Source organism: Balaenoptera acutorostrata, chromosome 13, assembly GCF_949987535.1.
Source record: "Balaenoptera acutorostrata chromosome 13, mBalAcu1.1, whole genome shotgun sequence".
Taxonomy (NCBI): domain Eukaryota; kingdom Metazoa; phylum Chordata; class Mammalia; order Artiodactyla; family Balaenopteridae; genus Balaenoptera; species Balaenoptera acutorostrata.
In genome coordinates, this window is record NC_080076.1 from 61,006,257 (window position 1) to 62,145,674 (window position 1,139,418).

At 42.9% G+C, this 1,139,418-nt stretch overlaps 2 protein-coding genes across 2 annotated transcripts; both read left to right on the plus strand.

The window, feature by feature from the left end:
• The first annotated feature begins 203,092 nt into the window (after positions 1 to 203,092).
• On the plus strand, positions 203,093 to 966,471 carry PTPRM (protein tyrosine phosphatase receptor type M). The gene is made up of 34 exons (XM_057526667.1): positions 203,093 to 203,657; positions 384,278 to 384,400; positions 483,148 to 483,419; positions 500,936 to 501,014; positions 510,669 to 510,784; positions 533,828 to 534,002; positions 542,710 to 543,003; positions 649,652 to 649,960; positions 657,295 to 657,404; positions 671,494 to 671,695; positions 674,507 to 674,609; positions 696,696 to 696,969; positions 697,986 to 698,022; positions 705,554 to 705,628; positions 731,021 to 731,153; positions 814,401 to 814,552; positions 818,173 to 818,247; positions 818,476 to 818,502; positions 823,176 to 823,363; positions 865,762 to 865,849; positions 881,384 to 881,460; positions 885,137 to 885,173; positions 906,770 to 906,867; positions 932,998 to 933,114; positions 933,824 to 933,874; positions 937,769 to 937,923; positions 938,160 to 938,295; positions 940,052 to 940,201; positions 940,909 to 941,082; positions 942,082 to 942,213; positions 945,952 to 946,077; positions 950,215 to 950,378; positions 956,830 to 956,965; positions 965,733 to 966,471. Exons 1-34 carry the CDS (start codon positions 203,585 to 203,587, stop codon positions 965,784 to 965,786), a joined length of 4,512 nt encoding a protein of 1,503 aa, XP_057382650.1. The 5' UTR covers positions 203,093 to 203,584; the 3' UTR covers positions 965,787 to 966,471.
• Positions 966,472 to 1,084,938: 118,467 nt separating this feature from the next.
• RAB12 (RAB12, member RAS oncogene family) lies at positions 1,084,939 to 1,109,062 on the plus strand. Its single transcript, XM_007196340.2, has 6 exons — positions 1,084,939 to 1,085,586; positions 1,097,963 to 1,098,023; positions 1,104,351 to 1,104,489; positions 1,106,150 to 1,106,239; positions 1,106,852 to 1,106,956; positions 1,107,872 to 1,109,062. Exons 1-6 carry the CDS (start codon positions 1,085,100 to 1,085,102, stop codon positions 1,107,983 to 1,107,985), a joined length of 996 nt encoding a protein of 331 aa, XP_007196402.2. The 5' UTR covers positions 1,084,939 to 1,085,099; the 3' UTR covers positions 1,107,986 to 1,109,062.
• Positions 1,109,063 to 1,139,418: the final 30,356 nt, after the last annotated feature.

Genomic DNA, 1,139,418 nt, shown 5'->3' on the forward strand with positions numbered 1-1,139,418 from the left:
TAAAAATACAACTTTTCATAGATTTTAAGAAAATGAAACAAAATTCAGAGGAACATGAAAGCTATCATAAACAATAATGGGAACAATCTTGACCTTGTTGAGAAAAGAACTTTTTATGAGTGTTCCTTTGATGGTACCCATCAAGTTATATGTTGAATCCAAAGCATTACTAATTTAAAAAAATGACAGCATAGTAATAAAAGGGAAGCAGAGAAGGCTCATAATGAATTTGTAAGAGCTTGGGCGTCATTAGGCGAGCATAACTGAAAGCTATTAGCATCAAGCTTGCTATGCAGATTTTTTTTTAACATCTTTATTAGAGTATAATTGCTTGATCAGATTTTTTTTGTAGTGTCGTAGGAATCTATTTGCAAGGAGAGAGCTTATCTCCCATTGCTTAAACTTACTTCTCTTTTTTTTTAACTTTTTATTTTATATTGGAGTATAGCCGATTAACAATGTTGTGATAGTTTCAGGTACACAGCAAAGAGACTCAGCCATACATATACACGTATCCATTCTCCCCCAAACTCCTACTGTATAGGACAGGGAACTCTGCTCAATGTTATGTGGCAGCCTGGATGGGAGGGGAGTTTAAACTTACTTCTTATTTCAGAACAGGACAGAAAATGAAAGTAAACTTGAGTCCATCAGGAGTGTCAAAGTATTTCTGGACACTCTGGAGAGAAGCGTACATTACGAAATTTACAGTACTACTGGCTTCTGCAGAATGAGCTAGAGCAGCCTATGGAACATCATAGAGTCCCCCATATTCTTTGGTCTTCAGCGACTTGAGTTCCCCAGAAGAGCCAGGACATGCCACTGGGGGCAAATCCACATTCCAGCCTCAGTGGCTCCTCTGGTGCTGCGGATTCTCTGATTGCAAAGCCACTGGAATTTGTCTTCTTGGCTGACTTGGATCTTCACATCCAGCATAGGGAAGAGATTCAATCATAATGCATCCAATGAATAGAGGAGAAAGTGAACGAGTATGTACAGGTGACTTCACCTGTCCAGGCCTCAGTTTTCTATAAAGTGAGGCGACTGAATTCACTTTAAAGTAAACTCACTTTAAGCTTTTTTTAGCTTTGAAATTCAGACTGTATTTTTTTTTCTTTGTCTTCCCCTTGTCTAATGCCTCAGTAAATAGCTACCTGAGATAAGAATTGTTGTGATGACTCAAGAAAAGCCAAAAACATTGATGAAATGGGTCAAGATCACTACCTCCTTGCAGTACCATAAAAAAGTATAATTTAATTTTGGTTGACTTTCAAAAATATGAAAAGAGCTAAGCCTTTATTCAGGGTGAGTCTGGGAGTTTGCAGACCTCTAGATTGTCTGGATTCCATCTCTAACTTTTTATTGGATTGGAGGCTCAGAGGGAATATTTCTCTTTGGCTTTGTTGATTGAAAGATTTGAAGCTCCTCTTACGTTTCTGGAAGAGAAGGAATTCCTAATTATCTGTTTCCCATTAAAAAAAAGAATGAATTGGATTTGATGAAATAATATCATTTGGGTAAGCAGAGCTGAAATCTTTTCTCTTATAAAAGAGAAAGCATAATGTGTTCCAAAGCTTGAGTTGAACTCTTTTTTTTTTTTTTTATAAATTATATTATCCCCTAGCCCCCAGGACTTTTTTTTTTTTTTTTTTTTTGGCTGTGTTTTGGGTCTTCGTTTCTGTGCAAGGGCTTTCTCTAGTTGCGGCGAGCGGGGGCCACTCTTCATCGCGATGCGTGGGCCTCTCACTATCGTGGCCTCTCTTGTTGCGGAGCACAGGCTCCAGACGTGCAGGCTCAGTAGTTGTGGCTCACTGGCCCAGTTGCTCCGCGGCATGTGGGATCTTCCCAGACCAGGGCTCGATCCCGTGTCCCCTGCATTGGCAGGCAGACTCTCAACCACTGCGCCACCAGGGAAGCCCCGAGTTGAACTCTTGTAATGAGTCATGCCTTCTCTACATCCCAGTCCACATACATATGTGAGTCAAACTTGAATTTTGCTATAAATTTTCCAAAGCAGCTCCTGCAGGTGGGCACGCAGAAAGCTGCAACACAGCTCTTCCTTTGGTTTCTTTGATTCTTAATAAAATTGCTCCTCTCTCTGCCTCTACTGGTTTAATCAAAGCCACAAATGGGTGATATTTACAGTGTGGAAATTAGAAATTAATGACTGTAATTTGGGTTTTGACTACCCTTCCTTCTAGAAGGGCAAATTACAATTGTGGTGGATAAGAAGTCCTGAATAATTTTGTTGCCATAAGTACTTTGAAAATTCAAAGGATGGTTCTGGTATTATCCTCCTCAGCCAAGGTTTATGAGTGAAGGTTCAGGAATATTTTCACTCTGGAAATTACAGGAGTAGTGTAAACTAAAAATCTAGCAAGAAGGATAAATGTCTACTTTATGTTTTATTGTTTTATACTTTCTTCTTATCATGATTAAATGTCTATGGTAAATAATCAAGAAATCTGTTTAATCTCTCAGAAATGTATATGTTTGTTATAGAAAATTTTAATTGTTCAACTAACCATGTAATATGTTGGTTATAGAATAACTGAGTTGACCCACTTAGTTTGTACATGAACTTGCCAGGGTCTCACGGATTCATCCACTACTGTCATTTTAGCTGGCTTGCTTCCGTGGCTGAAGAGGGAATGTAATCCTTTCTGATCAGAATGAACAGGTTCCTTTTTTTCTGCCACCGAGGTTGGGTCCTTCATGGTCATCATCTATTGTGCAAAGACCAAGGATGCATTTGACAAAACCACACGGCATGTGTGCAGTAAAGGTCTGACTCAGCAGTTCTTGGGTGTTGAAACTCTGTACATTTCAAAGAAAGGTCTGGCCTTTGACCAACTCCTGGGAAATAACCTCTAAGCTTTTGGGATACCCTGTCTGATAAGGGCATCTTTGTTTACCGGGGGCCATGGGTCACACCAGACAGTCTGGGCTCACAGTGTGATTTATGGTGAGGTCTTGGGCAACACAACAGCTGTGTAACCTCTGGAGCGGCTGGGAACCAAGGTACTAAGGTCAGCCACGGGGAGCTCCATGCCTCCAAGACACACTCCCAACAAAAACCCTGGACACCAAGGCTCAGGTGAGCCTCCCTGGTTGGCAATACTCCATACACATCACATATCATTGCTGGGAGAATTAAGCAATGATCATCAAATTACTCCATTAGGAGAGGACAATGGGAAGCTGTGCCTGATCTCTCCTGGACTCTGCCTGGATGCACTCCTTTTATCTTTGCTGATTTTAACTTGTGTCCTTTCGCTGTAATAAACCATAATCATGAATATGAGAGATTTTCTGAATTTTATGAGTCCTTCTAGCAAATTGTTGAACCTGAGGGTGCTCTTGTGGACTCCAAAAAGCATGAGCTAAAAAGTAGACTTTATTAAGAAAGCAAGAGAATGGATAAAGAAGATGTGGTACACATATACAATGGAACATTACTCAGCCATAAAAAGGAATGAAATTGGGTCATTTGTAGAGATGTGGATGGACCTAGAGTCTGTCATACAGAGTGAAGTAAGTCAGAAAGAGAAAAACAAATATCATATATTCACACATATATGTGGAATCTAGAAAAATGGTCCAGATGAACCTATTTGCAGGGCAAGAATAGAGACGCAGACATAGAGAATGGATGGGTGGACACAGCAGGGGAAGGGGAGGGTGGGATGAATTGAGAGATTAGGTTTGACAAGTACACTACCATGTGTAAAATAGAAAGCTAGTGGGAACCTGCTGTATTGCATAGGGAGCTCAGCTCGGTGCTCTATGATGACCTAGATGAGTGGGATGGTGGGGCGAAGGAAGTCCAAGAGAGAGGGGATATATATATATACCTATAGCTGATTCACTTCATTGTACAGCAGAAACTAACTCAACATTGTAAAGCAATTATACTCTAAAAAAAAAAAAAAAGAATACTTGCTGGAAAACAAAGCAAGAAAAGGTAAGCGGGAGGTCCTCACATTCCCCCTCCATGCCGGCCACATGTGGGGTCTGCCCTCCTGGGAGATAACTCACCTGCCGTATAGTTCCTTCTTTTTATAGGGAAATCCTGAGCACAATATCCAGACACCTTTGGTGTCTGCCTGTCTGGTTTTGATTCTGGGAGTTGTCTAAGAAAGCCAGCTGCAGAGCACCCCAAATTTGGGGGCATGCTGGATTTGCCACAAGGGATGGATGTCACGAGTCCCAGAGAAGACAACCTGGGGTACCATTCCCTCCTCCGCTCCCACTCACTCCAAGCAGCCCGGTGGGAGCTGCCACATCATTTTGGACATTCTTGTTCCTCATACAAACTTTTGAGAATCTATTAGGCATAGCACAATTTCCCCCCAGGTGGAATAATTCTACTCTATTCAGTAGTCATTTATAAGTCCATCTCAGTTATTCAGGATATAGCTAAGATCCCAGAGTTAACATCATACATTTTACTCATTTATTCATAGGTAAGAGCTTTAAGCCATAAGAATAATGAATGAATGAATGAATCCATCCATCCATCCATCCACCCATACTATGTTATATAATGATAAATGTATGGAAGAAAAATAAAGCAGTGACAGGGAATATGGTGGGAAAGGTATTTGTTATAAGGTGGTTGGGAAAGTTGCCAACAGCATCCTGTTGGAACAGAGAGACCTGTAGAAAGTGAGGGACATAGTCACGTAGGTATTGTAGGAGAAAATATTCCAAACAGAAGAGAAAGCATATGGAAAGATAGAGTGTGTTTGGCATGTCCATGGACTGAGGTGGGTGCAGGGGAGGGCACTGAGATCACTTTGGTGTCAGGATGGCTCAGGGACAGCTTTGGGCTGTTGGAAGGACTTTGGATTTCGCTCTGAGTGAGGTGGGATGCCATTGGAGGTTTTAAGTAGAGGAGAAACACATACTAACTTACATTTTAGGGGCATTACTTTGACTACTGTTGAGAATAGACTGTAGGGGCAAGAATAAAGCATGGAGACTAGTTAGGAATCTGTTGCAGTATTTCAAGTGACAGGTGATGGTGGCTTGAACCAGGGCAGAAGTGGTGGAGGTGATCTTACTGTGGAGATACTTTGATAATAGCAGTAGCAGAAATTGCTGATGAATTGGATATGAGGAGAGAGAGAGAGAGAGAGAGAGAGAGGTACAGAATAACCTCAATGGGTTTGACTTTAGTAACTGGAAGAGTAGAATCGTCATTTACTGAGAGAGGAAGGGTTTAAGAGGGATCAACATGCTAATTTTGAGATGATTAATAGATTTTCAAATGGGTCTGCTAAGTAGGTACTTAGATAAAGAAAATAGGGTTCAGGGAGAAGTGTCCATTGGAGATATAAGTTTAGGAATCACTAGCAAAACACACAGGAAGAAGTCAGGAAAAAATGTATCTATTGTGAAGGGCTTCAATCAAAATTGGTGATTCTTTTTCCTTAAGTTTTGGTACTCAAAGTGCTATGCCCAGTAAGCTGGAAAATTCCATGTTTGGTGATGCTTGTTTTTTCCAGGTGCTGGATAAATAGGATGTTACTATATCTAGATCTCAGAGCTGTATTTGTGAAAACCCTTGAAATTATTGGTTAACAGGAAGAGAGGCTTTCTCTAGTCACATAGAAATTAGAGCACAGAAAGGCAAGTTCCGAGTGGACACTGATACCCCATTTGCCTTCCTTCTGCTAAATTACCATCCACACTGTCCTACCTGGCAGGTGATTTTAGTCAGTCATCAAGTAGACAAATATGTTGGTATTGCTCAAGATTCACCAAAACACAGTTGGAAAAGCCTCAATTTGTCTTCCTTCACCCTTTTTCCTTCTCTGTGTGTTTTAATTTGTTTAGATCTTAAGGAACATGATTAAGATTGTTTAAAACAAGGGAGAGGGGGAGCAAACTCAACACTTGCATTAGATTTCCTCTCCAAACTTTGGAAAGGAAATTTTTACTCCAATCTATCATTCTAATAAAAACATTTTAGAGTGCACAATGTGACAAATATAGTTGACGAGCTGGCCCTGCATTTCTTTTACCTGTGTACTGCACATACCTGCTTCACCCCATGGCATCTGGGTGGGTCCGCAGACAAGGGCCCCAGAAGGCTTCTCTGTTACTCTCTGGTGTCATGTGTATTCTACTGCTTTTCTTGATCTGAATTACTAATGCCCCTCCTATTTAAGCAGAACCAAAGAGCTTTCTTTTGGAACTCTAACTAAATATGATCTTTTATTTTGGGCTCATTTCATATTCTCTCCACAGGCATGGAAACACCTTGAAGTCAGGTACAAGGAGAAACTATGGTACTTTGGATGATGATTCTTACATGTAAAACAGAGAAACTGCCCCATACATTCTGATCCGGTTTTACATAAGTCACAGAGAGAAAGGATGCCCTTTCTGGGATCAATGCAGGATGTGATCCATTGTTCCCCCCACCCCCTTTTTTTTTGCACAGGGTATTTGAAAGAAAATAAAACAAAATGCTGAACAGTTTTGAAAAACAAAGAAAAAGTCCTACTGGCATGTATGTGCTCTTATTTTACCCACATATTGGTCCAATAACCTCATCGTCCTTTGCATCTTGTAAACACAAGTCTTTTTGAACATATTGTATGCTCCCAGCTCAAACCGCTCCCAGCTCAAACCAGATAGCCCACAGAATTTTATCTTCTCTCTGGGAATTATTTTCTCCACATACGTTTTGATGATGACAGCCCTTTTGCCATCTTGCTGTTCCTCCTCCTTGGGGGAACAAAAATGTAAGGAATAATTTCCGATTTGATACTTGCTTTCTACCCATGTACCACTGCAGTTTGAAGACTGTCTACATACCTGCTAATAACTTACTTTAAATCTATACTTTGGGAAGATGAGAGACAAAGGGGAAGAGAAGAAGGAACTTAAAATAATACGTTTGAGAAAATATGTGTAATATTTGGAAGAAAAGATGATTCACTAATTCTACTGGCTGTATCACATTCTATAAAGCTACATCCCTGGGGGCTGGGCAAGCTCATGTCTAAGCTAAATTCCATAATTCTGCTACATAGGAAGAATTATAGAATCTCACTCTAAGTGAGGATGTTTTCCTCTATACATCACCTAATTCAAAACTGTCATAGTTCATCATTCATTCGAGAAAAGAATGATCAGTATTTCAGTTTACCCACTAAAATGATACAGCCATAGGAAAGTAACAGACACACAATTCAAAATTCACAGGATTAATCACCTTTGAAATTAAAATTCCTGACTTTTCTTTTATCGAACTCTAGTTGATTTACAATATTGTGTTAGTTTCAGGGGTACAGAAAAGTGAATTCTTTTCAGATTCTTTTCCATCATAGGTTATTACTGGATATTGAATATAGTTCCTGGTGTTATACAGTAAATCATTGTTGTTTATCTATTTTATATATAGTAGTGTGTATCTGTTCATCCCTCCCCCCACCTTTGCCTTTTGGTAACCATAAGTTTGTTTTCTATGTCTGTGAGTCTGTTTCTGTTTTGTAAATAAGTTCACTTGTATTATCGTTTAGATTACACAGATAAGTGATATAGTATAATATCTGTCTTTGTCTGACTTACTTCACTTAGTATAATCTCTAGGTCCATCCATGTTGCTGCAAAGTGCATTATTTAATTTTTTTTATGGCTAATATTCCATTTTGTGTGTGTGTGTGTATACATATCACATCTTCTTTATCCATTCATCTGTTGATGGAAAATTCTTAATGTTTTTTAACTTAGAGGATTGACATTATTTTGAATTTTGTGCAAGAAATGAGGCATTGTTATTAATGTCACCACATTATTTCAAATCTATAAAACTCAAATTTTCATATAACAATATTGTATAATTCAGAGAGTGTCAGTTATTTTGATATTGAAGGTAATAGAAAACTGTACCTTGTACCCAATTCCATAGGTCAAGATATGGCCAAGCATTTATGTTTTTTCTCTTAATACTACCAGGCTGCCATCCAACCAATACTTGCAAACTCTAGAATTAGAACAAACGAACCTTAAAATTCATCTCCTCTAAATTTCTCCCCCATATGTATCTTTAAGAAAACCATTTATGCTCAAACACTCTTCAGCCACAGGGGGCTCACCCGTGTGCAAATGGTCCAGTCCATCGATTTCTTGATATGTCTTCTCCTTGTTCTCCATCTCAATAAATGGACCCTCCACCCACCCAGAAACCTGAGATGCATTCTAGCCTTCTCCCCCTCTTAATCCTTCATCTAATCTCTCACCCAATCCTGAGATTCCGCCTCCAAAATCCTCTTTCCACCTCCTCCTATTGTCCTATTCAAGCCACCACTGGGCCTCATTCTGGCCTCCATATTCATTCCTTTGGCCCCTTTTTCATCCATCCTTCACACAGGCACCAAGAGGGACTTTTAAAAATGCAAACTGGGCCATGGCAGACCCCTGCTTAATGTCCTATCAAAATGTACTTGCAATAAAATCCAAAAGCCTTAACACTATCTACAAGGCTTCGCAAACTCCAGCTCCACTGTTCATTCTCTTACGAATGTGCACCCATCCTGGCCCTCTTTAGTTCCTGAAGATTCTGAATGGTGTCCTGTCTTAGGACTTTCAAGCACACTCTCCCCTCTCCTTGGAATAACCTTGACGACTAACACCTGCTTGCCCTCCAGGTTTCAGATCAAAAGCACTTTCTCAGAGATGCTTTCCCTGACCTTTCACTTTTCCTTCCTAGCGCCTGCCACAGTTGAAATTACATGCATGTGTGTGTGTAACTGTGTGCACATACAATTAAATGCATGTCGTCACACATATACACACGTACAACTAGTAAGGATCTATCTCCCACCCTTATGACAGCATGCGGCATATTTTCCTTATTTCACGGCTGCATTGCCCCACATGTAACTTTCTTTCTGGGCCGCATTAAGTACTTAATGCATTGTACAGAATGCATTCATATCTAATTATTCAAAATCATTAATTTGAAAATCGTGCCTTAGTTGAAATTTGTTTTATCAACCAGATGAAATAAAATGATGTATGTGTATCCGTCATGAAAAAGTGCTTTTTGGTACAAAACAAAGTTACATTCATTTAAAAATATCGTACTTGAGAAGCAAAAAATAAACAGATGAGAGTGGTCATCACTTATTTAGGTTAACGCTAACATTAACGGTGCATAATTAATCACGCAGTCATGAGTTAAATGAATAAATGATGACCTTGGGGACCGAATGGCCACCACGCACAGTATCATCTCATTCACTGTTTGTCTGGTGGACGACAATACCTAGTTGCTGCAGTTTAGTTACATATGTTTCTTAGTTGGTAGTATGTGGAATAAATAATAATGATTTAATATGATATTGTAAAAAATATAGATAACATTCCTTGAGTACTTACTCTGAGTCAGATTTATTTAATTCTTATAAGATCTCCATTACATAGATATCATCTTCCCACTTTACAGGTTGGAAAACTGAGACTTGGAGAGCTTAAATTACTTGTCAGTCTAGCAATGGAAGGAGCAGGGCATCGACCCCAGGTCTGTCTGAATCCAGTGTTCTGTGTCTTCTCTTGGGTACGTTTCCCTGACCTGCCCAGGGAGGGCACAGGGGACCACCTTCCTTTCTGTTTAGATATCTCCCCTTAATAGCACACAAAAGATTTCTTAACTCAGCTTGATGAGAAAAGACTGAAGTAAAGAGAGCTATGTAGTTTACTGATGATTAAATTCTGTTTGTGCACTTGAACGTGTATTTAAGAAAGAGATTAATATTCAAGCTTGTCCACGGTAGTTCCTGGCATTACTACCAAATTCCCCAATATTGGTATTGGTGAGTCCTCGTCTAGGAACTGATCCCCCCTGGGTAACACTAGAGTGATTTATATCTCCTAATTAATCTCTACAACAACTCTGTGAATTAGGTGTTTTCCATAAATAAGGAAAGTGGGGCGAACACTGAGTCCAAGTCATGGAGCAGCCAGCCTGGAGCGAGTGGACGCCTCCTCCCCACCTCCCGGGGATGCTGGGCGCATCCCTGCTTCCTTAGGGAAACGTCAAGAGTCAGGACCCTCACGAACAGGGGGCGCCACCCAGGCAGGGACTGTTGTGGGGTTGATCAGAAGTCAGTGTGAGTCCAAGCTGGAACCAGTAAGAGAAAGGAGGGGTGGGCCGTGCGAGTGAAACCAGAGGGGGCTGGATGTCCAAGCTTCCGGCACAGGTGCTGAGCAGGTAAATGGGTCCGAGGGCGCTGGCCAGGCGGGCAGACCCCTGCCCGTCCTCGTGCCTCCGGCCACCAGCCAGGAGCCTTGGGGGCAGTCTCGTCTGCTTCTGGGAAGGCCTCCCCCTCACCTCCCTGCTCGCCGGCACTGTCCCTGCTGTCACCGTTAGAGTGGACCCTCCTGAACCACAACCAGCTCCTCTAAGAAAGCTGTTCATTGTGAGCTGTGATGGCCCGCGGTCACATCCTCCAAGGACAGACTTTGCACTTTAGCTGCACGGAGTGCATATCACCACCCTCCTACACCGTCACATTTCTCCCAAAGATGATCTTCGAGTTCCTAGTGGTTGATGCCCCAACTCGCAGCCCTGGGGAGTCAAGGTGCCTCTGATGTGGGCCTCCCACCCCAGGCTCCAGGGCACCCTTGGCTCCTGTGGGCGTCTTGTTCCCAGACTTCCCTGGTGTTTTCCGGGGAAGAAATTCTCACGTGGGTTGCGTGCTGGCAGAAAGGGCTCTGTCCTTACCCCGGTGGCCCGTCCTCTCTCACCCCACAAGCATCCTCTGTCTGACTCTGGGCTGAGGCTGGCAGCCGTGGTCTCCCAGGTGGAACGCCATCTGTGACACGCTTCCAAACCACAGTCAAAGCTGGCCAGTGCTAAGCCCCCCTGCATCCCGGGCTCCAGAGCAACTTCATCGTTCAGGGCTTCAAATGCCAATGTGTCCGCCTAGAAAGTCTATCATTTCTGACTCAAACATTGTAGTAAGTTCCACAAGACATTGTAGTAAGATTTTACTGATTTTTTTTTTTCCAATAAACAAATGCAAACATTTTTACACCCTGGTTTCAGTTGCAGTAACTGTGTTAAAATATTTGGCCGAGAAAATCGAAGACAGTTGAAAGAGTATTGTAGACGTCAACTCAGCCCTTCAATAATGCGTTCAATACCTCGAAAAGCGACAGGAAATCCAGGATGAAATGAAACAGTAAACAGAGCGAAGGCAGATTTCACATATGGTGGCAGCTCCGTCATTTCAAGCCTCAGATGGAACAGTGGATCAAAATGCCGAACGTGATGGATGAGGTTTGCATGTCCCAGATGAATTGCTTTGGCTGCTGATGCACGCAGAGCATGCTTTTTGCACAATGTATTCTAAGTCAGAAGAAAAAAAAATTTAATGTCTGGCAAAGTTTAGTCTCATCCCACGGGAACTTCCATGCCCCGGGATATCTTTGCAAGAGATGGGAGTCCAGGCACGCTATTCAGTGTTTAGCCCCTCACTGGGAGAGACAAACAACAAAGAGATCAACAGCTCTGCCAGACACCCCGGGATGGTCCCTTGCAGGATCCTCCCGGGCCATGTCCACCTCTCAGATACTGATTCTGCCCTGACTGTCTCACCAGCAGAGTCCTCTCAAGCCCAAGGCCCAGGCGTCCCTCATGTGTCCTAAAGCCTCCATATGGTAGAGCTTCATCTCCTGCCCACTGCAGTAGCTCCTAGTTCCATTTCTGGCTCTGGTTTCCATGCAGAGTCCTCTGAAGCTATCTCCCTCTGTTGGATGAAACATTATTTGTGGAGGAACAGGATCAGCCACTGGCTTCTCTGATCCCAGGACTCTGTGGGAGGCCCCTCCCCACTTCCCAAGACGCGGTCATGGGATCATCTATCCCCCAGGAGCTGCAAGTGAGACGTGGTCCAGGCCGTCCTTGTTAAGTGGCTGAAGGGGATTAGCATCACTTGCCTCTTAGGCTCTTGCTGTGCCTCTAATTTCAAAAGTCACATTGTAGAGCCGCCTGTCCTGCACTATATTTATCATGTATTTCAACAAGGCTAATCCCTGTACTGTACAAGGAAACACCTGTGTCCACAGCCTCTGGCTCTGGTACCCCAGCAGCGCCCAAGCACAGTCGTAGGTATGTGCCCGTGAGGGACACTTGTCCAAAGATGTCATCTGATTGAGTGACCAGAACCTTTTGTGCCTTCTGTGGGTGACAGGAGATTTGTGGCCTCGTGGACGCCGTCCAGTGATGTGTGAATTACCTGGCATAGCCCACTTCTGCCTGAAACCATTCCTGACATGCCATCGGTTGCCACAGAGACCATGTCGCAGTGCCCGTTATATTTTTCTCTCTCTATCATGGGTCTTAACCTCCTTTCATCACTTTTTCTCTCTGGACTGAATTCTAAAAAATCTCTTCAGGTCTGTCTTTTAGTTCATTAATTTCTCTTCATCTGAGTCTCGGTCAGTTAAATAGCATTCACTGAATTTTAAATTTCAATGGTTATATTTTTCACTTCTAGACATTCTACATGGCTCTTAATCCAATCTCCTAAGTCTGTCTTTCTAATCTCTTCCTCATTACTATTTTTGATCCCTTTTCTTTCCATGTCATTGAACCTATCAAATGTACTTGTTCTAATGTCTGTTGTCTGATAATCCAACATCTAATATCTTATTCCAGTTCTGCTGAATTTTGTTTCTGCCTCATGCTCATGGGCCTTGCTTCCCTGTAAATTTCACGATTTTTAACCATGAAGCTTTATCTGAAGGAACTGAAAGCATCCTTTGAAAACTAGGTTAAAGGTGGGAAGGAGATTCCTTCAGAGAGGATCTGCATTTGCTTCTGTTGGTTCCTGGGTGCCTTAGTTACCAGTGATGGCTTTCAGCTAATGTATAGGGTTTAAGTGTTGGACTACCCATATAAGACTCACCTGCTTGAGGCCTGGCTTGTCTTTACAAATACTAGGTGGAAATTTTCTTTCTGTACCCAGCTCAAATCTTTAAAATTGGACATTTCTCTAGCTATCCCCTAGGGAGAGGAATGTGGGTTTATTTCCAGTTCACCTTTATCTTGAGGGCTGGCAATCTGGTTGAAGTTGCGTTCTTTTGTGGGGCAGGGGCAGACTTCTCACCTTGGACAGACCCCTGGCTTTGTCTCCTTCTCCTTATGCCCTAAAAAGCTATGGACATGTAAGCTCAGGTTCATCTAGGTTTGGCAAATACTTTAGTTTGGAAAATACCTGTTTCGGTAATTCCTGTCTTTCTCTAAATCCCCACTTTCCAGGTCTCTGCAGCATCGAAAACATTTTTTAAAATACAACACCCAGGACTTCCTTGGTGGCACAGTGGTTAAGAATCCGCCTGCCAATGCAGGGGACATGGGTTCGAGCCCTGGTCGGGGAAAATCCCATACACCTCAGAGCAAATAAGCCCGTGCGCCACAACTACTGAGCCTGCACTCTAGAGCCCGCGAGCCACAACTCCTGAGCCCACGTGCCACAACTCCTGAAGCCCATGCGCCTAGAGCCCCTGCTGCACAACAAGAGAAACCACTGCAATGAGAGGCCCGCGCACCAACGAAGAGTAGCCCCCACGCGCCACAACTAGAGAAAGCCCACGTGCAGCAACAAAGACCCAACACAGCCAAAAATAAATAAATAATATAAATAAATTAAAAAAAAATACAATACCCAGAATTTGTACCTGTTTTATATGGAATCAATTGGGTGTGGCCATGTGCTAGAGACAAAAGCCTGGAATTCAGACTTTATGAAAATGTCAGTTTACGTCTCTAGCATTCAAGTAACTTTATGTGTGTATAACATACAGTTTTAATGTGAGTGTTTTGGGCAACATTTCAGAAATTAAGATTGAACAAAATGTTTATTGCCTTTGTTCTGATTATAACAACATTATATGCTCACAGCAGACACTAAATGAAATGGAAAAGTATTGATAAGGAGGTTAATATCACCACTAATCCCACCATCCAGAAGTAGCTGCTATTCATATTTTGTTATATCTACTTTTATTCAGCTTCGATAGGCTATTCTATTTTTAAATAGCTGAAAATGCATTGTTTCAAATAGATTTATTTAACTGGAAGATGATCATTCTTTTTTGAGATGTAAGTCACAGGATAGCTTTATTTCTCTCCCTTTCTATTCTGAGGTCGCAGCAGATCGGTTAACTGGCTTATAAGATACACTGCATTCCTCAGTGTAATCTAGCCTGGTGCATCTAATCAAAAGAATCCACTTAGAAAACCACGGGGGAGTAGTAACTGAAGAAACAGTGCCACTAGGTCAGGGGTGTAAAGTGTCCAGCTGTAAAGGACTGAGGCAGAAATGACCTTGCCATCATTTAAATACTGCTGTAGGCTGTGTTTGAGCTCCGAGGAACAGAAAGGGGGATATGGTGGAATGAGGGCCAGGATTGAAAGTGTCTTTTGTATTTTACAAATAAAAATGCTTCGATATAATAATCTGATTATAATTACAGAAGTTTCACATTGGCTCAGACCTCCAGGGCCTGTCTCCGAGACAGGGAAAGAGCTGCACCCACCTCACACCCCAGTCATCTTGAATGTGACCATCTGGACTCCCTGGGTAGATAAGGGCTTTTTATCCAAGATGCTTAAGTCCCTGAAAAATGACAAAGATTTCCAGTTGAGCTGAAGTACTTTGGTCTGTAACCAGGTTTTCCTGCCCACTAAAGCCTGGAACGGAGCCTCCCTGAGTGAACATGGACCCAATTTCCTGGTGCAGGGAGGTGTAAGGGGTGCAGGACATGGGAGAGGATTCCAACGAAAGAATCCAAGGCCACAGATGTCAGCAAGGCCCAGGAAACACAAGTACCTCTCGTTAGATCCCAGGAGCACAGAAGGTGGAGGGTCATTTTTTGACTCGTTTAGAAGTCCTAGCTGGGTGTACGCTACCTTTTGACTCAGAGCCAGACGAAGGATAACACATTGAGCTTTATTTAGGGTGAGTCAGACCCCTTTCTATGACAAAAAGCACAGGCTCTGGTGTCACGAAGATCAGAGTCTAGGTGCTAAGTCAGCAGTTCCTTGGCTGCATGAACTCACAAGAGGTACTTACCGTCTCCTCTATAACATGGTGATGATAATCCCTATTGTTGCTGGGGTGCTGGCAGGATTGAAGGTGATCTCTCTACCTGGCACAGGTAATCAGCAGTGATTTCACCTGACTGTGTAGGTCCATGTGTTCTGGAGTCATACTTTGATCATCATTGCTCCTAAAATAGCTAGCACATAGTAATTTTTTTATGTTCCAGTAAAACTTTATTAAAAAAAAAAAAAGCAGGTGGCAGCTGGATTTGGCTTACTTGTCAGTTTTTTAATTTTCTATTTTCTATTGGAGTATAGTTGATTTACAATGTTGTGTTAGTTTCAGGTGTACAGCAAAGTGATTTTTATACATATACATATACATGCATTCTTTTTCAGATTCTTTTCCCATTCAGGTAACTACAGAATATTGAGTGGAGTTCACTCTGCTCTACAGTGGGTCCTTATTGATTATCTATTTTATATGTAGTAGTGTGTATCTGTTAATCGCAAACTCCTAATTTATCCCTCCCCCCCATCATTTCCCCTTTGGTAATATAAGTTTGTTTTCAAAGTCTGTGAGTCTGTTTCTCTTTTGTAAATAAGTTCATTTGTATCATTTTCTTAGATTCCACATATAAGTGATATCATATGATATTTGTCTTTCTCTGACTTACTTCACTTAGTATGATCATCTCTAGGTCCATCCATGTTGCTGCAAATGGCATTACTCCATGCTTTTTGATGGCTGAGTAGTATTCCTTTGTGTATATACACCACATCTTCCTTATCCATTCATCTGTCGGTGGATACTTAGATTGCTTCCATGTCTTGGCTATGGTAAATAGTAGCACGTAGCAATTGTTCTGCAAATTGTCATTGAATGAGTGGACAATGTACTTTTGTATAGAAGGAATCGATCTTGGAAAAGAGAGGCAAAGGTACATTGATGTCCTACCAGGAAGCTCTCGGAGGGACCAACCTTTGGATGACTTTTTTTTTTTTTTCCAGGCCAGGCTTTATTGGGGCCCCTGCTGCAGCAGAGGGGAGCAAGGACAAACAACAGGTTCCCTTGCTTGGTTCCTTATAGGGGGTGAGGGTAGGGGGTGTGTCCAGGGGTGTGTCCAGAGGCGTGGCTTAGGTGGTCTGCCTGCCCCTTAGGTGGTGCTGTGCGCAGGGGGCATGCGCAGTACCCTGCTTCTGCTGCGAGCTCTTCGAAACTGGCAGTTGGGTTTTTTGGTCTCTTTGTATCTTTTGTCCAGAATTTGCCCCAACTGTGCATGCATTCCAGTTATTTTTAGTCCCATAGAGTTTCCTTGTATTTTGTTGCTTGAGGAGAGGTGTGTCCAGGTGCAAGCACGGCAGCAAAAGGTCCCAGGTCCCAGCCGGTCTCATTCCCCCCTGAGAGACTACACCCTTATTCTTAAGGGGTAAGGGGCCGAAGTTCTCTGCTTCTGAAACTTCTTCCTGCTGGACAGGGGCCGCAGACCCTAGCCTACCTTAGAGGTGTAGAAGTCCCTCGCTGACTGTTCCAAGGACCTGGAGGGACCTGGGCTGCTTTCCGCTGGAATGCGCTGACTGGGACGTTCCAACAGCTCCAAGCATCCGAGTTGTCCGCTCAGTGTCTGCTCAGGCATCTGGACCTGGGGGTGGCCCCTTATTTCCAAGCCTTCTGCCTGAGTCCTGATTCTGCCCACGAGACTGACCAGATGTCCGTCCACACCAGTTTTTGATGCACCCCACCTCCCCTTGACACCTCAACCTGTCCATCTGCTCTGCTCACGTAGCCGGGATTCCCCACGTGCACGTGCACCTGCAGGGAACTGGAAAGGGAAGCAGAAAGGAAGACACAGGTTTGCAGGTGTGGCACAAGAGGGCGTTGAAAGTCCCACTGTGAAAAACGATCAAATCGTTTTACCTGGAGGCTGATTTAATAAATGATAGCCTTGAGTCAGTAGGGTGATGTCAGATAAATGAAATATTTAACACGATGTAATAATCCCTCCAGTAATGTTAGAATGCTCGCATTTCTTAATCCAAGCACCCCCTGATGAGATGGCTGAGTGGCTGAACGTTCTGGAAAGCTGCTCACTAAATCATGGGACCCCCTTGAGTCAGGGGAGGGAGGTCCTTCTTTCCTGGTCCTTTCAGGGAACCCGGAGTGCTTTCTTCCAATTAACAAACCATGGATTTAAGGACACGTAGAAAATTACTCTCTCTCTCTCTCTCTCTCTCTCTCTCTCTCCCTTGTGGACAGAATTTGCACAGGCCTCCTGCAAGCTCCCTTCTCGGGTGGAGGATGCTGGTAAAAGTACCTCCTCTTATCTCCCACCTTGTAATTTGGTATCTGCTGTGAACAGAGGGACAGACAATAGACCTTCCCCAGCACGGTGGTTGGTTTGCTTGTTCACAAAACTGGGGTCAGCTGAGGCTTTGTCAACTTTTGGCTTTCTGATGAGCAGCATAAAAGAAAAAAAAAAAGAAAAAAAAGAGAAAGAAGAGCTTTTATTCAGAATTCCCAGGCTCACAATAAATAGAGTTGTTAATTCAAGACCAAACTGCTTAGATAAATCGACTCATGGCACCCTATTAATTTATATGTTAAGTACTCAGTATCCATTTCTGGATTATTTTCATTCGATGATCAAACAGTACTACCTCTAAGGGAGACAAGAGCAGTTGTATTTTTCCTGTGTCCCAGAGGCCCCCTTCACTGGCTAAGCCTTCTACAGCACGACTGCAAACTCACCGAGGACCAGACTGGCTGCATGTGACACGGACGGGTCTTTGCTCCGGCCACCTGTCAATCACTCTGGGAAATATATGTGTAGTCATATTTTTAAAGCTTCAAAGAAAGCTCTTGTTCGATTTCAAATAGGATGACTTCCAAATCTTTGGGAAAGATATGAGCAGGAAGAACCTCGTGCACTAACAGAAAACTTAAAACACAAACCTTAGCAAAGAGTCACGAAAAACAGTCAATTTTTAAGGACGAGGGAAAATATGCAGAACTTTATATATACAGTGCAATTCAAATTTTAATACCTGCACAGGCATGCATGTGGGTAGATGTTAGAAAAAAGACCGAGGAGAAATGGGCCAGAATGTGTTGGTTTCTATATGAACATGTGTTGCTTTCATATTTAGAGAAAACAATGTCACAGCAACAACCACAAAATAAGAAGGTGGGACCAGATGTGTAGACAGATGTGCAGGACATCCCCAGACCAAACCGTTGGTCAACCTTAGGGGCTGATGGGCATGACGTCTTCCCAAGGGGCTGGGTTAGCAGACCTGCCCAGCCCACCTCTGCTCCCAGCACCTCGTCTCTTTGTCAGGGATGTGTTTCATCATACGAGACACATCATTTGGTAGGAGATGAATGAGTTGGGAAGATATATAGGGCTTAGAAAATGTTTCATTTTTAGAAATGTATCATGCATAGCAGTTAAAGGCACCTCATACCTTTCAACAATCATTTTGCATCAATGAGAAACAACCAGGTTTAACCTAAAATGGAAAAAAAGAAGCCAGTATAAAAAAACTCCCAAATATTGACATAGATTTTTTTCAGCCATCATTCCTGGATCAACATATAATTATTGAAGACCTCCTTTGTGCTTCTAGTCACTGACTGAGGTTTCAGAAGAGAATAAGAAAGTCTCTCCTCTCATGGACCTTACCTTCTTCTGGGAAGAGACAGGAAACCAACAAGGAAGGAAATGCATGACGGGGGTGTGTTCATGGGTGTCCAATACGTTAGTTTGCTTTATAACCGCTATATATGATTTCAGAGAGTGTTAACCGCTATAGAGGAAAATTAATCCAGGCTAACGGTGTAGATGGTAATATGGGAGGAAGCAGTTGCAGAAGGAGGCAGGTTTGGACCAAGAATGCAGAGAAGGTAAGACCCCATCTTATTCACTCTTCTTCCCCCAGACGGCTGAGTGCAGCCTGAGGAATTACAGGCTAAGAGTTTTCTTAGTCAATGTTATCAATATCATAAAAATATCTATTACGACTGACATGCTTTAATAATTTTTTGAGATTTACCTTAAGGAACATTTCTCTGGCCCAGAAAGCCTTCAAATTATCACTGAAATGAAAGTGTCATATCAGCATGAAATGAAAATGTCATATCAGAAATTAATTTGACTTTCTAGGCTCCTATTGCAAACGATGTGTGAACACGCTTAGGAGAGAAATTCTGGTCAGCTGATATTCTGGTTAACAGGGACTCACCAAATGTCACACTTAGCAAGGCTGATATGTGATGTTAGGAAATTGGGTCATGGGAAAATAGACTTGATACTAGAATCTCACTGAATGTAACCCAACCATAGATGGTTCAGAGCACCTTGGGGTCTTGTGGTGTCTGCTATGACGACCACCTGATTCTGCCCGTGTGCCAGTGAATCATGATGGATTATTTGGTCCACTGCAGAGAGAGATGGCATGAATACACGGGGACCAGAATGGGGACTCTTATTGGCGGTAGGACAGGGGATAAATCACATTTCCCCTACCGGTTGTGCAATTAGTCCCACATGAAGTAAAAAAACAAAGCAGTAAAAAGTTGAAAGATGAAACTTGACAGAAAAAGACCCTCTTACATTGGAGACCATCGTGTTAAGTTATCAGAGGTTATACATGTCTTTGGCTTTGTAAGCAGGGCTGTGGCCCCCACGGCCCCTCTTCACTTTCCCGGGCTGCCAGGCAGAGAGGCTGAGCTGGCAGGAAAAGGATGAGGCTTGTCCCCCTCCCAACTTAGCCCGTCTGAGATCACCTGTCCTGATCACGTGTCCTTGGTCTGATACCACCCTAGTCTTTTGTGCCTCCTTCTGCCCCCTTGATGTGATCGCCGTTGGCAACCCTTTTTTTTTTTTTTTTTTTTTTTAATTTCTAGCTCACCCATGCTAGATAACCCCTGCCCTCACATCTTTCCAAAACTTATTTCAGGAAAGAACTTAACTTAAAACCCTTTGCTGTTTGGAGAAACACATGTGAGTCTGTGTTTTCTTGTTTTCTGTGGTATTTGCATTTTAATACTCACCTTGAATTTTTTCTAAAAGAGCTATGTCTCTTTTTTAGGATTTTCAGAAACTGATTAAGAACGGTGGTCTTGTATATACACTACCAAAAGTAAAATGGATGGCTAGCAGGAAGCTGCTGCATAGCACAGGGAGATCAGTTCGATGCTTTGTGACGACCTAGAGGGGTGGGATAGGGAGGGTGGGAGGGAGGCTCAAGAGGGAGGGGATATGGGCATATATGTATACATATAGCTGATTCACTTTGTTTTGTTTTGCTTTGTTTTTAAAATTTATTTATTTATTTTTGGCTGCATTGGGTCTACGTTGCCGCGCGTGGGCTTTCTCTAGTTGCAGCAAGCGGGGGCTACTCTTCGTTGCGGTGCGCGGGCTTCTCCTTGCGGTGGCTTCTCTTGTTGCGGAGCACGGGCTCTAGGCATAAGGGCTTCAGTAATTGTGGCACATGGGCTCAGTTGCTCTGCGTCATGTGGAATCTCCCCAGACCAGAGATCTAACCCATGTTCCCTGCATTGGCAGGTGGATTCTTAACCACTGTGCCACCAGGGAAGTCCCTGATTCACTTTGTTGTACAGCAGAAACTAACACAGCATTGTAAAGGAATTATACTCCAATAAAGATATAAAAAATAAAATAAAAAGGGAAAATAAATAAATGAATAAGTAAATAAAACGTGTTAAGAAGCAAAAAAAAAAAAAAGGTGGTCTTTTTTTCCCTCATCCAAGGAGTGAGCTAACAAAAAATATTTATCATTATCATCATCATAATCACCACTATAGACTTTCAAAGTTCTTCCATAGGCACCAGCCTCTCCAGGACCCTACAATGGCATCTATAAGTTGTCAATCACATCACCTACCCTTGAGGCTTGCTACGGTTCTTGAAAAAAAATATTTGAAAATCCTTCCTAGTTCTAACATCCTGCAGTTGACCTGTTCCATGGAACAGGCTCCTGCAATCTTCTTTTTCTGTGTAATCCACAGACATAACTATTTATTTCGATACAGTAACTGTTCATTTTCAGTTGCATCCGTCAAGAGTGTTGCCGTAAAGTGTGGCATACTTCCAATCTTCGGGCGATGCGTCTCTTTAAAGACCCAGATGCTGGAGAACATGCATCCCTTGGAATCACTATGGACATGTGGTACATTTACCTGCTCTGAGCTGGGCCAAGCCTCTTGTGGGAACTACGTGATGTAGGCATCATGCATGTATGGCTTCGTGCAACGTTAACATAGAATGTCCACATCTGGCCGTCTGCTTTGAAATATGCACTACTTGTAGGTTCTGACCATGGACAGCAGATGGCGCGCTCGTTTTAGGATCCCAGCTCCTAAGTGTGGCAGTAACCACGGAAAATTTCAGGTGCATATAAAAATTTACGCATTTTTTTTTCTCTGCCAAGCCAGAAATGTACTCCATTTTCTTTAATCGGGTTCATTTGCTTCCTACTGTGTTACTTCAATTGGGTAATAGTCAACCCGGCTTCTCCCCTGGCTATCTTCTTTCCTAGCGCAGGGTATGAGGTTTGAGATTTGCCCGAGTTGGGGGTTAGTGGTCAGTGCAAGTCTGGCAGAGACGTTAAGTGCTGTATTTTTCTGCAGAGCTGGGTGTCCTTCCTGACAATTCCAAGTGGTCTCGTGCAGACGCCGTCTTGACGGGGGCGTTTGCCCTGGGTGTGGAGCCTGGAGCCGGGAAAAGGCTTCCCCAGAAAGCTGGGAGGGCGTCTATGCCAAGCAAGGAGTGTGCTGGGGGCAATTCCCAGGGGCACCCAGCTGGCCTCCCGGGAGGCGCCTGTGCTCATTCCCAGTGATGGAGCATGGGCATGCCTTTGGTCAGCTACCGGGCACTGGTTCATTCACTCATTCCTGCAATCATTCATTCAGCAAACACAAGGTCTCCTGTATTCCCAAAGTGCTGTTTGCCCATGTATTAGTCAGGGCCCAATCAGGAGACAAAAACCACATCAGCTGTTTTAAGGGAGAGAATTTAATCTAAAGAACTGCAAACGCTGCATAAATTGTTAATTAGGCAACCAAATAGACAAAACAAGAGCAAGGTATCCTCCGGCGGTGGTGATGAGAGGAGTGGCTGTCCCCTGGGGGTGGGGATGGGGGTGGGTATCATTTCTGGAAGCTCCGACCAGTCCTGCTGGGTCTCAGCTCTGAGAAGGCTCCGCTCAGCTGGTGCGGGTCTCTGAGCCTGTGTGATGAGAGCGGTTCTGTGAGTGTTAGAAAAACTGCAAACTGGAGTCGGCCGCTGCTGTGGACAGGAATTGCCGCCAAGCGCAGCCAGCAGGGGTGCCCAGAGGAATGGGGAGCCGTGGGAGGATCAAGTCCCGGCTTCGTCCTCCCTCTTTGCCGTCTCCCTCTAGCGCCCCCCACTGGCAGGTCGGGGCCAGGGCACAACAGTGATGCGCAGTCAGGGCCCCTGCCTCTGGGGCAAGGTGTAGAGACATTGCCGAGTCATGCATGGAACTTCATTCCCACCCCCATGGGCTCAACTTAGACGGCGAGCAGGACCCATTTCCTCTCATTGCTCCAATGTGACATACAATTTCACTAAACGTAACATAACTTATTTCCTCTCTTTTGCTTGAAGATTCAAATGAAATTTCCTCACTCCCATCTTTTCACCTCCCTCCCATCATTACATACTCCTGTTTCCTTAGCCTGGTCTTACTCTTCACAAAAATCAGATATAAGAGCAAGAAAAGTATGTCACAATGTCATCGTGGGTCTTTTGTTAAATGCAAATGGATGTGTTGGATCGAATTAATGCACTTTGAAACTAGACAGAGCGACTACACTTTCAACAGCTTTCATTATGACGGTAACGTCTTGTTATCAGATCTAATCCATTTGACATATACTGGCATTCCCATTCTTTGTTAGAATGTTGACTTACGCATTTTTTAAAAAATCAAGCAAAGTAGAAGTGGAAGGTATTGTGGAGGTTTGGGTCCAAAGGAGAGAAAATAGAATTGAACGGAGAATTATTTTGAAGACCACCTGGTCATTGCTTTTCATCCAGAAAATGCATTTATCAAGGACAATAAGGATCAATGGACAAGCACCAGTCAACACTGTACAGAGGCTGAAAGCTAGGAAGGCAGGTGGTTGGTGAAGGAAGGGTACCACACTAGAAGTACTGAAGATAGAGGTTGGGCTGGGAATTATCTGTTGGCAATACATCTCCTGCTGTTGTTTCTCATGGTTCACAGGCCAGAAATTTGGAAACTGCCTTTCCCCTCCTCCCTGGCCAGGAGCGCTTGGCATACATTTAACATTCCATCAATGAGATGAGCTCAGTTGGTATTTGGAAAGCGTCAGGATGATGTTTCCTCCTCTGGAAGCCATGGTTGTGCTTCCAGCAGATGAGTTATCAGCAACTTCAGCCCTGACATTTGCATCAGCCGGCAGAGGTTCATCTAGGGGACCCACAGCAATTCTCTGTAGCTTCCTGACTTGGGGCGACAGCACCTCTTTGGTCTCTAACAGCAAATCTGAAAGTTATGGTGATGCCTGATTCCCCCTCCTTCAGGCTTCCAGTGGTTTTATAAGCACCTAATTTCCTCTATTCAATCCTTTCCTGCTTGATCTACTAGAGTGGTCTCTACTTTCCTGAGCAAACTCATACTTCTTCAGAGGTGTGAGGGGAGCACAGTCCAAAAGGCACATTCCTTTATAAAGTCATTTTCTCTAATGAGTAAGTCTTATGCCACCGTATTTACCAGCTGGACAAGTTTCAAGAAGCTCAGAGATTATATTCGCTATATTTCTTGATGACCAAACTTGGGTTTGGACAAATCTTGACAGCTTCAGAAACCTCTTGTTCCTGATCCAGAATTAAATATCCTTCCAGTACCTTTAAGGTACAAGGGACAGCTGAGGTGACTATTAAGAGGAGATGACTGCCTTTTTTTTTTTTTTTTTAATTATTTATTTATTTATTTATTTATTTATGGCTGTGTTGGGTCTCTTAGTTTTCGTGTGAGGGCTTTCTCTAGTTGCGGCAAGTGGGGGCCACTCTTCATCGCGGTGCGCGGGCCTTTCACTATCGCGGCCCCTCCCGTTGCGGGGCACAGGCTCCAGACGCGCAGGCTCAGTAGTTGTGGCTCACAGGCCCAGTTGCTCCGCGGCATGTGGGATCCTCCCAGACCAGGGCTCGAACCCGTGTCCCCTGCATTAGCAGGCAGATTCTCAACCACTGCGCCACCAGGGAAGCCCGACTGCCTTTTTTGCTGGTATGAACCAGACAATCCAAATCAGAAGCAAGCAGACAGTGCCCTCTTTCCTGTGGACAAAGGTAACTGAGAATCACTTTTCACACAGTAAATCTGACTCAAGTCTTTTATGAAAGGTGAAATTTAATATTCATCCCTGGAATGGAGATTCATCTCTTTAAAAGCTGTTCACTGTCTCAGGGTGTTTGTACTCACGTGGGATGGATTGCGATGGCTCCATCAATTCTGTCTTCCCAGGGGCTCTTGATCTGCAGGAAAAGAATTTAGTCCCTGAAACTAAATTATTTTGAACAGTCCTTGTCACAAATAGATTCTTTCTCTTTGCTCTATCTCCCACTATTTATTCTTTTCTCTAGTTTTAGTTTGTCTTAAATCTGCATTATATTATGAGTTTATAAATGTAAAATTTTACAAATTGCAGAGGGTTCAATAAACGCTTTGTTATTATTTCCCATTCACAATTTCTTGAATAAGCTCTTTCCTTGTAAATACTGAAAAGTGGAAGGATCTGGTAGCATTGTTGGTCAGAATAACAGTCTGCATGGAGACCACCTCGTCCATCTGGTCGCGGCATTTCTGAGCAAGGACCTTGCTGACCCATGCAGACCCAATCTACAAGGCTATTGTCCTTTCATTTGGGTGATGTGTTTGGTATTTGAGTGAGAGACGTTGATTGATAATGCTTAGTATTTGCTTTCCTTAAGTGCTGTCACACAGATGATCTGATTGGTTGGTCACAAAGATACTGGGAGGTAAGGAGAACAAGTAGGAGCATGCCTCCATCTGACCACTTTGCAAAGACACACACTTTTCCCTGCAGCTGTGACAGCCAGGCACCCCAGTTTGGCCCAGACCAGAATTAGTGCAGAGTCTGCCCTGCTGTCTTGGCCTGGCCCTGATAATCCTTGGGACAACAAAAGGGTAAGACAGAAAGAAAAACCAAAAAAGACAAAAACACGTTTCTCCAAAGAAGACATACAGATGGTCAAGAGGCACACAAAAAGATGCTCAACATCATTAATCATTAGAGAAATGCAAATCAAAACAACAATGAGGTATCACCTCACACCAGTCAGAATGCCATCATCAAAAAAATCTACGAACAATAAATGCTGGGAGGGTGTGGAGAAAAGAGAACCCTCTTGCACTGTTGGTGGGAATGTAAATTGGTGCAGCCACTATGGAAAACAGTATGGAGTTTCCTTAAAAAACTAAAAATAGAATTACCATATGACCCAGCAATCCCACTGCTGGGCATATACCCAGAGAAAACCATAATTCAAAAAGACACATGCACCCCAATGTTCATTGCAGCACTGTTTGCAATAGCCAGGTCATGGAAGCAACTTAAATGCCCATTGACAGATGAATGGATAAAGAAGATGTGGTATATATATACAATGGAATATTATTCAGCCATTAAAAAGGAACAAAATTGGGTCATTTGTAGAGATGTGGATGGACCTAGAGACTGTCATACAGAGTGAAGTAAATCAGAAAGAGAAAAACAAATATCATATATTAACGCATATATATGGAATGTAGAAAAATGGTGCAGAGGAACCTGTTTGCAAGGCAGAAATAGAGACACAGACGTAGTGAACAAACGTATGAACACCAAGGGGGTAAAGCAGGGGCTGGGAGGTGGGGGGTGGGATGAACTGGGAGATTGGGATTGACGTATATACATTAGTATGTATAAAATAGATAACAAATGAGAACCTGCTGTATAGCACAGGGAACTCTACTTCACTTCGCTGTACAGTAGAAACTAACACAACATTGTAAAATAACTATACCCCAATAAAAAAAAAAACAACTAATTTACAATGAGTTGAATAAATTGTTTATCAATATGAAAAAAAACAAGAAAGTTGGCCAACCACTGTTCTAGAGGCTTTAAAGTTTTAGATTTTATGTTTCTGTCTATGCGCTACTTCACATTCCTTTTTGTGTGTGATATGAGTAGGAATGAAGATCCATTTGTTTACCAGTTGTCTCAACACATTAAACATGACTTCATTTTCCACACTGAATGGGTAGGTCATTATCTGAACTTCAGTTTCATTGGTCTATTTGTTTATCCTGACATCAACATCAAACTCTCCTCGATTACTGTAGCTTTGTATAAGTCTTGCAATCAGGGGCTGTTAGTTCTCCAAAATTGCTCATCTTTTTCAGGATCATTTTTGCTCTTCTAGGGTCATTGCATTTTCATATAAATTTAAGAATCTGTATGTCAGTGTTATAAAAATTTCCATTGTGATTTTGAATGGGATGGCATTAAATCGATAAATCAGTTCAGGGAGAATAAGACCTTTAATACTTCCATTCATTGAACATGGTATGTATAGCTCTTCATTTAGGTCTTTATTTCTGTCAGTCGTGTTTTGTAGTTTTCAGCGTAGAGGTCTTAAATATCTTCCATTAATTTCTTTCTGCGTATTTTGTTATCCAATGATACTATATATATAATTGTGTTTAAATTTTGGTTCTGCAAATTTGAAGACAAAGTAAGAGTCTATTACAATGAGTCAAAAAAATAAAGACACATTTTTGGTGTAGAATTTATTATTACAAATTACATTATAATTCTATGATTTCTGCCAAGTGGACATATTTGCTTATGTTGCCACCTCACCCATATTTTGTTGCTGTTGTTCTTAATAGATGGCAATATTTGCCTGTGATTCTGGTATACTAAAAATAAAATTTTCCTTTTAAAGAAAAAAAAAAAGAAAAAAAAGAAACCTTCAAGAAAAGTAGAAATAAAACTTGTCCAGCTATTCTAAAAGTCTAAAAGGTGAAGAGAATAAATTTATCCTGTCACTTAAAGAGTTGGGATTCTAAAGAGTTGCCATATGATCCAGAAATCCCACTTCTGAGCATATATCTGGACAAAACTATAATTCGAAAGGATACATGCACCCCTATGTTCGTAGCAGCACTATTTATAATACCCAAGACATGGAAACAGCTTAAATGTCCGTTGACAGAAGAAAGGATAAAGAAAATGTGGTGTACATATATATATATATATGAATATTACTCAGCCATAAAAAAGAATGAAATAATGCCACTTGCAGCTACATGGAGGGACCCAGATATTATCATATTAAGTGAAGTGAGTCAGAAAGAGAAAGAAAAATACCAAATGATATCATTTATATGTGGGATCTAAAATACGACACAAATGAACTTATCTATGAAACAGAAACAGACTCACAGACATAGATGACAGACTTGTGGTTGCCAAGGGGGAGGAGGGGTGCAGGAGGGATGATTTGGGAGTTTGGGATTAGCAGATGCAAACTATTATATATAGGATGGATAAACAACAAGGTCCTACTGCATAGCACAGGGAACTATATTCAGTATCCTGTAATAAAAACCGTAATGGAAACAAATTTTAGAAAAAGAGTTGGGATTCTATTTGACTAAAACTCTAGCCGGCCTTCCAAGCTGCTGATCAACACCCACAAGCACCACGCACCGTCAGCTCAATGAGCCTGCCACGCATGTTGGTCGGCTGACGCAGGTGCCCTAGAAGGTTCTCCGTTTCTCTGAGTGTCTTGTCCCATCTCCTTGACTAGATTGGAAGAGTCTTGGACAGAAACTAGGAACCAGAGAGCCACACACAACCACCGTGGCTATCCTGCCTGACAGCCCAGCTCCCGTGAGGCTGACCAAAACACCATGTGGTCACTTCTGACCCTCCAGCCAGCGTTCCCTGGCAGATCCAAGCATGACTCCTGTGTAGGGAGGGAAAGAGGCAACCCTCCCGTGAGAGAGTGTCCCCGCTTTCCACACCCACACCAGCACCCTCTTCCCCAGGAGCTTATCTTCATCCTAATACAGATCAATACATGGATCAATTGTGTGACTGTGCACTTGTGGGACTGCGAAGACCGTGGGAGAAACGGCCTCAGGGAAGGCTAGATGCAGTGATGCAAATAATGTCATCATTCTCTCTCTCTCTCTCTCTCTCTCTCTCTCCCACTCTCTTTCTCTCTCTCTCCAGCTTGTCTTTGCTTATTTTGGTAGGTTGGCTTGTTCTTTCCCTTCTAATCCAAACAATTTATATTCACTTGGCGTGGGGCGCTGCTGAAACCAGGCTTACGTCGTGTCCATGCAGCAACCCCAGAGGAGAAGAGCATCTTCCGCCTCCTGAAGCTCTCTCATGGGCCTCATGTGGGTGACACGCTCACTGCAGTGACCAGCCCCTGGGACGGGGCTGGTGCTATGTGTCCCCAGGCAGGCTCTCAGGAACCACGATTGGTAGCCCCACTGGAAACAAGAGCTGTGGACAGGCAGCTCTCCAGAGCAAGGTACCCACCCTGAGTGTCTATGATGGTGATTCCCCTGAAGAATCAACACATCATTTGTGCAGCTAATTCCTCCTCTTACGGATAAAGGGAACAATGAGAGTGAGTATTTGATCCCATAGCCATACATCTCTGCACAACCACCCACGGGCGAGTTCTCCTGGGGTGAGCAGTGGAAATCAGTGGAATTCAGGTCAGAATTCATCCTCTTTGGCAGAAGCTGGCAGGGAGACATCCCCCGTGGCCATTTCAGCCATTGGTATTATGTCTGGCTCAAGCCAACATTATCTGTCATTCAGTTTCAGGAACATCTGACACACCTTTTCATGCTGAGAGCTAATTGCCTTATTTTCAAACCTGGAACTGTCCCTCTTGTGATGTTTTTCCGATCGCAGTGATCTATTTGTCTAGCCAGCAAGCACAGCCAAAGCCAGAGCTATTCTGGAGAGTAGTCGGGGTAGCGAGCAGGGGAATTATTCAGCCACACAGTAAACAAAGGGAAATTCTCTCTGAATCAAAAGCTCCATCCTTTCCTTAATCACACATATATGATAATAAAAATGATTTGCTATCCATTTTTAATCTTCATGAAATGAATACACTCAATCATGAAAGTTGTGCAGGAGCTGCTTACTTCAAATAAGACAATGAATACATTACAAAAGTAATTAAGTGAGAACCCAAGTGAAATAGAGCCGTGTTCTATACCAACAGTTCTCTGTAACCAGATAAAAAAACAAAACAATCCACAGGTTAGACACAAGAGATAGAGAAATAAAAACCAAGGCAATAGACATGTAAAAATAAATAAGATCCACTGCAGAACATTGAGCTGGCTCTCACATTTCTAATACCCCTCATCATATTATTTTTATTACCTAGGAAAGAAGAAACAATAGGGACTCACTTTAACCTGAACTTTGATTTATTACTTTATTACTAATAGTTATTGATCACTTGCTATGGATAAAGCATTCTGGCAAGAAGTATAGAGAATACAAAAAAAGGGGAATAAAACATTGATCCTGTCCTCCAGGAGATCAGAGTCTAGCTGAGGAATTAAGTTATATCCAGTGCACACAAAACTATGAAATTAGATGACGAGGGTTCTGTGTCCTATAAGTAGAATATATGCTATTTTCCTCTGGAATTTAGAAGAAAAGAGAAGTTAAGGCAAGGCTTTTTGGAGGTGCCATTTGGCCTTGGCCTTGGCATGTGCACCAAGTTGTCATAAAAGGAGATGTTAAGTGGAGGGAGGGAAGGGGTGTGCTCCGGAAAAACATGGTGGGGTCTGGCAAAGAGTGGCGTATGCAAGGAACAGAAATGCAGATAGGAAGAGCAGGAAGATGCAGCTGGAAACGGAGGTGGTAACAAACCAGTGCAAGCCTTCAACGCTAGGATGAAGCTCTCCAGACTTTCTGTACAGGGACGAAGAGGCTGTCAGAATTTTTTGAGAAGGGGTGTGCTGTAGTCAACGGGGTGATGTAGAAAAATTATTCTTGGTCATGCAGAAGGACATTGGCATTGGAAGAGGATAAATTGGGGGCGTGGAAAGTGGTCAGTAAGCTAATTAGAGCTTGGGTGTTGTGTTCGTTTGCTAGGGCTGCCGTAACCAAGTATCCCAGGCTGGGGAACTTAAACAACAGACATGGATTTTCACAGTCCTGGAGGCTATAAATCTGAGATCAATGTGTCGGCATGGTTGGTTTCCTCTGAGGCTTCTCTCCTTGGCTTGTAGGTGGTTGTCTTCTCCCTCTGTCTTCGCATGGTCTTTCGTGTGTGTGTGTGTGTGTGTGTGTGTGTGTGTGTGTGTGTGTATCTTAATCTCTTCTTCATATAAAGACATGGTCGTATTAGATGAGGGCCCACCCTAATGACCTCATTTTATCTTAATTACCCCTTAGATGCCCTATGTCCAAATACAGTCACATTGTGTGGTACCCGGAATTAGGACTTCAAGCTGTGAGTTTGTGGGGTGGGCACACTTCAGTCCGTAACAGGCATAATAAGGGCTTGAATGAAGATGGTTTCCTTGGGCGTGAAGAAGAAGAAAAAAATCTGGAGGCATCATGAAGGCAGAACTAACAACTCTTAGTGAAATGCTGGAAGTGTGGGGAAGGGAGAAGATGCAGTGGAGACCGCGTTTCCTAAAAGGTAAGGGATGGAGGGGAAGGAAGAAGAAGGATGAACAAAGTGAGCACAGATAAAAGTTTTGTTTTTTGTATAGAGGAGAGTTTAACACAAAAGGTAAACAAAGGGAAAGGAGGCAGGAGACAAAGAAACCAAAGGTGGTCTCGGGCAGGTGGAAGAGGGAGAAACGCAAGCCACTGAATTCAGTCTACCTATGGGAGGGGTCGTTGTTTCCTTTTAGTTAAGACAAGAGAAAATTTAGAGAGTACAGAAGATTGTGAAGACACGTCAAAATGCAGAAGATGGAAAACAAGGGAATTCCCACCAGGTGGTCTCAATTTTCTCAGTAAAACTCAAGGCAAGATATAGTGGAAACATCTAGATAAGTTAATGAACTGAAGTTTTTTGTTTGGGAATCAAAAAAGGGTGTTGGGGTCCCAGCTCTGCTGTGAGACCCTGAGCTCCTCCTTCCCTGTTTGCTGCTTTTCTAGAACAGGAAGTCTACCTCCCTGAGTGCACCTGAAATATGAATGTAAAAGCGTCTTACAAGTTGGAAAGTCCTCTGAAGTCATGGGCTGTTAATCATTATTTTGTTTATTTATTATGTGGGCGGGAAGATGACCCATCAAACAGACCCTTCAGGACCATATTGGGTCCAAATGGATCTCAACCTTCAGATGCCCTGGGGCCCCGTCCTCAGACCAGATTGAGCTGAAATAGACCTATTCTCCAATATGTTGGGCAGACTCCCCTTCCCTGGAGCTTCCCACCTTCGACCATTGGACCTTGAACTTGGTACTTTCCTAAAAAGTTACTGATGCGTCTCACCACAGTGTCCAAAATAATTTAGTGCCCGCCCAGTAGGAGTTAACATGAAGTTAGCTGCTGGCACTTCATAAATTACTTCCGTTTCTTGCATTTTTTATATCAGGATGTCATATTCCCTTCTAATCTCATATATCACTTCAGGACACAATGTCACTCGCAGATTTTTGAAAAATTGTAGAAAAGATCTTCACTTCTTTGATACATATCAATGACTCTCATTATTCAGAAATTGTCACTATTACTCTTGGATTGATGAACAGCTTGGTTTCCAAAAGTTTGTCTGAAGTCAACTGTTTTCCCCAAGATGAATATTTTCTATTATAAAAATGATATACGTCAGTTAGGTTTATAGGTCAACCTACAAGAATCTATACAACCGTAAAAGAGAATGGACACCATAGCCTTACATCACCCTGTCCAAGCCACAGGAAAGCGTTTCATCTCCCAGCTGCCTCAGAAGCAGAGAGAAGATTCTTTCTCAGAAACACACATCTCAGGACCCCGAATTGGGTCATGTGTCCATTTCTAAACACTTTCTCTGGGACAGGGTGTGTTCATTGACTTCAGCCAATCAGGAGGTGGGGGTGATGTAAGACCTCCTTGAAACTCCTGGACTGACGGGGGAAGGACCAATCAATACCTGAATAGAGGAAAAAAGAGGAAGGGAGTCTGGATGCTGGACAGCCAGGTACATCACCCCCATTCACCACACATGTGCTACAGAAAGAAGCAAGAGCAAGAAGTGTTTTCTCTCTGCTCTTTGTACGATGCCAGCTTGGAAACCTCCAACTTCACCTTTCCTCCCTAAATCCCAGCTGCCAGCATACCCAGGCTTCCACTGAGGCCAAAGTGGTCCATAGCAGAGCTCATGTTTAGAAGCCTAGTGCAGAATAACCCATTCAATTCCCCCAGTTCTTCATGCCAACCATTCCCCTCTCCCACGCCCTCCCTCTACACCCACATTGGTGTTGCTGATCTCAGTTGACTAGTAAGAAGTTGCTAGATGCACTAAGACACACTGAGGTCAATGAGTCACTAACTCAGGTATTTGTGTCGTTAAAGTAGGTGATTATTTCTAACCCCAACATCCCAGTAAATCACGGATTGGTGAAATTTCAGGCTGCATAAACAGAGAGAGATAATAAAAAGAGGAGGAAATGGAAGTAGGTAAGCAAGCCAGCTGTGCCTCGGTCCAGCTGTGCCTGGGTCCAGCTGTGTCTAGGTGTCTTCCTTTGGATGCACTTTTCTTACTATTCCTTCTATTTCACCTATGAACATACATGGCAGTAGCAGCAGGGGGAAGGAACATGGTGGGGACTGTCGCATTTTGATATGTTACGGACGCCTTCCACATTCATTTGTCAAGTGAAGGCCACTGCATGGAGTTATAGATGAGTTACTAGATAGGCAGGCGACGAATGATAGAGACCAACACACTGTATTCCGTCATCATCCATTATAGGAAGCACTATTATTACATAACACTAAGAAAGGGAAAAAATACTGCCAATTATAAGAGTCATCAGTGTTAAAAATGAAAAAAAAAAAGTGCATTTCGAATTGATGGAATACAGTATGCACCTTCTTTCCCAAACTAGGTTATTTTCTAACTCATTTAAGTGCAGTTTGGAATAAGGAGGTAGAAGCATCAGAGATCTGAAGATGAAGATTTGAGGAATTCGTTTTCCTTTTTACCAAAAATACAGGCAGGGTTTCCCATTCCTGGGTCTTTTAGACCATCCATTCAAAAATCCATTCATAGTATATGAACAGAGGCTGTGTACAAGGCACTCTGCTCGGCTCCGTGCAGCGCGCAGAGAGATATAAACCATGGCAACCACCTTCAAGACGTTTATGACTTAGCTGAGAAGAGGAATCACAGAGAATAAAAAAGAAAACCTTAAACAGAAGAAGCCATCATATTGTGTTCCAAATAATTCTGGAAGGATCACTGTGGTCTGGCGCCATAGGGAAGACTTTGGACTTGAACTGGATCTTGAGGAACGGGTACAGTCTAGACAGCGGTGGCGGTGTTCTGTGCTCCGCTACTGGGGAAGAGCAGAGTGCTTTGATGTAAAAAGGTCCTGAAGAACCTAGGGGTAAGATGGGAATAAAGACGCAGACCTACTAGAGAATGGACTTGAGCATACGGGGAGGGGGAAGGGTAAGCTGGGACAAAGTGAGAGAGTGGCATGGACGTATATACACTACCAAACGTAAAATAGATAGCTAGTGGGAAGCAGCCTCATAGCACAGGGAGATCAGCTTGGTGCTTTGCGACCACCTAGAGGGGTGGGATAGGGAGGGTGGGAGGGAGGGAGACGCAAGAGGGAAGAGATATGGGAACATATGTATGTGTATAACTGATTCACTATGTTATAAAGCAGAAACTAACACACCATTGTAAAGCAATTATACTCCAATAAAGATGTTAAAAAAAAAAAATTCATCGGAGACCTCCCTGGAGCCAGCCAAGTGCTAACACCCTCCCTCCAGCCTCCGTTAGGGAACAGTACACTGATTTAGTTTCCTCTGCCTTCACCGCATTGCTTCTCTCTGTGATCTTCCAGCCAGTGAATCTAAACCAGGTTCTTCTCATTTAGTTCTTAGCCCTGCATCTTAGTGGATTGAATTCTCTTTATGCCCCAACTATCAATATCCTGGGACCGATCGGTAGAGTTGTTATACGGGGAATGGTATTCTGAGAGCACTTGCTCAGGGAACCAGGACTATTAAAACCCAACCCATCATCACAACTCTCTCCTAAGTCTCTGAGGTTCAAGGACAATGATTAGTATATTAAGGGCTAAGGAAGTTGGCACTGCCTTTGGTTTTGACCCAAATCCCAGTGTAGAACTCCAATAGGCTGGGCTGGATCTTGGCAAAGACTCAGTTGTCCAGGACTGATGCCCGAGTAGTCACATTTCTCTCTGTCCAAACCTAAATTTCAGATTACACTGTTGCACAAAGAAAAGCCATATATTTCTATCCCTGACAGATAAGAACTAGAACAGAGAGTCCTCCTTTCCTTGTAAGAGTTTATGCTCATCTCCAAGTTCGACCCGCCCGAAAATGGGGCCTGATCCGCTGGCCCTGCTCATTTCTTCCTCGACCGTGGAGTCAGGCAAGGAGACATCTCTCCCCTGGAAAGTCTCAGGTGTTACCCTCGTTTCTGATCTGCAAAGTAGAATACATCGGATGGCAAAGGAATAAAAACAAAATCATATAGGATTCCCTTTCCAATGAATATCATTTATTGAAAAGAATAAATGATGTGAAAATCTAGGCACTACAAAGCCCAGGGAAAGAGGTAAAATATTCAGAGAATTTTTATATACGTAAGCAAACAGAATGTTTCAGATTAAAATAAAAGAAAATATATTTATTTTCAAAAGCAAGTTGGGGAGGGGAATAATGGAGACATCTTTCAATATCAGAATTACTGCAGCAGCTCTGGACTTGGCTTTGTCCTTTGGGCCATCCGAACACAGACAACGGGGTCAGCTCTCAGCTTGAAATGCCCGCTCTCTCCCCTCCGTCCCCACCTCATCGGCCTCTATCATGACTCAGCATCTCCGACTTTTCCTGCAATGTTAAACAGTAAAAGGCCCCAGAAAGTTCTTGATTTACTCTTTGTCTTAGACTCATCAACCAGTTCTAGAAAATAACGCTACAAGTCACGTCGTTCTATGGTAACAACAAACGATGGGTCATTAGTCTCAAAGACCAAAAAAAAAAAAGGTTCTAGCCAAAGTTTTGACTTCCCGCTACATTAAAAAAAGTGGAGCCAGGGAGACTCCCGTTATTCTGCATGAGGTCCTGTACAGTCCCAAGCTCCACCCACTAGAAAATGAACCAAATCTCCAGCCCAGAATGTGATTAGCTGATCAGCAGAGGGTTGAGTGATGGGTGGGGGCTTGGGACGAGGTGGCTTTCTTCCTTCTCAAAGCCAAATGCTGATCTCAAAGGGAGATGCTTGGCAAGCCAAGGCCAAACTCACATCCTCTCTGAACTTCCCCCTGAGGCCCCATTTCCCATCACACACACTCTCCCTTCCACTCCCACTCCCCCATTGCCCACCACTTTTCATTCCCTGCTTCTCTCAGCCCCCTCAGCCTGATGGTTCCTGCCTCGGCTGGGGGCTCCTCCCCACGTCCATGGCCACCATGGTCGGGTCAGAGGGTCATGGGAAAGCTACATAGAATTAGTTTTAAACACACAGGCACGCGTATGCACACACACACACACACCCCTACGTAAGCATACACGCGTGCACACACATACACACACCCCATATACACATGCATGTACAAGTGTACACACACACGAATTCTTTTTAAAAAACTCATTAGAATGCTTTTTTTCAGACCCACCCAGATTCCTTGCTCTCCCTCCCAGCATTTCCTGTTTGAGTTTACAGTTGACGGTGTTACAGTCAAACGCTGTAAATAATAGTCTCCCACTAAATGACACCTGTTAGAAAGTTCCTTCTTTATGGGTTTCAGAACACAGGGTTGGGGAAGGGGGAGGATGAGAGATGGATTCAAGCTTTTCAAACATCACTCTATTGATTTATGTATGAAAAAATATGGAATCTGTCAGGGCAAACAGCACTCTGTTCAATGTAAAATGTAATACCAGCTGTGGTAGCCACTGCTGCCAGTACATATATTTCAGGAAGTCAATTTACTTTTAAATGGAATTTTAACATTGGTGAAAGGCGTCACACTGGAACCTTTGTTTATGTGAAAACTGTCTTCAGCAGTGAGGAACAATGCACACGCTCTCAGTCTGCAGAGACGGAAACTACACAAACTTCAGGAGACATGTTTGTTTTCTCAATCATTTATTTACCTGCGGATGCAGTGGGCAAAGATGGAGAAGGAGGAGGGGGGCGGGGAGGATCCATGGGACAGGCCTGCCAGCTTTCCAGCTCCTGGAGGTCTGTGATCAGTGTGAGTGATCCCCTCTTTGGGGCTTGGGGAGCTAACTTCCTTGGGAGAAAGGGGGGAAGGTGACGATGGCAGAGCCACATCACCCTGCTGAAGGTCTACATGGAAGGGGGGTCCACTCTCTACATCACCTCTGAATTAGAGCTGTGTGATCGTGGGCCTTTTGCTTAACCTCTCTGGGCTCAGTTTCTTCGTCTGTAAAGTAGTGATGGCAACCCTTACCTGTCGGGATTTCGTGAGAGTTAAATAAGAGGACACATGTACAAGTGGCGTCGGGCAAGCTAGTCAACAAGGAAAAGGTACTATTTCCCTTTTCTCTTCTTTTTTTCCCTGAAGTGAAGACTTGTGTCTTGCTCAAGGTCCAAGGGTAAGGTGGATGAGGCCAACCCACCTTTCTGATTCACGGCACGGCCAAGGAAGCCTCTCCCTTCCTTATAGGCAGGAGCTGAGAAGCATCTGAGACTGGTTCGTGCTAATGAGTGGGGTAAACTTTACTGGTTAAGTCTTCTTGCTCAATTAGCGGAGGTGCTGATTTGTCTTGGCACAGGGGGACTTGTTCTAAGAGCTTAAAAACTGTATGAATAGTAAGCCAAGAAATGCCTGCGGCTGGGCTGGAGACTACCCAAGTAAATAGCAATTCTGATGATGACACATTTTCAGCACCTAGAAAGGATCCTCTTCTTAGGCAGAACAGCAAGTCCTGTCTCTCCCCACCTTGTGGAGCACGGAGTTGCCTGTGGAGGAAAGTCACAGAATAACCTCTTCAAGAACAATAGTTTCCGACCATCACGGAGCCGTGAGGGAATGTAAGGTCATCTGTCCAGCTCCCATCAGATGCCCGGTCCCCAGCATCCTGTGGGCATCTCCGGTGACCTGCCCGTTGGTGAGGGTTCTGGAGCTGTGTGTGCATCAGGCACAGGCCTGTCCTCAGGCCCCGCGGATGGGGGACTCACTGGAGAAACCCCATTCTCTCGGATCGCCCACTTTGGCTCCCCGACTCCTTCGGACATGACATGAAAAAAGAGTTTTATTAATATTATAATGTACCAGATAATGCATGTTAGTTAACAAGAATCCACACAGCTCATTTTGGTTCTAATTAAAATCTGAAAATACATTCTCCACTGTAAAATCCGTATCATTTAATCATCAAATTACATATCCCGTCCGTGTTCGTAGTTCCCAAATTGTAGTGCCTTTGATACAAATATCATTATAGAATGGATTGCATGCTTTTAGTTTGATATCATGAACACTGATACGTGCTTTGGGAAAGATTATAAAGAAATCACTTAAGCACCACGAAGCCCCTACCCCCCGGCCCTGCCACATAAGCTTTGGGGGGATCCACACAAGGGCACAAGAAAAATGGACCCCTGACTCTCCTCATCCCCAAAACAGCTTTTAACACATTTATGATTACAGTTTCCCCTTCCCTCTCCCTCTCCCTCTATTTCTCTTTTAAGGAGAAATAGAATCCCCCTTCAAATAATTTTTTTTTTCAAAAAATTCACATCTATTGGTATCCTAGGAAATTTAGGGTCAATTCTTTCTGTGCGTTTTTTTCCCCCTTCCTTTTTACGCTGCAGGTGCCTTGGTATATATTGTATTATATAAGCGGATTAATTTTCTCCATCTTGGCTCTAAAACATTTCATTCAACTTGTTTTGGATTTCAAAGCTCAGTCTTTCTGGGTGGGCAGCACTCTGAGTTTTCAAAACAGACTCCTCACAGGCTATTATTTTTGGTCTTTAATCACAGGGAAACAAAACGTGGATTCGGGGCCACGCCCCCTCCATCCCTCTTTCCTCTCTGCCCCTACCAACCCCGGAGCCGGCACCTGGAAAATGCAAGACAAATACAAAATCGAGCCTAGCAAAGACCCGGAAATATGCCTGGTGCTGTCTTTGTTTTAAGTGCAACCTTCATCTGCACCTGCGCCCCTGGGGTCGGGAGAGGGACCCGTCTGCTGTAGGCTTCCCTCGCGGAGTAGCCCTCGCCTGTATCTCCCAGCTCCACCCCTATTGGCTGAGTGATGAACAGGGTAACTTAACCTTTCTCAGCCTCAATTTTCTCATGTCTTAAATGGTGATATGGTACCTAAGTCATAGGGTTCTTGTGAGAATTAAATGAGGGACCCATGGAACATGGCAGGCACATGGTGAGCATCCTTAGGGCACCATCATCACCCCTCTGAAGGTTCCTTCCCCAGCAGGTTACGGTGCGCTCCCCACCCCAGTGTCCTCCCAGCCCTGGCAGCCAACACAGCCATCCTCATCCCTTCACTCTCTATTCCTACTTCCTACCGGGGCAGGGGGGCCATTACTTGAAGACAACCTCTCCTGTAACCGACCAGGGCCCTTGGACTCTTTAATCAATAGAAACTGATAAGAGGCCAGAGGAGAACTTCAGGTGGGCAGGATAGGAACTTGGACCTGGCGTTTGTTTCAAGTCACCTGTGACAGGTGTGACAAGGCCAGGAAGGATGGAGAAGAGACAGAGGTCACGGGGAAGCCAGGGGGGCCAGAACCTCTCCTCTCAGGGCTCACAGTGGATGACTTTCTCAGGGACGCCTGAGACAGTTCAGTCAAGGTCAAATCCATCCTGCCCCTCCTTTCATAACGTGGTGGTTTGGGGACAACTTCATCTCACCCCCAAGAACAGCATGTGGCTCTGTCCTTAGCGTGTGGTCACCCTTCTCGTCTCTCCTTCTTCAAAGATCATTCCTGTAGCAAAGGTGCTCGTGGATATTGTTTAGAAACCAGTAAGGCTCTGTCAGTAATGTTTCCTGGAGGACTGCACATTTGAGCCAGTGTCCAAAATACAGCAACCTGGTAATAAATCATTATATCTTCTTTTCCAAAGAAAAGTCACTTCCAGGACAGATCTCTGCTTTTGGTTCTCCACAAAATGATGAATGTCTCCGTACAAAGACAGACATTATATTAACCAAGCCAGATCTGGGTGCGCAGCCGGGGCAGAGCTTAGGGGACTGCATGAATGCAATGCCCAGCCTCGACACAGCTCCACTCACCGCATCTCCCGCAAGACCCCCTCACCCCCCTACCCCGTGCCCCCCTTGGACTGGAGGCCCCCTTCCCTACAAGCCCTCCCATTGTTCGTCCTCACCCTTGTGTTTCAGGGCATAATGAAGAAGCTGGCTTGTAATCCGCACGATTTTGTCCTGACAGCACCTCCCTGTGTTTCCTTCTGGCTGCAGGCTCTCTACGGCAGTCTGGAGAAACTTCTGAAATCTCTCTTCAGACCCATTAACTGGAGAGTGATAAAGCTCCGAACCAGCATACTGGATGATTTGTTATCCCAGAAACATTTCATTTTAATTTTTAAGAAATTGCTCCGGGTGATTCTTGGGGAAAAAGAAAAAAAAAAAACCTGAAAAACTATAGTTAAATGCTTTCACAGTCAAAACCACTTGCTGTTAAAATCATTGACTACATTTTTTTTGGAATGCTTGACTGATTACACACACTCTTCTTTAGATATATTGACAGATTCTCAGGCTGGGTTGGTTCCCCAAGCACACATAACACATAATCCTTGGCAAAATTACTAAAGGAATCATTTATATGGGCTGGAAGACTGCAGTTCTGCCTGGAGAGTTGCATTATTTCTTATCTCAACTACCCTGCTGTCATTCTCAAAGTGAGCTCGCTGCATGGCTCCCCAGGGACCCGCCACCGGGAGGCTGGGACGCTGGCGGCAGCAGCTGCGTCCCGAGATGCTGAGCCCGGGGTGTGGGATAGAGAGCGGACGCCCGCTCACTCTCTCCCTCCAGAGAGAGCTTCTGCTCTGCCCCGTGGACACCGAGGCCCCCTGGGCCCCAAAGTGACACTTGAGGGACAGAGAAATGGCTCAGAGGGTGGGTTCAGGACTGGTGCAGGCCTGGCCTTGGCCGAGTTAGGTAGTATCTGGCTAAGCCTGGCATCCGCATCTAGAACATGGTATCCACCTTGTTTGATTCTATGAGGATGAAATCAGATCAAGCAGCCGAACAGGCAGGCACGAGGCCCTCAAGTCGTAAGCCATCCAGAAACGTAAGCCATCCAGACACGGTGCTGTTCATTCTACTGCTTCATGACCACATTCTCTGCGAGGCTAACGCACCTGTGCTCCCGAACCAAACTGGAAACCCATATTGTTTCATCCCAAGCCTGCTTTTCTGCAAGACTGGAAAAAATGGCTGGGATATCCACACCCACCTCCCCCTCGTCTCCCTTAGGAGTGAGGATGTCCTTCCCCGACGCTCCCCTGCTGAATCCCCCTCCCTCCTCATTAGCCCAAGTAGGTGTAAGCTTGTCTGTTCTGAGCCACTTCCTGACAAGGCGAATAGAGCCAATAGAATGGTCTAGTATAATCCCCTGGCGGGCAGATGTTGGAGGCTCCTGGGATCTCAGTCTCAGGACAGCACTGCACAAGTCCAAGGAGCCAAAAGAAGCCCAGTGAGCAAGGGGGCAGGCGGGAGAGGTGAGTTTAGAGAAAGAATCACATAGGAACTTGTATGGGAACTACCCCGGGGGTTAAGCAGGGGAATGATAGAATCCAACCTGTATTTTAAAAAGAGGGTCCTCAACACTCACTCGCCAAATGGCACAGAACCAGAGCAGCCTGGAAGGGAGGAGAAGGCAGGGACCTGGATGAGGTGATGTTTCCCTGTCAGGTGTGAGGAAAAAGGTGAGTTTAACACATGCCACAAAGAGGAGAAACCCTTCCGACTTCTCCAAAGAAAGTAGAACTACTGAGTTAAAGGATGATAACATAATTTCCTAAATTAGGTAAACTTAACGATGCAGGGTAACGCAACGTCTAGTTTAATAACAAAGTCACATAGTCAGGATTATTTTTGGTAGACAGCTGGCCCATGACATCCTTCTAGAAAAAGCCAACAGTCAAACCAAAGAATGCTGGATGGTGACATGAAGCATACAAGAGCGTGGACCAAAATGCCCTCAGTTTGGACCAGGAAAAGATGCTAAGACATAAAAACAGGTGAATTAGAGGAGCAGAAGCACATTGGGGGGATGAGGGGGAAAGATGGGGAATGATTATGGGAAACAGAACCTGTCAGGACCCAGGATCTCAGAAGACACGGCTTATAGGAGGGAGGCCAGACATGAGGTGTTCTTTCAAAGTTCCTGCAAAGCCTCTCTCTAAGCAGAGCACATGGGGGCCTCTCCATGGGTTGAGAGGTGCCGATGGTGGCCCCAGTCTTGGTCATTTCTGTGCACACTGAGCACTTTCCCCCCAGGATGGGAGGCCGTGCTCAGCTGTCTGCAGTGATCACCTGCGTATCAGATCCTGGGAACACGAAGTGAAGACATGTAACAAAAAGATGCTGGGTTTCAGACCTAAGAGCCCATGAAAGGAAAACAAACAGATTGAGGTTGTTTTCATTTTTCTCAAAAAAAAGAAAAAAAAAAAGCCACCACTTGTCTGAACCGGCATACTAAGTGGTTTCCCAATCAATCCATCAGCAGCTCTAAAAATCCATGTTGATCCACTCCGGAAAATCTGAAGGAGAAGAAAATCTCTTGAGAGAAGGAATGATTTGCTTGCTCTCTAAATAGACTGTGTGCTATGTCTTTTAACACCAGCTAATGTTTGCAGAACATCTCTGAGGTCAAATTGGATAAAACATATTTAGATACAATCAGATCGTTTTGTATTCAAAACAACTTTCAGGAGAAAGGCGGCCTGCTGTCCTGTGGTTGAAACCTTCCAGGGAAACGCGACTGAGGATTTGCAGGTTTACTTGGCCTGCATGCTGAATGTTTATGCTGTTGCTGTGTGTTTATGCAGTCCTGACTTACGGGCGATGTGCAGAGACTCCAGGAAAATCTGCACAAAGGCTGCTTAAGCAGATGGCAAAGCTGGACTTGGGCAGAAAGGGAACTTATTTGTCTCTTTTGTTCTATGCTCATCACTCCTTTCCAGAATTCTCTATTCCCCACCATCGTAGGGTCTTAGAAGCCCATAGTCTCCTCATATTTGCTTCTGTTTTCTCCAAGCTGACTCCCTCCCACGCAGATAGGAGGTTGATGTGACGGGCAGGGTCTGGGAGCCGCTGTTGAGTGCTCTGCCCTGCGTTAGTGTCCCCTTATTCATCCTCTGTGCCTCAGTTTCCCCATCTGTAAAGCAGTGGAAATGAAAGTACCCACCTAGCAAGGCTGCAGCTAAGATCAACTGAGCTGATCAGGTTGAAGCAATCAGGCAGTGCCGGGGTCTGGTAAACACCCAATAGAGGCAGGTGAGACTATTACCATGCTTATCCTTCTCCCAAGAAATTTTCATGGTTTTTCCCCCTTCCCTTCAAAAACTTTTCATCATTTCAGGTCCTCGCTGCTGAGGGAGGGCTTCACTCAGCAGTATAGCATTCCAAGCTCTATCAGCGTCTCTTGATGTCCCCAACCTAATTTTTCACTTCTGTCCTTAAAGCTCATTTGCATCCCGGAGACTCTCTGCCTCATTCAACGTTCGTAGAAATTCCATTTTGTGCCAGGCTCTGTGCTGGGGGAGGTGAAATAAAATGAATGACATTTCCCTTATCTCCCAGGAGATAACAGAGCTCTCCCATGCTGCTCTGCCTTATCACGAGTCACCGGTGGTCTCTGTCTCTCGTTTTTGGGGATGGACGCATTGGTACAGAGCCGCCGCCAGCCATCCGCTGCGGGAAGAGGTGGACCGTTGGTCGCAGCACTGATCACGATGACAAAGTAAGTGAGTGGATAGCAGATTTGTAGCAAGACAGCTGAGTGGCTATGCCCTTCTGGGTGTATGTTTGTTTTTCTCTCGAGGAGTTCTGGTGTTGAAGTCTAATGTGTGACCTCACTGAGGTTTACAAAGAAGCACCGGTTCACGGAGGCACATTAACTGCACAGCTGGATTTGACCTTGGATCTTGCCAGCGATCTTGGGGGAGGAGAGTGGTGGCAGGTCTGCAGCCCCTTCCTCTGTGCCCCCAGCACACAGCACTCGGCACGCTGCCCTAGTGACCCACTTGTGTGGCTGCCACCCGATAAGCCTCGTAGCCCATGGTGCTGGGAGAGTGCCCTGTTGATTGGGGTGCCCCCGGCACCTGTTCAACTAAACTTAGGAAGACAAGAAGTTGACCGTGCCCGTACATTTTACGGGAACACTGTCTGCTCGTTTGAAAGGACAAGGGAAGCATCCCTTCCCCACAGAGATTCCATGAGAAAATAGAGCTGCCACTGCTTATTTCTTATATCTGTTCAAGTGTGGAATATGGGATTTGCCACTCATGCCAGCAGGCCACACAAAGTAGCTTCTAACCCAGTGCCTTTAAGGGAAATGTGTGCACACAAGATACAGGATGTGATGACCGAGTGAGGGAAGAAAATATCAGAACCTTACATTTAAAGTGAGCATTTACAAATGTATATTTTATGTATATTTTATAATGTACATAACATATAGCACAATGACACAGGTAGATATATAGAACATAGGTGTATATATTGAGGAGGTTTAACGCTTGTTATGGAGGGGCTACAATACAAATGTTTGAGAAACGTCATATCTGGATAATCATACATAGCATCTGAATTGTGTATAACTTCTGAATGAGTATTAACAAATACCTAAATGCCTGGATGGGGTGTTGGGGAAGGGAAGGATTGGGAGTTTGGGATTAACAGATGCAAACTATTATACATAGGATGGATAAACAACAAGGTCCTACTGTATAGTACGGAGAACTACATTCAATACCCTGTGATAAACCATAATGGAAAATATTATGAAAAAGAATATATATATATATAATGTATAACTGAGTCACTTTGCTGTACAGCAGAAATTAACACAACTTTGTAAATCAAGTATACTTCAATACAATTTTTTTTTAAATAGCTTTTTTTTTTCATTTTTTAAAAAATTTTATTTATTTCTTTAGTTTTGGCTGTGTTGAGTCTTTGTTTCTGTGCAAGGGCTTTCTCTAGCTGCGGCAAGTGGGGGCCATTCTTCATTGCAGTGCGCGGGCCTCGCACCATCGCGGCCTGTCTTGTTGCGGAGCACAGGCTCCAGACGCGCAGGCTCAGCAGTTGTGGCTCACGGGCCTAATTACTCCGCGGCACGTGGGATCTTCCAAGACCAGGGCTCGAACCCATGTCCCCTGCATTGGCAGGCAGATTCTCAACCACTGCGCCACCAGGGAAGCCCTACAATTTTTTAAAAATAAATTTATCTAGTTATTTATTTATTTTTGGCTGCGTTGGGTTTTTGTAGCTGCGTGTAGGCTTTCTCTAGCTGCGGAGAGCGGGGGCTACTCTTTGTTGCGGTGCGCGGGCTTCTCACTGCGGGGGCTTCTCTTGCTGCGGAGCACGGGTTCTAGGTCCGCAGGCTCAGTAGTTGAGGTTCACGGGCTCTAGAGCGCAGGCTCAGTAGTTGTGGCACACGGGCTCAGTTGCTCCGCAGCACGTGGGATCTTCCCAGACCAGGGATTGAACCCGTGTCCCCTGCATTGGCAGGCGGATTCTTAACCACTGCGCCACCAGGGAAGTCCCCAGTTTTTTAAAAAATAAAATAAATGCCTGAATGATTCCAATTGTGATTTGCCAACAGTTCTTCCCAGTCTCAGGGCAATTTCTTCTTCCTAAGATGGGTAAAAATGAATTTCGTAGATGAGCAGGTGGGTGGGTTGAGGGATGGATGGACGGGCAGTATTTATTTATATACGTTAACTGGAGGTTCTTGCGTGGGTGTACAGGATTCTGAGAACCCTCGGAAATTGCGGTCAACCTACCGCTAAAATGTGAAGAACCCCTGTTTAAATAAATATTGCGGGAATCTTTTAGAGAAGTTTTTGTGACCTGATGTAATTCAAGGTGCTTAAAAGCATTTTATTCTTCAGATCCTATTCATTGCCTGCGTTAGTCCACGTGGCAAGGTTCTGCGCTGCAGGGCAATTAGAACAGAGCCCCTCCACCCCACCCCACCCCACCCCCAGCTGCAGATTTTTAAGCGGGGAAGAAGGGAGAGGATTGTGACAGTAGGAAGAGGGTGAAAATCATTATAGAATTGTTTTTTTCGCTTTGCCTTGGATGCAGTTCCATCCTAAATCAGAGGTTGTAATGTTTAGTCCAATCTGCGTTTCTTTAGCATTTAGACATTTACTGATGTTACTTAACTTTGGAAACCTTGTCAGAAGGAGATGGGCTTCAATTTATTTATTCAGTGTAGCAGACAAAGTCTCAGACCTCGCAGAGTTTCTCTCTCAGAATAGGCTGCTGAGAAAGATTTGTCCCCTGGAATGCCTCCCCTCCCCGAGCTCAAGGAGCACTTGGGTACGGAGCATCTATAGGGCAGGCGTGATCTTTATTCCCTGGCACCTGTGTGGGTCAGGGGGCCAGGACATCTCCTCCTCAATCCCGAATGTCTTGTCGTCCTCTCTGTTAAAATTTGAGCAGCATTAAAACCCCACATACCATGATAAAGCCATCATGATGATGAACAGTGGCCTTAACTGGGTATTAAAGGATATTTATGTTGGGATGACTGAGTTAAAACCCCTAATTGATTGGAGGCACTTGAGTAACGGGATCCACGGAGCCCCATTAGTATCACATTGACATACTCGCTTATCTTGGTAGCTGATGGCTAAAGGATACAGATGAGAACCTTGCCTCGCATCACATCGAGGGTAAGATTTCTGACCTTAGATTTATGTTTGCTAAAGCAACAAACCCAGATGCTGACTTCATGATCTGAATTACAGATTTTTCATTTAGCCGGACGACATGAATCTGTGGCTCCGATTATGTCCGCACTTACAGCCCCGCCGAGTGCCCGCCACGTTCTAATGCACTTGTTTACCTCCCCCCACCCCAGCCTCCCTTGGAGTAAAAGTACATCGGCAGCGTCCGTCCCCTTGTCCCTCATCCCTCGGCAGAGCTGTCACTAGACAGATGCCTGGGCCGCTCTCGGCAGCACCTTCCCCTGCTGTTCTGTTCCTTGCTGCCTTTCTCTCTTCCAAGGAGGCTTCTTTCCATCAGAACTTTCCAATCTAAGAAATAATGAACTCGATCCTCCCCCTCTGTTCAGGGAATGCACAGAGCAGAGCAGAGAAGAGCTTTTTAAATTTAACAAGCTGTGGCTGAGCCCTGCCTTGCACTGGGCACTAGAGCCCCCTTCCCAGTTTTGGGGTGGAGGGGTGTTCAAGTTCTGTGCAACCAGCAATGTATCTGGTCCCAGAGTTTTCTCCCAAACTTTCCTTCCAGCTGATTGGCTTTGGTCCTGGAATTTTGAGACCTAGTCTGCATCCTACATCCAGGCTCTGGTCTTTCCTTTTTCCTTCCTTTTTTTTTTCTTAAATGAAAATATAATCATCCTATACATGCTGTGTTATGACCTGCTTTAAAAAATTTTTTTTAATTAATTGCAATGGTGATACACACTTTGTTTGAAAGTTCATATGTTACCTAAATATGTAAAGTTAAGTCTTCAAAGAATTATTTCCAGACTTTTTCCATGCGGAAACACAAGCATTAAACTATAAATGTACAATTAAAATGAAATTTTAATATACATCTTTTCTTGAAAATTATTTTTTATTTTTATTTAGCACATGGTGGATATTTTCCACATCAACACATTACATCTATATCATTCTAGATGCACAGGTCAGATGTAACATCATTTATTTAATGTACCCGTTATTGTTAGATATTTAGAATATTACCTATATTTTGCGATCATAAACAATTACTGGATGAGCATTCTTTTAGCTGAATCATTTTTCCTTTTTTTTTCTTTTTATTATGGAAAATTTCATCCATACACAAACTAAAGTGAATAATATAATAAACCCCAAACCCAGTACCTAAGTTCAAAATTATCAACATTGTGTCCATCTTGTTTCATCTGTTTCCCTCCCCAACACACACACGCACACACACACACACACTTTTTGTTTCCCTAGAGTACTTTAAAACAAATATGACACTTTCTAAATTCTTTCTACAAGACAGGAAGAGAAGTATAAAAAAGGATCACCAGATAAGACCTACTTCCTTCCTTTCCTGTCTCACCCCGACTGCTCCGAGGGCCCTGGTTTCGGGGAGGTTAAGCCCTGTCTCCTGCTTTTCCTACGAGGTTAGAATGGCAGACGTGTTGCACACCTATTTTATAAGGTACGTCATTTCTCACTCATTGTCTTTCTGAATTTAATCGAGTTACTTAGCCTTTCTAAGCTCGAGTGTTGAAATAATAATAATAAGCAGATTGTATGGTTGTCCTGGGCGGTGAATGAGATCATGAAGGTGGGTAAGGAGGCAAGCACAGTGCTGGCATGGAGGAGAAGACACATGGTCCACGCTAAGCCCTTGCCCTTAGGAAAGCAGGTCAAGCAGAGCCTCCGGGCACCTGAGACCAGCAGCCTGGCCTTGACCTTGAGGAAGGTGGCTCTACAGCACCAGTATGTGTCCTGACTCGTCTCCACGAAAATAGACACCCCAGTGCATGTCTCTGCAGCAAGACCATGCCGGACCGTCCATGTGACTGTGACATCATCAATCCTCCAAAAGCCAAATGTCTGACCAGACTGTAGTGGGTTAAACCAAGTCCCCTGTGACCCGCATTTCCTTGGTGGGTCTCACATGGGTTCCAGTTCCTGCTCTGGGGCCTGCGACACCACGTAAGTCATGGCATATCTCTGGGCCATGGTCTCACCTGGGGGACCAGAGCGCTGGATCCCACCATCCCTGAAGGCTATTCCAGCACAGAGGGCACACTTAGAACCTGGAAACACCCGCTCTCCGGATAGGCTGGAGGCTGGTTGTAGGATGGAGGGTGCACCCGGCGTGCGTGGTGGGGCTGCAGGGCTGGGAGGGCCCAGGGTTTACAGTCACAGACCTGCACCCAAGGCTCATTCTTCACCAGCTCCATGAGTCACGGAAAGTCTCACCCTCACTGGGTTTCTGCTTCCCCAGCTGGGACGCAGACATCATAACGCTACCTCACAGGGTTAGTCGTTCACTCACTAGCTCCTTCACTCATTCATCCTTCAAACTCTGTTGAGTGCCTACAAGGCACGATATCCCTGCCTGGTCGCTGAGAAGACATCAGTGAACAGAACAGCGGAACTCCCTGCCCGCTTTCTTGTGGGGATGCATAGAACAGAGGCAACATCCTTTATTGAACTTACCCATCACTGTTAGATATTTAGAATATTTCCTATTTTAAGGTCATAAATGATTATAGGATGTAGTTGGGAGTAGAGGAGAAGTGAACAAAAATAAATTGTAAAATAAGTCGTAAGTTGGATGGAGATAAACGCTAAGGAGAAAATAAAGTGGAGGCAGGGATAAGGATGATCAATGGACCAGTGAGAGAGGCGACAGGGTGGCAGTTTTAGAGAGGTAGCCAGGCAAGACCATGGAAAAGGTGACAGTGAGTAAAGTCCTGAGGGATGTGAAGGAGTGAGCCCTGAAGACACCAGGGGGAAGAGCTTCTGGGCTGAGGAAACAGAAAGGGCAAAGGTCCTGAGGCAGGACCATGGTTTAGGGCTGGGAAGGAAGCTAGCATGGCAGGAACAGAGGAAGGAGAGAGCCAGGCCAGGCAGGGAACGGGACAGATCATACTGGTCCCCGATAAGATAGAAGGATCCTGCCTTTTATTCTTCCTGTGTCTGGGAGCCACTGAGGGGTCCGGGCTAGAGGCATGGTATCATCTAACTTAGCACTTTTCAAAGCATAGTCTCCTATCTCCTGGGAGGCCCTGAGACCTTTTCAGGGACCCTCATGAAGTCAAAATATTTTCATAGTTGTGTAAGGCTTAATTTTCCCTCTCCATTCTCATCTTCTCACGAGTATACAGTGGAGTTTTGCAGAGGCTACACGACATATAACGTTTAATTGCCTGAAAGCAGAGGCAGATCAGAGAATCCAACTAAATTCTATTAAGCCAGACATTAAGGAGATTTGCAAAACATACTTTTCAAACTGTATACTGTTACGTTTCTCACTGCATTGTTTTTGTTTTAGAAAATGTTATTTTTCATAAAATTATTTATGTTAATGTGCAATGGGTTTGTTATTTTTTTACTGAATTATTTTAAAATTTTCAGTTTTAAATCATGATACGGTAAATATCAATGGATATATCTGATGTAGCAAAGCTTTTGGGGGTCGTCAATTATTTCTAAGGGTATAAAGTGCTCTGAGACCAAACGTGTGAGCCCCACTGGTCTAACAAAGGTTTGCATGGACCTCGTGTGTGGTGTGTCGAGATGGAGGAAGTGATTTCAATAAGAGGACGGAGGGTGATTAGGATGGTGGCACTGGGGACGTTGAGGAGTGTTTAGATTCTGGATATATTTTGAAGGTAAAACTGACAGAAATTGCTGATTGGACCATACGTAGATTTGAGAGAAAGAGTCAAGAATTCCTCCTTGGTTGGGACCTGATCAACCAGAAGGATAGCAGTGCCGTTGATGAAGTGAGGAGGGCAGTGGGGTGGGGGGCAGGATCGAGGCAGGGGAGGGGAGGGATGGGAGGTCAGGAGCTCGGCCATGGACATGACAGCTGTTAGATGTCTGCAGGTGTCCAGGCAGAAATTTCTAGCAGGTAAACGTACATACAAGTCTGACATCCAAGAGAGGCATCCAGGCCGGAGATATAAATTTGGGGTGTCATCAGAATACACGTGGACTTAAAGTCATGCGCTGGCTGAACTCTCCCAGGGTGTGAGAGCAGATAGAAGAAAGAAAGCATCCAAAGATGCTGCAACATCCAGGGAGATGAGAAGAGGAAATAGCACAGGGGACTGAGCAGGAATGGGAGAACAAGAGAAGCTGTGGGGTTCTGGGTTCCAAGTGAAGAAAGTGTGTAAAGAAGGAAAAGTGGTCGACAACCTCGAGCTGTGAGCAGTATTGACTACTGAGTTCACACCTGGAGTTCACAGTGCCTTGGATCCGGGCAGTTTCTGTGATGGCGTGGACGAATGTGGGTGAAAGGTGAGGATAGACAGCTCTGCTGGGGAGTTTGCCGTAACGGGATGGAGAGAAATCAGGTGGTAGAGGAGGGGAAGCAAGGTCCAGAGAGAGTTTTTATTTATTTCTTTTCCTTTGATATTGAAGCGGAAAGATAGTATATTCCCTCTTTTGATGAGGACACAAGAGTAGAAAGGCAGGCTTTGACAAGAGAGGAAAGAGCAGGGAGGATGAAGGAATGAAGGAATTCTAGGAAGGAGAGGGGGTGGGGTCCAGTGAAAAGAGGGGAGCTGGTCCTGACCACAGTGATGGGAGAGAGGCAGGTAACGCGGACGCAGGTGCAGAGGATGCGGTGTGTGTCCACTCTCTCTGTTTCTACTTTCTCAGTGAGAGTGGAAGCAAGTGCATCGCGGGGTAGTGTTAGTGTAGGAGGGGATGGAGGCTTAGAGAAAGAGAGGGTGTGAGATAGTAATCTTGGTAACTGTAAGACCACATGAGCTATTCTCCACTGCGGGATAGAAGCTTGATGCTGTTTCTTGTTAACTATAGATGTGGGAAGACACAGCTATTTTTCACTGGGTCTTATGTGTCCCCAGTATAGAGGGGATTATTACTCACTATAGGTCGAATGCACACATTTAGTAATATTTGCGTTCATGTCGTCACCCTCCCAAATTTCCCACGAGAATCCTCAGGTCTGCAGGGACACTTTATGTAGACACTTTACTGTAGTCTTGATGACTGATGATGAGAAACGCATTCTCTTAGGTTCTGTACCTCCTGCGGCCCATACTCACCCATCAAAGAGCCTGATGGAATTAGGTAAAGTAAGTAACCCAGTGCAATGTCTCTCGGATTATGGAGGACGTGCCTGGAAAATGCTGCCTGGTCTGTACCTCCAGAGCCGCGGTACCCGCAGACAGAGGAGGGGAGGAGTGCCAAGTGGGGGGTGGGAAAGGCATTAAGCCATGTGTTCTCTTTCCAGTCATTTTCTCCACGAGGCCCCGAGGGCTTTCCTCCAGCTCAGGCAACTAGCGGCGATTCATCACTGTCTAAGGGGGAAGTTGCCTCTGCAGAACCAAACAAAGGCATTAAATTCTTGACTTTTAAGTTCAAGAGGCTTCTCTTTCCCTCTCCCTCCTCTAAGCTGGGGGAGAGGAAAAGCAAGATAGGTGGACACTGGCTGCCTCCCACCTCAACCTGTATTGGGGGTGGTGGAAAGGGGGAGAGCCCAGCTGGGCACAAGGACCCAGTGACAGAGGGAAATCACACCAGCATGCGTCACCAGCAGTGGACAGGAACAGATCAGGGTGCGTCCAGGCCAGGAGAGTCTGTCTCCATCTCAGAGAAGACAGGGAGCAAGCTCTCAAGTTTCCTATGTCCCAGAGGAGTCTGTGGTGAGGACAAGGACGATGCAGAGTGGCGAAAGCCCTTTTGAAGTGATGGTAGAACCCAGTGGATGCGTCAGGGAGGAGTCCACAGGAGAAGCAAAGAGGATGCTCTCATGACACCGCGGGTACCAGCACGAGGAGGACCAAGTCCCAGCGACCACCGCTGCTCCCTCCTGACGGGCGTCACAGCGCCGTGTAAACGTCCCAGGACTGAGCGAGGAATCCTGAATTGAACTGAGTGCATCCAATCCCGAAGAGGACCAAGTCTATCCATTAAGTGGATTGTATTTCTGCCATCAGGAAGCATGAATGAGAGACTAATTGGGTCACAGAAAAAAAGAGAAATTGACATTTCTGCCTGTCTGCATCGCTCTTCCTTGGTTCCACTTACAACATGGAAATATTCATCAAAGAAGTACATATTTAAGTCACTAACATCTTAGTCTGAATGAGCTAATCACTGTGGTTCTCAAATGTGGGAGATTGCGCTCCCAGGGGACTTTGGTAATGGCTGGAGACATTTTTGATGGTCACAGCTTGGGGAGAGGGGTTGGTTGTTGCTGGTATCTAGTGGGATGAGGGCAGGGAGGCGGCTGGACATCCTATAACGCAAGGGTCAGACTCCACAACAAAGACCGATCCGGTACTGAATGTCGATAGCGCTGAGGTTGAGAAGCTCTCCATTTCTCTCCTGAATCAAAAGATAGTTTCATCATTAAAGGACTGAATTCCTCAAGGAGGAAGGTCATGCAGATGGGGAAGAATAGAAATTGAAACTGAGAGAGAAAATAAATCCTAGCCTACTCCAGATTTGGAAGGGCCCATAGTTTCAGCACAGTCACTGATTATACGTACCACCAAGAGAAGCAGGAACGTCAGGTTAATTGCATCCTACTTTCAAAAGTACACAAGACAAAGATTCCAAATACTAATAGTCTGAGGGGAGCGATAAATTAGGATTTGGGGATTAGCAGATACACACTACTATATATAAAATAGGTAAACAACAAGGACCTACTTTATAGCACAGGGAACTCTGCTCAGTATCTTATATTAACCTATAATGGAAAAGAATCTGAAAAAGAATATATATGTATATACATATATATGTATAATATGTATATGTATAACTGAATCACTTCGCTGTACACCAGGAACTAACACAACATTGTAATTCAACTAAACTTCAATGAAAATAAAAAATACAAAATAGTAATAGGCACACGATATGACAACAACACTGAGATTTCATTTCATCCCCACCTGGCACGCACAGCCTCCACTGAATCTGGGTGAGATTCAGGCCAAGTTAGGCTTACAGATTAGCAAACTCCTACCCTTGGAGGTCAGCAAATTGCCTTTGACAGTCAAAGGTGAGATAAGCCTTGCAGTTCTTATCTACTCCCATTCTGAAGGGGTCGCTTGATCACTTTTCTTTTATAAAACCCAGTTCAGTGGAAGCTCCAGGCAGAAGTGACCCCTGGCACACACACACAGCCTTTCTCACTCCTGTGTCAGCCGGTCCCCCTCCAGAGCCAGCAGCGGCCTGCAGATGGGCTGCTACCCCCAGAGCAGGAGCCTGGGACGCAATCCCCACACCATGCAGAACACCGCCAGGAACTTGACGTCTGTCCTTATGGGCTTGGGTTGACGAGCTGGTACAAGGGAAACCTTTCTGACGATGGAGAAATTCACAGGCATGCGGTTGGGCATTGGTGACTGTCCCCCTCTAGCCCCATTTCTCCAGAGCGTCTTTGCGCTCACGAGCCGGTCATTCTCTTGTCTCTTGCCTGGTTTTCGCGATGCTGTCATTTGGTTTCTTCCTAACCCAATGTTCCTTTTGGGGCTTTCCGACCTCCCCTTCCTCCTGCTATGTCCTTATTTGTTCTTTAACTCTCATCCTCTGCTTCGCTATTTGGCAACCTGCCTGGACCTCTCAGCCTCCGCTACCTCTTCTTGGTGGATAATTTCTGGATTCTTGTCTCCCTTCTGAATTCCCTCCTGAGGTCGAGGCCTGAATTTTCAACTATTTACTACTCATATGACTCTCTGCCCAGTTTCATCCTCCATAAAATGAGGATAATAATAGTGTCCGCCTCATGGGGTTATTGTGAAGAATAAGTGGGTAATACTCAGCTTGCCACAGGGGAAGTGCTCAGGGACTGTTGGCTATTGTTATTATTACTGTTATTATTGTTATCTATTCCTACTTAGAAGCCCAAACACTACCTCCAACTTAGTATGTCCACAACCAGACTCATTTTCCTCCGAAACCTGATTCTTTTTCTCCATCCTACCTTTCCAGTTACTCTGCTTTAACTAGAGTGATTCTATCATTTATTGTGCAAACTGGTACACTTGTAAAGAGAGAGGTCTTAATAATCACACCAGAACAGCAGGCTGAGGGCACGAGAGTCCCAGGCAGCCTGGAGGCTGTGTGGTCCTTCTGTCCTGAAACTGCTTCTCTGGACCACCATCCCCTCTAGTTTGCGTTAGTAACAGGCTCTCCTCACTGAGCCCTCTCCCCTCCAGCTCTCCTCCTATTTTCCCCTACGTATCTTTCCCTCCTGCAAAACTTGCAACGTTTTCTAAGAACTTAAGGAATAGGGCAGGAATTATGTAGCCCAGAGTTCAAGGCTTTCTGAGATCTCAGCCAGCGTTTATAACCTCATGACTCAGAACCAAGTCAAACAAATGGGCCACCCACTGCCCAGGGACCTACCCGCCACCTTCCCCTCCCCCCCTCCTGCCTTTGCTCTGGAATGTTCCTCCAGACTCCCACCCCAGCCCATCTTCATAGATGCACGTCCTACCTACTCATCACCCGGACTCCTCCACAAAGCCTTCCTACAACAAGCATTGAGAGTGTAAGGGGGCCTGATTTCCTAGCCACGAGTAACTTTCTCTCCTTTCAACTAATATGATACTTTTGTATCCCTTTTGTGGGGTTTATCCCCTCTGACCTTGAATTGGAATTGGAGCTACTCGGATTCATGCATTTATCTCCCCATAATATACTGCAAATTCCTTCAGAGCAAGGACGTGAATTCAATTTATCCAAGGAACTTAGCACTCGGTAGGAACTCAGCAGGTATCTGTGATCCTTCCACAGGATCTTTTGAATACTTTTTTATTGACTGCATGTAAAAGTACATTGACTGAACTTCCTTCCTGGTTTTGTCATCAAATAGTTTCAGCCTATGTACAGTCCCCAGAAGCTGGTTAAAGCTCTCGTTTCCCTTTTTTCCCTGGGTGGGGGGGGGGGGGGGGAGGGCTGCATGACATGAGGGATGCTTCGAGAGAGCTGGAAAGAGACTGCGAAGGTCATTAATGTTCATACGAAGTCAGTTGCCATCAGGCAGTGACAGTGGGGTTTACAGACAGGCAAACTGAGAACTGGGAAGTATAATACAGCTTCGCTGACCGACACCCAGGAGAGGTGCTGCCGAAGGGGCTCTGAAGGGCTGTCTCGAGCACCCCCTTCACTTTACCCAGAAGAGACAGCGACACAGAGGGGTGAGCAAGGTGGCTGCGGGGTCACAGACCACGTGTGACATTCAGAAGCCCTATCTCCCACCCTTGATGTTTGTATCTTTAGACGCATGTTCACGTAAAAGAGATGCATCACTGGGTTGTATCCCTGGGAAGCAGAAGGGAAACATTCGAACTTGCGTTATCTCTGTAAGTGGTAACGTTTCCTCACTGACGGGCAGGGTTGGTTTGAGGAGACAGGGTGGCCTGGCACCTGCCCGGCTGGCCGGTCGCTGCCTGCGGGTCCCACGCGGGCACCGAGCAGCGCTCAGCGTCTTTTCACCCTCACGCATCTCCGTGGGTTCCCTGTTCCCGGAGATTAAGTACTTGCCCAAAGTCAGGTGGCTGTCAAGTGGGGAGCTGGGATTGGAAGGCCGGTGGCCTGATTTTACTAACCGCCATGCCTCGTGCAGGAAGAAGGGAGGGAGGGAGGGAGGCTGGAGGGGGCGATGCACATCCACAGCCGCAGCCTGCGGCCCGAGGGGAGATGTGCTGGGTCACGTGGCAGCCCCCCCTCGCTGAGGTGCGCTGAGGGCCAGGCAGGCTCCTTCCAGAGGCTTCTTACCTGTCCTCACAACGTGTAACTTATCTGCACACAGACGAAGATAAGCAGGGTCAGCCGGGTACAAACACTCCCCAAATTGTTGCCGGCCTCTTTTTTCTTTCAAGGGCATCTTCTTCTAACCCCTGCCAGGTGACCATTGCTCTACTACATGTCAAAGGTTCTCCAGCACAGCTGTTGATACCATCTTACACTGTTTGCGTGACATTTCTTCACACTTCTGTGTAACCTCTCCTGGGCATTAGCAGAGTAGAGCTTTCTAGAGATCCCAGCAGAATGAATGGCCGAACTCGCCTGAAATGAGTTTCAGGTGACATCCAGGCCTTAAGGGAGATCCTTGCGGGGGGGGGGGGGGGTCATGGAGACTTCTAGTTGTCCTTTAAATCATTCTCTGCCTAAGGTTGGCCTTGAAGGTAAACCTGCTTTCCTTACTGATGCACCTGGGAGTGGGGCCTGAGAAATCTGGATCCTGGACCACCCTCCAGGCATTTTCACCTCCCGTGTTGCCTTTGTCTCCCTGAGCTGTAGCAGCAATAATAATAATAGACTAATGACTCTACTTATTAAGAACCTACTATGTGCCAGGCACTGTCCTCAGTCCTTTACATGCTTTATCTCTGAAGCTGTAATGAGTAAGTGTTTGGATTTCGGTATCAGGTTATCATAGTATATAACTTTGAAGATTTGCTGTAAGAATAAATGAAAAAACCTCTAAATACTTAGTACAGGGACTAGTGTATAAGGAGTGTTCTGTCAGTGTTAGGCTTTCAAGATTGGTGTTATTATCTCCATTTTACAGATTTGGAGACTGAGACTCAGAGAGGTCAAGTATCCTCGATTGTATAGCCAGGAAGCAGAGAAGTTAGGATTTGAACCCGCTCTATCTGATTTTGTCCACTGCTGATACTTTCCACTGCTATTAAGTATCAGGTATGTTACACTGAGTGTCCCATAGGTTTCTGGACGTATAATACTCCTGATTCAGGGCATCAGATTTGACTCAATGGATCCCATGTACCATCTCCATATATCATAACAGAAGGTGAGGGATTTTCACTTCTACTATGATATGGTAAATATAGTAGCTGTTTGGCAATAAGCAACTTCTTTTTCCAGATTAGCAATTTTACTTTTTAAAATCTGGAGCTCATAGTTCACACATCAGAACCAAACCATAAGCCTTCTTCATTCCCATGTCAGAGCTGTTGTTCATGGTAGAAGTTCAAGGAATGGGAAGTGGTGCATGGATTTGTGGGGAGTCATCCCTTGGGGTGTATATGTTCATATAATACTTGTATATCTTCATATGATACTTGTAAATCACAAGGCAGGCCCACCTGGAATCCCATCCAAGAGGCTACAGAAACTATTACAGCTGCTTTAGCACCAAAAAAGCCTCTAGATAAACTTGCTCGAAGATGTTCCCATGACAACGACCCGAGGACAACTTGAATCAGGTCCAACAAGTGTCCATTTCAGTCCGAGTAAGTGGCTGTACTCCCTCCATTTTACTAGGAAAGCCTGGGCATGACTAACTAGGTCTGTTCTAACCTGTTCACCAACATCCTACTATCACAAGGGATGACTCTTGGGCTTCTTTTCTGCTATTTCACTGCGAAGAGCCCTGAGATATAGGTTCTCAGCCCCTGCCACTCTTGTTATGGGACTTAGGACCTTTCATTCACTGTGGTGGAATGGGCTCTAATGCACAGCTGTGGCTGGTGATTGTACCGTAATCTTACTATTCACTTTATGCATGACCCTCTCCGTGGGCACATGTTCAAAATGAGCATCAGTGCAGCTGTATTATGTACAGCATACACAGCTTTGATACGTCCTTGTTCCCCTTGTTGTCTGGATGACATTGGCTCTGCAGAGCACAGGAGCGTCTCCAGAGAGATAGATGCAAGGCAGCACCAATCCTGTTTTCCAACTCAGTTGCAAAGGAATATTAGAGCCCTTAGTACGTCCTCTAGAACATGTTCAGGCCAGATAGTGTTTTGCAAGGTTTGAATTTAAAGATTTCTGGAATGATCCAAACCAGTGGTTCTAGAAATATTTTGGCAAAGGACCAGTTTGTTTTTGCTTTGCTTTTTTTTTTACTATTTATAATTCATTGCACACTGATACATATTTTAAATGTGATAAAAATGAATTACTAGAAAAACTAAATGAAAAAGGACATAAAAATATAAGCCCTAAGTTTAAAATATTAGATTCAGCAAGCATAAAATGACTCTGTCAAGTTTCTATAAAAGTTTCTAAATGCTTATTCTCAATGTCAGGACCCATCTCATGGACCTGAAACAAACTGTTGAGGGCCACCTTCCTGGGATGGCGATTTGAGGATTTGTACGTTTCCGTGGACCAGGACGTGCTCTCAGGACCTTCACCCTCCCCTCTCTGAGAGCCGGAGCTCTGCGTCTATCTTAAGACCCAGCCTGAGCCTGGAGTATCACCTTTGGCTCTTATATTATGACCCTGATTGTATCAGTATCTGGTCCAACAGCACAGCTGACTGTTATCTACCCCATTCATGAACACACAAATCACAGCTTTCCTCTCTGGTCCCTTAAGAAGGGATGCCTTGCTGCTCTGATTAATTATGTATCAGTTAATTAATTTGTTGGCTTTAGTGAATGGAATCAATTATTTTAAATGGCTTTTAATTGTTCATATATGCATTATAACAAAAGACAAAAGTGGTTAATAGAATTCAACATGAAAACCTCCCAGGACAGGGGATAGCCTTGTAAAATAAATTATTTAAAGTTTCCCAGAGTGTCTTTGTGACTTCCAAAAAGCCAGTGGTATCTGAAGCAAGACAGAATTCTGTGTAAGCATCCTTTTACAAGTAATCCTAAATGCGGTGTGAGAATATATTGAAAGATCACTGCGACTCATACAACTGCCTCTAAGCTCCTGCATGCAGGTCTTTCAGGAAAACTCAACGGGTCCTTGGGGACAGGATCATCTCTCTTCATCAGTGTGACCCTCATCTACAGCTCAGTGATGCATCGGTGAGGCGGGCATTGAACGTCTGTTAACAAGAATGGGTGGTTAGGAGGGTTCTAGATTCTCTCTTGTTTCAGGGAAGAAGTGAGAGGGTAGAGTCTGGACAGCACTGGCTGGGGCTGGGGATAGGAGGGATGTTTCAAGTGTCACTTTCTCATCTCAGCCAGTCTAGAAACCTGAAACCCAGAAACCAGTGCAGAACAGACATCCACACAGCTTGCAGCCCCCTGGGAGGGGCAGGGATACCCTCAGCTACTCCCTTCCCTCTAAGGCCTTCCTCAGCAGCCACAAGGAAGATCTTCCATAATGAGCCACAGTAGCTCTTGGGCTCAACTTCAATATTTTTACTAAGAAGTCCAGCTCATCCATAAATAAGCCTCATTTCACAGGCTGATTCCTGCTTTTGAAAACTGTCTGTCCGATGTTCAAAAGGGGCGGCTGGTAACCAGTAGAATAAAATTGGGTTGGGGTGTTTTTTTAAACCATTTTTTTTTTTGAGTTTTTTAAAAAGATATTTATTTATTTATTTGGCTGCACTAGGTCTTAGTTGCGGTATGCAGGATCTTTAACTGAAGCATGCGGGATCTAGTTGCCTGACCAGGGATCGAACCGAGCCCTGCATTGGGAGCATGGAGTCTTAACCACTGGACCACCAAGGAAGTCCGAAACCATTTGATTAATTCATTTACCGTCCAAACATTTGAGAGCCCCCTATATGCCAGGCTGTGTGCTAGGTGCTGGGGAAAGAGAGAAAGCTGTCTGTCTATACCTTCAACAGGATGAGTATCTGGTTGCAGACATTTGCAGCACTGTGTAATGAATGTTACAAAAGGCAAATACTGAGGGCTACAATAACATACTGAAATGCCACTTAACCCAGGCTAGCAGAGTCCTGGAGCTTTCATAAAGGAGGTGAATCTGGAAGGACAGGGCAGGAAGCATCAGCTAAGCAAAAAAAAGTCAGGTCAGAGAGGAAAGGCATGTGGCAGAGAAAGAACCAGAAGACCTGCGAAAAGCGGCACCATTTCTGAGGAGTTTGTCAGGGCCAGGGTGTAGGGTACTGGAGGTCCAGACTGAACCACACAGGTGATGAGAAGCCATCGTGTGGTTTTAAAGTGAAGAATGGCACGACTGGGTCTGTGTTTAGAAAGTGCAGCACAGCAGCTGTGTGGAAAATGGATTGGAAGTGAGTGAAGAAAGTGAGCAGAAAAACTAGGACCCTGCTGCAGTGATTCAGGAGAAAAGTGATGAGAACCCCGAATAGCTAACCCACGAGGCTGGGGATGGAGATGGAGGTGGCGGTGATGTGGACTCTGTGCTGTGTCACCCAAATGTCCCGTCGGAGAAGGACTTGTTGCCCTGTTACTGGGAACACTGTGGCTGAGCCCTCAGGGATGGTACCTGGAGCGGCACAGAGCCCCTCCCCCGAGGTCACTCCCCATCCCACTGTGGACTGATGGCTGGGTGATGGGAGGGGGTGCAGGCCTGGCCAACGTGTTTTAATTCAGGACCACCTTGGAGGGCTGTTCCAGCCCATTTATTCTGATTTCATTTAAGAAAGCATGGTGAGCTCCTGCTCTAAATCTGGCATCATCTAGGAGCTCAGAGGATGCAGGATGGATAACAAATAGTCTCTTCTTTCCCCAAATTCTCAATTTAGTGGAGACCAGCACTTAAATAATAGTGAAGCTGTGTGACGAAATCTCAATGCAGACAGAGGTGTTTACAGAGTACAGAGTAGAAAGGTTATTTTTGTCAACTCTTTCTGATGTACTAACATCTGGCCCCAACCTGCCCATCCAATCTAGTTTTCCCACTCCCCACATTTGTGTGCTCACTGCCTGTGGGAGGTAACGAGCCTCCAGAGACCCTTGACTTCAGAAATTCATGCCCCCCTCCTCAAAACACACCCATTGGCGAGGGCTGCTTTCTCTAACCAGCAGGATTTTGTGGACATGATGAGGTGTAACTTCTGAGGCCAGGTCATAAGACATCATACTTTTTGTGAAGAAAATACACGATGTGCTGGTTTTCAGGACACTGGACATCAGTCATGAAGGACGGTGATTGCCATGAGATGGAAAGCAAGTGATGGGAGCCCTGCGACCACCTGAGTTTACTGCCTTGAGAGAGTCCCAAGAGCACAGCACAGGAAGGGGGCGACCAGGAGGCTCACTGAATTGAGGAGACAGAGCTGAGAATCTAGGAGAAGAAGATGGCCAGAGTTTACAGGACAGACTTTTTGGGAGGACAGAGTGGCATTGAAGGAGAACTCCAGAGATCTGCAGGTCACCCCTGCATGTTCAGCTGAGTACTGATCAGTGCGTGTAGGTGAGGAAAACAACCCAGGGACAGGGAAAGAACCACCCTTTCTTCTCTTAAAGGATGACAAGGACTCATAATTGACATTCAGAGAGAGCCAGGAATGGTGCCTGTTCCCACCAGTAAGAATGGAAAATCTCATAATTCACAGAGCACTTGGTAAAACATTCAGAAGAGTCTTGCCCCAGTGGTGGATGGCACTACTCTTGTCCCACATAACAAATCGTAAATGCAAGACCTGAAACAACAAAACTATTTCTAAACAACTTAATTATATCCCAAAACAAAGCTCAAGAAAAAACTGATAGGAATGCAAAATATCAAGTACCCCAAAAGGCAAAATTCATAATTTCTGGCATCACATTAAAAAAATTACCAGGCATGCAAAGAGCAGGAAAATATGATTCATAATGAAGAGAAAACTCAGTCAATCAAAACTGACCTAGAACTGACACAGGTGTTAGAATTAGCAGACAAAGACAAGCAGTTGTTAAAAGTGTATTTTATATGTTCAAAAAGTTAAGCAGAGACATACAAGATATAAAAACAACCAAACCCAACTTCTAGAGATGGAAACTAACCTGTCTGTGTTGAAAATACATTGAATGGGATTAGTGTCAGGTTAGGTACTGCAGAAGAAGGGATCAATACACTTGAAGACAGAAACTATCCACACAACCATAGAAACAGTATTTTTTAAAAATAAAAGGAGCATCAGTGAGCTGTGAGACAACTTAAAACACCTTAATTTCCACGGCATTGGAATCTCCAAGGGAGAGCAGGGGAGAAAAAATATTTAAAGAAGCAATGGCCAACAATTTTTCAAAATTGATGAAAACTGTAAACTTAGTGTCCCAAGAAGTTCAATGAACTCAAATCACAGTGAACATGAATTAAACTACACTGACAAATCAAGACAAAATTGCTCAAAAATAGTGATAAAGAAAATTTAAAAATCATCCAGAGAAAAAAGATACGTATGTACATGTACAGAGGCACATGCTAAGAATGACAGCAGATTTCTTGTCAGAGCCAATGTCAGAGATAAGACAATGGAGAAACATCTCTAAAGACAAAGAGTCAACCTAAAATCTATGCCCCCAAAAATATCTTTCAAAAATGAAAACAAAATAAAGATATTTTTAGACATACAAAAGCTGAATGTGTTCATCACCCCAGGAGACTCATCCTGCAAGAAATGCTGTTAAAAGAAGTCCTTCAGACAAAAGGAAAAGGATGCCAGATGAAAACCTGGATCTGCACAAAGAAATGAGGAACATCAGAAAATGGTAACTAGGGCTTCCCTGGTGGTGCAGTGGTTGAGAGTCTGCCTGCCAATGCAGGGGACACGGGTTCGAGCCCTGGTCTGGGAAGATCCCACATGCCGCGGAGCAGCTAAGCCCGTGAGCCACAACTACTGAGCCTGCGCGTCTGGATCCTGTGCTCCGCAGCAAGAGAGGCCGTGACGGTGAGAGGCCCACGCACCGCGATGAAGAGTGGCCCCCGCTTGCCGCAACTAGAGAAAGCCCTCGCACAGAAAAATGAAGACCCAACACAGCCAAAAAAATAATAATAATAAATTAATTAATTAATTAACTAATTAAAAAAAAAAAGAAAATGGTAACTAATGGTTAAATAGATGATGGTCTTTTTCCTGTAGTTTCATTTTGTTGAAAGATAAATGATTGTTTAAACAAACATAATAACCATGCATTCTGGGTTTTATAACATACAAAAGTAAAATATATGACAGCAATAGCACACAGGCTGGCAGGGAGAAAGGGACTATACTACTGTATGTCTCATATATGTTATGGACTGAATGTTTTGTGTCCCTCGAAATGTGTATGTTGGAATCCTAATCCCCCCATGTGATGATATTAGGAGGTGGGGCCTTTGGGGAGTAATGAAATCTTGAAGGTCCATCCTCATGAATGGGATGAGTGTCCTTATAAAAAGAGACAGGGGAGCTCGTTCTCTCTCTTGCCTGCCCACCAGGTGGGAACACAACAAGGATAAGGCCATCTGCAAACCAGGAAGAGGGTTCTTATCAGACCCCGGATCTGCCAGTGCCTTCATCTCGGATTTCCCAGCCTTCAGAACAGTGAGAAATAAACGTTTGTTGTTTCAGCCACCCAGTCTATGGTCTTCTGTCATGGCAGCCCAAATGGTCTAAGGCAAAATGTGTGGTGGTGTAATATCACTTGAAGTCCAATTAGGACAAGTTAATGATGTGTACTATAAACCCTAAGGGAACCACTCAAATTAACGGAGTTAGAGCTAGTAAGCCAACAAAGGAGATAAAATGGAAAAATACAAATTTTTAGTTAATCCAAAAGAAGGAAGAAGAAGAAAGGGAATGAAGAAAAGATGAGACAAATGGAAAATAAACAACAAGGTGATGGATATAAACCTATGCAAATCCATATTCACAGTAAATGGTTAATGGTCTCAACACCTCAATTAAAAGGCCAAAATTCCCATATTGGATAAAAAAGCAAGACACAACTATATGCTTTAAATAAAGGACACAATTTAAATATAAAGACATAGATTAAAAATAAATTAATGAAAAAATATATTCCATGCTAACATTAATTAAAGGAAAGCTGTGGTAGCTATAACAATTTCACACAAGGTAGATTTCAGAGAAGAGAATATTACCAGGGATAACGAAGGTTATTTCATAAAGATAAAGGGATCAATTTATCAATAAGACATAACAATCCTCAATATGCACCTAATAATAGACCTTCAAAATACATGAAGTCACAACTGATAGAAGTACAGGGAAAAATAAACAATTCCAGAATTATAATCAAAGATTTTGGCATCCCTCTCTCAATAATTGATAGAACAATTAGAAATCATGAAGGCTATAGATGTGAACACAATTATGAATCCACTTGACCTGATTGATATTAATTCAAAACAGATAATATACCTAAATGTAAAACCTGAAACTATGGAACTTCTAGAAAAGAAGATAGGAAAAAACACTGGAAACTCGGGTGAGGCAAAGATTTTCTAGATATGACACCTAAATCATGAGCCATAAAAGAACAAATTGATTAATTAGACTTCATTCAAATTAAAGTCTCCTCTTCAAATGACAATGTTTAGAGAATGAAAAGCTAAGCCACAGACTGAGAGGAAATATTTGCAAAGCATATGTCTGATGAAGGACTTGAATCCAGAAAATATAGGAAACCCTCCAAACAATAACAAGAAAACCAACAACCCATATAAAAATCAGCAAAAGCTCTGAAGAAACATTCCATCATTAATCATTAGAGAAGAGCAAATGAAAACTACAATGATATACCACTTCACAACTTTTTAAATAAGTGCAATTAGAAAAGACTGAACATATTGAAGAGGACATAGAGGAAATAGAAATCTCATTTTCTGCTGGTGGGAGAGTAAAATGATACAACCACTTCCAAAGACAGTTTTCAGTTTCTGAAAAAAGTACACATACACCTATAGGATACAACCACTCCACTCCTACGTATTTACCCAAGAGAAAAGAAAGGATATAGCCATACAAAGTCTTGACAGAACTGTTCATAGTAGCTTTATTTGCAAAAGCCCAAACCAGGAAGCAACCCACATGTCCATTAATAGGGGAATGGATGCAAAATTGCAGCATATTCATACAATGGAATACCACTCACCAAAACAAAAGGAAGGAACTACTGATACCTACCAACAACATGGGCAAATCTCAAAGTATTTACACTGAGTGAAAAAACCAGATGAAAAAGAGTGCATACTTTTATTTATATAAAATTGTAGGAAACGCCAACTAATTTACAGTGACAGAAAGCAGATCAGGGGTTGCTGGCAGGCAGGGGGAGGGGAAGGGGTGAGAAGGAGGGATCACTAAGGGGCATGGGGAGACTTGGGGATACATCTATATAACATATGTTTAGCATCTTGATTGTGGCAATGTTTCACTGGTGTATACATATGTCAAAACACCAACTAACACAATGTAAATATGTATATTTTATTATATATCGATTATATCTGAATGAAATAGTTTAAGAAAATAAAGAAATTGTGAAACTTATTAGTGACATTATAATTGCAAAGAAATCTAACCTGGCTATGCAGGCAGCCTCCCTACGGACTGTGTAAGTGACTGTTGCGGTCCTTCTCTGCCAGAGTGTGTTCGGGTAGAGGGTCCAGAGAGCCCCTCTTCTGCCTACCCTGCAGACAGAGAGTAGTTCTCTTTTATTGCTATGTTCAACCCTATGGCCTGCAGTCTCCACTCTGTTGTGCTAAAGACAACGAGCCCCATATTGGACCATTTGAGGTGCTGCAAGCTCCTCCTTAAGGAAGGGTTACGAGCTGTGGCCTACCCCTTCTGTCCTCCTGGCACTCTAGTTCTTGGCTCAAATTCAGCAGTGAATACACATCTATTTTATGAGTGAATGAACAAATGAATGCTTAATGTAAAAAACACAAATTTCCCGGTGATTCTACTACATAATAATATGCACAGGTTGTAATCTAAATCTTAATTCTAAGAAAGTTATTTAGAATTAGCAACATATTTGCCTACATAAAAAATGAGAGCTAACATTTATCATACATCTGCTATGCTAGACACTTTTCTAACTTTTTTAAAAGCATTTTTTAAATTGAAGTATAGTTAATTTACCATGTTGTGTTAGTTTCAGGTGTACGGCAAAGTGATTCAGATATAGTTCCCTGTACTCTACAGTAGGTCCTTGTTGTTTATCTCTTTTATATATGGTAGTGCATATATGTTAATGTGAACCTCCTAATCTATCCCCCACAGCCCCACCCGCTATCCCTTCCAGAAACCATAAGTTTGTTTTCTATGTCTGTGAGTCTACTTCTGTTTTGTAAATAAGTTCATTTATATCATTTTTTAAGGTTCCATATATAAGCGATATCATATATTTGTCTTTCTCTGACTTACTTCACTTAATATGACCATCTCCAGGTCCATCCATGTTGCTGCAAATAGCATTATTTCATTATTTTTATGGCTGAGTAATATTCCATTTTACATATGTACCACATCTTCTTTATCCATTCATCTGTTGATGGACACTTAGATTTCTTTCATGTCTTGACTATTGTAAATAGTGCTGCTATGAACATTGGGGTACATGTATCTTTTCAAATTAGAGTTTTCTCCAGATATATGCCCAAGAGTGGGATTGCAGAATTGTATGGCAACTCTATTTTCAGTTTTTTAAGGGACCTCCATACTGTTCTCCATAGTGGCTGTATCAATTTACATTCCCACCAACAGTGCAAGAGGGTTCCCTTTTCTCCACACGCTCTCCAGCATTTATTATTTGTAGACTTTTTGATGATGGCCATTCTGACTGCTGTTAGGTGATACCTCATTGTAGTTTTGATTTGCATTTCTCTAATAATTAGTGATGTTGAGCATCTTTTGACTCATGCTTCATCTCATGGAATTCCCCAAAAGCACCCATATTAGTTTGCTAGGGCTACCTTAATAAAATACCACAGATCGGGGAGCTTAAAGAATAGACATTTATTTTCTCACACTTCTCGAGTCTAGGAGTCCAAGATCAAGGTGTCAGCAGGGTTAGTTTCTTCTGAGGCCTCTCTCCTTGGCTTGTAGATGGCCATCTTCTCCCTGTGTCTTTACATGGGCCTTCTTTTTGTGTGTGTCTTTGTCCTAATTTCCTCTTCTTATAAGGAAACTAGTCGTATTGGATTAGGGCCCACCCATAGGACCTCATTTGATTCAACTATCCCATTAAAGGCATCTCCAAATACATCACATTCTGAGGTCCTGGGGGTTACGACCTCAACATACGAATTTTAAGGGGACACAATTCAGCCCATAATAGTACCTATAAGATCAGTTATAACTATTGTTTTCATTTTACAGAGAAGAAAACTGAGGCAAAGTGTCGCTGAACTGTCCAAGCTCACACCTTTAACCAATGTCAGAGCCTGGAAATTAACACGGGTGGTCTGAGGCCTCTAGAACCACATTCTTACTAAACACGCTGCCCTGAGTCACAACTGATCCAACTGTTCTCAGGGTGGGCACATTCTCAGGCTCACCCTCAAAGCCTGATTTGTCACAGTTGGAATCAACACAGTTGGACTACTACTCAGAGTCTCCAAAGACCTGAGTGCCGGAGGTATTCAGGCATAAAGGGGAGACATTGAGATTGGAAATCAGCAATGGGGGCTCCACAAGCAGCAGCTCTGGGGTGTTGGTAGGGTGAGTGGCAACCGGAATATTTGGTGGCCGCAGCCCTTGTGACATTGTGAGGGGTCGGAGGACCAATGGCTGTTTCTATGTTTCTATGTATTCATCAAGTGGTTTACTTCTGAAGCTGCCTGTATTTACAAAAGAGACAAACGAATAGAGCAGCAGGAATAATTAATATGCCACTGGGATCTCAAAATAATATGTGGATTGTTTTAGGGCTTTTAATTTACTTTAACTTTCTTAATGTACTGTAATATACTACACAGATATATGCAATATAATTTTAAATCACTGGAGGCTTTCTTTTCTGATAGTAATTAATTTCACAGCGCAGCAGTATTTGACTACATCTCTCAGGCAGCCGACGGCACGGATTCCTCTTTTCCTCCACTTAAGATGCTCTCAGGAACCTGTCTATTTCTCTAGGCCATTTTTTTTTCCTGGCCTGTTTGTATCCTGTGCAATATTTAGATGTGTCAACCCCAGCTTTTGTTTTGTCTTTATTATGAAGTAATGCACATTCTGAAAGGTTTTTATAAAAGAGCCTATGTGAAACCTAGGGCATTGAGGGATACCCCCCCCATCCATGTGGTTTCATTCAACAAATATTTAGGCACGATTCTAGGCATTGGAAATGCAGCTGTGAAAAAGCTGTCTTGATGACCAGTGATGTAGGACAGGTGAGGACAGGCCTCCGACCTAATCGTGACTCTTCTCTCGCCACTGGAGAAGATGATCCCTGCAGAGGAAACGCCCAGGTGCAGGAAAGCCGAGCTGGGTCTGCTGGGGAGAAAGTCCAGAATATGAAAAGTGGCCTGGCCCTGGAAATGCTCTCTGCTCAGGGCTGACCCAGTACCCAGCCCTCCAAGCCCAGTGGTCCCTGCATGGTGACTTTCAGCCTGTGTGCGTGGGCAGGGAACACATCTGGCTGATTTCTCCTCCACCAGCGGCATGGGAGTTACATTTTATGTGTGTAACCCAAATAAATCTAAACCTTCAAGTTCTCAGTACAGCATCACATGCCAAAGAAACACCAGTCAGCTATCAAAAGGAGCAATTCAAAGCAATTAAAAAATCTGAATACATTTTCAAAAAAGACCAAGAAGGGATTTCATTCATAAATTTGAGCAGAGTTGTTAAAAATCCATTTTTACCATCTGTCTCCCCAAAGCCCCATTCATAGCGCAGCAGCTGCCTCCGTCGGCTTCTCAAGATTCTAAAGGAGATGGGGTGGAGGCAGAGAGCTGCATTTGAACTTTTCACCAAGCCTGAGGGGTGCCCATGAACGCAGGCCGGCTCGGGACAGAACAGGAGCCTCTGACTTCTGTACCATCCTCCTGCTCTGGGAGATCAATGCCTGACCCCCAACCCGGTCCCGTAGAGGATGGGTCCTGCCCGTGCCACGGGCTTCCCTTCCCTTGGAGCCCTGCTATGCTGTCCTTTTCTCCTGGTGGAGTTCTTGTCGAGGGGAGGGCAATCACTGGAGGCTTCTTTCCTGATAGTAGGTGACTTCATAGCACGGCACTATTTCTTGGGCTGAATCTCTCAGGCAGCAGATGGTGTGGATTCCCTCGTGATCCTCTTCACTCGGCTTTGCCTACACCTAAAGGAAAACTGGCTCATGGCGGGGAGACAGGTGTAGTATGGGGGCAGCAGGCTAGGCTAGGCAGCTAGGCTTTGTCCTGTCTGGTACCAAGTGACATCTAAGCTCAGGCTGGAGTGTAAACGTGTCCTGGGCTTTCCAGGATGCCTTCCAGCACTGGGTCAGCAGGAACAGCGGGATGCTTCTGTTGGTCCATCTTCTTCTCCCCATTCTTATTCTGTCCCTTCCCATCATTCATGACTATTAAGATACGTTATACTGGGGGACTCAGCCTCTCTTCTCGCTGCAATCCTTCTCTCCCTCCGTGCCATCAACTCTTAATTAGATCTTCCCTCCCACCCCTAAGTCTACAGTCCATAAATTTATAAGCCAAGAGTACCTTCGCATCAAGCTCCTCTACACCCAAGACACCTGATCATGTTTGGTACCTGCTTCTAGGCCATTGTCAAAAGCCAAGGAACACAAAGGTTTGGGAAGCCTCATTGAAAACCTTTATTTCTTAACAAGAATGAGTGATATTATGTATAAGAAGTTTAAATATTTTATATTAATTGTATTAAAAATGTTAACTTGATACTGATTATAGATTTTTTAATTTTGACTTTTTATTGAAATATAGTTGATTTACAATGTTGTGTTAGTTTCAGGTATACAGCAAAGTGATTCAGATATATATATATATTTTTTTCTTAGATTCTTTTCCCTTATAGGTTATTGCAAAATATTGAGTATAGTTCCATGTGCTATACAGTAGGTCCTTGTTTGTTATCTATTTTATATACAGTAGTGTGTATCTGTTAATCCCAAATTCCTAATTTATCCCTCCCCCCACTTCCCCTTTGGTAACCATAAGTTTGTTTTCTATGTCTGTGGGTATATTTCTGTTTTGTAAATAAGTTCATTTGTATCATTTTTTTTTTAGATTCCACGTATAAATGATGTCATATGATGTTTGTCTTTGTCTGGCTTGCTTCACTTAGTATGATAATCTCTAGGTCCATCCATGTTGCTGCAAATGGCATTATTTCATTCTTTTTTATGGCTGAGTAATATTCCACTGTATATATATACCACATCTTCTTTATCCATTCATCTGTCAATGGACATTTAGGTTGCTTCCATGTCTTGGCTATTGTAAATAGAGCTGCTATGAACATTGGGGTGCATGTATCACTATTGGTGAGAACGTAAATTGGTACAGCCACTATGGAGAACAGTATGGAGGTTCCTGATTATAGACTTTTTGATACTGATTATAGATTTTTTTTGAAACTAACAAAACAAGAAAGGAGAAAAATTTTCAGAATTGTATGGGGTTCCCACCACTTTTGCATAGTACAAAAATAACCATGTATCTCATTGAGTATGCCAAATTAACTTTGTTATAAGTTTCATTTTATTACAAAAGAAAATAAAGGAGTATTTATTATGGAGAGAGACCTAAAGTTGATACATTTCTACAGCGTTTCTTTATATATGTATAATATAAATATATATGTGTATATTTGTCATAGTTTGGTGTATATGTATCATGAGTTCTGCTATTGCAGTTGTATTTTCTGCTCAAAACTATAAAAAATTTAGAGGAGCAACTACCCTGGTGGCGCAGTTGTTAAGAATCCGCCTGTCAGTTCAATATCAAAAAAACAAACAACCCAATCCAAAAATGGGCAGAAGACCTAAACAGACATTTCTCCAAAGAAGATATACAGATTGCCAACAAACACATGAAAGGATGCTCAACATCACTGATCTTTAGAGAAATGCAAATCAAAACTACAGTGAGGTATCACCTCACACCGGTCAGAATGGCCATCATCAAAAAATCTACAAACAATAAATGCTGGAGAGGGTGTGGAGAAAAGGGAACCCTCTTGCACTGTTGGTGGGAATGTAAATTGACACAGCCACTATGGAGAACAGTATGGAGGTTCCTTAAAAAACTAAAAATAGAACTACCATATGACCCAGCAATCCCACTACTGGGTATATACCCTGAGAAAACCATAATTCAAAAAGAGTCATGTACCACAATGTTCATTGCAGCACTATTTACAATAGCCAGGACATGGAAGCAACCTAAGTGTCCATCGACAGATGAATGGGTAAAGAAGATGTGGCACATATATACAATGGAATATTACTCAGCCATAAAAAGAAATGAAACTGAGTTATTTGCAGTGAGGTGGATGGACCTAGAGACTGTCATACAGAGTGAAGTAAGTCAGAAAGAGAAAAACAAATACCATATGCTAACACATATATATGGAATCTAAAAAAAAAAATGGTTCTGAAGAACCTATGGGCAGGACAGGAATAAAGATGCAGATATAGAGAATGGACTTGAGGACACGGGGAGGGGAAAGGGTAAGCCGGGACAAAGTGAGAGAGTGGCATGGACTTATATACACTACCAAATGTAAAATAGATAGCTAGTGGGAAGCAGCCGCATAGCACAGGGAGATCAGCTCAGTGCTTTGTGACAACCTGGAGGGGTGGGATAGGGAGGGTGGGAGGCAGATGCAAGAGGGAGGGGATATGGGGATATACGTATGCATATAGCTGATTCACTTAGTTATACAGCAGGAAGTAACACAACATTGTAAAGCAATTATACTCCAGTAAAGATGCTATATAAAAAAAAAAACTAGCTGTGGATTTAAAAATAAATAAATAAGTAAATAAATAAATAAAAGAATCCGCCTGCTACTTCAGGGGACACGGGTTTGAGCCCTGGTCCGGGAAGATCCCACATGCCGCGGAGCAGCTAAACCTGTGCACCACAACTACTGAAGCCCGCGTGCCTAGAGCCCGTGCTCCGCAACAAGAGATGCCACCACAATGAGAAGCCCACGCACCACAACAGAGTAGACCCCACTCTTTGCAACTAGAGAGAGCCCGCGCGCAGCAACGAAGACCCAACGCAGCCAAAAATAAATAAATATAAATAAATAAATTTATTTTAAAAAATTTAGAGGAAAAAGAGTTTGTTAGTTGCTAATTAGCAGCTAATTGGATAAACTAATTTTAGCAGTGGATTTAATAGCTGATAATGGCTAAGGGCTTGCCACACCCAGATAATATGCTGCATTTTAATAAATGCCCTCAACGTCTTATCTAATGACTGAGCAGGAGAAGAAACTTAATTATCTATATTAGGCTAATTTGGAGATATTTTGTAGGATTTTCCAGTACACTGCCAGTCCTACTACAAAGACAACTCAGAAGGCCTATTTCAGAAGACATATTTCCCTATCCATATGGAACTGGTCTTGTCCTAAGGAAAACAATGTATCACAGCATGCCAGGGAACCTTCTGATAAGATGATCTTTTCAATTTTTCTAATCTCTTGCAATTTGACAAGTGAAAACTTGAAATGAGATCTCAGTATTTAATCTTGCATATCTTTGACCATTAATGGAATTCAACATTTTAATATATCTTTGGTCATCTATGTTTCTTTTTGTAAGGTGTCTTCATATTCCTTGTCCAATTTTTAAAGACTATTTGTCTTCTTTTGGATTTATACAAGTTCTTTATATGGTAAAGGTTATTATGATATTTTAATCAATATAAAGCCCAAAGGTATAGTAACATAAGTTTCTGCTTTTGTAAATTTGCAGGGATGGGAATTGACTGCAACTGAATGCAATACTTCTGTTCATCCTGAATTCTGCCTTCTATTGTTGGATTACCTGTCTCCCCAAAGGACTGCACATGACATTGTTCTTCCTGGTCTTTGACATTTAAAATATTTATAATTTGGCCAAGATAAAAGGACTAGAAAAGAAAACATATCAGTTTCTCAAAATGAATCACCCACAAGAGATTTTTCCACTGTGTGACTGGCATTGTATTTGCATAAAGTGAGAGGTAAGACATACGAAGTGTATGATTCATCAGCAAAAACAATTTCCAAATGTCACATTTAAGCTGCCTTTTACTGATAGCCGAATATGCAATACAGCAGGACCTCATACTTTGGACAAACTATTCTAAGGGGATCTTAGGATCCTTCCCCAGCTCCGTGGCCCCCTTGCCCTTTGCTTTCCTATGCTAAATTCATCTTTGTCACCTACCTCTCTCTCTTACTTGTTAGGAAACATTTCAGACATCAAAAACACGCAGAGACTAAGTAGCAAATATCGGTTTGTCCCTACTCAGCTTAACCAACGACTATCAAAAGCAGTGGGAACCCCCTGTATTGTTCTTCATCCAAAATATCCTGTTTCCTCCCCACCCAGAAGTAACTGCAATCCTGGATGGGGTATTTATTCATCCAATGCGTGACTATACTTACCTTACGTGGTCATGAACCTTTAAACAATATATAGAACTAACTGGTTGGCATGGTTTTTTAAAGTTTATGTAAACAATATAATGCAACATGTAACTTTTATTCAACATTGTTTCTGAGATTTATCCATGTGGTTACTTGTAGCTCTAGTTATTTTTGCTGAGCATGGTATTCCATTGTAAGACTTTTATTCGACTTTCTCTCCTTGAAATTCATCTCCCACCTTCATTTTCCTTTATAAAGCCAGGAAATGTTCAGTGTCCCCCATTCATTTTCACCCCCATAATTCCAGAGCATTCAAAAGAGGAAACCCTTTCTCCACCATTAACTTTTCAAAATATTTTTCCGTGTGTGCTGCCTTTGTGCTACTGTATTACCCTTTTGCTTTATCTGCTATTATCTCTTCTTCATTCTCTATCACTTTATACACAGTGGGAGAAATGAAATGGAAACTTTTCTTTTTTTTTTTAGAAGTCCTGACTCTTATCACCGCTCCCTCATTTGTGTACAGCTCAGTATTTACTGACAAGCAGGGCCTCGAAGTTCCCAGGCAGATTCATACTTTACTCCTACTCCAGCCATACTGATACCCCACCCTTGACCTCTGACCCACTGCCACCAGGCACAAAGTTATGAAATGGATGAAGTTTGTCTCCAGGAACATAAGCTTTCCTGATTTGGGGGGCTCTTTCTCTCATTCAAAATCTTAAAAAGTTTTGCTTTTGATCACAAATGAAAGCCTGTAGTGTTTTCGGTTCTATCAGAACTTCTGGCCTCTACAAACAGGAGTGGGGGATCCAGGGGGCTGTCTTTGGCCTGGCATCATTGTTCCCTGGATAGTGCATGGGTGTTGGGATCAGAGAAAGCCATCTCCCATCCCAGCTGTAAGGCAGTGGCAAGTGACTTACCCTCTCTCTCTCAGCCTACATCTCCTCATTAAAAAAAATAAGTAAACTTCCTCTCAGGATTGAATAGGATTAAACATACTGCATATGCAGAAGCAGACACCTAGAGCAAATACTAAATAACTTAGTTTTCTCATTTTCTTTCTTCTTCGATGGTTCTCCCCAAAGTTCCATTCACACCCAGGTGGATCTGATTACCTCCCCAGCCCAGCATCCAGAGGGCTGGGAGTTTGACTGCATCCAGATCTTCAGAAAGGTCCTCCCTGGTTTCTTAAAACTTGGCTAGAAAAACAATCATAGAAAAAACTAAATGAAAGCTAATGTGCTGTATGGACTCAGTTTCATTAGAAATATCCTACATTACGGCTCTTGCCAGAGATGACATAGGAAATAACCATCCCAATGCTGAGCTCCTGGAGTCATGTGGAATGGCTCAGACTTGGGACTTCAGGGTGCACCCCTCAGTCCCCGCTCCCTAAATGGTTTCAGACACCCTGGACAACCATGGTGCCCTATCTTCCGACTCCTAATCCTATCTTGGCTCTTAGCCAAAGATCCAGACATCTGTCCATTTCCTCGATGCCTCCCTTGTCTGGATCCATGGATAAGCTTCTCTTGCATGTTTATAACAGTGCACCTGCTTGCTTCTCCATCCAGGTGCAAGAGTTGCATTTCTCCAGAAGACTATTTGAGAAAAAAAAAAATATATATATATATATATATAAGAATTTTTTCATTCGTAAGTGAAGTAAACTCAAATCAGCCCAGGGAAAAACAGTATGAGTTGGGGCTTTATGGGGTCCTGCAACTTTGAAGGCCAAGGGTAGGCTGGATTAGATGTGGTTGCATCCAAGGGGCACACCCCCCCCCACACCTGCTGTGTGTGTGTGTTTGTGTGTGTGTGTGTCTGTCTGTCTGTCTGTCTATCCTTTTCTCCCCTTTGCCTATGGTCCTCAGACAAGACTTAAGAAAGTGGCTCTTGTCAGCTCAAGCCCCTTTCCTTTCTGTTCCTGATGCTATAGAAACTGAAACCTGCCTTGCCTTAAAATCTAAAGAGGCTTTGAATTTTAATAGAAATGCAGGATCTCGGGTCAGACAATCCCACCAGAACCATAGGGGGGTCTAGAACAGAAAGAAGAGTGCAGGTGGGTGAAAAGCCTCAGATATTCTCAGGTCCAAGAGACTTCTGAGCCTCTATATTCTGAAAAAATAGTGATAGAAATAAAGAGTATAAGTGACCATCTGAAATCAGGTCCAAGGAGCATTCATGAGCCCCTTTCCGTTTTGGGGGTTCACCCAGCCTCTTAGCTCTCCCTTCCCAGACGTCTGCGGAGGTCACCCTTCCTGCCCCCTTGAAGGAGCCATGGCCTTGTGCTTTGCTTTGACCAATGAAATGGGAACAGACATGATGTGGGTCACTTATGAGTGGAGGCGTGTAAGAGTCAGTGTGCAATTTCCCACCCTTTTCCCCCCTGCAGCCACACATGAAGGAGTTTTCATGATGAGAAGGAGGAGCCAGAGATCCAAGCGGCCTGAAAGACGAAGCCCCAGCCAGGAGGGTGGTGGGTCACAGATCACAGTGGGATCTGGAGAGATGAGCCTTCGTGTCTCCAGCCCCTGAGATCTGGCTGTTATTCTGTAGCATCGCCTAGCCTATCCCAACTAACACAACTGGGTCTTGAACACTAGGTAGCTCAACCTTTTCAGCAAACCCTGTGACCCTGAACATTTCACTTAACTCCCCTGAACATAAATTCATTTTTGTGAACTGTCTAAGGTCACTGCAGAGAAGAGAGTCAGTGAACTATGAGTGGAGGTGATGACTGAAATAATGCCCAGGGTGTCAGACGGGCTGGATGCCCAGCATACCATTGACTTGTCCTGCCCCTCAAGGAGACTGCATTTCCCCACCTGCCTTGCAATGGCCCCAACAGGGACCACGTGCTGAGTCCTGGTTAGTGGTCTGTGGGCCAAAGAGAATCCTTGCCTCCCAGGCTTTCTTCTCCTTTTCCTTTTTGCGAGGCTGAGCACAAAGGACTCCGTCAAGGATGGAGCCCAATCCCTGAGTTATCATATAAGGGGAAACCTGGAGGATTGTGGTCCTTGAAAATCACGTGACCCACAGCATAACCTCGCCTACCCTACGTAATATGCCAAGTAAGAACTATGTCAAGGCAGCGGACCTGAGTACAGAAAAGGCAGCCTGGAAGGTTTCATGATTACGTGGGGGAGCATGGGGCCACCATCACAGGCTGAACACCTGACACCCAGGACCGAGGTTCCAAACACGTGGCTTTTACTTAATTGATGACGGCCAGGCTCAGCTGAGTGGAGATCAGCTTGGAGCAAGCCACTCTGAGATGCAGCATCTTTACCAACGACTTCCAAATTTGTATTTTGCTGGTCTGTTTTGCTGCGTGTGTGAGGAACACCTGTGCTCCTCTGGTCTGTGCTCACAGGACTGTCCAGTGTCCTCTCCCCTGGGGGCGGGGCCTTCCGTGATCCACACGGAGCCGGGGCCAGAAAGATGCTGTGGGCCCTCCCTCCTTGCCTCCCTGCCCCCCATCCAACATACATGCCTCTCTTTTTCTCTCCCTCGTTGTTCCCAGGCATGAAAATGAACAATGATAATAATAAATATTAAACAATATTTTAAAAGGCCTGTAATCATATTCTAGATTTACCCTTAAATACCCTTGGGGAGACTATACCCGTTCTGAAGGAAAGTTAAAAGCTTGAACTAGGGTTTTGAAATTCAAACCTAAGACAGGTTAGATGTGCTCTGTCTGGGATTTCAACCACGTGTGTCAAAGTTCAAAACCTTTGCTAGCTTTAATACATCCTGTTATCACTTAAATAAGGCTTGTCTTAGCTTCATATGTGTCAGGCATGGTGCTCAGTGCTTTACCCGGTGGGATGGATGTTATTCACCCAATAAAGTTCCTTCCCAAGTGGCATAGTCAATCCTTGAACCCCGACCTGAGTTCAGAGTCCTCAGTTGTAACTGCCTTGTGTTACCCTTTGTGTCTCTGTTGTCCTGATTTGTACCCTTCAGAGGGTTGATGAACACCTCCACACCAGGGAGGGCTCCCTCTTTCTACAAAATGACCTCCGTCACAGCAGGAGGGGTGGGCCGGCATCCAGGGTAGCACAAGATGCTGAGAGGGAGGAGAGAAGGAGGGGAAGGATGAATGAAACATACAAGCAACCCAGAAGCGCTTGAATCCCTGATTATTATATTTCTGCTAGGGTGGAACTCAAGAATAATGAAGCAGGCCTCTCATCAGGTTTACTGTAGAATAAGTCATTTAATAAACACAAAACAGGGGGCTTCCCTGGTGGCGCAGTGGTTAAGAATCCTCTTGCCAACGTGGGGGACATGGGTTCAAGCCCTGGTCCGGGAAGATCCCACATGCCGCGGAGCAACTAAGCCTGCGTGCCACAACTACTGAGCCTGTGTGCCACAACTACTGAAACCCGCACGCCTAGAGCCTGTGCTCCGCAACAAGAAAAGCCACCGCAACGAGAAGTTCACGCACCACAACGAAGAGTAGCCCCCACTCACTGCAACTAGAGAAAGCCCACGCGCAGCAACGAAGACCCAAAGCAGCCAAAAATAAAATAAAACATAAATAAATTTAAACACAAAACAAAGCTGCTGAAAGATGACTGTAAAGCAGTTTGTTTCATGGAGCATAAAGGGTGATTTGAGTGCAAGCATTAAAACAGTTATCCCGGAGCAATTATGGATGTAAGTGACCTCAGACGGGCTCTGAATTAGCAAGGGATCTCGCCCAGGAAGCCTGAGGTTGGAAGGGGTACCATCTATTCTTTACGCCGGCAATGCCTCTTTTGCCCTTTTACACACGAATAGAGAAGGAAATACTTCCAGGGCTACTTCTCACAACTTCGGGGGGAAATGTGTCTGCATTCCTGCGCTGGCCATTGTGGCCGTTATGATAATAGACAATAGAGGATGCCCTGCAGCTGGAACGTGGGCTGGGGAAGCAGTGTTCAGACTCCCATCGCGAGAAAGACACTCCGTGAAAGCGCTAATAACACTGACCACTGACGAGTACTGACCTCAGCATCCGGGCTGGGCCCCGTGCAAAGTGCTTTCCAGCGAGATTTCACGGGAGCTTCATGACCACCTCCTGGGCGAGCGATTTGATTATCCCCGTCCTACAGACGAGGAAACGGGCTGTAGCTGATGTAAGCTCTCTCAGCAGCTAAGTGGCAAAGCCAGCGTTTGAGCCCATGTGCTGCTGGCTGCGGACTGCACCCGGGTCTCAGGCCAGGCCAAGGCCCTGCTGCCGCGCCTCTGCTGTCCAAGTAGCACGTCCACACCCGGCTTGGCCTCAGTCTTTCATTCCTGGGAAGATTTGGGAGGCCCTGCAAAGGGGATAGCAGCAACCCAATTTAGGGGCAGAATTAACAGGCTGTGGTGACCCCAGGGCCCCCTGCTATCCCCTTGGCCACCTCTCATTTTGGCTGCTGCTGTAGGAGATGGTCCGTGCAATGCTGCCTGTGGGACCACGCCAGGTGCCCACGGCAACTTCAGCTTTTCCAGCCTCAGGTCTTTCTCCAAGGCCCCCAGAGCTCACTCAGCCCAAGAACAAGGGAACCCAGACATGGGAGAAGGATGTGGAAGAGGGAGGCAGCCCTCAGCCATCAGGACTGCGAGTGGGTGAGGAGAAGGGAATGGAAGGAGAATCCTGCGTGTTCCTTAGCAGGTCCCTGGAGGACTGAGCCCAGCCGCCCCGGGTAGGACCCCCTCAACAGTGCCCACCGGTGGCTTTTCCTCGTCCCCCGCCTTCGTCTTCCCATTTCTTACTCCCATTCCCTGACATCACCTAACAAAGCCCTGCACCCAAGGCTTGACTCAGGCTCTGCTTTGGGGGAAACCAGACTAAGACAGGAAGTGTTTGGGGTGCAGCCCTTCTCCGGCAAGGACAGCAGTGGAGAAACAACAGGCCTCTCCTTGGGCCTCCCCTCCCCCCCGCCCCGGGACCCTTCTCTGTGTACTGCCCTCGGCTCTCTGGGAGCAGACGCTGAGATGGAGAACAAGGCGTGGAGTGGAGATGGGCCCCTGTGAAAGGAAAGGGCCCGGCTGCACTGGAAACCAGGAGGCAGCTGCAGCCCAGGCCCCCGGAGACTTGACCAACCCTGCGGGCTCCTCGCTGGGTCACTGGATGCTACTGCCCAGGAAGGGCGTGACCTTGGACCCAGCTCTCTGATCTGGACAGCAAGTTCTTCCCTGCACGGAGACCTGGGCGAACGGCCCTGCGTCTGCCGCGCTGCGGGATGGTACCCTTTGCCCGTGGGCCCATCTGTACCCCAGTGTGCAGGGCACACCCCTCAAAGGCAGTGGCCTGAGCTGTTTGGTTCAACAGCCAGCATGTCACCTGACACAAGTAGGCAACCCATAGCTGTTAAATGATTGAATATCTAATAATGATGAGAAAAGCTCCTAGTATGTCCTTCATTTTACAGGAAGAGCTGGAGCCTAGAGTGATTCAGTGACCTGCCCAAGGTCATAGCCAGGGAGAGGGAGGGGTGGAGCGGCTTTAAATGCAGGATCTTGACCCTGAGTCCATTGGTCCTTCTATCTGCTCTCAGAAATCTGGACGGGTAGTGTGACGTTTTCTCAATTTGATTCTCTGCAGGATACATACAGCTGGGCAGATTTCCAGCCATATTAAAAATAATAATGAAGAAAAAATCCAGAACCGCTAACCACCTAGGAGCTTCGGGGCTAGAAGGACACAGTGACAGTGGACTGTCCCCAGCACGGAGGGGAGAGGCTGAGTTGTCGTCTCGTGCGCTGGACGGAGCCAATAGGCATATTTCCTGAAAGGTGATCCCAAGCTCTACTTTTAGAAAAGACTGTTCTAGATCACGCCCACCTGCCCATTTCTAATCCTGCCTCTGGGTGGATGAAATGACCCACTTTGTACACTACCCTCCAACTCTGGGGAGTCACACTTACGGGAGGACAGGTCCTTTGGGACAAACCTATAGCCGAGCTAGGGATGCCCAAGGATCAGGCAGGGTGGCGTTTTATCCACCTGGAGCGAGCCAAGGAGCAAGATGTGCTCTTGTGTCTTCCTGATCACCCAGGCAGGACCTCAGCGTGATAGAGATGCTGTCTCTCACAGCCCAAACCCCAAATGCCGCCTTATCAAGCCACCAGCTGCCGTTCCAGAGGAATCTGATAATTAGTTCCTAAGTTTGGCCAGCTGCAGGATGTAAGAAGAATAGAAGGAAGCTGGGGCCTTGGCGGCCACATTTATAATTAGCAATGTGCTGATTTTCAGGGTGCTCTCAGGATGGAACTCGAATCTCCGTGCTGCACTACTATATTGTGATCCGGGGCTTGGTAGCTACAAGCCCTTTGCAGAGAGCCAAGCACCTATTCCTATTAGGAAAGCAACACAGGGGCCCCGTGCGGCTTCCTCATCCAGGTTAGCGGAGTTACCAGGACAGGCAGGCAGGAGGGCCCATAAGTCACAGCCTGAAAGGGCATTTGGCGTATTTATTACACCTACATCTTGGGTCCCTTGTTATTTATGCACTTGTTACTTTGTACTCAACCTCACCTCTCTGAAATATTTCTGAATCTGGGCAAAAAAAAAAAGAAGCTAGAACACAGCTGGGTACCTCTACCTCTCTGGTAGCAACCGTCAGGAAAGTCTGCCAACTTCTCACCTCCCAGTGTCAGCCAGTGAGGCATACGTGTCAGGACTCTTCACACACTAAAGAAGACAGGATTTGGAGGGAAGAGAACTAGAGTTAGTGAAAAAGGACGCCCTCGGGGCTGTCCCTCCTCTGCCGGCCTCATCCCTGGCTCGGCCGGCTCATCTGCTCTGTTTCTCCTGTGGTCCCTGTGATGGAGTTTTCACAGTCATTGGGCGTGGGTTCCACTAGGGCAAGGAGGTGCATGGCGGCTGTGAGAACACCTTTCTAGTGACACGTTGACCTGGTGTCTAAAGGGAGGGCGCGAGGAAGACACACCAATGCAGACACACCTTCTCCCTTTTCTGGGAGATGCAGGAAACGTCAAGATGGGACCGACAGCTCTGGGAATCTGGATCCCCAGGTCATGAGACAGAAAGGGGCGGGGTCAACAGGAACTCAAGCACCCAAGAACCATCCTCCTCTTCAGGGACCTACCCAACTCACTCCAGACAGCAAACCTGCTGTCAAGGTGGCTCCTGCCCTGGGCTGCTCTCCAGCTCCCATCTGTGCATCAGCTCTGCCTTCCTCCCTGCCTCCCTTTCTAGAACTTTCCACTTGGATCCCTCATTGGCCTTATTAATGACATGTAAATATCACTGATGACTTTTTCTTGTAATTTGTTCCCCGGCATCTTCTGCAAAGTATTCAGTTAAAACCGAATTGGAGATCAGAAAGGGCTGGGCAGACAGGCAGCTACACGCCAGATTTTCCTCCTGGGGGAGAAGCAGCATTCCCACCCTGTTCAACCCCGGAAACGCGGGCTGGGAACGCCAGCCCCGCCGGGAACTGGTGCCAGGGCTACCTTGAGCCACTGCCCTCAGAAAACCAAGCCGGCACTGACTCTGGTGGGAGTGCAGCCCGAGAAGAGGAGAAAGTAATCTCCTTTCAGGAAAAGACGTCATTTTCTCCCTGCAGCTGATGGGAGGCGGGGTGGCGTGGAATTCATCAACACAGCACAGCCAGATCTGACCGGGGTTTTGAACAAACATCTTGTGGGTTGTTTAAATTGGAGACAGTCACAGATAAAGACGTATTTGGTCCAGCTGTTTGCTCAGGACTCAGCCCTACTAGCTCAAACGCTGCTCATTGTTTTGAAGGCTTTATATTCCGAAGTTGTTCCCAAGCATATCTGCAGGGGAAGAAGCAGAGCACTGATCGCATGGGTGAGCTGTGATGGGCTGGCTGGACTCAGGAAAGAGACGGAGATAAACTCCGGAGTGGGGGACCACTTACAGTGACCGGATTTTGTGCAGAGGGCGAGACCTCAGGGGACACAGCCACTCCCAGCTGCCCCAAGTTCTCGCTGAGTGGAGGGACCGGAGCATCTGGGCTCACCGAGGCCTTTTCTGGAGCCGGGCTTTGGCATTGAGGTCAGGTGGAGGAAGAGGAAGAGGAGTGGCTTCCTGTCTGCCTGTGTGTCTCCCAGAGCAGGGCTCCCTGGCCCTGGGCAGGAAAAAGATGGCCTTCTCTGATAGGAATGCTGTTGAATTGTTTGGAACAATAGATTAGGGTCTTGGTAAAGGCATTATTTGAACTCAACTGTTTTGTCGCGTTCTGAAAAAGGTTATGATGTGATCTCCATCTGATTAGCGTGGGACAGAGCTAAGCAATCGCTTTTCTGAAATACCAAAGTCACAACAAGCTTGGCTGTCGTCTTGGCAGCTGTTCCCTGGGATGTCTGAAACTGCCAAGGGCAAAGGGCAAAATAATATATTCGGAAGAGAGGGATAAAATATATTTTGTGGTCGAACCCCATCCCTACACATCCACACAAAGCCTCCTGATGGTCCAACAGCCCAAGAGGGTGTGAGAGAGAAACGCATTGCCTGCTGAGGAAGATGAAAGTGGGCGTGAGAACGCGGAGTCAGAAGCAGCCCAGGATTCGGGCCACTCTTTCCTTTTCCCTGAAGGGGAGAGACAGAGTTGAGGTGTCCTTCTGGGAAGCCACCTGGCTTCTCTGGGCACCAGTGGGTCCCAGACCCAGTTCTCCTTATCCCAGAACAGTGCTCATGGCAAAGTAGGCCAAGCAACCAGGGCTCCTGGGAGCTGGCTGGAGGGTGGAGCCTGGTGGATGAGGGTGAGCTTGTTGAGAGAAAGAGAGACAAACTGGATTGGGTTCCAGCTGCAAAGGGCAGATTGGAGATGAAGACAGGTACATACATACAGAATGAGGAACTAAGCCAGGAGGAGGGGTCAGCAGGGGTAGGGCTGGCAGCGGGATGGTTCTTTTTTTTTTAAATTTTATTGAAGTATAGTCGATTTACAGTGTTGTGTTAATTTCTGCTATACAGCAAAATGATTCAGTTATACATATATATACATTTATTTTAATATTCTTTTCCATTATGGGTTATCACAGGATATTAAATATAGTTCCCTTTGCTATACAGTAGGACCTTGTTTATCCATCTTATATATAATAGTTTGCATCTGCTAATCCCAAACTCAATCCTTCCCTCCCCCACTTTCCCTCCCCCGACTTGGCAACCACAAGTCTGTTCTCTATGTCTGTGAGTCTGTTTCTGTTTCACAGATATATTCATTTGTGTCATATTTTAGATTCCACATATAAGTGATATCATATGGTATTTGCCTTTCTCTGTCTGGCTCCCTTCACTTAGTATGATCATCTCTAGGTCTATCCTTGTTGCTGCAAATGGCAAGCGGGATGGTTCTTAGCGGGTCACCAGAGGTTACGGTGAAAAGGCCTGGATTCTACCCCATCATGGTATGGCCACAGAGGAACCACTGTACCCCATCGTGAAACAGCTTCATTTAACCTCTTTTGAGAAGTCTTTTGAAGATGTGTGAAGCAAACCTAGTTGTTAAAGTGAAAAACAAATTAACTACTTTTCCTAAGTATAAAGTGCAGACCTATTTGAAGGGGCATCTATAGGGCCCAGGAACCCATCTCTGAGGTAGAGAATGATTAGGGAAGGGCTGGAAATTTTTCTTCTTTCCCCAGGAAGAAAACATTTGCTCCATGGAAGCCAACTGTATATGTGCGTGTGCACCATGAATATTCACGATGGATAAATGCCTGTTGAGACAGGTGCTTGACAGCAAGTCCCCAACAAGGACAAAACTCCAAAATGGGAAGTCCCCAACTCACGTGCCTACTGGGGCCGGGCAGAAGTAAGTAGAAAGAGGATTATAATCCTCACGAGGACTTGATTTTGGCCTTCTACTGCTATATAACAAACCATTCCCGACTTAAAGGCTTCAAACAACAGCTTATTATTTTCTCTCATGTTTCTATGGGTTGACTTGACTCAAAGGAGACCTTGCCCCAGGAGTCCCAGAATGTTCCTTCTACATTTTATTAGCCAAGCAAATCCCTCAGATCAGCCCGGATTCAAGTCTCTTTGTTACTTTCTACATTCTTGCATCTGAACAGCTTGCCTTTATCTCCAATGTCCCTTTTGAATTTGACCACCGATTGGATTCTCAGTCTCTCTCTCAAGCTTGCATTCCCCCATGAGGCATCACTCTAGAAGGAGCCTGCTTCCATTGTAACTTGGCTCCCTTTTACTTTGCCATGAGCACTGTGCTGGAATCAGAGGAACTGGGCCTGGGATCTGGTCGTACTGCAGGTTACCTGAGTGGCTTCAGAGCAAGACCCTCCACCTGTGTCTCCTCAACTGTAAACGCCCCGTGTTGTTGAGGGGTGACCAGTCACATTACAGGAGAGCCTATGGGAGGGAGACAACGCCACAGCCATCTTTGGAAAAACCATTCCCCACAGCGTCTTAAACTGTCCTCTTACCAAATGGACTGTCTTTGCTTTGCACATTGATTGTATAGACATCATTTACAAATAAATAATCACTATACTCTCTCCTAGTTTTCTTGAAACATACAACCCTCCCAGGTCTAATTTTCATTTTCCTTCTTTGGGTGGAGACCTAGTACAATCAAGATTCCACTTTCCTTTGAACACATCTGTGAAAGAAATGACAGAGCAAACATGCTGACAAATGGCAGCTGACGCTCTGGCAGGGAGATTCTAGGGAGCGGTGGGGACTATGGTGAAATGGGGCACATGGGCCCGTCTCTCAGGGTGGCCGAGTATCATCACGTGAGAAAGACTGTTGACTCTATTGCCTCTAATTCACTTTAAAATACTTCAGTGCATTCAGTAGAATTCATATGTGTGTACAGTTTAATTTTAATCAACGCCCTAGGTGCAGTTAACATTAAAGGACCCTTCTAATTAGAAATCCATACTCCAGGGATGGTTAGTTACCATTTGAAAGACCCCAATCAAAAGTCAACATTCCAGACACAAACACTTCAAATATTGCATCTGGATCTGGGCAAAAGGCTTCAGTAATCATCCTGAAAATGGTGACTCTGCCTCCTGGGGTCGTGCGTTTATACCTGCTGTTCGGGGACCATCATACATGAGGTGTGTGCCCATCTTGCCTCTGCAACTGCAGGGTGCCCTCAGCTTCACTGAAATCAAGGAGCCCGTTTGAATGACCAGATCCCCTGCGTTCACACCTGGCCTACAAAAAGGGAAAACCCTAGAGCTTTTCACGGACGTGGGCATGTCCCCTCGTTGATACAAGTCTCTACGCCTTAGTGCAGAGTGTCTTCCAGACCTTCCTGAGGCAGCTGGGTGGGGGGGACGGATGTGCAGGTCACACATGATTAGTCCAGGTCCAAGCTCCTACCTCCCTGAGTCTCGGATTCCCTCTTCTACATTGTGCCCAAAGTCTCCCAATTTGTAAGTGTTGGCAAGTGAATGTGGTCCATGATGTTGGCCAAATAAATCCACATCGTGTGACTTTGGGCAGTTACTTAACTTCTCTGTGCCTTTGTTTCCTTATCCGTCAAAGGGGGATCATAATAATAATACTCACAAGGCTGTGTCATGGGCTAAGATGAGTATATATTGAACATTTCACAGGGACTGACCACACGATAAGCACTATGTGTGTGGACAATTTAAAAATAATTGAGTACATTTCCGCCAGTCAGATGTCCAGGAGCTGCCTACTCTTGACCTCCCCTCAGTTTTCCTGTTGCCCATTTGCACTGTCCTCTTAGCCCCATGGAGGGGGCAGAAGTATGACTTGTAATAAAAAATGCACTAAAGGAAGCCGTTTTACCAATGAGCTGGACAAATATACACCCTGGAAGAAATGTTCAGAGCTCACGACATCACTGCCTTCTCTTCCCTCCTGCTCCTCTGCCATCTCCAGGCTAAAGGCAAATGTGGCTATTGCTGCCGCCAGACACTCAAGAGTTGATTCAGTCCAGATCTGGGCACAGGGTAGGTGCTTAACAAAAGTGTTGACTTATCTGGACACAGTTAATGCCAGATGCCTCATCTGGAAGCCAACTTTCCCTGGCAGAAATGTTGGCCCAACACTCTGGCATGAAAGCACCAGAAATCAGCCTAGTAATTTTCTCGTCAAGCCTGGCCCACTGGTTAAAATCTTGAAGTTCAAATCAAAGCTTCTAATCTTTCCCCCATCACAGTTGGAGTTGTTACCTTAGGAGCAGATGTGTCTGAACTTGAGCACAGGTAGAGGACCATGGCTTCTTTAGGAAACCCTATTGCTTTTCCTTTTCCTCAAGCCTTCTGTCTCTGAGAACTGAAGAAAGATCAGAGGTGAAGGGAAGAGAGAAAAGGAGCTTGTTGCCTACTAGGTGGCTTGGTACCAGTGACAGAAGGGATTTTTAGAGGAGGCAGGATGTCTCTGAGCAAGGCTGGGGCTCATGAGGAGATGGGAGACAGCAGGACCCCCGTAGCCCCCAGGGGGAGGTCATCCACGGGGTGTCTCCATCCTGGAGTGACCGTCCCAAAGCCTCATACCCTCAAGTGGGTGCCGTCGTGATGTGGCAATTGTACCCAGAAGCCTGGACGAACTGCTATGCCTTCTCCATCTTCCCATGGGGTCACTCTGTCCGTCCTCTCTGTCCTCTCTGTAAATACGGTCCCTGCATATTTCAGACACTTTTCCTCTGGGCACTGTCTCAGCCCCCAACTTATGCTTAACATTTTGAGCTAACACCTTTCTCTGCCACCGTGTTTGGGAGTAAACAGGAAAGAAGTTCTCATTTCCAATCTTCACACTCCATACTCTACGCTGAAGGCTTACACAGCATTCCAGAACCAGAGACAAAGTCCATCAAAAGGGTTATGGCTAGAAAGAGAGAGGGACCTCCTACAAGGGAGGGCTTTTCCTAAAGCCCTTCCCACCACAGCTGACCCCCATCCTGAAAAGACCCGAGACGCCTTTGTTCACAAGATGCAGTTGGCTATCTGGGTCCAGGTCCTCAGAAGAAAGTGAAAATTTCCCTGAAGGGAAAAATTCCCTGAAATTCACTCACTCCTATGCACTGTTAATGACACAAATCTGGCAGGACTATGTGATTCTCACTGGAAGAAAACTTCAGGAGAAAACATTCACAATACCATATTTTAGCTCAATTTCGACTCTACAAAGAGTAGCTTATTGATTCAAAGGCTGGATTTGAAAGTCGGTCTGCCCAGGTTTGCACCCTGACTCTACCACTTCCTAATTATGGGACAGACTTCACTCCTCTATACCTTGGTTGTCTTATCTTTGGAGTGAGCACATTAATCGTTCCTCCTCCATAGGGTTCTGGCGATAATTAAGGGAAATAAAAAATATAGGCTTAGGACAGCGCCCGGCACACAACAACTGCTCAGTAAGTGTTGTCCGTCACTGTTCTTGTGACTGCTACCGCTCCAGCTTCACTGGTAACTGTTTTCTAGTTGGGTAAGATGAACCACAGTTTTGTGTAGGGAAGAAACCTGTGGGTCTATGTGGATGTGCTGACTTGAACAACAAGACAGAGTTTAAAATAAAATAGGAGAAATAGAGGAAAGGAAACCATACATAGTTGAAAACCATTGAACTGGATGTAAAAAGACTCATGGATGTTTCCTTTTTTTAATTAATTAATTTATTTTTGGCTGTGTTGGGTCTTCGTTTCTGTGCGAGGGCTTTCTCTAGTTGCGGCAAGCAGGGCCCACTCTTCATCGTGGTGCGCGGGCCTCTCACTATCGCGGCCTCTCTTGTTGCGGAGCACAGGCTCCAGACACGCAGGCTCAGTAGTTGTGGTGCACAGGCTTACTTGCTCTGCGGCATGTGGGATCTTCCCAGACCAGGACTCGAACCCGTGTGCCCTGCATTGGCAGGCAGATTCCCAACCACTGCGCCACCAGGGAAGCCCCATCGTGATCTTTCTCATTGGCCTGACCTCTGGGTTGGGAGTGCTCGGTAAGCATTATATGAGGGGCCTATCGGAAGGGTATTTGGCCCACCTGGAGGGTTTTTGAGCAGAAAGAGCTTCTTGAAAGAAGTAGCATCGAAGCCAAGAATTGCAGGTTGAATTAGAATTAGGTGTAGGGCGAGGAAGATCGGTCCTGGTAGGAAGAAAAACACAAGCAAAGGCCACTTAACGGACAGGGATGGTTTGAGGAAGTGCGGAAAATTCACTACAGCCAGGACATTGGAGCTGCCGCGGACCGTGAGAGGAATCAGACTTCCAGGTCACGTGACAGGCCTGCCCCTCATCTGAAGGTGGTGTGACTTTCAGTGTCACTCTTCGTTGCACGGGCAGATTGGGTCAGAGGGCCAGACTGGGGGCTGCTTGCAGGAATCCCTATTAGAAGGGCAGCCTGAGTCGAGCTGACGGCAAGAGGAATAGAGAAGAGCGGAAGGATGGAGAGGGTATTGATGAGTCAGAATCCACGTGACCGGTGGTTTAGTGGATGTGTACCGGCAGCCAAGGAAACAGTGTGGGAGGAGGGGCGTCAGTATTTCAGGTTCGGGCAGTTGAGCACATGATTTTCTTGTTTTAAGAAAAGTTTTATTGGGCTTCCCTGGTGGCGCAGTGGTTGAGAATCTGCCTGCCAATGCAGGGAACGCGGGTTCGAGCCCTGGTCTGGGAAGATCCTACCTGCCGCGGAGCAACTAGGCCCGTGAGCCACAACTACTGAGCCTGCACGTCTGGAGCCTGTGCTCTGCAACAAAAGAGGCCGCGATAGTGAGAGGCCCGCGCACCACGATGAAGAGTGGGCCCTGCTTGCCGCAACTAGAGAAAGCCCTCGCACAGAAACGAAGACCCAACACAGCCAAAAATAAATAAATAAATTAATTAATTAATTAAAAATGCAACTGTGGGGAAAAAAAACTTAAAAAAAAGTTTTATTGAAGTAGAGTTGATTTACACTGTTGTGTTAATTTCTGCTGTACAGAAAAGTGTCTCAGTTACACACATATATATTCTTTTTCATATTCTTTTCCATTATGGTTTAATCACAGGATATTGAATATAGTTCCCTCTGCTATACAGTAGGACCTTGTTGTTAATCCATCCTATATATAAGAGTTTGCATCTGCTAATCCCAAATAGCACATGATTTTCTCAAATAAGGAGGAAGAAAGAAGGAATTTGGAGGGAAACGATATGGGGTGGGTTTTGAGGATGCTGTGTTAAAGGTGCTTTGGGACATCAGTAGAGGTGAGATGTAGGCCATCAGATATAGGGCTCTGAGGGGCAGGACGGAGTCCTGGCTGAGAAATCACACACACACACGCATGTCTTGGCTCTGTTCCCAAGACTCTATGGAAGGCTGTCATCAAGGGCGTTGGGATTTTGATTGCTGAATGAGTACCGCTTCCTTCCAAAACCCACCCCTCTGGGACAGGATGGGAACACAGCTGGTACCCGGCAGCCCACATGCCCTGACGCTGGGCACGCCCCACGGGGGATGGGCTCCCATCGGTTTCGGCTGTGCTGCGCCTTCCTTGCTCGTAGGGGATGAAGATGCAGACTCAGCCTGTCTGCTCCAGAGTGGGGGGCTCCCTGAACCCTCCTCCGTAACTGCAGACGGGGATGAGTAGCTTCCTCGGCCAACATGAAAGCACGTTCAGTGTTGGAGGGGATGCTCGTTTTGGTGCTTATAACTCACTCCCACCAAACACTCACCAGGGCATCCAGGGGGAAAATAACCCCCTTGCCATCCACCAGGTGCGTTTATTTCAGGGAAAGAAAAAGCCTAAGCAAACCTCACCAAATGGTCAGAATCTTAACAAGGACGCAATTCCCTTAACATTCAGGTACAGCATTAACTGCATCCATAAGCCAAATTGAAAAACAGCAGAAATAATAATAAAAAGGAGATATTTACGGCGGCAATGTAGGAGAGGGGATAGTAAAGAGAGTCCCCTCCCCCATCCTCAGCCCCTGAGTTCCGCGGTCCTGAAGGAGCCGGCGACCTTCCATCCTCGTAAACCCCAAACACTCACCTTCCCAGCGCAAAGCCTTGGGATCCTTACGGAAAGATGCCATGACCAGCCTGCGTACCTTGGGACAGAAGATGAAAGTCGTCTCTATAAAAGTCGGCTTTTATTCTAAAGCAGAAAATTTCCCAGTGTTTATGGAAAATCACCATCTCTGTGTGTGTTTTAAAGTTTTCATTTAATGAATGAGCAAAAATGTCAGGTGGGCTCAAGGGGCAGTCCCTGTGCTGTCAGGGCAACCGGCCACCCTCTGAAGGACACGGGAAGCCAGAGGCTTGGTGGCGTGGGTGTTGCTGGATGAGCTGCAACAAGTTCTGAACAAAAACCTGGATAAGGGTGTACAGTGAGGAGCAATGGGGCTGGGACAGAAGTGTGAGAGAAATAACAACAATGCTTTGTCTTCAGATCACAGCTCTTGGTCTCGATTTCAAAGCCCTGCATGCATACATTAAATCTCCAACATTCATCCGAGGTCAACATCCTTACCCCATTTCACAGATGGGGAGAGCCGAGGGCCGAGAGCAGCCACACGCACAGGAGAGCAATGAATACAGCCTCTTTTTTTCCCACCCAGGCTGCATCCTTCCTTCTGCGTCGGAGTCACAGCCAAAAGCTCAGACTGGAACAGAAGTAAAATCAGCTGAGCCTTTCCTCCTTCAGAGGGAATCCAGGCTCATCCTCAGCCGCTGCGCATGGAGGTGTCTCTGGAAGAAGACCTTGCAGAAGCAGGGCTCCCATCTGCTCTCTGTGGACATTGAGTATCTTGAGGACATTTCCGCAAAGTTTATCCCAGGCCCTGGGCTGGATGCTCCTTTCATGACACGCAGGGGCTGTGCACTGTCGGTGTTCCTGGCCGTGGCTCTCCCAGCCCTGATGACCCTGGATGAGAAGCCCGTCAGGTGGTTTCTGTGTGCTGGTGGCTTAGAAATGGGGAGGGGCGGCAGACACAGAGATGGAACCCCCATCTTTAATCCTGTACCAGCGCCAGCGCAGTTGGTAACTTGCCTCTCTGGAGCTTTGGTTTCCCAGGGGACGATTCCATTTAAAAAGGACACAGTGTTTTCCCATCAGGCTGATGAAATTGACTTCCCTCAACGGTAGGATGCCCCGCAAATTTGAAAACAGGAAAGCATTTTGCTTTGCTGCAATTCATTTTTTGGTTAAAGAGTATTCAAAGAGGTAGGGGGATAAAACTCATTTTGTCATTTACCAGCCCTGAGGGAAAAAAAAGGAGGGGCGGTAGGGTGGGAGCAAAATATGGAAAATAATGCAATTGTCAAATAGAGCCCAAATGCTGGTCTTGGCTACCTCTCATTTCCTAAGAAATCTTTAAGCCTCCACTTAATAAACCCAGAGTCTGAAACAGACTCTGATTTTGACACTGTCGATTGGTGTGGCGTGTGACGAGAAACGAAAATCATAGTGCAACTCTTTGGCAGTAATCATCTGAACACTTGAAGTGCTGCAGGAATGATTTGCCAGGCCCTGTGAGGAGTATTGGGCTGCTCTCCACCAGGATGTTGGAGGCTGTTTGATTGTCTGTGTTTTTTCCTCTTTCCTGTTTGTTTTCCAAGCAGAGGGGTCAAATGCAGAGCAGCGAAGCAGACAGAAAACACATTTGGATTTTTTGGGTCCCACTTCCTGCTTGTTTCTCTCCTTCTCCCTTTTGTCAGTTTCCCTCTTAAACTCTGTAAACGTTGCCTCCCCCATGACCTTTCCACCATTTCTATCTTCAAATACTTGCCTTCTTCCCTGATTTACCAACAGTATATCTCCCTATGTTCCTCTCTAGATGGAAGCCATTCTAGCTTAAAAAAATATGTATCAACGTGTTTTGGGAGGTCAGGATGGCGCGCCCCACACTCAGCAGAATTTTTTCCCGTCATAGAAGATATAGGGGCAACTAGGAAGAAATGCTTCCCCAGACCGGTGGCACCTCCAGGAAAGTAGCTTCAAGCACAGATTTCACCTGTGGTAAAAATTACAAAACAATAACACCGTGAACGGCCCCGCCTCCCGAGCTGTTATAACCTGCAGACCAGAGGCACTGAAGCAAATCTGCTGGGTCCTGCTTGAGCAGTACACACTGGCCTTTCAAAACAATGCATCCAGATGGAATGAGTAAACGGACATAGGAAGGCCAAGTAGTGGAGGGAGTAATCAAAGCTTCTCAAGGGCAAATCTGTACCTACCTGAGATTCTTGGTCTCTGCTTGAAGGAAGACAAGACGTTTTTTGCATGAAGATCTCTCGTGGAACAGCTATGCTTGGGATGCACGTGTGGATGAGAAGGGCCTGAGGGAAACAGTACCAGGACCCTGCTGAGCATCTGGGGTGGAGTTCTCAGACATGCCCTGTCTTAGGTTGGGCATCCCAGATGTAATCCCCCGGACAAAGGTTCAAGTGCAATTAACACTTGAGAGGGCACCCAGGAAGCAGCTTTAGGACAGAAAGTGAACAGAGAAGAAAAGGTAGCTAAGAAAGAGCAAGGTAGTTCCCATGGCAGGTGCCTGGAGCTCCATCCTGCTGTAGAAACCAGGAGCCAGTGTAGAAGACACACTTCCAGATATCCACCAGCTGTTATTGGCTGAGGGCTGCTCCTGGGACCCATGGTCCCTCGGCACTTTGGCTTTTACCATGGGTGGATGAAGTTCACTCTGGAGGCCAGTGAATGCTTCCAGGAAAGGAAATCTGGGTGCTGAGAGCTGTAAACCCAGTGTACTGAAGTGGAGAGGGCCATGGATACAGGTGGGGTGCTGCGATGGCCCCTCATGGCTTCTCATTTCTATATCACAATAACATATATATATATTTTTCAGCCGAGCCACATGGCTTGCAGGATCTTAAGTCCCCTGACCAGGGATTGGACCCAGGCCCCCTGCAGTGGAAGGTCAGAGTCCTATCCACTAGACTACCAGGGAATTCCACAATAATATATTAAGTGGAACTTAGAGTCACGTGGCTCTTTGGTGAGTGATGCTAATAAGTGGTGGCCCAGAGTTACGTAGATGGGGAATACTAAGGATTTAGAAGATTAGTCGCTGAGTGGCCCGTGGACGGGAAAGCCTCGTCTGAGAGGGGCTTGGGTGAAAATCTCCCTATAGATCTTACAGAATAAAAGGTCGTCTACCAATTGCATATATATTCCTAAGCAGGCAGATGAACAGAGGAGGATGAAGGGCCTTTGCCTGAAAGGAAGCCTCCTCCTAATTCAGCAGCTGGAGTGTTCACTATGCTCTCCAAATACCTGAGCCTTCTTTTTATAAAGGCCAGTCCTTGGGCTTCCCTGGTGGTGCAGTGGTTGAGAATCCGCCTGCCAATGCAGGGGACACGGGTTCGAGCCCTGGTCTGGGAAGATCCCACATGCCGCGGAGCAACTGGGCCCATGAGCCACAACTACTGAGCTTGCGCGTCTGGAGCCTGTGCTCCGCAACGGGAGAGGCCGCGATAGTGAGAGGCCCGCGCACCGCGATGAAGAGTGGCCCCCGCTCACCGCAACTAGAGAAAGCCCTTGCACGAAGACCCAACACAGCCAAAAATAATAAATAAATTAATTAATTAAAAAAAATAAATAAATAAAAACCAGTCCTTAGCGCGTGGGCACATTCTTTGCATCCTTGTTTCCACAACATACTTTGACCCAGCACTGGGCACATAGTAAGGGTATCCAAGAGATGTTTGATAAGTCAGTCAATGAGCGAATGAGGAGTCATATCTCTCTGACAAAAAGCCTGGTCTTTGACAATTTGTCAGTGACCTTCCCTGCAGGTTTAATATAATTTGGTGTAACCAGAGTGACATAGGACAGCAACAACCATAAGCTTTTGGCTAGTACGTCCATCAGACATGAGGATAAGCCTGTGAGGGCAGGGACAGGCTACGTCACACACCAGTGAATTTCCGGGGCCTTGCAACTGGGTTTGTTGGATGAATGAATGAATGAACAACCAATGTAAAGGCACGGGGTGGAATAGTTGCTAAGAGCATAGACTTGGGAATTATGTGGCTTGTGTTCAACTATCAGCTCTGTCCTTTACAAGCTCTGTGACTTTGAGCAAGTTATTTAAACTCCTTGTGCCTTGGTTTCCTCAACTATAAAATGAGGTTAATAATAGTATCTAGTCCATAAGGCTGTTGTGAGGATTAAATGACTTAATGCATTTAAATCATTTACGATAGTGCCTAGCAAATAGTAAACCTTATTTAGAGTTTTGCCATTGTTCTGGAATCTCAGAGCCCCCTGAATATCAAGAATTATTTTCCCCCAAAAATGAAAATATGGCCAATGTGGCCATTGCCTTTTAAGTAAATTCTAAGTCCTGCTTTCATTGTCTGTAGAACTTTGGAGATTTCACAGCATACCAGGCAAATGAGTTTCTTCAACCTCAAAAAATTTCAAAAATGCAATCCCTATCAAAATCTCAGTGACTTTTTTGCAGTCATAGAAAAAAAACTTCTAAAATTCATATGGAATTTCAAGGGACTGTGAATAGCCAAAACAATCTTGAAAAAGAACAGAGTTGGAGATCTTGCATTTCCTGATTTTAAAACTTATTATCAAAACAGTATGGTACAGGAATAGAATAGAGAGCCCAGAAATAAACCCTCACATATATGGTCAAATGATTTTTGAGGAAGGTGCCATTCAACAGGGAAAGGACAGTATTTTCTACAATGGTTTTGGGAAGCTAGATATTCACATGTAAAAGAATGAAAGTGGACCCTTACCTTATGCCACATATGAAAATTAACTCAAGTGGATAAAGAGCTAAACATAAGAGACAAAACTATAGAACTGTTAGAAGAAAATGTAGGAAGAAAGCTTCATGACATTGGATTTCACAATGATATATTGGATATGACACCAAAACACAGTCAACAAAAGTAAAAAAATATAAGTTGGACTGTAACATAATTAAAAACTTGTGTCAAAGGAAACAACCAACAGAGTGAAAAGGCAACCCATGGAATGGGGGGAAATATTTGCAAATCTTATATCTGATAAGGGATTAAGATCCAGCATATATAAAGAACTCCTACACCCAACAACAATAACAAAACCTGATCAAAAAATGGTCAAAGAATTTGAATAGACATTTCTCCAAAGAACATATACATATGGCCAATACATATATGAAAATAAGCTCAACCAGGAATTATTAGAGAAGTGCAAATCAAAACCACCGTGAGATGCCACTTCATACTCATTAGAATGGCTTCTATCAAAATACACAAAATAACAAGTGTTTAAGAGGATGTGTGCACAGTCCCTTGTGCACCGTGGGTGGGAATGTAAAATGGTGCAGCCACTATGGAAAACAGTGTGGAGGTTCCTCCAAACATTAAACAGAATTATCACATGTTCTAGCAATTCTGGTTCTGAAGACATACCCCAAAGAATTGAAAACAGACTGTTGAAGAGATATTTGTACACCTTTGTTCACAGCATTATTCACAGTAGTGAAAAGGTGGAAGCAACTCAAATGTCCAGTGACTAGTGAATGGATAAACAAAGGTGGTCTATCCATACAATGCAATATTATTCAGCCTCAAAAAGGAAGGAAATTGTAGCAAATGTTACCACATGGATGAACTTGGAGGACCTTATGCTAAGTCGCAAAAAGATGAATACTGTGTTGTTCCACTTATAGGAGGTCCCTAGAGTACTCAGATTCATAGAGACAGAAAGCACAGTGGTGCTGGCCAGGTGCTGGGCGGGGGGATGCGGAGGAAGTGGGAGGTGTCATTTAATGTGTATAGATTTCAATTTGGGAAGATGAAAATGTTATAGACATTGTTTGTACAACAATGTGAATGTACTTAACACTATTGAACTGGAAACTTAAAAATAGCTTAAGATGGTAAATTTTATGTTATGTTAAATGTTATGTTATTTACCACAGTTAAAAAACTTAAAAACACACACACAGAATTGAAAAATACAGTTGAATGAATGGAAAGCTAGACCAGGGATCAGGAGATCTGGATTCCTATTCTGAGTTTGGTTCACGCATATCTTAGCTCGACTTAGCTAAAAGATAAGTGAGAAGCAGTACTAGAAAAGCACTTTGAGCATTTTTATTTATTTATTCATTTATTAAAATAAATTTATTGATTTTTGGCTGCTTTGGGTCTTCGTTGCTGTGCGCGGGCTTTCTCTAGTTGCAGCGAGCAGGGGCTACTCTTTGTTGTGGGGTGCAGGCTTCTCATTGCGGTGGCTTCTCTTGTTGCAGAGCACGGGCTCTAGGCATGTGGGCTTCAGTAGTTGTGGTGCACGGGCTCAGTAGCTCCGCGGCACGTGGGATTCTCCTGGACAAGGGCTCGAACCCGTGTCCCCTGCATTGGCAGGTGGATTCTTAACCACTGCACCACCAGGGAAGTCCCTGAGATTTCTTAAAAAGGATGGTATTGTTATTGAGGACCATTGGCATAATTACATTATTAAAACACTGCACTAGCAAAACAAACGTTTTTGCCCTGACAAATTGTAGGCAAAAAACAGATGACTGAGAAGCTATCTTGTCAGCTCATATTAACACCCTAATAGTAGAAAGAGGGCAAACCTGAAAAAATGCAGTCATTTACTTAAAAGCAATTTTAAAAGGAAAAAAATAATAACAGTAAATCTGTGACCCAGACTTCATTTGCTATTAGGAATGAATTTGGATGGGTCTTGGACTCTTGCATCATGAAACAAAACTAATTTGAGTTTGGATGATTTTCTGTTTCATATGGTGTATTTAACTCTTATCGGATGGATGTATGGACAAATAAGTATTGACACGTGCACAATAAATTAAGCTAAAGCCATTTTCTTCCTTTAGGGATTTAATGCGGGGAAAGCATTACACAGGGATGGTTTCTTCAGACACTCGCCCTTGTCAGAGAAAGCTATAGACCTGAGTTATTAACATAGTAGAAAAGGAGAAATGTGGTCCTCACACCCGCGTGCTCGCCCTGAGCCCTGTTGACTGGACTCTGGTATGCCCTGTGTAATGGGCTTGTTGCTAGGTAACAGACACAGGGACCCCGGAAAGCCTTTCCTCAGGGCTGCATATATTTTCTACTAAAGCCCCAGCTTCTGTGGTCTGGAAACTGTTTCCATTAGTCATTGTCTCTGTTGCTCTTCCTCCCATTTGTTTTTGTTCACAGATCCCAATTTAACAAATGAGTTCATACATCTTATGCCATTAAACAGCCGTGTAAAATAGAGACACCACTTTAATGGTCCTGGTTTACTCCAACAGGTAATTTAATAAAGAACATTTGACTACTTGTATTTGTCCCCTCTTCATACAAGGAGAGGCGCTGGGAAAAGCATGCAACCAAATGAAAATGTTTCCTAACAATAGAACGCTGTCTTAAATGTGGGTTCAACCAAGCAAATAAATAAATCAATAAAATTGCTCTTTGAAATCACAACGGTTTGGGGGCAAGTGGAGAAATTTGAACATGAACTAGGCATTCGATGCTTTTAAGGAATCTTGTTAATATGTTAGAGGCAGAAGTTACATCGTGGTTATGTACAAGAATGTCCTCATTTGTTGAACATGATGTTCAAGGTATAAGTGCCATAATATCTGTGAATTACTTTCAAATGGTCCAGGCAAAACTATAGATGAAGCAAATATGACAAAATATTAACAATGATGAGATCTGGATGGTGTAATGTACGGATGTTCGTTGTCCGTTCTTTTTTTATATGTCTGAAATTTTTCATAATGAAAAGTACTTTATAGTCGAAACAAACAGACAAAGAAACCCACAACTACTACCTTAGGAGGAAGGTCTTACTTATAACATGGAAGGTCCATTTTTTCTGCTCCTGCAAAGGATGAGAAGAATTTTAAAGGGTAGGGGTGGAGTAGCAAAGTAGGAGGAAAGAGATGGGGGACGCAGGGAGGAAAAAGTGTAATGCTGAGGACCCTGTGACGTGAACTGCCATTAAAAAACCCACTGTTGAGTGAACAAGGACTTGTGGTGTTCGGTCTGAAACCGTCATGCTTCTGAAATATTATTCACTCCTCTTGAATCACAATTATTCAGTAAACTGAGCTACACTCAGAATGGGTTGTGAAAGTGAAAAATGAGTCAGGTGTCAACTTCCATGTTGCAGAAAGAGCCATAGACTCACCCATTTCCATGGAAGCTGGGGTCAGAGGTGAGCATGAGAATCTGGTTCCCATGGAAATCTTTGGAAAGGGTTTGAACCCTACAAAGAACGGAATTGGATATGAAGCAATCTCATCTTGATCTCAGGGCTCAGCTGACATTGGGCCAATAAATTTTAATCTTTTGTCAAGTCTAAGAAGACTGAAATAAAGTGTTATGTTATCCCATTTGTAACAGTGGAGGACATACATTAGTTGATCAGTTAATCAGATCATAGGATAAGTAGAATACGTTTACTGTGCCAGTCATTCAATACCTATTTATGGAACATATACTGCATTCCAGGTATATGTTTATGAGCTGAAGACCATGCAGCAGTAGGGGGTTTTATTTTGGCATGGCATTATAAAAGAAGGTTCTAGACATCACTTGAAGACAGAGCAAAAGAATTTGCTGATGGACTAGATGTGAGATAGCAGAGAGAGAGGGGAGTAAATGGTGACAGTAAATGATACAGGGAGACTGGGGGAGGGGCAGGTTGGGGGCAATAGTAGGAGATCAGGGCCTGGATATAAGCATTGACATCTGCTATCTGACATCTAGTGGAGATGTTCAGAAGGCAGGTGTTCACGGTCTGGATAGAGACGAAGAGTTTGGGGTGAGTGTGTGTGTATGAATGTGTGTGTGTATAAATGTGTGTGTGTGTGTGTGAATGTGTGTGTGTGTGTGTGTGTGTGTGTGTGGTTATTGCTGTTTTAAGGGTATCTGGGATTTGTTTTAATCAGGTATGGTAAGACACACAGACACAGAAATAACTATCACGAAGGAAGTTTATTATACTCACAGTTCTGTAGAAACAGGAATCACGGCATGTAGGGCCACGGGGGAAGCACCAAGGTGAGATGGGTGGGCAGACAGAAAGAGAAGAAAGTTGTGGGCAAGAGCCTTTATTGTGGTTTCCTTGGGAAAGAATGGGCAAAGCAGGGTAAGCAGGCTTGGGACTGGCTAGTTGGAATAACTTCAGCAGGCTCTGGGGCATAGGGCTGTGTCTATATGTCTGGTACCTGGCCCCAGGATGATTAGGGCAGGTGGATAGTGGCTCTAGATTGGTTGGTTTGCATTTGAAAGGTGAACTCTGAGGCAGGAGAGCTGTTTACTACATCTCGGAATCTGCCAGCCCCGGGAGGGGCAGTCCCTCCAGGGTCAGCAAGGCCCCAGATGTCAAAGCATCAACATGCAGGAAATAAAAAACATGGTTGTTCCAATAATATTTAAAGCCATGAGCATGGATGATATCACAAAGGGTTGGGACCCTGTGCACTTCAAGCAAGAGGTCAGCAAGATGAAAAGGATCTTGCAAAGAAAACTGATACAAGGGAAAAAAAGCCAGCAGAGAGTTTAAAGGGAACCAGCAGAACATGGTAGCCCCAAAGTCAAGTGGATGGAGTGAGAAACTGGGCCAGTGCTACTGATAAACCAAGTAAATGACATGGGGGCCATTGGTGACCTTTGCAAGAACAGTTTTGGTGCAGAAGTGGGGACAAAAACGCAAATGAATCAGATTTAAGAGCGAATAGGAGGGAGGATGTGAGACAGTGTATCCGTCCCTCTTCTGGGGTCTTTTGCTGTAAAGGGAGGGCAGAGACAGAGCAGGACCTGGGGTGGGGCCAGTTTTAAGATGGGAAGAAAACCTGTTTGCGTCTGATCAAAGGAACAGGAAGAGGCAGAAGCTTCGCGGGAGAGATGCCCAGGGGTAGACAAGAGGGGCCTGAGAGGAGAGTCCAGCCTTGGAGAGGGGCAGGGCCCGCTCAGCCAGAGCCTCGGGGTCAGGCCGAGGACCTGGGCACAGGTGCCGGCCGTCGTGAAGATGTGGTGATGGGAGTGGGTGGAAGCACGTCCACTGGCTTCTTCTTCCTCAGCGGTGATTAGCTTGAAGCTTGTTCTTTTTTCTGATGCTGATTTGAGGCTCTTGACTGGATGGGAGACAACCATCTGATTCGTAGGGAGTGGAGGAGCCTAGCCCACCTCCTTTTTATTTTGGCATGGCGTTGTGTACGAAGGAAACTGCAAGAAAGAAACGTAAATCTCTAAATATAGTGACATAAACTAGAAGAATGTGATCCCGATTAAATGGCTTATCCCATGTTGTGAACAAATGTTCGGGAGAAGAAAAAGACCCGCATGTGATAACAGTACACATTTTAACGCTCCTTCTAGTAAGCAAAAAGTTACAGAGTATTCTAAAGGTACAAGAGAGAGGGGGGAAAAAAGTGGATTCAGCATTTGACTATTACATCAGGAAGGGCTTAACAGCCTGCAAGGGAGTTCCTGAGAAAGTGGTTTAGGAGGAAGACATGTGCGGGCACACACACCCCATACACTCAACACGCTGACCCTCCCCCGCCCCGACAGAGCACAGTCTTGGGAGATATGTTCCAAGGACTGGGACGCCTTTATTCCGACAGCTTATTTTTTTGACCTGGCAGTTGTTTTGTGCCAGTCACAATGACATGTCCCCTGCTCCTCAATTATAAATAAAGGCAATTTACTCATCAGCTGTCAAACAGTGCTCCAAGGTACCTATTTTTTCTTTTTTCCCCACGTTCGTAATTTAATCCTCTAAGTGGGTACGGTAGACTTCACGGAGATCACGGGATTCTGAGCCTGATAAGAAATCATCACTTCTCCCGCCCTGGTCCAGGGTGCAGGTGCAGTGGCAGCACGCCCTGGGTGCCCTAGGCTACACCGTTGCCCGCTGATTCTCCCGGAGACCTTCCCAGGGGTTGGGCCTCACCAGGTCTGGGCTGCAACTCCCTGTCAAGGGTCTATAAGGAGTTTCATGAGGAACGGCTGTTCTTGCCTCATTTAGTGAACTCCCCACCACCTTCCAGAACCTACAAGCTTTCCAGATGCCCTGTGAGCATTTATTCACCTCCGTAGGGGGAATGCTTGGCATCCAAATTCAAGTCGACTCACTCAGGCCCTGAAAGTCATGTAACCTTGAATTCATCCATTTGCTGCTGAGGAGACAGCCATTGTCAAAATTTCTGGCCTGGGTCATGCCTGGTTCTCGGAGAGACAAATCATAGTTAGCTCCATCATCAGAAAAGATCTGGCAGGCAAAAGGTTTTTATTTGTACAGAAGGTCCCTGTGTTATCTTTTATGCTGGTCACAACTCTTTTTTTTTTCCAGGCCTCCTTCTCCATCATGAAAATGTATCATAGTTAAGAAAGCTCCCGCGTCTGGGGTCCTCTGAGGCCCTAACTGATTTAAACCCTGGGCCGACTTTCCTGTTTGCTCTTTCTTCCCATGGAAACAGAATCCACACTGTACGGCCAGGGTTCAGGGGAGGGAGTTATTAGTGTTTACCACAGTGATAGCCAGCACCGCTTCCCAGCTCTCCTTTTCCAGGTCTAGATTACAGATGAATCTTGATTCAGGCACAGAAACCCTTGATTTATGTCACTAATAAGTATGTGCTTTGTGTTGCAGTCGCTGTGAACCGCTCAGAATACATGATGTGCTAGTCTTAAATTGATAACCATCTGTTGTAGATCATGGGCAGCTCAGAAAAAGGAGACAAGGATGGGAATCAAATACATACGATATGACCGGAACTCAAGATGCAAATCCCAGCCTTGGGGTCAGGGCGTCTCAGCCGAGTCCAAATTACCCAACACATCATCAACATCGACTTCTTGAGGTCACTAAGAACACACAGACCCTCTTTCACTTTGTCAATGTCTTGCTTATGCATCAAACTATACACGAAGAACCCTGATCTCACAAATGAAAAATTGCTCCATTATCTGCCTGCCTTATGGGGAAAGGAAGGTCCCACTGCATTAAGAAACAGGTAAATTTCAAACATGACACGAGTAAACTTTGACTCCATACTGAAGGGTGCAATGCCTTCTCCCTGCATCTGCACAGAAAAATGCATCCTTTCCACGTGAGAAGCTGCAAGGCCCATGGGAAGTCCAGCAGAGCCCAGCACGTGGCCCTTACTCTCTTCCTTCCGTCCCTTGTCCTACTTCATTTGCTTTCACTAATCAAGATCTCGAAGAAATGTGTCCTCTTAAAGCTTCAGTTTGGTTAATCACTTCATTGGGTTACTTTTCAGAAAGCATTCTTGATAGTCCTTGAAATGGAACATGATTAATGGAAATTCACAGGAAACATTAATGAGATTGAAATGCCTTTACATCCATCTTGGAATTCTGGGACCTCCCCAACCCCCGGGAACTGCATTTTAGTCTAGGCGGCAAGGTAATTGAGCTTTGCACAGTGAATGGCATGAGATGGGTGCTTGTGGGCTCTGATAAGTTCATGGAGGAAGGGTGATCCTTGATGTGATGACACTCTAAAATTTGCCTAATTTTTAGAATCTTCCGGGAGCAATTTTTACAGTTTGTATCAGTAACTGTTTTCCCCAGAAAACGGGGGGGGGGGGGTCATCAAAAATCTGGTTGTCCTTTTACATTGTGCACCGGGTAGAGACAATCCCACTTTCCCTAAAGTTCTGAATCGTGACATTAAATAGCACAAGGAAGTAAAAGCATGGCACTCCACCAGGACTGTCAGCTGAGACAGAAAACCTGATTAGCAGCAACTTTGGCACCTGAGACGCCTGCACATGGAATGAATTGCCAAAGGCGTGTCTCGCTGAGAGAACATTGCCTTTTCATTCAGTTATAGCAGAAGTATGTGCTACTTGATACGGTGCATTAATTGTTTTCTTAGGAAGCGGCAGTCTAAATATAATTTGTAGTACGTGCTTTGGTAAGAGGCATTTTATGTAGCTGGATCTATATATCATCGTTGACTATTTTATTAAATGCTAAAACTTTTAAAGCAATTGTGCCATATTTACAAATTATCTAGACTAGCAAAACCACATAGGGGCGCGCTCAGGTTAATTACTGCCTGGGAGATTTGGGGGGTCTTGACATATTTTCAATTTCAGTAGGAAAAACTCAGCATTGCTGCGTGTTATGCCAGTAACTAATTCCCATAGACGCAGACATGTTGTATGAAACTCAGCTGTCAAGATGGAGGGTCTGGATCCGCGGCCATGCAACTTAGGAAAGGAGGAATTTTAAATGAAAAATTCTGGAAGACAAGGAAAATTCAGCTAGTCTATTCCTCTGACTCTGCTTGTCACCACAGTGACTACGTCTCAAACATTTGTTTCCTTATAAAGTTAAATTTGAGGCCCAGGTGACCACCACCTCTGGTAAAGGGTAGGGAGGGGGGTGAGTACAATTAAAAATCTAGCATCGGATATATTTGATACGGCATTTTTGTCTTTGTTTTGTGAAATGATGTCATTTTCCACCTGCCCTCCCAGAGCACTAAGGTCTGCTAGAGATGTGTTAGGGACCATTATAGGAACCAACTGGGGAGACTACACAAAGTTTGGGATTAGCAGATGCCAACTAGTATGCATAGGATGGACAAACAAGGTCCTACTGTAGAGCACAGGGAACTATATTCAATATCCTGTGATAAACCATCATGGAAAAGAATATGAAAAAGTAGATATGTATCTATAACGGAGTCACTTTGCCGTACAGCAGAAATTAATGAGACATTCTAAATCAACTATACTTCAATAAAATTTCAAATATTTCTCATTATGCCTCCCACTCCCTGCTCCAAAAAGATCAGCTCCACATGAATCTCCCTGTAATACCAAGGTTTAAGAAAGAAGTATTTTGCTACTTACAGGAGTTTGTAAATAACTGGGTTGTTTTCATCCATTTAACACCAAAATACATTTAAGGATATTATAGGGAAAAAAATGTAAACATGGAAACCTATGCATGACATATTGTTAAATTTAAAAAATTGTACCAAAGAAGTGTGAACATTATAAGCCCTTTTTGCAAATACCTGCATATTTACACATAAAAAGAAAAAGATGAATAAAATAAAAATAAACCATACTGAGAGTAGAGTGTTGGAGAGTAAGATAATTTTTTTAATATTCTGTTTGCATCTCTGTATTTCTTTAACTTTTAGTTTTGAAATAATTCTAGATTCACAGGAAGTTGCAAAAAGAGTACAGAGAGGTCCTATGTACCCCAACCCCGTTCCTCCTGTGGTAACATCAATAGTAGCATAATTGTAGTGCAATAACAAAACCAGGAAATTAACATTGGTACAATGTTATTGTACCCTTATCAGATTTCTCTAATTTTGCATGCACTTGTGTGTGCGTGGGTCTGCATGCGTGTGTGTGCACAGTTCTATGTGATTTAATCACATGTGTAGATTTGTGCAACCACCACAAAAAACAAGACACAGGACAGCTCTATCACCAAAAAGATCCCTTGTACTATTCTTTGACGGTCGCCACCCCCAACCTTGTCCCTAACCCCCTGGTAACCACTAAATCAGTTTTCTATTTCCATCTCTGTATTTTGGCGATCATTTCAAGAATGTTACATAAATGCAATCATATAGCATGTAACCTTTTGAGATTGGCTTTAATTCACTCAGCATAATTCCCTTTGCTGAGTCGGATTCCATGGTGTGGCTGTACCAGAATTTTTTTTTTTTTTTTTTTTGCCATTTATGCATTGTAAGACATTTCCAACTCTGCAGTCCTTATTACAAATAAAGATACTGTGAACATTTGTGTACACACTTTTTGTGTGTGGACGTAAGTTTCAATTTCTCTGGGATAAATTCTCAGAAGTGCGATTTCTGGATCATACAGTAACTGTGTTGAGCGTTTAAAGAAATTGCCAAAATATTTTTCCAAGTGGCAGTGCCATTTTACATCCCCACCAGCAATGCATGAGAAGACATACAAATGAGGGTAAATACTATAGACCCTCCTTCTTCCCTTGAATTTTATAGCATATGTTGGATGAGTGAAGCAAAGACTATAACATTATCTGATGTGGTTCTCAATACATGTAGAGGAAATATTAAAGTCAACTGTACTATGAAGGGGGAGGGCAAATGGACTAAATGGGTGAAAGATATGTTCCCTTTACTCAAACTTTAAAACGCTGAGATCAGCGGACAGTAATACGTTACTTGTGTATGATGTAATACCTAGACCAACCACTCAGTGTCTGTACAAAAGCTACACTCAAAAACTTTATACAGGGAATTCCCTGGCAGTCCAGTGGTTAGGGCCAGGTGCTTTCACTGCCGGGGTCCAGGTTTGATCCCTGGTCGGGGAACTAAGATCATGCAAGCTGCATGGCATGGCCTAAAAACAAAACAAAACAAAACAAAATGTTATACAAATCAGAACAGAATTCTAAAAAATGTTCAAACAAACCCCAGGAAGGCAGAAAAAGTGCAATAAAGGAAAAGAGGACAAACAGTAAAGTGGTAGAATTAAGCCTTAACATACTAATAATTAAATTAAGCGTAAATTCAGCTCATCTTAAAACACCAATTAAAAGACAGAGATGGGCAGACTGAATTTTTTTAATGACCCAGCGATGTATTGTCTAAAATAAACATCAAATATATTTGTGCGTAGGTAGGTTGAAAGAAAAAAATGGGAAGAGACGTATCATGTCAACATTAATCGAAAGAAAGCAGAAATTAACCTCCGATCAGGCAGATTTTAGAGAAAGGTGCAAGTTCCCCAGGCTGCCTTCCACCTTCCAGAATCTTTCTGTGCTCACTTACTGTGTTATGTCCACGGATTTGTAGTTAAGAGCAAGGCTGGTGGGAGTAGGAAACAACGGGACCACTGCATCTTGGCCAGAATTGAAGTCTCAGTACTTTTCTTATTTCTAAAATAAACTAAGCTAGATATTTAAGTAGTTTATTTAAAGTATATTTAAATTATTAAAATAAACTCTCTATGAGAGAACTTAGAACTTACACTGAATTGCAAATCAAAATGATTTTTAATTTTGTGAATTTCAATTTGGAAAATTCTATTGATTCATTCTCCAAAAATATTCTTGATCGAGGTTTGAATAAAGCTAATGTGTGTGCCCACAGTCACCCAATAGGTAGGTAGCAGAATCTGATTCCTTTCCAGGGAAGTCTGGCTTCAAAGCCCACATCCTTCCCTTGGCCGGCCCCATTCCGCCTCTCCTACACACCAGCGTAAAACAAGAATGTTGGCTTATGACATTTGCCATGATTTGTATGTTTATCCCCTTTTTGATTTCCATTCCACCCTCAGGCACACCCCTCCTTCTTTCCATTCTTTATGTCCATAGATGAAATATATATCGGTAGAGAAAAAAATTGCATAAAACATGGCAGCCTTTTTATGAAAATACACCAGATCAAAGGGAAAAATAAACCACTACACAAAGAATCATTGATAACACTAGGGAAAGGGCTTCAGAGAGAGAAAAATCTAGCTTGTTTACCTAACTTCTGGTCATTAAATTGCTTATGGTCCTGAATTCTCATGAGTCACACTTACAAACAGGAGAGCTTCTACAGGAAAAGAAAAGAAGTGAGCAAGGGCAGAAGGAAAGGTGCCCTGGTCTGGCCGGCAGAAGAGATGAGGAAGCCAGGGGCGGGTCCTCCCGTCCCCAAGTGTGTGTGGGCAAGACCCTATTTCTTGCCCTCTGTGTCCTGCTTCTGCAAGGGGACGGCATCTTCCCCAGAGGGTGTTCTGCTCTGTTATGTAGAGACCCAACCGCATTGGCAAAGGGCCTAACTGGTCTTACTTGCTCTTAGCTGTGCGAAGTTCCACCCATTTAATGTAGGAAACCTGTAATTCTCCCATTTTGTATCACATACTCTCCATGGCCTTACAGGAGAAGTATTGAGGCCTTTTCAGCTGCCTTGACTCTGTGCCTTTCACACCAAACCTCATCCAAGATCCAAGAGATAGGCTCAAGTTTAAGAGCATTAGGTTGCACGAAAATAGGGCACTGCATTTAGACGCTCTCCCCAGAGACTCTGGCAGAGGCAATGGGAAATGGCGAGCTGAAATGTAGAAGTGAAATGGTGGATTTAAGATAGTTGACCAGACTGTGGGTTCATTACCTGCCGTGATGGACAAAGGGAGACTAGGGCACGGCTATATATTTTTAGATATCTGGTCAAATGGAAAATAAGTAAAGTAGTAAGCTTTTAAAAGGTATTTCTTTTTTTTGCCTGTGGACTGAGGTGGACATTCCAGCCAGTAAAGAAGTAAAAAGATAGGGCTTCTTCCTTCTCACATCCATGAAGATCGGTTTTCAGTCCTTTCCTGTGTAGGAAAGGGACGAATCCTGAACTGAATGACACAGCCTTATATGTTAGGACATGCTGATAATCAGAAATCTTTCATTTCCCATGTCGTATAAAGAGGCAATGCTGTTTTCTTAAAATTACCTTCTGACAATCTTGTTAAACCTACATCAAACAATAATAGAGCCTATTTTATTCGTTCGATAACAAGAGAAATAATCATTTAGAAGCTTTTATCGTAGGATTCCTACGATAGGAATTTAAGTAGTTTTCTTAAACTCTACTTTATGGAGAAGTTATGTTCAAAAACCAAATCCATGGAAAGTGCCCCATGCCCTGAGTTTGACAGTTACATCACCCTCGGGAGATTCCTTCTGCCCCTTTACAGCCCATCCCTCCGTCCACCCACAGACACAGCCAGCCATTCACCTTTTTCCCACAATTTTTTTTTTAAGCCACAAATGTGTGTTTCCACTTTTGGTGAGGAGTGAAAGAGGGCCACAGGGGTATAAAGAACTTTCGGGGTTATTTTGAAAGATCGTCCAGGGTCTATGCCATGCACAAGTACTATCCACAAAAGGTTAGTATGCTCTCCTTCATTTGCCTAACGCCAGGGAGGGGCAGATAGGGCTGGAGTTAAGCTTAGCTCTGAGCGTTTGAGAAAAAAGGCACAGTGGGGAGACTAGATACGCCCTCTCTTTTTCTCCACAACATCGGACAATGCAAATTTGATAGAAGTGTTAGCACATGTGTATGTGCTGGGGGCGGGGCAGAGCGCTGGGCTAAGACAGGTGGTTTCCACCTGTGTGGTTTCAGGTACGTGATCCCGCTCCCAATCTCTTTCACTTCTCCAGTAAAGTGAGAAGGCAGGACTGAATGATCTCTAAAGACTCTTCCGGGTCTACAAATCCGTGTTCAATCATAAACAAGGTCTTTAAAACACCACTGACTGTGAGTTGTTTTAATCAGTTGGAATAAAAACAGAGAACGAAAAATTTGTAAAAGAAATACTTTACAGTTCTCTCTATCTCTTGCAGACATTATCCTATCACCTGGGTGGTCTGGCACAAGCATTAGTTCAATTGTCTCTTTTAGCTCTTTTTAACCTTTATTTTAATGATTCTGGCACTGTGATCTTACTTTGAGAATTAAGAGGAAAATGCATAAAAAGTAAACAACATCAGTGTCTCTGTATCTTGTTGAAAAAGATGGTTTTCCTGGAGGAGGTATTAGGTTTACTTTTTAAAGACTGTGGTATTTTATCTTAAGTTCTGGGTCACTTTCATTTAAAGAGGCTTTTGAAACTAATTAATACAAAAATTATAATTTTCTAATACTGATTTTAGCAATTAGAAGAAAAACAGAAAAATACTTGAGGTCTTTCAGAATATTCCAAACAGATTACCGATAGAGGCAACCGTAATACTATTTCAAGTTGAGTTATAACAAAAGTTATAACATCTACTTTCTTTTAATAAGAAAAATATTCAGGGAAGGGGCAAGTCAAACTTCAAAATCACTTTTCTGCTTTTTCAGAGATAATTCCACATTTTTCTTCTAATTCTTACACAGTGGATACATGAATCTTGCAAATGTTAAAGTCAATTATTTTGGGGTTTCTGATTCAGTTTGTGGATTATATCACTTTTTCCCTTCTTTGCAATTACCCTCTGATACTGCAAATAAAAACTCAAATAAGTCCATTTTACTACTTATTATTGTAGAATATTTAATGGAAGAAACTAGAATCTTTAAATTATAATGAAATTCATGGGTTTTTGGCAGCAACTTTTATGGAACCAAAAGAAGTCATGTGCATTGTTTAGAGTCTCCAACTAAACCAACTGAAAATGTCGTAATTCTTTTTTATTTAACTCAATTCAGCAAACTGAAAACAATGAGAAAACACATTTCAAACAGCAAGTAAACTTGAATCTTTTCTAACATAATTGTGGAACACGAAAATAATTTCTGAACTTGAATGAAGCTGATAGTTGTTTGATTTGCATCTCAGCTCTATAGATCTATAATTTTGTTTGTTCATTATCTCATTTAAAAGTTATCATGGATATATCATCTTCAAACGCTAACCGTATATGGACTTCCCTGGTGTGCAGTGGTTAAGAATCTGCCTGCCAATGCAGGGGACACTGGTTTGAGCCCTGGTCCGGGAAGATCCCACATGCCGCAGAGCAACTAAGCCCGTGTGCAACAACTACTGAGCCTACGCTCTAGAGCCCGTGAGCCACAACTACTGAAGCCTGCGCGCCTAGAGCCCGTGCTCCGCAACAAGAGAAGCCACCGCAATGAGAAGCCCGCACACTGCAACGAAGAGTAGCAACCGCTGGCTGCAAGTAGAGAAAGCACGCGCGCAGCAACGAAGACCCAACGCAGCCAAAAATTAATTAATTAATTAATTAATTATTTTTTTTAAAAGCTAACCATATAGATTTTATTTTAAATGATACATATTAGTGTAGATTGTGCTTATATAGCAAAGTAGTATATCGTTTCAATAACTTATACAGACATGGTTATATGTGTATATATAGATATATGTATAATGTATATGTCTATATAATGTAATATATACCATAATGTAATATTGCTATACCTCACAGGTAGCTTAAAAACTATCAAAGATGTTAACCATTATATATTGATAATATTTCATATATATATATAAAACATTTTTTCTTTTTTTAAACCTTTCTTTCCCTGGTGGCAGGCTGCGGAGTGTGTTGTAAATTTTTAGTTAAATGCTTACTTGTCCATTAGTTCATTTTAGATCAGCTCAATTTCTTTCAAATCCTGAGCATATAAACCTCTGCTAATTTGCATAGCTGTGCATGCAACCTTAAATGTGAAGGAGATTAACGGTAGGAAATTGGAACGTACTGGAGGAGGGGTCAGCAACTTTGGTTGGCCCATTACCCCTGGGACAGGGGACGGCAGTGTCTCAGGTGTCGAGTGTCACCTCTGTGACTGCTTGGAGACAGACAGCGGCTGAACCCTCACCCGCCAGCTACTCCAAGTCCCAGAAGCAGAGGCCCCAACAATGCCTTCATTCACAGCCTCCAGATACTAACTGGGGACAAAGTCCCACTGAAGGTCAAGAGGGGCTGTAGCTATCAAGACAGACGGGCTCAAGTGTCACATCGAAGCCAAAAACTTGTACCTGCTGCAATTACAGTGATCAGGGCAGGTCCCCATGCTGGCAGGGCCTCTGTCCTGAGAGGGGCCTTGTGGGCTGGGAGGTTCTGTGTGTGGTCCCCAGTCTCTGGTTCATTGGCCACTGGTGATGCCATAGTTTAAGCTGTATTTAAACTGTCAAGGAAGAGAAAGGGTTCATTAGAAAACTAGGAACATTCTCCCAGGGTGGTCACATCCTCTGTGCAATGTGCCTGGAGAGACAGGATTTAGGCCTCCTGGAATGCTTGTGACATTCGTGATGAAAAAAGTCAATTAGATTTTTCATAGAACTATTTGAGTGTTTGCTATAAAATGAGAACATTTATTGAGTATTGGCTATAAAATGTGAAGTCCATGAGCTTTTGAGATGTGTGTGTGTGTGCGTGACTTCTGTCTCTGGTCCACTGTTGTTTCCCATAATGCTAAGCCCTGGCCCATAGGCACTAAGTAAGTATTTGCTGAATGAGGGATTGTTTCAAGCACCATCCATAGGATCTCATAGTTTACATTATAACACGTCACTTAAATTTCAACAACCCAAATAACACAGTGCTCACACCCCAGCTGGCAGATGAGAAAACCTGTCACAGGGAGTTAAGTGACTTGCCCTCCATCACACACACAGAGGTGACAGTCTCAGCGTTTGAACCCTGGTGCTCTCTTTGCAGTCTGTTCTCTTTATCACATCTCATGATCTCAAAGAGTCAGTGCGTCACGCTTACTTTATACTAAAACATAGCCAACCTTACCCCAAATATTTCATGACCAGACTGGTTTCCCTGCTTCTAGCATGTTCTGACACTTGGGAAATAATTTCCTTTCAGATGTGCAGTTCTTGTCTGTCCGCTCCTTTAACTGGCCGTGTCTGAGTCTGCCAGAATCGATCAGTCTGATGTCGTGAGCCTGTAAAAGGCTAATGATAGATTTCAGGATATGGCCGTACTCTCCATACATGGGGAGCCCTGACTCTCACCTGCATTACCTACTTGCACGAGGGGATGATGGGTTACTTTTCCTTCAGTGTCTTTGAATGGGTTTAGCTCCGAAGATAGATGTTGTATGGAAATCTCTGGAGAAACAGTTTCTTCAGTTCATGCTTACAAGGGACTGTGGGCCAGAGGTACGGTCTGTTACAACCAATGAGCCCACACCTACCCTGAAGGGCGAGCACCTCAGCTTCCACGACTGCTCCCTCCTAAGCCAATGGAGGCTGCCAATGGCTTTTGTCGCACGGGCACTTGAATTAGGAGCTGGGCTGAGACCAGACGGGCAGCAGATTGGCTATAAAACAATATGATTACTTTCAGCTATGATAGGATTGGACCATGGGAGCCGCAGGTGAGCTTCTCGATTTTACCCATTTTCCATATGAAGGTCTGGCTAGCTTTTAAAATTTTTTCCTTAAAGGATTACCTCCACATTAATATTGTCTTTTTTAAAAAGTTTAATAACTGTCTCATTTGCAGTAAACTTCATTTATGTTCTGGGGAAGAGCATAATAATCCAGAATAAAATGGAAGGTAAGGATTATAATCTACCTCCAGGGCTTTTTTGAGTAACAGTCAAGATATATAGAAAGAGGAATAGGCTATTTTCACCCACAGAATTCATGCCCTGCTGGAAACAATATGAACTGGGCAATAACGTTCGCAATAACTATTTGTATTTTGGACATATTCAATGCATAGAGATTAGAGAAGAAAAATGTATTCCAATTGAGCAGCCCATAGCCATTAAAATAAAGTATTCTGTCTGAAAGTTGGCCTGAACTATTCTCCTCTATCTTATTTCCCCCAACGGCCAAAAAATCTAAGAGGGCAATTTAGAAAGTTAAGCTGGAGAAGGGCTAAAGTGAATTCAAGATCTTATGAAATAAATATTACAAGATACAGGGACAAAGAAGCATGGGTGTGCTCTCATCAAGATGTAATTGTTTGTGTCCCAGAGAGAACATGACCCTTGCCGTCTTGAAAAGACAGCATTAGGTGTTGGGGGTCCATGAGCAGTTTTCTGAGGAGAGGATTCATAACTTCATCAGGCTCCCATCGGTGGGTATAATTTATTAGGTTATGAAGCATTGTTTTAGCAAAGTATTGAATTTTTCACACTATGACAACATCTGCCTTCTGGTCCTTTAACTAGGATGTCAGAAGGTTTAGATTCCCCAGGGCTCCCAATTGCTTCTAGGAAGAGAGTCAGACCTGGATCTGGGGCGAACAAACTATACCATGGGAGTAAAATGATCTCAAATGAGGCGACATAAGTAAACTTCTCAGGCTGCTGTTGAGCACACAGAAGAAAATGTATTGGATAGAAGCTGGTTGCCCTAAAAAAAAGTTTACCTCCTCATCGGATAAGCGGGTCACTCAGAGACACTTCCGAGTCTCATTCTGACTCTCCCTGAACAAAGTGCAAAGAAATCAAGAGTGAGGATGATTTCTCCTCCCAGCACCTCCCGCACTCTCCTGCCCAGCGATGGCGGCCCCATCATCTGCTGGATCTTCCAGGGCATCTTTCTTTGTCTCACTCATTACTTGGTCCAGCTTAAATCCCCCCAAAGTATTTGAAGATATAAAACTTTGCATAAGGAGCAGTTTCACCGGGTATTAAGACACAGCTAGAGTACGAAGACACAGATCAGCTATAGCTGATCTGAAACTATAGACCTCTCAGAGCATCTATTGACGGTCATGGACAATTGCCACAGAAAAGTGCACACTGGCCTCAAGTAGACCTTATAATGTTTAGGTGGGTTCCTGGATCCTCACAGCCCATCTCTGAGTCCGTGGTTCTCAGATTAAGAAGCCCTACTCTAAAACACAAATGCCATATGATATCACTTATATGTGGAATCTAAAATATTATACAAATGAACTTATCTACGAGACAGAAACAGACTCACAGACATAGAGAACAGACTTGTGGTTGCCAAGGGGGAGGGGGGTGGGGGAGGGAAGGATTGGGAGTTTGGGATTAGCAAGTGCAAACTATTAAATATAGGATGGATAAACAACAAGGTCCTACTGTATAGCACAGGGAACTATGTTCAATAGCCTGTGATAAACCATCAAGGAAACGAATATGAAAAAGAATCTATATATCTATATCTCTATCTATCCATCTATCTATCTATATAACTGAATCACTTTGCTATACAGCAGAAATTGACACAACCTTGTAAATCAACTATACTTCAATAAAATAAATTTTAAAAAGACAAAGAAGCCCTACTCTAGAGCAGGAGTTCTCAACCTCGACACTCACATTTGGGGCTGGAAGAGTCTTTGTTGAGGGCTGTCCTGTGCACTTAGGATGTTTAGCAGCATTCCTGGTCTCTACTCACTAGATGCCAGGAGCCCCCTTCCTCCATCTGTGGCAACCGGAAGTGTCTCCAGACATTGCCCCTCCCCAGGTGAGAACCACTAGGGTGGACACATCCCAGTGGGACTATATGAAATCATCTTCCAAGTGGAAGGAGGCCCTCTTATGTCCTCAATGTGGCCAGACTGTCTAGATTCACAAGGGGAACAGGAGCCCACTTTCGTGTGATATTTTTACCTTCATGCACTCACTTAGCTACACAAACACCCAGTGAAATAGCGGCCACAAATGTAATAAGCAGCAAGTTCAGGTTTAAAGCCGAGTCTTCTGTTGCCAAATCCAGGGCTCTTTCCAGATGCATGATAAGGTAATTGGACTATAATTCAAAGTTCTAGTAGGGGTCTGGCCCTTAATCAGCCACATAAGTCCTTAAATTGTCTGCGACTCAGGCTTGCGTGGCCCAGCTGCGTAACATGAAGGATACCTCCTCCTGCTTCACGGCAAAGTTAGAGGAACAGATTGCTGAGTGACAGCAATTAAAGATGACCCACACCAGTTTAAACGCAAGGTGTTATTAAATTGAAAAGTATCCATTAGTCTATAAGAATTACATGGGCATCAGCACTCTGAAATCTCCTTTATGAATAGAATCTTGAAAAATGATGATGCTTGTGGAATATTAAAAACTGAAATGGCCCAGGGATTGGCTGTCATACATGACATTAATTTCCTTTTGTACGGTCCGGTAGAGCAGGCATATTCAAAACCGGTTGTTCTGTGTTCCAAAAAGAAGCCACTCTAAGAAGAAATAAAATGAGCTAACAATAACTGACTATTATTTTTTTTTTGTCGCTTTCCAAACCCTTCATTGGATTTGCAGCCCAACAAGGATGCTATTTGAGTAGAATAAAAATACCCTGACTTGAATCTGTAAAGAATTATAAATGAGTTATGTCTTGCTCTTGCTTAAAAGCAGAAAGCCCACATGACTCTGAAAAATGGGTGTAAAGGAAGATGAACTGGTAGTGCTGGGTCTTGGCTACAATCACCTCACTGCTTGTTATGGAGCCGCCAGGGACAGTCACCCCATCATGAAGGTAATTGGTTCTTCCCCACGAAACGCGTGGGCGGGAGGCAGAAGAAATCACATCCCTTGTTAGCTTCTGGGATTCAGTGATGCAGGGCATCAGCAGCCCGTCCGGGCATCAGCAGCCGTCCAGGCATCAGATGTTGGTCCCTCATCCTAGGGCTGCGGCATCTTCACGATGATAATTGGAATAATTCTTATTCAGTTGCTCTTGGGAGCCCATGAGGACAGAAAAATTATGCTTAGCCCCAGAGGTCACTTGCTTGGCTAATTTTTCCCTAATTATTTCTTAGTTGCTTCTTTTTTTTCAGGACGGAGGGAAAAAAAAGAGTTCTCTTCTAGGGTTTTATGAAGAAGGGTTTAGAGCCTTTACAAAAGTGCAGGAGTCATAGGACTAGGACTTTTTTTTTTTTTAATTTATTTATTTTATTTACTTATAATTTTTGGCTGCGTTGGGTCTTCGTTGCTGCGCGCGGGCTTTCTCTAGTTGCAACAAGTGGGGGCTACTCTTCGTTGCGGTGCGCGGGCTTCTCATTGCAGTGGCTTCTCTTGTTGTGGAGCCCGGGCTCTAGGCGCGCGGGCTTCAGTAGTTGCAGCACACGGGCTCAGTAGTTGTGACTCGCAGGCTCTAGAGCACAGGCTCAGTAGTTGTGGTGCACGGGCTTAGTTGCTCCATGGCATGTGGGATCTTCCCAGACCAGGGATCGAACCTGTGTCCCCTGCATTGGTAGACGAGTTCTTAACTACTGCACCACAAGGGAAGTCCCAGGACTAGGGCTTTTAAAAAGAGGTCAGGACATATACGGTACACTGAAATTGGTCAAGACAGCACCATGCTTACAATATAATTTTTTAAAAGATGAGACTTGGCAGGGTGAGGCACGGCAGGTGAGGGACGATCAGTGATAGGGTGAGAGTAGGCGGACTTGGTCCAGAGATGGCTACGAGGCTAGTTAAGTAATAATAAAAGGACCCTGTGTGAGGCGAGATTCTGAGGTTTATTGAAACACAGATGGAGAAACATTTAGTAGGAACTAGCTAGTCTGAGCATCGTGCAAAGTGGACTGAGCTATTGATAGCTCTCATAAATTGTTATTTAAGACTTAACAACCCGGACTTTGGCACTTGTCCTGTTATCTGATTAGTGTGTTTCTGTTGTTGGAAGCACAGGGTCAGAAGGAACCTCTAAGGAGTGAGAGTGAAGAGTTTCCTTCTAAGGGAATTGATGGTCTTGCTGTCACTCACCCCGGAAGGGTGCCTATCCTAGGGCAGAAAATGTGGTTGGAAGTAAACATAGGACCAGAGGGCGAAGAGGAGCCTCTTCATCTCCCTGGGGCCAGGAGTGAGTTTGGCGCTGTGATGGGTGTGCAGCCGCTTGGCACTCAAGGTGGTGGAGACGGGCTGGAGGAGTGAGGGCTGAGGAGGTGGGGTGGGTGTAAGTTATCCAGCGTCAGTCTCTCCTGCTGTGTTTGAAACTTCAGTATAGTCTGATGGAAAGCATGGCAGGATCAAGCTCTGAGAAGATAAGAACTGTTTTTCCCCCACGTCATCTTTTGTGGTATTCACCCTCTATCCATTCCAGCAGTGACACACACTGCTGCGGGCTGTCAGACACACCAAGGACAAAGACGTCAACTGAATGTTTGAATACAGTTTTCTTCACTGATAATAGAGATGCCGAAGGCTGAGTATTTCTATTGCCAGAGTTACGTTGTTTGGATGCTGAGAAGGGTTTATGAGCCTCCAAGGCTGGGACAAGTCGAGGAGAATGTAGGGTGACATTTTGGCAGTGCTTTTACCCAAAAGATAAAAACGATCAAGCAACTGATGGGAGGGAAGGTTCTAGAGCAGAGCATGGCCAGAGCGCGTGTGGCAGGGGTGCCTCGGGAAGGCCCCTTCTCCCTGACCCTCTGGGCTAAGCGCCAGGGGAAGAGAGAATGGCCCCCCTGAAGTTGGGGGCATCTCAGCAGTAGAGCCTGAGAAGCAGCTGGTCTTGAAGTAAAGGACCAGCCTGCAGACAAGGTGTGGCTTGTAGAAACGGATCAGGGGTTTTCAGCAGAGGGGAGCTGAACATGTACCTCTTCTTTGCTCCGAGCCTCTCCCAACTCCAGAGCAGTAAGAGAGTAAAGTCGATTGTGTTATTTGCTCAAAATATTTGCACCCTTGTGCCTGGATCCCAATGATACGAGGACATCAGTCAAAGTCGCAGCTGATAACCTTTATTATTGCAAGCCACTGGGATTTTAGGGGGGAGGTTGCTTGTCACAAGCTAATGCAGAAAGCCCATCCCAAAGCTTTCCAAGCCCACAAGAAGGACAGGGAAGGACTGGTGGGCAGGGGACCCTTGAAGAGGCCTTGTGATTCTGAGCAAGGCTAAGATGACACGGAGAGACCTGGGTCGACCTGAAGACCAAAACACAGTAGAACATGGGACCCTCAACAGTAGACCAAGCACGGGAGAATTCAATGAAAACATGGATGTGACATTGGCCATGGATGCAATATTGAACTGAGCCGAATAAAGAAGAAATGAATGCGCCCTGCTGTTGAAGCCACGGTGATTCTTAGATTACCCATGGGGGGAGGTGCTGAGAAGGGAGAGGAAAACAGCCCCAAGGATGTACACAAAATAGAGCGAGGAATCCTTAGAACATACTTTCTATTTATTTGGCAATAACAAGTTTTCTGCCATCCGCGGAAATGGGGCTCAAGAACTCCATTTATAGAGAAGTCAAGTCTCCGTTTTACACACTTGACTTGGTGACTATGGAATTCAGACCTGCGTGTGTGTGTGTTTCGCGCTGTGGGGATGAATCCCATGGGCGGCAGAGAGACGCAGACAAGAAAGAGGGCGGGGTTGCAGCTGCGCTCCTGGGGACACCTTTGACCTTGAGGCCACGGAGCCCACGTGCAGGGGTAGTGCCTGATCCATGTTCCCGGGACCCCTCACATCCCTGCGGAACGTCTTCAGAGACTAATTTCTAGCAATCAAGCTGCTGGGGGGGCGTGCCACAGTAACTCATCGTAATCCGGTTTGCACAGTGACGGCAGCCATGCTTTATCAGGGGGTCTACTGAGCACCACCCACTTTGAATACAGAGAAGGTTTGCATCTTCTGGCCATTTACTCAAGTATGCAAGACATTAGAACAGGCTTCGTTGTTCTAGAACTCAAGCTCCATTTCAAGCCCCATTCTGCCAGATGGCAGAAAATGTAGTCTTAGGCAATGACAGCTTTTCTCCATCCCTTCAGACGTGAACTTCCCTCCCAGTCCACCTTTCCATCTGGGGTGGCAGCGGCCACAGGCATCCCCCCACTTTGAAACCCTCTCTGATACGTCTCTCTGGGTTCCCTCACCACTTTTCTGCACATCATTTCTGCGGCCCTCTGCCCTCTCTCCACAAATCCTCTTTCTGGGGCAGGAAAAATTTTCAAACAATCCACCTTTCTTAGGGCACAGAAGACTCAGGGGGCTGTCCTGTGTCCTCTGCATCCAGACCCACCCAGCTACAACTTGACCTCCACAGCTACTCCACGGGCATGCCCAGACAGGAAAGACGCTGGGGGGGCGGGGTGGGGGGGACTGGGGCCTCGACTGCTTCGAGGTAGAAAGGAGAGAGTGTGTGTGTGTGTGTGTGTGTGTGTGTGTGTGTGTGTGTATGAGAGAGAGAGAGAGAGAGAAAATTTGGGGGTATACTTCAATGAACACTTCTCAAAATAATCTTGCCATATATCGTATCATTTAATCCTCACTGAAATGCCATAAGGAAAATATTATTACCCTAATTTTACAGAAGGTAGAACTGAGGTTCAGAGATAGTAAATAGCATGTAAATAAATAGCATGCAACTCAGTAGCATCTAAGTAGGTCGCAAAGGTGGTCGATGGTTTATCCAGAGCCCAAGCTCAGATCTGTCAGATTCCAAAGCCTCTGTTTTTTCCACAGTAGCACATTTCAGTGGTTCCCTTTCCTGGGAACTTTTCTTCCATGTTCCAGACAGGGTGCTGCTATCTCATCTTCCTCCTCCTATTACCTCAGCTTCACCAGCTAGTAGATCCAACACCCATTGAAGAGCTTGCTACAGATGCCGTCAGAATGGCCAACAGGCTGCTCCAGGGAGGAGCGCTGGGAATTCTCTCTCCGGGGGTCACGTGTATTTTCTGCTTAGAACCTATAGCCCATCCTATAGATACATCCTGCAAGGTCCCATCAGTGATTATAGCCGTGCTCCCACTTCGTAGCCCCGAATGTGTCCTAGCTCCCATCGGCGTTTGATGGCACACACAGGGACATAACCAGACCCGCCAACCTTTCATTCTTTAATCCATCCACTTGGCAATACTTTCTCCTGCAAGAGCAAAAAGACCATCTTAGGTGTGTTTTCGAGTCGCTGACACGGAGAGTGAATCGTCGCCTTGAAAGCTCTGGGGCACCCCAAGATGCCACCCACCCGTCTGGAGCAAATGCGCACATTTACAGATGCCTGTGGTTTGCCTAATTACTTTTTCACAAGCCCTCAGAAACCACTGAGGGCTTCCGCTGCACCATGCGTGTGGTTTAATGAGGTTTCCGAACTCCGTGTTATGAAATTGTCACCAGTTATTTGTCAGGAAACAAGCTGCCTTGTGAAGAGAGCAGACTTAAAATTTGGGGCACCCACATTTTAATAATAATTCTTTGTAATTACAAAAACATCACATGACTTCAGTTACACGCAACAGATATTTTCTGGGCATTTGTTTTTAACGCACCTGAGGTTTCCGGGTTTTGGGTTCCTCTGAGCGTCTTTGAGGGATTGAAAGTGACAGGCACTGCTACCCTCATCCTTAAATTTGAGAAAGAAAGAATGGTTTTCTCATGAAAATAGAGCTCTCGAATTGATCAATGTTGATTTCCTTTCCTTGAAGATGGATTAACTACTGTATGCTATTATGTTTCCCCTCTTCACAAATCATTGTATTTTATCACAGTCATTGCATTCAGTGTTTTCTAAAGCGTATTTAATGTAAGTACTATCATCCCTTGGTTATTAAAGGGATTGATTGGTTATTAAGGGGGTGATGATCTGGTGAGTGGATCATTCTTGCCTTTGGCTGGTAGGTTTTTTCTCCTTCCTTCTTCCTCTTTGGGCTCCTTGCTATGTAACCCCGCTGCTGCTAATTATGAGTTCTCCACACCATCTGGACCATCACTACGGCCTCATGCATCCCTGCCCGGGTCTGATAACACCCCTGTGGCCAGGGGAGGCTCCCATGCCCTGGAGCCACCAGGCCTCCTCTCAGAGCCAGGGAGCTTAGTACCTGGGCCTCTTACCCGCTAGCAGGTGGGGTTTGGAAATAAACTTCAACCAGGGTTTGTCCTCAGGCCAAACCGCCTGAGCTTATTCAACTCTCACGATTCACAAAGCCCCCGTGTAGAACTTCTCCAGCCTTTGGGGGAGGGGTATCTCGTTGTCCATATTCCTACTCCAGGAATCTCTCAGGTTTCTCTGTCCTGCTCTAGGGAGAACCCAGTCCGTACTGCGGAAAATAATTAAGTTAAATTACTAATACACGTTCACTGTACAGCATTTGGAAAATGCAGAAAAATAAGCACACCCAAAACAAGGGTAATGTCATGACCCAGAGATAGCCCCAGTTTTTAATCTCCGTGTGTATGTCTATGTCTATTTTATGAAAAGGGATTATATCATAATACTGTTTTGTTAATTGATTTCTTAAATTAACAATCTTATTATTATTTTCACATTGCTAAGTAATGCATCATATGACTGTCATTACTTACTTAACAAATCTTCTAATGCTGCCTACTTAGAGTGATTTCTTTTTTTATTACAGATAAGGGGCAATATAAAAAGATTTCCAAGGATATGGGTGCATATCTTGTTATTTCCTTATGATCAATTTCTAGAATTGGAATTGCTGTGTCAAAAGGTAAAGTGAGGGCTCTCTTCTGGACCTGGTTCTACTTCTCGACCTGGTTCTACCAGTTCTGCTTCCCACTGCTAGGTTTTCCTAGTCCTGTGTTTGTCAGTTCTGATACTCAGACCCCCTTCAGCAGAATTAGATGCAGATTCTTGGTTGCCCCACCCCCGCGACAGGAGCTGCAGATCGAGTCTGCATACCTAGCCTACAGCATGGCTTGGAAACAGGAAAGTCAGGCTCCTCCAACCCATCTCATGTGACTAGGAACCCTGTATGTTAAAAATGTACTGGGCTTTGTTTTATTTTTAGTTTTAATAAATTTATTTATTTATTTTTGGCTGTGTTGGGTCTCTGTTGCTGCACGCGGGCTTTCTCTAGTTGTGGTGAGCGGGGGCTACTCTTCATTGTGGTGCGTGGGCTTCTCATTGTGGTGGCTTCTCTTGTTGCGGAGCACAGGCTCTAGGCACGGGCTTCAGTAGTTGTGGCACGTGGGCTCAGTAGTTGTGGCTCGTGGGCTCTAGAGCGCAGGCTCAGTAGTTGTGGCGCACGGGCTTTGTTGCTCCACAGCACGTGGAATCTTTCTGGACCAGGGCTCGAACCCGTGTCCCCTGCATTGGCAGGCGGATTCTTAACCACTGCACCACCGGGGAAGTCCCTGGGCTTTGTTTTAGTCACATGTAGTAAGATGGCAGACGTGGAAATGAGTGTCACGAAGAAGTTTATACTCACAGATCCTTAGAAAAGGATGCACACCAAGCCACCAGGGCCACATGGGGAAGCACCAGGACCCATCCAGAGACAGAAGAGGACTGGAGAGAGCATGGCCCAGAGCCTGTATTGGGGTTTCCTTGGGAAGGAATGGCGAGGCGGGGTAGGCACACTGAGTAGACGTAGGATTGGACAGTTTGAACAATTTTGGCAGCCCAGGGGCTATAGGGGTGGTCCCTAGCTGTCTGCTACCTGGTCCTGGACTAATTCAGGGCAAGGGGACTGCATGATCACAACCTCCTTTGGAAACAGGTATTTACTAGAATTGAATTAGAATTTTGCTAACCTCTTCAGACTTAATTACAGCTCCACCCTCCCAGATTTCCTAATGACTGGCCCTAGGGATCAGCTTCTAGTAACACCCACCAAAGTCTCCTGACACCCAGAATAGTCCCTAAATGAGCCTGCCTCCAGCTGAAACAAGATCACCAGAACTCTGCTGAATTCTCCTCTGTGTCCTCTCACCCAACATCAGGCACAACAAAGCTAAAGCATCCGAGCCCAAAACAGGTTAGCTTAGTTCAAGTGTTCTATATAGAGAGGTCTGCTCGGGGAGAGGCTGAAATTCTTGGCGAGATAATATTTACGAATTAGCTGTGAATTTCAAATATCCCTGCATCCGTCTCACTTCATTAGTATGGAATCAAAAATTATAATTATGGAGTAAATGTTTTTCAAAGAGGAGAGAAAAAGGGTTTTTGCCACAATCCTTGTTATTTCTCTTTTGTAGGAAAATCTAAAATTGGACCAGAAAAAACGCGACTATGAGCTTTCAAAACTCTCCTTGTGACAGGATTACTACATATTATTATTTCTATTCATAGTTTCATTGCTTCTGATAGAGCTGTTATTACTGGAAACAAAAACACAACAATAACCCTCTGAAATCTTTTCCAGCAAATTCTCTAAATAGGTAGGCATCTTCCTACTTCGTCTCAATTCTTTTCTAGGGGGTCAGCTAATTTTACCTTTTAAAACCGTTGATATTCAAATCCACTATTTCTTTAATATCGAGTTGCTTGCCAAGAATTGTCCAACCTCTTCTTGAACACAGAAGTGAAAATGTCCTTATCTACCGTTGAGGAAGCAACTGTTCTCTGTGATCCCCACTGAGGAGGTGGGGACGCCTTCCCCCCTTCATCAGCATCCTTCTGTTCATGGGCTGTTTGTTCCTGCCTCACCTGACTCTCCTCAGATGTGTGCAGGAGCTGTAAGTTCCCTGTGGCATCAGCCTGCAGCCTCTGTGCCCTTCCTCAGCGTGACAGCCCTGGGCCGGGGAGAGACATCCCTCGCACAGCTGCAGGGAGGTTTGGTCCTCATTAGCCCTCTCAAAGCTGCCAGCTCATCCGCCTGCCCTTTCACGGACAGGCAACAGGTGACATCCTGCAGCAGCCATGGCGCTGATAGAACTCCTTTCTCTGGGTCACTGTTGTCACCTGGCGTTTCACTGGTGTTGATCACGTGGGCACAGTTCGCCTTACTAAGACCCTAGGCATCCCTTGTGCGTTCTGGTCCAGCCCTGCAGGCCAGGCGCTGGGCTGGAGCCGTTTTCCACCTCACTGCATGGAAATCAGGGCAGCAAGGAGCAGCAGAGACCCATTTTAAACAGTCTCTCGAAGCTGGGTTTGATGTAGCAATGTCGTTGTCAGAGATCAGCTTCTCTGGTCCCTTTATGCACCAATGGAAAGTTCTGGAATGGTCACCGCAAGAAAGCTCTTCTCTCTCCTCGCCCCTGCCAATCATTGTGTGGATCCCTGGTGTTCTTCTAAGGCGGGCCTCCCACCGCTGCCTCCCTCTGTCCCTTTGATGGTCAACCTGGTGTAGATTCCTGTCTATTCCAGCCGCCCTCCTTCTCAAGATTTTCTAAAATGTGATGCCATTTCATTTTGCTTCAGCCAGACCCCAAATACTAAAGCTCTGACAAAGACACTCAAACTGTGTTTTAGAAATGAGAGGAAGAAATCCAAGTTTTAGAGCACCGTGCAGGAGTGAACGTTAGCTCTTTGCAAAGTCAGTTTTGACTTGTACTCAGAATGGATTGAAAGACAATACAGACTGGATTCAGCTACAGAAAATGGTATGAAAAGTCCCAGACACAACTTTATGCAGAATATCTAAAACTTCATGGAGAGGGCTTCTAGTGGGATTTCCCCACTGCTTATAAAATGTGTACACTCATGCCAAGAGAAAGAAAAAACAAGCAGGACCACCTCTTCTGTCCGATGGGACAGTCTATTTCTTCACTCTCTTCTTGATATTTGGCTCTGCAAACACCAGCATCATGTCAGCTGCCGGTTCTACAACGAGAAACGCTCTGTACGGATTTCAGTGGCAAACAGGTGATCAATCGCCCACGGGGGCGAAAGGGGGTGCTCTTCCAAATCTGCACACGACTGGTTTCTCTTTCTCCTTTGAAAGAATACCCGTGTTCAGAGACATCTCGGGTCTCATCTGCAGCCTATGTGGAAAGGCACACACATGGAAACAACACATTTTCTCCAAACACGTGACAAAACTAAGTGATGCTCTAGGGACTGTGCTTGGGAGGGAAGGAGGGAGAGAGCTGTTCCCGGGGAGGTAGTTTGCTGAAACATTTCCTTTCCTGTTCTATGGCTTGGGAGAAAGAGGAAGCAAAAGCCAGATCGCAGGAGGAAGCCTTCTTTTCTGGAGCTCACTTGTTTGTCAGCCTTGCAATGCAGAATAATGCTTGTGATTTGGGGTAAGAAGCAAAGGCTGGGACATGTGACTTTTGCAGGCGTCTTTGGGTGGGTAGGTGGGCTCTCCAGGGCTCTTTGCCCCCTGTTAGTGCCTTAAAGGTTGTCATCTTTACCACCCAACCCGGCTGGCCCATCAGTCTTTTTTGATCTGAAGTCCTTATTATTTTATATTTTGTTTGGGTGCTGGCTGTCTCCACACTCCTGGGGAAGCCGTGCTAAGGAACTCCATGTCCCGGACTCCAGGATATAGAGCAGGGACTTGCATTTTGCACAAAGGGTTTGAATATGAAGCAAAAACAAAAACCCAAAACACGTATTTCCTAAAACTTTGCGGTCGTGATGATTTCCATTACTGTAGCATATTTCAATTTGTTTCTTTTTTCTATAAATAACAATAAATGTGTTGGAGAACCGTGTCATTTCTAGCATTGTTTAAAATTTTTCAAATTCAAAAATGATGAATATTTAAGCAATTAGATGGAATTGATGATACATATTTTGTCAGATGAAAGACGTGTGATTGAGTAAATGTGCTTTTCTCTAGGCAGTTAGTAAAGCACAACATTTCTAGCTGGGGAGAGCAGAGTCATTCACATCCCATGGTACCACCGCTGAACGCAGTTCACTCTCTACCGCAGGGCACATTACGGGGTCAGGGTGCCCACTTAGTAACTGGGGCTCTCACTCGGAGCTTGCAAATGAACACTCAAGGATGAGCTCCATCAGGAGGCTGGAGGCGGCTGGAGGCATGGGCTCAGGTGTGAGTGGTGCAGCCAGAGTTAAAGAGTTTCATTCTAGGTCAATTATACCTCCATTAAAAAAATTATAACCCAATACACTGGTAGGATTATGGAAAGAGTGAATGATGTTTGACTTATAAGGATGAACACCTAGAAGCTGGTAAAAATTTTAAGTTCTTAAGTTCACAGAAATCAAACTGAAATCATCCCTTTGTGACTTTGAAGGTGTAATCATATCAATATAGTCTGTTATATGTTTTTAATGTCCAGGAAATAGTCCTCTGTGTGTTGTCAAAACAATCCAAATAAAAAGCACTACAGTCGAGTTAAGTGTGATACGCTTTCTATGTATTTGTATTATTTTGTTTTGTTCTCACACATGGGGCAGAGCATATACCCAGAATAAAAATGACTGATACTTTTTAAGGATTTAGTTTAAAAAAAAAAGAGTTTCAAAATGTTCAGCAGTGGATAGGAGAGACTCTCGTTTACAGCATCTTCATATCACCCTTCTCCCTTTCATGTTTCCTGATTCAGTCTAAATTTGGAATGGTATAAAGACAAAAGAGGGAAACAAGGGGGTATGTCTAATAACTGGGTTGTATTTTAACAGGTTAATTCTCCACCAATATCTGGGCTGCCAGTCTAGCTGCTACCTGGCTTCATTTCACAAAACAGTCCCCAGGAAGATCCTTTCTAGAGACAAAGCAGACTATCATCCTCCAGCAGAAGAAGGAAAGACCTGCCTCTCAAAGCTGCTTTCTCTACGGACAAAGTAGCTACGATCAGAAAAAATTGGAAATACCAGGCAGGATTAGGAAATCAATAAATTTTTCCCCTTACAAAAGAGCATGTGATTGTGAACAGCTTCACATGGCTTAATTTTTGGCGGTGTAAATGGAATTTAAACTGCAGGCAATAAATCAGGGACACCTTTGATTCATTATAGATAATCAAGAGGGAGCTCTTCTTTTTTTTTTTTTAAATTAATTAATTAATTAATTTATGTCTGTGTTGGGTCTTCGTTTCTGTGCGAGGGCTTTCTGCAGTTGCGGCAAGCGGGGGCCACTCTTCATCGCGGTGCGCGGGCCTCTCACTATCGCAGCCTCTCTTGTTGCGGAGCACAGGCTCCAGACGCGCAGGCTCAGTAGTTGTGGCTCACGGACCCAGTTGCTCTGTGGCATGTGGGATCTTCCCAGACCAGGGCTCGAACCCGCGTCCCCTGCATTGGCAGGCAGATTCTCAACCACTGCGCCACCAGGGAAGCCCAAGAGGGAGCTCTTCTGATGCTCAGTGTCAATGGAGTCATAGCTCCAATTTCCTTCAAACTCTACCATCAGTCAAAAGAAGGGACTGGCCCCTGGTGCGGTGGGAACAGCACTGGGCAGTGGGTCACTGCCACCCTCTGTCCAGTGCCTCCTGGGAGCCAGGATCCATTTTACTGCAGCCCCTGTGGTAGATGGCGTAACCCTCCGGGGTGCAGGCAGCGTGACCAGGGCAGTTATTTACCTTCTGGGGGCCTCATACACCTGTACAGGTAGCACCCACTTTCAGCTCATCCTGAAGACTGCTTCCCCCTCTTCCCACTCCCACCCCCCGGGCCCCCAAAGCCCCTGCTACCATCTGACTGCAGGCCGTTCCACCAGCCCAGATGTGTGGTCCAGCGCCCGCCCTTCACCCCTGCCATGCAGGCCTGTCTTCCTCATCACAGAGAGAGACCGATGTCACTCAGGTCGTGTCCGCAGCCCTCCCGGTCACATAGGGCCATCCTCCTCATGTGCACAGGGGCTCCCGTGGCCCTGGGCCCTTGCACTGACCCTCGGCCCCTTGGGCTCTTCGCCAGCCTCCCTCATGCCACCCCATAGGTTCTTTCTTGGGGATCCTATGGCTTTTCCTGCCATTTTCATTTTTGTCTTTGAAAGCCCAGGCTGTGCTAAGGTTCCTGCCCATTTTCTTCCAGGCAGTTCCACAGACTAGCTTAAGTTCCATTTTCCTCTAAGATGCTTCTCTGCTTCTTCCCATTTCCACACGTTCATATCCCTGACAGCACATGTGTCTTAGCCTTGATAGTGTTCTGCAGTTAGGACTGACAGCAGCTTTTTCAATTAATGCTGCGCTAAATAATGGCACATTCTACAACTGACGGCATCTTAGATTTAATAAAATACAGCAAAGGGAGGCAAAGAAGACGCAAAGCAGTGCCCGGGGCGAAGGGGCTGCCCCTGTATCACTGGTACAGAGCATCCAGACCCCAACACGGCTGTCGGGTCGGGGAGACGAGCTGCCCCCCGTCCCCAACCAGGGCACGAGAACCTCTGCTTGGCAACCAATATTCCCCCTTATTTCCTTAGGAATTGTGAGCCTGTGAGTCAAGAGCTTTCATAGCTATCATCACACAAAGGGGGAAAGTTGCTGTCTAGACATAGACTATAATTACTAGTATTATTTAAAGTCACTGAAATGCCTGAATTGCAGAAAGGAGCAAAGGGTCTCATATAAGCCAAAAGCCCTACAATGGGTCCCAGCGAACACCTCCCCGGAGGATATGCACCTACTCCAGGCTTTGTTGGGGGTAGGGTGTGCCTGGTAAAAGAAGCTGCAATGGATATAAACCATAGGCCGTATTTCTTTAGTAAGCTTTTTTTTTTTTAAGTTCTCTTAATTTGGTTTCCTCTAAGGTCAATTAAAATCTTGAAAAGCCTCTGCAAGGCAGCACGGATGCCAACAGAAGCCAAGAACTTGTCAGTAAGTCATTACATTTGTGCAATTGTCAACAGATCCTACCTACCGCCCCTCCTTTTATACTTTAAGAAGTACAACTTATGGTTCATTCTTAGATCTACGTTGGTCAAAGCACAGTATTTGGAAAACAACCATAAGATTGTGGCAGTGTATATAAACATTGCAAGCTTTTAACAAAATAATTCGGCTTCCAACATTTTCTATTTAACCACCTTTAATCACACTTTCCAACATGTTTGCTCTCCCCACTCACATCCGTACCCTTTTACTGTTTCTCACAACTGCAAAAATACCCTCCCTCCCGGGCAGGATGGAGGGTTTGGATGTGGGTTGGGGAGATGCCCAGACCACCAGAGTGGTCCTCCATGGAACCCTGGGCTCGCCTCAGCCGTGGCTTACCTTCCAGGCCCCAGCTGTCACCTGCTCCCATGGCAGGCAAGGCCATCTTCCCTGGACAAGTCCAAATCTAAAAAGACATAGGTTGATCTCTGGGGGCTACACACTAGCCATCCTCCTGCCAGGGTGCTCTGGTTCCAACACCCAAGGTCGTCCCTGTGCTTCCACTCTTATACTTGGATAGTGGACCTTGACAGGCTGCCTCAGCCCATCTAACTCCTGGACCTCAGCCCGTTTGACTTTCCCACCTCCGTTTTCAGGGCCTGGGTCTCTCTTTCCTGAGCCCCAGCTGGGGGCTTGAGTTCTTCATCCATATCCGTCATCTTGACATCTTGGCTTGGATGTCCACTATGCATCTCCAACAGTATATTCTGACTCGAACTGCACAATCTCCTCCCACGGCCAGACACATGCATCTCCTGATCTTCTTCACCTCATTAGTGGTCCTATATTCATTCCATTCTTCAAGCCAATATCCTAGGACTCATATTTGATTTGACAGTATTAGATCCTTGGGTCTCCCTCTCCCTTCTCTGCTCCCTCCTCTCTCCTCCCCTCCCTCCATCCTCCTCCCCTCCCCTTCCCTCTTTCCCTCCTCCCCTCCTCCTCCCTTCCCTCCTCCCCTCCCCCTCCCCTCCCCTCCCCTCCCCCTCCCCCTCCCCTCCCCTCCCCTCCCCCTCCCCCCTCCCCTCCCCTCCCCTCCCCCTCCCCTCTTCCCCTCCCCTCCCCTCCCCCTCCCCTCTTCCCCTCCCCTCCCCTTCCCTCCCCCTCCCCTCCCTCTCCCCTCCTCTTCCCCTCCCCCTCCCCTCCCCCTCCCCTCCTCCCCTCCCCCTGCCCTCTGTGCAGCCACACCACATGGGCATTCTTGCTGCTTCCCCTGAGTTCTCCGGCTCCCTGTGCCAGGCCCCTCATCCTCCAGGACAACCACGTGCCTCTCACCTTCACCTCCTTCAAATGTCACCTCCCAGTCAGGCCCTCTGAACCAACCTATTTAACATTGTGACCCAGCTCCATCCTACAGGGCCTTCCCCCTCTCTGAGCAATGGTCACCTTTCAAAACACCATGTAACTTACTCTTTATATTCTGGTAACTGATCATCTCCCTCCTTGAGAATATCATCTCCCTAGAGGCAAGTCTTCTGTCCATCTTGTTCACGACACATCCACACACCCAGAATAGTGCCAGCATGTGGTAGGAGCTCCATATATATTTGTTGAGTGAATGAATTCAACAAATCCATGTCCTGAGGAAAAGGGATGTGAATGATCAACACCAGGAAACATTTTGGTAAATTTCCAGGACACATTTTGGAATTTCCAATTTCAAAAAAGGAATCCAATGGGGATCCAGGCAGAAGTAGAAAATATATAAAGGGGGCAGGGGGAGCATGTTCCCTGGGTCATCAGTGCCAGACCATAGCGGGCCATGCAACATTCAGCGGGACAGAGCAGGACACCAATCTTGTGTAAGAAGCCAAGTTTTCCTTTGGATATAGATGCAGCAGACTGTATGGACCAGGCAAGAACCCAGAGGAGCTAGCACTGCCCAGCCATCTCTTCTTTTTTTTTTTTTAACATCTTTATTGGAGTATAATTGCTTTACAATGGTGTGTTAGTTTCTGCTTTATAACAAAGTGAATCAGTTATACACATACATATGTTCCCATATCTCTTCCCTCTTGCGTCTCCCTCCCTCCCACCCTCCCTATCCCACCCCTCTAGGTGGTCACAAAGCACCTAGCTGATCTCCCTGTGCTATGCGCCAGCCATCTCTTCTTGCGCAAGTCTGCTGAGAACCGCTCGTAGGAAGGACAGGCCGCACTTGGCCGTGCGCTATCTCTGTTCCCCGAGAGCTGTCACAATGCCACTTCAGCCCCAGACCACAAGGCTGCCATTTATTGAGTGATGGATCCCCCTGGACCAGGGCTTTTCACCTCCTGACCAATGAAAACCTCACACCCCCATTTAGGAGATAGACGGCCCCATTTTATACATGAGAAATCCCACGTGGACCAAGTTAAGCTACTCCCCTCAGTACACAGGGGTAGAACCAGGATTTCAACCCAGGCACAGTAGCAACCCAGGCCTTACACTACATGGCATTATAAACATTAACCTGGCGTCTATCAAACTGCTGGGTCAACAGCACCCACTGGCCTCCTCATAAAGCTGAGAACTCCATCCCACAAAAATAGTTTCCAAACCTCTATTTTTCTGCTTTTCCAACAGTTCAAGCAAATGTCAGAAAGCAGAGTCCCCTCCCACAATCAATGCAAAAAATATTGGGACCTTCCATCTGGAGAAGATAATACGAATAAAGGACCTCATGAATATAATCTTTAATATTCTGAGTGTCATGGATAAAGTTGATGCACTTTGAAACTTTAGACCAATTAAGAAATAAGTAGAATGGTGGTTACCAGAGGCTGGTTGGGGATGGGGGGTTTTGGGGAGGTGTTTTGGGGTGCTTACTTGTAACTAGTAGATAAATAAGTCCTGGAAAACTAATGCACAACATCATGATTATAGTCAACAACACTATAGTATAAACTTCAAAGCGGCTAAGAGACTAGCTCTTAATTGTTCCCACCACAAAAAATAAATGATAATTATGCGATATGACAGAGGTGTTAGCTATGGTGTTAATTGTATCGCAACACACAAATGTATCAAATCAACACGGTTTATACCTTAAACTGACACAATGTTATATTTCAATTAAAAAAAAAATGGGGGCTTCCCTGGTGGCGCAGTGGTTGAGAGTCTGCCTGCTAATGCAGGGGACACGGGTTCGCGCCCTGGTTTGGGAAGATCCCACATGCCGCGGAGCAACTGGGCCCGTGAGCCACAACTACTGAGCCTGCGCGTCTGGAGCCTGTGCTCCGCAACAAGAGAGGCCACGATAGTGAGAGGCCCGCGCACCGCGATGAAGAGTGGCCCCCGCTCGCCACAACTGGAGAAAGCCCTCGCAGAGAAACGAAGACCCAACATAGCAATCAATCAATCAATCAATCAATAAATCTTTAAAAAAAAAAAATGAAAGAAGAGGAAGGGGTCTTAACAGTCTATGATAAACCTTTAACGTTCTTACTCAGAAAGGTGAGAGTGGGAGGGAATGAAAATAGATTCAACCTGTTTGGACTCTGTGAGGAATCTCATGCCCTAAAAATCTATTTCCCGTGTGAGAATGAAATCATGAGCAAGAGAACTTGAAATCAGAAAGACCTGCATTTGAGACTCATCCCTTATTTAAACAACTCTTCACTTACCCCACATTCTCGCTGTCAGGACAGAGCAATGATTTGTTTCCCTCTGCTCTGAGGACTGGCTTCATTTAATTTGTAAGGAATTATTGGCATCGTTTCTGTTGCTACTTGATAAAGAAATATTGTATCTTTTAAGAAATGGTTGGAAGCTCAGACAACAAAACAATAAAGAGAATAGAAAAATAGCAGGAATGAAATAGAAGTAATTAGACTTGAACCTGACATCACTTTCCATAGCTAACACCATATATTAGTGCAAAAGGGAGAATAATGGTTTTTCATTTACCTTCATATTTATGTTCATTATGAAAAATCACATAACATATTTAGGGAAATCCTTGGTTTAAGCCAGTGTATAAAAAGCTTTTTATTTGAAGTATATTACACTGGTCTGCTTCTGAACAAGTAATTTTTTCTGCATAAGGAAAATATTTTTGAAAAAAAAATATTACAAGCACCGTTCTTTTTTATTTTAGAATTATATATTTTCAAATAACAAATACAATATCTACTACTGTTCCACAATATTCTCATTATTTCTATATCATCAGAGAGTATCCTTTTGGGGGTAAAATTTCAGAAATGACCAGAACATAGAGGAACACTTTGTTGTATTGTCGTCCTTTAAACACATTTTGTTGAGTAAGACACAATGGAATTGGGCTTATTTTTGCTTTCCTTAACTGGATCTGTATTGTGAAATGAGGTTTGCATCTTATTACTTCTTACTGTTGCATTCTTTAAAAAAATTTTTTTTTAATTTAAGCTTATGAATTCTATTCTAAGCAGCATAACTAAAATGAGGTAAGACATCATTACTCACAGCACTCTGGTTCCTCAGTTGGGGAACTCCACACCTCCTGCCTGAGAAGGGAGAAGGGATAGATACACAGCCGACCCTGAACTTGTCCCCAAGCCACCACTCTGGATGCAGCCTGGCTCCCGTCAGGCCTTCAATCCCAGACTCATCTCCACATCACCTTCCCGCAGCCAGGGCCATCATCAGGTGGGTACCTCAGGCAGCAGTCGTTCTTAAAAGCTTTGAGGGCCATAAGTGCCCGAGGACCTATGACCGTCGTAGGCTTGTGGGGCAGTTGGGGAACCCTACCCACGTGCCCCAGCCTTTCTTGTCCCCCTCATCCCTGAGGGAGCCCCTGACCATGTCATGCTCAGAGCCACCCTCCAGACAAACACAAGTTTTGCAACTTCCTCTCTTGGTCAGACCTGGCTGATGGGAGCATGCCAGCAACACGGGGTGGGGGAGGTCCAGAGTCAGCAGGGTGCCCCCCTCAGGGTGCTGTAGACATAAAGCAGCCGCTAGCCACTGTGGCTTTTCAAATTTAAAGTTATTAAATGTAAAAAAAGTTTAAAACTCGGTTCTTCAGTTTCACTATCTCACATACACAACAGTCACACGTGGCCAGCAGCTACCATATCGGACAGCAGAGAGCGTGGAAGATCTCGGCCATTGCAGAAAGTTCTCTTGGGCAGCTCTGCTCTAGAAAGCATCATATTTCTCCCAGCTGTTGATTCTGCGTGAGGAGTTCCGCTGGGTCAGCCTGAGTGGAAGAAATCCCAGTCTTGTTCTGGCTCTGTCACCAACCTGCTATGGATCGAGGCAGGTCACCTCCTTACCTGTGAGGGCTTCCTGGAATTAGATTTTGTTTCGTAATGGAAGAAGGGCAGGCCTCACATGACCCAAGGGTCCCAGATTACTTGTCTCTGCTGTGGCCTTTTGTAGAATCGCTTTTATTGAATGTTAGTTTGACATCATGCTTTCTACTTATGTAAGGACAATCACATACAATTCAGTACCGTGTTCATTTTGGGGAACATTTGAAAAATTATATTACATAGTATTCTCTTTATGAGACCCAACTGGAAAATTTCTCTCAAGTCTCAGGACCAGGACAAAATGTGTTCCTCATAAGCAAATAGTGGGCATTTAGGTTTCAAAACAACGTGAATATTGTAACTAATCCAATTTTCCTCTTTGTTTTCACAGCAAGGAGGCTCAGAGCAATACCATTAGAAGCAGTTAGACTGAATCTTATGGTCTACATTTTTCTTCCTAATTGTATCTCTAATAAAAGCTCTTGGGAAGCCATCAGAATATTTTTGGGAATGAATTGGAATAAATTATTTCATGAATTGAGGGAAACATATGTTCAGAACCCCCGAATCTTTAAACACATCATGAAAATGCATAACTTAAATCCGTGCTAAGAGAATCCATCTACTGGGAAGATATCCTTAGAAAGACATCTTCTAACCAGACTTGACCTTGGATTTGGAAATTTGGTAGACATGTATTTCTGGAGTATAATAAAAGACTAAAAGATATTAGGGGGCCTGAAGTTAGAAACTCAGATGTTCTAAAGACTGAAAAATGAAAATACATCACTCTTTTTAAGCAGAAGGCTTCGTTGTTGTTGTTAAAAAAAAAAAATTTGGAAGTTTCCAGAACTGTCACATTAACAGAGTTCTCACTCCTCCCACGTTAAGCATGACTCTATAATCGAAAAACACCGCTCGATGGAAGAATGAATTAGTAAAAGTAAAAGCATCTCACCTCTCAAAACACTTCCATCCTTTTTGGTTTGTTTGTTTTGATCATTGTCAAAAGTATACTTTTTATGTAAAAGCATATTTTTCAAATAAAAAAGTATCATAGAAAACTAAATAACTTTCCACTTGGAGTTGTATTGTCATGATATCAGACTTCATGAAGAAGGATAAATAAATGTTTTGGAATCAAATTTGAAAATCCAGACTAGAGTGTACCCAGACATAGTATATAAGGAGTATGTGGACATCACTGGATTTGTGTGTCCTTGCAGTACAGAGTCCCAAAAGAATCTCCTAAACAAACACAACTGTAGGATTCCAACATGAACATGTGCTCTGTAGTAATCATGTAACAGGGATTGTTTTCAAGAAGAAACGGTATTCAGCCTTATACTGAAGCATAAAAAACAACACTGAGTGTTCTTTTCACTAAACATCTGAGAGTCTCTTCCTTCCATACATGTCACACAAATATATGATCATTAGTATAGCTATGTCTTCTCAATCATTTTGTCAAGTAAAAGGCACAATAGAGGATTATTTAAGTAATAATAAATGCCGTTTATTGAGAATTTACTATGTGCCAGGCACTCTGACCCGCATTCCTGATGGATTCTCTTATTAACAAACTGTGGGGTAGATACTGTTTCTGTCCTCATTACACAGTGGAGGAAACTTGGAAGTAACTTTTCCAGAGTCCACAGCCACGCAACAATGGATGGGACCCCAAACTGAGACAGCTTGGCCAGGACCCCGAAAGTCCTCTGCAGAGGGGAGGGGACCTGGCTGCAAGTTAATGGTGGGGCTGAGAGAAAACCCAGGGAGAGGGACCCAGATCTCAGCAACCCTCGCTTCGAGAGCCCTTCCAAGCTCCTTCTCCACTGCCCGGAGAGGATGAGAGGGACCATGTCCTTGGAACAACAGGCATGGACAGGGGGACCCAGGACAGATGGCTTCCCCAATATCTGGGAGAGAGAATTCTGGCCTGGCTTCTATCAGCTAATGGCAAAATTTTTCATTTTGCTTCTCCCTGAAGAGAGGACAAATTTGTTTTCACTTACACATGTCTAATTTGCCTGTAGTGTGTTTAATAATCATCATTCTAATTATCAGAGTATTCTGACACCAGATCACTATGACCCCAAGAGGCTCAGCTCTCCTGTCTCTCTGCTTCCAATTCTATTAAACAAGGACGGATCAAAGGCTTTCTTATCCAAGTACCTTTGATGATGACTGCAACAAACAAACAGACACTGAGCTGCCTTGATATCCAGCTTAAATGGCCAGGCATTGTCCACTCACGGCTCCATCCACAGTGAAAGGCCTCATCCAGATACAGATTCTATACAGAATAAGTGAGACATCCTATTTGAGACCAACACGCTAACATACACAAGTAATTAAATACTAACAACTGGCTGGGCATCTTTGTATGGTTTGCAGTCACTTCAACTTAGAAGATGCCTTAGTAACATATACACACTACTATGTATAAAATAGATAACCGACAAGGACCTACTGTATAGCACAGGGGACTCTACTCAATATATTGTAATAACCTATAAGGGAAAAGAATCTGAAAAAGAAAAAAGAAATATATGTATGAATTGCTGTGCTGTATACCTGAAACTTACACGATATTATAAATCAACTATACTTCAATAAAAATTTTTTAAATAAATAAAAAAATTTAAAAATTTGTAGTACTGAAAAAAGGATATATAACTGTGAAGTTGTAAAAAAAAAAAAAAAAAAAAAAAGAAGATGTCTTAGTTATCCATAGAATGAACATAGGTGGACGCATCCTCCTTTCCAGGTTGAGTAGAAGTGGCTGGAGTGGAGGGAGGGTGGATCAGATGTTTCCCCTTATCTGGAACGAAAGCATCTCAGCTTGAAGACTGAGGCTCTGCAGGCTGCCCAACCCTGTACCTCTGCCCCAGGGGATGCGGTTAACAGGACGGGACCACCTCCTTGATGAGGGAGGACGCCCAGCTGGGCTTGCCCAAACCCTGGGTCCTGGCAGCTGCCTCCTACCCTGTGAAGGCTCTGGCCAGCCTGCAGGATTATTGGGTAAGCAGCCCCAGAGGAGCTATAATTCAAGCATTTTTATGATATTTTTCAGCTCTCTTGGGATCCTCCTCACCATATTTAGACGTTGGCTTTTGTTACTCATTCCATGTGAAAGTAAGTGACTGCCTGGATTTTGGTTTAAGATTACAATTGCTGTTTATAAATCTCATTGACCTACTATTGTTTGTAAATATGTATATAGCTTGTTTAGATACATTTATTTGATTAACACACTTGGGTTCCCTTTATATGTGTTACTTTACATTCTCTCTTGAACATGAAGGAAAATAGCATTCCCTCGGCTATTTCTTTCGTTCTGGTCCAAAGGGAAACAAAACTTGGCTCTCGTTGACCAGCTACTGGTCACCTGAGCTTGCTGATATGATTTCCCATCCCCTCATCAGCCTCCCACCTCCCACCCTCACCCTACGCCGGCTGTTTAAAGACAAGTGTGTTGACAAACAGGCCCTGGACTTTGCATGCGTTCGTGCTTTGTCAAGTCCGGCAGGTTTGCCATAGAGCAAGGCGTGAGAACTAGGGGTCCTAAGAGGGTCTTCTCGAGGGGTTGCCATCCAAGGGCCCTCAGCAGACTGGGACGGCTCCTTCCAAGCAAACGGGCAGATCAAAAGCAAAATGATCAAACAGAGTCTTAACAAAGACCTTGAGCTCAGTGTGGTGAAGTGTGAATTGCAGAAGCTCTGCTTCCCGGTCCAGCTCCCCGGGGAGTCAGGTACAAAGGCAAATTTTATTGCAGTAATGAAAAAAGCCATTGATTTACAGGGTTCTGGAAATGCATCCAGTCAGATGAAAGAACACAAACGAAACAAGAAATAACATGCTCTCCTCCCAACTCCTCCCTCCCCCTCCGCTCATGGATGTGGATTTGGGGGAAAATATGATTTGTGGATGAGGCAGAGAGCAGGGCTGAACATCAGATGCCGCCTGGTCCCACCGGTGGAATCGTCCTGTTGGTCATCAATATGGGCCGAATGGCAGGGGGACAGCCTCTTGCCAACTCTAGCCATCCTCATCCTGGCCCTAGCCTACGTTTTTGACAATTACTTGGATAAAGATATAAAAGGCATGGAGAGTGTATATTTGTCTTTTCTTCCCCCTGCTGGGCGTCTGAACCTCCTTCTCGTGTTTGGAGAATTGCTTACAGAACAAGCCCTGCTGGGAGCAGGGCTCACCTTCGACACCAGATCCTGAAAGAACCAGACGCCTGTGTTCCCGGCCTTCCTTGCCGCTGAGGGGTGGGGAGGCGAGCTAGGCCCAGCCGCTCGGCCTCACACCCCCCAGCTCTGAACCAGAGGATGGGGGCTCAGAGCAGTAACTGGGGGCAACCCCTGCTGGTGGCAGGAGATGGGCTGCACTGTTAGTTCCAGGTTTCTGGGCCGCACTGGCACACCCACCGCAGGGCCATGCCCCCGGTCCAGGGCCAGAGGCTGGGGAAGCTGTGCATCCAGGCACAAGGGGCAGCAACGTCCTCCCAGTGGGGTTCCGTAGACTGGTTTGTGATGGCATCTTTCCTGCAGCTCAGCCTGCCCTTTCCATGCCTTGGCCCATGGTTCTTCTGTGGCCTTCCCAGTGAAACTCTGAGCCACCCCAAATCTTTACAATCAATTACTTCTCTGCTCGCATCAGCCAGAGTTGATTTTTTTTTAAAATTAATTTATTTATTTATGGCTGTGTTGGGTCTTCCGTTTCTGTGCAAGGGCTTTCCCTAGCTGTGGCGAGCGGGGGCCACTCTTCATCGCGGTGCGCGGGCCTCTCACTATCGCGGCCTCTCTTGTTGCGGAGCACAGGCTCCAGACGCGCAGGCTCAGCAATTGTGGCTCACGGGCCCCGTTGCTCCGCGGCACGTGGGATCTTCCCAGACCAGGGCTCGAACCCATGTCCCCTGCATTGGCAGGCAGATTCTCAACCACTGCGCCACTAGGGAAGCCCCAGAGTTGATTTTGTTGCAGGCAACTAAGAACATTGACTTGTGGCATCCTTTCCAAATCTGCTGTCCATTAGATGACAGAATTGAGAAGAAAAACGTCTTCAGAAATGCAACCTATTAAGAGGACATCAAGCCAGGACAACCGTGTGACCCTACATTTGGGCCCAAGAGCCAACTCCGTGAGAGCAGACTGCAGCTGGAGACACTTCTCCAGCCTGAGTTGGAAAACACAGACGCTTTGTAGAAACAGAGGGACACCCTCTGGGTCGATTAAAAAAAAATTTTTTTTTTACCACATTGCTAGTCAAATATAAAGAAACATAAAGTTAGGTATAAACGCCTTAAGATTGTGGCTCATTTACAGCTATAAAACCAAAACAAATTTACAAATTAATTACCAGCAGAACTACAAAAGCAATAACATTAAAATTAACATCATTAATTTAATGCAAAGATGATGATGTTTTGCTGAAACTGGTTCATTGCTCACCACACGGTCCGGCACCAACCGCTGAGGCTCGGGGGGCTTCTAGGCGGGGACGGCCCTGAAGCTAGCAACCCACTGAGCCCTGGGTGCCCTCACATCCATCATTCTTCAGCTTCCTCTGGATCTTCAGCAAGAGGCTTCTCTCCAGATAGCTGGGCTTCTGTCTCATTGCTCTGACTTAATGCACTGAAATTCCTTCTTCCTCCAAATCAATCCTTCCTTAACCGAGTCCTAACACCCTGGCATTGAACTCACTGGCCCAGCATGAATTCAATACTGACCCTAGTCAAGCCAACTGAGGCCAGGAGGCAAGATCAAATGGTACTAAGATGATGGCTCACTCAGCATCCATGTTCACAGTGCAGTGCCAGATACCACTTCAGAGAGTAAAAGCACGTGGTGAAGCCCTACTTTTCACTCTGGTGCAAATGTCATGGAAATTAGGATGTGTACCCATCAGGGTCCATGTCTGAGGATGTTCAGCGAAGCACTGTCTATAGTGGCAGGAGGTTGGAGGTGACCTAGTTCCCTTCACTGGGAAGGTGACCCATGGCAGGTGCACACTGTGCTCTACCGTGCAAAAATTAGACCCCATGGAAGTTCACATATCAACCTACATGAACCTAAGAACCATGGTAGAATGAGATTTAAAATACTATTTACATTAGCTAAAGATACCTAAAAAAAACAATATGCATTTTGCAAGAAGGCATGCAAATACAAAGATGCATATTACGTTTAAATATTCGCCTGTAACAGTATGACAGGAAGGGTAGTGAAAGATGCTGATAAAAGAGACTAAATATAAAAACAACCAAACTTACTCACTCACTCACTAGCAAATGAGAGTACAGCCTTATATGGGCCAATGATAATGTCCATGAACAGTAAGGCTTAATAAACGCTTAAGTCAACACACTGTACCCAAGGCAAAAAAGAAGAAAGAGAGAGGGGAGGAAAAGAGAAGGGAGGGAGGAAGAAAAGGAGTGCTGATCCTACAGGGATCTGCCACACACGCAGATAACAAAGATTCTGGTAAAAATCTTATTTCACGTGATGAGAAAAAAGTCTTTTGAAAGTTGCAATCAGAAAATCTGGCTTTAAAAGACAATAAGAATATTGTTTGATACAGAGTAATGAACAGCTATTAGGATTTGGGCAGTTCCTCCCAGAAGCCTCCTTCTGTCCCACAGATCCACATCTTTAAAAGTAACCCAGGGACTTCTCTGGTGGCACAGTGGTTAAGAATCTGCCTGCCAACTCAGGGGACACGGGTTTGAGCCCTGGTCTAGGAAGATCTCACATGCCGTGGAGCAACTAAGCCCGCAAGCCACCACTACTGAGCCCACTCGCCACAGCTAGTGAAGCCCGTGCGCCTAGAGCCCGTGCTCTGCAACAAGAGAAGCCACCACAATGAGAAGCCCGTGCACCGCAATGAAGAGTAGCCCCTACTCACCACAACTAGAGAAAGCCCACACGCAGCAATGAAGACCCAACACAGCCAAAAATAAATAAATAAATTTATAAAAAAAAAAATGTAACCCAGCCATTACCCTGACTCCAACTTATCCAATGCAAGTCTCCCAAGCGTGATTTGAACGTAATGAACATGGCGCTATTCTTTACTGCATAATAAGTTTGCACACAGCTTTATCTTTTCAAGCCAGAATAGGCTGTGCTATTTCAGTTACATTTGAGTGAAATACCCAAGTCATGATTCATGAAAACATTTCATTAACTGATTATAGATCTTGTCGCTTCAGCGGGGGAGCCAAGAAGAGTACTCTGACCTGAAAATCCTTCGGTGGAGGTTGAGTGACACACCAAGTGTTAGAATTCCTTGTCCAATTTCTAGCAAGAGAGGCTAAGAAAGTGACATTTCTTTCTAACCAGGCACGACCACATATTAAAAAAGGAGGTGAGTTCCATAGCCATCTTGGGATACACGAAAATCCTTTAGGACTTGGCAAATAAGTTTTAAAAATAGTGGCTTTGTGTCCACAAGAATCAACACCTGTTGATTCTTAACTCCAAGGCATAAAATAAGCTTGTTATGGTTTGGCATTGAATTGAGCTGTCACCTTAAATGAAATCACAGTAAGAAGATAATTATTCTCAATTCTGCAGATAGATGATGTGACATCTCTCAGTGGTATGAAACAGCTACTATCTTGAAACTACTGTCTGACAATCCTAGGTGAGGTCAACCAATTTGCATGACTGTGAGTTATTCATGATACAAATTTTTGCTTCAAAATCTATGTGCTCTCCCAAATTTTGCAGTTAGCCGGGGCCTTGGGAGTTTCTCTGGTCAAAAGGCTGTGAGTGGGAGTAACGGGGGTCATGTCTGATCTGAGGAACTGAAGACCTGGAGTGAGTTCCCCACTCTGTCAACTCCCCACTACAATGACCACAGAGCTCACCTGTGAGGTGTGCAGTGTCCGTCAGCCGAGCTCTCCGGGGGATGACAAGGGGCAAGCTCCCCAGAGACCTGTACTGGGTGAGTAGCACCGACAAGAAAGAAGTTTCTGCTCCATTAAGCCACTGAGATCAGAGGGTCACTTGGTCACTGCAGTGACCTAGTCTATACCGACTAATATTCATATTGAATGACTTAATTAACAATAACCTAATTTATCACATCTTGGCAGGAACAAAAACAAATTTAAAAGATAACTATCACTGGAGTGTTAAGCAAAAAAAAAAAAAATTTTTTTTAAATTTTTAAATTCAGAGGAAGAATATCTGCAGGCTGTATCATAGGATGAGGGGAAAAGTAAGTGATCCCAAGAGCAAGTGCTCCTAATTCAGAGGGGGTGTCAGTGGGCTATAGTGTTAACAGAAGAAGGTGGATAAATTGGGAGATTGGGAATGACATATACACACTACTATCTATAAAATAGATAACTAATAAAAACCTACTGTATAGCACAGGGAACTCTACTCAGTACTCTACAATGATCTATATGGGAAAAGAATCTAAAAAAGAATGGATATATATATATATAACTGACTTACTTTATATATTCCAATAAAAATTAATTTAAAAAAATTAAATTAAATTAAAAACAGAAAACAAAAACAGAAGAAGGTGGGCTGTGAGCCAAGCCTTGTAATTTAGGCCCAATTTGAGAAGCTAGAGCAAGGAAGTGAGGGAAGATCTGGAATTAAGATTGGGCCTGGACTGGTTCAAGACAGTGGAAAGAGGGGTGTATTTAGGAGAATAATTGGAAATACAATTTGAAAGTTTTTTTTTTTTTTTTTTTTTTTTTAAAGTTTTGGTGTTCGGTATTTTTTTTTTTTTTCCACACACACACACTGTATTTTATTTTTACAAGAGATAGATAGACTGACACCAAGCATTGTACATGGATGACCACAACAAAAGCAACAATGATTGCAATTACCAAACATGAAACACACTTATACTATGTCATAATATTGACATTCAGTCCAGTAATCCTCCACTGTAACAGCTCCTTTACTTTGCAGTGAAAATTGATTTGTATATTCTTTTCCTCTGAGTCCTTGTGGGATTTTTTTTTTTAATTCAGACAGAAAGTCACAAAAATTATACTCATCCTCATCAGTTCACTCAGTCCCATGTAATTAATTTCTTTTTTTTCATCTTGATCTTTTGTTAGCACTTTTATGAGTTCATCAGTTTTTCATTAGAGTTCTGAAAATGCTTATTCATTCAGTTCAGCAGTACAGTCAGTTACCAGAAACCTGTACTTATCAGAGTCTTTTCCATGAATTTCTTGAAGATGAAACTCTTTTATAGGAACATATTTGCAAAATCATCAGAGTACACCCAGAACTGTCTGTAAATGACAAAAGACTTAAAAATGACCATGGTTAAAGATTTGATGAAAGTTCATAATAATGCAGTTGACAAGAAAATTAGTTATTTCTGAGATATACATTTTAAAGTAATAACTAGGATTATTACTTATAACATTATACCAGAACATATAAGATTTTTAGACGTTTCCTGTAATGTCTGAAACATTTATATTAACATATTTCCATACATATTTCCATACAAATACAAATATAAGATTTTTAGAAATTTCATGTAATGTCTGAAACATTTATATTAACATATTTCCATACATATTTCCATACAAATACAAATATAAGATTTTTAGAAATTTCATGTAATGTCTGAAACATTTATATTAACATATTTCCATACATATTTCCATACAAATACAAATATAAGATTTTTAGAAATTTCATGTAATGTCTGAAACATTTATATTAACATATTTCCATACAAATACAAATATAAGATTTTTAGAAATTTCATGTAATGTCTGAAACATTTATATTAACATATTTCCATACAAATACAAATATAAGATTTTTAGAAATTTCATGTAATGTCTGAAACATTTATATTAACATATTTCCATACATATTTCCATACAAATACAAATATAAGATTTTTAGAAATTTCATGTAATGTCTGAAACATTTATATTAACATATTTCCATACAAATAACCCAATGAAAGTTTAGTATTAGTTGTTTTGTTTGTTTTTTTATACTGCAGGTTCTTATTAGGCATCAGTTTTATACACATCAGTGTATACATGTCAATCCCAATCGCCCAATTCAGCACATCACCATCCCCACCTCATCGCAGTTTTCCCCCCTTGGTGTCCATATGTCCATTCTCTACATCTGTGTCTCAACTTCTGCCCTGCAAACTGGCTCATCTGTACCATTTTTCTACGTTCCACATACATGCATTAACATACAATATTTGTTTTTCTCTTTCTGACTTACTTCACTCTGTATGACAGTCTCTAGATCCATCCACTTCTCAACAAATGACTCAATTTCGTTCCTTTTTATGGCTGAATAATATTCCATCGTATATATGTACCACAACTTCTTTATCCATTCGTCTGTTGATGGGCATTTAGGTTGCTTCCATGACCTGGCTATTGTAAATAGTGCTGCAATGAACATTCGGGTGCACGTGTCTTTTTGAATTACGGTTTTCTCTGGGTATATGCCCAGTAGTGGGATTGCTGGGTCATATGGTAATTCTATTTTTAGTTTTTTAAGGAACCTCCATATTGTTCTCCATAGTGGCTGTATCAATTTACATTCCCACCAACAGTGCAAGAGGGTTCCCTTTTCTCCACACCCTCTCCAGCATTTGTTGTTTGTAGATTTTCTGATGATGCCCATTCTAACAGGAGTGAGGTGATACCTCATTGTAGTTTTGATTTGCATTTCTCTAATAATTAGTGATGTTGAGCATCTTTTCATGTGCTTCGTGGCCGTCTGTATGTCTTCTTTGGAGAAATGTCTATTTAGGTCTTCTGCCCATTTTTGGATTGGGGTGTTTGTTTCTTTGATATTGAGCTGAATGAGCTGTTTATATATTTTGGAGATTAATCCTTTGTCCGTTGATTCATTTGCAAATATTTTCTCCCATTCTGAGGGTTGTCTTTTCGTCTTGTTTATGGTTTCCTTTGCTGTGCAAAAGCTTTGAAGTTTCATTAGGTCCCACTTGTTTATTTTTGTTTTTATTTCCATTACTCTAGGAGGTGGATCGAAAAAGATCTTGCTGTGATTTATGTCAAAGAGTGTTCTTCCTATGTTTTCCTCTAAGAGTTTTATAGTGTCCAGTCTTATATTTAGGTCTCTAATCCATTTTGAGTTTATTTTTGTGTATGGTGTTAGGGAGTATTCTAATTTCATTCTTTTACATGTGGCTGTCCAGTTTTCCCAGCACCACTTATTGAAGAGACTGTCTTTTCTCCATTGTATATCTTTGCCTCCTTTGTCATAGATTAGTTGACCATAGGTGCATGGGTTAATCTCTGGGCTTTCTATCTTGTTCCATTGATCTATATTTCTGTTTTTGTGCCAGTACCATATTGTCTTGATTACTGTAGCTTTGTAGTATAGTCTGAAGTCAGGGAGTCTGATTCCTCCAGCTCCATTTTTTTGCCTCAAGACTGCTTTGGCTATTCGGGGTCTTTTGTGTCTCCATACAAATTTTAAGATGATTTGTTCTAGCTCCGTAAAAAATGCCATTGGTAATTTGATAGGGATTGCATTGAATCTGTAGATTGCTTTGGGTAGTATACTCATTTTCACAATGTTGATTCTTCCAATCCAAGAACATGGTATATCTCTCCATCTGTTGGTATCATCTTTAATTTCTTTCATCAGTGTCTTATAGTTTTCTGCATACAGGTCTTTTGTCTCCTTAGGTAGGTTTATTCCTAGGTATTTTATTCTTTTTGTTGCAATGGTAAATGGGAGTGTTTCCATAATTTCTCTTTCAGATTTTTCATCATTAGTGTATAGGAATGCAAGAGATTTCTGTGCATTAATTTTGTAACCTGCAACTTTACCATATTCATTAATTAGCTCTAGCAGTTTTCTGGTGGCAGTTTTAGGATTCTCTATGTATAGTATCATGTCATCCGCAAACAGTGACAGTTTTACTTCTTCTTTTCCAATTTGTATTCCTTTTATTTCTTTTTCTTCTCTGATTGCCGTGGCTAGGACTTCCAGAACTATGTTGAATAATAGTGGTGAGAGTGGACATCCTTGTCTCGTTCCTGATCTTAGAGGAAATGCTTTCAGTTTTTCACCATTGAGAATGATGTTTGCTGTGGGTTTGTCATATATGGCCTTTATTATGTTGAGGTAGGTTCCCTCTATGCCCACTTTCTGGAGAGTTTTTATCATAAATGGGTGTTGAATTTTGTCAAAAGCTTTTTCTGCATCTATTGAGATGATCATATGGTTTTTATTCTTCAATTTGTTAATATGGTGTATCACATTGATTGATTTGCGTATGTTGAAGAATCCTTGCATCCCTGGGATAAATCCCACTTGATCGTGGTGTATGATCCTTTTAATGTGTTGTTGGATTCTGTTTGCTAGTATTTTGTTGAGGATTTTTGCATCTATATTCATCAGTGATATTGGTCTGTAATTTTCTTTTTTTGTAGTGTCTTTGTCTGGTTTTGGTATCAGGGTGATGGTGGCCTCATAGAATGAGTTTGGGAGAGTTCCTTCCTCTGCAATTTTTTGGAAGAGTTTGAGAAGGATGGGTGTTAGCTCTTCTCTAAATGTTTGATAGAATTCACCTGTGAAGCCATCTGGTCCTGGACTTTTGTTTGTTGGAAGATTTTTAATCACAGTTTCAATTTCATTACTTGTGATTGGTCTGTTGATATTTTCTGTTTCTTCCTGATTCAGTCTTGGAAGGTTATACCTTTCTAAGAATTTGTCCATTTCTTCCAGGTTGTCCATTTTATTGGCATACAGTTGCTTGTAGTAGTCTCTTAGGATGTTTTGTATTTCTGCGGTGTCTGTTGTAACTTCTCCTTTTTCATTTCTGATTTTATTGATTTGAGTCCTCTCCCTCTTTTTCTTGATGAGTCTGGCTAATGGCTTATCAATTTTGTTTATCTTCTCAAAGAACCAACTTTTAGTTTTATTGATCTTTGCTATTGTTTTCTTTGTTTCTATTTCATTTATTTCTGCTCTGATCTTTATGATTTCTTTCCTTCTGCTAACTTTGGGTTTTGTTTGTTCTTCTTTCTCTAGTTTCTTTAGGTGTAAAGTTAGATTGTTTACTTGAGATTTTTCTTGTTTCTTTAGGTAGGCTTGTATAGCTATAAACTTCCCTCTTAGAACCGCTTTTGCTGCATCCCATAGGTTTTGGGTCGTCGTGTTTTCATTGTCATTTGTCTCTAGGTATTTTTTTATTTCCTGTTTGATTTCTTCAGTGATCTCTTGGTTATTTAGTAACGTATTGTTTAGCCTCCATGTGTTTGTCTTTTTTACGTTTTTTTCCCTGTAATTCATTTCTAATCTCATAGCGTTGTGGTCAGAAAAGATGCTTGATATGATTTCAATTTTCTTAAATTTACTGAGGCTTGATTTGTGACCCAAGATGTGATCTATCCTGGAGAATGTTCCGTGTGCCCTTGAGAAGAACGTGTAATCTGCCGTTTTTGGATGGAATGTCCTATATATATCAATTAAATCTATCTGGTCTATTGTGTCATTTAAAGCTTCTGTTTCCTTATTTATTTTCATTTTGGATGATCTGTCCATTGGTGTAAGTGAGGTGTTAAAGTCCCCCACTATTATTGTGTTACTGTCGATTTCCTCTTTTATAGCTGTTAGCAGTTGCCTTATGTATTGAGGTGCTCCTATGTTGGGTGCATATATATTTATAATTGTTATATCTTCTTCTTGGATTGATCCCTGGATCATTATGTAGTGTCCTTCCTTGTCTCTTGTAACATTCTTTATTTTAAAGTCTATTTTATCTGATATGAGTATAGCTACTCCAGCTTTCTTTTGATTTCCATTTGCATGGAATATCTTTTTCCATCCCCTCACTTTCAGTCTGTATGTGTCCCTAGGTCTGAAGTGGGTCTCTTGTAGACAGCATATATATGGGTCTTGTTTTTGTATCCATTCAGCCAGTCTATGTCTTTTGGTTGGGGCATTTAATCCATTCACGTTTAAGGTAATTATCGATATGTATGTTCCTATGACCATTTTCTTAATTGTTTTGGGTTTGTTTTTGTAGGTCCTTTTCTTCTCTTGTGTTTCCCACTTAGAGAAGTTCCTTTAGCATTTGTTGTAGAGCTGGTTTGGTGGTGCTGAATTCTCTTAGCTTTTGCTTGTCTGTAAAGCTTTTGATTTCTCCATCAAATCTAAATGAGATCCTTGCTGGGTAGAGTAATCTTGGTTGTAGGTTCTTCCCTTTCATCACTTTAAGTATTTCATGCCACTCCCTTCTGGCTTGCAGAGTTTCTGCTGAGAAATCAGCTGTTAACCTTATGGGGGTTCCCTTGTATGTTATTTGTCGTTTTTCCCTTGCTGCTTTCAATAATTTTTCTTTGTCTTTAATTTTTGCCACTTTGATTACTATGTGTCTCGGCGTGTTTCTCCTTGGGTTTATTCTGTATGGGACTCTCTGCGCTTCCTGGACTTGGGTGGCTATTTCCTTTCCCATGTTAGGGAAGTTTTCGATTATAATCTCTTCAAATATTTTCTCTGGTCCTTTCTCTCTCTCTTCTCCTTCTGGGACCCCTATAATGCGAATGTTGTTGCGTTTAATGTTGTCCCAGAGGTCTCTTAGGCTGTCTTCATTTCTTTTTATTCTTTTTTCTTTAGTCTGTTCCACAGCAGTGAATTCCACCATTCTGTCTTCCAGGTCACTTATCCGTTCTTCTGCCTCAGTTATTCTGCTATTGATTCCTTCTAGTGTAGTTTTCATTTCAGTTATTGTATTGGTCATCTCTGTTTGTTTGTTCTTTAATTCTTCTAGGTCTTTGTTAATCATTTCTTGCATCTTCTCAATCTTTGCCTCCATTCTTATTCCGAGGTCCTGGATCATCTTCACTATCATTATTCTGAATTCTTTTTCTGGAAGGTTGCCTATCTCCACTTCATTTAGTTGTTTTTCTGGGGTTTTTTCTTGTTCCTTCATCTGGTACATAGCCCTCTGCCTTTTCATCTTCTCTGTCTTTCTGTAACTGTGGTTTTTGGTCCACAGGCTGCAGGATTGTAGTTTTTCTTGCTTCTGTTGTCTGCCCTCTGGTGGTTGAGGCTATCTAAGAGGCTTGATGGGAGGCTCTGGTGGTGGGTAGAGATGACTGTTGCTGTGGCGGTCAGAGCTCAGTAAAACCTTAATCCACTTGACTGTTGATGGGTGGGGCTGGGTTCCCTCCCTGTTGCTGTGGCGATCAGAGCCCAGTAAAACCTTAATCCACTTGACTGTTGATGGGTGGGGCTGGGTTCCCTCCCTGTTGGTTGTTTTGCCTGAGGCAACCCAACACTGGAGCCTACCCGTGCTCTTTGGTGGGGTTAATGGCAGACTCTGGGAGGGCTCACGCCAAGGAGAACTTCCCAGGACCTCTGCTGCCAGTGTCCTTATCCCCACGGTGAAACAGAGCCACCACTCGCCTCTGCAGGAGACCCCCCAACACCAGCAGGTACGTCTGGTTCAGTCTCCCCCAGGGTCACTGCTCCTTCCCCTGGGTCCCGATGCACACATTACTTTGTGTGTGCCCTCCAAGAGTGGGGTCTCTGTTTCCCCCAGTCCTGTCACAGTCCTGCAATCAATTCCCACTAGACTTCAAAGTCTGATTCTCTAGGAATTCTTCCTCCCTTTGCCGGACCCCCAGGTTGGGAAGCCTGAGGTGGGGCTCAGAACCTTCACTCCAGTGGGTGGACTTCTGTGGTATAAGTGTTCGCCAGTCTGTGAGTCACCCACCCAGCAGTTATGGGATTTGATTTTACTCTGATTGCGCCCCTCCTACCGTCTCACTGTGGCTTCTCCTCTGTCCTTGGACGTGGGGTGTCCTCCTTGGTGAAGTCCAGGGTCTTTCTGTCAATGATTGTCCAGCAGCCAGTTGTGATTCTGGTGCTCTCGCAAGAGGGAGTGAGAGCACGTCCTTCTACTCCGCCATCTTGGTTAATCTCCACTTCCCAATTTGAAAGTATTTTAATACCATGATGTGAAGTCCACTGAAAGTCAAGCTAAGGATTTTGTACTTATATTAAAGGCAATAGAGAATAACTTGGTTTTTCAGATATTCGACTGGAGAGAGAAAAGTGAGAGATGGAGAGAAGCGGGGAGGGGAGGTGTGACATCAACTCACATCAGTGTTCAGGGTGGATTTGAGAGCAGACTGAAGGGAAGTTGAGAGACCTGTCTCCAGACAGAAGATGCACTGGGTTGTGATGATGACCAGGAAAAGGAAAGGAAAAGCCTCGTGAAGAATTTACAGATATTGGTGAGTAAGTAGATGCAGAAAGCAAACGAGAAGGATGGCTAGCAAGTCATTCATTCACACATTCATTCATTCAGCAAATACATACTAAGTACCCACCATGTGCCAGGCACTATTCCAGGCACCTGGAACACAGCAGCAAACAAAACCAAGTCCCTGCTGTTATGGGATTTAAATACTAGTCGAGAGATGCAGACGATAAGCAAATAATAAGGCACCAGAGGTTATGTCGGGGAGGGGGGAGAAAAGAAAAGAACTGGGTGAGGGATAAAGAAGGACAGAGGCAGATCTCCCTGGAAACCTGAGGAGAATCTGAAAAAAGTAAGGAAGCAAACGTATTTAGGAAAGAGAGTATATAGACCACCTAGTTCTCTTTAGGTAATTACTTCTTGGAATAGGTATTCCATGCACATGGAAGAAAAGTCAAAAAGTGCAGAGGGTACACTCTGGAAATTCAGTCTCCTTCCCTCCCAGCACCACCCAGTATTCCCAATGGAGTCAACCGATACGAAGGAATGAATGAATGGGTGAATGAATGAATGGATGCCCACATACATTTTTTTTTGCCGACAATACTTTTCTAATGGAATTTTTAAAAATTGTATTTATTTCTGCATTGAGGAGGAGGAGGAGGGAGAAGAGAAGGAGGGGAGGGGAGGGGAGGGGAAGGCGGGAAGGGGAGGGGAGGGAAGCAGTATCCGACCAGCTCTTTCCTCTTCCTGGTTCCTAGAGGCTTTGAGAAAGCAGGAGGGATCCCTGGCTTTCCCAGGCACGCCCTAAAAAGAGGTGGAGGCTCACTGTAGCCTAGAGCCTTCCCAGACCTTCTGATCTGGGGGAGATGGCTGGACAGAGTCCTCCAAATCTCCCTGCAGACAGGATTTCAGGGTGAACCTCTCCCCTGAAAGGCACAAGCTTCTGAATCAATTGTTCTTTTATTAACCCATAACATGGAGTTTCTTTCTTATTGTAAAAGTAATAGATGCTCATTTGTCTTTTCGAAAAGGGAGAAATCATCAAAGTATGAAAGATAGAAATAAACTGTTAACTAGTCATACGTCTACCATTGACATAATTGTTTAATCCTTAAATATTACTATGGCTACTGAGCTAATAATTGAAAATAAACGAAAGCAAATTAAACAGGAAAGTTCATATCACATCTAAACATCACAATACAAAAAGGGAGCCTTGAAACATCTCCATTAAAAACAGACGTTATTTTCAGTAATTTCTAACATTACTTAATAAGCAGAATTTCAATATGATATTCAGGTTAACTTAAATTTCCTTTACTGTGTCTTTTTTTGACTAAGATGTAAGCATTTGAGAATGCTAAATATACTCCTTGAGGGATGAATTTTAAAGCAAATCAGCTCTGGCGAATAATTCATTGTGTGTGACGACAGGTCTGGATGTTTAATTGCTAGCATTTTGTTTGCTGTTCTCCTTCGCAGAAGCTGTGCTTGGTGTTTGTTCCTCATTCCGTTCTTTGTCTCGGTCCCTTTTCGTTCAGAATCAGAAACAAAGATTGTCACTTCACAGGGAGAAAGGAAGCAAGGAAGTCAAACCACAGTAATGCAGAGTCTATTTCAAAATTGGAATTAAGTGTAGTTAGGGGCTGATTTTCCAAATGAGTCTGTCTCCTTTTATTGCTAGTATAAACTAATAGCTTAACCAAGATAAACGTTTAAAATATTTATAACCAGCAAGCCTTACATATTTTTTGCAGTCAGGTAACTCTTATTTGTTCGTTAAAAACAACTATTTTTGGGCTTCCCTGGTGGTGCAGTGGTTGAGAGTCTGCCTGCTAATGCAGGGGACACGGGTTCGAGCCCTGGTCTGGGAAGATCCCACATGCCGCGGAGCAACTGGGCCCGTGAGCCACAACTGCTGAGCCTGCGCGTCTGGAGCCTGTGCTCCGCAACAAGGGAGGCCGCGATAGTGAGAGGCCCGCGCACCGCGATGAAGAATGGCCCCCGCTTGCCACAACTAGAGAAAGCCCTAGCACAGAAACGAAGACCCAACACAGCCCAAAATAAATAAATAAAAATTAAAAAAAATAATAACAATAATAATAATTTTTAAAAAAACTATTTTTTTATCCTAGTTTATGTTATGCATCATATTTATCTTAAAGTTTTAAATTCATTTAAAATGAAATGTTTTGTTTTTTCTCCCAGCAAGTCCAAAATAGTGGGATTTTAGTGTATTAACTTTTCCAGGAATTTGCCTTTTTGTCTCTTTGTAGTACATATATGTGTGTGTATATATAGACACACATATATATATACACACACATATATACATATATATACACACATATACATATATATTTATTACACAAAGATACGTGTCCATTATAGAAATAATAGGAACTATAGCTAAGTTTTGAAACAATTAAAAGATCTGAAGGTCTGAACTTGAACCATCAGGTGAATAATCAAGATTATTTATAATGAAGATATTCATAAGAGATATTAAAATTAGACTTCAGTTCATCCCCCAGGATTTAGTTAGGTAATTAGAACACACAAATTTATCACCCACCTTTATTTCATTTAAAAATGAATGCATGGTGACTGTGATACTCAAAATTGCTATTAGTTTTTTTCTCTAATAACCAAATAGAGAAGATATTGACTAATTCAACCCACAGCTGAACTATACCTAACTAGTCAGAAATAAGAGCTTTAAATTCCATTTGTAAAATATCCAAAGGAAAAGACTGCCAGTTTTCCCGAATCACCTGTTACTAAATTTCCTTCCTGCTCTGAATAGCTTTACTGTAAAGAAGCTCTTCACTACAGTTAATTCAAATCTCTTAAGCCATAACTATAACTCCACTTCTTCTCCTGGGATCAGTTGTGTTTGACTCTATCACCTGTGATGTTCACTTCTCTCCAGGCATCTGTCTTGATTTCTAGGCTGTTTTGGTTTTTCCTTGCCTGTAATTCACTTGTGCTCATTTGTTTGAGAGGGACAACTGTTTGAGTTGTGTACTTGTAACACACAAGGACAAGTACACACACCTTCAAACTCGATTTCTAAAATGGTTATGACCAGTGGGGGCACTTTTTTGGTAAAAATTTGTAAAACCTTGTGAAAATTACCTAAGAAATGCCAAATTCATTCTTACTGTAAAAGATTAAAAAATATAGAGTCAAACACCAATACTTGCTCTCACCTAGCTTCACTTACTTCATATCCAACCCTTTCACTGTCTATACTTTGAGTCCAATTCTTTGGCATTCTGTCAGCCTGTGTTGACTTTTTCCCCCCAAGATTCAATTTGGCCTTATTTTCTCTGTCTGTGTAGCAATAGAAGAAATACAGATCCATAGAATCAAAATACAGTTAATCATCAACAGGAAAAAAGTCTTACATCTTCTTATGGAGGCTGGATACTCAGATCTGGTAGCTGCTACTTGACCAGCCATCTGAGTCACACCAATGACTGGATGCAGTGTCCAGTCGCTGGTAATCCACCAGGATACACTCAGACAGAAGAGCTTGATGGACATCCTCAGCAAAGCCCCACTCTATCCCCCCACAGAAAGCCCGACTTAACCTCAACAACCTTTCACAGACCTACTACCTTTAAATGGTCTTTCAGGGCATTAAAGGGCCCACTCACTAGCTGAGTGACTTTGGGAACCTCGTTTATCATATTTAAATCAGGTAGTCGTATTAAACCACTTCTGAATTTCTTCCCTGCTTCTAAATTCTTTTATATCCTTTATTTTCTAAATTATTTTATATCCTTTATTTTCTTCAAATAAAAGGCTAACCTAAGATAATTATATTAGCAAGAATATTCCCAAAAAATAGCAAGCATTTTCCACTGGGGAATTTTCTCCCTGTTTTCCTATTTAAAATACTGGTTGAGGCTAACTAACACAGCGTTGTGTATCAACTATACTCCAATAAAATTTTTAAAAAAAGAATACTGGGGCTTCCCTGGTGGCGCAGTGGTTGAGAGTCTGCCTGCCAGTGCAGGGGACACGGGTTCGAGCCCTTGTCTGGGAGGATCCCACATCCCGTGGAGCAACTAGACCTGTGAGCCACAATTACTGAGCCTGCGCGTCTGGAGCCTGTGCTCCGCAACAAGAGAGGCCGCGGCAGTGAGAGGCCCGCGCACCGCGATGAAGAGTGGCCCCCGCTCGCTGCAACTAGAGAAAGCCCTCGCACAGAAACGAAGACCCAACACACCCAAAAATAAATAAATAAATAAATTAATTAATTAAAAAAAAAAAAAGAAGAATACTGGTTGAGAGACCTTGGCATCCACAACCTAGAATGATTCCTATTCCAGGATCGGAAAGAACCAAGGTATCTTCCCTGAACTATGAAGTCCCTGGCAGGAAGATTTTTCAAAAATCAAATCCCACAGATGAGGCCAGGCCATAAAGGAGAAAGAAAAATATATTGCAAAAGAGACCAGAAATAGACGGGGTATGAGAGTGGGAAAAAAAATAGAGTGTCGTGGGGTAGAGAGTTGGAGGCTTTTTGAGTTCTGTATTGGTTATCTATTGCTGGGATAACAGTTTACCCCAAAGTTAGCTGCTTGAAACAACTAACAGTTAATTTCTCTTACTCTTTCTGTGGGCTGGGTAGCTGGGAATGACTTAGCTGGGAGTTCTGGCTCAGGGTCTCTTACGAGGTTGCGATTAAGCTGTTGGCTGGGCCTGCAGTTTCTGAGTTCTTGACAAGGTCTGGAGGATCCACGTCCAGGCTCACTCACATGGCGTTGGCAAGAGGCTTCTCTCCACGTGGGCTTCTCTGCAGAGCTGATCACAGCATGATTTTCACAAGCCAAGTGATCTCCAGGGAGAAGGCAAGAAAGAGACCAAACTAAGAACAGCGTCTTTTATAATGTAATCTCAGAAATGGCATAAAATCACTTTCACCTTATTTTTCTGGTCACAAACACCATCCTAGTGCAACGTGAAAGGGGAGCATACAGGGTGTGAATGCCAGGATCACCGGGGCCATCCAGGGCTGGCTACTTGGCTACCACACGTCCCATGTCACGGCCCCTCTGTTTGGAGATGGCTTTTTGGCATAAAGGAAAGAAAAACTCAGTGTGGACTTCTAATATAAACAAAAGCTTCACAGAGTATGAGGAGCTAGGGTCAGACTCAAAGGTCACTAATGCTAGAGGCTAGGGGAGGTGGGCAGGGTTGCCTGCATAACAAAGTTCCTAAATGTCCATCAACAGATGAATGGATGAAGAAGATGTCGTATCTACAATGGAATATTACTCAGCCATAAAAAAGAACGAAGTAATGCCATTTGCAGCAACATGGATGGACCTAGAGATTATCATTCTAGGTGAAGTAAGTCAGACAGAGAAAGACAAATATCATATGATATTACTTATATGTGGAATCTAAAAAAATGATACAAATTAACTTATTTACAAAACAAAAAGACTCACAGACATAGAAAACAAACTTATGTTACCAAAGGGGAAAGGTGGTGGGGGAGAGATAAATTAGGAATTTGGGAGTAACATATAGTCACTATTATATAAAAAAGAGATAACCAACAAGGACCTATTGTATAGCACTGGGAACTATACTCAATATTTTGTAATAACCTATATGGGAAGAGAATCTGAAGAAGAATATATATATGTGTATATATATATATAAAACTGAATCACTTTGCTGAATGCCTGAAACTAACACAACACTGTAAATCAACTACACTTCAATAAAAAAATAGTTAACAGTTAATCAGAGCAGAAGTTGTCAAACTTCTTCTGGAAAAGGCCAGATAATAAATTTCTCAGGCTTAATCTCCAAAATATACAAACAGCTCATACAACTCAACAACAAAAAAACAAACAACCCAGTTGAAAAATGGGCAGAAGACCTTAATAGACATTTCTCCAAAGAAGACATACAGATGACCGGTAGGCACATGAAAAGATGCTCAACATCACTAATTATCAGAGAAATGCAAATCAAAACTACAATGAGGTACCACCTCACACCAGTCAGAATGGCCATCATTAAAAAGTCTACAAATAACAAATGCTGGAGAGGGTGTGGAAAAAAGGGAACCCTCTTACACTGATAGTGGGAATGTAAATTGGTGCAGCCACTATGGATAACAGTATGGAGGTTCCTCAGAAAACTAAAAATAGAATTACCAAATGATCCAGCAATTCCACTCCTGGGAATATACCCAGACAAAACTATAATTCAAAAAGATACGTGCACCCCTATGTTCATAGCAGCACTGTTCACAATAGCCAAAACATGGAAACAACCTAAATGTCCATCGACAAATGAATGGGTAAAGAAGATGTGGTACATATATACAATGGAATACTACTCAGCCATAAAAAAGAACATAATAATGCCATTTGCATCAACATGGATGCAACTAGAGATTATCATACTAAGTAAAGTAAGTCAGAAAGAGAAAGACAAATACCATGTGATATGACTTATATGTGGAATCTAAAATATGACACAAATGAATCTATCTGCAAAACAGAAACAGACTCATAGACATAGAGAACAGACTTGTGGTTGCCAAGGGGGAGGTGGGGAGGGAGAGGGATAGAAAGGGAGTTTGGGGTTGGTAGACACAAACTATTACATTTAGAATGGATAAACAACAAGGTCCTACTGTCTAGCACAGGGAACTATATTCAATATCCTGTGAAAAACCAAAATGGAAAAGAATATTAAAAAAAAAAAGAATGTATATATATGTATAACTGAGTCACTTTGCTGCACAGCAGAGATTGACACAACATTGTAAATCAACTATACTTCAATAAAAAAATTTTTAATTTAAAAATAAAGAAATACATTTCTCAGGCTTTGTGGGCCATAAGGTCTCTGTTGCAATGACTCAACTCTGTCATTGTAGTCTAAGAGCAGCCACAGACAGTATATACAAGGATAGGTATGAAGGTGGATCAATAAACTTTATTTGTGGATGCTGACATTTGAATTTTATGTAATTTTCTTGCAACACAAAATATTATCTTTTTATTTTTTTAAACCATTTAAAAATGTAAAAATTGTTCTTAGCTCATGTGCTATACGACTGTGGGCCAACTTGGTCCATGGCACATGGCTAGCAGATCCCTGAGGCTGAATGAATGTGATGGTGAAGGTGAGTGAGACCTGATTGAAACAGGAGTAATATAGCAAAGTGCTGTTTTCCAAGATAGGTTTTCATCTTAATAATATGGTGAACACTTAATGCTCCTTATCAAGTAATCAAACCTCAAAATATATAAGATCCCCTAAAAATGCTTATAAGCAACTTTAAACTCCTGATGTTTTAAGTTAATTGGAGGAAATGGAATCAGACCAGATATATAGGAGCCCAAGATTTAATTCAAACTTATATCATCTTTTAAAAACAAAAATCTGAAAGTTCTTTTTTCTTAGCACTTGCTATGTAAATATTTCATTTGATCATATTTACTTGTTGAGAATCCTTTTCCCATCTTTCAATAAAATAATTAAAAAAAAATAATAATAATTAAAAAATAATTTGACACACAATTAAGAGGATGTATACAATTTAAGCCAAAGGTATTTCGCTAGGGAAAGCAAAGACAGCCATAGGAATTGGAGATTAGGAACTAATCTTTAAAGGACTGAAATTGTGAGACCCATGTGACTCCTAAACAATAGACACTGAATTCATGAAACGTCATTAATAAAACTGTAATTAACAGAAGGGCTGGACCTGGCACTGAACATTATCAAGTCTGCTGTGATGGGTCAGGAGAAAGTTAGTGCTGAGGTCTGAACTCTTGCTCTTTTGAATTTTATTTCATCTGTTAAAAAGATGAGGAATACAGGGCTTCCCTGGTGGCGCAGTGGTTGAGAATCCTCCTGCCAATGCAGGGGACACGGGTTCAAGCCCTGGCCTGGGACGATCCCACATGCCGCGGAGCAACTAGGCCCGTGAGCCACTACTACTGAGCCTGCGCGTCTGGAGCCTGTGCTCCACAACAAGAGAGGCCACGATAGTGAGAGGCCTGCGCACCGCGATGAAGAGAGGCCCCCGCTTGCCACAACTAGAGAAAGCCCTCGCACAGAAATGAAGACCCAACACAGCCATAAATAAATAAACAAATAAATTTAAAAAATAAAATAAAAAAAAAGAAAGCCAGAGCAAAAGGAAAAAGGAGTGTTAAAAAAAAAAAAAGATGAGGAATATAATAAGGACAAATTATTTTGCATATTATTTGTGTTTTCCAAATTGGAAAAAAACTGAATCAGTCTGTTTCCTTTAATGATTACTTACATTTCATTTCAAGAGCCGGCTGAATGCAGGTCCCTTTAATACAATAATAGGACATAAGCCATCCACTGAGCCATCTCTTCCTAACTGCCAATGGCCTCAAAGCACAGGCTTCTGAGCTGTTCCCAGGGTCGCTCAACTGAGAAGAAGTGTCCCTGAACTGGCCAGATCGCCACATGACCATGCCGTCCATTTCTCGGTCTCATGCATGCCCTGCTTCTTAGTTCGTCCAGCCATTCAAACATCTATGTTTGAGTTTCTGTAATTTTCCCGGCCCCAAGCTCTGCATAAGAGAGCTTCTACCCAGTGCATATATGACTGAATTCCAGCAAGGCTACGGAGCCCCTCACCTCTAAAAATTTTCCTCAGTTGTGCAGTCAGAGAAACTCAATCCAGCCATTTCCTCTGACATTTATAATATTAAAATACAGTGCCTTTTTTCATTGATTTTATCTTTGTTGTTTTCAAATGTAAGTAGCAGCCAAAGCTAAAAAAAAAAGCCCAATAGCATATTCTTATACTGATTAAGAAATGAACCTAATATTTATTCTACATAAAGAGTTGCTAAGTAATAACTCTGTATTATTAAATTAGAAAAGCAAAACCAAAATGGTGCTTTTAATATTTGTCTTTTAATCACCTCCAAATAGGATGTTGCGTGTTAAGGAAAATACATTTCTGATCACTGTATAGCATCCTTAGTTCAGAGAATCCGTGCTCACACATGGACAAAAGCACTACTTGGATATGATGCCCAGGGCTGTTCTCACTTCTCACATCCGGGAACCCAGCATGACATCTCAAAGGCATGAGAAAAAGTGCCAGCTGGAGTAGAGGATGTTGCTCATAAACTGTACAACCGTTGTCAGTGATCAGGAGTTGTTTTCATCGGAGAGACTATAGCAATGCCCTAGCGAGATCTGATTCTTTACTGATTTCATTTGGTCAGAAGACACACTGCCCTATGAACCACTGCTTTCATTCTTAGGAGAGAGCACAGTTAGTTAGAAAGGAAAGAAGTGTACGCCCTGAAAGACAGATCATAAGAAGGGACATTCCCTTGCTTGAACTACTACCCATCCGTTAGAGATCTAATAAACGTCGGCACTTGTTGTGATGTCTGAGCTGGGGTGAAGCATGGAAGGCGGGCCCCTGTGTCATCGCTGCGTGGGACGCTCTCCATTTTCCCACTCAAGCCTGCGAGGTCATTAACCAACATTCTCTCTCTCAAACCTCTTTCCGCCCCACTCTGACCTCTGGAAAATTAGGTCTGCTAATGCTTTAGGACATTTGTCAAAATGATAGTTCGAATTGATTTAATAAGAAAGGATGCATATAATTTTAAAAGATTTCTTTTCCATGTGTGATATATTTACTTACAGTCATAACTGAAGAAGAAGGAGTGTCATTCTCAAGCAGGGAAAGAAACGCTTTTAGGATTAGCAAAAAGATATAAATGGTAAGCACCTAATTGCACATCAAAGAGACTTACACGATCTTATTTCCTGTCTTGCCCATTCGGAGTGGAAATCACGTAGATGAAATAGAAACTTCAGCATAAAAGCAATAAACCAATGCATGAATATGCAGTGCCTTATTTACATCCAATTCAAGTCAAAAATGATTTAACGATAGAGATTATGAATAGTAGTTTTTCTGGGGCGGGACTAGTGAGGTTGAACATACAATTTCAATTCCAGTCAGGAGGGAGAAGTTTTAAACTCATCTTAATCAATACAGAATTTTCCCTATGTATCAATACCTAAAACAAGCTATTATGGGTGTTGGGAAAACTGGACAGCCACATGTAAAAGAATGAAACTGGACCTTTTTACACCATACACAAAAATGAACTCAAAATGGATTGAAGACTTGAACTAAGACCTGAAACGATAAAACTCCTTGCAGAAACCATAGAGTGTAAGATCCTTGACATAAGTCTTGGCGATGATTTTTTTGGATTTGACATCAATCAAAGACAGCAAAAGCAAAAATAAACATGTGGGACTACATAAGTCTAAAAAGTTTCTGCACAGCAAAGGAAACCATCAACAAAATGAAAAATCAGCCTACCAAATGGGAGAAAATATTTGCAAATCATGTATCCGATGAGGGGTTAATATTCAAAATAAGTAAAGAAGTCATACAACCTAATAGCCAAGAAAGAAAACAAATGATCCAATTTTAAAATAAGCAGAGGAGCTGAATGGACATTTTTTCAAGGAAGACATACAAATGGCTAAGTGCTCAATATCACTAATCATCAGGGAAATGCAGATCAAAACCGAATGAGATATCGCCTCAAACTCATTAGAATGGCCATCACCAAAAAGACAAGAGATGACAAGTGTTGGCAAGGTTGTGGAGAAAAACCCTTGTGCACTGTTGGTGGGAATGCAAATTGGTGCAACCTCTATCGAAAACAGTACGGAGGTCCTTCAAAAAATTAAAAATTGAACCACTGTGTGATCCAGCAATTTACTTTTGGGTACATTTCCAAAGGAAACAAAATCACTATCTCAAAGATATATCTGCACCCCCATGTTCACTGCAGCATTATTTACAATAGCCAAGACTCAGGAAACAACCTAAGTGTCCATGGATGGATGGATAAAGAAGATGTGATATACATATATAGTGGAATATTATGATTATGCGGCCATAAAATAGAAGGAAATTCTGCCATTTTAGACAACATCGATGCACCTTCAGGGCATTATGCTAAATGAAATGATAGATAAAGACAAACCCTGTATGATCTCACATATATATACAGGATCTTAAAAAACCAAACTCAGAGGAACAGATTGGTGGTTGCCAGAGGCAGGGGTGAGGGGTTGGGGGAAATGGTGAAGGGGCTCAAAAGGTACCAACTTTTAGTTATAAGATAAATAAGTCCTGGAGATGGAATGTAGCGTATGCTGACCATAATTAACAATATTATACTGTATATTTGAAAGTTACTAAGGGAGTAGATCTTACAAGTTCTCATCACAAGAAAAAAAAGTGTGACTTATTGTGGCAATCATTTTGCAGATATACATATATCCAATCATTATGTTGTGCACCTAAAAGTAATACAACATTACGTGTCAATTATACCTCAATAAACCCTGACAGCATAGGAAGTCCTTTCTTTGCCTGCTAATCTGGCTTGAAGAGACCAAATTGCCCAGGTGACAGACTTGCTTTAGCTTCCATGGAAGCTTACTGTGCCAGGTTAAAGAAATCTTCTACTGGGAACCTAAATTTTCAACCCATTAGAGCTTAGAGTGATGGGGTGGATGTGTACTGAGAGTGATGGTCAAAGAGTCAATCCTACTTTTACCCCTTAGCTTCTACACCCATGAAGTCAAGCTATCTTTATACCAGCCAGTAATTCAACACATATACCCCATCCTGAAAGACAGCATCCCAAGCTCATGCTTTTTTGGAACCTTTAATAAGCCATTCCAACATTCTTATTGCTTCCAGGTAATGAGATGTATGGGAGAACCCACTGCATTCCGTGGTCACATGCCCATTGTCATATATTTTTGCCATCAAATGGGTCCTTTGGTGCAAGACAAAGCTTTTTGGATTCTGTGTCTATAAATGAATCATTCTGAAGCTCTCAGACTGGTGCTTGCAGATGTACTGCAGGTGTGGATTGCAAAGAGATAGATGTCACTTCTAATAAGGACAAATCACTCCTCCTTCCAGAGTTGAACGTGTCCAGTGTAACTGACTGGCCATATGTCTGGCTGGCAGCTCAGACATATAGAAATAGAGCTCCTGGTACTCTCCCTCAAACCTGCTTTCCCTCAGTCGTCTCCCTCATAATTAATGGCAACTCCATCCTTCTGGTTGTTCAGGCCAAAAACCTCAGGAAAAGCCTTTTCCTCACATTCTACATCTGACCTGTTAGTAAATCATGTTGGCTCTGCCTTCAAAATATATCCAGAATTCGTCCTCTCCTTCTCCATTGCCACCACCTTGCACTTACCACTGTCAACTTTCACCTGGATTATTGGAATAACCTCCTAACTCATCTCCCTGCTTCTGCCCTTGGCCCCCTGAAGTCTATTCTCAACCCATCATCTGAGTGAGCCTGTGAAAACACAGCTCATATTACATCATTCCTCAGTTCAAAACCTTCTAATGGCTCCCAGTCTCACTCAGAGAAAAAGGCAAAGTCCTTACAAGGGTCCATATATCCCCGTGTGACCCGAGTCCTGGTAGCAGACAGGCTCTAAGGTGGTTCCGTGATCCCCCCTCCTGGGATGCGCTGCCCTTGCGTGTGGGTGGAGGCACCATGACTGGTTTCTAACCAACAGGATACAGCGAAGTGTTGGATGTCATTCTTGTAATTACATTGTTTTGTACAACATGCTCTCTTGCTGACAGACTCTGTCTCACTCTCCCGCTGGCCTTGAAAAAGCAAGCTGCCATGAAGTGAATGGCTGGTGGAGGGGCCATGCAGAAGGGAATTCTATGCAGCCCTAAAAGTTGAGGGTGGCTTCACTGATACCCAGCAAAAAAGAAAAAAACAACCCTGAAGCTCCCAGTCTTACAACTGCAGGGGAATAGATTCTGCCAACAGCCCAAGAGAGCTTGAAAATGGACGCCTCCCTAGTTGAGCCTCCAGATGAGAACACAGCCCAGCTGACACCTGGACTGTTGCCTTGTAAGAGCTGAGCTGAGGACCTAGGTAAGCTGCCCCTGGACTCCTGACCCAAGGAAACTGTGAGCTAATAAATTGGGTGTTTTTGAGCCTCTAAGTTTGCTGTAATTTGTTATGGGATAACAGACAATTGATGTAGTCCTGTTACTTCTCTGACATCCCTCCAATACTGTTCTTTCATTCACGCTGCTTGAGCTACACAGGCCCCCTTTCTGTGTCCCAGATGAGCCAGACACATACCCATCACGAGGCCTTTGCATTCGCTGTGCTCCCTCAGCTTGGGATGTTCTTCCCCAAGATACACACATGGTTTTCTGCCCTCACTCACTTCCTGTTTTCACATGAAAACCATCTGCTTGGTAGGCATTCCCTGGCCACCTTATCTAATATTTCACATCCCTCTCTCATATCATAACTTCCTTCCCTGCTTTAATTTTTCCTCCTTAGAATTTATCACTCTCTAACTTACTATATGTTTTAATTATCTTGCTTCTTGCCTTTTCTCTCCACCAGGACAGGGATTTGTGTCAGGTTTGCTGTTATTTTTTGTACAGTGAATCCAGTCCCTGTGGGTGTGTGATTCTCTTCTGCCACAATCAATGCTCAGCAGTGGGTACCAATTCAGAGGATATTTGGGTTTAGTCAGGGTTGGAGTATGATGAGGAGATGGGGGCCCACAGGCTCTGTGTGTTTTCTGGGGACTAGTTCTGGTGCTAGATCATGGAGTCTAGGAGAGAAGTGGGGACATGAAGGTCTGGGGTATGGCTTTGTGAGTGGCTGGTTGAAGTCAAGCGGAATAAAAGATTACTGGGTCCAAAAGACTAAGGAACTGGGAGACCAAGGTATTGGATAAACCATTTCTTAAATTCTGAAGTCTCCAAGAATGCTGACTGGGTTAAGAGTGAAGTGACTCAGGTTATCTAAGAAGAAGGGAACATACAGAGAGGTTGGCAATTGACAGCCCTGACCTTGGAAGTTTCAAGATGGAAAAGCAGCCTTCACCCCAAAGCTGAGGATAGTAGGAACCCCCATGGAGTAGCCGAGTTGCTGTCAGAGCAAGGATGAGAAAACTACCAAGTCCAGCCTGCCCCCTGATTTTGTAAATAAACTTCTACCGGAATACAGTCACGCTTGTTTACATGCTTCCTAGGCTGCTTTTGCACTAGCGTGGCAGAGTTAAGTATGCAACAGGTGCAAGAGACCCTATGGCCCTTGATGCCTGAAATATGTACTTCTCTGACCTTCACAGGGAAGGATTGCTAACCCCTGAGTTAGAGCAAGACGGGGAGTGGAATATTCAGGTGAGGAATTGAAGATACTCTGGGACTTTGTTGATGGTGGACCATGAATTTCAAAGGGACCTTTGGAATGATGTGGGAGAATGGAAAGGGTAGAGGGTGAGGTCAGACTAAGGGCATATTCAGGACAACCTGGCCAGTGATGGTGATCTGGAGGCTTGGACTTCCAGTGGTGACTGAGGCAGCCGGGGAGGTGGGAGGCTTAATGGGCTGAACCCCAGGACGCTCCAGGTTGGGGTGGTTGCCCGTGGGTGGAGGTGGCAGCTGGTGGAGCCAACAGCAACTGAAGACCTTGGAGGGTTGACTTGCCCTCGGCTGACGCAGGGGACACGCAGCCGTGAAGGCCCGCATGGGCTGGGCTTGCTAGCCTGTGGTCTGCGGGCAGGGCAACCCCTGGAGTGCAAGCACTGCCCAGTTCCTGGACAATCAAAGTAAGAAATCTTATTATCAGTGCTAAGGCCTCTTCCCGGTCCTAAAAATCCATTGTTCAACAATAGCAAGATACACTGTGTATCTTTTTTTTTAATTGCAGTATAGTTGATTTACAATATCATGTTAGTTTCAGGTGTACAACACAGTGATTCAGTTATACACACACACACATACATACTTATATATATACAATATATATGTGTACATATATATATATATTCCTTTCCAGATTCTTTTCCCTTATAGGTTATTACAAAATATTGAGTATAGTTCCCTGTGCTATACAGTAGGTCCTTGTTGGATTTCTCTTTTAAATATAGTAGTGTGTCTATGTTAATCCCAACCTCCTAATTTATCCCTCCCTCCACCCCCCCCTTTCCCCTTTGGGAACCTTAAGTTTGTTTTCTATGTCTGTGACTGTCTGTCTGTTTTGGAAATAAGTTCACTTGTATCATTACACTGTGTATCTCATTCCTTCTCAATTTAGTATTCTTCTAATCAACTACCCACAGCCCTCACCGTTGATTAGAGCGCTTCTTTAAAACTTACCTGGATTCTCGTGTCAAAACTCTTGCCTCCTAAATGAGTAACACGTGGCCGCTGGCGAGCCCTGGCGGAACTGCTCCCACCCCCCACCCCCACCCCGTTAACGACTTCTACCTGCCTCAGCCACGGGCAACCTTCCTCACCTTCCATCAAAATAATGACGGGGAAGACATTTCTTCTCCCATCTCCGCTCCACTCTGCTAAGAAGATCCACGCCCCGCAGCTCCAAGTCCTCCTCTTTTTCCGGCTTCCCATGAGAATGTATAGTTTTGTTATAGCCTCAGAGAAACTTAACCCAAATTCCCAGTAGGTCAGGGCCAATTCTAGAACATTGCACCAGTTAATGACTGCATTTTAATACATCTTTTCATAAGAGCAGAACAGCCCTCCTCCCTTCTCTTTCAGTCTGGGAGCTGCCTGCCTGATTTGCATACTGTTAAATATTTCTCAGTTCGGATGCCTTTAGCGAAGGTTTTTTCCGTGTAAACTTCCTTCTACCAAAGGGCCACCCCTAACAGGAAAAATAAAAACAAGATTCTCAAAAGAAGATTTAATAGCAATTCCCAGCAGAGTTGATCTGGTTTCATCATAGAATCCTTGACATTCCGCAGGGAAGAAGCCTAATTTAAGGGTGGAGAGGGAAGGAACTCTGATAGCCAAAAGTTCTGAGAGCCAGAAATGAAATCTAAAAATAATATTTGTCAATGTACCCAGAGGCTATTGCATGATGGGCGCCCACAGGAGAAGGGCTCCAGGCAGCTGCCTCTGCCTCCGGCTGCTTATGTTGATTCTCCAGAAATAGCAACAGCAAGCGTTCACCTAAGGCTTCTGCCATCGTCCTCCCAGCTACAAATGTAACTCTCAACCTGAGGATCAGACCGATTCTTACAAAGAACGTCTTCCGTCCCCTTTGTGGGCAAGTCTGAATTTTGCTGCAGTGCTCGGTCTGTTTTCTTTGGAATCAATGAATTTCTGTTCTTCTTCTAGCTGCCGTCTCTTGTGTTACTACATTTATTTACTTCCTCCTTTCCGTGTGCTTTCTCTACTTTTCCTGCCTTTATTTATTCTTCTTTCTCTGGGCTCTGGAACCCCAGAGGAGGAGCAATTCCAACATGGGAGCTCTCGGGAAGACTTCACAGAATGTTTAACATTCTAGGGGAAGGAAACAGTACAATCAAAGCCACTTGGTATGTTCTGGGACCTATGAGCAGTTTATTGTGGCTAAAGCAGCTACATCAAAGCTCAGTCAGACTATGAACCTTTGTCCTAGAGGCAGTTGTCAGCCACGGAAGATTCTATGCCTGTGACATGACTGTTGGAACAATTAATGCTGTAGAACAATTAATCTTTATATCACGGAGGTCTGCAATAATTATCTATGGCTGCACAACAAATTATCCCCAAACTTGAAGACTTAAAAGTTACTATCTTATGGTTTCTGTGGTGAGGAATCCAGCACAGCTGGTGTCAGCCAAGAAGGTGGTCCTCTCAAGGCTAGACTGGGGGGATCCAGTTCCCAGGTAACTCAAGGGGTTGTTGGCAGGCTCAGTTCCTTGCTGGCTGTTATTTGGACGTCTACCCTGGTTCTCTGAGACTTTGCTCTGGGTTTCTCCATGGAAAACCCACTTCCTGTCAGCTTCTCCACAGAGCAGCTCACAATATGGCAACTGGCTCCATCAGAGAGAACAAATGCGAGAGCAAGAGAGGGACACCAAGATGGAAGCTGGAGTCTTTGGGGACCTACTCTCAGAAGGGACATCCTATTCTCCCTAATGTGGTGTCTTCTGGTCATTAGAAGGAGGTCCTTAGGTCCAGTCCCCGCTCAGGGGAAGGAACTACACAAGGACACGAATACTAAGGGGTGGAAATCATGCGAAGTCACCCAAAATAGGAGGAGAATCTGAAGACGGTGGTGTCCGTCATATGTGGCACAGAGGAGTCAATGCCCTGCAGCCAAAGCCGCCAGGAACCCCCTTGCAGCTGAACAAGCTGAGCATTTATTTAAGTGTTGCAAGGGGGAGGCCACACCCTGGGGAACCTCGCAGTGTCTCAGAAGGTGGAGTCAGATTCCGCTACAGGGTCTGGGCCTCGGTTGGGTGATTGGAAGGCATCTAAGGAAGCCGATCTCACTGTGGCCTGGGTGCTGTTGAGAGCGGGGGCCCTTCTGTGACTGGGTGTCTCAGTGAATCTTACTCACAGGGAAGAGGGGACTGGGAAGGGGATAGAGCTGTAGGTGGTGAAGAAGAAGCAGTCTCTCATTTTGGCTGGGGGTGGGGGTGGGGAGGGGGTTTGGTACTTTGTGGTGTCACCGTGACCTTGCTCTTGCCTGTTCTTTGGCAAAATTATGAAGTGGACTTGTTTTGGCTCCTCTACCAGGGTCTGAGGCTGTTTATGTCTAACGGGAGAATAACAGGATCAGCCACGAGCGCAGGGCCAGCTTCAGAGTGTCAGGGGCTGCCCTTTCTTCCTTCTCAGCGGTCAAGTGAAAGAGGCCATTGATACTGCAGTTAAGACAAATGATGGTTGAGAACATGACTCTGCAGCTAGACTGTCTGGATTCAAGTCCTAACTCCACCGTTTATAAGCAATAGGACCTGGGCCCATTAGTGAAGCTCCCTGGACTTCAGTTTTCCAAACTTAGAGTGGAAATGATAAGAGTATTTATCTCATTACCTTGTTCTGATGATTCAGGAGTTAACATACATGTCAAGCATCTAGGACAAAACTGGCATATGAGTATCATCTGTGATCCTTGAAGGAGCAATTCTGTCAGAGTGGCAGAAGCCAGAAGCCAGGCTGCAATGGCCAAAGATAAATAGCAATTGATGGAGAAAGTTCATTATGTGCCGAATAGCCCTTCAAGGGGCATCCTGACAGAAAAATCTGGAAATCACGCAGATAGGGAAAGGGAATTGGTTTATCCAAGGTCGTACAGAGCAGTGCTTCTCAAAGTGTTAGAAATGCAAAATCCCCAGCCCTCCAGGTGACTTTTTTTTAAAAACGTTTTGCTAAAATATAATTGGCATACAGTAAATCGCATTGACCTAAAATGTACAATTTGGTAAGTTTTGACACGTGCACACAAAATAAAACCATCACCACAGTCGACAAATTCATCACCTCCTGGTAATCCCTCCCTCCTGTCCCCCCACCATCCCCAAGAGATTCTGATGCTATTGTGTGAGAACCACTTTGGTCTCGAGACAAAGCATGTCCTTGGGAGGACCTGAAGTCATGGTCCCCAAAATAGTAATAAAGATGAAATTGTAACTGTGAGGAAAGGAAGAAAATGGGAGGTAATTGGCAAAATCAATGCATGGGAAAGGCAGCCCCAGGCTTACAGACCAGGTGAGGATTGTCAGACTCAAGGCTGTGAACAGAGCACATACTCAGTTCTCTCACTGGGCAACAGGGCTGGGGGCAGTGGGGACGTAGGACTTTTGGAAGGTCACCATCTCATACTTCTGCTAGGAAAATGTTTCAACTCCAGGTCTGTGATCATGGCATATCCCTGTCAAGAACCCTTAATGGGGACTTACCTGGCGGTCCAGTGGTTAAGATTCTGCATTTCCACTGCAGGGGGCGTGGGTTCGATCCCTGGTCAGGGGAGTTAAGATCCCTCATGCTGCACGGCCAAAAATTTTTAAATTAAATAAATAAATAAATAAAATAAGCCATGGCTTCCTCTTTAAAAAAGAAGAAGAAGAAAAAAAAAACCCTTAATGGACTCCCTTTTCTATAAGATGCAGTAAAAACAGACAGACAGGAACAAGCTGCAACAGAACCATCTCAGCCTGGCTTTCAAGCAGTCTGACCCCAACTGCCCTTCCAACACTATCTTCCCTCTTTCCGCTCCAGTTAGCTCTGGTCGCGTCCCAGGGGGTTGCTTCCTGTTCTGCCTAATTGCTCTCCTTTTCCTCCCTTCAGAGAGCACATCCTCCTCCGCGCGTCCACAGCCCATCCACTGAAACACTGCTGTTTCCTGAAGCCTCCCCCGGTGGCACACCTGGGATTAATCTCTGTTTGCTTGGGATGGTTGTATCATACATGATATCGCGTTCTTGTTGAAAGTGGCAAATTCTTAAAGGCAAGGATGGTGTGCAGCCCATCTTTGCGTCCTAGCGCCTGGCATGCACTGAAACATACACTGAATGTTTGCTGATGAATGGATGGATGAACAAATGAATTTGCCCAGAATTCTTCGTCTTTCATTTATATGGCTGAGTCAGGGTACCAGGGTTTCTCAAGCTTGGCACTTTTGACATTTTAGTCCAGATAATTCCTTGGGGTGGGGCTCTGTCCTGTGCACTGTGGGGTCTTTAGCAGCATCTTGGCCTCTGCTCACTAGTTGCCAGTAGCATTCCCTTCCCGTTGCGACAACCAAAAAAGTTTTTCAGACATTGCTAAATATCCCCTTTGTGTGTGGTAAGGGGAGGGTTTGGGGGAGAAGGATAATTCTGTTTGAGACCCTTGAACATTAACTCCCCAGGTGTTCCTATTAAATATTCATTAAGAAAAGGATAGTGGTAATGATCTAATTCAGGTCAAGGAAAGAAGGAAAATGATTAACACCTGGAAACCTCCTAAGTCCTAGGAAACTCCCTACATGTTCTGAGTGGCTTCCTCCCCCCATCCCCCCCATTCCCTCCCCGTTCCCTGCTACTTAGTACTTTATTCCGATAGACTGTCCATCAGTTCCTTTTAACAACAAAGAAAAATATGTCCTAAACCAGAGCACTGAAGCTTTAAGAATGGAATGACTTCAAGTCAGTTGGAATTTTGAATAGGATACCACCGTGTCTGAGCTATGCATGTACCTCTTACTTTATCTCCTTATCATGTCCACTGTGTATGATCTACGACCATCTGTTCTCAGGAACTGAAGATGCTAAATCACTTCCCCACATTTGTTGTGAGATAAAACCTTTACCATCTTGACTTCATGTGGACAAGTTCTGAAAGTGAGAAAGTCAGGAAGCATGAGTCATGCTGCATCTCCCTGAGCTCTCTAGATGTTTACAACCTTAAGTATTTCCCCCTCCATCTTTTAGATGCAGTCTCAGTTTTAATACATTTTCTTCCTTATTATAATATGATCTATGGTGCTCATTTTGCAAGTCTAATTCAGTGGACCATTTGCTAAAAATGGGCTATTAAAACAGAAGAGTGGGGGCTTCCCTCGTGGCGCAGTGGTTGAGAATCTGCCTGCTAATGCAGGGGACACGGGTTCGAGCCCTGGTCTGGGAGGATCCCACATGCCGCGGAGCAACTGGGCCCGTGAGCCACAGCTACTGAGCCTGCGCGTCTGGAGCCTGTGCTCCGCAACAGGAGAGGCCGCGATAGTGAAGGGGCCCGCGCACCGCGATGATGAGTGGCCCCCGCTTGCCGCAACTGGAGAAAGCCCTCGCACAGAAACGAAGACCCGACACAGCCAAAAATAAATATAAAAAAAAAAAAAAAAAACAGAAGAGTGGCATGTAACCCTAAGCCTCTGTCCAATCAGGCTAAGCCCTCAGCGTACCTCCTGTGGGTACCACTCGCTGCCCCATCATTTCCCCCTCCCCTGCTATAGGCAGGTGGCTGCTTCTCTCCTTCACAGCCTCTTCTTCTTCCCACTTCTCCCCTTTCTTCTTTCTTCTCCATCTACCTCACGCTGACATTTTCCTTTGATCCTTTCATGCTTTATAGACCCTTTGTCTCTGTTCTCACACTCAGCTTCTGTCTGTGCTGTGTGCTTCAATTTCAAATCACCGGGAACATAAGCTGTATATCACTGTTCTCCTCCTTAAGTCACAAAAGCAAAGAAAAAAAATGAAAAAGAACTCATCTTTCTGCCCGAGCGAAGCCTTATTCATGCAGTTAGTTGGTGGGTCTGTTGCTCAGTACCAGCTGGAGCGAACCCTGGACACGATCCTCTTAATGAGAGAACTTCTGATGCAAGTGAAAAGCATATGCTTGTAGGAAGTAGCCTGGAAAATATGGTAAGATATCCACCAGTAGGAAAATCAGATTTCATCATGGTATTCTTATTGTTTTGATATCCTCACAATACTTAGCTTTCCACAAAATTCTAGAATGTGTCCTGGAAGCAATGACATTGGATTTATGTATTAATTTTGAGTATGTCTCACACGAATGGGAAATATCTTTGATTTTGGTCCTTAACAATCAGTGAGAGATTCAGCAAGATTGCCTCTAGGAAGTCGGCCCCAGGGTGAAGGATTCTGCTATTCTAGGCAGGTCACTGCGACTACATCCATCTGTTTCTTTCCCTCATTGTTAGGAGGACCATCTATAGCTGTAGATAAACAGAAGTGGACATATAACCAGAGGTGTGGATTTGAGTGTACCTATAATAGCTGCTTAACAAATGTTACAAACAAGTTCGGGGAACAGTGATCCACTGTTCCTTCCTAGAAAAGCATTTAGTTCTTTCTCTCTGTGGTCCTCTGTTCTCTTTTGAACTCTCATTGACTCATCATGTTCCCTGATTGCCTGTGCAGCCTGCAGAACTTAGAAGGAAAGATAGTCCAGGTCCTTACTCCCGACTACCAGAAAAGTCTTTCCAAAACAGAAAAATGCTTATTTATCTCTTCAAACCCCAGGGAAAGTTGAGAACTTGACAGACAAGCAAGTTGAGAAAGGCAAATGTGCTTTGCCTAAAACTGAAAGGTGTTGGCAACTTTTGCAAAAATGGAATTAAGAGACGAGTGATCAGAGAACCAGAGGTAAAATATGGAGACCTTATTAATTCCTCCTGAGTGGATCTTCACAACATGGTCTCAGTATTTCATTTGATATGAATTCCCTGAATAACAAATATACCCAAATTCATGTTGCAGTTCAAAATGTATTTTCCAAAGCCATATACAAATAACCTTGAGTATCCATAACTCTATTATTTTTCAAAAAAAAAAGAATATATTCTTCTTCGTGCTTTTATTAAAGACATTTAAAAGACCAGGCTGTTTTTTCTTCAAATTTATAATTTCATAACATAATATAAAAGGAGTACGCTTCTGTAAAAGATACCTCATCTTTTTTTTTTATAAATTTATTTATTTGTTTTGTTTTCATTTTTGGCTGCATTGAGTCTTCGTTGCTGCTCGCGGGCTTTTCTCTAGTTGCGGCGAGCGGGGGCTACTCTTCGTTGTGGTGCATGGGCTTCTCATTGTGGTGGTTTCTCTTGTTGCGGAACACGGGCTCTAGGCATGCGGGCTTCAGTAGTTGTGGCACGTGGGCTCAGTAGTTGTGGCTTGCGGGCTTAGTTGCTCCGCAGCATGTAGGATGTTCCCGGACCAGGGCTCGAACCCGTGTCCCCTGCATTGGCAGGCGGATTCTTAACCACTGCGCCACCAGAGAAGCCCTCCACATCTTTATACTGACATTGACATTTCTCTTCCTGAAAAGAGGCAAGATAATGCTAATAATATTATAGCCTTTCTCCCTTATGAACTCAATGAATTCATAAAGGTAAATGTCATAAACAGAGATCAGCAATCATACAGTATATATCACAAGGGATTTCATTTTGATCTGGCAAGAGGTATTGCTTTGCAGTACTTTAAAGATTATTATAAAAATTTGGAGGGTTCTTGTTTTTAATATTAACTCTTTAGCTAATGTAACATTTTCTTTCTCTATTCTCTTACAGCTTTTCTCCTTTTTTATTCTCTGAATCACATTTGTTGTGACTGCATCTCCACTGGATGTCCACAAATGTATTATCAATGTTTTTCCCCATTTTCAGTCATAATAGATCCTTGAATTGTAACCTTTTGGGAGATAAGAGTCACCAGTCCATAATTTCAGGTAGTCTTCATGATATTCTGAAGTAAAAATATGGCAAATTGTCAGATCTGGAAGTGAGACAGGCTTCTGACAAAATCCAACACCATTTCATGATAAAAAAAAAAACCCTTGATAAACTAGGAACAGAAAGCACCTTTCTCAACATGATAAAGACCATATCTGAAAAACTCACATCTAACATCACAGGTAATGGTGAAAGACTAGGTGTTTTCCCCCCTTGGTCAGGAACAAGATCAGGGTGTCTGCTCTCACCACTTCTATTCAACCTTGTCCTGAGGTTCTTACCAGGGCAATTAGACAAGAAAAAATAATTTAAAAGCATCTAGATAAGAAAGGAAGAGGTACAACTATCTTCATTCACGGTTGACATGATCTTGTATATAGACTATCCTAAGGAATCCACTTTAAAAAAGCTAGTAAATCGGTTCTGCAGGGTTTCAGGATAAAAGATCAGTATACAAACATCAATTGTATTTCTATATACTTGAACGATCTGAAAAAGAAATTAAGATCTAAATAATTGGAAAAATATCTTGTGTTTGTGGATCAGAAGACTTAATATTGTTAGGATGGCAATACTCCTCAAACTAGTCTACAGATTCAATGCAATCCCAATCAGAATCCCGGCTGAATTCTTTGTAGAAATTGATAAGCTTATTTTAATTTTTTTTTTTTTGGCTGTGCCAAACAGCATGCAGGATCTGAGTTCCCCGACCAGGGATCGAACCCGCTGCCCCTGCGTTGGAAGCACAGAGTCTTAACCACTGGACCACCAGGGAAGTCCTGACAAGCTTATTTTAAAATTTATATGGAACTGCAAGGGACCCAGATTAGCAAAAACAATCTTGAACAAGAAGAACAAAGTAGGAAGACTCACACTTCCCAATTTCAGTGCTTACAACAAAGCAATATTAATTAAGCCAGTGGTGGTACTAACACAGAGTAGACAGAGAGATTAATGGAATAGAAATTAGAGTCCACAAATAAACCTGTACATCTACTGTCAATTGATTTTCAACAAAGGTGTCAAGATTAACAAATGGCAAAGAGCATTCCTTTCAACAAATGCTAGTGGGGAAACTGGATAATCATATGGAAAAGAATGAAGTTAGGATATATGAAAAAAAAACTCAAAATGCATCAAAGGCCTAAGTGCAAGAGCTGAAACTAAAAAACTCTTAGAGGAAAACACAGGGACAAATCTTTTTGACCTTGGGTTTGGCAAAGGATTCTTAGATATGACACCAAGAGCACGAGGGACAAAAGAAAAAATAGGTCAATTGTGCTTCATCAAAATAAAAGCTTTTGTGCTTTAAAAGACATTATCAAGAAAATGAAAAGGCAACCAACAGAATGGAAGAAAATATTTACAAAGTATATATCTGAAAAAGGACTTGTATCCAGAATATATAAAGAACTCTTGCAATTCAATAACAATAAGACAAATAACGCAGTTTAAAAATGGGCAAAGTATCTGAAGAGACATTCCTTCAAGGAAGAATATAGAATATGAATAGAGTAGTAGAATTTGTCAATGTGCCCTCACAATCTGTAGGGAAGGAAATACGCTGATTCTAAAGACTATTAGGGAGTATCTTAGGAATGAATGTTCCTAGGATGAACAAAGAACCATTATTCTTGTTGCATAGTTAGATAGCCCCTAATTACAGCCAGATCTATCTGTTCTTATTCTATGTTCACTAATCAGTCTGCTGATCCAACAGATGACCAACAACCAACTCCCATCTGAGTGGCCCGAGAGTCAGGTGCGAAGGACCACTAACAGTCATCCTATTAGATACAATTCCCAAGATCAATTAATGGATGAATATGCTCATTTCCAAACCACTCAGTGAGTTGGATCAAGGGAATTGATCCCCTAGAGTCTGCTAATCTTAGATGACTAATAAAATAAATGTACATTCTACATGTGTGGCTCTCATTCAAGTTCAGGTATATCAAGACATGGGGCATAGGGGCTTCCCTGGTGGTCCAGTGGTTAAGACTTCGCTTTCCAATGCAGGGGGTGTGGGTTCGATCCCTAGTTGAGGAGCTAAGATTCCACATGCCTTGGGACCAAAAAACCAAAACATAAAACAGGAGCAATATTGTAACAAATTCAGTAAAGACTTTAAAAATGGTCCACATCAAAAAAAACTAAAAAATGGGCTTCCCTGGTGGCGCAGTGGTTGAGAATCTGCCTGCCAATGCAGGGGACACGGGTTCGAGCCCCGGTCTGGGAAGATCCCACATGCCGTGGAGCAGCTGGGCCCGTGAGCCACAGTTACTGAGCCTGCGCGTCTGGAGCCTGTGCTCCGCAACAAGAGAGGCCGCGACAGTGAGAGGCCCGCGCACCGCGATGAAGAGTGGCCCCCGCTCGCCGCAACTAGAGAAAGCCCTCGCACAGAAACGAAGACCCAACACAGCCATAAATAAATAAATAAATAAATAATAAAAATTAAAAAAAAAAAAAAAAAAAAAGACATGGGGCATAAACAACCAGTTTCTTTTCTCTCTCTCTCTCATGCTTTTTTTAATCCCCCCAACTTCATTCATTTCCCATTCACTCAGGCTCAAAATCTTAAAGACTTTCTTTGAATTCTCTATCTACATCCTATTCTAACACTCATCAGAGCCAATGGATTTTTCCTTCTTATCCTTTCTCCCACCTAAGTCTAGCCTTGAGGACAGCATAATTAGTGGGGGCAAATTATTTCAAAGTACAAATTGTTGTGCCCACTCATCCCACCCCTACTCCCACGTCAGTCATTCATTTGTTCCCTAAGCGCCCCCTGTAGATCAGAACTAGACAGGAGATGCCCATCGTCACCAGGGAACCAGGAAAAGACAAGGCAGCAAAAGCAGAAAACTCTTGATTCTTAAGTTCAAACCCTTGGGGTAATGCTGAGTCAGATCCACATCTGTGACTCCCCTACCTAGACTGAAAAAAAAAAAAAAGAATCTCCAGGCTGAAAAAGAGAGAAATGAGGGGATTGGTTGGCAGAGAAAAAGAAGTAGAGTTAAACGTGAGTGTGAGAGTGTGCCGTGCCTTCTGCCTGCTCAGCATGAGTCCTGAGAGAGGACATAACCGATCTTCTTATTAAGTTTGGGGACCCATGAAAAGAAAGTATTTCTGGTAGAGTGGGGCTGGGAGATAGCAGACAGCAAAACTCGGAGAGAGAAGCCCCTCCCCAGCCCTACCCATCTATCCTGCCATCATTGAGAAGGAGCTGGGGATGGGGCTCAGATGCTGTGACAGCTAGGGACAATCCACTTGGTGCCTTATGGGCTGGGGTGGTGTGGGTGGTGTCTGGAGGATCCCACAGTCCTCCAGTTCCGGAAACCAGGGTTATCTAAGGGAGGGTCTGTAGGGGCTCTCACAGTCAGAATGAGGGAGCTCTCAAAGGAGGATTCTATGGGGACAATCTCTGCTCCCAATGACTGTCCAGCCTTTGTCTGAGGGACCATGATCCCACGCCCACACAGAGGACAGACGAGAGGAGTGACATTGGGATCAGTTTCCACCATAGTGTGGAGAAGGTTAACATGAATGTCTCTCATGTCCTCCTGCCCCACTCCTTCCGCCCCCTCCTGAAATGGTGGAGCTCCCAACCCTGAGGGCTTGTTTTACCTGGAAGTGACTAGAGTACAATTTCTTCAGCAAGTAGAATGGAGACTTAGCACCAGAAATTGAAATGAATTCTAGAGAATGAGGGCAGTTACGGGTTTTGTTTATGTTCTTGTTGCCCACTTGAGTAGGACCTTTCAAATCAGTGCCTGCTCTCCTCGTATGACTAAAATATCTTTTTAATAAGCTCCCTGCCTCCGTCTTACATGCAGTTGCCAGGTTAATCTTCCTAAATGCCCACTTTAACAGCGCATTCGATGGCTTCCTGTTGCTTTAGGATGAAGTCCAAACTCTTCATCCCGGAGGCGTGGTGAAAGGCCCTACGCCATCTGTTCCCCAACTACTTGTGAACATTTTACTTTCTGCCATTTTCATTCAGGATCCTCTGTTCCCAGAAAGTCATCCCTCTGACCTCCAGCCTCTATGCCTTTGTTTATCTTCTTCTCCAACCACCTTCACCATATCGTAAATGTTCTCCCTGCTTCTTTTTTTAAAAAAATTTGAATCTCAAGTTACCCCATTATTTGCTTAACAAACGGTTTTTACAGATCATTCTTGTACGTTTCTTTTTTTTTTTTTTTTTAAAGTTTTTTTACTTGATTTTTTATTTATTTATTTATTTTTATTTTTGGCTGTGCTGGGTCCTCGGTTCGTGCGAGGGCTTTCTCCAGTTGCGGCAAGCGGGGGCCACTCTTCATCGCGGTGCGGGGACCGCTCTTCATCGCGGTGCGCGGGCCTTTCTCTATCGCGGCCCCTCCCGTCGCGGGGCACAGGCTCCAGACGCGCAGGCTCAGCAATTGTGGCTCACGGGCCCAGCTGCTCCGTGGCATGTGGGATCTTCCCAGACTAGGGCTCGAACCCGTGTCCCCTGCATTAGCAGGCAGATTCTCAACCACTGCGCCACCAGGGAAGCCCTCTTGTTCGTTTCTAAACACACCTATCCATTTTCATTCTGCTATGTTATAAGAAAAGTAGTGATGACTTGCCATGGGAAACGAGAGGAAGGGGAGATTAGCGCAAGATGGGGCTGTCAGGGAAGGCTTCATAGAAGGTATGAACATGTGCTGGGTCATTAAAGCAGGTAAGATTTAGATATACAGAGATAGTAAAAGTGGGGGAAGAGGAGTCTGCAAGGACGAGATAAAACTATGAACAAGGAAATGACCCACACATTTAGGGATTGTTGAATGGTTGAATCCAGCTCAAGCTGAGTTCCATTTTCTTAACTCCTAAAATATTTTTTGTCTGTACCACTTATTTTGTATGTAACTGATCTCTATAGCTATGCCATATCATCTCTCTGTATATACCATATTAAATAAGCTATCTATCAACCTATCTATTAGAATGATTCATGCACATGACTTGTCTCCAAGTAGAAAAACATTACCTGGGTGTGGGTGGCATGTCTTAAGGATCACAGATAATTTCCGACTGGGTTGCACCACCTTTATTAATGACAAGACATGAAAAATTAAGGAAACTTAGATTCTGGACCTGAGCAATGACTTCTCTGTGAAGCTAAATGCCATTTCTTTATCATTTAGAATGTTTCTAGGAAATGAAACATTTAAAGTGACAGATGCACAGATGCTGAGACTTAACAATGATGATTACAGAATCTGAGTACAATAAGAGAAACTACAGCAGACGTAGTAGACATGGAAGAGAGAGAACAAGAAGATCCAAAGTAAGAGTAATTGGTGTTCCAGATGCAGAGAACTAAAACAAAACAAACAAGATGGTTCAAGCATATAGCAAGGACTTTTTAAAAATGCATAACGATATGCTCCATTACTCAGTGGAGCCTCTGATGCCCTATATCATTGCTAGAGTCAGTTATTCCAGGCAGGATATTGAGCTTCTAACATTACAAATTGGAAAACTGGATCTTTTTTTTTTTTAATTGAAAAAAAAATTTTTTTTTTACTTATTTATTTTTGGCTGTGTTGGGTCTTTGTTGCAGTGTGCTGGCTTCTCACTGTGGTAGCTTCTCTTGTTGCGGAGCATGGACTCTAGGCACGTGGGCTTCAGTAGTTGTGGATCGAGGACTCTAGAGCGCAGGCTCAGTAGCTGTGGCGCATGGGCTTCGTTGCTCCGCAGCATGCGGGATCTTCCTGGACCAGGGCTCAAATCCGTGTCTCCTGCACTGGCAGGCGAATTCTTAACCACTGCACCACCAGGGAAGCCCTGGATCTTTCTTCACATAGAAAAAATAAATAGTGGTTAAATTATTTTAGAATTAATTCAAGTAACTTTTGAGTTTAATGGGATTTTGTAGGCTGATTTAGGTACAGAGTCAGTGTTTTTAGTATTGGTTCAATGTGGAAATGCATTCTGAGTGAGAAGGCCCTAACTTAGAAATAAACTTCTAGAACATAAATCACTTTTTCATTTGGGAACTATCTGTATTTTTTTTGTAATAGCTTCAGAGCCTCACAGAAAACTATACTCAGAACAGGAGTCTAGTATAAACACCTGTTGGAAAAAGAATAGATGTATGTAGGTGATGAAATCTGAATTCACTTGTAAGAAGAATAGTAGTTTGTGTACTGGATAGGAAACCCTCATATTCTTCAAGTGATAATTATGAGGAATCACAAGCACAAAATAGTTACTACACACTAAAAATGATAGTAAATCTTGTCACAACAGGGCAGAGATGGTGGTTCCACCCATCTCTTGGAAGTTGTATATGGGACAAAACTTTGACCTATGTCCACAAAATGAAAGAAAGGATTCAAAAGACCTTGGAAGTGAAAGTGACTTGTGACTCTACAACTCTCTTGGAAACTATTTAACAATTTCCACTCCTAACCTACATTTGATTCACTTATTCATTAATTCATTGTTATTCATTTATTTATGTATTTCCATTTACTTATTCAGCCAATGTATGAATTTTCTACTGCTACGGTTGCCAGTAACACAAATTTAGCAGCTTAAATCAATGCAAATGTATTATTTCACAGTTATGTAGGTTAGAAATACAGGTCAAAATGAAGGCATCAACCAGCCAGGGTCTTATCTGGAGGCTCAGATGGGAGTCCATTTGGGTTGTTAGCAGAACCCAGTTCCTTACAGATATAGAAACAGGTCCTCATTTCCTTCCTTTCTGGCTGCTGGCTGGGGGCTGCCCTCAGCGCCTAGAGGTCCCCTCTCCCAGTCCTTACATGTGAGCCTCTGAACATAAGAGCCAACAGGAGGGCATTGATTCTTCTCATACTTGGACTCTCTCTGACTTCCTGTTACCAGAATAATTCAGAACAGCACCCACCCTATCTTAAGATCCATTACCTTCATTATATCTGCAAAGTCCCTTTTGCCATGAATTGTAACACGTTCACAGGATCCAGGGATCTGGGTGTGAACTTCTTTACGGGGCCATTCTGCTTACCACAGCCAACAATAATTATTGTTGTTACAGACCTTTTTCATTTTTAATAAATTCTCTACTCAGTGAAAATTGCAGGGGGAAAAAAAAAGCTGATTGTTAACCTTGTTGAAACCCCGCCAAGAAGCGATCTCTTAGTCACATGGTTCATGAGTAACCTAACTTTTTAGCCTTAAAAAAATCTTTTCCAACCCTTAACTATATTAGTGGTTCTCCACTGGTTACTTTGCAAATTATCAAAGTGTATTTTTTTATGATGGAATCATGAACAGCATAGAGAAATTGCACACAAATATATAACAAGGATATGATCTGTGTAACTAATTTACTGCTAAATTTTCTACCATGTGGAGAGATGAGCATTTGCATTCACTGGTGTTGAGAAGTAAATTTCTGGAGGGTGATTTGGTCACATATAGAAAAGCCCTAAAATAAGCATATTCTTTGACACATAAATTGCCCTTCTAGAAATTACTCTTAAATAAATAATAATGGAACGGATAAAGCTCTCACTACAAAAAAATTCAAGACAGCATAACATGATAGTAAAGGATTAATGCAATCTAAATATATAAACAAGAAAATGGTTAAGTAAATTATACTTCTTTCATACAATGAAATGTTTTTTGATAAAACTCCTGGAGATATTTTGGAGATCTGACCTCACAGGGGACCTCCCAGGTCAGGGCCAAACCTGGGAGAACTAGAAAGGGCTTGGATTTTTCCATGCCCAATAAATGCAGAGACAGAAGAAACATATGCATGGTGAATCCAGACCAAGTTCCAATATGGAGCAGGGAGCATAATTTCCCCTGTCCCTGGGTGGGACTTAGTTGTGGTGAAAGACCTCAGACTATGAGAGGTTTCTGCAATTCCAGAGCAACACAGACGACCTGCCCAAGGTTTCTGACATAGAGCCAGACCTGGGGAGACTGTGGCAGGTGAGGGTGCAGGTCCACGCAAGCTCCCTGGAACGTTCAGGTACAACCCCAGGGCAGGGGGAAATCATGAAGTGAGATTAGTTCTTGCTCCCAGTAGACTGAGAGTTAGAAATAAAAATTAAGGTGAACTTTATTTACATTTCTTAGATACCTGAGATTTCTACACACAACACATGAACACAGAAAGTCTAGATACTCTATAATAGTAATGGTAGTTACCCCTCTAGGTGTTACTGTTATGAGTGATCCTAACTGGATTCTTTGAGATTTTCTGTAATTTCCATTTGTTAAGATAATGAAATAGGTATGAGTCTTACACGTGGAAGAAATATGATCACTCTTTATTTTCTGTTAGTTTAATATAGAGTCTAAGCACCAACCATGTAGCAGATAATTCTACCCCAACTATTCTGGAACTCTCTCCTACATCTAATCAGGCTTCTGGAGCGTATGCTGTATTAAGGTACGTGAACGCCTGGGGAGAAAAGGGTCCCTGGTATCACCACGTCTGTCCACACTGGATCCCACTGTGTCATGAACAAGGTGGGAGATCTACGGTCTTCCCATTACCCACACCTGAAACAGGCCTTGAAAATGTGCTTGTCCTGAAGGAGACGTCACTGTGCAGCTGAGAGCACATCCGTGAGCTCTAGATTCTGCTCCCAGGAAGAAACAAAGACCACCCCCTCTTGAGCAGATCCTATGACTCTGAGCCTACTTCAGTAACAAAGACTATGACCTAAAGTTGCAAAAGATGACTTAGGTGGAAGTGTGCCTTTTATAGATGTGGTAGGTATGGAAGCCAAGTTTAATCTCTTTTAATGTTTGCACTGCATAGAAGCTTCTCTTTGGATCCATGCCACACGGGAGACTTTTCTCTGTGCTGCGATGAACTCTTATTTCACACACGAGGTCTACTGGTTTGCAGCTCTGATCAAGTGAAAAGGAACAGATTCTGAGTTAAGGTGTGAAGTAGTAAGAACAATGCGAAGAAGAGCCAGAGCCCAGAGCAGGTTACAAATTCTGGGCCATTCTCTGCAAGCCTGGGTCTTTTCGTTTTGATTAAACAAATCACAGAGAAGGAATTACTAAGATCCCTTCCTAAGGGGCTTTCTGGCTTAGCGTCCACACAGATAAAACCAGAAAAATTAACTACACTCCACATCTGGCACGTGGCCCAGACTCTCTGTGGGAGAATGATGAGGACTGGCTTGGGTTACATAGATCACTGATTAGGTTTTCAGGTGGGGACAACCAAGAAAAAGCAGTAAGACAGTACATGATATATCTAATTGTGATCTTTCTTGATGCAAATAGCTCCTTGAAAATAAGGGCGTAGACATGTATACCTATCTTTAACTTCTTGATAGAAAAGTGGGATAAAATATATGAGAAAACATGAAAAAATACTTATACCAAGGCAGAATAAAATTTGTAACCATTACAGTTTGACGGTCATCAATGCATTTAATATAAATGGATTTTTCTCATCGGGGCTAAATAGACAATAAACCCTACAGTCAGTTTGAGTCTCTATGTACACTCAGAAACTTCTTGGTTCTGCTTGCTCATTATGTGGTGTTTGAAGACTTTAGAGCAATAGGATATAAAAATGTGTCACTTTGGTCTACTTTGCCTTCAAGTGACAGAGCCTGTATTATCTAATTTTAATTACTGTGGGTCGGTCCATATCTGTGCCTTGCTGATCTTACGCCTCTGGTCATGATCTTAAGTGACACTGGCTGACATTCAGAAGACACCCGATGTTTTCTTTTCTAGGGCCTAGAATTCCTCTACCCAGATAAAAGGGCAAAAACCCAGGAGACCCCTCCCTGGAAAGGTCTCTCTCCTCCTAATTGGGGGGCTTACTTGGCAACTGCATGTGTGCATCACTCCTTTACTAGAACTGGACTTAACCATTGGACTTGCTTTGTTCAATCCTGAGTGCCCGTATTTTACAATCATTCACACTTTTACACAATTGCTTTTTACCCTCAGGGAGTTTTGCCCTTTTGAAAAATTTGAACCTTATTTTTATTATTCAACCTCAGAGAGGAAATACTTATGAATATTCTGCTTTCTCATGTTCACATTCATTTGTGAATTCCAGAAACTTTTGGCTGTAGTCCAAATGTCCCTGTGTCCATGATACTAGTTCCTCACCATTCAAAGGGACCTTTCATCTTCAGTTGGCTATTAGCAATGAAGTCAGACTCTCAGAAGAGCCAAGAGAAAACATAAATCGGTGTTCTTTTAATTAATGTCATTCTTGCATCTTACTGGTGTAAGCCGTCCAGTCTGGGTACTAGAATATGACAGTTTTTGGTGAAATCTGGAACAGAGTCAAAACGATGACTTCTTTGCTAAACAATGATAAAAAAAATAGAAAACTGGGAAAATAGATATACATTTCTAAGGTAATGCCCCCCACCACCAAATGAATACAAATACTTATTAAGTAAGGGATAATTGCATTCTACTGTATGAATATGAAACTTTAATTAAACAGTTTTCTGTTCTTGGATATATTTCCAGTTTTAACTTCTAAAACGAACATGGCAATGCATATTCATGATTGTTGTTTCTTTAAAAAGTTCTTTCTTTCTTAAAAATATTAATCAAAATTTTCATATTATAAATATGACATTTTTTAAAAATAAAAATTTTAAGAAATATGCTTAGGGAAAAAAATTTAAATTACTCATAATCCAGCTACTTTTAGGATTTGGGGGTTTGGAATATCTATCTCCAGAATGCATAGTATCCACAGGTGAAATCTTGTGATACTTCACAAGGTGTAATAATAAATACAAGGTGGATAAAATTCCCCATTAAGTGGTAAGTTCCCGTTATTTAAATTTCAGCAAATATTTAAATTCTATCAAACATTTAAATACTATCTGTGAAGGTCATCTCTCTATATTTCATCTCTATGTCTCCCTAAGTCCCTGAAGCCCGGTAAAATCTAGTCATTTTAGATGTGGTTTATGTTGGGAATGACAACTACCCTGAATATAAATAGATATCCATTAAGTAACAATGTTCAGAAATCAAATGTCTATGAGGGCTCTGCCAATGGGTTCTAAATTTCCTGGGCTAAGATAGGGTAATACAAACACCCCACACTTGCCCAGCCTGGCCATCGGTTTCCCAAATATCCGAAGGGAACTCAGAGCTGCTGTGACATTGCTCCCCAGGAGACAAAGCAGCTCATGGGCGCAGCAAATCAGGGGCTAATCTGTGCCCTAATTGGGCACTTCTCTTCCCTGTGGATCAAACAAAGACAGCTTTCCTCTTCCCTCCAGCAAAATATGTATAAAGGGAAATTATGCCTGACTTACATACTAGCGTTTTTGAGAGTAAATAATGAAAGAGCAAAGGGAAAACTAATAGATCCAATTAACATAAACCTTCAAAATAAAATCTGACAGTTTCAAAAGAAAGGCAAATGAGCCATGTCAGGTTGGGTAGGGGGCTGTGATATTCGGTCCTATCAGAGACATTTTGTTAGCGTGGAAAACTCTTTGGGAATAAATAAGCAGGTAGAACGCTGCCTGGTTAAGCACTGAAACTGGTCTTATTGTCAATTTTACAAAGTTTCAAAAAAGGGGAGAATATGGTGAGACGTCCAAATGTGCACTTGACATCAGGCTCTCCTGCAAAGAAATGGGCCAAGCCAAATGGAAACGACGTGTAGACCTTTTAAAGTGGAAATGAGCCACTGAAAGGGCTTCAGTGTGGATAAGAAGAGGGCGAATTATAGGAATAATGATCTAAATTGTGCTTATTGATTACAGCTTCATAACAGAACACTACTAGCATCTGTTAGATGCTTTCACACATATTTTCCAGATAATCTTCCAAACAAATCCTGTAAAATGATGTATCCCCACTTTACCTATGGAGAAACTGACATGAGGAAAGTGTAAGTGACTTAGCTGAGGTCATAAAGCTCATAAGAGGCAGAGCTACCTCTGACAGTCTGCAAAGGCGGGGCAGTTATTATCCAAGAAAGCGGTGTGGAAAGTACTGTGGGCACACACCACAGACTCGGGCACAAGCTCTTACTGTAGCAAACACTGTTAATACAAGTTTTTAGACATAATCAGAAAGAATATTAAAAAATAAATGCAAAATATTATCCTAACTTTATATCAGAGTGCATTCCTCTTTGGAACAATGTGTGTGATCTTTACGTTCAACTTTTCCAAAAGGAGAAAGTTCAGAGCTGCAGAAGGTCCAGTGATTGGGAATAAAAACAAATCTGCTCTGAGCCAGTGGTGTCTGTTCAACTCAGTGTATCCCTGAGAAGACGTTGTCATCACAGCAACAAAATGAGTTCAAGTGCACTGATGTTAAGTCTTGCGTGTATATGTTAACTTTGTCGTCTCTGCTGTCTTCTCCTTTCAAACATGAAGCAGATATCTGCTGTGTTTTGCCCCTTCTCCCCAACCCTCATCCATTTCCAGCTGTGCTTCCCTTTTGGGGAACCTCCCCCTCCTGCACTTGGAGTTCATTTGCCCTTGAAAGTCTCTGCCTGTACTCCAAGGATGAGATGGATAAGCCGGCTGACCTGACAGCGCTCAGTGATTGGTTCAGAGTTGGTCATGTGACTCAGGGTGTTCGAACCAGAGCGACCTGCTTTATCTGATGTATTAGTGTCCTGTGGCTGCTGTACCCAGTGAACACAAACCTGGTGGCTTAAAACAACAGAAACTTATTCTCTCACAGTTTTGGAAGCTAGAGCCTGACATCTGTTTCCCTGAGCCACAGTCAAGGTGTCTGCAGGGCCATGGTCCCTCTAGGGGCTGCCAGCATTCCTAGACTCCTGGACGCATCGCTCCCATCCCCACCTCCATGGTCACGTGGTCTCCTCCTCCTCTGTGTGTGTGGTGTCTCCCTCCACTTTCTCTTATCAGGACACTTGTTATTGCATTTGAGGTCCACCTGGAGAATCTAGGATAATGTCCCCACGTCAAGACTCTTAACCTAACCGTATCTGCAAAGACCTTTTTTTCCTTATAAGATAATATTTACTGGCTTGAGGGATGCCGACCTTCCATCTTTGGGTGGCCATTTCTCAGCCTGCTGCATCTGGGCAGAATTAATGACAGGAAACATATCTTTTTCATTCTGGACTTGGGCTTGCTTCCAGTGGGCGAGCCTGTAGAATTCTTGCCTGAGAAGGGACCAGCAGAAGGAGAAGTGGGGCAGAACACAGGTCTTGATGACATCCTTTCAGGATTCAGCCAGGCCCCAAACTAGGTCAGCCTCTGGACTACAAGTTATTTTAGCCTCTAAATTCCCTTTTTCCTTCAGCCAGATTTTTTTTTTCCCACAGATAGAGCAATATAAATTACATCTCCACTATTAGAATACATCTTCTGGAAAAGTGTCTCACATTGGCCCCATTTCATAATCCAGGGGAGTGGCAATTTTCTACTTAAAGCCAATACTTTGGAATATCCATGTGTGCATTTTATGATCATTTACTTTGAGTCAAAGGTAGAATCAAGTTGTTTCTGAGAATTCCTGTTCGTTTTTTTTTTTCTCTCTTTTTCCATTGTCTGGAGGTGTTTCTTATGCCCTCCTTTCATGCTGTTTTTCTTTCCACTTCACCTGACTCTCATTCCATTCCTTTTCCTTTCTCACTTCAAAGGTCTCCTAACTGAAATGTGCTGAGGCATTTGAAATGTGGTACCTTGGCGAATTACTGTCAGACACTGTAACCTTTGGATCAGCTAGAATCTTGCTGTGAGAGGAGACAGCAGATATTGATGGAAGCTTAGAAAAAAGATTCATAAGAAAGTTCACATTGGTAAAGTTCTTCTATGAAGAGAAAATAATAGAAAAGAGTTAAGTTGTAAAATGGGCAATTAGCTGTTGACAATTAAAATGTTTGGTATAAAATATTCTGAGCATATAAAGTAAAATATATGTTGCAGATACAGAGATTTGGGGTCATGAAGCAATGTAGCTTTCAAGATTTAATTTCAAGAAGATGGCTTTTTAAAAAGTTTCTTATGGTGTTTCTGCTAACAGGATGGGGAAACTTGGGCTGAACAGTTGGATATGTGCTGAGTGTGTGGCCAGGTGAAAACTAGATTGAAGGGGGTGATGACCCATGTTTATCCAGACATGGATAACAGCAGATTTAGAAGATCTGCTAAAGGCTCTCTTTCATTTGATGTGTTTATTAGTAACTTCACTCAGGCATGTTTATCAAGTTCAAGTATGACATGAGCTGGGAGAGACAGAGATGAATATACTGAGTGATAGAATCCAAAATGAAACTGTCAAGCTGGATCTTGAACTAAATCTAATGAAACCAAAGTTAAGTGTTCTCTATATTAGGTTCACATTCAAGTTCACAAACTCAAGATGAGGGAACTATGGCTTAACAGCACTTTCAGGAAAAAAGAGAGTTATTTTTGGTTAATGGCTAGAGCCAAAAATTTTTTTAAGTTGCCAAAAGAGTTCACTGAATCTTGGTTGTCTGGCGGCTAACAGAGTCCGGAACTGGGGAGATAACCATGACCCTCAGCCCATAGCAATCACTGTGCTTTCAGTGAGAACCAGGTAAACTGGCTTTGGTCCAAAGGATAGGGACCAGGTGATGAGTGGCAGGAGGAAGTACTGAAAAGGTGCTTAAGACGCTTAGTGAGAAAAAGTATAATTCCAAAGTCATAAGACGTGTATTCAACATTTGAAGCCACACAGAGTACCAGGCCATATTTCAGAAATTTAGATTCAGTAGTTAGGAAGGAGACTTCAGTAATGTATCTTTTTACAAACCTCCCCAGGTGATGATCAGACGGACTAATTTTTAAAGCTCAGATTCTAGATTCTAGAGCAGCTTCCAACTTTTTATGCACCTAAGAATTTTTTTATTTTTATTTTTTTATTTTTTTTAAATTTTTTTTTATTTTTTATTTTTTTGCACCTAAGAATTTTTGCTTTCCAAATTGTCCACATCTTTTAAAGTATTCCTTAAAATCGATCCATCCTCAAATATACATCATGCGTTTATCTTTTGCCGGATACCGAGTTGGAGAACACGGGGATCACTGCTGCTCTCAACCCCAACCTCCAATCACATCAAGAGCTTTAGGAAATGCCCCACCCCCATCTCCAGCCTCAGGGGTGATAAATACAGGCCTGGGAAACTGTCATTCCGGAAAAGCTTCCACGATACACTGAATGTGACATGCAACAAGCCTTTCTTTTGCTCAAGAATTCTGTCTTCCATAAATTGACAAGTTTTATTTCTGGAAGTGCTAGGGAAGCGATGATGTAGGTAGAAACAAAGGCTAGAAAGAATCACCGACACCAGCCGGCTAAGGAGTTACGATTCTACCTCTCCAGATGTGGTGGGCATACACCCACCCTCTGCACATCTGCATGTGACACGGGAGGCCCTGGGGGACCAGACCCATCATTTATGTCCCTAACAGGTTCTCAGAATTTCACGCGTGTCACCCATTTCTGCTCATGCGAGCTTGTGCGCACTTAAGCTAGCGAAGAGATCCCTGTTAACAGTGGGATTCTGTATTTGAAAATAAAAGACACACTGAATGTTTCAGACTTTTGTGAAGCCTTCCTGGCAGCCTTATTAATTTGTTCTTATTTTGGTACTCACTGTTCTTTCGTCTGAGTGGTTATTTTAAAATGGGAAAGGAACCTAAATTAGTATTATACATTTTAAGACATACATTTGCATACATCATGAACTTTAATTTATAGTTGGGCCAAATAATTTTAACAGTTGCTATAAAATCCATTATTTAATAATAGTTTTTACTACCATACTGAATGCAGCAGTAGACAAGCTTAATAGCCTCGTGTCCACAACAAATTTCCAGCTATTATGTGTACATCCCGCACGCCTTTGGCAACTCCATGGACCAGTCAAATTCCCACTGATTGCATTATTTGAATCTTGCTAGAAACTAGTTCACCATGTGAGCACAGTAGTTTTTTAGTGAATACATCTGTTTTTCCGACCTCAATTTCTTTTGCTTTCTCAGATTTACATCATTATAAAAACGACTGTTATTTTCAATAGAATAATTTTCCATAATCATATATGTACCCCTTCATAGGGCATCTGCAATTCAGTTCTAAAGCACAAAGAGGAAAATGTGCATAAATTAACTACATTTAACATTTATACTTCTGGTAGTAAACATAAGAGAAGATTTCAAGGGGGTTAAAAAAACCCATATTTTAGACATATACCAAGGTAGTTAAGTAAGGAAATTTAAATTGGGCAATTGGAGAGAAAATGTAAAATTAAAGAGTGTAAAAATATAACACTAACTTGATCTCTGTTTTTGGCAACTTGCTTTTTAAAATTATGTTTATTTTCTTAAAAGTGTGACTGTGGTTTTAATTGAGTTACCTAAACTTGAGGTGTTTTGGTTATCTGAATTTAAGAAACTCTACAATTATTAAATCTGATTATGCTAAATACTCAATTTATCTCATTTATCTTTGTACCAGCCTCAGTTAACAATAGACTTGTTTTTTGTTGGCTTAATTTTCTAATCATCTAATTTCTAGCACCAATTCATTCCAAACTCTACCTACAAATATCTAAATCTTCTCCCAGCATGTTTAAACGTAGCATTCTATTAATTTCATCTTCTTGGAGACATCTCTTTTGGACTCCTGACCCAGTGCAGTCTTCTCTGGATCTTCCACACGGCTGTTCTCCTAGATGTCCCTATGCTTTAATCCTGAGAATTCTGTCTTTTCTGTGTTGCTTCCCTTGTTATTCCAAATTCTATGCTTTTGAAATTATTGGTTTGCTTATCTGTCAGTAGTTTCCTTAGAAGGAGTTAATTTTTCTGAAACTTTGCATATTCGAACAGGTTTTAATTTCACCCTTATTGCAGTATGGCTGAGAATGTGATTCCAAATAGGAAATAATTCACTTTCAGAATTTTGAAGGCTTTGCTCTGTTGTTTTCCAGCCCTTCTGAGTGCTACTGAGAAGTCGAAGTCATTGTGCGTCACACTGCATTTTCTGAAGCCGTTTTTTCCTCTCTGGAAGCTCATGGGGTATTTTCTCTGTCCAATTGTTCTGAAATTTCACAATGATGTGCTGTGGTTTGGATCTATTTTCCTCTATTATGCTGAGCACTCAAAGAGCCCTTTCAATCTGGAGGCCCTTCTTTTCTTGGAAATTTTCTTGGTTTATTTCCTGATTATTTCTTTCCCACTGTTTTCTCTTATCTTTCCTCTTGGAACTTCATTATCTAGATAATGAATGTTCCTGGCCTAATCCTGTGATTTTCATCTCCTTGTCTTTTTGTTCTACTTTAATGGAAATTAAATTTTTTCTACTTTAACGAAAAAATACATCAATTTTATTTTCCATCCTTTCTACTGAATCTTTCATTTCTGCTATTATATTTTTAATTTCTCAGAATTCATTTTTATTATCTGGATATTCCTTTTCTCCAACATCCTGTTCTCATTTTATTTTATTTTATTTATTTATTTATTTTTGGCTGTGTTGGGTCTTCGTTTCTGTGTGAGGGCTTTCTCCAGTTGCGGTGAGCGGGGTCCACTCTTCATCGTGGTGCGCGGGCCTCTCACCATCGCGGCCTCTCTTGTTGCGGAGCACAGGCTCCAGACGTGCAGGCTCAGTAGTTGTGGCTCACGGGCCTAGTTGCTCCGTGGCATGTGGGATCTTCCCAGACCAGGGCTCGAACCCGTGTCCCCTGCACTGGCAGGCATATTCTCAACTACTGCACCACCAGGGAAGCCCCTGTTCTCATTTTAAAGAGGCTCTGTCTCATTGCCCTAAGAGTGTTATTGATAGATTTTTTTCTTGTAGTTTTCATGTCTCTGTCCAATATCTGGTATTGTTTTTTTTTTTCTGTTTATTATTTATGGGTTTCATAGTAGAGATTTTCCTCTGCTTTTTGTTAGTCTCTGGTTCTCTCCTCATATTTAAAAGTGGGGCTTTATTTTATGGTTGTAAGTTATACCTCAGTAGGGCTGCAAACAGACAAAACAGAAACAATGGGGTATTATGAAGCTCCAAGCACATGGGTGAGTTTTGTCAATTCCAGTGAGCTCCTGGATGGTTTCACTGGGAGAACTCCAATGTCAGACTCCATGTCATGTCTCCTGGGCTGGTCAGATTGCTCAGAGAAGAATCTTCCCATCTTCCATCTGGAAGGTGAAAGCCTGGTTGTCAGTGTTCTAGAAACTGAGTGGGGAAAAAAATGGTTGAGTTGTTTCAAAATTCATTATTTACACTGTTCCTTAAGCTCATTTTCAACCTGGTATTCCCAACCTCAGTGGTGCCGAATGTCCCCAAGCTGTGTCACCTCCTGTCGTGACTTTGCCTGAACCTTAACCTCTTGTCTTCCGCCAGAGCCGATGAGAAGCCGTCGCCTGTGGAAGCCGACAAAGGATGATTTGGCCGGGGGCTGTTAACTACATTTGAACAAACTCTTAGCCAGTCCTCCTGTTTGCAGTCCAAATAGACCCCTACTTCCTAAAGCCTTTGGGACTTCGGGTGCTTCTTGAATTTCTTAAACGCCAGCATAGGGTTTGTTTTTCCTTGGTCTGCTGGGTAAATTGCCATTCTTCTTTCCACTTTTCCACTTTCAAAATTTTGTTGCCCTTGCCCCCTCTCCCATTTATTGTCTTTGGGGTTTAATTCTGTTTTCCCCCTTATCCCTTTTTTTAAGGTTTCAATATTTCATTCAAGTTTTATTTTAAGTGATGTTAATTACAGCATTTGAAGGGGAGGATCTACTTCCACACAAAACGGAAGACTCTAAAATGTACCCATTAAACTGCTTAAAAATGAACTGAATGGCGAGAATACAACGTAAGTCCAATTTAGATTCTGAGTGTGGTCACCATGTGATTATCATTATTTGGGGCTTCCGGGAGGAGGCAAAGGTACACATGTGGGTTCAATATACTAGCTTTAACCCAAAGCACTAATACATTTATGGGTCTTTCTGCCTGTAGTATCTTTTCCTATAAAAGGGGAATAAATATAGGCTCATGATACTATTTATAAGACAATCATTTCATCTCTGCATCGCTTTACACTGTATAAAACGTTTCACATATATCTCCTTTCGTCCTCCTGATACTTTTATAAGTCAGTTAGGGCAGGTACTGTTAGTCCTTTTACTTAAGTAAACTGAGGAACACAGAGGTTCCTTTGCCGGAGGTCACATGCCAGCCAGGGATGGAGTTGGATATGCAGCGTTTCTGGGTGCCTGGGGGTCTGATGGAGCTATTTGAACAGATCAGACAGCACAGAGAGGAGCAGAGCTGATTCTGGAAGCTGACTGAATGTCTACATAATTCAGAAAAAAATGAACGTGTTAGGCAGGGATAAAAGATCTCAGTTTCTATCAAGTAAATGGTTAAAAAAAATTCCAGGTGAATCTGTGGTTAGGGAAACAGAATGAAACTTAGAAATTTAATCAAGATTTCAAGACATCAAATTAGATTCCCTGGTAAGGATGTGTATGACACAAGTCATTATCTCAGCACAAAGCCCTATTTCTTAAGGTTAAATACTGATTTTCTTATCTTGGATGTCCTCTGGAAATCTTATTACCCTCATGGCTATTCTTCTGTATTAAAGGAGCATGGAAACACAGAAGGCAGCACACAGTATCTGCAATCACCATCTACTAGCATCTCTCTCCTCTGCTGAGCTGTACGGCCCATTTGGAAGAAAAATACAGGAAACCCTGGGACTTATCATCCTTTTTTTCATCCTAATTCTGTCATTTTTATCTTCAGCCCCTTATTTAGTGAATTAACAAATAGCCATGGAGTCCCTTGGTAGGTGGCCCCAGAGGAGATACAAAGAGGGAAAAGGCGACCTCTGCCCTGAAGAAGTCATCATTTTTGAGGGAATAAGACATCAGATCATAGCAGTGAGGTTGAGATCTCAAATCTTATCAAAATATGGGATATTCACATCCTGTCAAAATATGTCATTCAAAACAGTTCATTCATTCAACACAATCTAGCTACTTTCCTGGGCAGCTGTTGAGTGCTGGTGGCTGACCTGGTTGGATTAGGGCCATGCTGGACTTGGGATTTCTGCAAGAAGCATGCCATCTTCTTAGACTGTCTCTGAAATTGGGCCATTGACTCCACCATTCTTGGGCAGCTCTGCCTTGATGTCTGGCCTCTTAGTTCTACTTTCACGTCCTTTTTTTTTTTTAAAAAAAAATAATAAATTTATTTATTTATTTATGGTTGTGTTGGTTCTTCATTGCTGCGTGTGGGCTTTGTCTAGTTATGGCGAGCGGGGGCTACTCTTTGTTGCAGTGTGCAGGCTTCTCATTGTGGTGGCTTCTCTTGTTGCGGAGCACGGGCTCTAGGCGTGCAGGCTCAGTAGTTGTGGCTCGCGGGCTCTAGAGTTCAGGCTCAGTAGTTGTGGCGCACGGGCTTAGCTGCTCTGCGGCATGTGGGATCTTCCCAGACCAGGGATTGAACCCATCCATGTCCCCTGCATTGGCAGGCAGATTCTTAACCACTGTACCACCAAGGAAGTCCCCACATCCTTTTTTCTTCCAATGTTCCACCGCGGCAGGAAGGGTATGGCTCTCCACCTACTGTTCTCTTTGACGTGGACTCTCACATACATCCTCCTCCTTCCCGAGGGGACTGCATCCTGCCCTCGTAGCAGGGGACACAGTAGTGTACCATAGGCAGGGAGAAAGCCCTGCTTGTTGAGAATATAAAAAAGAAAAAAAAATCATCCCTCTTACCCTGCCGATTGAATTAAGCATCATGAAGGAAATAAACAGAGTACGAAAAAGAGGATAAGAAGAGAGACCTGGATTCATTCATGAGAGAATTCCTACCCCAGGGGAAGGCATTCACTGGAACCTGAAGGATGAGAAAAACCAACACGCAAAAGGCAGAGAGAACCATAAATTAAGTCCGAAGCAATGGTAAGTCATGTCCATTAAGCTGATAATTAGGGAGGACAAGCAGATGGGAGGTGAGCTGGGTCTTCTCGGTGTTCCTAGAAATCAGTTCACCCAACAACCATTCCCAGCCACCTTCTCCAATGCTTCCTCCACTAGAGAGGCTGGGAAACTGCGACTGAAATTCCCAGCACCCTGGGAGCAAGACGTGGCCATAGGACACCATTTTTGCTGATGAGCTGTAGGAGAAAGTCCTTTCGGGGGCCTTCCCTTCCCCAGAAAAAGTCAAAAGCCCTCAAGAAGAAGTCATCTTGTCCCTTCCCATTCCTCTTCCTCCCTGCCTGGAGTGCAGAAGGAGGCACTTATGTTTCACAAGGCTGAGAATGAGCAGTAAGACCGGAGGAACGTAAGCCCTGCATGGCGTGGTGATGGGGCGGCATCACCTGGGCTACCCATCTCCAGGTGAGAAACTATAGCATGGTAACTTCTTCTTCTTCTTTTTCTTTTTTTTAAACATTTTCTGAGCAGTTTACTTGAATTCATAGTTAAACCTCATAAGAACTTAAAGAAAGTAGGTGCTGTTGTCATCCCAGTTTTTAGATGAGGAAGTTGAGGCATGGAAAGGTTGAATAATTTACCCAAGCGACTCGGTTAGTCAGTGGAAGAAGTTGGACTTTGAACACAGGCAGTGTGTTCCTCAATCCCATCCCCTTGACCACTAGCTACATGCCAGTGTTGGCCGGGTTTTCTGTTACCCACAGATGATTGCAACCCTAACCTATCCATTCTTGAAGGATGGATAAAGTTTAGACGGCAGCTTTCAGATCATATCAATACATGTCGGTGCAGTGTGTGCCAGAGGAGGGCAAGTGAGACAACAATTTGATGAAGAATCTAGGTGAGGTAAAGAGACAAAGGTGAAGACAGAAAATACAGCACAGTGAAAAGACAACTACCATATGATATCACTTATATGTGGAATCGAAAATATGACACAAATGAACTTATCTACGAAACAGAAACACACAGACATAGAGAACAAACTTGTGGTTGCCAAGGTGGAGAAGAGGTTGGGGAGGGATGGAGTGGGAGTTTGGGGTTAGCAGATGCAAACTACTATATATAGGATGGATAAACAACAAGGTCCTACTGAATAGCACAGGGAACTATATTCAATATCCTGTGATAAACCATAATGGAAAAGAATATGAAAAAGAATATATATATACATATATAACTGAATATATAACTGAATCACTTTGCTGTATGCCAGAAACTAATACAACACTGCAAATCAACTATACTTCAGTAAAATAAATTAAAAAAAAAAAAGAAAGTAAAGCAGAGTGAGTCAGAAAGGGAACTTTAGGATAATTGCCTACAAATCACAGATCTATGGCTACCACTGACTGTGGTCTAATTATACTGCCTTATCTTTAGCAGATCTAAGTCATTCTGTCTTTAAGCCTCAGTTTCCTCATCTCTCAAATGGGCATAATAATCATACATGTCTTTTAGAGTTTCAATGCCCTAGCAAAATGTTCTGCTCCAAGTAAGACTTCAGTAAATATTAGCCCCCAAAACATAGTGAGATAAATTCGAATGTTTTCCTCTGTGGCTTGTCTCATCTTCACAGTAATGACTGTCTGGAATCTTCAATTCAAAATGCAACATTTGGAAACTTTAAAATGTTAAAGATGAAGAGAAAGTAAAGATGATCTTTTCTTTGATGTTAGCAGTGAAATGTTTTTTCTTTTTTTTTCATATTCTAGTGAAAACCTGGCCTTATTACAGATCACAGGCCCCTGCACACCATTGTTGCAATAATTTAATCTGAGGGAGGATTCTGACATTGTCAGGGTAACATTTCTTAATAGTATTAGTCAAGCAGACCTTGAAGGAACCTACCTATTGACTTCAAAGGATTTGTTTTAAAGAAAGTGAAATACAAAGGAAATAAGAATTCATGGGAACTGGATTGGATACCATGATTTCCACCCCGAGTTTAGGAAAAGCTGCCTAACCTCCAAACTGTGTTCTGAGAAAACAGTTGTCTGGTACAAAGGCACGAGAACTGATATAAAACGTTAGTTCAAAGCCTTTGGGGAAAAAAAGAGGGACCCAAAGACAGTCATTCTCTCCTTTAATGAACCCCCATGTGGAGAGTGGCTGCTGCACGGGGAGCTGGTGCCTTTGAAGTGAATGTGAATCAGACAACCAAGTGCCACCTCACGGCCTCTCACTGAGCTAGCAGATTTCCAAGGCTTCACAGCTCCAAAAGAGTCTGCACAAAGCATTTTCTTCCAGAACTTCTTGCAGACTTAAACAAAAGATGCAGAGAGTGACTGTACAGGGACCACCAGTGGACTCTGAAAAAATCTTCAGAAGTCAGGGTTTTTTTTTTTTTTTTTTCCTTTGTCTTTTTCCATATTCAATGAACCAGCCTGAAAACTATGGCCGATGTGTGTGTGGAAGGCTGTTACCGTGTCTCTAAGGTTGCTGCTTCCAACAGGAAAAGCCTGCTGCTGGCTCTCCATCCCCAGGGACAGGGCAGACAGGCTTTTCTGGTCAGAGGGGTGCTTTTGTGCAGGCAGTCGTTTCCCCTGGTCCAGGATGCAGGGGTGGAAGTAAAGGGTACAGCATGGCTTGTTTCCCCAGAGGGGCCCTCAGTGTGCAGTAGCCTGAGCACCCGGCCCTCCCAGCACAGAGAAGGCCCCAGAGAGCTGTGTCCTTCCCCGCAGAACATACAGAGCAGCCCGCAGAGGCGACAGACTTTCTGGAGATCAGACGGTTGCCAGGGACTCTCCGGCAGAGCCCTTCCTATATCTGCCGTTCCCGGGAACACAGGTTTGGACGTGGCTGTAATAAGCATATTTTCTAGTATCTTGATGTCACCATGTGGGGTCCACCTTGCTACAGACCCCATGAGTAAGCAGGGAATATTTTGAGAATATCACCCTACCCTTTTACCTAAAATAAAGCAAAAGGAAAAAGTTCCATAGAAACAGATTGTTATAAAAATATGACCTATTTGCAAATCGCGAACTTACAGTCCCACCTGGTAAGATGAAAGAGAAGAGTTGCATAGTAAACTAAAAGTTCAGCCATCGGGGGCCTGTTTATAAAGAACTTGTCCCGACAATGTCGTTGACACTCTTACGACACAATGAGGTAGACAGGACAGAAATTATTATTCTCATTTTGCAGAGGAGCAAACGAGAAAGGGCTGTCATGATAAATCTTGTGGTTCCCTTGGATGTGGCCTGGTGTTGGGTCTGGCAGCTGATATAAACTCAATGTGCCCAAAAGCAGAGGTTGTTGAGAAAAGATGGAGGGGAAGCCCTGTTGAAGGTCGTCCCATCTAAATGGTAATTGGGCGGCCCAATGAGATGTTTCTGTCCCATCTCCCTGCGCAGAACCCCAGCACAGAACTTCGTGCAGAGTTGATTCTCTTCTGTATTTGATTTTAAAACCAGCGCTTAATAACTTATATACCTCTAATGATGTGCCAGGAACTATTCTGAACACTTTATGTCACTATCTCATTTAATCCTCTCAACAACTCAGTAAAGTGGGTACAATTATTACCTTCATTGTACAGGTAAGGAAACCGAAGCACAGAGAGGTTAAGTAACTTGCCCAATGTCACACAGACTAAGGGTGTCAGAGTTAAGGTTTGTTTTTTTTTTTTTTTTTAGCAATGGGTTTATAGCTACTTTATTTATTTATTTATTTTGGCTGTGTTGGAGCTTCGTTTCTGTGCGAGGGCTTTCTCCAGTTGCGGCGAGCGGGGGCCACTCTTCATCGCGGTGCGCGGGCCTTTCACTATCGCGGCCCCTCCCGTTGCGGGGCACAGGCTCCAGACGCGCAGGCTCAGTAGTTGTGGCTCACGGGCCCAGTTGCTCCGCGGCATGTGGGATCTTCCCAGACCAGGGCTCGAACCCATGTCCCCTGCATTAGCAGGCAGATTCTCAACCACTGCGCCACCAGGGAAGCCAGAGTTAAGATTTTTAAAAATAGGCAAATGCATTGTCCTAGTATCAGCATTTCAGAAGCTTAATTTCTATTCTGAGGGTAATGTGGGCAAAGCAAAGAACTGAAACCTATTCCCTCTCCCCTTTTAATTAGGCCTCGAGAAGGAATTCCTGGGGCATCTAAAAATTCAAAAAATTTAAGCCTTTATGCACAAGTGGCTTTGAAGTCTGCTTGGAGGAGCCTTGCCTTTTGCTGGTGACAGGTTCTGGCCTCAGGTAGGATACGAACAACTTCAAAAAAGGGCACCTGCCCCCATTCTTTCCTCTGTGCAGGTGAGAACAGGGCTTCACTGGTGAAAGTTTAAATGCCCTGGTTTCTTCTGACCCCGTGAACCGCTAATCTTGTGTTTTTCACACACATTCAGAAGGTGAGTGAAGCTGTTAAGCCCTGACTGAGTAAGCCGACTCTGACGGCGAGGGCGTGCACCCGGCAGGGATCTGCTCAGCACTGCGTCCACGCTCCCCACCCCCCAGCGCTGCCCCGAGGCTCACGTGCTTCTCCAGGTAACGACAAGTGGGGGCGGGGGGGGGCGGGCAGAGACTGTGATGCACTGGCGGGGGTGGGGGCGGGGGCGGGGAGGGCAAGGGCGAGGGCGGGGGCGGAGGCGGGCAGAGACTGGGATGCAGTCTGCACCCTTAGGGCTTTACTTCATCAGAGAGGTTTGTTCAGGGCCTCAGATACACGCAGAGCTGCCACGTGTAATGCCATTTCTGCAAGCCAGGAAATGGAAACTAATTTAAATCACACAGTTGGGACTCAATCAAGCTAGACTCCAAATTCCAAGCTAGCTCTGTATCCCACTCCCTCTCTTTCCCCCTTCTTTCCTTCCTTCCTTCCTCCCTCCCTCCTTCCTTCCCTTAGTTATTTTCTTTTCAACAACATACTATCTTTGATCAATGAAAGAATACATCATCGTGAAACCCACACGAGGGGGCTTATTTACATTTTCCATTTATTATCTCAAAATACACTTCCACAATCTCAACGTGCCTCTAAAAAGGGAATTAATCATTGCAGCAGGGCCTAGAGAACAAAACGTGAGTTTTCTAGGACAATGTTTTCCGTTTCTGCTGGGTCATGTTAGCCCCAGTTAAGCCACCTGGGAGGTATTTAAATGATTCTTTTGTCGAGGCTTTTCGGCAGGTGTGATAGATACTTTTGATGGATCAGGAACTTTCTGCCTGTGGTTAATCGCCAAATTCAACCTGACATTGAGGATAGGTGGGGATAGGTTATGGTCAGTTTTCTTTTTTTATTTACATTTTGACTTTCAAGAGGTTGGGACAAATGTCACAGAGTTACTGATGCTAAAAACAACATCACAGCACAGACAGTGGGCAGCGTGGGCTCCTGCCCTGGGCCTGGGCCTTACAGGACCCTGGGGGATCACTAACCTATAAAAATAAATGTATTAAGGGGCACGTGGTCACCTCTGTCACTAGGGATCTGGTGCTCAGTGTTGAGAGACCGTAAACCGTAACCCTAAACATCCAGTCTCAAAACCAGCTCTGGGCTGGCTCCAGAGAAACGCTTCACCCTGATTTTTGTCCCCTGGCCTTGGAAGGGCACTGTGAAGATTTCCAGGGTGTGCTGCCACTGACACGCACATGGACACACCTAGGTGGGTAGATGATGTCATGGCAGAGGCACTTCGTTAAAAGTCCAATCAATTAAAAATCAAATCCTTGCTTTCAGGTAGCAGGAATAGGACACAGTCTTAAATGTGAGTGAGTGGGGTTTCCTCGCAATGCCAACCACCAATTTTCTTGCTTGTCTTTGGGTTCCAAGTCTGTAAGAAGTCACACGCTAGTGTAGTATTTGCATGTGTTGAACTTGCTGATTGAGGAACATCTTTCAAAATGAAATGATTAATATTACTGTTAAAATGGTAGATATGCAGTTATACGTGAAACAGGATACTGATTCTTTACGTTGACAACTAGGTGGGCATTGAATGCTCACATGGCTAATAGGTTTCTGTTTATTCAAAATTCATCACGTATCACTGAATTTAAAATATTAAAGAAAATGTTAAGCTTTTTATGAATCATTTTATTTCAGTCTTGGTATTCATAATCCTAATTTGTAGTTTGCATTTTACTTCTAGCAGATATCTTTGAATCATTGGGAAGAAACGAATTTTCAGCAACTATAGGAAAGTAATTTTAATTTTCTGATTAAAAATTTTTGAATTTACATTTTTGATGAAAATATATACTCAAATTTTGCATAATTTGAATACACTAATCCTTTCTCAGTGTTTTCCAAAAGAGCTTTCTGTGATGACGGAAATGTTCTATATCTGTGCTGTTCACATGTAGCTACTGAATACTTGCAAGCACCACTGAGGAACAAAACTGGGTGAAATGTGGCTATAAATGTTCCATACAGAACAGATCATTGCTATCACTAGGACAAAAATTATGTGACAGTCTCAATTACGGCAACATATGAGCAATTTTACTAAAATAAAGGCAAAATAAAACTTATGGAATAAATACATAATAATGCATGAATTATGTATGTCTTTATTTTTGATCCATACAGCCAGACTATCAACAGAAAATTAAGATACGCACAATGATATATTCAGTTGTCTTTGATAGTTTGCTGACTTTCATCATATGAAAACTATAGGCTTTCTTATCTTTCAGTATTGTTATCTTTGTCAAGGTAGGAAGATATAACATATTATATAATAGTTTGCCAGCTTGATGAATAACTTCGAAATATTTAGACATATGATGAGGGCTGGCTTGACAGCACCCCTGTGACCAGCCATTCTGCAAATGTCACCGTTGTCCCCAGAGAGACAGGAGTGTCATGTGGTTGGATTAAAATAAAAAAAAAAACCTCTCTGCTTAAAAAAAAAAAAAGTGACAAGAAATGTCCCATTGGAAGGACTCCTACATCATCCTTTCCTTAGAGGAAGTCCAATCCATTCCTTTTGAAGAGAGGCCTTCCATTTGGGCTCAGTGCTGCTTTGGCCAGTTACCTGGAAGAGGGAGTGAAGAAACAGTAGCTGTTAGAATTGCCAGGGAAGGAGCTGCTGGCAAAACCCCCACCACTGTTTGCAATGCGGATTTCAGGCTAATAAGGGCAGAGTTGGCTTAACACTGTAATGTTTAGAGATCAGAGATAATGGAAATTCATTGGGTCTCCCACTGAGCTTTAAGTAACCTGAGGAAGGGACAGGGCATCTTCCGGTTACCAGGGTAACAGCACTGGGAGTCCCTACAGGGCTTTCTCCCCACTGGTGAAGGGACCCCTATCTGCGCAGCTGTCTCCCATGCCCCCACCCAGCCACCTCACACACGTCCTTGCCCCGGGGTGGGGTGCTCCAGCTCTAAGGCTGTTCCATACTTTCTCCTGGAGGTCCCCAGGGGAGTGAGTCCCAGTTGCCCACAGTGGCAACTTGCTCATTCATACACCCTATATAGACTCCACCTCACCCTTCTGTCTCACTTTCCCATTCCTCTTGTACTGCATCCTGGGATTACTTCCCCAATAAAACCTAAAACCACTTATGCTTAAATCCTTAACTTCAGGCCTGTTCCTGGGGGAGCCCACCATAAGACAACCTCCAGCCCATAGCTCAGTGCCTGGCAGATATATGGCCTTCTTAGATATTTGCTGAAAGAATTCACATACTTTGCAAATGAAATCCTACCTTAATATGAACTTCTTCACCCAACTCAAAGAAGGAAAATGACTAGATTGACATCTCCCTCCTTATCTGGATCCATCTCACATCTACTAACATAACAGCTCCATTGGAAAGCGCATGACCATTCAAATAAAGGAAATTTGGGCTCCATCACATCACGGGACCTCAGCACCAGGGAAAGCCCAGGTGACAGACCCTCACTGCTGATCCTTGGAGGTATGTGACCCCCCTTTCTCTCCATACTTCAAATGTTATTTTGCAATCGAGATAAGGCTCAACAAGTACATATTTGGGAGAAGAAGCAAGATGATGTAAGGTCCGTAGTATTAAAACGTCAATGATTAATACAGAGCCTTCGAAAGAGCACTTCTGATAAGGATCTAATAAGTGGAATTCTTTAAGAAAGAGGAGCTAGCTGTTCGTTGGGCACCAAAATCAAAAGTCCAGTCCCTCAATTTGCCCCAGGGAAGTGACAGCTGTGACATATCCTTGTCTGTTGGTTCTAGGGTCCACTGGAGACAGCGTCGAGGTGAGCGTGGGATCAATGCACTTTCTGGCCCTTTGTCAGTACCGGGAGGGAGCCCGTGGCCCACTTGCTTCATGGGTTTGCCCTCGTGCTGGCGCGGTTCCCCGCCCTAGAATACCGTGCAACTCACGGGTAGTTACTTGGTTTCTAATTTAACCTCTTCCCAGGCCTTCTACTGCTTTCAGTTAGCTAGGCCTGGCGTCTGCAGCTCCATGTGTGTTATTCCAAGGGAGATAGAAGGATTCCCCCCTCACCCTGCCTTTTTTTTTTTTTCAATTTTACAAACTGAACCTCTTTACTGAAGCATTGGAAGCTATTTTATCCACTTAATGAAATAGGCATTCCACACCCCAAATGGTAAATTATATATTTCAAGACATCATTTGATTCATTACCCACGCCTCCTCCCGCGTTTCCCAACACTTTGCACCAGACACAGAAATCACAGTATACGTAGGTCCGTGTGACCGCCGCCTTCCGTGCATGGCCCGCGGCTCGCTCGGGCCCACCCGGGACGGCTGGGACGCAATGAAGCGGCCGAGCGTGTCCTGCTCAGAGGGTGCGAGGTCCCGGGGGCAGGAGCGCGGGTGTCCCGCAGGGCTGCCAGCGCACTGCGGGGTCTCGGTGCCCGCGGCCGCAGCTAGCCAACTTCGCGGCGCCCGCGGCGCGGAGAAGCCGCAGATCCTCGCAGCCCCGGGATCTGCCGGCTCGCCTGGACCGCAGCCGCCGGGGAGCGCGGGCGCCGCGACTCCCGGTGCCTCCGGCCCTGCCCGCCGACACTGCCGTCCGGCGCCTGGATCGGAGCCGCCTCGCCCGCCCGCCCGCGGGGCCGCAGGCCGCTGTCCCGCCCGCCGCGCTCGCCAACTCCCGGCGGCCCGTGACCCGAGACAAACTTCTGGTCCTGGCGCGGCCCCTGCGCGGTCACCCTCCCGGAAACCGGCCGCGAAACCAAAGCTGCGGCGGGGCGGGAGGGAGCGGGTGGCACCGCCCGGCCGCCGCTCTCCGCGCGGTGACGCCGCCCCCGCGGCCACCCCCCGCCCGGCTCCCCCCGAGGCGCCGCGGCTGCCGAGCGCCGGGCGCGGGCCGGCGGGGCCGGGCGCTCACGCCCTCTAGCGGGCCGAGGCGGCGCGGGCGGCCGTGACGTGGGCGCTCCCTTCAGCCGGCCTGCGGGGCACCGCCAGTCAGTCGGGGAGCAGGAGCCCCGCTTGCAGCCGGCGCGGGCTCGGCCATCGGCGCGCCGCCGCCCGGGGGCTGGCTCGCCTGGCGGCGCAGAGGCGGCGGGCGGGACGCGCGCGGCCACGGCCCCGGCCCTGGCCACCGCGGCGCCAGAGGCGCGGGTCCCGAGCCGGGGAAGGAGAGCGGCGGCCAGCGCAGCCGCCGGCACGGAGGGCGGATTTTGGCTCCACGGGCGCGCCCTCCGCTCCGTCTCGCAGCGGCTCAGCTCCGAGCGGGGCCGGCGATAGGGCGGGAGGACCCAGGACCCTCGCCCCCGGCCCCGGGAGCCGCCGGAGTTGGGACTTCTGCAACTGTTAGCACTTTGGGCGTCTGGCTCTGGTTTTGGCTGTTCACCCTCCTCTTCTTGCCGCCTTGGAGGCAAAGCTCCCGGCCGCCCTCCGCCCTCGCGCCCACCCAGCGCCGCCGGGAGCGGCCCGGCGCGCACTCAGCACCATGGGGAGACTTGGGACTTGCCTGGCGACTTTGACCGGACTTTTGCTAACTGCGGCGGGGGACACGTTTTCAGGTAAGCGGGGTTGCGCCTGCCGGGGCCTGGGGAGCGCGGGCCGGAGGGGGCCCGGGACGTGGGCAGCTCCCTGTGGAAGAGCCCCAGCGGCGAACGGCAGGGCCGGGCAGGGGGCGCGGCGGGCCGGGCACCGCGTCTGCCCGTCCCCGGCGCGGGCGCGGGGCCGGCGGGGAGGGCGGGCACCTAGCGCTCCGGAGGGCCGAGCGGACGAGTCCCGGCGCTGGCCCCGGAGCCTAGCCCCCGTCTCGGCCCCCGCCCCTCCGCGGCCTGGGCGCGTGTCGGGGCGGACGGCGCCACTCGGAGTCCCGGGTCGGTTCCGAGAGCAACAGCAGAAAACTTTGCCTGAAGTTGGGAGTTGCAGCCGCCGGCCGCCGGGCGTGGGCGCTGCGCGGTCCTTCCCATGGCGAGCGGCGGCCGGGCCGGGTCGCCGTGCCCGCTGCGCCCGCGCGATCGCGCGACCAGTCAGTGGCTCCGGCGGCGGCGGCGATCGTCGGTCCTCCCCCCGCCGCCCGGCTAGCGGCGGCCTTGACCCCGGCTCGTCCCGGTGGCTGCGCGGCTGCCCGGGAGAGCCGAGGCGGCGTCCTCGTCGGTCCCGAAGGGAGGACCGGCGGCCTGGAGGGAGTGGCCGGCCCGCAGACCCTGGGCCGCCGTGGCTGTGCCCCCCGGGCTCCCCCTCCGCACTCTCGGCCCCGCGGAACGCTCGGCCGGGGGCATCGGTCAGCCCGCCTCGCGGCCCGCGGTGCCCGGTAGGGAGGAAAAGGAGTGGCGGGGAGGTGCCTGCTGCGCGCGGGCGGTCTGAGCTCGGAGAGCTCCTTGCCGGAGGACGCGTGGCCGGGAGTCGGGGGTCAGGAGGGGCGCGAACCCCGCACGGTGTTAACCTGGAACACACACGTGGATGGACAGCCGGCGCTTGCACACCTGCACACTAGCACACTTTCTTTCTCGTGTGTGTCAGTTTCATTAAGGTCCACGTAGAATGGTGGCACTGGGCTTGTTTTTTCTTTTAATAAAAAGCCTGCTATTTGGCCTTGAACTTGGGTTGCAAAATAGGTTTCTATATTTATTCGGGAGGAATGAATAAGTTGAACTTTTTGTTTGTTTTTTATATTTCATGAAGGACATTTTCACTGACGGTAAAGCGCATATTTTAAAACGTTTCAAACGTTTGCCTCTGTCAGATTTGTGGAAACGTACATCTTTACTTTCCCGGAGCCCGAGGGACACGCAGGCGTAGAGGCCGTGCCCCAGTCGTCCCTGAGCCCAAGGACCCTTGACCACAGTTGGCCGCCGCCAGGAAGCTGAGCGTGGAGTTGGCTGCTCGCTCTGTGCTGTCAACTTCAATAGAGAAATACCCTTTTCCCAAGTTTAATATGTCCTTAACTGTCTGGTAATTGCACGTGCGCCGGAGGATTTAACAAATTGATCCACTGCTGTCCGCTATAAACTTGATGTAGATATTGGCCTGCGTTCTTTCTTATTAGTGAATTATGGAGTAGACTCGCCAGTTATAGAGCCTTGTAACTCATTAGTGTTAGAAGCCAAGGATGAGGGCCTTAGTTGATGGTTTTCTCTTTATTAAGAATCCATAGCTCCCTGCCTGGGATTTGTTTCAAGTTAAGCTGTGTCAGAAAGCATTTGGATGGATTTTCAAGTTGTGGGCAAGGGGGTGGAAAGAAATATTTATGTAGCTTATTTAAATGATCGGTTTCTCATCATTAAAAGGGACTTAAGCCTATGTAGTACTGACCTGTGTCCTCGTTAATGCTTATGTAAATTAATAGACAAACCAAAAGACTTTTTTTTTAAACTCAATTTTAGCCAGATTTTTCTTTCAGAGGAAATATGTCATTCTGTTTTTTTGTTATCATACCACTGATTGAACTGTGCTTCCTTTTCATTTGGAAGCCAGAGTTATCCTAGTGTGTTAGAGGGTTAAGAGGAAATGAAGGGCAGTATCCCAGAGAGAATGCTTAGCAACGATGAAATTAAAAAAAATTGAAGTTGGCAAAATTGGTGTGTGCAAGGATCAGATAAACTGCAGTGCATTATGCTTTTTCTCTCCACTTTGGGTTTTAGGTAGAACATGTGGGAAGCACTTAATGCTTTGGAAAAGTCTATTGTTTTTTTCTTTGTATGTTGGGAAAGTTAATTCTGATGTTATGAGTGACACTGACACTTATTTCTCTTTACGAGTCTTCTGGACGTTGAAATACTTGGCTGCTGTCCCCTGACATGGGGATCCTTTTAGAGACAGAGGAGCTTGATAGTAAGCGGCTTGAGGGCAAAGGCAGTTATTTTTCCTTCTTGGTTTCCATAAAGCACTTACATTCACTGTTTGTTGAATAAATTAGTGATGTGACTTCTGATTATTTGCAAACATTCAAATTGTATGCGAACTGGCTGACATAGAAGGGGGGGAGAGGAGAGATTGTGAGACTGGCTTGCACCGGCCCTTCTTTTGAAATTAACATTTTCATCACCGATTCTTCTTAGGGCACCCAATGGACTGGATCAGGAGGTTTTATGTAATCAGTGGAGGTTTGTGTGTGTGTGTGTGTGTGTAACCAAGATTTATACACAAGACTCTTTGCTATTTCCCCTCTGCATCCTCATATACTCTTTTGGAATGCATTCAGAATTGATGTGACTGTTGATTAATCATTTCTGGAAGGTACTACACATAATTTGAATGCCAGATATCAGAAATAGAGTGCTAAACATATTAGAAGAAAAAAGAAAAGAATTAGGTTTTTTGTCCAGGAGGACTTTTATTTAGTATATATAAACATTCCATTTTAAACATCACTTTCCATGTTTACAATTTCTAACTTGTTAGGCAAAGTATTGGAGGCTCACTTTCTGCCTTCTATCTAGGCTTTGAATGATCATTCAACATAACTTCTGTAAAAAGATATATAAGTAAGAAGCTAGGAAGAAAGTGAAATCATTCTTGCTTCTGCTTGAAATTCTCTTTTCCAGATTGAGAAGCCACATAGCTGGGAAGTCATTCCTCTTTGACCCATTTTCTCAAAAGCCAAGTCGTAATATATCCTATGCAAGGAAGTGTTTGGTTTTATATAATAATGAGACTGATATGGTAAGGTCTGGTAAGCAAGCCTTGGTTTGCAGAAGTAGAAATGCAAACAGATTGGTCCTTTGCTTCTACTGCAGTATTTGGAATAGATAAAACCTTAGTATAATCTTGTGAATTTGAAACTTCTTGAGAAATTTCTTTTTTAAAGTACTCTTTTAAGTACATTTGTGGGAAAACAGCCAAAATCTGAATGGAGTCTGTAGTTGAGTTAGAACTGTACCAATATTTAGTTTCTTAGTTTTGGATAATTCGACTCTGATTAAGTCAGATGTCAACACTAGGCGAAGGCGGGCAAAACATGTACTTGAAATCTTTGTACTGTTTTTACAATAAGTTGAAAATTATTTCAAAATAGAAGATTGTACAGTACCCTTTACAAAGAGTGTGAATAGATTTGTTTAGCAGTTTGATTTATTTTTTCTTTTTCAGATAACTAGAGTCATGACATTTTATATTTTTATGGTGCTTTAATGAGATTGATAATGGACGTGATGAAAAGATTTCAAGTTTAAATCAGGGCGCATGATAGAAATATGCCAAGAAATCACTTTAACGTTTTTAGTGTTATGTGGTTATGTGGATGTAAAGAAGTATTGCTTGAGCTTAATCAATTGTTCTGATCTGGAAAAATCACAGGTTTTAGTCTCTGATGTTTTCAAAGGGTTATTTTACAGATTTTCAGTAGAGAAGTTACTTACATATATTGATATGTAGATACATGTGTATGTAATTTGAGTAATTCTAAATGAACAAGTAATCTGAATTATGTCTTCACATGATATGAACCCCACCTGAGTCTCAAGCACAGCCTTTAGCTTTGGGAAAAGCAGGTTTTAGAATTTAGGTACTTCTGTGACAATTCGATAAAAGTTGATGGCTTTATTGGAAATTGTCATAGTTTTATAACAATTGTAATACATTCCAGGAATTGATAGGCTGTACATATCTGTTTCAGTAGAGGCACTGTTTTGGATTAAGCATTGTTTTCTCTCAGTTTTTGTTTTAGTTTTCTCGAATAAGCGTGTATTATCTAAATATCCTAAGACAGTTTTTAGTTAGGGGTCAGGCATTTTAATAAGTAGTTACATACTTTTTCAACAGCATAACATTTTTTTTTTAAGGTGGTGTCTATCATGCTTTGTAATTCTAGGATTCTTCTCTTTGAAAACCAACTTTCCCATGAACTTTTCTCCAGGGCCTTATCTTTATGACCACAACCTATTAATAAGCTTATTTTGTAAGTGAGAGAAGGTTTCATTACTAATGTTTTTCAAACTCACTAATGAAAAGTTTAAAGAAGGTGCAAAGGCGCATAAACCTCCCATCAGAAGAGGCTGCTGCTTCTCCAGTTCCTACGATCCTGCCGTGGTTTAGCGTTTAGTCATCAGAAAGCCTGCGTTTATACTGTTGCTCCGAAAATCAGTAGGTAGGGCTGGTGGTGGGGAGCAGGAACCCACCTGCTCGTCATTACCCTTGGTAGCCTGTGGTCCCCCCCCGCCATCCAGCGGGGGCGGCTGGCAAGGCCAGAGCCTGATAAACGGGTGGGAACGTGGGAGAGGAGAACGAAAGAAGAACACAGGCCTGAGAAGGGAAGGGCTGTGTGTGCTCACCCGTAAGAACACAGGTCTGCAGATCCCGGCAGGCAGGGTCGCCGCTCCTCCCCTCTCTTTGCTGTTAAGGGTGAAACGTATGGAGAGTTCAGGGAGGAGGATCAAAAGAGTGACAAACGGGCAGGGAGAGCAGGTGACAGTCCTACACGTTGGTGGCTTTAGGTGGCCTGGGGGAGGGCGTGGGGTGCGTTCAGCCTGTGCTGCTGGTGAGCTATGTGTATACCTGTGCTGCTCAAAACCAAGCGTGCTTGAGGGTCACCGGGAGTGGTCCTTCCCAACTTGGTCTCATGGCCGGCATGGTGGCTGTGATGTCCAAGGCCCCTGGAGGGTCCCACAGCATCCCCAGGTGATCCTGGCCATCTTTCGAGAAACGTTGTTCCAAAAGAACAGTTTTTAAAGTGTTGTTCTTGGATTAGCAGCCTCAGCATCAGTCAGGAACTTGTAGACAGGCAGACTCCTGCCCCCCACTCCCCCCCCCCCCCGCCAGGTGGACAGAATCAGAAAGTCCTGGGTGGAGCTGGGGGTGGGGGCAGCAGTAGGTGCTAGAACCAGCCCTCCGGGAGCTTGGGATGCCAGACAGAGTGTGAGTTCTAAAAGGCCTGGCATCCTCCTTCTGCATTTTCAGCCTCCCTTGACAAGAGCTGAAAGGACCCAGGGATGAAACTATAACTCACGTCCATGCACTTGTGAACACCCCTGCCCCCCCATCAGCATGGCCCAAGTTATGAACAGGCCGCTGGGATGGTGCTGTGACTCTCAGCCTGTTAGGGGAAACCGCCAGCGTGACGTTTCAAATAATGGTCTTATCTGGGGAAGATACTGGATCCAGCCAGTTGTGAAACGAAAATGAAAAAAAGGCTCCTCTAATTTTACTTACCACAGTGTAAAGTTTTAATTAAATCTTGCAGTCACGATTAGCCACTGGAAATTTCTCTGGGTTGATACTGTGTTTCGAAGATATTTGTTGGCTTGTTGTAAGAAGGGCGTAGCCCAGTGCACCTATTAAAATGATGCTTTTAATTCAAGTGCGTATTTATTGAGCACTTACTGTTGAGAAGACCCCTTTAGGGGGTTGGGGAGGCATTGGGGGTGGTAATGGGCAAAGATCGGAAAGATGTAGCTAATGGTACTTTGGAAAGTTGTCCAATTATTAAAAGTTTCAAATTCTACTGAAATGGAAAGAAGCAAGGACTTTCTTAGGCGAGAATGAGAAATTTGCATAAAATTTGGAATTTTAATATGGGAATGTGACACTTTGCCTCTGGAAATGAACTTCACTTCCAAACAGAAAAGAAAAGCTTTTCAATATATATCTCTTTAAAGTACTGATAACGTACTTTAATGTATCTCCTAAGATAGAGCCTCGTTTCTCTGTTATCCACAAAAGACAATCCCTGACTCTCTGTCATTGAATGCTGCAAGTAAACAAAATCTATTGTGATGTCATTTAACAGATTTATCTTAAAAACATTGTCACCAGACTTTCAGAGAATCAGTGGCAGGTGGAGGGCTTTCCACGTGGCAGGCAGGCCTCTAGCTCCCTGCTCCTCCGGCTGCCATCCGCAGCCCATCACCAGATGTAGCTGCATCCCTAAACCCACCTGCCTGCACTGGGGGGAAGGCCCAGCCTCACCCCCAAGGCTTCCCGGATGCATCTACTTACAGCTGAAGGAAGGCACGCTCTTGATGGGCCTTCAGCTGCTTGTAACTCATTCACATCAAAAGAAATTCTTTAGTGGAAGTTGCTGCATTAGTCGCACTTCTCAACACTGACCTCAAGACAGCTTTAGACTCTGCCGTGATTTCTTCTTTTTTTGGCTGTTTCATAAATGGCTGCTATTCTGTGTATAGCAGTAGGACTTGGAGAAGTAGGATATCTGGCAACTACCTAAGAGTTCGTGGTAACCTCTGGTGCCTTCACCATCAGGCCTTTCGGTAATTGACCAGAGGAGTGGCCACAAGCAGGTGTGTGTGATGTGTTCACGAGGAACGGGGGTACCGTGCTTACATCTGCAGGAGATGCCTTCTCCAGCATCGCCGGTTCACGTATATAATTCAGGAAGTCATTGAGATTTGCATGGACATCTGTATTCAGTCCATTTTTCTGCTTAAAACTGAGAAGACTCCTGAGTCGTTAAAAACTTTTTCTGTGAAGCAGAAGGTTTGGGCCCCGAGTTGGAGGCAGAGGGAGGGTGGAGGATCTGATGCAAGGCTGCATCACTTCCCTTCAGGCTGGGGCTCCAGGGGAGGGAAACTGTGGTGGTCAGTGATCCAGGACCTGCAGCCGAGAGCGGATGGGAGTTAAGTTGTCAGAGACTTGTCAAAACGGGGAAGTTTTTAGACCTTCCCTTGGAGGAGGAGGCTAGTGTTTAACAGAATGATTTATTTAAAAATACAACAGCCTAGGACTTCCCTGGTGGCGCAGTGGTTGAGAATCTGCCTGCCAATGCAGGGGACACGGGTTCGAGTCCTGGTCTGGGAAGATCCCACATGCCGCGGAGCACCTAGGCCCGTGAGCCACAACTACCGAGCCTGCGCGTCTGGAGCCTGTGCTCCGCAACAAGAGAGGCCGCGATAGTGAGAGGCCCGCGCACCGCGATGAAGAGTGGCCCCCGCTTGCCGCAGCTAGAGAAAGCCCTTGCATGGAAACGAAGACCCAACATAGCCAAAAAAAAAAAAAAAAAAAAAAACAACAGCCTAAGCAGAAGCAAAGCTTCTGCTTTGTATGGGGCACAGAGCAGAAACACTTATAGAGCATTGGTTTTCTTCAGATGGGTGAATGCTCACTTTCATCTCTTTCCTATTCAGTATGCAGAAAGCAGGTTTATTTCAGACAGTGAAAAGAATATGTTTTCGTTTGGGTTACTGTGGATGTCAGAGGCCCGGTACTTCTCCCCGGTTCCAGTGGTGGAATCAGAACAGGGTCTCGGGTGGGCTTCTGAGCATGGGTGAGGGGGCTGGAACACACCCTTCCTGCAGTCCAGTCTCGATGGGTTCTATTTGATCTCTCTTCTCAGTTGGTGTAGTTTGAGATATTTTAAATCATGTCATGACCACATGCTTGAAGTTGGCTCATTGTGATATTCTCTCTAGATACAAAACTATAAAGTCTAAAGCATTTCTTTTAAAATAAATACTCATAATGTATAAAATCAAGTTACTGAACAGTGTTTAGCATGTAGTAATCACATAGTAAATTAATAAAGTTAATAAATATTTGTTGAAGGAATGAATAAATGAATAAAGTTCCCTTAGGGAAGAAAAAAATCAAATTACTTCTGCTTACTGCTGTTTTTTTAATCTTTCTATCAAGTTTGATTTTTTTTTTTAAAGCATTTGTAATCATCTTAACAGTAGGCCCAGGTTGTGGGTTCGGTGCTTGACACCCTTAGCAATTTATAGGTGCGTAGAGATTCAGTCGCTAAATTTAAAGGAAAGCAGTTACCTTTTGTTAATTAAGTGTGCAAAAGTGAGCCTATAATTTTATCATGTATAATAAAAATTTATAAATCAGTTATTGCCATAAAGTAGAATTTTGGTATAATACTGATCTCTAAAAAAAAAAGAAATTTACTATGTGGTAGATTGACCATGTTTCTACTCTAGGGGCATTCGATTTTAGTTACTGGTGTGTTAAAAGAAACATGTATCACCAGTAAGAAGTTTCCATGACAGGCAATAGTGTGTATCATCTCCTGTTTTTATTTCTGATATAGAATGAAATTAATTGCACCTGCTCGGAGCTCAGCCTGCACCTTTCCATCCGCTCACGTTTGGTACGCAGGCAGGCTCTCATTCCTTCTTCATTCGCTGTGGCATATTCTCAGGTGATGAAACTTAATAAAATGAGGCTGCTTTGACAACAATCTTGTGATCTGTTCTCCACTTCCCTGACTTTTGACACCTAGGCCTAGGAACGTGGTGTGAAATCTCCACGATTGACATCCGTTGGCATACGTCCTGTGTGTATGTTATGGGGGCTCTTGCCCTGTTTTCTCTGTTTGTCAGTTACCATTTCATCCTGTTCGTGTGGCTTTTTAGAGAGCCTCTCCCTTTGTTTCTAGCCCCTGTGGGGAGCTTGCTGAGAGGCCTGGGTTATCGACCTCGGAAGGTTTGGAGCGGGGGTCCGGCCATCACAGTGGGACTTGGATAACTGGAGGGTGTTGTGGCCTGATGTCAGCTCTGGGGCCCCTGGGGGAGGAAAGAAGGGCAGAGGTGCCCCAGCACATCAGGTGTTCCTGATTTCAAATTCTGTTTCCGCCACTGAACAGCCATGTGGTCTTGGACATGCTGTTGGATTTTTCTGAGGCTTAGTTTTCTTTTCTGGAAAAAATACCTTGCAGGAGTATCCTAAAGACTAAACAAGTGGACCAATGCCGCGAGGTTAGGAGACCTCATGAGGAAAAGAGGGGACCAGTCGGCTCTGCCATTGCCCCTTGTAGGTGTAACCACACGAACTCCCTGTTTTTATGTCAGAAAGGCTTGAATGTTGACAATGTCATATGGTTCAAACTCACAGACCCCCTTTCTGGGTCCAAGGCTTTGTTATTTGAGTTGCCTGGGGGCTCTATGGGTGATGTGTATGTAGATGTGCTTATACACATATTTATGTTATAAATATATGGCCAACCTTATGTTTTAAAAGAAAAAAAAAAACCCTTGAAAATTACAAAATGACCCCCTCAGAATTGGCACCGTGAAAAGCCAGCACTGCTTAGTGCTGGAAGGCAGTGTTGGACACCTGCATTGGAATCACCCGAAGCTCTTCTTATAAATGCAGATTTCTGGTCCCACAGAAGTACTGAGTCACAATCTCTGGAACGGGGCCACAGAAACTGGTAAGGAAACACCTCCGATGATCTTTTTTAAAAAAAATTAATTAATTAATTAATTAATTTAGTTTTGGCTGAGTTGGGTCTTTGTTGCTGCGCACGGGCTTTCTTTAGTTGCGGCGAGCGGGGGCTACTCCTCGTTGCGGTGCGCAGGCTTCTCATTGCGGTGGCTTCTCTTGTTGCGGAGCACGGGTTCTAGGCGTGTGGGCTTCAGTAGTTGAGGCTCACGGGCTCTAGAGCACAGGCTCAGTAGTTGTGGCACGCGGGCTTAGTTGCTCCGCGGCATGTGGGATCTTCGCGGACCAGGGCTCGAACCCATGTCCCCTGCATTGGCAGGTGGATTCTTAACCGCTGCGCCACCAGGGAAGCCCCCTCCGATGATCTTGATGCTCGTTAAAGTTGAAAGCGTACTGGCAGGACGTTAGCAATGACTCAGAGACCCTGCCCTTTGGAGAATTTATCACATCTTTTCTGACTAGTGTTAAGAAAGCATCTGAGGATGATTATGTAAAGTTTCATGTACCACACTATAATTGACTAGAGAGTATTTCTCTTAAGAAGCAGAGGCTTTCTGGTGTCAGAAGAGAAAATGAATTACAAAACACGGTATTTTATAGAAAGTAAGCCACTTTGTACCCGTCTTTCAACTTGGTGACCTCCAGTAAATGTGACATCCATCTGGAATTTTTAGGGTATAATAAAAGAATAAAGATATTTCAGAGAATCAGAACACAGATCATTTTAGATTTTTAGATTTGCAGCTGTGATCCGAATTTTGAGATGACTCATTCAGAGAAGATAACAAGACATGATGACATTGGGGAGGTAATTTTCCAGCACTTATTTCTATCTGACATTCATTGAAACATGGACACTGTAGAAGAATCAGTCTTAGGGGCCCCATAAGCAGGGGCCAAAAGCATGGCATTTTTATTGTAGTCGTTCCTAAAAGACTTGCTAACCTCAAAATGGGCATCCCCGTCTGTTACAGCACTTGAAGTTTCCACCAGCTCATTATTTTTGACCAAGGAAGAAAGGTGCTTGTTGAAATGACATCTCTGGGAGCGGTGGCTCATTAAGTCATCTTAAATATGACATCCCCAACTCGCTATCACCTCAATAAGTTAATATCCTTAGATGTCAGATTTCTCCCTCGTAAAATGAAGACGTTTGATTCAAGGATCTGTAGGGTCTCTCCAAATAGAGTCTGAGGATTGTCACCTGAGTTCACGTTAGTTTGTCAGGTAGAACAGTGTAAGGGAATGAGACCTGGATCCTTGGGTCATTTTTGATAGATGAGGATGAGAGAAATGTCTAGAGCAGCGGGTCCAATCTGAGACGGCGCCTGATGCAGCAGGAAGGTGCTTGTTAACAGGAAGTGGGTGTAGCAGGGATGTTGGAAGGATTTTAGGCGCTTCCCACGTTTGCCATCGGCTGCCTCTGCTCAGATGTGCACAGATGAAGCCTACTCTTTCCCTCCATTCTTGGGGATGTAGCTGCCACCCACAGCTGCCACCAAAGGCTCTGCAGCAACAAGGATGTTTAGGCTGGGCTTTTCTGCTTAAATCTTGGCAACATAGATAAGCCTTATTTCAGGGGCTTAGAATTGATAGTAATAAGTGATAACTATATATTGGGCATTCATTGTGTGCTGGGTACCATGCTGAGAGGCTATGATATTCTCAAACCTACCGCTGCCCACTAGCTAGTCAAAGCTTGGCTGAAGTCTTTGGTGGGAGCTTTGGGAGGTAAAGCGGTCTCCATTCCTAACAAAGCCAGGTTCCCTGAACACGGGGTGCATGCACTGTATTCTCTCTCTCCTCCCCTCCCCGTGCGCACAGATGCAGGTTGCCTTTTCCTGATTTATGCCTTGATTTGATGCCATCCACCTGTACTGAGGTGTGCTCTGTGCAAAGGCATTTCAAATGGAGTGTCGGATCTGTTAGAAAGATGCTGGGTGATGTTTTATTATGTGATGTAGAATCTTTATAATGACCTTCTGGGGAGCTTCCTTCGGGGTCACAGTTCCAGGAAAAAGTTTGAGTTTCCTTGTGATCTTCCTTCTTGTGGACACAGCGAATTGTATTAACTCATCACGTTTTCCTCTTTACGTGGGCTGTTAGGATGCCAGATTCACATATGTGTGCTGTAGTAGTTAGAACTTTTTTGAACAGAAAACCTCAGTCAAACTGGACTTCATCAAACAGGGGATTTGTGGGCTCTTGCAACAGAGAAGGCTATGGGTGGCCCAGCTGGTCCTAGTGGCTCAAGGCAGCCAGGAGAGTTCTGAGTCTCCTGAGCTGAGTCCTCCAGCTCCAAGCCCAGTGGAAAGAGAAATTCCCTCCCCCGAGCCGTACAGACCACTCCTGCCGCGGGGCTTGTAGAGTCAGCTCACATCACCTGTCTCCACTTTAACCTCGTGCCCTGCTTGGCCCGCCCACTGGGCCGGGCGTGGGGTCCGCCCTCAGGAGCCACAGGGAACAAGAGTACGGAAACTGAGGCTTCTCCACGGAAACTCAGGCTCTGTTACCAGCTGGAGAGAGTGGCTGCTGCCTGGGCCTAAAGCCGCCAAACACCGAGAGCCACGATCTCTGCAAGAGAACCTTAATTCTGCCTCCTTTTCTGGGCCTGAGTCTTAGTACCCCCTGTTCACTTGTCTTACCGCATGCCCCTTTATCATGCTGTGTTTTACATATCATGATCAGTGCATTGACTCTTTTGGAGCTGGGTGGTGGTGATGGCAGAAAATAAATGAGTTCCAAGTCTTAGCATCTGAGCATTCCGAACGCAACTTTTGTGTATGTGCACTTCTTTTACGTCCTAGTGACACCAGGAACACGGTCTCAGCTAATTAACAGTGTAGAACACGGGTGTGGGAAGACGTCAGGGAGGGTATGATAGCCGAGTTCAATAGTTCCCCAACTTATTTTTTAAAGCATCAAAACCTTTTGGTTAAGCAAAATCTTACATAGGTAGAAAAGCATAAAAATCTTTTGGTTAAAAAAAAAAAAATCTTTTGGTTAAACAAAATTTGATGTGGGCAGGTTTAAAAAATGACTCTCCAAATTGGAAAACCAGATATCTGATGAGCTACTGCCCAGTAACAGATGCCCCCAGGCTTGGTGGCTTAAACAACAGCCATCTACTGTTTAGCCTGTTCTGTGGAGGGGACGTGTGTCTGCTGATCTAAACTGGGATTGTATGCTTTCTGTATACGTCTCTACTCAGCTGACCTTGGCTGGGCATCTGCTGATATTTTGGGGTTGGCTGGCTGCAGGCTGGTCTAGGATTGGCCTCGGCTGGGCTCCCCTTCACGTGGTCCTCCACCCCCCCAGCAGGGAGAGTTTCCAAAGAGAGGGCAGAGGGTTGCCAAGGCCTCTTGGCTTACGCTTGGCGAGGGCACATTGTCACCTCTGCCTCATCCTTCTGGTCACAGCCAGTCACACGGCCAGTCTGGAATCTAGGGTGGGGAAATAGGCCTTGCCCTTGGTGTGCGGGGCGGCAGGGCCACATTGTGAAGGGTGGACACAAGGACAAGGGGAGAATGGGGCCCTACACAGGGCTCTGACAGGCCCCAGGGCCTGCGTCCCGAGATGGCCTCTGCTTTGCAGAACACAGTTGGGAAATCATTGGCACATGAAAAAAGGGAGTATAGAATTGCAAGACCTGCGTTCAAGGGCCCACCGGCCACTTGCTGTCCTCCGAGGGGAAGCTGTTGAACTCAGTGAACCCAGTTCCTTATCTGTAAAGAGGGTCATTCTGGGATGTTCTGATTCAGAGGTTGGCTTCAAAGATCGCATATGTTAATGGATGGTATACAAAGAAACTTTTACAAACTGCTGTGTCTCTGGGTGTATTCTGGAGGTGATTAGAGCTTGCTTAAACCTGAGTTCTCATCCTGGCTGTGTCATTCATCAGCGGGACAGTCACGTGGCTTCTCTGAGGCTGGTTTCTGCATCTGTGGAGAGCGATGCTGTCTTCCCCCTTGGTCACCCTGTGGAGAACACAGCACGCCATCTGTAAGAGCCACAGCCCCTGTTCTTAGAGGCCTGTGACCACAGGATAACCTTGAGCCGTTGTCTGGTGTGTTTCCTTTATGTCTGCAAGCCCCAAAGGGTGTGGGTCCCCAAGCCCCAGGTTTTCTTCGATTTGTAATCCGATTTATCAGCTTATTGCTACGTCCTCTGGCTTCTCAGGAGCAAGGGAAGAGGAAATAGGAATATTTCGTGCCACTAGGTGTCGGCCCTTCACGTGTTCGTTGCCTCCCAAAACAGTCCTGTCAGGTGAAATGGTGGCTCTGTCATTTGATGGTTTTTTGGAACTGAGACTCCAACATTTCAGGATGTGGCACAGACAGTGGGTACAGCTCTTTGTGGAGCCTCTGGGGCCCAAAGCACAAGTCATAATTTTTAAGTGTGCTTAAGTATTTGGTACGGTTTCTCATTTTAGTGTTAAAGACGATTGTAAAGTTGGTGTAACCCAGCAGTGCACTGTAGCTACTGCTATTTTATAGCCTCTGAAATAGCAAATTAGAAGGAAAAGTACTTAGCTTCTAAGTAACTTGTACGAAATGAATGGATGAGAGACGTTATCCATATTTTTCACAAGCAGAGGAGGGGCGAATGCTGTTTTCTCCATGGTTTGAAATCCTCTAGATAGAATTGTATTTTTGTAATTTCTTGTGTTTAGCATCTGGAGATCGGATTGAGGTGAAAAGTGTAAAAACCTTCGCAAAACTCTTGTCTGTGTGCGTTCGTGGTCTCGGGCAAAATGCCACTAAGGTCAGTGAGATTTTATTTTAAGACTTTTCACTTCAGGTGGAGGTGAACAGGCCTTTGGAGATTGATGTTAATCACCTTCTTTAGAACAAATTGCGTTTACTTTTGAGGTTGGACAAAGGCAAAGATAGCACGTAGATCCCTATTGGAAGGATTGAAAACACTTCAGTGAGTCAGGTCTGATTGCAGTCATCATGGGAAAGAACTATTTGGTATATAATAGTTTACAAGGGTTAGGTACTTTGCTTATTTAAATCACTTTTTTTGTTGCAACATCATTGGGGAGATCTATGCCAAAATAAACCGTGCATTAATAAAAGTAGAATAAGTGAACATTAAGAGGTTATTAGCATCTTACAGAGTGATTTTTAAGGAATTATGGATTTAGGTTTTTTTAACAGAAGTATTTGTGAAATGATTGTCATTGTCAACAGATGCAAATTTACATGGAAGTACCTATTTTGGAGATTCCTGAGCAGCTGGAGGTAAAATGAGGGGGTCTGTCCATTGCTAGGGATGAGGGAGAAGCCAGGACTGGACCTTGGGATTCTGATGTTTGGTTCTACCCCCAGGTGGCACGTGATTTGGGTCAGGTCTCCTAATTGTGACTCAGGTCCCAGAAGAATAAAATGGATATTATAATAACTCCTTCGAGTGCCTAAATTATGAGGATCAGATTAAATAATTTAAACATTTGCTTTCTCAGCTGCAAAGTCTTGGCCGCTTGTGGTCATCACACACCCTGGGTTGGCTCTTGCTCGGGGCTGCAGCCTGAGTCAGGACCTTCTGGGGGGCTAATCTGTGTGCCTGCAACCCCCCCTCCCAGGCTGGCGTTTAGTGAAAACCAAAAAGCTGCCAGCACCACGTGGTTGTCCTTTTGCTCTTTATAGATGGGAAACTGCTATTAAGTTGGCATTTTTTTTCTTCTGGGGATGCTTTCTGAGTGCATCCTGTTTGTTCTCTTCTGGACCAGCCCTCATGTGCCAGGATTATCGCTGATGCCTCAGTTCTATGGACTGAACCCGAACACGGGGTGAGGCATCTTCCATGGTGGGGAGGATAGTTCAAGAGTTGTTTGTAGGGCATCCTTTTCCAGAAACGAATAATTATCGAGGACTAAGCCTGGACTGAGGCAGGATGAGGTCCTCCGCCAGAGGAAGTGGCTGTGGCCTCGAGGGTGAGGACTCGTGGGCTGCTTTGCGCTCAGCCCTTGGGGTCCAAGGGTGTCCAAGATGAGGGCTGGCTCACAGGCACCCACAGAAAAACTCGAGGGGCACAGGCAGGCGGAGGGCTGCCCGCAGGGAGCTTGAAGCTGACTCTGCAGGAAGGGAGACCCTTGAGGGCAGCTCCCCAGCCCACAAGGGTGGGTGTTGGTGGAGATAGGACCCCCCAGGGGGCCTGTGGGGACTCCTAGGTGATATTCAGAGGGAAGGGAGAGAAGTGACTTCCAAATATCATCTTTAAGTGTTTTGGGTTCTTTTTTTTGTTTTGTTTTAAAGATTTATTGATTGATTGATTGCTATGTTGGGTTTTCATTTCTGTGCTAGGGCTTTCTCTAGTTGCGGCAAGCGGGGGCCACTCTTCATCGCGGTGCACGGGCCTCTATCGTGGCCTCTCTTGTTGCAGGGCACAGGCTCCAGAGGCGCAGGCTCAGTAGTTGTGGCTCACGGGCCTAGTTGCTCCGCGGCATGTGGGATCTTCCCAGACCAGGGCTCGAACCCGTGTCCCCTGCATTAGCAGGCAGATTCTCAACCACTGCGCCACCAGGGAAGCCCCTTTTTTTCTCTTTAAATGGCATGTCTCCTAAGCAATTAAGTGTTTGAGGTGGTGGTCATCTACCTAGAGTAGATGCAGAAGGGAAAAGGCCTGGGGAGTTGGGGAGAGGAACCCACTTTTCATACGTGTTTAAATTGGAAGATCATTTTGTGGCTGAAGTGGTGTCTCTCCCTCTGTCCCCAGGCTGTGGGGCCTGTTTGCTGCTGTGTTTAAGGGTCTCTGTGCGGGGTGGGAATTTGGCCACAAGTAGGAAAATGTGGGGTGTTAGGGAACGTTCAGGAACCAATAATTTCTTCTTTATTACCACACTTGGTATCACTGTCCCGGGCTTTCTCTTTTTCCTTTTCTTCTTCCCTCCTCCATCTACATCTCCTGTAATAGGTGGGTTTTAAAAGAAAGTGATGAACAGGTATCTGTATCCCGCTGGACCATCATCCCTCTTACTGTTGAGAAATTATCAGTGACAGGCTACTTGGTGTCCTGTTCCTCCTCTGAAGGGTGAGGACAGGACAGAGGGTGTTGGTCCCAACAGAGAGAAGTGGTGAGTGAAAGCATGACCACGGCCATGCCTGTCAGGCACTGGTGGGTGCTTTATCTGTTTTATTTCTAATCGGCACAGCAGTTCTTAGGGGTTAAAAGATTATAATACAACGAAGGGACAGCCAATGCTTATTGAATACTTAAAATGTCTAGGCATTATTCGAAGTGCTTTTTATATGTATCACCTGGTTTAATACTGATAAGCACCTAAATGACCCCCATTGCACAGGCCAAGGAATAAGCTCAGAGGCTAAGCAAAGGGGCCTAGCTCAGGCAAGTTGCACGGGCAAAGCCTGAGTCTGAAGCCGCCAAGCCACAGAACCTGCCAGTTCTTTGTATCCGACACAGTCAGAATCCCCCTGCACACACCATGAATGTAACCTGCTTCTATTTCAAGACTCTGCATCTTTTTGTATGTATCCCTTTGATTGGTTTGCTGGGAGTCCAGGAGGGTGGACGGATGCTTCAGGCGGACAGGGCAGTGGTCCCTGAATGACAGGCTGAAGGAACGGAGGAGAATCCCAGCTCTCGGGATGACTTTCCCAACAGAGTCAACGGGTGGATTTACTCATTCTGGAGACAGTGTTGTAACATAACCAGCAAAACTGGTAAGAGTCAGGAACAAGGTTTGCAAAAGTGGTAAGAGTCAGGAACAAGGTTTGCAAAAGTGGTAAGAGTCAGGAACAAGGTTTGCAAAACTGGCAGGAGTCAGGAACAAGGTTTAGATCCTGCTTTATGAGCTCTTGCTCCAGTTAACTGTTTTTGCTGAACCAGGAGCCAATGCTGGTAAGTTCCAAGATTTGTGGAACTTGTGTGTCCAGAGGTAAAAATAATCAGACACTTCCTTGCACGTTGATAAGCTCACATCTGAAATTTTGCATCATATGTTTATACAGTTGAGAAGGAGGAAATTTATGCCCTATGGTAAATACTGACATTTTAAGGTAAGACTTTTACAAAAATCTTATAAAGGCATCCATCAGAGAGAGAATCCAAATACCAAAGGCATTTGATACTTCCATTGGCCATTTAAAAATACATGAACGAGGTTTTCTTTAATTGAGAGAAATTTTACCTGACTGATTTTTCTTCCTGAGCTGTTATTTACATTTTATTTCTCCATAGACTCTTATCCTATTATAACATGTTTAAACTTGAGAGTCTTTTAGTGATGACTTATCAAACTTGTCTGCAACAAAAAATATGTATAAGAGTGAAATTTTAATTCTATTTAATTTAATTTTATCTATTTTAATTTCTAGCAACAGAAATTATTCTTAATGACTTATAAGTTGATGGCTTGATTAGTTTCATTCCCAAAATTTTTCAAAACAAAAACTTGGAAACCAACTAGTCTCTAAAGGACTTGTTGTCCAGTCCTGTACCTTCTCATTTGCTGGCAGGTAAACCGAGTAGATCACACCTGTTGGTTTTTAACTTAAAGGCAGCTTATTTAACCAGAATTATAGAAATATTCAGAAGTGGTTCTGAAAACAAAAATAATATTAATTTTAATATACTTTATAGTCAATGCATGCTTTAAATATACATATATATTATGTAAATATATATATACACATATATATTGGGTTGGCCATAAAAATTCGTTCGGGTTTTTCCATACATCTTATGGAAAAACCCGAACGAACTTTTTTGGCCAACCCAATCTTATGTTAAAGAAATATCTATGTATATACACATACACACGTTTTTTGGTTAATCTTTAGAAATGAAGATTTAGGCTAGTCGGTGAATGAAAATATCTATGATACCATTCCGTTTATCATAGCAGTCCTCATCAAAGCTGTCATTCAAATCAACCTTACTTTCTATCAGAAAAAGTCTAACAGTTTTTAATTTCAAATAAGTGTTAATTTGCATTTTGAGGAAAAGATTTAAAAACAGCAAAAAGAAATATGACAGATTATTAAAAGCAGTTTAATCAAGTTTAAAATGATGTAGATTTAATAGGATTAATTATATTTTGTAATAAGTTATAAAACCATGGCAAATCTATACTGTTTCTCATTAATTTATAGGAATGTAATATAATGGTCACCTAAAATTATGAGGTATTATAAAGTGAGGATTAGGGTTAAAGCATGCTGTTTTTCTGTTAAATGCGTGTGAATGTGTGTATTGAACTCTGGTGTTTTACCTCTGGGAATAAAGAATTATGGACATACTTTCAAAAATAACTACATCCATTTCTGAAGATAGCAGGATCCAGTTTTTCCTATGGATGTAAAAGAGAGAAGTATGTGCTACTCAAAATAAATTGACACGGCAGCAAACTAAAACATAGCATGTTTTTGTTAAGAGAAAATATTAAATATTTGCTGGGGTTGACTTTTCATTGAAAAACTTGCTTTATAAATAAATGTTTGATAAAGTGGATATTAACTATTTTACTGTATAATGCAAACAGATCCTAAACTAAATCTCAAGGATTTTTATTTGTGAATTTTTCCTGTGTAATTTGAAAAATGTGGAAAGTGTTGCAATTATATTGAAAAGAATCAGCGTCAGGAACATCCACATTTTTATTTGTTTGACGGTTGTTTTATTTCCAGCTAATATCATGCTTGAGTGTGAGTATATTTGCTAAAAAAGAATCATATTTAAGTGCATTTAAAACTGATTTATTTTGCATTATTATTTACTGGTATCATTTTAAAAAAATGTTTCACTAGTTCTTTGGCTGTGAAGTGACTTCTTTATGGTCAAGGGAAGGAAGATGTGTGGTCGTTAAATTTATAATATATCTGATTTTATAACATTCCACAAGGGCTAAAATAGTCTATCTCTAGTACGGTACGTTTTCTTACCTTTAAATGAAATATGGATACAACAGGGAAAGTCATGGAGCCCTACAGTGAGAGGCTGGTGTTTGAGTCATCATTAAAGAAGGCTTCCGGGCTTCCCTGGTGGTGCAGTGGTTGAGAATCCGCCTGCCAATGCAGGGAACACGGGTTCGAGCCCTGGTCTGGGAAGATCCCACATGCCGCGGAGCAACTGGGTCCGTGAGCCACAACTACTGAGCCTGCGCGTCTGGAGCCTGTGCTCCGCAACAAGAGAGGCTGCGATAGTGAGAGGCCCGTGCACCGCGATGAAGAGTGGCCCCCGCTCGCCGCAGCTAGAGAAAGCCCTCGCACAGAAACGAAGACCCAATACAGCCAAAAAAAAAAAAAAAAAAAAAAAAGCCTTCCTTGACAGTTACAGCTCTGTTTCTTTGAAGCCCTGGACGTTTTTATACTGGAAAAGTGTGCCTTCCTTTTGTATGGTGTGACATCTGTTGAGAAAGGGCAGGCAGGAAAGGAGGACCTACCCGATGCTAGGACGGGAGTTGGTGCCCTTTCCCCCGTCAGCGCTGTGTACGCCTTAATTTTCCCATAGCCTTAGCTGGGAAGTCCCCTGCTCCGTGGCTCTGTTGGGACTTGTACACTGACACTGGAAATGATGGGGCTGGGCCCTATGACTCGGGGTCTGTAGCCTTTATCTTTCTAGCTAGAGATCTTAATTTTTTAAAAAAGACAATTTTTTAGAGCAGTTTTGAGTTCACAGCAACACGAAGAGGAAGGTACAGAGATTTCCCATATGCTTCTGCCACCACGCATGCGTGGCCTCCCCGTCATCGACATCCCCCACCAGATGGTATATTTGTTACAGTTGATGAACTTGCACTGACACATCCTTATCACCCTAAGTCCACAGTTTACATTAGGATTCCCTCTTGGTGTTGTGCGTCCTATGGGTTTGGACAAATGTGTAATGACATGTATCTGCAATTACAGTATCACTGCCCTAAGAGTCCTCTGTGCTCAGCCTGTCTCTCCCCGCACCCCTCCCCCAACAGGAAGAGGCAGAAACCCAGCTGGTGAACTTGGGTTTACAGTAAGTCATTCAAGTCTTGACTAAGTCTGTGACTAGACAGATATTTTATGTTTCTCTGCTTCAGCTCCCCCTCCTGAGATGGAAACAGGTCATTACAATTTAAAAAGTAATTTAGATGGACTTTAGCTTCTGTCATTAATAATTATATGAATACCAAACAATAAACTCCTGATTTGACATGAAAGAATCTTGCAAAAACATTAGTTTCCCATTGTATAACTAAATCTCCTGGACAATTGGTGGTTTCCAGTTGAATTCTCACAGCTTGGAGGGAACAAGAGACACAGGGGGCTGTAGCCATCCTTCCAATGGCCTGCATGTCTCCAAGGCGCTGTATTTATTTGAGATTTCCCTCTCCACTTTGTGTGGCCTTTCTGATGTTTCTTTAGTGGGATGTGGGTAGGAATTGTCTTACTACCTGGATCTTGAAGCCCAGGCTAAATGGTTTGTTCAGGCCCTAGAGAAAGCCAGGGCTCTGGTTTTCCGTGAGTTCTATAAAGCCAGGCAGCAAAGCTTTTGTGAACCCACTACTTGGGAAAATGATGAAGCATATTATCCCTTTACTAAGAGGAAGGCACATTTCTCCTTTGAATTGCTTTCAGAAAATAGAACACCAGCAGCTAGTCATTTTTTTTTTTTAGTAATTTTCATACATAAGGATATTTATAATGTGCTTTGAGTGGGACTGGAAAACATGGCAAGATGGTGGGTTATCTGAGATCAACCCATGGGCCAGGGGTTGTTTCCAGAATGATGACCCTCTAAAGCACAGGTCTCTAGAATGTGCACCCCTGGAGTGTGGAAAGGTGATGCATTGGGATGCAAAAGGGGGACAACTTTATTTAAATGTGAAAAAAATCCATCCTAAGGGAATGAGTGGCTATGTATGGAGAACCCCCTGAAAGCAGATTTGTTAAAGCATTATTTAGAGTAGTGAAAAGTTGGGAACTACGGAAATATCCAACAATAGAGAATGGATTAAGTCATGGTCTATTCCTATGAGAGAATGTCATACAGCCACTAGGAACAATGACAGAAAAGAATGTTTAAGGACGTAACATGATCACAGTATCGAGATGTGAGACAAAAACTAGTGGCAAAATCATGTGTATAGGATAATGCCAACTTTATCAGATGATTCAAAATGTTTTTTAAAAAAATCTATGGAAATGTATAAAGTAAAAGCAAAATATTAATAGTGGTTCTTTCTGGATAGTGGATTTGTTGGTTTTTTGCTTTCTTTTAACTCTTCTATGTTTGCCAGATTTCCTTCGATGTGTTTATATATCCATCTTATGTTGGGAGAAAGTAATTTAAAATAGTTGTTAGGTAAGAGTTGATTCCATGAGTAGTTAACTCAGTAAAGAAGTGTGATGATTTGGGGAGTATGAACCAGCAGAGAGGAACCGAACAAGGGAAAAAGGAAAATTCTCAGAGGACACAATCTACCTCCACTTTCCCTTGCTCTAAAACGTGTAAAACACAAACCATATAAATGTAGGTGTGAGAACACACTGCAGTGTGATTTTTAAAAACAGATTGTACCCTTAGCCAGCTGTCTCCTAATCCTCACTTGGCTGGCTTTTCTGTTGGAATTGTTTCTTTGCTAGAGTGTTAATGGATTGGTTAATTTGTGAGCGGCACTCCTAATTGTATTAAATCTCTACAACCTTATTAAGCATTTGTGCAGAATTAGATCAGAGAGTTTGGGGAAGCAGAATGCCAGTGGTCGGAGGGAGGGAGAGCCAGGCTAGCAAGTGGGTCTGACCCCATGCCCAAATAAAACAGCACAGAGTGAAAACCCCACTGCTGGAAGTTCAGAAGGATCCTAAAGCACATAGAACAGCCTCCTTGCTGTATGTTTAAACACCACTAATGAGAGAGAGAGAGAGGGAAAACCAGAACCAGCTTGTTCTTTTTATTTAGATCTGTTAGGATTTACTTTTATTTGGGGGAAAAGAAATGAGCAAGAACTAACAAAATGTCAAGAGTACTAGGTTTTTAATTCTGGTCGCGTGTGTTTCTATTTAGATACCAGGGTAAAGGTATTCTGTGCTTAAAGAGAGAGAAACGGTTTCAGAAAATAGAGTTGGACCATGTTTATTTTGAAAACTAAAGCCCCAATGGACTGAAATATACTGCTTTTTAAAAACCATGGTCGGCAGCTACTTTCTGCTGCAAGTAAGGGGGGTGGATTCGGCCCCTGAGAATGCTTAGCGCACCTTCCAGCAGTGGGTTTGGGGAGGATGGATGAGGAAGCTTTAACATTGACCTCTGGGCATCCTGACTGTGTCCCATTGCTCATCTGTAACTATCGGTGTACGTTTCCCCCCAAAGTTGAAAGTTTATTACTCAGGATTATCGCAACAGTAATGCAAACCAAGTAAAACTTTTTAGCAGCCTTTTGTTTGATTTAAAGTTATCGATTCCTTGTATTGTGTGCTTTAGCACTTTCAAAGGATACTGAAGTACTCTTAAGGATGAAGACGGTTCAAACCCAGAAGCAGTCAGAATTTTGACTTTTCTTGATAGCTCCACAGTACTGCGCTAAGAGTGTTTTTCTGGTCACTGTGGTTTTAAATTGGATGGTCCCACAGATTTCAAGAGTCACGTGGAAAATAGAAAAATAAAGGCTATCGTTAATTTTAGAAGTTTTACATAATCATGTCTGTGCCGGGGATATGGGCTTGGAGCGTGAGAATAAGGCAGATAGGACAATAAGGAAAGAGAAGGGGATGAGACGCTGCCTTTCCAGCTCCTGGGGAGCTCAGCTCAGCGTGTATGCCACATGCCAGGTCAGGAAATCTGTAGGGATGTCCCAGGGTGTCCCCCAAAGCGTTCCTCTCCCCCACTAGGCAGGGTCTGCCGTCTCCTCTGCCTGGATGCCATGGGGATGGCCCTGCCCTGGTTGCCACCAGCACAGGGTAGCCTTGTGGCCCTCCTTCCTTGCTGGCTGCAGTGTGCCACCTGCTCTGGACCGTTCCTGCCCCCTGATGTGGGGAGCGTCACACCCAGCTAGTGGCTGCCAGCCTCCCATCTCAGAGGCAAGGGAAGCGGCTCCTTATTATTGTAGCCCCTGCTCTGGGGCTGTCGGTGAATTGGCCTGACCTTTGCAGTCAACAGGGTCCTAGAATAGGGGAGTTAAAAGATTGGAGTGTGTGTTATAAAAAAGGGGTTAAATGCAAAGGTGGTGAAGTGTGTGTGTGTGTGTGTGTGTGTGTGTGTCTGTCTGTGCGCACATGTGCTGGGGCCGGGGATTGAACTGCAGATAAAGGAGCCCTGTGCTTCGCAGCCCTTCTGTGGGGGTTGGGGCGGTGTGGAGGCAGAGAGATGCTGGAGGAACTTTCCAAGTTTGTGAGAGGTGAACAGGGGGTGTGGCTTCCCCTCCCACCTGGATCTGAACATTTTCCAGACATGTACAGCAGGTTCCTTCCGTTCCTCCCAGATTTTCTAGGTCCTTGTAATGATGTGAATACATTTCATGTTGTTTACTCAGTTAAATATATAGGATGCTTCCTGGAATAAAATTGGTGGCAAGGAACATGTGCCGACCGACTGCTTAGTTAATAATTGCTGGTGTGGAGCGTTCTTTTACTTTGCTTTTTTCCCCTTAATTGGCTGAGTATTAATAAACTCCTGGTTTGTTTCAATGGCACAGCCAGTTTTTAATGGTCGTACAGAAATTTCAGGAAGAAAGCTAAAGAATTAACATAATAAATAATTATTGTTTCCAGAATTTTTTTGTTGTTAAGATAATAAAATGTGTTAAAGAGCAAAGCCACTTGAGCGGAAAGTAATTGCCCTGACAAGCACGGTGGCAGCAGCGTTCATAATGAAGCAGCCCTTCCCTCAATGTCAGGCAGATTTGCGTCCCACGGAAACGTTTCCTCACGTTATGGAAATGTTCTTTTCCCATCAGCAGTGGAGAATGAAACTCCAGGCTTCTAATTAATCTTGGCTGACGTTTGATTTCATACCCAAGTTCAAGGCAAGAGGTGGTGGGATCTCCCCCCCCTCCTGCCATGTACATGACCACAGGCAAATTTCTCCATTAATGTCAGAACACATCTGTGTGGCTCATTGTCACTGCCACACGTCAGTCATTAATGCATTAGCAGTCACTTCCGTCCACTTGCTACCCGCTCATTCCCTGCTGGAGGAAGGAGCATGGCAGGAATTTTACTTTGCAGGCCTTTAACCTTGAACCTCTGTGTTCATGACATAAAGAGCTTGTAATGCTTACCTTGTAACGCTCATACATTTTCTGCCAGCTGTGAATCTCAACAGCTTGGTGAGGAAGGCCCTACACCCTCAGTTCACAAAGGTGGGGACCAAGATTCAGAAAACCTATGTGGCTTTTGTTCCTAAGTCAGATGGAATGATTTTGTTCCTAAGAGGGTTAGAGGGCTCCTTTGAGGATAGAATTGTCTTCACCACGTCTCTCTATGACACCCCTCTCACCTCTTGCCCAGTCTAGTTCCTGAAGATGTTAGGGAAGCAGTAGACATTTTTGATTGTCCAAAGGAAAAAAAAAAAAATCAGATGTATAGAAGAAGTGGTCAAATCAATTCCTGTTAATTAATTTGAAGTGGGGCGTAAAAGGATAAGAAAATTACTAACATAAGAATGGAAAATAAAGCTGTATGTACCATTAGATATCGGTTGTGAGCTCCCTGGCGATCAGCGGAAGAGGGAAATGCAGGTCATCTTGCTCTGAGAGAGGAACCCTTTTCCTGCTCCTGGGTTTCCACCGAGGGCTCCCTGTCAGCAGATCCGGTGATGTAATGGGCCATCCTTCTCATGGACAGTTTCAGAGTCATTATGGCAGCCTAATGCACGCAGCTATTTTTTTTCTTTCAACCTGACCCCCGGTTTGAAGGAATAACTTAAAACAAGTCAGCGAAGGCAACTCTGTGGGAGGTACAGAGGATGCCTGGCTGATTTGATTGAGGGACAGAAATCAGCATACCTCGCTGAGGGGAAAAAATTGCTTCTTTCTTAAGTGATCATCCTCGAAGCCCACTGCTCTACGCTGCGTGTTGACGGCCGAGACCTCAGCAGCCCTGTCGCTGCGCTGTTTAAAGTTAGGGAAATATACTTAGGCCTGGAAGGGCTAATAACCAGGATGTGAACAGTGGCCTTTGGGGTCCACACCCAGTATTCTTCCCGTGACCCCATAGAAAATGTATCAAAAAAGATGACAGGAAAATTTCCCCAGCTATCTGTTAGTTACAGACTAGGAGAATAAATGCTCATGTGTTAAAACGTCGAATTCAAGTCTTTTACTTCTAAATGATGAGAGATATTGAAACGGAAATTCAGAAGTGAACAAAAGCAAATTGAAATGTAATACATTATTTTCAGTTACCTTTTAAAAAATATTGTATTTTCGTTCTAGATTTCCAGTTATGAAATACTTTTCCACTAAATATTTAACCTTTAATTGGGACTAAATATATAAACTAAGGTGGGTGAGTTTTTTTTAAAAGAATTACTGATAAAGGTTGCTCAGGTAAAATCCCATTTGCTATTTTTAGAAAATGACCTAATTTCTCTCTTTCATTTTGGAGGTAAGCTCTAGAGTATTATTTCTTTCCGTGCATAGACTTTTTCCAAGGCGTTATGTTTCTTCCCCCTTCCCCTAATAAGTAGGAGGGTGCTTCTTGGTCATCCCAGTGAAGGTTCTCACCAGATAGGCACCTCATTTATAATTAGGTTAATTGTTTTTAATTGAACTTGATTGTTCTGTGTCCCCGATCCCTAGAATGCTGTGTGGCATGTATAGGACACTAATTTCTTAAATAAGTGAATGAGTTTCATAAATTATTGCATTGGACACCTCACCTTTTACCCTAAAACATCGCTAGCAGAAATTTCATTATGTAGATAACCTTTTAAAATGTGTTTGGCACACATACTTTGAATTTAAATCTTCTAAGAACATTTTAGTAGAATCTTTTTTTTATAGTTTCTTTAATTTTTATATATTATATAGTTTCCCCTTTAACTTCTTTTTGTTAAAGATAATATTTCTTTTTTCATAGAGCAAGTATGGAAAATAGTAAAAATTACAGGAAGAAGAAAAAAATGTTTATAATGCTGTCACTCATCCTTACCATAATTCAGTATTTTTCTTTCCAGTTTGTTTGCAAATTGTGTATGTGTTTTTAAGAATTAAAGTCATAGAAATTTCATCCTTTTCTTTTTTTAACTTAACCATAAATTGTGACCTTAAATTAAATTAGCCTTAAATAATCTTAAACTATATTTTCCTTATATCCTTAACATTTAAGAAGACATTTGAGAGCGTATTTCCACGGCTGCATAATACTCCTTGCTATCAAAGTGTGTTTTTTATGCATTAATGAACACTGAAATGTTCAAAACCTGGAACAATGGCATTTCTAAATGCATTGCATTTACCGACATGGGATATTTTGCATTTTCAAAAATGGCCTTTATTGAAAGGGCCCTTTTGAAATGAATGAGAAGTTTTAGATATCACATTAGATCAGATTCTTAAATAAAACAAAGACTTGTATTTGAAAAACTTCCACTTATACGAAACTAAAACAAGATGAAATTCTTTTGATCTTAATTGGAATATATATTGGCTGATATTTTTTGTATCTGAGCCTGGAATAACCAAGAAAATCTTTGGTTTTGCAAAACTCGAAATGTTTATTGCCAACAGCCAAATAATGCCTTCTAGTAAATAGCATGGCTCAAAATTGTGTTCCTGTGTTTATCTAACTGAAATCTGAATGGAGTGCTGTGATCGTATTCTGAGTTGTACATACTTTCATAGGAATGAACACAAAGCATAATTATGAGGTTAAGATAAATGTGTTCAGTGTTCATGAAACTATCTCTACTCATCCAGTCTACATGCATTTATTGAGCACCTACTGTATGCTCAATTCAGTGCTTAGTTCTTTCAGGGGAGAGAGAAGAAGTTAGGCACTCAGAATTTTCCAGAATTAAGTAACGTTATCTTTCAGGCAGGTATAAAGTAGTGCTAATCTGGTGTCCTTTTCTAACAGGGTTCCAACAACCATTGTCGAGCTTTGCTGTACTAATAGTGTTGCTGATGTCAGCACTTTCTTGGAAGAAGTCTTTTTGCTTATTCAACTTTGGCCTCCTGTTAGATTTTTTTTTCTGCTAAACATTGCTGTTATCTTAGCTTTTTTTGTTGTTGTTGTTGACTGGCTCTGTGGCCTGAGAATTCAGTTCTGAACTTTTTCTTTTTTTAAAGCAACAAAGGGTAAGCAAGCCACTGTGTGTACAGCTTAAGATGATTTATACCCACTTACTTGGTAGTCAAGTCTCATTCCTAAAGGATATAAACTCTGTATTCCTAGTAGGGACCCTCACGTTGTTGGAACTCTGTACATGGTAAAGCATGAGTATCAAGTTTTGGGCCAAACAAAAATATTCTGTCTCCTAATTTTTACCATTCCGAAACAACAGTGGCCTTCTGTGGCTCAAGTAGTTTCATCAAGTGTTTAGAATTTCTTGGCTGCAACCTGTTTCTGAGAAGTTTAACTCAGCTTTTGTTGAGAGAGGTCATTCTTTAGTCACTATGAAGCTATTGTAAAAGTATGTTAAGAGCTGGTAAAGAAAAAGGAACTTGAAGTCTTGATTAGAAAATAAGATGCCCTCCTTGTGCTTTAGGTTTTGAGATGTAGCTAAAATACATATTTTTAATTGCTACAGGGCTGTATTCAAACTTGAAATAAAAAATGGCTCGGGGGGGTCCGTGGGGAGGGATAAATTAGGAGGTTGGGATTAGCAGATACACACTACTATATATAAAAGAGATAACCAACAAGGACCTACTGTATAGCACAGGGAGCTATACTCAATATTTTGTAATAACCTATAAAAGAAAAGAATCCGAAAAGAAATATATATATGTGTGTGTGTATATGTATACATATATATATAAAACTGAATCACTGTGCTGTACACATCACCCTGTCCTCTTGCCCAGGCTTCCGTGTGGGGTTCACCTCACGATCCTCTTGGCAATCTTCGCGTCTTCCATAGTCTAATCTCAGGTCACCTTTCACTGTACTTTTCTCCTCCAACACGCTCTACTGTGGTGGGAAGTCCATCACTCCCTTATCTGTGTTCTCAGAGGCCTTTACCCAATTCTTGAATCCCTTTTCGAACCTATTACAGGGCTTGAGGGCAGGACTCTGGAGCCCAAGTGCCTGGATTTGAAGCCTGGCTCCTCCTTTCTAGCTGTTTGACGGAGGGTAAGTTCCTTAACCTCTCTGGGCCTCGGATTCTTCATGTGTAGTTACCTCCCTGTCTGTGCCGAGGACCAGATGAAATAAGTGTACAGGATGGAGGAAGTGTACGGGTAAGGAATAAGCCTGCCCCAAAGGTCAGCCGTTGTTGTCTTCGTTTTGTCTCTGTTGCTGCCATTTCATCATCATCCTACAGGGCTCCCCAGCCCCAGAGACCCGGAGGGCAGGGATATCGCCACCACTTCACACACCCGCTCCGCACAGCGTGATGCACTGAATTGACCTCACTTGCGAATCCATTCCCTGACTTGGATGTCGCCCGGGCCTCACCTCAGCAGTCACATCTGTGGCTGTGGGTACGTCTCTTCTCTGCTCCCCTGGGAGCCTCCCCAGGGACAGTCCCGTGGAGGTGGCTGTGCCCGCCGTGAGCTGTCAGCGTCGGCACCCAGGGAGCCCCTCCTGATCTCCCGCAGGTGCCCTGCAGCGCTCCAGAGCCACACTTGACACTCCCTGGGCCTCCCGGGGCTGCCCAGGTGCCGCATCTCAGGGGAAACTGCTTCTTCATCTGCAGTGAGTACTGCTTGCCCGGGAGCAAGCCCATCCCTCAGAGACGCAGAGCCTGGTTTGACGTTTGGAGAATTCGGCAGTCCTCGGAGGAAGCTAGCCTGAAAAGAGCACCTTGGCCTTGACCCCCCTACCCACCATCCCTGGGTGACCGGCTTAGCCCTGCGGGGGACAAACGTCCACCTTCCTACCTCTCAGAAGACCGAAAACTGACCCAAGTGTCCAGATGACTATTTTTTCCACCTTGTTCAGTTTGTAAACAGTTTCATAGATCTCAAGCCCAAGGGTCCATCAGAGTTTTCTCCCTCCTAGCAGTTTCTGTGAGAAGTACAGTCCTAGCTGTGGACATTGCTCTTCCCCCTTTTATTTCTTACGCAACAGATCACTACGTTTTCTCTGGAATATTTGTTTCCTGGGGCTTCTGTAAGAGATTACCACAAACCTGGTGACTTCAAACGACAGAAATGTATTCCCTTGTAGTTCCGGAGGCCAGAAGTCTGGACTCCAGGTGTCGGCAGGACCGTGGTCCTCCTGGGGCTCTGGGGACAGTCATTCCATGCCACCCCCTGTTTCTAGTGGCCGCATCCCTCCTGTCTCTTCCTCTGTCTTCACGTGGCTTCTCCTCTGTGTTTTTTTCTCCTCTCTGTGTCTCTTTTAAGGATTCTTGTCAGATTCTTGTCATTGGATTTGGGGCCCACCTGGATCGATCCTAGATTACCTCCTCATCTCAAGATCTTTAATTCTATCCAAAAGATCCTCTTCCCAAAGAAGGTAGCATTTACAAGTTCCAGGGATTGGGACTTGATAGCTTCGAGTGGCCGTGATTCACCCTCCTACATCTAGGTGCTAGGAGTTTCCGCCACCACCATCATACATCGTTTCATCGTACCAGGTGTATAAACTAGTGTCCGTTAACTTTGGTAATCTGGTTGCTGCCAGGAATTTTTCATGTTTGAGAGAGAGAGAATAATAACAACTACAGAAACAGTACAGTTTTTTGAGCCCTTGCTGTATGCCGTTGCTGTGACGTTACAGTGCCCTGGGGGAAAGGTGTTACCACGATCCCCATTTTCCTGATGAGGTGACAGAGGCCTGGAGCATTTAAGTAACTTGCGAAGGTCTGCTTAGCAAATGGTACAGTCGGCCATATACTCCAGGCGGTAGCCTTCAGAATCTGTGCTCTTAAATACGGTCAGCATCTGTAACCGTATAACAGATTCACTTTGCTGTACACCTGAAGCTAACACAACATTGTAAATCAACTATACTCTAGTAAAAATTTAAAAAAAAAAAAAGAAAAGCTGGTCAGGGCTGCAGAGAGGTGGCCTCACGTAAGGGCAGGGCAGGGGGTCCTGGTACACTAGTTTCTAGCACTCACATGCTGTTAGACCATGGGTGAATTGGTCCACCTCTGTGAAAATATCCATCTCTGAGATTTTCAGCCTCATCCAGTAAAAGGACTATGGAAAGGGAATTAATAGGAGGGAAATATCAAAAGAAAGCCAGTGAGAAGCTCTGGACAAAGGTTTGGTTGGCTTCGGTTGAATTTCACGTTAGCTGTTTGGGTTATCTGGGAAATTTGATGGTGACAAAGCTTCTATAAAAAGCACTGTGTAAACTGTTAGGCACTATTCAAATGTTAAATGATTCTGTTACTCAGTCCCATTTCTGCTTGTACTGTCAGCTTGAAACCTTAAAAATAAACTTGGAATAAAAGAAAGGGGGGAATGCTTCAATGAGTTTAAATATATATATGTTGATATTTGACATTAAAACTATTGGGAGAAAAAGATAAAGTATTACAAATACGTTTGAGAACAGTGTCTTTGGAATAACTTTTATAACCTTTGTCCATGCTCTCCTTTACCTTTATGGTGAAGAAAAAAGTTGAGATTGATTGCAAAACTCCAAAAATACCTTCTTGTAACTCCATTTTAGGAGAGTCGTTTGGCATCTTTTTGGGCGTATTTGATTTGGATGTTAAGCTGACTTTTGCTGAGAGCTCCTGCCTATTAACGTCTGCCAGGCCTTGGCTTGCCTGGCTTTTCCTCCTCCCCCTAGGCCGGGGCTCTGCGAGATCAACGTGAGATGCTGTGGGTGCAGGACCTCCCGTTTCTACCTCCCTCTCTGCTTTGCTGTAGGACAGTTTGTCGGGGGCCTAGAAATTCTCCCCCTTCCTCCATCTTCCTTTCTTTCTACTGCTGGCTGGTGGGTTTGGCTTTAAAACGGACAAACTCCCTGCTCCCCTGTCTCAGAATTAGTGATTTCTGCCCTTTCAGGGAGCCGCTGTGAACACACAGTGGCCTGTTGAGTTTCTGCTAAGCCTGCGGATTCACAATGAAGCATTGATGCCGGGGCTGCAGCAGCCCAGCCTGAGCTCCGGCCAGACGCACTTCCAGTGGGTGTTTGGATTTGTCACGTCGGCTTTTGTTTGTAGTCAAATGGGGGGGCTTGCTCCCCCCTCATCTCCATCCTTTATAACGTGGTGATCAGCCGCCTCATAGGTTTTGATGCCAACATAATCCTTTATGAAATCATCACATCACATCGCACTTGCTGATTTTTTCCTCATATGAGAAATGGTTTTCAGGGGACGTATTGATGGGTGTAGTTCCTGTGAATTGAGCCTGATCTTTTATTTGAGATTCACTAAAATTGTCACTCTCTTTGGGAGACCAAAAAATGATTCAGGTTGCGAATGAGTTGTTCCAAGTCTTTTCATGCCGAGCAAGTCTCCATGCTAAATTTTGGACCTCAGGAGACAGATTTAGGGTCCCGAGAGTTAAGAGCGAGACATGGTGGCTGCCTGGCCACGTGCCAGAAGCCGGGAGGTAAGGCTGGTGGTTCGTGGCAGGGCTTGGACGTAGCAGCTGCTCTGTCAAAGCAAAACGAAACAAAAACCAAACTCCACCTTGATTCGTGTGGAATATGTGCTAAAATCTAGAAAACCGAGGTTCTCTGGTGTGGGAAATCCCGTGGAGTTCCCAGCATGCGTGGGAGCCCCTGGAAGTACTCATTTCAATTCAGATGTGTCTGAAGTGGGCCCTGTAGGGGCTGCAGGGGGGAATTTGCAAGTGGTGTTTGTTTCGGGAATAAGTATTGATGGTGATACCAAAAGTAGGAATGTTGAAGGAATGTGTCTGCTCAGGAAGAGGAAATAAAGGGACTTTGAAATTTTCGTTTGATACTACCATCCTGTGAGATGCATGGTCTAGCAGAAACTGGAAGCAAAGAGAGACGTGACAGAGGGCTGGGCTCCTGGAAGATGTCCGGAGATGTCCTTTCTGCCTGGGGCCACATTTATTTCCGCGGGAATGCGTGGGTGGTGAGTGTCACTGCCAGCCCAGGTTTCCTGCAGCCGCGGTTGGAAGAGAAATATTTCTCCTAACTTAGTTCTGGATGGAATGGTAAAACAGTTCAAATACGCTCCTATTTCTCAGTGGTGTTACACAGTGATTTTCAATTTACATTGCATTAAAGCTGTCCTAGGCCCCCAAAACAGAGTTTTGGCTTTTCTCTTTGGTGCTGCTGCTTTGTTAACATTCAGAATACCGAGAGAAACTTCTAACACAGATGAATTTTTAATGTGATCAACTACTTCAGTTTTACTCACTAGAATCTTAATAAATATTGTGCAGCAAAAAGGCTGTGCTTATATATAAAACTTCAATGATCAAGTCTTAGAAATTAGCTGTATTTATCACCCCCCTTTTTTTTTTAAGAGATCGGCAAGAATGTTCCCCTTCCCCCTTTTCTTTGGTAGCATGCTTCATAACAAAAAGGTTTAGGAAAGTAAAGATATTCTTGTTCATAGCACATCCACATTCTTTTCTCCAACAGAGGTAGAAGGAAGGCACGGTGAAAATCAGATTGTCTTTTCAAGACCTTGCAGGGGATCAAGCCAAATCTTCTCAGTTATTTGAAGGATTAGTTCCTTGGTTTCTCTGTGGAGTTGAATCGCCTGCAGTGAGTTGATGTTGAGCGGGCCTAGCTCCTTCTGATGCTGCCTCTTTTGGACAGTTTCAGTTCTGTTTCGGTTCTGAGCCCTGTGGTAGGGATTTGGGGAGGGGTCTGCTGTGTTGCCAGCCCAGCCGGCCCAGGCCAGCTCCCTAAGGCCTTTTTGGGCCCAGACTGAGAGATGGCATGGGGGGAGGTGGTGTGGGTGTGGGGTCTGGTCCCCCCCTTGGGATAAGCCTTTGCAGAACAGAAGACACAGGCAGAGGCTGCAGTTTGGGACCAGGGAAGTGCTTCTGGGGGTGAGCAGAGCTGGGAATGGGGAAGGCGGTATGCTCTTCCGGACCCCCCTCAGAGCAGCCATTCCCTTCACTTGTCCTTTGGATGGATCAAGATGGGGGGCGGGGAGGAGGCCTTCAGCCCCCTCCCAGGACTGAACGGGGCGGGGAGGTAGCTGCCTTGCTGCCTGCTACCTGCCCTTGATACCTCCCTAGCCTTGCTGCTACCTGCTACCTGCTCTGTTTCTAGACTGAAGACCTGGACCATCCTTAAAACCCCTGAGGATCTGGTGGCCTGCATTGGGGAAGAGACTTCTCTGGCTAATGGTGTTGAGGCTGGAGAATCAAGCAGTCACCACTCCTAACTTCCTGGGCACAGGCGATTTGGAGGCCTTTGGGGTCGGCCTAGCTCCAGGAAGAAAGCACACCCAAGCCGGGGTTGCTTCCGGGTCCATCACCCTCCTTCCTTGAAAGATGCAGATCAACCTTAGGCTCTGATCCTGGATGGGTGGGGGCCAGACGGGGAGGGGGCAGCGGGAACACTGCTTCTCGTTCTCTACCAACCAGAAATCAGATGTGCAGGTGACGAGCACCTGATCCTAGGGTCCAGTTCTGAAGTCAGCAGAGAAGGTAAAAATCTTTTTTTTTTTTTTCAGGGCAGATTTTGAATTGTCGAATTCACCCAAAGATTACGATTCCTATGTGCGTCATATGGACACACACTCACGCATGCTACATGCTAGCGTAGTGTGGTGATGTTTCACAGCGCCTACCTTTTGGAGGTGGGCAGAGCGGTGCTGTGTTGTTTGGCTAGTTTATATGGGTTTAAAGCCCAAAGAGGCTCCTCAAGCCCTCCTGCCCTCAGATACCTTCCTGGTTCCTAAGCTTTTCTCCAGACACAGGGCCTGGCTCTAGTTGGATGTGTCTTTTGTCATCTGTAGCCTGTCCTATAGTTGCTGGGGGAAGCTCCCTTGTCAGTTTTGGGTCCCCGGATTCAGAAGCAGATTTGTCTGACCTTCTCGGCCTTGGTTTTTCCACACACTGTTTCTACCTCATTTTGATCGAAGCTGCTCTGTCGAGGCCCCCTGACCCGCCAGCTCGTCCAGTGGCTACCTGAATTCTACTTCTTGGCCATCACTGACTTCTTTCTGCTGCTTCCATCTTGCCTTGGAGGTTCCTAACCCGCATGTGGAGTCTCCCATTCAAACTTCACAAATGTCCCGGGGAAGGTGGAACCGGGAGCCGGGTGTGTGCAAGGCCCCGGGTGCAATGCTTACACGTGCAGCTTCATCAGATGTTCCCACCAGCTGCTGAGGGGAGGGGCTGCTGTCATCACCGTTCCAGTGACGTAGAAACTGAGATTTGGAGCTGCAAGGAACGGAGATGTCTTTTGCACTTTTACTCTGGAAATTCTCACGGCAGCCAGCCGATGCTTCCTTTCTTTGCTCTTTGCATGTGGAAAAGCCCGTAGGTAAACCAAGGCCAGAGTGAGTGACGTGCTCAGCTGTGCCCAGCTGTCTCCTCTGTGCGTTGTCTCCCACCTGAGGGAGGCAGCCTGGTGGAGGGTTTAGACCAGAGCTTACACCCTGGGGCTGGATTTCTGGCTCCAAGACTTTACTGTGTGACCTGGGGCAAATGACTCAACCTCTCTGTGCCTCGCTATGGGAGGTACTGGTTAACTAAATCGAGCATTTTGAGTACAATTCTAATAGTCTCCTACCAGAAAAGGAGTAAAGATTTCTCTTGCCTGTGCCAGCCTGATCTGGTAGAGGACAGGGCTGCGGGGCCTTCTTTAGGGTAGGCTCGAGGCTGTTCAGTTTCAAGTTTCTGACTGCTTGCTGAAGGGTAAGATGTCACTTTCCTAAAATAAGAATCCTGGATGCCGTAGGTAAGCTGCTCATTCCTGGCTCTGCTGTCCTCAGAGAACTGATCATCCTGTCTACATAGGTCAGAGTCCTCGTGGGTGCTTCAGCCCCACCCACCCCCCAAACGTGATTTTCTTCCACCTGCCTCTGAAACTGAATCCCAAATGGCATGGCAGTGGCGGGGGGGGGGGCGGGGGGGGGATGGGCAGCTCCGTAGCTGGCCTGTTACCATCTTAGCCTTACCAGCTGCCCATGTGCTGGCCTTTTAGGGACATCAAGCCCTCTTGCTCTGCAGGATCTGTCCCCCACCTGTTCAGTAATGAATGAAACTGTAAAGCTTCCACTCCCTGGTGAGAGAAGAGGCTGGACAGGCCAGCACTCCTGGGAGAGGCATCACATCGACTGATAGTCACATCAAAGGAATGAGAATCCCCTTTGCTTCTGAACAGATCTTTTTGGAGACCACAGGATAGAAGTGCCCTGAGAATATTGAAATGGAATGGGAAAGAGAGGCAGGGAGAGTCTGGAGGGACGAAGAATCATTTTTCCTGATTCAAGTTTTATTTCAGGCTGGCAGGCTTCTGCACACTCCTGACATCACACCAATTTACATACAGCTTGTCCAAGACAAGAAAGGGTTCTACTAATGTTTTACATTCCACTTTTACGGAAAATCTCAGAGTTCCAGGCAAAAGACAGTCTTGTTGATCTGTAAGATTGAATTAAGAAACCACTCTATTGGTTATCTGATTTTTTTTTTTCCCTTGAAGCTCCACATTGATCTCTGGAATTAATGTCTGAACTTTCGAGGTCCCTAAAATGAGAATGGGAAGGACGTGGCTCTTCTCCATCGCTGAGAATCCAGATTTCCTTCCGATTTTTCCTTGAGTCTAAAAGCACTCAAATTTTCCATATAGGGCTAAAGGCACTAGAATTTTCCATTCTTGGGTCCCATGCTTGAGCCACAGAGATTTGGGGATGAACTGGAGTGCAAAAAACCGTAGTAGTGTTGGCAGCTCTGAAACAGCTTGAAGAATTTGAGGGGAACTCTCTTGGGAACTGGGGTGGGGCTGTCTGAGTGAAGAGTAGCCTCTCCCAGTTAGAACAGACGTAAGGAGAGAGAGCAAGTCCAGGAACATCTGGAAAACCCTGGAAGTGCAGACTAGTCCCCGTGGGCCCAGAAGGTTGGCAGATCAGCGGCTATGGAGGCAGATGTCAAGGTTAGCTATCTGGGAACCTCTTCACAATCCTTGTTTACTCCCCCAGGGTCCATTTATGCTGTTATTAAATGAAGACACACTTAACCATGCCTGTCTAGAGTGTCCTTTCTAGCTAATGTCATTTAAAACTAAAAATAATTCTATACCCCTTAGAGTTCCTGAGATTTTTTTTTTTCTGCCCAGCCCTCTTTCTTCTTCTGAGATTTTGGTCTTCTGAAATCATAGTGAGTTTTGACCTCGTGATCTTTTTTGGCCTTGCTCTAAACGATTGGAGTTTCTGGGATTTTAACTAATTAATTAATTTATTTTTAATTGAAGGGTAGTTGACATGCAATGTTATATTTAGTTAATCCCCTGTGATCATTATAAATTAAGAAGAACCTTTAATTTAAGGGTTAAACACAATTGAACCCTTACTTATATATTGTCTTAGTCCCTTTTGTTTCATTCAGTAGGCGCTCAATAAATAATGTTTGCAGCTGATGCCGACCTAGTCACCTTGTCTCTTCCAAGGAATTGAAACACCCCTGAGAGTTGGGGCCCTGTTGCTCATGCAATTATTGATCAGGACGTAAATATTTGGTTGATTTCAGTGCAATGGAGAGGTGACCCTGTTTGATTAATCTCCTGGGATCAGCAGATTACTACTGTCAACCCCAATAGGGCTAACTAATAATTTTTTTCACTTGAACCAGGTGAATAAGTTGCTTAGATGGAGAAGAGGGTTGAGTGGAAGTCTGAATTTTCCCTGGTAACGTTGATAGCTTTATTGGGGCTGCTACACGGTTACTGGAAACAGGAAGATGGCACATGGATGAATCAGTGGGAGACTGATGGATCTGGCTCACTGAGGCTATAGGATTTGCAGTGGGGAACGCATCACAGTGGAGAAAAACCTCCATTTTCTGCAGAACGATTTAGGGCAAGAAGCAGAACCAGAGAACGTGTGTTAATCAGAATCCAAATCAGAACTACCAATTGTGCAGATGATTTAAGGGTTATTTTGGAAATTTACTTAAACCACCAACTCAGCATAAAATAGCATAAACAGGAGGCAAAGCTGGTGTTGCCATAGTGATAAAGTACACACAGGGCAATGAGCCTACAGTATGTGCAAGGCAATCAAGTACATCTGGAATGCTGGTTTCAGAAACAGAAGAAGATGCTACAGGTTTGATTTTATGAGATCAAAGATCGTTTCGAAGCCGAGGAACTGAAGGAATATTAAAGAACCCAGAAATGTTCATGTTTGAGGTGATGAGAGCTTCTTGTATGCTTAGAAGGAGGGAGTGAATGATAAGTGATCCTACAAAGAACAAAATAGTTTGTTGTCACTCTGAAGGGATGTCTTCTTCTTTAGAGAAAATTGGATCACTTGTAGGCAATTGATCTGGTTAATAATCTGAATTTTATCCACTCCAACCAAATCATCTGGGTGAACATTTCTTGCCTTTCCTGCCTAATGTGAAACACTAGTTCAGTGTACCTCTCCTTTTTCATAAAGAAATTGTCAGCTGCTATTGACAAGCAGCTAATGAGTTTGACACGGGATCAATATTGCCATCAGTCTTTAGCACAGACATGTGTTTATCCCATAATGTGGCTTCCTAAAGCATGGACTTAAAGAGTTGTTTTCTACTCCATGGGCAAGTAAATAAACTTCATTCTAACCACTATTCTTAGAAGATTCATCAAATTTTTAAGAGAGATGGTCAGTCTTTAACTGTTTTTACACATCAGGATGAGACTGGAGTTGAGGATTTGACTCTGACCCTACTTGGCCCTCCTTCACCGACATACGCTATTACAGTAGGATTCAACCAGTGGCTTTTTTTTTCTGTTTTACAATTTGAGGTTGGTGTTAACGTTGAGAATTTTCAGGAAGGTTATCTTCAAAATCACTTGTGGCTTAACTCTGATAATTTTTCAATTTGGGGAGCTGGTTTGATTTTGCTTGAAAAATACCTCCACATTTAGATACACTTCCAGTATTTTAAATTATAATTTTAAGGTAACAATAGACAAAATTTGGGACTTCTAAGAGGGAAAAAAAAAAGTCAGTCACGATCTTACCACTGTAATGAAATCACTGTAGTCATTTGTATATTTCCATTCTGTTTTTTTTAGGAGGATGGTTAATTTCATATTCTCTACTCTTTGGGTTTATTTGTTCTCAATGTACCTGTAAAACATCCAGTGACGGGGTGTCAGGTGCAGAGATGACCCTGGCCCTGCGGGTTATCTGTGACCATCCCTTCACGTATGGTGTGGGGGTGACTGGCGTGGGGTTTAGGGTCAGGAGTTGGCACAGGGGAGAGGCCCGAAATTTCTTCTTACGCCCACCGATGAGGGTGCCAAAACCTCAGGACCACCAGGGACAGCTGGGCCTCCCCCAAGACGTGGTCACTCTGTGGCAGAGGCTCCGGAAGATGACACATCCTGGGGCAGAGCTCTTCAGAAATCTCTGCTCAAAGTCATCTTGACTTGTAAGATTTTCCCCTGTGTGTCTGAAAAGTTACCCGTGTATCGATACTTGCTGTGCAGGTGTGTTTACCCACACCTTGGAGCTGCAAACACCTAACTGGCTGAGCCAGCCCCCACCAGCCAACAAAGGAGGCACGTAGAATGTAATTTTTTCCAGAAGAAGTCTGGCTTCGCTTTTGAAGTCACACCCGTGTGTGAATCGGTGTCTCTGGTGGCCTCTCGTGTCTGCATTCTCATGCTGAAATAGGAGTGGAGGCACCTAGGACTCTGTTGGAGTTTCCCACCCCCTCTGTCTCTCTCTGAAGTTCTCTGTCATTTGCATCCCAGTGACCTTGCACAGAAAGTATGGGTTGGGGATGAGGGGGTCCCTAATCACCATAAGATTAAGGGTCCTGAGAGGGTTTTGCACAGGGGCTGGGAAACAGTGGAGGGCGCATGGGTGGGTGGGGGGATGGAGCATTGCAGCCCAGGCAGACGTGGACCAGCATTGGGAAGGACACACTGAAATACGCTCTTGTCCACCGCGAGTACTTTCTGGAAAGGCTTTGACTGTCCCTCCCCCACAGTACAGGGACCCCTCTTGGAAAGATCTCTGTGCTTCCCTGACAGACTCTCCACATGCTGCTGAATTAGGGAGCAGGAAGTAGTTTGAGATGGCCTGGTCTTCTTAGAGTCAACCTTTATTCTTAAAGTCTCGTCCCTTTATTTTGACAAGCATCGTAAAATGCAGACCAGAGACCTTCAAGATGGCGGAGGAGTAAGACGTGGAGACCACCTTCCTCCCCACAGATATACCAGAAATACATCTACACGTGGAACACCTCCTACAGAACACCTACTGAATGCTGGCAGAAGACCTCAGGCTTCCCAAAAGGCAAGAAACTCCCCACGTACCTGGGTAGGGCAAAAGAAAAAAGGAAAAACAGAGACAAAAGAATAGGGACGGGACCTGCACCTCTGGGAGGGAGCTGTGAAGGAGGAAAAGTTTCCACACACTAGGAAGCCCCTTCGCGGGCGGAGACTGCGGGGGGCAGAGGGGGGAAGCTTCGGAGCCATGGAGGAGAGCGCAGCAACAGGGGTGCGGAGGGCAAAGTGGAGAGACTCCCGCACAGAGGATCACTGCCAACCAGCACTCACCAGCCCGAGAGGCTTGTCTGCTCACCCGCCGGGGCGGGCGGGGGGCTGGGAGCTGAGGCTCTGGCTTCGGAGGTCGGATCGCAGGGAGAGGACTGGGGTTGGCTGCGTGAACACAGCCTGAAGGGGGCTAGTGCGCCACAGCTAGCCGGGAGGGAGTCTGGGGAAAAGTCTGGAACTGCCTAAGAGGCAAGAGGCCATTGTTTCGGGGTGCGCGAGGAGAGGGGATTCAGAGCACCGCCTAAACGAGCTTCAGAGACGGGCGTGAGCCGCAGCTATCATCTCGGACCCCAGAGGCAGGCACACACCACCGCTGCTACTGCCACTGTCACCAAGAATCCTGTGTGCAAGCACAGGTCACTGTCCACACCCCCCTGGGAGCCTGTGCAGCCTGCCACTGCCAGGGTCCCGTGATCCGGGACAACTTCCCCGGGAGAACACACGGCGCGCGCCTCAGGCTGTTGCAACGTCATGCTGGCCTCTGCCGCCGCAGGCTCGCCCCACATTCCGTACCCCTCCCTCCCCCAGGCCTGAGTGAGCAAGAGAGCCCTAATAAGCTGCTGCTTTAACCCCGTCCTGTCTGGGCGGGGAACAGACGTCTGAGTGTGGCCTACATGCAGAGGCAGGTCCAAATCCAAAGCTGAACCCCAGGAGCTGTGCAAACAAAGAAGAGAAAGGGAAATCTCTCCCAGCAGCCTCAGGAGCCGCAGATTAAATGCCCGCAATCGGCTTGATAAACCCTGCATCTGTGGAATACCTGAATAGACAACGAATGTTCCCAAAATTGAGGCGGTGGACCTTAGGAGCAACTGTTGACTTGGGGTTTGCTTTCTGCATTTGATTATTTTTGGTTTTATGTTTATCTTAGTTTAGTTTTCAGTGCTTGTTTTCATTGGTGGGTTTGTTTATTCGTTTGTTTGCTCTCTCTTTTTTTTTATCTTTTTGTGAGTGTGTGTGTATGTTTCTTTGAGTGATTTTGTCTGTTTAGTTTTGCTTTTACCATTTGTCTTGGGGTTCTGTCTGTTCGTTTTTTGTTTTTTTGTTTTTCTTTTTATGAGTGTGTGAGTGTATGTGTCTTTGTGTGATGTGGTTGGTTTAGTTTTGCTTTTACCATTTGTTTTGGGGTTCTGTCTTTTCATTTTTTTGTTTTTTTGTTTTGTTTTTCTTCCTTTTCTTCCTCGTGCCTCGTGGCTGGCAGGGTCTTGGTGCTGCGGCCACGTGTTGGGCCTGAGCCTCCAAGGTGGGATAGCCGAGTCTAGGACATTGCACCACCAGAGACCTCCCAGCCCCACATAATATTAATCGGCAAGAGCTCTCCCAGAGATCTCCATCTAAAAACTAAGACCCAGCTGCATCCAACAGCCAGGAAGCTCCAGTGCTGGATGCCCCATGCCAAACAACTAGCAAGACAGGAACACAACCCCACCCATTAGCAGAGAGGCTAAAATAAAAAAAAACAAAAAAAACAAATGGGACCTAATGAAACTTAAAAGCTTTTGTGCAGCAAAGGAAACCATAAACAAGACGAAAAGACAGCCCTCAGAATGGGAGAAAATATTTGCAAACGAAGCAACTGACAAAGGATTAAGTGCCAAAATATACAAGCAGTTCATGCAGCTCAATATAAAAAAAATAAACAACGCCACCTAGAGGGGTGGGATAGGGAGGGTGGGAGGGAGATGCAAGAGGGAGGAGATATGGGAATATATGTATACGTATAGCTGGTTCACTTTGTTATACAGCAGAAACTAACACACCATTGTAAAGCAATTATACTCCAATAAAGATGTTTAAAAAAAAAATCCAGTTGAAAAATGGGTCTAAGACTTAAAAAGACATTTCTCCAAAGAAGATATACAGATTACCAACAAAAACATGAAAGGACGCTCAACAGCACTAATCATTAGAGAAATGCAAATGAATAGCACAATGAGGTATGACCTCACACCCGTCAGGATGGCTATCATCAAAAAATCTACAAACAATAAATGCTCTAGAGGGTGTGGAGAAAAGGTAACCCTCCTTCACTGTTGGTGGGAATGTAAATTGATAACAGCCACTATGGAGAACAGTATGGAGGTTCCTTAAAAAAACTAAGAATAGTACTACCATACGACCCAGCAATCTCACTACTGGGCATATACCCTGAGAAAACCATAATTCAAAAAGAGTCATGTACCACAATGTTCATTGCAGCTCTATTTACAATAGCCAGGACATGGAAGCAACCTAAGTGTCCATCGACGGATGAATGGATAAAGAAGATGTGGCACGTATATACAATGGAATATTACTTAGCCATAAAAAGAAACGAAATTGAGTTATTTGTAGTGAGGTGGATGGACCTAGAGTCTGTCATACAGAGTCAAGTAAGTCAGAAAGAGAAAAACAAATGCTGTATGCTAACACATATATATGGAATCTAAAAAAAAAAAAAAAAAAAAGGTTCTGATGAACCTAGGGGCAGGACAGGAATAAAGACTTCCCTCGTGGTCCAGTGGTTAAGAATCCGCCTTCCAATGCAGGGGATGCGGGTTCCATTCCTGGTCGGGGAACTAAGGTCCCACATGCCACGGGGCAACTAAGCTTGCACGCCACAACTAGAGAAGCCCGTGCGCCCCAACGAAGACACAACACAGCCTAAAAAAGCAAGAACAGGATTCTTACTTGAAGGCCAGAATTGGGATGTTTTGCAGAATATCCTAAGTGGGCTCAGCACTGGAGCCCCTGGGGACCCGCTCGGGAACGTGCTGGGTGACGGAGTACCAGGTGCCAGCCATTGGCCAAGGCTGTGGGCTCCTGTGCTGTGGGTATGGAGGGGATGCCCGGGGCCCTTTCTAAAGTCCCACATGTGCTTTGATGAAACGGGGACACGGGCAAAGGAAGAAAGATTGTGTGTCATGGAAAGCAGTAGGTTTGGACCCGGGCCAGAGGTCATGTTTGTGTTTGCTTCTTGTCACTCAGAGGAGGGACACTTTGGTGGGAGGAAAGTCTTCCGACCCCAGGAGCCACCCTGTCACATCAGAGGTGGCCACAGAGGCACAGAAGGCCTTTGCCTGGGGTCAAAGATCCGGGGTCCCGAGCAGCAGGAGAAGGAGGGAGGGCCACCTGTTCTCCCTTCCCTTCCCTCGAGGTGCTCTGGTGGGATCCTTCCTCCCTTCTTGTAAGGGGACTCCTGTTAGGGATGCCACCTGTGTTTCAGACACACAGAGTAAGGCCCTTCTGCAGCCATCAGGTTCCCACAGACTTGACCCAAAGTAACAGCCGCAGAGCCTTGGGGATTGCTTGCTGATTTCCTTTGGTTTGGGTTCTGGGTCTCAGAAAGGCCCGTGTGCAGGGCAGAGCTTTGGTCCTCTCTCCGGGTACCGCAGCGCGCGGCAGGGATGGGCTCCGGAGCGTCCCTCCCTCTTTGGCCTTGTCCTCCTTCCTCCCGTCCTGGGCTGGCTTCCCAGAGGGCTGGGAAGAGAGTGTGGTTGTCCCGGCTTCTCCCCCTTTCCCTCCCTGCCCAATCCCAGGAGGGAGCTGCTGGTGGCTTCTGGGGCCAGGATTTACGGGAGGCCAAGGTGACCCGCCCGTCTGCACTCATGCGGCCAAGTGGAACCCGGCGTCTCTTTCACGTCTGGCCTGCTTTCCTGGCCGGGGCCCAGGACGTGGTTTCTTAGTGTTTCCACATGTGAGAGGCTGGGCTGGAGCCTCTGACATTGTTCTTACCATCAGCACCTCTTTGATCAAAAGAAGTGCAGAGAGGGAGGTTCCGTATTTACACAAAAAGCAAAAGGGAATTTAAAATAGTATGTTTGAGTAGGTGCCTTGGAAGTGGAATTCACAGCTGAATGGGGCCTCTGGCATGTTCCGAAGCTACCCAACCATGTCAGTCAGTGGATGTGCAGGGATCACGGTTCTGACAGCAGGATCTTGTATGGGGATTTTATAGTTTTAATGGGGATTTTATAGTTTTAAGGTAAGTTTGGAAAGGAAAATTTGGAAAACTTGAAGCGATGGGAAAGACATTTTTATTCGTAGGTTGAAGAATCAAAATCGTCCTCAGTTTTCAAGTCCTTGCTTAAATGTCACCTCTTCCCTGAAGCCTCCCTGGATTCTCCCTGACTAGCACTAATATCCCCCTGCTTGATGATTTTCTAGTGCCCAGAATATATGACCATTATACATTGCAGCACTTACTGTTATTTGTTTAAGTGACTTTGTCCTCCGTTTATCTGTAAACTCTTTGAAGGCATAACCTCCCTTTTTCCATTCTGTTTCCCTGGAGCATAATTACATCCTCAATAATAAAGATTTATTGAATGGAATCAAAATATATCAGATAGTATTTGTCTTTCTGTGTATGGGAGAAATGTAGTTTTCCTGAGTAAATTTAGAAGATAGCTGTTTCAATGAAAAAACTTAAGCCTTAATTAAAAAACTTCGTTTCAAAGAGGGTTTGCATCAAGCTTGGACACTGGGCGTATATAACTATACATCTATTTCACTGTAAGCCTTTTGTGAGAAGACGATCATCGTTAACCACGTGACTTAGTGTGTGTGGCGGAATGTCTGGGAAGTGGGAGGTTCAGGAATGCCACAGCGATGAATACGTTGAGAACATTTCTGGTTTCAATTTGGTTTACCTACTCTCGGTCTGGAAGATCTGGAGCACTGCCCTGGACTTTTGGCTCTGCGTGAATTGGCTGTGAGGAGGAGGAGGAGGAATTCTGAGCTTCAGGGGCTGGGCTCATGAGAAGTAAGCGGACAGGAATCTGTTCTCTAAGACAGAGCCATTGAGTCTGCCTTGCTGATGACAGCCCGGTGTTGGAACTATTCTTCCCATCATTCATAAAAAAGGTTTTATTTTCACATGCAACTTGCTCATAACATGGCTCAAAGCCCTGAAACAAACAAACCAGAAAGAAAAAAACAAAAACAAAAAAAAACCCACAAAAATTTTCTGGAAGTGATTACTTAACAGTTCCCATTTCATAGACAGTTGAATAAAACAATGTTGTCTTTCCTTTCCCTGAGGGAACTGGGGATGGGGGACGATGAGCTTGAATCTCTGAAGGTGTCACAGTCAAGGAAGTCTGAGGCTTGTAACTTTCCCTTCCTTCTCCTCATCACCTCCACTTCTGTTTTTCTCATTTAATATTTATTCCACTAGAATAGTACTTTCTTAAAGTGTATTTTTCTCCCTTTCACTCTGACTTGACACATTTTGGAACTTCTGTTTAATGTGTTCATAACGTTAGCTTGAGTACGAGTCCTTGGTCTATAAGACGCAACACCCAGGCTGAGTGAACAAATTGGCTAAGAGTTGTGTCCGGAGAGTTGGTGTTGTTTTGCTTTTGCTTCTCAGGCTCTTATACAAGAAAACAAGTCCTTTTCACTGGCTCCAGCCCTGACACAGACCTTCCCCCTTTCTCCTCTGTATAGCACGGTGGCCAGCAGAGTCAACAGGGCAGGGTGGGCAAGGCGAGAGGTGGCCCCCTTCCCAGCAGGAAGGTCATTTCTCCCCGACAAGGATCACACACTGTGGATAATGACTGCCAGACCCCTTCAACCTCAGACGCTCGCTCACCTCCTAAGTTATTTCAGTTTGGTCTCGTTCAAATGAGTTTGTCACATTGAAATGGATTAAGGCGAGAAGGGTGCCCACAAGTAACTGAGCAGGAGAAGCCAGATGAGGATTAAAAATATATCTTGAGGGCATTATGCTAAGTGAAATAAGTCAGACAGAGAAAGATAAATACTGAATGATATGGCTTGTATGTGGAATCTAAAAAAGTATGACAGACTAGTGAATATAACATAAAAGAAGCAGACTCACAGATATAAGAGAACAAGCTAGTGGTTACCAGTGGGGGAGGGGCAGTATGGGGGTGAGTGGGAGGAACAAACTATTGGGTGTAATATAGACCCAGGGATGTATTGTACAACACGAGGAATATAGTCAATATTTTGTAATAACTGTAAATGGAAGGTAACTTTTAAAATTTTATAAAAATAAAAAAAATTTTAAAAATTGAATCTTTTAACCCATAAAAATATGTGTCTTGAATGATGAGGTGACCTGATCAAATAGCAAGTGTTTGTAGTCAGGATATTATTGAGAACAACCTCAAGAATTTTTACTAGGGTGCTTCTGAATCTTTTGGTCAGGAATTGAAAGCACTCACTTCATATTTTTCACTGCTCGTAATAACACAGCTAAAACGGGCTCTTCGTAGTAAAATACTGTGTTGTTAGAAGCAAACCCAATATAAAATGCTGTGAAAGAAAAAGGAAATGATGATCTGTATTTGACTATTGACCTACAGAATACCTGGAGGTAAAAACAAAACAAAACAAAGCTAAAAGTAATTGCCCTCTCATGATTTGAAAATGCTGTCTTTTCAAGTTGATATGTATGGACTTATAAAGGATGTCCTCCAACTGTTGGTCAGCCTATAGGGTGTACCCTAATCGAAGCCATCTTTAACATACCAGTAAAGAGTAGAAGATGTATATTTGGGGAAAATAAGGTCCCAGACTCATAGGAAGTACAATGGCTCTTTAATTTAGGGAGATTGGCACAGGATAAGGTATTGCTAATATAGATAGTGTGTCATCATTGTTCCTCCCCCAATATTCATTCTTCCTTTCTTTCTTTCTCCCTCCCTCCCTCCCTCCTTTCTTCACTCTTTCTCTCTCTCTTTCTTTCTTATATTGGAGTATAGTTGATTTCCAATGTTGTGTTAATTTCAGGTGTACAGCAAAGTGATTCTGTCACACATATACATAAATCCATTCTTTTTCAGATTCTTTTCCCATAAGGTTGTTACAGAATATTGAGTAGAGTTTCCTGTGCTATACAGTAGGTCCTTGTTGATTATCTATTTTATATTTAGTAGTATGTGTATGTTATCATTGTTTTTCAAGTCAAGATCCCAGTAGGTATCAACTGTTTTTTACGCCGCAACAAAATTAACAAAGAAAGCCTTTCCTATAAATGGCCGACAGCAGAAACTGCTTTTATGGAGAGAGACACCTAGGTAGCCTTTTTAGTAGTTAGGGAAGAGCTTGGTTACCTGGTGTGTAAAGAGAGGTCATCTTCATAAAGGAGCATAACTTGGGAAGTTCATCATTGGTGGTTCACTTGATGATCTTGCTCCAGGGTTTTCCATGAAGGAAGTAGTATCTTGATGACTGCAGTGTGTGGTGGTTTGTTACGGTCATGATGGGGCAAGTATTGGAGGTCGTAGGGCTGTTGAAAACCATTGCTTTAAGACACTGGTTTTCCAAATTGCCCTCTGCTGGTTCTCAGAAGTTTTACAAGCACCTACATTACTAAAGGCTAAAAACAAAACAAAACAAAAACTTGAGAGAAAAAAATCCAAAAGAAATCCCAAATCCTTATATCCCATATCTACTATCTTTCAAAACCAAATAATAAGAACCTCAGTTCTGCAACGTCTTTCTTCATTCTTCTTTTCATAGTTTGGTGTCACCTTTGATTTGAGTTCAAAACTAAATGTTGAGTGCCAGCTTAAATACACACACACACCCCTGGAACTGTTCTTTTGAATCACCTTAAAAAAAAAACCTCTTCAAAACCATCACTATGATAAGACTTCACCCCTGTGACATTTAGGATGTACGTTATAAAAAAAATACAGGAGCTGGCAAACCAGCTCCATAGCCCTTGTTAAGCTTTTTCCATTCTGCAAAGGCAGCAGCTCTGAAATACAGAAGTGATTGCATTAAATCCTTGGCTGGCAATTTTGTGTGGGATTGGGTATTGAAATGCAGCAAAGCAAATAATGAAGGCATATGTTTACCTATAATTCTTTTTACCTTGGGAGAAGGATTAAATAGGAACAGTTTGGTTGTTGTCAAATTCTTAGCAGTTGCTTTCAAGCATGAAACAGTCCCTGGGCTCTTGGAGGATTTACTTAGCAGTTTGAATAGAGAGGTCTTTACTGCTAATGGAACTGAGATGGCAGTCTTAAGCAATGGGGTGCTTTATAGCCTCTTTAGCCACTTGAGAAGATGTAACATCAAATAGCTGAAACCAGCTCAGTCTCCATTGGTGTTTAGGAAGTTGTGCAAAATTGGTGAATAAATAATTCAGGGTTGGACGAGCGTCCAGATGCCAAAAGTGTTGAGAGTATCTAAAAGCCCGATTCACGGAAGGTTTCTTTCTGGGAGGACCTCTGGAAGCGCCTACCTGAGCTTGGCCCCAGGGAACAGTTACAGACGATGACATTTTCTATGAAAGAAAGAGTTTTCGTTTGGGATTGACTGAGCTTTGTAAAGAAACATTTCACTGGGGACTCCAATCCTGGAAAAGTGTTATTCATAAAAAAAAAAAGAATATTTTATTTTCAGTACAGATGGTTGGCACTGACTGCTTGTGTATGGAGGCATGGATGTGTGTTTAAAATATAGGATAGTGATGATTGCTTAGAGTCTTAAGTAACTGTTTAAGCTCTTTGCTATCTGATGGTTAGGTTTTAAGAAAATACCTCTTGATGCGGTGGGAGAGAATGAGTCACAGTTTGTCTCATGGTAGCTGGTCGAAGCTTCTGCTTCACCCTGTAGTCGGTCTGTTCGTGATCATGATGGAGACATATCTGGAACGTGTTCTCTAGTGAGCAGGTGGAAAGCAGGTGTTGGAGACCGGCTGGATGGATGCATGGATGTTTGCAAACATCCTAACTCTCCTTCTTGGCAGAGTAAGTAGAACTGTGCTTCCATGTCCGTTTGAACATAGGTGGCCACGTGACTTGCTTAGGCCAATTAAATGTGTCACTTCTGGGCAGAAGCATGAAGAGCCAGCGTATGCCTCACCACATCCCATGCCCGCTGCCAGAGCAAACTGCAATATTTTGGCCCCAGGTGAGGAGGACTTGAAAGAGCCCCCGCTGACCTGCAGTGGGCGTGGAGGATCTGTGACAAACGATGCATTCCTTGGTATTTTATGATTGTTACTGCAGCATAACTTGGTTGACCCTGACTAGTATAACCCTTGAGGTCCTAGATTCTTCTTGAGGAAAAGAACTGTGCTCAGGAGGCCTTGTAGCTATTTCTTTACCTCGGCTGCAGCAGAGAAATTCCTGTGCCGACCTGTTGAGTCCAAGGTCACATGGCTAATAATCGGTGAGCTGGGATTTCAACCCAGCCCCCAGAATCCTTGCTTTTAATTACTGTAATCTGACTGTTAATTGAAGAGAAGAGTATTCTTTAACTTTTATAAATAATACTTGGACTGCATTTTCTGAAATATGTAGTTTATGGTTCTTTTTTTGGTTTAGGACTCCCCAGATATGTACTGTATGTACTTTTTAAAAAAATGATTTTATTTATTTATTTTATTTATATTTTTTGGCTGCATCGGGTCTTAGTTGGGGCACACAGGATCTTTGCTGAGGTGTGTGGGATCTTTCGTTGTGGCTCACGGGCCTTGCTCTAGTTGCGGCGTGCACGTTTTCTCTCTCTAGTTGTGGCATGCAGGCTCCAGGGTGCGTGGGCTCTGTAGTTGTGGCACGTGGGCTTAGTTGCCCCACAGCGTGTGGGATCTTAGTTCCCCGACCAGGGATCGAACCCGCATCCCCTGCATTGGAAGGAGGATTCTTTACCACTGGACCACCGGGGAAGTCCCTGTGTATGTACTTTTGCTTTATCTTTTAAGCTTCTTACCACCTCCACTCTCTCTCTCTTATGATGGTTGGGGTCAGGGCTCTCATATGAGAGGAGGAATTGATACTGGGCTTCCTTTGGTCTATACTGGGCACTCTGTGGTTTATACTGGACTCCCTGTGGTCTATACCGGGCTCCCTGTGGTCTGTATTGGGCTCCCTGTGGTCTATAGTGGGATCCCTGTGGTCTGTACTGGGCCCCCTGTGGTCTATATTGTGATCCCTATGGTCTATACTGGGTTCCCTGTGGTCTATACTGGGTTCCCTGTGGTCTCTACTGGGTTCCCTATGGTCTGTGCTGGGCTTCCTAATTTATTGGTTTTGTCCTTTCAAAAGGAGCTGTTGACGCAGCTGTTTTCTGCAGGATGAAAACAATTGGAGGAAAAGACCAAGACTGGTAGTGAACTTGGGACCATGCCTGAGATTTGTGAGTCTAGGTGAGGTACTGTCAGGGGGACCCCGGAGGCACAGATGCAGCTGAGACAGGCCTGGCTGACACGTCTGCTGGGGGCTGCACTGTGTCTGGGCCCCAGGTCAGGGTGGTGAGGGAGCGGCAAGCCCGAAGGTGGGCTGGCAGCCCTCATGCAGGGGTTGGGCTGGTGAGGGGCTGGGGCAGGGACAGGCCCCAGGCCAGCTGCAGCGCTGAGTGGGACGGGGCCTCCGTGGTGGCTGAAGCGGCAAGCATGCTAGGCTCCTGGGGAAAGCTGCACCCTTTTCACCTGAGAGTCGAGAATCAAATGCTTGACTTGGCCAGCGTGTGTGTGTGTGTGTGTGTGTGTGTGTGCACGCGCGTGTGCGCGTCTGTGAGTCTGTGTTAAGGGAGAGAAAGAAAACAAGAATGGGGCTGTTGACACAAGCCAAAGTTTGGCCAAGTTCTCCTCCAAATCTATAATCACTCCAGGATATTTTTTCCAGGCCTAAGAGGAAAAATCATTTTCTAAAACTCTGTCTTCCTGATTTCTCTGTGATTCTGTGTGGTCACTTGTGGAGCGTTTTTATCTCTAAATTCTCTGTATGTTAAACTTGCTTTAGTGCTATTTGAATTTCTGGAAATGATCATTTTTTCTATTTTCCTTTTTTGGTGTTAGGTCATTTCTTGTTGGGATGATATTTTACAGTTTAGCTCCTTAAAAATAGTTTTGCTCATAGTGTTAATTTCACCTTTATTTGAAAAATGTATGTTTGTTCTTAGTTGGAAATCACTTTCCGTTGTTGACCCTTTTCTCTGATTACGTGAGTCCTGCATCGTCATAGGAAAAACCAGAAACTACCACAAGATATCAAAAAGAAAATAAAACACAATCCAATTACTTAAAGAAGTACTATTAACAATTTTTTGTCTTTTTTTCCAGATTTCTATGTATGTATATATGTGCTTTATACATGTGTACTTACACGCAAAATAGTGCAGACGCTACATATGTAGTTTTTACAGCTTGCTTTGTTCAGTGACCAAGATCAGCATTATTTTTCCAGGCTAAAAAAATATTCCTGGAAAACATGATTTTTAATAGCCGCCTATGATTTTAATACTATTCCGTAATTTATATGTTCTTACTTTTTGCAGTGTTGGCCGTTTGGGTTGTTGGCAGTCTTTCACTATTAATGATGCTGTGTTGAGGGTCTTTGTTTCCATGTGAGTTGAGAGATGACGAAGGCCTAGAGTGAAAAAATAACTCCTGTTCCTAAGCTCCTCCCGTGACCGGCTATGTGCCCAAGAACAACCCATTGAGGGGATTAGCATTGTTCCCCGCAGAGACACAGGCAGACCGACCCATCCGGTGCCCGCAGCTGCAGGCCAGGGAGCTGGGATGTGAACCCAGTTCCTTGGGGATCCAGGCCCAGCTCTTCCCCACCCCTCATTCCGGCGTGGGGAGCACTGAGACCAAATGATGAAAGAAGGACTCTTGGCTTATATGTGGAATCTAAAAAAAAAAAAAGATGCAAATGAACTTATTTACAAAACAGAAATAGACCCACAGACATAGAAAACAAATTTATGGTTACCAGAGGGGAAAGTCTGGGGGGAGGATAAATTAGGAGGTTGGGATTATTAACATATACACACTACTATATACAAAATAGATAACCAACAAGGACCTACCGTAGAGCATGAGGAACTCTGCTCAATATTTTGTAATAACCTATAAGGGAAAAGAATCTGAAAAAGTGTATATGTATGTGTGTATATGTATATAAAACTGAATCACTGTGCTGTACACCTGAAACTAACACAATATTGTAAATCAACATACTTCAATTAAAAAAATAAATTAATTAAAAAAATAAAATACAAAAATAAAAAGAAAAGGAAATTGTGTGGGAAAAGCTATTATGATTAAACAAGAACCTGCCCATGCTGATCAGACCTGAATATACGGGAAACTATCAAACAAACCCTCCTTCCCCAGCCTTGGCATTTTAGATTAAAAAAAGAAGGCCTGGAGGGGTTTGCCTGAGACCTCTGATTCTCTGTAGCTGTGAGTGGACCACAGCCCCGAGGTTGGTCCCCCATGTTCTTTCCTTCCACTGTGCTGGACTCTTCAGGCCTCCTTAAGACTAAAGGGTGAGGGTCCCAATTCTCTATTCATCAGGGGGGCAGATTACATCTGTAAAGGGGCTTCTCCCCACATTACCTAGTTTGAAATCAGTATCTTCCAAAGTCCAAGGGTGGCCGTCCTGCAGACTGGCTGGATTGGAATTCCACCTCCACCTTTTCCCAGCCCTGTGGCCTGGGCAAGTCATTTCACTTCTCTGAGTCTCAGTTTCCTCTTTTGTAAAACGGAGACAGCAAGAGGGTCCGCCCCACGGGCTTGTTGTGAAGACAGCACTAGCAACAGGGCAGCTGAGATCTTCAAGGACGTTGAAGGAATCATTTTTTTTTGCCTCTAACAAAATTTATAGAAACTGCAAGAACTTGAAATATACCTATAGCCGTCATTGAGGGTATATATTTAAGAAGAGTATTAAGATAAAAGTGTTTGTGAAAAAAGATTTTAGAAGACTAAGAAAACTCCAAGTTCAAAGGTTTTTTTTAAGCCGGCACTAGAATGTCATCTCAAATATGCTTCCTTTGTTTTCAGATATGAAAGTTGTTGGAAAAACACAAAACGAAATAACCTCATCACATATCAATAAGCCAGAGTTCCAGATTTCCTGATTTGGCTTCACCTACTAGTAATTTTCCAGCTCTTGGAAATTGAATGCAGATAGATGTTTTTAAAACATCTAGTTTTAAAACATTTAGTTTCCCACACGATTTGATTCAGTTTGCTCTTTTGGGCATGAAAATGAAGAAGGAATAAGGCCTAATCCTGGCCTGATGGTAAAGTCACACTGCAAGGTAAAAGAATAGGGAAGGAAGCTTCCATTATAACTGCTCCATGCCTTCTGGAATGGAAACACTGGGCCACAGCAAGGGGGTTGAGGCTCACCAAGATGCATTTGTTCTGTCTTTGTCAGTCACGGGAGAAGTGGCAGTGATACCAGTGGTGGTGGTCGGTGTGTGACATTGGCAGTCACAGGCCTGGGTTTGAAACCCAAGCCTGCCGTGTGCATCGAGGTGACCTAGAATGGGTCACCCCCATGTCTCCCAGCTTCTATTTTATGTACGAGGGAGAGTCCTTCCTCCTGTGAGGATTGAACGAGTTAACATTTGTGAGAGTGTGTGATGGAAGGAGGGCTCCTGGGATTCCCCCCTTTTCCTCTCGTGATGTTCTTCACCCGGGAAAGGGGGCTGCGTGGATCGATCATCAGAACTTCATTCTCCGCATCAGAATCACCTTATAGGTTTGCTTTTAAACTAGGTAATTTTCTTTTTTTTAAAAATAAATTTATTTATTTATTTATTTATTTTTGGCTGTGTTGGGTCTTCGTTTCTGTGCGAGGGCTTTCTCTACTTGCGGCGAGTGGGGGCCACTCTTCATCGCGGTGCGCGGGCCTCTCACTGTCGCGGCCTCTCTTGTTGCGGAGCACAGGCTCCAGACGCGCAGGCTCAGTAGTTGTGGCTCACGGGCCTAGTTGCTCCGTGGCATGTGGGATCTTCCCAGACCAGGGCTCGAACCCGTGTCCCCTGCATTGGCAGGCAGATTCTCAACCACTGCGCCACCAGGGAAGCCCCATAAACTAGGTAATTTTCTTGTACTATCCAAGCAGGTGATGTGAATATGAATTGGTGTGCCCTCTGTGAGACAAGCACTCACTTTAGAAAAGTTTGTCGCCCCCTCCTGCCCCCCTTTTAAAAGGGCTTAACAATCCTTGGACCTTGGCAGGTCCATAGAGTGTAGGCCTGATGTACCGAGTTTAGGCAGCAAGCAGATTTCCATTTCACAGTCTCATATGTAGGGACCGGAAACCTGCAGCTGGCAGCCTGGAGGTCACGACCAGAAGTGCATGTCGGGGGAGACGTCATGGAGAACGGGAGGGAACCTGCACCTCGCCCCCTGTGCCCGTGATAAAGCTGGGGGCTTCATGAACCTAATGGCCTGCTAGTCACGAACCGTAGTGTGGATAGCTGTGCCCCTGCCGGGATCTGAGCCTGACCTGGGTTCCTCCAGATCCTACTCTAGGTTGCTTGGATTACAGCTGTGAGGTTTGGGACCGGCTCTGGTGCGCTATCCAGTCAGATCCCCGGGTGGGAATCGATGGTACTCAGCTGCCCCTCCCTTGGACACCTGACTCTGGCCTCCCCACCCTGTGTGGGCGGCTTAGTGTCCTTCCTCTCTGCAGGGGGAACTCCTGGGTCCCCTCCTCTTCTGGTGGCTCTGGGATGACTCACACTACAATCTGGGTGGAATTAGGAGTCCTTCTGGAAGCTGTTTCTACCACCTCCTGACCCCACCGACCCGCACAGTCAGCCACTCAGTCCGCACTCTGGGCAGGGCCTGCTCCCTGCTCAGTTTTTTGGCCATCAGACATCACAGTCGCTTGGAGCCTCAGACCTTGGCCTTTCCCTTGTCAGGGTCACAGCTCCCTCCCTCGAGGGCCTGGTGAAGCCCTGCAGCTGGACGGGGAAGCGGTTTACTCTTCACTAATGAGGCTCACGTGTCCTGTCCTCGACCCCCTGGTCATCCTGTCCTTGGCCTCCCAGCCCCTGGGAGTGGGATCCTGTCTGCCCAGGGCTGGACTCCAGGCCTTGGGGTCCCCTAGGAGGGAACCTTTGGGATACAGAACGCCCAGGGACCTGTGGTGATGCTCGGTTCATGGCAGCCAATGTTTAGGAAGCACCTGCTCCCTGCTGGGCCTGTGCTGGATCCTGAGGGAGGGTGAGGATGAGGCCCCTGGGTGGGTACCAGGCGCACAAGCCCCCCTGTGCGTGGGCTGTGCTTACCCTCAGCGCCGCTGGAAATGTTTCAGATGGGGGGATTTTGTGATAGGGAGTCGAACTGAACTTTAACCCAGTTATTTTCCCTCTAAAAGGAGTAGGAAGGAAACCAACAGTACAGCTTAGTTAGGAAACAGGTTAGGGAGGAAACCCTGCTAAAGTGAGCAGAATTCCATTTATTCCAAATCAGAGGCCCTTATTTGTGTAAATGGGAATCCCGGTGTGGGCAGCTCCCCTGCCTCCTCTATTTGAAAACAAAAAAGCCAACTGGTTTTTTTCTAAAAGAATTTGCAATATTTTCCAATGGCCATATGGCAAGTATACTAAATATATTTCATATTTATTTCAATAGAAATATAAAAAGTATGTATGTCAGGATACATGTTCTAAGAGCCACTATTAGGTTTCTGTAGGCCAGGCTGGATTTTTTAAAGTGTCTGAAGCATTCACTGTTTTTCACTTTAATATAAAAACATTAAAATAATACAGAAACAAAAAATGTGAAGTCATTTAATGATCCTACTTAAAATTAATGCAACTGATTTAGTGTATTTCTGTTATCCCCTGGTGTCCTATTGTTGAACAGTAGTTATTATCTTTGAAATGAGAGTTGAAAAAGATAACATCACTTTCTATCTGTGTCTTTCATAACATTGCAAATCTGGTGCAGAAACTTGTTTCTAAATCAGACATGTCTTATTCCATTTTATTTAATAGGATAACATATTTAAATCACTGTGTGATATGCCAGAACCATTAGTTGGCATTTTAAGAGTCATTTAAAGAATGTACTTTAATTTACATCAGAAGGAAAACTAAATTAGAATTCAATTCCATCTTACTTCTGTTTTTTTTTTTTTTTACTATATTCAAAATGAAAACTTTTCTTATTTTAAATTCTAGTTTTGGCCATGACTGTTAATACGGTCGTTCAACAAATAATCGGGTGCCCACTCTGTGTCAGGCACTGTTCTAGATGCTAGCAGTGCTCAACAAAGCAAAGTTGACATGAAGCTCTGTCCTCAGGGAGTCCCCATTCTATTTATGGACACATGTGTGGGCCAGGAACCAGGCTGTGTGCTTTCCATGCAGGAACCATTTTAGCCCTTGTATCAGTCCAAAGAGGAAAGCGCTATTATTGTTTCGGTTTATGGAATGAGGACACAGAGGCTTGATGTGGTTTGCAATCTCCAGGCTCATAGGTGACAGGCTGGGTTTCCAGCCCGTTTCCATGTGCCCTCGTGCTGGTTTTGCGACCACTGTGCAGTGGGAGAGCCCTCAACTGGGTTAGCTTCAGGGAGGACCTGGAACCATCCAAATACGGTGTTAGGAACTAAGCTTAAAAAGAGTGGTGGGCTGTGGACTCCAGGTGATGGTGATGTGTCAGTGCAGGTCATCAGTCGGCGGGATGGGGGTGGGTGTTGATCATGGGGTAGGCTGTCCATGTGTGGAGGCAGGGAAATCTCTGTATGTTTCCCTCAGTTTCGCTATGAACCTAAAACTGCTCTAAAAATGGAAATTCTTTAAAAAAAAAAAAAAAGAAAGTATGGAAGCAGCCTCAGAGGAAGGCCATTGAGATGCTGAGGGTGCCAGCCACATCCTATGAAGGGGATTTTAAGGAATTACTGAACTAGGATCAATGGGTAGAAGGTTCCAGAAGGCAGGTTCCAGGTCAATATAAGGAAGAGCTGTCACCTGCTCACGGAGGGATGGATGGCCTCATTAATGGAGACCCCAGGCCTGTGGGCATGGTCAGGACTCAAGTGTTAGATGCATTCTGGCCTCCTGGAGATGCTTTGATTCTCTAGGTTCAGGTGGGGCCTGATCCTCTGAATTTCCAGTCAACATAATAGATGATCCATTTGTGGGGTGGGAGTGGTGGTGGTGTGGCAGAGGTCACAGAGGTCCAAAAGCCCTTTTTTGAGGAGAGTACATGGATTGTACTAGAAACTGAAAGGCCAACGTGGCTGTAACACAGAGAGTAAAGCGAGCATTGAATTAGGAAAACGCGGAGGAGTAGGTCGGGGTGTGTGTGCAGAAAGGGGAGGGTTTGCTGAACCCTGGGAAGGATCTTTCCTGTAACTGGAAATCTTTTAGCCTCGAGCAGCGCAGGATAACAGGATTATATATGTGTGTGTGTGGAGTGTACACACACACACACACACACAAATACACACAGTATTTTTAAAGCTCACTCGGGCTGTGAAGAGGATGGATTTAAAAGTGTGGAAGGAGAGGGGCAGGGGTGGATGGCCGCAGATGATTCCGTAGACTGAGTAAGCATCCCAGGTGAATGAGGATGGAAAATGAGGAGGGTTTGGGAGCTAAAGTCAGGAGGACTTGACGATAGATTGGATAATGTGGGTGAGGGAAAGGGGAGAATTAAGGGAGGAGGCGGGGAGAATTAAGAGGGGAGGTTGGAAAAAAAAAGAAGAGAGGAGGTTGGGAGAAGGGGGGTGGGATGAATTGGGAGATTGGGATTGATATATATACACTACTATATATAAAATAGATAACTAATGAGAACCGACTGTATAGCACAGGGAACTCTACTCAATGATCTGTGATGACCTAAATGGGAAGGAAATCCAAGAAAAGGGGGATATATGCATATGTATAGGTGATTCACTTTGCTGTACAGCAGAAACTAATGCAACACTGTAAAGCAACTATACTCCAATAAAAAAAAGGGTGAAGGTTGATGGCAGTTAGTCATGGAGGGAACCCTGGAGGAGGAGACCCAGGGTTGGGGTAGTGTTTTGAATGTAGGGGATCTGAGATGGCTAATGGGAGCTCAGAGGGAGAGGTTGGGCGACGGAGGCCCAGGGGCTGCATAAAACTGGGGAGCAAAAAGTGCCTTACTCAAGGTCCAGGGATGAAGGCAGACATGCCTGATGCTGCCTGCCTGGCGGGGGAGGAGTACCAGGGCAGAGAGAGTGAGTCAGGACAGGAGGGGAGATGAGGCCTGAAGGGGATGGCCTTCGACTCCCTGTCCTGGAGGTGGCCGGGGCTTTGGGGACAGCCCTCGAGGTGCAGCGTGGAGGCTGCAGATGCTGGAGGGGACAGGAACTTGGAGGACCCTTTCTGAGAAATTGGGTTACAAAGAGGAGCAGAGAAGTAGGACAGTGGCTCAAAGGAGATGTGGAAGGGAGGTTTGAAAACAGTTTAAAAACTGGGATAGACTTTTGGCCTCTTTGCTGATTTATTTGAGAATTGGAGGGGGTGAATTAAAAGAAAATTTGGAGTAATGCTTTTGAAATTTCAACTTTGTTCCTTTAAAACGTTTTCCATCGTGAACTCTGAAGCCATCTTTGAGGGGATGATGGATTTCTGTTGCCAGTCTCTTCACGGGCGAGCCCTGGAGAAGGGACTTCTTTGAGACCACAGCTTTGTTTTCCTCCCCTAGAGATAAGATCAAGGCACCGTGAACACCACTCTCTGCCTTGTTATCTAAGAAGGGGGGTGGTCCCAGATGCGTATTGTAGTTTTAAGAGGTACCAGTGGTTTTGTACCCGGGCCCTGAGATCTGCTCACTTTACATCCTCTGAAAGTGAGACCCCACGGCCAGGATCTGATTTTCCTCTTTAATTGAGCATCACATTAAAATCCGGAGCCCCAGGGACTACCATGCAGAACAATTTCCCCCTCCTCCTGATTCGTTTTTCTGGTCTGCAAATCTATGTCCTGTCTCATTGAAAACAAATGGACCTCTTTAATTAAGAAGGTTTTAAAGTCATGAGATTACAAAGTAATCTTGAATCCAATCCTCTGGAATTTTTAACCAAATCACCCAATATCTTTAAGCTCTAAGAGTCTGTTCAGTTTTAAATTGAAACTGAATCCCACGAGAAAATATTACCAGGTCTCATCAAAACCTGTGTTAATTTCCTTCTTTGTTTTCACTTTTCCTGTCTTAAATAATCAATCACCTTGCTTTTCTACCGCAGTGAGTCTCAAGTTGGGTAACTGTGATAAGATATAATTCTTCCCATTAACTTGACTGTAATAACACTTTATATTCATAATGGCCGGGAGTTAAGTGACAGAGGGCTGACATTTTAATTTTGTAATACACCAGGGCATTCCTTGTGGAGCTCCTGAGGGTGGTAGGGTCCAGTATGGGATTTAGATAATGGTCTGGAGAAACAGACCTATTTCCTATGTAGATGGGTGGTTTTTCTAATACTGTCCCCGTCTCCCAAGTCTGCGTTTTCCCCTGCGATTGTTCTAATGCTATATATCCATCAGGGGTGAGGCAGTAACATTAGCTGTGGACCTTAATGGATTTTTTCCAACTTTACTGAGGTATAATTGACAAATAAAAATCGTGTATATTTAAGGTATTCTCATACATGTACATTTGGTATATGTATACATTGTGAAATAATTACCACAGTCAAGGTAATTATAACACACCTATTACCTCACATAATTACCACTTATTTATTTGTTTATTGTGGTGAGAACATTTAAGATCTACTCTCTCAGGAAACTCCAAGTATACAATACAGTATTATTAACCATAGTCATCGTGCTGTAATATATCTCCAGAACTTACCCTGCATAACTGAGACTTTGGACCCTTTGACCAACATCTCCCCATTTTCCATCCCCCCACCCCCATCCCTGCCCTGCATTCTTGCCCAGCCTCTAGAAACCACCATTCTACTCTCTGCTTCTACGAGTTCAGCGTTTTTAGATTCCATATGTAAGTCAGACCGTGGAGTATTTGTCTTTCCGTGCTCAGCTTATGTCACTTAGCATAATGTGTTTTGGGTTCTGGACGTTAATGAAATTTGATTGTCAATATATCCTGTGCTGATTGTACTCAAGTTAAACAAAATTGTAAGGTGCAGATGGATAAAAACCCAAAGGTCAAATGCTGGCTGACCAGTTTACAGTGAGAATGTGATATAACGTTCCGTGATGGACACGTGGTACCCAGATCTAAATGGTCTCCGGGGAAGCCAGGTGAGAAGGTTGGGTGCCTATGGAATCAGCACAGGGGATGATGTCAGTGGCCACTGGTCATCCGCTGTTTGACATAGTGTATCCATTTCTATTGTAGCGACACACGTATGGCAAGAACCAGACCATGACATTTCTGTGGCTGTGCCGTTTTCCTAGCAGTGCTCTATTGGACATTTTATATGCAAAGACATGAATGATATCCTCAGTTTACAGATGAAGAAAGTGAAGCTCAGAGAGGTTGTGTATTGGCCTAAAAGTTGCACAAATCATAAGGGTCAGAATTAGAATTGGAGCTCACGTTTAATTCTAAAGGCTGTGTTTCTACTTACTGTGCCTTACCCTTAAGATGTGGGTGGCCCGTAGGTCTTCAGTGACACAAATCATCTCTAAGAAACCTCAGTGTCCCAGCGCCTGATGGCCTTTCCAGGAGCAGAGCATCTGGTTCACTTTGCTGAGGCCTTTTCTGAGCCAGGGCAGCTGAAAAAGGCTCCCTGCTGCCACTGGGGACCACTTCTGCTCTAATCAGGGATGTGTAAAATTCTAGCCATCAACTGGGCCTGGAGTCTGGATAAAGTGAATGTTACAGGTGATAAATGATCCCAGGCAATTTATCCAGATTTAGGGATGGTATTTGGGAAGGAGTTGTAGAGAAGAACTGATGAAGGCGCGTTTTAATGGTCTCTCACCAAAGCTGTGTGCTGTTTACTGTTGGAATCAGTATGACTGATTAGTACAGTGCTCTGAAAAGCTGTGAAAACGGCTAGAAAAATTCTGTGATTGCCTCGGTGCCCTAAATAGCCTTATGTCAGCAATTAGCATTAGCAGTCTTTCGTTAATCCATCAGATTTCTGATGCCACACATCCTGAAGCAGGAGAATCCTCAGGATTAGCCAGGGATGCATCACACGGCGGCTTGTCATTACAGCAGCGGTGTTGAGACAGCGTGTGGAAACAGAAGCGTCAGAGCGAGATGCTTCTCTCAAAGCAGCAGTGCTCTCCTTTCTTCATTCAGAGAACATGGGCACATTACTAAACAGCAGTCTCTATCATGGACTCTTACACTCTTTGGAGGCAACTGGGCTTTTCAGTTGTAGTAATAAGACGTTGTAAAAACAACATTCCAAGTGCCTCTTGGAAAGCGGACTGTCGCTGCTAAATTCCCCGTGGTTCAGAGTGGGCAACCGCTCCTTGCTGAAATGGCCTCTCCGTCTATTTTGTGAGCACATGATCTATTCTGAGCCTCAGTCTCCACGTGCTTTGCCCTTCCTTTAATTCGTCTTGAGTCGATTCTGTATCAGAATCACCCAGCAAATAGTCACGTCTTTTCTGGTTTCTTCAAGCCCCCAAGTGCCTCCCCGTCCCGTGTTGCTGGTACCCTGCCCCGCCTTCTGTTCAATAACTTCCCCATTTTGTCAACCCTCCCATCTTCCCTTCCCTCCGCTCAGAATTCTTCGTATCCCATGTTGGTTCTTGCATCCCAGGCTTTATCGAGGCTGAACAGGGAGTGTGCGGGCGTTGGAGTTTGGCAGATGTAGTTTCAGATCTGACCTGCTCTATACATCATGCCAGCAGAGGGACCAGGCACGCCCACGAGTAACTCCGGATTCTCCCGTCTTTCTCTCCAGAGACGACTCCTGCATCTTTCCCATCTCAGTCAGTGACAGTGTCGTTTCAGGCCCCCAAAATCTTGGAGCGCTCCTCGCGTCCTCTTTCTCTCTGCCCCACCTTCAACCTGTTAGCAAATGCTGTGGGTTCTACCTTCAGCATATTTCTGACCACCTTCCCTGCCATCATGCGGGACTTGGTTGGTGAGATCCTTCTCTGGGATTATTGCCTTACTAACTGGGCTTCCTGCTCCCCACATGGCCCCGTGGTGGTCCACTCATACTTCCAAAGTGTAAACCAGTCATGGAATCTTCGGTGGCTTTCTGTTTCGTTGGGCAAAATCCAGAATCCTTGTCAAGGCCCCAGGTGCTGTGTGATCTGCTCCCCACCCTTCTCTGGTTTCATCTCCTGCTCTTCTCTCAATCCCTCCTCCTGACACAGGCCCCCCCTGTCCTAACCACAACTTCACACACTTCCTCTTGGGAGGCTGTTCTGGATGCTTCTCCTGCCTGGAATACACACCCCCCGTATTCCTCACAGCTTTTCTCAATTCCTTTAGATCAGACACCACCCATATTAAAATACTCACCCTATTTATTTTATTTCATTTTTATTAAAAGCATTTTTAAAATGAAGTATAGTTGATTGACAGTGTTGTGACCACCCTTGTATTATCCATCAAAATACCATTTATTTTTAGTAGTTTATATCCTCCGAGAGGATGTTCTCAATAAAGAACAAGATTTGTGTGTTTTTTTTTTTTTAATTTATTTATTTTTGGCTGCATTGGGTCTTCGTTGCTGTACGAGGGCTTCTCATTGCGGTGGCCTCTCCTGTTGCAGAGCATGGGCTCTAGGCACGCGGGCTTCAGTAGTTGTGGCGCACGGGCTCTAGGCACGTGGGCTTCAGTAGTTGTGGCACATGGGCTTAGCTACTCCGCGGCATGTGGGATCCTCCCAGACCAGGGCTCGAACCCGTGTCCCCTGCATTGGCAGGCGGACTCTCAACCACTGCGCCACCAGGAAAGTCCCAGGATTTGTTTTTTTTCATTCTGTTCACTGCTGCATCGGTCCGCTCTGTCCCTCTGCCCTGTCACCCCTCCCCCATTTGACAAGCTCAGACCTGTTAAATCAAGTCCAGACCCCTTCCTGTGGCATTTGGTCGAGACTGCAGTGCCCAGGTCCTTATTTAATTTAGGCCATTACAGTGAGCACCCCAGCTACACCCGCGTGTTTACCGGACTCCAGGTTTGCATTGGCTGAGTCTTTTGTTCCCGTGGCCGTGAAGGTCTTTTCTCATTTTTGCTTGTCCAAGGCCCAACTTGACTGCCACCCACAGAAAAATGTCTCGGTTTCCTCCCAATAAAATGTATCCCTCTCTGCTCTGAAGTCTGCTGCCACTTATACAGCACCCATCCCACTGGGCCTTATGGAAGTGGTGGATGAGCAGCTATCTCCTCGTTGTCCTTGAAAGCTCCTTCAGGATGGATTTATTTTCATTTCGTGTTTGAGTCTTGTATCCTTAGTTGTCACCTTGTGGCCTGTGTTGACCCAACTTACTGATAGAAACAGTTCTCAATTCATATTTCAAATGATCTCAGTGAGTGGGGAAAGTATATGAATTACTTACTTGAACAAGAAATAACATGCATATAATAAATCAGAATGTGTTATTTTCTTATTATCTTAGGATAATAAACAGTGAATTATTAATAACACACCAGCATATATTTTATTTCATTTTTATGTGTTTAAAATATAAATACAAAACTAAATTGGACTTATTATTGGTCCTAATAGGGTGTTTTTAGGATTTGGAGGAAAATGAGTATTTTTACTTACAAAGAAATCACTAGTTTAAGAAAAAAAAATTTAAATGTGCATTGTGCCCTCTAAAATGTTGCCATGTATTTGGAATGTATGCTTTAAATGTATTTGGAATGAACATTCTATGTGTGTTAGAGTTTTAAATATTTTTACAAAAGTATTAAAAAAATAGAAATAAATGGACTTCTGTTCATTGTGAAATCAACCTTTATTTTATCTTCCTAAATTTAAAGTTCTTCTGATTTGACCGGCAAAGGCAATTTTATAATGCTGGGTCCAAATCTCATTTTCTTCTTATCTTTTCTTCCCACCAAATAAGTAGAACCTCATGATTTAATGTACTAATATTTAGCATAAAGTGCATATTACTTTAATACAGAGTAAGCACTCTATAAGTGTTAGCTTTTATTATTCATTAAGAAGTGACCTTCCCTTTTCAGACTCTTGACTTAGCATTCATCATATACAGCCTTATGTGATACTTATTTTTGTATGTCTCTTCTAGCTAACTATTCTTTAAGATGGTAGAGAATTTTGTGCATGGTAAGGGATGAATACATAATTTATCCACTTAATAAATAATGAACTTGTGAACATTCTTCTAAAATTTAAGTCGCTTTATTTGATGTTCCATAACACGGAGCCCAAACGTGGGGAAACACCTGAGCGCAGACAAGTTAATTCCTAAAGGATCCCAGAAAAGCCACTGGAGACAGAAGGAGCCCTTGGGAACTAAGCAGGAGTCCCACCTGCCTGTCTACGGCTTCCTGGCTGGGAAAGTTCTCCTAAATTACTAGGGGAGGCATTACAGCCTTCCGAGACCTCTAAGGCACCGTAAACCTCACAGAAGGTCGTCTTCAACTGAATTTGATAGACTTGCCCATTTGGTTAAGATTAGTTACTCAGTTTATTTATGGTGACTGACTCATTTGGCTTCTATTTGTTCAGGAAAGGTAGGAGGGAATGTCAGAGACAGCACAACAGACAGCGGCTTCTGTTTCCCAGCTGTGCAGTCACAGGCAAGAAAGGGGGCCTTTTTCAGAGCTTTTGCTGGGGTCCCTCACGTTGAAGATGAGAGCAGTTGATTTTTCAGAGCCTGGACCTGGCCTGTACCCCGTTCTTTTTTGTGTGTACTCGTTAACCATCGCAAGACTGGGAATTTAGCAGGCATTCAAGGCATCCTTGGAGGGCTGGCTAGTTGATAGACTGTGGCTCACCTGCTGAACTTGCTCCATGCGAGTCTTCATTTGGTTCTCCCAAGGCTCTGTGTTTGGCCTGCAGCTTCAATCATTTTCAGATCAATGAATGGAATTGATCATTACATTACATTATTGTATTGTACCATTTACTTTCAAGTCAAAGCGGTCTTCCCTGTCATGATATTTATTTTATTTATTCTCTTAATGATTCAAACCTACTGTGCATCTCAGAATTGTAAGTCACTCTGCTGAGAAATAGCAGGGTCACACATCCACAAGAGGCATCTTCTGAGCTGCTTGCAGCCCAGCAGGAGACGGGACCTGCCCGCATCACTGTCAGGACAGGACGGCAGGCCTGTTACCTGCTGAGAGGTTTAAGAGGAGGGAAGGTTTTTGTGGAACGGGAGAAATCCAGGGGACTTCAGAGAAGAAGGTGCATTTTGAACGAGGCTTTGAAGGAAACTTCGGATTTAAAGAAATGGCTTAGGTGGGAGATTTCAAGTGTAGACATTATAGTAAGAGAAAGAAGCAGGCATGGTTATTAGTAACTGTGTGGCCATGTTAATGAAGTTATGTAATTCAAAGTGTTAAACTTTTAAACATTAAAAATAAGTTAGGGGCTTCCCTGGTGGCGCAGTGATTGAGAATCTGCCTGCCAATGCAGGGGACACGGGTTCGAGCCCTGGTCTGGGAAGATCCCACATGCCGCGGAGCAACTAGGCCCGTGAGCCACCACTACCGAGCCTGCGCGTCTGGAGCCTGTGCTCCGCAACAAGAGAGGCCGCGATAGTGAGAGGCCCGCGCACCGCGATGAAGAGTGGCCCCCGCTCTCTGCAACTAGAGGAAGCCCTCGCACAGAAATGAAGACCCAACACAGCTAAAAATAAATAAATAAATAAATTTATTTTAAAAAAAAAAGTAAGTTAATTCTTCATCCATGTGTAGGTATCTAAGTACAGTGATGGATTTTGTCAAATTTAAGCTAAATTTGATTTTTCCCCTTTGGTCTCCTTTTGGTGCAGGACATATTTCAGAATAGTTTTGTGTTGTTCAGGTTTTTTTGTTCTTTTACTGTTTTATTTCTTTTATGTATTGGGATTCTTCATAGTCAAAATAGAAAAGGAAATATCAGATGCTGTGCTGTCCTTGGAAGGTAGGTTGCACGGTGTCCCTGGTGGAGGTAAGGACATCAGTGTTTACTCCGTAATGAGTACACGCCGCCTCTTTCCCACTGGCCTTGGAGCCGTGTCATTCATTTGTTCACTCATTCAAAAACTATTTATTAAGCACCTACTATGTGCCCCAGACACTGTCTGTTGTCTGTAAATGTGCATGCATACCTTATGGTATGTTTTATTTATTTTTTCTTTCTCCTATTCCATTAACATTTCTTTGGGGAATATGGTAGGTTCCTAATAATCATCATATGAGTGCATGTCAAAAAATCTCAGAAGGGAATAAGGACATTGATGAGCAAGATGGGCCGGTTGAAAATGCCATTCCTGTTTTGGACTTGAGTGCAAATATTAAGCACTCTGTTTCACAGAGGTGCCTTAGAACAGAATGCGTTGATACTTTTTAAACATTCCTGGTGCTTTGTATTAATTTAACAGATAATTCCACAGAAGAATCAGAGCAGTGTTCAAAAACTTAATTTTTCATTTTGATTAATCTTCCTACCTACTGGGGTTTTGGTAGTGACTTAAGCTTGAAGGACTTTTCTTGGCTTTTGACAGAAGAACAGATATTTGAAGTTTTTCATACATTTATTAATGCTAAACTTTCTTTAGCACATTTCAGCTCTTCTCTGATTTGAAGGTGAGCCAAAGACCATTCAATCAACCAAACAGAAAACTAGAGGTCGGTTAGTTAAAGCCTCACAGGGTATGTCTTCTCTACCCTACCCCATGCTCCCAGTTAATGCCATTCTTGGAGAGACCCAGCCAAACAAGATTAGTAGAAAGAGGCCCAGAATAAAATGTCTGATAAAGAGCATTGTATCTATATGAGGAAGCTCTTTTGGAAGACAGAAGTTGAAGGCTAATAGCTTTGACTTTATGTGATTAATCTAGTTTGTTTCATTAAAAATTTTGTGCTTCTTGATGTTTTCATCTAGGGCTCAAGGTTTTGGAAATGGAGAAAGGCAGTGTATGAGTACAATTAAAGTTTCAAATTCTGTTATAAAGAGGAACAATCAGTGTTTCTGCCTGCCCTGTGTTGTACAAACTTCTCAGTGGCTTTTAATGTCCTAAACATGGGTCTAATGACATGTGCCTTCAGGCATACACCTTTGTGTCTGTTGCAGTCTTTTAATGATTTTAAGTTCATTTTTATTGGTTGAGAATGAGACTGTCTTCTGAGGCAGAATCGCGAAGTAGTACATGACTGTATTAAGTTATTTAAATTAGAATTGCAGTTTTAATGCATTTGCTATTTGAGTATTATTAGGTTGATTCTTATGTTAATTTTAGATTTATTAACAGATGTGCTGGAGTCTGAGAGTAATTAATTTTTTCTCTTGATTCAGCAATCATTTGTATAGTCCAAAATGCAGATGGATTTCTTATGGTTTTTTAGAAAATGGTTTTCTTTTGATTTCATCACTTGGTACAAGACATGTTTCATTAATAACACTTCTAAATTTAATTAAATATTACATTATTCCATAAGCAATAATCATTTCTAACTCTTTTCCTCACAATGGAAAACTTGATCTTCTTAAATGAACTTAACCATGTTTGTTTCTCTAACACTGTAGTATTTTACTTTGTGTTTTTTTTTTTCCAGGTGATGCATTTAAACTAGGTATCTCATTTCCACTTTTAAAGCATTTTTTTTTTTTTCTGATTTGATCGACTTATACTGTTCTGAATGCTTTTACTTCTTATAGATGTTGAGTTAGCAGATCCTTATATTGTGGGGCATGCAGTTTCTTGCTGTTTCCATTGACTGATTTCCTGTGAACAGATAAAATGTCTTTACATTAGTGTTCATGTCCCAGTTAGAATATATCTGTGCTTGAACACTCACCCAGAGAATGCTGCCACCTCTTTTTTTTTTAAAGTTTTTTTTTTAAAAGAGATGTGCGCAATTTATTTATTTATTTTTATTTATTTTTTAAATTTTTTGGCCGCACCCCGAGGCATGTGGGATCTTACTTCTTGACCAGGGATCAAACCTATGCCCCCTGCATTGAAAGGCAGAGTCTTAACCACTGGACCACCAAGGAAGTCCCTGCTTGACTCGAAGCCAATAAAAGCTTGTAGTTACAGTCTTTTGGCGAATAGGGCTTTTATAATACAAATTCATTGTCAGTGATGTGATAAACGTAGACCAGAATAAAGTGTGAATTTACTTTAAAAAATTTTTATTTTTCTAAATGAGAGTGTAAATAACTCCTGAGGGCATGTAAACTGTGATCTGTTCAACAAGCAGGTCCCTTCAGCCTTTCCCTCCCCCAGCATACCTGGGCCTGGCCCCATGCCTCTTCCTGGGGCTGCTGTCCCGGCCTTTTCACAGGTCTCATATCCTCATGGGCTCCAACCCACCCACGCTTTCCAGCTCCAGGACCCTTTTGGTATCTTCCCAACCACTTTCTGTTCATTTCAATAGATGTTCCCATTTCTTTCACCAGGTGTTAAATTCCTCGAAAGCAGGGCCCATCTTAAGTTTTTCTATATTCCTCACTTTTCCAAGGAGAGAGCTGAGAATGAAGTAGGAGTTTCATAAATACTTGTTGTGTTTCTTATTTGATTTGCTATCGGAAGCATCTTTTATATTCAGGGGCCCATGCTTGGCTGAATTGTATTCAACCAATTCTTCATTTCCTTAGTCATATAAAAGTTCCTGTGTTACTAATCCACAAGGAAGTCTGAATTACTAAGGAGAGAGGTTACCCAAAGCGTAATTCGTAGACAGGTTTCACCTCAGCCAGTCGATTTAATTTGTCTTTATATGTTAAATACTGTGTTTATATATGTGTGTATATTAAATTTACATTTGATTTTTCCTAATTGTTCTTGGTGAGTTGTTATAAATGTGATCAGAAATATTCCATAGTATCAGAAAGGAGAGGAAGAGACAAGAAAAGTCTTTGTTAATCCCCCAACTGCATAATATCAAGATAGGATTGCTATCATGTAACAAGAGAATGTTTAAATTCTCTCACTCAAGATGTACATAGCTTTCAGATATTAATAACAGAAATGTGTGTACTTTAATCATACCCTGTATATAAAACCAGAGGGAGAGTGTGAATCTTAAGAAGAGGGTAATTACCCAAGTTTGTATTTCTGTATCAGATGGGCTGTTATAATCACTAAACATTTTTATAGGAGTTGATGTGATACTGAGAACGTAGTGATTAATCAAAGGTAATTTTATTTTTTTTAATTTATTTTTTTGAAGTATAGTTGAATTACAGTGTTGTGTTCATTACTGATGTACAGCAAAGTGACTCAGCTATACATATATATATATACATTCTTTTTCATATTCTTTTCCATTATGGTTTATCACAGGATATAGAATATAGTTCCCTGTGCTATACAGTAGGACCTTGTTGTTTATCCATTCTGTATATATATCAAAGGTAATTTTAAAATGGAAGGCTTTTATTTATAGACTTTGGTTTGTTAGGATGAGAGAATAGGGTAGTAAAATATAGGTGAAAATTTTATTGAATACTCTGGGTCCTGCACTGTGTTTTCATGCATGCGAATCAATGTTCCCTTCCATCCATGAAGCAAGCACTATTGTAAATAATACTCTACTTTACAGATTGGAAACTGAGGCTTCGAAGGGTCATTAAATGATGTAAGGTGGATCCAGCCCTGACCCCAGGCCCTTGGGGTACTATGAGGGATGTAAAGCACTGTCTGGGAGCACTGAATACATAAGGTGCATACTGAGGGCAGGCATCTGACTTTGCAACTACCCGTTCTTCTACCTGCATCCGTGGCAGACACTGCCCCAAATACCTTAGGATCTAAAAGCAAGTAGCTCTGCTAGGCTTATTGACTCCGTTCTGTGAAGAAAAGAAAATTAGACATTTGTTTCTGAGAAAGATTGCAGCGAAGCAGAGAGTGCCCTTAAATTGTATTGACTTTTAAGAAGTGTTTTAGGCAAGGCGAGTCTCCAGCTTTTTCCCCAAGAAAAGCTCCACAGCATTGTACCCTGGGAGGAATGGAATATAGATTAACCTCCTTCCAGAGAACCATTTGTTCTCTTTCAGAGATGAGGTCTGCTCTTACAAGTCGGGCAGACTTCACATCTAATTATTCTACTGTCGTTACAATTTCCTCCCCTAATCCTAAACCTCGTGGAGGTTTTATTACATGGGTTGGTGGCATTAGCCTGTCAACAGCTGGATGAGACAGAAGTTAGAAAATGGACTTTTCAAGGTCAGGAAGCTAAGCGGCCAGAAAAACCAATTTGTCAACTTAAATCATCTTGGGAATGGAAAAAATTATTCCACAGCGTGGGAGAGGAAAGGCTGCAGTGAGCCCCTGCCTTGTGTTTTGTTGTCTCCTGTTGGTTTTTTTTTTTTTTTTTTTTAATAGCAGCATCATGTCTGGATCACAGACGGTGTAAGTGTTGACTTGATTTGTCAGAAGCTGTGGTGTGTGGTCACTTGTGGTGCTCGTCTGAACGTTTATCATGAAAATCGTGGGCCCTTTTTACCCTTCTGGCTTAATTACCTGCAACCACATCAACCTGCAAACACGTGGAAGGTAAAGGGGCCTGAGCAGTCAGTAATAGCCTCTCAATCGACGTTTTGTTACTTTTTTTTTTTTAATTTTTTAAATTTTTTATTTATTTGTTTATTTATTTATGGCTTGCGTTGGGTCTTCGTTTCTGTGCGAGGGCTCTCTCTAGTTGCGGCAAGCGGGGGCCACTCCTCATCGCGGTGCGCGGGCCTCTCACTATCGCGGCCTCTCTTGTTGCGGAGCACAGGCTCCAGACGTGCAGGCTCAGTAGTTGTGGCTCACGGGCCCAGCCGCTCCGCGGCATGTGGGATCCTCCCAGACCAGGGCCCGAAGCCGTGTCCCCTGCACTGGCAGGCAGACTCTCAACCACTGCGCCACCAGGGAAGCCCCTGTTACTTTTTAAAAGACTTTCACCTTTGTATCTGTTATCTTTGAATAATGAGATATTAATACATTTTCCATATTTGGGGTGATAGCTTATGTGGAATGGATTTCACTTACTGGCTTTATAAAAATTATTCTTTCACAATATTCCGGAATATATGGTGTAGTATTTTATAAAATTTAAATATAATCTTCTCTTAAAATAGATATTCTTTGTGCTCTAAGAGCAAAGACATGGATTCCTTTTTGAAACCATGAGATGGGGGTGTTCACGACAGCAAAAACACATGTTCCCTCATGATGCTCCCTTTCAATTACTTGAGCTTTGTTTTTCCTTCGTATAAGTCTTCATAAAAATACAATTTTTAATATACTGCCATGGCATGAAATAAAAGCCATTATTGGAAAGCCTCTGTTTCTTAACAAGGCTCAAAGCTATGTTTCTTTATTTTCAGTATGAATCCATGTTTTTCAGGTTAGTTCAATGGACTGAGAAATCCAAATTACTGTTTCTTTAAATAGTAAAGCAAATATGCAATTGAAAATAATCTGGGCTTTTTATTTTTTTTTTAGAAGCCCAAAGAAAAGTTGTTAATTTTTACTCAGCTTATCTTTTTCTTTCTTAGGTTGTGTTTGTACATGTAAGTACAATTCGTGAATGGATAATCTATTGATTAATTTCAAACTATCATTCTGTTATTAAAACAATTTAATATATTGAAACCAAATTTTTATAAAAGTTTTTAAAACTTAAAGGTTTTTAAAATGCAAGAAAACTTGTAATAACCAGGCAGCACATATTTAAATGTAATAATCCTGTAGGAATTTGTTTTTAAAAAATTTCCTGTACACTAGTATTACTTATTATAAGAAGAATGTTTTTCTCTTAAAGGTTGCATATTCATTGAAATGCCATAAATAGAGTATTTTGTAATACTCTGGGGCTTTCCATGACCAAAGATGCTCTGAGATTAATTCTTTTGCAAAATGAGGACTGAGTTTTAAAAATAAACACCCTGTTAATTGTGTTTCTAAATTTAGATCGTTATATACTGGATTATCTTTTCTTAGAGTGAAGAGCACTTTATTTTATTTTCAAATCAGAAAATTTTTATTTACTGTGGAAACATTTTTAACACAGATGACCAATGAATAATCTCCCTTACTTCTGTAAAACATGCTAATTCATGTCCATCTCATGCTCAACACAGTAGAATTGTGTGTCCAGGAAGAGTCACTTGTATATATTCTCAACCCTGTTTGTGCAGGTTGTATTTGTAATCTAATTAATGTACCAAATTACCCTATCAAGAAAATTGATGAGAGTGGGTAGGGGATAGAAAGAGAGTTGTCCTATAATAAAAACTTAGTTGAATCCTTTGGAACAAACAAGAGTGAGCTGTTTCAGGGCAAAAAAAAGTTTAAAAGTTACAGCACTAAGATAAGCAAACCAGCTGAAAAAAAGAATTAGAAAAGGGGTAGCAGAAACCTAGACTGGAAATCTGAGAAAAAGCATAAATGGTTGAGGTTTATGCAAAACAGATGAGGGGAACCTTTAATTGGCAAATCCAGGAAAAGGCTTTGGCAATACCCCAGAGGATTAGAGGATGACATGCACGTCTGTCATTTAACTTCAAAATAAATTGTTTAATTTCTTTATTATTTTTTAATTCTCATTTTGAAACTCCTTTCCAATTAACTGAAAAAGTAAGCATTCCTGAAGGTTGTACAACTGGACTTCTACTTTGGTGGTTATTATTAAATATATGTTTATATATTTTGTAAACATATTTAAGTATATTTAAATATAATTTTAAAATTTATATATATGTTATATAATTAAAAATATAAACAAATGAAATTGATATATGCATATATAAATATATAATTTAAAAAATATATTTAAATTTTATAGACATATTTAAATATATATTATTATAATTTACTAATATTAAAGTATATAAATATATTTAAAATAACCATATATTTCATTTCACTTAATATGTCTACATACAACTTTTGTCAGCTCTTTCAAACAGTTATGCATCTTCTGTCATATTAAAGTAGTTAAATAGAAAAAGAATGTGTTTCTCCCTAAAACTCTTAAAAACCTTGTGTGATTAAACTTTGGAGTAGTTTTGTTGGAAATGTTATGTTTTTAAGTGAAAGCCAGCAAGCATTTAATTAAATATTAAGTATTTAATTGGGATAAAAACCAGTTTAATTTAATTATATAAAAGCGATTTTTAAATAACCCACCTCATTTGACACTATTTATCAGGAGAGTAGGCATCAGGTGCATTAGCATGCCTGTGATTTAATCATGTTTCCATTCTACTTATGTAGCCATTTCAACTATTCCAGGAAAATCCTTAGTGTTTAGAAATGAAATTGACTCATGACCCATCTATTTTATCCAAGGGGCAAGCGTTGGTTTGCTTTTGTTTGGCGTACTTCTAATCGTGAAAAAATAAGGGACACTTTGAGAAAGCATGTGGAAGTAAAACTTAAAGCCGTTTTAGTGGTAGGATGCTGACATGCATCTTGGCGAAGCATTACAACGCACACATGCTACTGCAAAGCATGTAGTAGCAGTAGATTCCTGAGCTTCTTCCCTGCCTCTGCGGAATACTGCTCATTTGGCCATCAGACCAATGACAACTCAATAGAAAATGCAGATGAAGGCCAGCCATGGTGCCATCGCTTCTGGATTTAAAACGCCTGCAGAAATTAAAAGAAAAAGTCCATCTAGTGAGTGACGCTATAGAGCAGTAGACCATTGAGCTGCCCAGATCATCCTAAGAGGGCAGCGTCTCAGATCCAGAATCTGGCCTCTGGTCTTAGAAGAAACATAAGTCGAGTTTTGTCAGTTCTGCAGGATTGGGTCTGTCCCAAGCTAGAGTCATGTTGGTATTTTATTATTTATCATGAGCAAATAAGGCAGACTTGAAAAGAACTGGGTGCCCACACCCTTCAGCCAGGACGGCCTTTCTTTGTTGGCAAGCTCTGTGCGGACCCAGTAGAATCACACTGTTCTTGGTGGACCTGGAAGCAGGGAATGGAATGTACTAGGAGGCTTAGGTTTCTTCTGTAAACATGGGCCCGGGTTTACACTCGCCCATGTGAACGTTAGCAGGAATGCATCCGTGTCTACTGCCTGTGTCCTGCAGAGACGGATAAGGTGTCAGGCAGGAGTCCTGTACTTACTGAGCTTGCAGTGTAGACGGGAGGCATCTTGGCCACATCCTGAGGCTCCATGAGTGCAGGTGATGGAGGCGGCAAGCCAGGTCTCAGGTCCTTGAGGACTTGACACCCATCTGAGACCAGAAGAAAGAGAGGGGTTACTCCTGCGAAAGGAGGGGTGAAGAGCACCGCGGGGAGAGAAAGCCCGTGTGCGGAGGCCCTGGGATGCAGAGGAGCGGGTTTCCATGGAAAGAGCAGGGGGCTGGTGCTGGGGAGGGAGGCCGGATAAGGAAGGGGAGGGCCTGTGGTGCTGGAGAGAGGCGGGCCAGTGTCCATTGTCACCCTGGGCATCCTTGCGCTCAGCCTTACTGCCTGCTTGGGTACCCCCACTTCCTCCACTCTGCCCCATGTGCCCACCTGCGGCCGTTCTCCTTCTGTTCTTGCCTTTTATTAGACAGGATCCAAATCAGCAGTGTCGGTGGCCAGAGTCGTCAGTGACACATCTTTGTTTCCTTAGAACCTTCTCTGCGTAGAACTTGCCCTTGAGTTAGCGTGAGGTTGAACCAGGAGGCACGTCTCAGCAGCTGTATCATGGCACTGGGGACTGTCTCTGTTTGGACAAGGGAGGTGGCCTTGCCATTTCTTCATTCTTCAGCCTCCCTACAGGATCCTCAGTTTTTCTTTTTATGCAAGTAGATTTCTGATGAGCTAACCCCCCACCCCGCAGTCCGTCTTAAAATCGTATTGTTGGTGGTGGGGGGGAGCATGGCATCCTTGTTGGGGTGGCTCCTGCATCCACTGCCAGAGTGGCACACGCCTGCGATCCCCACTGGCCAGGTGTCCCGGGGCATCCTCCCCTCTCCTGTGGCCTCGATGGACGTGGCCGGTGTTGGCCTCGAGAATCTCCGTGGATGACAAAGTGACAACAGTGGATCCTTTGATGTGTTTCCTTTAAAGCTTACTTTGCGTATCTTTCGACATTTTGGGTTGAATTGTGACGTTTTTGACTTTCAAGTGGCCGTCTCAGTTGCCAAGCCTCGCAGTTCGGAGGCTTTACTTCCCTCCCTGGTCAGGCTTTCATCCTGCCTCTGCTGGATGGTCACCCCGGTCCCTTCTTAATGCCCAGAAAATAAAGGATCGTTTTTTTGTTTTTGTTTTTTGGCTAGAAGCTCTCCAAAGCCATTTAACGTTTATCTGGAACTAGGCATAGTTCCATACTGGTACTTCTGTATATTCGTCAGCTCCTAAAGCCTTTAGTTCCTAATCTGTAAAACGGGAAGTTCAAATTTTTTTCAGGGTTGGTATGAGGCTCGTACGACATCTGTGTAAAAAACACGTCCACTGCCATGTTTGGGGTAAATGTCAGTTTTCTTCTCTTTTTCTCCAGTCTGGGCTCTTCCAGGCTTGCTGCCTGCTGTCCTGCTGTGTTTCTGACTCTGTCTCCCAGGCAGGGCATGGGACCCTCACACCCTGGGCTGACTTGCTCTTTGGAGAGGAAGCTGTGAACCGGGCATGTTCGTTTTTCATTACCTGGCTTCGCATTTCACTATGCCCACCTCTCTGCTGAGGACCTTCTCCTGCTCTCCCTGTGCTGATGAGCTGCCCCCCACCCCGCAGTCCGTCTTAAAATCATAGGGCCCTGAGTCACCTTGCCTGTCTCATCTGAGCAGGACTGGCAACTCCTCCTGCGGTGTGCCCAGCACACTTTGTCCTGATTCTGGGCTGACACTGGCCACTTCCTCACACTGTGACGTTGTTTGCATATCTTCGGTAGATGGAGAGCCCTTGCGAGTGACTTGTGTTTACTTCAGCCTTGCTTCCTCCAAGTTGGAATGTTTGGGGAGGTCTCTGTTTGTATATTTTTAGGAGTAGAGGCAGCGTTCTAGAGGGGAGAATGTCACAGATGGAGGAGAAATGGATTTCTGTTCCTCCTTTAAGATATGATCTCTAGTACTTTTTGTCCTATGTCATGAGCACTTTCTGAGGCCACTACAAGCTCTTTTTATCTTTGGCAACTTGGTCATGAGACAAGTTTTGGTGATACCAGGGGTGAGTGAAATAAATTTAAGGTATCATTTTCTTATATATTAAGAGAAACAATTTAAAATGAGAAGGCTTCCCTGGTGGCGCAGTGGTTAAGAATCCACTTGCCAATGCAGGGGACATGGGTTTGAGCCCTGGTCCGGGAAGATCCCACGTGCCGCGGAGCAACTGAGCCTGTGTGCCACAACTACTGAGCCTGTGCTCTAGAGCCCTCGAGCCACAACTACTGAGCCCTCACGCCTAGAGCCCGTGCTCCACAACAAGAGAAGCCACCGCAATGAGAAGCCCGCGCACCACAAAGAAGAGTAGACCCGCTCACCGCAACTCGAGAAAGCCCGTGCGCAGCAATGAAGACCCAATGCAGCCAAAAATAAAATAAAGTTATTAAAAAAATGAAAAATAAAATGAGAAGTGATTTTAAGACGCACATTGAGGGTAAAGATTTATCCTTAAATCAACGAAGCAAAACTCTGATGAACTGTGAACCAGTAGTTTCCTGTCAAGTGCAAGAATTCTGTTGAAAAACTCAATCTCCCAAGGGTCAGTTCAGATCCTTTCTCAGATGGATGAAAATAAAATCCAGTCATAAAATCTTATGTTAGATTTTTAAAGTGTTGTCTCTCTCTAATATATGATAGTTCTGGGCTTCTCCTTTACTTCTTGTGAAAGTGAGAGTGAGAAAATTATTAGATAAATTATCAGTACTCAGAGGCAACATTCCAGATAAAGGTTCCTTCTACATAAGGGATGTGTATCACGGACAGAGAGAGGCAATGTGAACCCGTGAAGATGTTGTTTTCTACGAGATGTTGTAGCTTGGTTCTATTTTAATTTTAGCTTAACAAGGAAATACGGTATAGTCAGAGGTGGTCTAGATTTGAAAGGCTCCCCGGGTGTGTCCTGGCCAAGTCCCCAGCCAGCTCTCTCTTGAGTCTGCCTCTTAACAGATTGGAATCTGGCAAATGGTGATGAAGGCTACTTGCTCCCTTGACTTCAAAGCATGATTGAGGTTGTTGTATAGAATACAGCAGTGGTTTTCAAACTTTAGAGGGCATCAGAACTACCAGGAGGGCTTGTTAAAATACAGGTTGCTGGGCCTCATCCCCAAATTGGGGTAGGGCCTGATAATTTGCATGTCTAACAGGTTCTCACGTGGTGCTGATGCTGGTCTGTGGATGTTCTTGGAGAACCATTGGTATAGATAGGTATGTTGAAGTGCTTTGGAAGCTAAGTTTCTATAATATTCTTGGAATAAAAGGTAGATTTTGATCTCCTTACATTAGCCTTATATTTGTTTAGGATAAAAAGGACAAAACCAATGATTGTTTTGCTTGATGAAATTCTCAATGAAAAAAACATCTTGTTTTGTGTCTTCTGTCCCTTACTGAAACAGCATAGAAGTGTCAGATTCCCCCAATCCATAATTTATTGTGGTATTTGGCACGAAGACTTAAAAATTAATAGGAAGCTCAGATATCTTAGCTTAAAAATATTTAATTCTTGGATTAAAGATCCTTTAAAGTTTATCTGAAATGGGTGACAGTATTTTTTCTTTACCTTTATCTGTGACCAACCCATACACTCTTATTGCTAGAAAGAAGACTTTCTGTATATAGTGCCACAGTGATATGGAAATTCAGGATCCACACTGGTCTGAAGCACCTAACAGCATCCCACATCCCATTTATTCATTCACCGTCTGTCAGCACAGAAGGTAGAAGGAACATTATGAAACACACATGGGTCTTGTCAACAGTGGTGCCGGAACAACTGGACATCCCCATGCTGTTTTTACCGACCAGGGTTCTTGGCCTCCTTAATCAATAGAAATTGATCAGAGGCCAGACAAGAAATTCAGGCCAGGCTTTATTGGAGCCCCTGCTGCAGCAGGGGGAAGCAAGAACAAACAACAGGTTCCCTTGCTCATTTGCTCTCCCCCACCCAAGGCGGGGGCGGGTGGGTGGTGGTGAGCTGGGGTGAGGGTAGGGGCAGGTCCAGGGGTCAGACCGGAGGCATGGCTTAGGTGGTCTGCCCACCCCTTAGGTGGTGTTGTGTGCAGGGGGCATGCGCGGTACCCTGCTTTTGCTCCCAGCTCTTCAGAACTGGCAGTTGGATTTTTGGTCTCTTTGTATCTTCTTGTCCATAATTTGTGCACAAGTGTGCATGCACTTGGTTTTCAGTCCCTCATAGTTTCTTTGTATTTTGTTGCTTGAGGAGACGTTTGTCCAGGTGCAAGCACTGCAGCAAAGGGTCCCAGGTCCCAGCCTGTCTCAGTGCCACAAATGAACATAGACACTGACATTATCTTTTGCAAAATTTTACTCAAAATGGATCATAGACCTAAACGTAAAATGCAGAACTATAAACTCCTGGAATATATCGTCGGAGAACATTTAGGTGACCTTGGGTTTGGTGATACCTTTTTAGATACAACACCAAAAGCATGATCCATGAAAGAAAAAAATTGATAAGTTGAACTGAATTAAAATGTAAAAATTCTGCTCTGGAAAAAAACATTCTTAGGAGAATAAAAAAAGACAAGCCACAGACTAGGGGAAAATATTTACAAACACGTATCTGATAAAGGGCTAATATCCAAAATATACGAAGAACTCTCAAAACTCAACACTAGGAGAACAAACAACCCAATTTAAAAGTGGGCAAAAGATCTGAATACACAACTCACCACAGAAGATGTACAGATGGCAAATAAGCACATGAACGGATGCTTGAGCAGTATACCGTGCAGTTAGGAAATTGCAAATTAAAACAGCAGAGATGCCATCATACACCCATGGCATCCAAAATGCTGACAGCACCAACGGCTGGCAAGGCTATGGAGGAACAGGAACGCTCATTCATTGCTGGTAGGAAGGCAAAGTGGTACAGCCACTGTGGAAGACAGGCTGGCGGTTTCTTGCAAAGCTAAACATAGTCTTATCAAATGGTTAGCAGCTGTGCTCCTAGGTACGAGTTGAAAACTTATGTTCATACAAGACCTTGCACGTGACTGTTTATAGCAGCGTGATTCATAATTGCCAAAAATTGAAAGCAATAAAGATGTCTTTCAGTAGATGAAATGGATAAACAAACTGTTTTACATCCAGACAACGGAATATTATTGAGCTAAAAAGAAATAAGCTACCAATCCACAAAAAGACCTGGAGAAACCTTAATTGCATATTACTAAGTGAAAGAAATAGTCTGAAGTCTACATACTATATAATTCCAATTATATGACAGTCTAGAAAAGGCAAACCTCTAGAGACAGTAAAAACATCAATAATACCTTACTATCCAAAAAGATTTTTTTAAAAAATAAAATAGTGTGTGTTGGTGAAGACATGAAGAAATTTGAACCCTTGTACACTGTTGGTGGGAATGTAAATTGGTGCAGCCACTATGGAGAACAGTATGGAGTTTCCTCAGAAACCTAAAAATAGAACTACCATATGATCCACAATTCCACTTCTGGGTATATCTCCAAAATAGTAGAAATAATAGAGATTTGTGCACTCATGTTCATAGTAGCATTATTTTCAGTAGCCAGAAGGTAGAAGCAACCCAAGTGTCCATGGGCAGGTGAATGGATCAAGCAAAATGTGGTTTTTACATATAATGGACTATTATTCGGCCTTAAAATGGAATGAAATTCTGACACCTGCTACATGAATGAACCTTGAAAGCATTAGACTTGGTGAAATAAGCCAGTCACAGAAGGACAAATACTGTATGATACATTTCTATGAGGTCCCTAGAGGAGTCAAACTCATAGAGGCAGAAAGTAGAAGGGTGGTTCCCAGGGGATGGGGGAGGGTTGGAGAGGGATGGGGAGTTTCTGTTTAATGGGTACAGAGTTTCAGTTTTGCAAGATGGAAAGAGTTGTGGTGATGGTTGCACAACAACATAAATATAATTAACACTACTGAACCGTACACTTAAAATGGCTAAGATTGTACGTTTTATGTTATGCATATTTTACCACAATTTAAAGCAGGAAAAAAATGATCAGTGTTTGCTAGGGGCTGGGGCTGGGGCTTGGGGAGGGGTGAATAGAGCAGTGAAACTGCCCTAATCATGGGTATATGACATTATACATTTACCAGAACCCATTATAGGTCCATCACAGGGTGAGCCCTAATGTAAACGTGGACTTAGTTAATAGTAGTGTGTCAATATTAGCTCATCAATTGTGCAAACATAGTACACCCTGGCAAGGTGTTCATAGTAGGGGAAACTGAGGGTGGAGGAAGGGAAAGGAAATAGGTGGGAACTCTATTTTCTGCTCAATTTTTCTGTAAACCTAAACCTGCTCCAAAAAAGAAAGTCTGTTCATTAAAACAAGCAAAGAAACTTAAAAAACACATGGGGCTAAACAACCAAATGGTACAACGGGGCTAGTTTTTGAAGTAATTCACATACTGGAAATAGTCCCGGTGAAATCAACTACCTGGGATCATTGGATCGTTAATTCGAATATATTGTTAATCTTTCTCTGTGCATCTCACCCTTCCCGCCGCCATCACTGCACAGATGCCCCGGGAAGAATTCAGTGCCACCTTGGAAAGAGAACAAGGGCTCGACTTTAGCTGATGTGTTAAATAGGGACATATGTTAGGAGCACAGTGAGAACCGCCTTGGAGGTGCAGCTGGTTACCTGCCTTCCTTTTCAGGGCTGATTGGCTGGATTTCCCTTTTCCTTGAGAGAATTAGGAAAGTTTTCCTTGTTTCCCTGTTTCCTTCGTGGAGGGGACTCACTTGTGCAATGGTTTTCTCTTCCCTCCAGCCTGGTACCGTGTCGTCATCCTGGGGGGAGCAGTGGGCCTGTCTCAGCAGCATCATTACCCTAGAGTGACGGTCTGGTCCCCTTCCCATCCTCCCTCCTCTCTCTCCTCCCACTCTCTCAGGCGGAGGTGGGATTAGGAAGCAGAGACAACCCCATTTTCCTTCCATTTCCCTTTGGAGTCTTCCGCTTCTTACTAGCCTCACATTTTCAGACATGCGGTGACCATTTTTGCTAAACTCTGGGTTCTTAACTGAACGGAAGATTGAGAGGAGGTAGTTGTGTCCCGGTCCATTTATTATTCCTTTAAAAGATGCTAAACACGACCATCTTTACCCCGTGAGCCCAGCGATGCCAGATCGTTGGAAGGTTTGAAGGCCAGGCGTCCCCATGCGCTGCTATTTCTGGATTTCCCATTGACAGCAGCCAGATTACAGTGAAGCCCGTAAACTGGCAGTTCCGGACAGGACCACGATTGCCGTAGGCAGTCGGAGACAGCAGGCCTCTCCGTGCTCCTGACTCAGGACAGGCATTCCTCCTGAGGTGCCCTGTCCTTTCTGATGATGGATTGAGAGAGACAGGCGGCACATGGGCAGACAGACACCCCGCCCGGGCATTTGGTGCCATTTCACAGCTTCCTCCCGCTCCTGACATTTTCATTTCCCTCCTTCGCCCCGCGCATCACTAACTGTTTGCATCTTTTCTTCTTTACACAGCAGTAATGCAGAATGACAGAAGCCACATCCAGACTCCATTCCTCATTTCCTCGCTCTGTTCTAGTTCATTTACACAGTGGGTTTCCCACGAGCTGAGCCACGAAAGGCACGTTCCAGTTTTAATTGTACCCTGGCCTGTACGGGGTGGAGAGGAGGCATCATTCAAGATAGCCTGAAATTTGCATGAACCATCGCTGCTCAAAAAGCAGTGGGGAAACAGAAAGGTGTTTCATCTATGAGTTGCTCGCGCCGGCTTGGGCTTGCCTTGCTTGTCAGGAAGCCTCTTTCCCAGGAAAGAACAATGAGGAGTTTCAGTCGTATCCCTTTGGGAAGAGGACTGATGTCTGCTGTTCGTTCTTTTTTTTTTTTTTTTTATAGCTACTTTATTTATTTATTTCTTTATTTTTGGCTGTGTTGGGTCTTCGGTTCTCGCGAGGGCTTTCTCTAGTTACGGCAAGCGGGGGCCACTCTTCATCGCGGTGTGGGGACCGCTCTTCATCGCGGTGCGCGGGCCTCTCACCATCGCGGCCCCTCCCATTGCGGGGCACAGGCTCCAGACGCGCAGGCTCAGCAGTTGTGGCTCACGGGCCCAGCTGCTCCGCGGCATGTGGGATCCTCCCAGACCAGGGCTCGAACCCGTGTCCCCTGCATCAGCAGGCAGATTCTCAACCACTGCGCCACCAGGGAAGCCCCTGCTGTTCGTTCTTGAGTGCGGTTCCGGGCTGTGCGGCGACTCAAATGTAGCTTCGCAGAATTTGTCTCTTTATCAACGGAATGATCCCTAGGAGGCTTGAGAATCTATTTAAAACTTTGAGACTTCCTTTCTTTAAAAAAGGTAGCCTTCTTTCATAAATATATCTACGTAAAAACTGAACAAATTCAGTGCAGGGGTTGCAGAATGGTCAGTGATTGATGGAGACGTTTTTCAAGGTTTTCAGCTTCTGACTTAGATTCCATCAGCTGGCCTCTTTATCTCTTATTTCCAACATATCCCATCACCTGTCCTGTTAGGGATTGCACGTTTAGTCCTTTTATTCTTTTCTTTTTAATATAAATTTATTTATTTTATTTATTTATTTTTGGCTGTGTTGGGTCTTCGCTGCTGTGCGCAGTCTTTCTCTAGCTGCGGCGAGCGGGGCTACTCTTCATTGCAGTGCGCGGGCTTCTCATTGCGGTGGCTTCTCCTATTGCGGAGCACAGGTTCTAGGTGCACGGGCTTCAGTAGTCGTGGCCTGAGGGCTCTAGAGGGCAGGCTCGGTAGTTGTGGTGCACGGGCCTAGTTCCTCTGCGGCATGCGGGATCTTCCCGGACCAGGGCTTGAACCCATGTCCCCTGCATTGGCAGGCGGATTCTTAACCACTGCACCACCAGGGACGTCCCCCTTTATTCTATTTTGAGGGCTTGCTTTCTCCTTTCTCCTCCTCGTAGGGGCTTTGTTGGTAGGTTGGGAGGTTGGACATGCAGCCCGACATGACATGACCATGAAGTGTGACAGAGGAAGGGCAGCCCCTGTGTCCCACTTAGAGCAGGTGCTCACTTACTGTTTGGTTGACTTAGTAAACAGCCGAGGATGTGACGATGTGCTGTTTATCTCGCGTGAAGTTTGCCTGGTGGATAGCCTGAATGGTGACTGTCAGCAGAGACTGTCTTCTTTCTCTTTTGGCCGCCTTGCTCTGGGTTCTGGGAGCACTGTGGGCCTCATCTCCTTCCCCTCTTCTCACCCCCTGTGCTGCAGTCACACTGATGCCATTTTCAGACTTTAACTCCTTAGCATTGTTTCTGCCGCAGGGTCTTTGCACTTCCTATCTCTCTGCGTGGAGCTCAGGGCTCTGCCCACGGATCTTCAGATGGCCAGTGTCTCCATACCCAAATCTCCATTCATATGCCTCCTGGTAGCTAATGAGGTCTGATGTGGTAGTCTCGTCTGCAACTGCGAGGACACACACACACACAGCATATCTCCCTCCCCTGCTTTATTTTTTCCACACTAAATATTTTCATTATTTTGTTAGTTTGTTTGGAAAGAGCCTGAATAATAGGCATTACTACCACTAATGGTTTTATTCTCAAGTGGCAATATAGTTACCCAAACATGTTCATATATTGTATGTAGTTGTAATAAAAGGTTCATGCTAAGGACCATGTTGTGTTTGTGTTTGCACCTCCTTTAATGGCCTGGAATATACTTCTTTGCATCTAGTAGGTGTTTTGTCCCTGTTGGCAAGATAAACGCATTATGCCCTCGGCATCTGGAGGCAAGCCTGTGTGAGGGTGTGGTTTCCATGGGCCAGGAAGTTGTCCTCCGAGGGGTGCGTGACTGGTCCAGGTGGGGAGGGCACTCCTGTGTGCCTGGCGCTAGCTCGGTGCCCCCTTCCTGGAGCCACCAGACCACTAACGGCCAATGGCCATGGGAAGGACCACATTCTCCCCATCACCTGGCCATCAGCAGGCCTGCATCACAAGCTTTCCAACTATTTACCCTCAGCAGTTCCAACTAGTCAAGTTTTCCTGTGCTGGTGACCCACTTCTTTGTAGCCTTGTTTAAAGAGATTTCATCAGAGTGGGACTTCAGTTCATTGAACAGATATTTATTGGGCAAGGACTCCGTGTGAGGCACGGTTCTAGGTACTGGGGACACAGCAGTGAGCAAACACCCTCAAAATCACTGCCTTCCCAGCATGTGAAGGTACGCAGCTAAGCGCCCTAGTTACCTCTTCCTACACAACCAGCCACCTACCCCACGCCCGCCCCAAGCTGAGTGACCTAAAAGCACAGCAACCATTGCTCTGGCTCAGGAATCGGCAGTTTGGGCTGGGCTCAGCGGGAAGACTCTTCTTGGCTTCACGCGGCATCTGCTGGGGCAGTTCCCATGAGGGCTGGAGCAGGCCTGGTGCACAGGAAAATAAGAGGGCCCTTCTTTGAAAACTATCAATGGAAAAAAGCGCTGTTAAAGGTATTAAAATACAGAACATCTTTCCTTCCTTCCGTGGTCTCTTTCTCAACACGTCACAGTGTTTTTTATTTGTTCCGTAAAGGATGGGTTGCCTTGGGCTTGGGGATGCTTGCTGGGTAGTGCAGCCCATTCCTGGCCCCGGGGGTGGGATGGGGTGCCCTGCCTTGCAATGCAGCACACACAGCCCCCGAGCCGGCCCAGGTCAGATGCCCTGTGCCCCGGCCCGGGGTGGGGAAGGCAAGCCAGGCTTCCCCACTTCCCGTGGACCTGCCACCTCAACCCGTAGTGGACGAGTGACCCTCAAGGCAGTGCACCCTCCATTGCTGGACATGCTCGGTGCCTGGATTGGGGGTGGATGAGGGTTCACCCACCTCAAGTCACTTGTCACACGTGCCATGGCTGCCAGCTTAGGGGGGGACAGCCCCTGCCATGCTGTTCCCTGAGACATCACAGGATACACCCCTATGTTGCTGCCCAGGCCACAGCTTGGAGCAGAGGAGGTGGTGGTCACTGGCTGAGGGTGGGCAGAGGAGCCAGGAGTTGGGGGGGTGGGCAGCTGGGGACCTGTCCCAGGGACCCCTCAGGAGCCCAGGCTCCAAGTCCCCTGCTCCTGTTTCCTTGTCTCATGTACAGAATACAGACTCAAAGGTAAAGTTGTTGGGAATTGCAAGATGGTGACCACAGAGCATTAAAGCCAAGTGCAAGTCCACGTGAGCCCAGGGCCTGGGTGACAGCACCGATCCCACATCCTCCGCCCTTGGCAGGAGGAGGTGCTTCTTGGTGACATGCCCAGTGGAGAGCAGGTTGGTGGTGGCTGTCGGCTGGGAGCTCAGTCCAGGCTGAGACGGGCCGAGGGAAGGGGGGCCTCTTCTTTGTGGCATGGTGGCTGGATTCCAAGAACTAGTGTCCTGAGGAAGCCGGGTGGAAGCTGCATGGCATTTTATGATCTAGCTTTGGAAATCACGTAGCATCACTCCCGCCGTTAGTGGGGGCGATCACAGAGGCCCGCCCAGGTCCCCAGTGAGACTCCACCTACCGACGGAATCATGGCGGTTCCACAGGAAGTTGGGTCTGGATGTATCGTTGGAGCTGTATTTGTAGAGAACATCATCTGCCCCAGTAAGAGAGTTTGTGAGTCAGGGATTAGTGCTGTGAAACAAGTAAGCAGAGCCAGGCAGAAAAGGAGCCTTGGTGAGGGTGAGGCGGTTTGCACCATCGAATAGAGGTCAGGTAGCGCCTGCCTGACATTTAGGGGAAGTTGAAGGTGGAGCCGCGCAGGTACCTGGGGAAAGGACGTTCCAGGCAGAAGAGAGAACCCGTGTAGGGTGAGTTATGAAAGCAGAGGGGCAGATGCAAAGTGAGCGTGGAGGAGAGAAGTAGGAGGGGGTTTCAGAAAGGGAGCAGGGGACAGTCCTTTCAAGTCTTGGAGGATGGTGTAGAGCTTTTCCTTGTGTACACGGAAAGCCATTGTTTATGAGCCATAGTGCTGTACAGCCTGGCTCACTTTTTAAAGAGATCCCTCTGGCTGTTTTTTATAGAACAGATTGTACAGGGACAAAGGTGGAAGCAGGCTGACCCATTAGGAAGCTATTGACATATTCAGTGCAAGTGTTGATGGTTGCTTGGACCAGGTGGTCACGATGGAGGTGATGGAGTGATCAGCCTCTGGATGTATTTTTCAAGGTAGAACCAGTAGGATTTGGGGACGTGTTGGATTTGAGTTAGGAAGGACCGGGTCGAGGGTGACTGCAAGGTTTCCGGTCTGAGCAGCTGGATTGGTGGCATCGCCATGAACCAACCTTTGCCCCACTCTTTCCCATTTAAACAGTTTGCATAGCTGTTTACAAAAGGCTTGGAAACCTTATTATATTTGGAGGTTCCAAGACAGTCAGACTTTTGAGGGGATGGGGTGCTGGGCTGGGTGGGTGGGAGGGTATTAAGAGGGAGTCAAGGCTTCCCTGGTGGCGCAGTGGTTGAGAATCTGCCTGCTAATGCAGGGGACACGGGTTCGAGCCCTGGTCTGGGAAGATCCCACATGCCACGGAGCAGCTGGGCCCGTGAGCCACAACTACTGAGCCTGCGCGTCTGGAGCCTGTGCCCCGCAACGGGAGGGGCCGCGATAGTGAAAGGCCTGCGCACCGCGATGAAGAGCGGTCGCCGCACCGCAATGAAGAGTGGCCCCCACTTGCCGCAACTAGAGAAAGCCCTCGCACGAACCGAAGACCCAACACAGCCAAAAATAAATAAATAAAGTAGCTATTAAAAAAAAAAAAAAGAGCCTAAAAAAGCCTCCAACATTAAGAATTTGAGGCTATCAATATAAGGGCAGGAAATCTCTGGTTCATGACCCTTAGGCTAATTTCATTAAAAAAAAAAAAAAAAAAAGAGGGAGTCAGAATCAGGGACCCATGATTCTATTTTCGGGTCGGCCTGGGAGGCGGCTGGAGAGGTGAGTCTGTGGGTCTAGGCCAGAGTTCAGGGGCACGCTCGTTATTTTGAGTTGAAGCACATTTTTAATAAATAATACTGGGGACCAGCTCTGTAATATGCCCGGCTGGGGGAAATGAAGCACAGTTACTTGACTGATAATGATGCCAAACAGTTTCAGGTGTTAGAATGTCATTAAGACGGCGTGTTGTCTCTCACTGTACGGTTTAGATTTTGTTAGGTATTTCAAATTAATCACGAGTGTAATTAATAGTTGTAGTAATTAGATTACCATTTTGTGGTGATCTGTAGTGCAACAGAGAATGTGAGGAAGCAAGAAAAACAAGGACCTCGCAGGTCTGTGTCCTCTGTGTCCTCGGTATGAGGGACATCAAAACAGGTCACCTCTGAGCATTTACGTATTGGTGCTTCATTACAGGTTGGTATATTACAACAGCTCAATACGGAGACAATTTTAACGTAAAGCGGAACTCTCCTAGGGCCCTTTGGTCCCAAGCCACCAGAAAAGAATTGTTTATGAGGATACTAACATTATAACAATAGTTCAGTTGAAGTGTGGGTTACTTTGGATAACTGTGGAGTAACCAGGAAGCAAATATATGGTTTTACGTTCCTTAAAAGCTTAATTCAGTTAAGGATCAGTATGCATAATCTAACAAAAATAAGGAAGTTCAGCATTTTAGAACTTTAATGAATTACTGAACATATATCAGACAGAAGATTGTTAAATAGCATTTTGAATAGTTCTTGTTAACCTGAAGAGACACTTAAACTATCCATAGACTGATAGAAAAAGGATATTTGCATAGAAGTCCCTTTTCTGCCATGGTTCGCCCTGGAATGATTTCGAAGGGTTGCATAATGAGGGCAAAAAGTTGCAGGGCTACATAGAAACTGCATGCTACTTAATAAATTATTCATGTTAGCCCAAAGGTGTAATTATTCAGTGAAATGAGAACTAAAAAATTAGTTCTGTATTAGTATTTATTTATACTGGTATTTTTTTTTTTTTAACATGCTCACATTTTCCTGCCAGAGGTAATCCAAAGGCAATTCACATAAAATATTGAATCAGGTTGCAACTCTCGGGGTCAGTTGTGTTCATCCTTTTCTATTTTTGTTGTTGTCTTTTGTTTGCTTTTAGAGAAAGTTTCTTTCACATAGAAAGAAAAGTCAAACTCTCATTAAAGCTATCCTTTTGCAAAGAAGGAGAGCAGTAAGGCCCTTCACCGCAGGCATGCCTGCAGCCCAGGCTGGGGTCTGCCACATCTGCTCTGGAGTGAAGAAGGGTCACAGTGACACAGTTTTGTGTCCTGGTGGTCCTGGGTTCCCCCACTTCCCCGACCTCCCACAGTCCAGGTCAGAAACCATGATTCTTATCCTTCTTTGTCTCAGTTGTTATTACTTAGTTTTCAGTTGCAACAGTGTTTAACACATTTTAGTTCAATAGTCTGTGCCTCTACCCTTGACCCCTAGGTCAGGGTAGAACAATATCCAGAACAATAGGCAGGGTGGTTCCTTCAAAGCAAATGTCAGAGCAAATCATTCCTCCACTTAAAACCTTGCAGCAGGTTCTCATCTCAGAGTGAAAACAGAACTCCTCACCATGGCCCAGAGTCCTGCATGGTCTGTCCTGTTTCCTCTGTGTCCTTCTGTCGCTCTGCCCCTCCCCCAGTTGACTGCTGCCACACTGGCCGCCTTTCTGCCTGTGGACCAGGCCAACTGTGCTCCCCACAGAGGGCCCGGATGCCTCAGCCCCATTCCAGGATGCCTGCTCTGCTCACTTCCTCACCCTGGACCCTGGGAGGTCTGTGTAGACGCCACCTTCCCAATGAGGCTCACGCTGACTCCTTGCTCCCTATAACTACTGCTCTGTGCATCCTTGGTCCCAGGCTCCCCCTTACCTTTGTCCTGGTCTGAGATTTTCCTGCTTAGCATTCACCAGTATTTGTTGAATGAATGACTGTTGTATATCCTGAAACTCTTCTGTGGAAATGCTAAATGTGCTGTCTCCAACGTTTATTAGAGAGCATGCAAAGCCACGTTGTGAATGCCCCACGACCACCAGGAGTGTCCAGTTAGAGAAGAAATCTGGGGAAGCAAGGGCAGGAGTGTGGGAAGCCATTGAAGCAGTGGAAAGCTTTTGTAGGCTTAGGTCTGGGACTCAGCACGTGCACATAACCCCGTTCCACCCCTGTTTGGTGGTCATAATAACAGGATGAGAATGACACAGGTGGCTTGAGTGGGTGGCCTGACATGTGTGGATGTCCTGCTTGTGTTTAACCTGAGGGAATTTCACGCACAGGTGTCTGTCCCTTCCCAGACCTGTTTGAATCCCAGTTTCTAGAGCAGTGGTGGCTGCCATAGCTTGAGCGATCCGTAAAGTGTGTGCTTGCCTCCTGGGAGACTGGGTCACCATTTGCTTGGAAACTTTCATAGCAGGAAGCAGTGAAGCAGAGGAAATTTTTGGAAGACTTAAATGTCAAGAGATAAGGCTAAAGGCAACGAGCTGAATCTTTTGTTTCAGAGACCTTCCTGATGGGCAGCTTTGCAATTCCAGCCGTCTGTAGCACACAGACACACACACACACACACACACACACAGACACACAGACACACAGACACACACACACACAGACACACACACACACACACAGACACACAGACACACACACATACGAAAGGTAGGGAGAAAATGCGTGTTATCTTACACCTTCATTTGATTTAGTGGATGGTTGAATTGCCTCTTAGACTATTTCAACACTGTCCAATAAAAATATAATGTGAGCCCAAATTACAATGTAACATTTTCTAGTAGCTACATTTAAAAAGTAAAAAATTTGAATATCGTTTCATTATATATTTTAATACATTTTATTTACCCGAAATATTGTCATTTCAAAGTGTCATCAATGTAAAATTTATTAATGAGACATTTTGCATTTTTTTAAACCAGGCTTTCAGAATTTGGTGTGTATTTTATACTCGCACCTCAGTTTGGACTAGCCACCTCTCGGGTGTTCAGTAGCCGTACGTGGCTGGTGCGTGCTCTGTTGGGCAGTGTTGGCGGCTATAAAGAGTTGGCTGTAAGATAAAAAACTTCCTGTGTATGGATTCTCTTTTAAAATGGGTTCTCTCTCTTTTGAAAAAGTTTGTTTTGATTCAAAGTATATTTTCAGTCTATTAATTATGTTGCAGCAAGCTTGATGTGATGAATCAGACTATGGAAGACAGAAAAAAACGTGTACTTATAGATGATCATGAACATGGTTATTAGTGATGACAGTTATATTTCCCCTTAATCATTGGTGAATCAAGTAGCAAAGATATAAACAATAGAAACAGAGCAGAGAAGAAGTGGGATCCACGCACACATTCACGTAGCAGTCTGATACAGCTTTCTGTTTTGGTACATGCGAATTTATAGAGGTCTGGCTTACGAAGTCATGTACCACTGAGTGCTCTTTTGTATATTGCAAGATTATCATCTTTTCAAAACTGAGCTGAAGCTTATATAAAGCAGTTATATTTTGGTCCTCTTCCAAGGAGTTGTAGCTACTAAACACCCCACGTGAATTCTGAAGATAATATTCTAAGGATGCTTTCAGTATTGCAGGGAACTCGACTGACTCTGAAAGATGATTGGAGGGTGTAATGCCTGCTAAGAGTCTTAGGGTGGTCTCGGATGCCCGTGATAAATAAGACAAAGAAAGTAGCTCTTCAAATCAGAATAAATGGCATTACATTTTGTTCTTATCCTTCTGAGCAAAACAAAGGTGACAACCTTTATACTTAAAACAGAAAACCTATTACTTAAAGATGTTAAAATAAAAAAAAAATAACATTGGAAAGAATCCCTGTGTCTCAGCATCTTCCAGTTCATTCCCTTCTGTGAACACTTTGTCCCTCCTTGTGCTGTTTTCCACTCCCCACCCCCAATTCAGAGAGACAAGTAATTATATACACACCAGCTAAATGTCTGGTAAAATCTCCGGGCAAAACCGAGTTGACTCGTGTGGAACTGAATTTAAAAATACTTGATGGAATATTGCTGCAGTCTCTGCCTCCTTGTCAGGTTGCATTTCCTGCTTTGCCTCGCTCGCAAGACCTGTGCTTTGGTCCTGAGCGCTGTTGCTTTGCCCAGCCTCTCCTCTTCCCTTCCTCCCCACCACGTAAGGCTAGCTTCTGAGGGCTCGCCACCTAGCCGTCCTTCATTTTGTCACTCTCAGTTAGAAAAAAATATAATCATAGCCTATTTGAAATTTTTTTTTCATGCCTAGACAACTGTCTTTTTAGGAAGACCATATTTACATAGTAAAATAGAGGAATGTTTCATTATTGTGTAAGTGGCAGTGGAATAAAAATAATGCACTGCATTAAAAGTCTGTCCAGATCTATAGATCTGCTTTGGTAAGCTCTTCCTTCTGTTTCTGTCGATGCATAGAAATGAAGCCAAACACTATCCTTTTGCTCAGTTTAATGGAAAAGAAATGACTTTTAGTTCTCATGGTTCAAAAATATAAGTAGGAGTAGCTAAAGACCCAGGCTCTTACCCTAAAGTGACACATTTTGTCCTACATCTAGTGTGTGATTTGCAGTAGAGAGCCTTATGTGTTGGCATGGTAATAATTACGTGTTGAAACAATGTGCATACTCAAGCTATATCTAGAAATATCATTCTCATCAACCTGGAGTAAAACATAAATGAAATCAGTTTTAATAAAATAATCCTGCCATGTAAATATTGCAAATAGAAATGTATTCTTCTTTTGGGGTGTTATTGGCAGGATCCTTGGATTAGAGATTTTCATTTTAGTTTAGGGCCTTCATTCTTTCAGTGTTTTATAAACACTGTTTCACCTGCTCAGGTAGTTTGCATTTCATTTCATTTCGTTTTGGTTATTTTTCATTTTTTTTATTGAGATATAATTAACATACAGCACTGTGTAAGCTTGTGTACAGTATAATAATTTGACTGAAATACATCATGAAATGATCACCACAGTAAGTTTAGTGAACATCTATCATCTCATATAGATACAACATTAAAGAAATAGAAAAGAAAAATTTTCCTTGAGATGAGAACTCTTAGGATTTACTTTCTTAACAATTTTCATGTATGACGTACAGCAGTGTTAGTTATATTTATCATGTTGTATGTTACATCCCTCGTACTTATTTATCTTCTAACTGGAAGCTGGTACCTTCTGACCAGCTTCATCCATTAGTTTGCATTTTAGATCATCTCACATAACTTGTTGGGAACCTGTAATCAGTGCTGAGGACACTGTGACATTTTAAGGGAAAACTGAATGGCATTCGATGTGTGAGGGGGATGCCTGGTTTGCTGGACCCACTGGAAGAACATGGGGCTTAAATTCACGACGAGGAGCCAGCTGAGAGCCCAGGCCTTTTGAGGACAAGAAAAGTGTAGACAAAAGTTAAATCCAAAGCATGCATGCAGTGTCAAGCGTCTCTGAAAGTTTCCTGTTATCACAACTTATTTTCATTCCAGTGGTGAGGACAGAATAAACATCGGCTGTTTGGACTTGTTTTCAGAACCACTTCCTGATCTTCTTTTCACCTGGTGAAGAACCACTGACCTTTTCCCTGCCTTGGACCCTTCTTCACACACTTAACTTTTGCAGATAATCAGCAGGGCGCACACCTTGGCGGCTGGTGGGATGAAGTCGTTTACTTTTTCACTCAGTACATTTTTTTGTTGTGAAACTGCTAAGTGTGTGGTGCTGTGCTAGGCTCCAAGGGATGAAGACATAGTTCGGACTTGGCTCTGGTTCTCCAGAACTGGGTTCTAAGCTTGTAGAAGCTCCGGGAAGCAGAGGCATTTTTCTTCGCTTACTTCTTAAGTGTTTCCATTCCATAGCATTCTTGGCTTGCAGAAAACAGAAACTATTTATTGTTGCAATTGCTGGAAAAAATTCTCTCCTCTCCTGATTTGCTTCCTTAGTGACAGGTCAGTAGACAGATAACCTGTTGGTCACTTCGGAGCCCTGGCATTCGGGAAAGAAAAGTTTGATAACTGCTGATCATCCCAACCCTGGGGGTGTGATTCTCTCCGTTTCCATTGCTTGGGTGAACGTGAACTTCCTGTCTCATCCTTGACCTTGAGCCTGACTTATACTGCATCTGGCTTGCACAGGTCAGCCGTGAAGGATTTACATGTAGCTGAAATCAGTATTACTGATTTTTGAAACTAAACTCTCATCCCCACCCCTCACCAAAATTTCAGGTCTCCATGTGGTTGGTTGACGTCCCATCTGGGTAAGTTTCCCATCAGCTGGAAGTTGATTGTAGGTCAGCGTGTGTGTGAAAGATTAGTGTTAAGAGGCTACCCAAATCTAAAGAGTTAACTGCACGGATCTTGCTGACAAGTGTGTTACCTGTTTGAATGTGGCAGATTATTGAAAAGCTAGAACAATATAAAAAAGATGATTTCTGTTAAGTCCTCAGAATATGAAAATATTTTTTAAGAAGTACTTTTTTCGTTCTTTGAGAGGCTCTTATAAATCTCTAAACTCATGTTAATTTTCTACGCTTTGCGCAGTTTTGCCTATGAAGTCACTGCTAAGCCAAGTCTAGGGCCAGCCGTGGATACTATTTGGGAATTTAATCTGGGATTTAAAGAGTTTCCTTTTCTCTTGATTTTACTCTAGCTGACACTTTCTAGTCAGACTACATTTAATATGCTACTCATCCCAAACACCCTTCACTTCTCCTCTTAAGATCTTTCTCTTTCCATTCTGATAAAGCAGTTATGTAAACCTATATGTCATTTCTAGAATTGCTTCGAGGCACCCAACGATTACACTTTCCTTACAGTTTATAAAACCCCACCGGACTCTTATCTGAACATGAACTTTTAGAATTGTTGGGAGATTAATACGTGCATTGTGTCAGGGAACTACTTTACTTTTTCAGCAGTAGTATTGAATGCTTGCAACCCAAAATGACAAGTGATTACTGGTTTAACAGCTGTATGTTTCAGCAGATATAGCAAAACAATATGTTTCAGTCTCTACGTGGAGAGATGGCAATCCACCAGAGCTTAAGTATTTTTCCCTCTTATCCTTAGCAAGAGAAGCAGATGGACCACAGTTTAAAAGGGAGTTGATGAGAGGTGCCTTCCTTAGAAGGCCTTTATTTCGCTGGTTGATTAATATCGTACTGTCCCCTTTAGACACTAGTTCCATCAACACAGAGGCTGCTCTGTGTCTGTTCACCACGTGGCAGTGTTCTTGGCTCATTTACTTGGCTTATTTTTCAGAGGAAAACCCAAAGTCCTCCCTACCCGAGCAGACCCACTGCTTCCCCTGGGCTCCCTCCTTGAGCGCCCGGCTCTCTTTGGGAGCCCTCTCCTGCCCTTTCTCCTGCCCGAAAGGCTCTGCCCCCTTTCCTTGAATCTCTGCTTAGGTGCTAACTCATCAGAGTTATTAAAGTGCTCCCCCATATTTAAGAGCTACCTTTGTCCCACATTCCCTGTGCCCCTAACTTGTCTGATTTTTCTCCTTGGGACTTAGCACTCAACCGATGACATATTGATTTCTTTCTTTATTGTCTGTCTACCCTAAGCAAGATGTGACCTCCACAGAGACAGGGTCTCTGGGCTCAGCACTGTTTTATCTCCGGTGCCTGAGTGAATGGCAGGCACCTGGTTATTCTTTGAAGGAGTGAATGAAGGATTAGGGGCGCTTGGCGGGTATCTGTGGGATGAATGAGGGAGGGAGGACGTGGCACGTATGGTACCTAAGTGTGGAAGGACTTGGACACCGTCCCTTAGAAAGTAGGTGGTGATTGTACTGAGTTAGAGGGATACAGCCATCCCTGAAGAGGGCTTACCATGAGGAAAGGGGGTGCCTCCCCAGTCATGGCTCAGTGCTCCTGGGTAGGTGACTGTAGGTCTGTGTTTCCTTTCATACACCTATTTTCTAGCCTAATATCTAATAACACCCTCTTTCATTCTCAGAAGTTTCCTGGGTTGGATGGTAAAATATGTGGCCATCCTACTTAAGAGATCCGATTGCATCCAGGGTTGCAGTTCTGTTATGAGAACTGACAGTGGGAAGCACTCAGAGGGGCAACTTTGTGGGCAGCCCTGGCTGGACAGGGCTCTAGGAGAAAGGGAAGGTCTTCCTTCAAAGGACCACTGAGCGTGTGCAGTTCCGGACCAGCAAATGCTATGACGTCGCCCATCCTGTTGAAGGGGACTTCACGGTGACTCAAGAACAGTAGTGACCAGAGGAGATTCTAGTCAGTCCTCGTGGCCTATACAATCCAGCCCCTCCCCACCAACCCCATCCTGCAAGTCCCCACCCTGGCCAGTTTCAGCTGTGGGTCAGGGACCATTTTCCTACTAATAGGAAACTTGTACCATTAAATGAAAAAAACCAACAAAGTGGGACTAGGAGTCTATCCTGAGTTTGGGGAGCAGTTGATGTCAGGCAGATATCCAAGAAGAGTGTCGCATGGGCTATATTTGTTACAGGTGTCAGGTAATGATATTTAACTAAAAAATTATCTGAATATGCTCACTTATAGTAAATGGAATATGTCAATCTAAACGTCATCCTGTACCTCTCAACTCTTCTTCTTACTTTGCTTATAAAAAAGTAATTTAAACTTGCTGTTAGAAGAGTTAAGTCTTCTTTCTCTTGTCAACCCAGCCTTCTTGAGGTTTTCAAAGTTACCACTTTGGTTTATGTCTTTCTACATATTTTCTGTGCTTATGCAAAGGCATATAAATATGTACATATATATAAAGCTCACCCCTCTGTTTTATTTTATAGATATGGCATTATGTCATACCCAAGGCTTACCAAAGTCTTTTTCACTTAGCATTTTCAGAACATCTTTGCTGGTCATATTGATCTTCTTCATTCTTTTTAATTGCAGCATAATATTCTATAGATGGATATATCATCATTTATTCGGCCATGTCTCTGCTGATGTGCTTCAGGCTATTTTCATTTTTTACCATTACAAATAATTTTTTAAACTGCATATATCTGTTTCTACCTATCTTTAAGTGTTGATGCTTTAATTTCTATGAAACAGACTCATGCCAGCAGGACTGCTGAATCAAAGGGCATTTAAAATTTTAACTATCATCACAGACACTTTCCCCAAAGGATGTACAGTTCATTTTCCCTGTAGCAACATAGAGCATGCCTGTTTTCTCACACCTTTGCCAGCAATGTATGCTCAAATCTTTTTATATTTTTCTAATACTTTAGGTAAAAAAAAATGAGATTATCTTTTACTTTTGCCCTTTATTTTTGAGTATGTATTTTATCATATAGTCAAGTGTTTTGTTGCATTCTGTACCTCCAAGATACGTAGCGATTACTAACTGCTGATATTCATTAAAGATGATATAGAAAATTAGGAAGATATACTGTTTAAATTTTAAAAATCAATTTCATGTTCATATGCCATATTTTGTCAGTTATTTCACTTACAAGGTAATTTTTTTTTACAGATTTCCAGGTTTTATTTCTAAGTATGGCTAATAAAGAAGTTTCAGATCAAGGTTTATAATTGGAAAGGTTTTTCTTTTCTCAGAGATCTATAGGTAAAATTTTAGCATTCAAAGTTTTGTGGTGAATTATGACAGTCTCTAGTAGATTTTGTGTGCCTAAAACAATATGGAAAGTCCTAAGACCTTAACAGACATCTCACCAAAGAAGATATACAGATGGCAAATAAGCATATAAAAAGATGCCCCACACCATATGTCCTCAGGGAAATGCAAATTCAAATGACAATGAGATACCACTATACACATTTTAGAATTACCAAAATCTGAAACACTGACAACATCAAATGCTGGTGCGGATGTGGAGCAACAGGAACTCTCATTCAGTGCTGGTGGGAAAGCAAAGTGATATAGACACTTTGGTAGATGGTTTGGCAGTTTCTTACAAAACTAAACATGCTCTTACTGTATGATTCGGCAGTTGTGCTCCTTGGTGTTTACTCAAAGGAGTTGAAGACTTATGTCCACACAAAAACCTGCTCATGGATGTTTGTAGCAGTTTTATTCATAATTGCCAAAACTTGGAAGCAATCATGATATCCTTCAGTAGGTGATTGGATAAACTCTGGTCCATCCAGACAATGGAATATTATTCAGAGCTAAAAAGAAGTGAGCTATCAAGCCATGAAGAGACATGGAGGAGACTTAAATGCATATTACCAAGTGGAAGAAGCCAATCTGAGAAGGCTACATACTGTGTGATTCCAACTACAGTTCACCCTTGGACCACATGGATGTGAACTGCACGGGTCCACTTGTATGAGGATCTTTTTCAACAGTAAATACTACAGTACTACCCAATACATGGTTGGTTGAATCCGTGGATGCAGAACTGTGGATACAGAGGAACCGCGTACAGGGAGGGCTGACTATAAGTTATATGTGGACTTTCAACAGTGCAGAGAATCAGTGCCCTTACCCCCTGCATTGATCAAGGGTCAACTCTCTATGACAGTCTGGAAAAGGCAAAACTGGAGGCAATGACAAGATCATAGTGGTTTCCAGGGGTGGAGGTGGAGGGAAAGATGAATGGGCAGAACACAGAGGATTTTTAGGGCAGTGAAAATATTCTGTATGATATTTTAATGGTGGATACATGTTATTATACATCTGTCCAAACCCATAGTATGTACAACACCAAGAGTGACCTGTAATGTAAACTATGGACTCTGGATGATTATGATGTGTCAATGGGGATTCATCCTGGGTGACATATGTGCCAGCCTGATGGGGGACATCAAAAGTGGGGGAGACTCTGCATATGTGGGTGCAGAGAATATGTGAGAAATCTCTGAACCTTGCTCTCAATTTTGTTGTAAGCCGAAAACTATTCTAGTGAAATAAAAACATTGATAAAACAAACAAACAATATGGAAAACTGTGATCCATTAATTGGTCATGTAATTTTTAAGTTCATAATTAACTTTGGCCATAGACTGTATTCATCCATTATTGAAGTATGATTTAGTAGAAACTATTCATTCTAAATATTTCCCATCAGAAGGCATCAGATGTGATGGGGAGGGGCAAGTCCATGAGTGATGGTGCACTTGGGCCGTGTGTGATTCTGTGCTTGTGATAATGGCGTTCTTGTCCCTTAAACCAGAAGCAACCATGTAAACAGCGACTTGCTTAGAGCAGTGTGCTATAGTCAAGGTGCAGGTTTCTTTCTCCAAGGGCCTTAGTGTGTCATGAAAACTTCATTGATTGATGCTCAAAATGTTGCAGCACAAAATAAAAATATGTTGCTGTCTGGTAGTGATGGAGGGAATTGTGTGCCTGCACTACACGAGGGATGACATTTTTGAGTAGGCAGAGGAAAAATGTCCCCACATGTTAGAACTGCTGTGTGTTTCCTCTGTCCAAATGCACATAGACAAGGGACCGAGGTGTGTGGGAAGTGCTTCTCTACTGCTTTTCCTGGGGAAATGGGCATTTTTTTGCTTGCACAGGGAAAACTGAACAGATACCTATTATCTTATAGCTTTGTGGTGTCTTTGAAAATATTGAAATGTCTCGTTCTCTTTGGTGCTCACACCCTGCACTGGCCTCGGCCTCATCTACCTGTGAGCCATGTGGGTGTCACTCTTCCTTCCTCTGCCCCCCCAAGAATAGCCACCCTTGATTCTGCCCTGGGTGCTGCCTCAGCGTGTGGCTCAGCCCCTAGTGGACCTGCCAGCCTAGCCCATGGGAGATGACCATGTCCCCTGTTCTCTAGATGGCACAGACATGTTCGGACCTTGGAGTCCAGCATGGAAAGTTTGATGGCGTTGAGGGGACATGTGTGTGAATTGGGTCCAGAGGTCATCCTTGAGCTCAGAGGAAAGATTGGCCACTGTGCTTTAGAAACCCTTACATCTCTGAGGGTTGACATGTGCAGAAAAGCATTAATTCATCTGGAGGGTTTTTTTCTCCTTTTGTGATATATTTCTTTTTTTAATGTGAATCTCAGAATTGCCTGAATAATAATAATGATAATAATAATAATGGATACACTTAAAGAGACCTTCTTATTAATTGTTATGTTTTATCTCATTTAATCCTCATAACTATGAGAAGATACTCATAGTATCCATTTTGTTGTTGAAGAAACTGACATTTAGTGGTGTTGAAAGTAGCTTGCCAAGTTAAGCATAGCTAGAAAGTAGAGGGTCTGTCTGCCTATGGGACTTTGCTGAAAGCAGTTTTTCTTAATGAGCAAATTTGTAACTGTTGGTTAGTGGGTAAGTGGAGCCTCTTGTCAGATGCCGTCAAATCTCTCTTTGTAATTTTGTTTTTAGCATCCGTTGGATGATGCATATCTCTGCCCTGTACCCTCTCACTTCCTGTGTTTTGGAATTAAAATGGTGTTACATTTTGAAAAAGAATGCTTCTTTGTGTTCAGACGTGGTTCCCAAGTGCATTGCTGGTTTAACTAGTAAATGTTGCTAATTGGCCTTGCCTTGCAGATGGCTCACCTCACCAGACACATCACCTACTTGGTTCTTGCTTACTTTTCCTTGCATAACGACTCTGAAGTTTTTAATATTCATTTTACATTCATTTTGAGTTTTCATATATGTACTAAAAAAGAGGTCCTCTCCTACCTGTGGCTGGAGATGAGTATATTTGTGGTTTAATTGGGCAGCTGTAGGGATGGGGGACCCTGGACGAGAAATTCCTAGAAGTCTCTCCTGATTCCTCTTCGTGTGCTGGCAATGGCCGTAGAGGAGAGTTTGTTATAATAGAGCAGAACATTCTCGAGCTGATACTTACAGCCATGCCTCGCACCTCATGAGCCCTATGTAAGTGCTCACCTTACTTGCTACACCTTACGGTGCTGGTCCTCTTGGGATCTTCACTTTCCAGAAGAGGGAGCAGGTTGGGTATCGTTTCTTCTCAAGGCCTAGCAGCTAGTAAGTGGCAGAGCTGGGATTCCAATTCAGTTTGGTCAGATTCTTGAGCCCAGTGTGTTACCCGTAGGCTTTTAGCCTTATCCTGGTTCACATGTATTTTTTTTTTTTTTCCAGTAAAACTTTAAAAAAACAGGTGGCAGCTGGATTTGGCTTACTTGTCAGTTTTGCCAATCACTGGAATAGACCATTTGCCTAGTGGTTTAAAAAAAAAAATTATTGAAATGTAGTTGATTTGCGATGTTGTGTTAGTTTCAGGAATACAGCAAAGTGATTCATTTTATATATATATATATATATATATATATATATATATATATATATATATTCTTTTTTAGGTTCTTTTCCCCTATAGGTTATTACAAGATATTGAGTGTAGTCCCCTGTGCTATCTAGGAGGGCCTTTGTTGGTTATCTATTTTATATATATAGCAGTGTGTATATTTTCATCTCAAACTCCTAATTTATCTGTTCTCTCCTCTCCCGTTTGGAAACTATAAGTTTGTTCTCTATGTCTGTGAGTCTGTTTCTGTTTTGTAAATAAGATCCTTGTACTTAAATATTCTGGATGGAGGGTATCTCAGGTAGAGCTGTTTTGAGGGAATGTCTAAGAAGATATATGAAACATCTTGAAGTCATATATTTCATCAACCCTACAGTTACACCACAATGGGTCTTTTTGTTTGTTTTTTTGGCATCTCTAACAAATAGAGCTGTTGAAATACTTTCTACTGGTAAATGCGAACCAAGGAGACACTGTACCAATCATATAATTGTCCCATATCCTGGAAAAGCTAGAATAAATCAGAGAGAGCTTAATAAAAGTCAGGGGGCAGCACTGAGTGAAATTTAAGATGCTACAGGCTTCTTTATTCCTTTTTTTCCAAGAAAATGTATCATCTTGATGACATAGACCCCATAGCCAAATGATTCCAAATACAATTGCCAGTTAGTGTGTTTTTTAATGCTGGTTTCTCAATCAAGATGTTTCAAGAAGTTTTATAATGTAGCTTAAAATTAGACATTAGTTATTTATAAGAAATGACAAATTTTTAAGGCTTACAGATAATTTGCTTATGGGCTTGGGGGAAGTCCTTTGGGATTTTTCATTTTAAATGGTGCTGTGAAGCTCTGATTTCCCTTTGCCTCAGGCATTGTGAGGTTTTGGCCAGAGGGCCCTGGGACTGAGACCTACTCTTTGGGTTTCTTTGGCATCCTTGTGACTTTGTGTCCTGCAGTATTTTTCGGGTATGTGTAATTTGGGATCAATTTAAAAGTAAAAACCCAGTTTAAAGAACAGCTTGTTTCTAGTTTGCTTTCATCTGCAGCTGTGTAGCTTTGACCTTCTATGTAACCTAGTGTCTGGGGGGCTTAGTTTTTCCTTCAATGAAACAAGGATGCATTCTCTGCCACCAGAATGCCCTTTTAGCATCCCGGGCACTGAAGTATCACTCCTTGAGTGTTGCCATCCTTTCCCTTATCTCTTCCCCTTCAGTGACAACTAGAGGATCATATTGGGTGCAGAGGAACTTGGAGAATGATCTCCCAGAGACACCTTCTTTTCCACTGGAAGAGACCTAGAAGCCCTGGTCTGAGAAGTAACTTTCACTGACCCAGAGTTTTCTGATGTATTCACATTCTCTGGTTGCCTAGCAACCACAGACTCAGCAGATGAAGACACCAGGCACTTCTTAGCTCATACTACTCTGTTGGAAGGCTGGGCTGGCTGGCTGTGCTAAGCGCATCACCAGGCCAAAATCAAGGTGTCCCCTGGCCAAGCGCTGGTCTGGAAGATCTGGGGAAGAAGTCACTTCCAGGCTCGTTCATGTTGCTGGCAATCCAGTTGCCTGTGGCTCTGATCTGAGGTCCCCATTTCCTGACTGTCATGGGGCAGGGGGTGCTCTCAGCTTCTTGAAGGCTATCTGCCTTCCTTCTTGTGCCCCTCCAGCTTCAGGGCCAGCAATGTCTCATCCTGTTAAATCTCTCTTGACTTCCCCTTTTGCCACCAGCCCTAGACAGCCCTCCCCTTTTAGGGCTCGAGAGAATAGATCAGACTCAGAGATTAGAATGTCCTACTCTTAAGGTCAACTGTGTCATATGACAACATGGCATCAGCATGTTTTCATAATCGTCATCGTGCGTATGATGATAAAGGTAACAGTGAGTATAATCCCAGGAGTGACATGTCTTCATATTTACAAGTTCTACACGGTGTGGAATCTGGGGCTGGATGCATTTTTAGGATCCCACCCACCATGAGGGCTATCTCTGAGCGACCCCGGCTCCGTCTGTACCCTGCTGGAGTCAGCGCCAGTCTGGACCATTATTCAGTGACCCAGCAAACATCTTATTTCTGTAGGTTTGGCTAATTTCATTTGGTTTTAAGAAATTACCGACAGAAATTTCAGCTAAAGTATAATCATTACCTTGATGCCTCGAAGGGTGTTAAAGATTCCTCACGATGATAGTAAACCTATTAGAAAAGACAGCATTGTTCCAGACTCATAGGGCTCTGCATGTGCAGACTCTTAACTGTCTCGCAGGTGAAACAAAGACATGGGTCAGTTCACTGCTCATTTTATTGTGGGAATGAGTCTGCGGAACTGGTTTCCTCGGGGTTCTTGCAAATATAATTGAGATTATAGGTCATAAATTAGAAGGTCTGTTATATAAATGGGCAAATGCAGCATTACCTTATTGATCAGTTCCCGAAGTCCTAGGGTGAAAAGCAGCAGCACAAGCCTTAGAAGCAGTTTACCTTATGCTATTGATTTTTTTGAGTTTGCCGCCTAAGGAGTCCTCGGGGTCACCAGGCAAGGTCAGGCAATAATTCATGTCTGGGAAGAGCACCTCGAATGGAGTCGATGTCTGTTACTTTATCATAGAGATAATCTCACAAAAGGGCACCTGTATCAGTTAGAGTTCTTCGGTTGCAAGCAATAAAGTTGGACCACAGTTAATTTAAAGCAGAAAAGGAGTTTATTGTAAGGATATCAGGAAACTCACAGAATCCAGTGGCAGACCAGGGAGCGGGGCTGAGGATAAAGGTCAGGAGAGATCCAGAGCAGTTTTAGGGAGAAGATTTATTACCTAACTACTGTCCTGTCTTTTCAGGGCATGCCGCAGGGAACTAGATGGATTTTTTTTTTCTCTCCCTGGGCACCACACTAATCAAGACTGAAAGCCCTGGAGAGACTGTCCTGTGGACCTTTCCAGAAAGGCAGGGACCCAGAGCCTGCACCCACTGGTGGAGGAATGCACACCTGGAAGGGATGCAGGATGCAGTTACCAAGCAAGGAGGGAGCAGCTGCTGGGGAAGTACCCTAAAACAAAAAACCGACCTTCACTCTGAAATCTTTTTGCTTAAAATGCTTTCTTAAAAAGTATCCTAAAAAAATGTATTAGATGGTCATTTCAAAAACACACTTTTGCCTTAAACAAGATTGTCTTCTGTTGCTACATAAATGCTGCCTTCAATCATAGAAATCCAAAGTCCTCAAAAGCTAATGTGAAATTAGAATATTTCAGGCGTATCCCCGTATTTGCATAATATCAATGAAATTCTTTGACTAGGTGGATAAGAAGGGCCCATTTAGCATATCACAGTGAAAACCTGTGACCAAAAAAAAACAAAAAAACAAAAAAAAAATCTGCAGGCGAGTAACACAGGAGCAGAAATCATTGTTTGTTGTCCTGGAGTAATGTTTACTGATTATTTGTAAAGTGAATACAAACTAGGAAAATAATCCACATTCTATTTGTTGCATGATAATAGCTTTTAAAATGAACAACGTTTGTGTCTAACCTAAAAAACCCTCTGTATCTGACAATTTATGGGTAAGTGATCATGTTGTAATAGCATTGTTTCAAAAGCTGCTTTTCTTTATAAACCCTTATATTTAATCCCTCCAACCAGCCAACAAGCTACATGCTTCCCAGGGAATTAATTTAAGATTGAAGGTAAAAAAAAAAAGAGGGCAAAGTTAACGATATCAAAGAGAAAGCTCCTGAGGTAATAGTTTCAAAAAGAATTTTGACTGTTTTATAAAACAAATATAAGCTGCTGTAGAAAGAATTGGTGTAAAATGAGGTTATTGCTTTGACTTACTCAAAATGATTTTTTTCTAGTGTATAACCTCAACTAATCTTGTAAAAAATGTTTTAAAGTAAAATTTTAATGGGAGCATTGGGAAGGACACTGACCAGTTTTACTATTAGATCACAAAAAATGTTTTAAATATTGATAATGTAATTTTGACAAGAGCAAATCATTACTTGTGATAGCATAGCATTTTTATACTTAAAATATGAGATTTCTAAATGAATAAATAGGCAAAAGGGGGTTTGTTGGTGAGTTAGGTAGAATCTAAGATTGAATTCTGTTCTGACAAGGAAATAAAATAATGGCATAAAACCACCAGGGAAAATTAAAAAATGATACTTTTGTTGAATGTTCTCCATTTTAAATAAAAACCTTGCCATGTAATGACTTACACCTATAGTGGAATTGAAGCAACATATTATTTACACATTTAATCTTATTTTGATTTACTCTAATTTATCTGATATTGGCAACCCGTTAGATGATAATTTGAAAATCCGCTGCTACCGTAATTACCTTAGGAAACCTTCCTAATGGTAATTTTATTCCCCAGAATAATTTAACTTTCCATTTAAAATGCACCTGTAAACACGATGAGGTATGTATTGGCAACAGAAGATGTTTATGTTCATGTAGAATGCTAATTTCCTTAATGGACAGCAGTACTGTGCTTCATATTTTATGGTAATGGAGATGGACTAAAATTACTTTTTACTACAGGTACCTTCTATGATTGTGTGTAGCATAAACAAGGAGTTATAAAAGTTGAAAACTTGAAAAAAATTCCCCAGAAGTGCCTTCATGGAGGCAACTGAGATTATGATGTCATATTTTGTCAGTTCTCACTCATACTCCAGTTCAAGCTACTTGCCCAGCATGGTCACACTTTCGAAGACCTACATCTGGCTTTTTCCTCGGAAGATGGGTAGGACTGGTTCTTTCTCAGAAGCATGGCACTCTGTTTCTGAATCTTCATTGCACACCTGAGAGATACAGTCCTCTCCTGCCCTGGACCGTGGCTTCCCTGCTGGAAGCTTTATTCCACAGGGAAGAAATGACAGAAAAGTCCTTGAGTCTACCCTCCCTAGAAGAAAGGAGAGGGAAGATGGAAAATCTTCCAAGGAAAGATGGTGTTGGAAATACGGAGATAGTCCTTCCAGAAAAGCTCTGGGGATGGTGTTACCCCCAAGCATCCGAGGATGCTCTCTGAGTGTCCTCTGCCAATCACTGTAGGACGGAGACTTCTAACTGTATTCTGCAAATGTTGAGGACAGGTACAGGTGTTGGGGAAAATCAATCCTAGATGATGGCATTCAGGAGAACCCCAAGGTCAGCCTGTGATGGAGGAAGGTTGAGAAGACTTCATGCCTAAGGTGTCAACAGCAGGTGCTTAATCAAGTTAGGAACAGAGGAGCCAGCACTTCCAAATCCTGGGGGTTTGCCATAGGGTGAAGACATAGGGCAATAGTTGCCCCAAGAATATCTCACCCTGTGCTTTTTACTTTTGGTGGAGCATGTAGCCCAGTTGGTTATGGCCCAGTTGGCAGGATATGTTTATTCCGGGAATTTGACTTTGTGGACTGAGGCAAATTTATGCAGATAGAGCTGCTGAGGCAGAAATCCCTCAGAAGGGGCCAGTGCTCCTGGCCAGCCCACGGGCATCGTGCTTGGCCAGCACAGGAAGAGACATTCTGCTGTGGTGACTGTGGAGGAGGTCTTAGTGACTAGATGCAAATTAGCATACTACTCCTTCCCAGACTTCTAGAATAAAGTAATTTCAGGAGTTATCTGTTAAGTATATATTTTTTGAACCCATTACTCTGAACAAGATTTGAACCAGCAGTATGACACGTCCCTGTCCTCAAGCATGTCATAATCTTATGGAAAAAAATAAGATAGATACTGAGGCAGTTCCAGTATAAATGTTATATTCGCGGAATATAAAGTAAGTAGAATTGATGTGAAAAAGAGCTACTTCCTGGTTGAAGTGAATTGCAAAGAAAATGTATCAGGGTTTCTGCAAGAAACAGAAGGTACCTTTGAAATGGGTGATTGAGGAGGATTTAATAGAGAAACTGGTTACAAAAGTGGAGCCAGGGTTAAGATACCCTACGAGGGGATGGGGAAGCACCCGTCCACCCATCGGGATTGGAGACGGCTGTTGAAGGGAATCAGGCATAGGAACGGTGACTTTCATAGATGAATTCAGCTGGTGCTGAACCAGAGACTTCAGGGGGGGGAGGCTGTGGATGAAAATGCCAGACTTCTCCTTCCTTGAGCCTTCCGACCTCCTCCTGATGCCCTTGCTTCGAACCAGAAGCAGAGCCCATGTACATTGGCCTCCCGGTCATGGAGGGTGGATTTCGAATAGCCAGTGAGGAATATCGAGCACAGGCTTTATATAAAAGTTTGAAGTACACAAATTTACATACCATTCCATGTTGTGATGAATAGTTTAAAGCACAATGAATCGCACGTGAGGTTTACAGATCATATTTAGTTGGTGAAACCTCAATCTTGTCTTGCATTCTTTGGGCTAGGTAATCAGAGGAATTCATCATTCGGTGTTTTTCCTGACACTCCAGAGCACTTCGAGAGGTGTAGGGGGACTTGAGCACATATAGAATCCAGACCCAAGAGTGGAAGTCTACTGGTATCTCTGGGTGTAGGGAAGAGGGATAGATGCTGAGCTACGTATAGGGACACTGAGCTGTAATAACCTCTCTTCATCCTTTTTTGGCATTATACTTTTAAAAGGTGTGAAGTTACTAGAAGCTGTGCCGTGGTAAGCTTTAAAAATGCCAAGGAATCTTGTAAACAGATGAGAGCCATGACATAGAACATTTGAATGGAGAATTGAAGCCCTGAAGACAGAGGCAGAGAGATACAGACCCCATAGCTCAAGGTGATTGTAACTTTCTCCTTTGAGTGTGGCGACCTCATGAATTGTTCATATACAGAGATTTTTTTCCCCCTTTGCCTCTAGTATTTGTAGGCACACTGTTAACTCATAGATTTAATATATTACTCAGAGGAGTATTGTGGTTTACTTCAAATTTCAGAGATGCTGCAGAAAACCATTTTTAATTTGAGAAACAACATATAAAGTGTATCCAATGTAACACAAGGGAGAAATGTTCTTAGGTAAATTATTTAAGTATCCTAAGAAAATAACTCGGGACATGATAGAACAGTATCAAGGTGCTGGAAGAACGTTTTTATTATTCAGAATAACTCCTGAATAATATCATTTTATGTGTATCTCTTAAATACACAATAATAAAAATACGATCTTTAAAATATGGTACAATGGAAATCAAGCTAGTGAGGAATCATGCAAGAAAGCCTTGTACTTTCATGTGGACTGAGTCCAGCAAATACTGATACCAAGCAGGTGTGATAAATACAGTTATTTGGTTTTAGGGGTAAGGAAGACTGTTAGAGAGGAAGGCAACCTTGTGTCACCTTTATCCTAAAAAGAAAACGTTATAAAATGTGCTTTTAATGCAACTCAAATATAATTTGTGTGCTAAACAGATATTTGAGCTAAGTAGAGAAATTTTAAAACAGAAAGTTTATGCTGCTTAGCTTCTTAAATCTTGGTAATCTGAAGCTGAAGTAATTGTTGCATTGTGTTAATATAGTAAATTATTTGAAAAAAGTTAGTAGGGTATGTATGACAGCTGAGATCTCTTCCTTTATTGAAAAGGGTTGTAAAATAGATAAAAGGACACAAGCTTGTGCCATAAATAATTATTTTTAAAAAAGCTCTGTGTGTGTGTGTGTGTGTGTGAGTGTGTGTGTGTGTGTGTGTGTGTGTGTTAACAAAGTGAGTCAAATGTGACTTCCTTGGAGTATTTTCTGATTTTCATCTAAGTCAAAGCAAGTTCAGTAATACTATTTGTACTTTCATGACTTTCTTTACAATCTACCTGTATCAGAATTTCCTCAATAAATCTAACCATGTAGACATAGAAGGGGTCACATATTGTCTTGGCCTGACTGTACTCTCCTTGGAGGTTCAGGGGAGTGGAGAGCACATGTTTAGTGCACTGAAGGTCATGGATTAATACAGTGCAGATGGTGAATCGATGTGCTGGGGGAGAGTTTCTGGAGAAAAATAGAAAACACCAAAACTCTCTTTTTCAGTTGTTCATGCTGTCATCTTTGGTAAGCATAAAATACTGCCTTATAATTCTCAGTGTGAATAAAATACAATGATCAGAGTAACTTTCCTGATAATAAGTAAGTAATTGATGTATACATTTTTGCCTAACTTGCTTACTTGAATCAAGCTTAAATGAGCCAGTATGTTATTAAATGAGCCTCTGTGCCTCCTTCTGTTTAAATTTTGCTGTGTATGGTGCGTTTCTGGGGGACCTGTTCATTGAGAAATGATGGATGCCAGTAAGAGAATGGCAAATTGAAAGAAAATTCATTCAACTTCTAGAGGGAGAAAAACTGTTTCTCTTATTCCTCCCACCAATGGGCCCAGCGTGACTGAATTCAGTGGAAGTTTCAGTGGGATTGAGAGACAACTTCCAGCTCTCTCTACTGTTCTGGACAGACACTGACAGTTTCCATCTTTTATTCTTACCATAGCCTGACTTGAATAATTCATCAGCACAAATTGTGAGATGATGAAACCCTAAAATGACACAGTCAAAACCACAAGTTATAATATCCTGAGATATTTCCAAGTTTACTTGCCAATGAGTGAATGCATCTTTAATGTTGATTTTTATTCTATTCTATTTTGAGATCTAAAATACCAGGTTTTCAGAACTACAAATGCTCTGTAATTTCAACTAATTATAAATACTTGAAGATACTTCTGTCTTTCTGTGTTATACTTTGATATAAACTTAATAAGCGTGGGATATTCAGTAGGTTAAGAATACAAGAGGCTTGGTTTAAAATGCCGTGATTTTAGGGTACGAAGCTGGAAATCAGTTTTTCAGTCTATTCCACATTTAACACTGACTGAATAGGTATTTCCTGAATGTTTATAATACACAGGCCATTTTATTACATACTACGAGGAATTAAGGAACGAATTAGACGGATATCCTGTCCTTATGTAGCTTACAACCTAGTCTGTGAGACAGATTTCATAAAAGTATGAAGCTTTTATAATTTGAAATAATAAATTCCAGAAAAGACTTAAAAGATGTGTTAACGCACTGAACATGCCTAATGGGAATGTAATTTGTGTAAGTACTGTGCTGGACACATAGTCATCATGTTTACGTGGCTTTGGGTATGGAATGCCCGGGGAGCTTGGACAGGTAGTTAGAAAGGTTGCTTGGGGTCATGATTCAGAAGAAAGAGAAGGGAAAGATCATATAGCATAATATAATATTTTACTGGACTATGTGTTTAGTAGACTTTAATATTAGTAATATTTAGTAGACTATAATGTAATGCCATATAATATCATATTGCATAAAACTATATATATACATATATATATATATATATATATATATATATATATATATATATATATGTATATATATATATGGTAAGGAATTTAGACTTTAAAGGCACTGAGGAGCCACCGGACTCTTTTGAGCAGGACAGTGACTTGATCTGAGTAAGATTAATCTGAAAACCAATGGGACAGAGATTAATGCAAAGAAGAGAAGTTAAACAAGAAGCTGGTTGGCATCTGTACCTGAGTTCTGCGTGGTGTGACCTCGGACCACGGCAGATCAGACTCCAGGGGCAGGAAAGAGGTCTCATACCCAACCATGTTGAGTGCGTATGCCCACCCAGTGCTGCAGGACCTGGGGTGGCCCCAAGCCCCTCATCCCTGTCTTTGAGGCAGCTCTTGGATTTTCTGCCCACCCAGTAAAGCCCCTCGTACACAGGAAGCACTCCACTTTAAAACTCCAAATCCTGTCTACTCTGGGGCTATACTTATGACCTCCCACTTACTTTTTCATTGACTTGCTCTTAGATCTGAAATGAATGAGGAAGGTCTCATCATTTTGTGGATTATTTCTCCAGGCAGGTCTTCTGGAATTATTTGTCCACCCCTCTGGGCTTGGTGGTTTCCTGGTTTGTAACCATGTCTCACCCAGCTGCACGGCATAGAGAAAATGATGTTGACTTATGTGTGGGCTGCCTGACAGCACAGGAATGCCGCCATCAGCAGTATGACCATCCTTTGTAAATTGCAAAGCCCTTTTATGTAAATTACCCCCTTTGATTCTTCAAACAACCTACCTCTGGGGCAGGTGAGATTCCTGAGCTTAGTTGAGAGTTGAGACAAGTGAGAGATGGTGACACATGTGAGGTTTCCCAGTAAGTGATGAAGCAGGGGTGTCGCACAAAGTACAGGTACCTGGGCAGTCAGGACCGAAAACTTATGGAGCAGGAACAATGAAAGACAAGCACAATTTTATTGCATTTCTAAGCACCAGGCTTTGTGCTAAGCAAATGGCTTATGTGCTCACCTAATCTTCATCACAGCCCACAGGATAGATAAGGAAACAATGTGCCTTATGTTAAAAAGTATCAGAAATCTAAATGTGACCCCGACCGTCCCACTCTGCACCCCACACTCTCAGCACATAGCTCAGTGCCCGGCCCCAGGCTCCGAGACCACACCTGGTGTGCTGTTGCTTTGTAGCATCAAGGAGCAAAGGGGCCTAGCACAGACCAGCAATGCCAGTGTGTGCTGTTCTTACATGAGGGAATCAAGTAAGTGGTGCGAATGTGAACCTGAAATTAACAGTGATCTACTGAAAACTTTACAGACCAATGTCAGAAAATAAGCAACCAGGATGCCTACTTTGTGAATTTACTTTCCTGACTATGTTCTTATTTATTTTACTCATTAAAGTTATAATTAGTAGCAAGTACCTTTAAATTTAAAAAAAAATCATTTTCTTAGCTCATATGGGTGGTTTAGACTCAATGTTTTTACTTGAATAATATGCCTTCCTAAGAGGGGTTTATCTGCCTTGATGGTGATAAATCATTATCCTTTATCACTGTACCACAAAGGGCCCCATTAAATAATTGCCAGCTCTATTATTTTTCACATTCGGGTACCTTAGATTGTACCGTACGAATTGACACTCTGTTTGTTGGTCAAGTATCAGCAGAAATCAGAGAGGGAACTGTTTGCCCAATGGGTACAATCAGGATCTTTTATGAACAGCTGTGGAATTTCGTGTCAGCCAAAGTCTGCATTGTGATAGATGAACAGAAGCGACAGGCGGCTGGACAGCTCTCTGCTGTTTCTATCTGGAAAAGCATATATAAGTAGACGCAGATCCACAGTGGCCCTCTGGTCACCAGAGGACCGCAGCGTGGAGCAGAAGCCTGCATTTCTACAAGGTAATTTGTTAGTTGTTGAGAATGGCTTTGGAAGGGAAATCATCTTTTAAAACTGCGGTTAGGTTCTGAGGCCAGCTCCTAAAGTGCATATTTACCCACTGTGCATTCTTCCATTGCTCTGCATTGTGTGTTGTTTATATTATTACATTTATCACATTATATTATACCTGCTTTCATTTTTTGGTTTTGCTTATTGGGCTGAGAATTCCCTATGAGCAGGGATGGTGTGTCTCAGAAAGTACTCAGGCCTATTCCTGGCACATAGGAGTCACTAAGAATTTTCCTTTTGGGGAATGAAAATATTGGGTTGACCAAAAGGTTCGTTCGGGATTTTCTGTAACGTCTTACGGAAAAAGCTGAACGAACTTTTTGGCCAATCCAATATAATGTTTAGTAGGTTCTAGAAAACTACATGGATAATAAATGTTTATGAGAGAGAAATCTATTCAGAATTCCAAGTCTGGAAGCCAGGAAATACTCCTGGCACAGTAAATTGGAGAATGTCTGCAAGCACTATAATTCAGTATTTTAAAATGAAGGGTGCAGGGACTTCCCTGGTGGTGCAGTGGTTGGGAGTCTGCCTGCCAATGCAGGGGACACGGGTTCGAGCCCTGTCTGGGAAGAGCCCACATGCCGTGGAGCAGCTGGGCCCATGAGCCACAACTACTGAGCCTGTCCTCTAGAGCCTACGAGCCACAACTACTGAGGCCACGTGCCATGACTACTGAAGCCCATGTGCCTAGAGCCCGTGCTCCACAACAAGAGAAGCCACCGCAATGAGAAGCCCACTCACTGCAACGAAGAGTAGCCTCTGCTCGCCACAACTAGAGAAAGCCTGAGCACGGCAACAAAGACCCAATACAGCCCAAAAAAAAAAAAAAAAATTTATAAAAAAAAAATGAAAAAAATAAAATAAAATGAAGCATGTTACCTAAAGTTCATTAATTCTGACCACCTTGATAAAACCCTTTAGGAAAAGCTTAACCTTTCTTCAGCTACATAGTAATCAGAAATAATGGGTTCAGGGCAGGCCTTCTTCAAATCTGTAATTGTACTCCAAAGGGAAATTAAATTATGATTATATGTTGAGTTATTTGTTTTCTGGAATTTTAATGGAATGTGAATAATGCTATTACAATAGATCTCAAAAGCCTAGTCCTATGACCCAGAAAGATATTTACCTTTTTTCACTTTGGAGATGAATATTTCTTAGATACCACATCTCCATTGATTAAGTAATTTTAGAAAGAGAATGGTTCAGTGAATGTTTTGATTGTACATTTTTGTATTTTTGAGACCTCTAATTACTTTAGCCAACTTCCTTATAGGGGAAAATAGGAAAATCAGAGTGCTTTTATGCTTGGAAATATTGGAAGTAAAAGTTCTAAAATCTTGTGTTGACTATATGGGAACAACATGGAAATTTTTGAACAGTGTTTAATAAACACCTGAATCGGGTTGTATGTTTGTATTTTGAGATTTGAATCTCTGTTACACTGGCCCCCTTTCTGACTGTAAGACCCTTGAGGAGGGATCACGCCATAATTTTCTTTCTACCTAAAGTGACTTTCACAGAGTCTGAAATATAATAGAAATTACTGATGTTTGTGGAATGAATGAATTATGAAAAATTGACTCAGGCATGTTAAAAACCAAGTTAAATATTTTTTGCTTTCTCTTTCTCGGCTGCTATACCTCGTGCAGTCCTAACTATATATCAAAACCCATGACAGTATCTTTGATCAAGCCTGAAGGGTATTAAATGGCTTTAAAAAGTCAGAGCGTGGCTAGCAGAACACCTTAACAGGAGCAGACAATGTATTGCTATACTGACATTATTAAGGACCACCAACATTTTCATTTTGAATGATTATGATGTGGAAACAGTTGGGTAATTAGAAACATTGAAGTGATTTGTAAGGCCCATCATATTTTTTTATGTATCTTTATTGGAGTATAATTGCTTTACAATGTTGTGTTAGTTTCTGTTGTACAACAAAGTGAATCATCCATAACTATGCATACATATATCCCCATATCTCCTCCCTCTTGAGCCTCCCTCCCATCCTCCCTATCCCACCCCTCTAGGTCATAACAAAGCATCGAGCTGATCTCCCTGTGCTATGCAGCAGCTTCCCATTAGCCATCCATTTTAATTTGGTAGTGTATATATGTCAGTGCTACTCTCTCACTTCATCCCAGCTTCCGCTTCCCCTGCTGTGTCCTCAAGTCCATTCTCTACATCTGCGTCTTTATTCCTGCACTGCCACTAGGTTCATCAGTACCATTTTTCTAGATTCCGTATATATGTGTTAGCATACAGTATTTGTTTTTCTCTTTCTGACTTACTTCACTCTGTATGACAGACTCGAGGTCCATCCGCCTCATTACAAATAACTCAATTTCATTCCTTTTTATGGCTGAGTAATATTCCATTGTATATATGTGCCACATCTTCTTTATCCATTCATCTGTTGATGGACACTTAGGTTGCTTCCATGACCTGGCTATTGTAAATAGTGCTGCCATGAACATTGGGGTGCATGTCTCTTTTTGAATTATGGTTTTCTCAGGGTATGTGCCCAGTAGTGGGATTGCTGGGTCATATGGTAATTCTATTTTTAGTTTTTTAAGGAATCTCCATACTGTTCTCCATAGTGGCTGTATCAATTTACATTCCCACCAACAGTGCAAGAGGGTTCCCTTTTCTCCACACCCTCTGCAGCATTTATTCTTTGTAGATTTTTTGATGATGGCCATTCTGACCAGTGTGAGGTGATACCTCATTGTGGTTTTGATTTGCATTTCTCTAATGATTAGTGATATTGAGCATCTTTTCATGTGTTTGTTGGCAATCTGTATGTCTTCTTTGGAGAAATGTCTATTCAGGTCTTAGGCCCATTTTTGGATTGGATTAGTTGTTTTTTTGATATTGAGCTGCATGAGCTGCTTGTATATTTTGGCGCTTAATTCTTTGTCAGTTGCTTTGTTTGCAAATATTTTCTTCCATTCTGAGGGTTGTCTTTTCATCTTGTTTATGGTTTCCTTTGCTGTGCAAAAGCTTTTAAGTTTCATTAGGTCCCATTTGTTTATTTTTGAGTTTATTTCCATTAAGAGGTGGGTCAAAAAAAGATCTTGCTGTGATTTATGTCAAAGAGTGTTCTGCCTATGTTTTCCTCTAAGAGTTTTATGGTGTCTGGCCTTACATTTAGGTCTTTAATCCATTTGGAGTTTATTTTTGTGTATGGTATTAGGAAGTGTTCTAATTTCATTCTTTTACATGTAGCTGTCCACTTTTCCCAGCTCCACTTATTGAAGAGGCTGTCTTTTCTCCATTGTATATTCTTGCCTCCTTTGTCAAAGATAAGGTGACCATAGGTGTGTGGGTTTATCTCTGGGCTTTCTATCCTGTTCCATTGATCTATATTTCTGTTTTTGTGCCAGTGTCTTGATTACTGTAGCTTTGTAGTATAGTCTGAAGTCAGGGAAGCCTGATTCCTCCAGCTCCGTTTTTCTTTCTCAAGATTGCTTTGGCTCTTCTCGGTCTTTAGTGTTTCCATACAAATTGTAAAAGTTTTTGTTCTAGTTCTGTGAAAAATGCTATTGGTGATTTGATAGGGATTGCATTGAATCTGTAGATTGCTTTGGGTAGTATAGTCATTTTCACAGTGTTGATTCTTCCAATCCAAGAACACAGGCCAACCATATTTAATCTTGAGTTTCACACGTGAAGGCTGCTCTAGTCATAATGTTCTGTCTTCCTCTATTTTTGCTGGTTAAAACCAAATTTTCTTTGTTTTTCTGATGATACCAGGAGCATGCTATCCCTGTGTCCACAGAATACACAGATTATCTGAGGATTGGAGAGAAATATGGTGACTCAAGAAATGGCATTATTGTATAGTAAGCATGCATGAGAGATTTGGGTGGAAGAGGTATATTTGTCCTTCCTTAATTACCTTGTCAATAAGAAAGAGAGAGTTGGAGAACAAAACCTTGAAAGTTACAGAGGGATCTGAAGAAATAAGATCTCCTGGAATTAGTTTGCTTCTGCTTTGGAAGTAGTATTTCTGGGGCACTGAGTTCACATTATCATCATAGCAAATTCTCAGGCATTGCCTTGAACTGGTGTAAATCCTGTAAATGTTCACTCTGAAGGCGGGGTGGGTGATGGTGCTGGCAGGCTGAGATGGGACTTTCTTGCTTTGACATTGCTCATTTTATTTTTATGTGGGGGGATCTAGTGACCTACATAAATGTGTTTTTATGAAAATGTTAATAACTAACATTGGAGGGGTGACTGCTTGCTGAGCACTCCACCGGCGTGACCTTATTCTACTTCCTACTGACCCTATGAAGGTAGGAGCTGGTGTCATCCACTTTTGCGTGAGACTCTCACGTCTCATTTGTTGGGAGTAACTTGCCCACAGTTCCACAGCTAAGATGTGGCAGAACTAGGATGGAAAACCAGACAGTCTGATCCCAAAGACTAACCTTTGCTATTACTAGTATTTTGCAATGCCTTCCTGTTCTAGAACTATTAAAAGGCCAATGAACAGAAATAAACGGAGACACGGTACATGAGTAACCAGTAATGTATGCCGAACATTTAACTTAATTCACTTTTTCTGCCAAAAAAATGTATTGACTCTCTACCATGGGAAATGCTGTGTGGGAAATATGAGGATGAGTTCCGCATGACGTTCTCTGCTCAGGAAGTAAGAGGGTATGATAGAGGCCATCTAGAATATCAGTAAACAACTCAAATTCAAAGTGGGAAATAAGTGCTTTCTAAAGGTTATAAGAAGAGTAATTACACCTAAAGAAAGTCTAGGAAGGCATTGTAGAGGGTGTGGCATTTGCACTGGGCTTTGGGAGACCAGGTAGTTATCAGAAATGCAGACTCGGGTTGGGGATGGGGGGCATCAGGCTCAAAGGGGAGGGGGACATACGTGAGTAGGTATCGGGAAAGGAAGAGATGGGGCTGGAATTCTCAAAAATGAGAAATGTGGTTTGAATTGTCATGTGGTAGAAAGAGATTTGGTGGTGCCAGGTGTTAGAAAGCCTTAGGACCTGAGCAGTGATCTGTAGGCAACGGGGTGTCACGGAAAGCCTTGGGGTTAAGTTGTCTTGGGCACGGCTGGTTTCCACTGTGTCCGTCTAATGATCGAGGCCTGGAGCCAGTGATCCCAGAGGCGTGGTAGCTTGTGTTCTGGGGATGTGGTCTTTCTGAAGCTGGTCAGACTCCTCCTCTGGCCATATTGCCTTTCCTTTGTGGTCAACTTCCCTTAAATCGGAAGACTCATCGGCCCCAGATCATAGGAGGGGCGGGCTTGTAATCTTAATGAATCCCATATGTCTCGTGTTTCTGGAGTCATTTTCCATTCTGCAGAATGTCATGGGAAGATACACATGATGATCTGTAATGATGACTCTTCCTCCTAAAGAACAATGCTTTGGAAAACACTTTGGATTTGATCAGGTGTGGACAGTCAATAGTACAGGAAGCACAGGAAACAGTATTAAATACAAAGAGAAGGAATAGGACATAAGAAAGTGTTCACGGAAGGTTATAGCTCTTTTATAGAATGTGCTAAGTTTCTAATGGTCAGAATAAATATGTTTAAAGCAGTAGTTTAAAAATTGAGGTTGAAAAAAAAAACTTAAAAAAAAGGGAAACAGAAACAAAGCTTTCTTGAAGGCTTACTGAAAACAGCCTTTGTGCTGAGTTTTTCCTAAGTCTCGTCTCAATTAATCCTGGCAGTAACCCTGAGCTGGAGGGTTGCATTATCTCCATTTTGCAGATGAGGAAGCAGAGGCTTAGAGAATTTGAGCGACTTGACCAGTGGGAGGGAAGTGCTCACAAGTGGCAGAGTGGGGGGCTTGAACCCCAGTCAGATGACTCCAGAGGCTGCTGTTCTCCAGCTAAATGGAGGGTCAGAGCTCATCCTGTTAGTAAAATCTCCTAGCAAGACATGCAAACCAAAAAGGATCCCAGACCCTTTGAGTTATTCAGAAACATACATGCACCCCAGTGTTCATAGCAGCACTATTTACAAGAGCATGTAAAGCTATTGTAAGACATGAAAGCAGCCTAAGTGTTCATCGACAGATGAATGGATAAAGATGTGGTACATACATACAATGAAATATTACTCAGCCCTGAAAAAAGAATAAATAATGCCATTTGCAGCAACATGGGTGGACCTAGAGATGATCATACCAAGTGAAGTAAGTCAGACAGAGAAAGACAAATGTATGATATGGCTTACATGTGGAATCTAAAAAAATGATACAGATGAACTTATTTATGAAGCAAAAATAGACTCACAGACATAGAGAACGAACTTATGGTTACCAAAGGGGAGAGGTGAGGGAGGGACAAATTAGGAGTTTGAGATTGACACATACACACTACTATACATAAAATAGACAACCAACAAGGACCTACTGTATAGCATAGGGAGCTCTACTCAATTATCTGGTAATAATCTATAATGGAAAAGTACCTGAAAAAGAATCATTTGCTGTACACCTGAAAATAGCACAGCATTGTAAATCAATTACTGTATATTTCAATTTAAAAATAAATTAAAAAAAGAAGAAAAGTAATTTTTAAATGTCAGACTGGTTTGGATAATACTTTCCCCCTTTCTGTTGTGGGTTGTGTTTACAGGGGCACAATGAAGCGTGAGGCATGGGCTCCCTTCAGCTGATGGAGACGGGGTGCCACACAGTCATTTGTGCTACTGTATCACGTGTCAGTCAGTGGCACTTGGCGCTGGGATGGGACGTGCCGGGGTTGTCAGGGTGGATCCACTGCCTTGCGGTCATTTCTGAAAGTTTTGAGTGCATTCAGTCGTCCAGTAAGTTGATGACAATTTACCTGATCTTTCTGTGCATCATCATGTAATTTTAAGCTTTAAAAATGCCCTGGTGTATCTTTGACATATAGTTTATTTTCGATTTACTCGGTATTTCTTGTTTAGAGTTTACCTACCTCAGAGGGCTTTTATTTAGAATTAGCTGCTCTGACCATTGGCTTCTGGAAAGTTAATAGGAACAGTGGTGTTCGGTGCCATGCTGCCTGTTAAGGTGCTTCAGGTGATATGGTCCATGCCTTGCGGCCACCCTCCCATCAAAGGGCAGCTTCGCTGTCTACCTTCACTAAAGCACATGGGTTTTGACAGGAATTGACATTGCTCTCATGATGGTTTGAAGCTCTCATGATGGTTTGAAGGTAAATAGGTAAAAATGTTGTTTAAACTCCTTAATGTAAAATATTTTTATAAAAGTTCCTTTCTCAGGGCTCCGATGACACTGACAGCATTGTTAACACTCAGTATTCTACTGACAGCAATCATTTGATATCAGTTTAATCATTTCACTGGTTAATGTTGGCTTTTTAGCATGATCGTTCAAATATACCAAAAGTTTGGGTTGATTATTCCTCACCAAGTAGATTCATTTTAGAGTCAAGAGAATTGCATCACTTGTAACATCAGCTATGCCTTTTCCAGGATTCTCCTTTAAATCAAGTCATTATAACTTATTGTTCTGATACTTAGTTATAGATCTATTTTGACTCGTTTTGTTTCTTAATAGGATCATGAAAAGTCCTTCTGCAAATTAGGCCTTCAGAAAATGAAACCAATCATGTTCCCCTGATTCTGACAACACTCTTAAAGTTTAGCACACAACATCTCAATTTTAATCTTCCTCTGTAGAAACAGGTTTCCTGAGTAGATTTCTTTTCATGCATGGTAGTCTGTTGTATCTGTACCACAGATAATTGTTTGCATCAGATTTGTCACTTTCTGGCATACTTTGAAATAGTAATGCATAGGAATGTGTAAATGTTTCATCAGCTACAGAAGGTGCAAATGTACCATATAAGAATGGTTTGAAAACTTCTAAGAGCATCTGTGTTTTCACAGTTACCGGTTCATGCCGGTCAGCCTATTGCCGGGTCTTTTTTATGCCTGTTTCTATGCAGAGCCTGTTCACAGGGCTGTCCTAACTGTGCAGGCTTTATCTTTATGGATGATCCATAGACACACAAACAAGGAATTGTAGCAGCCGTATTTCATTCTTAAGGCTGAATGATGACAGGCATAATTACTGAGGCTAACATCTGGAGTATTTTATTAAAGGGAAACCTGCCAAGATTGTTAGCATATACCAAACAGCATTATCCATATGTGTCATTTTATCACTATTGACTGTCAGGGTGTGTTCCTATGAAAGGAAATGGATAAAATCCAGCAAAGGATCACTACTAACATATCTTTCCAGAGCGGATTTTAGTTTAGCTCAACGGAGCAGTTTGCTAGAGATTTTCAAGACCATGAACATCACCCATCTGGAGGGTTCCTAGATAGACCAGTAGTACCTGGTTACTTGGTCTTCCCAGAATTAAAATGTACGCTTCATTAAAATCCTGCTGAGGTTTTTTTTTTTTTTTAATGTTCTCCAAATCCTTAAAAGGAATAAAGACTATCATTAAAAAATAAACAAGATTAACAGATTTTGAGGGCCTACTGTGTGTTCCATCTTTTTGAAAGCTCGGTACACACACTTGAGTGTAGTAGGGATCTCGTCCCGTCGGGTGATAAAAGAGCACTCTGGTGCAATTATCAAATTTCTTGGAGTAGTACGGAATTACTGTTCACTCTTTTCCTTAGCAGACAGCTCTACAGTTGAATAGAGGGTATTAAATCGGCAGATTGGTCCTTATCAAACTGTAAGAGGTTCGATTCTGTGAATACTGCAGTTCTTGTAATAATCTTGCAATTCAGTTTATTTAAATAGTAATCTAGAGAGGCTACCCCACCCTGGCATGGTCATTGTTGTTCTCCTTAGGCATGAGTGGAGGGAATCGTGCCCGTCTGTATTCTGTACACAGGAATTGAGAAAAAGACAGATCTTCAAAAATCATACCCAGATAGTTTTTGATGGAAGGGAGAAAACACTGGTCCCCAGAAAATGCTCCTAGTTCGTCCTCTCTGCCAATCACTGCAGATGCTGAAGACTGAAAAAGGAGTGAGAACATGGCCATCGTTTGGTTCTAGTGCAATCTGGGTGATGGATTGTGTTTATGAATAATATCTGCCAATAGTTCACGAGTTGTGTGGTGGAGGTCCATGGAGGGACACAGGGAACACTGGAGGAGATGAGTGGTTTATTGTGCCTGTTGGAGAGATCTGCCTACCACAAAATTGCATCTCCTTCCCTTGGAACCAGACAGCAAACTCCCTTCCATACCCCACATGCCGTTCCCTCACCTGGTGCAGATTCTCCCTTTACAACGTCTGCACTGAAAGCAAAGTCTTCCTCCGCACCTGGGTCCTGCTACCCTGCCTTCACTTCCTCATTGTCCCCTTCAGCACCCACAGCCACAGCATCGGGGCAGCCCATCCTGTCTGGGTCTTTGAAGTCGGCTCTGGCTGGTCTTTTGCTCTATTCTTCCTTTGCTCCCAGCCATCTGCCACGTTGCTGTCATCCCTGCAGGGCACACCTCACCCCTTACAGAAAACCAAGACTCCTTGGGAAGACCCAGTGGCCTTCTGCCACCCCTCTCACCCTCTCACTGCAGCCAAGACGTCTGCCCTTCTGACACTTTGCCTCTGCCTTTCCTCCTGCCTGCAGGGCTCTTCCCACTTCGGTGGATTTCTTGTTAATTTTCAAAGGGACAGCCAAGTCTTAACATTTTAGTTTCTGGGTGATGGATCTTCCTCCTCAGAGTCTAGTGCCTCTTTCATTCCCTAGGGATGCACGGATCCCATAGCATTTCAGCGTTCTGTCTCCTGCGGTAGAAGGACCAGGAAGATTTGTCAGAAATGAGTACTGAGTAATATGCATTCACCATTCGACAAACGGGGGCAGACCCCTCACTTTTAAAAATGTCTTTCAGCAGAATACACATCCTGCAGGTAGATTGAAAAGCAGGCTGTGCATGAACCCTGCAGGGAGAGGTGGGACTTTGCCGCTGTTGTCTTCCTGCAGTGTTACAAGTCTGTGTCTTAAATATGTGCAAAAAAATCTGTTACACAGCAGTGTTGACTTGAAGCTTTTTACTCATAGCTTCGATATTTGGCTTGTTTGATTTTCAGACATTCTTATTTCTGTATTACTATTTTGCAGTTTTAAAATGCACCAATCACCGGTGCCTTAGTGTTTCCCATGTATGCATGCACACACACACACACACGTATGTAAGGATTTACACTCAGTCATAGCATCTATAAACATTTTCATGTTTCTGAATGTATGTATACTCTGTAGAGGGAGAAGGTTGCTGAGATCATCTAATCCCAAGTGTCACCCTGAAGACAGAAGTACACCATCGGTAAATACGCACAATTAAAGAGACACTAAGTTGGGACTTAGAGGGGCTTCGAGGCTGTGGGAATGGAGGCATCTGAACTTGTTGTGGGCATTTTGTCATCCCCAATAATGGGCATCTTTTCTGGCTTCCTTTCTTGCGTGAAGCCGCTTCCTGTCCCTCCTCCCCTGCACTCTCCTTTGCTAATCCCTGCCAGTGCCCCTCCCCCTCAACCCCTGCATATTGTCTGTTGCCTCCTAGTGACATGAGAGCTGGGAAGGCTGTAAGCAGTAAGCAGTCAAGTCCGACCAGAAGCAATGCGGCTACACAGCCTGGCACGCAGGAGGACTTTGGGCGGCTCACGTAGTGACTTACTGACCATGTGGACATCCAGATTGATAGTTAGGGAATGCAGGAAGGTGCCCAGAGAAACCAGAGCAACTGACTCAGACTGTATCTCCCACTGAGTTTTTGTTCTTGAAGTAGGTTGGTGGAAGGGAGTTAATTTGCATTTTTTGGATTGATAGTGGATTTGAACATCATCTAAACTTTCATTGTTGATTTGTGTTCCTTCTTTTTAATGTCTTTTGCCCATTTTTCTGTGTGACTTTAGTAACAGACAGAGCATTTGGATTCCCTACAAAAGAACTACTTACTTGGTGTATGCCTTGTAGCTGTGAGTAGCTAAGTACGTAAGCTGGCTGGGGGAGGATGTTGCCTGGGATGGCTGAGAATAAAACAGGGAGTTTCGAATTTTCTGAATGTCCTGATTGGTTGATGTTTAGAAGTCAGCTACAAGGATTGAGGTGGAAAATATGTTCATATTCTGTCTTTTCTGCTTCTATTGAATATCAATAGTGTGAGTCCAGCCTTACTGTAAAATGGCCCTGGAGGTGTAGCTTCGTTTCCTTGGTGGTTTTCTTGTTTTGTTTTGTTTTACTTTTTTTCTGTAATGGCTTTCCAGAGAAATAACTTCAGGCTCAAATTACTCATTCTAATCCCAGGATTTCCCTGTTTCACCTGGTTCAATGCAGTCAACATTTCATAGTTCATATAAATACCTTACCCATCCAGCATCATGATAAAAGGAAGGATATGTTTAACATGAGTGAAAATTTCTTGGATGATTGAAACTTATCTCAAAGTACAAAATTTTGCATTTTAACCAGTCTATGGGAAAATTACCTAAAATATATTCCCTGTATCAGACTTCTAAGATCTTAGTGTAATCATTATTTTCTGATGGGTGTATATCAAGAAGTGGAATTAATGAATCATAGAGTATGCATATGCTTAGCTTCAGTAGACATGATCAAACAGTTTTCCAGTGTGATTGTACTAATTTACACTCCTTTAACAGTGTAAGAGTGTTTTGGTTTTCCCACCTGCTCACCAACATTTGGTCTGTCATTTTGATTTTATCTATTTTGGTGGCTGTGTGGTATTGTCACATTGCAGTGTTGGTTTGCAGTTCTTTGGTGACTAAGGAGGCCCATCACCTTTTCATATATTCCTAGCCATTTGAATATCTTTGTGTGAAGAGTCTGTTCAAGTCTCTTACACCATGTTTTCTTTGGATAACCTATCTTTTAAATACTCATTTGGGGTAGTTTTTCTAAATTCTGGATTTAAGTCCTTTGTTGGATACGTTTATTGCAAATACATTTTTCCACTGGTTGTGTTGCATTGTTACTCTCTAAATGATGTCTTTTGATAAACAGAAGCTCTTGATTTTAAGAAGTCTAAATTATGTTATTCCTATAATAGTTAACATTTTCTGTGGCCTGTTTGAGAATTTTTTTGCCTATGCCAAGGTTACTAAGATATTTTCCTATGTTTTTCTATAAACACTTTATTGTTTTATCTTTTACATTTATATTTTCAGTCTTCTGGAATTGATTTTTGTGAATTGTGTGAGGTAAGGTCAATCTATGTGGCTTCCAATTGACCTAGCACCATTGACTGAAAAAAGAAGCATTCTTTCCCCCATTGCACTTAAGTGTCATTGCTATAATAAATCAGTCTATTGTGCTCTCTTCATTGTGAAACACTCTGATGGGGACTTATAGAATTTTATACATCTCACAAGTTTTCTTCCGAAAAATGTATAGGTTAGAATATGCCATCAGAGTGAGTTGCTGTGGAAGGTCCCTTATCTTTCCATTCTAACATGAAAATAATAGATACAAATATTTTATAAAGCTAAATATATAGCTGAGATTGAAAACAAGGAAAGAAAATCTGTAGATGCTCAAAATGAAGTGAGGACTCTTGATGGTGAGAGGAATTGAATTCACATGGCTGATAAGGATAACTGGACCAGAGAAACCCTTTATATAATGGAGTTTTAATGCCTCACAGAACCAATTTAGTATGAGCAGGAATTAACTTACCTGGATAAATCCAATAACCAGGAAAAGGTGACTCAGCAGAATTCTGCTTGCTGGCTAAAGGATGAACATAGAAGCTGAAGTCCTAGGCAGTGGATGTAAACAATACAAATTATGGAACATTGGATCTCCTAGATTGTGCAGTGACTGCATTTGGAACTGAATTCATCCTCTGATTATTCTGGAGAAACCCTGGACTAAAAAACCAACATAAAATCTGACCAAGTACTCTACAGTCACATTGGGCTGGGGTAAAGGCAGCCAGAAAGACATTCCAAAGGAATGCCTCTTAAGACTCTAGAAGAAGACAATTTTTAGTAAAGATGAACTCATGGTAAAATTTTACAAAGGCCTTCAAGGAAAGAGGGAGAATAATAAGAACTTTCAAAGAAAAAAAGAAGACTGACTGCATACTTTTCATCGATAATACCAGATGACAGAGACATTGGAATTTAAAGTGCTAAGAGAAATAAATGTTAACCTAGAATTTTATACCCAGCTAAATTATCACTTGGGATTAACGATGAAATTAATACATTTTGACATGAAATAAAAGATAGTTTTCAAAAGAAAAATACAAATAGTTAATGCACATTAGTAAGAAATCAACCAAATCAACCAGGCTAATAATTACAGAGATAAATATTAAAATAACAATTATTTACTTATTTCAATCCATCAAAAGTGAGATAGTAGACAATCATGTTGACAAGGATTTTAGGACATGTAAGAGTCTCACACTTAGCTGCTAAGTTTACATTGCTACATTTTTAGAGAACAGGTTGGCAAAGGCCTTGAAATTGTGCAAGGTCTTTGAACCTGCAGTTACACTTAAGGAATATATCCTAAGGTAGTACAGTTGACCCTTGAACAATGTGGGGGTTAAGAGTGCTGTCCATACATGCAGTTGAAAATCCACATGTAACTTTATATTTGTCCCTTCATATCTGCAGTTCTACTTCCGTGGATTCAGCTAGCATTGGACCATTTAGAATTGTAGTATGTATTTAGTGAAAAAAAAATTCATGTATAAGTGGACCCATGCTATTCAAACCTGTGTTGTTCAGGGGTCAACTGTAGTTGAAATTATATTTATTTAGTTACTACATTGTTCATCCTAGTGTTTTTAAGAGCTCAAAGTTGAAAATAAAGTAAGTGTCCAACATGGGATGATTGGTGAAATAAATTATTGAATCTATATAATAGAATACTGTATAGTCATTAGAAACAACATTTCATAATACATCAATTGACAAGAAAAAATACATTAAATGAAATAAATATACCAAATAAAAATATTATAAAATGTGAATAACATGATCTATTTTTACAAAAGCAAATAATCATTGTACCTAAAATATTTGAAAATATATAAATATCTATATCTATATGTATTTCTATATATTCCTCAAAGTGGTTGTACTTGGGTCGTTAGTGTTGTGTGGTTTTAAAATATTCTTCTTTATTGTCTCTGTTTTGTTATTTTTCCAAGGTTAGATTGTAATATTTTATAAGGAGAAGAAAGAAGGTAATCTCATGTTGGAGGAAACACACAAAACACCATTGTAAGCATTATGTAGTATTTATCATATGCAGCAACTTCACAGTACTGGTGATAGGCAGAGTCCAATCAACTATGTCTCGTTTTTTCCTTGATTATAAGGGTTAAGTTGAAGTTACTTCTGCATTTTAAATTCCAGTAAATAATTATAACTTTTAAAATTTTCTTTAAAAACTCAAAGGATAAAAGAGCACTATATTGATTATTCAATATATAGAATGTATGGATCTTATTTCTCTTTATGATTCTCTACTCGTATAATTCCTTTTATATGTTTTTTTCTTTCTAGACAACCAAAGGACATTGCCTTGGGTCCAGATCATGTGAAAGTGACATATGGCGACCCTATAGTGATTATAGGCATGAGGGTATGAGAGAAGTAAAAAAAAAGGCATTAATAGAGGGTTTTTTGTGGGGGACAGTTTTATTTTTCTCACTGAGATTTTGAAATAGTTCAAGAGAGGTACCTGTTTCAGATAGAAGATAACTTCAGAAGTATTGGAAGCCAAGATTTGGATAAGGAGAAACAGACTGTCGCAGTGGAACACAATGCAAACTACACTCTTGTTCTTGCCAATAAAAAAGCAGAGTTGCTTCTACTTATGTAAAAGAGATTATCCTGAAAATAGATGCTGCACATATTGAGAATTTTGAGGGTGTTAGGAATGAGTTGTGATTTAAAACAGAAAAAAATATGAAAAGGAACTATAAATTATTAGCCATCTAGCCTTTAAACTTCCCTAGGAAATAATTTTTTTGAGGCTACCCATGTAGAACTGTTTCAAGATTTGGGGGTCGGGGAGGAATGGAGTAGGAGTGGAACAAACACAAAATTTAACTTTTAAGGCAGTAATTTTTAGATCATTGATAATTGGTGACCCTTTGATGCCTGAATTCCTTTTGGAGATAATTGTGGAATCAGTTTTAAAAACCCACATGTCGGAGAGAACATTTATAAATCTCTTTTTAGGCAAATATATACAAAGCACTATTAATTACTTGAGACCATATCCTTTTAACTTTGTATTATATGACATAAGATTATGAAGGAAAGAAAATTTTTTTTTTTTTTTTTATAAATTTATTTATTTGTTTTTATTTTTGGCCGTGTTGGGTCTTCATTGTGGTGCACGGGCTTCTCATTGTCGTGGCTTCTCGTTGCGGAGCACGGGCTCTAGGCGCGCGGGCTTCAGTAGTTGTGGCACACGGGCTCAGTAGCTGTGGCCACGGGCTTAGTTGCTCTGTGGCACGTGGGATCTTCCCGGACCAGGGCTTGAACCCTTGTCCCCTGCATTGGCAGGCGGATTCTTAACCACTGCGCCACCAAGAAAAATATTTTATGAATCTCCTGCAGGCTCTTTTGAAATGACTCAAAGGAACTTTACTTCTGGGTCTTTAAGGAAAATATAAATTGACATCCAGTGCCAGCTACCTAAAAATACACTGTGTCATTCTTTACAAGATGTGTCCCATATTTTCTGTGTTAACTGTGGTTTAGAGAGAGAAACAGAAAAAGTGGGAAACCCAAAACTAGTTCTGGCTCTACTAAAAACTAGACATGTGGCTTGGGAAATCATTTATCCTCCTTGAGTTCAGTTTTTTTTCCTATTATGTAAGAGGGTTGAATTTATTAGTAGGTGATCTTCAGAGTCCTTGCTACTACAATATTCTATTTGTGTGTTCAGACACAATGATCCAAAAGTTAATACCCTATTTATTTTCCAGCAAGAATTACATTAGCACTAGAATAGTGTGGAATATGCTGTTTAAAAGTATTTTTGATTATTTATACCCAACTTCTTTATTCAGCTCTTGAGTTGGCTTTCAGAAAACATACGGTAAGGTTTTTAAATAAAGTGATTATCTGGACTATAGAAATATAAATTAAACAGGAGATCAAGAATATATATTTTTGGTAGTATATCAGACTTTCACAATATCATATTGAGAGCCTTAATTGTAACTAAGTAATGTTCCCAGTCTGTGTTTAACTATACATCAGCTCGGTGGATGGTTCATAAAGAATATAATTGACAGCTAGTAAAACCCGTGCAAAAATGAATCAGCTTTTAACTTTGTATTAAATTATCCTTTTCTAGAAGATTGAAAACTATAATCAAGTTCTTTCTGTGTAATTTGCTATAGATTACTACTCTAAGAGAATAACATCCTTTGTTAAAAAGGCTTTTCTATTATTGGCTTATGGTGTCCCCTCCTCCCACTGAATTAAAGCTTTCAGCCTCCTGTCAGATGCCCTGAGCTTTTCACCTGAACATTTTTACAATGAGGGCATAATGAATGTTGGAACTGGTATAGATTATTTAAAATAGGCTTACATTAGCTGTCTATCACTGTTCTTGACCTCCAGAGAGAGAGAAGAAACAAGTTCCTTAGTACAGAGATGGAATTTTTATCAAATGCTTTAAAGCATAAACTGTACAGGTGAGGTCTGTAGCCTCCTACTGCTAGTTTTTCTTTATTTCTCGGGTCCACTTATTAGATGAGCAAGTATGGGTATTCTGACAGTTATAATGTGCCCATTGTATATCATAAACACTAGAAAACAATATAATAATCAATATGTTATACAGAAGAATTAGGAACTTAGAACTGCTCTTTCATGCATTTATCAAAAATAATACTAAACTTTATGTATTAACATTCTGTAGATGGAGTGTTGAAAAATGCAGCAAAGGTCCCTGCCTTCATGGACTTTACAGATAACAGTCAAAACCTTTATTATGATTCTCTTTATAGAGGCTAAGTGTAGGCCTTTCACAAAATTTAGCGCCCATTCCTGACTTAAAAAAAAAAACATTCAATAAAATAGGCATTGGTGACCAATTCTTTAACATTAGCTAAACTATTTAGATTGAAGAAATAAGGTTTACATCTTTCTTCATGTTTAAATATAAGAAGCATTGCCATTAGCCCCCAAACAATGCAAGGATGACACCATCTTCACCTGGTCACCTTTTTATTAGAAGTATTAGCCAATGAGATAGGACAAGGAAAGATAATTAAAGGCATAAGAACAGTACAAGGGGGAAGTAAAGCTATCCCTTTGCAGGTGATACCTGGAAAATCCAAAAGAATCAATGAGAAAACTAACACAAACAATAAAAAATTCAGTAAAATACCAGGATATAAAATTAACTTACAAAAATCAAACATTAACTGATCAGAAGATAAAATGGAATAGAAAATCCTATTTGCGATAGGAGCAACAAGAAAATAAAATACCTGGGAGTAATATTAAACATATATGTACAAAATCTATATAAGGAAAGTTACAAACCTTTCCTGAAAGGTCTGAAAGTAGATTTGAATAAATGGTTAGTCCTAACCCGTGCTTGTATAGGATAACTCAACACGGTAAAGATATCATTTATGTTCAAGTTAATAAATTGAATGCAACCAGTAAAAGTGACAAGTTTTTATTTTGAACCTGACAGTTTGATTCTCATGTTCACATAGAAACTAAACATTCAAGAATATCTAGGAAAACCTGAAAGGGGAAGAGTCATGGGGGATTTGCTTTCTCTGATATTCAAGCCTCTGCAATGAAATAGTGAGGTGCTAACTAATATACCTGTTGGCCACTGGGGGAAGATAAAAATAGACCCTAGAACACATGATAATTCAGTGTACTGAAAGTGGATTCTCAAATCTGGGAAAAGATAGACTTAAAAAATTTAGACATTATTTATTGTATTTTTCATACTGGCAAAATACACATAACATAAAGTTTACCATCTTAAACATTGTTTTGGTATGTAGTTTAGTAGTGTTAAGTACATTCACATCAGTGTGACCAATTGCCAGAACTCTTCATCTTGCAAAACTGAAATTCTATATACATTAAGTAATAACTCCTCACCTCCCCTCCCTGACCCCCCAGCCCCTGGCAACCACCATCGTACTTTCTGTCTCTATGAATTTGACTAGGGACCTCATCTAAGTAGAACCATATAGTATTTGTCTTTTGTGACTGGCTTATTTTACTTAGCATAATGTCCTCAAAGTTTATCCTTGTTGTAGCATGTATTAGCTTTTTTAAGGCTGAATAATATTCCATTGTATGCATATCCTACATTTTGTTTATCCATTCATCCATCCATGGACACTTGGGTTGCTGCCACCCTTTGGCTGTTGTGAATAATGCTGCAATGAATGTAGGTGAAAAAATACCTCTTTGAGACCTTGATTTCAATTTTGGGGGGTGTATACCTAGGAGTAGAATTGCTGGATCATATGGTAATTCTAGTTTTTATTTGAGGACCACCTTACTGTTTTCACAGCAGCTGTACCATTTTACATTCCCACCAACTATGGATAAAGGTTCCAGTTTGTCTACCTTGTCGCCAATACTTGTTACTTTCTGTTTTCACACATGTATTTGCTTATTTTTGCATAAAGAAACATTGGGAAGATAAACCATAAACTATGAAACATGATTACTTGGGAGGTAGGTGGAAAGAGTCAGGATGGGGGTGAGATTTCTCTTAGCACATCTTCTGCTCCTGGCCAAGATGGAGTAATAGGGACTGGATTTGCCCTTCTACTTGAAGCAACCTACAAACCCCACAAAAGCACAAAATACACACACAAACAAAACAACGAAAAGAAGACAAAAATACAAAAAAGGAAGATAAACTGAAACAAAGGTTTTCAAGGCTTGGACATTGGGCAGCGAAGGGCAGTGAGCCCTGAGAGAGGGCATACCAAGGAGGCAAGCCTGTGGTGGTCTCTGCTGAGTCACGGGGAGAATTTCCAGAGCACGGGGCAGGGCACCCTGCGTGGAGCCTTGCCGAGTCACTGAGTTGAGGAGACGGAGATAGGAGTCTGGGGAGAACAAGGCGGCTGGAGTTCACAGCAGAGTCCTGGACAGGAGAGAGCCCCCAGGGGAGGACCCCCAGGTCTGTGCGGTGTGCCCCTCTGGTACGCAGCAGCTCAGCACACGCAGGTGAGGAGACTTGGCCAGCTCTGGGAAAGGAACCATCAGGAAGGATGGGAAGGATTGGAAGGAGCGGTGCCTGGCAGCACACACAGGGCCGGGAACGGAGCCTGTTCCATCAACCAGGCTGAGGAACCTTCTGGACTCAGAATCGGGGAATCATCAACCCTACACTGACCTCCGTCTCAGACCCGCCTAACAGATCATTAATTCAAGACCTGCAAGGATCAAACTGTCCAGGTGACTTCACTTCTTCCCAGGTCAAAGCAAAGAAGGTTTGTAGAATGTTCATCCAGTTTTGATTTTTGAACAGTGTAATGCTTTAAATATTCACATTTAAAGTTAAAATGTCAAGGAATGAAAAAAGCAAACCAGAAAATAGAAATCAAACAAATGGACCTGATGATGACATAACCACGCAGAAGAAAAGGCTAATTCAGGTAATTCTTGGGCTCCATACACTATATATTCTCTAGGAGAAAAACACACACAACTGCAGAGAAATCTTGAGCTCTCCTTTGTGGTACTGATGTAGGCACTCTGAATTATATTTGTGTATCGTTGGATAGAGTGAATGAGTAAATATATTGATGTTATTGAGAACCAGGGCTACATCGTAGGATGGGGAGATAAAAGTATGGAATGCATAGATTCTGATATTTGACAAAGCTTTTCTGAGGCTATATTGATTCAATACATATTACAAAATGTTCAGAAATAAATTTTCAATTTATTTTTTCATTGTCTAAATGCAGTAAGTTAAATCTTCCTTACACCTACCTTCTAGTGACTGAAATTGAAATGTGTCTGGGCAGTAAGGCTCTACTCCTAGCACCCTCCAAAAGTGACCTGTTTCTGATTTCCTATTGATTTACCTATTTATTTTCAATAAAATCCATAAAAAATATTGTTTATGTTTGGCATAAACTCCTGGAGAACAGTTGAGCCTTTGCCCAAAGCTGTCACTCATACGTATCTGTTGAATGGAAAGTAGTGACACTTTTCTGCTTTTTCATCCCATCATTCTAGTGTTAACATATACTAGTGTGATAGTTATAAAACATCATATATATATTTTTTTGTTTTAATCCACCACCATGTTAGGAACTGCAGGTAAAAAGACAATCATGATGGTTTCTATTGTTGGAGAAGTGTGGCTTTAACTATTTTTCCCACTTCTAATTTTAAAATGAAAAAGTGAAAGCAAGATCGACGCAGTAAAACCTGATTTAAATTAAACCAAGCCTAGAGGAAACCTGGCCCTTGACAAGTAGTGACTATATCATTAAAGAAGACTGATTCATTTATGCTGTCATCACTCCTGCAGACTGCCGGTGCATTGCATGGTTTTCCACCAGGATCAATTCCTTGATCTTGAGTGTGAAGATTTTTCAGAATCCAGCTGTGAACTTTCATTATTAGTTTTTAGCAGGACATATGCAATTCCCCTTGGTCAGAGCGCATACACTCAGATAAAACCAAAGGCAGCTTACTGTTCAATGCAAGACAGAGAAATTAGCAAAAATTAAGAAAGTAGTATTAAAGGTTGGCTGCTCCTGATATATACATATATGTTAAATAAACTTTAGAAATTGTAGGGTGATAGGACCCTGGCTCATATTTTATTTCTACTTTTAACTATTTATTGTTACAGTAGTGTTACTGAAGGATGTGCTGAATTAAAATGTTCTTATTTTTCATACACTTGTCAGTTACAGACTGGTAGTAATTTAGAGTTGCATTTGAACTTAGTTTTCAATAGATCCAAATGGCTTATCTCAGCTCTAAGGTGTTGCATCTGTGGAGCTTACTCAGCTTCTCCATGAACTTGTGGTCTTCAGCAGTGAGAGGGCTCATGCTGGTCATTGACCACATCTGAAGGATGGACTCTTTAACTCTGCCCCCGGATTTAACTTGCTTATTCTTCTAAGCATTGATGTTTAAGTCTCCCTTCTGAAATGAAAGAGTGCCATTTTTTTCTTCTTAAAAAAACATAGCTTTATTGATACATACTCCACATATCATACAATTCACTGATTTAAAGTGTACAGTTCAATGGTTTTTGTATATCCAACGAGTTGTACAACCATCACCACAATCTAGTTTTAGAGCATTTTCATCACCCCAAAAGAAGTTCTGTGCCCATTAGCAGTCAATCCCCGTTTCTGCTCCCCAATCCAGCCCTAGGCAACTACTACTGTACTTTGTGTTTCTACAGATTTGCTTATTATGGGTATTTCATCTAAATGGAATCATACGATACATAGTCTTCTGTGATTGGCTTCTTTCACTTAGAATAACGTTCTCAAGTTTCATCCTTGTTGTAGTACATATCAGTGCTTTATTCTTTTTTTATGGCTTAATAATCCATTGTGTGGATATACCACATCTTAACATCTTATATGTCTATTCATCAGTTAATAGGCATCTGGGTTATTCTTTCTGGCTATTTATGAATAATTTTGCTATGAACATCGGTGTATAAGATTTTGTATGGATGTATGTTTTCATTTCTCTTAGTTATATACCTAGGAGTAGAATTCCTGGATCATATACTAACTCTATGTTTATGTTTTAGAAAAACTTCAGAGCTTTTCCAAAGAAGCTGTACCATTCTTATTTCTACCTGCAATGTATGAGGGTTCCAATCTCTCCACATCCTTGCCAGTGCTTGTTATTGTCTATCTTTTTGATTCTAGCCATCCTGATGGTGAGAAGCAGTTCTCAGCATTCCCTTAGTGACTAATGATGTTGAGCATCTTTTCATGTGCTTGTTGGCCATTTGTATATCTTTTTTTTTTTTTTTTTTAAGTGTTTCATGGAAGGATTTTTATGACCAAACGCTGGGGTGAGGGGATACTTTCTTTTTTATTTTATTTTTTTAAATTATTATTTATTTGTTTCTTTATTTATTTTTGGCTGTGTTGGGTCTTCGTTTCTGTGCGAGGGCTTCCTCTAGCTGCGGCAAGTGGGGGCCACTCTTCATCGTGGTGCGCGGGCCTCACTATCGTGGCCTTTCGTTGCGGAGCACAGGCTCCAGACGCGCAGGCTCAGTAGTTGTGGCTCACAGGCCTAGTTGCTCTGCGGCATGCGGGATCTTCCCAGACCAGGGCTCGAACCCGTGTCCCCTGCATTAGCAGGCAGATTCTCAACCACTGCGCCACCAGGGAAGCCCCATTTGTATATCTTCTTCCAAGATCATCTCTTTAGATCCTTTGCCTGTTTTTAATAGGGTTATTTATTTCCTGAGTTTTAAGAGTTCTTTGTATATTCTTGTTATCAGTCTCTTATTAGATATATGGTTTGAAAATACTTCTCCCATTCTGTGGGCTGTTGAGAGTATTTTTATTTTTACTTTTAAGCCCTTATCATCTTTCAGATATTTAAAGATTACTGATCTGTGACTTGCACAGTGCTGGTACCCAGAAGGTCTTCCGCAGAGGTTTATGAGTAAATGAACGATGTGTCTTCACATCCCCTCTCAGTCTCCTACCCACACTAAATATACTTCATTCCCCAGTTGAGTCCATATTCTGCCATCTCTCAATCTCTCACTGAGTGGGCAATGGCCATCCTACGGGAGTCTGCAGATTTTCCCTAATGCGGCATCAGAGGTGTGGGTGTACTGGAACCATCACCTCCTTTGAACTTGACACTGCTTTTCTCTTTGCTCAGCCTGAGGTTTCCTGACTTTTGAATGCAGCTCTGTTATTTTTTGCAAATAAACAAACTGTAATAATCCGTCTTGGAATAACAGATCTAAGCGACACAAAGCTCTGCCTTTAGTTTAAGAAGAATGGGTAGGTAAGTGAAAAGCAGAGGATGTCAACCTTGACAGCAGCTCTATGAAAACACCTGGCCTTTTCAGTTAGCTCGTTACATACAATTCACTAGTAGGACAAAGTTTTTTGTTTCGTTTCTGCTGTTGTTGTTGTTTGGGGTTTCTGGGTGGTTTTATTTTTAATGAAGAGCTTCCCATCATTTAGAGCTCTGAAACAATGGAACGGGTAATTTAAGGGAGGGACAGTATGTAAACAGCATCATTTGACAGTATGTAAGTAGGGGCTGGATGAACGGTGGTCAGGGATACAGTAGGAGGGACACTTGACTGGGAGGGACTATGGACCGAGTAATTCCTAAGAGCAACCTCTCTCTCCTCTAATTCTTTTCTATGACAAAGATACTTAGGAGAAAGGCCAGTTCTTTTTGTGTTTGTGTGCATTCTGAGGTTATATTTTCAATTTATATAAATTTTCAATTTATTTTTTCATCAGATACTTTTTAACCTCAAAAGATCGCTTTTATTCTTTACTAAATTATTTTGGCTTCTAAGGAAAACATGTCATTCTTAGTATTAATCCTTAATGAAGTTAAGTGTATGCCCAGATAAATTTTTGCTTAGTTGTGTATTTTCACTTTTTTTGTCGTTAAGTCTCACAGCTGTATTTAGTAAAGTCTTTTGAGAGACGGCCAAGTAGCTGATTTTTTTTTTTTTTTTGGTGTGGCAAGCCAATAGCATGTCAAACTTTGAATTTATGTTGAAAAGCTGTTTTGCAGACATAGAAGTCCAAATAAACAGCCAAATTACTATTTCTCCCCAATTTGGTTGTGGGAAAGTGAGTATGTGTTTGGCTTTTCCTTCTATAATAACTTGAGAATGGATAAATGGTTTTTCCTATGTGCTGTGTTGAGCATTTGCAATTTTGCAGCAAATCCAAATGTAAGAAATTTAACCCCAATTAATTATGTTAAGTGGTTGAAAAAATATCCATTACTTAGGGTCATTATCTGTGTGCTAGATGTTTTACAAATGATAGTTTTTCGAACGTAATCCCCAAAATAGCACTGTAGGTATTACAGTCATTTCTATGGTATAGACACTAAAATCAAGGGCATCAGAGTTTAAGGTAATTTGGTCAAGACCACAGAATCAGTAAGTATGAATTACAGATTTGGGATTTGAACCCAAATCTTCTTGGCTCCAATCTCAAACCTTTTCTTAAAGCTTCTCCAAGTTATTCCAGTTTCTGTTCTTTTGAGATACTTAACATTCAGATATTTTGGTATTTTAAAATATCGCTTCAGATTCATTACTCTGGTTTTTCATGACTACCTAATATCCAAAATAGCATCATTTCTCCTATTTTAGTTGCTAGAAACAGGAATGATATATCTGTGCCCTGGACTATCTGTGACTCCAACCTCAATTTCTATGTTTATTCATCGGTTAAAAAACTGAAGGATCATCAAGAAACTAGCTATTAATCATTTTTAAAATTAAGTTCTCTCCAACTTTCTATGTGTGGTTTTCCTGAATGAAATGCCTTCATGTTTGTTGTACATCAGAGAAATAGAGAAATGCTCCCTTATGGCTTAACTTGCTTTCCCAGAGGACTTCGCGAGGATGGTTTGTGTGTCCCTGATTCAGGGCACGTGGATCTCCTTTGGGCAGTGAAGTGGACGATCATTACAGGGTAGATTATGGAATCATGCTCAAGGCTGATCGCTGGGTGGAATAATATCTGTTTTCTCATTTTACTGTTATTCTTTAATTTTCTGCTACAGCAGAACTTCTATTGTATCTAAAACCCAGCATCTATTTGCTAGGAAGGATTAAAAAAAACAAGCAGTGAAAAACATTGGAAAGAATATAGCCAAGGTAGAGTTCATGTCAGAAAAAAGGTATAGCATTCATTGAAGTAAAGCAATTAAAAATGATCTTGGGACTCTTACTTTTACTTTCCGTACTGTTTGTTATAAAGCCGCTCTTAAGTGTTTTTCCCTTATCGTCCCAAAGCACACATTTGAGTTTCTTACTTAAATTATTATCCTTACCAGCTGCTTCGATTTTTTAAATCCCTCTGACTTAAAGGATTTTTAAAACCTCTAATCATATGGAACCATATAAATGTAACCTAACTTTAAATCCTGGTCTATTATTTTTATCTTAATGGCAAAATAATGAATTAAAACCAAGCTTTGGGCATTCTGTGTTGTTGAAGTTACCTCTCGTGTACTCCAGGAATGAAAAATATATACTCTAAACATATGTTAATGATTATATGAAATCCCTTTCAAGTGTCAAATGTTTATGGAAAAAAAATCTACCTTGACTCTGAATTTTTATTATGCCTGAAACCTCACAGTAACATTATCTTTAGATTGTGTAGGCGGGGAGGGGCCGTTGTTATAAATATTTGGCACTTACACAATAAGATCTGTTCTGTAAGGACCAAGATGGGCCCTTGTACGTGAAAGTGGACTCTCAGTATTATGCTGAAGCACATCACTTTAAAGAATCTGTATTCCCAGGTTTTTGAGAGTATGTCACCTTTGGATGATTAATGCTGAAAATGAGCCATGTCCGCTCATTTTTTCTCCGTCGAGCATTTAAAAAACCTATTTGTTTAAAAAGTTGGCACATACATTATTTTCTTAGCTGAGTATTTAACTGCCATTCATTTCTTTATTAGTTTCTGCTTTCCCTCCGCAAGTTGTAAATTTGTGTTTTCATGGGGTAGCAGAGAAGGGTCTCTATTACTGTAAACCATACATAATTAGAAACATAAATGTGGTTAATACACACAGACTAAATAAAGAACTACATTGTTGCTGTAAGTACAAATGAGTATTTTTGGATTATATACAGTTTTGCTGATCTGTGATCCTCTTCATTCAAACTTAGACAGGTAATTAAAAGTCATTTATGTGGGATTGTTGTATTACTCAGGAAATAGGGGACATTGAAATGTAAAGTTTCTGTACCAGTGCCTCACAGTAAATTCTTTCCCTAAAGGCAAATAATTGCAGAGCCAGAAGCATTTTCTTTCCCTCGGGAGTGGGGGGAGTTTGCTGAGAGAGCTTACTTAGAAGTCCAAAATAGTGCAAGTTTGTTGAGACAGTTTCACTTAGCTGACATGTTGATTGCATGTCACATCAGACACGATACCCAGGGACTTATTCTGTAAGGTTTCTGGCCTTCCTCTTTATCATAATTGTGGAGTGTCACATTGGTCTGATGGAGACAGATTTAGAACAATTGTTGATTGGAAGCTCTTGATAAAGACAGGGAGTTCAAACACAGGCCCTGTCTGGAAATTCAGCAGTGAGCATCACTCATCGATCATAATTTAACAAATGGGAAAGATCAAGACAACCTGCCATCCATCACATCCATTTAACTGTACTCCAGAGTGGATTAAATTGTATTTAACAACTTTTCTCTTACAGGATTTACATACTCCAAAAAGGGAGTAACACTTCTTCATCAAGCTTTTGTTTTCTGTTTATCAATGTGAGATTTTGCAATTTTGTTCCAGAACGTTCAGTATCTGGTAAATTCTTTTCAAAGTCTTTATGGCCCTTAATTTTCTCCAAAATTTGTTTTTAACAGTAAGCATGAATATCAAGTTAGTAGAACAGCAAAGGAAACATAGTCTTAGGATACAATGGTATAAAATAGTAAATTATTCTTAAATATGAGTGTTCTGAGTTGAAACAAGTTTGACTGGTACTGCAGGTATTAATTTGGAGCCCTTGAAGAACCTTTAAGGGGCATAATTTTAAGACCATAGCACCCTAGGGTTAGAGAGCACCTCAAGATGTCACCCAGTCCCTTTAGTTCACAGCTAAGAAGATGCGGCCCCAAGAGGTCAGTGACTATCTCAGCACGGTCATCGTGATCTTCTGCAACAGCACCAGGATAAGAATCAGGTTTCCTGACTCCCAGGAATAGCTTCTCTTTTTATTTCCGCTGTACATCGTCATGTATCGATTCTACACGAATTCTGTGAACCTCGAGTTTTATCAGGATCTTGGGGATTTAAGGGCGAGGGGAAGGATGATCATGGTGAGAACAAATATCACTGACTCTTAAAACTTGATACTATCAGTTTGAGTTAAAGAGGAAATGTGTGGGAGAACGTAAGGGAAAGGAGATCACTCCTGTTCTTGTGTCTCTCCAGCTTACTTAACACTTGTGAGCTGATGAAAAATTTATTCATGAATTTTGCTAATGGAGTTGCTGTGTATTGCCCTCTTAGATACTTTCTACATCTGCAGAGGCAAAGACAAAATACTTAAGTTTTCTTTTTTGAAGAGCAAGAAAATCCAAAAAGAAAACATTTTCTAACATCTTGATGGATGTTATTGGTATAAAACGTTATGTATTAATTAGGATTAGATCCAGCCCAAGGTGATGGAAAACACAAATAAGAATGTTGTAAGCAAGTAGAATTTTATTTTTCCTTTCCAGTGAAAGGAGTGTGGAAGTAAGTAGACCCTGACTGGGGGGACGGGCAGTCTCCTTCTTTCTGGATCCCTATACCATCCTAATGTGGTACCTCAAGGTTCAATATGACTGCTCGAGCTCCAGCCATCACTTCCTAATTTTAACTAACATGAATTAAGTGATGAAGAACAGAAGCAGGGAGAGGGGCAAAGGGCCAGGGTGAGGTGGTTTATAAGGTAGTTTCTGGAAGCAGACACATAACACTTGCACTTACATTTCATTTTCATTGATCAGAACTTTAGTTATGAGAACACTTCTTGCTGCAAAGAAGACTGGAAATTTTGGAATGATTTTGGAAAATTCAGTTTCTATTCTGAGTGGCAAGGAATCCAGCTAAATCAGCATTAAATTATTCTATTTGATTTTGGTAAATTACAGTATTTGAATTTGAAAGTTTTATCTGCTGTTTTTTAATTGGCATAAGTTTAGCATGTCAGGCTGGAGACTCTGACATTTGTGTCCAGTGGTGCCACTAAAGCTTTGACTATTAGCCACCTTTTCCATCTCACATTCTCTCTGTAAAGTCCATGTTTATAGTCAATGCATTTTCCCTGGACCAGTACATTTGCTTTTTTTTTTTCTCTCATGAGCCTAAAGAACGAAAAGTACTTGGTACATGCCCTAGGACTTATAAGAAACTGCCTCGAAGAGAAATTTTTTGGAACACCTGTATTTATTTTTCAGTTGTCTTTGATTGTCTATGACTTGAGATGAAAGGTACAAGCTAATGAAAAGTCAGGCTCTGGGAAGGATTTCTGGGGGGACCATCCCCCCACACTGGTACCAGCCCATCACTAGACAGACCCATGCACACAAGGCACAAGGCTGTCATACAGAGGAAGGGTCTCTTTCAAGCTCTGCTTTGCTATAAAGTATATCTTCAGACTTCCTTTCTCCCCACCCAGATCCTTGGATCCTCCTCTGTATTCACATGCTGCCTCTCCACCTCCCCGTAGCCTTGACCTTGCTGCATCCTTGAGAGAGGGGGTTCGATGTAGCTCAAACCAGCACGGGACATTGCTTCTTTAATCCACCTGATCTTTGGAAATTCCTGGGGGGGTGTTTTCACAGTGTGGACTCTTGGGTCTCATACCTGAACCACTGAATCAGAACCTCTGGGCGTAAAGCTTATGGGTTCATTTCCAAAGCTTTCCCAGGGCTCCCTAGGCAGCCAGCTTCCTGCTGTGTTGAGGAATCTTTTCACAGCAATACAGGCACTAGACATAAACCCCCTCCCTCCAAAAATAAAATACTCTCCACACTAAACGTTTCACACCTGTGAAGGGCTTGAAACTCCCAGTCCTGTGTTCCACACCTGCACCAAAGCCAAAGGAGGCCCAGTCCAGATTGGCATTAAACATGCCAGAGCCTTTTCTGAGCCATCTGTGCCCGTGGGCCCAGAGGACACATGATTAGTATTAATATCCAGCACCACGAAGAAGGACAAAAATGGGGCACCCCAAATCTGTGTGCATCAAGGGTAGTGTGGTTTGGGAGGGGCTTGGAGAGGGGCCCGTAGGAAAAAAAAGGAACAAGGAGGTATATTGCTTCTGTCCAAGGCGAATGAGGCTTCAGCATAAATGCAGCGTGTTTGCCCAGCATCTGTGATATTTCAGCTTTAAACTAGGTTTTGGTTTAGCTAATAAATCTGGAATATATTTATGTAATTGTGATTTTATGTATACTTAAGAGATTACGTTTTAATTAAGTTGCTACTAGTGTTCTAAGTACTAAATCAAGAATAGCATGGAATTCTGTGAACAGATAAAAATTTGGGGGGGAGAGGGCAGGCAAGTCTGGATTCTAGCAGAGTTGATATTAAAGATTAATCAGAGTTGTAGTTTCTTTCTTAAGAAGTGAGGCAGACTACAGATCTATTATGGACGTTAATTAGAAAAGGAGAGAAAATGGTACGGGATTTTACTACTGCTCGAAAAAGCCTTAATGGCATTAATGTCCTCGGAAGTATTGTGACATTGCTCAAGTTCAGTTGAAAATAGTCTGTGGTAGCCCTACTGGCATGTGGGGAAAAGTTAATTCTCTGAAGAGTGATGGTTCCAAATTCATCAGGACAAAAACTCCCTGCCTTCCTCTGGTGTTTATTTTTACTTCAGCTGAGCTCCCGTCTTAGCTGCAGTTCTGCTTTGTAGCAGGGACACCTAACGGTCCACGGCAAGGGCCCTAAACCCAGGTGACTTCCTGGGTGAGTGACAAGTGACATGAGTGAGTGAGGGCTCAGAGAAGAGGGGTTGCTGCTCAGTTCCATGTGGGAATATGGGCCCAACTTTGCCAGATCTGTTGAGTCTGGAATTTTCAAAGTGAAAATTTCCTGATCTATGTGGCCAAGCCATGCAGAGGAAATAAAATAAAAAGAATTGGGTGTTTGATGCTGTGAAACCTGAATGCGGCCCTCGGGCCACGTGTTTGCTTCCTCTGCCCAGTGGTGGAAGGTTTCATCTGACCCCACGGATTAGACAAGGCTCCAGACCCTCATGTTCAACTGGTCTGCATCTGGTTATTAAAACGTTAAGGGTCGGTGAGTTACAGGGCCTGGGGTGGGTGCTCCTGGGAGCTTTGTGTGTGACGGATGTGGTGGCCTGTGCCCGCCCCTTGTCTGCTAGTCTGTCCAGGGCAGTTCCTCTGCCCCGTGCCCCATCCCGTGTTCCCTTTGGACCATGCGGACCAGACCTTGATGGGGACGTGGCATTCCCAGTCATGAGACACACTGAAGGACAAACATCTCCCCCAGCCCAGGCAATGGCCATGGCTGCCCGTTGGCCCACCCAGTGTTGCCCTTGTGTGGCCTATTGTAGGTGCTCTAGCTTCCCTAGTGACCACGCTCGTAACATATGTGGGGTTTCACTCTGCCATCGGCAATGCATGCATCTCAAAAATGCTTTCTCAAGACATTTTGCCTTTTTCTTAGAATGATTCTTTCCCGTGGACACATACTTCTATTTTTCGTTCCTTTGTATTAGTGATGCTTTTCCCTTTGCCTTTTCACACCTCAACCTTGTGATTTAGTGGGGAATGCACACAATAAACAGCTTAACAACGGACTAGATTTTCCTTGTCTCTTATGTTATTTTGCCATGTTCTCTGCGTTTTACATCTTCCCATGTTTAATCATCCAGCCACACGGGGCTGGTGACCGTACTCTCATGCTTGCTTATCGTTTCCTTGTCTTTGCTTGTACTACTCCCTTTGCTTAGAAAATTCTTCTTGCTTCCATCACCTAGGCTGGTGTGGTCAAATCAATTTGATTTTTTACAGTAAGAGACAATATCTTCTTCCTTGAATTTTGAAAGGAAGAGCCTTCGTCTGAATGTCTCATAGAGCAGGGGTCCCCAACCCCCCGGGCCGTGGACCGGTACCTGTTAGGAACCAGGCCGCACAGCAGGAGGTGAGTGGAGGGCGAGTGAGCAAAGCTTCATCTGCAGCTCCCCGTCACTCGCATTACAGCCTGGACCATCCCCCGCACACACCCCGCCCCGGTCCATGGAAAAATTGTCTTCCACGAAGCCAGTCCCTGGTGCCAAAAAGGTTGGGGACCGCTGTCATAGAGAATTCACCCTTTTATATTTCCTGTCCCGTATGGACACCTATGAGACAAAGTCTTTTCTCTCTCTTAAACGCTAAGGCTGTCCGCTATGGTAGCTGTTAGACACATTGGGCTATTTAAATCTAAAAGAATAAAAATTAAGTAAAATTGGGATTGACATATACACACTACGATATATAAAATAGATAACTAATAAGAACCTACTGTATAGCACAGGGAACTCTACTTAATACTCTGTAATGGCCTATATGGGAAAAGAATTTAAAAAAGAGTGGATATATGTTTATGTATAACTGATTCACTTTGCTGTACACCTGAAACTAACACAACATTCTAAATCAACTATACTCCAATAAAAATTATAAAAATATATATATAAATAAAAATTTTATTCCTCGGTCCATCACACTAGCCACATATCAAGTGCTCAGTAGCCACAAGTGGCTGGTGGGTACAGTGTTGGACAGTTCTGAACATTTCCTTCATTGGAGAAGCTTCTGTGAAACAGGGCTGCTCAGGTCTCTGAGGGCTTTGAGTGGTTTTCTTCATCCCACTTTCAGCTCCATCCCTATTCTTGGTGGGGTTGCAGAGGAAGCCATGTGGGGCAGTGGTGAGTGTGTAGACTGGAGTTTTTAACAGCTTGGCTTGGTGAGTGTGTAGACTGGAGTTTGACAGCTTGGCTTGGTGAGTGTGTAGACTGGAGTTTGACAGCTTGGCTTGGTGAACTGGAGCAAGGTGCTGATAATCTCTCTTGGCCTTGGTTTCTTCATTGATAAATGGGAATAATCATTATCTATATGTGTGTATATATATGCATATGGGCTATTCTGACTGCAAAATGAGGTCCTTCATGAAAAATTCTTAGTGTGGTGGTGACCACACACTGGCTGTGCAGTGAGTGTTGCTTGTCTACTGTAGGTGTTCCGTGGGCATCACACCACGCCTCCCCGCCTTGGCTGTACTCATGCTGTGACCTGGGGGCGGGGGGCCACCTGGGTCTGTGGTCCAAGGGTTCAGTTTTACTGAGGACAGGGAAGAGCCCATCCTACCTGCTATGGCTGCCTCACTCCAAGGGTGACGCCAGTGTTTGTCATTGCCACTGAGCAAGGGACCAAACTGAATCACTTTGCTGTAAGCCAGAAGCTAATGCAACATTGGAAATCAACTATACTCCAGTATAAAATACAAATTAAAAAAAAAAACTAACCCAGAAACAATGAGCCCTTGTAGCAATTAATTTTTGGCCTTGAAACACTATTTCACCACTAAAAGAAACCAAGTTCCTTGGAGAAATGGTTAATTTCTGGTCTGAAGAATGGAACGTATAAAAGGAGCTCAGAACATCTTGTCCTGTCAGATCATAATTAATATTACAGACGAAATAGCACAGTGTCCAAGAAACTCAAGAGACAAACTGAAGAGAATTCCACAGGTCACAGATAGAAAATTTTGAGCAAAAACAGGGATAATAATTGCAATGGGCTGAAACACATAAAATATGATGAAATTAGTGAGAGTATAAAGACACTAAAGAAAAATAACTAATCATCTTTGGAGGATAATCAGAAACCAAGTTATTATTTTGAAAATTAGAAAATGAAGGTGATGTGTTTTTATCTGAACTGTGGTGGTGGATACACAGATCTACACATGCAGTACAATTGCATTAAAGTAAATGTACACACACACAAATGTGTATACATAAAACTGGGGAAATCTGAAAAAAAATAACTAAAATATTGGCAGCAAGTAACTTATTTTCTTGTGCCCAGAAAAATTTATTTTCCTGATTTTTAACAGACCATTATCTTTGTTGGTCACTAATATTTTCAGTTAATGGAAACACAGAGGAATGGTTCTATGTTTCCCCTATGACATCTGTGAAGCCCTGAATGTGGTCATTTCTGATAAAACCGTTAAAACTCTTAATAAGCGACTGACCTTTAAGGCTGGGAAACTACATCTTAAGGGATTTTCATCTGGATAAGATGCCCGTGCCTCTGATTAGATTGGATTCATCTTTCAGGTTCTATTCTGAAAGAAACCATGAATTCCTTTAGTGTAAATGAAACATTATCCCTGGCTTCGCCTCAACAGATGCAGGGGAAATCAGCCTTTTTGTCCTATAATTGCTTTCATCAGCTCTCTAAGGCAACAGCCAAATTATAGATCCCAGGGGAGGAAGTTTTCCTGCAGGGAAGTTCCTGTTTACAGGAGTGGCTGTGCACCCATTTGTCAAGAGCTGTTCTTCTCCTGACTGCCACCTCCATTCCTCCCAGTTCTATAAAAAACACATCTTTTAGAACCTAATTACTTATGTTATTAACACATTGTCCCCTGCTGAAGTTTCCCAGAGTTCGAAGGAAGACAAGCTATGGGTGTGTGGGAAATGTATACGTATGGCTGATTCACTTCACTGTACAGCAGAAACTAGCACAACGTTGTAAAGCAACTATACCCCAATAAATAAAAAAAAGAAATCTTCAGATACCTAAAACTAAAGGGGATAAACTTGGAATTACTTGGAAAAACGTGATATATGATAGCATAGTATAAAGGAATCCTACATGCAGTTTTCATCTTCCCATTTTTAAGGCGTCATATACATTGAAAGAAGAATTTAAGTTGCAGGGAGTGAAATATATGTTGGCTGTTTCCAACAACTTTAAAAAATAATACAACACAGAATTTTGGATAAATGGATGCAAAAATGAGCTTGTCATTTCTTTTCTTAAGCTTCTGGGATTATCTCAGTCTGATTCTGCAAAATAATTGAGTCCCTGGACTTTTCCTATCCTGTGGTGTGTCTTTCTAGTCATCATTTCATTTATTCACCCAACTGTTTATTCATCATTTCTATTTAAGGTATTGCATTAGGAAATTAAATGTATAAAAAGATAAATGTATATTTCTTTATAAAGAAATGTATATTTGAGAAAAGTGGTTCTGTCTTTTAAGAGGACTCCTTTCGTTTGAAGGAGACCCTGGGCTTCTGTGTAGCAGATCAGAGTTTGGGCACTGAACAAGTCTCTGAAGCATCCTTGAATCCTGTAAGACAGAAGTGTGAGAAATAGCCAGAGATAGGTTATGGTGAGCCTGCATTTGTAAAATTGTTAATAATTTCTACTGAAAGTAGAAATTTAACTTGAGAATTGAGAATTCAGTTGCACTGATTTATATAGGAGAGTATTGGCCCATTACATGGGCACCAGTGTCAATGCTCTATGGGCTTTTCCTGACTGAATTCTGATAACAGTACAGTGAAACCAGTGATTATATTCCCATTTGACTGATGGGAAAAGAGAGGGCAAAGATGTTAATTAGCATATCCAGTTGTCACCTAACCCTGAGCATCCAAACCTAGGTCCAGAAGATTAGAGTCCAGTGCTTAGGCCTTAAGTTATTCCAAGTAGTAAGGAAAAAGGTCCAAATATCAATTCTGTATTATCACCTGTGTGGCCATTGATTGTCCCTTAACTTTTCTTTGCCTTTTGTCACGTATAAGAATGGTAATGGTAATACCTGTCTTATGAAATTTAAAACACTGTTATGGGGATGTTGTGGAGTAACACATATAAAAATGTTGAGTGTAATGCATCATGTTATATCAGTGAAGCTAAAATTCTTATACTTATTCCATTGCATTTTTACATGGAATCTTTCACAACACTCTAAGAAATTCTTCTGTCCTGGATCATAGCCGTGACTTGTCAATTTGTACCTGAGTGTTTACTGGGTGATTACTGTGGAATACCAGAGTGGTAGAAATAGATACAATTCCTTGACTCATTTTGAAAAATATTGTATTCTTAAAAGAAAAAGGGAAAGGCTGGCTGAAACCTGGTATTTTCACAAACTAGACAAATGGAACTCTTGCCTTAAGAGAGAGATGAAAGCCTTTCCCACTATAGGCTTAAGTATGTAGCTGGGTAGGTCTGTGAATCTTCCATTGAATATTTTGGACACAAAACAAAAAAAAGGGAATTTATATGTAGTATAAATTATTCCTTACATACATATTGGCTTGTAAACTGGCTTACATAGAAACCTATGCTCTTCTTTTAAATTGGAGATTAAGAATATCCATAGAAGCTATCAAAATTAATAATACTTTGTTTACAAGAAAGCAGGAATACATTATTCAGCAGCTCTTGTTCTGAGCTTAGTGTGTTCTTATCTGAGAAGCTTCATGAGTATTCTGAAATTACTGTAAAATTCATCAGACAAATGGCAATAATTACCATGAAATCAGGCTTCTGACTTAGGTTTTTCTGCAATTAGTGGGAAAGCCTCATACTTGGATTTATGTTATTTAGATTGACTGGGGAAATCCTTTTTTTTTTTTTTTAACATCTTTATTGGAGTATAATTGCTTTACAATGGTGTGTTAGTTTCTGCTTTATAACAAAGTGAATCAGCTAAACATATACATGTATCCCCATATCTCCTCCCTCTTGCGTCTCCCTCCCACCCTCCCTATCCCACCCCTCTAGGTGTTCACAAAGCACTGAGCTGATCTCCCTGTGCTATGTGGCTGCTTCCCACTAGCTATATATTTTACATTTGGTACTGTATATATAAGTCAATGCCACTCTCTCACTTCATCCCAGCTTACCCTTCCCCCTCCCCGTGTCCTCAAGTCCATTCTCTACGTCTGCATCTTTATTCCTGTCTTGCCCATAGGTTCTTCAGAACCATTTTTTTTTTATGGTTCCATATATATGTGTTAGCATATGGTATTTGTTTTTCTCTTTCTGACTTACTTCACTCTGTATGACAGACTCTAGGTCCATCCACCTCACTACAAATAACTCAATTTTGTTTCTTTTTATGGCTGAGTAATATTACATTGTATATGTGTGCCACATCTTCTTTATCCATTCATCAGTCGATGGACACTTAGGTTGCTTCCATGTCCCAGCTATTGTAAATAGAGCTGCAGTGAACATGGTGGTACATGACTCTTTTTGAATTATGGTTTTCTCAGGGTATATGCCCAGTACTGGGATTGCTGGGTCGTATGGTAGTTCTATTTTTAGGTTTTAAGGAACCTCCATACTGTTCTCCATAGTGGCTGTATCAATTTACATTCCCACCAAAAGTGTAGGAGGGTTCCCTTTTCTCCACACCCTCTCCAGCATTTATTGTTGGTAGATTTTTTTGATGATGGCCATTCTGACTGCTGTGAGGTGATACCTCATTGTAGTTTTGATTTGCATTTCTCTAATGATTACTGATGTTGAGCATTCTTTCTTGTGTTTGTTGGCAATCTGTATATCTTCTTTGGAGAAATGTCTATTTAGGTCTTCTGCCCATTTTTGGATTGGGTTGTTTGGTTTTTTTGATATTGAGCTGCATGAGCTGCTTGCAAGTTTTGGAGGTTAATCCTTTGTCAGTTGCTTCATTTGCAAATATTTTCTCCCATTCTGAGGGTTGTCTTTTGGTCTTGTTTATGGTTTCCTTTGCTGTGCAAAAGCTTTTAAGTTTCATTAGGTCCCATTTGTTTATTTTTGTTTTTATTTCCATTTCGCTAGGAGGTGGGTAAAAAAGGATCTTGCTGTGATTTATGTCATAGAGTGTTCTGCCTATGTTTTCCTATAAGAGTTCTATAGTGTCAGGCCTTACATTTAGGTCTTTAATCCATTTTGAGTTTATTTTTGTGTATGGTGTTACAGAGTGTTCTAATTTCATTCTTTTACCTGTAGCTGTCCAGTTTTCCCAGCACCACTTATTGAAGATGATGTCTTTTGTCCACTGTATATTCTTGCCTCCTGTATCAAAAATAAGGTGACCATATGTGTGTGCATTTATCTCTAGGCTTTCTGTCCTATGCCATTGATCTATATTTCTGTTTTTGTGCCAGTACCATACTGTCTTGATTACTGTAGTTTTGTAGTATAGTCTGAAGTCCAGGAGCCTGATTCCTGATTCCAGGAGCTCCGTTTTTCTTTCTCAAGATTGCTTTGGCTATTTGGGGTCTTTGGTGTTTCCATACAAATTGTGAAATTTTTTGTTCTAGTTCTGTGAAATTTGCCATTGGTACTTTGAAAGGGATTGCGCTGAATCTGTATATTGCTTTGGGTAGTATAGTCATTTTCACAATGTTGATTCTTCCAATCCAAGGACATGGTATGTCTCTCCATCTGTTTGTATCATCTTTAATTTCTTTCATCAGTGTCTTATAGTTTTCTGCATATAGGTCTTTTGTCTCCTTAGGTAGGTATATTTCTAGGTATTTTATTCTTTTTGTTGCAATGGTAAATGGGAGTGTTTCCTTAATTTCTCTTTCAGATTTTTCATCACTAGTGTATAAGAATGCAAGAGATTTCTGTGCAATAATTTTGTATCCTGCTACTCTACCAAATTCATTGATTAGCTCTGTAATTTTCTGGTAGCATCTTTAGGATTCTCTATGTATAGTGCCATGTCATCTGCCAACAGTGACAGCTTTACTTCTTCTTTTCCGATTTGGATTCCTTTTATTTCTTTTTCTTCTCTGTTAGCTGTGGCTAAAATTTCCAAAACTATGTTGAATAATAGTGGTGAGAGTGGGCAACCTTGTCTTGTTCCTGATCTTAGTGGAAATGATTTCAGTTTTTCACCATTGAGAATGATGTTGGCTATGGGTTTGTCATATATGGCCTTTATTATGTTGAGGTAAGTTCCCTCTATGCCTACTTTCTGGAGGGTTTTTATCATAAATGGGTGTTGAATTTTGTCAAAAGCTTTTTCTGCATCTGTTGAGATGATCATATAGTTTTTCTCCTTCAGTTTGTTAATATGGTGTATCACATTGATTGATTTGCATATATTGAAGAATCCTTGCATTCCTGGGCTAAACCCCACTGGATCATGGTGTATGATCCTTTTAATGTGCTGTTGGATTCTGTTTGCTAGTATTTTGTTGAGGATTTTTGCATCTATGTTCATCAGTGATATTGGCCTGTAGTTTTCTTTCTTTGTGACATCTTTGTCTGCTTTTGGTATCAGGGCAATGGTGGCCTCGTAGAATGGTTTTGGGAGTATTCCTCCCTCTGCTATATTGTGGAAGAGTTTGAGAAGGATAGGTGTTAGCTTTTCTCTAAGTGTTTAATAGAATTCACCTGTGAAGCCATCTAGTCTGGTCTTTTGATTTCCATTTACAAGGAATATCTTTTTCCATCCCCTCACTTTCAGTCTGTATGTGTCCCTAGATCTGAAGTGGGTCTCTTGTAGACAGCATATATATGGGTCTTGTTTCTGTATCCATTCAGCCAGTCTGTTTCTTTTAGCTGGAGCACTTAATCAATTTACACTTAAGGTAATTATTGATATGTATGTTCCTATTACCATTTTCTTAATTGTTTTGAGTTTGTTATTGTAGGTCTTTTCCTTCTCTTGTGTTTCCTGCCTAGAGAAGTTCCTTTAGCATTTGTTGTAAAGATGGTTTGGTAGTGCTGAATTTTCTTAGCTTTTGCTTGTCTGTAAAGGTTTTAATTTCTCCATCAAATCTGAATGAGATCCTTGCTGGGTAGAGTAATCTTTGTTGTAAGTTTTTCCCTTTCATCACTTTAAACATGTCCTGCCACTCCCTTCTGGCTTGCAGAGTTTCTGCTGAAAGATCAGCTGTTAACCTTATGGGGATTCCCTTGTATGTTATTTGTTGTTTTTCCCTTGCTGCTTTTAATATTTTTTCTTTGTATTTAAGTTTTGATAGTTTGATTAATATGTGTCTTGGCGTGTTTCTCCTTGGATTTATCCTACATGGGACACTCTGCACTTCCTGGACTTGATTAACTATTTCCTTTCCCATATTAGGGAAGTTTTCAACTATAATCTTTTCAAACATTTTCTCAGTCCCTTTCTTTTTCTCTTCTTTTCTGGGACCTCTATAATTCAAATTTTGGCACGTTTAATGTTGTCCCAGAGGTCTCTGAGACTGTCCTCAATTGTTTTCATTCTTTTTTCTTTATTCTGCTCTGTGGTAGTTATTTCCACTATTTTGTCTTCCACTTATCCATTCTTCTGCCTCAGTTATTCTGCAGTTGGTTCCTTCTAGAGAATTTTAAATTTCATTTATTGTGTTGTTCATCATTGTTTGTTTGCTCTTTAGTTCTTCTAGGTCCTTGTTAAACGTTTTTTGTATTTTTTTCATTCTATTTCCAAGATTTTGGATCATCTTTACTATCATTACTCTGAATTCTTTTTCAGGTAGACTGCCTATTTCCTCTTCATTTGTTTGGTCTGGTGGGTATTTAGCTTGCTCCTTCATCTACTGTGTGTTTCTCTGTCTTCTCATTTTGCTTAACTTACTGTGTTTGGGGTGTCCTTTTCACAGGCTGCAGGTTTGTAGTTCCTGTTGTTTTTGTTGTCTGCCCCCAGTGGCTAAGGTTGGTTCCGTGGGTTGTGTAGGCTTCCTGGTAGAGGGGACTGTGCCTGTGTCCTGGTGGATGGGGCTGGATCTTGCCTTTCTGGTGGGCAGGACCACGTCTGGTGGTGTGTCTTGGTGTGTCTGTGACCTTATTATGATTTTAGGCAGCCTCTCTGCTAATGGGTGGGGTTGTGTTCCTGTCTTGCTAGTTGTTTGGCATAGGGTGTCCAGCACTGTAGCTTGCTGGTCGTTGAGTGGAGCTGGGTCTTAGCGTTGAGATGGAGATCTCTGCGAGCGCTTTCACCATTTGATATTACGTGGACCTGGGAGGTCTCTGGTAGACCAAGTTCCTGAACTCGGCTCTCCCACCTCAGAGGCACAGGCCTGACACGCGGCCAGAGCACCAAGACCCTGTCAGCCATACAGCTCAGAAGAAAAGGGAGAAAAAAAGAAAGAAAGAAAGAAAGAGAGAAAGAGAGAAAGAGAGGGAGAGAGGGAGGGAGGGAGGAAGGAAGGAAGAAAATAAAGTTATTAAAATAAAAAATAATGATTAAGAATAAAAAAGTAAAAAGTAATAAAAAAAGAAAAAAAAGAAAAAAAGAAGGAAAGAAGAGAGCAACCAAACCATAAAATAAATCCACCAATGATAACAAGCACTAAAAACTATACTAAGAAAAACAAAACAAAACAAAAAAAACAGACAGACAGAACCCTAGGACAAATGGTAAAAGCAAAGCTATACAGACAAAATCACACAAAGAAGCATACACATACACACTCACAAAAAGAGAAAAAGGAAAGAAATATATATATATATATATATATGTATATATAAAGGAAGAGAGCAACCAAATGAATAAAGAAATCTACCAGTGATAATAAGCTCTAAATACTACACTAAGGTAAGCATAAAACCAGAAACAAATTAGATGTAGAATGCAAACCCCAAGTATACAATTGCTCCCAAAGTCCACCTCCTCAATTTGGGATGATTCGTTGTCTATTCAGGTATTCCACAGATGCAAGGTACATCAAGTTGACTGTGGAGATTTAATCCGCTGCTCCTGAGCCTGCTGGGAGAGATTTCCCTTTCTCTTCTTTGTTCGCACAGCTCCTGGGGTTCAGCTTTGGATTGGCCCTGCCTCCGAGTGTAGATTGCCTGAGGGCATCTGTTCCCACTCAGACAGGACGGGGTTAAAGGAGCAGCTGATTCGGGGGCTCTGGCTCACTCAGGCCGAGGGGAGGGAGGGGTAAGGATGTGGGGCGAGCCTGTGGCGACAGAGGCCGGCGTGACGTTGCACCAGCCTGAGGTGCACCGTGTGTTCTCCCGGGGAAGTTGTCTCTGGATCACGGGAGCCTGGCAGTGGCGGGCCGCTATCCAAGGGGAGGTGTGGAGAGTGACCTGTGCTTGCACACAGGCTTCTTGGTGGCTGCAGCCGCAGCCTTAGCGTCTCATGCCCGTCTCTGGTGTCCGCACTGATAGCCGTGGCTCGTGCCTGTCTCTGGAGCTCGCCCAAACAGTGCTCTGAATCCCCTCTCCTCGCACATCCAGAAGCAACGGTCTCTTGCCTCTCAGGCAGTTCCAGACCTTTTCCCGGACTCCCTTCCGGCTAGCTGTGGTGCACTAGCCCCCTTCAGGCTGTGTTCACACAGCCAACCCCAGTCCTCTCCCTGGGATCTGACCTCCAAAGCCCGAGCCTCAGCTCCCAGCCCCCACCCGTCCCGGCAGGTGAGCAGACAAGCCTCTCGGGCTGGTGAGTGCTGGTCGGCAGCGATCCTCTGTGCGGGAGTCTCTCCACGTTGCCCCCTGCACCCCTGTTGCTGTGCTCTCCTCCGTGGCTCCGAAGCTCCCCCCTCCGCCCCCCGCAGTCTCCGCCCATGAAGGGGCTTCCTAGTGTGTGGAAACCTTTCCTCCTTCACAGCTCCCTCCCAGAGGTGCAGTTCCCGTCCCTATTCTTTTGCCTCTGTTTTTTCTTTTTTCCTTTGCCCTACCCAGGTATGTGGGGAGTTTCTTGCCTTTTGGGAAGTCTGAGGTCTTCTGCCAGTATTCAGTAGGAGTTGTTCCACATGTAGATGTATTTCTGATGCATTTGTGGGGAGGAAGGTGATCTCCACGTCTTACTCTTCCACCATCTTGAAGGTCTCTTTTCAATCGGGAAATCCTTTTTAAAGCCTAAACCAGACTATAGTTTCAAGAATTACTCAGTAGAACTTCTTTATAAGGTTTTGTGAAAAATAAGTAAAATCAGATTTGAAAAAAATCAGACTCCATTTGTCTGCAGATTTGGGGCTCAAAAAGGCCACAGTGTGGAGAATAGCAGATTCTGTTGCAGAAGAATAATTTATGTATTTATTTTCCTGCAAGTCGTAAAGGCATGGTAGTTACTCAGAATGGATATTGAGTGCTAAGGGTTTTGCCCAAGGACATTCAGGAACTTGAATTGGCAGGTGAAAAAAGGTTCAGTTATTCTGTAAAGAAGCATGTCTTTATGATGAATGGAGTGGGAATGAGGTAGAGTAATTATCAACAGTATTTTAGCAAATCTTTTGTAAAAGTAAAATCCTGCGACCTACCCTTTATTTCCTGTTCTGCCCTCCCAATCATTTTACACAGCTCTGTTTTCCCCCATAGAACTTAGGAGCTGTATAATTGGCCTATGTGTGATGTTTATGTTTATATTCTGTTTCATCTATTAAAATATATCCACGTGCCTAGAACATTGCCTGGCGTGTAGTAGGTAATAGATAAATACTTTTTGGATGAATAAATGAGTCCACAGACAGAGTCTTTATTTTGTGGTCTTCAGTTTATTTGTCTAAAGAATGAGAACTATATGAGATTACCCTCCCCTCCAACATTTTCCCAGAGCATCTATGAGGATAATTGTGACCATAGACATTATCTTATTGTCAACTGAGATGTGATTGTATCTCAAAATGTCTTTTGATTCAATTTAGAATTTATCCTCCCATAGGAAAGGACAAAAGCTAAATGTATTTGGATTCCAAACTCCAGTAGAAAGACTACCAGGAAGATGGGATTTTGAAGTCAGAAGTCTTGCTCTAACCCCAGCATGCCATTTTCTGTGTCTTTCTATCATGTAGGTTATATTAAGGATAAAATCAGAGAAAGTATAATAAATAGTGGCTAAGAGACTCAACTCTGAAATTCTGTTGAATTGGACTCAAATCCTGATTTCGTCTTTTGGTAGCTGATGAATCTGGGTAAATCATCAAAATTCTCTAATCATCCATCTTCTCTACTATAAAATGCCAATAATAAGTGGTACTTCTTGGGATGTAAGGATGGAAAGAAAAGGTTATCAGCCCATCAGTCAGTAGTAATAGGACTAAGTTGTTTTAGGTTAACTGTTTTGCTGAGAACAGTTAGAAAACTGGACTATTTATATATAGCCGTCTATTTGAAGTCAGAGGCCTTCTAAAGAGTAGTTGTGTGATCCAGGAAGCTCAGAGCTGTGAGTCCTGCATGTGGGGCCACTCTCCTCCCCAAGAACAAGACTGAGTGTCTCAGCCTCTTAGCCTGCGCTTTGGTAACTGGCAACAGATATCAAAGAGCAGAGCTTTCAACTTAAGAGCTGGGGTAGGGCCACTAGATTGGAGCTGAGGGCCTGCCAGGGAGAAGGTAAGTACCCCAGGCTTGGGGACCCCAAAGGCTATGTCCTAGGCGTTAGGGTGAATAGGAAGGAGACTAGCTCAAATCAGCTCAATCACTGATAGATTAAGGGGGTCTGGAATTGCTAGTACCCCAGACCTATCTGCCTGTCAGAAGCCCATCAGAAGTAACCAGGCATATGAAGAGATGGCAAACCCGTGACCAAAAACCAAGAGAAAACACAGACAGTAGAAAGAGATCTACAGGTTATCTCCAAAAAGGAATTGAGATTTATTATGTGCTTTAAAATAACTATGATTAATATGTTAGAGGAGGTCAAAGACAAGTGTGAGAATTTTGATATGTTACTAGAAATTCTAAAAATGAAAAGTACCATAGCTAAAATTAAAAACTCAGTAGATGATTTAAACATATGAAAAGTAGTGAAAAGACAGAATGAAATATCCAGACTGCTGAAAAGAGAGACAAAAGATGGAAAATACAGAGAAGAGTCTAAGAGACATATGGACATGGTAGATACATGTAACTAAACACGGCAGAAAAAGCAGAGAGAAGATGGGAAGGGAACAATGTCTGAAGAGATGGTGCCTGAGAATTTCCAAAATTGATAAAAAGCATCAAGCAGACATTTGGGAAAATTTCAAACCTCAACAAGAGAAACACAAAGAACCGAGGCACATCATAGTCAAATTCCTGAAGATCAAAGACAAAGAGCGGACTTCCCTGGTGGCACAGTGGTTAAGAATCCGTCTGCCAATGCAGGGGACATGGGTTTGAGCCCTGGTCCGGGAAGATCCCACATGCCGCAGAGCAACTAAGCCCGTGTGCCACAACTACCGAGCCTGCGCTCTAGAGCCCACGGGCCACAACTGCTGAGCCTGTGAACCGCAACTTCTGAAGCCCACGTGCCCTAGAGCCCATGCGCTGCAACTACTGAAGCCTGTGCTCCACAACAAGAGAAGCCACTGCAGTGAGTGGCTCTGTTCACACACCGCAACGAAGAGTAGCCCCCACTTGCTGCAACCAGAGAAAGCCCGCACGCAGCAATGAAGACCCAGCGCAGCCAAAAATTTTTTAAAGAGTTAAAAGAAAAGACAAAGAGAAAATGCTAGAAGCTTTCAGAGGAAAAAAGACATCTGATCTTCAAAAAGCAGCAATAAGATTTTGAGTTGATTTCTCAACAGAAACAGTGGCATCCAGAAGACAGTGACATGATATTTTTGAAGTCCCGGAAGGATTCTGCCAATCTAGAATTCCACATCCAATGATGATAGCCTTCAAAAGTGAGGACATAAATCAGCTATTTTCAAACATATACAGTTTTATCAGTCCACTGATTTCTTTAGCGCCTGGAATAGACCCAAAGAATCGTATTTTAAATCATTAGAACCAGACCGCCATATACGGTGATCCTTCTGTAAAATCATGCTCAGAGTTCCTACTTGGGATATTGAAATACCTCTCCCTTCTGCCTTTTCACCCCATTTTTCCTTTGACGATAGGGTGAGACCCCCGCTTCCCACATTTCTTTTACCATCTGGATGGGAATGTCTGGTGACTGTTTCCATGGAGAGCTTGGTCCAGCTAAGGAGGATGGAGTGGGGAAGAAGGGCGTCAGGGGCTGTATCTGTGTGTTCAGGGAGAGCAAGAGGGAAGATGGTGGGACTTCAGTGACTCCAGGGGCCCTTACAGTCTTCGCCCTCACTTGAAATAATCACAGGTGGCCAGTAGCCCTGGGCTGAATGCCCTTCTCCCCCGTCCTCCATCCTTCCGCCAGAAATGAGAAAGAGCCGGATGGGTGGAGCCCCATCTCCACACTGAGGTCAAGGCCACCCCTTTGGACTGTGGAGCCTCGGGCTGGAGGGATTCGGATCTCTGGGGACATCGAGGAGCATAGCTGTCATATCCGCCCCGGGCACTTACACAGACTTCGTCTGTCTGGGAGGGGAAATCTCTGGTGTTTTGTTAACCCACTGACATTTGGGTTTTCCTGCCCTGTTTGACTCATCTAATCCCCATTAATACAGGAGGCAAAAGCCAAGTGTAATCTCCCAGCCTCATTAGTGATGGTGACAGGTTAGTATTTTATAGCACCCAGCATCCTCGTGGTCACCGTTAAAACGAACCACTTTGTAAACAGGAGGCAGAGTTCTTGACTTGGGGACCCCAGCCTTCTATTCCCATGATTGGAGATGGTGCTGATAAGGAAGCCCCTTCCCCCCACAGTGGAAGTAATCCCCGCCATGGATGTGATATGCTAGAAACTTCTCTTCAGTACAAAGCTTAGAGCCACTGGCCAATGTTTCACTCTAGGGTAAGTTTAGAATTCCTCAGTTGATATTTCCTGATAACAAATTAAATGGTCCAAGTCTGCTTAGGACGAGATCTCTTCCAGTGAGGAGTTATTTCACTGAATGTGACATGCTTTGAAGGTCTTCCAGCCTCTCTCACGTTTGCCTTTGGGGTTCTTTTCCCAAACGGGCCCCCCACATGGCCTTGTTAAGAACAGGAATCTCTGCAGGGTTGGGAATGGGATGTGGCCAAGTGGCTCGCTGCTGGAGGGGAGTCCTTGGGAGGGGGCGGGATGCATCCTTTGGCCCCCACCCCTGTTACAGCCCCATTTGAGCTGGCAGACTCACCACCCACCTTTTTTGTTGGCAACACTACTGCCAGATGTGTGTGTGTGAAAAACCACCATTTTTTTTGGTCAAGCTGTTTTGACAGGGGTTTGGTCTTTAAATAGTAATTGATCATTAATTGCATTTTTTCCTACAAACCAGAACCTGCCTAGTCTCCCTGTATACTTTGGACTATCCAGATGTAAATTAATAAGATTTTTATTTTATCTGAGATTATGGGTGTGTTAAAAAAAATTCCATGGGACCACGTGGGAAACGCATGGGAGGACTTGGAGCCCTATTTAGGTGTAATTACAGTCTGACCCCATTTGCTCCTAATAGCCTGAGCTGTCATCATGGGATGGCAGACGGTTTGTGCTTATAGGGTCACAGGCAGAAAGATGGGGCTTGCTGGGAGAGCCACTCACTTTAACGATGATTTACCTGAATCTAGCGTTCTGTGGTTTATAAAGCCTAGGTATATATTCTCATTCCCTATGTCAGGAATATTAAAAAAATATCTTTTCAGAAATCCCTAGGGTTAAAAAATTCTGTTTTTTAAGTGAAGTTGCCTGGGGAAGCTAGATCTGCTCTGCTTTGTCAAGCGTTTACAAAATTCATTTAAAGCAAGTCGGATAAAAGCCTGTGTTTGCAGAGGGCTTAGGGAGCCTGGTATCTGGTGTTGTAATGGCAGTTAAAGTCAGTTAACTGTTGCTTTTTTGACTTCTAAAGCAAGGTCCGTATTCACTTTAGGTTTTAAGACCTGGTATCCTACATGATAAGAGTTTGCATATAAATCCCCGAATACATTATCTCTCTCGAGGTTTTGCTAAGAAAATTGGAATTACAGGCTAGTTTCGTGACTAAAGGATATTTTTCTCTGTTATCATTTTAATAAATGTAAAAGGAAATACCGTGGGGATAAGTTAAGTTCTGATAAGCTACATTTAAATTTATATCCTTTGTTCACTTTTAGATTCTGTTGTTTTGTTTTTAAAAGAACATTCAAATGATTTCTAAGCCTCTTAGTGAAACAAGCTTGCTATTTTTTAACACACCATCTTTTATATTGCCACATCTTCCTCCAACGTACTTTGTGGATTGAACCATTTCTCCTAATTTGGAAGCCACCTGTGTGCTCCTGGGCGATGGTTAGTCTCTCTTTTGTTCTGGTTTATACTGTGCAGCTGCAAATTGAATTTTATTCCTTGCATCCATCTCCGCTCAGGAGTCCAGAAGGGCTCTTTATTGGCCATGAGAGCAAATAAAAGTTTTCTGTTAGACGTGGAAGACACTCTAGCACTCTTAAGACCTGACATTCTTACCTGGACTATGCCACACCCCCATTTCCTCCTGCCCGCCTTTGGTCACTCCTGGAACAGTTCTTTTCTCCACAAATCTGGATGGAGCTTGTGCCGTCTCATGCCTGCAGTTTATTGCATCCGATTTCTTCATTTGTGGATGAGTGCCTTTCCACTGGAATTGCCTCCTGCACAGCCTCTGTCCCCGACAAAACTGAACTCTAGGATAACTGAAACCTTCTATGTCCAGGGTTGAACATCCAAGGCCAGAAATGATAAGATGGAAGCAAGTGCCCTTGGGTTCGAGTGTATTTGTTTTTTTGTTTTTTTAAACTTTGTATAGATTATACTTCATTTTTTTTTTTGATAAATTGATTGATTTTTTTGGCTGCATTGGGTCCTCGTTGCTGCATCCGGGCTTTCTCTAGTTGCGGCGAGCGGGGGCTACTCTTCGTTGCGGTGCGTGGGCTTCTCATTGCAGTGGCTTTTCTTGTTGCGGAGCATGGGCTCTAGGCGCACAGGCTTCAGTAGTTGTGGCATGTGGGCTCAGTAGTGGCTCGCGGGCTCTAGAGCGCAGGCTCAGTAGTTGTGGCGCACAGGCTTAGTTGCTCTGCGGCGTGTGGGATCTTCCCGGACCAGGGCTCGAACCAGTGTCCCCTGCATTGGCAGGCAGATTCTTAACTACTGAGCCACCAGGGAAGTCCCGTTGAGTGTATTTGTTGAATGAATGATTTTTTCATCTGGCATTTACCAAGCCTAAGAACAATTTTTAAATTATTTTCCTCCTTCCTGTTCCCCCTCCAAGTTTCCCTTTGATTATATGTATATAATCAAATGAATAAAGTGTTTTTTGGTTTCAGCCAACTTCAACTCTTATTGAAAGTCTCATCTTGTAAGGATTCACCAAGTTTTCTGCCTAAGTTAATAAACCAAGTTAAATTCTGCTGAATACATTTCTATGTTTTTTGGATATTGTCATCTCTGCAGTGTGATTCTGAGCGTCATTTGTGCTTGGCCTGTATGACATTCTAGAAAAGTACCTTGAGTACTTTCTTCTCTTTTAATATTTCTGTGATTTCTAGAAGTAGGAAACATGACAGTAATGGCTAATTTTAGGTTTTATTAAGATTGGACATGAACTTGTGAGCAATGTAAATAATACTCAAAGAAAACTACCTACTCAGCTCAGATGTCCTTTGGCGCCTTAGCTGTGACCACTTGGCAAAAAGTGCTCCTGCTAAGCTTATTAGGGACTTCAATGGATGCCCTTTGCTTAAGGTCTTTCTTGTTTATTTTTTGTAAGTGTTCTTAATTTTCTAATGCCTCTTTAAAGGAAAAAGTCATTTAGGAGTTTAATAATTGGGGAGGGGTGGATTCTGGAAATGTTATGATGAACAGGAAATGGAGGAACAGGTCTTTGGTTTAGTAGAGAGTTGAAGCCGATTTCTCAGGGGATGCAGCTCTTTTTCTACCCGTATAAATTTGACTGAACATATTTGGGAATTAGTCATTTTGTAAAACATCCATGGAGAAGTAGCCAGTGATCTCTCTGTATCCCATCCAGTACTTGTGAAAGGAAAAAAATTGAGGTGAGCAAGTTTCGAAAGCAGCCACATAACTGACTTGAGGTCTAGTTACTGTTACTGACTTGCTTATATCATCCTGAGAAATTTATCTCCGCCAGCTTTCGTTTGCTCCTCAGTTGAAAGAGCACGATCCTTCCTAGATGGTAGGGTTGTTACGTATGCGTGTTCAGTGAGGTATGTCAAGTCACTGCTACGTAGCAGGGGGTCAGTAGCATCGAATTCCCTTCTCATCCCCTATGTGTAATATAACCGGGGTTTAAATCAACACACTGAGTTAGTTCATATATGACTGCACACCAGCTTTGTTGTACTACCTTTAAGGCGTTTCAAATGGTTAAATTTGCTTCTCTTTAAAATGCCATTTTTATCATTGTTCACATAATTTTGTTTTGGCTGTGTGGGCTCATGTTTTTGGTGGAATCACACCATTTTCTGTTGGTTTAGTTTATAATTCTATTTTCTTTTTGGCTGTACGCATACTCTCTCATTTTGGGACCCGTGGCACTGTTGGATTTTTGGCTTTGCTCACCTTTTTTTTTCCCCTTCTCCTCTTTGGCCCATCTCTTCCTGTTTCATTTTGGCACCACTGACATAACTGTTCACGTGTGTTTTGTAAGTCTGCCCAGTACATCTTTAATGGTGCAGTATTCCTTTTTATTCTTTTTTATTTTTCAAAATGACAAGCTTATATTTCAAGTATGTGAAAATGCCTTAGAACAGCACGTTGAATATTGATTAGTGGGCATTTAAAATCTTAACCAGGGTTGTGTAGTTCTGTTTTGGTTTTCTATTTCTTCTTTACTGTTTTTTTTTATCATATACCTGATAGTTTTTGTCAGCAATGAATGTTTACTAAGGATCCTTCTGTGCATAGCACTGTGTTGGGTCTTGCAGGAAGCATTTTAAAGAGACCCTTTGCAATGAATCCCCATTTCCTGTGTGTTTTTGTAGGCAGAGTTTCATAGAATATGATTGTCATCTTCTGGGTGCTTGAATCTAAAACAAATATGGACACATAGCCCAAGTAAATATTTGAACGACAGTATGTAAATAGTAAACAAATAGACATTCGCATCACTTACCGTGGACTAGACTCGGACTCCCCCTCTTCCTGCTCTTCATTTCCTCCAAGTATTGAGATGTTAGGCTGCTCTCCACATCGCCTGGAATAATTTCTAGGCAGTTGTGCCGCTTGAAAACAAGGTAACTCGTCCTTTGATTGGACAGGCTGTTGCACTTCCTGTGATGGATAGCATCTTTGTGGCAGTGTTGCTTTATTCTTTCCAGTTTGTTCTCTGGAGAGCTAAGCAGCAGGAGTGGACATCAGTGGTTCGGGGATCTCAGGGCAAGAGGGTGGCAGGCTCACCTCCCTCTGAGGAGGCCAAGCTGGGATGGAGGCTCCTGCCTTCTCCTGGCGGCTGGAATGTGGACCTGTCGACGTGCAGCCAACTTAGAAGCTTAACGCAGGAAATGTGAACCTTGCGGGAATGACCAGGGGGGCGAGTTAGAGATGATTCCCTGTGTGGCTTTGGCAGAGGGCAGAGTGCCGTGAGTGTCCAGTGGTCCTAGGCGGACTGCAGTCCTGTCTGTGTCTCTCCAGGTCACCGCCAGAGCATGGCTCTCCCAGCTACCATTTCTTAGTTACCCTTCTCATGGATTGCTCTTTGTTTAAACTGACCAGGGTACACTTTGTGATATCTGGAGCCGAGAATCTGAAGATAATAGTCAAACAAATCAAACAAGTGGTCATAGCGGAGGACGTGCACCCTTACAGGAAAGGGTAGAATTATCCATGAAAAAACAGACAAACCAGAGATTGGCCTGGAAAACAAAAAGACCATCCAGAAGGAGTCAAGGTAGACCTATTAGAGGTGAGAAGGGAAGTTTAGGTCTGATTTACAGGACTTAACAAAGAAGAAAACAAGCGTCGTTTTTCATCTCGAAGGTCCTTTGAGGAGGTAGATATTGTGATCTTGTTAATCAGCCAGGCTTTTTTTCGCAGTGAGAAGGACCAGAAGTAAGAAGATGAATAAGAAAATGGCAACACATCCTTTCAGAGTGTGGGTAGGGGTGGGCTTCTTGCTACAGGGAGGAGAAGAACCTGTGTGACCCACACAGAGGAATCATTGAAATTAGGTCCATAGCAAACACAGGACTTGAAGACAGTGCAAGAATTTGGTGCCATGTGTGTCATTTGGCTTTTAAACTGATCCAAAATAAAGTGAGATGAAAACACTTTGCTCCCATCTGTTTCTTTTCTTAACTATTGTCGGCCCAGTGTGTGACCAAACGTTTTTGATATAGAAAAATCCTGCCTTAAAAAATGATAGGATACAATTAATTATCTTTGTGCTCTTCCATAATTTTTTAATTTTGTGGTCCCTTTGCCACTTTCTGTGTGGGAGACTAAGGTAAGGATTTGAAGGATGGGAGTTTTGAACTGCTCTGGTCCCATCCATTTCAATGCAAACCTCGCGCTCTCTGTCTCTCTCTCGTTTCACTTGCACAGATTTGTTCCATTTTGGGGTCTTTGTAAGATCTGTCTTCGTCTCCTCTGTCCCCGTCAGACTCCTATATTTCCTTGTCCTTTTTGGCCAAACACCATTGTTTTCGTCCTCCTGGTGGAACAGTAGATGCTCTTCGAGCTTTGGTGTTAATTTCCTTTCTCTCGCAGCAGCTTGGAGCTGGCGAGCACTAGCACCTCTTTCCAATGTTGAAGGGAGATTTGATCTCTCAGCACCCTGCCGCCGTGTCTGCGTGTTCTTGATGGTTCGTTGTGGCTGCTTTCAGTGCAAGGTTGGATTTCTGATGCAAATGGCAAAGCAAACAAGCAATTAATTCTGTGCATGCTTTTGTCTTCCTGTAAACACACCTGCCACGGCGTGTTACCCCTCTAAGCGCTCCTGCTTAACGTGTTTCGGTTTGTCAAGAAATGATTTGTTTGGCAGAATTACTCGTAGTTGATTCTAGGAGTAAATTTTCTCCGGTGTCTATTTGTAGAAATAAATCTCACTTCTCCGTGCCTTTCTTTAATTAGCTTGTTTCTGTTGTCATCAAATATTTATTTAATGAGTCTATAAAGGATCTTCAGTGGTGTTAAGTTGTCAGTGCTGTTTGGGGATAAAATTCAAGATTGACATCAAACGTGTCCATTTTAGTAAAGATGCAATTGACTTAAGTAGTATAAATGGAAGGGGTGTCCATGAAACAGTCATCCTGCTGTAATCATGTGTAACGATTATACTGTAAGGAAAACCTGCCTTGAGGAATTGCAAAACCAAGGGTCAAGTTCACCTCTGCCGTCACCTGCCTCCCTACCGTTGGCAAGTCAGAGCAATGGTCTAACCCAGGGGTCCCCAACCTCTGGTCTGAGGCCTGTTAGGAACCCGGCCGCACAGCAGGAGGTGAGCGGCGGGCGAGCCAGCGAAGCTTCGTCTGCTGCCACCCATCACTCCCATTACCGCCTGAGCCATCCTCTCCTCCCCTCCGCCCCGTCTGAGGAAAAATTGTCTTTCATGAAACCGGTCCCTAGTGCCAAAAAGGGTGGGAACTGCTGGTCTAACCTATTCCTTTGTCTGTAAGATGCGATAACATTGTTGCCCTCCTTTTTCACCTGGCAGTTGTGGCGACCACGTGGAATCGTGAACGTGGCAGTGTGGTCATCCCACCTGCCCTGGGAGGACCCCAGCCGGGGGTTATTCTGCTCTGCTCGGCCTTTGCATCCTGGTCTTCATCCCTCCTTTATACTCTTCGTGCTAAGCAGCCTTCTCACAGGTCCCCCTCCCTCTGTGTTTATACCCTCCGGAATCCCTCTAACTGCCCCTCAAGGCTGGAGTCATTTTCCTGGACACACCTTAAATGCCTTCTCCCCTGTGGATTCTCCCTTGTTCATCCTGATCTGCAATAGCCTCTTAGTGATCTCTGGTCCTCCATCACCTTAGCGATCTGTGGCTCTCTGTCGTCACGATGCTGAATCATCGTTGGTCCCATATGTGTCCTGGATTTCTAACAAGATTAAAACCGAGGGTCAGGATCCTGAGTCTTGCACTCTGTTACCACACTGCACAGAACCGTGGTGTGGATCAGGGGTTACTGGATGCTGACTGGAGTGGCTTTGATAAATCAGGGAAACCCCACAGACTCAGTCTCCTTCCTTGCAGTAGTACTTTGGGTGCTCTGTGTGCCTGGGTAGAAATGTAAGTTGACCATCCTTAAGTCTTACTACAGATAGTTAAGGGGTGACCAACCTGGGCAGCCAGGTGCCAGGCTCTGCGTCTGTAATAAGATCAGGGTGCTCCCGTGTGGCTGGGGAGACCAGGGCTTGAGTGTACACCGTCCAGAGCAAGAAGAGGGATGTGGTCTCACACGGGAGAGTTACGGGCATTCAGTGAAGAGCCAGTCCACTGGGAATAGGGTGAGGGCTCGCACATTCTGCGGCAATGGGTCTTCATGGACGAGTGAGCAAGAGTTTGCTGGGAAGGTGGGTGGGACGTGCCCCCAGCGAATGTACAGGAGAGTCCAGGAGCCTGCTGTGCGTGGGGGCCAGTGTGGTTGTGTGTGGAACCCGGTGTGCAGAGCGGGGGAGATGCCCTTTGGTCCTGTGGAAATGATCTTGGAGAGCTGGGCTCCTTAGGAGAGAGGCACGTGGGAGCCAGAGGAGCCTCGACTTCAGGACCAGTCGATGCCACAAGAGGCGAGGAAAATGGCCGTGGCGGAGGGTCTTCCCTGCCCTTCAGTCAGTGGCAGCATCACAGGGAAGAGACCTAAAATTCAAAGCCCCAGCATTACTTCCAACAATTCTGATTCTGCAGGTCTGGGATGGGGCTCTGGATCTGTGTCTTAAGAAACTATCCAGGTGATCTGATGCAGGGGTCATTGACCCACCCTTTGAGTAAATGCTGAATTGTCCCTAAAGAGCTTTGTAAATCCAAAGAATTATCAAATTTGCACGTTATCCATTTGTCCTGGCAGACAGGTCGCGGATAGCTCTGTTCAGAGTCTCAAAAGGATCCATACATTCTATAAAACTTAAAATCACTGAGCTAGGAAAAAATAATGTAAGACAGAATGAGAACAGTGCTATAGCCAGAATACAGGAGAGTGGTAACCTTTAAAGAAACATTTTGTGATATAGGGAAAGTTGATGTTTACAAGAACCCGACCATAACACATTAGGAAAGGGAAGGCTTGACATCCTGTCTGTAAATCAGGATTTATGTTTGGGTGAATATCTCAATGTTTAAAAGAGATACAATGCTTGGTGGATCTAGAGATTTCACGATTTATCTATAATAGGTTTTTTTTTTTAAACAATTTTTTCCCTGACCTAATTAAATCATCTGGTTTCCCCTGAGTTTTATTTTTTTAATTTTGAAGTTAGCAGTATATAGAAGTTCAGTATCAAGAAGGTCTTTACTGAGAATTTTTAGTAACGGTGCCACATTTTGCTCTCCTGCGGTGAAGGTCACGCCTGCATTTCGATGATAAACATCTTCCTGAAATTTATGAAGGAAAAAATTGATATTGATGCAACTTGGTTTTCACTCCCAACCCAAGAGCTTTCATGTCAGTCAAGTGTACAGCTGAAAAGTGGTACCTGCTCCCTCTTTTCTTCCTAAACCCAAAGTGGGCATATGGTTGATCCTGGCAACACAAGTATCACGAATGGGATGCAGTAACTCTAGGGTGGAGGCTCTGATCACGGATGTATTTCCCAGTGATGGTTGAGGCTGAGGGATCCACTGGTAACCACAGTTGTTCTTGGCGGTGGGGTTTGGCTCCTGGAGTCCCATATTTGATCGTTGGCTTAAATATTACATGAAAGGTTACTATTTCTTAAGCCCAGTCAATATTCTATTGACCCACAAGGGTTTATTCTCCATTCATATGGTACCCAGTGCTAGGTTAGATATTGTCCATTTGGCCAAGCGCCCGGGCCAACAATTAGCTTACTGAAGAGCATCCCATAAGAGAGACCCAGGCCACATGTGATCAAACGCAAAATTACACACTCAGATGATTAAAACCAATTATGCAACAACACTTGGATTAACTAATCCCAGTGACCACAGCTTCTTGTAACAACTCAGCCAGATTGAAAAAAAAATGTTTCATGAGAAGCAGAGTTCTCCACTTTCCTGACTTTATATTAAAAATATCCCAGTGAATCATTTCTGAAGCAAATAGGGCTCATTGCAGGCATATTATGAAGTCACTGACCTTGATATTATATTCTTTTTTGGAACCTTTCTCCATCAGTGTTTTCTATGTCTAATGTTATCTTTACCAAGATAAGAAATATCTCATATCTTGTTCTTTGTACTTGTGGATCTTTTGCCTAGGCTGCACACGCTAGGTCTAAATAAATACTTTTTGGGGTGGGTGTGGTTAGAGAACCAGTTGTATGAATACATTTTGGTTAGTGTTTGTTTGAGTTTTAGATTTTGAGCCTCTTTGTTGGAGACTGAAAAATGTAAACTGGTTCAGATAATTTTAGTCATGAATCCGCAGGTGCCAAGGAGTGGGGTATGTTGAGAAGAGTCCTACTGAAATTATATCGGTTGTTCTCAAATAATCATTTCAGCACATATGATGTAATCTTTTGGCGGTGTGCTTGGATAGGAACGATCACCCCAAATTGGTCCCAGCCCACATAGGGTCGAGAATGGTGGGTGCCTGGTCCTATGATTTTGTGTTCTCTGCTCTTCCCAGCCTTCACATCCATGTTCATATCAACTGGGTTTCTTCTGCCTCCTCACTACCTCGTCCTAAACATTCTCTTCTCTCTTTAATGTTGGGCTCAGCCATCCTTTTGCTTACATTATTTAACATTGTCTTATTTAGTTTTTATATGATAATCAGCCCCCCCGCAACCATACACCTTGGCTACACACCAACACATTTTAACCTCCATTGTGTTCCTGATAAAGAAGTATTGTATTTAAGGGAAGAGAGAGAAAAATAATAGGATGTATACCTTTAGAATGGAAATACAGTTGACCGTTGAGTGACATGGGGGTTAGGGGCACCGACCCTCCACGCAGTTGGAAATCCAGGTATGATTTATGGTGGGCCCTTCATATCTGGGGTTCATCCGTATCCAGGGTTCCTCTGTATCTAAGGTTCATCTGTATCCCTGGTCCTTTGTCCCTAGATTCAACTAGCCAGGCCAGATCATGTAGTGCTGTAGTATTTACTACTGAAAAAAATCCGAGCATAAGTGGACCCATGCAGTTCAAACCCCTGTTGTTCAAGGGGTCCACTGTATTATCTTAGGGATCATCTAGACCTGAATTTGTTAAATGTTGTTAAATATTAGATTTTGATGGTACAAGTCTTTTGTTGGAACCCCAACATTTAAAGTAAATAAAAGTTGACTATATCAGGTTGACTCAGGGTTTAGAATGACCTGGAATGGGTCTGGAAGAACCTTCACAATCTGAGCGTTCTGAGGATCACAGTGTGAAAAACCAGCGATCTAGTTCCTCCTGCTATTTTATATAGATCAGGACGCTGAGGAAAGGGAGCCAACATTGATCTATTTACCAGATAGGAAGGTAGGTAAGTGGATAGGTAAGTAGGTAGGTGGGTAGGTAGTGTAATATGTATGTGTATATATAAACACATATACTGTATATCTACAGTATACAGTAAAGTCGTTTAATCCTTATAACATTCTAGAAGGTAGATGGTTTTACAGGTGATTAGATGAGAAAAGTTTTAAGTTGACAGAGTTGGGGCTCACCGTAGGTCTTTTTGGTGGCAAATCTACATTCTTTGCATCATACCTCCACGCTGCCGGCTGGTGCTTCGCCTGAAGCCACACAGGCAGGGACAGGACTGGGACCCAGACCCCCTGCATCCTGGTCCAGGGTTGTCCCCCTAGACCACCTTTTCTCTTTAGTCAGTGGCCAAATAGTACCTGCTAAAAGAGTAAATGGAATATTGAGGAAGCAATTTAAAAAGAAGGACACTCCAGCTGTGCTGACCTTGAGAAGAGTTAAAGTTCTTAGTTCCGTATGTTTTAGCAACTAATTGGTCATGCAAAATGGCTGGAAGGAAGCTGATTCACAGGGATTTTTGTGCTCTGTAAGTATTGTTCTTAGCTCAGAGAATTTTGCATGGAATCCAGCTTCCTAATTTAAAACATTATATGATGAATTATTTTTCTTCAAAGTATACTCTCTTTATGGCCTGAGAATTGAAGTTTGATGCTGAATTTTCAAGTATTCACTACTTTTACGTTTCATAAATTTGAAAGGTACAGAACATGTCATCATTAACATTCTTTTTATGTTTCGAACATAAACTCAAACATGAACGATTGAAGCATTAAACCAGAGTTCCAGTACAATACCCAGAAAATCCCTCTGCTTTTTGTTGACTTATGCTGAGGGCTGCCAAATAACAGCCTTATTATGCAGATGCTTAGAATAACGGGCCGGGCCGTGGATATCTTAGCTTCTTGCCTTTTGTTGCTGACTTCGATTTTCTTTTTCTCTGGAGCGTTTAGGGACAGGAGATCTTCAGGATGAGTTTTGTTTTTCTCTTGGCTGCTGCAGCATTTTCCATCTTTCTCCTTTGTAACTACTTCCTTGGCCCCCAAGTTGTCTTCCTGGAGGACCAGGGCATCTTTATCACCCTCCACATCTTCCCCGTGACCCTCGCCCCTTCCCCCCAGGGCCCGATATAACATCCGGCACACAGTGAGATGGGGGAGGAAAGAGATGCCGTGAGTCAGATCAGAAAGGCAAGAGCTCCAGAAGCAGGATTTCTTCTTTCCTTGCTGTAACCAGTGTGGTTAGTGAATAGAGTCCATTAGTATTTCTTTTTCAGTGTTTCTAATAAAGATAGAATGGTGAACAATTTTCCATCTTACTTTTGTTACACAAATCTTTAAGAAATTCCATTAAACCCAGTAGGTCTGTAATGAGTAGCAGGCACCTTCCAAGGACTGGGGATGCAGAGGTGGAGAGAGTATTTCTAGGCCCAAAGAAGCTCATGGTGCAGTAGAGAAGATAAACAGGTCACAATCGTATTGCCGTATAGGCGATACGGACGTCTACAAGACCTATATGTCTTGTAGTGATGGTACACCGGAAGGAGTGGTTGATTTTATCTGTGAAACAGGTACCCAGGAGAGGTGGCCTGTGAGCTGGGATTTGAACAGCAGAGAACAGGAGTCTGCCAGCCATACTCTGGGCTGGGGACGCAGGGACACAGGGAGAGCACGTGGGCAGCAGCATCACTGAGGTGGATCTCCAGACAGTCGGGGATTACTAGATTATACTCTGAAAGGGAAGCGGCGGCAGGAAATGAAGATAAAGAGGTAGACAAGGTCAAGTCCGGAAAACACCCTGGGTTACATGATAACATTTGCACATTATCCCGTGGGCAGCGAGGTGCCCATGGTGTAACACATGGGATAACACATAAAACAGCTGTGTGCTTTATGAAAGGTCAGCTTGCTGGGCGTGTGTGGGGTAAACTGGAGAGGGCAGAGTCTTAGACATGAGAGGATGGGCCAAGTTCAGTGGGGATGTGAGCTGAAACTCCAGTTGTGGTGTGGCGGGGATGGGAGACTGATAGGAGAAGCTTTTAGGAAGTTGTTTTGGGGGAAGGTGTTGGGCAGACTCCTGGTTGACTCACAGAGTTTTGGCTCGAGCCCTGGCTTGTGGTTTCATCAGCCAAAGTCGGCTGTATCCACACAGAGCCGCCTGGCACTTTAATTTCCTGTTTCAGGTAGCATGTCCCCACGCCTGGCTGTGGCCCCCCTTTGATGTTCACCGTCTTGTAACAGTGAGTGCACTTTCGCATCTGCCACCAAGTCCAACTGTCACCCTCTCCCTGGGAGATAGATCATAAATATTACAAAAGTGTCATATCTTCCATAGGCATTAAATCCTCGGGGATTTGCCTGTGGTCAGAATGGCCCTCTGAAAATCCTTCAGGAAACTTCTGGGTTGAAGACCAGCATTCTGTTTGTCAAAAGACTGTAGGTCTTTAAACATGAGAATGATGCTGAACCCAAGAGATGTATGCACTTAGGAAGGAAAGACTTCTGTCATCATCCTTCCATTTTCATGGTTGAAACCACACACGTTAATTGTACCTATGATGTAAGCCCTGCATATGCCCTTTTTGTACGGTGAGCGAGACACACCATCTGTGACTTGCCCAAAGATAGAATAGGTAGCTGAAAGATCCAGGACTTAATGAATCCCGGGTCTCAGATTCCAGTTAAGTTGAATGAGTCTTACAAGTTCCCAATTTTTGTTGTAGAATAAGTACTCCTAATAATAGGAAATTGGAATGAATGCTTTACCAAGAGGATATAGGAAATTGTATTTACTTTTTCCTTATACATAATTTGATTCTACCCAATGAATGGGATGTGTAGAAAAAGTGTGCATTGAGAGAAATATATTTGGTTGAGTTTGGGTTAATCAGCGAAAATAAACAATTGGCTGGCTGTTTTAAGCTGAATAACACGGCTTGGCTGTACTGCCTATTGGTGAGTTCAGGAGTTTATTTTATCAGCTGTCCCAGATAATGATTTTATGCTAATAAAATCATCAAGAGATGAATCTGTAAATCATACTAAACTGGCAGGAGCACTACGGGGCATAAAATTAAATTCTGTCCTTTATTAATTTCCTGGGTATCTCTGACCAACAACTAGGATCGTTTTCTACCTAGGATACCTCTTCTTGTTGGGCAGTTCCACTTAGGAGAAAAATTACAGATTGGGAGTTTCTTAGCATGAAATTAGAGAATGGAATTCAGTGCTTTCATCAAGCAGTGTTATTCTGTTGCCCTTATTCACCTGAGAGATATTTATAACTTAAAAAGAGTTATTTAGAGCAGTGATCTCCAAAAGGCTTTCTCCATGCCCTTTGAGGCATATAATACACAATCTGTTGATGTATGGAAGAAAATAATTGAACTTAATTTATATTTATTTTCTAGTTTGTACTTTAAAAGGTCAATTATATGTGTGTCTAAGAATCTGAATATGTGGAGTACTACATTATATAATTTATAAGTAAAATGGGATGGTTGGGCCTTTTAATTTTTATTTATTTATTAATTTTTAAAATCTTATTATCCAAAATGTTTATTTAGCTTTTTAAATTGAAGTATAATTTACACTGTGTTAGTTTCAAGTGTACAGCAAAGTGATTCAGTTATATATAATATATATATATATATATATTTATATATAGTGTATATATATATATTCTTTTTCAGATTCTTTTCCATTATAGGTTATTACAAGATATTGAGTATATTTCCCTGTGCTATACAGTATGTCCTTGTTGTTTATCTGTTTTATACATAGTAATGTGTATCTGTTAATCCCAAACTCCTAATTTATCTCTTGCTGCCACCTCTGCTATCCCCTTTGGTAAACATAAGTTTGTTTTCTCTGTCTGTGAGTCTATTTCTGTTTTGTAAATAAGTTTATCTGTATCATTTTTTTTAGATTCCACATATAAGTGATATCACATGATATCACTTTCTCTGTCTGATTTACTTAGTATGATAATCTCTAGTTCCATCCGTGTTGCTGCAAATGGCATCATTTCATTCTTTTTTATGGCTGAGTAAAAGGTTGTGCCTTTTTAAAAATCTGAAGTTACCTTTACCTTCCTCAAAATGTTTGAAACTACTGATCTAGAGCACTTTTCTAAAATGGGTCAAGGATTAGTTTACTCTGAGACCTCTTTTAAGACCCCCTATTCCTGAAGATTCTGGTTAAATAGGTCAGACTAGAGCAGTGGTTATCAAACCTAAGTGTGCATCAGAATTACCTGGGGGTCTGGCTTGTTAAAACACAGAGTGCCGATGCTGGGGCCCACCCCAGAGTTTCTGATTCAGTAGGTCGGGGGTGGGGCCTGAGAACTTATATTTTCAACAAAATTCAGGGAACCACTTTGAGAACCTCAGCTCCCACCTGGGACTTGGGACACAGGCGACTCCCAAAATGAGGTGATGATTACTGATCTAGATTTTTTTGTTCACCTACCCTAGACAGTTCTTGCAGATACTTCAGCATTTTGTTTTCCTTTCCTACTCCTATTGCTCCCCTAGAGGCAGGCAGCTGCTTTTCACACTGTGCTTTTCAATACTGGCATGGAGGATAAAAGCACCAGCGTGACATTAAGGGAGATTCAAATTTACAGGGAATTCGTATGAGTGGTTTACTTAAATCCTCCCTGAGGTACTTATTTTTATATGAAAACTGAGACAGGTCACTAATGCTATGGCTGCATCTGTACAATATTTTGGAGTAGAAATAACACCATTACCCATTTTTCAAAAAACAGATTTTGAGATGAATAAGAAAAGTACATGGTTGCTTGTTGCCTTTTTAAAATCAGGCCTTGTTAAAAATTAGGAATTGATAGATGGATATGAAATGAAGAATGCAGTAAGTGTGATGAGCCGTAGAAACTTTAAGGACAAGACAGCTCATAGCCTTTGAATTATATAAAGTATATCTATCGGCAAATAGCATTTTTTACAATAGAGTGTGGCATGAGCCGTTTAAATGCCTGTGCCACGTGTAAAAACTGCTTGCTAGATTAAATTACGTAGAAAAGCAATGCTTAGTGTCCGATTCACTAATCATCAGTGGGACATTCAAAGTTTAAGAGGCATTGTAGGGCTTCCCTGGTGGCGCAGTGGTTGAGAATCTGCCTGCCAATGCAGGGGACACGGGTTCGAGCCCTGGTCTGGGAAGATCCCACATGCCGCGGAGCAACTGGGCCCGTGAGCCACAATTACTGAGCCTGCGCATCTGGAGCCTGTGCTCCGCAAAAAGAGAGGCCGCGATAATGAGAGGCCCGCGCACCGCGATGAAGAGTGGCCCCCGCTTGCCACAACTAGAGAAAGCCCTCGCACAGAAACTAAGACCCAACACAGCCATAAATAAATAAATAAAATAAATAAACCCAAAGTTAAAAAAACAAAAAAAAAACGAAAAAAAAAAAAAAAAAAAGAGGCATTGTATACTTTCATTGTTGGCAGGCAATTAAATGTAGATGTCACTGGGATTGATTTACAAGAAAAAAGCAGTGGCTTAGCTATATTGGTGCAGGGTTTTTTTTCACTCTTAAAACAGTTAGGTATATTATAGCTCACTTCTGTTTATCGTTTGAAAAATGTATTTTATAGCCATTTGTCTCACAGTTCTAAATTTGAAATAAATGGAAAGGACCACCTGAGATTACATGTATTTTAGGAAAATAGAGCATACAGCATTAATTCTTTTAGCACTAGTTTTTGATCTGCCCTCTCTGTAGAGAGTCCCATTTAATACTTTATGCATTTGATAAAGGCTGCCTTAAATGGGGTCATTCTGTATTTAGAACAAATGAGAAAAATGTTCCAGAAATCTCCTCAAGGAGTATTACAGTCTTTTTACAAAATGACTTTTAAAAGGACTGTAATTATGACAAGGAGAATGATTGCCAGAGTATATAAGTCAATTTAACCTGTTAAAGTCAGAACAACTCAAAATGTGTGTGAATCTTACAAAGAGTGTGAAATTAACATTTTGATTGTCCTCCATTAGCTCCTTAGAAATGGCGCTTTCAGGGGCTTATTTACAATGCAATTCATGTAACAATCATCATATAAATACCACAGGTGGTTGTTTACTTATTTTACAGGGGCAGATTAAGGGTGAAGATGTGTAGACTTGAAAGACTATGAACTTTGGACGCAGACTCTGCTTGGACTGCAAGTCCTACACCAAACTCTGGGTGATGTGAGCAAGATATTTGACCACGCCAAACTGCCATCTGTAAAAAGAGGGATGTATCCATCAAGATCCAATCAGGAGACAGAGAACAGGCAGTAATTTGAACAAGGAGAGTTTAATATGAAGAATGTAACAGCAGATTAGAATGGAGAGATTGGCTAGTGGAAAGAGTGCTCTAAAGAATAAAGGAAGAGCAGATGTGAGGGGCGGCCCCTGCTCCAGGGCAGAAATGAAGTCCAAGGAGAAGATCCGTCCAGAGCTGAGATCCAGGGCCTGGTGGATGGCATGGAAGTCACTGTGGGGCCACACCCATAGAACTTGGAGGAAATGTGTCCTCTAGGGTGGCTGGGAAAGCTGTTCATGGGGGTGTCCTTCTGGGGCGGTCTCTCACAGAGCCGCAGAGGGGAGCGCTGGCAAGCACTGTCTGCAGGGCCTTGCTGGCCACTGTGCACTGGAGAAGCTGGGCCTGGGAAGCCCCTGCCTTGTGGGCCTGGGGCTCCTGAAGCTGTGTGCTAGGGAGCCTTCCAGCGACCTCTGCAAGCTCCATCCTTCCTCCTGCCCTGCCTTTCCTGGACCCTCTACTGGCAAAGCTTAAAGTCTTGCCAACTGGGACAGGAAGTGTAGTCAGAGGGCCTGGCTATATTTTTGCAGAGGAAGCAATGGAAAGTGAGTTTAGGGCTGAGAGGTAATACATTGATACTTGGCAAAAGGATATTGATGCTTGCCTTTAGACTTCGTAAGACTAAATAATACACGTAGACATTTGCATGGGTTTTGTTATGTGACAGTTTCTTTGATCAGACATATTGAGACCACAGTCTTACACTGGTTGTGAGGATTAAATGAAGTAATGACTGTCTGTTGTCTGAAGCAGAATCTGGCTGGCATGTAGCGGATGTTCAGGAAATGTTTGCAGATCACATGGCGTTCACATCGTAGTGTTGACTGGTAACTTCAGGCTAAACAAAGGGTCCCAGGTAATGGTTTGCACCCTCACACCTTAAAGGCTACAGGTAGCACCCTTTGATGGATCATGAAGTCAGTTTTGTGGACCCAGACCCAACCTTTTACAAAATAGAATAGAACAGAAATGAAAAAGGCCAGTGTATCTCAGTAGAGATAAATGTGGTTTGTGAAATGTACATATACATGTGCTGGGTTACGATGTCATGACTGTGGGTCACAATAAAAAAAAAAATTTGCTTAAATACTGCTCTAAAGAGTGCACTCTAATCCTTGTCCGTTTGGTTTCCTTTGTCTTCTCTCTAGTCCTGAAGCTTTAGTAGGATGTAGAATGGTCATGTGAAAGAACTTATGAGGTTTCCTTTGGGGAAAAAGTGGACCATCCTCTCCTTTATAGCTCCTGTCTTAATGATGTCATGCTACTCTTGGATCTACTGAATAATTCTCTGCTATTCCAAAGAAAGAAGAAAGATAAATTCCCTCCAATATGCAAATGACAAAATTTTATTTTCATAAATCATGGATGACCTTTATAGGCAACTAGCCTTGCTATCTAATTATGGCCGGGAAAAAAATAAGAGTTCAACTTTTCTAAAGCAAAAGTCATAATTTGTGGAGACTTCATTAACGTTTAACTGGCTTATAGTTTTCAACCATAATAAAAAATGAACATGTTCAATGATTTAGTCACATTTGGAGCTGATTCATCTTGGAATACACCAGGACAAGGCTAGGTATTTTGTGGGGCTTGATTGAGGTAGTTTTCATTGTTTAAGTGGATATTACCTTACACTTAGAAAAAAATTTTGAGCAAAATTATTGCAGCCAAATTCTGCATAGAATTTTGGGAAATTCATTACCCATTTTTCTGAAGAAGCGTTTATTGGGTGCCTACCATGTACCAGCTCTAGGAAATGTCAAGACTACTAAGAGTTATAATCAAAATGACTTTTGAGCAGAATTCCTAAGCTTTTAGACACCCGTTCCTTTTAAACTCCGCAGTTTTCATGAAAAAAAAATAATAACATGGTTTCATCTGATTTCTAAAGCACATGGCATCACGCTTCAGTAATAGCACAGACAGCCTGTACTTTTTAGTTGGGGGGTAAATACTCAAACTCATGGCAGCCCATTAAGACTTTGTTGAGAGAAGCAATATTCATAAAGACTGTTTCAAGGAACATTACAGTTTTATCCTAGAATGCACTGAGCTCCCACTAAATCAAGTTTATCCAATCAAAGTTGGATGACATGCTATCCTGACATGTTACTGAAAAAACCCTAAAACCCATTGCTTTGCTGTGGTGGCCGCCCCTGAGACTATGTTCATTAACTCATGTTGATTGTTTCATACTAGGGCCCTGGGAACATATTTCCCTCTGGATTTAGGATTAGGAGTTGTGTTTCTTTCAAGTTTTCAGTTTGGGAGATAGTGTCACATAGTGTTCAGAATATGGGTTTGAAAGACAGGATCCCTGGGTACAAATCTCTGCATCACTCTCTTCCAGCTTTGGGACCTTGCGTGCAAGCTCTGTAACCCTTCTGTGCCTCAGTTTCTGTGTGTGTAAAACTCGTATCATGGTACCTACTTCATAGGGTTGGCGTGAGGATTAAACACGTCCCCAGTAAATATAAGCCCCTGTTATTAGTTTTAGTGTTAATGTTATCATCTCATAGATACTGTGAATTGTGCAATCATTTTTTCCTCTTGGCACTGGCTACCCCAAAGCTTAAAGTGAAATGTGTGGCCAGTGCCCTGTGAATGAGCCTAGTGATATTTTTTATGACTTGGCGATAATGGTGGAGTCCTAGTTATAATCCTGATATCATCTTGTCCTTTTTTTTCCCCTGCTCTACTTTCCTTGCTTTTTAATTTTCACTTCCCCTCAATTTTATTAATTTAATTGTCATGTTACTGGGCACTACCTGTCCTGGAACAGGCCATACAGTCATCATGCTTGGTCAGAAGCCATCATCCTTCTTGTCCATTACCTGGGTATTTGACACCCATTGACACTCCCTTTCACATAATAACTCCTTCTTATTCCAGCACGAGTTGTGTGTTGTGTTCAAATTTGCTAAGGAAAAGCCTTTCTCAAGGTATGATGGAAGCAGGTGGGCAGGCACGTGTGTGTGTGTGTGTGTGTGTGTGTGTGTGTGTGTATTTATGTAAGAGAGAGAGAATAAGAGTGGTGCAGACCACCACCCACCCGGCTTGCATCACCTTTCCTCCATCTCTTGTATGACCTTTGGTTTAGTCCTGATTCCCCTCCACAAAAGAGAAATAATTTACCTTGACTGAGGGGTGAATATGGCCCAGCCATGAGCTGTTGGGCGTCGGTCCAAGTAAGACAATTCTGGGGAAACCTTGGCAATTTGTTGCTAAGTATATGCCTCTACATGATGGCAAACTGTCTGTGTTATCCTGAAAAATGCAGGAGACTTATTTTTGTAAATGCTTCATTTCATGATGTTTCAGGGACTTTGCTTCCTTATCACATTCTTCACTGGCCCTAAGGCACTCACTTGAAAAGCCCAGCTGGCCTCTGTTCTTTGCTCCTGTAGTGCCACAGAGGAGCCCACACACTTCACCTCCTTACAAAGTACACATTAAATTTTCCAATTCTATATTCCAACTCTTTGCAATGCGGTGAACTCCTGAGAGTCCTTGTAGGAGGTGTAGATGGCAAGGACAATTTAAGACCTAGTAATAGCTGGTACTGGTGGACTTGCCCGACTCTGTTAGACCAGCCACACTTGCTGCCTAAATGATTCATCAGAAACACCAGGTGAAGGACATGTTATGTTTGTTTTATAGGTAAAGACATTGGGGTTCCGAGAGGCTAAATGATTTGTCTACAGACACAAAGCCAGCAGGGCAAGAATGAGGAAGTGCCAGGCGTCTGACCCCAGAACCCGTTCACTTCACCTCTACACAGTGTTGCCTTGAAACCTAAAACCTTCATTTTGCTCTCTTGAGTTGGTTATATCCCATTGCTTCTTACCTTAATTGCCTTATTTTAGCTCAATAAACCGCCTTTGCTATTTTAGGGTCTTGCATCTGTTGGATGAAGGCCAGTGGTGGATCTGAAAATCGATGTGCAGGGGGCCATATCTTTGGGCAACAGGAAGTTCACAGTCCATCCTATTTTCCAGTGGTTCCATAATCCTATGTGGGTCTAGAAGGAACCATGGCATTCTTTTTATGTTTCCTTTCAAGTGATAAAAACAGCTTTATGTAATGGGAAAATTATATCCTCGCACCAGTGTTGTAATAGTCTTCGGAGTTTGCTGTCAGCCATGCAAGCTCTCGCCTTTATATTTGGTTATATCTGCAGTGCTAAGAATTGTTTCCTAAACCAGATCTTTAACCAGCCTTGAGCTGTTTTGCAGATGCCCGCCCCCCCCCCCACCAACAAGCTATTTCTCACTGTTTAAGATTGCACTGCAGGACTTTCATCAAAGTGCTATCTATGCTTCCGTTGGGGGGGCCCTTTTCTGTCAAAATTCATGGTTCTTTCTTTCTTTGGAATATTATTAGTGCTACTGCTGTTTGGACTTATTCCTACAGCACTGAAGCTATTTTCTATATCAAAATTAGGGTTTGCAACCAAGGGAAAATATTTCTCATAAATGTTTGCGTAGCCTTCTAACATTTCTTACCCCAAATTGGAAAGTTGTTAGTATTATGTGCTTAAAACAAATCCACTTTGTTTCTGAACTTGTTAAAGCTGAGTAAGAGGGAAGTATAAATTACCAATTGTTGTCAAGGTGAAGTATTGAGTTAATGCTGTATCTTTATAATGAATTTTCTGTTCCCAGCAGAATGTTTAATTGGCCAGTTCTGTTAAAAGTGTTACAGAGGATGGTGTCCAGGGCCACTGATTTCACCATCATGCCTAGAGCCAGTGACTAAGACAAAGACAGAAAGCTGGGGGACACCTCTTAAAATGGCCTGAGGTCCCTTGTCTCTGCCCTGTTGAACATTTTTTATCAGTGATTTGGAGGCAGACAGAAAGCATTCTTAATCAAATTGGCAAATCACCCAAATCTAGGTAGGAAGACTAACACCCAAATGGCAAAATCAGGATCCCAAAAGCTCTCAACAGGCTGGAGAGATGCCCTGAAAACATTATATGGGGTTTAGAAAGGATAAATGTACAGAAAGTCACTTCCCTTAGGCACTTCCCTTATTGCGAAGGGGAGAAATGGCTCGATGGCAGTGGTCTAAGGAAGACATGTGGGATTCCAGGCTCCAGGAATCTCGGGAAGGACCAGCAGTCAGCTCTGACTGTTGACAGTCTGAGGTCAAGGGAAGTAGCCAGTTGAATTCGGGCTGCAGTACTGGGAGTTATTGGTTTGGAAGAGTGCTGATGAACTGGACAGTGTCCAGAACACCTGCCAGGATGGCAAACATCTGAGAACCTTCTAGTGGGAGGGAGGGAGGGGGAGCAAAACATGTTTTGACTGGAGAAGCAAAAATATAGAACGTGACGGCTCTTTTCAGATAGTTAGCTTTCCTGTGTAAGAGCTGAGATTTTTTCACTGTTTCTTCACAGGGAGGAGCTGAGATAAATGGGTATACATTTCAAGAAGCAGTGTTTGGGCCTTTTTAAGGGGAATTGTCTACATGGCAGGTATGCTTTTCTAAATGCTGGGTGCCCACATGTTCAGAAGCTGTCTGTCTGTCTAGAAGGTTGTAGAACTGATGGAAGCATGTGGATGGAAATTGGACCAGGTGACCCTACCTCTGAGTTTGTGCAGTTGCTTTATTATTATTGTTTTATTTATTTTCTTGCTGCCAGGGCATACAGTACAGCCATAGTGGAATTATATTCTTATGTTTGTGTTTTCTTGACCAGACCCTTAATTCTCGTCATTGGCAAGTGATTATAATTAATCTTTTAAATTGATATAATTAATAGCATTATATAATGGGCAGTAGAATTTTCATGATAATTAAGATGATTGATATAATCCTTCACTTTGGCAATGTGAAGCATTGGGGGAAAGATTTGATGCTATAATAATTTAAAGTCAACAGGAGACATTTAAGAAGATGTGGGGTGGGACTTAAAATCATCACAGTGCCCAGGGTGCTGAAACAGCGGACCTGCTTTGCATATACTGCATTTTCTTTTATTCTTTGTTTAAGTTGCTTCATTTTTAGCATCGACATCAAGCAGATGTTTACCACATGTTTAGTTGTGAATTTATTCTTGCCTTTCAAAATTGTGTGGACTGTAGGCAAATTTATAATCTCTTTTAATTTTGAGACCTCAAATCTCCAAAGTATTAAAGCAAAACCTGTTTCTATGTTAGATTTAGAATAATCCTTAGAAAAATATTTTGCAAGCTAGGTCCATAATCTTTACTGTGTTTTGTCCTCTACCAGTGGTATGGTGGAAGTATCTCTCTTCATTTTTTTGGACAAATTATAATGTTTTTTTTTTCTATTGAAAATACATTGAACACCTAGGATGGTTCTATTAAAGTTTTGAACACAAGATCAATTATGCCTAATTCATATGAATCTGGAAAATATGGGTTATAAATCCACTTAGGTCTTACTTTCGGTTGGATTATACAGACGTTGGATTCTTTTGGGGGAACAATATAATATAGAATTATTGACAAGGCATAGTGAATACTCAGCTAGCGCTTCGCAAGGATGCAATGGGGTCAGGATCCACAGTTCCTGAGCAAAAAGGCCAAATCAAATCGCGTTGAGCATCGAGTAGGTTTATGGTTCCCTGCAGTCATCATAGCTTACCCCAGACCTCTGGTCATTATTTATTAATGCTACTCTTCCTTCTTTTACATTTTAGGTGGTTGCCTCTTTGATGAGCCTTATAGCACGTGTGGATACAGTCAGGCTGAAGATGATGACTTCAACTGGGAGCAAGTGAACACCTTGACCAAACCAACCTCTGATCCATGGATGCCATCAGGTTTGCTTTTAAAGTTCTCTTTTTAAAACCAAAGGTGCACAAGAGTCTTAATCACAGTAAATGTTCACTGGGTATTGGTTGAATGAATGAGGGTGTTGGTCTTGGAGTTTGGTGGCAAAGGCTGATTAGCTGGTGAGGATGGTACACGAGGACCAATGACAAAGAGTTGACCCTTGTATCTCTCCCTTTAAAATGTAAAGCTTACTTCCTTTATTGTTGGATACACCTGAGCTATATTAATGGCCATTACCCAATTGATCCTTTCCCAAGTAGCAGAATATATGGGAAATAGATTGACGTCTCTTCTGGCAGATGAGTTTGGTGTTTGGAACTCTAGCTGGGGAATCCAAATAACAAAGTCTCCATCACAAATAGACCTTGGGAGGTGACTCATCTGGCACCTGGGGGATCTGGAGGTTGCTAGTGATCTCAAAGCATTCTGATAAAATGGTTTTGCATGCATGTGGATCCTTTTTCCACTGTAGAAGCACTTAGTAAATTTTCTGATGAGTGAGAAACATTTGATCCACCGAGCACCAGCAAGAGTTCTACTTCTTTAGTTGGAAGATCAGGAAGATGGTGACTCACGGACTCTAATCAGATTGGTGCTTGATCATTTTGATAGACACCATTTTTAGGCTGTGGTGTTGCATATCCATTTAAAATTTTAGATTTGCAGATTCACTTGACAGATGGGGTGATGACTGTGTCCCATTCAGGATTCAAACTGGAAGATGTGTTTTTCTGATTTGGATTTCAAGTAAAACACGATTTTTATACTTTTTTAATGGCTCTTAAGGTCTTCATCTAACTGTGTCCCAATAGCAGTATTTATGAATACATTTAGTAAGTAATCTTGGAGAGGTAGCTTTTAAACATGAAGTAGGGTTTAATGTTGTTCTTAGTTAAGCTGTAACAGTTATGATGCCCGCCATGTTCTTTCCGTTTCCTTCCCATGTTTAACTCCTTATAACTTCAGAGAAAGGAAATTGAGGTCCTTAGCACTGTGGCTTTACTGGACTCCAAATCCTTCCTAGTTCTTGGTGATTTCCCCACAGCTGCCAGCTTCCTGTTCTGTCTCTTTTTCTCTCATAGGTATGTACTTTTGAATATTACTTGTGTTTGAGTCAGTGGTACTTTAGTTGTTTTTCCAAATTCCAGTCTGGCTCCATTCTTGTCAGTGATGGGAGAAGGGGAAGAGCAGGGGCTAGCAGCCCCCCTCAGGCAGAGCTGTCCTTTCCCAAGCAGCCTTCTCACCCTGAAGGCCTCTGTCCTCACCTGCTCTCTCTCTGGAGCCTGTGTCCACAGAGGCTGGGGAGGGCACTCAGGTTTAGTTCTGGGAGTTTTCTCCACAAGAGTGCACTCAGGTTTTCTTTGTTTATTATCTTCTAATTTGGTGAACATTTTGTAGTTTTCCACAGTAGGGAATTGATTTCATTTTTGTGGTCCTTTAGACTGAAGCCTGATTAGGAAAAATTGACTTTTACAAAGGAGCCCCCAATAAGGCAGGATCTTTGTCAACCTCCACTGGTTCTATTTTTGATATAGGATGACCCATCTCCCTCCATGAAGGAGGGGGAGGTATAGCTTCTTGTTACCATCTTGTCCTTTTCTTCTTTCTGATGTCCCATAATACCATCTCAGACCAAGATGTCCAAGCTTTAAATATAGAAAGGATGGGTTTCTAGCAGAGGCCATTACAAAAATGATTACACATATCAAAGACCAGTTGTGCCCTGGAATAGTCAGTTGGGTAATTGAAGCAACACAGGGAGAGTGACCTTGCAAGTATTTGGCCTTTGAAGGCCCATGTGCCTTTGGAAGAATGAAATGGGGGCATTAAACATGCTGCTTGAATTTATTTTTCTTCTGTTGACTAATAGAATACTTGGTGATTAATATTAGGACTTTGTAACTTAAGATCTCTGAATGTTATTCAATTTTCTAACACTTTTGTCAATTCCATCTGGTTTCTGATGGTTACATAAGATGTATCCTCAACACCTACCCCCAAACAGGGTGCAAGTTTTGGGTTAGGGTTAGGACATGTGGGTGGTTTGGGTGTCAGCAGGTCTGGAGAGAGTTGGGGAAAGACTAGCAGTGGGTCGTCTCTCCTCTGAATCTGCCTGTGGACATGGGTCCAGATAAGCCTCCTGAAAATGGATAGTTTTTCCACCACATTAAAATGTTTACAGTAATATAAAACTGCAGATACTTGTATTTTTTCCTACTATTTATTAAACAAACTTTAGTTATTAAAAAAAACTTCTTTGAGCCCTAGTATATACTAATCATGATTACTGAGGGAGATGAAGGATTATGAGATGATTCTTTCTAGGAACTTACCTACTTGGGAAAGAGGGTTACAAAAATACAGCTAGTGAGCAATCTAAAAGTGCATAGAATTAAGTGTGGTATAGACTAGAAGTATTCTAAGAGCAGTTTTCTTACTGTAAGCCCAGTGTTTTTGGAGGATGAGGACTTGGGCCCAGCTGACCTACCCACCAAACGTGAGAAGTTAAGTTCTCAATGAAATGTCATTGTTAGAAGTTACCGTCTCGTAAACGTGCATATACTATCTGAGGTATGGATGTGAAAACTGAGTTTCCAATATGTATATATAGCCATGAGTTTTAAATACTCTTCAATTTCAGGAGTTTTCCTCTTCCTCCTCCTCCTTTTTCATTAATAGGTATAAAATTTATTCCTTTCAAAACCAAATTCCAAGGCAGGCCTTCTTACACTAAAACAGAAACTAGTTTTATGAATTTCTCAGGGTAAATGGGTGGCAAGATCAGATACAACCATAGCTTTATAAGGGTTACTTTTTAAAAACCTTTATTTAAAATATTGTTGGATTTGTTCTCACATGTGTATTTGTATTTGGTCTTGCATGTGCAGGCTGGTTCTGTGATGCCTTAGACCCAGGGTTGGCAAACTATATCCTGCCAGCCACAGCCAGTTAGCTGCTGTTTTTTTGGTGTGGCTTGCAAGCTAGGAATGGTTTTTACATTTTTATTTTTTATTATTTTTTTAAAACTTTATTTATTTATTTACTTACTTACTTATGGCTGCACTGGGTCCTCGTTGCTGTGCGCAGGCCCCCTCTATGTGCGGCGAGCGGGGCTACTCCTCGCCTACGTGCACAGGCCTCTCACTGCGGCGGCCTCTCCCGTTGCGGAGCACGAGCTCCAGGCGCCTGGGCTTCAGTAGCTGTGGCACACGGGCTTAGTTGCTCCGCAGCATGTGGGATCTCCCAGGACCAGGGATCAAACTTACATCCCCTGTATTGGCAGGCGGATTCTTAACCACTGTGCCACCAGGGAAGTCCTAAATTGTTTTTTAAAATCAAAATAATAATAATACTGTTTTGTGACACATGAAATTCCAATTTCAGTGTCCATAAGCAAGTTTTTATTGGCACACGGCCATGCCCATTTGTTAAATATTGTCTGTGCCTGCTTTTGGGCCGCAGTGGCAGAGCTGAGTAGTCTGAGTAGTTGGAACAGAGGCTGTAGGGTTCACAAAGCCTAGATATCTCGTTTCTGGACCTTTCCACAACAGTTATGCTAACCTCTGTCTTAGACCATTTTGGCATCAGCTTTAATTGTTGTTTTGGACTCCTGGCTTATATTGTAATGATTTTCTGTATTCATATTATAACTATTAACATATAAACATTTTTTCACATTTTCTTTCACTTTCAGATGACTTCTTTTCCAAACATTGAGCTATTAAAATCAGTAAGAAAAAAAATGTGATGATCAGGGATTTTCTCTGTCTTTCCCATAAATTTGCTATCTATTGGAAAGCACCGTGATGTTCTTTATTGTTTAGTACCAACGTCCTTGTGGAACTCCTGTGATTCTAATAAGCAAATAATCCACCAAGATGAATTTAACAATTATGATGGTGAGATAGACTAAAATTTTTACTCTGATTTTTAAATTTACTGTAATTAAAGTTTACTTTTTCTGTGTCTTTTTGGAAAATGATGCTTCAATGTGCAGGGTTTGTTTCTCTGTATCTTCACATGTGAGGTTATTTTTTAACCACATTTAAACTATTTAAATACAGTCTGGAGCTTTATACAAGCTGGTTGATAACTATTCTGATGCTGTGATGTTAGCTATGGAAATACATAGTTAGGGAAAATAAATACCAAATGCCATTTAATTTTTTTGTATTTCAAGCCAACATTTATGTGACAGTAGATGATACTTTTGCAGCTAGCGCTGAACCACACAGTTTTCCTGATGGTGAAAGCGTGCTACATGTGATTTCTCTTTTATTGGAAAGCACGTGGTTCATTTCATATTCATTGAGCTCAATTAGCAATGGGCAACTCTCTTAAACTTTACCATAAGGATTATACTCTGAGCACAGGAACCCTTGATTAAGTAACCAAATAATAACCTGGTGCATTTTGATACCACCATTGCTTCTATCACTTTATATAGTGCAGTGCCTTGTATGATTATCCCTATAGACTAAGAAGTATTTGATTAGGAGTGTTTCATGATGCAAAAACATCTGCACAGTTTGAGAATAGTTGATGTGTTTATATGTTGTTAAAGTATTCATGTTTGGACCCTAGTGCTCCAGTTTTATGAAATGGATATTTAACATATTCCATATCTTATGTATTAGAAAACGTGATCCTGTTTAATTTAAAAAATTAGCAATAAATTCATCCATAATATTAAAAATGTAAAGGTAGCTTACAACCATAGCCATTTGATACTTATAAAATTGACATTTATTTATAATCCCTGTGGTTCCCGTAAGACATCATACCTCTAAAAAAGGCTGTAATGAAGTAAATTGGGCCCTAGTGCTGGGAGAATGTAATACTCTTCCAGGTTGTATAGTGCTCCTATACAGGTTGTATAGTGTGCATCCTGGGCAACCTCACTTGGCCTCCACATCTTGGTTTTATGTAATGCAGATTGGGAATGGTGGCCGATCTTTGGGTTGCCAATCTTTGTGGAGATGTTGTGACTGAGGATTGAGTCATTTCCGAGTGTATCCGTGTGAAAGGCAGAGAGAGGGCCATGCAGGATGAAGGAGCAATGTGGACTCCTAGTGTCATGCCCCAGAAAATAAAAAAAAAGTGACTGCATGTATTTGTTTTGGGAAAGATGACGGATTGACAGACAAAGGAATTGCAGTTTCCTCTTGGGGTGTGTTCACCAGGCATGTTTTCCTCCTACTGGGGAAGACGCCCTATATATTCACACTTCAGGGCTTATACAAAGTCTTCTGCTCTTTGAGTGACAAAGAGCAGAAGACTTTGGGCTTGAAGAGACATTTTTCCTCCTTAAATTTCAGTGTGTATCTAGTGAGTAATATTTTTGGCAAAGAACATTCGCACAGTTGTTTAATTATTTCTTTCATTCTTTGAATCTGTCAACATTCAACAAATATTTATTGAACACCTGCTATGTGCGAGGCATCGTTCAAGATGCTTGGGCTTCATCGCTGAATGAACCAAGTAAGGATCCCCCCCCCCGCCCGGCGATGCACCTACATTCTCAGTCTAGTGAGATCGTTCTTGGATTGCCAAAATATCAGATCCTGTGAGAACATGTTTCCCCTCATTAATTAATGACTTTCTGGATGTAAAAACGTAAAAGTTAATATGAAATTCAGTTCTTCAGACTCAGCACACCATAGCATCAAATTTAGCTTTCTTGGCTGTGCTGTCTCTTAAAAACACACAAAGAGCAAAAAACAAGAGCAAAAAAAATTGAAATCCCAGGCAAGTGGCAGTGCAGTACCTTCTGATAATTCTCCCTCGTAAACCAAAGTAATCTTGTACACGTACATGACTCCTAGCAGTTGACAAAAGTTGCTTCTTTGCTGTGTATCCTCTGATCCTCATGACGACCCTGGGAGATCAGACGGCGTTATATCTGTCTGACACCCAAGAGGACTGAAGTTCAGAGAAGATACACCTGCCCCAGGCTTATAGGAGAGAAAAGCCCCCGTTTTTGCTCTTCTGAGTGCCAGGGAGGGAACTTCCCACCCGAGCACTTGCATCTAGTGAGGGGGGCATGGTCATCCCAGGTGACAACTATTTGGATCTTCTGGAAATGAACTCGAAGGCTCTCCCCGTGGGGTTGCTGCCCACTCCCGGGTCAGATTCTGGCTCTGTGGCTTCACAGCTGTGGACCTTGGCCGACTCTTCAGCTCTCAGGTCCTCATGGGTGTAGGATTAGTCAGTGATACATGTTAGTGGAGTGATGGCCGGGGGGCCTGGCTCTAGGAGCTGGAGCGACAATAATGACGTCTGTCCTCTTGCTGACTGTGAGGCACACAGGCTGTGATAAGCAGACAGACTTACGCTGTGATGGGGAGACGTTCTAGGGCTGGGAAGAAAAACTAAATCAGGACAAGGGCTTAGTAAGGGATGGGAGCGGCAGACAGGAGCAGCCTCTCTGTGAGCAGAGATGGGGTCCCATCAGGGACAAGGAGGCCTGGAGGCTGAGTGGTCCTCCCAGAGGGAAGATCAGGGGCAGAGGCTGAGGCAGGGGGAGCTCTGCGGGGGGAGGGGGCCATCAGCCCTACAGGATCGCGAAGGCATTGGAAAGGCGTTTAGAACCTGCCTCATGGGGTTATTGACCAAGGGAGACAAAATTATCCACTTCAGAGACTTAGCCTCCTACCTGGCCCAGCACAGAATTCAAGAAATGTCCTCCTTTTATTACTAAGTAACTTTCCAGGAGCAATTGGTATGAATTCATCTTTTAGTTTAATTTGGACTCTCTGTGAGATGGGCAGTTCGTGCCGATTTCCTATTTTCCCTTCTAAGTGATACCAAATAAGAAACAAAAGGTATAGATCTTCATATAATTTTTGAATGGATCGAAAAGCAAGTTGAAAGAAGTCCATTAAAATATGAACTTTTTTTGCCAGGATGGTAGGATTTGGGGTAATTGTCCTGTCACTTCTACATTACACATTTTCTTTATGATTAAGTGTAACTTTGTAATGAAAAGTATTATAAAATACTTTAAAAATGTGGGGGGGGGTGGTCATTGAATTTGGTGTTATTTTAGTTGATTCTGAATATTTCTGCTCCAGAACTCAGGAAATGACTGACACGTTTTATTGTCTTTGAGCATCTTATTCAGGTGTCCCATAGTCAGGTCCCTGCCTGACATCCAAGGTGTAGGATGGTCCTTGATGAGCATCCTCTCTGCATCTCACTCGTATCACCCTGGTGATGCTCCAAATGGGTTTCCAGTAGCTTGGAAACAGTGAATGATGAGACACGGTGAGAGGAACTGGACTGGAATTGCATCCTGCCGGCAGTTTCTAAGTTACAAAATTTAGAAAAATAACTTGAGATGATAACAGAAGAACCCCATTTCAGATCAGTGATCTTTGGGGAGTTCTTAGTTAAACAGCAGAGGGCTCTGGACGGACTCATTTTAACATGAGTGTAGACAGTGTGCTCCATTCAGAGGCAAAAACACGTAACATACAATTTACCATTTTTTTAAAAGATTTGTTTGGTGTGGACCATTTTTTTAAAAGTCTGTACTGAATGTGTTCCAATATTGCTTCTGTTTTATGTTTTGGTTTTTTTGGCCTCGGGGCATGTGGGATCTTACCTCCCTGACCAGGGATCGAACCAGCACCCCCTGCATTGGAAGGCAAAGTCTTAACCACTGGACCACCAGGGAAGTCCCCAATTTACCGTTTTTAAGAGTACAGTTCTGTGGCATTACGTACATTCACACTGTCGTGCAACCATCACCACCATCCATCTCCAGAAACTTGTTCATCTTCCCAAACTGAAACTTTGCACCCATTAAACACTAACTTCCCGTCCCCCCTCCCCGCAGCCCCTGGCCACCACCGTCCTCCTTCCTGTCTCTGTGAATTGGTCCACTCTGGGTACCCCACGTAAGAGGCATCATGCAATAGTGGTTCTTTTGTGTCTGGCTTATTTCATTCGGCATAATGTTTCCCATGATTCAGTTTTTATTCAAGATCAGGGCAGTCATTCTTTTTTTGAAAAGTGTCTTGATTTTTAATAGTTAAGTGTTTCAAGGGGGCCAGCGTATTCTGTATGACCATTTATTTCAATAGTTTATATTCAGTGTTCCACAAATGTTCTCCTTTAGATTTGTTCTAAATTCCTGTCTTGGCTGATTGGGAAACTGTTACAAAAAGGAAGAACAGTGGCTGACTATTTTTTAAATATTTGCTAAAAAGTATACAAGTGAGCCTGTACATATAAATAAATATGTTTGTGTTTTTTTAAATTAATTGATTAATTTAAGGCTGCATTGGGTCTTCGTTGCTGCGCACAGGCTTTCTCTAGTTGCAGTGAGATTGTGGTGGCTTCTCTTGTTTCGGAGCATGGGTTCTAGGTGTGCGGGCTCAGTAGCTGTGGCGCACGGGCTTAGTTACTCCGCGGCATGTGGGATCTTCCCAGACCAGGGATCGAACCCGTGTCCCCTGCATTGGCAGGCGGATTCTTAACCACTGCGCCACCAGCGAAGTCCCAATATGTGTTTTTAAAATAGGTTTATTTCTTGCTTAATTTCCCGTAAAATTGTACGAGATGACATCATAAGTTATGTGAAACCAAGTAATGGAATAAACACGCAGGCCAATCGTGACAGATGCTGTAAATCTCTCTGAGGCTGAGTTGAGGAGGGGCTGAGGGTCCAGGGCGGGGTCCAGGGCGATGGGTCCACTGGGCAGTTGTGATGCCAGGCTGAGAAATTCACACCCAGGCACTGGCTGGTGCCCACGTACCCTGTGTTCTGTGTGCAGGCGCCCTGGAGCTGGGCCTGGCCGCGTTGTTGGAAGGGAGGAGGGTGGGGAGAAGGGACAGCAGGTTTTGATGGGACACTTGGGGACAGTCTTACCATCTTTTGAGATACCTTGGACTACAGAGGGGCGGCGAGTGGGGATGGACCGAAGACCAGAGAGCCCTAGGCCTGAGGAAGACTTACCAGTCGTGTCCAGGGAGTGGCAGCCTCTCTTAATGGAAGTCAGGGTCTTTGGGTCCGAGGAGTTTTGGGTGGGCCGCTGACGTGCTAGCTGGCAGGTTGATGGTGGCATGAAGCTGTCCTCGCACAGACACCAGCGTGGGGAAGCCCTGGGCCATTCTGTGTGGTGCGGGGTCCGGTCACCCCTGTCTCCAGCCTGCCACAGATCTGACCATCACGGGGGCAAGGTCCCCTTTCAGCCCCTTCGGGGCCTCCCATGGTCCAAGAAATGGAAGAGATGAATACATTTAAAGAAGAACCAGTTAAGCCTGGATTGTTCTTTTTGCCGTAGACCAGGAGGAGATGGAAAGCCCTTCCCTCTTTGGGCCTCCAACTGTGTGAGGCCCTGTGTGTGCTCCGGGCACTGGGATGTAGCGATGACCCAGAGCCAGTCTTCCAGAACAGAGGTGGTGGGCCCAGTGCTCCGGTGGGGCCCAGGCTGCTGCCCAGACAGAGGGCAGGGGTGAGGGCAAGGAGGAGGTGGCACCCGAGAGGGGCCAGGCGAGCGTGGGCCGTGGGACCAGAGCAGGCGGGCCTGCCGGGCAGGAGGATCGCCCTGTCCCGCGGCAGTGCTGGACAGTGGGGGGCACAGGCTTGCCCAGGGCTGCTCAGGAGCGGACAGTGTCGGGACTACAGGCATTGTGGACGGGGAGGAGAGGGGCGAGGCTGGAGGAAAAGACTCCCAAAGGCCATCCTGAGCTGGTGAAGGACGCACAGCAGGGAGGCCATTTGACTCTATTTCTGACAAAGGAAACAAGAAAGAAATTGACTCTGTTTGCAGAGAGGAAAAGAAAGAACTGCTCATATGAGGGATCAGGAAAAGATGTAAGAAGGAAGTTTGAGATATGGGGATATATGTATATGTATAGCTGATTCACTTGATACAGCAGAAACTAAAACACCATTGTAAAGCAATTATACTCCAATAAAGATGTTTAAAAAAAAAAAAAGAAGGAAGTTTGGTTAGTAAATAAGTATCATATCAAAAAGCATAGGAATATGTAGGAGAATTCCCTTGTTCTTAGGAGATTCATGTTAAAAAGCGTGTGTGTGTGTGTGACAGAGTATGTGTGCAAATGTGGTGAGATGTTAACAGTTGTTAAGCTTGGGTGAAGTATGTATAAACATTTATCATACTACTTTTTCAACTTTCCTATAGTTTTAAAACTAAGCAAAATTTGTACTATAAACGTGGGAAACAAAAGACACATGGAGCTTCACTGACTTAGTGCCAATGAGATTCTTATCCACAGATGCCTTTTAGGCAAAAAGCTATCCTGTCCAATCGCATTGAAAATATTTGTATTTAAGAAGCCTAGGTTGATCCCCGTCTTCCCTTCTGAGCATCTCGGGTTGATTCCTTGGTCTTCACTTGAGAAGTTTAGTGGAGCTGATGGGCCCATGTACAGTGACACACTTCAGGGATATAATTTTAGGACTTTCCAAAATAGGACAGATGCTTCACGCTGCGGTCTTATGCCTTGGTGGGTGAATCAAGTATAAAGATTGTTATCCTATTGGTAGATATTTTGGTGGCTAACTGGAACTTTGTAAGAAGATGCATAAGGAATTATTACATTTTATTTTTGGGTACATGCTTGAATTCATTTGTATCTCATCCATAATGTGGGGCTGAACACAGAAAAATTCATAAAGAATTTCTTGGCAAGCTTCATGAAATGATTGAGCGGATCATTAAATAAGTGGACTTTAATTCATAGTTGACTGATATTTTATCCTAGGAGACTGTGATAAATTATATCTTAAAGTGACATTTAAAAGCTTAAGTGGTTGAAAGGGAAATAAATATGGCTATTTAATTAATTGTCGGCTGGACATCCTAACTCCTTTCTGTGGTGGACGACACATCCAGGCAACCCATTATGCAACTGACTATACCCCATATGTGCAGGGTAGCACGTGACTACAGCAGTGCTCTCCGAGAGGACACCACGGAAAGTTGTTTTTTTCCAATGCCCTGTTCTTATTTGAATGCTTCAGGTTTCCTAATACAGAGGTGCTTCTTAATTTTATTTTTCCTGACTCCTTGTAGGGAACATCTTTTCTTCTGTGACCCAGAGAAAATGTACAAAATATTGAAATCCTTGGCACAAGACTTGGAGGCATAGACTGGGTTTGATCCAGGCAATTTTAAGGCAAATAGGAATCAATAGGTTTCTGGGGGTCATCTTGGGAAATGATGAGACCTCTCTTATAGTCATTCCTTTCATGCTGCTTCCTCTTCCCATCTCTGTTGACCTTGACACCCGTCCTGTTAAACACACACCTTGTGGAAATGGTGTCACCTCCCCAATTGTACTGTATAAACACAACGTGCCTGAGTTCCCCCGATGGTCCTGGCTCACTGCGGAGTGACAGGCTGCAATTTGCCAGCAGGTCAGTGACTGAGCTGATGACGAGCGACCTTTCTGACACTGCAATCAATGCTTGTTATTTGGAAAACAAAATGATAGTTTGTATTTTTCAGCGGATGGGTCATTGGGGCGGCCCACCACTGACATGTGAATCTGTTACTTGGGCTGGATGAGTCAGTTCAGACAGGAATGTTAATTTATTTGAATTGATCTGGGTCTTGCTCTTATAAGAAGGTGTTGGACATTTGTTAATGGTACAAATTATTATAAATAATTGGTTTTACATGTCGGTCAAACAGAGGCATTTAGAATACCTGTTTTACACAATAGCGCTGTATACTAGCTTTGGCAAGCATTTACCATCCATATTTTGTTTAGATTTGATGTTTTGCAATGGTTTTGAAATAAAAATTGAAATATGTGAACCTGTGTATGTCGTATTTCAGTAGCGTCTCTCCACATGTTTCCTGAAATGGTTTGTGAGGCCCCATTAATACATGGTCACGAGGGTGAATAACTTTGGGACAAGATGATGGGAAGAGAAGAGCCGCCTGAGGGGAGAACCCTGTGGTATTGGGGGGGGGGTGTTGAGTCACTGCTTCCAGCTCCCATGTTCTAGAAACAGGGGAGCATGTGCACCTCTGTGCCCTCTGATGTAGATGTGGCCACACCTGCTGTGGCTGGTGAATGTGCGTTCAAGTGACACGTGTCGCTTTCAGGCAGAAGCCTTTAGAGCCAGATTCCCTGTGTTCTCTTCCCTTTTTCCTGCCTTGGTGATTGCGATGCTTTAAGCCTGGGTGCCTAAGTGACAAAACGTAGAAACGACTCCTCCTGAAACCCAATCCTGCTCCCAACACACACACACACACACACACACACACACACACACACACACACACACACACACACACACACACACACACACACACACACACACACACAGCTGGGTAGTGCCGGGGTCATGTGCCTGAGTGAGAGGAAAACTTCCTGTGTGAAGCCACTGAGATTTTGGGGTTGTTTGTTGAATGGTTCTCAAACTCTTTGGTCTTAGGACCCCTTGACACCCTTAAATTTGTTTTTGAAATATCCAAAGAACTTTTGATCACGTGGGCAATTTCTATTTATATTTTCTGGGTTGAACGAAAACTGAATAATTTTGAAAACAGAGTACATCAGAGTACACACACTCCATTAGCCATCAGAGCAATGATGTACACCTGTTAGTAACTGAGAGCAAAAGGGGAATAATAAAATCAAATAATGTCCTATTACTATCAGGAAAACAGTTTTGACCTTGTGGACTCCCTGTAAGTAACTTGGGGATTTCAGAGGTCCTTAGAAGATACTTTGAGAACCGCTGAAGTAGATCATCTTAAGAGATATGCCTCCCTTGATGATTGACAGTTAAAGGCTTGGAGGAGTCTGGAAGGAAAAGAAAGAAGGGGAAAGGGTTTTGTAAATACAGGTGGTCCTTGGCAACGTGAGTTTGAACTGCGTGGTTCCACTTATATGCAGATTGTCTTCAATAGTAAGCACTACAGTACCACATGGCCCATGGTTGGTTGAATCGCGGGGTGCCCAACTGAATCGTGTATACAGAAGGACCACCTCTAAGTTATACCCAGAATTTTTGTCTGAGCGAAGGGTTGGTGCCCCTAACCCCTGCATTGTTCAACAGTCAACTATTGCAAAAAAGGATATCCTTGAGTGTTACAATTCACATTTTCTTTCTGAATAAAGACAATATAAATAGTTTGTTCCTATTATTGAAAAAGTATTTTCTTTTCACTATACGCATTCTAAATGAAATAATACACAAAGTTACATTGTATAAAGCCATACAACTGTGAATATTACAAATTCTATGAAGTTGAGTTTATGAAATCTCATGCTCTAGAAAAATTTGAGAGTAGGATTAATATTCATATATTTGAAATTGTTTGTAGGCTTTCTGGACAGCTGTGGGTTCGATAAAGTGAATTATTTAAACTTATTCCTTATGAATAAGCCTGTATAAAGTCATTCAGTAGTGCTGCTTCTGAGATTTTTAACTGTGGAACTGTCGTATATATTGTCGTGATAAAATAATTTCAACCCCTTTATTATGAAGTGCATAGTGACACAGTGTTATAAAGATGGCTGAGCATTATTCATGGAGACTTAGAAATTGTGCTTGATAGAAATTGCATATGAATTGATAACAAATTCTTAGGGGAACTTACCAGTCACACATCTCCTATCAATAGCCCCGTTATGTAAGATAACACATTTATTTCCAAAGACATGAGTTCTAACAGAATTTGCTAATATTTAAAAGGCATGATGGAGAAACAATTTTTGAACTTAATGTTAATATAGCCATGGAAAGAGTTAACGGGGGAATCTGGTAATCTTTATAGATTTTTACAGCTATGAGAGGTAGTTAATACTTAATCTTGAGGAAGAAGACAGACGTGGATGACCTTTCTAGCTCTTTCTAGTGCTAGAAACTTTTCTCCTTTTTCAATAAATCCTTAGGAAGCACCTGCTGTGGGCAGGCACTGTTTTTGTATCCTAAGAGGTAAAGAACGTCGTGGGCAAACCTAAAGTATCAACACAAGGAGGCGATGCTTTGCCTTTCAGAAAGACCAAGTATTAAAATAGAATAATGTGCTGAACGGAAGAAAAGAAAATTAAATTCATGAAGTGGCAGAGACTTACTAAGGATTAATTTAATCTACTAATTGCCTACCCATTATGGTGGCTTTTGAAGCCTGGGACTCACTTTAGAAAGTCCTTGTTATTTGGAGTCCCCTGCAGGCTGAGAACACTTTAACGAGGCTTCCTAAGAATTGATGGATGTGATGTAGAGCCAGAAGTGGCCATCTGCCCATTGGCTATGGCTGGCGTCCACAGCTGCCCCAAGATGCTGAGATACACCCTTCTCCTTTCTCAAGTACAATTGCGTGGAGGGAAGGGCAGCCTCCACTAATGGAGAGTACGTCTCTATAAAATGCCTGTACTTGGTTCATACATTGTTTGCCCTGACACTGATCAAAGAAATGGAGTGTTATTTGTTTTATTGCAACCTTTAAGTGACAAAAATATATAGTTGTGACTGGTATGGCCAGTCACACTTTCCTACCCCTGAAATGAGGTGGTAGTTTCTTTTCTTATTTAATGTATCTTTTTAAAAAACTTTTAATTTTTATTTTATATTGGAGTATAGTTGATTTACAATGTTGTGTCAGTTTCAGGTGTACAGCAAAGTGATTCAGTGTGTCTTTAATAAGAATTTTAATCAGCATAAAGCCAAGTCAGTTTCTAATTTGGGCAGTTCCTCACGTCCCCCAGCAGATGGAGACGTGCAATTCTTTGCTCTTTCATTGGATGGACTGCTTCTTGCCCCTGTGACATTGCTGCACTTATAAAATGCAGTGTCAAGTTCTGCAAATGAGCTATCAGCCATGCCCTCTGCTCCCCTGCCCTTTCTCTCCTTTGGCCCGGTTAAGAGCTGGTATTTATTTCTGCGTTTCATAAGGTCTTCATCCCCAGCACATAAGAACAATATTTTCTTTGATGATATATGCACGGCAAAGCAAAGAGCAGAGAACCCCCTGCACCCCCGGGGAGCAGGTTTAAACCCTCTGTGATCCCTCTGCAGGCCACAGCCCTCTGTGATTCAGAGTAAATCCCAGAGGTCAGATATTTTTGCAGCCGGCAGGGTAAACTTTGGTCACAGATTTTTTCTGAGGTCAGCATGGGGAGTAGAGAGAGGCTATCGTCATTTGCCTCTTTCCATAAAACTCACACAAAGAGAAATTGTAAACAGACTTGGTTCCAAGGAGTCTTTTGATTCAAGTGAGTTTTTTCTTTTCTTTCCTTCTTGATTAACTGATACCATTCAGTTCCGGTGAGTTGAAGAAGAGATTGCTCATCTAAGACCCCATCTTTGACAAACTCAACAAAACCTTCCAAAAATATTAATTGTTGCGAAGACCTTTAACATCATGATATTTGTTGCATTTCTTGCTATTTCTACTAATCAATGGGGGAACATGATTGGTTTTCACATTCTTAAGTCCAATGCTTTCTGAGCTGATGAATTTTCCTCCAGTGCATTAAAAAGGAAAGAAAGGTAACATCCTGGGGTCATTCATGGGAGCAGCTGCTAACACTTGAGAATTGCAAGTGAGAATTGGTTAACAAAAAATGGAAAACAACTCGACTACCAGACAAGTAAATAAAAACCCCAATTGTGACCAAAAGCATTGTTCTTTAAGGAGCTAGTAGTTTATCATATTTTTGTAGTATTAGACTTTCTCTATAATTTGAAGACACAGTTTACAAATAGGTTGTTTTCCAAGTCAAATCATTAATTACATTCATGGGAGGCATTTTCCCTTACTTTGTCTTTGTGAAGCAAGTGCAGTGATGATGCCACAAATGTCTATTGACTTACTGAATGAGTTCTGAGAATAGGACTCATCCAAACTCAATAGATCCTGTGATCTAATCTAGTTCCTTATTTTCAAATTAAAGAGCTTTCTAAAGAAAATGAAGCTCTTTGTTTTTTGCTAAGAATTTATAGAGTACAAAGATGTAGTAGATACCATGACAAATAAATCTCAAAATCCTAGTGCCTTAACACTGGAGATGTTTATTTTCCATGTATATAATAGTCTAGAGTGGTTCCAGTTTGGAGGCTTTGGGGTTGGGAACCCCATTCCAGACAAACATCCAGATTGAAAAGGACTCTGCCATCTTTATTTTATTTAAGTAATTTATTTATTTATTTATTTTTGGCTGCGTTGGGTCTTTGTTGCTGCGTGCGGGGTTTCTCTAGTTGCAGCGAGCGGGGGCTACTCTTCGTTACGGCGCGCAGGCTTCTCACTGCAGTGGCTTCTCTTGTTGCGGAGCACGGGCTCTAAGCGCACGGGTTCAGTACTTGTGGCTCGTGGGCTCTAGAGCGCAGGCTCAGTAGTTGTGGCGCATGGGCTTAGTTTCTCCACAGCATGTGGGATCTTCCCAGACCAGGGCTCGAACCCATGTCCCCTGCATTGGCAGGCGGATTCTTAACCACTATGCCACCAGGGAAGCCCAAAAATGACTCTGCCATCTTTAACATGCGTTCTCCAAGATTGCCCTCAAGTGGACATCTAGACGGCAAAGGGGAAAGTCCGTGGAGGATCCACATGGGAAGTTTCTATGGACCAGACTTGGAAGGGGAGAGAAAAAAGTCAGGGGGGTCCCTGCGACCTGCAACGGCAGCTGGGGGTACAGTTTAGTGAGATTACCCTGCAGAAGGAAAAATAGAACATTGAGTGACTAGCCTGTAGCCCCTGCCACACTTGGCCTTAGAGGAGTTCATTTAAGAAAAGGTCATAGAGTACTTCCTGGTAAGTTATTATATGAGAAAATTACTTGAAATTGAATATAATGTTGGCTTTCTTTTTCTTTAAAGAAGTGCCATCTTTAAAAATTCCAGTTAATTGACTAAAATAAATTTTGAGAATTAACTTTAGATTTATGGTGTTTTGATATAAAAGTCAGTGAAGAATTAATCCATAACTGATAAATTTTACACACTTAGAGCCTTTCCTAAGCCCTATGTTATTAAACCATGCCCTAATATTTCTATAAAACAGATATTCTCTTACCTTAACTCTGAGAAGATAAGTTCCCAGATACCGCAAAGATATATGAGCATATATTGCTACTTAATTCAGTAAAGTAAATATCATTGAATAAATGTCAGCTTTTCCAGGGAAATCACTGCATATAACCTCTCTGGATAATATATTTATCAAAAAAAATCAATACTAAGAGTAAACAGATTGTTAATACATCTGAAGGAGCTTCCTAATAAACCAAAATGCCAACTCATAATTTAAAGCTATTGATACCAATGGGCATTTACAGATGACATCATCATAATTTTTGTAGATTATTCTTCATAGTGGTCTGATGTGATATATCAAATTCAGTTTTAACCTTGGGCCTGGGAGAAGTGGTGTGTTGTAGAGGTATGTAAAGACCACTCTGGCTTTTCTTTCTATGTAGGAAAACTCCAGTGGGTGCAGAGCCCATGGTGCTTCTTTTCTCTTCCATTCTGTTCTGCTCTGTCAGTGCTGCGTGGTTTCGCTCCCCTCTCCCCCCACCTGCCATTCCTCTGACATCTGTGCTCAGCTTCCTGGGATTCATTCCTCTCATTACATGGGCTTGCATGTCTCAACCTTTTGGTGTCCACTGATTATATGACTGACATATGATACCTTTCTTCTTAATGTCAATCACAAATTTTATTTTATTTTATTAAAAATTTTTATTTTATATTGGAGTATAGTTGATTTACAATGTTGTATTAGTTTCAGGTGTACAGCAAGGTAATTCAGTTATACATATACATATATCTATTCTTTTTCAAATTCTTTTCCCATTTAGGTTATTACAGAATACTGAGTGGAGAAAATGAATGTTGAACGGTTGTATTTTACATTGGCAAAAATAAAATGGCTTCTTTCCTGCAAAAGATTTTTTTTAACTTTATTTTCAACTTACATACAAAGCTGGCCCTTGAAATTTCTCCCCAGCCTATGCAAGGAACATCTCACAACCGAAAGCTGGAAGTTGGATATTTCAAAACTTGGAGATAATAAGTAGATCCCCAAACCACAGTTTTGTTGCACTCAGCTTTAGAAAATGTTTTCTGATTCTATTGAAGTATCAGGGTGGGTTCTAATTCTCTCTGGAATATGCCCTATGGGAAGGCAGCTGTTAGCATACATTGTAAGAGCTCCCTGACTTCAGTACCCTGACTCTAGGACCTTGTTCAAGCTACTTGACCTCTCTAAGCCTCAATGTCTTCATCTGTAATATGAGAATATTACTTACGTTATAATGTTGTTGGAAGAATTAAATGAGAGAGAACAACGTTTGGTGCAGAGTCCAGTGAATCATATTCTCCTGTTACGGAGCATGCTTTTGGTGTTGTACCTCAAGATCAGATCGATTTTCTCTTATGTTTTCTCCTAAAAGTTCTGCATTTACTTTCTTCCTACATGTTTTCCATTTAGGTTCAGGATCCATTCTGGTTTATTGTTGTATATGGTGTGAGGTAAGGTTCTAAGTTGATTACTTTTTTGGCACTTGTATATCCAAAAGGCCCAATCCCATTTGTTGAAAAGACCATCTGTTGTGGACTGAATTATGACCCCTGCCCTCACCCCCCACCCAAATCCATGTGTTGAAGTTTTAGCCTCTAAGGGTAACTGCATTTGGAGATTAGGTCTTTAATCCCATGTGACTGGTGTCCTTAAGAGAAGAGGAAGAGACATAAGTAATGTGCTGGCACAGGGGACAGGCCCTGTGAAGACACGGCAGGAAGAGAGCCACCCGCAAGCCGAGAGAGAGGGTTCAGAATGAAGCACCCCTGCCAGCACCTTCATCTTAGACTTGCAAACTCCAGAACTCCAAACATTTAAAATAACGCCATTTCTTTCACTTAAGTCCCCCAGTTTGTGGTATTTTTTATGGCAGCTGTAGCAAACAAATGCACCGTCCTTTCCCCCATTGAATTATCTTGGCACTTCTGTGGGTTTGCTTTGAACTCCCAGTTATAGAGAAATCAGCTGCTCACAATACTGAATCTGTTGCTGAAACGGGGGACTTGACTTTGCCACGAGAAGGCGTAGACTATCTTTACCGGCACGTCTATGACCTACCAGGACATTTCATTGTAGCAAGTGGTTCTTTTTCTCCATGCACAGAGGAAATGCTGGAAATGTGGTTAAAATTTGGTCATTTCCCCTTCCCACTCTTTTATTCAACCGCGCACCAAGATCGGGAGGCTTACAATGCTGAGTCCACTGGGAGGGTCATGGGTGAGGGTGGAGGGACAGGAGAGCCATAGGCCCAAGCCTCACACCTAGACTCTCCACATTATCTTCAAAAAAGGATAAACTTCAGGGCAAAGAGACACAAGACTGAAAGTAGAATGTGTATTCCTCATATGGCCAAATCTGTGTCTCACTGCTGGATCACACCACTTACAGCGTACCCAAAATTAGTATTTTTAATCTCTTTCATTCTCTTCTGAATAGCACAACTATACCACCTTATAATATATTTAGTGTTTGAAGTATTCATATGTAAACAATTAAAATAACACCATTGAAAGATTATACCTTGGCATCTCTGCATTTTTTAATGCTGCGGGGATCTCTAAAATAGCACTGACGTAGGACACATTGGCCCTGAGTTTCCTGGTGCCAACTGCTGCCAGTGAATGAATCAGGGTGTGGGGTGATTGTCCGAGGCAGCTCCGAACTCCCTGATGGACGCCTGGCCAGGCCTCCAGTAGGACGACCTCAGAGCACTTTTCCAAGTCTACACCATGCCATACAAAGCAAGCCTCCAATACATCCAGCAAAATGCTCAACCCCAAAGTTGTAGAAAGTTCTTCCTGTAACCCAGCCTGTTCTAAGAGCTGGTTCAAAGGCTGCCTTCGGTGGTTATCTCCTCCTGGAAGGTATTGTGGGAGCAATCATCATTCTCCACTGTACGACTTCGATTTTCTATGGCCATTGTATCTTGGTAGTAGATTGGTGGCCGGCAGTGTCATTTGATGTAGGGATTCTGCCAGGAGACTCTTCTGCTTTCTCTCTTCACATAATCTGGTTCATCAGCCTTGCAGCTGGCTTTGGGAGGGCCTCGAGGTGTGATATACATTTATTTTTCCTGTGGGAATAATTTTGAATAGTGCCTCTGTAACTGGGGGTTTCTCTTTCTATCAGGACATCATTTAGGTTGATAGAGGAAATTAATGTGCTCATTCTGGAAAATCCCTATTGGATTACCCAGAGATGCCACATGGAAAATGTTGCAAACTTTTTGTCGTGTCACTGTTTGTGAAAGATTTATGATGGTCCCCTTCCTGAGAACTGGGGGCAAATGCACTGTGCATAGGACAAGTCAAATCTGACTTTCCTCTGCAATTGTCACATCTCCGTGGACCATTTTGGTCGCCCACCCACTGGGTATCACCAGACAGAGTTAAATGCTCTGTGAGGCCAGCTGCCATGGGCAGAATCACCACCACTCATCTCTCTGCCCTTTTTCTGCCCTGAGTCACTAGGTTTCTAGTTTCTCTGGAATGAAGATGGACTACCTAGTACTTGAATAGAGCATCCAGGACTGGGCTGTAGCCCTCCCTTCTCCTCCTTGCTCCACCATCCTGAGCACTTGCAGGTGCCTGACTTTGCCCGTCTCTAGTACGATTGCTGCTCGAGACCCCCTTCCTGTGAAGCCCGCTTACCCCCTGATGTCCCCCGAGTTTGTTCTAGTCTTTTGGGTTCCTGATACTTCCCGCGGGGGTTTCTGTGGCACCGCTGTTCTTGCTCTGAATGGTGAGATGTCCCCCCATCTGATGTGGTCTCTCCCTGAGACCAGGGGTGCGCCTCCACTCAGAGAAGCCCCATCTTGGCCTTCAGGTGTGTTTGTGTAGCATGCAGTGATCCTCTGTCATTGCAGATAACAGCATTAAGAAGTGTTAATGATGCACACCATCCCTGTGGCTTACCAGCTACTCAGATGCCTATGAACTGTTGTTGGTTTGTGGGCTGTTGCCTGGTGCTGGTGCCTTGGAAAGTACTTAATTGGGCATAGCCCTCGCTTCCCCTGGCCTCTAGGTGTGGGTGAGCACCACCAAGGAGAATGCAGGGGATCTCAGGAACAGCAGAAGCCCTGGGACTTAAGCCCCCAGAAGGCTGCCTTTTTCCTGGCAAGGGCTCTGGGGCTTCTGCAGTGGTCTGGGACATCCAGTGGTTTCTTAAGCCACAGTCTTGGAAGCAGCTAATCCCAGGTTCAGGGTCTACAGCTCCTGTTGCTGTGGCCCCTGACAACAACACCCTCCCACTGAGGAATCCCAGCAGGGCCACTGGGCTTGACTTTGACATTGATGCCCTGTGCTGCTTTCACTGAAGCAGGGGAGGACTCTCCCATTCAAGTTAGGACTTGAATTAGATTCATTAAAAGGTCTTGGCGCTTTGTGACCACCTAGAGCGGTGGGATAGGGAGGGTGGGAGGGAGATGCAAGAGGGAGGGGATATGGGGATATATGTATACATATAGCTGATTCACTTTGTTATACAGCAGAAACTAACACACCATTGTAAAGCAATTATACTCCAATAAAGATGTTAAAAAAAAAAAAGATCATCCTGTTATCTGCTGTTTAGAGTTACCCTGGGGTTAGAACTCTGTTTCTTGACAAAGAGACAGAATGACGGAAATGAGTGAGTTTGTGATGTGCTCTCTTAGCATAAAAGGGGGAAATAAGACATCCATGAAGGTTGGTAGTTTAAGAAAAAAAATCATGGCGATGTTTGAACAGCAATGTGAATTATATTTAACACTACTGAACTGCACACTTAAAATGGCTAAGGTGGTAAATTTTATGTTAATGTGTATTTTAGCACAATTAAAAAAATTTTTTTTAATTTTAAAAATCATCTCCAAGTCTCTTCCAGGCTTCCCAAGGTTGGTGATGAATGAGGATTCAGAAGCTTATTTATTAATCATTTCAGCAGGCTAAAAGAGGTTTCTCCAAACCCAATCAATATGCATTTTAAAAGTTAATTTTTCTACCATTTGCTCATAATAATCTTGATGTTTTTGTATTAGTGAGAATTTATGTAATATTTCATAAATATTCATTGTTCTTTTACCACCAGTTGGCTTCTGGCTTCTGGTTATAAATATTTAGGCTATATTTCTCTCTGTAATCAGATTTATATTTTTAGTTGCCAACTAGACAGATACTTCAAACTCAAGGTGTTCAGTGTTGCACTTATGTTCTGTCTTGTATTTGCCAGTCTCTGATACTAGATGAAAACACCTAGTGGTCAAGACAACGAAGTGGTTAAAAATAAACATTTGGTTTTGATTTATAAAATTCAGAGGAAAATTAGAGCACTTGGCAGTATTTTTAGTGGAAGATTTTTTTTTTTTTGGTTTGTGTTTAAGTTCTAGTATTCATATTTTTTATTGTGGTAAAATACATTCACAATGTGTCCATCCATCACCACTGTCAAGTTCCAGAACATTCTCATCACCCCAAAGGAAACCCTGGGCTCATTAGCAGTCACTTTCCATCCCCACCCCAGCACCCCCAGCCCCCGGAAACTATTAGTCTTCTTTCTGTCTCTATGGATTTGCGTATTCTGGACATTGCCTACAAATGCATGGTATTAATTTAATTGAGATTAGTCTTCAGACAGGTAAACCTGTTCTCAATCATTTTGTGGTTTGCTGTTTAAAAAAAATCTCAATGTCCAGCCACCTGGCGTTGGTTAATCTTTGTCTGGGGCGTCCCTGTATTAGAAGATGCTAAAGCCGTTAAAGGGGGCTGTAGGTACACGTTTGTTGACCTTTAAAACTATTTATATTATTTACTAAGGGAAAAGTTAGATTAAATTATAGGGTGTGATTGCATTCTGCAAAAATGCAGGCACACAGGCGGTGTCTAGAAGGAGATAACCAAGGTACTGACAATGACAGTTTAAGGTAGATAGCTTGAGTTTTCTCAATGATCTTTCCATAGGTCCTTAATTTCTGCTTTGTGTGAACATTTGCTTAAATGAGAAATAAACGCTTATCTGTTGCCTCAATCAGCCCTAAAATGATTAGTGTAAGACTTCTTGGTATTTAAAAAAATCTAACTACAGTATATTACTATTCTTTTAATTAATTATCTTAGACAAAAATTTATTGCCCATACAATATTGAAAATGAAAATATTGCAAGTGAATTAGTATTGAACCACATCAGTCTATCTTCACAGAATGCAGCTGTGGCAAAAATCAGTGTTTGAATATTTTAAAGTGTTTTAAAAATGGATGTATAGATTAGCTTGACTAATGCGATTTCCAGAAAAGGGCAGACAGCTCAACCAAGCAGTAAAATAAAGGCTTTGGACCAGATAAGTTAAAGCTCTTTAATTCTGCAATTATTTGGCATAGTGATTTTAATACTCATGTTACCTGTTTTTTGTGACTGTAAAAAAATGAACTTCTAATTATGTGCCTTATACTATAGTCACAAAACTGGCAAAATGATTGAATTAAAAGAAAAGCTAGTTGAGAAACCTATTAAATATCCCTTTATGTTATCCTGATGGAGAATGCAACATCTTTTCAGAGATAGATTTGAGATGAAAACTCTGTTTTAGTCTAAATTCTTTTATCCGTTATTTGTCTTTAAGATTATTATGTGTTCTCAGATTCTTTTTTTTTAATTATTCTTTTTTAAAATTAATTAATCAATTTATTTTTGGCTGTGTTGGGTCTTCATTTCTGCTCACGGGCTTTCTCTAGTTGCAGTGAGCGGGGGCTACTTTTCATTGCGGTGCGCAGGCTTCTCTTTGCAGTGGCTTCTCTTGTTGTGGAGCACGGGCTCTAGGCACATGGGCTTTAGTAGTTGCAGCACACGGGCTCAGTGGCTGTGGCTCACGGGCTCTAGAGTGCAGCCTCAGTAGTTGTGGCTCACGGACTTAGTTGCTCCACAACATGTGGGATCTTCCCAGACCAGGGCTCAAACACATGTCCCCTTCATTGGCAGGCGGGTTCTTAACCACTGCACCACCAGGGAAGTCCCTGTTATCAGATTCTTGACACATCTTAGTATTGCACAAATACTAGCCATGCCTGTCTTCAGCTAATTTACATTGATCATGTGCCATGTTCTGATGTTATTTTCACCATATAATATTTGACAATAATGATATTAAGAGCTGACATATTTCATGCTTTCCATACCTACACATTCTCTGCCTCTAGTTTGCCTTCCTAAGACCCCCACTTCAGCCACTTTTTAATTATGTGCTACCCATGATCATACATGATGATCACTCATTTTTGTTACTTTATGTATATTTTTAATAGCTTAAATAGGGAAATTTGAGGAAACAGTATATAGTATTCAAGGTGCCTTGGTGTAGGGTCTCGCAGAATATGCTACATATTTATGTGATTTATTGAAGTTCTGGTTTTCCCAAAGCATTTTCATTGTGAAATATACTCACAATAAAGTGATTAAAGTATGAATGTACCGTTAAACAGCTATGATGCTGTTATCTACTTAACCATCAACCAGAAACAGAACATTGTCCAAATCAAAGAAGTCCTATATCAAAGAAGTTATCCTTTCCACTCACAATTGCATTCCTCTTCCCAGAGGTAACAAGTGTCTTGAGTTTATCTTTCTAACTTCATTGCTTTTGTAAAAAAATTTTATCACTTATGCATACACCACACTCAGTTTTAATTTTGCCTGCTTTTGAGCTTTGTCTAAATGGAATCTTACTCTCTCTGCTAGCTTATATCTTAGATGTTTTTTCGTCCACATTAAGATTCAAGATTGTTCTTAAGAAAGAAAAACGGAGCTGGAGGAATCAGGCTTCCTGATTTTAGACTATACTACAAAGCTACAGTAATCCAGACAGTATGGTACTGGCACAAAAACAGAAATATAGATCAATGGAACAGGATAGAAAGCCCAGAGATAAACCCACACACATATGGACACCTTATTTTTGATAAAGGAGGCAAGAATATACAATGGAGAAAAGACAGCCTCTTCAATAAGTGGTGCTGGGAAAACTGGACAGCTACATATAAAAGAATGAAATTAGAACACTCCCTAACACCATACACAAAAATAAACTCAAAATGGATTAAAGACCTAAATGTAAGGCCAGACACTATAAAACTCTTAGAGGAAAACTAGGCAGAACACTCCATGACATAAATCATAGCAAGATCCCTTTTGACCCACCTCCTAGGGAAATGTAAATAAAAACATAAATAAACAAATGGGACCTAATGAAACTTAAAAGCTTTTGCACAGCAAAGGAAACCATAAACAAGACAAAAAGACAACCCTCAGAATGGGAGAAAATGTTTTCAAACAAAGCAACTGACAAAGGATTAATCTCCAAAATATACAAGCAGCTCATGCAGCTCAGTATCAAAAAGACAAACAACCCAATCCAAAAATGGGCAGAAGACCTAAATAGACATTTTTCCAAAGAAGACATACAGATTGCCAACAAACACATGAAAGGATGCTCAACATCACTAATCATTAGAGAAATGCAAATCAAAACTACAGTGAGTGCAGGGTCACACTGGTCAGAATGGCCATCATCAAAAAATCTACAAACAAATGCTAGAGAGGGTGTGGGGAAAAGGGAGCCCTCTTGCACTGTTGGTGGGAATGTAAATTGATATAGTCTCTATGGAGAACAGTATGCAGGTTTCTTTTTTTTTTTTTCCACACACACACACTGTATTTTATTTTTACAAGAGATAGATAGACTGACACCAAGCATTGTACATGGATGACCACAACAAAAGCAACAATGATTGCAATTACCAAACATGAAACACACTTATACTATGTCATAATATTGACATTCAGTCCAGTAATCCTCCACTGTAACAGCTCCTTTACTTTGCAGTGAAAATTGATTTGTATATTCTTTTCCTCTGAGTCCTTGTGGGATTTTTTTTTTTTTAATTCAGACAGAAAGTCACAAAAATTATACTCATCCTCATCAGTTCACTCAGTCCCATGTAATTAATTTCTTTTTTTTCATCTTGATCTTTTGTTAGCACTTTTATGAGTTCATCAGTTTTTCATTAGAGTTCTGAAAATGCTTATTCATTCAGTTCAGCAGTACAGTCAGTTACCAGAAACCTGTACTTGTCAGAGTCTTTTCCATGAATTTCTTGAAGATGAAACTCTTTTATAGGAACATATTTGCAAAATCATCAGAGTACACCCAGAACTGTCTGTAAATGACAAAAGACTTAAAAATGACCATGGTTAAAGATTTGATGAAAGTTCATAATAATGCAGTTGACAAGAAAATTAGTTATTTCTGAGATATACATTTTAAAGTAATAACTAGGATTATTACTTATAACATTATACCAGAACATATAAGATTTTTAGACGTTTCCTGTAATGTCTGAAACATTTATATTAACATATTTCCATACATATTTCCATACAAATACAAATATAAGATTTTTAGAAATTTCATGTAATGTCTGAAACATTTATATTAACATATTTCCATACATATTTCCATACAAATACAAATATAAGATTTTTAGAAATTTCATGTAATGTCTGAAACATTTATATTAACATATTTCCATACATATTTCCATACAAATACAAATATAAGATTTTTAGAAATTTCATGTAATGTCTGAAACATTTATATTAACATATTTCCATACATATTTCCATACAAATACAAATATAAGATTTTTAGAAATTTCATGTAATTTCTGAAACATTTATATTAACATATTTCCATACATATTTCCATACAAATACAAATATAAGATTTTTAGAAATTTCATGTAATGTCTGAAACATTTATATTAACATATTTCCATACAAATAACCCAATGAAAGTTTAGTATTAGTTGTTTTGTTTGTTTTTTTATACTGCAGGTTCTTATTAGGCATCAGTTTTATACACATCAGTGTATACATGTCAATCCCAATCGCCCAATTCAGCACATCACCATCCCCACCTCATCGCAGTTTTCCCCCCTTGGTGTCCATATGTCCATTCTCTACATCTGTGTCTCAACTTCTGCCCTGCAAACTGGCTCATCTGTACCATTTTTCTACGTTCCACATACATGCATTAACATACGATATTTGTTTTTCTCTTTCTGACTTACTTCACTCTGTATGACAGTCTCTAGATCCATCCACTTCTCAACAAATGACTCAATTTCGTTCCTTTTTATGGCTGAATAATATTCCATCGTATATATGTACCACAACTTCTTTATCCATTCGTCTGTTGATGGGCATTTAGGTTGCTTCCATGACCTGGCTATTGTAAATAGTGCTGCAATGAACATTCGGGTGCACGTGTCTTTTTGAATTACGGTTTTCTCTGGGTATATGCCCAGTAGTGGGATTGCTGGGTCATATGGTAATTCTATTTTTAGTTTTTTAAGGAACCTCCATATTGTTCTCCATAGTGGCTGTATCAATTTACATTCCCACCAACAGTGCAAGAGGGTTCCCTTTTCTCCACACCCTCTCCAGCATTTGTTGTTTGTAGATTTTCTGATGATGCCCATTCTAACAGGAGTGAGGTAATACCTCATTGTAGTTTTGATTTGCATTTCTCTAATAATTAGTGATGTTGAGCATCTTTTCATGTGCTTCGTGGCCGTCTGTATGTCTTCTTTGGAGAAATGTCTATTTAGGTCTTCTGCCCATTTTTGGATTGGGGTGTTTGTTTCTTTGATATTGAGCTGAATGAGCTGTTTATATATTTTGGAGATTAATCCTTTGTCCGTTGATTCATTTGCAAATATTTTCTCCCATTCTGAGGGTTGTCTTTTCGTCTTGTTTATGGTTTCCTTTGCTGTGCAAAAGCTTTGAAGTTTCATTAGGTCCCACTTGTTTATTTTTGTTTTTATTTCCATTACTCTAGGAGGTGGATCGAAAAAGATCTTGCTGTGATTTATGTCAAAGAGTGTTCTTCCTATGTTTTCCTCTAAGAGTTTTATAGTGTCCAGTCTTATATTTAGGTCTCTAATCCATTTTGAGTTTATTTTTGTGTATGGTGTTAGGGAGTATTCTAATTTCATTCTTTTACATGTGGCTGTCCAGTTTTCCCAGCACCACTTATTGAAGAGACTGTCTTTTCTCCATTGTATATCTTTGCCTCCTTTGTCATAGATTAGTTGACCATAGGTGCGTGGGTTAATCTCTGGGCTTTCTATCTTATTCCATTGATCTATGTTTCTGTTTTTGTGCCAGTACCATATTGTCTTGATTACTGTAGCTTTGTAGTATAGTCTGAAGTCAGGGAGTCTGATTCCTCCAGCTCCATTTTTTTGCCTCAAGACTGCTTTGGCTATTCGGGGTCTTTTGTGTCTCCATACAAATTTTAAGATGATTTGTTCTAGCTCCGTAAAAAATGCCATTGGTAATTTGATAGGGATTGCATTGAATCTGTAGATTGCTTTGGGTAGTATACTCATTTTCACAATGTTGATTCTTCCAATCCAAGAACATGGTATATCTCTCCATCTGTTGGTATCATCTTTAATTTCTTTCATCAGTGTCTTATAGTTTTCTGCATACAGGTCTTTTGTCTCCCTAGGTAGGTTTATTCCTAGGTATTTTATTCTTTTTGTTGCAATGGTAAATGGGAGTGTTTCCATAATTTCTCTTTCAGATTTTTCATCATTAGTGTATAGGAATGCAAGAGATTTCTGTGCATTAATTTTGTAACCTGCAACTTTACCATATTCATTAATTAGCTCTAGCAGTTTTCTGGTGGCAGTTTTAGGATTCTCTATGTATAGTATCATGTCATCCGCAAACAGTGACAGTTTTACTTCTTCTTTTCCAATTTGTATTCCTTTTATTTCTTTTTCTTCTCTGATTGCCGTGGCTAGGACTTCCAGAACTATGTTGAATAATAGTGGTGAGAGTGGACATCCTTGTCTCGTTCCTGATCTTAGAGGAAATGCTTTCAGTTTTTCACCATTGAGAATGATGTTTGCTGTGGGTTTGTCATATATGGCCTTTATTATGTTGAGGTAGGTTCCCTCTATGCCCACTTTCTGGAGAGTTTTTATCATAAATGGGTGTTGAATTTTGTCAAAAGCTTTTTCTGCATCTATTGAGATGATCATATGGTTTTTATTCTTCAATTTGTTAATATGGTGTATCACATTGATTGATTTTCGTATATTGAAGAATCCTTGCATCCCTGGGATAAATCCCACTTGATCGTGGTGTATGATCCTTTTAATGTGTTGTTGGATTCTGTTTGCTAGTATTTTGTTGAGGATTTTTGCATCTATATTCATCAGTGATATTGGTCTGTAATTTTCTTTTTTTGTATTGTCTTTGTCTGGTTTTGGTATCAGGGTGATGGTGGCCTCATAGAATGAGTTTGGGAGAGTTCCTTCCTCTGCAATTTTTTGGAAGAGTTTGAGAAGGATGGGTGTTAGCTCTTCTCTAAATGTTTGATAGAATTCACCTGTGAAGCCATCTGGTCCTGGACTTTTGTTTGTTGGAAGATTTTTAATCACAGTTTCAATTTCATTACTTGTGATTGGTCTGTTGATATTTTCTGTTTCTTCCTGATTCAGTCTTGGAAGGTTATACCTTTCTAAGAATTTGTCCATTTCTTCCAGGTTGTCCATTTTATTGGCATAAAGTTGCTTGTAGTAGTCTCTTAGGATGTTTTGTATTTCTGCGGTGTCTGTTGTAACTTCTCCTTTTTCATTTCTGATTTTATTGATTTGAGTCCTCTCCCTCTTTTTCTTGATGAGTCTGGCTAATGGCTTATCAATTTTGTTTATCTTCTCAAAGAACCAACTTTTCGTTTTATTGATCTTTGCTATTGTTTTCTTTGTTTCTATTTCATTTATTTCTGCTCTGATCTTTATGATTTCTTTCCTTCTGCTAACTTTGGGTTTTGTTTGTTCTTCTTTCTCTAGTTTCTTTAGGTGTAAAGTTAGATTGTTTACTTGAGATTTTTCTTGTTTCTTTAGGTAGGCTTGTATAGCTATAAACTTCCCTCTTAGAACCGCTTTTGCTGCATCCCATAGGTTTTGGGTCGTCGTGTTTTCATTGTCATTTGTCTCTAGGTATTTTTTTATTTCCTGTTTGATTTCTTCAGTGATCTCTTGGTTATTTAGTAACGTATTGTTTAGCCTCCATGTGTTTGTCTTTTTTACGTTTTTTTCCCTGTAATTCATTTCTAATCTCATAGCGTTGTGGTCAGAAAAGATGCTTGATATGATTTCAATTTTCTTAAATTTACTGAGGCTTGATTTGTGACCCAAGATGTGATCTATCCTGGAGAATGTTCCGTGTGCACTTGAGAAGAACGTGTAATCTGCTGTTTTTGGATGGAATGTCCTATATATATCAATTAAATCTATCTGGTCTATTGTGTCATTTAAAGCTTCTGTTTCCTTATTTATTTTCATTTTGGATGATCTGTCCATTGGTGTAAGTGAGGTGTTAAAGTCCCCCACTATTATTGTGTTACTGTCGATTTCCTCTTTTAGAGCTGTTAGCAGTTGCCTTATGTATTGAGGTGCTCCTATGTTGGGTGCATATATATTTATAATTGTTATATCTTCTTCTTGGATTGATCCCTGGATCATTATGTAGTGTCCTTCCTTGTCTCTTGTAACATTCTTTATTTTAAAGTCTATATATTTATAATTGTTATATCTTCTTCTTGGATTGATCCCTGGATCATTATGTAGTGTCCTTCCTTGTCTCTTGTAACATTCTTTATTTTAAAGTCTATTTTATCTGATATGAGTATAGCTACTCCAGCTTTCTTTTGATTTCCATTTGCATGGAATATCTTTTTCCATCCCCTCACTTTCAGTCTGTATATGTCCCTAGGTCTGAAGTGGGTCTCTTGTAGACAGCATATATATGGGTCTTGTTTTTGTATCCATTCAGCCAGTCTATGTCTTTTGGTTGGGGCATTTAATCCATTCACGTTTAAGGTAATTATCGATATGTATGTTCCTATGACCATTTTCTTAATTGTTTTGGGTTTGTTTTTGTAGGTCCTTTTCTTCTCTTGTGTTTCCCACTTAGAGAAGTTCCTTTAGCATTTGTTGTAGAGCTGGTTTGGTGGTGCTGACTTCTCTTAGCTTTTGCTTGTCTGTAAAGCTTTTGATTTCTCCATCAAATCTAAATGAGATCCTTGCTGGGTAGAGTAATCTTGGTTGTAGGTTCTTCCCTTTCATCACTTTAAGTATTTCATGCCACTCCCTTCTGGCTTGCAGAGTTTCTGCTGAGAAATCAGCTGTTAACCTTATGGGGGTTCCCTTGTATGTTATTTGTCGTTTTTCCCTTGCTGCTTTCAATAATTTTTCTTTGTCTTTAATTTTTGCCACTTTGATTACTATGTGTCTCGGCGTGTTTCTCCTTGGGTTTATTCTGTATGGGACTCTCTGCGCTTCCTGGACTTGGGTGGCTATTTCCTTTCCCATGTTAGGGAAGTTTTCGATTATAATCTCTTCAAATATTTTCTCTGGTCCTTTCTCTCTCTCTTCTCCTTCTGGGACCCCTATAATGCGAATGTTGTTGCGTTTAATGTTGTCCCAGAGGTCTCTTAGGCTGTCTTCATTTCTTTTTATTCTTTTTTCTTTAGTCTGTTCCGCAGCAGTGAATTCCACCATTCTGTCTTCCAGGTCACTTATCCGTTCTTCTGCCTCAGTTATTCTGCTATTGATTCCTTCTAGTGTAGTTTTCATTTCAGTTATTGTATTGGTCATCTCTGTTTGTTTGTTCTTTAATTCTTCTAGGTCTTTGTTAATCATTTCTTGCATCTTCTCAATCTTTGCCTCCATTCTTATTCCGAGGTCCTGGATCATCTTCACTATCATTATTCTGAATTCTTTTTCTGGAAGGTTGCCTATCTCCACTTCATTTAGTTGTTTTTCTGGGGTTTTTTCTTGTTCCTTCATCTGGTACATAGCCCTCTGCCTTTTCATCTTCTCTGTCTTTCTGTAACTGTGGTTTTTGGTCCACAGGCTGCAGGATTGTAGTTTTTCTTGCTTCTGTTGTCTGCCCTCTGGTGGTTGAGGCTATCTAAGAGGCTTGATGGGAGGCTCTGGTGGTGGGTAGAGCTGACTGTTGCTGTGGCGGTCAGAGCTCAGTAAAACCTTAATCCACTTGACTGTTGATGGGTGGGGCTGGGTTCCCTCCCTGTTGCTGTGGCGATCAGAGCCCAGTAAAACCTTAATCCACTTGACTGTTGATGGGTGGGGCTGGGTTCCCTCCCTGTTGGTTGTTTTGCCTGAGGCAACCCAACACTGGAGCCTACCCGTGCTCTTTGGTGGGGTTAATGGCAGACTCTGGGAGGGCTCACGCCAAGGAGAACTTCCCAGGACCTCTGCTGCCAGTGTCCTTATCCCCACGGTGAAACAGAGCCACCACTCGCCTCTGCAGGAGACCCCCCAACACCAGCAGGTACGTCTGGTTCAGTCTCCCCCAGGGTCACTGCTCCTTCCCCTGGGTCCCGATGCACACATTACTTTGTGTGTGCCCTCCAAGAGTGGGGTCTCTGTTTCCCCCAGTCCTGTCACAGTCCTGCAATCAATTCCCACTAGACTTCAAAGTCTGATTCTCTAGGAATTCCTCCTCCCTTTGCCGGACCCCCAGGTTGGGAAGCCTGAGGTGGGGCTCAGAACCTTCACTCCAGTGGGTGGACTTCTGTGGTATAAGTGTTCGCCAGTCTGTGAGTCACCCACCCAGCAGTTATGGGATTTGATTTTACTCTGATTGCGCCCCTCCTACCGTCTCACTGTGGCTTCTCCTCTGTCCTTGGACGTGGGGTGTCCTCCTTGGTGAAGTCCAGGGTCTTCCTGTCAATGATTGTCCAGCAGCCAGTTGTGATTCTGGTGCTCTCGCAAGAGGGAGTGAGAGCACGTCCTTCTACTCCGCCATCTTGGTTAATCTCCCCTGCAGGTTTCTTAAAAATCTAAAAATAGAACTACCATATGACCCAGCAATCCCACTACGGGGCATATACCCTGAGAAAACCATAATTCAAAAAGAGTCATGTACCACAATGTTCATTGCAGCTCTATTTACAATAGCCAGGACATGGAAGCAACCTAAGTGTCCATCATTGGATGAATGGATAAAGAAGATGTGGCACATATATACAATGGAATATTACTCAGCCATAAAAAGAAACAAAATTGAGTTATTTGTAGTGAGGTGGATGGACCTAGAGTCTGTCATACAGAGTGAAGTAAGTCAGAAAGAGAAAAACAAATACCATATGCTAACACATATATATGGAACCATAAAAAACAAAAATGTTTATGAAGAACCTATGGGCAGGACAGGAATAAAGATGCAGACGTAGAGAATGGACTTGAGGACACGGGGAGGGAGAAGGATAAGCTGTGACAAAGTGAGAGAGTGGCATGGACATATATATACTACCAAACATAAAATAGATAGCTAGTGGGAAGCAGCCACATAGCACAGGGAGATCAGCTCAGTGCTTTGTGACCACCTAGAGGGGTGGGATAGGGAGAGTGGGAGGGAGACGCAAGAGGGAGGAGATATGGGGATACATGTATATGTACAGCTGATTCACTTTGTTATAAACCAGAAGCTAACACACCATTGTAAAGCAATCATACTCCAATAAAGATGTTAAAAAAAAGATGTTAAAAAATAAATTAAAAAAAAAAGATTCAAGATTGTTATGTAACTGTAGTTAGTTCATCTACATTGCTTAAAGATCTTCCTGTATGAAAATGCCTCATTTTGTTTATCCATTTTACTCTTGCTGGACATTTGGGTTATTTCTGCTTTTAGGCTGTCTTGGAACGATGCTGCTACAAATATCCTTGTGTACTAACCACCTAAGAGCATAATTACACAAAGATTGTAACTGAGTACAGAGTATGTGTGACTTCTACCTTATTATTGTTACTGACTGATTTTTTCCAAGATAGTTGTACTCGTTTACATCCTCAGTAACAACTTATGAGAGTTTCCCTTGTGGTACTTCTTTCTAATGCAGGGTATTGTCAATTCAAATTATTATTTTTTTAAAGACTTTTTTTTTGATGTGGACCATTTTTTTTTAAGTCTTTATTGAATTTGTTACAATACTGCTTCCGTTTTATGTTTTGGTTTTTTGGCTATGAGGCATGTGGAACCTTAGCTCCCTGACCAGGGATCGAACCCGCACCCTCTGCACTGGAAGGCAAAGTCTTAACCACTGGACCGCCAGGGAAGTCCCCAATTCAGATTATTAACTTAAAATACCAAGATGTTAGGTATGCCATAGAATCCCATGTGGTTGAAGTGTGCATTTCCCTTATTGCCAGTTAGGTTGAACACAATTTCATGTGTATGGCCATTCGGTGTTCCTCTTTTGTAAAGCCCTTTTCTCATTGGTTTGTCCTAGTTCTTTAAATATTCTTTATCAGTCCTTTGTTAGTTGTGTGTTAACTATCTTCTGTCATTCTGTGCCTTGTTTTTCACTTCCTGCATGGTGTCTTTGAATGAGTAGAATTCTTACCTTAGTCAGACTTATTAAATTTTGTCTTTTATGTTTAAGACTTTTTGTGTACTATTTAAGGAATCCTTCTGTATACCAAGGTCTAGAAGATATTCTTCTCTATTATCTTATAGAACCATTATGTATTTTCCTCTCTATTTTGTTGTTTAATCAACTTAGACTTTATTTCTGTGCATGATGGAAGGGCCACATTCTGTTTTCCTCTCTCTTCCTTTCTCCTTCCTTCCCTTCTTTCCTTACCACTAACTTCTAATATGGAAACCTGATTTCCCCAACACCGTTATTTAAAAGATTCTCTTTTCTGCTGTGCCACCTTTGTCATAAACCAACATAAAGACAATAACCATATACATATATGTAGTTATGAATCTGGGCTCTCTATTCTGTTGCACCGGTCAGGTTGTCCATTCCTGCACCAACAACTACACAGTCTTGACCACAACGGTTATGTATTATGTTTTCATATCTGCTAGGACAAGTCCTACCTTGTCCTTTTCCAAGTTTTCTAAGAATATTTTAGAACATTTCCATTCATATTTCAAAATCAGCTTGTCAAGTTCTACAAAAATGCCTGTTGAGATTTTGACTGGGATTGTCTTAAATCTATAGATCAATTTGGGAGAGATTTAGTATCTTCAATATATCATGCCTCTTAATCAGTGAACATGATGATATCTCCATGTATTTAGATCTCCTCTAGTCTTGCTCAGTGAAGTTTTATAATATAACTTAGAGAGGCCTTGAACAGCTTTGGTTCAGGGTGCTTGATATTTTTTAATGCTATAATAAAGTTATATTAAAAAATTCAATTGTTGCTGGTACATATAAATATATTCCTCTTTTGTGTGTAGACTTTGTATCTACCTACCTTCTTAAATTCACTTATTAACTCTAAAAGTTTTCTGTAGGTTCTTTTGTATTTTCCATATATATAGCATTCTTATCTTATCAATGCACCTTCATTAATCATTATTAAAATCAGTGGAGTTCACCGAGACTCCCCGATTGCTGTCCTCACCTGTGATTGGGGAACATACCATCTGTGAATGTATCTGTGAATGTGAGATGATCCTGCCCTGCCCCAGATCTTTTAAGGAGTGTGGGATACTTGGATTTGGGCATCTTGCAAATATGAGTCTAGCTAGAGGCTGATCAATAAAGTTGTCCCACTTACCCCAGGCCCTTAAAGTTAATTGTGCATATTATTAATATGATGAGAAGCTATTTAAATCCGACACTGACAGCATTAAACTCCCCCCTCCCTAGTTGCTAGCAGTCACACTCAATAGGCAGTGAGCCCCCAAACATATACCAAATCTATTATGGTGCCGCCCGATAGAACTTCTTCTGATGGTGGAAATGTTTTACGTCTGTGCTGTCCGGTATGGTAACCACCGACCACGTGCGGCTGTTGAGCACTTGAAATCTGGCCAGTGCAACTGGAGAGCTAAACTTTTAATTTTAATTAATCAAAATTTAAATTTACATAGACACAATTGGCTAATGGTTACTGCTCTGGGGAGTGCTGTAGAGAACCCACATTTAGAAATATCCTAATCCTTTCCTTCTCGTAAGTCTGGCAGCCTTTAGCCAGAAGAACTTTTGCTTTCTCCTGTCTCCTTTCTCTGAGGCTTTCTTCTACCTTTCCTAGTTCGAGGAAGCTGTTTAACTTCATTTGCTGGGCCCTGTGTCCTGAGGACTCTTACCTTGGGCATCTTACCGTGGTTACCCATTTCCCGTTTTCTGATATTTCTACATGACAGCCCACCGATACTATCACAAATGGGCAGTATTTCGTCTGTATTGCAGTTTGGAAAGACGTAGATAAATGCAAGCACTTGATCAACATTGATGTCAGTTTTGAACTCAGCCTCCTAGTAAATTGAGTTCTGCCTATAATAAGACAGCTAGTCTATTTGAGTTCTACAGAGAGTACTACATCTCTTTATTGATTCATTGCTTCATTCATTGATTATGTCATTCATTCACTCAAATAATTATTGAAAAACCATCATGTATCTGGTAGGTAGTGCATATTCAACAGTAAACAGACTCAGGAAGGTTACAGTTTATTGAGGAATATAGGCAAGTATAGAGGTCATTCCAATTGTATAATGGCAGTTAGAATTATAGAAGAGCAATGCTGGGAACACAGGGTGCTGTGGAGACACAGAAGAAAGGGTACTCAACATCGGATGCTCGTACAAAGCTTCAGAGAGGAAGTGAGGTCTAATCTGAGAGCTGGAGGATGGTAAGGATTTATGGTGAGAGGATGCGGAAGGAAGGCTGTTCTAGACAGATACGTTAGTTCCCTGTTGTTGCTGTAATAAATCACCACACATTTCATGGCTTAAAATAAGAAAAACTATCTTATAGCCCTAGAGGTCAGAAGTCCCCACATGGATCTCACTGGGATGAAATCAAGGTGTCAGTAGCGCTGCATTCCTTCTGCAGGCTCTAGGAGAGAATTAATTTCTTTGTTTTCTCCAGCTTCTAGAGGCTGCCTGATTTCCTTGTCTCGTCCATCTGCGAGGCCAGCAGCCTGGCTTCTTCCTGTCTCCACCTCTGACCTCTTGCCTCCCTCTGCCACTTGTAAGGACTTTTTTGTAATGACGTTGGGCCCACCCGATAATGCAGGACAATCTCCCCATCTAAGGGTCAGCTGATTCGAAACCTTAATTGCACCTGCAATCTTAATTTCCCCTTTTCCATGCAACTGAACATAGTCACAGAGTCTGGGGATTAGGTCATGGACATCATTGAGGGTGGGGGAGGGCTTTATTTTGCCTTCCACAGAAGAGGAATAGTACAGCATATTCAAAAGGCGGAAAGAAATTCAGAATGGCTGAAAGCTTAGCCCATGCAGGAGCAAATGACAGGAGAACGGATGAAGAGGGAAAGCATGAAAACGTGACTGAATTTCATCCTAAGGAAAATGGGGAGGGGTGGTTAGATTAAAGGGAAATAATTAGATTTGGGTTATTGAAAACTTCCTCTGCCTGCGCTTGGAGCCTTCATTGACTATGAATTGAAACTTGTTAATTTAAATTATCAGAACTTAATCTGAAATGTGAAAGAGTAAGAAAAAATGAATTGGCCTGTATATAGGCAGAGCACCAAATATGCAATGCTGAAAATAATATGATGGGAGGCTATTCAAAATACTGGTAAGTATTTAGATGTGGACTCTTCCATCTAGTGAATACCCATCAAAGGTGGACCCAAACTACATAGGAGGATTTGTTTGTTTATGTAAGTGAAAATTGCAAGGGTAATCTTTCAGGCATACTGGGTCCAGGGGCTCAAATAATGCCATCCCTCTTCTCTCCAGGTTGGCTTTGTCATCCATCAATATGTCCTATAGGAGCTCCAGGCTGTAACCCTACTGGACAGTCACCCCAGCACCAAGCGGGGGGCCAGGAGTTCAAGTAGAAGTCCTAGGATTTAGTCCCGTGCTCATTCCTGAACCCGTCTCTGTGGCCAGGGACATGTGATATACGAATTGGGCAGGTCAGAGTAATAGTTGTCTACTCTGATTTTTAGGCAATGATATTTTGAAAGCTTGCTTCTGAAAGTAACAGTATGTTTTAAGAGTTGTGAGGAACTTTGTAACCAAGTTTCAATTAAACCAGCTCAGATGGGTACATTGTCTAAATTTCTTTGTCCTATGTTACCATCAGTGTGGATCTGAAATCTATATTATTGCTAGTCTCTGATTGCATTCTACAGATGGACCTGGATTTGAAATCTTAAGATGTAAATGCCTATGTTCTACAAACTTACCCTTTAAAATCAGCACAAAGGCTTTTGGTAATTGATATCATTTGCCTGACTTTGAAAAGGGAAATATTTAATTAAACTTCCTTTAAAAATGAAATAAAACCATGCTTTTATTTTAGATCACTTTCTTCCCTTAAGCAACTGACTGTCTCTTTCAGTCTCCTTCAGCAGACTTAATCTCACTTCCGGTAAGTCCTTTTCAGTCATATTATCTTCATTTAAATACAGATGTACTTTAGGATAATTCCATGTTCTTTATACATTGAGTACGTAATGACATCCTACTCCCAGCGTTTCTTGCAATTGTGCTTAATGTTTGTAAATGAGCCATCTCTACTATTTTAAGGGCACAATTTCCTAGTGAGCAAATGGAAAATATATTAGAGTGTGGTTATTTCTATGATTGGTTTTATTTTTTTTTGAAAGTGACAGAAACACTTGAAATCACTTCCCATCTTTACCATCTTCTGTTCGGAGGTGCTGCCATTCCTGACACAGCCTTCACCCACGTTTCTCTGAAGGTGACTCTCAGAAACACAGTTCTGAATCTGACACCTTTCTCTCCTTCCATGTTCCCAGCTTTGTTTTTAACGTTTAACTGTTGATAACACTTTTTTTTTTCAAACGTAAGCATCTCTGAAACTGACCTCATCATCTTAGTTTCTCTGTTGCGCTCGCTCCCCCTGTTCTGAAGTCACCATGGTTCCTCATTTCTTCCCGCACGGTTTCTACCCATTTCTTTCCAGAATGATTGCTATCCATCTGTTCAGTTTCTTAGAAGATTTTCTGAACCTCTTCAATAACCTGGTGTGCTTCTGTCTAAATCTCTTTCACTTCAATCTCAGTACGATTGAGATAAAAACTTTCTAAAACACTATTAAGGTCCAAAGAGTTTTGAGAGTTGAGCTTATATCCCACTCCTCCTCTTGGCAACAGGTTTAGAAGCAATTTTTGTGAACTTCTTAGTCCTTGTGCATTATTTGGTAATACTTGTTTGTTCCATGGGCACCTGTCTTTTTTAAAAAAAATTTTATTGAGATATAGTTGATTAACAATGCTGTGTTAGCTTCAGGTGTACAGCAGATTGACTGAGTTATACACACACATACACACACACACATAATCTTTTTTCAGATTCTTTTCCATTATAGGTTATTATAAGATATTGAATATAGTTCCCTGTGCTCTACAGTAGGACCTTGTTGTTTATCTATTTTATATATAGTAGTGTGTATCTGTTAATCCAAAACTCCTAATTTATCCCTCCCACCTTCCCCTTTGATAACCATAAGTTTGTTTTCTATGTTTGTGAGTCTACTTTGGTTTTGTAAATAAGTTTATTTGTATCATTTTTTTAGATTCCACATATAAGTGATATCATATGATGTTTGTCTTTCTCTGTCTGACTTACTTCACTTAGTATGATAATCTCTAGGTCCATCCATGTTGCTGCAAATGGCAATATTTCATTCTTTTTTATGGCTGAGTAATATTAGATTCTGTATATATACTACATCTTCTTTATCCATTCATCTGTTGATGGACACTTAGGTTGTTTCCATGTCTTGGCTATTGTAAATAGTGCTGCTATGAACTTTGGGGTGCATGTATCTTTTCAAATTATATTTTTCTCCAGGTGTATGTATGGTTATCTGTCTTATCGTTTAGCCTGGACCATGAGCTCTTGGAGAGCAGAAAGCATGGTTTATGTTTCCTGGGTAAATTATTTACAAAACCGAGTACTAATCTTTACAAAACGTAGCTGCTTGGTAAATTTAGTAGGGAAATGATAAAAGAGAGTTTTGAAGTTAGGTGAGAAGCTTGTCTTTTCTTCAAGATGGCAGAACCCGTTGACATGGGTAACCCCTCCAATCTCAAATCAAATGAAGTGCTAGACAAAGGCAGTTGACCCTTAAGCAATGCGGGGGTCAGGGGTGCCGACCCTCCACTCAGTTGAAAATCCGTGTATAACTTATAGTTGGTCCTCTGGATCACAGTTCCGTATCCACAGACTCAACCAACTGTAGGCTCTGTAGTACTGTAGAATTTACTATTGAAAAAAATCCACGTGTAAGTGGACCCACGCAGTTCAAACCCGTGTTGTTAAAGGGTCAACTATACGTCAAAATTTTAATGTTAAAAATATTTTTAAAAATACATACTCAAGCTCAGAACCAATTATGGGAAATCTTCAGGTGGCAGGAATGAAGAGGGAGACCTCAGCCATGAAGGACGAGGGGACAACTTGAGCAGTCATGTATGTGCTTTAGGGTCTGAAGTTTTAGGCTGAGGCTGTAGACCTCACTGGAAATGGTCTTAGACTTGGGTGTGGAAGTCCCACCGGAAAAATTAACTTAATCCATGTTGGAACTTGGACCCTAGCAGGCACCTGCACTTTCATGTTTGATGAGCTAAATTTTCACCCTATGGGGAGCCCCCAATTCAGAAGCGAATGTCAAATTTGGTCTGCAAATCAGTGTACCCAAAGGACTTCAATGGGAATGCCTCCACAACCAGGACACTTTGGGATCTTCATGGGAAAAAAGGATTCTGGATTATTGTGCGTTCCCAGACAAAAATTATGAACACATCTGAAAATCCACTGTCGTGAGGTGTAGTCAGCAGACACAGTAAACCAGATCAAACTCATCAATTACAGATAATGAAAGCCAGAGGAGTGCAATCTGCAGGGCACAATGAGGGCATTAAAAAATAACATACAACTACTTGGAAGAAGGAGAAGCTAGAAATAAACATAGAGCCATTAAATGTTTTAAAATATCCAATATATTGGTTCAAGAGTGGACCAAACACAGCAAAGACAGGATCCGGGTACGGAAAGATGGATCTGAGGCCGCAGCAGGGTTGGTTTGTGCAGAGCTGGGCTCTGACTGCCCTGTAGATGGATGGTGATGGATCCTCGTTCTTCCTCGTTTTCCCCCTTTTCAGTGGACTCGGGGCATCCGATAGGCACAGGTGCAGAACTACAGGCTTCATTGTTTTGCTCCTTTGCTTTCAACTTAGTTGACCTTATTTTTCTTAACTGTGTCTGCAGAGGTGATGTTATGATGCTGGTTCATGAGGAACTGGGCTACCATTTTGGTGAGGATCTGGTACCTAGAACTGTTTCAGGGATGGAGGGAGATAACCTATGTGGATCAAGGCCGCTTTCTGGGGGACCAAACTTGCTTTTCTTTTCCTTTCTCCCTGATTGCAGTGCTCTCTGCTGGTTTTCATTGTCCACATCTCTTTCCCCTTCTGTATGTGACAGGTGGGTTCTGACTCCTCTTAGGTCCCTGGGTGGTGGTCCTTTTGAGAGTCTTGCGTGCCCATCGTGAGACAGGCAATTTTCTTCCTGCATTCCCAATATTTTCTCCTTTGATAAACCTAGGTCTGCTTCCAAGGTTCATGTTTCTTCACATATTCCAATTTTCAAAGATGAAATTGTTGGTGGTGTCATTGTTTTTTTTATAATGCTGACATAGAGTAGTTTTTTAAAAAATCAAAGTTGATTTACAATGTTGTGTTAGTTTCAGCTGTACAGCAAAGTGAGTCAGTACATATATATATACTTTTCAAATTCTTTTCCCTTATAGGTTATTACAAAATATTGAGTATAGTTCCCAGTGCTATATAGTAGGTCCTTGTTGGTTATCTATTTTATATATAGTAGTGTGTATATGTTCATCCCAAACTCCTAGTTTATCCCTCCTTCCCCAGAGTAGATTTTTTAAAAGCTATCTGCTGAAATGTCTCCTTTAGGAAGACGATTTCCTTATATACTGCTTCTGGAATATTGGCAGCAAAAATGGGAAACAGAAAAATTAAACTTTTTATAAGTTGACTAAAGTTTATTAAAATATGAGCTATTAGGCAGTCCTTTGGCACTTTGTTACCTTAAATTACAAAAAAAAAAGAACCCCACAAAACACCTGATACCTGTAGGTTTTTAAAAACCTTATTTGCTACTGACCCACATACCCATCTGTCTGTTCCCTGACCCATTTTATGTATTCTACTAACAAGAATGCCTAGTTAAAATTATTACTTAAATATTGAAAAGGCATCTGAAAAAGAAGTTATCTGTGTTTAAAAAGTGATTGCTTGAATTTCTTTTTGTTGTAATCAGTTACTTTTGTGATTTTTAACACCCAAGAAGCCCCCCAAATGACCAAAAATTGCAGCACCATGTTGAGAAATGAAAAATACGTACTGCCTAATTTGCTGAGACTTTGATCATTGATTTTAGGTAGTTTTATGTATTTGAGGAAATAGGTATAAATATTTGACTATATGTAATTTTTGACTTTATTTTTACATTTGACTCAGTGTGGGTGGAGTCTATACAAGTTTACTATTTGTTCCATGGCTATAGGTCTTGCCTCACATAATTAATTACTCTAGAGGTACAGACATAGCCTTTTATCTTTTCGTCTCAGATTCTTAACATTCTTTTCTAAGTTTAAAGATGAAGTAGTACATCTTTCCGGCTATCCCAGGTAAAGACATGTTTTCTTGTGTCCCAGTGTCCCATGTACATTCATAACATACTGGAGTCTGTCTGTTGAGGGGACTGGGAGGAACTTGAGTGAATGTATTAAAGGCATTTCCCCAAACCTCCTATTTGCCAGTATTTCTTCCTTCATCTCTATTTCATCAAACCTGTGAAGTAGAAACAAACTTGATAGAGTGGAATTTAATGTTCCCTTTTTATGTCTTCTCACACTCCCTTGAAGAATTAGAGCTGTGTCTTGAAGTGGTTCCAAAGCAGAGAGGAGAAGCAGGGGTGGGCTTGCGGGCCTAGGAGGCCACAATCCCTGACCACAGGGAGGGGACTCGGTGCCAGTGGGGAAATAGGTCTTCTTCACTGGGAGATTCTGGGCAGTGATTCCTAGGCAAAATCAACTTCATTTAAATGTGTGAACCTAACCACCTAGAGAAAATGTAGCCTGTACTTCTCAAGGGAACTCTATGAGGTTCAAAGCAAAGAGCTGTGTAATTTTTAATTCTTCACTGGATTCAAGTAGAAAATGGGCTTGCATTGGGTGACATACTTGAGATTCTTCTCCTGCTGTGCTCAATCTTCCTGTTTGACAAAGGAGAAGGGAGGTTGAATTGTTGAAATTACATCTGCAATAGCAAATGATCTCAGCTGATCCTGCAGCAGGTTTTTCATCAGTTGGACATGCAGTTAAACTCTAAATATGCGAAATGAGGCATGTCTTTGAATAAAGAATATTTTATTAGCTTTGTTAGTATTATGTCATAACTGTCTCTAATATTTTATATTAAAAGTGAATATATGGGACTTCCCTAGTAGTCCAGTGGTTAAGACTTGGCGCTTCCACTGCAGGGGGTGTGAGTTCGATAGATGCCAGGTCGGGGAACTAAGATCCCACATGCTGCATGTTGAGGCCAATAAACAAATAAATAAATAAATAAATGTTTATCTGTCCAACGTCTGTGGTTGGAAAAAACCCGTTTGAAAAAAAATAAAAGTGAATATAAACTGAGTAGAAACATATTCACCTCTGTTTTATAACATTTTTCTGGTTGGAAGAAATGGAAGCAATTCTGAGACTCTCAGATTTAAATAATAGTAATAATAATAGTGGCCAATTATTATTAGAGGGCCTGCTCTAAGTCTGATGTGGTGTTGTTTTCCTGCACACTTAATTCTCTGTAATCATTACCCTCGTTGGGGCAGTGAAGGACCCTGGGGCTTAAGGAGGTGAAGGAACCGTCTCAGTCCCCAGAGCCTGGCTTTCCCTGACTGCATCCTCCTGGAATCACCCAGTCTTCCTTGGGAGGCCTCTAGGAGGAGGTGGGGGAGAAGACAGCCAGCTCTGAAGTGGGTCTGGGTTCAAGGTCCCGCTCGGGGGCTCGGGCAAGTTCCTTGGCATCTCTGAGCCCGGATCCCATCTGCAAGTTACATCACTGCCTCTTCACTAGGCTCCAGGGAGTTAATATAGGAAGAGAGCTTGGAAGGGTAAACAGGTTCTTCCGAAGCATTCCCTTCTCTGGACAGCTGCTCTCGGCCCGTGTCACCCGCCCTGGGTTTGGGCAGGGCGCCCGGAGAGGGGGCGCCTGAGTCTGCAGCTCCTCCTTCCTCGCTGCGGCCACTGCCCACGCTGTGTCCACAGCCCCTGGACTGAGTTCCTAATTCCTGTCCGCCTCCGCTGTCCCTGCCATACTCCCCCGACCCCAGCAGCCCTGTTCTGATTAAATGCTCGGGATGACCTGGGCACATGTTAATTTTGCAGTGAAGGTAGGTTTTACTGGAGCCCTAAGTGTGATGGGGCAGGGTTGGGGGGGGGGGAGAATGCGGGTGGGAGCCGAAGAGGGCAGCAGCCTCAGGATACTAGAGACTCATTCCTACCGGAACCTCAGGGGTGCCTCTTGCTTTGGGAGCAAGCGAACATTCTCAGCAACGAGTTGTCCGGAGAGTCAGTGGTCCTGAGCTTCCGCACAACATGGTGACTTTGGAATAACAGGAGGCGGGTGGAGTCTGAGAGTGGGGCTGAAAAAGGCAACTGGAGAAGCAGCTAGAATCAGAAATACCTACTTTTCGGGATCTACAGGAGCAGAAGACCCACCCACCCCCTTTTTCTCCCCTTCCCCGGCTCTGGTCCCTGCTTCTCTGGGCCTCGGGGACCACCGCATGGCAAGCTGCGGCTGAGGTATGGATGGAGCTGAGTCCCCCAAATGCAAGGCACTTGTCCTGGTGGCATTGTCACCTGGTAATCAGGTTAGTGGTACATGTGTTACAGCATTATCCCTGGGACACACAGGACCACATGACTCATTGTGAATTGCCCAAGGATGCAAATTACCTAACATACATAGTTTCCTTAAGAACATTCATTATGATCTCTGGGTAGCCTGCTTACAAATGCATTTCTTGGGCAAAGCGTGTTTGTAAGCAGTGGGCTATATACATTTGCACTTGACTTATAAAGCTTTAGAGATGCCAGAAATAGTGTGAGCTGAGTGCCTTATTCGCCTGAAAGACACCTACTTAGCAGTGTGTGTGTGTGTGTGTGTGTGTGTGTGTGTGTGCCCATGCACACACACACACACACACACACACACACACAAGAGAGAAACAGAGGGAGGGAGGGAGAGATTGCAGTTTGAACAGACGTTTAGAAGGTACTGTCTCTGGAGTTTGGTGGAGGGCATTAAAGCTGTGGACAGATTGTAGCAAAATTTCTAAAACATGTCCCTTAGAAGTAGTAGTAGTAGAATGCATTGTACTTGTCAAGCCTACCTTGTATGAAATAGGCTTCAACCAGAGGGTTGATTTTCCTTAGCAACTTTTTTTCCTATTTGAAATGTCTAGCTTTTTACCAAAGCCCACTTTGTTTTTTCAATACTTTTTGTACTTTATGCTATTTTCAATGAAGATAGGAATTTAACTTCATTCTCAATGAATAAAAATCAATATTATCCATGGTTTTACATTTTTTTTCTGAACAGTTGAATACTTGTTCAAGTCTGCGTTCTGCTCAGTGATGTTTTTCAATCAATATTGGGCTCAAATTGCCACAAATCAGTTTGCAGCTTTGGCAACCAGCTTGCCTCTAGAAAACAGTCCTACAAGGAAAAGTACGCAAACGTCAACCAGGTCGCCTGCAACATTTCTGCAAGGAGCAGGGGAGAGGCAAGAGTGACCTATCCTGTGTCACAGGCTGGGCCGGCAGGTCCTGAACTGGTTTCCGTCACAGCCAACCTCCTTCCAAGTACAGAAGAAGTCACCCTGCGCCTCGTCCCCCTGCAGTGGAAGCTGTTTGCCCTGATCGCACAGCCCCAGTTTGCACTGGGCTGGAGTGGGATGCTCTGCTAGTTCAAAAGCCATGATGTCTGCACTATGGCTGCAGCCAGGCCCAAGCTGCCATCTGTGGGCTGAGAGCCAAGGTCACGGGGCCCAGGGGCTGGCTTCCCGGAGGCTGGCTTCCCCGTGACACTGTGACACCAGTGGGGCAGATACCAAGGAACTTCATGGGAAGTTCTGTCCCCCAGTTAATAGTCTGTATTCTAAACACTTGAAAGAATTCATGTAACCAGGTTTGGGGGGTGATTTTGCACAAATATGGCTGTTACCCGAAAACTGAGTTCACCTCTTGGTGGGTGTGGAGCCAGAAGACACAACCAAGCCAGAGATCAGGAGAAGGAAGGATTTACTACTTGCAGCAAGTAAGGAGAACACCAGGCATCTCTCCCAAAGCAGTGTCCTGAACAGCAAAATTGGGAAAGTTTTAAGGTAACGGTACGTGCATATTCACAAGGGGGCTTAGGCAGAGGAGAATTCAGCCTAGAATTGGGGCAAAGGTCCACAGAGTCCAAGCATTAGTTGATTGAAGTTGGGAGGGTCAACATCAGCATTCCATCTTCCACCTGGGTGGGAGCCTTAATTCCTGCAGAACTCAAAGGTATAATATTATGTGTGTCCCTTGAGGAACCAGGACCCTGCCCCAAGGCTGCACTGTTGTTTCCTGACTGTTCCTCCCTAGTTTCTGCATTCCGTCCCATAAGATCATTAATTACTGAGACCTATTCAAAAGCAAGTATTGCGGCCAGGCTTAGATCACAAAATGACTTAGGCCAGAATGGGTTCCCATGTCAAGAAAGCCATGCCTAGTTCTCTTTCTCCAGCGACCCCCTAACCTATGTGCTTACGTGGCAGCCTCTGTAGATGTGAGACCCTGGAGAGAGTAATATCTGGGATCACCTTTTATAAGATGAAGTTCCAGCGTATGGCATTGGGGTGAACATGAACCCTGGCTCTGAAACCTTTTTATGACCGTTCCTGTCCATCAAGGCCCTTGCCCCCTGGTTCATAATCAAGACAAAAATGAATTAAATCCAGTTTCAGGTTACTGTGTTTTCATTAGCAACCCTGCCTCTGTGATAACATTGTTGGGTAAATGAGACACCACTGAGTGACGGACACTTATTCCTGGAATCCCAGCTCCTCTATGGCCATCCTTCACTTTCCTTTTTTTTTCTTTTAAATTTAATTAATTAATTAATTTATTTATTTGGCTGTGTTGGGTCTTCGTTTCTGTGCGAGGGCTTTCTCCAGTTGCGGCGAGTGGGGGCCACTCTTCATTGCGGCGCGCGGGCCTCTCACTGTCGCGGCCTCTTGTTGCGGAGCACAGGCTCCAGACGCGCAGGCTCAGTAGTTGTGGCTCACGGGCCCAGTTGCTCCGCGGCACGTGGGATCCTCCCAGACCAGGGCTAAAACCTGTGTCCCCTGCATTAGCAGGCAGACTCTCAACCACTGCGCCACCAGGGAAGCCCCTTCACTTTCCTTAAGGCTTGCTTTTTCCCTAATTTCAGCTTTGCAAGTGACTTTTCACATTCGTTTTTATTATTTTAATGAGGCTGTAGGTTCTGTTAAGTCCGTTGTGTCTGTTCTTGCTCTTCCTTTTATCTCTCCCCTTCTGTATGCTGGAGTCTTTCTCATAAGCCGCTTTTCTCTTTCCAGTCGAGGTACCTAGCGAACGCCCCATTAAGGTTTGTGGGGGGAGGGTGAAGAATTGTCTTCCCAGTGGGAAGTGAGCCTCTCAGATCTTAAGCTCCCTGGGTTTAGAGCAGGAGGGGCTTGATCTGCCCCCAGAATCTCCTGCAGCTGTTTATCAAAAGGTGAGCTCTTTCTCTTCCCTTTGGGGACAGAATGTGATGGATTCTCATGGCAAGTATGAAAATAAAACTCTACAAAGCAGTATGGGAGAGCTGTGTAATCAGTCCAGAATTTAAAATATCTAGTTGCCAACTTCCCCTCTGAATATTGAAAACTGAGACTTGGAAAGTTGTTTTCTTTCTTTTTTCTTTTATAGTGATACTAGTTCAAAGTGCACTTGCTTGTGAAGGAGAAACTGGGTCTAGACGGTCTAGCTCTTTGAAGAGTGAACACTGGGTACCATTACACAGTGCGTGGAGGGGTGTGAAAGGTCAGCGAACAGCAGGAGCGCAGAGGCGCCCGTGGAACTTGTCAGTCTGAGGTTGGACTGAAGCAGAAAGAAGGGTTTGCTAAAACCTGTCCCAGCTCATTTGCGCTGTTCACGTAGAACGCAGCTGACAATGTTACAGCCACGTCTTTCTATGAGACATCGTGCTGATGAATGTACCCCTGTGACTTGCATGCAATGGCAGATTATGCCCACTTTGGTGAGGTTTCCCTTCTAGAGGATCTCTTACGCGATTTTCCCACAAGATAAACAGGTGCCAAGGCCAGGTCCCCAAGGTTTTGCATGGAAATCAAAGTAGGAGAGATTGAGGACTTGGCGGGAGGGGGCAGAGAGAAATGAGAGGAGAGAGAATGAACATGGATGTGATCGTAAAGATATAGGAGGTGCGCATTCATGTGTTGTGATCTCAAGAGCACTTTTGCAGCGGAAACTTCATTAAGATTGACAAAGCGAAAGCTTGGATTCAGGAGCCAGTAAGACCGTTTTTCAAAGACAGAATCAGTCATTCATGTCTGGTTCTCCTTCCATGCCATAGTTAAGTAGTGTGTATCCTTTATTTTATTTTTTTAAAAATATTTATTTATTTATTTACCTTCAGCTACGTCGGGTCTTAGTTGGCACTCGGGATCTTTTGTTGCGGTGCCTGGGCCCTCTAGTTGTGGCACTTGGGCTCCAGAGCACGTGGGCTCTGTAATTGTGGCGCTTGGGCTTAGGTGCCCTGCGGCATGTGGGATCCTAGTTACCCGACCAGGGATTGAACCAGCATCCCCTGCACTGCAAGACAGATTCTTAAGCACTGGACCACCAGAGACGTCCCAGTGCGTATCCTTTAAATGCAACATTTCTGGTATCCACAAAGGAGCTGAGTGTTTAAGACAGAGGACCTGGCTCCAAGGAGCTTCTTATCCAGGTGTGCACCCTTGTTCCCTGGCTCCTGCTTGGAACTTCCTGGGTCCTCTCCACTGAGAACATGTGCCTTCACCTCTGCACATTTTTCTTCTATTATTTCTTTGGTCGCTTCTGTTACTTTCTCAGTCTTTTTCTTTCAAAATCCATATTAGATATGTGTTAAAATTTTTGGCTTAACTTTTATTTCTCCAGACTTGGGTGGTTTCCTCATGTGCTGATGAATACTCAGATGAGCACTTGAGGGGAGTGTGCTGTGGGTCTCCAGAGCTCGATCTCCGTGCAGCTGTCTTTTCTCCAGTGCTCTGTCCTGCAAGCTCCAACCGCCTTGGCCTCTCCAAACTCTTTCTGACTGTCCCTTCAACCCAGGGAATGTGTTGGGCTCCCTGAAAGCCCCCTATCTGCATGCAGCCTATAGACTCTCGCAAGGGAGTAACTGGGGTGATTGTAGGGTTCACTTCCTTTGTTACCCACCTTTCAAGTATCACTTTCCTTTGTTCCCCGGAATCCAGTGTCTTGTAAACTGTTGTTTCTTATATTTTGCGTGTATTTTATTTGTTCCTTATGGGATGGTTAATTTGGCCTGTACTCCGTCTTTGTGGCAAGCAGAATTCCCTTTGCGTTGTTTTTTCAGATTTTTTTTTTTCTTTTTGGCTGCACCGCATGGCATTTGAGATCCTAGTTCTGCGACCAGGGATCGAACCCGCGCCCCCTGCAGTGAAGTGCAGAGTCCTAACCACTGGACTGCCAGGAAATTCCCAGTGTTTTTCAGACTTTGAAGATGGGTCCCTTTTTCCAAAGAGTCTGTACCTGGACTACCATTGCCTTTGGAAAATGCCACTGTCATAAGAGAGGAAGTGGTGTTCTGTTGGTTAAGGAATTTTTACCTGATGCGCTAGTCCTTAGAAACTAGAGTCTCAGAGTTTGGGCTGCGTTGGGTCTTCTTTGATGTGTGCAGGCTTTCTCTAGTTGTGGCGAGCGGGGCCTACTCTTCATTGCGGTGTGCAGGCTTCTCATTGCGGTGGCTTCTCTTGTTGTGGAGCATGGGCTCTAGGTGCGTGAGCTTCAGTAGTTGTGGCACACGGACTCAGTAGCTGTGGCTCCCAGGCTCTAGAGCTCAGGCTTGGTAGTTGTGACGCACGAGCTTAGCTGCTCCAGGATGTGGGATCTTCCTGGACCAGGGATCGAACCGGTGTCTCCTGCACTGGCAGGTGGATTCTTAGCCACTGCACCACCAGGAAAGCCCTATTTTCATTTTAACTCATGAAAGAGTTCTTCTTTAACATTTAGAGATTTTACATTATTCCTTTTTCTTCTTGGTGTCATATTTCCATTCCACTTTCCCCATTTTCTGGTATTTTCTAATGTCATATGTTTGCTTCTTTAAGACGTTCATGCATCACCCTATTTTGTTTACCTACATCTAAAATTAACATATAAATTAAAATAATACTTAAAAAAAATTTCTCATGACCATAAAGTTTTATGTTTAAAAATCAAATTCTTCTGGATTGGTTTGTCACTACAATTATCAGTAGCACACAATTGATCCAAACAACATAAATATGTAAAGGACTGATAGATAATATTTCAGCATAATGACTGAAATTTTATTTGAAATGCATCTCTTTGGGAAAAGAGGGTCCTTTATTTTTTCTAGTTAGTCTGTTTACCTGTGGGTAATAATTATTTATTGCTAGAATAAGACCAGATGAAGAGATTACACTGATAATCCAGGTAAATTTGACATGAAGGAAACACACAGTGGTAACTCCTAAAATATGTATGTATTATGTGAAGTAAGTTGATATAAGTATAATGGCACATGACTTCTGTACATAATTTATTTGAAGTTTTGTGAATTTCAGAGACAATGCACTTTTGCCTGGGGGTGGATATATACCAGAGTATTAGATACTATTTTGGGCTAATTTTTTTGTCCTCCTCCTGCTCTTTTCTAGTAGTTGACAGTTGACCACTATATAAGCCTAAACTTGTACAATGGATAAAATATAAGATATGGCTTTTATTATAACAAAAGGATCCCTAGCTTTGTGAAGGATTTTAAACGATTCCATTTACAAAATGATTTCTCTGCTATTGGTCATATCTACTGCGTGAAATGATCATACCTGCCTAGGGATGCACTTTGGCCATCCTGTTGTCCTGTATCAGTATGATGGATAGAACCATCTCCAGTAGGATAATTGGGGTCACATTGTAAAACTGGACTTGTCTTTGCACCATGTGATTCTCAGAAGTCATGGAATTTGGGCACAGGTCCTGGAAGCCGTCCCGTGCACCTCTGGGCAGCGTTAATCTCACTACTGGTCTCCACTCGGAATGAGTTTCAAGGAGGCCAGTAGGGACTGAGGCTACTGCCCTCCTTATCCAAGCACTGAAGGATGAAAAAGGCTTCGTGCCAGAAAGGGATGCTCTGCCACACAGATGGTCCATGTGAAAAATGGTGTCTTTCCTTAACCTCACACTCATTGGCCTAGGGATTTTACAAATTAATTGCTCCTTCCCCCCGGGGTGAAATTAGTTTGCTTTTGTCTTGGCCAACACCCTCTTTGGAGGGAGCTTTTAATGAAAGTTGTCAGAGAAAGATGTAACTTAATTTCTAGGGAATATAATTGCAGACGACCGCACTGCTTCTTCTAAACTAGATGAGTTTTGTTTGTTTGTTTGATAAGTAGCTCAGAGAGTAAAAAAAGCATTGTTAATTTCCTTGCTTAGATCTGGGTATTATTGCTTCTCCATGAGAGCTTTGAAATTTATCTAACCGCATTCATTCAGTCATTCAAGAGCAGCTGTGACTCTATCCTAAAGTGAAATTAATCCTTCCCTTCTTTGTGGCTCGTCCTCCCAGGTACAGACTGACATCCCGGCCTCTGTGACACTTAATTGCATCCTTATATATCTTCCCTTCACCCCGTGGACTCGGGGGTCTTATTCATCCTTGTATCTACCACAGACTCTGGCACATAGCAGATTCTGGGAGGGAATAAATAAAGAATTGTCTTAAGCACATCTGAATCCTGGCTTGTTCTTAGTAGCTATGCTATCTTGGGGACAGTTCCCCACCTTTCTGTCCCAGGTTTCTGCACGCCAACATGGACATAATAAACCCTACGCACAGAGTTGTGGTCAAAATTAAATGTCTGTGAAGTACTTACTCTGTGCCTGTGAGTGAATGCTTAGTCCACGGCCTTCTTCAGCGGTAACCTGCCAGTCTTATTGCTATGGATGGAGTGGATGCAGGAATGCACTTGTGTCGTCGCTGACTTCCATGCTAGGACGTGGAATTCGTGTTCTGATAGTGACACATGGCAACTCCTGGGGAGTACGGTGCAGGAGAAAGGAAGACTACAGGGTGAAAGGTTTAAATCAGTTTAAGGTTAGGGTTGAAGAAGTTTCTCAGGAGAGGTGGGGTGTGGGCAGTGATTTCAGGAAAGAATATCAACATTTTCTAGATGGTCAGTGTAGTAAAGTAGAGGTAATATGGCTGAGGGATTTCCAGGGGTTTAATAATTGTAGGGTGTACCATTGAGAGAGGGGGTGGGATTGGGGGAGGGTTTTGGGGAGGGGTGGAGAGAGGGTGGAGTGGGAAGCAAGCCCCTCCACAGAGGCAGCCAGGATGAAACCACGGAAGGGTTTTGTAAAGTAGAGGGTCATGGTCAAGGGGCAATTTGTGAAAAATTAATACCAGCTGAGTCTCCAGCTCTGGTGATGAAGTCCATGGCTAATTTATACCTGTGCTGTACCTTAAACTTGAGTGAGACTGCGGGAGCTTCCTGGGAAGAAATGGGTAGGGTCTCCAAAGGACCCCTTGGCGAGTCCTTTGGACCCTCAACCCTCACTGCCCACCCCGCTCCCCCCCCCCCCCCCCCGATCAGTCACATCTGCGCTGGTCCTGATCCTGTGCCGCACACAGCAGGCTCCTCCCCTAGCAGAACTTCTCCCTGGAGCCGGGGAGGCAGGCGACGCATCTCCAGGTGACCTGTTTCCCTCCTGCTTGCCTGAGCCTGGCTGGTGCAGGACCTGGTCGGAGGAAAGTGAACTAACTGGATTCTGGCTGCTCCAGCCCACAGCCGACAGTTGGGATCACCAATGAAATCAAAGGTAGTCCTCTTAGAATGGGTCCTCTCTATTTCCCGGGGCAGTCACCCACGAAAGCTACTCACCCGACACTGTGAAATGCACTTTGCTTTTATTTTTGTGTGGCTTTGGGGAAGGAACACTTAGAATCTGTCCGCAACAGACACTGATCTCGAATGTAGAGGAAATTAGGATGAGAGAGCCCTTAGGTTTCCTGCTGGAAACTGGCCCCTTGAAAGCTTCCCCAGGCCCCAGAGCTCCTTCCCTGGGAGGCCCACCCTCTCCCTAAAGACTCCAGTGTTCACGTGTGGCCAGGCTGCTGATTCTCCGTTGGTGACTTCTGCTGCCGGTGCCACCGTGGCCAGTAGGGAAGGGAAAGTGCTTTCCCTTCGGCTGCTCTGTCCCGAGCATCGGTCAGACCCTTCCCGTGGATTCTTGGCTGGACACAGCAGGCTGGCATCTGCAACCTGACTTTGCCAGGGCTTCAGCTCCAGTGGAGGGAAGTGCGGCGTGGGGATCCTGCAGCAGGGCAGGACCTACCCCTGGGGCCTCTGCTGACCCCTGCCTGTCTCCCTCCCACCCCTGTAGCGCCCCCCACCCCCAACCCCTTAAGTAGACCTACCTACTCCCAGCCCAGACAGAGGGGACTGTTGACTCTAGGAAGGAGGAGAAGTTCTGGAACCCTGGCCCAAATCCGACCTCCACATTTCCTACCAGGACTGATCTCAGTACAGGTGAAGAGCCGACCACCCCTCCCCCAGGACCCTAGTCTGGCTCTGTGGCCCCAGCGAGGCTATGCCCTGGTAGCCCAGTGTGGAGCATTTCCCACGGTCTGGATTCTTCGGAGCCAGACGGCACCTGTGCGGTACAGGGACAGCCTGGTACGCATTCCTTCTCACGCTGTCTCCATCGAGAATTTAGAAAAATGCTAGTGAAACACAAAGAAGACCTTCTCCTTGGCACTGCTGTCAGAATAAGCTCCCCAGAGGAGGTGGGATTTCTCAGTGTCCCGCAGGGCAGTATAGGCTGTGACATTTCCACAGGGCGGTGTCAGTCTGCACAGGGCCTCATCTGTCCCGGTGCATGCACAAGAACAGCCCCGTCCGCGGTGGTCTGATGGTCACCAGCCCAAGGGCAGTTGGAGGCCATCGTGTTTGTGTGCTGGGGGTTGCTGTGTTTTGATTTTTGCTCCATAGTACTCTCTTTCTTTGAAAAAAAGATTCTTTAGTATTAAAAAATTTCCTTTTTTTGCTCATTGTTTTCTTCTCTCCTTTTCTCATTTCTTTTTTTCCATTTTCTTTCAGTAACTAGTAAGACTAGTCCTATCTAGACTAGCAAGGTACATTGTTCAGTTCACTTGTAATTGAGGAGATAGAGTAAGAGTTTGGGATTAACATATACACACTACTATATATAAAATAGTTAAACAACAGGGACCTACTGTATAGCCCAAGGAACTCTACTCAGTATCTTATAATAACCTATTATGGAAAAGAATCTGAAAAAGAATATATATACACATGTGTATGTATAACTGAATCACTTTGCTGTATACTTGAAACTAACACAACACTGTAAATTAGCTATACTTCAATTAAAAATAAAATAAAATAAAATTCAGTTGTACTTTGTAGTTTCCTGTCCAATTACTAAGGTTAAAAGCTTTGCCTTGGGGCCTTCCCCGGCGGTCCAGTGGTTAAGACGCCGCGCTCCCACTGCAGGGGGCGCGGGTTCAATCCCTGGTCGGGGAGCTAGGATCCCGCGTGCCATGTGGCACGGCCAAAAAAAAAAAAAAAAAGCTTTGCCTTGCCATTTACAATACAACAAGACACCACCTCAAAATACGGCTCTCTCTGGGGACGTGGTGAGAGGAGAAAGACCTCCTGGTCCCAGTGGCCTTTGTCCAGGCTGACTTAGAGCAGGACAGGCACCTGCTGTCAGGTGCATGGTCTGGCCCAGAGGCATGGGAGCAGACCTGCTACGTTACGTAGCGCTGGGCTGGCTGCTCGCTGGAACCTCTGGGTGAGTGGATTATCACTGTGCTTTCCAGACTTCAGTTTTTCTTCATGGATCTATGCCCCATGCTTAAACATGTCCATCTGTCTGTCTGTGTTAAACACGGAGATACAGGTCTTCTCCTGCTGCTGTTGGTAGAAGGCTTACTGTCATTTCACATGTGGTGTTTGTCAGTGCCGCGGGGACCAGGGTCTCTGTCTGGCTTTTAGGAGGAAGTGGCAAGGAGCCAGGATGTGGAACTGTGTGGCATCCCTAATTTAGGTGCAGTTTATCCTGAATAGAATAGAGGTTAATTGCTAAGGCCCTGTTTCCCAAACTGTGTGCCAGGGCACCCTGGAGCATTATAACAAACATATGGGGTATTGCAGGATCTTTATGTTTTCAAGGGAAACACAGCAATATGGGCTGGACACCATGCAAGTGACTACCATCAAGTTGTTTAGATACTTAATAAGCAGAGTGAGGAGGTATTTCCTTTGGCCTAGGGGCACCATGAAAAAAAAAATCACTAAAACACTGAGAGCGATGTGAACGGAGAAAGTTTGGGAACTTTTGCCGTCAGGGAACAGTGAAGGCCCTTTAGAGCCAGGTGTGTGAGGGACGGAGTGAGAGAGAGAAGAAAATGCAGATTTGGCAGCTGGGAAACTGGGTCAGAATGACTAATTTAACAGGCATCCAGCGTGGCTGGTAGCCACCGATCTCCGTGGTGCTCTGAACTAGAGATTGCTGCCCTTTCCTCCGACGTGAGAGCCTGACACTCCTGCCCCCTGCTGGTCACCCTGCTGCTGGGTGTAGGGCACTGCCCCACACCCCTCAGACCAAGCGTTTTGCATCTGTCTTCTTTCCGCAGGATTCGTCCATCCACTGAATGTTTCTCGGCTACACCTGCATGAGGAGACGACAGTGAGCAGAACAGACAGAAATAAATCCCTGATGTCTTGAAGCTTACATTTTTCTGGAATGATATCTAATAGGATATTATCGGTGTTTACTGTGAGCCAGGCATTGTTCTAAAAGCTTTGCATATATTAACTCATTTAATCCTGACAAAATTTGTTCCATAAGTATAATTAGTTTTGCCGTTTACATGCTTCCGGTGTAATGGTGATGACGTTGAGACCATCTCACTGCCCCTACTCATTGGCTGGCATCCTTGGCGACCTGGTACCAGTCAGGCAAGACAGCAGCGTTTAGAGTGAAACGTGGCCCCTTTGGTCTGTTTGCACGTATCTCTCTGCTTCTCTGATTGGGTCATGTGAGCCTGCTCTGTATTATCTCACAGCGAACCACACCCTTGACTTTGTCTACAAACCCTGGTGTCTGAGCGTGTCCTCATCTGCATGTGTGAGATTTACGTTTCAGACGTATTGGAAGCCACATTAGCAAAATGTTAAGCCTTTCAATGGGCACGTCCCCTGGTAATGTGTCTTTCTAGGACTTCCTGTAAATACAACACGGTGTATTTAGGTGGATGTCAAACTGGCAGTGCCACCCAAGCAATTTCTGATCACACCGAAGAGTGGTTTACTTGCCTGGCGTGTCATCCTGCGAAGTCAAGGGCTGTGACTTCGGTAATGAGAGTTGGACTTAGTAAAATGGTTTTCTCCCATTTTTTTTGCTGGGCTCAGTGGTTTCCTGGAAAAGCAGAGTCAGCAGAAACTAAGAAATTAAAGGTGTTGAACAGTGGATAGTTGTATCCAATGAAATTTCCATGAAATAACAGCTCATGCTGTTGTTCTTTTTTTTTATAACTTATGTAATACTTGCTCATCATAGAAAATACAGAAAATTATATAACAAAAGTAACTGCAGTCATATCACCCAAAGAAAACAACTCTCTACTTTTGGACATACGTTCTTTTACTCTTCTTCCAGGCAAAGATATGCTTCCCTCTCTTTAACAAAATCTTATCATATGTTGACGATGTGCATTGTGGTTGCATTTGGTGCAGAGTAGCATAGACATACGTTCCTCATTATTACTGGCAGAAAGAAAGGCAAATTGTCATCTCCTGAATCTTAAAAACAAACCCAGTACTTCCCTCGGCCACACATTCCCCTCCAGTCTGCTGTCCTTCCTTCTTTTTCTTCTCTTGGCTGTGGACCTGATGTCAATAAAGATAACTGTGGCCTTGTAGCCCTTCTCAATTCTTCATTAAAATTCACCTAATGACAAAGGGGAAAGAAAACGTGTCCCATCTTTACCCCTTTGCTCTAGCACCTCCCACGGCTGAGCTCTGGTCCACAAGTCTCTCTCCTCTTCTAGAGAGCAGATTATTTGCACTCAGGGACTATCTCCTATACATCCTTTACCCTTGCAGAATAGTAAGGGTTCAGTAAGCGTTTGCATTTCCTTCATGCTAGGGCCTTGCTCCAGGGCACCACGGATCTTGGTTGGGCACAGTCACTGAGTGCCCACGGTCGCCTGAACTCTGACCACAGAAGCCAAAGGGAGTCAGTCCCCACTGAGCATTCAGGGAGTCTGCCTGCCTCTTTACCAGGGCCCATCCACATGGTCGTACTGGGGTGGATTTAATGTCCCACGTGAACACATGTGCCCATGATAGCATCTGCGTATCTGTCATGGACACATGTGTCCTGAGGTTGTCGGGGAACATGGTTTTCTCCCAATTGTGGACATTGTCAGTTACCTGCCCAAAAATCTGTAGACACATTCTGCTTGTATTGTACAGATGCTTCAGGGGTTCCAAAGAGGGGCCAGACATAGTCCATGACCACAGGGAGTTCACAACCCAGAGCAGGTGGCAATGCCCGACACAACCCGGCAAAAGAGCTGAGTCATTTGGGAAGTTTTTAAAAAATTGTGTGTGTGTAAATACGTACACGTGTGTATCACATTTATGTCTGGTTCCACCTCATATTCACGAAAATCAAATGGGTGCGAGGATCTGGAATTGTAATGCTTCTCCTGGTTCTGATGAGTAACACGGTTTAGGAGCTACTGAGTTGGAATTTGTAGTGCCAAGCAAAGTCTATGAGAGGGGAGGTGGAAACCTGAAAGCCACAAGACTGTAAAATCCTTGAAGCAGGGCCATGCTTCTGCATCCTTATGTGTGCAGGGGCCTGGGCCCCTCCCCCCATGCACGTGGGAAGGCCCTTCGTTCGTGAGTTCTGTTGAACTGAGCTGAGTGTGATAGAATTCACTGTGCTATGCATCTGGCAAGAAGGATGCTGTGTTTTTCTAGACTGAAATAAGGAGTAAGAAAGATTACAGGGAAGGGGATCATTCCAGTCTAAAGATAACCCGTGTTTTAGAAGCCATCTCAGGAATCTGGGATATATAGCCAGCCCTGTTGGTGCTACAGTCGCTATAATAACTGTGCTGGTGTATTTAGGGTTCTTGAAAAGATAAATGAAGTAAAAGGTATGAAGTCTATTTGTAAAAGAAAAATAGTTACAGAAATGAATGATGGCATCCTGTAAGTATTTCAGTAATGAACCACTTTTCTTCTCTTTTTTGTTTGGCCTTCAGTAAGTTCTAGCAGTTCACATTCAGTACTGCTGAGTCCCGTGGTATCAGAGATGTGCATTGACTATAAAAACCAAATTGTATTTTGAAATCAAAATGAAATGATTTTCATATTACCTGCCATTTAGATTATCTGTCCTATTGTTATCATAAATAATGAAAACCTGAATGTAGATGATAATAATAGTGATATCTTTGTGACAATGTGTCTGGTTCAAAGCACTTCTGTGTTGAGAGGAACAAACAAAATAATGTATATAAATGTTGGAGACATTTTTGTGCATAATATTTTCAGGAAACCTGAAAACCTGAGTACATAATAATTATACATTTGCCTGCCTTAGAATTCAAGATGACACTCTCTTCAGATTCAACATAACAATAGATGCATATTTTACTTCCAGGAAAATACTAGTATGTTCTACCTTACCTAATCAAGGTATTTATATTCCAGAAATAGGTGGCCAAAATTAGATTGCTAATGTAAACTGGAATTTTTATATCATGGGCTTATAGATACTTGGAATATAAATTGCAAAATTATATGTATAAGTAGCCCAAACACGTGATTGTGTTATGTTATTGAGGTTTGAAAATATTGGCTGTGAGATCACTCGTAAAGATGTCTTAAGTCGACGTGACATGTAAATTTCAAGAGTATCATCAAAGATCTGCAAGATCATTTGTAAGACCCTAGAGTATATGTAATTGTGGGTCTCATGCACTGAAATCCTTTCCTTTGGTCATACAAAGGAAAAAGCAAAGACTTCCATGTGGTACTTCTAAAATTTTTCTATTTCTAGGGGAAACTAGATTGCTCCTTCTTGGGAAAGAACTGCCTGACCAGGGTCCTGTCTCCCTTGGGAATTTGTATTTTTCTTCTTTTCTTTCTCCTTTGTTTCTGTCTGTTTACTTATTTATCTATTCACGTTTGCCTTCATTTTACTGTTGAATATTTTAATAATTGAGTATTGATTATCTTCCTTCTTTATGTCCACGTAGTAATGAAACAATCATTTAACAAGTATCGTCTTACACTTTATCGAACGAATGCTCTGGTTAACTTGGACCTAAATGAAACGCCTCCTTTCTTCCCACGGTTGTGAGTTAAATCTCATTAACATAGTTCAATACACTTTTTTGATTCAATAAATGTAATATAACAGGATTTAGCCAAGGTGCTTTGCAGATATGCAGCCCTTGGAAAAGGTGGGCCAACTATACTTGTGATACCTAATACAACATAGATGCTATGAAATAGTTGTAAATACAATGGAAATGCTATATAATAGTTGCCTGAACATGGCAGATTCAACTTTTGGTTTTTGGAACTTTCTAGAATTAAAAAAATATATATTTTCCAGCCAGTGTTGGTTGAATCTGTAATGCAGCACAGAGGGTCAACTGTACTTAAAAATTTCAACTGCAGTGATAGGATTTGTAAGAGATTGGCTTGAAATGTATTCTTTGAAGTCCCAGAATAGGGTTTAGGCAGAATTGTGGTATCAGGTGGGGGAGAATTTAAGTTTCTTAAAAGTTCTGGACAATCACAGTCTTCAACCTTACTGCACTTCGTTTGGAGGAAAATACACACTCCTTTTATTGTCAACAAGGGCTGGGTTGCAGTTGTCAACTATTGATTCTCTGTACTGGAAAGTGGAGCAGTGGTCTTAAATGTTGCCAAAGGTAATTTATTTTTTACTTTGAAATAAAACCTTTGGGGAGCAAGTCTGCCTTCCTTATCCTGTCAGTCTTATGCCAACACAAAAATATATTTATTTTCTGAACGTTTCAATTAACATTACAGGCAGGATCCCTGACTGGCAGAGGGTGGCTTCCTGAGTTTTAAAGTTTGTTCTAGATGAATTTGCGAGGAAAAAAAATATACATGTGATTCACTAAGGAATAAGTTAAACTATTTATTAGAGGATGCGTGTGCACCTACAGTCATCAGGCAAATTCTTCTTTTGAAAGTATCATATCTTGAGGCTTTGGGGAGAGATCCTGTGGGATGGGTCTGTGATAATGTCTCTGTCCATCTACCTCCAAAAGTTCACAGGGAAAGTAATCCAGATTTGTCACCGTTCTGGCAGGGTCTGTGCTGGGAAAGCATTGGCAATGTGTCCATTATTTTCAGGATTTGGCTTCCTGTTCCGACGTCAGAGTTTGCTGTAGCAAGAAATTGACAAATGGTCAGAAATGTGCCTTCGGTGATGTACCCCTGTGATGTTGTGTATTCTTCAGGTGATGAATTGGCTTTATGCAGAATAAAAGCCATTAGAAACATATGGTATGACAGTTGGCGGCAGAATGTGTTTGTTTTGTTGTAACTCCAGAAGCTGCTACTATTTGGCGTTGACATGCCCTTGAAAATCCAAGATGCTTTGGTCAATGTGTTTGTTGTGTTAAACTTCATATACATGTTATTGGGAGATTTATTGTACGAGGCAGGCTTCCCTTCTTTGTTTTTAAATTTCAAGTTGATCTGAGATGAAAGGACAAGATGCAGTTTTTAAAGCACAACTATGAAGGTACTTAGAGAAGCTGTGTGCAAAAATCAGGTTCATCGCTTTTTAGTCACGTGGCATTATTTTAAGCCCCTTGAGTTGAAAAGCAGATTATACAGAAAGAATTTCTATCAACGCTGAAGCTCCCGGTAAACTGTAAGTGATCATAATGTAACTAAAGTTGTATAACTCAGAAAAGATATGAGGGTTATTCTGGAGTCTCTCTTCTGCTTTCTGTTTCTTTACAGAATAATTTTATTTCTAACTTTAGGTCAGACAGATTAGGGCATTTGGGGCTCAAACCATTGCTTAATGAGAGGCACGGTCTGCACCTGATTATTCAGAGAGGAATTTGTAGATAATCTGGCACCAGAGTTGCTTAAAATACTCTGACATAAACTGCTTCTGAGGGTACCAGGGTAAGTAATAGTTAAGCTTTCTAGAATTCTGAGAAAGGAGTCACGCTAAGAGTTTAACACAGGAAGTGCCAACGTTTTGAATTTAGCTTTATTGTGAGGACTTCTTTTTCTAAAATGAATGATGTATTCTTCTGATGCTCAAAATAGAGATGCGGTGAACATAATTTGACTTTCCTTGTTGATTCATAATTCAGAGACCGAGTTCCTATGAGGGGTTGTAACTGTGGGTCTAGTTCCTGGAGCGGGTTAGGGTACCCAGAGATGAAGAGGATGCTGCCCTAGACTAGCTTCCCCACAAATGCCCAGCGTGGCCCCTTCCTTTTTCCTTCAGAGTCACTTTCACATAAAGGTGGGTGAAGCGTGAGACCAAATGATCCTCTGGTTTGCAAAATTAATTTGTAAGTAATAATTAAGGGACACAAGGGTGCTATTTATAATTTTATAAGAACTACCGGTATAAACCAGGACTGTCCGGGGAAAATCATGGTCGTTCCAGTAATAATTAGCAGGTGTTGAGCATTTAACTGCAGCAGTATGCTAGGCACTAGGGGCATTATCTCACTTAAGCCACAGGACAACCCAATGAGGTGGGCACTGTTGCTTATCCCTGTGATGGTTAATGTTATGTGTCAACTTGCTAGGCCATGGTACCCAGTTGTTTGGTGAAACACCAGTGTAGATGTTGCTGTGAAGGTATCTTTGGATGTGAAGGTATCTTTGGGTGTGATTAACATTTAAATCAGGGAACTCTGAGTAAAACAGATAACCTTCGATGATGTGGGTGTGTCTCATCCAATCAGTTGAAGGTTCCCTGAAAAAGGAATTTTCTTCAAGACTACATCATAGAATCCTTGCCTGAGTTTCCAGCCTGCTGTTCTGCAGACTATGACTTGCCATCCCCCAAAATTGCATGAAACAATTCCTTAAAATGTCTCTCTCTCTGATATATACTACGACATAACCAGTGTACACTATTGGTTTTGTTTCTCTGAAGAACCCTGACTCATGCAATTCCTTTTATACAGACGTAACAAAGGCCCAGAGAGGTTAATTAAACCATCTAAAGTCAAGTTAACACTGTTCATAGATGGAAAATATGAGATTTGAGCCTAGATTTTTGGACCCCAGGTCTCAAGCTCTTTACTGTTAAGCTCTGTTGTGTCTTAAGAACATACACAAAACAACCACAAAAAACCCTCATGTGATTTTTGTTTTGTTTTATTTATTTATTTATTTATTTATTTATTTTTGGCTGTGTTGGGTCTTCGTTTCTGTGCGAGGGCTTTCTCTAGTTGCGGCGAGCGGGGGCCACTCTTCATTGCGATGCGCGGGCCTCTCACTATCACAGCCTCTCTTGTTGCGGAGCACAGGCTCCAGACGCGCAGGCTCAGTAGTTGTGGCTCACGGGCCTAGTTGCTCCGCGGCACGTGGGATCTTCCTAGACCAGGGCTCGAACCCGCGTCCCCTGCGTTGGCAGGCAGACTCTCAACCACTGCGCCACCAGGGAAGCCCGTGATTTTTGTTTTAACTGGCCTCTTTCTTGCTGAGACTCTTCGTTGTTACTGAGAGTTTTGAGCTGTTTCTGAACATCAACCACAGCCTTTGTGATGATTTTTTTTTAGTCAGTATTATAGGCACAGACACTTCTCATGGAGACTATGCGTTCTTCAATCGCCCTTATACACACTTTGTTCAGGGCATATGAAGGAATATCCCTGTGCATTTTTCAGAATTTCTGGTAGGTGTTTCAGGGGAGCACCCACTCCTACTGATAGATTATCATTGTCATCATCAGTTAGCACCAATTCAGAGGTGACACAACAGGCTGGCGTTTCTCAAACCTGCTGGAATGGGTAACCCTCTGGACCTAATACTGTACCGGTCATGAGAAACATTCAGACTTTCGCTTTTATATTACAGTCAGAGGTACATTCCTGTATGGAATTTATAATCAAGATTAACATTTTGAGGCACAGATGTATGCATGGCTCAAAACAACAATCATTATGATCTCTCACCGTTTCCGTGTGTCATGAATCTAAGACATGGCACAATGGGAAAGGCTTATCTCTGCTCCATGATGCTGGGGCTTCGGTTGGAGGTCTCAAAGACCAGGGCCTAGGGTTGTATGAAGGGCTGTTAACTCCCGTGTCTAGCAGTGGATGCTGGGTCAGTTGGAGACCTCGCTGGGGCTGCTGTCTGGAGCACCCACGTGTGGCCTTCTCATGGGGCCTGGGATTCCTCCCGACACGGCGACCATGTTCCAAAGGCAAGCATCCCGGTGGGGAGAGGTGGGCACTGCGTTGCATTTTATGACCCAGCCTTGGACATCATGCAGCATCATTTGCACTGCAGTTGCAGAGGCCCCCCCATGTTTAAGTGGAAGTAAACAGTGAAGGCATGTCATCACCGCCTTTTAAGGAAGAGTTTCTGGGACAGGATATATACTGGTGTGGCCATCCTTAGAAAATGCAGTGTCCTGGGACCAGAGCCCTTCATGTCACATCCCTCCCGTAAAATACTCTCACTTCCTCCCCCAGGACCTATAAGTCTCATCTCATAAAAGCATCAGCTCAAAGCCCAGGATCTCACCACCTAAATCAGATTCAGGTGTAGAAGAGGCACCTCTGGTGTGGTTTTGTACAGTTCAAATACAGATCTTCTCAGTCTGAAGACCTGTGAACTAAAGGACAAGTTATCCATCCCACCCAACCCCGGCCAACACGTAATGGTGGGGCAGGTGTAGGAGAGCTGCCTGTAGAGCCTCCTATCCAGAAAGGGCTGGAATGGCAAGCATGGCAGGATCACTTGTCCATAGAAGCTCTGAAACGCCACCTGGCATGGGCGGTAACTACTTGATCACAGCTTAGTCCTGTGACCTAGGAATGATTCTTCATGACTCTGGTCTTCTGTGTGAGTGTTCTGGCTCTTCCATAAGAGTTGGAAGTTGAGTAGTTTTCCCAGCCTGATTTCTGCTTGCAGTACTTTGGGTGTCCAATGGCCTCTTTCCATTAGAATCGTTTCTGTCCTGTTTAGTCTGAGCTGGCAGTGTTTCTATCAGCCCAGTTTGCTTAAAAACCTGAATCTTATTGAGGTTCACTGCATAGGACAGAAGCCACACCCATAAATGTCTGTGAGATAAGCCCTGGTATGTCACCCTTAAGGTGTTTAGAGGCAACACAGGATCTGTGAGGCGTGCCCTTAGCATCCTTAGCCTTTTGTCTGCAGGCACGGTCTCCAAGGCTCTGATATACATCTTTCTGGGATCTTATTAAAGGGTTTTATAGTGTACCCTTAGCTTCATCAGTCAAAGTTGTTTTCCAGTGGAATTCATTATTATCTTTCCTAGAAAAGAGATAATACAAACTGTAAAAGTTTGAGGTTCTGAAATTACTTTTTCCTGAAACAACAATTAGAATATGACCAATTGTGTTCAAAATTGTTGTACCGCATGAGCTTTCACTGGGTAAATCTTGGATGAATGTGTGACACCTGGAGAACTTAGTGAAAACATGAAAAATGTCCATACCTACAGGCTTTACAGAGGCTAAGTTGGGTGTTCAGGCACTTTTTCATGAAGCGATGGACCATTGTATTCTCACTCATGCAAAAGCATCTCACTTTCTCATGACTATACACGTCCTGAAGGATTTTCTTATGATTAAAGTTGTTCCGCCTTCTTTCCCGTAAGCATCTTTGCTGTAGACACCTTGGCCAAAGACATTTTTGTCATATAACTAATTGGCCATAAGGCAGTTTTGCTGTGAAAGATAAAATAATGAAAAATAAAAGAGGGGCATTAAAAAAAGACATAATGAATCATGAGAAATGAACAAAAATTAAAAAGACTTTATTGCAAAATACAAAATATTTGAATACATTTAAAATGTGTGTAGATTCATGGCAAAACTGTGCGAATAATTTTGTTTTATTTTCTGGGTTGTACTGAAGCACTTGTCTTCCAAGTCTTCTGTTCAGAGTGTTTTTTGCTGTTGAGCCATCATTTGGCATCGCACTTTTTCTTTTTCCCTGAAATGTCTTCCTTCATTAGAAGAGGGATCAGTTTCCACACAGTGGGATGCATGTTTGTATGATCTTTGTATTGCGTTGTGAATGCACACTGCTGTGTGTTCTTCACAGAGACAACAGACACTGTTGCATGGCTGTTGGTAGACGTTCCAAAGTTCTGTGGGAAATGTGGGTTCAACTCTGTGCCTTCCAGGCCCTCAGCCTCTTTCTTCTCCAACGTAGTGTATTTCAAAATAAGAACCAGCTCTGGGGGCAAATCATACTCATCTGTCAGCTCAATAAGACCATAAATAATGTCGCTGACTAGAAGAAATATTAATATGTTTCAACCAGTTGAAACCAAACTGTCAAACCAAAAACCAGTTATTTTATTTTGCCTTACGGCCAATTCATTATGCAGTGAAAACCTTTGTGGTGAAAATGCTTGTAGCAAAGATGCTTATGGTGAAAATACTGGACTGGAATCAAAACTTTTTTTTTTTTTTTGGCCACACCACACGGCATGTGGGATCTTAATTCCCCGACCAGGGATTGACCCCACGCCCCCTGCAGTGGAAGCGCCGAGTCTCAACCACTGGACCACCAGGGACGTTCCAAAACTTTTAGTTTGTGGAAATTTTTCAATACGCTGAAGCCTAAATATCTACAGGATCAATGAAACAGCCTGATTAGCGATATTCTTCTGTAGCTATTGATTTGTCCTTTTTATAGTTATAGATAAAACTCCCTTCTACTATGAGGTTGGCAGTACCTTTTTTATGTTTGCCTTTTATCTTGCAATAGCAGACATTTAGAAACAGGAGTTCCTTTTCCTTCTTTCTAGAATCCCTGCAGGGTCCACAATGTCCAGAGGTATGACACATTGTTGCAGGTTGGGTCTCCTGGGATGCAGACTGGAGCTCCACTCAGCCATTCTGAATAGTTGCTGCTGCTCCTAATTCTAATCCCTAATCTTACCAGGGTTTCTGGACCCGTCACTAATATTGGTCCCTCTTCCAAATACTTGTCCTTTTCCTTATTTCTACTGTATTTTATGTGAACTCTGGGGCTTCTTGGATAACCTACCCCCTATTCGATCTCTCTCCCTATTTCAGAGTAGCACTTTATTCTCAAGAACAGAGCAACCAAGCAGGTTTCAACTATGAATCTTTGGAAGGCCCCTTAGAATTTAATCTGTAGCTAGTTTTCCAGTAGATGCTTCTTGACTGTCAGAGTGCTGTTTAGGTTTGAATGTAGAAGGGTGTTCTAGTCTACTTGCTTGGTTGTAGTTTCTGAAACCCAAATCTAGGTTAATCGTAAATGGGAATTTATTGGTTTATCGAGTTGGGAGTGGAGGGGTGGAGTATGGCTTCAGGCACAGCTGGATCCAGGGGCTCAAAACAATGCCAGCCAGTCTCTGTGGTCCTTTCTATAGCTCAGCTTACTTCCCCTTATGCTCTGGCTTTGTTCTCAAGCAGAGTTTCTTCCTCTGGTATGAGATACAACGAATGACAACCCTAAGCTTATCCCTCAACAACTCCATATGGAAAAGGAGGAGGGACCTCCTTTCTCCGTTTCAGCATCCGTATTATACATTTCATGGAGAGAGTCACATAACCAAACCCAAGTGATGCACTGATGCACATGATGCGTCATTACCAGGGCGTGGAGAATTCTCGTTTGCCAGCCAGAGGCCTCTGCTCACCTCGACTGACAGACTGACCCAGACCCTGTGCAGTTGGAGAGTCCCCTCAAAGGAGGGGATGCTGGCAAACTCAAGTGCCTACTGTCACCCAAGAGGGAGAGTGGCTACTCACATATAGAGGGCTATCTCTAGAGGGAAATGGACAAAGCAGAAACGGTCAAAAGCTTCATATCACAGTTCCATCAGCTCCAGGAGTCAGAATTTGCATACAAATATATTACTTTTCAAGATATGTAGACATGATATACACACTACTATATATAAAATAGATAACCAACAGGGACCTACTGTATAGCACAGGGTACTATAGTCAATATTTGCAATAACTTGTAAGGGAAAAGAATCTGAAAAAGTTATGTGTGTATATATATATATACATATACATATATATATATATATATATAAATCACTTTGCTGTACACCTGAAACTAACACAACATTGTAAATTAACTAAAAAAAAAAGAAAACTAAAAAAAAATGTAGACATAGGGTTGCTTCATACTCACATTGTATTTACCTCCTTCATTCTGAGATGTTTACCCGCTTCCATTCCCTCCTCACCAGACTATGTACCTGTGTGTGCGCCCAGCCTGCAGGAGGCTTGTATAATGTCTGCTGCAGGAAACTGAAACCAGAGAGTCAAGGTTTTTATTTGCATCTCTACTTAAATAAGTAGAATATTTCAGAGTAAGATGGGCCAGGCAGCGCTGCGAGATTTTGTCGTTCTGTAGTCAGATGAAACAGTATGAAAAATACTGAATTTAGTTTAACCATGCAGGTTGTCATGTTGCTGATAAACTTTACTCATGCAATAAAAGGAAAACCACCATATTTCACATAAAAAAAAAAAAAAAGATGTGGGTTACTGTTATCTAATGTCTGTTTTCAGTAAGTTTTGAATACAAGGAATTGCTTAAAAGTGAAATTTGCTTTAGGGAACCCCTTCTTTATACAGTAAGGATAAACCTCCTGTTTCTAAAATGAAATATTTTCATTTTTCTTTTAAAACGATGGTAATTTATTGAATGAAGTAGCACATTAATTTCTGGAAATTAAATAGCTCTCCCTGTAAATGTGGCGAATTTGCTTATAAATAAACTCTCAGGGGTGTTTCAGCCTTGATTCTGGCTTAGGAATGGGAAAGTCCTCAGTTCTTTTCCTCTCTAGTGCCACAGGGGAGCGTCTGGCTGACCTGGCTTCATCTGAGGTGGCATCTGCCTCATTAATATATATATATTTTTTGTCAAATATGTTACACCCAGAATGATTCTGACTTTCCCTCTTACCTGTGAAATGGATTTTCCTCCAGTGGCCAACTGTGATGTTTTGCTCATTTCACTTCGGGTGAAATCCTGATGCCTATGATTGCAGGCACAAAGTCTCATCATTTTCAGTGGGGATCCAGACTGTTTCAAGTTATCAGGAAAGTGCTCTTTTCTCGGAGACTTCTGGTGTGTGTTTTAATGACATTCTCCCCAGGCCTTCCTCCCGTACCCCATGCTCACTCCCTGCCCTCACAATCTTTATTAAGGAAAGAGAATGAATCCTAGGTTTGTCTTTTTGAGAGTGTATAGTTGAAATATTCAGATCTGGTAGATCTCTAAAAATACATATGGCTCTAGCTCCAATTCTCGAGTAGGAGATGAGAGTACGTGCTGGCCAGTGCATCCTTCTGGGCGTAATGGCACCAAACACAAGGGGGTTTTTATGCTTTTAGTCTGTGTCTCAGTTTAAATGAAATGAATGGAATTGGGCTGTCAATTTGTGTCTTTGTGGCTATGATATGTAGACTTTTTGGAAACACCTTAAAATAAGGAGGTGCCGGTGAGAGTTGTGGGGCAATAACTTAAAAGAACAGACTAGCCACACTGCAGAAATCAGCAGTGAGATGCATCTTTACCCAACAAAGATGGAGTGCAAAACATAGGAACGAGAGTCAGAGTGACCAGAAGTAACAGATTCAAGGGAAATTTCCGGTACAAACCATGGAACTGTCTTTAAGAATGCATGGTATGACAGCTGCTACTTACATTCATATTTATTGTAATAATAATAATCATAATAGTTGGCTAACATATATTGAGGGTTTACTACATATAGTAGGACGTACTTTCCTAAATACTTTCATGTGTTTTGTTTACATCCTCATAGCTACCCATGATGTAGGTAGTAAAATGATCCCCACTGGACCAATAATGAAATGGATGCTCATGCTGTCCAAGTTCTAACAGCCAAGATTTGGTCCCAGGCTATCAAATTCCAGACACGGGCAATTCATGCACCTTCACATCTTGAATAAGAGCTTGCATTATATACGTATGTTTACAACAATTTTGTCCCAGTGTTTATTTTAAAATATATGTAATTTGAGAGACAACTAAATGGGCACTTGAAATTCTGGGCTTTGTTCTTGAGCTTTTAAATGACAGTGTAGGAATCCCATTTCCAGCAGTGGCCAACTAGCTTATTTCAGACCATCCTTCATGTAGGACAACTAGATAATCTGGTAGGGGCGAGGGATATCGGTTTCAAAGCACTGGGGTTTGTAAGGCAGAGAGAATTTGTGGGGCTAATATTCCAGGGAGAGGGCGGCCCCCAAAAATGGGCCCAGCGTTTGGTGCAACTTTTCCCATCCAGGCATTTGCTGAATCAGAAGTGTCACCTGGGAAGCTGGAAAGTGGACCAGAGCTTGTGGAAGACAAATGAAGCTTTGGAGTCCCATCCTGCCAAGGAGGAGGAGCCCTGGTAGACAGCTGATGCTCTCAGTGGGGACCCCAAAGCCTTCACCGAAGGAACAAGAGTGAACCTGAGAGAGATCAGTTCTCATAGAAGCTCTGGAATAAAGTAATTTGTTCCTAACGCATCTGTCTTCCACAAGAAAAAAAAAATCCTCCTTGGAGGAAGATAACATCAACTGGAGCCTTGAATTTTCTCTATAATTTTTCATTTACAGTGTTTAAAAAACAATTAAAAAAAACAGGTATCCCCAAACATAGGATTTAACTAAAAATCAATAGGACAAGGAGCATAAAAATAGAAACCGTTAAGTGATCCAGATATTGGAGTTATTTAACTTTAACGTAACATTAATCAAAGGACTTTAATATAACAGTGATTGAAATATTGAGGGAATAATTAAATGACAAGATGGGAAATTTTCAGGGAACTGATTCTATTTAAAAAAATCAAATAGAAATTCTAGAATGACAATCTGTATTAATGTAAGTTAAAAAAAGAAAACCCAGTGAGTTGGTTTAACAGAAAATTTTACACAGCTGAAAGGAGAATTACCCAAATTTGGAAAGAAAAAATATTTAGTTTGAAGTTCAGGGAGGAAAAAAAAAGAATGAAAAACAGACAAGACATAAGTAAGTGAAAGGTCTAGCATGTATAATTGGAGCCCCAGAAAGAAAGAAGACAGATAAAGGGGCAGAAGTAATATTTGAGGAGATAATGACAGAAGTGTTTTCAAGATTGACAACATCAAGCCACAAATGTAAAGAAAGATTAGGAACCTAAATAGAGTAAATGCAAAGGGAATTTAAGCACACTGTAGTCAAACTGCTAAAAACCAAAGACCCGAAAAAGTCTTAGAAACAGCCAGAGAAGAAGGACAAGTCACCTTCATAGGAACAGCAGTAAGACTGAGAGCTCCCTCCCAACAGAAATGACAAAAGCTAAAAGCCAGTGGATTGACATCCTCAAAGTACTAAGAGAAAGTATTTACCAACTCAGAGTTCTACTTCCAATGACGATGAAACAAAATTACTTTTATCCAAAAAGATGAGGAAATTAATTACCAGCCCAATTGTGCTAAAGGAATACTAAAGGGGGTTCTTTAAGCAAAAGAAAAATGACCCTAGATAAAGAATGAAGGTGCAAGAAGCAATTAGGATTAATGACAAGGGCAACTCTAAATAAAAACCAACTGTGAGAACCAAAAATAATAGTAGCTTTTGGGGTCTCACATAGAGATTTAAAATGCATGAGAGTAACAGCACATAAGTCAGGAACAATAAAATTGAATTAGAAGTATTTTAAATTTCTGGAGCTTTGGGATAAGTGGTGTAAGTACAATCGATACTGAACTTCAGTAGTTCAGGAAGCCACATTGTACTCTCTGGGGTGATCATGAAAAGAAGAGAGAAAGAATGTGTGAATAACAAGCTACTGGCATAGAAATTCAAATAATAAAAACACTTAATCTGTAAGGGGGCAAGAAGGGGAGAAAAAGGAACAGGTGGCTTATTAGGAAGTTTAAACCCAAATATAGCTAAAATTATACTAAATGTGCATGAGGTAGATCTCCACTTCCAAGGCAGAGATTGTCAGATTGGATAAAAAGGACAGGAAAACAGTTCTACTGCTTACAAGGGGCATGTCTTAAATATAGAGAGAAAGGGTAAAAATAAAATGTTGCATCCCCTAAACCTAAGAAAAGCTAGCATATTAGACCGAAATCAGAAAAAGTTGACTTAAGGCAAGAGGCATTAGTAGCAAGAGGAAACTTTACACTGGTAAAAGATTCAAGGTAACAGAAAAATAGAACCCTTTAAAATGTCATCTACCTAATGGCAAACTTCAACATTTTAAAAAGACAGCATATTACCTAATATTCCGGCGGCTTGACTGCAAAGAATAGAATTTGCCAAAGGCACAACAGATAGCTGTCAGGGCATTGGGAAAATCCTGATAATAGCTCCATCTATACGTAGCTTTCAAATTCAGCCCGAGTCACTCCTTTCCACAGTTCCTTTCAAAGGAAATGGATGTCTTCTGTCATCTCAGCTGTATAGTTGATGGCGTGTAAGGGAGGGCTCAATGTGAGGTTGGAGAGAAAAGACTTGGTCGGCCTTCCCAGGGGCTGAAGTTGGTGATGTGTGGGCCACACCTGGGAGCTTCAGATAAAGTCCAGAATTGGTAGTAAGGCTGCTTCCTTTTGTGCCATTAGTGGAAGTCTTACCAGAAATACATGGACTCCAGAAGTAGCCGGTAAAGAGAAAGCATCCAAGAAGGGTGAAAAGCCCAGCTTCCCTCGTTTTTTGGTATCTCACCCAGTGCATCGAAAATGTGAGCAACTAGAAAATCCGCACTGGGTTTCTGAATCTCTTCTTTCTTCTGTTTCCCATATTCCTGTTATTCTTTGTCTAATGAAAGCATCTCCATTGACTAGATGTGATGAAGACATGTATTTGCCTTTGGGAGGTAAATATAGAGCTTGAAAAAAAAAAAAGTATTCTTGAAAGAGCTTAAAATAATATTCTTTACCAAGCCAATTCTCATTAGAACTGCTGTTGTCCACCAAGATAAACAGCTTCAATCAGGGAGCAGTTTTTTCTAATCAGGTTGATAGTTTTGAACTTCAATGAAAACTGATTTTGTAAATTGTTAGCTGGTGGGATTACGTTTTCAGTCTGGTTGTCTTTTTATTCAAAGAAGCCTAGCTAATGAGAGCAGGTGTTGGAGGGAAAATGAACCATAAAATTATCTTTCTCTGTCTGTTGGACCTAGACTGCTGAATTGGCCATTTGTTAGAATGCATTTTAGGATTTCCTCCAGAAGTTCTATAAAACAGAAAATTTCAACAGAAATATTAGTCTTTATATATCATAAGAGAATAAAAGAAAATAATTCCTTTAGCTAAAGGAAATGATGGATACAGTTGCTTGTAAACAAATGGTTGTCTACCTTTTTCTTTTTCATTGTCATTCTTCTTTTACCATGTGACCTCTGGTTTTTATTGCTGAAATATAGGAGAAATAAAAGTGTATTACAAAAAGAATTCTGTGACCTTCCAATTCTGGTCTTATGCTTCTTTTTTCCTCTTTTGGCTAAAGTAGAAATAATGAGGATCTAGTGTGTTACCCCTTTACACTTCTGTGAAGGTTCTCCTTAACATTTGTAAGAATCAAGTGAATTCTCTTTGTAAAATCTTGACAGGTCTTGTCAAAAAAAATTAGTGTGAAAAATGTAATGGAGCCTAATTTTATTTTACTTGAAACTCCATTAAGGATTGCAAGTTTGTAGTATAAGATCCTGGTAACCACTTGACAGTGCAGGTACCAGAACAGAAATATCCTTTTGCTTGCTTCCTATCCTTGAAATACTATTTAAAGATGAATCTAATATCTGGGGGTGTACACACAAGATTGTTAGCATTTGGTCACCTCTGAGCCATGGAATTAAAGGTTTGAGAGAGTGGGAGACTTTTTTATTTTTACTTTTTAAACTTTTTGACATATTAGATTTTTTTACACTGATGTGTTATTTTTGAGGAGGGATTTTTAATGACGTAGAAGTTTCCTGTGTAAACATTATAGTATAAGGAGTATGGAAGAGAAGCTTCTTTTCTTATTGTTTCATGCAGCAGACCAGATTTTTGGTCTTTGTTTGACAGATTTGTTTCTAAGGAAATGATTTTTGATAGTTAACCATTTTACACACATATCCTTGGAGGCGAGGTAGCAACAGCCCCTGGCTTCAGACGTGCAAAGCCCACTCCACAGCCCTCCGCACGTGGGCGCCTGAACAGGGAGCGCAGCCTGGGGCCTCCTGTGTCTGCAGAGCAGAGCCAGGGGCCTCACCCTCAGTGCACACTCAGGCCTGACTCAGGCCCCCAGCAATGAGCTGTGCAGGCCCCAGGTCCCAGCCTGCTGCCCCGCCAGGGACGGAAGCTAACTCACACCCCGTCCACTACTGAACACGTGCCCAGTCCCGGCCGTCCCGTGAGCCTGACCAGAGAGCCCAGGCGACTGCAAAGCCCGCCCTCCAGCCCCACCTGGGGAGGAACCCAGCCAGCCGTCGTCCACCTGTTCCCGGCCGGGGCACAGCCCCCATCCCTGTCCTCTGAGCTCAAACAGATGCCTCCCCCCAGATAAACCCTAACAGCAGGCCCACCTGCCCAAGGGCTTTACCAGCAGACACGCCCAGGAACCCAAGCCCAGCTGACTGGTGAGGAACCGTCTCTGCCAAAGCAAACTGCACAGCCTGGAAGACAAGCCCCACTGCTCAGACGCACAGATTCCAACGTGAGGAACCAAGGATCATGAAAAGCCAGGTAACTATGACACCAGCAAAGGAAATCAATAAAGCTCCAATGGCTGACCCTAAAGAAAGAGTGAATTATGAACTGTCAGACAAAGAATTCAGAATAGTCCTCCAGAGGAAGCTTAATTAACTACAAGAAAACACACACAGACAACTAAATGAAACTAGAAAAACAATGCATGAACAAAACAAGAAGTTCAACAAAGAAATAGCCACCACCAAAACAACCACAACAATAACAAAAAAGCCCTAGAGTTCAAAAATACACTAACCGAACTGAAAAATTCAATAGAGAGTTTCAAGAGTAGAGTGGACCATGCAGAAGAAAGAATCGGCAACCTGGAGGATAGGACACTGGAAATTCCCCAGTCAGAGGAGCAACAGGAAAAAAGGAGGATAAGAGAGAAGAAAGGGGGGGGGGGGAATTATGGGACACAGTGGAAAGAAACAATATTCGCATTATGGAAATTCCAGAAGGAGAAGAGAAAGAGAAAGGGACGGAAAGTGTATCTGAAGCAATAATGGCTGAAAACTTCCCAAATGTGGGGAGAGAAATGGACATCTCAGATCCATTAGGTCCAAAGGTTCCCAAAGAGGTTGAATGCAAATAGCACTACACTGACACATTAAAATTAAATAGTCAAAAGTCAAAGACAAAGAAAGAATTTTAAGAGCAGCAAGAGAAAGGGAGACATCACATACAAGGAAAACCCTGTAAGACTATGAGCCAGTTTCTCAACAGAAACTTTTCAGGCCAGGAGAGAATGGGATGGTTTATACAAACTACTGAAAGAAAATAACTGTCAGCCAAGAGTTCTATACCCGGCAAACCCATCCTTCAGAAACACGGTAGGGATAAAGACCTTCCCAAACGAGAAAAAGCTGAGGGCGTTCATTATAGCCAGACCTGCCTTACAAGAAATGCTAAAGGGAGTTCTTTAAGTAGAAGTAAAAGAATGCTAATTGATATGACAAAAAACATAAAAGGTAGTGTAAATCTCCTTGGTAATGGTAAATATATACCCATTGATTCTGCATTATGTTAAATGGTACATTTAACTTACTACCCTAGTTTAAAAGTAAAAAAAAGAACAAGTTAAAATAACCATAGCTACAATAACCTGTCAGTATTTACCCACTATAAAAAACGTGTCAATTGTAATAGTAATAACCTGAAATGCGATGAGGAGGAGAAGTAAAAGTGTAAAGTTTACCAATTCTATTGAAGTTAAGTTGTTATCAGTTTAAAATGGGGTTTTATAAACTTAAGGTATTTTACGTAAGCCTTATGGTAACCACAAAATTCTGTAGTAATTACACTAAAGAACAAGGTTGAAGAGGTCAAAGCATAGTGATACCAAAAGACATCAAAACACACGCACAAAAGGACAGTACCTGCTGTCCACGACTTGAGAAATCCAACTGCTAAGGTCGTAGAACTCATTAGCCTGTCCAAAAGGGAATCCTCCGCTCAGCCCCTTTCCTCACTTTTTCTCCTTGTCCATCTTACCCCTCTGAAATACTCGGATTTTACAGAAACAAGGTTTACCCAGTATGCAGGGAAGTTATCTGAGATGTACGGTAAAAAGGAATGATTTTATTCGACACGTAAGGATCTGTGATTTGCATCAAATTTGCCCAGGGATGGAAATGCTCCTGAGCATGGGAGAGGCCCACTCCTTACCCTGGACCGGCCACTCTTTACCTTACAGGCCGTCTCCTGCCCTTGATCCTGCCTCTACCATTTCAAAGGAAGTCTGCTGATCGGTGCTCTGAGTTGCCTCCCATTTGAGTCCTTATCCTTGTTATTCTGTGGCACAGGTGGCGAACGCATCGTTTAAAAATTCCTCCTCTGAGAAAGAAGCCGTTTCTCATCTGACTGTCCTCCCTCCCCCACCCCACCAACTACTCCCCCCTGTACTACATCCACAACCTTGCTGTGTCCCGATTCCCTAAAGGATGAGACTACACCCCCTGTGGCCCAAGGCTCTATCCTCTTCAGCTTTGAATCCCAGCCCCTAGCTCCCTGTCTAGACCATGAATAAATGGTTCTGAGTGACTGAATGTACAATTTCTCAGCCTCGCTTGGCTTCCCTGTAAGTTTGTTTGTTTTTTTTTAAACTGGAGGTTTGCAGTTCTGTAAATCCCTTAAAAGAATGTATGCTTTGTGCTTTTAAGTTTCTACTTATAAAGTAAACAGAATAATGATTAAAATGAAACACAGTATATATAGTAATATGAAAACTAAGTGAGGCTACAATTATTCACCGAGGATTTTCACATCTTTAATATTTGAATGCAAGCTGGCTTATAGCAGCACAGACTCACAAGTGACAGCATAATATTTTAAAATATTTATACTTGCACCTAATAAGCATTTGCTATAGCTTATTTTGGATACATTGAAATGAGCCTAAAAACTCTACAAAATATATCCCAAACAAGCCTAAAACCCATCACACTTTGAAGGCTTCTCTTAAATTACCTCCTGTGTTGAGGTGAGGATGGATTCTCCTTCTGAGGATGTGGTCTGTTTCGGTGAATCCAGGAGACAACTGGGCATACAGACCTCAATCCTCTGGTAGACAGAGAGTCTACACAAAAAGGTGTCTACCTTCTACTTGCAACCCTGCACACCCTTTTCCCAGGGGAGGTCGTTGGATGGAGAGTGTTTGGTATTGGGGTGAGTATGTGTGTGAGTGTGTTTGAGCATGTGTGTTTGTGTGTGTGTGTGTGTGTGTGAGAGACAGAGACAGAAACAGAGAGAACCCTCCTATATTCAGGAAGCCAAAATCATGACATAATAGCAGTAACTACCAGGAAAAAAATGTAGACAGGAATTTATAGGTAAATGGTTGATTGAGTACTGGGGAGAAAACCTTTCCTCCAAAATTCTGTCTTATCTAGGTACCTGAAATTCTGTGTTTTTTAAAAACATCTTTAAAATGCCAATGGACTTAAGGGAAGGGGGATCATAGCAAGGCTTGAGCATCTAGAACATGGGTTCTTAATTGTTTTTGTGCCATAGACGCCCTTGGCAGCCTGGTGAACCCTACAGACCCCTTCTCAGAATGATGTCTCTAAATATGTAAAATAAAATCCATTAGATTACAATGGAACCAATTAAATTGAAATGGAGGAATCCATATCTTAAAAAAATATGACATAATAATAACAGTGTCTTTGTAAATCATTGCATGAATAAAGTAGTTAATATAACATGGTAATGTGATATGAACATCTGTGTGATTTTCTGTCTGATGAGAAAGTCAGAAGTACTGCTAACATGATGGTGGTTTGTTGCCTATATTGTATTTGAAGGAAATGCTACATTCAGTTAGAAGGTATTGAAATTCAAGAAGCAATTTTGTTCTCACCCAACTTCGTGAACTCCCTGAATTTTATTCAGGACTCCTACCAGATATTTTTCTAATTTAATTGAAGAAATCTTTAAGTAAATGAATGCAGAGGCATGGAGGTGCAGGGGAAGAGAAGTAAAATGAGGTGAGGGAGGTGGAAGATGAACTTGACACTTCAACTGGACTCCTTCTGCTAAGATCATTAATTTAGTTCCTGTGACACTGAACAGACTAAGAATTGGCAGTTACTCAGTAAATGTGACTAAGTCTGAATAGTTTCACCTTCCTTTGAATCTAAGGGGAAAGTATCCCTCATTCATGAATACATTAATGATTAATTAATTAATTAATACATTCATGCAGAATCAGGATGTCCCCAGTGACAGGCAGGCCTTGGTGTACAGCCTGCCTGGGAAGTTACCTGGCGATTAGGGAGGTGGGCCTATGGCCTAAGTGGGTTAGGTTATCAGAAGTCACTGTAGACACTTTGACCAGAAAAGAATGAAACATGCTCCTACCTTCTTCAGCAAGATTTCTTTTTTAAAAAATTTTTAAAAATTGAAGTATGGTTGATTTACAATGTTGTGTTAATTACTGCTGTACAGCAAAGTGATTCGGTTATACATATGTATACATTCTTTTTTATATATTCTTTTCCATTGTTTATCATAGCATATTGAATATAGTGCTCTGTGCTATATACTAGGACCTTGTTTATTCCTTCAGCAAGATTTCTATGGAAACTGTACAGCTTCCTATAGTCATACTTCTTTCTGTTAGGTTTCGAAGGGGGAGAAGTTTGGCAATAGCATTAGTCATCAGAATTTCACCACCCTTTTACGTAAGTGCTTGCCTTTTCTTTTAAGCATTAAAATGTAATATAAACTATGGGTTTGACTTAATTGTTCTGGGGCTTGGTGGTTTCATGTGGGTAGTGAATGAAAAGGCTGTAAGCTTTTTAGATTGTAAGCTTCCCTAGGTAAGAAATTATCTTTTCTTCCTGAAGTGGCCAGAAGGTGGCAATTATTAAACTGATGGCTTTGTGAGGAGTGCTGATGGCTGCGCATATTCTGATGCAAGTATTCATTGGATGCTTTCTGAGCTTTAAGTACAGCTGACGTTTTTGTTATCCTCCCACTGGTAACATTTCATGGTTACGGATCGAGGATCTCTCTTAGTTGAAATCTCACAGATTCCTAGTAGAAGCTAGGTCCGGCGTCTTCCTGTGGGCTCCAGGTTGGGCCGCAGGCAGGTTAATCTCTGCCACGTGGTCATGAAAGCTAATGGTTCTGTAATGAATGTGCCGCTGAAGTTGAAATCACAGCACAGGCGCGGTCCTCCTCATCCTTCATTGGCAGATGAAGTTGTCCTGGAGAGCTGCATTTCCAAGACGGTTCACAGTTGACCACCGTTAGTACCAGGAATCATTTTCAGCACTTTTACATGAAAATCATTCTGAACTCTCTCAGGCACCCCTCTGCCTTGCTAACATGTTGGTGATAAGCTGAGGGCATCATTAAGAATACAAAGGCTTCCCCACAGACCTGCTGCAGTGGAGTGGTTACGATCTTAACTAACCCCGGCTGCAGAGCTGGCACTTACCCTGGCTTTTATATCTTGTAGCGTCTTTCCTTTTGACAACTCATTTTCCTCATTGTTGCCTGCATGTCTGCTTTAAGGAGTCTCTTCCTTTCTTGTGAATTTTTGAAGGTTCAGAAACCAGATAATATAATTTTTCTATATTTGGTGAGCACAGCCTGTGGGTCATCTGAATAAATGCATGGATTCGATGACGTTTGTGTGGGCTGTTTGGGGTTTTTGTTTTGGTATATTTACACCCTAAGACTTAATTTTTCATGTTGCTGATAGATAACTCACTTCTAAATAGATGATAACCCATCCTCCCATCTCTTCATTTCACTGTCCATCTACAAAATATAAAGTCTGATGGATAATTTTAAATATTAAACCAACTGAATGATTTTTTGGATTTCATTGTATTTTTTATTTTTTTCCTTTTCCATTATGGTTTGGTACAGGGTATTGAATATAGTTCCCTCTGCTATACAGTAGGATCTTGTTGTTTATCCATTCTGTATATAATAGTTTACATCTGCTAATTGCAAACTCCCAATCCATCCTTCCCCCACACCCCCTCCTCCTTGGCAACCATAACCAACCAATTAATTTTTATTTGAAAATATGATAAAACTCATTTAAGATTTTTTTCCTTAACAATTTTTAAGTATTTTTTGCCTTTAGTTCGGTTTTCTCCTCTGGGTGTGGAAGTAATTCTGCCTAATGAAAAGGTTTAAAGATGCTCTGTAAAATGTTCTCCAAAAGAACTGCCTCTCTGGCAATTAACTCCCATGGGGGTAAAGGAGCTTTCAAACCCCTCACAGTAATGGTTAGTTTTAAAGTATCTGACTCGTTTGTGTGCCAGGTGGGAGCTCAACTCCCTGGAAGACCACTTAAGGCAGCAATGCAGCTCTTGAAAGAAGTTTTGTAAAAGCAAAGCACCACGCTGTAAAGAACAAAGCGTTTTAATGTGAACCACGACTCCTTCTGGAAGAGCTCAGCTGCTCTCCTGGAAAGATGTCCTGTGATTCCTGAAACAGCCGTGGAAGCGCTGCTCCTTGTGTGGTCCAATCACACCTCGATTTCAGCTGTTGCCTGCAGGTTAATCCTGCTAACATTCGCACAGTGAATAAAGCAAATCACAAGTATTCCTCCATCTTCCAAGATAAGGATGATCACTATTTGCATTTGTGTGGTGCTTTAAAATGTCCCAGTGATGATATGGTACTGGCACAAAAACAGAAATATAGATCAATGGAACAGGATAGAAAGCCCAGAGATAAACCCACGCACCTATGGTCAACTAATCTATGACAAAGGAGGCAAGAATATACAATGGAGAAAAGACAGTCTCTTCAATAAGTGGTGCTGGGAAAACTGGACAGCTACATGTAAAAGAATGAAATTAGAACACTACCTAACACCCTACACAAAAATAAACTCAAAATGGATTAGAGACCTAAATGTAAGGCTAGACACTATAAAAGTCTTAGCAGAAAACATAGGAAGAACACTCTTTGACATAAATCACAGCAAGATCTTTTATGATCCACCTCCTAGAGTAATGGAAATAAAAACAAAAATAAACAAATGGGACCTAATGCAACTTAAAAGCTTTTGCAAAGCAAAGGAAACTAAAAACAAGATGAAAAGACAACCCTCAGAATGGGAAAAAATATTTGCAAATGAATCAGTGGACAAAGGATTAATCTCCAAAATATATAAACAGCTCATGCAGCTCAATATTAAAAAACAAACAACCCAATCCAAAAATGGGCAGAAGATCTAAATAGACATTTCTCCAAAGAAGACATACAGATGGCCAAGAAGCACATGAAAAGCTGCTCAACATCACTAATTATTAGAGAAATGCAAATCAAAACTACAATGAGGTATTACCTCACACCAGTTAGAATGGGCTTCATCAGAAAATCTACAAACAAATGCTGGAGAGGGTGTGGAGAAAAGGGAACCCTCTTGCACTGTTGGTGGGAATGTAAATTGATACAGCCACTATGGAGAACAGTATGGAGGTTCCCTAAAAAAACTAAAAATAGAAACCCAGCAATCCCACTACTGGGCATATACCCAGAGAAAACCGTAATTCAAAAAGACACATGCAGCCCAATGTTCATTGCAGCACCATTTACAATAGCCAGGTCATGGAAGCAACCTAAATGCCCATCAACAGACAAATGGATAAAGAAGTTGTGGTACATATATACAATGGAATATTACTCAGCCATAAAAAGGAACGAAATTGGGTCATTTGTAGAGACATGGATGGATCTAGAGCCTGTCATACAGAGTGAAGTAAGTCAGAAAGAGAAAAACAACTATCGTATATTAACGCATATATGTGGAACCTAGAAAAATGGTACTGGTGAACCAGTTTGCAGGGCAGAAATAGAGACACAGATGTAGAGAACAAACGTATGAACACCAAGGGGGAAAGTGGTGGGGGGCGGGGGTCGGGGGGTGGTGGTGTGATGAATTGGGAGATTGATATTGACATATATACACTAATATGTATAAAATAGATAACTAATAAGAACCTGCTGTATAAAAAAAGTAAAATAAAAAATTCAAAAAAAAATGTCCCAGTGATGGTCCAGTTGGAGTTCTTAATTTACCCTGACAATAATCCCAAAGTTGCCACTCTTTTCTGCAGTGCTTCTCTACCACTTAGTGATTTGAGTATATCTCAAATAACTTTGCATTCTAATTATTTGATTCTATGGTTGCCTACCCTGTTAGACTTGGAAGTTTCTAAAGGACTGTGTGCAAGTCTTCCTCATGCCCAGGATCAGTGGCCGTTACCTGTAGGGATCTCACCAGTGTTTCCCGACTGAACAAGTGCTGAATCCCTCATCTACTGTCCTTCCACCTCTGGTCTGGCTAACCGCTCACCCTGGGAGATGCCCTTCCTCTAAAGAGCGGTGACGGAGTCCAAGCTCGTACTGCTCGCCACACAACAGGCCAATAAATCGAGAGGCGAGGTGTTAAGGCAAGGCATAGGGACTTTATTCAGAAAGCCAGCAGACCAAGAAGATGGCAGATTAGTGTCCCACTGAACTATCTTCCCCGAGTTAGAGTTCAGGCTTCTTTTATACTGAAAGGGGAAGGAGTGTGGCTGGTTGTAAACTTCTTGGTGCCTGCCAGACCCCGGAGGGGATGTGATAATCCTCTGTTCTTGCAGCTGTCCAGGTAGGTCTGGTTATGATGTTCCTGTAAACCTCCAACAAGAGGCAGAGCCTTGAGAAAGGGCGACTATGTCTATTTCTGGCTATAGGTAACATTCTTTGATGAGACAGAGGTGCAGAGCCGGCATGAATAAGCACAGGCAACAGAGCACAAGGGTTAGAGCTAAAGGAAGAGATCCAATATGGAGTCAGGTTTGCTCTTCTCTGTTGCAAAGCCATCACTAACACCCACCTCCTCCAGCTGGCTCTAGTGCTCCTTTTCTGTGTGCTCTAATGACTGCTGGTTGGAATAGCTCTATCACTGCTCACACCTTTGCAATATAATTATTCTCCTGCCCCACTAGAATTAAGAATGGGGCTTGAGTCTTACTCAACTTTGAATCAGTGGTGCCTACTACAGTGCCTGGCACACAGTAGTTGCTCAATACATGTTTATAAATTTAAGGAGTGGAAAAAGATAAGGTTGGAATTGTAGACTGGTGAGACTTTAAATGCCTTGCTCGGAAATTTGGAATGTATTGTGGAGGTACTTGTGAAATACCTCAAGTTCGCTCTTTCTTCCTAGTGTGTTAATTCTATACATGAAAAAGAGAAAAAATTAAAGAAAAACTGTTGCTACCAGTAAGAGATATAAAGTGATTTTAAATATATCCATTGCCATTTCTTTATTTCTGATGCATTCAGGCTGTTAATTCAACAGCTAATCTAGTGCCCACCATATGCCAGCTAATATGCAAGGTTGGGGATATAGAAGTACAAAATTTACTATTTTGCTTTTCGTCAGGTAAAATTCAATTGTCAGTGTAATATAGAATCACTGTTCTTCTGCATCACTTGGGCTCAGAATTATATTGGACACCATCACCTCCTCAGCCTCTCAGCATCCATTCAGACATAAGTTCCTTTGACTGTAACTCAAAATGTCCCTTTTATCTTTCCGTACTTCTGTAGTATCACCACTGCCCTAGCTTGGTCTACTGTCATTGGTCTGCTCTTCCTTCTATGTCCCCTGTGCACGATAAACAGTTATATTATTGTTCACTTATATTCATGTTGCTTTGTAACTCTATCCGGTATGTTTATGTGCCCATGGTCTGTTTCTCCATCTGGATTAAGAGCAATGCCTTGTATAAGTTATTCACAAAAATGTTGGCTAAATGAGAGGGAAATTAGTCTTGAATAAAAATACCTAAGATAATCAGTACTTTTAACTCTTCTACATTTCTTCCCATTTCATTGCCAGCAGCCATGAATGGATTCTTTGTACAATAATGAATGTTAGGAATGATTCTCGTGGTGACTCTTGGCAGAACAGGTCAGTGGAGGACTCTTTCTGAGGAAGAAGACGCAGTGCACTAAGCACCGTTGACGGCCTCTATGACACATGACAACTGTGTCTGACCCCCAGACTCTTTTAGCACTTAGCAGATAGTATTTGTCTTCTCTAGGCTTGTGTAAGCTAAGGAAATTGGACATCTGCTTTGAATAATATGACCTTAAATCACATTTTTAAGTAAAGCCACATGGTTGTTATTATATCATTTTATTGCATTAGGAAGCAACCAGAACAAACAATATCCTCTGGGCTTCTGAAGAGATGCAGGGGCTGATCTAATTGTTTGTACGATATTAAATGTCTTATTTAAAATTCGTATTTTCCAGTGAACCTTGGTAGTTTTTAAAGAAATAGATTTTATTCACATCTCTTTATTTTGCATTTGGTCACTAACTCTTGTTTACTTAAGAAAAAAATAATAAAACTAATTTTGGCTCCGTACTTTCATCTTAAACATGGTGGGTTTTAATTTTGCTTTTAAATAAGAGAATGGCTCATGTGATTTGAGAATCGACTAATTTTATTTTTTAAGAGTTACAATTCAAAGCTGAAGATGACCCTAATACCTTCTAGTGCATTTTTTGTTCCCCTAATTTTAATTTTCTCCAAAGAGCATATGCCACAAATATTTTGCTATCTGACTCTGTGACATGCTATGAAACTTGGATTATCTGTTGGGCTAAAGCATTGGCCCTAGAATCATACTAACTGGGTTAAAATCCTGGTTTCCTGTGTGACCTTGGGGAAGATTTTTAACCCTTCTGAATATGAAATGATACTAGTACTCCCCCCACCCATCTGTTATTGAGGGGATCAAGTAAAAGAATGGATATAAAGCGCTTAGCAGAGTGAGGGGCACATAGCAAGTACTCAGTAAATATTCAGTAATACCACCAATAGCAATGGCAATAATAATAAACAGAGGAAGCCATGGTGATTGTCTGTGTTTGGAGCAGAGAAGGCCAAGAGGCAGCTTCCTGTGGGCTCAACCCCACTTTCACGTTAGCCAGCCTGCTCATGTTGACCCTGTGACAGGACCACTCTATGTAACACTGGCCATTATCATTAATAAATAAAAAATGACTATTTTCATGTCTGGAGCGTTGTTTAGTATTTATATCCCATAAATCAAAACACTGGAGACTTAGAAATGCATATGCCTTTCGGTGCCCTGACTCATAGGGCTCTATTCTATGGAAAAACAGTGTGTTCACATGGATTTCATTGGAATATACATGGTAGCAGCAGCAGGTTGAAAAGGTTGAGCTGGGTCTGTATGTCTCTATTGGCCTCAAGAGTTATCCATGTTATATTACTGGTTAAGGGACAAAACAAGCTCCAGAGGAAAGTGTCAGGTTATTATTCTTTGAAAAACATAGGAAAAGGCTAAAAAAAATCATATATGTTTGTATGTATATAAAGAAGGATTTTGAAGGAAATACACTATTACTTTAGTGGGATAGGTTTGTGGATATCTGAGTGAGAAATGGTTAATTTTCCCTTTGAAATCCTTCATTTTTTGGCTTTTTATAATGGTATGTGTTACTTTTATTATTTCAAAAAAGTAAAGGAAGAAGTTAAAGCACAGGAAAAGTAAGAACTAGGTCTCTATGTAAAAGAAAAAAGTCTGCAGGGATATTTAAAATGTGGTTATCTATTAATTTGCTAATATACAGATTTTTCCCTGGGATTTTCCCAAGTACACAGTTATCTCTCCTGTAAGCAGAGCAGTTCATCATCAAGTGAGTACATTTTGAAAAGAGCTTAATAAAAATGAATAATTTAATATGGTTAGAATTTAAGCTATATTCAATTGACTTAAAAGGGAAAATAAAATATGCTGGAAACAGGAAAAAAAAAACCCCACCTCTTTAGAACTCTGTGAAAGATGAGAGAGAGAGATGTTTGAAAACCTTAGGTCTTAACAGAAATGTAAAAATTTATACTGTATTCTGAAGGACAAAAACAACTAAAAGCTAAATAGTGGAACTCCTATAAAAGTAATTTTCCACCCAACCAAGCTCAGAGATACAGTGATAGAATAATATATCTGAATTTGTTTCTAGATCACCTAACTAATAAACTAACTCAAGATGTACTAGATTGAACTATTTTAATTAAACTACAGTTCCTACTGGTTGGAAATACTGAGAGAGAAAACCAAAAGCTTCTTTCTGAAATTTTTCGTGAATGATAATTGAAATATCTAACAATGGGTAAATTATTCAACATGTTATGTTATATCCAAGGATATCATGGGTATAAACAGAACATTTTTGGTAACATGCACCATTCTTGTTGAAAATCTGAATGAGCTTTACATCTTTACTTTTTTTTCATTAATTTTGTTTGCAAAATCTGTTCTCTCTCTCCTTGTGTATGTGAATGTGTGTATATATGTATACTATGTGTGTGTATGTGTGATTCACAAACATCATATTGATGTAAACTCATTCTTAAGTGATTTTTTAAAAATTAGTTTAGATTAAATTAGATTTTCAAATTTATTATCCTTTTTTGAATCACACGTCCAACATGTTCTCAGAAAGACGTATTCATTTTCTATAATGCATTTTCAATGATGTAACATGATCCAAAATTCAGCCCATTTAGATATTGTTAGCTTAAAAATTGTTTTTATTATATGAAACTCTAATTATGAAAATGTTCAAAATCCAGATTCAACCAAAAATGGCTAAATTTTGCTATGTAACACAGTGTCCCCAAAGTTGGTGTCTTCAAGCAGTACCTGTAGCTGTCAGTTCTGTGGGTCAGCAGTTTGGGCCGGACTCAGCTGAGTGGCTCTGTGATCTGGGTCGTGCGGGGCTGTCTTGGCTGGGCTCCCTGCATCAGTGGTCAGCTGTAGGTCAGGGTCAGCTGGGGCCTGGCTGGGACAGCTCAGCTCTGCTTCCCAGGGTCCCTGTCCTCCAGCAGGTGGCCTGGACCTTTTCACCTGGTAGTGAACAAGTCTTCTTCTTCTCTGGTAGCCTCAGGTTTATTTATCATAATTAGCCTTTATTTCTTTATAGACACCTATCGTGTGTATATATAGTATCTAGACTTAAGAGGGTATAATGTTCTTCCTAAAGTGATCTAACTAATGTGCCACATGCTTCATACTGAGAGGCAGCTTGGTATCCTGCTGAAAAGCACAGACTCTGAGACAGTTTGCCTGGGGGTCATATCTCATCTCTACCACTAACTAGCTGAATGACCTTGGACAAGTTCCTTAACCTCTCTACACCCCAGTTTCTCGTCTTCTGTAAGAGTTAAAAGAGTTAATATAAGTAAAGCATTTAGAAGAATGCCTGGTATATTATATATATATATATATATATATATATATATATATATATATATATATATATATATATATATTTATGTAATATGTTAGCTATTATTACTCATCATTAATAGTCAATATATTTACCTATTTATCTGAAAATTCTTAACACTTCATTTTGTAAACACAACTAACAGCTTTCACAATCACCATTAATTATTGTAGCATTTTTTCCCTTGCAGTAAAAAATGTACATTTATAATTCAATGGATTTGGTAAAATTTCAACTCAGATTTTTCATTCCGAGTTACATCTAGAATGATTATGCGTATCTGAAAATTAATGTTTGGATCTTGGAAAGAAATCTGAATGGCATACCTGGTTAATATTTCTGACCTTGTTAAGCTGAATAGACAAGGATGATGTAGTCTATATAATCACATGATCATTGACACTCATGACTACAGGAGGGCCAGAAATTACCTTGAAGTAGGCATTCAGCTATTCCATCTCCCTAAGCTAAAACCAGATACATTTGGATAAAAACCGGGGCCGAGGCCAGACTTTGGCACATGGCTATTCTGTACCAGGCACTCCTCTAAGAAGCGTTCTAAGTGAATCATCTCATTCAGTTCACTGAACACCCTCTTTGAAACGGGCACAATTTTATCCCCACTTCCTAGTTTAGGAGACTGAGGCAGAGTGACGTTAGCTAACTCTCTCAGTGACATCCAATAAGTGACTGAATCAGGATCCAAATCCAGGCTGTCTGGTTGCAGAGCCCCAGCCCTTTCCACCAAGGTCAAGGCGCCCTGTGTCCTATCCCGCACCAGGAGTCCTGGTCCACGTAGCCCTCAGAACCTCTTTCAAAGTAGGCACTCTTCTTATTTCTAGATAAGTCTACTCAGGATTCTCCCCAGCCTGCTCTAGAAGGGCAAAGAGCATGACTCTATGTCTTTACAATAGGAATGCTGTAAAAATCACTGTGCTTCCTTCCTGATCACGTGCAGGAGCTTCACCAGAACCTCACACATGTTTGGCTTTGAAATTTTTACGTATTTAAGAAATTTACTCATGTTTAAAATCATACCCCACATTTGCTCTAACTTAAATGTCTTGATTTCGTGGTGAGAATGAATATTTTCCCAGGCATTTCTTCTCTAATTGTATTTCTGCTAATATGAATTGCCTCTTCATATCGTTTGCTAATTATTTATCGGTGTCTTAATGCTTTTTCTGATTAATTATCCAACAGATTCCTTAAATTCCAGACTGTTCTGATCACTCATAAATTTGATGGTGTATCATCAGTGTAATGCGGAGACCAGATTAATTTCCTTGACTGACTAACCTTGTTAAATTTTGATAATTCCTCCTTTCTGCCCTATGATCCCACGAATGCCTGCTGGGCTCTGCCTTCTGACCCCAGCCAGGCTAATGAAACATCTCATGCAAAATCTTTTGCTTCCTCTTCAGGAATATGGGGAGCTCCCATCTGGGGATGTTAACAGAACCCTTGGAGTTTCTTGGAGAACGAATTTTTTTATGGCAAAGAGTGACTCCTTAAGCTGAAAATGTCAAATATGATGCACTTTTAAAATATTTCGGTTTGGTTCATATTTCATAAAGAAGCTTACTGTGTAATGCCTTCTTAAAATCTTTTTTTCTTTGTTTTATTTTGGTTTTTTGTTTGTAATGTCTTCTAGAAACAAGACATAGTTTAGTTGGTAGGCAGACTATCACCAGACACACGTGCAAAAAAAAAAAAAATCTCTAAATTAACAGTAGCTTAGGGAAAAAATAAGCAGAAGCTTATATTGTGATGGCTTGTGTCATTTGAGACTTAGAACAAAAATGAACTCTTTTCTAAAGCCGTCAATTGATAAAAAGCCTGACTTACATGGGAAATTAAGCAGCCTCTTGAGAACATTCTAACCAGGCTACCTGTCACTTCCCCATCCTCGTACCTGGGGCTCATTTGCTGAGATACGGTCATTAGCGTCGTCAGACCAGGCTACCTGTCACTTCCCCATCCTCGTACCTGGGGCTCATTTGCTGAGATACGGTCATTAGCGTCGTCAGATAGTTAAAACGTGTTTGCTTTACTCTGTGTTTGTTCTTTACTTACAAATTATAAAGCACACAGCTACTATTTTCCAGCTAAGTCATTAAAGTGGTTTGTCTAGATGACACACTAGAATACAAGTGAGTTCTCCTTAAAGCATCACTTTTCTTATGGAAGGAGAGACATTACTTCTCTCAATGGAACCCCCAGGGTTTCTTCTGTTTTCCAGAAACCTCTTCCTTCCTGCTTTGTCTCTCATATGATAACTGTGTCTCAAAACTCTTTTTTTTTTTTAAGAGTTTCTGGTTGACGGTTCTAGGTTGTAAACCCACACATTTTACAGCCACTTCAGGCTGCAGTTATGTAAATGTTGGTGACCTTAATAGATCTGATTTGTTAATCTGTAAATTGTTTTTGTTTCTGTGCTCAATTCAAAATATTTCTAATACGATAGACAGCTTAGCTGTGAGGTTCTTGCTGGAAGAATCGGTCCAAGTTTTGTTGTTTGTAGTTCTCAAAATGCTCAGTACATAATGTATCAGATGAGTCCTGCCATGGCTAAAAATGACTAGTTAAGGCAAATTAATATCTTTTGATCACCTCAGTATTTCTATGAGTAATAAAGAATAAAAATACCCATTCAGTTATCCTATGAATCACTAAATTAACAATTGCATTATCTTTGAGACATTTAATTTAAATGTTCTGAAGCAAGTATTTTATACGCATTTTAGGTGTGAGCTATGCTTATTATTTTTTAAAATTATTTTTTTGTTGACATATAGTTGATTTATAATGTCTCAGGTATACAGCAAAGTGATTCAGTTATACATATATATATGTATTCTTTTTCAGATTCTTTTCTATTGTAGGTTATTATAAGATGTTGAATGTAGTTCCCCAGGCTATACAGTAGGTCCTTATTGATTATCTATTTTATATATAGGAGTGTGTATCTGTTAATCCTAATTTGTCCCTCTCCCCCTTTACCCTTTAGTAACCATAAGTTTGTTTTCTATGTCTGTGAGTCTATTTCTGTTTTGTAAGTAAGTTCATTTGTATCATTTTTTTTTTTTAGATTCCACATATAAGTGATACCGTGATATTTGTCTTTCTCTGTCTGATTTACTTCACTTAGTATGATCATCTCTAGGTCCATCCCTATTGCTGCAAATGGCATTATTCCATGCTTTTTTATGGTTGAGTAATATTCCATTTTATATATTGATATATACCACATCTTCTTTATCCATTCATCTGTCAATGGACATTTAGGTTGCTTCCATGTCCGGGCTATTGTAAATAGTTGAACTATGCTTATTATTAATTTTATAGCACCTAGATTGATGCGGAATTCCCTTGGGAAGCACAGAGTGCCTTTTACTAGCCAGTATGACATGCAAGAAGGCCGGGCCACATGAGTCCCCAGCTTCCCTCCTGCTGAGAGCACGTACTGGACTCTTCAGGAGGGAAGAGATCGTGCAGTTGGAGAGTATAGCTTGAGCTTCCCTGTGGGATGGTGTTGCTTCTTTGCCATCTTACTGTATTTTCACCAGAGTTTTAGGAACATGGCAAAAATCATTGCAACTAACAGATGTTCTTCTAGCTCAGTAATTATTGAGAATCCACAAGGAAGGCAAGAAGAGAGAGGGGAAAAATAGAAAGGGACAGAGGGCATCTGGATGAAGAGAGAATTTTTTTTATTAAAAGTTTTCTTCTCTAGTGGTTGCGAAATACGTATTTCATATTCGTGCTCGGGTGACATTTTCGAAAGGGGCGCAGAAAAGGCCCTTCGAAAAAGGAAGGATGCCTGATGCCTGGTCTGCAGAACAGGACTGTGGCCGTGGAGAAGGAGGTTTCATCAGGCTGGAATGGGTGCTAATAAGTGCTTTTAAAGTGCTGGCGGCACCTCCCCGCAGAGGTTTTGTTCCCTTGGAGCTTTGTTCCCGAGTTCATTTATTTCTCCACAGTCTTCATCTTCCCTATTTCACAAGGTTTCTCATCAGAAAAGACATTGTCTTTAGGACCATCGTTATACTGGCTGAGGGAGCAGGAGGAGGGATATAGTATTTTGGTATTTTGATATTTGAGGGTTAAGATCAAATTTAAAATTACAAATTGAAAAGAAAAAGCTTTCTCACTGAAGAGGCAGAGCACAGGTTAGATCTTCTTAATTTGGGGGTACTGGGGGGCCTTAAAGTGCGGCCTTAAAGCGGTCTTGGGCTATGAAATCAGTTGTGGGTCATATCCAACGTTCATTGACTTATTTATGTTGCAAGATGAAATAGGGTAGAATAGGAAATGTGAGTATAATGCACAGACACACATGGTAAGAAACATAGTGATGCATTTTTTTCATGAGAGTTTTGTCCGAATATGTGTGTGTCTGTGTGTTTGCACACACGTATGCTGCCTTGCAGCATGCTGTCTGTTTGATACAATGAGTTACGGTGAAAATGTTTGAGAAATATTGTTTTTGGGGCGTTACCTCCGGAGCTTGAATGTAAAAAATTCAAAGTCGCCCCAGCTCTATCAGATGCTGTCAGTGGGCCACTTTGGTGAGTTAAGGACTTCTTTGCGTTTCTTCCAGTCTTTACTGTTGGGAGAATTTAATGAGTTGGCCTGAGCACTAACTGCACATCTTACTTCCCTGCATTCTCTATTCCTTAAGAACAGCCCAGGTATATGGTGACCTCCGTGTGCCTTGCCCACCAGCTCTCTTCTTTTCTCCTTGCCTTGAAACCGGTTCTTTTTCAATTCGATTCACCATAGTTGAGTCTGTCTCTTCTCTGTGTGTCCACTTGCGTCCCACTCTTCCTTTTCATTTTCTTGTACCACTTTCTGTCATAGTCAAAGGGCTTAACTTGATGACCGTTATCTCTGGCTTAAGAAGCCAGAGAATTTTTTTCCATTCCTTTCTTTCAGTTTTTCTGTCTCCGTCGTCTTCTTCCACTGTCTAGAAAACATGCCTCTTGAGCACCCGGGGTGCTAAGCCATTGTAACTTTAAGTGCATGCCACTCAGTGGGCTCTGCAGGTCAGAGCTGGTCCCCACATTTTTCCTGGTCCAGGACTGCTATAGAAATTGAGGGCAAGTCTCTAGAAATTTTTATAGGAATTTAACAGAGTAATTTTATGTTTATTTAAGCTAACAAATTTGGGCTTGCATTTTGCATGTCTTTTTATTTCCTTTTTTCTAGAAATCCATGTTCATTGTATTTTACATAAACTCGATCTGAGCTGCAGCAGAAAATTACAAAACTTTTGTCCTTCATCATCAGTGGTTTCAGAGGCACTGCTCTAGATAACTGAATTGTTACAACCGGCGTATCTAATGGGTCAGAGGGAGAATGGATGGCCCTGTAACCCAGATTCTGGATATATGCTAGCAAAGATGGAACTTATAAACTTTTTATGTAGCTTTTGGATCTTAAGTCCGCCGATTTGAAGGCATGGCGGTAGAGGGGAAAATGAAGACAAAACCGCCAAAGGGAGAGAAGAGCCAATGATCTGTGTGCTTTTACTGAAACTAAGAGGCTTAAATAGTGAAACTTGTAATGGTTTTAAACTTCATAAAATGCTGCTTCTCTGTCAGCAAAGGTACTGAATAACACACACAATTCTCTCTTCCTGCTGCATTTGTTGTGTGCACAAAGTTTCTCAAATGCTGGAGGAGAATTCTTGCAGTTTCCTCAGCCTTTAAAAATCTGGAGGCTCTAACACCAATGCAAATTTTAATGATGGGGTAGAAGGAATAGCTAATTATATGTCGTTATTGCCGCCATCACCAGCAGTGATGGGAGATGGCCTCATCAAATGCATTTGCCAATGGATATGATTAAGCTCATTTAATTCACCCAAAGATTCAAGAATACGAACATCACATGTTCTCATAACAGAGTTCTCCTTTTCAGAGAAACCAAATAATGATTCTTAAAGACCTTCCAAGTCTGCCTGTAGAGACGGCCCCTTTTGAAGCCAACTCCATTCCGTGCAGATCTTTCCATTTACCTGCAATGTTATATTCTCTCCGCTTCTGTACTAGGTGACTTAAGGGTGTTTATTATCTGAACAGAAATAGAATTTCAATGTTAATTTGAATTCTGATTTCTTTTATTTATTTGCCCAGTTGGAGTATTTTTTGTAGGGAAAAAAACTGAGGTAAGGATGTATCAAAAAGAGGGACCCGATTACTCTTTGGAAATGCATTTCCTCACAGTCCAAACATTGAACTAGGAGGTGAAAGTTAAATATTCAGCCATACAGGGACATTTAACAAAGCAGACGTAATAGTCTAGAATTGAATAGAAATGCTTTTAATTCTTTAAACATCAGCTATGATGTTGACTTTCCTTCCATAGTAGGTAGGTGATAAATTCGAACAATTAAAAGGCATCTCACCTGCTATCCCTTTAGACAACAACTGGAAATTTACCCCAGGATTCCAAGTTGCTAGACGATGCTAAACATAAATGTTCACACTTTCTTCTGTACATTCAGCATAGGACAGTAGTGCAGCACTGCCAGGAAGTATGAGTGCCGGCTGAAATATCATCTTCTGTACTTCAAACCATGTGATAAGTCCTCATGACCACACACAGAAGTAAAGATCTCCTTCCCAAAGCTTAAATGTAGGGGCAAGATGGATCGAGTTGAAGGTTTTGTAAAGCTTCAGTACTAATGTTCCTCTCCCATAAAGAAAGGGAACTTAAACATTACCATTTTAGGTGAAAAAGGATAGGACCCAGGAGGGTTGTGGACAGGCAGGCAGAAATAAATATATAGAGCTAAATGCTGAAGAATTACAGATAATTTAGAGAAGCAGGGATTAGGAGGTATGAAGCAACATAGTAATCATAATGATAATCACCAATAATTTTTGAACCTGTGCTATATGGCAAACACTGTCCTAAATGCCTGTATATGCATTAATCATTCATTGTGAAGCTACACAGAAATACCAGCTGAGCGACACTTCTCAGGGGACTGTACCCCAGGGAACAGGTGCTCAGTAAAGAGAGACTTTTTCTCTAAATTATAGTGTGCATTAGAGAAAGACAAATACTGTTGATGTCACTTATATGTGGAATCTAAAAAATACAACAGACTAGTGAATATAACAAAAAAGAAGCAGACTCACAGATACAGAAAATAAACTGGTGATTACTGGGGGGAGGGGGAAAGGGGGAAGTGAAAGGAGGGGACGGAATTAAGAGATACAAACTATAAGGTATAAAATAAGCTACAAGGATATATTGTACAATACAGGGAATAGAGCTAATATTTTACAATAACTATAAATGGAGTATAACCTTTAAAAGTTGTGAATCACTCTATTGTACACCTGTAACTTATATAATATTGTACAGCAGCTGTACCTCAGTAAAAAGAATACTGTGTGTTGATGAGCTGCTCATTGCTTTCTGGACTGTTTAGAGGCAGGGCCTTTGCCTGTGACCAAGGGGACAGTCTAGATGGAGCTGCTTCCAGAGGGCAGAACCAGTGAGGTAGGAAGATGGTTCAGGTAGAGCAGGTGTTTCGACCAGCGCCACACACCTGTCCTTGGAAACCCTTTGACTATTGCACAAAACCATGCACCGAAAATGCTAGATCTTGTAAGAAGAATGGAGCTGACTATTCAAAATCTACACAGCTTTGTAGCCAGAGAACCAACGAAACAGTCACAGCCCTAATAAAAACCCTGGCCTCATTAACTTCCGCCTGGCACTTAGAATCCCTGTGAGTCCATCCTTCGCCCTGTGCCTGAGGGCTTCCACATCCTCCTTCTCACCAGAGGGGGCCTCGGAGTCAGTCACTCCCTTCTGATAGAGACCACTCTCTGCCAGCTGAAATATATGATCCGGGTTCATCATCTCCATCAATCAGCGTGCTTTCCTCTCTAAACTCAGGAGGGGAGCAGAAGCTTCACAGCTTCTTCATCTGGTCTTGCAGTTTCCCAGACAGCCTCACAGAGCAGGAAGAGGTATGGCTCTGTAGAGCCACTAAACTTCTTGCTACTTTTGACCCTAAGCGAAGGCCCTTCTGTAGGAGTTTCACCTTTGTCGAAAGGCCATCACGTAGCCCTTTACTGGAGAGAAAATTTGCCTTGATTGCTCTACAACATTAATGTCCTGCAAAAAATTGCACATGGTCCGAAGGGACTCTAGTGTTATATGGATGTCACTCCCCTATTTGCTAATCCTGTTAGCTAATCTGCATTGCAGCAACATGCCTTGTAACAGGATAGACTGTATTCTGGTTCAAAAGGGGGAAAAAAAGGAGAAGGTATAAAAATCAGGATCATTTGAGTGTTTGCAAATTAAAATACCTGAGTTGCACCTTGACCTCAAGATAAAAATTAGTATTTTGTCCTAGAATGAAGCTTAATGAGTAAATATTGAAGGATAGGCTGTGTAGTTGGGGAAAATAGTATTTTAGGGAAACCCAGTGATTTCCCAAACAACTATGGTAGGATGTTACCCGGTTTATACCAACGTGTGAAAAGAGACTCTTCATCCAGTCATCCAAACTAGACTTTCCAGGATGCAGGAAACCTACTTTTGCTCTCCTATGCATATTGCCATATTTACCATCTCTGGTCGCCCAAGTTTAAGTGATGGAAACACTCCAAGAAGTAATATTCTTGGCAGAGTGACAATACTAAAACTTTTGGTGATTCAGAGTTGGCTTCAAGGCCGACTCATGCCTTAGCCCCATCAGGGCATATTCTACATTGCAACTATGTTGCAGATGCCAGAGCCCCAAATGATTGAATGTGGAATAAATACACTTATATTTTACTAAGAGCGACAAAGTATAATTTTTAACTCATGTTATAAACACCAACTGCCCTCTTTCAATTTGTGATGGGGTTGGTCGACCCTGTGTATTTTGAAGAGCTTTTTTTTTCACATTTTGTGGAGCCTAGCTAACCCAAATCACTGCAGTGATATTCTCTTGTCACATAATCCCTCTCTCTGTCCCCAACTCTTTCTTAAATCACATTTGCAGTTCTTCCTTATTACTGAAATACATGTTCCACAATAACCCTTCCCTTGTGGCTTGACTTTCATATTTCCAGGTGCGTAACATTCGTCTCTTGAAAAATTGCTGTATTTTCAGATAGCTCCCATAATTTTCCTTCACTGTCACGAAGGGGTTTGTTTTCTCCATATGTGCTCAAATGGCGCATGAAGAAGTGTGGAGTTATTGGAGTGTAGCAGGATGAGTAATGGGCTGGAAACCCAGAGGCTCCAAGTTCTGATTTCACCACTGACTCATCCTAAAGCCTGGATAAGATGCGTCCTCATCTCTCTGTGACTCAGTTCCTATTTTCCTTACATGGCATTAACACTAGCTGATCTCATGAAGGGGCCCTGAGAGGTAATAGCCAGAAGCAAACATTTTGTAATATTCATCCCTTAACAATAGTCTATTAATTTATAAAGGATATATCTACATTCCTGGTTTTTATTTAGTCCTCCTAATAATTTCCTGGGAAAAGTAGTCTTCTCATTTTGCTGTTTAGGAAATCACAGCTTGTAGATGAGAGAAAATTTCCACACTTTTTCTAAGATTGTGTATGTATCTTTATAGAGATGTGTGGGTGTTTACTAAAATATATATACCCACAAACGAGCATACACACACCTCCTTGAAAATTATGGTTCACAATGAGGGACGTTTTTAAAGGAATACTCAACTGAGGGTAATAGTCTCTTCGTGCCGTAGAAACCATGAGTCCAACCACCCTGAGTAGTATTTTTTTTTATATTTATTTTCCAAATTTAGTTGTACTTCCCCCTCAGAATTTCCATACATTTTTTCCTCTCTGCTAAAGAAGGCTTGTAATGACCTGTTTTCCCGTTCATCTTAGAACATTTTGATTTACCTTTCTTTATGTGATATATAAAATTCATATATTTATTTTAGTTGCTATTTCTGGCGATCTTAGGCATGGGGAAGGTCCAAGTGACCTTTCCCAAGGTCAGGGTATCTGGGAAGCTTGAATCCATCTGGAAACTCTTCAGCACTCATGGGTGGGTTAGTGCCCTGGATGAACAGTTGAAAACAAGGAGCTCACAGAGACTTCTGTGAACGACTGTCCCCCATGGGCACAACCATTGATGGATAAACTCCGCCATCCCCCCATTATGAGAACACCCCTAGTCAAGGAGAAGCCAGTTGTGACAGTAGAGGGGGGATGGGTGCTGAGCTGCAAGAAAATCATGTTATATTGATGACAAGGAGCATCATCGGGCCAATTTTCTAAGATTCCACCAACCAGAACAATCTGTTCCCTTTCTCTAGGTTATATGAGAATCTCAGAGTGTCTGTGATTACTCAGTGGTGGTACCATTGTAGAATAGTGTTGTTTAGAGATGATGGAAAAGTTCAATATCTGTGCAGCCCAGTATGGTAGCAACTGGCCCCATGTGGCTATTGAGTGCTTGAAATGTGGTTCCTGGGGCTGAGGACCTACACTTTCAATATTACAAAACTTTTTTTTTTATCCAGGTGCTGAATTTTTTTTAAATTCATCTTTTTTTTTTATTGATGTCTAGTTGATTTACAGTGTTGTGTTAATTTCTGCTATACAGCAAAGTGGCTCAGTTATCCATATGTATATTCTTTTTCATATTATTTTCCATGATGGTTTATCCCAGGATTTTGAATATAGTTCCCTGTGCTATATAGTAGGACCTTGTTGTTATCCATTCCATATGTAATAATTTTCATCTACCAACCCCAAGTTCCCAGTCCATCCCTCCTCCATATGCTCCAGCAATTCCACTCCTGGGCATATATTTGGACAAAACTATAATTCAAAAACTACATGCACCCCTATGTTCATAGTAGCACTATTCACAATAGCCAAGACATGGAAACAACCTAAATGTCCGTTGACAGATGAATAAAGAAGATGTGATGTATATATAATAATATATTTTATATATATACACACACACACAACACACACACACACTCACACAATGGAATATTACTCAGGCATAAAAAAGAACAAAATAATGGCATTTGAAGCTACATGGATGGACCTAGAGATTATCATACGAAGTGAAGTAAGTGAGAAAGACAAAGACAAATACCATGTGATATCACTTATACGTGGAATCTAAAATATGACTCAATATTATAGAATTTTAATTAATTAAAAAAAAATTCCATGTGGCTAGTGACCACCAGATCGACCAGTGCAGATCTGCAAACCATGCATATACCTATTATTTAGGAAACTAATTGCAGTGACATCAAGGGAATTTGCCATCCCCACTGACCTTGAGAGCACTTTGGGGATGAAAAGGTGTGAAAGAGGTGGGACTTTCAAAGCCAAGGTCAGATGTGTGGAACTGCAGTGTCGACCCATGGAAATGACGGTGACTTTTCAGATATGAGCAGGAAGTAGTGTTTCCGGTTGTGACCGTCCTTTGATTTTCTTTTCGCAGGCTCCTTCATGTTGGTGAACACGTCTGGGAGATCTGAGGGACAGAGAGCCCACCTCCTCTTACCTCAGCTCAAAGAAAATGACACCCACTGCATTGATTTTCACTACTTTGTATCCAGCAAGAGTAATTCTGCTCCCGGGTTACTCAATGTCTACGTGAAGGTCAATAACGGGCCTTTGGGGAACCCTATTTGGAATATATCTGGAGACCCAAACCGTACATGGAACAGGGCAGAGCTGGCCATCAGTACTTTCTGGCCTAACTTTTATCAGGTATGCCCTTTATTTTTCATTTCCTGTTTTGATGCATCCTCTAACTTCTGAAACTATAAATCAGTTTTATATTAGTCTAATCAGAGAATGTATTAGAAGTGTTGGTATTTTTAGACCAAGGTGAGGAAAGCTTATGCTCGTGGATAGGGAGTGTATTGAGGCTTTGTACACTACCTTGAGAAATGAGTAAAATGCACCATTCAAACTTGTTTACGTATATATCTAGTTAAGAAGATAAAAGCAGCCCCCTGCAGCAGGGCAGGAAATGCTGTCTGCAAGGATGTTTTACTTTCTATGTTAAGTAGCCACATCTGGCCCAGGGGGACAGAGCACTTGATGGTAGAAGAAAAAGCCTCTTCTTCCATGAGTGGATCTCAGGAGTCATGGGTCATTAGGAAGTGAGCCCGAGTGGAGGTCAGCTGGTGAGATGCAGGGCCCTGCTCCCACCCCATCAGCAGTGGGAAGAAAATGGCATGTAGACCGAGTCCTTGTCATGGAGGAGCTGCTCTGTGGGATGTTCTGTTGGGACCACATTGCCCACCTGGAGTGGGCACTGAAAGGAAATGAAGGGTGCAGGCCAGAAGCGGTTAGAAAGTGGTACCAAGGAGGTCCCGCTGGTCTGTCCGTCCTCTCGGAGAGGGCCTGTGCCCCAAGAGCATCCCGACTTGGCGTCAAAGGTGGGAAATTAGTGACGGTGGCGTTCTGTGTGCTTTCTCCTTTTGCCCACAGCCTCTTTGAAAATAACTTCACATTAAGAACTCAATTAATTTCAAGCTAAGAGGATGCATTAAGAGAATTGCAGTATTTTGCTTTTCTCTTTCTTAATTCCTTTGGCTCACTCGGAGGCCAACGGGAACATGTATCCAAGATCACCTCTCATGGTTAATTGAGGTGCTTGGCTAGACCCAGGGAGGAAAGACTGAGTCTTCTCAAGGGCTGCTTGTCATCTGAGCAGCATGATCAGCGCCCGGGAACCCACTCTGCAGGCTTGGTGTTTATTAGGGAAGATTTATCAATCCCAGTTCCTCTATCCCTGGATTTGATCATGGGAATAAATGGGCTGTAAATTCTGTGCTTGTTTTATCTTTGTGCCCTCGTACCTGCAACAATTTCTGGTATTTAAACGTCTCTTAAATGGAAATGAAGGGGTAGTAAAAGCTCTGTTAGCACACATGTAAATTGTTAAAATCCTTTTAGAGTGCACTTGGGCAATACATTTTAAAAGTGTTAAATATTTAAATAAGTCTAATTTTAGCAATCTACTGTTAGGAGTTCATCCTAAGGAAATAATGAAAAGTGGTAGCAAACAGTTAGCTACAAGGATATTGACGGCAGTGTATTTATAATAATGAAACACCAGGAGCGGTATTACATTTCTTACAATAGAGGATGAGTTCATCTATGCTACCTCACTACAAAAATTCATTTTGCAACCGTTAACAATAATGTTATGAAAGATCATTTCATGATGTATCTCAGCTTATTTTCTTAAGTGGATACAACTGTATAAAATCGTAAAGCAGTATGTTAAATTCAATTTTAAATTAAATATATGTACTAATATGTATTAATTATACATTAATATGCATTAATAATATTAATATGTATTGATATATTAATAATATTAATATGAATTAATTATATACAAATACATATAATATTACTATGTATTAATTATATATATTATACATATATAATTAAACTATATGGTGAAATAAATATATTAAGAAGTAGTATCTCCCCAGCTAGTGACTTGAATTTTTTCTTTCTGTCATCTGTCATATTCTAAATTTTCCCCAATGTACATGTGCTGTTTTTATGTATAAAACAGAAAAAAAGAGTTAAAAAGTAGTTTTTCTTGCAGAGGGAAAATGCCCTACTTACTGAATATCCTTCTTTTTTATAAATATATTGATAACCAATCAGGGTATAATTCAAAAATATGGCCTTTGGGACAAAGTTTCTTCTTTTGTAGGATTAAAATGGAAGCAAGGGAAGTGGGTTTGGCTAAGGCAGGCTTCATAAGGCTGTGTATGATGGACTAGGCTAAGAGGCTGAGTGTTTTTAGAAACTTCTTTTGGAGGGGACCTTCCCACAGTAGAGAAGGCCTAGCTAGTTCCCCTCTGGAACCTGCACTGGACTCTTCCTTGGTCTCCAGGCATCTAGACAAGATCAGAAGGTCTGTCCTGCTCAACTTTGCCCTGATCTTCTTCTCTTTCCCCTTAGCAATGCCCACCCAAAACCTCTAGGAGTGAGCCCTTGTGGGACTCCACAGCTGCCAGAGCCTGGTGCATTCATTTAGTTTTGACACTGGCTACAATCCAGATCTTAAATTTTTGTTTTGCCTTTGTCTTAGTCAGCTTGAGCTGCTGTGTCAAAAAGAAAAACAAAAGCCTACAGTCTGGGTGGCTTAAACAACAAACCTTTATTTCTCAGCTCTGGAGGCTGAGAAGTCCAAAATAAGGGGCCCTCAGATTCCGTTCTTGTTAAGGGCCCCCTTCCTGGCTTATGGAGGCCCCTTCTGGTCTTCTTGTTGTGTGCTCAGATGACCTCCCCATGTGTGCAGCAGAGAGAGCCCTGGTCTCTCTTCCTCTTCTTATAAGGGCACTAATCCCATTACGGGGGCTCCACCCTCATTGCCTCAGCTAAGCATAATCACCTCTCTGATGCTCCATCTCCCAATTCCATCACCGTGGGCGTTGGGGCTTCAACATATGAATTTGAAGGGGACACAGCACTCAGCCCATAATAGCCTTGAACACACCTGGCTCAGACAGTCAGAACTAAAGGAATGATTTAATTTATCAACAGTCTCAGGAGATCGGCCTTTAAAAGGAATTATCAAACTACAGTTGGCCCTTGAATAGTGTGGCGCTTAAGGGTGCTGACCCCCAACACACACACAGTTGAAAATCCATGTGTAACTTTTGACTCCGCCCAGACCTAACCACTGATAGCTCACCGTTGACCAGAAGCCTCACCGATAACATGAAAAGTCAATTAGCACATATTCTGTGTGTTATGTGTATTATATACTATATTCTTACAGTAAAATAAGCTAAAGAAGAGAAAATGTTATTAAGAAAATCATAAGGAAGAGAAAATACATTTATGGTACTGTACTGTATTTATTGATACATTAACTTTACATCATCTGTTTATAAGATGAATCACCTGTCAGTACCTACATCAACAGTGTCTTATATGAAACAAACACCATAGATGTTATACGTATTACTAACACGAGATAACAATAATGAAAAGATAATGTGAAAAGTAAACTCATGTTTATTTACAGTTGTAACAATTCATGCATCGATAACGAAGAAGCAGCAATGTGTTTGATTTACGGTCACCTCACACAATCCATACAGTTGCTTCTTCGTAGCCTAGCCTATATACCAATGAATGAATTGTTATCAGATTTTTATGGCATACAGTATTATGTCATATTCATAATACAGTATTGGAAACATTGTTACATTAATAAAAACACCTACCTGTTGATGGTAGGCTGATAGTTTCTTCAATCACTAGAGAGAGAGGTGTCAGGTAATGAAATTCTTTGAAAGCAAAGTTATAAAACAATAAGAAAACAAACTGTTATAACCTATAAACCTATAAGATGTTATTAATTTTATATTAAATATCACCCACCTTATGCCTGTGTAAGATGAGACTAGTATCGACATGTATTTCATGCATTCATGACATACCTTTTTCTCAATTTTTTCGATATATCTGGGCCATGCAGTTGGCGAGTTTTTTCAAATTGTTGCAAATCTCCAAAAATTTTCCAATGTATTTATTGAAAAATCCACATATAAGTAGACCCACAGAGTTCAAGCCCATATTGTTCAAGGGTCAACTGTATATTGAAAATAAGGTGATCCTGTATATCAGACCATTGTCATTGTCAGTGAATTCTTTCTTTCTTGGGCTCTTTTGAATAAAATATTTTGCCTTCCCAATTGTGAGCCTCTGACCCTCACCCCCAAACTCTCCTGCTCCTCACTGTGACCTCTCACATTGCTGAGCAGTACCTGCTTTACCATGTTCAACTAGAATGTAGTTCTCATTATAGCTTTTTGGTTCACTGGGTGATTGATAGTTTCATACTCTGGGTTTAAAGGTGGATTTGCAGAGATTCTTTAAACCAGTGTTGCTAAATGTTTAAGAACCTGGTGATCAAAGTTTGTTAAGCATCTGGATCCACTGAAAATGCATTTGTTCATTTAATTCCCAAGGAGTCTAACCAAGCCTCAGTCTTTCACATTTTACAGGCATAGTTAAGGTTGTACTTCCCTCTTTTCTCCCCTTTATCTGCTGGGCAGTAAACATAGTGAAGTCATTACCCTAAAAGTAACATAAACTATTAGATAAATGGCACTCAGTAGATGATACAAGAGAGATGTCAGCAGGAAATTTCCCAAATGCTGAGATAGACCTTAAAATCACCATGTAAGACTTGAATGATGTTCCCAGTTGGCATGAGAAAAATACATTGTATCAACAGGTGGAGAGGAAGGAAAATACCTACCAATCCTATTTCCACCCTTGGCGCAAGATGTCAGCTGAACTGGAGGTGATCAGAAAAAAAGCTGGAAAAATCAGTTGTCCGTGTTCAGGCAGCACTGCCCTGGATGGGGGCTTCCCCGCTGCAGCCGTGGGGCGAGCACACCCTTACTAAGAAAACGGCTGTCATATAGTGATGTTCGTAAAAACCTGACTTATGCAGGAGCCATCTGCTTTTAAATCAATTTCCCAGACAGATTTCTCCATCAGGAGTTTTGTGCTAGCCTGAGGATGTGCTTCTGCTTTAGGTGACTATTATATTTCTAATTGCAAAATACACAAAATTATTTTTCTGGTATCACGTGTACGTGCATGCCTGTGACATTTTCTTTTATGGACATAGTTCATAAAAGTCAGTATCCAAATGATGCATTCTTAGTATACAGATAGGCTGTTTCTGGGACCAAAAGCTGAGGACAAGATAATAGGACATGGACATTTAAAGGAGGTGATAACACAGCGACTCTGCTTCCCCCAGACATCCCATTAGTATTTAGGCTGCAAGATACATGACAGAGATCTAAAAAATTAATGTAAAGTGAACACATGCTTGAAATACTAGTATATTAAAATATTTTATATTCATATAGTACTTTATAAGATGCTTTTCACACTTTGTAAAGTAGTTTTGATCTAATGAATTAAGATTGATGAATTAAGTCTTAAAAGATTTCATATTACAATATTGCTTGTAAATGAGCGGCATCATACTGTAGTAAAAGAACATATGCTTTGCATCAGACAGAACTGGATTTGAATATGAGCCCTGTTTACTTATAAGCTTGGGCAGCTTAAATTTACTGAGGCTTCCTAATTACGGGACTAAATATAAAGACAGGGCAGGGTGTGAAGATGAATGGAAGAACACATTTTGGATGTGCTGGCCTCTCAATAAATGGTGATAGTTTATGGAGATTCAGATTTGTGGAAAACAGAAAAAAGGGAAGCAGGTAATAGTTGAGTGCTTTCTCCTGCTAAGTCACTCCTTCAGTATGTTTGGTGCGATGGCAGAAGGTATGCAATGAAAAAGGGTTCTGGGAACAAATCCTTCAGTGAAACAGTGGATGAAACGGGATGAACCAAGGGCTTTCCCTCCAGAACATTCTAGCATGTTAGCCCTGGAACTGCTATCGTGGTGCTCTGGGCACTCTGCCTACACTTGGGGAGCAGGTGCTCTGGGGGGGCGGGGAACCGGGAACGGGGGTGCTGGGCTGGGTTCCTTCTGTCTGTCCTGTTCCTGATCCTCCCATGCTTTTGTCAAGAATGTCCATTTCTCCCTCATCTTTGGCTGCAAGATACTGAGTTGATTCTCATCTTGGTCAGAGTCTGAGTCTTGTAAATTGTTGGATTTGGGGAGGTTTTTGGTGCAACCAAACACCACTGCACTATGTACTTTGGATAAACATAGTGGGTTCTCTTGGGCATCTCTTTGTTTTTATAACCTTTCTGCTAACATGACCTAGATTAGCATGTGTAGAGTTTCAAAATGGTTCTTAGCAGAGTAAAGTGTTCTTGCCACTTTATGGAGCTTTCCCAATTTATGGGAAAATAATATTCTACCAGTACACATCACAACGGTAATCTGCATGGAATACAGCTAATTGCAGGTTAATTACTGTTCATTAACACATAAATTGTCAAGTATCTGGTGATTAACATGTATTTAATTACTTAATTAGTGTTTGTTCTAACTGCTGTGACGTAGAACCTGCCCCTCTGCTGGGTGGCAGCATAAGTGCGGGCTACCTGCTTTCACCAGGGCACCTGGGCTGTAACACCTGCTTCCTTTGACTTAGACACTGCCTTTTGCCCTTTTAAGAATAGCATTTTCCTCTCACAAGCACCCTTTTACTTTACTGTGCTGATTAAAAAAATATTTCACTTTGATTCTGTTTCTTCTCCCCTCCTCTCTCCTCTTATCCACCTGCAAGTTTCCGAGGCCTCTGATGGATTCTTCTGGGTTCTTAACCCCACCTGCACCCAGAGACGCCCCTGGAACCCCACACTCACTGCCTTTCTCCCTGCTTTTGGAGATAGTGATTCTGAGTCCTGTTGGAGGCCAGGAGGGCAGTGATCTTTCATACAAATGGTTGCTTTGAAAAGGAAAAAATGCACAGGTGGCCTTGAAATCCCTCCCCCTGGCCCCTCAATAAAGGTGTTATGCCAGGCTGTGGGCAGTGACAAGAGGGATGGGAAGGTAAAGTCAGGGAAGATACTGGCCTTCTGGTTGCATCGAAGGGCCTGGCAGGAAAGGAGGCGTGGATCCGTGCTCTCAATTCTCTGTGCACTGAGCTTATCAAGGGGCCAGCACTTCGGGGAGGCTAAGCCAAGATTTACCCTTTACCCGTCTGCCATCTTTCCTGGTGGATGAGGGGTGAGGGAATCGGAGATACTTGATCTTTCCCACCCCTTCCTATCACACTCCCACCTGGACTCCTGCACGGCAGCCTCGCTTTCTTCGCTGGACCGGCCTTCAGCCCACTTATTTTATTAGAAGGTCACGTAAGCCACGCTGAGCGGCAGCAGCTCGGCAGGCATTTGCTGCCCAGAGACAGTGTTTAAGATCTGCATGGGTGAGTGTTTTCCAAACTGTGTTCCAAGGAAGGTTAAAAGGCACTGGTCAACCAAATGGGAAGAAGCACTGATTTAAGCGAAGTAGAACACATTCTGTACTGCCAGGCCTTTCAGAGCCCGGGAGCGTTTCTGCATCTCCCCGGGTGACACATGGCAGGTGCAGGTGCCTGGCTGGAGCGTGCACACCCGTTTGGCTTTAGCAGAGCCTCTCGAGTCCAGTATTCCCTGGAGCACCTTGGGAAATCCTGATATGTACTGATGGAAAAAGAAAACATTCCCTGACGCCATAAATTCCTTAGCTTATGGTCGTTATTCCAAGTGCGTGACCATTGAATTGCTTCGCACCAAGTACAGACAATCGAATTGCTTCGTCCCTCTAGGAGGACGCGGGGAATTAGATGTGGCAGTGAAATAGAACCCTGTCTCAAGCAGGAAAGCTATTCTAAGCAGGTACTCCTGTCCTCTGCATTTTGTGCTTAAAAAAAGATGAGTTTTAAGAAATCAGTGAGGACATATGAGGCTGTCACTTTACTACAGACTCGGAGCTGCATTTAGGAAGAAGCAGAGGGGGTCACGTGACAGTTTCGTATCTTCGAAGATAATATTTTATATATTTATTTTGAAAAGCTTACCATGTCTCTGGGTTTCCTTCTCAGTTTGTATTTGTTATTTGATGATCAAGGACAAGTCCTTCTTCTGGGTGAACATCTTCCACTTCTCTGTGGTCTGTCACTTCTTGCTTCTGAGCACTTTTCCTTATCACTTTCCTATTTTTTTCCCTCTGCCTTAATTTTCTTACATATCCCATTTTATAGAATGGGCATTTGAGCCATGATTAGAAAAGATTGGAAAAGAACACTACTTCTTTTCAAAAGGGAAAGGGAAAACACAAAAGTGAAGAAAGTTGTGTCATTTATTGGTAGAAAAAATAGATGACATCATTTGAGAATGTCCTAAATGGCAAGACAAAGCACTGATAATTAGCTTCATTGTGAATCTTATCCTTTGAATGCCTTTAACGGAGAGAAAGTAGGTTTTAACTTTACTTTGATAACATGTTCATGGACTTCCCTGGTGACTTCCTGGTTAAGAATCCGCCTGCCAATGCAGGGGACACGGATTCGAGCCCTGGTCCTGGAAGATCCCACATGCCCCAGAGCAACTAAGCCCCTGAGCCACAACTACTGAAGCCCACGCACCTAGAGCCCATGCTCCGCAACAAGAGAAGCCACGGCAATGAGCAGCCCGTGCAATGCAACGAAGAGTAGCCCCTGCTTGCCGTAACTAGAGAAAGCCTGCACGTAGCAACATAGACCTAACACAGCCTAAAATAACAATGCTAAAAAAAAATGTGCATATAAACAAAGGTTTCAGTACTTTGTTCCTGATTTGGTAAGGTCTATCGTTTGTGGTTTTGCTTTGACTCTTCATCATTACAGAAACTTTTCTTTTCCTATGTTTTTGTTTTTTTATTTAACTTATTTGGATAAAAAAAAATCAGTTTTTGTGAATATGATCCACCTTAGCTTTTTTTTTTTTTTATAAATTTATTTATTTATTTATTTTGGCTGTGTTGGGTCTTCGTTTCTGTGCGAGGGCTTTCTCCGGTTGCAGCGAGCGTGGGCCACTCTTCATCGCGGTGCGCGGGCCTCTCACTGTCGCGGCCTCTCCCGTTGCAGAGCACAAGCTCCAGACACGCAGGCTCAGTAGTTGTGACTCACGGGCTTAGTTGCTCCGCGGCATGTGGGATCTTCCCGGACCGGGGCACGAACCCGTGTCCCCTGCATTGGCAGGCGGACTCCCAACCACTGCGCCACCAGGGAAGCCCCACCTTAGCTTTTTATTTAAACCAAAACCAGAAAGGAACTACAAGGCTCTCTGTGGGAGGACAGACAGATGCCATGGAATCCCCCTTGTTCTAGGGGACTGACAGTTTCCACCAGCCCATCTTCTGTGGGGAGTGTTTGTGTTGGTGAGATAACGCCTTTGCTTTGCTTATACGTGGCAAGAAAAGTGGCAGCGTGGAAAGCTAATTTTGCTCCTCACTAAAGCAGGGAGCATCGGAGATGCTGCAGTGTTAAACTTCTTCCCATCTCCCGTTTGGCAGACTCAGATCCAGGATGGATTTCCATGAGCAAACAAAACAGCACTAGTCAGTGGTTTAACCAGTTGCTTCCTACCTGAAAGACAGTGGCTTTTCCCCAAGGCTCCAGAGATGGTGGAGCTGCACCGTCTTGTCTCCTGAGATGTTATTTGTTGAGCGGTTGAAAGAATATGGATTCTCTGTAGTCTACATGTCTTTACATCCCATGGCTGCCAGTAATATCTGGGAACCAAGAGCAAAAATGAGCATTGAGTCCTTCCAATGACCAAGAACTTTGATAGAAGTGGGTCTCGGTGTGAATCCAAACACACGAGTACAGTTTTGTTCTAAACATCACGTTGAGCGCCAAATGAGTAAACACTGGACCGCTGCTTCTGGGGGACATAGGGCATTAGTCCCGTGATGAGAGCCTGTGGTCACAAGCCTTTCATCAACTGATCAACACATAACCTTGGTTTGTGTGTGTTTCTGTAAAGATGCCTTATTTAATGTGTATCATTGATTCTTAACAGTGAACTCGGCCAAGAGTGCTAGGCTTAGGCGTGAAGGAAGCTTATTTAACACACATGTTTTCTCTGTAAGACATATCACAGCCTTCTTGCACTTGGTGATACCAGACACCGTTTCAGCATTGCGCTGGGGGCCATCTTAAATAGCAGCATCGCCAATAAAAGGCACAAAAAGGTGAAAATGTGACACATTTAGACGAAGATAAGGACACTTGTTAGTGGCAGGAGAAGGGAAGCTGGAAGGCAGAGCTTCTCCTTGCCCGGCCTCTGCTGGGATGTGTGTGTCTGGCGACTCCAACCTTTGCCGCTCTGTCGATGTTCACAAGTGACCAAGAATGCTTTGCAGGTATTGATTTTGGGGTTTTGAATAAATTAATGAGTAGACAAATTCACAAATTCAGAATCAGCAAATAGTGAGGATTCATTATATTTTCTGTTAAGCTAAATTTCCCCCACCAAAAAAAAAGTGATGTAAGATTAAATACTGTGTGACGACAAAATTATTCCAGAATACGGTAGTTTGGCTCTGTGATTCCATCATACCCATCCCCCACTTAAGCTTTCAACTTTTCAAATAATCATAGCTTAGATTAGGCTAGAGAGCAAAGGCATTTTTCCTAAAAATGTATGTGTTTGGTAAAAACAAATAAAAACATTTAGCTGTAATCGAGCTAATGCCAAAGGACATTGTGCAGAATGAGATCTGAAAGTCAGGTTGGAATACAAAAGTGTTATAAATTCTCAGTAGTTTAGCTTATTTATAGAGGATTTGCCTTCTAAATGAGCTGGATTTTCTTTCATTTTTTAATTTAATTTTTAAGACAGTGTTTTGAGGTCTATCAAGTAATTCGTGTCTATGGTTTTGTTTTGGTGTATTGCAATTATGCTTTTAAAAATTGGTAATGATACTCCAATGCTACGTGGGCATTTAAAACACCACCCGGATATTAGAGCTGAAACAAATCAAGCCAGGACAGGGCTTTCTCCCTGTCATTGCTAGAGTTCAAGGCTCCCCCAGGAAGTGCAAAGCATATTGTTTTTGGCTGAGACGAGCTACTGCTATTGATGTGTGCTTTCTTGTTACCTAGAGTAATGGCAGCCTGTTGGTGAGCAAAGCAGGAAAGCTTCCTCTTAAAGCAGGAGGCTGGATAGTAAATATTTCAGACTTTTCGGGCCAGATGGTCTCTGTGGCAGCAACTCCACTGTGCTGTGATTGTGTGAGAGTCGCTGTAGACAATCCATAAATGAATAAGCGTGACTGCCTTCCAAGAAAGCTTTATTTTCAGACATGGAAATTTGAATTTCATATACCTTTCATGTATCACAAAATCTTCTTCTTCTTTTGATTTCCTTCTACCAGTGAAAACTTGTAAAAACCATCCTTAGTTTGTGGGCCAGACAGAAACAGAGGTTGGGGCAGATTTGGCCCATTTGCTGACCCTTGTCTTAAAACTGGCATTGTTAAAACTGTGTCATATAACTGTCCCTTGCATCTGTATTTCTAGGTCAAATAGATGATGACTACATTTCTTAGTTCAATCTGGAAGTAAAGAATTTAGAACATATGTACATCTATGCATTAAAAGTCATATATATTTGTGTATGTATACATATGTGTGTGTATGCATGGTTATATATTATATATTTGTGTGTGTATGTGCATATGTATATGTCTATGTATTCTACATATATAGTCTCTCATACCTGCTAGATTAGGCAGTCAGGTAACATGAAAGAAGCCCAGACTTGGAAGTAAAATAGACCTAGAATTATACCCTGATTGCATGACCTCGGAAACATTCCTTAACCTTACTGAGTCTGCCTACTCATCCCTAAAGGGGAGTTAATATTATCTACCTCATATGGTTGACTGAGAAAAATTAGATAATATGTACAAAATGTACCTGGGACATGGATGTATATGATAAATAAATGTGTTTTGAATTATTCATTTTTTTTATAAAGAAAAGATTTGGTGTGTTTCCCTCAGGAGATCCAAGTCTCACGTCTAATGTAGATTTTCAGTATATTCTGTCCTGTTTGATAAAAATAAGCATGGCCACATCCCTAAATCAATTTTCACACCTTTCTTTATTCTCTTTCCGGTGGTGCTGTTGGTGGCCTTATGTTACTGTTTGCTGTGACCTCAATGTTTTTGTCCTTGGATGCAGGCATCTTTAGACATCCCCGTGACTGCCACCCCCATCCCCACCCTGGGCTCTGCATCCCTGTGTTATAATTCCCCTAGAGCAATATCTGTCCTTTCAATAGAGTAGTCCCTTATTTGACAGAAAGAGACAAAACTATTTCTGCTTCTGAAACTTTCTTGGTAGGGGCACTGGCTAGAAAATAGTACAAAATGGAAAACTTGCCAGACAGCAAGAGTTCACGACAAGGAAACCTTTTCAGGGGGTGCTTAAATCTGTTTTTAAGAAACCTATTTAAGATAAGCCTCATCCTTTGAACTGCATGTTTTAACCCTGTTGTTTGTTAGAAAAAAAACAAAGTCGATTTCTTTTTTTTTTTAAATTATTTATTTATTTATTTATTTATGGCTGTGTTGGGTCTTTGTTTCTGTGAGAGGGCTTTCTCTAGTTGCGGCAAGTGGGGGCCACTCTTCATCGCGGTGCGCGGGCCTCTCACTATCGCGGCCTCTCTTGTTGCGGAGCACAGGCTCCAGACGCGCAGGCTCAGTAATTGTGGCTCACGGGCCTAATTGCTCCGCGGCATGTGGGATCTTCCCAGACCAGGGCTCGAACCCGTGTCCCCTGCATTGGCGGGCAGACTCTTAACCACTGCGCCACCAGGGAAGCCCCCAAAGTCGATTTCTTAATGGTCAGGTGGTATGTAAAATCAAGATAGTCGTCAACCTGTGATTGTCCGACAGCACCTAAATTAAGATATCTTCATTTAATCACATTTACTTCAAAGTAGCAAACATTCAGTGCAAATCATACCCACTTTATAGTCGTGGTATGTGTTGAAACATTTATATTCTAAATTATAAACTTGATGAAAAAGCTAACAAAACTTGTACTCATAAGTCCCTTAATTGAAATGAACTTCTAAGAAAGAGCTGGAAAATGACCTTTTAAAAAACGTGCTTCAGTTTTTTGGAAAGAAACATTGAAGTGATTGCTTCAAACTTGCAACAAATTATGCACCTTCTGTTGTTTAAAACCTAAGGTGTCATACTAAGTTTTTATTTATATATTTCATAGAAATCTACATGTCTGTGCATCTGTGTGCAGGTGTATAGACACAGACCCGTAAACATATCTATAAAGATTGTTTTCCTCTTTTTGTCTCTGCAGTTAGCTGTAAGTCAGTGCTGGAACCTGCCAAGTTCAGAAGTTTGCTTCAGAAGTTTCCAGTTAATGGAAAGGGCCAGTCCATTGGTCTCCAGTGTATCTGTAATCAGACTGTCTTTCTTTGCTTCCTGGCGTTCCAGCTGGAAGACTGAGAGCAACAAAGTTTCAGGCGTAAACTTATGTTCACTTCTTTGGTTGTGGCCTCACTGGCGAGCCATCTTGCTGGGGAATTTGGGGAATTGGCTTCTTGCTGAGTCTCGCTGTGTCTCTAGCCTGGCTGAGACGCTGGGTAAGTGCTGCTCAGGCATCTGTGCATTTGCACTTAGCAGGCTGAGAATTGGGCTGGAGGTAGTGTTAGGTGTATCACGGGCATCCTGGCTGGTTAGGTAAGGAGGAGGAGAAGGTGTGTGTGGTCCTACGAGCTCCATGCTGTTCCCATCTGTCATTTGGCTGTTCTTGTCTCCCTTCTGTTCTTTCATTGTGTTCCTTATTTTTTCTCCAACTAAAGCTTAAATTCATAAAGTTGTCTAATTTTTTGATGCCCTCCCCCCCAGAGCATGTAGTAAATATTCTATAAATATTTGGACAATAAGGCTCAGAATCTTTGGGCATGAAACTTTTGAGGGTCCTAAGTTCTCTTAATGTGATGGATGAAAAAACAGATTCAGAGGTTTTAACCTGGCTTTTCTAGTGTCTAATTCCTTACCCCGCTTCCTTTCTCTCTCCTTTTCCATGGTCGGGCCATGGCCTTGAGTTGGATTAAATTAAATATGGTGCATTAAATTTACACGTGTCAACTTTTAAAAACAGATCCACATGAGCATGCTTTATATATGTACGTTATATTCTAAGAGTTAATGCATCCCTTTAAAAATGAGGATTATTCCATTTTTATGAGAAGCTTCAGCCCTTGTAGTTGATAAAGGAAAAAATATAACTTTTGGTAAGAAGAAGGACAAACCTGCTGAGGAAAGGGATCTTCATCTGTTCCGTTCATGATGGACTCCAAGTGCCTGGAGTAGAGAGATGCTTGGTGGAGACGTGAACCGGATGAATGCATGTATAAGAGGGAGGGAAGAAGGCAGGAAAGATGGATGAACTTCTGGGTTTGGCTTTCAAAGTAACCTTTTCATGGCCAGAGTGATGGCGTTCTTGGGCCACTGGTGGCGCTGGGCATCAGTCTGTGCTGTGGCCACTCAGACCAGAGCATCTGGCCGGTTCCTGCTCTGCCTGTAGCTGCTCTTGCCAGGCAGGATATGGCCGTTTCCCGGGAGCCCTGTCTGGAGAGCCCTGGGAAGGCTTTTTCCTCCACTTGTTCTCAATGTCCGTCTGCTTTTTGCCCCTCAGTTGTCCTGTCTCAGTCTTCAGTAGAGAGAGAAACTAGCAAGATCCCATTGCAGGAATATCTGTGCATCTCTTCCTTTCTCTGTATTATCAGTGAAAAAAATGTATATTAACCCCCTAAACAGGACCGAGTTTCATTTCATTTCTGTTCTCCTGCTGGGCCCCTCCTCCCCCTGTGTGTTTCGTATTTCAGTTTGGCGGCATCCTGGCACAGGGACGTCTAGTATAGCAGGTGTTTCTGGGATGACTTCTATCTGGGAAGCCCCCTGAGCTTTTCCATTGGGGGTCCTGCTCATTGCTTTCTCCATGCTTGTATCCATCGCACAAACATAAATAATGCAGTCCTTTGGTTGCAGTGTTCATTCAGGCAACAGGCAGTAGTGAAAATGCCACGATATTTGGAATCAGGAAGATTGGGTTTTTAAGTGACACCCGCCATAGACTCATCTCATGTTCTTGGACCATTACTTTGTATCTAAATCTCTTTGTTCTTGAAATATTGAATCCTTGAGGAATTTTCATGTGAAATAATAAATAAGACAGTGGAGTAATATCTGCCCAGGGTATGTAACATATTATGTGTGTAGTAAATGGTCACTTATAATTACTTTTTTTAAATTGAAAATTTTATGGGGATAATTGTGGAGTCAGATGCAGTAGTAAAAAATAATACAGATTCCTATGTACACTTCACCCAGTTTCTTCCGATGGTAACATTTGGCAAACCTAAAGTATAATGTCACAAGCAGGATATTGACATTGTTAAAATCTAGAGCTTTTTCAGAGTTCCCCAGTTTTACTTGTACTTGTGTATGCATGTGGCTGTATTTACTGCTATATAATTTTTTCACTGTTTTATTGTGATAAAATACAAATCACTTAAAATGTATCATCTTAACCATTTTTAAGTGCACAGTTCAGGGGTATTAAATACATTCATAATCTTGTGGAACCATCACCACCCTTCACCTCCAGAACTCTTTCGTCTTGTAAAACTGAAACTCTGCACGCATCAAACAATAACTTCTCAGCCTCAGGCAACCACCATTCTCTTTTCTGTCTCTGTGAATTTACTACTCTGGGTATTTGCCCTTCTAGGACTGACTTATTTCACTGAGCGTCACTTTTTCCAGGTTCATCCATATCATAGCATGTGTCAGAATTTTTTTTGTCCTTCTTAAGACTGAATAATATTCCATAGTATGTATAGACCACATTGTGCTTATCCACTTATCCATCAGTGGACACTTGGGTTCCTTCCGCGCTGTTGTGACTGATGCCGCTATGAGCTGTACGATTTTATTACCTGGGTAGGTTTGCGCCTCCATCACCACAGTCAAGACCCCAGCACTTCCAGCATCACAAGGATTGCTCCTGTTGTCCTTTCGTGACCACACCCATCTCCCTCCTGTTCCTTCTCCCTCCATCCCTGAGCCCTGGCAACCACTCATCTGTCCTCCATTTCTAAAATGTTGACATTACATGATGCTACGTAAATGGAATCAAATAGCGTGTAATCTTTCATGATGGGCTTTTTCACTCAGCACCGTTCTCTGGAGATTAATCCAAGTCACGTGTATCCACACTATGGACGTCCCACTGTCGGTTTAATCATTTACCATTTGAACAGCATCTGGACTGTTTCCAGTTTCTGGCTGTCATAAATAAAAGCTTCTATAAACATTCGTGTGCAGGTTTTTAAAAAAAATTTTTATTGGAGTATAGTTGATTTACAGTGTTGTGTTAGTATCAGGTGTACAGCAAAGTGAATCAGTGATACATATATATATATATAGATATGCACTCATTTTTAGATTCTTTTCCCATGTAGGCCATTACAGAGTACTGAGTAGAGTTCCCTGTGCTATACAGTAGGTCCTTATTAGTTATCTAGTGTATATATAGTACTGTGTATAGGGATTGACATATGCAGGTTTTTGTATGAATGAAAATGTTCATTTCTCCAATGGTGTAATTGCTGGGTTGTGTGTTAGACTTACCCTCCTCGTGTTGCATCAGCCGTGGTCTCCCTGGTGACACAGTTTCCTGCTGTGTAGAAATGGAGGTGAAAATAATGTCATGTGGACCTTTTATCACTAACACTAGCCTGACAACAGACACCTTTAGACAATCATGTTAAGAACGTTGATAATTTTGTTACTGGTTCTTTTATCTCCTTTAGCCTCAGTTTCTCTGAAGTGCCTCCACCATCTCAAAAACGTCATTCTGAGAACCTCAGGGCGTGTTGCCCTGCTTCTGTTGCCCTGCTTCTCCCAGGATCAAACAGTTGTAAAGCCCTCTTGATTTTGCCACTGCAGAGATTTTTATATCGCCCTCCTCCTAACTGATACTCTGCCATTTGCTGCTGAATTTCAGCTAGTATAGTCTCTTCTCTGTAGTACTAATGGGCTGTGTTTCCTGGGATCTCCGAGCCGGGTCACAGCTGACCTTTATAGCTGCAGATCGCAGTTCTCCTCTTCATGGCCACCGTCATGTCCACCTCAGGGCCTTTGCACATGCCCCGGAAGGTGCCTTATCCTCTTCACACCGTTAGCTCATTCACCTTCAGCTATCAGCTCAAACGCCACCTCCTCATGGGAGGCCATCTGGCATATGTTCTTCTAGTATCCTGTCCTCTTCTTTCATAATACGTTTAAAATTTTAATTGTATATATTAGTTGTATAAAACCTAGGGCCCCACGTGTTTCAGTCTGGTGCTAGAGTTTCCTCAAAGAAGTTGACCAGAAGATATGTCATCTTAGAACAATTTAAATCTTATCGCCTCTGGAAAATGACTCAGCCTCTGTCTTCCACGTATCAGTTCTTAACCATGGTACCCTGCCCCACTTTTATGAGGTGAGTCCTTGAGGTACAGTGCTGTCTAACCCACCGCCGTTCACGTCCCTGAAAACTGGGTTTGAGTCTTAGTTGTTTTTGTAGTTTTAGAACCTGGAACACTGACTGGTGGATATTGGGCATTCCATTAATATTTTTGGAAAACATCAATGAATGGTTGAAACTACATATCTTATATATAGGAAATGTTTGGTAAAAGTTGACAAAATGAGTGAATAATGAAAACCTTTCTTAACTTTCCAGGTGATTTTTGAAGTCATAACTTCTGGACATCAAGGCTACCTCGCCATTGATGAAGTGAAGGTGTTAGGACACCCGTGTAGTAAGTTACCTCAGCTTCTAATCATCCGGGGATGTGGTTGGGGGTGTATTTATGTTACGGATAAGAGAAGGCACTAAAACCTGGGGGAGGTCGTCCTACTCAGAGAGTCCCTGATGGGCCTCTGGGTGGTGCTGTGCTAGCCCAGAAGTTCAAAAACATGTGTGTCATGTGTGATGTCATTGTACATATCTAAATGTCTTTAAAGTGAAAATCAGGAATAAGGACTAAAGGAACATCCACATTCAACCCCAGCATAGAGCTTTGTGAGCTGAGCAAGCAAAAGTCTGCAAATGTGGGTGTCTGTGTGTGTGCTTAGGTGTACCAGCCATGTGTGCTTGTGTGGGCATGTGCATATGTGTGTGCACGTGTGTGTCTGCATGTGTGCCTGTGTGCATGTGTGTATGTGCATGTGCCTGCGTGCATGTGTGTGTGTGTGTGTGTGTACGGGCACTGAGTTTCCCATAATCACTACATGTTCATAAAAAGTGAGACAGTCATGTTTGCCTTTTGTAAATTCTGATGAATGGTAGTGAACTGTACAAATTACTCGGTATTCTTTTTTTCCCCACTTAGCATTGTATTTAGGTCAATCCATGAGATTGTATCATATGAATATACTACATTCTATTTTTTCCTATTCCTCTATGAACGTTTAGTGCCCCCCACCCCGGTTTTCCTCTATGACAAACACGGTTGCCGTGAACATCCGTGTGTGTGTGCGCCTCTGTGTGCAGTGTGTGAGAGCTTGGGCGAGGTGTATTCTTCAAGGCAGAATTGCTGAGCGGTAGGGTAGAAACATTTTTAGTTTTACTAGATGCTATGAAAAATGTCTGACCCGTTTATATGCCCACCAGCAATGCACGGATGTTTCATTTGCCCTATATCCTTGCCCCAAATTGATATTGTCAGACATTAAATCTTTGACCATCCCAGGGATGGCAGCCTGCTTTATGTTTTAGGATCCCTGGCATAAAAGAGAAATTGGCTCATTCAGACGATTCTAGATCTCTGCTGAAGGTCCCCACCCAAATTCATGAGAGAATGGTTATATCTACACTGATATTAGAAATACCAACACACGCAGGAGTGTCTGCTTTTACTGCATGGATTGAGAGATTGGCACCATGATCACTCCCTGTGGTGGTTACAGAGAAGCCTGGGTGGTTGGTATCTGATGGGCTGTCATGACACTGTTGTCTGATTCCATCCAGAGGGGTTCTCCTCTCTGAGATCTTTACCTGGTGCTCCAAGTTCAAGCTCAGCAGTCATCTTGTTCATTACTAAGGCAGACGTTACTTTTGTAGCACGGTGCTTGGCCTTTTATTCTGTCAGCAAGACTGGCGAGTTCAAGAAGAATTTCTGCCCCTTTTTTTCTGAAAAGGCAAGAAAATGAACAATGCTGTACCTAATGGGAACAGCAGGGCAAATTTAGGAAGCAGAATATAATTACCTGAGTTGGAACTTGGCCAAATCTTCAGAGTCATAGCCTCGGGCTTGGAAAAGTGCCGTGAGATCTTCTAATGTGCACGAATATTCAGGGCCTCTGATTCACCTCTTACCGGGAGGTAAAAAGTCAGACAGTAATACTGTAGGCCTACTATGGGCTGAGCACTCCATTTCCCAGAGGAAACCTCGCCACAAGGCAGCTGTCGCTGCTTCCCTGGGTATAGGTGTGGTGGCCACTGGCCAACAGAATAGCTCCTCAGGTGTAGCCCCTCCCATCCCGCAGGATCTGAGTCATTGCCTTCAGTAAGAGAGAAAGACTTAATGCTTTTCCTTCTATCAGAGCCTTCCTGAAATGTCTCCTGCAGTTTCGTGCATTCTTTCCAAGCCCAGCTGCCTGCAGCCATAGAAATGGAGTTTATGTCTCTCCTTTGGAGAATACCGGTGCTGATACTTAATTGGCTATGCAAACTGCTGTTAGGAGATACAGAATCACAAAACAGGCTCTGTCCCAAGGTGATGGATGCTACAACAACGTGTTGAACTGTGAGCTTTCAATAGTTTTGATGATGGCCTTTCTGTAGTTATTTTTTCCTGAATCGCTAAGTTTATGGGGAAAACATGCAAATAAAGATTTTAAAGAATGCAGTCGTTTTGTCTTAAAATGGAAAGCTTTACAGTTTGTATTCTAAGGGCTTTCCTATCAAGATTTCTAAATAATAATCAATTATTTTGAAATGCTGATGATGTTCATTAAATTTGCATCGTGAAGAAACATAAGTATTTCATATCCAAAACTATGCTTTCCCGAAAGATGCAGAACTGCTGAACTTTATTTATTTCGCTCTAAAGGCTCCTGTTTGGATTCATATAGGTTTATGGTAGACATTATGACATTTTTTTTTAAAATAGCTGTTCTGTTAAGTGTATACAGTTGCTCATAAAATTGATTTTCACATAGTGACAGTAAGATGCCAGATCAGCCTGAAATGTGGAGATGGCTGTGCAATGGCTTCAGACCACTTCTAATGAAGATAGATAATTTTTGTATTTGGTACACATGCTAAAGCTATATTTTGAATTTAGTTCAATAATCCTAGTAGGAGAAACTGAAGAAGCGTTTTTTTCAGCTTCGTAATATTGTCTCCTGTTTTTAAGTAGGTTGTGACTTATGCATAGTTGGGTATTACTATTATTACCTTGTGGTGCTGATATGTATTTTTATATCTTGTAAGCCATGCAGCATTTTAACATCACATATCATTCAATTCATCCACTCAAAGTGTATGGGAACATGGGATGTTTTTCCTTTTACTCGGGTCTTCTAAAAGTTCCTTCAATAGTGTTTACGGTATTCAGGGTACTAACTGAACTTCTTTCATTATACTTTTTTTGTTAAATCTATTCCTATGTGTTTTATTTTGATACTACTATAAATGGAATTGTTTCTTAATTTCTTTTTTGGATTGTTCATTGCAAGTGTATAGAAACGCAATTGACTTTTGTATATTGATTTTGTATCCTGAGACCCTGTTGAGCTTACTTATTATAAACTCTAATTGTTTTTTGTGGATCCTTAGAATTTTCAAGACCCATGTCATCTTTAGGTCGAGTTAGTTTTATATCCTATTTTTCAATCTGAGTGCCTTTTACTCCTTTTCTTGCCTAATTGCTGTGGCTAGAACCTCCAGTACAATGTTGAGTACAAATGGAGAGAAGACATCCTTGTCACGTTCCTGTCTTAGGAGGGAAGCTTCCAGCCATTCACCATTCAGTATGATGTTAGATGTCGGTTTGGGTTTTTCATAGATGCTCATTATCAGGAGAGACATTCTCTTTTATTCCTACTTTGTTGAGTATTTTTTAAAAATCAATCATGAAATGGTATTGGGTTTTAGCAAATGCTTTTCCTTTATGTATGTAGGAGAGGAAAAAGTTCTCCTTGACCCTCTTAGGGTCTCTGACTGGGTCTGAAAATGAAACTGACAAAGACAGATTCATGGGAGTAAAGCATACAGATACATTTAATATATGTTTTATGTGACATGGGAGCCTCGTAAGGAAATGGAGACCCGCAGAAACAGACCTGGTGTATTTATGCTGGTTCTCGTGAAGAGCAGACATTCATGGAGGAATATGATATGATAGAGATTGTACAGCAAGTGTGGCAAACTGAGGAAGACAAACAAGATGCGTGCATTGATTCTTCTTGGTGAACTTTTGTCTTTGGAGATAAGAAAGCTCCTTTCTTCTGGTGCAGGGAGGGCACCTCTCACATGAGGGTTTTGTGGCCTGTTTAGGGGACAAGGGAAGGGAAGGTCAGAGTGACCTTCTTGCTACTGCTGTTTTCTTGAACTCCTTCAGCTTAATTTATTCAGTGTGCAAAGGCGCCATATTTTGGGTAGCACTTCCTGAACTCCATTATTTATCAGATTATCGTATGGCTTTTATCTTTTATCCTATTGGTGGGGTGTGTTATACTGATTGATTTTTGGATGTTAAATCAACCTAGCACTCCCAGGATAAATCTCACTGGGTTACAGTGTACAGTCTTTGTTATATGTTGTCATATAACACCTTAAATATGAAGTTATTTGCATATATGATGACTTGAATTCTGAAATCTAAAAATTACACAGAATAATGCCTCATTATTTTTCTGCCAATTTTAAAAAATAATAATATAATGAGAAAGATTGCAAAAACCCTCATAAACCTATGTGCCATATATGGGATAAAATGAATACAAAAATCCAAGACATTTCTGTATTACTACTTTGCAATATGAAATAAGTCAGCAATTTCTTTAAACATTTAAGAAATGCTGAGTTCATAATATGGCATCCTAGGTTCAAATTTATTCTTATTTTATAAAACAAAATTAATTTTTCACTCATATTTATTTGCACACTCAAACATTGCTTGCCTACTTTCAAATTTAAATTTTTATGAAGACATTAAACAGTGTGATTAAAATAAGAATAACAGAGACATATAAAAAACTGGAACTGTTTTCTGAATTATGTTTGTTGAATAAAAACTGACCCATGTGCTTTGGTTGAGAGACACACAGAACTCAGAATTGAGTTTCTTTGAGTTTATCATTTTATTTATTTATTTTTATTTTTAAAAAAGTTTTATTGGAGTATAGTTGCTTTACAATGTTGTGTTAGTTTCTACTGTACAGCAAAGTGAATCAGTCATATGTATACATATATCCCCTCTTTTTTGGATTTCCTTCCCATTTAGGTCACCACAGAGCACCAAGTAGAGTTCCCTGTGCTATACAGTAGGTTCTCATTAGTTATCTATTTTATACATAGTATCAATAGTGCATATATGTCAATCCCGATCTCCCAATTCATCCCAACCCTGCCTTCCCCCTTGGTATACATACGTTTGTTCTGTACGTCTATGTCTCTATTTCTGCTTTGTAAATAAGATTGTCTACACCAGTTTTTCAGATTCCACATATATGCGTTAATATACGGTATTTGTTTTTCTCTTCATTTTACACGTGGGAACTTAGCTTGGATTTTTCTCCAGTGTACTATCATTCTTCTTCAAGAGATGGGTGACTAATAAAAGTTATTTGTACATAGTGCCTGACTTATTTTTCTATGATAAGGATGTTGACTCTGTTTTTCCCTTGACAAATTATTCCATTAAGATCCATTCTTACCTCTCAAGCAAAACAGAAGTAGTTTTGTCTTGAACCATGTTAAGAGCTTCCTGCTCACAAGAGTTACTTGGCCTCTGTGGCCCTATAACCTCGCTCATGTAGTGGAGAATAATAATGATAATGCTCTCTTCACAAGGTAAATGTAGGGATTAAATGAGTTAATGTGCATAATGAACTTAGAACAGAGCTTAGCACATTCTAAGAGCTCAGTAAATGTTAGCTATTATTATTATTATTAGGCCTACATCCTGATTGGCCCACTAGAATGAATTAGATGGAGATTTTAACTCTAAGTGGCTAAATTGATTGATTTCTTAGATGGGATAACTTAGCAGTGTCCATTTTAAAAGTTAAAAAAATATTTGCAAAATAGATTGTTTTCAGGCAGTCCCGGCTGTTCTTTTCAGCAGAAGTTGGCTCTCTTCTTTGTGATGATGTGCTACACAAATAGAAGCATTGACTGTGCATTCTGGCAGGCGGGCATGGCTGCAGCCCATCTCAACCTGTGCCATTACATTAAAATGTAAATGAAAATACAAAGGGGTCAGGGCACAGTCCGCTTTTGTCCATTTCCGTTTGCACTTTGATCTCGCAAATTACCGTTCTCTGATTTTGTTGTTAGTGTTTTGGTGCAGGCTTTGAAGAAGCAATAATATGAGAAATCTACAGAAAGATTTGCATCCTGGTCAATGATAATTCCTGGCTTTGGGACCAAATGCTGGTGTGAGATCAATTAATACCCGAAAACCTCTATTCTTTTGAAAACTGTTTTCTTAGTAAGAAACAAAAGAATATGGCAGAAATGAAAAAATAGGAGAGTTGTACTCCAAAACCTTTTAGTATTCATGGAAGATGTTTAGTTTTTAGAACTCCTGCAGATTTTAGAAGAAAACTGGCATAGCATTTTGAAAGGGTATCCAGGAGACAAATGGGCCTATAAATTTAGAGGGAAAGAGAGAATTTTTCTTCCTGAGTATGGGATAGATTGAAATTTTCCACTGTAATGGTGCTCTACCTGTGTTACAATTAGTTTGGCAAGGTTCAGAGCACGCAGCTGAGTGTGGAATTGAAACTTTTCTGGCTGTGGAGCTCTTTTTCTTGGGGTCTTTTCCAGTTTTCAGTGATAGATCCGTTATTTTAAATAATAATGAACATTTTTGAGGCTAAGTACCAGGCACACGGAATACCTCCTCTTGCAGCATCTTGTTTAATCTTTATCCCAACACTATGAAATAGGTACTAATTTTAAATCCTTATTTTGCAAATTAAAAAAAAATCCACTAAGGCTTGGGTTGAATAATTTTTGCTTCTATTCAAAGGTAGTAAGAGCCTGAGCTTGAACACGTATTATGCTGCAATCCTGATCTTAAAATAGTATTAACCTTCAGCCGCTTCCTAACTGAAAACAGTTGTAGGGTTTACAGCACTAGGCAGGGAGATTCCAGGCATCTTAAACCTCTGGAAAGATTATATATGCCTTTAATGTTTATTGAAAAAACTTACAAATGTCACCAGTAGAAATTTTAACCTTCATGATCTTGGAGGAAACTGATCTGGAACGTAGAATTTCACAGCCCCTTTGTCTTATTCACCCTGGTGGATGAATTAATTAATTCAGTTAATTCTCTTGCTTGAAAAGGATAATTTGCTGATAAAAGTGTTTACACTTAATAGGTTTTTCTGTCTTCATCTGGTTTCCATTGAAGGTATGGCTTTATTATTTTAGCCAGACAATTTTTTTTTTCTGGCAGTCTTCTTCTCAACCAAGAAACACTATTTCCCAAACTGAACACAGCCCATCTGTTCAGAGAAGAACCCTCCCAAAATACAATTTGAACAGAGGTATCAATTCCTTAGACTCTTAACCTCACTATGCAAGTAATAAGCCCTGGTGTCTTTGAGAAAACCATATTGAACATCAAATCCATTCTAAAGGAGAAGGGATAGCCCTCATTCTGGGCAGCATGTCTTAATAAGGATAGGGGTAAAGAAATACTATCACACAATCCTATCTTTGGCCACCAAATTAAAAATGTAAGTTATATTCTAATAGAACTCCTAATACAATTAGCAAATTGTATTGATAAATGAGCTTTGCTATGTCTTTCTCTTTGGTTCAGTAGCCATTGCTAGAAACAGGGCCCTTAGGAAAACAACCTTCCAGGGCGGACTTACTATGGATGGACAGACCTATAGCAGAACCAGTGACAATTCTGATATGCCCGTTATTTATTATTGTTAAGTAAGCTGATGAAGCAGAGCACATATATTTAACCAGATTCTCCAGAAAGATTACAGAAATTAACACTTAGCATTTTTGAGGGGGTGGTAAAAAAAGCACTCTTCTACTCTGCTGGTAGAAATGCCAATTGTTATATGCGCTAAGGAAAGCAGTTCAGCAATTTGTGTCAAACCTATTTTAACAATGCTGACTATGGGAGGATACACCAGGGGTGATACTCAAAATAATTAACAGCCCTTCAGCATAGGCTCCGAACTGACCCTGCGCTTAACCACGTGCGGTGACACTGCAGACCAGCAGCCGCAGGTATAACACCCCCTTAACCCAAGTTGTCATGAAAGATGGCTACACACCCAACACTCTGTGTTAGAGACCCACTGTGTTATAGTGACCTGCAGCCAGAGGCAAGCAGAGTTAGGAGACCACGACATGGACAGGAGAGGGTAACATCAGTGAGACGTCCTGACGGAGGACGTGTGATATCTCAAGGGTCTAACAGCAAGCTAAGGGAATCCATGGAAGCTTTATGGAAGGAAAAGCATTGGAGAAGGTCCTTGAAAGTAGCAGGAATTCCAGCAGTCAGACTGGGAGCCATACCTGGTGGGATGAGAGTATGGGAAAGGCAGACACCGGGCTGCAAGGCTCACCGAGGCAGTGTGGCCTGATGGGCAGAGCCTGAGCTTTGGAACTGGCTAGACCAAAGTTTCCACTCTGCTTCTGACGCTTAGTAGCCAAGTACCCACAAGTAAAATGGAAAAAATACCTTCCTCACAGAACATGGGTGAGTCATCAGTGGAAAAGTTTCTGGCCCCTGAAATGCTCAAAAAGAATGTTACCTTTTTCCATTTTCTAAAAGCAGTGGGTCTTCCAGCTTCTTGGGAACAGGGAGTAGAAGAGAGATTTGATGCAGGGACTTTTTACACAGATCTTTAAAACCATAGAATCCTGTTATTCTTGACCAAGGGGAATTTGATTAAGTTAATGAGAAATAGTTTACAGGGTTTTAAGTTAACATAATAGTATTAGAAACAATGACCCAGAGTTATACTGGTTTTTTAGAAGTTACTTAGGACATTTTGCATGCCAGGCATCATGAATGCATTGTCTGAGTTATTGGTGGCCTCCAAATTAATAATGGGGGTTTCCTCTGTGTTACTGATATTAAAATGCATTTTTCTTTGTTCTTGGATAGTAATTCATTTCCACTCCTAATTATGTTTATTACAGGCTCACATTAGTGCTTGTTTATCATCTTTGGGTGCCCACGAGTGGGGTACCATTCTTTGAAAGTGTCTAGATGTGGTCCAGAGACACGTTGGCACTGCGGGAAGGCTGACAAGGCATAAAGAATGCCTTCTAGCTGTTATCCAGGTTTATCCATCCCTCCCAGAAAACACTGGCATCCTATTTTCTTCTCTTCTACTCCCTCACCTCCCCCCACCCCACCTCTTGCTGCTCTCTCTCTCTATCCTTGTTTTGATAAGAGAATGTTGTCCTAAAAGTAGAAGTTATCATAAAATTTCATTCCTGACCTGTCACTCCAGGTCCCGACACACATTTTCAGTGTGCTGTGGAAATGGGTCTGTACTTCTCAGGTCAGACAGAGTGATCCTTTATGTAAACAGCTGTCCCCTATGGACGATGTATGTTGTGAGACTTAATGCTGTTTAGCAGTTGGAATCATTCTTTCTTCTCGAATTGGAAATCAGAATCAGCCAACACCGCAGTGCTGTAGCAGTCCCAACGTAATTTCACAGTATCTATCTGTAGGGATAGTATTTTTGGTAGCTGGGAAATATTGCACGAGTAATGCTGCATACCAATGAGTTGTATTAAAATATATATTACTCACAGCTCTGTACTTGGCTTACAGAGTTTCCTTGGCAGCAGCATTTCACTTCTTACTGTTCTTTTCATGTTGCTAGTGTAAATATCTAATATGTTTTTGTTCACAACATCAATTAGGCCTCAGTATAATCTTTATTAATACAGGTCTGTTATTACAAGAAGGCTGCTGAGCTATGATTATTTGCACAGCAGGGACAATAAAGTATCTTCTTTCGTCCTGGTTCTATCCCAGAATGCCCGGCTGTTGCAGAACACACCAGAGCCTTCCAGAATCTCTTTTACAATCCTAATGAAATCTTTAAAGCTCTTAGAAGCAAAGGCATTCTTTCCTTCAAAGGTAAACAAAAGAGAAAGGCCGGAAATTGCAGAGAGATTCAAAAAGACACCTATGAGTTCAGATCTCCACTTTTAACCTGTTTAATTCTTTCTCTTTGTGCAGCCAGAACGCCTCACTTCCTGCGGATTCAGAATGTGGAGGTCAACGCGGGCCAGTTTGCCGCCTTCCAGTGCAGTGCCATCGGCAGGACTGTGGCCGGCGACAGGCTCTGGTTACAGGTACGGTAACTCACTTTCACGGTTCGGAGAGAGTCCAGCGGGCAGAGTGTGTGTCCCCTGGGGAGGGCCCCAGAGGTCGGGTCAGTGTCAGGCCCCTACGGGAGATGAATGCTCTGAGCAGTTTCCCCAGTTCTTTTCTTTCTTCCTCAGTAAGTAGCCGGATTACAAAGAGCTCTAGACAAGCTCAGTGTTGTTTTTCACAAACCCTGTTGTGAATTTCTGGTTTTTTCCTTTTGCTTCTGCTTAGCCATCTCATTTGGAAGATCTGGTTACCAAATTACTTTTGGAGCAGTATGTTGGAGTCCAAAATACAGTACCTTTCCCCCACTCTTCCTCTGGAGAAAAACCCAGAGAATCACACGCACACGTGCACACACACACACAAGTTTATAGGCCTTTTTGTAATTTTCATTTCTGCAGCAATAAGCCTAAACTTATAAATTAATAGCACACCTTTTACGTTTGAGCATTTAAGCAGACTTTTTTTAGGGTCATCATAACTTGTGTGTCTCGTTTTATTGTCTTTCAAACTCCACCATCTGTATTTTGCACGGCCAATAGTTTCATGGACAGATCAAGGGTTTCAGGAATTCTGACCAAATGAGCGGGAGTACGTGACCTGTCCCCCCTAACCAGCATGCCCCCCACTTCTTTAGACTCTGGGTTTGGTTTCCCCCATAGAATTCTCCAATTTTATTCTTATTGCTTCTTGTTGCGCATTGATCTATAGGCTGCTTGTTCTCCACCTTGACTCGTGTTGATTTTACCCCCCTTTCCTTACAGATTCTATTGTGGGTTTTGTTTTGGTTTGGTTGGTTATTTACTTATGTTAGTTTGCAACTGAGCTGCATTATGTTCTAACCCTTCTCTGCGTCCGTTCCGTTCCACTTGCGCTCCTGTTCCATGGGTGCCGAATTTTCCTTGGTATATGTCACTCTCCACCTATCATGTATCTCCTTCTGCCGTGTAGTAACGATTGTCATGTGTCACATTTGCCTGACACTCTATTATTTTTAAATCCTGTATTCCTTTTAATCATAACAGCTGAAGTCAGTGGTCACTTTTTTTCTTCCTCCATTTCTGGGGGAAATGAAAAACAGCCAAATGTGCTATCCCAAGATTACTCAGCAATGTGTTGACAAATGGGGAATACATTCTGAAGGAGGCTTCTTAAATGCTTTGGGGTCCTCTGCACACAACCCTCCACCTTCTACCCTGATGTCACTCTCATTTCTCATATCCTACTGTCCCCATGAGAGAGTCCCCAGGCCGGGAGAAAGGAATGTGTGCAGAGGACTGAAATGGTATGTACCAAATTCATCTTTTTTTTCTGTTTTTCCAAGTGCTTTTATTTTTTTAATTAGCTTGTATTGGTGTATAGTTGATTTACAATGTTGCGTTAGTTTCAGTTGTACAGCAAAGTGATTCAGTTATTCATATACATATATCCACTGTTTTTTAGATTCTTTTCCCATATAGGTCATTACAAAGTATTGAGTAGAGTTCCCTGTGCTATACAGTAGGTCCTTGTTGGTTATCTATTTTATATATAGTAGTGCATATATATCAATCCCAATCTCCCAGTTTATCCCTCCCCCCCCATTTTCCCCTGGTAACCGTAAGATTTCTACAGCTACAACTCTACTTCTGTTTTGTAAATAGTTCATTTGTACAATTTTTTTAGATTCCACGTATTAGCGATATCATATGATATTTGTCTTTCTCTCTCTGACTTACTTCAATCAGTACGACAATCCCTAGGTCCAAATTCATCTTTACTGTTTCCTTCGCTCTAAAAATTTTGTAATCACTACTTTAAGAGCTTTTTGCAGCATGTGAAAAATGTGCTTGACCCTGGTCTTTGGTATTCACATTTTTTTTTATCCCACGTCCCAGTTATTTTAGCTTCTTGATGTTAGAGCTTGAGAATTCTTTTTTTAGTTAGTGGTTGTTTCATGTTAAATTTGATCAAGTTTGGCTACATATGTATGTATGGTAATTGATGAGACAGACGTTTTTAATTGGCATTTTCCACAATGTCTTACCTTCCTTTTAACAATGAAAATACCCTCCCAAAATTTTTTAAAATAAATAATGAAAAAATGAAACTACCCTTGTCATCTTTGATTTATCTCCAGAAATCTTAATTTTTCATGGAAAGCATTTTTTTTGTCCCTGATATTTGTTTTAATGTTATTTGAGAGACTACAATAAAAAGTCTATGCTTTTGTCTCAACAGTCTTAGACATTCCCAGGAACTTACAGGCAAGTTGAAAATACAGTTTCCTTTTTCGTTTTTGTAAATATCCTGGCCTTGGGAGGGTCATGCTTACACTTGAGCACTTCTTTGGGGTTGGGATCTTTAACTCCTTCCTCTTACGAAGTGGGAGACTTTGTTTTAGAGAATCCATCATGCTGTAGGGAGAAAGCTAGCTATCAGTTTGCAAAAAGGGTCTAATTGCAGAATTAGATTCTGCGTTAGGTCTAAATGCAGAATTCCCAATCCTGATTCCACTATAGAATCACATGGAGAGTTAAAAATAAGTGTGGTCTACACCGGATTCTGATTTAATTGATCTGGGGTAGCCTCCATCTGACTCTCATGGTAAGTTTCCCACCTACCAGGTCTGTCTTGTTTCATTCTATTAAATTTAATCATAGTGTTGATAAATTGTTTCCCAATCAATCCATTAATGCCTCTCTTTGCCAATTACCCTGTATTCTCTTGCCCTTCTTATCATCAATGACTGCATATTGTCCTGCAGCTTTAAGAAGGGTCCTGTCAAGAAAGGAATGAGGGTAAGACAGAACTGGGATGACTTTGAAATTCTAAGTGACACCGAGTTTGTCCTGGACTCAGCCTGCTGTGTGGTTTGTGAGTCTTTGTGATGTTAGAATAGTTTTAGTGTTCAATAATTTATCTCCTCTGTTTGGATAGGCATTTTGGGGGGAGATGTTTATTTCGTTAGCAGCTGATGAAATAAGACAAGCGTCTTTCGCTTGCAAGGATGGCTTCTGTTAACCTGTGTTGTGTGAGATGGTTTCCAGCAGCCATCGGGATTTGTGGCAGGGGATGGTTTCACAGCGTCCTCCTGCTCTCTTGCCTGTGCCCTGGCCCTTTGCTTCAGGCAATTCTTTACAAGTTGTGCGGAGAAGCAGACCTGGAAAACTAGACCAGGCCTCTCTGGTCTTGGAGGTATGAATACGGACTTTTCTTCCTTCCTACCTGAATGTTCTAACACTTTCAAAAATGCTTTCCTGCATTTGAACTCCCTTGGATCCTCAAAATAATTCTAAGATTCAGGCAGAAAACTGAATGAAAAAAAAGTTTAGGTTTTTCTATCATTTGAATCTTCCCAATAGTAAGTCAAGATTTAGAAATAAATAATACATCCTTTATTGGGAGAACATTGATACTGTGATGTGTGATCATTTACAGTCATTTGCATTATAATCTTTTGAGTCCTACTGTAGGTACTTTGTGGAGTTTCATGGTGTAGCCCATGTTTTTGTACTTCTTTTTTTTTTTTTTAATATTTATTTATTTATTTATTTATGGCTGTATTGGGTCTCTGTTTCTGTGCGAGGGCCTTCTCTAGTTGCGGCAAGCGGGGGCCACCCTTCATCGCGGTGCGCGGGCCTCTCACTATCGCGGCCTCTCTTGTTGCGGAGCACAGGCTCCAGATGCGTAGGCTCAGTAGTTGTGGCTTACGGGCCTAGTTTTTCCACGGCATGTGGGATCTTCCCAGACCAGGGCTCGAACCCATGTCCCCTGCATTGGCAGGCAGACTCTCAACCACTGTGCCACCAGGGAAGCCCTTGTACTTCTTTTTTATAGATGAGGCTTTTGAGGTGCAGGATTGGCGAGGTTCAAAAAGGTAAATGGCATAGCTGGGAATAGCACACCCCTGTTTTTTCACTTTTACTTCACCACTGATTAATTCCACTCTGCTGTGCTGGCTTCTCCTATCCTGAGCTAGGTGAATAGGTAATATGCACTTACTACTTTGTTAGAATGATTTGGATGTAACTGACATTACGTAATTTACATCCAGGAGGCAGCTTGACAAAAAAAAAAAAAAAAAAGTCCATCTGTATTACATGTACATCTTGATCCAAGTCTATGAAAAATGGCCAGTGGTTTGATTGTTTAAAAATATAGATTAAATATGATCAATGTCAGAGTCTTTCACAAACACATAACACACATAAATCTGAGGATGACACTAATGAAGAAATGTTTATGGTTAGCAGATGTGTCCCATCTGCTTCCATTTTCTCCATCTCATCCATGGGCCACACAGGTTATTGTCAACGTGGAATCGGTCTTTCTAGAATACAGAATAAGGAAATAAAACACAGCTCATGAACCTCCATTATTGTAGCTGCAAAGTACGTAAAAGACCTTCGAGACAGTGTGCAGGAGGAAGACAGCATCTATCAAACTATTTTTACTTAGTAAAAAACTGATGTGCATTGAATCTGCTGAGGATACTTGCTATGTGCTATCAGATATGGTGATCTTTGCGTCCAACTGGGCTGTAACCATGGGAGACACTCAAATGAAACGTGTTCGTAAAACAATTCAAGCACCCAAAACAGGACCATGTATTTCTTGGTATTACCAACTTTCTGGTCACTGTGGAGCCTACATTTTGAGATATCATAGAGTATGTTTATATTTAAGATACTGAGAAGAGAAAATAGAATTTCAGATGTTCTTTTTTTACACTTAAATGTTATTTGCTGATGGACAGTTTCTGAGTTACACATTTTTCTAGTCATTGACACTTTAAGCCACATATTATTATATTACAATTACTATTGTTCTTTCTGAAGTATTTAAAATTTTATTTTCTGCCATAGGCTTGTTTCTCTTGGGAATTAATATTTATAATGCCTCTTTCAGCTTTTCAGTGAATCACCAAAGCTGATATTGACACTGGTAAATCTGAAGATGGTGTGTGCACATTCTTTTCCAGGGAATACAGCCCACTTTGCCCTCTTCTGCATCTGGTCCAGTTTGGGGCACTTTTGTAATTTCTGCCCTTTAATTCATTTTTGATACATTGTAGAGGCTCTTCCATTCCTTACTCTTTTCCTTTTTTTTTAAATAAAATTTACTTATTTATTTATTTATTTTTGGCTGCGTTGGGTCTTCGTTGCTGCGCACAGGTTTTCTCTAGTTGCAGCGAGCGGGGGCTATTCTTCGTTGTGGTGTGTGGGCTTCTCATTGTGGTGGCTTCTCTTGTTGTGGAGCACGGGCTCTAGGCGCACGGGCTTCAGTAGTTGTGGCACACGAGCTTCAGTAGTTGTGGCTCACGGGCTCTAGAACACAGGCTCAGTAGTTGTGGCTCATGGGCTTAGTTGCTCCACGGCATGTGGGATCTTCCCAGACCAGGGCTCGAACCCGTGTCCCGTGCATCAGCAGGCGGATTCTCAACCACTGCACCACCAGGAAGTCCAATTCCTTACTCTTTTTACTCCATATCTTAGTCAACTCGGGTCACTGTAACAAAAATGCCATAGACTGAGGGGCTTAAACAACAAATATTTATTTCTCACAGTTCTGGAGGCTGGCAGTCTAAGATCAGGGGCCAGCGTGCATGTTCTTGGAGAGGACCAGCTCCTGGTTTGCACACTGCCATCCTCTTGCTGCATTGTCACTTGCATCCTCTGGACTCTTCATCCCCTTATAAGGGCCCTAATCCCGCCATTGGGGCTCCACTCTCACGACCTCATCTAAACCTAATTACCTTCCAAAAGCCCCACCTCCAGTACAATCACATTGGGGAGCAGGTCTCATCATATGAATTTGGCGGGCATGCAAACACTTAATCTACAGCACTCAGCTACCACATCAAACTCAGAAGTGGGTGGAAATGAAGGCGCTTCGGCCCCCAGGACAAATGGCAGAAAGCAAGGAGGCAGTGGAGATGCCTTTTCAAAGGTAGATGGTTGGAGGCTTTGATAAAACCCGGGATTGACACGTGCGTGCTGGGTGAATAGAAGTTGGTGAAGGAAAGCTGGAAAATCATACTTTTCTCTCAACAGATCTTAGAGGCCCCATCATTTTTAAATGGCTCACTTTTTAGAATCACAAAATTATGTAACTTCTGAATTTGGAACAATCTTCAAATTAAATTCCTCATTTTATTAATGAGAAAACCAGCTCAGAAGAGGTAGAGAACTTTAACACAGTCTTCTATCCAATTATTATATTTATTATAGATAATTCCATTTTGCTAGTGAAAGTCAATTATATGTACAAATATTTTTGCTTATTTATAAATTAGTAAATTTTGTCACTTGGACATTTTTCTTCACTGAGTGAACTTGTATTTCACATATTAGCCTTTTAGCCAAATATTCTCAGATTTACTATGAAAATATCTGCATTAACTTTGGAACCATTATAGCACAATATAATTTGAGTTGTTTTCTTTTAGCAAACATCCCTTGGTGTTTATTTGAAGTAAGGTACCAGAATAGCATTTTAAAATGACTTCATAGCGTGCATCAATTCACAGAAATAGAAAAGGAAATCAGATGGCATTACTCTGAAGTACGCTCTTAAAAACACTGGTGCAATCCAGCACCTAGAAGGGTACCTGTCACATAACAAATCTTCAGTAAACCTGCTCATGGCTCTTGGCTTACAGATGCCTGAACGACCAGGTGTCTCCTGCAGGTGAGTCCCAAAGGCGCATAGTTGGACCAGGAAAACAGGCACAAACTCTGTGTTTTTGGAATGCTTATTTTAGGTCTATGGTTCATCTTCAGAGGAATGGTCTTTGATGAGAAGAGGGATGGATAGAATCTGGTCATGTCTTTTCTGCTGTTTCAGAACATACAGCAAGTATCATGCAGAGTTTGAATAATTTTAGAAGAAAATGTGATCAATACATCATCACTTTTCCTTCATTTCTTGTAACCTTTCCCTAGGCTTTTTTAGTTCTCTGTTGTAAATTTTTGTTTTTTAATTTCCCCTTCAAAAACAATTTCTTGCCATTGGACCTCAGTAAATGGTAATAGAAATATAGGTCTAATAAAGCTGGTCCTCTTGAGTTCTCACCATGACAGCAGATCTGTGTCATAGTAATTGATGAATAACCCCACCCACTCATTTTTTTGGTATGGAATATAATTCAATATGAGCTTTTAATTTGGGAAGCTTGCTCTTTGAAAAATAATATTCGCTTGGGATTAATTTTCTTTTTTTAGTTACTGGCCTAGCGGTATTGTTTTCTACTGAGAGTTTGCTATATCATTCCTCTTAACTGGGTATGACCTATACAATGGTGAAAAAGGCATTTCCACCAGTCTAAAAAGTTTCTCACATTGCTTTTCTGAGCTCAGATAATTTTAGACCTTTTTGAGAAAAAAAGGAAAATCCTGAGATTTTGGTAACTTAAAATGATTCTCATAGCTCCTCTGACCTGTATAATTTGGTTCATGAATGAATATGTACATTGTATTAATAATATTTACATTACTAGCGTCAACAGATGTGTTTGAAATAAAATAATTATAACTCCTTTTGCTGAGTCCCACTGTTTGCTGAGTACTCTGCTTAGGGTGTGTTTAGCCATTTTTTCCCTTAACTGATCCCAAGGAGAACTCTTTTATGTGCCCATTTATGGAAGAAGAAAATGGGCCTCAGGAAGTTTCAGTGATTTTTCCATTTGCACGTTGCTAGTAACAAGGTCTGGGTTTTGAACCAAGCCATCTAAGTCTAGACTCTATGTCCTTAACTGTAATGCCTCTTGCATAGCACAAAGACCCAAACATTTCTTCATAGATTCATAAACATCATATAGTAATTTAAGTGATACCCTTTATTGACATTTAAAATGAAAATTTTATTCATGTGTGTGTACTATTGCCTTGGCTTCTGTGTTATGGAATGTGTATATTTGGTCAACCTTTCTTCGTGGTTTTTAGTTTCCTTTACAGATTCTGTGGGAAAAACATCACAGCTGTATATCAGAACCATTTTGTAATTATACATAAAAGCCATAAAATGATTTGAAAAGGAGTAAAATTATGGCTCCCTTATCAAGCCTAACATGGGTGTTTTTAGACCCTATATTTCAAAGCATAAATTTAACATCACTTACTGTCATAGAAAATACCAGGGGCTTCCCTGGTGGCACAGTGGTTAAGAATCCGCCTGCCAATGCTGGGGACACGGGTTCGAGCCCTGGTCCAGGAAGATCCCACATACTGTGGAACAACTAAGCCCGTGTGCCACAACTACTGAGCCTGCGAGCCACAACTACTGAGCCCGTGTGCCACAACTACTGAAGCCCACGCACCCAGAGCCTATGCTCCACAACAAAAGAAGCCAACACAATGAGAAGCCCGTGCACGGCAAAAAAGAGTAGCCCCTGCTTGCCACAACTAGAGAAAGCCTGTGCACAGCAACGAAGACCCAATGCAGCCAAAAATAAATGTAAATAAAATAAATAAATTTTAAAAAGAAAATACCAGGAAGACACAAAGAGGACTATCTTCAGTTGCTATAGGACTATCTTCAGTTGCTATAGGAACCACTGGCTCCTTAAAATTTTGAGTGGTTGAAATCACATCCATTATTTAGTCAGTTGAATATCCACATATATGATATACTATTGAACATTCAGCCTGAAACCACCAGCAGCCTTGAAAGCATACACCGTATCTTTTAACTTATATGATTTTGGATTACCTTCATTTAAAGTTAAAGATTTATTTTACATGGATGAAAGAGTAGGACATATCTAAGGGGATTCTGAGAGAAATTAATTAATGAATTTTACTCTGTGATATTACCTGTTTCAGTCAAAAAAAGGTGTAAACAGCTGGTGCTTTGAGGAGGCTGCACCAGGAGCAGCTGGACTGTTCTCCTCCGTTGCAATCTGAAGGCCTCTGGGCCAGGATGTGAAATTGTACTGTGAAAACTGTAGGTCAGGATGGTTCATTTTGGAGGACAGAAGAGAAAGGCATCAACTACTAGCCTTAAGGACTGCTTGCTTTGGACCCAACAACCACACTTCCTGTAAAAGCATTTGTTCTGTTTCTTTTCTCATATTCATCAAAAGGTTCATTTGTTTCTCTTGCTTCCAAGAATCCGCAGCTGTGTCACGAGAAAGGAAGGTGGAGAAAGCCCTGCTCTGGAATTCCCGTGGTTGAGGGCTGAGAATACTAAACACTGTCTCTTCTGTCTCCTGTTAGTGATCCAGGCCTTGGAGTGAGGGTCCTGGAGAGTTTGGACACTGTTAGAATCTCTGGTTTTTTCCTCTTCTGTCTCTTCTTTTTGGAAGGGGAAGGGAAAACATGGAAAATGTTTTAGCTAGGAGGTAAACATATCTGCTTTAGGTAACCTTGAAAGTTCTAGGAGATTTTCAGTCTGGTAATCTGGAATTATGTACCTAGAGAAGAGAGAGGGAAGAAACACGACAATTTTTGATGGGTTTTGATTTCAAAAATGTCTTTAGGACCAGAGAAATGGAATGGAAAACAAAGCATGCCGCTTGTAGTCCTAGAGGGACCCAGTTTGGGATAAGGCCAGAGACCTCTGAGACAGGCACACGGTGGCAGTCAAGTGGCTCCTATAGAAGATGAACTTTGAAATCATAAAGCAGGTCGTTATTCTCTTCTGCATCTCTCCTACGTATAAAAAAGCCACCCTTCATTCCCTTTGTTCAAAGAAAAGGGAATTGGCTATTGTCCAAGTGTAAGAAAATTATGTTTGGACTTCCCTGGTAGCGCAGTGGTTAAGAATCCGCCTGCCAATGCAGGGGACACAGGCTCGAGCCTTGGTCCGGGAAGATCCCACATGCCGCGGAGCAACTAAGCCCATGCGCCACAACTACTGAGCCTGTGCTCTAGAGCCCGTGAGCCACGACTACTGAGCCCGTGTGCTACAACTACTGAAGCCCGGATGCCTAGAGCCTGTGCTCCGCAACAAGAGAAGCCACCGCAATGAGAAGCCCGCGCACCGCAACGAAGAGTAGCCCCCATTCGCCGCAACTAGAGAAAGCCCGCATGCAGCAACGAGGACCCAACACAGCCAAAGATAGATAGATAGATAGATAGATAAATAAATTTATTTATTTAAAAAAAAGAAAATTATGTTTTTTCAGTTATAAGAAGTGATGTCCACTAAGCACAAAGGACAAGTGACAAACTAATGGAGTTTCTGTTTATCCTGAAGGTTTAGAAGCTGATGGTTGCTTTCATTCAAGAATTGTATAGTATACACTTTCCATGTCTGGGTGTATGATTATTATAATAGTTATTCAAATGTTGCTACAGCTTGGGACTGCTACCCCTGGCATATTGCTCCCCTTTCCCAAATTGCATTTTTTCTTCTACTGTGGTGGGATCTTTACCATATAGTGACTTGATGCTTTTGCAGGAGGTGAATGACACCTGGACAAAATGGTTCTTTGATTCCTATAGCTTTGGAGTATTTATAAGCCAGCAGCAAAACCATCTATTTTTCCTGGGGAAATTATGATGGTTAAAATAGTTGTTCAAAAATACAAAAACGAGAGATTTCCTTCTAATTGCTTCTTAGATTTTCTTCATTTATATTTTTTCTTTTCTTTTCTTTTCTTTTTAAATACTGAATATAGTTCTCTGTGCTACACAGTAAGTCCTTGTTGGTTATCTGTTTTATAGATAGTAGTGTGTATATGTTCATCCCGAACTCCTATTTTTATTTTTATTCTAGAAATTATAAATGTATACAGAGGTAGAGAGAGCGATGTCATGAACTCAATATACCCAACATCCGACTTCAAAACCAATAATATGTGACCAGTTACATCCTCTGTGTGTCCACCTGCTCCCCCTCTGATGATTTTGAAGCAGTCTTAGTCATCATATCATGTAACTTGTAAATGTTTTCTGAAACAGGAGTTGGCAAACTTTTTCTGCGAAGGGCCAGATAGTAAATTTTGTAGGGCAGAGGGTCTTAGTTATAGCTCTTCATCTCTGCCATTGTAGCAGGAAAGCAGCCATAGACAACACAGAAATGGATGAATGTGGCTGTTTTCCATACAGCTTTATGTATGGACACTGAAATTTGACTTTCATGTCATTTTCATTGTCACAAAACACTATTCTTCTTTTGATTTTTTTCAATCGTTTAAAAAATGTAAAAAACGTTCTGAGCTTGCGAGCTGTACAAAACAGGTGGCAGGATGGACTTAGCCTCAAACCCCTGCTCTAAAAGATAAGAGCTCTTAAAAAAAAAATAGAATAATCACCGTGTATGCCCTGCGAAAACAGTCAGTGTTCATGTATCCTTAGCTGTCTTGTAACTTTATTTCTTTTAGCAGTTTGTTTGATTTGTGATTGCAGTAAAGTTCACACTTTGCAATTGGGTGATGAGTGTCTTAAGTCCTTTTTATCTTTAGGCTCCCTGTTCCTTTCCCTCCATTTGTGATGGTTGTTATTGTTGTGCAAAGTCGGTTTGTCATTCACAGTCCTCCAGTATTTTGAGTTTTGCTTATTGCCCTACGGTAGCGTCATTTAATGTGTCCTTCTGACTGCTGTGTTTCTTGCAAATTATGTCTCCTTTTGTGAAGTTATCAGCCACTGATGATCATTCCTAGGGTCATTAATTCATTCAGGGTTGCAGAACGGTCCCATTCTCAGTCCTTCTTTGTTTAGTCACTAGACTACTTCTAAAAAGAAAAAAGCTCTCCCATTATCAACCATTTGGGTATCCTGGTATATAAATCGAAAAGGGAAGGTGGTATTGATACTTGATATTTTTGTCCTTTTAAACAAATTGTCAAAAATAGTGAGGTAGTTCACTAGTAGTTCACAAGTGACCAAAGGGGTTATTTAGTATTATTGTCACTGATGTCATTATTGTCATCATCAACCTGTGAATTTAAACACATTTGATGAGTTTCGATCCATTGCACTTATTATCTTTATTGGTGCTCAGATCTTCCACCCCTAAACAGTGGGGCTTACCTGACCTGGGCCATCTCGATGGCTTTCTTGCTTTGTGGTGTAACTTTATGTTCCAGGCTTGTATTTTCCATCTTAATGACCTAGAATTGGCTGTTTCTGCAAGGAGCCCTGGTTCTTTTTCAGGGGGAACTGGTAATTAGAAATTACAATCTGATCACAGAGGTGCTTATTCCTACTCGTTATTGTTTCTGGATCTTCCCATCCTATGGAGCTGGGATATATACATATGCGCACATACACACATTTAAGAATAAAGCCTGTCCTGAGATCGTATTAACAATTCAAATTCAGAACTACAGGGCTTTTAACCTTTATCTTGCGCCTTTATCTTCTTTCAGCTATGTTTTCAGAAAAGAGTTTTATGTTTTAAGGCATATTGATTGAGGAAAAGTGATGTTCTTAGCCTTGTTTATGTTTAACTAGCCTTGCCTCTTAGATTATGGATAACTTGGTAGGTTCTGCCATCTTCCTCATGGTCAAGTGCTGTTATCACAGTTTTGAAGTAAACAGGGTCAAGTCCTGGCCTTGCAAACCCAAACCTTTAACCCAACAGGAAATGTCAGTCAGCATCAGGCTCCTTAGTCTGATGTAGCTAGATTAGTCCTGTCAACAGATTTTAAGAGTAAAGAACTTCTAATTCCATTGGTATTTCTTTTTTTTTTTTTTTTTGGTATTTCTAATTACTGCATTCATTATATATATCCTATATTATTTGGATGAACTTCTAAATAAAATTTAAACACAGGTTGTTAAATATTATTCATGTATTGCAAACATATATTGAACTATGTCTAAATATCAGAATGAGGGTCTAAATTTTCGTAATCAAATTCTTTACTTGAATATGCCTATAAGACTATCATATGTTCGAATAATATGTTACTTTGGCTATCTGTATACCCATTAGCCAGTTGAAGAATGTGTCAATAAATATTCATAGTATATGATAACATAAGTAAGAACTTCTGGTTCAGTATTCCAAATTGATAAATACTTGTGTTAGCTTGGTTATGGAATAGAAATCAAAGGTCAGCACCATCTTAGTTATTAAAATTAAAAAATACATGGGCTCCAGAAAGTCGATTTGTTGAGGTATCCAATTATTATTGGATTTAGATTACAGGAAATGTTTTAAACAAAATTATTCCTGGCTCTGCTGATACTATTAGTGATCCCAGTGGTAAGAATTTCAACCGGTATCTTACAAATGGGCATATTTGAAAGTTGGGTAAGACGGACTATTTTCTCTATTAAAGAAATGCAAGTGCGGTTTAATCCCCACCTGTATGGCTAAGGAGGGGCGAATGGCTCTCCTGTATCTTCTCTTGGCCCCTGCACTCAGAGTGGCTCCAAAATGGGATTAATTTGCCCGCAGTGCTGCTAACTGCCGAGACCTCAATTTCTTTCAGTCGTTGCTCTGATTATTGCAAAACTCTTTCTGAAAGACTTAATATGTATCTTTTTTGCTGGCAAATTACTGCTCATTTAGAAGTCCTAGAGTTAGTCCACTGCAGAAAGAAGGTTGGAAGTCTAATTTAAATAACTATCAGGGCTTTTTCTCAGGCTTGCTCAAATTGAAATGCATGCGTGTTTGAAGATGCTCTTGCTTTTCTAAAAAGCTGCATTTAACCCATTAAGATCATTTCCTTGCAGATATGGCCGTTATGGTTGTCTCATTAAGTTGACAAAAGATGGGTCAGCAGGTTCTTTAACACCTGGACACCTGGTGCCCTGCTCTGCCTGGAACCGGGGGTTTTGTCCCGAGGACTCGGAACCTCTCTTACGGGGGTGGGCGGGGGGGACTCATATTCTGAAGAACAATCGCAGTCCCATCCTTGGTGATGCCTCATTGTCCTGCTGTAATGCTTTTAAGAACCAGCTCTCCAGTCCTTGTCAGGGCTATTTTCTAACTCTGTGAAAATTGAGAGAAAACTGCCTGACAAAGGTGCTGTCTCTACCCAGTGGACATTTTCATCATTTTGTTTTGCGGGAATAACAGTCTCCCCATAGTTTCCTCGCTGCTCAGGGGTACCCCAGGTTCTGAGCACATTGTCCTGTCTGGTCCTCCCTGTCATGGGGAGAGACAGACAGGGAGGGCGACTCGGCCCTTTCACATCGTCCAGCATCAGAGAAAATGGGCCAGCCACGGTTCCCTGCTTTCCCTGTTGAATTCTGACCTAAGGAAGAGTATCTGGGGACCAAAGGGCATCTTAAAAATCAGTCTGTTCAGTTACCCATTCAATGCCTAAATCTCTTTCAGTATTACGCAAGACAGAGGAGATATGGGGATATATGTATATGTATAGCTGATTCACTTTGTTATAAAGCAAAAACTAACACACCGTTGTAAAGCAATTATACTCCAATAAAGATGTTTAAAAAAATGGATATATATATATATATATATATATATATATATATATATCCATTCTCTTTCAGATTCTTTTCCTTTATAGATTATTACAAAATACTGAGTATAGTTCCTTGTGCTATACAATAGGTCCTTGTTGGTTATCTCTTTTTTATATAATAGTGTGTATATGTTACTCCCAAATTCCTAATTTATCTCTCCCCCACCACCTTTCCCCTTTGGTAACGTAAATTTGTTTTCCATGTCTGTGGGTCTATTTTCGTTTTGTGAATAAGTTCATTTGTATCCTTTTTTTAGATTCCACATATAAGTGATATATCATATGATATTTGTCTTTCTCTGTCTGACTCACTTCACTTAGTATGATAATCTCTAGGTCCATCCGTGTTGCTGCAGATGGCATTATTTCACTTTTTCTATGGCTGAGTAATATTCCATTGTATATATATGACACATCTTCTTAAACCAATCATCTTGACGCACATGATCTGAGAACTGGACTAATACAGAGCCGACAGGTGCTGTTGGACCTGATGAATGTATTCAGCCTCAGGAAGCAAGACCAGGATTAAAGTGTGAATGCCGGGATTTCAAAGGGAAAGAATGAATATGGCCCTCAGAAGTGCATCTTTCTCTGGCGTTTGGGCACGCGTTTGGGCACGTGATCTGTTCTCATTTTAATCCTCCCCCCGTTCCTGTCCCCATGGTCTTCGGTCCTTTCCTTGGGGCACCCCCTCCTCTCCTGTCCTGTCACTTTCCATCTGGCACTGGCATCGCCCCTTCTTTCTCTGCAGGTCTCACTTCTTCCTCTTCCTTTTGTTCTCTCTGTCTCCCTGCCTCTCCCTCCCGCCTTCCACAGACTTTCCTGGTTTGTTTCTCTGCTCATCTCATTCCCCTTACGTGTGGCCTCAGTGGTCGACAGTCTTCAGGCAGCTATTCTGCTCACATTTTCCAAGTGGGATTTTCAACTTGCATGAAATTCCTGGTGATGCCACAAATTTAAATGAGATGAGTCAATCTGAGTAATTAATCTTATAGATATTTAAATATTGCCATGCATCCGTAATTCTGAATATACGTTTTAGTGGTGCTACATGCTCTTCAGTTAAATTATCTTAAGCACACTTAATCTTACTTAGTTTGGTTTGTATTTTCCATTTTTGGGAATATCCACTTATGGATACTGAAGATGTGAGTCTCAAGGAGCATCCTTGCCTGATGGAAAGAGGTCAGAGTTAGACAGCATCTCATAGTATTGTAGGGAATTTATCATTCTTCAAAATACTAAAAATGGGATTTATTTTAATTTAAAAGTGCTATCGAGTGAGAGAATAAATGAATTTGTACCATAAAAGGCATGCAGTACCACAGAAATATAAATATTCTTCTGAATATTTGATCTTTTACCCAAGATAAGCTTATTTTTCCCCTATTGTATTGGAAATATTAATAAGAAAAGGTCAGTGATTTAGGCCAATTCCCTGTCCTGTTTGATCTGTTTGTAGTATTTAAAAGGAGTTGGAAAATAACTTGATTTTAGGAGCCATTTGAATTCCCATTAAAAAACACAATTTTTTTTTTTAAAAGAAGGTTTTATTTATTTATTTATTTATTTATTTATTTTTGGCTGCGTTGGGTCTTCGTTGCTGCGTGCGGGCTTTCTCTAGTTGCAGCGAGCGGAGGCTACTCTTTGTTGCGGTGTGCGGGCTTCTTATTGTGGTGGCTTCTCTTTTTGTGGAGTATGGGCTCTAGGCACGCGGGCCTCAGCAGTTGGGGCACACGGGCTCAGTAGTTGTGGCTCGCGAGCTCTAGAGCACAGGCTCAGTAGTTGTGGTGCACGGGCTTAGTTGCTCCACGGCACGTGGGATCTCTCTGGACCAGGGCTTGAACCCGTGTCCGCTGCATTGGCAGGCAGATTCTTAACCACTGTGCCACCAGAGAAGTCCAAACAACACAATTCTTATAAATAGATAATAACTCTCTATAGACATTTTTAGGTTATTCATCCAAAAAAAAAAAAACGTTAAAATTTTTATTCCCTTTTGACCTAATAATTTTAGGAAATAGGGATTGTCCTAAGATCATTTTTAATAGTGACGAATATAAATAATTTAAATGTGTATCAATAGAGAACTACTTATATAAATAATGTCTACAGCCATATAGTGGAAAACATTAAAAAGCATGTTTTTGAAATTATCTAATGCTATGAAAAATTCTACAGATATCACAGGAAATTTAAATGAAGAGATCATATATATATAAAACCACTATTTGAAATTTTATTTAAATTAAAATGATCTGTAACAAAAAATAAACTAAACCTTGCCAGCGCTTTTTCTTTTTGTTTTTCTTTTCTTTTTTCTTTCTTTTTTTTTGGTATAATGGCCATTCTGCTGGGTATGAAGTAATATCATTGTGGTCTTGATTTGTATTTCCCTAATGGCTAATGATGTTGAGCATCTTTTCATGTGCTTATTGGTCATTTCTGTATCTTCTTTGGGGAAAATGTCTATTTACGTCCTTTGCGCATTTTAAAATTGGATTGTTAGGTTTTTGTTGCTGTTGTTTTGCTGAGTTGTAGAACTTCTTTATGTATTCAGGATATTAGTCCCTTATGAGATAAATTGTTTGTAAATATTTTCTCCCATTCTGTTGGTTGTATTTTTACTCTCTTGATAGTGTCCTTTGATGCACAAAAGTTTTTATTTTGATGAAGTCAAATTTACCTATTTTTTCTTTTGTTGCCTGTGATTTTGGCCTTGTATTTAAGAAATCAATTCCAAATCTAGGATCATGAAGATTTCCCCCTATGTTTTCTTCTGAGAGATTTATACTTTTAGCTCTTAATTTTAGGTATTTGATCATTTGTTTTAATTTTTGTATAAAATGAAAGATAAGGGTCCAAGTTCATTGTTTTGCACATTGATGTCCAGTTTTACCAGCACCGTTTGTTGAAAAAAGTATCATTTCCCCATTGAATGGTCTTGGCACCCATGTCAAAAATCCACTGACCAGAGATGTGAGGGTCTATTTCTGGGTTCTCTATCCTATTCCATTGGTCTGTGTCTGTCCTTATGCCAGTACCACACTGTGTTTTGATTACAGTAGCTTTGTAGTAAGTTTTGAGGTTGAGAAGTGTGAGTCCTCCAACTTTGTTATTTTATTTTGGCTACAGTGACGGCTTTTGAATAGAACTGTTGCTAGCCCATAAGACCTAAACTGGCCTTAAAGATTTGCTGTGTAACTCTGGCAAATCAGTATTCATGACTATTGTGCATCTCTGAAAAGCCACAGGAGTTTTCAATATCCTGATAGTTATTGTATTACTGTCCTATTGCTGCTGTAACAAGTTACCACAAACTTAGTGGCTTCATTATCTCACCGTTCTGGAGGTCAGAAGTCCTGAAATAAGGTGATGGCAGGGCTGGCTCCTTCTGGAAGTTGTAGGGGAGGATCTGTCCCTTGTTTCTGCAGCTTCCAGAAGCTTCCTGCATTTCGTGGCTCATGGTCCCCTCCTCAGTCTTCAAAGCACTTGCTTCTCTGGTCACATCTCCTTCTGCATCTGACCTTCCTACCTTCTCCTACCTTATCATTACATTGGGCCCACCTGGATAATCTAGCATAATCTTCCCATCTCTAGATCCTTATTTTTTTTATTATTATTTTTTGATGGTGCTAATATATCATTTAATGGCAGAATGTGGTAATTATTGAATTAATTATTGCTAACTTAGTTTTCAAATGAAAAAAAAATAGAAAAAAAAACAAATTAAATGTGACACAACCTGACCAAACACATGTCAAATTACAGTTTCAAGGTTATTTTACAAAATACCTCCATTTATACCATAGATCCTTATTTTAATCTCATCTTCAAACTCCCAGGTTCTGGTGACCAGGGAGTAGACATCTTTGGGGGCCGCTATTTTGCCTACTACGATTACAATGACTGGGCAGTGTTGCTGACCGAGGGGCACACAGATCCTCTAAAATATCCTTTTATTTTTCCCTGTTGGTCTCCCTTGTAAATAACGATTCGCTGTCCAGTTGTAAGGATCAGGTATAAGTCTGTTAATGTAACAATCTCACATTTCTTTCCTACCTATGGAACTTTTTTCCACCGAGACTATGATTCCTAGAGTCAGCAAATATTAATTGAGCTCTATTCCCTGTGCACCCATGTCCACAAAATGAATACATCTGTTTCATGACCTTGAGGAACTTATAATCTACTAGAAGAGAAAGATGGTACTGCAGTGTAACCCCCTTTTTAAAAATTTCTTTCTTTTTTATTTAATTTTTATTTTATATTGGGGTATAGTTGATTTACAATGTTGTGTTAGTTTCAGGTGTACAGCAAAGTGATTCAGTTATACATACATATATATATCCATTCTTTTTCAGATTCTTTTCCCGTATAGGTTTTTACAGAGTATTGAGTAGAGTTCCCTGTGCTATAAGTAGGTCCTTGTTGATTATCTATTTTATATATAGTAGTGTGTGTATATTAATCCCAACCTCCTAATTTATCCCTCCCCCCCACCTTTCCCCTTTAGTAACCATAAGTTTGTTTTCTATGTCTGTGAGTCTGTTTCTGTTTTATAAATAAGTTCATTTGTATTGTTTTTTAGATTCCACATATGAGTGATATCATATGATATTTGTCTTTCTCTGTCTGACTTGCTTCACTTAGTATGATAATCTCTAGGTCCAGCCATGTTGCCGCAAATGGCATTATTTCATTCTTTTTTTATGGCTGAGTAGTATTCCATTGTATATATGTACCACATCTTCTTTATCCATTCGTCTGTCGATGGACATTTAGGTTGCTTCCATGTCCTGGCTATTGTATATAATGCTGCTATGATCATTGGGGAGCATGTATCTTTTCAAATTTTGGTCTTCTCCAGGTATATGCCCAGGAGTGGGATTGCTGGATCATATGGTAACCCACTTTTATAGATTATATTTCCTAAATAGCTTTAGAATCCTCCCTTCCTGTCTCTCATCCCTCCTTTTGTCATGTGTTACTATGATTTTTGCAGAAAATACAGCCAGTTTCCTTGACATCAGTTGGGCTCCCACACTCCTTGCTTTGGGCCATTACTGTACCCACAGATGTGCTCATGTCACCCTTTTGCCAAAAATCCTTGTGTTCCTGGCATCAGGATAAACTGTAACCCTTCGCAGGTCCTATTCCTGGGTATGGGCTCTACCATTCCAGCCTAATCACCTGCCATTCCAGGAGCACTTTGTGTTGTAGCGGAATAGAATAAATCTACCGCCCCACAGTTTAGCTGTCTTGGCTATTGACTTTTACAGAGCTCTTCTCACTTACTGGCTCCATTTTTCCTCCTTCATGGCTCGAGAAAGTCCTGTGCATCCCCAGTTCTGGCCTCAAGTCTTGCTTTCTAGAAAGCCAACTCTCACCCCCCTCTCTGGTGAGGCTCTTTTTCCTGGGTTTACTGTGTCAGGAAGTTCCTTGCTCTGTAGTGTAATTAGTGCCTTACCTGTCTGTTTTTCTAACCAGACTGTGGATTCAGTTAGGTAAGGGCTGGTTCTCTTAACCCCATGCTCCCTGTATGTGTAGAGTGCCTGCCTCATAAAAGATGTTAACTAAGTTTGGGTTGAATGAATGCTTGGACCCACGTACATGTGAGTGATGTAATAGAAAATACCTGCAGATTGAAGCAAGATTTATGATGGCATATGGATTCTAAGCTAAAGTGATTGCTAGCTAGCACTTGTTTTCTCCTTTCTATATACTGTTTCTCTTGAAGAAGCCGAATCTAACTTTCTGTGTGATTAAATACATGTGCTTAAAAAAAAGTCCCATTCCTGAGAGTTCATGTGACTCATTGGAGTTCTGTAAAGCTGTTAGTTTGAAGCTGTTTATTTTAAAGGATAAATTTGTGGCATGAAGTCAACAGCTATGAAGTAAAGCTCCTCTCAACATATATATGAATCCAACACAGAAGTTTTCTTAAACTTGACTGCCCTCAGTACAGCCTTGAATACTTGTGAGGGATCCATAAGGGCATACTTAAAAATTCTTTTGAATAAACATTCTTTTGAGACAGGCTTATTTCATTAGGACAAATATTACAAGGCAACTATAGAAGTATATTCATACAGGATTCATGCCACAAGTAAGTAAATAAATAAGTAGATAGCCCTTTTGTTTTTGTCATTGTTAATAAACAAAACAAATAATTATAAATGTGAAGTATGCCTTTCTTCAGGGCTCTTTTTTTTTTTCTTTTTCAAAACGAGATTAGATTTTTTTTTCAGTCTGGAAAAGACAAACTTAATTTTATAGAGTAGGTCTGAGGTTACTCCTAGTGGTAGAATTTAATTATTTATTATATTTATTTGGGGGAGAGGATGGGAGACAATGTATGAAATACAGAGAGAAATACTTTCTCCTGTTGTATCAATTAATAATGCTGGATTGATGTTTTGCTTTTTGTTTAACTTCTCAGTGCCCTTTGTCAGACCAAATTGAGAGGATTTAGTAATAAAAAAGACTCACATAGGATATATAAAGTGTATATTTAATGTCACATTCAGATCTATGACTCTTTAAGCTATTAACAAGGCTGTTTTGACAGCTAGTACGAAAGATGGTGGGAACTGTTCTTCCGCGTCCCCGACGTTTCCTTCACTGTGGCAGGAACTGTACTGGTGCAGCACCGGGATGCTTTGTCTCTGTGCACGCGGCTGCTGGACAGGAAGCGGGAGCACGCCCGGCCCAGCCCCTCCTTCGGGAGCTCACTCCCCACAGCAGCCCTTCCTCCACCCTGCGAGTTTGCCAGCAGCACCTCACATGGCGGGCGGGGGTGTGTGTGGTTTTGCAGTGCGGCCCGTGGCTGGGTGGGTGAGTCTGATTCCGTGCTTCAGTTCTAGCAAGCCCATGGTTTCCCGCACGTCGGCCATGTTCTGCGTATTCTGCAGGGCCAGGTCCACAGGTACTAAACGAGGTGTTTGACCGCCTGTCCGCCTTTCTTCTTGAACTCATCCCTCAGCTGGTCCAGAATCCGGGCAGGGACTTGTGGTCCCGGTCATTAGGCAAGTGTCCTTGCGCATGTATATCTTTAAATTCTCACAACTGCCCTGAGAGTTGTATTGTCCCCTTACAGATGAGGAAAGGGGGGCCCCAGGAGCATAAATCACTCTGACGTTAGGTTTGGCACCCTGGTCCGTCTACTCCCAAACTCATGTCCGTTAGGACATACTGACAAAGAAAATATCACAGCAAAAGCTTCTAAAAGGCTTTGCATAATATAAATCACTGAGTTCTACAGGTGAGTTTTATTATTGGTAGCCTGGCGTGTTCATACCGATAAACACAAAACATTTTCATACGGTCTGCGAGTCCCTGAATGCACAGGTGCGTGCCCACCTCCCCAGTTCCACTGGCCGCCTTGATGTCCTCCAAAGCTTTCGGCTCTTTCTAACCATCCCGGGCCTCCTGTTCTCTCTCCTCTGACCGGGGTGCTCCTTTTCTTCCACCCTCCCCTTTGCCTGGCAGCTCCTACTTACCCTTCAGATCTCAGCTCCAGTGTCACTTCCTCAAAACGGCACCGTATCTAAAGACAGCCTCATTGTGATTTCTGCCAGCCACCTGCCCTGGCCATCATTGGTGATCATTTCAAGCCTATATTTCCCAGCAACTGAAGCACTACTGTGAACACTGAGGCCACTTTTCTGTTGTCCACTGTTGTGAGCCTAGTGTCCTAACACAGTGACAGCACGTGGATGGCACCCAGCATGGTTGCTGGGTGAATAATCGGACATAATGCTTGGTGTCGTGCATTTGCCTTAAGATCTTTGCCCATTGTTTTCTCCTTAATACTTGCAAATAACGTGTTAAAGATAGCCTCTTTCCTGATAATTGTAAGAAAAAAAAATATAGGACTGAAATCTGTAGTCTTTCTTGAGGCTTTAAACTGTGGGAAGCATAGAATGGATTTCCAAGTGTACGTAACTAAGGACTTAATTAATGTCTCCGGGATAGTGTAAGACAACACTGTTCCAGTGTTGGAACCTGCTTTGTGTGGTCCTGGGCTGTGGGATGTGTAAAGGAACTTCTCTCCTAGCATTTCAGTGTCAGGTAATATTAAACACCTACTTCTGCTTGGTTTTGGTAGCTCCAGGAAGAAAATTCTAAAGCTGAGACTAGTCCTTCAGAACTTATGCTAATACCTACTTACATTTTTAATGTAGTTCTTGATAAGTTGTTTATCAGTTCATGTATAAAATGAGGTCAGTCATAGGGTAGTGTGTGAATTAATTTTGTTTCCTAGCCAAGTATTAAAAAAAAATGATTAAGTATTACAAAAAGACTAAATGTTGATAGTTTGGGAGCAAAATGAAGAATTTTTCCATGTGCTTTTTCCTCTCCTCCTGTTGAGGCAGAATAACATAATGAACATATTAAAGGGGCAAAACCAAAGACATTTATGCACACTTAATTTTGCATCCCTCAAATCCTGAAAGTGTTGATCGAGGCAGAATTTCAGTTTCTGGGCACCGGTTTTCCTGGAACAACTGCCATGGGTAATAAACCGTGGAACCAAGATCTGTAAGGAGGTAGCATCAGTAACATCCATTCTGTGCCTTCAGATGTCTTCCTGGTTCCGTATGACAGCTGATATTGTTTCTCTCTGCTCTCCCCATCCCCACATTTACAGGGCATTGATGTACGGGACGCTCCCCTAAAGGAAATAAAGGTGACTAGTTCCCGGCGATTCATAGCATCGTTTAATGTCGTGAATACAACCAAACGAGATGCTGGAAAATACCGCTGCATGATTCGAACCGATGGAGGAGTTGGCCTATCCAACTATGCAGAATTGGTAGTTAAAGGTATTTAATGTTATTTTTATACCTCCAAATAGTCTATTAAAAGAGACATGTGGGATGGTTGTGAGTTCATGATTTGTTGAAAGCTCAGACTTATCCTTGTCTGTTTCTGAACAGTAGTTTGGTGACAGGCTGTACGGATGGATTACATTTTAAGTACAAATTTTGCACATGAGCAATAGTTTTGAAAAATGTATTTTATTTGTGTTGGTTCAGTTGCATACAAAGCAATGAATGTGCTCTGGGCAAGTTCTTCTGCCAAGTCTGTACAGAGATTACAACCCTATAAATTTTTTTTTAAGGAATAAAAGTTTTTTACTGATAGAAAATCACTTAAAATGCAAATATTCCCCAGCCAGGGTGTTTATGATAGCAGGGTGGTTAATAAAATGAAGCAGTGTCAGTATAAAAATGTGCCGTCATATCATACAAGCCACATAGACAGTAGTGGGTTAACATTCATAATGTTGCTCTTAGGTTCTATTACTGTATTTTGCATGACTGAAAAATTGAGTCATTATATTCAGGAAGGTGGGAGATGAGTAAAAAAAAGGGGGGGGGATACATTTCCTTTGGCTGGTTTGATGTTTTTTTGTGTGTGCATGGACTTAGGAGTTTATAGTATTAAACTGGTAAGGCAGTTTTTGGTCCCAGACAGAATTTGGACTTTTAGATATACCATGAGGCATTTTTATACCTTATAGCAAGCCATTGCTGCTTTCTCCTAGGGGAAGAGAATGATACCTGCTTTTTACATGTTCTCCCCTGCATTTATTAAATGGGGAGCATAAAATTGGTCTCTTTTGGATGGACTATTCCTTTTGTCAGCAAATTTCTCTATGTCGGCAGTTTTACAGACTGCAGGGTTCAAACCCCAGAGCTAGCTGTGTGGGCGTGGTCCTATGGCTTACCCTCTCGGTGCTTCTGTTTCCTCATGTTTAAAATAGACATAATAATGTGACCGACCCTAAAGGGCCATCAGGAGGACCGGATGCAAAAGGTATGTGAATGGCACTTAGAACAGGAGACCTAGTAGGCAGCCGGCACCTGTTCAGGCCGTGATGGGGCATGGGGTGGCTCTTGTTCTCCGTTCTAGTCCATCAGTGGTCCTCAGCTGAGAATGCATGGCTGAACCACCTTTCCAAATAAAACAAAATACAGATACAAATACCTGCCCACCTATTCTCTACCACCACTACACACCCGTGTTCAATCAGAATCTCTGGGACCAGAGCCTCTGCCATAAAATCTATAGGTGATCCGGGCAGATGGCTTCTTCTGTGAAATCAGCCCTGCCAACGTTAGTCACGCCTGGCTTGGGGGGAAGCCTGCCCCCCAACACTGTTTATCTGCAGCAGTGGCTAATGTTCTGTGGAAGGAAGCCAGGAAGCACACCCTGCAATATCTGCTCACGTGGTCTAATTTGCCACACCAGAGCCCTGTGATTTGGGGTTTGTAGTGAAACTGTAGCCCGTCTGGCCAGTTTCCGAGTTTAGGTTTCACCTGTAAGAAAACTAAAACTCTGCATAGATGTGCACACCCTCCCCTGCAGAAGGCTCTCGGGGAAGCGAGGGGTTTCCTTGTGGAAAATGGGCACCAAATCCCAACAAATCCAGCAGAGCGGCCGCCTCGCTGTTGCCACGGCTGAGTTCTTTACTGTCATCACTGTTACTTAATTTTCATCTTGGTCCCGTTCTTTGTGTCTGTTCTGTTTTCTGATTTCTGGTTGCTACAGTGCTTCACTGTGCCCGTGCCTGGTGAGGCGTGGTGCTTTGTAATCAGTATGATAGAAATCTAGTAACCTCTTTAAAAATTGCCTCTGTGGGAAAGTTAATTTGTTGGGAGTTATAAGCAAGTCAGAAATTTCTAGTCTGCCGCAACACACATAAGCACAGAGGCTGAGTGGGTCCTTACTCACGTTTCTGCCGCACGTTTTCCTGCCTTACGACAGCGTGGAGGGATCTTGGGTCATGGTGATAAAATGTCCGGGCACCCTTTGCATCTCTGCACCCTGCCACAGCTGGTGACAGTTGGCTTGCAGATATGGCTCAAATCTGGAGTTTGACTTTTCCTCCATTTATAATTTTTATAGCCATATTTTGCACGTATTTGATTTTTCAAAATAAAATAACATACTGGATTCTACTAATTAAATAAAGCATTGCGTTGACACAATTACTTTAAAATATATAATGGCATGTTTAGGCCACCTGTGTGATTGAACACTTTTTATATGCATGTGTTTAGAGTGCTAATTTTTTCAAAATGGGAAAAACTAAAGTCCAAAGAGTTTATAACTTTCTTAAGGTCATTCCCTGATTTGGTGCTGGCCCGCAAATGAAGCCCAGGTCATTTTAAACTATAATTCTTGTCTGTTTTATGTCTACCACTGCTTTTGGTAATCAAAGACATAAAAATGTTTCATGTAATCTCCACAATTCATGTATATATGCATATATGCCAATATCATATTTAATTATAGGAGACATATATTAGGAATTCATATATGTGTATCAATTAGAAATATGTATATGATATGTATCTATAGGTATATAAATTCTTTCTTTGCTGGCTTCATTTAGAATTATTTTTATCATGCCCTTTCACTTGGATTAAATATTTTAAATTGCTTTTTATCACTTAGTATAGATTGAGTTCCTCTCTTCTTTCCCTTTGAGAACATTTATTCAAAATTTAAATATTGAGATTGGTTCAAGATGGCAGAGTAGAAGGACGTGCTCTCACTCCCTCATGCAAGAGCACCTGAATCACAACTAACTGCTGAACAATCATCGAAAGGAAGACACTGGAACTCACCAAAAAAGATACCCTACATCCAAAAACAAAGGAGAAGCCACACTGAGATGGTAGGAGGGGCGCAATCACAATAAAATCAAATCCCATAACTGCTGGGTGGGTGATTCACAAACTGGAGAACACTTATACCACAGAAGTCCACCCACTGGATTGAAGGTTCTGAGCCCCACGTCAGGCTTCCGAACCTGGGGGTCTGGCAATGGGAGGAGGAATTCCTAGAGAATCAGACTTTGCAGGCTAGCGGGATTTGATTGCAGGACTTTGACAGGACTGGGAGAAACAGAGACTCCACTCTTGGAGGGCACACACAAAGTAGTGTTCACATCGGGACCCAGGGGAAGGAGCAGTGACCCCAGGGGAGACTGAACCAGACCTACCTGCTAGTGTTGGAGGGTCTCCTGCAGAGGCAGGGGGTGGCTGTGTCTCACCATGAGGACAAGGACGCTGGCAGCAGAAGTTCTGGGAAGTACTCCTTGGCGTGAGACCCTCCCAGAGTCTACCATTAGCCCCACCAAAGAGCCCAGGTAGGCTCCAGTGTTGTGTTGCCTCAGGCCAAACAACCAACAGGGAGGGAACCCAGCCCCACCCATCAGCAGACAAGGGGATTAAAGTTTTACTGAGCTCTGCCCACCAGAGCAAAAGCCAACACTACTCGCCACCAGTCCCTCCCATCTGGAAACTTGCACAAGCCTCTTAGATAGCCTCATCCACCAGAGGGCAGACAGCAGAAGCAAAAAGAACTACAATCCTTCAGCCTGTGGAACAAAAACCACATTCACAGAAAGATAGACAAGATGAAAAGGCTATGTACCAGATGAAGGAACAAGATAAAACCCCAGAGAAACAACTAATTGAAGTGGAGATAGGCAGCCTTCCAAAAAAAGAATTCAGAACAATGATAGTGAAGATGCTCCAGGAGCTCGGAAAAAGAATGGAGGCGAAGATCGAGAAGATGCAAGAAATGTTTAACAAAGACCTAGAAGAATTAAAGAACAAACAAACAGAGATGAACAATACAGTAACTGAAATGAAGAATACACTAGAAGGAATCAATAGCAGAATAACTGAGGCAGAAGAACAGATAAGTGACCTGGAAGACAAAATGGTGGAATTCACTGCTGTGGAACAAGGTAAAGAAAAAAGAATGAAAAGAAATGAAGACAGCCTAGGAGACCTCTGGGACAACATTAAACGCAACAACATTCACGTTATAGGGGTCCCAGAAGGAGAAGAGAGAGAGAAAGGACCAGAGAAAATATCTGAAGAGATTATAGTTGGAAACTTCCCTAACATGGGAAAGGAAATAGCCACCCAAGTCCAGGGAGCGCAGAGAGTCCCATACAGGATAAACCCAAGGAGAAACATGCCGAGACACATAATAATCAAATTGGCAAAAATTAAAGACAAAGAAAAATTATTGAAAGCAGCAAGGGAAAAACGACAAATAACATAAAAGGGAACTCCCATAAGGTTAACGGCTGATTTCTCAGCAGAAACTCTACAAGCCAGAAGGGAGTGGCAGGACATATTTAAAGTGATGAAAGGGAAGAAACTACAATGAAGATTACTCTACCCAGAAAGGATCTCATTCAGATTCGATGGAGAAATCAAAAGCTTTACAGAGAAGCAAAAGCTAAGAGAGTTCAGCATCACCAAACCAGCTCTACAACAAATGCTAAAGGAACTTCTCTAAGTGGGAAACACAAGAGAAGAAAAGGACCTACAAAAACAAACCCAAAACAATTAAGAACACGGTAATAGGAACATACATACCGATAATTACCTTAAACGTGAATGGATTAAATGCTCCAGCCAAATGACACAGGCTCACTGAATGGATACAAAAACAAGACCCATATATATGCTGTCTACAAGAGACCCACTTCAGACCTAGGGACCCATACAGACTGACAGTGAGGGGATGGAAAAAGATATTCCGTGCAAATGGAAATCAAAAGAAAGCTGGAGTAACAATACTTATATCAGATAAAATAGACTTTAAAATAAAGAATGTTACAAGAGACAAGGAAGGACACTATATAATGATCAAGGGGTCAATCCAAGAAGAAGATATAACAATTATAAATATATATGCACCCAACATAGGAACACCTCAATACATAAGGCAACTGCCAACAGCTATAAAAGAGGAAATCGACAGTAATGCAATAATAGTGGGGGATTTTAACACCTCACTTATACCAATGGACAGATCATCCAAATAGAAAATTAATAAGGAAACACAAGCTTTAAATGATGCAATAGACCATATAGATTTAATTGATATTTAATTAAATATTCCATTCGAAACCAGCAGATTACACTTTCTTCTCAAGTGTGCACGGAACATTCTCCAGGATAGATCACATCTTGGGTCGCAAATCAAGCCTTGGTAAATTTAAGAAAATTGAAATCATATCAAGCATCTTTTCTGACCACAATGCTATGAGATTAGAAACCAATTACGGGGAAAAAAACGTAAAAAACACAAACACATGGAGGATAAACAATACGTTACTAAATAACCAAGTTATTATAAGTAACAAGTTACAGTAATCCAGACAGTGTGGTACTGGCACAAAAACAGAAATATAGATCAATGGAACAGGATAGGATGCCCAGAGATACGCCCATGCACTTATGGTCACGTTATCTTTGATAAAGGAGGCAAGAGTATACACTGGAGAAAAGACAGCCTCTTCAATAAGTGGTGCTGGGAAAACTGGACAGCTACATGTAAAAGAATGAAATTAGAACACGCCCTAACACCATACACAAAAATAAACTCAAAATGGATTAAAGACCTAAATGTAAGGCCAGACACTCTAAAACTCTTAGAGGAAAACATAGGAAGAACACTTTTTGACATAAATCACAGCAAGGTCTTTTTTGATGCACTTCCTAGAGTAATGGAAATAAAAACAAAAATAAACAAATGGGACCTAATGAAACTTGAAAGCTTTTGCACAGCAAAGGAAACTACAAACAAGGTGAAAAGACAACCCTCAGAATGGGAGAAAATATTTGCAAATGAAGCAACTGACAAAGGATTAATCTCCAAAATATATAAACAGCTCATGCAGCTCAATATTAAAAAAACAAACAACCCAATCCAAAAATGGGCAGAAGACCTAAATAGACATTTCTCCAAAGAAGACTTACAGATGGCCAAGAAGCACATGAAAAGCTGCTCAACATCACTGATTATTAGAGAAATGCAAGTCAAAACTACAATGAGGTATATCACCTCACACCAGTTAGAATGGGCATCATCAGAAAATCTACAAACAACAAATGCTGGAGAGGGTGTGGAGAAAAGGGAACCCTCTTCCACTGTTGGTGGGAATGTAAATTGGTTCAGCCACTATGGAGAACAGTATGGAGGTTCCTTAAAAAACTAAAAATAGAATTACCATATGACCCAGCAATCCCACTAGAAAACCATAATTCAAATCCCCTGAGAAAACCATAATTCAAAAAGAGTCATGTACCACAGTGTTCATTGCAGCACTGTTTACAATAGCCAGGACATGGAAGCAACCTAAATGCCCATCGACAGATGAATGGATAAAGAAGATGTGGCACATATATACAATGGAATATTACTCAGCCATAAAAAGGAACAAAATTGGGTCATTTGTAGAGACGTGAGTGGAACTAGAGCCTGTCATACAGAGTGAAGTAAGTCAGAGAGAAAAACAAATATCGTATATTAACGCATATATGTGGAACCTAGAAAAATGGTACAGATGAACTGGTTTGCAGGGCAGAAATAGAGACACAGATGTAGAGAGCAAATGTATGGACACCAAGGGGGGAAAGTGGCAGGGGTGGAGGTGGTGGTGGTGGGATGAACTGGGAGATTGGGATGGACATATATACACCAATATGTATAAGGTGGATAACTAATAAGAACCTGGTGTATAAAATAAATAAATAAAATTTTTTTAAAAATTTATTCTTATTCTTGTACAGATTCTTTCAGCAACCCCAAAGTCCTTTTGAATGGCTGTCTCAGTGATTTCCAAATTCTAGTTGAATCTTTCATTTGATTTAACATATTTGGTACTCTTCTTAATGGGGAACTAATAGAGAAAATAGTCTCGGGACAAATAAGCATTAAAGTCCTATCTATTTTAGGATACCAATAACAACGTCCTAAATGAATTGTGTGCTCACTAACCTTTGTGGCTTTGCCCCGAGTTATATTTTGAATGGCAGCTCAGGAACCCTTGCTAGCATTTGCAGCTTCAAAGTAATTAACTGCTCTTTCAGCCTGCCTATGTAAATGTCTTAGGATATACTGTGAAAGGCCCATTTCATGTCTTGGTTCAAGGAATCTCCTAATGATATAAATTGATGTTAAATCACTATGAGTTGAATCAAAACTATCTAAAGAAATGAAGAGCTAGCACAAAGTTGTAGTTTGTAAATAATAGGAACAATATTTTAGTAAATTTGCACTAAATTTATGGTCCCCCAAATAAAATTCATCTTTTAAGTGTCTTATTTAGACTCAGTCTCATGAGATTTCCCCAGCTATTTTAAAAGTCAGTATGACTTACCACACCTTGAATACGTTCAAGAAGAACAAAGATGCCCCAACCCAACAAAAGGAACTTGTGTTGCTGGTTTCTTGTTGGTCTAGGGATCTACCTGGTATCATCGTAGGGGCCAACCTCAGATGGGACCAGCTGTCGTGAGGTCCCCAGCAGCAGGAAACATGACAGGGAGCAACGGGTTATGTCTGCTATGGAGCAGACAGGTGCATATGCCAGTAAAAGAATAGCAGGCTTTATTTTACATGCATTTGTGTGAGCTAAATGAGGAGCTAAAAACCCACACCAAAAGGCCCAAACCACCTGCAGAAACATCCTTGAAAAAAATCACTAGGACTTAACATTTTCTCTGATGGAGATTCATGAAATAGAAATACATTATTTCATACAGTTATGTCCTTCCCTAATGTCATGTGTGGTGCCACTCACAGTGACACTGGCACATGGAACGCCTTTATTTGGTGCCTGGGGGGCCATTCAGCCGGCACCTGATACACTGTTGAAAACAAGATTGCCTCTCTCTCCTGCATCAGACAAAGATCCAGAAAAAGTCAGTCTCTGGTTTTCAACAATGAGAGAGACCTTCCTGGGTTGTAAAGAGTGTTTGCCATTTATTGCTTAGAGTTTTATCAAGCTGGGCATGACTTGTGCTTTGCTTTAGAGCTTTTCTTTCTATTCACTGCTTTAATAAGACTCATTACTGCAAGATCCCTGAACAGTGGCGGTGCTGGACTTTATCACCCCAAGTGCTCACTGCTCCTGGAGCAGAACGAGTCCATTGGGATGGCTTTTGGGGGGAAACGAGTCATCCTGGAAGTGCATTTATGATGAGATAAACTATAATTTCATCTGTGTTTTTCAAGTGATGATATCTTTGGAATACAAATATAAGGAGACTGAATTTAATGATATAACTAATACCTTGGGTGATTTTGAAGACACTCGGGGTTTTTTTTTGTTTTTTTTGTTTTTTTTACTCTTGACAATGGAGAGACTTCTAGAGCTTAATTACTACCACTTGAGAGAGTTTTCACAAGTTACTTTTAGTGCAAAAAAATCCTTTGGTGCCTGTGTAGCTGTTCGAGAAAAATGAATTGCATCCTAAAACAAACTGGGGATGTACCTACCTGAGCAGGCTTAGGTTTTAAAGATGGCTTATTTCACAGATGTGAACACTATGCAAACCTCCCTCAGTATGCTTTTTCGTATTAACCTGAGCAAAACCATTCTCATCAGTTCATTGCTGAAATGTTAATGTCTTCCCTGTTTTAGTAATTGACGTGCATTTAGCTCTTCTCAAGTGTCTGAAGGATGGCCTCCGGTTTGCCTTTCAGAGCCCCCTGTCCCCATCGCCCCCCCTCAGCTGGCCTCCGTGGGGGCCACCTACCTGTGGATCCAGCTCAACGCCAACTCCATCAATGGCGATGGGCCCATCGTGGCCCGGGAGGTGGAATACTGCACCGCCAGCGGGAGCTGGAGCGACCGGCAGCCAGTGGACTCCACGAGCTACAAGATCGGGCATCTCGACCCAGACACAGAGTATGAGATCAGCGTGCTTCTCACCCGGCCAGGGGAGGGCGGCACTGGTTCTCCTGGGCCCGCTCTCAGAACCAGAACCAAGTGTGCAGGTGAGTCCGGGGATGCTGGGACCGTTTGTCATTGTCTTCTGGGTTTTGACCTGCAACCTCCGTGCAGGTGGCTCACGCTTCCCTCAGCTCTGCTGGGACCCTGTCTGGGTACAAAAGGTCCCTTCACCTGTGGACAGCAACCCAGTAGCCTGTGGACTTCAAACCTCAAGGCTTCATATCTCTCAGGAGGCCTCCGCCCCCTTTTCCCCCGTTCTTAATTTACACCTTCCTAGGAGTATCACCTAATTCATACGGGAATCATCCCAAAGTTGACAGAAACTGTTTGCTTTAATGATGTCTGCTCATAGGTCAACGCCTCTCATCTGGGTCCCTTTGTTTTTATGTTCCCCATTGATGTGCTTGTAGCCTCGAGGGCCTTTGGAAGGCTAGATTCCATCTTAGCGATAGCTTTAAAGCTGTGTTTTTATGGACGGATATTGAATGGAGGTGCTGCTTGCCGATGACATGGGACCCATTTGTAAAATAAGCCAGGGTGATTTGTGGACTGCACGCCGGCTTTAAATTCTTAGATGATAAAGTTCTAATTGACTGTGCAGAGCCCGCTCTGTGGGTTGATGGAGAGAGAAATGCAGAGTCTTATAAAAATCAGACCCTAAAGAAAGAGCCTGTTACAGGTTCGAGTGCTGTTTCTGTCTGGCTGCTCTCGGGTCGGAAGTAGAGAGAAATAACAGGTTGGGATACTGAAGTGTTCTTTCATCCTTTAAATGCAGATTCTTGCACTGAATTGAGGGCTGAATTGAGGGCTGAAAAATTTCTCCAGAAATTTTTATGGAGATAATTGATTCTTCGGGTGGCATTATTTAAGAGGACACTTATCAGTAGGTTTCGTTTCCTCTTAAGTTTTTAAAGTACTCAGAGCGCAGTCTAACCCTGTCTGGTAGGAGAAATGATTAAGCCTTAACAATGGTAACTGCTTCATTCTTTCTTCATAATTTGGCATGTATGGTTTCGAAAAGCCCAAAGCTCATGGAAAAAAGTTATTTTTGTAAAACTATTTTTGTTAGAAGAGGGAACAGGACCCTTTCTCTTCTTCGGGTATGTGCTGTTGGGCCTGCCTTGTCCACCCAGGTCTGTTTCCCAAGTCCCACGCCCCCACGGTCATATCACGCTCAGCGCAGAGCCTCTGGTCTAAGAACTGTGGTGATTCCCACAGCCGCCATGGGCGGTCTGAGGAGAAAGGAGTTTGACAACACTTTCTCTTCCTCACTTCTCTACACCATGTCACCTCCTCTCTCTCTTTAACTGAATAAAATTTCCCTGCCTTTTTTGAAATAATTTATCATCTGTCGTAATGCAAACAATAGCTGTGTAACACTGTATCTATCACTTTACACTATAAGAATTGCTTTCAAATCTGTTATTTATTTTATAACTGCCTCCTGAAGTCTCTGGGGCCAATACTGTGACACCCTTACTAGGGGCGGGGAAATAGAAACCCCTGTGGTCCTCCACGCATGCTCTGTGAGCAATAAGTTTGTGTTCTTTCACTTCAGCGTTATTTTGAGGAATCCTGTTTGGGGACATGGTGCTAGATCGTCTTCCTTTCTCTCCAAAAGAAGGTTAGAATCCCATTGTCTAGGCTGGAGAAAGGATCCAATCTGTCATTCTAGTCACTGACAACCCCACCTACCTATTGTTTTCAGTTCTGTTCTTTTGTCTTTTCTCCTGGTTTTGTGCCTGTACATTTCAGGTATCAACATGATTATTATCTACATTTCCCCTAAATATAAGGCATGCAGCTCTGTTTTCAAGAAGTCTTTTTGTTACAGCTGCATGATGTGTAAATGTAGAAACTTTCATAGTAGAATGGCAGTCCTTTTCTAAAACATTAAAACCAATCCTGAATGGATATTTGCATGCCAGCCCTGTGCCTTAGAGGTTTAATCTCACTTAAGCAAGGAAGCCTGATGAGAAAGCAGGCTTTTTCCTCTTACCATTTGTAACCTGCCGTGGACACTGTTGCACACCTGTCCTGCACGGGGATTGAGCATTTTTGAAAAAGCTGTGGTCGAACAAGTCAATCTTAGGAAATAGAAATATGTTAGGTGAGAGGGTCAAAGCTAGAAATGAGAGGGGGAGATGCTGGGTGGGTGAGGAAAGAGAAGTTGAATGAGCCTTTTACTGTCGGAAGAAATACAGTTTCACCCTTTGTTGAACTGAGACTTTTGAGAAAATCTGCGGGAGAGCTTGTTGACTGCTCAGGTGAGCCGTGTGAAATCGTGGTATGCAGGACGGAATGAAAAGGGGGAAGGTGGCTGCTATACACTCTAGACTGAAAAATGTGCTAACGGTCCCGGCCTCTTCCTCAGATGGTTCGCAAGCGTTTAGGGTTCAGAAAGAGCAAGTCACGGATCTCAAAACCTGAGAGAGACACTGAGCGTTCTGCAAAGCAGATGGAAGATGGAAAATGGCCTTGGCCAGGCATGAACAGTGGATGAATCTAATAGGGTGACAGGTAGTAGGAATAATTGGGCATCCATCCCGTGTGGTTTAAAAGGCCAAGAATATGTGTCTGGAATTAGAGTAATAAAATTTAGCAGCAGCACATATTAAAAAAGAGATTGAGGATTAGATTTAAATACATATGCATCTACAGAATGGTCCATATTCTGCTAATCACTCTGTACTGCTGTTGCCTCACCACCCCCTCCAAAAAACAAAAACAAAAAACAAACAAACAAAAAACCCTAATATAAGTGTAGGTTGCATTAAGAAAGCAAAGCCTATGTTGTAGGTGGTGATAGTCTTTTTCTGCCAGTGCTGGGAAGCCTCCCTATTATTGTCACACTTACTTCTGGTCCCCACATTTTAAGAGAGAAAGCACAGAATAGACTGTGCTCAAGGGAAAGCACCCAGGATAGGAAATGTTCTGGAACTTTGCTCAACCAACGAGGAATGATGGAAGAATTGAGAAAGAGGATGGGGACGAGCAGGGTGTCTGTGCAGATTTGACAAGAGCTAAGTCATGCATAATGAGTTTCCAGTGGCTGGTGGGTTCAGGCAGAACCTGGCGTTGCAGAAGGAGATTCTGTAGTCACGAGAGGATTGAGCTGGCTGAACCTGAAGGCCTCTTCAACATGAAGAGTCTATGTTCTCTTTCTAATGAAATGATCCAGTGTATATTTCTACCCTGACCGTCTCGGAGTTCACTTTTATTTTATCCTTTTCCAAATTCTCCCTAATCATGCGTATCGAGTGTTCTGCTGGGCATTGGAGGTCTGTGATGACGTTTGCAAAAATCTGAGCAAACGGGGGAAAACCACTGAGTTTTTCATACAGCTAAACAGGTTAAATTTGAAAGACTGACTCTTATTCTGAGCTTCCCGCCTGGTTTTGTGCTAAAATATCACTTTCATGAAATGCCAGTGCCTGAGGATACTACAGCTGGAGTCAGCAGTTGAGAATTTGGGCTCTGGCACGAGGCTGCCTGCGTTTGAGTCCTGGCTCTGCATAGAGCTAGACATGTGACCTTGGGAAGACTTCGTACATTCTCTGAGTTTCTCGTCTTATCTATGAAACAGCGGTGATAATAATAGTGTTGTATCTCGTAGTGTGGCTGTGAAGCCTGAAGGAGCTAATGTGCATGTAAGGTGCCTAGGACAGAACCTTACACATAACAAGTAGTCAATACAAGTTAACTGCCCGTGGCGAAAAAAAAATTATCGTTTAACATTTTCATTCAAAAGAATTAGATGTTGGCAACCTGATTTTGTTGACTTAGATTACTTATCTGGTAAATCGAAAATCGGAGGGATACAGTTTTATATTTGGACTCAGAGAATCCCCTGCAGTTGGGCATTGCATCCATGGCAGACGCCATTCTCTGATTCTTTTTCTATCAAATCTGTTTCTTTTGGACAAGCTCTGTTTTCATTTCGGTGCTGCACCCATGGGGCCTGTCCTATCACGCTGGGGTGACACCCACGAAACCGTATTTCATTTCATGCATTGAAATGGAAAGATCACTGTTTATGACCCATCTCTGCGCTCTGGAATTGATTTTCATGTGTGGCTTGTAGATGCGATCTCATCACCTGGTCATATTTCTTTCAAGAATCGTACGGGAACACACTGCCAGACCTCTTGCTTCTTATGCTTCTGAAAATTATTTTCAGATATATGCACAGGCTCTTGCACGTGTGACCCTGATCAAATCACTTGGCTTCTCTGATTCTCCAAATAGGGGCCCTCGACACCTGCCCTGATAATATCAAAGGTGTTTTTGAAGATCGGATTAGACATTATCTCTAAAGGTATTTTACACATGAGAAAAGGCCCTGCCGACATGGGATATTAAAAATGATTATAGTCAGGAGCTACTTTGAAGATTTATACACATATCTACTTATTTTTCAACTTTGCATTTCAGCTATAGTTGGGGAACCTCAGAGAGCTGAAATTATTTCAGTATCCAGTGAAGCAAAATGTAATTTAGTTTGTGTTTTGTATTATATCTTATATCCTTATAATTATGTGCAGCCTGTATATCACAAGTCATTAACTGGTAGCTACTTGAAAAAGAGAAATGGGTGATGCTGTTAGCTTGATTTTCACAGTGGACTTTTTAAGTGCTTATTTGGGGATATCGCTTTTTATGTATCCTGGTTATTGTTTAACTGTGGTTAAGTGGCTTGCTAATAACTGGCACCAGGAGTTAGAACAGGATGATGGTAAACTAATGACTTAACAATTAAGGTTGGTGAGAGTGAGAAAAAGCTGAACTGAAACGTGTTCTTTAGAATTAATATAACTAAAAATATTTGAAAAAAGAATGATTGCACTGTTTAAAATTTCTATGCATAAGAAATTTATTAAGCACCCATATTTGTAAGGCACTGTTCCAGGCCCTAAGGGCAGAACAACAAGACGAGATCTGGCCTTCAGAGCTGATATATTTGGGGGTATTGGAGGGAGGAATTGTACAGGCAATAAATAAATAAATATATGTACATGTTTGTATATGTAAATATATGTATATTACATACACACACATATATAATATCATAAATGCTATGAAGAGAAATAGAGAAAGAGATAGAGAATGGAAAGGTAGGATTTTTTTTATTAGATTATTTTTTATTTCTAATCGTGCTAAAATAACCTAACATAAAATTTACCTTCTTAACCATTTCTAAATGTACGGTTCAGTAGCGTTCCGTACACTCAGTCAATCTCCAAGACTTTTTCATTTTGCAAAACTGAAACTCCATACCCCTTCCCCCCACTTCCCCCCTGGCAACCCCCATTCTACTTTCTGTCTCTATGAGTTTGATGGCTCGAGGTCCCTCATGTAAGTGGAATCGTTCAGAATTTGTCCTTTTGTGCCTGGCTTATTCACTTAGCATAATGTCTTCAAGGTTCATCCCTATTGTAGCATGTGTGATTGCACCTTTGTAATTACTCTGGTAATGTTGTTTGGTGTATACTTAGTTTATGGGATTCTTTGTAAACCCCTTTGAGACTTTAAGCAATTGCATTGGTTTTCAATGAATAATTCTCAAAGTTTAAAAACGCTTTATCTTTCTGACTTGTGGAAATCTTGCCTCCTAGAGCAGGTGGTAATGCTGTGTTTCCAGAGAGTTCAAGTATATGCATATAAGTGCTACATCAGGATGGTATAGCCATCCCATCAACAGACAGCCTTCTGTTTGTCAAGAATAACGAGTGAGATAAGAAATTGGAGGGTTTTTTAAAATAATGAACCATTCTTTTAAACTAGTAAGGGGGGGTACATTTTATATTTGTAGAGAGGTATATGTTTGTTCTGTATATGCCTATTTAGAACCTTTTCTGTGACTGTAATAAGAACTTCGATTGTGTGTTACTTTAAAATGCATTTTTGTTCTACTTGGGATTTGATAAACACAGTTATAGCTACCTTGTCTGTCCTACTTGCAGTGACACGACAGATGGGCCATACTCTTCATCTACTTCAAGTCACTTCACCTTCCATTGCTCTGTGGCCTGTGAGAGAGTGAATTTATGCTCAGCCTATGGTGGTGTACATTTTTGTGCATCTCCTGTTCTTTGCGATGGTGGTTGTACTGCTGCCCTAGAACAAATGTATTTGTGTAGCTCTCTCCTGCCTTTGCCACGTGCTTGGATGGCCGTGGGGAATGTTCCATTGACTACAAGTTAATGTTCCGTGATGTCTCTTACCATATACCCTGAGACCATCTTTAACATGCTTTATGTAGCAACACGCCCTGTGCTACCAGGCCTAGTCTAAATCTCACTAGATTTAGGTTAATATTGGTTTTGGAGTATTAATTCGCCATGTTTGCTAAATGTGACACAGGAGTGACTTGTTTTATTTTATTTTTAATTTTTATTGGAGTATAGTTGATTTACAACGTTGTGTTAGTTTCAGGTGTACAGCAAAGTGAATCAGTTATACATATACATATATCCACTCTTTTTTAGATTCTTTTCCCATATAGGCCATACACAGTATTGAGTAGAGTTCCCTGTGCTATATAGTAGGTTCTTATCCGTTATCTATTTTATATATAGTAATGTGTATATGTCAATCCCAATCATTTTAAATACTCTTGAATGGGATTCGCATATGGGAAATGGAAAGTGATGGGTTTCTTGGCAACAGAGCCTTCCATGAAGCCCAAATTGCGTGATACCTGCATTACACTGAAGGCCGACCACTCTGTGTCTATTTATTTATTATTCTTAGTTCCTCTTGTGGGGGCAAAAGAGACAATCTGTTTGGGATGGGTCTGATCTGAATTTAAACCCTGTCAAAACTTGATTTGTTTTCTTCCTAAATCAAGGGTAGCCAGATTTGTCTTTTCTGTACAGAACTGTTGCTGGCATTGCAGTACGTCTTTGGACCCGCACGGATCACCCACAGGCACTGGGGGGCAGGTGGGAGCCCATCTAAGACCTGGCAAAGGCTGAGATTCAGAATGAATACAGGCCAAGACCTCATTGGATGGAACATAATTTATTTTTCATTTAAGTTTATTTACCAGGGAAAAAAATTAAAGTGTGGTAATTCTAATTCTAAAAGAGCTCTGCCAAAGGGCAACAGGTTTTTTTAATGCATTTCCAACATATTAAACCATTGAATGGTTTAATGTGACTTCCCTGGTGGTGCAGTGGTTAGGAATCCACCTGCCAATACAGGGGACACAGGTTTGAGCCCTGGTCCGGGAAGATCCCACATGCCGCAGAGCAACTAAGCCTGTGCTCCACAACTACTGAGCCTGCACTCTAGAGCCCGCGAGCCACAACTACTGAGGCTGAGTGCCACACGTTAAACCAGTTCCAACACATTAAACCATTAAAACCTTTCTTTTTTTTTTTAAATTTTATTTTATTTATTGTTCTATACAGCAGGTTCTTATTAGTTATCTATTTTATACATATTAGTGTATATATGTCAATCTCAATCTCCCAGTTCATCCTCCCCCCCCACCCTGCTTTCCCCCCTTGGTGTCCATACATTTGTAAGAACCTTTCTTAATTATAAACATTAAAAGGATATTAAAAAGTATCTGCCCTATTAGTCTGCAGATGTAAATACATGGCATTGGGGAGTGCATCGCAATTGGGCAGAGGACAGGTGCAGAGCAGCAACGTGGCACCTTTTTTATTATAATATATTCAGTCCCTGCCTTACAGGCTTTCGTGCCCCAGAGGCTGTAATACCCAAACCTGAAACCCTGCCTTTAAACACTGAGTCAGCACTTTCCCCGTGTCTGAGCCCTGAGGCCATGGCGGGGGAGGAGGGGGATAGGGTTAGAACTACTGGAGCAACTCTGTATGAGAGGCTTGGAAAGGCCTCTAGGAAGACCAGACAGATGGAGGTGGTTGCTTTCAGAGTCCTCGTTATCCTCCCTCTGTGACTCTTAAGTGCCCTGGTAGTTCTAGAAGGTGCCAAGCAGGCCCCTTGACAGTGAAGAGTGAGCATTGCTAACAGACTTCTAGGTGTGAGGTTGAAGCCTTTGTAGGCAGCTCCCTGTGTAGCTTTGAATGCCCTGAGGAGGCAAAGAAATTTAAGAGAGAGCTCCGGAGATTATCAGTCAGTGGCTGTGGCTTCCCTCTGGGCCATTTGACACTGAAAAAAATCACAGAACCCACCGGGCTGCGTTTTGTATGTCTTATCAACGAAGGGCTTGACCAAATTCCTGGTTCTAGTGCTCGTATCCCATCAGTCTCTGTCAGAGGGGCTTTGCTGTCATAGAGAAACATCCTTGTGGTCAGGATTAGTCCCCTATTAAGTACTGACTCCAGCATGTCGAGTGAGCCTAAGGCCACCAGAAGGCTTAAGGATGCTTCTGCTTCCCACAGCAGTATCTTCTAGAAAGAGGAAGACGCCCACTAAATCTTAACCTGGGCAGTTTTTAAAGAGACCCTGGGTCATCTAAATCTTTCCCCAAATCTCTAATATATTAAAAAAAAAAAAAATTAGTACTGAGAATGAAATTTTTAGTTTTTATTAGAGCAAATGCCTTAGTTCCTTCTCAAACTTGTGATTCAGTAGAGTTCTATTTTGTGGCCTCTATGTAAGCATTTCTCATAGACTGGGCCCCCTGCATAATCAATATGCACTGCTTACTTGGGTTTTTTGTTAAGACTCAGGGCATGACTGAACATTCTAAATTGCCTTCGTGAATATTTCGGATATATCCAGAGAAGACAGTGTCCATTGGTTAACTTCTTTCACTTTAAAGTTTGCCTGACTTGGGGTGAGTGCTGCTTCTGACACTAACAGCTAAAAAATATCTCAACAAATTACTAAACCTAGGAACCTAAGTTTCTAATAATTCTAGTCTGTTTTCTACCAATACCAGCACCTTCTTCATAGCACTGTTGGGAGACTTAAATGTGCTAAATGCATGAGAAATGGTTAGCAGAGAACTTCGGTCACTCTGAAGTCTGAGTATCGGATTGGCCAAAAAGTTCGTTCGGGTCTTTACATACTATGTTGAGGAAAACCCAATAGGTCTGCTAGCAAATTCTGATAAAACGAATAACACTTCTTGCGACTGAGGATACACACTATTATGGCAAAATCTTCCAATAGGACGTTTAAGCTGGTCAGCTGGGTTTAGGTTGACACACTCATCAAATTGCAGTTTGCTTTAAGTAAAACAAAAAATAGATGTACGTCCTCAAGCTAATGTCCAAAGCTGTTGCAATATTCACTGGAACCTGGGAAAACGGTGCATTTTTGACTCTTTTCCCGTGTTGTCAGGAAAAAGCACAGTGACCTAAAGTCCCTGAAGGGTGGCAAAGAAACAGGATAACTGTGAAGGCTTTATTCACGTGTGAGGCGTCAGTCTGCAGTGGTGGTTGCCGTTATTAGTGACCCGGTGAGTGTTTTTGACACGTTAGCCCTTGGAAGAGCACTGCCCCAGGCCCTAACACCTCTGAGTTTGCTGAGAACACACAAAGCCTGACAAGCACAGTGTGATTAGAGCAGTAAGGCAGCCTCTCACTGTGGTGGAGGCATCCTGGTGGACGTCTTCCCCTTTGCCCATTTACCTGCAGACATCAGGAAGGTATATAAGACCCTCATGGTATGAGATTGGAGGTGAGGGTCCTGATGCTGTGGATATAAGGGCTGAAGTGTGCACAGGTAAATTCTTCCCCTGTGGACTGCTTCTGAGACAGGCCCTACCTGGCTTCTGAGCCCCTGACCCAAGAGCAGAAAGAACTAGTCTCAGTATGGCCTTTGTCTTCAGGACATTTCAGGAAAAGCTCACGCACCCTTAACTCGCCAGGTTCGCTCTGGGTTTGTGCCTCAAACGCAGCAAATCCAATTTCACGAATTGGGAAATAGATGGATTTTATCTTTGACCTCATAGGTCCCGTGTGCTTCTATCCATCTTGCCTGGGCAGGCTCAGATTCATCCTCCTTTTATCACACCAGCTCTCAGCTCATTTGTCCTCTTTAATGTGGATGGATAACTCATTGGAACACATTCAGTGGCATTTGGGCTCCGATTAGAACTTGCCTGCTTCATCTGTAAGGATAATGTCGCTCCCGTTGTTAAAAACTAAATTAAAAAGAAGTAAAATAAATGAGAGCTAAAACTTGCAGAGTGATAACAACAGATTATGAAAGCTTGATGATATGTCACAATTTCAGTTTATGAGGGTTAACCACATTCCTGTGTTTGGGTAATATTTTTATAAATTAATTTTAAGAATACAAAGAACCGGTAATTGCATTACCTATTAGAATAAATTTTGAGTGAATAGAAAGCTTTAAAAATGAATAATGCATATAAATGAAATTAAAACTACAAATAGCAGAAATTTTATTAGGAAGTATGGTTATACCTATTATTAAAATAAGAAAGATAATAGAACAGTTTGAGATCAAGATTGCTGATCTTCCATCCATGTTATTACCTTTGTAGAATGAGTAATATAAGTAATATAACTACTCAGGTAAAATATTTCTATTGACCAAATAGCAGTATTTCTTTCTTACAGATCTAGACAAATGACTATAGACATGGATTTATAGCTGGCATTGAAAACTCTTTCTAGTATATATTAGCAGTAGAAAAGATACAGGTATTAACATATATTTCCATTAGGTGTTATATATTGTTACATATTTACTATTCTTTAGCTAGACTATATTGCTCTTAAGTTGGATCATAAATTCATCATACATAACATTTTATTTGTTAATGTTCGTAGCTTGTTGATGATCTATTTTAATTACTGAATTCATAGGTACCATATAAGAAGGTAAAAAATATGGAAATATATAGTGAAGAAGGTCATAGATTTCCTCATCTTTCTTTCAGTTCCTTTCTTGGGGATAATACTTGGGTGTTTATCTTTGCACATCTCTCTATGCCCATTTAGACATATAAGTATCAATCTATGTCCCAGGTCTGTTACTTACTAGTTCTAACAACGTGATATTATATTGTACGTAAGGTTCTGCAGTGTGATTTCACATCAGTCAATACTCTCTGAACATCTCTATAGTGGCTGGAGTCCAGTGCAGTATTTATATATCTTTAACTCACTCTTAGGACTAGCTACTTATTATTATGAAATATGGATACCCTAATTATTCAGCCCTTCCCCCTTTTGATGGATAATCACTGTTGTTTTTTCTATTAAAAAGAATATTTCAGTAAATATCTATAAATGTATCTGCTTTTTTTATTTTTTACTTCTGTAGGTTACAGTTTTCAGATAGAATTGGTGGGCCAAAGATACATGCATTTAAGATTTTAGTAGAGGTCACATTACTTTCCAGAAGGTTCTAGCAAGTTAAACTCCATCAGCAAAGTGTGAGAATGTTAGTTTCTAGACATGCTTTTGAGATTGCGTATTAATGATCTTTTACAATTTATCAATTTACCAGTTTAGAAATGGTGTGTTACTATATTAATTTGCATTTTACTATTTTTCATGTGTGTATTGACTGTATATTTTTTTTAACATCTTTATTGGAGTATAATTGCTTTACAGTGTTGTGTTAGTTTCTGCTGTATAACAAAGTGAATCAGCTATATGCATACATATATCCCCATATCCCCTCCCTCTTGCACCTCCCTCCCACCCTCCCTATCCCACCCCTCTAGGTGGTCGCAAAGCACCAAGCTGATCTCCCTGTGCTATGCAGGTGCTTCCACTAGCTGTCTGTTTTACATTTGGTAGTGTATATATGTCAATGTTACTCTCTCACTTCGTCCCAGCTTACCCTTCCCCCTCCCAGTGTCCTCTAGTCCATTCTCTACGTCTGTGTCTTTATTCCTGTCCTCCCCCTAGGTTCATCAGAACCATATTTTTTCTTTTAGATTCCATATATATGTGTTAGCATATGGTATTTGTTTTTCTCTTTCTGACTTACTTCACTCTGTATGACAGACTCTAGGTCCATCCACCTCACTACAAATAACTCAATTTCATTTCTTTTTATGGCTGAGTAATATTCCATTGTATATATGTGCCACATCTTCTTTATCCATTCATCTGTTGATGGGCACTTAGCTTGCTTCCATGTCCTGGCTATTGTAAATAGAGCTGCAGTGAACATGGTGGTACATGACTCTTTTTGAATTATGGTTTTCTCAGGGTATATGCCCAGTAGTGGGGTTGCTGGGTCATATGGTAGTTCTATGTTTAGTTTTTTAAGAAACCTCCATACTGTTCTCCATAGTGGCTGTACCAGTTTACACTCCCACCAACAGTGCAAGAGGGTTCCCTTTTTTCCACACCCTCTCCAGCATTTATTGTTTGTAGACTTTTTGATGATGGCCATTCTGACCAGTGTGAAGTGATACCTCATTGCAGTTTTGATTTGCATTTCTCTAATGATTAGTAATGTTGATCATCCTTTTACGTGTTTGTTGGCAATCTGTATATCGTCTTTGGAGAAATGTCTATTTAGGTCTTCTGCCCATTTTTGCATTGGGTTTTTGTTTTTTTGATATTGAGCTGCATGAGCTGCTTGTATATTTTGGAGATTAATCCTTTGTCAGTTGCTTCATTTGCAAATATTTTCTCCCATTCTGAGGGTTGTCTTTTTGTCTTGTTTATGGTTTCCTTTGCTGTGCAAAAGCTTTTAAGTTTCATCAGGTCCCATTTGTTTATTTTTGTTTTTATTTCCATTTCTCTAGGAGATGGGTCAAAAGGGATGTTGCTGTGATTTATGCCATAGAGTGTTCTGCCTAGTTTTCCTCTAAGAGTTTTATAGTGTCTGGCCTTACATTTAGGTCTTTAATCCATTTTGAGTTTATTTTTGTGTATGGTGTTAGGGAGTGTTCTAATTTTATTCTTTTACATGTAGCTGTCAAGTTTTCCCAGCACCACTTACTGAAGAGGCTGTCTTTTCTCCATTGTATACTCTTACCTCCTTTATCAAAGATAACGTGACCATATGTGCGTGGGTTTATCTCTGGGCTTTCTATCCTGTTCCATTGATCTATATTTCTATTTTTGTGCCAATACCATACTGTCTGGATTACTGTAGCTTTGTAGTATAGTCTGAAGTCAGGGAGCCTGATTCCTCCAGCTCTGTTTTTCTTTCTCAAGATTGCTTTAGCTATTTGGGGTCTTTTGTGTTCCCATACAAATTGTGAAATTTTTTGTTCTAGTTCTGTGAAAAATGCCATTGGTAGTTTGACAGGGATTGCACTGAATCTGTAGATTGCCTTGGGTAGTATCGCTGTTTTCACAGTGGTGATTCTTCAAATCCAAGAACATGGTATATCTCTCCATCTGATGTATCAACTTTGATTTCTTTCATCAGTGTCTTATAATTTTCTGAATACAGTACTTTGGTCTCCTTAGGTAAGTTTATTCCTAGGTATTTTATTCTTTTTGTTGCAGTGGTAAATGGGAGTGTTTCCTTAATTTCTATTTCAGATTTTTCATCATTAGTGTATAGGAATGCAAGGGATTTATGTGCATTAATTTTGTACCCTGCTACTTTACCAGATTCATTGATTAGCTCTAGTAGTTTTCTGGTAGCATCTTTAGGATTCTCTATGTATAGTATCATGTCATCTGCAAACAGTGACAGTTTTACTTCTTGTTTCCCAATTTGGATTCCTTTTATTTATTTTTCTTCTCTGATTGCTGTGGCTAAAACTTCCAAAACTGTGTTGAATAATAGCGGTGAGACTGGGCAACCTTGTCTTGTTCCTGGTCTTAGAGGAAATGCTTTCAGGTTTTCACCATTGAGAACAATGTTGGCTGTGGGTTTGTCATATATGGCCTTTATTATGTTGACATAAGTTTCCTCTATGCCCACTTTCTGTAGGGTTTTTATCATAAATGGGTGTTGAATTTTGTGAAAAGCTTTTTCTGCATCTATTGAGATGATCATATGGTTTTTCTCCTTCAATTTGTTAATATGGTGTATCACATTGAGTGTTTTGCGTATATTGAAGAATCCTTGCATTCCTGGGCTAAACCCCACTTGATCATGGTGTATGATCCTTTTAATGTGCTGTTGGATTCTGTTTGCTGGTATTTTGTTGAGGATTTTTACATTTATATTCCTCAGAGATATTGGCCTGTAGTTTTTTTTTGTGACATCTTTGTCTGGTCTTGGTGTCAGGGTGATGGTGGCCTCGTAGAATGAGTTTGGGAGTGTTCCTCCTTCTGCTATATTTTGGAAGAGTTTGAGAAGGATAGGTGTTAGCTCTTCTTTAAATGTTTGATAGCATTCACCTCTGAAGCCATCTGGTCCTGGGCTTTTGTTTGTTGGACGATTTTTTTTTTTTTTTTTTAATTTATTTATTTATTTATTTTTGGCTGTGCTGGGTCTTCGGTTCGTGCGAGGGCTTTCTCTAGTTGCGGCAAGTGGGGGCCACTCTTCATCGCGGTGCGGGGACCGCTCTTCATCGCGGTGCGCGGGCCTTTCACTATCGCGGCCCCTCCCGTTGCGGGGCACAGGCTCCAGACGCGCAGGCTCAGCAGCTGTGGCTCACGGGCCCAGCTGCTCCGTGGCATGTGGGATCTTCCCAGACCAGGGCTCGAACCCGTGTCTCCTGCATTAGCAGGCAGATTCTCAACCACTGCGCCACCAGGGAAGCCCTGTTGGACGATTTTTAATCACAGTTTCAATTTCAGTGCTTATGATTGGTCTGTTTATATTTTCTGTTTCTTCCTGGTTCAGTCTTGGAAGGTTTTGCTTTTCTAAGAATTTGTCCATTTCTTCCAGGTTGTCCATTTTATTGGCATATGGTTGCTTGTAATAATCTCTCATGATCCTTTGTATTTCTGCAGTGTCAGTTGTTACTTCTCCTTTTTCATTTCTAATTCTGTTGACATGAGTCTTCTCCCTTTTTTTCTTGATGAGTCTGGCTAATGGTTTATCAATTTTGTTTATCTTCTCAAAGACCCAGCTTTTAGTTTTATTGATCTTTGCTATTGTTTCCTTCATTTCTTTTTCATTTATTTCTAATGTGATCTTTATGATTTCTTTCCTTCTGCTAACTTTGGGGTTTTTTGTTCTTCCTTCTCTAATTGCTTTAGGTGTAAGGTTAGGTTGTTTGAGATGTTTCTTGGGATAGGATTGTGTTGCTATAAACTTCCCTCTTAGAACTGCTTTTGCTGCATCCCATAGGTTTTGGTTGACTATATTTTTAATCATCAGATTATCTATTTCTGTCTTTAGGATGCTATTCGAATCGTTTCCTTTTCAATTTGTAGGAGTCTTTTATATAGTAGTGTTATTAACCACTTGTCTGTTACATGTTTTCTAAATATTTTCCCTCATTCTACCATTTGTTTTTTGACTTTATTCATGATACATTTTGTTAAAGAGAAATGTTTACATTTTGTATAGTTAAATCTATCACTCATAGCCTTTAGAACTATATGATTAAATTATCACTAGAATTTAAATCAGTCCAAATATATTTATTCTAGGTAGATGGTGAGATGGTGAGATATGCAGTCACTCTTACTAATCAAACTATTGTTTTTCCAGTGGCTTGTTTTCCAGTCTTGTTTTAGAAGGTTTCCACATTTTCTTTGAATATTTTAAAAATAGTTAATTTTCACACTTCAGTCTTCAACCAGTGAAATTCTGGTCCAAAAGACACGCAAAGAAAACCACAGGGCTGGGGAGGCTTCTGGAAAAGGTTCCTTTGCTCTTTAATGATGTACAAGGAGAAAGGGTCCTTTCTCACCTTTGGATGTTATGTGATGTGGCGTCCAGGAATGCAGCAGGCATCAAACGACCCCAGGGGAACCAGCTAAAAGGACAGCCAGTGGGAAAGCTGAGTAGACATAACTGAATTAAAATACCCTCCACACCTCATTTTGGTTCCCCCCTCCCCTTCGTCCCTCTCTCACTCCCTCCCTCCCTCCCTCCCTCCCTCTCTCCCTCCTTTCCTTCCTTTATTCAACAACTATTTATGGAGACCTTCTTATTTGATAAACACTCTCCTAGGCATGGGGGACACAGTGGTAAAACACATGAGCGCTGGCCCTCGTGGACACAGTTTTAATCTACAAAGTTGTCCATTTGGTTTGCAGTACATGCACATATTTATCTGGAGCAAAGCTTGCAGAGATTCCCAGGATAGCTGTAGGGAGGTGGTTCTAAAAGGAAACATAAACATTAGGGCACAGAGGAACTTTAGAAATAAATTGTTTTAATCAGGATGCTTTGGGCTGCAAGTAACATAAAGCCTGCCCATACAAACTAACTACAAAGGAAATGTATCAACTTGGAGTAAGAGGAAGCCCATAGATAAGTCACACTTTGCAGTTTGTTGATTTAATGGCTCAGTAATATTACCAGGGACATGAGATCCTTCCAAACCTCTCCTGCGTCAGCTCCAACCCAAAGATGGTCCTCTTCATGACCATGAGGAAAACATGCATTATTCATAGCTGGTGGAGGGGGAGAGAAATCTTTCCCCAAACCTAGAATATAACTCCTTTCTTTCAATCTGTTAGGCCAACTTAGGACCAATAATAACAACCAGTAAATTTTTTTTGAGCTGATTTACTTAGTGTCCTTATTCTCATATGTTAATGTACTTTGGTGATGTTGGTATACATCAGAATCACCTGGAAGGCTTTTAAAAGATTGCTGGATCCCACCCCAGAGTTTATGATTCAGTAGGTTTGGGGTTGGGCTCAGCAAGTTATATTTCTACCAAATTACCAAGTGATGCTGATGTTGCTGGTTGAGACTGACTTGGAGCAATAAAGATGCAGTCTTGCACTAGACACCTATTAGAATGTCCAAAATCCAGAACACTAACGACACCACCTGCTGGTGAAGATGTGGAGCAACAGGAACTCTCATTCAGTGCTGATGGGAATGCAAAATGGTGCAGCCACTTTGGAAGACAGCTCCACACTTTCTTACAAAACTAGAAGTATATTACCACACAATCCAGCAGGAGTGCTCATTGATATTTACCCAAAGAAGTGGAAAACTTATGTCCACCCAAAAACCCGCCCAAGGATGTTTATAGCAGCTTTATTCATAGTTCCAAAACTTGGAAGCCACCAGGATCTCCCTTGGTAGGTGATTGGACAAATAACCTATAGTCCATCCAAACAAGTGAATATTATTCAGCGCTAAAGAGAAATGAGCTATCAAGTCATGAAAATATATGAAGGAAATTTAAATGCATATTACCAAGTGAAGGTAGCTAATCTGGAAAGGCTATGTATGTACAATTCCTACTGTATGACATTCGAGAAAAGGCAAAACTATGGAGACGGTAAAAAAATCAGTGGTTGCTAGGAGGTAGAAGGGAGGGAGTGATGAGGAGGCAGAACAGAGGGGATTTTTAGGGCAGTAAAAATATTCTGTATGATACTGTAATGGTGGGTACATGCCATTGTACATTTGTCCAAACGCATAGCAAGTAGGAGACGAAGAGTGAACCGTAATGTAAACTGTGGACTCTGGGTGATAATGACCTGTCCATGTAGGTTCATCAGTGGCAACAAATGTCCCATCTGGTGGGGTAAGTTGATAATGGGGAGGCTGTGCTTGTATAGGGCAAGAAGTATATGGGAAAGCTCTGTACTTTCTGCCTAAATTTTGCTGTGAGTCTAAAACTGCTCTAAAATAAAAGAAAGAAAAAGATATATCCTTGGGTCTAGGGATGGGATGAGTCATACCTAAGCTACAAGGTGTGGAGAACTAAATAACTATTGAGAAATTGGGTAAGGTTTACTCCCGATCTTGAATAAATGTGTTCAAGGTTGTTAGTACTATGTATGAATCAGAATTGAGATCTGCAAAGAAACTTGCTTTTTATTTTTATTTTTTTAAGATGCTTGAATTTTAGCAGGATACTAGTAGAATTCACCCTTGGGATCAGTTGGAAATCTATTCTTCATACTGAGTGTGTCTCTAACCTTGAGTCCACTTACGATGAGAGAAATGTGTAACACCTGAATTGTTCAGAGGATGTTGGTATGCCATTCTCCATAGGTTTCTCACGCTTCTGCACATTTTGCCAGTGGAAGCACTGATGGTCTTTGTTCTGGGCTGTCTTTTTAAGGATGCTGGTATAGCGAACAGCTGCGGGGGACAGAGGCAGCGCCTGCTCCTGAAGCAGAGGGCAGGCTGTCTTCCTGTTCAGTATAATAAATGCCTCTCTCTGGAGCAAAGGACAAACAGGTGTGCTCACACCCAAGTAAGAGATTTGGATTCCCTGAGCTCAGGGTCCCTCAGGCGTAACACAAACCTACTGCGTGTGTAGCACGGCCTGGCCCCTCACTGTTGCCCTCATGGGACTTTGGGGGCAAGGGGTGATGAGAGAAGCTTGAAGCTCATGGCACTTGTCAGTAATGAAGTCCTTCATCTCTGACCCAAGAATCTCATGTCTTCTGCTAACATACATGAAACTGGGGCAGGCAACTCGTTAATTTGAAAGTTGGGTAAAATCTCAGACCCTTCAAAGTTCTTGACAGTATGTACTCAGAAGAAAAAAAAGTTAGTTCTTTATAACGTCATCTGACTTCTACCTTTTGATGAGTAGGAAATTGAGACCTGGATAAGCGAAGCAACTTAACACAAGTGCACAGTGAATCTATTTACACAAGTGCACGGTGAGTCCGTTTACACAAGTGCACCACCAGTCTGTTTGCACAAGTGCACAGCTGCAGAAGCTGCTGTCAGAGCCAGCCAGCCCTTGGGTCAATCAGCACACTCTGCTTTGCCCCTCACCACAAAACGGGGCTCTGTGAGTACAGCCCACAGCCCGGGTTTAGAGTTGATTTAAGGATGTAATGAGACAGAATTTCTCATTTCAAGAGAGAACCAGATAGAATTGACATAAGCTGAGTGAGGTGGTTAGTGGTATAGAGCGCAGAGCTGTAACCTGACAGGGTGATTCAGCACTAAGAGATGCTTGGAGGAGGAAAAGATCATTATCAGCCAGGGTCACTGAGCTCTAACTCTTCTAAGAACTACAGAGTGAGATTAGTTGGCCTTCCCTATGATTTCTCGATTTGTGTGTTTGCTGATTGCTGCCATTCTGAGGCGGGGTGCTGATGTATTTTACATTATAAAGTGGGGCTCTGTTCGACCCACAGGTATTAAATATGCCTCATAGCTGGTAGGGTATGCAGACTTAGCAAGGTGGTCCTATTGAAGGTTTTGCCCTCAGTTAAGCTCTGGCACATTAGCAAGGCCGTTCTGCTCACTTATTAGGTGTATGTTGGTGTAGCTTGTCTTGTTATTACATGGTAGCATGTATCTTTTTCTCTTTTGAAGGAATTTCTTTGTAGTACTACTTTGTAGTAGAAATCGTAACTCTTCTATATTTTATCAATAGTATTCCTGACCCTTCTAGCATACTGATCACGTCTCAGCTTCAGTTATTAAAAAGGTTTATATCATAATAGTAAGGTTAGGATATTGACTGTTATGAAGGGTCTATGAGCAGATGACACAGTCATCTTTCATATAAATTCCAATGTGGTTTCATAATTTTTTGAAAACAAAGACACGTCTCTCCACCTCAGAATTGCCTATAGCTACTTTTTAAAAACAAAGCTTCACCATGGAAGCTGACAGAACGTGGCCCTGGGCTCTGCACCTGGGTTTTCACTGAGCCCCAGGCCCGTGGCAGAGAAAAGAATGTTATCTGGGCGACCTGTCTCTAAGCTGGTTATTGATTCCACCGTGGTTATTGAAGCTCTTGCTGTAGCCAAAGTGAAAACAAAAGTGAGGCCAGAGAGGTGATTTCTGCGGATGATCTGGATCCAACCAACAGAGGAAATCATTGACACGCCCTGCCACCGTTACAGCTTCCTTCTCTGGCCACCTTTGTCTAACTCTAAGTATATAAAACACACAAACGTTCCAAGAACCGCACAATTTCTGAGAATGATTTCTAAAGAAATCAGTCATAGAGGTCACTATATTTTAAATTATTAGGGATTTGGGAAGCAGAAATTCCAACAGTTAGCAATTATAATTCTTCCTAATAAGTTCACCACTTGGGCACCATTGGAAACATTTTAATAACAGGTTCAGAAAGGTAAACCTAAGCTACTCTTTTGGACAGATTATGAAGCTATGGTATTTCATTTGAGACAAATAGCTAACATGTTACGTGATGTGTTTATTAGTCCAAACGAAAAATATTTATGTTAAACCTTCTTCTTCCAAAGAAAGTGTAGAGCCTATAATATATTTGCATTACTTATCTTTTTTCAGCAGTTTATGCTCAGAAAATGATATCATTTCAAATAATTAGTAGCAGAAATGAAATATAAAATAAAAAAGGAGAATGGGAAATCACAGGCTCTGGGGTCTTGGTGCTGTGGTCAGCGTCCCCTTGTCACCTTGCAGCGGCTGGCACAGGGGACGCTGTGATGGGGATTTAGGAGATGTCAAATGGGCTGCACTGGCATTTCAGTTGAAGCAGCTTTGGACCCATTTCCTCTTCCAGGTGGAGAAAGACTGCAGGGCGGGGGGACCAGGTCATCCACCCTGGAGCATCACTCCTGGGAGTGTGCCTGGGTCCCCACGTCCCTGTCCTCAGCCAGCCTGGAGGGAGCTCCAGGTGCTGCCACCCCACCTGGATGCCCTGGGCACCTTCCACTCTGCTTCCCTAAAACCCAACTGAGCCTCTTCCTCTTCCCCCCAGGCCTTTTCTCTCTTACCTCTCCCCCCCCCCGATAAATGTTCCTCTGCCCATGTCCCTTAGTTCAGTAAATAATTCCACGAACTGCCCACCCCTTCCAGCCAGAAACCTATGACTCACCCTTGGCTCTGCACCGCCTACACCGAACCAGTCGGTACATCCTACCCGTTCTTGGTCCTAAATGCCCCGGGTCCAGGAGGTCGGTCTGGGTTATGTGGGCAGAGGCTGCGCTGGCCTCAGTCGCCCCACCCGCACTCCGGCTCTCCGTGCATCCTTCCTGTTCATCATCCTAGGTGCCCTTTGCTCCCCTCCAGGGCTGCTCTATCCTGTAGTCAGAGATCTCATTTTTTTTTTTTAATTTATTTATTTATGGCTCTGTTGGGTCTTCGTTTCTGTGCGAGGACTTTCTCTAGTTGCGGCAAGCAGGGGCCACTCTTCATCGCGGTGCGCGGGCCTCTCACTATCGCGGCCTCTCTTGTTGCGGAGCACAGGCTCCAGACGCGCAGGCTCAGTAGTTGTGGCTCACGGGCTTAGTTGCTCCGCGGCATGTGGGACCTTCCCAGACCAGGGCTCGAACCCGTGTCCCCTGCATTGGCAGGCGGATTCTCAACTACTGCGCCACTAGGGAAGCCCCAGAGATCTCATCGAAGTGCAATGTGATCATACCAAGTCTAAGCAAAAGTGGAAAGACGGTAAAATACCGACTCCTCACCCTGCAGCCACCCAGCTCTCCTGGCCCCTCCCGGCCTCATCTCTCTCCATCAGCCCTCACATGTTGTGCGTTGATCTTTCTCTGCTCCGGGAAGGCAGGGCGTTTTGTCCTTCTCCTTGGCCGTGCGGGGCCATCTGAGGCACTCGGGGAACAGGAGTGAAGACCAGTCGGCTCCCAGGACCCCACCCTCGGGCTCTGTCCTCCTCTCCGTCAGCTCCCCTGGCTCGTGCTGCCTCCACTTCAGCCCTCTTGTACTTTGTTCGTTTATCAAATGCTGCTCCTTCCTGCCAGGAAGGACTGTGGGGGAGGTGCCCCCGCCCACCCCACCTCCCCTGCAGGTCCCTTCCCCAGGGGCTTGCCCTGAGCTCTGTGCTCTGGGAGAGGGAACCGTGCATTCCCGTAGGGTTACTTTTTAACCGTCTGATCTCTCAGCAACACGGGAAGCTTCACGTCTTCGGGACTAACGTCTGTCTTGTTCACTGATGGACACGTAGCGCCTGCCCAGTGTGGGCTCTCGACAGATATTTAGTGGATGAATCCATGTCGTTCAGAGTCTGGATTGGCATCTAAGGAGCAGTGAGTGATAAGGTTTTTTCACCAAAGGAGCAGTTACATCAGTCAGAGTGTGAGGCTATCAGTCTGATACCCACCTGCCAGCATCCTGTTCCTCCTGTACTGACCCCCTGAGCTGCCAGAGGGCCTCCAAGGAGCAGCTGCCCTGCCCCAGCGCTTGAGTGCAAACGAGGGTCAAGTACATAGATAGTTCCCTGTGGGGGGGGGGGGAGGTTAGAATTTAGGGAGGCCTGTGGGGTCTCTATGTTCAGGACCCCCGCCCCTGGCCAGCTCCTCCCCGGAAGCTAACATTTCGGTCACCTTGGACCTTGCCCCCCTCCCCGAACACATCATCGAGGCCTTCTCCGTCACACCTCCGTGCCTTCTCACATGTTGTTCCCTGGATCAGAAATGCCCTTCCTCCTCTTATCTGCTTGTCAGCCGCTTAGCTCGTCCCCTGAGTACAGGAACCGCGAGGCCTGCTCCGTGCCCCATGCAGCCGGTGCCCCATCCCGTCCGGCGAGAAGACACTGACCGTGCCTTTATGATGGCGTTTATCTCAGGCCCTCAAGACTCGCTCTCTGTCTCTGGCTCCGTTGTGACTCTGTCCGAGAAAGAAGACAAACTCAGACTGAGTTCTTTTCACCCTGTGTGCACCAGTGCCCGGCACACACGGGCGGCTCACAAACGTTTCGGACATTGAAAGAACGGCTCCTGCTTCCTTTCATCCCTTCTAGGTCAGACTCCTTTCTCCGTTTAACACGTTCTCCCGTCTTCTTTGGCACTGACCTCCTTGGAGAAAAGAATCTGTGGAAGGTCATTATCAAGTTATCTCAGCGCTTATTTAATGTGTGTTTAGCTGCCTTACTGTCACATAAAAACGTGTGGCCATAAAATAAAGTAATAAAACTCTCAATAAAAGCTCCACTTCCACTCACTATTGAATGCCAAAGAGCAAGAGACACTTGAGATTTTCATCTGTAGTAGTAAATCGGCATCATCAAGGTTGGTAGGCAGTCAATTTGCCTTGAAATCTTGTTAACTTGTTGAATAAAAACGGATACCGTTAGAGTAGAAAGCAGTGTGTTTCAGTGTTCCTTAAATGGCTCCAAATAAGGTCAGGATATGAAGGAGCCCCACACCATGGGGCCACCAAGTGTTTTTAAACAAAGAAACGTAGTCACTGAAGAATCAGGAGAGATGCCCCACCAACACCATCTTCAGTGCACTGTCATTTATAAGCTACTGCCGCATCCATTTTCTTACCTCATCCCCCAAATGAGTGTGACGTGGATAACAGTACCCTCATTTTCCAAATCAGGGAGCTGAGGGTCTGGGAGGTCAAAGGTCACACAAAACGTGGCTACAGTTCTGTGTGTGTCTGACTCCGAACCGTGTTCTTCCTATCATGGCACAGCTGCTTCATGGCTGGGGAACTAAAAAATTCAAATTGATGCAAACATAGAGACTCTTTCGAAAATACGCCATCAGGCTTACCATCCAGAGTTAACTTCCCGTAGTGTCCAGGGGCCAGGTGGGCTCCAGAATACTTGTAGCCCTTCCGCCATCCCAGGGAGGGTGTGGATGCCAAAGAAAGTTCGTTCAGAGTCTGAGACTCTTTCCTAAGGACGTCAGCCCATTGTCCCTGATGGTATAGAACTTTCCGAACTCACGGGAAAGTAAACCTTTATTCCCAAATTATACTTTGAAGTCGGAAGATAAAAGGAGAGCTGTCTCAGGCCCAGTGCTCAAATAGAGGGGCTAAAGACTATTTTCAAATTCTAGAGACCTTATCAGAATTTGAAGTGAATGTGATAACAGATCTCTCTAGTTCAAGTTCTTAGTACCATGAAACAGGGTTTAAAGCAGCTTAGCTCAGCCTAACACACACGGAATCAAAGCCTTTTGTAGGGTTTTGAAATGTGTTTTCATTTTCTCAGGAAAGAGAAAAGCAGATTCCTGACTTTCATGTACCTGGTTGCCTAGGAAGGTTTTCTATTCTGTGGTTCGGGTCCATTCTTAGAGCAACACAGAGAAGCACAATGGCACTTATTCACATCTGTGATGGCTGGCCCTGGCCAAGCAGTGTTTCCCATCGCCTCGTGTGCCAGGAGGAGCTGGTGGGGTGGGCTTAGGAAGCTCAGGCCCAACATCGAGAACAGCGGACACGCATCCCCAGCCAAGGCCCCTGCATGAAGCTGGTTTGTTAGAGGTTCAGCAGCAGTGGCAGGACCTGGCGTTAACTCAGCATCAGTAAGCCGCAGAGGGTAGGTGTGGACTTAGGATGGTCCAAAATGAACAAATACTATTAAATTTGGAAAACAGCTTTATACACAGTCATTTATAGTGGTCTTCTGAGTTGGTGTCATGGGCTGAATTGCCTTCTCCCAAAATTCATATGTTGAAGTCCTAACCCCCAGTCTTCAGAATGCCACGGTATTTGAAGAAGGGTCTTTAAGGAAGTAATTCAGGTAAAATGAGACCATTAGGTTGGGCCCTGACCCAGTATGACTGGTGTCCCTATAAGAAGAGGGGAGATTAGGACGCAGACACACACAGAGGGATGACCATGTGGGGACACAGGGAGAAGACGGCCATTCACAGGCCCAGGAGAGAGGCCTCAGGAGAAACCAGCGCTGCTGACACCTTGATCTTAGACTTTCCAGCCTCCAGGACTGTGAGAAAATACATTTCAGGCCACCCCGTCTGTGGTACTTTACTATGGCAGCCCTAGAAATCAAATATAGTTAGTAACCCCAAGGTGGAGACTATCTAAACACAGCTCTCTCAAGCTACGACTGTACCCCCAAATCTATCTTTATTTCCCTCCTCCCTATAGTACACCCCTGGAGAAATGTGTACAGTTTTGTGAAAGCCCTCATTCCGCTGTGTTTAAATATGATTTTGTGAGGATTATTCTTTCATTATAATTAGAGGAAGGTTGAGGCAGCAGTGAGTAGGAGTAACCGCTGAAGCTGGCTAAGCCACTGCTGAAGGACCAAGTGGAGAAATATTTGCTGTCTTTAATTGTTCTTAAATTATTAATAGCATAAGCTCTCACTTCAGCATACTTCATGTGTAACAGACGTGAACGTCCGTGATTGGGGAAGAGGAGCATGATTGTTCCTCAGCGGCCTCCTGGCCATTTCATCACGTAGCTGATTTCAGCGAGCAGAGGATAAACCCTACAGCCAACAGCTATGTCAGTGATTCTCCAGGGACAAAGGGTGGAGAGGGGGGTCCACTGGACCCCCGGGCACAGCAAGGGCTGGTGTTGAAATCAACCCAGGTGATGTTTTGATTTCGATTTCACCTGGTTTAGATAAACCCACAAAAAGCAAGTGCATTTAACGCACTTCTTACTATAGTACTATCTCATTTTAAAAACATATCATAAAAGATTAAATGCAACATTTTCAGGGTCAACATTGCTATGATTGGTCTCTTTTTGTTCACAGTGCCTATTGATTTATTTTGAAATTTTAAGTAAACAAAAACTTTTCACTCTTCTTTACTGTCCGGAAAAGCAAATAGGTATTTGAAAATAAAAATGATTTGGAAATAATTCTGATGATCCAAAGTTTTCAGGAAAATAAATGTAACCCTTTCATCAGTTGATGGTTTGAATAGAATGAATAAAGTCTTCCTAATTTTTATTAAGTGTCATAGAAATCCCTAGTAAGGGTTATTTTTTTTAATATTTATTGTTGTGAAATATACATAAGAATATTTATCATTTTAACCATTCATAAGTGTACAGTTCAGTGGCATTAAATACATTCACAATGTTGTATAACCATTGGTACTGTCTATACCAAAAACATTTTCATCATTCCTAAAATATTTTTATCATCCCCAACTAAAACTCTGTACCATTAAACAATAACCCCCACTTCCACCCTCTTCTCAACCCCCCTAGTAACTTCCGTTTACTGTCTCGGTGGATTTGCTTGTTCTAGGTACTTCATATAAGTGGAATCATACAATATTTGTCCTTCTGTGTCTGACTTATTTCACTAAGCATAATGTTTTTTTTGTTTTTTTTTTGGTTTTTTTGTTTTTATTTATTTTTGGCTGTGTTGGGTCTTTGTTCTGTGCGAGGGCTTTCTCTAGTTGCGGCAAGCGGGGGCCACTCTTCATCGTGGTGCGCGGGCCTCTCACTATCGCAGCCTCTCTTGTTGCGGAGCACAGGCTCCAGACGCGCAGGCTCAGTAGTTGTGGCTCATGGGCCCAGTTGCTCCGCAGCATGTGGGATCTTCCCAGACCAGGGCTCGAACCCGTGTCCCCTGCATTGGCAGACGGATTCTCAACCACTGCACCACCAGGGAAGCCCCAAGCATAATGTTTTAAAGGCCCATCCATGTTGTAGCAAAATCAAAATTTCATTCATTTCTATGGCTAAATAATATTCCATTGTATTGTATAGACCACATTTTATTTATCGATTCATCTCTTAATGGACGTGTGAGTTGTTTCCAGCTGCTGTGAACATGCACATAAAAGTAATTGTTAAAGTTTTAAGGGCTTCTGTTACATGTTAGATTTAGGGCCCACAAAATTTTTGGCTGCAGGTTGAGTTTGAAGGAAGCATGTGGAAAATCAACTACAGAGTAAATGACTATCAGAAGATTAGACTATGACTAATGAAGACTATTAGAAGATTAGAGAAAATGGTACCTTTTCTTAGATATTTTTGTATATGTTGCCTATGGTATTAATACATATTCAATTAATATTTATTGGATTTAAATAAGGTAAAAGTTCACTCTGTACTGTTTATGTTTATTATTATTATTATTATTACTATATGTTAGTATTAGTTAACATTTGGGCTAGCCACTTTTGTCAGGTAATCCATGTCATAGACCAGATGGAGTTAATGGTTTTAGTAGCTTATACTTTTAAGCCTACAGGAGGGGGCACAGTTTCTGCTTTGAATCTGGGCTCTGCCACTTAACTTCATAGATCACCTTGACCCAGGATCAGTAAACTACAGTTCATGGGCCAAAGCCCGTCTGCCTCCTAACTTTGTATGGTCTGAGAATCATGTAGTGGTTGAAAAGAAAAATCAAGAAGACAATGACATTTTGTGACACATGAAATTATATGAATTCAAACTCCAGTGCCTATAAATAAAGTTTTATCAGGACACTGTCCTGCTCATTCCTTTACGTATTGTCGGTCTTTGGGCTTTAAAGGCCAAATTGAGTAGTCGCGACAGAAACTGGTCCACAGAGCCTAAAATATGTACGCTCTGGCCCCATACAGTGAACGTTTGCCCAGCCCTGACCTTGAGCAAGTTGTTGAACCAGGCAAGGCCTTAGTTTCCTAATCCAGCAAATGGAATTAGAAATCGTTTCTCCTCGTTGGGCTGCAGTGAAGCCTAATTAGATGGTGAATGCGGAGCCCCTGGTTTCTCTGAATCACAGTAGACACATAGCCACCGGTAACAGGATTTTTGTTTGGTGGTCGTTATGTTTATTATTATAATTATGGTTAACAGCCAGCTGAGAGAGCAGTGTTAACTGATGGAGCTAACTTAACCTAACGGCAAATAAAGTACCGGGAAACAATGGATGTCGTCTAGTAGCATGCCAGAGGCCAGAGGGCTCTGCTGAAATCTGAGCTTGTCTTGCTTACCTGTCGCTGGTATTATCCCCAAACTTCCCCTCCGGATCCATCTTAACACAGAAATTTCTTTACCATGTGTATCAATCTTCAATTCTTAACACAAATTAAAATCTAACCATGATTTCCCTTGTGCCCGACTTGTAAGAACAATGTGTTTCTTGCCCTTCTGCATCTCCTTTCCTGCAGCAGGGAGCTGCAAGCCTCCCCTCCATCCGTCACTCCTGTGTCCCTTCACTGCATCCTGCTGGCTAACCTGCTGTCCCCTTGTTGACTTCAACTTTTCTACCATATCTGCTCAATTCTTAGTCATAGTCAACCTTTTAAAAGAATTTCAGCTTTATTTTATTGTATTTTTATTATTATTTTATTTTGTCATTGGATACCTGAGATGTATTATTTGGACAGGAATGTATTTCTGCCATGTAGAGATACTGGTAAATACATGTAGCATGTATGGTCATACTATGAAAAATAAATCCAGGATCAGGGAATAGGCTTGTGCCTATGCTGAGGAGGATATATCTTAAAATACAGTTAAATCTCCATTCTCCAGTAATCATATTCATTTGTTAGATTTCTAGTTTTTAAAATTCCATTTATATACATCTTGACAATTTTTTTGTGCATGCACACACGTTCAATTCTTTTTCTTCAATTTTTTATTTGTAGACAATTTTTAAAGGTTACTTTCCATTTACAGTTATTACAAAATATTGGCTATGTTCCCCGTGCTGTACAATACATCCTTGAGCCCATCTTATACCCAATAGTTTGTACCTCTCACTCCCCCACCCCTAGGTTGCCCCTCCCCCTCCCCACTGGTAACCACTGGTTTGTTCTCTGTATCTGTGAGTCTGCTCCTTTTATGTTATATTCCTGGTTTGTTGTATTTTTTAGATTCCATGTATAAGTAATATCCTACAGTCTCTGTCTGACATTTCACTTAGCATAATGCCCTCCAAGTCCATCCACGATGCTGCAAATGGCAAAATTTTGCAGTTTTTTAATGGCTAATTTCAGCTTTATTGAGGCATAACCAACATGAAAAATTGTAAGATATTTAAAATATACATCATGGTGATTTGATATATTTATGCGCTATGAAAGGATTCCTCTATCTGGTTAATTAACATACCCATTACATATTTACCTTTTTTTTGGTAAGAACATGTAGGTTCTACTCTCTTAGCAAATTTCAGTCAAACAGCACAGTGTTATCAACTATGGTCAGCATGTTTTTCATTAGATCCTCAGATGTTTTACATCTTGAAGCTGAAAGTTTGTACCCTTTTAACTACCTCACCCCATTTCCCCCACCCTCCAGCACCTGGCAACTACTTTTCTACTCTTTCTATGAGTTTGACTTTTAAGTGATACCATGCTGTATTTGTGATATAAGTGATACCATGCTGTATTTGTCTTTCTCTGTCTGGCTTATTTCACTTAGCATAATGCCCTCAAGGTTCATCCCTGTTGTCCTAAGTGGCAGGATTCCTTTCTTTCTCGTGGCTGAATAATATTCGACTATGTATCAATCTATCTCTCTCTATATATATCACATCCCCTTTGTCCATGGACCCCTGGGTTGTTTCCTTGTTTTAGCTATTATGAATAATGCTGCAGTGAACATGGGCGTGCAGATATCTCTTCAAGATCCTGTTTTCATTTCCTTTGGATGTATCCCAGAAGTGGGATTGCTGGATCATATGGTAGTTTTATTTTTAATTTTTTGAGGAACCGCCATACTGTTTTCCATAGTGGGTGCACCACTTACCTTCCCACCAACAGTGCATATTTCCCTCTTCTCCACACCCTCTCCAACACTTGTAATCTCTTGTCTCTTTGAAGACAGCCATTCTAACAGGTGTGAGGTGATACCGTGATGTGATTTTGATTCCCTGGGGATTAGTGATGTCGAGCATCTTTTCATGTGCCTGTTGGCCATTTGTATGTCAGTCAACATTTTTAATGTTGGATTCGTTCACTTGCACACTTTCCACACACTTTCTGTAACGTTAAATTTCATGCCCAGAATACGGAAGCTGCATTTCTATGTTATCCCCTCCGCTCTCACTCTCAGTCCTCACTTCCCCTCCCACAGGCATAACTTTGTTCTCTCCTCCTTCGTTCAGCTCTACAAGGCCTTCTCTAATTTATAACATGGTATTTTCTCCTGATCTCACCTTTCAGAATATACACCTTTCACATCTGTTCCAACACTAAGCATCATTCAAAATGCACCTTTGCATTTTAGCAGTGTGATGAATTGCATGTGAGTGTGAGTGTGTGTGTGCTATGTGTGTTTAGCTTGATTCTCTAGAAAGTTCACGGCAGCCAGTTATCTTATAGTTTCCTAAGAAGGAGGGACTATATTGACTTTTTGGGATAATGCCACATGTAGATTGCTGTCCAGTGAATGGCTTCAATGATGGTGTTTTTGAGTGGTAACTACTTATATAAGCATTAAAAAATACGAATATAAAATGTATTCCATATACAGCCAAACTATTTTAGGGTTAAAAGTTTCCACTGGGTTATTTTCAGGGTTCAGTAATTCTTCCCAGAAAGTCAGTGGTGCTGGTTAGCAGTGATATACAGGTGAAGGTGTAAGCCTTCCACCCTTGAGAGAAACCACAGGAGGCTCGCACGTGGGCAGTGCACCCCCATCACCTAGTCGGAGGAGTGCCTTCTGCCTTTTTATAAGTTATGTTTTCCCCTCAAGAATGTGCTCTGTGATCATGCCAGCCCAGTTCCATGTGTACAAATCATGGTTGGGCCTTGGGGCCAGGGGAATGGGTGATCTCCTGAAGCTCTTCTCAAAGTGCCACGGTTTCCGGCGGACGTTTTTAATGGTGTCTTACATGAATGACTGTTGTAGCTGATGGAGGCCTTGTGGAAATGACTCAGAGTAAGCTTCTGCTTTGCTTGAAGCTTACTGACCCGGTATAATGGAGTGTAATTCAGTGGAATCAGTAAATTTATATTCTTACAGTTAATATCAGTGTATTCTCAAGAATGAAAAAACCATGAATGAGGTTCCTAATCTGTTTTTCTACTTAGGCCCTGACCTCGAGGAGACTATCATGAAAGCATGGGGGAAATTTTATTTTTAAAATCCTCTTTAAAAACCCTCCTCACCCCACCCACTATTAAAGCTAAGCACCATGTCTGTGGGTCACCATTTTAAGTGAGGAGTGATGCAAATAGAGGGTATAGGTTTTATTCCAGCAACACAGTACTCTTAACCATTTGAGGATTGTAATGACTTTAGCAGTAATGTCAGTGGAATTACTATTCTTTGTCACTGGAAGATGGTTCATGACTGGGGAGGGAGGGAAGAAGGAAAGAAGGAGGGAAGGAAGGGAGGGAGGGAGAGAGGGAGGGAGGAAATGGACAGAGGAAAATCTAAGGCAGCCTTCAGAATTATTAAAGTAAAACAGAAATGTTTGTTTGCAAGGCAGTAACACATAATAGAATCCCAGGATCTTAATTTCATTAACATCCTTGCAGCAAATAATTCTCCTTCAAGAAAGGAGCCAGCTGCACCAAGCGTATTTATATTTTTCAGTAGCAACCCATCCTAACAACTTTATAGAGACTATCTTTGGTTTGGTTCAGTTTTAGACTAGTAAGGTATTAGATGCCCGATTCAGGAGAACTTGTTCCCGTTAGTTTGAGGCTAACTAAGGCTTTTGCTGGTGGTCCATGTGGTTCCTGATTGCCAGGAAAACATGAGCAGTGAAGGTTTAAAGGCTCGTAATTTATGGGACATGCATAGGAAGCCCATAATTTGTGGGAATTATGTAGGAAAGAACCCATCCTGAGATGTGTGGGTGATGTTTCAGATTCTCAGAATTAACAAGCTCTTTATAAGGGTGATGTTGGTTCAAATGTCTGGGCATCTCAAGGCCCAGTCAAGTTGACACATAAAATTAACCATCACAATCATGAATGCCAGAAATTTAATTTGTAGATATCTGAAAATTGTGCTGGATTTAGGCAACAGTTCATATGAGATAAACTATTAGTAAACACAGTTATTAAAGTGATATGTGTATCTTATTCATCAAACCCATTTGTTTATGCCACTCTCCTTGATGTATTATGGTGTTACTATGTGTCAGTAAGAAATAATATGTTTGGATTTTTAAAAACATAGTTACATAACAGAATTCTCATTTCTTGTGAGAACCTTGCCTCAATTCACGTTTTTATGAAAAACTAATTATTGATGTGGTAACTGAGCACTAGTTAAGTAAAAAAATCATCACCCTCTATAACTGAGCTGGAAATAAGACCCTTAGGAGTAAATAGTTGTGTTTATGGACATGAGTCTAAAGTGGGGTCTTAGACCTACCATTCTAGACCAAGTTTGATAGACACATAAAGATGAACCTTACAAAGGCTACTTCATCACTGTAAACCATCCATGATGAAGCCACAAGGAAGGAGAAGAAAACCATCAGTTCTGGATGGCGGTGTCCCTAACCGTCCCTAACTGTGCAGGGAGTCAGCAGGGTCGTGGGCTTTCACAGTGGCTCACGTGTCTTTCTACTTTTTCAAAGACTTTTTCACCATCTTCAGTGGCAGCAGGCACTTGAATGAACTCAAGTGGGAACACAGCACATGACTCCCAAGATGCAAGAAGAAGGGCAGTTGGGATGAACTGGTGAAACATTGTGGGCACCCAGGAAAGAGAACACCACTTCCAAAATGTTTAGTGAAAAATGGCATTTTAGAGCAACCTGGAAATCTCTGACCTGAGGGAAGAGAGTGAGCACCGGAAGCTTTGAAAGATGCTCCATTCAACTCGTGCCTGGCATCATCGACAGAAGCTTTGAAAGATGCTCATTCAGCACGCGCCTGGCGGCATCAGGTGGCACTGCCTCCATCACTCACGATCCCTGACAACCTTGGTGCGGGAACAAATCATCAAAACTCTGCCGAGCAGGGCTGGCCCTTCCTGTTCCTGTGTCCCCGTGTCCCCTGATGGGGGTACAGATGTAGACCTCTCAGAAACCCCAGAACGGAGCTCTGCTTATGCCTGTAGGTGCTGGTGCCTTTGCTGCCAAAACTGCTGGGCTAATTACTTCCACTGCCCAGTTTCGAATGGCATGAATCATTGGCCAAAAACCATAGTGAAAATTTGTGTGTGTGTGTGTTTGTGTGTGTGTGTGTCTGGCCTGAAAGGTTTACTGGAAGTTCGACAGAAATTAATAAAAGCTGCTGACAGAGGGGACTGCCACCCAGACAGCAGGTTTTCTGGCCATTAGAAGGCTGCATGAAAGGTGTGGTTTTTGATTCTCCCCTCTACCTGCCTTCATAGTCACCCACTTTTGTGACTTCAGAGGGCTATCCTCAGATATAGATTCCCAAATTAGGAATAATTCTGAAACGATTTCAAGAACCCAGTAGTCAAGTCTGCTCCGTCCCATCCTGTTCTCTGCACCCATCTCTCCTTGGGGAAAGCCAGCAGGGTCCCAATCGATTGCCTTTCTTTGCTGACCTCCAGCCCCAAATTGGCCTGAGATTGAGATTGACTGATGCCAGGCAGCGCTGTCAGACATTTGGAAACCCTACAGGCAGAAGGCTTTAAGACAGGCCATACTGCACAAGTCATATTCTGCCAGTGTTAACATGTATATTTATGGCTCGCCGGCCCCAAAGTTCACTGTCAGCGCCTGCTGTGCATTAAAATGGATGTTTCCTTTGGTTTCCTTGAGCAGTTCTGCCTCAGCTCATGCTGTCAAGGTTCAGAATTTAAAAATAGTTCCTGTTAAATGTTGAGAGCTGCTCCTGATTATTGTGGCCACCGGTGGACCATGTGGGATGAGATATCTCCTTGAGGTAATAGGAAAATTGCAGGTAATCCACTCACATTCGAGCTGTATTTAGATTTATGAAGCCCTCCTCAGAGGCAGAAATACCACATAGGGCTGGAGCGGGACTCAGGGATATTCAGGTGTCTGTTGCTAACGATACGCATGGACACAGAGTTTCCTTCCTCTTTTCTTATTTGAGCTTGGTTTCTGAAAACCTTGATCACACTGAAAAGCCAACACGTAGAGGGGAATGAATATCCTGCCCTCAGGATGGTAGAGCAAGTAAGTCCTTACCAGGTATGACTTGACCTAAACGTACACCAGCTCCTTGACGCCACCTGCACCCACTGTTGACTAGGTGGCAATCAGAGCCAGTGGCCAAGAAGACAACACCAAGTCAGGAGATGCCTCACATGGGTGAAAATGCTGGTGGGAAAGATCCGAGAGTCTGGGAGAAGCTGCGTGTACTTGTTCTCAGCCCTTGTGAGGACCAGACCTTTATATTCGACTCTGTCAGGGGTTCTCAAAGTGTGGTCTCTGGACCAGCAGCTTCAGCATCCTGGGAGAACTTGCTAGAAACTGCAGATTCCAAGCCCCCAGCTCAGACATACAGAATCAGAAACTCTGGGTGGCCTAGCTCTCCTTGAGCTGCCTCTTGGCCCACCAGTCTTGTAACAAGTCCTTAACGTGATTCCGATGTGTTCTAAAGCTTGAGAACCAATAAAGAATCACCTCCCCACAGAGGCGAGAGGAGACCGAATCTTGGTTCCATTTTCCCACAGTCTCAGTCCTCAGGCAGAGAGGAGGTATGAGAAACACTGAGACATCTCTACTCCCCAGCTTGACACCCAAGAGACCAACAGGTGTGGGGAGAAGTGATGTTTAAATTCCAAAGCCAGAGTGCTTCTCGCTTTGGCCTGGCTGGGAAGGAGAATGGGCACAGCGGGCCTCCCATCTCAGGTGGGGATGGCAGAACCAGTGTTCTCCAGATTACAAAGAGGGAGGAACGCTCTCCGTCAGAGCACGGGGCTGCTAGGCTGGCAGGAGGTGTTCTCGAGCCTTCTCACACCTGCTGCATGAGGACACAGCAGCCCCTGCCCTTGTGCTGTCTCGAAGATCACAGAGGCAAAGCAAGACTTTGACTTCTGCAGAATAGTCATAGCTGGGCCTAAAGCCCTAAACGAAATCTCTGCAGTTAACTAGACTACATACATTAAAGGTTTGGGGAGATGGTGTGTTTCTTTGCATCTGTATAATCGCACCATCAGTTCAACGGCTTCATTTACTACACATGCGAGGGCCTACTGCAGGCAAGGTGGCATTCCGTAATGATTCTCTCCTCGAGCTGCCTCTTGGCCTTCTGCCTGTGACCATTCTATTTAAGGTAACTTAGGGAAGAAGGGAGAGAAATATTCACTTTCCTTTTCTTCTCAGTAGGAACACCAAGTTCAGTCTCTCATTTCCTGCCAGAAGCTCAGAGAATGCAATAATAGTTCTGGCAAATGGGAGCTGAATGAATTCCTCCATCCTGGAAAAAACACTCTAACCCTTCTGATGGCCAGGTGCTGCCTGTAGGGAAGGATCGTACCTCTCAAAAGAGATGGATATTCTGTCTTCATGGACTGACTTCTAACCTCCATGAGCCCCAGGCAACCTGGAGAGAAAGTGCCAGTGGCGGTGGTGGGGTGGGGTGGGGGCGGGTGACTCAGCTGTGCACTGATTTTCTCTAATCCAAATTACTTTGTCTGATCTGAGGGTGAATGCAGGACCTTTTTGAAGGCTAAAAGTGCTTCGGGCTTTAAATTGAGAGCAGTCACGCATCCAGCGTGAGGGCTGAGAGGTTGCACACTGGATAAGCCCCTTGTTTTAAAATAATGAAAGAGATTCATAGAATCGCTGGTATTTTGCAGTTCCTGGATTTTTCCTGTTTTTATGTAAATTGTGTCTGTGCGCGCGCGCATGCACGTGCCTGCCATTCAAGTACTGTCTTTCTAGTACGGAATTGGATAGAAAAATTGCTCAGACAATTCATATTGCTAACATTTGGCACTAGTTAGCATATTTTGACTGGGTGTTTGCCTGCCTATCTGGTGAACTTAAGAAAATAGAAAAAGATGTTCTAACGGACTTGGAACTGAGTGATGCAAAGGTAGGATGGGTGTGGGCCTAAGTTAGTATCCCCTGCAGCTCCCAATAGCCCACTTCAGAGGGCGGCTGACCTGGGGCGTGAAGGAACAAAGTCATAATGAGGAAAAGCAGTAGCACCAGGGGAAGTGGAGATGCTTGGACAGCTAATTGACAGAGATTTCACACAGCGGGAAGGAACCGTGGGAGAGCTCGTGGTTCATGGCGTAAGTCAGAATAAACACGGAATCATATAAAGAAAATCAGCCCCCACCCCACTTTTCCAGAAAACTTGAATTTGTTTTTTAGTTATTTATTTTGGATTTGTTGAGAACTCTTTCCCCTCAAAGGGTTCCCCTGCCCCTTGCATTTTGGTGAGGAATATTTCCTCGGTGCACGTAAGTGACGACAGCATTTACAGCTCTGGAATCTCCAGCTGTCTGGTTATGTAAATGATGCGCACACACTACATCCTAGTTTACACAAGCGTGTTTGCAGCTTGTTGAGCTCAGTGTTAAATTTGTTTCAGAGCTTGTTTAAAGAAAGGTCCTTTGGGCACGGCGGGTGAATAGTTGCATGGAAATCTACCTCAAGGCAGGGTAACAAAGCCGCGGAACAGGTATATCTCAATTAAGGAATCCCCTCTGATAATCGAGTTAACTGTGCTGCAAACCAAGCAGATGACTCATGAATCCTCGCAGGTGGGGCCACCTGATTTCGTAGCCGCGGAACCAGAATAGCTTCACGCTCTGCACCACCTGGGATTCGTCCTGTTAAACCAAACAGGCTCCCTTTGGACAAGGTCCTGTCTCCGGGGGTTATTCGCTGCCTCCAGCCTTCTGATGCACAAGTATGGCTTCACGTGGATACAGGGCTGAGTACCTTCCCAACGCTTTTCCGTAAGTGATCCCAGCGAATTCCCGGAGCCGTAGTGGAGGTTGACATCGTTCCCATTTTATAGATGAGTAAACTGTGCTTTGGCAAATGGAACTGTCCTCGAATTTCACAGCGAGCGAATCGCGGCACGCAGAGTTATCCCCAGGACTCCTGCCGCCGCCTCCAGTGGCATTTGTCGCTGTGGAAGGGCGTCCGTTTGTCACCTCCGGGTCAGCCGCTCCTGTTTGGGAGCCTAGTCCTTCCCAGGGTGCTGTCTTCCTCTGCTCTGGTTAACAGTTCTCAATAGTCCCATTATTATTATTATTTTACTGTTGTGCAGCCGAAAACTCACTTATACTTAAACACTGCCTCAATCTGTCTTTGGTATTTTAAGCCTTTTAATTCCTAATTTCTGGAATGCGTGGCTTTTTTTCCTTCTGAAAAGTGATTTCAGGGGCTGCAGTGGGTAAGCCTGTATTGGAGATGGGAGATATCCTTCCTGGAATCCCCTGAATCATTCTGGATCTGTGGAGCTCTCCCTGTCAGCGGGAACTTAATTTACTTGGTTTTAGAGTGACTTAGAGGGATGTGAGGTAAAAGGAAGGATTCTTGATCTCTTCGTCTTCTGACGGTTTGTCTGTGGCTGCTGAAGACCTGGCTGAGGTTTGCTGGAGCCGATGAACCGGAGACTTTGGGAAGGAGCTCCTTCTAGGCGTGTTGCCAACCAGCCCAGGTTCCTGCGTTTCGATTACTAATCAGAAAAATCTGTTTTTACGTGGCTTCTAGCTACGGCTCTGTGAATTCCTAGCTCACGTCCTTCGTCTCAGCTAAACATTTATAAATACTTGGAAGATGTCAAGGAAATTTAAACTTCCTTATAAAACTTTATCTTACGAATAATAGGCATGCATGTTTTGCAGGAAAAGCTCATAGCCGTGGTCAGCGTTTCCAAGCAGGAGTGGGAGCTACGTCAGTGCCATGGTTCTGTGGGCCTAATGCATGCTCAGCAGAAAACATGTGTGTCATGTTACATGATGAGGCTTCCCGCCTGGCCTTCCCGGGCCTGGTCAGTCATAAAGTACCCTAGAATGTCCTTGCATAGCTGTAAGTACAAGGCAAAAGAGCACGTGATGGAGGCAGGTTCCCCTCCAACTTCTCTCTCTGAGCTGTGGGGTTTTCCCAGCAGTGGAAGCTGACATGTTCCTGGCCCTGTTTCCAGAAGATGGGAGTGAGATCTAGAAGGATCTTGTATCCCTAAAACTGTGGCAGCCTCAGACAGAGTCAGGATTTTTTTTTAAATTTTATTGAAATATAGTTGATTTACAATGTTGTGTTAATTTCTTCTGTACAGCAAAGTGATTCAGTTCAGAATATATATATGTATTTGTTCTTTTTCATTTCATTTCCATTTCTATATAGATGTATTCTTTTTCATATTCTTTTTCCATTATGGTTTATCACAGGATATTGAATATAGTTCCCAGTGCTATACAGTAGGACCTTGTTGTTTATCCATCCTATATATAATAGTTTACATCTGCTAATCCCAAACTTCCAATCCATCCCAACCCCCCTCCCTCTTGGCAACCACAAATTTGTTCTCTATGTCTGTAAGTCTGTTTTTGTTTCGTAGATATGTTCATTTGTGTCATATTTTAGATTCCACATATAAGTCATGTGTTATTTGTGTTTCTCTTTCTGAGTTACTTTACTTAGTATGATCATCTCTAGGTCCATCCATGTTGCTGCAAATGGCATTATTTCATTCCTTTTTTATGGCTAATATTCCACTGTATATATGTATCACATCTTCTTTATCCATTCATCTGTCAATGGACATTTAAGTTGTTTCCATGTCTTGGCTACTGTAAATAGTGCTGCTATGAACATAGGGGTGCATGTATCTTTTCGAATTATAGTTTTTTCCGGATATATGCCCAGGAGTGGGATTGCTGGATCATATGGCAGCTCTATTTTTAGTTTTTTGAGGAACCTCCGTACTGTTTTCCACAGTGGCTGCAGCAGTTTACATTCCCACCAACAGTGTAGGAGGGTTCTCTTTTCAGAGTCAGGATTTTAGGATTGCTGTGGTGCACTGGGTCCCCTTTGTGGAATGCCAGGCCTCGAGTCACACCACACAGTTCATGGCTCTGGGTCCTCTTAGCATCACCCAGACCCCCGTGCAGGTCCTCAGGAGATGGACCACAAATGGACAGTGGGCAGATGTCTCCTCTCTATCAGTTCTTTTATCCCCATGTGGATTTCAGTGTGGACAGTCTCTGAGAAGCCGTCTGTCTCCATTTGAGTCTCTCTAAAGTCTTATTTTAGGAAACTCACCTCAGCTAGACAACAAATATATATGACTTTGTTCTCAACATGGCTTAAGAGTTTAATTTCCATTTCACTTCTCTATAAGGTACTTGTCAACTTGACCCAAATGGAACGACTGGATCCTAACCCTTCCCTCCTCAAACTAAACCATATCACTCCAACTAGATGACTGTGTATTAAATTCCATGAGAACCAGGAATCTGAACAACAGCACGTTTGCCCTTTTACCCCCTGCACAGCTACCCCAGCCCCAATCTCGAGGAGCTGGGATTCTGCATCTTCACAAGAGCCAGTGATTCTCGTTATCAGGCAAATTCGGTTAAATGGAACAAGTTTCTTGAACCAATACTTGTTACCTAAATACTATCTTAAATTTTTCCTACTAACGTATGCTTCTCAAAGCACTTGGCACTGTATTCTGTCTCTGTTGGAACATTCTTGAATGAGTCAAGTAAGTGGCTGATCTCTTTTTCAAGTGACTTGCCTGTGGGTGCCCAGCCAGCCACCAGTGGGAATAGATCCGAGAGGGGGCTTCTTGATCAGTGCTCATCCTGATTTGACAAGTAGGAAAAAATGTAACTAGTCAAATATTTGAGACACCATGGTTTTGAGGTCCACTGCTATAGAGGATGAAGAGAGCTAACAGGGTAAAATAGGGGTGTGGGACCCAGTGCTTAAGATTCAATACTACATCTGCCATTGACCACTGAGAGTCTTAGTTCTAAAAATTACATTTTATAACATTACATATAAAAATACATATTCAATACAAATTATATATTAAGACATACAAAAATAAAAATTGTAACATTGGGTAGAAAACTATAAGTTAAATTATTTCATACACTGTGATGATTTCTGGCGGTAGATGCTTACCTAATGGATAAAGATGTTAGGAGATCCTTTAGATTAATTTGAACTCCCCTGGGTAACTGCCTTCCGATGCCTGGGCTGCCGGCTGCCTCCCTCCTGTGTGGCTGTCCTCACCTTTAAACTGGCAGCACATCTTACCTGTTCTTTAGGGCCTATTTCCTGTCTAGGAAATATTTCTGCGGGAATCATCCCTGAACTACATAGGAGGTATTTGCAGTGTGGCTGCTTTCTGAAGAAAGGGAAATCAGCTGAGGGGGCATGGTATGGGAGGGCACCTGCTTACTCAGAGGCTACTGTAGCTGCCCTGCTGCCAGCCAAGCTCAGCTCCTGCCCCTCCTCATCTCCTGGGCACTGCAGAGCATCCGACGTGTACACTGGGAGGTCGGCAGTTCAGCTCTGGACTGGACAAAATAAATTACTGAGAAATCAGTAAACAGCAGCTGAGGAGACTATGGGAAAATTAAAGACTAATGATGGAAAGTTGGTGAAAGGTTGGCTCTTTCAGCTTACAGTTCTAAAAAGAAAACCTCCCTTTTTGTATTATATTTTTAAATTAACCATCTTTCCTTATTGTTTTTAAGAATAAATAATCAAGGAAGGAGAGAAGAAAGTGTTCCCTTTTCTAGCACTTGAACACCTTGGTTCAGAACTTAAATAAGTGGTCGTGTTATTTCTTTGTGTTTCGGGTGATTTAGGGTTTAGTAATGTGGTTGGTTGACAGAGAAAGAAATAATGGATTGTTCTCTTTGCCTTGACGTAGCTTTGCATGCGAGTGTTGTTTTCTTTCCTCTGGAGTTTCGCAGGCTGCCTGGCAGAACAGCCTTGGCGCTGGAAGCTGGTGTCTCATGCTCAGCTCCGTGGAGAAAATCACATGCCTGCAGATCCACCCTTCCAAGGCCACAGCATCCCGTGTGCGAGTATGAAAAGATACAAGAGCTTCGTCCTGCCCACTCAGAGTTTAGAGTCTAGAAGGAAAAGCAGAGAGGAAAAGTTAAATGCTTAATAAGAATGTAAGGAGTCTTAAAACTGAGTGGACGGCTGGCCCTGGGCTACAGACAGGCTTGTGTTCCAGCCCTTCAGCCGAGACGTGGGTTAGCCGTGGCCCCAGGAGAAGCCTCCCCAGAGGGCTTGGAACTTAGGCTGAGGTTTGCAAAGCAGGCAGAGGTATCAGCGAGATGGATGGAGGGGAGGAAGCAAGGACGTTTCAGACAAGGGAGCGTCTCCCGTAGCCTTCCTCCTTTATAAATCCATCTCCTTCCTGTGTGTGCTGGGTGAGATTCCACGGTGAAGTATGTAAAGCATGGATGCCTGGTACTTAAGGTGCTCAATAAATACTGACTGTCATTTTGAAGGATTATGGTTAAAAGATGAGGCGTCATGAGACAATGAATAAAGCAGTTGTATTTCCTCGGCTTCTATAAATTTTTTTTTTTAATATCCTGGAGCCTGAAAGAGTCCATTACCTACTCTAGTTAGAATCCTGGTTTTGCCACTGAGTAGCTAAGAAACTAATAAATAAATCATCTTTTGCTTTAAGCCTCACTTTACTTCCATGTAAAGCGTGTCAGTTGGACTAAATGATATCTACTGTACCTTCCACTTTGAAAGATAGCAATTGACTTTGTTATAATGAATGAGGGAAACTGGGACTGGAGGCAAGAGAGTTAAACTAGTTTGCCAGTTTCTTTTCCTGGTTTATACTTTTTCATTCAATCAGTAATACCTGTTTGAATGTGAACTTATTTTACATTCCTATTGATAGTAAAATACTAAATTATTTGGGAATTAAAATTTAAGAACAGGTATACAGATTAGAGTTGGCTGGTATTTCTTTTTATTTTTTCTTTTCCATTATGGTTTATTATAGGATATCGAATATAGTTCCCTGTGCTATACAGTAGGACCTTGTTGTTTATCCACCCTATATATAATAGTTTGCATCTGCTAATCCCCAACTCCCAATCCATCCCTCCCCCATCCACCCTGCCCCTTGGCAACCACAAGTCTGTTCTCTATGTCTGTGAGTCTGTTTCTGTTTCATAGATAAGTTCATTTGTGTCATATTTTAGATTCCACGTGTAAGTGATATCATATGGTATTTGTATTTCTCTTTTTTTTATTATTTATTTATTTATTTATTTATGGCTGTGTTGGGTCTTCATTTCTGTGCGAGGGCTTTCTCTAGTTGCAGCGAGCGGGGGCCACTCTTCATCGCGGTGCGTGGGCCTCTCACTATCGCGGCCTCTCTTGTTGCAGAGCACAGGCTCCAGACGCGCAGGCTCAGTAACTGTGGCTCACGGGCCTAGTTGCTCCGCGGCATGTGGGATCTTCCCAGACCAGGGCTCGAACCCGTGTCCCCTGCGTTGGCAGGCAGACTCTCAACCACTGCGCCACCAGGGAAGCCCCTGTCTTTCTCTTTCTGACTTACTTCACTTAGTATGATAATCTCTAGGTCCATCCATGTCGCTGCAAATGGCATTGTTTCATTCTTTTTTTATGGTTGAGTAATATTCCATTGTATATATGTACCACATCTTCTTTATCCATTCATCTGTTGATGGACACTTAGGTTGTTTCCATGTCTTGGCTATTGTAAATTGGCTGGTATTTCTTATATGGAATTATCTGCTCCATCCTGAAATAAACAAAGTAGGAAATTAGAGAAGTCTATTTTTAGAAATGTGTTATGGCAGCTCTGATGCCTATAATAGTGGGTAATGCAGATGCAGGAGGACATTCTGAACTAAATGACTTTTTAGGGTCCCTTTATTGTTTATAAGATGCTTCCTGCTGTCCTCCTTTTCCTTGGTGCCATTACCAAATTAATTTTCCTAAAATCTCTTTGGTCATTTCCCTGCTCAAAAGCCTTCAGTGTGTCTTGTCTCACAGGTCAAGTACAGAAGCATTAGTCTTTCTTGTCTGGGTTCATCTTCTTTTCCCTCTCTTACTATTTTCCCTTAGGACATTTCTGTTCCCACAGGTGTGATTAACTCACAGACCTGAAATACGTCCCAGTTTTTCATGCCATACTGGTTTTGAGGTCAGCAGTCTCACAGCCTAGCTTAGTCTCACAGCCTAGCCTCGTAACAAGCTCTCTTTGTTACAAGACTCAGCTCAAGAAAGAGGATTCACCATGTTGAAATGAGCAGGAGTTGAGAAGTAAACATTAAAATGTTTCTATGACGATTCTCCCTATGCTGGGTGGCAGCATGTGGTAGGGCAGGCAGATACAGAGGGTCAAGGAACTCACAGACTCATGGGAGTTGGAGAGAGGTGGAGATGGAGGGTGGGTAAGATCTAAACTGGAGATGTTGGACGTCGCATACTTTGAGGCTGAAGATGTCTCTGGAAATGAAGGTCAAAGAAGAAGAGGTGGGGAGGGGCTTGGCATTCTTTGAGCCAGATTGACTTGGATGTGGCTCGAATAGATAAAAGCTTATAGGCTGTAGGAGGTGAAGGGCAGGAGAAAGCTGGACGCCAGAGGTGAGACTCATTGGGAGGTTGTTTGGGTGCCGTGGAAGTGATTTGGCAACAGTATCTTGAACGTGAACTAAGTGGTGTTAAAAAAAAACAAAAGTCTGGAAGATGCAAAGAGGCATAGAAGAGCCCAACCCAAGATCCTTTCCTCTAATCCAGGGTATTTAGGAGGAGGAAACTCTTTCGATTTAGGAAAATCCAGATGGAAATAAAGGGAGTAGCTTCCAACAGAACAGGTTTTCCAGAAAGGGCCAGGGGAATATCAGGGCCCGTACACCAGGGTGAGGTGGGTTGGGTTGAAATTGTCCAAGGAGAGATAGAAGAGGGTACAGATCATGTACAGTTCAGGCTGGAAGGTAGATTGGAGACAGACGTTGGCAGTGGAAAACCACAGCTGACATACTGACGCCCCAGACCTCTGGACCTGGGCCTCCTGCTGGCAGGGTGATGGGAAACCAGCAACTCTGTCCTTGTAAGAGAGAGACTGACTGGGACATTTTCTGATGTTCAGTTCTTCACAGCCAACCATCTGTAGCCTTTAGTACCAGTAAAAAAACCAAAAAAACAAAAGCCTCTGACATAGTTTTACTTCATTCCAGCAAGTTTCTTATAACCCATTTTTAGACTCATTTAAAGGTTTGAGCATTTCCAGTGAGTTCTGCTGCTAATTCTTTGTCACTGAGCTCTGAGTCACTCTTTGGCCAATGCAAACTATTGTATCCTGGAGAGGACTTCTGCAGAAATATGGAAATTGTTTTGACGATTTCCTACTCTGGTCCTTCCACCTTAACTTTCCAATGCGAAGGCATCCTAATAATATTTACTAAGAGTAAATATTGTTATAGATGATGTGCAGGGTCTGGGGTGGCTAAAGAACTCAGCAGAAAGATCAAGAGCAATATACCATGTTTGTAACACAACTAACGATTGAACGTTAACTGTTGGTTTCTGAAGAGATACCTCCTTCACCATTAAAAGAAAAAATATACGTTTATTAGCACTTATCTTAAAATCACTTATATAGTAAAATGACCAAATTATAGAAACAGGTATAAAATGAAATGGTGTTTTTTCCCTGGTATTTCCCCTTCTGTCTCTTAGAGAAGAAAATCAGAGTTTTTGTTGCTGTGGTTTCCTTTTCTGTACTTCTGGGGACCCTCTGGTGGGTATATGTGATCACCATTGCCCTGCGGTAACATTAATCTGTGTGACTCATGGCACTGTAGTGAATTCTCACCTCTTTCAAAGCGGTAATTAGACTTCCGGTCGTTTATTTTTTTTCAACACAAAGTTTTCTTTATTGATTCCATACAACTCTGGGAAATGATACATCTGCTTTTATTTCAGACTTAAGGGTTATTTTAGAAATGCTTTTTTGGTTTGGTTTCCTGAAACTCTAAAGGATATCCGTTTCTATGATACATAGCTGTAGAGAAATTCTCTAAAATGGTTACTTTGGTTCTTCCAGGAGTCCCTTTGGCATTTCACAGCCTCCCAATTGCATTGTCTTTGTTCTTGGTGCACACGCCTCTGTCGTGTTTGGAAATACCCTCTGTTAACAAAGGGAGTCAGGATTCACATTGAATGGTATGTCTCTCAAATAAAGTATGTTTTTTGTTTTACCCAGAGCGTGGACAAATAGGAAACACACAGAGGAGCCAGACCACTCAAGGGTGAGCGGTGGGTGCCTCCAGCGGCTCCTTGGGATGGGAGGGTCAGGGCATGGGGGGGAGCAAAGGGCCGTTCATCAGCCCCGGCCCTTCCCTGGGGGTGCAGGTCTCTGTCCAGAAGGAGGGAAGCCCGGCTACGTGGGCAAATACAGAGCTTGATGTAAACGCTGTTCTCAGTGTTTTGTGTTTATAAGGACTGGTCCAGTCTTCAACAGCATGAAAACATTCCGGAAGCAGTATGAAAGTAGTATTAAATGACAGAATTTTTTACTTTGTGGCAACCAGAATCCTAGATTTCAATGTCTTTTAACTTAGAAAATCCAGCCCCTGACTCACCTCACCTCCCTTAGTCAACCCCTCTGATGGAGGAATGCCATTCTTTCAGGGATAACAGGGACTAGTGGAAATGGCCACATATTCATTTGGGGGAGAAAATCTAAAAGTTTTTCTATAGTTTCAAAAACATCAAACTGTAGGAGTTATATCACTCTATTTATAGAGATTATACTTCTTAGTATTAAAAACTTAGGCCTTTCAAGAGAAAAGTACGAATATATGTTTTAAGTGCAGAGTTCTTTTACATCCATTAGTGAAAATTATATCTAAACATACTATCTTGAAATTCAAGATTTCATCATAAACAATGAAGTCCAGTTAAAATGAAAAAAAAAAACAAACAAAACAAAACCTAAGGTTTTAGTATCATCCCAGTTTTTCTTCTTCTTTAACACAGACAATATAAGAAGAATGAGATTTTATTTTGGTGTAGATTTAATTAGATTTTGAGGAAATTAGGACATTCTTTTCCTGACTATTAGAATACAAGAAATTAATATTGGACCAATTTTTTGAAAAATTACCTATCCCCAGGAATTTAGATAATCAAACTTTTAAAAATATGTAATAGTTAATACTTAAGTTTATATGCATATATGTATATATTTTATTTAGAAAGCTTGTGTTAAGCCAAGGATTCAGTTATTTATTGTAATTAGCCAGTCTTTTGACTGGAAATTTTATTTTTCATATTTTGTCATTTCCAAAATTTCTTGTTTTTGAAGAGGTGATATTCTCCTGGATTAGTGAATTCTTAAAAAGAACATCTTTTCTGTCTACATTTTTGTTTCTTTTTTGAAGAAAGCAAACATTTGTATACCCACACACTTAAGGAAAAAAGAGCAAGTGTTACAAGATAATTAGAACAGTTAGGATAATTGCCTTTTATGGATATATCATGCTTGAGTTGTTTACTGCTAAATGAAATGTAAGTGTATTAGACAAAAGAATAATGCATAAAATAGATCTAAGTACAAGGGAAATTGTGTTTTGTTTGAAAATGTGTAGATAGGTCTAAATTAAGAATAAATGAAGAATACATATATATACACACACACATATATATGTGTGTATGTGTGTGAGAGTTTACCCACACACACACACTTATATGCATACACACCAAATACACTGAAACAAGTCTGTGCTTAGTGTCACAAGTTTGTGGTGAAAAACAAGTGTGATTTATCCTCTGTAATAGTTCATCCTTTCTGTTGCCTTTCAGTAATGCATTACTATGAATCCAGAGGAGTTTGTCAATTACAGAATTTATTTTTCATGCTCCAAGAGTTACCTGGTGCATCAGATAAAAGACTTAACTCATCCCTGCCCCTCACTTTAGATGTCTGGAAGTGTTGTTTGAGCTCATCAGCAGAACTCATTCTTGAGCAGCTCACTGAATTTCAGAAATTATCCTTTTCAATGAATCCACATTTCTGCATGTAGCTTAGCGAGCCGCCCACCACTGACTCAGTAATAGCAAGAAAGGGCATCATGTTTCTACATGACAACAAATCTGGGGCCTACGGTCTCTGCTGAGCATAAAGGCCCTCTACAAAGAACAGGTTTAAGACAAAATGAACAGTGGCTGCTAGTCAGGTTTTTTTTTTTTTAATCCCATTTTATTTTAAAATTGACAGAATAAATATGCTTCTCAAACTTCCAGGGGGATTTTTGGTATTAAATAAAGTCATCTTCTCATTTAAAGCTGTTTATACTCAATTCAAAATAGGACGCACAGCTTCAAATCCAACAAAGAAATGTCTGCCGCCCTTTGAATAACACGTGGGGACTTGACTCTGGCCATCTAACCACTATAATTGACAACCTACCTTACTTGGGTAGTTTATTTGACTTGGGATGATTGTCCAGAAATTAATTTAGAGCAAGACCTTTCCATCTTATCTATGACAAAAATGTCTAAATACTTGTGTCTGAGAAGGAAATGGTCTCTATACAGATGCTCCTAAGTTTTGAAAGAGGATTACTACTAATTATTTTGGAAATAAGTGTAGAATTGAGCATTTATCATTTTTTTAAAAATTTATTTATTTATTTATTTATTTATGGCTGTCTTGGGTCTTGGTTTCTATGCGAGGGCTTTCTCTAGTTGCGGCAAGTGGGGGCCACTCTTCATCGCGGCGCGCGGGCCTCTCACTATCACAGCCTCTCTTGTTGCGGAGCACAGGCTCCAGACGCGCAGGCTCAGTAGTTGTGGCTCACGGGCCTAGTTGCTCCGCGGCATGTGGGATCTTCCCAGACCGGGGCTCGAACCCGTGTTCCCTGCATTGGCAGGCAGATTCTCAAGCACTGCGCCACCAGGGAAGCCCCAAGCATTTATCATTTTAAAACCTTTTAATTGGAATTATAAGAGAAAATTCCACTCCCCCCTCCCCCCCAAAAAAACCCTACAACTTTTTAGGTGCCTAGATATAGGAAATTTTGAATTTAATGGAATTAACCTTAGAATGAATACTGGAGTTAGTTGGAAAAGCTCCTGAGGTGGATTAGTTCTCAAGGTATAATCCAGTAATAAAAGATAGTGCCGTAAATGTCTTCTGAGAAGCATAGCCTGTTAGCTGGGGTGCCTTGTTGTCTGTGTAAACAATGAAATGAAATTTTGGAGTAAACTTGAGATGGTCCTGAAATGCTGTTACCAGTAAAAGAAATAATTGATAGGGAAGGGGTGGATGGGTAGACAGGGAAAGAAGAGAGAAGTGGAATTCTGATGGCTGATAGGAGAAAACAGATGATTAGGCTTATGTTCTTGAGGGTTTGATGTAAACACCCTAATACGCGTCACTTCTGATGCATCCAAAAGGTACTGATTTCTGCATTCGGTGGGTACAGGACAAAACAGAAGCTAAACATGTGGGCATGGAAGCTAGAGGACAAGAGGAGAGTTGCCAGAAGGGTTACTTAGACAAACAGCATAGAATTCATGCAGCTATTGGTACCATTTGATCACTCGAGATGCACACTCATTTTTACAAGAACATTTCTGTCCATATAAATAATATGAAGGCAATCCCACATTTTAAACACAGCGCATAAGTGAGGGTCTTAGGGGATGATCTGCTTCTTTGCACTTCCTTCCATCTGTGTTGCTGGCCAGTATTCCTGCCTGGGTAGATGTTGTCACTTCTCTGGTCCCCACAGTCACAGGGTCACTGTAGTAGCTACACTAAAGTGTTTGGATGTTCATTATGTAAACTGATACATTCATCTATAATGAATTATGTTTTCACTACATTCATCTATAAATTAGACACCAGTTGGGTAATTCACCAGTTGGGTAATTCTATCTCCTGCTGATTTCTGAGAGTATTTTCCTTAAGCATGTTTTTCACTGAAGTGGATCAAATACGTTATTACATAGACCATGTATTCATTATTTCAAGTTGTCTTTCATGGTATAAGGTAGCTTATCCTTAAAAAATTATACACACATCTAGGTATGATACCTTATACTTGTATAGCAAAACACAATTTACAAAGCAAATTTTCAGTTATGCTTCGGGGTCAGAAAAACAGCTTCCCAGAAGCAGGTTTCATTGGTACATTTTACAGTGAGGTAGCCGAGGTGCGTGGTATCAGCTGTACAAGGCCGAGGATTTTATAGCTGGAGGGATCTCTGTGGTACATTTGCCAAACATTCAGGGCTAACCTATTGGAGAAACAAAGAGGGGGATGTCCTAGGTGAAGTACAGAGAGAAAATATGCCTGGTCCACCTGTCAAGGAGTGCACCGCCTTAGAAAGGAAGGCTGTATAAATTATTAGGGAGCAAATGGGAAATGCCTGCTTCATAGAGGAACTACTAAAATGCTCTATGACCAGGAGGAGGCATGTTCAAGCCCACAGTGTGCAGCCCAGGCGGCCCTGAGGAGGTGGTCTTTCTGCCGAGCCCTAAAGGATAACTAAGGATAACTAAGATTGTTCCCGGTAAAGAATACAAGTGGGAGCTAATTTCAAGCATTAGCTGAAAGAAAGGGCATTCATGGAGACACAGAGGGGTTAACGTACTTTTAATTTTACTTTTAATTTTGAACCATCCACGGGACTCCATTAAGTGAAATGGGCGTGTCATATGTTGAGAGCTTACAGCCCAACCTTGATATGTGCATTTTTCTGAATTCATTTTCAGTTTTGTTAGATGACCGCTTAAAAGATAACTTTTTGGTCAAGATCCAACTGAAATAGGAGGCTGATTATTAATAACATTAGGGGTTATTGGGAAACCTGTAGAAAACTTTTAAAGTGCCAAATTTTTGTATTTGCTGTGTGTCTGTAAAACTGGGAAGAAGCTGGCTCGTGAACCGAGTTGAGCAGAGACACAAGTTGTTTTATGTTTGTTACGCTCCGCTCATGGTCAAGGAGCGTTAGACTTGTCCTCTAGGCAAAAGTAGCCCTCTGCTCCTGGTCAATAGGGAAGGAAACATTTATCAGAATGACATCATTCTTTTTAAGAACTCTTTAAGGAAAGGAAAAATAATTCATCTACAGTGTTAGGGGATCGACTCCTTTAGGAGAGAAAAAAAATATTTGAGTGTAAATTGCTGGATAAATTCATTTTCCTTTCTCATGTAAAATTGTTGTGACATGTTAAAATAATTTATGTAATTATAGAAGAAAATTGGATTTTCTTTTGACCTTTATATATGGATATGTGGTCTTAAGATTGAATATATACTGAATATTACGCTAGAATCTGAATGATGACTCAGAAGAGTATAGTTGACATTTGGTTTCATTAAAGATTAATAGTAGCTCGGCTTGTGTGTTTTACCATATCACAAAAAGCAAGATTTAGTGGCTGGGGCTCTGGATTATGTATTAGGTGGCACGGCTTGTGGTCTAAACTGCCACTCGCTGACGTTCCCACTCACCAATGTTCACTTCAATTTCCCCACGCATAATAACAGTAGTAATAATATCCGCAACCAGCATGCCCAGATAAATGGTGAGGATGAATAAGGTCATGTCTACAGGCTCTAGACTTCTTAGAAAAGTAATGAATAAAAATGCAACAGAAAAACCTTCTGGGGAGCATTCATCACTTCTTCACTCTTCAGAGGAGGAGAACATTAAAACTCTAGTAGGTGGCGTAAATCCCATTGGGATGGTGAGGGAGGAAGCGCAGTGGAGTGACCTTGGACTGACTTTGTCACTCATTGTTCATGTGACTTTGGACGAGTTAGTTGATGTGATGGCGTCTGTTTCATCCTCCTAAATGAGAGGTAACACGCGTAACCCAGACATGTAAGAATTGAATTCATGGAAAATTCGACCTAAATTTCCCTCTTTAGTTTTGGACCATGTAGAGAAATACATAAAAAGCATTATTATCCTGTAGAGTTGACGAAATGGGGTTGTACACATAGGACGCTCTGGTTATTATTTCTAATAATTTCACCATCTCTCTAGTCTTTGTTCTGTATTTTTAACTTGCAGCAGTGGAAAAGAAAACACCTTTTATCCTTCCTTGTCTTTCTTATCCCTTGTTGACTGTCACAGAGTCAAAGGAGGAGGATTAGAGATGGAGTTTTGTCTTTGTTAAATGGGCTTGCGGTTCACTGTGTATGGAAACATGGAGTTGATGACATTGTTCTCCTGAGTCAGAGCCCTGCAACTCAGGGTAACTGAAAAAGGATCCTCCCAAGAAAGCTGATTATTATTTAATAAAGGGGCACTATCACTTTTTCCCCAACAATCTAGGGCAACAAGAAATAGTACTTGTAAAAATCTTACCAAGGAGAATCCTTGAAGGCAAGTTTTCACATGTATGAATCATTTTAATGAACTGTTGACACTGATTTGCATTAGCTCTTTTTATTGAATTATCTGTGGCAAAAAGTATCTGAAGTATCTGAGCTCATTACTCTCCATTTAAAGAAATCACACCCCACCCCATCCTTTGTTTCATGCATATGGTGAAGTCATCCCAATCCCCTGCACAAATAACCTTCATTTAATTTAAATCACACTTAATGGGATTCTCATTGTGGGCTCACATGTCTTTAGGGCACGCACGAAAAAGAGACGCAAGACATTGTCTTTTCAGTATTACTGTAAGCTATGTGTCTGAAAGATAATGCATGTGATTAAAGAGAATTTTGCTGGTCCTGTGAATATTCAAAATTTGAGGGGAAAAAGTCTTAAGACGTATTCAATGCCCTAGATGATGCTTTTTTTTTACAAAATGGCATTTTAGTAAGGTGAAAATACTTTTGAAAATATTTATAGATTCCATGAGAATTTCTTAATATGGTCTAGAACATGTAGCATACTCTGTGCTCCATTGGGTACCCGGTATGTTTGCTTCATCAGCTGAATCCCTTCTTGGTCTCTTAGTACTTGCTCGATGCACTTCCAGCCCAATTATGAGATATTTATATTGTGCTGTACACTATTCTTGCAGGATTTTTTTCTCGTCCACTTTTGGTGGATGGTTTTGTTCATTGGTGGTATGAAAAGAAAAAGATGACAATCACCCAACGCAGTAAACACCTGTTTTGCATATTGTTTCTGTGTGGCGGGTGAGCACAGAATCTAAATGTGCTCAACAAATGTGCTATCATGTGGAATATTCCTGTATGGACCATGATTTTTTTAAAGCTCTGGCACTCCTGATCATTGAAGCTTCCTGGGCACAGTGCCAGTGGCATTCTCTGAGCCTTTCGTTTCCACTGCAGTAAGGGACTTGGTTGTAACTGGATAAATTCTGATAATAAACGTGTGGCGATCCTGGGCAGAAACACCTGTGGAGAGGGCTTTGAGAAGGTTCTTAGAGTCTAGCAGTCTTCTGAGTAGTACCTAGTGACCGTCCTGCTATGTTGGGAAATTGCATTGGGCAATAGTAAATACTCTCTGTGCGTGGTGACAATTAAGGCTTTCTGACCTCGGCCTTGGTTGATGTCAGGTGGCTGCTTCAAGCCATCTCTTTTTTTTTTTTTTTTTTTTTTTTCAAACATCTTTATTGAAGTATAATTGCCTTACAATAGTGTGTTAGCATCTGCTTTATAACAAAGTGAATCTGTTATACATATGCAATATGTTCCCATTTCTCTTCCCTCTTGCATCTCCCTCCCTCCCACCCTCCCCATCCCACCCCTCTAGGTGGTCACAAAGCACCGAGCTGATCTCCCTGTGCTATGCGGCTGCTTCCCACTAGCTATCTATTTTACATTTGGTAGTGTATATATGTCCATGACACTCTCTTACCCTGTCACATCTCACCCCACCCCCTCCCCATATCCTCAAGTCCATTCTCTAGTAGGTCTGTGTCTTTATTCCCGTCTTGCCACTAGGTTCTTCATGGCCTTTTTTTTTTTTTTTTTCCCTTAGATTCCATATATATGTGTTAGCATACTGTATTTGTTTTTCTCTTTCTGACTTACTTCACTCTGTATGACAGACTCTAACTCCATCCACCTCATTACAAATACCTCCATTTCATTTCTTTTTATGGCTGAGTAATATTCCATTGTATATATGTGCCACATCTTCTTCATCCATTCATCTGTCGATGGACATTTAGGTTGCTTCCATGTCCTGGCTATTGTAAATAGAGCTGCAATGAACATTTTGGTACATGACTCTTTTTGACCTATGGTTTTCTCAGGGTATATGCCCAGTAGTGGGATTGCTGGGTCGTATGGTAGTTCTATTTGTAGTTTTTTAAGGAACCTCCATACTGTTCTCCATAGTGGCTGTATCAATTTACATTCCCACCAACAGTGCAAGAGTGTTCCCTTTCCTCCACACCCTCTCCAGCATTTATTGTTTCTAGATTTTTTGATGATGGCCATTCTGACCGGTGTGAGATGATATCTCATTGTAGTTTTGATTTGCATTTCTCTAATGATTAATGATGTTGAGCATTCTTTCATGTGTCTGTAGGCCATCTGTATATCTTCTTTGGAGAAATGTCTATTTAGATCTTCTGCCCATTTTTGGATTGGGTTGTTGGTTTTTTTTTATTGAGCTGCATGAGCTGCTTGTAAATCTTGGAGATTAATCCTTTGTCAGTTGCTTCATTTGCAAATATTTTCTCCCATTCTGAGGGTTGTCTTTTGGTCTTGTTTATGGTTTCCTTTGCTGTGCAAAAGCTTTTCAGTTTCATTAGGTCCCATTTGTTTATTTGTGTTCTTATTTCCATTTCTCTGGGAGCTGGGTCAAAAAGAATCTTGCTGTGATGTATGTCATAGAGTGTTCTGCCTATGTTTTCCTCTAAGAGTTTGATAGTGTCTGCCCTTACACTTAGGTCTTTAATCCATTTTGAGTTTATTTTTGTGCATGGTGTCAGGGAGTGTTCTAATTTCATACTTTTACATGTTCCTGTCCAATTTTCCCAGCACCACTTATTGAAGAGGCTGTCTTTTCTCCACTGTATATGCTTGCCTCCTTTATCAAAGATAAGTTGACCATATGTGTGTGGGTTTATCTCTGGGCTTTCTATCCTGTTCCATTGATCTATATTTCTGTTTTTGTGCCAATACCAAACTGTCTTGATTACTGAAGCTTTGTAATATAGTCTGAAGTCAGGGAGCCTGATTCCCCCAGCTCCATTTTTCGTTCTCAAGATTGCTTTGGCTATTCGGGGTCTTTTGTGTTTCCATACAAATTGTGAAATTTTTTGTTCTAGTTCTGTGAAAAATGCCAGTGGTAGTTTGATAGGGATTGCATTGAATCTGTAGATTGCTTTGGGTAGTAGAGACATTTTCACAATGTTGATTCTTCCAATCCAGGAACATGGTATATCTCTCCATCTATTTGTATCATCTTTAATTTCTTTCATCAGTGTCTTATAATTTTCTGCATACAGGTCTTTTGTCTCCTTAGGTAGGTTTATTCCTAGATATTTTATTCTTTTTGTTGCAATGGTAAATGGGAGTGTTTTCTTAATTTCACTTTCAGATTTTTCGTCATTAGTGTATAGAAATGCAAGAGATTTCTGTGCATTAATTTTGTATCCTGCTACTTTACCAAATTCATTGATTAGCTCTAGGAGTTTTCTGGTAGCATCTTTAGGATTCTCTATGTATAGTATCATGTCATCTGCAAATAGTGACAGCTTTACTTCTTCTTTTCCGATTTGGATTCCTTTTATTTCTTTGTCTTCTCTGATTGCTGTGGCTAGGACTTCCAGAACTATGTTGAATAATAGTGGTGAGAGTGGGCAACCTTGTCTTGTTCCTGATCTTAGTGGAAATGGTTTCAGTTTTTCACCATTGAGGACAATGTTGGCTGTGGGTTTGTCATATATGGCCTTTATTATGTTGAGGAAAGTTCCCTCTATGCCTACTTTCTGCAGGGCTTTTATCATAAATGGGTGTTGAATTTTGTCAAAAGCTTTCTCTGCATCTATTGAGATGATCATATGGTTTTTCTCCTTCAATTTGTTAATATGGTGTATCACATTGATTGATTTGCGTATATTGAAGAATCCTTGCATTCCTGGGATAAACCCCACTTGATCATGGTGTATGATCCTTTTAATGTGCTGTTGGATTCTGTTTGCTAGTATTTTGTTGAGGATTTTTGCATCTATGTTCATCAGTGATATTGGCCTGTAGTTTTCTTTCTTTGTGACATCTTTGTCTGGTTTTGGTATCAGGGTGATGGTGGCCTCGTAGAATGAGTTTGGGAGTGTTCCTCCCTCTGCAATATTTTGGAAGAGTTTGAGAAGGATAGGTGTTAGCTCTTCTCTAAATGTTTGATAGAATTCGCCTGTGAAGCCATCTGGTCCTGGGCTTTTGTTTGTTGGAAGGTTTTTAATCACAGTTTCAATTTCAGTGCTTGTGATTGGTCTGTTCATATTTTCTATTTCTTCCTGGTTCAGTCTCGGCAGTTTGTGCATTTCTAAGAATCTGTCCATTTCTTCCAGGTTGTCCATTTTATTGGCATATAGTTGCTTGTAGTAATCTCTCATGATCTTTTGTATTTCTGCAGTGTCAGTGGTTACTTCTCCTTTTTCATTTCTAATTCTATTGATCTGAGTCTTCTCCCTTTTTCTCTTGATGAGTCTGGCTAATGGTTTATCAATTTTGTTTATCTTCTCAAAGAACCAGCTTTTAGTTTCATTGATTTTTGCTATTGTTTCCTTCATTTCTTTTTCATTTATTTCTGACCTGATCTTTATGATTTCTTTCCTTCTGCTGGCTTTGGGGTTTTTTTGTTCTTCTTTCTCTAATTGCTTTAGGTGCAAGGTTAGGTTGTTTATTCGAGATGTTTCCTGTTTCTTGAGGTAGGCTTGTATTGCTATAAACTTCCCTCTTAGCACTGCTTTTGCTGTGTCCCATAGGTTTTGGGTCGTCGTGTCTCCATTGTCATTTGTTTCTAGGTATTTTTTGATTTCCCCTTTGATTTCTTCAGTAATCACTTCGTTATTAAGTAATGTATTGTGTAGCCTCCATGTGTTTGTATTTTTTACAGATCTTTTCCTGTAATTGATATCTAGTCTCATAGCGTTGTGGTCGGAAAAGATACTTGATACGATTTCAATTTTCTTAAATTTACCAAGGCTTGATTTGTGACCCAAGATATGATCTATCCTGGAGAATGTTCCATGAGCACTCGAGGAAAATGTGTATTCTGTTGTTTTTGGGTGGAATGTCCTATAAATATCAATTAAGTCCATATTGTTTAATGTATCATTTAAAGCTTGTGTTTCCTTATTTATTTTCATTTTGGATGATCTGTCCATTGGTGAAAGTGGGGTGTTAAAGTCCCCTACTATGATTGTGTTGCTGTCAATTTCCCCTTTCATGGCTGTTAGTATTTGCCTTATGTATTGAGGTGCTCCTATGTTGGGTGCATAAATATTTACAATTGTTATACCTTCCTCTTGGATCGATCCCTTGATCATTATATAGTGTCCTTTTTTGTCTCTTGTAATAGTCTTTATTTTAAAGTCTATTTTGTCTGATATGAGAATTGCTACTCCCGCTTTCTTTTGATTTCCATTTGCATGGAATATCTTTTTCCATCCCCTCACTTTCAGTCTGTATGTGTCCCTAGGTCTGAAGTGGGTCTCTTGTAGACAGCATATGTATGGGTCTTGTTTTTGTATCCATTCAGCCAGCCTGTGTCTTTTGGTGGGAGCATTTAATCCATTTACATTCAAGGTAATTATCGATATGTATGTTCCTATTCCCATTTTCTTAAATGTATTGGGTTTGTTATTGTAGGTGTTTTCCTTCTCTTGTGTTTCTTGCCTAGAGAATTTCCTTTAGCATTTGTTGTAAAGCTGGTTTGGTGGTGCTGAACTCTCTCAGCTTTTGCTTGTCTGTAAAGGCTTTAATTTCTCCATCGAATCTGAATGAGATCCTTGCTGGGTAGAGTAATCTTGGTTGTAGGTTTTTCTCCTTCATGACTTTAAGTATATCCTGCCACTCCCTTCTGGCTTGCAGAGTTTCTGCTGAGAGATCAGATGTTAACCTTATGGGGATTCCCTTGTGTGTTATTTGTTTTTTTTCCCTTGCTGCCTTTAATAAGTTTTCCTTATATTTAATTTTTGACAGTTTGATTAATATGTGTCTTGGCGTGTTCCTCCTTGGGTTTATCCTGTATGGGACTCTCTGTGCTTCCAGGACTTGATTAACTATTTCCTTTCCCATATTAGGGAAGTTTTCAACTATAATCTCTTCAAAAATTTTCTCAGTCCCTTTCTTTTTCTCTTCTTCTTCTGGTACCCCTATAATTCGAATGTTGGCACGTTTAATGTTGTCCCAGAGGTCCCTGAGACTGTCCTCAGTTCTTTTCATTCTTTTTTCTTTATCCTGCTCTGTAGTAGTTATTTCCACCATTTTATCTTCCAGGTCACTTATCCTTTCTTCTGCCTCAGTTATTCTACTATTGATCCCATCTAGAGTATTTTTAATTTCATTTATTGTGTTTTTCATCATTGCTTGGTTCCTCTTTAGTTCTTCTACATCCTTGTTAAATGTTTCTTGCATTTTGTCTATTCTATTTCCAAGATTTTGGATCATCCTTACTATCATTATTCTGAATTCTTTTTCAGGTAGACTACCTATTTCCTCTTCATTTGTTAAGTCCAGTGTGTTTTGAGCCTGCTCCTTCATCTGCTGTGTGTTTTTCTGTCGTCTCATTTTGCCTATCTTACTGTGTTTGGGGTCTCCTTTTCACAGGCTGCAGGTTCGTAGTTCCCGTTGTTTTTGGTATCTGTCCCCAGCGGCTAAGGTTGGTTCAGTGGGTTGTGTAGGCTTCCTGGTGGAGGGAACTAGTGCCTGAGTTCTGGTGGATGAGGCTAGATCTTGTCTTTCTGGTGGGCACGTCCACGTCTGGTGGTGTATTTTGGGGTGTCTGTGGCCTTATTATGATTTTAGGCAGCCTCTCTGCCAATGGATGGGGTTGTGTTCCTGTCTAGCTAGTTGTTTGGCATAGGATGTCCAGCACTGTAGCTTGCTGGTCGTCGAGTGAAGCTGGGTCTTGATGTTGAGATGGAGATCTCTGGGAGATTTTTGCCGTTTGGTATTACGTGGAGCTGGGAGGTCTCTTGTGGACCAGTGTTCTGAAGTTGGCTCTCCCACCTCAGAGGCACGGCCCTGATGCCTGGCTGGAGCACCAAGAGCCTTTCGTCCACACGGCTCAGAGTAAAAGGGAGAAAAAATAGAAAGAAAGAAAGAAAGAGGCTATAATATAGTGAAGTAAAATAAAGCTATTGTAAAGCAAAGCTATACAGACAAAATCTCACCCAGAAGCATATACATATACACTCACAAAAAAAGGAAAAGGGGAAAAATTAATATCTCCTGCTCCCAGAGTCCCCCTCCTGAACTTGGGCTGATTCGTTGTCTATTCAGGTGTTCAGCAGATGCAGGCACATCAAGTTGTTTGTGGAGCTTTAATCCGCTGCTTCTGAGGCTGCTGGGAGAGATTTCCCCTTCTCTTCCCTGTTCGCACAGCTCCTGGGGTTCAGCTTTGGATTTGGACCCACCTCTGCGTGTAGGTCGCCTGAGGGCGTCTGTTCCCCGCCCAGACAGGACGGGGTTAAAGGAGCAGCTGCTTCGGGGGCTCTGGCTCACCCAGGCCGCGGGGAGGGAGGGGTACAGAGGAGGCGGGGCGAGCCTGCGGCGTCAGAGGCCGGCGTGACGTTGCACCAGCTCGAGGCGCGCCGTGCGTTCTCCCGGGGATGTTGTCCCCGGATCCCGGGACCCTGGCAGTGGCGGGCTGCACAGGCTCCCGGGAGGGGAGGTGTGGAGAGTGACCTGTGCTCACACACAGGCTTTTTGGAGGCGGCAGCAGCAGCCCCAGCGTCCCACGCCCGTCTCTGGGGTCCGCGCTGATCGCCGTGGCTTGCGCCCTTCTCTGGAGTTCATTTAGGCGGCGCTCTGAATCCCCTCTCCTTGCGCGCAGCGAAACAAAGAGGCAAGAAAAAGTCTCTTGCCTCTTCGGCAGCTGCAGACCTTTTCCCGGTTTCCCTCCCGGCTAGCTGTGGTGCGCCAACCCCTTCAGGCTGTGTTCACGCCGCCAACCCCAGTCCTCTCCCTGCGATCCGACCGCAGCCCGAGCCTCAGCTCCCAGCCCTGCCCGCCCCGGCGGGGGAGCAGACAAGCCTCTCGGGCTGGTGAGCGCCGCTCGGCGCCGAGCCTCTGTGCGGGAGTCTCTCCGATTTTCCCTCTGCGCCCCTGTTGCTGTGGGATCCGCGCTGATAGCCGCGGCTCGCGCCCTTCTCTGGAGTTCGTTTAGGTGGCGCTCTGAATCCCCTCTCCTTGCCCGCCGCGAAACAAAGAGGCAAGAAAAAGTCTCTTGCCTCTTCGGCAGCTGCAGACTTTTTCCCGGACTTCTTCCGGGCTAGCTGTGGTGCGCTAACCCCTTCAGGCTGTGTTCACGCCGCCAGCCCCAGTCCTCTCCCTGCGATCCGACTCCTGCAGCCCGAGCCTCCCAAGCCATCTCTTAAAGGAGCTGCGGTTAGCTAGTTAAGTTGCTTTGGTTCCAAGTAATAGAAACCAAGTGATACGTGCTTAAAGCATGAAAGAGGCAGAGATGATAAGAATACAGACAGGACTGATCTGGGACCTGTAACCCTGTCGGGAATGGAACCCAGGACTCTGTCTCCATCTTGCATCTCTGCTTCCTCCCTTCACTTCTTTCTTCTCTCTGAGGGTTGCCATCTCCTGCCCTGTAGGTCCTGTGGAAGATTAAAAGGCTGTCCACAGCTGCCAGGTTGTATCCAGGCAGGAACAAGGATGCTTCAGCTCTGGGACTCGCTTCTATGGACAAGAGGACCATTTAGAAAGACTAATTGTGAACTGGGCAGAGTCCCCACCATCCTCACACAGTGATGTGTCGCTCCTGACATTCCTCATTCTTGGTCCCAGCTCCCCGTAAACAGAGGCAGGAGCTTAGTACTGAGCGAATTGGGGCGGTGCTGCAGAGAAAGCATAGAATCTAGGGAAGCATTTTTCATCTTTTTCTGTTTCTGCTCTTTTGCTTATTACTCTGCATGCATCATCCTTATCATTTCACAGCTCATGGCATATCTTTCTTGAATCTGAATCTTTAAGGGGCCTTTAAAGATCACCTTATCCCCTCAGCCACGGTCACCTGTACAAAAACTCTAAAAGGTGTCCACCCACCATCACTAAAGCGCACATCTGTGTAGGAAGCTCACGCCTTACGAAGTGAATAATGCTTAGCCAGCTCCTAATTGCACTCCTGTTGATCTGAAGTCTGTCTCGCTGTAGCTTCCTCCCCAGGCCCACACTCTCCCTCTGGAGCAACACCCTTCAGCCTTTTGAGTGACCTTCGAATTCCTTAATATGTAAGGAGTTACTCTATCATTCGCTTGAAGGTATTTCAGTGCTTATGTTTACCTAGTACTGTGTAACTGCTGTGATGTGAAATGTTTGGCCAAGTGTGGAACAGAAACTGGACAAGCTTCCGAGGGGGTGGGAGAGGACAGGGGAGCAGCGGAATCCCTCTAACAGTGTTTCAGCCCCAGGGAGGCTGCATAGCCTCAATCGCACGTAGCCATCCTCGTATTCAGAGTTATCCAGCCATCGACAAAGTCCTTGATGTAGGAGTGAGAAGTCAGGGTGAGGACGTCTCACACAGGAGCGTAGGGCCTGCCGCGTGAGGTGCAGGAAGCACCAGGGTCAAGGGGTTTGGGATAAGCCAGGCCACCCCCGCTGGGGAGGGAAAGAAGGAAAAGCAAGGAAGGAAAGGGACGGACCATCTGGGAGAAGTGGATAAACTGAAGAAACTGGAGATTTTATCAAGTTCGAATTTGGGCGGAACATGAATTCCAGGTAATAGTGAAGTACTTAATATGTTCTCAGGGGCACAATTGCTGAAATCATATGCTAATGTAAGAGACCTGCTGTGTCTTCTGATTGGTTCCAAAACAAACCATATTTATCTTATCATCTATGTTTAACTTAGTAATAGGTATAGTTCTTTTATTTATTTATTTATTTATTTATTTATTTATTTAATTTTATTTATGGCTGTGTTGGGTCTTCGTTTCTGTGCCAGGGCTTTCTCTAGTTGCAGCAAGCGGGGGCCACTCTTCATCGCGGTGCGCGGGCCTCTCACTATCACGGCCTCTCTCGTTGCAGAGCACAGGCTCCAGACGCGCAGGCTCAGTAGCTGTGGCTCACGGGCCTAGTTGCTCCATGGCATGTGGGATCTTCCCAGACCAGGGCTCGAACCCGTGTCCCCTGCACTGGCAGGCGGATTCTCAATCACTGCGCCACCAGGGAAGCCCTATAGTTCTTATTTTAAGTAAAGCTGGCATAAGTAAGTTCACGTTCATAATTTGACACCAGGACTTTATTCTAATAACCCACTACCTTTGTTTTTTGTGGTTCATTGCAGTAAGTTGGTGTATCATTGGATAGTTTTAGAGCATTCTGGTGTTTTTCTCAGAATTGAACTCTAATGTGAGGGGAGTCTTAGAAAATTAAGTGAAAAACTTTAGGGCAGTGACATCATCAAAATGGCAGTGTAGGTCACTCCCGACTTCAGTCTCCCTCACAAGAAGGACAACTGGCAACTGTCCACAGACAAGACCCCCCTGTGAAGACCCCAGAACTGGGGATGAGGCTGAAGCCACCCCTGGAGCACAGAGACCAAGAAGCCTGGGCTAGAAGGGCCTGAGGAGGGGTTCCACTCTAACCACAGCGCCCTCACCAGGCCAGCCCAGCACCGCACCCAGAGGGCCCTGGGCTACAGTTTCTCCAGTGGGAGGAGGAGAGCCAAGGTGGACACCCAGCTTCCCCAGCATGTGGGTCACTTCCCAGGAGGCCCGCTGGCTCTCACCTCTCAAGGATGCAGGGGCGGGGGCGGGTGTCTGTGCAGCTTGAACCTTGGGGATCAAACAGACATGGAGAAAGGGCCACCGGCTCTCAGGTCTTGGCAGGCGTCCTCCTGCTTCCAGTGGCACCCGAACAGAGGCCCCAGCCAGTGCCCTCACCAACTGCAGAGCTGAGATGGTGACCCGTCTGGCCAGGGAGCTCAGTGGGCAGTGCCGCCTGGTTTGGATCCTCCGCCGATGGGCCGTATGCACCAGGAACACGTGTTAAGACTCACACAGGCAGGAATCCAGCTCGCAGCCCTGCCGGGCTGTATGGAGAGCCTCCAGCCCTGCACAGCCAGGGATCCTAACCCGTGACCCCAAGCAGCCTCAGACCTCAGCCTATGATGCCCCCCGAGCCATGGAGCACAGCCCACGACTCCCCAGCCCCAGCGCCATCCCATGGCTCTGCTGATTGCTCAACTGAGCCAGTAGCCTCTCCGGGCAGGGGTCCCAGCCTGTGACCCTGCGCAATCGCAGAGCACAGCCTGCAGCTGAACCTGACCTGAGACCCTGGACAGCGACCCCAGCTGACCACAGAGCTGTCTGCAGCCCCACCAAGCTGCAGGTATAGCCAAGGGCCCCTCCCGCCAGAGAGCCTGGCCAGTGATCTCCCTGGACAGCAGAGCACAGCCAATGGCCTACCTGAGGTCCACCCAACTTTGAGCACAGCCTGTGGCCCTGCCTGATCCCAGAGCACAGTGCAAGGTCCTGTCCTACTGTGTGGTCAGTGAGCTGTGCCCGGAGCAACTGTGAACTGCCCACAGTCCTGCCCCATCATGGGTAGGTAACCACGTAAGGTGATTGTTGTGTGAACTAATCTTATGGTGGTAATTATTTAGCAATATATGTGTACATCAAACTATCATGTTGTACACTTTAAACTTACAGGATATGATACGTCAATTATATCTCGGTAAAGCTAGAAAAAAAAGTTCAGTGTTAGGCAATTTTTGAGAAGGTTGTTATTTTCAATAAAAGGAAAAAGTTTTAAATGTATTAATGTCAGCTGGAATTGAACATCTAAAAAATTGTTATGAGTAATATACAAAGTGAATAATTGATAATATTTACCTATTTATAATGGTTAATTATCAGAATACACACATACACCCCCATACGTACGTATCTCCTACAAGTGAACTGTTTTCTGACTTTATTCTAATACTTATTTTAATCAATAGAGTGAGAGCTAAGTTGTAATCAATATAACTGCTCTATAATTCACCATGTCAGGTACTTATGGATCAGTCGGCTGAATACATGCCTTTATGTTGGCACTATGGGTTCGTATTAAAAAACTGTGGAAGATGCTATACTTGCCCTTAGGAAATCTCATGTTGATCTGTGTATTATGAGGGCAGAAATGATTTTTCATATCTGGTATGAGATGAGCTCTGTTTCTTTGTTTATTTCTTTGTTTTTAATTTCTACCTCTGTTTAGTATTAGGGATCGTATTCATTGATTTGAACATTTCAGGCAAATATTTCAACTAAATATTTAGATGTCAGATTTCTGACAGCCTTACCGTTTGGTTGATCTCCATCCAAGTTTCAGTGGGGACCTGATCTGATTGGTCATGAGTTTGGCTGTCATTCTTATTGTCCCATGGCTTGTGGGCATTTCTGCCAAAGGCAACTGTGAGTCTAGAATATGGTGACAGTTTCATGGCTGATAGGCAAGGTAACCATCTACTTTGTCATCCAAACCCAGATACATTTGGCTAATAATAATTATGCCACCTCAACAGGCTTAATCCTGGGCCTATCCACTGTAAACTAGAACATACAGGTACTCTACTTATACGTGACCATTTTTTTGTTCAAAGTCTTAAGTTGTCCATATTTCAGCAAGTCACTTTCTTAAGACCACACTTCTCAAACCAGGAGTATCCTACTTCATATGCAAAACGATGGGGTGGAAACAGCACCTTCCTAACATAGCAGTTTTAATCAATGATAAGTATGAGTACTACTCTTATATTAAAATATATTTTTATGAAATAGGATCCAAAGCCTGCATATTTTTAAGGTAAACTTTTGGGTCTTCACAGAAATGTCATTTTTGCAGTAAGTTGCTTAGTACAGCATCCACAGGCCTCTGTATTCTCTCTCCTCTGCTGTTAGTGCTATTTTTGTCTACATGTTTGAAAAGAACTGACTTGCATGACCTTAAATTTTGAAGATGAGAAAACTGATTAACTGTTCTGAAAACGTTTGAACAGTCCTGTGGCTCCTGTAGCCTCCAACGACCTAAAGGTTATGACTAGAGGGATGGGAGGACCACCTACCCTGTGTATCTCTTGAACATCTGCCTGATTTGGTACCACAAGAGGTTCCTTCTTTTGTGTTAACCATTGCATCTCCTTTGAGCTTCTGTAAAGGTTAAATACTCTCAAGGAAAGTATCCATTTAACAAATAACATTTTTTGTGTATTTATTTGCTATGTTTGTATTTCGTATAATATGGAGTATTTTACAATCATATAAAAATAAGAAATGAGTTATTTCAACAGCTGGCACCAGATTAGGGAAGGAACTTTGTTCATTTGGGAAAATGCCTTGGTAAACCTCTTGGTGTGACATAGAACCTAAGACCATGGGTTTTCAGGTGTCAAGGAAGCAAAGATAGCTCACCCATCCCAAATAAAAACAGGGATTCAAGGATGGGAGGAGTGAGAGGAGATAAGGATGAGCTTCGGGGTAAAAAAGGGCCGAAGTGTATCTTTTCAATATTTCATTACCTGCCACATGGGTCTGTTATAAAATCCTTCCTGCTCACCCCCTGAGAACCTCAGTAAGACCTGCTGCACATGTAAAATGCCAGTGTGAGAGAGATTTTCAAGAGAGAGCCAGGATGGAAAGTGCTTGTTCAGTGAATGGCTGTATAGCCCTAGTGCACTTGAAAGCTGTCACAGGACCCATCAGCAAAGGAACTGACACAGAGCTCAGAGCCAAAAGGAAGAGAGAATATATTCCCACCTACTCAAAAGCCCTTAGAGGAATTGTTGGACACAGACACTGGCACCTTGGGCTAACTTCAGGGTGAAGACCACCCCTTCGGCGCCACAGAAGCTGGGTATCCCAACTCACCTCTGGGTTACCAGATGGCAAGATGTTCTGCCTCCAAGTCCAGTCTGAGAGGCAGGGGAGGCTTAGAGAAGGGAAAGCAAATGGTATAGAACACCAACTGCTTCTCCATTGCCTAGATATGTCAAGCTTCAAATCCTGTCCTGGTACTTGATGTGTGCCGGAACTCCAAGTCAAATGGTACGTAGGAATTAGAATGGTACTTGTGAGTGTTGCACAGTGACAGATAATAGAATATACTAAGTGCAAAATAATTAGGGTCCAAAATCACGTACAGTATTGAGAAGATCGAAAGAAGTAGAGGGAAGAATATTGGTAGTTATGTTTACTTAATTCTACGCTAACTTCCTAATGGATGCAACATTATTTAACCAGTATTTCAGTTATCCTACTTCCAAGTTTTGGTATGCTCAAAAATCAAAGCATGCCATTTAGTAATAAGACTTATATGGTCTTGGCTGTGTGTCTTATATTATAAAGTGCTGACTTCTGAGGCTGGTGCTATATTCATAAACAAACTATTTCCCCTGTCAAAGAATCTTTTTAAAAAATAGATACCAAATGTCTCCAATTATTGATGTTTATCAGTGCACAAATATATATCCATTGGTACTGATTTATATTCTTCTGTATTATGTATATGAAACAAAGAGCCTTTGCCTGAGTTTGATAATATTTATTTCTTCATCAAAACAGTACAAAATATTGTTAAAGTTGATTAAGTCTTGATCTATCCATTTAAGGATTAGTCTTTCAGAAGACTAAAGACTAAAGGATTAGTCTTTCAGAATTTGAGTGACATATAATTCAATACTTTTATTATCTTAATATAAATAAGTTAGACAGACAGTTATTTTGTCTTCCTAGTTACATTCAATTTTTACCTAGAGAGATAACCTGAAAATTAATTTCTTATATTCTGGAATGAGAAGTGTATCCCTTAAGAAAATAGAAGTCCCAGCAGCTTCGGTATATGAGAGTTATTGGGATTTTACATTCCTCTGGAATGTATTTTGTATGGAAATGTGTACACTCGTGAGGTAATAACCTTCGTAAGTCATTTTGAAATTTCTGTTTAATCAGATTCTGCATACTCCTGCTAACATATTTCAAAGCCAAATATATACATGTATAAACATATTTATTAGGCATCAGAGACTTCCCACATAGCAAATTTTTTTTTTATTAAAGCAAAGCAACATACAGCAGGAAGGAGCTTAACCTGTGAAAGTTTGATATTTAAATGAGGAACATAATTTTAAATTAGTATGGAAGACTCAACAAAGTAGGACATGTGTAAAGTAATCGATTTACTGCAGTTTTAAGAGAACAACTGAATAGAGCCAAGGACAAGTCCTATATTTTAAAAAGTAACAAATAAAAAAAATAGAATTTATCTTTGGGCTCCTTTCCATCTGCTCCTACTTCCTCCCCCTCTCTGCCTTCCCCACCCCCATCCCTTCCTCCCCCTCCTCTGTTACCTTGTACCACTGCCCCCCGCCCCCGTTGGTGGTCTTTCTGCTGCTTTACAAGGCCATTCACTGTCTTTCTAAACACATTCCAATCTGACTCTCCATCCTGATTACCGTTCTTAGCTGTACAGACCCCTAATCTGATTACTTGATTTTTCTTCTTGGAGAGGACTGGGTAGATCCTAGCAAAATGCTTAGCCCTTAGGATCACTAGAGAAAAAATTATTAAATAACTGTAGATACAGCATGTGCATTTTTGTATTTATAGTTGGTACCTTCAGCATATTTTTAATTCATGGACATAGTCAGTATGAAATATTATCCGGAACTTGTCCGTTACAGCCTTATGAGCAACTCTGCTTCGATTAAAAGCAAGAATCCATATGAGCATTATTGTCTGTACCACCTCCTAGAGCCCTACTTAGCAGTTCCCATAAGCAATAGATTCTTCATTAATTAAGCTAATATTTATTAAGTACCTACCACCTCGTACACTGGAGTTATTTGCTGAATTGAATGTTTTCCTCCTTAAGTCTTCCTGATGTCCGAGGCATGAAGTTCAAACTCAGCTGCCTCCCTGGTTGATCTGATCTCACCTGTGATGGAGGCAGCCTGTCCAGGGGCCCTCGGCCCGGATCCAGACACACTGAGTTCACATCGAGCTTTTGCTAATGATATCATCCTTGCCGAGAATACCTTCCTTCTTTTTCCCCACCTGTGAACAAGTCAGACCAATCTCTCCCTTTATGCAAGATCCCAGATCCCACCACCTTCATAAACCAATCCCAGCCTGTTTTATGTCCATCTTCTCAGAACCCTCAAAGAAGATGCCATATCTGCTTTGCACAATACAGTGTGGGCATTCTGCACCATCTTCACCTCATATTCCATGTATATTAGATTCATGCCCACCACAAAAATAACAAATATTTTGAGCATTAGACTTGTCCCTTATACTTGGTTTGTATTCCCTGCAGCACTGGACACAGCATTGGGCCTGATGTTAGGGTAATCAGTCATTGTTACTGTAAGTAGAATAGAGTGGGAAGTGATTTGGCGGCCTGGAACCTGATAGACTAGCTTCCCAAAGTCACTGCTAAGTAGGTGTCCAATGATTCTTCCCTTGCCATGTCACCTTAAAGCAAGGATTTATTCAAAGACACGTGCAAAGAATATGTAAACAGTGTTATTGGTGTTTCTGTAGTAAGCAGTCAGTGTGCTAACCCTGGGGTTATCTTAAAGCTCATCTGTCTATTTTAATATAATAAATCTTGAAATATTAAGTTCTTTCATTTCCATTGCTGAAAACTTTTTCTCTGTGTCTCCTCTTTGTAGAACACAGAGAATTCTCCCTTAAAGAGTATGGAAAATAGTACCAAGCTTATGAATAATGCACAGACAACATGAGGTTTACAGATGAAATTCTCAATCCAGTAACTAGCACATACTATAGTTCCTCAATATATAATTGTTGAATAATGAATGAGATCATTAAATCTCGGTGAGACGCTATATGTTGTATATATAAAGGGATAAATTCTGTGTCATAACATTTTGCAAAAGACAAGTCTTTCTACTCTTGATGTGAGAAGAAATTACACATGAACTACCCAGTCTTTTGTTCCTAAATTGCAATATTGAATACTTGCATTTTCGATTTTGGATCCTTTTTCTTTTCTTTCTTTCTTTTTTTTTTTTCCAAGAGTGTGTGCTTTGTGTGTATTTCGATTCTTTTCATGGAAATCAGTGGCCATTTCATCTGTTCTTTGAGAAACTTCGTCAGTCAGTTACTTAGTATTTATTTCCATCTTTCAGATTGGGTCACAAGTGGCAGGTTGCGTAGGCTGTTCAGTAGTAAATATTTGAAATAGCCCACGCTGATCACACTCCTAATCTTCACCCACTTGGAGATAACTGATGTAACCTACTAGAAATTAAGGCTGTAAATTTTCAGGTAGGGATTTTAGTGTTAATGCAGTCAATACTTTGCAGATCGTGCCAACAGTTTTTTCTATGAAATATGTTGGCTAGTGGGTGGAAAATCAATGCCTGGGAATGAAAAAAGGTGTCAAGTTTGATAAGAACATCATGCGTTTGATGTTTGGAGGCCAGAGGGTCCTGTCAACAAACACAGCAGTAATTCTGTCAGATACAGTATGCGAGGAATTAATGAAAATGCCAGAAACAAAACAGTCTGGACAGCAAGCCAGTTCTGCACAAAGTCAGGGCAAAACATGCATCTTCCTCTTGCATGTGAAGTGAATGCATTACATTAAGGCAATGGAGGAGAGGTAAAATGAGGCACATTTGCAGAGCTGTGGTCTCCGATACAAAGAGGAAAGGAGACAAAGGTGTCATAGGTGGCCTTGCCATCAGAGGGGCTGTCACAAGTGTCTGGTCTGGCAGACAAATGGAGACTGTTGTAACAGAGCATCGTGGTTGGGTTTGGAAGTTGCACATCAGCAGTCTTTCCTAGGCTAGTCAAGCTTGGCCTCATGACATTTATCTGTTAATACTTTGGGCATTTTTGCCCCTCTTATATGTCATCATCTAAAGAACTTGGTTCTACTTTTGAAATTCTTACTCTGTATTGAAACAATTGTGTAGCACTGATGCTGATGTAATAGACTCTGAGCTCCTTGGATCCTTCATATGTAAACACCCTTATAATTCATGACTCATGCTCGGTCACTCTCCATTGAATGACTGAAGGTTCGCCCTCAAATAGCTCCTGTGAAACTGTAGGATAGAGAGGGGTCTCTACTGCTGTCTTCCATCAGACTCTGGAAACATCTCTGGAATTTAGAATAAGGTTAATTGACATCTTAATCAAATTTTCACTGGTTTTAGCAGGAAAGAAATTGCTGCATAGATAGGTGGAAAAAAGGTGCCAGCACAGTTTTTTCTAACATACACTAGCTCTTTGCCTTTTTTTTTTTAACATCTTTATTGGAGTATAATTGCTTTACAATGGTGTGTTAGTTTCTGCTGTATAACAAAGTGAATCAGCTATACGTACACATATATCCCCATATCTCCTCCCTCTTGCGTCTCCCTCCCATCCTCCCTATCCCACCCCTCTAGGTGGTCACAAAGCACCGAGCTGATCTCCCTGTGCTATGCGGCTGCTTGCCACTAGCTATCTATTTTACATTTGGTAGTGTATATATGTCCATGCCACTCTCTCACTTCGTCCCAGCTTACCCTTCCCACTCCCCGTGTCCTCAAGTCCATTTTCTATGTCTGCGTCTTTATTCCTGTCCTGCCCATAGGTTCTTCAGAACCTTTTTTTTTCTAGATTTCATATATATGTGTTAGCATACGGTATTTGTTTTTCTCTTTCTGACTTACTTCACTCTGTACAACAGTCTCTAGGTCCGTCCACCTCAATACAAATAATTCAATTTTGTTTCCTTTTATGGCTGAGTAATATTCCATTGTATATATGTGCCACATCTTCTTTATCCATTCATCTGTTGATGGACACTTAGGTTGCTTCCATGTCCTGCCTATTGTAAATAGAGCTGCAGTGAACATTGTGGTACATGACTCTTTGAATTTTGGTTCTCTCTGGGTATATGCCCAGTAGTGGGATTACTGGGTCATATGGTATTTCTATTTTTAGTTTCTTAGGAACCTCTATACTGGTCTCCATAGTGGCTGTATCAATTTACATTCCCACCAACAGTGCAAGAGGGTTCCCTTTTCTCCACACCCTCTCCATCATTTATTGTTTGTAGATTTTTTGATGATGGCCGGTGTGAGATGATACCTCATTGTAGTTTTGATTTGCCTTTCTCTAATGATTAATGATGTTGATCATGCTTTCTTGTGTTTGTTGGCAATCTGTATATCTTCTTTGGAGAAATGTCTGTTTAGGTCTTCTGCCCATTTTTGGATTGGGTTATTTGTTTTTTTGATATTGAGCTGCATGAGCTGCTTGTATATTTTGGAGATTAATCATTTGTCAGTTGCTTCGTTTGCAAATATTTTATCCCATTCTGAGGGTCCCATATGTTTATTTTTGTTTTATTTCCATTTCGCTAGGAGGTGGGTCAAAAAGGATCCTACTGTGATTTATGTCATAGAGTGTTCTGCCTGTGTTTTCCTCTAAGAGTTTTATAGTGTTTGCCCTTACATTTAGGTCTTTAATCCATTTTGAGTTTATTTTTGTGTATGGTGTTCTAATTTCATTCTTTTACCTGTAGCTGTCCAGTTTTCCCAACACCACTTATTGAAGAGGCTGTCTTTTCTCCATTGTATATTCCTGCCTCCTTTATGAAACATAAGGTGACCATAGGTGTGTGGCTTTATCTCTGGGCTTTCTATCCTGTTCCATTGATCTATATTTCTGTCTTCCTGTCTTGATTACTGTAACTTTGTAGTATAGTCTGAAGTCAGAGAGCCTGATTCCTCCAGCTCCATTTTTCTTTCTCAAGATTGCTTTGGCTATTTGGAGTGTTTTGTGTTGCCATACAAATTGTGAAAGGTTTTGTTCTAGTTCTGTGAAAAATGTCATTGGTAGTTTGATAGGGATTGCACTGAATCTGTAGATTGCTTTGGGGAGTATAGTCATTTTCACAGTGTTGATTCTTCCAATCCAAGAACATGGTATATCTCTCCATCTGTTTGTATCATCTTTAATTTCTTTCATCAGTGTCCTGTAGTTTTCTGCATACAGATCTTTTGTCTCCTTAGGTAGGTTTATTCCTAGGTATTTTATTCTTTTTGTTGCAATGGTAAATGGGAGTGTTTCCTTAATTTCTCTTTCAGATTTTTCATCATTAGCGTATAGGAATGCAGGAGATTTCTGTGCATTAATTTTGTATCCTGCTACCTTACCTTTACTTTACATTGATGAGCTCTAGTAGTTTTCTGGTAGCATCTTTATGATTCTCTACTTAGAGTATTATGTCATCTGCAAACAGTGACAGTTTTACTTCTTCTTTTCTGATTTGGATTCCTTTTATTTCTTTTTCTTCTCTGATTGCTATGGCTAACACTTCCAAAACTATGTTGAATAATAGCAGTGAGACTGGGCAACCTTGTCTTGTTCCTGATCTTAAAGGAAATGCTTTCAGTTTCTCACCATTGAGAACACTGTTGGCTGTGGGTTTGTCATATATGGCCTTTATTATATTGAGGTAAGTACCCTCTGTGCCTACTTGCTGGAGGGTTTTTATCATAAATGGGTGTTGAATTTTGTGAAAAGCTTTTTCTGCATCTATTGAGATGATCATATGGTTTTTATCCTTCAATTTGTTAATATGGTGTATCACATTGATTGATTTGCATATGTTTAAGAATCCTTGCATCCCTGGGATAAACCCCACTTGATCATGGTGTATGATCCTTTTAATGTGCTGCTGGATTCTGTTTACTAGTATTTTGTTGAGCATTTTTGCATCTATGTTCATCAGTGATATTGGCCTGTAGATTTCTTTCTTTGTGACATCTTTGTCTGGTTTTGCTATCAGGGTGATGGTGGCCTTGTAGAATGAGTTTGGGAGTGTTCCTCCCTCTGCTGTATTTTGGAACATTTTGAGAAGGATAGGTGTTAGCTCTTCTCTAAATGTTTGATAGAATTCACCTGTGAAGCATCTGGTCCTGGGCTTTAGTTTGTTGGAAGATTTTTAATCACAGTTTCAATTTCAGTGCTTGAGATTGGTCTGTTTATAGTTTCTATTTCTTCCTGGTTCGGTCTCAGAAGGTTTTGCTTTTCTAGGATTTGTCCATTTCTTCCAGGTTTTCCATTTTATTGCTTGTAGTAATCTCTCATGATCCTTTTTATTGCTGCAGTATCAGTTGTAACTTCTTTTTCATTTCTAGTTCTACTGATTTAAGTCTTCTCCCTCTTTTTCTTGATGAATCTGGCTAATGCTATATCAATTTTGTTTAATTTCCCAAAGAACCAGGTTTTAGTTTTATTGATCTTTGCTATCATTTCCTTCATTTCTTTTTCATTTATTTCTGATCTGATCTTTATGATTTCCTTCCTTCTGCTAACTTTGGGGGTTTTTTGTTCTTCTTTCTCTAATTGCTTTAGGTGTAAGGTTAGGTTGTTTATTTGAGATGTTTCTTGTTTCTTGAGGTATGATTGTATAGCTATACACTTCCCTCTTAGAAATGCTTTTGCTGCATCCCATAGGTTTTTTAAAAATTTTTTATTTATTTATTTATTATTTTTGGCTGTGTTGGGTCTTCGTTTCTGTGCGAGGGCTTTCTCTAGTTGCAGCGAGTGGGGGCTACTCTTCATCGCGGTGCGTGGGCCTCTCACTGTCGCGGCCTCTCTTGTTGCGGAGCACAGGCTCCAGACGCGCAGGCTCAGTAGTTGTGGCTCATGGGCCCAGTTGCTCTGCAGCATGTGGGATCTTCCCAGACCATTGCTCGAACCCGTGTCCCCTGCATTGGCAGGCAGATTCTCAACCACTGCGCCACCAGGGAAGCCCATCGCATAGGTTTTGAGTCGTCTTGTTTTCATTATCATTTGTTTCTAGGTATTTTTTTGTTTCCTCTTTGATTTCTTCAGTGATCTCTTGGTTATTTAGTAGTGTATTGTTTAGCCTTCATGTGTTTATGTTTTTTACAGATGTTTTTTCCTGTAATTGATATCTAGTCTCATAGCGTTGTGGTCGGAAAAGATACTTGGTACAATTTCAATTTTCTTAAATTTACCAAGGCTTGATTTGTGACCCAAGTTATGATCTATCCTGGAGAATGTTCCATGAGCACTTGAGAAGAAAGTGTATTCTGTTGTTTCTGGATGGAATGTCCTATAAATATCAATTAAGTCCATCTTGTTTAATGTATCATTAAAGCTTGGGTTTCCTTATTTATTTTCATTTTGGATGATCTGTCTACTGGTGAAAGTGGGGTGTTAAAGTCCCCTACTATTATTGTGTTACTTTCGATTTCCCCTTTTATGGCTGTTAGCATTTGCCTTATGTACTGAGGTGCCCCTATGTTGGGTGCATAAATATTTACAATTGTTATATCTTCTTCTTGGATTGATCCCTTGATCATTATGTAGTGTCCTTGTTTGTGTCCAGGAATAGTCTTTATTTTAAAGTCTGTTTTGTCTAATATGAGAATTGCTCTTCCAGCTTTCTTTTGATTTCCATTTGCATGGCATATCTTTTTCCATCCCATCACTTTCAGTCTGTATGTGTCCCTAGGTCTGAAGTGGGTCTCTTGTAGACAGCATATATACGGGTCTTGTTTTTGTATCCATTCAGTCAGTCTCTGTCTTTTGGTTGGAGCATTTAATCCATTTAAATTTAAGGTAATTATCTATATATATGTTCCTATTACCATTTTCTTAATTGTCTTGGGTTTGTTATTGTAGGTCTTTTCTCCTTTTGTGTTTCCTGCCTAGAGAAGTTCTTTTAGCATTTGTTGTAAAGCTGGTTTGGTGGTGCTGAATTCTCTTACCTTTGCTTGTCTGTAAGGGTTTTAATGTCTGTGTCAAATCTGAATGAGATCCTTGCTGGGTAGAGTAATCTTGGTTGTAGGTTTTTCCCTTTCATCACTTTAAATATGTCCTACCACACCCTTCTGGCTTGCAGAGTTTCTGCTGAGAAATCAGCTGTTAACATTATGGGGATTCCCTTGTATGTTATTTGTTGCTTTTCCCTTGCTGCTTTTAATATTTTTTCTTTGTATTTAATTTTTGATAGTTTTATTAATATGTGTCTTGGTGTGTTTCTCCTTGGATTGATCCTGTATGGGACTCTCTGCACTTCCTGGACTTGGCTATTTCCTTTCCCATATTAGGGAAGTTTTCAACTATAATCTCTTCAAATATTTTCTCAGTCCCTTTGTTTTTCTCTTCTTCTTCTGGGACCCCTATAATTCGAATGTTGGTGCATTTAATGTTGTCCCTGAGGTCTCTGAGACTGTCCTCAATTCTTTCATTCTTTTTTCTTTATTCTTCTCTGTGGTAGTTATTTCCACTATTTTATCTTCCAGGTGACTTATTCATTCTTCTGCCTCAGTTATTCAGCTATTGATTCCTTCTAGAGAATTTTTAATTTCAGTTACTGTGTTTTTCATCCTTGTTTGTTTGCTCTTTAGTTCTTCTTAGTCCTTGTTAAACATTTTTTGTATTTTCTCCATTCTATTTTTTGTATTTTCTCCATTCTATTTCCAAGATTTTGGATCATCTTTACTATCATTACTCTGAATTCTTTTTCAGGTAGACTGCCTATTTCCTCTTCATTTGTTTGGTCTGATGGGTTTTCACTTTGCTCCTTCATCTGCTGTATATTTCTCTGTCTTCTCATTTTGCTTAACTTACTGTGTTTGGGGTCCCCTTTTCGCAGGCTGCAGGTTCATAGTTCCCGTTGTTTTTGGTGTCTGCCCCCAGTGGGTAAGGTTGGTTCAGTGGGTTGTGTAGGCTTTCTGCTAGAGGAAACTGGTGTCTGTGTTCTGGTGGATGAGGCTGGATCTTGTCTTTCTGGTGGGCAGGTCCACGTCTGGTGGTGTGTTTTCTGGTGTCTGTGACCTTATTATGATATTAGGCAGCCTCTCTCCTAATGAGTTGTGTTGTGTTCCTGTCTTGCTAGTTGTTTGGCATAGGGTGTCCAGCACTGTAGCTTGCTGATCGTTGAGTGGAGCTGGGTCTTAGCTTTGAGATGGAGATCTCTGGGAGATCTTTCACCATTTGATATTACATGGGGCTGTGAGGTCTCTGGTGGACCAATGTCATGAACTCGGCTCTCACCTAAGAGGCACAGGCTTGACATCCGGCCGGAGCACCAAGACCCTGTCAGCCACACAGCTCAGAAGAAAAGGGAGGAAAAAAAGAAAGAAAGAAAAAAATATATATATAATAAGTAAAGTTATTATAATAAAAAATTTAAAAATATATTATTATAAATAAACAAGTAATTAAAAAAAGAAAGAAAGAAGAGAGCAACCAAACCAATAAACAAATCCACCAATGATAACAAGCGCTAAAAACTATACTAAAAAAAAGACAGAACAAAACAAAAAAAAACGGACAGGACCCTAGGACAAATGGTAAAAGCAAAGATATACAAACAAAACCACACAAAGAAGCATACACATACACACTCACAAAAAGAGAAAAAGGAAAAAAATATATATATATAAAAGAAGAGAGCAACCAAATCAATAAAGAAATCTACCATTGATAATAAGCTCTAAATACTAAACTAAGATAAACATAAAACAGAAACAAATTAGATGCAGAAAGCAAACCCCAAGTCTACAGTTGCTCCCAAAGTCCACCACCTCAATTTTGGGATGATTCATTGTCTATTCAGGTATTCCACAGATGCAGGGTACATCAAGTTGATTGTTGAGATTTAATCCTCTGCTCCTGAGCCTGCTGGGAGAGATTTCCCTTTCTCTTGTTTGTTCGCACAGCTACTGGGGTTCAGCTTTGGATTTGGCCCTGCTTCTGCATGTAGGTCACCTGAGGCCGTCTGTTCTTCGCTCAGACAGGACGGGGTAAAGTAACAGCTGATGAGGGGGCTCTGGGTCACTCAGGCTGGGGGCAGGGTGGGGTACGGAATGCGGGGCAAGCCTGCGGCGACAGAGGCCAATGTAATATTGCAACAGCCTGAGGTGCGCCGTGCATTCTCTCGGGGAAGTTGTCCCTGTATCACGGGACCCTGGCAGTGGCGGGCTGCACAGGCTCCCGGGAGGGAGATGTGAATAGTGACCTGTGCTTGCACACAGACTTCTTGGTGGCTGAAGCAGCAGCCTTAGCGTTTCATGCCTGTCTCTGGGGTCTGCGCTGATAGCCGCGGCTCGTGCCCGTCTCTGGAGCTCGTTTAGGCGGTGCTCTGAATCCCCTCTCCTCATGCACCCGAAACAATGGTCTCTTGCCACTCAGGCAGTTCCAGAGTTTTTCCCGGACTCCCTCCCGGCTAGCTGTGATGCACTGGCCCCCTTCAGGCTGTGTTCACGCAGCCAACCCCAGTCCTCTCCCTGGGATCAGACCTCCGAAGCCCAAGCCTCAGCTCCCAGCCCCCACCCGCCCCAGCAGGTGAGCAGACAAGCCTCTCGGGCTGGTGAGTGCTGGTCGGCAGTGATCCTCTGTGCGGGAATCTCTCCGCTTTGCCCTCCACACCCTTGTGGCTGAGCTCTCCTCCGTGGCTCCGAAGCTTCCCCCCACCACCCCCTGTCTCCACCAGTGAAGGGGCTTCCTAGTGTGTGGAAACCTTTCCTCCTTCGCAGCTCCCTCCCAGAGGTGCAGGTCCCATCCCTATTCTTTTGTCTCTGTTTTTTCTTTTTTCTTTTGCCCTACCCAGGTACGTGGGGAGTTTCTTGCCTTTTGGGAAGTCTGAGGTCTTCTGCCAGTGTTCAGTAGGTGTTCTGTAGGAGATGTTCCACGTTTAGATGTATTTCTGATGTATTTGTGGGGAGGAAGGTGATCTCCACGTCTTACTCCACTATCTTGAAGGTCCCTTTGCCTTTTTTTTTTCCCCTCTGTAGTTAGCTTCTTGAATTTTTAGCAGATAGCCTTATTTTTAATCATAATATTGTCATAATATTAGTAGTATTTCCAGTTGCCATTTAGTCAGCCTCTTGATTTTTACCAGGCAAGGCCTCCTCCCCTGTCTGAATTCTGGGAGACTGCAGAATGATTAAAGTTAGACACCTAGCCAGAATTAGGGTGTTTGCTAGAGGTAGTTCTGGGAACAAAATCCACAGTAAAACATGTCATATAACATCTTGAAAAGGTGTTAATATGGATGAATAACTGGGGCTACAATTTTTAGTTTATTTTCTACCAGAAATGTGTTAGCAAAAGCATGATACATTTTATGATTTCATATATCTCAGAAGTAATTACCAAATTCATAATTCTGTAAGTAGCAGATTTTTAATACCTGCATTATTAGAACACACCAGATTGATTGCCTTGAATCCAGCCTTGGAAGTTAATAAAATGCACTTGTCAGTGTTGCAAATACCCATTAATCTTGTATATTGTTTTGTTTTCATACAAACCATCCATGAGGAAATGATGCATCCTAAGAAGTTCTGGGAACTTTTACGGATTACTGTATTTCTCTCCTCAACGATTTGATACTTGTTCAATCCTGCTTCCTTATTTAAATTAAAGGAGGTTTGATCTTAATCTTATATTCTATATAATCCCCTCTATATTTAATTAATAATTTTGCCAAAAAATATATACATATACCTGCCTAGTATACTGCTTGGAAGATAACTGTTCAAAAATGGTAGACATTATCTTTAGTGTTATAATTTAAAATGTGGTATTTGATGCATGGCTAGATCCATAATTATTCCTTTCCAGGATAGATTTCCAGAGATAGTGGGAGTTGAGATTAAAGCTCGAGAGGTTCTTGAGACTTTGAGACTATTGGAAGGACTTTCTCTTGTTTGTGGATCCCCATACTCTGGTCCCAAGTAATAATCAAAGGCCTCAATTAGAAGGAAAAAATTCTTGGATGTATTCCAAACTGGATATACTACAAGCTGATATAATATTAGGCAATTTAAATCTTTTTCATTCATAGCTTTACCAAAGAAGTCATCATTTTTATGAGATGGAAAAAATGAAAGCTTTGGTGGATGCCTTCCCCCTAATGTGAGGGTTAGATGCACACAGGGTGGGTACCTCTCCACTACTAGAACATTCGTTTGCCCTGTGATGCTTCCCCAGGCTCTGACGCCACTCCCATCTCCCCAGGTCCATTCAACTTACTCTTGCCCTTGGAGCTCTAGTGAGTGATGATGCGGTGTCTTTGCTTCCCACTGCAATCACTTCTTTTAGTTTTAGCCTCTTGCGTGACCCATCTCAGGCTTCTAGATTTTGGCAGTAACTCAGGGCAGTGTGTCTCAGCTTATGAAAAGTGGACGGGTGCTGGCTGGTGTGCTTTCTCTGAATATGTATGTACCCTGTGTTTTGATATATGACAGCCAGGCATGAATCTTACTCTCCTCCCCACCCAAATAATGTTGCCATTCAAAATTATTTTTGTACTTGGATGATTCCCCAGGTCCAGAGCCAGATACCCCTGCTTCCTGTATGGTGGTGGGGTACAATAAATGGAAGGTTGCATTGGGATAGCATTGGGATAGCAGCAGATGTGCTACTCTTAAAATCATGTAGCAAGTCAACCAAGCGGACTTGGAGTTGAAGAGATAAGATACAGTTCAAGGTCATTGGTAGAGGTAGCATTCAAAGGAAAAGAATCATAGGCTTTGTGAGAATAGTGATATGGATTTTTTTGTTTGTTTGTTTTGGTGTGGGGAAACAGAAAAAGAATAAGATTTAGCCAAAAAGTAAAAGTGAATTTCTTTTGGTGCTTTACCTTTTAATCTCAAGTCTCTCAGTTTCCACATCTGTGCTCTATTCTGTCTTGTTGCCAGATGTTTAGAACAGTCATTGCATAATTGCCTTGTGAGAGGGCTATTTCTGTGCATTCTGGGCCTGAATGCACCGAGCAGTTCAACATGTATTCCGCCAGTTGATCTGGAGAATATTGTTCATCTCTCAGTTCCTGCGTTTGAGAGTTAATTTGCCAAAGCTGCTTTCATTCTACACGCCTTGGCTCGGGCAGATCACACATTTCAGAATATATCCGTTTAGAAAAAAATGAACTCTGCTGTTTAGCCATGTAGCATTAATTGATGACATTTCTTTAGCATGTATTTACGTGGCTGTGCAGTCTTGTCTCCGGTTCAGTAAAGCCTTGTCTGAGACTCTCGATTTAGCTGACATTGTTGGGCTAATGACTTTGAATTAATGCAGTTTGTCAGCGGCAATAGACTTGCCATGAGAGCGGGTACATCCTGCTACGTCTTCTTTAGACTGATGTGTGGAATCACACATCCCATTTATTTCTCTACAGCATTATAAACAACATCTGTGCCTCTGCTTTCCTGGCAAGGATGGAGCTGCTCAAATCTGAGATTTATACCGTGGTTTATCATCTTCCCAGGTGATTTTCATGGCAACCTTCAAAGCTTAAACCAAGAGCTTAAAGTGTTGCTCAAGTGTGATCATAGATTGGCTTAAATAATGCCTTGAAAATCAGTTTACTCTCTCAGCTGCTTGGTGCTGTACAGACCCATGTTTGACACGGGGAGGGGTTCTGAATTTAATTAGAGGCATCACAAGGCATGACCTTGGGTTCGTCTGCATCGAAATGCCTTTTGTGGGAGCAGATTTGAAATGGCCAAGCATATTTGTCATTTCTGGTATCGGGTGGTTATATTTTCTGCCTTATAAAATGTAAGAGCTGAAGTTCTGCGTTATGTTTGTGCAGCATTTAAATCCAGGCCCTCTTACGAAGACCCCACTGTCATGCTATGATTGAGTCCAGTTGTGGCTGGGATTCTGAACCCCTGCAACTCTTCGACTTGGGGTGAAGAGCGGTTGGCAGCCTGCTTACTTCTTGTTGACTTAGATGTGAACCGTGGCACCTGGAGTGCAGTTGGGGCAAATTGTCACTGACATGAGGGTGAGGTGAAAGTATATGTCTGTAGTCTTTTATCTTTCCTTTAGCAGCTAGACACATGTTTCCTTCATGCAAAGGGAAGAAAATCACAGGGACCCGTGCTTGTCTCCCTTTAGAACTCTCTAGAATTAGCTTGTCATGAAATGTAAAACTAATGTGCAATTGTAAAAACTGCTGCCAGCTCTTTCCTCACTGCTGCCTGATGGCTAAGTAGATTTGGAAATGAAAGGGGTTATTATAAAGTGATTACTGAATAGCTAGGTATGTCATTTTAAACAAGCAGCTAAAATCTCTCTGTTAGACATTCAGGCTGTAGTCTTGTTTTGTATCATTCGTATTTAAGACATGATTTTGATTGTGGAGGAGTAATCAGTAATCAAGCACTAGGGGTAATTTAAGAAAAGAAAGTACATACTGGGTGATATTTTCTTTCATTCCTTATTAAAATACATTAGAATTTAAATGAGGCATTCTCTAAAAATGTGTAACTATTAAGTAGGTACCAAATATAAAAATCCAGATACCAGCTGGCTCTAGTTCAGAGTTGAAGATTCTTCACTTGACTAAAAACTTTTCTTTTAAAATTCAAGTAAAACCTATTATAAAATAATATGTTGAAAGTGGCATATATCAAAGAATGAATGGTTTAAAAATTATAACTCTTAATATCTTATTACTGTCAGTTTCATAGGGGAGGGGAGATGCCGTGAAGAATCTTAAAAGGAAAACATGAAACCTAAATAAAATGAGGTTCAGCTAATATAGGCTTTTCCTTTATCCTTCTCTTTTTTCTAAATGCTTTTCCTTGGAACCACCATCTGTGTTAGTGGCTTGAACAGTTGCACAGCCTCCAAATCCTTCACCCCTGATCTTGAGCTTCAGGTTTCTCCTAAGGGTCATGCTGGCTGTCCATTCGTGGACGTCATGCAGGCAGCAAACAGGCAGGTCCATCACAACCCCAGCTCTTCTCCCTCTGTCCCCTGTCTTGGCAGGACTGTCTCCTTCCTGTCCCTGGTCCCACCCTCCACTCCAGCCCCTGACCATTTAATGGATGACATTCCGTGGTGTGTATCTCCAGGATGTTTATTGGGCTGCCATTTTCCTGGTACAGGCTGGCTTGGCCATCACCAGCAGGCCCTCCGGGAAGAGCCCAGCCTTGTACCCTTCCCTCCAGGCTCTCCCCTCCTCAGTCCACCCTCTACTGCCAACAGGCCAGTCCCTGTGTCTGCCCCACACGTCACCAGGCCTCCTCTCCCCGTAGCTGAGGCCCCTTGAGCCCCCGTAGGCCTAACCCTTTACTGTCTCCAGGACCCACACTGACCTTGCACGGGGGAGGTCTGACGAGGACACGCAGGTCGTCGCCTAGTCCCTTTGCTCTGGCGGCCTTATCATCTTGTCTTAACCCCCAAGATAACTGAGCAGCCAGATCCCAACTTACTCCACATCAAGAACTAGATGCCTGTCTATTGCGGTACTGGACCCTCTTGCTTTATGACATGCCTGATACTTTCCCTGGAGCACATTCTATGCCTAGGACCTTGCTGGTCGCTGGTAGAATTTCCTAATGTTACCCTGACCCCTCTGTTTTAGTCTCTGCTGAATGGACATGTTATGGGACCACCCAACATTGTGTCTTCCATTTATCAATCGTCTGTTCCACCTGGAATATCTCACCTCTCTCTCTATTATTTGGTCCCGTGATCATATCTTTATAATATATGCCTGCTCTTCTGGTTCATTAGAAGTAAGCTTTGTGTGTACTGTGTTGACTTCCTTTTTTAAATTTATTTATTTAGATTTTTTAAAGTTCTTTTTTATATCATCCTCCTAGAATATCTCTCCTCTCTCTCTATTATTTGGCCCTGTAATAATGTCTTTATAATATATGCTTGCTATTCTGGTTTACATTAGAAATAAGCTTTGTGTGTACTATATTGATATTCTTTTTTTGTTTTGTTTTGTTATTTATTTAGTTTTTTAAAGTTCTTTTTTACATCATCCACATTGGGGGAATGCTTATCCTCTACTCCTGATGCTTCTTCCATGGAGAGGAAAGTCCTCGATCCCCTCTTCTGCCCTCTATCAAAGATAAACAAAGCCAGATACTAGTTAAAGTGGCCAGGACAGATTTTAACCAGAAATACACTATTGTACTAGGGAAACGAGTCCAGCATGAACTGAACTCAGCTTGGATTTGCTCAGAGGTGACTGGGCCTTTACAGGAAGGATGAGGGGGTGGGAAAGGGGTGATGGGGGCTCAGTAGGGTCAGGGAAGGGAAACATTGGTCCATGTGACACCATCTGGTTTGCTGACTGGCACTTATGGAATAAGTCAGGTCCTCCCATCCACAGAGGCTGGGAGCCGGGGCCCTGTCTTCAGGTGTCGCTGGGACCAGAATCCATTCTCTGGGCAGCCTTGAGTTTCTCAGGGGGCCTGGGGTCCCCTAAGGATGCAGCCTTGAGCTGTTAGAAATGATGTCCGTCTTTGTTCAAGTCTCTGTGGGCCCAGGTGGGGGCCTGGTGGAGAGGAGGGCTCAGAGGAGCCTGACTGGGGTTTGGTCCCGGAGAGAATCCTGTCACTTCTCCCTCCTTCCCGTGTGAGCAGCAGGGGCTCATTGGAATGGTGGCGTCTGGCAAAGGAAGCGAGGACGTGTGACCAGCTTCTCCTGGGCATCGTCCTCAGGACACAAATGTTCTTTCTTACAACCACGGATAAATTGACCTCCCCTAGGTGGGGGTGGAGGGAGCTTGTATCTGCTGGTGAAGGAAGGGGTGCGTGTGCATTTAATTCGAGAATGGATTCACTGTACAACTGCAGTAATCAAGGCAGTGTGGTGTTGGCATAAGGATGGATATATAGAGAAATGCAATAGAATTGAGAGTTTGAAAAAAAAAACCCTTATTACATTTATGGTCAGTTGATTTTAAACGAGGGTGCTAAGACCATTCAGTGGGGGAAATAAAAGTCTTTTCAGCAAATGGTGCTGGGACAACTGGACATCCACATGCAAGAGAATAAAGCTGGACACCTTCCTTATATCATTGACAAAAATTACCTCAAAACGGATCATATATCTAAATGTAAGAGCCAAAATTATACAACTCTTTAAAGAAAAATAGGTATAAATCTTTGTGACGTTTGTGTGGATTAGGCAATGGTTTCTTAGATATGGCACTAAAAGCACAAGTGAAAAAAGAAAAAAACAAACTGAACATTAAATTTAAAATGTTTGTGCTTCATAGAACACCATCAAGAAAATTAAAAGACAGTGCAGAGAATGGGAGAAAAATTTTGCAAATTATGTATCTGATAAAGGACTGGCATCTAGTATATAGAACTCCTACAGCTCAACAATAAAAGACAAGTAACATAGTTTAAAAAAATAGGCAAAGGATTTGAATAGACATTTCTTTAAAGAAGATATACAAATGGCCAGTGAGCACAGGCAAAGATGCTTAACATCATTAGCCATTAGAAAAATGAAAACCAGAACCACAGTGAGATACCACCTCATATCAACTGGCATCCCTTTAAAAAGATAAAATTAAAAATGGGAAAATTAACAAGTGTTGCCAAGGATGTGAAGAAATTGTATCCCTCATACATTGCTGCTACTTTGCAAACAGTCTGACAGTTCCTCAAGTGGTTAAGTTACAACATGACCCAGTAATTCCACTCTTAGCTACAGACCCAAGAATGTACGGAGGACATATGTCCACACAAAAACTTGTACATGAGTGTTCACAGCAGCACTATTCAAATGTGAAAATAGTCTAAAATTCTCATCAAATGACGAATGGATATAAAACTTGTATTATATCTATATGATGGAGTACCAGTTGGCAATAAAAAGGAGTGAAGTACTGAAAAATGCTGCAGTATGGATGAACTTTGAAAATGTCATACAAAGTCAGAGGAAGCCGGTTACAAAAGACCACGTGTATATGATTCCGGTTATATGAAATGTCCAGAATAAGCAAATCTATAGAGGGATTAATGGTTGCTGATGGCTGGAGGTGGTGGTGTTGGTGGCAAATGAGGAGTGACTGCTAATTGATATGTAGTCTCTTTGGGGGGTGATAAAAATGTTCTAAACTTAGACTGTGGTGATGGTTGCACAACTCCGTGAATACAGTAAAAAACATTGAATCATACAATTTAAATGGGTGAATTTTATGACGTGAATTAAAGCTCAAAAGGGTGTTGAAAAAAAAGGGCTTAAATGAATGCAATAGCAAGCTTATCTGGCCACAGATATAAGCTTTTCTCTTTCATCACCTTTATCAGCGTAAATCTGATAGCATGATCTTCACTTGTCTAAAATCAATGCATCTCTGTCCCTCAGTTGAGAACCTAAAGGGAAGACAGACTATTATGTATTAGCTTCCTAAGACCTCAACGTTATGCATAGCTAAGGATACCTTGTATCTTATATCCTGCATCTATATTTTATCTTGTATTCACCTTGTATCTAGACTGTTGTATTTATATTTCTTCATTGGTTCCCAATTTTGGTGAGGCAGTTGTGGAAGAAATGTGATTATTTCTCAGCAGCCCCTCCCCATGACCCCCAATCTGTTGGTCATCCATGATATGACTTCCTGACTTGAATCCATTATCTTTTTCAATCATCATTTATTGTATTCTCTCATCTTCACCCCCGCAAGGAGGTCTAGTCTCCCCAGTGTGGCAAATTAACTCTGTCAGGTCACAGCATTGGAGGAATAAATGTGATCATATTCAGTGGGGCTCCTCAAAATCCAGATTCCTGGACGTCCACCCCAAAGCTCAGCATTGCCCCCTCCTCACACCATCCAGGTTCGCTCCAACCACATCTGACCCACCATGTGCTCTGGCTACAAGGTATTAGTAAGTGAGAACGTGTCTGGAAATCCAGGAAAATGAACGCTATACCAAAGAAAGGTTGCTTTTAATTTATGAAGACTATATTCTTTACCAAGAGTTCAACTTCAGAAAGGATGAAAAAAGCTAAGATATGTCATACTAGTCATCATATCAATAAGTTATTAGAATTATTATCTGTGAATCCTCATGAAAATGCCTAATTTTTTTTCTTACATATTTTCAATATGTAAGAGTCATGAGTATTTTTTAACTAAACATTAAATGGCAAATGAGTCATCTCTGTTATTAAGATTATATAATATATTCCATAGTTTTTAAGCCACTTCTAAGAAATATTCAAATGCTCGAGGAAGCATAGTTGTTTGTAATTTTTTAAAACAAGTTTTTGTGGCAAGTTAACAGAAATAAAAGATACATGTATCAGCGAACTGTGATTTATTTTCAAAAGTTGAGTGAGGAATGAGCTGTAATAAAATCCTTATTGGTGATCGTTTCCTTGTTCTTTTATTAAAGAACAGTTCTTTTCTTAAAGATAGAAAAGGCTGAGGGAACACTCTGGTGATCCAGTGGTTAGGACTCTGAGCTTTCACTGCCAAGGGCCAAGGTTCAATTCCTGGTCAGGGAACTAAGATTCCACAAGCCGTGCCTTGAGGCCAAAAGAGAAAAAAGAAAACATGGCTGAATTGTGTGCTCCCCAAAATTCAATTCAGAATGTGACTGTATTTTGAGAAAGGGTCTTTAAAGAAGTAATTAAGTTAAAATGATGTCATTATGGTGGCCCCTAATCCAAAATGACTGTTATACCTTATAAGAGGAAATTGGGACACAGACATATACAAAGGAAAGACACAGGAAGAAGATGGCCACTTACAAGCCAAGGATAGAAGTCTGGAACAATCCTTCCTTCGCGGCCCTCAGAAGGATCCAACACTGATGACACCTTTGTCTCAGACTTCTAGCCTCCAGAACTAGGAAGAAATAAATGTTGTTTAAGCCACAAAAAAAAGATAGAAAACATGGCAAGTTAAAAAAAGAAAAGGTAGCACCAGACAACACAGCACACTTTCTCCAGGTGTCAAATTAATAGTGTATGTCTGTCTGTGTTTGTAATTCAGGGATTCCTTACCAGGTGGGAAGAGGGTGGGCCCCAGATCACCTGGGCAGCTGATTCCTGACCCCCTCTCTCCTCCCCCGGGAAGCTGAGCGTCAGAGTCTAGGGAGGTGGAGTAGTGAGGTCGACACATGGGGTTTTGGGGGGGGGTTGTGACCCCACCCCCCTAATCTTTATGGACTGCAGAGATGAGGATTTGAGTGCTATGAAGTCAGGAGACAAGGGTTCATTTGAAGGAGAAGTTTGGGGTGGTTACTGATAAGGGGTATGGGCAGATGATAGGCCTGCAAGAGTGTTGCAATAAGTGACTATGAATCAGTACATCATTAATAAGTCATCCATTGATTTTCTGGCTTCCAGGAAAACAAACAAACAAACAAATCCACATTGCCTTTCCATTTTGTAAATGAGAAAATTGCACTTTTTCATATTACCTGAGGCTTCATATTTGAAAAGGTCAGAAAACTAACACTGCAAAGTAAAAGAGATGGGAAAATGGAGATGATTCCACACAGAAACTACTTTTAGGGTAAAGTCGATGCTAAAATGGTGCTAATTTGATAGCAAAGTAAGGAGATATCTCAGCAGAGAGGTAAACTACACCGTATTTACGAAAAGAGCAAGTTTTTAAAGTTGCTTGTTGTTTGAGGGAACGGAAATAATTTCAAGTTAGAACCTTTGTTTCCTTTCTTCTTACCTTTTTAAAGCAAAGGAAACTGGTTCCTTTCTTCCCATGGAAATCCCTCTTTCTGTCCTAATATTAACACCCCTCAGTAGGCTGCTGGCAGCATGCTGTCCTTCTAGAACTGAGTTTTCTACCCTTCATTCCCCAAGCGTCCCTAGAAGGTAAGAAGGATGGAAAACTTAGGTTATTAAATACAGACTTGTCCATCATACGTGAATTTAAATGGAGGAAAACTCTTTTTAAAACAAGCTTTTGATGAAAACACAGAATTGTTATACAGTGGTCCCCCCTTACCTGCGGTTTCAGTTACCCTCGGTCAACCATGGTCCAAAGGTATTAAACGGAAAATCCCAGAAATTAACCATTCGTGTTTTAAATTGGGCACCATTCTGAGTAGCATGATGAAATCTCTCACCTTCCAGTGTGTCCTGCCCTTAGTCACTTAGTAGCGATTTACCGAATTGACTGTCACGGTATCACAGTGCTTGTTTTCAAGTGACCCTTATCTTACTTAATAATGACCCCCAAGCGCAATAGGAGTGACGCTGGCAATTGGGATGTGCCCAAGAGAAGCCGTTAAGTGCCTCCTTTAAGGGAAAAGGTGAAAGTCCTCTACTTAACAAGGAAAGAAAATAAATTGTATGCTGAGGTCGCTAAGATCTCTGGTAAGAATGAGTCTTCTATCCATGAAATTGTCAAGAAGGAAAAAGAATTTTGTGCCAGTTTTGCTCTCGCACCTCAAGCTGCAAAAGTTATGGCCAGAGTGCATAATAAGTGCTTAGTTCAGATGGGAAGGGCATTAAGTTTGTACAATCAGATATTTTGAGAGAGAGACCACATTCACATAACTTTCATGGCAGTATATACTAGTAATTGTTCTATTTTATTATTAGTTATTGTCGTTAATGTCTTACCCTGTCTAATTTATAAACTTGATTATAAGCCTGTTCGTATAGGAAAAAACATAGTATTAGTACTATCCCCGGTTTCAGGCATGGACTGGGGGCCTTGGAAGTCAGCTCCCTTGGGTAAGGGGGCCTAGTATATATAGCAATAAATCTAGCAGAGTTGAGTATGGTCTTTTGTGAAGCCATTTGCCCACATTCACAAATAATTTCAAACAGAAAACTGTGTAATCGTAAAAAAAATTGTAAATACTACAGTAGGAGGGTCTGAACAGGTAAAAATGTTTGTAAAAGATTTATCTGCTTAATATCAACTAGTAGAGAGAACGGTTCATATGGGTAAAACTAAAATTGGTGTTCAATTGGTTTTTTCCAACACTAATCACATTACTTCTGTAACCGGGAAGTGACTGGTTTGGGTACTCTTTTGCTCTGGGTGAAATATCAGATCCAAACTTCTAAGGTTTTTTCGTGGGCATCACAGCTTTATGAGGGTTAGAGAAGGTCAAAAGACATTCCAAACCAACTTTTGACAGTTCTGAAAAACTCTGAAAATCATTTGCCTCCTCCTTTAATATAGCCTGAAATAAATACAAAGAAAGTCTTTTACTGGAGAATCATTTTTATTTCATACAACCGTTTCTTGTAAAGCTCATCTATAGGATGAATGACAGTTCATTCATTCCAGGGCATCAAAACAATTGAAGATTCTAATTTTACTGTACAGCAGTAGTGTTCCTCCTGCAGGGATGAACTTTACACTTTGGAAATGTCACTAAGGAACTCAGGCAAAAATGGACTATTCTGGTTGTTAGGGGAGCCATGTTTATAAAGCAGCAAGTAAGACAGAGACGCAAGTCACAGCACAGAACTTAGAAAGGCTTTTCATAGAAAACTGGTAAATACTGGAGAAAAGGAGATGTTTTCTGAATTGACTTACGAAAACAAAGGAACTGAGCTAGACGCTTGGTATTTATTATTCTGTTAGCATCCTTTTATCAAATGCATTGATTAGTAAACATAGGAATCTTCTAGGATAAAGCATTCCTGTTAGACATGGGATCAGTAGTCAATGAACTTGACTGTTACAGAAGACAAGAAAACATATAGAAACATAATCAACGTATGAACATGAGGATTTTGACATTGTGGGTGTATGAATGTCTGAGTTTTTATTTAAACTAAGAAGAAATAGTCATAAAAGAGATTGATTTTTGAACCAAGATTGAAAGGGATTGAAGGCTACTTTTTGGCAGATAAAAAGGTGACTATTCCTGAGAACAGAGATGTTAATTTTGGAGGGAGAACGGTATTTGGGATACGGCAGACAGACTCACCCGACTGGTGAGGAAAGCGAGAATGGTTACAATCTGTTTGGCACTTGTGACTTACTCATGGAATCATTCTTATTTGGTTCCTATGATAAGGGGGCATCAATTAGAAGTCCTCGGATTGATTCAGACGAACTTGTCAAAAAGCAAAGGTATGAGGGACAGATAAGATTAGGGAGGAGTAGCTAGAACTGGTACCTTCGTGAAAATGCAATTTTAAGTACTATATGTGGATATATGAATGTTGAAGTTAATATTCATGGTTAAATGGTTAAATGAGTAAATGGTATTAGTTTGCTGAAAAAAATCCACACACTTCTGTCAACAAGCACACCTCACAGCATATGCACTTCTGCAGACCTGCTTTATCAGAAGTTATAAAGTTGTCCATTAAATTCTCTCAGAACTCTGTGTGTGCAGCATATATAGGTCTTTTTGGTCATGGAACTTGCACATTTAGAACAGTACATAAACATATGCATGTAGACATACACACACAAGCACACTGATTCCAGCAGGGCCACGGCATACGGTTGTGCAAGCCGTGCACAGCGCAAACATGCGGTGCCGATTCATAGCATGAACCCCATAGACTTGTATATTTATTGTGCAGTTTTCCAGCAGGTGACAATACGTGCCTTGAGGATGGGCCGGCCATGGCCTTGGATGGTTGGTTACCTTCCTCATGCTCTTTCCCTCCTCACATAGCCGTCCTGAGTTCCGTTTTGGACCTGTCTTCGAGTATCCAAGAATGAAAGAGAGCGAGGTTCAGAAGTTTGGGCGGGGCAGGAGAAGCAATAACTGTACCCTAAGTGGCCAGAGCCAGGCCTGAGACTCAGCCTTCAGGACCCAAATGTCTGGCTTCAGGGGTGAGAGCATCGCTGGTGTGATGCCTGTTACCCCTTGTGAGTACAGGGCTTTGTAAAGCTCTTCAGGTCACAGGCCCCCAGCCGTGGGTATGTATCCAGAAGAGTTAAGTCTTCAATGAGATATTGTCTTGCTTCCATTAGGTCTGGCTGATAGTAACCATAGTCTCTCTCTCAAAAGAACCAAAGGTAGACTGCTCTCCAGGAAGGAAACTTCAAAGAGCCAACAGTGTTTCTGGGATATTCATGCCTTCCCTGTAATAATATTCTTTTAAGTTATTATGCAATATTTGATAGAAACAAAAGAGTAGAAGTAATCTACCTAAACTGTACAGCATAATAATAATTGACTCCTTGGCTTAAAATAGAGCATCCTTAGAACCTCTGCATCTAACTGCAAGCTTCTCATTTTATCCCTCTTCCTCTAGGACTGAAGTCAACAGTATTCTGAGTTTTCATGTAAATTTGTCCTTTGTTTTTCTCTTCTTTTGTTGTTAAAGTGGTTTTAACACATATGTATGTTCTTAATTCCCTTTTGCTGATTTTTCACTTTTATAAAATTACACAATAGTTCTCTACTGTGACTTGAGTTTTTCCCTCAATTCTGTATTTCTAAGATTCATTATTGCTTCATTCATATTCACTAGAGAATACTTTTTTATTATTTTTTTAATACAGCATGTTCTTATTAGTTAACTATTTTATACATATTAGTGTATATATGTCAATCCCAATCTCCCAATTCATCCCAACACCACCACCATCCCCCCCCCGCCCCCACTTTCCCCCCTTGGTGTCCATATATTTGTTTTCTACATCTGTGTCTCTATTTCTTCCCTGCAAACCGGTTCATCTGTACCATTTTTCTAGATTCCACATATATGCGTTAATATACGATAGTTGTTTTCCTCTTTCTGACTTACTTCACTCTGTATGACAGTCTCTAGGTCCATCCATGTATCTACAAATGACCCAATTTTGTTCCTTTTTATGGCTGAGTAATATTCCATTGTACATATGTACCACAACTTCTTTATCCATTTGTCTGTCGATGGGCATTTAGGTTGCTTCCATGACCTGGCTATTGTAAATAGTGCTGCAATGAACATTGGGGTGCATGTGTCTTTTTGAATTATGGCTTTCTCTGGGTATCTGCCCAGTAGTAGGATTGCTGGGTCATATGGTAATTCTATTTTTAGTTTTTTAAGGAACCTCCATACTATTCTCCATAGTGGCTGTATCAATTTACATTCCCACCAACAGTGCAAGAGTGTTCCCTTTTCTCCACACCCTCTCCAGCATTTATTGTCTGTAGATTTTCTGATGATGCCCATTCTGACCGGTGTGAGGTGATACCTCATTGTAACTTTGATTTGCATTTCTCTAATACTTACTGATGTTAAGCAGCTCTTCATGTGCCTCTTGGCCATCTGTGTGTCTTCTTTGGAGAAATGTCTATTTAAGCCTTCTGCCCATTTTTGGATTGAGTTGTTTGTTTTTCTAATATTGAGCTGCATGAATTGTTTATATATTTTGGAGATTAATCCTTTGCCCATTGATTCGTTTGCAAATATTTTCTCCCATTCTGAGGGTTGTCTTTTCGTCTTGTTTATAGTTTCCCTTACTGTGCAAAAGCTTTGAAGTTTCATTAGGTCCCATTTGTTTATTTTTGTTTTTAGTTTCTCAATGGTGAAAAATTGAAAGCATTTCCTCTAAGATCAGGAATGAGACAAGTATGTCCACTCTCGCCACTATTATTCAGCATAGTTTTGGAAGTCTAGGAGGTGGGTCAAAAAAGATCTTGCTGTGATTTATGTCAAAGAGTGTTCTTCCTATGTTTTCCTCCAAGAGTTTAGTAGTGTCTGGTCTTAATTTAGGTCTCTAATCCATTTGAGTTTATTTTTGTGTCTGGTGTTAGGGAGTGTTCTAATTTCATTCTTTTACATGTAGCTGTCCACTTTTCCCAGCACCACTTATTGAAGAGACTATCTTTTCTCCATTGTATATCCTTGCCTCCTTTGTCATAGATTAGTTGACCATAGGTGCATGGGTTTATCTCTGGGCATTCTATCCTGTTCCACTGACCTATATTTCTGTTTTTGTGCCAGTACCATACTGTCTTAATTACTGTAGCTTTGTAGTATAGTCTGAAGTCAAGGAGTCTGATTCCTCCAGCTCCATTTTTTTCCCTCAAGATTGCTTTGGCTATTCTGAGTCTTTTGCGTCTTCATACAAATTTTAAGATTTTTGTTCTAGCTCTGTAAAAAATACCGTTGGTAATTTGATCGGAATTGCATTGAATCTGTAGATTGCTTTGGGTAGTACAGTCATTTTCACAATATTGATTCTTCGAATCCAAGAACATGGTATGTCTCTCCATCTGTTTGTCTCTTCTTTGATTTCTTTCATCAGTGTCTTATAGTTTTCTGAGTACAGGTCTTTTACCTCCTTAGGTCGGTTTATTCCTGTGTATTTTATTCTTTTTGTTGCTGTAGTGAATGGGATTTTTCCTTAATTTCTCTTTCTGAACTTTCGTTATTAGTGTATCGGAATGCAGGAGATTTCTGTGCATTAATTTTGTATCCTGCAACTTTACCAAATTCATTGATTGGCTCTAGTAGTTTTCTGGTGGCATCTTTAGGATTCTCTATGTATAGTATCATGTCATCTGCAAACAGTGACAGTTTTACTTCTTCTTTTCCAAATTGTATTCCTTTTATTTCTTTTTCTTCTCTGATTGTTGTGGCCAGGACTTCCAGAACTATGTTGAATAATAGTGGTGAGAGTGGACATACTTGTCTTGTTCCTGATCTTAGAGGAAGTGCTTTCAGTTTTTCACCACTGAGAGTGAAGTTTGCTGTGGGTTTGTCATATATGGCCTTTATTATTTTGAGGTAGGTGCCCTCTATGCCCAGTTTCTGGAGAGTTTTTATCATAAACAGCTGTTGAATTTTGTCAAAAGCTTTTTCTGCATCTGTTGAGATTGTCATATAGTTTTTATTCTTCAATTTGTTAATATGGTGTATCACATTGATTGATTTGCGTGTACTGAAGAATCCTTGCATCCCTGGGATAAATCCCATTTGATCATGGTGTACGATCCTTTTAATGTGTTGTTGGATTCTGTTTGCTAGTATTTTGTTGAGGATTTTTGCACCTATATTTCTCAGTGATATTGGTCTGTAATCTTCTTTCTTTGTAGTATCTTTGCCTGGTTTTGGTGTCAGGATGATGATGGCCTCATAGAATGAGTTTGGGAGTGTTCCTTCCTCTGCAGTTTTTTGGAAGAGTTTGAGAAGGATGGGTGTTAGCTCTTCTCTAAATGTTTGATAGAATTCACCTGTGAAGCCATCTGGCCCTGGACTTTTGTTTGTTGGAAGATTTTTAATCACAGTTTCAATTTCATTACTTGTGATTGGTCTGTTCATATTTTCTGTTTCCTCCTGGTTCAGTCTTGGAAGGTTATACCTTTCTAAGAATTTGTCCATTTCTTCCAGATTGTCCATTTTATTGGCATAGAGTTGCTTGTAGTAGTCTCTTAGGATGCTTTGTATTTCTGTGGTGTCCATTGTAACTTCTCCTTTTTCATTTCTAATTTTATTGATTTGAGTCCTCTCCCTCCTTTTCTTGATGAGTCTGACTAAAGGTTTATCAGTTTTTTTATCTTCTCAAAGAAGCAGCTTTTAGTTGTATTGATCTTTGCTATTGTTTTCTTTGTTTCTATTTCATTTATTTCTGCTGTGATCTTTATGACTTCTTTCTTTCTACTAACTTTGGGTTTTATTTGTTCTTCTTTCTCTAGTTCCTTTAGGTACAAGGTTAGATTGTTTATTTGAGATTTTTCTTGTTTCTTGAGGTAGGATTGTATTACTATAAACTTCCCTGTTAGAGCTGCTTTTGCTGCATCCCATAGGTCTTGGATCATTGTGTTTTCGTTGTCATTTGTCTAGGTATTTTCTGATTTCCTCTTTGATTTCTTCAGTGATCTCTTGGTTATTTAGTAATGTATTGTTTAGGCTCCATGTGTTTGTGTTTTTTTACATTTTTTTTCCCCTGTAATTGATTTCTAACCTCATAGTGTTGTGGTCAGAAAAGATGCTTGATATGATTTCAATTTTCTTATATTTAACAAGGCTTGATTTGTGACCCAATATATGATCTACCCTGGAGAATGTTCAGTGTGCACTTGAGAAGAAAGTGTAATCTGCTCTTTTCGAATGGAATGTCCTATAGATATCAATTAAATCTGTCTGGTCTGTTGTGTCCTTTAAAGCTCATGTTCCTTATTAATTTTCTGTCTGGATGATCTGTCCATTGGTGTATGTGAGGTGTTAAAGTCCTCCACTCTTACTGTGTTACTGTTGATTTCCTCTTTTATAGTGGTTAGCATTTGCCTTATGTATTGAGGCCCTCCTGTGTTGGGTGCATATAAATTTATAATTGTTATATCTTCTTCTTGGATTGATCCCTTGATCATTATGTAGTGTCCTTCCTTGCCTCTTGTAACATTCTTTACTTTAAAGTCTAATTTATCTGATATGAGTATTGCTACTCCAGTTTTCTTTTGATTTCCATTTGCATGGAATATCTTTTTCCATCCCCTCACTTTCAGTCTGTATGTGTCCCTAGGTCTGAATTGGGTCTCTTGTAGACAGCATATATATGGGTCTTTTTTTTTTGTATCCATTCAGCAAGTCTATGTCTTTTGGTTGGAGCATTTAATCCATTCACATTTAGGGTAATTATCAATATGTATGTTCCTATTACCATTTTCTTAATTGTTTCGGGTTTGTTTTCTGAAGTCCTTTTCTTCTGCTGTGTTTCCCACTTAGAGAGGTTCCTTTAGCATTTGTTGTAGAGCTGGTTTGGTGGGGCTGAATCCTCTTAGCTTTTGCTTCTCTGTAAAGCTTTTGATTTCTCTGTTGAATCTGAGTGAGATCCTTGCTGGGTAGAGTAATCTTGGTTGTAGGTTCTTCCCTTTCATCACTTTACATATATCGTGCCACTCCCTTCCAGCTTGTAGAGTTTCTGTTGAGAAATCAGCTGTTGGCCTTATGGGAGTTCCCTTGTATGTTATTTGTTGTTTTTCCCTTGTTGCTTTTAATAATTTTTCTTTGTCTTTAATTTTTGCCAATTTTATAACTCTGTGTCTCGGCGTGTTTCTCCTTGGGTTTATCCTGCCTGGGACTCTCTGCGCTTCCTGGACTTGGGTGGCTATTTCCTTTCCCATGTTAGGGAAGTTTTTGACTATAATCTCTTCAAATATTTTCTCTGGTCCTTTCTCTCTCTCTTCTCCTTCTGGGACCCCTATAATGTGAATGTTGGTGAGTTTAATGTTGTCGCAGAGGCCTCTTAGGCTATCTTCATTTCTCTTCATTCTTTTTTCTTTATTCTGTTCTGTGGCAGTGAATTCCACCATTCTGTCTTCCAGGTCACTTATCTGTTCTTCTGCCTCAGTTATTCTGCTATTGATCCCTTCTAGAGTATTTTTCATTTCAGTTATTGTATTTTTCACCTCTGTTTGTTTGTTCTTTAATTCTTCTAGGTGTTTGTTCTTTAACTCTTCTAGGTCTTTGTTAAACATTTCTTGCATCTTCTCGATCTTTGCCTCCATTCTTTTTATGAGGTCCCGGATCATCTTCGCTATGATTATTCTCAATTCTTTTTCTGGAAAGTTGCCTGTCTCCACTTCATTTAGTTGTTTTTCTGGGGTTTTATCTTGTTCCTTCATCTGGTATGTAGTCTTCTGCCTTTTCATTTTGTCTATCTTTCTGTGAATGTGGTTTTTGTTCCACAGGCTGCAGAATTGTAGTTCTTCTTGCTTCTGCTGTCTGCCCTCTGATGGATGAGGCTATCTAAGAGGCTTGTGTCAAGAATACTTTTCCATTGTATAAATATCTGTCTGTTGTCTGGTCAGTAGATATTTAGGTTGTTTGCACATTTTCCTTTCTTATTCTTTTGTTAGCAATGCTGCTAAGAACATTTCTATACATATCTCCTGGTGCCCCAGGGAAGAATTTCTCTAGAGATGTGGTTTTCACTCTTGCTGCAGTATGAAGTGTATTTTACATTGTGACACAGTCATACACACACCTGTAAATTTACAGGAGTGTGTGTAGGTAGAGCTAAAACAAAATCTGCACAATCCTCACGTTTCAACCTAAAATGCACTCTAATGTTTTAGTTTCTATCTCTTTCTTTAAAACGAATGCTAATCTAAGACCTGAGGGACCCAGCCTGCATTCTGAAAAGCACTCCTCTAATACAGAGTTTCTCAGACTTTAATGTGCACTAAAGATTCAGCTTCAGGAGGTCAGAGGTGTGGGCTTCCTGTTGGTACCACTGCTTATTGTTCACCCCTTGTAATAGAGAAAATGTAGACTCAACCTGTCTGTTCCTCAATAGGGGGATGCGGAAGTAAACTATTGTTCATTTATTTACTGGAATTCGATACACCAGTTAAAATGATCTCTATGATCTATCCATAGATATAAACTAGATCTATGTATTTCAACTTGGCTGATGTTGAACCAGTCAAGTTGCAGAGAATGGTAGCATTTGTGTTAAATTTTAAGCATCCCAGATACATGTAATAAAAGTACAAAATCATGTCTGGAAATGACACATAATAACCTTAAGGTAGCCTGCAGGAACATGGAAAGGATTTGTATCAGCACTATTTTATTTCTTTAATCAAAAGTGATCTGAAGCAAAACACCTATGTTAATATTTGATATTAGTCGGTACACAGGTGGTTGTTTTATTTTGTACTTTTCAATGTGCTTTAAAGGTCTTATTACTTAAAATTTCAAAAACTTTAAACTAACACCAGAAAAGAATACTTTGTATTTAACAGAATAACATCTTTCAACCATTGTGGGACTCCTACCCTTATTCTTTACAGTTAGTCAGTTCAGGTGGAATAAAATATGACAGATGTTAATGTCAGTGAGTGCATTATCAATGCCAGCATTTCTTTATTTTGGATGGTTGAAAACAGTAATTTGTTTATTCCCTCTTTTTTTCCAACCCCCATTCAACAAACTCTTTACTTGAGAACATTAAATCTGAAAATTCTTTTTAAAAATTATCCTAGAAGACTTGGTGACACTAGCCTAAAACCAGACACCAAGGGTGACTAACCAAAGGCCTAAGATGTATTCTTTTACTTTAATTTTTTTAATGTACAAACCAAACCAAGACCTAAACAAAGCGTCTATACACAGTAGTCTTTTCGGGTTACCTGACACCACAGGTAAATGCTCCCTCCGGGCTGTCAGTGGTCACTTACGTTCAGAGCATGGGTGCAGCCTTACCCTCTTGCCTGAGAAGGTCTGTGTTCTCACCTTAGTCTGTGTCCTAGTCATGTGTTATGCAAGATAATCTTTACATTTCCCATAAGACATGAATAGGAATTTTTTCTACTGCGATCAAAATTAGAATCATTGGTAGAATTGATAAGTGGAGAGTCCATTTCCCAGCAACATAATGTAGTGGGTTACTTACCTTTACGATTTAGGCTGAGTCGAAACCACCACTTGGAAAACAGGAAAGACATTGTGAAGAATATGTCCATCCTAAACCAGGAAATACGGGAAAATGTTTGCTTCTGTGTGAGGCCTGGCATGGCTGCCCTTTCCTTCATTTATTCAATGACTGTTTTTTCAGCTCTTAACTTCGTACTATTTTTGAAATTCAGCTTGTTGTTTAGGAAGAAACCATTCTTTTTTATAGGATTGTGTGGTATATTTAAGAACAGATCGTTTTCAAGTGCGTTTCTTGATTCTAATCATGATGTAATGTAAGAATTACTAATGTGAAAAGTATTTTGGTGGAAGAGGCTATTCAAATTCATATAATTCTTATGACAAGTTTTCATTTATTTAATTACATCACAGGTATATAATGCCTGTAGGGTAGCATAGGTTAAAGGTTGATATATTTCAGAACTTTCAACTACACTGACAAAGAGTACTTTCTAAACTATGGAAAACATCGGCTAATTCAAAAACTATAGGTATGTTGCTTACAAACAGTGCCATGTGCCTGGGACCTTTGCTGGTTAGGAATATTAAATGACTGAGTAGGCCAAGATAATACTAGTTAACCAGGTCTTTGCTCTGATTTAACTGAATAGTAAAGTAAATAAAGCTATTACCTTATTATTTTGTCACTTTCTTTTGTGTGACTGGCAAGGCAGAAATTCAGTAGCTGAAGATGACAAAAGGGGCCCACCATGCCATTCTGGTTGTTATTCCTTTTATTGTAATAGACCTCTGGAAAGTCCATGAAGAGGCAGAAAAGAGAAACCTGTTAGCAGGAGCCTTGGTTTGTAATCTGTGTTTTTGATTATCAATGACAGGATTCTAAAATTACACCCAGATCTATCTCACAGGTCCTGAAATTGAGTTTCTGAAAAAGCACTGTAGTAGTAATGAAAGGTAAAGAGCAGAGTTCCAGAGAAATGAGCTGTGAATTGAACCTGCAATGGAAATTGATCCTATCAGTCAGTTTCTGCCCTTATCCGTAGAAAAAGAGGACTGAGTGTAGAAGGAAGCGGGATCCCTGATTAAATAGGATGCCAAAGTGCTGGAGGCTAGAACCGGCTCGCTCGTCCCTCGGGTCAGGATTGCAAGTGTCAGACACCTCTGCTTGAAACCTAGCTCGAACGGGCAGAAAGAGAACAGAAGGAAAAATGCTGCCAGTGGTACCAGCAAGGGAATCGGCGGGAACTCCCTGCCTAAGCTTCGGGCATGGCAGCCACCGCACTCCCCAGGGGCACCGTTCTGGTCTCTTGTCGTGAGCCCGTGGGCCCAGACTGGATCCGCTGGCCTTATGACTTGTGCCAACGGGGCCTTCATTTATCCATCCTACTGTGGGCAATGGGGATGTGAAGAGAACTGGCCTTGGAATCCACACACATCCTCCAAAGCATCTTTAGGATTGTAAGAAAAGAGAGGCAGATATCCTCCAACTAGTAAATACAATTAACTACCCTGTTATCTGACTCTTAAGAGATTTATTTTGTGCACGTGGAATGGTAGTAATAGGATGCCAAATTTGGGGAGCAGTATTTGCATTTTGCTCCCAGAAATGCCTTGTGAATTGCAATTAGCCGACTGAAATTACGCCATTTCTATCTATGAAGTTGCCGTTTATTTCCTGCAGTGTGATCTGTGTCGACAGCAGTGCCCTTCAAAGTCTTCAGCGATCGTCAGCGTAACTCACTAGGGGAAATGTCCCTGTGGAATGCCTCGTTCACAGCTTGCAGCACACTAATAGACACGGTTCTGGCGGAAACACTGAAGATGAAGGTGCTATAAAACACCAAATTAAGATGTAATCATTAGAAGCCATCACTGCATCAAAGCTCGGTTTTGCAGAATGGCAGAAGGAAAGGAGAAAAGGAGTAGTGAAATCCGGCAGTTTGCTTAGCATGAGTTGAAAGGATTGTCAGATGCCCTTAGTCACTGGACATAGCCTAACAGTGCTATCGTCAAAGGGGATATTATCACAGGTACTTGGTAGCCCAGGACACTCAGTCTGTGTTATCAGATGTCATTTCCCATCTCACTTAAGCGCTTGCCTTTGGGCCCTGGCAAAAGACAGTAGACTGTGTCGCCTGCATCGTCGTATTGATTCAACTTCTCTCTTAAGCTGTTGACTAAAGGGAGAAGCATTTAGGACTCATCCCTCCCCCTGCTGATAGGATTTGACTCCGCCATGTTGCTATTGACATATTAAGAGACACAACAGAACTGTACTTATGGTAGGCAAAGGTCCACAAAGGGCACAGATGGAAATATTCTGTTTGGAAATGATATTAAAATACTTTTAAAAAAGAAAAAAAAAACAGAAACAGATTTACAGATATCGAAAACAAACTTACGGTTACCAAAGGGGAAACGTTGGGGGAAGGGATCAATCAGGAGCTTGGGATGAACACATACACACTACCATGTATAAGATAGATAGCCAACAAGGACCTACTGTATAGCACAGGGAACTCTACTAAATATTCTGTGATAACCTCTATGAGAAAAAAATCTGAAAAAGAATGGACAAGTTATTGAACCCACCGTAGCCACAATTTTTTCATTTCTATACTGGGAAGAATAGTACTTAAGCCACAGGATTGTTTGGAGGAATAGAGATTATATACAAAACAACTCACACACAATAAGTACACACACAGTACGTGGTAGCTATTTTTTGTTTGTTTTATTTTTTGTTTTGTTTTGCTAATCAGTGATTTTTTTTATACTAATTGCAGCTTTATTTTAATAAACCCTATCCTTGGTTATTATATCCTACTCTTCCAATAATGTTCTTTTTATTTTATACAGCAGGTTCTTATTACTCATCAATTTTATACACATCAGTGTATAAATGTCGATCCCAATCGCCCAACTCATCCCACCACCACCCCCACCCCCCTGCGGCTTTCCCCCCTTGGTGTCCATACGTTTGTTCTCTACATCTATGTCTCAATTTCTGCCCTACAAACCGGTTCATCTGTACCATTTTTCTAGGTTCCACATATATGCATTAATATACAATACTTGTTTTTCTCTTTCTGACTTACTTCACTCTGTATGACAGTCTCTAGGTCCATCCATGTATCTACAAATGACCCAATTTCGTTCCTTTTTATGGCTGAGTAATATTCCATTGTATATATGTACCACATCTTCTTTATCCATTCGTCTGTCGATGGGCATTTAGGTTGCTTCCATGACCTGGCTATTGTAAATAGTGCTGCAATGGACATTGGGGTGCATGTGTCTTTTTGAATTATGGTTTTCTCTGGGTATATGCCCAATAGTGGGATTGCTGGGTCATGTGGTAATTCTATTTTTAGTATTTTAAGGAACCTCCATACTATTCTCCATAGTGGCTGTATCAATTTACATTCCCACCAACAGTGCAAGAGGGTTCCGTTTTCTCCACACCCTCTCCAGCATTTGTTGTTTGTAGATTTTCTGATGATGCACATTCTAACTGGTGTGAAGTGATATCTCACTGTAGTTTTGATTTGCATTTCTCTAATAAGTAGGGATGTTGAGCAGCTTTTCATGGGCTTCTTGGCCATCTGTATGTCTCTTTGGAGAAATGTCTATTTAGGTCTTCTGCCCATTTTTCATTGGGTTGTTTGTTTTTTTAATATTGAGCTGCATGAGCTGTTTATATATTTTGGAGATTAATCCTTCGTCCGTTGATTCGTTTGCGAATATCTTCTCCCATTCTGAGGGTTGTCTTTTCGTCTTGTTTATGGTTTCCTTTGCTGTGCAAAAGCTTTGAAGTTTCATTAGGTCCCATTTGTTTCTTTTTGTTTTTATTTCCATTACTCTAGGAGGTGCATCAAAAAAGATCTTGATGTGATTTATGTCAAAGAGTGTTCTTTCTATATTTTCCTCTAAGAGTTTTATAGTGTCCAGTCTTACATTTAGGTCTCTAATCCATTTTATTTTTGTGTATGCTGTTAGGTAGTGTTCTAATTTCATTCTTTTACATGTAGCTGTCCAGTTTTCCTAGCACCACTTAGTGAAGAGACTGTCTTTTCTCCATTGTATATCCTTGCCTCCTTTGCCATAGATTAGTTGACCATAGGTGCATGAGTTTATCTCTAGGCTTTCTATCTTGTTCCATTGATCTATGTTTCTGTTTTTGTGCCAGTACCATGTTGTCTTGATTACTGTAGCTTTATAGTATAGTCTGAAGTCAGGGAGTCTGATTCCTCCAGCTCCGTTTCTTTCCCTCCAGACTGCTTTGGCTATTCGGGATCTTTTGTGTCTCCATACAAATTTTAAGATTTTTTGTTCTAGTTCCATAAAAAATGCCATTGGTAATTTGATAGGGATTACCTTGAATCTGTAGATTGCTTTAGGTAATATAGTCATTTTCACAGTATTGATTTTTCCAGTCCAAGAACATGGTATATCTCTCCATCTGTTGGTATCATCTTTAATTTCTTTCATCAGTGTCTTATAGTTTTCTGCATACAGGTGTTTTGTCTCCCTAGGTAGATTTATTCCTAGGTATTTTATTCTTTTTGTTGGAATGGTAAATGGGTGTGTTTCCTTAATTTCTCTTTCAGATTTTTCATCATTAGCATATAGGAATGCAAGAGATTTCTGTGCATTAATTTTGTATCCTGCAACTTTACCAAATTCATTGATTAGCTCTTGTAGTTTTCTAGTGGCATCTTTAGGATTCTCTATGTATAGTATCATGTCATCTGCAAACAGTGACAGTTTTACTTCTTCTTTTCCAATTTGTATTCCTTTAATTTCTTTTTCTTCTCTGATTGCCGTGGTTAGGACTTCCAAAACTGTGTTGAATAATAGTGGTGAGAGTGGACATCCTTGTCTTGTTCCTGATCTTAGAGCATCAAACTAATGCTTTCAGTTTTTCACCATTGAGAACAATGTTTGCTGTGGGTTTGTTGTATATGGCCTTTATTATGTTGAGGCAGGTTCCCTCTATGCCCACTTTCTGGAGAGTTTTTATCATAAATGGGTGTTGAATTTTGTCAAAAGCTTTTTCTGCATCTATTGAGATGATCATATGGTTTTTATTCTTCAATTTGTTAATATGGTATATCACATTGATTGATTTGCATATATTGAAGAATCCTTGCATCCCTGGGATAAATCCCACTTGGTCGTGGTGTATGATCCTTTTAATGTGTTGTTGGATTCTGTTTGCTAGTATTTTGTTGAGGATTTTTGCATCTATATTCATCAGTGATATTGGTCTGTAATTTTCTTTTTTTGTAGTATCTTTGCCTGGTTTTGGTAACAGTGTGATGGTGGCCTCGTAGAATGAGTTTGGGAGTGTTCCTTTCTCTGCAATTTTTTGGAAGAGTTTGAGAAGGATGGGTGTTAGCTCTTCTCTAAATGTTTGATAGAATTCACCTGTGAAGCCATCTGGTCCTGGACTTTTGTTTGTTGGAAGATTTTTAATCACAGTTTCAACTTCATTGCTTGTGATTGGTCTGTTCATATTTTCTATTTCTTCCTGGTTCAGTCTTGGAAGGTTATACCTTTCTAAGAATTTGTCCCTTTCTTCCAGGTTGTCCATTTTATTGGCGTAGAGTTGCTTGTAGTAGTCTCTTAAGATGCTTCGTATTTCTGCGATGTCTGTTATAACTTCTCCGTTTTCATTTCTAATTTTATTGATTTGAGTCTCTCCATCTTTGTCTTGATGAGTCTGGCTAATGGCTTATCAATTTTGTTTATCTTCTCAAAGATAGTTTTATTGATCTTTGCTCCTGTTTTCTCTTCTTCTATTTCATATATTTCTGCTCTGTTCTTTATGATTTCTTTTCTTCTGCTAACTTTGGGTTTTGTTTGTTCTTCTTCCTGTAGTTCCTTTAGGTGTAAGGTTAGATTTTTTATTTGAGATTTTTCTTGTTTCTTGAGGTAGGCTTGTATAGCTATAAACTTCCCTCTTAGAACTGCTTTTGCTACATCCCATAGGTTTTGGATCATTGTGTTTTCATTGTCATTTGTCTCTAGGTATTTTTTGATTTCCTCTTTGATTTCTTCAGTGATTTCTTGGTTATTTAGTAACGTATTGTTTAGCCTCCATGTGTTTGGTTTTTTTGCTTTTTTTCCCCATGTAATTCATTTCTAATCTCATAGCGTTGTTGTCAGAAAAGATGCATGATATGATTTCAATTTTCTTAAATTTACTGGGGCTTGATTTGTGACACAAGATGTGATCTATCCTGGAGAATGTTCTGTGCGCACTTGAGAAGAAAGTGTAATCTGCTGTTTTGGATGGAATGTCCTATAAATATCAATTAAATCTATTTGGTCTATTGTGTCATTTAAAGCTTCTGTTTCCTTATTTATTTTCAATTTGGATGACCTGTCCATTGGTGTAAGTGAGGTGTTTAAGTCCCCCACTATTATTGTGTTACTGTCGATTTCCTATTTTATAGCTGTTAGCAGTTGCCTTATGTATTGAGGTGCTCCTCTGTTGGGTGCATATATATTTATACTTGTTATATCTTCTTCTTGGATTGATCCACTGATCATTATGTAGTGTCCCTACTTGTCTCTTGTAGCATTCTTTATTTTAAAGTCTATTTTATCTGATATGAGTATTGCTACTCCAGCTTTCTTTTGATTTCCATTTGCATGGCATATCTTTTTCCATCCCCTCACTTTCAGTCTGTATGTGTCCCTAGGTCTGAAGTGGGTCTCTTGTAGACAGCATATATATATGGGTCTTGTTTTTGTATCCATTCAGCAAGTCTGTGTCTTTTGATTGGAGGATTTAATCCATTCACGTTTAGGGTAATTATCAATATGTATGTTCCTATTACCATTTTCTTAATTGTTTGGGGTTTGTTTTTGTAGGTCCTTTTCTTCTCTTGTGTTTCCCACTTAGAGAAGTTCCTTTAGCATTCGTTGTAGAGCTGGTTTGGTGGTGCTGAATCCTCTTAGCTTTTGCTTGTCTGTAAAGCTTTTGATTTTTCCGTTGAATCTGAATGAGATCCTTGCTGGGTAGAGTAATCTTGGTTGTAGGTTCTTCCATTTCATCACTTTAAGTATATCATGCCACTCCCTTCTGGCTTGTAGAGTTTCTGCTGAGAACTCAGCTGTTAACCTTACGGGAGTTCCCTTGTATGTTATTTGTCATTTTTCCCTTGTTGCTTTTAATAATTTTTCTTTGTCTTTAATTTTTGCCAATTTTATAACTCTGTGTCTTGGCGTGTTTCTCCTTGGGTTTACCCTGCCTGGAACTCTCTGCACTTCCTGGACTTAGGTGGCTATTTCCTTTCCCATGTTAGGGAAGTTTTCGACTGTAATGTCTTCAAATATTTTCTCTGGTCCTTTCTCTCTCTCTTCTCCTTCTGGGACCCCTATAATGCGAATGTTGTTGTGCTTAATGTTGTCCCAGAGGTCTCTTAGGCTGTCTTCATTTCTTTTCATTCTTTTTTCTTTAGTGTGTTCCGCAGCGGTGAATCTGCCATTCTGTCTTCCAGGTCACTTTTCCGTTCTTCTGCCTCAGTTATTCTGCTATTGATTCCTTCCAGTGTAGTTTTCATTTCAGTTATTGTATTGTTCATCTCTGCTTGTTTGTTCTTTAATTTTTCTAGATCGTTGTTAAACATTTCTTGCATCTTCTCGATCTTTGCCTCCATTCTTTTTCCGAGGTCCTGGATCATCTTCACTATCATTATTCTGAATTCTTTTTCTGGAAGGTTGCCTATCTCCACTTCATTTAGTTGTTTCTCTGGGGTTTTATCTTGTTCCTTCATCTGGTACATAGCCTTTTCATCTTGTCTATCTTTCTGTGAATGTGGTTTTTGTTCCACAGGCTGAAGGATTGTAGTTCTTTTTGCTTCTGCTGTCTGCCCTCTGGTGGATGAGGCTATCTAAGCGGCTTGTGCAAGTTTCCTGATGGGAGGGACTGGTGGTGGGTATAGCTGGGTGTTGCTCTGGTGGGCAGAGCTCAGTAAAACTTTAATCCTCTTGTCTGCTGATGGGTGGGCCTGGGTTCCCTCCCTGTTGGTTGTTTGGCCTGAGGTGACCCAACACTGGAGCCCACAGGCTCTTTGGTGGGGCTAATGGCAGACTCTGGGAGGGCTTACACCAAGGAGTACTTCCCAGAACTTCTGCTGTCAGCGTCCTTGTCCTCACAGTGAGACACAGCCACCCCCTGCCTCTGCAGGAGACCCTCCAACACTAGCAGGTAGGTGTGGTTCAGTCTCCTGTGGGGTCACTGCTCCTTCCCCTGGGTCCCGATGCACACACTACTTTCTGTGTGCCCTCCAAGAGTGGAGTCTCTGTTTCCCCCAGTCCTGTCAGAGTCCTGCAATCAAATCCCACTAGCCTTCAAAGTCTGATTCTGTAGGAATTCCTCCTCCTGTTGCCGGACCCCCAGGTTCAGAAGGCTGACGTGGGGCTCAGAACCTTCAATCCAGTGGGTGGACTTCTGTGGTATAAGTGTTCTCCAGTTTGTGAGTCACCCACCCAACAGTTATGGGATTTGATTTTATTGTGATTGCGCCCCTCCTACTGCCTCACTGTGGCTTCTCCTTTGCCTTTGGATGTGGGGTATCCTTTTTGGTGAGTTCCAGTGTCTTCCTGTCGATGATTGTTCAGCAGTTAGTTGTGATTCTGGTGTTCTCACAAGAGGGAGTGGGAGCACGTCCTTCTACCCATGGTAGCTATTATTTCTCAAGTTTTCATGCTTATTTTCACTTTCCAATTATAGATCTCTTTATATTCAGAAATGGTGACCACATTCAGGAAAACAAAAATCAAAATATATGGATCAATTGTATGTATGGATATACTAAAGCAAAGTATTTTAGATTAGTTTTTCCCCAAACCCGTGAAAGATAAACTTCTTAGAAAAGTGTAAGGTACATAATAAGGGCTCAGTAAATGTTATGTAGTTAGTATTACTGTATTTTCATCATCATTTCATAAACAAGTTTAAGCTTTCTCATAAACAGCAAGGCCCTACTGTATAGCATAGGGAACTATATTTAATATCCTATGATAAACCATACTGAAAAGAATATTAAAAAAGAATGTGTACATATATACATATATATGTATAACTGAATCACTTTGTACAGCAGAAATTAACACAACATTGTAAATCAACTATACTTCAATAAAAGAATAGATATGCATAAAAAGAATGTCTTCTCTGTATATATTCTTTCTTTTAAGCCCATCAGAATGCTTATAGTCCCTGCGTTTCATTTAGATTTCTAAGCTCAAAACTCTGTCCCTGGAGCTTGGACTTCAGGGGTAGCAAAGAACTACTTCAGCATTGACTGTGTGTAATTCTCTACAAATCACAACCCGAAAAGGCCTGGAGTTCTGTTCAGAAGTTTATGCTCTTTAATCATTGTATTATTTCATGCTGAATTCTCAAGCTTTTACTCTGTTTTCCAATTACATAATGATGAATTAACTTAAAAAGATAAAAAATATATACATCAATTAGCATTAAGACTGCTTTTGTGTATCAGAGCCCCAGAGGAAAGAGCCTTAAGTAAAAGCACTGTATTTCTCTCTAGTGAAAATTTTGGAAGTATACCATTCAGGGTTGGTATGGTAGTGCAGTGATTATCAGGAACCCTGGGTTCTTCATCATCATTGCTTTGAGTTCTTAATGTTTAAGCCTATTATGGTCCATCATGGCTGCATGAGCATGAGACACCCTATCCTCAATCAAGCTAATAGGAAGGAAGGAGGAACAAGGATGGTGAGCCCCTTCCTTTCAAAGACACCGCCCAGAAACCATTCTTGACGTCTCACGTTGTGTGCTACCCACCAGAACTTGGGTAGAAGGATAGACCTCACTGCAGAAGAGACTGGAAATTGTAGTCCTTATTCTGGGTGGCCTCATGCCCAGCTAAGATTTAGGGGTTTTATTCATATGGAAGAAGAGAAGACAAGATACTGGGGATAAGGAGGATTATCTGTGATACCTGGGCTTCACTGGAACTTTTATTATTCTTTTCTCTTATGTTCTCTTTTTCCTTCTTTTGCATCTTAGATCCCATGCGCGGCCCAAGAAAATTGGAAGTTGTCGAAGTCAAATCTCGACAAATCACTCTCCGCTGGGAGCCATTTGGGTATAATGTGACTCGTTGCCATAGTTACAACCTCACAGTCCACTACTGTTACAAGGTCGGAGGGCAGGAACAAGTGAGAGAAGAAGTAAGCTGGGACACGGATAACTCACACCCTCAACACACCATCACCAACCTCTCCCCCTACACCAACGTCAGCGTGAAACTCATCCTCATGAATCCCGAGGGACGGAAGGAGAGCCAAGAACTCGTAGTACAGACGGATGAAGATCGTGAGTACTTTCAAGTGATATGTTTGTGGGAAACATACAGTCTTTCAAAAAAGCAGCTCATGTTTCTTTCTAATTGAGATCTTTACACTGAAAATGGAAGGAAGAATTACTTACTGGGTTGAATAACACAGATGTGTATCTGTGCTGCTGTATACTGAAGCACTGATTAAAAGGGGTAAAGGGAATAAAGATCCAGAAGCTTATTTTAATTTTTATGAGTCATATAATTACTTTTCTACATATGATAATTCTGTATGGTTCTAAGTAGTTCTTCATTCAAGTTTTATCATCATGTTGGACTGAAGAGGTGTTGTTCTGGGTATTCGATTATTTATAAGAAATGCTTATTCAAACGGCATTCTGAAACATTTTTCATAGTTCAGATAAAAATTCAGCCCCAAATAGAGGCTGCCCTTGCTGTTCAACACAGTGCTGAGAAATTACCTCATTAGGTCGGTGGTCATGTAATAGATCATGCTTTTCCATAGGAACAATGCTGTAATTGGATATGACCTCAGTAACCAAGAATTCAATAAATAGACAGTGCATGTCTCCAGCAACTCATCAAAAAAAGCAAATACACAATTGCAATAAACCTCTAAAATAATTTAAAATGGTGAAATGACACCTGGAATCCCATAGCATAGGTATAAATGTGCTTTTACACTGATTATACAGGGGACTTTCATGTACAATAATGAGTCCATGTAGCACATAAAATACAGTGGTGGTTTATCATATATTTGGTTTAAAATTCATTTGCCAGGCATCAGAGTAAGTGGCAAACAACCTGGGGAGCCACTTACTTACTCCTGGGAAAAATAGATTTCACCTTTTTCTCTTCAAGCAGCTGATTATGATCTTTATTGATTATAACATGTGTTAAATGTTTATCACAACACTATTTTTTCATTTAAAGAGCTGACAAAGTATTTCTGACTGTTGATGACCTATGCAACACCAAGCATATTGCTATAAAATAAAAACATGGAAACAGCCAGAGTAAATGGAAAGCTCGACCACATCTTCTCTTTTCTTTTTTTGTAGCCCCTCAAGTCCTGCCTGTGTTGGTTGCTCTCAAGTAGTTGTTTTATTCCAGGTTTTTTTGTGAGAAGTATAGTTTGATACGAGTCACTCAGTCTAGGCTGAGCATGGAAGCCCTATCTCTGTTTCTTCCAGATCTTCCTTGTCTCCCAGGAGAGACTCAAGAACGTTTCAGCACTGTCAGCAGGTCTTTTCTGGCCCCCTCCTCCCCTGCATTTTTGTATTTAATTTGGTCCTAACTCCTGTTGTTGCTACTTCCAAAATCTTAGATTGTTCTTTTTTTGACTTAATTATTTTTATTATATTTCTGTTTTTCATATGAAGAAACTTGAGTCAGGAAAGTGAATGGTAAACCCAGATGTCTGGTTCCAGAAACTGTGGCCTGTACTTCTATGTGCCAAAGTACTTCTAAGTACTTACTAATATGATCATTAGTATTCTAGAGGCCTTATTTATATAAACATTGATATTACTGTCTATTCTATCTTTCTGCCCTGAGGTATTTTTTTACAATCAGCTTTTTAATTGAAGTATAGTTAATTTAGAGTGTTGTGTTAGTTTTAGGTTTACTGCAAAGTGATTCATTTATATATATATATATTCTTTTTCAGATTCTTTTTCATTATAGGTTATTACAAGATATTGAGTATAGTTCTTTTTGCTCTACAGTAGGTCCTTATTGGTTATTTTATACACAGTAGTGTGTATCTGTTAATCCCAAACTCCTAATTTATCTCTTCCCTGCCCCCTACCTTTCCCCTTTGGTAACCATAAGCTTGTTTTCTGTGTCTGTGGGTCTATTTCTGTTTTGTCAAAAAGTTCATTTGTATCATTTTTTTAGATTCCACATATAAGTGATATCATGTGATATTGGTCTTTGTCTGACTTACTTCACATAATATGATAATAGATTGTTCTTTTCTCCCAACTTCCACTACCTATATCCAGATTTTATGCTGAAATTTCTGTAGTAGTTTCTAGCCTTTTATTGTAGTTCCAGCTTTGTCCAATTCCAGTGCCCTTTACTTGTTCCCTAAACTAATCTCTAAAATACATGTGCATCATGTTACTCTCTCCACAAGAGCCGTCAGTGACTCTCTCTACCCATATCTCGGTATTCCAGGCCCAGGCTCTAGACCTGGTAGCTTTTCCTCCCCGACAGTGCATCCTGCAGAGACGTGCCCTGGGTGCTGGCCCTGCTGCCACACTCCATGTATCCTGAGTGCTCCCTCACTGTCCTCCTCTGCACGTCCTCCCCACCTGGCTGCCTACGTTCCATCTCCTCCACGACCCTCCAAAGTCCTCCTCAAGTTCAGATCCTTCATGAAGCTGTCTCCAACTCTCTCACCCTCATTCCTCTCTCATCCTTCTGACCTCATTTGCACTTGACAAGACCTTTAAATCTCTGAGCCTTAATTTCCTCATCTGAGAAGCAAGAATAATGCAGTTCTCCAGCATATTAGCGTTAGAAGCCATTTCCATTGGGTGCTATTTGTAGCTGCAGAGAGGGGCGTTTTAATAGGTGAGCGTTATTATTGTTATTGTAAGAATTCAGAGGAACTTATCGTGCCCCTTTCTTGTTCTCTCATTATGTTATATATAATTTTTTCCTCTTAACGGTAAACCACTTGAGAGAAGAAGCCATCTAATTTTCTTCTATAGCAATTTGCATGGTATTGAGTAGGTAATAAGTACTCAAAATACTTATTAGTCTTTAAAGAAAATAGTAAAATTTGCTGATAATCATTTAATTCAGGCTTAAATCAACAGTAATGTTTCCATCAATGAGAGAGGAAAGTGAAGTGCAGTCGTTTCTAGAGATGAGAGATGTTTTCCTGAAGCATGAACTCACCAACACTTTTGGGTTTCGAATTGACATGAGCTAATAATTCTGTTAAGTGCTGTTAAAACGTAAGGTTAAATAAGTCACTTTTTTGTTTGTGTGTTTAAATTATCTTGCTAGTCCCTGGAGTTGGGGCATGCATTACTTCCAAATAAAAATCTATTGTTTACATAGCACACTGGCGTCCGGTTCATTAGAAAAACTTTGATTTCAAATTATATTTCCTAACAAGAGCAAAAGAAAAAAAGACTTCAAAAAAGACAGAAATAGAAAAATTGTTAATACCTACCGAGCTTGAAGAAAAAAGAATTGAAGTGTCACTTTACTTATCTGCCATTAACAAAGGCTACAATTTGTTGTACATTGTGAGTTTTATTGTAGTATAATATTTTTATTGAAATATTATTTATTTCATCAGAAAATATGTGGGAAAAAGTTATCTTTTTATTACTGATAAGAGTGTCACTAGACACTATAGGGCTCAGTTCCACAAACTTAGATATTATGGTTCTATATCCCAAATCATGAATTCTTAGAACTTCTAAAAAAGGCACCAGACCTAAGTTCCTATGAGGTACCAGTTTCCCTAATTCAACTAAAACTCTTCTGGTATTTTATTTTAATTCACTTGATCTGTTCCTGACCTAACAACAATTATATGAATCACATTCAGGTTTTCCTGTTATTAACATTTTCATGATTATAAGCCCTCCAGTACATTTTATTACATTCATCCTTTTAAAATATCCTCTGTTCAATATAGTTTTGACAATCTCTTTTTTTTTATTTTACTCTAATTTATACTAATTGAATGAAACCAAAGATTTGTTTTTTTCTAAGTTTTCACCCTCTTTACATCTGTACATAGATTACTAAATATTTTCAATTCAGAAATATTATCACAAAATAATAGAACCACACATGCATCATAATTATCTTGATCCTGTGAGGAACCTGATGACGTCAAAATAAACACTTTCAAGGTCAAGAGGAAGAGACTTAGTAGAGCTTTTTTTTAAAATTTTTATTTTATTTATTTATTTTAAAATTTATTTATTTTTGGCTGCGTTGGGTCTTCATTGCTGCGCATGGGCTTTCTCTATTTGCAGCGAGCGGGGGCTACTCTTCGTTGCGGTGCGCGAGCTTCTCATCACGGTGACCCCTTTTGTTGTGGAGCATGGGCTCTAGGCGCGTGGGCTTCAGTAGTTGTGGCTCGCAGGCTCAGTAGTTGTGGCCCACGGGCTTAGTTGCTCCGCGGCATGTGGGATCTTCCTGGACCAGGGCTCAAACCCGAGTCCCCTGCATTGGCAGGCAGATTCTTAACCACTGCACCACCAGGGAAGTCCAAGACTTAGTAGAGCTTTCTCTGGCACGGGCCATCGTAGTCCAACTTCTGATTGTGATGAGCATTTTAGTCTCAGAGCCCAGAATCCAAATATTCTTAGAACTCACCGGTGTCATCACTTCTTAAATACCTTGTTTCTTTGCTTCGATGTAGTTTCACATCAATTCCTTCAACCTAAGACAAACGATTATTTTCACATTTATATATTTTTTAGAGTTTGGACATTAGGGATCAACTTACTCCAACTTCCTCATTTTAGAAGTGAGGCAACTGAGACCTAAGGAGGGTCCGTGAATTGCCCGAATTTCACAGTTTATTCACTGGCAAGTCTTAAGTCAGAACCCAGGCCCCCCATCTGAATCAGTGATTTTTTTTTCTGCTAAACTCTCCTTAGTTCTGTTTAGAATAACTATCAATATAAATGTCCTAGATCTACCTTTAAGTAGCCCCTCAACTAAACAAATGTGTTTTGCCTATGAGTCCTTTTGTAATTCTGGTCAGTCTTTCCAGTCTGAGGAGATCTCACCAACCCTTAAAGGGCTATTCATACCCTCCACAAGCTAACCAAACATTTCTTTAGCCCCCATCTTTTAACCTTTATTGAGATATGTTTATACAGTCATGAGTTGATTTGTGTTGTTTCTACTTTTTAATTATTGTGAATAATGCTCCTCTTAATATTTGTGTACAAGCCTCTGAGTAACATGTGTTTTCAGCTCTCTTGGATATATATGTAGGAGTGGAATTTCTGGATCATATGGTAAATTTATCTGTGTTTAACCATTTGAGGATCTGCCAGACTGTTTTCAAAGTAGCTTTGTGATTTTACATTCCTACCAGCAGTGTATGAGGGTTCCAGTTTCTCCACATTCTTGCCAATACTTGCTGTTATCTGTCTTTGGATTATAGCCATTCTAGAGGGTGTGAAGTGCTATCACACAGTGGTTTTGATGTGCATTTTCCTGCTAGCTAATGATGTTGAGCATCTTTTCACGTGCTTATTGGCCATTTGTATATCTTTTTTTGGAGAGCTGTTTATACAGATCCTTTGCCCATTTTTAATTGGATTATTTATCTTTTTATTGGGATTTCATAGTTCTTTATGTATTTTAGATACAAGTCTCTTGACAGATACATGATTTGCAAAAGCTTTCTCCCTTTTTGTGTGTTGTCTTTTCACTTTCTTGGTAGTGCCCTTTGAAGCACAAGAGCTTTTCACTTTACTGATGTACAGTTTATCTATATTTTCTTTTGTTATTTTTGTTTTTGGTGTCATATATCTTTGAAACCATTGCCTAATACAATATCATGAATATTTATACCTATATTTTCTTCTAGGAGTTTTGTAGTTTTAGCTCTTATATTTAGCTCTTTAATCTATTTTGTATAATTTTCATATTTGGTGTGAAGTAGGAAACCAACTTCGTCCTTTTACATGTAGATATCCAGTTGTCCTGGCACCACTTGGAAAAATTGTTTTGACCCCACTGAATTTTCTTGTCACTTTTGATAAAAATCAATTGACTGTAAATGTGGGGCTTTATTTCTGTACTCTCAGTTCTGTTGTACTGATCTATCTGTCTATCCTTATGCCAATATCATGATGTCGTAATACTGTAGCTTGTTAGTAAATTTGAAATTGAGAAGCCTGAGTCCTCTCAAACCACTTTTTGATTACTCACACCGTCACCAAAAACTTTGATCGCACCATGATCGCACCATCCCCAAATATACATATATTTATAGGTAGTACAGATATACTAGTTTATAAATAGGATAGGCACATGAGACACTAAATTGTATATCAGATAAAGCATACTCAAAAACTTAATTTAAATGAATATGAGATAAATGATATTTTAAAAATAATATTATATGTTATTTTGTAGAAAATTGGCAAGTACATGTCTATCTTCCCTTATGTCAATTAGATTTTCTCACTAATCAAACGGTGTTACATACTTTAGGTTTTAAAAAATGGCATCAAACTTTCCCAAATCTGTTTTTTGTTTTTGTTTTTTTTTTTTAATTTTTTATTTATCTATTTATTTATTTATGGCTGTGTTGGGTCTTCGTTTCTGTGCGAGGGCTTTCTCTAGTTGCGGCAAGCGGGGACCACTCTTCATCGTGGTGCGCGGGCCTCTCATTATCGCGGCCTCTCTTGTTGTGGAGCACAGGCTCCAGACGCGCAGGCTCAGTAATCGTGGCTCACGGGCCTAGTTGCTCCGCGGCATGTGGGATCCTCCCAGACCAGGGCTCGAACCCGTGTCCCCTGCATTGGTAGGCGGATTCTCAACCACTGTGCCACCAGGGAAGCACCCCAAGTCTGTTTTATTATTAATAAATAAAATGAAATATTTTAAAAATATTTCATCTACATCACATCTTTGTAGAACTTCTATTTTGTGTGTACTTTTCATAGACATATTAAATATAAGTCCAAGAGTTCATATATATTCTTCTTTGACATGCTTTTATCACTCAGTGGTATGGTTATAGAATTCATCCATGATGATGTATAAAGCTGTAATCGATTTTCAGTCATTTTTGTATTTTATTGAGTGAATATAAAATAATTTCTTAAACCAATTTTGTCTCCAATTTATTAGTTTTATTTTAAAATGCTACTATGTTGACATCCTAACCTATGTCTCCTGGTACATATGTGCAAGAATATTACTAGGGAATATACCTGAGGTGTGATTATTGGGTCGTATGACATGTGCCTCTTTAACTTTAGTGAGTACAGGCAGATTATTTTCCAAAGTGGCTCTACCAATTTATGGTCTCACAAGCAATGTGTGGGAATTCGCATTGCTCCACATACTTCTTTATGTCTGAAGAATAAAAAAGTTTATTTACAAGATGATACTGAGCTTTGTCTAATTGATTCAAACTTTTTAGAGGAAAATGTGATGAAAGTCTTTTCTTTATAAAGACAGTATGGCCAAAATGGTTTTAAATTGCAGGTGTTTGCAAGAAAATGGAGTATATCTATTAAAATCTTACACCTCAATAGAGAGTTAAAAACCTGTCAAGTCTAGAAAAATGTATTTTGTTTTTGGTTTACTTAAATATGTATCGATTTTTCCCCCCTTCTAGTTCCAGGTGCTGTTCTTACTGAATCCATCCAAGGAAGTACCTTTGAAGAGAAGATATTTCTTCAATGGCGAGAACCAATTCAAACCTACGGTGTCATCACTTTATATGAGGTAGTATATACATTTGTTAGTAATTTAATTTTTACTGTAACTTTTATATAGCTAGACTATCTAGTATTTAAAAATGCATAGTAACATCATGCCTTTTAAGAAGTTGAATGCCTTTAATAGTTATAATGGTTACTGAATAGAAGCAAAAAAGTTAAAAATGAGTTTTTGAATTATGTATAATTTCAGGATGTATATTCACAATGATTTAGATGCTTCCAGATTACATGTTATTGTATGTAAAGCCACACCATAATATAGTTTAAAAATCACCTTTGTTAAAAACAATAAGTGTTCTGTCATATACATTATTTAGGAGGCAACCATGGCATCCTGTTCTCGCCAGCTCTAAAATATTTTACTCCTGAATTATAGAAGAACGCTGATGATCCAATTAGTGGAGTCGATAGACATTGTCTTGGGAATAACAACAGAATAATGTCTTCTGGTTTCTTAGCATTAGCAAAACAGCCTTTAGACTTCTGTGACATAGTTTTGTCTACTGATAGATAGCAGAGAAGAATTCAATGACTTGTTCAGGGAAAAAAATAACAGCAATAGCGGAGTAGCAGTCATCATCACATCTGTATGAGCGTGATTTCACTCTGCCTATTGTCATAGAAACAAGCAGGTGCATTTTTTTTTCAAGCTAGCATTTATGTGAATGCAAATTCAACAAAATTATATGTTGTTAGGGTTCTAAAATCCGCAGCCATTCTTCCTATGGGACCTCTACCTGAATACCTTTCAGAGCTACTGACAGAGCTGGAGTAGATTCGCTGTCAGACAGTCACCATTGGTGAACCCTCTCCCTGACCCAACTAGCCTCACAGCTATGTTTCCTTGTACCTTTTGAAAATTGGTATTGAAATGCAAAGAAAAAAAAAATTGTTGTTCGTCAAAAGCTAAACAAAGTAAGAGAAAAGAAAAAAAGTTGATTTTCACATTAAGTTATGATGCTTTCCTTGGCTGCTTCATTGTAAAAGAATCATGAAAATTCATGGCTCTCTTTTGTAGAGTTGTTTTTTATAATGAAATCAAACAAGTTCATTTTTTTTCTCAGTGATCAGAATCTTTTAGTTAATATTTTTGGCCCCATGACCATTTTTTGGTTCTGTTTTATGGATTCTTACCTCAGGATAACAGAATGTTTTACTAGAAAAGATACAGTCTTTGAAATCAACATTAAGTACCAAGAAATCAGTCCACCTCTCCTGAAAGCCACATGTTGATATCTAGACGGACAGAAAATAAAGGTGAGATCCTTTCTTTCTGATCCCATGGAGCATAATATTCATGTAATAAGTAACTTTAATGTGAAAACAATAGGAAAATCAGAACCCATCAATCTCTCTGATTTCAGCAGTCAGGATGTCCCTTCTAGCTGAACACTGATCTAAATGCTACTACAAAGGGGATGTGTGATGCATTTTAAAACTCAAGATATAGGTAAGAAGAGCAGGTCAGTTGTTTTTTCTAGGCACCAAAGGGAAAATACCAGATGTGTGAATCAGGCTTAAGTGATTAAGTATAAGTTTCTGACTGTCGAATCTTTCTCTTCTTTTCTCCATGTTTGCTAGAAGTAGGAAGGAAGGTATTCCAGATCCCCCAAGGTGGGCCTTAGATGGTGTCTGTGCAGGGAGCTCCTCTTTGGCTAAAACACACTGCACCCTGGGGCTCGCCCAGCCTGTACCTGAGTCTGCAGGAGACCTAGCTTCCTCCTGGTGCAGGGCTGCTGGAGAACCAGACCAGTGCCCTCCCTGGAGGACCACAGTCCCCTGGGACAGACATGCTAAGGAAACAAAACCGTTGCCCAAAGGGAAACCAAGACCTTAGGAACAGCGTATTCATGGAAACACAGTTGACTGTAGGCCAAAACTGGAAGGCAAGATACGTTATCATAGTTGGAAAAAAGCTTAGTAATAAATGCTATGGGTGTTTCTTGAGGAGCACACTTTTAGGGTTTTTTGAAGAAGAGGAGGAAAAAACAGAAGGAATGTTGTAAATGTTGTAAGTGAACATACTGTGGGTTCACGTTATTCTCAAGTTCTCTCTTTACCTCTTAAGAAAGATATACCAGATCATTAATGATTGGAAAATGCTGACAATGTCATCTTTTGCTGGGAGTTATGGCAGTGACGGCACTAAAGCATCCTCCTGGCCTCAATTCTTTGTCCTCCCCATCCTCAGCCTTCTCAAACTAGCCTTCCTTCCTCTTGCCCCCACCTGTGTTCTAACCCCAGCCCTTCTCATGCCTTACGTCCTGCTCAGCCGTTTCATTCTATCTGAGACATCTTCCTAAAATCTGGGACTGGTAATTACACTTTTCCTCAATGGCTATCCAGATTTTTACTTTATCAAATTATAAATGCAGTATTGTTCTCTGAAAGGATACTTTAAGTACAGAAGTATTCAAAATAAAATGTCTTTGCTTCCCAAATTCACTTTTCAGAGGTAACTACTATGAACAACTAGATGCATGTACTTCCAGAATTTTACAAGGTAGAAATTTATAGTGCAAGTGCACTTATGAATATACATGGATAAAATTTAATAAATGCTAGCAAACCCAGCATTTTATTACAAGAATAATATGCCATATAAGACCCCCTCCACATCATACAAAAATAAATGCCAAATAGGCTCATGATCTAAACACAAAAATTAAACTATATCAACACTATAAGAAAAATAAGGAAGACTTTTGTAATAAGCTTATTTTGAAATAAGCTTTTGTAATATATCTTGACATAAAACCCAGAAGTCATTTAAAAAAGATTGACAGATTTGGTTATATAAGAATTTAAACTTCTGAATGATAGAAGATGCCACAAAGGAAAGTCTAAATACAAACAGAAGACTTGGGGAAATTATTTTCAACATTTATAGCAGTCAACTGACTGGTGGCTGTAATTATAACACACTTGATACAGATTGATAAGAAGTAGACAACGCTCCATTAGAAAAAATGAGTGAAGAATAAAAGGAGTTGATTCATAGGAAAAAAAAAATCTGAATGGCATAAGCAGATGAACCTAACCTTACCAAGGATTAAGAAATGAAATGAAACAAACACTTCAGAAAGTTTAAGTTGGTGCAAATCCAGTGTTAAGGGGTGATGTGGTGAAATTTGTGTGCACAGACCGTTGATGGGGACATACAATTTTGCAACCTCTCATGTAGACAATTTGGGAATATCTATCAAAATTCAGACACTGCATGTCAAGCCTGTTTAGGGAAGTTTCTCAGTCAGTAATACTCCCAAATGCACAGGGATGTATGTCCCAGTATTTTCAGTGTACCCCACTAACTTTATATGGCTCTCGATTGCTTAGTGAATCAACTCCAAACTCCTGGTCACGAGAGTAACACACCAACAAGCTTTTGAAAAAACCATTTAGTATGTATAAGGTATTAGAAGAGAACAAAATATAAAAGATCCTCTCTCTCCTCTACTAGAAGTGAGCAGTCCTATCAGCAGCTAATTATAGAAAAGAATGAAATGAGGACCAAATGTCTGCCTCGATGCCGCGTGTGCATGGCTGTTGGGCACATAGTAAAGGAGAACAGTCTGGACTCGTCAGCCCACTGGGGCGTTGACGGATGGAGAGTTGAAAATACCTCAAGACCCCCCACCTGGAGAGCGGGGCTCAGTGACTCACTCTCCCCTGAGACAGGTCATAGGGTGGAGAGAGGGAGAATTGAGGGGCCCTGTTTGCTATCAGTATTCAAGGCCATACATGGTACCATCCCAATTGATACTTGTTACTGCATCTCCCATGATTCTCTCCTGGAACTGAATGAGCCATGTGTATGGAGTTATCTTTTCTCCATGAACCTTCTGGTTTTTCACACCTGCTTCTGCTTATCCGCTTCTTTCCTCCTGACTGCCTCCCCTCGTTCTCCTCCTATGGCACTTCTGCTTATCTTTCAGCATTTCAGTCAAATTTTGAACTTTTCCGTGGAGCATCCTAGGTTCTTGCGTCCCCTGGAATCCGATTTACTTGTTGGTTCCTTTGATTGCTTGCCCCTCTGTTGAAGGACTGTATTTAAGGCTGGCTGGCATTGCAGCCTACTCATGCTCCCTGGAAGATTGATTGCCCTCGTGGTCAGAGATTACGTGTTATTCCATTTTGGTTCTCCAGAATTTGAGACTTAGAGGAGGGGAAGATGATGCTGGAGTATTTCAGGCACTGACCTGCCAATCAGAAGTCATCCGATGTGAGCAGCAGCTGACTCCACCTCACCTGATCTAACCCCACACATGTTGTCTGCGTGTCGGTTTGCTTTCAGCGTGGGCATCCCATTGAGTCCCTGGGTCCACCCTGGAACGTCAGTGTTCTCCATGGAGACATCATTAGAATCACCTTGGCCCTCAGCCAACGAAACGGCCAAGTGTGAGCTCAGCCCCAGACCTCCCTCCTGGGAGTCTCCGGATGCTCGTCCTTGGCCTGGTACTTACTAGGCACTTAATAAACATGCTGAATGAACCAGTGAAAAAATAAATACTGAAAGTACATGTTGCATTTGGATGTGAGCGTGGAGCTGGGTGCCCTTCAGAAGTACTGCTCAGGAGGACACATGCTTACTGACCATCAGCTGCACAGGCAACGGAGTTCTAGGGTCAAGTTCACCGTGTTCCCGAGGAACCGTTTTATTCCTGGAATTCAGACTCCCAGGGCTCTGGATGGGTTTGAGGGGGAATCCATGCACTTTCTGACATTTTGTGTCCACTTGGACACAACATAGTTGCTTGTTAGGGATTTGTTAGAGGTGAGGGAGAGGATTCATGATTTTTAAGAGCAGCGTATACGTGCTTTGTTACGGGTTGGGGAGAGGATCTGTGCTTTTTAACAGATTGTCAAGGACTGTGACCGAAAGAACCCCAGTCTAGCGGATCCTGCAAGGCCATGGCTAGAGGCGAGTACAAACCCATCAGCACTGGTAAAACAGCGAGTCCTCTGATAATGCATTTGCTTTTTGCTTTGTGGAGCAAACGTCCTTCTTGCCGCACCGTGAGCATGGGTGTGTGTGCGTGCACATACCTGCTCTCCCCGGAGTCTTTAGGAAAATATATACCGAGTGCCAAATAGTTACTGATCACAGTGGGATCAGAAAGAAGAATAAGCTATCACTATTCAGAAAGAAGAAACAACTGTATGAAAAGTTTCAATTCCTTTGGCATGTTTAAGTCACGATTTCAGACTACAAAGAGCTCTTACAGCTCTCCATGATTTATTGCCGAATGGATGGTAGGGACACAGTCACAGCAGCCGGTGTTGAGCAGATCCAGTGATCATTAGGACGGGTTTGGGAAGCCTTTACGGATACGTAGAATGGGAGCTCTGGCTCGAGACATGGATAGACATGTTTTTGGTTCCAGTCTCAAACTCCCAGCAGCATCTTTGAAAGCATTTCCTTCTTAACACACTGTGTTCTTTTTATTTCTATGACAGCTGTCTCTTTTGGCTTCTCCCTGCTTTCTGGCTCTCCTTCTCTGCCCTAAATTAAATATCAGCGTTTCCCCAGGGACCTCATCCAGTCCTGAACCATAATGTTCCAATGCTGCTCACCCCCAGGTCTCAACTTCCAGCCCAGAACTCTCAGCTCCCAGCCCTGTGTCCTACATGGTGTGTCCCCCTGACTGTCACAGGCATCTCAACCTTGACATGCCCACCCCCCAACAGTTAACTTCTCATTCATTCCGTCCCATTTCAGTAAGCAGGACATCCTTTGTTCAAGCCCAAACATGGAACCTGTCTTGGTTCCTCCATCTGTCCCCACATCCAGTCCATCACTGACTTCTGCTCATGTCGGCTCTAAAACTTGCCGATTCCTTTCCTGTATTTCTCTCTTCATGGCCCCACCCTTGGTCCAAGCCACTGCCTTCTCTCACCTGCGCTGCGGCCTCACCCATGGCCTCTGCCAGGGCTCCTAGCGGTCCTCCTACTACCTTTGGTGCCCCCTTCAAGAAAGCAACCCTCCACCTGGCAGCCAACGTGATCTCTTTATAAGGGAAGTCAGATCATTTTATCATCACACTTAAAATTGTTCAAAGGCCCCTGTTGTATGTCTCCACACTTTCTCCCTTGGGGTACTGAGCACTGCAGGGAATTGCCCCCCCACGTTACCAGCCCCCCAGGGACCACGCCACCTCGCTGGCTGGGCTGCAGCCACAGGGGCCTTCTTTCTGTCCATCGTCTGTGTCCGGAATGCTCCTACTTCATGGTCTTAGTTCATGCTGTTCTTCCCCAGACTCTTGGCCTGGCTGACTCCTTCCCAAGTTCAGTTAACTGTCATCTCCTCAGGGGACGCTCCCCCGGCCATTCTGAATGGCTGAGCATGGGCCCCGCCCCCAAAATCCCCTTCATCTTAGCATCCTGTTTCTTTCTTCCATGGCACTTGGTGTTTACAAATTATTAATTTACTTCCTGGATGTCTCCCCAGCTCCTCCCCACCCCAGTCCAGATTGTTGGCTGCCCGAGGGCAGGGCCTTTGTCTTCCTGCTGACTGCAGTGCTCATGCTTGCACAGTTCAGTCAGTATTTCAATGGCAAGAGTGCATCTGAATTCATGGTGGAGGAAAGAGGACAGAGTTAACTCTCTCACATTCCAAGGAGGTGAGAGTTTATAAGCAAAAGCAGTGTCAGAAAAGCCCAGTGTTTGTGGGGCAGTAAATCTTTGTCCCCTGACCAGGACAGAAGAAAATATGATGTCATCCCATGTGAACTTCTGCTGCCAGTGTCCTTGTCCCTGCGGTGAGCCACAGCCACCCCCGCCTCTGCAGGAGACCCTCCAACACTAGCAACTGCGTGGCTGACAGGGTCTTTGAATGAAAAGAATTGAGGACAGTCTCAGAGACCTCTGTGACAACATTAAATGCACCAACATTCGAATTATAGGGGTCCCAGAAGAAGAAGAGAAAAAGGGACTGAGAAAATATTTGAAGAGATTATAGTTGAAAACTTCCCTAATATGGGAAAGGAAATAGTCAATCAAGTCCAGGAAGCACAGAGAGTCCCATACAGGATGAATCCAAGGAGAAACATGCCAAGACGCACATTAAACAAACTATAAAAAATTAAATACAAAGAAATATATTAAAAGCAGCAAGGGAAAAGCAACAAATAACATACAAGGGGATCCCCATAAGGTTAACAGCTGATCTTTCAGCAGAAACTCTGCAAGCCAGAAGGGAGTTGCAGGACATATTTAAAGTGATGAAAGGGAAAAACCTACAACCAAGATTACTCAGCAAGGATCTCATTCAGATTCGATGTAGAAATTAAAACCTTTACAGACAAGCAAAAGCTAAGAGAATTCAGCACCACCAAACCAGCTTTACAACAAATGTTAAAGGAACTTCTCTAGGCAGGAAACACAAGAGAAGGAAAACACCTACAATAAAAAACCCAAAACAATTAAGAAAATGGTAATAGGAACATACATATCGATAATTACCTTAAATGTAAATGGATTAAATGCTCCAACCAATAGACATAGACTGGCTGAATGCATACAAAAACAAGACCCATATATATGCTGTCTACAAGAGACCCACTTCAGACCTAGGGACACATACAGACTGAAAGTGACAGTATGGAAAAAGATATGCCATGCAAATGGAAATCAAAAGAAAGCTGGAGGAGCAATTCTCATGTCAGACAGAATAGACTTTAAAATAAAGACTGTTACAAGAGACAAAGAAGGACACTACATAATAATCAATGGATCAATCCAAGAAGAAGATATAACAATTTTAAATATTTATGCACCCAACATAGTAGCACCTCAATACATATAGGAAATGCTAACAGCCATAAAAGGGGAAATTGACAGTAACACAATAATAGTAGGGGACTTTAACACCCCACTTTCACCAGTAGACAGATCATCCAAAATGAAAATAAATAAGGAAACACAAACTTTATTTTTTTATTTTTATTTTTTTTAAATTTTATTTATTTATTTATTTATTTATTTATTTTTGGCTGTGCTGGGTCTTCGGTTCGTGCGAGGGCTTTCTCTAGTTGCGGCAAGTGGGGGCCACTCTTCATCGCGGTGCGGGGACCGCTCTTCATCGCGGTGCGCGGGCCTTTCACTATCGCGGCCCCTCCCGTTGCGGGGCACAGGCTCCAGACGCGCAGGCTCAGCAGCTGTGGCTCACGGGCCCAGCTGCTCCGTGGCATGTGGGATCTTCCCAGACCAGGGCTCGAACCCGTGTCTCCTGCATTAGCAGGCAGATTCTCAACCACTGCGCCACCAGGGAAGCCCAGGAAACACAAACTTTAAATGATACATTAAACAAGATGGACTTAATTGATATTTATAGGACATTCCATCCAAAAACAACAGAATACACTTTCTTCTCAGCGCTTATGGAACATTTTCCAGGATAGATCATATCATGGGTCACAAATCAAGCCTTGGTAAATTTAAGAAAATTGAAATCGTATCAAGTATCTTTACTGACCATAATGCTATAAGACTAGGTATCAATTACAGGGAAAAAAAACTGTAAAAAATGCAAACATATGGAGGCTAAACAATACACTACTAAATAAACAAGAGATCACTGAAGAAATCAAAGAGGAAATTTAAAAATACCTAGAAACAAATGACAATGAAAACACGACCACCCAAAACCTATGGGATGCAGCAAAAGCAGTTCTAAGAGGAAAGTTTATAGCAATACAATCCTAACCTCAAGAAACAAGAAACGTCTCAAATAAACAACCTAACCCTATACCTAAAGCAATTAGAGAAAGAAGAACAAAAGAAACCCAAAGTTAGCAGAAGGAAAGAAATCATAAAGATCAGATCAGATCAGAAATAAATGAAAAGGAAATGAAGGAAACAATCGCAAAGATCAATAAAACTAAAAGCTCATTCTTTGAGAAGAAAAACAAAATTGATAATCCATTAGCCAGAGTCATCAAGAAAAACAGGGAAAAAACTCAAATCAATAGAATTAGAAATGAAAAAGGAGAAGTAACAACTGACACTGCAGAAATACAAAGGATCATGAGAGATTATTACAAGCAACTCTATGCCAATAAAATGGACGACCTGGAAGAAATGGACAAATTCTTAGAAAATCACAACCTTTCGAGACTGAACCAGGAAGAAATAGGAACTATAAACAGACCAATCACAAGCACTAAATTGAAACTGTGATTAAAAATCTTCCAACAAACAAAAGCCCAGGAACAGATGGCTTCACAGGTGAATTCTATCAAACATTTAAAGAAGAGCTAACGTCTATCCTTCTCAAACTCTTCCAAAATATAGCAGAGGGAGGAACACTCCCAAACTCATTCTATGAGGCCACCATCACCCTGATACCAAAACCAGACAAAGATGTCACAGGAAAACAAAACTACAGGTCAGTATCACTGATGAATATAAATGCAAAAATCCTTAACAAAATACTGGCAAACAGAATCCAACAGCACATTTAAAAGATCATACACATGATCAAGTGGGCTTTATTCCAGGAATGCAAGGATTCTTCAATATACGCAAAACACTCAATGTGATACACCATATTAACAAATTGAAGGATAAAAACCATATGATCATCTCAAAAGATGCAGAAAAAGCTTTCGACAAAATTCAACACCGATTTATAATAAAAACTCTCCAGAAAGTGGGCATAGAGGGAACTTACCTCAACATAATAAAGGCCATATATGACAAACCCACAGCCAATATTGTTCTTAATGGTGAAAAACTGAAAGCATTTCCTCTAAGATCAGGAACAAGACAAGGTTGCCCACTCTCACCACTGTTATTCAACATAGTTTTGGAAGTTTTAGCCACAGCAGTCAGAGAAGAAAAAGAAATAAAAGGAATCCAAATAGGAAAAGAAGAAGTAAAACTGTCACTGTTTGCAGATGACATGATACTATACGTACAGAATCCTAAAGATGCTACCAGAAAACTACTAGAGCTCATCAATGAATTTGGTAAAGTTGCAGGATACAAAATTAATGCACAGAAATCTCCTGCATTCCTATATGCTAATGATCTGAAAGAGATGATCTGAAAAATCTGAAAGAGAAATTAAGGAAACACTCCCATTTACCATTGCAACAAAAAGAATAAAATACCTAGGAATAAACCTACCTAAGGAGACAAAAGACCTGTATGCAGAAAAGTATAAGATACTGATGACAGAAATTAAAGATGATACAAATAGATGGAGAGATATACCATATCCTTGGATTGGAAGAGTCAACATTGTGAAAATGACTTTACTTCCCAAAGCAATCTACAGATTCAGTGCAATCCCTATCAAACAACCAATGGCATTTTTCACAGAACTAGAACAAAAAATTTCACAATTTGTATGGGAACACAAAAGACCCCGAATAGCTAAAGCAATCTTGAGAAAGTAAAACAGAGCTGGAGGAATCAGGCTCCCGGACTTCAGACTATACTACAAAGCTACAGTAATCCAGATACTATGGTACTGGCACAAAAACAGAAATACAGATCAATGGAACAGGATAGAAAGCCCAGAGATAAACCCACGCACCTATGGTCACTTTATCTTTGATAAAGGAGGCAAGAATATACAATGGAGAAAACACAGCCTCTTCAATAAGTGGTGTTGGGAAAACTGGACAGCTACATGTAAAAGAGTGAAATTAGAACACTCCCTAACACCATACACAAAGATAAACTCAAAATGGATTAAAGACCTAAATGTAAGGCGAGACACTGTCAAACTCTTAGAGGAAGACATAGGCAGAACACTCTATGGCATAAATCACAGCAAGATCCTTTTTGACCCACCTCCTAGAGAAATGGAAAGAAAGACAAAAATAAACAAATGGGACCTAATGAAACTTAAAAGCTTTTGCACAGCATAAATGAGACAAAAAGGCAACCATCAGAATGGGAGAAAATATTTGCAAATGAAGCAACTGACAAAGGATTAATCTCCAAAATATACAAGCAGCTCATGCAGCTCAATAGCAAAAAAAGAAACAACCCAATCCACAAATGGGCAGAAGACCTAAATAGACATTTCTCCAAAGACGATATACAAATTGCCAGTAAACACATGAAAGAATGGTCAACATCACTAATCATTAGAGAAATGCAAATCAAAACTACAAGGAGGTATCACCTCACACCTGTCAGAATGGCCATCATCAAAAAGTCTACAAACAGTAAATGCTGGAGAGCGTGTGGAGAAAAGGGAAACCTCTTGCACTGTTGGTGGGAATGTAAATTGATACCGCCACTATGGAGAACAGTATGGAGGTTCCTCAAAAAACTAAAAGTAGAACTACCATATGACCCAGCAATCCTACTCCTGGTTATATACCCTGAGAAAACCATAATTCAAAAAGAGTCATGTACCACAATCTTCATTGCAGCTCTATTTACAATAGCCAGGACATGAAAGCAACCTAAGTGTCCATTCACAGATGAATGGATGAAGAAGATGTAGCACATATATACAATGGAATATTACTCAGCCATAAAAAGAAACGAAACTGAGTTATTTGTAGTGAGGTGGATGCACCTAGAGACTGTCATACAGAGTGAAGTAAGTCAGAAAGAGAAAAACAAATACAGTATGCTAACACATATATATGGAATCTAAAAATAAAAACCAATAAAAAAGCAATGGTTCTGAAGAACCTAGGGCCAGGACAGGCATAAAGATGCAGACATAGAGAATGGATTTGAGGATACAGGGAGCAGGAAGGGTAAGCTGGGACGAAGTGAGAGAGTGGCATGGACATATATACACTACCAAACGTAAAATAGATAACTAGTGGGAAGCAGCTGCATAGCACAGGGAGATCAGCTTGATGCTTTGTGACCACCTAGATGGGTGGCATAGGGAGGGTGGGAGGGAGACGCAAGAGGGAGAGTATATGGGGATATATGTATACGTATAGCTGATTCACTCTGATACAGCAGAAACTAGCACACGATTGTAAAGCAATTATACTCCAATTAAGATGTTAAAAAAAAAGAAAAAGAAAGAAGTTTAGAGAAGAAGGTGTAGGCAAGTCTTAAGCACGGAGCTCAGAAGTTTGAACTTTGTCCCGTACGCATTTGTATCCCATTGAAGTTTTTCATAAGGCCAGTCCTTATGCTAATTATACTGCGTTATCACTGCTGGGTTGGGTCTCCCCTTACCCACCAGACTGCTACCTTCCCCCCAGCAGGTACCGTGTTTGAATCACCACATGAGACCCCAGCCCAGAGTACAGTGCTTGGCACACAAGAGACGTGCAGTGAAGATGCTGTGAATGAGGGAATTAATAAATTTGGAGGAGCAGTTATGTTGTCACAGCTTAGATCTGCCTTCTCTACCTCTTCTCTGGAGCTCTCAGGATGGAGTTCAAAGTGCGCAGCTAAGCGCATAGCAGTGAAGTTGAAGTCCCCCAACAGCAGCTGCTGGTGGGCGTGGTCTTGTCTCTTGACTCAGAGGAACCTGGTGCAGGAAGCCCATGAGAGGGTTAACAGCAAGTCTGCTGCCTGACTGATGGTGTCGTGCACGGCGGTGATTAATATATACAGCAAACATTTTCTTGCCAAAGCGTAGTTGACTCAATCTAAATATTCTTTCAGAGAGGTCTCCTTAATTATAATGACATGCTATAAATATAAGAAGAATGTCAATTATCACTTGGTATAATAACAGTGTTAGTGTTCATGCACATAAATTATCAGTAACTTTAACCTATCTAAAAGCAAGAAAAGTGCTCAGTTTTGCAATTTAAAACTTTTGAATATGCCACATTTAAAAATTATGCCATTACAAGGAGGAGAAGTTAGTAATCACCCCTAAAATGCATGTTCTTGAAGAGTTGATGAACTACTTAAGAGTGAAATTTTTTAAAACATCATTTGAAAGGGCAAAATTTAAAGACACCTATGTTATATTTATTTTCACGCAATCCAGACTCATCCAGAGTGATGTGAACACCCGTCATGTGGCAAACATAAAGCTTCCAGAATTGCACTGTGTCCAAAATGGAAACTCCTAGTCATTCGGAGCAATTTAAATTTAAATTTTAGTTAATTAAAATAAAATGACTCACAGACATAGAAGAGATACTTACGGTTACCAAAGGGGGAAGGGAGGGAGAGATAAATCAAGAGTTTAGGATGCACATATACACACTACTATATATAAAATAGATAACCCACGAGGACCTACTGTATAGCACAGGGAACTATACTCAGTATCTTGTAATAACCTATAATGGAAAAGAATCTGGAAAACAATATGTATATATGTGTGTATAATCATATAATCACTTTGCTGTATACCTGAAACTAACACAACATTGTAAATCAAGTAACTTCAATTTTTTTAAATGATTTTTAAAAATAATAATAAAATGAAATAAATTTTTCAGTTCTGCAGTCTCACCGGCCATGTTTCTAGTGCTCTGTGGCCACTGTGGTTAGGGGCCGCCACATTGAATAGTGCAGAATAGAACATTTCCATCCTGACAGTCCTATTGGACAGCATTGCTCTAAAGAAAAAAGTAAATAGGACACATCGCAAACACCACAGTCACAGCATTAAGGGCTACTGACACGCATCTAGGATTTATTTTTGGAGCAGGTATCTTTGCCCACATTAAGGAAAACGCTTAAAAGTGCCCTTGTTCCCAGCATACGATAATCCTATTCAGGGCAAAATCAGACTCTGGCCCCTGGATGAGAGATGAGGCCTTCCCCTTGTCGGGTCCTTATCTGTTTGAGCTGGTTGTCTATTTTGTTATTTTGTTTTAAGCCAGCTGTAATGTAGTTTTCCAACAAGACACTTTGAAAGCAAATAGCTTCAAGGTATTAGCTTAAACCTGAACTCATTCTTTATGTTCTAATCTACTGGCTTTCAGTTCCTCTGTCTATACAAGTAATAACTCATCACAGTTTTGGCTGAGTTCCTGTGCCCCTTCACTGGATCCAGGATTTGAAGAGTCTAGGGGAGCAGGAGAGCTTATCATAAAGAGTCTGACGGTGCATACATCAGGAGGGCTTATTGGATAAAGATGCAGTCTCGGTCTATCTGCCTCAGGTATTTCATCATATCCCGTCTTCTCTTACAGATCACCTACAAGGCAGTCAGTTCCTTTGACCCAGAAATAGATCTATCCAATCAAAGTGGAAGAGTTTCAAAACTGGGAAATGAAACCCACTTTCTGTTTTTCGGACTGTATCCGGGAACCACATACTCCTTCACCATCCGAGCTAGCACAGCTAAGGGTTTTGGACCCCCGGCAACAAATCAGTTCACCACCAAAATATCAGGTATCGTACATTCCTGAACTGTGTCTCTTATCAGAAGTAGCATTTGGGTACTTTCTCATTCCCGTTGTCAAGTCTGCAGAGCTCACCCAAACATACACGTAAATTCATATTTTTGTAAGTATGAAAATCGGACTCATGGAATTCAATGAAACGCTGCAAATGTTTATCATGTGGGAGCTTCAGATCGTCGTCCTGCGTCAGGAAGTAGGCACTGTTTTAAGAGTGTGTGTCGGAGAACTCAGACATGAGCGGGAGATGCTGTTCCCAGCACTCTCAGCCCTTCGCAGTCCCAAGTCCCCAGAGCAGCAGTGTCGGCAAAGTCTCCATGGCGAGGTCTCTCACAACGGAGTGCTCAGCAGAAAGGCAGCGTCATGTGGAGTCCCTTCCAGAAGGTTCAGCCTTCCGTGGGGCCTTCACCGTTAGTAGTTTCACGTCCTCAAGAGAGAGGCTACTACGGAGATGGGGGCGCCAAGCACTTACATCCGCCAGCTTGTTTCTTGTAGAGACTCAATTACACCATCCAACAAAGGACATAATTTGGGAAATATTTCTGGGCATGTGCAACTGTGCAGAAAATGTCTTTGTGCTTCAGACTAGAGGAAATGGAGTTGCCATCTGGTGTGGGATATGCAGCAGCAATAAACACAGTTCCAGGGGACGTTTTTCCTTTTCCATGTTTTCCCCTTTGGATCCGAGTAGGGCAGTATTTGAGTTTGGGCTGTGACTGTTTTGGTTGGGGGTAGAAGAGCAGGAGGCAGGTGATGGAGTAACTTCTCATCAGTCAGGGTCAGCTAAGTAATATTTAGCCTGATTTTTATATCTGTTGTCCCTCATCCCTAGTTCTGTGAGAGATTTTCTTTAGGCCTGAAGGAAGGGAAGGAAATACAACACAAGTACTCTAAGCCTTCTACTAGGTTTTGAGGGAGGAGTGAGGTTTGGAATTTTGTTTTTTAAGCAATTATAACTTAAGGGATAACTTTGCATTGTGTAAGATTTAATTTATGAGCACAAACTTAACTGGAAATTTAATAGACACTTGATGTTTGATATAAGACATTAGCTTATAAAAACAACATGGAGAGTTGGAAAAGAGGAAGGATACTTCAGAGGTTAGGAAAATGACATAAGTTGTACAGATGTCTGAGTAGAAAGACCACTGGGCCTGGAATCAGAAAATATGAGTTCTAGTTATAATTTTTCCCAGTGCTGCTTCTCTGATCTTGGTCAAGTGAATTTACCCCTGGATGTAAATTAAGATGATATTATCTGTTATATGAACTTATCCTGGAGATTTAAAGAGGTAATGTGTGCGAATGTACATACCTCCAAGCCCCTTTTTTGGTAATTTCTCCCTATGGAAGCCATATTTCAAAGATTATTATCTTAAAGAGGCTATTCTTTTAGAAAAAATAATTCATTTTTACCATTTGTATTAGCTAAAAATTCTGGTTGGTGTGAGTCTGGCCGCTCTTAGCCCACCAAGTTCAACAGTTCTATGCCAAAGCAAAGCCAGTTGACATTTTAGTTAGCCTGCAAAGGCTCATCAAGAATAACTCTTTGATTTTTCTGGTTCAAAGTAATTACGGATTCTGGGCCCCTATTTTCTACTTCCATGGACCTCAGAGAACTACTCTCTAACCAAAATGTAGTTCTGTGTTATGAACTGGAGTTAATTTTTAACAGAATTAGAGCTAATTTTAATGCTGAGATAATCCAACGAATGGACCTGAGCTATAACCCATGTCTTTTACATAAAAGCTTCTTGTATGGAAGAGATTTAAAAAATGATACTCGCCAAACTGGCCTCTACTGTCCTCATCAGGGACCCGACCTGAGGGCCTTACAAAGGCCGGTGCCTCTGCGGCCAGCGTCACAGCCTTCATGCGGCGATGTCTCTTGTGCACCGTGATGACAGAATTACCAAAGAGCTGTTATCTTCTAGTAATGAGCTGAACAATAGAAAGCAAAGACTGCCAGGAAATGGCCTTGGAAATGGGATCCACACTGGGAAGAGGGCTGACATTTGTAGAACTAGATTTGCCTGTCTCTCTTTATCTATTATCTCTTTGAATTCCTGTAATAACCCTGGAGGGTAATTTCTCCTATTTTGATGGATGAGTTAACTGAAGCTTCAGAGATAATTACCGTGCCTAAGCTCTCATGCTGGTCGAAACAAAAGGCAACAGAAAGTCAAGCCCAAGCCTTTCTCACTTCAACTCATTATCTTTTCCGCAGTTGTGCTTTCCCAGAGAGCCCACCGGTGGTCACTAGGTCCAGCCAGGCCCTCTGACTCCTAAGAACCTCTTCAAATCTCTGGATGGATATTTGGTACACAGGAAACCTTGATTTAGATGGGAGGACTGAAATGATCAGTTTTATGATCCTAGTAATTATTTCTTAAATTTGCATTTAATATTTTAAGAAAACCATATGTACAGAAAAGCACACAAATTAAATTTATTTTACAGTTTACAATTTAATTACAGTGATGTACATGTATGGATGGATGTAATGGCTACACCCATTTAGCGAGAATCCGAATCGAGAAACAGTATTACTAACACCTCCTAAGCCCCCCTCGTACCCCCTCCCAGGTTAAACTCAAGACCAAAGTCAACACATGATGGTTTTAACAGCTGTCCCTGATGTTCAGGGTTGGGTAGATACGTAAAGGCTGTTCGTGGTTGGTTCACAGACGCAATTTAAACTAAGTGTGCTGTGTTCTTAATGCTCATTGTAAATGAAAGTAGAAAGGAAATGGAAAAGACAAACCAGAAATCATGAGTCTCCTGTCTCTTGCATCTTCCCTAGCACCCTCCATGCCGGCTTATGAACTTGAGACGCCCTTGAATCAAACCGACAACACGGTGACGGTCCTGCTGAAGCCTGCACACAGCCGAGGCGCACCTGTCAGGTACCAAGCGGAGAAGGGGTGGTTTTAGGTGAAAACTGAAGTCAAGTCTCACATGTGTTTTCTGGGGATTTGCTACAGGTCTCGGTCCACATGTAAACCCGTATTCTTATGAGCTCTAATTAAAAGAAAGGACTGAGGGGAAGGAAAGGGTTTTGATGTGGGGTGATCAAGTATTGTGTAAAGAGTTTGATTCTGATGCAAGTGGGTTGTTCTTTGAAGATAAGGAACAAAAACCCCAGTCCTTTCGGAGGTGGCTTTACTCCTAAAAGGTAATTGCTCCCTGCAATTTAGTTACCCAAGGTCAGGTGAGCCCTATTCCTTAAATGGACTTTCGTGGAGTGCTTTTGTTTGTTTTGTTTACATGGAGTTTTAAGTGCTTAACCTTCAGTAAATTGGCTAATCTCTCAATTGAATATGTGGTGTATAACTATTTTTTTTAAAGAAACAGGTGATTGGAAAGATGATTGTGAAGTCTTTATTTGAACAGATTTAAGTTTATTACCATGCTGTAGGCCTCATTTCTCATCATGTGATGATTTATATAGCTAAGAAATTACAAAGTATAACTTTTACTGTGAATGAATAAGATAAATTTATTCTTCGTAGGAAGGAGCAAAGGAATGCCTGAATAACTCTTGAGTATGAACTTGTCATATGCTCATTAATCTATATAAATGAAATTTCTACTTCTTTCAGAGGGATTCAGATATTTTGTACTATCAGAGTAGATTCCCTTGAAAATAATCTATTCCTTTGAATAGCGTTCTCCAAGGAAACATTTACATTCACAATTAAGGCTACAGGGCCGGGGGTGGGGTTCCTTTCCCTGTGCCTTTTGTAGAATTTTATTTCATTAACCTTTTGAAACCTGGCCTCTCTTTGATCACGTTTTCACTACAGTATCCAAGGCCGATCCATTGGACTTCTTTCTGCCTGATAAGATATGTAAGTTTCAGTTCACAGACTCAAGATGAAAAACAGACAAGCATTAGCTGATAGAGAATTCACATTAGGGTAGAATCAAAGAAACTTTTATTTGAAAACCCTGCAAAATGATATGAAACAAGTTTTAGTTTGTTGACTTACTCAAAGTAGTAGCCCATGTAAGGGATTTCGGATCGCCACTCATAGGTGCAGTAAGTGAGAACACTCTGAAATATGTAAAAGCTCTGTTCCAGATGTAAGATATTACTTCTGCAAGAAAAGCGATGCCACTGACACTGCCCAGCCCTTTGGGTTGATTTGTTTGGCACTGAGGGTTTGCACGAACTGAATGACCCCAGGCTCACCCTCACTGGATGGCTGTCCAAGACCCAAGCATACCTATGGCCACGGGTCAGACTTTTTCACTCCAGCAAGCTGAATTATTATTAAATGAAAATTGACGCTCTGACCGTGGCCTTGAGAACATCGTTTTTTTCTGACCAATTTGAGTTACCCAGACTCAGCAAAACAGGCCGTTAGGACAGGAGTCCGGGTTCTACCGCAGAGGCATCTCGATGAAATGAGAGGGTAGAGGTCATTCACTTTCAGAGCCTCCAAACTGAAGGAAGCTGAAACCCTAACCATTTCTCCAACACTCTACTTTATTCTCATAAAAACTCCTTTCACACATTTTCTATTCTTGTTGCTTCTTTCTTTCTAACCCTTTCAGTTGGATTGCCATCCTCATCTTTGTATAGATCTTCCCAAGTCTAAGTTTTCAAATAACATTTCTTTGGGCAATCCATGTTAGTCCTGTGCCCAGAAACCCTTTTCTTATCTTTTCAAAGTGTCAGTTGTGTCCCAAACGACTACTCATATTTTCCATCATCTGCCTTGCTAAGGCACGGTTTTGTTCTTTTACTTTACACCTTTCTAGTTGTTTTTGGAGACTTTGAAGTCTTACTACTTAGTTAGTTGTAGACATCCTCAGGCTTTTTATTCTTATGTCTATAAAAATACAAATGCAGATGCTGGTCGGGGTGTCTAAAACGCAGGTCTCACATCATTTCATCAGGCCCAGCTCTAACTCTGTGAAGATTTCAGTTTATCATGTCACATGCTCTTTCACACCTGTCATACTGCCTGATTTTCCAAGTTCAGCACTGCTTTGCTTTTATGAAATATCATCTTGTTAACTGGCTAAGCATTCCTGGAATTGACCGGGGTCATTTTGCATTCTGCCTCTATGATGCCTTCTTCTACAATGTTAGCAGCTTGAAATGAACAAATTTACTATCTGTATCCATCGTGGAAATCTGTAATGCTAGAATCAAGATCAATTCTTGTGGCAAACAGTTCAATAAGCATTACAGGGAAATCCACTACAGATGCCACCTTTACTGGAAGGATGCTTGTCTTAAATGGGTAAATTTTATTGGCACAAATTTGAGAGAGGAAATTATCTCAAACTCACCTGTCAAAAAGATTTTTTTTTTTGAGAAAAGTGAATATTCTCTTCAAAGGATTCATTATTATAGTACAGCATAATGGGACTGATTATCTATTGAGTAGACGGAAGACCAATATATCTAGAAAGACTAGTTTGGAAAAAACATGTCCATAATATTCTCAATCTAAATGGGGTATATGAAAATTTTCAATTTCATTTAATGTTTAGAGAAATAAGAACTCTGATTAGGGACTCATAGGGACCTAAAATATAAAGCCATAATGTAGATTGAAACATTTGAACACATCTGGAAATTTGCAAAATGCACATGTAATCAACTGCAATACAAGAAAGCTTTTCCCAAATGGTGAGATAAATACTAGAAGAAGAAATAGAAGTGAACATCTGTTGGCTTTCCTGGATTTTGCACAGAATTATGTGTTCAAAAATACTGTCATTGTGTGATTGCAAAAAACCCATTCTTTTGATTGATTTGATTTTTCTTTAATCCATATTCATTGGTGTTGAAAATTTAGTCATACTTCACTGAGGCACTTTACTAAGTGAGGTGGTTGTATATTGATTCCACTACAAACACTCAGCTTGGTTAATGCGGATTCTTGAAATTGCACTAAACTCTCAGTGTAAATGATTGTTGTCTTTTTATCGATCAGTGCATCAGCTCTGTCACATAAAATTATTTAAATCCTGAGATGGCCGAGAAGAACACAAATTCCATCATTCCAGCCAGTAAACTAGCACCTAGGACAGAATTTTAATGTCTGTTCATGGATTCAATTTTTTTTTCTTTAATAAGACAGGGAAAAGCTTAATTTTCTTTTACTCATTTAGAATCACCTCATTTCTCTCTCTTCTTCTCTCCAATGTTTATTACATGCAGACAGAGTCCAACAGAGAAAACCCTAATAATTTGGCAGTAAAAGAGCAACTCTAAATAAAGAATGAGTTTTACACTAACTGTGGTGCTTTTCTTGCACTAACAAAAATTCTGTCTGTGATTTTACTCTTGTGATGTATGTCTTTATATATAATCTGCTGTGTGCAGTAACCCTCATTAATGATGTTTTATACCTTCTAATGGGCTGTAACTTGAGACTCAATCACATTTTTGTAATTCAAATGACTCTCATTTTTGTTCCTTAGGCATTGTTGCTTTAATTTGTTCATAAATGTTTTGGAGCTCGGTGTCTTCTTAATTAAAACTCAGTGCTTGAATATGTTAACTAATTAAATATTTTGATATTCATTTCAGTGGAATGTTCAAAGATTACCAAATCATTCTTTGATTCATTCATTCAGGAGAAACTGTTGAGTGGGGAAAACATCTATTACAGTTGTGTGCCTACAGGGAGGGATGGAAGGAGGGCAGTAATCACAGCAACAACCAAAACATTAACACCGAGGCTGAACCATGTGAATGTAATTTTAATTCATGGCAGCCACTTTGTTCTTCTAATGGTAACGTAGTCCAGATTATTTCTTTTTAATTTTATTGAAGTATGGTTGATTTCCAATATTGTGTTTAATTTCTGCTGTACAGCAAAGTGACTCAGTTATACATGTATATAATTTTTCATATGCTTTTCCATTATGGTTTATCTCAGGATATTGAATATAGTTCCCTGTGCTATACAGTAGGACCTTGTTTATTTATCCTGTATATAAGAGTTCGCATCTGCTAATCCCAACCTCCAGGTCCTTCCCTCCCCCTTGGCAACCACAAGTCTGTTCTCTCTGTCTGTGAGTCTGTTTGTGTTTCATAGATACGTTCATTTGTGTCGTATTTTAGATTCCACATATAAGTGATATCATATGGTATTTGGCTTTCTCGTTCTGATTTACTTCGCTTAGTATGATAATCTCTAGGACCGTACATATTGCTGCAAATGGCATTATTTCATTCTTTTATATGGCTGAGTAATATTCATATATATTATATATATACACACACACCACATCCTCTTTATCCATTCATCTGTTGATGGACATTTAGGTTGTTTCCATGTCTTTAGCCCCGATTATTTTAATGCTGTGCATTGGCAGTCATTGGTGACTTATACTGTGGCTATCCTCTAAGTTGAATGCTTCCTCAACAGTTATGTTTAAAAAGCAATTTGTGAATAGTTTCTGTTGCTGAGAATCGGGGCCAAAATCTTAAAGCAAATAGGAACTTCACTACCTTATGAATGGGGAAGAGAGGAGGCATAGGGAACAGAAGACATATTTTGCCTAACTTTTTTCAACAATGTGTCCTAGGTAAGTAAGGTTTCAAATGAGATAGGAAATATTTCTTGTTAGTAAAAAGCAAACATAAATGCTTTATTCATCCAAAACACCTCTGATTTAAAAACAGAAAGACTTGTATCATTTAACACCTGCAGTTTCATAGATAAGTCAAGAATTTGTTTATTTTTATATACTATGTCCAGATTTTTATTAAACTGATTTTGCCTTGAATTTGCTCTCATGGTAGACTGCAAATGTGTGCTATTTTCATTTACTCCTAACATTTTTTTCCTTATGCTGCTTTGTTTTACGTGGTAAAGTAGGAAACGTTCTGATATTAAAGCGTCATTGTTAACTTCAATATTTCTTGATTTATTCAAATTACTCATCAGATATTCTTTTGTAACAAATTAGACAGAAAATGAAAAAATGCATTAAAAGATGCTATTTTTCTCATTATAGAACTCTTTGTCTTTTGAAAAATCCACTCTTAGTCTTAGAAGAAGGTGAAGGACAAGTTTTCATTCCATTGAGGATAAATAGGCAGTAAAGCAATTGTATTTATTTTAAGAAAATGTGTTATATTTCTCATACATATTCCATTTGATCCTGGAGCTGTATGGGAAACGAGCTTTATTCTCTTTGTGGGCCTGCACTCGTGTCCCCAAGCTGGGTATCACACAGCAGTTTTTGTTAAAGGGACTCAGCGTGAGAGTGCCAGGGAGTCTGTGACACTTGCCACCTCGGATGGGACAGTGAAACTAACCTTTGTCGGTAAAAGAAAGGAAAGAGATCATTATTACTAATGAAAGGTAGGAGATAATCATGCATTTTGTTCTAAGAAGTTTGCTATTTTAGGAATTAAAATTGTTGGCATATGATTGACTACGGTTTAGAAGTTTGATGTTAGGAAGTATGGACCAGATTCTTTTTACATTTTTTTTAAAGCAGCAGCAATCTATGTGATTGTCTCCCATTTCTAAGTCCCAGGAAAGACATTATCACTGCGTTGTCACCACCTTCTTGGACACCCCTTTCTCTTCTGCTTCATGCAAGGAGCCTTTGAGCATTTCAGCATTATAGGGTTCTTGTGAGGATTAAATGAGGTACTGTTTTTCAAATAGTACTTCAAACCGTACTTCGCACACACTAAATGCTACATAAGTGTTTCTTCTTGCTCTGGCACCCTTCAGACTGTAGCAGTAGGTGGTTCTCATTGTTTCTTTTCACACGACCAGCCCTGGGCCTCTACCTTTTCCTTTGTTGGTCTCATTCTCTTCAAATCTGCTATCACGAAAAATCTAATTTGTCATGGAAAATAAATTAAGAATTTAATAAGTGTGTCTATCAATAAAATCCTGAATAGAATTCCTATAAATTCTAATGTCTCTACTGCATTTTAAAGTTTGATTGCCTCTGGTTACCTGTTTATTTATGCATTTGCACATTTTGAGGAACTGATACTATAACTAGGTAATGAACTCTGCCCCAACCCCAGTTCTGTACAACAGCTCTTTAAAAAGGTTAGGTGTTTCCATGTTGACCCCTGAGTCATTAGCTAATTATGGGCTTTATCAGCTCTAAAGTTAAGTTTATGAATAAACTTAAGCATAAAACAAAAGGAAACCGATCTTCTGTTTAGAACCACTCTAAAAGTAAAGTTTGCAACTGTGTCATACCAACGAAGAGTCCATGAGACAAGTAACTTGCTTGGCTCAGTGGGGTCTGTTGTTGTCTCCACCCTCAAAGAATCTGCTCCTCCTTTCACTTTCTTAAAAGAAAGGTATCTGTTATTCAAGTACCATTTTATGGTCATTCAATCATTATGATTATATTAGAATTTATTCTCCAGATTCTAAAAATTGTCCTTTTTTTTTTTAAATTTTATTTTTCTGTACAGCAGGTTCTTATTAGTTATCTATTTTATCCATATGAGTGTATACATGTCAATCCCGGTCTCCCAGTTCATCCCACCACCACCCCCACCCCCACTTTCCCCCCTTGGTGTCCATACGTTTGTTCTCTACATCTGTGTCTCTATAAAAATTGCCCTTTAATCAGAATAGTTTTATCTATTAGTTTGATCTTGGCTCAGAGGAACCATGTAAATAGAGATTTGCAAATATTTTATTATTTATCCATAAAAAAATTTATCTCTTTATATTACTTTCTTGCTGGATGAAAGAAAAAACTATAGTGTAAAACCTTACAATGCAAAGTTTACCTTAAGATCCAAAGATTCTGTAACTTAAAAGTAGCTTCAGGGACTTGCCTGGTGGCGTGGTGGTTAAGAATCCGCCTGCCAATGCAGGGGACACGGGTTTGAGCCCTGGCCCAGGAAGATCCCACATGCCGTGGAGCAACTAAGCCCGTGCGCCACAACTACTGAGCCTGCACTCTAGTGCCAGCGAGCCACAACTACTGAGCCCGCGCTCCGCAACTACTGAAGCCTGTGCGCCTAGAGCCCGTGTTCCACAACAAGAGAAGCCACCGCAATGAGAAGCACGTGCACCGCAACGAAGAGTAGCCCCTGCCCAACGCAACTAGAGAAAGCCAGAAAGCCTGCGTGCAGCAACGAAGACCCAACGCAGCCAAAAAAAAAAAGTAGCTTCATTTTAAATTAACCTATTATAAATCAATGTATAATGTTCAGATCTACCCAGTACTTTGCTCTAAATTAATTGGAAACTACTGAATCTATCAATAATGAATAAGCAAGATCATTACGGCCTAAAAGATAAGACAGTATCAGGTGTCACACATGGTCTTTTGGATGGGCAGAATCAGTCTTCCATCTTTTGACATAGGCAGGAAACTCTTCTAATATTCAAATAATTACTCTGATTATGCATCACATGAATAGCGGACGTAACTCTCTAAAATGACTCCCATGATACAGGGAAAGAACATACTCTTTGGAGTAAATAAACCCAGTTTCAAATCCCAGCTCTCTCAACGACTATCTCTGTGATGGTTACAAATCTCTTAACATCTCTGAGCCTCAGGCCACTCATCTTTCCAAAACAAAGGGTGACGCCACATTAGCTCACGGAGCTGCTGTTGGGGTTACATTGACGTGGTAGACACTAGGTTCCGAGCACTGTGTGACTCCCTGGGGATCCAGAGGGGCCTGTCGTGGGCTCTGTTCTCCCGGGGGTTGCAGTCTAGACACATGAGCCCAGTCTAGACACATGAGCTCTGGTCCCCTGTCTCGGGTGCTGAGGAGCCTGAGGGCGGGGCTGTACCTGGAGGGCGGGGGTTGAGTAAGATTCCAGAGAGGAGCTGAGTCTTGACAGATGGATGTTGCCCACGGGATGTATGTCACATGGAGACAGGAGGTTACGTATGTGGCAGGGACTAAATACTGAGCAAGACAGATGGATCCCAGGAGGGCGGGGAGGACCAAGTTGGCCTGCTCTGGTGATGAGAAGTGTGATATAATTAGAGATGGGAGAAGCGGAAGGGAGATCAGGGGTAGATTGATTGATTGGGCGACCTTATGCTCCATACCAGGGGGTGGAGATGTATCCAATGGGCAGTGAGCAGCCATTCCAGGGACTTAGGTAAGGAAAAAATGTAGGGAAGATCAGCTGCAGCCGTGGAGGGTGGGTTAGTGGGACGGGGCATAGGACAGGTGTGCAGGTGTTCCTTTTCATCCGCCCAGGTAAGGTATCGCTAACCCTTAGGGAAGGGATCTTGTACATGTCAAATGCTAATTTTCATTAGAAACGGGACTTAGGGGAACCAGAAACATTTAGTTCTTTTAGAAGAAAAAAAGAGAATGTATTGCCTAATCAAAGTGATTGGTGATGTTAACTGTTTAAAGTACTGCTAAAGTGCATACTAGGACACTCAAAATTGAAAAACTAGCTCAGCCATGACTCTCTGGTAATTTACTGGAAATCACTAATCATGTGAATATTTTTAAATCCCAATTTTCATAAGCGGTAAAGAGGTGGCATTGTTAGTCCTTCTTGCTCAGAAGAACCTTCTGGACCTTTCTCTTTTTGCTTCTCTGTACCTTCCTTTTACTGTATCACCCTAACCCCTTTGCCCTGAGCCTGTGCTAGGCACTTTTGGGACGATTATGAAACACGCTGGGGTGTGTTCGCAATGCCAGTGAGTGGACGAGGCGGTGTCTTGGCTTTACTGAAGGAGTGCAAGAGGTGTGAATGCTCCAGCACGCTTAGTGGGTGAGAGTGGCTGACGCTTGGCTGAGAGACGGGGAAGACTCCAGGTTTTGATCACACCGTTTCTCGTTTTTCTCATTCCTATACCCAAAGGAACCCATGCTTGTCTCTGCAAAGAGCAATGTCTGAGGTTGGACCACAGCCTACGCGAAGGCCCTTGAGTGTCATTTATAGTGGAGGCCGTACATTATCATACGTGACCGCCTCCCTGGAGGTGAGGGCAGTAGTGCTGGGCAGTCCCCCCAGCCGCCGACCAGGAGCCCAGAAGCCACCTGTCAGGATGGGGAGGCAGACATGCAGGTTGAACTCACTGGCCACTGACAATAGAGAAAGTTACCTCCTGCTTCTTCCCCCCACGCCGTCTATCTGGACCATCCATAAATGTAACAGTGGAATCACAGCTTTTAGCTGTCTCAGTTGTAAACCCAGAGCCCCAGAAGGTTGCCGATGCCTTGAATTGAACAACTTATCGCCTGAGTGACGAATCTCACTGCTGCTCTGCCATTTGCTCTCAGCAGCTGCTGGGTCTTCCTAATCACGATTATTGATTCCATGGGGTTTAAGGGATGAATTTCTAGAGGTGTTCCAAGCTGAGACTGTTAGCCTTTGGGAGACAGGATCTTGGACATTTTGACAAAGACTAACTGATCCGACTATGGGTGCTTCACTTTCATTTTTTCAAGTGTTACAATCACATAAATATGTGAGAAAAGATGACAAGTTCAAAGAGGCTGATAGTTACTCTTGGGGCAGACAGTGAAAGCCAATCCAGGGAGCTGCTGAGAGCTGTGGGCTTTGAGGGCCAAGGAGCCACTCGGAGAGGACCTGACCACTCTCCTCAGGTGTCAGAACCTCGTGATCCTATGGAGGGGGGCGGACATGGCCATATAATGAACACTGTTTTATGTCATTCTCTTCAGCAGAACATTTTCTCAACCAGCGCTTCTAAGTATGTACAGTGTAATTGTTTATGATGAGAACAGCAAAGCACAGGAAAATGCTGATGTGCCTTCTATTTCATCAAAAATTATTTTATTAAGTCTATTATTACATTATGCTTGTGATGGTTACCTATATTTGGTTTTCAGCTCCTTAATTTAATTAACAGTCAGTTCTTCAATCTGTGAGACAGTAGAACGATTGGGTAGCAATGTTTGTTTTTTCCATATCGTTGTATCCATTTTGAGCTGTTCTCTATGTCCTATTTTTTTCATTTCTCTACGTTTCCCTAATAGTGTTTGCCTGTCCAGTGTCAGTGTATTTCCTGCTCAATGAGAATTGGTAAGAGCTCTCTGAAGTTATTAGTCTCTAGTTAAAATTCTTGCCCTTTATAATACTGCCAAGTGTTATAGGAAATTTGAGGGTTGACATTTGCCTATTATTCATTCATTTGTGCACCTAATATCTATTGAGCATCTTTATTTTCAAGTCACTGTGCTAGGATGGTGATCAAGCTGTGTAGAGAAGTCCAGAGTACACTGAGAGCATATGACAGAAGGATGAAATCCCAACAAGGAAATCAGGATGTGCTGTTGCAGCTGCAACTCAAAGGAAAAGTAGGAAGTGGCCAATCAGGGGCTGGAAGGCAGGTGTGGGTCCACCAAGGAGAGGAGCAGCCTTTAGAACAGCCTAGGATCAGAGAAAGTAAAGAGATGTAGACAGTGGTCATCCCAGCAAATACAATTAAAACCACACACGTAGTAAATGAAGCTTGACCAGCACTCAGGAGTATTAATTAGATTTATGAATTTAATGTTGGAAGTGAGCCTTTTCCTAGGCTAATTATTATGTAAAATGTATGTAAATGTAATAGGAAATGCAAAATGATCACAAAATGATTTTCATAATTTAGTTTCTGAATATCCTTCAGTACCTCAAACCTAATTAAGTGTGCAATAAATGTTTATTGAATTGAACGTCATCTTTTTCTTGTGAGAAGTAATTATCGCTGAAACCTTTATAGATAAGAAGCTGAAGGTCTCAAACCTCCTTTTAACTCGTTGGATGTATAAGGAAGAAGAAGCGTTTAAAATTTATATTCTCATCTCTAAATAAAAGTTAAATACCATGACCCTTCCATAGAGTGCAGAAGCATAAAAAAATATCCTACCCTTACCCTTGGATCAATCTTATTTTTTTTAATTAGAAGAGAAATTCAGAAGGACTACTTCAAATAAGCCATTGGTGCAAGTTCAGATTTCCCCAGGAACGTCACTAGAATCTTGCACGCCTATACTGACCCCTTTGAAACTTCTCCTGCTTCTTACCTCTCAGGGTCACTGACACCCTCCTTTCTCCTTTGCTTTCCACCCGCCCCCCACAGGTGGGAAAGGGAGTTGGGAGGTGGGAGAAATGGATGAAGGGGCATGAACTGTGGGGTGATGGATGGTACCTGAACTTGTCGTGGTGGTCCCTCTGTAGTGTATACAGATGTTGAATTATAATGCTATATACCTGAAAGGTATATTCGAATTATTTTTTTTTAAAAAAACTGGGAACCATGGAGAATTATTACAAAGAATTCTCTGAAAACAATTATCATCAAAATCAAATTAAAATGTAATGAAAGCTTAAAATTAATTACTAATTAATTAAAAGGAAAGAACAATTGCATGGACCAGAAGCCTTGGGTTTGCATCTGGGCTGTGTTGTTTACTACTGTGTGACCTTGGGCATCCTGTGAACTCTGAGTCTATCTTTAGTTCTGAAATTGGGTCTAACACACGATCTATCCGTTTCACAGCATCGTCGTGAGGATTAATACAGGCGAAAGTTCTTTGTAAACTGAAGTGCTAAGAAAGGGTAAAACTGGAGCTCCCCTAGTGGCGCAGCGGTTGAGACTCTGCCTGCCAATGCAGGGGACACGGGTTCGAGCCCTGGTCTGGGAAGATCCCACGTGCCGCAGAGCAGCTGGGCCCGTGAGCCACAATTACTGAGCCTGGGTGTCTGGAGCCTGTGCTCCGCGGCAAGAGAGGCCGCGACAGTGAGAGGCCCGCACACCGCGATGAAGAGTGGCCCCCGCTTGCCACAACTAGAGAAAGCCCTTGCACAGAAACAAAGACCCAACACAGCCATAAATAAACAAATACTTTTTTAAAAAAAAGGGTAAAACTATAATATCGGGATTTGCTTAACAAAACACACTGACTAGATTGATGTTCAGTTTTTATTCACTTTATTCCTTGCTTTTGGTAATATGCTTAAAGTTTCTAATCACTACTGCCCTTTAACTTTTATGCCAATATACCGAGATTATCACTTAAGTAGTATCTGTGGGGACTTCCCTGGTGGCGCAGTGGTTAAGAATCCGCCCGCCAATGCAGGGGACACGGGATTGAGCCCTGGTCCGGGAAGATCCCACATGCTGCGGAGCAACTAAGCCCGTGCGCCACAACTACTGAACCTACACTCTAGTGCCAGCGAGCCACAAGTACTGAGCCCGTGCTCCGCAACTACTGAAGCCTGTGCACCTAGAACCCATGCTCCGCAGCAAGAGAAGCCACCACAGTGAGAAGCCCACACACCACAATGAAGAGTAGCCCCTGCTCGCCACAACTAGAGAAAAGCCCGTGTGCAACAACGAAGACCCAACGCAGCCATAAATAAATAAATAAAAGCAAATAAATTTATATGAAAAAAATAGTATCTGTATTCTAAAGGAAACCCATACTTTGACAATAAGTTTATGGTCGTTGTAAGAAATATGTGCAGTCATTCTGTAAAATCATCAGAGTTTTAGAAGACCTACTGTTCCAATCCAAACCCCACGGCGATGAGAAAGCACTGCTGGTTGGCGTAGTTACAAACAAGGGCTCTTTCCTGGGAAGGAAGGTGCACAGGTGTTCAGAAGCATCAAATATGCAGCCAACCACAGCATGGAGTTTGGTGACCCTGCGTTTAAATCCTAGTGCTTATTTGCCCTGTAATCTCGGGCAAGTGATACTTTTCTGTCTCATTTTCTTCCTCAATTAGTTGTGAGTGATAATGTCTACCTCAAAGGGCAGCTAGGAGGTGAAGGACAGTAAGCAAAGCAGTCAGGACAGCATCTAACACAGACGTAATCAGCTCGATATAGGAAAGCTTTTCTTATTTATTGTTGAGTCTATTCTGGTCTGTAAAGATGGCAATACCTTGTAGATAACATGGTAGCCTCTTTTCTTATGCCTGTGTCATAGGAAAGTTTCTAAGTCTCAGTATAATACTTCTGAACCTCAGTTATGATCTGACAGGAATAATAATTATGGTAATAAAAAAATGAAGAATTGTTGTTACTTGGATTGAGTAGCTATAATGTGTCAGTCCCATGCTTGGTCCTTTATGAAGTGATTTCTAATCATCCAGAGCAGAGTTCCTGGTCAGATGCCAGCACTCTGTGTACAGATATAAGAACTGAGGTCTGGGGGGATTAACAGTCGGCCGTGCTCTCCCTGTGCAACAGTGCATGGCCTGCAAGGCCCCTCCCAGGAGCCATCGCCACCACAGACATCGTCCCTGCAGAATCTCTCTGGAACCAATGTGGTTACACCTTCCTTTGCAGGCATGGGCTTTTCTGAAAATTAATATCCTTTCTTTATTGTCTCTTCCAGTGTTAAGAAAATATATAATGCCTTTGTTTTTAGATTATGATCCTTGCAATCTTTGGGGTTTATCTCTAATACTTCATTCTTAGAAGTTAGAAGCAGGGTTTTTTGGTTTTGGTTTTCTTCATTATTTCTTCATTTTTGTTTTTAAACTAAGACTTCCTTTTTATTTTTTTGGTCAAGCCTAACTCCATCAAAATCTGCTCAATATTCACTAGTGAAATTTTGAGTACTTGAAGGACTTGGGTTAAACAGCTTTGTTTTAGTGTATTGGATTGTTTTAATCAAATTCATCAGTCTTTTTTTGTTGCTATGTATGTTCTTTTTCATATTACCATGTTTAATAGTCTCTGGAGAATAAAGAAAGAAAATACCAATTCTTTTGAAATGCTTATTAATAGTTTTTTTTTTTTAATTTTTCCCTCTTCTTTATTGAAGAATTGTAAACTGCAAGACCATCTTAAACCTTTGGGGCTAAAGGTTCTTTTGTCACAGTTCTGGAACCTTTTGAAAAGGTTCTATCCATTGCTAAAATTGTTTAAGGAAAGGAGCTCTAAATACCTGACTTCCAACCTAAAATTTTTCCTTTTTTCATTGGTACACATAGTCACAAAAACCAAAATGTCATTTAACAGTAAAACTTCAGTTTTATATTACTATATTGGCTCAGTTTTTTTTTTTTTTTTTTTTTTTTTTATAAATTTATTTATTTATTTATTTATTTTTGGCTGTGTTGGGTCTTCGTTTCTGTGCGAGGGCTTTCTCTAGTTGCTGAGAGCGGGGGCCACTCTTCATCGCGGTGCGCGTGCCTCTCACTGTCGCAGCCTCTCTTGTTGCGGAGCACAGGCTCCAGACGCGCAGGCTCAGTAGTTGTGGCTCACGGGCTTAACTGCTCCGCGGTATGTGGGATCTTCCCAGACCAGGGCTCGAACCCGTGTCCCCTGCATTGGCAGGCAGTTTCTCAACCACTTCGCCACCAGGGAAGCCCTTGGCTCAGTTTTTTTATGAGTTATTGTAGCTGAATTGCTACAGAGTGTGTTCACAGAAGGTACTAAATCCCTTATTACCACTGCCACCACCCTTCCCCCACCTGATTTTAGGTGACTTTTATTGTATTAAAAAATAATACTCTGGATTCCTTTACTGCCAGGAAACAAAGATCATTTTTATTAAAGTTGCTTTTAGGATGACAGTGTCAGTCATCTCTTTGAAAATGCATTTTGGAAACTAGGTTTGTTCTTCCAGAACCCTTGAAAAGAAGCCAGAAAAATTGCAGGGGAAGATAATAATAATAGAGTAGATGTATTTGAGCAGTTATACTGTGAAACTTAATTTAACTTTCCCTCAAACTCCATTTCAAACTTGCTTTTGTGCATGAAAATATACTGTCTCGCTTTCCTTCCCTTATGTCTCAGATTTTCTTTTTCTTCAACATAATCCCCTCTGAAGGATTCTGTGTAGGAGATCAGAGCTCCAGTCTGATGCTCCGGGACCTGCGGGGCAGGTGCACCGGCCTTGCTCAGGGCCTTCTCTGCAGAAGGCCGGGCCAGGGGCCACTGGCCTGGGAAGGGCGCAAGGGACTCCCACTGCCAAATTCTACCACCACTGCCCCCAAAACAACCAACACATCTGTAATATTTTGACTTCACCTTAATGATTAAAGTGGAGAGCAAATGAAATACTAAAATTGAGAATTGATGGCTCTTGTAACCTGCGGCGTGATTAGAGAAGGCAGAAAAAGGAGTTCCAAGTTTGCCTGGCAGGCACCTGTGGGGAGGTGGAGGCGAGCAGAGACCGAGGCTCTGCGTGTTTGCAGGCTGCTCTCCCTGCCCTCCCCCAGAGAGCAATCTACCTGGTTCTTATTCCTCACCTTGGGCATCACAGCGGGATGGGAGTCAGCAACCAGCCCTGATTGTCATGCCCTGCAGCGTCCTTCTGCCAGGAGCTGGGCAGTATGGAACCTGTGAGGAAAACCCTGCCACTCCTGGGATTCCTCTCCGGGAAACTCGGGCACTGTCGGGACAGGCCTGCTGGGACCCTGGCAGGCATCTGAGCCAGAGCCCGGCCATTACCCTCAGTGTTTGGTCCTATTGATGAAAGATCCTCATGCTTCTTGGGAGTCTGATGGGAGACTTGTTGAGACTTGGGAGGGTCTTTGTTAGCACAGGTGGTCGTAGAGAATGGAGATTGCATTGGGAATCCGAAGACATGAGCTTTTTGTTTGTTCTCATTGCTTTATCTCTAATTTGGGGGGAAAGTTGATGGCTGTAGGCAGCACAGGACAGTCTTCAGGCGTCACCGGCAGTAGGAGCGTTTGGGCACTAGGTCCAGGCCAGATGTCCTCGGGGAAGCTGATGCCACAAGAGATTTTTTTTTTTCAATAGATCTTTTTTGGAGTATAATTGCTTTACAATACCATGTTAGTTTCTGTTGTACACCAAAGTGAATCAGCCATATGCATACACATGTCCCCATATCCCCTCCCTCTTCAGGCTCCCTCCCACCCTCCCAATCCCACCCCACTAGGTCATCGCAAAGCACGGAGCTGATCTCCCTGTGCTATGCTGCTGCTTCCCACTAGCTATTTTACATTCGGTAGTGTGTATATGTCGATGCTACTCTCACTTCGCCCCAGCTTCCCCCTCCGCGCCCCCGTGTCCTCAAGTCCACTGTAGACACTGACACTCCCCCTCTGTACCCTCTTTCACTCTGTACAAACCTCCGTCAGCATCTTGTCCCAGTTCTTTGTTGGAGGGACCTGTTGCTAACACCCCGAGAACGGGGACAGTGTGGACTTCATTCCTCTTTTTCTTCTTCCCTTGTGCCTGGCACAAGGCTTGATATGTGATAAATATCGTAGAAAATAAGGAAATATGAATAAAATAGTTTTCTTCTCACTTGCTGATGTCACAACTTGCCTGATCTTGTACCGGGGATTATAAAATATCAGAGCTGGAAAGGACCTTAGTGGTCAGGGGATGATTTGGTGGCAGTGCTGGACCCAGCCACCTGGGCGTGGGGCTCCCAGTTCACTGTGCTCTCAGCGGCAGCCCCTTCGGGATGGTGGCATTTGTATTCCGGCTCACCTGGCCTGCACTCCTGCTACTTTTAGGGACTGAAAGATTCCGACTTGAGTATAATAATGAAGCTATTTAGTGTGGCTTTGATAGTATTTGATTTTTCTAGTTTTATTCAAATCCCTAGAGCTATTTCAGAAAAACGAGCTTTAAAAATAGTAGCAGACCTTGAGTTATAATTTTTATAGTCATGCATTTGTTATGAAATTGTGATGATTAAATTATGACAAACGTAGCTGAAATGAAATGTGCAAAGGAAAACGTCTTCACTTGTTAAAAGGAGGAGAAGTCACTCTTAAAGATGTTCCATCTTGGACCAATTTACTTGAAATTTGGTGCCTGTCGTGAAGATTAATAACATGTGGCCTTTTACACAGCTTCTCAGCCCGAGTCTAATGTTCTAGTTGTCCTTTTATTATCCCAAACCTCCATAACTAAAGGATTTTTCCTTCCTGCCCTTTGTTCACAATATGGAGCTGTAATTGAGTTCATATTTCTCACCCAGCCTTTCAGCTATAATTAATATTTTATTATATCAGATTTTGTCACTAACTAGCAGAGCAGCAGGGTGTGGGACCACGTGCTCAGGCGTGCTTACACATACACACACACATGTGCACACACATGCAGAACAGAAGTAACTTAGGGATGCCAGGCGAGCTCCTGATGATGAATTATGGCCGAGAGAACATCAGTTTTATTTGTGGTACCCTGAAAATATGCCACAGCAATAGATGGCCGATCCTATCTAGAACAGAGCAGGACAAAGAGAAATTAAAGTGGGCAACATAGACTATTCGACCCCACGGATCAGTTTATGCTGCGCAGTGTGTTACCCAGGGTCCATCGTGTGTGGAAAACTAGTGATCAGACCTCGTTTGTGAGTCAATGAGCAGGACGGGCTCGGTCAGCTGCCTTCAGCACCAGTGTTACGTGGATCCTAGTCATGATGACAAACACATTGAACTTATTGAACTGACCTTTCTTTTTCCTCATTTTAAACTGGTGACAATACTTTTAAAATGTAGTTCAGCTGTACCAGGTCATTTGGATCTTCAGGGTGTCATTTCAGTAAATGCTGACAGGTTTAGGGAAAGGATGTGACTGAAAAAGAACAGGAAGAAAATACATTCTGTGTTATTGCATAAATAAACCTGAATTACACATTTATTTTACCTGCCTTGAATAATAATTTATACTTTCATTTTCCCTTACCCCCCCCAAAGAGTTAATCTTCAAGAAGATATTAATACTAGACTCTATTCTTTTTTTCTAGAGAGAGAATAGGTGGTTTTTACCAAAAATTGCAGATCAAGCTGAAAGTCACTAATAGTGCCATGAAATGAAAAATATTCTAAGTCCTTGAAATGATGAGAAATGCCAACTTTAAAGGACTGGCAAAAGCAGCAATGAAACGGATCAGTACTTTTCTCCTCCTCACCCCCCCATCCTGCTATCTGGTTGGATAATCCTCCAATATTTTATGCTGATAAGAAGCAGAATAAGTAGATAGAAAAATGGACTTACGACTAAGGGCTTAATCTGGAAATGAATTAGGACACACATCTTGAAGTCAATTTCAAATCTGCAGCAGGCTTCTCGTAACATCTTCAAAGTTAGAAAAGACCAAAACCATTTTGTCACATTTGAACTTTCAAGTTTAACAAACTACATGAAAGATGTTCAGATGTTCTTTTCTAGGTTATACTTCATGGGCTAGTCTATATAAATGCAGATTTCTTATTCACCTTCTAAAAGCCTTAGAGTTTTGTTGTAGAAAAGCCTAGCATCAATTAAACTTTAAATTAAATTTCACTCTGTAAGAAAGTTCGGATACAGTGATGTCACATTTTTGGCAGATTCATCTTCACGATGGATTGTGCCCTCACATTGCACATGCCGTAGGAAAGTTTTATGTGATTTTAAATTCCAGAATAGTGGTGGAGGAAGGCTAGGAATGGTGAGACTTTGATAAACAAAGAGGCCGTGAGTAACACATTAAAAGGATAAAAGAATTTTAATTCAGCTGACTAAGCTAGAAACTTCTGTTTGGTTTTCCATCTGTGAGAATTTGCTTTTTTCAATCATCCTTTTAGGAAAAACATTCAAACAGTGAGATTTTCAAATCTGCTTTTGAGATGACACTTGTGGTTGGAGAGATCTTGTGAAAATCATCAGTGGGATGATGTTATTTGTACAAATGAAAAGCACATCAGTCACCAAGTTCTGTCCAGGTACCATTGACCTGGATGCCAGTAATGTGTTCATTTCCATCCAGGAGGCAGCAATGTGTGGCCACTGGGCAGCAGAATGGATTCAGCCATTTTTCATTAGCACTTGGACTTTGATAAAGGGGAATAGAAAAGAGCTGCTTGACCTTTCAGCGCTTAAAATTATTAAAGAGCAAATAGATTTGAGGTCTGGATGCTTGCAAATCTAATTTGTCTTGTGGAGGAAGGATGAAAAGACATTTTGGGTTTGAAATTGCTCTAGTCAACTTAGTTCTTCCTTTAATATATCTGAAGATAAGTAGATGGTAGCTATTTAAAAAGTAATATGTCTGGAGTAGAGTGCATGGCATAACATACCAACTGGCTGAAATGGAGGCCCACTAAATAATCATTTAATTCTTGCATTTTCATCTGATCCTCCTAAACTTGCTGCTTGGAAAAATTAATTTTTTTCATCCATATTCACTTAGATGGCATGTAAATTACACAACAAAATTGTCTTTCTCTAAGGAGTGTCAAATATCATATTGTTCAAGTTAAATCAGGCCAGTGCCTGGCACATACTAGGGGCTCAGAAATTATGCGTTGACTTAATAAATGAGGAAAGCTGGGGAAAGATGGGTGGAAAGTGAGGATGGAGATGAGGGGAGAGAGGAAACAGAGTTGCAGCTTCTGATTCTCTCCATTTCTCCTTATTTGCGGTTGTACAGGGTAAACTTGCAATCTAACCTGCATTATCTTATCGCAAAACCTTTTTCTTGGTAATTCCCTTCTCTCTTACCTCTTGGGTATTCAGGAAATGAATACAAAAGAAACTTAGTATTAAAGTTTAGTAAAGAGAAGCATATTAGTGAATATCAGTATATTTCCTCCCTCCTACTACATATAAGGTATATAAAGTAAAAATTACTTCTGGATTACGTTATGCTTTCAAAAATATGTACTTCGTGGCCCACTTCATTCTGTCTCATGAGATACAGAAGTGACTGACTGTGTTGTCGGATGGTCAGCAGACCACATCTACTATTTAATTAACTATGTGCCCCAGATAGAATGGGCATCTCACCTCTGAACCTTAGTTTTCTCATCAGTAAAACCAGAAAATAAAACCTACATGTGCAAGGCTCCTGGCCTAGCACTTCCTGTATGGAATAACTTCTGCAAATTTTTTTCTTCGCATAAATCTTCATATTTCTACTTTGTCTAGTATACTAGGCTTCCTGGAAGGTGTTTTTAAAGTGGAATTTTGAAAATCATGTCCTATAGCAACTAAATTGGAAAAGCTTGCTGATAGAAGAAAACCAGTGTTAAAAATTACTTAATGGAGAATCTCTTTGCAAAGCAATTAATTATTCTTTGATTTATCCATCTTGTGAGAGTAGTTCTTGTATGCTGAATAAAAATTCTGAATAAAAAAAATATAAAATGTACCTTGGAGACCCATCTAGTTCTCTCATTTCATAGGAAAAAAATAAGAACCAAAGACGTTAATTTAAAACCCCAGTTTTAGCAGAATTAGGAGTAGAGTCTAGGGGATGCACACGCCAGTGTCTGCTACCCTGACAGAAGGCGTTGCAGGAAAACAGTCACACTTTCTTAATGATGTTTGCACTTCTCTAACCGAAGCCTCGAGAGTTACACGTTGTCCCTCTGTTACATTCTGTTGGTTGCATGCAATCTTCAAGGTTAGCCAACACCATACTTGGTGGGAGAAATGTCAAAGAACTTGCAGATGTAGTGGAATCGCCACATCTGACTGTAGATATAAGAGGTCAGGGAGAAGGGGGAGTGAAATCAAAGCCCCCTCTGTCTCTGCCTGTGTTCCTTGTTCCCCCCACCCCCAAAGGAAGGTCCTTCCTAAATTCTTCCTTCCATGTTGGATACACCCTGCAGTGAGAACTCTGCAAGATTTGGTGGAGCATCTTATGGGACCAATAGAACGTCTTGATGTTAGGAAGTAAGAGTCATATTTCTTTTCTTTAAGTTTACATCCCTGCTCAGAAGTCCCTTTATCATTATTTACACTGTAAACCTGCTGGACTCCCTGCCTACTGAGCAATCATTCTGATGTTGTACAACCATCGATTTTTGTTTGGACAGAATTACAAACTGAACGGCAGCTGCGTTGCATGACTGAAATAGAATGTGCTAAGTGGTTGTACTTCCAGAAACAGGAGATTCACTGGGTGCAGATTCAGAGTTCACACGGACAGGAGCACAGAGAGGGACCTCTCCGGGCCGACCCCAGCGCGTGGCGTTGGTAGGCACCTCCCTTCTATTCTGTTTCCCCGGCTTTAATGAGTGGCTGTGCTGAGCAGCCCCAGGGTTACAGCGTTGCTCGGGGAGTCACGGTGCTTTTCTGACAAAGTAAGAAAAAGATATATCTCCTTGTCAGAACGATTTGCAATCTAGTCTGGATTCAGTTTTTGAAAGCTGCTGTCAAGATTTGTTTTTTCTCAGTATTAGAAACTTTTTTTTCCCCAACCAAACTGCACAACAGTTCATCATTCTAGTAAATGTATGTAGCTCAATAAAGAAGTCCATCCCTTCAAGGTTTCTCCTATTCTCCTAAGGTTAATTCGAAATTCACAGATATTGGAAGGGGGTGGGGAGGGAAAGGTGAGTAGGGACCAGGAGATCTACTCCTTGCTGGGGACGTCTGTCTCTCAGGCATCTTCTGAGGATACTCATTCCCATCTTATCTTTATATAGAATTCAAGTAGCCCTGTTCATGATTTACTCTTAGAAACCACTTGTAACTCCAGGGTGTTGGCTTTTGAAATTCCAGTGCCTTTTCTCTGCTTTTCTGATGTCCTCACTTTCCGCTGACCGAATATGGTGCAAGGCAAAGGAATAGAAGGAAAATATGGGAAGTTACACCTTGGTTAACCCGAATCATCACACACTGTATCTTGTGACTTGATAAAACTTCACACACGTTCATACAGATGTCACCGAAGAAAATATTACGTTGCCTTTTTAAATAAACTTACGGTTAATATTGATTGGTTCATTGACTAGGTAAACTGAGTTCATTTTCTACAAATTCATCTTCAGTTACATGTAAGAAGAACGTTACCTTGGTGTCCTGCTCACATAAACAGCAGAAATTGTTATATAAAAACGTTTTAACTATGGTAAATTTTCTTTCCCTCAAGAAATTGTCTTATTTGGGGGTGAGAGAGTTCTGTGCAAAAGCATTAAGCACTTTCCCTCTCTTTCATGGAGCAAGTGTTGAATCCGTGTCCATTAGGCACTAAGCACTTATTATTGGCTCTATCCAGTGTGTTCTTTATTTGGGGTGTCCTGTGGGTCTCCGCAGTTGAAGACCATGGGGATCAACTCTGTTATCTGAAACTATCACTGATAATACTCTCTTTTTTCTAGTGTCTACCAAATAGTTGTCGAGGAAGAGCGTCCTCGAAGAGCTAAAAAGACAACAGAAATCTTAAAATGCTACCCGGTGCCCATCCACTTCCAGAATGCTTCTCTACTGAACTCCCAGTACTACTTCGCTGCTGAATTCCCAGCCAACAGCCTCCAATCAGCTCAGCCTTTTACTATTGGTGATAATAAGACATACAATGGATACTGGAACACCCCTCTCCTTCCCCATAAAAGCTACAGAATTTATTTCCAAGCTGCTAGCAGAGCTAATGGGGTAAGTTTTATAAATGGCTGTTTACTTAGGCCATTCAGCATTATCAATGCGAACACAGTCAGATCACATAAGGTAGCCGTAAGAAGGAAAGTCATGCTTTTGTGTGCTTTTACTTGGAATAAATGTGTTTTAATCTCTCTTTTTAAAATTATTTTCACCTGGAGAAATTCATGGGAAGAAATGCATATATTCATATTTGTTTGGGTAGGAAGAATATATTGTCAACATGATGGTTTTTATTTTCAGTTTTTACTTGTTACCAAAAGTTGGCTAGTAATTCTGCTTAGCCTACTATTTTACAGGGAAATAGTACAGCTCTAACACGTACATTCAGCTCATTTACAATTTTGTGAGATTCACAACATCTGTCTTTTCAGCATATTCTGTCCCATTTCTTTGGTTCCACAAGAGTTTAAGCTTCCTATAGCTGGGACTAAATTAGTTATCTTTCTTTTTTTTTCTAAGAGAAAACAGCTTTGGAAAGATGAAATAGAAACAAAATAAAAACTATCAAGTTGTTTTTGAATTTTTTTCCCTTTCCTGTTCAGACCAACCCAGAGCTCTGATGAGATAGGAAAGTCTCCTTAGAAGGAAGGGCAAATTTTCCAGATACGACAGTGGTTTCCTCCTTCACAGCGTGGGTCTCGGTACCATCATTGCCTTTGGCCAATGAGAAGGGGGGGAAATCAGGGGCACAGATTTTGCCCACGAGTGTCTGCACAGGGATCCAGTGAGGGTCCGGAGGAGGAAGCCAGGGGGGCCACCTGGCAGAGGCGTTCTGTGTGTAACTCCAGGCTTGCCATCTGCTCCCGGGGTGCCCACCAGCGCCACCGCCAGCACTGGAGCCGGAAAATGTATCAGAGCGCAGTCCAAGTGCTAATCACTGTGTGGTTAATGCCACACTTGGAACAATGAGAACCTCCCTTATCCGTATTTAAAGAGAACTGCAAAGATTTTATTTGTTTCACATAAAACATGAATAGTGATTTTTTTTTCCCCCTCTTTATTTAACACAGGAAACCAAAATAGACTGTGTCCAAGTGGCTACAAAAGGTAGGTTGAAATTGTGCGAAGCTCTGCTGGCTTCTGTCCTTTACGAGTTTAGATGGCTTTTCAGGACTTCTTGAAATGTTCATGTCATTGAAATCAGTGTGTGGGGGGATGTGTGCTCCTAGGTGTGTGCTAGGATTGTAGGCCAGTTAAATTTGACTGTGTTTCACACAGGTATTTTTTTTTAATGAGAAGTCACATTGCTGTGTTTCAAAGCAATTTTCAATGGTTATCTTTTTAAAACTTCTATTAAAATAGAATTGATTTTTATATGATCTCGTTTATACTGTGGTATAAACCACAGTACCCTACATAGTAATACTGTGTCTAGTGAATGTTCAGATGCACAATAGTAAAATACCTCCTGCTGTTTTAAAGCAATTATCTAGTTATAATAGATCTGTAGAGTCTGCGTGGGCTTTTTTCACTGGGGATGTGTGTCTCTTTGAACCCAGGAACCAGGTGATGTTATTGTGGACCTTCTGTTTCCCAGGCCTGGTTACAATACTGAGAAAATGTGATTGAGGATGAAAGGTAGATTAGGATGAACCAGTGTAAGCTCACCACACAGGGCCTCCTAAAGAAGAGAGTGCAGGGGGGTGTGTGTGTGTGTGTGTGTGTGTGTGTGTGTGTACACATACTGTAACATCATCTTGTCAACCTCGCAGTGTGCTTTTGCCATCCCATGTGGAAGTATTTGAGAAAATGCCACGAGAAACATACGATGCTGCAGGAAAACGAGGCAGTATACGTTAACACTTGTAGTTAAACGCACTCTTTCAGATTAGTAGAGGAGCCATGAGCACAGGGAGGAAGTGCTGTGAGACTGAATTTGGGAAGGACGGCAAGAAAGCAGAAAGCACCAGATTTCGTCAGCTCATAGGGGGTCACTTGACAAGTTCTGTTGGATGAACCTACCTTGTTTTTGCTGTTTAACGTTCAGGCAGCTTAGTTTGAATATATCGTGGGTGCCCATCGGCATTTTCAAAATTCTCATTGAATTCTTATTTCCTGAAGAAACATGACCTTTTTATTCCATTAACTTGACACACATTTCTTGGTTTCATGTTATGTGCCAGGCCTTGTGGGAGGTACTCACCTTATTTGTATTTTGTTTGTCCTCATGGGCTCATAGCTCTATCTCCAGGAATCTCCTTATATTGATTTTAAAACACTCAATTCTTTATATCATATTGTACCTGATTAAGAGCCTTTATTTGTAGGGATAAATTAATAAAAAATGAAATTACAGACATTGATGTGTTTTCTAAACTGTAATTCGCTGTTAACTATTAATTATCACAGTATTATAAGGCCTTTGAATGAGGTATCGACGTTCTCAGGCCTCTGATCATGGCCCATGCTCAGGCTGCTTTATTGAATTCTGCTGACCCTTGAGGTCTCAACAGAAAACCCAGTTCCAGAGTGCCTGATTCATAATGCCTTGCATTTCACATCACAGCTGAAAGTTAAAATTACTTTCATATGTATGTTCTCATTTATTTCTTCTAAATTACTGTGAGAAAGGAGACATGTATTGCTATTTTTATTTTTGAGACGAAGAAAATGCATATTTGGGGAGATGAATTGACTTGCCAAGGTCACTCAGCTAATAATCTGTGTGTCAAGGCTTGATCCCAAGCGTTTGGCCTCCTACACCAGTGTTTCCCTGTATCTCATGGCTTTTCACCCAGCAGAACCTCTGGCCAATCGTAGTTCTGCAGCATATAAGTATCTGTCCTCCTTTTTATTAGAACTGAGTCACTGCCCAGTTGACTCTGGAAACAGCAGAATATCTGCCATCCTGTTCATGTGCAGAGTTAAATAATTATATAAACAACACACTAGTAAATATGGAAATGTGGCGTTTGCTCTTTTCACAATAGATTGAATTAGATGGTGATTTGGATCGTTTTCTTCTATCATCAGCTAGATTTAATCAATATTGTAATTTGTTTTTCAATTCACCAAAGGATGATTAGGCAATCAGATGACCTGATTGACTAAATATTTCTCCGCTCATATTTTCTGAGTCATTTGCAAACATTTACACAGCAACAAACTCTATCCAACCAAATAACCTTTTGCGGGGAAAGAGGGAAACAAATTTTAATTTTCATTGCCTCACTTTGTCATTCCTAGTCATAAAATCACAGCACAGGAGGGAACCTCAGGAGATAGTCTCCTGCTGGGTGAAAACTACACTGTTTGGTACCATTTTATTTCATGAATTTCTATATGTACAGGTTCAGCAACCTTCCTTTACAGCACCGTCCTATGTTTCATCACCTTTATAATCAGATCATTTTTTGCTTATTCATACTAAAATTGATTTTGCAATGAAGGAAGCCATTCCATCTTGACGACTTCATCAAAACAGAGAAATTGGCAGGTCTGACATTGTTACTGGTACCATATCATAAAGATGTTTGAAATTTAAAAGAGTTAAGCATCTTGACTGTTTTTGCCACTTAGTGCTGACAATATAGTGGCTTAATTGAATTTTCAGACACTAAACCACTTTCCTGAGCAGCATTTTGAATTTACAAAGATTTCAGTGTTCTCGTGAAACAATTGTTGACAAGTATCTTTATAGAGAAAGTATGGAGGTGGATTTTTTTCCACAAGGAACTAATTTGTAATTTCAAACACGGATATGTCTCTTAAAGATACATTTCATGCTAGTTATAAATTTAATGTAGTGATTATTTTAATCATATTCCAAGGGTACATTTTGATTCTAATCATCTCAAATATAAAGCCTCATAAAAAATTGGACACCAGAAAATACCTAAGGTGGGTCATTACATATCTCCATATGTTGGGGGATTGCCTGTATTTTTATGTATCCTCCTTTAATTTATATACCTAGATTCGTCATAAGTACATATGGTTAGCTATAGGCAAACTCACCCGAGACTATTCTATCTCTTGAGTTAAAAAGGCACCATACGGGACTTCCCTGGTGGCGCGGTGGTTAAGAATCCGCCTGCCAATGCAGGGGACACAGGTTCGAGCCCTGGTCTGGGAAGATCCCACATGCCGCGGAGCAACTAAGCCCGTGTACCCCAGCTACTGAGCCTGCACTCTAGAGCCCGTGAGCCACAACTACTGAGCCTGCAATCCACAACTACCAAAACCCGCGTGCCTAGAGCCCATGCTCTGCAACAAGAGAAGCCACCACAATGAGAAGCCCGCGCACCGCAACGAAGAGCAGCCCCCACTCGCCACAACTAGAGAAAGCCCGCACGCAGCAATGAAGACCCAATGCAGCCAAAAATAAAATAAATAAATTTATAACAATTAACTAAATAAATAAATTAAATTGTAAAAAAAAAAAAAAAGAAAGACACCATACGATGACAATATACTTGATGTTTTGGGGTTACCCTCCCAACAGGATTCTTTTTAATCTTTATGGTGGAGTACATAGAATGGCTTTTAGTTATTTTTAGATTCTCCTAATTTTTATTTTGATTTTTAATCACATTCACATTTTTATAGTTGAATTCTGTTTAACACCACTTGATCCAGCTGTGTCTTAGCAATCCTTGTATATGTTTTCCTTAACTTTCACATACCTTATGGCTGCCTATGGTAACTAGTAGGGTGGAAACTCTTTTCTGCTAGTTTTGGAAGAATTTGTTAATGATCAATTCTAAAGAATTTGTTGATGATCAATTCTAAACTGACAGGAAACTTTTACTTTCACTTAAAAGTAAAAATCCGTCTTGTTAGTAAATTAGATTTCTTGTATTAAATGAGATATAGTCATTCTAATTGATATAATAATTAGTTTAAACTGTTTACTTTGCATTAATCTCCCATAAAATAATTTTTTCCATGACATGATGCCAGCTATGTTTCTCCTTGACAACATAGCCATTTGGGAGCTTTCTTGTTATACATTTATTTTAAAAAAAAATATTTGAGGACACACATAGATCAAAAGTGAGGGGATGGAAAAAGATATTTCATGCAAACGGAAATGACAATAAACCAGGGGTCACAATACTCATATCAGACAAAACAGGCTCTAAAACAAAGGCCATAAAGAAAGATAAAGAAGGACACTGCATAATGATAAAAGGATCAGTACAAGAAGAGGATATTACACTTGTCAACATACATGTACCCAGTATAGGAGCACCCAAATACATAAAACAAATACTAACAGACATAGATGGAGAAATTGGTGGGAATACATGATAGTAGGAGACTTTAACACCCTGCTCACATCAATGGACAGATCTTCTGGACAGAAAATCAGTAAGGCAACAGAGATCCTAAATGATACAATAGAACAGTTAGAGTTAATTGATATTTTCAGGACATTACATCCAAAAAAAACCAGAATACACATTCTTTTCAAGTGCACATGGAACATTCTCTAGGATTGACCACATACAAGGGCACAAAACAAGCCTCAACAAATTTAAGAGGATAAAAAAAATTTACGTGCCTATTATGTTAGGCATAGTGTAATCTGTAAAACTTCCAAACATAGATACATAAATATATCACTTTTTAAATTTTGAGGATTTCGAGTTCATAAAAGTTTTGAGGTTTTTGTTTGTTTCTTTGTTTTTAGTGTATGGGGGGAGGGGTGTCATATGTATTAACTTATTCCTCTCCTTGCTATGATTTGACTAGCAGCAGTATAGCTAGAAATCAAGACAAAAACTGCATGAAAACTACATGTTAAATTATTTTCAAAAGTATTATAGTAGTTAGATATAAACCTTAAAGAAAAAGAAAACAAAACCGTTATTCTAATGTCATATTTTAAGGTGAATTTTCTGTGTGAAAATGCTCCACTGTTTTTAAGTGTAGTCTTTTATTTAACTTACATTTTTATGGCAATGTGCTTTGCTGGGAGACCTTCAGGAAACTTTGAAGGATTTCTATTGTTCTGATACAATTTCTAACTATATTCAGAAATGTGAATGTTTCTCTTTTTAATCACTAGGCTCTTTGAGAAGTTTCTCTACACTGTTTTTCTGTTCATTGTTTTGTTCAAAGAAATGCCATCCTTTCTAGGCCACAGTGCTACAGAATGAAAGTACACTGATAAAAAGAACTGAAAAGAATGTCGAGATGTAAAGCTAATTAAGATTCCTTTTAATTACTCATATTCAACACACAAGCAAACAAATTATATAGTAAGGCCGCTCATATATGCTAATCTGCTATCATTTAGCTATGGGTTTAGAAATAGAAACGTAAATATGATACGCATTTGCCGCTCTGCATTTTGTAGAGAAAATATTTCCTTTTCTCTACTTGAAAGTCTCCATACTGTATGTCATGAGTGCATTAAGGCCCCCGAGAAGTTCCTAAGGAAAGGAAACCTGTTTAACTTTGTTCAGCCCTACAGTTTCTAAATTTATTTGACCCAATCTCATTTTTCAAGGAGCCCTAGAGTCATATAAAACCCAGTTTGGTAAATACTGGGTCTTCAAATTCCAGAAGATACCACCACCTGTAACTGAAATGGCAGGTTAGGAGCCGATACACCGGGTGTGATGTTTACTCTCCCGTGTGCACCTTTGTACCTAAAGGAGACCCTAAGCTTATCAGCACCAGACGCCATCTTTAAAGCCTAGGAATTTAGCGATACTCTCTTTCATAATGCATTCTTTTGATATTTTAAGACATAGTGCAGCAAGTTGTTCTGTAAAGGGCAGATGGTAAGTATCGTAGGCTTCCTGACCCACACTGTCTCCATCAGAGCCCCTCAGCCCTGCCTTTGCTGTGGAAGGGCAGCCGTCATCATGGGTGAACATGACTCTTTGCCAATAAAACTTTATTTGCAAAAGCAGGCAATGGGCCAGCTGACCCCTATTTTACAGTAATTTGTAACAAAATCAAGTTTTTTCCTTGTAACCAAGAATAATTGTCACAAAGGAACACTTTACAAGGCAGAACATAGAGATCAGATAGAAACCCTTCCTGATCCCTGTCATGGACTTTTCCATTTGAGTTTTGAGCCTCAGTTTGTAACTTGTCTTCCTTTGAGTTGTGAATACAGGGCTGCCTGACATAGCTCTTTTCAAATATCTTTTTCATATTGTTTACCAATTTCAGTATCGGATAGATGTTCTATTTTTATAGAAACAATGTAATTTTTCTCAGACGTAGAGTAGGTCAAATTTTCCTGTAAGTAATGGAAAACTGCACAGGAATGTTGGTTGAACAACAGTATCTATGACCAAGCAAGTGTTCTGTGCATAAACTTGGAATTGGTACCAACTTTATCACGAGTCTTAGAAATAACATTTTACTGTTTACAGTTTATTATGCAATTTTGCATACTGTGTCATACCAAGAAAATTATCTTTGTGATATCTTGGGAGCTCTCCATTCTCTGTCCAAACTGTTAGTTTATTCATCTCACTGAGCAAAACTAAAAAGTTTTCATTAGTAACACGTGAAAGATGATGATACCACTTTTAAACTCAGTTGCCTCTGTTGTCTGGCTACAAGGAGCAACTCTGTTTGAACAGTGCAAAGGGATATTTCAAACTATTATGTACCAGCAGTTTTGGGTTTAATTGTCTGCAGATGGTAGATGATCTATTTTCCTTACTTGCTGCCACATTTCTGATAGCACCCAGGCTGTTCCATGTAAATTAGTCATCTTTCATGTAAGCATGTCCTTAATTTTCCAATATTTTTTCTTTGCATCATTTTCCAGCTATATCATGTTAGAACTGACGTTTTAATTTTCTCTCTTTTTTTTTTTCAATATCTGTGTGTCATGAATGTTAACCATTTAAACTCAACTGCTGAGCTCTTCAGGCAAACCAAGAAACCCGCCTGGTCGGCTTCAAGAATCTTAATCATTTCTCTGGTCACATGTTAACCATGACAACTATAGCAAAGGCAAAGATTAGTCTCTTTTTTTTAACTGATGTTTTGAGATGCGTTTTTTTTCATTCCCTGAATGTGACAAAATAAAATTCCTAAATGGAAATTCTCTACAGGAAATTTAGTTATCAGAGAAATTTCTCTACATAAAAATGTTTTTAGTGAAGGAAGATAATATTCTTCACAAAGGTGATTTTAGCAAGAAGAGAAAATATTGTGACTTAAGCAGAAGAATTTTAAATAACCTATTACATGTTGAAAGCTTCAAGTTTGGCTCATCAGAATTAGCAATGAATCTTTCTACCCCCTTCTCAGGAGCAGTTGAAAACACTATTCCATCTAGATCCTTATTTAGAACGAATGTTTTTGGTTTTTGCTTTTTTTTTTCCCCCTTTAGTCAATCTATCCACAATCTCAGCCCAAGCTTGCAACTGTGTCATGGTTAGAAATCCAAGTGCCTGATGAAAGCCTGTTTAAGGGACACGAACTCAGAAAATTCAACGGCTCGCTGCGGTTGTTTTCCTTTTTCCTTCTCTTTTTGTTGTTGCTGGAAGAAAGTTGAGATGATGTGATATGCGGATGGAGATTCTCCTTGCTAGCCTAGCTTCAGTCTGGCTTTTTCTTCCCTCATGCATGCTGACCTGGGAATCTTCCTTTGCCATAGCTGCGATAATCGTGACTCAGCTTACGACACCTCACATTCGCATCGCCCCTGCTGCAGGCGACGACCAGCTGACAGGTCAGACCTTCAAGTATAGATGAGTCATCTTGCCCATTTCCTCCTCATTTTTCTCAGCTTCGTTTCCCCTCTACATTTCCTCCTTCGCTTTAAGGCTTGTTGACAATGTCTCCGACTCTCGGTACAGACCTGTGCCCGCGTTAAATTAAGTGGTGTGCTCGGCCTCTTCTGTGTGCACATGTATACCCCTGCATTCAGCACAGCCCCGCTGCATGATCCCATTGTCTGTGTGTCTGTCGGTCTGTTCCTTTCTAGCCTAATGTTATACAGAATGAAATTTGCTGGATTTGCAATGACAATGCCATCAAAGAGGATTTCAATCAAAACACGTAAAGATGTTTTCCCAGTTATCCAAATTAATCCAGAAAGGCGTCGAGATCTGAGTGTGAGAGGTTTATTTTCACCTTGTAGGGTCTAGTTTGCACACGCATTTAGCGATCCACAGGCTGATCTGCCAGTGTTGTCAAGTGAAGCCACCCAAAGATGTTTGGGGTGACGCTGTTCAAACAGCTTTTCAAGTTCCTACAACTGGAGCAGAGCAGATTGCATTCCTTATAGATCCTTGTTTCAAAGCACACTGTTTATAGCAAGCAGAGGCACATCTGCAAGTCAAATGCACTGAATAATTTAGGGAAGTTTTTAAAAAATTGAATGGCTTTGAGTCGTGGAATTGAGCTATGTGCCTCTTTATACCAAGAGAAGTTAGCTTGTCCATTTGAACTGCCTCTAAAGGTATATGGACAAATGTATAAACTTATATAGGAAAAGAATCCAATACATTACTGCATATCAAAGGTGAGTGGTTAGAGAATGCCAGAAGACCAGCTTTGGTCCTGCAAGAGAAGCAAGCCATTGTCAAGGTTTCTACCACAGTCACAGGAGCAGGACTCAAGTTCTGCTTTCAGAGGCATCACCAATATGGTAGTTTGTTGCATGAGTTATAGGCATGAGGAAGCCAAGTAAGAAACATGCAACTGCATTCCATAGAATTTCCACTCCTGCAACTGTTTTGTGTGTATGAGATTAAGGCATATACCCTAACATTTAAGAAAAAAAAGTAAAGCTTAACTCATAGTAAGAATTCATGAATGTTTATGTTGTTCCGTGAGCTTATTATTTTGGAATATAAAGCAGCTGAGACTCAGGAAAATTATAGACTGCTTTTTCTAAGGTAAAGAACTGTAGGATAATTTTACTTCTTTCTCAGCTGGAATTCCATACACATTTTCAGCCCTCTGTTTCAGGGCCTAAAAGCTATAAACTTATTACTAACAGTTCTGCCTTTGCTTTCAAGTTTCTTTTAAGCATATTTCTTTTACTGGTTGAAGTTCGGTTGTTGCAGACACTCTCTTATCCTGAACTTCTGATGTGTTCCTCCCAACAGTTGAAGTACTTAAGGGATCGTGTCTTTCTTACATAAGTCCTCTCCTCTAAAACCTTTACGTCTCAGGCCTGGCCCATGCACTCTGCGTAGGGTCTGTGTCCACCTTGAAGGTAATCTGGGATCTTCAGCAAGTCTGACCCCTGCCCCATTACATCTGAGCTGGTACCAGTCTTGTCAGCAAACATTAAAAATAGGTTGGCCTCACTCTCATAAAGTGAGTACTTGTAGGGAATATAGTTAAATAGCCCCTTTTGAGACTTTCCCCATAACCCACTGCCTTCAAATTCAGCACGTGGTTTACTAGGAATAAAGTAAGAGAAACTTCTGAATATAGTGTTCCCTCTAAAACTCCCATGATTAAGAAGACACCTCATAAATCAGCCTCCTTCCCAAAGCTTTCAGATCCATTGTACCTTGTTATTTTGTAACTAGTCTGCGGAGGACGCATACATAGCTGAAGTATGTGGCAGCTGTCTTCTAAGGGCTGCAGGTGATCACCATCATTTACTTTGGTTTATTAGGGATGAAAATGATGGAGTGTTAGAATAAGCCTCAAAAGCCAGTACAAAACTACTCTTGTCCTTTTTTTCAGTATTTCCTGCTGCTGTTAGTGATGGTTACTCTTACCCAGATAAATTCAAGCTCAAGTAATATTTCTTTTGTATTTTCTATTTGCATCAGCCATCCACTTGGATAGCAGTAACACTGTCTTTTTAAAATAGATTTATTCCTGAGTTGTACTGCAAGCATGAGACTTCATTCATTCAATCGCTGATTGACATTTAGCACCTTCTGATTGAGCACTGATTGAGCACCTTCTGTGTGCCAGGTCAAGGGCTACTAGCTCTCATAAATATGTTTACTTTGTGTGGTTGCCCAGACTCTTGGCATCAGACATATTTGCGTGAGTGACACCAAAACCTAAACGCACACATGCTCTTATGAATGAAAAATGACCATCATGCTTGTCATTTCATAGTTGAGAAGAGACAACAGCTTTGTAACAATGGGGGGAAAGGACGGGTATTTCAAAATCTTTCTCTTCCTGTCGAGTTGCTTAGAAAATGGTCAGTGGGACAGTTCTGAACATTTCACATCTGTGACCCATTGTTTACTAGATCAACACAGGCCCTTCCGGAAGCCCAACACAGGCCCTTCTGGAAGCCAACAGGAAATCACGAGGGATGCATTTTGAATGCCTAGCAATTTTCTGGTCCGTTTTGTTTTAATTGTGCTGATATCTTGCCCCTACAAATGCTATTGGAAGCTGTACTTAGAGGAAACTTTGATAAGACAGTGAGTTCTCCGCAGCCTAGATCCTGTTGTCCCAGAATGTAATCCATGCTGGTTCGGTTCACCTCGGTGTAGATGGGACCCCCCTCCCTTCTGTAACAGAGAACGCAAGCACCCGGTGACCTGACTCCCAGCACCTGGACCGTGTCAGACACAGCAAAAGTGCCCATAAATGTTGGCTAATTTAATTCACTGAATGAATGGATCTCAGATGCAGGATGCTGGTATATTTGATAAGCAGGCCTGTCATCACACTGGGGCTGTTTCTTAAACTTTTTTGTCCTCAGTCAACAGTAGGAATACATCACCACCCAACATACACACATACACATACACAGATGTTTAACTGAAGCAAAAGATTTAGAAACTGTCCTACCAATGCTACTCCCTGAATAAGCTGCATTCCGACCTGTTCTATTCTGTTCTATCTTATTCTATTTCATTTTTTTAAATTTAGGTGCTACCTACTAAATCGATTTCATTTCCCACTAATGGGTTGTAACCCACAGTTTTAAAAAACAATTTACTAAACCACTATAGTTAGGGGATTATGAAAGGGAACAGAATATATAATTGAATTAATGGTCCAGTCTTACCTCAAAATTCCTACTCTAAAGAGAGCACACAGAAAATTCTAGAAACTGGAAATGCTTCTTTCTACTTCATTCCCTCAGTTTCGTTATTAATTGTCTATAATATAGAACTGCTTTGGGAAGAAAATTAAAAGCTGTACATGCTAGAAATTTTAAGATTTTTTTACTTCACTTTATAAATACCTCTAGGCTGTTTATTTTATATTGATATTTCTGTTTATGATTTAAAACCCCAGCCAGCTCTGAGATGCTGTGGAGAATGGTTTCCTGCAACAAGTACTTTTTATCATCTGTTTTGGTTAAGACATACATCTAAAATGATAAGATCTGTATTGTAGAGTATTTATAAACAAGGTGACTTCTGGGATTCAAGTACAAATCAGATACATCAGAGCATGTAGAATTACTTGCTAGATATAATTAGTACTAAAAAAAATAGAGAACTAGCCAACACTTATTCCCACATAAAGTTTGAAGTTTTGAAAAAGATATGTGTAGGAGATGTGTGTGTCGATAAAGATAAACACAGCCCGACATCAGCTAAAGTGGCGAAAACAGATTTTATTCAGTAACTGCTGACTTGTAAGGGTCGAGCTGCGCTCCAGTCTGATTTGCTGAGAGGTGACTGGGCCTTTACAGGAAGGATGAGGGGGTGGGAAAGGGGTGATGGGGGCTCAGTAGGGTCAGGGAAGTGAAACATTGGTCCATGTGACACCATCTGGTTTGCCAACTGGCGCTTATGGAATAAGTCAGGTCCTCCCGTCCACAGAGGCTGGGAGCCGGGGCCCTGTCTTCAGGTGTCGCTGGGACCAACATCCGTTCTCTGGGCAGCCTTGAGTTTCTCTGGGGGCCTGGGGTCCCCTAGGGATGCAGCCTTGAGCTGTTAGAAATTATGTCCGTCTTTGTTCAAGTCTCTGTGGGCCCAGGTGGGGGCCTGGTGGAGAGGAGGGCTCAGAGGAGCCTGACTGGGGTTTGGTCCCGGAGAGAATCCTGTCACTTCTCCCTCCTTCCCGTGTGAGCAGCAGGGGCTCATTGGAATGGTGGCATCTGGCAAAGGAAGCGAGGACGTGTGACCAGCTTCTCCTGGGCATCGTCCTCAGGACACAAATGTTCTGTTGTGTCAAAGGGGCTCAGAAGAGCCCACCTAGAGTTTGGTCACAGCGAGAATCTTTGTCAGTATATCGGCAAAGCTCTCACTATATAAACCCCAAGGAATTTCTCTTTCGCCCCAACGTGGCTCTTAAAGCAAACAGAGATTTTTTATTTATTTTTTTAATGTAACATATAACACACGGAAGTCAGTGAACTAGGTCTCCACTGAGGAAGGAAGTGGCCCCATTGTTTACGGACAACCTTCTGTTTGAGAGACCCCACTGCATCCCTTCACTGACTCCTGCAGAAACCCCACAGCCTGCGCTCTCGGCTCCTGTTCGCGTCCTTCCAAGTATCACTGGAGAAACTGCAGAAACAGGCAGACATTCTTGAGGTCTGCACCTTGGCCGCAGTGACGTCCCCTGCCCAAGCGGTGACAGAGGCTACATCCACCCCACCGGCCACTGCAGGGCTTGTTCTGCCTGAGAAGGTCTCCTCGTCCCTCAGATTATCCAGCCAGGACCCTGAATTTGGGGTATTTTCTCTCTTTGACTTTTGAATCCATCTAGAAGTTACCACTGAGAGGGCCTGAAGTGTTTCCAGGGCAGAGGTCCAGCTTCTTCCCAGAGAAACAACCAGTTAGGCTGGTCTCATCATTAAATAAGCAACTACTTTCCCACAGGAATGAAAGGCCATGTCGTCAAGTATTCAGTTATCACATGTAGATTGTGCGAAGGGCCTCTTTGTCTCTTCCTAGTGTTATCATCACCTTTTGATGACACTGGCTTTTAAGACATTTTCGGATGAAACTAGAATTCTCTCCTTTTCTCTGTCAGAAATCCCCCAGCCCTCATCCTTCTCTGTCTACTTACCAGCCCTCCCAGCAGCCCAGAAGCCCTAGAATGACCGGCTTCCCTCCCCTCCCTGACCCCCTCCTCCCTCTGCCTCTGTCCACACCAGTCCCCGCTGTTGTCCTTCAGACACACCAGCCAAGCTCCCACCTTCAAGCTCTCACTCCAGCTTCCCCTGCTTGGGAACATTCCTCCCCAGGTCCCCGCTTGCCTGACCCCCTCACCCCCACAGCCTTTGCTCAAACCCCACCTTCTCAGGGAGGTCTGCCTTGAACACTTGGCCTTCCTAAGGGCGCAGCCCCCCGATGCCTCTCTCCCTGTGTCTCCCCGACACAGTCCGTTCCCTTCCACTACCACGTCCTTGTTCTTTACAGGACTTATCACCTCTGTGCCTATTTGTTCTGTTTCTACCGTCTTTGTCCCCCTCCTGGAACAGAAGCTCCCTGAGGGCAGGAATCTGTCTGCCGAGCTCTGATAAATCCTAGATATCAAGAAGGTCCAGTGCCCACAAGGCAGCCAGATCCCAAAAATGCCACTGAGATTCTCTTTGGAATCTTATTAAACGTATGCGTCATCATCACTGTGGGAAATACGATAGATTCCTCCATTTATTCAGATCTTGTCGTAAGACTTTTAATACAATTCTGGAGGTTTTTTTTAATATGTAAGTCATTTTTGTCTAGTCTCCCCCCAAAAGATATTCCAAGTTCAGCCACATCTCACCTTCCCACGGTCACCACCCCCCCACCCACCCAGGCATTTGACGGGTCCCCGACTCGCTCCCACGACTCGCTACTCCTTCATTGTCCATGCCGCAGCCGACCTGACGTGTGAAATCGAAGCCTGGCCCCGTCACTCCTCTTCAGAATCCATCGAAGAGCTTCCTGTGGCATGCAGAATAAATTCCGAGCTTGGCACCACAGTGCAAGGGCTGCACCCTCCGGCCCGGCCTCACAGATCCTCATCTCACATCCCTCACTCTCAGCGCCCATCTTCCTTCTGTTCCTCCAGATCACCAAGCTGATCCTGCGCCGGCTGTTTGCACTTGCTCTGTCCCCCGCCTTCCCATCACCAGCTGCTCCTCAGCACCAAGGTTCAGCACAAGTGTCGCTTCCTCGGGAGACCTCCCTAGACCATGGTCCCCGAAGTCCACGGCCCCGTGGCCCCCTGGCCACCGGCCAGCCCGTCACTCTGCCTCTCTTGGAAGTTCCCTCATGACTCTATATCTCCCTCCTAGGATGTGATGGGAGCAGGGCTTTGTCTGTCTCTCCTATTCTACCAGAGGTGTTCAAAATTATTTACTGAGTGACTGCACAGTTGATGCTTTTCCTAGTTAAATTTATTCCTAGGTATTTTGTAGCTTTCCTCACTATGATAGGTAAATTTTGAACAAATTTTGAATGAAGGTGAGAATCTTTTGACATTGGTTTATTTTGCCTACTTTTGACGGATTTTATGTTAATTGCCAAATATGTCTCTTGTTTATAGTATATATTTCTAATTCAGTCGACCTTTCCGTTGCAAATAAAATAGACGCATGGTTTTGCGACCCATTTACAAAAGCACAGTTTTAATCAGCTGTTTCTTTTGGCCAGAGCCATAGAAAAGTTTCCTTTTCACTGAATTGTTTAGAGAGATGCCCACCCACTCACAACAACGTTATCTGTTTTACTCCCAGTCCCAGACTGCGTCTGTCCACTTCTCCACCTCCGCCTGTCAGACCCAGCCAGTGGGTCCTTGGTGCTGTTTGTGAGCAGTAATCTGGGGCAGGGTAAATGCAGAGAGGCAGTGTTTGTCCTTCTGTGGACCCAAGGTTCTCTGTAAGATGAAGACATAACTAAAAGCAGGTCTTAGCCACATTGTGTAGCTCCAAGGACTGGCTACAGCGTGAAGGTGGTAGGATTATTCACTGACCTGTAGCTCAGTCAGTGGCAGGAACAGCACGTGCAAAGGCCCCACGGTGGGAAGTAGCTTGAGCAAGAATGAAGGATTGGAAAACGGCCACCGTGGCTGGACAGATGCGTGAGCACTCAGGTTGTACAGGTGAAAGGAGGTTGACTGTGACCCTGTAAATTACAGTAAGGGCTTTGATCAAGAACAGTAGGAAGCACTGAGATGTTTGCAAGAGGGGCAGACAGGTTCACGTCTGCACTAGACACCCCAGCCGCACTGGAAACATTGGAGGAGAGGTGAAAGAGGCCAAGAGACTGAAATAAAACTCTAAGAAATGGAAGATGGTCCGCCAGCCTGGAGGAAAAGAACAGAGTGAGTGCATACAAATAGAAGAGCTAAATGCCAGGGAGTTGATACAGTCTGAGTCCCTGCCCTGGGTTATTGATCATCTACAATCAGCATGAAAGAGCACATGATAGGAAACTAAAGGGACAGGTTCCAACACATCTTAGCAACACATTGAGTACCTTGGAGATGGGATGGTTTCATTCAGCCTCTTGCCTGAGATCAACACTGCATTTATTTTGAGCGCTATTTACCGGGGTGTGCATGTGAATCAAAACTGGCAAAGAACATAAAGGATAATAAAACTCAGCAATACTGCTTGAATATATGCGCACTGAGATAAGTCTCACCACTTTTAGCTGCGGACAGTTATATTTTGCCCTTTCAAGAATTCAGTCATCCATCGACAGATGAATGGATAAAGAAGATGTGGCACATATATACAATGGAATATTACTCAGCCATAAAAAGAAACGAAATTGAGTTATTTGTAGTGAGATGGATGGACTTAGAGTCTGTCATACAGAATGAAGTAAGTCGGAAAGGAAAACAAATACCATATGCTAACAGAGATATATGGAATCTAAAAAGAAAAAAAAAGTGGTTCTGAAGAACCTAGGGGCAGGACAGGAATAAAGATGCAGACATAGAGAATGGACTTGAGGATACCGGAAGGGGGAAGGGTAAGCTGGGACGAAGTGAGAGAGTGGCATGGACATATATACACTACCAAATGTAAAATAGATAGCTAGTGGGAAGCAGCCACATAGCACAGGGAGATCAGCTCGGTGCTTTGTGACCACCTAGAGGGGTGGGATAGGAAGGGTGGGCGGGAGACGCAAGAGGGAGGAGATATGGGGATATATGTATATGTATAGCTGATTCACTTTGTTATAAAGCAGAAACTAACACACCATTTTAAAGCAATTATACTCCAATAAAGATGTTAAAAAAAAGAATTCAGTCATTAGGCTCATAAAGTGTTGTACTGGAGATAGTTGCTTGTGTCTACTATGAAATATGTGTGGAAATAGATGGGGTTTTTAAAAATTAATTAATTTATTTATATTTATTCTGGCTGCGCTGGCTCTTAGTTGCAGCATGCGGGATCTTTTAGTTGTGGCATTCAGCCTCTTCGTTGCTGTGTGGAAATAGTTTTATCTGCTACTCCAGGGGCCGTATTGTATGTCTCTTTATACTTTCCACAACCTGCCACTCAGAGCTGGGCAAGTGAAAGGTATTCAGAGACCAGCTCTCATTTTCCGATGGAATGAATTCACTTGTAAAAGATAAAATGGTCTTAAAGGTGTGGACTAATTTCCACACCACTTTTTAAAAATAACATCCCCCCGAGAGGAGCTCCTGACTGTCGCGCCGTCAGGACTGGGTCTCCGGGAGGTACAGAGTGTCACGTGACCAAGTGTCCCATGGGCCTCCGATGGCCAGCCTCCCATCCGGCACTTCCAGGAAGGGCGTACAGTTTAGTTCTGATAGAAATAAGTCGCAGCATTTCAGTCCCTGGAGCCCTTAGCTGTCGTGGCTGTGCTCTGCACTGCTCCACGAGCATCCACTGTCTGTACTTTAGGAGGCAAGCTTCCCTCATTCATCCTTCACATTGAAGACCTTCTCATCTCCTTGGAGAGCTTGATGGGTAATGAGGTCTGCGTTAAGAGATGAGGATTCAAGGAAGTGTAACTTCTGTCTACCATCTTTGTTAGGACCGACATAAAACAGTTCAATAAATAACCCACTTCAACAAATTTACCAGTTTCTTGAACTCTTTGTAATACGATACTTGCATAATGAAATAAGTTAACTTATAATCAGTTGGGCTCTAAACGTACTATCCTATTATTCCCCAGTCATGGAGTCATAGAGCTTCGATTGGACCTTTTGAGAGAATTTTGGGTGAAAATTAAGCAAAGAAAATGCCTCCTTTAGGCTTCCTTATCAATTAAAATGCCAAACTCTTTATTGAAGCCGATAATCAATATATTGGAAATAGTGGCTGAGTAAGACCTACCATTTTCCAACTAGTTAGGTGTCCTGGCTTTTTTCAAATGCAGTATCCTATCAGTACAGAGGATTAGCAATTCACATGCCCCGTCTTGGGCATTTCTTAGTAAAGAGGGAACAGGGTATCAGTGCTGTACATTTCAGAGGCCAACATGGGCAGTTAATGTGAGGAGAATTTGGTTGGAATTTCAGCATCTCTTATAAGGGTTGCTTGAGGATTCTAAAATTTCCTTTTCATCTAGAAGAATATAAAGTGAGGGGAAATTTTTATTCTTCCTGCAACACCAGCTGAATGCATTTTAATGGGCTATAGTGTCACGGGTAATTTATTGCCCTTTTTTGTTCTTTTATGCGTTATATTTGTCATTTTGCTATGGCAGTTTCATCCATAAAATGGCATAGTTACAAGACAATGGTGAGAGGATACAGGACTGCCAGGGAAGATTCTGTTCCTTTTTCCTTGTCATTTTTGGAAGGAAACACTGAGTCAAATGTCAAGCATTTAGTTTCAGAAATAATGTATTTTAAAAGATATATATTACCCTGAAATAGTGTTGTTTTCCATTTTTACTACATAAACTTTAGAATTTCTATGTAAAAGATTTTCAGTGTAAGAGAGCCATTTAATTTTTCAGTATCCTTTTGTGTTTTCTCTTTCTGTCAGCAGTGTGATAAAGGAAAATAAAACAATGTGTTTAACTGTCTTTCATTTGCTTAAGGCATAGAGCTTCCTGGCTTGAAAAGCATAAATTGAAATTTTATATTTTAGGAAATCTACCTTATAATTTTGTTATTAATCTAGTGCATTGTGCATATCCAAAAGGAATGCTGAAGGTAAAGTTTTGAGCTTAAAATAAACCAAAATTTGGGTAAAAGATGCAAAATACTGGGAAAAAGACAATGCCTGCAGTTTTAAAAAATAGAGATTTTGCACAAAAGATTTTATGTCACTGAGTTAAATTATTCTTGCCTTTTCTGTAAGGAATATATAGTATCAATTTTATAGTGAAATTATATTAATTCATACTTGATATCAGTTAACATGGAAAAGGCCTGGATATTTTTTTAAATATTTATTAAAGCTGAATGATAATACCTGTTTTACTAGGTGTTTTTTTTTTACCTCAGTGGCTAGCATGGAACTAGACAACATTGTAGGCATTCACTGACTATTGTCGATAGATACCAATTGTGATACTTTGGTTTTCAGCACTTTACTTGCTTTAGAAAAACGTGACTACGATTTAGAACATAAGGCATCAAGATGAATTCCAACAGCTTAATGTCTAAGAAACCAGTGAATTCCATTGAGAATTTGTAGGCAAAGGGCCATGTCTTACTGCTGTGCTTTTTTGGTTGACTTTGAACTAGTTTCTCCTATAAATAAGTATTTTTAGAATGCTGTAAAATGCTTAGTATATGTGAGAGGTTGTTGTTTTGTTTTGTTTTATAAATTTATTTATTTATTTATTTATTTTTGGCTGCATTGGGTCTTAATTGCTGCACACGGGCTTTCTCTAGTTGCGGCGAGTGGGGGCTACTCTTTGTTGCGGTGCACGGGCTTCTCATCGCAGTGGCTTCTCTTGTTGTGGAGCACGGGCTCTAGGCGCACGGGCTTCAGTAGTTGTGGCTCATGGGCTTCTAAAGCGTAGGCTCAGTAATTGTGGCACATGGGCTTAGTTGCTCTTCAACATGTGGGATCTTCCCGGACCAGGGCTTGAACCTGTGTCCCCTGCATTGGCAGGCGGATTCTTAACCACTGTGCCACCAGGGAAGTCCCTGTGAGAGGTTTTTAAAGTGTTTATGGGTGTGAGCCAGTGTACTGAGTCAGAATGGAAAAGAAGTCAGAACTTCCTCCAGCATCTTAACAGGGCAACATGTTGAGGAAGCAAATCAAGAAAACTTCCAGGATAGATCTAGCATAGACAAAACTCTTTTCTGGAGAAAGAATTCTTATTTTAAATACTCTACTGACCTTATACGAGAATCAAGGGAAAGGTCCAGGACCAGAACAGAAAGTTGAAAAAGCACAGTCCTTTCAACCCAGGTGCCTCATCTTATTTGCCCTTTTGACAATATCAGTGTCAAAACTTGTTCATCAGTGTCTCCAGAGGGCTGACGGGGAGGCCCAAAGTCTTTAAAAAGATTGACTTCTGAAGTTCTAGCATGTTCAAATCCCGCCCCCCCCACAGGCACACGCAGGCACATATGTACTGCTTTTAGAGTTGTCATTGTTTTCATGTGAGAGAATCTTGGGTTTGGCTTTGAATGTCTGATTCGTTCTCAGGCCATGGTTTTTCTAGCTTAGGGACCATATATTCTTAATCAAATAACCTGTCTCTCTCTCTGGAAAGGTTGCCCCAGGGGGAAGGGGGAAAGAGGGGTCGCTCTCCTTTGTGGAACTGTAGCCCTTGTCTAGCTGCCTTCCCATCTCATATGCTTGTCAGACTGGAATCCAGGGCTTCCAGAAGGGAGTATCACTTTCCTTGGTGGTAAATAATTTAAAACATTATTTGCATTAAAAATCAGTATATCACAGAGCAAAAGGCAACATTTACATGCTGCATTCAAAAAAATAGAGCTACGGACTTAAAAGAAATTTGAAGCCAGTGGTGGGCCACTCAGGATAAAGCCCAGATTCAAGCTTCTTCCTGTTCTCTCCCGCCTGCCTTACAGGGACATATGATGGGAAAGTGCAAGAGTCGCAGCTACCCTTGACCGGCTCAGAGGGAACAGTGAAGGCCCTCGGGTTTAGACTCCGGATCATCTTCAAAGCCACACTTCCTAGGGCCATTTTCAAACATGTCAGACAGGAATCTGGGCCTGGATTTAACAGGGCAGTTCTCAGGGAAACTCTGGGTCCCAGTGCACAATTCAGAAAGTATTTGCTTTAGATAAAAGGTAGTGAGCTCAGGTCCAGACTTCTTGGGCAAATCTCTTAAACTCCAAAACTCAGCTTCCATATCTGTAAAACGTGAGAATACTATTTCTTAACCTCACAGGGGGCGGTGGGAGAATTAATACAATAACATATGTAAAGGACCTCTCACAAAGCTGGCTGGGGGTCAATGCAGAGGAGTTGGCAGTTGCTGGTAACTTATTTTGTGGCTTTGTTGTTTGTTGTTGTCCTGATAGAGGATTGTTTATGGCTGTTAGGGCTTTCAAGAGACCAACGTAATTAATGCAGGCCACTGCCCCTCCCAAGCTTGAATGCTAACCCCGCCCTTCCTAGAGGTTCAAACTTGAACTTCCCAGAAAATGAATGGATTTCTTGATGCTAGGTAGGGTGTTATCTACACGAACAGCACGTGGCTACTGGGGTCTCCAGGAACACTGGAGCGTGAGAGCAATGTGATTATTTTATTATATGTCAGGACCTGTGATGAGTCTCCCACGGATGATATTTCCCACTCACCTGCCTTTGGCATATAAACAGCATCAGCAGGACCCAGCCTATTCTCTTGCCACTAGCAACAATGGTGATGATGCTACTGATGGAAAAAAAAAAAAAAATCACTGCATTTTCAAAGACAGCTGCTTTATTTGAAGCAGTAATAGCCCAAAGCAGTGCCTAACCTAGTGTGCACTTCCCTGTAGCCCAGCGCACGGAATAAAACGCCAGGCTTTCTTTTGTGGTCCTGGCCATTTGGGGGTTCGTTCGTTCCTTCCTCACTGTCCTTGGTTTAGATATGGACACCTCTCTTTGTGTTTGTCTCTCAATTACACCGGTTCTCAAGGGAGCACGAGACGAAGCACTTTAATAGAACTCTATTGAGAGGGATGATAGATTATCTCATTGAGTACCTTTTTCAGACACTGGGTATGACGTTGGAAAAATATAGAGCGGTTTGTAAGGGAAGGAGAAGCAACATAAGTTGTTTTCATTTAGAGGAGTGAATAACTATCTCTGAGAAACAGTCTTTGAAAATCATCCTGGCACCTGCCCGGGAATTAATAAATGGCATGTGTTCAGCACATCTATAAGAATCTCTGATGAGTTTTCCCATTTCCTCCAGTAAATATCCAAGCAATACATCACTCTAGCCATGTAATTGATGTTCAGTTTAATCTGTATAATGTACTTATTGGTATTGCTAATGATGCAGTTATTAATTATGGTTTATTATTAATTATAACAGTTTATTCAAGTTAGAGTTCTTGGTCAAAACACATTATCAGCATACCAGTTTTTTTCTGGGATTTTTGCCTAGGTGCTGTCCTTGCAGTGGTTTAATTTTGTTCTTTTTTACTCAAGATTATATCTAACTTCACAGTAAACGTGATAAAAAAAAAATTGTGGGATATTACCAATTTGGTGGGTACTTCTTTTATGTCTTTGAATAATCTCTTTAGACTTTGGCATATATTTATGTATAAATATGTGTGTGCACACACACACCCCACACCAGAGTGATTTACATGTGTCTTTTAACCAGCTTAAAGGCTTAATAAAGGGAATTTTCAGATTTCTACCTTATTTCTTCTCTGAGTAACAAGGAAGTTAGAAAATGCTTCTAAAGTAAGGTCATAGGAATGATATAACCATTTTACTAAATAAAATTACTCTTAATAATTGTAATCATATTAGCATCATCTTAGAAGTTTCTCTTTTTTTTTTTTGCTTTCTAAAAAGTCCCAGACCATTGTAATTATTCTCCAGCAGAAATTTTGACTCGTTTAAAGACTTCTAAAACAAATTTGACATATGATCATGAAGAATGGTCTACAGCTACCTAATCATTACAAGTATTAAGTTCATAACACTTTATTCTTGACAGATACTCATTTCCTGTCTCTCTGATATGTACCCAGTTAACTTTCTCATCACTGATGGATATATATCTCACTGTTTTGGTGCTGGAAATATAACATTTTGCCACTAGTATTTATTTCCATGCTCTTTCTTTCTAGTAATCTCATTTTATCATTGATGAAAGTTTGGTCAGTAAATTTACTGGCAAAGACTTTTATCTGTCATCAACATACTGAGGAAAGCCTTCTGTGCCCTGGCTAATCTCTGGCATGGTCCCTGGAGCCAAGGCTCAGATGGTCCTTCTTTCTCAGCATGTTGTCTTGATGGCCACGGAAGGTCATCCGAAGGCAGCCGCAGACCCCACTCATCTTAGTAACCCCCCGCTAAATGCCAGGGGTCAGTGGAGGAAAGACCACAAAATCGGACTTGTCTTTACACTTCTACTTTTTCCTCTTTTTTCTTTCCTTTTATACCCATCACCCTATGTCTGAGAACTTTAACGCAAATGGAAAAAGAATAGGTCGGCTGTGAAGAGAGTACAGATGAGAAAGACAGAAAAATTAAAGTGAGACTTATTGGGAGAGAGCTTTGATTCAGCATGAACTGCGGGCACATAATAAGATGCTGGGCCGGGTCATGTGAGGGCCGAAAAGTAAAACCAGCTTTGTCCCAAGGAGCGCATATTAGCGTGTAATATAAAGGACTTACCAAAATAACTGAACTCAAGGTTGAAAATAGTCAAGAGGGGTGAAAAGAAGGTGCTATAGCAGTTCAGTAGGAGAGAGAACACTTCCTTCAAAGGCACAGGAACAGTGCTGGGCTAGGTGGCCTTTGAAGGACGGGTAGGATTGAACCTATGAAATGTGAGTAGGGATGGGTCCATGGAGAAGGAGTGGCAGGGCCAAAGGGGAAATGTTGCATGTGGGGGGGGTGGGGGAGACTGAGCATCTCCATTTGGTTGGAACCCAGGTAGATGCAGGAAGGTAGAGAGAGAAGAGGCATAAAGTTAAGAAAGGGGCTGGGAGCCGGTTCATAGGAGGCCTGGCTACCTTTTGAAATCAGCATTAGGAGGCTTTTGGGTTTTTTGTTTCGCTTTTTAAATGAAAGAATGGCATAATTAGGGCTCTTCTTTAGGAAGATCAGTATGGCTGGAGTGTCTAAGAGGCCAGCTGGGATGTCTCCTTAGGAGTCAAGAGCAAAATCCAGAAGAGAAATAAACCAGGTCCATGGCAGTGGGCAAGGAGATGAAGAAAGTATAGCGTTTTTTGCATTTTTAGACATTGGGCAGGGAGGTAAACTGACCTAATGTCAGGTGACTGTTCTTCAACCTGAGGATAGAGTAAATAAATCTCCTTTGTAATATATTTCTTTTTTATGTGCTGAGGGTCAAAATGTCCTTTCTGGACAACCAAATTCATTTCCTTGCTCTGAATTTGATTAAGTACATGCCACATTCTAGGCACCAAGGATACAGAGAGGGAAAAGGGGCAGCTTTTCTCTGCAGGAACATGGACTCCTGCCTTTGTTTAAGCCTATACATTCAAAAGCATTCCACTCACGTACACAGATGGCACATGGTCAACGTCCTCTTTTAAAACTCCCCCTCTGGGGCTTCCCTGGTGGCGCAGTTGTTAAAAGTCCGCCTGCCAATGCAGGGGACACGGATTCGAGCCCTGGTCCGGGAGGATCCCACGTGCCGCGGAGCAGCTAAGCCCGTGCGTGTACCACAACTACTGAGCCCGCGAGCCACAAGTACTGAAGCCCACGTGCCTAGAGCCCGTGCTCTGCAACAAGAGAAGCCACTGCAATGAGAAGCCTGTGCACTGCAACGAAGAGTAGCCCCCGCTCGACGCAACCAGAGAAAAACCCGCGCGCAGCAACGAAGACCCAATGCAGCCAAAAATAAAAATAAATAAATTTACTTAAAAAAAAAAAAAAAACAACTTCTGTGTTTTAAGACTTTCGTTCAGGAAAGACTTATCAGGTGACCACTAGGTTACAGACATCGGGTTAACGCTTACAAGTCACAAGTGGGTGAGAAATAGTACTTCCTCTTGGGAAGCTCCAGACCAGCCGTGGCACCTGCTGGTCCGTCCTTGGTTAGATAAGTGCCCTTTGCCTTTTATCACAGTCCTTCTTTTCTACCCTGCCGATCATGTGTGTTTCTTTTCTTTGATTCCCTTTCAGCCTTGACCAGCGCACTGTGCACTGGAAGGATCGCATGCATGCCACTCCTCTGGTCCAGTTCAGAACCACAGTGATCCGGCCTCTCTTGCCTGGACTTAGGCCTGGGGCGTCCTTAGCCCTCATCTATTTGTCTTATTTTTCTTGCAGGATTTTAACTTCCTTATGGCATTGTTCTGCACTTTGATTTATCTTCATTCTTTTGTTAGGCTCTCCTCTTTACAACTGGTCATGATGATTTAAGCTGGAGTCTTGTCCTCCAGAATGTCAGCCATAACCACCCGAGTGATTACTGTGTTCCTGGGGGAAGTGGAGATGCAGTGAATCCCGAGGGCTTCAGGGTCACACCGGGATCCCAAGTGTAGCGCCCACCCCCACCCCATCCCCACTCTCACGTCCCTTCTCACTGGCTTGAGACAATCTCCTCTTCCTGACTGCTTCTGCTGCCTCGGTTTCCCCATTTGTAAAATGGCATTAATTATACCTCATGGTGTGATGTTACATAAAGGTTACGTAAGATACCTGGCTCACAAAGTAGGTGTTCACGAAGATCAGCCTTCTTCCTTTCCATCTAACTTAGTAGCACCTGGGCAGTTGATCAGCATACTTTAAATTCCTTTACAATTAAGAACACTTTCCAATCCCTACTAACTCTGGGTGATCATATAACCAGGGTTTGATTCCACCAGGTTTGCCTTTTCATTGTGTCAAAGGATCTTTTAAAATAGTGCAATGAAGGACATTGGCTAAATGATAAAGTAAGATATTAATATATTAGGAGGTATTTTATAAACAACCACCCAATTAAGTATTTTTCCCATTTTGCCATAGTCTGTGAAAACCTTCCTCAAAGATATTTAGGACCAGTGGTTCTCCGGTTGGATTTTTCCTTATGTCGTGTAGAGCATTACCTAGGGCGGAACATACAGATTCCTGGGTCCGACCTCAGACCTTCCATCCGGAGTCCCTGGGAAACCCAGCCGTCTGCATATTCAAAAGCTCTTGGAATGATCCTTAAAGTCTCTGTAATTAGAGAACTTCTGTTCTAAAATATATTAACAGAATGATACAACTAACGTAAGCCTTATTTCTTAAATAACTTCATTGTTTGAGGAAAACTATATGCTTAGTAAATGAGAGTCAGGGGATGATGTGACCCCACTCTCTGCTGAGACCCCAGGAATCCTCAGTACGTCTCTAAGGGTCACTTTTTGTGTGTGTGGCTCATTGGCCTGTAAAAAGACATGTCACAATTCTGCAGGCAGTTTGCTACACCCTGTACACTTTTTGAACCTCAGAAATACGGATTTTTCTAGCAAGGACATAGAATTTATTAGGTACACTTAACTTTTTGATAAGAGAGTGAATGACCAATTTCAAGCAGCAGAAAAAGCTGCAAGGGTCTTTTGCAAACAGTTACTGCTTTGTGCAGGATGCTGTGTGATCCTTTCTCCCACATAAATGATTTTTAAGAGCTAAACGTAAGCGTGACCCAAGACACAAAGTGTGGAAAAAATGTCAGGGACAGTTGATTTTTATTTTAACGCCTTCAAAGTTTAGTTTCAAACAAGCTGTTGGAAATGTCCACTCTTAACTGATAACATCCTCAAAATCACCCACTCACATTTCCTTTATTGATTATTCAGTTCATATGAAAGGCGAACACAGTTGATGCCTTCTTATTGACAAGCTGTTCACTCATTTTATTACTTGACAGTGATTTGAGAAATGCAGATGGAAAAAATAAAGCCATTTCATCAGACCAGTAATGGCACTAATAATTCTCTGGAAACTTCCAGAAAGTAAGTTATAAGGGTTTTATCATCTTACCCACAGGCTGTAGGCCCCATCAATAAATGAGAGCAGTAACTGTCATGAAATTAGAACAAAAATAAAAAAGTAGATTAATTTTTTAGAGATGGTATATATCAAACAATCTAGCATCTCAGTTTTATATGAAAAATTATGTTTCTGATTATTACTTGTACGTCATACCTGCCCTGCATGCCCTACGGTGGAAATGAGGTACAAAGGAAGAACGATAAATTCAAAAGCATAATCAGGTTACAAATAATACATAAAGTGTGAGTGGAGATTATTCCAGGGGTACTGACTGACTTTGCATTCCCAGAAAGAGAAACAATGATGTACAATTTAAATGAAAAATCTTGGAGATGTTTTGTGATTATATATAATGTTAAGGTTCAGCTGGAAAAACCAAACAGAGATGGCAAGGAATTCTGATTTTCTGAGCAGCAAGACATGAAAGAACTGACAGTAATCTTTAAAACCAGGGTGTTGCTATTTTTAAGACAAAGAAAAGACCTCTGCAAAAGGTGAAAAATAACTGTGAAAATTATTTGAAATAGATTCTCTATTCCATAAAGTCATAAAAATGCTAGTCCAAAGTGGCTGAGGCTTCCCCGATGGATATTTTAGAATATCTTTGGGGACCAGTGCTCTTTTTTGTTTGTTTGTTTGTTTTAAATTGGCTTACCAGAGCAAGGCTTTTTTTTTTTTAATGAATTGACATGTTTTTATTTATTTATTTATTTTTGGCTGTGTTGGGTCTTGGTTTCTGTGCGAGGGCTTTCTCTAGTTGCGGCAAGTGGGGGCCACTCTTCATCGCGGTGCGCGGGCCTCTCACTATCGCGGCCCCTCCCGTTGCGGGGCACAGGCTCCAGACGTGCAGGCTCAGTAGTTGTGGCTCACGGGCCTAGTTGCTCCGCGGCATGTGGGATCTTCCCAGACCAGGGCTCAAACCCGTGTCCCCTGCATTAGCAGGCAGATTCTCAACCACTGCGCCACCAGGGAAGCCCCGACCAGTACTCTTTGAAACACACTCAGAGAAACAATATTCTTACATGTTTCCACAGCTTCCATTTTGTTTTTTCTCATAAGGTTTCTCAACCTCCTGTTTCTCTTTTCAGCAGCTTCCCATGGTTGCTGTCCCCCGACTCTTTTCTCTCTTTCCTCCCTCAAATACCAGAGGTGGAATTTCGGTATTTGGTTTTGCATGTTGTGAGAATGAAGTATTTTGTTGTTTGAATTCAGTGCAAACGTTGAACCCAAACACCAGTTCCCCCATCAGGAAGCGGGCCAGGTATTTCCATGAGTGGCACCGACATCCACCCAGTGCCTGGCGCTCTTAGACCGGAGGGCACTGTGTGCAGCCAGTGGGGTGCCTTCCGTTGAGTCCCTGCATCCTTGCAGTTCCCATCACCCACTTGGACCAGACATTGGAGGCCCCTGGCCTGGGTGAGGCAGTAGCCTTCATTGCTCTCCAAAGGGAACGTCCTTCTTTCCTCCAGTTGGGTTTTGAAGCTCACCCGTGGCACCTGTCGTGGCCTCTTGCATCGGGCACGGAAGGCTGAGGTGTCAGTCGTCTTGCTCATCTCGAGTCCCCTGCAGAGCCTCTTTACAGGACCTGGAGCATAAAAGGAGCTGTTTATTTGAAGACTGTGAAAACCAAGATCGGCCGCGTCACAGGGATGGGCATAGGATGGCTCGGGCAAGCGTCCCTTCCCTGTGTCCATCCCAGCGATGCTCCCGCCTCTGACGGACTCACTCTCAGTGTCCATCCCACCTGCTCACTGGGATGGAACTCGGAGCAGAGCCCCTCTTTGCCTTTTCTCCTCCTCCTCCTCCCCTTCTTCATCTGGTTGTGAGGAGGGAAGAGGGGGCCCAGCTCTGTGCTCCTGGATAAACCTGCAACCCCACCTAACCCGCCCATATCCGTCGCCGTCCGCCTTGAGATCGTCAGGATTCATGTCATGAGGCCCTTTTTCTCAAGGAGCCCGGCTGTCCACCTCCCCCTTCTTCCCCTAGACCTTCGCCCCCTTACCTCTCTGTACAACTCTCTCCAGGCCCATCCCTTCCGGCCCCTTCAAGGTCACTGCTCCAGCAGCCATCTCCTTTCCCTCCTGCGTCATCAACCTTTCCCTCTCTCGGGGACCGTACGCATCACCATTCAGAATGCCCTGATTTCTCGCATCTTAAGGAAGAGAGCGTCCCTGGATCCCCACACCCGCCCTGGCTCCGTAGTGATGCTCCCTTTCTGCCTGTATCACACTGACTCCCTCCTCCTCCTCGCCGATTTCCCTCCTGCCCCCTCCCTCAATCTGCCATTCCTTTTTGTCTCCATTACTGGTCCCTCCTCGTGACGCACCGTCTCTCTTCACCTCCCAGGTGCCCTCCTGAGTCTCGTGGCTTTAAAGACCATCGTTTTGCTGGCAGCCCCCCAAATGTTCACCCCACGTCTAGACCTCTCCCCTTTATGCCCCACAGCCTACTTGAGATACTAGACACCCAAAGGGGATCTCAAAACTAACTTGTCCAAAACCAAATTCCTGATTTCCCCACCTACCCTTCCACATCTGCCCCTCCAAGTCCTCTGCATCCCAGGACATGGTAACCCCATCTTTCCAGTCACTCCTGCCAGAAACCTGGATGTTGTATCAACACACCCTCCATCCAGTTCATGGACAGATAATGATGGCTGGACCGTCAAAATAGATCTCAAGTGTGACCATGTCTCACAACCTCCACTGCCATCTTATTCCAGACCATCCTAATCTCTTGTGTGGATTATCGCAATAACCTCATAACTGACATACCTGTTTTCACTATTGACCCCCAACGGTCTGTTCTAAACACTGCCACCAGTGACCCTGGTGATCCTGCGTGATCCTGTTGAAAGCTAAGCCAGGTCACATCCCTCTTCCACTTTGAATCCCTCCGTGGCTCCCATCCCATGCAAAGGAAAAGCAAAGTCCTTCCAGATTCTCTTGAGGTGCCCCCAAGTCTGTCATTGTGCCCCCCACTTTCCCCGGCATATCCACTCCAGTCACACCTCAGTGTTTCACAGCCTCGTCTTGTAGCTTTAAACTTTTTCTTCCCACTGTCCTCCCTGGATGTCAGCATATCTCACACCCCTTCCTCTTTCTGGTCTCTGCTCACATGTTATTTCTCAGTAATTCTTCTCTGATAGCCCATCTCAGAGCTCAGCAGCAGCTTCCCTGCCCTGCCATCCCCACCCCACACGGGTTCCTCTGTAGCACGAGCACCGATTGACAACCTGCACAGTATCGTTTACCTCTGGGTCTGTGTCCCACAGAAATCTAATTTCCACAAGGAGAGAGGCTTTTGTTTTACCCACGTGCTCGCTGCTGTGTTTCTAGAACAGTGCACGACACATCGTTGGATGTGCAATAAACTCTTGATGTATAAATGGAGAATATTACTGATTTCCCCCACAGTCAAGGGCAGCCAGCCCTAGTCACCATCGTGCAGAGGTTCTGGGTAGCCACGCCCCCTCCCTTCCCTCTAGAAAGGCTTTCCGTTTGCTCAGGAGAGGAAGACCTGGCCCTGGGGCTCAGCCACTCCAGGCAGCGGTGATGCCTCCGTGTCCTTCTGGGCTGGTGTCCGTGGGTCTTCGGGGGAAATTTATGCAGCCTGTTCAGTGGCCAGAACTGGGCCCAGACCCTCGAGCCAGTGGCTGAGTACATCCAGTTCTCAGCCTGAGAGCTGCTGTTACTGAATTTAACGTCCAACCCTGGACCAAGACGGACTGTTTCCTGCCAGGTTAAAAACCAGCCAAACACTGCATTGGCTAATTGCTCCCTTTCTTTTGAGAGTTTTCACGTTAGACATTATATCTGAAACCTTAAATAATGCAGGTTCACTGGAATACCATCCTTTTTTAAAAAAAAAAAAAAAACTTCTTTTGGTCATTGAAACAAAACAACACGCCCGGAGCTGTCACTGGGAGTCAGCAGCGTGGGCATCTGTGGAGATGATGTTCATTCTCCTTCCCCCTGAAATATTTAGCTTATTTATCATTTTAATGAATACGTCCACTGTGATAATGCCCACTGTGAAATGCATTTCACTGTGAAATGCATACATTTGAATTTATTCTCTTTAAAAGGAGCTACATGTGCAGTAACCTCTAAGCACGATGCACAGTAGAAGAGAATAAAAGCACCTTTCCATGAAGAATTAGAATTTATACCAAGAAAAAAAGAATAAAAGTTTATACCATTAGAAACCCGGCAAGAAAATAACAAAACAGAGGGGAAAATATTATAACAACTCTTTTGCCAAGCAGTTTGTAAATTACACTCTTACGTTCATAGATTTGGGTAAAGGGGGAAAAAAACAAGCTATCAGTTGCAACCACATTCTGTCACAAATTATCCTCTGTCTGAGGCTGACTGACAGCTCACAAGCACATGTTTCCAAAGCAAGAAACGGGGAGAGAAGAGCATCCTGTGGGGGAAGGATGGAAGGATGCCCATCTCAGGCCGGGATGGAGGGCAGAGCACACGGAGATGGCAGGGATGGTGTGTCCCTGAGGGAACCTGCAGTGAATAACACACCTTCGCGAGATTATCCCGGGGTCTTGACTCATTTCAGCCCAACTTGTGTTTCCCCAGAGTAGTCCTAAACCCGGACACCTGAACCAGCCCCTTCACCCAGGCCCCACCACGGTGAGCCGGTGGCCGTACCTTTCAGGTAAAGGGAGGGTCGCGCACAGACCTGCAGGGCAGCCCTCCTCACGTTTTTTCAGTTGCTCCCCCATTTTGCATGATTGCTGCCATGGTTACCTTGCAACTGTGTCCCACAGAGGTTGAACATTTCATTTTCTTGACCTGCAACGTGAAATGAGTTAAAAGTAGGTGCTAAAGAATGATGATCCTGACCTTCGCTGGCTGCATAACAATGTGCTTGCCTGCTTCCTGCAGGGAATGAGGGGCTGCAGGGCTGATCTCTTTCCCTGACCCAAGGATGGGTAGGATCACTCCTCACTTCTCAGAGAGCTTAGGAAAAAGACTAAAGCACAACGTAACTAGTCGTTTAGGTAACAGGAGCAAACGTGTGACCATTAACAGGACGCTCTTCTCTTAATGGAGTGTTTACAATGTATGAGTTGAATCCTTGTAATTTTTTAAATTTAAATTTTTAAGCCAAACCCAGTTTTTCTAAATAATTTCTTCCCCAAGTGTTGTATTTACTGGAATAACTTAGTTACAAAAAACTTAGAGAATCATTTATTTAGAAAATGTATCTGGAGAACTTGCATTCTATCCCTAGTGAGATAAATGGAATGGTCCCCAATATGCCAGCATTTGGAAGAATAAAACCAATTAGATTTTATTTTTTTAAGTTAAATTTTCAAATTGGGTAATAAAAAAATCAAAATTGAAAGCCATTGGACTTTTTGTCAGTTTTGTGAATTTGAAATATGTTATTTTTACATGAATGGCTTTTTTCACCTTTTATTCATTTTTTAAAACATACACAATGTTTAAATTTTTCTTAGCAGTTTATTCAAAGTAACAATATCCTCCAAACCTACCACTTGGCTGTATGTTCCAGTGGCCTATTGGAGTGGTATACTTCAGATGTTATTACAATAAAAAACAGTAAATATTTTCAAGGTTCATTTGGACAACTGTTTGAGGGATATTCTTTCAAACAAAATAGCAGGACTTCCTCCTGAAGTGGTCAGAAATAAAAATGGCCTGTAAAGAGTCATTATATCCGGAAGGGTTTGTATTTAATAAGGTGTGATTTTTCACATCCCCACTGCTCTCCTTGCAACCGTCGCTTTGATTGGAAAGTACACGTCGGGTGGAAACTCAGGTGATCGTGGCCCTCCGTCTCCTGCCTTGTGTTTCTCCCCTGATCTTGACCAACTCCGTCTGTCTGATGGCCACGGCCATGTTCAGGGTGCAGAGTCTCATATAAAATCTTAATATGAATAACTTTTGAAAGAAACATTTATATGTTCCAGTGGAAACAGATGGAAAGTTGCAGCTTGACACCCTGCTTCTCTGTGATGACTCATCTTAGACTAAGCCCTGCCTGGAGTGCACAGGAGACAGTGATGGTTAAGTTTTTCAAGAGTCAGATGAAGCATGAATGCAAAACCTAGTGGAAGAGTAGAAAGGGCTGGTACCATAGTCAGTGTTGATTTCATTTTTACCAACAAAAGCAAGAAGAAAATTCTAACGTGAGAAATTTGGACATAAAATTCCTACTTTCCCAATGACCTGTCTCCCTAGGGAGGGAACGTGATGGCTCAGATGCCAAGGACTGTCGTGTTCTGATTAAAAAGGGAGAAGCCCTTCCAAAGTGGATTCTGTTTAGTGAATTGAACATTACAGTCCTAATATTTTTCATCCTGAACTCATTTAGCAGAGGAAATGGATATTTCATCAGACACAGATTTGACATTCCATCACATTATACTGTAAACAGGACAGATAGTGTTTTGAAAATGGGAAAGCAGGAGAGCTAAGACAGTGGCCAATGGAAGGCCCTGGTTATCTCATTTAAACAGATACGAAATGTGGGTGCCAGTAGTGTGATCATCGGCTGCTTCCCACTTTGTGAATAAATTGCTTAGAAGGAGTCTTTTGCCTACCAGATGTGACCTAGATTTAGATTTTCAAAGGCAGGGGGGAAAAGAATCTCTATTGTGTTAAAAAACAATTGCTGGTAAAATGCACAGTAAGTGAGCTTATCTCTCTTCTCCAGGTGTTTGGGCTAATATTGTTATGGAATTACTGCTTCATTTATGAAAAATAATTGGGGGAAATGTTCCAGCAAATCAACTTTGGATAAAGGCTGAGGATGTCTATTGTGTTGTTAGCAAGTTTCTAAAAGGCAGAAAGATCAGGGAGCCCATAGAGATAATAAATATATTTTAAAAACTGTGTTTGAGAAGAGTCTCTTATAAAAGGGTCAGGTGTGGGTGTGCTTTCCAACTTGTGTTGGGATTTAGTGAAATATGGAAGAACAATGCGAACAATTACATTCCTTTCAGCGCCTGTGAAAGCCGTTGAAAAAAATCAAAGCTCGTCTGTCTGCTAGCTCTGATAAGTCTTATGACTCTGTTAAATGCAGCAAAATTTTAAAAAGCTAACATTTTTATTCTCCCTTACCCACCGTGTCGTCTTTCTCGTTTCCTCTCCCCTTCAGGAGCTGCCACTCCAAAACCAGTCCCAGAACCCGAGAAACAAACAGACCACACAGTCAAGATCGCAGGAGTCATCGCTGGCATCTTGCTGTTCGTGATTATATTTCTTGGAGTCGTGTTGGTCATGAAGAAAAGGTGAGCTCCTGGCCATTGCCACCCATATGCTCCTGGCCCGCTGTTTGCCGAGAGGCTTCTTGTGTGTGAAAATATTCAGTTACTCTTTTGGCTTTGATGACCAAGATACATCTGTGGCTCTGGTTGTTCCTATTTTGCATCATAAAGCAGTCAAGGTTATGGGACAAAATTTAGAGTACATGGCTATGATTTTGTGTAAATATGCAGTTTCTCATGCTGGGTCAACATAAGGATCATGTGTCTTCCCACGAGTTGGTACATAAAACTTGGCAGAATCAGTAAAATCATTTATTCACCAGGAAATGTTTAGTATTTACTACCAACAGACTAGGTCTTGAGGATATGAGAAAAAAGACTTCTCCTTCTCATTATCTTGAAGATTATGGCGATGACAGAATTTATTGGGCCCATGTTATGTGCAGGCACCATGTTAATATCCCATGAGAAAGGGACTCTCAGAAAGCAGCTGGACAGCAACGCAGGGCATGGACACATAAGGACAAGAATGGTAGCATGTTGGATGTTATAAGGTTGCCCTGTTTGGCCAGGGGTGGTCAGAGAAGGAGAAAAACAGATATGGCTATAATAAGCAATCTTCACCTCTAATACGTGAAAAATAGGCAGTGTCTTTTGTCTTGTGGAAGTGAGTGAAAGCTTGCTTAATAATACAATGTTCAGTTTATATAGGGATGATCAACATAAAATATAGACAGCAAGAAGTGAAAAGACAGATTGTCCCTTTTTTTTAATTAATTAATTAATTTATTATTATTATTTTTTAATTTATTTATGGCTGTGTTGGGTCTTCGTTTCTGTGCGAGGGCTTTAGTTGCGGCAAGTGGGGGTTCATCGCGGTGCGCGGGCCTCTCACTATCGCAGCCTCTCTTGTTGCGGAGCACAGGCTCCAGACACGCAGGCTCAGTAGTTGTGGCACGCGGGCCCAGCTGCTCCACGGCATGTGGGATCTTCCCAGACCAGGGCTCGAACCCGTGTCCCCTGCATTGGCAGGCAGATTCTCAACCACTGCGCCACCAGGGAAGCCCCAGATTGTCCCGTGTTTATGTAGTTTAAAAACAATTATAAACAACAGGGTCCTATGTCTAGCACAGGGAACTGTATTCAGTATGCTGTGATAAACCATAATGGAAAAGAATATGAGAAAGAATATGTATATATATGTATAATTGAATCACTGTGCTGTATACCTGAAACTAACACAACATTGTACATCAACTAGACTTCAAGTTAAAGAAAAGATTTTTTAAAATTATGGAGTGTGAGTAAGGTTACGGATGATAGGAGGTGAGGACAGAGGGGTCGGCAAAACCAGGTCTTGGAGGTCTTGTCTGGTCATCTAAGGAGCTGGACCTGGTCGCAAAATCCACTGGTGGCATTTAAGCAGGTAGTAATGTGATGTGCTTTTGCTCTTAGAAAGATCACTCTGATGTTAGGGTTGAGGCCAGCAAGGAGAGAAAAAGGCTGGAGTTAGGAAGACCAGCAACTTCAGAAACATAAGGAGCTACGTTGTAGTAGCCGTTTGGAGGCCTATCTGAGGGAGATGGAGCAAAATAGAAAGAACCTCATTGCTGCCGTGGCAGTTGGTGGGGGTATTGCCACTCCCCAAATGTGGAATGTGTAGGAGGTGGGACATGTGGAGCGTGAAGACGGGGAGCTCAGCTCTGCACTTTCTAAGTTCACTCTTCCTGTAACGTGGAGTAGACATGACCACTGAGCAGTCAGATATGCTGGTGTGGACCAGAAAGAGTACTTTCCACAGTCAGAGTCATCCATCCACGTACGTCCGGCTGAAGCTGGGGCTGGGACGAGGGCACTTAGAGCTACTGTCAAGTCAGAAGGAGGTCAAGGATGAAGGTAAACCCTTGGGTCACAGCGATATTTAAGGGGGGAGTTAATATCCAAATGTGTATACATACATATACATCTTTCCTTGCTTCTTCCTTCGTTTTCTGGTAACTGGTCTAGTTAGGCCTTAGGACAAACAGCTGCTCTGTCCCAGCTCATATGTGACTAATTGGTCCCCATCATTTCAGCTCCTCCTCCCCACTTGTCATCCATACTTTCTTCCTTTCTCTTTGCTCACACATTGTTTAATTTCTCTCCATTTTTTAAATCTTTTTTCTTGTGTTGAGAACTTTCATGATCTACTCTCCTAGCTACTTTCAAATATACAGCGCTATAGTGTGGTGTATATGTAGTGTTACTAGTATAGTGATATTAACTATAGACACTGAGCTGTACATCCCATCCCCAGGACTTGTTTATCTTATAACGGGAAGCCTCCTCCTCCTTTTTCATTTCTCGTTTCTCTAGCTTTCTTTTCTTTACCCTTCTCTGCTTCTCTAGCTGTCAGTCTCTTTATTTCTTTCTCCCTTCACATCTCTATCTTTTTTCTTCCTTCTTCTTCTCCGTCACCTCTCATACACTTTTTCCTGGATGTGCTTTTTCTCTCCCCACCTCGGTGTTTATGTGGAAAGCTTAGCTTTAGTACCAGTGGTTGGTACTTTTTTTTTTTTTAAATATGATCCAGTACAAATTCTCAGCAGCACTAGGCCCTTGTACGCCTGGATATTCAAACTAAACATTTTGGAGAGTTGATTTTTAGTTGTGGGAATTTGTTGGATTTTTGTGTCATCTGGCAAGTTCTCTGTGAGGAATAGCCTGAAACTACAAATCCAGTTGCCCTCGTGACCTTAGCTAAATGTTAATTCATCCTCCAAGGGTCTGTTTCTGCAGGAGTAATTCATTATTCTACCTTGGACTCTCAGGCAGTCATGGAGGTTGTGTTATAAATTATGCATTTGAAGAAATTGCCTATGGTAACATATGGCCTTGATACAACTTTAGACTAAATTCCAGTGACTCATATCAAATTTACATGATTATTTACTAGATAATAACCTTAACAGGGTTATTTTCACAGCATGTGCCACTTGTGTATTTGCTTTTTCTGAAATATAGAATATGCTCCCTTGTAAGGCAAATTTGCCAATATACTATGCCTCTAAGTACAAAACTTGTAAGATTTTGACCTGAAGAGTCATGTGGTCCAAACTGTCGTATTTAATAGAAATTCTAAAAACTTCTAATTGTTCAGGGTTTTCTCCCAAAATTTGAGTCTAAATTTTAAAAGTTGTATTTTTAAACAGAACCGTTAAAATATGATAGTAATCATGAGTAAGTGGCTGAAGAGTTATTGATACATAACAAGCTACAGTGTTTGGTTAGCAACAGGGAGTTTAGATTTGGAATTCCTAGACCTGTGTTTTAACTAATTTTGTGATTCTGACCTTCTCCGGGCCTTAGTTCCTTCATCTTTAAGTTGAGCAAATTGCACTCCCCGATCTCTGAAGTCCCCCCAAACTCTCTGGTTTTCTGTTACGCGGCAGCCAATGGTGACACGACTACGCAGTTGCTGTCCTGCAAGTGCAGTGGGGGCTCCTTACTCTGTCTCATGCTGTAAACATACACAGTTGCTTCTCCAAAGCTTGCTTTGTGCAGCAGATTCAGGTCTCCGCGTGTTGGCCGGTGAGGGGTTCATCTTTTAGCCACGCATTTACCATTGTCACACAGGAGGCACTCGGTTAAAAGGCGAGCAGTGGGGAGATGTAATGAGAGAAGGAGGGTGAACAGGAAAGAGCTGGCTTTCAGTGTAGTGCTAGGTCGTGTTTGCTTGTTCGAGCCTGTGCTAATCAAACTTGCAGGCCCACTGCTGCCCGGGCTAGACTCTGGGTCGCCAATGCGAGCACATGCCATTGGTCATAAGGACATCCTGGGCCCAAGAGAAAGTGTGGGTGAAGCAAATGCATCCGTAGTTCTGGAATTACAATTGGAAGTCTGTCCTGCCGGGGAAAAGTCAGTAGTGACCGTCTGGGTGGGTCAGCGTGCCAGGCCACGTGGGCCTGAGCTCTTTGGAGGAGGGACAGCAAATTTCACTGGGAGACATTGCCAGTTATTAGCTTAACTAAGATCGTGTGGGCTTCTGAAGGCTCAGCCTTCTCTAAAAATTAGTTGCTGGAATAGAACCTGTAAAATCTGTTCAACTCATACTAACTCATGGAATCCTTTCACACCTAGGCCATAATGACTGAAAACTGAGATGACCTTCAGTTTTATTTGGCTATAATGTTTTACAAACCTATCACAAATTAGACTAGTTGTTACCTGTTTGTGAATATTAATACATTTGAGCCTTGCCTAGACTAATACAATACAAAACCTGCTTTTCCTTAAAACCTTTTACAAAACCTTTCCATGTATTTGTATCTTATTCTTTAAGAAAGCAATTTCTTATTACTTTCCCCTTCCCAGAAGTATGTGTTCTTCTGAGGGTGCAGTGTTTTGACGCAGCAAATGTTAAGAAAGGGTGTTGAGATGAATAGCTATGAAATAAAAGTTTCATGCAGAGTCACGTGACAACACACTCTCAAAATTAATATAAAATAAGTTGAGTAGCAGATACTTAGTTTTTATCATTTTCATCCCTGTATAATTAAATTTATTTGTATAAATGAAAATGCCTGCATTTTCAACATTTTTCATAAGGAATAATTTATCTCAATAACATGTTTGACAGAATTTAGTATACAAGCACCATCTATTTTACCCTGATTAATTATATTTACTATTGTTTCTAAAATTGCTATAGATCTTTTAGAAATTTGAGAACATTTGTATCAATTACAGTAATATTTCTGTCTCGGTCATTGTGGTAAATAGAAATTACAGAAGTTGTGACTAAACGGAAATCATTAAAGAGATACACATTCTTGCTCAAAATAGCAAATGTTAGTTATTCTACTTCATGAACACCTGTTATAGGTAAATGTGACTATTTTCATCCTCCAGCACCATACCTCTATCTCCTTCCCATAAAGCTTTTTAACAGATGTACATTTTGCAAAAGCAGCCTATATCATTGAATATTTAACACCTTTCTATTATATTTTAAAAACACTGGAACTACCAAGATAAAAAAGTTCAATAACATAGGAAGAGTATCTGAAAACATGAAACAAAAAAGATAAGGGAAAATGTCTGTTGAAAGCCCTCTTTTCAAAGAGACGCCTACAGCATGTGAGTGGAGGTAAGTCGACATTAACTGTTCCCCCACTAGAGCGGTTGACACTTGACATAGGAAAATTTTTTCCACTACAGTTAAGTGTGAGTTACATGTGAAAAATGTCTTAAGTCTGGATGCTTTATCTGAAGTCCTATTTCAAAATCACATTTTCTGAAAGTGCATTGAGAAAGTCACATCTAGACATGTCTTTGTGGTTATTTAGAATATGTGTACTTGATATGTAGCTGTGTAAATAATAATCAGATGCTGAGACTTTTCTACTCTAGCACATGCTTTTGGCATATGTGAAACAGGATACATGTGTTCACAAATAGGTCCGGAAGTGCCCTCCTAATCAATCAATCAGCTAGTGTCCTTCAGTTTCCTAGATGATAATTGAGTGGGCTCCTTGTTCAGCGGTAAATTAAATTGACCTTTTTAAGGGTTCTTCTAACCTGGACTTCATATGGTTACTCTAATAGCTGCCATATTCTGACTATTTCTGGACTCAATCTAATGGTTTATTTAATTATGTTCTATTGGGGGCTCTCCGGGCCCTCTTTTTTTTTTTTTTTTTTTATCTTGTAACATTTAATAATTGCAAATATATTTATTACAATTTACAGATTAGCTAACAGTTAGACACACAAATATAATTTTAGCTATAAAGTCCCAACAAACTGGTTACATTTAAATCATTGGATCTGTAGAAGCCAATTTAGATGTCTTCTAGTCCCCTAACTTCACCTTCCTTAAATTATAAAAAAATAAAATCTGATAGTTTTGATTTCAAGTTAAAGATGACGAGATGGTGTTATCACATTTGAACACTCAGAAAAGGAAATTTTACTTGTCTGTACAAAGCCTTTCATATGCTACATTGATACTTAAAGCACCGTTGCAATACTTTTAGGTGTGTAAAATGTTCAGTTAAAACTTCCAAGGATTTTAAGACTGAAGGTTTAAAAGGAAGGTGGGAAACATAGGCACCAGTTTTTTTAGTTTATAGGAGGAGAGTGTCAGAGAATGATAAGGGCAGCCAACAGGCTTTAGACTCTCACAGACCTGTGTTCACTCCCCAGCTCCTACCTGATGGCAGCATAGATTTAGGGAAGTCACTTAACCTCTCTGAACTCAGTCTGCAAATGTGAAACATGACGATAATGATGATGATGATGATAATGTGTACGGGGGAAGTCTGAAAATCAAGTACGGGCATAGCTGGTGCTTGATAAACGATAGCCCAGAAGTTCGGAAAGCTGTTCAAGGCCACATGGGTATACGCGGCAGAGCCTGGGGTCAATCCAGGGGTGTCTGAGTGTTACCACCCCACTGGTCACAGCAGTCAAGCTCAGAGGTGCCTCTCACTCTGTAAGCCTCAGCTGCTCTTGGGTAACCAGTAGCTGGAAACACCAAATAGTCGTCGGCTTGTTGCTGTCTACTCTTGCTGGAAGTCTACAGATATTTCAAACTGCCAGCCTGTTTTAATCTCCTTTTTGAGCTATCATTGGAGAATAGCTACATGAAAGCGTTTTCCTCTTCCTCCTTTACAGAAGCGTTTTGTAAATCCTTTCGAATACGTGTGTTCCGTGGCATTCTTGGAGCCGGTGGTTTACTTCTGATAATTCGCAGCAGTGAGGATGCTGTGTCCTCGTCTGGTTTAATGAGTGAGAGAACTTTGTTGAGTTTTTGTTGTTGTTGTTGTTGTTTGTTAACATCTTTATTGGAGTATAATTGCTTTACAATGGTGTGTTAGTTTCTGCTTTATAACAAAGTGAATCAGTTATACATATACATATGTTCCCATATCTCTTCCCTCTTGCATCTCCCTCCCTCCCACCCTCCCTATCCCACCCCTCTAGGTGGTCACAAAGCACCGAGCTGATCTCCCTGTGCTATGCGGTTGCTTCCCAATAGTAAACCTTCAGCAAGCGAGCTTCTCTCCTTCCTCCTCAGAGGCAAACCCTAGATTCTGGGGGCTGTGGAGTGGGCAGCGGCCCCTGGAGACAGAGGCTGACACGGACTCTGCTGAGCTGTGTGACCCTGGCACATGGCTGGCTTTCCGTCCCCCAGCTTCCCCAGTAAAATGCCCCGAAGGCATCATAATAGGACTTTCCCATGAGTGTTAGGAGAAGGAAATGAGTTACGACCATTACGGTGCTGGCCCCAGTGAATATTAACTACTTTGTCAGTACGCATGCTATGCTGCTTTGCCCGTGAGCTGTAGCTGAGGCTAGTCTCAGGTCCATTGCCCACCTTAAAGGCTTTGTTTCCACCCTCAGAGGCCGGCCGGGACCGGGAGCTGATTCTCCTTTGGAGGGGGTCCGCCTCTCCATGCGGAGTCCACGTGGAGCACGTGGGTCTTAGTTGCGAAGGTGGCCGGGAGCACAACCACCAGGAGTAGGACAGGTCGCAGGCCCCGCAGCCTGAAGCCAGGCCTGGGCAGAGATGCTAGAGCTGAGAGCGCGGAGGAAATGCTCTTGGGCCAGACTGGCCCAGCGGTATTCCTTGTGCAGAGGCCCCTGCTCGATCGGAGGGTTTTACTCCCTACGCAGAAGGAAGCAAGTGCTGGGGCACCGACACCACCTCCCTCGCAGACTTCCTGCTAAGCCCCAAGTTCATCTGAGTAAGCATGGCCTTGGCACTCAGCGCAGATTCTTTGGGTATCCGAACCTGTCAGACCCAGACCCGGGCTGGGGCCGGTGGTCTGCCTCCCGGCTCAGAACAGAGGACAGCATCAGTCTTTCCCAGGTCCTTAAGAGCATCCTGCATCTATAGGGGCACCCCGAGCCTGCTCTAGCACCTCTCAAGGGGTGTGGACCCTCCTGCCACGTGACCAGCCCTGAGCCTGCGCACACTGAGCTGGGCTCTCCCCAGCCATCTCAGGGCGCAGCTGTCCTACTGATTCCTATTGGAGTGACCTGTAGCTTTCCAGCACAGCTCGTTTGTATCCTGTATCCGTTAGCACAGCTTATTAAAATGTGTTCTTTCACTGTATCATCCCTCTGAAGTTCAAGTCTGACGGTACCTATAAGGGGTTCAGAGGGGGTTACATATTTACCACTGAGATTGATTGTTCTCCATGGCTGCTGTCCCCAGATGCTGTGTTGATGTCCCCAGCTCTGTCCCAGGAAGGCTCTGCATGTTGTAGAGGGCGTCTGTCTCATTCATGTTGACATGACCTCACGTTCTAGTTTGTAGGGTAGGAAATACCCAGGGCATGAAAACTGAGGATGTTTTACTTAGGGTGATTGTTGAAACCTGTCGTCTTGGTCGGTGAATCCGAGAATTCAAACTTAATAGTATCACTTGTTCAGTTCTTTCTAGTTTTGTATTAATGAGTAAAACAGTAATGAAAAATACTTAGACTATAGAAAATATATATATGTTAAAAAAAAATAAAAGTAGGCCAATGTCTAACTTGACTTCTTTGGGCAAAATTCATGGTCCCTCTTCTTCTAACATAAATCTAAATTTCTTTTTAACAAGGAAAGGAGTTATATCTGGAATCTTTAACTTAGGTTCATTTATAGAAAGTTACATAAAATTAATTTTCAAAGAAGATAAAGAGGAGCTACTGTGTTAGTAGAGGAATGCTATTTTCTTTTTCTTTTTCTTTTTTTTTGGCATATCTCACCATTGTAAGATGTGATGCCGTGTTAAATAATATATTGACTAATAGGAAAGGCATGTTTTTGCCCAGTGTCCTCACAGACTGTGCCTTTCAAAGGGCATAATGCTTCACTGGAAGGAGTTTTTGTTCTTATTTTCATGTATACTGTTTTCCTCTTGGCACTGCTGTGTTGGAACTAAAGTCAAGCTATTTTTATGGGTTTTACAGCAACAAGTAAAAATTGACTCATTTATTAAATCCAACATCCTTCTATTTGTTTGTGAAAACAACACAAAACCAAAAATTGGCCAAAATGTAGCCCAGGTTATCCTATCTACGAATGGCCTATTTTCTCTCTCCTGCACACGCAGGCACGAACACAGCTTTCTAAAGTTAGTTATGTTCCTGAGATGACTCGGAGCACCAGTAGCCCAATAGCAGAATTCCAGGGTGGACCTGGGATGCGGTGCTTCCCTGACTCACCTCATCACAGCGCTCAGGCTGCACCTTCCACGCATTCAGCCTCCTGAATTATTCGGGTACCATCTGCCTCTTCTGTTAGATTCTAGCATGTTACAGGCTGTGATGTGATCCTTTCTAATTATCTCTGACACCCCAGCACAGTCTTTGCCCCTAGTAGACATGGAGTATATTTAGTAATTAAAGACAAAAAGCACTCCTTTCATGCAAGCCCTTCAGTGCCACCCTGGACTTTGAATCGCTTTGGCTTTTTATTATTAGGGATATATAAGTTTTATAATATAAGATGCTTTATTAATTTTTCTGTACTGTAGGTTTTCTGGTGGACAGATTCCCTCTTTTGAATAGTATGATTTTTAAAGGTCTGAACAACAATTATTTAAGTTTTTTATTTGATATATTAAAATCATTTAAATGAATAGGAATATATTTAAATTCAGATCTGGCTTAATTAAAAGAAAAATGGGCTCATATCTATCATTTACTTAAATTATCACTTATTTCCAAACCACCTTTGAAACATTTTTTATAATAGTGTACTGCCTTGCATATTTTTCACAAGCAACATCAATCGAGATAGAAATTATTATATTCAGAAAAAGAATAAGAGCCTCAGGATGAAATTTTATCTATACAATGAGCATGTGCCCTAAATAAATTAAAATATCCAGTTTTTCAGGTCTTCATTTCAGTGGGTTCACAATGGAAATGCTCAGACTTACGTCTTGGTAATTCATGTGGGTCTTCTCATCGCCAGCCCTTCATCTGCTAATAGCACTCCCACTGCATCCTTGCACAGCATTGTTCCTCCAAGTGTGCTTGATGAGAATTTATGGTAAACATTGGCTCACTGGCCTTATGTCAGAAGGAAAACATTAATAGAAACAAAATCAGGAAAAAGCCATTTCCTGAACAGCTTAATGTAAGTGTGGAGTTATCCGGAGCTATCAAAATGTCCTTCATCCCTTTCCCTGATTTAGCTAAAAGCCTGGGTTGTGGGTTTGGAGTCAGAAGTCAGTTGTGGAAGAATTGGCCGCTCTGCAAAGCAAATTGCTGCCTAATTCCTAGGAATGGTTCTTACCTTTACTAAAAGGGAAGGAGGAAAATCTCAGAAATACATTAAGATGGTGGGAACAAAGTGGGACATAGCATTAACTGAAACTCTTCACTCGGTGGCTGTCATCTGGGAGTGGTATTGTCCCCTTAGGGGACACTGGACATGAATGAGGGTGTCTGCACGGAGAACGGCTTAATTGTATACATCTGTCGGCTGTATAGTTTCATAGTTACAATTGCCAAGGTTTTTCTTTTATAATTTATCCAGGTAGGGTTGACTCAGAGTTCTGGTCTTAAAGTCACAGGAGGTCTAGATTAAGGTCTCAATCAGAACTGCCTACAAGGAGGCCCAGGAGGGCTGACCTGGGGCGGGGCCTGGTGAAGAGCGTGTCTGGAGAAGGTTGGGCTGCTCAGGCCCATTAGGTGTGCCACTATGTCACAGATATTACTGTCCCCTCCCACCCCTGGGGAAGTGAGAAATCTTGATTTCTTTTGTTAAATCTTCTGAATTTTTTTCACACTGGCAACTAGCCATTTTTTAATGCTGTGTTGGCCAGATAAAATGGGTATCCAGTTGCCAATTGGTGATTCCTAATTCTATTTTAAGATAAACTAAGCAGGAGACATGAAAATAACCCCATTTTAAAATTCACATACACGTTTCTGGCTATAGATGATGCTTATGCCAGAAAAAGACAATAGACTCTTTCCTTGCCCACGTCTTCAGTACCTGAGATGCCATCAAATCGATGAATAAATGGTTCCCACTTGGAAATACACGAAATTTAAGCTTCATTTATCTTGTCCGTGATGCCGACAGGTGGTTTGGATTGTGTGCCTCCAGTTTATGACAAGAGCCCGTCCCATCTTTCCGCACTTAGAATTGCTGTTGACTTCTGTATCGCTCTGTAATCCAGGTCGGGAAACTTTGGAATCTAGAGGAGCCTCAGATTGTAACATCTGTTAGAGCGCTTTCACTCAGAAGATTAACATTAAATTTCTTAAATTCTATTCCTATTCTAATCATCTTCCTGGTCTTTCAGAACAGTTTGCCTAGCACAAGAGGGCCCTAGGCTGCCCCTGAAGTTGAATCCGGCCTCTGTACCCAACACCGAATTAAATCTTGGAGACAGAGTTTTGGGTGAAGTAGAAAAGAAATGCTTTACTGCTTTGCCAGGCAAAGGGGGTCACAGCGGGCTAGTGCCCTCAAAACTGTGTGTCCCGGCTTGGAGGGGTAGTGAGGAGTTTTATAGTAATGGTTCAGAGAGGGCGTGCTCAGCTCGTGGACATGCTCCTGATTGGTTAGTGGGGAGACAGGAGTCAGCATCATCAACCTTCTGGTTCCAACCGGTCTGGGGTCTAGTGCTTGTGGACAGTACACCGTTAACTTCTCCCACCTGGTGGGGGTTTCAGTATCTGCAAAGCAGCTCGGAGATATTGTGTATCCCTTGCTGGAAGCAGGACCCTGCCCCAAGGCTGCACTATTGTTTCCTGACTGCTCCTCCCTTGTCTCTGCATCCCCTCCCTTCCCTGATTAGCACCTGTTTGAACTGCCCCTCGGAACTCAAGGAAGGTCATGGGGGCTGAATAAAGCCTATTTCCTATAATCAAGAAATGGGGGGCACAGAAAGGCTTTTGTGCCCAGGAGCTCCACAGGGTCCTGTTCGGTTTCACCCCGACCATGCTTATCATGGTGGATGGGGTCTCGGGAGGGAAGCCGGCCCCCATCAGCCAGACCCTCCTTCCTAAGGCGGCCTCCTGATGGACCGTGCCCAGCTGACCAAGTCAGAGCCCGGGGTGCTATGGGTTCTCCCGCTGCATAGCCCAGCCGAGGTAAGAGAGCCAGAAAACCTGGGGATCCTGTGAGAACAGGCTCCCTGCTAGCACCGTGGCTGTTGATTTCGTTACGCTGGGTTTGAGAAGCAGTAGGACTTATGTATCTGCCATCATCTGAGAATAAAACGGTAGTGTATTTCCCTGTATACCCTTTATCTCCCACCCCAATACACATACATCTTTACGGCCTGTCTTTAAGAAGGAGAATCCAAATTTAAATAATCTCCGGTGCCCTGAAGTTTTGGAGCTGCGCCAGTGTCCAATCCAAGACCCCACTTGGTCTTGACATCAGACTGCAGTTATGAGACTCTTCTGCTGCTTTTGGCTGCGGCGAATCCTGGAGCCTTCACAGCACATCCAGAGACCTGCCCCCGCAGCCCCGCCCCCTCTGCTCAGCGGGCATCTAGCACTTTCCGAGGAGCCCCCAGGAGCCTCAGAGCCACTCCACGGCCGTGCCACACTCGCTCTGGGGCCAGGACCACCCACTTGCATTCCCTGGCAGGAAATTGCTCAATGCCTGAGCTCTACGGCCTTCACTTCCAGAGCAATTTAATTTCCTACCGCCCTAATTGCTGTGCTGGTGCCTGGACTTAAATGGCCCATCCATTTGGATCTCCAAACAGCCTCTGACTCACCCAGAAACTCCTCCCTAAGTTCTAAAATGGTGATTTTTTTAACCTGGAACTTTGGGGTGCCAGCCTGATTCTGTAAACCTTGCGTAACTCTAGGTCAAGTCTGGTCTATTGAACGCCCCTCACGCGGTGACATGCCCATCATTGTGGCAGTGTGAGGTCCAGGCTCTGTCTGTCACCCCATCCTGAGCCCCTGCCGTCCACGGCTGATACCCAGGTTGGTAGTGATAAGTCGCCAGGGAAGCCTTCCAAGCACAGAGCTGCTGACCGTCTTTTAACGAAGGAAAGCAACATGAATAAATGGTTCATTCTTATTCTGCATACATTTTTACTTTTATGATCTACACTGATATAAAGAACAACAATGACAACAAAATTTAACTGAAGTTGTAAGTAGCAGAGTTAGAACGATGATTCACCATATGAATGGAAAAGCCGACTCTAGGAAGAATGTGGTTGATTAATGAGCTTTGTTAACAAGTTCACAGTTTCAAAGGTCAAAATTATAGACCTGATGACGTACAGCGCAACACTCTTCACTGATGTTCAGGTCCTTTTCCTAACACAGAGCGTCAGAGGGCATCACCAACAATTATTTTAATACCATGTGTTCTATGACTTATAAAATTTTGGATTCTTAAAATATCTTTTAATTACTGTCCTGACCAGTGCATTAGCCTCAGCGTTTTTTAGTTTAAACTGAGGGCACTCAGCAATCATTTCTCTTTCACTGTGACACTGCTAATTTTAATGACAGTATGTGAAGAACCTACAACAATTAAGCTGGAGCTCTGAACAAATAACAAGTCCTGTTAAGCTAAGGAAAAGGAAATAGCCGTAATGACAGATCCATAAGCTAAGAGAGAAACTAAGTAGGATATAGAAAGACAAATTAAAGTGGATTTTTGGATTCTAAATTATTGTTGATGATGATAGCTTGAGGGGCTCCCTGGAAGAGAATGGATTAGCCCACAAGTCTCTCCCAAGTTAATTTCGTGATTTGGCAAAACACAACCTATGAAACTTATTTCTCTGGCCACATGCAATCCCTTTTTAAGTATGCACGAAATGAGAAGCATACTGAACCGGGACCCAGAGATGCAGCCCTACTGTTTTTATTGACAAAAATGTCTTTCTACGTATATACCACAAAGAATTGAAAGCAGGGACTTGAACAGGTATTTATACACCCATATTCATAGCAGCGTTATTCACGATAACCAAAAGGTGGAAACAGTCCAAATGTCCGTCAACAGATGAATGGACAAACAAAATCTGGTGTGTCCATCGAGACAATGGAATAGTATTCGGCCTTAAAAAAGGAAGGACATTCTGGCACCTGCTACAACACGGATAAACCTTGAGGCCATTATGCTAAGTGAAGTAAGCCAGACACAAAATCACAAGTATTCTATGGTTCTACTTATGTGAGGTACCTAGGGTAGTCAAATTCATAGATACACAAGTTAAATAATGGTGAGCAGGAACTGGGGAGAGGAAAGAATGAGGATAGTGTGTAATGGGTGCAAGTGTTTCAGTTTAGGAAGATGAAAAAGTTCTAGAAATGGATGGTGGTGACGGTTGCCCACAATGTGAATGTACTTGTTGATGAAAATTTAATTAACTATCAAGTTAAGAAGAAAAAAGGAAATTTTATTTGAGCCAAACTGAGGATTATAACCCAGGAAGCAGATTCTCAGAAAGCTCTGAGAACAACATAAAGTTCACCAAGGATACATAGTCCAGGTAGGCACATACAAAGTGAGCAGCAAGTCACCATGACCCCCTACGGAGCTGGGAAAGCACACAGTTCTTTTAAGTTACATTTGCTAGCGTCAGAAGAAAGAAAAGAAAATTGATATTTACTGTTGAGCAGGTCTTCCCATCTTTGAGGAGCTCTGATTAACGTGTATGACAGATGCACATTGCACATTAGGGAGGGAGAAGGCGCAAACAAACACAGAGAGAGAATTTTATGTTTAATTTTTTCTTGGCTTGCCTTAAAATATAAATTTTATTTCATCATACTTAATGCCACTGAGCTCTACACTTAAAAATGGTTGTTAGTAAATTCTGTGTTATCTATATTTCACCACAATTTTTTTAATGTTTTAATATTGGTAGACAAAGGATGTTTAGACAGGTTTTGAAGTACTGCCCTCACCATTCTAACCAGCAGTCAGCCCCAGAGCATTAGGCCAGCCTTGGTACGGGGGGCCGGGTGTATGATGGAGCGTCTGCCTTTTGAACTCTCAGGCCTGGGCTGCTGGGAGGGTTGCTTTGCCGAGCTCACAGCAGGAGAAAACTGATGCAATTGTGCGTGTTTACCTGGGGTTAGGAAAGCCCCAGAAAGACACCCAGCCACATTCAGAGCACGCAGCCCGGAGTATTCCTGCATCGTTACTGGCAACGGTGAAAGCAAGGAAACCAAATTGCCTCCGAAAAGCACCTCCTGAATTGTCACCTTAATACCCCCCAAAGCCAAGCAGGCTGGCCATCAACCTGGAACCAGCCGGAACACATGTGCCCAGATTCCTGGGGAGGCACAGGGTATGTCAGTCATAAGTGAAGAAAACAATGCGCCCTGTGCCTTATTTTAAGCCACCAGAGAGTGGAATGTGGGTAGTGCTGGCGGAGGCTCTCAACAGCTGTCAGTTTGTTATTTTCTTTACTAGTAACAGCGACTCTGCACAGATCACCTACAAACAGAATATGAGTGTGTCTAGCATTCTGGAAGCTCACAGCACTTCAGATCCAATCCACATCACTCCCTAGTGCAGGCCTCAGAATTTGTGCAGTTTCAGCTTTACGGCTTTGATTAAAAAACAGAAAACAAAGAGAAACTAAATCCCGTATGTGCTGCCTAGAATGTAGGGCTGGGGCTCCTCTCTTTCCATGGGTGGGTCCTGAGTCGGTCTCTGGTTTGCCTGTTTCTAAGCAGACTTGCTGCCTCTGAGTTGACTGGAAGCCCTCTGAGGGCAGGATCACTGAGTGAGTGAATAGACAGCAGGTCCTGCCAACATGACCCCTGGGCGCTCTTCCCACCGCATGCCCCCGTGCCCCCTGCCAGCTCCTCACAGAGGCATAGCTGACTCCAGACCACCTGCTTCCAGTCATGACCAGGCAAGGAACAAGTCCTGTTCTTGCTCGCCATGCTCCTCTTCCTGCAAAACCCTTTCCCTGAACTGCAGCCTCCTTTTTGTGGCTGGAGTCACGTGAAGACAGCAGTACCCCCAGAATGGAATTCGGCGTGACTACCCTACCTTGGGGCACCACATTTTTGTATATATTTATGTATGTCATCTGTAGGAAACTTCTTACAGGGCCCGTCCTTCCTTCAAACAAGTTTATTGACCCAGTGAGATGATAATGACCCAAAAAAGGATACAAGCAAGATTTACCTTGAGAAATCTGAATTACTAAACATCCACGAGTGAACACGAGTTGGCTTTTCTCAATAGTCATTCCATCTGTGTTAGTTGTTACTTATTTAATAGTGATGGTGATGATGATGTTGATAGCCAATAAAAATTCAGCATCTGCTTCATACTAGGCACCATTACAAGTTTTTATGAGTGTTATCACAGTTAGGCCTTGTAGCAACACGGAGACAAGTAAACTGTTTAAAGTCACACAGACCGTAAGCGACAGAAGCAGAGGTGAAGCCAGGCCACCTGTCTCCAGAGCTCCGTTCTGAGCCGTTCTGGCTCTTTAGTTGAAATGAAACAGACATAGAAAAAAGACAGACACAATGCCTACCCATGGAAAAGAAGCCACAAGAAAGTCCCATGACCTATATTGTAACTAGCATTCCCGTATTTCTCATCTCAGTCATTTGGTGAGAGAAGAAAATTGTGCCCCGTGTGAGAGAGGAGCCCTGCAGAGCCAGGTGGACAGGCTCGGAGCTGCCCCTGGAACCCAGCTCTGCCGCTTACGCTCAGGAAGCAGAGAGGGGACTTGGGTGACTCAGGCTCCTTTCGAAGCCTTTGACAAACCGGGCATCTCAGTAGGCTTGAAATGGGCCACAAAAAATGGCCACGTTCATGCCTAAATAATGTTCAAGCGTCATGGTCCACACACTGTAAAAATCCACATTGGTTCTGCAGCCTCCGTCACCCAAATGCAGCGAATACTTGGCTTGGGAATCCTGTCTCTGCCCCCACTTCTGGCACATGTAGTATTCGGCCCACGAGTCCACACAAAGCCTGTCGTTGCCGTGTGTGTGCATCACCCTGAGGGCCAGGCCCAGCTCCTCAGCGCTGCCCTCATCCACTGGGCTCACCTTTCCGATGCAGAAGTCCGTCATTTAGACCCTGTTTCCACCCCACAGGAAAGACTGGACCTTGACACTCCAGCTGTGTTCTCATTTCTCATATCCTCGCTTGTTAGATCCTCAGAGGAAACGCAAGGCCGCCGGGCTATGGGGGAACAGGGTCCAGCCCTGCGTTTCAGCACTGCCAGGCTTCTCCTGAGGACGAGTCGCTGGCTGGTGCTGGTGGGGGCGTCTGGGGTTCAAAGGCAAGGAGTCTAGTGTCCTGAGTGAAGAAATGCCACGCAGCGTGAGGTGTGAACCTTAGCCAGCCAGGTGCAGGCTCTCCAAGTGGGCTTGTGAATCCTCCCTTCAGAAACAGGCAGGGGTGGCCTGTGGTCCTGATGTGTGGAAAGTTGGGTAAGATGAATGTGATAGAGCAACTCTGATTTTTTGGTCTCTGCTGACGTAGCGTAGCATCAGATGCTGAGACAAATATTACCTTCCAATGATGTAGGGAGATGGGATGGTGAGACTTTAAAGTGATTTACATCTTACCATTCTGGCTGGCATTGGGGCTCTAAAATGATTTTCATGCCAGCTTTCCACGCTTGCTTTCTTTCTTATTCCCAGTTGTAGCTCCCATTCGTATTCTCTTCTGCTAGGCAGAGAGCCGTCCAGCTTGCCAGCGCTGTCCGCAGAGAACCATCCAGCCTCCCAGCTCTGGACAGCCCTGAGGATGTTTCTAGCACTCAGCTAAAAGCATTTACTGACATCTATATCTATTTCAACATTATTTTACAGTATTAATCTTAATCTGAAAGGTATTTCCTGAGAGCTATTACATATTTTAAATGAATTTAACCAGGACATAGTTTCATTTTTGATCACGTCTAATCTGATTTTGATGCCGAACTGTTTGGTTTTCACGTTAAACCTGGCAGCCCCAGATCACTTTATAGCCAAACTGAAGTACTAGGAAACTTATGGCAAGGTCTTTATAACATCTTTTGTAATTCTTACAAAATATACTTTGAAGTAGCATCATAAATATCTTAAATTAAACTTAGCAAAAATAAACACTTAAACTACAGTTAGTGCCTGCGGTACTCTTGGTTTTAATTTTTTTTCCTCCCTCTCACTAACAGATTTGCTAAATTTGGTAATTTGCAGACTGTTTCTTCTATATTAGTGAGAAAAATAAGTTAGTTCCATATTCATTTTTCTTAAAATAACTATTTTCTCAAGTTCCCTGTATAAGAATCAGCACTCAATTATTTGTGTTAATGGAGGAGAGAAAAGATTCGGATAAAACAATGGATAATCACAAATTGTTTACATAGGGGAAAAGTGCTGAATTTTGTGAAACAAAGCTGACTTACGACAGTTCACCCCTCTCTTACTAACTTGCGTGGAACAGGATTTAACCAGTGCAAAATCTATATAATAACAAATTTTGTTGCTTTGGAATTCCCCTCAGTAGGGCCTTCCAGTGTGTGCCCAACCTCACGATAGCACAGACGCCCTGTCGCCATAGGTAGGTTGTAAACAGGAACCTTTGTTCGTTCACCCGTGATCCAGATTCATCTAGTATCACACAAGTAAGCCCTGCCGGACTCAGTGGAAGAAGTTAAATAAAACATATCGCGTTCCTGTTTGACTTTGGAATTAAATTTCTCTATAAACATCCTATCAACACCCTTAGAGCAAGCTTCCTTAAAGAAATATTGTGAGCGTATGGAAGGAAAATGCAGACTGAAAAGGATAAAGGTCGCCGACATATCACAGTGAGAAACACAAGACCATGGTCAAGAGTCCTGTCCTCCCCTACCTTTCTGTGTTCATTATTTTCTTTTCCTTCCCCCAGAAAAGTTAACTGAGAAAGGCCTATTGCAGTGTATGACAGATACACATTAGCAATGGCTGCCCCAAAAGTCACACCTCCAAAAATATCATGTTGACTAAGGCAAGTATCGCTTATCAAATTAATGAGACAAAAACTTTTTGTTTGTTTTTCCAGGGCATGAGGGAAGAGGGAAAGTCATAGATTTAAATGGATTTCTTGAAAACTACCCCTCCCCACTGCTGAGTGCATTCTCTGAACACCTCATAAAGCGTCCTCCATGCAGCTTTTCCAGATAGCAGTGCTTTAGACACAGAAACAACATTCTCAACGACAAAGAAGAAAAAAAGCGTACCTCACTCATTGATAGCCATCGTGAGATTCTCTCTAATTCATAGGATTGGTAAGAATCTCGCCCAAGGCAAGAATTCAGTGTGGTGTATGTGTGTACTTTTATTCAGTCTAGAGGAATCACAGAGACTGATTACAATTTTTTTTTTTTTCTGAGAAGCATATATATTCATATAGGCTGAATGGATGCTAATTCCCTGAAATGTGATTTTCCTTTTAAGGCTGGGTACATTTTTGTTTTCTGTAAGTACTTATTCCTGACACAACAGTGTAAGTAATTTGAAAACATGATTTAGTATGCAAGGATTCACTTTCCATTTCTATCATTTGGAATGCGTTTAATGCGCGAGATTGTTCAAACTAAATGATGCATAGAATTTCAAGAGCTGCAAGGAGCCTTGGAGTTCATCTCTTCCTAACCTCTCATTTTATAGATGAAACAAACAGAAGCCCAGATAAGCTAAATGCTTTGGTGGTGGTGTTGGGGGGTGGAGGAGGGGGCCCACAGCTGTGAAGCCCAATGTGCAACTTCTGCACAGATTGCTTTAATGCGACTTTTCTGGTGACTGCTTAGCTGAGTGATGTCAGCCGAGCTGATTTCGGGACGTGTCACTGACAATGCAAGGGCCAAGCGATTAATTTGAGAACATCTGTATTTTTCTAGTGCAGCTAGGTGAGCTCCACTAAGCAAGAAGTCTTAATCTGTGACAGGCCCCAAACGTGGGGACAAAGTGCCTGGCCCGGAACAGGCCGGATGTGATTGATCACCGTGCCCGCCACACAATTACAGTCATCACAGGCTTTGCTCCCTCAAACTACCAAGCAGTAAATTTGTACATGAGCTGAGCATTTGTTGTTATTAAAGCTTCATTTTACTGTTTTCTGTATGCAACAAACATTTAGCATTAAATTCACTCAAGAAAAAAAAGCTCTCAAAATTATATATAGGCAGTCTTAGGCCTATAGCTACTTTATTTAGGGCCTTTAAAAGTAATATTCAAAGGTTTGCCTACCTTTCTGTTTGTTATTAGAAATAAAAGTTTAGACTCATGGCCTTGGCTAGGAGGAGAAACTCATTAAAGGAGCAAAACACAGGAAGATTCCTGAAGGATCAATCTCTGGACCAGTCCAGGCATCATTAGAGTCACTGGAGCAGAAGATCTTTTCTTTCCCGCCCTCCTGGTGACCAACAGAGAGGTTCTGCTGCTTGTGAAGTGACAAGTACATTTAAAGGTGGTGTGGAGTGACCACCGATTGTCAAAACGAGTCCAGAATGAAACCGTTCATCCCTATTTACTTCTGATTCGCATAATTTGCAGATGTCCTGCAGCAAAAATAAATTAGCTCTAAATTTTCTATTGAGCAGAGCCTTCCGACTGGGTGTCTTATGAATATTCTTCAGTCAGTTTGCTGAGGGGGAAGAGAGGCTCGGAAGATCCCCAGGCTACAAGAGTGGCAGGAAACTCATACTCCCAAGAAAAGATGCTACGTTAAAATTAAATACCTGGATAATTAATGCAAAGCACAAAAATCATGCATTGTAGACTTAAGTAAACTTTTCTTGCTAAAAACTTTTTTCTTTTAAGTTCCAGTGTTGACCGTCTGAGGGAGGCTTACAGTAAAGGTTACGCTTCTTGCATCCAGAATGTGCAGGAAGTCTGCAGCTATAGATGTCTCCGTGGCAAATGGGCCGCACGGTGTCGCCACCGCAGCCCGTAATTTATGTTGCTTAGGGACTGTAGTTTTCTAACAGATTGAACTGTTAGTTTTCAGGAGGATTTAATGAGATATTGGACCAAATGCCACTGGTCTGCCATGGATGCGGGATTGTGGGAAATGAGGAAATGTTGCTTTGTGAACAGCTCGGACCTCTGTGAGGGGAAGCAGGCTGGGGCCTTGGTGAGAGAGAACCACGACAGGAGAAAACATGGCAGGTTTCAAGTCCTGTGTTTGCATCTCTGTCCTGTGCTCATTTAGAACAGGAGGCTGTGTCTAGCTTGGGACCCTGTTGACTGCCCAGAAAAAATGGTCCATATCTGGAGGTAGGCAATAAGGGGCTGAGGTTCTTCTGTGTCGTTGTTGTTGTTATCTGCGTGTTCGTCATCTGCGTGGCCTTATAATTCCCCCAGATATATTTGTGCTGTATTCCCATTTTCAATAATATTATCAGATAATTGGCATCAAGACTGAACTAAAAGATTTTTTGCCAAGAAAACAGTCTCTTCAGAATGAAATTCTTACACATCATTTTGAGAGCCTTGACAATTAGACTCTTCCCCTAACATTTTAGGACTATTTCTTTCTTTCCTTCTTCTTTTTTTTTTTTTTTTAATGACCATGGTGTCAGGACAAGAGGTCATTTCTCCAAAAAAAAAAAAAAATTATTCAAGTCATGAGTTCAGATTTTGATTTGTCTCTTTAGGACAGGCAGGTACTGTTAGATATTTCGTCTTCTCTGTAAGCACTCATTCCAACTTAAAACACTTTTTGAGCATCACCCGGGATATTTTACTTAAGATTTTTAAAGTTGGCATTTAAAATATATCTCTAGTTGTCTTCTTTTAAAAAGCCTTCTTGATTCTGCACGACCCATCCTAACCAGCACCTAAGAGCACTCGCAGAGGGCCACAGGCAGTGAGAAAGGTCTGGCATAGGTCTGAGTTAAACATGAAAATATACTTGCCAATTAAAGGAAAAATTGTGAGTTTAAAAATGAATAATCAAGTCCACAAGGCTTCATGTCCATGGAGAGATTGTCTGTCTAGATAATCAAATACCCTATGTAACCTGGATTAGCTTTTAATGGGAAACTGAAAGTCATCAGTTTTCTCTAACTACTTTTAGATAGAAGTAGACAACATAGTTGGAAACGTTGCTTATGTAATTCCATCGGTCCTGGGCCAATCCTTAGCAGCTGATCCTAGGAAAGAGGTGGGAAGCTAAAGGAAAAAAGACACCTCCCCTTGTCAAGTTCCCCATAAAAACCACGGTGCCTGCTCTGTACATATTTATTTGTACCCGTTTGATAGTATAATATAGCAGTTACTTCTTACAGATCATTCAAGGGAACCCTAGTGGAGTAAAAACACTAAAGTTCTCCTGAAAAAGGTTAAGCGCATCCTGGTTTGGAAGCCTAGGCAACGGGCCCTGTCTGGGGGCCTGGATCGTGACCCCAGCAGGGCCAGGAAGTTATCTGTGACCTTTGGCAAGTCTTGGGACCTTTCCTGGCCTCTCCTGTTTGTCAGTTTAAGAACTGCCAGATAGGGGCTTCCCTGGTGGCGCAGTGGTTAAGAATCCGCCTGCCAATGCAGGGGACACGGGTTCGAGCCCTGCTCCGGGAAGATCCCACATGCCGCGGAGCAACTTAAGCCCATGAGCCACAACTACTGAGCCTGCGCTCTAGAGCCCATGAGCCACAACTACTGAAGCGCGCGTCCCTGGAGCCCGTGCTCCGCAACGAGAGAAGCCACGACAATGAGAAGCCGGCGCACCACAACAAAGAGTAGCCCCAGCTCGCTGCAACTAGAAAAAGCCCACGTGCAGTAACGAAGACCCAACGCAGCCAAAAATAAATAAATAAAATAAATAATTTTTTTTTTAATTAAAAAAAATAAAGAACTGCCAGATAATCCTCAGGGTTCCTTAGCACTACTGGTGTCTGATTCTAATAGTACCAGCTCTGATCTTTCCAACAAAGAAATGGGATAAACTAATACCCAAGTAGCCTCTAAGAGAACCCTAGTCCACTTATTTGCTTTGTCCGTTTCTATGACGCTCACTCCAGTCCGGCAGATCTGTAGCCTTCAATGTACAGGGAAACCTGTTTCCTGTAGTATTTTTTATTTGCGATGGCTACCAACGAAGTTTGAAACTTGTTTCTTGGGTTCTCCCGTGCCCCTGATCTTGCCCTCAGCCTCTCCCTGTAGAGTAATAAGGACCTGCTGTTGCCTCAGCCACACGCCCATCACTCCGTTAGCCAAAAGGGGAACCAGGAATTAAGCAACAGAGGATTGACAGGTACATTTCAGACATTTGCCCTCAACGTCCCTCAGATTTATATGATGGATGGCAAGTGGTGCAGATAAACCTGACTATTCCTATGTAACGTTTCGAGTCTGACCCTCTCTCACTTTCTGGATTACCCCTCCCTACAGCACATGCAGGGCGGGCACCATCCCAGCCCGTCTCCTGGGCTTGCTGCAGTTAATAGCCAGTTGTAGCTGGTCTTCAGGGCACTGGGGGGGTTCAGTGTTGGGCAGGTTGGAGCTGTTCCCAGACACATGACTGTGTTCCTCAGTGTTTAGTCCAAGGACCCTCTGCCTCAAAATCACTGGGGGTGCATGTGATAGTGGACACTTCAGGGCCACACCCCCAGGCACAGTGGGAGGAGGGAGGGATGTGTATAACAAATTTCCAGGTGAGACAGTGATGCTGTCTGATGTTTACAGCCACCGCCCTAGATGCTTGGACCAGCTGTTGACACTCCTTGCATATGTGAGGAAGGTTCTCAACCCTAGAAGGTTAGCTTAGACACCACAAGAACCAGCTGCCCAACCCCACGAGAGCCCACTGAAGAAGAAGGAACATTTCAAGGAGAACTAATTCTGCTGGTACCGTGTGACCATCCTACAGCAAACACCTTTTAGTATGAAGGCAGCTGGTCTCATGTGGTCCCAGATGGACTCACCTGGCACCATAATTAATTGAGTGTGATGTCCATAAAACAAAGCTGTGTGTACACATGCACATGAGTGTCTACACACAAATTCAAGTACTTGTGTCTTAATTTATGGGGTAGTTAAGATTTCATCCTTCTTTTTTTTTAATTTATTCGTTGTTTTTTTTTTCCTTTGGCTGCGTTGGGTCTTCATTGCTGCACGCGGGCTTTCTCTAGTTGCAGCGAGCAGGGGCTACTCTTCATTGCGGTATGTGGGCTTCTCACTGCTGAGAAGCTTCTGTGGCTTCTGTTATTGAGGAGCACAGGCTGTAGGCGCGTGGGCTCAGTAGCTGTGGCTCGCGGGCTCTAGAGCACAGGTTCAGTAGTTGTGGTGCACGGGCTTAGTTGCTCTGCGGCATGTGAGATCTTCCCCGACCAGGGCTCAAACCCGTGTCCCCTGCATTGGCAGGTGAATTCTTAACCACTGCGCCACCAGGGAAGCCCAAGATTTCATCCTTCTTAATGAAATATGGTGCTCAGTTCAGGGGTTCGGAGTGGTAGAGACACATGGATTCATTCAGTGAGTGCCTGAGTGCCCCCTTATTCAAGGCACTAAGCCAGGTGTTGTGGAGACAGCACACATCAGACTAACCCAAGGACCTCAAGATCATGATAGCCTAGCAGGAAAGAGAAGCCACATTAAAAAAAAAAGAGAGAGAGAGAGAGAGAGAAGCCACAGACGTAAAGACAACATTGGGTTGAAAATGATAAAACACCATGGAATGTATAAGTAAAGGCTCTGCCAGTTCGGAGGGAAAACTTGCTTTCAGCTGGAGGAACCAGGAGAACTTCAGGGAGGAGGTGGCACTTTTGTTGAAATTTTCAGGGAGGAGAAAGGAGAGACAGGTGGCAGCATGTGTTATGGGAGTGAAGTGCTGTCCTTATCAAGAATTGTTGTGCTCAGAATACTTCATGGCATTTGCTCTGACAGAGCACCTAGCCTGCTCATTTCACGTCAGCGCCCATGCCAAGCGATAGAAACAGGTTGGGTCTACTTTCCAACAAAGCATATTGGTCCCCTTACAAAAGCAAACGAAGTAAGTTTACTCTGGAAGTAAACTAAAAGATCAAAGCAAAGACAGATGGCACGGGGAGTTTCACAGCATAAGAATCGGAAAGGTACTCTCGTTAATTTGATGAAAGAAGTTATCAACCTAATGGTAAGAAGTATAATGCAGATGGAGTGTGGAAAAGTACTTAGCTCAGAGATGGTAAAGCAGGAAGCAGAGGGGGAAATACCTACCGAGAAAGTGCAATTTGCTGTCTCTTATTAAATTAAAAAATGCATGGCTGCCTGAGTCAGGATGAGACTGTCTTCTCTTCTTAAAAACTATCTTTGTCTGAGGATTGCCTGTTACTGTCTGAATCATAACTTCCACTGTTGCTTTCATTCAAGAGGAGCCATGAAACTCACATACTTCCTGAATATGCCCAGTGTATGAAAGCTTTCATTAAATCTACAAGCAGAGCCTTAAAAGAACAAGGATCAAATTAATTGCTACATGGGCCATGCATTTGTTTCTCTGACAGTCCCCGTGCTTTGGAGAAAAGGCAATCTGTGTGCCCTTATCCTGAATTAGTAAACTCAATATCACTTTCCATTAGCATAGCCAAGTCAGCACCATACGTGCTGCTCTGACACTGCTTACATGTTAATGCTCCCACAGAGTCTGTTCCAACTGGTTTCCTGTCGGGTTCCCAAGCAGTAAATCCACAAACTGTAATAAGGGGTCTTCTGCTCTCTGCAGAGCTGTTTGTGTGAGTTCTTCTCCAGACCGAGTTTCATAATTAGACTGTGGAGTAATTAAGAAAAATTCAGCACGTGCAAATAGGGCAAAAGGACTTGCTGCTATTTATGGCTGTTATACCACCATCAAGAAAATTTAATTTATAGTATTATTATTCGGCTTTTCAATGACCTGCAAAAGTCTAAAATGAGGACGTGGTGTTTTGTGCTCCGGAAAGACTTCTACAGCCAGAGTTAATAAATATTTGCCCCATGAGGAAATTAGAGTAAAAGTGATATATTTGAAATTTTAGCCAAAAAAAAAAAAAAAAAAGACTCCAAAAATTCCTGTGCTCCAAAAGCTTGAACGTTTATTTACTTTGCTTTTATTGGGGGTTTGTTTTTAGAAGGTGCTGGTTTTTCATATGCCCATCTTATAGTATCATCCCACTAGTAATCTATAAATACCCACTTCCCCTACCAACTTTCAGCACTTGCAACTGGGAGTTTAATCAGACAGTATATAATTTTCCTGTTTTAAGATCTTCACCTTTTAATACCTTCACCAAGGCCAGATGTTGAAAGCCAGTGGCCCCTGACTGGTTATACTCAGCTCCTAAGAAGGAGGTAGGTTTGAACAAGGTGGCCTGGCTGAGCCCCCAAGTCAAACAGGTATCTTCAAGGTAACTTTGTTGGTTGCACATTGTTTAGAATTAGAACTGCAAAGACATCTACTTTGACACATTCCGTGTTTGCACCTCAGGATTGTTTCCCGGGCAGAGAATTACATTCTCTCACTGGAAATGGAAAGATTCATTTGTGAGCTGTACACCTCCTCCTTGCTACATGTTTTCTTCCTTGTTTCTCATTTCCTTGAAGCTGACGATGAAAACACCAGCATGCATTCTTAGGACTAAAACAGGGGAAAGCAGCATTTTTAAGAGTAAGGGCTTTGCATGTGAGTTAACAGAAGCGATGTTCACTACGTATTAAAAATTCAAGGTTTAGTCCATCCAGGGTCAAATTGGGAAATTTAAAAATTGATGAGCTTAGATTGTTAATAGTTTCCTGAGGGCAAGTCCATCCAGTATTTTGAGCTATTAATGAATTGCGTTTTGTATGGCAGTATAATAGAGAGAAAGCGTACAGTCAGACATAATCTAGAAGTTCTTTTTGGAAACAAGCTAATAACAAGGGAGGCTGTGTAATCTCTAGCCACTGCCATCTCTAAAAATAGGCTGGATAACCATCTATCTCCAGAGATTTCAGAGTGGTGTGCCTGGAGGCTGGGAGTTGGATCTGGTGACTTCTGAAGTCCCTTCCACTTTTTTAATTCCCATAATTATTCCTGCAAATATAAATACAGACAACACGGTTTTCGTTATGCCAGTTTTCACTGTGTGAAAAAAAAGAAAGCCTAGAATTCAGCACTCCCATTATAGGACATTGCTGTCCATTATTCAGCTTCACCCCAAAGAGCTGTCTTTGTTAATAAAGGGAACCAGAGTGCACATCGTCACCAACAGGATGGTCATTTGTGATGTCTTTCAAGTGGCTGGATGACCATGGCATGAAGGGCTGAGAGAAAGGTCACGCGGATTAGCTCCAGACATACCCAGTTGTCACTCAAGAAGGATTTTGCTCTGATGAGCAAAACACCAAAGGCCAGTCAGGGCAAAAAGGTCAAGGCCAGGAACCTTCTGGAAAAGAAGTCGACTTAGTAATAAACAAAGACTGCCACCATCTATCAGGCCTCCACACCCACGCAGGATTGATAATAATATCCTCCACTGTGCCTCGAAAGCCTTGCCCACAGTTCCATTTCTAATTATTTGTGGCTCAGATGGGACTGAAATACATCTATTTCTTTTCCACCTTTTCTTTTTTTGCCCTTTGTTTGTACATGCCTTAAATTTCTCAATAATTTTGTACTTCTTTTTATATCTTTTCTATCAACTCCATTTTCTCTTGCCTTTCTGAGGAGATGTGGTTTCTTAGGACTCATTCGAATACTGATAGCCTTTGGAACAAGTGAAATAATTTTTAAGCTTTTTTTTTTTTAACCTTTTTAGAAATACAGAAGCTTTTCTTATATTCGCGGTATATATTTTCTCAGCCCATTATCCAGCCAATGAAATAGTTTCTTTAGTAATTCTTTACAAAGTCTTCCCTGCCTCCTCCTTTGTTTATTTATTCATTCAACAAATTTTTGAGAACCTATTCCATGCCAGACACTCTTCTAGACATTGTGAATATAGCAGTGGACAAAATAGACAGAAATCTCGATCTCTCTGGAGATCTGAAAATTACTTCAGAAATTTTGCTCTGTGAGCAGTAATCAAGGAGGAAAAGGTGAGAGCTGGAAGTACTTCTGTCTTTCTCCAAGTGCACCCCAATCTTCTTCATTTTAGTAAATGTTGGCTAAATGACCACAGTCCGCTAAGACTAGCCCAGAGGAGACATGCAATTGCTAGAGGCACGGATGAATCAGAGCTTCTGCAGGGCTGGGAAGGGGTGCAGGAAAGGAGGGGAAGGTGGGGAGCAGGTCTTGTGGCAGAGGGGCTCCCCCCACCTCCAGCCAATCACGGGAAGACGGCGACCTCTGCGGGACGGATACAGGATGCAGGAGCCATGCTGGGCCTCGCCAGAGGATGGGGTCCTCGCAGAGGATGGGAGCTGCCAGCACAGCACTTGTCCTCCCCAAGGGCACCAGAGCCTGGACCACGGGGTGGAGAGAGACGAGGCCGGGCCCGGCTAAGCGGAGAGGACAGCAACCCACGTGCAGGCAAGGCAACTGCCTCGGGCAGCGGGTGTTCCCCCTGGGTTCATGTTATTTTCTCCTGCTTGTGCATCTTAGAAGAGTGAAATTGTGTGCTGAAATCTCTCCATCGGCTACTTCTCCTGACCCTTCAGTTGAATCAGACAAACGGAGAACCTCTGAGGGCACATGAACCTGCACCAGGTCCTCTCCAAGTTAACCCACTCCGTCCCTCAGTGCTGGCCACGCGGCAAGGGTCGTTTTCTGTAGCTGGGCATCCCCAAAGCAGGTTAGCCTCTTATTACCGCTTGGCAAAGAAAAACTAGACATCAAAGGGAGCTTGTCCTTCTAAATGTTTTGCTTACACTTCCAGATGGAGTTGAGTAGTGTTAGTTGGGGGCTTTACTTATACTGGGCCTCTGGCTCACCTTCTGAGCCAACTTTGATGTTTTCAGTTCTTACTCTAATTGAATTGTCTTTCCTGTGCCGTGATTACGTCATGAAAGGCAGTCCCTCAGATTGTTCACTGTAAAGCAGAACCATACAGAAGTGGGACTATATTTATGGGTGCCGAGCACGTTAAAGAGTCTCATTTATTTTAGAGAAATCTCACCTCCAAGGCGGGGCTAAGGCTCTAAGATATTGTTTTAGCTAATCTTTAGTGCATTTTTAAATATTTTAAAGTTAAAGTGAGCTGTTATGAATGCCTTATAAGTTGCAGTACCTTTTCTCTTGAACTTCTTTGTTGCTAAACTTACTTCCAAATCAGAATCAACGAAGGGACTTTTTAATTTTAATTTATTTATTTTTTTGTCTGTGTTGGGTCTTCGTTTCTGTGCATGGGCTTTCTCTAGTTGTGGCGAGCGGGGGCCACTCTTCATCGCGGTGCGCGGGCCTCTCACTATCGCGGCCTCTCTTGTTGCAGAGCACAGGCTCCAGACGCGCAGGCTCAGTAGTTGTGGCTCATGGGCCTAGTTGCTCCGCGGCATGTGGGATCTTCCCAGACCAGGGCTCGAACCCGTGTCCCCTGCATTGGCAGGCAGATTCTCAACCACTGCGCCACCAGGGAAGCCCGGGACTTTTTAGATACACAGATATCTCGCGCCCACCCACCCTATGTGACCCCACAGAGAGAATAATCAAAGAGCTCTGTTTTTAAAAACGCACCACAGGTGACCCTATTTGGAAATGACTATTATACTGTACTCAAAATTACATAGTATAGCTGCAAAATAACTGATTAAATGATAGTTTTGATAGCTTTCTTATCTTTGGAAAGCTAATACATGTTTATTGTAAAATATTCCATCACAGCAGAAAAGTGCCAAGAGAAAAGGAAAATCATCTAATATATTCCCCTGCCACCAATTCTGTGATTGTTCTGGTGACGATGTGTGCACACGTGTATCCATGTGTGTATGTGTGTGCGTGTGTGTGTGTGTGTGTGTGAAGGCAATGGATGCTATCTGTGTGGTTCTCCAGCTCATTTTTTTCGCACAGTATGCCACAAACATCTCGCCCTGCCAGGAATTATATTTAACAATTTAATGTCAGTCAATAATCTCCAAACATTCTGCTTTAACAGGAGATTAACTTTGTGGTCACACAGTCCTGACGATTAGATACGTTTACATTTCTTTCCAAAAGTTCATTTTTATCGGAGTTTAGACTACCCCCTGTAGACCCCTGAAAACATTTGGGAAAAGCTCCTCATGCCGACATAAACTCTTTATTCTAAGTGTGACTCACCAGCTTTCTTATTTCTGAAACGTAAACAAAGTACACTTAGCTTCTAAGTGGTTTTCAGCGTTAAACTGTCCTAAAAATAAATAGCTTTTCTTCTTGATTTAGAAGGAAAACCCCGCAACGGGTTCTTTAAATATGACTAAATTCTGCTGTGGTTCAAACCCTAATTTTAATATTATTTCTAAAGATGTGATGTGATGACTTTGTTATCAGAGTCCCCACTGTGGTCCATGATATAATCACGAGACAGAAAAAACAGGGAGGGAGGGACGTCCCTGGTGGTGCAGTGGCTGGGGCTCCGTGCTCCCAGTGCGGGGGGCCTGGGTTCAATCCCTGATCCAGGAACTAGATCCCATATGCATGCCACAACTAAGGAGCCCTCGAGACGCAAATAAGGAGCCTGCCTGCCACAACTAAGGAGCTCACGTGCTGCAACTGAGAAGGCGGGGAGCCTCAACTAAGAAGCCCGAGAGGCGCAACTAAGGAGCCCACCTGCCGCAACTAAGACCCAACGCAGCCAACCAAATAAATAAATATTTTTAAAAAAGAAAAACAGGGAGGGAAATGATCCAGCTGTGGTTCTATAAGGGCAGTAGCTGAGACCTTTTGTCATTTGTCCCAAGATAAGCCTCTCCCATTTGCTTTTATTTTTTTTTAACATCTTTATTGGAGTATAATTGCTTTACAATGTTGTGTTAGTTTCTGCTATATAACAAAGTGAATCAGCTATACGCATATGTATATCCCCATATCCCCTGCCTCTTGCATCTTGCTTCCACCCTCCATATCCCTCCCCTCTAGGTGGTCACGAGGCACCGAGCTGATCTCCCTGTGTGCTATGCAGCTGCTTCCCACTAGCTGTCGATTTTACATTTGGTAGTGTATATATGTCAGTGCTACTCTCTCACTTCATCCCAGCTTACCCTTCCCCCTCCCCGTGTCCTTAAGTCCACTCTCTACGTCTGCGTCTTTATTCCTGTCCTGCCCCCAGGTTCTTCAGAACCATTTTTTTTTTTTTTTTTAGATTCCATACATATGTGTTAGCATACGGTATTTGTTTTTCTCTTTCTGACTTACTTCACTCTGTATGACAGACTCTAGGTCCATCCACCTCACTACAAATAGTTCAATTTCATTTCTTTTTATGGCTGAGTAATATTCCATTGTATATATGTGCCACATCTTCTTTATCCATTCATCTGTTGATGGACACTTAGGTTGCTTCCATGTCCTGGCTATTCTAAATAGTTCTGCAATGAACATTGTGATACATGTCTCTTTTTGAATTTTGGTTTTCTCAGGGTATATGCCCAGTAATGGGATTTCTGGGTCATATGGTAGTTCTATTTTTTGTTTTTTAAGGAACCTCCATACTGTTCTCCATAGTGGCAGTATCAATTTACATTCCCACCAACAGTGCAAGAGGGTTCCCTTTTCTCCACACCCTCTCCAGCATTTATTGTTTGTAGATTTTTTGATGATGGCCATTCTGACCGGTGTGAGGTGATACCTCATTGTAGTTTTGATTTGCATTTCTCTAATGATTAGTGATGTTGAGCATTCTTTCATGTGTTTGTTGGCAATCTGTATATCTTCTTTGGAGAAATGTCTCTTTAGGTCTTCTGCCCATTTTTGGATTGGGTTGTTTGTTTTTTTGATATTGAGCTACATGAGCTGCTTGTATATTTTGGAGATTAACCCTTTGTCAGTTGCTTCATTTGCAAATATTTTCTCCCATTCTGAGGGTTGTCTTTTCATCTTACTTATGGTTTCCTTTGCTGTGAAAAAGCTTTTGTTTCATTAGGTCCCATTTGTTTAGGTCCCATTTTTTGTTTTTATCTCCATTTCTCTAAGAGGTGGGTCAAAAAGGATCTTGCTGTGATTTATGTCAAAGAGTGTTCTGCCTGTGTTTTCCTCTGAGAGTTTCATAGTGTCTGGCCTTACATTTAATCCATTTTGAGTTTATTTTTCTTTATGGTATTAGGGAGTGTTCTAATTTCATTCTTTTACATGTAGCCGTCCAGTTTTCCCAGCACCACTTATTGAAGAGAATGTCTTTTCTCCATTGTATATTCTTACCTCCTTTATCAAAGATAACGTGACCATATGTGCATGGGTTTATCTCTGGGCTTTCTATCCTGTTCCATTGATCTATATTTCTATTTTTGTGCCAATACCATACTGTCTGGATTACTGTAGCTTTGTAGTATAGTCTGAGGTCCGGGAGCCTGATTCCTCCAGCTCCGTTTTTCTTTCTCAAGATTGCTTTAGCTATTTGGGGTCTTATGTGTTCCCATACAAATTGCGAAATTTTTTGTTCTAGTTCTGTGAAAAATGCCATTGGTAGTTTGACAGGGATTGCACTGAATCTGTAGATTGCCTTGGGTAGTATAGCTGTTTTCACAATGGTGATTCTTCGAATCCAAGAACATGGTATATCTCTCCATCTGATGTATCAACTTTGATTTCTTTCATCAGTGTCTTATAATTTTCTGAATACAGTACTTTGGTCTCCTTAGGTAAGTTTATTCCTAGGTATTTTATTCTTTTTGTTGCAGTGGTAAATGGGAGTGTTTCCTTAATTTCTATTTCAGATTTTTCATCATTAGTGTATAGGAATACAAGAGATTTCTGTGCATTAATTTTGTATCCTGCTACTTTACCAAATTCATTGATTAGCTCTGGTAGTTTTCTGGTAGCATCTTTAGGATTCTCTATGTATAGTATCATGTCATCTGCAAACAGTGACAGTTTTACTTCTTCTTTTCTGATTTGGATTCCTTTTATTCCTTTTTCTTCTCTGATTGCTGTGGTAAAACTTCCAAAACTATGTTGAATAATAGCGGAGAGAGTGGGCAACCTTGTCTTGTTCCTGATCTTAGAGGAAATAGTTTCAGTTTTTCACCATTGAGAATGATGTTGGCTGTGGGTTTGTCATATATGGCCTTTATTATGTTGAGGTAGGTTCCCTCTATGCCCACCTTCTGGAGAGTTTTTATAATAAATGGGTGTGGAATTTTGTCAAAAGCTTTTTCTGCATCTTTTGAGATGATCATATGGTTTTTATCCTTCAATTTGTTAATATGCTGTATCACATTGATTGATTTGCGTATATTGAAGAATCCTTGCATTCCTGGGCTAAACCCCACTTGATCATGGTGTATGATCCTTTTAATGTGCTGTTGGATTCTGTTTGCTAGTATTTTGTTGAGGATTTTTCCATCTATATTCACCAGTGACATTGGCCTGTAGTTTTTTTTCGTGACATCTTTGGTTTTGGTATCAGGGTGATGGTGGCCTCATAAAATGAGTTTGGGAGTGTTCCTCCCTCTGCTATATTTTGGAAGAGTTTGAGAAGGATAGGTGTTAGCTCTTCTCTAAATATTTGATAGAATTCACCTGTGAAGCCATCTGTTCCTGGGCTTTTGTTTGTTGGAAGGTTTTTAATCACAGTCTCAATTTCAGTGCTTGTGATTTGGTCTGTTTATATTTTCTATTTCTTCCTGGTTCAGTCTCAGAAGGTTGTGCTTTTCTAAGAATTTGTCCATTTCTTCCAGGTTGTCCATTTTATTGGCATATAGTTGCTTGTAGTAATCTCTCATGATCCTTTGTATTTCTGCAGTGTCAGTTGGTACTTCTCCTTTTTCATTTCTAAACCTGTTGGTTTGAGTCTTCTCCCTTTTTTTCTTGATGAGTCTGGCTAATGGTTTATCAATTTTGTTTATCTTCTCAAAGAACCAGCTTTTAGTTTTACTGATCTTTGCTATTGTTTCCTTCATTTCTTTTTCATTTATTTCTTATCTGATCTTTGTGATTTCTTTCCTTCTGCTAACTTTGGGGTTTTTTTGTTCTTATTTCTCTAATTGCTTTAGGTGTAAGGTTAGGTTGTTTATTTGAGATGTTTCTTGTTTCTTAAGGTAAGATTGTATTGCTATATACTTCCCTCTTACAACTGCTTTTGCTGCATCCCATAGGTTTTGGGTCATTGTGTTTTCACTGTCATTTGTTTCTAGGTATTTTTTGATTTCCTCTTTGATTTCTTCAGTACTCTCTTGATTATTTAGTAGTGTATTGTTTATCCTCCATGTGTTTGTATCTTTTACAGTTTTTTTTCCTGTAATTGATATCTAGTCTCATAGAGTTGTAGTTGGAAAAGATACTTGATATGATTTTAATTTTCTTAAATTTACCAAGGCTTGATTTGTGACCCAAGATATGATCTATCCTGGAAAATGTTCCATAAGCGCTTGAGAAGAAAGTGTATTCTGTTGTTTTTGGATGGAATGTCCTATAAATATCAATTAAGTCCATCCTGTTTAATGTATCATTTAAAGCTTGTGTTTCCTTGTTTATTTTCATTTTGGATGATCTGTCCATTGGTGAAAGTGGGGTGTTAAAGTCCCTTACTATGATTGTGTTACAGTCGATTTTCCCTTTTATGGCTGTTAACATTTGCCTTATGTATTGAGGTGCTCCTATGTTGCGTGCATAAATATTTACAATTGTTATATCTTCTTCTTGGATTGATCCCTTGATCATTATGTAGTGTCTTTCTTTCTCTCTTATTGTAACAGTCTTTATTTTAAAGTCTATTTTGTCTGATATAAGAATTGCTCCTCCAGCTTTCTTTTGATTTCCATTTGCATGGAATATCTTTTTCCATCCCCTCACTTTCAGTCTGTATGTGACCCGAAGTCTGAAGTGGGTCTCTTGCAGACAGCATATACACGGGTCTTGTTTTTGTATCCATTCAGCCAGTCTGTGTTTTTTGGTTGGAGCATTTAATTCATTTACGTTTAAGGTAATTATCGATATGTATGTTCCTATTACCATTTTCTTAATTGTTTTGGGTTTGTTTTTGTAGGTCCTTTACTTCTCTTGTGTTTCCCACTTAGAGAAATTCCTTTAGCATTTGTTGCAAAACTGGTTTGGTGGTGCTGAATTCTGTTAACTTTTGCTTGTCTGTAAAGCTTTTGATTTCCCCATCGAATCTGAATGAGATCCTTGCTGGGTAGAGTAATCTTGGTTGTAGGTTTTTCCCTTTCATCACTTTAAATATGTCCTACCACACCCTTCTGGCTTGCAGAGTTTCTGCTGAAAGATCAGCTGTTAACCTTTTGGGGATTCCCTTGTATGTTATTTGTTGTTTTTCCCTTGCTGCTTTTAATATTTTTTCTTTGTATTTAATTTTTGACAGTTTGATTAATATGTGTCTTGGCATGCTTCCTCCTTGGATTTATCCTGTATGGGACTCTCTGGGCTTCCTGGACTTGACTGACTCTTTCCTTTCCCATAGTAGGGAAGTTTTCAACTATAATCTCTTCAAATATTTTCTCAGACCCTTTCTTTTTCTCTTCTTCTTCTGGGACCCCTATAATTCAAATGTTGAAGCATTTAATGTTGTCCCAGAGGTCTCTGAGGCTGTCCTCAATTCTTTTCATTCTTTTTTCTTTATTCTGCTCTGTGGTAGTTACTTCCACTGTTTTATCTTCCAGGTCACTTATCCGTTCTTCTGCCTCAGTTATTCTGCTCTTGATTCCTTCTAGAGAATGTTTCATTTCATTTATTGTGCTGTTCATCATTGTTTGCTCTTTAGTTCTTCTAAGTCCTTGTTAAACATTTTTTGTATTTTCTCCATTCTATTTTTTGTATTTTCTCCATTCTATTTCCAAGATTTTGGATCATCTTTACTATCATTACTCTGAATTCTTTTTCAGGTAGACTGTCTATTTCCTCTTCATTTGTTTGGTCTGGTGGGTTTTTACCTTGCTCCTTCATCTGCTGCATATTTCTCTGTCTTCTCATTTTGTTTAACTTACTGTGTTTGGGGTCTCCTTTTCACAGGCTGCAGGTTTGTAGTTCCTGTTGTTTTTGGTGTCTGCCCCCAGTGGGTGAAGTTGGTTCAGTGGCTTGTGTAGGCTTCTTGGTAGAGGGGACTGGTGCCTGTATTCTGGTGGGTGGGGCTGGGTCTTGTCTTTCTGGTGGGCAGGACCACATCTGGTGGTATGTTTTGGAGTGTCTGTGAACTTGGTATGATTTTAGGCAGCCTCACTGCTAATGGGTGGGGTTGTTTTCCTGTCTTGCTAGTTGATTGGCATGGGGTGTTCAGCACTGGAGCTTGCTGACCGTTGGGTGGAGCTGGGTCTAGCGTTGAGATGGAGATCTCTTGGAGAGCTCACGCTGATTGATATTACATGGGGCTGGGGAGGTCTCTGGTGGTCCAATGTCCTGAACTTGGCTCTTCACCTCAGAGGCTGAGGCCTGACACCGCGCCGGCACACCATGACCCTGTCAGCCACACGGTATGAACCAGGAACTAATCTAGGTCCATGGATTTCAGTAGTAAAAAGCAGTCAAAAATGTCTGGCTTCATGGAGTTTGTTCTCCTCGTTACAGGAATTCCAGTGTCTCCTTTCTCTTTCCTCACCTTGCAAATAACAGTCATTTTCTCGCAAGCCAGAAGGGAAGATCCTTGAGGACAGGGAATATCCTTCTTTCTCTAGTGCCTATTCTAATGCCTGGTCCATTGCAGAAACCCAACATGTAATCGGGAAGAACAAATCTGACTCCATACTGGATCAGTTTCTTTTACTTTAACCTTTGTATTAGATTGCTTTTGCTTAGTCGTACTAGCTCAAGCAGGCATGAAACCCCCTTTTTTTTTTTTTGTTTTTAAGAAATTTAGTTATTTTATTTATTTTTTATTTTTGGCTGTGTTGGGCCTTCGCTCCTGTGCATGGGCTTTCTCTAGTTGCAGCGAGCGGGTGCTACTCTTTGTTGCGGTGCACGGGCTTCTCATTGCGGTGGCTTCTCTTGTGGCAGAGTTCGGGCTCTAGGTGCATGGGCTTCAGTAGCTGTGGCGTGTGGGCTCAGCAGTTGTGGTTCGCGGGCTCTAGAGCGCAGGCTCAGTAGTTGTGGAGCACGGGCTTAGTTGCTCCACGGCATGTGGGGTCTTCCCAGACCAGGGCTGAGACCCGTTTCCCCTGCATTGGCAGGCGGATTCTTAACCACTGTGCCAACAGGGAAGTCTCCCACCATTTGCTTTTAGTAAAGGTTTCTGGGCGTCTTTGTCCTTCCTTCTTTGCCCCCCTTGACTCCCTCAGGAGCTGCCCCAGAGTCCCCTTCATCTGGTCACAGGAAGGCCAGCATCCAGGGCACAAGGATGCTGCAGGCGTTCTGAGAGGAATAAGACAGACATGGTCACCACCCTCATGGTGCTTGAGGTCTGGGGAGGCGACTGAAGATAAACAAGGAAACAAAGGGAATCGGGACAAATAGACCCCTCTTTCTATCATGTTTACCTCCTCATCCTCAGAGGTGACCTGTCCCAGGATTTTGTGAAAGTTTCTCTGGGTGGGTTTGACCACCTGGGGTCCAGGACCCTCACCTGAAGAGAGGATTCGTGGGAAGCACAGAGCAGAAAAAATAAAGTAAAATACTTAGGGACCATGTTCACATATAAATCGAATGATTATTAGCTGCTTTATTTGTTTTCCTCAGCCAAGGAAAATGAGGCACAGAATTTTGGGGGAAACAGACTAACATTAAAAAGTAGCTAAATATCTGACAATTGTAGCCAATGTATGGATGTAGGGTATTTGTAAAAATAATAATAATAACAGTATAATTTAATCAATGTATAAGCATAAATAAAGTAAAAACTAAAGGCTCTGCCCCGGCTGCCCACTTGCCCCCTCCATACCCACCCCCACCCCTCGGACAGGGAATCTGACTCCTAAACATCTGAAAAAATATAGTATACTAACTTATAAAAAGAAAAATAACTCAGAAGCTTATAAGAGAGTTTGATATTCATTCTACTCCTTTTATTCTTTACCCACATATTTATATGAAAAGATAAAGTATTTTGTGTTTTGTTTGTTTTTATATAAATTGAATCATTCCTTACTGCTAGTCTGTGACTTTTTATTTAGCTTCATATGTCTTAGGGCTCTCTCCTATCACGCAGGGTATTTGATCTACATTATTCTTTTAACGCTTAGTGTTTTCACCTTCCTTTATTGATGAAAATGCAGGTGATTTCCAGGTTTTGTTTTGTTTTTTTTTTTTGCTTTCTTTTTACTTTCACAGGAATAGCTGCACTGACCACTCTCGTGTGGGCGCCTGAAAGCGTCTCTCACCTCTGTTTCCACATCAGTGACATTCATCCTCCTCCACAGGAGTATGGGCCAAAGTATATTCACTGGTCTTTTAGAATTCCCTAGAAAACCATTCACCCATTTGGTATTTTTGGTGCCTTTAACAATAATAATAGCGGTAGTAGATATTGGTAGTGACCTAAGAGCAAACACACATAGAGGGACCGCGTGCCAGGCACCCAACTCGTTTCAGCCTCACAACAACTCTACTTTTATTCCATTTTACAGATGGGGAAACGCAGGTCAAGGAGGGTAAGTGACTTTCCAAAGCCACACAGTTAACCAGTGGTGCTGCTAAGGTTTGAACTGAGGCCAGCGGCTACAGAATGTGTGTTTAGTTACCATGATACCCTCAACGGGCTAGGCCCAGTGTTGATGAAATACGGTGACTAGTAGCCTTATACCTGCCTTCATGGGCCTTTCGCTAGTTGAGAAGATAGGTACTGGTAATCACACAGTGAATGTGCAAGTGCTCTGTGGCAGGTGTAACCGAAGGTGGGGCACACGGTGGTCTGTCTACAAGCCCACAATCAGGGGAGAGACTTAGCGTGGTCCAGGAAGGCTGCCCTCGGGCAGAGGCTCCAGTGAGATCTACAGGTGGGAGGAGTTAATGAGATGACCTTGAAGTTGGAGCCTCCCAGGCAGCAGAAGCAGCATCTGCAGAATGCCCTGTGCCAGGAGGGGCGTGGCAAGTATGAGTGACTAGAAAAGGCCAGGGAGAGAGGGTTTGGGGGTTCTCATTGCAGGGGGCGGGGGTGCAGAGCCTGTCGGGTGAGGAGGCTGCATGCAGATGCAGACTGGAGTCGGACCCCAGGGTGCCTTCGAGGTCAGGGGAGGAGTTTTGGCCTCATCTGGAAAGGAGTAGAAACCACTGCTGTGCTTTAAGGAAGAGATGTTGTGATCAGATTTGTGTGTTCAAAGCTCTCTCCGGTGAGTGTGGGAAAAAGCAGATGGAATGGGGCCAGTCTGGCTTCCAGAGACCTGCAGGGAGGCAATCACTAGAGAAGATGGAAGCCTAGACCAGTTGGCAACGAGGACATGGAGGAAAGGGGACAGATTTAAGAGGCAAATTAACAGGACATGGATCCTAGGGCTTCAGGTGAGGCAGACATGCAGGAGGCATGGCAGTGCTGCTGACCAAGTTGGCCAAAACACAGCGTGAAGGGAAACGCCAGGTGTGGGACCTGCACCCACCTGGAGAGCGTGTGGGCTTCACAGGATCCGCACATGACTCCCTGTGAGCTACTTTACCCTTGAAGGGCGGCCTCCAGTGTGTATTGAGCAATATATCGTGCTTTATTCCGTTCGCCTTTTGGAGATTTGTATGCAGATGGCCATTTCAGATGCTTACATTTAATATCATATTTTTCCTGTTTCTTTCCAACGATTCTTAAAAGCATACAAAGCTTTTCGTTCCGTGAGCTAAAAATATTTCATTTCATAAAGAGAAGAAACTATGTCAGAAAATGTAGGTTCCTAAATCCAAAAAAAATTAATTTTGCTTACATTGATTATTTCTCAGATATTGATAGAGAAGTGGAAAGGAAATGTTCAGCAGAGCACCTCATTTTTAAACAATAAAACAAAACCAAAAAAGTCCAGAAGGCACGCAGTTCAGCATAAAGCTAGCCACAGTTGTGCGTAAAATTTGAAACCGTGTAGTCAGAGGGAAGGTTCCTCCTGTGCTTTGTACAAAGGAGGTGCACGGCTGGAGTTTTTACAGACCCTCATTGTAGCAGCAGCTAATATTTTTCTGCATGCTCTAACCCTGAACCAACTCATAATTTTGAAGCAAACTCTGTAGGAAATATTTAAGTGAATAATGTAGTTCTATAATGAAGCAAATGCTGAATGCTTCTGTAAGTCGCGGGCAGTGCATTACCATAACGTTAAAGAAAACATCCTTCCAAGGGGCTCGTCTCAAGCCCTCATGGTTTGCCTGTGTTGTTTACATTCAGTCTTTGAAAGACAATGAACCAGTCATGCTCTTTGTGTTTAACTTGGGTGAACAGCATAGGACTTAAGGTTGAAGACCATAATGTTGATGGTCTTTACTGTGAAATTTTTCTTAGTTTCATTATAATTAGTTTAATGGACAAAATCTAATTTTCTTAAAATGAAGGAGTGTGCATCAGAAGCACCTAGAAAGCTTTTTTTCCCCCCTAAGTACAGAGATACAGATCCCCCCCGCCGCATGGATGATGTACAAGCATGTATACTTTTTAAAAATTTATAACATTAAAAAAAATTAGTCTCCTTCCAGTTAAAAGCTATTGGATTAATAAGGGTTGCGGCTACATTGAACCAGTTTTTCAGAAAATGCCTTTCTGAAGATAGCTGGTTGTAAGTTATTTTTGTTTTATTCATTCAGAGGTCTCAGAGTTGAAGGATAAGTGGAGAAAACAGCCTCTGTTCTTGGAGAGGCCAGCTCGGGGGTGGGCGCTGTTGTCTCTTAAGTGGTCAAGGCAAGGACATACTGACCCTGCCACATCACTGAGGGCAGTACCTTGCCAGCCCGGTCCTCCTTATAAAAGCTAAAGCATCTTGCCAAGTAAGCTCACTTTCTTCTTGTCTCCTCAGCCCAAAGTGAGATGATGACAAAGAAATTTTGAGAACGCTTTCTCTATGCCTGAGATTGGCATCCTTCAGAACCAGTATGTCGGGTTTTCATTTGTTCCTTGGAGTGGAGCAGAGGGGAAGGTAACCCACCTGAAGGAGGAGTTCAGAGGTTGCCAGTGCCTACAGGTCACCTCCTCAGCTGGCCTGGAGTATCTGGGGAAATTCTCACTGGGAGACCTGACCCCAGAGTGACCACGGGGCTGCCCATCACCCTGAGACTTTAAAGAATCATCTTTTAAGATGCGACGAGATGGTGTTAGTAAATTTACTGTATTGGCACACAAACTGCTTATATTTGCAAATTGGTAGGACTATGTCACTTTTTCTTTGCAGTTGCCTTTTTACTTTTAATTATTTACTTAAAAAATAAAATTAACAATACCATATTTTAAACACATACTCAATGCCAACCCTGTAAGAGTAGGCTTACTTTATCTCAATTTTCTGAACCGATAACACAGTGACAGCTGCTAACATGCTTTTTCTACTGGTTGTTCTAGACTCCTTTGGCTTTCAAAAAACAAAGATAATACCATGCGTTTAAGAATCAGTAACTAAGTAAATTTTATTTGAATATCTTATTTTAGTTCACCCTCTGAAAGTAGTAAATCCATGTTCTACTGTTTGTGTATAATAATTGCATATAAAATACAGTTACTCTAACAGATACATTAGATTTTAAATACAGTGGAGTTAAAAGTAATTGACAAGGTGATTGCTTTACTGAGTGCAGATAGTTGTAATGCAGAGAATATATGTGGAAAAATGTAGAAAACTACTTAGTCGTGGCAGATTGTTTTCCTGACACTATAACTAGACTGAATTTTATTTTAATGAAAAAAAAATTGTGCATGTATTGGGGGTGGGACGGAATGTCACGTGGGGCAGGTCATAGCTTAACAGTTGTGGACTGGCATAGAAAAGAGTAATTGTTTTGTTATTAAATGGAAGGCTGCTAAGGGCACAAGTAGGAGACTGAGCCTGCCTCAGGAGAAGTCTGTGTTTGCCGCAGAAGGAATTGCTGGGGGAGTGACAGGATTGGTGGGAGAGGCTGCAGTCAGACTGAGCCGTTGACAGCTCTGCCCAGTCACCAGGGTACCAGCCTGAGTTCACAGACAGCCTGGGCTTTGGGAGGATGGCCTTCAGGTTGCTAACTCTTCATGTGGCCGTGTCACCTGATACTTAACCGGCGTGCCTGGAGGTCAAGTTTAAGGTAGAAGTTGGTAGAACATAGGACACGTCTGAATGGCCCATCTTATTGAAAAACCACAAGAAACTATGGAGCATCTGTCAGCCTCCTACTCAGCTATACAGGAGATGGAAAGACTTCTCCAGGTAGAGTGGAGTGGTTTCCAGGGAAGGAGACAGGCAGGAGAAAATCTCTTCTTCACAAAAGAACACCAGCTGATCATTGTGGAAAGGATGGCAGGGTCAGAGGGCCACCATTTGGAAAAGGCCAGTGAAATATAATGTGCAAATGATTACAGCTGGAGTGATACCTTTTGAGTAAGAAAGAAAGGAATAAGTAAATATATGTATTTGTTTGTCTGTAAACACACACACATACATTATTTTTGCAAGGAGAACTCAAGAAGAATAAGCCCAAAATGCCTGAAATTGATTACTGTGAGGATAGATATGTGGGAATGAGGTGGAGGAAATAAAGAATAATGAGCAAGAGACTTCTCTGAGTATAAATTTTTATATAGTTTTGACTTTTGAAGCACGTAAATGTTTTGCAAATTCAAAAAATTAAGTTAAATTAAAAATATGAAACAAGCCTTGTGTTCTGAGTCACCCCGAGATTGAATATAGATGGAAACACAAATTAAGAATATTACTGCCCAGAAGAAAAAAAATTAAGTAACTTTTGAACACAAGCCTCTGACTATGTACTCTTAGTGGTGTTGCCAAACCAAACTTGGGTCCACTCACCCACGCACAGTAAAGTCAATCTACTGACACCTGGTAGTGGTGAAGGAAAGTGCAGCGTTTATCGTAAGATGGCAGACAAGGAGTGTAGGGCAGCTAGTGCTCAAAAAACCCAAACTCCCTGATGGGTTTCAGGGAAACATTTTTTAAAGACAAGGTGAGAGGGGAAATTGCAGGGTACGTGATCAGCTCGTGCACAGTTCTCTGATTGGTTGATGGTAAGGGTAATGTCACAGGCGATTGTCACATTATCAATCCTCAGGCTCCAGCCAGTCTGGGTGCTACGTGCTCATGGTCATCAAGTAGTAACTTCTTCCATTTGATGAGGGCTTTAGCATTTGTAAAACAACTCAGGAATGTGCATCAGATACTGTTATCGATGTACTTCAGGGAGGAACTAAAGATTCTGTGACTGCCATATGGCTGATTTACTGTTTAAATTGTTACCAGTTCTCCTGGCCCAACTGCTACTTTTGTCACTACACGTTCACATCCTTTCAGTCACTAATGTTGATCCAGGCTTTTGCAACTCAGGGGAGGCCTGGGAGACTACAGCTTTTCTACAAACAAGAGGCAGGCAGAGGACATGGGGGGACCCCATAGGGTCCTGCTCAGTTACAGTGGGATATATTCTAAGGACAAAAAGAACTAAAATTACATCTTCAACATGTTTAGTAGATTTATTTTTCATAATAATGTTCATATTGCTATTCTGAAATGATTTTTATATAGTAGGATAAGCAAATAAGCCCCAGAGTTTTCACTGTAAGAGAAGAGAACCAAATACTTTTTTAAAAAAGAAAATCTCTGTAATGTTAAATTTGAATTGGAAATATCAATATGAAATCATATCAGCATGAAGTCATGATTTAAATATATACGGTATATAATACATATAAAATTTCCTAAGCTCTATTCACTCAAAAGAGCTAGAAACAGTGAAACCCTGGGTGCCGTGAGCATAACTAACAGTGAGATCTTGATTTCTAAATGCTGTTCCCTAATAAAAACAGTAGGGCTTCTTGGAGAAATGACTAATTCCTGCTCTAGGTCAAGGAAAAACCAGGTGAGCCTGTAGCATCTTATACCAGAAAGCGAGGTCATACCCAGTGACTAACGGGATGATGTCAGAGGGACACAGCAGCCAGCTTGAAAGGGCCGCCAGGTGCCAAATGTGGGACAGTTCGATCATCCAAAAGAATAATGGCAGTAATTGATTATGAAGCATGGAATTTTTAAAAATCCGTTCATCTATGGTAAATATTTAAAAACCAAAAAAATAAAAAAGAAATAAAGAGAAGGGGACAAGGGAAGTTTTTCCTTACAGGGCAATGCCAGTGAGTAAATGTAGAAATGGGAGGATTAGAAAATCACCATTTTGCTAAGCCCAGTATAGTAATTGATTCAGATAAGAATCATCAGTGTTTGCTAAAACGCCTGGGTGAGAGATAGTCTGGGAGTGAGAATATTCACACAATATTGTCACTCACAGATAATTTTATTCTGAAGGAGAACTTAGCCTTTACAATGGGAAGGTCTGCCCGTCTACATCTTACTCATCAAATTTAGCAAAGCCGATAACGGCACAATTGAACATTATGTGCCCCCCGAGGGGATACAGTTAGAAGGGTACAGAGTCACCTGTGTAGCAGCTTTGACATAAATGTTTAATCTGGGACAACCAGAAATGTCTGTCTAGGTGAGACGCTCTGCAATAAAACTAGCCTTGGACTCTTCAAAAGTCAACGTTGTTTAAAAAAACGAAAAAAAAAGCAGAGAGACTTCTTCATTAAAGGAGGCTAAAGGGATATAACCCAAAGCAATGTCTGAACCTGGATGCAGAGTTTTAAAAAAAAGCATTTGGGGAACAACTGGGGCTATTGGATGAATAGACTACATATTAAATGACATTAGAGAATCATTGTTTTTCTCAGTTGTGATTGTGTAGGATGTGCAAGTGCTGTCAAACGCTTCCGGGGGTAAAACTACATAAGGTCTAGATACAGAGATAGAGAATGAAAGAGCGAGCAAGAAAACGCTCACAGTTGCTCAGTCTAGGTGGAGGGTATTTGCAAGTGTATTGCGCTGTTCTTTTGCCTTTACTGTAGACTTGGGGATTTTCAAGATAAAAAGTCGTGGGGAAGAAAACTATCAAGTATTGATAGTACAGTAATACAGCTGCATTTTCTCTTCCAGATGCTTATAGATTGATTTTGTGTGATTTTTATTCTTCTTCCGAGTATAAAAGTTGTCAGCAAAATGTGTGTAACTCCCAAAGCCCTTTAAAAAATATGATTAAGTGACGGCATAAGGGTTTGCTTCCCCCAGCGAGCTGGGGTCAGCAGTACCGAGTGGAAGCAGCACAGGGTGCCCGGCCTGCGGCCCCGGCCAGATGCCGTCCCCAGAGCATCCTTCCGTGCGGACTCTTCTTGTTAGGGCCCCACTTGCGGGGGGGAGGGGGGGAGGCAGAGAGCAGGAGTGAGTGCACAGCTGGCAGCCTTCTGCCTTGATTAAGACGAGAATAGCAGGGAGGGTCCCAGGGATGCCTGGGTAGAGACCAGGGCTGCAGCCAGGCTTTGGGGGGGAGAGCCCTGCTCCTGTCTCTGGTCCAAACTCGGGGGCTCAGGGGCTGTAGGGACAGGGCCCTTGGCCTGGAGCCCACTCTCTGCCCCCTGGCTTGTCTTGCAGAAGTGCTGTGGGGATTGCAGTGGTTTCACACACATTGGGTGTTACATGTCGAGTTCTCCTGGATGCGTGTTAAGAAAAGCCCCGGCGGTATTGATCTGGGATGGCAGATTTGTACTGATGTTGTATACTTTCTCAGTGACACCCTGTGGTGTCACCCTCCTACCAAAATCCTCCTCCTTATGAAAGGCCATTTTTGAAACCAAGCAACAACTTTTACTTCCAGCCTTCATCCTTCCAACTTTTACCCGTTATTTCGCGTGTCTAAACACCACAATTCAAACTATGTCTAGAATATTTGATACGGTGCCAACACTGCCGTGCCGTCTCCCCTTCCTCGTCTTGCCGTCCTCATCCCCGTGATCCCCTTTGGCAGTTTCTCTGCTTTTAAGCTGAATCATGGCAGCCTAGTTAACGTGAGGAATTGCAGTGACCGAGTGTGCGGATTGTTTTAGCTGAGGGGGTTTTGAGAATAGTGGGGGAATAAGTGTGAGAAAGTTGTTTAGAACAAAGAGATAAGAAAGAAATACTATATGATATCACTTATATGTGGAATCTAAAATATGACACAAATGAACTGATCTACGAAACAGAAACAGACTCACAGACATAGAGAACAGACTTGTGGTTGCCAAGTGGGGGGAGGGGAAGTGGGGGAGGGAAGGACTGAGTTTGGGATTAGCAGAGGCAAACTATTATATATAGAATGGATAAACAACAAGGTCCTCCTGTACAGCACAGGGAACTATATTCACTATCCTGTGATAAACCATATGGAAAAGGATATGAAAAAGAAAAAAAGAACAAAGAGGTAACACGTGGAAAACAAGAAAAATTTAAATCTCAAGGTTCTGTCTCTTTTAGAAAGTTCTGTCTGCGGAAGGTTATGCATGTGCTCGGGGCCCATGCGAGCAGCAGTGGAGCGTGCTGGACTCCAGCCTCTCACAAACCAACCCCTCACAGATCAGAACCCTCTGGTCCGTCCGTGGTCGCACCGGCTATTCCTACATCAGGTCGCGTTTATTGTCGTGGTCCCAGTATCCCAGGGAATTACACCACAGGCCTCTGGAAGTGGTGTGAGCAGAAAAGCACATAGCCACAGCTGCATCCACCCAGCACATCCTGCCCATTCACAGTAAATGTAGAAATCCACTTGTTAAGGACATTTTGCGCTGCTTTTTCATTTTTCTTGCTTCTGAAATACTGTGCTGTCCTGCGCACTCCTGTTTGGGACGCCACGTCCTCACTGTGACCTAGTGTCAGTCAGCCCAGGACTTGGGTTGTTTTCTCTGTTGCGTCAAATCTGAGCTACAAGAGTCCTTTTTATTACTGGGAGGGTCGGGCATACAAATCCTCCCTCTGGGAGTCAAAGAAAAACTCCCGGGAAACTGCCTTTCCCTGAGATCCCAGCTCCCCCGAGAGCAGGACTCCGCCTGGAATACGGTTCATCTTGACTCTCACGTTTCTGCCCATAAACCTCTCCGGAGCTGCAGGATTATCCACACACTGGCCGGGGGCACTGGGGGGGTAGTAGCCAGGGTGGAAACGAGTCAAAATTCTCAACTCTTCGAATTTCCTTTTTTGTGTGTGTTCCGGGAAAGCCAAAAGCAGAGGCCTTTCACGTGAACTCCAGCAGCAAATTCTGGGCTCTGGCTCGAGTCTGTGTTTGCTTTGTGGCCCCATCGCACGTGACAGTGGCCTGAGGGTGTTAAGTGGTGACAGCCTTTCAACAGAGCTCAGCGGCTGTTCCCACGTGAGGGGTCCCCCAGCACTACACGGGCGATCCATTTTGAATGGGCAGACTAACAGTAAAAAAAGAAATATAAAACCAATTGGACATCGTATGAGAAAAAATAAAACGGGCACGTCTGGATCCTTCCCTAAGCTGGAGTAATCTCTCGTTACTAGTTAGGGGGCTTCCCTTCCTCGAGCACTTTGATCAGCTGGTGGGAGTCTTTTAGGAAGGTCGTCATGCTCTAGAGTTATGGAGCCTCTGCTTCCACTGACTTAGCTGTCCTCTAGCGTTGGAGCCATAACGTGGGTTGGGTAGAAGTGGTGGTCAGGGAGGCTTGCAGGACTCCCTTGCATCAGCATCTCTTAAGATCTCTGGGATGGGACCTCGCACATCAGTTACTTCCTCGATGTATGTACAGGTAAGCCTACGTTAGGGTGCCTGAGATCAGTCAAAGGTTTTTGCCAGTAATGTTAACGAAAACTCTCAGCTACTGTCTCTTTCTTCAGGTAAAGTCTAATGCCTCTGTTCCTTAGTGCTTTTACTGCAGAGAGATGGGAGTAGGAGGAATTGAGATGAACAGTGTCTATCTCCTGGAAGAAAAGTGCTGTGGATGCAGGGAATGTTGTGCAGCTAAAAGATACGCCAGCATCCGGGTCTTGCAAGGCTCAGGAACTCTCCTGTTTGCATGCGGCATTTGCCTAGAATGTCAGCTATCTAGCATTAGTGCCCATTTGGGGGGTTGACCAGAGCATTCTCATTGTAGTTGGCTTTCAGATTGCTTTTTACATTTGACAGTAACTATGTTAAGAAAGATCACTAGCTTATGTCAAAAAGTAGTTTGGAGAAATATTTGTCTGTTGGAAGGACTCCGGCGCTGATGTTTCCAAACGGAGTGTGATGTTGCCATGTTCCCATACCAGCCCCAGCTCCTCTGTCATGAGCTCGGGTTAGAAGCCGCTGTCCTTCTGAACCATGATGTCACTCAGGGAGGTGTGTGGTCGCTCAAACTCAGAATTGCATGGGGTATGTGGTGGGACAGAAAGAGCTCCCAGTGTATCTGTATCTGACCTTGGTGAATATCTGACCTGAGGATATGGAAACAGGCAAACTGAGGGGCCATTAATAACTTGAAATGTTGATTGCCTCTAAGTTAATTGGGAGTGTGTCATGTAGAAAGCCAAATAAATGCTAATTTCAAGCACTTTGAGGTAAGGACAGTATTTGATTGTGGTTTGATTTGAAAGACTAGAATGGTTTTTGCACGTAGTAGGTGCTCAGAAATATTTCTTGAGTATTTGAGGGAACACCAAGGCATCAGGTAATGTTGTAGTCTTCTTTATTCGCTCTAAGCAATGTTTTGAGTAATAAGGGGAATTCTTCAAGGTTCTTATCATGTATTATTTTAGGTAATAATGTCCCTATTTACGCATTTATGTTTTCATGGAAAATAGTGTGTGACACACATGCTCTGACACTAAGCTAAACATCTATGAAGCGTCCTGGATATTCACCCCATTGATGATTACATATAAATTTTAATGTGGTAATCAACGCTTAAATTTTTGGAAGGCTGTATTTACAATGAAAGGATAAGGAAAACTAAAACACATGTTACTTTTTATCATTCTGTGAAATTTCATGACTCAAGACTTGGGCACTTTCGTTTCTGTTCCTAAGACAAGGTTAAGGTTAAGGGAAATAGAATTAAGAAGTTGCTTAGGAGTAAGCTTTTCTGTTTATTGGGAGCTGCTATTGTACAGTCATAAATTTATAATCTGCATTATGTTCCAGCCGTACGTTAATGCTGAGTTCATAAGATTCATCAGGCCACATGCTGTCCTGTGGTTTCACTAATACAGTTCTCGGTTACATCAGCATCTTCTCTTTAACTCCACACACAAAACGCCGTACAGAGCAGTGTGTAAGCAGTCCTAACAGGCAAATGTTCAGACATAATTAAAGATGAAGTTTAGCTTTTCTGTTATGGTTGGTGAGCAAGCTAATGTTCTTTAACTGTATGATAGGAAAATAGAGAGAGTCAAGAAGGCATTTGGCTGTCAACCCTTGCTCATTGAAACTGCAGGCAGGATTTCTCCAATGACTAGAAGCTCATTCCAGGAATTCCAGCCTCTAGGGATCAGGAAGAAGGCTGGTAGAACGAGAGGGTTCCAAGTCTGATGGGTGGAAACGGGTCATCCCGGCTCTTTGGCCACGTTTTCCTACGTGTACAGTCTGCTTCTAGAACTTTGAGTAACTGGATGTTTGTTGGAAGATCACTTCCTTTGGTGCAAACTCAGAAGGTAGGTGCCTTTCACTAAAGCAAAATTTTGCTACTGCCTGTTAGGAATTGGATCTTAATTTTAAGCTGAGTTGTGTCTTCTTAATTATAGACATGCCCCCAGATATATCACAAAACAGATCAGCTACAATAATCACTCATTGAACAGATGTTCACCCAATACCTACTTGTGGGGGGCACCTGCTCGGTGCTGGTCCAGAAGTGGTGAGCGGAAGGATCCAAGTGTAAGGTCGTCCACGGGGTCACTCTGTTGTTCTGAATACTGACCCAGTGCCTTCCGCCTGGCCTTGTGGCCGTACCCCTTAGATGCCTGCTTCCTCGTAGTCTCTGTTGAATAGAGCGCTGCCCACTTAGACGGAATGAAGCACGGACAGCTTCTAAAACTGCCAGAGTCCAGAATCAACTCCAAATAAATCATGAAGATGATGGTTTTAACCAGGCTGGCTGGACTGACTTCTCCAAATTTATCAATTGTTATCGGGTTGTGGAGCAATGACAGCAAAAGAGGATCTGAGGATGCAGGTGTGCCAGGACCTACCTGGAGGAACAGGATGCTGGGCCCGCTGTCCTTCAGACATCTGGCACTCTGAGGGAGAGAGATCAGGTCAGGCTGCCCCCGTCCAGCCAACTCATCTTCTCCCGCCCCCGCTGCATCCGCTCTTGATTTTTTTCTGTATTATAATAATAATCATCATCTAATTTTTTTCAGCCTTCCCACACATCAACTAGTGGTCTCATATTATACAAATCTGTTTTACAGTAAACAGACATATTTTGAAGTGATGTTACAAAAAAAGAGATGCCTCTCTGTGTTATATGTATCATATTCTGTTTATTCTGTGTTTAATTTGGGCCCAAGGGGAACAGAAGGACATACATTCACTAATTAAGCATCTCTACTTTTTTACCTCCTTTTTAGCTCATATCCAGAAATTTGTCTATATGTAAAAACAAAAAACACAGATTTGCATGTATCTAGAGTAACCCTGCCCTTTAAGATGTTCATGTATGATTTCAGTCCAATTTTTAATTCTTCCTTCCGCTCCTCTTATGTTCTTAGAAATGATGAGAACTTGTCAGCCTTCTCCCTGAACCCCCAGCAGTGAGCATGCTGCTGCTAATTCATGGCACCTTTGCCTCATAACAGCTTCTTATTTCTTCCCAGACCAAGACCATCCTCCTATGATTTTAAGTACTTTTCTCCTTGGCGCTGTCTCAGCTATCCTGTTCTTCCCCATCTCCTAGGCAAGCCCCTCCTCTTACTAAAGCACAATTAAAGCTGCAGAGAATTCCAGTAGGCCCTCCTCTGTACCTGAGACCCCCCAGTGTCACCTGACAGCCCATCTCCCTCCTGTACGCACACCCCTGCAGCCTCCTCTTCCTGGTGAAGGACCCGCGCGCCTCGGCTCAGACGCCCACAGCTGTGATTACCTTCCCATTCATCACCCCTAAAAATGAATGTGCACTTTAATTTGCAAATATAAAAATATATGTATTTGCTTACAGTGAATTTAACTGAATGTGTATCCATGTAATTACTGCTAGTTCGGATGATTCTTGGGGAAATGCAGGGAGGAACTCCCATCCGATACAATTATTTGGTACAGCTCCGAGTATAGCATCATTCTGAGGTTTTGAAGGCAGCAGGATGTAACTGGTATTGCGTATATTAACACTCACTGAGTTTCTTTGCTCTTAAAAATAACTGGAACTCAGAGAAGCGTGGTACAAACTACTTTGGAGTGAATTCCTCTTTATAAATCATATTAGAAAAAAAAACACATAGGTTACAGGAGGTTTTTATAAAACAACTGGTTTGTATTCTTCAAAAGGCCAGTATCATGAAAAGAAAAAATTCAGAGACTGTTCTAGATTCAAGACGCTAAAGACACATGATAAGTAAATGCAATACATGATCCTTGATTGATTCTCAAGCAAAAAAAAAAAAAAATGTAAAGGACATTATTGGGACGATTTGGAAGTTTTCAATATGCATGTATATTAGATAATATTTTTATATCATGGTTAGATTTCTTGAGAGTAGTAATAACACTGTAGTTATGTAGAATTCCTCATTCTTAGGTGATACATGCTAAGTATTAAGGGTAAACTGTCATAATGTCTTTCAACTTTCAATGATTCAGCAAATTAAGTGTACATATTACATATGTGTGTACACCACACACGCACAGACATGTAAGTTGCAAAGATTCATTCCTGTTATTCCTTATTGCTTCTAAAGGAGTGAAAAATAGTTTTCTACGTTAACTTTCCTACTGATAAATAAGAGATTTTTCTTACACTCCATGAGGCAAAGTAAAGGAAGTGAGTAGCGTGGGGTCGCAAGCATCCTGACCGTGGTCTCCCGTGCCCTCCATGGAGTCACCCCTTCTGTACGTGCAGAATTGAACCACACCACCTGCCAACTGCAAGAGGTGTTTCTCTGCTATTTCTTGAAAAAAGGAACCCAAGAAATTTAAATCACATGTTGTCAAATGATCTAAAAAGTGTCGCCAACTTTTGGGGTGTAGGTCTCTTGTTCGTAAAAAGAGTGAACGGGGGGAGAACTGCAGTTAGTATTGTGCCCTTTCTTGCTGTCTCAGCAACAGTGCCCTCAGTGACACTACTTATTGGTCATCGCCTCCCATACTTTGGGATGTATGTTACCCTCTGCTTTATGGGTGTATCGAAATGTGTGGGAAGGTAAATTGAGTCTTAACATTTTGAAATAAAATGACCTTTTCTTTTTAAATCCCTTTAGCTGTTGAGTGAAATAGTTCAGTAGGTTTTTTAATTGATATGCAAATAGGAGGCAGATTTGTTTTGAAAGCACAATGCCATTTTAGAAAATACAAAAAGAAAGGGGAAAGAAAAAACCATGAAGCTTCTGCCTAATGTCAGTTACAGCTCTGGGGAGGAAGGGAGGGGACCAGCCACAGCCTGTGGCCACCTCCACGCGTGGCAGCGTCAGTGTGCAGGGTGACAGGAGGGCCATTTCACCTGTACTTTGCTTCACTTAAGAGTTGTCCAGAGCTGCGTTTGGACTTGATACAGAAAATGACTGGATTGAGAGCGTTCTTCATAAGTAATCCTTCTGTGGTAACTTAAAAAAAAAATTCTTTTAAACCTAATACTTCCCATCATAGAACCAGAAAACTTTAAGAATTTGTATGTCCTCTTGTTTTCTGTCCAGTGTATTGAGTTTCGTGAGTCTTCTGGTCAGAGTGTGGAAAGAATTTGGTTTATCAGCATGTGCCGTATTCTACTTGTTTCCTATGCATTTGCAAACATAAAATGATACTTTACTGTTTAAGTTGCTGTTGTGTGCTTAGGGTTTTTTTTTTAATAGAGTTGTTCTTCATTGTTAGCAGCCAAAATATTGTGTGGCTAAATGATTTCAGTTTATCTAATTTGCTTGACAATTAGACAACCATGCTAGCCTTGGGAAGAAAATATGTTCACCATAAAAAAAATTAAGAATGTGATATAAAGTTCAAAGCGAAAATATTAAGCCATTTAGTTAATAGGAAGCTTTCAGAACTCTGCACTTAGTACGCAAAGAAACTATGATTTCTCACTGCTATAAATTCTGTTTCTGTCCATAAAAGGAAAATATATCAAGTTTAATCATTTGATAGAAAAAAAAAATTCCATTAGGCGACCTTGGGCGAGGGGGAGGTTCGCCAGACTAGCATCCCTATTATTCCTATATGCATGTATAACCTTAGGTTATGTTTATATGATTTCATTTTTAGAAATGTTTACCAAACATGCATACGGTTTCCATTACCAAGAATCAACTACACTAAGTTCTTTGGATCTGCTTTCTTTATTCGTTATGTTTAATTGGTTACATGCTTTACAATTTTCAGTATTTTGGCATTTTAGAATACATGCAGCAATATATTGCTATGGTGCGTATACAGACAGTCCCCAACTTAGAACAGTAGGACTTAAAGTTTTTTGACCTTACAATGGTGCGAAAGCAATCAGTAGAAAATACTTGGAATTTTGAATTTTGATCTTTCCTGGGCTAGCGATATGGAGTATGATCCTTTCTGGTGATGCTGGGCAGTGGCAGTTCCCAGTCGGCCACATGATCCAGAGGGTAAATAACTGATGCACTTAGAACCATTCTGTACCCAGACAGCCATTCTGTTTTTCACTTTCAGTGCAATATTCAATAAATTACATGAGATATTCAACACTTTATTATAAAACAGGCTTTGTGTTAGAGGATTTTGCCCAACTGCAGGCTAATTTAAGAGTTCTCAGATCATTTAAGGTAGGCTGATGTTTGGTAGGTTACATGTATTAAATATATCTTTGACTTAGGATAGTTTCAACTTAAGATGGGTTTATCGGGACGTAACCCTATCGTAAGTCAGGATGATCTATGTAGTTATATTTGGGATGATACATTATGCTTCAGTTATAAAAATAATTTGACACATCCACTGTGTTCAGTGGATATTGTGTCCGCCAAAAATATTTCCATTTCCACACGGCTAGCTTTCATGCATAATTACTTACTTGTTCATCTCAAGATGTAATGTCAGCTTGTACTGTGTAATATGAAATAATCTCATCTAGACACATAATGAATTTCTATTATCTAAGAGTTGTTTATATTTGATGACATTTTCCTTCTTTGGGAAAATATATTTCAGGAAGAGGAAAATTGCAGATATTTTTAAAATCAGTGTTTTTTTTGTTTGTTTTTTTGTTTTTATTGTGTTAAGTTTGGCGTGCCCAGTGATTTGAATCACTGTCGTTTAGTGGCAACATGCTAAGTCTGTGAAGTATGAGAAATGTTTTTTTGCCTCACGAATTTCGTAACACATTATACATATTGAAAGGTAATTAATCAAATGAGACAGGATGAGGTCAGGATAATTACTGCTTTGGAGTTCAGAGAAAAGTGACGTCACCATGGACCAAAAGATTAGATGCATCAAGGAACCCAGCCTTGAAGGATGGGAAAGAATGAGCTGTCGTAGGGAAAGGAGAGAGCAAATGCACAATGAGATGAGAGAACAGTGGAGGCAACGAAAGACTTCCAACCAGGCTGAACATTTTGTAAAAAATGGCTGCTACTCTTAATGTAATCCATTCAAATCCATGAATGGTGCACTAAGATTTTAATAGAAAAATAGGCAAAGGATATGAATAGTCAGTTTATAGAAGGGGAAGTGCAAACGATCAGTGTATGCATTAAAAGCTGTTCATTCATTAATAAGCAATGAAATGTAAACTTAGAAAGTAAAATACTCTATTTTTCACATCAAATTGACAACTACTTTTAAAAGCCAGTAGGTTATAGTGAGAAGGGCCTCCTCATGCATTTTCTGGTGAGAATAGAAATTGGTACACATTTTTAAAAAGCCATTTATAGTTTGTAACACTGCTGTTTAAATGGACATGCCCATTAATACAATACCACTGAGAATTTTTTTTTAACATCTTTATTGGAGTATAATTGCTTTACAATGATGTGTTAGTTTCTGCTTTATAACAAAGTGAATCAGCTATACATATACATATATCCCCATATCTCCTCCCTCTTGCATCTCCCTCCCACCCTCCCTATCTTATCCCTCTAGGTGGTCACAAAGCACCGAGCTGATCTCCCTGTGCTATGTGGCTGCTTCCCACTAGCTAGCTATTTTACATTTGGTAGTGTATATATGTCTATGCCACTCTCTCACTTTGTCCCAGCTTACCCTTCCCCCTCCCCATGTCCTCAAGTTCATTCTCTACATCTGCGTCTTTATTCCTGTCCTGCCCCTAGGTTCTTCAGAACCTCTTTTTTTTTTTTTTTTTTAGATTCCATATATATGTGTTAGCATACGGTATTTGTTTTTTCTTTTTCTGACTTACTTCACTCTGTATGACAGTCTCTAGGTCCATCCACCTCACTACAAATAACTCAATTTCGTTTCCTTTTATGGCTGAGTAATATTCCATTGTATATATGTGCCACATCTTCTTTATCCATTCATCTGACCACTGAGAATTTTTTCAAAGGGAATTTTCAGATTTATTGATAAGGATAGTCATCACAGTATATTATCTGTGACAGTAGAAAATTTAGAAGCTAGCTAAATTACCAAAAGACATTATTAATGTCATTTTGAGTAAGTATTGTTTAGTCATTAAAACCTATGTTTTCAAAAAATTTTTAATGACATTTGGAAGTCATAGAAATAAGTACAGAAAAATCCAAATTTTTAAAAAATTAATATGTGTAAAAAAAAAAGACTGGATTAAAATATCCTGAACTGTTAGCAGTTATTATTCTGAGGGGTAAAATTATAAGTGGTTGTATTTTCTTTAACCTTCTCTCTATTTCTAGATTTTGTCCAATTGAAAATGAATTATTTTTAGAAAAAATATGTTAAACTTTCACTTAATTTATTGAAACAGGACAAATAAGGTAGTTAGGGTAAAGTCTCAAAGAGAGGATTTCATAAATCAGTAAATGCCAGTGTGAATCCTTTGACCAGCTAGTGAAATGAAGTTGCTGAATAACAAGTGTGTGTGTCTGTGTGTGTGTTGGTGTGTGTGTGCACTAGTATATTGTAAGGCTGAGAAAAATGTTTTAGTGGAGACCCTGCTGAGGAAAGTTAGGGTATCATCCACAGTCTAGGGGCTACAGAGGACCTAAGCAGAGTGGGGTTACACACCCGGGCCAAAAACATTAGCGAGAGTCAGAATAGGGTGGGAATTGATGTACAAGATTAATAAGAACCGGCACCATTTAAAATAAATAAAACATAATAGAGAATAGAAAGAGCTATAATGGCACCTATCTTGTGTAGTAAAGGTGGGAATTATTCTAAGAAACTTCTTGTCGTGAGTTTACACACAAAATATGTTCGAATGACTTTGTAAGTCTTCAGAACTAAGTGCCCTTTTCAAGGTCATTTTCAGCCTGACCTGCCAGTATGTCAGCCTGGCATGGTCACATCTCAAGAGTGTGATAACACAAGTGACCAGTGAAGTGATTCTGGCCTATATTTCAGAGACATTGGTTTCTTCTAGTCACCGTCAAATATCAGCAAAATTCTAGATGGCAGATGCGTGAACATCTCTGTAGAGGCTCTTTTAGTTGAAATTCTACCATTTACTTGAAAAATACCTAAATGTTTGTTATAAAGGAGTAAAAAAGACCCTAACTAATGATTACTATGCATGTTGCCAAATTAAACACAATTTTAAAAGTTCAAATACATAAAAACTAAAGGATAGTGAAAACCTTAGGATGAAACACAATTTCTGCTCTAGAAAATGTGTATAAATAATAAATTGATCATGAAGAGCACAGTAGAATTAATTCTAGTATTTGTACCATTATTTGGTCTTCCAGATTTCACAACAAATACTAAAATTCATAGTAAAGACTATCACTTTTAAAAAGTATTTGGCAATTTGAGAGAAACACTTGGGTACTTGATCAACAGATAACTCAGAAATTAGATATTATGTCTAAAAATTTTAAGCGTTATGTCTGAGAGGAAAAACACGAAGGGCCAAGTTCAGAGGAAGTGGGTAGAGTTAGAACCACAGTGAGGGGCCCTGTCAACAGCACAATCACAGGACAAGGTCCATTCACACTCCTGCTGGTCTAGACTCGCGTATGCCCACGTGTGCAGCCACCTGCTTCAGTATACAGCCCGTTTACAGTGCAAGTGAGTTATTTCAGTCCTCCAGTAAACACACTCATGTTGGCTAGTACTTATGTAGACACTGAATATGGGTCTCTTCATTCATGTAGCGGATGCCAAATGAGCAGCTGTGAGCAGCGTTCTAAGTTCTGCAGAAAGGAATCAACAAAATTTCTTCTCTTGTGGAGCTTGCCATCTGATGGGAAGAGACAGACCACAAAGGAAATAAGCAACTTATCTGTAAAACGGAGGAAAATAAAACTGGGAGGTAGCCAGGGAGTGGAGGGGAGGGAGGGAAGTTGGAAGAGGCTAGTCTTGTAAACAGAGTGGTAGTCAGATTTCTGTTTTAGAACAGAAGCGTTGTCTATACTTGCCTTCAGATCCTTTTAAAAGACTGAACGTGGCCACTGTGCTAAAACCAGACCATGATAGTGTGGGCATTTAACAATATTAGTTCTTCCCGTCCATGAACATGGAATGTCTTTCAATTTATGCATATCTGCTTTAATTTCTTTCCTGGGCGTTTTCTAGTTTTCTGCATACAAGTCTTTCACCTTCTTGGTTAGGTTTATTTCTAAGTATTTTATTATTCCCCAGACCACAGAATGTGACCTTATTTAGAAATAGGATCTTTGTATAGGTAATCAGATTAAAATGCAGTCATTAGGGTGGGCCCTAATCCAATGTGACTGGTGTCCTTATAAAAGCGGAAATTTGGACGCAGACAGTGTGAAGAGACTCAGGAAGATGCCACGTGAAGACAGAGACAGAGACTGGAGTGTCGTTGCTGTGCTGGGAGAACCAGGGAGATGAGGTGCTAAGGTCACTGTCATGACTACCAAGGGACGTGACCTGGGTCAGAAGAGAAGTGAGGACACGAGAAGATATAAAAAGCTTGCTGAATGAATAGGCAAAGATTTAAGAAAAGAAGAAACCGTCATCACGAACAAGGCAGTCTCGTAAAGAAAAGTGTCATAAAAACCAAGGGATCAGGTCTACAAAAGGGGACCACAGAAGAGGCGGTGGGGACGTTCCCGGAGGAGAAGGGTCACCTGTGCCAGGGGCGGAGCACCAGGAACCACTTCAGAGAGGAAGTCATCAAGAATGAATGGGAATGAACAGATGGGCAGGTGCGCGGAGAGAACATCAGTGCAAACGGGACCCCCAGGGATGACAAGGGACGTGTGGTCGGCAGACAATGCACTGATTAATAGACCTGGAAACTAGCGTCTTCACTATCTAGGATTGTGACAGTACCTATTGTATTTCTTAATTACAAATTTAATGCTTCTTCATCCTCCCCAGTACATGTATGTATTTGTGTGTATTTATAATTTGTTATATGTAATTTGCATACAAAAACTGATTGTGTAAATTCTATATATAAGATTTTTAACTAACATGAGCGTCTCATAAATACAGAACAAAAATACATCGTTTGTCTTTCCCCCTCTGCCCACCTACCACCACCTTCACCTCAGCCTCCTTTCTCTGACCTCCTGAGCATCCTTCCCAGCCATTTCCAGGATAATCCCTCACCTTCTGGCCTTCATGCTCCTCCATCTGCCAGCACTCCAGAAGGCCAACTTGAAAATGCAAGACCCAAAGCTCTAGTGTTTCGTGTGGGTCCCCAGCAGATAACACACACCGATATTAAGAACAATATGACAGAGCTTAACAGGGCTTGGCACCCTAACCTATTGGTCGTGAATCGTGAACGTTTCCATGGGGTTTTCAAGTTTTTGTTCTGAATTGTTGAATCACAAAGATAACAGAGGTCCCTTATGCTAAGTATATTCTGTGAGGACAGTCCTTGCACGTAAATGTTTTCTTAAATGCTTACTATGGTAAGGCGTCAGCATAGTGAAACTCAACAGGCTGCAGGGTGTCATGGTAACATGAGCGCGTACTCCTGTACCTGCAGCCCGCTGGTGACAGAGTTGTGAAAGCTCACAACCAAGACGGTGCAGGGCGCTGTACCAGTCAGCATGGCTCCTGATTAATTACAAACCTAAAGAAATCCCACTTACAAAAACCCTATGGGCCAGAGAAGGTTCTTTGGAAAGGGAGACTGACATACCTCCCTGGGGCAGAAGCATAACTTGTGGGTGGGGGCAGCTCCATTGGCATGTTTACAGCAGGTGTTTCAAGGAACCCATTGATGAGACAGTGATAAGCTGTAGATGAATAGATTGTGAACAGACAGAGGGAGAGGGTTATCAGAGTGGCACCTCTGTCCTTCCGTCCTTCATCCCACCAGTGCTTACTGAGTGCCTACCCTGTTGTAGGGCCCAGGACTCCAGGGTGAGCAAGATAGATGAACACGCATTCTAGTGCTGGCCGGCAACTTAAAAGAAACGAGTGTATAAAAGAAATATAAGAGAGTAGTGTGTGCTATGCAGAAAATTGAAACGGGGAATAGGACGGAGAATGGTCGATGATTACTCTTGGCCTCCAACAAGCCTTAATACCCACGAGGCTGTGTTCAACATGAAACAGGACGGTCAGATCCACGTTCACGGAGCATTCATTAAGCACGCGTCCTATGGCAGGCCCCTGACAGGAGATTTCATAAAACAGACTTCTTGTCAGCGTTCTTTTGCTTCTTCACAAATGACAGAGGTCATCAACAAAAGAGTCCTGGGATTCAGGTGTATGTCACCCCAGTTTATGCTACTTTGGACTGGGTTACACTTTGAAATGGGGATTAGTCATATCACACTATAAATTCAGGCCCAGAAAATGGTGGAAACTGAAGGAATTCCCAGAGCCACTAGGATTCTCCCACATTTGAAATGCCAGGTCCCTCCTGCACCCATAGAGCTTGGGGGTGGTGGCAGTTGGTCACCAGGATCCCGGATCCTATGAGTTCAGCCTTTCATGAAAGGCATACAGAGGTTCTTAGTAATGCACAAAGTAGGTGTCACTATGGTCACTGGATGAAATTACGGCCCCTGGGCCCCTATAAGAAAGGGTCTTATAAAGGGTCTGCTTCTGTTTGGTGGTGCCTTTGTTGTGACCCAGGGACAATATTGGTCAACAATAACGTTAGGTAGCAGTTTCTGAACCACAGCTCTGAAAGCATGAGCAATGGTCGTTTCCAATTTCATTATTAAATTCTTGCTAAGAGATTTGATTATCCCTGATGGCAAAGAAAATGCAGATTGCATTAAGTGATAATTTTGTATTTCTTAGCATTCTGTTTTCTTTATCAACTGACGAATTTTCTTCTTACCCACAGTAACTCTGTCTCTTGAACTTTTAAATCCAAACTTTGAGTTTTCAATAAGTAGTTGGTATTTTTCATATGAAATTCAGAACATCCATGTTAATGATTTAAATACATTTTTCCATAGCACCAAGCTTGATTTCCTGTGACTAGCACCATTTTGACCGCCTCATTAACACCAATGAATAGGATGAAATTTGAAAGTTATACTCTAAAAGTATACCTTCCATACCTCCTGAACTGGGTTTCTGAAAAATCGTGTATTAGGAAAACTCATGGCTGAGGAACAAGATGGGAAGCAGTGGAAAGAGTTGACTTATGACATCCCTAAAAGAGTTCTGTTTCCATTCTATGATACAATAATGATGGAGCACCACATAAACGGGCCATCAACTGCATAATCATACTTTAAAATAGTAATAACCAATATTATGCAATAATTGTCATTTACCATCTCTTGCTTGATAGAAACTTTTCAAGATCTGCCATTCTCAAAATTTTGGGAAGATACTTATAGAAGCATTTTCCATTATTTCAGGAAATACGCACTTTAAGAGGCATTGTCTCGTGTGTCTGGCTGTATAGACAATTGTTCAAAGCCTTTCTGATTTTAAGGCTCAATTTTTCTCTCCTTATTTTAATTCTTTCCTCAAGTCCTACCTTGTGCTTCTTATTTGGTTCCCCGGATGCAGAGTAACTTGTCTGCTTTGAGTGAGAAAGGCTTGGAGTGACCTTTTTGTAACCTCCAGAGCATATTTCACGGAACCTCTCCCTTCTCCCAAGAACTGTGGTTGGCCTCAGTTGAAGCACATGCCAAGGGTTCCTCCTCACAGGAGCGTGCCTTTCTATGGCCCTGCTTTCTTCCTCATTTTCCTTCATGTTGACTGGTTTTATTGCAAAAACCCCTATTTCTGTTCCATCTTTAACTTTACCTTGGTTTTCTCTTTCTGAAAAGATCTCTTCTTACTGATTCCTAATAGGATTGTCTGGCCATTCATATCCTCTGTATCTGAAATTCCCCCAATGATGTCAGATTTTTGAAGATATAAATTTATGTGCACTACAATTTTGCATAGAGAGAATTTGTGGTTGAAAAGAGATCATGGTATCCTATTTTAATTAATCTCAAAAAATAAATAACATATTATTTCTAGAACCATAGTCATATCTGCACAGAACAGTAATAGTTCAGATATGTAAAAACTATTATAAATACTCTCATAATATCCTATAAGGTAAAGAAAACATATTCTGCTGATTTATTTCTTTCTGATACTTTTCCTCTGATTCAATGTAATCATGTTGATAATATACTTGTTTTAGTGTGTCTTCATTTTTATGGTTTTTGAGGGGGATTGTTTGTTTTGTTCTGTTTTGTTTTGTTTTCTGAAAGGCCAAATCTCTCATTTGGTTACTCTTTTCCAAAATGTTTTTTTTTATATACCAGGTATGTTTTGATTTAATTTTTTGCCCAACTGGTTTATAAACAGTCTCTGAGTCATACGGTGACATATTGTTTCCATGAGCATGCATTTTCAGGGCAATTACAGGCATTTTGTAGGAGTGGTGGCTCTTTTTTGCAAAGAGCTGGCAAAGAGTTTTTATTTCAAGTATTATAAACCAATATAATGTTGATGTCCATCGAGAGTTATCAAGGAACTCCTCCACAGCAGCTGACATGGGATACTCGGGAGAATAGCCGACTTCTCTCTGGAAAATGGATTAGGAGGGCTGGTGTATATCCGTTGTGGAAAGAACAGGTCATGTTTCCTTCTGGAACCAACCGTGTTGCTGATGGACACAGCTTTGTGGAGAATGTTTGACTCTCAGGCCACTTGGAAACCTTCTGCCTTGGCAATATCTATCTCTTTCATTTAAGACTGTGGCAAGGTTAATAATATTTACACATAGTTTTCTCTGTGTTGCGAGATGTTAGTATAAACTGGGACATGCTGGCTTGTCGATTTCTAAAGTGAATCCGTTTATCTTTGGTTTAGCCTGAAATTGCAGCGGAGAGTATGTGTCCTCCTGGGATCAGAATGCAAAATAACTGAAGCAGATTGAAGCTGGCAGTGACTAATGACGTCTCTGCCCAGGTCGGCAAGTCAGTGGGTTTCTGAGTATCAGGTAGGGAGAGTGGGAGTAGCCAGAGCCTCTTTGAGATCAAGGCGTTTCTTCCCTTCCCCCTTGAGCCCAGCTCCAAAGTGGGAGCGGGACTTAAACAGCCCTCCTCCGTTCTTTCTAAAGACATCAGATTCACAGTATACAAATTCGTTACATTACTGATAATTCCCAGCTAGCTTCCTTGTTTAATGAGCCATTTCAGCTGCCTGAAGGTATTCCACATGCAATAATTTTAATCAGTCACATAAAATTTATGAAGCTGAGTGTCCAGTGAAAATTAGCATGAATTAGAACAGTTTCTTTGAGGACTCCTCGAGCCGTTGGCTACCTTGTTCCACCGTTAGTATTCTGGAAAGTACTCTGCATCGGTGATAGACGTCAGAATGACCACCTTGTTTCTTAGAGTCTCAGTTTGCAGGACTGCGGGTGGCTTCACTTGTTGTTTTGTTTTGCTTGTGGTCATTATCTGCATAGATTCTCCTATATCCCTTAAACAGACACACCTTTACTTTAGAAAATACCAGAGTAATTTCTTTATTTCTCTCTTGAAATGTTTTATTTTTGCAGCTATTTTTTAAGCTTTAAAATGGTTTCAGGAACCCACAGCATCCCATTGAATTGATGAGATTACATGCGTACCATTTGCTTGGCGCATTTAGAAATACGTTTTGAAAGACATCACTGTGCACCCTCCCCTAAGTTCATCTCTCACAGTCTGTGCCCACACGGAGAGCAGCAAGATTTGTGTTTTCCAGCTCATTAAACTGACAGCAGAAATTAGTTTCTGGTATTAAAAACTAAAAAGTTAAATTACAGCTACACGTGTCCTTTATGCAATGGGCTGTGTGGAAGATGTTTGATTTTAATGTCTGCTATAATGGAGAATTTAAATTACAATGTTTGTCAAATCTCTAATCTTTGTTACAGGGCGGAATATTAATTAGGCTTTTAACTACGAGAGGTAAATAAAACGGGCACCCACCACACGCCCAGGGGTAAATTGCAGATTACCCACAACGCGGCAGAACACACTAAATGTCAGTTTTGTCAAACAAATTTAGAGGAACAGTTAAACTATTAGCTTCCCATTGTTCTCAGGCCTTTCTTGAAGCAGCGACTGTTTGGAGCCGCGGGGACACCGTGCCGTCTGGAAGACGAAGGGGGTTAGATTGAATCAGCAAGATGAATGAGGAGACCCTGCACTCAATTAACTGATAACTGTCTATTAACTTCTGTAGATGGTTTCAAATAAACAGCCGATTAACCGATGCACTTTGGGGGAACTCGGGGAGCCAGGGCACAGGGGCTGTGCGATGCTCAACGGGAAGGAAATTTTCGGGCTCTCATTTTTCTCTGTCTTCCACTTTCATCGTTTTGTCAGAGTTTTCTGCGGGTTTAGAGGATAGGCCTTGAGCAGTGGCCCCACCCTTGTGTTTCTCTTGGTCCGTCTTGCCTGGAACCCTGGCGTAAGCCTCTCCAAAGAGTAAGCAGGGTCCAGGTCACTGCGAACCTATCCTGGGGAAAAGAGCTCTGACTCTGAGTTCTTAGGATTCAGGAAGAGGAAGAGTCCCTATCAATGATCAAAGCCAGGGTTTCCTTCAGCAGCTGAGGGTGCGGAAGGGGTGCTGAGCAGGGAATCCTCATCTGATGGGCAGCCGTGCGCAGCCTCACAGGGTGCGTGAAGCCTGCCTTGCTTCCAGTGAAGGTGTCATTCCTCAGTTCGGTGTTTTGTTGTTGTTGTTTGATTGAAGAATAGTTGATTTACAATGTCATGTTAGTTTCAGGTGTACAGCATAGTGATTCAGTTATACATACATATATACATTCTTTTTCAGATTCTTTTCCCTTATAGATTATTACAGAATATTGAGTAGAGTTCCCTGTGCTCTACAGTGGGTCCTTGTTGGTTATCTATTTTATATCTCATCTTGTGCTGCATTGAGGAAGCATTACATGGTATGATGATTACATTACTCTTGAGAGGAGCTGCACATTTTGATATGAAATTGTTAAAGAAACAGTGTGACTTAAAGGGGAAGAAGGAGATCAGAGAGGGGAGAGGGAGGGAAAAAGAAGACCAAGAAAATGTGGAAACTGTGAGTGATGATTTCAGGAACTTTAAAGTATTTCTACTGGTTCTGAACTTACTTTCTTCAAGTATGCATATCAACTTCCTTTTGGGGGGCTGCAGACATTACGTAACACAAGCCATTTATCAGAATCCTTGTGTATAGCACAGATTGCCGTAAAATACTCCTGCTTTTCTTTACACACATATGCACACAAACATATGCACAAAGGGATTTCATTTTTCTTATGCTAATTTGAAAAAACTAAGCAATTTATACTCAATGCTCCCACTGGCCAGGTTGGGGCATCCCCCATGTGGAAATGTCCCATTGGGAGCAATTGTCATGAGAGAATTGGGAAAAAGCACAACACTCAGTGGATGGGTTCCCTAAATCCGTATTATTATTTTGAGTTAGAAAAGCTATGGTCTCTCCTGAATAAGCCTCCTTTGAGGAAGAGCCAAGACTTTCTCTAGCTCTTGAGTGTCAGTTTTGATACCTGTGACTATAATTGCTGCTTTACTTTATTAAAAGAGTGTTTTCTTTGATCATCCCTTGAATTACCTATCTAAAGACCATTGATGTTTTTAATACCTAATTTTACTTTGGATTATATGTAAGCATTTATGTGCTGATCGATGCTGCATCTCCTTTATAACCGTTAATGAGAACCATCAGAGTGAGGGCAGTTTACTTACCAAATACTGCACGAAACCCTCAGGAGCTAAGATCCCAATTACCAAAGTTATAGCAATCAGGTGGAATAATAATCAAGTGATTGCCCTTGAAAAATAGAGACATTTTGCTTAACCTGAACTTGAACTCTCTTTCTTCTGTGCCCCCCCCACACCCAGAGGTACTGCTGGTTTCAGAGGGTGTTTATTTTGCAAACTACAGTTAGAGGCATTCGTTATAGAAGAGTAGGGAGAGTAGACCTGAAGAAAAGCATCATCCAAATGATAGTCCAGAGTCTATTCTCTCATTTGCCTGTGTACCCTGGTACCATGTAGAGTCTGTACCAAACGCACTTTACTGCTGCTCTCGTTGCCTCTGTGGTGGTTTTATGTGCCCATCCTGGCAGCTTTGAGCTTCTCAGACAGGAGAGCTGATGTCTTCACCCATATCCCCAGCTGCTAGCACACTGCTGGGCTCACAGTGCTTATGAACTGCTGAATGAATAAATACTAGAAAAAATAGATTGAAAGACATCTTTTGTGGATTCTCAAATATCCAGGAACAGCAGCATTATTTGAAACAGCAGTCAGCTGTTAGAGAAGGGTTCTGTCTTATTTTCCCTCCTAACTATTGAGTCCTTACCAAGTGTCAGGAAGTGTACTTCACCTGTATTCTCACTTAATCCTCATAATCATCCTAGAAAATATGTGATACACTCTCCCCATATGGGGAAACCCAGACTTAAGAAAGTGTCTGTGTCTTTCAAACAGAAAGCCAGAACTGGCAAAAATATGTGTATGGGGGAGGCGGGTATCTCCTCTGGTTGCTGCTGTTTACTCAGTGAAATAAGAGGTGTTCACCTGACAGAGGAGAGGGGGGATCATGGAGGTATGAAGAGATGAGAGAAAATGGAAAATTCTTTTTCCTAAAATCTAATTCCTATTATATTATTTCCTGCTCAGTGTAGCTTTTCTTGTCTAAGTATTACCACCCACCTTCTCAACTTCACCTCCACAGCCTTCCACGGAATAACTCCTGGCCTTCACTGTATGTAGGCAGCTCAAACCCTATGTGTTTTGCTAAAAGTTGGTTGACTTATTACGAACTCCAAGATGCATAGCCATATGATAGTAATTGTAAGAATTAATGATTGTATTTTGTTGGAATGAAATGTTAAGGGAGCTTCAATTCAGTGGCCTAGAGTTGCTGGGTAGAAATTCAGCTCATCTCTCCAGTACACATTTTAGCAAATAGTTTTCAACTCTCTCCATCTTAATATAAGTCTCAAATATTACAGAGACTTTTCACGTAATTGTTTTAGTTCTCTACGTCGTTAGCAGAATGAAACGCTGAGCATTCTCTCTGTGACTCAGGGAGCAGAACATTCCTTTGCACAGCCACCAAAGCAGCCCAAAGTCACAAGTTTGAAAAAAGAAATGTGCATGTGACTGAGGATGATTTGGGCTGTTTTTGCTGTTCCCCTCACCCCCAGGAGTCTTAACTCTTCACACTGCTCAAGCCAATACCCCACACAATATGAATTGTGATTTATGTCAGCTGCCATATAAGTTTGCTGTCATGCCATTTAATGGGGAGGTAGGTGTTTTATAAATTAAGCAAAGCCATGAATCTCTTCTGTGTATATAGCCTATGCAAGGGAAGCTTTCAAATACCTCCTACACGTGTCCCTTCCCCCTTAACTCCTTGATGTGCGTCAAGAAACGCCATAGCACGACACAGACAGGTCATTATGTTTGAATTAGTTGGGGGTGGGGAGGGGGATGGCAGTATTTCTCTTTGCTTCAGAAATCAAAAGAAAATGCAGTACCTGCTGGATACATCTCCCCTGAAAGTTGCTGGCACTGTTCACAAGACAGCTCCCAGATAAGCCGAGGGCTTCTCTAATGATTAAACCCGATTTTTCTAAAACGCTAATTAGCTAGAGAAGGATAATTTGAAAGTCTGTCATACTTTGCAGGAAATGTCTTTCATGGCTGTGTTATTTGCTCCTACGAATCACGCAGCCATCACCTGAGTTGGCTCAGTTTCTCACTTTTTATTTAAATCATGTGACTCTTCAATCACAAGAAAAGGGGAAAGACCATTAATGAGGAAAAGGAGACTCCCCTTTTCAGGATGAAGTGCTCAATTAAAAGGAAGGCTATTTTTCTCTTTGCAGAAATCAGCTTCATTGTTACTTTTGAGCTCTGCATTTGGAACAGTCACTTCAGTGGCTTCGTATGGCAAGTGCATCTCAATTCACTTTTCTACGAATTTCCATTGAAACATGGAAAACCCCAGTTATCGCTATGAAAGTTCGTTCTGACTCTGAGCTTGTCAAGCTAGAGGTCTTGGTCAGAATGTATTGGGAAAAATGAATTAAAGGGTTGGAGACCTGGCTATTGTTCTGGTCACCTAACCTTTCATAGGTGCGTCTTCATTCATAACATGGACTCACGTGTTCCACCCGCCCTCACTTGCTGAATAAGCCATTCATCCTGTGGAATCTCCTGCGTTCTGAATTTGGCTGACCTGTTCTTGGTGTGTCATCTAAGGTCCCTTTCATCATCTATTCTTACTGTGATATGGGTGAGAGAGGGAGGCTGAATCAGATTCAGGCTTCTTGTTTTGGTAGGAACTGCTTGTGGTCATGCTTTTACTTCCCATCACGCTGCATCGGGAAGCACGTAACGCTCAGATTGATTGGCGGGTGGCGGTTTCGCCAACCTGATCCATCCAGTACAGAGTTCCACTTCAGCCTTTCACTTAATGGCTTTTTAAGCTACTGATGATGATTGCCTAGATCTATTATTTTATTAGGGGTTTCAAAATGGTGACATCCTAATTCCATCACTCCATCCATATTTATTAAGTGCCATCTCGGCTCAAATATTTGGTTATCCTGAAATACAATTCCTGTAGGAAACTCGAGATAAATGTTTAATTCATTCCCTTTATTTTCTAGTTTCGGAATGAATTGGTGTCATAACAACTTTATACAGTAACCAGTAGTACCATTATGGACTCAGGGATTTTTACCTATTTAATATGTTTGAACGCTTTACAATAACTAGTGTTTGCATGTTGAGAGCATCTCCTCTTTGGCCAGAAGGAGCCCCTTCTGGTTGTCTCTTGTGTTCTTTCAACATGACTCCAGAAATCTTTGGAGCTTCCCTGCTTTCTGGTCCAACAGGATGGTCTCAGCTAATCTTACTCATTGTCTGCCCCATGACTGGAATCAGCCATTTCTGCAAGAAATCTTGGAGGTTTTAGTAGGCAGTGGCACTTAGAGAATATATTCTGGCTTCAGGGGTGCTCATTGAACCTGGTTGCTTCTAGACCTACGTCAGCTACTTTCACCACCATCTTGAACCCTCTTGTCTGCTTATCTTTTTGCCATACCTGACAAGCCAGCATCTAATTCATCCCCTTTGTCACTAGGAAGAGAAAGAGCACCAGGTATAATAAAGTATAGGAGAATATCTTTGTCACTCAGGATAGGGAATGCCCTAAAACCATCATGGACATAATCATAAACTTTTGTATACCAAAGGACACCATAAACAAAATTTTAAAACAAGCTATAGAAGAAAATATTCTTAATATTTATATGTTGAAGCACTAGTGGCCTAACTGTAAAAAAATATCTAGACATCAATAAGAAAAGACAAACCCAAATGTACAAATGGATATAAAATATACATAGGCAACTTACAGAATACCAGTGTATGGCTAAGTGACATTTGAAAATATATTCAGCCTCACACATAATCAGATATACGCAGATCTACACAATATGAGATGCCATTGTTTTACCCATCAGATTGGCAAACATTTTTAACTGATATCAAGTGTTGGTGAGTATGTGGGAAAACACAACTTGCTAAATATGATAATTTAGTACAACTTTGGTGTTACCTTTGAGATTTCATTTTAATTTTGAAAAAAAATTCCTCTGTCTCCCATCAACCCCCTCTGCCGCATACACACATACATAATAAATAAATAGCATATAAAGGCGAGATTATTTGCTTTTCACATTTCTAATAGCAAGTAAGAACCTTTTGCTACCAGTGTACCAAAGTACTAAAATACATGTAGTTTGCTTTGCCTTTATCTGTAAAAAAGAGAAACTTACAAATTCAGAATCAGAGGTAAAATGTTTTAGGTGTGATTTTTGTATTTTTCCATGGGGAAAAGACTATTTTTGTCAATAAAGTGACCACAGTTTAGAATAAGTTAAGAAAACATAGACCTGGATTGGGAAGAGTGGTTGGTAGATCAGTGGATTTTTAGAAAGGCCCAGTGACCAGTCAGATGACCATAGGGTTGCCTGTAAGTAATGAAATATTAAAGCTGGTGCTTCTGCAGCAATCTCTCTCAGTTGCTGTGTTCCACACAGGTTGCTAGAGCCCCAAAAGAAATGAGTTGTATTTGCCCCTGAATAAATTGACCAGCAGCCGTATTTTACACTTGGAATAGAACGATTTTGTGAAAATTTTTCATCCTGTATGTTTATGAGCTTCTTGGATACTTAGTTCTGCATATCCAAGGGGTCACCTGGATTTTATGATAATGTCCCTGGTTAATTCGGAGACAGAATACACAGTTTTCTTGTTTATTGGACTCTGATTTCCCTGCGTGTTGACACCAATGGCTTGCTCTGTTTTTCATAGACAGGCATTCCAATTTTTTAGTGAGCTTAACAAACTCCGTCAAGGGGAAACTAGAGGTACTATTCCGATATGACACGCATTAAAAATTCCTCTCTCACTCGTATTTATAGTCTGATGGAGGATCAACAGTGTACGAATTTAGTCTTGCGGCAGAGTGACATTTTTGAAACCATTAAATCACGATAACGTGCACACACAGAATTCAGCCACATAAGCTGACTGTGAGTGGGGACCCACTAGCACTAATGTCACTTTATTCCTATTTTGCTCTGTTGTGGATTTTACCCATTTCCTATTTTCTGTGCCATCGCTGGTTCTAGCCCCTGTGGATTCATATTGCCCTGATGCGAGAAAGAAGACTAAACAAAATATTACTAAGATTGATAGATACTGCATCTATTATTTTTACTACTGGCTTTTTTTAATGTTTCAAAATCTTAGGCTGGTCTGGGGAATTACAGTAGGCGCTCATATGAGCTGTGAGTTACTCCTGAGTGGAAGATGTGTGTGTCAGGAGAGCAGAGTGTGTGTGTTCATTGGTCCTTGCTGCAGCCTGTTTTTGGAGGAGGCCAGCTTAAAACATCACCAGAGGGTTATGAAACAGGCGCTCTCACCCTCTGGGCCAGATAGAAAATGGGGGAGGGTATGGGGAAAAGTTGGGCTCTCAAGGAATTTCTCTTTGGTAGGAAAGGTAACCAGGGAGATGGGGAAGATGCCCGAGCAGATAGGAAAGACGGGGGAGAGTGATAATTAAGTGCATTTCAGGACTGACCCAACAGCTTTTCCTCCAAGGCTGTTACAGGGATAATGTTAAGTTCAAGTTACCCAAAAAAAGAGTTGTGGGTTTGTTTTTTTTTCAATTCCTCTTTTATCACTTAGAAAAATACATCTACATCCATGTTTTGTGTTTTCAAACTGGCAGGGTCCTTTTCATTCTTTCCACAAACTGAAAAGCTCTAGGATTGAGCCCTGAGAAGTGCATGTCAATTCCAAGTACTGACCCAGAGACCTTTAGCTTCATTAGCTGTGCGTCAGAGTCACTGTCTCTCTGTCTCTCTCTGTCTCTCTCTGTCTCTGTCTCTGCCTCTCACAAATATGTTCATCCCATATTTTTATAATTAGGAAATAATATTATGATTAATCAGATAATCAGAATAAGAACAAATAGAAATATTTGTTGAATGCCTACCCCAGGCCAGTACAGTTCTAGGACAGGGCATATACAGCAAACAAAAGAGGCAAAAGCCTTGCCCTCATGCAGCTGATGCTAACATTTGCCAAGAAACATAGTGAAATACCTGTGGGCTGAGAATAAAAACAATGTTCCCCAACCATATCCGGATAATGTTTTCCAACCAGAGGTTCCTTTGAAACTCAAGGGTGAGGAGAAGTTTTATCAGTCAAACACTCTATGGTTCAAAAGCTTTAGGTACTTGGACTCCCTCCAGAAAATAACAGATTCTATTCTTAATTCTGTTAATTCCAAAACTAAAACATAGGATATTGGAATTATTTTGTTCCCACATGTTAATTTAACATATGAGTCCATGAAGTTTCTTGCAATAAATAACACGTTCCCAATCCCTTTATTTATTGTAATTTGTAATAATAACTGTCATCATCAGAGTCATACAAAAGATACACACATCATGATTTTGAAGTGATCCTGGATTGTAATACATGTAATTTCAACTTGTTTTCAAAGAAAGTCAACCTTTTCCAGGTATTTCCTTTACAACTTCTAAGTTTGAGAAAGACTAATTTTTCATTAAATTCGTATAATATGACTCTGTTATTTGAGCCTCTTCAACATGAAATACTCATGGTTATGGTACGTGTACATGGGTACAAAGAGAGATCCTGACAGCTACTAGCCTAAGAGGTCCACAGGGTTCTTCACTTCTCTTGGCTGGTGTGTGTTCCTTGCAGACACCCTGACTGGTCAGTGGAGCATTCTAGGGCATCTTTGCCTCTAGGTAACCCAACATAAAACTGTAGCCTTAAGTAATATGCTAATAAAATCGGCCCCCACTTCTCAGTTGCAGGGGAAGAAGACCAGTGTCGAAGGCCCCCTCCCAGTCTGCCTGAGGCAACTCCAGCCTATAAATTTATCTCATCACAGGGTCAAGAGGTAAACTCTGAAAAAGAGACCCAACCAAGATCAAAACCCTGACTTGTCTCAATGTGAAACTCTATTCTTTGTGATTAACACGCGCCATGTTCACTAGTCAGTGAGAACTCAAAGGCAGCTGGGTGGGGAATGAGTGTGTCCATAGCGCTGTGTCTGCAAGACATGGATACAGTGGTTTCTTTGGTGATGATACAGTGAGCAGCGAAGTTAGAAGAACACTCTTACGTTGGTCGTCGGCCACAAAGTCCCAGCTGGCAAAGAAAACTAGCCTTTATTTTCTGTGTCCAGATTTAAGCAACCAATAAAGTTTGCTTAGTGATGCTAATAACAGTCTCATGGAGGTGGTTTTATCTCAACACAGGAAACGATGCCAGAGGTCTAGAGTTGTCTGGCCATGTGGTCTTGGGAAACTTAACAACACTGTGCCTCAGTTTCCCTCTCTCTAGGATTGGGATAACAATAGTAATCTCCTCACTGGGCTGTTGTGAGAATTAAGAGTTAATGAATGTAATGTGCCCGGTTTATCTCAAGTCCTACATAAGTTCTTGTAATTATTATCCTCATGGTTTTTCTATTAACTGTTACAGTGCCAGTTCTTCTGCGTTGAAAGTATTTAAAATGTCAGATCATTTTCTTTTCCTTTTCCTTAAAATTTTGCCTTTAAAAACGACATCATCTGGTAGTTCTCACAGATCCATCTTTACGGGGACAGCCCCCTATTCACTGAGGTTTATTCAGCTGTATCTTGGCAATTTGGTATAATGTATGCATTCTTTGACTCAACCAATATCTACTTCATCCCTACTGTGAGAAAAAATTAAATTCTTCTTCTCCGTTCCAGCTTCTGCACCAATCCTTAACTAAGTCGAAGCACACACTTAATTGTAGAAGCCAGGACCAGAAAGCCATTTGCCTTTTCCTTCTTATGTCTATATGCAATTTGCAAATCCTCGAGTTTTGCCTTCCCTGTAGAATTTTAAATGACAGACCATTTAAGAATGAAGATACCTTTTTTATAGCCAACCACTGATCTTCAGGTCAGTGTTACCAAGTCCTTTGTTGGTCATGATCTTTGTTGGTGTAACCCAACATGGCAGGGTCTCTGTTAGGGTTGGGAGTGGGGCCAGTCGGGCTTGTTGGGGAACTGTGTCTTATAATCCTGAGTTGCAATAAACCAGGAGCTTGACTAGGGTCCAAGTGGAGGTTGACCTTTGGATTCCTTCCCCTTGAATCTGCTTGGTGCACATGGCAAACATGCCCTTCCACCCTGATCCTCTGACAACTGCCACTCAGTTGAGATTCAGGGAGGAAAAGAAGAGGAGGAGTTATTTCTGCTTTCCTCCCAACTGTGCTGCACTTGGGTCTCCTAACTGGTGGCCACTGTCCTGTGTCTCTTCCTCCCGTAGGACACGATGCTGAAGACATCATTCTTCACCGTGTTTTCTTTACTGGCTCTAAGTCATGCCTGTCACATAGTTAATAACTTGCCAAGGAGTTTTCTTCCAATTCCCTTACCCTCGTTCCTTGTTTTTTATTTTTATGCCAGGAAAGAAATACAAAAGAAATGTTGGAATAGAATAAGCATGAAGGGCCATCCTTTTACTTTGAATTCATCCCACATTTCTTTCCTCCTCCTCTTTTGTTCTAGTTGGGAAATTTAGGGCTCTAACTATCTTTTTTCTCCCTCTTAATTTTTTTTCCAGGCAGTATTGCAGGGTTTTTTTAATAGACTTTATTTTTTAGAGCAGTTTTAGGTTTACAGCAAAATCAAGCAAGAAGTACAGCAAGAGAACAGAGAGTTCCCGTATACACTCTGCCCCCCACACACAGCTTCCCCCTCTGTTAACATACTGGACCAGAATTGTACATTTGTTACACCTGATGACACGTCATTGTCACCTGAAGTACATAGTTTACGTTAGGGTCCACTCGGTGTCATATGTACCATAGTTTTTAACTGCTGAATAATGACACATACCCACCATTATAATATCATACTGCCCTAAAAATCCTCTGTGCTCTGCTTAGTCATTCCTCCTTCCCTGCCTGGAAAACCCTGATCTTTTGTTTTTAATTGAAGTATAGTTGATTTACAGTGTTGTGCTAATTTCTGCTATACAGCAAAGTGGCTCAGTTATGCACATACATACATTGATTTTTTTATCTTCTTTCCATTATGGTTTATCCCAGGCAAACACTGGTCTTTTTATTATCTCCATAGTTTTGTCTTTTCCAGAATGTCATGCAGTTGGAATCATACAGCAGGGAGCCTCTGCAAATCGGCTTCTTCACTTGGTGGTATGCATTTATGTTTCCCCCATGTCTTTTACAGCTCGATTGCTCATTTCTTTTCAGTGCTGGATAATATTTCATTGTCTGGATGGACCACAGTTCATTTATCCATTCATCTATTGAAGGACATCTTGGTCACTTCCAAGTTTGGGCAATTATGAATATAGCTTTTATAAACATCAGTGTGCCATTTTTATGCGGACAAAAGTTTTCAGCTCCTTTGGGTAAATACCAAGGAGCATGATTGCTGGATCATATGGTTTCTATTCTTTTGAGCTTGTTAAGGTGTGTTTTATAGCCCAGAATGAGCTCTATCGTTGTGAATATTCTCTGTGAACTTGAATATGTGTTCCAGTATTGTCGGATGAAGTATTCTATAGATGTCAGTTATTGATATATCAGGTTGATGGATGATGCTGTTGAGTTCAGCTATGTCCTTACTCATTATCTGCCTTATGAATCTGTCCATTTCTGGTCGAGCGGTGTTGAAGTCTCCAGTGATAGTAGTGGAATCATCTATTTCTTCTTGCAGTTCCATCCGGTTTTTTTTTCTTTTCACATAGTTTGATGCTCTGTTTTTGGGCACATACACATTAAGGATTGTTATGTATTCTTGAGAATTGACCCCTTTATCATTACCTAATGCCCTTCTTACCCCAGATAACTTTCCTTGCTTTGACAGTTGCTTTGTCTGAAATTTAAAAAGCTACTCCTGCTTTCTTTTGATTACTGTTAGCAGGTTATAACTTTCTCCATCCCTTTACTTTTTTTTTTTTTAAAGCAAACACTGTTTTCTTTCTTTTAATATTTATTTATTTATTTATTTATTTTATTTATTTATTTGGTAGCACTGGGTCTTAGTTGCAGCACATGTGCTCCTTAGTTGTGGCATGCGAACTCTTAGTTGTGGCATGAATGTGGTCTCTAGTTCCCTGACCAGGGATCGAACCTGGGTCCCCTGCACTGGGAGCTCGGAGTCTTAACCACTGCACCACCAGGGAAGTCCCTGCATCCCTTTACTTTTACTCTACATGTATCTTTATTTTTAAAGTGGTTTTCTTCTAACAACAGATTAGTCGGGTCTTGCCTAAAGTTAGCAATAAACATTTACAACCAAATCAAGTCCACTTGCAAATAACACTATATTGCATCACAGTTAGTGTAAGTACTTTAGAATAATGAAATATGCCTAATTCCTCCGCCATGTCCCTTGATTCATTCTATCATTCACTTCACTCATACATAAACTATAACCATCAACGGTATTGTCGCTGTTATTATTTTGAACAAACTGTTATTTGTTAGATCAAATAAGAATAAGCAAAATAAAAGATTTTATTTCACTTTCATTTATTCCTTCTCTAATCCTCTTCTTTATGTAGATCTCCTTCTGACCTATGTCATTTTCCTTCTTTCTGAAGAACTTCTTTTAAGATTTCTTGCAAGGCAGGTCTACTGGCCACAAATTCCCTCTATTTCTTTTATTTATTTATTTTTTATTGAAGTATAGTTGATTTACAATATTGTGTTAATTTCTGCTGTACAGTAAACTGATTCAGTTATACATATATATACATTCTTTTTTTATATATTCTTTCCCATTATGGTTTATCACAGGATATTCTCAATTTTTGTCTGAGAAAGTTTATTTTTCCTTCAGTTTTGAAGGCTAATTTCACAGGGTACAGAATTCTAAGTTGGTGGTATTTTTCTCTCAACAGTTTGTATATTTCACTCCACTCTCTTTTTGCTTGCATGGTTTTTGAGAAGAAGTCAGGTATAATTCTTATCTTTGCTACTCTATAAGTAGGGTTTCTTTTTTCCCCTTGGGCTTGTTTCAACATTTTTTCTTTATCTTTGACTTTCTGAAGTTTGAATACGCTAGGTGTAGAAGTGCTGGTATTTATCCTTCTTGGCGTTTTTTCAGCTTCTCAGGTCTTTGTTTTGATGTCTGACATTAACTGGGGGAAATTCTCAGTCACTGTTTCTTTGGATAATAGAAATAGTGACTTCTCTTTCTTCCTTTCTCCTTCTGGTTTCTCACTATACACATGTTACACCTTTTTTAGTTGTCCCAAAGTTTCAGGATATCCTGTTACCTTGTTTTACAGCCTTTCTTTCCCTTTGCTTTTCAGTTTTGGAAGTTTCTATTGTCATATACTCTGGCTCAGAGAAACATTCCTCAGCCATGTCCATTCTCCTACTGAGCCCATGAAAGGCATCCTTTGTTTTTGTTGCAGTTTTTTTTTTTTTATCTCTAGCATTTCTTTCTGATTCTTAGAATTTTTCATCTCTCTGCTTTTGTTTTCCATCTGTTCTTGCATGTTGTCTACTTTTTCTATTAGAACCTTTAGCCTATGACTCATAGTTATTTTAAATTCCTAGTCTGATAATGCCAACATCCCTCCCATATGAGCCTTATTCCAATGCTTCCTCTGTCTCTAAACTGTGTTTTCTGCCTTTTAGTATGCATTGTAATTTTTTATTGATGTCCAGACTTGATGTACCAGGGAAAAAAGGCTTCTGCAAATAGGTCTTTAGTAATGTGATAGTAAGGTGTTGGGGGAGAGGAGGTGACCTATGACTGGGTCTCAACCTGTTAGTGAACTTGTGCCCCTGAACTGTGACCTGCACAGGTGCTTCAGTGCCCCTACCTTGGGTGGACAGGATGGCTGGAGACAGCTGGATTTGGATATTTTCTTCCCCCAACAGGTTCCCCCTTCCTCAACCATCTAGTAAAATAGTATTCTTGAGGGCAAGCCCTTTTAAAAAGCACAGAATGCTCTGGGCGTATTTCAAAATGTCTACTTTCCCCCTCCTCCTGCTGGAAGCCCAGTTTTTTCATTCAGTCTTTACTTTGAGAATGAGGTAGGGTTCCTGGAGATAAAATTCAAAAAGGTGTGGGGTACCCCTAAGTCTGGACGCCCTTGGAGTTTTTAAGTCTCAGACTTGTCCACACTGACCCTCCAATAATTCAATTCTAGTTTAGGTTTTTCTACCCCAGTGATGGTTCTCACACAGATTTCTGCTCATGGGTTTCTGCTCTGGTGAGTTGTGATTCTCTGTATCCACCTGTTTGTCTCTGTAATTTGGGGGGCATTGGTTTGCCCTGTGTCCTCAGTTATCTGACAAGTTAGAAGGAGTTGTTGATTTTCCATCTCTTCAGCTTTTTACTTGTTGTTAGGACAGAGTGATGACCTCCAAGCTCCTTACATGCCCGACCATAAACCGAAAGTCCTCTCTCTAATTCTTTATGCTCCATTTTTAGGTGTTGGTAGGAACATTTTTAGTTGTTGTTGTTACTAAGGGTCTTTGAGATTCATGCAATCCAAATTTAGGGATTTGAGATTGAAATATCTCAGGCAAACCATTTGTTTAAAAATCAAAATGGAGGGCTTCCCTGGTGGCGCAGTGGTTGAGAGTCTGCCTGCTAATGCAGGGGACACGGGTTCGAGCCCTGGTCTGGGAAGATCCCACATGCCGCGGAGCAGCTGGGCCCGTGAGCCACAATTGCTGAGCCTGCGCGTCTGGAGCCTGTGCCCCGCGACGGGAGGGGCCGCGATGGAGAAAGGCCCGCGCACCGCGATGAAGAGCGGTCCCCGCACCGCGATGAAGAGTGGCCCCCGCTTGCCGCAACTGGAGAAAGCCCTCGCACGAACCGAAGACCCAACACAGCCAAAAATAAATAAATAAATAAATAAATAAGAAAATCCTTTAAAAAAAAAAAAAATCAAAATGGAAAATAAATTTACTTGTGTCTTTAGATAAGATTGCAAAGAAAATTGCCTCCACTTCAGGAGTTTTCCTGCACAAAACACTATCTCATTAAGTTCACAATGTTTTTCTGACAGTTTTTAAAGTTTTCTTTAAAATATAAAATACAGATCTGAAACACAAAGTCCAAAAGAGAAATAGATAGTAGAAAAAGAAAGAGAATAAATTTCAATTTATCCACACTCATTCCCAGCTCTCAATTCTAAATCTAACCTTCCTCAACCATCTGTAATTATGGACTCGCATTTAGCTGTGCATGAGGACAAATCAAAAATCCCAAGCAATGACTCAAAACCTCTGTGACCAAGCAAGCTACTTTTGATTAGGAGGTTGCAGAAAAACTGTCTTTTCTAATGCTTTGGTGTAACAATTGTTAATTCAATTAACAAGCATATTTAATACCACCTGCTTTCTGGAAAGCGTTGGCTAGGTGCTAGTAAATTAATCCTACTTTTTTCAATTCATAATATTTAGTTATGAGGTGATAAGAGTATTCACATTTGAAAGCAACTTGGTGATAATTATAATGTAACTTGTACGGAAATGTAAATGAATGAAATACTTTACTAGACACAGCACATTGTTCTAGAATGGGTACCTTTGGGGTCAAGAGAGATCTGGGGTGCAATTCCAGCTCCACCATTTGGACAATTTACTTAAGTCCTTGAGACTCAGTTCCTCCATCTATAAAATAGGAAGTAAGAATAGCTCTTACCAGGTTACTAGGATTAAATGAGAGAACACTTGCAGAGCACTGCCATACAGTAGTTATGTATTATATGTCAGTTTCCACTCCCTTCCCTTCCAACACAATTACGTTTCTAAGTGCTGTATTAGTGGAGAGCAGAAGTGTCCACAAACGTGCTTTGTTTGGGCCACATAGTCTTTTAAATTTTTAATTTGAATTATTTGACAATACTTAGAATTCAGATAGTTCCTATAAAATCTGGATTTCTGGTTTCTCCTGCAGTTTACAATGTCTGGGACCCTTATGGGGCATCCACCCTCTGGAGCTGAGAGGCTGTCTCCCCTTCCGTTTCTCCAGTGCCCACCACTCCTTATTGCCTTAGACCTGCTTCACTCCCTTGCAGTACCTGCCGGGTCCCCAGTGAGACATTTGTATCTGTGTTCAAAGGGTGAGGGTAATGCAGGAAGGCTTGCTGAGGACGTGGGAGCCATGTTTTGAAGGTTCACGGACACAGAGTATACGCTTAACGGACATGAGCTTAAAGCTGTGGGTCTCCAAGTGGACCTCTGCTGGATTTGAGCAGGTTCTCATGAGTCCTTAATGGGCTTCTTTTGTGCTTAAGGAAGATGAGCAGTGGAGTGTGTAGCGTGACATCACTGAAATTAGTTCACACACGGAGGATTAGAGAGGAGAAAGATCTTTCCAGTACAAGCTTGGCTTTTATTGGAGCACACATCCCCCCCTCCACCACCACCTCCCACCAGCAGTAAGAAGCACTTTCACTGTCATTTCCTAACCTGTAAGGATTAGAGAAACACAAGCAAGAGAAGACAAAGAGGGAAGTCTGGCGAACTTGACTACATCTCTCTTCATAGGCAAAACAAAAGAAAATATTGAGGCAATTATCTGCATAACTCAGTCCAAAGCAAATTAAAGAAATTCCAGCAAAGGGGGGATGTTTTGCCTGAATGATGCCGCTAATTATCTCGGTCCTCCACTTTAGTGCTCCTGGGGAGACCTGGCTTAAGAATGCTTTTCCAGTGAGCTGGCAGACGTAGAAGTGGAGAGCAAATGTACTGTTGTAACTGCAGCTGTGGGTCTGGAGCCAGTGCTACCTCTATCCAGAACACCTGTGGAGAGCATCCAAGCCTAGACTCTGCCTCTTAGACTAGCGTGATTGGCTGGAAAAAAGGGGGCTCTGGAGAAGATGACCAGCATCTGCACACTGGCACCCAGAGGAGCCATGCCAGCTTCCTTTTCAAAACCTTTACAACTTTTTTTTGTAAATGCATATATTTTTAATTTTTATTGAAATATAGTTGACTTACAATGCTTTGTTAGTTTCAGGTGTACAGCAAAGCAATTCAGTTTTTTATATATATGTATTGTATATATTTATATGAATATACATAAGAATATATATTCTTTTTCAGATTCTTGTCCCTTATAGGTTATTACAAGATATTGAGTATTGTTCCCTGTGCTGTACAGTAGGTCCTTGTTGGTTATCTATTTTACATATAGTAGTGTGTATCTGTTAATCCCAAATTCCTAATTTATCCCTCCCTCTCTTCCCCTTTGGTAACCATAAGTTTGTTTTCTATGTATGTGAGTCTATTTCTGTTTTGTAAATGAGTTCATTTGTTCATCATTTTTTTAGATCCCGCATATAAGTGATATCATATGATATTTGTCCTTCTCTGTCTGGCTTACTTCACTTAGTGTTACAATCTTGAGGTCCATCCATGTTGCTGCAAATGGCATTATTTCATTCTTTTTTATGGCTGAGTAATATTCCACTGTATATATGTACGACATCTTTATCCATTCATCTGTCAGTGGACACTTAGGTTGCTTCCATGTCTTGGCTATTGTGAATAGTGCTGCTATGAACATTGGGGTGCATGTATCTTTTTGAATTAGAGTTTTCTCCAGATGTGTGCCCAGGAGTGGGATCGCTGGATCATATGGTAGCTCTGTTTTTAGTTTTTTAAGGAGCCTCCATACTGTTCTCCACAGTGGCTGCTCCAGTTTTATTATACAGTCCCGTCTTTACAACTTCAACACTGTCACAGAAGGTATAGATCATTTTCATTTTTCTCTTTAAAAATGTATCTTTTTTTCCCAACAACTTTTGGCAATAAAAAAGGGGCAACTTATTAATGAAACCCTTCTGCCTTCCAAGCATGAAATCAAAAGATTATTATAACTACGGACAAGAAAGCATTTGGATGATGTGGCATTTGGAAATGAAAATAAAGTTTATCCAGATGGTCTAATGTTGTCAGTGTCTTACACTGCATTAGTAATCACCTAATATGGGGGGGATTTTGATCATGCAGCTCATTTTAAATTCTGCTGTGTCCTAGGTTAATCAGAGTCAAGATGATTTACTAGAAGTAGCTGCCATTTTCTTGTGTACATGCTAAGCGCTTAAGCAAAATTAGAATATTTAGGACATTATATTTTGACTATGACGGTGCTCTCGTCTTCTTAAAGCTTCTTGCTTTATACCTTCTTCTTAAGCATCTCTAATTCTATTCTTGTCTGTCCTGGGTGCATCAAACAACCTCCGGTTGTAGTAAGAGCTATAAAAGTGTGTTTTATCTGTGTATTCGAATGTCAGTTTCCCTTAGGTTTTTATGGGTTTTGTCCAGGTCTCTGGAATTTAAGATTATGGGCTTGGGCTTCTGGCGGTTAATGAGCATGTTAGAAAGGCCGGGGTTAAACTCTGTCTCCAAAAGAACTGGAACTCTCTCTGCCTTCCAGGGCCTTTTTGCATCTCGTTCACCCAGGGAGGGAGCCTGAGGACTCACTCCTCTGCGGAACTTGGCAGGGAAGCCGACGATTTGACTTTTTTTTTGCCTTCTGCCCTGTTGACCAGCCTTGATGGGGAACTACTTTGGGTTCATTTGGGGTTCGGTCCAGTGTCACAGCCATCTGAGGTTCGGCAGATGCCCCAGAGGCCTCCGTCCGTGCAGGCTGCCTCACGGCCTCTTCCCTTCCCACACACACTCCAGCGACGCTGTCTTCACACCTCGCCTGGGCTGTTCTTTGGTTCTTTCTGCAGGGCGCCCCTTAGATTCATTGCTTGGATTATTTCGGTTTTGTATGATGAACGTCTACTAGGGGGATCTACTCTTGGACCCTGGATATGGCATGTCAGGAGGAATTTAGTGAAAAGTTAGTAACTGTAGAAGCCTATCAGTAAGTATATCATGACTGCGTTGTACTAGGGTCATTGGCTCTTTTACTTTAGCTCATAGTAGGAGAAGTGTAAGGTAACGTTTAGGCTGTACGTTCCTAACATGACTGAGGGTTTTTTTTTTTTAATTGAAGTATGGTTGATTTACAATGTTGTTAGTTTCAGATGTACATCCAAGTGATTCAGATATATATATATACTTTTTCAGATTCTTTTCCCATATAGGTTATTGCAAAATATTGGGTATATTTCCCTATGCTGTACAGTTTGTTGTTTATTTTACATATGGTAGTGTGTATATCTGAACTGTCGGAGTCTGTTTTGTAAGTTCATTGGTATTACTTCTTTCTTTCTTTATTTAATATATAGTAATATGTATATTATCTGAACTGTGTGTGTCTGTTTTGTAACTAAGTTCATTTGTATCATTTTTTTTTAGGCTCCACATATAAGTGATATTATAAGATAGTTGTCTTTCTCTATCTGACTTACTTCACTTAGTATGATAAACTCTAGGTCCATCCATGTTGCTGCAAATGGAATTATTTCATTCTTTTTTTTAATGGCCGAGTAGTATTCCATTGTATATATGTATCACATTTTCTTTATCCTTTCCTCCGTCGATGGACACTTAGGTTGCTTCCATTTCTTGGCTATTCTAAACAGTGCTGCTATGAACACTGGGGTACATGTATCTTTTTGAATTATGGTTTTCTCTGGATATCTGCCCAGGAGTGGGTTTGCTGGATCATATGGTAGCTCTATTTTTAGTTTTTTAAGGAACCTCCATATTGTTGTCCATAGTGGCTGCATCAACCTACATTCCCACCAGTGGTGTAGGAGGGTTCCCTTTTCTCCACACCCTCTCCAGCATTTACTGTTTGTAGACTTTTTGATGATGGCCATTCCGACCGGTTTGAAGTGATACCTCGTTGTAGTTTTGATTTGCATTTCTCTACTAATTAGCGATGTTGAGCATCTTTTCGTGTGCCTTTTGGCCTGAGGGGGTTTTTCTGAGGACAGGCAGGAGATGGGTCTCCTCTGCATGTCTGCAGCTGGCAGAGGACCTGCCATCTAGAAGGCATCATGAGACACTGTTATGGATGAATACCATTAATTCCATGCAAGTGATTCCCGGGCGTTGGTCAGTGCACCTTTTCCATCCTCACGCGTGTCTGCATAATGAACTCTCTGTCCCAAGGAAACTGGCCAGGAAGCGGAAGGAGACGATGAGCAGCACGCGGCAGGAGATGACGGTGATGGTGAGCTCCATGGACAAGAGCTACGCGGAGCAGGGCACCAGCTGCGACGAGGCCTTCTCCTTCATGGACACGCACAACCTCAACGGGAGATGTGAGTGCTGCGCGGCGCCTGCCTTCGGGGCGGCTCTCGGGTTTCCAGGATTCCACCTGGTGCCGGGGGTTAGGAAACAAAACCCCCCAGAGAATTCTCAGGCCCTGTTGGTTTCTCCAGTCCCTTCAGATGATGCTGGACACGTCCCCACGTGCCACGGTTGCTTAGGAACGGTGATGTGGGAGGGGTGACGGGACCAGAGCAGACAGCACGGGCAGCCACGGCCACGTTTCTGTAAAGACCCGAGAGCAGTGACACGGAGGCTTCCCTCCTCACCCAGAGGAAGGCACCTGCTTCTCACCATCCCCGTTGTTATGCAGCTCCTGTCTGTAAGCGAGGCAGGTGTGCAATCACACGGGGGAAGCCCGTTATAAAACAGCTCACTAAATGGCAGTAACAAGCTAATTGTTTATTTGTTTAGCTGACAAGTTCTGCCTTTATTACAGGGCTGTTAGTGGCAATTAATAAGCTAAATTGTATTTCCACTTCACAAGGCTTATGTTTCACACCAGGTGGGTAAATGGAGCTCAGCTAACACCTTCCATGCTGCCACCTGCCATCCAGGTACAAGGCGTTATTTTAGGAAGCCAACAATTACATGGATTGTATGAATACAAAAAGTGCAGTTGCCGTGTCCCTGGTGATCTTCTCGGGGACCAAAAGTAAATCCCGTGGCCTGTGCCTAATAATGTGGTTCACAGCCCTGACAGGTTCAAGGTCAGAGGTTTCTTTAATGTGTGAAATCCATGCCCAAAGGCTGCTGCCGACCCTGGCTGTGCAACCAGGATGCTGGACGGCTTGCGGATGGATAAAGGACAGCTGTCACCAATAGTAATAAAGTAAAGGCTGGGGATTGGGAGGATCACAGACACACGGTCTCTGGTGCGAGAGGGCTAATCCCAGTGCGGACGGTGTGCGCCCCTGTCCTGACCACCCACCTGGGCTGTTGGGATCCGCATCTCCCCCGGCCCTCCACCCTCTGTGATCACGCCTGCTGTGGTCCGCACCCTTCTCCCACACCTGCCTTTCCCCTACATTCAGCAAGGCTTCGTGGAAAGGCGTGTTCCTTTCTGTTCACAGTGACTACCATTGTCCCCCTTAGCCCAGATAGAGGCCCTGCGTTTATTTATCCACGTGCAGCCGCGGCCCGCTGCTGCGGGACTTCAGCAGACACGGCTCTCACCCCGGCGGGCAGGACTCACTCCTCAACCGTGGTCACTGTCCTTTGCCCTTTCATGTCATTTTCAGTGTAGGTGGCAGAATCTGGGGTACTTCAGTTTACCACAAATTCCATCCCTTTTTTTCGTACAATTTTCTCTGCTTTTTTGTAGCAAATATATTTTCCATTTAAAGATATGTAATGCGTTTAACTGCCAAAATAAAGCAACTTGGGATGCATTTGTGTGTGGGGCGGGGGGCAAGTCCTTCCCACAACAGACAAGATGAGAATTTTTGTCAGAGCAGTTATTTCTTGACCAACAGTGTGGAAGGGACCACGCGGATACATGCTCTCTCCTTCCATGATAACCCATCACTGTTCCAAATCTTCTATTTCATGGTGAAATTCCTCATGAATAAATTTACTTGGAATTGCCTGCCCAAAGAGCAGAAACCTACATTGGTAGTTTCTAGGCTTTTGAAGTTTAAGCAACAGGAGGTATTTGCCTCTGAACAGGATATTTAATTTGGCATTGACTTTTTAAAAAATGAATGTATCTGTGGAAATCCAAAACTGCCCATGTCGAGGGGGCTGCTGCAGCAGTGGGGACACAGCTTCTGGGGCTCACCCACCAGGAGGCGTTATTTGATGCTTCCATCGGTAAAGCCAATGGAGGAAGCATGGCACGAGGCGTTCCACTGACCTCCCACTCTCTGAACAATGGGTAGGTCTCATCCAGTGCCATCCACGGGCAGTGGTGACCCTAATGGTAAACTTTGTCATCGTCCTACTCTCTAAATGCCTTTAAATTAAAAGAGCAGTTACTGGGGAAGGAAGTTTTCATGAAAAGTGTTCATTAGACCACTAGGCTTCTAGCCCAGACCTACTCCAAGCCTGGATATGTTTGAGATCTTTTAGGATTGGGAAGCAAGTAGTTTTTAGGAATGAGACGGTGAGAAAACTGAGGTTGGAGAATTTAAAAATAAGCCCGAGCACATTTATAAGAATGAGGAATAATCCGTCCACCAAAGCAAATGGGAGTCGTACCTAAAAGGGGGGAAAGTAGTTATGGATAGTGGGTATGGGTTTAATTCTTATACAAACAAAGGGTTTAAAATATGTTTTTAAAGGTGAAAATAAACATAGTTATTTTGTATCTGCTTTGCATATTTTTACGAAACAAATAAAAATGTCAGCAGGTAATAGGCATTCTGCTCCCTGACCATGGCATGTTTTATAGGTACTCGGGTTTTTGTCCTTGTTTTTATCAATTGCTCTCTTTTTTCCTGGCAGTTTATCATAAGCGTGCATTATAAATGTGATACTTATCTATTTTAGAAAAATATAACTGACAGGCAGCCTGGGTTCTGTCTGGTTCTGTCATTTGCTAATTCTATACTTGAAAAATATAAACACAAGTAAAATCATTGTCTGAAAGGAACTGCTCCAAGAGAGTGATAATATATTAACACGTCATCAGGATAAAGATGACGTGCAATAACCACAGGGATTTGGTAGAGCCTCCCATAAACAGCCATGTAGGTGAGTGTTAGTGTCCTGACCAGGAACTCAGCATCAAATAAACCGTATAACCACATCAGAGGAATTAAAATTTAGACTTAGATCTAACCAGCTTGAGCACTTGAGCACATTCAAATAGTTTATCCTTACGCTTTAATGAAATTAAAGTGTTTTTAAAGCACTAATCAATTAAGATGTTGAAGAGAGGTAAACTACTTTAAAAATAGGAAATATCCACTTTCAACGGAATCAGATAAATTGGATGGGATTGACTCTACCTCTTAATAACAGGGGGAAGAGAAGGTGTTATCATTAAATCTTGAGTGTTTCAGAGGAAGATTTCAAAGAAAAATAAGCATGTTTACGAGGATTTAAAGGCCTAATAAGACAACATGTAGGCATGCAGCTTTCACGTTAAATATAGTACACATGGAGCGTCATCTTTATTTTTCATAAAACAGATCATAGCATCGTGAAAAGCTCCCTGAATATCCAAAATAGCAAGGTGAGGATTTAGCGAACTGCAAAAACATTGACATTCGGAATATTCTCCAAAAGCCATGTGTAGACACACTCTCATACTTAGTTGTAAAAATCAGTTCAGTGTAATAGTAAAATTCTGCAAGCAAAGGCTAGAAGTCAAAAGGGAAATTAATGAATTTCTTAATCCAAAATGGCGGCTGTGGTTGTGGGTTTTTTTCCTTCATTTGTGGGATCAGAAAATCTTTTCAGTGAAAGGGGGCATGTCCTCTAAAGTACAAGTAACTCCCCGCAGAGACAGTGGAGACTGATAGTATTTACCACATAGACTCGGGTAAACCTCTGTTGTTTCTTTGGTCAATAGTCTACCCATTGTGGTTTCCCCGTGAGTGACCTCAGGGCCATATTTTCTGGTGTTGCTTCTCTACCCCCGCTGACATGCCTTTTCTCTTATTTACAGCTGTGTCTTCCCCATCGTCCTTTACCATGAAAACGAACACCCTGAGCACATCGGTGCCTAATTCCTATTACCCAGGTAACAAAGCTTTCCGTTGTTTCATCTCTTCATAAACCCTGAGCAGTCAGAATCACCCAGGGCTCACTTTGCTGCCCAGGATGCTTTAGGAGCTTAGCGTGTTTGAAGTGTTGTAACCCGATGCTTTCTATGGCTTTCTGCGGGAAAACTGGGGGGCCTTTCATCAGTCATTTACTGTTCTTTCTCTTTTTACTTTCTCTGCATTGACCTGCTTATGATGTATGACAGACCCATTTGTGCCAACTGCAATTTTAGGTGAGAACATTTCCCTTTATCACAGTTTATTACAGGAGTAATTTCTAAAGTCAGTGGCCACTCTGTAGGAGACGGCAGTTTGATGCAAGGATCGTAACCCGGACACGGGGGTGGTGGATGGCCTGGAGGGGTGGGAGGGTGGGCATAGATAATAAAAAGACTTTCTCTAAACAGTCTCCATTGATAAGAGGGGTTTGCCGTGTGTGTGTTGGGAATGATACCAGAAGGTTCCAATGAACGATCCCGGCTCCAGCGCTCTCCCTGTCCAGGTTCAGAATTAAAAGTCAGCTTTGATCCCAAGGAAAAACACAGTTTGTCGTCACTCAGCTGTGTACTTGCAAGACCTAAAGTCTGTCCAAAGTGGTGACAGTCATAAACGTGAAAATAGCTTTTTATTATTTTCACTTACTGCTAAGCACTGAAAACAGCAGTTTCAAAAATAGCATTTTTCTAATTATGCCAAATGTTATGCAGAAAAATCATCACAGTAAAGTTTTGGCCCCCTCCCCCTCCTCGGAGCTACCCAGGGCACCCCCGGCATTTCAGATGCCTGTCACACAGTGGAATTTCAAAGGAGCCGATGTTCTCAACAGCAAAACGACAAGGTGACACTTTATAATCACATGGTTCATTATGTGTCGGATGTCACCGGAAATGAAATAAAATGTTAGCCCCCATGGGGCAGAATGCAATGAAAGTAGGAAATATTCCCAGCGGGGGTTAAAGAAAAAATCCCATTTGTCCAAATATAAGAAGGGTGACGAGAAATGGCATTACCTGGCCGTGATAGAGCCAAACAAGCATGAGCTGCTGTTGCCTTTGAGACCGTAGCCTGAGCGTACCCGGCTATGTTCTCTCTCTATCAGTACTACTAACCTTACGGAAAAGGAGCACAACACAAACGACTTCAAGGTGTGTAACCATCCGTCGCAGCCAGAGCTCCATCCTCAGCTGTGCCAGTCCTGCTTCCTAACTCTCTTTACAAGGGTTTATATCTTGGCAACATAATTTTTCCCCCTGTGCTTCTCTTTTCTCTTAAGTTGTTATGACTTTCATGTAGAGGGTGGGGTTTTTTTCCCCCCTTATAGTGTTTTCTGGGCTTGATTAAGCAAATTTGTTGCTTGAGGGAAAAATGAACTCAGACAGAAGTTGAAGAATGGACCTAAAGCAGACTTTTTGAATTTGCATCATTTTGAGGACTAATAAACAAACCCCACTAAAGCTGCCACCTTTTAATCCTGACTGTAAGGGAAAGAAAGCTTCATTTTTATCCTTTTCAAAAGTGAGGGGCACAGGCTAATCTTAGGTGCCCGAACAATGCAATCTAAATGCAGATGACATTTGCAGAATCTCTTGATAGGCGAAGATTTGCGGTTTCTTTGTGTGCCTGGCATTCATTCGGCAATTCCTCTAGTAGATGTTCTGACCTTGGGGGAGCTATGAGTGGGGAGGGCTGAGATGTGCATTGTCAGAGGGAAGAAAATGTTCCGATTTCACAGCAGGATTTAGATAAGCTTATTAAACAAATACCATCTTTTAAAGTTGGGGCTTTGTTATTATGAACACTAATGACATCTTTTAAAGTTGGTTAGGCTTCTCTACAGAGAGAGAGTCACTTGAACAGACAATTCAAATAGCAAAAATGATGCACATTGTGAAAAACAAGTCAGCCAGATCAACAAATAACTGTTACCGTGTTGAGCTGGTACCAACATGCCAATGTGACAAATGGCGGTGCTTGGGGACTGTCCCTTCCGTGTCACTCGGTGCGAAGGTGAATCCATATTTTACATAGGTTATCACTTGAAACCATGCAATGAAGATATGCTGTACATCTACCCTGGCACTTTTGGGGAATAGTGCTATTTTAATTTACACTAAGACAGGAAGATGTGTTTTGTTGTGACTCACAGCTTAGCACAATTAAATCCTCTAGTGCCTTTTATTCTCACAGGCTAAGGTGCCCAGCCCTAATGTATAAAGCTTTAGCGTGCCTTTATATCATTTTCTTGCAAAAAAAAAATAGATAGATGGATAGATGGATAGCTAGGTAGGACCATCGCCTACCTCAAAAACAGCATCCATTTCAATTCAAGATTTTTCAGCTGGTTCATTGAAAATTCGAGATCGTTTGTTAAAGAATGTAGGTAGAATGAATTCTCAGTTCTTAGAAAACCATCAGAACTTTTAGTGAGAAGCTTTATTTCTGATTTCCTCTTAGCCATAATTTTTAATTAAAAATTGCGGGGGGGTAATTTTTAACAAATATAGGAAGTTAGTGACAAATGATGTATTTTATCAGTAATCATTCTTTTTGAAGAAGTCAGAGGAAACTGATGAATCACTAATTTTGGTGGAATCAAGATTTTCTGCTAGGTTAGGTGACACAATTTCAGAACAGATATCACACCAGAAACCTTCAGTTTCCTTGTCGGCAGCTATGTTCTCGGTAATAGTGTTCTTTTCTTAGATGATCTGGTAGTGTTTAAATGCTTTAAGACGTGTCCACATAATAGTGAGGTCAAGATGTCATAGTGCAGTGGGGGTGATACATACAGTGGGGACAGTGGTGGCCGCTCTGTGGACTTAAAACTTCCAAGAACGCCTCGCCCTGGGATCAGAGCACTGTGAGGTTGCCAGTGGATCCACATGGAAGACCCACATGATTCATTTGGGGAAGTTTAGAAGGTCAGTCCACAGTGGAGGGCATTTAATTACGTTCATCCCAAAAGGTGCAAAACTGAGAGAACGAGAGGCACAGTGGGGAAACTAATTAATGTTCCATGTATTTGAGTATGAAGAGCAGAACTTCCTGCTGGAGCAGCTGAAAGCTCCAGGGCTTCAGGGCTTCAGGAGGGAGCCTCCCCCACATTGTGAGCTTGGCAGTTGCCTACAAGCAAATCCGATGTGAAAATGTCCCGGTTTATTTGCAACTGTTCTAATAGATGGGAACATATGAATTTCTAAATTTCAAAGCAAATCCAAATGAAAAAGAAATCATAAAATCAACTTACCACCTTTTTTATTTTGTCTTTGTGTCTTTAGCCACCTTGTAGTGATCCAGGTACCATTTCAGCAGCAGCACATAGCTACACACCTGTGTGCCACCCTTCATACCATGCATCCCAGGTGCTTTGCAATGCAGATAGAAGTGAGGTTTCAAAGCCAGGCCCAGCTCACCAAGCGCCCTTGAACTAAATTTCCTTTGGAGCTGAACTTCTCAGTTTAAACAAACAAACAAAAACCCATAGCTGAATTCCCTATTGATAAACAATCTGGTCATTTTTTTAGTTGAACTTATCTTTTCTTACATGTTTTCACTCTTTATGCCTGAAATCAATTTTGATTTAATGTTCTCATTTTAAGTGACTTTCTCATTATATTTTGATGAGACAGACCCTCAGTTGTAAAACGGCTGAGGGGATTCAGCATTATAATGAGTTTACCTGTAGAATGTGGAACTCTTAACCTAATAGCACCTTCCTGCATAAGACATTTTTTAATAGCTATAATTTCTGCAGTTCATTGATCTAATTTACTAGGAGTCTTCCATTAAAATATAGCCTCTTTAGGCTTACTTGACCAAATTCTGACATTAATTTTGTAATACAATTTGGTTGACTTGTTCAAGAAATTTAAGTGAGAAAATGTATGGAGTACAACTAAGACTTATTTAGTCATTACTTGGTTCATGGGGGATGAAAAGCGATTATGATACTATTTTAACCTCCTTTTCTTACTGAGTGCTTAAATTAAACACCTCCATCCTAAGGTGATGGGAGAAATGAGGCTTTGCCCTCTGACCACCTATGAATAGAAAACTTAACTGTAAAATTAAAACACAAAATAAAAACTACCTGTACTTATTCACGCAGTACTATTGCTTATGCCCTGTTTCCTTTTTCTCCTCCTCTTTTCTCCTGATATGTATCTTCTTAAAAGTGCCTATAAATGGTAAGTTCCCCCATGCGCCCGCCCCATGGAGAAGGTGTGGAGGGAATGGGGGGGGGTGTCTTCTCTGTAGAACAAAGCCAGCTGGTTCTGCTGTGCGTTGGCCTGCATGTTAGCTCCTGTAGATCATCCCATGAGTGCTGCGTTGGCCCACCGTATTCTGTCCAGCTTTCTGATCCTGGAGCATGCGAAGTGACTCATCCAACCAGGTTCCTTTCTCTCCCCCTCCCGCCCCCCCAGTTATCTTGGATCTCATGTATCATGTCCACGTTTTCATTGCTAGCTTTGTAAGCCAACCCATCTTGTGCACTTTTTCTTTGCTCACAGAACATTCATACAGAGTTGATTTCCATCATCATACCAACTAGTTCACAAATCTTCAGAAGAACACAAGACTGGTTTTTCACCAGGCCTTGATGAAGTTTCAGACCGAAACTTCGATGAACTTGAGCCCCTGAAGGCTAAAGGATTCTTACCAACTAGCTTTGGGAAAGCAAGAGATCGTTTGGACTGCTTTGTAAAAACAAAGATTCCTGCCGCATCCCTACTAGTATTGCCAACCCCACTGAAATCTCTAGACACTTAACTTTTCTTTTTCGCTGAGCCATCACGGGGATCGTGGCAGCCGTAGGTTGAGGGGATGTCAGCAGCCGCTTAGATTCTTGGCGACCCCGGTGTAGCTGCTGGTTCCCCTCACTTTTTCCACGGCCTTCTTTTCCCAGACGAGACGCACACGATGGCCAGTGACACCAGCAGCTTGGTACAGCCCCACACGTACAAGAAGCGCGAGCCGGCCGACGTGCCCTACCAGACGGGGCAGCTGCACCCTGCCATCCGGGTGGCCGACCTGCTTCAGCACATCACGCAGATGAAGTGCGCAGAGGGCTACGGCTTCAAGGAGGAGTACGAGGTGAGCACACGCCCCGCACCTGGGCTCCCCCTCCGCCCGCCTGGGCATGGCGCCGGCGGCTGCGCGACATCTCCCCTAGCCGGTGGGGCCCACGAGGCCGCCAGGAAGGGACCAGCTGTTTCATCCCTGGGTCCACTTCCATCCAGCGGTGAGACTTAGCCACCGGGGGGATGTCCTACCTTAAATGGAAAGAGGAGAAGTACTTCTTCACCTTTTTCTTTATTCTGCATAAATACGCCATGAAAACAGAGGCCTGCCAGGCTCTCTTCCCCATTCCTCATCACCTTTCCTGGCTTTTCCTATAATAAAGTCTGATGTTAAATCCCAATAATTTTGAGGGTTATCTCAGGAAGAAGCTGTCCACGTAGAACAGTTGTAGGCCAACCAGCAACGTCTTGCATGGAGATGAGATGGCAGTAGAGGGACCGGCTAGTGTCACGGCAGTGACAGCTGTCACCGTCCCGCCAGCCCAGGGAGCAGGTCGCTGTCCTGGGATCCAGCGCAGGCAGCCCTTGGGGGCCTTTCCAGGAACAGCGGTATATACTCTGGCACCATATATAAATGTAGGACTCACCCCTTTCACAGCCTCTGTCCTCAGCCTAATTCTGTTGGAAAGTCTTTCCCGAACTGAAGAGAATTAATTGATTTGAAGAGTCTGGTTCAAAAGAGCACACCTTCACTGAGTGTGTGTGTGTGTGTGTGTGTGTGTGTGTGTGTGTGTGTGTGATGAGGGGGGAGAAGGAAGGAGCTTGGATTTCTCTGTTACCTTATTAAGTAAACTTAGTTCACAATCATTGGTGAAGATAAAGTAGCAGCATGCTTACAGTAAAAATAGGATTAGAAAGCCACATGGCTTAAATCTAAGAACGTGTTTCTGGTACTGCATCTACCTGACTAGCTCCTACTTGTAAAACATCTTGTCTGGAATTAGAGTATTTTTAAAATCAGTTTCTACCACCTCCCTATCCTTCGACGTTCAAACTCTGCTTCTTTCTCCTCTTGGGGGGCCCTCATGATGCCTGAGTTTTATGCCCCAGATGCTGCATTATCTTGGGTTTAGCTTAATTGTCCAAGGCTCATTACAGCAGTCAGAGCCCCACCACTGCTCTGCTTCTTTGAAGGCCAGGTCTTTGTTCAATGCAGGCAAATACACAGACACACTTTGCTCTGCTGACACGTGTGTCCTCACGTATTACCAACGACCACAGTTCAAAAGACTCCAAAGCCAAGAAAACAAACACAAACCAGGGCCCAAGGGTTTGATTTAAGTCCAGAAAATATTTCCAGATGAAGTTCTGCATTTTAGCCATCCTGAAATTCTTAGGTATGCCTTTAGTGATTTAATTCATAATTCAGTGAAACTGACTGCCTTTGCATATTTCCTCCTGCACTTATAAAAGGCTGGCTTAGGAATTAATAGGATTAAGAGCAAGACTTCCAAAAGCATTAATATCTTATGAAAGACAAAATTAGATTATTGAGAAAATATAAGCCTAATGAATACAGACGGTGTCTTTAGTTCTATCCAATCTTCTGAATGCAGTATTGCTCTAATGTTTATTAAACATGTTAATGTCAAAGCGATTAGTTATAGGCTCAAATAACAATTCGTAAAATAACCTGAGTCCAATTTTTCATGGACTATTTTAAAATACCTACCTTAGGACTTCCAATAACACACCATAGATGATGCATATTTGAAAGTATGCAGAAAATCAGTTCCGATTCACATCTCCTGAAGAAATATGATTTATAAGTGCAAACTGAAACAGTGTATACTCATCTTAAGTGTGTTATAATTGATGATTAAGAGTTGTTATACTCTGCAATAAAATGTTGTATTAATTACAGTTCAAAAAACTCTTTTTCCCATGCTAGCTATTCAGTGGGTCAGAGAAGACTATTTCTTTTTTTAATTTATTTTATTGAAGTATAGTTGATTTACAATGTTGTGTTAATTTCTGCTGTACAGCAAAGTGATTCAGTTATACATATATATTCATATTTTTTCATATTCTTTTCCATTATGGTTTATCACAGGATATTGAATATAGTTCCCTGTGCTATACAGTAGGACCTTGTTGTTTATCCATTCTATATATAACAGTTTGCCTCTGCTAATCCCAAACTCCTATTCCTTCACTCCCCCATCTCGCCTCCCCCTTGGCAACCACAAGTCTGTTCTCTCTGTCTGTGAGTCTGTTTCTGTTTCATAGATACGTTCATTTGTGTCGTATTTTAGATTCCACATATAAGTGATATCGTATGGTATTTGTCTTTCTCTACCTGACTTACTTCACTTAGTATGATAATCTCTAGTTGCATCCATGTTCTGCAAATAGCATTATTTCATTATTTTTTATGGCTGAGTAGTATTCCATTGTATATATGTACCACATCTTCTTTATCCATTCATCTGTCGATGGACATTTAGGTTGTTTCCATGTCTTAGCTATTGTAAATAATGCTGCCTTGAACATAGGGGTGCATGTATCTTTTCAAATTATAGTTTTGTCTGGATATATGCCCAGGAGTTGGATTGCTGGATCATGTGGCAACTCTTATTTTTAGCTTTTTGAGGAACCTCTATACTGTTTTCCATAGTGGCTGCACCAACTTAACATTCACACCCACAGTGTAGGAGGGCTCCCTTTTCTCCACACCCCAGAGACAACTGTTTAAAACTAACATATACAGGTATCCAATCATCACATTATACACCCTAAAGTTATACAATGTTATATGTCAGTTATATCTCAATAAAAGTGAGGAGGGGGGGAGTAAAAACTTTTCAATGCCAAAATCATTATCAGCTTTTTTTAAAAGAAGGAAGGAAAAAAAAGAAAAAAGAGCAAATACTAGAGAGGAAAGCAGGAACAAATAGGAATGTGCTATTGGGAGAAATATGAGATGGAAAGTTCTGTTAGGAATAATCCTAGCACTCAGTAATTTTCAGGTTATTAAGTACCCCCCTCCTGGGGGCAGGGTGCGGATGTGGGCGGGAGGACCGTGGTGGGACAGAGTAAACGGGACATGAGGAGTGATGCTGGCACAAGGGTAAATCTGTAGAGTGGCCGCAGGGAGAGGGGAACACCTGCTCATCCCGAAGCCCTCCCGCTCCCTCGCCATCCTTGCCTGCACATGGCTGAATTACATGCCCACATCTTCCCTGGAGGGACAGCCAAGCTTATGGGGATTAATGGGGCACTGGCAAACCCCAGCTGCCGTTATCCTGCTCGACTTTCCTTAGAGAAAAATCCCAGGGGATTTTTATTCCAGTGTGAATCTGGAAACATCGTTAAGCAGTTATGTTTTAAAGCCCAATTTGGCTTTTAGAACTCTAACCAAACGCACCTCTTTGAATCTTGCTGTGAAGTCTGCATCCTTCCCTCAAACCCGCACCAAAAGTCAGGAGTGTGTGGCTGCCTGGTGTCGTGTGAAGCTCGAGGATCAGACAGTAAAAGGCCGTGGTTTGGGAAGAGGCTCTGGTACCAGACTGTGGGTATTCCAGCTCAGCCTGGGCCAAGCTGTCTAACCTCCTGGGCCTCAGTTGCCCCATCTGTAAAATGGGATAACTGTAGTATCAGCCTCATAAGAGTATTGTGAGGCTTGACTCATTTAATGCATCATAAGTACTAGAACTGAATCTGATATTCAGTGGCAGCTTTAGCTAATAAAAGAGGAAAGGACTAATTTACAATAGGATCCAAGGCAGGGCATTCACCCCGTGGTCTTTACAGGGAAACTGTGTCAGTTACAATTTCAGTACCTCTCCTATGTTCACACTCTGGATAGATAGTTCACTTACCATGTATCATCAAAACTTGCCATTAAAAAGTAACTTAAATCAATAGGTAGGTTTGACTCTGTGGACAAAGAGTTTGAGAACTGAGAAAATAAGTTAAATATTTTTTTCTTTTTTAAAATATTGGCGTATAGTTACTTACAATACTATATTGGTTTCAGGTGTACAACATGGTGATTTGATATTTTTATAGATTACCCGTCAAAGTTATAATATTATTGACTGTATTCCCTGTGCTGAATATTACATCCCTGTAACTTACTCTTTTTTCTTTTTTACAGTTTACCAGATAAAATACAGTTTGCTCAGTTAAACCTGAACTTCAGATAAACAGAATAATTCTTTAGTATAAGTATGTCCCAAATAGTGCATGGGACATACTTATACTAAAAACTACTCACTGAGTCTATGAAACTCAGTTAATATTTAAAAGCATATGCTGTCAACTTTTATTGTTGAAACAGTATTTTCATATCTAAGTTAGAAAAGTCCTAAGGGATGGTGTAGCTACAGACCACAGAATACTATCTTTTAAACAATGGTTCTATGAGTGTCTTTGCAAGGTCGGATTTGGGGAAAAGCTTACCTTAAGCTGCGCTTGTTAGTTCACTGGAGAATACCAAGCATGTGGGGTGAATGTGACACGCCTGGGTGCTGGGGACACGGAGGACACCGAGTGTCCTGCCCTCAGGAGTCTCCCTCTGCAGGAGGAAGCGGTCATGGGGTGGTTGTAGCACCTCTCGTGATACCTCACAAGAGAGATTTGCGTTAGTACTTTGAAGGCTTGGGGTGCAAGTCTGGGCAAGGATGACTTTTTCCTTGAAGGATGTGTTGGAGTCGGCGAGGGGAAGGCAAAAGAGTGGGATTCCAGGTAGACACGGAAGCAAGAGAACGTGGGCAGTCCGGGAGCTGTCGTGAAGGGCCACGTGTGTCCCACCCAGAAGCTTAGACATCATTCTGGCCGCCGTGGGAAGAGAAGAATTCAGGTAACGCATGCGTCTCATTCCTGCACCTGGAGGGAGATCTGTTAATACAAACAGCTTAATTTTTAAATGCTGTTGTACGCGGCACACAGGAACTGCTTGAAAGATAATAATCCATACCCAAAAAGTAAAGGGGAGATGGAAAATGTATTTACTGGAAAAGAGTAGTATGAACTACATCCCTTTCTCCCCATGCAAAAAATTTCAATGCCGTGCTTGGCTTCCAGATTTGTTGAAGCGATGAATTACTTCAATTCGGAAGCATTTCTTGGGGGAAACCATCAGGAAAGCCTCAGGTTGCCTCCGTGACTCAGCACAATCACCCAATCAGTCGGTTTTCTTCAATCCATGTACGTTGGGAAACACCAGCCACTTAGACTGTAAAATACTTTTGAAATGGTGACTTTCTCTCTGTTGACACTGTTTCAACAAATTCGTCTTTATCTTTTCCAAGACAGAGATGTCTGAAAACTGGCCTTAACCCTGGAAGGGTTCATTACCGCTCAAGTAGCCTACAGAAGTGTGTCCAAACCAGAGGGAAAACATGCTGGGGATAAGACAGCAGCACTGAGTGCAGATTTTTGTTTGTTTGTTTTTGTTTTTTGTTCTAACAAGATCGTCATATGGCATCTCTCACCAGGGAAATGCAATAATTTGATTCAGAAGAAACTCAGACATGAATCACAATAAAAAAGTAAACAGGCTGAATTGAACAGAAAATGGCATGTTGTCAGCAGAGACTGGTTTGGGGATCTCAGGAGAAAGACCCAGTGGAAAGGGCAAGTTTGTTTACGTTGCTACAAAAGAGGAGCTGATTCTTTCTTCCAAAAAGCAAAGATCAGTCTGTGCTCAGCCCTTGGAGAAGATCCGTGGGTTTACCAGAAGTGGAGAAAGGAGACAGCTGCACTCAGGAAACAGTGGAGGCCTGAGCAGCCGCCCCTGCAGATTCCTGGGCCTTTATCACCTGGAATGAAAAGGAAGATTCTCCAGCTCTGCCCTGAGCCAGTAGGCCCTGCCCTAGATGTGGGAGCTGCTCCCTGCTACCTGAGTGGGACGGAGAGGGTCCCAGCCTCAGGGGTGACCCTGCACAGTTGGAGAGTGAATTCCTGCCCCTCTGTCATCCCCAAAAGGTCTTCTTTGGTCCTGGATTTTTGAACTGATCCTAATTGTCTTCCGGGATCCAAGCAGAAAAACATTAACCTGAAGTAGGAAAATAGTTGTGCAGTTTTGAAAGAGTGTATGTTGCTATCGTTGTAAAATTAAGATAAAGGAAGGACAGCAATTTAAAACTACTCCCACATAGGATCTCCTGAAAAACACTGATGGTACTATTTTATTAGCTAATAATTAATATTGCTCTGGGGCACAAACATTTATTTTCCAGTTACTAGATCTGAAATATATAAACCTAAGTAACTCGTGGCAGCTACGTGTCAAAAAACTATGTGTGTGTGTATATATATGTCTAAAATTATTTAGAAAAGCATTATCCTGACCCCACCTACTTTTATCCTGTGTGTTTCTCTAGGGCACAAACACGGATGATTAATTTTATAATTGAACATGGAGACTGGTTTTTAGCTCAGTTTAAATTGGGGAATTGGAGGCTTTATGCCAAGATCTTCAGGCTTAAGTACAACCTATGCATTTTTCCAAGGAACCTGGAGTTTTTTTTAAACATGTCTAACTCCTAGTAGCTCCTTGCAGATCTTTTTAAAATGTATGGATTGTATATTTTCCCCTCTCATCCTGCCCCCTGCTTTCTAAGTAAAACAACTGATTTTGTTCAATGTAAGCACAATGTTATATTGGATGGCTTTGTCTGTATTTGATAAAGTGTGGTGAGCTAAGAAGGAATTGTCTTAGCAAAAAAAAGTCTCACTTGCCCTCCAAATCTGAGTTTCATTTTGGTTTGTTTTTTGTTTGTTTGTTTGTTTGTTTTTTTAATTTACTTGCCCCCCACCTCAGGGAAGCCAGTGAAAACTAAATAGAGAAAACCACTCCCTGAAAAATCACCTCCTCCCCATGGAGGCTGCAGTTCTAATTCCTGATGAGATGCCCTTAGACAGCAAGGCCCTCAGCTGGGAAGACAGGCCAGCATCCCCAGGTGGGCGGCAGTGCCACTGGGGAGAAGGGCGCCCTGTGCCTGGTCCCTCCCCGTGCGGGGCTAGTGGGCAGGTACCTCTAGAAAAATTCTAAGAATAGTGCCCAGCGGCCCCTTTGCTGGGTTTTGAAAACAGAGGCCGAGGCAGGTGGCATGAGAGGTGCTTTGTGTTCTTACCTGCTGGACCCATTGCCGACACAGCTGGCCCGTGCTCGTGGGTGGTCCAGCGTGGAGGGACCCCCTTCCGCTCACCTCCAGCCCGCACACTCTTCAGATGTGCTTTTCAGTTCCCGCTTCATGTTCTGAGGCACCAGCTGAGTCCATCAATTGCCACAATCAGTGCAGGTTATTTTCTGTCCCACAGGACACAAAATAAACAAAACCAAACCATTGAAAGCCAAGGATGGGGACATGGGGGAGCCTTGGCAAGCTCTGCAAATACATTAAGAATCACAACAGCTGCGCCTCCAATGGCTGCCGCAGCCAAGTAAGTTTTGACATTTTTTTTTCCTTTAATTATTACGGTGATGCTGAGCCAGGTCCATGAGAAAATGATAAAAACTTCTATGTGAAATTTTGAGGCTGCTTCAGGCTGTTTGGGGCAAGTCAAGTGTATGTGTTCATAAACACTTTCTTAGTAGATGAAAATCTCTGCGTCTTTTTTTTTTTTTTTTTTTTAAGGATTTTCTTTTTTATTTATTTATTTATTTATTTATTTATTTATTTATTTATTATGTTTGTCTGTATTGGGTCTTCGGTTCGTGCGAGGGCTTTCTCCAGTTGCGGCAAGCGGGGGCCACTCTTCATCGCGGTGCGGGGACCGCTCTTCATCGCGGTGCGCGGGCCTTTCTCTATCGCGGCCCCTCCCGTTGCGGGGCACAGGCTCCAGACGCGCAGGCTCAGCAATTGTGGCTCACGGGCCCAGCTGCTCCGTGGCATGTGGGATCTTCCCAGACCAGGGCTCGAACCCGTGTCCCCTGCATTAGCAGGCAGATTCTCAACCACTGCGCCACCAGGGAAGCCCTCTGCGTCTTTTAAATAACGCAACAGAGACGGTTGATTTTTACTGTGAATACTCGGTAGATTTTTCACTAAACTACAAATATAGAAGTGTCTTTTATTTGTTGCGTGGTCCATTTTGTCATGCTTGCTTTCAGGACCTCTTATGTGTTAGCTGATTTTTTTTTTTAAAGGAATTCCTTTATTTTTATTATTTATTTATTTTTAGCTGTGTTGGGTCTTAGTTTCTGTGCAAGGGCTTTCTCTAGTTGCGGCAAGCGGGGGCCGCTCTTCATCGCGGTACGCGGGCCTCTCTCTATCGCGGCCTCTGTTGTTGCGGAGCACAGGCTCCAGACGCGCAGAGCTCAGTAGTTGTGGCTCACGGATCTAGTTGCTCCGCGGCATGTGGGATCTTCCCAGAGCAGGGCTCGAACCCGCGTCCCCTGCATTGGCAAGCTGACGCTCAACCACTGCACCACCAGGGAAGCCCTAGCTGATTTTTTTAATCCAGTTTCCTTTTGCCCACACCCCTGATAATACCCTGGACTCAGAAAACTTTGGAAAATTTAGTTAAAAATTGTTATTTCCCACGACTCTCTATTCCTCCCTCTGATTTGAGTTCATGGTGGTGGACCTTTTCCAGTTTGTTTGGAGTAGTTCTAGTTTACCGTCTGGTTTCCATTTTGAAGCTGGTCATTAGAACTGTCTTTATCTCCCCCGGGAGGAGTTAGGCGCTTTCCCCACTTGTTAACATGCTTTTAGTGTCGGATGCCATTAGTCACAGGACCCGGCCCAGAAGGCACTGTCGGGATGCCTGTATCCCACACCTGCCGACCTCGTGTGTCTCTGGTATCAGCTGGATGCTGTCACCGCCTGCTAACCTGGTCCAGCTGGCTTCAGCACACTGGTATTGCCCCTCCCCACGACCTCCCCTCAGCACCTCCCAAGTCCTATCCGCCTCCCCTCCCGCCGTTTCCAATTCCATCCCTTCCTCTCCCAGCCCACCGGCCGCCCTCATCTCTTGCCCACCCCTTGTAACTCTCCCCGACATTTACTCTCCCCCTTTACATCTACCCTCCAGTCTGCAACCAGTTTTCTTTGGGAAACACAGATGTTATCACATGTGATGCTAAAACATCTGCTCTGGATTCTTTGCAAAATTAGGCCCCTCCTTAGCAGGGAGTGCTCCTTAGCAGGGAGTGCTCCTTAGCAGGGAGTGCTCCTTAGCAGGGAGTGCTCAGTCCTCCGGGACGCGGCCCTGGGCCTGCTCCAGGCTGTCACTGTAACCACGGCAGCTTCCCGCCACGTGCCTCAGGGCCCAGCTCCTGTGGATCTGCCCCTGCACCTTTCACACCCTCAGCACCGCGCTGTCTCTGGGCTGTGTTCCACATCGTGGTTTCTGCCCGGAGTGACTCCCAGCTCCTCCTTCACCTGCCAGCTCCCTTCAGACCCAACATGGATGTTACCAGACACCAGGCCGTCCACGGTCTCATAGCTCTGCATTAGAATAACACAGTGGGCAATAATAATACCGTGGGCAATGTATTAACTGATAACTGATAAGTGTATATTAATTGATTATCCAATAGATATTTGAGAAACACTGCTAAATATGTTACTTTACATTTGTTGAACTGATTTCTGTGTATTTCAACACATACACCCCTAGAAGGGGAGATGAAATTAAAGATGGATAGAACTATTACAAATACACACTCAGAATGGTACACATCATCACGTAGGAGCAAGTGGATTAGCAATGTCCAACCAGGAAAAACTGTGCTGACCGACTTGAACCTTACCAATACCCGTCACTTAAAAATGGGAAGAATGGCATGGCCCCATCTGACCATTTTTACTCACTGAATGCCAACCATATGTTTAAAAAAATTAGGGTAAATATTTTTATTCCATATTTGCTTTCATTTCTTTTTTAATCCCGAATAGAAATAATGTAGAAATATCTAGTGACTTCAATGCATTTCAAAACATGACTGTTGCAAGAGAGAAACTGTATGTCATCATACACAGATGCAAAGCTCATAAAGGTAATTTGTGTTATCATGGACGTATTTTCAGGGGGAGCAAGGTATTGAGGGGTGGACTTTTCATGAAATCTTGCTTGGTTCCTAAAATGATGATGATGTTGTTGATGGTTAGACCTACGTTGGTCTAGCCCTAACCCTAATGTGGTAGCACTCTCAGAGATACACACACAGACAGAGGGAGACACATAGATATTTCTAAGCACAATGCTATTACACTGTTATCATACCCATTTTACACAGGAGAGAATGACTCAGAATGTAAGTCATTTGCCCAAGGTCATCCCACTTTGGAGTGATGGGATTTACTCCACAATCTGTTGACTGCAAAGGCCACGTTCTTTTCCACTACACCACATAACTTCTTCATGGAACACCACAAAACACAGACCTACAGAAGTTAACCTTGGGTTTTATTGATTTGACTTGTGATTTCATGGCAGGAGCGTTGTTTTACTCTGCGCAGTTCTATTTGCTTTGAAGTGTTCTGTCCTTTGGCAGAGGACAGAGCCAGCCCCGGGGGCCCCCTGACAGCGCCAACTCTGGTTTGTTTCGGCATCTCAGCATCAGCAGATGCTGCCCATTAAACTTGCTCAGCATCTCAGCTCCAAGAGCGTGGTCACTCCCACATTGCTCCTGCTCTGGCTTCTCCTTGTCAAGAAATGCAGGGAAATTATTCTGCAAATATCAGCCAGCCTGGCTCGTCAGAAACCCACCAGGACCAGGTATAAGCTAAAATCAAGCTGCTGCTCTTGAGAGGCATAGATCCCATAGGCTGTCTCCCTGGATTGCTGCACGACTGCCAGCCAACCCAGTAGAGGGAGGGAGAAGAGGAAGTGTAGACACGAGTTGTGTGTGAAAGGTGAAAGTTTTCTCAGAGATCCTCTCTGGAAGAGATTCTGGAAGAGGTTGCATCTTTTTTCAATGAGGTGATTCAACACAATGGTAACAACCTTGTGAAATGGATCTCTGACCTCCAGGCAGGACCAAGATAACATGCCTCAGCTTCGACTAAGTGATGCAAAAAATAACCAGTTGAAAAGGCAATTATTCTTTTTCAAAGAACAGCGCTGGGAAGTAGAAAGGACAGTGGATTGGCCATGAGAAGACTGGATCCCAAGTCTTTGACCTGTCACGTCACTGAAGAGTCTCTCTGAGACCCTAACCCTAGACCCTTGAGCGAACCACTCACCTCCCGTGAAGCGAGTGGGTCAGTTCAGAAGACCAAGCACTTCCTAGAGTCTCTGTATCATTAGTCGAGCTGTCACCTTGGTGATGTTGGACTGCCAGTTTGGTTGACACATCTCCATGGATGGGATGTTTTTTGGTTGATGTACCTCCATGGATGGAATGTTCTCCAGTGGGCAGCCCTGACCAGCTGCCTGAGAACTGAAGCCTGGCGGTCACTGGTGTGTAGAGGGCCATCACTTGGGACCCGCGGGCAGTTCTCTGGCCCCCTCTTGCCAGTTTTGAGTTTATTCAGCATTTCTGAACGAGGGAGTTTCTGTCCTGATGTGCCCTCCTCTCTTTTCCCCGTATCAACCTCTTCCCGCTCTCACTTCTAACTCCCACCTCATCTCCAAAACACTGGGAAGGCCAAGTGGAGAGAGTGCAGCAGTGACATTAGTACATTTTTGTATAAAGTCCTCACCGTGTCTGAGAGGTGTCTGTGATCAGAGTTCCATTCCGTCTCTAATCCCCACTGTCCCTGTTTGTAAGGATCGTGAATAATAAGGAAATATATGGATTAAAAGTTTGGAATTAATTTCTTTCACATTTTATATTATATAAATCCACATTATTGTTACATGTCTTATTCAGACCAAAATAATATTGAATCAGAGGCCATAGCCTTTTTGACCTGTCCTGTCTCTGAAAAGAAAGAGAACATGCTGACTTTTCCAACTTCTTCTGAAAGAAAAGTAGCTTTATGTCCTCAATGGGCTTCACCTATTATTCAGCATCTTCGAAATTTTTAAAAACTTCTTCACTCCCTTTATCTTCCATTGTTGCCCTTTAGGGACACGTGGAAAACCTTTCATCTGTTTACTTCAGGGAAATTATACAAGAGATACTGAATAATTATAATGCATTCAGTATAATTATAAACGTCTAGCATGTTTTTATATGTATTGTATTTATGTGCTTTAGGTAATTATGCATTTGAGTTCCTTGACAATTTTATGGCCAAAATATTTTACTTGGCTGATTACTAAGTGTATTTTAAGCTTACTTCTTGAAACATGAAGAGAATATACTATAAATCCAGTTAACATAAGTTATCTGCCTAAAGAGGATGCTTGCTTTTATTTTTTTCTCTATTTTAATGATGAAAACCATTTGTAAGAATGCAGAGTAACAAAATATGTTTTTAAAGGTTTCCAAGTCCCGATTTTATCATGTTTTTTTAAAAAGAAAATTTTGAAAGAAATTTGAAATTTTAAGAAAAGTGTAAAGAAGGAAAAAAAAGACAATAAAAATCACCCATAAACCTGCTCTCAGTTTTCAGTAAGTTTCCATCCAATATTTTAATGCATTAGAATCTTTATATAAATCGTTTCATACCTTGTTTGTCTTTGCCATGAACACTGCTCTGAATAATTCTTTGGATTTACCTCCATTATTTTCTATAGATAGACTTCAAGAGGTGGAATTAATGGTTCAAAGTATATAAAATGCTTAAGTTTCTTTATGAACCTATTATGTTGAAAGCTTGCTTTCCAGAAAAATTGAACCAATTCACACACGCCGTTAGCACTTTCCATGAGAATGGAACATACCTCAACATACCAGCACTCAAATAAGCATTAGTCTTTTTTTTTTTATCATCTTTGCCAGTTCGATAGGTGGAAAAAGAGTATCTCATTATTGCTCCATTTGAAACTGGACATGTCTTTATATGTTCACCAGCCACGTGAAAATCTTCTTTTGTGAACTGTTCATATGCTCTGCCTGTTTTTTTTACTAGGGTGTTAAATGTCTCCTACTGACTTGTACGACCTCTTCTATGCTTGCTTTGTCCTTCTTTAAAAATGTATTGGCTGTCCTTAAGCTTTGTGCTGCCATCATTTTAGAATCACCTTGTCCATGAAAAATCGACATTTCATGAAGCTGACATTTTATACAGTCAGCTTCATGAAAAACTCTGTAATTTTGTTTGGAACTGCGTGGGATCCACTTACAAAGTTCGGGAAAATTGACTTCTTGGCAATATTGGATCTTCATGTCTTAGTTTGGTTTATGCCTATTTATTTGGATCTTCTTTTATATTTTTCAGCAGAGTTTCAAAATGTTCTCCATGAAATCTTGTACATCTTTTAGTTATGTGTACTTATTTGTTATGGTAATAGTATCTTTTAAAGTTACATTTTCTTTTTATTGCAAGTATATAGAGTACATGTATAAATATATAGAGATACACGTATATATGTGTGTATACGTATGTGTGTATGTATATATATTTGTATATTGCTCCTTTGTCCAGAAACATTTCTCAGCAATCTTTATTTCAGTCATTTCTCTGCAGATTATTCTGGAGTTTTCCATGGAGAAATCATGTCAACTTTCATTACTGACAGTTTTGTTTCTTCTTAATCCTTATACATTTATTTTTTCTTATTTATAAAGCTCACTAGAACCTCCAGTACAACACTGAATAAAACTTAGGTTGGCAAGTATCATTGTCTTGGTCCTGATTTTCAGAGAAAAGGCTTTTAATGATTAATAATTAGTCATAATTAGTTTAAGGATATTCCCTTCCATTTCTGGTTTATTAATACTGTTTACCATAGATAAATATTGAATTGGATAGAATGCTTTTTTAGCATTTATTGTTATACAAAATAATTATTTTATTTCTCTTTCTTAACATGTTAGTGTGGTGGGTTAATTAATGTAGTTAATATTCTAATTTTGAACCAACCCTTCATTCCTGGGATAAACCTAACTTGGTCATGATATGTTTTAAATATTGCTGAAGGCTGTTCACTAATGATTTTTACATCTATGTCCATGAGTTACTGGTCTCTTAATGATCCTTCTTGTATTTTTATTTTCTCATTTTAGAATGAAAAATATATCTGCTTTTTAAAATGAATTAGATAGCATTCTGTGTTCTTTCTGTTCCCTTAAAAGAGATCATGTGAGATTCAAGTTATCTTTATTTTTTTTTTAGATGTGACCTTTTTTCTTTTTAATTGGAGTATAATTGCTTTACAATGTTGTGTTAATTTCTACTGCAAATTATCTTTAGCACTCACCTACAAAGCTGGCTAGGTCTGGCATTTTCCTCATGGTAAAATTTTTAATTACTGAATCTTTCAGTAGTTATAAGACTATTCTGGATTTCTAGTTTTTCTTGAGTTAATTTTATAGTGGATATCTTCATAGAAATTGTGAATTTTGTCTAATTTTTTACTCAAGGGTATACATTTGTTCATATTTTCTTATTATCTGTCCTCTATCATCATTAATAGTGTTTATTTGTGCTTTTTCTCCTTCTTTCTTGACTATTCTTGCCAACATTTTGTTGGTTTTATTAGTTGTTTCAAAGAGATAACCTTTGACCTTGTGGATCTTTCATATCGCATGTTTTTCTGGGTTTTTTTAAAATTTATTTATTTATTTATTTTTGGCTGTGTTGGGTCTTCGTTACTGTGCGAGGGCTTTCTCTAGTTGCGGCGAGTGGGGGCTACTCTTCATCGCGGTGTGCGGGCCTCTCACTATCACGGCCTCTCTTGTTGCAGAGCACAGGCTCCAGATGCGCAGGCTCAGTAGTTGTGGCTCACGGGCCTAGTTGCTCCGCGGCATGTGGGATCTTCCCAGACCAGGGCTCGAACCCGTGTCCCCTGCATTGGCAGGCGGATTCTTAACCACTGCACCACCAGGGAAGCCCATATTGCATGTTTTAAATTTCTGATATTCCTGATCTTTTTTCCATCTACTTTCTTTGAGTTTATTCTATTCTTATTTTTAAACAAGATGCTGAACACATTAATTTTCAGTCTTTCATTTTTCTAGTAGAAGCATTTATTTAAGTATTAATTTTCCCTCTAAGTAACAGTCAAGTACTCTTATCCTTAAGTATTTTTAAATTTTCATTACAATTACTTCTTTGACCCATGCATTATTTAGAGCATGTGAGTGCATGAATGTGTGTGTTTTAGTTCTCAGTGCATGGGAGATTTTTTGGTTGTCTTTTTATTAATGACTTCTAACTTATGTGTATGATGATTGGAGAAAATTCATTGAAATTTGTGGACATTATTTAGAGCCGTCCACATGGTCAATTTTCTTAAATATTTTGTGTATTCTTAACAGCAGTGTTGAGTGCCAAGTTCTGTATATTCTTTAGATCATGCTTTTTAAAAAGTTTGCTGTTCAAATTTTCTGTATACTTACTGGCTTTTTGTCTGTTTGATCTATTACTGAAAGAGGTTAAAAGAAGTCTTATATTTTGAAACTAAGTTATTAGGTAAATATAAGTTTAGAATTGTCTCTCCTAAGTGAATTGAACATTTCATCATTAGGCACTAATATCATTGTCGTTAGTTTGTATTGTCTAATTTCAATATAACTATGCCAGTTTCCTTCTAATTAGTATTTTCCTGGATATATTTTCAACCTCTCTGTTTTAGTTGTGTCTCTTGTAAATAGCATATAGCTGGAATTTTTTTTTAATTTTTGCATTTTATTTTATTTTTTTTTTATACAGCAGGTTCTTTTTTTTTTAATAAATTTATTTATTTTATTTATTTTTGGCTGCGTTGGGTCTTCGTTGTTGTGCGTGGGCTTTCTCTAGTTGTGGTGAGCAGGGGCTACTCTTCCTTGTGGTGTGCGGGCTGCTCATTGCAGTGGCTTCTCTTGTTGCGGAGCACGGGCTCTAGGCACGCGGGCTTCAGTAGTTGTGGTGTGCAGGCTCAGTAGTTGTGGCACGCAGGCTCTAGAGCGCAGGCTCAGTAGTTGCGGTGCACAGGCTTAGTTGCTCCGCGGCATGTGGGATCTTCCTGGACCAGGGCTCAAACCCGTGTCCCCTGCATTGGCAGACAGTTTCTTAACCACTGTGCCACCAGGGAAGTCCCTACAGCAGGTTCTTATTAGTTATCCATTTTATACATATTAGTATATATATGTCATGGATTTTATTATTTCAGCTTTTACCTTTAAAAGTCTTACAGCTTTTACCTTTAAAGTCTACTAATTTACAACTTAGTACATTTTTAATTTGCTGCGATTACTGATTTATTTGAATTCATTTCTGCCACCTTATTTTGTGAGTTATGTTTGTTCTACTTTTTCTTACGCTTCTTCCTCCCACCCCACCTCTTCTTGCCTATTTTTAATTAGTTAAATTTTTGTCTCGTTTTATTTTTCTGTCTACTAATTTGGAAATTATACACTTTTTTCTTTTACTAGTCACTATAGAAATGTTAGCATGCATATTTTAAAATCTAGAATTAAATTAATTGCTTAACCTTCTCCTCTCAGATACCTTTCCTCCCCTATAAATAGCTCATGATAAGGAGATTCTCTGAGAACAAAGATTCCCTGGGATTTGTAGCATCTACGAGGTAGTATTTCTTTAATTTGCTCATTCATGCATTCAGCACATGTTACTGAGGACTCTCAAAGCTAGACCCTAGGATTAAAAAGATAAGTAAATCTTGGTTGCTATTCTTAAGACCATCCCTTTTGTTTTCTCCTCCAGGAGTAATTAGGCACCTACCAAAGACCACATATCTTTCTTACATCCTAAAACCATGTTTTCAACCTGGTCGTCATGTAGTTCCAGTGGCTGCAGGGTTGCAGGCTAATAACCATGGTGGCGTGCTTCCCGTGCAGTGGGGCCTCTGCCCCCCTTTGCTGTTGGTTACTGATGCCATTGGTTACTGATGGCAGTCGTCACTCTCGGCCACCACCTTCCCATTACCAGAGATCCTTTCTGCTGTAGCCACTTGTGTTTCTCCCCTCTGATTGCAGACCCCCCAGTTCTGCTCATCGCCTTTCCACACAGGATGTACATGTAGATGGACTGAGCATCCCTGTCTAATTTCCCTTTCATACGTGGATCTCTCTGGTCTTCATCATTCACGTGAGCCCCGATGTCCCTCTGAATCACAGTGCTTTTGGAAAATGGGGTAGTATGTTCCGCTCCCTGTGCTTTGTCACCTCTTCTTTCCTGCTTCCCTGGGCTCACCATCCCTCTTCCTCTCTCTCATCACTGCCTGCAGCCTGGACTTGAGCCAAGCACACACATCTCCCATCGCAGCTTCGTTCCTTCCTCTCTTCCTTCCACTGCTGGGCCCTCGGAGCTGTGTATAAAAGCTCTAATTTATTTTTTTGGTGTTTTCTTCTTCTTTTAATTTATTTTATGGAAGTATAGTTGATTTACAATGTTGTGTTAGTTTCTGCTGTACAGCAAAGTGATTCAGTTATATATATATAGTATATATATATATATACTATATATATATATATATATTCTTTTCCATATTCTTTTCCATTATGGTTTATCCCAGGATATTGAATATAGTTCCCTGTGCTATATAGTAGGACCCTGTTGTTTATCCATTCTATATGTGCTAGTTTGCATCTGCTAATCCCAAACTCCCAGTCCATCCCTCCCCTATTCCCCACTCCCCCTTGGCAACCACAAGTCTGTTCTCTATGTCTGTGAGTCTATTTATATTTTGTGGATAAGTTCATTTATGTTATATTTTAGGTTCCACATAGAAGTGATATCATATGGTATTTGTCCTCTTTCTGACTTACTTCGTTTAGTAGGATAATCTCTAGGTCCATCCATGTTGCTGCAAATTGCATTATTTCATTCTTTTTTATGGCTGAGTAGTATTCCATTGTATGTATGGACCACACCTTTATCCATTCATCTGTTAATGAGCTTTTAGGTTGTAAAAGCACTAAGTTTTAAACAAGATCATCCCGGTGAAAACATCTCCTCAGTTGTCAGAGGTTGGGGGGGAATCAGCAGGTACAGTGTTGACAGTTGGTCTGGATGGGTCATTTTATAAGTTGTATGTGCAATTCAAGGCTGCCTGTATTTAGAAACAATTCAGCCTGTACTGTAAGTCTGGTGAGCAGGAAAGAGGAGAAAATGGACCTGGATAAACAATTTAAAACTGATAGAAAAGTACTTTGCTGAGAAGCCCCGTGTCGTTTGCCCATTTTCCCTGGCCCTTTTGAAACTCCTCTGCATGTTAGTTCTGTCTGCAGGGCTCCCACTGACCGGAGCATCGAGTGGTGCTGGTGGGTGGAGCTGGTGGGCGGTGCTGGTGGATGGAGCTAGTGGGCGGAGCGGGTGGGTGGAGCTGGTGGGTGTTGCTGGTGGGCGGTGCTGGTGGGCGGAGCTGGTGGGCGGCACTGGTTGGCGGCGCACATTGTCATGCTGCTCCACGCCTGGTTGTGGGGAGTAAATCTTTCATAGAGTCTTCAGTGGTTTATGTTTTGTTTAGGATCTCGATGTCCAATTTTCTTGTCAACTTTTTGTTTATAGCCTGTCACAGATCTCATTAACGCCACTGACCTCTTAACCATTTTAAAGAGCGTAGGGTGGGTTGCAGAACATGGCATTTGATCTCTTTTGCACTAAATAAAATTTTTTAATTTATGAGTTTGAGTTCTAGCCATGATTACTGCCTTGGTCAGGTAACTTTACTGCTTTTTTTATTTTTAAAATGCCAATATTTGACATCAGTGTTCCCATAAAATAAATGATTCTTCATAATTGCTTTTCCAATGCTTTTCCCATGTGACTCTCCCCAATAATTTTCCCCCAGAAATTGAGTAGTGGCTGTCACAATTCTTGTGAACTAGCAATTATGTCAAATAATTTAATCAGTGCTTGAACTGGGCTGGCATTGCTCTTGGAAGACCATTTTTCAGAATGACATACCTCTGAGCATTTGTTCCATAATTAAACCTGTAAACACTTTTTCCCACAAAGACCCTCAGAAGTACCGTTAGACATTCAGAGCCTTCAGGGAAGAGCCTGGGCACCACTGCTGGGCAAAGTTAGGAAACTTTGAGCAAGGATAGGCAGGAGTCAGAGTTCTCTGTCGTGCAGTGTCATTGTCAAGAGCCTGCATACATAATTAATCAAGGCAGAGCTCAATGGGATTTTGATTGACATCAGACACCATTCCGGAATCGTGTGTTGAAGGACCACTAGCGGGATCTCCCCTTAATTTACGGAACGTATGATTCTCCTTCAACCAAAGTCACTGTGGAAAATGTGTTTCTTCTGCAACCTGCGCTGGTATGTTCTGTGAGAAAGTGATGCTCTAAAAATTAGGACTAGATTCTAAAATCATGATTAAATGGATGATAAAAATCACAGCATCCGCTTTCAGATGTGTCCATTTGGTTTATGAGGAGGCTAATAATGAAAAAGGAAAGACTTTAATGCCTCCAAGAGACTCTCCTGTGTTCGGACCTTTGCAGAAAAGCAAATAGGAGAGCAGGTAAGTAAAGGAATTGTTGGCCGTTTAGATGAGGCATGAATAAGGGCAGAAAGTCTAAACATCTTAAGACATTTCAAATAAGGCCCCTGTTACGTCTGTTCAGGCCCCGCTTCATCCAGCTCTTCCTCAGTCAGCTTTGCTGTGCTGGTTGCTAAATATAAGACACACCCATTTTTAAAATTTTTATTTTATATTGGAGTATAGTTGATTGACAATGTTGTGTTAGTTTCAGGCGTGCAGCAAAGTGATTCAGTTATATACATGTACAAGTATCTATTCTTTTTCAAATTCTTTTCCCATTTAGGTTATTACAGAATACTGAGCAGAGTTCCCTGTGCTATACACTAGGTGCTTGTTGGTTATCTATTTTAAATATAGTAGTGAAGACACACCCATTTAAAAAAAAAAAATCCCGGCATCCTCCTTGTGCTGCTGACACAAGGGCACACTCTGCTCTGGGTGCCCCCTTCTGGTGCCTCTCAAAACCTCCAATCCCTCATTTAGAAGAAGGGGTTAATGTCTCCCCATAGGAGACTGTTGTGGGAATGATATTCTGTGTGTGCATCCATGTATATGCATAAATATACAAATAGACCTTTTCCCTGTGCTCTGGAACTGGGCCCCTCCATTCTTGGATCACTGCCAGAGCTTTGAGCCACCGTCTCTGATGGAATCAGTTATTAGACCACCACCAGGCTTCAATTTCCTGTGTCACGTTGAAATATTGTTCACTCCCCTGTGCTTGGAACCACCAGTGTCTACAGCACTGGGTGGTGATGACTGCCAATAGAGAGCTGCAGCCCACGCCTCCTTGTAGCCTTTTCTCTGCGGTAAAGATGCCTCACTTGGGGCAGAGCATCTCCTCCCTCGTTTCCGCGCCTCTGTCTTTGTCGCAGGCGTCGCTTGCCTGTGCTTGGAGCCCAGTCTCCATGAAGCGTCCCCACCCACCCGTCAAGCCCTACCTGATTTCTCCAAGCCTTTACCGCACGTGAGGGTCTGCGCCACGTAATGCACCCTCTCTTTCCATACCGCTGTTACCCTCTGCTGTTTGTGTCGTGACTGTGACCACTGGATTGTAGCTCCTCGGAGGACGAGGCCGTCTACCCTTTGGTGTGGTCTCCGCACTGTCCGGCACTATGCTCAGCCCCTAGCAGGCAGGGTGGTTGTCTGGGGCGAGGGACCTTTTACAGGACTGTCTGATGATGTGTCAGCACAGACCAGTGGTGACCAAGTTTGACAACCGATCATTATAATTTCATGGTTTTGAAAATTATTAGAACCAGGTAGCGGGCGTCTTCATGGTGGAGGTTGGAATAATCAACCTTCTTGTTGAAATAGCAACTAACACTGGGTGAGCATCAGCCAGGGGCCACACTGGGTGAAGCCCTTCCACACATTATCTGATTTAAGGCTCACCACACCCTCCCACTCTGGACAGGAGGAAACTGAGGCTTAGGGAGGTTCATCTTTTACCCGTGTCACAAAGCTCACAAAGCGGCTGCTGGATTTGAACCCGGACAGCTGCACCTTCTGGACACAACAGGGAGTCAGGGTCTCCCTCCCTACTTCCCCCACACTTTGACCCTTAAAATGTGAAGAGGTAGGAAAGATCGGGCAGTTGGAACAGGGATCCTATGTACGTCAGACACCCAGAAAGCTTGACAACTTTCTACTCATTGGGATGAATGGCAGGTCACAATTTCCTAAAATATAAAGAAACAGTAGAAATGTTGGAAATTAAGTTTACTGACTACATGACTATATGGTGTTGATGTAGAACTTTCATCTTGTAAACTGACCTTGTTTTATTCATTCCGTGTGTACGATTTTCACTTTATTTGAAGGTGTTAAGAGTCAGATGTAAGTGTAGATTTGCTCCAGTTAATACTCAAGGGGCCAGAGGAAGGAGGCTAAAGAGAGCCAGGGCGTTTGTCCTTTGGACCTGGCCACCCACGGGATGCCATATTGCACTTAAACATTGTAACAGTTTTTCCGAGTAAGTGCAATAGGTGTGATCGAGTAAAGGAACAGTGGAAAAGAGACATCGAAATGATTTTGTCGATGTTCCATATGTAGAAATAAACATATTTCAAAAGTCAGTCTTCCAATTTTAGAACTTTCAAAATCTAACTAAGTAAAATCCTCCAGGGTAAAGGCAAAGCTTAAAGTGACCAGGATTTTTAAAAGCGTACTCTTTTGTGTGGGGGGGGGGATGTGTTGTGAATGTGTGGCTTTGTGTGTTTAAAGTTCTCATGGCGTGATGAGCTGGGAAGTGGTCCACAGAATATCGTAGGTAGGCTGCCAGAAGTGCTACGGCTTTTAAAATAGTTTCTGCCTCTAGCACAGTAAGTGAATCTTCAGGTAACAACGATTTAAGTGGAAAAGGCAATATATTTTTTGTGCCTGTAACTTCGCATTAGTAGGAAAAAAAGTAGGATAGGGAAAAAAAGTATGGAAAACCATAAGCATGTCTGCACAGTAGGATTTTGGTTTCTCAGTATGTAATGTTTCATTATGATGTTCTGAATGGGTGGCACAAACTCCTTCTTTAGTTCTTTTTTGGCCAGCCTCCTATATGCATCTCAGTACATACCCCCTATGTAATCCAAGAAACCACCTAAATCAATCTCTAATGAAAAGGGAAGGTCTGGAGTCTTTGTAAACATAGTATTTATATAACAGTCAAAGCTTCCTAAAAGTTCTTATTTGGGGAGCAATGCAAAAAACAAAAACATCGGCTGTCTTCTAGGCTGAATATTTGTAATACTTTACAGCAGCTAATTTAACTCGAGGACACGGTTCTAATGAAAGAAGTCATAGGACAAAAAGGTAGAGCTGAAATATATGTCTTCGGTGTCCTTGTAAGTCTGATAAACTGCCATGCTCTCCTAAGCTTCTGCAGAACAGAAAGTGAGGAGACCCATTGCAGAAAACTAAATTATACATAATGTCATTAAGCCTCTACCTTCACTTCTGATTGAGAGATTTGCTGCAGGAGACAGTGAGAGCAGAGGCAAATGAAAAAATAAATAAATGAAAGACCTGATCACGTTATACATTTTGGTGGAAATGTAATTGTTTATAAGTTCACCTGAAGTTCTTGGGTACATGCAAAGTCATGTGTAGCTGCTGACGATAAGAACGGAGCCATGGCCCACAGCATCCTCGTGAACTCTTGAGTGTAACCCTCAGGTGGATGGGTATGGAAGTAAGAAGTGGGCTTGCCAGTGATGCTGGCATCGGCACGTCCTAAGTAACCCCAAACTCTCCTACGTATGGAAGTGGTCACTCTTTTTCTTGCCCTGGTTTTCCACCCAGAGATGTATTTCTGTAGATAACATGCACTGTTTACTTCTTTTTTTTAAATTGGTTTACAATGGTGTGTTAGTTTCAGGTGTACAGCAAAGTGATTCAGTTATATGTACATATATATGTATATACACTTATATATATATATTCTTTGTCCAATTTTTTTCCACTATAGGTTATTACAAGATATTGAGTATAGTTCCCTGTGCTACACAGTAGGTCCTTGTTGGTTATCTATTTTATATATAGTAGGGTGTAAATCTTAGTCGCAAACTCCTAATTTATCTCTCCCCCTGCCTTTCCCCTTTGGTAACCATAAGTTTGTTTTCTAGGTCTGTGAGTCTGTTTCTGTCTTATAAATAAGTTCATTTTTGTTGCTTTTTTTTTTTTAGATTCCACAATTAAGTGATATCATGTGATATTTGTCTTTCTCTGTCTGACTTACTTCTCTTAGTATGATCATCTCCACGTCCATCCATGTCCGTTTACTTCTTTTCCAAAGTGGTTTTGTAACTGCTCCTTTGAAAGCATGTCTAAATAGACAAGCTCGTTAGGAAGGTTATGAAATCCCCTTTTCCAAGATGATGTATCCTGGAAAATGCTCTCATCTGTCAAGGATGATCTCAATGTGAGCATTTTGAAAGGATGACCATGCAGTATTGCCCTCTCTTGAGGTCATCATCTAGTGCCAGGACTATGAAATGGAAACATCAGTGTACGTGTAAGGCTTCATAACTCGGAGGCCCCACATAGCAGGCAGAGCTGGAGAAAGCAGCAAGACCCTTTTCTGACCCTTAATTAACGTCCAGGACTCTGCAGATTGCCGCTGGCTCTTAAGCATCTCCGTACAGTTCTTAATTAATTCTAGCTCCTGGAGTTGCCCACCCTATATCACTGCAAAATAAGCCCTAGCTGAGGAGTAGGGTAATAGCCATCGTAAGCCCATGGACCACATTTCCTCTTGTTTGATGCTGTGTCTTGAAGGCTATGGCGGTGGGACGTGTCTGCCTCTGTGAGTGAGTCTGTTTCAATCCACACATTACAGGACCATAGTGTTGGGACAGAATGTCTCCCTGCTTTGTATGAACTGTGGCTCAACGAAGAAATCAGTGATAATGCACCTCCAAAAAAATTAAGCATATGAATGCTCGCTATGGAAGAGATGTTCAGAGAAGCAGAAAAGGCAGGTTGTGTCTCTAGTTCTGCATGTCACCTGCAGGGAGGGCATGTGTCCTGGAGAGCCTTGTGGGGTCCTCAGGGACATAGAACCTTTTCATTGTCATAGAACTGCCATAACCTTTTATGTCTGGAAGGGCCGTGCTCAAAGGCTTTGAGAGTCATTAAGGTGATCCTTGCAACAAGCATGCTACTGCCACGTGCTTTGTACCAAGTTAAAAGGGGGGATATGGACCCTCTCTTGGGGCAACACATAATTTAACCTAACTGTGGTGATGAAAATAACATAAAATGCCACATATCAGATCTGTAAAGAAAACTTAAGTGGCACATACTGACAGCTATAATGGAATTGGGGTGGGGGGGGGGGGAAGATCATTGGAAAGTAGAGAAGAAAACACGTGGAAGAGGTAGGTTTGAGCTGAGTTATAACAGTTAGATCAACTTTGCAAGGCAAGGCCAGGAAGGGCACCCCTGCTAGAGCCACACCACACCCCACGGAACTGGATCATAGGAAGGCATAGAAGGCCACTGTCGTGCCCTTGTCTTGGACGTACGTCAACGTTGCTTCCGTTCTCTCCTTTTTACTTCTTCCTTCCTTGTTCCTTTCTCGGCCTTTCCCACTTGTTCCTTAGCACAGCTGGGCTCTTGCGCATCCCGGCAGATCCACAGAGCTCTCCTTCCTTCCCCTGTCTTCCTCTAGATCTGTTTTGTCTTCTCCTCAGCCTACGGTAGGATGCGTGTTGCAGGGTTCACCTTCCTGACCCCCACATCAGCAGAGCCTGGCCCTCCTGGGATGACAGAAGATGCTGTCTCCAGTGCTGTGGCCATGGTCATGTGTGTTGCTTACGCTTCCCGTGTGGCTGGTGCCCCCGGGGAGCTGAGCAGCAGGGATGGAGCCTTTGCCTTGTTTAGGGAGCTCGACTGAGCCTTGGACTGACAGCCAGCAGCTTCTTTTGCCTCAGCCTTGTCTGCAACATCCTCCTTCCTCTAGAAAGGATGCAGGTCACAGACAGTAACGCTGGGAAACGGGGGCCACCTCCCAATTCATTCAGAGGCAGAGGAGGAAGCAGGGAAGGGAGGGAACCCAAGGTCATCCTAGAGAGCCTTGTGGGGTCCTCAGACACGTTCACGAAGGCATCTCCCAACTTACGTGCTGACACTAAACACTGCCGTCTCTGATGCAATGTCCACGTTTCAGCATTCACTACTATTCGATTTAGTGATTAATTATCAGGCATTACAGACTTCCACAGTGTTTTAAATCCAATAAAAGTTATTTTGGGGGGACCTGAGGTTTGGAGACCAGTTTTTGGATGTCACACCAAAAGCATGATCCATAAAAGAAATAAAGTCAAGAAAATAGACTTCATGGAAATTAAAAACGTTTGCTCTGTGGCAGATGATCCTCAAAGGATAAAAAAAACTAGCTCTAGACTGAGAAAAATATTTGCAACCCACATATTTGACAAAGAACTTGTATCTGGAAAATATAAAGGACTCTCAAACCTCAACAGTAAAAAAGCAAACAATCCAATTAGAAAATGGATAAAGACATGGAAGACACTTCACCAAAGAAGATACACGGAGGGCAAATAAACACATGAAAAGATACCATGATCAGCCATTAATAAAAATTAAATTAAGATCATGAAGAGTTACACATACATAATAGAACAGCTAAAATAAAAAATAGGGACAGTACCAAATGCTGGTTAGAATGTGGAGGCCTTGGATCTCTCATAAATTACCAGAGAATGTAAAATGGGACAGCCATGCCAGAAAAGAGTTTGGCAGTTTCTTCAAAAATTAAACATACACTTAGCATACAACCTAGCAATCACACCCCCGGGCATTCATTACAGAGAAATGAAAACTTAAACTCTCCCAATAAAATGGCACCTACATTGTTTCAACTTCTGTTTCCTGGTTTCAATATTACACTACGGTTATGTAGTAAACATTGGTAACCACTGGGGAAAACTGAGGAGTAACCGGGACCTCTCTGAGCTATTTTTGCAGCTTCCTGTGAACCTAGAATTATTTCAAGATAAACAATTTTTCAAAAGTTATTTTTTGGTATAATTTAAAATTCAAAGGTATTGGTTACTAACATAATTATTTCTTAACTCACTGGTGATAATAATAATAAAGTTGACTTTTATGAATATACTGAAATCTCTTTCCCTGAGCATGAGTAAAAGCTGTAACAAGAAAATGCATGAAGGATTCGTTTCTGTAAAGAAAAGATGTCTATGAGATGTTTTAGATAAATAACATACATATTATCATGGATAATAACAATAATAAGGCTTTATTATTGTGGGTAATAATATCTATGAGATATTATGGGTAAAGCACCTAGAATAGTACTTAGAACTTAGCAAATATGCTGCATTTATCTTGTATTATTAATGTCATTTATTTAATATTATATGGCATTCTTATTAATACTACTAAATTGAGAGCTTACGGTGATTTCACTAAAAGAATTATGTAATCAAAATATTTTGAGCCAAAGTTTTTTCCTCCCCACACTTCTTCTTGGCAAAAATTCAAATCCCCTTTCAGAAGTCTACTTTGCTGAAACAACAGTCTGACGATCACGTGAAAGTCCATTCTGTCTTATGATGGAGATGTTAATATAGGTCCTCCAAGGGCATTAGATCTTTGTTGTTTGCATTTCAGTATTGACCCTTGAGTTTACTTTACTTTCAACTCTCTTGTCTTCTCTAAAATGTTTTGAGGCAGTACTTCTAATAGCATTAAGCATCTCATTTTTAGTTTAATCCCAAACCTTGTAGTTCTAAATAAAAAATTGAACCGCGTGCCCCCAAGGTTTTAATCTAATATCTGGTTCCTTGAATTAGGGCCAAGTCCTCGTTTTTTAAAGCATCAGCACGTTCTAAATACACTTTCTGCTACTTCCTTTTAACATCTGACCTTGGTTCACTTAAACTAATTATTATCCTTTCAGCAGATTGTGATCCTAAAAAAAAACAGAAATTACACTATAGAACATTGGTGGAATTTTAAAAATTCTGAGTTCAATGCCCTCCATTGTAAACTGTGCCGCTTCTGTAGTGCTCTATTTTTTTTTTAATTTTTTTTTCTGTTATACATCAAAGGGATTCAGTTATACGTACATATCCTTTTTCATATTCTTTTCCATTATGGTTTATCACAGGATATTGAATATAGTTCTCTGGGTCAGTAGTACTCTCTTCATCATGATAGTAATTTGTTTAAAACCAGATAAAAGCATATAATTTTTTAAAAACTTTTTAAAGAACCAAGCCTCAAAAATATTAAATTCATATACACTTGTAATGTAGGAATCTTCTGATTTATAATTGTCACCTGTTCGTTCACGAATACTTACAGAGCTCCGCCTATGTGCCAGGTGGATGCTGGGCACCAAGGAGGCACAGAGGCTCAGCTCCGCCCCGTGGGGCTCCTGGTAGGGGAGGAGACTGGCCTTCATGCTCAAATGCCCTGTGCATGACATGCATTGTACTGATTACATGACAGTTGTAGGGCACTTAATGTGTATAAGCTCCTTACATGTTCTCTTAACTGACATTCATTGGTTTGAATACTGAAAGCAATGCTGTTAAGTAATTTAAATTATTAGAGTATTCCAATTGGATAAATTAAAAAACAAATTCAGTAACTGGCCTGTGGCCACGTGCTTAGGTATCAGTCAGAGCTGGGATTCCAAGGCCAGTCTTCTGGTCCTAGATCCCATGCTCTTTCCTCTTCTGCACCCTGTGTTGGGAGCCAAGATTGAAGGTGAATTCAGAGTTCCCCCCAAGTGTGCAATGCAAGCAGCGGATGCTGTTCCAGGTGGCTTTTAGGAGGTCCACTCATGAGGAATAAACAGTGCTGAGACGCAGGGTGAGGAAGTGAATGCCTGTCCAGTTGGTTCTTTTGGTCCTTTGATTGATTCATCCATGAGCCTGTGTTTGGGGCTAGAGCATCTTTCTCTCCCGAGGAGGAAGAGGCCTCGGGCTCAGAATGTGGCTAAGCAGCAGTGCCAGGCAGGACTGACATCGTTGTTGTGAGTTTGTTGCCTTTACTTTTTCTGTTATCTTTACCTGTGGTGTGTGTTTTGGCCTTCCACTTACTGAAGTGATGTGAAATCTCATTTCCAAATAAACGTTTAAATATATAATACTTTAAATAAGTAAATTAGAGGGAAGAGGTGAGAGGACAGGGGAAATAGCGAAGGTGGGACCCAGGGACTGAGACTTGGGAAGAGCTCGTGGAGTGATACTGGCTACTCTGTCGACCTCATGTGCCTTCGGGATTTTTGTTTCATCTTCCCCTCCACCTACCTGCGACTTCCCAAACCAAAAGCATCTTCAGAAGATGATGACAGTTTGTAGGGAGCACATGCAGGTGAATAAAGCATTCCACCCAAGGTCTGTGGTAAGGTGATTTTAGCCACTAATGTTTGATCTGCTTTGAGAGATGAGTTAGTCCTTTCGGGATTCCCTCTCTCGGGAAGGGTGATCAGCACATGGAAACTTCCACCAAGATTCCCACCCTGCCTGGTGCAGCCTCACTGTTTCGACTTTGTTTTCAGTCTCCTCCTCACACCCAGATTCTAAGGCTCAGAGCCAAGACTTCCGTCACAAGAAGTCTCTGGACATCTAGGGTGATGGTGTCCCCCAATTTTTTTATTAACTTTTATTGGAATATAGTTGCTTTACAATGTTGTGTTAGTTTCTGCTGTACACCAAAGTGAATCAGCTATACGTATATAAATATTCCCTCTTTTTTAGATTTCCTTGCCATTTAGGTCACCACAAAGCACTGAGTAGAGTTCCCTGTGCTGTACAGTAGGTTCTCATTAGTTATCTGTTTTATACATAGTAGTGTATATACGTCAATCCTAATCTCCCAGTTCATCCCACCACCACCCCTGCCCCCCTTGGTAACCATAAGTTTGTTTTCTACGTCTGTGACTCTATTTCTCCTTTGCAAATAAGTTCATCTGTACCATTTTTCTAGATTCCACACATAAGCAATGTTGTATGATATTTGTTTTTCTCTTTCTGACTTACTTCACTCTGTAAGACAATCTCTGGGTCCATCCATGTCTCTGCAAATGGCACGATTTCGTTCCTTTTTATGGCTGAGTAATATTCCATTGTATATATGTACCACATCTTCTTTATCCATTCCTCTGTCGATGGACATTTAGGTTGCTTCCATGTCCTGGCTATTATAAATAGTACAGCAACGAACATTGGGGTGCCTGCATCCTTTCGAATTATGGTTTTCTCCAGATATATGCCTAGGAGTGGGATTTCTGTGTCATATGGTAGCTCTATTTTTAGTTTTTTAGGGAACCTCCATACCCAACTTTCAATAAGAAATGACACTTGTCCAAACATCAGTCAATAAAGGAAAGCAGCTATGACTCCAATTTCAAAATATGTTATAATTTTCAATAAGAATGTTTGCTTCTAAGAGAAGTTAAACTTTCTGACAGAATACATTGAGATGTAATTATTCTTCACTAAACTGTTAGAAAAGGTATTTCTAACCTTGGTTTCCTAATTTCTAAAATAATCCTCCCTTCTAAATTTTTACCGTGAATCTCGTGTCTCGGGTCCTGCAGGTAGAGCCTGGGAATGGTGCCGATAGGTTTTAGAAATGAATAGATGTCAAAGAGAGAGTCACAAACCTCTCATTAAAATTCCTTTTTCTGCTATACTTGTTCATTTCCAAGCCTGTCATGTCTAAAAAAGTCTCCTTAGATTTTCAGTCACATTTGATGGAGCATCTGTGCTATGATTTGTGAGGTGAGGACATTTTAAAACTCACAGCTCTCCAAGAAATACCATGGAAAAGATGTTTGTTTTTTCACAGAAAGGAAAGAACAAAACAATAATCGCCCCATTTCTAAATGCTGTATAGAATCCGTGGAGGGAAAACACAGAGGAAAACAATGGAAAGGACATTGTCAGGGTGACGCTAACAAAAAATGGCAGCAAAGTCAGTAAGGATTTACCGTCATCGAAGTCTGAAGCTCTAATGTTAGAACAACAGTAATTGCTAGCGCTGACTGAGCACTTCCTGTTTACCTGGTGCATTGCACATGTCAGGTCTCTAGGTCCTTAAGACCGCCCTGTTGTCAGTAGGGAGACTTGCTATGTTTTCAAATAGGGACATGGCAGATGCCCACGTGCTTTTTTAAAAGCTTGCCCTAGGAGAAGTGTATAAACCAGAGGGAGGTGAAGGGACCAGGTAGGAAGCTACTGCAGTAATGCAGGCCAGAAGTGAGTGGAAGTCAGCTTTTCTGGCTAGTCCCCGAAGGAAAGGAGCAGCTCACTTTCTGCAGAAGCATCCATTTGTTCTCTGATGTTTCAAGGATTCCTTTTTCCAAAGGGGACCCTTGCTCATCTCTGAAGATCTGGGCACTGTTAGCACAGGCTCACCGACAAATCACTCTTCCAAGGCAGGTACAGAGGTGGAGGAAATTACAGTTCTCGAGTTGTATTAACATCTCAGACCCTGACAATATCTGCATCTGAGGGGAAATGAAAATCGTTATCTCTCCTAAAGATGGTGGCATTCTCTGAGGAAGGACTCAAACCCAGACTGATTTAGAGAGTCAACAAAGCAATTACATCAGTCGCTTTCACCTGCCTTTAAAGCAGAGCACTCCCCTTTTTGGTGGCCACCTGTGACAAGCCGCTCATGGGCATCACGATTTTGACACCCCATCTGATGACTGGGCCTCCTTGGAAGCCCCGGGGTAATGCAGTGAGGACAGGGCCAGGACCAAGTTCCAGAACCTTTGCAAAATTGCTTGATCTCATGATGTCCTGTGACTGACCAGAGATAGGCATGCCCAAACCAAAAAAGTAAACTTGGACCAAGATTTATGTAGTGAATATAAACATAGAAACAGTGCTGTAAATCCCTTTCAGCGCAGCCGCTCTGCTACCCCATCCTCACTGCTCCAGAAGCAGCAGAGACCCTATCGGGACCATCTAGAAGGATAAGTCTGTACATGCAGCCTTTGACTTTCAAACTGAGGAGTATCCGCCTCAAGCCCCCTTCAGGGGACCGGAGACTCCCCGAAACTCTGCCTCCTCCGCAGCGTCAGCGGGTGAGGACGTCCTCGTGAAGCCGAAAGTGGGGGTCCAGCTGCTCGCTGCTCAAAAACCAGTAAAGAGGCAAGGTTGCTAGAAAGGAAAGTTTGCTTTATTTTGGATGCCGGCAACTTGGGCAGGGTGAGGGTGGGGGATTCCTGTCCAAAGGCCGACTCCCCCCCAACTGACAATCAGTGGGCAAGAGGTTTCAGAGACGGAGGGAGGGGGCTACATGCAGAAACAGCACAGTCAGCCGTGACCGTCGTCTTGTTATTGGTCATCGGTGGTCTGACCAGCGTCATCTTGATTGTTTTAAGTACAGTTAGTCTTCAGTTCCAGGGTTGGTTTGTTCCCATTTCCTTGAGGCCAGTTCTCGGAATTGTGGCAGCTTATGTCGTGGCTACAGCTTGGTCACCATGTAGTTAACTTCTTCCACCTGGTGGAGGTTTCAGTATCTACAAGACAGCTCACAGGAGATGGCTCAGAACATTATCTATAGCCCTTGAGGAGGAACTAAATGTCCTTGACTTTGCTTAATGACTAAACTATTATTGTTTAGTCTTGTTGGACTGTTTTCCTTTGTTTCTGCATTTTCTCACTTCTCTGATTAAAGTTATTCTTTGGCTAAAGTTTTTCTACAGACAAAAGGCAGGTGGAGGACATGGGGGGAAGGACCATAGGGTCCTGCTCGGTTTCACTCACGTGTGTGGGACAGGGGCTTCCAGGCCTGAGAAGGTAGACCAGATGGGAGGCGTCACTGGGCCCTGCTGAGCACAGTGGATCTTGTCACTAAGCTTCCTTCCAGGGAACAAAGGGAAGAGGAATGAATGCCAGGAAAGGGTCGACTATCCCCGAACAGCTATCCTCTGCCTCTTAAAATTAATGCTCGACTGAAACTCACACCAAATATATCAAAATAGCCCCCTTTCTTGTATAGATATTTTATTTATTTGTTATTGATGTACAATGGATGTACAATATTATGTAATTTTCAGATGTATAATGTAGTGGTTCACAATTTTTAAAGGTTATATTCCATTTATAGTTATTGTAAAATATTGGCTATATTCCCTGTGTTAAACAATATATTCTTGTAGCTTATTTATTTTATATCTAGTAGTTTGTACCTCTTTATTATTATTATTTTTTTGGTTGCTCTTTTGGGTCTTCGTTGCTGTGCACGGCTTTCTCTAGTTACGGTGAGCAGGGGCTACTCTTCGTTGAGGTGCGCGGGCTTCTCATTGCAGTGGCTTCTGTTGTTGCGGTGCACAGGCTCTAGGTGCGCAGGCTTCAGTAGTTGTGGCGAGCGGGCTCTAGAGTGCAGGCTCAGTAGTTGTGGCGCATGGGCTTAGTTGCTGCGTCACATGTGGGATCTTCCTGGACCAGGGCTCGAACCCATGTCCCCTGCATTAGCAGGTGGATTTTTAACCACTGCACCACCAGGGAAGCCCTAGTTTGTACCTCTTAATCCCCTACCCTATCTTGCTCCCCACCTTCCCTCTCCCCACTGGTAACCACTAGTTTGTTCTCTATATCAGTGAGTCTGTTTCTTTTTTGTTGTATTCACTGGTTTGGTTTTTCCACATTTAAGTGATATCATACAATATTTGTCTTTCTCTGATTGACTTATTTCACTTAGCATAATACCCTCCAAGTCCATCCGTGTTTTTGCAAATGGCAAAATTTCATTCTTTTTTATGTCTGAGTAGTGTTCCATTGTGTATATGTACCACATCTTCTTTATCCTTTCATCTGTTGATGGACACTTAGGTTGCTTCCATGTCTTTCCTACTGTAAATAATGCTGCTGTGAACATTGAGGTACAATGTATTGTGTCAAATTAGTGTTTTCATTTTGGGGGGATATATACCCAGGGGTGGAATCACTGGGTCATATGGTAGTTCTATTTTTAGTTTTTTGAGGAACCTCCATACTGTTCTCCACAGTGGCTGCACCAATTAACATTCCCACCAACAGTGTACAAGGGTTCCCTTTTCTCCACACCCTCTCCAACATATGTTATTTGTGTTCTTTTTGACGATAGCCATTCTGACAGATGTGAGGTGATATCTCATTGTAGTCTTAATTTGCATTTATCTGATGACTAGCGATGTAGAGCATATTTTCATGTGCCTGTTGGCCATCTCTGTGTCTTCTTTGGAAATACGTCTATTCAGGTTTTCTGCTCATTTTTTAATCGGGTTGTTTGCTTTTTTGCTGTTGAGTTGTATGAGCTGTTTATGTATTTTGGATATTAACCCTTTATCGGTCGCATCATTTGCAAATATTTTCTCCCATTCTGTAGGTTGTCTTTTCATTTTGTTGACAGTTTCCTTTGCTGTGCATAAACTTATATATTTAACTAGGTCCCATTTGTTTGTTTTTGCTTTTATTTGCTTTGCTTTAGGAGACAGATCCAAACAAATATTGCTACGATTTATGTCAAAGAAAGTTCTGCCTATGTTTTCTTCCAGAAACTTTATGGTTTCCAGTCTTACATTTAGGTCTGTAATCCATTTTGACAAAGCCACCTTACTATGCCTCAGTCTTTGTGATTCCGTGAGATATTGGCCTTGCCTGTGGAATGTTCAGCAACAACCCAGGCTTCGAAGTTACTGTTTCACCTCTTTCTCTCCATCACTGAACTGAAGAGTATTTTTTTTCTCTCTGCCCACTTGATCAGTGGTTTTCAGGGTTTTTTTCCTGCTTCGATTCACTTGAGGGATATGTCACATCATTAGCGGGAGCTTAGTACTGCAATGATTCTGAAGGTGGAAAGAAAAGGAGCTTTGAAATTGGGCAAATTTCCTGAAAAGCAGGTCTATTGAGAGTCCCTCCAGGGTGCACATGGCTTCACATCCCGGGAAAATCACTGTGCAGATGGTAACAGAGCTGTGTGTCATCCAACAGGATTATTCCACAAAAAGTGGAAACCAGAAATGCCTGGCGACTTATGACCCACGGCCAGGGCGACTTCGGAAAGCTGAGCGTGCAGTGTGATGCAGTGTGCACAAAGGCACGTGTCCTCGGCCAGCTAGGTGGTCAAGCAGGGTTCAGAGCCAGGCAGCCCTGGGTCCAGGCCCCAGCTGTTCTGCTTCCCTGCTGCGTGGTTGCAGGCGATCCACTCCATGCCTTCTGATCCTAAATTCCCTTCTCTATGCAGTAGAAGTAAAGACTTGCCTGGTAGAACTTCAAAGATGCCATAAGCATATATTATTCACATAAGACATTGCTGTGAAAAGTCACTCATTCGGAGTAATATCCAACAGAATAAAAAACATTTTTAAGCTCAGTCAAATGTCAGGGGTACTGTTTCTGGGCACTAAAACATCACATAATATTTTGGGCTCTAAACCTCAAGTCCATTATCACGTAAGAAAGAGATGTTAGGTAAAGGAAGGCAATATGGGAACTATTGCCTAGAGCATCACCAGCTGAATCCTGCAAAATAGAAATTACATTTGGAATTGAATTACATTGTACTAAAACGCAGCCATTTGAAGTCCTGAGCTTAATTAGCAAGTTCTTTAAAGATATCAGTGTGTTGGCATTTAGATTTCAGTTTGTTTAGAAATAACAGTTCCTGGGTCAAGGTTCTTGTTTCACCCAGCCCTCACCTCTCTTGCCCTTGAAGGCTCACACGCTTCCTTTGGCTGCCTCTGTCCAGGACATTGATGATGGCAGTGACTGGTGGCCACCACTGCCTCTGGCCCCGAGCTGCCAGGGCCACCTTCCCATTGACACTCCACCCTGTGGCCTGTCAGGCAAGTCTAAGTGGCTTCAGTGCAATAGCAATAAATAGTTTATATGGACCAAATAAAATGCAGCATTGGAAGAACCCAAAGAGGTGTATGGGTAGAAAACAAAGAAGTTCAGAGACTTTGCACGCCCCAGTGAGGGCATCATCCTTCTTTTAGCGTGATGATTTTAGTCATTTTACGTGCACAGTTTTATTCATATGAGAAAGGGAGGAAAACTTCGATTTCAGAAGCTTCTAAAAACAACTCGACCCTGCACTGCCTGAGAACACGCCATGCATTATGTACAGCCTTGACCTGCATCCCGTTCTTCCCGGCAGCTTTTCTGTTGAATAGGGTTTGGGTTTTTTTTTCTCCCTTTTTAATATCTGGGAGCTGTGGCATTTTTAACCGACTGCAGCATTTTGGAGTAACATTCTCTTGAGGTGGGCAACTGCGATGTATAATTACATCCTGTGGAAAATGATGGTGGTGTGAGGGGTGGGAAGGAGGTTACTGAATCACAAAAGCATGTTTCCTGTTCAGAAAAAAATGGCCGTGTGTGAGAGGTCCCACGTCCTCCTGCTCTGTGCCCAGGGAGCGTGCGGCACCTTTACATGGAGTCATTGGTATTCGCTGGACCTTTGCCTGCTTTCATTTTTATTGTTTCGGAGACTTATTACTCTTGCAGAGTGGTTCCCCGGTTTGCTGCCTTTTCTCAGTATATATGAGCGAAGGTAGTCAGAGGAAACACTTTAATTACATTTTAAGCAGAGCCAAAGCCTAAGTCTATTTATGAAAATTCTAACAGACGGTGCAGTGAGACCATTAACTTCAATCCCCAAAATAACAGAAAGTGTTTTCTTTTCATAATAAAAAGTCCATAGTTGGTGTGTTAAATTGTATCTGCATATTAAAAATCTGCCCTGAACACTAAATATTGCCTAAATGTGCGTATTGTATTTAAAAATCCCTGCTGTGAAAAGCATCCCTGGAACGTGGGCCGTTGTCATGTCTCCCAAGCTGGTCCATACGCAGCTGCTCTGAGGATGGGGCATCAGCTGCTAAGGATGCTCTCAGCCGTCACCTCCGCCCTCTCTCATTGGGCCTCTTTTTCAGAGAAACGCCTGTGCTGTGGTTGAATTGGATTTTAACCATAACCTGCTCATAACTTTCGTCAAGCAAAAACTGGAGAGATTAAGGAGGAATCGGAGGTTGTACTAAAACGTGAACTTAAGGGTGGGGGAAATGTTAGGAGTAGGTAAGCCAGGTATCCCCCGAGCGGCCAGAATTCATGTGCTCAGGAATCCTCTGAAGGAATTCCTTCAAGGACCCGAGCTCTCTCTTTCTCAGCAACAGCAGGATTCAAAACCTGGTTGGCTTTCCTTCCAGTAAATGTGAGAGGAACAGCTCTTGTCTAGAGCCACATAAATGATGTGGTGATTACTTACTTCCCAGGAATACTGGTTCAGAGTAGGAGTCTTCTGAAAGCATTCAGTAATTCAATTTATGCAGTTTTATTGGAACCACGTACAGCTTTTGACCTTCTTGCAGATAAAAAAGATAGCCAAAGAACCTTTTGTTCTTACCCCAAGACAAATGCACAGCAGAAAATTGTCTGAAGCATTTGTTGATTTGCTTCATTTATTAAAAGATATTTAAAAGCCAAAAGGGCTGTGAAATAGGACATGGTAGAATGATTGTGTAGCAAAATTACTTAATTTTCCTCAGGCGCATTTCACTGGTGGGTTTATTAGTGACTATCTGTTCAGCTCATGGTCTGCAAAAAAAGAAAGGTGGTAGGTCACAGGGTCATCAGAGAAGGCTCGATCCCTCGGGAAGACAAGGCCTGGAGGAAGAGCTACTTCTGCCTCTGGAGTCTCACGTCTGTGCCAGGCCTTGCTGTGGGCCACACAGGAAGTGGTATTCTATAGCCCTGATGACCCGCATTTCTGCCCTGATTGCTATTCTTGCTCAGAATTCCCAAGCCAGGGGCTTCCCTGGTGGCGCAGCGGTTGAGAGTCCGCCTGCCGATGCAGGGGACACAGGTTCGAACCCTGGTCCAGAAAGATCCCACATGCCACGGAGCAACTAAGCCCATGTGTCACAACTACTGAGCTTGCGCTTTAGAGCCTACGAGCCACAACTACTGAAGCCCGTGCACCTAGAGCCTGTGTTCCACAACAAGATAAGCCACTGCAATGAGAAGCCCACGCACCACAACAAAGAGTAGCCCCTGCTCACCGCAATTAGAGGAAGCCCGCATGCAGTAACGAAGATCCAATGCAGCCAATAAATAAATAAATAAAAAGAATTTCCCAGCCAGGAAGGCAGCCAGGGGCTCACTATGCAAAAGACCCATATGTCATGTCACAGCTTCCCTGATTGCCCAATGCCTCTAGAGCAATAGATAAAGTTTTATTTTCTAAGTAGAAATTTAAACAGTTGACTTTTGTCCTACTTCAGGCATAAGAGGGAATCTAAAGTCTAAGGTAAATATTTTCTCAGCTATTTTGAAAATGTATGCTAATGGAAAGCCATGACATTTAAAACTGGGTCCATCTTAGAAATTTTTTTAAATGACAATCTCCATAACAAAAGAAAACAAAGCCAGGTGATCAATCCAGAAAGCCCTTTCTTCCTCTCTCTGGGCTCCCCAATAGGTATATTACTTACTTTACAAGCCAAGGATAAGAACACGTGGTCTTCATAATGCAAACGTATTCATGGGAATGTATTCATGGGGAGATTGGCTCTATAACTGGAAGCAAAACTGTGCCGGAAAAGGCGAGACCCGATCACCAAATCTGTAGAGAGTCAGGAGACTGTGGATGGCACTAGTCATGTGATCTTTTCCTTGAAGCAGCTTTTTGTTTTGTTTTGTTTTGTTTTGATTTTGATCTTGTTTAAGAAAAATACGTTCTGCCACTTAAACTGATTCACATAATTCCTGGATAGGAAGTTGGGGAGGCTCATGGCAAGAACTCCCACTTCTACTGTCGCTCTCCTGCTGTTGCTTCCCTGCAACGATCACAATATCCTAGGAGATAAGAAAATTTCCTATTTTGTGAAAGCAGTCAACAGTTAAGCAAAGTTTACTTGACATCTTATATATTCTCTTGTTGCGAACCTTCATTTGGAGACAAGGAGATACGATCTAGGTTGGAAAACAGGCATTGGTCATGTGTAGATTTAACTGCATCCCCTCCAAAGCCCTTGTCGGGAGGGGTGGTCCAGGAAGAGCAGTGGAATAAGGGTCAGCAAGCATTGAGGTCTGACTCAAGCTGGTCTGCGGTGAGCTGGCTGTGGTCTTTCTGCATCTCCTGTCTGCAGCAGTAAAGCAGGCAGGTGGTCCTCCATGGCTGCTCCTCTCATGAATAGTAGTCAAGACGCTGGACTCTTCATTCTGCTCGCTTACTGATGCCCGCAGTCAGTGCTCAGAGATGGAGAGCGTGGGCCCCACGCTCACAAAAACATGCAGAGGTCAAGTGCAGGGAGATTGGTTATCATCTCGTTGTTGATTTTGTCTGTTTTCTGGTCACCAGTTAATGAGAACAGTCAAATGAAAATAACTTTTTTTAGACTCGCAGACTTAGAGAACGAACTTATGGTTACCAGGGGGGGAAGGGCGTGTGGGGGAGGGATAGATTGGGAGTTAGGGATTGACATATACACACTGCTGTATTTCAAATAGTTCACCAACAAGGACCTACTGTATAGCACAGGGAACTCTGCTCTATACTCTGTAATGACCTAAATGGGAAAAGAATTTGAAAAAGAATAGATATATATATGTATAACTGAATCACTTTGCTGTACACCTGAAACTAGCACAACATTGGTAATCAACTAGACTCCAATATAAAAGAAAAGTAAATAAATTTTTTAAAAAACAACTGTTTTTAAAAGCAAGGGCTATTTGAATTCCTGTGATCACCCTAAATGCTAAAGAAACCCAGCCTGTGATGTGGGCACCTTCCCCCACAGAAAGCGTCTGTTTGTCAGGAATGGGAAGGAACTGGTGTGGCTCAGGGTGGCTTTGTCTCCGGTGGCCCAGCAGCATCTCCTTGTACTGGTGGAGCAAGTGCCTCCTCCCTAATCCGTTGTTGACCCCCTCTCCATCGGTCTGTCTGTCTCTCAACCTGTGGGGAGTTAACTAGTGGCCGTGGGTCTACTGGAAGACACCCAGGTCTTCTTCAGAGTCAGGTCCCTTTTTCATCTTCCCATGAAAATAGCAAAATCTGGAAACTTTCACATGGGTGGAGAAGGCAGAGGGGAATGAAATTGTAATTACATCATGACAAACTCAAAGTATTAATAGAATTAAATTGTTATAAGGGAAGTCAAATAATAGTTATTACTCAAGGGTAAAATAAATGTCATTCATAGAGTAACAAAGACACTATTCAGAAAAAGAGGATGACTTTAAAATCCCTGAAGCTATTTTAAATGCATATTTTATGGCAGAATAGACGTTACATGTCTAAATAAATCCTTTATCTGTCCTATAACGGTTTTGTTCTAGATGGAATTAACTAACGATTTTTACTGTATTTTTATTAGCTTAATTTATTAATAATCCTGAAAATGTTTTTATTTGTTTTTGTCCTGCATTGCACAGTATCTTACCCTTCAGTTAGCAATGTGTATTGTGAATCTGTTAATACAGCTCTAAGTGTGTAGTACATCTGATCCTGGTCTGCCTCCATGGTTTTATTTCAAAATGATAAACACAATGTAAAAACTATTATGATAATGAGGTGTCAACAATGACCATGACCAAGGTACCTTACTTTAAAATGGGCAATTGAATACTGTTGATGGGAATGTAAGTTGGTGCAGCCACAATGGAAAACAGTATAGAGGTTCCTCAGAAAACTAAAAGTAGAATTACCATATGATCCAGCAATCCCACTCCTGGGCATATATCCGGACAAAACTACAATTCAAAAAGATACATGCACCCCTATGTTCATAGCAGCACTATTTACAATAGCCAAGACATGGAAACAACCTAAATGTCCATCAACAGTTGAATGGATAAAGAAGATGTTGTATAATATATATATATACAATGGAATACTACTCAGCCATAAAAAAGAACGAAATAATGCCATTTGCATCAACAGGGATGCAACTAGGGATTATCGTACTAAGTGGACTGGGCGTTTGGGGTTAGTAGATGCAAACTATTATATATAGACTGGATAAACAACAGGTCCTGAGATAAACCATAACGGAAAAGAATAGAAAAGAATAGAAAAAAGAATGCATATATATGTATAACTGAGTCACTTTGCTGTACAGCAGAAATTAACACAACATTGTAAGTCAACTATACTTCAATTTTAAAAAATAAATAAATAAAATAAAATGGCAATTTCAAACTCTAACTCTTACGCCTACAGTGTTATCATTTCCCTCTTGGATGTGATGAAATGGTGTGTCCTGATGTTCTGGTGTGTGGAATTAATAGTGCGAGGGGGACAGAGTCAGGACAGGGCTCTTTTCCAACCAGTCTCTGTTGAGGGCCGAGCTGTAGGGTAACAGCAGCTTTCACACACAGCAGTTCACAGAAAACACGTGCACTTTTTTTTTTATTAACATCTTTATTGGAGTATAATTGCTTTACAATCGTGTGCTAGTTTCTCCTGTATAACAAAGTGAATCAGTTATACATATACATATATCCCCATATCTCCTCCCTCTTGTGTCTCCCTCCCACCCTCCCTATCCCACCCCTCTAGGTGGTCACAAAGCACCGAACTGATCTCCCTGTGCTATGCGGCTGCTTCCCACTAGCTATCTATTTTATGTTTGGTAGTATATATATGTCCATGCCACTCTCTCACTTCGTCCCAGCTTACCCTTCCCCCTCCCCGTGTCCTCAAGTCCATTCTCTAGGTCTGCGTCTTTATTCCTGTCCTGCCCCTAGGTTCTTCAGAATGTTTTTGTTTGTTTGTTTGTTTGTTTTTTAGATTCCATATATATGTGTTAGCATACGGTATTTGTTTTTCTCTTTCTGACTTACTTCACTCTGTATGACAGACTCTAGGTCCATCCACCTCACTACAAATAACTCAATTTTGTTTCTTTTTATGGCTGAGTAATATTCCATTGTATATATGAAGCACGTGCACTTTTACCGATGGACAACATGAACCCTGCAGACAGTGCCTGTGAAGGTCTCCGAGTACTCCAACTCCGCACACACCCACACTGCAGAAGTCAAGCTTTATTTGGGGATCAAAGCCCAGCAGACTGCCCCCAGACATTGCAGTCACTCATTCATTCAATGACTAATTATCGGACTCCTATCACGAAGCGTGGGCTCCACACCAACAAAAATGAGGACCACGCAGCCCCTGCCTGGGGGCATCCACAGCCTGGGGCAGAGACAGTAGGGTATGCCCAGCGCTGTCCACCGTGTGGTCGGGTCTGAGCCACCTGCAGGCGGCAGGGCTCCCCATGGGGTCTGTGAGCAGGTGTGTCCCCACTCCGGCCGTACTAAGGAGCAGCTCAGCTGATAAGACACAAGTGGACCCATGAAAAGGAATAATGAATTGGTCCCATTGAACCGCAGACTGATCGCTCAATAGTGGCCATTGGTGGCAATGGCCAAGATGGCCAAATGCTTTAGCGGGGGATGGAGAGTAGGGGAGTATAAAGGAGCTTCCGTTCTAAAGAGGGAACTTGGAAAGCCATGCTGGAGCGTGTTTGAGGATGTGAGTTCCTGGTACCACATTCTCTGGCCCCAGAGCATTTCAGAACGATGCTTCCACACACCTGATCTGCCTTTGTGTCTTCCTCCTGCTCTTCCCTTCTTTCCCAGTTGGTGCCTGGAAATATAAGAGTAGGTACAGAAAAGACAACAAATCAGTGTTACTAAATGCTTCTTGCTACCATCCTTCTTCCCAATACCTCCTTATAGCGTTGACTACGTGAAGGTGAAACAGAACGTGAACTAAAGTGGAAATGAAAATCCCAGATTTTTTTTTCACTTGTCAACTGATAGCAGAGGACATTTTCATTATAACTTGAACAGAAAAATGTATATCTGACTAATAACAAGAAGATTAAAGACCCTAGGCATAATAATGCCAAATCCTTAAATAAATGGACATCTAAGCTCCATTAAAAATGAAAACTCTGGCAGAAGTTCTTAGAGGATTTTAGGCTGGAAGTCGTGAAGTCTTAGCTTACCTACTTCCACAGTTTTAACCAAAAATAACCTTCCTTCAGTTTGCAGTTGGGAAGAAAAATGATATCTTTATATCTCGTAGGAGAATATTGAAAGGATGTAATGTAATTAAGAAATTGAGAGAAATGTTAAATTTTCTGCAATAAATATTCAGGTAGGATGGGGATGAACCCCCAACCATTTTCAGTAGATGGTACAGATAAATTGTGGGCTTACTCTTCAGCCCCCATCCATGTTTGTGGCATTTTAACTAAAGGAAAACAAAAAAAACCTAAATGAGATATTTAAGATATAAAGTAGTTTAATAATCCATTATTTCATTCCTGTGAATATTCTTTTCCTTCCTTGAACGTTGTACATTTTTTAAGAACACCCCCCAGTCATTAAGATCCCTGTGTTTGTTTACCGCACCGAATTGTAATTCGTCATGTCACTTTTCTCTTTCTTCCAGAGCTTCTTTGAAGGGCAGTCTGCACCATGGGACTCCGCTAAGAAAGATGAAAACAGAATGAAGAACAGATACGGGAATATTATTGCATGTAAGTGATGACAGCATCATTGTGCTGTGATGTAACTTTCTTTTCACATCTGCTAAGATTGACCACCAGCCTCATGCGGCAAGAATTTGCAGTGCAATTACTGCCTTCATCCTGCTGGAAAAGCTGCTGTGATGCTCGTATTAAGGAAAGGAAAAACTACCTAAATACCCCCGCTATGTCCGTGTGTCTTGCTGTGAGGCTAGTTTTACTTTTAGATTTAAGGTTCGGGTAACCTAGGTAATGTTCAAATGCTGACACAGAAAATGCATTTTGGTAGGAGTAAACATAACAGATCTAATGCTTCCAAGCTGCTCCATGAGAAGGAATAGACATAACGATTCGAAGCACGCCTTGCTGCCAGGAGCTTCTCAGCAGACATGAGCTCATTAATCCTCAGGACACTTGGGGTAGGGAGGTCAGTAATAGCCCCATTTTGAGGACAGGAAACTGGAACTCAGAAGTTAAATGGTAGTGCCTGTATCACAACAGTCATTAGCAAAAGAGCTAGGATGATATCTCAGAAATTCCCAGTTCCTATGCAAAGGAATGGTACCAATCCATAATGCCTCGGACGGTTTTTAAATCGAGCCCAACCTCATTAATGTTCCGTAACGATGCCGGGATGCCTGGTGGATTGATGAGCTTCCTTCTTCCAGGGCTGAAGCCATCCATCCCCTGCATTAAACTGCTCAAAGCCACATGTGACTGCACCGAGGTACTGACAAGGTACTCACGGAATTAATACTATCTCTAAAGATATGTAAATTTAAAAAACAACAATAATGTGAAATATAGAGCACCTAGCTCATCCTCCCTTATTACTTGTAAGAGAACAAACTTGAAAGGTTTGGATACTCCAGCAGAGCTATATATTATCTTTCTTGATTGTGAAAGTGCGGTTAGATTTTATCTGCCTGAGTTAACATTTTCTTGGTAGGACAGTTGAGCTTCTATAGCAGCGCCACCCAGTAGAATTTTCTGTGATTGTGGAAATGTTCTGTGTCTGTGCTGTCCGGTGCAGTACCCCTCACCATACCAGCATTTGAAATGTGGCTGGTGTGACCAAGGAACTGAATTTTCTATTGTATTTAATTTTAATTATTTTTAATTTAGATCGTCCATGAGACGAGAGGCTCCCGTATTAGATGGTGCAGACCTACAGTGTGTTTCATTTTAAAAAAGAAAGGTGTCGGGGTTTACATATAATATGAACCATCCCAACTGGGCCTGAACATGTCCTGTTTTCCCTTTGGCCACTCACAAAGCCAAACCACTGGTTTTGCAGATGGCAAGTGCTAGCTTTGGGTGTCTTGTGCATTCATTTACTTAGAGCTTCATTTTTAGAGAGATGTTCCCCTGAGATCTAAGGCTTCATTGCCCCTCAGTGAATTCAGTCAACACTTGGCCCCCCGAGGACCCCAAGGTGATGGGGACGATGTCCCCGCCCCCAGGACAGAGCAGCCCAGGCAGATGAGAGGCTGTGAGTCTGGTCACTCTGCACCAGGACGCAGTCCTGCGTTGGAGCTGTGTGTACAGTGCTGTGTGCTGCAGGGGCTCAGAGAGGGAAAGCATTATTTCCAGCCAGAGAGGGTCATGGGAAGAGTCCACTGGCCAATATAGATCCTCCCAAGTTCCTTCGTGTTCTCTGCGAGCCTGCTGAAGCTTCACACCCTCAAAAGAATCCAGATTTCTCACAGTGGCTTATAGGAGTCTTCCCAGGGTTCCTTCAGCTCTGCCACTAACTCCGAGGAGGTCCACGGAGGTAAAATGGGGACTTCACAGCCATGCCACCCACGCCAGGTGGAAGAGATGTCAATGAGCCCTTGTCCTGCGGCCGCCATATCCGAGGTGTGGGCCTCACCCCGAGCATCTGGAGAGCAGCGTGCAGGGCTCTGATTTGGGCTGTGCTCAGAGACCCGGCCTGCCTCTGTTCAGTGTGACTTTGACTCTGCTCCTTCCCAATGCGTAGCTTGATGGCTGCACTTGGTAGATGCTTGAGAAATAGTTTTGAATGCTTAAAGAAAAAAGTGATAAAAGCTAGCATTTGCTGAGCACTTGCTATATGCTAGACACCCCTGTTATACCTGTTAAGCCCTTTATACCTGTTAACTCCCTCACTCCCTGTAATGATCCTGTGACATGAGTAATATTGTTTATCTGTTTTACAGGAGAGGAAAACTGGAGCATAGAGAAGGTGAAAGGGTTACACAGTTAATAAGATGGGGACAAGATTCCAACCCAGGGGCAGCTCTTATAACCACCACCCAGTGGATGCTGGATAGTCAATCCCCACTGGCCATTAGCATCATTGCCTGCACAGGCCAGTGTCTGTGACAAGAAGCAGCTTAAGGAGACTTTCACCCCCCTCATCCCCATTCTTCATCTCCCCAGGCCACCTCCAAATAAATACACAAACTAAGTACAAAGAGTACGCTCCCTGTTGAAGGCAGCTTCAAGCCAAGTCCTCCAGCCCCCAGGCTGACCCCCTGTGGCCCCCTGTTCAGAAATTCTGGAGCTGCCGCTGTTATGGGCCTTCTACAGAAATTCTTATTTGATGGCTTCAGATCTGTTGTCTAAGAAAGATATTGGGGTCAGGGTCTAATTTATGTATTAATTGTTAGCCTGTCATCACTAACCATCACTAGCTCAGAATGGGCGTCACCACCAAGATCATCTTCAACTCTCAAGACCCTGCGCTTAGGACAGATTATCTCATCGCCCTAGGCAGGCACTGGCTGTGGTCTGTGTGTCCAGCAGAATGTTGTCAGAGATGGAGAAGGTTTAAATCTACCTCCCACCCCCATGAATGTACCATCTGTGGGCTGGACCAGACTAGGATGCACGTGAACTAATAGGACAATGTAAATGACTAAGGGAAAAGCCTTTGGGGGCAAAAGAGAGGAATTTAGGATTGGGAACTAGAAGGCACAGTTCAGAGTCTGTTTCACCACGTGTTAGCCAAGTGACTTCGGGAAAGTCATGAACCTTCTCAATGTCCCAGTTTCCTAAAAAGCCAGCTGTTGTGGAAATGAACTGAAACGCCACATAAAAACATCACTGATTGTTGTTACCTTTGAAAAATCACATCTTTCTTCTCTGTTACTCCTTACCCTTCCTCAGCTTAGTGGACTCAGTAGGTCATTTAAAATGGAAAAACAGAAGCAGCATTTGGAAGTCTCGGGTTGGAAATGATGAACTTGTGGATAATTGCAGGCGCCACGTTGCTCCCTGATTGTCAGCAGGATTCGGCACAGCGACCCGCTCTTCACGGGCTGTGACCAGGGGCTCTATTTCTGGAGAGTTTGCCTGGCTGTTGCCTTTATTCCTGATAAATCCCGGGGTGGGGGTAGGATTTTCCAGCTCTCACCTGCCTCCACCTCACCTGTTGGGCTCTTTCAGTGTTTCTTCCATCAGCTTGCGTTGTTTTTGTGCTTTTGTAGGGACAACGTCAGAAAGATGTCCTCTGCCCAGGCAGCTCTGTCCAGTCTCCTGATCTCACCCCTCAGCTGCCGTGGCATTCTGAAGGCTTTCCCCGTGCACACACTGTCTTTTTTTTAATGTATTTTTAAAGTAAAAATTGTCTATATTTAAGGTGTACAACATGATGCTTGATATAGATAAATAGCGAATGATTACGATAGCCAAGCTAATGAAAGTATCTTCCCCTCACGTAGTTGTCATTTTTTATGTGTGGTGAGAGCACCTGAAATCTACTCTCTTAGCAAGTTTCTGGATTCAATACAGTATAATTAACCATCGTCATCATGGTGTACATTCAATCTCGAGACTTAGTCATCCTATGTAACTGCCACTTTGTACCCTTTGACCAACACCCCCCCATTTTACCCCTTCCCCCCGCAAGCTCCTGGTAACCACCCTTCCACTCTCTGCTTCTATGAGTTTGACTTTTTTTAGATTCCATGTACAAATGAGATCATACAGTGTTTTTCTTTCTGTGTCTGATTTATTTCACTCAGCATAAGGTCCTAAAAGTTCATCCATGTCGTTGCAAATGGTTACCTTTTCCTCTAGTTTTCTATTGCTTTCTTAAATCCCTCTAGGACTGTCTGTGGTTGTTTATATAATTGTCTATAACGGTCTATGCTGACGTATTCTGAGACATCAGCCACTTAGGCCACCTACCGAACAATTATTAATGCTCTTAGAATAGGGTGTGCAAATCCTTAGATGCTACTAGAGCTAAATAGCAGGAGTTTGGTACCACATATGGGTTGCAGAAATACCGCTACTGCTGGCTGGCTTAAATACCAGAACTGCCCTGATGCCAGCCCATGCCAAGTCTGGTGTTAGAACTCACAGCCTGAGTGCCGTTTCTCCAGGGGGGCCCCAATCCAGCATGAGCTCCCCAGTAGGGTCTGATGAAGCCACTGCAGTGCTAAGCACCCCTCTGAGAATCACCATTTGGAGCTGCTTCATTTGAGACTGTATGTCTTTAGTTACGGCAGCGAAAATGAATCTTTGATAGTGTTAAAGTTGTAGAAGGATTTCAGGAATAAAAATACTTATCTAAATCACCCTAATGTATACACTCATACTGGTTGTTTCTTTAAAGGCATGGAGAAAAGTATTACATCTCCCTTCCCCACTAAGAAATTCTGTAATTGTGGAAAAATCAGTTTCCCTGACTGGGAAGCCTGCTTCAGGGAGTCTAGGCTTTGGGAAAAGCACCACTAACTAGGATGAGGAACTGGGGGATTCAATGAACTTGTCCTAGAGATTCTTGTTAGTGCTTTTCAGAGAACATAAGAAGTGCTTTAATGATCACATTCGTAGTTTTGCAACAGTGTTTGCATATAAAATGGTTTTAATGGTGCTTTAAAACTGTTTATTGGCTGTTGTTCTTAAGTAAGGTGAACTTTTCCCTCATTTACACGATAAATTTGCTGAGCTAGCCCTTTCCAAATATAAACAAATACCCCATCCACCATTAACAGACACACACACACACACACACACACACACACACACACACACACACACACACACACACGCAAGCGTAGCCCTCCTGATAGTCTCAGCAGTTCTTAATTGTAATTAACAATTACAATTGAGAGAATAAGGTGCAAGTCAGACAAAAAGAATGAAACTCTGCCATTTGCAGCCACATGGATAGACCTAGAGGGTATTACGCTCAGTGAAATAAGTCAGACAGAGAAAGGAAAATGCTGTATGTTACCACTTATATGTGGACTCTAAAAAATAAAACAAACAAATGAATATAACAAAACAGAAACGGACTCACAGATACAGAGAACACCTAGTGGTTACTAGTGGGGAGAGGGAAAGGGGGAGGGAATTGAGAGGTACAAACTACTATGTATAAGATGAATAAACTACAAGGATGTCATGTACAGCACAGGGAATATAACCAATATTTTATAATAACCTTAAATGGAGTATAATCTATAAAAATATTGAATCACTATCACTATTTTATACACCTGAAACTAATATAATACTGTAAATCAACTATACTTCCACTGAATAGATAGATGTTAGATAGATAGGTAGATAGATAGATAGATAGGTAGATAGATAGATGGATAGATGGATGCAAGCCAGGGCCTGACGCAGGTGAGGAAGGGAGCCTGGTCCAGGCGGAGGCCCTGAGGGAGGGACGGCCAGCCCGGGTCAGCGTGGCGTCGGGGACGGTAAGGAGCTCGTGTAGCTGGAGCAGAGGGGGCGCCATCCAGGGGAGGGGCCGGAATTGTGAAGACCCTGGGGGACAGCAGTGAGCCAACACAGACTCAGCCCCTACCCTCGGGAAGCTGACATCTCCTTTGAGAGGAAGAGAGACTTGATTATACAAATAAATGAAATAAACATAGAAAGGAAATAAAAGTCAAGGGCCATAAGGAGAGGAGCGCAGTCCTACAAGAACCTGTACGTGGGAGCTGACTGATTCCAGAGGATGTGGAATGAAGACAGCTGACCCAGGGGCTAGAGCAGGGGGGGCGCAGACATGCGGGAACCCGTATTTTGAGGAGGGGAAGGAAGGCGGGGTGGCCAGACCTGGGAGGGGTGGAAGGGGGAGGTCAGCCCGAGAGAGAAGGAGGTGGGAGCCAGGCCTGCAGCGCCTTCTGGGGCAGATTCAGTGTTTTGGTCGTTATTATAAGAACAAGGGACACCTCATTAAAGGGTTGGGAGGGAGGGTTAATCTAATTTACATTTGGAAAGATTAGTCTAACTGCAGTAAAGAGTGAATCAGAAGGGGACCCTAGCTAAAAGATTCTCTCTTGGCCCAGGTGACAAGTGACGGTAATGTGGCCTAGAAAGTAGTAGTTGGATTCAAGGAAGACACAGGGTCAGAGGTGACTCCCGTGCTTCTGACTTGGGTGGATGGAGGATGGACGGCGGACAGATGGACAGATGGGAGGACGGGCTGTTTACGAGATGGGTAACCCTGGAAGGGAACCAGACTTGGAGCTCAGGGGCGGCAGTGAGGTCGGCGGTAGCAGGGAAGGCTTGTGAGTTGAACCCGGGGATATACTGAGACGCCTTTGAAACATTCAGATGGGATGTCAAGTAGGCAGTTCTGTGGGCGGCTCTGGAACCCAAAAGAGATGTAAATTTGTGAATCTTGGGGCACTTCAGTGGTGGTCGTGAGGTCCTCTGTGGAGGGAGCATGGAGGGCGTCAAGGGCCTAGCACCCAGCCTGGAGGGGCTTTAAAAATGAGAAATACTGAGACAAAACCGCTTAGCATGTGCAAAGGAGCACGTGTCGTGGAGGGGAGGGGGCACGCAGGGCGTCCTGCTGGGGGGTCTAGTACAGTGAAGACGGTGATGTAACAAGGTGAGGAGCAGCCGTGAAACTGCTGGAATGAGTAGGGGAGGGGCGAGGGAGGGGCGGCCCTGACCGTGAGGACCCACGACTCTTACATGAAGGGGAGGCCCTTCTGAGGTCTGGTTTCCGTCTGGACTCAGGGTGCCCGTGCTTAGTGAGGCGACTAAGAAGACAGTGTGAGCTGTGACCCGGTCTCTCCCACCCGAGTCTTCTCACCAACAACCCCGTCTCCGTGGCCCGGGCTGAGGGCTGCACGTCCCCAGGACTTTGTCTTAAAGCAAGGTGCTTCTTTCTGCTAACTGAGCAACCGTGTCACTTCTGAGGGACGTACTACTGTCTGGTCCAGGTTAGGTATAAAGGCAGGCGAAGGCGGGAGAGGGGGACGGGGTGAGTGTAGGGGGCAAGATGCACTGGGAGAGAGAGCTTCCTGCATCAAAACTCCGGCGGACGAGAGCAAGACAGAAACATCCCACAGTATGTGCAGGAAAGAAGAGGGTAAATTCTAGAAAAATCAGGCAAAATAAAATTAAGAGTCAGGGGATCTGCCAGGAATCTGAAAATAAAGAGGAGGCGTCTCTGACAAAGGGTCCAGGTAAAAAAGTCAGAAACAAGGCAGGACTAAGAAGTTGGCGACACAAAACCAGCAGCAGGAGTGAAGCTTAGCACAGAGCCAGCCAGCGCTCAGCCGAAAGCTCCTTCTTGCTTCTTGCTCAGAAGCTGCCTGGCTGGGCCTGAGCCCACCCTCCATCCCCACCCCCGTGGGCAGCGGCAGGGACCCCAGGCTGGAGCAGTGGGGAGAGGTGCAGGACGCCCAGCGCTTCCTGTCGGTTACCTTGGCCCCTCTGCCTCTTGTACCTTGAAACCAGTGCAGACCAGCCCTTGGCAAGATGTAACCACAGGAAGAGCAAGGCTGCTATTTGCAGTGATCAATTATAATTAAAATTAATTTTGAGTCTCCTGTCGGTGGGCAAATGTTACATACATCACTGTGATACCAGTTTGCCTTAAATATGTCATCAATATTCAGCAGAAAGGGAGAATTGGTTAGAGATGAAAGATTATCAGTGACAGACTCCATTTGTGCCACTATAATAATATCTAATCACTTACAGGTTCTGACTGCAAGGCTGTGACCCGGATCCATCGTGTTTAATGTGAAAATGATGTTAAAATATTTGAAGCTGTAGATGTATTTTAAACATAATGTTATTTGATAAAAAGGGCATAAATAACATGTTTCAGGGACTGATGGACCTGCTTTAAATCTCTAATTACCCCACCTCTAATGTGTGAAGGCAGTCATACACACACACACACACACACACACACGCATGCATGCATATCTATGCACACACACATAGATACACACATATATACATACCCACACGTAAATACATACATATATACAAACATACATGTACACATATATACATATATGCATATAAATTCATACATATATATACACACCATAAATACACACATACATACATATATACACACACATACATACATACATATACACAGAGAGACATATTTATGCACACATACATATGTACATACATATATACACGCATGTAAATACATACGTATATAAACACTATAAATACACACATAAATACTACACATGCATATATGTATAGATGTATACATATATGCATATGTATATACACACACCATAAATACATACACACATACATAAATACCCACATGCAGACATACATTTGGAAAAGTCCCAGCCGATTATACTTTTTCAGCATTAAGCAATGGTTTGTTTTGACCAGGTCTTTATGGGCCTGTTTCTTAACCAAAAATATAATTTTTGCCCTATTTCATGTAGTAAGGGCTTTTTTGAAAGAAATTGGAGGAATAGCAACGGATCTTTAATGCAGATTGAGTTTCTCAAAATGGCAGAGTTTATTACCCTTCTAGATGGGGTAACATTGAGTTGTGATTATTATATAAACATTAATTGAGGTTTGATCATATTCCTTTCATCCATGGCTAAATAGGTTTCTTTTTCCAATTATAAAAACAATTCATACACATTAAAGAAAATGTGTGCAGTAAAGAAAAGAGGGGGGAAATTGTCCAGGACCTCACCAAACAAATTCAAACCCTGCTAGCATTTTATTTCTATTTCCTTCAAATCTCTTTTCTCTATGCCTTGAAGTTGTTGGCTTTATTTTGTAAAATAAAAATAGATTTATTGTTTTCTTTCTGATTCCTAAGACAGTATAAACTATGTAGACAATTAAAGTGGTACATAAAATCATAAATGGAAAAGTAAATATCCCTCCAGATTTTGCCACCCAGCAGAAGCCCCATTCCTTCAGTTGCCCACTATGCCTTCCTAGACACATATCCAAATGCATTCGATTATTTCATATAAACAGACTCTTAGGAGACTTGCTGCTTTGTAACCCGCTCTCCTTCACTTACAGTATGTCACAGAGATCTTTCCAAGTAAAGAAATTAAAGGTGTAGTAACCCTTTGTAATGATCGTTTCAGATTCCATTGTTTTATAAGATCACTGTTGCTCAATCCCCTGCTGAAATCATTGAATGGTTTAAACTGGGTGGGGAGAAAATAAATTGTGTTTTAGAAAAGTAGCTCTCAGCATGGATTCACTGGAGAGGGGGCAGTCTGTAGGCAAAGATGAAACCGTTCAGGTGAGAAAAATTATCAGGTCATGAAGTCACAGCAGTAATGATACAGGTGCCAGCTCACCTTTACTTAGTTCTAACTATGTACCAGGCACTAATGCATGACTCAATCCTCACAAAAACGCTGCAAGGTAGGCACTATTTTATTTCCATTTTACAGTGGTAGAAACTGAGGCACGGAGGTTAAATAACTTGTCCAAGGTCACACAACTGGAAAGTGACAGAATTAGGATCAAACCCAAGGATTTTTACTCCAAAGCCTGTGATCTTAACCTCTGTACAACACTGTACAGAATCAGGGATGAAAAACAAAAGCTGCGGAGTAGATTCCAGGGGAATCAGATGAAGGAGTTGTTGAGAAGTATTCGGCCTATTTCCAGACCTTTTCCTGTTTCCTCTTTAAAACTAGCTAAACTCATCTTCCCCAAAAAGTGGGTGCGTGGAGTTTTCAGTTCCTCTCTGCTCTGCTGGTCCCCTAACAAGCCTACTGGGCTCGTTGTGCTGTGAATTGCCAAACTCCAGCAAGGGTGTTGCTTTTATTTGTAGAAGAGAGTAATTTCTTTTTTTATTGTATTTTATTCCTTTTTTTAAGTTGATTTTCAGTGTTTCAGGTGTACAGCAAAGTAATTATATAAAACTGAATATATATAAATAGGTTATTACAAGATATTGAACATAGTTCCCTGTGCTGTACAGTAGGTCCTTGTTGTCTATTTTATATATAGTAGTGTGCATCTGTTAATCCCCAACTCCTAATTTATCCCTCCTCCTCCCCTTTCCCCTTTGGTAACCGTAAGTTTGTTTTCTACCTCTGTGAGTCTATTTCTTTTTGTAAATAAGTTCATTTGTATCATTTTTTTAGATTCCACATACAATCAATATCACATGATATAACTCCAGAGTCAGGCCCTTTCAGCCTTACTGGACTGTGTCTCCCAGAAACTCCAAGTCCTTGCAGTCTTGACCACTTGGCTTTCGTGGTCAGTAACTGACTTATTGTTAACCACAAATCCCACTGGATTTCCCAACCTTCATACCTGAGCAATCGAGTTCTCCAAGCTTCTTCCTCCTTTTGACCCAGTTGCTGGACTCTGGCCGACTTCCAGCTGGTCGGCCTCCAAAGCCAACTGGGAGGACGGGGCTCAGCCAGTGGGCAGCTGGCATTTCTGTGGATCCTTTGCCTGAGTGACCCCATATGTGCTTCAGGCCAGAAACATCCTCTGGGCATCTCCCTATAGTCATTTGATACTATTTAGCCCCAACAGAAGGAACTGAGCTTTCCTAAAAGAATGGTTGGTACATATTAGTCTTCTTAATTGGCATCAGATTCAAGGTGAATCAGATTTCAAGAAAATACGGCAGTGAACCTCCATGTACTGCTTTATTTGCCTCCAACAATCTATATTTATTGCTTTTATAGTCACCTGAGATGAGGGCTTGATGTGAAAGAGGATGCCTGAGAATCCAGTTTCTGTTCCCAAGTCGTTCTCAGGTATCCGAGCAGCAGCTTGGAGTAGACTCTTGCGGCTGGAGGGGCGGATTCTCTTACTTCTTTTGCTTTTACTCTCACTGACACAGCGTGGAGGAGGGTGATACTTTCCTATTTATTTCACTGCCGTTTAGGACGGATGGTTTTCCCAACAGCCTGCTGGGAGGCAGAGGATTAACTTGATAAGTGCTAACATCCCACCCAAGAAGGGCAGTTGTACAAGGACCAGCCCCCCTCATTTCATGGCTGAGTAATATTCTCTGTACATATTGTACCACATCTTCTTTATCCATTCTTCGTTCCAGGGACATTTAGGTTGCTTCCAAGTCTAGGCCCTTGAAAACAGGGCAGCACTAAATGTTGGGGTGCATGTATCTTGTCGATTGATGGTTTTCCCAAGATATACGCCCACAAGTGGAATTGCCATATCCTCCGTAGCTCTAATTTTTAGATTTTTAAGGAAACTCCATACTCTTCTCTCTGTGGGCTCAGCTCCTGCCCCCGTGTTCTCCTTCCTACCCGAGGGGCAGCCCACTCTCCCTGCTGAAGTACCTGCCTGCCTGTCTCAACTTGCACCGACTCATCAGTACTCACACTTATGTTGTCACAGAAAGAAAGAACACCTCGTAGGCCTCATTTCAATAATTCCCAAACGTACCTACTCAGCACACTTTATAAAGTATGGCAGTTGTCCTCAAGGAGCAGGTCATATAGTCACTGCCTCTCCTTCATCGTGGAAGGGAACGAGCCCCTCTCAGGAGGAGACCAGCAGAGGGGACCCCACGGGCTATGAGACAGCGAGTTCTCGAGGTGCCCTTCCCACCTTGAAAGTGCTGCTTCCTAGGAGCCCAGGGCTCGAGTGGAACATGAGGAGGTGTCCTGCAAGGAGGCATGGAGAAAGTGGACTCTTAGTTTTTTTTAAATTTTGGTAGCAGACACACAGCATAAAACTTACCATCTTAACCATTCTTAAGCGTACTGTTCAGTGACATTAGGTTTCTTCTGCACCCATGAAACAAGAGCTCACTCTTCCCCACCATCCCAGCGCTTGCCAACCACTATCCTACTTGCTGCTTCCACGGATTTGACCACTCCAGATGCTTCATATAAGTGGGATCATACGGTATTTGCCCTTTTGTGTCTGGCTCATTTCACTGAGCGTAATATCCTCAAGGTGGACTCTTTTATTTTTAAAGTGTGAAATATAGGTACAGAAAAGGGTATAATACGTCCATATATGGGTTAATACATTGTTGTAAAGCAAACACTCGTCAAACCACTAACCAAGTCCACAACAGGACCATGGCCAGCACCCAGGGAAGCCCCAGTGAGCCTCGCCTGAACACAACTTGCCCTTCTTCCGCCATATTCATTAGCCTAGGGAAGAGGTCATCCTTGGCGCCCATAGCCGTGTGTTGGGCAGAATCACTGCTGGGCTGTGAGAGGAGCCCTGCGGGTGGGCGCTGTGACCCTCATGAAGGATCCTTGTGGGGATGTTCGGAGTGGACACTACGTGGTCTCTGACCACAAGGGGTCATACATAGTCTTGTAGAGTCAACTTTAAAATACAGAAAGAGCATGCATATAAAGAGAAATAAAAACAATCCAGTCTACATAGGAAATAGGCTTTATATGGGTCTTACAGGCTTCTATGTCATGCGGGGAGTGGAGTAATTAAATTTGGAGAAATAATATGTAAATGAGTTGTGTCCTTAGGGGGTCAGTAGTTCCAGTAAAAACCAGTTTTCCATTTCTTTGTAAATTCATTCCATGGCATATCCTGATTTAGATTATCTACTTATCTATCTATATCTATATACCTGCATAGATTGATCTATCTATATCTATTTATCTATCTAGATAACTAGATCTGGATATAGATCTGCTGGTAAATTCTCCTTGAACCAGTTGTAACATCTTCCTGCTTCCTTCATTAACTAAATAAAAATCTTTGACATGTGTTGCTCTTTAAAAAAAATGGAGAAATAGCAGTGAAGTTAAAAAAAAAACCTGTGCGGGGGGTTAACTGATTGAATAGTAGAAGATGTTGGGGAAATTCTTTATTTCAAAGGCTCTGTTGATGGGAGATGAGAGTGCAGCCTTGTCTGAGATCGAAGTCCCTACTGAGAACATTCCAGAACCACTTGAGAGGCCCAGTGGTGGTAGATCACGGGGACTGGGTAGCATTCGTCCTGAGGTTCTCAGGGAAATAAAGCACAAAAGAGGAGGGATTCTGACAAGAACAACAGATCCTGAGATAGCCTTGCATCTAAAGATTAGGAGGCTCCAATGCGGTGCCTGCCTTTTAAAGCACAGCCCAGGGAAAGTCAGGGAGAACAGGGAGTGAACCTAACCTCCTTCCGAGGAGCCAACTGAAAGCCCAGTGTGTGCAGAAGAGCCGTGGTTCGATTCTGTTGTAGCATCTCTCATTCGGGAAGCTCCAATGGCTTTACCCACAGAACCGCTTCGAGCTCCCTCTGCAGTAGCCGTGTGTGCACTGGCTCCGCCAGCACATGCAAAAGCGGTGGCAATCCACACGTCCCAGTGCCCCAAGAACCCGCCCCCCCACGACACGGGCAAACTCTGGACAGGGGCCTCTGGTGTTAAGCAAAATGAATTCTAGGAAACTAGTTCTTGGAGCAGGTCACCACGGGGAAAATTCCTGCCTGCCCGTGGGTCCTGGGTTGCTCTTGTTGGTTTGGGCAGCCAATGTAAAGATGGTGAGAAGCAAAGCACGAGTGTGTGTCACCCAGCACGTGGTGATCACAGCAGCTGGTGTCATCCATCACTCGCTGTATACCGGGCTCTGCGCTCATCTCTTCCTGTGTGTTATTTTCATGCTCACCGTAACCCCATGGGGAGGCACTGTGAATCCCCATTTTGCAGCTCAGGAAAGGAAAGCCCAGAGAGACGAAGCAACTCGCCTGAAATCACAAGTGAGGGGTTCCAAGCGGCACCCCTGACCCCAGAGCCCACACGCGGGACCGCTGCCCGCATGTGTTCTCCCTGAGCAGAGCAGGGAGACACGGCTCCCTCCAGGCTTCGCCCGTGTCCCACCCACTTTATCCCCACTCTCCGGGTAAATGTACTGAGCCCAGGCTAATCGTAAGGCACAGACAGGAAATGATATGACCGTCTGTCAGGAACTGGAGTGAGAAGCCCCATCAATGAAGGAGAGTTAGAAGCTCGACACAGATCTCCCTCTAGCCCCACTGTTGGAAACAGAACGTTCCTCCAAGGAGGGCTGAACCAGAGGGACCGGCTGAAACGCTGGCTCTCACTCATTAGCATGTCAAGCCAAGGAATGGGTTCAAATCGACAGTTCGTCCAGTGACCTTGGGTCAGGCGGTCTGTCACCTGCAGGCCCCCTGGCTCTTGCCTCAGCCTGGGGGTGTCATTTCTCACCCACTAACCCAAATGAAATGTCGGCAGTTTAGAGGCAGGACCTCCCACTGCCCTGCGTCAGGGGAAGAGTGGTTTGCAAAGTGCTCCCCCCAGACCACCTGTCAGAGACCACACTCCCTCCCCCTCAGAGCAGCTGACCTTTATCTGCCAAATATTGGGTTTGGGTGTAAGCTTTCATTGGAAGAAAGGGCTCCTCTGCTTCAAAGAACATTCATTTAGGAAAACAATTTTTAAAGGACGCATTTTTTAAAAAAACAAAAAGTTCACTTTTGACTCATTTAAAAGATATTTGGGGGAAATTCTATGATGTTCCAGACTCTGATATAGGGGTCAGGGGTAGGGCAGTGAGCAAAACAGGAAAATCCATGCCCTTATAGAGGTTTTAGCACTTTCCTTTTTAAAATTTAGATTTCAAGGAAATTATTGAGATGTCTCAGTAGCATTTATGGAGAAAATTTTCCATTCAGAAAAAATGTTTACTGTAGCTAATTGGTACCACCATCACGACCCCTATACAGTATTTGGTGTGTGTTGGCAATTTGTGTTTTTGTTTAATCATTAAAACAGCCCAATTTGAGGCAGGCGCTGGCATCCCTCCTTCAGGTGAGTGGCCGAGGCTTGGTGGTGTAACTGAGTGGCCTGGGGTCACGTGGCTGATGGGGACAGCCTTGCTCCACCGGCCGATGCCCTCGGGGCAGGGGGAGAGAACTCTGGGCCAGTGACTGAGGTTAGAACCGTGTCCACATCTCCTGGGAGGCTGGGCCGTGGTTTATAACCATCATTTGTCGAGGTGGATGTCACAGGCAACCTTCAGAATCTCAGGGCTCATGTGTGATTTAGTGAAGTTGTTGAATTTCCAGTCCAAGAAATCAAGAAATCATTCCACTGTGATTCACAGGACTCTAGGTAGAAGTTTCAAACCTCTGCCAATGCTTCACGTCTGTAAATGATCAAAGAATAAGTTAATGAGATTTCCTGTAAAAACGCAAAGGATTATAAAAACCCTTCCCTGTCTTAAGAGCAAGAATGTAGGCGTGTAGTATTTAATTCTTCGTTTATCTTTAAAGCAGCGTGGATGTGGATGACCTCTCTGTAATGTACTTAACAAGGTGGAGCTCTGAGCAGCCCGACAGATAGCTCTTGTTAATTGCTGGTTTTTTTCCTTTTGCAGATGATCATTCCCGGGTGAGGCTGCAGACCATAGAAGGAGACAACAACTCAGACTATATCAATGGGAATTATATCGATGTATGTATCTTGAAACTGTCAGTAAACCCGTGTGTTCTGACACATAGCACCCCGTGTGTCTGCTCTAAGATGGGTGGACACAGGCTGGTCCAACTCTGGGAGCAAACACATGCCCTGTCCCATACACGCAGAACATGTCCCATACATGAAGACATGTCAGCCTCGGGCTGGTGAGCTCCCCGTGATGTTCCCTGCCTTCTTTGCCATCCCACGCTTCTGTGGACTAAGAAAATGGTATTTCCATTTTTTTGTCAACAACTTGGATTATTTGACACTTAAAAGAGTCTGCTTGCATATTAATAGGACAAAACTCTCTAATTCCTAATTTGGTGATTTACCATCTCTTGTCATCACAGCACTTTCAAGTTGCCTTCAAAGTCATCTGCAGCTGTTAGCCAGGACCTCTGATGCATGCAAGACGTGTCATTAAATATGTAGGCTGCTTAATTATTGAAGCCTGCTCCTTTGTTCATTCTGCGTCATGTTAACTTAATGTCTTACATTAGAATAAATTCTTAGGGAGACAGCATGTTTTCACTTGAAAGAATGAATGAAATCAAAAGTATAGACTGAAAATCAAGGGAAAGTTGCTGTTACCTCCAAGGCCCAAGTTTACATTAAACAGATCTCAGTTCCCAAGACATCCTCTGTGCTTGGACTTCATACTGTTTCTTAATCCATCAGTACTTCCTTGCACAAGTTTTATTCAGATATGTGGATTCCTTTCTTGTCTTGGTTGAGTATTACTAAAAATACTAGCGTTACAGTCTCTAAGAGTTCTCTAAAAATGACTACAAGAATGTTACGTGTAGTGCTTCTTGGGAGGGTTTGGCATTTGGGGGTTATAGATTTGAGGCCTGACGGAGGATTATTTGAAGACTAATTCGTATCTCAGTCTTCAAACAAAGACCCCTAGACCCTACATTTGATGATGACCAAAAACATATGCAATCCAAGGTTGAAGTTTCTATTAAAGCAAGGTTTCCTCCAAAGGCACATTGCACTTATTACTTCATTTGGGAAATATTTAGGGAGTGCCTTACAGGAGTGCTCAGAGGTGCCCAAGACCTTGTACCTTCTCCCCGAGACCTCACAACTTAGGAGCTGAAGTAAGAAACGTCTTCACTCTGACACTCGTTCCCTGGGGAGAGTCCAGGAACACCCTGTTCACACCGCAGTCCCAGCTCCCACAACCCTCTGGGTCCTCAAGCAGAGGGACAGTGTCCAGGTCCCGCTGTACCCCTGCCCCTGACACAGGCCTCGGGTGCTGTCAGTCCTCAGCGTCTGCCGAACCACCCTCTGAGGAGTGGCTGTGATCAGATCGGGCTTCGTCCTGGAGGCCATTTGAACTAAGCTTTAAAGAACGGCTGGGTAGAGACACAGAGGAGGGAGGACCTAAAAGTAATGCAAATACCAGATTCATTAGTTCTCGTTTTAACAGAGAAAAGAGTCAGAGTTCAGTACCCCTTTTCACTTAGTCAATGAGATTTTATTGAGCACCTATTACAGGTCAGTAACTGTTTGAGGCACTGGTGTTGTAACTGTGCACAATTCAGACCAAAACCAAAAAGAAAGCTCTGACATCATGGATCTGATGGTCTCACCGGGGGGAAGAGACCACAAATGAAACAAGTCGGTTAAGTCTCTCTGGTGTCGTAGACGGTAGGAGGAACACAGTGGCGGTGGAGTGTCAGCTCCACCGAGAAAGTGGGGGTCTGGGCCGGGGAGATATCTGGGGGCTGAGCCTCCAGGCCGAGAGGCAGCCCAGGAAAGGCCTGGCTGTGGGGCATGTCCGGCAGCTGTGGAGGGTGTTGGTGGAGGGTGTGAATAGGGTGGCTTCCGGGCGATGGGGTGAGGGAAGCCTGGGCAGGTGACGTCCACGGTGGTGAGGAGGTGGGCTCTTCCTGTGAGCTGGGTGGTCATAGAGGGACGTGCGCAGAGGAGTGAGGGATCTGGAAGCCGCGAGGAGGATGAACTGTAGGTCGGCGGGGGGTCAAAGCGAGGAGGCCCGCTAGGTGGCTGAGGGTGGCCTGGCCCAGGGCAGGCGGCCAGAGGGAGGGAGGTGGGAGGATCCTGGGTCTGAGCTGAGGTGGAGGCTGGGGAAGGAGGGGCCCGCATGCCTTCAGGAGGTGGGGTCACTGTTATCTGAACAGGATTGTGGTGGGACAGACTCTGGAGTGGGGAGGAAACGAGGAGCTGGGTTTATATGTGTTCAGCTTTAAATGTGCATCAGACGTCCGAGTGGAGGTGTGAGTCGGCACTGGTTCGCCCCAGGGTTTCAGGGCAAAGGCCCGGCAGGAAGTGAGGATGCAGGGCTCCCGGGACACCGGGTGCTGACGGCCGTGAGGCGGGAGAAGATCATCAGGGGAGTGGGGTAGACAGAGCAGAGTCCAGACACAGGGCGTCCCAGCATCACCACCAGGGACAGGAGGAGGGGATGAAGGAAGGAGGCGGAGGAGCCGTGGCCAGGCAGGAAGAAAGCCAGAGCGTCACATCCGGAAGCCAGTGAAGAAGGCATTGCGGGGGTTCGGTTGTGTTCATGCTGCTGGCAGGTCAAGCAGGGGAGGCCTGGGAACTGCCACTGTGCTCAGCATCAGAGGTCTCCATGGACCGTGCCAGCTGCTGCAGTGTAACAAATGAGCCCCCATCTCCCAGCACCTTGCAGGCTGGCACGTACGGTGATGAGTCCAACCAGGTCTTGCTTCGTGCAGCTTACCAGCTGGCAGGAAATGACTGATCATCTGAATAACCCTACTTAATATCTGTCATGACTCTATGTCAGACACCTGCAGCAGGCCAGTTGTACAAAAGAATGTGTTTGCTTTGGTTGTTCCCTCTTGTAGACTTGCTTTTAAGAACAAAAAGATCTAACAGATATGCATCTAAGTGGTCTGAGAAATTGGTATTTCCTCTCCAAGTATCTTTATTCTCTTTCTCAGCTGGCTTTGGGCATAGTATTTTGGGTCATCTCAGGGGACAGAAAGGGGAAGTATTAAGGTCTGTGGTGATATTATATGTTACCTGCGTGTCATTTTCTCTAAATTGGCTTTATCTTTCCCAGATATTGATCCTGTGACGTCCCTTGTTTCCTTCTTGCTTTGGTCCCAGTTTTCATCTTTCCCCCTTGTAAGGTCATGATAAAAGGAAGGGGTCTTGCAGAACTTCTACCTCTTTAAATTCCTGGTCCTTGCTACAGCATCATGTCTTGGTATTAGCAGTGTTTAAAAATGATGTTTAGTATTACTGTTGATATAACTGCCTATATTGATGTAACAGAATATGCGTTAAAGCTTTGTCACATTGCCAATAACATCCCAAACACAGATGAAATCCTCTTGCACATTCCTAGCCGGTTTACACTCTAATCAGAATTGTGGTCATGTTATTTCAGAAAATCCATAAGTTGTTGGTGTTTTTTGCTCATCCATCATCTCGTAGCCTGTGTGTGATTAAGTTACTCACCCACTCCCCGCCGTGCAGGCATCAGAACTGTTATATTTGATGCACCTTGGCTTATTAAGAGGTGCTCAGTGGTCCCAGGTCTGATCATGTAACTTTCAAATGATGCAGCTATTGGTATTTGTAGGTGCATTCATTTTGGCAAACTTAGCATGTGACTTCTGTGCTGCTTATTGATTTTTCAGTTTGTCAAATATTCTTTCTCATTTATTTTTAGGGCTATCATCGACCCAATCATTATATTGCTACGCAAGGTAAGTTGATTCCAGCTTTGATGTCTTTCTTTGGTTGTTTGCCCGCTGTGTCATTTCATACCCAGCCCACCCTCCCTAGGAGCTCTGTTGCACAGTGCTGCAGCCCCGATGATTGCAGTGCTAGCCATCAACATATGCATCCTGGTTTCCCATCAGAGGTCCTGGTGATGTAATCATTCAGTTAGAACTTCATGTTGAGATCATTAGAAGAAATGTGTTCATCAGTTAATTATTGAATTAACTCTGTCTACCTTAGCAATTAATCTGACATTTGCAAAAATTGATATATAGATATTCGTTGAATAAATAGGTACTGAATAAAGACCTGAGCTGGTCACTGCTGGGAATGCAAGCTGAATCCAGCAAGCACCCCTCTCACATTGGTGTGGGTCAGTGGGGAGAACATTTGCACATGCGGTATCACTTAAAACCTTGTGCGCAAGGTACAGATAACAGGTTAGGGAAACTCGGACAAGAAAGAGGTGGCTTTCGGGTGGGATGATTCAAAAACAGCCTTGTGGCAGAGGTGAGCTTGCGGGGAGAAAACATCTAATTGAGAGAGACATCACGAGCAAAGATCTGAAAGCAGTGAGTCAGTGCTCCCGGGTAGAAAGCAGTTGGTGGCTCACTTTGGCTAAAGGAAACAGAAAGAAAGTCAGAGGAACGTGTTGGGGAAGTTCATGGCGTGGTTTTGTTCTTTTTTAATTTATTTTATTCAAGTATAGTTGTTTACAATGTGTTAATTTCTGCTATCGAATCACAAAGCGATTCAATTGTACATATATATACACGGCGTGGTTTTTAGACCCCACCAACGATGGGGCGGGTCATCTGTAGAGGGTGAGGGTCGTGGGAGATCTGAGGATTTCAGGAAGAGGCACTGTCAAGGATGAGTTGGTGAGTCAATGCAAGGTGAACCAAAGAAGTGCTGGGAAGCAGAGAGGACCTGCTAGGGTTGAAGAGTTAGGGATGAATAGAGAGTACGTTCTCTCCCTTTTATTATTTTATCATCGTTTCTGGTAATGCATCATATCCCAGAAACAAGAGCAGGGAAATCAAAAGGATGCAACCTGCCAACATTTAGGGGTTAGCCGGAGGTTGCCCAAGAGAAAGTCAAGGAGCAGGGGAATCAAGGATGACAAGAAATCATGGTGGGAAAAGTCTCAGATTGGAGGTGGGGAGGGCAGAGATGTCCAGTGCGCCACAAGGAGAAGGAAGGCGCTAAAGGATTGAGGCCAAGTTCAGTGAATGAGTCACGAGGTAGAAGAGGCGGTCGTAGCCAGAGACCAGAATCCCAACACTTAGAGCAGCAGCGGCCGGTAGAACTTCCTGCATTGGTGGAAATCTTCTCTGTCTGTGCCATCCAGTATGGTAGCCGCTAGTCATTCGTGGCCACTGATACTCAAAATGTATGCGCTGCGAGTGAGGAACTGAATTTGAAGTTTTAATGTTGACTTAAAGAGCTACATTTGGCTTTTCCCCACTGGTGGTGTTGGGCACCAGAGCTGTGGGGTGGACAAACTCTAGGTGTAGCCGAAATGGGAGCCTTACCCTCAAGCCCCACGGCCACGGCAAAAACCTGGTGGCACCGCTCGTAGAGTCCACAGTCTTGTGTCACCACTTATAGATTCTACACCCGGGTCCAGTGTGCTTCCTTCCCTGGAATGACGTCAGTAAGGTCTCCTTCCAAGGTCGCCTTGCAGTCAGAAGAAACACCGCACGGGCAGTGCCCAGTGTGAGCCTGGCACGAGGCAGGCCCTCGTTAGGAGGTGCTAAGGGCTTCAGAGAGCAAGTGCCCAGCTTGTCTCACATCTAGACAGAACGAGGACATGTTTCCGGCCCTCTGAGTCCAACCCTGGGAGCTTCCAAACCGAACTAACCAATGGCTGTGGAGGAACCATCGCTCGTGCTTCACATCGATCCGCAAGGCTTTCAGAATGCCCCCAAGTCAGGGTCATAACAGCTCTGATTTAATGCATCTGATGATTATTTGAAATTTGCAGTTTTTACAAATTTACATGAAAATTTTATTGCAAAATATACAAAACGCTTCTGAGTTCTTGATTAGCAGCCCACGTTTTCATAGAAAGTATAAGCAAAAAATTAAATCTGATTCAAATTTTCACAGTTTTCACTGTAGATTCATGTGACTGAATAGGCAGCAGAAGTAGAGATTGAAACCCCCAAAGCCCTACATGGGTCTCCTCCCTTCGTTCATTCTGTCTGCCCCTCTGTCCCTGAGGGAGGTCACGATACTTAATTGCTTAGCAGTCGTCATTGGCAGCCTTCAACCTCTCAAGTATTAATGAGCAGATATACTTGTAGGCAGCTGAGAAATAGCAAATGTAATGTTTGTAGGAGACCACCACGGTGCCTTTAGCAGAGAAGGGTACCCCGCTGTGCACAGAGCGTGGCCCTTTCCTCAGTGCTGGGTGGGCTGCAGATTGGACTTCACCACCAGGCAGTTCTTACATCGCTATTATTGGTGCAGCAGGAGGAGGGAGAAGTGAGCAGATTTTTAATCTAATGTTCAGTCCAGACAGTACCCATTATTTTATGAGTAATACCTTCAGACCGTGATGTGCAGATTAATAAGTCAGAATGTCTTTTCTAGTGTGTGCCACAAGCGCAGTGTAAGTGGTGGCCTCGGGTCGCCGGTAATAAAGATTTCTGCTCGTCTGCAGTAATTGACCTGGACAAGGTATATAGAACATGCTCGTGGGTAGCTTTCATTAAAAAAACAAAAACCACAAACAAGCTGATTCTCAAAGTCCAGCAAAAAGGGTGATGAAGACTAACAGGCAGATGCAATTTTTGAATCCCTCCTTGCTCTTTTTTTTTTCCTCTCTATTTTGCACGGAGTCTTTAAAATCAGTTCACAGCAGGAACCCCTGAAACTACATGAATGGTCCATTTTCCTGACAACTGGTTTTATCCCCAAGAGGTGGAAACACATAGATTTCTAGCAAGTCCCTTCAATACAGAGGGCATGTCATGAATTTATCCCTTCAGCCTCTCCCCCTCCCTCAACTTTATTGATTTTTTTCCACCAGTAACTGGCTTTGACCTTTGATGATAATGGTAATGTTTCTGCAAATTGAAGGGACCGCATTCAAGCCAGATGGGTGGCTTTTTGAGTGTGTTCTTCCCGTCTCCCCACCCTTTAATTGTTTTCCATCTGGCAGCTAGTATATTGATGACCCGGTATGCACTTCATCCCATCTGCCTGGCCAGCCATTAATACAATTATAACACTCAGGACTTACGACTTGGCGTGCCAGGGGTCAGAGGAGAGGAACTCACGTCTGTGACTGCTTTTCCACACTCAGAGCCGGGGCAGAGCTGGGATTTCAAAAGCTGGTTCACGGAGAGAGGCAGTACACAGGTGGGTAGGGTCACCCAGAACCGATCATAATCAATCACAAGATTCCCCATAGAGACCACCACACGGGCCATGAGCTGGAGGAAGCTACGCACATCAGAACCGGTCCTCCAAGGCGATTCTGGAGAATGCCTGCCAGCCACGTGGTGCGGGAACGAGAAGCGTTCTCTTCATTGTTGTTTAGGTCTATTTTTCAAACTGACTTCAAGGGTCCTGCTTCAGAGAACTCAGGAAAGACAGTGCGAGGCAGTTGTGGAAGAAATGGCTGTAAGTCTGGGATGGACATGGCTGTCCAGCGCCCCATCCCTCTGCCTCACTTCCAAGCTCATCTGTGGGCTGGAGATGCACAGAAAGATGGGGGGATCCTACCCAGAGGATAGGAAATCCGGGGGGGCACGTCGCAGTCACGGGGTAGGGCACCCGCGCTTGGCCGGGTTTCAGAGGAGCCGGAGGGGGGTGGATAGAGCGGGAGGCGGGTCTTCATCCAGAGGATGAGCCGAGCGGGAGGACACCCGAGGTCCAGGAGGAGCACGGCCCCTGGCAGTGGGCAGGAGGGAGACCGCCTGAGGGGGAAGGGTCTTCATCCACGGCATCTTGGGTCTTCTGGGTTGCTTCTTGAAATGGATCGTCTCTCAGGACAAATTCACACAGACACACAGTTTTACACGGAAGTTCAGGCATTCTCCAACTTACTAAAATCCAGCCTGAAAGATCTATACCCCCTAGATTAAGACCCCTGAATTAGAGGGGTTAAGAACAAAGAACTGACAGGTAAAGTGAGGACATGATTAAAAGGCTTTGAATAAGGAGTGTTATTTAATGAAAGGCAGAAAGGCAGGGAGGGAAAAAGGAAGGATGTTTCTACGCCATGTGGTGGTGAAAACAGTGCTTTAAGAAGATTAATTAGTGTGGAATTATCCTGGAGAGAAAAACCTGCAAACAAAGATAACAGGGAGTAACCACAAGAAAATTTGGGATAGAAATGAATGACTCAGACAACAGGAATGGCAGAGGGCAGTTGTAGTTTTTATTTTACTCAACAATCCAGGTTGCATACAACTAAAGTATGTTTTCTAATATTAAATATGTTCTGGTGTCAAAACTGTTGATTTTTAAGTGTGATTCCTTCTCATTTAAGAAAAAAATGATAGATACATTTTCTTTCTGTATTCGTACTTTGGGTTTATATAGTACTTTCCTTTCTGAAACTTGGCATTTTTCTTTGTCCATCATTCAGTAAATATTAAGTGCCTTTTATGTACTAGGCTTTGTGCTGTAACTAATTTAATGTATTTTCTGTCCTCTGACCATTTAAGATATTACTCGTCTCATTTCATAAATAGATTTGAGGCCCATGGGGAGAACTAACACGTAGCTGAGTGCCTGTGCCTTGCATGAGGGCTCTGCAAGCATCTCTCTAGTGTCTGGTGGGGCAGGATAATGTACGATCCCCACCTTGCACTGCGTGCTGCCGCTTCTGTGGGCCTCACGAAGCTCACCCCCCAAAATCACGTGGTGAATCTTTTACAAAATGAGTCTAGGATCCAACCTCTTCCTCCTAAGTTGTGATGCATCTCAAAAAGCAAATTTTCTATGATACGTTCATATCTGAAAAGACTTCTTAATTAAAATTGTCTTAAATGTCCTGAAATATGACACTGAGCGTTTGGAGTTGCCTTGTTCCCAGCTGGGCATCTGGGCATCTGTTTGGAAGACACCCTGGTCCAGGGCTTAGCCGATCCAAGGAGTTAATGCTGATGGTAACAAAGAGACTGCGTGGCAAGATCAAGGCCGAGCTCAGAACTCTAGTTGGGTGGCCAACCCTGTCGAGTTAGCACAATTCAGAAAAAAAGAAACGATAAAGTGGGTGTTGGGCCACCTATACTCAAGGAGAGTAAATTATATGGATTTGAACAATCGAGAATTAAAAATATGTTCATCTTTCCTGCCCAGAGACTCTGAACGCTCAGTGTCACATTTCAGGACGCCAAGTCACGCTGGCATAGACCCAGGAACCGAGAGAGACTTACTGTCCATCGGACAGAACTGCCCTCAGCCTGGCAAGGGTAGTCTGTGTCTCAGGCCAGCCCCGAGAGGAAGATGCTTTAGCAGAAGGCTGCTTCACGGCCTGGCATCCGCAGAAGGGCCACAGGGTTCATCCACCGATCCCCAAGCACCTACTCACGGCCTGGTGGAGGGCGGGCACGAAGCAGATGCCCAGTGGGCCGGCAGGAGCGCGGGAGGGAGTGAAGAGATGAGCAGACGCGTGAATGGGGAGCTGCCACGTGCCCCGCACCAACCAGGGAGCAGAATACAACATCCAGGCCAAACGGCACCTCCACTGGCCTGACACGGTGTCTACTGAGCTGGATGGATTTTTAGCTCCAGTATCTGTGACTGTGTCTATTCTAAGTTAAGGGCTGGTCACCTCCTGTTCTCGTGAACACTTTCTCTTTCAACATGTCTGTAAATCAAGGCACTGTTTTTGGAGACTGTCCACCTTGTCGAAGTCACCTTGCTTAGCTCCACGCTGACTCTGCTCATGCATATATGGTCCCCCAACTACACCTTAGATAGTCAGTCGTATTTGTCCACAAGTATAAGCTGTTACTTATTTGGAAAAGAGAAACCTAAAGCAAACTTCCTCCAGAGACTTTGAGCTAGGGGCAGACTCTTACATGAAAATAATAAAAACGTGGGGTGTGAAGGTTTACAGTGGAAATACCTCCTGTCCTCCACTACTGCAAAACAGTTGGAACTTTGCTACAGTGACTCCATTCTGTTTACTTTTCATTTGTGTTTCTTCTGCATTTCATCCACACACCCTGTGTGGCATGAACATTGTTAGTAAGGATTTTCAGAAAGATGAATATGGGTTAAGTTTTCCCAGGCGTCTGAAGCAGTAATTACCAGTACCTAGAACAGCACACTGCTTCCCCCAGCAAGTGGAGACTTGCCAGAGGGTCAATGCAAGTTCTACACACTCTGTAAAGAGCTTTTGTCTCCTGGGTTCTGACCTCCAGGTGGAGATGAGCACTTGAAATCATTTCTCAGTAGAATTGAAAGGAAACATTTTTTTAAATCAAAAGCTAAGCCTTCAGTAAACAACTTTTGTTTTTATTCCTCCAAGCACCAGCTCTGCGCACACCTCAAGTACAAACTCTCCATTAGCTGCTATCGTTCTTCCTGGCTAAGCTATTCCCGCATTGTCAGTGGGTTGTAGGTTATGTTTGGATTCACTTATCATATCCTAGGAGAGATTGATTTAAAAGTATTGCCCGGTAAACTGGAGTATGCTCTAGTTTCCAAACTTAAATAGGGAGGCTTTGAGGAAGTGTGATTTATACCTGGAGAGACAGTGACCTCTGAGGAGGTCTAGGTATTCCCGACACCCAGGGCCAAGGTCTCCATGCAGGGCCCACCCTCATCTTACTCTCCATCTGCAGGTGTCTAAGGGAAAATGAACAATTTCAAGAAAACAGCTTATCCACAAACTTCCTTTAAAACAATAGTTTTTCTTCACCAGATTAATTTCAAAAGCTACTGGCCAATTAGCCAAAAGGTCGGATCACAGACATGGCTCAGCCCTGTGGTCTTAATAAACTCGCACATTAGAAGTGAGAACGTTTAAAGACAGCTTGCATATTAAAAGATGAAACCAAAAACAGATCACGTTAGGTACCATCCGTTAGTGTTGTCGTAGATGCTATCACGGAAACATATCCCTCAAGGAACAGAACCTAAGTTGATACAGAATAATTTGAAGACAAATGCTGTCCCACAGGTACTGGGTCCTCAACTGCCTGGAAACAAATGCTTTTTAAATCTTTCAGAGCAATTTAGAAGTGTTCCTGATTTGAAGTAGAAAAATGATAGCATCTTTTAGAGGTGGTTGAAACTTTAAAAAACCTTTTAAGTCCAACTCTCTTGTTTCGTGATTGAAACAGATGAAACTTAAAGCACAAATAGATTTAAGTGACTCTCATCGTGTCAATTCAAATGAGTCACGATTGCAAAAGGATTTGCGAACTGTATGGGTGAACATTCGTATTTGAATAGTGCGTACGCCGTGTTCAACTTAGGAGGAACATCATGTGTTTCCGGCCTCCTAAGGGGCCTTGGTTAACAGTGAGGAAAACGTAGGGGGTCACATCTTTCTTCCAGGTTCCATCCTGAAAGGACAGAGCTGTGACTCACCCCCCAGGTGCTTTCTCTGGGGCTGGCCTCCCCCGGCCTTCACCCCTCTTTGCAAAGCCAAGCTGTTCCTTTCAGGCATAGTTCATCGGAAATTGAACCAATATTTCTGTGCATCTACCAAGTGCCTGCTAAGTACAGGGTCGGGAATAGAGCGTGACTCAGGAATTACACAGTGTGCCGTGTATGTAAGCAACCAGCTGTTACCAATCTGTGAGTTTACAGCAACGTCAGATTTGGGCAGTATTTTAGCTGTTTCTCTCTCCCAGCCCTAAACCATTGAGCAGGTGGAGAAGTGAGGCCTGATTTTTCCCTAGAACCACACTCTTCCTGCGTCTCGGAACCAGGGTCCTTTATCGCCCATCGATACAGTTTTGGACAAGTTTCTCAAGGCAGCAAACTTGAGGAAGTTTCTAGCCACTGCAAGTTCTTTTTCTCGCCTTCTCACTCAAAGGGATGCTTCTGGAGATATCCCAATGCCGTTGAAAACTTGAGATTGCCTGCACTCCGCCGTGCCTAGGGTGTCAGCTTACCTCTACTTTATTCATTTATCACATTCATTCTCTTTTTCTTAAATAAAAATGGATCCCACTTGTGTACTGAAAAAAAGCTTAATTAAAGAAGTTGGTGAGTAATGCAAGCTTTTATTTCTCTGGCAGTGGCCCCTGAAGCATATGAAGGGAGGTTTTCCCCTTCGCTTTGCTTCTCCTTGACAGAAGGCAGGCAGATCCTTTGGGTCACCCAACCCCTCCACTCTGAAGGCTGCCATTCTTTCTTTTCTCCTTGATGGCCTTCTCTCTGTGCCCCTCTTTAGAGCATGAACAAGCACTCAGGATGAGTGCGCGAGGGTTCTCTTTGGAGACAGGCCTGATGGATGCTCTGTGACTCCGCCAGCAACAGGCTCTTGTAATGTGGACATCTGTCATGTTCCTCCCTCCCGAGGCTGCAAACGCTTTCTCGTCCGCCTCCTCCCAGCTCTTCGCGCGGTATCTCCATCAAGCCTGTCGCGGGGATCAGGGGCCAGTGGGAATGCATCTGCATCTCTGTATCTGAGATTGGACCCTTGCCACACGCTGCCCACCACCCTGCCATTGTCTTCCATACACAAGTTCCTCTTTGGAGGCCTCGTCTTTGCCGCCACTCAAATCTGATTTATCTGCCTTTATCTTTCAGTTTCCATGTCAAGAATAATAGCAGCCTTTGCATTCCCATTCACAGTGGCACCACTGCAAGCTGGAAATGTTTATATAACTGGTAGGGTGGCGTGATTCTAGAGGAGGGCTGAGTATAGTCCAGAAGGAACAAAATCCAAGTAACGGTTCATTTAGGTAGATGGGGCTTCCAGAAATGCTTTGGAACATTCTAGTCCTGCCAGGAGTCACCCTGTTATTGGTTCTGTTCACAAATATTCCTTTGCTTAGGTAACATGGTCACAATCAAATCTTTGAAACCTAAAGATTTTATTTGGCCCTAAAATTGCTTCCATATACAAATATGTTTTATGTCAGTAACTAGGACAAGGCTTTTTCCCCTGCAAGAGGCAGTAGAGCAGAGTGGTTAGTTAGAGTGTAGACACTGAAGTTACACTGCTGAGGCTCAGATTCCAGCTCTGCCAGCAACCTCTCAGTAAGTATTAGCTAAAATTCTTATCATTATTCCATTGATTCCAAAAACACGTCGCTCAAAGCACATAGGTAGTCAGGCTTTAACCCAAGTATAGCGTATGCTCATGTCATTTTCATAAAAGCTAATACATTCTACACCTGTTAGTGCCTCTTCCAGGATGTACCAAAGGGAACCACTTACATTTTCACCGGCATCCTGCATCCCCCTCCAGAGTACAAAAATTATTGTCACTGTTGTTGACTTTTAAACAAACATGGGTTGCAAAGACAATAAGCTAACTCATCAACTGCAGAAAGCATATTTTCCTTTAGTTTTTGAAGTCTTGCAGACATTGACCATCTCTGATAGCAGCAGAGAACACCAGCGTGGAGTCCTGAAGGCATTTCTGATGCCTCCTTAGAGTCAGACTACATGTAAGTGAGAACAGCTTAATTCCAAAGACCAGACAAGTCCCTTCCCAAGAGGCTTCGTCCAAACCAATTTCTGATATAAGAATCACACAAGGATGCTTTAGAGAGGAGCTTTGGAAGGCCAAGAAACCACTGGAGGAGAAAATGGGGCTGAGCAATGATCTGGGAAAGAGAATAATGATGACAGAGGAGCAGAGGGGGAAATCAGAGGGAGACAAAGGGAAAGACGTGTGCTCTTGGCCTGTTTCTGCAGCCTGTCTGTGTTGGGTGGGGCTGGACTGTTTGTGTATCAGAAATTATTTTAAGGATTCCATGGGTGATCTTGTAGATTTTTATTTTGAAATGATTCAAAATAAATTGATTCAAATTGATTTTAACACATGTAGCTTTTGTTTAAGAAAAAAGAAAACTTCTAAAAATATTATGACAAAGTTAGTTCTCAAAGCCACTATTTTCATTTATTTTCTTGTTTTAAGGTCTTAAAATAATGGGTGAGGGAAAGGAAGAAGGTATCCAGAATACTTGGGTCATTTTGTTTTGAGTTTACTTTTTTAAAAATTGTGCTTCTTTACCTGTTTTTACCATTGACTTGAGACATAGTTAAGAGTGGTGTGGAAATGCACAAACTTGTCCTTGTAAAGATAACTTAAGGAAAACCACAATAAAAATTATGAAGGCTATAAAAATTTACAACAGAAAAAGAATTATAATAATGACTAATCAAGATAGGATGAACTCATATTGGAACTAAGATACTAGAAAATACGAATATAAAAAATGGGAAAGTGACGATTAAATACGAAGTTTCTGGTATCTCTTAGGAAGAAAGTGGCTATTGATTAAATTTATCTTTATTAACACATTAAATAATACCTACTATATTGTTCTTTATTGTTTTTAAGTATTTTATAATTATTTTTAGTGAATAAGATGAAAGTCAGATTATTAACCAAAAAAGAGCCAAGAGTTGAGGGGTTATGACTGATACTACAGACAGAGGTTTCCCAAGCTGTTTTAGATTTTATATGTAACCTGTCCATTAGTGTTTGGTTTATACCGATTTTCTCTTCATTAAATCTGACATGACCTTTTGGTGTCCAATCAGGATTTCATATGTTCTAGTAATGCACCTGGAAACTGACATCCCATGACACTAATTATCTAGAGAAAGCCATGAATGTTTGCACAGTTCATGTTGGCACCCTTTCTTATTTCAGTCTGAAAGGAGAATTTTAGGGGATGGTATGAGTGAGGTGTAAACATCACCATGTGGATGGTGTGTCCTAGAGGAAGTGGGCGCACTCACAGTGGATGCCTAGTTTTTTCAGATATAAGAGGAGAACTTTGTGAGCCAATTTAGGAGAATCAGGGTACTCAGCAAGTTCCTGCTCACCAGTCAACTATACTTCAATTTAAAAAAGGAAAAGAAGTAGAAAAGTTAAAAAAAAAAAAAAAAAAGACTCAGGCAGTGGGTAAACCTACTCCAGTGTTAAGAAGGGATTTGTCGTGTGAGAACCACGGAAATGTAGTAACCAAAAAAAAAAAGGAAAAATAAGAAAAAACCCACTGTTTAATGTCATTAAGTCATCACTTATGACCCTACCTCTTTTTTTTTTAAAACATCTTTATTGGAGTATAATTGCTTTACAATGGTGTGTTAATTTCTGCTTTATAACAAAGTGAATCAGCTATACATATACATATATCCCCATATCTCCTCCCTCTTGCGTCTCCCTCCCACCCTCCCTATCCCACCCCTCTAGGTGGTCACAAAGCACCAAGTTGATATCCCTGTGCTATGTGGCTGCTTCCCACTAGCTATCTGTTTTACATTTGGTAGTGTATATATGTCCATGCCACTCTCTCACTTCATCCCAGCTTACCCTTCCCCCTCCCCGTGTCCTCACGTCCATTCTCTACGTCTGTGTCTTTATTCCTGTCGTGCCCCTAGGTTCTTCAGAACCTTTTACTTTTTTAGATTCCATATATATATGTGTTAGCATACAGTATTTGTTTTTCTCTTTCTGACTTACTTCACTCTGTATGACAGACTCTAGGTCCATTCACCTCACTACAAATAACTCAATTTCATTTCTTTTCATGGCTGAGTAATATTCCATTATATATGTGTGCCACATCTTCTTTATCCATTCATCTGTCGATGGACACTTAGGTTGCTTCCATGTCCTGGCTGTTGTAAATAGAGCTGCAATGAACATTGTGGTACACGACTCTTTTTGAAATTATGGTTTTCTCAAGGTATATGCTCAGTAGTGGGATTGCTGGGTCGTATGGTAGTTCTATTTTTAGTTTTTTAAGGAACCTCCATACTGTTCTCCATAGTGACTGTATCAGTTTACATTCCCACCAACAGTGCAAGAGGGTTCCCTTTTCTCCACACCCTCTCCAGCATTTATTGTTTGTAGATTTTTTGATGATGGCCATTCTGACTGGTGTGAGGTGATACCTCATTGTAGTTTTGATTTGCATTTCTCTAATGATTAGTGATGTTGAGCATTCTTTCATGTGTTTTTTGGCTATCTGTATATCTTCTTTGGAGAAATGTCTATTTAGGTATGACCCTACTTCTAACAAGGCATTATTTCGTTATAGCTTCAATGCCAATCTTCTCTTCTTTTACTAAATTAAAATTAAAATTCCACTGGACTGGTCACTAAATTATATTTCCACTGGTGGACATTCTAACCCTGTAATGCTGGTGTTAGACATAAAGGGTGTTTCACATGAGAGCTGTCCTTAGAAAATGCTGCCAGTTATATTTTTGAATTTAGGTTACATAAAGTATTCCCAAGTTTTCCCCATCACGGAACAATTTCTCAGTGTTTGCTTCTAAATCTTTAGTTGATTTTTATTGTTTCTTTCAAATGGTAATCAGGGGGAATATTCTTAACAATTCAGGAAAATAAGCACATCTCATCCTGTGCACCCAGCCGTCTCAACTTCGCTTTTCTTTGTCTGCAGCTGAAACCAAAAATTATTCATAAAAATTCCATGATTTTCACTTAAGTAGCCTCAGGGGAGAGCAAATGCACCTATCAAGTAAGTGTTGTTAAGGATTATTAATTATTAATGCAGAAGCCAACTGTTTTCTGTGTCACCGGTATCACTTTTGTGACATACCAGACAGATGCAGTCCGTAAAGCATGGTGGCGTATTTTACCTTGTACATTTCACTACTGCAAAAATGAAAGGCTACTAAATGTAAAATTATAAACGTAAGTGTTACAGAAGCATCAGATTGAAAAATCACTTAAAGTTTTTGTAATAAAAACTTATTCAGAAACCACTGAAGGGACATCTAATGTTTGGAACGTTGAGTAACTGACTTCATAATACTTATTCTAGATTATCTCCAGCAGCAACGATAACAGTAATGGATCAGAAATTTAGGGCGACTTTTATTTATGAGCAAGAGCTTGAAAATGAATGCGTAAATCTTAGGCCTCTCTTTTCCACATCGGTGTTTCAGCGTCAGGGGTCTTCGGTTCCGATGGAGTGAGCTGGATGCCACAGGGCCTGACCAAGCCCACGCCCGGCCAGCGCGCAAAGCCAGGACTCCTAGTTTCTGCAGCTGCACTGCCCTTAGGGTCCCCGCCCCTTCCCTCTGTGCTTCTGCCATTCGGTGTGCACCCCACACCATCCAGTCATGTCAGGTAGTTAAAGGCTGATGTGCACAAACAAGGCCCCCAGGCTTTGGGGGTCATTCTGAAATTTTCAAAGTGCACCTGGATTGATGTGGGTGGGAATCCCAGCTTCAAAGTCACTTAGCCTCCTAAGCCTGGTTCTCATCGTAGGATAGAAACATAGTTGTGATGCTGAATAAATGAGATGGTGCATGTAAAACACACCTGGCCTGAGGACTTACCCACCTGCCTCATTTAATTGTCCACCATCCTTCTCAGCCCGCTTCTCAGGTCCCCTTACTTTCCAGCCCAGAGCCCTCAGCTCCTTTGCTGACAAAGCAATGGTACTGCGCTAAAATCCTGCTCGGTTGCATCCAAAACTGTCCTCCAAGGGCAGCCCTGTCGACCCCAGTCTGATTCAAAGGTCAGCCGATGCATCCATGACCCGCCGGCTCCTGAGCCAGCCCAGCCCAGGCCTGAAGCCCACCTGAGCCCCTGCTCTGCACCAGGGAGCCTGGCAGTGGCGCTGTGAGGCCAGCAGGGGCCTGTCCCCCTGCCCAGCCCCGTGTGACCTTCCTGCCCCGGAATCACCACCGGGAGCCACACGCTGCTCGCAGGCCCTGGGGTTCCAGGCATCACTGCTTGAATGTCTCCGCTGCTGGTTTCCACCGGCCTTTGGATGCCAGGGAGCCATCCTCAGAATATAGTCATATTTTGTAATATATCTAGAGTATTTTATAACTTTCCCTCTCATTAATTGGTATGGAGCATGATCTCTTTGTTTACGGTTCTCTACTGTTCATGTTCAACATTGTCCTGTTTCTCGGGAGTTTTTGTTCAATAAATAGAGTAGATCCCTCCACTCTGGACACTGATGTCTGTCTGCACCTGCGGGAAGCTCAGGGGCTCCCTCTGGACTTGACCTTTTGATACCTGGGCTCAGCTTTCCAGCCCACTGGGCCCACCTCCTCCAGGCCCCCTTCCTTCCTTCCTTCCTTCCTTCCTCCCTCCCTTCCTTCCTTCCTTCCTTCCCTCCCTCCCTCCCTCCCTCCTTCCTTCCTTCCTTCCTTCTTTCCTTCCTTCTTCCCTCCCTCCCTTCCTTCCTTCCTCCTTCCTTCCTTGTGGCTGTGGATACCTCATCACACATCGGGCCGAGCCCACCTCCTCTCAGACAACCAAACACTTCTTCCTCTGCCTTCTTTCTAGAAGGTAGGCTTTCAATCTAAAAGATTGCTCCCTAGTTGTGTTTTTAATATCTTCTTCTACTACTCATAAAGTCCGAACCCACAATTCTTGTAAAAATTTCCCATGTTGTCTCAAGATGGCGCCCATGTGTCCCTTGCCCACTCAGGTGGCACTAAGTCGCCCCTATTGGATGTTTCACCCAGGGGACCTGCCCCCCTCATTCCTCATCCGCTCTGCACTCCACCACTGCAGGAAGAAGTACAATCTCTTCCTGACGTTGACTACTGTAGACATACATCACTGGCTGACAGTGGTCTGCAAATGGTTTCCCTTGTGAATCCCCAAAAGAAGTTTGAAAAAATTATGTACCCCCTTTGAACATTTTAAGTTGCTATCTAAAGTTTTCATCATAAGTTTATATACATTTATTTGTTAATAGGAGATAGGCGATATTTAATTATTTTCTAAGATAAAATGAGGATTGATATAATGAGAATAAATATTTTATGATGTGCGATAAATGGAGTTTAACCACCTTACAGATTAAAGCACACCGAATCTGAAAGAAAACGCATGAAACTTTCATCCATGGTTTGCATCCAGGAAAACTTGGCTGTCCTACAGAACAGCCCAGTTCCAGCTAAAAGAATAAGTGTTACCAGCCTCTACCACTTTGGATGTTCTGAATTCAGAGCATCTCAGGATGAGCCAAAACACCCCATTTTTAACACCAGATTTGTCCCTTTATATAAGTATGCTTCATAAGGGAAGGCAGGAAGCACTGTGAGTTCCCAGGGTCAGTATTTCAGTCCATCCCTTGGTTTCACACCTGCAGGTCTTTTCACCGGGGCAGTGCCCCATAGTAATATTTAAGATGAGTGAGGGCTTTGTCAAGTTTGAGAAAGACCACTGTTCCTGGGACTCCTCAGGGAGATCAGTTTGGGCAGAGTCCATAAAGCCGCTAAGTGTCTAGAAATTACTACTTTAGAAACTACCCATGTCCCCCTTGGAAAATCTCCTTGTGTCTGCAGAGGTGTGCACATCTCAGGTGAAGTTCAAGAGTCCCAGGACGCCGACCTTACTGCACTTTACATGCGAGTGTGGTGTGTTCTTGCCTTATCTCCACCTTACACAGCCACAAGCCTCTTGAAAGCAGGGGCTGTATTTCTGTTACCACTTTTGCATCCCTCACCATCCCTCCCAGGGTGCCTGGCACAGAGCAGGCTAAGTGCTCACCCGTAGATATGGGTCGCACACTCAGATTCCCACCAGGGGCCAGGAAGGGGATAAGAATGAATGAAGCAAGCTCGGAGGGGTCCTGGCAGGGGATCGTCGCAGGGGTCCCAGGGAGGTGGCACCTGCGACAGCAAAAGCCGGGACTGGAGACCCGGTCCGGGCACAGGCTGTGCGGGGCCACATTTGCCTCATTAAAAAATCTGGGTTTTACTCAGTGGAAACCCCTTGGAAGATTTTTAAGCAGGAAAGTAACGTTTTGCAGAGGCAAGCTGTGGCTGAGATGGGGAGAACAGGCTGGGGGAGCCCGAGGCTGAGGCTACGCTGGTCATTCAGGGGGCACGTGGCTTGGGGGGGGGCAGTGAAAATGGAGGGAGTAAACCAGGACGTGCTGGGTTCTGGAAATGCTTGGATGCAGGGGAGGTTGAGGCTGCGGAGAAGGGGCCTTGGGAGAAGACGTGCCCACGAACTTGGCCTTTATTCTATAGCAGTGGGGCCATGGGAGGCTTAAAGGAGGGAAATTGATCTCATATAAAAAGGCATTTTAAAAGGTGGTTTTCGGGTGGTTGACATGGCTTTCCTTCTCTTCTGCTCTTGCCGGGATCGTGATGACTTGTACACACACACCTGTCAGGTAGGGCCCTTCCCAGTTCCTTGGATGCTCACCTGGCAACAGTGTGACCGGTGGGGTTAGACCTCACCCCGGGGACAACTTTGCTGACCTCTCTCTGCCTCAGTCTCCTTTCAGTAAAATGGGGGAAGAGTAGCACCTATCAGATAAGGTTGTGATTTTTAAATTAATGACATAATACATGTAAAACACTCAAAGGAGACCTGGGAAATAGTAAGAGCTCAAAAGAAGTTAGGAATTATCCTGTTTACAGTGGAATACCAATTCGTATCTGTACCCTTTCTTCCCTTCCAAAAACTCTCATACGCCACCGTGAGCTCCAAGGACCTTGACTTCCTGTGGCTCTAATGCAGAAAACATACTATATAGAAATGAGAATGTGAAAAGGAGGGGTAGAAGTCATCTATCAAGGTTTGAAATTATGATTTTTTAATATCTCCCACTGCCCATGAACTAGAGAACTGGTCTTACACAATAGAGCCATCCTTGAATGTCTTTCACTTACACTTTTCACGGCTTTTCATTGTTTTCATTCTGCTCTAGTTCTCTCTGCCCTTTTTTGTTGCTGCTCCTCCAGGGCTGGGCGGTGTAAGAACACCCGTCCGCACGTCTCCTGCTCAGCAGAGAGAGGTCTGTGCGTGCTGACGATCGTCAGGGAAGTGGGATGTGGTACTGGCCTGATGCTATTGACATTTCAGGACCTTACCTTTTAAACGCTTCGGTCCCCCGGGGACAGCTGCTGAGAATAACCGTCCCACCTAGTGTGCCAACATCTGTAACTGCATGGCCACAGTGATCGTGGGGCTCGCACCCAGCCAGCAACTGCAGAAATCAGATACCTTCCGGGGCTGTCACTGCAGCCGTTCATGCGAGAGGGGGCGGGGTTCACAGCATCCTTTGCCTGCTGTTTCCTTGTCTTAGGAGTTTAGCTGTTTGTCCACCCTGAGAGCAATCTCCAGTGACCTCTCCATGGATTATTCTCCCCATGCTGAGGGTGTTTTCCAGCTTTTGGGAGACGGACATCAAAGGCTAGGAATACATCCCTAGCCTCCCCAGGTGGTCCTCCTCAGGTGGTCCTCCCCCAGTTTCAGCCCAGCAACCGTGTGGGACTGAGGGTAAGCGCCCTGTGTACCAGGCACGCATCTGGAGACTCTCGGTGTTGGCTCACAATGGCCACAGTCATCCGACGCCACCGGGAGCTGCTAAAACCACATGGTGTCAGTGAGGTCACCCCGCCCCAGCCTCCAGTGTGCTTTTTGATTCTGTTTGGAGACGTGTATCTCTGAATCATAATGTATTCGGGTCTCAGGAAATAATTTGAAATATGTTGAAGAGAAAAGGAAAACAGGATTGACAAATTTTGCATTAAAAACCTTACCTTTGGGTTCCTGCCTTCTTCCGTGTTTCCCCCTCCAAAAAAAAAAAAAAAAAACAAGATTTGAATGAACATTCATGAAAATATCTTGAATCATCAGCCAAGATAAGACTCTCCAGTGCCCACCCTGAGCAGTTTCATCATTGAATTGCCCCAGGTGTGGGGCCAGGTGTGGGAGGAGCCGAGTGGTGTGCAGGAGGGGACCACGCTCACATCCAGCAGCACATGGTGCCACCCAGGAGGGAGGGAAGAGACAAGGGACAAGGGACAAGGAAGAACAGGGCAAAACTGCACAGGGAGGGTGGGGGAAGGAGGCTGGGGGACCTTTTCTAGCACCAATTCTTTTCTTTCTCAGATCAACTTAGAATAATCTTTGTGTTCAAATTCATTTTCGGATCTTAGCCCCAAACTGTTTTAGTTCTTCTGGATACCTGTCCTAATTTTAGCACTAAAAAGACCCTCACCTAATGCATTCTTCTCTCCTGATCTTTTTTTTTTTTTTTTTTTTTAGTCCAGGTCAATGGGTAAGAAAATCATCAAGACTAAATTATGATTTAGTGATCATTGTCATCACCCAAGTGAGCCACTGATTCTTATAAATGCCCTTTATTTTAAAGGTAACCCAAACGTAGCTAAGTAAACATTTAAAAACCTGTGTCACCTTAACTACCGCTTTGCCCCTCGGTAAAATGGCACGGCCATGTTCCCAGATAATATTTTATGAGGGAAGTTCCTTCTAAATCAGAAAGAATTGGGATTTCTTGATTCAAAGAGCTTGTATACGGCTTAGACTATTCAGTAGATTCAAAACCTACAAATCCTGGGTGTTCCACAGTTCCACCTCCATAGGAGACCACGTGACAGGTCGGAGGTGGAGCTGAATGCCCCGATGCTGTAGATCTGTGGTCCTTGCCCAGGAGACCCAACCCCCGGCCCCGGCCAATAAATGCAGAGTCTCTTGGGTTAGGACATCAGAATTGTTTAGAAGCTCCACAGTAATTGTAATATGCAGCCAGAGTTGAGAACCACTGCCTTCGACGGAGAACAGTTAGTGGAAGCCAGGATCGCACTCTGGCTCCGGATTATGGGTTGAGTTAAGATTGGAGGCCAAGCCTCGGGGCAGGGGGACTCAGAGGAGCCACCTGCTTAGTGGTTGGGACCAGCTCCTGCAGCACTGCCCAGCGGCGCTCTGTGGACTGGGTAACCATCACGCTCATTCTGAAGAAGCTCCTGCAAAAGATGCCCCCCTTTCTATGAATCGGGAAGGAGTAAAGGCAATGTGCTTTCAAGCTTCTACAGATAATCTCTGAAATATGTCAAGAAACGGACTCATACAAATATTACCTATTAACATTACTCAATATTTTTATATTTAATATAACAGTATAATAGTAAATAATATGGTTTATCCTGATGCATACAGACTTATTCATTCATTCATTTATTCATTGAGCTGCTATGTGCTGGGTATCCCACAGGCACTAAGGAAAGAGCAGTAAACCGCGACAGCCACATTCCCCACCCCCCAGAACTTGAGACAAGTCATCACAACAGGGTCTGAAGCCAAGAAAGGGCGAGTGAGTTGCACCTGGGAACTTGCCCCCAGCCATGAATGTCTCTGTTGGGCATAGAGGGGAGAGGGGACTTTCTCCCTGAAGGCACTCGCCGTCCGCCATGCTGGGACATCTGATTCATCCACGGTAGCCCTTGTCATCAGAACTGTTTCTAGAAGTTTCAGAGTAGGTGGCACAGGCCTGTGCATCTAGTGAAGGAAGCAGAAAGTGTCAGCCCTGTGTTTCGGGGTCACATTGGGAAGGCTATCTGTTTGCACAAAGATGGACTCAGGGTATTTTTTCCTTGTGAGTAAGTAACAAGCTGTTAAGTACACAACGGGGGCACCTCTCTCCCCGAAAGCTAGCAGCATAGTGATTGATGGAATCCGATGTTTACTTGTGTCCCCTGTAACCTTGACTGAAGTCACTGAAATCTTCAGCCTGTGCCTCAGGAGAATGGCACGCACATGCCAAGGGACGGGGCCAAATGGCAGGCGCAGCTTCGTGGTGGGCAGTGTGCAAGGTCCCATAAGGGGACTCGACGCAGAGGCTCAGGAGTTGGAGGGGTTCTCACGGGGAGGGGAAGAGTGTAGCCATGGCAGCAGGAGGAACGATAGATGTTTGCATTCCAGAGAGGGAGGAATGAGGCTTGACAGTGAGGAAGAAGAAGAAAAAGTACACAGGAACCAGCTGGTAATTGGTCAAGAGGAAGGGGAGATGACTGAGGCACCCCGGCTGTGCCCCCATTGCTCAGCCAATGAGTGACCATTAATAAATACCTTTAAATGCACCTTGTCTTTTTTGTTTTTGTTTCGGTCTTTGTTTTTGCAGTTTCAACTCTTTTATTACCTTGGGCTTTAGAAGGTTTGAGTTAAATTCCTTAATGTTCATTTTATAAGGCAAATGAAGGCTACAAGTTCTTCTTCCTAACCTATGGCTTAACCTACTGATTGCTGCAAAATAATTTATGGAGAAACCTTTCTGTTTTTACTGATCAAATTCTACACTCAATGATAATATATCTCTTTAAAAAAAAAAAAACTTGCCATAGAAAATTTCAAATATGTACAAAAGTCGACAGAATTGTATAATGAATCTTCATGTAACCATCACCTGGCTTAAAAATTGATCAACTTATAGCCCAAATTGCTTTAAATACACCTCCAACTTATCTCCCTCCATTCCTTATAATATTTTAAGGTAAATGCACCTTGTTTTGTTCTGACGCTTGGCTGTGTGTAAAATGCCTAAGTGTGCATTCATTCCACGAATGCTTAAAATAACCCTGAGACGTGTTCCTGAAATCAGTATGTGGATAAAGAGAGATGCAGACACTAAAGGTCTCAGTGGCCCAAGTAACTTGCCCCAAATCACACAGCCAGTTCAGAGCCAGAGGCAGATCTCAAATTCACATGTTTGAGCTCCAGACCCAGTGATGTGCAGCGTCCAGATACAGCATCACAGCTGTCCCAACCCATCCCTAAATGCCCTCCGAGTCCCCGTGTAACGTGACTCTCCATGCCTTTGAAGTTGTCTTCCTCTCCTGTCCTCACACGTCTGCTGGTCGTATAAAGATTTATGCTGTTACATGTAGACCCTCAAACATGCATGGGCATAAAGTCGAGTTTGGGTTTTTTAAAAATCTGCATTAAAAGAAAGTTTAAGTTCCAGCTTTCCATACCTATACAGTATCTATAGCACTGGCATTTTATAACCCATATTTTCCCTCTTTTTTCCCCAGTCCATAAAAAGAGCTTTTTAATACTCAGATCCCAAGAGCTGGGGCAGCAGATCCCGGTCACGTTCAGTGACAGGAAGTACAACTGCTTGAATCCAACTCCTCTCTCGCTTGAGGGAGTCGGGCGAAAATTTTAAAAAGGATTAATTTGACAGATAGCACAGAATAAGAAAAATATTAGAAACAAGAAAAGGCTATTTTTCCTATAGATGCTCATTTCATTCTATATACCGTTTCCCGGGATATCTGCCAGTCGTTAGCAGGAAGAGTAATGGTACCCATTTCTTTTTTTAAATTTCACTCTTGAGTATTATGGAGATAAATGGCTAAATGATGAAGAAATAACTTTCTTTCACGGCAGTCGTTTAAGAAGGGCAAAAGAGCTCAAATGCAGATACGCTGGATGACATGAGAAAATTCAACCATGAGTGAAAAATGCAGTATTTCTAAGGGTGTCGTTTTAGGAAGAATACCCTCTCGCAGCAACACTAGAAGGAGAGCTCTGTCCACCTAGAAAAGTAAGGGGACTGCCTGTGGCCGTCCATAGATGTCTTTGCAAGCCCCAGAAATTTTCCAGTTGCAAACTCACAAAGAAAACAAAAGTCTCTGCTGTGTTTTGCTGCAGGACCAATGCAAGAGACCATCTATGACTTCTGGAGGATGGTGTGGCATGAAAACACAGCGAGCGTCATCATGGTGACCAACCTGGTGGAAGTGGGGAGGGTAAGTGGTCCTCTCCGCCTGCTGGTCATTTGTTCCTTGCTTAGCCAGCTCTGGAAGCAGTGTGTGTCCTTCCAAAAATATCAGCTACCACGGCTCCTCCTCTCGCTTGCTGCACTTGCTTATAAATTATCAGTAAACATAGCCTGAATTGCTTTCATTTGTTGTGATAGCAACAGACAGAAAAGGCACTCAAGATTTAAAAGCAGTTGTTATCGGCTATAATGAGCGCACAACAACACAAAAACACGGCAAAGCATGCATGCTGGTTGTTGGGTGTCAGAACACAATGGGAGCCCCCAGGAGACAGGACTGCACTCCCCACCTCGGGGGAAATCCACTCTGAGAACAGCCAGCAGGCCTGGAGTCAATCCTGGGCTTAGAAATCCAGCATCTCCTCTCGCTTAGATTTTCCTTTCCTCCCTTTCCTGACCTGTAAAGTGGAGACCACACTCCACACACACCCCCCGCCCCCCCCAAGGTCTTGGGTTACTTCATCTGTATTGACTACGGAGGAGCTATTTTTATTTAACCAGGAATTTCTTAAGTAATTAAGATCTCAGTCGTGGGATGCGACAGGATTCTTTCCAAAGGGAAATTTTAAAACAAGAAGATACACAGGGTGCAACTGCTTTGTTAAATAGTGGCCCCAATTCTATGGTTCTGCTGGAGGACCCATTACTTCTTAGAGAGGTTGACATTGTGAGATCTACCCTCAGCCTAGAGATTAGCCTTGAATTGAGATATTGGGGCAGAAACCATAAAGGGGTTGTTTCTTAAGATTGGCTGTTGGCCTTAAGAAGAAAGGAAATCCTGCCATTTACAACACAGATGCACCTGGAGGACATCACGCCAGGTGAAATAAAGCCAGTCACAGAAGGACAGAGACTGCACAATTCCACTCATAGGAATGATGGAGAATAGTCGAATTCTTAGAAGCAGAAAGTACAAGAGTGGTTGCCAAGGATTGCAGGGAGGGAGAGGTGGGGGGTTGATGTTCAGTGGGTATAAGGTTTCAGGTATGCCAGATGAACAAGTTCTAGAGATCTGCTGTACAAAGTGTGCTTGTGGTCAACAATAGGCATCGCGTACTTGATTTGTTAAGAGGGTAGACCTCACGATAAGTGCTCTTAATACACACACACACACACACACACACACACACACACACACGGGCATGCGCCAAGAACAAAGGCACACGGGAAACCACAGGAGGTGGTGGATATTGTCTATGACCTTGGTTGTAGTGATGGTACCAAGGATGTCTGCATGTGTCAGAACCCATCAAATTGTGCACATGAGGTTTTTTGTACATCAGGTATACTTCTTCAATAAATCTGTTTAAAAAAGTGGATTTTCAGAAGGTATCAGGAAGCACAAACCAGGAAGAAGAGAGACATTGAGAAGTGGGAGGTACTTACAATCCTAGCAAAAATGGCAAATCAATAACCTGAAGATCCTCCTCCTATAAACATCTAGAAATTCTAGATAAAATGTAAATGTGTTTTAATGTATTTAATATTAAATGTAAATATATATGTTAAAAGTGTTTAGCTTAGCTCTCAAGAAAGTAAACTACTAGAGACCAGAAAGTGAGGACGAGAGACCACAGCAAGGGTGGGCCCGGCAGCTGCCCGCTGGAGGACAGGCGCAATAGTGCACGTAGGTCTTAGTGAGAGGGTGGGAGGGCTTCGGTCTCACGAGCTTGGATCTTGAGTTTTAAAGCCCACCAAGAACAGGAGGTAACACTTTGGACATGTGCAATGCTAAGAATTTGAACTGAGATGGCCACATAAAACCTAGACCCACAAATGATAGATGCTCAGAGAAAGGGCAAAGGGAGAGGTTCGGGGTGGGGGGTGGGGGAGTTGGGAAGGGAAGCCAGCCCGGCACCAGAACAGGGAAATGACACAGAAGCAAATGGGTCTTCACTTAGGCTCTGGGTGAGAAAGCACTTCCACTAAATCACTGGTCAAAGCGAAACACCCTAATATAATTCAGAAAATACTTAGAACTGTGAATCACGAAGCATCGTTTAGTAAATGTGTCGGATGCAAAGAAAATGGTACCCAAAACTATATATATATATATATGTTCTTAAATGTTGTTATTAGAAGACTGAGCATCTAATTCAAGAAGATAAATGAGGAACAGAGTACAACTAAAGAAAGAAAAAAGAAAGTAATAATAGCAGAGCGGAAAGTTATTAAATAAAAATCAAAGAAACAATAATAAAAATCACCATAATCAAAAAGGTTTTGTGGCAAGACTAATGAAATTGACAAATATCTGGCAATCAGAAGAAAGGAAATCAAAAGTAACAAATATTGGGAATAGAATACATTTTTTATCATAACAGATAATATGAGTAACAATAAATTTGAAAATTTAGATAAAGTAGGTAATTTTCTTGACAAATATGATTTTCCAAAACTGACTCAAAAAGAAACAAATTCTGAAGAGACAATCGTGATTAAAAAGTGAATTATAGTTAAAAAGTGACCCATGGAAAAGCACGAGTCCCAAACGTATTATAGGTATATTCTGCTAAATATTCAAGGAATGGGTAATTCAAATCTTATAAAAATTATTCTGAGAAGAGAAAAAGAAAGACTACTGCCCCATTTTATGTTAAGAGGCTAGTATAACCTTGATATCAAAACCAGAAAAGGACATAGCAAAAGGGAAAACTATAGATACCACAAATTAGGTAGAAATAAATACACCAACAGATCAAAAAAGAGAGCCCAGATGTTGATGTAGGCATCTGTGGGAAAATGTGTAATTAGTGGGGAAAGCATGAGCTTTTCCATCACTTGAACTGAGACATTTGGTTATTCATGTGGACTAAAAAAAAAAGCCCAAAAATGAATACTAAATAAAGACCAAAAGTTTTAAATGCTTTAAAATTTTTAGAAGGAAATATGGGGGAAAATATTTATGGCCTTTGTTTTAAGAGTGTTTCAAATATACCAAAAGCTCGACACGTTAAGAAAAGGATGGGGAAAATTGACTATTAAAATGTAAAATTTTCTGTAGAATAAAGGATATTAGTAAAGTGACAAGACAAGTGAGGAGAAGCTATGGGTCCATTATGTAAAGTAGAAAAGCTTACAAAGCACTAGTTTACATACTAACGGTGTAAAAACCATTTACTTCTCTCAATTCCCTGTCTCCTGGGAGACAGAGCAGGAGAGCTGGTAGGAAGTTGGTGGGGGGGAAGTCGCTGAGCTCCCAACACCAACCCCTCACATGGGCGGTGGAGATGTCATAGCACCTGCTTCATAAGGATCTTGTAAAGATTAAATGAGTTTCTACATGTCAGGTGGTTAGAGAAGTTCCCACCCCATTCTGAGGACTACGTAAACATAGATATTAATGTAACCCTTACCTTTTCTCCAGCAAAGCTAAGACCTACAGTGGTATCTATAAATTACCTTTTTTCACCCCAAATCAGTATTTTGCTATGAAAGCAGTAATGACCACTGGAGAAAAAAAAATTCAACTGCACCAGAAAGCAAGCTCCTTTCAGGGAGGAGACAGCCTTACAAATTTTTGGTCTCTCCCTCCTGGCACTCAGGAAACGCCCAACAAAGTGAATGAATGCGAATTCTTCCCTCTTAGTATCAGAGAGTAAGTAGTTAACGTCTGCTAGGTTAACTGTGAAACAGCTAAGCTAAATATTTTATCTGTTTCTTCCCCTGAAACGTATGATTCATCCTGAATCTTCACTCATCTCACAAATACTTGTTGACTGCCTAGTATGGTAAGGAGCAAGAGAGATCTGGAGACTGCTTCGCACTGCTTTGCTTTCCCAATAACTGTATTCCTTGAAAGTTATTTACCAGATTTTACATATTTGCATCGGAGCCCACTTAAAATAGTCCCAAGATAAATTATTTTGAAAAGGAGATAATTATTAAAAATAACAACTACTACTGGATTTTTTTAAAATAAAGGCACACGTGTATTTTTTGCTTATTTGAAATTCCAAAGTGTGCTATCTCAGGACTCAGTGACTGTGTTACCAACCAGGATTCTTGGCCTCCTTAATCGATAGAAATTGATAAGAGGCCAGACAAGAAATTCAGGCCAGGCTTTGTTGGGGCCCGTGTTGCAGCAGGGGGGAGCGAAAACAAGTAACAGGTTCCCATGCTCGTTCCCCGAGTCAGGGTGAGCTGGTTCCTTATATGGGGTGAGGGTAGGGATGTGTCCAGGGGTCGGGCCGGAGGCGTGGCTTAGGTGGTTTGCCCACCCCTTTGGTGGTGCTGTGTGCAGGGGCTTTTGCTTTTTGCTTTTCCTGCTTTTGCTCCTGGCTCTTCAAAAGTGGCAGTTGGGTTTTTTTTGGGGTCTTTTTCTGTCTTTTGTCCAGAATTTGCCCCAACTGTGCATGCACGCAGTTATTTTTAGTCCCTTGTGGTTTCTTTGTATTTTGTTGTTCGAAGAGAGAGTTGTCCAGGTGCAAGCATTGCAACAAAGGGTCCCAGGTCCCAGGTCCCAGCCTGTCTCAGCTAGAGGTGAGCTGTCTTCATACGATAAACCCTCTTCCTTTAAGGAAAAATCAGGACAGCATGGTCTTTGGCTAACAGGTCAAAGGAAAATTGTGCTATAAAATTACTACAGTAAAAAAGCTTCAAACACCAAAGCCCACTGTCTGTTGGACATGGCACCTTTTGCTGGAATGCAAGTTTCATTCCGAGTTACCTGCCTTGGAATAATAGCAAATAAAAAGGCCAGGCAGTGGTGGTCTCTCTTCCTTCCATCAGGCACTTGGACCCATCCCATACGGGGTGGCCGCTGTTGATATTTTTGATGGAAACTCTTCTTTCTGATAAATAACCGTGGACACTTCAGCTAACAGTGTGCAGCAGAAGAGGGGACTCAGCGTTCAAGTTCAGCCATAAATGGAAGCCCACAGGCTCACAGAAATTCAGTAATTTTAGGTCTGGGAAGCCTACTAAAAAAAAAAAAATCCTTGCAAATCCTTACCCGGTTTGTGGGGACGTGGCAAGCTCTGGAGAGTCCTCCCCTGTTACCATCAGCCTCTTGGACCAACCTGTCTTCAATTAGTAATGCACTTAATGGCATCTGTCCTTGAAATGTCTGGTGTGATTTGGGGGTGTTGACAAAAGGTCACATGCCCTCTGGGAAAAAGTCGAATCTTATGCCAGGCTGTTTCCCATTGTTCATCCTGCACATTTGTTGAGAGGTGACGTTTCCATTTTCCATGCTTGGCAACAGCAGCAGCAAACCACTGAAGAAATGAAAATGACATGGTTTTAAGGGGAGCAACTAGCTACTTACCACGTTGAGTGCACGCAGTGTGTCCTTCATGAATCAGGCATGAGCCCGGGAACGCTGTTTGTTTACACAGACTTGATTCATTAAGTCAGAGCCAGGCAGCTTTCCCCAGATTTCTGCCCTGCAGCGCTCCACATTAGGCCGCTGTAATTGCTGGTGTTAGAGCCGCTGGGAGGCCTTCCCTGTCGCAGCACCTGTGCAGAAGACTCAGACGCTGCACTTCCCTCCAGCGGGGTCCCCGGTACATCTGCCAGGACCCGTCATTATCTAAGACTTCCTGGTCACCCCCGTGAGTCCCTCTCAGCCCGTGTGTTGTGGCAAGGGACCCTTGTCAGTTTCCCTGGCACCTGGTGACAGCTGCACACCTGGCATGTAAATTGCTCCGGATGTGCTGTGATTGTTTTCCCTCTTTAATGAACCCGCCCGAGGGACGCTGAGCTCTTTATCCATCGCCTGTTTCCCAGGCACTCCCACTGACACCGTTTACGCGGAGCCTCAGGACTCCATTGTGTTGTTGTACTAATTCATCTGCCAAAAGTCTTAGAACCAAATCTGGGGGCCTCCCAGAGGAGATTTTTTTCCACTGGTAATTTAAGCTAATGATTTCTAAACATATTTAGTCAGTTTTATGAAGGCCTCATTAGAATGTGACTGTTTATTAAAAAGCCAAATGAGGTCTCAGAGTCATGTAGGAAAATTATTGTTGAGCTGCTCTGAATAGTTCTGATAACAGGTGATAAAGGCGTTTGGAGCTAAGAGAAGTAGAGACCGGAGATGTTAACCCCCATCAATGTAAGGGATGCGAGGGGGCCACCTAAACGGATGCTTTAAAGGTTGTCATTTACCCAAACAGGTTGACCTATAATTCCTTTCACAACGTTTATCACTAAAAGGGTGACAAAAGAAAAAAGTTAAAAATGAACACTGTTCGTCAGAATTAGCTGTCAAATTCACGTGCAAGGAAGGTATATTAAGATTTCAAGTGCACCTGTCACATACAACAAAGAACATTTGCTTTTCTCCAAAAGCCACCAGATCCAGGATCAATGGAAGAAGCAAGAGAGAAGCAAGATTTTCCCCTTTATAACATGGGGAAATACTGTTTAATAGTAAAAATAACATAGGTAATGCCTAACAGGACAAAATAATAATAGTTTTTACAAAATTTCTTAAGTTGTTCCAATTTGTACATGAAAGGGAAGAGACAAATTCTTTTTGAAGACTTCGCTGAAATTTTTCTGTCTTGAACTCTCACGATTGCTTTTCATCGATCTTTTTTTAATGAATTAAATATTTAAGATTGACATTTTGTGACCTGGGTAATTATAGCCTTAACCTTTGATGAATTTATACTCATTCAATAAGTATTCCTCTCCATTTTGATCTACCATCAACCATTTCAGCGGTCATATTAATGTAGCTGATTCAAGCCTTGCCTGTCTCCATAACTTTAATACAAAACTAGGAAAAAAGAGGAAGTCTGCACCGTGGCCTGTGACGATTCCCACCCAGGCCCTGCCACGTTTCACGTCACCTCCTCCAGCTCATCACCCAAGAAATGAGGCCCTAACTGGTCCTGAGCCATCAGCAGCAAGAGAGGGGCCCCCTGCAAGCCCCTCCCTCCACGAAGCCAGATCGTCCAGTACAGAAGACTCCGTAGCGGCCCTGTGAACCTTTGAGGTTTTCTCGGCCCAGCGATCTCAGGTCCCCTCTGTAAAAAGTTAGAAAATCAACCCAAGAGCCTGATTTGTCTTGTTCACAAACTAACCCAAAAGTGGGCTTTCTGATCCCTTTTCAGCACAATGTATGCAACATTTAATGATACACTTACTGTATCCAAGGCACTAAGAAATACAAAGGTATTTATAATTCACTTGTCCTGGAAGAACATAAACTATGGTATTAGCGAACATTCAGACCATCAGCTATGATGCACGTAAGTCAGAGTGATGGTGACCCTAGTGAAGGGACTGAGTCTGCCTAAGGGAATCTCAGAGGACTGCATGGAGGAGGTAGTGACGAGCTGGACTTAAATGGGAGGAGAGATTTTAAATGGCAGGAATGAGACAGAAACCAGTTGAGGGAAAACACAGAGAAAGGGGAGTAAATGAAAGATCATGAAGGAGCGAGTGGTCTGACGCAGGTGTCTGGAGCCCTGATAGGGAGGTACTGTGAACCCGGAGGCTGGAGGCTGGTTGAGGTCTTGTCCGTAGGGGTCTGAAATGCCTTTGTAGGAGGGCAAAGGAGGAGCAGGGAGTGGAGGGTGTGCTTGTGTGGTGTACGGAAGGCATGAAGCTGGTGCGTCCTATGTCCTAATTAACGTTGTTGAGAGACAGTTCTAGTGGCTGCTAGAGAAAGGTTTAGAAGGGTTACAGAAGGGCATGGAGACAGGGTAGGCCAGAGCAAGACTCGGTGAGGGACGTGGTGGGCTCGGGCTGTGGCAGGGGTGAAACCCACCCGGGTCCTTGGACTCTGTAATCAATCAAAATTGATAACAGGCCAGACGAGGGGTCCAAGCAAGGCTTTACTGGGGGTCGTGCTGCTGCACAAGGGAGAGAAAACAAGAAACAGGTGCCCTTGCTCGCTCCCTGAGGCGGGGCGAGCTGGTCCCTTAAATGGGGTGAGGGTGGGCGTGGCTTGGTGGGTGGGGCCAGAGGAGTGGCTTAGGTGGTCTGCCCGCCCCCTGGGAGGTGCCGGGTGCTGGGATCAGCCCTGCTTTTGCTCCCAGCACCTCAGAAGTGACAGTTGGTTTGTGGCCTTTTTGTATCTTATTGTTCATAATTTGCCCCACCTGCACATGTGCAGTTATTTTTAGTCCCTTATAGTTTCTTGGTATTTTGTTGCTGGAGGAGACATTCGTTCAGGTACAAGCACTCCAGTAAAGGGTCCCAGGTTCCAGCCTATCTCAGTGGCATTTGGAATTTATGGGAGACACATAATTTGGGTGTTAATTGGGGATGCTGATAAGAGCTTGAATATGAACCCAGATTTCTACCATTGTGACTCGGATTGATGTAAAGGCTATTAACCAAGAATGAGTATCCCTTCCCTTCCCCACCAAGGAAGAAAAGAAGAGCAGTTTTAATAAAGCCGTAACATGATTCATCAATGTATTTTGGGCATGCTGAGTTTGAGACTCTGAATGAACAATGTGGGGCTTTCCAGGAAGAGGGATGCATGAGCTGAAGACACAAACTATGAAATGTGAGCTTCTCCCTTTGTTTATTGAGCATCTACTATGTGCTAGGCTTTGGGCTAGACTGGGGAGGGCAAGATGAAAAGACCTGGCACAATCTAAGAGAAAGACAAGCAAACCAGAAAAGTATGATGTGAAGTGATAACCACTGAAACAGAAGCATGGCATCCTCGGCAGAAAGAGAGAGAAGAGGGCTGAAGACAGCCCTGGAGGACGTCTATATCTAGGGGCGGGGTGGGGGGGTGGGGAGAGAGATGGAGTCAGATAAGAAGAGCAAGAGAGATGGGGCATAACCACGAGACCCAGAACCATGACAAGTAGGAGAGGATGCAGGTAAGCAGCGTGAGGGAAGCTGCAGAGAGCGAGGTGTGTGGGACTGCGGGGGAGGGTAAGGAACACAGTATATTGAGCACCTGCTCTGTGCCCGGCGTTCCCCTAAATGATTGAACAAGCCTTACTTCCTTAATTATCACAGCTGCCCTATGCGATGCAAAGAGTCCTGTTTTCAAAATTAATAAACTAAGGCTCAGCGAGGTTAAATGCAGTAGACCCTTGAACAACGCAGGGGTTAAGGGCACCGACCCTTCGCTCAATTGAAAATCTGCTTGTAACTTGTAGTCGGCCCTCTGTATGTGCGTGTTTTTCCTCCATATCCAAGGTTCCACACCTGTGGACTCGGCCAACCTCGAATCGTGTAGTACTGTAGTGCTCGTATTTAGTGAAAAAAAAAAAAATCCACTCATAAGGGGACCCATGCAGTTCAAAACCATATTGTTCAAGGGTCAGTTGTAATTTGGCAAAGGGCACAGAGTAGAGCTAGAATTTGAGTCTTAGTCTATCTAGTTCCAAAGCCCAGGCTCTCTCCACAATTCCCCAGGACCTCCCTGTGAACAACTAAGTTCAGTGTTGTTAACCAAAACTTCAGAAACAAGAGACCTGATTGAAATAAAGAGTTTACTGGGGGTTTGTTAGGACTGCAGCCCCGGAGACACTGATTGAAGAAAGACTTGAATTGTGGACTACAAAATGGGGGAGGCTTATAAAAGCAAAACCTGCACGGTTACATGAGCTGTTTATCAAGAATTACAGTCGAAGCTGGAAAGAAGTGAGGGTGCCGATTAAGCAAGGATTGGTTGGGGTCTGAAATGGTTGCATAGTTACAAGAGGGAAACTTGTAGCTTGCAGCTGTCAGATATTGTTTTAAAAATGGCTGGTGTCCTTGAGTTTGGTGTGGTTCACAGGAAGTTCAAGTTCTCGGTGGTGCAGGGACGTGTCTGAGCCGGGTCCTCAATGGCCGCCCGCCTCCATCTCTGTTTGCCTGCACTGTGATGGCTCCGTTATAATTTCACTTTGTCATCAGTACCTACCAGGCTGCAGTTTGCCATAGAACCAGGACCCCAGTGGCCATGGAGTAGTGGCTACATGTGTGGTGAAGACATTAGTGTAGCTTGTTCTTGGAGAATTGAATCCAAGGAAAGAGATGAAGCAGCACCTAGAGGGAAGCAGGATCAAGATGTGATGATAGAGGTTGGTGTGTGTGTGTGTGCGTGTGTGTGTGTGTCTGTGTGTGTGTGTGTGTGTCTGTCTGTGTGTGTCTGTGTGTGTCTGTGTGTGTCAGAGTGTGTGTTTGCTGCTGTGTGTCTACGTGTGTGTCTCTGTGTGTGCATGTTTGTGTGTGTGTGTTTGTTGGTGTCTGTGTGTGTGTCTGTGTTTGTGTGTGTCTGTGTCTGTGTGTGTCTGTGTGTGTGTGTGTGTCTGTGTGTGTGTCTGTGTGTGTGTGTGTCTGTGTAGGGTAGATAGGAGCATAACTGGGAGTCTGAAGAGAAGACAGAATTGGAAGCAGAGATTGAAGGTCCAAGAAGAGAAAGGGGAGAGATGATCATACTAAGTGAAGTAAGACAAAGAAAGACAAATATCACATGATATCACTTACATGTGGATCTTAAAAAATGACACAAATGAACTTATTGACAAAACAGAAACAGACTCACAGACATAGGAAACAAACTTATGGTTACCAAAGGGGAAGGGGGGGGGAATAAATTAGGAGTTTGGGATTAACAGATACACACTACTATATATAAAATGGATAATCAACAAGGACCTACTGTATAGCACAGGGAACAATACTCAATACTCTGTAATAACCTATATGGGAAAAGAATCTGAAAAAGAATAGAAATATATATATAGATATGTGGAGATACATAGATATGTATGTGTGTATATAACCGAATCACTTTGCTGTGCCTGAAACTAACACAAATTGTAAATCAACTATACTTCAATTTAAAAAAAGAAGAGAAAGGGGGAAGGTGACAGAGGAAAATCGCAGAGCAGGTGGGAGGGGACTCTCTCAGTTACCAAGCGTATGCTACACACCAGCCAGTGTGTACACACACAAGAGGCCGCGGCTACAAAGGCATTAAGTGTATGCCTGTCCACAGCAATGGGGACTCAAACAAGGTGATTAAATCCTATGATTAAGGCTTTGCAGAGTGCTGCTACAGTAGTTCAGAAAGAAGGTACCTCATCAGACCGGGAGTTGAGGATGGAGGGTTTGTCAATAAATGCTTCCCAGGCAAAGCGGTGCATGGGCCTGAGTGTGGAGGAGCAACTGGGACTGAATCAGCAAAGAAGGCAGGGTGCTCCAGGCAGAGGCAACCACAGGACCCCGAAGGGACACTGCAGCTGTGTTCAGAATGAACGTGGGGAAGGGGGAGAGACTGAGGCTTTGTCGTAGAGAGGCAGATGTGCACGTGAGGAACTGGGCCTCTTCTTGTGACCAACACAGAGCCCCCGAAGGAGCAGTGAGGGAGCGACGTGGAGAGGGGGTCATGATGGCGATGCTACAGAGAGGAAGCAGTCCCAGGGCAGGGAGAGAGTCACTGGATTTAACAAGGAGAAGGTCACCTTTTGCCTGAGTGGTTCAGAGGGATGACCTCCCGGAGTTCTCTGACTGTATGCAATGGAAATCAACTCAGGCTAATTTAAGCCAAAGGGGCATTTGTTGGAAGAATATTAGGAGCTCAAAATGTTGCTTTGAAGAATAAGACTTGCACACAGACAGGAAAGACGGCAGCAAATCCAGAGGGCCAGTGATTGGAGGGGCCCCACAGCCAGACAGTCTGGCCAGGGTGCAGGCGCTCAGAGGACGGGTGCCAACAATTCCCGGGCTTTTTCACTGTGCTCAGGATTCAAATCACGAGGACGGAGCATCATCTCCCCCGGGTCGGTTCTCATGCTCATCCCTGGCCGTCCTGGGCCCCTAATTGACAAGCCACCCCATGGGAATGAAGTGGGTCTCCAAGAGGAAGTCAAGGATGTACCGGGAAGGATGATGGATGAAATGGATGTTGTGACAGAAAACAGCACGACTCCCTCCAGAATGTGAGGATGGAAGGAAGTCCGCAGGGTCGAGGCAGGAGTAGAAAATCAGGAGGTGTAGACTGAGTTAAAACTTGTCAGAAGCTTAGCCAAGAAAGGAAGGGAGAGACATAAGGCTGTAGGCAGAGGAGCGTTTACAATCGAAGGATATTTTACAGGTGGAAGACCTTTGAAAATTGTACGTGTTAAGGAAAGGACCAAGAGAGGGGGAGAGATTGAGCCGTTAGAAAGTGGACGGCTGAGGAGGCAGGAGAAGAGGCATCCAGAACGCAGGTCTTCAAGTCAGCGGTAGAAGGGGCGACATCTTTTCCTCTGAGCCTGGAGAACAGAGACAGATGAGGATGCAGGAGAATAAATGTAACAGAAACACACACAACGGATCTGGGCGGGCACCCGCTCCGATAACACAGGTTTCCCGGCTGAAGACAGGAGCAAGGCTGTGGCCTGAGGAAATAGCCATTTTAGGGCGCCGTCGAGAGCACAGGTGAAGGCTCAGCCGGAGTAGGAGCTGGCGTGCTCCTCTCTGGGGAGAAGGTAAGAGGGGGAGAAAGATAGAAGCAAGGCTCAGTGGTGGCAGCTGGACCCGGGTGCACGGGGATCCTGGGATCCTGGGAGCCAGAGGCAGATCCTCCCGGAACTGACTGGGCTGTGAACAGGTGACCACGAGAGGGACGTGGTGGTCTTTACCCAGTGAGCTGGGAACCAACCTGTTCTCACCTCCAAGCCTTAGTTCACACATCCCCGACAGGAAGGGAAATTGGCCCAGTGAGCTGTAAAATTCCATGTTTATACGAAGACTATGGCTCAGTTCGTTGATTACATGTTGGCTCAGAGATCCATTTGAGTAACAGATGCATCCTCAGCCCAGATATGCCGTAATCCACGTGGCCTCAGGACCCTCCGGGCACCCGCTGTGTCTGCACGGAGTACCGGCCGCGGGAGAAAGCACAGAGTCTGGATTTTGTAAAGGGAGTGATCCAGTACAAAGCCATGAGCGTCACTTCCTTGGGAGAGAGCCATCCACTCCCGTTTCTTCTGCGCTATTATACACGGGTTTTGTAGAAGACCTAGAGCAGAGCATTGCAGCGTGATTTAGGGACCCATGAGACGAATGCTGCGGGGTTCTGTCTGTACATAATTTATGCAGACCGTAAAAGATGCACAGTCTATAATGTATAGGCCTTCTTTTGAAAACGATCTAACCTGACTACAGATCTGGAGAGGACATATTCTGTCCCAAAGCTCTCAGAATTGCCTGTACCGATCCGCCGGTTTATCAGCTGGCACATCGAGCAATCTTACCTGCTGAGCACACTTCCGCCTTTTTAACCGATGCTCAGCAACGCCGCCTCTGAGGCAGGCAGCAGGAAGGGGGGTCTTCGGGGGAAATGTGGCCCCTTGCAATCATTCAGTAAAGGTATCCATGCCCAGCCCATCGTGTTCTGTGTAACCCCACGTGTAATTTTTGCATCTGGAAGAAGATCCCCTTGTGCCCAGAAATAGTCACTTTACGCCCAAAAAATTAATGAAGAATCATCACCATCACTTAATATTCATTAATCCAACTTGGATAACCAGTCTGTTTAACTGCAAGGTAAACTGTGGTATAAAGGACATGCACAAACAGATACCATTGTGAAACAACTTCGTTTAACTAGGAAGCACTTCACTGACTACTAATTTGGGTGGCAGTTGTGAAAAATAGGAGACTAAAGGAAAACAGAGCTTCTCAGAATAAAGCAAGGAGAAAACCACAGAACTTTCTTCTTCAGTCTCACTGCAGGCTTATCGAATATTTTACATTAAACACTCAGTACTGCCTTTTTTATTTTTTTATTTTATTGAAGTATAGTTGATTTACAATGTTGTGTTAATTTCTTCTGTACAGCAAAGTGATTCAGTTATACATATGCATATTCATTTTCATATTCTTTTCCATTATGGTTTATCCCAGGATATTGAATATAGTTCCCTGTGCTGTACAATAGGACCTTGTTGTTTATCCAGTCTATATATAATAGTTTGCATCTGCTCATCCCAAACTCTCAACTCATACCCCCAGTCCCCTCCCCCTTAGCAACCACAAATCTGTTCTCTCTGTCTGTGAGTCTGTTTCTGTTTCGCTAAGTACTGCATTTTAAAGCTTAAAGTAATGAGGCTTCTTATAGAAAATGTATCTGTAATGCTAACCCCAACTTCTGTAACCTTTATTCTCATAGTGTCCCTGCAAATAAGCGTGTGTGTGTGTGTGTGTGTGTGTACATGCATGCATTTTTTTAAGGCTAGCTATTCCCCTCCCTCACACTTGCTTACATGGGTAACCAGACTAGATCTCTTTCACAACTTCCGCACTCCCTGTACTTGATAAAAGGTTCTTCCCACATGTACGCATCACACACACACACACACACACACACACACACACACACACTCCTGCTCACACATCCTTACCTCAGTTTCAGAAATGTTCTTTGCCTTGTCGGGAACAGCAGACTGTTCTAAGTGCAGACCATTGTCTCTTTTTCCTGAATTCTGCATGAGTCGACACGGTGAATTAATGAATTTCCTGGGGTGGAGGCAGGACCAGCCTCGTACCTTTTTCTCACAGGCCCTGTTTCTCTGCTGTTGCCAGTGTTGGGCACCTTAACCCCTTGGAGTCTTTGTCCACCACTCCTGTGACTTTGCTGAGGCACCTGCAGCCAGTTAAGATGCGGTGCTCAAGTGACCTCTTACCCTGCTGTAGGCGAGGCCAGGAAAACACAAGAGAGGCGCCCACCTTCCAAACATTCACCCTCCAGTTATAGAGGAGGACACACTGTGGTGTACAAGAAGGAACTAAACACCCTTGGGGACCGTTCTGCCCTCCCAGACCACAGGCCTCCAAGAGCAAAGACTAGGGTATGTCATCTGTGAATCCCACAGGGTCAGACACATAGAAAGTATTAGGAAGTCCTCAGTGAATGTTTCTGAAGAAGTAGAAGAATAATTACAAAGGAACAGATAAGCTGGTGCAAAATAACGACTCATACGAGGGAAACTTCTGTTCACTGCTCCCCTTCGCCTGGTTTCTTCCACTCGGGGAGAACAGACTGCAGGCAGAAGTCACCCGTGTGTGTGTGACGTGGTCCCCTGGGTGCCAGTGAGGATCACGACAGCTCTGTTTGTGACGACAGAGAGAAGGCTACATCTGGCCTCCCCAGTCAACCCTTTGGTACGATGTTCTGGGTAATTCAGCCCAATCCATCACGTCCCTTTAACAGAAGGCAAAGTCATTTTTACTCAAAGATGGATGAATTCTAAATTAGGCTTCGGAGAGGATTCTTTCTGTGCGGTGAGTCAACTGATGCTTTCTTATGGGCCGTCTCTCCCATCGCTGGGATTGAAGCATGTTTGCAGGTCTGAATAACAGGTGTTTCCCAGAACTCGCTCTCCTGGCCCCCCAGGTCGTGCGAGCCGAGTGCAGATCAGCTGTTCAGTATTCTCCAGCTGCACCCACGGGGGTGAGTGTCGGGTGCCCACATTCATGGTCACCACCGTCAAGCCCTGTCGCTTGCGTCCTGCAGACACTCGTGCCGCTCTGTCATCAGTGCCCGGCCGTGCAGCCTCCTCGTCTTCATCTGGGTCTGGGCTTCCTGTGTATCCGCCCCTCTACTGGCCTGGGCTGGGGTCCTCACTGGCTCACTCTGTCGCCTCTCACTTTACCTGCCATGTCTCTGGGGTGCATGTAGGTGGTCACCTGCCTTAGTGTCATGAAGCGCTTAAGAGGGCAGGGGCCTGGACGTGGCAGATGGGCAGGTGCGCTGGGACAGACGCATCACAGCCCCTGTCGCACGGGTACCTTCCCGGGCCACAGACACCTGTAATTTCTTGGCAGTAGAATCAGATGCAATATGGGATGGTCTCCAAGCTGCCAGAGCTCTCCTCCTTTGCTCCGCTCACATCACTTGAAAATTGAGTTCTCTGGGAATTCCCTGGCGGTCCAGTGGTTAAGACTCGGCGCTTTCACTGCCAGGACCCGGATTCAATCCCTGGTTGGGCAACTTAGATCCCGCAAGCCGCGCAGCATGGCCAAAAGGAAAAAGAAAATTGAGCTTTCCCCCATCTTTGCACACTGCAGGTATATCCTATCCTTGAATAACTTGTTGAAAACCGTAAATGATGTCCTATCTTGAATACAGAATTATTTTTTCCCTTCTCTGAACTTTCCAAGTCTGCTGACTTCATCTTCTGAGACCTTGCTCTGCCTTCTCCTGAAGGCTTGTGGTTATCTGGCTAAGGAAGTATGTGAGTAAATGCTGGGGACCTCTTAGGAGAAGAGGACCAAAGAGGCAAAATAATGCAGCGAGCAGGGTTACAGGCCGTGTACAACTGCTCTCAGATTAACCGAGTGACAAGACATCAGTATGTCTGCATTCCTTTCACTAATTAAGGGATTTCAGTAAAGTAGGGTTTAATTCAGTCAGCTAACAGAACACCAGAATTCACTGCCTCGGAACTTCTCCTCTCAAAGTATCTGCCGTATGTTTACGACCAGAGCAGGACAACAGTTTATGACTTAAGCCACTGCCCCATTTCTCCGGGACCAGGTTTCCAGCAATGAGAGCGTGGGACAACTCTGGACACTCCTCTGATATAAAATCCAACCAAAGAATCCCCTTCACACCTGACAAGAAGGTGTGGACTACATTGCTTCCTCATCCTGTAAACCTCAGGATCGAGGAATATGCATTTGGGTAACATTATTTGAAAATTGCAGAGGTGCTGCTGGATTACAGAAGTAGACTGACCTCATAGCCAGGAGATGAGTTAACTACTAGGGATTTCACTGGATTACTCGCTGGGAAGTAAAAAGAGGTAGAGTCTGAAAGGAAAGAGCTGAAGGGGACCGTGACATATAGTGGAGAATTAGCCCACAGAAGGGAATAAATATGAAGAGTACGGGAGGAAATAGATATTTCAAAAGCCGACATTGGGTTCACCTCTTTTAGCTTCAGACTGTCTACTTTGAAAGAGAAACAGAACCCTTATCACTGAAAATTCTGGACGGACAGAGAAGTCTTTGTTCTAGAAAAGGATGGTACAGTCATCACCTCACCAAAGACAGATTCTTTTCTGATGTTGTTGGGTGGAGAATCCAATATCAAGAGTGAATTTGTAGGAGTTTTAATCCATTCAACTGGTTGAATCACATACATGCCAAACCCAGGACTATTTATATGAGGTTCAGTCAACAATTAGGCAGGTCAGCTATTTGTGTCACTATATTCTTCAAAGTCTTTGCTGTGTTTAGCAGTTCCTGTGATAATCTAGGGAAGAGGGTTATAGAACAGGTGAGGATATTGAGACCCAGGGAGGCCGGGGCCTTTTCTAAGTTCCTCTTTTTTGCTCCTGACCCCTGGAGCCATTTACCTCCCCCCAAAAGATTAACTGGGACAAGTGTGCACCTCAGACTATCTCAAGGGATTTAGCCCAGCTTCGTGTTTCTGAAACTCAAGTTCATTGTCTCTCTCATCCTGGTAGAGACCATCAATTGTGAGCTCTTATGATCAGTAGAGCACCTGGTGCTCTACACCGTGAGCTGTTCCCTTCTTAGTAATAGAGATGCTGACATGAAGCAAAGATGGCAGCCGGTGGACATTCTCTGATGCGATGGGTCTTCAGACCTCACAGTGACTCTGTGATGTGAGCGCTATTGTTATCTCCACTTCCCAGATAATACACTGAAGCTTCCAGAGGTTAAGAAACTACTCCAAGGTCATGCAGCTAGTAACTGTCAGCCTGTGACTGGAACTGCAGAACCTCCCTCCTGAGCACTAAGCTATATGGCTTCCAGAGAACCTCATTCTAGAGTCATGAAATCGATTTCCCAGACCTGGAATAATTTTAATAGCCATGTGGTCTACTGTCCTCTTTTTTTGCACATAGGATGCTGAGGACCAAAAAGAGTCTGTGACCTGCACAAGGTCACACGGCGAGAATCAACCCCGAGCCCTCCTGCGTGCCCGCCAGGCCCCTCCTGTCACACCACGCTGTGCCGTCACTAAATGCGAGTTTTTAGAAGAACCTTCTTTATCAGTGGCCCTTAGAAGTAAAATCTTACCCCTCTACCTAGAAGAATGTCCGCCTGTGTGTGTGGCGTTTAAAGAACATTTCCAGGTCTGTAACTAACTAAGCCAGAGAGGTCACATCCTGGAAACCTGGGGGATGTGGAAGGCACAGTCCCTGAGCTCACCTGCTCTAAGGAGCCACAGGTGTATCTGTCATGGTGTGCAGCGTCTGCTCAGCAGCTGGTAACAGAGGTGCCTGACACACATACCCGGGCGATCGACTGCTCCCAGCCCACACGCATACACTCACACACGCGTCCCAGCATCCAGTGTGCACGCGGCACCTAGCAGCCCAGCTGGCAGGGCAGCTGGCTCGGCTGCACAGAGCCGCATTGTGGTTCTAGGGGCTGTGTACACTCACAAAAAGGAACGAGTGCCCTTACAAATATGGGTCACACAGAAATCCATGTCCTGCGCGCTCCCCCACTTTTCGGACACACACTTTCTACCCCAAGACTGTTCCTCTTATTTTAAAACACAGCACCAGGAAGGTCCACCAGGATAGAGTCAGAAGCAGCTGGAAATCATGCAACAGGGACTGTCTCCTACCGAGGTCGGGAGAATCCCATCCCTCCAGCCCCCGCCATCCCCCCAACAGGGACTCGGGACCACTCAGGCTCCCCAGAGATGCCCTCTGCCAACTTCGTCAATCCACAGTGCCCTCCCCCTTCCACCACCCAGGGAACCTGCACTTCATTTTTCTGGTCTCATCTGTCACATGGTCTCCCTTGTGAAGCTTTGGGTCTCTTCCTTTAGATTTAACGTTCTTCATTCTACCTTCCAACAGCAGTTTTTGTTTTGCTAATTTTACTGGTGCCAAGCATGATCTAAGAGCTTTACAAGCAAGAATGTAGTTAATCTTTCTAAAACCGTTATTATTATCCCCATCTTACAACTGAAAAATGGAGGCACTGAGAGGTTAAGTGACATGCCTGAGGTCACACAGCTAATCAGTGGGGCCACGCTTTGAACCCAGACAGCGTGGCTCTGGGGGATGTGCTGTGACCACTAAGCTGCCTCCTTCTGCCCTGAGTCAGGTTGGTTATTTCCACACCAGCCTCTTCACCAGCGTTAGACTCATTCCTCTCTCCTCTCAGTGCCCCAGCCGTGCCGGGCCTAGGCTCTGCTCATCACGGCCTTCGGGGCTCTCTGGACGGGAGGACAGCCTGAACGCCGCTGCCCTGAGCGCAGACAGAGGCATCATGACACTGCAGCTGTGGTGGGGCCCCTCAAAGCTCCCCAGTCTGCCTCAGCCTCTCCACTTCAGATGATGGATATAAATAGGGATAGTTCGTGCCCCACAGAATTAGTGTGAGGGGCAAGTAGTCAGATCATTCTAGGACTGGAATGATGGTGACCCCCGTATGGTCTAGCCTGGATGGCTCTGTGACCCACACAGAGACAACAGATAAAAAACTTTAGAGGACTGCAAAGTCCTGCTGATCTCAATTGTTACCCTGATACATGGGGAGACTGCCAATGAGAGAAAATACGGAATCTTCTTCTCAAAGATATGTCATATCTCTCTAAGAAATGTCCCCTCTGATGGACCTCAAGAGATGTATATATATATATGTATGTATATATAATATATAGGTGTGTATGTATATATTACGTACACACATGTATGTGTATATTATATATGTTATATATAATATATGATATATACATATATGTATATTGTATATAATATATATGTGTATATATAATATGTATATATAATATATATGTTCTCATAATGTTGTCATTGCTCAAAAGATTTCTGAATGTCTTCTTTCAGAATCATCTTTAGACTGTGTGACACACATTTTCATTGTCCTCAATGGTGGCAAATCTCCCTCTATTAGCAGGACGACTTAAATTTGGGGAATGGCTAAAAGTCAAGGCCAGTCTATTGAATAAGGTGGGGAACAAGCAGCCTGGGTAAACGTGTTTCTTCAAAGGGCTGATGCTCTGTGACCTAGCTGGGTAGGACCCTTGTCATCCAAGTGTGGTCAGAGAGAAAAGCAGCAAGACATTTCTCGGGGGTTCTGCAAGATGACACTTAGAATTCCACAGGAGGCTTCAGGCCACATGTTTCTTTACAGCGGATGAAAACAAATGTTACGGATATGGATGTGACCTTGTGCATATTATAAGTATTATGTGTCCATTAATTAATAGATGCTATTGGAAGACCAGATAGAAAACCAGAAGCCCTGTGGGGGGAACTTTAGGCAGGAGCCTGAAGGTGAGAAAGAGGGATTTGCTGGTTCCATGAAGTGATTCCTCCAAATTCACACTCTCCAGACCTCCAGCAGTTCCTGATTTCGTGCCAGTTTTGAAACAGCCTTCAAGGATGTTGCCCAAAGGAGGCCCCAGGGCCCAGATGAAGCAGGTTTGGAAGGGAGGAGCTAGGAACCTACGATAAGCCAGGTACTTATGCAGAACTTTTATATAGATTGTGTCACTTACTCTTCACAGTCTCCCTTAAAAAAAAATCAGTGCCATTATCCCATATTATGCACGAGAACACTGAGGCTCAGAGGATACACGTCACCGGCTGTAACACCACAAGTTAGCAAGATTAAAGCCAGCGCACGTCCGTCTTACTTCATCACGCTGGGACCAAAGCAATCCGCATTTTCAGGATATTTAAATGAGTGAATGTTTTCATTGCTGTGAGAGTTCTGTTAAAAAAAAAAAAAAAAAAAGGATGCAATAGATCTGTTCTCTTGGAAGCCTCGTTAGCAGCTGCTCTTGGCTGGGGCCCTTTTTGGTCACTGTGCTTCCCAGCAGTGTTTTTGCTCTTGCCAACCAGCGGCTCCAGCAAAGCCACACTCAGCTATTAATAGAACTGTGGTCACTGTCTCTTCGGATGTCTCCTTTCAGAAAAAGAAAGAGTCTGCTGAAAACCCCTTGACAAGCCAAAACTTGTACCAGTGCCTTTGTCTTTTTCCTGCCTTCCACCTCCTTGTCGGCTGTGTCTATTAGATGGTGCAATGGTACCCGCAGTTGAAGGGCTGACATTTAACTGCTTAACCCTTCGTGATCATGGGCTTCTTAGCAAAATGAGTCCTTGGGCCCAGGCACAGAGCACAGAAGCAGACCTTCACGTTCTACCCCAGCCCCCTTCCTGCCAACCAGAGAGTTGGTGATACGGGAGTATCCACGGAAACCTAGCCGTTTGTGATCAGGGATACAGAAGAAGGATGCTTTCAACGTGTGCTTCTGTTCTTCCTGCCCCTCTCCCCCTCATACCCTCATTCACCCCAAGAGGCGCCGCAGCTAAAGTCATTTCAAGCCTTCCTATTTGGTATCTGTTCCTGAAGCTGGGCCTGGCGAGACTGAAGGAAGCATAATTGACCCTGAGCTTCCTCCTCCAAAGACCCCTGTGCTTGGGGCCTGTCCACAGCTTCTCCCCCGCCACCATCCAGCTCATCCCCTGGAGTGAGTCACTCTTGGTCCTTGGGCCGGCCTTTCGTTTCCTCCTTTCAGGACACAAGCCAGGGAGAGAATGAAGCAGAAGGAGACCGGCCATGGCCCCTGCTGGCTCTCCCCTCAGGCCAGCCACTGGTGAGGCCACAGTTGCAAGAACCCAGTGATTCCAAAGCAAAATCCAAGCGTGAAAGTCTGTGTCTGGCAGTCGTGATGATCTGGAAAAGGAAACTGTTTGGAAACTGTCTCTGTGGCTCCTCACGGCTCTACTGGGTGTGATTCTCCTCCGCAAGTCAGGACACCGTTTCCTAGTTTCTGTTGGGCGTTAATCAAACCTCCCTGGTGAGAGAGTGGACTTGCCCACCAGTGCCCCGAATAGGTGTGCAGGAAACAGGAGCAGAGAACACCCCGGAGTTTCCTTGGCTTCTGCCTGTGTTTCCCCAGCAGAGAGCTGCTGGGCACAGCACTCAACCCTCCGCTCTCCCCTCTCCCTGCGCCAGGAAACCCAGCTTCACCTCTTCCGGCATTTAGGGGGATCTGTGCCCTCTGACTGCCTGTGGTCACCTCCAGTCCAGATCACCACAAAACTATCATCATAATAAAATTAAGAATTTCCATGGGTGGGGGGGGATACTCACAGTGAACCTGCTCTAGGGCAGATGTTATCACTCAGTCCCAAACACATCTGCACTTTGGAGTCGCCTGGGGGCTATAAGAAATTACGGATGCCTCTGTCTTACCCGGAAATTATGATTTTTTAAATTAATTTTTATTGGAGTATAATTGATTTACAATGTTGTGTTGGTTTCAGGTATACAGCAAAGTGAATCAGTTATACATATACATATATCCACTCTTTTTTAGATTCTTTTCCCATATAGGTCATTACAGAGTATCGAGTAGTGTTTCCTGTGCTATACAGTAGGTCCTTATTAGTTATCTATTTATATATAGTAGTGTGTATATGTCAATCCCAATCTCCCAATTTATCCCTCCCCGCCTTACCCCCTGGTAACCATAAGTTTGTTTTCTATATCTGTGACTCTATTGCTGTTTTGTAAATAAGTTCATTTGTACCATTTTTTTAGATTCCACATATAGGTGATATCATATGATATTTGTCTTTCTCTGTCTGACTTCACTCAGTATGACAATCTCTAGGTCTATCCATGTCGCTGCAAATGGTGTTATTTTGTTCTTTTTTATGGCTGAGTAATATTCCATTGTATATAAGTACCACATCTTCTTTATCCATTCATCTGTCGATGGACGCTTAGATTGCTTTCTTGTCTTGGCTATTGATAGTGCTGCAGTGAACATTGGGGAGCATGTATCTTTTCAAATTGTGGTTTTCTCCGGATCTATGCCCAGGAGTGGGATTGCTGGATCATATGGCAACTCTAGTTTTTTAAAGAACCTCCATACTGTTCTCCATAATGGCTGTACCAGTTTACATTCCCACCAACAGTGTAGGAGGGTTCCCTTTTCTCCACAACCTCTCCAGCATTTATTGTTTGTAGATTTTTTGATGATGGCCATTCTGACCAGTGTGAGGTGATACCTCATTGTGGTTTTGATTTGCATTGAAAATGATGATTTAATTGGCCTGGAGTGCACCCCAGGCTTTGGAATTTAATAACCCCCCCTCCAAATGATTCTAATGTGCAAATTTGGAAACCCCTGCCTTAACCTTAGAGCCCTCTGAGGTAGAATAAAAACCACCCCCCACAGATGAAGAACCTGAGATTAAGCAAACCTGAGTGACTCACCCAGGCTCACCGCAGCCTTAAGGAGAGAGCCAGCCTCTGTAGTCAGGCTGTCGTCTAAATCCTTGCTTCTCAAAGTGTGGTCCGCAGACCAGCAGCATCACCTGGGAGCTTGTCTTAAATGCAAATTCTGGGACCACACATATCCAGACCGACTGATCAGAAACTCTGGGGTGGGGCCCAGCACTTGTCACAGGCCTCCAGGATCGTCTGATGCCTGCTGAAGTTTTAGAACCACTGCTACAGAGACATCAGGGTGCCCCGAAGCTCACAGTAACGTGCAGCCAGCCTGGCGAGCTAGATGTGGCCACCCCTGGCGACCCCTGCACCTGGAGGGCGCTTTCTGCCGCCACCGCCAGGGGGCGCCCAGCTGCACCCGGGGGTTTGGGAGCCGGCGGAGCCGGCGGGAGGGCCCGGCAGGGTCAAGATCCCTGGGACCCGAGCTGGCCCAAGGGAACTGGAAGAACAGTCCCCAAGAGAAGCTCTAAGCCTTTGGTACATGGCAGAGGCTTTTGGTTTCCCTGACTCCCAGGCATTGAAGCCTCCACACCCGTAGTTATTGAAACTTTGGGGATGGGGAGGGTAAAGACTCTAAAAGAGAAGAACAGGTGACTATACAATATGTCCTACAGCAATCACATTCTAATAAGGCACTTTTATTGGACAAGGTATACCTAGTTAACGTAGGTTAACTTTGTAATTTTTGGAGAAATACACAGATTTTTGACTTATGTGTTCATTCCATTGAGAATTGTTTAATTTTTCTTTTTTTTTTTTCTTTTTGGCCACGTGGCATGCGGGATCTTAGTTCCCCAACCAGGGATGGAACCCCGTGCCCCCTGCAGTGGAAGCGTGGAATCCTAACCACTGGACCGCCAGGGAATTCCTGAGAATTGTTTAATTTTAAAAGTGCACGTATATACTCTATTCGTAGTTTTGTATCTATCCACAACCCTCTGCTTGTGTGATTGAAGTCACAAAAATGTAAAAGCAAGTCCCCTAAAATAGAGGAGACTTTGGTACATGCCATATGAGCATCTTTGTTAATTACCATTGTGAAAGTAATTAGACATTCTATGAGTGAAATTAGGGTCGTTATCAAATTAGACATCACAAATATGCATGATCTGCTCAGACTCACTTTACATCTAGGAAAAGAGCTGGAGAAATTATAGATCTCTGTCATTCTGGAATATTTTAGATCTGGCACAGGTATCCATGATATAAATCTTTGAAATATGGATAAGTCAAAATATTTCTAAATGATTATCCTTTATAAAGTCACAGATAATGTTCCCATGAGGGGAAAAAAAAGATTCCCTAAGGAAGCTACAAATTTAATGAGGACAGGGACCATCTTTGTCTTGTGCTGCACTGTATCTCCAACTCCTGATGTTTCTGGCTTAACATCTTCCCAAGTAAAGGTGATAAGGCTTATCTAGAACAGCACTGAATTGGCTGCCAGAAAGTTTCATGAGGAAGCAGCTAAGATAACAACCAGCCTGCACCACACCGGAAGCATGGGTGTACCAAGGTGTTTGGCGTTCTGGGAGGGGCCACCTCAGTCCATATTTCTTTTTGTAAATTTTCCCAACCTGGGATTGTCCTTCCTACGCTGATGCTATGCTTGTCTCCATGAAATTCAGTTTTTCATGTACCTGTTGCATATTTTCCGTGTATGGGACACATGCCAGGTTTGCTGGGTTTGCAGAAATAAGCAACTGAAAGCCCTTTGCATGCTGGCAGGTAATAAGCAGGTATAACGCGGTGTAAGAAGGGTGTCATACTGGCAGAACTGGCATATCTTACCAGAGCACCAACAGAGAGCATCCATGCAGAAAAGACTTTGAAGGGGCGTGGCATTTGAGATATTCTTTGAAGAATGGATAAAATGTTCAGCTAGATAAAATATCTGAGTGGGAGGAGAACATTGTGAACAGAAGGAACGGCATGAGTAGGAGTCTGGACCATGAGGTCTGCTTGGGGATCAGGCAAACCACTTGTCTCTGAACATAAAATATGTGTGGCTAGAAAGGAGAGTAGTTAAAAAAAAAAAAAAAAAAAAGGATGAAGATGCTAGTTGTGTCCAAATACAAAAAAGATCTTTACCTGCCAGGCCAAAGTTAATTTCTGTTTAATTTCACGGGCAGTGGTTGGAAATGGAAGTTTATTGAGCAGAGCAAGTCAGTGCCATTGGGATTGCACTTGGAAGGGTTTTTGCAGTTACTGGTATGGAGGGGTTGCAGGAAGTTACCAGAGCCTGAAGATGGTGGCGGAGGGAATAAAAATTTGGAAAACATATTTGAGAGATATTTCAAAAGCTTCTTAGACTTGGCAGTTGGTTGGGTTTTGGAGAAGGATCGCCAGGTTTTGTGCCTGGGTGACTGAGGAATTCTTAGAGTCATTAACATAGGGAGTTCACCAGGTTTTGTATACTGAATTTACTTATACTAAAATGAATCTGTAACTCTAACTTGGGGAAAACACATAGCTACTACCTTCTTCAGGAAAAAAAAAAAAAAAATCTCTAATCTTTACTTTTGGCTCTGATTTCCTGCTCAGTCCTCCTCAAAAATGTTCGATCAGTTCCTGAAACTAGAAGAAATTTAAAGTTCAGAGGAGCTAAAATACTGCAAGCCAACTTTTATAGTTTATTTTTCCAGGCCATTCCTGAGTAGAGATAGACAGGAAATGAATGGTTACTGTAACTGAGATGTTTGTAGTATAAATACAGTTTGTTAACTTTAGACCATTTTCCTAGGTTTTATTCCTCCCATAACTCAAATTGTGTTTTATTCTGGGGAGAGAAAAAAATATATAGGTGATCTAAAAAAATTAAGTTAAGCTGTACTTCTGATTTTGTGTACAAATTGTATCCTATAAATTATACTGTGACCCGTCATTTGGAGAACTCCAAAAAAAAAACCCTAAATCTTCATTTCCTTTGTGTTTTCTAAAGGTCAAATGCTGCAAATACTGGCCAGATGACACAGAGATCTACAAAGACATTAAAGTCACCCTAATAGAAACAGAGCTACTGGCAGAATATGTGATAAGAACATTTGCTGTTGAAAAGGTAAGTTTTCACACTGCTTTGAAAAGCTTTGGTCAGACATTAGTGATACCAGCCTCATTAAGTTATCTGGGATAATTCATACGTGGTCACACCTGAATGCAGGTAGGCTCTATCCAGTGATTTCTCAAGAGTGCATCTTGCTCTGTGATTCTGTAATAGCTCAGTTCCGTCTTTGAAGCAAATCATTCCCATTTCATGAAAATCTGTGTTTTGCAACTAAACCGAAAGATACACCTAGCTGTCTACTTCCTTTTTCTTTTTAACCTGATTGTTATCGTTCAGCTCATCTCTCTGTCCTTGTTCAGAGACAGTTCAATAAATGTCCTTCATGCTGTATGTCCATGTGGGTTGCCCAGTGTTGAGTTCGTATCACCTGTGGAGACACAGGTCCTAACTCCTCCTGGATCCCCTCCACCTCCTTGAGGCTTTTCCAGCCTATGGTTTAATATGGACTGATGGATTTTCCAGGTGGAAGCTTCTACCTGGAAACACACATAAGCAGACCCGGGCCGCTCTTGCATGAACCAGCGCTTCCATCCATTCCCTCCCATGCTGGTTTCAGCCCTCGGGCCCTGCGGGCGTGGGCTCCTGAATGCTGTGCTCTGTCCCACGGCCTCACCCCACGTGCATGGATGGAGCTGCTGCTCTGTGCCTTCTCCACAGGGCATAACGGGGAATCTCCTTGCTCCCCCTCTTTCTGCTGACATAGGGAGGGACCGGAAGCGAAGCAAACTGCAGTCCATCCAGAGAAGTGTCACAGGTAGGCTGTGGGGGGTAGTGGAGGTGACGTGGCTGACAAACGCTCTGCCTTCCTGTCCTCACCTTGCCTTCCAAGAAGGGGACCCACGGTTTTGTCTCTGAGGTCCCCCGGCTTCTGTCCATGGCTGAGTCTTACACTGGATGTGCCGATGCCGGCACGAATTTACCAGTGGCGGGTGCCCTTGCAGGCCCCGAGTTGTAAGTAGTGGACCAGGGCATTTGGCTCCCAGCCCTCCTCCCGACTTCTCACTGCATCTCGACGCACTTTCCGGATTAACGAGACCAGTTTTAGGAAATGAGGAAATTGCGGCGTTTGCTTACTGGCTCATTTACCCTGATTTTTTCAACTACCTCTTTCGGTTTTCAAATCCCTATTTGTCATACAATCACAAGGCTGAAGAGACTTTCATTTATTTTAATCTGTTTCTCATACTATTTAGCTTTTTTTTTCCCCCTCAGCCTGTCTTTTTTAATAAGCAGGCAGGAGGCTTAGAGACTTCAAACAACGTGGAGTTCTGGCTGACTCAATTCTTCAAGTTCTGGACCTCACACTTTGATGTCGGGTTTTTCCCTTCTTAGGCAGGATTGGGGGTAAAAAAAAAAAACATATGGAGGATTTTTGTATGGCTCTTGGCAAGAGCACTCATGAATAACTGCATTGAAACAGATAGTGATAAAAGACCCGGAATATTTTCTTCTTTAAAACAAAAAAAAAAGCATCCAAAAGCCATCACTTAAACATAGAGTTCTTTGAACAATAGTCAGCTCTCTAATAAGCTGAAAATGCATCTCTGTGGCTAAAGGAAGGATTTGTTTGTCTTTTTGCTCTTTTTTTAACCTCTTAGTGTTCTCGGCTACATCCCCAGCTGCACAGAAATGTTTCTGAAATACCCAGCTATTTAGTCCTCAGACAAGCAGCAAAGAGGTAGTGGGAGGAAGGAAAGGACTTGAGGAGCTTGTTAAAGCATTTGGGGAAATCAAAATGACATGTTGCGGGATTTTCTAACGGGGCAATTGGAATCTCTAAGGAAAACAAATCATTAGTACATCTGTGGAGCACTTCTTGTAGGTTTCAAACTTCCTCATTAGAAAGGAAACTTAAAACAAAAAAAAAAACAGCCAAGTGAAGTGTATACTTTGAGAGTCTTCCAATTCTGATTCTATTTTGAGAGTATTCGCATCAGGGGACCTAAAGGTGAAACATGGATTTGGGCTCCGTTCTGCAAACAAGAAGGCAGGTTTGGAGCCTGAAACTGGTCAGTTCCTGTTTTGCATGGGATGGTCATCCTTCCTTTCCTCTGTAGCTGGTGACTCCAAAAGCTGAACAGCTTTTAAGTAACAAAGGGCCCATCGTGGCAGGAGGAAGACAGCTGAAAAGTTTCTGTGGATCTAGGCTGTCTGGTGACCCTACCTCTGCCGAAGCTGGCAGAAAGGAAGCTGGCGATGGACCCCGAGTTCTCTCTGCCTAGGAGGTGCCTGGGGCTCAGAGAGGCAGGGATATACGGTCCTGAATCTGCAAGACAGAGCATGTGCCTAGGGATTCATCCATCCACACATATTTATCAAGCGCCCGCTCTGGGCTAAGCACTACTGTTTGTCGTGGGGTCTTCCTTCCCAGCTATTACAAGGAAAAGGAAGTGAATAGCTCGCTTTTCCTGGGTTGGCCGAAAAGTTCGTTCGGGTTTTTCCCGTAAGGTGTTAGCGGGAAATTCCGAACGAGCTTTTTGGCCAGCCCAACATATAGCGTTAATACTTATTATATTACGTATAATATGATACTCATTTATTTAGCATTAAATCTTGTTAATGAAAAATGAACAAAAAATGTACTTGATATCAAGTTGGGAAATATTTGGGCTGTGATCACTGATTCACATCTATGATTTTCCCCCCATATATATTACAAAACAGTGAAAGAAGAAACTGCCATGTCCATGAACAAGAGTGAGAGGTGACTCACAAGCCATTTCCATTGCTCATCTTGTCAGTAGTGAACATATTAGAAGGTGGAGGTTTATTTTGGGAAAAGGTTTGCTGCTGCATCCCAGACACTGACATTTACCCTGCTGAGAAAATGAGTCTTAGATCAGTTGGGCGCCCAGCCCGTGTTGGACGGAGTTCGGGTTCTGGGGATGCTGGATCTGAAATCTAGCAAAGCTAGCTAGAAAGGGAAGTGCTCAAAAAATTAAAATTAAAAACAACAGTGTATGGGAGACATAAATGCCCTTTTGTCCTCTTTGGAATGAATGAATCTTTATTATAGGCTTTCCCACTTCCTGGGACCACCCCTGCCCTGCCCCGTCGTCCTATGTAAAGCCAGGGGAGCTCTCAGGGGTTTAGAGGCTCACCATCTGTCTTCTGATGGAGGCTTTAGCCAAATGTTACCATGGTTTCAGTGATAGAAAGTGTGGGCTCCTAACCACCTAGTAATCTTGCTCTGGGGTCACGGAGCATATTTAGCAGATGACAGTGTTCATTTTCCTTTGTGAATCCCTGACGACTTAATTCCTTAATGCTTCAACCCCACTAAAGAATAGCATGATTTTCAAAGAGAAATAAAGCTTCAGCACTTGTGGGTTATTAAACCAAGACAAATGAACGCCCTGATGGCAAACAAGTCTTAACTTTAAAACCTATCATTGTTTGCCTCTTCTAGTCTTTCAAAGGACATAAAAATTCCGAATTTCTTCCTGGCTACCTCTGCATGAACAGCGGCTGGTGGTGAAAGTGACAAGGTTCCTGGGTGATTAATGTTAAGATAATAAAACCAAACCCAGGGCCAGTGGAGAAATGGCGTCCAGGAAACAGTGCTGGAAAGAGAGAAGGGGGAAAGTCAAGTCTGATCTCAGGTTACCTCCAGCCTTGATTCTGGAAGTAATTGTTGTTTTCAAAGTAGACTCTTGTTTTAAAACACAGTCTTAATACATAGGCTCATAGTTAGAAAAAAAAAAAAAGATGGATATAAATCAACTTAGTTATTCTCAAAACAAGAGTAAATTTTAAAATAATTAAAAACACTTGAAGTCTGTTTCCTTGTGCCTTCCCTTCGGTTCTATGGCGGACCACCCTCTCTCTTCAGGTTACTGGTCTAACATTGAATTCCAGCAAAAATACCTCTGGATTTCCATGGTTTATATTTCTTGACATGCCCGTTGCCCACAGGCTGACCACTGAAGATAGGAGACACCATCTCCATATCTCTGCAGCCCCAGCCCCTGGAGTCAGGCCTGAAGCATTGTGTTTGCATCTGATTGTTGGTGATCAGATGAATGGATTAAATGTTTACCCCAGTTAAAGAGAGAAACCTAACAAACTCGAGTTGCCAGTGAAAAGTGGTTCTCTGGCCTGTCTGGTTGGGAAGTGGTCCTTCTTCCAGTGGCCTTTCCGCACATCCTCAGCGTGTGCACAGCCCGAGTGCCTGGTGCAAACGGCACCGGAACACAGAAGAGCTGAACAGGGGTCTGCATCTCAGCACCTGGTCTTGAGCGCACAGATACCCCTTAGTTCCTTCCCGTCCCCGTTCTGTGCATCCTCTGTGGGCTCACTCCTCACACCGTAGGATCTAAGTGACACACAAACTGTTAACAGAGCCTGCGTTAACGGGTTTAGAAAGGAGGCTCAAGGAATCCCAGCGACGCATCCATTTGCTGCCATTGCACCTGTTAATTAGCGTTTTCCCCTAACATCCCCTCCCCTTTCACCCCCATAAACATCTTCCTCCCTGTGAGGAGGCTTTCAAAGTGCGTGTTGCACCAAAGAATGACCCTCTTCCCAGCAGCTCACTTTCCCAGCCCCGGGCTCCCTGACTGCTTAGGGGTCCTTGGCGCCCTCCTGGCCCCTCACCGTTTGTTCTCCTTTGTTCTCTTCCCGTGCTGTGCTGACCGACCCCTGGCAGCGAGGTGTTCATGAAATACGCGAGATCAGACAGTTTCACTTCACGGGCTGGCCGGACCACGGTGTCCCCTACCACGCCACCGGGCTGCTAGGATTCGTCCGGCAGGTGAAATCCAAGAGCCCGCCCAACGCAGGCCCGTTGGTGGTGCACTGCAGGTGAGGGGGGCCCAAAGCTCCAAAAGGAAGCCCGGGGAGCCGTGGGTGCGGGTCTCCTTGGGGTAATGGAAACGTTTGGAAACTCGATGGATGCGAAGGCGCCAGGTGCCACTGAGTTGTGCACTTTACGATGGTCATTGGCGTGTTATGTGAGTTTCACCGCAATAAAAATCTAAGCGGAAGCAGGAGCACAGGAATCCTTTCTCCTCCACTGACTGAGCCCTCTCTCTGTGCAGCGCTGGTGCGGGGAGGACCGGCTGTTTCATTGTCATCGACATCATGCTGGACATGGCCGAGAGGGAAGGAGTGGTGGATATCTACAACTGCGTCCGGGAGCTGCGGTCTCGGAGGGTGAACATGGTGCAGACCGAGGTACAGCAGCTCCCGACCGCCCGCCTGCCCGCCCTCGGGCTCTGACCCCGGTGCCTGCCCTGCACCCCACCTCCCAGGGCAAGGGGAGAGAAGAGCCAGCAGTTCTGTCTTCAGAACCCCCCCAGGAGAAAAAGTGAAGCACCTGGCCATCCTTCTTTCCCTCCCTCCCTCCTTCTTTCCTTTTCTGTTTCTTTTATAAACACACAGAAAAGGCCAGGAGTCTCCCAGGTAACAGAATCTGCTCCCTGAGCCTAACTTTCCCCTTACTTCTGTGTCCAGGGTCCAGTCGAGGCTCTACATTTAAGCATTCGGGGATTCAATACCATTTCTTTTTATTGTGTCTTTTAAACTAGCTGGTAACCAGAGCGAGACCACTCCTGAGAATAGCCAGGCATTTGCCAAGTGGCCTTTAAGGGTAATCTCTGTGCATTTCGTTCTCTTTCTACTGTCCTTAAAAATCCTGTCCAGTGGCCTGGTATCATGGGAATTCGCCCATTTCCTGGAAGTACTCTATACCGACTAGTACTTCTGTAAGTTAGAACTCAAGGTGTATCAGGAATTTAAGTATTTGAGAAAAGGTATTCCATCCTGCTCCTAGGAAATTCACATTTTTACTACTATTTGATCCTTTTAAGTAGGCATTACACCCACCACCTGGAAAATGATTCATGAAGTAGAATAAGACTCCCTTACATTTAGGTTGTGCATTAAAGTTTACAAAAGCCACTGGGAAACCTAATTTCATTTTTTAACTAATAGAGAAGAATAACAGAAACTGTAAATGCTGCTTCCATGGTCTTTTTTCTTTAGAAGAGAGTTTTTGTTTTAAAGATAATAATGATCATAATGTATTTTCAATGTACTTAACAGCTGATCAAATGTCACCACATCCCCTTTTTCTCACTCGATCCATTTCTGAGGTGTTGTTTAATAGGACTGGGCTGTTTTTGAGAATTAAGAATTCGAGTTATTTATAGAAATTAAAGTAAAAAGTAATGGGCCCCTTTTGCATTTCATGTAATTGGAGAGCAATAATAAATATGCTAACACTTTACTAATTAACTGTAGGGAAAGCCAGGGCCAATTCAGAATTAGAGGGTTGGTTTTTAAACTGCAGGCTTATACATACACACGAGAGCTCTTCCCTGGACACATAAGGACTTTTCGTAATCATCGCATTAATTAATGTTTCAAAGTAAGTAGCTCTAAGTGCTCAGAACTGTTGATTTTTCATAGTGATGTCAAGTTTCCCTGGACCTTCTTTGCACTGTTAATTTGGTCAGCACATTTCTCTTTTCATTATATGTAGGTAAGATTCTGCTATTTCCTCATCTGAAATACTGAGTTCCAAACTTGTGGGACCAGAATTGCAGGGACAGTGTAGCTCCAGTCACTCCCACATGACAGTGCTTGCTCTGGGATTTATCAGTGTCTGAGTGGTTTTCATCGATCTGTTTACAGCTTCTGCATTGAGCCCCTGTTTATCTCTTCCTCCCACTATACTGTACTCCGCACATGGCCAATCACCAATGTGCCTGCCGTCTCGTTGGGGAACAGGATTACTGGTTCTGGAATAACCCCCTCCTAGCGGTCAGGTCGTCTCCCCTGCTTTCTCTCTGGTGGGAAGGCGTTGTCTGTGATGGGTGGACCATTGTTCTGTTTTCCTGTCTGTGTGAGGCTGCCTTCCCTCCTTCTCTTAGTTCTTTCTGGTTACCTTGGTTTTTCTACTACTAACGAGTCCCGTCTGCTTTGCCAGGAGCAGTACGTGTTCATCCACGATGCCATCCTGGAAGCCTGTCTTTGTGGGGACACCTCGGTCCCTGCTTCCCAAGTCAGGTCTCTCTACTATGACATGAACAAGCTGGATCCACAGACAAATTCAAGCCAGATTAAAGAGGAATTCCGGGTAAGTCGTGCTAAAGAGACAGGCGGCCGGCTGCGACCTTGCTCCTTAAGAAGAATCTCAGAGTCGGCTCCTGAACCCTTGAGCCAACACAGGGTTTCTTAGCCTCGGCACTGTTGACACTGGGGACTCGATCATCCGTTGCCATGGGGGCTGTCCTGTAGAATGTTTAGCTGCATCCCTGGCCCCTACCCACTGGATGCCAAAGGCCTCCACCACACCGTTCTGACAACCAAATCATGTGCAGACATTGCCAGTGTCCCCCCGTTGAGAACCACTGGTCTAGCAGAGCCAGGCCCCCCCTTAGCAGGCAGACACCACACCATCCCACAGTGTAACACAGGTGCAGCCAGACCAAGCAAGGTGCATTCAGGGTGCTTGCCGGGCAAGAGTTCTTCGTGCAGTTTCTCATATTCACGTTGGGTCTAAATGCACCTGACTCTGGGCCGATCTCTACCAGCCTCTTACCCCCAAGCGCCCAGATGTCCAGCCCTAGTCGGATGCGATGGCACGTAATCCTGCACACCCACAGTGGTCCTTTTGTCTCATGGGCACTGTCTGTGGACCAAGACCAAGGAGTGTAAAGAGAAATAAAAATCCAGCTGTGTCAGTGGGGTTCGGGAAGGAGGGGGACATCAGCTGCAGGAAACGTAGGTCTCCCGAGGTCTGAGATGGGTTCTCTTCCCAAGTGTGTGTCCTCTGTCCTCTAGACCCTGAACATGGTGACGCCGACCCTGCGCGTGGAGGACTGCAGCATCGCGCTCCTGCCCCGGAACCACGAGAAGAACCGCTGCATGGACGTCCTGCCGCCCGACCGCTGCCTGCCCTTCCTCATCACCCTCGACGGCGAGAGCAGCAACTACATCAACGCCGCCCTCATGGACGTGAGCCCCCTCGCCCCCTGGGCAGGATGTGGGGGGGATGGTCCTCCAGGGGCAGCGCCTGTGTTCTCTCCTGACTCCTCTGCCCTTGTTTTTTTTTTTTAAGATGTAACCTGTATTTTCAACAAAGTGCATTTCAGATTCCATATCTGTTTCTGCGTCGGGACCAATGTTCTTAGTCTCTCTGAGACCCCCGGTCCAGGCGGATTGATAAATGAAGGATGTCTTGGTTACTCTCTGAGCACTTCCATTTTTAACCTCCTGGCCGGAGAGCAACAGACAGCTATTAAGTCACGAAAGCAGCGAAGTGGGATAATATGGTTTGCAGCATTATTTCAGTTCCCATTCCTCCTCATTTGGGCGGTAATTAACATGGGGGAAAAATTGCCTGTCAGCACAGATAGTACACAACTCATTACTTCCTGTCAGTCTGTTTACTTCTAACTGAATGAACATTTGCTGTTCAATTGATGGGCAAAGTGAACGGGTATTTTCAGTGCTAATATGGAAATTTTAATTCTATTGGTGTGATATCAGTAAAAGCGTATTTAAACTTGTTTGACGCCCTGCAGAGCTGTAAAAAGCATGTGTGTCCTTTGATGGCAGGAATAAGTAACACCATCACACATTTAAACCACAAGCGAACAGATTTTAGGAAAAACAGAACTATTTTAATTATGCATATTTTAAAGTAAAGTTAAATTTTCTCCATTAAAATAGTTATGTATAGGGCCAACATTGCCTTTCTACCAGAAATACCAAAAAAATTATGAAATACTTATTAAGTTTTCTTAGTATCGAAGTGAGATTATTTTATCATTATTATTCTGCAGATGAGTCTATATTTGGTCTGTTTTGGCATTGACAATGGTGATAGAATTCAACAGTTGTTAAATACATGCAGTGTTTTATGTCACAAACTCCCATGTGTACAAAATAACTTAGCTTCCTCCTGTTACATTTTCCTGGGTATATTTGGATCTTTCTTGTTTGTGTTTGCAGAGCTATAAACAGCCCTCGGCTTTTATAGTCACCCAGCATCCTTTGCCAAACACAGTGAAAGACTTCTGGAGGCTGGTCCTGGATTATCACTGCACGTCTGTAGTTATGCTGAATGATGTGGATCCGGCCCAGGTGAGACTCGAGAATTATGGCCGTCAGGGCCCGTGCCCGGGGTCAAATCTGTGTTTGCTTTGTTTGCACATGGGGAAGTTCAGTCCCCCGGTGGCAGGTCACAAACGCCAGGCAAGGATGGAGAACTGGAGATGCTAAAAACCCGTGTTAAAAACCAGACGGGATTAGGGGTGGGCGCAGAAAATAGTCTGAAACCAGAAGAGATGGTGGGAGTGACAGGGCAAGACAGGGTCAGAAACTGGGCTGTTACCAAGGGATAGAAATAGTGACCAGATGGGCTCCCCTGGTGGCGCGGTGGTTAAGAATCCGCCTGCCGATGCAGGGGACATGGGTTCGAGCCCTGGGGAGATCCCACATGCCGCGGAGCAGCTAAGCCCGTGCGCCACAACTACTGAGCCTGCACTCTAGAGCCCGCGAGCCACAACTACTGAGCCCACGTGCCTAGAGCCCGTGCTCCGCAGCAAGAGAAGCCACCGCAATGAGAAGCCTGCGCACCGCAACCAAGAGTAGCCCCCGCTCACTGCAACTAGAGAAGGCCCGCACACAGCAATGAAGACCCAACACAGCCAAAAATAAATAAATAAAATAAATTAATTTTTTTTAAAAAGGAAAAGAAATAGTGACCAGAGGGAGATACAAGGTAACGGACAGAGTCACAGCTGAACCGGAGCCTGAAGGTCGCAGAGCAAACAAACCAGGACTGTGAAGAAAGGCCGTCAGCCTCTGACACAGTCCCAGATCCCATCTGGGAGCATCTGTGCGCCTCCTGGCACGGCCCACTTGGAGCCCTCAGGTGGCATTCGTCATGGAGGGGGTGGCAGTGCAGGCCGACAAGCCATTCTAAGGGACAGCAATTACTTTGTCAACTCTTTGGTAAAGATATTAAAAAGAAATGAAACTGGGACTTGAAGATAAGAAAAACTCAGAATGATCAATGGGGATTTTCACAGCTCTTCTTCTTAAACATAAAAAGGCAGAGAACTGGGTGGTGGTGACTCAGTGTTAGTAATGGAGTGAGAAGCATTTTTTTAAGGGACTTGTCAGGACAGCATGAGCACAGGGGCCCTGGGAGCTGGATGTATTGCCTTAGGGCCCGGCTATTCCAGTCGAGGGCTGACCTGCTGTGATGGAGGCCCTTGTTAAGTAGTTTGAACTTGGCGTGTTGTAAGAATAAACTTGCTCTGGAACTGAATTAATTTTCTATCTCATAGGCACAAATCCTTTAAAAAAAAAAAAAAAAGTCTGAAGTATTGCAGCATCCAAACTGGACGAGATTTTTCCTTCCTAAAATCCATTTGATTGTCATCAATCTGCCATAAATCCCATGGACCTTCACTTCAATTCTGTAATGTTTTTAATTATGTTTGAGGCACTACATTATCTTGTTATGGCTCTAGCCTGAAGACTAGTTAATGAAATAATAATGATAGTCCTGTCCTCATCTAGTCCTTTTTACTTAAGAAGCTTAAATATTTTAGGAGTCTTCCCCAGTGATTCTTCTCCGAAGGATAGATGGCAGCCACTGATAAAGACAAGCAGACACCACAGCTGGGGGGACTTCAAAGACACAACCGGAAATAGGACCAAGGATCCTGATTTTCTCACTCACAGTGCCATGGGTTAAATGTCACTCATTCAAGAGTCCTTAGTCATAGAGGATAAGCGACGATTCCCTCTTCAGAATCGTTGTTTTTCCCCTAATGTGAATCCTGAAATGTAGTGATACACTGTTTTTTTATCATTAGTGAACCAGACATCAGTGATTTTCACGTGTTCTTTCTGAACGACAGTGTTTGAATTCTAAAGCTGCATTCTAACCCCAAACGGTCTGGACTCACACCCGGCGGGAGAGACAGAGAAGCCCCAGTTCCATTCGGCAGACAGAGCCAGTGTTGAGAGTCAGAGAAAAGTTGCTCCTGGGATTCAGCCTTTTAGAGAACACTAAACGGAGCATTTGAACCGAAAGTCTTTGCAATTGCACAAGAATAGCCCTCAACTACTTTAAGTATTTATAGGTCCGGTTCATGGACATGTTATGCACTATTTAAGCCATTTTCCACACGGTTTCCTTGGGCAGAATGCAGAATGCCGTGTGCCAGGAGCCAAGCACCAGCCCGGGCTGTTCCTGTTTCTCGTGTAAGTGACAAGCTTTAGATCAGGGCCTGAACTGAGAGAGCGAACAGAGACCAAAGCTGGCTCAGTCAGGAGAAAATGGGCAGGACGGTTCAAATGTGTGTGTTTGAGCTTTTATGACCAGCTCAGCTTCCCATCATACACCTGTTAATTTTAACAGTGGGTACCCTCGGGTATCAAAAAGAAGATAAAACTTCAGCAGGCTATCTTTTGACAAGGCAGTTTTAAAACGTCACCAGGAAGCACTGATGAAGAAGGAAAGATTTTGTGGAAGCATTATTTTAAAATAATAAACGTAATTTCTAAGATACTATAGACTTAGCTAATGTAAAAAGGACACTTAGTTACCCTACTTTCATTCTTGATCATGAAATCCAAACCTTTAACTTCTGTAATAGAAGGAGGGAGATGGCTTCGGTTGACCCACTGAAAACTATCTTACAATCTTGGATATAAATCAACTGTTGTAACTTTTGATGATGAGATTTCAGATCCTTTGGAAAATAAAAGTCATCAGTAAAAGGAATTTCAAGCAGTAGGTTCTCCCTTCGTGGTACATCATTCTGCTTAAAATGAGATGTTCTTCATCTGCTCTTGGCCCAAAAAGAAACAGATTGTAAAATAATGAAGTAGTTCCCTCTTGTCCCTCCCCCCAGCCATTTGTCCCTCAGGTAAATCAGAAAGAAAAAAGTTAAATGCTGCTCCCAAAACATCACTGCATACCAAGTCCCCAAAGAAGTTTCATTTCAGACTTTAAATGCCTTAATTAAGGTCTTCAGGCTTTCGAAAAGGTTTGGGAGAACAGATCAGGGGGGTTTCTCACCTATCTCCAAGTTCAGTGTTTCTGTAGGGCAGCAGTAAATGAAAGCCCCTCCCTCATCAGCCACCCTACCCAGCACCCCGCCCTCCACCCTCGTGTCACGTGCATCACATTCTTGCAAAAGTCCTAGTTTCCCAGTATCACCAATACCTGGAATTCGAGACTCTAGGAAATTGTGTCTTTAATTAAAGCCACCTCCGGGTAAAAACAGCAGAGCAGTTACTCTAATTACACCAGGTTTCCTAGATGTGAGCTGGGAGGGTTTGGACCAGAGCATGAAAATGCAACCCAACCACTGTTATCAGTATCTTGTCACGAAACAGCCCTGTTCTTAAAAGTGATTACGAACTGCAAGGCAAGCCCAGACGGGAGGATGGAGATTTGGGCGTTAACAGGTATGTCTTCATCTCAAGTGTCTTAGGTCTTATAGTGGCAGCTCGTGGCATCTCCCCAGGGCCTGAGAAGAGTTCCTTTCAGCAGCGAAAGGAATCTTACAACATGTGTTCAATAGCACCCACATGACCTCCTTGGGAAGCAGAATTCCACGTGGCTTAAAGATGCTTTCAGATAAAATGGAGAAAAAAGTACTAGACGGACAGGTAGATTTAAGGGCTCAGTCAACAAGAAAGTCCTCAAGTCGACTTGCTGGAAGGAAAAGAGAGAAAAGAAAGGAAATGAAGTGAATCAAGGGCATTTGGTCCTGATGCCGGTAGTGACCGTATCCAAACTGTGAGCAGTAAATGTATTTTTATCATTAACGTCGCGTCTCTGTGTTCTGAACTCAGTTGTGTCCGCAGTACTGGCCAGAGAATGGAGTCCACAGACACGGCCCCATCCAGGTGGAATTTGTTTCTGCTGACCTGGAAGAAGACATCATCAGCAGGATATTCCGAATTTACAACGCAGCCCGAGTAAGATCCGCGGCCACCACGGCTGGTGTTGTGGTTTCATGATTTTCCCATTCGTTGAATAGGTCGAGTGTCTGTGTCAGTCACCGTTCTGGGAGCTTGGAGTCCCTTCAAGGAGTCTGTGAACTCACTGACCTTATGGAGCTTATGTTCTAAAGGGAGAAGACAGACAGGGGAGGATGGAGACCACACCTATCCTACTAGATTTGTTAGCAAGCGGTGGGTGCTGTAGGAAGAAAAAGTGGGGAGGCGGAAGGTGCCGGGGCCTGGCCCAGAGGGAGAGCAGATGTGCCACGTGAGCCAAGGCCCGACTGGAGTGAAGGGGCAGCCACGTGCTCTCGTGCAGGCAGCTTTGCAGGCGGAAGTGACAGCCAGTGCAAAGGCCCTGAGGCGGGGCCTTGTCTGGTGAGTTCCCGGAACAGTAAGGAGGCGGCTGTGACTGCAGCCCAGGAAGCGAGGGTGGGAGTAGCTGCTGGGGCCGAGGTCCGAGGGGTCGAGGGGACAGAGATCACGTAGGACCTCGCAGGCCGCCGCCAGGACTGGGGCTTTTGCTGTGAAGGAAAGAAGGAGCCGTTACAGGGTTTTGAGTAGAAGAGCCATGAGCTATAACCTGCCGTTTAAAAGGCGCAGTCTGGCTTCTGTGTTGAGAACAGACAGTAAGAGACGCATCAGGAGGCTGTTACAATAATCTAGGCAAGAAGGGACAAAGCAGGACGGAGTGGCAGCAGGGGGGGGCGGGTGGGAGGTGCAGACACTCTGATGTATTTTGACGGCAGAGCCGATCGGATTGACCGATAGTTTGGATCCCAGGGAGTCGAGGTGGCTCTCAGGATTTGGGTCCTGAGACACTAGATGGAGCAGACATTAACCAGGTTAGGAAAGGCTGTGCGGGTAACGGGATTGTTAGGGGTGGGGGAACGCATGGACAGAGGGTCCGTTCAGGGGGGATCATTCAGGAGAGAGGTCTGAACTGGAGACACAAATTGAGGACTTATTGGAAGACTTAAAGCCATGAGACTGAATGAAACCATCGAGAGAGAGAAGAGAAAGGGACCCGAGAACTAAGCATGGGGCCTCCATCAGCAAGAGGTCTAGGAGGAACGGGGGGGCCAGGGCGGAGAGGAGAGAGCAGTGAAGGGGGAGGAACAACCAGGAGGGGAAGGGGAGAGTGAGATCCCCTGTGTCAGGTGCTGCCGACAGCCACGGAGGATTTAGCCCGAGAGGTTTAGCCATGGCCAGGTTACTTCCTGAATCCTGCAATTCCATTTAATTATGATGAAAGATTAATTAACTATTGATATCTTAGCAAGAGTCACACCAAGAAGCAGAACCATATTCTACTCCCAGGAAACAGGGTGTAATCTGTGTCTCCCTGAGCTCACAAACATCACCAGGTCATAATTTATCCTTTACCTTTAATTTACCTGTAATTAAAATCAAGCCTTTTTACCACTTGCTGCCCGCTGTGCTCACTGCTCAGGTTTGTGCTGTTTTTCACAAAACTGTGTGAGCAAAGGCCCCACCGGAGTGAGGGGGCCCTTTTGCAAAACAATAGCATTCTACTTGCTTTTATTTGTCTGGCCTGTCATTGGAAACACATGGGGGTTTTTTTGTAACATCTTTATTGGAGTGTAATTGCTTTTCAGTGTTGTGTTAGTTTCTGCTGTATAACAAAGTGAATCAGCTATATGCATAGGTATATCCCCATATCCCCTCCCTCTTGCGTCTCCCTCCCACCCTCCCTATCCCACCCCTCTGGGTGGTCACAGAGCACAGAGCTGACCTCACTGTGCTATGTGGCTGCTTCCCACTAGCTATCTGTTTTACATTTGGTAGTGTATATATGTCAGTGTTACTCTCTCATTTCGTCCCAGTTTACCCTTCCCCCTCCCCGTGTCTGTCTGCGTCTTTATTCCTATCCTACCCTTAGGTTCATCAGAACCTTTTTTTTTTTTCCTTAGATTCCATATATATGTGTTAGCATACAGTATTTGTTTTTCTCTTTCTAACTTACTTCATTCTGTATGACAGACTCTAGGTCCATCCACCTCACTACAAATAACTCAATTCTGTTTCTTTTTATGGCTGAGTAATATTCCATTGTATATATGTGCCACATCTTCTTTATCCATTCATCCAATGATGGACACTTAGGTTGCTTCCATGTCCTGCCTGTTGTAAATAGTGCTGCAATGAACATTGTGGTACATGACTCTTTTTGAATTATGGTTTTCTCAGGGTATATGCCCAGTAGTGGGATTACTGGGTCGTATGGTAGTTCTATTTTTAGTTTTTTAAGGAGCCTCCATACTGTTCTCCATAGTGACTCTATCAATTTACGTTCCCACCAACAGTGCAAGAGGGTTCCCTTTTCTCCACACCCTCTCCAGCATTTATTGTTTGTAGATTTTTTGATGATGGCCATTCTGACTGGTGTGAGGTGATACCTCACTGTGGTTTTGATTTGCATTTCTCTAATGGTTAGTGATATTGAGCATCTTTTCATGTGTTTGTTGGCAATCTGTATATCTTCCTTGGAGAAATGTCTGTTTAGGTCTTCTGCCCATTTTTGGATTGGGTTGTTTGTTTTTTGTTATTGAGCTGCATGAGCTGCTTGTAAATTTTGGAGATTAATTCTTGGTCAGTTTCTTCATTTGCAAATATTTTCTCCCATTCTGAGGGTTGTCTTTTTGTCTTTTTTATGGTTTCCTTTGCTGTGCAAAAGATTTTAAGTTTCATTAGGTCCCATTTGTTTATTTTTGTTTTTATTTCCATTTCTCTAGGAGGTGGGTCAAAAAGGATCTTGCTGTGATTTATGTCATGGAGTGTTCTGCCTATGTTTTCCTCTAAGAGTTTTATAGTGTCTGGCCTTACATTTAGGTCTTTAATCCATTTTGAGTTTATTTTTGTGTATGGTGTTAGGAAGTGTTCTAATTTCATTCTTTTACATGTAGCTGTCCAGTTTTCCCAGCACCACTTATTGAAGAGGCTATCTTTTCTCCATTGTATACTCTTGCTTCCTTTATCAAAGATAAGGTGACCATATGTGCATGGGTTTATTTCTGGGCCTTCTATCCTGTTCCATTGATCTATATTTCTGTTTTTGTGCCAGTACCATACTATCTGGATTACTGTAGCTTTGTAGTATAGTCTGAAGTCTGGGAGCCTGATTCCTCCAGCTCCATTTTTCTTTCTCAAGATTGCTTTGGCTATTCGGGGTCTTTTGTGTTTCCATACAAATTGTGAAATTTTTTGTTCTAGTTCTGTGAAAAATGCCATTGGTAGTTTGATAGGGATTGCATTGAATCTGTAGATTGCTTTGGGTAGTATAGTCATTTTCACAATGTTGATTCTTTCAATCCAAGAACATGGTATATCTCTCCATCTATTTGTATCATCTTTAATTTCTTTCATCAGTGTCTTATAGTTTTCTGCATACAGGTCTTTTGTCTCCTTAGGTAGGTTTATTCCTAGGTATTTTATTCTTTTTGTTGCAATGGTAAATGGGAGTGTTTCCTTAATTTCTCTTTCAGATTTTTTGTTTTTAGTGTATTGGAATGCAAGAGATTTCTGTGCATTAAATTTGTATCCTGCTACTCTACCAAATTCATTGATTAGCTGTAATAGTTTTCTGGTAGCATCTTTAGGATTCTCTATGTATAGTATCCTGTCATCTGCAAACAGTGACAGCTTTACTTCTTTTCCGATTTGGATTCTTTTTATTACTTTTTTCTTCTCTGATTGCTGTGGCTAAAACTTCCAAAATTATTTTGAATAATAGTGGTGAGAGTGGGCAACCTTGTCTTGTTCGTGATCTTAGAGGAAATGGTTTCAGTTTTTCACCACTGAGAACGATGTTGGCTGTGGGTTTGTCATATATGGCCTTTATTATGTTGAGGTAGTTTCCCTGTATGCCTACTTTCGGGAGAGTTTTTAGCATCCCATGGTTTTTTATAATGGCTCCAGATTCAAACTCGTAACTCTTCGGGCCGGTAGACGGTTCCTTCGTTATTTACAGGCAGGCCCCTCCTTCCCTCATGTCCACTGGGATGAGTAGGTGGGATCAGCCCGCTGGAGTTCAGCCCTGGGAATAATGCCTGCTTTCTCTCCACTCCCCGCTTGTTGCCTGACTCTCTGCAGCCCCAGGACGGGTACCGGATGGTGCAGCAGTTCCAGTTCCTGGGCTGGCCCATGTACAGGGACACGCCCGTGTCCAAGCGCTCCTTCCTGAAGCTCATCCGCCAGGTGGACAAGTGGCAGGAGGAGTACAACGGTGGGGAAGGCCGCACGGTTGTGCACTGCCTGTAAGTGCTCAGACCCACGGGGCTGACACCCTGCTTCACTGCCTCTCATGTCACTATAGATGGAGAAGAAATAAGTAGGGCTGAGTGGAAGCTCATCAGTCCGCTCATTAAGTGTTTGGTTTGCTTTGCAGAAAACAAGATCATGCACGTTTTACATTTGGATGAGGTGTCACTGCTATAATATGAGCCCTGACCTTGTGGTTGGGAGCCAAACCCCCCCCCCAAAAAGAAAACAATACCTGGGTGGGTTCAGTGAGCTCCTACCAGCTCTTGAGAGCCCATTGTTAAGCTTTGGGGAATTTTCTGAGCTGGTTGTTAAACTGTTGGTAACTTGAAATCATCGGTGGTGGAGGTATTTACATCACGGACGTCAGCAAAGGCCACAATCCGGGCACCCTCCCTGATATGGCAAAGCTGGTTTACCAGCTCACTAGTTGGTAATTCTATTGGATTTCATGTCAGACGTTTCAAAGGAACTGTCTCCTTCTTCTTTGTGGTTTTTAAGAGAGTTTTGTTTTGTCTCGTTTTGTTGGCCTGGGGATATATATATATTGGGAAGATTTGGTTACAGCCACTGTCTCCAAACTGGTCTTCCGGGTGGCAGTTTTAGCAGGTGCTAAAACGGGAGAACTTGGCTACAGAATAATGGTTCCTGACCTTGGCTGCACATTTGGGGAGCTTTAAAAAAAAAAAAAAACAAACTATGCCCAGGCCACAGCAAAACCAACTAAATCAAAATCTCTGGGGGTGCGAGGACCTGGATTGTTTCAGAGTGCCCCCAAGGTTGAGAGGCACTGGCTCGAGTCTCCGTGCTTTTCAAAGCACTTTCACCTGCATTTTCTCGTAGGTGATGGTAGCAGCTAATCAGCCAGCTGGAGCTGGCTTAATGGAGCCGGCGATTAGAAAGCCCTGCAGTCAGGGGAGATGGGTAGAGAATTTGTGGAAACTGAAAGTGTAAGCTGATGTCTCTTTTCGGTGGAGTGTCATTAGAAGCGCACAGGGAGATCTCTCCCAAACTGAAAGGAAGATAAAGCTCTACTCCGGGCAGACCGACCCTTGTGAAATCGACAGGCGAGGCTAAGGGCTGGGTTACCATCCACTCGGTGCTGTATCTCCCTCAATGCAGCCCCCGTACCCCAAACCCCACCCCCACCCCGGGGTCTGGGAGCCTCCCTGGGAGCCCAGAATCTGCCTGCCTTCCAGCACCGAACGTGGCAGTGTCTCGTCCTGCAGGAAACTGCTGTGCCCTCGGAAAGAATCGTATGAACCGACTCACACCTGCCCTCCGTCAGAGGCCCCACCCCCAAAACCTTGCCTTCCTTCTCAGGGACCCAGTTTATTAGAAACATCTCCACCGAGAAAATGTCCAAAAGGATCAATTAACAGCTCACATCCCCGTTTTTATTTTCTACGCCCAGATATAACTTCTGATCAGAATACAATCAGAGGGTCACCTGTGTGAGTTCATACAAGCCCAGCAAGGAAAACTGACGTTTTGGTTAGAGTTTGTATTCGATCCGTTAGGTTTTTTGGAGATACTAAAAATAGTTTGCAGTTACCGATTTCTGCGTCTGGACTCCACCAGCGTCTGGACTAGGAATGCCACGCTTCCTAGTAGCTTCCTAACAAGGGTCAAGGGTCAGTGCTGTAACCCAAAGGGCTACGTCCCAAGAGGGGAGCTGAGGCACAGGACAGGCCTCAGGGGAAGACACAAAGACCCTTTGAATCACTGCACTTCATAGCCACACTCTCCCAAGGCACAGCTGCGACCCCGGAACTAAACCATTCCATCACCACCCCACGTGGTAGCTAAGACAGCGGGCCGTTCTTTAACTCCAGTGGACGTGGTGGGCACCTGCTGCTTCTGCCCTCCGACCGGCCCAGCCCCCATCCCCCTGGACTTTTCTTTGGAACCACCATCCCCACCAAAAGTCCCTGCTGTTTCCTGTGGAGCTGCGTCATCGTCTCTCGGCATCACAGTGGGCATGAGACCCAGACCTGCTGAGGATGCTGATCGTTGTTGAGATTTAAAAATCTTAATCTAAGGTTTTTTAGTTCTGGGAACAAAGTTTGGTTCAATTGGTATTCTCCAGTTCATGCCAGGAAAGGGTGCTTTGACCCCCAAAGGCAACCTGCTTTCCGTCTCTAAGGAGAGATCTTCGTATTTAGCAAAGCGCAGCGCCACCTACTGGCATCGGGCAGAGCGTCCCTGCCCGAGACGCCCTCCAGGGCTGTGAATTAGATGGTTCCTTGAGCCGCATTATGGCTTGCACTAAGCAAACAGGATTCTTTTTCTTTACACATGTCTTCCAGCTAGTAAAACCAGACAGAATGGAGAGAATTAAGATATCACCATCTTTCAACCCTTGATGAAAGTAAAGGAAGTAGACAGTGGTCGTCGACAGCTGCTGAAAGCGTTAGGTGAAAAGCCGATGGGGGAAAAGCAGTGAGGTGTCAGTGCAAAGAGAGAACACAAACTAAGGGAGCAGAAGAGAAAGTCCAGGGACAGAGCCACACCTCGGGGTCTCCTGATTCACAACAAGGTCCCACAGCACACACCTACTGCAGGGCAGTGGTGTCCCTTCTCATGCTACACACAGAAAGCATCTCCAGGTGGATTGTAGACCAACACATGAAAAGGAAAACAATGAAGCTTCTAGAGAAAATCTTCAAGACCATGGGGTAACCAGAGATGTGTTACACAGGACAGTATCCATAAAGGAAAACATTGGTAAATTGGATTTCATTAAAGCTAAGCACTCCTGTCCATCCAAAGACCCCAGTGAGAGTGAAAACACAAGACAGGACAAAGAGTTTTGCGCTACATATATGTGACAAAGGATTCATAGCCAGAATGCCTAAGAACTACTGCAAGTCAATAGGAAAAGGATAGACAGTCCAATTGTTTGGGCAGAACACTTGATAAGAACTTCGTTTTTTAAAAAAGAATAGCCAAATAGCCAATAAGCATAGAAAAGGCATCATTAGTTTTCAGGAAAATACACATTAAAATACATTAAAATCGGATGCCCCTTCATGCTCATCAGAATGGCTAAAATTTAAACGATAAACGAATAAATGATTCTAAGTGTTGGCAAGCTGTGGAGCAACTGGACTCCCAAACACTGCTGGTAGGAAGTAAATATGTACAACCATTTTGGAGCTGGTTAACAGCATCTACTAAAGCTAAATATAAATGTATCCTCTGAGCTCTTCTCCTCTGAGGTCTGTGACTACAGAAATGAGTCATATATGCAATAGGAAACATGCTTATAGCAGGTATACCCATAATATGGAAAACCGCAAACAACCCAAACATTTGTCAGCTCCTAGATAAAGAAATTATACAGTAGTATAATTATACAGTAGTATATCCATTCAATGGAATTGTTCTCAGCAATGTAAGAGAACAAACCACTGATACGATATGGGTGATTCTCACACAGATAATATTAAGTGAAATAAGCCAGACTCAAAAGAGTATATACTGTATGATTCCATGTATTCAAAATTCAAAAACAGACAAAAGAAACTTATGATGCTAGACGTGAGAACAAAGATTATCTTGGGGTATTGATGGTGTTGATGAGGAAGGAATATTGGGAGGAGGGGGGTGCAGGGGGCTGATCGCGGTCTGTACCTTGATCTGAATGGCGGTTACATGGCATATGCATTTGTAAAAGTTAACAGAGATCTATATTTACCATTTGTGGACTTAATTATAGGTATGTTATACTTTATCTAAAAAATTGATTAGGAATTTAATCATGGAATGATCAAGCTGGCATTGGCACACAGAGATCAATCTTAAAATCATGGAACAGGTTGATACCTTGTGCCTGCTTCCCAATGAAAGTTCATTTATAAAGTATCCTTGTCCAAAAAAAAAAATCCTGAATTCTTTTGACGCTCGGGAGCTAACTCCCAATTAACAGGAAGTATAGGATTAGAAATTGGTGTGTTAAGTGCTTCTCAGAGATGCAGTGAATGAGAACAACCCAGAATGTGGGTTGTCATTTTCCCTGCAGGGGAAAATGACCCCATTTCCTCAACAAATAAATTGCCAAGAGAAAAAAAGAAGGGAGCAAAGAGGAACCTATAGATTAAAATAAACTTGCAAGACATGTCAACCAAATGCAATGTGTGGACTTTGCTTGGATGAGGATTTGAAAAAGTTAACTGTAAGAAAATGTCTGAAACAATCTTGGAAATTTGGACAGTGTCTAGAAATTTGATTCTATTAAACTGTAGTGTTTATTTTAGGTGTAATAATAACGGTATTGTGTTTAATAAAAAAAGGATCCTTTATCTACTTGGAAAAGGGGTTGATTCCAGAGCTGGTGCAGGGAAGAAGATACAGGATGAGCGTAGAACATCTTGTGGTTCTAGAAAGGAAGGAAGTGCTTGAAAAGAGATGGAGGAACCAGCCTGATGGAGCTCCTAATGGCCAAAACCAGAACAATTTCAGCAACAAAATAAATATGGATACTCTTTTAGCTCATAGAAGTGAAATTAACATGTATAAGTCTAAAGTGACTTAAATAAATAATAAAATAGAAATAAATAAGCAAATAAATTTTCAAATGGTGGCTGAGAGACAACTCTGTCTTTAGAGTAGAATGTAGAAGGAGAGAGGGAAGTGAAAGCCAGTCAGGCAGATATCACTGTGACTTGTTGCAGACAGGATCTACCAATGGACACTAAAATCAGTGGGTGAAACTTTGAGGAGAAACAAGATACTTGCATAATCCCAAAGTATCTTTCCCAAGATACTTACTAACTACAAAGAGAAGTTATGAGAAGTTATGATGGTATTACACATAACTACACAGTGAAAAAATCTGCCAGACACCCACCGTCTTAATAAGCAACCAGGGGTGGGATAGGCAGGGTGGGAGGGAGGCTCAAGAGGGAGGGGACATGGGGATATATGTACATGTATAGCTGATTCACTTTGTTATAAAGCAGAAACTAACACACCATTGTAAAGCAATTATACTCCAATAAAGATATTTAAAAAAGAATATAGTAGAATACAACATTGTAAATCAACTACACTTCAATAAAATAAATTTTTAAAAAAGAATACAGTAGAAAAGGCAAAAAAAAAAAAAAAAGACCAAGGTCGACATCATGAGCAATAAGACAGTTCAACACCATGAACCTTCAAAGGAGGTAACAGCCCTTCTGTGGCTTTCTTGCCAAAACGCATAACCTCATTTCCAGTGATGAGAAGGCATCAGACGAACTCAAATGAAGGACTTTCTACAGTTTGTATTTTGTGATGACTTCTCAAATCGTGGAAGGGGACCATGGGTGTTTTCTACATCTCACTCCATGTTCCATACTCTACAAAATAACTGACTAGTCCTCTTTGAAAGTGTCAAGGTCAAGAAAGACAAGGGAAGACGGAGGACTGATCACGTGGAAGAGACTAAGGAGGTGTGATACCTAAATGCAAGGTGGGTCCTGGACTGGATCCTGGACCAGAAAAAGTGGTGACACTTGACTAAGGTCTGTAGTTTAGTTAATAGTGTTATACCGGTGTTAACTTCCTGGTTTTGACCATCTGCTATGGTTATGTGACATCTTCACATTAGGGGAAGATGGGGAGGCAAGGAACTCTGCTATTTTTGCAGTGATTCTGTACATCTAAAATTAATCCAGAATAAAAAGTTTATTTAAAAAGAGCCCTGGGCTTCCCTGGTGGTGCAGTGGTTAAGAATCCACCTGCCAGTGCAGAGGACGCGGGTTCGAGCCCTGGTCCGGGAAGACCCCACATGCCGCGGAGCAACCAGGCCCATGCGCCACAACTACTGAGGCTGCACTCTAGAGCCCACGAGCCACAACTACTGAAGCCTGTGCAGCTGGCGCCCGTGCTCCGCAACAAGAGAAGCCACCGCAATGAGAAGCCCATGCACCACAACAAAGAGTAGCCCCCGCTCACCGCAACTAGAGGAAGCCTGTGCACAGCAACGAAGACCCAAAGCAGCCAAAAATAAAATTAAATAAATAAATTTATTTTTAAAAAATAAAAATAAATTAAAAGAGCCCTTATGTTTTAGAGATAAATCATGACATGCTAATGGGTTGTTTAGGGCCAAATCCATCTTTGAGCATAACCCACACCCATCACAGTTTTCCTGCACATGCTACATGAGTGGTTTGTTTATTGAAAAATTTCCTGGGTGGTCCCTTTCCATAAAAACTGATAAATTGCCATATCAGGTTACATCATCAGGGCAGAGACGAAGCTGGGAGAGCAGGATGTGCGTTTCCCATCACCTCCAGTCAGGTGATCCCTGGGCCCCATTTGCCTCAGTAGAGGGATGGGCCCAGGTGGAGAGTCCCAGCCGGGAGGGCTTAGGCAGCAGGTGCACACAGGTGGTGGGAGCCGTGCGGTGCGAGAGCGACCCAGGCCCACCACCTGCCTCTGCTCCTCTTCCCACAGGAACGGGGGAGGCCGCAGCGGGACCTTCTGCGCCATCAGCATCGTCTGTGAGATGCTCCGGCACCAGAGGACGGTGGACGTCTTCCACGCTGTGAAGACGCTGAGGAACAACAAGCCCAACATGGTGGACCTGCTGGTAGGACCCCGTCCATCCCGCTCTGGGGGCCCTTTCCCGGTTAGCGTGAGACACCCAGCCCCTCGCTCGGGCTGACCCCTGGGAGGGAGAGACTCGTGTTCACAGTGCAATCGCCTCACTTGTGCGGGTTTTTCTCCCTCGTTCTCCCTTCCTCTGCCTTTTCGCAAGGAGACTCAGCTCAGCACATTTGACACATGGAAATAGTTGAAACTCACAAGCGAACATCCTGATTAATTGCCATTCTCGGCAGCGCCTTCCACGTGGCTAAGCACTTCATCTTCACAGAGAAGAAATAATCATAGCACATGAAATGCCAGATTTTCAAATTACATATTTTATAAATAGCTTAATCACCTAATATTTATCAAAGCTGGGAATTGGAGTTTGACATCCAGACGATTGCATTTAATTACGGTGGCCATATCTGAGGAAAGGATGAAAGAGGTGGAGAAACAAAGGACGGTGTGGAATTATTTTCTTAGAGTATTTCGTGAAATCTCTGTTTTGTGCGGAGCTGTTGAGATACCAACCACTGAGACTCAAGAATAGGAGAAGAGCTTAAAGGAGGAAGCTTTTCAATGAGGTTTTTATACTTCTCTGTCAGGGGAGGAAGGATCGGAAGGAAACAGTAAGCCTGATCCCAAGGTGGGGAGGATGGGCGGGGGCGACGGGGTCACTGACAGCTTGGAAAGCCTGCGTCCTGGGTGCGCAGCACTGCAGCAAGGGGTTAAAATTGTAAATGTAATAAAGGGACTAAAGAAGGAGTTGAGATTCAAGCTGAGGCTGAAGAGGCAGCCACGGCCCCTGCCTGTGATGGCCACATCCGAGCCCTGCTTGGCAAAAGCCACCCTCCAGGGCCATCTGCTTCCCCCACTGACGTGCCTTGTGCCCAACGAGCTGCTCCGGCTCCCAGGAGCACCGTGCTACCCAGGGAATGTGGTAAACGGGCACCTGTTTGGCCAGGTGCAGACTCTGAAACCATCAGCAATGACCATGTTGGTTTGTGTGAAAAAAGGATCTTGCCCCCAACATGGCAGCTCCCTGCCCTGCCCTGGGGACGCCCCTGCAAACCCACCCTCTAGTCTCAGCTCTGCTCATTGGAGTGAAGTGACCTCAGACAAAGTACCTTGGCTATTGAAGTCGCCTTGGGCATGTCGCTCCAGTTCCCTGAGCCTGAGTCGTGTAAACTAGGGATAGTGTTGGTTTGTTGAGATCATCCCACGTGACGATATGTGTGAGAGTGTTTTGGAAGCTGCCCAGGCAAGAAAGACCTGGTCCCTGAGAGTGGAGGGGTCTACGGGGCACGGTGTGGCCTGGGCCCTGAAAACGAGTGCTGGGTGGGGGCGAGGGGGCCGCCGGGATGCAGCATGTATACACAGGTGCTCGAAAGTGCCTTTCCCACGGCCCAGATGTCACACGGATGGGCCAGGAGGCCAACCCTCACATTCCATGCCCGGACTTCACTAGTCAGAGAACTCTCTCACTCTCCGGGACCGCCCCCCATCCCGAATTTTAAAGAGTTCCCCCACCATGGAATTCTCCATCTTCTGGGCTTAGGGCAGCTGAGAAGAGGCCAGTCGGGCAGTTAGAAGTGGCCTGAGTTTAGAACAGATAAGCAGATTGACAGAGGATGGAAACAAATGCATAATGAAAATATTCTGATTGTGATGTCGTTCGGTATTTAACGCCCTGATTCAGGGACGGGTGTGTTGCTTCCAAACTTCAGTTGGTACTTGAAAAAAGCTGACCTTGATTTTTTTTTAAAATGTTAGTTCCCTCTCACTGCAGCCTGAACTAAGCAGATCATTAGAAACAGACCCCTCCAGGCCTTTCCCCCAGTGGCTCTGGCTACAGCTTCCATCACTCACCAATTTTTATGGGCAGGAACAACGTGGCTTTTCCCAAATCCGTGGTGCAGACTACAGGACAAGGGTGATTTTACATGAAGGAAGCTTCTGATCCCAGCCCACTTTGCTATAATAACCAGGGTGTTTCCATAGTTATGTGTGATTCTGATAGAGAAATAGGATCCTTGGATGCCCAAAACTCCGAGGGTCAGCACCAGTTTTAAGGTCAACTCAGTGGCTGAGAAATGCAGGAGAGTCCTACAATTTCCTGAGAAAAATGTCTGATAAACTTGTCACAGTGCCTGCTGGCGGGATAATGAATAATATCTGGTGACCAGAGAAAAAATGTCACGATGCTCTTTTCAGTGGGTTTGAAGCTTCTTGAGTTGAATCAGGGCTCTTATCCTTGGCTTGTTTGTTTTTGCCTGTAAGTACAATTTCTGTTTAGTTTGGTACTCGTACATGTGTGTGTTGGCTGAGAGAATTAATTAATTCAAGTCAAGGAGATAAAATCTGGTATAATTTTATTGGGCATAAAAGGCCATCCAAGACTTGCATTTCTCCTAAGCACAAAATGTTATACCAGCAGCTGCAAAGGTACCTCCTAGCTGCCTCTTTGCAGAATGAAGCAGGAGCCAGGATGCCCTGGAGTGCACCCCAGGAGGTAGGCGGGTGGGCGTGGGGAGCCCCGCCAGGTGCCCCTGGGTCTGCTCATTGGGGGCCCCTTCCATTCAGACACCAAACTTTGCTGCCACGCCCTCCCTGCCAGGGCCGGATGAATGTTCCAAGGCGGTCGGTGTGCCTGTCTTCATCTCCCCTTGCAGCTCATTATTTTTCCAAATTGCTTCTGAGTTAGAAACTTCCCTATGCGTTTTGAAGCATGGCACTCTCCAGGGAGAGCCAGAAGGCCCTATGGATTTATTTCTTCAAATGTTTAGGTGTGGAGGCTCCAGGGGAAAGCCAGTGGACTGCCAGGAAGCAAAATCATTTTAACACAAGACTAGATGTTTTGATGCAGCAGGGGCCGCTGGATTTGTTTCCTGACCCCTCTTTCAGGCCAGCTTCTCAGTTATCCACCTCTTCAGCCAGGCTCCAGCCCCCATCAAAGGCCTGGGTTCCAGCGGGGTGGGGCAGGGGTGTGGAGCAGGCCACGACGGTACAGCCTGAGGTTGGCGCTATTGGCCTGGTCAGAGGCGGACGAGGTCGTCCGCTCTGAGCCCCTTTGAATCTAGTACAGTTGCTGGAAAACCTGCTGCTTCAATTGACAGTCCTCTCCCATCTTTGCTTCCACATTTGGCTTTTGAAGTTCCCAGGGCTCCTTTTTAACAGAGAAGCAGCCTTTAGGGGACAGATCTTGCCTAGAGAAACATATTATCCCCTGGGAGGTGGCGGGAGCTTTGGCCAACATGCTGATGTGATGTATGTACGCGTTATAGAGTGGTTACCAAGATCACGATAATCAGCACATCTGTGGCCTCACAGAGTTAACACAGCTGATTGTGTGTGTGTTTAGAACCCTTACGATCGACAGTCAGCAACTTTCAAGGGTACAATTCCACATCATTAACTCTAGTCACCGTGCTGCACATTAGAGCCGCAGAACTTACTGCTCTTATAACTGAAAATCTGTTCCCTCACCAACATCACCCCACTTGTCCCTCCCCCAGCAACCACGATTCTAGTCTCTGTCTCTATGAAATTGACTTTTCTTTAATGGGAGCTTTAAAAAGTTCTGAGCCCTGGGCCCACCCCCAGAGACTCTGATCCAGTTGACGTGGGCCTGGCTTTTCAGCAGCAGTGGTACCAGCGCCCCAAGTGATCCTAATGTGCAGCCGAGGTTAAGGAACTTAGTAGCTAGTCTAGAAAGGCCCTTGGCCCGTCTGCACATGAGATCACCTGGGGCACTTCGCAAACACAGATGCCAGGCCGCGGCCCAGAAGATTAGGGCGGTCGGAGCCCGCGTGATGTGCTACAGGGCAAGAAACACGGCTCAGGAGGATACAGAGGCCGTCCCTGTCCTGCCATGTGGGCTGCAGGGCGAGTTCGAGCAGCTTCCTCTCCATCCCTCCTGCTCCCACTCAGACCTCTGCCGGGATCTCCCATGACGGAGAGGTGACCACCCAGACGGGGCCCCCTTCCCTCTTCCCTGCACTGAAATAACATGCCGGCCCGGCACTCCTACAGGGGGCCTCACCCCCGCCCTGCAGCCTCCCCAGTGTGGACAGCACTGACTCTCCCACTCACGTGTGTAAACTGCCCCCTAAGCCTCTGCCTGAGAACTCACGGGAAACTGACGGGCTGTGTGAAAGGCGGGGCATGTGGGCGTAGGTGTGGTGTATAGGTGTGTGGGTGTGTGCGTGTGTGGGCGGGTGTGCATGTGTCTGGCTGTGTGTAGGTGTGGCTGTGTGTGTAGGGGTGTGTGTGTGTGTAGGTGTGCATGTGTGGGTGGGTGTGCCTGTGTCTGGCTGTGTGTATGTGGGGCTGTGTGTATAGGTTTGTGTGGGCGTGTGTGTGTAGGTGTGCACGTGTGGGCGGGTGTGCATGTGTCCAGCTGTGTGTAGGTGTGGGGGGGGGGTGTCTGGCTGTGTGTAGGTGTGGCTGCGTATGTAGGTGTATGTGGGTGTGGGTGTGTAGGCGTGCACGTGTGGGCGGGTGTGCATGTGTGTGTAGGTGTGTGTGGGTGTGTGTGTTGCAGCAGAGGATGTAGGCCTTGGGGGGGCGTCAGAGAGGCTCACTCGCGTCCCTGAGCTGTGCCCCCACTGGCCATGTGGCCCGTCTCTGGGACACTGGTGGCATCCACGTCCCCTGGGGCTGGGCCCCGCCACTCATCCCCCCAGGCTCGCAGCCCTGAGCCCACTGACCTGCGGTCGCACTCCCTGCTCCTGACGAGTCTGTGTGAATGCCCTGTGCCCCTGCCCACCCCCCAGACTCTGATCCCCCGGAGGCGGAGCCCCCCCCCCCGCCCCCCCAGCCCCAGCTGAGCTCCTGGCTCCAAGGAGGGCCCAGTAAACATTTGCTGGGCGAGCAGACTTTTCTTCTCTGTACCTGGACCCGCGTCACCCTGAGTTGCTCCCTGGGACCCAGAAGGCGGCGGCTACAGGTTGACGGGTCTGAATAGGGAACCAGCTGCATGGACTGTTCTTGGGCTTTGAGGGAGGAAGTGCTTCAGACTCTTTCAGAGCTATAATGAGGGTGATGACCCACCCATCCATCGTCAGAGACGGGCAGCTGCCTCCCAGGGGTCTCCTGGGCACAATGGTTGGTCACCCAGTGTGACCCGCTGGGAACGTTGAACCAAACGGTGCCACCCAGGATTATTGGCACAAGGGGACCACTTCCCCTCCTGGCAGGTGCATCAGTCAGAAGGATTTTTTCCAGACTGAAGGATTTATCAGCAAGGATCCAGCCGAAACTGAAGCTGGTGCTAGTTTCAAAAAGCAGGCGCGCGCGGGAGGGAAGCTTTGCCCCAGGTGAGCCGTGCAGACTCTTCTCTTTGAATCTTCTTAGGCGACGTGGGGTGTTTTTTTGTTTTTTTGTTTTTTAAGTAACTCTAGTTACTTTTTTTTTTTTTTTAATTTTATAGCTACTTTATTTATTTATTTATTTATTTTTGGCTGTGTTGGGTCTTCGGTTCGTGCGAGGGCTTTCTCCAGTTGCGGCAAGCGGGGGCCACTCTTCATCGCGGTGCGGGGACCGCTCTTCATCGCGGTGCGCGGGCCTTTCACTGTCGCGGCCTCTCTTGTTGCGGAGCACAGGCTCCAGACGCGCAGGCTCAGCAGTTGTGGCTCACGGGCCCAGCTGCTCCGTGGCATGTGGGATCTTCCCAGACCAGGGCTCGAACCCGTGTCCCCTGCATTAGCAGGCAGATTCTCAACCACTGCGCCACCAGGGACGCCCGTCGTGGGGTGTTTGAAGTGACAGACTGACCGTAGGGCCCCATTCTGCAGCCACAGGCTGCCGTGCTGACAAAGGCACCGTCCAGCCCTTCAGGGGAGCCCCCTGCAGCCGCCCGCTGACACCGTGGCCTCGTGCCGCCCCCCCGACAGTGGGGACCTTTAAAGCGTGACCTCACTTTGGGTGCCCTTTCAAACTTCACTTTCTCCCCTTTTGTGGAAACAAGAGGTGGGTCTGGAGTGAAGGTGAGGTCAGGGGTCTTTGAGAGGAGTAGCTTGTTGCCCTGGTTACGGCCCAGCACAAAGATGTTCACGTCAGCACAGAGATGTTGGGTGACAGCTAATGTCACCCAAATCGGGAGATTCTGGGACCAAGGCATAAAAGTTCTTTCTTCCCTGAAGCACAGAGCTAGCTCGTGGGGCTTAATTATACTGTTCAAAAACAAGGAAGCTGAGAGGGGAAACCGCCAAAGACGGGCCTATACCTGGTGATCAAGTGTAATCAGTTTGCAGTGTGGGAAGATTTCAGGCATTTCTCGAGGTGCTTGGGGGAGGAGATGCAGCAATTCATGGCCTTTCTGCTCGTTCCCCTTATTTTTCTGGTTCAGAAACCAGTCATCACAGAGTCTACGGGGGCTGGCAGCTTGCTTAGGAGGGATAAGATGAGAGAAAGAATTCATTTTGAAAACCATAGTCATGGCTATGACCGAGCACTTTCAGTGACGCCCCTACCACAGCCATCCCTCAGGATGAACCCGAGGGATTCATCCATGGTTTCCTGGTTTCCTCGCCTGCGTTGTGACCTGAGACCGGCAGCCACATGGCCCTCTAAGTGCATTTTTCTGTGTTAAGAGGATGGTTCATAGTCGGCGCTGAAACTAATTGCAAGAAGGGATTGATCGTGTTTCTGCAAGAAGGGATTGATCTCTTAGTTTTCCATGAAAAAAAAAATGAATTGTCTGTGTGATTCACAAAAACAGAGAAGTGATTGGAGCACTCCATAGCCAGTCAGCCCAGTGAGCTTACAGCATAAGAATTTTGAAATTGAAATGATTTCTTTTAGATATTCTGAAAATGAAAGTATCAAACCCTGAAATAATAAATCCTGGAATGTGAATCAGAAAGTTTTAGTGTCACATATTTTTAGTGCCCTTAGGTGTGCTCCTAGGAGTGGAATCGCTGGGTCATAGGGTGACCCTTCGGAGGGGCCACCAGAAGGTCGTCCTATGAGGCTACACCATGTTACAGTCCTACCAGCAGTGTAGGAGGGTTCCAGTTTCTCCACAACCTCACCAGCGCTTGATTTTGTCTGTCTTTTGTATTTTAGTCTGGCAGGTGCTACTGCCATTGATGTTCAATCTCATGGCGCCTTTGGTGTGTTGAATGATGTTTACTTTGTCTTCACCTCTAGATTGTAGGATCCTGAGGGCTGAGGCTCTATCTTGAATTCCCCAGTCTCTAGCCTTAAATGTTAAATGGGTTGAATCAAAAGCTGCTAAACCCATTTTTTTTGTCACCATTTACATACACAACCAATGTTTGACCCCCAGCTGTGTGCCAGGCTCTTTGCTAAGGGTGGTGTATTATCCATGGAGGGAGAGACCATGGCCCTTGTCTTCAAATACATAGGTTGGTTTAGAGGGGCATTTAGAGAACAAAGTGTAGGTGAAGAAAGAAAATTGTGATGACTAATTAGGCCCATATCAAAAAAAAAAGGAAATTTCTTTTTTTAATTAATCTGGCAAACCCCAAAGTCAGAGGTGCATTTCCTTGGTCGTGGCCATCCTACTGGATGTGAGACAGTGGTCCTGACCACACGGCTGGTGAAAGCCTCCCTCCGACTGAGGGGGAGCAGGGCCTGCCGGTTGCTGAGTGACTGCGCTGCGGCCAGGGGGCAGATGGAGGCGTCCTCAACCCCCGTGTCCCTGTGCTCGATTCAGAGGCCACGCCCAGGTGAGCATCCGTCAGCTCATGGCATAAACACAGGTGCCGAAGGCCCTCCCTCCCACCTGAAACCCCACCTGGGCCAGGACCTCACACGGGGCTTGCTCAGGCCGTGGTCCAGGATCTGAGAATTCTGTGCTCAAGAGAAATGAGCTCGCTGCCCGATTAAGAACTGGTGTGTGGCTCCCAGAGGGCATCAGACGTCCCCACTCTGTGCCTTTCCTTATCCTGTCGCCTCCACCTGGGATGCTTGCTAGGAGGACCACGTACTTTATCATTCAAACTGGGACACTTCTGAGAGTGAAAGGGCCTACAAGTAACGATGATGCCAGGACAACAGGCATCAATTGGGACTGTCCCGGGCAAACCCGGACACATAACCACCACCACCCCCACTCACGTGCTCATCCTCAAGCTCCCCTGCCACCCCCTGCACATCTTCCTTAAGAAGCTCAGCTCCCTCCTCCACTGCACCCACATTGGGGAGCATTCGTGGGCCCTGCTCAGCTCTGCCTCGTGAGTGCCATTGGGTCCCCGTCTCATCCTCCTCGTTGGACGTGGACTTCTCAGAGTCAGGGACGAGGTCAAGGCACTTGGTACTTAAGAGGTGCTTAATAAACTCTCATAAAACGGAGGAAATCCTGCTGACTGACAGTCAGAGGTAAAGCTGGGCCAGGAGTGAAGCCGCATTTATTTACTGAGCAAATCATGAAGGCATGTCCCCAGCCCTCATTATCTTTCCTTCCACCTCTTGGCTTTCCAATAATTTGTACTCAGGATGTTGATGTAACAGGTGAACACATACGTGTGGACAAACAGAGATATGTGTTGCAGTTGTCTAGAACTTTCCAGGAATTCTAATGAGCCTAGATATCAAAATACCTCTTTCATCGGCCTTGTGGGAAACATCTACAAACGGCGAATATGTGTGTGGTTCAGGACCATGACTTCCCAGTTCGTTTCTGATTCACATCCTTCTCAGTTTGCTTGCTTCCAATTAAAACCCTAATCTGGCATCCTTGCTTTCAGAGGAACTGCGTCCCGCTATGGCCACGCTGACGTTTTGTCCCTTCTGTGTTCCAGGATCAGTACAAGTTCTGCTATGAGGTAGCCCTAGAATACTTGAATGCTGGCTGATGGCGTACACAGCCCTGCACACAAACCTTTCATCCTGCAAGGCCAGAACGTGCCATGGTGTTTGTGCCGATGAGACGAAGACTTCTCGATATGCTTATTTTGCTTTGCCTAATTGGCTCTTTTTAAGAGCCCAAGAAAGTGTTTATAAAACTGCTTGCCCTGCCCGATTCCCAGTAGTGCCGCTGCCTGACGGAAAACTACCCACAGCATCCAGTGGTCCAGCCCTGTCCTCCTAGGCACCAGCTCCGTAGAGCAGCGCGGACAGCTGGCAAATTGAAGAGCACAATTATATTCTTATGAAGGAATTTGTACCTTTGGGGTATTATTTTGTGGCCCGTGAACCTTTGTTATTGTTACAACTGAGTGTACATTTTCGTTCTGTGGAGAATGCTACCTGGCATTATGATAATATATTATTTTAGTTAAAATTTGTATTTTAACATGTCGCATAATATATGTAGCTTTCCAAGACTAACAGATAAACATATAACGAACAAAGAGATGTATGAGCTGTTGTTTCTATCAGATTTGTATTGTTTCCGAGGGAAAAGCTTGGGAGGCGTTCAGTTCAGACAGGCGGAGATTGATGATCAGATTCACAGACCTGAAGCTTTTCCATGTGTTTATATTGTAAATATTTTTGATTTCATCAAATTATTTATTCATTAAAAGAAATTTTCGTGAAGCATGGTGAGTGACAATCATTTTTATCCAGCCCTGGAAATGACTTACTACTGTATGATGCTACCTTGTGTGAATTCTCAACTCAATAAATAAAGACCCGTGACCAGTGTGGTGTCTGCCTAGTGTCCTGGCACCCCGGCGGGGGCAGCTCCGGTCACTCTGGGCCTTTGGCAGAGAGATCGTGCCCGGGTCTGCTGGCCTGGAGCAGGTAGAGTTGGGACTCTGGAGAGAGAACTTTTGTCAGTGAGAAATCGAGGCCCATCCTGGGAGCCTCCCCCGGTGCACAAGCCCCAGAAGCCAGAGCCGGTGAACTCTGACAGGCGGGCAGGCTGTTACAGGGAGCTCTGGGCCAGACGCCAGGGCGGTGACCAGGCCTCTGTCTTTCTCTGTTTGATCTCAGTGGCCTGGGGGTCATGTCTGTCCTCTCCAAGCCTCATTCAAACCTGAAACTTGCTGAGAGAACGCTCTTTAGAGGGTCCCACGATCAGGGTGCATTGGAGCAGGACACCAAGCTGGACAAGACGTTTCCTGCAGGAGGGAAAGACCGTAGCCCGAGGGCTTTCCTGGCCTCTGAAGAAGGAGGAAGCCGGGCTGAGGACGAACACTGAGTTTAAACTGAGCGCCAGGCTGTGTGAAGTGATGGCCAGTAGATGGTGGGGACGGACCTTTGGCGAACGCCCATTCTGTGCTGGAAACTGTGCAGGCGCTTTCCCAAGTGGCAGCAGAGCCTCTTCCCCAGCCCAACAGTGTGATCGGGGACAGCGTGGAGCCATCGAGCCATCGGACAGCTGGAGACAAAAGATTAAATAACTTGTCCAGTGTCACCCAGGCTCGTCAGTGCCAGCTGCCTCCAGGGCCTGGGGGGAGGTAGGGCCAGTGGCCCCAGCACCGCATCCTTCTTATGACACTCGGGGTAGGAAGTGCCCCTCCTCCTGAGACAGGAGACGGCCCATCACCCACTCTGGAAAATGGGGGACTTCCTGCCCACTCTGGGGAGCTCAGTGACTAAGAACGACAAGATCAAAGGTTGTCTATCCAGGGGACCGAGGCTGACCCTGCATCCAAGGCCTTTCCTGCTCTGCTGCGCTCTGACTACACGATCCACGCGCTCGGGAAGAGCTGGCCGCAGCCCAGTGAGTCTAGACCGAACCCCTCGCTGCCCAGGTCGCCGTGGACAGTGGCCTCTCAGCATCCCCACCCCACTCTCTTGGACGAGCTCCTAAAAGAGCTTGCTGTCTACCTCTCCGGGGTACAGGAATGGGGACGGATGCCTGTGGCCGGCCGCACACTTTGTGTGCAGGCAGGGCTGTGATGGAAGTGGCACCCTCAGTCCTCTTGGACAAAGTCGTGGTGGTCTTCACTCCTCGGGTGAAAGGAGAAGCCGGCTCAGCAGGGCCTGAAGCCACCTGAGACTGAGTGTGGTGCAGATGCAGCTCACATCCACCCCTACATGATCAAACCCCATCTCACGTGGGAGAAATGGTTTCCTCCAGATTTGTGAATCTCTAGGATTTTTACCTCCCTTTCCCTCGGTTTCAGCTCTTAGCAGAAATAGTGATAGGAGAGCAGGAACATCTGGTGGCTGTTTCTCACCTCCCACGAGGCCTTCCTGCAGGTCGGGATTCCCGTCACCTTCCAGACACAGCAAAGGTCTCTGCCCTTTGCAAACAAAAGAGGCCGACCTCTCGGCTATGTGTTCCTTCTCTGTCCTCTCTCGGTACCCAGGGTTCCCCTCACTGTTGTGTCCTATGATGGCTGCGAAAGCCAGATGTCCTGCCCCCCTGACTTCCTGACACGGTCCTGCTCAAGGACAGCCTTGTGACAGCTTTCAGTTCGGGTGCTGTGGTGTCTGTAATGTGTCAACTTGGCCTCACTGGACTGCATTTCCCAGATTCCATTCTCTGTGTGTTTCCAGGTAGGTGGGCCCCAGGGGTCATCCTGTGCCCGATGCTCTCAGAAGGCCCAGCTGTTGCCCCAAGCCAGCCAGGGGACCCCGCAGTGACTGGCACCGAGCATGAGCTGCCCACCAGCTGCTCACTGTCTGGATGCAAACTCAGGCCTATATGTTTAGGTTTTGTTAAGACATCCCAGTTCTGGGTACCAAAATCAGCATCAGTTATCTACTGCTGAATAACAATTGCCCCAAAATTCAAATACTAAATAACCAATAAACATTGATTATCTCCTGCAGTTTCCATGGGTCAGAAATTCAGGAGTGGCTTTGCTGGATGGTTCTGCCTCTAAGGTCACTTATGCAGAGACTGTCCAAGTGTTGGGTCAGGGCTGTGGTCATCTGAGCGCTTGACAGGAGCAGGGAGATCCACTTCCAAGGTGGCTCACACACACCTGGCAAGTCGGGGCTGGTCATTGGCAGGAGACCTCAGTCCTCTCCACATGGGGCTCTTCACAAGCTGCCCAAGTGTCCTTGCAGCATGATGGTGGCTTCTCCCAGTAACCCAGGAAGCAAGGCAGAGGTCCTTTATGACCTGGCCTTGGAAGTCATGCCCTGTCATTTCCACAATATCCTATTGGTTACAAAACTCTGCCCTATTCCATGTGGGAGGGGATACACCAGGGCACAAATCCCAGGATGTGAGAATCCTTGAGGCCATTTGGAGGCTGGCTGCCACCTGCCATCCCACCCCGGACCCCCACCCCAGCTGGACCTCTCCTTCTGTGGGCTGGTCAGCTGGACACAGTAAATCTTATCCTGGATGCTAAGCCTGTCTGTCAAGGTCACTCCTCTCATGTGCTGTCCATTCCGTCCTGCTGTACTTTTTTCCTACCAGTTTGTTCTGCTGACATTACCTCTAGTCACTTTTACTGTGCCCTAAGGAACCTTTATTGATATGTAAAGGAACTTACCCCGTAGCCTTGATTACCATGAGGCTCTCTTCCCCCCACCTCCCGAGGAAATGGCCCCTCTGGACCTCCCCCAAGTCCAAATGCTTCCTCAGTTTCAACAGCTGCCCTTCATATTCCACTCAAGCTGATGGATGGCCACATCCATCCAGCTGGTCACCTGGAATGGCCTCACCTCCAAAATCTTCAACTTGCCAAATTCTGACGCCAGCCTCTTCAACTGCTAGCTTCCTCTTTGCCATATCTCTGCCATCCTTGCTCTTTGAATTTATGAAGCCCTCCAGGCCATTCTCTGGGCGAGCCTCCCCTTCTTACCTTCTTTCCCAGAACAACCTAAGCCCTGTGATGCATCACTTCATCCAGATTTACCAACACCCTCAGTGCTCTTGACTCCTTATAGTTCCATCATATCTATCCTACAAATGGTCAGATTTAGAGAACTCCATCCAGGACTTCCAATCCCAGACAAGCTAGAGTAGCAAAGACCAGATTTACCCTCCTAATTGAAACAAATAAAAAATTGGGGGAAAAAATATTTTTTAAGATGGTTCTCAAGACACTGGACATCAAATAATGAAGGGAACAGGAAACAAGTTAGATGAACCCTAGGATCCCCCAGCTAACAGCCTTGAAAGGATTTCCAGATAATGGGTACAGGAAGGGGGAATCCAGGTGTAACCCAGTGGTCTCCCTTATTTGAAAGGAGAGTTCCCTTATTTGAAGGGAGAGCTCCCTTATTTGAAGTGAGAGTTCAAAAAAGCCAGGGTGGCTAGAGTTTGCAGGGCAGAGCAGCAGAGATGAGATGATGCATAGAGAAGGAATTCTGAACATCTGCACTGTCCCAATCAAGTCTTCAGTTAAGTACTGATCAGGATAAACATGGAAAGGACTTGAGGCCAAAGAAAGAACGACTCAAAAAGATTAGGAGGAAGAATACTCAGAGTTCACACGGAGCGATATAGCTCCTATTCCCATTGGATAGAGAACCCAGAAAGGTTTGGCCTCAGCAAGTGGGGAAATTATCTCTAGACTAAACACAGCTGTAGTCCTGCCTAGCGAAGCAATAACCAAAAGGATCAAACTGTTTCCAAGTAGCTTAACTGCACCACAGAATAAAACTCAAGAATATAGGGATACAAAAATATCCCGCACCCAAGAAAGTAAAATTGACAGTGTCTGGCATGCAATCCAAAATTACCAGGCACACAAAGAAGCAGGGAAATTGACACACAAAAAAAGAGGAGAAAAAACAATCAATTGAAACTAACCCAAAAATAATATGGATGATAGAATTAGTAGACAAATACATTAAAGCAGGTATTTTATAACATTATTCCAGATGACCAAGAATCCAGAGAAAAGATTTAGCATATTTAAGGAAAAACATGGAAGGTATTTTTTAAAATCCAAGTAGAACTTCAAGAGATGAAAGCTACAAAGCCTGAGATTTTAAAAAATATTCTAAAGGGGGCTCACAGCAAATTCGACTGCAGAAGAAAAAAATAGTGAACTTAAGACATCAATAGAAATCATTCAAAATAAAACACACAGAGAGAAAAGACTGAACAAAAATGATCAAAGTATCAGTGAACTGCTGATGTCGCCCAAAAGTGGGGGAAAAAGAGAGGCACAAATAATGGCAAAAATTTTCCAAACTTGATGGAAATTGTAAACCCACAGATTCAAGCAGCCTAATAAACCTCAAACACCAGAAACATGAAGAAAGCTACACCAAGGTACATCATAATCAAATTGCTTAAAGCCAATGACAAAGAGAAAATCTTTTTTTGTTTGTTTACATATCACATATGACCATTTTTTTCTTTTTTTTTTGAATTTTAGAATTTTATTTTTTTTATACAGCAGGTTCTTACTAGTTATACATTTTATACATATTAGTGTATACATGTCAATCCCAATCTCCCAATTCATCACACCACCACCCCCTGACCCCCGCCACTTTTCCCCCTTGGTGTCCATATGTTTGTTCTCTACATCTGTGTCTCTATTTCTGCCCTGCAAACCGGTTCATCTGTACCATTTTTCTAGATTCCACATATATGCGTTAATATACGATATTTGTTTTTCTCTTTCTGACTTACTTCACTCTATATGACAGTCTCTAGATCCATCCACATCTCTACAAATGACCCAATTTCATTCCTTTTTATGGCTGAGTAATATTCCATTGTATATATGTACCACATCTTCTTTATCCATTCGTCTGTCGATGGGCATTTAGGTTGCTTCCATGACCTGGCTATTGTAAATAGTGCTGCAATGGACATTGGGGTGCATGTGTCTTTTTGAATTATGGTTTTCTCTGGGTATATGCCCAATAGTGGGATTGCTGGGTCATGTGGTAATTCTATTTTTAGTATTTTAAGGAACCTCCATACTGTTCTCCATAGTGGCTGTATCAATTTACATTCCCACCAACAGTGCAAGAGGGTTCCCTTTTCTCCACACCCTCTCCAGCATTTGTTGTTTGTAGATTTTCTGATGATGCCCATTCTAACTGGTGTGAGGTGATACCTCATTATAGTTTTGATTTGCATTTCTCTAATAATTATGTTGAGCAGCTTTTCATGTGCTTCTTGGCCATCTGTATGTCTTCTTTGGAGAAATGTCTATTTAGATCTTCTGTCCATTTTTTGATTGCCCATTTGTTTGTTTCTTTAATATTGAGCTGCATGAGCTGTTTATATATTTTGGAGATTAATCCTTTGTCCGTTGATTCATTTAAAAATATTTTCTCCCATTCTGAAGGTTGTCTTTTCGTCTTGTTTATGGTTTCCTTTGCTGTGCAAAAGCTTTGAAGTTTCATTAGGTCCCATTTGTTTCTTTTTGTTTTTATTTCCATTACTCTAGGAGGTGGATCAAAAAAGATCTTGCTGTGATTTATGTCAAAGAGTGTTCTTCCTATGTTTTCCTCTAAGAGTTTTATAGTGTCTGGTCTTATATTTTATAGTGTCTGGTCTTACAAGCTAATCCATTTTGAGTTTATTTTTGTGTGTGGTGTTAGGGAGTGTTCTAATTTCATTCTTTTACAGGTAGCTGTCCAGTTTTCCCAGCACCACTTATTGAAGAGACTGTGTTTTATCCATTGTATATCCTTGCCTCCTTTGTCATAGATTAGTTGACCATAGGTGCGTGGGTTTATCTCTGTGCTTTCTATCCTGTTTCATTGATCTATATTTCTGTTTTTGTGCCAGTACCATACTGTCTGGATTACTGTAGCTTTGTAGTATAGACTGAAGTCAGGGAGTCTGATTCCTCCAGCTCCTTTTTTTTCCCTCAAGACTGCTTTGGCTATTTGGGGTCTTTTGTGTCTCCATACAAATTTTAAGATTTTTTGTTCTAGTTCTATAAAAAATGCCATTGGTGGTTTGATAGGGATTGCATTGAATCTGTAGATTGCTTTGGGTAGTATAGTCATTTTCACAATATTGATTCTTCCAATCCAAGAATATGGTATATCTCTCCATCTGTTGGTGTCATCTTTAATTTTTTCATTAGTGTCTTATAGTTTTCTGCATACAGGTCTTTTGTCTTCTTAGGTAGGTTTATTCCTAGGTATTTTATTCTTTTTGTTGCAATGGTAAATAGGTGTGTTTCCTTAATTTCTCTTTCAGATTTTTCATCATTAGTGTATAGGAATGCAAGAGATTTCCGTGCATTAATTTTGTATCCTGCAACTTTACCAAATTCACTGATTAGCTCTAGTAGTTTTCTGGTAGCATATTTAGGATTCTCTATGTGTAGTATCATGTCATCTGCAAACAGTGACAGTTTTACTTCTTCTTTTCCAATTTGTATTCCTTTTATTTCTTTTTCTTCTCTGATTGCCATGGCTAGGACTTCCAAAACTATGTTGAATAATAGTGGCGAGAGTGGACATCCTTGTCTTGTTCCTGATCTTAGAGGAAATGCTTTCAGTTTTTCACCATTGAGAATGATGTTTGCTGTGGGTTTGTCATATATGGCCTTTATTATGTTGAGGTAGTTTCCCTCTATGCCCACTTTCTGCAGAGTTTTTATCATAAATGGGTGTTGAATTTTGTCAAAAGCTTTCTCTTCATCTATTGAGATGATCATATGGTTTTTCTTCTTCAATTTGTTAATATGGTGTATCACATTGATTAATTTGCGTATGTTGAAGAATCCTTGCATCCCTGGGATAAATCCCAGGAAATCTTAAAAGCAGCCAGAGGGGGGGAAAATATGTGCAGCAAAAGATAAAAATTACAGCAGACTTCTTTTTGGACACAATGCAAGCCAGAAGATAGTGGAGCAATAATGTAAAGTATTGAATGAAATAAAAACTGTCAACCTGGAATTCTATAACCAGCAAGAATATTTACCAAAACAGAGGTAAAATTAAGACACATTTTGATATACAGAAGTTGAAAAATTCATCACCAGAAGATCTATGAATATAAGAAATGAAGGCTATGTCTCAGATGGAAATCTGCATCTATACAAAGGATTGAAGAGCCCTGAAAAGAGTGAGTACCTGGATAAATATAAAAGGCTTTTCTTATTGTTATTTAAATATCCTTAAAAAATAATTGACTGTTTAACTTTAAAACATAATAACAATGTAGTGTGTAGTTTATAACATAGGTAGAAGGAAAAAGTATCACAACGATAGCATGAAGATAGAGGGGATGAACAGAAGTATCCTGCTGTAAGATTCTTCTGGTACAGAAGTGGTAGGATATCACTTGGAGGTAAACAGTGATAAGTTAAAGATTAAATTCTAAACCCCAGGGCAACCACCGAAATGCCACAACAAAGAGTTATGGCTACAACAAAGGAGATAAAAATGGAATCATAAAAAAGACTTGATTCATCCAATAGAGGGCAGGAAAAGAGAAAAAATGGAACAAAGGACAGATGGGACAAGTAGAAAACAAAGAGCAAGATGGTAGATTTAAACTTGACTACATCAGTAATCACATTAAAATGTAACTGGGCTGAATGCCCCAATTAAAAGTCCAAGATTATCAGATTGGATTAAAAAAGCAAGACCAAATTACATACTGCCTGTAAGAAACACACTTTAAATATGAACAAAGAAAGAAACCTATCCATCTGCTTTCTTTGATATACCCAAGCTGCCGAGAGCTGCTAGAAAAAAAATATGCAAATGGGCATATTATTGCTGCAGTATATTTATGGTGTCCATCTTTCCTTTCCAACTCCCCATCAAATAATCCAGGACTGTCTACACTCAAGCTATGTACACTGCAACAATGGCTTTATTTCCTCCTTCGCAGGAAAAATAAATGATCCACCCTCATACCTATAAATGCATTTATCTCCACACCCATTCTCACCTCCTTTTCACCAAATTCAAAGAAATAAGCCTTCAAGAGACAGATTCTGGGGGCAGGAACCATCTCTGAAGTCCCAGGCTTAGGACGGTATCAGGGATGAACAGGTGGGTTTGCTTTCTCTCTCCTTGGGAGATCCTTCTCACCGCCTCTGTTATTTGACACCCTGTTCCCCCAGTTTTTTAATCAGGAAATCTGACCTTTTCAGAAGCACCTACCTAAGCTGCTCCCAGATTCCTGACCCTCGGAAACTCTGTGAGATAATACATATTTGTTACTTCAAGCTAGTAGGTTTCAAGGATGATTCTGTATCTCTGACTTAGGTTCCAATTCTGCTACCTAATAGGAGCTTCCAGAAAGAGGTACTTGTAGCCTAGAAATTTAAGGTGTAGATCAATGCTCTTTATTACCCCCTAGGTTCCAGAACCTTCTGCTCAGGGGTTATTTCCCAAAGTATGGCACACAGACCACAGATGGTTCATGTGATAATTGTAGCTGGTGCAAAGATGAACATTTATTTTTATCATATTTCTGAGTATTTCACTATGTATTAGAAAAGCACTGGCTTTCCATTTTCAGTGCTGATGGATTTCTTCGTGTCAGAGGGGCATCTGTGCATGGAGAGGAATAGTCACTACTAATTGTAATTTAAGCAACGTCCCAGTTATTAATCTTAGGAATTTGTTAAACAATTAGCATTTTTTAGATATTAGACAATCAACTTTGCCCTAAATATTTACAATTACTTACAACTAATAAATATTATAGATTCAACAAAATAAATGTTCCCAATCAATAAAAACCCTATATTACAAAGTTACCCCAGCACTTTTAGGCATTTAATTAAAATCCCAAGTCTAACATATTAATTCCCTTCGATATGCTGACTCTTTAAATGCAAAATGGTCACACAAAAAATATAAAAGCCACCAAATTGATTAATGCCCTTACACCAAATCAGGTTACAAAGATATTGATGCCATGGCTTTCATTTGGTTCCTTTTTTGATCCTCACTCTTTTTACTGCACATCACCAATGTCACGTGCTTTACAGTGTCCTAGGATTTCAATAACCCTATCAGTTCAGTAACTGATATTTTGCACCTTTCTAGAATGTTGGAAATTTTACCAGACCCCAAAGTAAAAGAATATTGCCTTGATCCCCCAAGGCCTGGTGACCTGTTGATTCTTGGTCAGGACACAGTTGAACAGACCAAATTGATTCAAACCTGAGCCAGTGGTCATTGGGGTGAGTTTCTTTTTCTTGCAAGGAAGCTGCACTTGTTATATCAGGGGACATTTAGGTTCCTGTCTTCCTTAACGAGGCTGACTTTGAGACTTGGAGTCTTTTCCAGGAATAAAGTGGCCTCTGTGGTTTGTATGCATTTATTTGTGTGCAGTCATCGAGATGTGTTAGTCTGGTCTCTTACCGTAGTTGGATGTATGTCTTATTAGTAACTCCCTATAATTAGTGGTGTTGCCAAGGGTTTGATTCCTTGAGAGAAGAGGGAGTATATCTGGGATTTGCTTTCTTCTTTTAAGGACATTTGGCTACTTTGTTATCTAGGAACATGTGCTTGGATATTAGTTACCTGGCGATATCAGTAAAGCTCCCCCAGGGCTACTTCACTTACCACTTGCTGTCCACTCTTTTTTTTTTTTTTTTTTAATTAATTAATTAATTTATGGCTGTGTTGGGTCTTCGTTTCTGTGCGAGGGCTTTCTCTAGTTGCGGCAAGCGGGGGCCACTCTTCATCGCGGTGCGCAGGCCTCTCACTATCGTGGCCTCTCTTGTTGCGGAGCACAGGCTCCAGACGCGCAGGCTCAGTAATTGTGGCTCACGGGCCTAGTTGCTCCGTGGCATGTGGGATCTTCCCAGACCAGGGCTCGAACCCGTGTCCCCTGCATTGGCAGGCAGATTCTCAACCACTGCGCCACCAGGGAAGCCCAAGCCGTCCACTCTTGCTCGCGGCATCCTTCCTTCTTATGCTGGAATGACTGTAGCTGACTCATCCGTTTCAATCACTCCTCCTGCTTCTGCTGGTCCATATCTACATCTGACAAATAGACAGGTGCTTACCAGAGAAACACGATATCCATGAACAGCATAGATAACACTTTTCCATTATGAAAAATAACACGGATGAAGCATATTCTATTAAATTCACCCTTTCTTTGAATAACTTCATTATTTTGTATTTTATATCAACTGACATTTTTTATTCTTGCTCCAAAACATGGATTCAATCCCCAATTTAGTCTTTTTCTTTCCACTGGAGAAGAGTGTCAGAGAGCAAAATCTGGGGCCCACAAGCGTACATGAGCTTCCAGTGTTGGAAGAAATGCTATTTCCATTGTTGTTGTTGGGACATTTTTTCCAACAGAACCGTCAGTGGTGTTTCTTTTAAGTCCATATATTTACAGTGACTTCCCAAATTTAGTGTATTATAATATTATCCCAATCTCTCTAAAAACATACGATTCCATCAATCACCAAGACTTTCTTTCTAGGATTGGTGTACAGTGGGGATATACAGCTTCCTTTTATAATATATTTAACATTAAAAAGTGAAGCAATTTAAAAAGATATTGTAGGAAATTCCCTGGCAGTCCAGTGGTTAGGACTCGGCACTTTCACTGCCGAGAGTGCGGGGTCAATCCCTGGTCGGGGAACTAAGATCCCGCAAGCCGTGCGGTACAGCCAAAACAAAAAATAAATAAATAAAATATACTTTAAAAAATAAAATAAAAATAATAAAAAGACATTGTGAATAATATAACTGGGATAAGACAAACACCCTGAGTGTGGATTGTGATTGAGTGAAGCTCTGAACTTGCCCACTGGTCTGTCCACCTGTGAGGCCCTCCCACCCAGCACAGGTGGGCGTGGTTCCTGGACCCGCCATAACAAACACCACAGACTAGGGGGGCTCAAAACAACAGAAAAGTACTGTCTGGGTTCTGGAAGCTAGAAGTGTGAAATCAAGGTGTCGGCAGGGCCGGGCTCCCTCTGATACCTGTGGGGGAAGATCCTTCCTTGCCTCTCCCAGCTGCTGGTGGTGGCCAGCCATCCCAAGGGCTCCTTGGCTTACAATTATCTTCAGTCTCTGCATCTGTCACTGCATGGCCGTCTTCTCCAGTGCGTCCGTGTGTCTCTTCTCTTCTTATAAGGACACCACTCAGATTAGATTAAGGGCCCACCCTACTCCACTATGACCTCATCTTAACTGTTTACATCTGCAATGGCCCTATTTCTAAATAAGGTCACATTCCCAGGTCCTGGGGGTTATGACTTGAACATATCTTTTGGGGACACAGGTCAACCCACATCAGGCCTGTCAGGGAGCATAGCTTGCTGTGGCCTGATGAATATTCTAGCCTGGCCTCTCGCTCAAGGTGATGGAGAGCAGGGGCTGGGGAGGCTAGAGGCGGGGGTGCTCTGGACGTAGAGGACTTGCAGCCCCATGAGGGCCCAGGGCTCACCCCACAGACCTCAAACCTGCTTTGTAGAATCTCGACCAGGATGGTAGTTGGTTGATCAGAATCAAACTGGCAGCGGACAGGCAGTTTGGAAGAAGGGAGAATGGTCTTGCTAACTTAAAGTTTCCTAAACTGGAAAATGAGGCAGTTGGGCTCTTTCAGAGGTTTCCCAGTTTTGTCCAAGGAAGTAACGTGCAGAAGGGTGGACACCAGGGTCCACAGCAGCTGTGCTCCTGTTTCTCTTTCCATTTGTGCAACTGCCTCCTCTGGCCCCAAGTCAAGGTTGGTTCCTTGTGTGTACCATTTATCCCTCAATCGTTTCTTTTCGGTGTAAAATATATATAGCATAAAATGTAATCATTTTTAAATATACAGTTTAGTGGCATTAAGTATATTCACATTGTCATGCAGCCATCACCACCATGGGTCAGGGAGTGGGTGAAATGGGTCAAAAGGTACAACGTTTCAATTATAAGATAAATATAGTTGATATGGGGACTATAGTTAACCATATTGCATATTTGAAATTTGTTAAGGGAGCAGATCCTCCAAGTTCTCATCACAAGGAAAAAAACTGTAATGTGTGGTGATGGATTTTAACTAAACTTATGGCGATCATTTCACAATATATACATATATGGAACAATTATGTTGTGGACCTAAAACTAATACAATGTTATATGTCAATTACATCTCTAAAACAAAATTTAATATGAATTTACAAACATCCAAACAAACCCAACCAAACAAAAAAATGGTTAAAATGATAAATTTTGTCATGTGTATACATATTTTTATTCTCTTTTTTTTTGGCTGCGTTGGGTCTTCATTGCTGCGTGCGGGCTTTCTCTAGTTGTGGCGAGCGGGGGCTACTGTTTGTTGCGGTGCACGGGCGTCTCATTGCAGTGGCTTCTCTTGTTGCAGAGCACGGGCTCTAGGCGTGCAGGCTTCAGTAGTTGTGGCACTTGGGCTCAGTAGTTGTGGCTCATGGGCTCTAGAGCGCAGGCTCAGTAGTTGTGGCGCACGGGCTTAGTTGCTCCGTGGCATGTGGGATCTTTCCGGACCAGGGCTCGAACCCGTGTCCCCTGCATTGGCAGGTGGATTCTTAACCACTGCGCCACCAGGGAAGTCCCTGTCATGTGTATTTTAACACAACAATGCAAACAAAACAAAACACTGTCTTCCTTCCCTTCCAAGTGAAGTCAGTGCCTCAGGGTGAAGGAGAAATCTTCCAGCTGCTGGAGCCTGCAAGGCTCACTTGCAGCCTGTAACACAGGTTCAGTCGTCACCCTTAGCCCCGCCCTCTGCACTGTCCCCTGGTCCCAGGACCAATTCTAGGGCCAGGGGCTCTGAGGATAACAGCATGAAAACCCCAGGCCTTGGGTTTCTTCTCTGCATGTAACACCGGTGGGTTTTAGGTTTGCCTCTGTAGGATTTCAGTGTTGATTTTTCTCGTAGCAGCATGAGGCGCACATGCAGGTGACTCATAGAGGGGTGAGGTAAGGGGAGTTTGCGTAAACCTCTAAGCCTGCCTGACCTGTTCTGGATCCTTCCAGCCCACAGCCCTCCTCCACCCCCCCACCCCGGGGCCCTCACTGTGTCTCTCCGTGGGATCTCATCCTTCGGGAAACAGGCGAGTCAGGCAGAGAACATCAGCCCGAAATAGACTGGATCATACTTATGACACATCCTTCCATCTCTGCTGGGCCTTCTCTTCCGTGAATCCTCACTGTAGGAGAAGTTGAGGAGGCTTTGACAGAGAGAGGCTGGACCAGATGCCTGTCTCTGACCCCACCTTGAACTTCTGGCTCTTGTTACTGTGCTAGAATTCACCTAATCAAAGATGCAGCTTAACACACACAGTTCAAAATGATTCCTACTCACGTGCTAGTGGTGGAGGGAAGCACGTCACCATTTAACTCCTCACCTTTTCCTGTAAGAGAAATGGGGTGGTCCCCCAGCCCTCTCTAGTCATAAGAACCTGACCGCATCATTTAAGTCACAGGCAATCCCTGAAACCCAATGTCATTGGATGTTTGTCAGGTGTATTTAGAAAAAGAACAGGACAGCAATTCACTCCATGTCCTCTTCCCCTAAGAGAGCAGAAACTCTGTTCCAAAGTCCACGATGCCCGTGTCAGATGGGAATAAATCTAAGCCAGCCATAGCCCGCTGCTGCCTGCGTGGCTGCCACTCCCAGCCTCCCTCCCGGCCTCCCTCCCAGCCTCCCTCCCAGCCTGTCCAAAGGCAGCATCTTCTCTATTTTTCCCACACGGACATGGTTCAGGACCAAGTGAAATAGGAGGCTATAGTAACCATTAAAAGAGCCACATGAATGTAAACTGCAGCCCATATGGGTAGCAGACGTAAGGAATTTTATTTACCCAAAGATTTTCACATGGATAAAGAAAAAATTGTGGTAAATAAAATGTTATGAATGCAACTGACTACAATGGGCAGGCGTAGAGGAAGTTGATCTTCGTTGCTGTATCTGGGGGCAATGCCAGCCTGGACCCCAGGCTCTTCCAGCTGTTTCCGTGAATAAGATGGGTCCCCCCAAGACCCACCCCCAGGCCATGAGCTCAGACAGGGGCCAGCTGGGCCCGTAAACAAAGATAAGGCCGCACCTGGGCCTCAGACGCTGTGTGGGGCAGCCTGCGGAGGTTCCTTAAAGCAACACTAAGATGCCCCTTTATCCCTCTCTGTTCATAAAAATAATAGAATGAAAATCGAATTACCCCAGCTAACTCAATTAAGAACACCTCTGAAAGTTGGCCCTTGTTCCTGTGTTAGAAAAGACTGGATTTGGGGCCGTTTGTCCTCACCAGCCCTGAGGTGGACCTCACCGTTTACTTCCCCAGGAAGCTGGTTTTATCAGCCCCATTTTGCAGGCACAGAGCTGATCTCGGGGAGAGGGGGTATGGCTTCCCTGAGGTTGCACCATCACCAAGGGGCCATGGCAGGACTTGAATTCTGGGGGCCGGGGGTGGGGCTGCACCCATCTGCCCCCCCAGGCCTTCCCGGAGGGTCCAGGCTCTGGAGGCAACTTCCCAGGTTCAAGCCATGGCTCTTTGGCTGTTTGATCTTGGGTGGTTTATCTAAGCTCTCTGTATTAATTTGCGCATCTGGACAAAATCATGTGTTTCTTGGCAGTTGGCGTATTTCAAAAAATCCGTGGCTTCTTTTCTTCCCTCCCTTTTTCCCCCTGCTTGGAGATGAACTGCTGTCTTGTGACTGGTCCAGCCTTGGCAGCCTTACCCCAGGGCATTCCCACAGAGGACTCTCTTTCCCACCCTCATGTAGGACACAGCAGATGTGCAGCGAATTCATGGGACAAAGCAAAAGGCAGCTGGGACAGGTGAGCCGTGGACACGTGATGAATGCCAGGGGCAGGCTCACTGCAGCGTAACTCAGAGCGGCCTTGGAAAACGGACCAAAACTGCCTGAGAGAACTGGGGCTCCCGGAGTATGATGCTGCCGGTGATGCAGACCGGGAGCACCCGGGGCCGGAGCAGAGTCATGGGCCGCCCTGGGCTTCCCATGGCCGCTCAGACCCGGGCACGCACGACAGCACAGAGGGGCGCCCCGTGCGCTCCTGAGCCTCTGAGCTGGACGGAGTCCCCTGGCCGCCCGGGACAAGTGTGGAAACGAGATGCTTCACTCGGCCCCTCAGCTCTGCGCTCTCAGGTTGCAGTGCTGCAGCCCAGAGGCCTCCTCGGGCCAGAAGGCTGAACGACAGCTGTCCCTCCTGCACCCACCTCGCCCAGCACCCGCTCCTCTCCACCCCGACCTTGAAGAAGGATGGAGGAGCGGCGGTCCTGCCGCAGGGGGTGCTGGACTGAAGCCCCCTCCTCCTACCTTCCCCCCTTGGCTGAGTTAGTGCATTGGGGGCTGCTCCTGAGGAGGAAGCCCAGTTGGGGGGGGTGGCGGCAGGCTGGCCCTGCTTCCCACCGGCGAGCAGAAGCGGCGCCTGTGAGGCGGGGAAAGCCCGCCCTGGCCTTGGTCACGGGACCTGAGGATAGAGTAGTTCAACAGAGTAGTTCCCCACCCAACACCCCCATGCACTGAATCAGGACAGTGGGTCCAGCCTGGAGGTGGGAGCTGGGGGGCGATCTCTTGGTGGAGATGCAGGGATCCTTTCCTGAGAGTTCAGGCCCAGAGGGCAGCTGGCTCGAGGGAGCACCCTGGCCTCCCTGGGAGAGCCGGTGACAGCCCTTCAGGATGGCATTTGGGACCCACATGCCACCTTCAGGGAGTGTGAGCCGACAACACGAGGAATCAGCCTAGAACTCACCCTGAGAGGTGACGCCAGCAGGAGACCGGGGCTGCAGGACTAGCAACCCAGGTGAGATCCACACTCCAGGCACCTCTGTGCTGGAGCCGGGCCAGGACACAATCCAGGCCAGCAGGGACCGCTCTGCTTTCCTGGGGGTCTGCTCCAGCCTGGCAAGAGAATTTGCAATTCAGGGGCCATTCGTAGGGGCGCTGCATCCTTCCAGGACCATCAGATCCTGGATCATCAGACTAATGGCTCCTGGCTGGTTAGCAAAGCCGAGAAGCTGGTGGCAGCCTTCCCTGGGCTGAAGACAGATGTTCCTGGTGCTGGAAACCTATTGGATTTGTGGTGTGCGTGACCGAGAGCAGGTTTTCCCTGCCCAGCCTGGGGCAAAACGCTTGGTTTCCCGTCAACTGCTGACTTAACGAGGGGTCTGTGTCCATCCACCCAAGTCCTCTTACTTATTCATGCTATCTCAGAGTCTATTTCATAAAACACCAATTTATCAGATATTACCCTCTTTTTAAATTATATACATTGGTTTAAACATAATTCACCTTCTCTTCCCTATCCCATTAGCTTATAAAAGCATTAACAAATTGTCACACATTTAAATGACCGTGTAATAGGTATTGGTTTTAATTGTCAGTACCTAAGTGGCCATTATAACCAAGTGTTTTGCTTCATAAGTCAGGTAAGCCCCTCACTCTCCAAGGAAAAATGCTTGAGACTTGGCTGCTGCAAAGCTTAGAGCAAAGTTTGTCATCCCCTGGAAACACGCATGCAGGACACTGGACTATTGACTTTGGCCTTAAGAATTTTAAAAATATTTTTTGTTGTGGGAAAATATCCATAGCATCAAATGTATCACTTTAACCATTTTAAGCGTACAGTTCTGTGGCATTAAGTATATTCACATTGTTCTGTATCCATCACCTCCAGACATCTCCAGAAATTTTTCATCATCCCCAGCTGAAACTCCTGACCAATTAAATATTAACTCCCCGCTCCGTCTCCACAGCCCCTGGCAACCACCCTCCTACTTTCTGTCTCCATGAACTTGACTGTTCTAGGTCCCTCGTGTAAGTGGATCATACAGTATTTGTCCTTTTGTGTCTGGCTTATTTCACTTAACATAATGTCTTCGAGGTTCATCCATGTTGTAGCGTGTGTCAGAATGTCCTTCTTTATTTAAGCTGAATAATATCCCATTGTGTGTTTACAGCACTTTTTTTTTTGTTTTGTTTTGTTTATTTTTATTTTTGGCTGTGTTGGGTCTTCGTTTCTGTGGGAGGTCTTTCTCTAGTTGCGGCAAGCGGGGGCCACTCTTCATAGTGGTGCGCGGGCCTCACTATCGCGGCCTCTCTTGTTGCAGAGCACAGGCTCCAGACGCGCAGGCTCAGTAGTTGTGGCTCACGGGCTTAGTTGCTCCGCGGCATGTGGGATCTTCCTGGACCAGGGCTCGAACCCGTGTCCCCTGCACTGGCAGGCGGATTCCCAACCACTGCACCACCAGGGAAGCCCCTACAGCACGTTTTTTTATCGGTTCATCCGTCAACGGATATTGGTTGTTTCCACCTCTTGGCTCTTGTGAATAATGCTGGTATTGGCCTCGAGTCTTAGTTTTGTTTTATGTTCCCGTCCTTGTGTTTTCCTGTCTCATCCTCATCCACTTCTAACATATACTTCCCTGTGACACTAGACTCCACGTCACCCCTCAGGAAATTGTTAAACTCCCAAAACAACCTCAATGTCCTAACATCAATGTGGGAGACAAAATTCCAAAATCAAGTGAACCTTCCTGCACACAAAAGGGTTCTTAACTGTTCTGGGGGTCACCCACCCATTCGAGCATCTAAAACAGTTAAGCCCTCTCTCGTTTAAAAAAGCAAGTGCATGTGAGGACTTACACTACAATAAACCTTCAAAGGGATACAAGCTTTCAGTTATAAGATGAATAAGTTCTGAAGATCTAAAAGACAACATGGTGACAATAGTTAATAATACTGTATTATTGTATGCTTGAAATTTGCTAAGATGGTAAATCTTAAGCATTCTCACCACAAAACAAAAATGGTAACTATGTGAGGTGATAGCTGTGTTAGTTAATGTGATTGTGATAATAATTCCACAAAGTCTATGCATATCAAATCATCCTGTTGTACACTTTAAATATGTACAATTCTTTATGTCAATTATACCTCAAAAAAGCTGGAGGAAAAACTATTAAAAAAATTTTTTTAAAAGCAAGTACACACACTCCCACAAATCACATCCTTAGACCATAGGTTAATCTCTGCTCTAGAGAATTAATTTCTTCCCCAAAAGTAATAAATGGAAGGTTTTCACATCAGAACCTGGTTGAAATGCTGAGTAAAGCAAACCATCACTTCGGGTTTGACAGTTCTAGAAAGTGTCTGTGTTTGGGACGTCCCCAGCGTGGACACAACAGCAGGAAGTTTACAGAGTGTCTGGAGGGACCCAGGGACCCAGATCAGAGCACTTGGTTCCTGTCCCAGATGCAGAGAGATCAGTGACAGTAGCGCAGAAGGAAAAGTGCTCACAAGGGAAGCTCGCCAAGGCAGGAGGCAGAAACCCCCCACCCCTTATTCTAAACAGGGGTCTCCCCGGTACCAGCCTCTTCCCTTCTGACCGCTGGCAGCTTTGGCCGCAAGAGCCGCCCCTCCTCCACTTAAGTACAAGCACCTTCCCATTTCCAGGAATCAGCTAGGGAGCTGGAGACCCTAGTTTCCAATTTCACTGCATATAAGTTTGTGTTCCATGCCCAGGAGGGGCTTTAGGAGGATGGGCTGCAGAGTCCCACCTGCAGGTATTACCCAGCTGGGCTGCAGGGCACTGGGATCAGCCAGTATCGTCTACTGAGGAGGGAGAGTACTTCCTACAAATCACCACGTCTGAGCAGGAAATGCAGGCCCAGCTGGATTTCACACAGGAAGCCGGGATGCCCAGGCGTGCTGGGGGATTCGTGCCAGGTATCCAGGCGTCCTTATGGGAGGTGAGTTGCACAGGAGAAGCGGGTCTTCAGGTGTGCATACGGGGGCAGAGCCATGTGTATGTGTTGAGGTATGAAGACTCACACAAATGTCTCAGGTCTGGTCCCCCTGGGAGGCAGGGCTACGGAACAAAACCTAAAGACCCCTGGACCTGGGACAACTGGGACACTGGTCCCAGGTGCCCCACAGAGCGAGGGACAGGGACATCCACCTTCTCCCGACGCGTAACCCTAGTGGCACATCTGAATCAACCGGGGAGCATCTAAACCATTCTGATGCGGGGACCCCACTCCAGACCTAGGAGATATAAGGATCTCTGGGATGTGGCCTGGGCGTAGGTCATTTTTAAGTCCCCAGGTGATTCTGACATGCACGCTGGACCCACTGACAGCTCTTCCACTTCCGTCTCTGTGAGCCCTGCCTTTCGTAAAACATGCTTATGTAACCACCGTGTTGAGTCGATTCTAAGATGAACATTTGAGGAGGCAGATGGCGACATTTCTTATAACACAGGCAGGCAGGTGACAGATGTGACAGCCTGCCCTGGTTGACATTAACTAGGCATGTGCTTACTCCATCCAAGGCTTTCCTGTGGTCGTCACGTTTTGAGTTATGGGCGTTGTTCCTACACCCAGTGTATTTCATTGCTATTTTAAAATATTCTAAAATATATTACACTATGATTAGGCCTTGAAATGAAAAAATATTGTGTGTGTGATGAACACGGACACACAGCAGCGGGATGTAAATTTGATGTTAGGGAAGCAAATATTTCACATTGCAATTTCATATTTTCTTGTAAAACAACAGCCAAGTGACCCGACAAAGGAAGCCAGCCACCCAGGGTGAAAGGAGAAAGAACTGCCCATCCCTGTTAGAGATACAGCTGAGGGCCAGGAAGTCACCTTATAAGAAAGGTCACATCTCTACTGCCCCTATGGCCCAGTCACCACGGGCCCGTGCCCTGAACCCAAAAGGGATCCCATGCAGTTGGATGTACGTACTGAATGGGGAGAGGTTTTGAAAACACACTAACTGAAGTATTTCACTGATTTGTTCCATTTTACGTAAGCACAAGCGTGACATATGATAAGAATCCACGTCCATGAAGCCCAAAAGAGCACTTTCAATAAATATAAAGAAAAATTTGCAGTGCTGAAAAAGCATTGTGTCAGTTCTATTGGCAGTTTTCCTTACTCAGTGATCCACAAAATGGGTGCATCTTAGAATTGTTGGTTTCTTAGTTTCTACAAAACAGGATATTTTACTACTGGGTATAAGTTCCTAGCCCTCAGGTTTGACCTGCCTGTTGCACGGCCACCTGGACTCTCTCTCTTCTGGATTCCAAGAGGCGCCCTCTCCCCAGCCTTTTCCTTCGGCAGAGAGATTCTCTGACGTCACCCCTGCTCTCTGTCCCTTCTCTCCTCACCCTTCCTGGCAGGGCCTTGCAGTTCCCCTCTCCTGGGTCAGACCCTCTTTCTTCCTTCTGTCATTTCTCTTCCATGTGATTCCTGCCTATTTCCACCACACGCTGCCCAAAGAGATGCCTTAACTTCAATCGGCCCTGCACTTCACCATGGGAGGCAGAAAGATACAGGGATTGCAGCATGAGCTGGGGAGTCCCAGGCATGGATTCAATCCAAGCTCTATACCTGTGATGGGGGATCGTGTTCCTTCACTTTGCCTATCAGCCTGCATCTCTTCATCTCTCAGTAAATGAGATCACGTGTACCTTGTTGACCCTCTTAATGATCGTTGCCCTGCTGGCATCTTTCCCAAATGTAGCAACCTTGGGTTTGGATGCGATTGACCGGGATGAATTTGATTGGCTTAATCCCAATCATGTGACCTAGGTTGGTCCAATCAGAGTGAAGCTCAGGACAGCTGGTTTGGGGAAGATAAATTTTCTTTCGCTCTGATTGTTTAGAAGCCATGAGGCCTGTAACCCTAAGGGTCATTGGGTACCAAGGACACCAGCCTGAAAAAGAGGCTGACCATGGAGGAGGGCAGAGGGGACCAGAGCTGTGCGATGCTGAGCCAGAGCCCAGTTAAGCCACATCTGATCCCTGGTCTATTTTGTCTATATGAAGTGACTTTTATTCAAATTTCAAGTGTTTTCTGCCATTTGCAACCAAAAACCTTCTAACTGATTCAGTATGAAAAGCACCTAAAGTACTTAATACATGGCAGTTTTTATCAGCTCAAGAGTTCAAATCGATCCTGTAAATATGGGTGAGACTCCTCCCTCCTTCGCTCTCTCCTGCCCTCCTGCCTAACTTTTCTACTCAAAGTGAACCTTCTGTTCTGCGGCAACATATAAGCCTCTGTGTCTGCTCTGGGATTTTGCCAGTAAATCATCACCATGTAGCCCACAGCCTCCACTCTGCAAACCAGAACAGTTCCGATGTGCACACTGGAAGTCGGTGGTAACTCAGGGTGAATCCTCTTCCTATGAGACTGGGGTGAAGGAAGAAAAGCCCTGCGCAGTGGTGTCCTGCCCTCGCCTCAAGGCGCACGAGTGTCCCACCTCTTCCAGGAGGTCCCCCTGCCTGCCCCGGCAGTCACTCCTCACTCCCCTCTACTCAGAGCACTTGCAATCAGCAGACGTCTCTGCGTTCGCCTGTGCCTTGTCTCTGCATCGCTGACCTTGTTTCCTTGTGTTCATACGCATGTGCCACGTGAGGGATCCTTAACGGTGGGGGCATGTTTTGAAGTCAGGGAGCATGATACCTCCAGTTTTGTTCTTTCCCAAGATTGCTTTGGCTCTTTGGGGTCTTTTGTGCTTCCATATGAATTTTAGGATGATTTTTTCCAGTTCTGTGAAAAATGCTAATAGTATTTTGATAGGGATTGCGTCGAATCTGTGTATTTCTCTGGGTAGTATGCACATTTTGACAATATAAATTCTCCCAATCCATCTTTCCATTTATTTGTGTCTCCTTCAGTTTCTTTCATCAAAGTCTTATAGTTTTCAGAATACAGGTCTTTCACCTCCTTGGTTAAATTTATTTCCAGTTATTTCATTTGACGCAATTGTAAATGGGACTGTTTTCTTAATTTCTCTTTCTGATAGTTCGTTATTATTGTACAGAAACTTAACAGATTTCTGTATATTAATTTTGTATCCTGCAACTTTACTAAATTTATTTATTCATTCTAATAGTTTTTTGGTGGAGTCTTCAGAGTTTCCTATTTATAGTATCGTGTCGTCTACTAGTGGCAGTTTTATTTCTTCCCTTATAATTTGGATGCCTTTTTTTTCTTTTGCTGTGGCTAGGACTTCTAATACTATGTTGAATAAAAACAGCAAAAGTGGGCATCCTTGTCTTGTTCCTGATCTTAGAGGAAAAGCTTTCAGCTTTTCGCCATTATGACGTTAGTTGTGTGTTTGTCATAGATGCCTTTCATTATGTTGAGGTATGTTCCCTCTATACCCACTTTGTTGAGAGTTTTTACCATAAACGTGTGTTGAATTTTGTCAAATGTTTTTTCCGCACCTATTGAGATGATCGCATAATTTTCATCCTTTGTTTTGTTAATATGGTGTACCATGTTGATTGATTGCTGTTGAACTGTCCTTACATGCCAGAGATAAATCCCATTTGATCATGGATATGATCTCCTTTCAATGTATTGTTGAATTCGCTTTGCTAAAGCTATAGTAATTAAAGCAATATGGTACTGGCACAAAAAAAGACACATAGATCAATGGAACAGACTAGAAAGCCCAGAAATAAACCCACACACATATAGTCAGTTAATCTATGACAAAGGACGAAAGAATATACAGTGGGGGAAAGACAGTCTCTTCAGTAGATGGTGTTGGGAAAACTGGACAGCTACATACAAAAGAATGAAACTTGGCCACTATCTTATACCATATGCAAAAATTAACTCAAAATGGATTAAAAACTTGAGTGAAACCATAAAACTCCTAGAAGAAAGCATAGGCAGTCAGCTCTTTGACATCAGTCTTAGGGATATTTTTTTGGATCTGTCTCTTCAAGCAAGGGCAACAAAAGCAAAAATAAACAAATGGGACTACATCAAACTAAAAAGCTTTTGCACAGCAAAGGAAACCAGCAACAAAACAAAAAGGCAGCCCACTGAATGGGAGAAGATATTTGCAAATCATATATCAGGTAAGGGGTTAATAACCAGAGTATATAAGAACTTATACAACGTACTATTTTTTAAAAAAACCAACGATCTGATTAAAAAATGGGCCGAGAATCTGAAGAGACATTTTTCCATAGAAGATATACAGTTGGCCAACTGACACATGAAAAAATGCTCAGTATCACTAATTATCAGGGAAATGCAAATCAAAACCACAGTGAGATATTACCTCACGCCTGTCAGAATGACTATTATCAAAAAGGCAACAAATAACAAGCGTTGGCGAGGATGTGGAGAAAAGGGAGCCCTTGTGCACTGTCGCTGGAGTGTAAATTGGTGCAGCCACTATGGAAAACAGTATGGAGGCTCCTCAAAAAGTTAAAAACAGAACTACCATGTGGTCTAGCAATTTCACTTCTGGGCATTTTCCCAAAGAAAACAAAAACACTAATTGGAAAAGGTTTATGCACCCCTGTGTTCATTGCAACATTATTCACAATAGCCAAGATATGGAAGCAACCTAAATGTTCATCAATAGATAAATGGATAAAAATACTACTCAGCCATAAAAAAAAGAATGAAATCTTACCTTTGCAACAACATGGATGGACCTAGAGGGTATCATGCTAAGTGGAATAAGTCAGACAGAGAGAGAGACAAATACTACATGATCTCACTTATATGTGGAATATAAAAAACAAAACAAACAAACAAAACAGAAACAGATTCATAGATACAGAGAACAAACTGGTGGTTGCTGGGCAGGGGGGCGGTGGGCAAAATAGGTGAAGGGGATTAAGAGGCACAAACTTCCAGTTATAAAATAAATAAGTCACAGGGATTTCATATACAGAATAGGAAATATAGTCCATAATATTGTAATAATGTTAAATGGTGACAGATGGTAATAGACCATCTGTGATGGTGGTGATCAGCTCATAATTATATAAATGTTGAATCACTATGTTGTACACCTGAAACTAATATAATATTTTATGCCAGTTATAATTCAATTAAAAAAATATTTGGGGACATATTGACCTCAGTTTTAATTTCCCACAGAGCCTAGTAGGATACTTGGCACACAACAAGCACCCAATGTCTTTTCCTTTTTTTTTTTTTTAACATCTTTATTGGAGTATAATTGCTTTACAATGGTGTGTTAGTCTCTGCTTTATAACAAAGTGAATCAGCTGTACATATACATGTATCCCCATATCTCCTCCCTCTTGTGTCTCCCTCCCACCCTCCCTATCCCACCAATGTCTTTTCGATAATTGATTATCTCATTAAGTTACTATCTATGAGTCTCTTTATAGTACTGTCTATGTTAGATGTATAGCTATATAGAGCTATATTAGCTATATCCAATATAGATAGAAATATACAGCATTGACTCCAAACTCATCTCTCCCTCAAGTTAAGTATAGGAAGTAGGAAGTTTGCTGCCTCTCCACAGAGCCCGCTGGACCAGGCCCCTCACAATCTGGACTGGACACCCCACGCCCTTGCTGTGGGAGCAGAAGCCTGGGCTTTCATGTTCCAGAAAAGAAGGTGTTAAGTCCGTCTTCTTGGGGAAGCGTGGTCTCCAGAAAGCAAGAGGTTCAGGACCTACTTCCCTGCTTTCTGGCCTTGGGTCTTCTCCTTGGGGAGGAGAGGACGGTCCACATGCTCTGCCCCTGGTGCTCCTTGGAGGAAGGTGAGCCCAGCCACAGGGGCCGGGGGACTCCATGCCCCTCCTTCGTAAAATTGCCTGCTTTGCTCGAGTAATGACAGCGGCACATGCCGTGTCACCCCGTGGTCACAGCATCACTGATGTGATTGGAAATCCAACTCCTTGGGGTGGGGCAAGTGGGCGGGGGCTTCCGCTGGCGAGAGCAAGAGGCAGCTCGCCTGGCAACCGGGAAGGATGGCTGCCAATATAAATTCTTCCATCAACAAGCACCAAACGTGCTCCTAACCTTATCGCTGCAGCCAGGGCTCTGCTCCAATTCCTATCTTCCTTGTGGTTAATGGCCTTTTAGCCGACTGATGCCACCTAACACACGCATCCATTCGGGGAAGACTGCTGTCCAGAACTGAAAAGCCTGATTTGTAAATACGGAGGGATGGATTTTGTCAGTCAAGGTATATCAGAACGAGGCAATAACGTTCCCACACAAGTTAATGTGTCTGAGCAGATGTTTAATTTTTGAATATCCTGTTTTGAATATATATTACCTGACAATGTATAGACCCTGAAACTACTTTTTTTTTTTTTTTAAATATTTATTTGTTTGCACCAGGTCTTATTTATTTATTTATTTTTATATTTATTTTTATATTTATTTTTGGCTGTGTTGGGTCTTCCTTTCTGTGCGAGGGCTTTCTCCAGTTGCGGCAAGCGGGGACCACTCATCATCGCGGTGCGCAGGCCCCTTCACCATCGCGGCCTCTCCTGCTGCAGAGCACAGGCCCCAGACGCGCAGGCTCAGCAGCCGTGGCTCACGGGCCCAGCCGCTCCGCGGCATGTGGGATCCTCCCAGACCAGGGCTCGAACCCGCATCCCCCGCACTAGCAGGCAGACTCTCAACCACTGCGTCACCAGGGAAGCCCTGAAACTACTTTTTATTTCCACTCATTAAATCTGAATCAAACCAGTAAATATCCCAAACTACAGAGGCACAGAAATCCCGTTTCCCTTTTCATCAAGTAGCAGCAGTTTGTAGTGGTGTAAGATGAATGAACTGCTAGTACAGTTTTAAAATAACAGCAATGACACAGCCAAGTGTGCCGCGGCCCCAGCTGGGGGCTGGGGGCCAGGGGAGGGGGCAGTGCCTGGTTGAACTTTGCTCTGCGGCTCACTGAGTGACCTTCACCAGCTACGTGGTCTCCCCTGGCCTCCATCCCCCTCTGCAGATGGGGACAGTCATTGTGCTACTTTGGGGGATCCACTTGAAGAAAAAAAATGCAACTTAGGGATACAAAAAAGTCAGGGCCTTGAAAGTCCCATGCAAGCAAGGGACCCCCTGGGCTTTTATTTCATCAGTTTCACAGTAAATCTACTGCTGAATCGATAAATAAAACAAATAAGGGAACGAATAAATGAAGCTTGGTATCAACTTGTCTGAGTTTTAAAAATTGGTTGTTATTTTTATTAGGATTGTGTTAAATTTATGAATTAAAATAGAACTGGCATCTTTATATTACTGAGCTGTCCTATTCAAAAACAAGGGATGTCTTAGTATTTGTTCTCATGGCTAGAAGTCTGTGTTTAGTCTCAAATATTTCAAATTATTTTATGTTAAAATTACCACATTATGGGGAAGGTGCTATGTTTCTTTTTCTATGGGATGTGTTTTCTTTCTTCTTTTAGTTTTTCATCTTCTTTTGCCATTTAGGAAGGTTTAAAGTTTGTTCTAGGGGTTACCTTTGTACTCACACCTTTTTAATTGCCAAGAGTCTCCAGTTATTTCATTTTCATCTTTTACCATGTCTCCCACTAATTGCTAGACAACAATCAGTAAGGTTATTCTGCTTTCTTCTTTTCTGCTCCCTTCTCCTTCCACTTTTGATTGAATTATTTCTCTTTTGTGATAATATATAACAATAACATTAACATGTATCATATAAAATATTATTCTTGCACCCTTGTTTTGACTTATTTTGTATTCATGTATCTATAATTATATATATTAACTGTTTACTATCAGTTAATATATATAATTGTAAACTATATATATATAAGTCCTTATATATATATAACTAATTATATATGTCTTGTCATTGAAGTTTATCCCTTCAGTTCTATTTTTTTTTTTTTTGAAAGCCACACATGTGGGTTTTTTTGTTTGGGGTTTGGTTTGTTTTATGGTCTGGGGTTTGTTTTTTTGTTGTTTTAATTTGTTGAAAATCAGAACCTTTAAAGCATCTTGTAAATGGAAGGAATGGAATTGGACCTGGGGGGGCGGGGCAGGGTGTGATGGAAGAGATCAAAGTGAACACGTGAGCTCAAGTTGCTGCGGGCAGCAAGGGAGCTGGTGGGACATTACAGCAGAGCTGACTGCTGTCTCTACGAAGGGTCCCCCAGGAGCACAATACAAGTATCAAAACACCCAAAACAAAACAAAACAAAAACCAAAAATGATCTGCAACTTCTCCAACTTGTAAACAGGGAAGAACATTTCACAGATTCAACGTTCAAGGGAAGTAAACGTGTTTAAATTATTTTTGTCAGTTTAACCCTGATTTGAAAGCGTGACCAGCAAAAGTAAGGGAGCCACCACCGTTGGCATCCCAGACAAGCAGCTGTGTTCTCTGCGAAGCTGCATGCCTCAGCCTCTCTCTTCTCAAGATGCCCCGTGAGGAAGAGGTGCCTCCTCTCTCGAGTTCCATCTCACTTCCCTCCTCACCACACCCCCGGATACTCATTGCCAGCTTTACATTTGGGGGTTTACGGTCTTGGCTGCTGTAGACTTAGCCATGGGGAGACGGGCCGGGCGGGGGCAAATTCTTGGAGGATGCTACGAGCCACTTCGACATTATCCCGGGTCTCTCTAAGGCTCCCTTCACTTCCTCAAAGCCGTAAGCCTCCCCTGTGAGTTCTGCAATTTTTGCATCGACGTTTTCCAATGCTGCCTCAGGTCGTGCGTGCGGTTTTCTGGGGTGGATTTCGGGTGCAGTCCCGTGGGTTATGGTTGAGGAGGTGTGGCTGGCGCTCGTGAACCATCTGGAGATGAAGGGACCTGATCCCAGTCCTGTGATGTTCTGTGGGATTTGACACGTTCCCCTGGTAATCTCCTGGCAGGAGGCAAAGGAAGTTGGCCTCTTGCTGGATCACAAAAGGGATTAGATTACAGGTTTATTGTGAAAGGATTAACTCAGGAACAGCCAGATGGAAGAGGCACAGGGCAAGGTTTGGGGAAAAGGCGTGGGGCTGCCCTGCCTCAGAAAGCATCATTCTCCCCAAATGTCCGCGTGTTCACCAACCTGGACGCTCGCCCCTTAGTTCTTGATTGAATGAAATTTATCTTCTGGTCGATTCCTCACCAGTAGAGGATTTCCTACATTCTTGTTTGTTTAAAACTCTTTTTTTATAACTTTCAAATGTAAAGAATAACTTGGCCTGCTCTAAAATCTTTGGTTCCTATTTTCTATGACTTTTCTGAAAATACCACTTAATTGTTGCCTTACCTGTATGCCATTTTTTAGGAACAATGATGTGACTCTTACACTCTTGCCCTTTTAAATTATTGGATCTTTTGGCTTGGAAGCCTTGAGGATTTTTTTCTTTATCTTTAAATTCTAATTGTTTCACCAGGATGTGTGTTGGAGTCTATTGTTCTTGGTCAGTTTCCCCAGATACTGAGTCCCTTCAATATTCAGATTCAAGTTTCCTCTTGTTCCTGCCAAGTTTTGTTGCATTATAGTTTAAATATTAGTTTTGTTCCATTGTTTTGTTTTTCTTCTTCATGGTTTCTGATTATGTATGTTGGTTTTTGTTTGCCTCTCTTGCCTTTCAATTGCTTTCTCTCTGAGCCTTTTTGCTTTTTTCTGTACATCATTTTCATTCTTTGGGCAACTTCCCCTCCTTTCTTCAATGCTCCTTATTGAATATTCATGGGAGTCTTTCTCCCTGTGCACCTTGCAACTCATTTTTCATTTCTGAGATCATTTTGTCTTTTTTTTCCTTTTCTTTCCTGAGATCAATCAACTCTCCTTTCATTTCTTCCTATCTCTGCCTTATTCTGGTTTTGCCTTTGGAAATTCTGATTCAAGGTGGGATTATGGATCCTAAAATGCTTGATGATATTTAATTCAGTGTTGGGTGTTATGTTACCGTTATCTTCTGCTTTGGCATCATTTGGAGGAAGATTTTTATCAGCTGACGATTTCTTTATGTTATAATAGTTTTGCATATATTTAGTCTGTTTCCGTAGTCATTGTACTGAGTGGTTTACAAGATTCCTCATCCAAGGGCACCTCTCCAGTCAGTGTGGGGAAGTGTGCCTTCGGGCTTTTCTGGAGGGGCGTGAGTGAGGCACTGTGTGAACGTTTTGCTTCTCTCTTGCCCTGCAGAGCCCTCAAACTTCTCACTTGGGCTTCTTCCCTTCATCCTCCAAAGAAAGCTTTAGAGCTTCTCCCCCAGAAGCAATGCCCTTTGAAGACTGCCCTGTCCCGTCACGCTCACTCGCAGGGCATGTTTGAACTTCAGTGACTTTAGGTCAATCTTGGGGTCCCCCTACTAGGCTCCCACGTCCCTCTTCCACTCAGTTTTTCCCAGGCTGCCCCTGCCTTCCAGAGTCTTGAGGCAGGAGCATGGAAAACAGTCAGCTGAGGTTAGGCGTTTATTTTTCTACTCAAAGTCGTTTAAAGCTCAGGCTTTGTGTCGTCCGGCTCTGCTGGAAACTGGGTTCCATTTGCCCTTCCTGTTGTTTGCCTGTGATTTTGGGAGGATGTATTGGAAGATCCAGTTGTATGGACTGATATTACTTCAACTGCCCAGAATTCTTACTATTTTCTTGATGAGCATAAAAGGCAAAAATTACCTGGTGTTTTAAAATTTAGGGTTAGGGTTAGGGCCATGTGATAAACAAATTTTCTCCAAACATGATGTCCTGGAAGGGAAAAACAATGAGATGTGTCCCTGGTGGTGTTACTGTCAGGAACCTCTGGAGGGGCCTTTCCTGACTCTGAAACACCACGACTCTGTCCACTCTGCAATGAAGCTGAGGATGGATGTCCCAGGCACTGAGCCCAGGGATGCAGACAAGGTCCCCTCCCCAGCATGTAGCCCCTCAGTCTCTGCTGATGACAGCTGCCCTGGGCATCTGGCTAGGGTGTTTCTGCTCATACAGGAACCAAATTACAATCCACCACATCCTGGCATTTGCCTCAGTCAAAGAGAAGAAAAAGGATGAGTCCATGACCAAGTGCAGTAAAACACTCTGTGACTTTTTTGCTGCTTTTTCCCCTCGCCCTTAGCCATCCTTCCTGCCAGACAGAAATATATGCACCGAGACACACAGATGCAGATGCACAGGAAGCCCGAGCTGGACCAGGAGTCCAGCCAGGACTCCCGTGGGCCCCCTTCAAGCACAGTGGGGACCTGGGATCCAACAGTCCTTAATCAGAGGAGCAAGTAGCATCTGTGGGTGCCTCTTCTACCCTGAGTGGCCGTGCTTCCAGCTCAGGAGGCTGCACGGAGGCCCTGGCCCTTGGCCACCAGCCCTCAGGGGTCTCTACCTTTATTAGAGAACCTTGTGGAGTCAACCTGCGTTGACGCAAAGAGCGTGAGATGGAATATTAGTCTCTGTAAACATCTGGTTTGGGGAGCAAGTGGTGACCACTGGGTGCAGAGCACAGGACGGCTCACGGGGACCAGTGGCCTTGCCCCGTCTCTGTGGTGTTGGCCTCATGCTGTCGCCTTCCCCACTTCCTGTGAGCAGCTGCAAAGGGCAGCCTTCCCAAAAGAGGAGAAAAGAAGAAAATTACACTATGGAATTCTGCAGTTTTTCTGCAGCATTTCTGCAGCTCCAAAGATTTCTTTTATGCAAAAACAAAAAGAAAAAAAAAAGTCTTTCATCTGCCAAGATTTTTACTTATCACATATGAAAGGGTACCGTCTACTACACATTTTGAAATGCTTTAAAAATGGGTATCAAAGAGTCCGAGGCCCATTAATCCAAATTGCTTTAACACTTAGAGAAGAATAAAAGGCACTTTCTAAAATCTGCAAATGAGTGTAACCTACAAAATTACAGATTAAATGCTGGGGGCGGGTAAAAACCCTGAGGTTCTCAGCTTGGAACAAGCATCTTTAAAGGGAAAGAGAAATATTACTTCAATATTTTTCAATCGTGTTTTGAAATAGATGAGAAAAAGAAAGATATGTACTTAGACACAATGGAAAGAGATAGAAGGAAAAAACAATCTAGTTCGGCTAAAACTGGTTGCCATTAAATTCAATTCAATAAAGTTTCCCAAGGAGGGATGAGCTCCATAGATGGGTTGTTTTTACCACCTTTGCAGAAACCCTTGAATCTAAACTAATAAGTCATTTCTCCCCCCAGAAAAAGATACACAGTTCTCAAAATGTAGACCTGAATTCTCAACTGATACAGTTGGTAGGAAGGAAGTCATCTCACTTTTCTGTCTCTCCATTTAAATTTATTATCCGGTACTCCAATCATAAGGATAGAACAGAAGGCCTATAGTGTTTGATTGTCTTTGATTTTGCAGCCCCAGCTGGGATGGGAAAGCCATAATCATGTAATAACACCTTAAATTTACATCCTGCGTATCTCTAAAGAACTAATAGACTTTTACCTGGCAATTTTTAAATCTAATTAATCCCATCACCATCCCTGACAGGTAAGTTCTGTGGAGATGCACCTTAAATTTACATCCTGCGTATCTCTAAAGAACTAATAGACTTTTACCTGGCAATTTTTAAATCTAATTAATCCCATCACCATCCCTGACAGGTAGGTTATGTGGAGATGGGATCTGCAGGGCCCTCCCTGCTGAGCAGGTAATGAAGTGTCATGGATGAGGAAGACCAAGATGTACTGCATGCTTACCATGTGCCAAGCTCTGTGTCCCACCCTTTGCATTCTTTCTCTCATTTAATCCCCCTGCCATCACTATGTGGTTGACATTTGGGACAGATTGTAGACACCCACAATTCTCCAGCCTTCCAATAAAGAAACAGGGTCCAGTTCCCCACCCGTGGGGTCTGGCTGACCGTGGGTCTTCCTTCGGTGAATGTGAGCAGATGGGATGCAGGCAGAGACTTGGAAAGGTGTGCGCACTGGGGCTTCCTGAAACATCATCACCAAGTGAACAAGCCCAGGCCATCCTGAGAGACGTGTAGCCCAGTCACCCCATCATGTCCGACTGCCAGATATGAACGAGGCCACCTTGGACCAGCCAGCCTGCCAGCTGACCTCACACACACACGTACAAGCCCAGCAGAGATTGGCCAACTCAGTCTAAACGAGAAGAACCACCCAGCAGAATCACGAGCTTAAATAAATGCTTTTCCACCCATGACGTTATGCAACAAAAAATAATCAATACAGCATTAACCCCATTTTAAAAAACAGAAAACTTGGGCTCAGAGAGACTTGGTAGTTTGCCCAAAGTCTTCGAACTCAGGACCATCTGATTGCAAAGCACATATAGAACCCAGGCTGTAGGAAGAAAAGTTGGGAAAACTCCATGTGGTAAGCTTGAAAATGAAAGTATTTAAACTTTATGGTTGTCCTCAAAGATCCTGAAAACAGTTGAAAAAAGGACAAAGTAGACCAACATTTTGGGCTGACTCTTTAGAGCCAAGGAATAGAACTTTCAAGAAAGCAAAATTGAGGTCAAAAAGAGGAGTCACATGATAACATCCAGAGTGATTTACAACAGAATAATCGACTGCAGAGGAATTACATTAGAGGGTAAATAACACCCCCAGATTGCTGATTCCCTCTCTGGGAATGATGTGTCCTAGGGATGAAAAAGGTACCCTTCCCTACTCCAGGGTTCCAGAGTGACACGATGCTTCAGACCTTCTGTCGGTGTCTGGACAATCCAAAGACATTGTGTGTAAGGCCTCTGGGACTCGGAATGAAATCTGGCCAAAATGGAAATGCACATTACCTCTGATGTGGTCATTTGCCTCTGGGATGTCTGGTCACCCAGTTCCTTGGGTCTTTCTGCAGTGGAGACTTTTGTATGGCACAGGTGACATTCGGCCGCACGTCTCCTGGGAAGTTGGGCTGGGGCTCTGGACCTCTCTGTCACAGGTGAACCTTGTCATGTCCCCCACACCCCACCCACTGCAGCAGAATTGTAGCTGCTGCCACTGTGGAGGGCTGCACTGTTAGGGTTCATCCTCCACTTTCCGTTCTCTCTCCCCATTCACATGGGTTCTGCAGATCAGAAGTCTCTGGACATAACCTGGTGTGGATGGATTCGGGCTCGCCCCTCAGGGTGGGAACGGGAATCAGCCTGACCTTCCTACCATGGTTTTCTGCATTTCATAAAAGGCCACCTCAACACCTCTGTGCAGAACTTAGTCAACACCTTTCAGTGGTGCTGGCATTAGTGACTTAGTACTCTCCAAGTCTTTTACATTTGCTTATGCTACTGTGTTCTAATATGATTCTGTGTCACTCTGGTGAGAGAGAATTATACAATGATTCCAAAGAATTATCATTGGCAAGCATAAACCTGATACTATATAAAACATAAATAAGACACACTTCTCTGGACTGTGTGGAGAATTTTGAAAAAAAAAAAAACATAACTACAAGGAAAACTCCTTTGGATAAAAATAGTGATCACTCAGAATGTTGATTTCTTTACCCTGGATGCTGGTTTATGGAGGAAATCCACCCCTACAGAGTCCTGTTGTGATATGACTCAGCCACTAAGAGGGCTTGAAATTCTCTTTTAATTAGTTGATTTAAGTACTTATTTGATTGAGGGCCGCTTCCTATAAAGAAAGAAATTTGCATGCAGCGGCCAAAACAAGCAACCCAACCCCTGTACCTGCTTCCATTAAGAGTTTCTTTGTTTGGTGTCATTTTAGAATCTGTCCATGAGTGGGAATGGCCCTGGGTATATTCTGTGGACTTGGGTTTGAGCGAGCTGGTTATGTCTGGGGTAAAGGAAGTTTGTGGAGAGACGCCCGCTACACAGCCTTCTGATTTGACCAGCAACATAAAAGCCTGATATCATTTGGGGAGGAAGCAGAAAGGGGGTACTCTGTTCCCCCAGGAAGCCTCTCCCCCCCGCCATTCCTCCCACTCTGGAGTCCCACACCCCCTCCCTGGGGATCTACACCGAAGACCAAAGAGGTTACTGCTGAAAGGGTAGTACTTCTGGTGATGATTATAAACAACATGGAGATCCATTTAGAAACTAAATGACAGAACAAAAGCATAACCCTAACAATTTTCTGTACCGTTTTTAGCTACCTGTGGCAGTAGAATAGACATCACCACTCTTAGACCCTTGTCAGGGTCTCAGAAGCACGCCTCTCACATTTCGGGATGACAGCAGCAGGGTGTGGACCACTGACTGTCACCTTCTGCTACTTTCTAACGATCTTTACCACCAAGAAGAAGCTGCCACTGAGTTCCTCTTCCAGGTGATGGTCGTTTAGACCTGATGGCCCACGGCTTCTCCACTTCTCCAGTTGTTACTCCAGGGCAGGTAGATTCTCTTCTGCAGCTGGTCTTCTCCCTAAGCCAGCACCCGGACCCCGTCCTCCTCGTCCTTCTTCCCGGGCTCAAAGTAGACACCTGCACACCTCTCGCGATGTCAGCTGCTTCTTTCCCGCGAGATGTGGGCTGGTCCAGCTCCAAGGCCACAAGCAACAGCTGAGAGGAGGAAGGGGGTGGGGGAGGGCGGCAGCATCGGCTGGAGGGTCCAGCTTTAGATGAAATGAGGAAACTCTGTGGTCATGCGGCGCTTAGCTCAGTACCCACAGCGGGGTGAGAGTTGGTGCCGTGTACGTTTAGAGGAAAGGAATCCTACAGAGACCTTGCTGGTGATGGAGAGACTGAAGGTACCTTCCTTTCTCAAATCTAGTGAGGAGGTTTCCGGAAGAACCCTCAGAGCTTAACCCTCCGGGCTGCCTTGAGTGGTGCAGGCTGACACCTGGTGGGCAGGTAAGTGGGGGTGGATCAAGCCCTGTCCCCTCACCAAGCCTACCACACCCTGCCGTGGGGAGGAAAGACACCTTCTAATTTGCCGTACGCATCACTTACACTTCCCGGGGTCTGGTAATTTGCATCTCTGGCCAGATCCCAGCTAATGCGGGTGCTGCTGGCTCTTGGACCCTCTTGGGGGAGCATGGGGCCAGAGAGGTGAGGGCCGCTGTGTGGGCCGCAGATAGCAGCATCACCTGGGAGCCCAGGTCTGAGCCCAGCCAGGGAAGCAGTAGGTGTGGGCCTGGCTCGGCCGGCCTGGCCTGGGGTTGACAGTCCCTGCCCACGGGCGTGCTCTGGAAGGTTGAGGAGACCCCGGAGAAGAAGGCCGCTGGCCGCCCAGAGCCCAGGAAGGTTCAAGGGCAGACGCAGGGAGAAAGTAAAGCCACCCTGGTGAGGAGGCTCCGCCAAGACTCACTCTGCAACGAGGGGCTAGTTCACCACTGCAGAGAACAGGAAAGAACAGGGCAGAGTGTATTTCATCACATCAGCAAATAGCAGCAAAAATATCACAAACAGTAGTACTCAAAGCTGGTGAGGGCGCGGCGAGAGGGGCGCCCTGATCTACGAGAGTTTCAATTGTTCAGAACCTTCTGTAAAGCAAAGTGGCAATAGATAACAAAAACCTTACAGATATTTAAACAATGTAGCTCAGTAATTACCGTACTTATACTTTTAGGACTCCATCCAAAAGAAATAAGAAATAAATATAAAGATCTTCTTTGCACGTATAGAAAAAAGTTAAGTGACCCAAATGTCTAACATTAGTACAAAAATGTTAGACAAAATTATTAATTTTTGTTATTTCAATAGAGTATTTATCGGCATTAAAATTATGTTTTTCGGGCACTTTTAAGACCTAAAACAATGTTAAGTGAAAAAAAGTGGAATTCTAATAATGCATAGGAAAAAAGACCAGAAGAAAATATACCAGAATGTAATGGTTCTCTCTGAGTTATGAGAATGTGGGGAACTTTCTTTTCTTTTCACTTTATACTTCCCACAATAGACATGTATTACTCTTCTAATTAAATTTTTTTTAAAAATCAAGTGAAAGTCCTGGTGGTTTTGTGGCCTGGTGGCCTGGTTGCCTGGTGGTCTGGTAGTCTGGTGGCCTGGAGGCTTTTGGTGTCTAGTGGCCTGTGGTCAGGTGGCCTGGTAGCTTTTGGTGGTCTGGTGGCCTGGTGGCTTTTGGTGTCTAGTGGCCTGTGGTCAGGTGGCCTGGTGGCCTGGTGACCTGGTGGCTTGGTGTCTAGTGGCCTGTGGTCAGGTGGCCTGGTAGCTTTGGTGGTCTGGTGGCCTGGAGGCTTTTGGTGTCTAGTGGCCTGTGGTCAGGTGGCCTGGTAGCTTTTGGTGGTCTGGTGGCCTGGTGGTTTTTTGGTGTCTAGTGGCCTGTGGTCAGGTGGCCTGAGCTTGGTGGTCTGGTGGTCTGGTGGCCTGGTGGCCTGGTTAGCTGGATGCCAGTGCTGACGGGGCTGTGGTGGGTGAGGCATGTGGCCAAGCGTGCAGGTGACCCTCTCAGACCTGGTTTTGCCCGGCAGGGAGGCTCAGTTCTCAGCAGTGCTGGCGCTGGCAGGAGGCCCTCTCGGCTGGCACGGGGTCAAGGCTGCAGGCGGGCTGACACACACAGCACGGCCGCCACACCTCAAGCTTAAACGAGTCCCCACCCTAAACTCAGGGCTGTCGGTGCTTTTCTGACGCAGCTTCAGGAGCAGACCAGTCACCAGGGGAGCTTGTTAACGTGCAGACTGATTCAGGGTGTCTGGGTGGAGCCTGAGACTCTGCATTTCTATTAAGCTTCTAGATGACAGAGATGCTGCCCATCCTAGGACCCCCTCTGCGTGGCGTGGCTCCAGGGCAGTTCCTCAGACTTCAGCGCGCATGACACTCCCCCCGACAGGCTGTTAGACACGGAGAGCTGCGCCCACACCCAGAGACTCCAGCCCCCTCCGTCTGGGCAGCGCTCGGAAATCTGCGTCTCTCACAAGCTCCGAGGTGATCCGCCGTCTGCGGCCCACACTGCAGCCCTCACCTCTCTGGCCCCTTGCTCCCCCAAGAGGGTCCAAGAGCCAGCAACGCCAGCATCACCTGGGAGCCAGCCGGAAATGCAAATTACCAGACCTGCGGAATTACTGCCGTGTTTTCACACGGTCCTGGGTGATTTTCTGCACGCTAGAGTCTGGGACCCTCTGATGTAGACAAGACTCCCAGAGACCTGCGTGATCAGCTGGGGTCCTGCCCTCACTCTCTGGGTGACCAAGGCACTCCTCCCTCTGGGACCAGCAGAGCCACTTCCCAGTCTCCCTACATGCTCACGCCATGATGACCTGCCCACGGGGACAGCATCTGCCCTCAGCTCACTTCCTCGTGGTGCTGACCATGCCCCTCAAGAGAAAATCATCTCAGTCACCATGGAGTTCTTACAGCAATTCCTTAAATCGGAATCCTCACCTAGACTGGTGAGGGTGACCAGTGGAAAACATTCCGGTTAGGGGGGATGGTACATGGCTGCAGCAAGGAATTCCGGGAGCAGCTAGAAATGTAACCCATCAGTTGCTGGAAGGAATATGGGATTGCTTAGGATTCTTGGTTGTAGGATTTCAGAACTTGGAGTGAGAGAGGGAATTTTTATGTTCTAGGTAACTTGAAAGCAGTGCTGTGCTATACAGAATTGTGTCATTTCACTAGAATGATTTCCTTTGAAAAACATCCTGTCCCTGTTTCTTTTTAATATACCCTAACTTTATTTTTTTTTAAGGAGGGAAAAACCCCTCTGGTTTATTTATTTATTTTTTAATATAGTTGTGGTTTTTGTTTGTTTTTGGCTGCGTTGGGTCTTCATTGCTGTGCACAGGCTTCCTCTAGTTGCGGCGAGTGGGGGCTACTCTTCCTTGTAGTGCGCGGGCTTCTCATTGTGGTGGCTTCTCTTGCTGTGGAGCACGGGCTCTAGGCACGCGGGCTTCAATAGTTGCGGCCCATGGGTTCAGTAATTGTGGCTCACGGGCTCTAGAGCTCAGGCTCAGTAGTTGTGGCTCACGGGCTTAGTTGCTCCGCGGCATGTGGGATCTTCCCGGACCTGGGCTCCAACCCGTGTCCCCTGCACTGGCAGACGGATTCTTAACCACTGTGCCACCAGGGAAGTCCCTAATGTACCGTAACTTTAGGGAAGAAATCTCCTTTGCCAAGAAGATAGACTAAGAGAAAAGAAAGAAAAAATACCCTGTTTATAGGGGACATTTATTTGCTAAGATATTTTCCTTAGCCCTGGGCAGAATAAAATATACAATCTAGATTTTTCTGTTGGCTTGAATTTAAATGCAGTTGTCATAGTTCCTGCTAGTTGAAGGTTTGTTTTTTGTGGTTTTTTAATCTGACAGGAGGATGGGGAGGAAGGCTATTCACCAGTGGCTATTTGAAGTTTAGTGATTGCTCAGAAAGGGGAAAAAACAACCACTCCGATGTTATTTTTGAGCAGTGACTATTTTTCACTCTGCTAAGAAATTACTGCAATTTGACACATGGAATCTAAGGCATAGATAATTGTGATCTTGAAAAATTGTCTTTTGTGGGCTTGATGGTAACAAAAAAATAATCACGTCAATGCTATAGGCATTTCGCTGTAGTTTAGTGAGAATTCAGTCGGTGCAGCAGAAATGTACGGCACTCTCTCTGCATTGTTATAACAGGGGAAATGGGGCTAACTGCTGGAAATGATGAGGGTGGCCATTCTGCCCATTGGACGTGGCAAATCATGGTTGTCACCTCTTGAAAGAAAATCATTTCAAGTGACTTTAAGGTGGATTACACATTCTGACATACTTAAAACTCTACCTCTTTATACAAGGTATAGAATTATCCAATTAGTGTTCTTTCTCTGATTTTGCTTTTGAGAAGAATCTATGTGTCCCCTAGGTCATATTGAACACATTTGCACAGCCATATCTATTTTTTAAGTTTTTGTTTACCAATGGAAATACTAGATCCAAATCTCCGAATATAACTTTAGCCTTTGAAAACTCTCCCATGCAAATTACTCATTTCAGGGTCACCATATAAGCTGTCATTCTCCGAAGGTGACATCATAGCAGGTTTTGATCCCGCACCCTCGGACCTGGGCACGAGTGCCTGGTGGGGCACAGGCTCTGGGGGCGGTCTCTATGGATACGAAGGTGGAGACACAATGAGCTGTTTAGCTTTTGAGAACTTTTACGGCAGCGTGCACGAGTGTACGTGAGCGTGGTCAGGAGGGTGATTTTTGTCTAGTCTGGCCAAGTGGGGTCAGTTCCTGTGAAAGTAAGTTCCCTACAGTGGCGTCTGGAACCTGGCTTCTTGGGAAAGGAAGCAATCAATGGGTGACTTCTAGTGACAGTGATGGCTCCGTCCTCCCCTGCTCCTTGAACGGTGGTCCAAACTCCTCCGATGGCCCTCGAGCATCAGAATGAAGATTTCTAAAATTGCTCGTCTTTTCTTTGCTGTATCATCAACTCCGTTCCTTTTGGAGATAGTGTTGTCGAGGAAATCTCAAGCCTTTGAACTCCCTGTGGGATGTACTTACAAGTGTTCCCGTCAAGTGGAAGAGCTGATTCTAGAAAGCTGCTGGCTCACAGTGGGCAAAGACCCCACAGGGGCCCCTCATACCGACGATGTTACCTTATGGAGGTGTCAGGCTTTGTTTTGTGAGACAGAAAGAGGAATATAAACAGTCCATTCATCTTTTGTAACTAAAGAAAAATATGTAAAATAAAGAAAACAAAGTTTTCATGAATTTCATATCTCTGTTGTGATCAGTTAAGAGTGACACGGAAGAGAACAGTCACCGCAGGGAGAAATCAAGAGAGAAAAGGCGAGAACGGGATGCAGAGAAGCAGAGGCAGCCTGAGAAAGAGGGAAACCAGCGGGAGTGTCAGGATTTCCTGGTTAAAAAACAAACAAACAAAAACTGGTTGCATTTAGGCCGAAAGTTCAAAGCACAGATGGGAAAGTCTTATCTCTCTCCATCACTGAATCATAGAAAAGATTCTCACTGGGAGTTTGGAGAACTGGTACCGCCTATCACCTGTCTCCTGGTAAGACTCTTCCAAAGCCCACCTTTTTGCATAAAAACTGCACACAACTGTGGGAGCTCCAGTAAGCTTTATCAGACCCTCTGGAATCCAGCGCATATAAGCTGATAAATTTTGAACAAATCATGAGAAGTACATTTATAGTGACCGTTTGTTGAGAGAAAGAAAAAAAAAGTGCTTAGACATTGACACATCACTGCTAAAGAAATGTAATGAAAATTGTCTGGGTAAAGGGAAGATCGGTGTCTGTTTGGGTGCATGGTTTCAGGGCTGCCGGGAAGGCCGGAGGCTCCGCAAGTGCCCCCTGGCCCCGCCTGTCCACCAGCCCACAGCAGCCAGTCTGCCCTTCAGAGCCCCCGGCCTTTTCTTTTCCATGACTCCCTCCCCTGTGAGGTCCAGACTGTTCTCATTGGGAGATGTATTCCTTCAGCTTAAGACTTGGACTCCTTTTCACCTAAAACGAATATAATGTTATATGCCAATTATACCTCAATTAAAAAAAAAAGAATAATAAAAGATTACATTTATGGAGGTGTTTGCAAAAAAACAAAATTGTACTCCTTTAAAATTGCACCCAGCGGGGGTCAGAGTAACACCGTTCTCCCTGGGAAGGGGAGCTCTGAGCCCCGAAGAAGACAGGCTTCAGGAGGGAGCTGGGAGACAGGGGGTGTCGGGTCCCCAGGGATCAGGTCTCCACGCACACAGTTCTCCTGCTTTCCTTTCTCTGTTATGACTCTGCCGTGTGGCCCAGCTTTGACAGGGAGCGGGGACAGAGTGGCAGTGTTTCTGAGCAGGACCACAGCAGTGAGAACTCGCTGGCCTCCTGGGTCAGTCCCCTGGATGCTGTCCCAGACCCTGGGACCTGCCCTTTGTCATAGAAAAAGGAACCTGCAGAGATCCAAAGAGCGGATCCCAGCAGTGGTTGTGTGGTTATTAAATTTTTAACATGTAATTTCTATGTAAAGCCACACGTGATTTATGTTCTGTAGCCTAGTTTTGACAGGGTGAGAGGGGGCAGTGAGCGGCCTGGAGCCCTGGGGATGACCCGGAGGAAGGAATGGCAGGGGAGGTGGCCTGGGAGACTCCCAGTGGGTGACTGGAGAGGCCCAGCTGGAATGGTGGGGTGGAGGGACGCACTTGCTCTGTTATTCCTCCCACCTGCTGGCTGCTTGGAGATGTCACTTAACCTCTCGGTGTCCCTACCCAGCAATCTGTAAAATGGGGATAATGATACAACCGCTCGGCCAATTCACCCAGCTGCTGACGGTCACACAGAGCTTTGCAATCACTCAGGGCAACATTCAAAGTCACAACCAGAACATTTTTCCGATGGTAAGAGCTCCCTGAGAGGAGCAGGCTTTGAAGATGAAGTGTGATGTTTCCAGTTTGATGGAGGGACGTTCTGGGCTACAGTGCAAAAGATAAAAGGGTCAGAGCGGAGAACAGTGGGCAGTGCCGGGGAGACCAGCAGATGCTGAGGGGGCATCTGTGTCTCTGCACGATTTCCTGATTAGCATTCTAATGCACTCGTGTTCACGGTAGCCCAGAGGGTCAGATTAATCAAAGAGGAAAGCGTTTCTGTTTCAGTTGCAATTACAACCGTTATTTATGTTACTGAAATTAATCAATCACTATTGACGGCCTTTACTATTTTTATATCACTTTGGGGGAACCCCTGACAAACAAATCTCCAGTCCCTCCCAGGGTAGGCAGCTACTGGCTAAGAGGCAGGGATGTTGTCCTCACCACGAAATGGAAGAAGGAAGGAAGGTTGTGTGGTTATTAAATTTTTAACATGTAATTTCTATGTAAAGCAACATGTGATTTATGTTCTCATATTTTCTTGGCCAAGAGCTTAGGCACTTTTTAGTAGACCTGTATCCCAGACATCAGTCTCCCACATCAGCACCACATTGGGGCAGGCCAGAGGACATTTGCTAATATGATGTGACCATTCTGCTTATTGGGGGGGGTGTAGGAACTGTTTCCAATCCAACCACAGAGGTATCTGTATATAAATTGCAGAAACATCCAGGCTGATCTCTTACTAGTTTTAATGTGATGCATTTTTCCTTAGCACAACAGAAAATGGATAAGCTGCACAACATGGTAAAAAATCATATCCACATTTTGAACAAAACCACAATTAAGTCTACGGATAGGGAGTTTCGAATACCTTCTAATGTATAGGCTAAACATATCTTTACTGCGAACATCTCTTTCATTCTTGCTGCTCTCATAGCTGGCCAGGCAGTTGTTAGGACGCACAGGATACCGTAGAAAGAGCACGGCTTTGTGCATCAGAACAATGTGCATTCGAAAGTTTGGTCAGGCTCTGTCTGTGCTGCATGGGAGTGGGGACATCTGAGTCGGCCTCGTGGCAGGAGTCCAAGGGGTAGAGAGACAGGGTGACCAACTCGACCCAATTAGCCAGGCCCTTTCCAGGTGTTAGTGCTGAGTCCCTCATCTGGGTGACACTCTCAGGCCAGTGGAAGCAGGGAGGGGTGGTCCACCTCGCAAATGGTGGAGCAGGGAGGGGAATCCCAGAAAGAGCCGTGGATGAACATGCAGCCTGTGTTCACCATGAGCGTGCCTGGGGGGAAGCTGTGCTCTGGTGGGGGGACAGTGGCAACTGCGGAAAGCAGTGGGGGGGCGGGGAGGGGCAGGGTGGTCGTGGTGCTAGCATCTCCCTCCGGCCACGTGTGGAGGGCACTCAGGGAGGCCAGGCTGGTTCAGGTGAGTCAGGATAGCACCACCTTAAAGGATGCTCCTGCAGGCTCAGTGAGAAAAAGATGACTTTCGGGGACAGGAAACAAAAAGCCCTCTCAAATCAGCTTAAACAACTGGGATTTTTGGCCCACGTGAGGGAAAGTGCAGCTGGTCCCACCTCTGGCTCCCCTCCACCCTGTGGGGTTCTCCTGGCTCTGCCTGAAACCAAACAGGACCCCGCAGGACCTTCCTGATGACAAACCACCCCGTGTCCCCTGCCTCTTGTTTGTAGAAAAGCTTTAGCCTCCTAGGCCTTCCCCAAGTTCCAAAAAGCAAATTTAACCAGAGAAGTGAGAAAATGCAGAATCAAAAGAAAACAGTCAAGCAAGACAAAGCAATAATAGTTGAGCCATAAAACAAAGTCAAGGACCTTTAGTTCCTCCTCAAGGGCTGTAGATAACATCCTAAGCCATATCCTTGAGTTGTTTTGCAGATACTAAACCCTCACCCGGTGGAAGATGTTAACTGCATGCTGACCACAAGCACATAGACCCCAGACCAGTTGGAACCAGGTTGGTGGTGTTAACTCCTGAAACACCACCCTGTTACCTCACCACCCACGAATCAGAGCGGTGTCCAGGGGCTAATCACATACCCCATGACCCTTGCCCTCACCTTGCCTTTAAAAACCCTTCCCTGAAAGCCGTCAGGGAGTTTGGCTCTTTTGACCCAAACGAGCTGCCTGTTCTTGCTTGGCTCCACGTTGGGTGCCTTGCAATAAATGCTGTATCTTCCTTCACCACAACCCTTCACAGTGTCAGTAGATTGGCTTTACTGTGTGCACAGCACAAGGACCCAAGTTTGGTTGGGTGACAGGCCCTCCTATGCAGCCTCACTGGTCCCCGTGTGCTGGGCAGTGCCGGGGGAGGTTCAGGATTCAGCCCCTGTGCCCCGTCCCCAGGGAGCATGAGCATCCTTCCTGGAGCGCATTCTTAAGGGTAAGGATAGTCCTTCCCCTCAGGTGCCCCAGAAAACTTCCCTGGAGTCTCGTGGGCCATTCCTGAGCCGATGTCTGTGGCCGGGTTCCGGCCAGTCCCAGGCGAGAGGCACTGGCTGACACTGAGGTCGAGTATCTGGCTTTCCCTGAAGCCCGTGCCTGCCAGGGGAGGGGCCGCCACCCAGGCAAACCTGGGAAGTCATGCGGGGAGCAAGGAGGACATCAGTGGTCAGCTGGATGCGGAGACAGAGAGAGGAACAAGCAGAAAGCGGGCCTCTGGGGTTCTGGCCGCTCCTCGACAGTTCAGCTATGCTCGGCAGCCCCGTGCAGTGAGGCCGGTCTGGAACCCAGGTGTTGCCACTTCTCCACACAGGCCCTTCCTTGGGCCTTCCAGGGTGAGGCCTACATCCCAGGAGCTGTCTCTGAAGGAAACCCACCCCCCAGAGAAGGCAGAAGGAAGCCACAGCTGGACCCTGGACAGGACGGGTGAGGAAGTGCATGCCCCTCCAGCCACCTCGCCCAGAGGGTGCTGGGACCCCCCCACCCCCCACGCAGCCCCCTCACAGACCTGCCTGTCTTCCAAGAGCTCAGAGGCCAGCTGCTCCTGAAGTTCCTCGTGGGGCCCTTCAGGTTCTAGACTATTCGCGTGTATCCCCGAGGTGGGAAGCTCCAATCAGGAGGAAGACAGGCCCCTTGTAGCAGAAGGGGTGCCCCATCTTGACGTGTTGGCTTTTCCCACGGGTAGTACTAGAGTCTTACCTTGTAGAATCCTCCAGAATCTCTCACCCAGCCTCAGGGCCTAGATCTCGCAGCTGGTTCTAGGCCAGTTCCCAAGGCCTCCATGCTTGGTCCCACCCAGAGGACTAAGCACTTGGAGGTGTTGAGTCTCTGTCACCGGTAGGAGGTGCCACCAGGCCAGCCTGGCCAGAAGCATCCAGGAAACAAGCTTCCCAGCCCGTGACCGGGAGTCTCTGTGGGTAACAGCCAGACTTAGGACTGACTCTTCTCACCCAGAGGCTCTCTCTAGTCCCCAGACCAGGATGAGGGCTGACAGAGCCCTCTGGGCAAAGCGCCATCCCATTTCTCATTATATGAAAATCCTGGGTTTCAGTGCCTGCAACCCTTCCCCCCATCAACGCATAAACCAGGAGGTTTGAAGGACTAATTGAAGGCCCAGCGCAGTGACTGAAACTTAGCAGATTCTCGGTGTGTTGAACTGAACTGTTCATAGAAGTCAAACACTGTGTTTGCAAACGTTGCTAACGGAAGCCCGTCATCTACCCATTTGGTTCCCTAGCTTTCTTTAGGGTAAGAAAATAAATGATCCACTGAAAATTAGATGAAGAGTAGGATCAATAACAGCCTTCAAAACAGTTTATCCCTGTCCGTCCACATCCACCCAGACACCAGGGGTATGTCGGTCTTAGTCTCAAGCTCAGTTGGTTAATGTTGCAGATAAAAAGATTTCTTGGCTCTCAAATCCTATTTGACTTTTAAAGCCCCTACTAGGATTCAGAGCAGAGCAAACTACATTTTCGGCTTTTTCTTGGAATGAGTTATGTTTGGCGGTGAAGCCAAGAGTGGAGCTTCCTTGAGGTCGTTGATGAGCGAATGCTAACACCTGCAAGCATTTCTCTGCTTCCCCGGCACAGCAAGGTACCAAGGATGGAAACCTCTGGGCTGGATAAATCCGCTTCCCATTCCAGCATTAGCTCTGCTTTAAAACTCTACAGTTGACAGAGCAGCATTGTCTAAAGTCTCCGAAATCTAGTGCATCTCCCATCACAGTTGCAAGCAATTCTGCCCTGATTGCTGTAACCTAGACGACCATGCTTTCTGCTGTACGGGAGAAGCTAATGAGACGGAGCGCTCTCTCGGAGGCAACCCTGCCGGCCCACTGCCTAATGCGCCGTGCAGGGCCTCAGGGAGCCCACCTCCCGCATTGCCGACGTGCTGCTCGGAGCAGAACATGCTGATGTGTCTATCGATTGCAATAGGATGGAAGTGGACTGTAAAATAGAGCAGCAGGTGAGTGAGACCCTGTGGGGATGTGGCTAAACGGTCCCTCCCAGCACGCGCGCTCTCAGCGTCACCCCGGAAAAGCCTCTTCCCAGGAACAGGGCGGTTATCTGCTCCGAGTGCACATAGGGGCACGGGGCCAGTTACTGGCCTGGGCTGCCGCAGGCACAGAGAGCAGAGCCTCAGGCCTGGACGCCCACTTCAGGGAGCAGAGGTATTTATTCCCAGAAACGACGTGCCTCCCAGCAGCTGGCTGCCTTGCCGTTAATGTGATGAAGGTGAATCCAGATGGTGGGAGTTGCTGGTAACGAGTTCTTCACCGAACTTGTTCTTTTCGGCCCAAAGGGGAGGGGATAAAATAGACTGGAAATAAGACACTGATGCTGTGTTCCTCTGTGAGATCTGAACTCTGACAGAAGGGGAGATGGGATGACGGGAGGTTGGACAGACAGCCTGAGGGTTCTCTGGAAAGGATCAGAAGCTTCCAGAAGCAGACAGCCACCTGGCGGAGGGGACAGGGTACCGAGCTTGATGGTGGGTCACAATTGTGATAAATGTTGGAATTGCAACCACACGTGACACGTCTTCTTATCCAGTCTGGTTCTCTGCTGGGGTCGGGTTGGGCTAGCGTCATTAAATGAGTCAAATAGGAGAAAAGAAATGCTTTGCCCTGAATCTTTCCTCAGAAAGAGCCACCAAAACCACTTTCTCCACTGTATTTGCTGAATTCCCATGAGGCTCCATGTGACTGGCAGACCTAACACCCGTCCTTCTCCTATTTCTGTCCGCTGGGCTGGGGGCCAAATAAAATCCCAGGGAGAGAGCAGTCATCACCGCACCTGTGGCCTGCTCTGTCTGGACGCGCTGTCACCTGTACCTGGCAGTGGCACCCACTCGGTACATGGGCTTAACTGACTTCCCCCGAATCATGATGTCTCCTGGAGAGTCTTCTGTGCTCTCAGCTCCGCACATGTGGCCTCCACTCTGGATGCTGAAACCTGAACTAAGTGGGTTCTGCCTCATCATCTGAGAAGGAGAAGGAATGTGATATTCTGTGCAAAACAAGACAGGAAACAAACCAACCCCACGGTATACAACCCAGACTCTGCTGCAGAAACTGGAGGGCATCAGACTTGAGTCAATGTCAAGGTCGCGTCCCTTTTCCCAGGCTCTCTTCTGAACCAGGAGCAAGATTCCTGCCATGATCTCTATGGAGACCAGCTGCAGGCACTTGTGCTTTTTAGCAGCGGTCTTCCACCTTGACACCAAGCCCCTTAGATGTAACAGTTGGCAGACAATCTGAAGAGCTCTGCTCTCCCCTCTAGCTTTTTTGTCCTCATTGTACCAGCCTTCTTCCAAGTTCCAGAACACTGCTTCCTGCTTTTGCCATGAGGAATACTTTGACTCTAGTCTGGGGACTGATGCTGCTCTGCGGGGTGGTTCCTACAGGGAAGGACGTCTGAGCCCCGGGACCAGGCTGGGCATGGGATGGGACTTGCGGACAGTGGTCAGGTCACCTGGACCAAGCTCTCCCTCAGCCAGGATTATCTCAGCACGCCGTGATCCGCCTCCAGTTACAACAAAGAGAGGTTTTTCTGTGTGTGATGCTTCCGAGCTGGAAAATTGAGACCAGCACAGAACCTCTCTGGGCCCCATCAAAGCTGGAAGTACACTCATTGAAGCGAGTCTGTGGACTTACATTGATGGGCCCATAACTGTTTTTTGAGCCTGTCCTTTGTGCCAGATGCTGAGCTGGGCGCTCAGAGGGTTGATCCTCTGAGTTCTGCCACAGAACTGGGGGGCAGCAAGAGGGCTAAGCCTTCAACACCAGGAGACACACCAACAAGGTGAGGCAGAAAATAACACATGGATGGCAGGATGGGAGGAGGTAACGGTATGGGGTACAGAGACACAGCTTCTTAGTGAGTTTCCTCTGTTCCCCTGTGCTTGGCAGCTGGCCATGGGGGTCCCTCCACGAGGCCATAATATTGTAGCTGGCCATGGGGGTCCCTCCACAAGGCCATAAAATCCATCACTCTTACATGAGACAGAATCCTTTCACAGGAAATAAAATCCTGTTGGCCTTGGTGATCAGGTAAACCTGTAGAAACGGAATAAACGTTTGTTGTCTAAATTCATGAATCGCAAAGTCTTCGTCCCTACGTCCAGTAAGAAACTGCTCCAAAGACCGGCCTTGCCCTCACCAAGCCCACGTCCATTTACACAGAGGACAGTGTGGCGTGCTGGGGTCCAGGAATCGTTCAGAAGTGCCTTCGTTTCGCAGCCAAAGCTGTGCTGGGGCCGCTCTGTCAGCTTGGGGGAGCTCATGGACTTTGTGAACCAGTGGTAAACTGACATTACCTTGAAACTAACCAGAAGGGGAATATTACACCACAGAAATCCACAAACACTACCCATCGTGTTATCTTACTTTACGGTATGTTTCTGTGTGCTGGTTTACCAGCACATCACTGGTTTGGACACTTAGCTTCTCAAAGCCTCAGTTTCCTCATCTGTTAATCTAGGTAACGACACCAGTTTCAGTTTGGTTGGGAGGGATGAGGGAGAAAACACATGTCAAGTGTGAGGTTCCGCATCCAGCCCATGGGCTGGTCTTGCTCAACACAGAGGAAAGACTGCCTCCGGTCACAGTGATTTCCAAACACCCCGTTCTTCCCAGAAGGAAAAACACTGCTGTTGTAGTGGCTCCAGGCCATCTTCTGGGACTTGCCAAGCTTGAAAAGTCTTCCTGTATCTGAAGAACCACATGGATGATTCCCATGACCAGGGCTGGCAGCCCGAGTGTTCCCACCAGGAGGATGAGGGATCATGTGAGTCACTGAGCCCTTTGAAGTCCCAGGAAACTCAACCACTCCTGACTCTCTGACTGATCAACAGGAAAAACGGATAATGTGCCCTTTTATAAAAACTTGGTCTCTGCTCAGCCCATCCCCTCCTCAGACACGATGTCAGCTGGTCTGAAGCAGCTTCCCCGACGCATAAACCACCATGGTTCCAACGGCTGCTGCCAGTTGATGAAAAGTGTGAGCTAATTTCAAGATTCTTGGAGGGGACATTCATGTCTCTTATCAAAGTAGTATGTTCTGGTCTGCTGTGATGTATCAGGAAGTCTTCTTATTTGGTGTCTTACATTAAAAATTACTTTCTTACCAATTCAAAACCCACACAGTTCTCTATAGAAAATTAGGAAATTGGCCTTCCTTTTAGTGTAGATGATATTTGTACTGTGAGTTTGTTCAAATATGGCCATACCGATATATGTCAGCAGTGGAATAAGTAGGGGAGAAAGAGGTCAATGCCAGTTCTCCACTGTTGAGGGGTCTTTCTAAGGGGGGGCAGGAGTGAGCTGGTAAATTGGGGGGGGCACTTATTTTGATAATGAGACTATATGTTAAATTTTTTCTAGCGCCTTTGATGACAAAAGCAGTGTCAGGCCATTTAGACCTCTTCTCCGTTGGTGGATTCTTCAGTTGGACGCAGCCTTCCTCAGCGGGCACCCAGCTCCCAGGAGGTAATGAGAACCTGACCATCCTTTGCACTCAGGAATACAGTTTCCTTAGGAGTCATCAGAAGACTAGTTCATTAAACTAATCAGAGACTGGAGGCTGTGCTATTATATCTTCAAATATGCAAGTTAGGCAGCTAGGGTAGCTTAGTTTTGATTATTTGCCTCTTCAATCCCACTGTGATCATCTTGGAAAACCAGGTTAAGTCTTTTAAGGGCAAGAGCCATAGCAGCAGGGAAAAAAATAACCAAAGGCCCCAAGAAAAACCAATATATCTGGATTTATCTGGAACAACCAATGAGTTTGAATTTTACTTTATTTTTTGGTTAGGTAATTCCTAGGAGGTGGTACTCAGGAATATTGATGGAATGAATGAGTAAATAGATGAATAGTGAATGCCTCTCTGGACTGACCCAAAAGCCTAGGCAGTAAGTTCATGGTTGATGAACGTTGTTAATGATAGCAAAGCCCCAAATGTCCCAGTGTCCCTCATGGGACACATCTCATGGGGGCCAAGTCCCGGGTAGGGCAGTTGGCTCTGGTCAACCCCACCCGCTGGCCTGCGGTGTAATTCCCTTTCATTTCCTTGCGTCCTCGTGCCATTACTTAAGTCACTCTTCTCCATATACTCCCACTTGCCATCTTCCCTTCTGTATCAGCAAGGATGTCACTGTGACTGGAGAAGATGCCAAGGGAAGCATCACTGTCGCCTGCTGGGCCACGAATGCAGAGGAGTCAGTAACAGCATGTTATTCTTTTAGTGAGTATCAGTGATTGACAGGAGGACAGACGAGTTTAGGACTCAGTCTCATCTCAGAAACCTTCAGGGATGGTTCCTGGTGGTGCTGAGCCATCGGGCTTCCTACATCCTACCTGTCCGGGTAGGATGAGACCAGCCATCCTTATGGAATGCTGTGGTCTGGCCTCATGTGGAAGGTAGTAGAACTTGTTGTGTCTTGATGGAATTGTCCTATTAAAGCAAAAGAAAGTGAGTCCAGTGTAGCCTCAGTAATTTCCATACTACACGCCTTGACTCTGACAGTTAGGGTATCATGAAAGATAGTCTAGCAAATCTAAGAGAGAAAAAATTTATTTTACTTTTGGTGTTGTTGGAGTGGGAGTGGTTTTATTTTTTATTGAAGTAGAGTTGATTTACAATGTTGTTAGTTTCAGGTGTACAGCAAAGTGATTCAGTTACACATATATATATATTCTTTTTCAGATTCTTTTCTCTTATAGGGACTGGGAGTGTTTTTAATCTGAAAAGATAATTCATGAAGTGGTCACTATATGAAATAACTTGCACATATCTTTTTTTTTAACATCTTTATTGGAGTATAATTGCTTTACAATGGTGTGTTAGTTTCTGCTTTATAACAAAGTGAATCAGTTATACATATACATATGTCCCCATATCTCTTCCCTCTTGCGTCTCCCTCCCTCCCACCCTCCCTATCCCACCCGCCTAGGTGGTCACAAAGCACTGAGCTGATCTCCCTGTGCTATGTGGCTGCTTCCCACTGGCTATCTATTTTACATTTGGTAGTGTATATATGTCCATGCCACTCTCTCACTTTGTCCCAGCTTACCCTTCCCCCTCCCCGTATGCTCAAGTCCATTCTCTAGTAGGTCTGCATCTTAATTCCCGTCTTGCCCCTTGGTTCTTCATGACCAATTTTTTTTTTCTTTTTAGATTCCATATATATGCGTTAACATACGGTATTTGTTTTTCTCTTTCTGACTTACTTCACTCTGTATGGCAGACTCTAGGTCCATCCACCTCACTACAAATAACTCAATTTCGTTTCTTTTTACGGCTGAGTAATATTCCATTGTATATATGTGCCACATCTTCTTTATCCATTCATCTGTTGATGGACACTTAGGTTGCTTCCATGTCCTGGCTATTGTAAATAGAGCTGCAATGAACATTTTGGTACATGACTCTTTTTGAACTATGGTTTTCTCAGGGTATATGCCCAGTACTGGGATTGCTGGGTCATATGGTAGTTCTATTTTTAGTTTTTTAAGGAACCTCCATACTGTTCTCCATAGTGGCTGTATCAATTTACGTTCCCACCAACAGTGCAAGAGGGCTCCCTTTTCTCCACACCCTCTCCAGCATTTATTGTTTGTAGATTTTTTGATGGTGGCCATTCTGACCAGTATGAGATGATATCTCATTGTAGTTTTGATTTGCATTTCTCTAATGATTCATGATGTTGAGCATTCTTTCATGTGTCTGTTGGCAATCTGTATATCTTCTTTGGAGAAATGTCTGTTTAATTCTTCTGCCCATTTTTGGATTGTGTTGTTTGTTTTTTTGATATTGAGCTGCATGAGCTGCTTGTAAATTTTGGAGGTTAATCCTTTGTCAGTTGCTTCATTTGCACATATCTTTGATCCATTTTATAACAGAGCCATATGTAATGACTTCTTACCAATTGCTTCAATGTTTGACTCAGTTTGCATTTATTTTTTATCATCATTGACTCAGGTTCCATTTATTTTTTATCATCATTCATTATATTTTAGAGTTCTCCCAGCATCTTTGATAGCCAATGGGAAAAAGGATTAAAATGTATTTTAAAAATTCAACAAGGTACAGAGTTTGAGGCTTACAGGCTTGACTCATGACAGTATCACTCTAATGCTCTATCCTTACATAACACCTTTCAAAAAGAGGTTGAGAAAAATCTTTAAAACCTATAACAATTCTTGCAATGTCTATAAATGCAGCATTATAATCCCTGATTTATTAATGAGGAATTAGAGTATAAAGCAGTTAAATAATAAGCTATATCCTTTTACAGACTCATGCCCAAACTTCTCATGTCAAAAGCCCAGAGTGCAAACTGTGTCATTTATACACACTCAGGCACGCATGAGCATGCACACACGTGCCCCAGGGCAGCACTGGGAAGAAAAAATGGGAGTTTTTGCTTTTCATGGTTAAACAAAGATATGTTATCCACCCATCTCCCCAGGGTTCATTTTGTACTGCTCTCTCCTTGTCCTTCCTCCCTCCCCTCCCCCTCCCCTTCTTTTCCTCCTCCCCTCCCCTCCCCCTCCCCTCCCCCTTCTTTTCCTCCTCCCCTCCCCCTCCCCTCCCCCTCCCCTCCCCCCTTCTTTTCCTCCTCCCCTCCCGTCCCCCTCCCCTTCTCTTCCTTCTCCCCTCCCCCTCCCTCTAACGGCTCCCTGGAGCAGAGCCCTGTCCCAATGCACGGCCCTGTTCCCTGTTCCCCTGCACAGCCCAATAAACAGATTCCTACTCTCAGAATCTAGACGACACCCCCTCATACAGTGCTTGCTGAGTTCCAGCCTCCAGTCTGTCACTCGGCAAGCACTAACTCATGGAAGACCACCATCCCATTCTATGAATACACACATGAAGACCGAGGTCACCCCACAGCTAAGCTGCAGAGCCAGGGCTATGCAATCCTCCCACCTGGGCTCAGGCCCCTAGAGTGGAGCCTGGTTATTTGTGAGACCAAACTTGGTCCTCTGCTCTGTGCCCGTTGCTGGGACGCAGGACCCTGAGGAGCTCAAGGGGCTCCGGGCCTCTGTGGGGTGGGAGGGAAAGAGGAGGAAACAGTGTGTACACACCACGCTTTTAGTGAGATGCCAGCCCTGTACACCTAGTGTTAGGGGAACATGTAAGGGGGCCCCCACCCCAGCCAGGATGGGCCCTGGAGAGCCTTCACAGAAGACACGCTGGCAGCCGAGTCTTTAGGCTGCGTGGAAAAGGCCAGGTTGCGCAGGTGGAAAGAGCCTGGCCTCTGGGTGAACCCCAGGGGCCTGTCTCCTGGGACACAAAGGCTCCAGTGGGGGTGATTGGAGAGGAAGTACCTCAGGGCCCACCCTACATTGGTGTAAGTGACGGGGCAGAGCCAAAGCGTTTCCTCTCTTGTTGGGTTTGATTGTGGGGCTGCTGGGGAAAGTGGGGACCAAAGATGGCATGTCAGTTTCAGACTCAGTTGAGGTGCCTCTGGGACACCCAGGCATGATGGATCTGTGGTCCTGGCACCCCAGGAGTGCCCTCTGGGAGGGAGAGGTTGGAGGGTCCTGTCGGGACCGGGAGAGGCTGCACTCCAGTAAGGAAAGGCGGGCAGAGTGGGGGGCGGAGGGGACAGACGCCGCCCCAGGGGACACCAGCACTCAAGGAGCAGCAAGAGGGAAAGGAGGCTTCCAAAGGGTCAGAGAAGCAGCGGTCAAGCAGTTCTCAAAAGAAAACCCAAAAAGGAAATGATGGAGTCGACTACTTCATGCAGATGGCTTTGGTCAATGGTGTCAAGTGCTATAGACTCAATAAGTTAGATAAGGGCTGAAAAAGGAGCACAAAACTTAGTTACAAGGAGACCAGCGGTGGCCTTGGTGGGAGCGGCTTCAGCTGGATGGTTGCAGGCAGGATGTGGGTTGAAGTATGGGGGTTGAAGAGGGGGTGGGAGGTGAAGAAGCAGAGAAGGTGGAGAGGCTCTTCCCAATGTCTGAATTTTTCCAGAAGGATAAGGTGTCGTATTTAACAGACCTGGGCAAGAATGACAAGAAGAGATGATAAAATGGAGGTAATAAAAATTTGAAAGTAGGCAAACAGGAAACTGAGGGGTCCCTAGCTATTGATGCAGTTGGTGATGGGACCATCTTCTGAGAATAGGCAATGACCACCATGGCCAGACAATGACCAGACTGTTGGTGAGTCCCTCCCACACCTGGCACTGCGCCACTGTCTCTAACCCTTGGAACATCCTCTGCTGCGCAGTTAATCATCACCCTTTGACAGATAGGACCACTGAGGTTCAGAGGATCTGGTGGCATCTGAGCAGAGGGCTTGAGGAGCCTGGAGAAGAAAGTTCTGTTGCAGGAACTGGGAGAGAGCTGACAGGGGACCCATCAAAGGACGGCTGAGTAGCGTTGAGTACCCAGTGGAGACTGGAGACTCTGCGCTGGTAATGGTCCGAATCCGAGTGATGCTGTGTGTGCAGCAGCCCAGGTATAGGAGTGGAAACAGCAGGAAGTGGGGCCCTACCAGCTGTGTTTTAGCACGTCTTCTGGGAGATTCTGATGGCCCCTGAAGTTTGAGAGCCACTGGCTTAAGGGATCTGAGAAGAACAGTGGAGTTTAAGATCTTCCCAGCTGAAGTCACCTGGGTATTAGGTCCAGGATGACACTGATGTGCAATTGAGACTCAGGTCACTGGAGTTCAGGGCACAGGGATGCTGAGGCATGGCTCTGTCATTGCAGACTGAGCTCGCTCAGCTGATGCGGGACTTTCTTTTTTTTTAATTTTTATTGAACTCTAGTTGATTTACAGTGTTGTGTTAGTTTCAGGTGCAAAGTGATTTGGTTATGTATATATATGTATATCTATTCTTTTTCAGGTTCTTTTCCATTATAGGTTATTACAAAATATTGTGCATAGTTCCCTGTGCTATACAATAGGTCCTTGTTGGTTATCTATTTTATATATAGTAGTGTGTATATGCTAATCCCAACCTCCTAATTTATCCCTTCTTCTTCAACCCCGCCCCCGCTTCCCAGCTGAGCTTGCTCAGGTGATGTGGGACTTTCCACAGGCACAGAGTTTGGAGCCTCGGTGCACACGGGGTGTAGGGAGGTGAGAAAGAAGACTGCAGGGCAGATGCTGTGAGCAGAGAGCTTTGAACTGAGGGGGTGGGGGTTCCTTAAAAAGAGCTTGGAGAGCAGGCGGCTTCTAACCCTGCCCCCGGGCCCTGTGGTCCTGGGGTCCCTGTGAGTGTCAATGGAGACAGCAGGTGGAGAGGTGGAGGTGAAGGATGCTGAGACTGGATGGCAAGCCAGGGTTCCAGAGGGCGAGAGCACAGAGGCCTGCAGGGAGGGGGCTAGCACAGCGCGGGGCCTGGACCTCATTCCAGCTCTGCTGCTCTGCTGTGCGGCCTGGGAGAGTTACTTAACCTCTCTGAGCTCCTGGTTCTTCACCTATAAAATGACGGTGATAATAGTAGGACCAAGGTCACGAGCGCCAGGCATGGCAGGGGTCACTGGTCTCCAGGATCAAGTTGCTTCCGAGTCAGTACGGATGGAGTCTGGGTGTTGCTGGAGCTTTCAAGCACAACACTGTCTGCCCCCGCAAGACTGTAAACCTATAGTCAGAATCACCTGATGTGATTCTAACATGCTCCCAGCCTGCGCCTCTGTCAGTGGGCTCTGAGGACCAGGCTGGAAGGCAGAGCCAGGGCAAGGGGTGGGGAAGGTCTGCTGGGTCGTTTCGGAGCCTCCCACTTGGAGAGATGACAACGCAGCCCCTCAGTCGGGCCTCTGGGTCCATGCATCACGCTCTGCTAGAGCTCCTGGACCGCGTGGACGTGGGTTACACCTCACAGTCACGGCCAGGGAGGGAGGAAGTCATCTTTGCCAAGGACCGCCCATACTAAACGTGACTGGTAACGTTGCCACCGCACTGTGCTTAGTTTGTTCAGGAAAACACTGTTTTCCACACTGAAAGTGGAGGGCGACCTGAGCCCCCATCAATCGCCTTTGCCCTTGAGACCTTGAATTAAGTGCTTCCCAACCGAATGAGGCCACCTGGGACCCTGTGCTTCTTGCCTATTAATAGCAGAAACCAATGCATTTTGAAAATTGCAGTGAGAAATGTCTTCTAGGGGATTTACAGGACAGAAATTGTTCGTTTTAAGCACAGCTTCTTTTTCCATTTAAACAAAATCTGTAAGAAAAAAAAATGATGGTGCTTAGAACAGCTGTGTACAAAATATCTGTTTCCAGATGTGCTTTTGTATTGCACTGGTATCCTGTTGGTTAACAAGTTAAAGTCCCCTAGTAACAAATGAAGAAACCATTAAAGAAAAAGAAAAAAGGGCTGCTGAATCTAGACCTTCCCCAGGATGGAGAGAGTTATCATTACCACCAAGAGTGCTACACACAGGCCTGGCCAGTGCCTGCCTACAGCTGGAGCTCCTGTAACCAGGGCCCTCGGGACATGGTGGGATCTAGAAAACCCTTTGCTGTAGCTACAGAGCCACCTCGTGGTTCTGTGTAGTATTCGTGCAAGGAAACACACTACACCCAGCCCTTCTCAGTGTCACAGAGCTGCTAAAATGCGGCTGGGGACAAATTCCCTTTCGTAATCAATGAAATCCATTCCTCCGCACAGCACTGCGTGTCTGCAGAACCCTTCCGAAGAGGGGAATGTGGATAATATGGAAAGAGCTGGTTTAAGAACCGACAAGAGCTTGAGCCCGGGGAAATCTCTAAAGCTTTAGAAATAAGGTGTTCTATCCACGGTCCTACACAACAACTCACTGGCGAGGCCAGGAGAAAATGCCACCTAGCCATTTCTTTCTTTCTTTCTTTCTTTTAATTAATTAATTTATTTATTTTTGGCTGTGTTGGGTCTTCGTTGCTGCATGTGGGCTTTCTCTAGTTGCGGCGAGCGGGGGCTACTCTTCGTTGCGGTGCGCGGGCTTCTCATTGCGGTGGCTTCTCTCGTTGCGGATCATGGACTCTAGGCGCGTGGGCTTCAGTAGTTGTGGCATGCGGGCTCAGTAGTTGTAGTACACGGGCTTAGTTGCTCTGCGGCATGTGGGATCTTCCTGGACCAAGGCTCGAACCCGTGTCCCCTGCATTGGCAGGTGGATTCTTAACCACTGCGCCACCAGGTAAGTCCCCACCTAGCCTTTTCTGTGTGACAAGAAAACAGTGACAGTAGATACGAGACACTTCAAATTTTCAGCAATTCTCAAAGCCCGAAGCCCGGCTACCTTTGGGAAAAGAAATTTCAGTAGGATGCGTCCGATCTCCTGGTGCTTTGTGTTTCTGTCAACAGTGCAGGTCACTGTCCTTGCTCTGGAACACAGGCTCTAGAGATCTCCTCTTGCCCTGCATCATCTTGCTTTTGGGGGACACATGCAGACTGCCTGCGAACGCACTCTGTGGCCTTTGGATTTTAGGGATTCTGGTTTGAATGACCGCTAGTTTGCTGATTATGAGTGCTGTGTAGCATGGGTAAAATATAATGAAAATATTTATCAAATCATATAAAAGGAATAGTATGGTAACTTCTCGAACCACTTGGAATAAGCCTGAGACTGCTAGCAGAGAATATGAGGAATAACTCAAGATCCACCATAACTGTGATAGAAAGATATTATAACAGTTGAATTTATTTATTTATTTATTTATTTTTGGCTGTGTTGGGTCTTCGTTTCTGCACGAGGGCTTTCTCTAGTTGTGGCGAGCGGGGGCCACTCTTCATCGCGGTGTGCGGGCCTCTCAATATCGCAGCCTCTCTTGTTGCGGAGCACAGGCTCCAGATGCGCAGGCTCAGTAGTTGTGGCTCACAGGCCCAGTTGCTCTGCGGCATGTGTGATCCTCCCAGACCAGGGCTCAAACCCGTGTCCCCTGCCACTGGCAGGCAGATTCTCAACCACTGTGCCACCAGGGAAGCCCAACAGTTGAATTTTTTGATTAACTTTTAAAAGTTCAATATTTGGTAAAGTCGTTTAGAAACAAAAGTAGCTAAATACATTAGAAGGGACTTAGAATCTTGGGATATCTTCGAAGAGGTTGTGTATTTCCTGATTCTAATGATGCAAATCTCTCTAAGGCTCTAGGAGCTTTGCTTGCAAGCATTTATTATACTTTCCATTAAAAGGCAATACATTTTCATTATATAAATTTGAAAAAGAGCATAGGTATAAAGAAGATAAATTACTTATATTCCTATTGCTATTAATATTTCATTGTATTGCTTTTGGGTTTTTTTTTTGTCTTCTTACATAGTCTTTAAAAACAGGTTGTGATAATAATTATTATAGTTTCATTTTCCAAGTAATGTTGTAACATAGTATCTCCATGTTACCAAATTCTTTGTAAACATCATTTTAATGACAGCACAACAATCCAAACACAGACCAAAAGTTATGCACAGACATACATTTACATTGTTATGAAAAATACAAAAAAAAAAAAGGAAGCAAATGTGTAAACCAGGATTATTTCTTCTTCCTTCCATCATAAATAACACTCCAGTGTCTTTGTGCTAAAATCTGTCTAGATTTAGAAATGTGGCTTCAGGATATGGTCCCAGAAGTGAAGTGAGTACAGCAAAGCATATGAACACGTTCCTAGGCCTCGATTACCATGTTGCTTTCCAAAGGGATGTACACAGGGGCTTCCAGAAACAGTATTTGAGAATCCTGTCTCACCCACACCCTTTGCACAAGGTGTGTGACGTCAGGAAGTGGCTCAGAATTAACCCCCGACCAGATCATCATCACCCTGTCCTCTGCAGGGTTCGGTGTCAGCTCCCGAGCTTGCATTCTCAGGCCCTTCAAAGCCGGTTCGTTCCCACCATGCACGCAAACGCCCGCAAATAAGCGAACAGACAGAGCTTCCAACTTTATTCCTGTCTCCACCCCAGTCCTCTGCCCAAGCTCATGCTCTGTGCCACGTCCCCAGCACTCACCCCGTATACGCCCGGCTCTAGAGATGAATCCCGGAGATCTCTCTCCTTCGAGAATAACTTCTTTTCTCCATCTGCCAGGAGGGAAGAGGAGGGTAGAGAAGGAAGGGGAGAGAGGGAGAAAGAAAAACTGTTACTTCAAAAGTATGCATTAGGCCAACCAGGGCCTCAATAAAACCAAACATTAATTCACAAGTGTTCTGGCTCCCAGGAACGGCCCTGGTGTGAAGCACAGTGAGACCCAGCCCCCCGCCCCCACCCCCCACCCTGTGCCTGGCTCATGGACTGAGCGAGGGACAGAGCTGGAAGGAACCATAGCATCATTCACCCACCCCTTTCACTGCAGGCTCAGGGCTCCAGGGCTGCGTCTGGGTTCCTATAACCAGGGAGTGACACAGCGGTGTCTGGAATGTAGACAGGCACGATGCCTGGCATCGGCGCCCCCAGGAGAGGGATGGCACTTACTGTCTACGCGCTCAGGCACCGCAAGCCTTCGGGGCAGGACAGCTGCCAGGGCCCCCTTGGCTGTAACCCTGTGCGCCGCCAGCCCCCGGGTCCCCTCAGTCCTTCAGAGTCACCATCACCTTTGCTGCCCCAAGCCCTTGAGGTGCCAATCTCTTAAGTCTTCTTTGGTTCCAAGTTGCATTTTAAGATGGTCAGTTTTGCAGCTTTTTGGCGAATGGGTTGGTACCAGGCACGAGTGAAAGGACGCTGCTGTGGTGGCCCTGGCACGAGAGGGCAGTGACCCGGATGAGGTGGACATGGTGGCCGTGGAGAGGAGGGGACACGTGCAAGATGTATTTTGCCAGGAGGACTGACGGGACCGGCAGATGGATTCGCAGTGAAAGTGAGGAATTCAGGATGATTCCCGGTTTGTAATCACGGTGCCATTTACTGTCACGGGAAAAGCTGGGGAGTGAGGAGTTGGTTTCCGGGGGGGAAATCAAGAGACTTTTAAGACATGTTAATTTCACCGTGTTTCAGACAAGCATAACTGGAGTTTCTCTGAAAATGCCAAGCGGACATAGCCCTGAATCCTCTCTGCTCTCAGGTTCTTCCTCTGGGAAATGAAAAGATGGGGTAAAATCCATCACCTGTCCCCGACCACAGCAGCCTTCATCCCAGCTCTCCAGCCTCGGATGGTGTGTCTCTGTGGAAGTTACAGCTGAACTTGCAGGGTTTGTCTCGGAGGAGAAGTCCAGGGTGAGCCATGCACGGGGGAGACAGTGACATAAAGATGGAACTTAAATTCAGGAGAACTTATGTGACCGTCCGGAAGAAGGCATGGAAAGAAAAGAGCAGATGGTCCAGGGCAGCCTGAGCCCCGAGGGAGCCCACGTCGAGTGGTCAAGGAGACAAGAGACCCCTGACCACTGCAGTTCTTCAAGCATCGCCAAAAGAAAGAGGACAGAGCGACTGAAAACCTATTAAAACCCATGTGACTCACAATTTCCCTCTAGCTGTAGAGTCGTAACCATGAAATTCCTCCACCTGTGAGGACAGGGACCCAGTTAAACCCAGAGGTGATTCAAACCCCAAGAAAAGGCTTGTTGTTGTTTTTAAGAAAGATATTTCTATTAAAACCACTGGAAACTGAAGATATGACTTGAAAGAACCTGACAGTTGATTCCATGGTAGAATGTGCTAACAAAGCATAAGCAGACGGTTAATGATAGAAAACGTAATCGCTTCTGAAGGAGGGCATTACCGAAGGTTACTTGTGCCTCAGTAATTCTTCAGGAAGTACCAAACACGAGCTAATGGTGAGTTTTCCCACATACACTGAAAAGCAGCAGCGTGAATAAAAGCAGCAAACCCACACAACAGTGAATACAGGTCCGAATTAAGTAATTCATACAGTAAGCAATTCTGTCATTTTTTTAATGTAAAATTGGGCAGCTTCCCCAGCATCGTTCTTTTTCTCATCATGATAAGTAAGTTTTCTGCCCCATTGGGTATCAGGCTAATTTCCAGCTTCTCTGTATATTAGAGGTAAATTTAGAAACTACAGTAGGATTGAAAAGAAGACATGATGCTTACTCATGCACTTTTGTCTTAAACAATTTAATTTCGTAAACTAAAATGAACAGATCGTTTTCATCTTCAAATTACAGGTGACTAAAAAACACAACCCAGTAACTTCCAGATCAGGAAAATCCTCTTACTAGGAGTCTCCACTAACCATTTGTGACTATGAAAAATGAAATTTTAAAACTGAGATTTTTTTTTTCAGACTCTAAGTACTGCTGCTATTCTTTGCTCAAAAATAACCTCAGTTATATTGCATCCATCAGAATAATGATAGTTTCCTTCTCCAGAATGAGGAGTATCAGACCTCCCAGCAGTATATCAGAAGCCAGTATAAAGAAGAGTGTACTTTTAACGCAAATAATTCAGATATTCCTTTTAAAAAATTAATACCCAACTTCTGTAGCATAACATTTTTCTGGCATTATTTTAGTTTGCTGCAAACTAGAATATCATAGGTTCTATAAAAATTACTAATACAATGGAAAATAATTTGGCTAGCTTTATTGTTTGGGGGAAAGGAATATTACATGCTTATTGTAAATTAAATTGTAAACAGTACAGAAAAATACAAAAGGAAATACAGATCACCTACAATTGTATCACCTAGAGATAGCTACAGTTAACGTTTCCAATGCATACTTCCAATCTTTTTCTCTGTGGGTAATTGTGTACTCTACACCCATGCACACTTCATCCCATGCACGCAAAATGAGATCATACTGTCAACACTTCCTTTGATCTTTTTTCCTTAATATAACATGAACCACTCCTTTGCGATTTAACAGTCTGCTTGTGGTTTTTAATGTCTACATAGTATTCCATCAGAGAGCCATGCCAACATCTACTTAACATGCCCAAACTGTTGAACACTGGGTGTGTATTTTTCCAGTTAAAAAGAATGATGCGGGCTTCCCTGGTGGCACAGTGGTTAAGAATCTGCCTGCCGATACAGGGGACACGGGTTTGAGCCCTGATCTGTGAAGATCCCACATGCCGCGGAGCAACTAAGCCCGTGCGCCACAACTACTGAGCCCGCACTCTAGAGCCCACGTGCCACAACTACTGAAGCCTGCATGCCTAGAGCCCATTCTCCACAGCAAGAGAGGCCACAGCAATGAGAAGCCCATGCACTGCAACGAAGAGTATCCCCCGCTGGCCACAAATACGGAAAGCCTGCGCGCAGCAAAGAAGACCCAGTGCAGCCAAAAATAAATAAATAAACTAAATAAATTTATTTTAAAAAGAATAAGGAATGCCACCTGAATATGATGAGTAATATGGGAATTTTCTAAAAAAAAAAAAAAAAAGAGTAGCCCCCGCTCACCATAACTAGAGAAAGCCCATGCACACCAACTCAGCCAAAAATAAATAAATAAATAAATTTATTTTAAAAAAAAAAGAATGGTGCAATGAATACTCTGTATATATAAAGTTTTGCTTACATTTCTCATGACTTCCTTAGAATAAATTTCTAGATATAGAATGATTTATCAGAGAGCATGTTACCCATGTTAAAATTTTTTTTATTAAGACATTTTTTATACAGTAGGTTCAGTAGGTTGTTGGTTATCCATTTTAAATATAGCAATGTGTACATGTCAGTCCCAAACTCCCTAACTACTGTATAGCACAGGGAACTCTGCTCAATATTATGTAGCAACCTAATTGGGAAAATAATTTGAAAAAGAATAGATACATGTATATGTATAATGGAATCACTTTGTTGTACAATTGAAAGTAACGCAACATTGTTAATCAACTATACTCCAATATAAAATTGAAAGTTAAAAAAAAAAAGACTTTTTTTTTGAGGGCAGTTTTAAGTTCACAGCAACTTGAGGGGAAGGTACAGAGATTTTCCATATACTTCCTGCCTCACACATGCACAGGCTCCCCTATAATCCACACCCTGCACCAGATGGGAATCTCTTACAACTGACGAACCTACACTGACCCATCCTAATCACCCAAAGTCCATAGTTTACATTAGGGTTCATTCTTAGTGTTGTACATCCTTTGGGTTTGGACAAATGTATAATGACATATCTTCACCTTTACAATACAGAGTACTTTCACTGACCTAAAAATCCTCTGGTTATACATATTTTAAAAGCAATTTAAATATTACCTAAGAGTGGACCATTTCACATCTATTTTTTTTTTTTAACTTTAGGTTTATTTATTTATTTATTTATTTTTGGCTGTGTTGGGTCTTCATTTCTGTGCGAGGGCTTTCTCCAGTTGCGGCAAGCGGGGGCCACTCTTCATCGCGGTGCGCAGGCACCTCACTATCGCGGCCTCTCTTGTTGCGGAGCACAGGCTCCAGATGCGCAGGCTCAGTAATTGTGGCTCACGGGCCTAGTTGCTCCGCGGCATGTGGGATCTTCCCAGACCAGGGCCCGAACCCTTGTCCCCTGCACTGGCAGGCAGATTCTCAACCACTACGCCACCAGGGAAGCCCAAGTGGACCATTTCATATTCTACTAATGTATATGAGAGTTTCCATGTCCCTGATTTCTTACAATACTAAGAATAATTTTGAGAAAAAACAACTTTGCCAATTTGATTGCTGAATAATGATATCTCATTTTTATTTTTTAGTGAGTTTTAGTGTTCATATAGTTATTGGTTATTTGAATTGTATGTCTGTTCATGCCCTCTGCCTATTTTAAAGTTGGGTGTTATCTTTTTTATTGCTTTAAAAGAAATATTTATATTCTCTTTTTTCATGTATGTTACAACTATTTTTTTCCTAGTTTAGAGATGACCTTTTACTTTCTGTATTTAGTGATGGTATTTTATTGTTTTTTTAACATATAGAAGTTTTCATTTTTATGTTGTCAAATCTGTGGGAAAATTTATAACTATAAATGCTTATATTTAAAAACAAAAAGATCTGAAGTCAACAATCTAACTTTACAACTTAAGGAACTAGAAAAAGAAGAACAAACTAAACCCAAAGCTAGCAGAAGGAAAGGAAATAATGAAGATTAGAACAGAGAGAAATGAAATAGAGAATAGAAAAACAATAGAGAAAATCAATGAAACCCAAAGTCAGTTCTTTTAAAAAAAAATCAACAAAATTGACAAACCTTTCACTATGGACTAAGAAAGAAAGAAGACTCAAATTACTAAAATTAGAAATGAAAGTGGGGACATTACTACCAATTCTACAGAAATTTTTTTTAAATTATGAGCACACTATGCATAATTGTATGCCAACAAATTGGATAACCTATATTAAATGGACAAATTCCTAGACACAAAGCAACCAAGATTAAATATCAAAGAAATAGGAAATCTGAATAGACCTATAACTATTGAATCAGTCGTCAAAAATCTCCTGACAAAGAAAAGCTTTGGACCCCATGGCTTCACTGGCAAATTCTACCAAACATTTAAAGAAGAACTAATAGTAATCCTTCTGAAACTTTTCCAAAAAGATGAAGAGGAACACTTCCTCATTCATTTTATGAGGCCAGCATTACTGATACCAAAGCCAGACAAAGACACTACAAGAAAAGAAAACCACAGACCAATATTACTTATGAGCACTGACACAAAAATCCTCAACTAAATACTGCCAAACCAAATTCAGCAGTATGCTATCAAATGCACAGAAAACACTGTTAATCCTGTAGTTACACAGAGCAAGTTATCTAAGTGCAGGCTTGTCTTAAGTATGTACAATCATGGTTGCTGGAAAGTATGGGCCTTGGAGATGGACAGACCTGGCTTCTCACTCTGCCTTTAGCACAAAGTCTCTCTGTGACCTTGGGTGTGTTACCTGTCCTCTTAATTAAGATGACATAATAATGCTTCCTCTCTAAGACCAGAGAGTTTGTTTTGTTTTGTTTTGTTTTATAAATTTATTTATTTTTGGCTGTGTTGGGTCTTTGTTGCTGCGCACGGGCTTTCTCTAGTTGTGGTGAGCGAGGGCTACTCTTCGTTGTGGCGCGCGGGCTTCTCATTGCAGTGGCTTCTCTTGTTGCGGAGCACAGGCTCTAGGTGCACGGGCTTCAGTAGTTGTGGCACGCGGGCTCAGTAGTTGTGGCTCACAGGCTCTAGAGCACAGGCTCAGTAGTTGTGGCGCACGGGCTTAGTTGCTCAGCGGCATGTGGGATCTTCCTGGACCAGGGCTCGAACCCGTGTCCCCCACATTGGGAGGCGGATTCTTAACCACTGCGCCACCAGGGAAGTCCCAAGACCAGAGAGTTAACGTACGGGAACATGCCTGCTACGTTCTTGGCAAGGAGTTAATGTATTTTTCCTGCCCCTGCTTTATGTCAACCAATTACTTTTTTGACACATATAATATTTATATTCCATCTGTCAAATTTGAGTTAGATGGTGTGAATATTTAACGTATAATAATAAAGCCTATTTACTGTGTGCCTGCTGTTTGTATTAAGTAGTGAAGAAAATACAGTGAGGTAAGAGAAACTAAAACCACACCTGCTTTTAACCAATTTAAAACGATAGTAGGAATGTAAGAGGCACGTCCTAAAATAACACCAGGAGAAGTTAGAATGTGATAAATGCCACAAAGGACAATGGGAGGAAGGAGGGGAGAGAAAGAAGACAGCTGACTTGGAGGGTGGCTCAGAAATGCCATTTCTTTATGTTCTTAAAGTAAATTAAATCCAAGTCAAGGCTTCATCTCTCTGGACTAGTAGAAAATTTCATCCCAAATGCGACCCCTTCCTCCCCCAGACTCTCCTCTCTCAATAATTTACAGCTCCATCCAGAGTTGCTTAAATCTACATTCAAGGGGAGTTCCTGGCCGTCCAGTGATTAGGACTCTGTGCTTTCACTGCCGTGGCCAAGGTTCAATCCCTGGTCAGGGAACTGTCTAAACTCAAGCTACGTTCCTTGCTGCCTGTCTCTCCTGCCCCCTCCCATTTCACATCGATGACTATCAGCAAGTTTGATCGTCCGAAGCCCACCCATCCCACCTGCATCCCCACCTGGCCCATCCCCTTCACCTGGATCACTTCTCTGACTGCTCTCCCTGAGTCCCCTCCTGCTTCATCTGCCCCCACCGCAGCCTCCAGCGCATCCAGAGCGATCTTTGACAAGAGTATCTCAGGTCCCACCATATTCCTGCTCAAGTCGCTCTGGTAACTTCCCATTCTCCTTGGGAGAAACAGAGAATGGTCCCATTTGTCTTAATCAGCTTCAAAGCCTCCGTGGTCTCTGGCCCTGCCTGCCTCCTGGCCTCCCTTCCCCCTGCCCTCCCCACAGGAGCCTCCTTCTGGTTCTTAGATGTTCCCAGCTTGCCATCGCTCAGCCTGGGATGGCCTTCCTCTAGATCACTGCATGGCCACCTCTGTAGCTGAAGAGTCATTTCCTCTGAGGTCACGCCCTGTCACATCACCTGATTCTAATTCTTAGCAGAGCACTCACACTTCCTAGATTTCTTCTTCCTGCACTTATTTCCTGTCTTCCCACTGGATGATAAACTCAATGAGAAAAGAGACCTTGTCCATCCTCTAGGTCAGTGAATTTCCAGCCCCAGGAAATATTTTTTGAATAAACATTTCCCTCCAATATGCTCCCAGCCCACTGTGCCATCCCTGGGGCTTGGGAACCCTGGGGAGACAGGGAGGCCCCTTTCAGCCTCTGGCCTCCATCAGTGCCCTGGGCCAGCAGACTTACTCCCTGAGGTACCATCACCTCCCCAGGAGCTGCCCCTGAGCAAGGTGGGGGCCCCTCCTCACTCCCACCTCCTCTACCCTGACCCCTTCACCTTGGGCAGGTCCAGCCCTCCCACCAGGGCCCTGGGCCCTGCCTCCTCTTAGCATCTGAAGGCCGCTCAGCAGATGCACCAACGACAGCCCAGGGGGTGTTTGTTTGTCATAAATGTCCGCATTTTTGACAGTTTCTCATTTTTCCTCTGGGAAAATCCTGGAGGATGAGGATTGAAATACATGAAGAGTAGGGAAAATTTTGAGCTACCCTGCCATACAATGTAAAGTGAAAACCACTGAATACAAAATTGTATAAAGTAATTGATTATAATGCTTTTGTAATGCATAGAAAAACCCTGGAAGAAATTAAAATGATACATTACCAATGTTGTTTTTGTGGGAAGAAGTTAACTATGGGTAATACGGACTCTTTTCTTTCTTCAACTTTTACGCATTTTCTACGTTACAGGTAATGAGAGTATGTTGCTTTTATAAATATTTTTTTAAGTTTTTTAAACTGTATTTTTTAACATATTTTTTAAACCCAGAATTCCATGTCTGGTAGTTTATCATCTGAAAATATTCATGAGTGTGCATGTCGATCTTGTCACAGAATCGTCATTAAATAATTTTCCATAATAGTAAAAAAGTTAAAAGCAACCTAAACATCCAAAAACAAGAGATAACTTAGAATGGTGAAATACAGGCAGACCTCAAAAATTATGTTGTAGAAGCATACTTCGCGTTATTAAAAAATGTTCACTATTTAGATAGATTTTTTTAAATAAAAATTTTAAAATGTAAAAGATTACAAAACATGAGCGCATTTCTGTGTGTATATATATGTACTACATATACATATATATATATATATATATATATATATATATATATATATATATATACACTTAAGGAAAAAAACACTTCAGAGCATAAAGCCAAATATTAGCCTTAGTTATTATTCAGTCATGGTATCAAAGGTGATATTAACTTTCTCCTCTGTGCTTACCTTTCTCTCTCCTCTTTTTTTTTGTTAAAAAAACAACCACAACAATGAACATTATGTATTACTTTTCCAATAAGGAAAAAGACAGCAATAGAGGATATATATATATATATACATATATATATGTATGTGTGTGTATATATATATATTTTTAAGACCCCTGAAATTGCCCCTTGATGTGTGGAAGGGCCAGTGTCCTGGGCAAGGTCCTCCAGGAGCCCTTGTTAGAGGCAGGAACAAGGGGAAGGGGAGCTAGAGACTGGACTGGCCCAGGACTAAGTGGACCTGTGACTTCCTGGTACCCAGTGACAGGTGGTTGAGATGGTTAGTTAGAACCTCTTCCATTCCATCTGTTGGGATGCCTTGGGGAGCACGTTACATTTAACAAGTATTTATTAAGCAGCTACTATGTACCAAGCACTGCTTTGGGGCTTTTAGCAGGTGAGAAGTGTTCCCAGCTAGAGAACCACATGAGCCAGCTGGGTTAACTGGGTCTCGTGCAAGGCAAGCAGCTGAAACCATGGGCACAAAGGCTAGTGCTAAAGCAGAAAGCTGACGGCAGTTCTCAAGATGGGAACGAGAATTGATTTAAGATCTCGGTACTTCGATCTTGTGTCAACATCCTGGAAAGGTAAAGCACGGTGACCTCATGTGGCCTGGTCTCTGAGTCACTGAGAGCATGGGTTTCGCCTGATGGGCTCACTGGTACGCTTATTATCTCCCAAGACTCAGACACGTTCTTTTTTTTTTTTTTTTTTAATCTTTATTGGAGTATAATTGCTTTACAATGTTGTGTTAGTTTCTGTTGTACAACAAAGTGAATCAGCTATCAGTATACATATATCCCCATATCCCCTCCCTCTTGAGCCTCCCTCCCATCCTCCCTACCCCACCCCTCTAGGTGGTCACAAAGCACCGAGCTGATCTCCCTGTGCTATGCAGCAGCTTCCCACTAGCCATCCTTTTTACATTTGGTAGTGTATATATGTCAGTGCTACTCTCTCACTTCGTCCCAGCTTCCCCTTCCCGCCCTGTGACCTCAAGTCCATTCTCTACGTCTGCGTCTTTATTCCTGCCCTGCCACTAGGTTCATCAGTACCGCTTTTTTAGATTCCATATATGTCAGACACATTCTTAACCTCTGCGTGTTCGGTTTCTGCTTCCATAGTGAAGCAACAGTGCCTGCTCCAGAGATGTTGGGATGCTGGCATTAAAGGAGGTGGCTCATGTGATGTGCTCGCGGCTTTATTCGGGGAGCATTACTCAGCGGTGATGACAATAGCATCGCCATCTGGGAGCATCCCCAGGGACCCAGCTCTAACCACAGGTCCGTGCTTGAGCAGGGACCCAGCGGCCGGCGTACTGTGGGTTGAGCCCAGTAACCTCACCCAGCCAGAAGCCAGGGAGGTCCTTCTGGCTTGGTCTCAGGGATCACCTTGCCCTGGGTCTCCGGAGGGAGGGCAGGCAGTGACTGACCTCCTGCCTCACCAGGGCAGCAGGGCTCCAGACTAGCTGGGGACAGAGCAGGAAACCCCACCCTCTCCCTGGCTTGGCCTGTTTACATACTGACTGACGTCAGTCTGAGCTGCCTTCCGGTGGGCCTGGGTGTGCTCGTTTCTCCTGTGAATTACAGCCTCTACCCCGCTCCTTCTGCCTGCTCCTTTGGCTCAGATGTGCTGCTGTGGCCCGGCCCCACCAGGGCCTCCAGGGACACCGGCTGTGGGCTTGCAGGCCCCCCACCCTCCTGTCTCTTTGTGTCCCAGGCTGCTCACCTGATCACAACGTTAACTCTGTGTGTGTGTGTGTGTGTGTGTGTGTGAGACGTACCATTACCTGGGATCTTCTACCAAATTGAGCCCTGTCCGTACAACCTTTTGTATCTTGCTTTCCATTATCTGTGACCTTCTTGGGCTGCCTTTGCCCAGAGTTTCAGTGTTGGTGTCCTGAGCTGGACTTGAACCCAGGCCTGGCTGTGTGACCCAAGGTATGACCATCACTTAACCTCCCGCCCTGAGGTCCTCACCTGCAAAGTGGTGGAACAGTACCTGTCACAGGGACTGCCAAGGGGATTAAATGAGGCACAAGCACACACCTGGTATGATGCCTGGTATGCAGCAGGTGCTTAATAAATGCTCTTCGCTTCCTAGCTAGCTTTACAAGCCCCTTTAGAACTTTCCATCTAGGGTTTTACCTTGGGCTGCCATCAATTAGGGTGTATTTTCCTGGTAGCAGAGCCAGGTTGGTGCGTGAAGAGACGTGAGCCTGGGCTAAGCTAGTGCCGCCCCTTCCTTTCCCCTCCCCGTGGAGGGGGTGGTGGGTGATGTCCCAGAACTGCGGGCTTTGGTGGATCTGGTGATCTTGGTTCTTTGCACCTGCTGAGAGGAATCGTCCCCTCTGATTCCAGGGATGGCTTCATCAAGAAAACAACTTCGGGGATGCCGATAGGACAATGAGAATGATCTTAACCAGCTGTCTGCCAACTGAAGTGACTTCTAATAAACTTCCCATTAGCATTTGCTGAAGTGTGTTCCATAGACCCTTAGTTGGAGGGTGTGATCAAGAGCCCCATGGAGGGAGGAAGATGGAGCACGTTCCACGTGTGTAGGACGTCCTGGGGGAGGGCAGGCCAAGAGGGTTCCTTTGTCACAGGCCATCCCGGGTGCCCTGCAGATCCCTCCATGGGAAATACCTACAGTCTTCCTCATGCACAGTTGACTGTAGAACTCCTTTTTCTTAAGGAGCTCCTGTGAACACTTTCTAGAAATACGGTCCTTCCGAGAAATATTTCTAGAAACATTGCTTCTTTTTTTTACAAACTTATTAAAGCCTATTTTACAGATCATATAATTCACCCATTTCTAGTATACAATTCAATGATGTTTAGAAAATTTGCCAAGTGATACAATCATCACCATAAGTCAGTTTTAGAGCATTTCTGCCACCCACCCCCCGAAATCCTCATGCGCGTTGACTGTTAATCTCTGTTCCTAGCCCCTTGCCCCAGACAACCACTAATTTACTATCTGTCTGTATAGATTTTCCTTGAGAATCATGGCTTTTTTTCTTACTGTGGTAAAATATACATATCGAAATTTACCATTTTAAAGTGAACGATTCAGTGGCATTAAGCACAGTCAGCCTTCATCACCATCCAATTCTAGAACTTTCCATCATCTCAAACAGAAACTTTGTACCCATCAGACAATAACTCCCCGTTTCCCCCTTCCCTCGAGCCCCTGGTAACCACCATTGTACTTTCGTCTCTATGAATTCGACTACTCCAGGGACCTCACTTAAATGAATCATACAACGTTTGTCCTTCTGTATCTTACTTATTCCCTTAGCATAATATCTTCAAGGCCCATCCATGTTGTAGCACGTGTCAAAATTTTTTAAGGCTGAATAATATTCCATGGCGTATGTAGACCACATTTTGTTTATCCATTCATCAACTGATGGACTCTTGGGTTGCTTTCACTCTCAGCTATTGTGAATAATGCTGCTATGAACATTGATGTACAAATATCTGTTCTAGTCCCTGATTTCAATTCTTTTGAGTGTATACCTAGAAGTAGAATTACTAGGTAATTCTATTTTTAACTTTTTGAGGAATCACCATACTGTTTTCTATAGCAGCTGCACCATTTCACGTTCACACCAGTGACGCACAAAGGTTCCAATTTCTTCACGCCCTTGAGCACACTTGTTATTTTCTGTTTGGGCTTTTATTTTTGTTCTTTATAATAGGCAGCCTAATGAGTGTGAAGTGGTAGGTTGTTGTGGTTTTGATTTGTATTTTCCTTAAGATTAGTGATGTTGAGCATCTTTTCATATACGCGTAGGCCACCTGTATATCTTCTTTGGAGAAAAGTCTATTCAAGTACTTTGCCCATTCTAAATTGGGTTGTTTGGGTTTTTGACGAGTTGTAGGAGTTCTTCATATATTCTGGATATTAATCCCTTGTTAGATATATGATTTGCAAATGTTTTCTCTCATTTGGTGGTTTGCCTTTTCATTTTCTTGATAGTATTTTTTGATGCGCAAAATTTTTACTTTCGAAGTCCAGTTTACCTACTTTTTTCTTTTGCTGTTTGTGATTTTGGTGAAAGAAACATTACTTTTTGCTTTTGAAAATTCAAACAGAAGAAAAAGAGCTTACCTATGAAATCAAACAAAGAAGAAATCTCCTGCTATGATAAAAGTCATTCTTATCTTTCTTCTAGATATAGTTGGGTTCTTTTTTTAAGCTAAGAACTCCCAAATAGTTCATTGTTTCGACCATGTGACTTGGCAGATGGCTAAACAACAGTTGTTGCTGTTACTTAATATTCGTTATGCACCAACAACTTGTCAGACACAGTCAGAAAAGAAGATAAGATTCAAGCGGTTGTCAGCCCTGGAGCTGTCTGTCCTAAGTGGCATGAGAGGCATATTTATTAGTAAAAACTTTCAGGTGCAAGTGACAGAACACCAATTTAAAATAGCTTAGATAGAAAGGAGAATTCACCAGAAGAAACTACTTCTCGGGAAGGAGGAGAAGGACATTCGCTATAATGTTTCATGTCTTAAAAACATAATTTGAAGTGAATATAACAAAATGTGTTCATCTGAGTTGTGAGTAAATAGATGTCTATTTTTTTAAAGTATTTATGCATTTAAGTTAATTTTCCCCCTTTATTAGGGGGAGTACCTGATGAGTATCCACCTGATTTCCTGAATTCTCTAATGACATGACATACCACCATTACATGAAATTTTAAAATTAAGGACAAAAAAGATTTTTAAACCACTTGTCCTTTCCAAGTAAATGAACAGAACTGGAAAAAAAAAAAAAGGAATTCACTGGTTCATGTATAGAATATAGTGATTCTATCTAAATCCAGAGAGAATCTCAATTCTCTCTCTCTCTCTCAGTTTATTGGCTGTGCTTTTCATCTTCCTTTTATCCATTGGCCTCTTTCCCTCCTACTGTGTGCATCTCGGGGAGGATCGTGAGCAACTTACCTTAGGGTACAATCCCAGTAATTAAAATATTAAATCCCAGTGAAGACACAGTCTCTTTGGATCATGTGTCCATCTCTGAACAAATCACTGTGGCCAGGGGAATGGACTACTCTGATTGGCTAGCCTGGGTCATGTGCCCAACCCAATGGCCCGCAGTTCGGGGCTCAGAGATGGTGGACAGGGGCTTTCTAAAGGGAAGGATCCATGCAGTGACTCTACAGGGATACACAGGAGGACACCTGCTGGATATTGTGCAAGGGCTTATCATATTTGCCTGGAATTCTTTTAGTGCTATCTTTCTCCCAATTTTTCTCATTTTTAGGATTTTTGTGAATATGACTGTGAACATTATGGTTTTACAAAACAAAAATATCGTTTAATCCCTGAAAGTTCCAGTTGGAAGAAATATTTGAGACACTATTTGGATTGATGGATAAATAACTTTACAGATAGGAGAAATGCACACGTGAGCAGCATGACTGAAGGGACACAGCACAGTAAAGTGAGAAATTAGGGCAGAAAAGCTGAGTGACGGTGACTAATCTTTCAGAAAGCAAGAAAATTGAGAGAAATAATAATGAATGTGGCTGTTAGATGGAAACCTCGAGATTCTTTTGGTTGCAAGTGATAGACAACTGCTCTGGTCTAACTGGCCTAGACCAAAGAAGGCAGTCTTCAATTCACATAACTGAAAAGTCTGAGGATACTTTCAGGCATAGCTTGATCTAGGACTCACTGTCTGCAGGAGCCATCTCTGAGCTCCATGTCCACTGGCTGGACACCTTCTCAGGGTTTCAGTGAACCTCCAGTGCAGCTCTGGGTGCTCCCCCTTACAGCTGCAGCAGCTCCAAGCCTCCTATCTGCACACCCCTGAGCCTGAGAATGAACACATAGGTGCCAGGATTCCCAGAAGTGGGCCTGAGTTCTCTATGAATAGGCAAGCTGAGACCTTGGGCCCGCCCATGGGTGACTCAGCATGGCAGGGGGATCTCTTGGACCCCTCCCTTAACTACATCCCCGGCACTGTAGCTGGGGGGCAGGAATACTCGAATTGGCCCCTAGACCGGATGATGGGATCAGGCCCACTCAAACCACATGGCTGAGAACAGAAGGGCTGGTTTTAAATACCCAAACAAAACAAACAAAAACGATACTCATCAGGAATGGAGGGGAAGTGTTCTGGCAGCAAACAGGTGTCCATTACAGGGACCATAATTTGATTATTGAAGATGAAGGTAATAATAGAAGATAAAGATGAAGGACCAGGTCAGTGTTGAGTAACAAGGTACCAGCGGGGGTAATTACAAAGTCCCAGTGCTTGAAAATGTCGTCTGTGTTCCATCCACCTGCAGACTGTTTGTGCCCCTGAGGCTGGTTAAACGGCCACCTTTCCATGAGCAGCCACTGCGTCATGACCGGCCCGGTGCTGCTGTCCGCCCTGCAGATCCTGGATGAGCCCACATGCGGTCATGGGCGCTGACATCCCTCAGACTCTAGGACAGGGATCTCAACCCTGTACTCTTCAGGCCACAGGTTTGGGTTCAGAAAATGTGATTCTCAGAAACTCCAAAGGTCTCATGGACGTGAGCTGGACAGAAGCTGAAGAAACCGAGGTACGGGCATGGGGCAGCGTGGCCGCCAGGCCAGAGAAGTCCTCTCGGGGGACGTGCATCCTCGGGCCTCCAGATTTCTGGCCGTCGGGAGAGAGGGCAGAGCACGTGCTGGGCAAGGAGGGAGGGAGGGAAGGAAGGCACATCATGTGGGGCCTGGTGGCGGGAGGGCCGTGGGGGACGAGGCCACGGAGAAGGATGAGGGCAGGTGACCAGGGCCGAGTAGGCGACAGGAAACCCCTGGGGTCTTGACTTAGGAATGACATGCGGTTTGTGGTGGTCTTTAGGAAAGACACAAAGACCATCTCCTAGCAGAGGGGAAAGAGGCTGAGGCCTGAATTAGGGCAGGTGGGGGTGGGAGGGTTGGAGAAGGAGAGATTCTCAGGTAGAATCGGTGGGTCCTGGTGGCTGCTTGGAATTTTAACAGGGGAGGGAGAGACCTGCCTTGAAAGAAGAAATAACAAACACGTACTCAAAAACGGCTTCTATTAAATTTATAATTTGAGTTTTTTAATTTATCAATCTTTTTATTTTAACAGATCTTCATTAGAGTATAATTGCTTCACAATACCATGTTAGTTTCTGTTGCACAACAAAGCGAATCAGCCGTATGCATACACATGTCCCCATATCCCTTCCCTCTTGAGCCTCCCTCCCATCCTCCCTATCCCACCCCTCTAGGTCATCCCAAAGCCGATCTCCCTGTGCTATGCTGCTGCTTCCCACCAGCCAACTATTTTACATGCAGTAGTGTATATATGTCAATGCTGCTCTCACTTCGCCCCAGCTTTGCCCTCCCACCCCGTCATCAAGTCCATTCTCTACGTCTGTGTCTTTATTCCTGCCCTGCAACTAGGTTCATCAGTACCATTTTTTTTTAGATTCCATATACATGTGTTACCATACAGTATTTGTTTTTCTCTTTCTGACTTACTTCGCTCTGTATGACAGACTCTAGGTCCATCCACCTCACTACAAATAACTCAATTTCATTTCTTTTTATGGCAGAGTAATATTCCATTGTATATATGTGCCACATCTTCTTTATCCATTCATCTGTTGATGGACACTTAGGTTGCTTCCATGTCCTGGCTATTGTAAATAGTGCTGCAGTGAACATTGTGGTGCATGTCTCTTTTTGAATTATGGTTTTCTCAGGGTATATGCCCAGTAGTGGGATTGCTGGGTTATATGGTAGTTCTATTTTTAGTTTTTTAAGGAACCGCCATACTGTTTTGCATAGTGGTTGTATCAATTTACATTCCCACCAGCAGTGTAGGAGGGTTCCCTTTTCACCACACCCTTTCCAGAATTTACTATTTCTAACTTTTTTGATAATGGCCGTTCTGACCGGTGTGAGGTGATACCTCATTGTAGTTTTGATTTGCATTTCTCTAATAATTAGTGATGTTGAGCATCTTTTCATGTGCCTCTTGGCCATCTGTATGTCTTCCTTGGTGAAATGTCTATTTAGTTCTTCCACCCATTTTTTAACTGGATTGTTTGTTTTTTGATATTGAGCTCCATGAGCTGTTTGTATATTTTGGAGATTAATCCTTTGTCTGTTGTTTCATTTGCAAATATTTTCTCCAATTCTGAGGGTTGTCTGTTTGTCTTGTTTATGGTTTCCTTTGTGTGCAAAAGCTTTTAAGTTTAATTAAGTCCCATTTGTTTATTTTTGTTTTTATTTCTCTTACTCTAGGAAGTGTGTCAAAAAGATCTTGCTATGGTTTATGTCAAAGAGTGTTTTTCCTATGTTTTCCTCTAAAAGTTTTATAGTGTCTGGTCTTATATTTAAGTCTTTAATCCATTTGGAGTTTATTTTTGTGTATGGTGTTAGGAAGCGTTCTAATTTCATTCTTTTACATGTAGCTGTCCAGTTTTCCCAGCACCACTTATTGAAGAGGCTGTCTTTTCTCCATTGTATGTTCTTGCCTCCTTTGTCATAAATTAGGTGCCCATTTGTGTGTAGGTTTTATCTCTGGGCATTCTATCCTGTACCATTGATCTATATTTCTGTTTTTGAGCCAGTACCATACTGTCTTGATTACTGTAGCTTTCTGGTATAGTTTGAAGTTGGAGAGCCTGATTCCTCCAACTCCATTTTTCTTTCTCAAGATTGCTTTGGCTCTTCGGGGTTTACTGTGTTTCCATCTGAATTGTAAGATTTTTTGTTCTAATTCTGTGAAAAATGCCGTTGGTAGTTTGATAGGGATTGCACTGAATCTGTAGATTGCTTTGGGTAGTATATTCATATTCACAATACTGATTCTTCCAATCCAAGAACATGGTATATTTCTCCATCTATTTATGTCATCTTTGATTTCTTTCATCAGTCTTTTATAGTCTTCTGAGTGCAGGTTTTCTGAGTGCAAGTGTTTCCTTAATTTCCCTTCTGATTTTTCATTGTTGGTGTATAGGAATGCCAGAGATTTCTGTGCATTAATTAATGTATCCTGCAACCTTACCAAATTCATTGATTAGTTCTAGTAGTTTTCTGGTGGCATCTTTAGGGTTCTCTGTACAGTATCATGTCATCTGCAAACAGTGACAGTTCTACCTCTTTTCCAATTTGCATTCCTTTTATTTGTTTTTCTTCTCTGATTGCCCTGGCTAGGACTTCCAAAAGTATGTTGAATAAGAGTGGCAAGAGTGGGCATCCTTGTCTTGTTCCTGATCCTAGTAGAAACGCTTTCAGTTTTTCACCATTGAGTATGATGCTTGCTGTGGGTCTGTCGTATATGGCCTTTATTATGTTGAGGTAGAGGTAACTTTCCTCTATGCCCATTTTTTGGAGAGTTTGTATCATAAACAGGTGTTGAATTTCATCAAAAGCTTTTTCTGCATCTATTGAGATGATCATATGGTTTTTATTCCTTAATTTGTTAATGTGGTGTATCACATTGATTGATTTGCGTATATTGAAGAATCCTTGCTTCCCTGGGATAAATCCCACTTGATCATGGTGTAACATCCTTTTAGTGTCCTGTTGGATTCTGTTTGCTAGTATTTTGTTCAGGATTTTTGCATCTATGTTCATCAGTGATATTGGTCTATAATTTTCTGTTTATGTGATATCTTTTTCTGGTTTTGGTATCAGGGTGATGGTGGCTTTGTAGAATGAATTTGGGAGTGTTTCTCCTTCTGCAATTTTTTGGAAAAGTTTGAGAAGGATTGGTGTTACCTCTTCTCTAAATGTTTGATAAAATTCTCCTGTGAAGCCATCTGGTCATGGACTTTTGTTTGTTGGAAGATTTTTAATTATGGTTTCAATTTCATTACTTGTGATAGGTCTGTTTATATTTTCTAATTCTTCTTGGTTCAGTCTTGGAAAATTGTACCTTTCCAAGAATTTGTCCATTTCTTTGTGGTTGTCCATTTTATTGGCATATAGTTATTTATAGCAGTCTCTTATAATCCTTTGTATTTCTGCAGTGTCAGTTGTGATTTCTCCTTTTTCATTTCTAATTTTATTGATTTGCATCCTCTCCCTTTTTTTCTTGATACGTCTGGCTAAGGGTTTATCAGTTTTGTTTATCTTCTCAAAGAACCAGCTTTTAGTTTTATTGATCTTTGCTATTGTTTTCTTCGTTTCTATTTCATTTATTTCTGCTCTGATCTTTATGATTTCTCTCCTTCTACTGACTGGGTTTTCTTTGTTCTTCTTTCTCTAGTTGTTTTAAGTGTCGGGTTAGATTGTTTATTTGAGATTTTTCTTGTTTCTTGAGGTCAGATTGAATTGCTATAAGCTTCCCTCTTAGAACTGCTTTTGCTGTGTCACATTGGTTTTAGGTCATAGTGTTTTGTTGTCATTTGTTTCTATGTATTTTTTTAATTTCTTCTTTGATTTCTTCAGTGATCTCTTGGTTATTTAGTAGTACACTGTTTAGCCTCCATGTATTTGTGTTTTTTACAGTTTTTTTTTCCTGTAATTGATTTCCAATCTCATAGTATTGTGGTCAGAAAAGATGCTTGATACAATTTCAATTTTCTTAAAATTTCCAAGGCTTGATGTGTGACCCAAGATGTGATCTATCCTGGAGAATGTTCCATATGCACTTGAAAAGAAAGTGTATTCTGCCACTTTGGGGTGGAATGTTCTATAAATATCAATTAGATCTATCTGGTCTATTGTGTCATTTAAAGCTTGTGTTTCCTTATTTATTTTCTGTTTGGATGATCTGTCCATTGGTGTAAGTGGGGTGTTAAAGTCCCCTACTATTATTGTGTTACTGTCGATTTCTCCTTTCATGATTGTTAGCATTTGCTTTATGTATTGAGGTGCTCCTATGTTGGGTGCATAAACATTTATAATTGTTATATCTTCTTCTTGGATTGATCCTTTGATCATTATGTAGTGTCCCTCCTTATATCTTGTAATAGTCTTTATTTTAAAGTCTATTTTATCTGATACAAGTATTGCTACTCCAGCTTTCTTTTAATTTCCATTTGCATGGAATATCTTTTCCCATCCCCTCACTTTCAGTCTGTATGTGTCCCTAGGTCTGAAATGGGTCTCTTGTAGACAACATATATATGGGTCTTGTTTTTGTATCCATTCAGCCAGTCTGTGTCTTTTGGTTGGGGTATTTAATCCATTTATATTCAAGGTTATTATTGATATGTATGTTCCTATTACCATTTTCTTAATTGTTTTGGGTTTGTTTTTGTGTGTCTTTTTCTTCTCTTGTGTTTCCCACTTAAGGAATTTTCTTTAGCATTTGTTGTAAAGCTGGTTTGGTGGTGCTGAATTCTCTTAGCTTTTGTTTGTCTGAAAAGCTTTTGACTTCTCCATCGAATCTCAGTGAGATCCTTGCTGGGTAGAGTAATCTTGGTTGTAGGTTTTTCTCTTTCATCACTTTAAGTATATCCTGCCACTCCCTTCTGGCCTGCAGGGTTTCCACTGAAAAATCAGCTGATAACCTTATGGGGATTCCTTTGTATGTTATTTTTTGTTTTTCCCTTGCTGCTTTTAATATTTTTTCTTTGAATTTAATTAATATGTGTCTTGGTGTGTTTTTCCTAGGGTTTATCCTGTATGGGACTCTCTGCGCTTCCTGGACTTGGGTGGCTATTTCCTTTCCCATGTTAGGGAAGTTTTCAACTATAATCTCTTCAGATATTTTCTCTGGTCCTTTCTCTCTCTTCTCCTTCTGGGACCCCTATAATGTGAATGTTGGTGCATTTAATGTTGTCCCAGAGGTCTCTGAGATTGTCTTCAATTCTTTTCATTCTTTTTTCTTTATTCTGCTCCTCGGCAGTTATTTCCACCATTTTGTCTTCCAGCTCACTTATTCGTTCTTCTGCCTCCATTATTCTGTTATTGTTTCCTTCTAGTGTATTTTTCATTTCAGTTATTGTGTTGTCCATCTCAGTTTGCTTGTTCTTTAGTTCTTCTAGATCTTTGTTAAACATTTCTTGTATTTTCTCAATCTGTGCTTCCATTCTATTTCCAAGATTCTGGATCATCTTCACTATCATCACTGTGAATTCTTTTTCAGGTAGATTGCCTATTTCCTCTTCATTTATTTGGTCTTGTAGGTTTTTACCTTGCTCCTTCATCTGTGACATATTTTTTTGCCGTCTCATTTTTTTTTTTTTTATGAGTGGGATTGTGTTCCTGTTTTACTGGTTGTTTGGCCTGTGGCTTCCAACACTGGAGTTTGTAGGCTACTGGGTAGAGCTGGGTCTTGGTGCTGAGATGAGGAACTCTGTGAGACCTCATTCTGATGAATATTCCCTGGGGTCTGAGGTTCTCTGTTAGTCCAGTGGTTCAGACTCGGAGCTCCCACTGCAGGAGCTTCCGCCCAACCCCAGGCTCGCAAATCAAGATCCCACAAGCTGTGTGGGGTGGCAAAAAAAAAAAAAAAAAAACAATAACAAAGTAAAAAATAAAATTAGACTAGGAAACTAACAGATATATTAGAAAGAATGTAAGAATAAAAATATAGCTGAATCAACAACCAGAAGGTACATCAGTACCACAATAGTAAAAAAGAGGAGGAAGGAAAGGAAAAAAAAAAGGGGGGGGGGCGGGGAAGGCCTTGGCTGTGGAGGGCAGGGCCTAAGCAAGGGCGAGGTTTGGGCGGTTGGCAGGGCCAATACTCAGAACTCACAGGGCTGGAAAAGGTCCTGGGGGCTCTGGGGGGTGGGGCTTAGGCTCAAGGAACAGAAGGGGCCCAGGCATGCCCCCCACCCCTGGTCTCAGAGGGCAGGAGACCTCACCTGGGAGCCCAGCAGGCTTCCTGGACTCGAGTGGGCAGGGCAGACGGCCTCCTCTCCTCTCCTGGTCCTCAGGTCTGGGGTCTGAGAGGGCCCCTCCCTCCTGCCTCTCCTGATCTCCCTGGCCTCCCTCCTATGCCCCCAGGACCAATGCGGCGGGTTGGGGGTGGGGGAAGGGGGGGCCTTGGAGGGCAGGGGACTGGCCTGGGAGCTCAGCAGGCCCCCTGTGCCTGAGTGGGCCAGGCGATTGCCCTCCGCTCCTCTCCTACTCCTCCTGGATGGCCCCTCCCGCCTGCCTCTCCTGATCTCCCCAGCCTCCCTCCTATGCCCCCAGGACCCACGCGGCCTGGATGGGGCTTTGGAGGTGAGGGACCCGGCTTGGGAGCTCAGCAGGCTCCCTGGCCAGAGTGGGCCAGGCGATCGCCCTTCACTCTTCTCCCACCCTTCCCGGAGAGTCCCTCCCACCTGCCTCTCCTGATCTCCCTGGCCTCAGGGGTGCCAATCTTGTCTGGCCTCCACTTCTCCTCCCCCCTTGGTCCCCCTACGTCCTACTGGTTCACTCTGGGGTTCCTCCCGTCTCCTTGGGGGTCAGAGTCCCCCACCAGCGGCTGGCAGGAGCCCTAGTTGTGGGGAGACGCTAACTCTGCATCTTCCCACACCGCCATCTTGACCCCTCCTAATTTATCCATCTTTTCCTTTATGATTTGTATTTTCTGGGTCTTGTTTAGAAAATACTTCCCTACCCAAGGTCATAAAATATTCTTCTATGTTGGAAAAACAAAAAGCAAAAAAATAAAAAACAGCTTCTATTCAACATTTTTCCTCCCAATTTTCTGCAGGGAGATTCTAGCTGATTGTAGATCCTATTCCCTTTGAAATTGTGGCTGATTTGGTCCAGGAACACAGGATCCACAAAAGCCCTTCCTGCTTCCAGAACTTGGTACTTATCTCCACGGCAGAGCTACCCACAGTGCTCGGGAAAAGAAAAAATGTGTCTTTACCCGGCTTTGACAAGAGTCAGAGGGAGAGACTTGTACAATGTGAGGTCCTGAGGACAAAGCCCCAGCAGGGCGGTCCCACCAAAGATGCAGGGCCAGTTCCAGGAGGGCCAGGTTGACCAGTTCTATCCCATTGATGCCATCGGGAGGTGGAAGCTGCTGGCAGGAAGAAAGTACAAGGTCAGTCCCTTGTTCCAGAACATGTCAGTGGTCCTATGTTTTGCTCCCTATTCCTCAGTGATAGCACTTTTGCCAGGTGAGTGAGGCAAGTGGCTCGGAGCATCCTGCTAACTGATGGACTGCAGTCCTTCAGAAGTAGCTGCACAGACCCCATTTCCAAAAACTGGTCATCTCTTACTTCACTAGCTTCACATCTTGATTTAAGAACTGTGCATTCAATGCCAAAGGCATATTCCTAACACAGTCTTCCCAGAGCATGTGATTTATTCTGTTATTTTAAAAATCCAGTCCGTCTCATCATCTATTATTGTTGTCATCATATATATATATATATATATATATATATATATATATATATATTATATATATATATATATATTTAAACACAGTCCTTCAGTGGATTTAAAATGCTTTTATTTTATTCGCTTAATAAATATTCATTTTAAGGTGACAGCCAGATGGGCTTTAAGGAGAAAAAAATAGTTTATCCTTTGAGCAAATTTATTATTGGTGCATTTTCTTCTATGCTGTCATAAAGGCCAGTCTCTCACTGCACATTAATTTTATGATTTTATTTGTACTTCACATGAACGCCAAACTCCAATTCACTTTTCTGTTTACTCACAGACCAAATCATTTTATTCTCCTTTGCAGGAAAGAAATATTATATTAGGCATGAATTTATTGCAGGGTGAAAATTTAGTTTCCTGGAAGAGCTCTTCCAGGAGACAGTATCTATTTAAAAAAAAAAAAAAAAAACTATTTCAGCTTCATTGTAGGACAAGAGTATTAGTATTTTTAATCGTGGAATTTCTAGTAGAAACCTTGCTTTGATGTGTTCCGTCTCTGTTTATTGGGTGTATTAGGACTAACTGAGGTACCAAGTACCCCCTAATCCTCACTCCCCAGGTCTCAATAATTCATGTCTGTTTCCTGTCCTCACTCTGCTCCATCTTTTGCGTAATGATGCCGGCAGTGATGAGTGTAGAAGTGATTGGTCCATGGCACCACAGTTCAAGGAGATCTCAGGGTCAGGCGGTCCACGCCCAGTGCACAGCTACTTCCTGTGCACCACAGACTCCAGAAGCGTCTCTCTGAGTGCTCGCATGTGCATCTAAAAGCATATTTCATCTCTTCCTCCTAATCTAATCTCACTGAATAGATTCTCCTTTCCTCTGTTCTCCTGCTTCAGATGCTTCCATCATAGGGGCTGCGATAATTTGTACTACAAAGAATAAATAATAATTATTATTAAAATGTGATGGTAGATTATTGCCATGGACAGATAAAACACACCATTGCATTTAACCAGCCTTTGAAATCTTAGGTTAAATTATTGGCATGGTCTGAGAGAGGGTCAAAGGGCACACCTAAAACCTTAAAATCCACAAACCTGGGCTTCCCTGGTGGCGCAGTGGTTGAGAATCTGCCTGCTAATGCAGGAAACACGGGTTCGAGCCCTGGTCTGGGAGGATCCCACATGCCGCGGAGCAACTAGGCCCGTGAGCCACAACTGCTGAGCCTGCGCGTCTGGAGCCTGTGCTCCGCAACAAGAGAGGCCACAATAGTGAGAGGCCCGCGCACCGCGATGAAGAGTGGCCCCCACTTGCCACAACTGGAGAAAGCCATAGCACAAAAAAAAAAAAAAACGAAGACCCAACATAGCAATCAATCAGTCAATAAAGAAATCTTAAAAAAAAAAAAAAAAAATCCACAAACCTGCCTTCCCGGACAGAGCTGTGCTGTCCCCCTCCTAGCAGTGTGGCAGCTGAGTGTGCCAGACCTCCGACCCTTCCCCCTCCCCTAGGCTGTAGCTGGGAGGGCCCTGAAAGGCAGGGTGTCCAAGGCCCCCCAGAGTGGGGCCCCGCCCAGGGCTCAACCTGCTTAATCGCACCTGCTATGGGGGCTGCCGGCTCCCTCATCCAGAACTCTCTGGACCCAACCAGATGACTCTAGAATTCTTTCCCGAGGTCCGGTCCTGACCTCTCCTGGGTGCAAACAGCCTCTCTAGAATACTCTGCTCCTCCGTTGCTTAGTTGCACAGAAGAAGAACTGTGTATTGGATGCAAAAACATATTCCCAGGCCACATATCACAGGACACCCTGTATTCAAGGGCGCCCGGGGAACAGCACCGACGCTAGTAAACGTTTGGGTTTTAGGGATTTCAGATTTGCAGTGTGTATTTCTATACCTTCTGGAAAAACAAATATTTTGAGTTAAGCAAAACTAATACTTTAGTTTTGTTTTTGTTTGTTTTTTTGTTTTGTTTTTTTTTAACACCTTTATTGGGGTATAATTGCTTTACAATGGTGTGTTAGTTTCTGCTCTATAACAAAGTGAATCAGTTATACATATACGTATATCCCCATATCTCCTCCCTCTTGCGTCTCCCTCCCTCCCACCCTCCCTATCCCACCCCTCTAGGTGGTCACAAAGCACCAAGCTTATCTCCCTGTGCTATGCGGCTGCTTCCCTCTAGCTATCTGTTTTATGTTTGGTAGTGTTTATATGTCGATGCCACTCTCTCACTTTGTCCCAGCTTACCCTTCCCCCTCCCCGTATCCTCAAGTCCATTCTCTGTTCCCAGTGGATGGACCTAGAGTCTGTCATACAGAGTGAAGTAAGTCAGAAAGAGAAAAACAAATACCATATGCTAACACATATATACGGAATCTAAATTTTAAAAATAAAAAAAAAAATTTTTTTTAATGGTCATGAAGAACCTAGGGGCAAGACAGGAATACTTTAGTTTTTTTAAGCTTAAAACAATTTGCATAACACTCACTTCCCTGGTCTCATTTGATCTTCTGGGGTTTTATCTTGTTCCTTCGTCTGGAACGTGTTCCTCTGCCTCCTCATTTTGTCTGAGTTGCTATTTGTATTTTTATGTCTGTGGTGGGTTAGTTATGTGTCTCGACCTTGGAGAAGTGGCCTCTGTAGGAGGCGCCCTATACGTCCCCACCGTGCACTCCCCTCTCGTCACTCAAACTATACGTGCTAGGGGTTCCCCCTAAGAGGGCTGCATGGGCCCTTCCATTGTGTGTGAGATTTTGTGCGCACCCATAGGCTGGCTATGTGGGTGGTCTGATGGGCTTGGTCGATCCCTAGTCTGGTTGGTTGCCAGGCCCTGCCTTGTGTGGATGCTGCTGGCTGTGTTTAGACAGGCCTGGTCACAGGTGACTGTTTGTGGGATCCTAGGTGCCCTGGGGCTAGTGCTGGCTGACTGGTGGGTGGAGTCAGGGTCCTGGAGCCTCTGGGGCTGTTGCCCACCCACTGACAGGTAAAGTTAGGTCCTGAGGTTAGTGCTGGATTACTGACAGGCAGAGCTGCTTCCTGGAGTCTGGCTGCAGGGCCAGGGATCCCAGAGCTCATTTCAGATTCTTGATTGGGGGTGGGCGGCAGTTCCTGACACAGTTGGGTACGGGGTATGGGGCGTCCAGAAGCTTGTGTTGGCCTGCTAGTGGGCAGGGCCAGGGCCCAGCTGGTCCCAGGGCAGGGTCTGGCCTGTGTTGCAGGATCATAGTTTTCTTGTTTCTGGTGTCTGCCCCCTGGTGAGTGAGGCTGGTCTAAAGGATTGTGCGGGCTTCCTGGTGGGAGGGGCTGGTGCCTGCCCACTGGTGGGTGGAGCTGGGTCTTGGCCCTCTGGTGGGCTGGGCTGTGTCTAGGGATGTGTCCACAGGAGGCCCTGGGCTCAGGAAGTCTTTAGGCAGCCTGTCTGCTGATGGGTGGGTCTGTGTCCCCACCTAGTTAGTTGTTTGGCCTGAGGCGTCCCAGCACTGACACCTGCAGGCTGTTGCATGGGGCCAGGTCTTGAAGCTAATGGGCCAAGATGTCAGCCATCAGGAATGTTCACATGGCTGAACGTTCCCCCATATGTCTGCCCCCAGTGTCTATGTCCCCAGGGTGAGCCACAGCCACCCCCTCCTCTCCAGGAGACTCTCCAAGACCTGCAGGTAGGTCTGGCCCAGGCTCCTATGAAATGACTGCTTTTGCCCTGGGTCTCGGTGCGTGCGATTTTGTGTGCACCTTTTAAGAATGAAGTCTCTATATCCCCCAGTCCTGTGGGGCTCCTGCAGTTAAGCCCTGCTGGCCTTCAAAGTCAACTGCTCTGGGGGCTCATCTTCTCAGTGCCAGGCCCCTGAGCTGGGAAACCTGACGCAGAGTTGGAACTCTCACTCCTGTGGAAGAACCTCTACGATATCATTATTCTCCAGTTTATGGGTCACCCACCTGGGGGTATGGGATTTTATTATATTACGAGTCCACCCCTTCTACCTTGTTGTGGTTCCTTCTTTATGCCTTTAGTTGTAGAAGATCTTTTCTGGTAGGTTCCAGTGTTTTTCATCGATGGTTGTTCTGCAGATAGTTGTGATTTTGGTGTGCTTGCAAGAGGAGGTGAACTCAGGGTCTTTCTACTCCACCATCTTGGCCACTCTCCTCCTGATCTTTACAACTACTAGTGAGACAGGCCAAAAAGTAATCATCCTCATTTTATAGATGAGAGCAAAGTCTTAACTAATTAAATGACTTTCCTGAGCTTCACACCTAGGAAGCAGCAGATCTGAACTTTCCTCACTTTCCCAGTGGTATTTATTTCCCAATGTATCTTTCCAATCTAGTGTTTTATGTTGTTCCCCACTCCCCACCCACCCAGTGGCTCAACCATCTCCCAAAAATCATGGATCCAGTCTGCAACAATAGCGCAAATCTGTTTCCCTGTTTCTCACATTTTTCTCCAGTGAATTTTATGTCTAAGTTGATATTCTTTGAGTTTTGTTAAGGAAAGTCTCATTTCTCAACTTCTTACCTTCACTAGGAGTCTAAGTGATCTTGCCAAGAGACTCCTAAAAATCACGGGCGATGAACACTCTTGATCTGGATATAACAATTGCACCAAAAGTCATTTGTAGTATGTGACCATATAAATATATAGGAATCCCTTTAAAAAGAAGGGACTTCAACTTCAGTTTTCAGGAATCAGTCAGTTTAGTCTCATTTCCAACACTTTACTTTCAGGTAAGTCCCCCTCAGTCACGTTGAGGCAGGAACTGTAGCAGCTGACCTTGGTATCGTTCTGTCCTTGGACACTCAGGGAGACTCAGGGGTCTGGGTCAGTCTGTATTCTCCAGATGCAAGCCCAGCTAAGAGAGAATTATTGTCTCTATTGTCCATAAAAATGGTACATACAGTTAAACTCCCTTCTAATAATTCTGAAATTTTAATTTTTTAATGGAAACCTAAAAGGAAAAAGCGAGAGATGATGGGCCAGCTGCTCATTGTGCTACGTGTGTTTGTTCCCTTTATCACTTGCTTAAAGCCATTTTCCTTTTAGAATTCTTGAGGTTTAAATGACCATGTTGAGATACTCCTAAAACTGTAGCCTTAGCAATGTGTTGTAATTTTCATCTTCATGGAGAATTGAAGCAAGAGAAATCATTAGTGCCACATTCACACTCTGATTAGCACTTATTCACTCTTCCACACGGCATAACAGAAAGAACGTTTAAATGAGTGTTAAGACCTGAGTTTTTAATCATATGTCTGCCCCTTCGTATCTCAGCCTCAAGCAAATCACCTAATCATCTCTGCAGGAGATGCATCTCTTCCATTTGTCCCCAGCCGCACTCCACTCTTTCTCCACAAGGTTCTGTGTCTCAGGGGCTGATCTGGGAGCCAGCATCAACCAGCCTCCCTTGTTGTCTGGCTTTGGATTAGGTTCAGCCAAGAAAGGGAGGTCACCACAGGTCAGAGGGCCAAGGGGAGGAAGGACAGGGTATGTATTCCCCACCAAATTGCTGTGTTTGACTGGGTCCCCCTACCCAGAGCTCCTATCAGGCAGCACTCATCCAAAGCTACCTGTTCTGGGTTCTGCTAACTGCCTCCCTCTGCATCTTCAGACGGACAGAGGGCAGCAAATTTTCCTTGGGAAAATTTCATGAGATGCCAAAATTAGATAACCTAGCAATAGGACTATTCAAGCCCTCCTTTGGACCGAAAGGTAAACAGGAAGCATTGGAAATGGCACTCTGTAAAGGACATATCGGTTCCAGAGTGCACATTCTAGAAAGAATGAGTGTTCTTAGTTGAACATTGGTAATGCCTTACATTGCAAACAACTCTTGCATAGCGATCCCCACAGCAGTGACAAGCCCAGATCCTTCCATGGCCAGAGACCCTCTGCATGGAAGTGAAGATCGGAGTTGGAAATGTCATCACCGAACACTGGCTCAGAGCCAAAGATGCAGCTTCCTCAGAAGACATGTCGGACATCCCTGTTGAGAAGATAAGCGTGATTGGAGGTGGAAAAGCGCTCGCGCACGGGAGGTGTCAGGGACGTGCCCAGCCCGGCTCTCCTGAGCACAGTGACAACTGAAACCGAACCCCTGACCTTTAGTAATTGCATGATTGCTCCCCATCCACCGCCAGGCCCTCCAAAGCCCAAAAGTTCATCTTAAAGTGGAAATGTGACCATTAGCCATGCCTCATCAGCAAGGAACCACATGCAAACATTCAGGACGCGGGTATCTTGGGTGGCTGGCAATGGAAGCAGCCCATGGCCGTGAGAGCCTGACCTTGGACACACGCCTAGTGAGTGGGATGCTTTGCTGGCTCCTTTGCCTCAATCACCAGATTCACCAGGGCTGCTGAACAGCTTGGTTGAAATCAGAGGTGTTTAAAATTACTCACCATTTTCTTCACTCTTGTATTTTTACCAAAGGTTGCCATGATGTGATGGATTTTTGTCTTTTCCTTGATAGGCTTGTAGAGCAGTGCTGCGATAACGTTTTTGACATGGCCGCAGTACAGGGCAGACTCCTAAACAGAATTTCTAGGGCTCTTCATGAGCCGGCCTCCAGCCCGTGACTTCATCTCTCATCCCCAGCACGTTGCTCCAGGCTTCAGGCTCTGGCAGAGAAAGCTATTTCTGGGGCCTCCCGTCAGGCCTTTGAGTCGTAGGACACGTGCTCTCCGTCTCCCTCCCCAGGGTAACTTGTGTCTTTCTTCAGAGATCAGCAGAGGCATCACTTCCTGCAGAAGCCTTCCCTGAACACCTCCCTTCTACCTGCTACAGAATCATCACAGACTGAGGGTTAAGGACAGAGGCTGTAAACTGGCCACCTAACCCCTCTGCGGCATCACTATCTTCCCTGTAAAATGTGCATGATATTAATTCCTATCTAATGAATGTTGCAAGAGTTTAATGAGATTATTAAGCCCTTAGAACACTGCCTGCAGTGTAAGCAGAGACTTGATAAATGCACACAGGCAATATCCCAGCTGCACGAGCCACTTTCTCCTTTGCTCTGTTTCCAGGGAGAGGAGGCTGGAATAGTTACTCAAGCCTCTTGTGTTGGGCTCTTGGGGCCCATGTCTTTGCCCACAATGTGCTCCCAGGTGAAATGTCTCTCTCCCCAACCCCACCCACCCAAACCCCACCCATTCCCCAGAGCCCTGTCCCACACAGTCCTGCCTCCTCCATGACCATGCTGGCCTTCACTTGTGATCCCTCTGTTGGGAGCTCCTACAGCAGTATCTGTCTACTAATGACAACAGTCATCTCCGATCACTGAGCACCAACAGTGCACCCAATACTATAACATGTGATTGATGTTTGATGTCAACTTCATCCTCTCAGAGGCTCATAAAGGCTGAGCTGTGATGATCTCCTCTTCAGGTGAGGAAATCAGGCTTGGGGAAGTTCTCAAGATCCACCCTCACTCCATGACATCCCCTGCTACCCATCCTGCCTACCTCACTGATTATAATTGTGGGTTTACTCTCCTCCCGTCCCCAGTAGAATGAAAGTGCCATGGTATCAGAGAAGGACCATCTTATTCACTGAAGTGTCCTGGGGAAATGGAATATAGAGCCAAGAGATTCAAGAGCTGGGTAGACGTGATGGGCAGGAGGAAGGCAGGGTGGCCGAGAAAGAGGGCGGGGAAGGCAGACTCGGGAGGGCCAGGATCTGGGAGCTAGAGTTGCCTTTCCCTAAGCTTCTGTGGTCTGTAACTTTGGGGGAGGGGTGAGAGAAGAAATTCCAATTTTCTGGTCCAGGAAGAGGTCTAAGATTGGAGCCAGACCCTGAGAGGGATTTGAGGGCAAGTTGCTAATTTGGAAGGTCACCCCAGGGGAGTAGGTGAAGTGAGGCCAGGAAGGGAAAGAAGCTAGTAGAAGAAGCTCCAAGGAGCAGATGATTCTGTGGGCACCTTCTCACTGGGGTCCTCTGCGTGGCCAGTTAGACTTGGGATCAGCAGAATCCTAGCCCACTAAGTGTTCACATGGCCCACGAGCTGAGAATAGTCTTTACATTTTTAAATGGTTGAAAGATAATCGAAAGAAGAAAAATGGTTTATGACACATGGAAGTTATTGAAATTCACATATCAGTGGCCACAAATAGTTTTCTCTGCAGACAGCCACGCCCATTTGCTTACATACTTTCCATGGCTGTTTGTCCTCCACACCAGCAGGGGGCAGTGGTTACAATAGAAGCCATATGGCCCTCAGACTAAAATACTTACCACCTGAATTCACAAGAAAGCTTGCTGACCCTGGTGGAGACCTTGCTGCAGCATCGTCCCACCCACAGGGCAAGGGCCTCCTCACTGGCATTGCCTGAGGGCTGTTGCCCAGGTTTGTAACTCCCAGCAGGCCCAGCCCGCCCCTTGGCCATCATCCTCCTGCAGCCTGAGAAGGCTTCCGGCAGAGTCACAGGTGCTTAGCGGCAGAGTCACAGGTGCTTAGCGTAGGAAGCTGTTTGCATATCTGGAAAACGGTGAGTGCCACAGGGGTTTGGGTGGGGTGGGGAACTTAAGCTCCAAGGGCATCTTCTCCAAATGGGAATGGACTCCTCCAGGCTCGTTTGTTGGGCGTCAAGTGTGGGGTGGGGGTGACATGGGGAGGAGTCAACCTCCTAAGACAATTGGTGGATAAAGGAAAGATTTGTTATAAAGTATCTAGAGTTTCTCTAGAAAGGGAAGAGTGGACCAGTCCGCTATTGAGGTGAGTGTGTGCTTGTATCACCGTCTGTTGGTGAACAAAGTGAGGCTGTGAGCCCGCACAGGAGCTGAGTCTTAGCAGCAAGCTTGGTGCAAGCAAGAAAGTGTGGGGAAGGCAGGCTTCAGGAGGGCCAGGGTCTGGAGCTGCCCTGAGAGTTGCCTTGCCTTAAAATTCTGTGCTCTTGTAACCTCAGGGGAAGGAGGAACAGAAGAGAATAGAATTTACCAGTCTGGGAAGAGGTCTAGAAACAAGTATCCAAATTGATGCCTGAAGCTATGAAGAGCAGTTGGTATTCTCCTATTCACTCGGTCTTTGAAGGTCAATGGGAACATCTTCATTCTTGGAAGAAGATGAGGGAGGGTCCCCCCAAGGGGATTAAAATGACCAGTTAGTAAGCAAGGGCACTGGGGCCAGAGCCTGCACCTCCGGTTTCTTGCCCTGTGCGTGTCACTCTGTATGTATCTCCTCTCCGTCATCCAACTCCATGGAGTGTGTCTCAGATGACATGGGAACGTCAGTTACTTTCTAGGTTTGGGGATGGGGGGAGTTGGGGCAGAATTCCAGTCAATCAGAAAAAGAGAAACAATCTAATAGAACAACAGCAAAAAATGAACAAAGGAAAGAAAAAGGAAAATCAGTTAAGATGAAATAGAAATGGCCAATAAATACATTAAATTAAATTGTATGCTCACCTTAATTAGGAATAGCTTTGTCCCTAGATTTCTATAATTGGGGAGGTCATGGATCAGAGCCTGGGTTCATTGTTTTCATCAAGGAAAGGATTTCTAGGGTTCTTGAGAGAGCAGGAAACACCTACTTCTCTTTCTCTGGAAAGAAAAGGTGGAGATGGGGGGGGGGGGAGGATTTTGATGGAGAGTATGATCTGAATTGCCCTTTCTTAAAACAGATTTTTTTTTCGTTTCAAAGAGGTTCCTGACTTGTTTTTCTACTTAGGGGAAGTGGTGGTGAATGTCCACAGTGGATTAGGGAGATAGTGCCATGAACCAGATATGTGATAACATTGATAATAACGCAGTCAATATTTTATCCAAACAATATGTGCCTTAAAATTCTGATGTGGTAGAGAAGCAGCTGAAGAGATGGGCCCTCTTTAGAATCCTGAGAGAGGCCCCTGGGGCCATTCCCTTTTCTGTGCAAGTACAAGTCCTTCGGAGCTTTAAAGCCAAGGTTCCTTGAGAAAGAGCAAAGTGGATTGGGTACCTCTTCTCTAAAGAAGATCTCAAGCAGGGTCTGAGTGCCCTGTGGTCCCTTTGGAAGTGTGTAAAATTTCTGACCCCTCCAAGACCTCCACTCCCTCTGATTCAGAGATCATGAATAGGAGTCTTCAGTGAGGTCGCTTATGAGATTAAGACTAATACAGCTCTTCTCTGCCTAATTTTATTCTGACACTGGAACCTTGTATAAACCCATGACCTTGGCACAGCAAATTCAGGCCCCCTGGATGGGTCTTTCTGTGTTTGTGCGTGCCCTGGCAGCCCTCCTAGACTCTTAACAGGTAATGTGGAAGCCCTTCCGCTCTTGACTAGATGCCTCAGGTTTCCAAGGAGCCAGAGCATGCCCATGATTGTCAGAAAGCTCTGTAGCTTGTTGCTGGATTGATGACAAGAGCCTTGTGTAGATGACATGGAAGAATCAGATGCAGTTGTGATTTGCAAGATGATGCCATGAGTTAAGAGCTGCTTTCTGTGTCCCCATTACTTAGACTAGGGGACGTGACTCTTTTCAGTCAATCACATCTGAATTTTTGAGCTTTATAGAACAAAAAGCTTAGAAGCTGCATCTGCTTTTTTTAAGATTAACACTTTTTAGAATATAAAAGTAAAACATATTTAAAACTTCTGTTGTAACAAAATAAATCCTAAAACAAAATTGAAAGACAAATGACAAGTTGAGGGAAATATTTGCAACAGTTATGACAGACACATATTAATGCTGAGAATATGTAAAGAATGCCTTCTAGTCAATCAGAAAAAGACAAATGATCTCCTAGAAAAAAAATGAATGAAGGAACAAAAAAGGAAAATCAGAGAGGGTGAAATAGAAATGGCCAATAAATGTATTAAATAATGCTCACCTTCACTAGGAATATGGAAATGAAACTGTACGAGATACCATTTTCCCCCATCGTAATGAAAAAAAATTTAAGTTTTCTAAAATTAATAGTTGGTGAAAGGTGTGGGGAAAGGATATTCCCATGATTGCTGGTGGGAACATAAATGAGAATGTTGGAGGATAATTTGACAAAACTACCCTTAAAACGAGCCTGCCCTCATGGCCCAACCATTCTACTCTTGGAATTTACCCTAAAGAAACACTTATTATGCAGAGGTTACCAGTTTCCCCCATATGTGTTCCCTACTGCTTATGTAGTAACACAATCTCTAGCTGCCCGGGTAAGACTACATTTCCCAGCTGCTCATGAAGCTAAGTGTTGACCATGTGACCAAGGTCCAGCCAGTAGGATGTGAGAAGAGACTGCAGTTTTTAGGACATGCTCTCCAAGGGGAGTAGTGTGCCCTCGATTTCTCCTTTGCCGCCTCTCTGCTGGCTGGAATGCGGACATGGGATGATTCATCTCGGACCATGCACGTGAGGACCACACCTTAGGGACTCAGACAAGAAAGAAGGTACTACGGGACTCTATCAGCCCTAGACTTTTTACATTCATACTGTTATATGAGAGAAAAAGATGCTTCTGTTTTGTTCCACTATTATGGTGTCTGCTGAACCTGAATTCCAACTAATACACATGCACCTATTTTAATATGTCACATACAAAGATGTGCATTGTAGCTATTCTTACAGTAGCAAAATTTGGAAAAAAATAAACAAACCAAATGTCCATCAGTATGAGACTGGCTAAATAAATCATGTGTAGTGAGTTGACTGGTGACCTTCCAAAACAACACGTCCATACCCTAGCCCTCAGAACCTGTGAATATGATCTTATTTGGAAAAAGGTTCTTTGCAGATGTAATAAATTAAGGATCTAAAGATGAGATCATTCTGGGTTACTTAATTTAAGACGAGCCCTAAACCTAATGACCAGTGTCTTTAATAAAAGAAGAGAAGGGGCAATGAGAGAGAGACACACACAAAGGAAAGACAAGGTGAGGACAGAGGCAGAGATGGAGTGATGTGTCTGCAAGCCATGGACACCAAGCAATGCTGATGGCCACCAGATGCTGAAGAAACAAGGAACCAGTTGTCCCCGAGAAACTTTGGAGGGAGTGTAGCCCTGCCAGCACCTTGATTTCAGACTTCTAGACTTCAGAACAGTGAGAACAACTTCTGTTGTTTCAAGCAACCGAGTTTATGGTGATTTCTTACAGCAGCCCAAAGAAAATAGTACACCCTGGTATTTCAGGCTCTGACCTCTAGAACTGTAAGAAGATATGTTTGTGTAGTTTTAAGACAGTAATTTTGTTGTAATTTGTCACAGAAACCATAGGAAACTAACCCACTTCTCTGCCCTGGCTGCCATCAGTGCTGGCCAAGAGCAGTGCGCTGTTTGGGAGGAACAGTGGCATGTGTCAACTCTGCACATCTGAGTTGTGATATGTTTGCCTCATTAGAGACAGGGTGGCCTAATCTTCCCTTGACCAGCCCTCGCAAGGAAAACTGACTCTCTTCAGGTTCCCCTGCTACTAAAAACTTCATTAAAGACTTCTTGGAAGTCCAGGCAGTCCCTTTGAAGAATAAGAAAGTCTGTGAATTTCAAGATTTTGCCTGATGATGAATCTTGAGATGTTAGCTATGATGAGAATAAAGACGTTCCCTCTTCTTCCAAATCTGAACTCTAAGTGTGCTTGAGCCATTTCAGCTCAGGCTCTGGGAAGCCAGAGCAAGAGGAGGGTGAGAACAGAACAGCCCAATTCTACTGCATATGATACCCAGCCAGATAAGACATTGTAAAGCCCTGCAGCCATCACTAGCTGCTTTAAAACTCAGACATAGGGCCTCCCTGGTGGCGCGGTGGTTAAGAATCTGCCTGCCAATGAAAGGGACAGAGGTTCGAGCCCTGGTCCGGGAAGATCCCACATGCCGCGGAGCAGCTAAGCCCATGCGCCGCAACTACTGAGCCTACGTTCTAGAGCCCGCAAGCCACAACTACTGAGCCCACGTGCCACAACTACTGAAGCCCGCACGCCTAGAGCCCGTGCTTCGCAGCAAGAGAAGCCACGACAACGAGAAGCCTGCGCACCACGACGAAGAGTAACCCCTGCTCACCGCAACTAAAGAAAACCTGCACACAGCAACGAAGACCCAACACAGCCAAAAATAAAAACAAATAAATAAATTTATTTATTTAAAAAAAAAAAAAAAACCTCAGACATAATTGCCTGAGGAACTCTTCTTCCCAAAGGATAGGAACTTCCCCTCACCCATCATCTCCCTCGTGACCCGGAGGTCAGGAATGCTGTCATCTCTCCACTACGATATGGACATTCTAGGGGATCAGAGGAAACATAGCTGACTGGGGCCGTCCACTGGTGACACAAAGATTCCTGTCGTACACCTCCCGGGAGATAAGAGAGACGCACATATCCACTGCAGAAGCAAGAGGAAAATTCTGTCTCTATGCACCCTCTTTAAACATCCACATCTTCTCCAGCCGATGTTCTCTCCCATCTTTTCATAAATTAGAGTTCTGTTCTTTTTCCGCTGGAATAATGGGACAAGTGTTTCTAAACCTACTTCTGGTCAGAACAGTTCCTTTCTGCTTGGGGTCTGCAGTGTGGACTACTGGTTGTCTATTCATCCCTCCTTCTACCCTTTCTCCATAGTAAACAGCCCTGGAATGAGTTGCAGTCCAGTGGTCTACTAGAGCCTGCTGGTACCAGCTCACAAGAACCAATGATTAGATTTTCAAGAGTTTTGTAAACCAGTTGTTAAAGCTTAGTAGCTTGAAATTGGCCATGGTGGGAATATGTACACCACAGAAATCAGCAAATGCTACAAGCAGGATTTTTTTTTCTTTCTTTCTTTCTTTTTTTTTTTTTTTAAATTTTACTTATTTATTTATAGCTGTGTTGGGTCTTCGTTTCTGTGCGAGGGCTTTCTCTAGTTGTGGCAAGCGGGGGCCACTCCTCATCGCGGTGCGCGGGCCTCTCACTATCGCGGCCTCTCTTGTTGCGGAGCACAGGCTCCAGACGCGCAGGCTCAGTGATTGTGGCTCACGGGCCCAGTTGCTCCGCGGCATGTGGGATCTTCCCAGACCAGGGCTCGAACCCGTGTCCCCTGCATTGGCAGGCGGATTCTCAACCACTGCGCCACCAGGGAAGCCTCTTTCTTTCTTTTTTAAAGAGGCAGGGGGATGTAAAGTTGGCTTACCAGAACACCACTGGGGGCGAATATGCAACTAAAGACTGCATTTGCCAGCCTCCTTTGTAGTAAGATATCACCAAGGGGTCAATGAGATATGGGAGGAAGTGTTGTGTGGGACTTCCAGAACAATTCTTAGAAGGGAGAGTTCCCCCTTTCTCAATATTGTTGCCTGAACTATGAATATGATGACTGGAACTCCAGCAGCCATGTTGTACCATGAGTTCAAGGCAAACTAGAAGGAACCTTGTCCCTAATGACTTGAAGCTGTCAAACCAGTGCCAGTTATTTAACTCCAGAGCAAAAGTAGACTTCTAACTTTTTAAAGCCACTTTTTATTTGGGGGTTTTCTATTATATATAGTAACATCTACTCCTAATTGTAGGGCCCAGATGAAAGTGAATTTCTCATCAAGCAGATACATGATATTTCCTGTGCAATACCACAGTGGCTCACAGATGTTGCTGCTTGACTACATCATGCTCTTCCTTATATGGGCTTCAGCTGCCATGTACCTTACCATCCTCAAACCTGCCTTCCCACAAAATGGCCACTAATGTTTTTTTTCTTAATGTTAACATTTGACAAATGATTAAAGTCTATCACAAGTCCTGGATTCTCCTGGAAATTTCACACCACAGCAACTAGCTGGTGCATTCTGCCATTGGACAGTGTCCTCATGGCCAGAGCTAAGCCTAGACTCAGCTCACCAGGAGTCTGTGTGGGGAGGAGGGGGGTACTTGGCAGGGGTGATCAATTCAGGCAAATTTAGGGCCGAGCTCCAATGAAAAAGGACTAGGGAAGGAGGAAATATCTGTTAAATGAGGAATAACAGTGATGCAAATGAACAGCTTTTCCTGTCTGATTTTATAGACTGTGCTATTTTAGGACCAGAACACAGGCTGTACCATCCTATTTTTAAACAGTGGGTTAATGGAATAAAAATGTAGTCTGTTTATAGTGTAATCGGGAGATTGATTTTTTTTCTGAATTAACTTAATCAACCAGCTCTTGGGTATTATAAGCATAACCTCTAAGTTTACAAAACAAGTCCTGTGAAATAAATGTAACCTACTTCTCTACTGAATAATCACAGAAATCACCCACAGAGACAGACACCTACTCTTAAAGTGTGTCAACGTGTCATTCCAGGACAGTGGTTTTGAAAATTCGTATTTAATGCCTTTTATTGGTTACAACTCTATTAGAGAAAGAATGAAAAGAGGGAAATGCCTCTTTTGTTCTTGTTGATTAGGCTAATTTAATCTTCTGGTCAATTATAAAAAATTTTTTTGCTATTTTAATGAGGTGAAAATGAAGGTGATCTAGCTGTGTAAATCTGAGTAGAATTGCAATATTGTGTTTCAAATGTAGTGTATCAGAAAAGTATGCATTTGAAGCCAGAGCAAATGCTTATTATTACAAAGATAATGAACTGTGCTTTGGTGGCTTTTGTAGGCAGCTGAAATGTCTTTGAGGTGTTGTTTATATTCATTGATTCCTGAATGGAATTAATATGTCTTGCCTTTCATATCTTGCTATGGGAGTGCCCTGCTGTTTAACTTGAAGTTTCTTAATTGAGATCAATTCTCTCCCTTTGCACAGGGCAGGGTCTCTACCTCCAAGGAACTGCCAGGGTCAAAGGTGGTGTAGACCACATAAATCCTCACCCCCTCCTGCTTTCCAACACTATTAGACAATTTGCTGAGCTAAATTAAGATGTCTTTTTTAAAAGAAGGGGACAAATATTTTATATGTTTAGAAGAAACATCTATTTTTCTATTTCTATGTTTACTTCTTTAGCAGAATTTTACATAGAAATAATTTTTTAACTTAATTCTAGAAATAATCACATGTGCTAACAAATCGTTATTTGATCCCTGGAGTCTTTTTTTTTTTAATTATTGAAGTAGAATTGATTTACAGTGTTGTGTTAATTCCTGCTGCACAGCAAAGCAATTCAGTTATACATATATATACATTCTTTTTTTAATATTCTTTTCCATTATGGTTTATCACAGGATACTGAATATAGTTCCCTGTGCTATACAGTAGGACCTTGTTGTTTATCCATTCTATATATAAAAGCTCACATCTGCTAACCCCAACCTCCCACTCCATCCTCCCCCAACCCCCTCCCCCTTGGCAACCCCCAGTCTGTTCTCTATGTCCATGATTCTGTTTCTGTTTCATAGATAGATTCATTTGTGTCATATTTTAGATTCCACATATAAGTGGTATCATATAATATTTGTCTTTCTCTTTCTGACTTACTTCACTTCGTATGATAATCCCTAGTTGCATACATTTGTTGCTGCAAATGGCATTATTTCATTCTTTTTATGGCTGAGTAATATTCCATTGTATATATGTGCCACATCTTTTTTATCCATTCATCTGTCGATGGACATTTAGGTTGTTTCCATGTCTTGACTATTGTAAATAATGCTGCTATGAACATAGGGGTGCATGTATCTTTTTGAATTATAGTTTTGTCTGGACATATGCCCAGGAGTGGGATTGCTGGATCATATGACAATTGTTTTGTTTTTGTTTTTTTTTATAAATTTATTTAATTTATTTATTTATTTGGCTGTGTTGGGTCTTCGTTTCTGTGCGAGGGCTTTCTCTAGTTGCGGCGAGCGGGGGCCACTCTTCATCGCGGTGCGTGGGCCTCTCACTGTCGCGGCCTCTCTTGTTGCGGAGCACAGGCTCCAGACGCGCAGGCTCAGTAGTTGTGGCTCACGGGCCTAGTTGCTCCGCGGCATGTGGGATCTTCCCAGACGAGTGCTCGAACCCGTGTCCCCTGCATTGGCAGGCAGATTCTCAACCACTGCGCCACCAAGGAAGCCCTGGTTTTTTTTTTTAATTTATTTATTTATTTTATTTTTGGCTGCATTGGGTCTTCATTGCAGCGCATGGACTTCTCATTGCGGTGGCTTCTCTTGTTGCAGAGCACAGGCTCTAGGGTGCGCAGGCTTCAGTAGTTGTGGTGCACGGGCTTAGGGTGGTGCACGGGCTTAGTTGCTCCACAGCATGTGGGGTCTTCCTGGACCAGGGCTCAAACCTGCGTCCCCTGCGTTGGCAGGCGGATTCTTAACCACTGAGCCACCAGGGAAGTTCCGACAATTCTATTTTTAGTGTTTTGAGGAACCTCCATACTGTTTTCCACAGTGGCTGCAACAATTTACATTCCCGCCTACAGTGTAGGAGGGTTCCCTTTTCTCCACACCCTCTCCAGAATCTGTTATTTGTAGACTTTTTAATGATGGCCATTCTGACCGACGTGAGGTGGTACCTCATTGTAGTTTTGATTTGCATTCCTCTAAAAATTAGTGATGTTGAGCATCTTTTCATGTGCCTATTGGCTCTGTATGTCTTCTTTGGAGAAATGTCTATTTAGGTCTTCTGCCCATTTTTCAATTGGGTTGTTTGTTTTTTGTTGTTGTTGAGTTGTATGAGCTGTTTGTATATTTTGGAAATTAAGCCCTTGTTGGTCGCATCATTTGAAAATATTTTCTCCCATTCTGTAGGTTGTCTTTTCGTTTCCTTTATGGTTTCCTTTGCTGTGCAAAAGCTTGTAAATTTGATTAGGTCCCATTTGTTTGTTTTCATTTTTATTTCTATTGCTTTGGAAGACGGACCTAAGAAAACATTGGTACAATTTATGTCAGAGAATGTTTTGCCTATGCTCTCTGCTAGTAGTTTCATGGTGTCATGTCTTATGTTTAAGTCTTTAAGCCATTTGAGTTTATTTTTGTGTAGGGTGTGAGGGTGTATTCTAACTTCATTGACTTACATGTGGCTGTCCAACTTTCCCAACACCGCTTGCCGAAGAGACTGTCTTTTTCCCATTGTATATTCTTGCCTCCTTCGTCAAAAATTAATTGACCATAGGTTTGTGGGTTTATTTCTGGGCTCTGATCCCTGGAGTCTCTTAAAAGCAATTAATATTATGAACAATAATGTTAGAAATAAAATTTTAAATTATCAATGTCAATTAAAATTTTTCCCTGTGGTTGCTTTCTTTCAAAGTTAGATTTAACATTAAAAAGTTCTATCGACGTTGAGTTTAATATAAAGGTAAATTTTTAAAGATATTTTTAGATATAAGGTCAAAAAAGTAGCAGACCTTTGGGAATGTAACTGGTTTATGCTCAGACTCATCAAATTGGAAGTTCGGCTTTTAGACAACCCAGTGGATTAAAAGCCAGGAGAACTGGGTTTCCAGTTCCAGCACTCATTGTAATGAGAGCCATCCCACTAGCAGTAAGTCTTCAGGCCTCATCCCTTTCCCCAAACTGAACCAAACCTCACCTTGTCTCTGCAGCTAATGCCCCTGCCATGGGCCTCACAGCCCTGCTGTGGGCAACACAGGAGATATTTGGAGAAATTTCAAACAAACCCTCCAAGTGTTTTTTATTCAGCCTGGAATAAAAGGGTAGCTAACCCAAGAGGCCCCAAGTTTTTGTTTGCTTATTTGTTTGTTTGTTTAAAGCAGGAACTTTAAGCAGGAAAGCCATAGATCCAAGTGATTCTGAGACGGCAAAGCCCTACATTACTCATCATCTCTTCTTCTGAAACACAGATAAGAAGGTTAGGAAGGATCACATGCAAGTTACCATAAAATAGAAATTAAGTCTATACTGATTTTTTATCTTGTCGTCATAACGTTGAGTTTTTACCTGTTTACTTAAAAAAGCAAAAAGCGTTGCTGTTTTGTTGAAAGATTTGTTGAACTAGTCCCAAGGACTCTTGGCGTAGGATCTTGAGATTATGGGTATTTGTTATAGGAACCTACACTGTCGTGCACTTTTTTTTTTTTTTTTTTAAATTTTATAGCTACTTTATTTATTTCTTTATTTTTGGCTGTGTTGGGTCTTCGGTTCGTGCGAGGGCTTTCTCTAGTTACGGCAAGTGGGGGCCACTCTTCATCGCGGTGCAGGGACCGCTCTTCATCGCGGTGCGCGGGCCTCTCACTATCGCGGCCCCTCCCGTTGCGGGGCACAGGCTCCAGACGTGCAGGCTCAGTAGTTGTGGCTCACGGGCCCAGCTGCTCCGTGGCATGTGGGATCTTCCCAGACCAGGGCTCGAACCTGTGTCCCCTGCATTAGCAGGCAGATTCTCAACCACTGCGCCACCAGGGAAGCCCGTCGTGCACTTTTGATATAGAGGGGGCAGTTGCTTCTTAAAAAAGAAGAATTTTGAAGTATCAGTGATATATGTTAATGTAGAAGTATCTTAAAGAAGATCTTGATGATTTATGCTCGTGACTTACAGCATATAGATATTAACAAATGTTGTTACTTGAGCATCATTGCTGTTAAAGTCCACTGGTCATTTTTCTTCCTAGGTCTACCCCATATCCCTTCCCCCAATATCACCCTTCCTCTCTCCCGACCCTTCCCCGTTTCTCCTCTTCTCCACATACCAGGGTCCCCAGACTCCATCTGCCAGGAAGAAATTGAAATTTTCTGGTTCTTAATCATTCAGTGTAATCTAACTCTACCTTAACTCAGCCATCTTCTCCCAGGCAAGATAGGCACACATGCAAAAAGCAACCTGCTGTCATTGGGCACATCTTCCCACAAGGAGTGCAGATGGAAACAAGAGGGCATTGAGAAGTAGGTTTGGCCCTTGTGTTTTCTCTAAGCAAACCTTGGTGGCTCGGGCTGCTGGATGGTCTACTATGGCTTCCTATATTTTGGTCACCCAAATGACCAAACTTTGGGCACCCTCCCTGCATCAGACTTGACATCGTGCTGTAGAGGATCTGGTCACACAGAGGTCACTTTGGCCCATGCAGAGATGGAGGCAAGCAAAGTGCAGCGAGATCTGAGTGCTATGATCAGGTAAGTGCCTTGTGACTGGAAAGGAGAAGGCCCTCTGACTTGTATATGTGATAGTAGAGGGCATCAATACTTTTCTTTTTTTCTTTAATTTATTTATTTTATTCATTTATTTTTGGCTGCATTGGGTCTTCATTGCTGCGCGCGGGCTTTCTCTAGTTGCGGTGAGCAGGGGCTACTCTTCGTTGCAGTGCGCGGGCTTCTCATTGTGGTGGCTTCTCTTGTTGCAGAGCACAGGCTCTAGGCACGCGGGCTTCAGTAGTTGTGGCATGTGGGCTCAGTAGTTGTGGCTTGCGGGCTCTAGAGCGCAGGCTCAGTAGTTGTGGCACACGGGCTTAGTTGCTCTGTGGCATGTGGGGTCTTCCTGGACCAGGGCTCGAACCCGTGTCCCCTGTGTTGGCAGGCGGATTCTTAACCACTGCGCCACCAGGGAAGCCCAATACTTTTCTTATAATACAGAATAGTACAAGGAGAAAATGAAATACTTATACAAAAGAAGTGAAACAGGATGAACAGATAAGGGAAAATAAAATAGCAGTTGCTTTTCATAGGGGAAAAAAAACATTTAGAAAGGCACACGAGCCGTGTAGAGTAGATGGTAATGGGCAGTATGATGGGAGGGGAAGGTACTGCAGAAAGAAAAGAAAAGTCCCCAGGATTGAGGAGCAGAATCAAGAAGAGCCATCTCAGCATGCTCGGGAAAGACTGGATAGGTCGCCAGAGTTCGCGGTAGGGGAGGAGGTGGCAGAAGGGGGAACAAGGGCAGGGGAGAACCTGGCAGGAGTAGGAGTGGTTTGCATTCTTGTGACCACAGAGGTGAGATCCACCAGGAGCAGACACAACTGGAGTTTGACCCAATGAAACACTGTGAGTCAGAGTCTAAATTGGACCTGACTACGGGGCCCTCTCATTGTGTAAATGGACTACAATTAGGGGAGCCGCAGAGATCCAAGTAAACAATAATCACAGGCACTCAGCTGCGTCCAGTTAAGTCCACCAGGGGGCCCGTCTGGGGAGACGTTCAGTAGTAGCCTGTCCCTCAGGTGAAGGAGGGGGAAGGATTTGACTTTTGTTTTTAATTGAGGTATAGTTAATGTACAATGTTGTGTTATTTTCAGGTGTACAGCAAAGTGATTCAGTTATACATATTTTTTTTTCGGATTCTTTTCCATGACAGGTTTTTTACAAGATATTGAATATAGTTCCCTGTGCTATACAGTAGGTGCTTGTTTGTCTATCTTATATATAGTAGTGTGTGTATGTTAATCCCAAACTCCTGTTTATCTCCCACCACACCCTGCCCCGAGGATTTGACTGATTGAAGCTGTGTGCTTGAGAGAACCGCTGGGTTCTGCTGATCTGCTCTTTGAGCTACAGGGATGCGCATGCACGTGGTCCCACCTGTTCTAATCCCCGGCCTCACCATCTCAAGGGAAATGGGTTAAGGTCAAAGTGCACGCTCCGAGGGCCCAGGTGAAATTGTCCTGGGTCCAGAGCAATGCAGGCACGCCCCTCTCTCCTGTCACTGCAGAGGGCTGGTCCTAGCAGAGGGAGAGTTGACCCCAGGACATCCCCCCAAATGGTGGAAGCAGCTGCAAGTGACTTCATTTTTTTAGTCACACCCTCTTCCTTACAGTTATATGTACAGCCCAATCCATCCTCTCCTTGTAGCTCTGATTTGACATTCCGGAAATTCTCTGAACTCTGTATTCTCCTGTTAGGATGTTTTCTGTAAAGCATTCCAGTTACTTCAAGAGTAGATGAAATTGCCTTTCTCAAGCAGGAAAATCTTCTCACTGTTTTTCCTAAATTAGAAAACTATTTACACCTCATTTATGGTGAGATAGGAGATCCCACAAAGCAAAGCAATTTCCTACTAAACATTATTTACCATTTTCGGTGACAATTCTGACATGCTGGCATAAGCACAATTTGAATGTATTCAGAGGCCACATTTAACACTAAGAAAATTGAAAACATCTAAAAAGATCTCTTGAATATCCATCCCCTCTTCTGTCAACATGTTCCACCTGGCATAGCAACCATTTACACTTGATTTTGTGTAACTGACAGATTCAGAGCACACTTGGCAGTCGTTGGGGTCTGCTTTTTCTATCCACACGGGCACCAGCATAGAGTGGTCAGCATTCTGTACACATCAGTGTTCAGGATGTGTTACAAAGAGTGTTTGTGCACAGCCTTCTAATAGGTAAAGAGAGCGTGGTTTTGAAAACATTCAAAAAGTTACAGTCCATTACACACACACACACACACACAAAACACCCAATTAGAACCAATAAGCAATTCTGCAAAGTTGCCAGATATGAAGTCAACAGACAAAATTCAGTTGCATCTCTATGTATTAACATAAGTGTTCTCAGCAAAAAAAATAAAAGGTAAATAAATGAGGTGATGAGTGTGTATTTAACTCAATGGTGGGAATTCTTTCATAATGTATAAATATACTAAATCATTACGTTGTACCCTTTAAATATCTTACCATTTTTATTTGTCAATTTTACCTCAGTAAAGCTTAAAAATCAAAAATAAAAAGGAAGGAAACTCTGACACACGCTACCGCATGCATGACCCTTAAGGCCATCATGCTAAGTGAAATGAACCCCGTCACAGAAGGACAGATACTGTATGATTCCATTTATATGAGATCCCTAGAGTATCAAATCATAGCGATAGAAAGTAAGATGGTGGTGGCCAGGGGCTGGGGAGAGGGGGAGGGGGAGTTATTGTTTCATGAGGACAGTTTCAGTTGGGGAAGATGAAAGAGTTCTGGAGAGGATGGTGGTGATGGTTGCCCAACAATGTGAATGTAATTAATTCCATCGAACTCTACACTTAAAAATGGTTAAGATGATAACATTTATATTATGTGTATTTCATCACAATCAAAAATAAAAATAAGAGAATTCCCTGGCAGTCCAGTGGTTAGGACTCAGCGCTTTCACTGCCGAGGGCTCAGGTTCAATCCTTGGTCGGGGAACAAAGATCCTGCAAGCTCTGCAGTGTGGTCAAAAAGAAAAAAATAAAATAAAATTTAAAAAGTTATATTCCTAGATAGATTCATTTGTCTCATATTTTAGATTGCACATGTAAGTGATATCATATGGTATTTGTCTTTCTCTTTCTGACTTACAACAAGGTCCTACTGTATAGCACAGGGAACTATATTCAGTATCCTGTGATAAACCATAATGGAAAAGAATTTTTTTAAATGTATATATATATATATATATATATATATCTGAATCACTTTGCTGTTTAGCAGAAATTAACACAACATTGTAGATCAACTACACTTCAACAAAAAAAGGACGCAAAAAAGTTATATTCCTTCTAAACTAGAGTTCCTTAATATGATTTTGTCTGAAAGCATGTTAATAATCAAACCAGTAGGGACTTCCCTGGTGGTCCAGTGGTTAAGACTTCACCTTCCAATGCAGGGGGTGCGGGTTCGATCCCTGGTTGGGGAGCTAGGATCCCACATGCCTCACGGCCAAAAAAACCAAAATATAAAAACAGAAGCAATATTGGAACAAATTCAATAAAGACTTTGAAAATGGTCCACATCAAAAAAATCTTTTTTAAAAAAAATAAGAGCAGTAAACAATAATGCAACACAATATGCTCCTGTTGTCACCCTTGGATTGAGGAGACTGAGGCCGACCAGCTGTTATTTCTGCACATTGGAAGCTCTGGGAGAGCAGATTTTGACTCAACGCTATCATTAGTATACCAAAAAAATGTCAAAATCAAACACTAAAAGATTAATAATACAAATGATAAGCTATACCAAAACAAGGCAAATAAATCAAGTTACTTCCACATTATAGAATTTAAAAAGTGCAATAGCAGGGTGCAGTGATGCTGTCCAGTTGTCACAGCACCTGGCCTGAGTCTCCAGGCATGAGTGAGACACCCAGATGCGTTCCAACACTGGGAGCGTGTTTCTTTGCAGCCCTTGATGTGAGACCCAGAGCAGCTCCCTCCATCGGACCAGGACACGAACTGAAGCAGCACAAGGATAACAGCCTTGAAACCATCTCCTGAACATGCATCACTTACCATCCTCACTGTGCTCAGCACCTCACAGCATGGCCGGCACAGAAGAGCTGCCTGAAAAATCATTGTTGAGTTGTTCAAGAACGCCGTGTGGTGAATGGCATTATTATTATCACTAGTTTACGGACACGAACTCTGGCACTCCGAGAGGTTAAGCTACGTGTCAAGGTCATCATCCAGCAGTGGAGCCAGATGTTCTTAGCCCCAGACCCAGCTCTGTCCTTCTAAGGCTCCTCCAAAACTTTCCGTTTCCCACACAACAGTCAGAGGGATCCTGTAAGGAGGTCATTTGGATCAAGTGACTCCCCTGCCCTCAAGCCTCCAAGGCTCCCCACCCCACTGGCCAGAAATCAAATGAAATTTCTCTCCCCAGTTAGGAGGCCCTGCTTTCTGCTCCCTCCCCAACTCCAGCCTGTCACCAGCCCGACTCCACCCTTCAGCTCCACCCAGGATAGGATGGGCTCAGACCCTTTTGTCCTTGATGGCTGTGTGCAAATCCCTGCAGTATCTCCCAAAATGTGGTCTTGCCTCTGGCTTACTATCTTGACCGAGCAATCACCCACGGGTCAAGGGTGCCCCACTGGGTTGACTCCTGCTTGTCCGGTTACGCAGGTATAGGCACTAAGCAGGTGTCATGGGGGGACCCAAGCCGGCACCCGAGAAGCCTGGGGGCAGGAAGCTGGAGGCTGTTGACAGGGATCTGTCCAGATGCAAGACACCTTGCGGTCACTCCTTCACAAAGCTGGTCAGAGCCTACACCGTGCAGGCAGCTGCAGCTGGAGCTGGAGCAGGATGTGGGGCTACTCCGGAGTACCCAGTGCACTGAATACTTAGCATTCTGGTAGGCAGATACAGAAAGAGACACATGTTTCCTACTGGATTGTGAGTTCTTTCAAGGCAGGTGTCCTTTCCTAAACCTCCTTTGTCAACTAACCCAGGAGTGTCAGGTAGACTTACTGAATAACATTTGTTGGTTGCATAAACCAATACATGAATTAAATGGTAAAGCAACATTGGATAGGAAGAGCCAGCTCACATTCAGGTTTTGCCATATCTAACAGACCTGAAAGGAAAAGTGCTTTGGTCAAGTCGTGCTTGCTTGCGCTGGCCTAGACGCAGATCTCGGGAGGCGATGGGCAACGGTGAGGTCTGTCCTGACCTGGAATACAACACAGCCCCTGTCCACGGATGCCCAGGACTGAGAGTTTTTGGATGGGCCCCACATTATTGATGGAGAAACCCATTTTCTCTCATCAGATTTCTTAAATATGCAGTCAGAGCTAAGAAACTGAAGAAGTCCTCAGGCAGTAAAGACTAAGGTTAGCCCACTTCCTCGAAAAGGCTGGGGGGCTTCCTGTGGAGAGGGACCATAGCCAGATCATCCGGGTGGCGTACAGGGGACTTTCTGTGTCTCCTGCTGGAGACAAGGAGGAAGGACAGCTGGAAGAGGAGACTGGCCTTAGCATCTGACTGCCAATGCTTTCTCCCCAGTGGGGAAAAAAATAGAGGCTCACACAACTCCTGAAGCCCGGGAGCCTAGAGCCCATGCTCTGCAACAAGAGAAGCCAGCGCAATGAGAAGCCCGGGCACCGCAATGAAGAGTAGCCCTCGCTCACCACAACTAGAGGAAGCCTGTGCGCAGCAACAAAGACCCAACACAGCCAATTAATTAATTAATTAATTAATTAAATAAAAAAATAGAGGCTCAGTCACCAGGCAAATGCCAAGATGGACATCCTGAGCTGGGCTAAAGGTGGAGTGGATAGTTTATGTAGAGAACAAAATAGAAAGAGGAAGAGGAAAAAGAGAAGAAGAAGAAGAAGGTGTGAGAGAGATTTTTTTTTTTTTAATTGGCTTCTCTTTTTTTCGTGGCAGAAGGCCCTGGTTCCACATTAACAAGCCGTTATTCCAAATATAAAATGACCGGTCCCAGAGGGGAAAAGTGACTTAGACTTTGGAAATGAAATTAAGGCAGCAGTAAGAGAAGCGCATGTTGTCTGGGTGACGTAGTGGCGTGGTCCTGACGTTTCTGCAGACACCCTGCCTGGTCCTGTGGCCGTGCCTATGGAACCTCCTTGAGGGCCAGCATCACCTGGAGAGCAGTCACTTCATACCACTGACACCAGTGAACACGTTCGGTATTAAAACAGCATTGTCAAGTTTAACCTTCACGTTTGGATGCCTCTTTTCAAAGAAGGACAAGAGAAATCTGATTTTTTTTTAACAGCATGACTATCAATGCGTAAATGCAGAAGAGTATTTGAGACAAACAAAAAAACCATACGTAATCTCGATTGAGGTACAAACCTTCCAAAATTTTTAAATCCTTTATGTACTTTCTCACTTGCTTACTTGCTGGACACAAAAGGATACATTATTCATAGCTCCATCTTTTTTCTAGAAGTCCTCTCCTGTGTCCTAATTCTGAACAATTGAGTGTAGAATAAGCAATTTAGACACACTCCTTTTTAAACTCCAGAGTGCTAGATAAGTGAAAGGTATTATCGCTTGTGGTTTGAATCCTAAAGCAGCGTAACCCTCAGATGTCTAACTTTTAAGAATGGATGGACCAACCAAGAACGAAGTTAGTTGCATTTAAAATTTTTCCAGACTATAAACAGCTTGCAAGTGTGGATCAATATCTATTTATTTATTTAAAATTAAAGAAATAAAAGGTGGGAATTCCCTGGTGGTCCAGTGGTTAGGACTTGGCGCTTTCACTGCCGAGGGCATGGGTTCAATCCCTGGCCAGGGAACTAAGATTCTGCAAGCCATGTGGCATGGCCAAAAAAAAAAAAAAAAAAAAAGAAAGAAAAGGGGGCATTATAAAGTGTATAATAGGATATAAAAGTGCAGGTTTTTGCTGAGACCCTAAGATGAGAAAGATCACAGGCCAAACCAAGGTTCCAAATAAAGATGCTGACATTTAGGGTTGGTGGTGAGAAACGTTCACCCTCGCCCACATTAAAGGTCAGAAGGTGGAGACTTGGGGGGTTTGTGCAGATAGAGCTGTCCAGTGCTTTAAGTCCCAGGCCTGGGGTAGGGGCAGGGGACACTTGCCTTCGAAAAAATCATTAAGGGAACCCCAAGGAGAGCCTCGTTCGTGTTCCATTTGGTGGGGGCCTCGGAAAGAAGTGTCTTGATTGCCACCTGAGAAATCTGAAGGGTGGGAGATGCAGCGGCCCTGCAGGTAGCAGAAGGGAGGAAGGGGTGGTCGTGTGGGAAGCCGGCACCCCCAAAGGGGCACGGATGCTTCCTGTGGGCCAGCTGTGGGCCCACCTAAGAGAAAGCCGTTGTGGGTCAGATCTTGTCCAGGAGGGACACCTGGATCGGCAAAGAGCCGCAGGTCATGCCAGACTCCTATGGCTCTGGGAGAAATACAGTGAACCAGAAGGAAGTGGTTACCTCCAATTAGGGAACTGCACGTGGGCGACACCTGCTCACGTGGGTGGGCAGAGGAAGGTCTCTGAGGCACTCACACAAACGCCCACGAGAGAAAGAGTCAGCCTTGAGCATCTGCCAGCACCAGAGAGCAAGAAGCCAACTCATGGCAGAACCAACCCAACCCTGATCATTCTTTGTCTTGTCTCCCCAGGACCCCAGGTGACCCCCAACCCTGCAGGTGTCAGAAACAAGGTTAGCCAACTGGAGGGTTTGGGAAGAAATAGAACACTGGACAATGAGAGAAAGACCCACTCCCCAGCAGCAAACTTCCCACCTGGTAGAGGAGAGACACATCAATAAAATCAAGTTTGAGTTTAGAAAATTGCAGGGCACTAGAAACACTCTTTTCTGTATTGAGACGATTTGCATTACGTAAGTGACTTCCAAAAGTCAGACAGCTGCTGGAGCTTTCACCCAGGCACCGAGAAAAACTAGTTCCACTGAATAAATTTAAAAGAACAGTGACAGATAAAGTTATTTCACGATGGCAGCTCATGAATCATGCGTTCGATGCACAAGTTACAAGTGTTCAGAAAACAGAAATAAAACTTGGGAAAATTTGATGTCTCCTGAAATACCTCTCTTATTACTTTTAAAATATAAGGTATTTTTTCAAATTATAAAAGTGGACTCATATGAGAATTTAGAAAATACATTAAAATATTAAAAGAAAACTTTAAAATACCCACAATTTCCTATCCCTATTTTTTAAAGTCTGAATAGAAAGTGCCCTTTCTCAGTGGGAAAAAAAAATGGCATTCAGATGTTCCAACTATTATCTTTAATGGTGTAATGATAGGTTTTCCCTTTTGTTGCCTGTTTGCGGAAGTGGACGGCTGCAATTTTGTCTCCCCAGCTCACTGCCCCTGGCACCTCGACCACCTGTCTACACTTTCCCGGAATCAGCCGCCTCTGTCCGTGAATCTGGTTACATCAGAGCTGCGTTTGAGGCCACTTTCTCTGTGGCTCTTCATGGTCTAAAGATGGAGCACCAACAAGCCAGGACAGTCAGAGGCCGTCCCTGTGAATTTGGCAATAGAATAAACAGCTCTTTCCTCTTCTGGGAACTGGGAAACAGAGTGAGATAAGAGAGAAGCACTGAAAGCAACACCTGGTGCTCAAGGGATGTAGATGAGGTGGGAGAGGCCTGATGGAGTTGGAGTCATCCCCAAGGTCCACATGGCCTTTCTGTCTGTGGTTTCCATGTGACGGGCCCATATCTGAAAACTAAATTCCCCTTTTTTGCTAAAGCTTATCATTTCTGTAATCTGAAAGTATCGATAAGTACATTATTTCATATCTTTACATTTTCTAATTTTCCTTTTTTGAAAAGAAGCATGTATACTTGCTTAACTAAAATTTTCCAGGGACCTAAGACTGTCCTTATTTACATGTGGGACCTGTGTCCACTCTTAGGGACACAGAAAAAGCACACTGGATGCTTCCTTTCCATTCTGCCCCCATGTGTGCATTTTGTCTATTCTTAAAATAAAAATAACAGTATTAAAAAAGGGAAGAAAAATCACAACATGACAGCTGAGGGGCTGTGTGTGTGCATGTATGTGTGCATTCGTGTGTGTGATTGTGTGTACGTGTGTGATTGTACGTGTGTGTACATGTGTGCTTATGTGTACATCTGTATGCACATGTGTGTACTATGCGATTGCACGTGTGTGCATGTGTACGCATGTGATCATGTGTGTGTGTGCATGTGTATTGCAGTGTGTACTGTGTGGTTGTGTGTGATTTGTGTACATGTGTGGTTGTGTGTGTACTTGTGTTGCATGTGTGGTCGTATGCACGTGTGTATTTGTGTGTGTACATGTGTGTGGTTGTGTGTGTCTGTCTGTCTGCTCTCTCCCTGGTCACAGGTAAAGTCATCACCGATTTCTTTCATGTCGAGTGGTGTCCAGGCTTTGGGGGTAAGCTGCTGGAGCCTTGTCCTTTCCATTACATTTCACTGTCCATTTGCCAGCCAAGAGGAGTAGGGACAGGAAGTGTGGTCCAGCCCAGAGGCCCATATCATGCTGGCCTTGTCTCTCATGCTGGTAGTTACACTTTCATCTCTACGGTTTGCTCACTCCTGGGGCTGCCTGCCTCCCTGACCCCAGATCTGAGGGTCACTCCTCAGGGATGTCTCGAGTGGATCAGGAGGGCACAGTTCCCATCCTGCACATGTGATTCTCCTCTCCCATCAGCCACAGCTCTTGTAACACCAACTGGACATTTGACCCAACTGGGTGGGTCAGGTGCCCTCTTTTGGAGACTCCAGATAGCTGGTTTGAGGCACAGGAGCTGAGAGCCATCACCCAGAATCAAGCTGGTGAGACCACCTGTGTCATGTGTGCATCACTTCAGAGAAAGCCACCTGCCTGTATATACAAAGAACGAAGCAGCTGAGCCAAAAAAGCAGAGAAGAGACTATGGGCTCCGCAGAGGTGGGACCCGTAACCTTATAACCTCTTGCGTGAGTTCGTGAGGGCTGCAGTAACAAAGAACCACAGGCCAGGGGCATTAAACAACAGATACTTATTTCTCACAGTTCTGGAAGCTGGAAGCCCAAGATCAAGCCATCAACAGGTTGGTTCCTTCTGAGGCCTCTCTCCTTGGCGTGTAGACGGCCATCTCCTCCCTGTGTCCTCATGTGGTCCTCCCGCTGTGCCTGTCTGTGTTCTCATCTCCTCTTATGAAGACACCAATCATATTGGGTTAGGGTCCACCCACATGACCTCATTTACCTTAATTGCCTCTTTAAAGGCCCTGTGTCCAAATGCAGTCGCCTTCTGAGGTGCTGGGGGTTAGGACTTCAACACATGGATGCACTGAGGGGTGTGGGGAGACACAATTCAGCCCAGAACACTCCGTCTGACTTTCCAGCTCCTGATTGTAGCGCCTCGTGGGGCCTGTACATCCTATCCTTGGGACACAAGATAACAAATTCTAACTTTTGACCTGTGATAATTGGAGTAGATTTCTACTCCTTCTGATCACATAACTCCTGACAAAAATAATTAGTCTTGTACAGCAAAAACTGCTCTGTGGTTTTCCAGAATGGGAGGACCAGAAATGTGACTACTGCCTTCATACATGAATTTTGTTTATTTTTTAAAATTAATTTACTTATTTATCTTATTTTTGGTTGCATTGGGTCTTCGTTGCTGTGCGCGGGCTTTCTCTAGTCACAGCGAGCGGGGGCTACTCTTCATTGCAGTGCACAGGCTTCTCATTGCGGTGGCTTCTCTTGTTGCAGAGCACAGGCTGTAGGTGCGCGGGCTTCAGTGGTTGTGGCTCACTGTGGCATGCAGGCTCAGTAGTTGTGGCTCACGGGCTCTAGAGTGCGGGCTCAGTAGTTGTGGCGCATGGGCTTAGTTGCTCCGCGGCATGTGGGATCTTCCCAGACCAGGGCTCGAACCCGTGTCCCCTGCATTGGCAGGCAGATTCTTAACCACTGCGCCACCAGGGAAGTCTCCATACATGAATTTTAAATAGCAACAATTTCCAAGTCCCTCTCTCGGTTCTGATTTTGAACTGAGCGCCAGCTTCTTGAAGCAGCTTCTTCCAGCTGAAATCTACCTTTGGGTTTCCATCAAAGACGCCAAATCCAAGGTGCTGTCATGAGTGTTCCTGCAACTTCACAGACACTTGGAAGTCACCCTCTGGTTCTCACTTTCTGAATCTGGGGATGTTAGATGCACTGTCCTGGTTAGAATTTTGACTTTCTCAAGGAAAAATAGAGGATAGTTTTTGGATAGGGGAGCGTAAGGGGGTTCTAGGGATTTCAGGGTTGAGCAAAGAAATAGACATGACCACCAGGTGGCAGTAGTACACACAGGCTTCTCAGGTGGGCTTTGACAGGTTTGCACCCCGGGAAGTCCGTCTGGGCTGGGACCATCCAGAGACTTCTGTGCAGGAGACCACAGCGTGGAAGAGGAGGGAGGCAAGGGACCTCCCCCAGGTATGCAGGGCTCACATGGTAGGTGATGCCTCTGGGCAGAGAGGCTGTGGATCAGAGAGCTCCAAAGGGCACAGCAGCTTGGGGTCTTTATAGCTCCTAGAAGCTTTATCTTCCTAGTTAGCAGATGTTAGGCACAGTTTCTCAGGGTATGCAAAGCAGGCAAGCTCTAAATGGCTAAAAATCTGCTTATTGGGGGTATGTTTAAAACAACTGAATGTATAAAAAATATTTTTGACAGCCTAAAATTTAACTTTATTTATACATTTTTAATTAAAATAGAATAGGCATAAACCAAAAAGAAGGGGAAAAGTCAAGATGAAGTGTCACTGTCACTTTGTTTGCAGGGAGGGGTCAAGAAATGGAACAAATTACCAGGAAAAAATTCTAAGACCATCCCAAAGCAGCTAGGTTACGTGTTATGTGTAAATGCCAAAATTAGGTATTATCCCACTTAATCTACAAATGAAAAAAGGGAGTCAAGGTTTATCCTATTTAGTACAAGAATTTTTAGAATGTATAAAAATTTGAGTTTGGTTCCTGCAGACTTTTGAGCTGACCCTTCTCAGCTGCCGAGAAGAAATTAACACTCCGGGGCCAACATACCAAGGCCACCTGGGCTCATCCATGTGACAAGGAGACAGGAATCCTGGAAAGAGGAAGGAGGTAAGTCATACACGTTTCATTATTTTAAAAAGAAAAGCCAGTCATTAATGAAAAACAATATACGATTATGGAGCTTCTGATTAAATGAAGGAATGGATTCTGATTCTGTAAACTCCCTAGGTGGAGCTGAGCTTCATTATCAACCAACTTGGAATTGGTTTATCCTTATTTATTTCTTTTGAAGGAGAAGACTTACATTTAAAACATTTGACCCAAAGATGGTTCCTTTGAAAGAACCCACATAGGATTTTCTTAAAAGCATCGTGTGTGTAAATACATTTTTTTTTCATAATGCAGAGTGCAAGATTTTGATGTAGACTGCCTTGTGTCAGCTACTTCCCATCTTTTTGACAGGAGGGAATATGACACCCACCACAGATACACATTCTAAGGATCACTTGCTTAAGTGTCATAGCTTACAATGATATGTTATTAAATAATAAAATGGAAACAAATATTGTTCAGTTGAGCCATTTCACAAAGGTAAAAATATTCAGGTCAAATGAAAGATAACATTTTAAAACTTCACCTGAGGGCTTCCCTGGTGGCACAGTGGTTAAGAACCCGCCTGCCAATGCAGGGGACATGGGTTCGAACCCTGGTCCTGGAAGATCCCACATGCTGCGGAGCAACTAAGCCTGTGCACCACAACTACTGAGCCTGTGCTCTAGAGCCCGCGAGCCACAACTGCTGAAGCCCGCGTGCCTAGAGCCCATGCTCTGCAACAAGAGAAGCCACCACAATGAGAAGCCCATGCACCACAACGAAGAGTAGCCCCCGCTCACCACAACTAGAGAAAGCCCGTGCAGCAATGAAGACCCAATGCAGCCAAAAGAGGGAGTGCCTGGGCTTTCTTTTCACTTGCCCAGACGTGGGGCAGCAGGGGAAGAGGACGGGGTGAGGCTTAAAAGATGTCAGTAGTCAAACATAAACAAATGGAGTCAGAGTCTCCGTTACAATGTCACTTCTTTCAAAGTCTGTTGGTGACTGGTCGCTGTGTGTGTTATTCAGTGCCGCCCCCTTCCCCTGACAGCAAAGTGTGTCATTGTGTTGCCTCCTTGTCTCCCAGTGCTAAACCCACATGACATTTCACAAAAATGGATAGTCAAAGGAGGAAATTGGTCACCAAAAAGGAAGGTGCATCAAAGAAATGAAAAGTGATCATGCAGGAAGGGAAACTGAATCTACGGGAATGGAGTTAGAGAAGAAATGGCTGGGGGTGGGAGGGAGGGAAGGATTGGGAGTTTGGGGTTAGCAGAGGCAAACTATTACATACAGAATGGATAAACAAAAAGGTCCTACTGTATAGCACAGGGAACTATATTCAATATCCTGGGATAAACCATAATGGAAAAGAATATGAAAAGGAATATATATGTATAACTGAGCCACTTTGCTGTACAGCAGAAATTAACACAACATTGTAAATCAACTATACTTCAATAAAATAGATTTTTAAAAAATGGCTGACTGCGGGATGAGTGACCTTGCTGCTTTTCGAGAGGTTTTAGATGTGCTGACAGTGGAGCTCAGTGAAGACCAGCTTATCAACACAGCGGAGGAAAATGGTTGTGGTGAAAAGGATGAAGCCAGCCCAGAGGAACGAATGCCAGCAAAAAACTTAACATTCAGTGAACTTTTGGAGATAATTCATAACATTGAACATGCAAAGAACAAAATGTTGGAAGCTGATCCAAACTTAGGAAGCAGTGTATCAATTCACCATGGCATGGAAAGGATGTCCACTCCTTATCCTAAGTCACATGACAAGATGAGCACTGTTCGAGCTATTCTTGATAAGTTTTCTACAAAGACACAAAACAGTTTAATTATCAATGTTTCTGATGTCTTAAATGACACTATCCTAAATAACGCTAGTTTTATTATTTCTTTCATTTTTTTTTGTTTGTTTATTTTTTAGGTTTTTTTTTGGTTTTTTAATTTTTATTGGAATATAGTTGCTTTACAATGTTGTGTTAATTTCTACTGTACAGCAAAGTGAATCAGTCATATGTATACATATATCCCTTCTTTGGATTTCCTTCCCATTTAGGTCACCACAGAGCATTGAGTAGAGTTCCCTGTGCTACACAGTAGGTTCTCATTAGTTATCCATTTTATACATAGTATCAATAGTGTATGTGTCAATCCCAATCTCCCATTTTGTCCCACCCCGCCCTTCCCCCTTGGTAGCCATACGTTTATTCTCTACGTCTGTGTATCTGTTTCTGCTTTGTAAATAAGATCGTCTATACCGATTTTTTCAGATTCCACATATATGTGTTAATGATATTTGTTTTTCTCTTTCTGACTTACTTCACTAGAGACTGTATGACAGTCTCTAGGTCCATCCACATCTCTATCATTTCTTTATACACTTATAACTGACAGTGTTTTCAGCATCTCGACAAAAATTTGTGAAGGTCATGGAACAATCCTAATTTTCCCCATTGATATGAAGATCATTTGAACTCTTTGAACTTACACAATCATTCTTATGGTCCCTTGATGCCATGCAGAGCTAGGAGTGCCTGCACTAATTTGACCTGACTGATCTGTAATGTTTAACTCTTGTGATTAGTCCCACCTTTGTAAACCACAGTCCTGCCTGTGTTTCCAGGACCCACTGTCTCCAGAATCCTCCCTCCCGCCTGCCTTTCCCAGGTTCGGTGGCTTCTCTTCCTTCGCCTGTCTTTTGGGCATTGGTGACCCCAGATTCTGTCCTTGACTCTGCTTCTTACTTTCCATGCTCTTCCAGTTCTGGTTGTTTGTAAAAGTTACAGCTTCTCTGGTCTTAGGTGGTGATGATGGCGCTAAGGTGACAGTGAAGAAAGGGGGGTCTTACAAAATGATAGGAAGGAATTTCCGGGGGGAAAGCAGGATGGCAGGGTATCCCCTTTATTTCACAATCTGGATTTAGAACCAAGCCCACAGAGCCGGCTACCTTTATCAATATGAATATCTATGAAATGTCATTTGTTCTTTCACAAACATCTACTGAATTGTACTGTCTCTGGTTCTATGTTCTGGAACACTATGTAGCAACAAACAGATAGTATAAAGCAACACTATGGATTTTAACTGTGTCCTCTGGGGGTACTACCCAACTCCCTGCCACTTAACCCATTAATTATCCTAGTGGAGGAAATTACAGGGCTGCTTTATGAGGAAGATAGTCTGTTATGGACAAGAGGGCCTTCAGCTGCACGTCCCACACCAGACACAGCTGCCTATTGGGACAGGCAGTGCTATAAATCAGGATGGACTGAATTCAAAATCTTGAGATTACCTTTGCGTATGTGTCTTGCTTTGTGAAACTGCAGTATTCCCGGAAAGTCTTGAGTAAATCAGGTTCTTTAATTCCTTACATTAACAGTGAGTTAAGGGGCTTCCCTGGTGGCGCAGTGGTTGGGAATCCGCCTGCCAATGCAGGGGATACGGGTTCGATCCCTGGTCCAGGAAGATCCCACATGCTGCGGAGCAACTAAGCCCGTGTGCAGCAACCACTGAGCCTGCACTCTAGAGCCCGCGAGACACAACTGCTGAAGCCCACAAGCCACAACTACTGAAGCCCGCGCGCCTAGACCCCATGCTCCTCAACAAGAGAAGCCACCACAATGAGAAGCCCGCGCACCGCAATGAAGAATAGCCCCCGCTCGCCGCAACTAGAGAAAGCCCGCGCGCAGCAATGAAGACCCAACGCAGCCAAAAATAATAAGTAAATAAAATAAATTTATTTTTTTAAAAAAACAGTGAGTTAATAACAGACTCTGCGTAGGTTGTTAGTAGATGTTTTCCTGACGATGCTGATTAGCAAGAGGGGTCGCTCTCATTCCTATAGAAGATGAGGGAAATCCACAGCTCAGAGAGGCTCCCTGATTGTGAGTGAGCTGTGCTTAACATAATAGAGATCTGACCATATTTTAAACACCCTAACTAATGAAAAGACTCCTATTGTGATTGCTTTTGGAACGCTAAGAATTCTCTTATCAATGTAAGCTTCCAATTTACTTTGTGGGCAATGCTAAATTTTTACAAATCACGTTTGTAGAGCAATAGCCATTTAGTAATGTACGCATTACTAAATCCACTTCTAAATAAAGCTGAAATTTGGTGGGTTACCTGATCATTCTCGGCAAATGTGCCAGCTCCTATCATGTTTAGAACCCTGTGTCCTGAGGTGCTCAAGTTCACGCTGAGGAATTTGCTAAACAAATCCCTGGCAAGGAGTCAGAGAGTGGTTTTCTGTATCCTTAAATCCTTTCAAATAGAAATGGCAAAACACACTGCCCGAGTCCACAATTACTAAACTTTTGGAGTGTCAATCTTGGAGTTTCTTACTGTTTGAATCTGAACTCATTCGCTTCCCCAAAGGGGCAGGCTATTTATTTGTTTTAAAAGTTAAACGGAATGAAAACTTCTGCACTTTGAATTAGTCAGCAATCAGGGCTAAAAATAACTGATTTCGCGAGTTTCCTATGGAAAATGTAAGACAGAGGTGATGAGTCACCTTCCCAAGCGGGGTAGGTGGGGTCTGGGCCTGAGCTAGGGGGGGTCTGCACGGGACTCCCAGGGGGCGGGGGTCGAGGCGGGGCCCGGCCAGGAACTTTCAGCGCCCGGTGACAGTGCGAGTTTGCGGCAGTGATTTGGGGAATAAGAGTTCAACAGGTTAGGGCGGAGACGGCTAACACACTGGCCTGGTGTTTGGGGGCTGCGCTCAATGACGGTAGGAGACAGGAGGAGGGAAAAAGGAGGGTAGGGACAGGAGGAGGGAAAAAGGAAAGGGGGGATGGGGATGGAGGAGAAGGGAAGGTGAAAGCCGCAGAAATAAAGGGGAGGGGAGACAGGACAGTGGACGCAGGCAGAGCAGAGGGGGCGAAAACACAAGGGGGAGGCGCGTGGGCGGGCGGTCCTCCCGCCGGCAGGGGGCGCGCTCCCGGCAGCCCCGCGCCCCGCCCCCCCTCCCCGCCAGCCGCGCCTGCGCCGTCGCCCCGCCTCGCCCGGGATGCTGCTGCCGCTGCTGCGGAGTAGCTGCTTCCCTTCGTCTTCCCCCGGCGGCAGCGGCGGCGGCGGCGGCGCAGCGGACACGGGCGCGGGGAGCCGGCCGGCGGCGCAGCTGCAGCGCGGAGCCCGCGGGCCGCCGGGGCCACTCGAGCGCGCGCTCGCCCAGCCCGGGGCCGACCCGCGGCGCGCGGCGGAGGCCGAGGGAGCGCGGGGGCCCGGGGCGCGCGGCGGGCGGCGGGCCGCGCGGGGGCCGCATGCGTGCATGGATCCGGGCGCCGCGCTGCAGAGGCGGCCCGCGGGTGGCGGCGGCCTGGGCGCGGGCTCCCCGGCGCTGTCGGGCGGTCAGGCCCGGCGGAGGAAGCAGCCCCCCAGGCCGGCCGACTTCAAGCTGCAGGTCATCATCATCGGCTCCCGCGGCGTGGGCAAGACCAGCCTGATGGAGCGCTTTACCGACGACACCTTCTGCGAGGCCTGCAAGTCCACCGTGGGTAAGGCTGGCCGGCCGGGCCGTGCATTCGGGGTCGGCCCCGGGGAGCCCCTGCCTCCTCTGCCCAGCGCCGGGCGGAGACCCCTGTCCCCACGCAGAGTCGTTCTGCGCCCCCGCCCTGCGCCGTCACGAGGCCGGGTGATGCGCGGGGCCTGTCCAGCCCGGAGCATCTCTCCCCGGAAACCCCCCGCCCACTCGTTACCAGGAAAAAGGTGGTGACAGGTGGGGGGCAGGTGGGCAGCGTGGTGGACTCGAGCTGTGCCCTGGTTAGATGGCCAGAGTGCGTCATGTCTGGTGAATTTTGATGCCCTAACTTTGCCGTCCTAGGAGTAGGGGTATTTCCACTGTCAACCCGGCTTACTTTCTAATTTTGAACTCACTTTTATGTTGCGCTGAAATAATGACGTTTTAAATTCCCTGCGGAGGACCTCCGGGGAATATTCAAACTAACGCTACACTAAGTTTCTTCTTTTAACTGTAAATGCGGGGCAGAAGGACTTCAGCTGTGTTTGTCCGTGACCTCAGATAACCCCCCAGGGGCTCCGAAAGTGGGGAGGAGGCCTCCGGCACCGCCAGGTGCGTGAAGTATAGCGAAGTAAACTACAGGACCAACCGGGTCAGGAAGTATCGTGTCCTCAGGATGTAAAATTGAAACTGCAGGGGAGTTTTCTGATGAAGTCACATGTACAGGCCTTGGCGTTGAGGTCTGTCAGGTCGCAGTCGGTAACAGTTGCTTCTATGGAAAACCCCTTAAAAGCTGTCAAATGTAGGGGAACCCCGCAGATGAGATAGTTCTTCGAAAGGAAGATCAGTCACCTTCAGTAATAGGGAGGGATTCCCCGAGGGGAGGTCCAAGAAACAGTGAATAAATGGTATGTAAATATGAAGTTCAGAATTAAAAGTATCATTCCACACACTTGTACATATATTTAGTATTGTAACCAGTGGTAGTTCCAAGTTGATACAATTTGGGGATGAATTGGCTTTAAGATGTCATGTAACAAAACACTACTACATTTAAAATGTCTTATTGGAAGACTAACCTCCCAGTTTTTGTACTGTGTTTTTGTTTTGTTTGTGAGAATGTGTTTCCCTTCATGCTTTTTTAAATAATAGATCATTTTGGACATATTTGTGCTTTCTGTACCCTGTGTGTTTTTAAGATCTTGGCCTTGGAGTCATGATATTAAAGTTCAGTAGCGTACCCTAGACCTGGTTCAAACATCCAATCTTGGATCATATAAAGTACAGGGAGTTATTAAACCATCCAACGAGGGTTTATACTCTTATTTTAGTACCTGGCATAGGTAAAATAGAACTAAAAGCAATTCAGAATTATCCATCTTTTATGGCTCCACACTTAAAAATATGTAAAACTGAAGAGTAACATAGCTGTACTAGGTGAAGAGAAACTAGCACAGGAATAATGGGTGGATAACAGGGCTTGGGTGGCTGGAGGGCGAGATGGGGGATGAGCACAGGTGCGCTTAGAACAGGGCAGAGGAGAGGTGAGGAGGGGTTTTTTAAGCCGGGGCCACAGCGGAGCAACACCCACACAATCTGGGAAGGAATCATTAGGGGACGTCGGGAATGAATGCCTCAGGACCTTGGCTGCCATGCCATGGAGTGTGGACCTTCTCCTGTAGCAGCAGGAGCCATAAAGGCCTCTGGGTACAGCCCTGGCAGGGTTGCATCAGGTATTTGGGAATCGGGAAGAAACCGGGAGGCGAGGGGACCAGGCAGTCGGTTTCTCTGACCCCTTAACAAACAAACATAAATGCTCACGCCTCCGCACCCACTGCTGCTGTGGGGTTCCCTGTGCACTTGGACTTTGTCATGCTCATATTTGTTTCCTCCATACGTAGCCTGTAGTACTTGGCTTGTTAAGTGTTTATTAGCTGTGGGAAGTTCAGAGAAAGATGCTAACTTCTGGTCTGACCCAGAGTGTGAGAACACTTTAAGAAAGTTAACTAACCCCCCTTCAATCTCTGCCTGTGAGGTGCTTTTCCCTTCCACTTATCAGATCACTTATTGAGCACCTACTGTATGCTGGTGCTGTGCTACCCACAGGAGCTTGAGTGAAGAGGACAAAGTCTCTGTCCAGATGTGGCTCAGAGCCGTGGGGCTCGGGATGCCCCAGGGTGATGAGGGCGATGTGGAGATGTGTACAGGCTGGGGAGCGTGGAGGAAGCCCCCCCAGTCGGGGTGGGATGAGAGCTGGAGGGGGAGGCTTCCTCCGCACTGGAATGCTGTAGAGACGAAGTTCATTCCCCGCGTTCCTTTAGAAAAGCGCGTTTAAATGTGGCACTGGGTGTGGTGTACAGTTGGGGTTGCCTCACCTGAATGCCTCCTGCAGGTGGCTCGTAGGGTCCTTCTGAGGCCAGTTGTTGAGTTTCGTGTCCCCGGAGCACAGTCAGCTCTGCAGATTCTGCTCCGCGGGGCCCCTTGCCCTCACCCTGTCTGGCTGGCAGAGTCTGGAAAAGACCATGCGCCCCGCAGCCCGGCACAGGTGCTGACCCAGGAGGGTCGCTCCAGTGATGGCTCAGCCAACCTCAGGCTGGAAGCACGCGTCTCCAGTGAGTCAGACTCACTGGATTTTCTGTAAAAGATTGTAGCAGAAATCCCAAGGGATTTGAGATAATAAACCTATTTTGTAAAATTACAAATGAACAGAATTATTTTTTTTGTTGTTGTATTATCAAATCAGAAGTTGATTTGGTTTACAAGACACACAGAACTCACCAGGGTATGAAACTGAAAAGACTGTTTTTAATAATTGACGTATTGCAACTTCCCTGGTGGCACAGTGGTTAAGAATCCGCCTGCCAAGGCAGGGACATGGGTTCGAGCCCTGGTCCGGGAAGATCCCACATGCCGCAGAGCAGCTAAGCCCGTGTGCCACAACTACTGAGCCTGCACTCTAGAGCCCGCAAGCCACAACTACTGAGCCCACGTGCCACAAATACTGAAGCCCGCGGCGCCCTAGAGCCTGCGCTCCGCAACAAGAGAAGCCGCCGCAATGAGAAGCCCGCGCACCACAACAAAGAGTAGCCCCCGCTCACCGCAACTAGAGAAAGCCTGTGCACAGCAACGAAGACCCAACACAGCCATAAATAAATAAATAAATAAATAATAATTGGCCTATTTAATGGAAATTAGGTGGAGTATTAGTTTCAAATGAGATTTTGTGTTCGTGGAATTGAGTTACTTAGTCTGATATGGCTGGCGTGGTTTGACAGGGGCTTTAAAAGCCTCAGGAACAGCTTTTTGAAGTTTAAAAAATGGAAAAAAAACTAGTTGGCTGTAGAAATTCACAAGTCTCAAAAAAAAAACAAACATAAAATTATGTATCTGTCAACCTTTGTTTTTTAACTATTGGAAGCTAACTGTTAAGTTTATTTGGATAGAAATATTTTTACCAGACAGCACCCTGCCTCCACCCACCCAGCAGCATTAAATTTCTAGAAAAACATTCTAGAAAACCTGGGTTCTTGATATAAGCTTTGCCATGAACTAGTTTGTGACTTTGGATAAGTAATTTATTGTCTTTGCATGTAAAAGTTTACGGTCTATTAGTGGTAGCTACATTTCTTGAGCATGTATTGTGTACCAGCAAGAGTATACTCTTTCTAAACTTTACAACAATCCTGTAAGTTTCCCCATTTTACAGATGAGGAAGCAAAGTCCCAGAGGGTAGACAACTCATCCACAGTGGCCCAGCGGTCAGCAAGTGGTCAGGGCCAGGGCTGCAAGTGAGTTCCTTCTATCTGTCTGTTCCTTAGCTTACTTTGAGATTTAAATTCACTTTATTCTGAAAATTTGGATGATTCAGAATCAGACACCATGAAACCCATTCCTACTTGCCTAATTGGGTCCCCCTGAGAGCCCTGTGAAGGTAGTGATGTCATCGATCTATGGTATCATTGACATTGACTTTCTTTAACTATGCCCCTATCATTTGTCACTTTCCTCTGGATATTAAAATACTGCTCTAAAAATTGCATTTCTTACCTAAATATTCAATTATTCAAATATCTTAAGGCTTTTACATATTTATTAAAATATATTTAAATAGAGGAAAAGGAGGAGTAAGACAGTTTGGACCAGAATTCTCATTTCCTGGGCAGTAAAGTTTCTTTCAAAGTGCCGGAGGCCAACATAGGATTGCCATTTCTTTTGTTTTGCCACGTAAGGACATTTTTTAACAATCCACTACCACCGACTTTAAAAAAAAAAAAGACAACATGAGGTAGACCAAAAAAATTAGGAAAGACAGAATATCAGAATTTAAAAGTTCTTTTGAATTCAGTTTGAGAACCTCACTACTCCGTCTTCATTTTTCTCATTTTGCATCCATGCATTAAACTTCACAGCCTGGCCCCTGAGAGTAAGTGGTCTTAGAGGGTTGATAGCGCTTGCTGGAAGCACTGTTCCCACTCAGTCACGTGCCGTGGTCTCTGTTCTCGGAGCACACCTCTTCGGGTCCCATGTGCACTCGGGAAGCCTGTTCCCAGGGCGGGGAAACCTCGTGGTGCAGGTGACTGTGGTTCATCGGGGCCATCAGTAGAGCCGGAAGCAGAATCGAGAGGTCCAGGGAACAGGTGGATGTAAATCCTGTGCAGGACTGGCTGTGGATTGGCCTTGAATGTTATGGGACGAGATGGATGAGATGCAGGCCATCGGTGTCTGGTCCGCTTTGCCTACAAGCGGTGGAGCTGCTGTCAAGGGAAATCGACTGCTTGTACTTTATTCTGGAAATTTAGGTCACAGATTTTTGTTCAGAAACCCAGAATGATCGTTTCATACTGGATTAAACTTATAAGCTGTGTGTTTTATGTTGCTTTTCTGTGATTGTGTGCAGTCTTTACAGCCATGGCTGAGCTGCCCGAGTGTTTCACTCACAAGGGAGTTAGGGAGAGTCGTCCGAATTCCCACTCCGAAGCCCAGACTCTGAAGCTCTCAGTGTCAGCCCCTCCCCTGCCGGGATGATGTAACAGGATGACTCAGGGAGAAGGGAGTGGAAGAGGAATGGTCAGTTTCTATGCCAGCATATGCTGTGCAATGTGTGATTTGGTTTACTTAATGCACTCAGTGCATGCTGATAGGCTTGTGCAGAGCACATTTGTGGAAATAAAGTAGCTATCTTTCAAAATAAGTGTGGAAAGTTGGCGATCCCGGTTGTTGAGGTTGAATAAAGATCTATTTAAAGACCTGGCTTATGTGCATTCAGCCTTTCTTTCAGTGTCATGCACTCACACTGCAGAAGGAAGTTCTGCTTATGCCCGATGATAGGGATCCAGATTCTTCAAGATTGCCTGTCCTGCAGCTGTGGGCTCTGCGGAACCATCGGCCGAGGGTCTGCGGACTGGCTTTAGAAGGCAGCCTGTAGATAGCTAGTGGGAAGCAGCCGCATAGCACAGGAAGATCAGCTCGGTGCTTTGTGACCACCTAGAGGGGTGGGATAGGGAGGGTGGGAGGGAGGGAGATGCAAGAGGGAAGAGATATGGGAACGTATGTTTATGTATAACTGATTCACTTTGTTATAAAGCAGAAACTAACACACCATTGTAAAGCAATTATACTTCAATAAAGATGTTAAAAAAAAAAAAAAAAGAAGGCAGCCTGGGTTCCTTCGAGAGCTGATAGGGCCAAATTATTCTCCAGCCTTGCATGCCAGAAACATCGTTCTAATAAAGCATTTGCTTGAATTTGTAAAGAAAGCTTAGTTTTGTACACTAGTCAGCAGATCTTTCATGAGAGGCTGCTCGTACTTCTGTAAGACTCCATTCTGCTGGCTATTTCATGGTGCAGGAAGCACACCTGCTCTCCTGGCTTGTCCTTTTCAGAAGGAGAAGTGAGTCCTGGAGATGGCCATGAAAAAAACCTTAGGGAGGATGTAAAAAGCTACACTTTAACAGAGGAGGAAGGGGATTCTTCTCCTTTTGTCCTTTAATTGCACAGCTTTGACATTCGGAAAGTATTCGGAAAGCCAGAACTATAAGCCTAAAATAGTGCCCTTAATTGGATGGGATTTTTTTGTTTTTTTAACCCTTGAACTTTAAAACCAGAAAATACAACACAGGCTTAACAGAACATTATATGCCACAGGAAACCTTTCCCCCCCAAATCTGACAGGCTCCTCTGTTTGGTGTCTAGTGCTGACATAAGGCCTTCTTAGTTTACAAAACCAAACCACAACTTGCAGACCCACCTCCGGCAAGCTGGTGATGGGAGTTGCCCATGAACGCAGGTCTCCTAGTTGTTCCAGCGTAATGTAATGCAGAAGCTAGGCCTGCTACACAATCACACACCCGCAACCAAACTTTCACTTTTGATTTTTCATTTAAGACACTGGACTGTCTCCTTGGCCACTCCTGTCATTCTCAAAGCTCCCGGCAGGGGGAGGGGTGGGGGTGAGAGAGAGGAAGAGTGTGGGCTTGGGGGGTGGGCATACAGTCCTGGATTTAAGTCCCAGCTCTGCTCATAAGCTGTCACTGTCTTTAGGCAGCACCTTAACTTCAGTTTCCTCCTTCATGAAAAGAAAAAATAGAACTCACATTCTGTTCCTGTCTGCTGCTACAGGAATGAAATAGCTTATGTACCTGGACCAGAAAAGGCAGCTATAGATGTTCCCTTATCCTCCTAAATTATACTACAGATGCAAAAACTCTGCAACACTCCAAAAAATAATTGTTATCCTTTAAGGGTACATACTGAAATACATACAGGTGAGCATGAAGTGTCAAAATGTAAGCACAGGACCTGGGCAAAGTAGAATTTCCTTTGAATTCCCCTGCATGTTTTATGGGCCCATCTGAGCAGTGTAAACTTAGTATTTAGCAAGTGAAGAAAATGTTACTGATCTGCCATTTGATCATCTGGGGGTTTTTCTTTTCCAGATCTTCCTCCCCCATCGACATTCTCTTCCTCTGGTGACCAGGAGGTTGAAATGACTCTATGGTTTTCAGCCGGGGTCTGTGTGTAGCCAGAGGGTAGAGCCAGGCCTGCTGGTGTGGGAGCAGTCTGAGCGGGCCAGTCCCTCACTCTTGCTTTTATATATTTCCCTAGCAACGCAGAATTCCCTTCTTGACGTAAAAAACATGTTTACAGCTCCCTCCCAGTAGTTGCCTCCATTCTTGCCTTCAGGTGAGGCTGTGCAGAGAGCCGGGAGGAGCCAGACTGCCTGGGTTCAAATCTGTGCTCTCACACTTAGCCGCCTGTTGACCTGGGCAGGGTACCAGCTGCCCGAGCTTCGGTGTTTCATCTGTAGAATGGGGACAATGACAGTATCTACCTATAAAAGCATCAAGAAGATCCCTGCGATGAGTTACTGTACACAGTACACCCAGGAGACGTTGTTCTTTGTCTGCGAGGGGAGCACGTCCTTGCCCATGAAACTTTCATGACAACAAACACCCACCTCTTCTGGAGTGCGTGACCTCAGACTCCCCTGTCCGTGCCGGATGAAGTTCATGTGTGTCCGTGTCTGTTCCAGCCAAGTGCAGGGCCATCTCCTGCACGTGTCCGGGTCAGGGATGGTGGGTGGTCTTTGCTGAGGTGCAGGCCATCCAGTCTGGACTGAGAGGGGCAGGTCTTGTTAGACTCAGGGTGGACATTTAATATCCTCAGACCTGAGAGCATTTTTTAATGATGCGCAGTCATTTAAACTATTTTAACAGTACCTGCTTCTGAGATGATCAAAGTATTTTACAGTTACAGTAACAGTTTCCGTTTCGTTGAATTCTCATAACTCGGCTTAGGTAGGAAAAGCCCCCCATAATATTAAACAATAGGGTTTCAGAGGTTCGGGGGCCTCCTGGGGTCAGTACTACGGGAAGGTGGTCTGCACTGCCTGCCCTTTATCGGGTGCTCTCCCCGAAAGGCGGTGGTCAGGCAGAAGGCTGGCCTCATGTTCAAGAGAGGGTTTCCTAATGTTAAATTTGCCTCTATCTGTGTGACCTTGACACATTTCCTAGTTTATTTTCTCACTGTCAACTCAGTGGAAATACTGGGAAGCCTCTCCATCAGTAGAAATATTAAGTCCAGGATTGGGTGACACTGTCAAGGATAGATGTCCTTGGAAGAAAAGCCAGTGTGTGCACCTAAGATAGTTATTATAAATTGGCAGTAACGTCGTAACTACCACTTGAATTGAGACTTATTTCAGAGTCTGTGAAATCCTTCAACCTCCTGAACATGTTAAGTAAACTAGAATCGTAGTCTGGTGCCAACTGCAGGTCCTTGTTGTTGGGGGCGGGGTGTGCGAGAGGAGGAGGAACGCTCAGCTGTCATCGCAGGCATGGGCCACCGTGTTATTTTTGCTTTTATTTTGCTTTTTGCTGGAAGGGAATGTGAAGAAAGAAGCTTCTGTTTATTTTTGCTATTTTCATTTTTGTAACTTTTTACGCCCCAGCAAAACGTAACACGGTAATTTTTTTTGGAATTGTTTTGCCTTCAAGGGAACTTAGAAATCTTATCAGCACCAAGTACAACAATTCTTTATGCTCTTGCTGAGATTTATGAAAGATAAATACAAAGATGACAGTGCAAGGTTAAACTCTGTTCTTTAACAGCCCTTTAACAGTGACTCTGGGCCATTTGCAGATTTCGCACTTTTCCTTGTTTCCACGCATCTGACTTTTATGATAACAACCTTTGGTTGTGGGCAGTGTTATAATTTTGAATCTAGGCTCTGCCCCTCAACTGGCAGAAGTGATAATGACTTTCAAGCAAATGACCTTGACCTCTCTAAGATGAGTATAATAGTGCCTGGCTCGCTGGGCTCTGAAGGAGCCCACATGCTGCATGTCAGGCACAGGGGGTCTGACAGATGCCCACTCTCATTGTTATTAAAGGAAATTAAGATCAAGCAGACTTGAATAGAATACATAGCTATACCCATTGACAGAGGGATTACAGCACTGTGACCTGTGTCCTTCCTGATCAAAATATTTTTAGGAAGACTTCATACATTGGTTAAGCTTAAAGAAGGGTAGGCCCCTGTCACGTGGCAGGACATTCACTTAGCGGACCATTTCCTGTCTATGTGACTGAGTAAACTGATACGGTAATAATCCCCTGGGAGGGGTAATAATCCCCTGGGAGGGGCGCGTGTAGGGAGAGGATCTGGACGTATTAAGACTGACCATCCTCTAAAGTTTTACCATCAGTAACAGGAATTGTAGGAGAAATGAAATGCTCCATTTCCAGGGTGATGGTGTGTGAGCTGGGCACCCTGAATTCCACCACTCTGCCCACCAGGCACACTCAGGACAGAACATCCGCCCTTCCTTCCTACGGTTTAAGCGTGTGTGTGTGTGTGTGTGTGTTTGTTTCATCATCAGTCCTGAATTTCCTCTTATTTCCAAGAAGAGTCAGCATTTCTCCTTACCCACCCAGCATCTGATGGAGAAGAGGGGCAGATTTCCATTCACCAGGTTTACTGGGTCGCTGTGGTGGGCCAGGCAGTGTTCTAGGCTCCAGGGAGCCAAAGGTGACTGTGCTCAGAAGGCACCTGTTCCTGTCACGTGGGGGAGACCAGCGGAGCCGTGGGTCAGGGCTGGAGGGGGCAGAACTGGTAACATGGATGAGGAACGCGGGTAAGGCGTGGGGCCGTCGGGAGGCTCAGATGGGAAGCACCTAGGACCGAAAAGGTTCCTGGGCAGAAAGGGAGGGTCTCCAAGAGAGAAGAGCAGAAGAAGGCCCTTTGCCAAGTGCCTGGGCTGTTGATTTAGGTCTGGATGACTCAGCTCTTCAGGGGCAGGACTGTCTCCACCACCTGGTGGAGTGGTAGGCTGGCTGCTTCCCCTGTAGCTTAAGACGCTATAGGAGGGGACTTTCCCGGCGGTCCTGTGGTTAAGACTCCTCACTTCCAGCACAGGGGGCGGGGGCTCGATCCCTGGTCGGGAACGAACATCCCACATGCCACGCGGCACAGCCAAAAAAAAAAAAAAAAAAAAATTGACACTAGGAAACTTGGTTTTCAACAAAAGTTGCCACTTTTTTTTTGTCCCTTATTTGTTTTATAAACATTGGTCCTGGGCGACCCTGCTCAGTCAGGAGTCTCTGTGCTGACTTTTCCCAAAACCAATCCCCTATTTGAGGCTATTGGTGACTTGTTACCTTTTGTTAAGGATCCTTTATAATTTCTATAACATGTAAATGGTAAAAAGAGACAGCACTAAGAGGTATTTTTGACTTGATGTAAAAAGCCTTTTAAAAAATGTGTAGTTGTATACTTTAAGGATTTGTTTCTAAGCTATAAATTGGAGTAAGTTTCCAACCATTATCAGCTACTTAGTGGCTATTAGATATGGTAAAAGAAATTTCATTGAAGAGAAAGGACTATTTTAATGATCTGTTTTCTTTTGTGGAATTTTAGATTTAGCTACTGGATATTTTTCTGTTGTTGTTAGTGATGTCATTAATCTACTCACTAAAACTAAGTAGTTTTGGCTAAACAGATTCTTAATCCTATTCGCTGTTGTTCATCTTTGCTATGTTCTCCTATTGAAATTAGTAGTGTATTTATAATCACATGGTGATAACATTACCACTTATTCCTGATTTTGACTATTAATGCCCTTTCCTTTTATTTTTACTCATTAAACTTTGTGGTTACAAAATAGCCACAGTGCAGGACTGCTAAAGTCGGAAAGTTGTTCAAGTTGGTTGAAAAAAAGGTCTGACATGTTCAGGCTCAGAACAGTTCTTAGCAGAGAAAACAGCCTAATCAAAACAAAAATTGTTTGTGCTGGCTGTTTGAAGGGATTCTTGTAGTTGACATGAAGCAGAGCTCACAAGAGAAGTATCATCTGCCAGTTCTTTTCAATAAAATGTAGCTGGCACTGCAACAAGTCTTAACAAGTTGCACCTCCCTTAAGTAAAATTTAAAAAAAAATCAAAGGAACTAGAAACAAAAGTAAAACAGAATAGTAGTCATGGCAGAGTATGAACTTGATTTGTAAATTGCCATCACAGAGTAACATGGTGAGGCCCTAACTTTATGCTAATATCAGGAAGAAAGGGTTTTGTCTGAGCTGTGCCTTTTTAAAATCAGAACCTAGCGTATAGGTCCAGGCTGGTTTCCAGGCTTGTAGAATATCACGTTAGGTAGGCTGTGCTCTTACCTTGTGGTTGAGTCATGAGGGATTCTGCTTGGTCTCTATTTGAGGATGTTGGTCGTGTACAGACATGCTTCCTGTTTCAAGGCTGTCTGAGAGTCAGTTGACTCGGAAAAGCAAAGCTTTTCCAGAACTGCAAGTGAAATTGGCTTAACCACCCGTTTGCTGTGACCTTTGAAATCAGGGCTGGTGCGAGAGATTAAGAACCAAAATGCAGTAGCCTATTCTCCAGCTGTGACATTTTATATTCCTGCCACTTTTCTTTGTTGTACAGACCCTGGTCCCACCCAGGGTTGTAAACATGTCTTTTGGTTGCATTGGTGTCTGCAGTGTGTTGCTAATTATAAAAGTCAGCCGCATGCCTGGGGCTTCACCTCAAGAACGTCATCTGACTTTGAAGAGCTGCATCACTGCCCCACCCCCCAGCCCCGCCCCGGTAGAGACCATCGGGACCCTGGATCCATGAAGCAGTCACGATATAGTTCCTGTAGAGATTATGTTTCCAGTTCCCAAATTTAGCTGGCATCCCTTTGGTTTATTTTTTCTTAGTTGTGAAAATTCTGTAAAAAATATTGTTTTGAAATCTTGAAGTTTTCTGTAAGTGAGAAGTATATAAGGTAACATCCACAGATGAAAATTTGGTTTAAAAAATTATCTGAAGCTTTAAGGGCTGAATTGGAAATGGGTGGTGATTCATGACAGTTTACTTGTTACCGTTAAACTAAATAAAAATTGAAATTAATTTGTATGAGTAAATTTTTAAAAAATAATTCCTCTTCCACGCTATTGACAGTATAATAAAGTCACTTTTGTGAACGCTAAAAAATTTAATACAATGATTTCTAAATTCAGACTAAGGCTGTTTGAAATCAATATTGAGTTTCCATTGTAACATGTAAGAATTTTCCCCGAGATAGCATGCTTATAAAGCCATTCATTTGTTCATGTAATGATTAGTGGTAATTTTTAAATGGTTTTTATGCTACATCTCTAGTAGTGATAAACTATTATGAATAGCAAATGCTGCATCTCAGGTTCAGGGTAAAACCGAACATACCTTGGCTCTTCAGTTGTGCTGGGAAGCACAGAGTGATGGTCGTCACGCATACTGGCAAACTTCTGCTTTCTCCTTTTAGGATTTAGTGTGATCAGTTTTTTGGGTTTTTCTGATAATGGCATAAAAATGTGCAAGTAGTATTATTTTTCTGACGAATTGCATTGTTTTTGCTTCATCTTCGTCTGTTTTATTTACAGGTGTTGACTTTAAAATCAAAACCGTGGAGCTAAGAGGAAAGAAAATTAGGTTACAGATCTGGTAAGTGGGCATCTACACCCAGTCCTGCCACGTGTGTTTACCGCTCCACATGCTTGTCTAATACAATTAACCGTTCAAGCTGGTGTGTCGCTCCTACGTCTCCGCTCCTTCACTCACGTTCAAGTGGAATGAACGGACCTTCCTTCAGGGGAGAGTTCACTTGTCAAGGGAGAGTTCAGGAAAGAGTCCACTTGTCTCAGATCCTATTTGCACATGGGAGTTGTGGGGAGAAGAATGTGACTTTTATGGCAACTAGTTTGGAGCCTTTAGTCTCTAGTTTCACATCATTTGACAAAACCGTCATCACTAAAACGATGGCTCCGCTGCTCGTCTGCATGTTTTTAACGTTGCTTTGCGAGCATTCAGAGAAAGGCCAGTGTGTTCCTCCCCGGAGCTGCGCTGTCTCCTGGCAAGTCCCCCACAGGCTGTGTCCCTGGTGGCCACCGCGGGACACGCGTGCCCTTGCAGCTCCATTGCCGGAGCCATGTGCCCTGAGGCCCTCCGTGCCCCACGGAGGGGAGCCCAGAGCCCCCTCCCTGCACGTCAGGAGCGTGTGAGAGACTAAACCAGCCGTGTGGCGGCCGCTCAGCACTCGGCCGCCCGCGGGGACCCCCGGAGCCCCTCTGGAGGAGGGCCCGGGGGCGGCGGCGGCAGTGGGAGCGGCCCCGCTGGGGGTGTCCCGAGTCGCCCTTGCTGTTAACACGGTCGCGCGGCAGCATCTCAGCCACTAACTCCTCCCGCAGGTAGACCTCAGCTCTGAGTGTTTGTCCGCCGTGTGTGTGTTGCTTTCATCCGCGTTCATTGCTGCCGCGTCGGCGGCTCCATCGTCACCTCGCGCTTGCGTGTTAGTGCCATGCCTCATGCTCACCCGTGTCCCTGTCCGGGGCGCCACTGCCCGCGAACCAGCGGAGGAGCTCGCCGGCCGTCAGGTAATGTCTGCATTGGTGACTGCTGACCGTCTAACCCACTTGAAGGAGTCGGGTGGGGGAGTGTTGCTTTTCTGTTTCGTGTTTTTGTTTTTCGTATTTTTGTTTGGGGCTTGACTATGAGACGTTTATGGTCTTGCCTAAATACTTGGTAACAGAAAATGGGTATTTCTTACTCTGTGAGCCCATGATTGGGGAGGCAGCAGGCTGTGTGTGTGCATTGCTGCCCAGGTTTTGAATTCTGGAAACAGCAGCAGAGTACCTTTCACATGAGCCGCTGTTTCTAACCGTACACTCTTTAAGGTAAAGACAGTCTTTAGGGACTTCCCTGGCGGTCCAGTGGTTAAGACTCTGTGCTTCCACTGCAGGGGGCACAGGTTCAATCCCTGGTCGGGGAGCTAGGACCCCACGGGCCACATGGCGTGGCCAAATTAAATAAAAAAAAAGACGGTCTTTAAAAGGATTCTCGGGGGCTTCCCCGGTGGCGCAGTGGTTGAGAATCTGCCTGCCAACGCAGGGGACACGGGTTCGATCCCTGGTCCAGGAGGATCCCACATGCCGCGGAGCAACTAAGCCCGTGCGCCACAACTACAGAGCCTGCGCTCTAGAGCCCATACTCCACAACAAGAGAAGCCGCCGCAATGAGAAGCCTGCGCTCCACAACGAAGAGTAGCCCCCGCTCGCCACAACTAGAGAAAGCCTGCGCGCAGCAACAAAGACCCAAAACAGCCAAAAATAAATAAAAATAAAAATAAATTTATTAAAAAAAAAAAAAAGGATTCTCGGGGTGTGTCCACCTCTGTACCTGGCACCTGTGGGGAGGTTGCCTCACAGAGGAGACACGGGTGATGTGAGAACATTTGTGACGCTTGCACAGTGGGTGACAGCAGTGTCCCAATGATGACACTGTCGCCTGTCCGAAGAGACACGTCCTAGGTGATGTGTTAATACTTGGGTTCCATCTCAGGCAGGAGTAATCTGATTTACAGAGATATTTACGTCCAGGTGTCCTGTGCCCTGGAACTCTGCTCACTACAGGCCTTTTGTGCCAGTGACGTTGGATTCTTCTGGAATCTAGCTGCCTTCCTTTGAATCTGAACTAAGAGGGCCCGACCTGGTGCATCCCACTCTGGGGGGTAAAGTGCGACCGTGCAGCTGTGGGAGATGCACGAGTGCCCCCACACCACAGTTCTCTGGGATGTAAAAGCCTCCTCCGGATCACTCCTCTGCTGTTCCTCACCCTTCACACTTCATTCTCGGAATTTTTAAAACTGCACAATGTTGGTGGAAAATACAACTGAGGGAGGGGCCATCAGATTCATTGAATTTTTTGAGAGGTTGATTGCCAGTTTTCTACAGGGAGCGTCCCAGGGATTCATTGAGGAAGTAGAGTTTGTCTTTTCCAGAGGGGTTTTCACCACTGAATAATGTATCTACTGACACCAGCTACCTGCTAGTCCCATAATACTTGAAACAGGATTCTTATCTGAAATAGGATTCTTATCTTCTGGAGTATGTTACTTAAAGGAAGGAAAAACCTTCTTTCCATCGCTGTGATCCCGTAGGTAGGAAGGAAGCACTGGAGCCGCGGCCCAGCCGGTAAAGGGACGCGGGGCTTGTTTCTACCCTGGGAGCCGTCCTCAAGCCGTGGCTGTTGTGACCTGCTGTGTCCCGGGTGTGCTGTCATCACTTTAGTCTGTCCCGGTCGAGGGCGTAGGGGAGCCGGTGTGTTGGAAAGAGCTCTTCAGAGAGCCTGTGCTCTGACCTAAACTCAATCCGTGGAAGCTTCACTGCTGGCCGGTTTTCACAAGGAGGTCGTGTTAGAAGACATGCATTTTTTTCTTGATGATTTCTGGATATAGCCAATCTCTAAGGAAGTATTATTTACTACAGATTCCTAAAGGTTTAAGGTACCAAAAGCTGCAGATGTCATTGTCATAGTTTTAGGTCACACTTTATGTCATTGCCACATTTTTAAGTCCCTTGATTATCTGTGGTTAGAAAAAGGACCATTTTCCCATCTCTGCTTGAAGCGTTTCCACGTGTGTGTATGTAGAACTTGATGTAAGTATAGCTAAAATAAGATGTCGACCGGAATGTAGTTTCATGAATTTATATCCACATGCTGTCCTGGAAATTATTCACAGAGACTTAGGTCTGTTGTGTTGAGATGGACTTGAAGCTGAGAAATTAGCCTCCCTCCTTTAGGCAAACACAGAATTAAGATGCTTCATATGAAGGCCTCTTGTTCTGTCCAATGCTCACTGTCAGGGAATTTGGTCTTCACCAGCGTTCTTACATAGACATCACGTTTGTGTCCTTTCATTCTCTGCTTGAAGAGGTAGAACGCTTCATACGCTGACTTTGGTTCCTACAAATTAAGAATTGCGTCATTTAAACTGATATATTAAATTTTTAAAATGACGGTCTTTGAATTTTCAGAGCATGGTTGTATTACCCAACTGTGGAAACAGGATAGCAGGAAGTTTTCAATTTGCACCAAAAGCAGAGAGAGAAATGATAGTGAGATTGCAGTCCACCCGTAATAAATGATGATTTGGCTGACAGTAATAAGCTGTAAATCTGTAAGAATCAGCTCTCGGTCATTACAGTGAAAATTCAGGTTCATTGAGATAAAGATGGGAAATACTAGGATTCTGTATCTTCATAGGTAGATAAACCGTGATCCGGGCATTGGTATCGTGTTATCATCTAGCTGTGTGAAAAGTGGAGAGTAGTGTGGAATTTTTGTGGTACTGGCTCAGCGTAGGTATTTAATAAACACTTAACTTTTGCAACCCGGACATTTTGGAAATGCGGAATAGTCTCTCAAGGGAAGACGCTTTTCTGCCTCAAGCAGTGAGAACCAGGCACAAAGTGACGGAGTCAAAGGAATGGCCTTAATGTCTCCTCTCTGGGGTCTTGTGAGCTGGCCATAGTTGGACTTACGTGTGTTACAGGTCGCCTCAGAGTTTGCCTCTCGAGGTCTCCGCCCTCTTTCTGTGTGTCTGACTTAAAGCCGAGAGTCAGCTAACTTCACAATGTTTCTAAGATCCCTAAGCGTGCTACTCATGTAGCGGGTTTTTTGAAACTGTATCACAAATGCCCGGTACTATCTTGATTCCTTGACTGTTGGGTTTTTATTAGAACTTCTCCTAGGGATCTGCTGTCCCATGTCGTGCCTGTAGGTAACAGTGCTGTATTGTACACTCAAAAAAGTCTGCCTTCAGAGGGCAGAGCTCATGTTAAGTGTTCTTACCACAATACAATCAAAATAATTTTTCAAAAACTTGTATTATTTCTAATTTCTCTGTTCTTGAGCCCCCAATTTCTGGATCCTGATTCAGTGAATATATGTAGGAACGAATGTGAAATTGATTTAAGCTAAAAGTCAGCTTAAAGCTACTTAACATAAAGATTCATGAAAGTCCGTGATTCCCAAAGTGCTCAGTGAAGACCTTGTACCTGATTGCTGTTTAGATTTGTGGTGCAGCTATCATGTGCTAACCACAGATTTCAGAGTAGCAAAATGTGTGTTATTTTTGCTTTTTAAAGAAATGAGTGAGAAATGTTTTATCAAATCCCAGCTTGAACAAGCCAGCACTTGTGATAAGAAGAGAAACCACAGTCTGAAAGATTTCACTCTTTTTTGGTTGGAAAGTATTAATTATGCCCCTAAATGTCTAGGACCCTGGAAATAAAATTGTTCAATGATTCCTTATATAAATGAATGGTATCTAAATTGGTTCCTTCTCACCTGATTTGAAGGTGCATTTTTGTGTCTCTAAGTTGGTTTTAGGAATCCTGAAGAACTCAGTCCCCATCATTTTCAGTGTTCCAATTTTAGGGCAGTTCTGGGTCAAAAAATAAAGTTCAGGGGACTTCCCTGGCGGTCCAGTGGTTAAGACCTCGCCTTCCAGTGCAGGGGTGAGGGTTCAATCCCTGGTGGAGGAGCTAAGACCCCCACATGCCTCGCAGCCATAAAACCAAAACAAAACACAGAAGCAATATTGTAACCAATTCAATAAAGACTTTAAAAATGGTCCACATCAAAAAAAATCTTAAAAAAATAAAATAAATAAAGTTTGTTTTGCCTTGACGTGACATCCACTTTCTGCATTTTACCCATGTAACCTTTTGTTCAACACCTGTGGATCGAGGGCCCGCAGTGGGCCAGGCACCCACTGGACCCTGGTGGACAAAACAGACCGGCCTCGGGTCCTGGGCCTTCCAGCCAAGGGCACAGGGCAGTCTTACAGCCTCTGGAGCAAAGAAAGTGGCCTTGCTTTACGTGAAAATGAATTTGCCAGCGAGCTTCGTTGTTTGTTTGGGCATAATGACATATCCCTAAGCGGAGCTAATTTGGTGGCAAGTCTAGTCTGATCAGAGCCGTAAGTTACAGCACCTTTGCTGTATGTGTTTTAGGGACACGGCCCCACAAGGTTCACCCCATCCGATGCGTTGGGAAGAGGTGTCACACCGTCTCCCCATTTCAGAAGCTCACATGCTGTCCTGTGAGAGGCTGTGGGCGCCTTGCAGGGGAGAACCCCATTTTCTGTGTACCCCACCGCCCCTTCGCTTCCTCTGCCGCGAGCCACCCATGTCACATGGCCCTGGGAGTATGCCGTGAGTTAGGGTTCTTCGGGAAAAACTAAATTATAGGTGGTCTTTAAAGACAGTCTGTAGATTGTCTTTAATTATAGATTGTCTACAATTATAGATTGTAATTAAAGATTGTTTTCCTGATCAGAAGGCCTGCTCTCTTGAGCCTCATTTGTAAATTTGTGATGATTCTCAAGTAGTTTCTTGGCTTCTTAGGTTTAGAAAATGGGTTTCAGCCAGCTTCTGTGCACTGTTAGTGTGCGTATATCTTCATGTGGAAACGGACAACTTTTCCTGGAGAGGAAATTAAGCTTTAGATTTCAGGGTGGCAGTCAGAGAGTGATGAGCTTGATTGTTTGCAAAGCTATTTGGTACCTCTTCTCCCTTTGCCTTTGACCACTTACTCTGGAGGGATTAAGAAGATAACAAGACCAATTCTATAGCATTTTTCATTAGTGGGAACTCCATCAGCAAAATCAGATATTCACCATCGAGTTCAGTTAAAAGAGTTCCAGGCTTAAATCTTTTCAGGTATCATCCATGCACTTTGTCATTGTTGATAACCACCTAGTTTATGGTGTGTTATACTTTCCACCATTTTACACAGCATTTACTTCTTTTCAAAATCTTGGTTTGAAAGAAATTGGGGCTTCCTTATGCTTTTGTTTGGATGTACCTAGCTCAGAAAAGCTACCCCCACTAAGAGTGAATATGCACAGATGTGTGAGGAGTTACTCACAGTTGGGCTGAGGCCCTCCCTGTTGTTGTTCAGAAACTAATTTTTGCTGCTGTTTCTTAGGGACACCGCAGGTCAGGAGAGATTCAACAGCATTACCTCAGCTTATTACAGAAGTGCCAAGGGGATCATATTAGTATATGATATCACTAAGAAGGAGACATTTGATGATTTGCCAAAATGGATGAAGATGATTGATAAGGTAGGTGTTGCATTTCTCTCTCAGATGTGAACTCTTTGTTTGTAGGTGTTAATCATTACAAAAGAAGAAGGGAAACATTTATGGAGCATGTTTTTCCATCCTGAATGTCATTTAATCCAGATGACAGCGTTCAAAGTAGGTGTATAGCCCTGCATCATAGATGAGGCAGAGAAGAACTAAAATGTCTCCAGGATCCCCTTATAAATAATAGACCCAGGATTTTTATTCTGGTACTTGGGCTGTGTGACTTCAAAGCCCAGACATGCTCATTGCACACTGTCCGGCTGCGTCCGTGGAATCAGATTCAGGACTCCTTGTTTCTGCAGAAAGTTCACTTGGACGCGCGCTTTGTGAGTGTCCACAGAGTGACAGCCTCCCAGGGACAGCCGTCTCCACTGTGCCTGTGGGACACGCCAAGGGCCTCGGTCACCACGGGACCTCTGCCCTCAAATGAGAGATGGCCTTCACCTCCTCACTTTGAACTAAAGAAGAGTTTATCCTTTGGACCACACTTGACTATATAGAGACAACCCAAGTCTGTATGAATAATGTAATCTGTGGGTTCCCCTCTGAGAAACGGGGACCCAAAATACACATGTAGACGACCCAGCCGCTGAGGGTGAGATGTGGTGGTCAACAGTGGCCACATTTTGAGAGTTTTTTCCCCCTTATTCAGTAATTTGATGTTTAGTTCCTTTGTATAGCAAGCACACTTAGTATATTATAAACTGGATTTTGTTTACAAATTGTATTAAACCCATCTGTTAGATGATGTTGGAGAATGTTCCTTTGCAGGTCTTACTAAGCACATTTTCAACGCGTGCCTCTTTAAAGTGTGTTAGGGACCAGGGTTGCCAGGGTTACGGAGATGGCAGGACCCAGGGCGGGTCTGGGCTCTGGGATGGCGAGCCTCCGGATGTGATGTCCTTTCCTCCTGAAGCCGCGGAGCGTGCTCCTAAGGACCTCAGACAGGGGCACCCTCGCTGCCCGCTGACAGCACAGAACCGAGGGATGGAGTTAAAACCGAAGGCAGTGGCCTCCATGTTAGGGGCTGCTGTTTTTTTTTAAACTTAGAAATGGAGCTTAACTTTTCCTCATTATAAAATTAGTGATACCTTGTCATTATGGAAAATTTAGAAAACCAAGAAAAGCACAAAAGTAAATTTTAAAAATCTTTAGTTCTGTCATCCAGAAAAAGTAGATTGGGTCCCTACTCCATTTAGTTTTACACCCTGCTTATTGAACTAAATATTCTGTCACAGGGGCCTTCCTGTGTCATCTTAATGTTCTTCCGAAGCCTTTGTTTTGTTCTGTTTTGTTTATGGCTTCATACTTTTGTGTACTTTATTTCATTCTTCACCTACTTTGTGGGATTTTTAGGTTTTTTTTTCAACTAAGTGTAAACCTTTGCCTATATTTTGAGTCATTTCCCTAGGATAGATTCTTAGGAATCATGGGTCAAGGGCTGAGAACATTGTGGTTCGTCAGGCCTGTGACCACGTCGCCATGAGCCCGGCAGGAACCCTGCCCGGGACAGAGTAGATGCTCAGAGATCGTGAAGCAAGTGGTCGGAAGGGTGAGACGTGTTGCCTTGGTTTATGTTTCCCATCATGTGTGATGTGCTTGTCTTTGAAATGCAGCTTCTTTTACAATCCCACAGTATGCTTCAGAAGACGCAGAGCTTCTTTTAGTTGGAAATAAGTTGGACTGTGAAACTGACAGAGAAATCAGCAGACAACAAGGTGAAAAGGTGAGGAAAGGGGGGCAGAGAGGGGGTCTCAGCACCCACGCTCTGTACAGTGAGCACTCCGTGTGCTTTCCCTTTTAATAAATGACTTTATAATTATTTCATAATTTTAAAAATGTGATCACTCAGTTGCATCCTTCTTATTCATTTGCTTTTGTTAACTTCCTGCTCCTTTAAATTCATTTTGAAATGGAGGGGAGAAAAACACATTAGTGTATCCTGCATTATTTATTATCTCACCTGACATTTTATACAGAGAAATATTCTTTTAAACCATACAATTGCTTTCGTGGTTTTTCTCTCACTCTGACCTTCCGTGGAGAAACGGTGATATTCATGTTTTAAATGTCAGATACACTACAGTTTAGAAACTTGGGCACGTAGTTTGACTTGGCATCACCTTACAGATTTTGTTTTGTTGTTTTCTTATCATGTAGGAAATTGGCTACACTTGTGAACTTTACATTTGAGGGTAAACAGGACTTTCCAGGCCTTTCGTCCCAGCCCTTCCCTGAAAGCCGAAGCCCCAGAGCTGTCCGTCCCCCGTCACAGGCCCCGTGCTTGTGCATTAGATTGTGTTGCATCCCCGCAGAGAAAAATAATGTGTTTTCTTAGTTTGCACAGCAGATAACTGGGATGCGGTTCTGTGAAGCAAGTGCCAAGGATAACTTCAACGTGGACGAAATATTCCTGAAGCTTGTCGATGACATCCTGAAAAAGGTAAAAAGAGAGAATCGTACATCGTGGAAGTGTTTCATCTGAAACCTGTTCATTGTTTCCTTTGCTATTTTTTGGTTGGGAAACTTTTACGTAGAAAGGGAAGCACGGGGGTCATCGTCAGGCTGAAGACCAAGGGGGCGAGGACCCGGCCCCAGGAGCCAGCTCGCCGCCGTGGCAGCCTTTCCCCACGTCCCTAGTGCCACGTTCCAGTCCTCGCTCAGCCTCACACGTGGTCTGGGGAGCGGGTGTGACTGCGGGCCGTGTTATGTGACTTTTGCTCCTCTCTTGTTGGAGTTTTCCCACAAAGGACTAAGTTAGATACAGACAGTGGAGGTCTTGCCCCGCCTTGGGGCCCTGCTGTCCGGCGGGGCCTGAGGCCGTCCCGGGGCCTTTTGTGGTGCCAGGTGGCAGGAAGATGGCTTCACTGGACGGCAGCACTTTGTTCAGGCATCTTTGGGCTTGCATCCAAAGATTTCTTAGTGAGATCTTTAAGTGTATTTGTATTACTATTACACATAATCGACTCGGTTCAAATGTAATTCAGAAGCTTCTAATACAATGGCTGTCTGTACAATTACCAGGAGAAGGTACTTCTTTCTTTAGTAATGGTATAACCCCAGAGAACACAGAACTGTTTTTTTCATTTTTTGGTACGTTAAGTTTCCATTATACTGGACTGTGAAAATAAATGTTTATGAGGTCCATCGGCTCTCTTCTGCCGTAGGGTGTGAAATAGGCTGCACAGCGTTTGTGTGATGGTTGAAGCTCCCTGAACCTGGTTCTTAGGTTTTGGCTTAATATTTTCATGCCTAATTAAATTCTGATGATTGAAGAGTGTTCTATAAAAAATACTTTTGTAGTCTTTACATATACATTGTTGGGTTAAAACGTACTTGTCTTTTTCTTTATCCTCAGATGCCTCTGGACATGCTAAGGAACGAGCTGTCCAACAGCATCCTCTCCTTACAACCAGAGCCTGAGATCCCACCAGAACTGCCTCCACCCAGACCGCACGTCCGATGCTGTTGATTCGCTACATTGGAGACAAAGTGGGAGCGATTCCTGGAGAGGGGAAGGTTCCATTCTGCACTACAATCATTTTGACCATTTCCTTTCGCACTTTGTAATCCAAGTCAGAGCTATACACTAACTTGTAAATACGCAGATATGCAATCCTGGGTAAGTTTTGGTTATAAATGACATATTTCCCTCCAAATTGTTATATTTCATGCATTATCCCGGTGCCTCGTGTATGTACACTGGGAAACGTAGTACTTCTAATACGAAGAACAGGAGAAATGAGAGCTATAATGTTTCTTGAAATAAATAATTGTCCTTGTTAATTATATTATGAGGACAGAGATATTCTGATAAGAAGAAAGAACGTGGTGCTTTGCTTACTGTTTTAAAGAAAATTTGTAAAACTAAAAACTTTTGGGGGGGGGGAAAAACGCTATCTTGAATGCTTTTTCTTTATTTACATTTCTCCCAGCCGTAGCATCTTTGAAGTGTTGGAGTGTTTCCCACAAAGCAAGCTCCATTCATAGCCGCCTTGAAGGTTATTTATTCACATTACGTATTACTGGTAGAATATGACTAGTTAGAAGGTAGGACTTGAATTGGTCCCGAGGCGCGAATCTCTCTGGTTTCCTGATGGACATACCCTGTGCTTTTAAGAACTACAAAGATTCAATAAAGAAATGTTTTTGAAACTATAGAAGATTTAAAAAGAACACTGCTGTCCTAAACAAATCTTGTTTAAAGGAATTTTAAAGAGATACATTTTACTATATCAAAGAAAGTACATGTATTTGCCTAAACATTCTATATACCTTTGTAATGATAAAACTTCTCCCCTTGATGGTGAAGGTTATTCCTATTAGGCCTAGACTGTGTTCTTTTTTTTTCCCCCCCTAGTCTGATAATGAATTTGTGAACTCTATCTTTGGTATATCTTTTCTTAAATTGCACTGTTTGTTTAGTCAAGGTAAATAAGTCATTATGTATTTGAATAACTTGGCGTGTCTTGAGTGTTGTGATATGAGAAGCATTGTGGTCTTTCTACACTAATGAAATGCAAATAAAATTTTGTATTTATGAATGACAGTTGAGTTACCACACTTATTTGTGCAGTTATAAATTACATATTTGATGATATTCTTCCAAAACTCCACATCTTAATCTTTTGAGTGTCTTAGATAAGAAAAATGCAGCCTCCTCCTCCATGGAAAACATTTTGATAGTTTCTCAAGAGTTTTAAGCATAGAACTACAATACCATCCAGCAATTCCACTCCTGGATCTACATCCAAAAAAATCAAAAGCTGGGGCACAAACAGATGCTATACACTAATGTTCACAACTTTATTCACAGTAGCCAAAAAGTGGAAGCAACCCAAGTGTCCATCAGCAGGGGAATGGATTCTGACACAGGCTGCAGCATGGATGAACCTGGAGGACATCGTGCTGAGTGAAATGAGCCCGTCACACGAGGGGCCTAGACTAGTCAAATCCATAGACACAGCCCTGGTGGGTGCCAGGGGCTGGGGGAGAGAGGAATGAGGAGTTACTGCTTAGTGGATACAGAGTCTGAGTACAGGATGATAAAACTTTCTGGAGGTGGATGGTGGTGATAGTTGCACAACAACGTGCATGTACTTCATGCCACAGGGCTGCACACTTGAAATGGTTAAATATATGTCTGTTTACAGATAGTGTCCTCAAGAGAATGTTCTGTTTAATGTCTCTGCCTTCTGCCGTCCAACAACCAGTCGTGGATTGTGCCGATCATTTACCTGTTGTCTCACCTCCACGACGGCCCTCCTGTGCTCTGCCCTGTGATGCCAGGGCCCCAGCTCTGAAGGACACCTGCCAACACCCCTGCTCTTCCCGTTTGACCTGCTGCTGGGAGGAACTCGGGGGGCTGGGAGGAGAGGGGAAGGGACTTGCCATTTCCCCCCCCCCTCTTTTCCCCTGCAGAGACAGCTGACCTTTAGCTCCAGCTCCCTGCGGACCCTCAGCTGAGCCTGGCTGCACCCACCGGAGGGGCCAGGGCAGTGGCACCGCTACACTGCTCCTTGCAAAGTCTTCCTTTTTCTACTTCCTGGATCCTTGAAGTGCTGTTTCAAGTTGGTAGGTGGTTTTATTTAACTAACGGTTTAATTAAAGTTTTGACTATTAAAACTGAGGGGTGGGGCTTCCCTGGTGGTCCAGTGGTTAGGACTCCACGCGTCTGCCGCAGGGGGTTCAATCCCTGGTTGGAGAACTAAGATCTCTCATGCCGCTGAGTGCAGCCAAAAAAAACCGAGGGATGAATATTAGTTGAGGACGCAGCAAAACAAGAGATTCGTCTTGCTTGTCTCAAGCTGTAAAACTACCTAAAATTAGTTGGTGGGTTTTTTTTGCCCCCCACAAATGACTTGCGTTACCAGGGAGAGAGAAAGTACTTGTCTTACAGATTATTTATTGCCTAGAAGTCGTAAGTAGGCCACAGACTGCAGCTAAGGGTGGGTCAGGACATGATATACGGGCTAGTATTCATGCCACGATACTGTGGTGAACAAAGGTTAAGTCTATTGCATGATTGCTGTTAAGCCAGGCCCTGTGCTTGGAGCTGTAGGGACATGACAGAGAGAGACCATAGGCAGACCCTGCCCATAAGGATAAGTTCGTCAGGTGCAACAGACGGACCCCTAACAGGAGTGCAGGGCAGAGTTTCCATCATGAAAGGACGGGTGCAGAGTCTGGGAAGCGGAGGAGAAGCACGGCCAGTGTGGGGAGAAGGGGTAGAGGGAGGTGGAGGTGCTCTTCCTGGGCTTTCAGGAATTGAGTAGGCTACTGACCGGTGGCTAGAGGGATGGTGTATTCACAAGTTGTTGATTTGAAACCAAAGGGACCCTCTGGAAAAAGCAGACCTCATAGTACAGCATGCACTGCTATCCCCATGGCTTATAGCTTCCTGAACACTTGGCCACTCCTTGGAAATGTTTGATTAAGCCTGTTCTCGTGGTAGAGACAAGGCAGTGACTGGAAATGCAGTCAAGCCGTTTGCATGCAAAACCTGGAGCGTGTCTGATTCCCATAAATGGACAGTTATTACTGAAGAAGGTTCTGGAGAACTGCCTCTGTGAGCTGATGAGTTTGGTCCATTTGCCAACAGGTCCGCTCTTCCATAGGCTTGAACCATAACCCTTTTTGACAATGTGAGAACAGGATAAACCAGCCCCAATCCACCCACTATTGACAGACAGCTCACCGCACACGCCCAGTGGGTGGAAGTTCCCAGGTGCCCTCCCAGCAGAGACAGCAGGGCCCCAGGGCAGTGAGGACTTAATCACCCCTGTTGACTGATGACGGGCTGGGGGTTTAAGGCTGTTGGGCGAGATCAGCAGTAGAATGCCTACACTGTACTGGGTTTCTTTCTTTAAAAAATTGCAGACCTTTCCAAAGACAGCTCAGCAAATGCTTGCGATTAAAATGCATTTTATTGTATGGAAGAGTGCGTTTTCTAAAAGACAAGGGTTGCTGCCGGGGCTAAAGCTCTCTGGAAGAGACTGTGGCCTCAGGGTGTGTCTCAGACCCATCAGTCCTACGGGGGTCATCAGCTTTACCTGTAGGGTCAGTCCATTAAAGATGTACCTCAACTTGTTGAAATGCCCTTTAACTCTGGAAGCAGCTTTTCAGTCCATAATTCGAAACAAAAGATTTTAGTATAAGTAACTTGTTAGTTTGAATCCCCATTAAAGTGTAATCTGGTGTTGCCGAGTACCAATAACTGGATATTGAATTGAGCAGGAGAGTGTTGGGTACCTGAAGGGGAATCATGAAAATAGGTAAGAAAATGGTTTAGAAAGAGAATGAGACCAAAAACAACTGGGCCAACTTCCATTTGGCTCTCTCCTCAGCCAGGCTAGACAGACTACGGACGTTCACCACACCACCGTGTCCCCCAGGCCCTGCCGCTCCTCACTCTTGGATGGTTGCCACCTACTGCGGCCTGTCATGGGACCATTGAAAATGTGTCCAATGAAAGCAGAAGGAAGGAAATAATAAAGATGAAGCATCAATAAATGAAATTAAGAACATAGAAATAATAGTCAATAAACCAAAAACTATCCACACAACAATTAAAAAAAAAACTTAACTTTTAAATGGGTAAAAATTAGTCATTAGGGAAATGCAACTCAAAACCACAAATGAGATGACTTCACACCAATGAGGATGGCCATTATCAAAAGAACAAAATAAGTGCTGGCAGGGATGTGGAAAATTTGCAACCTTTACGCAAGGTGGGAATGTAAAATGGTACAGCCACTGTGGAAAATGGTATGCAGTTCCTCAAAATATTAAACAGAATTACCGTATGATCCGGCAATTCCGCTTCCAGGTATGTGCCCCAAAGAAGTGAAAGCAGAGGTTCAAATAGATATTTGTACATCCATGTTCGTAGCAACATTATTCAAAATAACCGAAAGATGGAAGGAAGGAACCCATGTGCCTATTGATGGATGAATAAATGTGTTCTGTGATATATACTTACAATGGAGTATTATTCAGCCTTAAAAAGGAAGGAAATTCTGACACCACGTGCTACAGAATGGACAAACCTTGGGGACATTGTGGTGAGATAAGTCAGTCACAAAAGGATATACTGAGTGATTCCACTTGTATGAGGGACCTAGAGCAGTCAAATTCACAGGGACATAAAGTAGAATGATGATGGCCAGAGACTGGGGCAGGGGATAAGGAGTTAGTGTTTAACGGGTGCAGAGTTTCCATTTAGAAAGATGAAAAAATTCTGGAAATGGATTGTGGTGATGGCTGCACAGTAATGTGAAATGAATTTGTTGCCCCTGAGCTGTACATTTACAAATGGTTGAACTGGTAACTTTTATGTTATGTATATTTTACCACAATGAAAAAAAAAAATGGGGAAAAGGTATCTTTTAAACGATCAACAAAATTGACAAACCTCTAGCCAAGCTCATCAAGAATATAGAATATCGAGTTACCCATATCTGGAATAAAAGAGGGGACATCATTACAGGCACTTAAGACATCAAAAGAATGATAATGAAACACCATAAACTATTCTGTGCACATAAATTTAACAGCCTAGATAAAATGAACAAATGTCTTGAAAAATACAAACTGCCAGAGCTCATTAAGGAAGGAAAGAAACAGGAAATTTTCTCAACCTGCTGAAGGTCACCTATAAAACCCAACAGCTAACCTCATACTTGGTGGTGAAAGAATGATCACTTTTCCTCTAAAATTAGGAATAAGGCAAGGATATTTGTTCTTTAACTAACATCATACTAGAGGTCCTAGCCTGCAGTAGAGCACAAAAAAGAAATAAAACGCTCTCTATTCACGGATGGCATGATTGTCTACATAGAAATTCACAAAGAATTTACAAGAAAACTATTAGAACTAATAAACAAGATGGCAGAGCAAAGGTGGCTGTCCCTCCCCCTTATTTGTCACCCCTTCTCCATCTCCCCCGGGACTGATCCGAAAATAACTTACCGCAGCCTGTTTTAGAAAAGCCAGTAGAAGATGCAGTGGTTGCACATAAACTGGATGCCAAGAACGATGTTGGAGGGGCCCCCCATCGATCTAGCACTTGCATTAGGCTTTTTATTTTCCATCAGGATTGAAGTCACCCCTCCCATATGCTTGGTGCTTTTAAACATACGGACTGCTCTTCATCAGCTGCAGTTACCCATACTCCAAGCTGCTAAATTCAAATATCTGCTGCTCGACTTTGTCAAAAATTCCGTAGCTCGTAGTGGACAAGCCGTAGTCTCCGTTCCCTTCTTTCTTGTTATTCCCCAAGTCGGGACAGCTCATAGGAGAGCTGGGTAAGGAACCCGTGGTCTTCACTTCCAGGAATTGTCTTCACTGTGCCCTGATGTCATGCCTTCAGCTAACACGGAGCAACCCCCGGAAACCTCTCATGGAACCCATGCTTACCTTGAGTGAAGGGATGTGGTTGAGTGCACTGTTAGCCTGAATTTCTATTTATTTTTTTACTCTACTCCAGTGCATGTATTCATTAAGCTGTCTAAAATCCCTTGGGAAGCCACATGGACTATATAATGCAACGAAATATCTTTGTGGTCCAAGGATTATCTCTGAAGGACTTCTGCAATGATGCAAACTTTCCATTAGGGGGAGCTAGAGTACTAATGCTAAAAATACTGCAGGTTAAAATAACATCGTTTGCAAATTGCACAATTGTTTCTCAATTAGTCTTTATTATTTTCATGTTTTCCGCTATGTATAAAAGGCATACATAATTTAAAGGTATCATTTGAATATATGGTATAATTTAGGAGGGGAACGTGAATCTTAAAACTTATGCCCTACTTTTTAACAGTACTTTGAACAGACCTAATGAATTTGGTTTGAACTCAGGGGAATTTCCCTAAATCAAACGCTGAAGTTTTTTTAAGCCTAAAAATGTTTTAGAGGTAAACAGAGTACAATAAGAGTTTTAAAGATAATTCTTTTGGTAAAATGTATTGTTTGCTTTTTATCAGTCACTGAAGGAAGACAAAAATGTATTTTATTCACTAAATCTACCCGGCGTTTACTTTTTAAATTGTAGCCACGGACCACACTCAGAGATTAGGACTCACAGCTGTGGGCATATATCGCAGGACCAGTTAAGGAAAGGAGTGGGTGCTGCCGGGTAAGGAGTCCACAGAAGGCTGAAAGGGAGGGAAGCAAGGGACCGGTTTCCGCCAAGTGGCACAGTCCTCGTGAGCCTGGGGAAGGAGTTTAAAGAGGACACGTTAAGGTCAGATACAGCGTGAGGAGCAAAGAGCCCAGAAGTACAACACCTTCTCCGAGGAAGAGAAAAAGAGATGCCAACGTGAATTTTGTAAGTGTGTAACCCTTGGCCGGCATCCCTTTGGAGGGTTATGATCTAACTTACACCAGCAGGACGTAAAACAGGACTCCTCTGGCTACAGGATTGTGTTCGGTAATGATTCAGTTTAGAGTGTAAGCAGAGGATGTGAACTTCCCTCTGGTTTCTCTCCTTGGCAGTTGGGTTTAGGCAGAGAGAGTGCTTGGAGAGGCCATGGAGAGGTGAACAGGAGAAAGAGGAGAGAAATAGCAGGTGCTGAGGAAAGGTCGTTGTCTCCTGGTTTCTTAGAAGGTAGGGCATCAGCCGCAGGTGACCAGGGGGGTTCCAGGGGGGCGGGGGTCCCGGGGACTGAACGGAACAGGGCTTCTCAGCCCGCAGGCTCTCCTGGAGATTTTCTGGTTTGGTTCTGTTCTGTGCTATTCCAGTCATTTTTATGGCGATATAACATACATAAAGAAAAGGACGCACATCATAAGTCGTACAGAGGACAGGTTTTTCTCAAAGTGGACAAGAGTAGCCTCAAAGCCTCAGAAGTTGCCTCTGATGCACCATCCTAACTGCTAACGCCATAGCCCAGTCTGCCAGCTGTTGAACTTTATGTAAATGAGCCGTTTGTAAGGTGCTCTGTTGCTCAGAACAGGGCTGATAGGGACATTCTTGCTCTTTCATGTGGCGGACATAGGTGTGCACCCCTGTTGGGAGCACCTAGGGGGAGGATTGCTGGGTCATAGGGTGTGCTTATATACTCATAGATCCCAACGAAGAAGTTTCCCACAGGACTGGTACCAATTTACAGTGTCTGTGTATCCTGTTACCGAAAGTGGGGTCTGGCTGCTTGCTGTTCAAAAGCCAATAAAGAGCAAGGTTGGTGGAAAGGAAAGTTTGCTTCATTTCGGAGGCCGGCAACCGAGAGAGAGGGCAGACTCCTGTCCAAAGGCTGACTCCCCCCTGACATCAGTGGGCAAGAGCTTTTAGAGGGTGTTTCAGGGGTGTATAGGCGGGGGGAGGGGGCTACATGCAGAAACAGCACAGTCAGCCTTGACCGTCATCTTGAAATTGGTCATCGGTGGTCTGACCAGCGTCGTCTTGATTGTTTTAAGTACAGTTAGTCTTCAGTTCCAGGGTTGGTTTGTTCCCATTTCCTTGAGGCCAGTTCTCGGAATTGTGGCAGCTTATGTCATGGCTACAGTCTGATCATCATGTAGTTAACTTCTTCCACCTGGTGGAGGTTTCAGTATCTACAAGACAGCTCACAGGATATGGCTCAGAATATATCTAAGGTCCTTGACTGTGCTTAATGACTAAACTATTATTATTTAGTCTTGTTGGACTGTTTTCCTTTGCTTCTGCATTTTCCCACTTCTCTGATTAAACTTATGCTCTTTTTTTAATATTTATTTATTTATTTGGCTGCACCGGGTCTTAGTTGCGGCATGCAGGATCTGTAGTTGCAGCATGCATGTGGGATCTAGCTCCCCGACCAGGGATCAAACCCGGGCCCCCTGCATTAGGAGCGTGGAGTCTTACCCACTGGACCACCAGGGAAGTCCCTAAACTTATTCTCTGACTAAAGTTTCTCTACAGACAAAAGGCAGGCGGAGGACATGGTGGGGAAGGACCATAGGGTCCTGCTCCATTTTACTACCAGTGGCTCTATAATTAAGCTACTGGCATTTAATATTACTGTAGTAATAACAATCTATTTATCTTATAATAAAATACTATAATTATTCAAATAATCAAATATTTAACTAATTAATTATTAATGATAATTATATTAATAGAATCTCTTAACAACTGTATATGGTCAGGCCACTCAAGATGGCTGTTCTCTTGCTCTCTGGACATCCCCTGCCCGACCAGGGCCTGCTTCACCTTCGCCTTACTTACAGGACTGACCTCCCTACATACTTGCCCCAGGCCCCAGCTGGTGATTATTCTTATCAAAGGGGGTGGTGAGGGGCGTGCCCCTTTGCTGGTTTCCCTGGTAACTAATGAGCCCACCTGACGTCAATTTCCCTATAACTGGCAATCTCCCCTTCCCCTGCCCCCTGTCCACCGCACACAGTAGGGTGTCGCTCCAGGACCCTGCTTCAGATGTGTAAGCTCCCCCATCCATTAAACCACTTATGTCTCTCTTGCTGACTCTGGGCTCTTTCTTCGGTCTTGAAGCTGGGCAAGCAGAGGGTTTGTAGGCCTGTGGGGTACAGCCCAACGACTTGAAATTGCCCATCTTTTTTCATTTTATCCATTCTGATGGGTGTATTGTGTTATTTCATTGTGGTTTTAATGGGGTTTTTGTCCATTTTTTCTATCAAGTTGTCTGCCTTTTACTTACTGATTTGTAGACACTCTACATGTCCTGGATACTCTCCTGAAGTATTCGTGTAAAGCTATAAATGCTAACTCATGATATCAGAGAAACCGATGTCTTTGAGCAGACAGAGCCTCAGGGAGAAAATCGTAGATGGTAGAGCTCTTACTCGGTGGCAGCTGGCCTTCCCAGGACTGTGGTTCAAAAAGCTGCAGGTGCCAACGCCATTGTGTGGGTCACTTCCAGGAAAGAAGGGTGTAAGTTAAAAGCAACCCAAGGAATATGTGACTCTGATTTACTGGAAAACTTTTGTCTCATCTTCCAAAGAAACTCACAGTGTTGAGAGCAAGTTCTAGAATGAGGCATTCCTTCAAACTGTGGTCCACGTGGTCTATTGGCAAAACAAGCAAGCTTCATACCTGGCTAATGACTTGCTCTAAAATGAGCCCCACTTGGCACTAAGCAGAATCCTGGCATCGTCTCACTGTTTGGGAAACAGTAACATTGGTTCACTCAGATGAATTTATAAATACTGGCCATTGTCACTCAAGAGTTAGGCCTTTCAGGTTAGGCTGTGTGAGAGTCAGGAAGGCTGGAGGCTTTCTCAGGGGTGACCTTCCCACTCAGGCTCTAATGCCTGGTCTGCAACGCCCAGCAGGCTGGCCAGGGGTCCTCTTACTTCAATAGTGACAGCCAATTACTCACCCAGTTGGCCCCCTGGAGTATTTTATCTCTCACCAGGTGGATAAGGGCTTGGAGAACAGATTTGATAAAAGGAACTCCTGCGGATTTGGCCTTAACCTGACAATAAAGCAAAACTGCTCAAAACCAGCCTGACCCTTTTTTTGCATTTTGACCCTGGCATAATTTATGATGATTATTTGAAACTAAATAGTTTCATTTAAATTAAAGCCATTTTCACATTGCAAGAAAGGTCTGATTTCATAGGAAGAAATATCAATACTTGAAGTTTAAAGGCAGTGCAAAATCTCCAGCCATCACCAGCACTGATACAAAGCAGTTGGTGAACTTCTGGGTGCCGGTGGCCTCAGCCCTTTAATTTCCATCACAGACCTGGCTTTGTCATCGCCAAGGTCACTCCCGGTCCCTCCCGGACGCTGCCCTGGGCTGCAGGCGGAGGGAGCTGCTTCGGACTCTAATTTCCTTTTGCCTTTGGCTCAAAAGATCCAGGTTCCTTTTTTCTTTTGCCTTTTCTCCTTGGGCAGGAATTTAAATTGCGCCCTGAGGTTTTCTCACTATCCCAGGTCTTCGTTTTTAATGTCTGGCACCTGCTTCCTTTCAGGTTTTTCTGTTGGCTTTCCTTTTCTTCACTATTTGTGCAATATTTTCCATCATCACTATTTTATGATTTTTCCCTTCATTAGGAAGAAAAATGCTGTAAGTCTTACAGATGCTTGAAGGTCTTTTGGAACTGCTGGGCCCACCATACCCCCCTACCCCGACCCCATGCAAGCTTAGCAGCTGCCAGGCCTTCCTCCTCTTGGGACCCCACCCTGTGGGGTGGGGGAGGGGTCATATTGCCATGACAACCAGCAACCTGCAAGTCAGCTAGTTGAGGGTGTGCTAGCTCAGGTCTGGGGCGTTGGCCCAGCCTGGGGGCCCTCCCCAGCATTACCGGAAACAACCCCGTTGGGTGCCCCCCAAGTCCTGGCGTGCTCTCCCAGCTCTGTGCTCACTGGTCTTAGCAGCTACTTGGGGTGAAGCCCACAGCCAGGGAGGGTCCACAGAAAGTGATGAGTATTTTCTCTGCAGGGAATCAGTCATCACTCTGTCCTCAGTGTGTTTATTCCGAAGTCAAGAATGAACGTCCAGGGACTTCCCCGGTGGCGCAGTGGTTAAGAATCTGCCTGCCAATGCAGGGGACACTGGTTCGAGCCCTGGTCCGGGAAGATCCCACATGCCACGGAGCAACTAAGCCTGTGCGCCACAACTACTGAGCCTGCGCTCTAGAGCCCACAAGCCACAAATACTGAAGCTGCGCTCTAGAGCCCATGAGCCACAACTACTGAAGCTCACGTGCCTAGAGCCCGTGCTCCGCAACAAGAGAAGCCACTGCAATGAGAAGGCTGTGCACCGCAACGAAGAGTAGCCCCTGCTCGCCGCAACTAGAGAAAGCCTGTGTGCAGCAACGAAGACCCAACACAGCCAAAAATAAATAAATAAATAAATAAACTTATTTTTTAAAAAAAGAATGAATGTCCAAAGCCGCCATGATGGTCCGGCTTGGTCCTGACGCTGAAGGCAGGGGAGAGAGGAGGGCTCTAAGAAATTGGAGGGGAAAACCGGACAGATTTTGTACCTCATTTGCAAGGGCAGTTTTTATTTTAACATCTTGCCATCCTTAAACCATAGTAGTTCTTCCTAGGGAAGGCTTCCTGGGGGGGGCCCTGTGCAATGTCTGTCTTGAATGCTGCTTATCAACCAGCTTGAACACGACATGGATGGATCATGTATAAACCACTTTGAAACAGAAGCTCACAGGCGCTGGTCACCGGGAGACACTCCAGAGGCGGCTGGGGAGCAGGGCAGCGGGGAAGGGAGGCCGCCTGAGCCGGCGACTGGCTGTCCTGTGTGGCCCCAGCGGCAGAAGCTGACGGTCTGACCTTGAGAGAAAATCCCTATTGATCGACAGTTGTCTGGGCACTAACAGATCAGGAAGCAGAAAGGCCTTGCTCTTTGCTTCATGTGACTTTCCTGCTAATGATGCTGAGACGAATAACAGGACTCAAACCGAAACTCAATTTCCTCCCAGGCTGCAGAGGGAAGCAGGGGCAGCTGGCGACGGGGTGGCCGGTGATGACGCACCTCGTCTGCCCAGGGCGCGGGCGAAGCCAGCGCAGTCCATCACGTCCACCAACTGTAATTAGGAAAAGGCCCTGAACTCCGACAGATCTTGGTTGCAGTTTTTAGTCTGCCGCTTAGGAACTATGAATTTGGAAATTTCACCCGATTCCCTGAAGCTTCCATTTCCTCTCCTCTATAATATGAGATTGTCAGGATAAGAGCATATATGCAGGGTCCTGCCTGAGACAAACACTGGCTGGGAGTGTTCACATTTCCCCCATTTGGGGCCGAAACAAGGGCGTATCCCTGGGAGCCAGGCATGTGTGGATGGCCCCTGGGCAGATGTCCTAGCCCCCATCACAGAGGAGGACCCTCAGAATGGTTCATGGAAATCCCGGGGCTGAGTGGTGACAGAAGCCCAGGCCCCTCCCTGCTCCTGCTGCCGGAAGCTTGCACGCTCCTTGAGCCCGGCTCAGATGAACATCTCGACCCTGGTTCCCTCATTCCTTCATCGCAGGCAATAATTTCTCACCCGTAGGCTGGTTTCAGTGCTTAACTCTTCTGTTACAGCCTTTCTCAGGCTCTGCTTTGGATGGCTCTTTCCTCCCCTGGCTTCTACCACCGCAGACCAGCTCTGCAGTTTTTGAACTTCATGCAAATAGACTCACCAAGTGTGCTATTGGTGGACTTTTACAAAATGCTGGGTACATTCCCATCCGCTCTGGAATTGGAGGCAGGTGAGCTCCCTGCTCACGGACCCTGACCTGCCTGCAGGCCCAGTCAGGACCAGCTTCTGGAAAGAGAAGCGTTGAAAAAAGTAAAAAGCTTTCCACTGAATGCCCGATGGGAATGAAGCACGCAACAGCCCGGCGGGGACTGTGGCCACTCAGGTGGGCCCCTGACCTGGCTCCAGGTGTCTCGGATTCTACGTGGCTTCCTGGGTGGTTCTCTTGGATGTTATGAGACCTGTGAACTGGAAAAAAAACCCATATGTGTAAATCCAAGCCAAACAAAGTTGATTAATCAGAGTCATTACCAAATGATGGTAATTTCCTTGCTTTGCCAACGTGACCTAAAATGAATTGAACCTATTTTCAGGAACATATCCACACGTCTATCCAGACGTACCTGATTGGACCATGTTTATGTTTTCATTCATTTATCTGTTCCTTTATTTGCCCATCCTGCTTTAGCTGTCAGCCACAGGGCGGGAGCAGGAACAGGAACTGACTGTGAATATTAAGGTGACTTTCTTGACGCCACAGGCTGGTGAAGGCTGCTTGGTATTTGAGTTATAATTACTTCTTGAGTCTGTCCCCTGCAACAAGATTGTAAAGTATTTGAGAGCCTGGGAGGTTTCAACCTTTGTAAATTTCTCTGACCCAGAGCAAACATTCAGTGAATGTACCCTGATAATAAATGTTTCTGGACAGAAAGAAAGGGAGGGAGGGGAGAACAGAGAGGGAGGGAGGAAGGAAAGGAGGAAGAAAAGCAAGTGATGTGACTGTACAGAGCTGGGGCATTTCTGTAGGTACCTGGATGGATACACAGATACATGTTAACCACACCCCTGCAAAGTTCTTGAAGAAATGCTATTTCTGTTTCCTTCAGAGACAGAAGTCTACACTCTTACAAGCTTCACTGTCATATTGTAACTTGAGAATGTAGCATTAATTGCTACACAGAAAGCAAGTGTAACTCACTTGTGAAAAGGCAAATTGCACTGTTGTGCTTTATTTATTTATTTATTTGGCCTCTGAATGCAAATTGGATAATAAATGGCGAACAATAAAACTTGCCATTGATGGTATTGATTGGGAGAAGGATTAAGGCCCACGGTCCTCAGTGATGGCTGGAGGTCAGTCTTTACCAGTTGGGGGCGGTCAGGCCAGTGCCCCGGCTCATTTTTATTTTCACTTTTACTTCCTTCTCCTCCCTGTCTGTGACTTTACCCAGGAAAATAGCACCGCCTGTCACCTAGGAAACTGGCTCTCACGCTGGCAGGTGGAGATGGGTGACCCCACCCTGTCTCATTACAAATTTGCATTTGCAGCTGGGCTCTGGGTGACCTTGCCAAGGACAGAAAGCTAATCCGATGACGCTGGTGAACTGAGGCCCAGCCCCACCCACCTGGCGTCCTGAGGGCCCGACTGAGGGGTGGGATCTGCCTGTTTAAGCTGCTAAACACGCCCGTCTCTTCCCTTAAGAAGGAGGCTGCAAAGTGGTTTCATTCTGAAAATGATTAAGAAATAATCCTGATGCTCTGGATTGTGACCGTGCAAGACCCCGGGCCTCTAACTTTGACCACCTTCTTTTTCACCGGGTTCCCCGGAGCCAAGGGTTAGCATTGGACTTGAGACTGGGTGAGCTGAGGACAAAGGCCTTGGGTTCCTCCTTTAGTTATGTTAATTGAGAGAAAAGACAGGGGTGAGGGCCGGGACAGTGGGGCCCGGGCGGCCGCTGTCTGCGGGCTGCGTCTATTCTGCAGCTTTGGCAGTGACGGCTCCTTTCTGGGCCCTTTGTCGCTGTTGGCTCGGGGACCTCGGGACTGCGCTCCAGCTGTATGCAAAGTGCGGCCAGGGGCTCGGGGAGGGGGCCCAGCGCATTGTCCTTCTGTCACAGCCTCCCTACCATCCTTCCGTCCTTTATGTGATAACAACAGCCACCAGCACCTTTGGCTACTAGGTGCTATTTGAAGCCCTTCGTCTGGTGAAAGGACTTGATGCTTACGACAGCCTAGGGATGAGCACTGTGTGTGCTCTGATGACCACAGACCCCCAGGCTGCCTGACTGCCCGCGGGGGAGGTGGGCCCAGTGGGGAGGGTCACGCTCCCTCCAGGCGCCTCCTCCATCCTCACTGGCTGTCGACCTGTCTGTCCCCTGCCGTCTAGGGTGACCCGCCGGGCCTGGACCCAGAACTGCCGCGTCCTCCCCGCCTGGCGCCCCCAGTCCTGAGCACAGCCGGCTGCAAGGCCAAGGGCAGTTCCAAGGTAGGGTGCTCCCTGCAGGACAGTCCAGATTCCGGGGAAAAGACACCTCTTGCTTGTCTAAAGAGAGGCTGTGTGTGTATCTTATACCCAGGAGAACAATGATGGAATCGATGATTTTAACCTGCGCTGTAGGAGCTCCTAGCCAGGTGGTGCTCTGGGATACAGACAGCCAGGGGCCCACGCCCAGGAGCTGACCTTCCCAGGGCAGTAGGCAAACTTTTTCTTCTCTGTTTTTATTAAAAATAAATTATGAATTTTATTTATTGATTTTTGTATAACCCAACTAAATAAAAGCATTTTGACTTATGTATCCCTCGACTAACTTTTGTTCTCTACGTGTGTAATCCATGGTGAAAAACGAGGGCTTCCCTCACCCTGTTCCGTCTCCCATTTCTGAGCCAAAGAAGTTTGTACTGCTGTTTTCACTGGTTAATTAATTGTCTCATCTTTTGGTGGTTACAGTTTTAATCCAGGTGTTAGTGTTAAAGTTCTCAACTTTAATAAGGTTGAGAAAACAGGGCTAAATTTTTGCACTTGTAAGTGAAAAACATGCGTGTTGTCAGTTTCTCCAGCTGATATAAAATGTGACATGTTTCCTTAAATCAGTTGACTAAACTTCCTTAGGTTAAGAGAAGGTTTAACTTATGAACTTCTTTAGACCTTCATTTGCAAAATTGCCATATTCCCTTTATAGGAGGGATGGGGAAATTTGCAAAAAGTATTTAAATTCTGGAGGCCAAGCCTGTGCTTTTTATTGTCTCTTGAAATTCTCACCTGGAGTTTCCTTGCCAAAACGTCAGTGGAATGCAATAGCTATTTCCTTCAGGAATTTCTCAGGGCTTAGAAAAGACTTTCTACTGCGAGACTGAACTTGTATTTACAGATAAATGGGAGCTAGCAAGGTGTGGTGGAAAGGAAATTGCACCGAGGTAAGGCGATGCGGTGAGGGTGATGAATGGCTAAAACTCTGTTTCATATGATTTGTGTACTTTCATCTCTAAATATGATGTACAAAATCTTTTTAATTTTTTTTCTATAATTTAATGAGAGTGTTTGTAAACTACTGAAAGGTGGATTTACATAAAAGGTTTTTTCCCCCTTTTGAGGATGTCAGATTTGAGGCCCTTGCTCCTCCTCTCCGGAGCCCTCCCCCCACCCCTGTGCAAAGTCCCACAAGGTGGGACAGGGGGCTTAGGATGGAGGGGCAGGCAGGGAAGAAGGAGTCGGGCAGGGAAAGCTGCTCAGCTGCTGCCTGGTTTCTCTAGACCAGCAGTTCTCCAGGTATGGCCTCTGGACCAGCAGGCACAGCCTCACCGGAGATCTTGCTGGAAATGCAGGTTCTCCCCAGTCCTGCTGAATCAGAAGCTCTCGGTTTGGACCCCAGTGATCTGTATTGAAACAAACCCTCTGGGTGATTCGGATGCACACTAAGGATTAAGAATCACGACCCCATAGTCCCAAAGACAAGAGTACTTTCAAATTAAGAAGGCTCTATGGCCTCTTCAGATGCCAGTTCAAAGCAGGAAAACACAAGATGATGGGAAATAATACTGGATAAGAGCTTTTCTTTCTAAAATATACAAGAAGAGAAGTGTGGAAGAGACGTCACCACAGTGCACGAATGTTCATGATAGCTGGTGGACAAGACGTTATTTTCCATAATTTGTTCAAATGGTTTGAAAAATCCAAAAGAGAAAATGCTACTTTTCTAGTTAGAACTTTTCACTTTGCCTTTTCCTTTGCTAAATTCTTCTAGGAATCAGTGGTGTAAATTTAGGAGACACTCTTTGAAGTATAAACACAGTGAAATATATCTTCAGGATTTTCTTTCCTCCCAACATGAAAATGCTTAAAAACAGGGAATACCCTGGCAGTCCAGTGGTTAGGACTCCGCGCTCCCAATGCAGGGGGAACGGGTTCGATCCGTGGTCAGGGAACTAGGATCCTGCATGCTGCACAGTGTGGCCAAAAAAAAGCTTAAAAACAATAGAATTCCCAAAGGAGATAATTTCCCTATGTTCTTATGGTGCCTGGTTAGCCAATGGTTGATTTGACATGTGGCCAATAATAGTTTACTCCTGTCTACCTGCGGACCCCCAGGGAGGGGCTCCGAGCACAGGTATTAGGACATGAGTGTCCTCGTGACCTTTGACTGTAGCACAGGGTCCCCGCCTTGCCTTTTGTGTCAAGTTGTGATAGGTCAAAACTCTACCAATAAAAACACAACCTCTGTTGACAGAAAGTCCTCGAAATATTGGTAAAATTTAAATTCAAAAACAAACAAACAAAAGAAAGGAAGGAGGGGAGGGGAGCAGAGAGGAAGAAAGGAAAGGAATCCTCCCCTAGAGAACCTACCCAAACGCCTCATGCTGACTTTTATAAGCCATTGTCTCTGTTTGTCGGGCTTACAAAAAGTTTTTTTTTTTTCTCCCATAAACTGACCCAAAATAACACACATGCTATGAAATCCACACCTTCAGTCAAGCATTTGGATTACAGTTAACGATGTGGTTTAGACCCTTGAGATCAAGGTATAATTTTACACATTCATAATTTTTGTCACCTTTTCTGCAAAAAAAAAAAAAAAATTGACAAATGGTCACACTTCTCTGGAGTGTGAAGAGATGTGTGACTCCCTTGGTGTCCTGAGCTAACAGACCTGCTCCCGTGGAGCCGGGGCTGAGCATGTGCCTGAGCCCTGAGGTGACACTAGTTGTGTGGCTTTAAGGGCGCAGATCAGGGCTCAGAAGACCATCCTACCCCCGCCATCCTCCACCGGCGTTTAACCAGAATCCTCTACCTGGTTCTCTAAACCCCTACGAATTGGTGAATTTGCGGAAGAAATGAAGAAGAGAGGAAGCTTACCTTAGTTACTTAGTTAAGCTTACCTTAGTTACTACGAATTGGTGAATTTGCAGAAGAAATGAAGAAGAGAGGAAGCTTACCTTAGTTACTGAGTGCCTACGTGCCTTACACACAAAGTCCTGTGGAGGTAGGGTCCCCGAGCTGGTGGTAGCTGCCAGCGTCCATCTCGGCCTCCCTGCCCACACTCTCCTTTCAGGATGAGTGCGGTACCCTTCTCCCCAGGAGCTGGCAGCCCCCCTCACAGGACCAGGGGCAGACACCTGGCCCAGGCTGGGTCAACCAGATTTTCTCTCCTGGGAGCTCAGGGACACAGGGGCTGTGTCGGATAGATGTGGGGAGCAGAGCTGCAAAGGCAGGTGTGGTCAGCGGTCCAGGCCATCACTGCAGGAGACCAAACCCACAGACGGAAAAAGTACTAGAGCAAACAGCCACAGGGAGCCTAGACAGATCGCTGGCAGAGAGACGTCGAGACAACTCCGCTGCTGTGCAGAAGGCAAAAGCTCTCAGATTCCCTCGTGCCATGCAGCAGGGCACCGATTCCTGGAGGTCGGAAGGGGTAGCTCTGGGTCCTCCTTAGTGAACTTGAGCGGGCCTGTGATCCTGGTGTAGAAGAGTGTATGTCCCAAACCCAGTCGACTTCTGGGAAGACATTAACATTCTTCTTATTTTTTTTTTAAATTTATTTATTTGGCCAAGCTGTGTGGCACGCAGGATCTTAGTTCCCCGAATAGGGATCAAACCTGTGCCCCGTGTATTGGGAGCGTGGAGTCTTACCCATTGGCCCACCAGGGAAGTCCCAGCATTCTTGATTTTTAAAAAGTTAAAACAACAATTTAACAAATGATGAACTTTAATGGGATAAAGAACTTGTACTGGGAAACCTGTCACCTACCCACCCAGTCAAGTGAGACAAAAGTGATCTTTAATCAGACATCCTTTTCTTATGGTATCTGGTCTAACAACAATCATCTAATAACCTTTTCCTTTTCCTATAAAATGTCCTTGGCAAGAGTGAATCGTATCTCTCTGCCAGGGGCCTTTATCTTTGTGTGCAAGGTTGCACTAAATCTCAGATCGTGATCTGCAAGGTTTGCTTTAGGCACAGGGATGAGTCATGCCCTGAGGCAGCGGTGGTCAAACGTGGTCTCACCTGGGAACTTGCTGGAAACACAGATTCTCAACTCCCACCGCAGACCTACGAATAGGGCCCTGGAATGGAGCTCCAGGTGATGCTGATTCGGGGGAAATTGAAGAACCACCGCCCCGAGGACTCTGAAGCTCCTCAAGGTGGCTGTGGGATACCCGTCAGGCCTGCCCTTGGGTGGGCTGCATGGAAATGGAGAGACCCATCCATAAACCACTTTTCCATAATTCTTCTTGACTCCGAGAGGCCTCATTCCACTGAAATGAGCCCTCTCTCACTGAAAGGGGCCCAGACAGGGACCCAGCGAAAAGCCCACCTGCTGTTTACACTTAGCCGGGAGCTTTGTTTGGGGAGCACAGCCGGTTGGTGTTTCACCGCCCCGTGGTAACCCCAAGCTGTTGGCTGCCCACTTTCCCCGCTCGCTCGGGAGAAGGTTAATGAGCAGCCTGCTGAGCCCTCCTCAAGGGGGACAGGCCCCAGCAAGTCAGTGAGACCGGGATCTGCTTGCAGTTCTCAGCTGTGCAATCCCCCCACCCCGGCACATTTAGCTTGGGGATAACGTCAGCTCCCCAGTTGGGAGGCTCCAACTTGACAGATGGCAAGAGCTAGCGTCTTTCTTTAGAATGCGGATCAGGGAAGGAGCCTTAAAAATCAAGGGAATGCAAATTTGGAAAAGACAAAAGCGGTCACCTCCTTTCTAGACCATCTCTCACCAGCCCCCTCCTCCTTCATCAGGGAAAATCGTTCACCCTTTCCTCTGTGCCCACTGCACCCCTCTCCCCGACACAGTGTAACACGTCCACCTTGCTTGTTCCCTGGATGCTTAACAAGAGTCTTTGAGGCCAAAGCAATGGTTAGTCATATTTGTGTTCTCTGTTTGGCAAAATTTATTTGCTGAATGAATGAGGCTTAACTAGGGCTGATTCAGATGTTTGGGTGGAAAATGGAGTCAGCCAGCAAGTCCTGAGATCCATTCCAGCAAAGCTTCCTGACTATACAAGTTCCTCTTGGAATCTACATGCATGCACACGTGCACACACACACACACACACACACATCTTTTTTTAAATTGAAGCCTAGTTGATTTACAATGTTGTGTTAGTTTCAGATGTACAGCAAAGTGATTCAGTTATACATATATATATATATATTCTTTTTCAGATTCTTTTCCATTATAGGTTATTATAAGATATTGAATATAGTCCCCTGTGCTCTACAGTAGGTCCTTGTTGTTTATCTATTTTGTATATAGCAGTGTGTATATGTTAATCCCAACTCCTAATTTATCCCTCCCCGCCCCTTTCCCCTTTAGTAACCATAAGTTTGTTTTCTATGTCTGTGAGTCTGTTACTGTAAATAAGTTCATTTGTATTATTTTTTAGATTCCATGTATAACTGACATCATATGATATTTATCTTTCTCTGACTTCACTCGGTATGATAATCTCTAGGTCCATCCATGTTGCTGCAAATGTCATTATTTCATTCTTTTTATGACTAATATTCCATTTTGTGTGTGTGTGTGTATCACATATTCTTTATCCATTCCTCTGTCAATGGACATTTAGGTTGCTTCCATGTCTTAGCTATTGTAAATAGTGAACATGGGGTGCTATGAACATTGGGGTGCATGTATCTTATCAAATTATAGTTTTCTCCAGATACACGCCCAAGAGTGGGATTGCTGGATAATATGGTAGCTTCATTTTTAGTTTTTTAAGGAACCTCCATACTGTTCTCCATAGCGGCTGCTCCAATTTACATTCCCACCAACAGACACAAACACACATCTTGATGGTGATTTCAGGTCAGGTAAAATTCCCTTAGCTTCCAAAAGCTTCAAGAGGCTGTCATAGCTCATTGCAACACTCCATCCAAGTACAATTACCTTCCTCCGCCTTCCCTCCAGACCACAGGTGGCTACTGCTTACATGTGGGGTCATCTCTGTTCCCATCACTGAACCACAGAAAAATCTTGAGAATTCAACCTGCATTTTGTCAACCCGGTCAGTTCCTTAGGGGCTGCTCAGACATGGACCATTGTGTTCCCAGTGAACAAGCATTCGCTAACGAAGGGAGGAGGGTCAGTAAGATGGGACACTACTTTCTTGGTTGAGCTCCGGGGGCACAACCCAGGGACTGGCAGTGCCATTTACATATAAACGGTGTAATTGTAATGAGAGGAGGAGCTGGCAGAATTAGGCTGGTGTTTGATATGCTAATTACAAGTCTTGGTGAGGTTGACTTGCCCAAAGATCACAGGGCTAATTAATTGAAAATTTTCTGTGTGTTTCAAATGCACGAAAGGTCTTACATACAGTATCTCATTTAATCCTTGCAATGACTCTCAGATGAATATTTCATTACTATTAGCTGTTGGTGGAGAAGGGAAGCCAAAGGTAGTGAGTGAGGGATCCACTGTGGTCCTCCGAGATTTCAGCCGAGGTCAGTCTGGTCCCAAAGCCGGGCGTTTGCAGGTCATTCTTTCCTTACGGGGCAGACCTAAGTCTGGGTCTCCCAATTCTTAAACCGGCAAAGAACATATGCTGCCTAGTTCCCATTATTTGTATACATTAAAGCTGGTTTCTTAAACCAGAAGAAAAAAAATCTATACATTTTCTATAAATTCAAATTAGCCTTCCAGTTAGTTCCTGAATAAATTTACCACTAACAAGATATTTCTATTTCATTCTACTCACAAGCTAACTAGCAACAAAGGTTTTATTAATATTGCAAATCAGGAGCAAAAACTGTATGTCTTTTCCATTTCCCCTTTCATTTGAGATTTGCAGTGTATCCAGTGGTGATTGATATGACATATTCTCCGTCCTTACTTTTAAAAATTAAAAAAGTAAACATTCACATCTACATCTTTGGAGAGGAGTCCTTATATTTTGCACAGCAAAGGTAATAAATAAATGCATGGATAAATAAAATACATTTCTCCTTTAATCATTTTTCAGCAGCTAGCAGGGCATCTGTCAGACGTATCCTGAAATTTGTACACACCCTGATCCTGGTTTTTCGTGCAGGATAAATATGGGAATAAAGGAAAGCGATTCATATGCCCCAGTCCTGGTCAGGCCTTCCACTCCTGAAGCCTGCCAGGCAGCAGAGGAAGCAGGAGGCAGTCATTGCCCAGAGGCCTTAAGAGAGCTGAATAAGGTTGTTGACTGAAAAAAAAAAAAAGACGCAACCTAAAAGTTGAGAAGAATGTTTTATTTGGTAGACAAAACTGAGGACTTAAGCCCAGGACGCAGCCTCTCACATGGCTCTGATGGGCTGCTCCCAAGAGGTAAGGGAGAAGCCAGGATCTATAGGGGCTTTTGCCACAAAGACCAGGTAGTTGGAACATCAAAAGATTACTGTTAATTAAAGAAAACCAGGCATCTCAAGTTAAGGAATTTAGCGCTTTTCTATGTATGGGAAGATGTGAGTACGGGCTCACTGAGATCATTTCCTTTGACGTGCACCTCAGCTCTCTGGGGCCAGCATCCTGTGCTTTCCCATCCTGAGTCCCCTCAGGGTGCACCTTTGGGGGTGGCTGCAGTGGCTGAGGGCTTGATGGTGGGCATCCTGTTTCCATCCTGAGTGCCCTCAGGGCTCGCCGACAGGGCGGCTGTAATGTGATGGCTTGATGGCTGCAGCATCCTTTGTGTACTGATATGGCAGCAACATTTTTCATTCGTAGGGTGCAGGGTGGAGCTGAGGGGCTGGGATGGGGACGCAGGAGGAGAGGTGATGCCTGTGCCTGGTGTAAAGAAAATGCTCATTGAAGTTTTGGGAAAGCAGAAGGAGAAGGTGAACTCCTGGGACCTGTACCATCTTAAAGAGGCAGGAAAGCGGCATGAGAAGGGCCTTCTCTCCTAAGCATCTTCCTGCTGCTGTGTCCTCTAGAAGGTCTTCCTACTAAAATTTCAGGGGCACATGCCTGGCCATCCTTTTCCTCTCTCCGTAGATCAACCGTCAGACACAACACAGCCCCAGCAGACCTCAATGTCCTCCAAAACAAACAGAGGAAGAACGGGATTGTGGCAACCCTCTCCCTAATCTTTAATGTGGAAAAACTGCCATGGGAGACAGGGAGCTGAACACGTCCACCCCTGAGACCTAATAAGCTAAGCCACTTACACACACACACACACACACGCACACACACACACACACGCACACATGCAAAAGCATCCATAACATCACGCACCCTCATGGCAGGATTTTTGAATCTGTGATGCTATTACTATTTTCAAGGGCTTTCCTAAAATATCTGGTTAAATCAGCATTCGATCTGATCTCATTGTCATTGTGCTCAGATGAATGTCTGGGATTGAGATACTCATAGTTTTTGAAGCTGTGGGTCAAAGTCCTGCTTCTTACTCACCCTATAGCACGTAATGCAACCCAAGACCACTCTTGGTGGCCAACACTGGTCCACTGTTTATTTCACAAAGCAGCACGAGGGAAACTTGTCCAAACACAAGAGTGTCCTTGAACAGACACTGGAAAATCATGAGTAGGTTCCCTGATGCCTTAACAGTCTCTGTTTTCCCGAGTCTCAAAGAATCTAACTGCTTCCTCCTTTGGTCCTCTCAGATAACATTCTCCCGGGATCACATTTAAACTTCTGGAGGGATCTGTAGACAAGGAGTTATTTCCACAGCTTTAGGCTAGGCTTCCCATGTGTGGGTGACACTGCTCCGCACTCGATGGCCCTATTTACGTTTTTATTTCAAAAACTGCTTCCCCACCTTTTCAAATTCTAACTTACATAGAATTAGTTTAGCAGATCTTGCTCTTCCTGTATGGACACCCATGCACCACCAAAGACCTGCGATTCCTGATAAATCTAAAATCCTCCTTCCACTATCATCTCACCTAGGAGTGGAAACTCCAGAATGGCTCCCAGCTTTTAGAACCCAGAGGGCAGACAATCTGGCATTACATTTCCCATGAAGAGGGCAGACCCGTGGGCATCACCTGCCTGACAGTCATCAGTTCTTTCCTTCCAGCTGTCTCTCCAGAAGTTCTCTCCTCTGCATCTTGCAAGGTGGGCTGTTTCACTCCTGGGGAAGGTCCACAGCCACTCTGATGTGGGGGGGAGGTGTGTGTGCAGCTCGTGCTAGGAGTGGGGCGCAGAGTACAGTGGGGTGGAGGGTGTAAATGGGCACGGCACTTCTGAGTGTAAGCCTGGTCCTGCCACGTAACAGCCTTGTGTTTGGTGAATTACTTCTTTGTGCTTTGGTTTCTTCATCTGTGAAACTGAAAACAATTATGTCTAGGACCCATTATGCCTTGTGACAAAGCTCATTTTCTTCCTCCATCAGAGAGCCTCACCAGACTTAATTACTTCCCTCTGTGTGTTTTTGTTCTTGTTTTTCAAATTTGCAAACCAGAATATCAATTTATTATTTTCCACTGATGAAGGTACTATCAAGCACATCCATTACCTGCAGGCAGTTTGATACAGGAAGTTAAATTACTCTCAGAAAGTTGGTTACTGAGTGTGGAGCCCTAGATGCTGGTGTTTGGAAGCATCATCTCATACATTCGTCTCTACTAGCAATAGCTCATCTTCATTCAGGGCTTGCTAGATGCCAAGTCATATGATTCTAAATATTTATATGTACATTAAAGTCTAATCCTCACAATAACTCTATGATCTAGGAACCATCATTATGCCCATTTTACAGGCAAGAAAGCTGAGGCACAGAGAGAGTAAGTAACTTATCCAAGGATACAAGCAGGCAATGCTGGGGTCTGGCCCCAGAGCCCAAGCTCTCAGCCACCATGCTGTGCTATCTCTGCAGAAAGAAGCCTCCTGCTGGGCTCTGTGCTGCCCTTCACCACACCTTTCATCATGGACTTTCATGCCCCTGGGCGGGCTTCCTGCACATGACCTGTGCAGTCAGGCAGGATCCCTGCTTAGACAGGCTCCATCCTTGGCTTTTAGCTCTGCTGTTGCATTAAACTTGAAATTCTTACTATGTTCAGCTTTGAACCTGTTTTTTCAATTTACTTTTTATTTTATAATGGAGTATATTTGATTTACAGTGTTCTGTTAGTTTCAGGTGTACAGCAAAGTGATTCAATTATACACATACATATATCCATTCTTTTCCAGATGCTTTTCTCATATAGGTTATTACAAAATATTGAGTAGAGTTCTCTGCACTATCTGGAAGGTCCTTGTTGATTATCTATTTTATATATAGTAGTGTGTATCTGTTAATCCCAAACTCCTAATTTATCCCTCCCCCGCAACCTTTCCCCTTTGGTAACCATAAGTTTGTTTTCTAAGTTTGTGAGTCTGTTTCTGTTTTGTAAATAAGTTAATTTGTATCATTTTTTTTGGATTCCACATATCAGTGATATGATACTTGTCTTTCTCTTACTTCAATTAGTATGATAATCTCTAGGTCCGTCCATGTTGCTGCAAATGGCATTATTTCATTCTTTTTTTATGGCTGAGTAATATTCCACTGTATATATGTACCACATCTTCTTTGTCCATTCTTCTGTCAATGGACATTTAGGTTGCTTCCAGCTACTGTATATAGTGCTGCAATGAACATTGGGGTGCATGTATCTTTTCAAATTATAGTTTTCTCCAGATATATGCCCAGGATTGGGATTGCTGGATCTTATGGTAGTTCTTTCTTTTTTTTTTTTTTAATTAATTTATTTATTTTTGGCTGCATTGGGTCTTTGTTGCTGCACGCGGGCTTTCTCTAGTTGCAGCAAGCAGGGGCTACTCTTCGTTGGGGTGTGCAGGCTTCTCATTGCAGTGGCTTCTCTTGTTGCGGAGCACAGGCTCTAGGTGCCCGGGCTTCAGTAGTTGTGGGTTGCGGGCTCTAGAGCACAGGCTCAGTAGTCGTCGTGCACGGTCTTAGTTGCTCCGCAGCATGTGGGATCTTCCCGGACCAGGGATCGAACCCGTGTCCCCTGCATTGGCAGGCGGATTCTTAACCACTGCCACCAGAGAAGCCCCCGGTAGTTCTATTTTTAGTTTTTTAAGGAACCTCCATACTGTTCTCCATAGTGGTTGTACCAATTTATATTCCCACCAACAGTGTGAACCTGTGTTTTTAAGGGAAGTCCAGTGGGACAGTGAAGCAGACGGATGAGCAGAGTAAACCCATGCTACATGCACGTCTGCTGTTCCCCGAGCCTCCTTTGCATCTGCATCCGTGATGCCCCAGAGAGCAGGCAGTTCCCGGCAGATCCACGGCAGACCCACGATGCGGGGCGTTCAGCAGACTCCAAGCGAATCCAGGTAAGTGTGTTATGTTTATGAGTGAGCAAGGGTGCTGGCGGCTCTTAGAGTCTTTCTTTTCGAATCAGAAACTGCTTTGACCAGAACTAGCTTCAAAACGCAGAAGGTAATGGTGTTCGAAGAAACATGAATGGCCAAGCAACTCTATCGTAGTATTTCTTACTTGTGCCACTCCCCTGAATTAGCCACGGATTCCACTGAAAATGACATAAAAGGAAAGGGGAAGAAAGGGCAATCCATCATTTCTTCTCCTTTCAGGGCTTTCCCTGAAGGTGGAGAATGGTGGGAAATGTGTGAATATTGAGAAGCAAAATAAAAACAGTGAGCTAGTTTGGGGAAATGTTTCCACTGTCTTAATAAGAATGAAACACATATACATGTATGAGAATCAAAATACAAATTGTGTAATTTCTGTGATTCAACATAGGAGCTAAGAGTTCCTGTTTTTGCATTTGGAAGTGGCATTGCACAGTGTAAAGATTTAAGGCAAAGTTCATGCTATTGATTTAAAATCTTAACTTTTCTTTACTTAGAGCAACATTAAATAGCAAATAAAAACACCAGGACAAGTTGAAAGAGAGACTGTGGATGAAAGGAAAAGCTTTGTTTTTTGAACTTTCATGGCATTTTCCCCCTGCTTTTTAGAACAAAGGGTTCCTGTACTGAGCCCTGCAAATTACGTAGCTGGCCCTGGGTTCTACCAGCATAGAAACTTTCTTTCAATATTTTCATTTTTTAAATGTCTGTCTCAAAAAAGAAAAAAGAAGTCTGTCCAGAAACTTCTCAAGGGCAGAGGCCAGTTGTTTTCATCTTTTATATAAATTCAGTGCCTGTGACAACAACATCTTTTGAAAGAATAAATGAAAAGTGTGTAGGAATGAATGAAGGTAACAGATGTCTACAGAACAGGTCACAGAGCCCCTCTGAGTTGTTTCTCCAGTCAGCAATCCCCAGAGACCAGGTCACAAAGCCAAAAATCTGTCCCTGAGTCTCAATGCTCTATGTGATTAGCTATTAGTGACATTCATAAACCAGGGAGATTGGTTCAGTATTTGTATTTTCCACATCAGATAGCTTTTGTCAGTTTTAAATGGACTGCTTGTCTTAACTTGGCTGAATTTTTGTTTTTGTTTGTTTCTTACATGTGTTGTTTTTCCGAGAGGTAAGCTGGGGTTGGTGGATTCCAGTTGGACGCAAGGGTTCTGGGCATCTTGAAGTTTCACAGGAAGGACCAAGTGGTATGAAAATACCAACTGTGGTTTAGTGAAGAAAGTTGTCTCTCAATTGCATCTTTCAGTCCACTTTATGTCCATTTCAGGAGGTATAAGACCCAAAATTTATATAAAAATTACACACTGTGACTCTTTGTATCTTTCATACCTCTCAAAAATTGCCCGCTCTCAGCAGTTCCTGAGTTTACAAATTCTTTAAAGGGTATGAATCTGCTTTGTAGTTCACACTGAAAAGTTCCAGGTATCTAGGAGGTATTAACTGCTGATGCTTTTGATTTTGATTTCTCTACACTTTATTAGTTGAGATGAAAATGAGTTTCTATTTGAAAAAGCTGTAAGATAACTGAACTTCTGGTCCATCTTCCCTCCCTGGAAGTATATATAGAAGTGATATAAAGGAAAACTTTGGTCACCATTATTTTCAGTGACTAAAGCAAAAATGAAATCTAGAATGTTCCATGTGATAGAATGTAGTCTAAGATTCTAGAATCTTTCAGGGTGACTAGTTGGAAGGAGAGATTTAAGCAGAGGACAGTTCTAAGTTTTTCTAAGTTCTAAGTAATAACTCCTTTGAACTTGATACATGTGTAGAAACTTTTAAAAGTAAGAGCAAGGAAAGAAAAACGAAGGCTACTTTTATGACTGCATACACTTGCTCCCCTGGTGACTGATATCAGTTATATAACAGGCAAAGACACATTAACTACCTACTGTTAGCAGATTTCTGTACTGCCCTGGGGCTCTGTACTAGGGAAGGTTACACTCTATGGAAGAAGCATGAATGTAACTATAGAGATGAAAGCAAACCCTTTGCCCAGATAAGAATCTTCTCTACAGCATCCTTGAAAGATGACCATCAGCCTAGGCAACATCCTTCCAGAGGCCATCCAGTTGTACTTCCGGAAACAGCCCATTCCACTCTATTTCTCCTATCTTTTTAGGGACAAAAACAATTACAGCCTTCAAATTATATTTTAGAAGCATCCTGCAGAGAAAATAGAAATGGATAAACACAACTTCAGTGCACGGCAGAGAGGACTTGAGAACACATGGAATCACTGACGGCTGTAGCCTAGATTATAAAATGGCATTATGTTGGTGCAAAAGATAAGATCCTTGCTTCACTGTGGAACAAAAGAAATTCATGGAGCTAAAAGACTTTCTCTTCATCTCCAAAGCAGGCTTTGATCTGGGCAAACAGTAAGCAGATTTAGCTGCTCAGAGATTTATAGCATTTAAATATATCGATAATATTTTTTTCCATATTTATGCCGTCTTTTTCAAAGAGAAACAAGACCCATTAAAGCACAAAAACTATGTTTCACATATTGATATATTTGTAAAACAGAGAATGGGTGCTATGTTAAGTTTCCTCCGGAGTCATAATTATCCTCACCTGGAGCTCACACACCGCGGCTGAGTACGTTGGGTTTATTGCCCATGGCAGTGGAGGGATGGAAACTGTGGGGAGCGCTCTGCAGGACATGGATTCGGACTTCTGTTAGGTGATTTGGGGAGGGTCCAGTGGAGCAGGGCTTTGGGGTGGATTGGATGCTGTCAGGAAGCAGGGATAATTCTATGACTGGGTATCTTAATCTCACCTAGAAGGAGGGACCACTTGAGCAAGACTGATGCTGTAACTGGTAAGAAACAGCAGCTCATATAGCAGGGAGAAAGGGATATTTGGTCATTTCCGTGGTTTAGACAATATTTGTGTTTTCTCTGTATTCAGACATGACTACAGAGTGGTCTTGACCCATCGCAGTCCCAGAGTGACCTGGTCTGATGTTGAGGTTCTGTGACATTGTTTATATTTGATAGGAGAGTGCCAGGGCTTGGCTTTGAGAGCCAGGCTAGACCCTAGGAACGTGGAGGCCTAGGTGATACGGAGGCCAGCTCTGGTACCTGGGGCAGCTTTTCTCTTTCTCATTATATTTTCTATATGAGATGATGAGCCCTATAAAGGCAGATGCCATGTTTTTTTCATCCCTGCTATTCCCGATATCTATACATAGGCTAGCATTTTAGAAGGGGTTCAATAAATAATCTTCTTCTTTTTCTTTTTCTTTTTTTTTTTTTTTAGGCTGCATTGGGTCTTCGTTGCTGCGCGCAGGCTTTCTCTAGTTGCGGCAAGCATGGGCTATTCTTCGTTGCGGCGCATGGGCTTCTCATTGTGGTGGCTTCTCTTGTTGCAGAGCACGGGCTCTAGGTGCAAGGGCTCAGTAGTTGTGGCTTGCAGGCTCTAGAGTATAGGCTCAGTAGTTGTGGTGCACAGGCTTAGTTGCTCCATGGCATGTGGGATCTTCCCGGACCAGGGATCGAACCCGTGTCCCCTGCATTGGCAGACGGATTCTTAACCGCTGCACCACCAGGGAAGTCCCAATAAATAATCTTTGAATGAATGAGTGTGTACATGAGTGAGTGGATGAACAGGCTATGGAGATTCTTTAACAGGCTTCTCTCCCAAGTATATTTAAAAGAGATAAACACAGTGAAAAGAGTTCATGTTCTTAGTGTAGGTGGATGTAAACATGAGTCAGTCTGACCCAATCTGGAGACATTCTTACCTTGAGGAATGGACATTAATCACAGGTGACCGTACAGCCTGAGCCGGCTGCCCTGGTCCACTTCAGGCCTGTTGTCTTGTGTAATTACTAACTGTGCCCCCTTTCATTCTCAAACGTTATACGGTCTGGATGATAAATTATACAATCACCCTAATTATGGAAGGGAGGTCTGCTTCAGAATTACAACCAGTGGATACCAGCCACGGGGTTTCCCAAATAGGAGCTGATGAACGAGAGGATTGCAGTGCTTTCTCTCTGCGCTCAAATTCCTAGATCCTGATATTTAAATATTTAAAGAGGCAAATATGAAATGGACTTATCCTAAGGAATAATACTGAGAATCTCTTAAAAACATGATTAACTCTCTATAGTCTGCCCCAGTACTGTAAGTAGGAATATGTCTAACGTTTGTCATACTTATTGCATCCTATTAACCTTCTAAATTATACTATTCTTTTTTTCTTTATAAATTTATTTTATTTGTTTTTGGCTGCATTGGGTCTTCATTGCTGCACAGGCTTTCTCTAGTTGCGGCGAGCAGGGGCTACTCTTTGTTGCGGTGCACAGGCTTCTCATCGTGGTGGCTTCTCTTCCTGCGGAGCACGGGCTCTAGGCACGCAGGCTGCAGTAGTTGTGGCTCGCGGGCTCTAGAGCACAGGCTCAGTAGTTGTGGCGCACAGGCTTAGTTGCCCTGTGGCATGTGGGATCTTCCCGGACCAGGGCTCGAACCCGTGTCCCCTGCATTGGCAGGTGCATTCGTAACCACTGCGCCACCAGGGAAGCCCTAAATTATACTATTCTTGTATGAAAATTAGTTCATATTCTTTGAGGGTATTTTGTCTGAGAATGAACAGAGGTGACCTACAGTTTCCTATGAATAATCCCATGTTGATAATTAAAATAGCACTGAAAAGTTTACTTCAGTCCTCAGATATGTGAAGCCGCGACATACACTAAAGCTTCAGTTCAACTCTCTAACTTGGTAGATTAGGCCTTGAAGGCCCAGGAAGACTGAGCTCTTTTGTCCAAGGTATCTGAACAAACCACTGTGCCCAGGCATAGAACCCACATCATTCTATCTCCTCGTTCCTAAAATGAGCCTGACGGTAATTTTATGAGAATTAATAATTAAAATGTATTTTATGTGTGATTTTCTTCTGGGGGGCTGTGCCATGCTATGCAGCTTGGGGGGTCTTAGTTTCCCAACCAGGGACCAAACCTGGGCCCTCGGCAGTTAAAGTGTGGGGTCCTAACCACTGGACCACCAGGGAGTTCCCTTGTGTGTGTTGTCTTAAACAGTATCCCATCTTCTGTATTAATCAGGAAATGTATGCCCTAAGTACTGTCTGCTATGAAACCTACAAATGCCTGTTCTATTTCTGCTTTCCATGTGAACCTAC

Bases quoted from the DNA above. Each gene is read 5' to 3' on its own strand.
- PTPRM (XM_057526667.1), top strand. From the start codon at position 203,585: ATGGGGAGACTTGGGACTTGCCTGGCGACTTTGACCGGACTTTTGCTA. The intron at 671,696-674,506 runs GTATCGTACATT...CATCTTCCCTAG, and splicing joins GTTCACCACCAAAATATCAG to CACCCTCCATGCCGGCTTAT. The intron at 818,503-823,175 runs GTGAGAACATTT...TTCTTTTCCCAG, and splicing joins TGTGCCAACTGCAATTTTAG to ACGAGACGCACACGATGGCC.
- RAB12 (XM_007196340.2), top strand. From the start codon at position 1,085,100: ATGCTGCTGCCGCTGCTGCGGAGTAGCTGCTTCCCTTCGTCTTCCCCC. The intron at 1,085,587-1,097,962 runs GTAAGGCTGGCC...TTTTATTTACAG, and splicing joins GGCCTGCAAGTCCACCGTGG to GTGTTGACTTTAAAATCAAA. The intron at 1,098,024-1,104,350 runs GTAAGTGGGCAT...GCTGTTTCTTAG, and splicing joins AAAATTAGGTTACAGATCTG to GGACACCGCAGGTCAGGAGA.